The sequence below is a fragment of the Lissotriton vulgaris genome, chromosome 1_1 (assembly GCF_964263255.1).
Source record: "Lissotriton vulgaris chromosome 1_1, aLisVul1.2, whole genome shotgun sequence".
Classification (NCBI taxonomy): Eukaryota; Metazoa; Chordata; class Amphibia; order Caudata; family Salamandridae; genus Lissotriton; species Lissotriton vulgaris.
This window is the reverse complement of record NC_141685.1, coordinates 1,388,136,199-1,389,111,373: the sequence shown is the minus strand read 5'-3', so window position 1 is coordinate 1,389,111,373 and position 975,175 is coordinate 1,388,136,199. Positions and strand designations below refer to the sequence as shown.

At 45.5% G+C, this 975,175-nt stretch overlaps 1 protein-coding gene across 1 annotated transcript; it reads right to left on the bottom strand.

Annotated features, from left to right (window-relative positions):
* Positions 1–612: 612 nt before the first annotated feature.
* On the bottom strand, positions 613–569,334 carry AASS (aminoadipate-semialdehyde synthase). The gene is made up of 24 exons (XM_086966854.1): positions 568,934–569,334; positions 495,958–496,175; positions 481,727–481,903; positions 481,020–481,104; positions 445,517–445,584; positions 445,289–445,435; positions 367,826–367,907; positions 313,109–313,236; positions 290,087–290,235; positions 278,356–278,478; positions 278,104–278,215; positions 237,209–237,268; positions 192,801–192,868; positions 143,341–143,462; positions 120,758–120,887; positions 113,471–113,581; positions 86,682–86,790; positions 85,471–85,611; positions 54,550–54,717; positions 43,781–43,876; positions 41,471–41,586; positions 25,689–25,777; positions 4,606–4,782; positions 613–860 (listed from the first exon to the last, which is right to left on the bottom strand). The coding sequence occupies exons 2-24, from the start codon at positions 496,165–496,167 to the stop codon at positions 742–744; spliced, it is 2,787 nt and encodes a 928-aa protein (XP_086822980.1). The 5' UTR covers positions 496,168–496,175; positions 568,934–569,334; the 3' UTR covers positions 613–741.
* Between the last annotated feature and the right edge of the window lie 405,841 nt (positions 569,335–975,175).

Here is a 975,175-nt window from a genome sequence, read left to right as displayed (position 1 = left end):
GGTACATAAGGTTACTTACTCCCTTATGATTGCAACATGCATTGAATGTGTTGGCTTCCTTACCATGTACCAATGATCGGGGGAATAACGTCACCACGATACAAACCCTGGTGTTCCAAAGAGTACGATATTAACTTGTAATCAACTATGCCTCGGTAAAATGTACAGGTACCAGGGAATCGCGTTCAGAAAACTGTTATGTAGTAGATAAGACTCCAAAAGAAAAAACTGTCATGTTACTTGGAAACCCCATGATTAGATTTTATTAATGTTTTTTAACTTACTGATGCAGGTGGCGTCCACCATCTTGAATGGTTAAAGAAAAAAAGGAAAATGGCGCCCACGTCATTCTGTAGGCACACAAAAGCTGGGGACGCCTGCACACACCTGCAGAATGACACAATCATCAACAGTAGTCATGTCACTGCATCTGTTTTTTTTTTTGGCAATGCTATGCTGCATCTGATGCTGCACAGCATCCGCAAATAGCATTGGCAAATCCTAAAGGATTAAAAGGTGAGACCTATTGGCTGTGCCAATGCTTGTTTTAGATATGGAACTTCACCACAAGTAAGACATATCAGTCACACACACTAAAGAATAAGGATGGTGTCCATTTACAATATTTTATTGCATGACAAAAATTCCCTAGTTAAAAAATTTGACATTCAAAAGTTACTCTTTTAAGCATGATAATGTACATAATTACACATACAGCATAGACATTCATCTGTAGGCAACCTAAAGGGTAAATGTGCTCTTTGTATTGTACAAGATCCCTTCTTCTTTAATGCGTTCAAGTATCGGTCCATAGATATTTGGTGTCAAGGGTATAACCATGCCTTTGTCATCAATCTCACCTAGAGAGAAAATAGTGGATAGAAAATGAACGATATAGATATTTTCATTCACATTTCTCATTCTTTAATTAAAAACATAGAACTACTAGGTCCTTTCAAATATATATTTATGTGTTCTTTTTCTTTTGCATTTTACACACGAAGGGTACCTATTAGATCCATAATAATGTCAACAAGTAAACGTTGAGTGATTTTTTCTTTTTGGAGAACGTTTCCTTAATATGCCTTAGAAGAAATTTAGTGTGCGTTTTATGTAGTCATTATTATATGTGGTATCTATTTAATGCAGACAATAAATAAAGCTAAGTGGCAAGCCCTTAAACAATATCTTAAAATCATATCTGGTGTCTTACATTATCCTCTGGACTCCTACTGGATGTCTGCTGTGCAGACAAAGGAGGGTAAAATGAACAATTTTCTTTCAAACCTTAAAATGATGGTAGGGTAGTTGTTACATCTAGCCATGTTTTTAGATTGCAACTATCAGCTTGTTTAGCATCTTTAATATAGTCTCCAAATAATGAAATGTTATGAAATGTACTGAACACTGCAATGAGCGAAATTGTACAGTATATTGTATGTGTAGATTGACCATCACATGTACAGAGGAGACATATGCACCCCCAAAACAATGCTTGCTTTTTAACTATAAAGAAACTTTTCAATAAAATAAAATTTATATTTTTGTACCATGCACGTTGTTCAAACATAGTCATTACTGTCTGATGTCAGGTCTTGTCCACTAGTTAATACTGTTCCTAATTACCTGTTTTTTTCAACCAGTTTGTGCATCCCGAATTAGGAACTCTAGTCGGGGATACCCCCTCCTTTTCTTGCATATAATGATGGCAGGGTAACCATGCTTAAGGCAAGCCAAGCAATAGGGCCCTCACACACTCAGCAAGCTAGGTGTCATGCTTCATCATTTGGACCTGCTCCTCGTTGGGCCGGCACTGCAATGCCCAACGGGCACCCGCGAAGGGACTCTTTATCGGAGATCTTTTGTTCCTTTGCCATATGATGAAGTGAGGGTGTGTGGGCCAGGAGGGTGTAGATATAGTGGGGTGCAGTGAGTGTGTTAAAAATATGTTGGATATTCCAAATAATTTGTATTCCGGTTGGTAATCCACCTTACCATGGTAGTGCCCCCTGGATGGTAGTTTGCATTGAGCAACACCATTCAGTGTAGATATACACGCACACATACCCCCTTTTTTATCACTTTTTCACAGTATAGGTACTGAAGAATTGCCACAGTATTTTCAACCACTAGGCAAGAAACATGTCGACCATAAGAGTTGAGCATAGGGTCAACTGACCACCTCTCCCTGAGGATATTGCCACTCTGAACTTTTTAACAGGGTGGATTACCAACCGGAATAAATATTATTTGGAATATCAAACCTTTTATAACGCACTCACTGCACCCCACTATATCTACACCCTCCTGGCCCACACACCCTCACTTCATCATACGGCAAAGGAACAAAAGATCTCCGATAAAGAGCCCCTTCCCGGGTGCCCGTTGGGCATTGCAGCGCCGGCCCAACGAGGAGCAGGTCCAAATGATGAAGCATGACACCTAGCTTGCTGGGTGTGTGAGGACCCTAGTTCCGCCAAAGCGGGATCCCCACATCCCTCTTTCTCCCAGTGCTCTCAACAATAACACTGTCACCACCACCAACCAGTTGGTATTTGGCTTGCACATTCTCAAACTTTTCAGACACGATTCTTAGAGGAACAGTATCCATTTCTATTGTTCACATGACCTAATGGGCACGTTTACTGGACCTTGCTAAAAAGCCCCACTGTCACTCCTTCTTTGAAAATATCTGCAAGCAATAGCACAGGAAATAAAACTAGTGACAATTCTTTATAAGGGCTCACACCAAGTTTTTTAAATCCAACTTCAATTTAAACATCTCAAAAAGACTACAGCCTACCTCAGCTTTTTGTCCTGGGGTAAGTCCGTAGGGCTAGAATGGACTTCAGAGTCTGCTTTGACCTCTCCACATCCCAGAATAGCCATTCCCTGTATCCGACACAAATCTCAGCTGTCCCTTGTCTAGCCAGGCCCCCTTGGTAAAGACTCTTTTATTGATATGATTTAGATATGTTTTCTTCACCTCACTGTTTCATGAGCTAGTTTGGAAAGCAGATGTACCTTCCTCCCCTCAAATTAGGAGAAACGACCTTCCAGGTAATTTCACTACTCTTGGTGCTGGCTGCCCTGCCTTGCCATAGACTTGGAAATATTTGAACCATTGGCATGAATTGGAAAAGGCTTAAAAACACAAAATCAGCTACTTTCCTTTTATTCCACCGAACCCAGTCCTAATCTTCTTGAATAATAGCCCGCCCACTACCTGTGCATCACTGACTTTTCCAGCCAGTTGTTTTGTGTTTTTCCACATATTGGCTGAATGGAAAGAAACTCCTCTCTTCACATCTGAATATTATGACAAGGTTGTATCACAGCTGCACTTCATGCGGGATTGACTGTATGCGTTCTAAGGAGAGGTAGAGCATAAGAATTATAGAACATGAAAAAACAAGGCTAATTTCTTTAGTTTGTACTTTTGTCTCTCTTTCCATCCTTCCCAGTGAGCTGGGAGCCTAATTTCTTTATTTTTGCAACATAATGCATCGAGGGTTTAGGGCTTACACATGACATACGAGTCAGCATTTGTTTTATTACAACATGATGTAAGCCCTTATTTAAAAGTGCCCCTCAATACACATGCAGTACTTCCCGTCAGGGGGATCACTGTTTGGTCTGCCGTCCCCAGTATGTGAGGAAAACCTTGATGCGATGGAGAGAGTGGCTGCAAAATCCGAAATCCATTTGTTTTGTCCTGCTCAACATAACCCCTCTAAGGTCAAATGTATTATATTGTAGATACATCAAACAATTGATCTGTATATGAAATGTGAATCTGTTTATATACAATTAAGCTGACTGCTACTGACTATTCCTTTTGTTCCAATCCGGTCTACTATTTAGCCTAATAATGTGAGATGTTTGCAAGTTTGTATCCAGTAAGTTAGTCGATTGAACTTCTTTGTTATAAAACGCTCTAGTTCGTCAGTGAATTTTCTAGTCACTCAGGTTTGCTACTGCTCAAAGGATTGAAAGTAAGGAAGGGCATTCGATTCCTCTCCCCACCCTCCCAAAAAATAAAAGTCAAACTTCATTCAGGCTCTGAAATCTGACTGCCTAAGCAAATACCACAGAAATTCGTTCATGCTAAAATGACTACTTAGTTCTTCCAAAACAATTCACGCCTCAGAAGTTACTTATTTCCCATAGACTGGTCTCACCATTCTCCCTCCTTGTGAGATCACTACAAACTCAAGCAAATCTACTTTAGCTTCAAAGCTGTTCAAGACAGTTAGGAGGTGTACTTCCCATCTCCCCCTTTCTAGTGAGCTTGTCACTGAGGACAATTCTCACAAGACGGTTCTGTTTTTCTTAAGATGGAGTACAGACTTCCTAAAAGTCTTCCATGAAACTCATTGGAATAAGTGGTGAAATAAAACCTAAATCAAACCTCTTTATTTGGATTCCTATTCCGATTGGAGTGGAAAATTAAGGATGAAGTATGTGTTGTACATCTTTGAGAACCAAAGATGATCAAGAAGCATGAAGACAATTTAAATGTTGGACCTCTAATGCATACACAGCCAGGAGTATGAAAGCTATAAAGAATGAAATCATGGGAATTAAAATAAACAATACACTTACCATCCAGTACCATTTTAGCAGCAATTGCTGTAGGGAAGCCAACAGTTTTAGCCATTGCAGAGTACCCATTGACATCTCCATACACCACCAGGCTAATGTTCTTCTCCTCTAGATGGCCCGATGGATGCCGGATACCAATGTCATTTCTCATAACAATCATGTCTCTCTCTGTAGGGCCTAAAACAAATAAAAATATTCTACAATATCACAACCATTATTTTCCCTTCTAAACTGCTGCAAACAAAACTTTATTGTACTAATGAAATAATAGTGATTGCCTCCTACAGAACTAAACATGATGGAGGAATTTGAGAGACAATTCAGTCTTCGGTATGTTGGGAAGAAATGCAGTACTGTGGCTAGATTGCAGACTTGGACTAGAGTTGTCAGATTAGCGACAAAGGGACAAGCCAAACAACATGTCTGAATGTCTCCTAGGTATTGAAGTTTGGATGAAACATAGTTGACTTTAACTTAATGCATAGAAAATAGAGGTTATGCGTTCTGGGACAGCTGGCTGGTGAGCCACTTAGACCTGTTCAAAACTTCTTTGAGAGAAAGTGGCATGAGCTTATAAGAGCTACAATCTAGATCTGAGCTCATACTCTCAAATCCTAAATAATACATGTCTTGAAAAACATCTCTGGCTACCCCTGTTGGCTCAAAAATGTACTCTGTGTCATTTCCCAGCAATCTCTGGCATATATTGCAAGAACAGTATTGCTCTTGAAAACCTTTGGCGGGGACAGCCTGCAGCGTCCTCTGGCGTATGACTAGCAGAACACATGCAGTACTATTTTTCAGCAGTGTGTTCTCTTTCTTTGCAGGCTCCCAGTCAGTCATAAGGTTCAGTAACTAATAACTATCAAAAACTAAAAAGGGCTATGCATGAAAAAAACGTGGCTACTAGAAGATATGATAACATTAAGACCCTTGTACGTTGGTTCGCAGAATCGGCTGCTTGCGACAGGAAAAATGCATTTTACTATGCACCAAACCCATATTGAGATTTCGTAACCTATTAACGAATCGCAAAATAGGTGAGCGGTTCAATATTTGGAAGGGCGACCACTCCTAATAGCGACTCGCAGTGCTATCTACGAATGTTCTGGGACTGAAATGCGGTTGCAAAACATGCCTATTTTACAGCCTATTTTAGATAGTTGGTAACCTATTTGCTAACAGAAAGGGGTCATCAGGGGACCCTTTCCCCTATGTGAATGCATGTGAAAACTTTTTTTAAATTTTATTTAAAAAAAAAAAACTAATTTTAAATTCGTTTTATTGAACATAACAGCAAAGACACAGCCGGTTTGTTATTAGCTAGCCAATGGTTGGTTACACCATTATTTTTCTGTATGTTAAATTCCACAGTCTGAACCCCATCCAATTGTATATACCTACCCCAATGCATTCAGCAGGCTAGTCAACATCCCTGCCCCCCTCCTGTGTAGTTCAGCCGCTGGGGACAAACAGATATCACCTCTGTATACAATCCATGCTGCCCACTTTCGATCCCATTTTTTGGGGCACCCCCTGTTTTTGAAGACGTCCTTCTCCGCTATCATAGCCCTATCCATGTCCACCATCCAGCCTCTCACTAATGGTGGGTCCCAGATTCCCCATTTTTGTGCTATATTCCGTTTTGCAAGAGCCCATCCCAATGATGCCCATCATGTTTCCGTTTGTGTTAGGTCAGTGGCTTCCAATATGTTTAGTAGACAAACTTTAGGGCTGGCCTTGAGTCCCTCCCCCGCACTTTCCATTTTTGAAATGACTGCAGCCCAATATGTTTGAATAATCGGGCATTCCCATATCGTGTGGAAGAAGGTTCCCTCCTGGGAGCAATTTCGTATGCAGTGCATGTTAATGTTAATGTTAATTTATGCTTGTATAGCGCTGAATCACCTCCAGGTCTCTCAGCGCTCAGGGGGAGAAGGGTGGGCTGCTAAACGACACGATGACGAACGCGCACTAAGCTATGGTTAGTGATTCTTTAAATAGGAGGGTTTTGAGCTGTTTCCTGAAGCTAAGCAGGGAGGGTTCCTTCCGGAGACGCTCAGGTAGCGCATTCCAAAGCTGGGGAGCTAAGACAGAGAAGGAGCTGCCTCCTTTCGAGGTGAGCTTATATCGATGGCAAGATAGGCGACAGGCCAGAGAGGACCGTAGTGTACGGCCAGGTACATAAGCCTCCAGGCGTTCCTTTATGTATGTTGGGACTAGGCCATAGAGTGATTTATGGAAGATGCAAAGGCCCTTGAACTTCACTCTCTGCCTAATAGGCAGCCAATGTAGTTTGTGCAACAGCGGAGTGGCATGGGATCTCATAGGAAGTCTGAAGATCATCCTTGCTGCATCATTCTGGACTACCTGGAGTCTGTTGACTAATTTCTGAGGAAGGTCCACGTATAAGGCGTTACCTTAGTCTAGCCTAGAGATGATAGTGGCTGATGCTATCATTTGGAGAAAGGAGGTGGTCAGAAGAGGGGCAAGTTTCCGTATCTGTCTAATCAGACCAGTACAAGTACTGATCACCGTGGTAACTTGATTGGCCATGGAGAGCTCAGAGTCAATTTTTAAACCGAGGCTCTTCACGACTGGTACGGGGATCGGGGTAGGGCCTAACTCTTGGGGTCAGAAGTGATTATTCCAGGGGGAGTTGATGGTGGGGATGACTAAAACCTCAGTCTTATCCGGATTGACTTTCAGTGAGTTGGTTGACATCCAACTCACTGTAAATCTGAGCACCTTTTGTACATGGGCCTGGACGAGAGGGGAGTTATCTATGCTAAGAAGGAGTTGGGTGTCATCCGCATAATTAAATATTTTACAGTTCATGCTACCTAGGGCTTCTATCAGTGGTTGCAGATAAATGTTAAAAAGTAGTGGAGACAAGGCAGAGCCTTGAGGGACACCACAGCTGAGCAACCCTCTGTCTGACTGCTGCTCACCCAGCTGAATTCTTTGGGAGCGGCGAGACAGAAAAGATTTGAGCCATTGGTGCGCTCTCTTCTTAATTTTAACCGGTACTATAGCTGAAAAGTAGACTCTGTGCAGGATTTTAAGCTGAATTGGTCTGAGTCTCATGGGGATTGCAATTTCTCGGGGTGAGGCGAGTGCATCTCGCCAGTCATCGTCCTCAAGGTCACCCAGGTCTGTCTCCCATTGCTGCCTTAAGCGCGTCAGTGGGTCTGGTCTATTACGGAGTAGCTATTTCTATGTTAGGGAAATGGCTTTCTTGGGCATAGGATCTAACAGTAATCTATCTTCAAGTGGGGGAGGTCTTGGGTATCGATCACCCCTCTCGTATTGCTGTTTTTAGGGCATGACTGATTTTTAAGTATCTAAAAGTTTCGGCCTGTGCCAGCTGGTATTCTTTCTGTAGTGTTACAAAGATTACCACTCCGTTAATCCACAAATCTTTCACTTCCGAAATACCTATTAGATCCCACTTATCGAATCCGGGGCAAGTGCTCAGGAGGCCGAGCCACTCGGTCTCCCAAAGCGGGGGTACTTGTGTGATCTTCTTGTGCCGCCCGAATTGCTTTGTGACTAAATGCCAAATTTCAACAGTGCGAGCCATTGGGCCAGTGACTCGTAGGTTTTTAGGGTTGGTATACAGTACTCTTCAGTATCCTCTCTGTCCGCGAAAATGTTTTTTAAGAGCAGGCATCGGTCCCACGGACCACTGCTTACTTTCACAAAATGAAACTGAAACGTTTCATTTTTCTTTTTGAAAACGCATCGTGTTTTCCTTTAAGAAAAATGGACTGCATTTCAATAAAAAAAGGCTGCTTCATTTAAAAGCAAACACAGACATGGTGGTCTGCTTTCCCAACCAGGCCACCATCCCTGTGCTTTTTGCGATTTCCAAAGTGTCGCAAATTGCAAACTACTTAATTAATATTAATGAGGTAGGTCAATTGCAACTCCATTAGGAATTTCTAAATGTGTCAAGGGCACATAAGTACACTGGTGTTCGTGATTTGGCTGCCAGTCAAACAGAGGGTAATGTTTAAAGAGCTTTGCATTACGCATAAAGCTCTGTATGGAAAGGCGCCAAGCTATATGAAAGCTCGCTTGGCCCCATACAGGCCTGGTAGGGTGTTGCGTTCCTCGGAAGCCACCCTTTTAACCCAACCGCGCTTTAGATTGTCCACCCTGGGTGGTCGTGCTTTCTCTAATATCTTTCCACCTGTCTGGAATAGCTTACCAATCGAACTGCGCAAAGAATCCAACTTGTTGCCTTTTCGTAGAAAATTAAAAACAGTGCTTTTCCAGCAAGCATGGGGCGTGTTGTAATTTGTTGATTGGCTGTATGAATTCTGGTGTGTACCCGACAAAGCGCTTGGAGACCCCGGGGTGATAATGCACTATATAAGTCGAAATAAATAAATAAATAAATAAAATTTCCTAACAGCAGATTGCGAAATTTGGACGAAATCGCAAAATGAAACCTATGTACATGTGGGCCTATGTCTCTTTTGTACATACTGTTATTATTGTCAATGATAGACTACACACTTCTTCTCCAAGGTGTTCTTTACAGGAACTGTAATGAAGGTATGGTGTATTGTTGTGAAAATGGGTATAGCTGTTTCTTAGAACGTTTTAAAAGGGTATGAGGACAGTAATGTTCTGTTAGGAAGGAGATTCCACAGTTTGATGCCAGGAGGGAAAAAGAGTTGAGGTTTTTGCAATGGTTGCAAGGATTGGAATTTGGAAAGGTAGGAACCTGGTGAAATGCGGTCTCTTCTATTGATACCCAGTAAGAGATGGACCACTGCATTCTTAACTCCTAAGCATTTGTGGCTGAAGACCAAATGGAAGCTGAAATTAACAATGGGGCCACAGTCAAACTGATATGAGATTAGAGCATCATACCTGGTCTGTGTGGGGTCATTAAGACTTTTTGAGAATACAAATTCGAAAAAGCAACAACTGATTACTCGGCTAGTTTGATCAATCTCAGTAAGATTTTGGACTTCAGAGGGCAGTGACAGACCAAGATAAACATTTATCAGCCAGTTGGGTGAGGATCATCAGCTTGTTAAAAGTGGTGATAATGGCCTCAGTTTTATCTTCACTGAGCTTTAGACAATTTTTAATGGAGTCCAGTTGCGGAATGTTATCATCCACTGATACACATTTTTGGATCGTAGCATGGGTTTTTCTTCATTCTGAACTGATTCTGGAAGTAAACAGAACAGGAGTGCAACTGGTAGATGAAAGAGCAAATCCTGGAAGCAAAGGTACCAAAAGTAGATGCTTAACAATGGGCAAGAAGTGAGGAGCCCTGTCTGACAGTGCTGGTGACATATTAGGGTTTGGAGAGGAAGGGAGGAAGAGTAATGATTTGGCATCTAATTAAGAATAAAGAGGAGGCCCAATTTAGCTCACTGCCCTGGACACCATTTAATAGAAGACGAACAGTGCCCACAGGTCCAGCAGAATGAGGGTGATCTTACATTTAGTGTAATTGTAATACCCTTGTGCTAAAGTTGTAGAAAATTATACTGAAATACAAGTAAAATATAAAGAAAATCTCTTCCTCATTCCCATACAGCTATTTTCCTATCCTTATTTGTGTGGTAAATAATGAGTTAGTTTAGAACAAAGTACTGTTAACATTAAAAGCAATCACATCATCAATTTGTGTGTAATTTGAGCACATAATGAGAAAATCATATTTGACCAGAATCTTGTATATTATTTCTATGCCTGAAATATAAATATGATAAAAATTTCCAAAATGTTAAAAAAAAATCTGCTGATCCATTGCTGTAAACTCTTGGGAGCCGATAGGAAAACTCTTTAATATCTCCTTCTGAAGTCTTGTCTGGAAGAATTGCTGCTTGCTAGGTTACATTAGTGCTTTCAGCATATATGGACTCAAGTCCGAAAGTTTACAGGTGCTGGACTCAGCTAATGCATCCATCTAGTAGTGGGACTCGAAGTTACTAAAGACTGGTGGGTTGACATGCAGCAGTGACTGCCGATGCAGGACTGTGGCCTCCTGGGATATGACAGTGGGCTCCTTATAGCTCCTCTTGAAGGGCTCCTACTCCATTAACACTAGGTATTTTATTAAAGCTTTTACTAAATCCGTGTCAACGGTTCTGGACACCTTAACAGACAATATCTCCTTCTCCACTCTAACTAAAATTTAAAGCATACTAGAAAAAAAAAATCACAAAAAGGCCTGAACCATACTAACATACCCACTGGCAAGGTGTCTGGCACTGAAAGCTTGACTGACTAATTTCTGAAAACTTTCCATGTTCCTTTGGTGGTGGAGGCAGTGAGCTGCTGGCTTTTTTTTTATTTGCTTATGGTCTATTTCATTTCTAAGCAAACACCATGGACCGAGCACTGAAACTTTTCGGACACACACACGCAGTCACAGATCTGGGTTGAATCCATCATCATTCTTTAGCTCACTTCGCCACCCCAGTTCAGACCCAGCCATATGGAAATCAATCTTGACCCTGTGCCTAATGGGACCAGTCCAGCTCGAATTGCCACGCCAGGTCTGCCCGGACTGGAAATAAGCATCCTTGGACCGGTTTCGAGGTAACACCCCTCATCAGCCAGGCTAGCTTGAATCCAGTGGCAAAGTGAGCAAGAGACCCACGTCTGGGCATACCCTGCCAACGTAAAACATTGTCATATCATGTCATGTTCTTCGGTCGGATTTTCTTCTCACAGGGTAATTAACCTCTAGGGTGGATGGTGCCTTAATATTATCGAAACACTGTTTTACTTGCTCATTGCTGCATTATAATATGCACTCTAGCCATGAAGGCTAATCAAAACCATCACTTTTAATTTTGAAGTAATTCATCGGAAAGAGTAGCTCTTCACTACCACAGGCAAAATGTGTATATGAAGGAGCAAAAACATCTTCATTAAGTCATCAGCCAACAACATAATGCAAAAATAAAGTTATCACACTGGACAGGATTGGAGACCACATCAGTGACAGCGACAGTACAGCATATGATGCTTGCATTCCTTGGGATCTTTGCAGGAACTTGGAATCCCTGTCAGTAATTTACAAGGTGAGAGAATTTATAGTGGTGAGAAACCTGCAGGAAGACTTACAGGTAGATTCATCAACACAAATTGCGATCGCAATAGTTGCGAAACAGCTATTGAGATCGCAATTCCATGAACCGCAATTCATGAAAAGAAAAACAACCAAATTGCGAAATCGCAAAAAATATTTTGCGACTTCGCAAATAAAATCGCAGAATCAAGGTGGAACCCCCTTTGCGATTCTGAAATAGCGAGTTTCCAATCATTCTGCGATTTTATTTGCGAAATCGCAAAATAATCGCAAACCAAATGCATGAAAAATCGCTATTAGCAAAAAAGCTAAAAATCGCTATTTGCGAGGCGCAAGTTAAGGAGAACTCAAACCAGGTGTTAACCATAAAGTAAAAAAAAAAAAAGATCTTTTTAAAATTCTAACTAGCTACAGGTGCAGGGCTGAACAAACACACTTAAGGAGACACAGTAGGAGCATGAGGACATTCACAATGCCAGGACTCTAAATGGTGGTAAGGCGGCGAAGGCTCCAGGCTGCAGCCAGGAACAGACGCAGGATCCAGGAGCTAATTTTCCGGCAACGGGTCACACTCCTGGGCCAGACTGAGGAGGAAATCTACTCAAAATACAGGCTGAATGGGGCAATGATTACCAAGCTCATCCGGGACCTTGACCCCCCGATGCAGCCCCCAACGAGGAGGACCAATGCCGTGCCCACCCATGTCAAGGTCTGCCTGCACCTCCTGGCCTCCGGAAGCTTCCAGGGGATAGTTGCAGTTGCAGGGGGGATGTCCCAGAGCACACTGTCCCGCTGCCTAAGGAGTTTCCTGGAGGCCATGCTGACCCGGCTAGACCATTACATTACATTCCCAACCACCCAGCAGGACTTGAATGAAACCAAGCTACAATTTTACAACATTGCGCAATTCCCCCATGTAATTGGATGCATTGACTGTACCCACATCCACATCTGCCCACCCGCTGAGACAGAATACATGTACAGGAACCGCAAGTCCTACCACTCACTGAACATCCAGATGGTCTGCAACGCAAAAACAATCATCACTGACATAGTGGCACAATACCCGGGGAGCACGCATGATTCCTTCATATTCCGGCACAGCGGCATGCACACACGCCTGGCCAGGGGAGACTTTGGGGAAGGACACCTTCTAGGTAAGTACACATGCCAACAAACAGTACATTGAGACCATGTAGCTGCGCATAACAGGCACTCACCCTCTGCTCCTTTCATTCAGGTGACAGCGCCTACGGCCTCCGTGAGTACCTCCTCACCCCATACCTCAACCCTGCCACACCACAGCAACAGCGTTACAATGCTGCACACATTCGCACTAGAAATTGCATTGAGCGGACATTTGGGCTTTTATAGAGCCGATTCCGCATCCTACACAAGACTGGTGGGGCCCTCAAATACCAGCCTGAGGTCTGCTGCCGCATCAGGGCCGTGTGTGCAATACTCCACAATATTGCTACCAAGCGGAGGATACCTGTGCAGATCTCTGGCAGTGAGTCGAAGGTGACAACCGCCCACCTGCACATGTGCATCATGCATGCGGGGAGAATCCTGCAGAAGGACACAGGCGCCGCAACCAAATCACAATGAACTGTTTCTAGTGCACCCATTCCCCTCACACAACACTGCACTCATGCATGACAGATGTAATAATGACATGAGTCGGATTTACTTGTGACTATAAATTCTTATTGTTACTTTCACAATAATGTGTCTTTACATTTTTTACAAATTACAGGAGAACTGTATTTCCTCATACAAACCCATGATAGAGAAGAGGGCGTGCTTGTCTAATCAGCATGGCCCTGCTGGTAGAGTTCATAGAGACACTGGCGCCTCCGGCCGGACGCGCCCAGTCGCCTCTCCACGACACTATTGGCCCGTGATGCTGCAGTGGGCCTGGTGCTGCGGTGGCGTACGGTTACCAGCGGCAAAGACAGGCTGCTGTGACTCGAAGTGCCCTCACTGACATCATCACCCCCACTTGCTTGGCCATGGCCAGACGCCTGCAGACTCTGCACAGCTGTTGTGACTTGTTCAAGGGCCCTGGCGACGTCCTGGCAGCATTGAACCATCTGTATTTGCATCACAAGAGAGCGGCGCGAAAGTTGGGAGGTGGCATTTCCGATGAGATGGTTGGATCTTGTGTATGCTGACAGGCGGGTCAGCAGCTGGCGGTGGCGGCGGCGGGTGATGTCCTGCTGGGACACCAGGATCTGGCTGTTCTCCCTGACAGCTGCGGTCATGACCTGCATGCTTTCTGTGAGCTGGCTCACGTTTCGCGCTTTGTTGAGCTGCAGGTGGATGGCTGCCAAGTGCCGTGCCTGTTTCTGGTGGACAGCAAGCATCCGGCGTTCTATGGCCAGCCCAGGATCTCGGACATGTTCCCCCCTGCCAGCGCGTGTTGAGACGTTGCGCTGTTGCCTCATCAGTCCGCTGGACTGAGCTCGCACAGTGGCTGTGCGCCGTGTCTGCCTCCTGGGTGGTGGTGGTGTGGCCTGTACCACTGCCATGGGTGTCACATGGGGTGGTTGCTGTGCTCCTGTGGCTGCAGGGGTGGCCCTGTCCACATGGGGAGGTGGTGGTACTGCTGCTGGTGGTAGTGATGGTCCGGGTCGTGGGGCAGGATGGCCCTCTCCCTTGGTGTCCTCAGGGTTCTCCTCTATGTGGAGGGCCTCGCTGTCTGTGCTGGATTGTTCAGACGCACCTGTGATGTAAATGGGTGCATGATTAATGATATGTATCTTGCACATGGGATGTTGCTACATGCATGCAGGCTTGCATTCCCTGACTGGCTTTAGGAATATCTTTCACTTGACAGGTCTGGCTGTGTGTGGCTATCCAGGAATTGTGGTCACACTACAGGTCCCACAATGCATTAGGGCATTTCAGGTGTGCATGGCCTGCATTACTGGGGTTATCAAATGGCTAGCTCTGGAGTCATGGGCATTGTTAGGGGACGGGGTCGCAGTCGCATGGCACTTACCTTTGGATTGTTGGGTGGGTCGGGAGGAGCCCAGCCGGGTGACCCCCACGCAGGCTGCAGGATTGAGGGTGTCCTCCACCAGGTCTTCGAGTGGAGTGTTGGGTGCAACTGTGGGGTCTCCTCCTCCGGTGGCAAGTTGCTCCTCCAGCCTCTCAGCGATGCGTTCTTAGGCATGCCCTCTGAGGTCGTACCACCTCTTTTTGAGCTTGTCAATGGAGCGCTGGGTCACTCCAACTGAGTTCACCTTTGCGCGGATGCGCAGCCAAATGCGCCGCTTGTCGGCCTCAGGCACCCTCCGGGACTCTTTTCCAAACAGCCTGTCATGGTCCTTTGATACTCCCTCGATGAGGTTCTCTAATTCCTGCTCAGATAATTTTATTTTTCTCTTTCTGCCTGGTGCACTGCTCCCTGTTGCTTCCTGCGACATTTTAAGTTGTTGTTTGTGTCCTGGTGTGGTGCTGCAGGATGTCTGTTGTGGAGCTCTGGGCTGTGCTTCTTCCACTCTCAGGCTCTGTGTTCTGAATGAGGGAGGGAACTGCCTACTTCCTGGTTGTGATGTCATCATTGTGCTCGAAATGCGACTTCCCGTTTTTGCGATCTCGCAATTTACGATTTCGGTAATTGCGAGTTCGCAATTTTTACATGGAAAACAGGCGATTCTGTGAATTTTATGCGATTTGGCGAAAAAATCGCTATCGGCAATTGCGGCTATTGCGATTAGATTTTTTAAGTCGCTTTTCTTGATGCATCCCATTGTGCGAATTCTAAATTGCGATTCGGTATTTTTCGCAATTTAGAATTCGCAGAATATGGGCTTGATGCATCTGGGGGATAGTATCAACTAAAAGTTACTTGCCTTACTTGCCTTGCTGTTTCTGGTAGAGACTCTACCTAGCCACAGATTTATCACCTTTTGAATATTCCCCAAGCATCAAACTGGATTCTGAAACTTTTCAGCAGTACCTCTGCACGCCGGTAGGTGGCACTGTGTGGGTCTGGAAATGATTTTCAGAGCTGATATAGGCACCTCTCCTGCCCGTTGACATCAGTTGCCTTTGAGCTGTCTGCGCCCCCAGACACAGACCCTCAATATCAAATTGGTTGTGACAGAGAGGATGGGAGGACAGGTGAGAAATCTGCAGTTAGATCGAGTCTCAACCAGAAAGAGTGCTACCAAATGTAAGCAACGTATTCTTTTGACAGAGACTTCTAGCTGAAGATTCCTCATCTTTTGAATACATACCTAAGCAGTACTTATTCAGAAGTGAGTCTGTGAATGGACTCAAACCAAACGTCTTGTAGGACCGAGCAGGCAAAATCCCATCTAAAATGCCCAGACAATTGTCCTTTGTGAACATATGAAGAGATGCCTGCATAGCCACCCGACAAATGTCCAGAGCAGAGATTCCGCGTGTCAACACTTTGGTAGCAGGTTTGGCCCTGCTAGAATGAGCACACAATCCTTCCGGGGTGGAGGGGGGGGGGGGGGGGGGGTTGCGTGGAAGGTCAATGCAAAACCATGATCCAGCGGAGTTGTAGAGTTCCTATAAAACCTATACAAGATCTGCACGTTCGGACAGCATACACCGTAGGATTGGTGTCAGACTGATTCTGAACACTCCCACTGGGTATGTTGGCCTTTTGTACCAGCTAGGTCACAGTGCCACTAGAATCTCCTCTTACCAAGGAGAAAATAGTTCTTGGCAACCATCGAACATGACAACCCTGATCCCTCAGGACCGTGGAAACAAACTACTTTTCGCTCAGTCACTCGTGCTTACTCAGTCTGTCTCCGAGAGATACACAGAATAAACAGTTTGGACATTTTCAATAAGTATTTATTGAAAAGTTGTTATTCTTGTGTAAAATAGATGAGCTGCAACAACCGTTAGACAGTAGCAGATATATAGGATTAGAAGCACTATTAAAGTAAACGGATGGTAAAGCTTAACCATCTTGCAGTAATCATGAATACATACAAGTATATAAAATACATGATAATAAAAAGATGCGTACTCCTACGATGCCTCCCTAACTGGATGTACCCAAGTGTACCTAGCATGTGTGTAGGTGTTAAGCCAAGAATCCCTCTAGGATAAAGTCAACCCCATTACCTGGAGTGAGAGACTGTGGGACCCCGCCCTGGTCTAAGGAATGTTAGACCACTGTGAGCTGGAGTATCTGCAAGCAGGAACATCAGCATCTCTGGTCAGTGTGTCGGCCGGGAAGTCCTGGTCTCCTCTGTCTATCTTAGCAAGATGTAATGTATATATAACTATAGGTCTCCCCAGGGGTCCTACCTCGCTGTATTACTGTGTCGGCCTTAGGATGACGTCAGGAATGAACTTTGTACATAGATATTATACAGATGTTAGTCCTGCTGTGCTTCAAAGAATCCTCATGCATAATGTATGAGATTTCGAACTAGGGAAAACCCGCGTTCTGAATGCAGTGTTGTATCTAGGCAAAAGGTCAGTCCCTGTAAGCTGTTGTAAGTGTAATGCAGGGAAGAATATAGGTGAAGGGTTATGAAGTTACCTGGGCCTATACCAGGGTACCTAAAAGAATATAACAGCGGGAGATGGTTCTCTTCTGCATAACATTGGCTTTTTTCGCTCCAGAGAAACGAACAAAGAGCTATTGTCCCCCAGTGTTCCTTGGTACAATTAAGATGAAAGGTCAGAGTCTCTCCTCCTCCTTAAACGAGTAAGGCAGAACATAGAACACCAGAAAGGTGATGTCTTGCCTGATGTGGAGTGGCATCACACCTTTAGGCAAGAAGATTGCCTGTGTCTGCAAAACTGGCTTGTCCGGGAAGAAGGTGGTGTATGGAGGGTTGACATAAAGAGCCTGAAGCTCACTCATATGCCAGTGCCGATGTAATGGCAACGCGGAACACTGTCTTAAAGGTGGGAAGCTGCAAGGGCAAGCTATGAAGCAGCTCAAAGGGAGTGCACTTCAGATTATTTGAAAACCAAGTTAAGGTCCCACTATGGCATGACAAAGGGAGAGGGAGGAATCAAATGCTGCAAACCTTTTAAAAAACCTATAACTGGAGACTTGAACAATGAGAGTTTCAGCAACCGTAAATAGGCAGAAAGAGCCAAAAGGTACCCTTTAACTGTGACCAGAGAAAGCCTTGCCGGGCTTAGGACAAAACAAACAAAAATGTCAGATAACTTTGCCTGGAGGGAGTCTGTACTGCATCAAGCCACAGTTTTTGTCTAGGGACGCCTGACTGTCAAGATGACAGCAACCTTTGGAAGAAGGTCAAAGGTGTTCAGCTGTCGCCACTCAATCTCCAAACGAGAAGATGGAGATTGTGAAGGCCCAACTGCAGATCCCTACACCTGCTGATGCAACAGCAGATCCTCCTGGAAGGTCAGCATGAGTGGAGGATAGATGCTCATGCCCAGGAGTTCTGGATACTATACCCTCTGCACCCAATCAAGTGCCGAGTTCCACTTAAGGTGCAACGGGAAATGGTATGGGAACTTCAATGTACTGAAGTGTTGACAATGCAGATTCTCAGCAGAGGCGGAAGAGACCTTGAAACACCTCTGGTTGTAACTACTACTCATGATCTGCAAGGCACTGATGGCTGAGTGTGTCTGTCCTGGCATTCAATTACACTACCTCATGGTTCACCACCAGAAAACTTCCCGGTTGTAAAATATTTCCATAGGTGCAGGGCTTCCTGGCACAGGGTTTGTGACCCACCCCACCCTGCTTGTTGCAGTACCAATGGCAGTGGAGAAGTCTGTGAAACAGCCTCTCCTTGACGGATGGCAGTAATGCGTTCCAGATAGTCTTCCCAACCCAGAAAGGGTGCATCAGTCAGCACTGCCTACTCTGGGTGGGGTAGGGAGAGGTGTCTGGTGCTGACCCAATCGCGGACCAGTACCCACCACTACAGCTCTTTCCCCATCTCCTTCGAGATCTAGATGTGGTCGGAGTAGTCCCCTTGATGTTGGGCCCACTAAGTCTTCAGGTCCCACTGCAGAGCCTGCATAGGCAACCTGGTGTGCTTGATCAGCGGGAGGAAGGAAGCCATCAGCCTAACTAGCCTTATAGTTAACCTCACTGAAATCTAGGACAGCGGCAGAAAGAACAGGACCATAGCCTGAATGGCCTGGACACTCAATTCTGGGAAAAGAAACAAAGCTGAACCATGTCCAGAATGGCTCAGATTAAAGGGAGCACCTGAGAAAGGGTCAGGTGTGACTTTGGCACACTGATAGTAAAACCCAAAGATGACAGTAGACTCGCCTCTATCTGGGGATGGTGGACAACTGCCTAGGACGAGCCCGCCTTCAACCGACAGTTCTTGAGGTAGGGGAAGTCTGCTACGTCTGACCTTCAAAGGTGTGCTGCTGCCAATACCATCATTTTCATGAACACGAGAGGCACTGGTGAAATGAATTCTAAATGCTCCTGTCCCACCATGAACCATAGGTAGTGCCGAACGGCCTGCAGGATGGGTCTATGGGAATAGGCGTCCTGCAGGTCCCACGTAACCATACAGTCTTCCAGGGTAGAGGGCAGGCAAGACCTTGGCCAGCATGATCATCTTGAAGTTTTCCTCCCGTAGGAAAGTGTTAATAGGGTGAAGGTCTAAAATAGGAAGAAAGTCTTCATCCTTCCTTGTCACCAGAAAATAGCTGGAATAACAACTAAAGTCTACTTTTGGTGCAGCCATCCCCTCGGTTTTCTCGGTCCACTTGCCTCACCCTCTCCTACAGTCAAGAGCCTACGATTTGGATAGACTACAGGCTGTCCATGGAGGTTCAGACCAAGAAATTGACTGCATGCTGTTTTGGACTTCTTAGTACTCTGAGAAAACTGTTAAGCTGACTCCGGGCCTTACTCTGAAGAGTGGTTGTACAGGGAATAATCAACTCACATCTGAATTACGGAAACTCCTTCTATCTAGGCAGTCCCAAATATGTGACAAATTGACTGCAGGTAATCCAGATCGCAGCAGCATGGATTCTCTACAAAATCCCCAAACATATGTCAGCAGCACCAGCATTAGCAGCCGTGCTAATCCAGAAGAGCATCAAGTTTAAATCTCGGTCTTGTCCATCGCACCACTAACAAGAAAACTCATTCAACACTTGGTGACTCCTCGTACTCTGAGAGGAACATTACGCTCTGAGGGTCGTAATCCACTACTGGTCCGAAGGGTCAAGAAAGCAAGATGCAGAGACAGTCCTTTTGCATATCTGGCACCTAAACTCTGGAATGCTCCCCCAGTGAACGGCTACACTAGTGACAATGCCCCCCGATGGAACCTGTGGTGTCCAAGCCACAATGAATTGTGAATTTGGTTGCAGTACAACATGTCCTATATAGCCTGAGTGAGGACAGGTTGAGGATTTTCAGGAACACCTGGGACAATCTGAGCCACTAAATCCTAAAAGGCACGAGAGCATAGCACCCCAGCGGGCCGCTGGCATTCACTGATCTAAGAGGCAAGCTGGTGGATGGGAAAACTCTTTCCAAACATCTCCACCCATTTTGACTTCCTATTGGGGGGAGCAGTTGGAAATGTGTTTGGGGTTGTCCGGCTTCTAGAAACGTGCACCACCAAGGATCCAGGGAAGAGGTGATGAGATGAAAAATCAGGGTCACCCCAGGCAGGGTGGTGGCATTGTGCTATCTGGAAGTGGACTTTGGGCAATAGCAAGGTTTGACCCAAGCCCCTCACAAGGTAGCTGTAAGTGCCTCACTAAAATGCCAAAGGGGCTCAGAAGATGTTTGCCGCACCTGGAGGACTTCAGTCAGGACACTGGCCTTGACCTCCAAGGTGGGGTGCTGTAGGTCAAGGTCTTCAGCCTAACACATCACCATGGTGTAACAAGACAAGCGCTTCATACCAATTCTCTTCGTGTGTGGCCTAGCAATCTTATCACCCATGTCGCAATCATTTCCTGAATACGCCCCAAACAGGAAAGGCAGGGTATGTGTTATCCCTTGTGGTGGTAGCAGGTTGAGTGGAGGAAGTAGAGTTTGACAGCGACCAGACACTGCCTCAGTCGAACCGGCGCGGATCTGGAGTCAGAGAGTACAATAGGTACCTCATCTTCTGGCATCAATGGACTCAGCGTTTAAGTGCTGGCAACTGCTGTCGACCATTGCGCTGGAGGCAGAGTCGGAACTGGAGCCGGGGGCGGCCTCATTATGGTCTTAGCTGGTCCAGCTGGCACTGAGGACGAACCCGCCAGTCGTATTCCAGATGGAGGGCCTCTCTGGTCCAGGGGGCTGGAAGGCACACCAGAGGGAGCAGGGAAGGAACCAAAGAGTCGGGTCATGGCCTTGTGGAACTCTTCGACATGTTTCAGAGTGGGGGATGGCCCTAGAACTTCAGGTTGTGCTAGAACAAGCTGCGAGATAGGGTCAGACATCGATCGACTTTGTAAGCGAGATCAAGATGTATGGTGCCACCATGTGCTTTCTCTGAAAATTTGAGTAGCGTGAAGGGACTTCGTCCCGCTTACATTTCATGTGTTTGAGCTACGACTTACCCGACGACTTTAATCAAGTTGAAGACCTACCTCTGGAATGGCTTCTGTGACTTCTGGATCTGGAACGGGATTGATCTTTCAACTTGGATTGGTCTAATCGTGGAGTCTTTCGGTGCTTGGTGATGTAAACCTTTGCCTAGTAGTCTTGTATGGACTTCAGGTTCAACGGCATGCAATGATTGCAGGCCTTATGGTTGTGTTTTGACCTCAGGTACCAGTCAGATTCATTGATGATCTGTCCCAGACATTTACATCTGACAGTCGTTACAGGGTTTTAAATCTGTTGTTTTGGGAGGTGACATTTCCCTTGAACAATGAAACTGTTACAGGACCTAAGGATTTCAAAAAGACAAGAGGTAGTTCTGGATCTGCGTCTGGTGGTACGGAAAGAAAGTATCTGCTATCAGCGCGTAGAAGTGGTGCCTATATCGGATCCACACATTTCGCGAGTGGAACAGCATCAGTGCTCAACTGCACTGTGCCACTTTCTGGCATGGAGAGGTACTGCTAAAAAGATTCCAGATCCAGCCCGATGCCAGGGGAATATTCAAAAGGTGAGGAATCTGCAGCTAGAAGTCTCTATCAGAAATATTGTTACAGAACGTAAATAGCTTTTTCTTCTGATAGGCACTTCATTATACAGATTTCTCATCTTAAGAATGATTAAAAAAAGAAAGCCCCCAAAAGGTAAGACTGAGTAGTGCAGATTAACAAAGGAAGTGATGCACCACAGCACCGAGACCGCCCTCATCGCAGCCACTGACGACATCCGAGCCCTGCTCGACAACGGGGAAACGCCGGCACTCATCCTCCTGGACCTCTCCGCAGCGTTCGACACTGTCTGCCACCGCACCCTAGTACAACGCCTCAGCAACGTCGGAATCCAAGAGAAGGCACTGGAGTGGATCATCTCGTTCCTCGCCGGAAGAACCCAGAGAGTCCGCCTCCCCCCGTTCAGATCCGAGGCCACCGAAGTCATCTGCGGCGTACCACAAGGATCATCACTCAGCCCCACCCTCTTCAACGTCTACATGAGCCCCCTCGCGGCCATCGCACTCCAACACAACCTCAACATCATCTCCTACGCCGACGACACCCAGCTGATCCTCTCCCTCACCAATGACCCCACCACCGCCAGAACCAACCTACACGAAGGGATGAAAGACGTAGCCGAGTGGATGAAGAACAGCCGCCTGAAACTGAACTCAGACAAGACGGAAGTCCTCATCCTGGGATCATCACCCTCTGCCTGGGACGACTCCTGGTGGCCCCCGGCCCTGGGCAGCGCACCCAAACCAACGGACCACGCACGCAACTTGGGATTCATCCTGGACTCCTCCCTCTCGATGACCAGACAAGTCAATGCCGTCTCATCATCGTGCTTCAACATCCTACGCATGCTCCGAAAGATCTTCCGTTGGATCCCCACAGAAACCAGGAAGACGGTCACCCAGGCACTCGTCACCAGCTGACTGGACTACGGAAACACCCTCTACACCAGAACCACAGCCAAACTGCAGAAAAGACTCCAACGCATCCAGAACGCCTCCGCACGACTCATCCTGGACATCCCCGACAGAGCCACATCTCTGGACACCTGAGAGACCTACACTGGCTCCCCGTCAGCAAGAGAATCACGTTCCGCCTCCTCACCCACGCACACAAGGCCCTCCACGACCTGGGCCCAAGGTACCTCAACAACCGCCTGACCTTCTACACTCCCACCCGCCAGCTACGATCAACCAGCCACGCCCTCGCCGCCTTTCCACGCATTCGCAGAGCCACCATGGGAGGAAAATCCTTCTCCTACCTGGCAGCCAAGACCTGGAACTCCCTCCCCATCCACCTCCGTCTTACCCAAGACCACCTCTCCTTCAGGAAGCAACTCAAGACCTGGCTGTTCGAGCAGTAGCGGACCCCCCCCCCCCAAGCGCCTTGAGACCCTCCGGGTGAGTAGCGCGCTATACAAATTTAGTGATTGATTGATGCAACAGAAGCCTGGCAAAGTATGTCTAAGTGCTTGAGCTGTGGGGCGAGAATATTTAGCAAAAGTATGTAACAATGATCATGGTGCAGCTCAGCAGATGTCAAATCACCAGCACTCTGGTGAAAGCAGTGGAAGCAGCCAAGGCCCTGCTGGAGTTGGCATAAATGCTAGACGGAGGGTCTTTCTTGCCCATGCAATAGCAGATTCAAATATAAAGGATAATATAAGGTGAAATGGTACACTTGTTTGCAAAAAGTCTGATTATGCAAACTGTCCTATCATGTGTGGTCTAAGTAGTAAGACACTGCATGTCCAGGTTCCAGTCTAGGAAGCAACTCCTTTTTGTTGGTTGAGGAGGAGGAAAGAAAGACAGAAGAGTGATGGACTGACCCATGTAAAAGGAAGATAATACTTTTGGTAAGAAAGATGGTCTAGCGTGTAGACAAGCTTATCCAGAAAGAAAATGATGAATGCTGTTCTTACTGGAGTTTGATGTACACTGTAGGCAGAATTCAATGCCACTGAAAAGAACAATCTCCGTGTCGGGAGTCTCATCGGGCAACTGTACACAGCTTGAAATGGGATGCTAGAATGTTTACACAAGTCTGAAATCATACTAAAGAACAGTAAACAGAAGAAGGGAAAACAAGTATAGTAACATTTTGACAAAAGGCACCACTAGTGGCAACTTAAATAAAGAAGACTGATCAGAGATACAGGTGAAGGAGGATAGGGCAGTCAATTAACCTTTTTCAGTAGCCACTACAATGCCATGCTGGTTAAAAGCCAGTGCAAATCTTAGTAGCACCAACAAACACTTTTTCCAGCTACCCACATAAATGGATTTTTTTTCTGGGTTTCCTGGTAGCCACGCTGACTCTTGTAACCTTAGGTAGGAAACCAAAGGGCTATTTGACATCACTCAATCTCCATGCATGGAAGTGAAACAGTTGGAGATTGGGATGAAGGACCTGGTCACCCCAATTTAAGAGCATGTCCATCCTGTGTGGGAGGGTGCAGATACTCAACAGATTTGTGTACCAAAGCCTCCTCGCCCATTCCTGCGTGATGAATACCATCTGTGCTTGTTCTTCCCACACCTTAACAATACAAATAACAAGGTGGTCCTAAAGGCAATGTCTATTGTCAAAAGGCAGTAGAACGAAATTGTATCATATCTATGATCAAATAAATGCATCTTTATATGAGAGAGACAAATAGATACCAGAAAGAAAACACTTTTCTTGGAGGAAATCTTTCCACATTTATTATTTGCTTTTCAGAACAAATCAATAGCATATACATATATTAGAAAAAAAATATTTCGCTGGTTGCTCAAAAAGCAGAGCATAGAAAAGTGTACGTAAGAGTGCTCTCATGAAAACAGGAAAATTAAACCATCAGAGTGATAACCATTTTCCGCAATTCTTAACAAAAACACTGGCTGGTGTAACCTAAAAATGTAAATGAAAACCAGTGTGGTAGGCCTGTTTGGAAAACAATTTCTCTTTCTTATAGTACATACTAGGGGATAGTGGTCATGGAGTTTGGATTCACCATCCAAGCCGGGCTAGTAAGTCAATCCAGGCAAAAAGGTTAAAACAAACATAATGTGCTTGTACAGCGAACATCCTATACTTAAGTATGCAAAAGTGCTCTCATATGTAATAGTAAAGAAAAGGACAGCTCTGTGAAATAAAGTGTTTGCCAAGGGTAAGACAACCTGGACAAGCAGGGAGGCCAGTACAGATTGCAGGTTATCGGGTTTCTAATTTTCTAATTTTATAATTTAGCCACCACAAGCCGTATTATACATGCAGTGCATTTTCCTTCGTTGTGCTGGGCACACCTTTAATGTGCTGGCAATTTATGTGCGCCAGCACTATTGGTATTACAGAAGGAGTTGCAAAAGGGTCTGTGGCCCCTTCTGTAATACCAAAGTACCCCCGGGGGTGCACAAAGCTGGTGCAAATGCCTCTTGCGCTCCAGGGGCACTTGTATAATACAGTCCTAGATGTATATCTGTCTCTTTCTCATTGATTTTACATCAAACGCCACTTGTTTTACTTTTATTCTTGGCAGAAAAACGGACACAGAGCTAGCAGACCAGACTCTGTGCCTCTCGACCTAACCGAGAAGCCAAGAATCAGTTTATTTGGGAAGTGTCTATGTGTCAAAGCCCAGCTTCCGGCCCACCCCTCCACCTCCAAAAAAGCGACACCCCTGAGCAGCACGAATTAGCGCAAGTTTTTCAAACAAATTGTTTTATAGAATCAGTTGTTTAAAAAGGTGGGCGTACGTCTGATGCCGAGAGAAGGCGACACAGGTTGCATCATTTTGTAAGATGCAGGGTGTGAAAACAGGGAAAGCAAGGTCATACAATGAGAAGTGCTCTCTTACTGAAATATTACAAGTTGCGGTTCCCAAACACTGCAAGTTGGGACGTCCTTCTGTCTTGCACATGCTGCAAGTCCCCAAGACAAGTTCAGCACTTACCATAGGAAAGCCGCATCTCCATGTGTTTTGCCAGTGCCCCCACAACAGATTCTGCAGCAGGCACCGGTTCATCGTCAAGTAAGCCGAACCTGATGAATTAAAAATGTTTTAGTGTTAGAAAATATTTTAACAAGAAATTAGTTTAAAGGAAACTATGCATTTATAGGTCTGTTATTCTGCTATTTAAGCCCATTGGTTTTTCTAATTTGGGACGGCCTTTGATCATGAGAACCAGTGGTTGAAGTGTAAATATAAATGTGCGGGTACTCGCTATATCAGAGTAACACTTTGATCCTTAGAAGTGCCTGTCCCCCCAACCCCCTAAAATATCGACCCCCTTCTGAGAAGTGCAGGTACATTCCCTTTCAAATATAAGGAGTGTAGGTACTTAGTACCCGAGCGCACTTCGCCATTTAAAGCATTGAGAGAGAGAGAGAGAGAGAGAGAGAGAGAGAGAGAGAGAGAGAGAGAGAGAGAGGAGAGAGAGAGAGAGAGAGAGGGAGGGAGGGAGGGAGGGAGGGAGAGAGAGAGAGAGCAAGAGAGAGAGAGAGAGAGCAAGAGAGAGAGAGAGAGAGAGAGAGAGAGAGAGAGAGAGAGAGAGAGAGAGAGAGAGAGAGAGAGAGAGACAGGGAATATTAATCAGGGATACTTTACAAAAGAACACTTGCACTTTTTATTCTTTTCATACAAAACATGGCCTTCTGTAGTGACACAAAATGTGTTTCAGACGACCCTAATTTTAAATGTTGCGCCTTTTCTTCTACAACAAAAAATAAAGAATGGGCAGATGTGCATTAGGTTACCTGTATGAAATACGACTTTAAGTGCTAAGAACTGAAAAAACAAGCATTTGCAATGCAATAGGTCTCGCATTACGAAAGTTTGAGCTATTGGTATTGTAAATTACATGTTTTATTTATGTGTTTGTTTTGAAAATAGCGAAATTAATAGCTTTGTTATTTACAATGCCAATACTTTTAACTTTTGCAAATGTGACACCTATAGCATTTGTAATGTAAGATGTTTTGTATTTATGTGCCTTAGATGTATTGATATTACAAACAACAATGGCTTTTTAATTTTCAAAATAATTAATACTTAAATAAAAGTTATTGTAATTTATAATGGCAATAGCTTAAACTTTTGGAAATAACTTTTGTGAAGATTATGTTCAGTGTACTTTATTGTGACGAAAATCCAAAGACAGAAGTGAAATATTAACATCTTTTTGTGACATTTGTAATAAAGCTTGAAACATTGAGAGAACATATTTGAACCAGTTGTTGTTGATTAGTTGCACAGATTGATGCTGTGGTGGCGCTGAGTGATGTTGTGGTGGCGACGAGTGATGCTGTGGCGTTCAGTGATGCTGTGGTAGTGCATAGTGATGCTGTAGTGCCCCTGAGTGATGCTGTGGTGGTGCGATAGATAGAGTGAGGGCGATAGATAGATAGATAGAGGGAGGGCGATAGATAGAGTGAGGGCGATAGAAAAATAGAGTGAGTGCGATAGATAGAGTGAATGTGATAGATAGACAGAGTGAGGGCGAAAGATAGACAGATCGATAGAGTGAGTGGGATAGATAGAGTGAGGGCGATAGATAGATGTGTGTGGTTGTGTGTGTGATTGTGTGTGTGTGTGGTTGTGCGTGTGGTTGTGCGTGTGGTTGTGTGTGTGGTTGGGTGTGTGGTTGGGTGTGTGGTTGGGTGTGTGGTTGTGTGTGTGGTCGGGTGTTTGGTTGGGTGTTGTTGTGTGTGGTTGTGGCTGTGGTTGTGGTTGTGGCTGTGTGTGGTTGTGTGTGTGGTTGTGTGTGTGGCTGTGCACCCCAGACTAAAATGGATTGAACCTATTTGCCAACAAATGGGCACACAGAATTACTGGGTTGCCTTGCGCATTCTTTAAATCAGACACTAGACCAGTCTTTGCTTGTGCAGTCACCAAGTTCGTTGGCCATATGTGGAGCATTAGGAAAAATGCACAAGAAGATAGCTCATGAAGTACGCTGACTCCTCCCACTTATACTGTTGCCTGTGCCTTAAGTAGCCTTTGCCATAACTCGCTTTTAACCCAAAAGTAATGGAACTGGGCCATAAAAAGAGCCTTGGAGCAATGCGCTGTACAGATAAAATTTAAGAATCCCTCCCTATATAACAGAAATGCTGGCTCTGATAAAACAGTTAATAAGCAGGAGGCTTCACTGTGTATAATTTAGCATTGTTACATTCGTCCGTTTTTATTGCTGTGCACACATGCTCTCTGTTAACTTGTAAAGGACTAACTTTTTAAGAATTCTAGTATGAATTTTTATTCTTTTTTAGTACAACTACAAAGTCAAACCTAGGAACTTTATGATTTACTCAGGTAACTGCACTATTATGACGGTTTTTCCTTGAGCTCGCTTTTAAAGATTTTGTATATGTGAAAAAGTTGAAGGCATGAATGCCGAAATAAAGTTTATATTACAAATAAGGGGATAATTGAGTGTTAATTTTTTTATGTTTCTAGTTAGACTGCTGGTGTGGTGGAAACAGAACTTTGAAAACGTTGGGTGGCCCGATTACCCCAAAAATAAAAAATAAAAATAAAGACCCGATGCCAAGATCTGAAAAGTCAGGTCTTAATTGTACTCTTCACGGTATCTGAAAATCTGCTGATCATAAAGGAAATTAACTTTGTGTGCTCTCCGAACAGCTAATCCAAGCCACACCCAATACGGCAACAGTAAACAGAATGCTGCAAAACTCGTCACAGTGCAACCAAAAAACGTGCACAATTTTGTCCAGAAAAGATCATAAACTAGCTGAAATGCAACGTGGAGACAGAGTTCATTAATCAGTTTGGAAGTTCCATACACAATATGCAGCTCCAAAGAACTTATTTAATCAGAGTTGGCGAAGCACCACAAACTGACCACAAGATGTGCAGGCTACTTTACATAACACTTTATAATAATAATTTCTACACGTCCATTAGCCGCTCTCCCCCGTTGCATTTAAAGTGACTTGACGGGTGAAGCAAAAACGGACATCAGAACAAAACAATCCCAGAGGACGGGCAGCAACCCCTCCAGTATGCCACAAAGCTATTGCGGGATGGTGGTGTGTCTGTGGCATCCAAACAGCCCTCTCCACAGCTTCCTGCCAACGGGACCCCCCAGCTGTCCCCCCACCGCTTTCCATAACCGAGACCCAGCTGAATGTTCAATATGGCCAGGGCACTGCAACCTGTGCAGCAGGGAAAGCGAGGGGCGCCGTCCTGCCGATAATGAGCTATTTTCTATCTTTGATGCCTTAATTACCCACGTTATAGCGATGAAAGGGAAAGAAATTAAAGAAACATGGGAGGAAAATCGTAACAGTTTTTTTTAGTTTTGTGTTGCTGAAGAGTGACTACCTAATTATAGAAAACAACCAGTTGTCTCCGACCCGACGGCTGAGATTACTTACCCTGCGCCGGCGGTACTGCGTCTGTGGCCTCCTCCACAGTGGCGAGCTGGGGCATCATATACTGAATATGTGCGTGCACCCCCAAATCCACCTGCTCGGAGACCGTGGGACAGCCGGATGCAGTTCAGGCGCGGCGTCATCCTCAAACAAGTCGGCCTGGAGCGGAGAACAGCCTAACAGACGCGGGAGGGCATGAGCGTGACGCTGTGAGCGTGCACGTTGACGTTCCCTGCGGCTCCTGCCAGTGGCGGCCTTGCAAAGCTAGAAGCGCGTTCATAGACCTGAATCGGCTCATGCCCATACTACAATCGGCTCGGGCACAGGTCTGTCTCCAGGTCTGTCTCCCTTGGAGGCAAACACGGCGACCATAAGTCTCGTTGGCGGCATCGCTTCGCCCTGCAACGCCAGCGAGACCTAAAAATGTCTTTGTGGACGCTGAGGCCTGGTCCATGGCACCAGAGTTGGACTCTCTATTGACTATATCGCCTGGGAGAACTCCGAGCCAGGGCATTCCGCTGCTCTCCACAAACAGATTCATGAACATTGGCTTCATGCTCATTTTCACTACATTTATTTTTTTCAGTCAAGGATTTGCCCAATTGCAGCTTTTTGCCTCTCTTACTCATTATTGATTTCTCACAGCTTTGCGAATTTTCAACACAGCCACTGCGCCATTACTGTTGGCAAAGTGCACAGTGTGTGGCAACACTAAAACAAGCATATGCAAAGCCAATAGGTCTTGCCTATACAAGAGCTATTGGCTTTGCCAATATGTTTTAGCCTCGTTGTACACCAGTGTGGCTGCTGTTCAGCATGGCTAAAGGTTAGGGGGTAAATGAGTGTGGCATGTCAAAGTGGAATAGAGTGGAGGGTATGGAGTATCATGGAGGAAGTGGAGTAGAGTGGCAGAGTGGAGTGGAGTAGTGTAGGAGAGTGGAAAGGCATAGGAGTAGAGTGTTGTAGAGTGGAGAGGCATAGAGTGTCTGAGTGGAGTAGCACAGTGGAATAGTGTGTCATAGAACAGAGTGAAGTAAAGTGCCATGGAATGGCATAGCGGGAGTTGCGTGGAGCGTCACAGAGTGGAGTAGTGTTGTAGAGTGTCACAGAGTGTTGTAGAGTGGAGTGACATACAGTGTAGTAGTGTGGCCTAGAGTGAAGAGAAGTAACGTACAGTGGCGCAGAGTAGATTGGTGTAGAGTGCACTGGTTTTCAGTAAAGTGGTGCAGAGTACATTGGCGTAGAATGCAGTGACATACAGTAGAGTGGTGAAAGTACACTTGAGTAGAGTGGTGTAGAGTAGATTGTTTCAGGGTACAGTAAAGTGTGCGTAGAGTGGAGTGGGGCAGGGTAGAGTGCAGAGGTGTAGAGTAGAGTGGCATAGAGTGCTGTGGCATAGAGTAGATTAGTGCAGAGAGGAGTGAAGTGGTGCAGAATAGATTAGAGTGGCATGGAGTGATGCAGAGTGTAGTGACGTAGAGTGTAGTGTCACAGATTGGCATGCAGTAGTGTTGTAGAGCGTAATTGTGTAGAGTAGAGTGTCAGAGTGCAGTGGAGTGGCGCCTAGTGGACTACATGGCGTAAATTAGCGTGGCGTAAAGTGGAGTGGTGCAGGGTAGAGCAGAGTGGAACAAGGTAGAGTGGCGTGGCATAGAGTGGTGGCAGGGAGTACACTGGTGGAGAGTCCGGTGGCATAGAGTGGAGTGGTGGAGAGTAAAATGAAGTGGCCTAGACTGGAGTGGTGTGGGGTGCAGTGGCAAATAGTCCAGTGGGGCATAGTGGAGTGAGGTAGAGTGCATTGGCATTGAATAGCTCACTTTGCCACTGGTGTTGTATAGCATTTTAGGACCCTAGTGTAATTTTCCCGATTCATGCCCTTATATAGGTATAAATCACCATATCCTTATATAGGCATAGAAATCATAACCATATTTAGACATAGCTCATGCAGTCCAAATACGGCAGGGCTACTTCCACTAGTTCCGAAAATCCACTACGATTTCTTGGAAAACTCGGCTTCAGCAGCTAGGGACTTCCCCTTGCTTGCATATTGATTTATCCAAGAAATCAAGGAGTTTTCAAAGAACTGAGACTCTTTGATGACGTTATTATGTCCACCTTAACGTCAAACTCGGCACCTTCAAGGTATAAATATGCCCACACTTGCCATAGCAAGCACACTGTGGTTTGGAGCAGTTCGACTATCTACTTGCCCGACGCATCCTGCTACAGCAAGTGCCGAAGGAAGCCGACCCTCCAGCAGACGCACTGAGAGAGACGCTGTCTTTTCTCATGCCGAGAAATCCAGCTCCAGTGTTTCCAAGCTACCCTTGCGGGTTGTTGGGAAATCGAGTCCTGAGATTGACCGTCTTCATTCTAAACCAAGGTACGGAGCTGATTAGACCCTAAGAGAAATCTTGGATAGAATACTAAATTTATGCTACACCTCACTTACTTCTTCCCTCGTACTAGACTTAGGTTAGGTACATCGGGGTAGGCGTATTTTAGAAGCACCAGTTGAGTACTTTTTTTAGCCTCTGTTATTTATGTATGTATTCCTCTATGGTCTAGGAACCATACAATGCTCTTACAGTATTATTTTATTCTACTCTTATTACTGTACGCATTATACTTTTCAACCAGTAATATGATTGTAACAGTTTAATTCTTCTGCATGAGAAAGAAGACTGTTCAATAAACACTCTTATTGAAAATGCCCGTCTCTCTATTTCTCTGCAAACTCTGATGAAACGAAGCATGCACGAATGACTGAGTAAAATATCTATCTATTGTTTTCACGACTCTGAAGATCAGTTTTATCTTGGGGAAACAAAGTATTCATGTTTATACAGGTTGTCAGAAACTAAATCCCTTCTTGTGAACTCGAGAAAGTTTCTAGTGACCTCTGAGCTAGCTGGCACTCACAATTAAGTCTAAATTTTTCGATAGAGACCTTGTAGACATAAGTTCTACGTCACATCTATAGGATATATTATTCCAATGCGCAGAGCCTATTGGGAATATAGGAACAACACTACACTGGATTTAAGCTAGCCTGGCTGATGAGGGGTGTTACCCTGAAACCGTTCCCAGGATGCTTGCTTCCAGTCCAGGGAACACCTGGTTTTGCAGTTCAGGCTGGACTGTTCCCACGAGAAACAAGTCAAGACTGATTTGCATATGGCTGGGTCTGAACTGGGGTGGCAAAGTGAGCTAAATTACGATGATGGATTCAACCCAGATCAGTGACTGGGGGTGAGTGTCTGAAAAGTTTCAGCGCTCCTTCCATCATCTCTTTGTGTTTGCATTGAATAGAGTGGTGCAGAGCAGGAAGGCAGAGAGTAAAGTGGTACACAATGCAGAAGTACACAGTAGATTAGAATGGCATAAAGTGCACTGGCATAGAATGCATTATAATTGCGTAGAACAGAGTGGTGCAGAGTAGAGTGCAGTAGCATACAGGACAGTGGTGCAGAATAGAGTGGTTCAGAGCAGAGGGGCACAGAGTTCAGTGGCAGAGAGTAGTGTGTTTTAGAGTGGAGAGTTATAGAGTGCAGTGGTGTGCAGTAGGGTGGGAGAGTGCACTGGTGTACAGTGCAGTGGTACAGAGTAAAGTGACAGAGTGAAATGGGTAGAGTAGAGTGGTAAAGAGTGCAGTGGCGTACAGTTGTGTTGTAGTAGAGTATGGTGGTGTAAAGTACAGTGGCGCAGAGTAGATTGGCAGAGTGCAGTGGCGCAGAGTGTATTGGTTTTGCATAAAGTGGTATAGAGTGCATTGGCATAGAATGCAGAGGTGTAGAATAGAGTGGCATGGACTGGAATGGTGGAGGGTAGATTGCAGTGGCATAGAGCGGAGGGATGTAGAGTGGAAAGGCATAGAGCGGAATAGAGTGGTGTAGAGTACAGCAGCGTAAAATAGATTGCTTCAGAGTAGAGTACAGTAGCGTAGAGTGCAGTGGTGCAGGATAGATTATAGTGGTTTACAGGGGATTGGCGTAAAGTGCAGTGGTAGTGAGCAGAGTGACGTAGAGTGTAGAGGCATACAGTGCATTGGTGTAGAGTGCAGTGGAATGGCATAGAGTGGTGCAGAATAGAGTGCAGTGGTGCACGGAAGAATGACAATTCAGTGGCAGAGGGTGCAGGGATGCAGAGTAGAGTGACGTTGAGTTAAGTGGCGTACAGTGGAGTGGTGCAGGGTAGAGTGCAGTGGTGCACAGAAGAATGACAATTCAGTGGCAGAGGGTGCAGGGATGCAGAGTAGAGTGGCGTTGAGTGAAGTGGCGTACAGTGGACTGGTGCAGGGTAGAGTGCAGTGGCATAGAGTGGAGTAATGCAGAGTGTAGCGGTGTAAAGTATAGTGGAGCAGAGTGGTACAGAGTTCAGTGCAGATTGCAGTGTCGCAGAGTACACAGTCAGAGTGCAGAGTGTGTATAGTATATGGTGTAGAGTGCATTGGTGTGGAGTGCAGTGGCACAGAGTGGTGCAGAGTAGAAGGGCTTAGTGAGCAGTGGCATATAGTACAGTGGTGCAGAGTAGAATAGAGTGGCGTAGAGTACAAAGGCATAGAGTGTAGTGGCGTATCGTGCAGTGGCCTGTAGTATTGCAGAGTGTAGTGTCGCAGAGTGGAGTAGAGCAGCCTAGAGTATAGAAGAATTGAGTGCAGTGGTCCAGAGTAGACTGGTGTAGAGTAAAGTGGCATAGAGTGCACTGGTTTTGAGTAAAGGGGTGCAGAGTACTTTGCCGTAGAGTACAGTGGTGTGGAGTACAGTGGAACTGAGTGCAGTAAGGCCGAGTGCAGTGGTGCAGAGTGTAGTGGTTTATAGTGTGGTGGTGTAAAGTGGCAAAGAGTTCAGTGGCAGAGTGCAGTGTTGCAGAATAGACTGTCAGAGGGCATATGTGTATAGCAGATGGGGTAGAGTGCATTGGCGTGGAGTGCAGTGGCGTAGGGTGGTGCATAGTAGTGGCATTGTGAACAGTGGCATAGAGTACAGTTGTGCAGAATAGAATAAAGTGGCGTAAATTCCAGTGACGTAGAGTACAAAGGTGTATAGTGTAGTGTCGTATAGTGCAGTGGCCTCTAGTATTGCAGAGTGCAGTGTCGCAGAGTGGAGTAGAGTGGCCTAGAGTATAGAGTACAGTGGTGCAGAGTAGATTGGCAGAGAGTAAAGTGGCATAGAGCGCACTGTTTTGAGTAAATTGGCGTAGAGTACAGTGGTGTAGAGTACAGTGGCGCAGAGTACAGTGGCGCAGAGTGCAGTGGTGTAGAGTAGATTGTTTCAGAGTAGATTGGAGTGGTGCATGGTAGAGTAGAGTGGCACAGAGTAGAGTGGCATAGAGTGCAGAGTAGAGTGGCACAGTGTGCAGACTAGAGTGGAGTAGAGTGGACTGGCATAGCGTGCACTGGCGTAGAGTGGAGTAGTACAGAGTACAGTGCATTGGCGTAGGGTCCAGTGGCAGAGTACAGTGTTAGAAAGTGGAGTGGCAGATTGCAGTGATGCAGATTGAAGTGGTGTGGTGTAGAGTGCAGTGGCGCGTGGTAGAGTAGTATGGGGTAGAGTTCATTGGCATAGAGTAGAGTGTTGTAGAGTAAAAAGGCGTAGAGTGAAGTGGCGTAGAGTGAGAGTGAAGTGGTACAGAATAAGGTGCAGTGATCCAGTGTGGAATGGCGAGGAGTGGCATAGTGTGGAGTGGTGCAAAGTAAACTACAATGGTGTGGTGTGGTGCAGAATAGAGTGGAGCAGGACAAAATGAAGTATGCAAGGTGTTGTACCATACTGCGATTACAGACGACACATCTTCAATTGAAATGACCATTACATTTGCACAGAAATACAGTTTTACTAATAAAAGTATGCATTACACAAAAGATAATGTGTGGAAATGTCATCACCTAGTGTATTGTATTAAAATATCAGTTTTCCTCTCAATTCAAAAGAATCACCCTTTCAAGCCAAAAGGGACAGGGACAATTAAACCATAAACAAAGAATATTTCCCTTTTGTGCTCCCCCTTTAAATACGTAAATCGTCTACGTCTATTGATCCCCAGTCAGAATACATTAAATAGAGTACACCATATATATTATTAAGACATAAAACGTATTGGAGTCTCCACAATGTGTAAAAATGTGTTTATTGTAATTATTTCATTAAATATAATAATGCCCACACTACATATACAAAACAATACAATTAAAAAAACGTTTTAAAACATAGGGGGATGACAATATCATCTTAGTACATTCATTTACAGTATTGAATAAACACACTCCCCTTTCTTTGTAGACACAATTTACATATCCCACATTTTAGACAAACATACGAAAGTATTAAAAACAGTTACAGAAATCGCTATAAGATAAAATCCTATCACAAGAAGTCCTTATACATAAACATTTTGTCGACACAGCATTTTGGAGGTTCTTGAGATCCATCCCTTGCCCTTCTCAGGACAGATGTATGTATATACAAAATTTCACACAGTAAAGCAATTGTTACTTTGTCATTGTTCATTACACTCATCACTCAGAAGTGGGCTTGCGGGAATAAGAATACAGTTGCCTCCGGTATTTGTATATCTAGTTCTGAATAGAGGGAAGTGATTTATATACTGATCCTATTCGGTACCACGGTGTAGTGTCTTCTAAATCATATCAATATTATCACACTCTCTTTAGTGTAATAGCACCCCTTCATGAAGATAATAAAGGACCTCCAAAATAGTGAGGAAACCTCATAGATAGTATCTTTCTACACTGTTGTATCACTGGTCATTTCTGATTCAATGTATACATACCGGCCATATCCCTGTCATCCAATTTCCAGAAATGGTTTAGGAGACATTCATATTTGGTTTTATGCATCAATAATATGTGTGGAGTACTCTAGCACATTTGTACTCAAAATATTTGTTTCCACCACACTTCAGAATTATCAAAAATGTGCTTCATTTGTGCTTTTCTAATCCTGAGAGATTATGAAATATCTGCACAGTTAATTTACAGACATTTAGCATTTTTGTGTGCTAGAAAACCATTTAAATTCACCTAAATCTTCTCACTCTGAAGTCAGAGATAGAAAAGTAAAGACCAGGCTCTCTGGAAGACAGAGCCTGACATTTGACATCTGCCTTTGAATGCATAGCAAATGTGACAAGAACAAGGTTTAAAGGCCTGCTGAGCTCGCTAACAGCACGTGTGCTTTTGGCTGTCTTTCTATGTTCATTTTATATATATGTTATGTTAATCCTGTGGACCTTTGTGTTTGATTACAGGGTTAACCCAGCTGCTGCAACTCAAGGGGCTTGATTAATACACCTGGTTGGTTAAGTCATATATAATTACCGAACATATGTGCATGTCCATTTTGTTTTTATGATGCCAGTCTCCCTATCGTGGCACACAGTTTTTATAACTGACACATTGTTTGCAGGCGCCACTTATTTTACGGTATTACAATAGCATGATTTCACTTTGATATTTTGCTGTTCTCTCAGTTTACAAAAGACCAGACAATCACCCGTTTATTACAAATGTGTTTGATATGAACAGTATGTAAGAAATCCTGCATATAGCATGTTTCATATAAGTCTATCATGCTGTGACTACATACCATTGTGTTTGTCTTTGTCCAAAAGTTCGGTGTTTCTGGTACTTTCGTACCGCTTCCAGACAGGGAAGTAGCCTACCCTGCCGCGTGCAAATACATGCGCAAGCCATTTTTAGGTCGAGCCTAGTGCAGCGTGCATGCGTTGCTCTGGAAAACGACTTCTTGGAATCGCTCTGGGCTTTGCACACGCTCGTGAGTTTTTAGTTTTTTTACATTATTTTCACTGGTCATTGCGTGTATCTTTGTAAAAAAAAGACATCACGCAATTGAGTTAAGTGTCTGCATGTATCCGCCCACGGCCAACGGCGTGTTGTTACTGGCGTGCTGTGTGCCATCTGTCCGGTTTCGGATTTCAAAGGCTTCGCATCGCGTCCCCCTTGTGGCCGCGGCCGGGCACTGTTTTCTGTAAACAGCGCTTGTTAATTACCGCGTTCGCTGCGCTTGTTTCTCGGTCTACCTTTCTCAATGTCTTGTATTCGGCTATTGACTCAGAGTGTCACAAATCATTATAGAACAGGATGGTATGCTTGTGTGTTTCTCGCACAACCGGAAATAGAGTTTTCCTGCGTTGCAGCGAGCCTGGTTTATTTTAGAGTACCAACAGTTGGGGTTATCTTCCTTGCACTAGCAACACCGCTGGTTAAACATGGATTTTGCAGCAAAGATTTTGCCCGAACCAAAGGCCAAAAGCAGCACTTTCTTGTTGCGAAACCTAACTTGTAATATGACATTCCTCTGAAAGCACTGCACTTCGACTGACCGTGTAACGTCATTGACGTTGTTTATTTAGAGAGTCTCCTTCAGTTTACTTCATGTTAAAAGCACGTTACAGCATCTCCTCTCAGCCTCTTGCTAGACAGGACTGCCCGTTCCTCTCTGGTACTGGTCTACCCCTTCAGGCTCCAAAGAGGCCACATCCGTAGTACACATCAAGGCTGCCTTCAAGGTCATTTCCTTACAACTGGGCGACAAATAACTTGGATGTTTGTACACCGGATGGACATGCGAGGTCAAAACATATCTGCAAGGATGGGAACAGACACGAGAGAAAGATGCGCACCCTGGACAATGACACTTACTGACATGCCTGGCTCACTCTAGTCCTAGCGCCCAGACAGAAAACCCCTAGCTAAACATTCACAAGGCGCCCCTGATCCGCGCTGCCTTCCTGACCACAAAGACTGCCAAATAATACAAACCGCTGCTCGCTGTGATTTGCAGTTTCCACTCTCGCTGAAGCAAGCAGCACTGGCAAAAATCCCAAAGTAAACAGAAAACAGTACTTACTTGCATTTTTACAGTAGCATAAATCTGAATTCCTGCATGCGCAGGTAAGTGTCCTATTGCACGGGGTGACCTGCGGGTCTCCGGATTATGACTGCTCGCTCTCTGTCCACCCTGGTGTGTGCCTGTCCCACCCTGGCTGCGACAAGGGAGGGCAGGATGAGCAGGTGCCTCTGAGGTTTCTCGCACTGCACTGGGAGGATGTCCTGTCCGGAGCGGGGAGTGGAGAGAGGCAGGCAAGCGCTGCCAGTCACACGGAGCGGGCTGCGCAGCTCAGCTGCTGCCTGTCAGCTGTGCAGTGTGAGCCCGCGGCACACAGCCCTCCCTCCACAGCAAGGCAGGCAGTGGGGCAGCTGCTCCTCCACAGCAACGGGCCCCGGCCGGCTCTCCCAGGGCACAGAGCTCGTCGCTCCTCTGCAGTCCGCAGCGTCTACTCCAGCCTCTCGCATGTGGGAGCAGGAAGGGACGTGGTATTGAGCGCAGTGTCGTAGCAAGGGTTTCACGGGCCCCAGTGCAAGCAGGTAAATGGCCTCCCTAGCCACAGTGAGAGTGGTTGACGACAGCAATGATTTGGGTGCACTGAGCTTCTTTCACCCCAGGACCCGGTGCCACTGCACCTGCTGCACTGATGATACCTACTCCCTGGTTCTGCATCCCTATCGAAAGATATGGCTTGAAAGCTCTTCTCAGTGCAAAACTGTGTGTATACAATATATGAAATCTGAGTGGAAAAGTTGCGACTCCCCAAAGGTTATCTCCAATTTTATAAGGGAAATACTCCTCTCAACCTGCTGGTGATTTGAAGTGTTTTGAAAACGACACCATTGAAGTTAAGCGCGGGGGCATTCATTGTGTTCTTCTAGCAGGATGGTCACTCAAGGTACATGGATGGACGTGACCTGATGGGAGGGCAAAGGTGACCTCGGGGTTGGTGACGTAATCCGAATGAGGGAGATTAGAGGAATATTCACCCATTCTGCCCCACTGTGTAGGTACTACTCGTGCGTCCATGGCAAGCAAGCACTCATGCACTTCATCTATACACCACAGAGCTCTTTTCAGGCTGAAAGCTTCGCTCATCCCTGCAGCTGCAGTGATATTTTCACTAGTCGGATCCTGCAAGCGGTAATCTAGCAGCATTAATTGAAACTCGGAAATGAAGTCCCACACTAGAGGTGGCTACGGAATATATCAAGATGCAGAGCCTTGGCATATTGACTCCAGCCCCAGCCAGCTGCTAGTAAATCAGCCAGAAGGCGCTGCTTTCCCCAGAATTTTAATCAGGACCCTTCAATCTTTGTACACATTTCTCCAGGGAGCAGAGCATGTAGTTGTACTTCTGAAAGTGCCTCTTACAGTATTGTATTGATCTTTCTGAAAACGCATTATTTCTTTGTTTTAACATTATTATTTCCGCCCTTTACATATTACGTTATGATGTGTTAGAGCAATTTGTACAACATCCATGCTGCCAGTGTTATAGCTACTCAGCACTATTGGAGGTCTTGGTGCCTCCTAAATTGTGGCCCAGATTCAGTAACACATTGTGCAGGGTTTGCGTTACTGTTCTGTTACTGTTCTGGATACATGTCAACACTCCCAGTTACTGTCCTCAGTAGTGATAAATGACTAAAAACAACAACAAAAAACGCCCTGCACCCCACTTTTCAAAAACTGCACCTTGCACAGACCTTTCTCGTGAAACTCTTCAAGAAAACGCCTCTTTTCTGTCCTTCAATTATCTTATGAAAACACACTGGTTCTGGAACTCCTTGCTGCAGCTGCATAACGCCCTTTCTGTTGGATAGGAGTGTCTGTCAATGAGATCTATAAAGTTTGTCTTACGTGAGATTATGTGTAGCACTGATCCACAAGTACCCAGCTTCCCGTGCCTGATGCTTTACGTGCACCTTTGCCTCAAGTGCAACCATCCTCCACATGTGCCAATAGTTATGGCTAAACACTTAAAAGGTCCCAAAGGGGAGACCTATTGGCTATGCCAATGCTTATTGTTTATGGAGTCATAGAATCGTACCGGGGCAGGGACATTTGTTTTTGTCCTCCGGAATGCCCAGGACCAATTTTGTCCATAGGAATATGCCAGAAACATGTTGACAAGCTGAGTGTCATAGGACCATTGTACTCCTTGATTGCCCCTCCCATAATGATCAGTGATATAATTGTTTTCATAGTGTCTATCGACCCCGCTAATAAAGGGATACATGGGCATGGATGAGTTATTTAACCCCCGGTCACTACATAAAAAAAGAGTATATATACATAGAGCTCCCTGGAATACGGTCGGTTCCATCCTGGGTTTTAGCAGACAGAATGAACCCAATGATGAAGCATGCCACTACTAGAGTGTGTGAGGGTTATATATTTAAAAAGAAAAGCTTTTGCCTTCTCTGAATCTCATGGCACCCAACAACGTTATTTCGGGTCTGTGGCTTTCTTTTGCGTTGGCAGGCGAGTACTTCATTGGTTTGAAGTAGGTGTGGCTTACTCCTGAAAAGTGAAATTGTTAGCAAAATGAGTAATCTTTCGCACTTGGCCCACTGAGTTTAAACCACTGTACATGGTGTACAAACTCCGCATGACAATGTTTAAAAGAAGTTAACTAAACCTACGCCCTGCACAGTGATGGCGCAGGCCTATAGACAGCATCTCAAAATCAACTACAGCTTCCAAATAATCCCTCTGATCTTTTCTTTTTTTTTTTTTTTTTTTTAAATATATATATTTTTATTGGTATTTTATAATACAATATAAGGCACAAACTGTGTTAAAAAAAATCAACCTTGAAAACTTTGCTTTCCAAATCTTGATAACGAAGACCTGTTCCTAAAGCTCTATTGCTGGCTGTGAACAATCTTTATTTGAATTTGGCTGTTGTCGTCAGTTTTTTTCGCTCTACTTTTTAGGAAAGTGGTTTTAACTGCATACAAGGCTAACGTGCAGCAAGCCAAGGTAAAAGACATGCGTTTCTATGTGGCAAAGTAAGACGATGCATTAGCTGATGTCCATGCCTGACCTGTAATTCCTCCCGCCCACCTTCCACCGCATTCCTTTGTCATGCTTTTGCGTCCAATCATACCTCACGCTTTCTCAGTAGCACTCAAATGATACGGCTCAGCCTTTTTACATGCGTCAATAATATTTTGTGGAATTGTCATAATGCAATTTTGCTCCATTTCCGCAAACAATTATACATTTTCAACGAACAATGTGGAAATTTCATTTTTAATATAGTGCATTTAGGAAGGTGGGGTATATCAAAGATCTAGATAGTAACAAATCCTTACTTTTTAATTTTGAATCATACCACTTCCTCATTTCGAATACAAGTGTGGCTGATTGCCATAACTACCCTTGACCAAAAAGGGACAGAAACCTAGTTTCATAACCAGATTTTGGAAAAAACGCAACAAATAAAAATAAATCCTACCACTCCACGGCTTCTAGATTGCCATCATCTTTATTCAGTTTATTGTACACAGCTTCCTTCAGACTCGCAGCACTGCTAGAAGGAGGAAATCCGTGAAGGTGGCAAAGCAGCTCTCTCTGTAACAAGGAGCAAGATTAACCATTAGTGTGGGTGTCACAAGTTAACATTCACACGAAACAGTTCCTATTTAAAATGTCGATCCATAAACTGTCATTTCCCAGGGCACTGGAATTTTGTGTTCATACCAAACCAAATTATTGGCAAAAAAAAATATCACATTTATGCAATGTATTTTCTGATGGATTACTATGTGAGGGATAAAGTACCCCCTGCCATACATTATAATGATATTTCAAGTCACAAAGGAGCTCCTTGGTGGTACATAGAAATGGGCTGATGGCCTGATGACTCCGGGCTCCCCACTGCCTGGGCCAGGTTTCCCTCAACCGAGAAAATACATTAGCGCTTTAGGGGAATTACTCAAAATTAAAACAATCTTTCCTTATCTGAATTGCTTATTCCAGCAGACAGGGCTATCAAAAGTGTCATAAATGTAACTCTTTGTTTTTCATTTAATAAAGCTCAGCCCTTCATTCAGGATGGCAACCCCATTGCTAGACCTCTGCAATGTAAGGCCACAACTGCAACTCGTGATCCATGTTTGCCTTTATTCTTATTGGTAACTCACCACTTGAGCAAACAGCCTCCACAAGGAGACAACGCGTGCCCCCCTCCCCCACATGGCATTTGATGGGCCCTTTATGACCTGTTCCACCCAGGTCCAGCCCACACAGTGTAAAGAGGGGAAGCTCCAGGACTAGTGTGTTTTAAGAAATCGTTCCCGGTGATGGTAAAAAATGCTCCATTCAGGTCTTCTCCTGAAGTAATGAGACAACAATGGGGCAGTACAAGCCCGTGCTTGTCGGTTCTTCATAGGCATGAAGGGTTTGCCTAAAACAAACTGAACTGGAAGCGGAGCACCAGCAGGTATACACTCAGGTGTTCTGTATTGGCGGATACAGAGGTGAAGCCCACATCTGTTGGTTTGGTTGTATTGCCAGAAAGCGTTACCAGCATGTAGGAATAAGAAGGGCTCACACTGAAGGCACCAAGACAACACATCACATCACTGAGGTCTGAATTACCACTAAGACCTGCTCTGTTACTTAAGTCTTCGCCCCGTCTTCTGGCAATGGTTCCAGGGCTGTCCCACCAATTTTTGACACCACTGAATTTGGTATGCGATGCAGGTCATTTTAACTTGTGTGAAGATGAACCAACACTTCTTTCCTCCCTCAGATATTCATTGAGTGCCCACTTCACCAAGGTCACAGAAGATCATGAGGAGCAGGGATGCGATATATCCACAAGGATGACTAGGATTAATTCAAGCATTCCTTCCAGCATTTCACTGTTGCAGTGATGGGGAAAAATAAGCTCCTGTGCCCCCGAAACTCCCAAATGGATGATTTGCCCCAGCATCACAGGTTGGTGTAGGTGAACCGGAGAGTCGCCATCTGGAAGAATTGGTGTCTGTTCTCTAACGAAAAAGAGATCCATTCCTGTACTGTGAAGGGAATGGCCCTACAGGATATGTGTGCTGATGTGCCATAGTGTCAAATGTAGTAAAAAAATCTAAGCGGACTCAGAGGCAGATCCATCCCTTCATTTATCTCGAATGCATCATCGACCAGAAATGCAGTTTCCAAACTACAGAGCAAGCGAAGCCCAGATACTTCAGTTTGGTGGAGCTTGGGTGGTCAATCTGGTGTGGTAGCTAGATGTCCATATTGCCCGCTAGAGTTTTGCCCATGACAGGAAGATGGGAGAGGGGTGGTATTTGGATAATTTGTTGTGGCTTGAGTTTTAGAAGTTTACTAGCATTTAAATAGTTTGCGGTGATGAGGGGAAGGTGTCTGTCACACCAGACGAGCTAACTGTTGAGAATGGGGTGTCTAGAGAGGTTTGGGTTTCTCATTGTTGTAAAATGTACCTTCCATAGAGCTGATGATACTCACAAGGGAAAAGTGATCAGAGGATTGAAAGAATGACAGCTAAAGACTTAAGGGATCCATAAGTGACACTGAAAAACATGTTTAACATTAGAGTTAAATGAGAAAGAGTAAGCAACGCCTCTCTGAAAACTCGAAAACTACAAGTACTAAATATGAATACTCTCCTCCAGTTATAGAAATAGTTAGAATTAAAATAAAACAATGAAAGTGTAAGGAAACATAATCTTACCAAATTCTTTGCATAAAAATGTTCTGTAAATAAATACAAAGTGTGTAATGAGCATTAAAAGCATACCCATGTTATAGATGGAGCTTCAGCGGCAAGCATCGGGCAAGGGTCTGCATTGATTAAGCCCAGTTTCACAAATCCACTCATTGCTTTACAAAATCCCTATAATAAGAATAGAGCAGACAGCAAATCAGTAATTAAAAATCATTTAGAACAGTGGTTCTTAACCTTTTGACTTCTGTGGACCCCAACTTTATTACTACTAGAACCTGGGGATCCCCACTAGATCATTTTTGGAATTCGGGGACCCTCACTGAGTACTTACTGGGATCCTGGTCTAAGCTTTTACGATAAATGATACCACATAAAAGTACACAAGAATACAGAAACAAGGATTCATTAAACAAATATTCAAATGATGACATTTTATTTCATTCACAAATACATAAATACATTTTTTTTTTTTTTAAATCGAAATTTCAGTTTCAGTGGGAAGGTTGGATTTTAAAAAAAATTCAACGGAGGATAGTCATCATCCATACTATATTCGGTTTGATGCTCTTGCACTGCTTCCATTAACCAATCTGAGAAAACTAAAAGAAAATTGCCTCCAACTTCACATTTGCAGAAGGTTTTAGAATTTTCAACTGCATTTTTTGTTTATTTATATACACTTTATTAATTTGTTAAAATTATCACATTTTCTAAACAGTCGCAGCGACAGCCACCCCCACCCCTAGGTAGGATTTGCGGACACCCATAGGTCCCTGGGCCGCATGTTAAGAACCACTGATTTAGACCTCACAGGTAACACTCCAGGTTTTGTTGTCCCATCTTTCCAACAATTGTAACACACAGTCGTGCCATAGGTGTGGCAAGCTGATAGACAAGGAAACAATTACTTGCCTGTAAAGGTGATTTCCCACCACTGCCACCTTTTACAGATAACACATGCATTTGAATATTCCACCAGCCTAGGGTCTTCTGGTAAAAAACACATGGACCATGTTATGCCTTTAAGCAAACACTTGTTGGTCTCAGTTTTCCCATCCCATTGCCTAGTCACCCCCTTGTTCATGTTCTGAGCACACCTCATATAAACTGGCAACATCAAGAACAAACCAATTGAACCGACTTGCATCAGAGGCTGCAGAGTTGTATGTGAATCTACAAAAGATACCCATAATGGAAAACCACTTGTGAATGTAAGTGGCCTAGGCTATTATAATTATTCACCAATGTTTTGATTACAATATGAAGCAGCTGGCCCACGGGAGGCTGGTGAAGAGTTTCAGAATCATCGAAATAGGCTGTGCAACATTTCCCATCGAATCATGCAGTAATGCACCTTACAATAGGCAAACAATGCAGTCAACGAGCCATCTGGAATGGTGAATTTGGCCACTGCTGGAACAGTCCTAAAACCATCAAAATCGGAGTTGTGGGCTAGAGTGCCCTGGTGCTCTCAGTTCAGCAGGTCGACAGAGAATTCCTGAATCTTTCTTACCCTCCTAGCGGAGATGACAGCTGCCTGGATGGCTAATATTCTATTGGTCATTCAATGCCGCAAAAGCCTTTAATACGAGACCACCACCGCACTGTTACCATCTTAGCATCGTCATCCTAACTGTTGGAAATGTTCACAGTACACGTTTTCAAAAGCCTTGTATGATAAGTTGAACAAACAGTTCTCTGGTCGGGCATCTTCAGTAGTGGAATATGGCTACCAGAAGTACTTGTAGCAACCTTTCTTAGTGGACTTCTCAAAACCCAACACATATGGTTACAAGTAGTACTGGTAGGGCCACATTAGAGTTGGTCAGCACCTCCATACATTCTTGGCACAGACATGGGTGTACCAATAACTAGAACAAGAAGAACCATATCAAGATGTTGGATTATCATGCATAATTCTTACCGAGTTCATGCTCAGTAGGAAATGATTGGGCGGTGATCTCTGAAAGTGGGCATCTCTCCCTCGCCCCTTCCCCCTCCACTATCCACTTATGACAGATGCATCTGCCCGCAGCGGTCGCGCCCCATGCGCGCCGAAGGTGCGCCAAAGGTAAGCCCGTCTACGCCCGTCCACGCCTGGATTGCGCCTAGCGCCAGACCACTGGCCCCCGCAAAACCCTCTCCACCTGCATAACGTACGACGCCGCTACCCTCTTTGCCCTTAACCCCGGTCGCACACCTCAATGCTGCGAGGCTACCCCAGGACACACCCATGTACCATTCGCCTGCCACTCCTGCAAGTTCACCTGCATCAGAACCCACACCAATTCCACTTCCTCCAAACACAGCTCAGACTCTAACCACCTGAAGTGCATCCTGCTGAACACCCGCTCGATCCACAGACACGCCACTGAACTCTGGGACCTACTCGACACTTCATCACCGGACGTCGCCTTCCTCACAGAAACCTGGATGAACGCCTCGTCAGCTCCCGACATCGCCATAGCCATCCCAGACGCCTACAAGATCATCCGAAAAGACCGCACCAACCAAACAGGAGGAGGCATCACCATCGTCCATAAGAACACCATCCGAATCACGACCAGCTCTGACGACAACCTCGCGACCGCCAAACACCTTCACTTCCAGATCCACACCGACCCCAGGACCACACTTAGAGGCACCCTCATCTAGAGATCACCAGGAACCCGCACACAATTCAACGAAGACATCACGGACTTCATTAGCCCACATGCCCTCACCTCTGAAAACTACATTCTACTGGGAGACCTCAACTTCCACCTAGAAAAGAAAAACGACTACAGCACCACCACCCTTCTGGACAACCTGGCCAACCTCGGACTCAAACAACTTGTTGACACCCCCACCCACCTAGCCGGACACACGCTCGACCCTATCTTCACCTCCAGCAAACACATCTCCTTCAACCACACCACAGCTCTCCATTGGACGGACCACAGCTGCGTTCACTTCAGGTACAAAAAGACCACGACCCACAACCCCCCACAACCTATTCCTCGAAGAAATTGGAACAAAATCACCACCGATCAACTCTTCACATCGCTTAACCAAAACCCTCCTGCAATATCATCGGACCCAAACCAAGCTGCCACCAAACTCACGCAATGGATCACTCACAGCGCTAACGAATTAGCACCCCTGAAAAACCACCAGATCAAACAAGGTAACAAAAAGGCCCCCTGGTTCAACGAGGACCTCAAGAAATCCAACCACTGACAACCTGACCACCCTCAAGGGCGCCACCTGCAATCACCACCAATTGATCCGATCCACCAAGAAATCGGCATTCAAGGATCGACTCGACAACAACGCCCACAACAGCAAGGAACTATTCAACATTGTCAAAGAATTTACCAACCCCACCGCCGGCACCAACGACATCACCCCTTCTCAAGACCTCTGCGACTCTTTATCCTCTTTCTTCTACAACAAAATTGCCGACATACATAACAGCTTTGAAATCCAATCCGAAGAACAGTCCACCCCACCCACCTCCGAACCAAAACAGCACTCTCACAACCTTTGCGCCTGGAACACCATCACCACTGAAGACACCATCCGCCTAATGAACTCCATCCACTCTGGTTCACCAACCGATCCATGCCCCCACCACATTTTCAACAAAGCAGACTCCATCATCGCACCCCATCTCCGCGATGTCATCAACTGTTCCTTCAACTCTGCTACCTTCCCGGAAAGCTGGAAACATGCCGAACTCAGCGCCCTTCTGAAGAAACCCACAGCAGACCCCTCTGAACTTAAGAACTACCGCCCCATCTCACTCCTCCCATTCCCTGCCAAAGTCATTGAGAAAGTCGTCAATAGTCAGCTCGCCGCCTTCCTTGAATCCAACAATTCCCTCGACCCCTCACAATCCCGCTTTCGAGCCAAACACAGCACCGAAACCGCCCTCATCGCAGCTACAGACGACATCCGAACACTACTAGACAACGGAGAAACAGTCGCCCTCATCCTACTCGACCTCTCCGCCGCCTTCGACACAGTCTGTCATAGCACCCTTATACAACGCCTCAGCAACGTCGGAATACAAGGAAAAGCTTTGGACTGGATCGGCTCATTCCTCGCTGGAAGAACCCAGAGAGTCCGCCTCCCCCCATCCAAATCAGAGGCCACCGAAGTCATCTGCGGCGTTCCACAAGGATCTTCACTCAGTCCCACCCTCTTCAACGTTTACATGAGTCCCCTCGCATCCATCGCGCGACAACACAACCTCAACATCATCTCCTACGCAGACGACACCCACCTGATCCTCTCCCTCACCAAGGACCCAAACACCGCCAGAACCAATCTACACGAAGGAATGAAAGAAGTAGCCGAATGGATGAAGAACAGCCGTTTAAAACTTAACTCAGACAAAACGGAAGTCCTCATCCTAGGATCATCCCCCTCATCCTGGGACGACTCATGGTGGCCACCAGCACTGGGTACAGCACCCAAACCTACAAATCACGCAGTAACCTGGGCTTCATCCTGGACTCCTCCCTCTCGATGACCAGACAAGTCAACGCCGTCTCATCTTCATGCTTCAACATCCTACGCATGCTCAAAAAAACCTTCCGTTGGATCCCCGCCGAAACGAGAAAGACAGTCACCCATGCACTGGTCACTAGCCGACTGGATTATGGAAATACCCTTTATGCCGGAACCACAGCCAAACTACAGAAAAAACTCCAACGCATCCAAAACGCCTCAGCCAGACTCATACTGGACATCCCCTGTCAAGCTCACATTTCCGGTCACCTAAAAAACCTCCACTGGCTTCCCGTCAACAAGAGGATAACGTTCCGTCTCCTCACCCACGCACACAAAGCCCTCTACAACCTAGGACCCGAATGCCTCAACACAAGACTGTCCTTTTACACACCCACCCGTCAACTACGATCATCCAATCAACCCCTCGCCGCAATTCCGTGCATCCACAGATCCACTATGGGAGGAAGATCCTTCTCCTACTTAGCGGCCAAAACCTGGAATTCTCTCCCCACTCACCTCCGCCTCACACAGAACCACCTCTCCTTCAGAAAACAGCTAAAAACGTGGCTTTTCGATAAGTAATGCACCCACCCTCCATCAAGCGCCTTGAGACCCTCTGGGTGAGTAGTGCGCTATACAAATTTTGAACTTGAACTTGAACTTGAACCATGTTTGCCTCAAATGTTCCTTGAGTGCTGCATGGAGAAGAAGCCCTGAAGAAACTCTTGTTTCCACTTATCTCAGTTCCTGAAAACTGGAGGACGAAGAAGAGCATACTGCTTTTCCCCATCTCTGAACGCCCACTGGTCGAAAAGGTCATCCACAGTACCACTCGTGTGACCTAGATCTCTGACCTGCTGAAGTCAGCCACTCTGCCAGTCTTTATTCCCACAGGTAGGTGCTCTATTTGGAAGCCCATCCCTACCGGACTTCCACTTTTTTTAAATAGGGTTAATAAGCACATGCAGTCCTGCCTCATGTGGTTTTGACTGTTATTTTCAAAATTTTACTGTGGTTCATAGCTGGAATGTTGGTGTATCTGACCACCTGCAGATCCAGCATGTTTTAGTGCAGCATCTATTTGGAATCTGTCCACAGCCCCCTGGTTGTGCTTATCTAGCTTTCCGGGACACATTCGCCATTACTGTGACTGCTCGAGGCAGAAGGGAGAAAGATATGTCAGATGTGGATGAAGGGTAGATCAGCCCAAGGTTCATCACCTGAATCTTCTGATAATCCCACACCGCTTGCATCCATTGTTGGTAAAGCTCTTCATGCCAGCTCACATTCTGAGCCTTGACACATGTATCATGATGCTGCCTGATGACATTAGTCCCAGCACGGACAAACTCTCTGCCTGAAACTTTGTTTCTCCTTCTCGCTGCCACAGGATTAGGCACGTCATAAACACCCTGCTGGTAGATTATAGATGCAAAGGGAAGGCCCTTGAGCTGCTGCAGTCCTGCACACTATCAGCACTTGATGCTTTTATGAATTTTCCAGTGGATGTAAAAGTAGGCCTTCTTGAGATCCAGTGATGACATACCAATAACTGCACTGAAGACAGGGGATCACCTCTGCCATTGTTATCATCTAGGACAAGTGCTTGCAGGTGAAGCACAAGTTAATGATGGGACGGTGGCCCTGCTATTTTTCTGCACTAGGAGTTTCTGGAGTAGTTCTCTTTGTATTCCAGCACTAGATCTATTCTAGCTTTAATGAGAGCACAATTAACTTTGCGGTGACTTTTCCACAAAATCCAGCATGTGTCCAAAATGCCATAATGTCCATCACCAATTTTTTTTACATGTGATTGAGTCAACCCGGAGGCCTTGTGCGAATCAAATTCTGATCAACTGAGCAGGGACAATTTGTCCTTCTTGGAACCGTCGTGCTTACGTGTGGCCCCAGGATCTTTGATCAGCCTTTATTAGACTGCTGTGTTGACACAAAGTCCTGTTGGTTACCTTTGTGGATTGACGCTGACAGCAATCAGAAAGGGTAGCCCAAAAACTTTTTTGAAACTGAGAAGAGGAAAACCTCTGTGGGTACAAGAACCTGCCTCTCCGTTCCAGAAAGGAAGACATGCGCCTTATTGCCATGGCACTTATAGCCTTCACCATGATTGCATCAGCCTTAATGGACTGGAGCACATAGTCTGTCTCCTTGCAAGAGAAGGACATATTCAGCACCTTAACCAGTTCTTTTGCTGAGAAATTGAATACTTAAAAGCATAGTACTGGCGGATCTGCCTGTGACTGATATAAAGAAAGCTGATGTCTGTCACATCCAGGGAAGTCCTCATAGAATTGCTAGAAGCACTTCAATCTCTGCCAGCATCTACCTAGCTTCAGCCTGCTTGTTGTCTGGCATAAGGATGAGTCGCTGCTTCCACATTGCTCACTGCAGTGGTCAGTAGGCGCGTTTGCCACATAACCCATCATCTGCGGCGTATTTTACAGATTTTAACAAAAGAAAGGGTCTAGCTCAAAAGGATCAAAAGTTACTAAAAATGTGGCAACACATGTTGCAGTGTAGTGGAAGGCACCTTGCAAAGGTTGACTAATCATCTTTCAGTTGCATATTGCGGTATTTGGGTTTAAATGTGTACTAATAAGGTGTCTAGACAGTGTTAACTTGTGTACAAACTACAATAGTGAACTGACACTGTCACTTAATGTGCTCCATTATGGCACATACTTTGCATTTTCTTGCTGCATAAGTCAGTTAACTGTGTCATAAGTTGGTCCTCCCTTGCTGCATAATTCCTGTGGCTCTGCCCATAAGAGCTAAAACTCCAGAGAAGGACATTAACATACTGCAGGGTGAATCTATTGAAGCTTCAGGGATTCTGGATTTAACTCAGTTAGGCTTGGGTCCATATTACTGGACTGAATTTAATTTTGAGGGTATAATTTCTAATCTCTGAACCCTTCTTAATGGAGAAGGAACCATAGTAGTGACATTACTTGAACTCTCATCCACTCTCATCCACCTTTGGTATGTTTGACTACCACATCTTTGCCATCAGAGTGGATGCTGCAGATATTAAGGTATTTGCTTTGAAATGACTTATGCCATTTTGCATAGGAGAATCCTAGGCAGTATCTCCGTTTCCTTGTCAATTAGCTTTTCACTCACCTGCCTACTGCTTCGTCCAAGGGTCTGCACTGTGCTCAGTGTTGTTTGGTCTGTATGTGGCTTCCTTGGGCTCCATATTTTCTTCATCTGGATACACTCATTAGTTAGGAGTACACAACATTTTGTTCATTCTCTGGCTAAATAGAACCAGAGAAGAAGCAATAATGTAGTTTCATGCTTATGTTTTAGGCGCTACCAAACACAGGAGATACAACTAACTCACTCTAACTGAATGAAGATAAACAGAGTGTAGGTTCTTTACTAGTCTTCAGAATAGCCGGACTTACAATTGGTGATCTTCACCTTGAGAAAACAGGCCCATCGCAGCTTTGAAATTTGTAAAGTTTATAGTTCTGCTTGACTAGGACCTGGCTGGGCTCTCTTTTGTCACCTCTGCATACTTAATTCTCTTTAAATGGTTCTGATCTTCTTCAAATCAGATAACTGCTTACACACTTTTATTTCCACATGTATGTATAATGGCAATTCACTTTATCTTGTCACACCTAAACCTCATTTGGACAGATTTCAAGTGTGAAGTGATTTAAATCATGTGTGCTTTACAGAATATTTGTCTTCTTAAATTAGTCCATGTATCTGATCTTTTTGCAAAAGTTAATTAATTCTAAGTGGAAATCGAAATCCTTATATATTTGCCTTTGTACTTTTGCCAACAGTGGAAATCTGCTTCTCTGTGTAGTTTCCTTCCACATGAGCTATTAATTTCCTCCGACCTGTTCCCCGTGCCCTGAAGGGTGGTAGCTTCTTTGCAGTTGTTAAATCGATGCTGTTGAACTAATTCCCACAATATGAAAGTGTCTACTGACCATTTATTTTTGTATGAAATTGAAGAATAATAATTAATCTTTCCTTGCTCTCCCTAATCAAGCAGCAGGTTACCAGCGAGTATTCAGCACACTCTTAAATTTTAAGTAAAGAAATTACAGCTCCAGGTCATATCTGACAAGCAGACTTGATGCACACTGACCATCCTGTAAGGTGAGAGTTGCTTAGCTGAACTTCTTCCTGCCAATGCACTTCAGTTTCCTTCTGACCTTCTCCAGGGACCCTGATAAGATGGAAAGGATTTGGGGAACACCAACCTGCGAGTCCACCCGTCACACAATCAACTTAGCAACTTTCCACAGGCTTGTGGGAACCTAAATCTAGGGCTCTTTTTCCTCATCTTGTGCCAATTGAGTCGTTGGCACTGATGCAGGGCTCTTGAAAAGGTTGATGTCTATTGTTGGCAGACTCAGTTTGGTTTGGTCTCTGAAGTACCAACGATGTTATTCTTGTTTTCCCTGGCGATCATCTTTAGTGACTCAGTGCATTCGTGAGACATCCTCAGTTTATCTTGGGGGTGTAACTTCTCATCCTGGGACTAGTCTTTTTTTTCTAAGAGGTGCATCCTGTACAGTGAGCCATGACACCACTAATCATGCATTTCTTCTACAATTGGGACAGCACAATGGATTGTTCAGAGTTCTACTCAGGCAAGCAAAAACAAAAACATTTATGATAAAAAACATTCCTCTATGTCACTCGAGAAGGATACAGAGGCAGAAAGAAAATGAGTAACTCAATCTTTTTGGCTCAGGTGAAACTCAGTAAGGTCAGGCGCAGGCAGGGGGTCACAAGGGGAGGGAGTTTTCATTTAATTTGTTTTAAACTTACCTTCGCCTCCGGTGCTGGACTCCTGTGTTGTGCCTCCTGCTCTCTGCAAACAGGAAGCAGAAGCAGGCAGCCTCCCTCTCTTACCCTAAGCCAATCACAATGCTGCAATGGCAGCTGTTGTGATTGGCAAGGACGCCGTCCTTACAGGCATCTACGGGGAGGCGGTTTTCTTCATGCAGGTTGCGCAGCAGCCTACATGAAGAAAACAGAGAGTGCTATGACTGGTTTGGTCGGCCCTGGGGCCGAACAAACAGTCAGCACCCATAACATTGGGATAGCCACTTCTCCCCGACCCGCCCACCTACCCGCTCCCAACTAGGCATACCCTTCTTCTGCTTTCTCGCAGTGCGAGAAGCTGAAACATAAAATGGTATTTATACCATTTTACGTTTCTGCTACTCGCATTGCGAGAAAGCAGTAGGGAGACGCTCCGGCGCCCTAATGGAGGAGCTGCTCCTAAGTAATGTATTAACACAAGCATCACTGGGATATAGAAGGACAGCAATGTTAGCCCCACTACCCCCAGGTGGAAAACTTAATTGCCTATGGTCCTTCTTCACAGCAGTAGCCTCACAGAGATTTTGCTATAAAGAATGTGAACCCTCACCCACATTGTATGGCATGCTTCTTTATCGAGTTCCTCCTCACTGTGACCTCTCTTGCGTTTTAGACCGGGGAGATGAATAGGAGTTCTTAGGATGAGGACTGGTTTCATCTAGGCGTATGCCAACACTGTTCAGTCACAGAAAGAATGGACCAGTGAAGACTCCTGAGCCTGTGTTGGAGCATACTGATACCTCACCTATAGTTTGAGGCCTGAATATATGTGTTTGGAGCAATTAGTAAATCTTTGAATTTAATATTCACCCTTTAATGCATGCACCCTTAGTTGGGTTTACCTAGAGAGAGAAACACTTTCCTGCGCTGATTCTAGTAACTTACAAAGAGAAACGACAAACTGCTGCAAGAGAACATGGTCAATGCTCAGCGCATCGCTTTTGAACCCCTACAGTCATCACAAAGGATCACTCGTTAAAAGTAGCTCATGCTAGTTACATCACTCGTGCATTAATAAAAGCAATATTTGAACCAGTTGCCCCAAACAGAGCTAACAAGCTACATGCTGCCCACCTATCTATCACCCCCAAATACAGAAACGCAGCATATTGCAAACAGATCAGAGGGGAAGGAAGTCAAAGCATAGAAGCAAACAAACATAAGGTAAAATTTAAAGGAAAGCAAAAATGGAGTTCGAATTGATCTTCCCTCCACGACAGAGATGGTTAATGACCCTCATCCTTGTATAACCACTAGGTCTTTGCAAGTGTTCTCCGCATGCCATGTGTGGAGTGCTTCCCTACTTCAGTGCTCCAGAAGAGGATTTCAGGCTGTGCATAGTCAGCTAATCACACAGAACAAACACAATGACCATTGTTCTTAAACACACTTGTCATGCACAACCATAAAAACGTCAATAAATAGTGGCTAGCTAAGTTGCGTAGTGTAGACACACTCCCGGGACTCACCTTGTACCTCAGTGTGCCTCTTATCAAAGTGTGTGCCGACTGGATGCCATATGGTTCCGCATATTTCGTGCTGTCCCGGTTTGGAATACCTTCTAAATTCAATCCTGGAAAACAATCCATGACGGAAACAGAATCGAGGAGTGATCCACCACCAGGAATATTAACTATCTGCAGGAATAATAGAACAACATTTAAAAAAAATTAAACACAAGTGTATGTTCTAAAGCTACAATTCCCTTGCTGTCTTTTTTATGTTTTTTAAATCAGGTTATTGATTCTCAAAATTATCAACACTGTTCATCTCTTGGTTGACATTAGCTGCCAATGACAGTCTACTGTCAACAACATTTTGTGAGAATGGGTAATGCAAAAAACACCTCAGGGAGCAGGAGGCACTTAAGCATAAGGCTCTGGTTCTGCGTTTGATTGTCAACCATTAAGATATGATCTGCAGCACTCTGGTTTATGTATGTTAGGTTCCTGCTTCTGCACAACGTTATGAGAGCCAGTATTCCTTGTAGGGTTTGCTATTTGCATTAACAGAAAGTTAGAATTCATTGGATCACCGCATGATAAATGGTGTGTAAGCGATCTTCCCCCTTGGAGTCAGCCCTAGCAGATGGGTTTGTGAAATCTATTGTGGTTAATACTAAACCAGTGAACCAAAAATGTGGAGATGTTCCAAGATATCTCATTTTGGAGAATCTACTACATTTTGAGACAGACCGAGGAAACAAAACATGGACCTGGTATCTAATCCCAGGCCAACATTGCTGAAATATTTTTTTCTAAAATACACAAACAATTCTCACAAGGATTAAAACAGGGATATTGATGTTAGCATTAAACGGTAAAAAGGCAGATCCAAAGTTAAGGATTGAAACACTGATTAGTATTTCGACTACACTCCCAACAAACTGCAAAATGAGGGTGAAGGTGCCAGAAAGCAGTAGAACAGCACATACAAAAAGAGATCAAATAGAAAAGTTAAGTAAGGTAGGGGAAAGCCTGAAAAGGAGAAGAGGTTTGGCAGGGTGGAGAAGAAAGAACAGTTAAGGTATTAAGGAGCAACGTTCAGGAATTAAAGGGCCATGGGGCATCAAAACTGGAGAAAAAGCTTAAAGGATTACTGTCAGACAATCAAAAAATAAAGAAAAAATACACGAGCGAGGCAAAAGTGTGCTGAATGGCGAAACATAGGGAGAGGGGTGGTAAAAGGATAGGAGTGAAGGTGGAAGCGGAATAGGTGTTAAGGGGTACACAATATATAGCACAATATAGAAACAGCTGTGGGAATCGGTCAGGTGTCTTCTCATAAATCCAAAATGTTAAGGAGAATAAAAATGCCAGGCAGCAGAAAAGGAAAGGGATATTTACACAAAAACAACTTGGTCATTACAGCTTCAGGAATAACAACAACATTGTATTAAAAATCTAGTAAATATCGTCTATCTTGACATTTCAGAAATCTGCCCAGTGGTGGCATTCACCAAGTTGGGCTACCACCAGGAAAGCACACAAGTGCATAAGTATGACCTGGGTTGCCAACAAAATATTGTTTAATAAACTGCTATTGAGAAAATGTGTTTCTGCTCTGTCACTAAATAGGACTATCAAATGTCGACTGGAAACTAAACAATCATGCCATCTTTTACTGTTGCCACAACTTCTTGCCTGAAGGTGTAATTTGGTTCATGTCCAAGAGGTATGACAAGGCCATAGCTGGTGCACAACTCTCCAGTATTCTATACAGTTTCCTTAATATATGTCAGCCAGTCTAACTGGAGTCACATCATCAGAAGTCCTGGTGGTAACAGCAGTCTTTGTGGTACATGGGGCATCCATAATGCAGTCGCTTTAGCCAAGATATTTTTTGAGAAAAAAAATTGGATATCTTTGTTGAATTTGCTTTTCACATGTGGCATACAGTATTGTTTAATGGTGGTGGCCTACTATTAAATCACAAGGCCTGGATCTATGAAATACAGAATTTGATCTTCATCAGCAGCCTAGAGCACCTTGTTTAAATATTTCTTTGGAAGAGACAACACAATGTCCTAATAATTTGGAAACGTTCAAATTCAGTTGTATTTACTTATTATGTGCACAAGATAAGGCTCAAAGGAGCATCCACAAACATAGTGCCCACATTGCTAAAACTGCAGCTTTCACAATTGTCAATTCTAGGAAATCAGAGTCATTTGTGAAAACAATGTTACTTTTTTAATAGCCTTCCTCTAGTAACTTGAGTGTAAGAAAATTGATTCTTATTTAGGGTAGGCAACTGCCCACCTCAAGGAATTATAACACTTCTTATCAGGGTGAACTCTCAAAGTGACTAAATTGGGACTCCTAGTGTTGTTATGCAGTCATCAGCCATATTTGCCCTTGTTTAAGAGTCTTTCATGTTTGCTTTATGTGTTGCAAAGGCGTGGTCTTCTCAGTGACAAGCCTTTGGTATTGATTCAATGCGACTTTCCGTCCTGTTTAGCATGTTGCTAGCAATTCACCAGTAGTGCATTTCTGCATCCTTTAGTCCCTCTTTGGTGGTACCCAGTTTCATGATCCATTTGCTGTATGGGCGATGCCGGGGGGGGGGGGGTGGGGGGGGGGGGGCGGGGGGGGGGGGTGGGGGGGGGGGGCGGGGTGGTTCCTGATGAAAGTGTTCCATAATACAGGAGCATTACAGAAAAACAATAAGCCTGACATAGGGCCACCCATTATGGAACACTTTAAACAAAAACACTTCAACAAGAAAACCTTTGCATTGTTTGGACTGGAACAAATAAAAGCACACTCACGAGCTGGAAACTGTGAATTGAAAATAAGACCGCAATAAAGAAAACAGATACCACCAAACAGGGACTAAATAAGGATGCAGAAATGCACTACTATCAACAAGACAACTATCAACCTCCATGTACGTTTACTTCAATACTCACCCTTCACTTAAACCTACTTGAACACTTCCAATAAAACTCAAAAATCATCTTCTTTTTGTGCCTGATTTTAGTACACTGTGCCACTGGAATCAAGCTATCCTGGCTGAAGAGGGGTGAAACCCTGAAACCGGTCCTAGGATGCTTGTTTTCGGTCCAGGGAGGACCTGGCTTGGCAGTTCGGGCTGGACTGTTCCCATAAGGCACAGGGTTAAGACTGATTTGCATATGGCTAGGTCTAAGCTGGGGGGGCATGGTGAGCAAAAGAATTATGGATTTAACCCAAATCTCTTGACTGGGGTGAATATTTTGATTTGTTTTGCATTCCATCCATCAATTGTGTTTCTTTTTCTTTCTCGCTCTAATTGCGCCAGGTATGCCCAGATGCGGGTCCTGGGCTCACTGTGCCACTGGAATCAAGCTATCCTGGCTGAAGAGGGGCGAAACCCCGAAACCGGTCCTAGGATGCTTGTTTCCAGTCCAGGGAGGACCTGGCTTGGCAGTTCGGGCTGGACTGTTCCTATGAGGCACAGGGTTAAGACTGATTTGCATATGGCTAGGTCTAAGCTGGGGTGGCACAGTGAGCAAAAGATTGATGGATTTAACCCAGATCTCTTGACTGGGGTGAATGTTTTGATTTGTTCTGCATTCCATCCATCAGTTGGGTGTCTTTTGCTTTCTCGCCCTAAGTGTGCCAGGTATGCCCAGACGTGGGTCCTGGGCTCACTGTGCCACTGGAATCAAGCTATCCTGGCTGAAGAGGGGTGAAACCCCGAAAACGGTCCTAGGATGCCTGTTTCCAGTCCAGGGAGGACCTGGCTTGGCAGTTCGGCTGGACTGTTCCCATAAGGTACAGGGTTAAGACTGATTTGCATATGGCTAGGTCTAAGTTGGGGTGACATGGTGAGCAAAATAATGATGGATTTAACCTATATCTCTTGACTGGGGGTGAATGTTTTGATTTGTTCTGCATTCCATCCATCAATTGTGTGTCTTTTTCTTTCTCGCCCTAAGTGCGCCAGGTATGCCCAGACGTGAGTCCTGGGCTCACTTTGCCACTGGAATCAAGCTATCCTGGCTGCAAAGGGGTGAAACCCCGCAACCGGTGCTAGGATGCTTATTTCTGGTCCAGGGAGTACCTGGCTTGGCAGTTCGGGCTGGACTGCTCCCATGAGGCACATGGTTTAAGACGGATTTGCAAATGGCTAGGTCTAACCTGGGGTGACATGGTGAGCAAAGGAATGGTGGATTTAACCCAGATCTCTTGACTGGGGTGAATGTTTTGATTTGTTCTGCATTCCATCCATCAGTTGGGTGTCTTTTGCTTTCTCGCCCTAAGTGTGCCAGGTATGCCCAGACGTTGGTCCTAGGCTCACTATGCAACTGGAATCAAGCTATCCTGGTTGAAGAGGGGTGAAACCCCGAAACTGGTCGTAGGAGGCTTGTTTCCGGTCCAGGGAGGACCTGGCTTGGCAGTTCGGGCTGGACTGTTCCCATGAGGCACAGGTTTTTTTTTTAAAACATTCTTTTTATTGTTTTCAGGTTACACATATGTACAATCCTCGTTTCCAACTGAACAAAATCCTATGTGGATCCAAGTTTACATTACACATAGTTACATCACTGTGCGATATACAATATACGCCAAACATCATCACATTTGTTATCACTACATTGTGTTGGCCAGAGAGACCGCTTTCCTGTTACACCATATACTTTTTTAATAACATATCATTTATCATGAGCACACCTGCATCCTTCCCATCCCCTGTCTTATTCCCATGTACAGACTAATAACACTATCTGTGTCGTCTCATCTCCCTTTAATACACCATCAACCGATCCTCGTCTCACTACATGTACTCAATCCTCCTGTAATTACTCCTATTGTCTCTCATTATGTAGTCAGTTCTTTAATAATATGGTTTCTCCCTCGGGTTGTTAATCAGATAACACGTCAGTGGTGCCCATATATCAGTTGGTCTAGAAGATACTGGTAGCAATTCCGCATATGTGGCGAGCTTCTCCTGACATCTATCAGGTCATCAGCCATATCTTAAATTTAGGCGCCCGTCCCCTTCCCCATCTGCAGGCCACCCTTCTTTTGGCCATTAGGAGCGCCATGGCTATGAATCTACGATGTTCTGCTTTTACTGGCTTAACATACCCTAGTAACGCCAACAGAGGGTCTGGTTCTACCGGGGTGTCTATCATTTTTTGCGTGGCACTAAACACTTGAATCCAATATTCCTTAACACTCTGGCATTCCCACGCTAAATGTAGAAAATCAGCACCCTCAGTGTGACAACTAGCGCAGCTATCCTCCAGTCTAAGCTTGAATCTACACAGTTTAGCTGGAGTGTAGTATAGCCTCTGTAAAAACTTATAATGTATAATTCGGAGTCTACTACTCACTGATACTCTCTCTGTTTGTAAGCAGCAATTCTCCCATTGGTCATCCATAAGTGCTGTTCCCAGTTCCTCCCCCCATCGTATACGTGAGTGTGTGGCAGGCAGCTCTCTTTGTGCATGAACTGATTTGTATATTAGGGATACCAGTCTCATGGGTCTGGTCTGCCCCAGTATGAGTTGTAAAGGGGCCATCACTCCAGGCTCCTCTGGGAACTCCCGAGTTAGTGATCTCATACTTTGCCTTAATCTAATGTACAAGAATACATCTAGGGGGGTCCTCTGTTCCACCGGGCACATATGGCCAATGGCACGGAACTTGCACTCGTAGTACAAATCTCCCCATGTAGCTATATTATACTTCGGTTTAAATCTATGAAACGTTTCTTCCTGCAGCAGTGTTATGTCTGGGTGGTACGTTAGTGGTAGTAGTGGCGAGTACATCAATGGTGCCTCTAGCATTCGGGCAATCTTCCGCCAGGCTGTTATCGTACAGGTAAGTGCATTAGGTGGTCTCTCCCTGTCCCCCACGGGCATGTATAGTGCTCCATCTATGGGTGTTGGGTGCAACAGCTAATGTTCTGCTGCCACTTGTGGCATATATCTAGGTTGCTTAGTCCAATACCATACGAAGTGCGCTTGCGCTGCAGTAAAGTTCAAAATCAGGTACTCCTCTAGTTCGAACGGCGCACATAAAAACGCCCTTTGCCCGTCGCTAAGCCATCCCAATGCTACATCCCCCAGAAAGTCATCCAGCTCGCTATTGTCTTGCCCTGTTGTGGTATATAGTGTGCTGTAATGTTCCAAAAATGCATTTAGTATAGTGTGTGTATCTCTGCAAATCTCTTCGTTCATGTTTCTCACCTCTGTTATGTATGCGGAGCATCTAGGCTGTCTCACTTTTTGTGCCCAACTACGACCAGGCCTATCTCCCTCTCCAAAATTCCGGCCCACCCAGTATTTACTTTTAAATCTCCCTTCCCTGTGTGCTTCTTCCATGTACAGAGTGAATTTCTCTCTAAAGGCCGCCTGCATCTCTCCACTTGGTGCCACAGAGTTCAGTTTCCAGTTGTTTTAGGTCCCTATCTAATGATCATAACGTGTCCTGTATATCTTTAAGCACACCAGCTCCCTTTGCTATACAGTACCCACCTATAGTTACCTTAAATACCTCCCAAACTACCTCTACACTTGCAACAGAGTCCTTGTTCCGCAGAAAAAAGTCACCAATCTCCTCCCTTAGTTCCTCCTGGAAGACCGTATCAAGCAATATAGGTGCATATAGTCTCCAAGGTCTACGCAGTATATGAAAATCCGCAGAAGACAGCGCTACTAATACTGGTGCATGGTCCGAGTACGTCCTAGCAAGGTGCTTTGTGTCTGCTAGTACAGGAGCCAGTTCTCTAGTAACCAGAAAATAATCCAGTCTAGCCCATGACTGTGCATGTGCAGTGAAGTGCGTCCCTTCCCTCTTTTGTGGATGCATATGTCGCCATGCATCTATTAGCTGATAGTTTATTTTAATTTCCTTAACCACTGCCTGAGCCTTAGTGTAATGATGTAGCGCTGCATGGGATCTATCTATCATTGGGTTATGTGTGACATTGAAATCCCTTCCCCATATTACATGCGTAGATTCCGTTTCAAAAATCTTAGCCCACAGTCTGTCAAAGAATCCTGGGTCATCCACATTCGGCCCATAGCAACAGGCCAGTGTGACTGATTGGGAACCCAACCGCCCCATGCCAGACAATACCTGCCTTCCGAAACCCATGAGGCTCCTGCTATTTGAAACAGTGCATGTTTTTAACCAATATCGCAGTGCCTCTTGCATACGTTGAGTATGAAGAGAATATTCTGGTCTCTGCCCATTTACTGGCAAGTGTGACTGGGACATTGCTTGGGCAATGAGTCTCTTGCAGCATGACAATGTGTACGTTGTGTCTGTCCAAATACGACAATACCTGCCTCTTTTTCCTGGGATCCCCCAGCCCCCGCACATTCCATGTAATGATATTCAGCGTATCTACCCTTGTTTCAGCCATACTCTCCAATTGTGCTTCCCTCAGTGCCCAACATTCCTGAAGGGCACCTCATCGCTAGCGGTTTGTTACTCTGCGTAGCCTCAATGTGATGTATAGAATGCTCATACTGTCTCTTCTGGACCGTGAGATTTTCTCTAATGTGCACTGTTAACTCAAAACATGTCAAACATACAACCTCCCACTGCGGCCCCCCCACCTCCCACTGAAGCAACCCAAACTTGCCAGCATCTATCGCCCTCCCCCCCAACCCCTTCCCCAAAAGCAAGTCCAAGAAAGTCTCTAAGTTCTCAGCATCTCGTGTGCTGTGTTACAGGGGTGTACCCTCTGGGGGACACTTCTAGAGGGCAACACAGATATCCCTCCCTCGCAGGACCATCTTGGTGTATCTCGTCTAGGCCTTGTCTCAGGGGGAGTCAGGCCTGGATCTAAATCTCTTTAAACAACTGGTGCATCTTGTGAAGTACTACCTATTTGCATCGATCATATATATATATATAGTCCAGAGCAGCGCTCGTTCCGCGCCCAATTCTCAGTCCCTGCGGTTAGTCCTCATTTCTTGCAGGGGAGGATCTCTGGGAGCCGCCACAACTTCCTACCCCTCCGTGCATACGTTTTACTGTGCGAAGAAATTCTTCCACCTGTTGAGGGTTAGTGAAAAATCTTTGTTTGCCTTGGAGTGTAACTCTTAATTTTGCAGGGTATAGCAGGGCGTAGTCTATTTGTGGCGCGCGTAGCTTTTTCTTTACTTCAATAAATTTCCTTTGTTCCTCTTGCACTATGGGTGTAAAGTCTGGATAGATCGAAAACGCATTACCTTCGAAATTCAAGGACTGCTGATTTCGGGCTGCTCGCAGGGCCACATCTCTGTCCCGGTAATTCAGAGGTCGTGCAATTATGGGCCTAGGAGGAGCCCCAGGTGCAGGTCTTGGTCCAAGGGATCTGTGGGCCCGTTCGACAATAAATTGCGGTGAGAACTCTTCTGCCTCTATCGTCGCTGTTAACATTTTCTTAACATATTCCTCCATCTTGCCGGTGTTGGTTGTCTCCGGAATCCCCACCATCCGTATGTTATTCCGGCGGCTGCGATCTTCCAAGTCCTCATTCTTGGCCGCTATAGTTCTCAGAATTTTATCCATGCGCGCAAGTTGTGCTGTGTGGCTAGCCGTAGTGTCGTCATTGTCGGATATTCGCCTTTCCGTTTCTTTTATACGCTCCTCATGCGCATCTAGTTTGTGTGCTATGGCGTCCATTCTGGAGGACATGCGATCAACTTTGTCCACCACAGTCGCAAAGCCGTGCCTCATTTCCTGCAGTATATGAAGCATGTCCGCGTTTTGCGTTGTGGTACCTCCATTTCCTCCTTCCTCCTCTGTAGGCTCCTGCTCGCTTTGCTTTTGTTTAGTTACATTCTTGGCTGACTTGAAGTTTATTTTCTGCTGCCTGGTGTCAGGTTTCCCCATTTTCCTACCAAGTTCTTGTCGCCCAATTGATATGCCGAAGACGCACTTTCTCAGCTGCGCTCCGCCGTGTGCCTCAGGCAGTCTCCAAGCCAGGCATGGGACTGTTGCGTGTGTCTTCGATAAACAGTCCCAACTGTGCCCGCTCCTCCTATTTTCTCCTAACAGTCCACTGTTCAGTGCAGCCTTTCTAGCGTAATTAGCGGATTCTTAAACACTATGACTGTGCCAGGTCGTGTTCTGCCGAGTTTGCCACTATAAGCTTCCTGCTCATGCACCCAGCCTGTTGCTCAGTACTATCAGGCCGATCCTCTCGTCGGGGGGGAAGAGTTTTATGTCTCAATACTCCCCTCCCTCGTGCTTGCTTTCATCCGTGTAGCGCTGCTTCTCCAGCTGTCCCTAAGGCGCAGCCCGCGCTTCTAGGGTGGGGGGGGTATGCGTGGATCTCCTCTTTCAGATGGGGCTGTTCCTCCCAATGTGGCGTAGAGAGCCTCAGCCACCTAAATCTGCATCCAGACCCGCGTCTCTCCTCACTTGGTTCTCCTCTCCCCGTATGCCGCAAATCTCTTCCCTGCAGCGCTCCTCCAACGTTTTACAGCTCCTCAGGGTCCTGAGGCACAGGGTTAAGACTGATTTGCATATGGCTATGTCTAAGCTGGGTTGGCATGGTGAGCAAAAGAATGATAGATTTAACCCAGATCTCTTGACTGGGGTTGAATGTTTTGATTTGTTCTGCATTCCATCCATCAATTGTGTCTTTTGCTTTCTCGCCCTAAGTGCGCCAGGTATGCTCAGACGTGGGTCCTGGGCTCACTGTGCCACTGGAATCAAGCTATCCTGGCTGAAGAGGGGTGAAACCCCGAAACCGGTCCTAGGATGCTTGCTTCTTGTCCAGGGAGGACCTGGCTTGGCCGTTCGGGCTGGACTCTTCCCATGATGCACAGGGTTAAGACTGATTTGCATTTTGCTAGGTCTAAGCTGGGGTGGCATGGTGAGCAAAAGAATGATGGATTTAACCCAGATCTCTTGACTAGGGGTGAATGTTTTGATTTGTTCTGCATTCCATCCATCAATTGTGTGCCTTTTGATTTCAGTACATTAGTATTCAATAGTAAGGGGTACATCAACCTCCATGCTGGTATTAATTCTTTATCAAGAAAAGGAGAGCTTGATCCTGACCACTACAGTTTCCCAAAAAATTTATATATTTTCTCCAGGGTCACTCTAAACACTAAAATGTAGGAACATTTACTTCTATATATACATAATGTCTTCCAAGATTAGGGATATATACAATGAACTCTCAACTGGGGCTCCTCTTTTATTTATATCTGCACACCATTCCGATATTGCTGCCATGGATTTATACTAGTGTCTGTTTTAACGCCTGACCCCACTTTACTTCATTTTCTTCAAAACCAAGCCCCGCACAGCCCAGCTCTGCTCAGATGCACACAATGCCATAGGACAGGCACTCTTACAAAGCTTTAGAAAGCAGAGATTGATTAAAACTCCTCTTGCGTATTTTTGTTGGTCCCGCTCCTCTTCCTCCTGATATATTACCTAAGGTGTATACCTTTACTTTCAGAAGTACTGACCACTAACCTAAACAGACATGGAGGTCAGAGGCTTAGTTTTTCTGGCACTTTAAAACTGCAAAGACAAACACAAGTTTCTACACTTTGGATTAATAAGAAGGGCAAGTTATTCTAGCACACCTTTTTTTTCACTCAATATTATCGCGACAGCTTGATTATTATATGTCCTCCCTCTAATTTGACAGGACCTAAAGCTTATTCTGATATACGCACCTTTTTGGAGACAAACCATTAAGTTCTTTTGAATACGGACTATGAAGAATCTTTAGGGAAAACTTTGGACTCTTTGGCCACCACATTTGTAAAAAGGATCTTTAAGCATTATACATCATCTGCATGAGACCGCCTACTATGGGATTATACAAATTATATCCTGTACCTGTTACTCTCTGGCTCCCCAGACACCTACTTATGAGATCACTTAATCTTCTAAATATGATGCACCCTCTCCGCAACATTAGCAACACGAGCACTAGACATGCATTAAAAATTAACACAGAAAAAATAACCCTCTTAACCCAAAACTGTTTTCACTACTAGCAAGGTGTGGTTTAACAACACAGTTTGCAGTGCACAATACACAGGTTTATTTTGGGACAGAGAGTTTGCATAAATAATTTTTTTGTTACATAAAACTATGACCATGTTTGCTCATTTTTCTTTATGTTGTCTTCCTTTCCATTTCTTATTCTCTTGCTCAATTTCTCTTCGTATATGTCTTATTCAAATGTATAAATAATTTCTCTGGAAAACAATAGTTTGAACAGCCTTGAAAAAGCCCCAGACCTGCGCTACAGAGGTGGCAAAACAAGTGTTGGCTGACCCATGTCTCCTTTTGGTCTTAAAATAAAATAATGTTATGGTTACTTTAAACAGGCAAATCTGATCAATGTAATAACAATAAATAATAGACCAAACTGATATTTTATGTATAATACTACTATGCATTACCCTACAACTTTTGAAGTAAATTACGTTCCTGTGTCTTATTTCCAGGGTACGAAAACACCTCCCCAATCCCAGGCAATATTGTTCTGGGATTCTGGATCAGTTTTCACACCTCTTTCAGGTCAAGTACAGGGAGGGTAGTTGCTGGAGAGCTAATGCAAATTGACCTGAAGTGGTTTCAGGCAAGATTTAATTAAAATCTGAATTCACCATTACATTGAATTTTCATTATAGAAATAAGTCTTTGAATGGAGTCTGTAGCTGGTACAGGAAAAAAGTTAATGATTAAATTGCATTATCTATACTTTGACATTTGCTATGTTACAGTTATAGCCTGACCAATGACAATGTCATTTTGGGCCTAGTCACGGGGGGGGAAATTTAATTTCGAATCTTACACATGTGCCACTCTTAAATACTATCGGCCCTACTATGCAGGCCCTTAGAGTGGACTTATTTAATATTTTTTATCCAGTTTTCCTAACAGTTAAAAGGATAGTTTTGAAAGGTCTCGCAGTAAGGGCCATTATACTGCTTTCAAGCTACACAGGGTAGGCCTGTGCCAATGTTTTCACTGCCAATTTAGTGGGTGGCAAAAGAGGTGCTGCAGTCCACAGGTGGCATTTAGGTTTCCGTGCCAGGGCAGTATCTCTGCACCATATACCAAGAACTTATAGGAAAGTTAATTGCGTCAATCAGATTGCAACATCACTACTCACATAGAACAATCCACTTAAGTTTCTGTGTTTTTCACCACTCTTTAACATGCACTGATACAGTAATTCAGGTGAGTGGTTTTGCAATTTTATTGATTTTCTTGCCTTTGGGCTTGGTATTCAAGCCCTAAATTTCTTATATTGAATGCAGGATACACAGTCCTGAGAAGAAACAAGACAAACGCAGTAGTCAGTAGCGGCTCCTCTGCTAAGGCAGAGGAGCTTCGCCCCACTGAAAAAAATTATAATAACTATTGTTATCATCATTTTATTTTTCCTATATACTTCAGTGGCTCTCTGGTGGTGATGGGCTGGCAGAGTAGGGAGAGGAGTGTTTTTCACTCCTGAAGTGCGCAATTCTACTTGGTTGGCCCTCCTGGGACGCCTCAAGCTGTCCTGCGCACTTTGCATGCCCACACCAGGCTGCATTACACAGCCTAATGAGAACCATGGATACCCTCCCAGTCCCCGTCTGAGGCTTCCTACTGCTGGCCAGGAGTGCAAGAAGATGTCAGAGGGACAGAGGATGCAGGAGAGGTGGTGGCCGTTTCAGGTAAGTGTTTTTTTTGTTTGTCTAGGTTTTCTTTTTTTGTCTCCCACCCTCCCCCACCTCCCGCCCCTGCACCACCACCCGGGTCCGGTAGCAGCTGCTACTGGCAGTAGTTTTCTTTGCTTAATGCACGATCACTTGAAGAAGAGGAGAAAAAGCAGATGGAGATGATGGGTGGTAAAAAAAAACTGGTTCTGCTGTTCTGTTGGCTATAAACTAGGCTGTAGACTAGCACCAAAGAAGATGCCAAGATAGCAGATTCTGGAGGTAGACAACTTGCGATATAAAATTAAACAGGAATGGAGCTACAAATGCACAAGGCCCCACCATTTCTTCTGGGAGGGGCAAGTCTCTTACAAGCCTCCGAGCATGATCATCACCTTTCTGCTAAACTATTGGGATATTGGACAGTATTTTAAGAGTAGCAAATTAGCAGCATGAGGCTCACATGTATCATTACTGTCTGACTTCTGCAGAAGAGTCCAGCCTGCACAAAAGATGTTTGCAAAGTCAAGAAAGATATGATGGGAAACTTGCTTTTATTACCCTTGCTATATCCTGCGAAGTTAAGAGTGATTCTCACATCCTCCAAGGAGGTTCTGAAGTTTGTGAGTTCCACTGCTCCGAATATAGGTGGTCACTGCAGAAGATACTCTATGAAATGTCATGTTTAGCTCTTGCCTATTCTATCCCGCAGGGATAAATAGGCGAGATTATAGTAAGCAGAAAAGAAAAGTCTACCTAGCTGTGGATCGCGTACAGTTCATGTGAGCTATGCACGTGCACATCATCGCCAGCCACATCACACACCACCATTTGTCTGTGCCTCGGCATCAGACTTCAAAGGCTGCCGCTCCCCCGCATCAGACTTGAAAGGAATGCACTCCCCCGCCCCTACCACAGAAATGCAGAGAGCTTTTTTTTTCTTTTTTACATGGCTCGTTACTTATTTCCTGTCTTTCTCTGGCTCACATTTTACTTTCTTCTCTGACTCATGCTTTTTTCATCGGATCGTGCATTTCTTTCCCCACTCTTTCGTCTGCTAGTGCTTTTTTTGCCCACTCTTGTCGGCTCAAGCTTTTTTCCCCCACTCTTTCGTCAGCTCGAGTTTCCCCTCCCCCACTCTTTCGTCGGCTCGTGCTCCCCCCACTCTTTCTCAGTGCATTTTTTCCCCCACACCTCACACTGCTGCACGCCTCACACTGTTGCACGCCTAACACTGCTGCACGCCTCACACTGCTGCACGCCTCACACTGCTGCACGCCTCACACTGCTGCACGCCTCACACTGCTGCACGCCTCACACTGCTGCACGCCTCACACTGCTGCACGCCTCACACTGCTGCACGCCTCACACTGCTGCACGCCACACACTGCTGCACGCCACACACTGCTGCACGCCACACACTGCTGCACGCCACACACTGCTGCACGCCTCACACTGCTGCACGCCTCACACTGCTGCACGCCTCACACTGCTGCACGCCTCAAACTGCTGCATGCTTCACACTGCTGCACGCTTCACACTGCTGCACGCTTCACACTGCTGCACGCTACTGCACACTGCTGCACGCCTCACACTGTTGCACGCTGCTGCATTACTCACACTGCTGCATGCTGCACACTGCCGCACACTGCTGCACACCTCAAACTGCTGCACGCTTCACATTGCTGCACGCCTTCCACTACCGCACGCCTCCCACTGCTGCATGCTGCACACTAATGCATGCCACAATGCTGCACGCCTCACACTGCTGCACGCCTCACACTGCTGCACACTGCTGCATTACTCACACTGCTGCACGCCTCACACTGCTGCACGCCTCACACTGCTGCACGCCTCAAACTGCTGCATGCTTCACACTGCTGCACGCTTCACACTGCTGCACGCTTCACACTGCTGCACGCTACTGCACACTGCTGCACGCCTCACACTGTTGCACGCTGCTGCATTACTCACACTGCTGCATGCTGCACACTGCCGCACACTGCTGCACACCTCAAACTGCTGCACGCTTCACATTGCTGCACGCCTTCCACTACCGCACGCCTCCCACTGCTGCATGCTGCACACTAATGCATGCCACAATGCTGCACGCCTCACACTGCTGCACGCCTCACACTGCTGCACACTGCTGCATTACTCACACTGCTGCACGCCTCACACTGCTGCACGCCTCACACTGCTGCACGCCTCACACTGCTGCACGCCTCACACTGCTGCACGTCACACACTGCTGCACGTCACACACTGCTGCACGCCTCACACTGCTGCACGCCTCACACTGCTGCACGCCTCACACTGCTGCACGCCTCACACTGCTGCACGCCTCACACTGCTGCACGCCTCACACTGCTGCACGCCGCACACCTCACACTGCCACACGCCTCACACTGCCGCACGCCTCACACTGCCGCACGCCTCACACTGCCGCACGCCTCACACTGCCGCACGCCTCACACTGCCGCACGCCTCACACTGCCGCACGCCTCATACTGCTGCACGCTTCACACTGCTGCACGCTTCACACTGCTGCACGCTTCACACTGCTGCATGCCTCCCACTGCTGCATGCCACACTGCTGCACGCCTCACACTGCTGCCGCCGCACACTGCTGCACGCCGCACACTGCTGCACGCCGCACACTGCTGCACGCCGCACACAGCTACACGCCACACACAGCTACACGCCACACACTGCTGCACGCCACACACTGCTGCACGCCACACACTGCTGCACGCCACACACTGCTGAACGCCTCACTCTGCTGAACGCCTCACTCTGCTGAACGCCTCACTCTGCTGAACGCCTCACTCTGCTGAACGCCTCACTCTGCTGAACGCCTCACTCTGCTGAACGCCTCACTCTGCTGAACGCCTCACTCTGCTGAACGCCTCACTCTGCTGAACGCCTCACTCTGCTGAACGCCTCACGCCTCACTCTGCTGAACGCCTCACTCTGCTGAACGCCTCACTCTGCTGAACGCCTCACTCTGCTGAACGCCTCACTCTGCTGAACGCCTCACTCTGCTGAACGCCTCACTCTGCTGAACGCCTCACTCTGCTGAACGCCTCACACTGCTGCACACTGCTGCATTACTCACACTTCTGCATGCTGCACACTGCTGCACGCCACACACTGCTTCACGCCTCACACTGCTGCACGCCTCACACTGCTGCACGCCTCACACTGCTGCACGCCTCACACTGCTGCACGCCTCACACTGCTGCACGCCTCACACTGCTGCACGCCTCACACTGCTGCACGCCTCACACTGCTGCACGCCTCACACTGCTGCACGCCTCACACTGCTGCACGCCTCACACTGCTGCACGCCTCACAATGTTGCACGCCTCACAATGTTGCACGCCTCACAATGTTGCACGCTGCACACTGTTGCATTACTCACACCGCTGAACGCCATACACTGCTGCACGCCACACACTGATGCACGCCTCACACAGCTGCACACCTCACACTGCTGCACGCCACACAACACCACCACATCACTCAGGGACACCACCACATCACTCAGGGACTCCACCACATCACTCAGGGACTCCACCACATCACTCAGGGACTCCACCACATCACTCAGCGACTCCACCACATCACTCAGCGACTCCACCACATCACTCAGGGACTCCACCACATCACTCAGGGACTCCACCACATCACTCAGGGACTCCACCACATCACTCAGGGACTCCACCACATCACTCAGGGACTCCACCACATCACTCAGGGACTCCACCACATCACTCAGGGACTCCACCACATCACTCAGGGACTCCACCACATCACTCAGGGACTCCACCACATCACTCAGGGACTCCACCACATCACTCAGGGACTCCACCACATCACTCAGGGACTCCACCACATCACTCAGGGACTCCACCACATCACTCAGGGACTCCACCACATCACTCAGGGACTCCACCACATCACTCAGGGACTCCACCACATCACTCAGGGACTCCACCACATCACTCAGGGACTCCACCACATCACTCAGGGACTCCACCACATCACTCAGGGACTCCACCACATCACTCAGGGACTCCACCACATCACTCAGGGACTCCACCACATCACTCTAGGGCACCACCACATCACTCTAGGACACCACCACATCACTCTATGACTCACTCTAGGACACCACCACACCACTCAGGGACACCACCACATCATTCTGTGACACCACCACATCACTCAGGGACACCACCACATCACTCAGGGACACCACCACATCACTCTGGGACACCACCACATCACTCAGCCCAACCACATCATCACTCAGCACCACAACAGCATCACTCAGCACCACAACAGCACTGTCCTTGCTTGCTATCAACAAGCATTGCCATAGCCAATAGGACTCGCATCAGGAAAGTGTAAGCTATTGGCTTTGTGAATAACAATGCTATTAATTTATATATTTTCAAAGCCAACACATATTTAAAAAAATTGTCATTTACAATACCAATAGCTCATACTTTCCTAATGTGAGACCTATTGCATTGCAAATGCTTGTTTTACATACGGTTTAAAGTGGTATATCACCTAATGAGGTATGCAAATCCAATATAAATATTTCGTTCTCAGCAGACACGGGTGCAGGGCAGTGAAAGAAATGCTCATAGTCAGTCATGAGAGGCTGGTGTGGGTGACGGGGAAATTCAATATGACAATAGGGTGGCTGCGTTGGACAGTGAGGAGCAGTCATGTAAACTAGAATTGTGCAAACCTAGTGGATCAGAAACATATATGAAAAATTAAGATTATGAAAGGCGACCCGATTATGCTGATTCAGCATTTATGTTGAAGGAGAGGTGACTAGGAGTGTACGTCTCACAAGAGGGCCCTATTTTCAAAGTATCTCTAAAAACGTTCTGGTTATGTCTTGTGACAATATGTGTGCTAATATGTTCTTCCTGCAGCACAGTCACTCCCCCCGACTGGTTGGGATCATGTAGGACAGAATTGGGATGCTCATTGACATTTTTAATCATTCTCATAACACTCCTGCATGGTGAATGCATCAATACACAAACTACATGAAACTGTCTGATTATGAGGAAGCAGCAGAGTAGGTGGGAGGGAAACATGGCTACAGAAAACACATGGAAACCGTGTATGCTCCAACACGAAGACAACAGAATTTTTTGATAATGCTCTCTCAACATGCTCATCAAAATCTTGGTTATATGCAAGTGAGGGACGTGACTTTAATACAGCATGTGAGCTCTCTCTTGACAGGGAGCGATGTGCAGCTCAAGCACTGTTGCAGTCCTCCAGGAGAATCCAATACATTATGGGATTCTGTGCATGGGTGGATATGTGGCATCTCTGTAACCATGGAATACAGAGTCCTATTACTATTGCTCAGTCTAAGATGATTTTCCTAATGTTGGCGTGATGAAGGCAGACAGGAAAATTCTTGGTCGAGTTAACATTTAGAAATTCTGAGTAGGACTTTTTATTTTGCTAAATCCTCAGTCAGGTTGGATTTCTGACAGACTGCAGAAAGTTCATGACTTAGATGTAAGGGGGAGTTTAACATATCTAGCATTTTGAGCGACATTGGGTAAAGAGATCTGCTCTTCAAGGTGAATGAAGAAGTAGTAAGACGTTTAAGAGTATTTATTGTGGGAAACCATGTATATTTATTCATGAAACAGGTTCCATAAGTACTTTTTGCTAATTTTGGGATTGTGCAAATCAAATTAATACAGGCTGAGTACAGGCTAGGATAAGTTGCCTTAGCTTCTTGTGACATGGGACCCCTCAGGGTTCACTAACTACAGACATAACATCTGGTAGTTCAGGACGTTATTTTTATGTCTTGTGTTCTACTGGCAAGGTATCTCTGCAAACACCCACTAAGATGGTGACAGCATGTGGGTCAGTGCTTACCTCACTGCTGACAGGTACAATCAAAAACCTCATATGGACATTCCAACCATACATGGAACGGTACAGCTTTACCATAAACTAGCAGGTATTATTAACAACCAAGTAATATAAGTGTCTGGGATCATTACCGGATTGGCAATAATGTCCTTGGAGGAGTTTACACCACCCTGATCCAACCTCACTTTAGTGGTTTAAGGGATGAAACTTATCTGAATCGTAGTGCATGTAGCCAAAAGGAAAATGTGGGTGTTTCATTGCTTTTATTATTAAATCCTGCAGCCATTGACAGTGGCAATACTAACAGGTCTCTTGAAAATAACCATATTGTTAAGGCACCTTCCACCATTCAGTAAATCACAACTAACATTGATGTATTGTTTAACTGCGATTGTCGTGCACCCAAGGTTTCATCCACAATGGCAATCCCCGAACCAGCAGTCCGAAATCGTTATTCCAGCACTGATTACATGCCATTTCTAGAGGCTAAAATCCCTAGGGGTTTTACTACACAAAATAATGGGGTAAATAAGAGATTGTCCCTAATTTCATGGAACCTAGCAGGAATCCACTCAAAACTCCTAGATCCAGACTGGCATGCTTTTATAGGTAGCAATGACATCTGTATCTTCCAGGAAACATGGGCTGTGGACAAGGTATACAACAAAAATGGTTATACAACTTATAGTGTTGAAGCTATTGCGCCTACAAAATCTGGCAGAGCTAGCGGGGGTCAGGTAACTCTTGTGAGGAACACCTTAGCGTGTAAATACAAACCACTAGTAATTAACTCACCCGAAATATTGGGGATCCAGCTCACCTTTCCCACCGGTTTGAATTTGACTGTGCTTAATGTTCATGCCAGGTCAGAATCCCATTGCAATGAGTCTCTGGTTCTATCCTTGCTAGATGATTTAGTCAGAGTATACCAAAGTAACTCTAAAGTCATAGTAGCTGGGGATTTTAATGCTTCCTTTGAACCCTCCATCCTATTAAATACTCCACTAGAGGAAGAGGATGAGGCTTGGGGTATCCCAAATTTGGCATTGACTATGGCAACCACCGTTCAACAGCTGTATCCCTCCAGATCGCATCGCTGGTTACAGGAAGAAGCCTGAGGGCATGCAATGGGAGGACCGTCTCTGACAGAAATAGGCAAACCAACTTTAAAAGGGGCACCAGCTCTAGCGTCATCGATTACATCTTAGTAGATGTCAGTATTTGGTCGCTAGCTAAGGACATAATGATCATCCAGAGATTTGATAGTGATCATAATCCCCTGCTCTTAAAAATGTACGGTACTGTTCTGGATAGGAAATCACCTAGCCACACGTTAATGGTACAAGAGCAAAATTTCAGAGCAGTCACATGCCCCAAAGTTCTTGCTAATAGGGATCTGTACACTAGAATCTATGAGCTATTTGTGCATTTCTTGTATGGTCAAGATAGTATACCCCCCCCCCCCTTGAGTCAACATCATTACTATCAACCCAAAGGGAATTTTGTGAGGTCTTGCAATTGGTCTTCTCTACAGATGTCACTAACTAGAAGTCTTGTGGTAGAGCGAATAACAAATGGTTCATCTCCCAGTGTAAACTAGCAAAGGGGGCCTTAAGGTTGGCAGTTATCTAGTGCAATCAACTTGGGATAGCCCATGCATGCCGTAGATATAAGACTGCACTTGTCATTGAAAAGCGCGATTTTATTGATAAAAGTGGCAAGATTTAAGACTAGCAGCTAGGTGCAATAACAATCATCTATTTTGGCACACCCCTCCCCTGTGAATATGATTAGCACTGCGCTGGTCTTTTGTCTGGATGATAACTACATCAGCAATTGATAGACTTAAAGCAGGTAAAGCCCCTGGTCCCGACCGAATACCAGGTGATTTATATGATTCCAAACCCCTGATATGGGCTCCATACATAAATCTTTGGTCCAATTGTGTATTGGCTGGCAGGGATATCCCATCTACTTGGAAGGGAGCTGAGATAATCACAATATACAAAAAGGCAAATGCTTCTATTCCTCCTAACTATAGACCGATCAGCCTGATTGATAATATGTAAAAGATCTTTGCGAGAAAAATCCTAGACAAACTTCAAGCCTGGATAGAAGACAATGCAACCCTGTCTACCTACCAAGTGAGCTTTCGATCCAAGATAAGTACAGGTGACCAGTCCTTAAGATTTACTTCACTCAAGTGGAAATACGTGTTGTTAAAGAAGCAAAAACTATATGTAGCATTCGTAAACCTGAGGGCCGTGTTTAATCTTGTGCCCCGTGAATTTTGCTAGATCTAGACGCCCCAACTAATTTGGTAAACCTGATAGCAAGATTGCACAAAGATAATTCTGCTCAAGTTTAATGGGGAAAAAACAGCGAACTAACAGACAGGATACCAATACAGCGTGGGGTGCGCCAGGAGTGCGTTCTCGCCCCCACGTTATTTTCCCTGTTCATAAATGAAGTGGCTGGCAGGCTCATGGACTGCAGGAACGACTCTCCCACTATGAATGGAAAGAATGTCCTGATCCTGCTCTTTGCGGATTTCTCCCTACTTATCTCTACAACTCCTATGGGCTTACAAAATCTAGTAGATACATTCTTGGAATTCTGCAGGGATAGGGGTCTGGAACTTAATGTTGCCAAAACAAAATTTATGGTTTTAGGTAGGAAAAGGGAAAAACATGAGCGGTTAGGATTGCATCCGAACCACTCAAGGTTTTGACTATCTGAGAATAAGACTAAATCATTCACTTGGCTGGGAGCATCAAACAGAAAAAAGTTACTGTACCCTATGTCACAGGTCAAAGTCGATATTAAGGTTCCAAAGGCAGTCACAAATTCGATCACTGACCCCAGCACTTGAGGTTTACCAAGCAATAGCTCAAAGCAGTGTTTTGTATGGAGCCAAGATATGGAATTGCATAAATACCCATAAATTAACGATAGGCGGAAATATTTTTGTCAGGTCACTTGTTTCAGTACCTGTTACCACCCCATTGACTCCATTATTTTTCGATCTAGGCCTGAAAAGAATCAGGGATATGGCTTTGCTTAAACCTTTAGTGTATTGGTTGCGTGTGTGGCAACGCCCCAGCTAACTGATTATTGTAACTCAATATGGAAGATCTTGAAAATTAGCAGCGCCAAAAACTAATGCGGTTCAAACACATCGCAAACTGGTGTAGATCACTGGGAGCGCTGAATCTGTGGGACCAGCCAGAGGAGGCAAGTAAAGAGGACTTACGCAGAGTAAAAGCAAAATATTGGTCATTTGTGACAGATCGCTATGTAGTAAGAACGACCATTGGTCATCTAACAACACAGTTTTTAAGCGTCAAGCCCTGCCCCAGGTTTGAACCCTATTTGGACCTGATTTCTCCTCCACTTGCCAAAAGCTTATACGTTAGGTTTTGGCTGCGTAGTTTACTTTTAAAGGTTCCTAATAAAAAGGCTGTTAGTTTAACATCAGAATTATGCCCCGCATGTGGAAGAGTACAAGAATCTGAAGAACACATCTTGTTCTTTGGAGCAAATATCAACAAATCTGCAGAAGGTGGATCCGACCATTCTGCTTAAAACTTGGGTTCCTTACAGAATCTTGAAGACAGACACGTCCGATCCTACTGTCTTTGCAGTTTTTTATTAGTTTTTTTGGATTAGGCGGCAGAAGTTTTTAATTTAGACTGCACTGGATTACTACACCAATGAAACCAAATGCGATTATGGAAGCTATGGTCATAGAAATCGATGAATTGTGTCCTGTATATTACATTGTACTTTTTATATTTTTAAATGGTGCGTATTTTTAATTAGAAGATTGACTGTTTTATTGTTTTTATTACTTAATCTTTTGTCTAGTTATGATGGCAAACTCATGAATGTTACTTCTTTGTAACATATTTTCAAGATCGAGACATCTATGGATTCTTTTTGTATACTTTGATTGTTTAAAAAAAAAAAAAATGAATAAAGTTTATGTTAACGACTAACTTATTGGATTGGACCAGCATGTGACCATGGCTTACAATTGCTGGTACTGTATTCCTTTTGCAGTCACAATACCTTTGATGGTATGTTTTCCTACCTTCTCATAGCCTCTAAATTTCCTACTTGTTCAATGGGCTATTTCCTGATACTTGAGCTCCAGGTAGTATGATCAATGCATAGAGGAAATACCACCCTTCGATAATAAGGCTGAGCCGCAATAAGAATCAGAGTAGGGCCATACGCTAACCAAGAGGCAATTGGAACCTACTTGTAAGAGTAGTAGTAACATTTCTATGAATTACATGCATAAACAAAAAAAAATTAAACATGTCAATATAATGCTATTTTACCCCTAGGAAATATCTTCAAATGGACCATGTGTAACTTGGGACATTTTAGAGATATTCCTCTGTAGATGTTGGCTTTTTGCATCTGGAATGGTAAAGACCACCCAAATATACTTTTTAGTAGTAGGTAGAAAAAAGTGAACAAAGAAACGACGAGTGAGAAAATTTCCTTGCTTTCTGAGGTGTAGTTGATGATGTTGTTTAACACGTTCTTTGATGCACTTCCTGTGCTATACCTCTTTAATAAACAAAAGAGCACATATTAGTGGGTCAAAGTGCTCCCCCCCCCCATCAAAAGTATGTTATGGCTATCTGACTTGATGTGATGGAAGTAACCTAGAGATAAAAGCTGTAAAATTGCTGCCACAGCTAAACTTTGGGATTGATTTTACTTCTTTCTGCTAATGCTTGCTGGCATGCACCTTAATGCACTTGCTTGATTTTTAAACTTAAACTTACTACTGTACTTTTGATCCATGGTTTATATGAACTATGGGCCCATTTTAAGATGACTGAAAGGAATATACATATATTTTTTTTTAAACAAAGCCTCGTCAGAGTGTAGAGGCAACATTGTTTTCGTACTATATTTTTCATTTCTTGCAGCATTTTGTCAGTTGAGAACGTTTAAAGCAACTTGTTTTTATAGAGTGGCAGTTGGTTCTGTGCATTCAGGAGAAAATATGCTTTTAGGGTTGAAGAATAAATTTGCTTATTTCCATACTTATTTGTGCGAGTGATCTTTTAGCCACACGATAATGATGAAATGATGATGAACTCGACCCTACAGGACCCTGTGTGCAGATGACGTTGAGGAGGTAAACGGGAAAGTGGTGCTGAGTGTTGTCGTGCTAATCCGACCTAGAGTACAGGATTGGGGTCATAACGGATTGCAGAAGGACCGAATGACTGATATAATTGCGGAAACTCACCTTCAATGTTACTGTGGTGCAGGAGAATGAAGACCATTGGAACAGATGATGTTAGGATCAGATGGAGCCAAGTCTGCAGGAAGGAGTCTCCATGTGGGAGAAGCCAAAGATGATGGAGAAGTCTTTGAGGGCATCGTTTTTGAGCTCCATACCAGCGCATGACAAAGTATCTAGCTAACATGCTGGGAGGGTAAAAGAACAAAGAACAGATGTTGGACGGAATGCTGAACAAATCAAACATTCACCCCCAGTCACAGATGTGTTAAATCCATCGTTTTTTTGTTCACCAGGCCACCCCAGTTTGGCCCCAGCCATTTGCAAATCAGTCTTGAACGTGCTCCCCATGGGAACAGTCCAGCCCGAACTGGGGGAGGGAATTATTTGCTGCATGTGTTGAAGAGCAGCATATGACAGTAATACGCAGTCACGCTGCATGACCTGTGGAGCCCATATCTTGCTGCAGCAACCGTGTAGTTAAGTGGTAGCACAGGAGTGGAACAGGGCTTACAGGGAGCTGTGCCTCATGCTGTAAAAGAATGACATGGACCAGTGGGTTATAGGAAAATGTAAGGAATTAACATTTCCAAGATTTGTAATTTGTTTGGATATTCCGGGATACATTCGACAAAGAAGGATTTTTTTTTCACCAGACCTGGATTTGTGGAAGAAACTTTGTTTGGGAAAAGAGAATCATCATAACACGAATGTAATAACTCTGGTTTGTGAATCTCTGAGAAAAGATTGTTATTACAGTGGTTATTTGACAACTTAAAACTGTTTTGGACCGGATCCTGGGTTGTTGTTTTGAGTGTGGTACTGTGTAATTTAGGAAGTACATCCTTCTACTTTTGGAACACCAGAGTAATTTAAGAATTTTATCCTTACATTTGAGGGAACTGCAGCCATGATGTGTGCAGCACAATAGTTTACATTTACACCCCCTAATCCTTTCTTGCAAGTTCCGGGTAAACTGTTTATGAAGTGGCAGGAATGGAGGGAATATTTTGACATTTATATGGCAACGATCCACAATGATGCTTAGAACTCAGAAAAGAAGAAGGACATTTTGCTTCACTCTCTAGCTCCAGAAGGGATTCATCAATATAATTTGATGGCGGAGAAGAGCAGAGAACCCAATGATAATGACGTTTATAAGGATGCACTGGGGAACCGCAATAGTTACTATTCACCAACAGTATGCGTTGTTTTAGATAGATATAATGTTTTCCACAGGAATTAGATAGGTATAATGTTTTCCACAGGAAACAAAAACTAGATGAAACAGTTGATTATGTGTCAGCACTGAAGAAGCTTGCTGTGCCCTGCGGAGTTGGTGTTTTACATGATGAAATAATAAGGGACCAAACAATAATGCATACAAAAAACTACATTGTACAGGATATGTAGATGGTGATGCAGCACTGAAAGTTGTTTTAGCTGTGTTGAGGAAGTCTGAAATGTCAGGCAGATGTGCTAAGGCAGTTTTAGATTCTTCAGAAACTAAAGACGTGGTGGGTCAAGTGACTAACAAGGAGAAAAGAAAATACACACTATAACAAAAATTAGGTGTTTAGGAATGGTAACAGTGTAAAAGCTAATAGACCATCACATGATACGAAAGTAAAAGAACAAGTTAATAAATGGTATAGATACATAAGTACAGAACATTCGGCCAAACGTAAGGTGTGTCCTGCACGGGATCAAAAATGTTCAGGTTATGGGTTATTGCACATTTTGTTAAAGCCTGTAAAAAGAAAAGAAATAATCCCAAAGTGAAATGTGTGAGGAATCCATTGAAAAGGTGTGTGTTTTAAACATTGAAGATCGTGCAGTTTTGGGAATAAACACTCAGAATAAGCCTTTGTGTGACATGCTGGTTGCTGGTATCACAATTAATATTGTAGCTGATTCAGATCACCTTACATTATAGTAAATGAGGAAGTATGGAGAGGGAAATTTGTGAATTTTATAGAAATACTGTTACCATCTGATGTCAAGCCTGATAGTTTCACGGGCGACTCTATAGCCATGTTGGGCTTCAGATGGGAAAAGATGAACTTCAAAGGGAGGATGGATGACGGTAAACTATATGTGGCTAAACATGGTCAGTTAGTGTTAGGGTAGACAAACCAAAGATAGTTGAGGAAAAGTTTGGACCTCTATAAAGCTGAGCAGCTGCTGGTTGTTGGAGAAAGTGTGGAGACGGGTAATAAGTTGAGAAAAGAGTTCCCTGAAGTATTTTCAAGAAAAGTGGGCCAACGGAAGACCTTCCAACACAATGCTGTTCTAGTGGTTCACAAAATGTATCAGGTTCCAATGTTGTTGAGTGATGAGGTTGAAAGTGTGCTTGAGAAACTGCTGCATGCTGCAATACTGAACCAATTCAGTCATCTGATTGGATTTCCCCCTTGGCTGTTGCGAGATGATCAAATGGTAAATGTTTTGATTGAACGATGTTCACTTCCTAAAATCAATGAATTGTTATCTAAAATTAAAGGGAACTCCTGGTTTTCTACAGTTGATTTCTTGTCAGCGCATCATCAGGTTACACTTAATAAAAAAAGAAGAAGATTGTCAGCTTTCCTAACACTTGCAGGCTCTTTCCAATTTGTGAGGATGCCATTTAGGCTTGCCTCAGAGGCAGCAGTTTTCCAGAGGTTGATGTTTGAATTGTTTAAAAAGATTCAGGGCATTTAATTCTTGCAGGATGATATCCTCATAATGGGGAAAAGTAAATGTGAGCATTATGTAAGGTTGAGAAATATGAGTGGATTATTGAGAGATAAGGGGGTTACCAGCTGAATTCTCAAAGTGTAAGTTTGCAACACTTGAGGTTACATATCTGGGACATGACATTGGACAACATGGTATTAGACCAAAAGAACAATTGGTTGAGGTGGTGGTGAAAGTACCTGCCAAGTTTGTCTGCAGACTCTTGCTTTGAGAAAGCTGGTAAAAGAAAGAGCCAAACTTTGGTGGATTACGGATTGTGAGAATGCCTTTGAAAGTATTAAATAGGATATTGCAAAAGCACCCTCACTAGAGGGTGCTGATCCTGGCACTCTTTGCTTTATAACCACCAATGCAAGCAATAAAGGGCTTGGTGTGTTTTTAAGTAAAAATACAGTAAGGGCAACAAAGTGGTTGTCGCATTGGTATCACGGAGTTTGTTGCAGTCTGAGGAGATTTACTCTGTTGTCGAGAAGGAGATGCTAGTCTGTGTTTGGGGATTGGAACATTTATGATCTTTTGTTTGGGGATCAGAATTAGAGGTCAGAACAGATCATAAATGTTTCATGAAGTTGTTGTCAACTAGTGGCTTACAGAGAGCATCAACACGCATTACGATGATGTCCTTAAGGTTGCAGGATTGTATTTGTAAATGTAAATGTAGGTATACTTATATAGCGCGACCTGTCACCACAAAGGGCATCCTGGCGCTTGCCTAGGGAACCCGTCCTGGTATTCCCCTGTGAGAGGCCCCGGCAGGGTATCCACAAGGTGAAAGCCAGGCATCCCGCCGCGAGGGGCCGTTGTGGAGATTAAGCAAGCTATTGCCCAGAGTCGCAGAGCGTGAACCCGTGAGTCGAGAAGGCACCGGAGCGAGAATTATCGAGACCGTGGAATTTTTAGCCCAAGACCCGCCGAGGCGGGGAATTGAACCCTGGTCCCAGGCCGATCTCAGCTTCCGGGTCTGCCGCCTCTAACCCCTGAGCCACACTTCTCCACTTTTATTTATAGGATTTAAAATATTCCCGGGGTAGGGAATAAGGTTGCAGATTGTCTGAGTAGATTACTGTTACATTTGAAGATGGGCCCCATGAATACTGATTTTGATTGCCAAGTTGCATTGATGGAGAGTGACAATTTAAAATGCATTAGCAAGGACGAATGGAAGGACAAGCATGACCATGACTTAGTTTTGATGGATGTAAGGAATTTTATCACTAATGGTTGGCCTTGTGAAAATAATTTAAATTAGGTTCTGAAGACATTTTGGGAGGTGAGACATGAGCTTTGCTGCAGCAATGGATTTGTGATGAGAAATGTCAAAATTGTTCCTCCTACAAGTTTATGGGTAAAAATTCTGAGATTATTCCATTAAGGTCATCTTGGGATAGTGAAGTGGAAGAAAAGAGTTAAAGAGTCTTATTGGTGGCCGGGAGTTGATGTTTAAATGGAACGGTTTTTGATAAAGTGTCATGGATTTAGACAAGACATTAAGAACTCTGAGCACCACATTGAGTCCAATAGAATGTCCTAAGATATCGTGGAATACCATTTGTATTGGCATCATGGGAATGATTTTATCTGAAGATAGTGCAGTGAAATACATCTTGGTGGCGGTGCACCATTTTTTTAAGTGGGTAGAAGTAGGAAGTGTGCCCATTCAATTCAATTCAATTCAATTCAATTCAAAATTTATATAGCGCGCTACATACCCAGAGGGTCTCAAGGCGCTTGGAAAAGGGTGGGGGATTACTTGTCAAATATCCAGGTTTTAAGTTGCTTTCTGAATGCTGGGTGGTTCTGAGTGAGGCGAAGGTGAATGGGCAATGAGTTCCAGGTTTTAGCCGCCAGGTAGGAGAAGGATCTTCCTCCCATGGTGGTTTTGTTGATGCGAGGTACAGCAGCAAGGGCTTTGTTGGAGGAGCGGAGCTGGCGGGGGGCGGTGTAGAAGGACAGTCGTGTGTTGAGGCATTCGGGTCCAAGTTCGTAAAGTGCTTTGTGTGCGCGGGTTCGGAGACGGAATGTTATCCTCTTATTGACGGGGAGCCAGTGGAGGGATTTCAGGTGACCAGAGATGTGGTCGTTACGCGGGATGTCTAGAATGAGTCTGGCTGATGCGTTCTGGATGCGTTGGAGTTTTTTCTGAAGTTTTGCGGTGGTACCGGCGTATAGGGTGTTTCCGTAGTCCAGGCGGCTAGTAACCAGTGCGTGGGTGACCGTTTTTCTAGTTTCGGTGGGGATCCAGCGAAATGTTTTTTTGAGCATACGAAGAATGTTGAAGCAAGATGATGAAACGGCGTTGACTTGTCTGGTCATCGAGAGTGAGGAGTCCAGGATGACGCCCAGGTTCCGTGCGTGGTCTGTCGGGATGGGTGCTTTTCCAAGGGAATCTGGCCACCAAGAGTCGTCCCAGGCAGAGGGGGAGGTGCCTAAGATAAGGACTTCTGTTTTGTCGGAATTCAGTTTCAGACGACTGTGCTTCATCCACTCGGCTACTTCTTTCATTCCTTCATGTAGGTTGGTTTTGGCGGTGTTAGGGTCTTTGGTGAGTGAGAGGATAAGTTGAGTGTCGTCGGCGTAGGAGATGATGTTGAGGTTGATGATGATGATGTTGAGGTTGTGTTGGCGTGCGATGGCCGCGAGGGGGCTCATGTATACGTTGAAGAGGGTGACAGTGATAACGTTTTTAGATGAAATTGTCATTAAATAAGGCTTATCCATGTTCCCCCTTTCCATTCCCCAGAAACCATGGTATTATTTACATGTGACTGGAAAGCTCTTGGCACTCTATGTGGTATTATGTAATTCCTCTGTATTATTTACTTTATTTTTCTCTTCATTATTGCCCATGGACACCTGGATATAAGATGACTATGTTTTCATTAGTCGTGGCACAAGTGAGACGTGAACGAATACTAAACGGTTGGGTACTGTATAGACTGCGATTATTTTACATCCTGTATTGATGTGTCAACATGCTGGCCTGTTGTGCTGATAAAGTATTTCTTCTTTTTCAAAATGTCAATAAAAACAATAAAAAAAAATAAGGCTTACCCATGAGAGTTGTGAGTGACAATGGGGAGCAAATCACGTCAACAGTCAACAATGGTTGAGGATTTCTTGTTGAGAAATGGAGTACCACCTCAGTCTATCACCCAGCTGGAAATAGCGCTGTGGAACGGTTTAACTGTGTCATTAAGGGCTCCATTCAATTAGCCATCAGGAATGAAGCCAACTAGTGGGTGGAAGTGATGAAAATGGTGGGGGCCTGCAAATTACCCCTACCATAACAGGGTTTAGTCCATTTGAATCCATGAGAGGCAGGAAAGCAAACAATAAAGATACCTTAGTCTGGATGAGTGTTTTGAAGCATACAGATTGGTCCACAGAGTCGGTCATTAGGAATATACAGAAAATAAATGAGGCTTACAAAGCTTACAATGATAAAATAACATAGTATTATCTATACTAACTTGCAGCTAGGGGAGCGGGTGAAGGTGAAGAGAGCTGAAAAATGTGTTCAGCGACATATGAGCCACACAGCTTGGTGCAAAGAACCCTTATAGAGGGAGGAAGGGCTGGACAGGAACATTAATAACTCATGGGATTGGTTGGGGGACGATCTGGAGGTGCCAGAAGAATCTAGGCCTGCAATGGTTACACCTGCAACTGGGTATTGTAGAGAGGTTCCTCTAAAGACCCAGGGTGAGTGTACCACTGCTGAGAGGAAAGTGGAAAAAGTAGATTTAAAAAATGACTAATCTATGAGGAGCCGAGTTGGCAGAGTGATCAGGACACCACATAAATTCAATGATTATGTTCTAGAGTAAACAATTATTTTAATTAACTGTGCTTTTATCAAATGTAGTATAGTATAGTCTTACTAATTAAATTGAGGGCGCTATAATTAGTATGTACGAAAGTTGCTGTACACCTGTTTAATAGTTTTTAAAGGGAAGGTATTGAGTGTAGAGTCGAAGATACGAATGTGGGGCCCTCGTGCATCACAGGTAAAGTGTGCGCAAGCGCTCACATTGTATTTGTCCATTAAGGATGTTTAAAGAAATTTGTTTTTGTAGAGAAGCAGTTTAGGGTTGAGGAATAAACCTGTCTATTTCCATACTTACTTGTACGAATGATCTTTTATCAACACAATAGTGAGGTGGCAACACTGTTTCATTAAGGTCATGTTTTTTTTTTTCCTAAACTAGTCAGTAGGAGCGTGGCTACAACATTGCTTTTGTGTGGCCTTGTACCTCTCTGTTCTTTAAAGCAGTCTCATGTTTTAACTCTTTGAGGTGCATGGTGGGACTACAGCTATACACTACTATGGATTACCTCTCCGCTTTTCAAATATGTAGCAGGCTGGACTGTATTGACCAAAACTCCCAAAGGACTCCAACTAAACTTGTATCTCAGAGGGTTGTCAGAATATTCAGGAGCAGGAAGTCCTCCACAGTAGGAGCTGTAGGATTCTATCTGCAAACAGATAAAAGAGAAAAACAGATAAAACAAATCTGTGTAAAAGATCATATGAAACTTTTTCACACATATTACATCTGTATTCCATTATTCTACTAGTTAACAAATTTGTTTTTAACAAATAAGAAGAATGTTACTTAACATATAAGACTTTATGAGAGTTCTTTAACCAACATTTAGGAACATCAGTCCATCAAAACCCACTAAAGGAGATAGACCTTTTGCTTGCAAAGCTCGGTTCAAATCACCCGATCACTTTCAATTTGCGCCATCGGATAATGCTGTGTAGAGTCTCTCAACTGCACTGCACACCCCAGAGGATGCTTTTCTCCATTTTATGGTTAGTGAGCTGAGAGACTGAGTGTGTCACTTCCACTGCACACTACGGTGAATACTCAGCTCCCTAATATGGTCTACGAGAAAACAGGGTGTGATAATAGGGAAAATACTCAGTAGTGCTGTGTAGACCTGGAAGGGTAGAGGGTGCCTTGGTCTAGTGATCTTTAGGCAGCGCTACAGTGCAAAAAGAAGGGGAGAGTCTGTTCAGTAGTGCAGTACACACACAGGAGGCGATAAGTTACATTAGGGGACCTGTATTCAGCAAATTCAACCTGCATATCGATTCAAAAAAGCATAAAATAATGAATCCGGACCATGTAGGTAATATAAAAAGCCCATATGGCCAGCTTTGACCACGTGTGATTTGAACATGGCCCTATGCTGTGAGCAGGAAATGGTAGCATTTATATTTATAAAAGCAGCCTCTCCAGAAGGCGAAACCCACTGTTAATATAGGACAGTTTGCACAGATTATACGTCTGTATATACAAATTGAACTTGTGGAGGTGCATTCTACATCTAGTTTAGAGGAATCTGGTTAGTGGTCACTTTGAAGGTAAAATAACGTGCATCACCAAGGAATATTATAACAAGCATTAGCATTATATATATTAATTACAGTGACACACAGCACAGGAACACATTCCACCTTTACGGTGCCCACTTTATTAAATAAATTGAGACAACATGTCAGAGGAAAACTTTTCTTAAGCTTAAGCTTCACCTACCTTCGCACCAACATCTCGTGCCTTATCAAAGCACTCCATTGCAAGCATATGGTCAAGTCCAGGGTCCAAGCCCATTTCACCAACAATTGTCACACCAGCATCTTCAGCACTGAAATAATGCAAATAGCATAGGTGATACAGCTGGTACACTTTGTCGTATCAAACATGAGCAATAGAGAGAATACATTTTCTAAGAAATTAAAGTGCATCTCCGATTATAAAGAAGCATTTTCTCTTGCTTTTCTTACCCCTTACATTTGGATGTAGCTAGTTTTGCAGCATATACAAAACATAGACTTGAATTTTCACAACTGCCAATCAAGAGCCGCATCTCCCAGGAAATCAGAATCCTACACAAGGTCGGACTGGCCTGTTGGCCAATCAGTCAGTGTCTGAAGGGCTGGTCTGATAGGTCAGTGCGTGGGCGTGTTATTGGATGCTTGTGCACCTGTTTTATGTTCGGCTGGGCCAGTTTGTTCTGCTGATTTCCCTGATATTAAAATAAACATTGCCTGCATAAAGCTCAAATCCATGAAGTCTTCCACACCTCACAAAGCACTTATTCAACAATATATCTACTAGTTCAAAACTGCCCCAATTTGCATACATAGGCCACTTTTTTAGCTTTGTAATTCACTAATGCTGGCCACTTATTTTGGTGCCCGGCCTATTTTCTGTCCCAGTCACGCCCTGTCCCAACGAAGACCAGTATTCTAAGGAGCCCAAGCAAACAATCTTCTAAGTGGCAACCAAATTCTCCCTTTAAGGACCAATTGAGTCATTCCAGACACTAATGGCCAACAGGAACGGTGGTGTGTCTGTACCAAGTCTTATCTGGACATAGGCATTCTAAGCATTTTTTTAAAAAACATTCCAAGATTTGCGCTGTACATGCACATGCAAGATAAAGAGGGAGGAGGCCGCCATCTCGAGCTGTCCAGATTACCATGTTAAACTTCCAACCCGCCCCCACCTAGTAGGGAACATTACTGAGATTCTTATGGAACCAACGCAGAGGTAGGATTCGCAAAATATGCATGCTCAAGTGACACAGCGAGCGCATGACTCTTTAAATGAATGAACATGCAGGAGTCAATGTAAGAAGGTCTGGGCTGGTGAAGATGAGATAAGGACCTCAACGTGAGATAGACCTTACAAGACCAGCTGGGCCTCCACTCCTGAGATTAACTCCCATGGCTGCTGCAATCTTTTTGCTTCTGGGTCAGCTGTACCTCCATGGATGCAAAAACAACAATTGATGGACGGAATGTTGCACAATGGCAAAGAATTCACCGCCAGTTACAGATCTGGGTTTAATCCATCGTTATTTTGCTCACCACACCACCCCAGTTCAGACATGGCCATATGCAAATCAGTCTTGACCCTGTGCCTCATGGGAACAGTCCAGCCTGAACTGCCAAGCCATGTCTTCCCTGGGCAGGAATCAAGCATCCTAGGACCGGTTTCTGGCCATCAGCCTTCATCAGCCAGGATAGCTTGATTCCAGTGGCATGGAGAGCACGAGACTCAGGTCCGAGCATACCCGTCCCACTCGGGGTGACAAATACAAAACAAGCATTTGCAATGCAATGGTCTCGGCATCATTAAAGGTAGAGCTATTGGCATTGCTCATGACATTTCTTTTTTTTCTTTAAATCATAAATAAATGGCATTGACATTTACATTGCCAATACACAGCACTCTGCACTCAACAGCACACACCACTCTGCACCTGCACTCACTGCTCTGCACACTCACTCTGCACTCACTACTCTGCACTCACTACTCTGCATTCTGCACACTCACTCTGCACTCACTACTCTGCACTCACTACTCACTACTCTGCACTCACTACTCACTACTCTGCACTCACTACTCACTACTCTGCACTCACTACTCACTACTCTGCACTCACTACTCACTACTCTGCACTCACTACTCACTACTCTGCACTCACTACTCACTACTCTGCACTCTGCACTCACTACTCTGCACTCACTACTCACTACTCTGCACTCACTACTCACTACTCTGCACTCACTACTCACTACTCTGCACTCACTACTCTGCACTCTGCACTCACTACTCTGCACTCACTACTCACTACTCTGCACTCACTACTCTGCACTCACTACTCACTACTCTGCACTCACTACTCTGCACTCACTACTCACTACTCTGCACTCACTACTCTGCACTCTGCACTCACTACTCTGCACTCACTACTCACTACTCTGCACTCACTACTCTGCACTCACTACTCACCACTCACTACTCTGCACTCACTACTCTGCACTCACTACTCTGCACTCACTACTCACTACTCTGCACTCACTACTCACTACTCTGCACTCACTACTCTGCACTCACTACTCACTACTTTGCACTCACTACTCACTACTCTGCACTCTGCGCTCACTACTCTGCGCTCACTACTCTGCACTCACTACTCTGCACTCACTACTCTGCACTCACTACTCTGCACTCACTACTCTGCACTCACTAACTTGCACTCACTACTCACTACTCTGCACTCACTACTCTGCACTCACTACTCACTACTCTGCACTCACTACTCTGCACTCACTACTCACTACTCTGCACTCACTACTCTGCACTCACTACTCACTACTCTGCACTCACTACTCACTACTCTGCACTCACTACTCTGCACTCACTACTCACTACTCTGCACTCACTACTGACTACTGACTACTCTGCACTCACTACTCTGCACTCTGCACTCACTACTCACTACTCTGCACTCACTACTCACTACTCTGCACTCACTACTCACTACTCTGCACTCACTACTCTGCACTCACTACTCTGCACTCACTACTCTGCACTCACTACTCTGCACTCACTACTCTGCACTCACTACTCTGCACTCACTACTCACTACTCTGCACTCACTACTCTGCACTCACTACTCTGCACTCACTACTCTGCACTCACTACTCTGCACTCACTACTCTGCACTCACTGCTCTGCACTCACTACTCTGCACTCACTGCTCTGCACTCTGCACTCACTACTCTGCACTCACTACTCTGCACTCACTACTCACTACTCTGCACTCACTACTCTGCACTCACTACTCTGCACTCACTACTCACTACTCTGCACTCACTACTCACTACTCTGCACTCACTACTCACTACTCTGCACTCACTACTCTGCACTCTGCACTCACTACTGACTACTGACTACTCTGCACTCACTACTCTGCACTCACTACTCACTACTCTGCACTCACTACTCACTACTCTGCACTCACTACTCTGCACTCACTACTCTGCACTCACTACTCTGCACTCACTACTCTGCACTCACTACTCTGCACTCACTACTCACTACTCTGCACTCACTACTCACTACTCTGCACTCACTACTCACTACTCTGCACTCACTACTCTGCACTCTGCACTCACTACTCTGCACTCACTACTCTGCACTCACTACTCTGCACTCACTACTCTGCACTCACTACTCACTACTCACTACTCTGCACTCACTACTCACTACTCTGCACTCACTACTCTGCACTCACTACTCTGCACTCACTACTCTGCACTCTACACACTCACTACTCTGCACTCACTACTCTGCACTCACTACTCTGCACTCTGCACACTCACTCTGCACTCACAACTCTGCACTCTGCACTCACACTCTGCAAAGCGCGTCCACATACCCTAAGCGGCTCGTGCACCTGTCTGTCTCCCTTGGGAGGCATTTTAGAGATGTTGCCCTGTAGTAAAAAAATAATACTTGTACTTTGAAATGCAAAACATGAACCCCTTTATTAAATAGTCTTGCTTAAACCTTTGACTGCCATATAGCGTTTACCTCTATAATGAGCAATTGAAGCCAGGGAACCCTCCTGATACTTACATACCTTAAAAATATTATTACGCCCCTAAGTCTTGCACCATTTCTTTTATCCATCTTACCCCAATGGATGAAAAAGTTTTTGTTGTGATGTTGGTGGGAGACCGGAGTTTGAAAGTGCCGGTCTCTTCAGGGCACTGGCAAACTCTTGTTCAGCATAGCTAAAAACAATAACCATAGCCAATCGGTTCCACCGGAGAGACCTATTGACTGTCCCAATGCTTGTTTCCACTGGAAATGTTTAAAGCTAGTATTAATGTTTGAGTGGAGCATGTACTTTTTTATTTAATTGCTTCACTCGATTGCATTTGAGCTTTTGGTTTCAGTAACTACTTTCCACTTATGTCATTTGCTTTAACTAGACAGCTGAAGTATTAATTTACACAATGATAATTATTTAGGATTATAATATTTTTTCAAGAACTTCCTTTAAAACACACCTTTCTGCAGTGTTGTGTCTCCATTGGCGCACGCACCGGAAGTCAGGCAATATCGCCTGTGACGGGGGCGGGGCGGCGTCCGGACCGGAAAAGGAGGCAGGCGGACTAAATGCGTATCGCGGCCCGGGGCTCCTGTGAGCGGTGGAGAGCCCCGGGGCCGCCAGCAGAAGGTTATGCAAGTGTTGCGGGGCTCCCTTGACCAAGAGGGAGCCCCGTGAAAGGAGCTGGCAAGAGCCGCAGCGGCGGAGTCCCCTGAGATTGGCCCGGTAAGTTAGAAAGGGCTGGGGGGGTCTTGGTGAACTTGTGTGTGTCTGTGAGCGCCCGGGGGGGGGGGGGGGGGGGGGGGAAGCACTCGTGTGTGTGTATGTGTGGGGGGGGGGTGTCTGTATGTGCGTGCGTGCATGGGCGCTCGTGTGTGTGTGTGTGAATGCGCGACAGCAGCTGCCCACAGCGAGCGCGTTCGCGTGCGCGTTTGAAATCGCCTCCAAGAGATGCACGCGGCCAGGAGTGTGTGTCTCCTGGGAAGCACACCCGCCGACAATAAGTTCTCGGCGAGAACGTGCGCTTCCGTGCGCTTAGCCGAGACCTAAACAACAATTGATGGACGGAATGTTGCACAATGGCAACCCTACCATCCCAATCCTGATACATGTCCTAGAGACAGCTGATCTTGAGAAGGCTTCTGGAGCAGGCCCCTCATTAAATACAGGAGAAGGAGCCCCCATAGATGATGAGACCATCAACCCAGAAGTTGAGACTGAAGATTTAGGTGATGGTTCAGATGATCAGGGGGATAGCCAGGTTCAGGTAAGGAGGCTTAGCCAGGCTAACCTAAGATCACATGGGAATGGAGAAGGGTTTCACCCCTCCAGACCTAATAGTAGGCTTCACCCAGGCAATAGAAGGGACAGATCTCCTTTTAGGGAGTCTATCCTCTCTAATGTCTCAAGGGGTTCTCAAAGGGGAATGACTTCCCCTCAGAAAAAAAGAACATGAGGCTAGGATGAGAGCTGTCCAACTTCAGATAGAGAAAGAGGAAACAGCCCTGGCCCAAGCTAAACTTGCTTTAGCAAGGGAACAAAGATTAAGTGGATTAGATTCCACTGGTGGCAGCACTATCCCTAAGGATAAAGACAGGTCCTATGATCATAGAAACCTGAGTAAGATTGTGCCCCCCTACAAAGATGGGGATGACATCCACAAATGGATGACTGCTCTGGAGAGAGCCTGCATGGTACAGCAGGTTCCCCAAGATCAGAGGGCAGCAATCTTGTGGCTCTCCTTCTCAGAGAAAGGAAGAGACAAACTCCTCACTGTTAGCCCTGAGGATGCTAAAATCTACACTGTCCTGAAGAGTGCTCTTATTGGTGGGTTTGGCCTAACCACTAAGCAATACAGGTCGTTGTTCAGAGATACCCAAAAAGCTCAGACTCAGGACTGGACTGATTTTGTTGATTGTGCCACTAAGGCTCTGGAAGGCTGGTTGCTTGGTAGTAAAGTTAAGGACTATACAGGATTGTATAGTTTGATCATGAGAGAGCAAATCCTTAATAACTGTCAGAACCAGTTGTTGCACCAACACCTGATTGACTCAGATCTGACCTCTCCCCAAGAATTGGGAAAGAAGGCAGACAAATGGGTCAGAACCAGGGTTAAGCAGAAACCCCAGAACCGTGGAGGTGATCAGAAAAAGGCAGACCAGAAGGGTGGAGATCAAAAACAAAAAGACCAGAAGTCTTCTTCAGGCCCCGAAAATACTTCTAATGAGGGGGGGGTCCCAAACTGGAAAGAAAAAGAAGAAGAATGATGGCCCAAAGAAACCTTGGTGTAATTACTGTGTCAGTCAGTCTCTCACTGGTTTAGTGAGTGCACCAAGAAAGGTACAGCCCCTGCCACTGCAGCCCCTAAGGCAACTGCACCCCCTAGTACAGTCAGCAGTGGCAGCCCCCAAACTAAAGCTACAGTGGGGTTAACCATGGATACTGAGATGGGTTCTGACTTAGTCAGAATTCCAACTCAGGCAGTCTTGATCTGTGATGTGGACATGGCTATGTCCACTACAGTGAGTCCCAATACTTTGGGCAAGTACAGGCAGCCGCCTTTGATTAATGATAAAGTGGCTCAGGCCTACAGGGACACATGTGCCAGTGTCACTATGGTGACACCTAACTTTGTGGACCCTGGACAGATTGTACTGGGTGATAATTACCTAGTGACCAATGCTAGCAATGTCACTACTCCCCATAGTGTGGCAGTTGTTAATTTCCTCTGGGGAGGGGTAACTGGCCTCAAGAGAGTTGTGGTAAGTGCAGACCTCCCAGTTGAATGTCTTTTGAGCAATGACCTTGAAAACTCAGTATGGTCAGAAGTGGAGTATAGGACTCATGCAGAGATGCTAGGTATTTCAGCACATGTCCTTGCTGTGACCAGGTCACAGGCCAAAAAGTGCTTACCTGAACATGTGCTGGATCTTGAAACTATAGACCAGACACAACCCAAGACAAAGAGCATTAAGGCAGTGCCTTCCCCCTTGCCCCAGGATGAGGATCAGCCCTCTCAGGAGGATGATTCTGTGATTTAAGAGGAGACTGTCCTGGAAGAGATTGAACCTGATCAGGTTGAGTTTCTGGGGACAGGGGGACCCCCAAGGGCAGATCTGGGGCAGGCTCAGTTAACTTGTCCTTCTCTTGAACCCCTCAGACAGCAGGCTGCTGCTGAGGCTGCTGGGAATGCTCAAGGTACCCATAAAGTATATTAGGATGATGGGCTCCTTTATTCAGAGGCTAGAGGCCCCAAGCCTGGTGCTTCCAGGAGGTTGGTCATACCTCTGCAATTTAGGGGCGTCCTTCTAACCTTGGCCCATGATATTCCTCTAGCAGGACATTAAGGCCAGAATAAGACTTGGGACAGGCTTGTCCCTCACTTTCACTGGCCCCACATGTCAGAAGATACTAAGGAGTTTTGTCACTCCTGTGTTACCTGCCAAGCCAGTGACAAATCAGGTGGCACAACAAAGGCCCCCCTCATACCACTACCTGTGGTGGGGGTACCCTTTGGGAGAGTGGGGATAGACATTGTTGGACCAATGGACCCCAAAACAGCATTAGGGCACAGATGTATACTGGTGGTAGTGGATCATGCCGCCAGGTATCCAGAGGCTATTCCCCTGAGGACCACAACAGCACCTGTTGTGGCAAGGGCCCTACTTGGAGTTTTCTCCAGAGTGGGCTTTCCAAAGGAGGTTATTTCTGACAGAGGTGCAAACTTCATGTCAGGATATTTGACTGCTATGTGGAAGGAGTGTGGTGTCAATTATAAATTCACTACACCCTACCATCCACAGTGCAATGGGCTTGTTGAAAGATTCAACAGGACCATAAAAAGGGATGATAAAAGGGTTACCTGAAAAGCTTAGGCAAAGATGGGACATCCTTTTACCCTGCCTTCTGTTTGCTTACAGAGAGGTCCCACAAAAGGGGGTTGGCTACAGCCCTTTTGAGCTTTTGTTTGGGGATCCTGCAAGGGGACCCCTGTGTCTTGTGAAGGAAGGATGGGAGTTACCTCTCAAAAAAGCCCAAACTTGACATAGTGGACTATGTACTTGGTCTCCGCTCCAGGGTGGCTGAATACATGGAGAAGGCTTTCAAAAACCTTGAGGCCAGCCAAGAACTCCAAAAAGCTTGGCATGACCAAAAGGCTGTGCTGACTGAGTACCAGCCAGGGCAGAAGGTGTGGGTGCTGGAGCCAGTGGCCCCAGCAGCCCTCCAAGACAAATGGTCTGGACCCCACACAATACTTGAGAAAAAGGGAGAGGTCACCTATTTGGTGGACCTTGGCACCCCTAGGAGCCCCCACAGGGTGCTCCATGTCAACAGATTGAAGGCATATGTGGACAGGGCAGACATGGGCTTGCTCATGGCTACAGATGGGAAACAGGAGGAAGAGAGTGACCCTCTCCCAGACTTGTTATCTCACAACCCTGGTGATGGTTCAGTTGATGGTGTGGCCTTAGCTGGCAGCCTCATTGACTAGCAGCAACAGGACTGCAGACAAGTTCTACAGTCTTTTAGACATATGTTTTCATTGACACCTAGTCAGACTAACTGGTGCAATCATGAGGTGGACACTGGTGACAGTCTGCCTGTGAAGAGTAAGATCTACAGGCAACCTGACCATGTCAGGGACTGTATAAAGACTGAGGTGCAGAAAATGCTTGCGCTTGGAGTAATTGAGCCATCAGAGAGCCCCTGGGCCAGCCCAGTAGTCCTTGTACCAAAACCTCACACCCAAGATGGTCAGAGAGAGATGAGGTTCTGTGTGGACTATAGAGGTCTCAATGCTGTCACTAGGACAGATGCTCACCCCATTCCAAGAGCAGATGAGCTAATTGATAGATTGGCTTCTGCCAAGTTTCTGAGCACATTTGATTTGACAGCTGGCTATTGGCAAATCAGGTTAGCTGAGGAGTCCAAGGCCAAAACAGCTTTCTCAACCCTTGGAGGTCATTATCAATTTGTGGTGATGCCCTTTGGTTTGATGAATGCACCTGTCACTTTCCAAAGGTTGGTGAACCAAGGCCTTTCTGGGTTTGATGACTTTTGTGCAGCTTATCTTGATGATATTGCGGTCTTCAGCTCCACCTGGGAGGATCACCTGATCCACCTGAAGAAGGTTCTGGAGGCCCTGCAAAAGGCAGGCCTAACTATCAAGGCCGCAAAGTGCCAGATAGGGCAGAGTAAGGTTGTGTACCTGGGCCACCTTGTAGGTGGGGGTCAGGTTCAACCACTGGAGAGTAAGATCCAGACCATACAGGACTGGGCTCCTCCAACCACCCAGACACAGGTCAGAGCTTTCTTAGGCCTGTCTGGGTACTACAGAAAATTTGTCAAGAATTATGGGTCCATTGTGACACCACTCAATGATCTGACATCCAAGAAAAGCCAAAGAAGGTTCAGTGGACAGTTACCTGTCAAAAGGAATTTGATGACCTGAAGAAGGCCATGTGCTCTGCACCTATCTTAAAGAGTCCTGACTACTCCAAAGAGTTTATTGTCCAAACAGATGCTTCTGAGTTGGGGGTGGGAGCTGTGCTTTCACAACTTAATAGATGGTCAAGACCAGCCCATTGCTTTCATTAGTAGAAGGCTGACCCCTAGAGAGAAACATTGGTCAGCTATTGAGAGGGAGGCCTTTGCTGTGGTTTGGGCCCTGAAGAAGCTGAGGCCATACTAGTTTGGCACTCACTTCAAGATTCAGACAGACCATAAGCCCCTCTTGTGGCTAAATCAGATGAAGGGTGAAAATCCCAAACTACTCCGGTGGTCCATTTCCCTACAGGGGATGGACTTTCAGTGGAGCACAGACCAGGGACTGACCATGGCAATGCAGATGGTCTCTCCAGATATTTCCACTTAGAACATGAAGACTTATCTACTTATCTGGTCAAGGTTAAGTTTAATATCCCTGCGTTTGGGGGGGGGGGGGGTTATGTAGGAGAGTAGGGTCTGCTTTCCTATGGTCACCCCACTTTTTGCTTTTTGCTTCACTGGTTTTCAACTTAATGTGGCTTCGGGCCTGCTAATCAGACCCACAGCCCTGCTGTTCTCTCTCTAAATTCACAACCATGTACTTTAGGTACATCACTAATTGGGATTGGGTCACTTTGTGAGCCCCTGTACAGAGTATAGGTACCCAGGGCATAGGTGCATCCAATGCCTACCAGGGGCTGCAGCATATCTTTTGCCACCCCTGGCTGGCCATCCAAACTGACACAACTGTCTGATCACTCAGCTGGGACAAGGTCGTGTACACACCCCTTGCTTAGATATAGTATACCTATGTCTAAACCTATATCTGGACACATATGCACCTATAAGCCACTCCTATGGCAGGCCTTAACAATCCTGGAGGCAGAGTGCTTGGTTTTATGTGAGATGGTGCTCTAGCATGAGCTGAGCCTATCTGCAGCTTTCGGAACCATGTCCTTATAGCTGTTCTGGGATATTGCCATAACATATACTCTTAAGTGTATTATGAACCTCGCGGTTAAATGCTATCTATGGTTTGGCTTTATCAAAACATGTTGTGTAAGGTGTCATACGCTTTGGAATACTACCCCCTCGCCAGTCCTGGCGAGGGGGGTAGCATTCAACCTTTCTAGAGGGAGAAGACATGTTGCACAAGTTACTACTTGTGTAACGATATATCTGTAAGAGACATTAGTTAGTGATCGATTCCTTACCTTAGAATATCCCCAGGCGTCAGACTGGATCCGGAAACTTTTGCGTAGCAGTACCCTTGCGCGTCGGTAGGCGTCGTCTGCGGCTCCACGTCCGTCGTGGGCGCCGTGATGACGCCGTCGGAGTACTTAGACGCCGCCTCCGCGTGCTGACGTCAGTTCTTAGACACAGCTTTTCCGCGCCAGAAACGCAGAGCTATGCCAAAAACCAACACTGGTGCCTTGAAACTAGGGCCCTGAAAGAGGATGACCTTAACCCTAGATATCGGTTCGCATAACGGGGAGGATGGGTGGGTCGGTAAGGAATCTATCACTAACTAATGTCTCTTACAGATATATCGTTACACAAGTAGTAACTTGTGCATCTGAAAGAGACACTTAAGTGATAGATTCCTTACCTTAGAATAGATACCCCAGCAATACCAACCCCGGTGGTGGGTCTGCGAACCAGTAATCACACCAGAAAGTCCTGGAGGACGGAACGGCCAAAGAAGCCATCTCTCCGGACTTGGCTGTCCAGGCAATAGTGTCTTGCAAACGTGTGCAGCGAGGCCCACGTAGCCACCTGGCAAATGTCCTGCAAGGGCACACCTCGGCCCAAGGCAGTTGTAGTCGCTGTGGCTCGAGTGGAACGAGCCCTCAGCCCAACAGGGAGTTCCTTCTTCGCCAAGGAGTAACACGCCTGGATACACAGGATGATCCACCGCGAGATGGTCCGCTTGTGTACCGCTTTCCCTTTCTTAGCGCCCACGTAACCAACGAAGAGTTGGTCATCCACTCGGAACTGGCGTGTGCGATCCAGATAGAATGAGAGCGCACGTTTTGGGTCCAGACGGTGGAGCCTCTCTTCCTCTCTCGAGGGATGCGGAGGCGGAAAGAAGGTGGGCAAGGTGATGGACTGCCCAATGTGGAAGGCCGGGACTACCTTGGGAAGGAAAGAGGGCCTTGTCCGTAACACAACCTTGTCCGGATGGACTGAAAGGAAAGGAGGTTTGCAGGATAGAGCCTGGAGCTCACTCCCTCTCCTGGCAGAGGTGATGGCTACCAGGAAGGCAGTCTTCAAAGCAAGAAGGCGAAGAGGACAGTTGTGGAGTGGCTCGAAGGGAGCACACATCAGAAATGTAAGAACCAAGTTCAAGTCCCACTGAGGCATCACAAAGGGAACAGGAGGAAACGTGTGCGTGATGCCTTTGAGGAAACGATTTACAATAGGGGACTTGAACAAAGATGGCTGATCAGACAGCCTCAAGAAGGCTGAAAGGGCAGAAAGATAGCCCTTGATAGTGCCCAGAGCAGAGCCCTGCTGGGCAAGAGAAAGAAGGAATAGAAGAACCTCAAAAAGAGGGGCAGAGAGAGGATCCACAGCCTTTGCTGTGCACCATGCCACAAATCTGTTCCACTTGCAGGCGTATACCGACTTAGTGGAGGGACGCCTGGCTGCCAGAATGATGTTACAGACTTCAGGAGGCAAGTCAAATGGCCTCAACTGTCGCCGCTCAATCTCCAAGCATGGAGGTGGAGACTGGACAGGTTGGGGTGGAGGACCGTCCCCTGCTGCTGCGACAGAAGGTCCTCCTGAAGAGGCAGATGAACCGGGGTATCGACTGACAGATTGAGTAGCTCGGGATACCAGTACCTTCGTGCCCAGTCCGGAGCCACAAGGATCACTTGTGCGCGGTCGCGCCTGATCTTCTTCAGCACTCTGGGCAGAAGTGGTATAGGCGGAAAGGTGTACAACAGACTGCAACTCCACTCGCGACGAAAAGTGTCTCCGAGCGAGTGCCGCCTTGGAAATTCCAACACGCAGAACTGATGACATTGCGCGTTCTCTTCGGTGGCGAATAGATTTAACCAAGGCTCTCCCCACTGCTGAAAGAGACCTTGCGCCACGTCCGAGTTCAGACGCCATTCGTGATCCATCATGCACCGGCGGCTGAGTTCGTCCGCCCTGGCGTTCAGAGAACCTGCCAGGTTTTGAACCACCAGAGTCACGCCCTGATGTTCCAGCCATTGCCAGAGGCGCAGAGCCTCCTGGCATAAGGTCCACGACCCCACCCCGCCCTGTTTGTGGCCGAGAAGCACGGACTAGGAGGGTTTAGAGGTGGATGCTGCGGGGGAAGGTGTGGACTGGCCTCGCCGTTGTCCCCGACCGCCTCCACGGCGATTTCCACGGCCGCCACCGCGCTGGATGTTAGTCTGCGGCGTGTGGCTGGCGGTATGTGTGGGGACGCCCCTTCCGTGGCCACGAAAGGAACGAAAGGCACCCGATTGCTGGCGCGGGGCTGAGAGGCCCAAGGACTTGGCCGTAGCCCTGGAGTCCTTAAAGCACTCAAGCGCATGGTCTGCCTTGTCGCCAAACAGGCGACGGCCATCGAACGGCATGTCCATCAAGGTGTTTTGGACATCTGCCGAAAAGTTGGCGGACCTCAGCCAGGCATGGCGTCTCACCGCCACCGTTGTTGCCATCGCTCTCCCTAGCGAGTCGGTGGTATCCAGCCCACACCGGATAGAATACTTGGCTGCATCCCGGCCCTCCACAAGGGCTTGGCCGAGTTTGGCCCGTACCTCCAACGGACACTCTGGCAGCAGTTCCGCAACCGTCTCCCACAGAGAGTGGGTGTAGCGGCCCAAGAGGCATGCGGTGTTGGAAGACCGCAGTCCCAAACTAAGGGAGGAGAATATTTTCTTACCATAATTCTCATACCTCTTGGATTCCCTGTCCGGCGGAGCCGACGGGAATGCGGTCTGGGAATTAGAGGCCTGGATGACCAGACTCTCGGGGGTGGGATGGGTGGACAGGAAACATGGGTTGCCACGTTCCTATCTACGGGCAAACCCGTAGCGGGCCTGGACCAAGTGCCCAAAAGAACGTCCGTCAAGGCCTCATTAAAGGGCAGCAGAGGCTAAGCCGAGCTGGACTGCGGTTTAAGGACCTCAGTGAGGAGGTTAGTCCTCACGGCCGTGACGGGGAGCTCAAGGCCCAAGGCCTTGGCAGCCCTCGTCAACACCACACCATACGTTGCCCCCTCCTCCGAAGCCACGTTAGGGGGGGGAGACAAAACCAGTGTCTGGAGAGGTATCCAGACCACTGGCCTCCCCAAGTTCTCCTGCCCAGTCTTCATGAGACTGACACTCCTTGGTCAGAGGGTCCTCAGACCCCTCCCAATCCTCCTCGTCACCCATCTCCTGATACTCAGGGTTTTCAAGCAATGGGGCCTGTTCGTAGAAGTGAAAATCTCCAAACGGCGTTGAAAGCGGCGCCCAGCGGCGCCGTTCCGACGTCGGAACAGGAACGAAGGAGGTATCGGGGACGGCGCCGCCCGAGGACGGCGCCGGAGGCGACACCTGACGGACCGACGCTGGGGGGGTCGTAAGGTCCACCGGTGACGGTCCAGAGCCCGAGGAAGGTCCAGCGGTGTCCCGCGGCACTGGGCCCGACGGCACCGGCATCGTTGGGGCCTTTTGAACCTGCGGCGCCGGGCCAGAAGGCGCCGGCGGTGTCAGGACAGTGGGGCCCTGCGGCGCCGGGCCCGAAGGCGTCGGCGGCGTTGGGGCCAAAGCACCCGACGGCGTCGGGGCCGATGCCCCCGACCCGCTAGGGGCCCCAGACGGGTCCGCTGGGCCCGGAGGCGCCACGGAGCCCGTCTGGGGCCCCTAGCGGGTCGGGGGCTTCGGCCCCGACGGAGTCGGGTGCTTTGGCCGAGAAAGGGACCTCATGGCCATGAGGAAGCGCTCAATCTCCTCCGGCGTCGCATCCTGCCCAGGGACCGGAGGGTGTGGGGCAGAACGTGACGCCCGCGACTCCGAAGGAGCCGCGTGGGCGGTGCCACCCAAACCCCCGGCCGCGTCGCGCGAGCGTCGGTGGGAGTCAGAAGAGCGATGGCGTCTCTTCGACTTCTTGTGCTTCTTACCTGACGACGACTTCGACCCCGAGGAGTGGTGTCTACTCTCGGAGCTGTGGCGGCTCCGGGCCCGCGACCTGTCCCTCGACCTCCCGTGGGACCGGGACCTCTCGCGGCGCGGGACCGACTGCCGCAGTTCGAGTCGCCTGCGGGACCGCTCCCGCCTGGCTTTCGAAGATAGGGCCCGGCAGTCGGAGCAGGCCTTGTTGTCGTGGTCGACGCCTAGACAGGTCAAACACAGGTGGTGAGGGTCCGTGACTGACATCGTGCGGTCGCACTCCTCACAGTGCTTAAATCCAGGCATCCCTACGGCACCAATCGGAGTCGTTAGACTGCGAAGAATGATCAAGAAAATGATCAAAAAGTTAGTCAAAAAATGACTTGGGTAACTGCTCTTTCCAGATCTGCGCTGGCTGGCGCAGAAAAAAGAAGAACTGACGTCAGCACGCGGAGGCGGCGTCTAAGTACTCCGACGACGTCATCACGGCCCCCACGATGCCGACGACGGACGCGGAACCACAGACGACGCCTACCGATGTGCAAGGGTACTGCTACGCAAAAGTTTCCGGATCCAGTCTGACGCCTGGGGATATTCTAAGGTAAGGAATCTATCACTAACGTGTCTCTTTCAGATACTTTCCTCAAACGCGGTTAAATCTAACCAGAGCTTCAGCATCACAAAATGGATGCTGCTGCCACAGACACAAGTCTGGCCTCCTGCTGCTGACCGAAACTCCGGCAGGGGAGGCCTGGACAAAAGGTTTCCTATCACAGGGAGGTGCCAGCACCACCCAGACAGGAGATAGTGGATTGGGGCAGGGAGGGCTGAATGAAACTAGACACTGCCTGGGGCACACAAGGTGTCCCATGCATAGTCCAGTTCAAACCGGTGCTGGGGCGCTCCAGCCCCAGCTCTGGCACGAAACTGGACAAAGGGAAAGGGGTGTAACCACCCCCTTCCTGGGTCCCACCCATAGGAGGGACCCAGCAGGTGATCCAGCCGCTTGATTTGGAATAAAGGTAGGAGCTGTGCCCTTAGACTTTAGATCATCCTGACTGAAAATTTGATATGAAACTCTGGACCCTTCGACATCCTACTCGACGTGGAAGACTGAAGAATCTCCCTTGTGGTCAAGGAGTGACCACCCTGCACAAGCAGGCACTATCAGCACTCAAAGGTTTTCTTTGCTGTTGCTCCCGCCAGAGCTCAAACGACAGAGACCGACAAGACCCGGACTCCCAGACCTCCAACAGCCCGATCCACAGCCTCAGCAAAGCTGAGACCCGTGGAGGCGACGTGAGACGTGGGACCGGCCACCTTGGAAAGCCAGTGAAGTGCTTCCTGTGCAGCTCCCGAGGCACCCTCGAATCTGTGCATTGGGGATTGAGAAGCCCCAGCCCCGAGCAGCTCTTGCACCGAAGATCACCTCTCCACACTCACGGAGTGCTGCGTGGGGCCCTTTTGCATTTTCCTGCTCAACGCGTCTGTCCGGTCACTTACCCGTTGGCTAGTGGCCGCTGTGACGAAGAACCTACACATTTTAACTGCTGGTCTGGTTGATCCAGACTGGCCCTTGCTCCCCTGAAAAGGAGCAGCCCATCACACCTTGCTGGTCTGATCCAGAAGCCATCTCCAAATCCTGCGTGGGTTGCATTTGCCAAGGCCTGTTGACTCCGATTCGAGAACCGACACCGCCAACAGCGAGAGCCTTCGTGGGACAGCCCGTGTCCACCTCCTGGCCGTTGTCGATACTTCCTGGTCCACGTGGCAGCGGAGACAAACTTCACGACAGCACCTGATCACAACCCAACATCGCCTGGTTCCTTCCTGGTTCCATCCTGTTCACTGGCTAGTGACCCAGACTCTGTCCCCTCTGCTTTCAGGTACTCTACATCTTCGATCCACCCTTGGATCCAACCGGACTCTTCTCTCCTGGTCGCCTGCAGCATCTTTTCATCAAGGCTCCATAGAACTCCACGACGAAACCCGACGCACTTTGACACCTATGCACCCGCTTCCTGTGGGTGAGGTAACGAGGGTACTCCGGTGCTCCTGTAGAGATTTACATCCCTAGTGTCCTAGTTTTAAGTGGTTAAGTTCTAGTCCTGTCGGAAGACTTCCAAATCTGCAACTTTCTAACTTTTACGCACCATTGACTTCTATTGGTGAACACATGTGCCTATAGACACTGCACCCGCATCCTGTGAGCCTCCCCCGACCTAACCTCTGTTAGTCCAGTGTAGCCCCAGCAATTCTCAAGGCCCTAGGCCTTATCATTGTTCGTGACGTGGTTCTTATACCACTATTTTAGTATATGGTTTGAGTGGCTACCAGGGCCTATCCATATTTGTGCAACTTTTGTATGTTATATGAAGTTCTTTGTCTAATGCTTGTGCTTCTGTCCTCAAAGAGTACAGAGGATTATTCTAGTAATAAATACCTATATTTTATAATATACAACTTGTGTGGTGTCCTTTCATTTGGTATTAAAGGGATTGCATATGGTAAAACAGCTGGCTTCACATGCCCTCTTGAGTTTAGCCTAAGACTGCTTTTGTTCATGCTACCAATAGGATAGCTGGTCTATAAGGTTGACCTACAACCAATCACAATAGGGGTCGTTTGGACTGGTGCAAGGTGCTCACTAGAATAGTGAACATCATATACCAGGCCAACTTCTCACAAGCAGGTCTTGGGTCTGCCGTGGGTGGATGGGGAGGGTGTTCCAGGTCTTTGCGGCGAGGTGGGAGAATCTGCCGCCTGAGGTCGCTCTTCGGAAGCGGGGGACTATAGCGAGGGCGAGGTCGGCGGAGCGGAGCTGGCGGGTGGGGGTGTAGAAGCTGAGTCGTCTGTTGAGGTACGTTGGTCCGGTGTTGTGGAGTGCCTTGTGTGCGTGGGTGAGGAGCTTGAAGGTTATCCTCTTGTTGACCGGGAGCCAGTGCAGGTCTCTCAGGTGGGGTGTGATGTGGCTGCGGCGAGGGATGTCGAGGATCAGGCGTGCAGAGGCGTTCTGGATGCGTTGGAGCTGTCTCATGAGTTTTGCAGAGGCTCCTGCGCAGAGGGCGTTTCCATAGTCCAACCTACTGCTGACAAGGGCCTGGGTTCTTCTTGTTTCAGTGGAGATCCACTTGTATATCCTACGGAGCATGCAGAGGGTGTTGAAGCAGGAGGAGGAGATGGCGTTGACCTGTTTAGTCATGGAGAGGGTGGAGTTGAGGATGACAACTAGGTTGCGTGCGTGCGTGGTCGGTGGGTGTTGGAGCGGTTCCCAGTGCGGTCGGCCACCAGGAGTCGTCCCAGGCCGAAAGGTTGGATCCGAGGATGAGGACCTCCGTCTTGTCCGAGTTCAGCTTCAGTCGGCTGTTCCTCATCCATTCAGCAACGACCTTCATTCCTTCGTGAAGGTTGGTTTTGGCGGTGTGGGGGTCCTTGGTGAGGGAGAGTATCAGCTGGGTGTCATTGGCGTAGGAGAGGATGTTGAGATCGTGCCGATGGGCGACGTGGGCGAGCGGTGCCATGTAGATGTTAAACAGAGTAGGGCTGAGGGATGAGCCCTGGGGTACGCCGCAGATGATCTCGGTGGCTTCGGAGCGGAAGGGGGGAATGCGAACGCTCTGTGTTCTGCCGGAGCGGAAGGAGGTGGTCCAGTCCAGGGCCTTCTCTTAGATCCCAGCGTTGTGGAGGCGTGTTCGTAGTGTGTGGTGAGAGACGGTGTCGAAGGCGGCTGACAGGTCCAGGAGGATGAGGGCCGCCGTTTCTCTGTTGTCCAGCAGGGACTTCATGCCATTGGTGGCGGCGATGAGGGCAGTCACGGTGCTGTGGTTGCTGCGGAACCCGGAATGGGAAGGGTCCAGGATGTTGTTCTCCTCGAGGTAGCGGGTCAGTTGTTCGTTGACGGTCTTCTCGATGACCTTTGTCGGGAACGGGAGCAGGGAGATGGGCCGGAAGTTCTTGAGGTCCTTGGGGTCCGCCTTGGGTTTCTTTAGTAAGGCGTTGATCTCGGCGTGCTTCCAGCTCTCCGGGAAGGTTGCTGTCTCGAAGGAGGTGTGATGACTTTCCGGAGATGGGGTGTGATGGATGTGCTGGCTTTGTTGAAGATGTGGTGTGGGCATGGATCTGACGGAGATCCGGAGTGGATGGTGTTCACAGAGCCAGATCTTCTCCAGCTTTCGGCAGGTTTGCTTGGAGGCCCGGAGGTCTTCGGTGAAAAAGCTGGCTTTCTTGTTGGTATGATTGTTGGAGGGTTTCTTGATCGGGGCGAGGGTGTTGGCGCAGTCGTTGATCCACTGTCTGAGGTTGCGGGCGGCGGTGTCGGGGTTGGTATGGTCGGCGGGTGGGCTCTGGGCGAGGGTTAACTGGTCTTCGGTGACTTTGCTCCAGCAGCGGTGAGGCATCTGTTGGGTGCGGTGGTGCGTGGTGTTTTTTTTAAGGTGAAGTGGATGCAGCGGTGGTCAGTCCAGTGGAGTTCGGTGGTATGGTTGAAGGAGACGTGGGGGCTTGCGGAGAAGATGGGGTAAAGCGTGTGACCGGCGAAGTGGGTGGGTGTTGTGACGAGTTGTCTGAGTCAGAGGTTGGCTAGGTTGTCGATCAGGGTGGTGGAGTTGGTGTCGTCATTGTTCTCGAGGTGGAAGTTCAGGTCCCCGAGGAGGATGTAGTCGGTGGAGGCGAGGGCGTGTTTGCTGACAAAGTCAGCGATGGAGTCGCTGAACTGTGGTCGGGCTTCGCAGGATGTTAAAATGGATCCCTTCCGACACGAGAAAAACCATCACCCAGGCCCTCATCATCAACAGACTCGACTACAGGAACGCCCTCTACTCAGGAACAACAAACAAGCTCCTGAGACGACTACAACGAATCCAGAACGCCTCGGCACAACTGATCCTCAACGTCCCCTGATGCAGCCACATCACACCCCACCTGAGAGGCCTGCACTGGCTCCCCGTCAACAAGAGGATCACCTTCAAACTCCTCATCCATGCACACAAAGCCCTACAGAACACCGGACCTACATACCTCAACAACCAACTCAGCTTCCACACCCCCACCCGAAACCTCCGCTCAGCCAACCTCGCCCTCGCCACAGTTCCCCGCATCCGGAAAACCACTGCCGGCGGCAGATCTTTCTCCTACCTCGCTGCCAAGACCTGGAACGCTCTCCCCCCGAGCCTACGACAGACTCAGGACCTACTGGCCTTCAGAAAACTCCTCAAGACCTGGCTCTTCGATCAGTAGCGTCCACCCCCCCCCCCTCTCAAAGGCCTTGAGACCCTCACGGGTATGTAGCGCGGTTTATAAATGCAGTGATTGATTGATTGATTGGTTGATTGAAGATGAAGTTACAGGTTACAGGTAAGGGCCAACACAGCAGGGCATCAGTTCTTTTAGAGCAGCGGTCCTGCAGAGAAACATTTCTTGTAGCAGCACAGCAGCCCTTCTTCCCGACAGAGTATCCACAGGTCCAGAAGTGCACTGAAGAGTTGGTGTCTGAGGTCCTTTTATAAACAGAGGCATGCTTTTGAAGTGCACAGATGCCCTGCCATCCCTGCCCTGGCTTCAGACAAACTACAGGGGGTATGCAGCCCTCTGTTTTGAGACAGACACAGCCTATTCAAGTGTAAGTGGGGCTGTGCCCTGCTCCTCCCTCCAATCCTTTCAGTGATGGCCCATACAGTCACACCGAATCTCCCACTGAGTGTTGCTGTCTAGGAGGAATACACAAAGCCAACTGTCACCCACACCCAGTCAGGTAACCCAGAGACAGGCACCAAATGGCTAAAGCAATAAAATGCCAACTTTCTAAAAGTCCTCAACTATATAGCAGTAGGTCCATAATCAGTAAGGCTAGGCCATCTATAATCTCAAACCATAACACAAATGCCAATACTGATGTTCATTCAACCTTCCATTCAAAACCGATGATCACACACCTTAATTGTCATGACCATATGATTGTTTATTCATTATTTTCTTGTTTTTGTTCTCCTTTTTCAAAAGGTTTTTAAAATAAAAAACAGTATTCCTCAATTTGACAATTCATTTTATTAATAACATTACAAAACACAGGGACAGTACAATTACAATATATACAACAATGAACAAATCACAGACTATGCACACAACAAATATAACATTGCACCAACTTGGTACTAAACAATTTCTTGCTCAGGTTCTGCACAAGTAAAGGCTTCTTTTTGAAACAAAAATAGCCCTTGATATCTGCATTCAAAAGCAAAGCTTCAATAGTTTCGACACGGGCATCAACCAAACAGTGACCCTACTGAGCTCTCGTGCTTGTGGCGCACCGCTGCTCGCTCCCGCAAGGTGGATGCCGCCACAAGCATGAGTGCAGTGCTTGAAAAGTGAAGACTGATGGCTAAAGGCCCGCCTAGAGTCATTCTAAAACGTATTCAGGGACGTTTTAGTCATGACTTTCACTAGAAAACTCCGGGAATTCACTAGTTATGGTTAGAAATCTCCAATCACAACTTGGCACACATGCACTGCCCATGACCTTGCACGTCACAAGACATCAGAATGTACATAGTCCAAGGCATCTTTAGAGACAACTTACTTCATATCACCTACAGCGAGGCCTGACGCCATGCAAAAACATTGCCATCACTCTCTGTGCGTGGCCAAAGAATGAACAAAAGGCCTGCCCTTCAGTCAGACATCTGAACCAACCATCCATGTAGACATAACCAACTGTACAATGCCTTTGTTCATTAAGTTCAGTACAGCAATAATCATTTCTAGATTTTTCGTTAGTGAAAAACCTGCTTATATTTTAATTGTGCTTTGTGATGCTGTGTTTTCTCTCCAGGTTTCTTTTGTTGGTCCAGATTTACACTGCTGGGTCGTTCACAGTGGTACGGATGATGTCAACTGTGCATTGATATGGGGGTCACCAGTGGGATCGTTGATGATTTAATCTGTGACATCATGTGTGAGGTCAATAGCATTGCATTTGGGGGCATGGGTCGAGATATGTAGTACCCACAAAAAGAAATTTCAGGGGGTTTTAGAATAAAACTTTAACTATATTGCACTTTTAGGAGAGGATTCGTTAAGGGAATGTCTATTTTTAACAATTGCTTTTTAGGTCGAGCTGGAGTTAGCATCCGAAGGATGCGTCCAGTCTCGACAACTTTAGCCGCCCGTCTCATGGGAATGAGGGACAAGAGGGTGTTACGAGCTTTTCTGCCGGATTTGGGTGCGCGAACGCGCACGTTCCGTCCCGCGCCGCGCCGTGCACATCCCTCCGATTTCTTCAAGTTGGCACACATGCGCGCGCATATACACACACAGACAGACCGACACTCGCTCACACACACCCCCTCCCCCCCCCCACAGTCATCAGCCTCTTTTAAACACACACACACACTCATACACACATGCATACACACAGACTCCAAGACACATACACACACACACGCTCACAAACATACACAGCCACCCGCCGCCGCACGCGCACACACACATGCCCCCCGCCCTCGCAGCTCAGCAACAAGGCGAAGCCCCACTCACCGGCTTCCTTGGTGCGGCGGCTCTCCTCTCATCGGCAGCTGCAGGGCTCCTCTATGCCGGTTACCACGGGCTCTCCCTCACTCCTGGGAGCCTCGTGGAAGGCGCCGGCAGCAGGACTCTTCCTCCCTCCTTCTCAGGGCGAGTGCACCGGGGCGCAGGGTAGGCTCCTGCCTGCTCCAGTGCTCAAAACAGCCGCGGCTCTTCCGTGGGAGGCGGGGTAGGCTCCCGCTCTCCTACTTCCGGTTTCCGGTTGTCCCGCCCGGCCTGCCTGACTGCCTGGTCGCAGGCCGGCGGCGATGATGCGGGGGGACACACGAGGGGTAGGCTCCCTCTAGAATTTAATTATAAAGCGAGGTGACACTCGCTACAAGTGGAAATACGCCGCAATTTGGGGCAAATGCCGGGTGGGCACCGGCTTGGAGCACCACGCGCTTCAACATAGCTGCCAAGGTTTCAGATTGCAATGCGTGACATGCTCATAATTTCAGTGCAATTATGAGTGACATTTTAATGACCATGAGTGACACTTTCTCGTGAACTAACTCAAGCAATGAAAACCAGGGAAGCATATCAATATCATACATTACATCCATTTGAGCATCTTGGCTGAAGTTCTAGTTTTTTTCAAGTATCCTACATAGTTTAGGTTTGCTGAGCTATGTTCAAATGCTAGTCTTTACATTACCCTGTTTGATACATGTATATTTTTTTGGTGTGCCATTAAGCTTGCCTTGATGGCATTTAGGCTAAGTTCATTGGTATTTTATACATCTGCCATGCCGAATTTGCAAACAAATAAAAAACAGAAGGAGCTCATACTTTTTCTAAAGATGCTGTCACTCATGCTGCCGAATGTAGGGGTTCATGAATACCAAGGCTTATACATTTTGATTCCACGTCATGCTTCTTTCTTCAATCCACCTGCACTTCCTGTGTTCTTATCTCACTCTTGTAGGTTATTTTTCATTCCTGCTATCTGTCACTGTTCCATTATCTTCCTCTGCTTTCTTCTTGCTCCCTTTCTGTAATTCTCTCTAGTAGTAGCTCTGGACCAAAATATGGTGGAAGAAAAATAACTCTCAGACCCCAAAAACATAATTCCCTCCACTACCAAGCACCTGCATAAATGATGCACTGTGTACGGGGCAAAGATGAGTCACAAGAGGAGGAAGGCCTCCTCCACCTACCCACCTCTCTCACACACCCACATTCCCCCATTTCCTTCTGCACCGAAGCCCCCTCCCTCATTTCCAATAACTCAAACACTTTCCGCCGTGATGCTCTCTTTTGCTCACCTTACAATTCTCCTACCCGATGTTACCCCTCCTTCAGGCAAGGAAACCCTTTGCAATACTCCTCAGGGCCCGACAAAGCACTCCCCCTCACCCACCGTGCAGTCTCTCTCTCTCGTACACCACTCACACCTGAGCCCAGTAAAGAGACGTGCCCCGTGTATAAACTAGAAATCTCTACTTTCTGTAGAGTGCTGCCAGTGTTTTTTTCTCCCCCTCGCTGTGGTCTCTGTTATTGCAGTGAGATAGAGAGCTGCTGCCTTAGTCCAAGTGAAGGTGGCTGTTGGCTGGCCGAGGCTGAACGGCGGCAGACACCAGCACGCACCCCCGGGGCCTCCAGCCTCCAGCCATGCCCAGGGCAAGCACCCCCGGGGCCTCGAGCCATGCCCAGGTCAAGCACCCCGGGGCCTCAAGCCATGCCCAGGGCAAGCACCCCCGGGACCTCGAGCCATGCCCAGTGCAGACCTTAATGAGCGGCACTGGCTGCAGCTGATCACGCGCTGCCTCCAGGGCCCAGGAGTCTCCTCGTGCAAGGCAATAACGTGAAACCAAAGTGCTGCGCAGCGACGTGATGTCAGCACAATCATCTTTCCTCTGCAACCAAATCCTCAAAAAAACTCGGGGGGCTATATCCCTCATACAGAACCTAAAACATCCTGACTTACTTGAACCTAAGTGCGCTACATGCCGCCGCTGCCGGCCCGGGCTGAGACTCGTGAGCAGAGCTGTGATCATGAAAGCTGCAGCTGAGCCCTGAAGACGGCGCGGCCGCCACTCCCGTTTTGACCTGGTACAAACAATACATCAGTTTGCAATGCTTCAGTTGTGTGCAGCAGGCGGAGGTCAGATAGCTCACAGTTTGTCCACTTTATGATGCCAGCAGCTCACCAGGCTCATGCTGCTTCACCTAAAGGAGCACAGCTTCTACTACCGTGGTAGCACTTCACAGTTAGACACCTGCTGAGACACTACGATTATGCGTGACAATGCATTTCAGTGCGGTAATGCGGATTACCACACTGAAATACGCTAGTGTCACGCCTGATGCGTGACACTTGGCAGGCCTGCTTCAACGGCAAACACAACGCTCTCAAGCGCTAAGGAGGCAAATCCCGCGGCCAATGTTGGGTGGGCACTGGCCTCCTGCAACAAAGCGCTCCCAGGCGCTTCAGGGAAATGAAGCGCTCCCAAGCGCTAGGCAGGTGAATACAGCGCTCCCAAGCGCTATAAAACTTGTCGCTTCAGAGCCCCCACATCCTAAAAATCTCACCACACACTGGAAGGGAGCAGGCTCTGGGGTCATCGGTCTAAAGCACTTTTCTAGTAAAAAGATTATTCTACACAAACTGTCATCCAGAGACCCAGTACCCCTGATACTCTCCTGCAGCACTCTCACCACAGTGAGACTCGTGTGAAACCAATGAAGTGTCAGAGGGAGAATGACACCAAAGGATGAAAGGCAGAGGCTGCCCAGCAGAGATGTGAACCTATAATCTGCAGAGAAACACACACACACACACACACACACACACATACATACATACAAACACACACACATACATACATACACACACATACATACACACACACATACGTACATACATACAAACACACACAAACAAACCCAAACACATAAACACACGCGCACACACATACATATATGCACACGCACGCATGCACACAAAGTCACTGAAAAAAACGACAAATTAACACTAGGTATCAATTACATTAAACAATGTTCCATGTGTAGCGCTTAACACAAAAACGAATGAATAGCCCCTGACAACTATCCAACACTGCCAGCTCTTTCCTGTATACCCGAGCATATTGTATAATGCTATTAAAACAGAGACTTTTTAGGTCGATCCTGAGCAGCGCATGTGCTGCTCTTCGAAGCACGCTGTATTCAGGTATGGACTTGCTAAGATAAGCTTGCAGTTTTGTCCTATCGCTGAAGGTTGGTAGGTTGGGGAAGAAGTGTCTGGGGCGTCCTTTAAACAAGCATTTGCAATGCAATAGGTCTCACTTTTGCGAAAGTTTAAGCTATTAGCATTGTAAATGACAATGCCTTTTATTTATGTTTTTAAAAGCAAAAACATAAAAAAAAGGCATTACCATTTACAATGCCAATAGCTCTAACTTTAATAATGCGAGACCTATTGCATTGCAAATGCTTGTTTAATACATCTTCCGAGTATCTAATCAGTGCATTGAATTTTTATGATACCCTGTACAAAGACCCATCCCATCCAAACAACATGCAACCGGCCTTGTGCACTAAGCTCTGGGTGCAGGGTACTGCCTACAGCTCTGTTCCCAAACTCACTCCCATTGCAAACCGTTGTGTCCAGTCTTGGGCCCTGCACAGTAGCATAGGGCATAGCCTGAAGTAAAGACAAGGAGGAAGATCAAACTGTTTTTCTTCTGCTAAAAGGTGAAAGAAAGAGTAGCACATTAAGCTACTTTGTTGAGTTTATACAGATCTATCAAATTGTGCCAACTTTATTAGCTTTTATGCCTTTCCTACTTTAACTTCGCCCCCTCGGACAACTCTGCAATAAACTTGAGATGCAAGCCAGACCTCAGATTTGCCAAACAGCGCTACTGGTGTAAGCAAATTAAAATCAAGGTAAACTGCAGCTTAGCTGAAATATTTCCTTTTTTACCTAGCAAATTCATCTGATTTGGGGTGTCAAAAAAGGTTATTTTTCTTCTCTGTTTGAACAGCAATAATGCACATCATGCACCCAATTCCCGTACATGTTTTTCCGCAATGGCAATCTTAGTAATTAATCATACATTAGTGAATACAAGATCACAGAAACTGAAATAAAGGGTTGTTTGTAACCTACCAATCAAGTCTCTCAAAAAAAGTTACTTTGAAAATGTATCTGCAAATTTAACCATCGAAATAACTATAAATGTGACCCTGAAAACCTGTAATGACAGAAATATATCCAAACCACAAAAACACACCGTTTTGAGTAAAGTTCTAGTTCATACCATATTTGGGTAAATTTGGTTCAGAAGCTTCTGAAAGCGAGACTTTCTACAGGACTTAAAATGGAAAAGGCATCTTTTTTGAACGCCTTAAAGCCTCGTTTAGGTTTCCCATATTCCATGGGTGGAACTGCACCAAATCGGACATACCAAAACGGATTCCAAATCATGTGCGAACATATGCAACAGCACCAAGGTATGAGAAAGTTAAACTTTACTATTCTGAAACTACTTAGTTTTAATGGCTGCTGCATCACTCATCAGCATAACACCAACATAAGGTTCATTAGACAGCTACAACTTTATTAGCTCAAGATAGCATGTGGGTGCGTTTAAAGCCCCAGATTCCTCCTCCTTTTGATTTTATACGTAAAATGATAAACATTAATCAGCTTCTATTAATGTACATTAAAATGTCCATTCATTTTTTCTAGAAAAAAAGTCTTGCAGAACATTTAAGACATAGAAGTGATATTTAGGGATCATTAACCATACCTCTTATGTAAATCTTTCATGGCAGGTGTAAGATAACTGGCTGTGACTAGGTTCACTTTGTTGTTGATGCATTTTTTGGCAACAAGAGGATGGGCTGCATAAGGCAGCAAGCTGAAAGAGAAAACAGTAAACTGTCAGAACATTTTATTGGACAAGGGAACATAAATAAACTGTTTAAAGTACATGGAAAGCTTGGATCACAGATGTATTGTTGTGGTAGTTTTGAAAGCAGTTCAGAAATGCTCTGACAATGTACATGCTTGAGAGAAAGACTTTATTCATTCCAAATCAATTTGTTAGTTCAGAATACACACACAAAAAATTAATAGCCACTTGTTAGATAACAAAATTGAAGCTAGAATTCCATTAATTCAACTATCACAGAAGGCACCAGGTCCTTTTCATGGCACTAATTTTACCACAATGATATGGTCAAACATCATTTAGCGTAAAGTGTCACAGCCACTGGACACCTCACTCACTCTTTAGAAAATACCATAGGTTTCATATCAGAGCACAAAGACTAACTACTCAATTTCCCAAAATGATCTGCATTTTCTACTGGATAGCACATCATTAATAACATAACATCAGTCTATCAGTAACGGACTTAGTCCGCACCATTACCATTATAGATATCACCATTCTTCATATTAGTTACAGTACTCCAGGGATTTGGCAAATATCCCTGGATACCCAGCAGGTTGAAGACTAGTGAGAGATACATTTAGGTAAATTAAGGATCAGAATTTATGGAGAGTGACCACACAAATATTGCAGAGACATTGTCAGCCTATATTGTCAAGCTACAGAATAATCTTGATTTGAACTGGGACAGAACCACAGCACTATCAATTCAACCCGTTTAATAGAAAACAGGTGCTTTAGTTTACTGGGTGTTTACCTTTCTTAAGAATGGAATGCACACATTTAGGACAGAGATTGTTGGTGTGCAGTCACCAGTAATTAGGGGAACTTAAATCTTATCTGATATTTTCATGCTGGATGGTTTGGTGCATCAATCAGATATCTATCCATGCTTGGTGGCAACTTAACTAGTAGTCAGCAGGGTGTTGTTTATTAAAAATGCTATACATTTTTAATCAGGCTTCACTATCACTTTGAAATTATTATTGATACTATTGGGCACCACATACGGTTTCAGTAACCTTAAACACCCTTGTTTCGTAATGTAAAACACTGCTGTTGTGTCGTCTTTGAGCCCTTGCAGTGCTGCTTCATTCAAGGCTGGTAGACCACATTCATTTTTAGATGTTCTAACTCATGGTCCAGGCCGAACTAAACCTTCCACGTGAGTTTTCAGCCATATTTTTCTTTCATCTGCTTCCAAATAATTTAGTCCACACTATGACCTTTAAATGAATATGTTAAGAGACATTTTGAGAGTTTTACTCCATTGATCTCCTTCCAACTTTGTATTTGCTGACACATATACTAAATATTAGTTTACATCTTTGTTTGGATTGTAATGTGTTTAATTAATTTTAATTGTGCTTATGATTTCCGCACTGCCACTCCAGTACATTTAACACTGCTAAGCCTTGGTGACCAGGAGGCACTACTGTTGGTTGTCACATGCCATCAGAATTGTTGCGATCTGTGAACTTCTAAGTGTAGTAGTTGTGGGAGCTCATATAAAGTATGCTATACTTCTAGCAATTGTCACCAGATTATGTACAAATGATTATAAAAAGTTATTTTTTTTAATTGATTTATTCTGTTTTGAACATTATCCTCTTTTCATTCCACAGATATCAATGCCAACAGATTAATCCAGCTGTATAGCATTTGTAAACAGCCGTGCTTATTATTGTGATCTCAAGCAGTTTTCGCTCTCCAAGTCTCTTCTGCAGCACAACACGTAAGTTTAGGGAGGCTAAAATTGCCGCCCGCCCCCACCCCCCACTGACTCCCTTAACATTTTTTGGTGCCCTTTTTAGGATTGAACCCCGACAGTTGTGGGTTCACATCTCTTAAATGTCAGTTCATGCCTCCACTGTAACGAAAGTGCATGTGATGGCAGCGACAGCCATGATTACACAAGGGTATCAGTGAAAAAGGCCTTCGCCCACTGACCCTCGGTACGCAATGCCACACCCTCCGCTTTAGCCCTCTTCCTTACTTCCACATTCAACCCGTACTGGAACGGTCCTGTCAGATATCTCCAGTGCATCTCTAAGGCACACCAAGCAAATTGCATGACAGGATCCAGAAATCTAGATCTCGCCCTCTGCGTCCCAGGATGAGCATATAATCCCAACAGACAAGTATCCACAATAAATACGTTTGTCTTGCCCACTGTCCTCTAGGTCAGTAGTGTCCGCTTGCCAGAAGGCTGTTACTGTCAGGAAAGTCTATGTCGTATGGGTAAAATCTGCACCTATCAGTGCACATTTAGGGCACCGCTTATTGTCACACCCAGCCATCAACCTATGTGTAGTGAGGTATGTGGTGTGCAGGAAGTTTAACTGTGTATATTTGAACATGGCTTTCCCAGATACCGGATGCGGTTGTTCCAGCACAACCGTACATTTCTTATCCCCCAACATCTTCCCCACCTCACCATCCCAGTAGGTACTCAACTTCATAAATATGTCCATAATGGGTTCATAGTCACGGGTTGGAGGGATCGATAGAGCCATGATATCAATTCATGACCACCCCAAAGGTGAGCAAGACCTGCATTGGCTCATGTGCTGGAGGTTCAGTGTTGTAGTCCCCTTATAGGTCCTCAGAGACTGATGCAGGATTGAGTATATCAAGGACTGGGATTCTGGTAGGGCGTCAAAGCCAAACATGTGGAATTCATGGAGCTGCCCATCTTCATAGCAGTCACCTACAGTGTGAATTACTGCTTCCGTTTATGCCTGCATTTGCCTAGCCATAGCTCTGGGGATGCAGACCAGTGGGAGCGCACGTGTATAGAGTGGATGACCCGGTACCCTCCGGACTAATCTTTTACAATCAATCAATCAATCAAATCCACAACGCAGACGACACCCAACTCATCATCTCTCACTGACGACCCCACCACCACAGAACCATCTCCCACAGATGCATGACAAACACTGCAGACTAGATGAAGAACAACTGCCTGCAGCCGAACACAAATAAGACTGAAGCACTGATCTTTGGCAACAGCAGCAACACATTGAACGACTCCTGGTGGCCAGCACCCACTCCCTCCAACCACGCCAGAAACCTCTGAATCATCATTGACAACAAGATCACCATGAAATCACAGATCAACCCCATCTCCTCAGCCTGCATCCTCACTTGTGCATGCTACATAAGATCTTCAAGTGGCTACCCCTACATACATGACGCACGTGACACAATCCCTCATTACCAGCCGACTGAACTAAGGCAATACCCTCTACATAGGAATCACCAAACACTTTCTAGAGGCTTCAGACAATGCAGAACGCTGCAGCCAGACTCATCCTCAGCCTTCCCGGACAAACCCACATCACACCCCAACTCAGGAAACTCCACTGGCTCCCCAAAAAGAAGAGATGCCAATTCAAGCTGATGACCCACACACCCAAGGCTCTACACAACCAGGATCTGCCTACATTAACCTCCACCTGAACTTCCACCAGCCATCGAGAAGACTACTCTCTGCCTCCCTTTCACTTGTCCACACTCCCTGAATCTACCAAAGCACAAGTGGAGGACGCTCCTTTTTTCACATTGCATAAAGACCGCCCATGCACCTCCGGACCATCACCTCGCTTCCGAAATTCTGGATGACCCTCAAGACCTGGCTGTTCGAAAAAGCTTCAGGGCCTGCAAGCGCTTGGATAACCTATTGGGTGATTAGCCGCACTTTACAAATCCTGATTGATTGATCGATTGATTGAACATTGCAATGCTCTCATTATGCAGGAAAACAGTCTGCCACCAATGCAAATAGCATTGATAACAAAGTGCAGCCCTGCTACATTCCTCTGAGGAACGCAAATGGTTATGATATAAAGAAGCCTGTTAAGACCCTTGTCAAATCTCTTTCTGATGTGCAATGTGGGCAACAAATTATTTGTGCGAATTAGAAATTATAATGATCCAAAAGTGTGAATAATAATGTAGTATAGTTATAACACATTTTTATGTGCAACATTATTTTAAAATTTGATGCAGTTTCTGGTCTTCTCCTCATCCCCCTTCCCAATAACACAGAGAGCTATGATGTCAATGTACTGTAGTGTTCAAAAGCATTGTATTGTGGAAAAATGTTTCCATTGTGTACCTGATGTATCATTTTGAATGTATTCCGCTGCCAGTTCTGATGCAGGTGTGCAGAAGAACATAATTCTATGTGCTATTGTCAAGAAAAAGCTTCATATTGTGTTGTACGTCTTCAGAAAGCAGTAGCTGAGGAAGCAAGCAGAACATTTTCTTACCTTAAGAAATGGGTTAGAGTTCAGGATGTTTTAGGCTACCAAAACTGTTTTTGATTTGCCAACATGAACAACTCCTGATCATACCATGTTGAATTTGCAGTTTTATGAATTAATATGCATAACCCCTGGTTTTAAAAGATCATGTAAGGACTTCCCATTTTCCTCCTCAAACACTGTCTGATTAATTTGAGATTCTTTTCCTCACTTAGGATGCTGTCAGTAAGCTTTATGAGTTTGACACTTAGGGGCAGATGTATCAAGCCGTTTGCGACTCGCAAAAGGCCTTTTTGCATGTTTTGGCATGCATCAAAAATTCGTAAAATAAGAAATAGCAAAAATGTGCGATTCCTTATTTTGCCATAGCATTTAAGGAATCGCAATTTTGCGATTCCTTAAATGCTATGTATGTAGCATTTTTGAATTGCGATTTTTGTTTAAGAATTCACAAATTACCACCAAGTTGTAGTTGATGGTAATTTGCGAAGTCTTTAAAAAATGCACAATTTAGCATTTTTGATGGTGGCATATGCACACACATGTACATTTCAGGGGTGCAGCAGGGTGTCTTTGAGACACCCCTGCACCCTTGAAATAATTCTCAAATTGCGAATAGCAAATTGCGAATTCGCAATTTGAGAATTACTTCACAATCATTCCTATGGGCCTCCTGGCCCATAGGAATGCATGGGAAATTATTCCTTATTTGCGAATTCGCAAAATGCGAATTCGCAAATAAGGAAGATTAAGGAATCGCAAAAACATAGCAATTTTTTTCATACATTCCATTTTGCGAATTCTAAATAGCGATTCCTTAAAAATCGCTATTTAGGAATCGCAAAATGGAATCTTGATACATCTGCCCCTTAGAAATTAGAGTTTAGAAGTGTATTGACTCACTAGGGTTTCTGTTATGATTCTGTATGCTGTATCTTAGCCTTCATGTCGGATTATGCATTTTCTCTGTAATGTTTTTATTAATGATTCTGTATTAACCTTTTAAACTCAATTTTGATACAGAACTCACTTCTTGAGTGGTCACCGTTTCGAATTATGATTTTACTCTGTTAATTTTGTGTTATTGATGGGAAGGGTAGTTTCCTACTCCTAGATTAATGGGAAGATTCAGATAGCTGAACTGTCTAAGGTAAAATGTGTGAGTTAAAAAAAACTGGGGTTGGGATGATTATTTCAGCTCCTACACCCTTGCAGCCGCATGGAGGAAGGTGACCCACCAGATCGACCTCTCACCTAAAGACATGCACTACATCATTGTACACAGGAAGTCCCACAGCGCCATACTGTATTCCTTTTGCAAGTACACTGTGAGAATAATTTCATCCGGATACAATCCTACAGGTATCTCCTCAAGTACCCTAAAAACTCTCCTAATGTTTTAGAGAAGCATTTTGCTTGGTGATGAAGCTGTTCTGCTCTTCATGGATCAACATCAGGAGATGTGAGTACAGATGGTATGGTAATATTTTGCAATTAGTTTTATAATCCAGGTTTAACATGGATCGAGGTCTATATGAGGATATGCCAACAGACTCCCTCTCCAGTTTCAGGATAGACATAGTGAGTGCCTCCCTGGTGATGGCAGGCAACAAACCTTATTTTGTGCTGCCTGGTGCAGTTCTGAGAAGTGTTGCACATTTCTGGTAGAACTTGGGGGGCAATGCATCGGTTCCCTGGGTTTTGTTTCTTACTAGGTCTTTAATGGCCCATCTACCTCAGTGACTGGTACAACAAGCTCTTCTTTAGCATTGGTTAGCAGGCGCTGAAGAACCATTCTGTCTAGAAATGTTTCAACCTCTTCCTGTGTAACCTGATTGTGATGCTAATATTGGCCCTTGCAGTAAAGTGTGAATTCCTCATGTACAGTGAGCTGCGTGTGTGTCACTGACCACTCTTGAGGTCTAATCCTAGTGATGGAATGCCCCGTCCTTCAACTTGATAACCCAAGCAAGCAGCCTATCCACACTGCCCCCTTCCATGTGGTTCAATGTTATGCATTCACAGTAAGTAAAGGAGCACTGACACTCTACTGCCCCCACATAATTCTCCCTGTCTTATACCAGGGACAATCTGTTTGTGGGGAAGTATGCAAGCTATCCTCAAGGGCACGAATGGCCCTCTCCAGGACAGTGAAATCAATTTCCAAAGTTCTTTTGTACCCAATGACTGACCCATACAGTGACCCTAGATCACCATCTTAGCTCCGATATTGTCAGTGGTATGCCTGTTAACCTGGAAATACTTCAATATTGAGTCTCTCAGCGGTTCTAAAAACAAAAAGTATTGCAGGAGCGGCATAGGCAATTTCTATGTAGGTATGGGGGGCAAACTCCTGCTCAGCTATAGTGTCATCAACAAGAGATTATGATCAGAGATTGTGCAGCACAGTTATTTCACATGTGTGACCGATTTAAGGAGCCTGTTGGAACAAAACAGTTTATCCAGCAGACATGCAAGCCTTATAAAGGAGAATAGAAGGCGTATTCCTTGCTGTCACTAGGTTTGTTGAGCCATAGGTCCACCAAACTCCAAATGTCAGTTAAGGCCATGAAATCTTGTACCAGCCGAACCATGGGAGAGTTTGTTCACCGTGGTGTAGACCATTCCAGTGTTACACCCACTTTGCAGCTGGATCCTAGGAATAGGCTCTCCTCCAGAGAATATAGGAGCCAGGGATGTCAGGAAATGTTTCTGCCCCATGTTGAGGGCATCACCCGGGCCATGTCCTACTTCCCAACGAGGAATACATATCGGTTCTCCCCCTGAATGTGTGCCGCGCTCAGTTCGAATGGGACCCCCGGCTGTACTACAGAAAATCAATTTTGAAGAGTACAATGTTGCTTCTTACCTGATAACAAGGTCATGCTTCTTCACCAGTGAAGACAGCTTATCCTCCAGTTTAATAACATCCATTGCAATAGGAATAGTGTTGTGGTATTTCTTTGCCAGCTGCTCAACTTGATCCTTCATCACGGACACTGATATTAAAAGAAATAATAAGACATTGTCTTTCTAATGTATTCTGAATTAAAAAATGTATCATCATTTTCACCATTGGCATATGCCTGCTCGTCAAAGTCTTCAATAACTATAAAATATCTATAACCATCTTGCCCCAAAACAAGGACTACTGATTGTTCCACAATATGAGCTCATGGCATCAAGACAATGTGCAAACACATAAGGAGTTCACAGAGTCACTTTTATGTTGTGCTTTTCTGTGCTCCACAACAAACAACAAGCAGTGTAAATATCCGACGCCACCTCTCAGGTATTTGTTTATATCTGCAACTGGTTACCTTTGATAAAACCAGGGGCGTCTGCGGGGCTCTCCCTTAACCACGGGAGCCCCGCACAGGCAGCTTCTCTTCTTCTTCCGGCGGCGGGCGCGGGACTTCCTCTTTGGAAACCGGAAGTCCCGCGTAGTGCCTGACTTCCTGTGATCCCCTGCTGCAGCGGTGATTCCCTGCAGTCCCGGGCTGCGGCGGTGAAAACGAGGCAGATGAGGGTAGGCTCCCTCCGAATTGAAAATAAACAGTGGGGTGGGCACCCGCTTAGGAATTAAAAATATAAATGCGGGCAAAGTCGCGGAGTGGGCACCCGCGCAATAAAAACAATCACATACGCGGGGTGGCACCCGTAATTACGTAGAACCAATACACAGCCAGAATGCAGGGTGGGCACCTGCTCGCAACTATTTAAAATAAGTGGGGTGCCACTCGCGCCGATCATATTCAGCTGAACCTCAGCACACGTACCTACACGGACACCGGTCGGACCAAGCCATGAACACCACCATGTTTCTCCGAGGTCAAGCACAAAAGAGACTGAGAAACGCAACCGTCATTTTCAGACTGGGGGGGCGTGTTTTTCTTTCTCCCCTCTTCTCCATTGGCTGGAATGTAAACAACGGGCGTGTTTTTGACTGTTGTTGTTACATTTCAGCCAATGGAGAAGAATGAGAAAGAAACGAAAAAACACGCCCCTCAATCCGAAAAAGACGGGGCTTAGATAGAAAAAATGACATCACTGAAACCTCTTCTCCAATGGCTGGTCGCCGTTTAGGAAGCCAGGCAATGGAGAAGAGGGGCGGGGTTTACCCTCGCTACTAAGAAACATAAAATCTCGCCATTGAGACTGCGCATGTGCGCAGCCTACGCTAGCCGAGACCTAAAAAGGACATGATAATAACATTTAAATCCGCTAAAAACAATCACTGTTTTCTTTTCCATGATTGTAGTTTACTTTCCCCAATCGCTAAACAACTGTGTTTGCAAAGATTTTTTTTTACAGCCTCTAGCAATATCCACCACATGATATTAGTTTTTATACATGGAAAATATTGTGCAGCTCATATGATGCTATGGTTGTGATTAGTATAATTTGTAGATTACCATAGATTATTTTTAGGCATGAGATTTTCTAAACTGGGTCTTGGTGGGGGGTAAGGGGGAAGGCCTGCAGGTCACTAGAGTAGCAGTATCTTCCACGCTTGCTGCTCTTATCCCTGTTGTGAGGTAACATTTGCAGCATAGTTCCTGGCCCTCGGTGTGCACACAGGCCCAGAGCTGAAATCTAGAGCAGAGCTCCTTGTTACAACATATGACAGTGAGAGAGTTGCAGGGTCATTAAGCAGCGGCATAAAACTGCAGAGTTAGTCGTGCACATGACAAGGGACCCTCTCAAGACTGGACATGGTCATTTGAGGTAGATGTCCATTCTGCAATAGAAACAGGAAACATTCATTATCACGCGGGCATTGCATCACAATGCCTTTACATCGCGGGTATTACAACACAAGTCGTTACAACGACTTGCGCTGGATGGTGCTCTAACCTAAGGAATAGTATGATTCACTATTCCAACACCTTCCGTACTGTACGTAGACTGGTGTTGGAATAGTAAATCATACTATTCCTAAGTCCAGCGCCCTCCAAGCGCAAGTCTAAAAACTGCAATATAACATACCACGATCATTTTGATTGTGTTGTAACGTCACATATTCAAGAGAAACAGCAGTGAAAAGAAAGAAGGCAACAAAGATCATGGGCAGATGACAGCGAACCGCAAATTCAGCAATGATGGCTCCCCTGAGACCCTCAACATTACTTTTCTGATTTTGGGGCTTTAGGAACAACAGCCATGGATCTTTCAATTCAGGCAAGCTGATGTTTTTATACTGAAATTGTACAAGGTGTGTCTTTCATCGTACACAAAACAGCATGTCCTTAGTCAGCGAGGCCTTAGGCGACTTGGGATTGTTTCAGAGGATTGAACTGCCCCATTAAGATCCTCATCGCCTGTGTCGAACCAGAACTAGGAATACAAAGCATGGGACAGGGACCAGGCATAAACCAAGATGGCCGCTCTTCTTTTGGCTGAACACATTTCAGTAGAAATAATCTCCTCTCCAGCTTCTGACAAATTTAATATATGTTGCTAAATTAACTTGTCTGGGGATGCCTTTATGAACTGGTGCAGGTGTGTAACCAGTATGAAGCTCTACATGTAAGGATTACTTTCAGATTCCTCTCATATACCTGCACCACCCACCCCATTAGAATGGTAAGGCTACCTCTGCTTTCGGTATAAACATTTGGTAAGAGGAGGCTGATGAGATACTTTCTGCTTGGAGTGTAGTATTTCCAGTTGTGTCACATCAGTGTACCTGTTGTAAAAAAACGGTCTCAGAATTCAATGGATCTTATGTTCCGGGGAGAACTCATGCTCAGCTTAGGCAATGCCAAAAATAGACTGCAGTGTTTTGTGGAAGCTTAAATTCCCTTCCACCTGCCATCTATCTAGTCACAACCAGACTTGCACCTGCATTTAGTATCTGAATTCCATAGAAAGTTATCTGGAGGTTGAATTGTTGCATTTTCCATTGGACAAAAGGATTGATTCTTCACGTATTTCTGGGGGATTCGGGAGGAATTTGTAGTACAATTGATGAACTCTGGATGCCAAACTTGGTTTGGTACTATAACAGTTAAAGACTAATGCTATCTGGAATACCATGTAGCACCAAAAAGAATAAGAACAAAGGCAGAAAAACATTCTGAGTGCAAAGTTGAGGCTGCAAGATCATTAACTAGCTGTAGGAAGCTGGGTTTCTATTGCAGCAACCCCCCCACACTTTTGCCAGACAACTGATGCACTTAGACTTGATGTGCCCTGGGTCCCTGCCGATCAGGTTCCCAGGGCCTGAATTCTTTCACAAAACTATGGCTTGTAACTCCCATTGGCACCTCTCTGGCCACATGTCAGTTCCTTGTAAAAGGTACCATGGGTACCAAGGTCACTGTGGCCAGGGAAGGCCTATAAGGGCTGCAGCACTTATTGTGCCACTCTTAGAGGCCAACCCTTTACACACACATACACACACAGCCACTGCATTCATCCCTGTGTGCCATGCCTACAACTCACTGCCCTAGGATAGGACATCCCGCCTCTAGCTGGGTGCACTATACCAGTGGTGAGGGTACAGGTACGTGGCCATGTACCCCTACAGTGTCTAGACCAATTCTTAGATATTGTAAGTGCAGTAATGTAATTAAGAGTATATGGTGCTGGGAGTTTGTCATTACGAACTCCACAGCACCATAATAGCTTTACTGAAAACTGGGAAGTTTGCTATCAAACTTCTCAGCACATTAAACCCACACTGATGCCAGTGTGGGATTTAATGACAAAATGCACTCAGAGGGTATCTTAGAGATGCCCCCTGAAAAACGACCAACCTCTGGTGGGTTCTATGACCCGTACACACTAGCCTGCCACCACAAGACATGTTTTTGGACTCCTGAGGTGGGAGCCTTCGCTCCCTGTGCCTAGAAACAAAGTATTTCCTGGGCGGAGGTGGTCACACCTCCCCCAGGCCAGGAAGAACCATCTGTGGCAGGGGAGCTTCAAAGGCCTTGCCGCCTTTGTAACGCGACTCCCCAGCCTCTCCTGCTATCAGGAGCAGGCCCCCTTCCTGTCTCCCCTCCTATTCGGCAGGAAGACAGGCAGGAAAAATTAGCACTGCCCAGAAGGTGTCCCCCGCCTCTGCCAACCTCACCCCACAGGTGGTGAAGGAGAGGTGAAGCCCACTCTTTAGTGCCCGCCATCATGCAGATGGCATGCACTTTCCAATCAGGGTAAGAGATAGTACCCACTCCCCCACATGGGGTGAGCACACCAAGGGTTTAGTCACCCTAAGGTCAGTAGCCCATTGGCTACTGACCTCAAGACCCCTAATACACCCCCTAAATACAATATTTAGGGGGCAGCCCTGAACCAAGAAGATCGATTCCCACAACCTACAAAGAAGGAGGATGAAAGAAGACACCCAGCAAAGGAGGCTGCTGAGATGAACTGACTTGGCCCAAGCCCTACCAGCCCGTCTGCAGTATTTAGAGATCCTGCACCAAAAGTCGTCCTGTCCTGCAGCCAGTGACCGCCAGGAACCCCGGGAGGGATGATTGCCTTCGACAAAGACTGTATCTCCTGTGAACAGCAGCTCTGTTAAAAATAAACTCCCAAGACAGACTCTGAGCCTGCTGAGGACAAAGAAACCTGAAGCCTGGAACCACCACTGCACCTGAAGCCTGGAACCACCACTGCACCTGACGCCTACCGCCCGAATCCAGGCGGCCCACTGGTCCCAGCGAGGTCCCCCAGCGCTCAAGAGTCCGAGTCCACCATGGGTTGACCCCTCCAGGTTGCCAAAGCAGCACCCTGCACCCAGCCACCCCTGCGCTGCTGCGGGTGCACCTTGTGTGCTAACTCGGATTCCCCTTTGCCATGAGTTTAACACCAGGAGCTTTGCTCCCATAACCTTGTGGCCTGCTCTTGAGCTGCCACTAACTGGAGGCCTCCTATCACCCATTGAATAACATTGGGCCTCAGCACTCTGCACCCAGCCACCCTAGGGCAGCAGAGGGTGTTCTGAGAGTGCATCCTTGACCCAGGGGGAACCCTGGTTCTAACCCCAGAATACCAACTCCCACAAATAAGTACTTTCCACCAAACCATTAACTTAATCTCCTTCCATAGGATTGCATTGACTGCTTTTCCTTGAACATTCTTTTGTGTGTGGAGTTGGTTTGTATGAAACATTGAAAAACTGCAAATGTACTAAAAGTGAATTACTTACCTTTTGTCTGGGAAATGTCTCAGTGTGATATCTAGGCATATCACACTGATTAGCAAAAGTAACTTGAAAAGAAATCTAAAAAGTAATGTGCACAGTAATCTGTAAAGTAACTAAAAAGTAATTTCGAAATCTTGACTTACCTGTAAATCAGCCAATTGCATTTGAAACTGCATTAAACTGTAAATCACTGCACAAAAGTTTGCAAAGTATTATTTTCCTTACCTACACCGGGCTTGGCTTGGTTCTAGAAATAAAATAACTAAATCATATTTTTGATACAAACAAATTGGTCTGAGTTCAGTCTTTGAGTGTGCAACATCATTTCTTGCCTGAGTGTGTACAAGAAATGCTTGCACTACCCTCTGATAAAGTCCAACTGCTCGCCCCCACTACCACAAATAGAGAGTACGGCGATATGGAGTAGTTTCTTTTCTGTAACTCCAGTTCTGTAGTAGGGGTATCTCTGTTATAGTCATAATCTAGTGAATAGTCCCGCCCATGTGCGTGGACCCCGGAGCAATCAAAAATAATCTCTTAAAGTGTCGAAAAAGTGCAGAACTGCACAGACACTGAAGAGAGAATTTATAGACATATAATGCAGCCTATAAACAGGCCACACTGTCCAGTACTTCAACTAGAAATTCCACCAAAAATCCACAAAACAGCAAAGCCTGTCCAGATTTCCTTTGTTTTCAGCAAAAAAACCCTCTGGAATGATAGAGAGGAAGACATGGACAGACAAGCCCCATAGGCTGCCATTATGTGGCTCAGAACAGGATACTGTGCCTTTAAGAGAACTTTCCAGAACTTCACAGTATCCCAGAATGCCCTGCAGGTCCCTCTTACTTTCAGTTCTTTTTGAAGGCGTAACACGCCAGACCTGTAGCATTCCTTACAAGAACATCTTACTCCACCGGGGAGGAGGGCGGGCACTTATGACTATAACAGAGATACCCCTACTACAGAACTGGAGTTACAGAAAAGAAACTACTCCTTCTGTAGTAGGGGATCTCTGTGTATAGTCATAATCTAGTGAATAGAATGGCAAGCCCATCCCCACACCAAAGCGGCGGTGGAGAAAAGAAACAACACCACTACTGTGCGAACAGATTTCGCAGCGAAGCCTGCCCAACCTGAGCGTCTGTCCTGGCATCAGCGTCCAGACAGTAATGCTTAGCAAAGGTATGAACCGACTTCCAAGTGGCGGCCTTGCAGATTTCTGCAATCGGCACATTACGGAGCAAGGCTGTCGTGGCAGCTTTGCCCCTGGTGGAATGAGCCTTAGGCTTACCTCCTAAGGTCTTATTAGCTTTCTGGTAACACAGTTGTATGCAGGACACAATCCACCTAGAAATGGACTGCTTAGAGGTCGCAAGACCCGTCCTGACCGAGCCATAATTGATAAACAATTGGTCTGACCTACGAATACCTTTGGTCTTATCCAGATAAAATTTCAACACCCTCCTAACATCCAGGGAATGTAGAGACCTTTCCGCTGGAGATGAAGGGTTCTGAAAAAACGTAGGCAAAGTTATAGTCTGGTTGACATGAAAATCAGAAATAACCTTGGGAAGAAATTTAGGGTGAGTACGCATAACAACCTTAGCAGCATGAAATACAGTATAAGGTTCATTACAACACAACCCCTGAATTTCACTCACCCTGCGGGCCGATGTAATGGCCACGAGGAACGCCGCCTTCCAGGACAGGTGCTGCAACGAAGCCTTATGAATGGGTTCAAAAGGCTCCTTCATCAAACCGGACAGCACCACATTCAATTCCCATGAAGGCGAAGGAAGCCTGACAGGAGGGAACACTTTCTTCAAGCCTTCCAAAAAGTCTTTGACCACAGAGATCTGGAAGAAGGAAGTCTGTGAAGGGCTTTTCCTGTAGGCAGTCAATGCAGCGAGATGAACCTTAACGGAATGAACATTAAGGCCAGACCGCGCCAAATGCAGAAGGTAAGGAAGGATGACATCTTCCTTGCACGTCGTCGGGTCAAAGTTCATGGACACACACCAGACACAAAACCTCTTCCACTTGTAAGCATAAGAAGTCCGAGTGGAAGGTCGCTTAGACTCCTTCAGAATGTCCATGCAATCATCGGGCAGATTCAAATGGCCATATTACACTATCTCAGGAGCCATGCCGCCAAACTCAAGGACGAGAGGTTGGGGTGCAACATCTGCCCCCCGAACTTCGTGAGAAGGTCCGGCCTGCACGGCAGCCGTATGTGCGGAAGGAGAGACCGGTGGAGAAGGTCCGTGAACCACCACTGCCTGGGCCATTCCGGGGCAATCAGGATCATCCGTGCCCTGGACCGGGACAGCTTGATGAGCACCGCTGGGATCAGGGGGATGGGCAGAAAAGCGTAAACAAAGCTGTTCGACCAGTTGATCCAGAGTGCATTCCCCAGCGTCCCTTGCTGGTAGTACCTGGAGGCGAAGTCTCGGCATTTGCTGTATTCGGCGGTGGCGAACAGATCTACGTCTGGAGTCCCCCAACTGTCGAAGACTTCTCCTAGTACTTCATCGTTTATGACCCATTCGTGGTTTTCCTGAATCAGTCAGCTCAGTGCGTCTGCCTGAAGATTCTGCACACCTGGTAGATGGGTAGCCGTTATCGTCAATCCTCTGGCCAGAAGCCAGCGCCAGATCGTCTGCGCCTCCCGAGACAGAGTGCGCGATCTCGACCCCCCCTGCTTGTTGAGGTAATACATCGTGGTCATATTGTCCGTCTGTACAAGCAGAGAGTTGGTCCCGAAGGACGGAAGAAAGGCCTTCAGTGCCAAGTGAACAGCTCTGAGTTCCAGGAAATTGATGTGGTATGTGGACTCCATCTGAGACCACGTTCCTTGAATCTGTAAGTCTCCCGAATGCGCTCCCCAGCCCTGGAGAGAAGCATCCGTCACGATAGTCTGAGTAGGGATGTCCTTGTGGAAGGGAACCCCTCTGAGGAGATTCTCCGCTGAACACCACCACTTCAGAGACTGAAGAGCATGCAGAGACAGTCGTATCTTGTCGTCCCAAGATCCTCTCCTCTGGTCCCACTGGTCCTCCTAGCACTCCTGCAGAGGTCTCATGTGTAGTCGTGCGTGAGGAGTGAGGAAGATACAAGAGGCCATCGACCCCAGTAGAGAAGACACCGTCCTCACTGTTGTAGATGGAGCGGTCATAAGAGCCTGAGCCTTCCGAAGGATCGATCGCCGTCGCTCCTCCGAAGGAGACACGCTTGCTGACAGCGTATTGATGGTGGCCCCCAAGTATTGAATGCACTGGACCGGGATCGGGACAGACTTGGACATGTTGATGTGCAACCCCAACTTGTTCAAGAGAACGCATGTCTTCCGGAAGTCTGCCTGAGCTTCCGAGAAGGAGGAGGCCTTGATCAACCAATCGTCCAGGTACCGGTAGACAAACACCCTGTTCTTCCTGAGGTGTGCCGCTACCACTGCCATGCACTTCGAGAAAGTCCTGGGCGCAGATTTCAGCCCGAAGGGCAGTACTGTGTATTGATAGTGGTTGGTGCCGACTTGAAATCACAGAAACTTCCTGTGCTTGCACGCGATGGGTACGTGGAAGTAAGCATCCTGTAGGTCTATGGCACAAAGCCAGTCCCCCTGTTGCAACTGAGGATAAATCTGATGCAACAACAGCATGCAAAACTTTTCTCTGCGAATCCACTTGTTTGCCTGCCGCAAGTCCAGAATGGGTCTGAACTCGTTCTTGTCCTTCTTGCGAACCAGGAAGAACCGAGAGTACAGACCTCTTCCTCTTTGAGACAGAGGTACGTCTTCTATCGCCCTTTTCCTTAACAGGATATCGGCCTCCGCCTGGAGTTCGCGTAGTTGATACTGTGAGCTGACCGGAGGGATCGCTGGAGGAGGGCTGATGAACCGAAGACTGTATCCATTGCAAACAATATTCAGCACCCACTTGTCCGGAGTAATTTTTCTCCACTCTGCCAGAAAAAATTGAACGCTTCCCCCCACCGGAGCGGGTAACGGATGAAGGGGAAGTAACCGCTCAGGGTCGAGACCCGGCCGGGCCCTTGTTCGCGGTAGAGGACTGCTGGCCTCCCCTACCCGTCTGCCGTTTTTGGAAGGGTCTACGGAACTGCTGCTGTTGTTGCTGCTGCTGGTGTCCCGAAGACTGACCCCGTCCTCTTCCTTGTCCACCGAACCGCCTCTGGAATGGTTGGTAGGCTTTCTTTTCCTTATGCTTCTCCAAGCCCACAGCCGTAAGGGTCTCCGCCTCCGCCTTCATGCGGGCCATCTCATCATCTGCGTGTTTCCCGAAGAGGGTCTCCCCGGAAAACGGCAGATTGGCCACCCGATGCTGGGCCTCAGGCTTGAGTGACGTAAGCCTCAGCCAGGCATGTCGCCGCTGATTGATGCCATGGCAGTAGCCATGTGCAGCCAACAGGGAGGAGTCCGCCGCCGCACTGATCACCTGGTTTGACACCAGCATCCCTTCCTTGAGGATCTCCTGGAAGTCCTCCCGCTTATCCCTCGGTAGCAGTTCTACGAACTGTTGCAGGGAGTCCCACAGCGCCCGGTCGTAACGGCCCAGCAGAGCCGTATCGCTGGCAGACTTCAAGGCTGAGGAAGTGATCCCACACGCTTTCCTGCCCGCCGAGTCGATCCATCGACTCTCCTTATCCGGCGGCACCGTGGATGACGGGGAGGTAGAATGCAATTTCCTGGCCGCCGTCACTATCACTGAGTCCGGCACCGGATCCACTCTCAAAAAGGCAGGGTCCGAATCCGGGGCCCTGCACTTCTTTAACAGCCGGGACGGAGCGGCCTTCACCACCGCTGGCGTGAGGAACAGCTCCTCCGCAGGTTCCTTCAATCCAGGCATCAGAGGCAGAAGAGGGCGAGACAAGTGCTTTTTGTGTAGCGTCTCGAAGATCACGGACGTCGTGGGTGTTGGAGCCGTCACCGTGATCCCCAGCTTCGCAGCCCCCCTCAGGAGAACCTCCTGGAACGTGGCAATGTCATCCACTGGGGAAATCCTGGTCTAAGGAGAGTCCCATAAGGTCGGTGAGTAGGAATGGGTCCTGTAGGAGTCCGTGCGGGACCTAGACCCCCGCCTCCTATGGCGACGCCTCGATCTGGTGGAGGATCTATGACGACTCCTCGATCTACCTCTCCGTCCGGAGCGTGAACGGGACCTCCTCGGCCAAGGACGATCAACCGGATCCACCGGAGCGGGTGACTTGGGTCTGGACGGAGCCTTCGGTTTAGGCGTTCCCTTGGGTGGCGTCGGAAACTTAGGTAATGATGTCGACCTTGGCGGAACCGGAGGAGGCTTCTCAGGCAACCCTAGTCCGGGTTGCGGTGGAGGCAACGGAGGTGTAGTAGGCGTCCTCGGAGGGGGACCCCTCTGTAACGGGGGAGGGGGAGTCACTTTCCCCGAAGGGGTATACACCTCGGAATACACCGAGCGCGGAGAACCCCCTTCACCTCCAGCCTGGGAAGTAGGCGAGCCACCCACAGCGTCAGGCCTCCTTCCACCACTCTTCGGCGTCGAAGAACGGCGACCATACGGCGAGCGTCGACCCCTGGACGTCGAGCGTCTCTTTCTCGGCGTCGAACGCCTTCCGCGCCTCGACGGCGACCGTCTGTGCCTCGACGGCGATCTTTTGCGCCTCGACGGCGACCCTCGGTGCCTCGACGGCGACCCTCGGTGCCTCAACAGCGATCCTCGGCGCCTTAACGGCGACCTCCTGTGCCTCGACGGCGATCTCCTGTGCCTCGACGGCGACCTCCTGTGCCTCGACGGCGACCTCCTGTGCCTCGACGGCGACCTTGGTCTCGACGGCGACCTCGCCAGCGAGGACCTCGACGACGACTTCCGCCTCCTCTTGGCCGACGGCGAGCGGCGGTATCGCCTCGACGGCGAGCGCCGACGCCGGGCTCGTCGACGTCGATTGCTCGACGTCGACATCGACGAGGACGACGATGAAACAGTCACCGGGGACTTCGAAGGTCTAGTGATATCCCTCGACGCCGAGCGTCGACGTCGTTTCGATTCCGACGATGGGGAACACACCGCAGTCATGCCTCGCGACGCCGTAGTGGGCGCAATGGACCCAGGCGGAGAATGGTGACGTTTGCTGGCCTTCCTGCCCCTGGGGAGCCCCCCAGAGGCCTCAGCATGGGCAGAAGGATCCCCTTCAGACCCACCTTGTGCCTTCAGTCTTCTTTCTTCGAGACCCTGAAGCCTGATCTTCTTCCTTTCCCTCAGGGTCCTTCCAGAGAAGCCTTGGCAGATGACACACTCCTCTGGAACATGAGAAGCTGGAAGGCAGAGGATACACACCTCATAGTGATCCGACCTGGCCTTTTTCCTGGAGCACTCCGGGCATTTGTCAAACAATGCAGGCATAATTCGACAAAACAGAGTGAGAAAAACCAAGAAGAAAAGCCCCACAGTACAATAAAGTACTAAATCTGTGAAAAAATAGTGAAAAAACACCAAATAAGTCCCAAAAGGGAGAGCTCAATGCTCCAGGGTCCTGCTAGCAGGAGCCGGAAAAAAGAACTGAAAGTAAGAGGGACCTGCAGGGCATTCTGGGATACTGTGAAGTTCTGGAAAGTTCTCTTAAAGGCACAGTATCCTGTTCTGAGCCACATAATGGCAGCCTATGGGGCTTGTCTGTCCATGTATTCCTCTCTATCATTCCAGAGGGTTTTTTTGCTGAAAACAAAGGAAATCTGGACAGGCTTTGCTGTTTTGTGGATTTTTGGTGGAATTTCTAGTTGAAGTAATGGACAGTGTGGCCTGTTTATAGGCTGCATTATATGTCTATAAATTCTCTCTTCAGTGTCTGTGCAGTTCTGCACTTTTTCGACACTTTAAGAGATTATTTTTGATTGCTCCGGGGTCCACGCACATGGGCGGGACTATTCACTAGATTATGACTATACACAGAGATCCCCTACTACAGAACTACTTTTACCTCTGCCTACCTTTGGGGTTCCACTGTACTATGTGCGCACTTTACCTCATTTTGGTATAGTATATACAGAACCAGCTTCCTACACTAGCTCTTTATTTTCCATCTTAGGTTACTGAAGCAAACGTTGAAGGACTGAAGCACTCATGAGTGGATATTATAGAACTGAGGTCAACACAATTAGAACTTGCAGGACTGAAACAATTATACTGGAGCGGTGGAGGTATACCTTAAACTTGTATTGTGCAAGAAAATGGATTGGCAAAGACCACAGCAGCTTAAGCACAGAACAGGCCAGAAGAGAGGCGACACGATGAGAGACAGTTCTCACACTGCTCTCAGACTCATTGTGTAGCAATGGAACAGGAAACACCTGACCAGAAGAGGCTGGCTGAGCTGCAACAATGATTGTTTTGTCAGATTCCAATATAAAGTGTATGCTGGACTTTATGAAGGAACAGTGAGCAAACAATACCTCCTAGATGAGAGAACCAACAAATGCAAGCAACAATCACCATGTGCTTTCAAAAGCGGGCCACCATTGCATCTATGGACAGCAAGCGCCTCTGCCACAACTCTATCCAATGACCCAAAGGAAAGTAAGTGTGTAATATTTGGTGTGATTGAACACAGCTGTGCTCTGAACTTGAATAAAGAGAACGTTGCGCAGAAAAGTCATAGTTTAAAGCTCTAGTAGGGAGGTGAGGTAATAAAGTGCATAGTTCTTTCTGGAACAGGACTGCACCTTGAATGATCTGTAATATACTACCTCCTCCAATTAGTCTGGCTTTCCTCCGAAAAGTATAAAAATAATCAAATAGAAGGAAGAGTAAAAAATGGATTTCAAGAATCAGAGGAAAGTAACTTCTCTACAGCACCACAAATTACAGACATCCTCAAAAGAGATAAAAAGAGCATATTTTTTCTGATACAAATGTTTGATCCAGCAAGACAGTCAGAACTGTGCTAGGATCATGTTGAGAATAAGTAGCAAAGACAAGAAGCTTAGCTTGAAACAAACTGAATACAGAATTGACAAGCCCTGCTGAAGGAAGTCCACGCGAGTCAGCTACTGATTGATTAAATGATCAATAATACAGCGCGCATAAAATGAGATTACAATTTTGAGGTCGATGAGAGAAATCCAGGCGGAAATCTGAGCAACTGAACAATGGCAATCAGCAGCTGAAGTCCTATCATTCTCAGAGCCTACAAGCTCATCGTGGCATGAAGCTCAGACAATTCTTCTAAAAAAAGATACCACCATTTTCGTAGGGGAAACAATGTCAGGTAGAAATCTTGATGCTATGGCAGACAAAGACAATGTGAAACTCTTGTGCCTGTAGGATTATGAATAATATGGGGAGCAGTAGTCTATGTATATCTAGGGAGCTGTGATTAAACATAGGATTACATTGTATTACAATGATCAATAAGGCCCGACTTATCCAGAAGAGGAACTATCGCTAAATTCTAATTGTCTCCTCATTGTCACACGGGTTAGAGCAAAGTCGGTTAGTAGCGGGGGTAAGAATAAAAAGATGTGCAATTTTTTTGTCGTAGACGGTCCACACTACTCATGCAATGTCACTTGTTGTTTACTTGGCAAATGGTTTCTTTTCGTCAGGGTCTCTCCAAGTTTGTTACACCACATTGGAGAAAGAATGCCTAATTTGGGAGGCCATATACACGATTCAGAGTAATTGGTGGAGCCATCATTCATCCTGAGGTAGGCCATACACGGTTGCTACTGACAACAGTCCCCACCCAATCCGTCTTCAGTTTTGCTGACTGAAGTGGTAGTGCAGATAAGTTCTGTGGTGCCAAGAACAGACCACAAAGTGATGCAATATTAAGGGGGGGCCTTATACGAGAAAAGACCCCTATCAATCCTTCGGTCTGTGGCCTTCCTAGGCACCAAGCCAGATAATTTCAATGCATTGTCAATAACTGCCTATAAGGGAACCCCTGAAGAGGTGAGATCATATGTACATTGACATGACACTCCATAACAAGTCAAATGTTCCTCCCGCAACAGATCATGGAACGAAACGAAACAAAAATTTTTATTTGCCTTAGGAATCCTCAAGAAACGAAAGCCCCAGAGGTGTTCAACTACTACGAGAAAAGGATATAACATCCGTAAGGAGACCTGGACCTCTGCTGGCCAGGTCCAAGTATAACTTGCGAGCATTTTAGTTAATTCGCCAAGTGATTCAGGATCGGAGATACAAGACCTAGACCGTCCTGTTCTAGGCAGGTCTAATTTTAACACTTTTGTTATTGATCAGCAGCGGTTATGGCCTAATCCTTCAAGGATTTCCCAATGAAGTGGAGAACCTTCTAGTCTAAGCAACCTCAGCCTGGAAGACAGGAGTTTTGGAAAATCTCAGATTTCAAAGGAGTATGATGGCCGAGGGCCAGATAATCTGGGCAGCTGCTGAGGGTCGATTGAGATGTCTATGATGATACATGAGAGCGAGTTCAAGATGTCCTCCAGACAGTCAAGTTTACAATATTTTGTAATCCCACCTTGCACTGTAAAGATCACAGTAGCAGGTTCTGAGAGGCCATGCTTTATATCCCACATCTGCAAGTGTGGCTCAAGTGCAAGGAATTTCTTCCACTTCAAGTTCATCTCATCAGAGAAATTTGTAGTTAAGAAGACAGACATTCCATCTAGTCGAAATGGGACATTTTGTTTTCTGGATACCTGAAGCATCATCCTGGTGAGTGGATGGTACAGAAAACACAATTTCAGCTGTGGTAATTTCTTTGTGCTGGCCTTCCCTAGCTGTATCTTGTGCTCAATCTGAAACATCAGATGCTCTGCATAGGTGTTGATGTGGTGGTGCAGGTTGAAAGTGCCCAAAAACCCCATCAGTCTCCATTTCTAGCTTCCCTGGAATACCACATAACCTGACATTGTCCCTGCAGGAACAGTCTTCCAGATCCAGGACTTTCTCTATAAATTACCCAAAACAGGGGAGGAGTGAAAAGTTACATCCTACGAACACAGACCATGTATATCAAACAGACAACTCAAAACAAAAAAAGAGTCCACTGGGCTCTCTTCATTAAGAGACAGTGTGTGAACTGGTGCATTGTAAAGTTAAACTAGACACTCCCTAGAGAAGAATATTCCTCAAAAAGGACATCAACTCTCGCGCACCAAGGCATGTTTTATCATCAGGTTCCTATTCATTGTGTTTCCATATCAAATTGACAGTGGGCTATCTCTGTAGCTCTTGAAGAAGTTGAATAATACTTTTATGTCAAAGAGTGAACCACCTCCCTAAAGGGAAAAGTAGTTGAGACATATTCAGGTTAAAAATGGCATGTATTATGTTTATTCTTTGACTTTCCGACCCCATAGGTAAAATCACTGTCTTAAGGATTTTGCGTAATGCAAATCCTATTTTAAAGTCAACATGTTTCTGCCACCTAACTTACAGCCACCCACGATTGGGGCCTTCTGCATGACTGATCTCAACCTCCTTTCAACACTAGCCTTCCCTCATGTAGTCCTGCTATTCTATCTTTCTGTGATGGGAAAGAGGAAGACAAAGGAAAAGTTATTGAAACAACTTCACCTGGGCTGGAATGGTGCAGCATCCTGATCCGTGACTGGTAGTCAATGCTTGTATCATAGCATATACAGACGTCATACTGCTTTGAGGCAGCACACTGTGTTTCTTAATAAAGAAGACCCAGTGGACTCTTTTTTTGTTGTGGTGTCTGTTTGATGTAAATTTTCATTTGAGATGCCATAGCTTTTGATCTTAGTCAGTGGTGTTGTCCAACTTCACCTCCATTGCTTGGAGTCGTCGTTTAAAAGAGTCTGGTTTGGAATAGAACAATATGAGGTCCAAGCATATAAACGTTATTTGTTTGGACATTTCTGAGGTCTTTAGCTCCAACCTGCCCATTTCGCAGCTGATGAGCGAAACCTCCTTTGCAATGGAATCTAGTGTGACCGCAGGTAATCTTTAGTTTGGAGCCAGACAGCATCTCAGAGAAGAGTAACTCCTGGTTAGTAGCCCTTGAAAACAGGAAATGACTAGTATCTGCTGAGACATTTAATATATGTGACCTAGATAGCACTGCCACTGATCCAATGTACTGAAGTTAGTATCAAGGTAGAATTCTGATCAGAGGTTTGAGATTAATATGGGTGTGGGGGAAAAGAGGCCTGCAAATTCTCAATGGTATTGAGTTTAGAATCTCAAAGGAGTGGGACCATATGGGGTTTAAGGCCAATGGTGACAATCCTACTGCAAATGGTGTAATTATCAACACTGATTTGGACTATGCCAGTGGAGGTGACAGCCTGTCAGTGAGAAAGGGATCCATTACAAAGTTCAGGAATCTTTCATCGATAATCTCTCCATGGTTATAGCTCATCCCCAATACTATTATTCATCACCATTAGCCCCATCTGCAGCTTGTTTTCAGTCTAAGATGGGAGGAACAGACTGTACAAGTGAACTACAGCTGTAGAATAATCTGTGTGAACCAGTGAGCAGGTTGTCAAAGATTGACGACGCAGTTCCAGTTGCTGCTAGCAGATGGCAACATGCATATGCAGGCGCTTCCAGTGTCAGAGAATTGCTGCCACCAGTTGATCTAATTTTCAGGCAATTACTCTACTTAGTCTCCTGTAACATAGGCTCATTCACAGAAAGAGCTGGCATGATATGGGCACAATAATGTGAAGTAGTGTGGCTCACTGGTTAGAGGCGGCAGACCCGAGAGCAGAGGACGGCCCGGGACCAGGGTTCGATTCCCGGCGCGGCAGGTTTCTGGACCAGGGTCAGCGGACTCGATAGTTCTCTCGCCTCGGTGCCCACTCTGATCAGCGATCACACTCGGCAACTCTGGGCATTAGCTTGCCTCATCTTCACTAACGGCCCCACCAGACCGCCGGGGATGCCTGGTCTCACCCTGGAGATACCCATTAAGGGACCATCTCTCAGGGAAGCCAGGAAGGGTTTCGCAGCGGTCGAAGCGCCTTGGGACCCTACGGGTAAGTAGTGCGCTATATAAATGCCTATACATTTACATTTACATTTACAATAATGCAAGTTGGCTGGGTTGTAGCCCAAAGTACCTCTCACATCTCCCACAGATCTCTTTGCGGTATTGTGCTGCCTATGCTCCTTCAGTGTTGCTTGAATTGGTCTTCTGCGAACTGATTATCACTGGGATCAAAGCCTCTTGAATAGTGGTAATGGGAAGGAGGGGGCTGCTTACTGTAGCTCTTCATTGGGATGCAGCCCAGCTAAGTGGCTCTGAGAAATGAAACAGGGGGAATGAATCGCCTCATGGCAGCAGTCCGGAAGGAGTTAGATGAGTGAATCAGGCGGGAAGTCCCTTCAGAGGTCAGAGCCAGTACCCCACATGATAGAATTGTGGGCCTGCATCTGGATGTAGACAATTTGTTGTTTCAAATACATGGGGCCAAGCAAAAGCAGACCACCTTGAGAGCTCAGCGACAGAGTGGCCATCATCCTTTCAACCAGGCTCTTTCCTTGACCAGCCACTTGGAAAATTGGATGACTTAACTTGAGCATATACTGGACCATACCCTATATAAGACTTAAAATCTGTATGTTCAACCGACCACCAGAAGAAGTGCTTAATCATTTCCAAGTACAACTAATGAAAAGCCCCTACCATGCTACCTAAAACAACGGTATACAATATTAACTACTTGGTATGGTCTGCATGATAAACCAGAGCTGTTATTTAATATCTTAATGGCTTTCTCAGCTAAGTCATTCCAATAGAAGTAGTTCTGGGTACTTTTATTTTTTTAATTTTGCACGATTCAGCTCACTAGAATCAATGGAAGGACACATATCAATAGTTGAGTGCCAAAAACATATCAACAGGGAAACCATAGGACAATTAGACAACTGATCAAGACCTTTCCCATTTCAAACTGTTTGTGAAGAAACAGGGTTTTTGCAGGTTCCCCTCCCACTGTTTTGCCCCCATGTGGCCTGGTGTACTGAGGCCTGCTAACAAAACTTCAGTGCCAGTATTCTGACCCACTACAAAATGTATGTTGAATCGGCTACCCCAAATTGGCATAAGCTGACTTACTTATATGTCCTTAACATATGGTACCAAGGGTGCCCAGGGTGTGTAAGGAAGAGTGTCCACCCAGGGCTGCAGCACTGATTGTGCCAAACTAGGGTGACAAAGTACAAAATGGCTCCCTGCCTGCCATTGCTGCCTGGAAGAGCAGTTTTAAAACCGCTAGTTCGACTTTGCCATTTAAAATTACATGGCAAAGCTCCCACTTTACTTAACAATATATCTAGGTTTCCCCTAAGGAAGGCTTTTCGAGTCCTAAGGCAGGGAACTGTCTATTAGGAAGTGGGATATATACTTTAATATGTCCTAACAGTAAAACTTCCAAATTGTTGTTTTTACTCTGGAAAAGCTAGTAGCAAAATTGGCTAATACAGACTTACAGGCTGACATCTCAGTAATATCTGCTAACTTCTGAATGGGGCTACTAAAATGGGTACTTCAAGAGATTAAATTAATCATGGCATTAAACCGGACTTGGTGCTTGAGGCCAACTTTAATGTCACTTTAAAAGAAAAAAAACATTTAGAAAGTTGCTGCTCTGTTGTCCAGTTAGTCCTCTGGCCCTATGTAGTTGCTGGCCCCCGAACAGCCTTCTGCCCTCCTATGGAGTAGTGTGAATGATGACCAGGCTAGGAAACAATAGAGGCCTGCCACTGAGGTAAGTGCTACCTCCCACTTGTAGGAAGCCAAAGAGGGTGTTGGCCCAAAAGGCAACCTTCAAAGTGAAAGCTGCCTATTGCGGGCAAATGGAAATCATACTCGTTAGGTAAAAGGGCTACTGGTGGGACCGAGAGTTGAAACCAGTTTCCAAATCGTTTTTTCCATGGGCGTGTAGCCCACAACTAGCCTCATCTCTAGGGTGGGCTACCAAGCTACTAACATCCGAGGAAGGCTTCAGACATCTGGAGAGTGGGCAGAATAGTGCACTCTGGGACTGCTACGTGCCACACATAGCCAGAAGTCTCCATAGGGCGAGAGGGATTCCGGGAGCCCCTTGGCTAAGGACAGCATCACTACCCCAGGGTATTTTTTGGGCATAAATATGGCACTCCTGCCACCTTGAACCTGAGATAACATCTCGACTGGAGAGAGGACTGAAGCAGGACTGCCCTGCCGACCCCTGGGCCTGGCAAGACAGGCTGACCCAAAGATGGACTACACCTGCTGCTCCTTGTGCCTGTGGTGTCTGGCATTGAGGCAAAGTTGCTCCTGAGCCACTCCAGGGGTCAGTAGGCTGACCTCTAATCCCGCTCCAGGGTCACAATAACTGCTGACCACGGACATGCAGCCAAGAAGACCTGCAATGTAGACTCAAATTTTGCACTTGTGTCTGCTGGACTCAGGAGATTTGCCAGAGTCCAGATTGGTCACTAAAGATGAACACTATCCCTCATCCAAAGATACCGCTAGACATCCTGTGACAGGAGATCGGTAGCCCCGTTGCTGCTGGGCTTGTATTGACTCAAAGAGGATTTCGAGGGACTCCAACTGCTTTGGCCAAAGTCACCCTAACTTATCCGTGGACCAAGGAATATCCCCAGAAAGGCACACACTGACTACACAGCACCCAGAGCATCTTTTAAAATCCTCAGCATCAGGACCACTCCACTGAAGTCTATGGCAAGCTTGAGTGTGGAACTGGAATTGAAACTACTTTGATAACCAGGTAACTGAAAACACACTCCTCATTGTCCTTCCTGACCTTTTCCCTGTTGGACTTGGTCACCCATTCTGGGCCGGAGTAGCTGAGCACACGGTTACGGTTACCAATGCTAGTTTGCATTTTGGACTGAAAAGCTGAGACATTTATTTTACTAAAAAATCTGTATCTGCAGAAACCTCTGGTGGATTTTGCTCATTTTGGTGTCTAAAAGTTCATAAAAAAATATAATCTATTGTTTATTTTTTATAAATTCGTGTTTGCTTTCTTTTGTGTTGTGTAACTTTCATTTTTTCATTGTTTGGTGCTTCGAAATGTTTTACACTAGTTCCTTTGTTAAAGCCTTGCTGCTCGAGGCCACAGCTACAGAGGGTTGAGCTAGAGGTTTTACAAACGAGCCTGACTACACCCAATATGGTATCAGGAGTTGAATACCCGGTAAGGTCGCCCAACCATACCATATAGTATAAAGCAATCCTCACAGTAGACAAATGCATTCACATGAAACAAAAGTGTCAAGTTCTCAACTTACATCACAACTGTATTCTCTAGGTGACTGTAAAACAGTGTACATTAAAACAAACAACAGGAATAGAAATGTCAGTGCATCCAAAGACAAATGGACACCAAACCTACTGAAGAAGATGGTCTTCTGTAATGTTCAATCTTTACCTAGACTTAGCATAGCTAGAAGAGATTTTTTATAGCAGCATAAAAGTGGAGGGTGTTGAACAAAAAACATGATGGAAGGTGGGCAGAGCAACTCCTATGTGAGTCACCTAAATGGAGCTATTCAAAAGAACATAAACAGTTAGAAAATGGGGTTAAATGGAATAGAAATCTTGCATTTGGTACGAAAAAAAAAAATAACGTTGCAAAAAAAATCTATTGTTTGTTTTTTAATGCCGCTAAGCAGAACAGACACTATTAAGGGCATATAAAAAAATTGCCAGAAATACCCCAACACATAGCACAAAAGACCAAAAACGGACACTGGATGACCACAAGGCACGTACGTCATTACAACATTAAACAAAAGATTGCAATCGTTAGCCCGGGTCGGCAAAAAAGACATGGCACAATCCTGGAAATGGCCGACTCGCCGAAATTGCAGTTGTAGTGTGCCGCCTTGGACTGGTGTGCCTAACAGAGAAACCAAATTATGTAGACCGGGGTCCCCACAGAAATTCTCTAAGATCTGGGGTAAATGGGGGGATTATTATGGGCTGTCTTCCACTGTTGGAGTTCAGCCTTGAAATGGGGTCCACAACGTGGTGGGCGGTGGTTGGGGGGGGGAGGGTCTGAGATCGGGTAGATTTGTTTATTTTCATGACATTTTGTTTTTATTTGTGACACTGTTGTTAAAATCAATAAAAAAGTTGTAGAACAGATAACTGTAAACAGAGAATCGTCTTAAGACGGACACCCTTTTCAACCATAAAAGAATAAGGCCATGTGTTTGGACTATTCAGAAAATCAGAACAGACCCTAAGCAAGTAATTCTGTTGCAGTCCCTGTAGACTACTGCAAAATTACGGCCTGCAATTCGCCTCTGATGGAGGACAATGTAGACTGATGGGGATCACACCAAGCTGTCATGATAGGCAACAGTACTTTGGTCTAATAATAATTTCCAGGGGATTATGCCAAAATAAAAATCACAAGAATGATTTTATAGGTTTTTAAAGTATTTTTTGTATAAGGCTGCAGTTTCTGTAACAGGTCTGTCTCCAGTTTGGACCTGAACTTCGGTTTAATGTGTGCCATATTTTCTGGTAAATCCATGTTCATTAAAATTTTAAGAGAGGCAATTTAACTTCACTGATTTGTATGCTACTGAAACTTATATAATTTCGTCTCAACAGTATAAATACTGCCCTTATTGAAATAACTTTTTCAACATTCTCCATAGAGTGAATTAAATATAAAATATCGTAAATGTTGGACCATGCAAGGGGGCATTTCAACAGTGCACCGTTGCCTAACACAAGACCTACTAAATGTTCTGTCTTGAAACACTCAGCGGCGGTTCCTCTGCAAAGGTGGAGGAGCGTTGCCCAACTGTTTGGCTCACAGTCTGCAAATTAAATATATTGTTTTATTTTTAATTTGCCGGCCTTGAGTCAGCGCTGTAGGGAGGGGCGGGGCTGAGGCGAGGGGGAGGAGTAGTGTGACGTGCATGTGTGTTTGGCCGGCTGCCTCAGGCTGACTAAAACACACATGGGCACTTAGGTTTCTCCAGCCTAGCTGCATTAACCAGCTGGACTGGAGAAACCCCCTCCTACTCCCTGGCCTGAGCGGAGCATCCTCCTAGCCCGCGCAGGCCAATTCCCACGCTGCTCTGCAGCACGGGGATTGGATGGGAGTCTGTCCCAAGGGCTGCTGGGACCAGGAAGAGGAGATGTGGTGAGGCAGCTGGCGACTAAAGGCACATTTAAAAAAAATATATATTATTTCAAACACCACCAACCCCTCCTCGTGTGACCCCCCTCCCGTATTTCCTCCACCCGCCCCATTACTCTTTGTTTGTGGCAATCGCCACTGGAAATACTGAAGAAAGACTGCTTACCCGCGGTGATCTCCACATTCGGATCTCTTGTAAGATAGTTAATGACCGGACCGGAGACATACCCAGAACCGAGAACCAGGATTTTCTTCTTTGCACCCATGACCAACAGCTGTGCGTGCTCCCTAAAATAAGAAGTCAGCATTATACTTACAAGCTCTGCAACTGTGGATTACACAATTTTTTAAAAACATTTACAAGTCCAGTCTGTAAAGTTTACAATTTAACTGCTATCATGCAAGATTTAAACTTTGGACCTTTATATTTAGAAACAAAAATCCTCAATTGAGCAAGCAGCACACCTTTTGCCAAGGTTGGCAATCATATGCCACAATCACAGGTTATACCTGCGTAATTCATGGCACATTTTGCTGGACAATTTGAAAAATATGACCATCTCAGACCTTCCACCGAAGAGACACAGCATTTGAGTAGAAACAATTATGTGTGAATTGGCATCTGACCACAAAAGCTTTTGGGAACTACCGCAGCAGCATCATCGATGCTACAGTATAGAACCCACTCCTTTAAATGAGCTGCCTTGAACGAGACAGGGAACGCAAGTCACGCACCATAGATACTAGGAAAAGGGTTGCAGGTACCTAACTGATCAGAAGTGTTACTCGCATATGCCTCCTAAGTTCGTAATGCCAATTTTGTCCCATTTTGCAAAGCCCTCTTACTTGTCAGTGTGATGTAGCAATTTCCCCTTTCATAATGGAGTTTGGTCAGTCAAATTGTTGTCCTAGCCAATGCAGCATAGTGCCAAGTGACAATTCATAAAAATCCCCCATGTAACATCTGGGAGTCACAGAGGAACGGAATTGCCATATTGCATACCTATCACATTAGTTATGGAAAACAAGGGTACCCCATAAGTTAAACCTGGGGTTGAAGTATCTTTAAGAAAAAACAGTGGTTTGTGGTGGCCTGAAAAGGTCCTGGTAAAGTAGGATATGACTATGTTACTTGAATCAATCCTGGGAGAAAGCTTTTTTGTAGGGTAACATATAAAAAATACTTTATTATGTTTTTTATATACATATATTTCAGGTGCTCACAATGGTGACAAAGTGCTTAGAGTGACTGAGTGAATTTTTTTTAGATAAAACTATATACAGAGTGTCACAAACAAGGGTTTATTCCACAAAATTATATACAGTAAGGTAGGGGAATTTCCTTGATTGGGTCGACGGCGTTTTGATCTAGACAATTTTAGATCATCATCAGGACATGGTGAGCTTTCCTGAAACAGTATTAAAAATGAGGTAATTTTAGTACTATGTCCCTACATAAATTATTTCTTAACATAGTGGTATAGTGCTCCCAGTGGCATATAAAACATGCACATTGTTCATAATTTAATAGGGTTGGCAAACGTGAATTGACGCGCTTTTTGGATCAATTGATTTAGTTTAAGGTACATGTGTGGTTGCGCGCTATTTAAAGGAACGTGGCTTACTTAATATGATGGCTGAATTTAATTTCTATCAGAGTAAGGGATTCGAAATTCAGACGCCTCAGTGGATGGATCTGAGAGCATGGAAAACAAAGGAAAGGAATAAATCATTTATATAGTGATCCTCGTGGAGGTACACAATGGTCGCTTTTTGAGAACTTACTGTGTCAATTATTGTCAAGGTTAGACCATTTATTAATCTTGGTTTAGCGTTCAACGTCCTCTTGTTTTTGCATTTGAATCACAATCTGTGAGCAAAACAAAGGATTAGTTTTGGACTATAGGTGGAAACCTATAGGCGAACAAAGATTTTTATAAAGGATTTACCGATAGTATTGTGGTACTGATTGAGGTATGGCAGCTAAGGTAGTTCACAGTTCGTGCAGAGTAGATCTGGAAACGGCAATGAGATTAAATTAAAAACCATAGTACTATTTGCAGGCAATGCTTAAGGCGTTTGGTTCGAAGGGTTTGCGCACGTACTGGTATACCGGGAAGTAAATACCAGTACGCGCGCAAACCCTTAGAACCAAACGCCAGAGCAGCGAGGCAGACACATCTGAACCGCGGACCGTGGTGATCCAGTAAGTGTACCCCCTAAGAAATAGAATGCTCCGGTTCCATTTAGGAGCTTACTCTCGTGACTCGCCCGATCCCATTAATGGCTTAGTTCTAATAATTTCTTCGTTTTGTCCCCAGCTCCCGCCGGGACGATGTACAAATAATTGGTAATGGTTTCACATTTGTTAACACACGCCTTAAGCATTGCCTCCAAATAGTACTATGGTTTTTAATTTAATCTCATTGCCGTTTCTAGATCTACTCTGCACGAACTGTGAGCGAACGACCAAAGAAACCACAGTTAAGACGTGAGACGGCCGTATCTTTAGATATATGGAACAATTATGATCACAGGTCCAAAGTAAAGACTTATAACCACAGCACATACGCCGACCAACCTCAGAAAAGTATTGATCTTAGATGCTGAGCCAGAACATTTACAAGTGATAGCCCCTGAGGAAGGCACTGACAGTGCCGAAATGCATTGGGCATGCGACCAAGATGTGTTATGAATTGAAAATGTGGTTGTGATTTATTCGTAGTAAATGTGATCATCAAAGTGAATATGTAGTATGATTATAATGAAAAATGATAGTTGAATAACATGTGACACATAACATGAATTATATTGAGTAATGAAGAAACAAATAAATCAATGAAAAGTATTTGATTAATTTTTGATTACGTTGTAAAAAATCAGAAGGTGTTGTATATCACTAAATGAACAGTGCGTGACTGGACTGACACTTCTGTTGGCCTAAACTCATATGATTCAAAGGATTGACGCCCCTTATCAGTCACAGCACCAATAGAATAGGAGGATAAACATAAGGATATCAGGAGTGCTCCCCGCGAACCCCTCAATTACCTTCATCATTTTAAGTAAGCCACGTTCCTTTAAATAGCGCGCACCCACGCATGTACCTTAAACTAAATCAATTGATCCAAAAAGCGCGTCAATTCACGTTTGCCAACCCTATTAAATTATGAACAATGTGCATGTTTTATATGCCACTGGGAGCACTATACCACTATGTTAAGAAATAATTTATGTAAGACATAGTACTAAAATTACCTAATTTTTAATACTGTTTCAGGAAAGCTCACCATGTCCTGATGATGATCTAAAATTGTCTAGATCGGAACGCCGTCGACCCAATCAAGGAAATTCCCCTACCTTACTGTATATAATTTTGTGGAATATACCCTTGTTTGTGACACTCTGTATATAGTTTTAGCTAAAAAAAAATAACTCAGTCACTCTAAGCACTTTGTCACCATTGTGAGCACCTGAAATATTTGTATATAAAAAACATAATAAAGTATTCATTTATATGTTACCCTACAAAAAAGCTTTCTCCCAGGATTGATTCAAGTAACATAGTCATATCCAACTTTACCAGGACCTTTTCAGGCCACCACAAACCACTGTTTTTTGTTAAAAATACCCATCACATTACGCAAGCCAAGTAAGGAGAGCTCTGCTTGGTATGCCAGATTGTCCCAGCCTCCACTCAACGTCTCATTTATAACCAGCATTTGGGCAGCCAGTAGTAAAGTTGTATGTTGGCCATTCCCATGCCCTTTCATTAACTGATTGACAACATTGATCCAAGCTATGCGGGTAGGGCAACCTGACCACAAACAGGAGTGGATCAGGGAGGTGAGGGCCTGTTAGACCTGGCATCTTTTGGCATTGCTTCCCCTGTCGCTTTGCTTCTAACTGTTTTTGACTGTGTGCTGAACTTAGTTTTTGCTGGTGTTAGGTCTCTGGACACTTTACCACTGCTGACCAGTGCTAAAGCGCATGTGGTCTGTGTCTAAAATGGAATGGTATTTTGTTTCACCATGATTGGCATATTTGATTTACTAATAAGTCCCTAATGCAGTGTGTGCGCTCAGGACCTGTAAATAAACCGCTACTAGTGGGCTTGAATCACAGATTGTGCTATCTTGTATTTTCTACTCAGCAGTAGGAACTGCGCAGTTGTGGACATCATAACCATTGGGATGGTGCCAGACTGATTCTAGGCACCCCCTCAGGATATGTTGTTCTACAGGCCAGCTAGCTCACAGTGCCACCATGAGTACCCCTAAACATAATCGGTTAGCAACTGATTCTGGCAAAGTACAAGAGGTTTTGTCAATCTCATGGTCAGATCACAAGGCCATCTTGTTCACAGTAACTACCAGCCACCACATCCCTCACCCTCATATTCCCCATAGGGTAATTAAAGGACGTAACTGGAGGAATATCAGCCCCTAGTGGATTCAATCTGCACTAGCATCTTCAAAACTAGTAAATCTGTCAACTGACAGTTTCACCAGTTGGGTTCAAACTGCAGCAAATCCATTAGCTCCAGAAAAAGGTTCACCAGCATGCGTATAAAAAATCTGAACCCTGGTTCTGTGAAACTCTTCGCAGGCAGAAGCAACTCTGCAGAAAAGCTGACAGACGCTGGAGAAAAAACGACTACAAAGCTGAGAAAACTTTATATGCACAGTCATTGAGCACCTACAAAAAAATTATCTTGGATAAGAAAAGTAGGTATTTCTCAGAGAAAATCCGGCAGGCAGGTAACTCCAGCAAAGTACTATCTGCAACTTTGAAGGAACTAGTCAAATTACCTGAACCAGTATTACAGGGTAGCAGTGTGGCATTCTGTAACCAACTTGCACGGTTTTTTAAGGACAAAGTGCTATCCATTTTTGACTCCCTCTCAGACAAGGGCACTGACCTCCCAGCTGACACACCCATCATTACTCCTTCGTGCTCAGCTAATGTTTTGGATTCTTTAGTTCCACCGAACGCAGAACAGATCTCGCATGTAGTGAGATCAACAAAATCCGGAGCACCCTTAGACCTATGCCCTCCTAAAATATTCCATCTTGCATACGAAAGCATTAGCAAGCAACTCAGCATACTCTTTAATGAGATTATCAGGTCAGGCATCTTTCTAGATGCATGTAAAACAGTCTCAATACCTCCTCTACTAAAAATACCCAATCTAGATCCAAGCGACCACAACAACAATTATAGACCTATTGCGAGGATTCCTTTCCCTAATAAGGTCTTGAAAAAAATTCTAAACTCCCAACTCACTGCCTTCATGTCCTCAGAAGATCTGTTGGATTCCTCACAACATGGTTTCCGACAAGGGCACAGCACGGAGACTGCCCGTTACAGCAGCAGAGAAGCTCTGATCAATATTGGACACTGGTGCCAGGGCCGCCCTGATCCTCTTTGATCTATCGGCGGCTTTTGACACCGTGAACCATGACATCCTTATCAGAAGGCTCCTAGATTTGGGAGTCAATAATTCTGCTCTAAATCTCATTAAATCTTATCTGAACAATAGGTTTCAGTATGTTCAGATTGGGAACTCCTGCTCAAAGCAGTGCACACTTCCATGTGGGGTGCCGCAGGGCTCCTCACTGAGTTCCACCTTGTTCAAATTATAAGTGACCCCCTTAGCTAATATCAGGCAGTTTGGCTTCTCATTGGTCTCCTACGTGAACGACACTCAAATAGTGGTGTCCATCTCAAGCAACTCGGAGTAAACTGCTGATCGTTTTAGTCAATGTATGTCCCACGTAGACCAATGGATGAGTGCAAACTGCCTAAAGCCTAAAAGGTAACAAAACAGAGGTTCTTCTGCTGGGATCTGACATCTCTTTCTGGTCACAGAACTGGTGGCCTTCAAGCATGGGAACTCCTCCAGCCCCAGTTCCGAAGGTAAAGAATCTTGAAATTATCTTGGATTACAGACTAACTTTCCAACATCAGATCAACAAGGTTGTCTCTGGTCTTTCTAACACTAAAATCAATCCAGAAGGTGCGCACCTTCATTTCCCCCGAAGCAGTAAAAACACTGGTGACGGCCTTAGCCATGGCCAGACTGGATTATGGAAATGCCCTATATTTGGGCCTTCAGAAACAGCACATGCTCAAACTCCAACGAGTATAGAACGAGGCCGCCAGAATGTTGCTGGATAGCCCCAAATTCCAGTCCATTTCCCAAGGCTTAAAAAAACTCCACTGGCTTCTGGTAAAAAAGAGAACAGAATTTAAATCTTTATGCCTAGCATACAAAACTATGCATGGAATAGGACCTGCGTTCCTGAAACAACACCTCACCTGGTATTATCTATGCAGAAATCTACGTTCAGCTCAGAGAAAACTCCTCCAGACACCCAAATCTAAGAAAGTTCGCTGGGGAGGAAGCAGTTTTATCCGGAATACGGTGAAACTGTGGAACTCGCTTCCATTAGATATTAGAAATTGCTCAACTCTACTCTCCTTTAGGAAATTACTAAAACGTGGCTTTTCTCAAACTAGTTCTCACCCTCTTCCACTGGAATCTTGACAGACACCTCTGTGCAGCACCTAGACGCCCATGGGCATTCAAGCGCTATATCAATTTCACAATCAAATCAAATCAAATAAACCACTAAACATGACCACCCTGATCCCCCAGTAATTGTGCTAACATATCTAGAACCCTTCTGCTCGGTCACTCGTGATCTCTTATTCTCAGCGAAATATACAAAGAATACACAGTGGGGCTTTTTTCAATGTGTATTGAACCAACTTGATTCTTGATTCTGGTATAGACTATAAGTGCTGCAGTGATCAATAGAAAGCTATTAGAAGTACCAGGACAGTGAACTGAATAAAAGTTCTGCCACTGTGCTAAAGCAATGTATATATGCATGCATATAAAACAATATAGAAAATCTGACGAACGTCTAGTCTGCAGTCCCTAACTTAAGTGTCTAGGGAGTGTGTGTGTGTATTCTGCTAAGAATCCTCGTACTGGACGATCCAACCCCAGTTACCTGAACGGAAAGGGTTGAAGCTTCAGTGTGTAGAGACCTCACCAATGTCAGTAGAGCACTCCTCTAACTAAACCTGGAAATGCTTGTTTATTTATAATGAAAAGCATCCTTGTGAGTGCTGGGCAAGCCAGCATCATTGTGGTCTGTAGATAGCCGTGTCGCCTCCTGAATGAAAAACAGAACGACATCACCACAATGTGGGTCGAGGCCTTGTACATGGTGTTCAAGGAGTCGTGATAACGTTCTTGAGAAGTGGAATCTGCCAGTGAATCAGTTTCAGAGAAACTAGTCCAACATTATCACACACACAAATGAGTGTAAAATGTTGCTGTGTGAAAAGGAAGGCAACTTAAGAAAAGTGTTCATGGTAAAAGATTGCATCATTTCTACGTGGGCCTAACTAAGATACATGACAGTGCCACCCACATGAGTAGCTTTCGGACTGGTCTCAGGCCTGCCAACGCAGAGCCGGCATGTGTAGTTTATAATTGCATTATGGACCTGGCAAGTACACCTACGTGCCAGGCCCAAACCTTCCCTTCTTGCCTTTTATTACATGTATGGCACCCTAAGGTAGTCCGATGGGCAGGGTGCAATGCATTTAAAATGCAGGACGTGCCTTTAAATTTTACTTGTCCTGGTAGTGAAAAACTGCTAAATTCTTTTTTCACTACAACAAGGCCTATTCCTCCTATAGGTTAGGATTGGAGCTGCCTTGTAACATTTAACAAGTATACCTTGCAATTGGAAGCTGATAGAAAAATTGGAGTTTGGTGTCTCTGGACTCAATTTAAAAACCAATCTTTTAGTAAAATTGTTTTTTTGAATTGCAAGTCTGAAAATGCCACTTTTAGAAAGTGTGCATTTTCTTACTTTAACCATTCAGTGCCTCTGCCTGTCCCTAGAATACACGTCTGGGTTGGATGACAGTTGGGCTTTGTGAATTCACTCAAGACAATCACACAAAAGGTAGTTGAGATGCGTCCTGCATACCAGAAGGCCCATTACCAAGTTGATGGGTCTTCCTGAGCTAGAGTGGAGAGAGGAGTCAACATTTGCACCTGAATAGGGCTGTGCCTGTCCCATCACAAAGAGCAGCATGTCCCCCTGTAGTGCGCCTGCACCATCAGGATTCAAGCAAGCCGGGCCGAAGACGGCTGTAATGCCAGAAACCGGTCCCCGGAAGCTTGTTTCCTTTCCAGTAAAAGAATTGGCTTGGTAGTTTGGTCTGCCCTGTTCCCATGATGCACTGGGCCAGGGACAGACTAATTTGCATGTAGCCAGGTTCTGAGCTGGGATGGTGCAGTGAGCTAAAAAACGGTGATGGATCAAGCCCTGATCTGTTGACTGGGTAGGAGTGTTCTGCTTAACTCAGATACTCTGTCCATCACCACCCCCTTTTCTGGTGCGCCTGGAGCCACTGCACTACAAATATCTTCTTTGAAGTCACCCTACTGCAAAGGCTAACATGGGTATAAGTACTGCACCTCTGACACCATATATTTTAAACACTTCTGAACTGAGGACATTCTGCCAGGGAGAAGAGCTCTGCCAGGAGGGACTGCCATTTTGCTGCTTGCTTTGCCTTGCTGGCATGCGGTCTACTGCTTCTTGCCTGGGAGTGAGACGACTGGACGTTGCTCTTTACATCCTGCTTTCTAACGTTTCTCAAATGGCTTGAGCTTGCCTCCTGTTGGAAGTCTCAGGGTCCTCAAAGACTTTACCTGCAGCTCCTGGGCTCCTCTGCTGAGAGCCATACTCTACAAAGTGGTGCCAAATCCAGTTCCTGGGCTCTTGCTGTATTAAGCAAGAGGAAAACAGTACATCAACTTCGAGTCTGACTTGGAAGCCGGCGCAGCTCTTTGATATCGCCCACTGCCTGTACCGGAGCCGTGGTCCCCGCTCAACGGAAGGACAGCGACTTGCAACTGAGGCCTGGACGGCACTGCAGCACTTCCAAATATCTGCCACAGCGCGAGTCTCAAGCACTGCATCTTGTTATATTGAGGTAAATATTGGCTATTTTTCTAAACTGGTGTGGTTACTATTGTGATGTTTTCACTGTATTACTGGGTGTATGCACACATACTTTACACATTGCATCTTTAGTATAGCTTGGCTGATCAAGGTCAGGCTACCCAAGGGTGAGCACAGGTAAGATTTTGGTGTGTACTATATTTACCCTGACTAGGATTGTGGGTCCCTACTTGGACAGGGTGCAACCCACTGCCAACTAGAGCCCCCATTTCTAAGAGGTTCCTAAACCAGGGGCTCGAGATCATCAGTGGAACCTTTTGAAGGGTGTACAGGAAACATGGAAGTATAACTTTAAACATGGCCACCCAGTGGGACCTGCTCCCATTTTTTAAAGTCATTTTTAGGTTGAGCCTAGGCAACACACATGCACTGTCTTTGAGACATGATGTATTCACTTTGTGGGTTTAGACCCTGCCCACTGCTTTTTATTGGCTTATGTTAGTGTCCATTAAAAGACATTGCTTCTAAGTGGTTAATGTTTCATATTTATCCCACCTTTTTCACAATTGTTAACTCCCATGCAGTATCACCACAGGACTTGCCCTCTTCTACTTGTGTTGTGCCATTGTATTTCATGTATTTGGAACTTTTTTTCTTACAGTGAGACTGAGTACTTCCCACTTAGTGCGGTCTTCAATTCACAGCTGCAGCGCTTCAATGTAATCGGGCACTTTCCTCAAGCGCGACACGCTTCACATGGGACACGCTTCGCGCAATGTCCTTTTCAATTATTTTTTCAGCTTACCTAGAAAATCAGCCTGGTTTCCTCAGAAACCACAGCTGCAGCTTCCTGTGATATGATGCAATACCAGTCTGGTGTATCCCCTTCTTTACCATAGTACAGCTAAAGCAATCCAGAAGTCCCCAGGTCTGACCATCTTGCATGCACAGCACTTCCTGTCCCGCTTCCTGAGCAGTAGCAGCATCAGCACCCTCCATCATTCAGTAACAGCCTCTGCTGGTTCCTATGCTCTCTGCCATGAATAGTATGGATCAGCAGGAGTGCCACCCCGGCTGCTGGAATTTACTCAAGGCTTTAATTAGCACTTCTAACTAGTGTCTGGACTGTCTACTCTTCGTTGGAGCCATAACAGCACATAGGCAATAAAGGCAAGTTCCTTGTAATTAAGAGCACATTTGAATGCCTCCAACCTGTCAGAGAGATCTGTGGGGAGGCACCCTCCTTCCTTGAAGTATCATCTCCTGGGTTACGATTGGGCTACCTTTTTGCTGGCTTTGGGCTAGCGCAGTGATCTAAAAAAAGAAATAATCCCATACAATGCTCTCCTCATCACGTGCAGACCCTAGATGTCTCCTCCATTTATCGTTCTCAAGCTTGCAGCATTTTTCTACGTCCTATCCATGAAGCAAGGGGGTAATAGGGAAGAATAGAATCATCGACCGGGGTTGGCAAATGATTGAAGGAAGGAGCTTGGCTATTAAAAAATGAAAGACCAGAGCATCAGACATTGATGCTGGGAGCCAGAATCGAGTCTCAGCCTCAGCGTAATATCCTATGATTCTGGATATGTCTCTTAATTATCCCATAAAACTACAAAACAAAGAGGGTTGTTGAGGATGCTGTGGTTTAGAGAGGGGACATGTTGCTGACTGGAGGTGAAGGTCAGTTTGGCCAGTGGGTGTGGGCCTCCCTTTTCATTGTTTTTACGTCCCTAATTTTAAAATCTATCCTCACTTATGTTTTTTGAAAAAGCAACACAACACAGTTTCCAAAATTCTACTCAGCACGTACTTAAGAGACAGCATTATCTTTTTTGAGAGGTGAAAGAGGACGCAGTCGTAAATGCTTCAGGGGTGGCCTTTCTACAGGTTGAGTTGTTGGCCTGCTTGGTCAATTCTTTTCCTGGGCCTCCTTTAATTACAGTCCATGATGGTTATCTCATAAAACGATTGTAACATCCCATCCGGTGCATTCATTCTCCACTTTAAAGTGTGCAATATATATAAATATTTTTTTATCTGCCTTATAATTTCCCACTTTTTGCTCTCATTTATTTTCCTACTCCTTCATTGGTGCAGCCTTTACCCGACCGTTCTATCTTGCGGTCGCCTTTGTCGCAATGCTCCCTAACTCCATGCGCATAAAGTGCTTTTTTTTTTAACCTGCTGCCATCTTACTGATAAAGAAGAGAAGTGTGAAAACATGTAAAGTGCTTTAAGTATGCCTTGTTGAGGAGGAGAAGTTTGGGGGAAATGTGTACACCTTTTTACATTTCCAGAAAAAAGGCTGCTCCACTTCGCTCATGCATGAGGGCAAAAAGACCAGAAGAGGATTGTAGTCCAGTACTGTCACTACTGGATACCCCTTCCTCTTGTCTGCACTACTCCTGATGAACTCTCTCTTCACAGCCACCCCACATGTGCCCTTGCCACTTGTCATGTTTATAACCTTAACTTTTGTATCCTGATCTTTGCCCCATAAATTTCACCATTTCTTCTACTCCCTGCTTTCAATTCTCACCTGTGCACTCCTCCCTGCCTCATGTCTTTTTGCAATGTGCCTGTCTTCACCACTTTCCTGTCACCAGTCTCTTGTTTGCTACATTACACACTTGTAACTGAATGAAGTCTACTGTCACCTGTCACCACTTACCTGTCACTGTCCTCATTAATGGCTGATTCTCTCCTGTCATTTGTGTACTCTCACCCATGTTGCCTGTCTGTCCTTACACGTCAACTTTTTACCTTCACCACTTCCAATTATTCTGAGGAGTTCTCACTGTCGCCCACCTATCCTGTCAGTGGAATTCTATGCAGCACTCGATACTTCACACATCTCCAACGTAACTTAACTCACCGCATGTTTATCAACCTCAGAACAGGTCAAGCTACTTTTGGACATAGTACTTCCCTCTTCCTCCTTTTCTTTCTCCATGTTAATCAATGGCAAGTGCTATCTTTTCTGTGTATTATCCACACTCTGCAATATATCTAACACTGTCATCATAAAACACACCCCTTTGATGCCTCCCTTGCTATCCACACTGTAATTCTCCCCACCACAATGAACCCAGTTGTGGCTCTTTCAACTCTTTGCGCATTTTGCCTTTTCTTCCTCACCTGTGAGATCAACTCTGGCCTTCCTACATCCTTCTCAGACTGTAGTTTTGGCTCTGAGTGTCTCCTTTTACACCCCATTGTTCTCACCCAGGACACACCTGCCACTGAGTATCCTTACACTGGTGATATTGCCATTTTCCCTTACTGTGCCCCATTTTTTAGACCCCTCCAAAACCTCCCCTGCTGTTCTAAACTGTGGCCCGTTTTTAGTGTACCACCTTCCCACCTACAGCACAGGAATGGGCACTGCAGGTTGTTGTCCTCCCCTATGGACAAAATACTTCCTAGCCCGTCATTCTTTTCCTCAATGCCTTCATCTGTCATCACACTGTTCTGTCTGCATGACGCAGTGTGTAGTAATTGTATAGATCTTCAATCCTTGGTGGCACAGCACCCAGGATAATGTGCTGCATGACTAAACACTTGCTAGAGGGGGCGTGGTTTGGACGCCGATCGGGATGGCGGCGTGAGCCTGCAGCTCCGTGCCCGATCCCGCATTTATCCTGCGATACCTCGCTTCCGAGCTGGCTGACGCTCGGAAATCCTGCCTAAAGCACCGGACAAGCAGCGGAACACGACTGTGGGCCAACAGGCAGTCGGCAGCGGTCCCGAGACCCGGTATCGGAGCTTCGAGGAGCCGCGCCTGCAAAGTCAAGATGGCGGCCGCCCCGAACTGCGGAGGCTGACCTGCGGGGCACGGCGGACCGCGGCTGGGGCATAGCGGAGGCTGCTGCCCGAGGACTTTGAGGAGTGAGGCCCTTGCCGTGCGGGGACTGGCAGCTGCGAGGGCAGTGCGGAGCGCTGTCTGCCACTTCAGAGACCTGCGGTCTGAGCGCCCATCCCCCCGCCGCCGGACCCGGCGACCGTCTGCGAGGGGTGCTGGCCCGCGGCTGCGCCTGGAGACCCCGCGGCGGTTGGGAGCCTGGCGGCGCCGGAACACCGGCGGGCTGCGCGGAGCTGGACAGTGCCAGAGAAGAAGGTATGATTTAGAAAAGGGGGTGGTGATGAACAGAGTGTCTGAATTAAGCAGACCACTCTTACCCAGTCCAAAGATCAGGGCTTTATCCATCACCGTTATTTATCTCACTGCCCCATCCCAGCTCAGAACCTGGCTATATGCAAATCAGTCTGTCCCTGGCCCAGTGCATCATGGGAACAGGGCAGACTAAACTACCAAGCCAATTCTTCACCAGAAAGGAGACAAGCTACCGGGGACCGGTTTCTGGCATTTCAGCCGTCTTCGGCCCGGCTTGCTTGAATCCTGATGGAGCAGTGAGAAAGGGACTCATGTCTGAGTATACCCTGCCACACCTATAGTGGCCAAAAACGATTTAGAAAAGGGGGTGGTGATGAACAGAGTGTCTGAATTAAGCAGACCACTCTTACCCAGTCCAAAGATCAGGGCTTTATCCATCACCGTTATTTATCTCACTGCCCCATCCCAGCTCAGAACCTGGCTATATGCAAATCAGTCTGTCCCTGGCCCAGTGCATCATGGGAACAGGGCAGACTAAACTACCAAGTCAATTCTTCACCAGAAAGGAGACAAGCTACCGGGGACCGGTTTCTGGCATTTCAGCCGTCTTCGGCCCGGCTTGCTTGAGAAGAAGGTAAGCAGCTTGGTGGACCTGACACCCGGACTGGGGATTTCGCGGCGGCCGGAGCTGGAGCCCTGGAGGAGTGCCGGTCCCTGAGCTGGGGAGTGGCGGCTGAGGGGAACACACCCGGACAGGTCCTGTGAGCTCGGAGGGGCAGAACGAGAGCGGCGATCACCGACGACACACTGTTGGGGTCGGGCCGGCCAGAAGACGGCAGCACGGGACGCAGGTGGCGGGGGGAGTCGCTGCACTGGGCTGCTGGGGGGCGGCGCCCTCGCCCAGATAGTGCATCCAGCTCTGGCCGGTCCCTATTTGCTTGCTTGGGGGCACACACTCAGCTCCCCCGCGTTTCTGAACTGGACCTTTTCCTGAACTGGACATTGCTTGAACCTGTCGTGGGGGTGCGGTGAGCCCTGAGGGGGACGGCGAATGACAATGTAAGGAGGGGACCCCTGGGCCGCGTGGAGCCTGTTGGGGTGCTACCGAATGAAATGATCAGTGGACGGCCATTTTGAGACGAGAGTGGAGCCCTGAGTGGTGGACGACCTGATCCCTGGAAATGGTGGCCATAGCTCGGGAGAGAGAACGAGAGGTATCCCATTCGGCTGATGGAAACTGGGGCTGGACCATCCCCTAGAGGCAATCCTACCACAGCACACACGGCGACCAAGATGGCCGCCACTGGCAGTGACTTGAGCGTGCAGCAGGGACACGGCCAGACAAATATGCCGGACACGGATGGCGGACTCCGCGCGGCCCCAGATGCATCGGCGCAAGAACGAAGACTGAATGCACGGCTGGATAGCATACTGGATGCGATCACTGCGACCAAGGAGTCCCTACACCAAGATATAGAGCAGGTGGCCACGGGACTGGCCTCCTGAGGGCAGATCACGCGAAACTTTCCGACAGAGTAAAGGAAAACGAGCAGCTGCTCCAGGAACTAAAACCGGCAGTGGTCACCGCAGAACACAAACTGTCTGATATCCTTGGCCGGTTGGCGACACTAGAGAAACGCGCGGAGGATTCCGAAAGCCGTAATCGGAGGAACAACGTATGGGTGGTAGGCCTACCGGAAAAAATTGAGGGGGATGATGCAGTGGCCTACATGGAAAACTGGTTTCAAACGGTCGTGGCTCCAGAGGGTCTATCTCCATTCTTCTCCCTAGAGAGAGCGCACAGGATCCCGGCCCGCCCGCCCATGCAGGGCCGTCCTCCTAGGCCAATGGTGGTCAGACTCTTGCATTTCAAAGACCGGGATTTACTGATACAAAGGGCGCGCTCGGTGGGCCCTTTCAAGATGGACAATAGTTCGGTCACGGTTTTCCCAGACTATACACAGGAAGTCCAAAAGAGCAGGGCATCCTTTCTGACCGTGAAAAAGGAACGGAGAGACGAGGGTATACAATACTCCCTACTCTTTCCAGCCAAATTACGAGTGATCCTGGATGGAACGACCCAATTCTTACAGACCCCTGACGAGGTGTGGTCATGGCTCGAGTTGTACCGTGCTGGTATGGATCGCCAAAGTAAGGGTGAACGGGAGAGACAAAAGCCGGTCCAGGTCCGCAAGTCACAACGCATCCGCAAGCGGAACAAACTTAAGAGAGCAAGCGGACCGACCTGATGGCGGCGGACAGAAAGGGAGCGCTGGCTGCGACGGCGATCATCACAGGATCACAGCAGGAGAAGGTATCGATGGACTCGGACTCTGAAGAGGAGGGAAGGAAATCTGGAGGAGAACTTTCAGAGGCAGATAGCTCTGTGGGGCCAAAGGTCACCCCACAGACGGCAGATGGACTGTTTAACGAATGATACCCGGAGTGAGGGACACGTTTGCGGCTCCTGTTAGAGCAGCCTACCTCTGGTGCTTGGAGAACTAGCAGGTACTCTGTTGTAACTATCATATGGGATCATGGGCTTGGGGCGAGGGCCTAGCTTGCCCCGGGTCGGCTCTGACTTACCCCTCATTGCCCTTAAGGCTTTATGTAGTGAGGACTACAGAGTAGTGGACTGTGTGTGATGTTACAGGTTTGGATGGGGACTGATGTTGCGTTATTAGGTCCTGTTCTGGGGAGAGGGGTTGGGGGAGTTTTTTGGGGTGTTCTGCATGAGGGGGTTTACTGCAGTGATGTGGGTGTCCAACTGACGCTGTCGAAACGGAGGGGTGATGGCTGCAATGGGAACGTTACCTGATTTGAAATGCCTCACATGGAATGTCCGTGGACTTCGAACTATGTCAAGGCGATACAAGGTGCACGCCTATTTAGTGAGGCGAGGCATCCAAATTGCACTGTTGCAAGAAACTCATTTAACCAAGCAGGAATGCGCTGCATTGCAGAAGAGGTGGCATGGCCAGGTGTTTGGCACAACGTATTCGGCGTTTGCCAGGGGGGTGTTGATATGGGTGAGAGCGGGTGTCCCATTCCAGGCCACGAATCAGCTAGTGGACCCTGAGGGTCGGTTTGTGGCGGTAGAGGGGAGGCTATATGGCCGTGAGGTGGTCCTGTGTAGTGTATATGCCCCCAATGTTGACCAAGCCCGTTTTTTTGATAGTCTTACAGGCTCGCTGGCACACTTCCTGGCGGGCCCCATCATATTGGGTGGGGACTATAATTCGATCATTGATGTGACGTGAGACAGATCGCATCCGCCACTGGCCGACTCCCCAGTGCGCAGGCTAGCCACGCACAGGAAAGACTGGCAAGAGAGGTGGGGCCTTGTAGATGTATGGAGGGAGCAACATCCTGAGGTTAGGGACTACTCTTTCTTCTCGGCATTACATGCATTACATGTTAGGATAGATTCCATTCTGTGTAGTGGACCCCTGGCTGCCATGATAACGCACACGGAGTACCTCGCCAGAACCATCTCGGACCACAATCCCTTACTGATGTCAATGCAATGGCAGCGGGCAAGATCTGCGGTCCCGACATGGAGGTTGCGGCCTGATACATTAGAGGACCTGGTGTTCAGCGACACGGTCCAACAGGGCATTGAACATTATTTTGGTGAGAACGAGTGTACAGCCGCCACGAGGTCGATTTAATGGGATGCGATGAAGGTGGTGGTGAGAGGTATCTGTATGGGCAGTTTCACAAATGCAAGGACGACTGTTTTGGCTGATCTGGGGAAGGCGGAATGTGTGCTGAGGGATCTGGAGCAGCGTAGGCCTGAGCGACCGGACCTGCAGGGCCGGCTACTAGAGGCGAAGGAGTTGGTGGCGACAGAAACAGAGAGGCTACGGTGCTATGATTACAAGTTATACCTCACCAAGGTGCATGCGGAAAGGGATAAGGTGGGCACACTTCTTGCTAAACTCGCTAACCCGGAGCCTAGGGGTTGCCCGATCATGAGCATTAGAACGGGATCGGGGGAGGTGGTTTACTCACAGACTGCGGTTTTGACGCGCTTTCAGTCATATTACACGAGTCTATATGAGAGTCAGTTGGCGGTGGACAACGCTGCGATAGGTGACTACCTGGACACTGTTCAGCTCCCGGTGCTAGATGACGAGACAGCGAAGGACCTGGGCGGCCCGATAATGCTATCGGAGATTCGGGTGGCCATTAAGCAGATGGCTAGAAACAAGACGCCGGGGTGGATGGCCTGCCGATTGAATTCTATGTGAAATATATAGATGTTTTGGCACCAAGGCTCTTAGTGGTGTATTCCGAAGCCATTACCCTTGGACGCCTGCCCCAGTCAATGAGGGAAGCTTTAGTAGTGCCGCTGCTGAAACCTGGTAGGGAGGCCTTGGATGTGACGTCGTATAGACCCCTGTCTATGCTGACGGTGGATTACAAGATCCTAAGTCGTATTCTGGCCACTAGATTACTACCACACATGACCACGCTGATACATGAAGACCAGGCAGGGTTCATTCCCACTAGGAACACATCCATTAACATCCGCTGCCTGATCCGTATACTGGACAGCGCCTTAGACTCGGATCACATATCAGCAGTACTATCGGTGGACATTGAAAAGGCCTTCGATAGCCTTGAGTGGCAGTATCTCGATGGGGTGCTAGAGAAATTCGGCCTGGGAGGCGGCTTTGGCCGATGGACGAGAGTTCTCTACTCTGCTGCTACTGCCAGAGTGCGATTGGGGTCTGTTATATCACCCGATTATCCGGTGCGTAGAGGGACGAGGCAGGGCTGTTCGCTATCCCCTCTCCTGTTCGCTCTAGCGATGGAAGCACTAGCGGCGCAGGCGAGAACTGGAGAATCGTATAATGGAGTTCGATGTGGTGAGGACACTCACCATATTTCGCTGTATGCGGATGACCTGTTGCTATATCTGGAAGATACGGAAGGGGCTCTTAGAGGGGCGATAGAGATGCTCTCTCGCTTTGGTAGGTTGTCAGGCCTCAGGGTAAACTGGGATAAAACCTGCATTTTTCCGTTGCGGGTAGATGAGCCATATCCTCCTCTTACAGTGGACGTGGTTTGGGAAGACACGTGCTTCACCTATCTAGGAGTCCGTGTTTACCACGAAGCCGCGAGTCTGCTGGAAGGAAATATAGGCCGCTGCATAAGGGCGCTGCGGGGATGCATGTCCTTTTGGGCCTCTCTTCCACTATCGGTGCAGGGCCGAGTGGCATTGCTAAAAATGGTGGCTCTGCCAAGGTTGCTCTATTATTTCCGTACCCTACCGATATGGATCCCTCAGCGGATATTCAAAGACTTGAGATCGATGATTATTGCTTTCCTTTGGGGTCATGGCAGACGTAGAGTGGCGTTGCACACTTTGATCAGACCCAAACTTGAAGGAGGGATGGCGGTTCCTGATTTTGAATTGTATTACCTAGCGGCCCAATTACAGGTTTTAACACAAAGCATTGCAAGAGAATTTAGGGGCCCTGACCAGGGACGAGGGAGGGGTATTCAGAGGCACGTCCTTTCCTACATAGTTATGCAACAGAAATTGGGATTGAGAGATCTCACCATTGAAGAGAAAACCCTTCGGTTGTGCTGGCACAGGAGCCTGAAGAGGGCAAAGACCGTATGCGCCGGAGATCCCTATCGGGATGTTGACGGCGTTACCGCATGGAGGCGACTGGTCTCCGCTGTCGGAATGGGAGGAGTTGGGTTTGCAGATGGTGGGGGATCTATATGCCGATGGGAGGCAGGACCAGTTTGGTCTCCCGGATGGGAGCTACCTCTTGCGGTATGTAACTGTTACCACGCAACTTTTAGCACGAAATACTTTTACAACGAAACTATTACCACACTGGACCCTTTACCACGAAATACCTTTACAACGCAATACACTACAACGCAGATACTATTACAACGCATACCCTTACAACGTAAGTATAGGTAAGTTTATCTTTTTTTTAAAACATTTATTAGGGGTATTGGGTTTGGGTTTTGGGGTACAGGGGTATTTTTAGGTTTCAGGGCTGGGTTTGGGTTTTGGGGTACAGGGGTATTTTTAGGTTTCAGGGCTGGGTTTGGGTTTTGGGGTACAGGGGTATTTTTAGGTTTCAGGGTTGGGTTTGGGTTTTGGGGTACAGGGGTATTTTTAGGTTTCAGGGCTGGGTTTGGGTTTTGGGGTACAGGGGTATTTTTAGGGTTCAGGGCTGGGTTTGGGTTTTGGGGTACAGGGGTATTTTTGGGTTTCAGGGTTGGGCTTGGGTTTTGGGGTACAGGGGTATTTTTAGGTTTCAGGGCTGGGTTTGGGTTTTGGGGTACAGGGGTATTTTTAGGGTTCAGGGATGGGTTTGTGTTTTGGGGTACAGGGGTATTTTTAGGTTTCAGGGTTGGGTTTGGGTTTTGGGGTACAGGGGTATTTTTAGGGTTCAGGGCTGGGTTTGGGTTTTGGGGTACAGGGGTATTTTTAGGTTTCAGGGCTGGGTTTGTGTTTTGGGGTACAGGGGTATTTTTAGGTTTCAGGGTTGGGTTTGGGTTTTGGGGTACAGGGGTATTTTTAGGGTTCAGGGCTGGGTTTGGGTTTTGGGGTACAGGGGTATTTTTAACATATATATTTACAAATTAATAAATATAAATTAATATAATTAATTAAAATATTTAATATTAAAATAATTATTTAATAAAAAAAAATATTATTTACATTATTTTAACATATTATATACTTACCTATACTTACGTTGTAATGGTATGCGTTGTAATAGTACCTGTGTTGTAGTGTATTGCGTTGTAAAGGTATTCGTGGTAAAGGGTCCTGCGTTGTAAAAATTGCATGGTAATGGTCTGCGTGCTAAAAGTATGCGTTGTATCATCATATATCCACCTCTTGCATGCTGCAGTAACCGCGGCGATACAAAAACACTGGAGGGGAGGATTGGCGGAACCGAACACGACTATGGCCTGCCAATATGTGGTAATGGCTGCGGGCACAGTCAAGGCGGTGACTTCCATCCACTCGAGAATGTTGAACGAGGGATTAGAGCCGCTCACTGCGCTGAAGGGGAAGTGGGAGGAAAGCATTGGTAAGCCCATACCAGACACGGTTTGGGGCCACATTTTGAAACGGACGTGGAAGGGTTGCAAGAACGCCCGTTTCCAACAGGTGCACTTTTTTATACTGCAAAGAGCCTATCTGACCCCAGGGAAACTTCGACGGTACTTTCGGGTACAGGAAGCAGCGTGCCCGAGATGCTTAGCACTCGAGGTTGAGCTGGATAATTTGCTGTGGGGCTGCCCGAAGTTAGGGACATATTGGCCTGAGGTGGGAGAGCTTCGGAAGGCAGTCACTGATAGAGAGGTGGAGTTCGACATGGCGGCGTGCCTGCTGCTTTGGTTCCCTCACACGACAAAGACGGAAGTTACGAGCAAGTTTATTGACCTAGGACTTATGCTAGCACAGAGAGAGATTACTTGGCGTTGGAAATCCAAGGAGGGCCCATCAGTTCGGAGATGGACGAATGAGTTATTGATATGGTCTAGATGTGAGAGTGTGATCAGAATGCGACAGGCCACGAGAACTGGTAACGAGAAGTGCTTGGAGATGGCAAGGGCTTGGGAGATGATTGAGCAGGCTTTGAGCGACTATCTGACCGAGGAGGAGGGACATCTGGAGAATGGGGTTCCATGAGGCTTGGAAGAACGAATGCATGACCCCGATTGGTGGCGAGCTCTTCTGACAGAACCCATAGTTACAACCCACATCAGCAGCAGTTGGGGGGGGGGGGGGGGAGGGTTGGAGGGGCGTTATTAGGGCACCGCGGTAGTAAGGAGAGGGATGCCTGCGATAGGGATCTATGGCTGGTACTTACAAGAGAGGGGTGCTGGGCAGCACGCATGGGTTCACGTCGAGTGGATGATGCTAGGCACTAACAGACGGCCGTCATAGAAGCGCACTAGCATAGACCTGATGACGCGGGCACTGAGGGCCCGGATGTCGCCCGCACGAGGTGACTGAATATATCTGGCGGTGACGGGGGGGGAGGGGAGTTTGATGGGTATAAAAGCAGATACATGACTATGTTGTTGACCTGATATCCCTTTGAGATGCACATGGTGACCTCTTGTTGGAACCTGTTGGTGCGCCGCCCGGCCTCCGGGATGTGGGCTGAATGGCTGTGTACTACTTTAATAACGCACAGTGCCTTGAAATGTTATGGGTATAACGGTTGACCTACCTCGATGTTTTGTCTATAACTCTGCAATAAAAACATATTTTTAAAAAAAAATGACATAAACACTTGCTAGGCTCCAAATGCGAGACCTATTGGCTATGTCAATGTTTATCCATTTTAACTACCAGAGGAAGGACATTGAGGCTCCATGTGAGGCCATGCTCTTAGGAAATGTATATGCTAAGGTAATGAAAGCTCAGTCATTTTATAGGGATTAGAATTTGTCAGGATGTGAGCTCACAATCACCCTGGCTTTCTTGTATATGTTTATTATTATTATTATTAAATGGGTTTTATTAAGCGCAGACTACCCGGAGGCCTCGTAGCGCTATGGCGAACCCCCAGAGAGGCGTAGATTGGTCAGGAAAAAAAGGACATCATCAGCATAAAGTGCTATCTTCTCTTCCTTGGCCCCATCCCAGCTCAAATTCTGAACCAGAGCATCATATCTTATGAGTATAGCCAGGGGTTCGGTAGCCAGGCAAAGAGAAGTGGGTATTGAGGCAACCATGCTTGGTCCTTCCCGGACAGGAAATGAGCTAGACAGCATGCTATTTATTTGCACTCAAGCGGAAGGCTCTGAATACAGGAACTATATGTCACTCCAAAATTGGGGACAGAAACCCATACATTCAAGAACCCTGTTCCAGAAGGACCAGTCCATGGAATCAAATGCCTACTCTAAGTCTATTAATGGGAGGTCTTGTATGTGCAGGAGACAGGGCAGTTTGATTATGCACTCATCGCATACAGTGGCGGGTACTGCAGCTGGGTGTAAAGCCACATTGACCTGAATGAACAACAGCAGTTACAACCTGCTGGAGTCTATTGACAATAACCTTAGCAAATACCTTTACTTTATTGATAATCAGGGAAATAGGCCAATATGAGGTGCAGCAATTAGGCGCCTGACCCACATTAGGGATAACATCAATGGTAGCCGTGTCAAGTTCCTGGGGAAAAGCTCTTTCGAGGCTACTTCTGGGTAGAGTTCGAGCAGTTAGGGGCTAAGAATTTCCCAGAATTTACAGTAGTACTCCAGAAAGAAGACATATGGCCCAACTGTCTTTCTAGGTGTCATATCATGCAGGGCTTCTTTTGTCACTTCTAAAGTGAGGGAGAACTCTAGAACCTCTAGAAAGCCAGAGCGAGAGGAGGAGATATATATCCGCCAGAATCGTGCCTTCCTGTTTTTCCCTAGACTGTGGTTGCTGAGCATAGTGTGTCTGGTACTATTCCGCAAAAACGACTGCAACTTCCACAGATTTACCTCTATGTTTGCCTGTGGGGTCTAAGTTGGCCAGACAGTAGAGTAGTGTTAGATCTGGGGGTCTCTAGTTGGCAGAGGTAGGTACCAATGTCCAAATAGGGACCCTCGCTTCTAGTCAGGGTAAGGGGGATACACTCTTTAGATAACCCCTGCTCACCCCCTTGGTAGATTGGCATGAGCAGACAGCCTTATTAAAGGCAATGTGTAAAGTATTTGTACCAACACTCACAGTAACACAGTGAAAACACCACAAATGGACTCCACACCAGTTTAGAAAAATAAAGTATCTTTATCTAAACTACATAAGACCAAAACGACAAAAATCCAACATACACAGTTCAAGAATAAGTCTTTAAAAAGAGTTCAAAGGTTTGCTTCAAAATAATCCACAGTTGCGTCACTTTTAGCCCAAAGTACCAGGTAGATGCGACAAAAGTTCCAAGTGAAAGCTGCAGCGTTGAAAAACAAGCGATGCGTCACTCCTGAGACCCTGGGGAGGCGATGAGACAACCCCGCTGCACGCAGCGGGCGTGTTGCGACAAATCCGGTCTGTATGGGGAGGGATGCGATACCTTGTATGGATTCCGGTGCGCAGGTTCGGTAGTAAGCGTCTCGCACAGGCACGATGCGACGATCTTCGGGACGGCGACAATCTTCGGTGCGGCGAAGATGCGTGGCGCAGCGTTTATCTTCTCCCCTCGCGGCCCCTCAATGCGTTGGCTCTGCGACGATATTCGCAGCGACGGGATGCGATCCGCAAGCAAGCAATGCAACGGTTTCTCACAGCGTCGACAGGCTCTACGACGATACTCGCAGCAACAGGAATCTTCCCTCACCGGGGCGATGCGCTCCGCAAGCAAACAATTCGTCGGTTCTTGCAGCGGCAACAGGTGCTGAGATGATCTTCGCAGCAACGGGAATTTTCTCGCACAGCCAACAATGCACTCCGCAAGTGGGCGATGCGTGCAAGTTGTAGATCTTCAGTTCTTCTTCTTTTCCAGCTCCCCAAACAGCAGGCAACAACTTCCAGAGGCCCCAAAACTGGCTCAAGCACTCTAGGAAGGGCAGAACTCACACACCAGAGTTCAGGGGGGAAGCTGGGGGTGAAGTCCTTTTGTTCCTGGGACTTCTTAACAGGAGGCCATCTCTTCTCAGGCCCTTGGAGATCTCTTCAAGCAAGGGGACACAGCAACAGCAAAGTCCTTCCCCTCTCCTTGGCAGAAAAGCAACTGCAGGTCAGCCCACAAACACACAGCAGGACAGTCCTTCCTCTTCAGTCTTCCAGCTTTCTCCGTGGCAAAGGTTCCTTCTTGATTCCAGGATGATCTAATTTTCTAAAGTCTTGGTAGCCCTTTTTATGCCAATATTCCCTTTGTTCTCTGAGGGCAGAGAGGCCCTGGCCTAGTCAGAACCAGTTCTGGTCACTCCTGGAGCACTTTGTTTACTTGACTTCTTCTTTCCTTTGAGAGAGAGGGGCAGGGTCGTCAGTCGCCGAGCAGAGGGTGGAGCCAGCATTGTGGAAGGCAGGCACAGCCCTATTAAGGCCCAGGTGCTATCCCCTCCCACCACTCAAGATGCAGATGGAGCTATTCAGCCTAGGGATGATCACTCAGCCTCTGGGAGCCACCCCAGCCCCTGTCACTCACAAACCAGACAGTCAATTCACAAACAGGCCAAGGCACACAGAAAGGTCTCTTCCTAAGATGGCCGACTGGTAGGAGCTCTGGCAAAGAGCTCCCAGAGCTTGGGATCCCTTTTCTGGCTTTTATTCCTGTTAGCGGCAGTCTTCGCCTGGAAACATAACATAACCTAAATGTAACTGGTTTCTACTCGCACCAAGAGCTCTTACCTTCACGGTCATGGAAATGGCCTTCGCTGGACGGACCTCGGAGCAGACTACCTCTTGATGGACACCATCGTGGAGATTATCCGGCACAGATGGACGGATGAGACGACTAGCTCACCCTAGGGGCCCCATCGCACATCAACGTCCTCCCCTGGCCCACTTCATCACGGCAGCTCTGCCCCCCTGTTGACCGGGTAGAGACCCACGGATGATCGAAGGCCACTTTCTAAAAGTGCTGTTTTCAAACACAGGATTTAAAAAACATCCTTTCTAAAAGATGTGTTATTAAATTCTGAGTTCAGAGATACCAGACTTTAATTTTCAATCTTGCTCCTATGGGAAGATATGCAGGTAAACATTATACACAGCATTTCCCATTATAGCCTATGTGCAAGATGACCTTTCAGTAGTGAAAAAACGAAAATGGCTGTAATTCACTACCAGAGCAGGTCACCTACACTAGTACATGCTCTACCTTTCACATACACTGCACCCTGCCCAGGGGGGTACCTAGGGCCTTTCATAGGGGTGTCCAATGTGTATAGAAAGGGAAGGGTTAGGCCTGGCCAGTGTGGACACTGGTCAGGTCAGCATGGCAGTTAGCAACTGCACACAGGCACTGCGGTGGCAGGCCTGAGACACCATTTTAGGGCTACTCCTGTGGGTGGCACAATCAGTGCTGCAGGTCCACTAGCAACTTTTGAATCACCAGCCCTGCCACACTCAGTGCACTTTACTAGGGACCTACTGGTAAAACAAATATGCCAATCATGGATAACCAATTACAATAACAATTTACCTAGGGAGCACTTGCACTTTGACACTGATCAGCAGTGGCAAAGTGCCCAAAGCATCTAAACCAGCAAAAACGAAATCCAGCACAGCGTCAAAAATACAGGAGGCAGAGGCAAAATAGTCAGGGGAAACCACGCCAAAGATGCCAGGTCTAACAAGTAGCTATTCCGTTTTATCTCCATATTCAGGCTTGCCTCGTCTACCCCCTGCAGTATTGATGGGCCTCTTCTGTGGCAATCTGCTGCATTTTTATTTTAACTGAAGTTCCTCATCCCACTCTTTCTCTGCCAACGAGTAAGGCAAGGTAGGTTTTGAGTCACATATTAATGCAAGGCAGAGGTAGGTAATTTGTTATTCTCCCATCTGGAGGAGCCTAGTGTGGGTGAGAGAGTGTGCATACTACATCCGCTCTTGGGCAAGTTGGGGCCGGAGGTTTGTAATGACCTCTGCCAACCTGGATTTTACACTAAACCATGCACTATTTTTTAAATGTATTTTGATGTTCTCAAACTTTGGGAGACACTTAAAAATATACTGAGTCTGGAGATTAAGGGGTTGTTAAATAAACAAGCTACCATTCCCCAGCCTCTATCTCCCTCACTGTTTCAAACATCATGAGAATTTTTTTTTAAAGGCATTGGCGATGCCAACAAGTCTTGCTGCCTTTTTTACTGGCCTCACCTATCGCCACTGCCAGTGTGACTGGCTTGGGGTGGTAGGGCTGCAAGGATGGGGAGGGGCAAGCACATTAAGGTTGCAAGGAGGGCAGGGACACACAGAGACTTTGCAAGGTTGCACAGAGGGGAAGCAGGGCACACAGAGCGGTACTAGGACTAGGACTACAGAAAGTGACAGTGACACAAGTGAGCTACCAGGCCTCCTTGAGGTGAAAGGCTCATGTCGGGTTAGACAACTGCCTTGCTCTGACCAGCCCAACATGCTGACTTGCACCCTCGCCTACCTGCACAATGTAGGAGCCCGGGGGATTGCTGCCACCGTCCCCAAGGCTCCCAAGAAGCGATGACAGCGCCTGACAGAGCCAATACTCGCGTTGCTCTCTAACAAACAGCTGCTCCAGGATTGGCTCAGGTGCCGTGGGGTGGGGCAGGAGGGCTGAGCTGGTGGTCACAAGTCACAAGTGTTCTCTGAGAGGGACCGGACGGTGAGTATTTTACTGGAACTTTACCAACAAAGTCCGCTCGAACTTCTTTGTGAGAGTATTTGTCTGGTGAGGTGAAGTTACTGGTAATCTTTCAGTAACTCTGAAGAGCTGCTTGGTCTTGTTCTAGAAGAGTCAAGTGCTCCATAACTGAAAACGATGGTTGCAAGATTTCTGTCAAAATGTTAGATTTTTCTTTGTAGGGGACATCCAAACTTCTGCTGTTTTTGTACCACTGCAATGAATGAAAAGACTTCTTCAGAAGAAGGGCCAGGGTGAAAGGTATGTCCTTTACTTGTGGAGTATTATGGCGATTTCCAGTGGTTGTCCTCATCAGGCTTGCAAAGGGGTTCAAAGTCAGAGTCAAACAGTTTCTCCATCGGGCAAATCTTTTGGCCCATGCAATGTGCTCTGCCAATGCTAGAATCATCAAAGTATGCGTTGACCTCTACTTTCACCACACAAATTATATTTGCAATCTTCAAAGGATTTGCCAGAGATCGCTCCAATGGCAATGTCTGTGTCAGTGTACACAGTGGCAGAGACTGAGCATGCAACCCACAGGGTTGGGCTCAAATTAATGAAATTGCCTAATGGGCATATGAGCCGTCCTGAACAAATTACGCATTGCTAGTCAGAAGGACTTGACCTGTGCAGGGTCGACCAAAGGACCTGGCAACTCGACCTCATATTTTTCTATGAGGATGAGTATGGTCTCTCGAACGTCTTGTGACAGGGACTGTTTCCTTGAGGTAGAAGATGATTTCTCCTTACTATGCTACTTTTTCTGTTATGTAGAAAGATCTTTAGGAAAATCATTCCCTGTGAGGAGACTTACAGCAAAGTTAAGGGGAGCGCTTTGCCTCACCCTCTGTGCTTTGACTAAAAACTTGACTTCCCTGGAGTCTTTCGGGGGCATTAATAAACAGTAGTCACAGTTCTGAGTCCAAACGCCACATGCAGATGTCATGTGGTTCTGACAAGGACATTTTCTTGTGGCATCTGTGACAGGATTAAAACCCTGAAACATTTCAAGGAGATATTTGACCTAGCTGCTGTTAAAATACATAGGGATTTTGCTGGTGGAACAGCATGACAGAGCCATATTCATGTCAATGTGGCGCTGGAAAACAAGAATTGATGCCAACATGCCGATTAGGGCCTAATATACTTTGATATCATCAAGTCCAGCAGGCAGTCAAGGAGGAAGCCACATGGCAATGCTGTAGAGCGGTTGGTGGGGAAAGGTTTCCAAGCCAGGATTGCGCCTGTAAAGATATCATGATGTGAGGAATCTACAGGAAGATGGATACATCAGAAAAGGAATTATTTTCTTTTAGATTTTATATGTAGCACTAAATACTACATTTCTGCCTCTTTTATGTAAATAACAGATGTTGCTATTGCCCATTTTATGGTATCTCTTTTTTCTTACCAGGGAAGACACAAGGAAACTTTCAAGAACAAACCCGAGAAGGCATGGTATGGATGAGTGATGCAAAACATGAGGAAAATCATATTTTATGTCTCACCGAGGGCAGAATAACTGTGGGAATTTAGTACCATATTACAGAGGGAAACATCCTTTACAACGCAACTTTTACCACGCAGTGCCTTTACGACGCAACTATTACAACGCAAACCATTACAACGCATTGCTCTGGGGGGCGCTCTAGGATAGGGAATAGATTCATTTATTATCCAACACCTTCCCTAGTGTCCACGGGGACTTGAGTTGAAATAGTAAATTAAACTATTCACTATCCAGCACCCCAAAGCGCTATGCGTTGTAAAGGTTTGCGTTGTAATACTTACGTTGTAAAAGCATGCGTTGTAATGTCATACATCCATTACAGAGAATGGGGTAGAGTTTGGAGCCACATAAATGTGTACATATTGCATAAATAGTATGATTCTGGTCATGTATAGGTAAAGAAGTGTAAAATTATCATCTGTTTGCCATCAGCTTACTGCTGTTAGTGTGGATTCACACAGAATGTCAGCTGCATTATTTATTCTGAGCTAGCCAAGTACATAGATTGCACTTATGCACTAGGGTCTCCTACAAGTAAGCGTTCATCTATGCTTATAAAGGTTATTATATTCTTACAAAATAAGCAAAACAGCCATCAGTGGAGAACTCTGAGCTCACCTTATTGTAGCGCAGAGCAAACTCAAATGTGAGACATCCCTTTGGATCTACGCCTGAAGGAAGCGCAGAATGGATACTGCTGCATGCCAAAAAAATATTGTTAAGATAAGCATCTCACAAATAACATGGTAAAATATTAGAAACGTGTGTAAGTATTTAAAAATAAGAGCCTAATCTACGTTAATATCTTATGACCAATAATGGATATCGCTCCCTTTACTAGGACAAGTTTTCGTGCATATGGTTAACACACATGGCGTTTTTAAGGGAAGGCCAGCATAAACGGCTATTGCTATATTATCATATTCCTGTCATACACTCACTTCGTCTGACACATATTCAATTATGCATCTGTTTATTTCTAACGTTAAAATTCATTAAATACACCAAACCTCACATACTATTTAAATCTGGTACAAACCAAACTAAAGTACTGAGGTCAAACTAGACGCGAATGTAATACAAGAAGACTCACCATCACAAAATACTACTGACTGGAAGGTATGTCACAACTGACACTATGTCCTTTTCGACAATGTGCAAAAACATGCATTAAAAGAAATCTAATTACCATAGAGGTTTGCCACTACAACTAACAAAAGTATAAAAACTTAAGATCTATAACAAGGTAACTAGTGATAAATATAGCAGATAAATTGATGGGGCCTCAACTGAGGAAAATGACAAATGAGACCGCCCACTTTCGAGGTGTATCAAACTGTATTTCAACACATGGCAATTTGCTGCTGACAGGAGCTGTGCACAATGACGGTGATTACATCAGCCAAGAAATAAACCCGCTTTAGTGAGGTTTGGGAATACAGATACATGGAAATGAATTATAGTTTTAAAGACATTTTACAAGAAAGAAATCGGAGCACCTAAGAAATAAACAACATGAACTGCAAAAGACCCATGTTACAAAAACACGGATAAAACACAAAAATAGGATAATTAAGACAGCAATAAACCAAGAATGAAAAGAAATCTATTTTTTGGGAGAACAGCGCGCAGTCCCACCACTACATTCAAACCATCATTGGTATGCACTATTTCCCTCTTGGCTAGTTTAAGGGTCTCAAACATATTGGAAACGTATTCATGCTTGGGTATGTTAGAACAGAAACTATATCCACTGGTATGTTCCCAGGAGAGTGGCGCAGAATAGAATATCGAGATTTTTAGAAATGTCATGTACGAACATAGAAGACCAATTCATTGAGTTCTTTGCAAAAACATAATCACTTAATATGTACTTCAGAATTATAATTTTTTTTGTATATCATGTGTGTACTGATACAATTTATAATCAAATAAGGACATTGTTTCTTATTGTTCTGAGGTTTCTTTTAGCCTCAATTAAACATGCAAAGTTTCATGCTTTAGTAAGATCGGGACCCATTTTACTCAGGGTAGTACCTGTGCACATTTCTGCAAAGCCTAACATCATTTTCAGAATTAACAGAAGCAGGATTTAGGGAGAAAAATAAATTCAGTATTGTATTCATTGAGGATATTCTCTTGTCAAGGAAGTCTCATGCTTCCCACAGTAGAAGAAAAAATCCTGCTGCCTGCTAATTGGATACATTTTTACTTAAAGGTACATGGTTCTGGCACATGAATGAGTTCAATAGACTTGTATTGCGAGAACACAAACATATATATATATTTATTATCCAGTGGTGGTTGCCACTGGGTAGTTAAAGTTAGGCAGTTAGGTCAGCGTTTCCATAGAAAATGCCTTTATTTTGCTTGTAACTATGGTACAGTTCGGCAAATCTTTTGAAAAAGGTTGGTTTTTTTTGCCTAGTTTATGAATGGATTGCTTCAGGATGACCCGTCGCGTAGGGGTTTAAAAAAAGTAGGTGTCAAAACACAAGCTCCCCATGCATTTTTCATAGGCTTCTTTAGGCAGCGCTAACGTAAAAAACTGCTGAACTAAATTACACCAAATTTGGCAGGAAGCTAGATCTTGGTTCACCAAGTTGTGGTTTTTGTGATTTGCTGTAAATCCCTTCAGTAGGTTTAGAAAAATGAAGGTACAAAAATATTTGTATATCTGGATAGTTGGGTCAGAGGGATTGCCGCAAGAGTCTCGCAGCTGAGCAAATTAAAAAATAGAGCAGTCAATGGCCCATGGAGCTTTTTTTTATACCCTTGGGGCAATTGGCCTCCATTGGAATCAGACTCCTGCTAGAGCTAGCACTCTGATTGGCTACCAGCAGCATGAAAAATATGTTGCTGGAAGCCATTACAGTACTCGGAGTCTTAGTCCTGTAGTAAAAAAAAAATAATATATATATATATAGCTGGCCCGACAAAAAGAAAATAGATTTGGCGTTTTTTGCCTAGAGTAGAACAGGATCGCTGCAAAAACATATCTACATACATACATATATACACATATATGGATACAAATAAACCAAAAACGCATCCTTTTCCAAAATGTAAGCAAATCGGTACTCGGCAGGTTTTCAATCTGGCTTTTATTCCCCCTAAGTGTAACATCAACACGTTTCAGCAGTTACCTCACGGCCTTGTTCATGATGCCGAGCCACATAGAGTTCCATTTAAATACTAAAAAAAAAAATATATATATATATATATATATATATATAATCCAAGGAAAAACAGGTTAACGTTGCGCTCTCAGGAAAAAGACAAAACGAATCCAAAGTGTAATATTAGCAGTTTATTACACAACGCGTTTCAGCATAGAAGCCTTGTTCATGCTGAAACGCGTTGTGTAATAAACTGCTAATATTACACTTTGGATTCGTTTTGTCTTTTTCCTGAGAGCGCAACGTTAACCTGTTTTTCCTTGGATTATTGAAATTACCGGACTGCTTCGCCGGCATTTGCGCCAACTCCCACGGGTCCCAGCACTCCAGAAGAAGCGTTTTCTGGAGATATATATATATATATATATATATATATATATACAGTGTAGGAGTAGAGCAAGCAAACCAGACCGTCCCTAGGAGCATTCTCTTCTCCCTTTCATCTTCCTTCCATCCAATCTTGCATCCTTCTATCTATTCCTTCATTTATCTGTAATTCTCTTTACCTTTCCATCCATTAATCCATCCTTTCATACATTGCATTTATCAATAATAATATCCTTGTATACTTCTATCAATTCTTTAACCAATCCATACTTGACTCTGACTTTGAGAAGTTGGCCTGGTATATGATTTTCACTATTCTAGTGAGCACCTTGCACCAGTCCAAACAACCCTTATGGTGATGGTTGTAAAGTCAACCTTATAGACCAGCTATCCTAGTGGTAGCATGGACAAAGCAGTCTTAGGCTAAACTCAAGAGGGCATGTGAAGCCAGCTGTTTTACCATATGTAACCCCTTTAATACCAAATGAAAGGACACCACACAGGATATATATAAAACAATTGGATAGTTGATACCCACAGGAGCACCGAAGTACTCGCGTTACCTCACCCACAGGAAGCGGGTGCATAGGTGTCAAAGTGTGTCGGGTTTCGTAGCGAATCCTATGGAGCCTGGAGAAAAGATGCTGCAGGCGACCAGGAGAGAAGTGTCCGGATGGATCCAAGGGTGGATCGAAGATGAAGAGGACCTGAAATCAGAGGGGACAGAGTCTGGGACACTAGCCAGTGACCAGGCGATGTCGTGAAGCAATCAGGTGCGGATGGGAAGCTTGTTTCTGCAGCCACGTGGACCAGGAGGCGTCGACGACGACCAGGAGTCAGGCACGGACTGTCCCACAAAGGCTCTCGCTGTCGGCCGTGTCGGCTTCAGGATTGGAGTCAACAAGCCTTGGCAAAGGCAACCCACGCAGGAAACAAAGTTGGCTTCTTACTCAGACCAGCATGGTCTGAGGGGCTGCTTCTTTTGAGGGAAGCAAGGGCCAGTCTGGAGCAACTAGACCAGTGGTGTAAATTTAAAGGATCGTCACCAAGATGGCCACTAGCCAACGGGCAAGTGAACGGGCAGACGTGTCGAGCAGGAAAATGCAAAAGGGCCCCACGCAGAACTCGTGGAGGGTGCAGGGCTGATCTTTGGTGCAGATGCTGCTCGGGGCTGGGGCTTCTCAATCCCCAATGCACAGCTTTGAGGAGGCCTCGGGGGCTGCACAGTTAGCAGGTCGCAGACTTTTCAAGATGACCTGTCCCACGTCTCTTGTTGCCGCCACGGGTCTCAGCTTTGCTGGGACAGTGGATCGGGCTGTTGGATGTCTGGAAGTCCGGTTCTTGTCAGGCTCTGTGCTCGGTCTCCGGCGGGAGGCGGCGACAAAGCAAGCCGTTGATCGCTGGATGGTGCCTGCTTGTGCAGGGTAGTCACTCCTTGACCACAAGGGAGATTCTTCAGTCGTCTTCTTCAAGTAGATCGTCGAAGGTCCAGAGTATCATTTTAGAGTTTCAGTCAGGATTAATCTAAAGTCTTGGGACTCAGCTCCTACCTATATACCAAATTTAGGGGCTGGATTACCTGCTAGGTCCCTCCTATGGGTGGGACCAGGGAAGGGGGTGGTTACACCCATTTCCCTTTGTCCAGTTTCGCGCCAGAGCTGGGGCTGGAGTGTCCCAGCACCGGTTTGAACTGGACCATGCATGGGACTCCTTGTGTGCCCCAGGCAGTGTCTCATTCCTTTCAGTCCTCCCTGTCCCAATACACAAAATCCTGTCTGGGGTGGTGCTAGCATCTCCCAACGCAGGAAACCTATTGTCCAAGCCTCCCTCGCTGGAAGGACTCCCAGCAGCAGGAGGTCAGACTTGTGTCTGTGGCAGCAGCATCCATTTTGTGATGCTGAGGCTCTGGTTAACTTTAACCGGGAATAGTAGGAACAACATGTCTTCCCCCCTCTAGAAGGGTGGCATGTTACCCCCATCGCCAGAACTGGTGAGGGGGTAGTATTCCAAATCGTATGACACCTTACTCGACATGTTTTGATAAAGCCTAACCAGAGTTAGCATTTAACCGCGAGGTTCATAATGCACTTAAGAGTATATGGTATGGCAATATCCTAGAACAGCTATAAGGACATGGTTCCGAAAGCTGCAGACAGGCTCAGCTCATGCTAGAGCACCATCTCACATAAAACCAAGCACTCTGCCTCCAGGATTGTTAAGGCCTGCCATAGGAGTGACTTATAGGTGTACGTAAGCAGTGGTTTGGTATAGGTTAAATGGCGCCACTTAGACAGTTTCACAATTTATTTTGTTGTAGAGGTTATTTCCCACGGGTCTATAAGGCAGAAGGAACCACTTAATCCTCCCCAAACATGAGCATATGCTTCTGACAGAAACAACTCCTTAGCACACGTATATCACAATATAATTATGTATAGGCGTTGCCACCCCTTTGACACAATCACAGTACGTAGTTCTTGGTTAGTACACGTATTATATTTATTCTTGAAAGCTGGAAGTTCTCCACACAGCCGACACGTGTTTCGTCGTGAATGGGAGTGTAACCCAACGACTTTTTCAAGGCTAATTCCAGATCTGTTCTCTAATTGTTGGTATGCGGTGATAATTCCAACCCGCATAGGGGTTCTACGGGGGTCTTCTGTTATAATGTCCACTTTGTCTTATCCATGGGACTCCACTTCATACTTTGTTTAGGATGGCTCTCGCCCGTATCGTTGTTGACCGTAAATGCCCCCGTTCACAATCAGCGCGTGTGCTCGATTCAACTTATAGGTGTATATGTGTCTAGATATAAGGTTAGCTATAGGTATACTATATATAAGCAAGGGGTGATAACACAACCTTGCCCCAGCTGAGTGATCAGCCAGTTGTGTCAATGTGAATGGCCAGCCAGGGGTGGCATAATACATGTTGCAACCCCTGGTAGGCCTTGGATGCACCTATGCCCTGGGTACATATAGTACACTGTACAGGGACTCATAAGGTGACCCAGTATCCAATTGGTAATGCACCTAAAGTATATTGTAGTGAATTTAGAGAGAGAGCAGCTGGGCTGTGGGTCTGATTAGCAGGCCCAGAGCCACATTAAGTCGAAAACCAGTGAAGCAAAAAGCAAAAAGTGGGGTGACCATAGGAAAGCAGACCCTACTCTCCTAAACTGACCATCTATCCATTCTTCATCTTCCATTGATTCATGCTGTGACCTATTGATCCTTTCACTCTTCCAATCATTTCACTATTCCCTTCATCCTTTCTTAACCCTTCCAGCCTGCCTATTACATTTTCTCCCTTATTTCCTCTCCTTCTGCCGTTCATTTTTCCTACAGTTAGATCATTAGTATTTCCACGATTTTTTTTCTGTCATCTTTACTTTTTCTTTCTTTCCTTTTTGTCACTCATGATTTTTCTATTTGCCACTGTTATGGTCTAGTTGTTGTGTGCAGGAAGTCCCTCCCATTGGTTGTTAGGCACGCGCTAATAGTTATGCAGAGTATGTATAAAGCTGACGTCACCCGGTGCCATTGTCATTCCGTAACTCTGCGTAGTCACTGCCGCACAAGCTCCTTTCTTTATGATTAAACATACAAATAATTATATTCTCGTGGACATCCTTTATTTGAGTAATATATTCATTCTACGGTGAATACACTTCACAACAATGGCGACGAGGTACGGGATGCGATTTCACTAGGAGCTTGTGTGGAAATTTCTTCAGAGTTTCTACAGTTCGTTTCGAAGTTCTTCAGGAGTTCTACATTTCATTTCAAGGCAAGTTAAGGCATTTCTTTCTTAAGCTAATTCAAGGCTGATCGGTAATTCTTTCTTTCTACATTTCGAGTTGTTATAACAGGATTTCAGACGGGAAAGCGGTGTCATGATATTGACATGAAGTTCATTGTCGGGGCGGCGTCTGAAAGATAACTAAAAGGCAAGTGCGGATGTTCGTGAAGTTTTTGTGCTTAAAATATTCGGCATTACAAAGATTCCAATGTATTTTTCAGAACATCAAGAAGAGGTTGAGAGGCGTTTGAGGGAATTCATTTGTTAAGCGTAATTGACAGTTTACTTCCAACTGTCAGCTGGAGGTGACGCATTCCTCATCCGCATTCAGTTAACCGCTTCAGTGTGAGCAGCTGGTCATAGCGCGTCGATACGTCATTGACGTAAGTACGTGCCGCCATTTTGCGCAACTGGTTTCTTCCAATTCTCGTCAGAGGTTCTTTCAAGTACTGAATAGTGGTGTATTCACCGAGCTCACTAGCGCCGGTTCAGTGCTCAGGAACATTAAGAAAATTCACATGAACTAAGCGTGTAGAAATACTTTCCGACATCGAATTTATTTAATTAAATCGTCACATCACAAGATTTTATAAGTGTTTTATAGAGAGTGTGATATTTATTTTTATGATTCAGGTGCCGATATTTAGCATTTTCAACATTCTCTTACATTATTGAGCCTGGCATTTGTCAGTTCATTTCATTTTTGTTAGTTGTGTCTGCATCACCATTAATTTATCTATTAAGAAAGAGGAGGAGGTCAAAGTTGAAGTCATGTCTAATGAAAATATATTCAATGCTCCTGCCCACTTCCTGTAAATTCCCGGTAAACCAATTATGAAGTGGAAGAGCTGGTATAGGGCATTCGAGAATTATATAGTGGCCATCAATGGCAAGAAATTTGACGCAGAAAGAAAAAAAGCTATTCTGTTTGGGTTGTTGGGGGTGGCTGGTCAAGAAATGTTTGTAAGTCTTCCTGAATATGAACCAGATCCCGGTCAATTTATTCCACTGGATGAATTCCAGGAGGCAGTTAAGAGGTTGGAGAGACAATTTGATGAAGATGAAAACATTATGGTGGGCAGACATCGTTTTGCCTTAAGAAAACAATTAGAGTCCGAGAATGTTGAGGAGTACATAGGAAATCTAAGAGTGTTAGCAATGAAATGTGATTTTGGTGACATGACAGATATCTACATCCGAGATCAATTTGTGTTCCATTGCTTTGAGCACAAGATCCAGGAACGTTTATTGGCCTGCAAGAAACCTACATTGGCAGAGGTTGTCGATATCGCCAAGGGTATCGAACGTTCACTCGAAGGTAGAAGGGAATTGGCAAAAGCAAATGAATCAGTTAATTCAAACATAGCGTTGGTAAGTGACAGAAGAAGGCCGACCAACAGATAGTAATATTAGAAAAAATGGCAACCCTAACTATACTTCTAATCCTTCCCCTGTAATATGCTTCAGGTGTGGTTCCCCGAACCATAAGGCCGATTCCACATATTGTCCAGCTATAGGAAAAAGATGCACCAAATGCCAAAAAATAGGGCATTTTCCTAAGGTCTGTGGAAATTTTTGTCAGTGGCGAAATGATAATGCAAAGATTAATATGGTGGATGAGTTAGAGGAGGATATGTGCTTTAATATCGTTATCTAATATAATCATCTACATAGTTCACACCTTTCGTCTGTCATTAAAGGGATTTAAAGGTGACTTACAGAGTGCTATTGGGTAGTAGGGTATGTTTCCTTTGTCTTTTATCTCATTCCTATAGGTGTTCAACTAGAAGCCATCACGTAAGTAAGTATACAGTTCAGATGTTGCATACATGTTAAATATATTCCATGTGAGTTATTGAAGGTCATGTGATCTAAACTCTTTCTCCTGCATATAAATAGTAAGTCATTCAAATTTTCCTTCCTTTTCTCACATATTGTTTTGTTATATAGGTAGTTAGGTTTAGCTTACCCTAATATTTTACTTGCAGCTCATCCGAGAATACATTGAAGGGAATCTTAATTCTGAAGTTCTTATATTTCTGACAATATCCTTATATATTTTTTTATCATTAGAAGCTGGATTAGTCATTTTGTTGTGTAAGTATTTCCACGGTTCAAATGTTCGACTTAAGGAATTAAGTACAGAAGGGTGGGATCCATCTATTTTTACATATTTCGCATACTGGAGTGGCTCTACATAATATAGAATGTTATTCTATAAAGTGTCTATTATCATTGCAGCTATTGAAGTGTGTATATCGGGCATGTAAATATTATACATCACCTTTTGTTATATGTTACTCATATATCAGTATTCAAGCTACCAGTAATAATATACACTAGTATGTGGCACCAGTCTTCGGTTTTCTCCTCCGCAGTATCTTCTTATGTATTTTTGTGCAAGGACATTATTACCATCTCAAAATGTGGAGCTCCTTTCCAGTTGGTTGTCCCAGCAGAACCATCCGTCTGCCACTCAAATTTTTACGGACTATTTACAGTCATGGAACTTGTAGACGTTATATTGCCTTTTCATTCATACTGTCATTGTATGTCATTATTGATATAAAACAGGTAGCTTTCTGATAATGCACTTATTTAATGCACCCCATTTTTTTTTTGTGAAATAGGAATTGTGTCAGTTCTTATTTTCTGTTGATTATACATATATAGTAATTGCCATATGTTGTGCATAATTCATTTCGTACAGTAAACCTAACTTTTTATTTAGGTTACACATTTCATTAGTATTGTTTACAACCCTTGTTTTCCTTCCCCACGTAGCCCCCGCATTACACTTGTATACCGTACTAGCAAGATCATTTTATTTAGTATGTGGTCATCACATCCTTCATCCCCCCTCTCATTTCTGGGCAACTCCCCCTGTACCAATTAGTCCTCCACCTACAGTTTTCTGATGCTCAACCTTTGTTTCCCTTAAGAAAAGGAGATGTTATGGTCTAGTTGTTGTGTGCAGGAAGTCCCTCCCATTGGTTGTTAGGCACGCGCTAATAGTTATGCAGAGTATGTATAAAGCTGACGTCACCCGGTGCCATTGTCATTCTGTGACTCTGCGTAGTCACTGCCGCACAAGCTCCTTTCTTTATGATTAAACATACAAATAATTATATTCTCGTGGACATCCTTTATTTGAGTAATATATTCATTCTACGGTGAATACACTTCACAACAGCCACTCTCTCAATGTGTCCCTATTTTTATAATTTTTCTTTCTCTGTTTCCGTGCTCTATGTCAGTCCGCTGCCACACCTGTTGCTCATTGCCCAACAGTATTATTTATGAGCTCGTTGCCTGTAGACTTGCAGACAAAAGAGGCCCAGAAACAACCATTTAATGTTTTAGAACCACCCCATTCAGCAGCTCACATGGTGCAGTGGCAGGCCCGACTTTACCTGCCTAACTTGGGATAGTGTGACGTTACAACACTGAATGACAGTGACAAGGAAAGCCAACAAATAGGCGGGCTCCAAGCCCCTCTATGTTTTTTGTAAACTAAAAAGTGTCTGAACATACATGTTGTCAGGCAAGCTGCCTTCACCCAAAGAGGTTTGCATTAGGGTAGAGTCTATGCATTACTAAACACTTACATTTTGAAAGCACTTGCTTTTTCTTAAACTCTAATTTTCTGTACATATTTTGTGAAAACCTATCTAATACTGTGCGTCATACCAGTTATAAGGGGGGACCCAGGGAGAGCCAGGCGCGAGCCGGTCTCTTCCTGGGTATGTTCGCGCGAGAATCAGGAAATCAGGTGGGGACTGATTAGCGGAGGAGATATAAGGGAGGCAGGCTGGCGGTTGGGAACTGCGTGGCGGGAGGCTAGAAGGGAGGTTTGTTTTGCCCGACCCACCCTCCCTCTTTTTATTTTTTATTTTGTGGGTTTTTATTTTGCGGTGCTCTAGGTGCTGCTTTGTTTTGTAGGTTTGCCACTGTTAGGACAGGTGCCTTTGTTCTTTTAGGAGGCGGGTTTTGCTAGTGGGGTGGGCAGCCTGGAGCGGGTTGGCCATCCTGAAGGGTAGCTCGTTGGGTAGTACTAGGGGTAGTAGGCAGGAGTTTGTTCGGGGTTTTGGGATTTAGGTTTCGTAGGCTCACTGTAGAGTTGAATTATGTAAATAAATAAATAATGAATGTGTTCATGAAATTTATGATGCACCTGTCTTAAAATAAAGTGGCCTTTCTTGCTCCTAAAGAGGTGTGGACAGTGATTTCTTGCGCGAAATAAGAACGTGCATATTCAAATTGTTTTAAGTTGCAGCCAGGGACTTCATAGCACTATAAAGAACGTGAAACTATTCCTTCCCACTATTTGAACGTCTCCGGCACCGCCTACACTGCATGCCGCATCACAGTTCCCATACTTTACCCACTTCAACCGCAGGGTATCACCGAGGGGGACTGTGGACGCCCCCGCATTTCCACCGCGGACAAGGCATCTGGTCCTAATCACATGGCGCGTTACACTTATCGGAGCTGAGGACAACTCACTAATCCTTTCCCCGGCTTCTGTATAAAGTATTGAAACTACCGAGCCTAAAAACCTGACGGAAGCTAAATTAATAACGAGTTATTTTAATACAAGGCAGGGCCGGCTCTAGGCATGTGCAAGCTGTGCACCTGCACAGGGCCACCAAACCCCAGGGGCCACCACGCCAATATATATCCTTAATATATTAATCCTCTGAGGATGGATATATATTTGCGTGGTGGCCCCTGGCAGGGATTTGGCGGCCTCCGGCTCTGTTCCACTTCTAAACTCCCTGACCCCCTCCCCTCTTTACTGGCCTGCGCGCTCCGCCCCGCCCGGACCCCCTCTTCCGGGCCCCCTACCTACGCTCCCTGCCCAGGGCCACCATGAGCCTAGAGCCGGCCCTGTACAAGGTGCCCCCGTGCATTAGCCTCTGAAGGCTTCTAAAGCTGTGCGCCCTGCTTACTTTTACAGCTGGTCTTCTAGGTTCAAAGACGCGACACGATGGAGCTCGTTTTGCAGACAACGTGAGTTACCCGGGACGGGTTGACGTTTGAAGGCAGCGGGGAGAAATATAACTGTACTTACGTAAGAGAGGCCGCGCGCCAAGGGCAGAGTGCACGAGCCGGGGCTTTCACTTAGCCCACGTTGGTCGGCCTCTAATACTTCCGTTCTCTTTCACGGGCAACTTACACCATGCTAATACAAGCATCAGCAATTCTGCATTTCTCACACACAAAAACCAGAGGCAGCATTCATATGCATTATTTACACAACACTGTGCATTCTGCAACGACCAGCGGCAGCTATGCTTTTACCTTGTTGCAAACGCATTGTCTATGTTTTTCTTTACATGCAGGACATGCTACTCTCTTTCGGTACACTGTTATGAACAGAAAACAGCAATCTCGTACATTGGGTAAATCTTAAAACAGAACAGCGCTATCATTTGCGACTCTTCCTTCTCTCGGTAATCTTACCAGCTGGCACAGGAACAACCGCGTCAGCTGTTTGTGGCAGCCCAGCTTCTGGCAAGCTTTTTTTTTCTTTAAAGTAACAGTAGCAGAAATCAGCCACACAGCAACATATTCCAATGACCCACAGAGTGTTGTTTTAAGTTAGCAAAGACATTTAACTAGATTTAATTTTTAACCTTTTCGATGTTACTGTCTGATTCAACGCTAACAGATGGCACGCAAATGTGTGGTATGGAAAAGGTAACATATCACAGATTAAAACACCTAGGGTTACCCGACTTTAGTAAAGTGACACAAGCACCAAGAACAGAAATGAAACAAGCATTTGCAATGCAATAGGTCTCGCATTAGGAAAGTTTGAGCTATTAATATTGTAAATGACAAATTAGTTATTATGTGTTGGATTTGAAAATAGCAAAAGTAATAGTTTGGTCATTTATCATGTTAATAGTTTTAACTTTTGCAAAGTGACACCTATAGCATTTGTAATGCAATATGTGTTGCATTTACGTGACTTAGATGTATTGATATTATAAATAACAAAGGCTTTTAATTTTTTTAAATAATTAAAACTTAAGTAAAAGTTATTGTTATTTATATTGGCAATAGCTCAAAGTTTTGTAACTAACTTTTGTGAAGATTATGTTTAGTGTATTTTATCGTGGCGAAAATCTAAGAATTGAAGTTAAATATTAACTTTTTTTGTAACACTTGTAATAAAGCTTGAAACATTGATAGAACACATTTGAACTAGTTGTTGTTGCTGTTCTTTGATTTTTGCGCACCTTGACACTGCACACTTTATACTAGGCTTAGCCTTACACTCTGCGCACCCTCACATGCTACATAATTAAGTGCATTTAATTCAATATACATTTCAAATACTACTCAGTGTCACATAATTACATGCCACATAATTACACTGCACTGAATGCAACATACACTCCAAATCCCACTCGGTGCTACATAATTACACACCAAATAATTACATAGCATTCAATGCAACATACACTCCAAATACCACTCAGTACCACATAATTACACTCCATATAATTACATTGCGCTCAATGCAACATACACTCCAAATACCATTCAGTGGCACATAATTGTGCGCCACATAATTACACACAACATAATTACACTGCACTCAATGGAACATACATTCCAAATACTATTCAGTGGCACATAATTACACGCTACATTTTTACACTGCACTCAATGCAACATAAATTCAAAATATCGAAATATCACTCGGTACCACATAATTACACACCACATTATTACACAGCATTCAATGCAACATACATTCCAAATACCTCTCAGTGCCAGATAATGACACTCTATATAATTACATTGCACTCAATGCAACATAAACTCCAAATAACATTCAGCCACATTTGCGCACCACATAATTACATGCTACATAATTACACTGCACTTAATATAACATACACTCCAAATACTATTCAGTGTCACATAATTACACGCTACATTTTTACACTGCACTCAATGCAACATACATTCTAAATACCGAAATGTCACTCGGAGCCACATAATTACACGCCACATAATTACACAGTACTCAGTGCAACATACACTTAGTGTCAAAAAAACATACACTACATAATTACATTGCGCTGAATGCAACATACACTCCAAACAATACCACTCAGTGCCATTTGATTATATGCTACATAATTACATACCTCATACTTACAGTCTACTCAATGCAACACAGATACACGTTATCTATTTGTCTACCTATCGCTCTCACTCTGTCTATCTATCACATTAATATAGCATTACTCAGCACCACTACAGTATCAGCCAGGGACACCACAACATTACTATGCACTACCACAGCATCATTGAATGCCTTAGCATCACTTGTTGCCACCACAACATCACTCAGCGCTACCATAGCATCAATCTGTGCAACTATTGAACAACAACTAGTTCAAATATGTTCTCTCAATGTTCTAATGGTTATTACAAATGTCACAGAAAGATGTTAATATTTCACTTCTGTTCTTAATTTTCGGCACAATAAAATACAATGAACATAATCTTCAAAAAAGTTATTTACAAAAGCTATTGCCATTATAAATTACAATACCTTTTAGTAAAGTATTAATTATTTCAAAAAATAAAAGCCATTTTTACTTGTAATATCAATACATATAAGTCATGTAAATACTACACATATTGCATTACAAAAGCTATTGGTGTCCCATTTGCGAAAGTTAAAAATATTTGCATTGTGAATGACAAAGCTATTAATTTTGCTATTTTGAAAACTACCTCATTAATAAAAACGGCACAGTATGAGGTTAGCTAGGGGGGACTAGGAGTATATTAGTGTTTTTTTACAGAGGTGTTGGTTTGTAGACATGCTTGGAGTTGGAAGCTAAAAGATATGAAGGGGCTAGGGGTGGGGGTGATGCAGTGAGTTGGATGGAAGTTGAGTTTCTGTTGGGTATGCTGTACAAGGAGGGAGAAAAGATCGTAGGTTATGTATAAATAGATGCGCATGTGTCTGAGGATGTCTGAGACTGCGGGGGGGATGAAAGTTATGGACAGAATGTAGGGGGTGGGGTGGGTGTTAAGTACGAAGCAGTGGCAGAAAGTGAAGGTGAGATGTGGGTCTACTTGTAGACGAACTGTGCTAGTGATACAGATTTTAATAGAAATGCAGGAAAAGAAGTCATGTGTTTTTTGTGTCTGTTTTAAGGGTTATCTGGGGTACTACTCAGGCAATTGCTCTGAACCACACAAGGATAGAAATAATGAAAGGCACGTATAGATAGAGGCCAAGAAGACTAGGAGTAAAGAGTATCTGTTTTTTATTTAGTGTCTTTGCTGCCATGGGCTGATGGGTGTTAGGCATGGACCTGGGTGTGTTTGTTGTGGGCGTTGTAGGAGCAAGGGGAGTTATGCAGATTAAATGGTAAGCATTTTTGCGGCAGGGATGGTGATGCTGAGTACGGTGCAAGAGTTCACGGTGTGTCCACAAGCGAGGACATCATGGAGCTACACTATGGAGCTTCCACTGTTAGCTTTGCTTGGATAGGAGGTGGGACAGCAGCTGCACAAGCATAATACTTATGTTTAAAAATGAGGAGCACGAGATATGAAGGCTGCAGTTGTAGCAAAATTGTAAAACAGCATGAAACATAGCGCAATATTAACACATGCTGTTTGTGAATAGGAGATGCGAACGGATATTTCTGAACGCAATTGCGAACAGCATGACTTGAACGCAATTTTAACATATGCTGTCCGTGTGAGTTGTAAATGCAAACATGTTTGTATGAATGCATCTGCAAACTAACTATGTAATGTAAAAAGCGCAACGTGCAAATTGTTGCTGTTGAGTGTAGTATTGCGGATGTACAAGGTGTGGCTCAATAGGACAGTAGGTAGATGGTGTTTAGGGATGGGTGTCACGTAGTGGCTTTTGTGTGAAGCCTTCAAGATAAGAATGATGAGTGCGTGGGTGTTGGGCAAACAATTCACCCGTACAATAAAGGGAAGAAAGTAATGGCACGGAGAGATGTTATTTAGGAGGCATTAGGAGTAGAAGGTGTGTTTTTTTTACAGAGCTAGTTGTATTGTGTTCACGAATTTGTTTGTGCGATGAATGACATGAGTGGGGTAGAGATGGAGGGTGGTTCTAGCTAGGTGGATTGAAGTTGGCTTGCTAAGACAGTGGTGAGGTATTTGTTGGGGTGGGGGCAGGTGGTGGCTTATGTGCGTATTAGCTGACGTGATAGTGTTGAGTGCATGTGTGTTGCGCGCTTAATTTTCTTGACAATAAAGAGAAGAAAGTAACGGCACAGAAGGATGGTGTAGAGGGTGGCCTAGGAGTAGAGGGTAAGCTCTGCTACAGAGCTGGTTGAGTTGCAAGCATGGTAGTGTTTGGGGGCTGAAGGATATGAGGAGGCTAGGGGTAGAGGGTGATGTTAGTTAGGTGAATGGGAGTTCAGAGTTCATGTTCTGCATGCTGTACACTGAGGATAAGAAGATTGCATGCAATGTGTAGGTAGCTTCGCATGGGGCTCAGGGTGCTTTAGACTGCGAAGGGGTGTAGTATAGGGAAGAAATGTGGGTTTTGGAGATATTTGGCACGTAGCAGTGTAAAAAAGTCATGGTATGGTGGCGGCAAAGTTTTATACGAACAGTGATATTTAAAGTTAGTAGCATGGATATGTGAGAGATGTAAGCAACTGACTTGCTGTCTGTTTGTACGTGTTTGTTGCGGGTGTAATGTTTCAAAGATGCAATTGTTCTAGTCTAATACATTATACTTGTAAAGTAAATACCAGTGGCATATGAATTGCGATGTAAAGCGGTCTACATTTAAAGCTGAGCATAATGCCAAAGAAGTTTGTACAAATTGTTTTGTTGTGTTGAGTTTGTGAAATTACAGTAAAAAAAAAAAAAAGAATGTGAAGTCAGAGTGGGGCGGGGGAGAGCTCTTTGGAATGTGAAGCTCTCGGCGAGGGGGGAGGAGAAGTGAGCGGATCCCTTTGAAGCACGCATGGCCTCGCGGCCGTGAAAGAAGTGTGAACAAGCAACAAATGGCTTTCATGTGGTGATGCGAGGCAGGCGGATAGAAGCGCGTTCACGAGACCACATGCACTTCTGGAAATCCGCATTTTTCAGAGCTTAGTTTAGCCCTTAGTTTAGCCCCAATAGTCTCATCCTATTCATTCCTTGCGGAATGGAATAGGACGAGACCTAAAAAACCAGCCAATGGCTTTCTTATGGGGTACCGGTGAAGCATTCAGGAGGAAGCGCTTTGATATTTCACTGCTATGTGATTTGGTGTGAAAGCTATAAATAATAATAATAATAAAAACATTTATTAAGCGCCCGGTTACACAGAAGAAACAGTGCGTCCCCGCGCTATAGTCTTGCACTTGTGCAGTGTAATAATGGATTATAGAGAGCCATGAGCGGAAACGACTGGATTCTAAATTCATTCATTTACTGCTATGGCTGAGCAATGACGGGCAACTACTTAAATAAGGAATTCCAGGCTGCCATGCTATGTATGGCTCCCCCATCACTCCTCTGCCCCAGTACAGCTGTTGAAAGCAAGGGCCAATGATTTTAGGAGTCAATGATTTTGGGGCCCAAATTTAAGTGGTAGGTGGGCAAAACACGATTGTGGGGCTGTTGTTCAACTCCGGTACTAGGTGGCATCGTAGACAACTCAAGTTTTGCTCTCATTGTCTATTTGATGTCACTCAGAACCCCTTAGTGAACAATATCCCTGTAATTCACTGCTAACCATCTGTAATTCTTTATATAAACACCTACAGTAAATATACACAAATATTCCAAGTGGAATAAGCTACAGTTGAGTTTAAGGAGAGGCCATTTCTCTTGAAAGGCAAATCCTCAAGCAGGTCATGAGGCTCCTCTTCTCTCTTGCATACTACTCTCAGACGAGATAACTTTTCAACATTGTGTTTTTTTCATGTGTACAAATTATTAAACCATTGCAAAAGGTTCAATTCATGCATTTTTATTTCTTATTTATTTTTGTTCTTAATATAGCATGCCAAGACCCTATGAGAAGGGTGGCACTGCACTTTACAGAAAGACATAGTATAATATTAAATAAGCATTTGCAATGCAATCGGTCTCACATTTGGGACCTAATATGTATTTAGCTATGCAGCACATTAGCCTGGGTGCTGAAACATCTACTGTTCTTTAACATGGAGGAAAAGTAAGCACCAAACTGCGTGACTCGCCAGTTATGGGAACACATGGAGAACAATAATGCCTTTCAGTTGGAAATGGTACAGTCCAAAGCTCTGTTTTTAATATAAAATCAGGGCCTTCGGTGGTCATATCGCTGAAAATAAAAGATTTGAAAAAAATAATATTGTCTACGGGTGCTTGTGGCAGACAATTTATATGGACTGGAATCTAGAGAATGCTAAAGTGATTCAGGTATTTTACTGACATCTGCTGGTCGTTTTCTATCAAGAAAGTTAAACAGAGGCATTTACCAGAAGAGAAAAAAAAAGTCCCAAGCAGAAAGCAATTCTGGTATTTTACTGACCTCTACTGGTCGTTTTCTATCAAGACAGTTAAAAAGAGGCAGTTGAACAGAAAAAAAAAGTCCATCAGCGGAATCAGACAAGTCCTAGGGCTGATCTCCAGAGCCCACAAAGTACATACACATATAAGTATATACTAAAGTATATACAAAAGGTCTCGAATGCTCCACCTCAAAAAGCATATACAAGTCATGGCAAGAGTGACACCATTGTAGTAGAGGTTCAGGGAGACCAGATATGAGTGGTCGGTGCAGGTTATCCAAGTTCTTTTAGAAAGTTATTTTAAATTAAGGTATTTTTCAACCATCCACCAGGCGCCACAGATGGCCCCTCGCCCCCTATAAACACCAGCCAGCCCACCATCTCCAACTGGACACTGATCACGGCCGAAGACACCACCTCGACCATGACAAGCATCTACTCGGGCCCCCATCAACCCCTGCCCCTCTCACATCTACCACAGAGCCGCGGCCGCCATCACACCCGAACTACAACGCACCATCAACACCACCTTCAAAATAGGCACCTTCCCAGACGACTGGAAGCTCACAGAAGTCATACCCCTGCTTAAGAAGCCCACAGCTGACCCCACTGACCTCCTGAACTATCGGCCCATCTCGCTCCTCCTCTTCGCAGCCAAGTTTGCAGAGAATACAGTCAACAGGAAACTGACACAATTCATTGAAGAGAACGCCGTCCTCGACCCGTCCCAATTCGGATTCCGAAGCAACCACAGCACAGAGATCGCCCTACTCGCTGCCACAGACTACATCTGCACCCTCCTGGACCAAGGCCACTCCACAGCCCTCATCCTACTCGACCTATCAGCGGCCTTCGACACCGTCTCTTACTGCACACTGGTCACCAGGCTACACAAAGCAGGCATACAAGGAACAGCCCTACACTGGATCTGATCATTCCTCACCGGAAGAAGGCAACGGATTAGACTCCCACCCTTACTCTCTGACCCCACGAAAATCACGTGCAGAGTCCCACAGGGTTCATCCCTGAACCCCACCCTCTTCAACATCTACATGGCCCCCCTCACAGCCTACTCCAACAACACCCAGCTCATCCTCTCCCTCACCAAAGACCCCACCACTGCCAAACTCAGCTTCCAGAAAGGAATGCAAGACGTCGCAGTCTGGATGACCAACAGCTGCCGGCAGCTCAACGCTTAGAAGGCCGAAGTCCTTGTCCTTGGTACCACCCCTTCTGCATGGGACAGCACCTGTTGGCCGACTGCCCTCGGAAGCCCACCTACCCCCTAAGACCACGCCAAGAACCTCGGCATCGTACTCGACTCATCACTCACCATGAACCGACAGATTAACGCCGTCACCTCAAGCTGCTTCAACACCCTCTGCATCCTCCGCAACACCTTCAAGTGGATCCCCCCTGAGTCAAGGAAGACAGTCACCCACGCACTCATCAACAGCAGACTGGACTATGGAAAAGCACTCTAAGCCGGCATCAACAAATGCCTTCTCCGCAAACTCCAGACAATACAGAACACCGCCGCCAGACGCGTCCTCGGCATCCCTCAACACGAACACATCAGCCAACACCTAAGAAGTCTCCACTGGGTCCCCGTGGAGAAAAGAGTCCCTATCAAAATCCCCACTCATGCCTGCACAACAACGTACCCAAATACCTCAACGACAGAATCAACCTCCACGTACCCAAAAGAAACCTTCGATCTTCCAACCTCACACTGGTCGAAACCCAGCGCATCCACAGAGCCAAAGCAGGCGGAAGATCCGTCTCTCACATTGCAGCCAAGACCTGGATGAGCTATCGGCACACATCAGAAGCACCCCCTCAAGGAACAACTTCAGGAAGAACCTCAAGACCTGGCTCTTCGGCTAAACAGATCTGCGGACTACCCCCCCACCCCTCAGCGCCTTGAGACCCTCATGGGGGAGTAGCGTGCTTACAAATCCCCAATTGATTGATTGAGAGATCTTCAGAATAGAGAGACCCCCACTGCCGTGACGGTCAAACACATCCAGATGAAAGAACAATAAACATCAGAAGTAGTTGTGTTCATTAGTACACATATGGTATATTTATTGTTGATATATGGCAGTTCTATGACAATCTTGTGGTCACCCTGACATTTTGCAGGAGCACTGTTTCTATCTTTAAACTAAAAAGACCTTCGGGACTTGCAATACGTTGAATATGTTGCCTTAATCACTTGTATTACACATTGCAAATCAGGCACACTGTGCCTGATTTGCATGTCGGTGGACAAAAAAACAATTTCAGCACTGTAGCCAATCATATACAAGCTCCATTCTAATACTGCTGGAGCTAATTTCACTCTCAATGTGATGACTATTAATCAAGTGTGAGGCAGATTAAACCATTTTTATTTCTACTAATGCCTCTTCCTTGTAGGTAAAGGAGAAGAGAGAGCCAAAATGTGCTCCAAGTTGTAACTAGTGAAAAACTCATTTGCACATTCAGGTGTGGAGCTTACTGTGTACCTCCAGAGTGGTGAGCGGAAATGCACCACAGAAAGAATAAAAGCAAACATTTTATATCAACAATCTAGAACTAAGGACACCCAGAGATGGCAACTAATACAATTAAAATAAAACCACTTGCATGCTCATGCAGCACTATAAATGCAAGCAGATAATGTTACAAACCGACATAAATAAACGCTATATTACATCAGAAGCCAATAAGTCTGTACATTTTTTAACCTCCTATAATTCTGCATTACTTTTGTATAATTTGATGAACACTTTCTAAATAGTGCAGGTACCTTACATTGATGGTGAAATGATTCTGAAAGCATGAATACTGAAATGGATCCTTACCTGCTTTCCCTCAGCTTCTGGATGTACCTGAATTTCGGAGTCAGTGAACCATTGGATGCAATCACAGCCTGTAGTTGAAGAAAACAGAAAAAGTGTGTCAGACTAGATGTTGGAACCTTTTTTAGAAATGTATTCATCTTCTAATGTTAAGGAATCACTGAAAAAAGAAAGCCACACACATTTGTACTCTCATACAAAATGAATATGCAACTAAACAAAAAAACAAATAAAATGTATTCAGTCTCACCACACCTTCTAGTGTGCAGTGATCTAGCGGCAGGGGTGGGAGGCGGTCTGCCACGGGCAGCACGTGTTTTGAGAGCCACAGCCTCCCCCGCTCTTACCTGCCGTCTCGGGCGGCAATTGCCCCCCGCCCACTCTTTGATGCGGGGCGGCAAACACGAGGACAGCCATGGGCAACCAAAGTGCTAGCTACGTCACTGCTAGCGTGGTATCCCTTTTCAGTGGTCTGAATATGCTAATGAATTTCATGTTTTTTAAAGGTCTTAAATTCCCAAAGAGTAAGTGACATCAGAGATGAAAGGGAAGTGGATTCTGTGCAATAATTATAGCATTTAAGTCAGAATTTTTTATTGCTTTGGTTTAAATAGGGCAGACATGAAAAGTGGACATCAGAGAAGAAGTTGACAATTTCAAAAAGTTTTATGTATAAGAATGCAGATCACCGATGTCACAAATCAAAATATAAAGGTATAAGAATGCTATTTGCAGTAAAAATAATGAATGCTTGATCAAGTAACAGTCACTAAGATGCAGGTTTACAAGAAAAAAAATAGTGTTGGAAGGAATGCTTGAAATAATCTCAACAATGGGTCATCACTCGAAGGGTGTTAGGGGCACATTCTAGTCCATAGCTTTTAGGTCTCGAGTAGAAAGCACCTACACCATCTCTTTGAGACATGTTGTATATACTTTGTGGGTTTAAGCCTGGCCATAGGCTTCCAATTTGCTGGCTCCATCTTCACTCACTTATTCTTTCTCTGCATTTGTCCATAGCATGCATTAATCATGCATTTTGGTGTGTTCAGCCCTCCCCTAGAGAAGGGACCAAGTAATAAATCAATACACTATTCACCATTTTAGCATGTGTTTTACAAACTACCTTTTTCTTTCTTGAAAAGCAATTGACACAATCGGGCCTGTTTTCTCACTCACCCTGCTCAATTTTTGTTAACAGGCCTGTAAATCATGTTCTTATCTCATCACATTTGCTAAGCATTCGAAGACAGAGCTCAAATGTCAAACGCTATTTTCAGAGGCACCTGTTTCAGGTCCCATACCCTCTCTCATCACTGCTTTGCTGCTTGTTTTGTCTTGTATTCTTACCTGGCTGCCTTGCCCATCCACCTCCATGTTCCTCCTGTCCTCCCTCGTCCGTGTGCTTACACCCACCAATCCTCCCTCGTTCTTTTTGCTTCCTCTTCCCGTTGCTTCCCCCCATCCTCCATTCGAGTTGCTGTCCGTTTTTTTTGCTCATTTTATTTCACTTCCCCCATCTTTGCTTGTTCTTTATATAATTTCTGGTAATGTGAACAGTGTACATACATCATCACTTGGCAGTGGTTACAGGTGTCCCACAGAGCGAGTTATGGAGCATGCTGGAGCAGACGAGTCAGGACAGCAGAGAGATTCGGGCCTCGACAGGAAGATGAAAGTGGAAGAATCCGCTGCCATCTGCTAGATCAGAGCACTGAATAAAAGTAGTAATTTCATAGGGAACGCACAGAGGTTCCATGTTTAAGCTCTTTCAGTCTACTTGTAATCAAGACTTGGTCTTTCGGGGTCTTCGTTTATGGAGTGAATTGAAAGGATTCACTGTTCGCACTGCCCTGCATACAATAATATTTTATTGCTGCAGTTGCAGAGAAAATGTTCTTAGGGCTGCAGAATTTGTGGACACAATGCCCCTCGGATTTGCAATCCTTCCTATGCGCACTATCCTAGGAGTATCATTGTGTTCCGCTTTTTTGGGGCCAATCTACCATTGATCATTAGAGTCCAGTAGTTGCACAGAATTGCCTATATCTGGTCCAGATGTCTTCAAACCTGGTTATCTTCAGGGTGTGTTCACATGTGATGAAAGGAATAATTTATTAGGCCCCTAGGAAACAGGTAAAACATACTTAAAACGGTGCTGTGTTTTTAGAGGGCCACTCTATAATGTATCATTCGTAAACATCTTTTGCCACGCATGTCCTAGCTGGGATTATGTGTTGAAAATTGGGGAAGGGGATGGTGGGGCTTGGGGCCTGCAAATAACCATCAAAGTCTCTCCGCTATTTTTTGATAAAGGATCAACCTGTGGCTTTACAGTTTTAGGAAGTCCGGACTGCTCTTTGCATTTTAACAATCATGTATTTGATCACCTTTCTAAAAGGGATAACTGAACAAAACTCCAGTGTTTGAATTGTTAATATCATCATCAAATACCTTATTTTCGATCACAAAGATCTTAAAAAGTGCAAGGTGCTATAAAAGTAGTACAAGCAATAAAATAGCATGCAAAGTACAATAAACAACAATGGATAAAAAGTGCAAAATACAATATACAGCATTGTATAAAAAGGGAAATGCAGAATTAAAAGTTGATAAATAAAGAAGGGTCCCCGATATAGCAGTAATTTGGAAGACTATGTAATACATTTAGAGCGTTTTATCCATAGTGCATACCAGAATCTAGCGAGACCAAATACCACAACCCTACGTGTATCCGTGGCTAATATTCTCATGGCCTCCAAATAGTGTCCCGGACCGACCAATCTGCATAATGGCACAATCCACTTGGTCCTCAGGGTTTTGTAGTGGGGGCAGAAAAACAACAGGTGGACTATTGATTCTGAACAAGCATTGCATGCCGGACACTGATCATCTACGGACACATTGCTACACTTTTTGCAGAACAGTTTAGTTGGCAATGTTTTAAGACAGTATTGTATAAATAATTTCCTTGCCAAAGGTGGGACAATTTCATCGATGGTTTCTTCATAATAAGGGGCAAATTTAAAATTGGTAAAATCTTGGGTCAGAGTGCCCACCCATTTGGCCACCTCCTTCTCCATAATACCGTCCCAGTAAATCTTTTTTACCCTGCACTTTTGGATGAGGTCAAGTTTTTCTGGGGATGTCCAATATTCTTCCATACCAAGTCTCTTCAGTAGGTTCTTCAAACAACTGAACCATGGGATGGAATTTACCCGTGTTCACTTTAAGAGGTCTATGGTCTCTGCTCTATATGGAGTAAGCTGATTTACTGACCATAGGCGGTGCCAAAACCATAGCTGCTTATAGCTCATCTTATTCTGAAGCGTTTTCCGGCCCAGGTCCAGGAACATGGGAACCAGGGGCGTGCTAATCGGGAGGTTTAGCATTGGTGGAATGAACCTGTTTTCTACTGAAACAAGGGAGTTTACAATTCCTATACCCAACAGTTCGGCCCCATAGAGGATTCCCCCCAATAGTTTGGTATTATAGATCTCTAGGGCTGGACCCACTTTCCTGGACACTATTTTTTATGTATCTTACCTAGGTGTGTGGTTTGTTGGATTATAGTTGCCTGTGCCTTTTCGATTTGAGGTGCCCAATTTAAATTTGGAGTTAAATGAATACCTAAATATTCAAAAGCAAAAACTTGCTCAAGGAGACAGTCTCCTACATAGATTTGTCCCTTGGATGGCCTGGAATTCCCCATCGAGAATATCATATCATATATTTTGTTTTGCCTCATTTAGTACCAGGCCATGCACTTTGCAAAATGTTGTACAATTATTCAATAGTTGTTGCAAGCCAAAGCTGGATTTAGAAAGTAAAAGGGCGTCATCTGCGAAGAGTAAGGCTGGAATTCTTTGCTCGCCCACCTTTGGGGCATCACATCCATCCATATCCAAGTAACCAATCACACCGTTAATAAAGAGGGAGATAAGTGTTGGCGCTATGAGGCATCCTTGTCCCACTCCACAGGTGACAGGAAATTGCTTGGTGAGCTGGTTATTGTCCCCCCACTTAACCTGTGAACTGTTTGCGGAATGCAGTCAAATTAGGATAGCTTATACATTTTGTGATAGCCCCATATCGGCCAACACTCTCATTAGCTTTGTGCGCGGGACCAAATCAAATGCGGTACGTAAGTCTACAAAGGCTACATACAGTTTGCCACCTCTGATGCAGACTTCCCTCCAGTAAATACATAAAAAACTAAAGTCCTGGTCCAACATGCTAATATTCGAACAAAAGCCAGCTTGGAAATCCCTCAGAATATTGTACTCTGAGATCCAATCCTGGACTCGTCGCAACACCTGTTAGCAAAAACAATTTTGCAATGAGTCAATTAAACTTATTGGTCTATAGTTTGCCTCGTTTTCCCTTTTTAAAAATTGGGATTATCTTCACTATATTCCATGACGGAGGAATATCCATACCTGCTGTTATAGCATTTGTGATCATATTAATATAGGGGGCCCAGACAGTAAGATCCTCTTTGTACAAATCGTTTGGGATGCAATCAGGTCCTGGGGCTTTGGCTGCTATACTAGAGCCAATTGAAACCCGGGTTTCTACCATGGAGAACACAAGGGCCACAGCTTTGTCCTGAGTTTTCCCTCTTTCCCCTAGGGGTGCCTCCAACTCACAAATACCTTGTGCATAAAGCGCTCCAAAATGGGTCACACAATCCTCAGGCTGGACTGTGACCTCCAGCTTCTGTTCCCTACCATTGATCCAACAGGTGGCTTGTTTCCAAAAGGATTTGGAATCCTTGGCCAAGGATGCCCGCTGAAGGGTGGTCCAAAGGGAGTATTCCTAACTCTTCCTGGCTGACTAACGCTTTCTTATAATTTCGTCTGCAAATCTTCAGATCTAGGTGGGCATTGGATTTTGCTGACTGGACAAGACTAGCGTTGCCTTTCCTACAGTCTTGATTATACCATACTGCTTGGATCTGCCGATGTTCCTGTTTATGCTCCCCATGCAGTTTAGCCAATAAGAGCCCGATTGCTTAAAAAATTGTTTCATTAAAGGTAGACAACGTCTTGATTAATCAATCTTTTGGGTATTTGGAGAGTTCTTCCACATTCTTTCATACCAAACGTTTCACTGGTTCGAGTGCCTTAGGTTGAGTCTCCATCCAATTCCATCTAATGGATCTAGTGTTATTTGTTAAAGAAAGTACTCCCAGGTCTTTTTTACCCCAACTTCCTATTTCAGCATAGTTGCTGCCCTGATTCATTAGGGACAGGGTCAAGGCGTTGTGGTTGCTGTCTAGGCGACTTACCACTACCATGTCATGTACTAGGGGCCAGAGACTAAGTGCAACCAAGCAGTGATCAATCCTACTGGCATAGCCAGGTCTATTATATGTTACATCCTCGCTTGGGTCTGACTTTGTTCTCCCATTGGTGGCTCTCGGGTCATGCTGTAACGAGAGGGCCAACACCTGGCTACCTCTCTTAGACCACCTAACTGGGGGAAGATCGACCTGGGGGACCTGCCAGATCTTATGCCAATCCTCAGTCAGGTCTCTAGGGATCATGGTTAAGGGCTCAAAGGTACAATTTAGGTCCCCTGCTACCAGATGTCTCACGCTGTCGTCGGATTGAGATAGTCCCCGTTCCAGGATTCTAATAGTATTTGTATCATCCGCACCCCGATCGACTATTATACACATTAAAGATCCTCATTTTTATATCACATGTGTATTTAGATCTAAGGCTAGTATATCAGGGGAGTCTATATGAACTAATTTTATTTTTAGGCCTAGGGTATTTCTGACCCAAATTGCCAAGCCTCTCGATGGTCTCCTCTTCTCTTTCCTAGTAGCACTCAGACCGTAGGTAGAGAACCCATTCCTATATGGGGTATGCAAACTCCATGCTTCCTGAAAGAGTATAATGTTGTGTGAATCCACAAATGAGCCCCACTCAGGGTCAGATAAAAGTTGGTGATCCCTGCCACATTCCAAATTAGGAATCTAAGATTTGTTGGACAAATGCTTTAGGGAGGGCAGTTCGGATTAATCTCCGCAGTTAATTTTGTTTAGAGTTGCCAGTTTTATAGAATATAAACAACATTTTCATTCCCCTCCATGATATTTAGGTCGAAGCCTACCAGATAGTACAGCTGTCTGGGTTGCTAAGGACATCTTGGGGGACATTCTGAAATTTTCCCTAGGAATGCATTCCATCCATTGCTTACCATTGGTTTGGTGTTTTGCAACTCACATTTGCTTCCTTTCTATTTGCTGCTTTATTTGTTTTAGGCTGTCCAGTGTGAGTTTGTCCTTCCTGTGCAGCATAGCCTATTTACTTCATTCGCCTTCCACTAGTGCTCGTTTTCTGTAATCAGGCCTCTAAATCTTGTTCCTATCTTTTCACATTTGCTGTGCATTAAAAGAGAGAGGTCAAATGTCATGCGCTTTGTCTGCTGAGGGAGCTTTGTGTTGACTTTACTTTCTCTAACTTCAAAGTAGGAGTATTTTAGAATTTGCAAAGCACAAATGAGGCACATTTGTTAAGTCATTCTAAAGTGTTGTGGAAACAAAATGTTTCATACGATCAAAATAATACAATAGGTGATGACATTTCCACATATTGTGTGTGTGTTGTATACTTTTATCAGTAAAACTGTGTGTCTCTGTAAATGTAATGCCCATTTCAATTGAAAAGGTGCTGTCTGTAAAGGCAGTGTGCTACCAACCCATGCTTCCCCCACTCTACACCACTCCACTCTATGTCCCTCCACTCCCTTCTACGCCCCAACACGCTGCTCTTTTTATCTATTTTATGTGTTTTATAGAGCGCAAACTTGACCCGTTAGGGTATCGGAGCGTTTTACAGAGAAACATAGGCATGTACATAATAGGCATAGCATCATCCAGTTACAGATCGAATGAAAGAGGGCAGGGTGCAGGATACATAATGGAGATAGGGCACGTATATACAGATTAAATATCCAAGTACTCAAGACAAGATAACATATTTCTAGATTGTGTTAATCAATGTTCGTGACAAAGCCCCAAGTTTCTGAAGGGGTGAGGTAGATAATCCAAAAGGAGGCAATAGATGGCCGTAGATCAGGGCTGTAGTGGTGGTAGAGGCAAAGTTTAACGAGAAATTTGCCCATAAGGAATGTTTTGGCAACCTTTTTGAAGCGAGACAGAGAGGGGATTCTTCTGATGTCAGGAGGAAGAGAGTTCCATATTCTCGGAGCAGCACTGGAGAAAGCTCAGTTGTAAGTAGTTTTTTGCCGAAAGCGTGCAGGTTGGAGCATGAGTTCTCTGGCAGATCGGGAGTTTATGATTCCTCCGGAGATCACAAGTTTCTGCCTCAGATATGCAGGGGAGTTAGAATGTAAGGCTTTGTACGTGATGCATGCTACTTTGAGCTGTATTCTTTCCTCCAGGGGAAACCATTTGAGAGCTTTCAAGTGCCGCGAAATATGGTTGTATTTCCTCGTGCCGGTGAGTAGTCTGGCGGTCGCATTGAGGCAGGCTTTTAGAGGTGCCAGTAAGATCTTGGGTAGACCCGAGAGGGTAGAACAGCCATACTCCAGTCTAGATATGAAAAGTGCTTGGACTGTCATTTTTAGGTCGGGAGCCTCGAGGAAGGGTTTCAATTTCCTAAGGTAGCTCAGGTGGAATCTGGCTGATTTGGCCATTGAGTTGATGTGGTCATGCATGTTCAGGTTGCTGTTGAGAGTGATTCCCAGGGATTTGGTCATATCCACGATGGTCGATGGGCAATTCAAGGCCTTAACCCATGATTTAATCTCAAGGTTGGTATTGGCCGGGCGATCAAGAAAAAATCAGTTTTCTTTGCGTTAAGTCTGAGTTAATTGGATGCGAGCCATTGGAAGGTGTGTTCCAAGGCATCATTCAGGGAGAGGATTGCTTCGAGAGATGAGGTTTTGATGTAGATCTGAGTGTCATCAGCATACATATGATAGGAGATATTAGCAGTGCGTAGTACTTCGGTAAGCGGCTCCAGGTAAAGGTTGAAGAGGGTGGGTGACAGTGTCGAACCTTGAGGGACTCCATCCGGGGACGGTGCCGAAAGGTTGCAGTGGACGAGGAAACTCTGGGACCAGTTTTGGAGGAAGAATCTGAACCATTCTAGAACAGTGCCATCTAAGCCCATCCTGAGTTTGAAGCATTCAAGTAGTTTTACATGGTTGACCGCGTTGAAGGCCGAGGATAGGTCCAGGAAGATGAGGAGACAGGTTTTGCCTTGGTTAAGAGCTTGGAGAGCTTCATCAATGATGTGGAGCATAGTGGTTTCAGTGCTGTGCCCTGGTCTGAATCCGGATTGGATGTCATCGAGTGGGTGAAAGTTGTTGATGTGTTGACTTAGCTGCTGCTGCATACATTTCTCCATCACTTTGGCCAAGAGGGGGATGTTGGACATGGGTCTGAAGTTGTCAGGGGAGGCTGGATCCAGCGACGGCTTTTTCAGAATGAGAGGACTTGACCAGCTTTCAGAGGGTCGGGCATCATTCCCTTCCGGAGAGAGGTGTTAATTATTGTAGTCCAGCTAGGAATAATGAATTGAGCTAGGCAGTTGGAAAGGAGCGGGTCATTAAAATGGTTATTGAGTTTTAGGGAAGATAGGATTGTGGACACGGAGTCGTCGTCGTAGAGTTTGAAGTCCGTCCAGTGAGCATGGTTTTTGGGTGAAGCTTGTAGGAGCGACGTGGCTAGAGGAGGCGGGTCGAGAGGTGTTTTAGGGTATGTGACGGATTTGAGTTTGTTTCCAAGGGTTGAGATTTTGTCAGCGAAGAAGGAGGAGAATTCCTCTGAGGATAAAAGAGACTTAGGCGCTCCTTTTGAAGTTTTGGCCAATTTATTAGACTGGTGTTTGACCAGATCGAAGAGCTTGTAGGGTCTGTTCTTGGCCTTCTCTAGTGCAGTTCTTAAGAACTCTTTATTAGACTTGAGTATGTTCCTGTTGTAGGCATTCTGACACACTATGCCACTCCACACTGACACACTACTACACTGTACAACATGGCTAAAACACATTGGCAAAGTCAATAGCTCTTGCATTGGCAAGACCTATTGGCTTTGCCAATGCTTGTTATGGTCTGACTTGACAGCCCAGCTGTTGCCAGACAATTATGCGAGCATTACTAGAGGGCTTTAGCCCGCATGCTGGAAGCTAGGAGAGCATGTTCTGATTGGACAGAAGTTGTGTGCATCTACAAAAAAGTGCTTGGCCTCCATGCAGCCGTGATCATTTTGTTTACTTATCTAGTTGGCTGAGCTTGAACTTTCAGGGGCACACACATGACATAGCGATGCTGTACAAGTGTCCGAGAAAACAAGATTGTTTATGGTGTTGGTCTTTCTATGGCAGCAGCACAGATAGGGGTGGTGGGAGGGGTACGGCAGACATTTACCTATATTAATTTTAAGGCCTGACTTGACAGTGCAACTGTCACCTAACTTTTCAACCTACCCTAATGTTATTTAACAGTTCTTGAACTGTACACAAATACATAATAATTCCCATGTTATTAATTTGTAATACTCCACATTACCATACAACATTCCTATCCTGTTCACCTCCAGGGTGGCAGAGAAGAGGTAGATCACTGCTGAATCAGCACACGGGAAACCAAGAGTAAATAAGACCACTGCATAGTGATACTTTAGCTTTTCAAGAATCTTTAAGGTCTTAACTTGACCTTTTTTTTCTCAGTTTTGTTCCATAGCTAGCATGGTCTGTGCCATCACCTAAGGGGTCAGTATCTTACCGATCTCAGGTAAGCGCACCCATAATTAGCAGGCATTAGCCAAATTGGTATTTTATCATTGTTGTGATTACTGCATCACTTCCTTTTTGTGTCCCTTGCTTGCTCTGGATGTGTGCTTTTTCAAGCCACTTTGCACCAACAGAGATACGCGCTGAGGCATGAATTTATCCCACCACTTTTTTTCATTAAAGGTGTGAAAAGTAAACCCCCTTTGTGTATCTTCATGGCATTATCTCTGTATTTGTGTAGTTTTCTTTGTTCTATTCTATTCGGGTTTTAGCTATCCACAGGGATACATTACTGTGAGGATTTGGTTGTATGAATGAGGTACCTTTTGCTAATGCTACCTACATTTTCCCCAACCAAAAGTATATTAGGTTTCATTTTTCAGTCCTGAAGAATTGTCCAGATCGATAGTGACTCCTGAGGCAAGAGACATGTTGAGCTACACGCACACTTTTTTATGAGCTGGATACAACTATTACTTCCACATTCAGCCATCCATTGCCTTTTAAACATAACAAATGAACCCACCTGTTACACCTATTACATTTAATTGGGTATGTCTTAACTATTTTTAAAACGACAAATTCACATTACATCTAGAGCAGCTCCACCCCTCTCAACAGCATTTCTTACTCAAAAGGCCTCTTGGAAAGAGCCCTCTCGAGGGTCCGATTGGGCATTGCAGTGCTGGCCCAATGAGGAGCTGCCCGATTATGAAGCAGGACACCCACACAGGTGTGTGAGGTCTCTTGCTTCTGAGCAATCAGATCCCCTGATCTGTTTCCTCAATTTCCCAGACCAAGATCCTCCCTCCCTACCCTTCCCAGGGAACTGTATACCTTTTATATTACATAACATTTCTTTCAAGCCAGACCTATTTGCATTGCCAATGCTTGTTCACTGTTAGACCCGACATCCTTGTCGTGGTATTACCCCAAAACCTTTACCTTAATTAATTTACTTGGCTGAACTTATTTTGCTGGCATTAGGGCTCTGCACACTATATCCTTGCTAGCCAATGTGACAGTGCTTGTGAGCTCTCGATAAACATGGTAAAATTGGCCTACACCTAAAGGGCACCTTCAATTTATTTGTAAGTCTCTCGTAGCTCTTTATAGCTATACCCAGGCCCTGCATATTAAATGCTAGTAGTGGGTAGTAAACCCATTGTGCCACCCACAAAATTTAGCACTGTAAAACATATCACAGGCATGCCACTGCAGCCTGCAGTGCAGTTTTAAATTGACATTTTTATCTGGATAAAAAAAACTTTTGACCGGCCTAAACCTTCCTTTTTATTACTTATAAGTCACCCCTAATGTAAGCCTTAAAGGGTCATAGGGCAGGGTGCATGGTATGCAAAGAGTAGGATATTTGTTCTTAAGTTTTACATGTTCTGATAGTGACAGACTCCTAAAGCTGTATTTCACTGCTGTAAGGCGTCTCTCTCCCACATGCCAGTGGCAGGCCTTCATTTGGCACCACTGGCCACACACTGCAGAACACTTCTGGACTTGGGCAAACAGAAGACTTGTGAAGAGCATCCTAAGGGCTGGACTTGCTCTCACTTGTACACAGGACAAAGAAGTAGACTTGAAGGGGCAGTTGGTTGACCTCCTGTTAAGCTACAGGGACGCAACAAGCTGCTAGAGGCCTTTTTTTGCTGAAGAGCACAGTTGCCTAGTTTCAACTGGACCTGCGCCGGACCCTGTGGTCATTTCTGATGGGCAGTGTCTTGACCCCTAAGTATTGTTCCTGAGGTCCAAGGGCTCTTAGCTGTGTCAAATTGTACTTCTTCTAACATCCTGAAAAACTTGGGACTTAGGAACTTTTTGGGCTCCTAAGAACGCCGAATGATCAGGACAAACCTACCGGGTCAATCTGATTAAGGTGCATCGCCGCTGGGCCTGACTTCACCATAGCTCCAGCCAAGTTTTTTTCTCAGTGCCAGAATCAACTGATGCAAAGCCCTCCTCAGTTCATAACAGCAGCTTCATTGGGCTCCCCATTAAAGGTGAACTGATCAATGCTGGAGACCTCCGAGGCCAAACAACTTTAACTTCTCCTGCCGCAGCTTTTTGGGCCTAAACCAATTGTTTTGCTGAGGCTCCATCTCAGTGCAGGAATCTAGTGAGCCTCTTCCCTCAACACAAGCCCACTGCCTGCTATTTAGGTCGAGCCTTTTTAGGACATCGCTATCAATGTCCTAGGAGATGACCTTTAGAAATCGGTTAGCTCTTTTCAAGCACTCGTGCTTGTGGCAGCACCACCTTGCAGGAGCGAGCAGCGGCGCGCAGGGGCCATCTGTTTTCAATTAGCATGGCCGCACGCACTTGTTTCTTATTTTCCTCCTCACTGCTCGGTTCTACTTTTGGCAGTTTCTAGCTTCTCGTCATTATGGCGAGGGCGATAAACGCTGTGACCATCCCTACTTGTTACCAGATCACAAAGACTGCCATTATTGCTTCGCTCATGCTGCTGGCAGACTCCACAATCCCTGCAGCGCACCTCGCTGTGCTTTTTCTGGCTGACCCTCCACTTGTTTTCTCAAACATCAATATTAAACGCAGCTCTATTCATCCATTCCTTCATTTGAAAAAGAACCTCAGTCAAATCAAATCATTGCTGAACGTTCACGTAGGTATAGGATCGCTACATAGTTGTCTGAAAATCTTGGATATTTTATTAAATTTGCTAGGTGAATGAAATTTCCATTATATCACGTCTCTTACAATTACATCCAATAATAGTTTAGTCCGAGATTCCGTGTGAAATAGAAAGTTGCTTGTAGGTTATCCACGGTGCCGGAGTACTGCAGACGTGTGCCCACCCCTCCCCACCCCCTCTCTGTAGAGGAGCCTCACAATCTACTAGAGCATCGTTATTTTACTTTACCATCCCTGCCATGGGGAGCTCCCCTATATCAGGTCTTAGGCATTACCTTGGCTGGCACTCTCCACTCCTGGGAGCTGGCATGAAGGAAAAAACTGCATCAATTAAGCCACATTTATCCTAATCAGTGGCCCTTTGTTGGAACTGAAATTCAGCGTATGCAGAATTCTGCGATGTCAGGAGAGTAGGGATTCCGGAGCCACGCAGAGGTTTTTCCTGCGTTTAGCATGCAGGGACAGTCTCATGATGCAGTCAGAGTAGCTTCCCTGACTCCCACATATATCAGAGGTGTAAAAGCACAGAGATGGCAAAGCAGCTGCCTGCACAGCTTGTACAGTAGTAACCTTGCAGGCTCCCCTCCAAGGTTACCTTCAGGCGGCAGCTTTGTGTCCTGGATTGTGTTCTCTCCAAGCTTTCCCTTCATTTTCATGAAAGCTTTTGTCATGTAGTCGAACAATTCAAAGTGTTTGGTGCAGTGAAGGAGAAAAGCTGTGATTTGCTGGTGCCGGATAGGTAGATACGTTTAGAGTCTGCAGCATAGCGATCTGTAAGCTGCCCTTAGCTATATATCTCTTGACGGGGAGGTATCTGCCCGAAAATGTTAACCTTATTTTCTTAATGAATTATCTTCAGTTTACATTCAGTGCCTTCATGTGTATTACACAGAAACCCGATACCCCCATCCTTCACACGGTGACGCGCTGCCACAAAGCCTTGGACATTCTGCAATATTTTGGATCCTCTCTCCATCCTGGTACTGTGCTAGTCTATTAAAATATAGATGTAATGGCCTATCATGGCACAGTTCAGCACCATGCAAGTCTGGGCTGCTCACTGAACACATTCCTGTGAATGGGAAGTGTTTAGAGAACTCTTCCCTTCTTGGGAAGTGTTTAGAGAACTCTTCCCTTCTTGAAAACTCCTTTTCCCGTCTACGTTGAAACCATTTGTTCCCCTTTTGGGAAAAAAATGTTAAGCTCCTGCTGCATATCTTCCAAATGGTCCTGTGCATGTGTAATACAGTTAGCCTTTTTTTTATTATTAAAAGTGAGGTTTTTTTAAAGATCTTATATGTTTGATTTTAGCTTTGTATGTGTGGGCTGAACAATCCCATCTTACAAAGCATTGTTTACTAAAATACCAGGCTGGCTGAAGATAGGTAGTCAGCTCCCTCAAGAAGGGTGTTGAAGCAGTCAGGGGAAACGTTAGCATTAGAAACAAGCATTGGCATAGCCAATAGGTCTCGCTTTTGGGACCTTTTAAGTATTTAGTTATGCAGCAGAATATCCTGGGTGCAACAACTGTGGCATGGCTAAACTCTTATAAGGTCCCAAAGGCGAGACCTATTGGCTATGCCAATGCTTGTTTCTGAAGGCTGTCGACATCGTAGGTAACTTTCCACCTAGATGAACCTGATACTTATGTCCAACCTGTGTGCCATCAAGGTCGCTACGAAAACGTACCCTTGCCAACCGCAACCAGATGATCGCATCTGGGGCGTAAAGCTTTTTCACACTATTTTCAGTTAAACCTTTAAAAACTCGTATCATTGGTTACCCTTGTTGGAGTTTTATCATCTTGATGTCATTTTGTTCATTATTCCCAATTTTTATAAATTGAAGTGGGATTATTAGTTTGTTTGCACATTTTCAACAGTTTTGGTACTTCTTTACCCATTTCTTAAGCTAAGTCTGTTTTCTCTGTGCCACAGCTACCAGGGGTTACGTTCAGGTTTGTATTCTTGAAACCTTTACTGGTCCTAACAAGAATAGTGACATTACTTGTGGTGGATGACCATCCACCCCAACTAATAATCAACTTTCTCATAATGATCCTTGCTGTGAAGTCATTACCTTAGCGAGACCCTAGATCTGGTACAAAGGGGCCTATGGATCTGATACCAGTATGTCAAATGAGAATCGAAGAGTAGAAGAGATGGGATTGAGTAGATGCCACATATGCTTACTAAACAAGGGTTACAGATGTGGCCCGGAGTGCTCCCCCGGCATCTCTTGAAAATTGTAAATGGTCGAGAATGGATAAGATGGTCGTCAAATCCCTTACAAGAGTGTATGGTATTGGAGGTGATCTGAAGCAGTGGATACTAGATGGCAAAACACACTTTCCAGAGAAAATCCCTAATCATGATAGTGATCTTCCTGTCCCAATATATTGCTAAGCAGCAGGACTAACCCATGGAGACTGAGAGGTTGGCGTCTTCTGTTGATGACTGATTCAGAGAAAATGCAAAAACAACAAGGTTATGGATGGACTGCTTGAATTAATCTCAGCCGCATCTCAATCTATCATTTGTTTTGCCCACTATGCCACCCCAGTTGGGATTCCGACATATGCAAATCAGCCTTGGACCTGCTCCCCATGGGACCAGTCCAGCCCAAACTGCTAGGCCCTGGAAAGGAAACAAGCATCCTGGGACCAGTTTCGGGTTATTACCCCTCATCAGCCAGGCTATCTTGAATCCAGTGACACATTGAGCCCAGAATTTAGGGCCAGATCTCTGTACTGGGGGGTGAGTGTTTGACATAGTTCAGCATTCTGTCCATTTTTTTATTTTATTTTTTAGAACAGAAAAAGCACACATGCTGACAACTATGAGTGCAGCTATAAAACAATCATTTGCAATGCAACCAGTCTCGCATTTTTGAAAGTTGACAATGTTTTTTTGCTTATGGTTTTTGATCTGTTGAATTAGGCAATACATATCATGTACTGGCAGGGCTGAATAGCCACTTCAGAGCCAAACAAGAGAACATTTAATTAAGTTATTTAAGTATGATAAGGCAAACCAGGTAAGGCAGAACAATACAGTAAAATTGCATCTCCGATGACAGACGTGGGGGTCACAGATCGCACTGTACACACACACTGCATCGCGTGGAACCAAATTAAACACAGACAGAAAGGGCTGGATAGGAACATCCACAGTCATCTGTTTCAAATACAACTGAAATGATCCTCATCCTTGCAAGATTAGGGCATGTGCAATCTACAATCACCTTGTTCTCCTCATTTTATTAGCTACCACTGATGGGAACAACTGGCACCGAGGACAGTATAAGAGCAGGAATTTGGCAAGGAAATGAACAGCATAGTTCAACCTTAAAAATTGATTAAAAATGCTTAGGTTTCACAAACTGATGCGCCTGTCACATTCTTGTTCTATCTTCAACTTTTCTCAATTTATATTCAGCATTTGATAATGTCTCAGCATTTGATCACGTGACGGGGCCCCGTCAATAATTTTGTGAACCTGGCTCTTGCGGATGGGTGGCTATTAAGGTGGGATGACCAGGTAAAGTGTTAATCCCTAGGCTACCAGACCTTTCCCCCCGTGCCACGTCTTTTTTGAGCTATTTGGGGTATTTAGTGCTTAGGCCCCATAAAGTTTTGTCCACATAAGGTATCCATGCAAAATTTGCGTCCTTTTCTTCCAACATCCTGAGGATTCTAAAGGTACCCAGGGCTTGTGGATTCCCCTGGAGGTAACCGAGAAATTTGTCAAAATAAAGTTCAATTTTGTTTTTTGGGGGGAAAATGGGAAAAAAATGCTGCTGAAGATAGCACCTGTTTTTTCCCTACAAATGGTATCAACAAAGGATTTGTGGTGCCGAAATCACCATCTTTCCAGGAAGGCAGACTTGTTAGAAAACCAAAATGTTTGGCATTTTACCGGGGCATAGCCTATTTTCCTATGTTTTGTGCTCTCAACCTCCTTTCAGTTAGTGGCAGAAATTGTGTGAAACAAATAATGGATCCCGGAAAGCTTATACATTTCTGAAAAAAGGACAACATTCTGAATTCAGCAAGGGTTTATTTATGTAGGTTCTTCATGGGTTTTCTATAGAAAGTAACAGTTGAAATAAAAATATATTGAAATTGAGTTGAAAAAAACAGACATTTGTACATACATTTTCACCGGTAACTTCTAACTTTGGTAGATTTTTTAAAGCAATGTATCTGAGGTACCCAGAGCGCAATAACTAAGCTGCACCTTGCAATGGTTTTTCATTGTGTACCGGGTATACAGGAATTCATTTGGTAAAATATAAAGAGTGAAAAATAGGTATCAAGGAAACCTATGTATTTAGGAAATGGGAACAAGGTTTAGAGTTTAGAAGCAGGGGTTATTTGCACATCTCTGAATTTGTAAAATGTAAATTGATACTTGTATAGCGCATTACTCACCCGAAAGGGTCTCAAGGCGCTTGTACGAATACCGCTGTGGAACCCATCCTGGCTTTCCCTGTGAGGCGTCCACTCCTGGGCACCCCCAAGGTGGAGGCCAGGCATCCTTAGCGTTGTGGGGGCCGTTGTGGAGATTAAGCAAGCTATTGCCCAGAGTTGCAGAGTGGGACTCCATGATTGGAATAGGCACCGAGGCGAGAATTATCAGGTCCGTGGAATTTTGAGCCCAAGACTCGCCGAGGCGGGGAATTGAACCCTGGTCCCGGGCCAGACCTCTGCATCAGGGTCTGCCGCTCTAACCATTGAGCCACACTTCTCCTGTGGGTAGCCATACTTAAATGTGACTTCGGGGGCATTTTTCAAAATGTCTTTTTTACACACTTAGATTTGGAAGGCAGAAATGCATAGAAAGACAACTGGTAAAAACACTTATTCTACTATTCTGTGTTCCCCTAAGTCTCCTGGTAAAGACAGTACCTCACTTGTGTGGGTAGGCCTAGTGCCCAACACAGGAAATGGGTCATAATACAACTTAGACGCATCACATTTTTCCACTGAAAACGAACTCTTTTTTTGCAATGTGCCTAGCTGTGGATTTTCCACCCTAGCTCAGCCGGCACCTATGGAAACCTAGCAAACCTGTAAATGTTCTAAAACTAGACGCCAAGGGGAATCCAGGATGGGGTGACTTGTGTGGCTCTCACCAGGTTCTGTTACCTCAAACTTTGTAAAATATAAGATATTGTCCTCACGTTTCTGTAACGGAAAGTTCTGGAGAGCCACAAAATTTCACCGACCCAGTTTTCCTCCAAGTCTCCTGATAAAAATGGTTACCTTACTTGTGTGGGTAGACCTAGTGCCTGTGACAGTAAATGGTCCAAAGCATACTGTGGAGACTTCAAAATTATTGATCACAACAATGCATGGTTTTGCAAGGGAGTCTGCTGCGCTTTTGGTCCTGGGCTTGGCGGCCATTAGGGAAACCTACCAAACCCAGACATTTCTGAAAACTAGACAACTTGCGGAGTCCAAGGAGATGGGGTTTGCATGGATCCCCACAAAAGTGAGGTATCATTTTTATTAGGAGACGAGGAGAATGCTGGGTGGTGGGAAACGTGTAACGGCATGGTGATCCTAACAACTTTTCCACACAGAAATTTGAGGAAAGTGTGACTTTTTAGCAAAATTTAAGGTTTGCAGGGGATTCTGGCTAATAAGACGCCGGAGGATCCATGCAAGCCACACCGCCAGCCAAGAGCCATCCATGTACACTGCCAGCCAAGCGCCATCCATGTACACCACCAGCCAAACAACAGTCCACGCACACCGCCAGCCAAATGACAGTCCACACACACCTTCAGACATGTGCCATCCACGCAAACCAATAGCCAAGGGACAATCCACACATACTGCCAGCTAAGCACAAGTCCACACACACCACCAGCAAAATGCAGGTTCACACACAGCCAGCCAAATAGCAGTACACATAGACCATCAGCTGAACTCCAGTTCATACACGCACGGAAACTTTCGCTAGTGTCTAGGGGTTTTCTGCCCCTGAGCCTACAAATATCGCTGATTCAGAAAAGGGGGTGGTGATGAACAGAGTGTCTGAATTAAGCAGACCACTCTTACCCAGTCCAAAGATCAGGGCTTGATCCATCACCGTTTTTTAGCTCACTGCACCATCCCAGCTCAGAACCTGGCTACATGCAAATTAGTCTGTTCCTGTCCCAGTGCATGATGGGAACAGGGTAAACCAAACTACCAAGCCAATTCTTATACTGGGAAGGAAACAAGCTTCCGGGGACCGGTTTCTGGCATTTCAGCCGTCGTCGGCCCGGCTTGCTTGAATCCTGATAGTGCAATGAGCAAGGGACTCACATCTGAGTATACCCTTCCACGCTTATGGTGGACAAAATGATTCAGAAAAGGGGGTGGTGATGAACAGAGTGTCTGAATTAAGCAGACCACTCTTACCCAGTCCGAAGATCAGGGCTTGATCCATCACCGTTTTTTAGCTCACTGCACCATCCCAGCTCAGAACCTGGCTACATGCAAATTAGTCTGTTCCTGTCCCAGTGCATGATGGGAACAGGGCAAACCAAACTACCAAGCCAATTCTTATACTGGGAAGGAAACAAGCTTCGCTGTTCTTCCCCAAAAGGCAGACAGAAGCAGCCAAAATTTGTTAACAAAAAAAGGAGAGCAACCCTTGGCTAAGGGGCCGCTCCCGACATGCCCATTAACATATCTCTGGTGACTAGTGAGCTTTCTGCCCCACCGGAGGCAGATCGAGGGCTGTTGCCCCAAAGCCTGGGGCTATTTTTTGGGGGAGGGGGCATTGGCATCAGCCTTTATTAAAAAAAAATATCCCTGGTGTCTAGTGGGCGTTATGTCACCCCCTGGAGGGCAGATCAGGGGCAATAACCCCCATCTGTCCCCAGGGGGGCAAAAAGACTGTCCCTTTTGTTTTGGGGGGTGGGGGGCATTGGCATGCCCATTGTGGGTAGCCCCCACCCTTCTAATATTAAACAAAAAATAAATAATAACAATCCCTGGTGCCTAGTGGGCTTTCTGCCCCCCACGGGGGGCATATCGGGGGCTATTGTCCCCATTAGCACCCCAGGGGGGGGGGCAGAAAGATGTTCTTAATATTTGAGCGCAGTGGGGCACTATAATGCCCATTTAGGGCTGCCCCACCCCTAAGTTTGCACACACAAATAATCCCTGATGTCTAGTGTGCTTTCTGCAGCTCAGGGGGGCAGAAAGACTGAAAATAGCTAAATTCTAATGGGCGAGCAAATGCCCTCGCCCCACGCCTGCTTCTGCCTCCCTGAGGTCGAGTGGGTTGATCTCTGCTTGGGGATCACCCTATTGCAACGATCCACAAGCAGGGATCCACTAGGGAAGGGTACAGTTGGAAAGGGGAGAGTCTCCCCTTTCCACTGGTACTTCTCCCGTCTGCCTACGTGCTGGGGAGGGGAAGAGGGGGGCTGAGATAGCCCCAGGAGCATGTAGGCAGTGAAAGTGAAATGAGCCCAATGGCTCATTTCATTTTTAGTGTAATGACGTAGGTGCACGCCGATCGTCATTACACTGAAAACAAAAGCCCCAGCTCCAGAGGTTGAAAGAAAAATAAATAAATCCCTCTGCTGTTTACAGCAGAGGGACTTCTGACTGCTGTGCTGAGGACATAATGGTTACGTCCTTGGCACAGCAGCCCCGCAGCCGAGGACGTAACCATTACGTCCTCAGCATGCAAGGGGTTAAAATCGGGGTTGAGATGAACGGGGGGGAATCACCTGAAAAACCAAAGTCAGAGACAGAGCTGTACGTGATAAAACTGCTGCACTCAAGGGAGTAGCCCTCTTTGTCCTCTCGCCTCTGGTGGTTGCCAGAAAGGCGCAGCGGGAGCAGTTGGCTTGGTGTGGCAACCTGGGCCCGGTGGCGTTGGCGGTGACTTGCAAAGATGAGGTGCCTCACGGCGTAGCGGGGAAGCTTGCAGGTCATTAAAGGACTTCATTTGCATCAATCGGATTAACCACGTCATTAGCGGCGCCTTTAATGCTGGTTCGCACGGGGAAAAGCCTGCAGCTGGAAAACATGTGGGCGGGTGTACGGAGGTGCCTTTTGAAGTGCCAGACTGATGGGATTTCTGCTCATACACAGAACTGAGAACAAACAAAATGTGCCCCCTCACTCAATTACTTAAATTTGAGGGACCCAATAAACGGAAACGTTAAATTTGGTCCGGTATATTTATTTATACCCTTTTCATTATGAATGTTTCAAAAAACAATTTTGTTTAGCAGATAGATAATACACCATACACAATTATTAACAATTAACACTAACCTACATTTACACAATGATACTAACATACTGTGTGAAAAAGACTGTGTGAAACAAAGGTTTCAAATGTAACATCCCACAAATAATACAGTGCTGGACCATAAACTTCACAATTGGACAATTTGATACAAACAAATCAAAAATACGAAAAGAAGAGCCAATTCAAAACAAGAGCAAACAAGCGTTAGGCAGAATTATTTTTAGTACACATTCAATGTATATAATTAACTCTTGCTGGATTGCCGACGCGTTTCAAGTTTGGGCATGGAGTTACCAAACTATCATCAGGGCTCTTGGTATTGTTCTGGGTCTCGGTAATAGGTTGGCCTGTATGGGTTTCAATTAGTGGACCAAATCCTCTATTCAGGGCACAACCAAGGTAACTTCAAAGACAACACCAACCTTATATGGCTCGATTTTGTGGCCAGAAGGGGCTGGGGGGCGGAGGATTATCTTTTCTTGGATTCCTTGCACGCTCTTATGTTGGAGGCAGCAACGACTTCTACCCTTTTTTTTCTTTGGTCTTTGCTGGTGTCGGCGCGCCTCGCCCCCACTTCGCGGCCCCAGCCGGGGCTGTCAGGGTTCGCAGCAAATTGATTCCGCTCGGCGCTTTTCAGTCACGTACCGTCGTGGTCTCGAGGACCTTTTCTTTAGGCAGCTCAAGGACGGTGCTTGTCTCTCACTGAATGTTGACAGGCAGTCTTTTTCACACAGTATGTTAGTATCATTGTGTAAATGTAGGTTAGTGTTAATTGTTAATAATTGTGTATGGTGTATTATCTATCTGCTAAACAAAATTGTTTTTTGAAACATTCATAATGAAAAGGGTATAAATAAATATACCGGACCAAATTTAACGTTTCCGTTTATTGGGTCCCTCAAATTTAAGTAATTGAGTGAGGGGGCACATTTTGTTTGTTCTCATTATATAGGGTCCAGCCCTCCCTCAGCCCCGCCAAGGACCTATCTCCTCTTTTGTGTGCCATACACAGAACTGTGCACAGAGACCTAGGATATTAGGGAATTGTGGTGTACCAGAAACTCACCTCAGTACCTAGAAAACCCCAACCAGCTAGCATCAGTGTCACATTAGCTCTTCGTCCTATAGCAAAGTAACCAATGATTAGACAACCTAGAACATGCGACTTAGGACCATCTCAGGAATGGTGGGAAGTGAGAACACTCTTGTTATACTCTCATACCAGTCCACAATAGGAGTAAAAAAAAGACACGGTAAGGTTAAATTATTTATTTTAACGTCGTGATCTCAATCGCAGTATTTTAGTAAACTTAAGCAGACATATGATTAATAATAATATGGTCAGTGTAGTGTGGCAGAGTGTGTGGCCTTAGGGCGGCCTAATTACTGGCTTGTCGCTTGCGCAGGGGTGGAGACGCGCAGCATGAACGACTGAGCCACACACACAGTGCCAGTCGGAAGTGACGTGCACAAGCGCACGCCCTCCATTTATTCTGCCCCGCAGGCCACGCCTGGCCTGCGGATGTAGGGGTGCGTGTGCGTGCGTCGACTAGAGCGCTAACAGCACTACATCCCTATCCAACTATACAAACTTTTTCCACAATGTCCCATCATTTGCTGCCCCCCATATATCACAATCTGAATACGATGCTCTGTACTTGCGTGTCCCTTGGTGACGGCTTCAGGGTCTCAGCTAACAGGCATAGTCCTTTAACTTTTGACTTGGGGGTGGATTTGGCCGCAGGTTGTACCTCGGGAGGTTGCCTCTGCCGCATTCTGTGGTGCGGGGTGGGTTCCTGGTGGGGGTTGACGTGGCTGGGGATCCACACTCTCGGGTCCCTGCTGGAGAGTTGCCTTCATCCTCTTGTGTCATGGCTCTGGGTGATTCACTGGTTCTGTCCATAGCTTCTGGGTTTTCCCTCAGTCCAGGGGATATCACCTTGAACCAGGAGGTGTTCCTCAATACTTCCTCCCCCTCCTTTCTAGCGGTCACCATGGTCCCTTTCGTGGCTGTCACGGTCCATGGGCCCGGTTCGTAAAAGGTCTGAAACTTCCCACCAGGGCGTCTGTTTCGTATGACTACTTGAGCTCCCTGGCACAGTCGCCGTGGTGTTGCTCTATGGCGCTGGCTCGCTCGCTGATTGTTTTGTCGCCTCCGCTCCTGGGTCTCCTCTGTGTTGTTCAAGACCTGCACCGTCCCCGGGGCAACGGGAAGGAGATCTCTGCGTTGGCCTCGGAACATGAGGGTCCACGGGCTCCTCTGGGCGGTACAGTGAGGGGTTCCTCGATATTCCCGTAGGAAAATCATGCAGTCTTTGTTCAGGGTCGGCTTGCTCTACCATCGCTATCCTGAAAATCTTTTGAGAGTTCGCATAAATCTTTCTGCCTCTCCATTGGCTTGCGGCCACTGGGGTGTGATGCGCCGGTGTGTGATACCCCTGGCCTTCAGGAAGGTGGCGAACTCCGCTACCTGGAATGGTGGTCCATTGTCGCTCTTTATCTCTTCCGGGTAACCGAACATGGAGAACAGTTTTTCTAGTGCTGGCCCCACATGTGTGAAGGCCGTGGAGTTGACTCTCTCAACCAAAGGGTACTTTGAGTACGAGTCAATGGCCACCAGTGTGTGTCCTTCTCCTGGGAAGCTCCCGAAATCTAAGCTGATTTTGGTCCACGGTGTCGTGCAGGCTTCGTCCGTGATTATCGGGGCCGGTCTCTCAGGATCACTCGTCAGTTGGCAGGACATGCAGTTCTTCACATACTCCTCCACCATGGCCTCTAGTTCAGGGAACCACACCTTCTCTCGCATGCATGGCTTCATCTTCGTGGTGCCTTGGTGGCCACCGTGAGCAAGCTGCGTGGCTCGATACCTGAGGCGCTGCGGTATCACCAAACGTGTTCCCCTTAACAGCACACCTGCTTCTGTGGCGCTGAGTTCATGGCGGACGTGCCAGAATTTCGTGAGGGCCTCTTTATCTGCTGCTGTCCAGGTGTTGGGAGGGTGTAGGTAGTTGGCCCAGGATCCTTCCTGAACGGCTTGCAGTGATCTCATGTATGGGTTGTCATCAGCAGCCACTTCCTTAATTTCATCAATCGTCATGCATTGGGGGCAGGACGTGAGTGCTACCCACTGGGCGTATTCCTCGCAGTCATCATCAGTGGGCGCCGGCTCTTGAGGTAGGGGGTGGCGCGACAGATAGTCAGCCGGATTTTTGGCTCCTGGTCGATACACCACCTCCATTCCATACGATTGAAGCTGAATCACCCACCTCTCAATGCGTGGTGGTGGGTGCGGGGCGGTACCCTTGAAAAGGGGTACTAGGGGTTGGTGGTCTGTGACCATGACGAATGAGTGGCCTTGTAAATAGAGGTGAAAATGACTGCAGGCCCACTTGATTGCCAGGGCCTCCCGCTCGATTTGGGCGTACCTGGTCTCGGTTGGGGTCAAAGCCTTGCTGGCAAAGGCTAGTGCTGTCCATTGGCCGGGCTCGTGTTCCTGGGTCAGGACTGCTCCCAGACCCACTGGGCTGGCGTCGACAATCACCTCGGTACGCTTCTCAGGGTCGAAGTAGGATAGCGTGGCGTTCTCCAGGAGAGCGTCCTTGATGCCCTGGAATGCTTCGTTTTCTTTTGGGCCCCATTGCCACGTGGCATCCGTTTTGGTAAGTGCTCGTAGGGGTTCACTTCGGGTGGCTAGGCCCGGTATGAATCGGCCACAGTAGGTGGCCATCCAGAGGAAGCTTCTCACCTCCGTTGGTGACTTTGGCGCTGGGGCGTCCTTAATGGATTTGGATTTCCTCGGGTCAATCTGAATCCCTTCCTGGTTAAAGACGTAGCCGAAGAATTCAATAGATGATTGAAAGAATTGGCATTTGTCTTTGTGGAGTGTCGCTCCATACGTGCTCAATCTCTTCAGGACGTCCCGAAGGTGTCTGTAGTGTTCGGACGCGGTGGCAGAATGGATTAAAATGTCATCGCTGACATTGATGACCCCTGGCAGCCCAGATAGGAGTTCTCTAATAGTGTTCTGGAACACTTCAGCCGCTGAGGATATGCCAAAGTTGAGGCGTTTGTAACGCCTAAGGCCGAGATGAGTGCTGAACGTAGTAATGAACCGGCTCTCCTCCGCAAGGGGTAATTGATGATATCCAGCATTGAGATCGATTTTAGTGAATCATTTCGATCCGTTTACATCAGCCACTATGTCGTCCATCGTGGGCGTTAGATGTCTTTCCCTCCGGATGGCTGTGTTTGGTAGTCACATGTCAATGCACAGGCGAATTACGCCCGGTTGCTTGGGCTTCTCGACAATGACCATGGGCGAGACCCACGGGGTGGGTCCCGTTACCTTTTCGATGACACCAAGGTTCTCAAGTTTTTCAAGTTCCTTCTCCACCAGCGGGCGGAGGTGGAATGGTATCCGGCGGTGGCGCAGAGCTGTGGGGGAGATGGATTTATCAATATGGAGTTTGATGGGGTCGCATTTGATGCATCCTAGTCCCTTGAACAGTTCAGGGAATCGTTCCAGCAGTTCATCCACTTGGTGGGCTCGGATCCGGTTAGCGAACGCTATTAGTTTTAGATCCTCTGCAGTGTGGCTGCTTAGCAGGGTGTCGGTTTCCCGGTCAATGATGTGGACTGTTGCCATTATTTCCGCCTCATCCGCTCGGATAGGTATCACAATCTTTCCCTTGAGAGGTAGTGGTGTATCTGCTCCATAGGCGAAGATTCTCGTTTTGGACCGCAGGACCTCGGGGCGAGGGCGTAACTTGTTAAACTGCTGCAGTCCCATGACATTGACGGTGGCCCCCGTGTCGATAATGGCTTTCACCTCATTTTGTCCCATTTGCACCACGCATGTCGGCTGTGGCCGTCGTCTCTGCTTAAGTTCCCGGGCAAAAGAAATGACGTATGCCTCCTCATCTTCCGAGTCCGAATCGTCATAGACCGTGGGTAGGTGCTTATCTGTCTTCTCCGGGGCCGGGTCGGTCAGTGACAATTGGCGGACGGCTTTTGTGGGCGACCATGATTTCTTGGGATTCCTGGACTGGTTCTTCCTGCGGCAGACTGACGCGAAGTTGTTTGGGATCCTACAGTTCCCACAGGTTTGTCCCTGGGCCGGGCAGTCCTTGGCCGGGTGGGGTTCATGGCCGCAGTATCCACAGCGGGCCTGAGGTGAGTTTCTCCGGTATCCTTTCTCTGCCCGCCCACGTGTCCGGGGCCGTACGGCATCGGCGCGTTCCACTTTGATAGTTTCGGCCTTAACGGGGTTTTTATGTAGGGCCTGTTCCATAGCCGTCGCTCTGACGTCTGAGAGCTCGTGGGATCTGGCCAAGATAAGGATGTCTTCCAGGGAAATCCCCGGTTTGCGTAGGATTTGGCCTCTCAACGTCTTGTCCTGACATCCCTGAATAAGTTGTCTCCTTATGGCCTTTGGCTGATCCTCGTCGGTGGAACTGGCCAACTCCCCGACGCGGGTGTGGAACTGGTCCATGGACTCTCCGTCCCGTTGGCGTGCCTGTCCCAACTTGAATACCTCAAAGTCCACATTCAATTGGGGATCAAAATGGCCGTTGAGGGCGGCAACAGCGGCGGCGTAGCTGGCTGCTGCGCCCGTGTTAGGGAGATGTTTAAAAAGTCTGAAGATTTCGTCCCCTGCGTAGTGGAGAAGTAGGGACCTTTTCACTGCGTCATCCGTTTCCCTCGTGACCACGAAGTAATTTTCTAATCTTTCTAGCCAAATTTTCCATCGTGGCGAGGCCGTGGATGGGTCGACCGCTTCGCTGAAGGGTGGCAGTACCCCGGCTGCGGCGTGCTGGAAGGGAATGTTGATGACCGGCGCCACACCGTCTCCGTCCCCCATGGTGGCGACTCCCAATTTAGGTGAGGGTAGGCCTCCGGTTCAGTCAGTCCCCTAGTGAGTCCACAGCAGCGCGTGTACCTGTGCAGGGATTCACTCCGCTTGTCCTCCACACGCAGCGTCTTCCGTCTGCACCACGTGTCTCGCGGCTGGACAGACGTGGGAGAGTTGGGGCCGCCCCAGGGTCCCTTTCCAGGCCTCCAGGGCTCTCGTAGGACCTCCTCCAGGCGTCAGCAGGCTTCTCCAGGCCTCAGCAGGCCGAAAACGCGTTGCACGCGAGATGCGTGAGACTTCGCCGGGCGTTTTTCCCGCTTCACACGCGAGAAGCGTGAGGAACGGTAGGGTGCGGCGGTATCGCGTTGCACGCGAGATGCGTGATGGACGGCAACCTGTCGCCTTTTTGCGGTCCGGAATCGCGGCGGTGGCCAGCGGTGACACGCACTCTTCCCGCAGTATAGCAGAGGGGAGGAGGGTCACGTCCCAGCAGGCGGGACGGCAGCAGTGAGGAGCGCGCCGGCTCCAGGGGAACAGGAGCAGCAGCCGGACCACACGCGGTAGGCACCGCGGAAGGGAGCGGATTGCTCCGTGGGGTCACAGGTGTACGGGTGAGGGTTGGGCCCCCTCCGCTCGTCGCCAATGTAGTGTGGCAGAGTGTGTGGCCTTAGGGCGGCCTAATTACTGGCTTGTCACTTGCGCAGGGGTGGAGACGCGCAGCATGAACGACTGAGCCACACACACAGTGCCAGTCGGAAGTGACGTGCACGAGCGCACGCCCTCCATTTATTCTGCCCCGCAGGCCAAGCCTGGGCTGCGGATGTAGGGGTGCGTGTGCGTGCGTCGACTAGAGCGCTAACAGCACTACAGTCAGCATGGTTACAACTCCATAAAATACAAAAGGAGGAAACATATTATAATGATAGTGCAAACAGGTGATACAGCGCCTAGTTTAAACACCCTCCCTATATAGGAACTATGTATTATAAGCTATAGAAGGTCTCTTGAGCTTGTTTTGGGTGACCCCATTACCTGTCCGCTCAGTAAGTGTAAATTACATCTGGATTGGCTAGTCTCTCTGCATCCCTGGAATCTTCCAAGTGTGTGCAATTATGGCAAGTGTGCTATGATAAAGGAACCAGAATCTTGCTTGGCTCGCAGCTCCCAAAATGTTGTGTCTAGAATGTGTTACACAGACACACCGATAAACAGACTCACATGTTATGATAACCTTGACGGCTTAGCATTAACTGTACAGACTGGGGGCACAATGTATGTCTAGAGAGGTCGAAAAACAAACCTTTTCTCATGTATAGACCTTCGTGAAAGCTAACTTTGCAAAAACAGCTAAGCAGTGTTGTGTGCAAAAAGCAGCAAAAGGTAAAATGGCGTTTAAACTTCTAATAAGCCATGCTAACTTAACATGCATGCAAAAAGAGGCCCCTAAACCACACTACAGGGAGAGTCTCCCCTTTCCACTGGTACTTCTCCCGTCTGCCTACGTGCTGGGGGGGGGGGGGGGGGGGCTGAGATAGCCCCAGGAGCCGTAGGCAGTGAAAGTGAAATGAACCCATTGGCTCATTTCACTTTCAGTTTTAGTGTAATGATGTAGGTGCGCAATGCGCGCCGATCGTCATTACACTGAAAAAAAAATGCCTCCGGCAGCTGGGGAAGCTTTTCCCCAGCTCCCGAGGTTGAAAGAAAAACACTTCTGACTGCTGTGCTGAGGACATAATGGTTATGTCCTTGGCACAGCAGCACCGCAGCGTATGACGTAACCATTATGTCCTCAGCATGCAAGGGGTTAAATTCGGGGTGGGGATGAACGGGGGAATCATCTGAAAAACCAAAGTCGGAGACAGAGCTTTCTGTAAATCGACATTCTCAAACTCACCTTTTCATACCTCAGTAACTGACGTTCCTGCATTGTAGATGTTCTTAAACTCCATTTCCAAGGTGTGACCATATATATGTATAGTTCCATATCTCTCCAACCCCCAGGTAGGGTGACCAACTGGGATGGGTGCACATTCAGGACGGCGAGTGTAAAAATTCAGGACAAAGGGTCAAAATTCATGACAAAAATTCAGGACAAAAGGTCAAAATTCAGGACAAAACTTTGGGACAAAAGGTACGTTTTACAGACACGTCAGAGGAGGTCGCGCAATAGTATAGAAGTAAGTAAATAGACAACCACTTAAGGTCAAGTCAAAATAAGTTTATATTAGGTTGAGACAATCGTGCACTTCACGGTTTTTCAGTATGGCCACAGCTTACTACCTTAGACGAATCAAAACTCATCTCGCTCCAGCAGATACATTAGTCACAAGACGATGGTGAACCACACCTGAATATAAGTGAGGCCGCTTTTATTGTTGATTGAAAACTACTGGATGTACAAGTAACTTTGCAGTGCCAGCCCCCAATAACAATACCGCTCACCCCCCTTTCCAGCCTTCCCAGGGAAACACCTGATGCTCGGTTGGCCAGTCCGGCCTTGCTACCACCCTCCAATGGTGCCCTTCATCTTCACATAGACCATCTCTCATGTGTATTTAATTTCTTTTATAGTGTTACTCATCCCAAGTATGTAGGGCAGGGTGTCGGAGTGCGTTACCTCACACACACATTATGTAGAGACAATGATTCATATAAATGTGAAAGTCAATGTATAGGAAATGTTACTTAAGATAATGGGTGCTACAAGTTGTAATCATTCTTTTATCTATCATTCAGTCTTTCACCATTCATTCTGTCATCTTCCATCTATGTGCCCATCTATATCCAAACATATTCAACCATTTGCAAACCTATCCACCATGTATCCTTCCATCCATCATTTCACTCATCCATCTCTCCATCCACACTTTCACTCATCCATCCATCCATTATTAATCATCCCACCCTTTCACCCCGTCTATCCATACAGTCATCCATCCATTCTTCTACCCATCCATCTAATCACTCATCAATCCAGCCATTTACCCTTTCACCCATCCAGCCATCCTTTCACGTACTCATCCATCCACCCAGTCACGTACCCTTCCACCCATTAAGCCTTTTAGTCATTAATCCTCCATTTCTCTCTCCATCCCCCTTTCATGAATCCATCCATCCTTCCACCCACCCATCTACTCATCAATTCATGAATCCATCCATTGACCCCATTACTCATCCATTCGTTTTCTCATCCATCCACCCTTTCACTTCTTCACTCATCTATCCATCCTTTTATCTATCTGCCCCCTTTCACTCGCTCATCAATCCTTACATCCACCCTTTCACTTATCCATCCATCCATTCACCCTGTCACTTATCAATGCATCAATCCATCCATCCATCCTTTCACTCATTCATCCATCCACCCATTCACTCGCCCATCATCTACCCTTTCACTCATCCATCCATCCTTTCACACACCCATCCAGCTTTTTACCCATCCATCTACCCTTCCACCCATACATCCATCTATTTACCTTTCCTCTCATCCACACTTCCACTCATTCATTCAACCATCCTTTCTTTCTTTCATTATCTTATCCTTTCACCCTTTCATTCATCCATTCATCCTTTCACTAATCCATGCAGCCATTCACACATTCCTTCACTTATTTACTCACCCGCCATTTCACATTATGAGCTGAGCCTTTGTCTGCCGAGTTACATACAGAAGGGGCCCATCAAGAACTTCACCTTGCTGTAGTTCATAAAGCAAGGGGTGGAGTGGGGAGGGTTCACTATGCCCCATCACATAGGCAATCTGAAAACGTAGAAGTCATGAGTCATGCATGAAGCACAGTGCCAGGATGTGAGGTGACTTTGACATGGCGTTGTTTCCAGGGCTTTAAGTGATGTTAAAAAATTGGGGGGGGGGGGGGGTTCTTCAAAGAGGGTGTTCGATGTCATGAAGGGCGTGGTTTAAAACACCTAAGCTAAAAATCTGTGCTTAGCATAGTGTTCCGCCCGACTGGTATTATGTTGTTTCTGTCATTGCATCCAGAGATATAAAACAGCAAGTATCGTTACACCAACAACAAGCCAGGACTATTGGTTTTGTCAATGTTTGTTATTTGCTTAAAATAAAAAAGCAGCAACCATGGCTTTGTTGAATATAATATTGAAAATACTTCAGTTCTAAAATGACGAGACAGTGAAAGATATGAACCTGTTCATTTTAACTTGTTTTACAAGCTTCTTTACATAAACTGTTTTCCAACATTGCAGCATGGGTGGGCACTTTACCTTTTATCCATCTTACAGAATGCCCTGCTGTACACTGAAGAGGGAGGAGGCCACCACATGCTTTCCCACCCCAGAATGCCCAATTGACATTCTGTATGTGGCCATACAGAATGACAATGGGCTGGTTGGGATGCTCTTGTGCTCTAGGAGGAGTGCGAGGCGGCCCCATCAGAGGGGGTGAGGCCTCTCAAAGGGAGCATTGCTGCTCCCTGTGATGGCCAAAATTATGGACAAAAGGTGTCCGTAAAAGGGATCCTCACGAACAACGGAGGCGAGGTCCAAATTACGGACGGTCCGTGAAATTTACAGACGGTTGGTCACCCTACCCCCAGGTAGGCGCACATAGGCTGCACCCTACTGACACTAACACTGCGCTACCCTATCCCTGCAGTGCGGCAAATGGCTAGAATCAACTGAATAGGGTAAAGCAGATTTACATCAATCAAGGTCTTTCAATCCCTTTTCCTGATAAATCAAGCCAGAAAGACCGCGGCTTCCCCGAGAGTGATGTGTGCATCATATGCCATCCCAAAATAAACAAACCACACAAGTGGAACAGAAGACACGAGGCAGACAGGCACAGTGTAAAAGTCAGAGAAATTGGGACACAGAGAGAGGTAGCGGCAAGTTGTGGAAAAGATAGAGACGCAGAGTCAGTGTAAAAGATAGAGACAGCAGTGGCGGTGCGTCCATTGGGGGCGTTGGGGCGTTGCCCCACTAGCCATGGACGACCGCACTGCCAACATGATGCATTAATAAAAAGGATTTTTAAAAATAAATCTGAGCAGCGCGCACTGACTCAGGCACCCGCACTGCGCACTACCGGCCCCGGGACAAGTCCGACAGAATCGGGCATCACATAAGGAAGTGGGCCGTGGGGGGGCGGGGCTGCGGCAGAGAGTAACAGGCAGCGCACAGGCAGAGCAGAAGAATAGTGGAGTACGGAGTAGTAGACTGCACATGTGAAATCCAGGAGAAGTCAATATTTCGACTGGCCCGCGCATGCGCACAGTGGTAGACCCCCCCCCCTCTATAGCACTCAGAGACACAGGCAGGGACCTGGGGCCCGGTCTCATTATGGGCAGATAGTATCCTGCTCGTAGCCAATCCTGGCGCAGTGGCGCTGTTAACGCTGCACCAGGATTGGCTGCTGCAGCAGGATGGTGCCGCGCGTGGGTGTTGGCTGCTCTGCTGAGGGGCCGCACTGTATGGCCAATCACATATGGCTATATCCAGCCATGTCGAGGTCATTGGCCATTTCCCTACGCTGTCGGGACGTCACCACGCGTGGCGCACCTCCACTGCCAACAACAACTAACTAAAGTGAAAGTAGAAGTACTGGTAGTCGATGAGGAGTCACGAAGGAGAGTGGACCGCGTGACCAGTTCGTCGTCGTGACTCGTGTGCCTACTACGGACGGTCCGGACCGCCAGCCTGGTGCTTTCTTTGTGTGCACTGCAGTCTGCCACTGAGTCTGCGACTCTGCGTCGGTCAGAAGAGACATCGGGTAGAAGTCGACGTTGTCACCGCGTCCACGCAAGTTTTTTACTGTGCCAGGCCTCCTCTGACTTCTGCTGTGCCATCCCTAACCAGTGCCAGGCTAGCTTCCCCGTACCGTCATTGTGGCCTCCGTCCGACGGAGACTCGCTGCCTAAATTGGATGTAGGGCCTTGTGCAGTATGGAAGGCGAATGAACCAGTGCAGAGTGAGATCCACACCTGGCGATGGAGTGAGTGAGGCCTAAAACTGGCCCTGCAAGTGCTGGTGCAGTGGTGCTGCCTGCTACGTGAGGGCACAGGACATGCACTGCAGGGTGTGGGCACGGTAAGGTAAGGGACTCTTGATCTGAACACACTACGAGGAGCATAGTATTAACTGAGTATGGCATGGATAGAGCTGAACCAGTGACATGGGAGGACCATGAAGGCCTAGTTCTAGTGCTGCATGCAGAGTGCCCTGGGTTGGCACTGGACACTAAGAGACGTGGGCTGGCACTGCAGAATAAGGGTACTGTTCTAACCCTCTATGCCGATATGTAGCATTTCTTGCACATTGATTTACACTGTGTAATGCAACCGGGGCTCATGTAAAGCGCTCCGATACCTTCGGGCTGTGTTCCGGCTATATAAATCTACAACAACAAAAAAGAGGGAAGTGAAGAAAGGGCAAGTGGTGGGATGTGAACTGGAGCTAGAAACAAACTGAAAAGAGATCAGAAGCAACACATGAGGATGGAATGATTCGGACGGAAATGCTGATTGAAGCCTTTCAGGGTTTTACATTTCAGAAATGTTGGCCATCTCTCAGCATCTAACTGGAAATCCGTGTTAAATTATTTTATAGAAATATTTTATTCTCCTGGAAAGAATATCTTTGTGAAAAGATGCTTGCATTTGAATCCACCGTGAACAATACATAGTTGAAGTTCATTTTTAAGGGATGCACCAACTGTTGCCTTCTGACACATTCCATAATAATGAGAGCATCGCTCCCTCATGTTTTTTGATCCCCGCTCCATAATAAAATGCCACAGAAACACCAATCGAATGTGACAGTTGAGCAGAAAACACATTTCATTTTTTTTTAAATCCCAAGGCAACTGCCTCACCATTTTTTTAAAAATCCACACATATATCTTATGCTGCGCGCATTTTCTTAGCCTCGTGTGTTTCCAGGGCATGCCTTCCGGTTCATGTTTTGAATCAATAGAAACGCACCGCTGATCAAACTCGGTAGACAGTAATAGTCCCCTGGATGTAATGATAAGCTGTGGCATTTCGCTTAAGGGGAGCCCATAAATCACGGCAATACCATCGAGGTTGTTAGTATGGGGGTGTGAATGCTAATATTAGCAGTCAGATACGTGAACGGATATAAAATTAGACCACTTGCATGATTCATTCTCTATGTCTGTGTGTTTGATGCATAGCGCTGCCGCTCCGACACACTCCAGTGGGACTAGTACTAGCACTGCGCTATTAAATAAATTAAAAAATACATTGGTAAGTACTTTCCAAATCATTAGTGTAATTACGTATACGGTCAGATACAGCTGACATTCTTACAGTGCAGACCCATCTCGTACACACAGCGGTTGAACAAACTCCCAAACCTGCCTCCAAATCAGTTTCAGGTAAGCACTCGTGAAGTGATTAAGAGGAGTAGGTGCCACTGCAGAGTCCCTCGGTTTTACTGTCTCGTTGTCCTGTGTGGGGTTGCTGTGCAGAGGGCATATGCAAACAGATGTCCCACTCCCACGACTTCCAATGCCCTCTCCTCTCTTACTTCTTCCCTTGTCCCTCCACTTCCATTTGGCGTCTGACCTGCTGGGAGCCGTTTTCCCTGACAGAGTTTACTATGCACCGCACTCTAGATAGCGGGTCCTGTGTCAGAGCCAGTAACAACAACAGTCAGTGAAGGCCTGTGAGGCGTCACGTTCTACAAACCACTCAATGTTCACAGAGAAGATTTGCAAAGCCCTGGATTTCGCCCAGGAAAATGAGTTTACAAATAAAAAGGAAAACGAAAGCGTAGCTATGGCTATGGGAATGTATTTATTGTAGTTTTGTTCGAGACAAACCCGCGTCAATGGGGCGTCAGAGTCCTGTACAGACACATTAGAACAGAGTGAAAAGAACATAGCAGTTTGTGTGCCTATAATTAACACAGCTATTCAACGACGCTCTCTTCAAATCCGTAGCTCTTTTCCTTGTTTGGTAGTCATTACCGTCTTATTTGTATTTTTGTGAAATAATTTCCAAATTCGATGGAGGCGCAGCAGGAAACTACCTGAATTAAAAGCAATTAAATCATTTAGTTTAATTGTCTCCTCTCACAATACACTTGTAAAATCAATGCCTGTGACTGTGGTGTTTGAGCAATTAATTGGAGTTAGTTGCCTTGTAGAGACTTAAGTCAGTGTCATGCAAGGCTTGAAGTTTCATGTTTTTATGGCCTGCCAGAAGCTAGAACTGCCGACTTAGGAACTATGGAACAAGGTTTCAGTCCCAGCGTTGCTCTGACCTCTGCCACCCCTAACCAGTGCCAGGCTAGCTTCCCCGTACCGTCATTGTTGTCAGGCCTCCTCTGTCTTTCCTCTTGTCAGTGCCAGGCCTCGCTCATCTGCCAAATGCCAATCCGCAATCCCTCATCAGTGCCACGCGAGCCCCTGAGTTGCACCATTTCTGTCTTTCGTAAACTGAGGCGGCGCTGGCGCATGGTTATACTGAATAAGCAGCTACCTATGTTATATGACATCTCTTTAATAATGTAATAACTGCAGTTTCACTATTTCTTTATTAACCTTCCTGCTTTCTGAAATTTGCTTGAAAATGCAGCATTTCTCCAATACTTTTTCAAAATTTTCACAGGGGGAGAACCCCCCCCGAACCACCCTTAGGGTGTTCGAGCTCGCGCGCTCGCTATGGTGAAGTCTGACAATCATTCTACGCCCCGCCACTTGCAAATGTCACCGTCCGCCACTGAGAGACTGACAGCAGAAAAGACTAACAGGCAAAGAAAGAAAGACGCCCTGGAAAACAGTGAGAGGCAGAGACTGAGGCTGGTGGGAGGACGGACCGCTGTAGTAGAACAACGACCTCTGTTGCGCCTCTAGAACCTCAGTGGCTACACCAATAGTTTTACACAAAACAAATGAAATGCGTGAGTATTGCTTTCCCTCACTAAAAGGGGAGTCAATCTTTTTCGGCACAAACTGCAGCAACGCCTACACTTTACAGTCACCCTGAATGAATGTGCTCAAGGAAAAATGTGCACCCTGTGACCTGCCATATGCCGCTGACCTTCACAGCTGTCTATTCAAAGGAGACACTCTTTGAAAATAGAAATTTCTGCTCCAAAAACAGCTGCGGGGTCTGTTTTCACTATATAAATAAAAGTCAACACTAATATTTCAGCGCTTGCCAAAGGGTTCACTCATTGGTTGCTTCCACCCACATACCAGTGCAATATGGGAAACTTCTGATATGATGAGTGAGTGCCCAAAGGGCGCTGCACTCACATTCGTTTATAGCTTTTTATAGCTCCATACCTGCTTAGGTTCCCTACAAAAACGAAAAGTCTCCTCTCTCTGCACATGTAAGTGTTCAATGCTAAATACTTTCACAGATAAAACAAGTAAGGGTGAAATAAAATATTAACATGGCAGCCTAAAGTAAATTTAAAAAAACGAGGTTGGCGTCTGTGAGCAAAGAGTCTGCACACAGCAAATAAAGCAGAGTAAACAAAACACGGACGCTTCTGATTACAAGGCAGGCCAACGAAAAAAACAAGTGTGTGAACGATGAGCACTTACGAAGCATCGAAGACCCGTGAAGCTGGGAACAGCGACGCGGGAGGGAACCAAAATGTGTACAGGGCTGCAAAGCCCATACAGGAAGAGAGAGGTAGGGCCATCACACGCTGTACATTGTGACAACCAACCAAAATGTTCTCTCAGTGAAATTGCCGGAAAGAGAGCTAAACACACAAAGGAGGGACACTTACAGAAATGCACCAATAGCAAGCTGCCAGATATGCAGACAAGTCAAGTCATAACAACGTGAGACTTCAGGAAAATGGGAACATGTCAAGAGAAGTGGATACTGTCATTATTCAGACACAGAATTAGCCCATAGAAAGTTAGGGTTGAGAGGAAACAAATACTGCTTAAGCCCCAGAATGATAATTATGTGTATGCTTCACTATGAAAGCAAGGTATGCCGTGTCATGGAGGAAAGAAAGCAAGGGTACTTGGCCTACAATGGCAGTCATCTCTCCTTCTGCTGTAACTTCAGTGTGGAAAAACAAAGGATGCATACAGTAGTATACATTCAAAGAAGTAAAATACAAACAACAAGTGCAAAGCATACATATATGCTGTTGCCCCACCCAAAGCTTCACACTGAAGGGAAAGCAAGAAATCTTTCTCTGATAAGGAAAGATTTCATTATGTTGAGACACTGAATCTTTGTTATGGATGGTGATCGTTTCTGGTAGTAAGTAACTGAGATTTATTAAGTCTTTGACTAATTACAAGTGGGTTGTGCAACTTTGCAGTGTCACTGATGGACCTACATGAGCTAATCTAGCAGAAGTCCAAATCCTATTCAGAGTTGAGCAATGGCTTCAGCACTCACAGAGAAGTTGGTCTGGGTTTCTAAAGTCTATTTTTCTAGAATGACTGCTCAGGTTTTAGGAATGCCATTGAGCACAGGTCATATGGCATTAATTATAGGGGTAAACTGGACCGCACAGAAACAGGATTTGGTTTGATCACAGTGCCAGATCTCTGTAAATGGTCACGCACATGGACAGGGGTTGGACATATGAGCAATCCCCATGCAGCGTTTATGGCTAACTCACTGTCCTGCCATGGAACATCAAAGGTGTCAATGTTCTTAAAAGGCAGAGATCTCGTTGGGCTTAGACATAGTTCATCTATTGTAATGGTGCTAGAAATGCACCTGAGTCAAAGGACCATGGCATGTTTTCCAGGCAGTGCATTTGACAGATGTGGCACTACATTACCACAACTGCTGGGGGGTATTGCTAATGGTCAGTCTGACAGTCTTATTTCAAGCTCAGAATAATCTAGTGATTATGGGGCCTGTACATTGCTATGACAGGCACACTTCATAGGAAATTGACGCTTTTGCACTGTAGCTATGCATTCAACATAGAAAGCAAGGATATTTTCAGCAGTGTAGAAGGTCATATGAAATTATGTAGGTCATAAAATATTGTGAATAGGAGACTTTTATTGTGTGACTCGACAACGCCAGCAGGAACTATGAACAGGGCCCCTCCAAACTGAACACTGCAATGGTTTACCTAGGTCATACTTGCTGTGGTCGAGATACACCATAGTAATTTTGAGAAGACAGAATATCTACAGAGGGTTGATTCAAATTATATATCTTTCATGCTGCGGTGGAGGCCTGGGGATCATTTAGCAATGATTCACATTTAGTTACCTATGGTTGTGCTTGCTGGTGGATACTTGTTTCGAGCAAAGACTGGAAGAGATGGAGAAATGTTTCAAAAAATGCAGAATATTTTTTTATGGGAGGCTTTTAAAGTCTTCACCTCTGTGTGATGCATTTGTGTGACATGGTATCATCAAAAATCCCAAAATGATCCCAAAGAAATGAGGCAAGATGGAATTAATCGGACGTTTCCACCATACTACACATAAATGTATAAACTGGGGGCCAAGCCAGACACGCAATATGTTAGCCTTTTGTTAGATGAGGCAGATGTTTTACAATGTTGGCAGAATTGAGGGAGTAGCTGTGTCGACCAATTACAATACAGGAAACTGAGTGGGCAATACTGCACATAAATCTGGATAAAAGTCTATGATTGTATGGTTTGTCTGCCAAGTTTTATATGATGTGCTTCTATATATTATCAGCTAGAACACAAACAGCAGTGTACACCAAGGTGCTAATTTTGGGGAGCTTGCCTAATCCTAGGTTGGGCAGTCGTGGTTTTTGTTAGACCTGACATAATTGGCGTGAGTCTCCCTTCCATTTTGCTAATCAGTGCCACGGTGCTCCCTATGTTAAACTAATGTACTAATTGGTTATTCCATGATTTGGTTATTTGATTTATCTGGCAGCTCCTAGTACAGTGCACCATGTGTGTACAGGGCTTGTAAATCAAATGCTGCTAGTGGGCTTGCAGCACTGGTTGTGCCACCCACAGAAGCAGCTTGTAAAGTGTGTCTCAGGCCTGCCATTGCAAGGCCTATGTGCAGTCTAGCACTGCCATGTCAACTTGGCCAAGTGCACCCACTTGCCAGTCCCTAAACCTTCCCTTTGCTTCATATTAGACACCCCTATGGTAGGCCCAAGGGCAGGGTGCATTGTAAGTATAAGGTAGGACATGCTCTGATGTGTGTAGCATGTTCTAATAGTGAATTACAACCTTTTTCGTTTTTCACTATTGAAGGCTACCTGTTCTCATAGGCCAGAATGGGCAGTTAGATTATTACATTCTTATAATTCTAAATGACTCAGGGAACATGTTAGAAATTCGAATTTAGGATGCCTGAACTCAGAATAATAAAATACCTCTTTTAGTAAAGTTGGTTTTAATATTCTGTGTTTGAAAATACCACTTTTAGAAAGTAGGTATTTTCTTGCCTAGCAATCCAGGCCTGCCTTTGCTGGGTTGTGTATTCCTTGTCTGGGTTTTTGAGTGACAGGGCCGAGGGATTCCAGGAGACAGGCTGCGGCAGCCGTGGTGAATAGAGAGATCTGCATCTAGATGGGAGGGAGGAGTTGCGCCTGGAACCTGAATAGGGCTGGGCCTTCCCTATACAATGCTGGCTCCACCCCCTGTGGCTTATCTGATGTCTCTGCCCTGCACTGTGAAAGGAGAGGAGGAATCATGTCAACAGAGTGCTCCAGAGCTGTATCTTCCCTCCCCTGTGCTGGATCCACTGCCTGTGGGGCGGCTGATGTCTCTGCCCTGCACCGTGAAAGGAAGAAGAGAGTCATGTAAACAAAGTGCTCAGGAACTGGTTTGGACTAGGCAGAGGCCTCTCTGCCTTCAGAGAACAAAGGATTCTTGGGTATAAATATTGGGACCCTGATCCCAAGTAATTAGATCACTTCTGGAAAAGAAACCTTTCTGCCAAGGAGAAGAACCAAGGAAGCTGCAGGAGTTTGGCCTGCCCCTCTGCCAGTGTGCTGTTTGCTGGGTTGGCCTGCAGTGGTTGCTTCATTGCCAAGGGAAAGGAGAAGAAACTTTGTAAGTACTTTCATCTACAGAATGCTCTCCAAGAGCTTGAACTGCGCTTGCCTCCTGCTGAAGCCTCAGGGACAAAAGACTTCACCTCCAGCTCCCTCCTGAACTTCCTTGCTGGGAATTCTGACTCCAGTCACTTGCGTGCCGCTGGGAGCTGGAAGCGCGACTTATCAAGAAGAAGCGTGTCGCCGCCGCTGCTGAAATCCTCGCAACGCCTGAGAAGCGAGCCTTTGTCGCATCTCCCTGGAAGCGTGTGTTCATCGAAGCTGCCTGCTGCCGCATCACCGGAGAAGCGTGACGCCAACGTGAGAGTCGCCATCGCATCATCGGAGAAGCGTGTCGCAGGGCCTGCCGCGGCTCCAAAGTACAGAGTCGTCGCAAGGCTGCCAGGGTGTCATCGCAACATCGAGGGCGCCATCTTCTCGCATCGCACCAAGGCGCCATCTTGCGCACCGCAACGGGCCCGCAAGCCGAGATTCTATGCATCACCTCCGCACCGGTAAGGCTCACGACGAGTCCCCTACGCAAGCATTGAGGAAGGACGCAACCGTTCCCCCGGGTCACGGAACCGACGCATCTCCCCTTTTGCGAGCCTTTTGTTCACTTTGCGTTACGCATCCAGGTACTTTGTTGAGAACTTTGTCGCATTTACCAACAACTTGAACTAAGCAACTTTAATCATCTTTTAAGCAATCTTAAGTGTAGTATTGTGGATTTTTGTTGTTTGTGGTCTTGTGTTAAGTCTCTTTAAAGAGTACTATTTTTTATAAAGCCTGTGTTGTGTCCATCTGTAGTGTTATCACTGTATTCCTGTGTATATTCACAAATGCTTAACACACTGCCTCTGAGATAAGCCTGGCTGCTCATGCCAAGCTACCAAGGGGGTGAGCAGGGGTTATTAAGGAGTGTAATCCCCTTATCCTGACTTAGAAGTAAGGGTCCCTATTAGGACAAAGGAGAATACCATTGCCAACTAGAGACCCCCAGATCACACAGGTGTGATTTCTGAACCAGTGTAAAATCATTGGATTGCCTATCTTACCATTCTAGGTCCATGATCAATGTGGAAAATAAAAAGAAGTTGAGCATGATATATTGCAGGCAGACTAGTCAAAGTAATACTCATTTCCTGATATGCAAGGATCAGCTAGGGTTAAATCACAGCTAAGCTTTAGTGCAAATATTAAGGGACTGTTGCTAATAGTTGGGAAGATACAACAAAGGGATACCTCACATGCCATTACAAGCATGGATGCAAACAATGCATTCAAGGCTGTAAATACAAAATACATGCATGAGACACTGTTACAATATTCTTGAAGTTGAAAGAGTAAAGAATACATATTGGGTCTCGGTGCTCCATTCACGCTTGGCAGCATGTGTTTAGGTCAACAGCATGCTTTTGACAAGATGGAACAGGCAAAGGTTAACACAACAAGAGTGTACCTTCTCTCTACTGATCTGGGCGCTCAAGTTACAACCACCGGAACACATGAGGTAATTGTTTTTGGATGGAGGAGTAGTGATAGGTGGTAAAGAATACATTGTCTCGCTCTATGCAGATGGTGTTCTGATACATATAATGGAACCAAATATCATATTTCTACACATGTTGAAGGGTACCGAGGAGTATGTGGTGGCCTATGTTTTTCAAGCGAATCGGGCTAAATTAGTGTTGTATCCCATTTCAACTGTAGGTGTACAGGAGTACATTACCCACAAAGCTTAGCATTGAAACGTTCTGTTATCTTAATACACATATAGGACAGGACCTAAATAGTTAATACTATAAATGTACTGTGAATAGATAGGAAAACAATACATTTTTGGCTAACTTTTCCATGGCTTTGATGAGCACAACAACCCTGTGAAAAATGATTATTGTGCCAAGGATGCTTGGAGATTCCCTAAGCTTTGTATAAAACAATAGACACATTGCTACTGAAATTGCACTGCGGTGGAAAGGCAGCATGAACATCACTGACAACACCTAACCTTTCATGGGGTAATAGTGGCAGGCTCCTTCCAACTTTCATACAGTATTGTGTTGCAAGCCAGCTACAGTATGTGGTGTTGTGGCTGTCTGGAGTAACAGACCTAGTAACAAATATGATTATATATTTGATTGCACCAATGGGGCTGAGAAGAAGGTGAATGCCCTTAACAGGTTGTTGTGTCAACTGGGAATGTGAGGTAAAATGATCTCAACTATAAAAGAAGAATGCCTATATGGAAACACAAGCTCATCCATTCATTTTTTTTATTGATATAGATCCCTTACGAGATCAATAATTGTACATCATTCAATTTGTAAACATAAAAATCTTGTATAAAATATTTTAAAACTTAATATGAAAATCACACACATTTAAAACAAGAATAAAACACATTCCATAAATTTGTACAGTTTATAGCACACAAATTAATCTGGTGGATTTTTTAAAAAAGCGATGAAATCAGTGGAGGAGGGGAAATTATGTCTAAAATCTATAGGTTTTATAAAACGGTTTCGAGCCCCTACTACCTCCTTGTTAGACCATAACCATAATATATGTGCTAGGTCCTGGTTTCCGTGATTGCATTTATCACATACCCCACTATCGTTATCAAGGTTTTCCAGTGCCTTGAAAAAACCTTTAAAGGAAGTAGTCCTAATCGTAAAATGGTAATCCATCTGCTAATTTTATGTTCCAATGTAAAACTTGTGTATTGTTGAAGGGACTTAAACTCAATTGTAGAAGTGATAGCATTGTAATAAGATAATTTCAGGCAATATGCCTTGTCCAGTTTGAAACTTAAATTGGGAGTCGCATTTTTCAGAAAGTGCTTCAGTTGTGCCGAAGTCTAGGACTGGAGAATGGATTTAGTACACTGAAAGTATTTTAGAGCAGTCTTAAGTTCTGTTTGAAATGTGTCTTGTTTTTTCCCTGTATTAAAACTTTCGTATTTCAGTAGGGCCCTTAAAAAGCCTTCTTCTGCATGTAGAAGTTGGAAAGCCCATCTAATTCTATTTGCGAAGGTTATTGAAAATGCAATTACAATGGCATATTCCAACCGAAGGATCTGTACTGGGACAGCTTGACGTAACATTAATTTGCATAAAAATTTACCTACATGGACATGCAAAAACGTTCCACCTGGCTAAAGGAATATACTCTGTGGCGTAGGTTATTGTTGGTGCAATTTTGGCCCTGTATAAGTGCTTGATAATACCTCTTGCCTGAATAGTTATAACATTTCCTTATGGCGTAAATGTGTGCTTCTGCTTTTTGGTTCATCTGGTGAAGATGAGAATGAACTTCTAAGGTTTGAGAAAAGATTCGCCTGAGGTAGGTGTAGGATTTTACCAACTCAATTTTTGTGCCATCTAGTTGCCATTTATAGTGGAGGTGGCATTTCTGACCCCTGAAGGGAACTACCTTTGTTTTGGAGAAATTCACGTTTAGGAAATTTGTTTCTGTATATCTAGTGAGTGCATCTATATTTCTCTGTAAGCCCAGCGGGGCGAGATCGAGAACTACTATGTCATCAGCGTACATTAAATTGCAAAAAACACAGTTGATGGACAGAATGTAGAACAATGTCTTACATTCACCCCAGTACAAAGATCTGGGCCTAAATCCATCGTTTTTCTGCACTCCACACCACCCTAGGTCAGCGTACATTAACACATATATTTTTACTTTAGGCTACTTTGGAGGGCAATTACTTACATTCAAAAAGATCTCTGGAAGATTGTTTATATAAAGCGATTACTGGAGGGGGCTAGAAGGCAGCCCTGCTTTATGCTATTATGCACAAGTATCTTGTGAGTCAGGCCTTTGTCTCCTCCCATCTGAACTTTGCACCAAGTTGAGGTGTGAAGAGCTACTATCAACCTCAATAGTGGATCCGGGGTCCCTATTTTCTTTAGTTTTCTCCAAAGAGTTGGTCTATCAACTCTATCGAAAGCTGTCGAGAAAACAACAAAAAGACTATAAACTATTTGCGATTTAGATAGTACATACTTGTTAATGATAGAGTTTAAACTACCTAAGTTGTCAATCAAAGAGTGCTTGGGACGAAAACCCGCTTGAAACATTGGGATTACACCTTTAGAAAAAGCCCAGTCCCTTAAATGCCAGAGGAAGCTCATTAGAAGTACCTAGAGAAAAATAAGAGATTGATTTAATGATGGTACCGAAAGACAAGGAATAGAAAAGAGTGATCACCGTCTGGAGAGTTGAATCCAGAAATGTTAGGTAGTAACGCATACATGAGGAGCATACGTATTAGTTGTATTTGGATCCACAACTATTACATTGAATTAATACAGCCCAGCCCGAAGACAGTCCCAGTTGCAATACAGAAGCTGGCTTCTTTTGGCATCTCTTGTGGGCTTGTCATGAGGTGGTCCCATTCTGAGAGTAGTTGACTGACTGGAGCATTGTCTAAATTGTCTTGATGGATCATATTACGATCCACATAAACTCTTAATGCCACCACTTAAGAAGAGTAACCTCACCATAAAATGTGTTCAATTGGAGCTGATGCTCATGAAAAGTGTTTTGCTATGGCCTGGAAATCAAGCACTGAGCAGACTCTGAGTCGATGGAAAGAAGAATATTCCAAGTAGGTGTGTCCCTAGAGTAATATTAGGGACAATGCACAGAGTAATGAACGGAATGATAATACATAGGCTGAATGCATGGTTTGAGGCACCATACCTCCAATCAGAAAATATGACTCCATGAGTTGTTATATGTAAATCTATACATTTTAGAAACTCTATTTTCAAGATGCATATTGAAACCTTATTCATCTTAAACCCTTGAATTATATGTGCTTGAGCAAAGTAAACCTGGTCTTTGTACAACTTACATCTTTTACAACAGGTGAAAACTTCTGCTTTTCAAAAGGCACCGTAGCATCAGACATCAACTGCAAGAGTAAAAAGACACAAATTAGAAAAGAACAGATTTCAATAGTTGTGCATCAAATATACCACAGCAGACAAATGAAGGAATACAAATCTTACCAAAGCAGCACTATAAATGGTACACAACATGCTTGGAACACCATACCTTCAAGGAATCACATCAAGGTTCAGGCTGCTAACTTGGGTTCTTACTTTCACTACATAACCATGTTTAGAAGCGTGTACCCCTTTCAGTAGGAATGCAAATTGTGTATTTGTGGTTTATGTTATTTGCATTTTGAGTGTATGGAGTATGGTGATCATGCAAGTCCCATGGCTGCATGCTTTTTAAGTCTCCTGTGTGCCTCACACTGTGTTTTTCATCCCGTGATAACTCTTTTGAGGTGACTCCTCTAATTTGAGGTCACAAACGACATTAAAGTCACCGTCCTCAATGACCAACTTCTACTCTGTGACAGGGAATGTCTACGACAAGAAGTGGTGAGCGATAAAGAGCTCTACCTAATTCTTGTAGAAGAGAGCAGCGACATATGTATGGCAATCCCATGTTCCTCTTATTATAGACGATCTTGCCAGTGGTTCTCTAAGCATGTTTTGCAAATAGGATCTTTCCCCTTTCATCCTCGATGAAAAGGACCTTTACTACACCTTGCCTAATAATTCAGCTAAAAATGCTCACTAGCCATGAGGTAGACCTCATGAGAGAAAAAGAAGGAGAGAGAGAGGGAAATAAAAGAGAGAGGAGAGACACTCCTTTGTGGAAAAAGGTAGGGCTAAGACCTTTTTCAAGATTTGCCCGGTGCTAACCGCCTCTGTACCATTCGAATTATCAAGCAATGAGGCAGGCGCCGGAGACCAGAAGGCAGGAAACAGAAGTTTATTCCGACGGAGCAGAACACATCAGATCAGACTACAAGGTATCATCTCGAGGTGCTCTAACAGCCTCTCGGAGGCCTGGCCTCTTATACACTGGTTTATGGCATGTGACCTTTCTTTATTACAATCAGAACGTTGTGAAGTAAGAAAAAGGCATCCCCATAATCCTCGTGCCAATCCCACCCCCATATACCTTCACAATAGAGGTCCTCAACCTGCTGATAAGAGGAGGGGGTCATCACGCAGCTGAGTGTTTCGCCAAGTCTTAGGATGTGTGCGCCTGATCATATCCCAGGGGGTGGGGAGGCCCTGATCAACAGTGTGTCCTTTGAAGAGGGGCGACTCCATACAATGAGGGGCAGTAAATGGTATCTCCCAGCTTAGGCGATGGCCTCGGACTTGTGTGGACAGTCGGACACGGGGTAAGGGTCATCAATGGAGTGGCATTCATACCGCGTGGACAATTGAGCGCGGAGGGAAGGTTTATCAACAGAGGGGCATTCATGGGGGGAGAGGAGGTGCTGGTCAGGCGCAGGCGTGACTCCCAAGGACAGGGTCATGCAGAAGGGTTATGCTCATGAGGGGGAGGGAGGGGGAGCCAGGGTGCGCGGAGGATGCTTGCTGGGTCAGAGGGGCGCGCTGGCGATTGATCGTGGACAGGGAGACCATGATACCTAAAATGGCTGCCGTGCACGTCGTACGTGGGTGACAAGCTGGCGCAGATGATGTTTAGATCGCAAACTAAAATTCCACAGTCCTCCCTTTTAACATGTCTCGCCAACTTGTCAGCTTGGATTTATCCCCATAAGGCCACGTATTTCTACTTCGTAGAGGGGACTCATGTGCTCAGTTCGGAAGTCCAAAGTCTTTGGGCACATACAGGTAGAAATGAAGCTGCACAAGGAGGGTAGACATTGAATACCCAAGCAACACCCACATAATATCACAACAGGTATCAGTATGAAGGAAAACAACCTCCAACCCCAGTTCCTCAAAGTGTCCCAAAACCAGCTCCCAAGCGACCATCCTTCCTGCTCTTGGTGAACCTCTGCGGAAAGTCTGTGGAGGTGTTCAATGGCTTTGTAGACTGAAGGCGAGTTATCTGGCACGTAGGTGCAGCAGCTAGATCCGATGATGCGGCATGCTCCTCCTCGGTCGGCTAGGACCAAGTCTAGGACAAGGCGGTTTTGAAGGGTCACAAGGCAGACCGCCTGAAGCTCCGCCGTGTTGTTGGCGAGGATGCCAGCCGTGATGTTGATCGTTGTTTCTACTGCCTGGGTCAGGTGTCGGATAGCGCGGCTGTTTGCCATTGGGCCCCACAGAGGAACAAGTCCCTTTGCTGCATCTAGGAACTGGGCTCCAGTGGAGTCGGCTTGTCCGATGTCGTCTGCACGCCTCTGCCGGTGATGGTTGGCAGGGGCTACATACGTGGGGGGAAGAACGAAGGCAATGTAACAGGTACCCTTCCAACCTTTCGGGAGCCAGGTGTAAGCTTTGGTGCCACACACAAAGTACATATTTGGAGAAGCAACAAAAGAAGGGGGGTCAACTGAGTCCAATGTTCTGGTGATTCGGCAGGAACTGTGACCCACCAGTTGCGTTCCCTGGCCTCCTAGGCACACAAGACCGGTGACATTGATAACAGACAGAGCCACAGTCAGAGTGGCGGTGGTTTGTTTTTGCAGATGAGAGAAGGTGGATCTAGCTGGATTGTGGAGTACCTGTACTTCAACACGTTCTTTGGCTGGAATGTCTTTAAGGAAGGTGGCGCCTGTGAGCGCAGGACACAGGGGAGCAGAAGTCTTTCCGGTTTTGTTCAGCCAGAACCCAGAGTAGAAGTGCGACACTGTCTGGCTGGAAGTGGCGTTGTCCTTGTGGCTCTCTTGCATGAGGATCAACCAGGCGAGGCAGGAGCCGTGAACTGAGAAAGGAGAAGGGATGAAGGGGATGGAGTGTCCAGTGGCATGCGGGAGCAACCCGCAGATCCAGCAGTTCGTAGCATTTGCAGCAAGGTTGTGTTGGTGCAACAGTTGCACGAAAGAATTGTTCCAGAATTCCCTGCGCCTTTCTCGGAGCTGAGGCGACAGGGAGATTAGGTGATGCTCTTTCAGGGGTGTTGGTTGTGCAGTAGGTAGCAATGCCTCATGAGCCGGTGTGCTGTCCTCCAGAATCCAGAAGGAGGTCATGAGGAGGAGGCAGAAGAGGAAGACAATAAAGAGGGCGATTGTCTTTGATTTGTGCAAATTGTCAGTCTTTGGGTTTCTATAGTGGGTATTTCCTGTTGCTTCCATCATCTTCTTATCTGGCGCTTCCATCATCTTCTTATCTGGCGCTTCCATCACCTTCAAGGGGCTCGGTAGCGGGCAGAACCACAGACTTCGTTTAGCTTCTCTCCCGGCAACCCTTGGTTGTGCTTAGGTCACCGTTCTGAGATTCAACTTAGTCCGTGGCCTACTTAGCCGAAGCTCCCTCCTTTCGACGCAGGAAATACCCTTCTCTGGATGGCACAGTGGGATCAGAGAATTTAGCAAGTTCAAGTGCCTCAGTATCGGGATAACAGTTCAATGTCGGTCGGTCTTTGTTCAGGAGCTCTTCTTGGGTGTTGACGCTTTCTGTCGTGGTCAGGTTTGCAGAGACCTTCCGGCAGTGATGTGCGTGCAGCCAGTGCCTCTTCCCCTCCACTCGAAGCGCCGTCCGTGTGGTAATCAGCACTTGCCAGGGGCCCGTCCACCGGGGTTCCAGACTCTTGGTTCGTTGGAAATTTCGTATTAGGACGAAATCTCCCGGTTGGATGTCGTGGCCGGGGCCCCTGGAAGCATCGGGGATGGCCTGCTGCACCTGTTGATGAATGACAGACAACGTTTTAGTTAACTTGCACAAATAATCAGATAGTAGGACGTCCGGGACGTCATGGATGGAGGTTGGCTTGGGAGCAGTCCAGAGGTTCATCGGTCGCCCGAATACAACCTCGTAGGGGGTCAAATGGTGTTTGGTGGGGGTAGAGCGCATCGATAGCAGGGCCAAAGGGAGAGCGTCTGGCCATTTAAGTCCGGTGGTTGCCACTATTTTTGACAATTTCAACGTCAGCGTGGCATTATGGCGTTCCACCAGGCCGGCGGATTGGGGGTGGAAGACTGCGTGAAATCTTTGTTTCACCCCCAATCCTTTTAGGATTAGTTGGATAACCTCAGCTATGAAGTGGGGGCCATTGTCGCTCCATAAAATTCGACAAAGGCCATAGCGAGGAAAGAATTCCTTCAGTAGTACTTTGGCAGTAGTCATGGCAGTGTTGTCTCGGGTTGGATAGGCCTCTACCCATTTGCTGAAGGCACATACGATGACTAGTACATACTTCAGGCTTTGGCATCTCTCTAGTTGGATGTAGTCCATCTGAAGGACCTCAAAGGGGTGATTGGGGGTCCCAAACCCTCCCCGGGGTACCACAGTTCCTTTCCCGGTGTTGTGTTGCAGACAGATAAGGCACTGCTGGACTAGGCGCCTGGCTGAATCGGGGATTTTGTCGTTGTGCCAGACTTTGGAAATGAGTTCGATCATGGGTGCAGATCCTATGTGTGCGGGGGAATGTGCCATCGTCAGTATGGGGATCAGATATGAGTCAGGCAGCAACCATCTGTTGGCATCCTTCGTTCGCCAGCAGCCCTCATCATCCTTCAAACCCACCCCTGCCCATTTACTCAGTTTGTGAGGGGTGCTGGCCGACTGGATGTCTCTGATCATTTCCCTAGTGTCAGTCCATTTCTCTGCTTGTGACCTGGTCACATACATGCGTGTCACCGTCCTATTCTCAGCTGTGGTTCGTGCAGTGATGTCGGCCAGTGCATTCCCTTGTCCGACTATGTCTGTTACCCTTTTGTGTGCCTGACATTTGATCACCGCTAATTGTTTGGGGAGGAGAACTGCTTCAATCAGGGCGGAGACTAGATCTCCGTGGAGGATAGGGGTGCCGTGGGACGTCAGGAATCCCCTCTCCCTCCACAGGAGCCCAAAATGGTGAACCACCCCGAAGGCATACTGGCTGTCTGTATATACGTTCGCGGTGGTCCCTGTGGCTATGATGCATGCTCGTGTGAGGGCTATCAGCTCTGCTGCCTGGGCAGATCGTTGTGTGATGCAGGCTGTTTCAACTACTGTTCGGGCTGTCGTTACTGCATAGGCAGCTGAAGTGGTGCCATCTGGGAGCTTGATGCATGAGCCGTCTACCCATAGCTCTCCATCAGGGTCAGTGAAAGCAGTGTCTCGGAGGTCAACTCTACTCCTAGTTTGTTCGTCCGTGAGGGTCACACAGTCGTGTATGGGAGGCGCGTCGGGGTCATTTTCAGGCAAGGGCAACAGGGTGGCAGGATTCAAAGTCGTGCATCTCTTCAGTGTAATGTGGGGTGCAAGTAGAGTCAACTCGTACCCTGTCAGTCGTGCGCTAGTCAGGTGTTGGGTCTTTGTCTGGTTCAAAAGGGTGTCGACTGCATGGGGTACTAACACAGTGAGGGGGTTTGAAAGTACGATTCCTTCGCTCTGGCGGATAGAGACAGCAGCAGCAGCTACTGCTCGAAGGCAGGCAGGCAAAGCTCTAGCTACAGGATCAAGAGTGGCGGAGAAGTAGGCACAAGGGCGCTGCTTAGGACCAATTGATTGAGTTAGGACAGACAATGCACACCCCTCCCTTTCGTGGGTGAAGAGGGAGAAGGGTTTGGAGTAATCCGGGGTTCTTAGGACGGGTGCTGAACAGAGTGCATCCCGCAATTCCTTAAAGGATGCTTGACACTCAGCGGTCCAAGGGAGCGGGGAGGGGACATCTTTGGTCAACAGGGCAAGTAGTGGTTTCACAATGAGGCTGTAATTAGGTAACCACTGTCTGCAAAAAGAGGTTAGGCCAACCAAAGAGCGGACTTGCTTTTGTGTTTTTGGGAGGGGGGTGTCTAGGATGGTTTGGATTCGGTCAGGTGTAAGTTTCCTCCCTTCTTTGGACAGTAGATGGCCTAGGTATGTCACTTGTGGCTGACAGAACTGTAACTTCTTTTTGGAAACTTTATGGCCATTTTCTGCAAGAAAGTGTAGGAGTTGGACGGTGGCTGTGGTTGCGAGGGGGGTGGTGTCGGCCGCCAAAAGGATATCATCGACGTATTGGATCAACACCACTCCATCTGGTAGCTGGAAGGCATCCAGCTGTCTTTTGAGGGCCTGGCTGTAAATACTGGGACTTTCAGTGTACCCCTGGGGAGCTCTACAAAATCGGTACGAGCGGGATTTTAAAGTGAAGCCGAAAAGATAACGGCTGTCTGGGTGGATGGGGATAGAGAAAAACGCATTCTTAAGGTCGATAACAGTGAAGGTGGTGGCTGTGGACGGGATGAGGGTCAGAATGGTGGTGATATCGGAGACCACGGGGTATTGGGGTACCACCACTTTGTTAATTTCTCGCAGGTCGATGATGAAGCGGTATGCTTTCTCATCTCCTTCGCCTTGCTTTTTAACAATAGGTAGGATTGGGCTGTTGCAGACGTTGCTAACCACCTCTTCAACCACTCCCGCATCCACCAGAGATTGAATGATCGCTACCAGTGCCTTCTCGCCTTCGGGAGATATCCGATATTGTGGGAGTTTCGGGAGCATCGCGTCCTGTCTTACAGTTATATGAATGGGGTCAATCATCATTCGTCCCACATCAGAGTCATTTTTGGCCCATAGGTACGGGGGCAGGGTATCAAGCAAGGTCAGGTCAGCATCGGTTATGGAGCACATGTGTCGTGCAGGGCAAGATTTAGGCATGTCTGGGTTGTCGTACAGGATGACTCGGATCCCATCTGGGGAACACCTAATGGTAGCTCGAAAATGTTTCAGTAAGTCAATGCCCATAATGGCGTCAGGGGAGTTGGAGGAGAGCAGAAATGTTGTGTCAGTGGTGTTGTTTTCTAGGTCAAAGGTGATAGGTACGGACAGGGGGTTAGTGGAGGGCGTTCCATCGAAACCTATCGATGTAATGTGTGAGCCAGACAAGGGTGCCCTTGGAATCAGTCGTTTTGATAACACACTACGTGTCGCCCCAGTGTCTATCAAAAATGGAGACTCTGTACCCAGGACCTTAGCGGTGACATAAGGACCTTGCTGGTCAACACAGAGCTCGACTGGATCCCTCCCTTGCCCCTGGCAGTCCTATGCAAAATCGGGGGCATTCTCACCGTCGGATAGTTGATATTGGTTCTGTCGGGTGCGGTCAAATGTGTTCAATCTCCCTGATCTGTCATTGTTGGTGTCGTTTGTGTGCCCTCGTCCTTGTCCCCTATTTCTTGGTCCACCCGCTACGTCCTTAGGGTCCCTATCTCTGTTTATCTCTAGCAGAACCGGACACTGGGTTTTCCAATGGCCGAATCCTTTGCAAAAGGCACACTGGTCATTGCTAATGTCTCTACGTCCAATGTGGGGTGTTGGGGTGTGGTCTTTAGGAGGTAGATTTCTGGGGGTGGCCGATTGGTAGTTCCCCCTTTGGAGTTCCCGTCCTACCGCTATACCTTGTATCTGGGCTATCATCACCCTTTCTTTTAAATCTTTCTTCTTTTTCTCGGACGCCCTATCATTCTCATTCTTTTGGTGCTCGTAATACTGAGCCATCTGAAGGATAGCTGCGGGTTTGGAGGCCCCCCAACTACTCTCACTCGTCTGCAGTTTTTGGGAGACCTCTTGTAATAGGCCCTTTACATAGTTTTGTACAAACAGGTGTTGTCCGGTTGGGGTGGTCATGTCTTGGCCACTGTAGTCGGAGAACACTGTCTCGAATCGGGAGAAGTATTCTGACACATCTTCCTGGGGTTTCTGTCGACAGGCCGTGACTATCGACCAATCTACCTTTTTCTCTGGGATCAGTGTCTTTAACTTCTGAACTAATTTGTCTGGGAGTTCTAATATGTCCTTTACTGGTTTCCTCCCAGGCTCTCGCTGTCCATCTAGTTTACTGAGTTGGTCCCAGGTATGTCCAAACAGATCCGTGTGGTCAGCCTTCCGGATTTGCTTCCACACGTCAGCTGGCAGGCATAACCCGAAGAACAAGTCAATGTCCGCTAAAGTCATTATCGTCGAACCCAAGGCTGTGCCTAATTCGGTATAGAATGCCGTCGGGTTCTTTCTTAAATCGGGCAGAGTTTGTTTAAAGGTTAGGATATCTTGTCGGTCCCATGGTTGGTAAACCCAATTGTACACAACCCTCCCTTTTGCATCTGCATGATTAATATCATCGCTTGTTCCCTGGCCACGTGGCGGGATCCAGTAAGGGGCCGCCTCTCTGATGGGCATCATAGTATTGGCTACTTCTACTGAGGTCGTTTCAGGGACTGTAACCTTGGCTTCTGGTTTTTGTTCCGTGAGGTGGCGGAAGACCTCAAGCATCTGCATGAAGAGCTCCGTCGCCTCACATTCAGTCCCATCTCCAACATCAATCTTCCTATACAGCGTTGTTAGTTTAGCGGGGCCCTTACTTTGATACCTATCCTCATATGCGTTCAGGGTGTGGTAGCTGAATCGCAAAATGAAATGCCGTCTATGGCTGTCGGCATGTGAGTTATACATGTTCATTGTGTATTCTTCGCTCTCCCTTCGTTCTACTAATGTCTTTGCTATTTTGTCAATCCCATCCCGTTCATCTTTGCTCAACCTATTTGGTCTGGCTGGTGGTTGTTTGCTAGCCTCGGGGTCATCTGACGATGTTGTTAATGTGGCTGGTGCGGAGGCCGTGAGGGCTGGTGCACTAGCGCTAAGGTCACTTTCGCTCGCATTCGGGGCTTGCAAACTTTGTTGGCAGGGGGCATATGGAGGGGGCATGTAGATGATCGGGGGACCTAGCAGTAACTCATCATTCGTCCGTTGTTTGGAGGGCAATTCAGGGTAGAGCGCAGAGGGGGTCCTAACAGGACATTGACCTGTCGACCCTGGTTCTTGGTTTTGTGCAACTTCTTTTCTTTCTTTTATTTCTTCTTCTAGTTGCTTAGCGGCTAGGTGGGCTGCCTTTCGTAATTCTTTCCCTATTTTTGCTTCTTCTCTTTTCTTTCGTTGTTCCGTTTCTTTGCGCCACATGCCTATACTATCGAGCATGGTGGGCGTGGTCTTATTTTTCTGGAGCGCTATTTCCAATGTTTTTATTTTATTTTCGTCAAAGGAACCTATCAGTGGCCACTGACTTTCAGGGTTCTTCTTTGTATATTTATGCCATAGCTTAGTATAAGCTATAGCGACTAGTCCATGCTTAGTGAACATGTCCTTATTAGGGGTGCCCTCCAGTGGAGCTGGATGGTTCATCTCTAATAAGCGGTCCGGGCTGTACAGGCTACCAATCAGTGGGGAGAAGATAGGCATGACGGATTACAACGGGGACAAAGGTCTGCACTACCTATCTTATCACGGCGGACAAAGACTAGACAGAATATTTCTATTCTGCGTTGTTTGTCGGCGGTGAATACCTCAAAAGAACCAATACCGAACACTTAATGTACGGTCAATCAAACAATCAGTGGGGAGAATAAGTGGGTACGACGTGTTAAAGGTTTGCGTTACCCACTCTTTCTCCACCTGCAAAGAGAGACCTTGTTCTTCCCTGTTTGCAGACAGAGAATCTCCAGACAACAATCCACGAACGACAGTTCGGGAAAACAGTGGGGGAGGAAGATAGGCACGACGGATTACAATGGGGACAAAAGTCTGCGTTACCTATCCTTCACTGCTTGCAAAGAGAGCCTGTTGTTTTCTCCGTTTGCAGACGGTGAATCTCCAGAGGTATCAACAAAACGTAATACTAGTATTATCCAAACCAAACAATCATATCTCAGTTTGTCGTGTTTACACGACCTTACCCGGACCGCATGGACGGTTTCCTGTCTTCCGAATACAGCGCCCGATCGTCCTCTCTTCTTCGTGACGTTCGTGGCACTCCTGATGGTTCCCAGTCAGGACCGTAGATCACTCGAGAGAGGTCTGTTCGGAACTAGTGAAGGTCGGATGATCGGCTGTCAGACGAGGGTCTATCGGACACGAGCTCTCCCGATCGTTGCAGTCGTTCACTCTGTCGTCAGGACCTCTCCCACTGGATCCACGTGTCGCTGATGGGCCCCACGCTTTGGGACGCCAATTGTGGAAAAAGGTAGGGCTAAGACCTTTTTCAAGATTTGTCCGGCGCTAACCGCCTCTGTACCATTCGAATTATCAAGCAATGAGGCAGGCGCCGGAGACCAGAAGGCAGGAAACAGAAGTTTATTTCGACGGAGCAGAACACATCAGATCAGACAACAAGGTATCATCTCGAGGTGCTCTAACAGCCTCTCGGAGGCCTGGCCTCTTATACACTGGTTTATGGCATGTGACCTTTCTTTATTACAATCAGAACGTTGTGAAGTAAGAAAAAGGCATCCCCATAATCCTCGTGCCAATCCCACCCCCATATACCTTCACAATAGAGGTCCTCAACCTGCTGATAAGAGGAGGGGGTCATCACGCAGCTGAGTGTTTCGCCAAGTCTTAGGATGTGTGCGCCTGATCATATCCCAGGGGGTGGGGAGGCCCTGATCAACAGTGTGTCCTTTGAAGAGGGGCGACTCCATACAATGAGGGGCAGTAAATGGTATCTCCCAGCTTAGGCGATGGCCTCGGACTTGTGTGGACAGTCGGACACGGGGTAAGGGTCATCAATGGAGTGGCATTCATACCGCGTGGACAATTGAGCGCGGAGGGAAGGTTTATCAACAGAGGGGCATTCATGGGGGGAGAGGAGGTGCTGGTCAGGCGCAGGCATGACTCCCAAGGACAGGGTCATGCAGAAGGGTTATGCTCATGAGGGGGAGGGAGGGGGAGCCAGGGTGCGCGGAGGATGCTTGCTGGGTCAGAGGGGCGCGCTGGCGATTGATCGTGGACAGGGAGACCATGATACCTAAAATGGCTGCCGTGCACGTCGTACGTGGGTGACAAGCTGGCGCAGATGATGTTTAGATCGCAAACTAAAATTCCACACCTTTCAGAGGCAGGATGGAGACCTTTCAGTGCCAGAATGGGTGACTCGGCCACTAACAATGTACTGCTGTTCAGTCTGGTATTCTAAGTTAAGCAGACCACTCTAATCACTTTAAAATTCAAAAGTGTTGATTTGAAATAAATTCATAGAACATCTTGCTCTAAATACTAAACATGCATATACTCATCTCCAAAACCTACTCTAGGAAAAGCAAGGGTAGTAACCCAAGCCAGAACTATTTTGTCAAGCAGATTCAAGTTCCACCACCACCATCAGCAGAGTAAAAGGAATTAGATGCGAGGGCTGGCCTTCAGGACATGCACTCTCTAGGCCTAACATCTCTCACAGGTACAGGTACATCCTCTGAGCCAAGTGTCCCTGGAAGGTGCTGCCTCCAGTCTAGGGCGGACTTCCTTTTCGATGGCCACTGGTATCGCTTCATCGGGCTACACACTGGCAGCGACAGCACCAATCCTATGTAAAAAAAATACCTTTTGCTATGCAGCTCACCAGTTATTCTTCTTAAAGTAAACCACAGAACTGCATCAGGGGAGGGTCAACTTCTCACAGGGCATGTCGATCCCGTCGACACTTCTACTGGATAATCAGCTTCTTCTTGATGTTCCACACAGAGGGGGCTCTGCTCATTGCCTCCTTCTAGACACTCTCTCCTCCTGCAGGGCCAGGCAGTTTATTTTTATCTCGGAGCAGGCAGGTTTCTAGGAGCTGCCCTGCAAGTTGCAGACTTTTGGGGCTGTTCCCTCACATCTGGGAGACTGGCAGTCATGCAGACCCATCCCTGGTCTCACAGCGTCTGTTTGAGTATTCTAATGGTACACTCGCTTAATTGGTCAAGAACAATTTTGAACTGGACTGAAATGGAGCTATGTTTTGTGGGGTTTGGGTACCACATTAAAACTCATTTACCAGACAGGTGACGCGGTTCTGCTGTTTGTGGTGCTGAATCTGGTTCGGGGTGGATCCCTTTCAAATGTCATTTTCAGGCCCCATTGCAGACACAGCATTTATGCAGAGTGATAATTCTCACAGTAGGTAGTGATGATGCATTACTCAAGCAGATGTATCCAAAACATGGGCATCTTTAAGTGTGAACACTCAGCACCCAGCTGTCATCAGCCTTTCTGAATTAGCAATCAGAGAAAGATAAAAGGGCAGGCCCTGCTTAAGAACTCCTCAATTTTAGATATGCTGAAGCACTGTTTCCCACCATCTACCAAATGTCAGTGCTCAGGAGAATCTAATACGCAATCGCTTAATAAAAAGTATGGATAGTATTTAAAAGGGTAGCACTATCTCCACCCTGAGTTTAGTATCTGGATCTCCACTCTCTGGTTTCAAGAATGCATGCTATATATTTCCGCTGACTGGGAGAAGCCGCACTCGTCCTCCATCTTGAGCTATACTAGTCCAAGACCCATCCAAAATGAAACCCACTGGTCCCACCAAACATATCCAGACAGCAAACAGTCTGTCGTGCACTGGCCACACATGCACTCTTTCACACACTGGATATCTGCACCTGGCGGGTGATTAGATAGAGGGTTTATAATCTGGCTACCATTGAGACAAATACCTTCCAAACAATACATTGGTCTTCTCTTTTGAGGCTATCTGGCAAGTCTATTCAACACAACTGGTCTTTGCAGAGTGGGATTTTTTTAACTATTAAATTAAATTAGTAGATTGATATATCGCAGCTTATCACCCGTGAAGGTATCCAGGCTCTGGTCATCGCCATAGGGAGATAAAGTGATTTGCTCAGAATCACAGGATGTGGAGCAGACACAGAGACTCAAACTCGGATCCCCAGCTCTGGGGTCGGCAGCTCTGGCCACTGCACCACATCCTCTCCTTCGATGTGGCGCAGTGGGTTTTCATTGTTTTGTTCAAACAATTGCACATGGCTCTACGCATTTGGAGAAGGAAAGAGAGTATGTACAGAAAACCATTTCCCAGAACAAGAGGGATGCCATCAAAGTCTTCATTAGAAGGTTAAAGGGTCTCTTAGGGTGATCATTTGGTAAGATATGATCATCTTGCAAAGAAAGAAAATGAGAATGAAGAATAAAGGAAAGAAATGAGAATCATACTCACATAGGATTCTTCAGTAATGTCTCTGGATGAGAGCATCCCCAGGGGATAACAGCAGCGGTCATAGTACCATGCAGTGAGTGGCATTTACATGGGTGTGCCTTCTGATGTGGGTTTTGTCAAGTTTGTGCATTCTTCCAAAGTAGTTTTTTATTTGGGTATCACACATGGACTTCATACATAAATGTAACTTGAGACTATACAGTGGACTAAGTACCTTCTGCTGTACATTGCATGAATTTTGCAATACGCCCAGGAGTTTTGGGACCATATAGAGAAATGAGGACTAAGGACAAATTAGGTCAGAGAACTCAGAGTTGACTTGCAATATCCTGTTAATGTATGATAGAAGGTATTATTTTTTTAAATACATGGTCAGACGATTAGCTTTGCCCCAAAAAGCTTCCATAATTGGTCTCTTGCTCCTTCACATAAATGAGTATGGTTATAAATATATAAATGAAATATGAAATGCCTAGTGCTAAAGTAGACACCACCACAATATGCCGCCAGTATTTTGATGAGGTTCAATGCATATCGTTTTCATGAATACCTATAGTGCATAATCTGATGAGTGCACACAATGTGGCGACATGCAGAGATTCCTAATTTCATGTATGGAATTATAGCCCTGCATCAAATAAACTAATCTCTCCTTTCTTGTTGCTTGCTTTAGCAAAACAGTTAAGAAGAAATTAAAATCTACCTCAGTTTTCTTTGTTTAAACAGCAGATGTAATTCTACTTCGTATCCTGCCTTTCTCCCGTCGTTGCGTACTCGGACTACAGGCATTGTGACATCAAAACTTAAATGTAAGAAGTTATTACAGTTCAGCAGGTACACAATTTTCTCATTACAGGTGACGCGCTACGTCACAACTAGACTGTAATATGAAAATTAGAAGCAGTTTGATACCGACACTCCAGGCTCCATTGTATTATAGTGATGGTAGTGAAAGGTAAATGATAATGTAGAGTGCACCACAAACAAGTTATAAGGGTACCTTTGCAATATGTGGAGAAGTCGCAACACGGCCACGGGAAAAGGGTGAACCTAGACATTCTGGTGCGACTTACGGCCCCATTACGAGTGGCCTGTAGATTCCAATGGGTCCAGTAATGTGAAGTCGAGGTGTTTCACATGGATATTTCAGCTGTGCCGGGGGTAAACGTGAAGCCGAAAACAGGTTTCCAGATTTTATTGCCCCAAGGATTGTAATCCCCTTTTATCACCACCAATGGAATTACTGAGAACCATCATAACAGCAATTCCAGGGCAGGAAGATAACAAGGATTATTCATAGTGACTAGTAATGAGGGCCTTCGAGCACCAGGAAGCTTCTCACAGTTTAGGACGCTTCTAGCAGGCATCTACTCTTTGTGGACTATATAAAATATTTTCTAGATATAACAACACATGAGATAATCGTATTTCCGATGATAATGTTTAAGGTGGGGAATGTAGGTATCCAATCAATTCCTGACCACCGCCCCCTGCACTCCTCTACCCCTTCACCCCTCCAGGAGGTACTTAATGGCAGCTTCAAGGCAGGAGTGCACAGTGGTCGTGCTGCTGGTGTACCGAAGGCGCTCCAAAGTAATGCCCATCTGCACCTGTCTGGTAATGGACCGTGCCCTGCACCAGGAACCCTTATCCTCCCCCTACCCACTACTATCCTGCCTCACTTGCAACCCCAACAGTCGCTCACTACACTGCTGGCACACCATACTGCACAATATGCGCCTCCTACAATTTCACATGCATTCTTCCACATCCTACACCCACCACTTCTACACCAACAAACACCCAGCACCCCATTCACTCACACAAACAAACAAACCAGCCACCACCTCAAAATCTCACAGAACAACCACAAACCATAAAAAACGCAACGCTAGCATGTATGCTCCTCAGCATCCGTTTGCTCACCAAACACGCTGCAGAGATATGGGACCTACTGCAAGACCATGCTCGGACCTGCTCTTCCTCACAGAAACAGGGCTAACCCAAACTCTCTGCTGAACATCGCTACAGCCAGCCCCACTGCCTACAAAATCGTCAGGCAAGACCATCAGCATAAGCCCAGGGGTGAAGTTGCCATCATATTCAAAGATGCCATCAGCTACATCACCTACATGGATACCCCCACCAGCTACATTATTTAATTAATTAATTACGCACTTATATAGCGCACGACTACCCGGAGGCATCTCGGTGCTTGTGCGAATACCGCTGAGGAACCCTTCCTGGCCTTTCCCTGTGAGGAGCCACCTCCTGGGCACCCCCAAGGTGAAGTCAGGCACCCTCAGCGTTGCTGGGGCCGTTGTAGAGATTAAGCAAGCTATTGCCCAGAGGTGCAGAGTGGAGCTCATGATCAGAATAGGCACCGAGGCAAGAATGATCAGGTCCGAGGAAATTGAGCCCAAAGACCCGCCGAGGCGGGAATTGAACCCTGGTCCCGGCCAGACTACTGCATCAGGGTCTGCCGCTCTAACCATTGAGCCACACTTCTCTACTTCGCTACATGGAACACGTCATGTCCAAGATACGCATCCTGGCCAACTTATCTCTGGCAGAACCCTTGTATACAGCCCAGTAGGACCCTTTATCATTTTTCCAGGTGACATCAAGTACTTCATCGCACCACTTATCACCAACACCAACACCTTCATCCTCCTCGGAGACCTTAACTTTCACCTAAAAACCCCAAACTCCGTGCTCTTCTAGAAAACCTCAGAAACCTCTGCCTCACCCATCATGTTACTGAACCCACAGTCACATCTGGTCACCAACTGAACCTGATTTTCTCCTCATCAGCAACATAACAGTCGACAAGCCAGCAACTACGACCTGGACAGACCACGTCCTCATCACTTTCAGCATACCCATCTCACAAGATGCCAGACCTACCACCATGGACCTGCCCACGCAACATTACCGGAAAGTGTTTTTCAGTCCTCTCTGTCCACTGGCCCATGTACAGCAACAATTTACCAAAAATCATTAAGAACCTCAAAAGCTGCATGACCACATGCGCCAACACCCTGATCTCCAGAACTCTGCAGCTGACTCTTAGTCTACCTCTTACACAGAACTTACATCACACTACACGTCAGGGAGCTCCACTGGCTTCCGATTAACAAATGCCCTTATCTCAAAATTCTCTCACACACATTCAAGGCACCACACAACTTAGGCTCATCCAACCAAAGATTTTTTAAATGCCACTGGGCAAAAAGAAACGGACTCAGAGGTAGAAGGTCAGGAAATAGACAGGGGTGAGTTAGACAGAGATAAAGTTTACTTTCCCAGCAGACATTGGAAGGTTGGGGCCCTAGGCCCTTATATCACAACAAATAATACCTGGGGGTCTAAAGAAAAAAGAGGAGAGTTTGACAGTAAGAGCCACTAAACCCAATGCACACAGAGCAGTATCAGTGAGAGATGATAGTTAGTAACTGGTCAAGTCGAGACTCAAGAGTACCAGGAGAAAAATGTATTGTTCCCATCAGAAGCCACACTGTACCGCCCTTTTTGTCATCATTTGGGATCTCCTTACCCAGGAGACAAGACGGCCGGTAAGCATTACCGTGACCGAGATGTAATTAGTGAGCAGAACAGAAGAATGTAGTGGTGGCTCCAGGCAGTCTTCAGTACTGCTCGGCGGCCCCCCCGAGCAGTACTGAAGACTGCCTGGAGACGCCGACGGTTAGAGCGGTGCTCCTTTTACCTGCACTGCAGCCAGGTGGGGTGAAGCTCCTCAACCTACACGTAAGGTATTTGGTTGAGCACGCCTGGATGTCCAGGTGATATCTTTATAATTTATTTATTTTCAAAAGCAGTAGTGTATTATATTATATATAAGGTCCTGAAGAATGCATTAAGAAAATCTTATGATATGCTGAAACATGTCGACCACTAATAAGTGCGGTTATTCTTTAAAACCTGCACCCACACCTGCCTTTTAATCTTAGGGTTTGGGGGATATCAATAAAATTTCTTTTTCCACCCATTCACCTAATTTTATTACCCTTCACTTTTTCACTTCAAACACTGTACACTGCTTTTTTCAGTAGCCACCACTACATTCTTCTGTTCTGCTCACTAATTACATCTCGGTCACGGTAATGCTTACCGGCCGTCTTGTCTCCTGGGTAAGGAGATCCCAAATGATGACAAAAAGGGCGGTACAGTGTGGCTTCTGATGGGAACAATACATTTTTCTCCTGGTACTCTTGAGTCTCGACTTGACCAGTTACTAACTATCATCTCTCACTGATACTGCTCTGTGTGCATTGGGTTTAGTGGCTCTTACTGTCAAACTCTCCTCTTTTTTCTTTAGACCCCCAGGTATTATTTGTTGTGATATATTGAGTAAAGGGGCTTATACCTGGTTGGTCTATAAACTTGCCCTTAGACCCTCCCCACTTATTGTTGAACGTGCCCTAGGCCCTTGCCCACTTTGCTCGTGCCTTAAAACGTGTCTGCTGCATGCTATATATATTCCACTTTAGCTCTGGTGTTGCTTGTGTCATGCAAGTGCTCCACAAAATAGTTTCACAGAGATCTGGTGAGTGCTGAGCCATGGCGCTGACTAAAAAGAGACTCTTGCTGTATTTTCGGGAGGCAATGACGAAAGTACAGTTTAAGTGCCATTTTGCACCGGAGAGCACCACAAGTACCACGGAACGAGAACTATGCAAATCCATATTTTACTATGTGTTAGATCCATCTGGCCACTGAGATATGAATTATGCCCCCTGGGGATTTGATGTATGTTTTGTTTTGCAAGTACTACCATGATTTTATGCTTATGTTGTGTTATTAAAACCTGTGAACAAATCACCAATGTTTATATATGTTGCATATATTTTAGTAGTGCCTATCATTACCTTACATGAGTGCTCATTGCCGCCTTTTTTTTGTAGTAGTAGTAGTCCTCCTATAGCAATTGTTTGGAGGTATCGGGTGGCAAGTTTTCTTAGTGATACCAGCCTCTTGGGGTTTCTCCTGGGTACTCGCAGCATGAGCGTGAAGAATTTCCACTTCCCCTCTTACTCTTGAGCCCCTTTTTGTCCATTCCATTTCGGTTCTGGGATGAGCTACTCACTTTGACTACTCGTTCAAGTTTCCACTTGAAGTGATCTATTGTATTGCTTTAAATCATTGGACCATTACAGTGTTTACAGTGTTGTTATCTATTGGTCATATCATTTTCCCAGATTGTCCAAAATTTGTTTGCTCTTCCTCTATTCCCGCTTATTTCTCTTTTGTTTATTCTTTGAACAGAAGCCACCCACTCATTGAAAGTTGTAGGTGTATTCTTTACCCAGTTAATACAAATCTCCCTTCTCGCTAACAATATTAATACAAACAAGATTTTTTCTTGGTCTTTATTTAGTTTAGTTACCCTGGCCAGTTTCCGACTTATCCCAAAGATAATCAAATCCATACTCCTGTCCACCTGCATTCCCAATGCCTTGGACAAGATTTTACCTATTTCTTTCCAGAATTCTTCCAGGTGGGGGCATTGGCCAAACATGTGTAGATCATCTGCGCCCCGTTCCCCACATTTGGGACAACTCCTCTTGCTTTGGCTTTTAAAGTTCAACAGCCTCTTGGGGGTCCAGTATGCTCTATGCATTGTGAATATGTGATTCTTTCTCAATGGTGCAGATTGTACAGTTTCCCAACAAGTGTTCATAGAAATTTGGCATTCATTTACTATGTCGAGCTCTGGAAATGTTTCTCCCCAGATCTTTTTTGGGGTATCATAATATTCTTCTCCTTCTTCAACCAGTGCCCAATACCAGCAGGCTCCTTTTTTGATGGTCTTTTTATCCTGTAGGGTTTCCTCTGTTGTCCTGTAGACCTCTTCCGTATCTTTCAGACTCTTAATCCAACTACTTATTTGATAATATTTGAAACTTGAAATTGTTCCATTAGTTCTTTCACTCAGTATTTCCCAGTCTACTACAGAGTTCTGAATGATTATCTCACCCTATTTATTGATGTTATTTTCTTTCAAGAGTTTGCTAATTTATCTTTTAGACATTCGGGTGTTCCTGGGGAGTCCCATATGGGTGAATATCTACTATAGTAGGATTTTTTTAAGTATCTTCCTCATTTGATACCAGAGTGATTTCGCCGCCTTTATGCTTTGTAGCCATATTGTTTTAAAGTACTTGGGGTGACCGTACTTATACAGAAAATGGCTTCCTTCCTTGTTTGGCAGCGCTTTAAAGTGGTCAGGGTACAGATCATAATGTCCTAGTAATATCCTGATGTTTTTGAACTGGAACGCTCTGTAGTAGTTAAGAATATCATGGCTGGCTATCCCTGCTTGTATTTTTTTTCTCCTTATTTTTTTCCGGCTATCCTGGCCCCTTTAGCAGCCCAGATAAAACTGATTAGTTCCCCTAACTTTTTTATTTGATTGGGGTTGAAATCCAGTGGAATGGTACTAATTAAGTAGGTGAATTTGGGGAGTATGGCCATCTTCATTACGTTGGATCTTCCAATAAATTATAACGGAAGGCCTTCCCATACTTATAACAACTTCTTTACTTGTTTGTGTATTCTCTCAAAGTTTTGGTTTGGGATTTCCTTGAGATTTACTGAAATGTCGATGCCCAAGTATTTTATTTTTTCCTTTATTCTAGGGTCTTGGAAGTGATTACTCCACTGTAAATTTTCAGTTTTAGTTTGATTTGCTAGATATCCTGATACTGCCCCATACTCCTCTAATATTCCTTATATTTTGGGTAGAGAAGCTTCAAGATTACTCGTAAATATAATTAAGTCGTCGGCAAAAAGTGCAACTTTTTTCTCCCATCCCTGGTGTTTAGATGGGGTAATTCCTTTTCTGCCAGTGGTTTGTTATATAAATCAAATAGCAAGGGCGATAAGGGGCAGCCTTGCCTTGTTCCTCTTCTTATTGTTATACTGTCGGTTAATACTCCAGTTACAAGGACCTTTGCTGTCGGGTTTTTGTATATTTGTTTAAATGCATTTTGGAATGTCTCGCCTTGGTTGAACTTCGCTAAAGTAGCGGTTAAAAAGGGCCAACTTACCTTGTCAAATGCTTTGGCAGGATATGGGATTAAAACAGACAGTGGTGTATGATAATGGATTGCAATCCCTATTGCTGTGATGAGCTCATGTGTTAATTCTTGTATGTGTCGTCCTTTAATAAAACCTTTTTGTTTCAAGTGGACCACTGAACCTGCGATCTCCCCAAGCCTTTTATCTAGAATTTGTGCATAGACCTTGTAATCAGTATTTAATTTCTTTAGTACCCCTAACACTTCTTCCTTAGTTATTTCCTTGTTGATCCCATCTCTTTGTTCTCGAGAGAATTTTGGAAGGTTTATTTTTCCCAGCATGGATCGTACTTTATCTTCCGCTGGAACTTCTTCCTCGGTATATAAATCACTAAAGAAAGCTACAAATTCTTTTCGGATGCCTTCTTCAGTAGTGTATTGTTGATTTCCCACCTGGATCTTCCCTATTCCCGTTACGTGTTGTCTCAGTTTTGAGCTTCCACGCTAATAGCTTCCGGCACCCCCTTCGTACTCATAGTCTGATATGTTGCTCGCATCCCATTTATTCTTTACGATTGATTCAAGGAAATCTACCAGCTCCGTTTTTTTTTATTCCTCTCTTCCTCGAGTCTAGTTTTTGCTTCGAGGTTCAAAGTTCTATTCAGTTCAAACTCTGAGTCTGCTATTCCTTCCTCTAATTCTTGGATCCTATTTCTTCTGGTCTGGAACACTCCCCTGTCTACCGTCCATCTGCGTGTGGGTACTGCACTACTAAAATTTAGATGTAAGATCACTGCTTAGCCGATAGGTGTGCTGGTAGATGTTCAACTTTTTGTGCTGCTTTTGATAGGCCCTTATCTATTAAGAAGTAGTCTATCCATGATGCGTGCCCCAACCTTTTGTTGTGCAATGTGTATTTTTTAGAATTATTGCCTTTCTCCCTCCAGATATTTATAATACCGAGATCCTTAATACAATGGTTCACCCACTCCCTCATTTTCTGTAAGTTCAGACCAGGTTTGGGTGGGAATCTATCTTTTCTTAAGTCCAAGATTATATTAAAATCCCCTCCCATTGGGGCGTGGCTAGCATCCGACTACGATGGCTGCGTAGTGAGAAGGCTCCGTGGATAAAACGGCCCTTCAACCGATCCGCACACTGATCCACGACGACTGTAGACTCCAGAGGCTGTGACCGAAGTGCAGGACCATACAGCTTTGCCCTGTGAAGATCCGGTACCGATACCCGACTGGGAACCGGAGGTAATCGATGCCAGCATCCAGCGGCCTACAACAGGACCCTGACACCGGCCTGTAGTGGTGCGGGAGCCCGACCGGAAGTAGGAGCAGGACGGTAGGGACAAACAGGAAGTCCGCCCGGCCGTCCCCGGGTCCGGAACTCCGAAGATTCTGGGCACCACAGCAGACCCACAGTAACTAACGGAGGTGCGGACGATTGGGGCATTACATCAGCCCCCAGCCAGGAGCACAGAACTCACCCGTGTGCGGAGATATTGGTAGTCGATAACGGCGCAGGTACGGCAGCGCCCCATTGTGAGGACTCCCACCCCCCGCCCTTCTCGGTGGAAAGGGCGTACAGAGTTCCTGGCGGCAAACCGAAAACGGGGGCGCCCCCAGGCCAGTCCTGGCCAGGTTATTTAACTTTAGAGACAGGGACGCAATCCTACAAACTGCAAGAATCGCACCACCAATCCGTGTGCATAACTCCACGCTTGCCTTTTTTCCAGACTACACTGCAGAGGTCGCCCGCAGACGGAAATGGTTCTTGGAAGTCAAAAAGACACTGAGAGCGAGGGAGATACCATATTCTATGTTATTCCTGGCGAGATTGAGAGTGGTGGCGGACAACAAGACTTGGTTTTTCGACACACCGGAAATGGCGCATGATCGGCTGGAGGGTTGGAGACAGGCAGAAGCACCCCGCCGCACAAATAGGAACAATCGGAACCATCTGCAGGGGGAGCTCACCGGATCTCAAGCATCAAGACGTACAACTCCGGAACGATCGCCGGGAGCGGGATCGATGGACAATGAACACTGACCGGGCGCATGGATAATCGATTGTCATGGGACCACCAACCGCAACGAACAATGCAGGTCAGGCTGTTATCGGACACTGGCTTGGGCAAGCCAAGGAGGGCATGAAGGGCCGATGCCTCCACGAGACCTTAACCCCGGCAAGCAAGTACTATGGGTTTAAACGGGGGCGAGTACTCTGCTAAGTTGGGGAGGCGGGCGGTTCAATGTCCGTTAAGCAGGGAGGCAGGGAGGGGGAGGTGCGGGGGGCACCGGTTTTTGTTACTTTGGCATTAAGCATTGAGGCAGGATGCGAAGGGAAAAACTCACTGGCAACGCCACTAAGGGGCAGGCACTGTACACTAATATTCCGGATACTATTTAACGACACTCACCGATTTATGCCTGGCACACAACTCACCACCGGACACTCCTGGAGGGGAGACATGGGTAATACCGGTAGCACCCCTGCGGATCCTTACGTGGAATGTACGAGGACTAGGGGACAAAATCAAAAGGGGACTGGTATTACAGGCCATAAAGAGATTAAGCCCTGCATTGGTCCTATTACAGGAAACTCATCTCACAGGTACAGCGCATCAGGCATTAGATAGGCGGGGATAGAAGATGACACTGCACTCCGAATTCACATCGGGCTCCCGGGGGACGGGCATTTTAGTGCGGAAGACATTCCCCTTCATAGCTCTACACACGAAAATAGATGATCAGGGTTGTTTCGCAGCTGTTCAGGGGCAGTGGGAAGGCAAGCCGTTAACTATAGTGTCAGTCTACATACCGCCAGCACTCCAGTCAGTAGCTATACCTGCACTAGGAAAGTTCCTTTTAGATCTGCCAGCAGGGGACCTTATCATAGGGGGGGAATTCAACACAGCAGCAGAGGAATCAGTAGACAGATTCCCTGCCCGGCCCCACGCACCTGGGCCCTCTCTGTTCCACGGATTCCTAGAGGCTCTGGGACTGACAGACGTGTGGAGATGTACGCACCCCACCATGCAGCAATACACTTACTGCTCCTCGACACACAATAGTCTTTCGTGGATCGACTATTTCCTGATGCTCAGAAATGGGTCACTCACCATTGACAGTGTAGACATTCAACCCAGGGGGATCTCTGACCACTCCCCGGTGCTCCTCACTCTCTCCTGTCAGGCAAAGACACGAAAAAGGATGTACCCAATATACCCCGGGTATCTCAAGATCCCCAAAATTCGGAAAGAACTGACTAAGGCGACGCAGTATTACTTTCAAGAAAACGCGGCGTTAGTGACCTCTCCCACGATCCTCTGGGAAGCATGCAAGATGGTATTGCGAGGACAAGCCATAACATCCATCACGGGACACAAACAAGCGAGACAGCAAGAATTGTCAAATTTAGAACTGGAGCTGCGTACAGCTAACGCAGCACACATGGCGGATCCCACGCCGGAATTACTACACACATTGCAGTTATGTCAGCAGCGCTATGAGGCTCATTTGAAACGGTGGACCGTCGACAATATCACAGCCACCACCCATAGAATATAGGATGTGGGAGATAATTGATCAACAACAAGAGAGATAGGGAGAGTCACGAACACTCTTAGTCCCCAAACTATATTAGACAACAACAACAAAAGAGTGTTCCTGTTCTGATTTGAATGAAAAGGATGCACAGAGCACAAGGAACCAACAAAGCCCATTTGGTTTGTTAAGAAAGCCCTCACTCACCGACCTGGTCGGTGACTTGCTTCATCATCGGGCCCCACCGGGTGTGACCAAATGCCACCCCGGTGTGCTGCGACGCCAGAGTTACTGCGGAGCTGGTCTTGTGAGGGTGGGAGGGCTATGTGGGAGATAAGGCAGGGAAAATGTTAGCCTGGCTAGACAAAAAGGGGGTGGGCGCCAGGGGTATACTACAGCTCCGTGCATCAGATGGGACACTGTGGTCGCGCCCGGAAGACATAGTCAACACTCTAGCAGAATATTTCGGGAAGGTATATACCCCAGACAGAACGGTGACACAGGAGGTAGCGGCGGACTCCCTCATATCACCCGGACGCTCACACCGGAGGAGACCGAGTAGCAGGAGGCAGACCTCACGGCTAACGAAATACAATTGGCCATTAGTGCGGTGCAATCCGGGAAGGCGTTAGGCCCCAACGGGATCCCCATTGAATGGTATAAGTTAAGGTCGGATACGCTCAATACACCACTTCTGGCAATGTACAAGGAAAGTTTGGAGATTGCTGAACTCCCCCTAGACCAATGTACTGTGACAATTGTGGCAATTCCGAAACTCGGAAAACCACCGACTGCCTGTACTTGGTACCGCCCGATTTCGCTCCTGAATGCGGAAGCGAAGATCCTAGCGAAACTTCTGGCAAATAGATTAATGTCCCATCTCCTGCAGCTGATCCACCCGGATCAGTCGGGTTTTATGCCTAACAGAAACACCGCTATGAACCTTAGGCGAGTCCATGGTGTACTGGCGCGGGCATCACAGCTATCAACGCCGGCGGTGATACTGTCATTGGATGCTAAAATGGCGTTCGATATGGTGGAGTGGCAATTTCTCTTCGCTGTGCTGGCGCGTATGGGGTTTGGCCCTAAATTTATAGCATGGGTACAACTCTTATATACTCACCCAGTGGCGCATGTCGCAGCAAACGGCCACATCTCTCACGCGATTCAACTGGCGAGAGGGACACGACAGGGGTGCCCCCTGTCCCCTTTGTTGTTCGCACTGGTATTGGAACCACTAGCGACCTTGATTAGAGCAACCCCGTTATTGAAAGGAATCAGCTGGGGGGAAGGATGGGAAGATCGTGTCTCCCTGTACGCTGATGACATGTTAGTCTACCTCATGGAACCAGAGCGTGGCATACCAGAGCTTCTTGCTCTATGCGACACCCATGGGGAAGCATCGGGCTACACAATCAACTGGGCGAAGTCGATGATTTACGTGCTACGGGGGCCTTGACCGGTCCTTGTCTCCGAAGGCTAGTTGGTGGTAGCAGTGGATTCCTTTAAATATCTTGGCGTTCATATCACAAGGAACTCGTCAGAGTTCTTTGACAAAAATCTGAAGCCACCATTGGACTGCTTGCGGCGCGATGTGAAACATTGGGCAACTCCACCCCTGACACTGCTGAGGAGGGCAGCACTGTATAAAATGATGGCACTGCCGAGATTCCTATATGCGCTTGAGAACACACCACATCCGGTGGCGCCGCGCTATTTTCAACAAGTGACGGCCATGGTCGCCAACCTGTTGTGGGGTGGACGCCCCGCACGCATAGCACATAACAAACTGAATAGAAGCTGGTATGAGGGGGGAATTGCCCTGCCGAATTTGCAAATATACTACTGGGCGACTCAACTTAAGACCATCAACCAATGGATACACGCGCCCCAGGATGATCCTGCGTACAGGGCGGATAGGGCGCAGTTAGGTACTCACAGTTTATTGGTGGTGCTGTACCACAAGGGGTTATATATAGAACACAAGGGTACCCAGAAGGCGCAATAAGCTAGGGTCCTTGGGTGATTATATATTTACAGAGACAATGTCCCTAGACCAAAGAACGATGAATTTCAATAAATATAGACTCAATAGTTCTATATCCAATGTCCAGCTGGACAGTTTAATTTTCAATATATAAGGTACATAAAAGTTAGGTGTGATACAAGTGGGACACCAGCCGGTACCAAACTAACACACTCGGGGGGGAAAGACAAACAGGGGATTCTTAGGCAAATTGAGGCAGTCTGGATATCATAAATTATACACAGACAATCCAAAATATACACATATGCAATTAATAATATCACAAAATAAATAGGCATTTAGTGTATAAAAGTCGACGACGTTTCGAACCCTATTCTAATTCATGGGTCATCCTCAGGACAACAGGAGATTGCCTAACAGTTGTATATATACAGAATGCCCACACTGTGGGGTTATATTGCCAAAATACATAATTAAGGAAACGATTAGAAAAAGAGGGGGGAGGGGAGGGGGGAAACCAAGACAAAAGATTAGATACATATATGACATGTTAACCATCCAGTGCTAGCAATATGATCTGTACTGTAGGACCACAGTGATGCCACTCACAGTGAGTTGTATAGATGACCCAAAAAATTAATAATAAAGACCTAAATCGGCTGTCCATGCACAAATAAAGAGCATGACAACACTAAGGGTAGAAGCGTGTGTTCAGTAACTCTGTGAGAAAATTAGAAAATAAAACATAAAAAGTAATAAAAAATAGGATGAAAAACTCAGTGAACCAGATTCGGCTGTGCACATACATTATGAAAAGTGACACCAAGAGAAGGAAACCACGTGTGTACAAGGCGCCAGCGACGTAGTCAGTAACTGTATGCATGAGCGTGTAGCCATAGCGATAGTAGCCAGACTGACAGGTACGCCTTGGGCGCAGGGTATTAATACTCCTCACGGGCCGAGTACAAAATGGGTAAAATGTCTATCCAGTGAGGTGCAAGATTAGTAAAGTGATCATCCACCAAGCAGATGCTGGAGTAATGCTGAGCTTACCCGGGAGCGCCGGAGTAGGCTCAATGGTGCACAAGATAATTTTGAAATGACCACTCCTGAAAGCAAATCAAGGCCATAAAATAAGGTGGGCGTGTAGGTAAAAGTTATCTATATTTGTGCTCCAGGCAACATAAAACTTACCCGGTAGCCGCTAGTACGAAGTGAAGATAACGGGCAATTCTGTAAAAACAATAAGGGTTGCTCAGCACCTGAGCCAATGTACTGTTCAAACAATTAACCACAAAAGCGCACGTGTTCCGCTTACCAGTAGCCATAAGAGTACGGGTCCTCGATGGGGATCCTCGTAATGCGTGGGAAAACCTCACGATCATTCAAACGTGTCGCGGTGAAGCCGGAAAAGGAATCATTCCGATACACGTGATACGCTATTGGCCAATGAGGTGGCAGGCAGGGATACCCACCGGTGACAGCGAGGGCAGTTATGTAAAGGGATCGGCCATTGCTAAAAGGCCTTGTATCAGCCGATACTCGATAATGTGATATCCCAATAACGGACATTTCCTAAATTGTAATAAGGGTCAGATGATGAGGATTAACTGTGTGCAGAAGAGTCACAATTAGGATTTAAAAAGAAAAAATTAAAATTAAATTCAACACAGCGCATCCAATTACAATGGGGGTATAGGTCCACACTGGGGATCTATATACATCACAGAATGAAGAATAACCGCCACAATAGTGATACAATTACGGCCGTTCCGCAGTTAGCGCGGAAGGCGCTTATCAATAGCGTAAAGGTGCAGTTCCACACTGGGACATATACAAATCATTTGAGCCCATAATCAGTAATGAGGCCGCGATGGTGACAGGAATACGGCAGTTCTGCGGTGCACAGTGAGTTTACAAGATAAGTGAACCCACCAGTGGTGACAGCGTCCGCGCAATTAGAATTATAACAGTGAGTGTAATTCAGGAAAGTGTGAACGGAGACAATAAAATGGCATGTGGCCCAGGGCAGTGTGACATAAAATCTATATTGCAAGGCAAACCTTAATACAAGAGGACCACAAGGTGTTTGAATGGAACATACTATGTATGAATAGTAACCAAGTGTTAGAACAAAAAGCACAATGCTATCCAATATTGAATCATGGTCAGCATAATGGACTATGAACACATTACAGTCATTAAATCAATGCAGTCCAGTCCTCCATCCTATTCAATCCGCTGTGGAGAATTTTGGTCTTCAAAATCCAGTGGAGTTCTTCCTTGTTCAGGAGACGTTGTAGGTCAGCACCTCGGGGCGGTAGCCTGATCAGAGAGATGATTGTCCACTTAAAATCCAGTTCTGTATGCGAAAGTTCTTTAAAGTGGTCCACCAAGGGAGCATTAGGGGTCTTCCAGCGTATCCTGCTCCTATGTTGACAAATTCTCAACCTCACTTTTTGAGTTGTCTGCCCTATACAGATTTTTGAACAAGGGCAGATGATGGCATATACAGCATTGACACGGTTACAGTTAGAAAATTGTTTACGTACAAATTTAACATCATTAATGACAAAATCTTTGCCCTCGATAGTAGCATCACAAACTGAACAGTTACCACACTTTGCATGTCCTGTCAGCCGGGGAAGTCCCCATAGATTATACAGAGTGCCATCATGATCTGATAAGGGCAATGCTGCACGTACAAGGTGGTCCTTAATGGTTTTAGATTTTCTAAAAGCAAAGAGCGGTTTATCAAGTTGGAGAGGCCCTGCATTAACCACAGGCCAGTGTTTCTTGATGCTTTTAGTGATAGCATTAGATGCGGGTGAGAAAGTGGTTACACAAACCAACCGGTTCTGTGTCTTCTTGGGTTTAGGCTCAAGTAGTACCTCTCTAGGGCAATACCAGGCACGTTTCAAGGAGGAGTGGATAACGTCCGTGGGTATCCACGCGCCCCTAGTTTGGCGCTCAATGTTTTGGCCTCCCTGAAGTAATCCTCCTTCTGGTAACAATTTCTGCGTAGTCTAAGAAATTGGGAGTATGGTAGCGAGTCTCGAAGCGCACGAGGGTGGTGGCTCTGATAACTCAGAAGTTATCTTTCGGTGGGCTTCCTATACAAACTAGTAATAAGAATTTCCTCCTTCTCCTGTTTATTGAGGTCCAAAAAAGGAATGTTGGAATGGCTGGTGGACAAGGTGAAAGTTAGACCACTGCAGTTACTATTTAGCCAGTGTAGAAATGACGGGAGTAACTCATCTGAATCAGTCCAAATCGTAAAAATGTCGTCGATATATCGCCTCCACAGTGTAATACCACTGTGGAAGGGATTAGTCGACGGCAAAATACGCCCACATTCAAGACTGTCCATATACAAGATGGCCAGATTGGGGGCAAAAATTGCCCCCATAGAAGTACCCTTGATCTGGCCAAAATATTGGCCATCGAACAAGAAGTCGTTTTTAGTCAGACATATCTCTAGTAACTGCAAGATGAACAGAGTAGGTATTCTGTGGTGCCTAGGTCGTTTGTTTAGAGTTTCCTGAATAACAAGAATAGAGTCATTTTGAGGAATATAAGTATACAATGACTCCACGTCCAGAGTACAAAGTACACTGGACGTGGGGTCAAAAGGGTACTCCTCTATTATGTTTATCATGTGCATACTGTCATGTATGTAACATTTAGTTGTCAGTACAAAGTCCTTGATAAAATGATTCACAAAAAGTCCCAGAGGTTCTAACACTGAACCGCAACCGGACACTATGGGCCGTCCCGGCGGATGCTCAGCGTTTTTATGAACCTTAGGGAGTGTGAATATCACCGGAATCCTTGGAGATTTAGCATTGAGAAACAGATACTCCTTGTTACTCAAGAAACCACACTCCACACCCTCGAGAGTAACCTCAGATATCAGTTTCTGTATGTCTTTGGTAGGGTTTTTGGGACGTTTGACATAGTGTTCTGGATTGTCAAGTTGTCGCTGAATTTCGATCTTATAGGTATCCAGTTCTTGCATAACAATGCCTCCGCCTTTATCGGCAGGTTTGATGATGAGTTTAGCATTAGATTTCAAGGTTTTTATTGTCTTTTTTTCTTCCAAAGAGATGTTATAAGGGATAAAAGAATGGCGCTTTTCAAGAATGGTTATATCATTCAGGACAAGTTTCTCAAACGTTAGCAGTTCCGCAGGGACCATGTTGCCTGTAGGTGAAAAGGTTGATGGTGGTCTAAAGGGGGTACTGTAGATGGGTGAGGGTTGGGGATTTAGCAGGAAGAAAGCATGTAATCTCAATTTTCGAAAAAACCTAAGAAGTTCAGTTTGTACTTCCAGGTAATTCGGGCGGATGGTAGGGACAAATGAAAGCCCTTTGCTTAACAGAGACAGCTCACTGCTGGAGAGAGAATGTTGTGTCAGATTAAAAATAGGAAGCACGTTATTAGGGGTTACAGAGTCAACAGGAGCAGGGACAGTACTCAAGATGTTTGAGTCTACCATTGGTAGTGTTGACGTCGGGTGTTGGGTTCTCCAGGTGGGTAAGGCCAGCGCTGTGGTTGCTTGGCTTTCCCTCTCTTTGGGGGGTCTGGAGGGCCTCTGGCTAAAAAAAGAGTCCTATTTAAGGGACCTGGTATTTCACATTGGTCTGAACTGTCATCTGACTCAGCCGAGGTATCTGAAAATCCAACAAGTGTTTGTCTTTTATTATATCGACCCCAAGGTCTCTGATTGTAATTCTAAGGGTCACTGTATCTTCAGTTCCTATAGAAGTCCTTTACCAGGTAGGGATAGGCCCTTTCCTGCGAAAAGTTTTTAATATCTTTTTTCACTTTGTTTTTTTATTCTGCTCAATTCTGTAAAAGTCCGCTACACTTTTCTCGATTTCATCGAGAAGTTTCTGACATTCTGGAACAGTGGACTTCTCTGCAATCTGCTTCTCAGTGTCTAGAATCTCAATCTCTAGTTTCTTCAATTCCTCTGTAGCTATATCAATACCAAGAGCCAACCAATGCCTGGAGCAAGTGGTACTGATGTAGCTAAATCCTGTTGTGTATTTAGGGTTATCCGTGAACACCCCAGGTATATTACGGACCTGTAGCCCTAGTGGGATAATATTAGATCTAAGATACTCAGTTAGTAGGAGTATCATGGTCAGACAGGCCAAGGAAAGCAGTAGGTAAAAATAAGGGGGAGATGAGGTAGAGGGAGCAGACTGGACATTGGATATATAACTATTGAGTCTATATTTATTGAAATTCATCGTTCTTTGGTCTAGGGACATTGTCTCTGTTAATATATAATCACCCAAGGTCCCTAGCTTATCGCGCCTTTGGGTACCCTTGTGTTCTATATATAATATGTAGCGCAATCTTCTGATTGCAAGGGTTGCACCCCTACCCCCTTTTCGCAAGCGGGTTCCCTCCCTTTCCCTCTACCACACCTCCCCCTTATTTTTACCTACTGCTTTCCTTGGCATGTCTGACCATACGCCCCTTTACAATGAGGACTATATCAAAAAATTAACGGAAGGTCCATCCTTACTTACTGATACTCCTGAGACCACAACTGCACAAAATATCCCGTTAGGTGACCAACTTGAAAAACTTAAGAAGAAGGTGGTTAGATTACAGTTAATGATACTCCTACTAACTGAGTTTCTTAGATCTAATATTATCCCACTAGGGCTACAGGTCCGTAATATACCTGGGGTGTTTACGGATACAGGATTTAGCTACATCAGTACCACTTGCTCCAGGCATTGGTTGGCTCTTGGTATTGATATAGCTACAGAGGAATTGAAGAAACTAGAGATTGAGATTCTAGACATTGAGAAGCAGATTGCAGAGAAGTCCATTGTTCCAGAATGTCAGAAACTTCTCGATGAAATCGAGAAAAGTGTAGCAGACTTTTACAGAATTGAGCAGAATAAAAAAACAAAGTGAAAAAAGATATTAAAAACTTTTCGCAGGAAAGGGCCTATCCCTACCTGGTAAAGGACTTCTATACGAACAGAAGATACAGTGGTCCTCAGAATTACAATCAGAGACCTTGGGGTCGATATAATAAAAGACAAACACTTGTTGGATTTTCAGATACCTCGGCTGGGTCATCTGACAGTTCAGACCAAAGTGAAACACCAGGTCCCTCAAATAGGACTCTTTTTTTAGCCAGAGGCCCTCCAGACCCCCCCAAAGAGAGGGAAAGCCAAGCAACAACAGCGCTGGCCTTACCCACCTGGAGAACCCAACACCCGACGTCAACACTACCAATGGTAGACTCAAACATCTTGAGTACTGTCCCTGCTCCTGTTGACTCTGTAACCCCTAATAACGTGCTTCCTATTTTTAATCTGACACAACATTCTCTCTCCAGCAGTGAGCGGTCTCTGTTAAGCAAAGGGCTTTCAATTGTCCCTACCATCCGCCCGAATTACCTGGAAGTACAAACTGAACTTCTTAGGTTTTTTCGACAATTGAGATTACATGCTTTCTTCCTGCTAAATCCCCAACCCTCACCCATCTACAGTACCCCCTTTAGACCATCATCAACCTTTTCACCTACAGGCAACATGGTCCCTGCGGAACTGCTAACGTTTGAGAAACTTGTCCTGAATTATATAACCATTCTTGAAAAGCGCAATTCTTTTATCCCTTATAACATCTCTTTGGAAGAATAAAAGGCAATAACAAGCTTGAAATCCAATGCTAAACTCATCATCAAACCTGCCGATAAAGGCGGAGGCATTGTTATGCAAGAACTGGATACCTGTAAGATCGAAATTCAGCGACAACTTGACAATCCAGAACACTATGTCAAACTTCCCCAAAACCCTACCAAAGACATACAGAAACTGATATCTGAGGTTACTCTCGAGGGTGTGGAGTGTGGTTTCTTGAGTAACAAGGAGTATCTGTTTCTCAATGCTAAATCTCCAAGGATTCCGGTGATATTCACACTCCCTAAGGTTCATAAAAACGCTGAGCATCCGCCGGGACGGCCCATAGTGTCCGGTTGCGGTTCAGTGTTAGAACCTCTGGGACTTTTTGTGAATCATTTTATCAAGGACTTTGTACTGACAACTGAATGTTACATACGTGAGAGTACGCACATGATAAACATAATAGAGGAGTACCCTTTTGACCCCACGTCCAGTGTACTTTGTACTCTGGACGTGGAGTCATTGTATACTAATATTCCTCAAAATGACTTTATTCTTGTTATTCAGGAAACTCTAAACAAACGACCTAGGTCCCACAGAATACCTACTCTGTTCATCTGGCAGTTACTAGAGATATGTCTGACTAAAAACGACTTCTTTTTCGATGGCCAATATTTTGGCCAGATCAAGGGTACTTCTATGGAGGCAATTTTTGCCCCCAATCTGGCCATCTTGTATATGGACAGTCTTGAATGTGGCCGTATTTTGTCGTCGACTAATCCCTTCCACAGTGGTATTACACTGTGGAGGCGATATATCTACGACACTTTTATGATTTGGGATGATTCAGATGAATTACTCCCGTCATTTCTACACTGGCTAAATAGTAACTGCAGTGGTCTAACTTTCACCTTGTCCACCAGCCATTCCAACATTCCTTTTTTGGACCTCAGTAACAGGAGAAGGAGGGAATTCTTATTACTAGTTTGTATAGGAAGCCCACCGAAAGGAATACCCTTCTGAGTTATCAGAGCCACCACCCTCGTGCGCTTCGAGGCTCGCTGCCATACTCTCAATTTCTTAGACTACGCAGAAATTGTTACCAGAGGAGGATTACTTCAGGGAGGTCAAAACATTGAGCGCCAAACTAGGGGCGCCTGGATACCCACGGAAGTTAATCCACTCCTCCTTGAAACGTGCCTGGTATTGCCCTAGAGAGGTACTACTTGAGCCTAAACCCAAGAAGACACAGAACCGGTTGGTTTGTGTAACCACTTTCTCACCCGCATCTAATGCTATCACTAAAAGCATCAAGAAACACTGGCCTGTGGTTAATGCAGGGTGTCTCCAACTTGATAAACCGCTCTTTGCTTTTAAAAAATCTAAAAACATTAAGGACCACCTTGTACATGCAGCATTGCCCTTATCAGATCATGATGGCACTCTGGATAATCTATGGGGACTTCCCCGGCTGACAGGACATGCAAAGTGTGGTAACTGTTCAGTTTGTGATGCTACTATCGAGGGCAAAGATTTCATCTTTAATGATGTTAAATTTGTACGTAAACAATTTTCTAACTGTAACAGTGTCAATACTGTATATGCCATCATGTGCCCTTGTTCAAAAATCTATATAGGGCAGACAACTCAAAAAGTGAGGTTGAGAATGTGTCAACATAGGAGCAGGATACGCTGGAAGACCCCTAATGCTCCCTTGGTGGACCACTTTAAAGAACTTTCGCATACAGAACTGGATTTTAAGTGAACAATCATCTCTCTGATCAGGCTACCGCCCAAGGTGCTGACCTACAACGTCCCCTGAACAAGGAAGAACTCCACTGGATTTTGAAGACCAAAACTCTCCACAGCGGATTGAATAGGATGGAGGACTGGACTGCATTGATTTAATGACTGTAATGTGTTCATAAACCATTATGCTGAACATGATTCAATATTGGATAGCATTGTGCTTGTTGTTCTAACACTTGGTTACTATTCATACATAGTATGTTCCATTCAAACACCTTGTGGTCCTCTTGTATTAAGGCTTGCCTTGCAATATAGATTTTATGTCACACAGCCCTGGGCCACATGCCATTTTATTGTCTCCCTTCACACTTTCCTGTATTACACTCACCGTTATAATTCTAATTGCGCTGACGCTGTCACCACTGGTTGGTTCACTTATCTTGTAAACTCACTATGCACCGCGGAACGGCCGTATTCCTGTCACCATCGCGGCCTCATTACTGATTATGGGCTCAAATGATTTGTATATGTCCCAGTGTGGACCTGCACCTTTACGTATTAATAAGCAATTTCCGTGTTAATTGCACCTTTAACGCTATTAATAAGCACCTTCCGCGCTAACCGCGGAACGGCCGTCATTTTATCACTATTGCGGTGGTTATTCGTCATTCTGTGATGTATATAGATCCCCAGTGTGGACCTATACCCCCATTGTAATTGGATGCGCTGTGTTGAATTTAATTTTAATTTTTCCTTTTTAAATCCTAATTGTGACTCTTCTGCACACAGTTAATCCTCATCATCTGACCCTTATTACAATTTAGGAAATGTCCGTTATTGGGATATCACATTATCGAGTATCGGCTGATACAAGGCCTTTTAGCAATGGCCGATCCCTTTACATAACTGCCCTAGCTGTCACCGGTGGGTATCGCTGCCTGCCACCTCATTGGCCAATAGCGCATCACGTGTACCGGAATGATTCCTTTTCCGGCTTCACCGCGACCCGTTTGAATGATCGTGAGGTTTTCCCACGCATTACGAGGATCCCCATCGAGGACCCGTACTCTTATGGCTACTGGTAAGCGGTACTCGTTCGCCTTTGCGGTTAATTGTTTCAACAGTACATTGTCTTAGGTGCTGAGCAACCCTTATTGTTTTTACAGAATTGCCCGTTATCTTACCTTCGTACTAGCGGCTACCGGGTAAGTTTTATGTTGCCTGGAGCACAAATATAGATAACTTTTACCTACACGCCCGCCTAATTTTATGGCCTTGATTTGCTTTCAGGAGTGGTCATTTCGAAATTATCTTGTGCACCATTGAGCCTACTCCGGTGCTCCCGGGTAAGCTCAGCATTACTTCAGCATCTGCTTGGTGGATGATCACTTTACTAATCTTGCACCTCACTGGATAGACATTTTACCCATTTTGTACTCTGCCCGTGAGGAGTATTAATACCCTGCGCCCAAGGCGTACCTGTCAGTCTGGCTACTATCGCTATGGCTACGCGCGTGTGCATACAGTTACTGACTACGTCGCTGGCGCCTTGTACACACGTGGTTTCCTTCTCTTGGTGTCACTTTTCATAATGTATGTGCACAGCCGAATCTGTTTCACTGCGTTTTTCATCCTATTTTTTATTACTTTTTATGTTTTATTTTCTAATTTTCTCACGGATTTACTGAACACACGCTTCTACCCTTAGTGTTGTCATGCTCTTTATTTGTGCATGGACAGCCGATTTAGGTCTTTATTATTAATTTTTGGGTCATCTATACAACTCACTGTGAGTGGCATCTCTGTGGCCCTACAGTACAGATCATATTGCTAGCACTGGATGGTTAACATGTCATATATGTATCTAATCTTTTGTCTTTGTTTCCCCCCCTCCCCTCCCCCCTCTTTTTCTAATCGTTTCCTTAATTATGTATTTTGGCAATATAACCCCACAGTGTGGGCATTCTGTATATATACAACTGTTAGGCAATCTCCTGTTGTCCTGAGTATGAACCTTGAATTAGAATAGGGTTCGAAACGTCGTCGACTTTTATACACTAAATGCCTATTTATTTTGTGATATTATTAATTGCATATGTGTATATTTTGGATTGTCTGTGTATTATTTATGATATCCAGACTGCCTCAATTTGCCTAATAATCCCCTGTATGTCTTTCCCCAGAGTGTGTTAGTTGGGTACCGGCTGGTGTCCCACTTGTATCACACCTAACTTTTATGTACCTTATATATTGAAAATTAAACTGTCCGGCTGGACATTGGATATAGAACTATTGAGTCTATATTTATTGAAATTCATCGGTCTTTGGTCTAGGGACATTTTCGGTTAATGTACCACAAGGGGTTAGCAGCAAAGCTCATGGGACCCACTCAGCACTCAGTAACAACATGGTACGCAGCGCAGGCGAAGCTCAAATGGAAAGGAGTGATCACTAAACTCACCCCGTTGTGGGACGCTAAAGCACTGGGTCCCCCTAAGACGTAGCAAGGGCTTTACCCAATGGGACAACATCGGTATATCGACAGTGGGAGACTTGTGGAACAATGGTGCAGTGATTCCATTCCCCCAACTCCAGCAACAGTATGACCTAGGCCCAAACGAAACCTACAGATATGTACAAATTAAACACGCATTGTTGGCTGCCATACTGCCAGGCACCGAGATACCTGAAGCCTCCCGCTGGAGGATCGGCTACTTACAGACTATATGCAACACAGTGCCACATCACTCACATATCGTAAATTGATCAACAATTTGCCTGACCCCATGTCCAGACTGCGGGAGAGATGGTAGACTAAGTGGGAGACATGGACGATTCAGAATGGAATGAGGCGCTGGCGTCCCTGAAGGAGGTGGGAATTTCGGCTAGGTTTCGTCTAGTACAGCTCAAAATTCTGCACCGGATTTACTACACTAGAGCCACCTTACACAAGATCCACAGGGCACAGCATCCCTACTGTCTCCGCGGGTGTGGTGAGGAAGGTACATTTCTACACACCGTATGGGAATGCCCGAGTATAACAGAGTACTGGAGGCAGGTAATGCACACTATTTCACAAACCCTAGAGGTCTCTATTCCACCAGAACCTCGTAAATGTCTTCTGAATATATGGGATCCTAATGATCTCTCACGGCATGGGCAAACTTGGTGCACCTTAGGCATTATGGTTGCTAAGAGGGATATTGCACAGAAATGGGGGCGGCAGATACACCTACACTGGCGCAATGGTTTAGGGATATGCTGATGATGACAGAGTGGGCAGTATATACGATTAGGACTAGTCCACGTAAATGGAATAAGATTTGGATGCCTTGAAATGTGTATAGAGGAGATTTGTGTGACCCACTACCTGAAGACGAAATCACCAGTTCGGATGAAGAGGGCGAGGATGAATGAGTCGGATCAACTAGAAAATATAACTGAGGGTGCCGAACATGAGCCACGGTTCAGGCAAAAGAAGTGTTTTGCTGCCTCTGGTACAGTCAGTATGTCTAAGAACTTGTACGAACATATACTTCCCACGGTATCATGATGTAAACACTGTCAAAATTGCCAATTTTTGTGTTTGATTGTTGTTGATGAAAATCAATAAAAATGTTTCCCAAAAAAATCCACTCCCATTATTATCGGGGCTTGTGCAGTTAGAAGCTGGGAGTAAAGTTTTTGAAGAGGTTCTGGGTCGTCCTGGTTAGGCCTATAATATCCAACTACTGTATATAAATTGTTTAGTATTTTTAATTTCACCACTACCCATCTTATCTACTTCTGACTCTTCAATCTGGGTTCCTATTGATTTCTTTATTAAGACTGTGACTCCTTTCACAGTACAACTTTGGTTTGTGCATACCCAGCTAGCTATCCATTTTAGATTTTTAAGAAACTTTCCCCATTCTTCTTTTAACAGATGTGTTTCTTGCAATATCATTATATCACAGTCCACTATTTTCAGGTACTCCAGTATCTTAGCCCTTCTTTTCTTCAATCTGAGGCCATTGACATTCCAGAACATTATTTTAACTGATATTTAATCTCCCTTTTTTTCCCTTCTCTACTTTGTAATCTCCTCGGGTATTTATTGCATCTTTTGTTACATTTTTCTGGATTCCTTCTACCTTGTATTGCTTCCTTTGCACATATTGTTTTTTTAAATATTTTTACCCATTTTCCTCCCCACCTTGTGCACTTTTTTTTATTTATTTCATTTGTTTTTTCTAGTGCCCCCCCCCCCTCCCTGGAAAAGCCTCCCCTAACTCTTCTTGGGGCATTTCCTGGCCTCTCTTAGAGCTCCTCACTCTTTTTTTGACATGCTTTCCATAATATGCCATGTAGATCCTACTTTTGTGATTTAATTTGCTCTATAAAGTTTTCTACCTCCTTTGGGTTTCTGGTATTGTGCATTTTATTTTGCGACATTATTCTTAGTGCTGCTGGGAAACGCATTTGAACTGTTGCTCATAATGACTTGAGTTGCTGCATGTACTGGCCTAGCTGCCATTGTCCATCTTGCAATGTCTTGGTTATATCCGATCTAATTTTACAAGACAAGTCATTTTGGGAGAATGAGCCTGCTTTCAGGCCCTCGCTCAAGATTCGTTCTTTAAGTGTATAAGTCTTAAAGTTTACGAGGATCTTCCTGGGGTTCTTCCTGGTCTTATTCCTACCAAATGGCTCCCGATGGACTCTCTGATTATCCTCTGCAAGGTCAGTGGACTTTGACCATGGTATTACGTCACCTAGTAATTTGATTGTGAACGCTTTAATATCTTTGCCTTCTAGGCCTTCAGGTACATTTAATAATCTTAAATTGTTCTTTCTTGCTTGCTTTTCCATTGCTACTGCGGGGGTGTGGCACACAAGAACTCACTAAAACTTGTCCATCTCTCGCAAGGCTGTTACCATAAAACTGACCCTCTATCAGGTAAGGTATGAAGGTGGCTTCCTGGGACACATGGCTGGTTCCATTTTGGAGGACAGGTAGTCGCATCTTAACTGCCTAACATAATTACCAGGTGTGACTGAAATCCTTGGCATGCAAAACTGCTGCATTAACTCTCAGTTTGCAGGCTATATCTGGTTTTACTGCATATGGTGCACAAAACAGTTTAATAGAGGTCTGAATTGTGCTGCCATGGCAGTGGCTGGAGGTGCACCCCTTTGCTGTGCTTTTGGCTAGAGGGACGAAAGTCCAGCCCAGGTGACACTGCAGACCCTGCTTTTGGGAAGAGTGCCAAACACATTGATACAGTCACCTTCCATCTCTGGAGGCTTCGCTAGTGCCCCTACCTCACTAGCTGCACTACTCACAACAGTTCCATGGACAGCTGGGGTGAAGGAGGCTTCGTGGGAAGCCAGAAATAACTGTTTTCCAAGCAGTTCTACTCATTCAAGCAGATTCAAACTGATCTACAAACAAAATGGCCAAATCAGGTAACTTCATAAATGTCATTACTGGAAATTATGAGTCTCAATGACTGCAATGTCGGCTAATCTAAAACATGAACACCTAAATGAGAATTGGTTGGTGGGAGGTTGACCATTGAAATTCGAACTGTGTAGTGCACCTTAATGGCATGAGCTCTAGCAGACAGCTGAACCTGTCTATATCTCGACCCAATAAAGAGGAAACACATATCATTGGACAATCATGTGTGCAATATTGGAAACAGGCTATGCCTATGTTAGCTGACCCATGTGAACTACTCATTTCCACTCCAGTTTACAGATATCACACAGAACAACTGTATTTGAGATTCACAGTTTCCATGGGTCAAACGCTGTATGTGGCTAGCTCCAGGCTGGAAACAACTAACAAAGCTCCTTCTTTCTGACCTAGCTACTACAACAGAGTGAATATTGGGCAGGCCTCACAGTCTGGTGTCCAGTTGTGGACCTTCTGCCATTCCTCTAGAAAGTGAGGAAGCTCTGATGTAGTAACGTCCAAACTTCCCATGATTAATATATACTTAAAGTAAAGTTTATCTTCTGGCTGCACAGACTACCATTCTCACTACTAACCTATTCAGCCTGGGCTTAATGTATTCTATATTCTGCATGAAAATGTGTGAAAAGCTGCAGAGTTGATTACAAGAAGGGTTGTAATCTGAAACAAGTTTTATTTCACGAGAGCAAGCATAAAAATACCTTGCCTGATTCACAAAGGGCATCTGCACTCGGTCCTGCGGCCATGAGGGAATCTCTGTTCTCGAGGTGGAATATTCGCCATAAGAATATCCATGGCAGAGATTCTGCCCCAATTGTGGAGACGAGTATGGAGTCCCTTTGTGAATCAGGCCCCTCATCTTTAAAGTATTTTTTAAAATCAGTTGAGGTATACTAATCAGAGTAAATAATCTATGGAGGTGGGGTGCTTTTGCCATGTGAAGGACTAAGCTTGTTGCGCAAGTTACTCCCTTAATGCCCAAATCACAACAATATGGTTAAAATTCATATGGCACTGCTCGTTGCAATAGTGTACAGTGTGCCAAATTGGATATTCTTAAAAGACAATGTAAGGAATAATTACGCTTTTTGGAATATTGTGATACATAAAATCTCACTTTAACAATATGTTCACCTGCAAAATTAAAAGACTTCCTTCCCTTCATCTTGTTGCAATAACCTACCTGTCTCTTCATAATTTCTACAGTCACGCTTCACTGGCCTGCTACATGTACATCTGAACATTCACGTTAAAAAAAAAAACATACAGCACAGTTTAATCGTAACAATGCACTGCCACTTTACATCACAGATATTGCACCTGGGTTTCTTACAAGGTTTATATTTTTTGTCGGATGCATATCACATTTTATGTACACTTGAGCTATGCTTACCATCTCGTAAATGTAGGGGAAAAGCAAATCTCCAAAGTATTCGGTTGCCTCGAGCGGAAGCTGTGCTGGCAAGTTATCAATTGAACACATAAGAATCCCACAGCCTTCCACACTAAAAAACAAACAGCAAAATCATCACTTGAAGATATCCCCGCACACCAAATTAAATTTCCAAATTTTTTGAGATAAGGTTTCTGCCTTTAGAAGATTGTTCAATTTACATAAGTTACATGAATAATCAAGCTTTCCAACCTGTCATGAACGATGTGCTGGTGAGCATCATACATGCAAAATGGTGCGTCAATGGACGTACACTCAGTCATGAATTCAATAGATCCGCCTGTATCTGCTGAGATGTCTCCAATTGCAAGTAACCTGACAAAAAAAAATACATGTTGACACCAAATGCACAACTGCCCTTGAAATGTAAGCCTTTCCCCCCACTGACACATGCCCAGCATTTCTCTGCACAGGAGCCAAAAATGCATCACTATCAGGCCAGATTTTTAACCTTCAGAACTCAATGGAAATTGGGCAATTTTTGTAGCAAGTATTACCTGTGGTTCCTCGAACTTTGAGAACAAAACATTTGTATATTCGGTGAGTTCGAATAACCTTCTTTTTAGGTGTTGAATCTCTGCAGGTAGCAACGAATAGCCAAGGCTTACACTTTTTAGGTGGGACACGGTTAACAGTATAATGCCACACAATGTCAATGCAGCATTAACATTTTTAATGAAAAGTATTAGACTTTAATTCACATTGAAGGTTTAGTAGCCTATTAAACATGCCTTTCTTTAGTAACCATAAGCTTGCCACGACAGGATAGGGGATCCTATTCAGATCAATACTCCTATAGTTGCAAGATTAGACGTATAGATGACATAGAACACAAAAGAGGTGATGGGAGGAATGCTTGTAATTTGTGTAACCATTGGCTATCTCTTGGGTTACCATTCCAAACCATTGTTCTTTTGCCCAATTTAGATTAGACCCAGCTATATGCTAATCAGCCTTGACCCTGCTCAAATAAATAGAGTCCAGCCTAAAATGCCACGTTAGGTTTTCTCTGAACCGGAACACAAGCAACCCAACTCAGATCTTCCCCAACTGCTCTTCAAGCGGCATAAGAGGACCTGCACCACTGGCCCTTGAGAGACCCATCTAGTCCTGGTTGTCAGCTGAAGACAGGGCATCAGGTGGCTTCTCCTTCCAATTGTTCATGATTTTGTAGTGGACACCTCCCAGGTCCAAGGTGTTATTCTCGGTCTCTCTCTAATACAGAGATGTATGTGGATGGAAAGCTCTAGATGCCAAGCACCCGTGGCCAATCCTAGGATCCGTTTACCACTTCATTCAACTCCTCCATAACATTCTTATCAATCCAAATTGGCGCTTTCAAGTTTTCTCTGTAAAGAGCTCTTCTGTGACTCTCAGCTCCAACCTTAGCTGACACCACTGCCAAATATATCTTTCAGCCAAAATGTCAAAGAGGAGCCCATCCTGCGTTGGGTCCAGATGTCTGGGATTCCTACTTTGTTCAGGTAGTTGGTCTGGGCTGGTCCGAGTCCAGGTGCAGTGTGACAGCTAATTAAATGCAGATTTGCTTCACGATTCCTTTCTTCTCATGAAGTGAATCAATCACTGATAACTGATCCCTTTGGGGAGACATAGTTCATTCTCTTCGGGAGCAGAGTAATTAACTTGGGCCAGCAGGTGGGACAAAGGCCTGGAATCTGATTATGAGCTTAGCCAGAGAAATATGAAATTTCTTGATGACCCATTAGATGTACATGTATGTTATTGGAATCTGCTAAATCAAATTCGGTATGCATGTTTTACCCCAGTTTGACACATCGGATGAGCGTGGAGGACTAAGTAGAGCAAAACCTCACTTTAAGGCAGATTTCACCTACATGTCTAAGCACAGTGAAAAAACGACAGATTTTACAATAAACTCAACAGACCTATCTATGAATGCCCCCTAATATTATAAGAACCACCCCAGGTCAGCAACAATCCTTGCAGAGAATTCTTCTCCATCAACATACATGTGCGCAATTACTGGGCTGCATACAACAGTAGTCTCACATATGCAGCCTGCACATGAGCGCACAAGTATGTACAAACAGGCTCACGTGTAACCATCTCAGTGTCCCTTACCCCACCTGTGCTACAGTGATCTTGTCTTAAAAAGTGGACACTGGCGGAACCCATACTCTGTTCAATTATAGTGAAATTACATTGAGTGAGACTCGCCCACAGCAAAGGTTCAAAAACTGGGTTTTCAAAAGCAAAAAATTCTAGTGGCTAAGCAGCCCCCATTCGCAGCAATATGTTTCCACCTGGCTACCCCAAGTGCAACTCTTGCTTCATCCACGGTTCTGTGTTGCTCTCTCTCGCCCATGTACTTCTCCACCACTTGACTCCGTGATGTGCTCCAGCCCCAGGTGTTTTTCTCCCCACACTGCTTTCTCCCCCATATGGATCTCCCACCAGGTCCACATTGCTATGTCTCTCTCTGCGTCTGTTTGCTTCCCCCCCTACCCACACTCAACGTCACTCTCTCTCTTGCCCAATTGTTTTTCTCCTCTCCCAAACCACACTCCCCCATGTTGCTTCTAGTGTCACTTCTCCCACCCTCGTCCTTTGTGTTGCTTCCACCTCCTGTATGTCTTCCTTCCATTCACTATATATACACACTTTTTTGTGTTTCTTTTTTAATTTACCGATCCAACTTAGACCAAGCATCATTTTGTAGGCATGCACATGCGTTGAGCATACCTTAAAAAAATTATGCAGGCTGCTGCATCATAGACATTTTAAAAACGTTTATTCTTCTCTAGCCATGCTGTACAGCATTGCTAAAATATACAGGCAAAGCAATAGGTCACTAAGGAGAGACTTACTGGCTTTGCCAATGCGTGTTCTTATTTATAATCATATGCAAATGAAGTAGAAGTTTTGAAAGTAAATAAAAAGTAAACACGAGTACAATAACTCTGTGGGTAAATGCACCTCTATAGAGATCTGTGAGTATTGTGATGGACACCGGTTTGAATCCAAGACAGCTAGTCTGTTGAAGCTAGATTAGGGTTGAGTGTCAATAAAAAGATGATACCAGAGAAGAGGGTTTTAAGTTTTCGGGATCTACAGGCGCTCAAGCAAAGTAAACGTAATAAGTTTTTATCAGGAGTAATGGTGCAAGCAGGGAGAGGAGACCATTGAGAACCCCACAATTAGAGCGTAACAAATACACCCTTACAACATAAACACAAAATCCTGCGCACTCAGAAAGAGTCTCAACAACAATGTGACAATAAATTCGAATTAGCACAAAGAGAAATTTTTGTCCACCGTCGTTTTCATAGAGGTTCATGTGTCTCTCCTTTTTATTAGGTCATCAAATAGGTAAACTTATATACAGCCAGCCGACACGTGTTTCGTTGTAGGACTGTACATACACAGAGACTACAACTCTTCAGGGCTCAATGGCTGAAACGTCAATACCCCAATTCCGGTGATATTTCCAACCCGGAAGGGTACCCCTTATGGTGTAAACCACGAGAGAAGTTGTCACCGCTATATCTCAGAAATCTCAATCCAATGGATGAAGAGTTGTAGTCTCTGTGTATGTACAGTCCTACAACGAAACACGTGTCGGCTGGCTGTATATAAGTTTACCTATTTGATGACCTAATAAAAAGGAGAGACACATGAACCTCCATGAAAACGACGCTGGACAAAAATTTCTCTTTGTGCTAATTCGAATTTATGGTCACGTCAATAAAAAGATAACTGTAAGTGGAGCCACAAGACATAAAATATAAACATAGCAATCTATTTAAAACACAGGTTAATAGTCTTATTTATAAGATACAGACAGGTAAACAACAAATAGGAATATGTCATGTAACTATGGAATCATTTTACAGAATAAACAAATGCAGTTTTAAAAGACTACATTTATGTATGAACCAACACATTAAAAGGACATGCAGTGGGATTTTTTGTGTTTCAAGAGTTCTATATAGGGCTGACAAGGCATAATCAAAGCAGTGTAAAAGAGGCATAAGTTACGAATATTACAGACTTGTTGCGGGTCGGGTCACAGTACAATAGATAATATGGGGAAAATAGTTGATTTGTGAGCTACGTGATTAGAGTCCGGAGGGTTGAGATATCGATCGAGGAGAAAATCTTATGTCTTTTGAAGCTCATAAGCTCATAAAGGAAGGGAGGAAGGGCGCCTCCGGATATGGACTGGGAGGGAGTTCAAGATTTTGGGGGCTTTGCCCAAAAAGGAGCTTGCAAGGGATTTTTGTTTGTGATTTTTGGTGGGATGAGAAGAAGAGTTTTGGTGCTTCTTAGATTTCTTGTTTGGCCTACTTTTGAGAGTTTGGATGCAAGGTAGGCTGGTTTCCCGGTATGTAGGACTTTATGAGTGAGGCAGGCCATTTTGTAGGAGCAGTATCCTTTGATCGAGAGACACTTAAGGTTTTTCAGGGACGTGTAGATGTGATTGTCTTGTTACTCCGAAGACAATCCTTGCTGCTGCATTTAGTATGGCTCTCAGAGGGACTGGGTGTTACTTTGCAGTGCCAGGGAGGGTGGTCTTCCCCAAGTCCAATCTAGACAGTATCATCGCTTGTGTGGGATATTTAGGTTGTTCGGAGGAGGGGGTGGGGAGGAAAGGTTTGATTTTGCATAGGAGTTTTAGGTTGTATAATGCACTCTGAGATGTGTTATTTATGTGTTGTTTTATGCTCAGACTTCGGTCTAGAGTGATTCCTAGAGATTTTACAGATTCAGATAGTGTCAATGGTCTTTATCCACTCTTGGATCTGGGTGGATTGATTATTTTTGGCTATAAGCAGGATTTCCATCTCATCTTGGTTTAATTTCAGGTGGTTGTGTGACAGCCAGTTTTGGACTTTATGAGAGTAGTGAATATTTGTTGTAAGTATTCCAGTGAGGATACTTCTAGGTAAAACTGGATATAATTTGCATAGAGATGTTTGCTTGTTTAAGTATAGTGGTGAGGGGTTCCATGTATATGTTGGAGTGTAGGTGAGAGGACTGAGCCTTAGATGTCACCCCTGGTTATGGTGGATGAGTTTGAGGTGGAGTTCTTAGTTTTTATTTGTTGGGATCACTTATGAAGATATGCGGTGAACCATTTCAAGACCAGGCCATTCACTCCGATCCACTTTTTGGAGGAATTCTAGAAGATCTTGCAGGCGACCAGGTCAAAAGCCACGGATAGGTCTAGGAGGATGACTAGGTAGCATTTGTCAGTGTCCAGCGACTTGTGTATGTTGTCTGCTATGTTCAATAGGGCTATTTCTGTGCTACAACCTTTTCTAAAATCTGATTGTAGTGGGTAGAGAAGGTTGTTGGAGTACATGGGTTGGTTGAGTTGGGCGAGAAAGCATTTTCTCAAGTATTTTAGCTAGGAAGGGAATGTTGGAGACGGACCTGAAATATCGTTGAGGTCATCTAGGTCAGCACCTGGTTGCTTTAGCAAAGGAGTGACTAGAACTAGTTTCAGGCAGTTAGGCATCACCCCACTGCTCAGGGAGCTATTTATTACTTTACTCCATTGAGGTGCCAGGGCCCGTCTGTGTTCGTAAGGCGTCCCTTCTGGATCCCAGCTGCGGACCCTTTCAGGTCAGCTTCCTGCTGATTACGGGTTGAGCTGCGGGACTTGAGAGTGGCAGCTGCCGCTTTGGACAGCACTTTCGGCGGCATCCTGCTTTTGAGAGCTGGGGGCGTAAGGCAATGGCCCGGAGAACAGCTGCCAGGCTTAGATGCAGAGAATGCCACACGGAACACCGACCCAGGTGAGCAGCGGCTAGAATGGTAAACAGCCCGCCAAAACCACCAGAGCTTCAAGGGCACTCCAGGTCTGACAGAGGCCAAGCGGAAAGTAGGAGCCATAGACAGACTCGCTTCTTTTCCTGGTGAATAAATGATCAGATTTTAGCAGGTATTGCGCGAACAGGACAGAACGGTCATTTCAGGGGTCCACTGTGGTTCAGGAGAGCAGAACGCCACCTCACTCGGCCGAGAGCACGGCAGCCATCTTGCTCCTCAAAAAAAAGCAATCCTCTGCCGCTGCAAATAATCCCTACCCCCGTGCTATCCTGGTATGTTTTAACAATTTCCTTGTCCGTGAACGCATATTTGACCTTGCTAGGCCTAATAAGAAGCGATCTGCTAAGGACTGCCAATTCTTTGTCTGTCCGGACTTTTGTTCAGAGACGGTTGATCGCCGCTGGCATCTCCGGCAACAGATTTCTCTATTCCAGGGTAAGGGGGCCCAGGCATTTTTGCTCTTTCCGGCAAAATTAAAAGTGATTTTTAAGGGTCAGACAAAGTTTTTTCTGTCGGAGATATCTGCTAAGGAATTTCTGGATTCAATATAGCCTGAGTTAGGCAATGTATTTCTTTGTTCTTTAAATGCAGGGTAGTAGTCATTTGTTTTCGTGTCTTTTTCTTTTTTTTGTGAGGTCCTGAGTGGTATATATAAAATTCTGAACTCTTTTTTCTAGCTGATGTTTTAGGGTCATCTGTTATCTGGATAGGGGGAAACTGCCAGTTCAGTGGAGTGCAGGGATACGCTTACTCAACCCTCACAAGGACCATGGTCCTGATGCTCCGTATGGGGGGTGAGGGGTGTGGGGGTGTACTGGGTGGGTGGGCTCAGTTGGGGTGGGCGGGGAGATTGGGGTGGGTTGTTGGGTGGTGTGGTGGTGGAGGGCGGAGGTGATCAGATCTAAGGTTACCGACAGTGGTTTGTGTTTTTCAAATGTATTTAATGTGATGCCAATTTTCTCATTTCTCTTTAAAACAAGCTGGATTGCAATCATGTGTGCTATAAAATGTTTAACAGTTTTCCAGGGCTATTTGTTTTTGATTACATTTTATGGCTGTTCCTAGATTGACATGTGCAACATGGAATATCTGCGGATTGAACGACCCTAAAAAACGCAGGATTTTTCATAAGATGCTGCAGGTGATGCAGGTGGATCTAATCTGCCTGCAGGAAACCCATATTCCTTGGGGTAGCCGTGCTCATCTTAGATTTTTGGGTTATGATTTAGTGGCCTGCACCCAACAAACTTCTACAATTAGGGGTGTTGCTATCATCTTAAAAACCGGGGTTGGGTGTGTCAAAAGGGTAAAGCAAGATAATTTTGGTAGATGGTTAGTAGTAGAGTTATTGGTTAATGGTCGTTTGCTTTCTGTCTGTTCGATATATGCTTCTAATCTTGATGAGCCGCAGGTTCTGAGGAATTTAAATCTAGAGTTAGCTACTTGGTCCCATCCAATGTTTTTTTGCGGGGATTTTAACATCAATATCCCTAGTCACTTAGATATAATCAAACATAGCGCATTTGTCGGACGAAGGCCTCAATTTTATAAGGCGCTCCGGATTCTTCTTATTGAACATGGTCTGATAGATCTTTGGCACTATCACCATTCAAATCAAGAGGGCTATACCTTCTATTCAATACCCCATAAAAAATGGTTCATATTGATTTTGTCTTTACCTCTGTTCAAACTGCAGGGTCTACCAAGATCGAAATTAACCCAAGGACTATATCTGACCATAATCCCATTATTTTCAGTTGTCCATGGGATCGTCCTGTTAATCAAATCAAACCATGGACGTTCGATAGGAAACTTCTATTAGATAAATTGTATCAGGAACAGCTCACTGTTTGGATCTCAGAGTTTTTTTTAAATTACTAGTAGCCCTGCATCGGTTCGGTATTGTCTGGGATATATTTAAAGCCGCATTGCGCGGTAAAACTAAGATTTGCCTCCTATCGTTGGAAAACAGAGCAGCACCTTGTTAAAACTAGACTCGCAGCCCTTCAACAAGCCAAATTGGATCTAAGTCTTAATATTCGTATGGGGTAAGATTTAGCAGCAAGTTCGAAATTGGTTGCTATAGCAAAGTCCAACTTACTAGAGCCTTTTTATAAAGATATAGCGGCCAAGTATTCCCAATTTCGAACTTCTATGTATGAGCTGGGGAAAATTCTGGTAAGGTTCTAGCAAAACGTCTACAACAAAGGGCTGTAGCTAGTCAGATTATTAGGGTTAAAGACCAGTCTGGTATTATTCAAGACACACCCAGTGGTGTTGTAAATGCCTTTGTTAATTTTTATTCGATCTTACACAGAGGATACGAATATAACTCTACAACAACAAACTAACTTGGACCAATTTTTTCAATCTATGGACACTCAGACGGTTACAGACGATCAGAATCATATTCTGGCTTAGCCTATTAGTTGGGAGGAAGTTGTAATTGCTATGAAATCCCTTTCCAATGGTAAAGCTGCCGGGCCGGATCTTATCCATCTAGAATTTTATAAGACTTTCTCATACTTATTTAAACCGCAAATGTTAGAGGTTTTTCGCCTTGCCCAGACTGGGTCTGTCCCTAATTCTTGGCGACAGTCGACAATTGTCCTCTTTAAAAAGAAAGGCAAGGACGAACTAAACCCTGCATCATACCGGCCGATAGCGCTAATTAATACAGATAGCAAAATTTACTCAAGGATATTGGCCTTTCATTTAACTCAAACAATTCTTCCCTTGGTTTCTATCCGTCAGCATGGGTTTATTCCCGGCCGGGATACGACGGATCACATCAGGCGTATTGTTGCCCTGCTAGACTGGGCAAAGGTCACAAACTCCGCCCTCGGGGTGATCCTATTGGACGCCGAGAAGGCGTTCGACAGGGTCTCCTGGCGGTATTTATGGGGTGTCTTGCGCTGGAAGGGTTACACATCGGAGTTTATTCAGGCTTTACAAGCTCTGTATATATCCCCAACTGCTACAATTCGTATTTCTGGTAATGAATCACATTATTTTCCTATTAGCAGGGGCACCAGACAAGGATGCCCCTGTTCTCCCCTTCTTTTTACCTTGTTTATCGATCCCTTTTTGTTTGATAGAAAAATCCCAGACTATTTCTCCTATCAGTGTTCATGGAATTGAATACAAGGCATTGGCATATGCCGACAATATTATATTATTAACTGATAATGTTGCCCGATCTTTTCCTGCATTGGAGACTCTGGCAGCTCAATTTGGCTTAATTTCGGGCAATAAGTTAAATATCACAAAGACGCAAATCTTGCAATCCGCGGCTATGCCAATTTCTCATGTTCCTATAACTACATTGGCAACATATCTCGGTATTCAAATCTCGCCTGACGTAGATCAGATCCTGGACCTGAATTACCCTCCCATTATTGATTTACTTCATAATAAGTTAGAGAGGCTGGATCATCTACATCTTTCGTTATTTGGCCGATGTAATATTCTTAAACTGTTTGTCCTTCCTAAATTTTTATATCTTTTCAGATCTATTCCACTTTTAATCCCAGTTTAATTTTAACAAGAGCAGAAAGGATATGTCAACGATTCTTATGGTCATATCGTAAACCAAGGAGGGCGGCTAAGTGGACCTGTCTCCCTCAGGATCGTGGGGGCTGGACAGTTCCGAATTTAATGTATTTTTATTGGGCAGCCATGATCCAACATTTCGCTCTTCCTCTGTTAGGAGATACTGCTGAGCTTCCGTTACATCTGTCACCATCAATATATTCAATATCATTGGGAGATGCCACAAAAGGTGTACTAACTCGTATCCTTGAACCGAGTTATTTAAAAAAAAAACTACATTTAAGGTATTGTGGGCATTATTCTCGGTTTGGCAAAAAGTTTGTCGCCATTTTCATATTCCTAAGCTTAATTATTATACCCCATTAAATGCCTCGGGGTTACTTCCAGTAATATTTCAAGAGGGGGTGGCAATTACTTGGACATCTCTTGGTTTGAAGGAGATTGGCGATCTGGCTGATCTTGGGCAAATGGCTTCTTTTTTTCTGAAGGAGAAATTCCATCTGCAGTCTAACCATTTTGTTAAATACCTGCAATTCAGAGGTTTTCTTGATAAGAAGCTCCCTCTAAATTTAACAATGTTTAAAAAAATCACTATAGTTGAATTTATAAGAAGGAAAGTAAAAATTGGCAGTTTATACCAGTCTTTTCTATCTCAACTTCCAGATGATTTAGATGACCAGAACAATAAGTGGGCGATTAAATTTGGAGTACCCTCTATCGACTTAAAATTTCCGTTGGTTTTAGCCAGGTCTGTTTTGGTTTCAGGTACTCTCCGTTCGCAAAGTTATATGGCCATGTTTAACCTTTATTATACGCCTGCAAAACTTGTTAGATGGGGGTTGTTAGTGGGGGCAAAGGGTCGTTCTGTGCAAGATGTAAATTTCCGTCTGCAGACTCTGTTCATATGTTCTATGACTGTCCGGAGTTATCTTTCTTTATCAACCAAATTGAAACTTTTCTTACCCAGATAACTCAACTTCAGTTAAAATCTCGGCGGAAATGGTAATCACTGGCTATGAATATTCTATGGCCCGAAAGAACAAGATATCTGCAAGCTTTTCTGTTTATCGCTATGGCTATGGTCAGACTCTGCATTACATCACTCTGGATAAATCCTGAACCTCCTACTTTTTGTCATTGGAAGGCCAGGATGTTGGCCTGGTTCAAACTAGAGACTTCTGTTCAGGCGTTCAGAGGAAAGAAAAGACGTTTAACTGCTTCTAAGAACTGGGCACCATTTGAAATGTGGTTGGCAAATTAATAATGTCATTTAATTATTATTGTATAATTTCTTATGTATAAATTATGTAAGACTCATGTTTGTTTGTTTAACCTGTCTCCCACCACCACGGGATAAAATGAAAAAAAATCAATAAATAAAAAAAAATAAAAGAAGAGGTGCTAGGGCCCAGTTGAGGTTCTCAGCAGCGGAGGCCTGAAGAGGATCTGATAGGTGAGCGGTGGGTTTGGGATTTGCGATCATCTTTGAGATGTCCACCTTCGTGAGTGAGTGAGTTGAATGTCCTCCAGGTTCAGTGAGTTGAGTTGATAGTGATCCTGGATCTAAATTGGATCTAGAGGACTGAGTTTGGGTGGCCGTTCCTTGGCAGTTCGGCAAATGTGAAGTCAAGTTACTTCTCTCCATTCTGAGGGGAGGGTTTCCAGTTGATAGAGAAGTGTAGAGGTCTAAGGAGAGTTTGATCTTAGTAATTTTATCATTGAAGAATTTCGCAAATTTGTCAATCTTCTTTGAAGGCATGGGGATATTGTTTTGCTGGTTTTGAAGTTTGCTGTTTAATCATATTGAAAAGTTCTTTGGGGCTTTTTTAGCTTTATCCAGCGCTTTATTCAGCGCTCTCCGGAAGAATATGGCTTTTTCTTTAAAAATGTGTTTTTTATATTTTCTGTGTTCCATTCTTAGCTGATGAAGGTGGGATGAGGAGGGTTTTGTTCTCCAGAGCTTTTCTGCCACTCTCAGTTTTCTTCTTTCTGCTTGAGGTCTTGTTGACCTAGGCTCTCAAGGGAGTGCCCCTATTTTTTTTTAAGTTTCCCGAGTTGTAGTGGGATGTAAGATCATCTGTTGAGAAGTTGTCGGTTGTAGGTGGAAGCAGACACATCATTCTGTCTTCTAGATCATCTAGGAGAGTCCGACTTATGGCTTTTTGTGTGCAAATGGGGGGGGGCTGTTCCTTTTGGTTGATATGGAACACAATGATGCAGTGGTCCGACCAATCGACAGGAAGTATGTTATCAACATTTACCGCTTCTCATGCAACTGAATAGAAATAAATATATTCTTTGATAATAAAAAGGATTAGGTGACAATAGTAATCACAACAAGAAGAGAGACCTTCTTTCCTAGTACAGTACTGTGCAAAACACACAGCCTACAATGTTTTAAGTACTCTTCTGTGAGCAAAAATGTGGGTAAATGTTTTACATGAGGATATCTCCATTCGGATATTATCAACAAATGGGATATTTCTTGTAGCAAAGGGAAAGCAAAGTCAGGTATGGTGCATGTTGTAACAAATGTGCCGCAATGGCGTCTTACTTGTGTGGCAATTCTGGGCATCCTTCGGTAGCAGCAGGTGAGGGCTTGAGTGGAGCGAGCAACTTCTGAGCATCCCAACGAGTCAGCAAACGAGGAGTGTGAGGGTCCCAGTATATTCCATTAATCAAACATGTAGTGTATGGTGCAATCTGTAAAGTAAAGCACAATGGCTAAGAATCAGACAGAAGGCTCCCTCAAACACGTTCCTACAGCTTTAGATCTTAATAGGTGTTATTCAATAATCTTTATTTTATAAAATGACAAACAATTCAAGAAGTGGGGAATATTTTATATATCTGTCTATATATATATTATATATATACACACACACACACACACACATATATACAGGATTCAGTAATCCCAATTTCTTTATAATTGGTGACTTGTGACATACCAAGTCACCTACTAGAAAGAAGAGACATTGGATTGTAACTAGTACAACCTTCCCAAAGTTTGTTTGCGAGACATCAATGAGACTGATGGGTCTGTAGATTTTCAGGGGAGCCCTTTTCTCTTTTCTTAAAGGTGGGGATGATTTCAGCGCCCCTCCAGGATAGTGGGACCTCCAGGATGGTGTTGAAGACTCTAGTTAATAATACACCCCATATTTCAGGCTCTGCTCTATACATATCTCCGGGCAGTTTGTCCAAACCAGGAGCCTTCCCTTTCTGGATTGAGTTTATGGTCAAAATAGTCTCCTCAACAGTAATGGATGTGTCCTCCATTAAGGGCAGCGAGAGCAGGACTTCCAATTAATCTATTTTTCCTTTTGATCTTCCCTATCAGGGAGTTTTTCACCCATATCAGTATGCCCCCTGCAGTGAGACCCATTGGTCCCTTCTTTGCCTCGATACTAAAGGTGGTAAAATCTAGCTTATACACTTACTCGACAGCCCTGGTCTCCTGAAATAAGCATATGTGGTATTTATCAATGAAAGCACCCCATTCAGGATCATTAAGCTTAGAATTGATACCCGCCACATTCCAAGACAGAATAGTTAGGTCACTTAAATTTGCATTATTTATCTGGGGGTCTCTGTTCAAATATTTTCCCCCACCTTCAGGAAGCATGTTGGACTGGACAATTGTACTAGGACAGTTTAAGTTATCATTTACCCGATCATTTGGTTGTGCCCCTTTTATTGCAATGAGTCCCATACCTTCACTTAATGTCCGTCTAGGGACACCATTGAGTCAATCTAGGTCATCTAGATTTGAGAGTGGCTGATATCCGTTTCTAAGTTCTAAATCCCTGGGCCCTCTGTTGGTAGCTTCATACAAGGGGCCATTCCTACTCGTCATCAGTGTCCCCTCATTAGTTACTAGATTCCTGTAAAAATGGGCCAGTGACAGTTTGCTAGTGTCGAACCCCGGTCAGCCAGCCTTTTTGCTAGCGATCGGGATCTGCAATTAATTACAATACAATCTCCCTTGTGTTTTTTTAAGCATAGGGCCAACCCACCCAATCCTTCTTACAAGTAAAATGTCTCCAAAGTAAGCATTTGATAGGTCACCTCATGCCTTTACTCCACTCTACCAGCCTTACACCAGTTATATAAAGCTGTGCCCTAGGGTAACTCTAAGCACCATGGTTCTGGCCTCTCAAACAAATTAGAGGTGCAAGACTAGCGTATCTTATATTGAGCAGCTAGCGCAAAAAATTCTAAGCATATGTATCATTTGTATGTCATAAACAGCGAGATATTATAACTATAGAAACACAAAAAATAAATAAATGGCAAGACATGATATTGCTACTCAGTCTCCCAAAAAAAATCATATTTCATCAGATGAAAAAATATAAAGAAATATAGTGGGCGGTGTTCAACAGCTACATTATGTCAAGTTGAGCTAGATCAAGATGGAAGATGAAAACCATTTTTCCATAATAAAGAAAGAAACTAAATCCCAGAAAAGCAGAAAAAAGGATGGTCAATCAAAACGGGTTTGGAGTGTGGGGACTATTTAACTCATGCTTTGAAAACCTGAGGCATGAGTGGAGATGAACTGTGTTAATTTGTTAATGGATCAGCCACCAACAGCCTGCTTGTGGGGATTGCCGTGCCATCACCGCTGGGGAGGCCACATCTCACATCATCCCCTATTCCTGAGGACTACAAGGACTTGCGCATAAAAGCACGCCGCGCTCCAGTGGCTGTGTAGCTGCCAACAGCATGTTTGTGGGAATTGCTGTGCCTTCAGCGCTAGGGAGACCACATCTCCCATCATCCCCTGCTCCTCAGGACTCCAAGGACTCTTGCATAAAAGCGCACTAAGCTCCTGCAGTGGGGATGCGACCGTGGATGCGCCTAGGACGCGAGTGAGGACACGACCAGGATGCACCCGTGCCAAGGGCAGTGCCGTCCACGCCCATCAGAGGCTGGGCTGGTCCCCCCTCTAACGCCTGGAACTCAATTCTAAAACAATTGTGGAGCCTAGAAGGGAAAGAAGATAAATCCATCACTGGAGGAGGGGGTAACTATAACATCCTTAGACTCTTTTTTTAATCAAAGCAACAAGCGCCATTGCAAAGGAGAAAGCTCGGACAGAAAAAAGGCTTTCCTTGGGAAGTGGGAGTGACGAGCAGGGGGTGCCTGCGATGTCTGATCCTGTGGGTCAGCCTGTGATTACACCAGAGGAGAGTTTGAAAGATCTCTTTCCAGAGTCTTCCACGATCACACAGTCCAGCACTAGACTCTTAACCCTTGCAGTCAATAATCTACCAACTAAAGGAAAAGAGGTGTTAGTAAAGATCTTTCTTTGAACTCCTCAAAAAGAGCACAAAAGAGATTATCGACTCAACCTATTACTAATCCACAAGACTAATTCAATGGTTCATTACCTCCATCACTTTCAACTATGAACTGGTCAGAAATATATGATAAAGTGTGTGATCATTTTGTTCAATTATTACAACCTATTATTTCCTGCCTGGCCGCTATAGTGTGGATGATGCAAGAATTAGTAGCTATTAAGACAGTAGTGTTGAGAGAAGAGGGTCCTACGACACAATATATGTAGCCTCCTGTAAAGTCGAATCTGAATCGCCCCTCCAGGGTAAGCCTGCATCACTTCCCTCCCCAGAAATAAAGCAAGGTCAGATCGAATTTGCCCAGCTAACATAAATCATAGATCGACACCAACACCGAATACCAACACTAATGAAGGGTTATTAAATAAAGCAGTAGAGAATGCAGGGCCTCAAGGTACTTACCCGTGGGAGGGCATAGCAGAAGCAGAAGTAGGCCTCTTGAGAGTGGAACCCAAATGTCTTTGAAAAGGATGACATATGTGGGTATTAACGGGAGGGAAAAAACCTTACTATCTAGCCCTACCTCCAGCTGCATACCCTCTTGTTTTAATGATGGTCAATGTCCCAGCCCTAAGAGAAAATCAACAAGAATCCACAAGCCAACTTATGTATACAGTGCAACACTGGCTCCCAAGGTTTACCAGAGCTGGCAACTTGTTCCAGGACCATTTCATTATGGCCAGGAGAATTCCTTGGGTGGGTCCCACGCCAACAACAATCAAGGGTGACTGTATAGTACTTAATTTTTACAACTCACAAATGGTGAGGTACCTTCCAAGTCTACTCGCCTGGGGGTCACATTGTCCTCCCAGATTTATATTGTTCTGCAGGGCTTTTTTTCTACAAACCTCCCTGTCCTTACTTATATATGACTCTTAGCCAATTTGGACTGCCTATTTTATCCATTAGTTGCCTATCATTAAGGGAAACTGTAGACATTCCTACTAGAAATAGATATGCTGCATTGGAAAATCTAGACAGCTGTGATTGACTCATCTCCAAATTCTGTAATTGACAAGGAGGATATGTTAGGAAAACACAGACTGGAGCTAAATGCTGGTGAACTTGAGGTGCAGAAGCCTGAAGCAATGAGTGAACTAGAATTCCTTGACTTAAAGTAAAATATGATATGTTCAGGAGAAAATAACCTCATATTTCTTGCGTGGAACATAGATGGATGTAATAATAAAAAGGATAACAGACTACTATAAAGAATTGTCAAATTAACGCATTATCTGTCTCCAAGAAACATGGGAGGAAGACCCAATTAACTTAAACGGCTATCGCTCTTTTCAAACTCCAGTGATTAGATCAATAAGGGGTAGAGCAAAAGGTGGCATTCTGACATGAATCTGTAAGAATTTCCCTTACTTTCACAAATTAGTTGTAAAAGGTCACAACAGTTTTAATATAATGCTAATACATTTTGACAACAATAACTTTGTGAACCCAGCCATGGATGGAGAGGACCTTCGGAGAACTATGGAGGATCTGATTGATCACCATCCTAATCCCCTACAAATCACTTGGATGGGTGATTAAAATATAAATAGATGCCCTAGTGCCACGTTTATGTGGGGTAATTGACCATAATGGGGACATAATAGGTCATTTTAGTCATGTAAGTTATGGTAATGCGTTACATAATTTATTGATCACCTGGTAACTTGAAATTAAAAATAAAATAAATACAAGTATAGGTGGCCTAGATCCTACTTTTTATAGGTCAGAGTCTTGTTCAGCTAATAACTACATAATTTCCCCTGAGCTCAATGCAGAATTTCAAATAATCCAAAGGTTAAGATGACAGGTTTTAGTGACCATGATTTAATCATATATAGTTACCAATGGTAAGAACATAAGACAAGGAGTGGTACACTTGTCCCTAATCCAACCCTTCAATGAAAGAATGGATATACTCTAAGATGGTATAAAGTAGATATAGATACCTTAATTACTAAGATTGTATCTATTAATAAAAAATTGTTTTTTCTGTGCTTAGATCCTCAAGCGAATGAACAGCAGTTAATTGAAGCATTTGAAAAGGTTTTGGAATGTACTAGATTTTAATTAACCTTCCCAATCCATAACAAAATCTGCCCTATAATGCGGTGGATTGATCAGAACTGCTCCAAAGCGGAAGCTTAGCTTAAAAAAACACAAAAAATTCAACAGAGAAACAATGTTCTAATACGTAATTGTAGAGTAGAATATAAGCTAGCTAGGGAAAGAAGAAAGAACCAGCTTAAAGAAGAAACATTGGAAAACTTACAACTTGCTTCATTCCAAGGATAGTAAAGCATTTTGGAGAGTGGTTAACTCTCCTTTACTACAAGACATGGGTGGGCCATATTGACGACTAAACCTGGGTAACCTATTTTCAGACCATCTTTCAAAAGAGCAGAAATATCAGTGAGGAGGCTCATGATATAGGCCAAAGTGAGTTTCCTATGTTGAAGTTTTAAATCATAGAAATTGAGCTTGCCTTGTCCCAGTATTCCACCCTGAAAGCGGCCGGTCCAGATGGGGTTCAGGTAGATCTTTTCCTTGCAAATAAATCTCGATGGGCCCCCCTGTTGACCACTGTTTTTAATACAATGATTAAATCAGGCCCGCTGCCCTAATGTAAACAATCTGATTATCCCGGTTTATAAGAAGGGGATTGGCTCAAACCGAGCTAACTACCGCTCTCTCTCACATATAGACAGCTCAGCAAAGTTAATGTGTAGGATCTTGCTTAACACACTGGAAGATTGGGTGGAGAAAAAAAATATCCTAGCGGAGGTACAATATGGTTTTAGGAAGGGCAGGGGGACACTTGACCTGTGTCTCAATTTAGCCGTACTAGTTACAAATATGCCTTTGCAAAGAAAGGCGAACTCTACGTGGCCTTCATGGACTTATCAGCGGCTTTTGATTGCGTGGCCCACAGTAAACTATGGTCCATTATGGAGGCCATGGGAGTTGAGGTAGGGATAATTAGATTCATAAGACCAATATATGATGAGGCAGTTGCGAGTGTTCCCTTTTGGGAAGCAAGGGGAGTGCACCAAATCTTAAAAAATTGACAAAGGTGTAAGGCAGGGCTGCGTCCTTGCTCCATTTCTATTCTCATTGTACACTAACAAACTAAATTAGGTCATGATTGATAAAACTAAAGACATTCCACATGCTGCTTTCACACCCCTTCCAATTCGATTATAGGCAGATGATTGCGGTCCTGATGGCCAGAACTCCAATGGTCTTGCAACATTCTATAGCTACTTACTCAGCCTTTATGGCGGACCCCGCCTTGCATGTGATTAAAATGAAGACCTTCATTTTGGCAGTGGGTGGAAATAAAGTGATCAATGGAGTTCCATATAGAGGGTAAAAGCATAGAACGTGTTGAAAAATGCGTTTATTTAGGCATCCTGTTTGATTCCAAATTTAAATGGAAAGAGATAACAAATCAAGCAAATCTTATACTGATAAGCATAGCTACTCTCTTTAAATTTGCAAAAAAAAACTGAGGCAGTTAACCAATACAGGAATTTATTGAAATGTATCAAGCAAAAACGAGGTCTATAACTACATATGGGGGCTGCAATATGGAGTACTGCGCAAATTGAAGCACTTCAAAATATAGAAGACAAGTTTGTAAAAAAGAATATTATCTATTAAGGGTACGTGCTCCAACTTTATTAATCATAAAGAACTAGGTTTACCATATATCAGTGATATCATCAAAATGGCTCCGCTATATGCAATGGCTAAGGATATGGAAGAGGAAAGAAGTCGAAATTAACCAACACATCATAAGTGATATTATGAAGCTTGACCGTGCAACTACTATCCCCTGGCTAACCTATGTTAGACAGACCATCACATCTATGGGCCTAGAAGAATTCTATGAAACTCCTAGCTGTGACTCCTATCCCAAAACAAGACTGAAAGATCTTTTTATAGCTAAATGTAACCGTGCAAGATGGGAAAGGAATAAAGCAAAAGGCACAGTAATCTTTTATCAGGCCTTACTCTTCGTGTTGTCTGGGATATCTTCCTATCTTTCTTTTGTTGTGAACACCCACCACTGAGATCTATTAACTAGATACCAGTTAAATTAGATTCCTTTAATGTTGGGCTATCCAGCAAATATGGATTTATTAAATCATCTTCCCATGTGCCCATGTGATGCATTATCAAAAAAAACAACTTCACATATTCTATATTTCTGTGCTTTTTATGAAACAGACAAAAAAGTTTATTGTACCATTATTGTGTAAGCTTAGTTTAAGAAACCACACTTCAGCACTTTTTGTCCTCCAACAACTGGAAACGCCATTTGTGTGTTTGACGATGGTGGCATTCAAGCAGCCTTCAAAACTAGCTTAATGCACACTTAGTGTAACAATATATCTGTAAGAGACATTAGTTAGTGATGGATTCCTTACCGTAGAATATCCCCAGGCGTCAGACTGGATCCGGAAAGTTTTGCGTATCAGTACCCCTGCGTGTTAGTAGGTGGCGTCCTGCGGCTCCACGTCCGTCACTGACGTCATAAGCACCGAGATGATGTCACGGAGACTACTTAGGCGCCACCCGTGCGCGCTGACGTCAGTTCTGTACATGACTTGCCGCGCCAGGAACGCAGAGCCATGCAAGATACTGACCACTGGTGCATTGAAAACTAGGGCCCTGAAAGGGATGACCTTAACCCTAGTAATCAGTTCGCCGAACGAGGAGGATGGGTGGGGCGGTAAGGAATCTATCACTAACTAATGTCTCTTACAGATATATCATTACACAAGTAGTAACTTGTGCATCTGAAAGAGACACGTTAGTGATAGATTCCTTACCTTCAAATAGATACCCCAGCAATACCAACCCCGGTGGTGGGTCTGCGAACAAGATTACACCAGAAAGTCACTGAGAACAGAACGGCCAAAGAATCCATCTCCCCGGGCTTGACTGTCAAGGCAGTAATTGCTGGGTAAACGTGTGCAGCGAGGCTCACGTAGCAGTCTGACAAATGGAACGTCGCGTCCCAAGGTGGTAGTGGCTGCCGTTGCCCTTGTAGAATGGGCACGGAGCCCCACAGGAGGCTCCTTCTTAGCCAACGGGTAACAGGCCTTAATGCAGAGAACGACCCACCAAGAGATGGTCCATTTGTGCACTGTCCAACCTTTTTTGGCGCCCACGTAGCCAACAAAGCGCTGGTCATCCACCCGGAACTGAGGTGTGGGGCTCAGGTACAAGGTGAGCGCACGTAATGGGTCCAGACAGTGGAGCTTCTCTTCCTCTCTGGAAGGATGAGGAGGCGGAAAGAAGGTGGGCAAAGTGATGGTCTGCAAGATGTGGAAGGGTGTGACAACCTTTGGCAAGAAAGAAGGATGGGTCCTTAAAACCACCTTGTCCGGATGAACAGAAAGGAAAGGAGGTTTTGAAGAAAGAGCCTGGAGCTCACTCTTCTGGCAGAGGTGATAGCAACCAGGGAAGCAGAATTACGGGGAGAAGACACAAGGGGCAGTTATGAAGGGGCTCGAAGGGAGCGCACATCAGAAACGTCAAGACATGAGGCATGATGAACGGCACGGGAGGGAACGTGTGCGTAATGCCTTTCAGAAAACCGTTAGCAACTGGGGACTCAAAAAGACAAGGCTGATCAGGAAGCCTTAGAAAGGCGGAAATGGCTGAGAGATAGCCTTTGATGGTGCCCATAGCAGAGCTCTGCTGGGCCCAAGAAAGAAGGAACAAAAGAACCTCGGAAAGAGGGGCAGAAAGAGGATCCACAGCTTTCGCTGTGCACAATGCCATAAACTTGTTCCACCTGCAAGCGTATACCGTTTTTGTGGAAGAACGCCTGGCTGCCAGGTCAGAATGAAATCACAGACTTCGGGACAAAGATCTAAAGCTGTCAGCTGCCGCCGCTCAATCTCCACGCATGAAGGTGGAGGCTGGACAGGTTTGGGTGGAAGACCGTCCCCTGCTGTTGCGACAGAAGATCCTCCCAAAGAGGCATCGGATCGGGGGATCGATCGCCATGCTGAGTAGCCCAGGATACCAGTATCTTCGTGCCCAATCCAGAGCCACAAGGATGACTCTGGCCCGGTCGCGCCGAATCTCTTTCAGCACTCTGGGCAGAAGTGGTATAGGCGGAAAGGCGTAAAACAGAGCGCAACCACTCGTGACGAAAAGCGTCGCCGAGCGAGTGTCGCCTTGAAAATTACAACGCGCAAAACTGAGACCTTGTGCCACGTCCGAGTTTAGACGCCATTCGTGATACATCAAGCACCGACGGCTGAGTTTTTCCGCCCTTGCGTTCAGAGAACCTGCCAGGTTGTGAACCACCAAGGTAATGCATTGATGTTCCAGCCATGTCCAGAGGCGCAGAGCCTCCTTACATAACACTGCCTGCTTGTTGGGCCGCTACTCTCACGCAGTGTGGGATTCTGTTGCTCAAGTGTTGCCTCAGTGCCCTGAGGAGGTCCAGGCTGTCCTTTCTCAAGCGATTGCTGAAGGTAAGGATGCGGCTAAGTTCGCCATTCGGTGTGGTTTGGACACCGCCGACTTGTTGGGCAGGGCGATTTCTACGCCGTGTTCACCGACTGCAGCCTCAAGCTGGCCGAACAACCGCTTACTGGGGCCGGCGCCTAAGGCGTAGGATCCTGTGGCACCGGGGCTGGAGCCGCTGGCGGAGCCGCCCTGCCAACAGGATCTGGACACTGGACCGCGGGGCCCAAAGGCTAGCCGGCGGGAGGCAGAGGCCTGAAAAGGTGGTCCATGGTAGCAAGAAACTATTGAACCTGTTCGGGAGTCAACGACGGATCAGAGTAGGGCAGATAGACCGTGGCACTCCCAGGCTCCAGAGGAGCCGCAGGGGCAGAGCCCCTGTCCCCCTCATCTGCCTCCTAGGAGCGAACACGCTTCTCCGACTTCTTTTTATGAAGTCGCTTACCGGAATCCGAGGGCGAAGACTTGGAGCCCGAGGAGCAACGGCTCCGGTCCCGCGAGCGGCCCCATTAACGTCCCTATACCCAGAGGGGCGGTGAGAGGAATGCCGATCTCCACAAATTTCCGGCGCAATGCCTTCGGGGGCCATGGCCTGACAGTCCCAGGAGTCGTGATCAGTCTCCAGGTAGTAGAGGCAAACATTGTGGGGGTTCGCTACTGACATATTACGGCGGCAGGCCCCGCAAGACTTAAAGCCTGGCATCCCTAGGTGCACCAGGTGAAAAAAGGGGGGAGATAAAGGTCTCAAAATAGTAGTCAAAAAGTGACTAAGGTACTTGGTCAATCCGGATCTGCGCTTGCTAGCACGGAAAAAGAAAGAACTGACGTCAGCGCGCATGGGTGGCGCCTAAGTAGTCTCCGTGGCGTCATCTCGGTACTTACGACGCCAGTGATGGACGCGGAGCTGAAGGACGCCACCTACTGACGCGCAGGGGCACTGCTAAGCAAAACTTTCCGGATCCAGTCTGACGCCTAGGGATATTCTAAGGTAAGGCATTTATCACTAACGTGTCTCTTTCAGATTAGGCATTTCCAATTCCTGAGAGTTAGAGGGAATTTAGATAGATTAGTTGGTCTGTAGGTAGTGGAAGATCTAGATATTATACAATGTATTTTATAAGTGCCTATGTATTTTTAAGACCTAAAATGACAATTTATTGTATTAATAATAATTACATGTAATGATTTTTTTGTACTTTTATGCATTTTTAAAGTGAAATAAAGTTTATGAATGAATAGATTAATGTGAAGCACATTTCCATTTAATCTCAAAATTTTCCATATGTTTTTGAAGAATACGAGGTGGTAGGCTTATACAAATATCCCATTCTGTGCCGCCTTACAAGTACCAAGATAAAGCATGCTTCCAAGGGACAGAGAAAGCTGGTATGAGGCATTGATTTACCAAAGACAAATAAGATCAAATAAGAGCACATATTCATACCAAAGAGGGCCTTACGATTAGTGAAAGATACTGGATAAATAATGTTACTTAGTTCAACGGGGCTTATTTTATCAACTTCAAAAGAATTAAAGTCTATGTGGACTAATCAAAATTGAAACCTGTGACCATGCAGTTATATACAGAACCTTGCCATAGATGCATACAATTAGCCAACACACCTAGCTTTTTTTTGTTTCAGAGTAAGAGTCCCTCGCCTTGGGGCAAGTAAGGCTTCCAAGTTTTAATGCAATGACTTGATTTTTATTTAATATTTTACAAGAAACCGAAGGTTGCTTTTTTGGCCAGACTCATATGCACTTTAAAAAAAATTGCTGTCAACAAAATGATTGCCAATTCCCCTTCCAACATGTTAATATCGGAGCAGCTTGTATATTCTGGGGGTTTAAGTAGTAACCATATCTACATACAGCATGGAATATGGGAAATACCCATAATACAAATGCTTTGGTGTTCCCAGGAAGTAACTTTGGAACAATAGGAGAGCCAAATAATGATCATTCATTGGCTGAAATTGGGAACCATACACAACTGTTAATGATGTTTCCAATATAGACCACATACAGCAGCTTGAACCAGAACAATATCAGTGCTACACCACATAAGTAAGGACTTTGGTCTCATTGGCAAGTGGTACAAACCATAACTACTCGTTTTATTCACTAAATCATAACTCCTATCTAAGCATAGATATGTTGCTTGTTTCAGGAAATATATTAAAATGTTTTTATTAAATGCGATGAAGGCTTTTGTATTAAGACTTGCCACATTTCTATATTTGAGGAATATAAAAAAATAATTAGAGTTTACATTAACTTAACTGGCATCTCAAATGTATCCATCACACAAAAGGTATATATTTGTGACAAAATCACACAATATTCAGAAACGATTAGTGACACATATAAAATTGAGAAAGTAACTGACAAGGGTGATCAAGAAATTTAGCAGAGCATGAGGAGGAATTTAAGTCAAATCACCCAGAAAAATGAAAACATCTGAGATTGAGGATAAAGAGACAGAGCAGAATTGATAAACAAAATGTAAGCAATGAGTTTATTTATATAAAGTATGCTCTCTATGTGCAAAAACGAACGCTTAGTAGTGCTTTAACAAAAACAAGGGTATAAGATTTGACCAATAAGATAAAAGTGATAAAAAAATTATAAGAAATTAAGTGGTTTCTGATTCAGTAGATATAATGAAATTACTAGGCCAACATATATGTAGTGTAAAAAACAGATTCACAAACCTTTATCTAAGCATAAGATCTTTAAGACTGTATTAACTGTGGAAAGTAAGCAATATCTGGATGAGCGCATACCTATGTTCAAATTAAATCAGCCCATTTCTCAGATGTCTAAAGTGAAGATACTGGTCAAGAAGCTATGCTCCGAGAATTCCACTTAACAATTAAGAGCTAATAAGGAGATAATCGTAAACATTCATTCCCATCTGCAAAATACACCAGCCATGCCCTATTGTCTAAGAGTCTAAAAAAGTCTCAGAGCTCTTTATAAAGAGGAAATCCTCTGTTCATTTCCCATAATATCAATCAGGTTTGACCATTTGACAACCTAGGCAACAAAACGTTGAGTTTAAGTTGGGCAATTAATATTATGTTGAACTGATTATCAAGGGGATGTTGTGATCCAAACCATAGCTACATGTAGATATAAGATATTAAAATGTTCCTCATGTGAGACAGATTTTAGCAATTAGGGTTAAGCTAACTGATTTCTAAGAGAGTATGAGTCACCATTTTAACCTGCAGGCAACAATTATCAATATTACTGATTAAAAGCTAAGAATCCACCCACAAAGGGGAAAAGGTTTCGCTGATGTGAAATTGTCTTGTGCATCTGGGAGGAGAAGAAAACGAAAGCAATGTGAATAATGGCAAGCACTCTGTTAAACATGGAGTCAAGGAGATCTTATTTGTAATATTTTAGAGGATGGAAAAGTTGTGCAATGACATTGCTTTCGTATTTTGATAGTTGCTTCTAATGTATAACTCTATAATTTCATGACGTTTTGCTTCTGCAAGTCTTTGAACCCTAACATCTGCCAATTCAACTCATGTAATTCCCAATTTATTTCGACCTATTATGTGGGTTTCTCACTAAAGTTTCAGTGATATAGCCTATCTGATGTAGTGCTCACAATTACAGACTACAGATACTCACACAATCACTCGAACATGGAAGGAGAAAACCTTGGTGATGGTCAGTCAGTCAGTCAAAATATCTTTATTCGGCTTATTTAAAAACCATACAAAGAGACGAGGGATAAAATACACTTCATACAGGAATTTCCATAATACACATAATAATAAGTATTAACAACAAATTTTAAAAATGTAACAAACAATTAAAAGGTTGTTTGACATAAATAACTAATCTCGGCAGACGACATACGCCCTTGTTTAACATAGATAACTAATCTTGACAGACAGCTTTCGCCCTTGAGGCGGCTACCAGAAATTTAGCAACGCAAAAAGTTATGTGGGGGTTAGGTAATAATTGTAAAAAGAGCAAGGCCGGTCTCACCTGTGTGAAGCCGGCTTCTTTAAGAATTGGTAACAAGAATTTTTTCCTTGGCTCTAAATATAACCCACAAAATATAACAAAATGCATTGTATCCTGAACTGAGAACTGGTCACAGCTACAGGGCGGGTCTGATTCTGGCTTCTGCCAATTATTAAAGGAACCCAGATAAAAATGCAGCAAATTAAATCTAAATTTGGTTAAAAGAAACCTGTGGAAGGGAATTGTGACGAAGCCAAGGTATGGTGCAAGTGATGGCGAACTGACCAACAGGGAATGATCCCTAACTGCCGGTTTTACTAGTTCACGTTCTTCACGGCATGCTTCCTTCCGTCCCATGAAAGACTTTTTTACAAAATCAAGATCTTGGTTTCTAATATTCTCCGGGGAGGTAAAAAGCTCCGGACGGCCTAGGTCTGAAAAAGCCCTGGCTAAATAGGCCAGCCAAGGGATCTTATTTGATTTATCAAGGGCCAGAACGTCGAGCATGATTTTATGATTTAGTGGGAGTTCTTCGTTCATCCACATTTTTAACCATAAAATCAGGGGGGTCATGCTCAACTTGTCAGAAAGAAACTGTAACCCAACTTCTTTGTGAATAGAATACGTTGGGGTCGACTGGGGTACAGAGAGTAAGGTTCTAATGAATCCATTCTCCGCTCTCTGGATTGGTTCCACATTAGCATATCCCCACAATGCGGAGCCATATAGAGCAATGGCCACAGATTTGCTATTATAGATATTTAATATTGCTTCCATGGGCCTGGCCCCCAGCCTACCAGCAAAACTCAAGAGTGCTGACGATGATCGAATAACGGCCAACCTCTTAGCTCTAACCTGTGGACCCCAGGACCCTTTCTGATCAAACAATATTCCTAAGTATGGGAATGTGTGTACCCTAGAGACCGTGTCCCCCCTGCATGTGAATGTTATATTTCTCTTCCTGCGACACTCTCGGCCCACCACCATTGTGTGTGATTTGGCTACATTTATTTTAAGATCTAAATTCTCCATAAACGAGCCAAAAGCATTCAACGGGCCAACTCCCGTGCGGGCGATCAGCACGGCGTCATCCGCGTATAGGAGCGCCGGGATCTTTGTTGCTCCTACACGCGGGACGTCGGCTTCTTGCCCCCCTAGATGTGTCCCCAGGCCATTAATGTAGATGGTAAAGAGCAAGGGGGCTAGGATGCACCCCTGCCGCACACCCCTTAATGATCTGAAAAGGGCGGTGCGCCTACCCTCATTCGTCACACGTACACTCGAGAAGAGTTCTTGGTGCAGGGAGGCCATAAAGATGACCAAAGCCTCGTCGATACCCATCACCCGCAGGATAGACCACAACTTAGTCCTATTAACTAGATCAAATGCCGAGGAGAGGTCCATGAATGCAAGATACACGGACCCCTCCTTGGCTACAGTGTATTTAGCAATAAGCAAATGTAGGTTCACACACTGTTCAATAGTCCCCTTTCTTTCCCTAAATCCGTACTGGATTTCGGATAATCCACCACAGCCCTCAACGTTTTCCCTCAGCCTGGCTAGAAGAACTCTGCCTAGGATTTTTACTGAAGAGTCCAGGAGGGATATAGGCCTATAGCAGCCTGGATCGTCTCGCTGACCTTTTTTAAAGATAGGAACTATGGTAGAGGTGTTCCAAGATGCAGCATTGAACACATTTGCCAAAACTTCAGCCCACAGTTTTGGGGAGTGCATGAAAAAGTCGGCAGGCACACCGTCAGGACCCGGTGCCTTGTGCTTTGTGGTGCACAAAATGGCTTTTTCCACCTCGTCTCGGTTAAATATGATGGGGCGGATTGCTGGGTTTAACGACAAGACATCATCAACAGTTGCATCAACAGTGTCCCCATAGACATTTTTAAAGTGAGATAACCACTTTTCGTCAGGAATGACGCAGTCCATGGAATCATTATTATCATCTGAAAAGAGAGGCTGTTTAATAATGTCCCACAATTTTTTGCTATCCTTCAGGACTGCCGCTGAAAGGAGGCCCTCCCATGCTTCTTGTTTTATAGTATCCTTCCGTTTTTTTATTGCTAATTTATAAGCTTTCCTGAGTCTGGTGATCTCATCTTTTACCGTGGGAGTGTTTTTTAGGGCTGCCAGTAATAGTCTATGTGCTTTTGAGCATTCTGAATCGAACCAGCGCTTTTTCCCCGGAAATCCTTTATTTGTTTTTGCTAAAAGGTCCTGTGACACCTGCCCACATATTACCTCAAACGCCTCTACAATTTTTTGGCCCTGTGCGCGTGGATTTTTACATACCTCAACCTGCCCCTTGATCTTTGGGAAATTTTTGACGTAGAATTTTTCCGGTGCCACCTTTGCCCATTTCATACGTCTGCCTTGGTCGGTAGTCCTCAGGGGGTGGGCGATTACTTTCAATGGGGATGGTCCCATATTGCCTCCCCACGCCACCTCCAGTTCTATTGGGTTGTGGTCACTAAAATGTAATTGTGTAGTGTGATAGATGATGACCCGGTTGAGAATTCCTAGGGATACGAATATATAATCAATGATTGTGCCTTGAGGGATGCCAGTGAAGGTTGGCAGTCTAGTGCCACCATCTGGTTCAAATAAGTCAAAGTTGGCGAGAAAATCCTCCAACTCCTCTCCCTCAGTGGTATGTTCAAAATGAGGTCCCTCAGGTTCGTCGTCCCCTTCCATACTACTGCTCCTATGGTTCCTGCAGTTTTGATTACATGGGTGAATATTAAAATCTCCTAATAAAACATAGTCTGTATCGAACATATTATTCTGACTGACCGAATTTAAAATGTTATCTAGATCGGTGATGTTACGGCCTCTATAATCACTATTCCCTGTGTTATAGAAATTTATATAAATGGTCCTACTGGTGTTATTAACCACTCTTTCGACCATCAAAATATTAGGGGAGTCGGTGCTAATCTGCTTGCAACTTCCCTTTAAGCCTAAGGAGAACAGGAGTAAAAGACCTCCTTTGGCCCTCCCCATGCGACTGTGAACAGCTGCTTTAGTGAAGCTAATGAACCCATCCCACCACAGTTTATCAGAAGTATCCCAGGTTTCCTGGAGGGCAATAATGTGGTGGCCTAGAACAAAGCTTGACCAGGCTTTATCCTGACGCTTACCATTTAACCCTGCTATATTCCAGCTTAGTAGTCTACAGGAATCTTTAGATGTCATGGTTACTAGGTGCCGCACTGGTGCCACTTCAGGCTGTCGCGATATTTGGGTTACTTCGGTAAATGCCAAATTCCGTAGGCTATGTGGGTTAGCACTGCCCTGGCCCTGGCTAGTGCTATGGTCAGGCAAATGTGGCGAAGATATGGTCTGATCATGCCCGAATATGATTCGGTCTTCGTGCGCTGTTGGAGGGATGGACTCATTAGGCCCATTGGCATCTAGGCCGTTGGTGCTTGAACTAGTCTGGTCCAATTGTTGGATTATAGCATCTTTCCCCTGATTTTTGACCATTATGTGTCAGTCGCAATCATTTAAACCGGACAAAACTCCGTATCTATTCCCCATTCCCAGTCCCCAATCAAAAGGAGTGGACATCTGACCCCATCCATTTGCTACTGAGTTCCACATGGGTTGAGGGGTATTGGGTCGCATCGAAAAGTGTTCATTCCCCTGCCTGTGCATGAACCCATTTCCCTGGCCTCTATTTTCATAACCCGGAGTGTTTTGGCCCCACCTATTTGTGTTAGGCCAAAATAGCCCTGGTGTTCTGGCCATTTGCCCATTCGGGAAGTTATATTGACCTATCCCGCAACTGGTCATGGGGTGGAAACGATCATTATTAAATCTGGGTCTAGTTTCCCCACCCCAGTAAGCAACTCTGGCATTCCTTCTAGGCCTGGGATAGTTAGAGGAGGTCGCCATGTGGGTTTCATTATAAAAGAATTTCAGGGTAAGGGGAACTATAGATCCGGTTCTACGTTGGGGTGGGAAGATATTAGCAAGGATATTAGGTAGTACTTCTGCACTAGCAAAATTTAGTATTACACAGTCCCCTTTAAATTTCTTAGATTTATTCCCGATCCATGGTACCCTCCTTGTCCTGACTATTTCCCCCGCTAGCTGGTCAACTCCCTGCTCTGCCATGCGCATATTATTGGTGAGCCAATATAAAGCTTTATCTTTTAATCCTTGAGCGGATTCTTTTTGGTCCTGAGATAAGACAGGGACATTCGCCAATACCAAAACTAATGGCGAAGCTTCCATCATAAATTGAGAAGAATCATCCCCTAAATGCAGTGGGGCTGGCACCATGGGCTGCAAAATAGGTGGCTCTCTTATTACGTCCTGGGTGTGCACAGGTGGTGCTAATTGGTCTACCGCTTCGGGCTGTTGTAAAGCTTCCGTAGGACCTGTTTCAACTCCCAAATCCTCCTCCACAATAACTACTGGTTTAATAACTTGAATAGCTAAGTTCTCCAAGTCATTAATCAGCTTAGTTTGCATCCCACCCATCTTTTTAACTTCTGCTGTTAGTTTATCTATCTTCCCAATGAGTGGCTTGATAATGGTCTTAATTTTAATGTCTATCATGTCCGAAATCCTATTAAATAGGTCATCGTCGATGATTTGTCTGAACTCATCAGCATCTTCATGCTCTGCTTTTTTCCCTTTATGTCTAGGGGGTGAGGCAATCTTGTTCCTTCCTTGCTGTGTCCCCCCCCACCCCCGTTTAGATTGAGCTTTTCTACAATTTCTCACAGGTCGCAAGACAGGCGATGACGGTGAAGAGATTTCCGCAGCGGTGTTTTGCTGTGGCTCTGCATCAGATACTACATTTAGTGACTGATCAGCTAGCTGGTCGGGATTTCCATCTTCTACGCCAATACCTAATAAATTAGTATCAGATATATGAATTGTAAGGTCTTGTAGTGATGTATCAGGCATTTGTGCACTAGGGTCAGGACTCAATGGGAGCAAAATTGGTGATTGGCTCAAGCCTAAAGATTCCCTTCTTTCATTATTTATTTTTTTGACCACTTGGACTAAGAAGGAATCTAAGGTTTTGAGTGTTGCTGGGGTAACAGGAGCCAATTTTTTAGACATATTTACGGGTAAGTATAAGATGATATCAAAGATCAAAAACTACTACACATGTATATAAAAGTGGGGTGATGAAAGCAAGCCGCAAATCTAACAAAAATAAAACTATGCCAAGCAACATAAACAAATTATTAATGCAATAAAATCGAAGTCCTAAGGTAATTGCAAAACAATGCTAGGATTCAAATATGGGATGGTCTCAAGGAGGAAGCCTAATGGCAATCCGTGTTGGTCTCAAGTGGATCTCCTACAAGGAAAAATCATTCAACAGAAAAAGCCGTATAGTCAGAGTCTAGTCCTAGTCTGTAGCTTTTTAACCCCTCCTACTACTCCGTGTTCCTGGGCGATTCAGTAAGAGCTGACCAGAGCCAACTTCGAACTGACCCCCGTCTGGTAACCAGGAGAAGGATGGGGGGTACGGATAGCTAATGGACAAACCAACACAGATCAAAAATTACTGACAATGTCAGTGAGACACGAGATTATCCACATATGACACAGTACCTTAGGCAGTCCTTAATAGAGAATATCAGGGAGTGGGCCCAGCCCGGCCACCTTCGGCCCCGGACGGCCACAGACGGTCCTGCCCTTGTCCCGGGCTTCTCCCGGGCGCGCTCCCGCGCTGCGGAGCTCTGCTGCTAATTTTATATGGGCGAGGGAAGTAGGAGAGGGAGGAGCCTGCAGGGAGAGCTGCCCAGGTGGCTTCAGTGTGGGCGGGCGGACAGGCGCTCCTGGGACATGTAGTCCTGCGCCTCCGCCTGCTCGCAGCCCTGCAGGTTTAAACAGCAAACTTCTCAATCCGCTTTGCAGGTGATTTAAGGCCGGCTTCCCAGGCGACGCGGGACCCGCGCAGCGGGTACCGCTAGGTGCAGGTTTCAAGGCTCAGGCTTGATAAAAAGATGAAGGAGGTCGATTCCGCCGCCTCGAACAGAGTGCTGCCAGGGAAAAGCTGAGCAAGGTGTCCCGATGGTATCCTGATGCTGTTAGCTTAAAAAACGGACCAATGAGGGAGGAGCCTGCAGGGAGAGCTGCCCAGGTGGCTTCAGTGTGGGCGGGCGGACAGGCGCTCCTGGGACATGTAGTCCTGCGCCTCCGCCTGCTCACAGCCCTGCAGGTTTAAACAGCAAACTTCTCAATCCGCTTTGCAGGTGATTTAAGGCCGGCTTCCCAGGCGACGCGGGACCCGCGCAGCGGGTACCGCTAGGTGCAGGTTTCAAGGCTCAGGCTTGATAAAAAGATGAAGGAGGTCGATTCCGCCGCCTCGAACAGAGTGCTGCCAGGGAAAAGCTGAGCAAGGTGTCACCTTGGTGATGGCTCTCAGGCCAACAGCACATTTAGCAATGATACAATTTATTTTTTAATCTGAACTAATAGGAGTAAACAGAAGCCACACAAATGAAGCTCACTTTACCCTTGCTTTCTTCATGTATATATAAACGCTGGCAAATATATCTAGCTGCAAGATAAGACCTTAAAAATAAACAAGCATTGGCATAGCCAATAGGTCCTGCCTTTGGGACCTTATAGGTGTTTAGCCATGCAACAGTTAATGTTGTTGCAGTACGAATATTGTGGTGCATAACTAAATACTCATAAGGTCCCAAAGGAGGACCTATTGGCTATGCCAAGGCTGTTTTGTTAATGTACCAGTGACGCCCATCTCGATGACAGGGAATGATTCAAGGATGTGAGTCTATGAAAGTTCCAATACTAGAGTAAGAAGGGATTAGTAACTCGCTGGAACTCCAACTCAGGAACATACATCTACAGCAAGGTGGAAAACGACATCACTCCCATTAAACCATATTAACTACACACTAGCCACTTCAGTTCCACACACACTATCATCCCACTTCAGCCGCATGAAACCGGTACACCTTTTTTAATGATATCAAATGGCCCACTGTAAACTGTGGACTGTTATAGAGATGTGAAATAAACGTCCTTAAATCTGTCTTCATCACAAAATTGTATTACATGCAATATAGCTGTGGTGTGTGAGGCTCAAAAGGGGTTTGCTGGCATCCTTGGGAGGCCACTAGTCACCAGAGCAATAGAAAAGCGATTAAAATATTTAAAGGCTCGTGGATTGTGGGTATTCCAATTTCATGGAGTGGTGTTTTCTAAGCAGTTAGGCAGAAACTAATGTAGTTTGATCAAGTAATGACAATGTAGTTATTTCAGAGCCTGTGTAGATGCAAACAGCTGTAATACCTACTAGAAATTACTGACCTTATACAGTCCTCACTTGGGTGCCTCACCACCATTATAAACTAGCCTCAATTAACATCAAAATGATTTTAAAACGTATGGTAAAATCTAATATTTGTTTTTACAGTGGGTTCAAGTTTGAATTTATATTTAATGACTACTGGCTATTCACACAGAAATTCGCTGCTTATTGCCCTACTAATGAAGCAGTCATTTGGGTTTGTTATTACTGCAGAATTCTTTGGACGGGTCTTATTACTGTGCTGCTGCCATAAGATATACATGTAGCATACAGAGAACGAGTGTATTGGACAGTGTGTGAGCAAAGGAGTAGGAGTCCTAAACTAGGCGGGTAACTCCGGCCTGGATCGAATCCAAGATACCACAATAATTTTTCGCTGTAGTGGATACTAAAAATATCCAGCCAATAAGAGATTAAGCAAGTGAACGCCCTATTTTATATACAGTAAGTGCTCGTCAATGGGGCCACAACGGGTAGGGATAGTCATCTTCCAGTCATTGCTGCTAGTGGTAGTAAAAAAGGAACACAAGTACTCTCCTTTCCACAGCATTAGCTAAGTTCCAGGAATTGCTTGTACATCCTCCCTATGAGCAACCCTGCAGAGAAATGCCTTTAGTTCCCCCCCCCCCCGTCCCTCCCCGCGACCAGAGAAGAAAGGTGGGCAGGGACTTTAAATTTAAAGCACTGTCTCAGACAGAAAACAACAGACATACTTAAGGGATAAGATTCTCTGGACAGTGCTGTTGTGCTTTTGGGCATAAAGACTCTGTACAGAACAGGAATTGGCAAAACCAGTTGGTCTTGCTATTTGCTTTAGCAATTCTTTTTACCAATGCAACGTCAGCAACAAAAAAGAAACAATGGACGAAGAGCACACAATAAGGAGCCACTTGAGTGAATGCCTCAGGACGCTATGGTGACCCATGGTTATAACACATGTATGTGCACGCATCATCAACATGGCATGATGCAGCTGCCATTTCGTTTTTTTTATTTAAAATTTACAGTTCCAAGATTGCGAACAGCACTTGGAGGAGTAACTGAAGAAAGTGAACTTAAAAATGTGTGAAAGCGATGTTTAATAAAGGAACGGACCGACAGCAAAACCAGTTGCCATTTTAAGAGACTCAAATGATTATTGAGAGGTATGAAGACCAGTGTACCAAGCAGAAAAATCATGGTTTCCACAATTTCTTTTAATCACCATAAGTTTGAAGTTGCTCATTAGTAGGGAATAAAATATTCTCCTTCAAATACTTTATCTGAAAATGCAGCTTACTCATAGTTAACCCTCCGCGTTTTATTATTATTTCTTTGGCTTTGCAAAGCTGGCATTTAACCATAACCCTTCCCTTATTGTGCTACATGCCCCTTCTAGTAAAAGTAAATAATTTACGTTTTTTGAGTCAGCGTGAACCTTGCAGAGAAAAACACATATTCTGTCTGCTTTCACCCAGTTTCATGTTATGCTTGAAAGTTGTGTTTTCAACATTTTCTTATTAAACTGAAATCGGATTGTGCAATATTAGCATGCTTTGCTTGCATTTCAAATTAAAGCAAATAGCCAAGACTCATTTCCAATAGCGGCCCTGTACAAAAATATTCCCTTTTGTCTGCACTATGTTACTGCATACCTCTCAATCATTTGAGTCTCTAAGAATGGTGTGTGGTTTTGGATGGTGGGCCCATTGAAATCTATGATGGAGAGATTTTTTTTGCTTGAGTTTTCAGGGCAGGTTATCCCACTGAAGTCTGCGGGAGGCATTGTTCTTGTTTGGAAGGTGAAGTTCGGTCCAAGGAGGGTGCCACCTTGAAAATGAGGGTGACTTGAGAAGTATGGGTCTTACTTTGTTAACAATATCAATTGGAGTTACACTGTGGGTATACTGCTGGAGCTAACTAAATTAGAACAAGCATTGGCCGCGCAGCCGTGAAAGTGATGCGGCGGCACGGCCGCGAAAGTGATCGCGATGCACTTAATGATCCGTGACGGAGGAAAGACAGATGGTGGCTGCGCACGTTCACGTGCAAGCTTGAGGCCAGCAAAAGCCGGTGGTAGCACTTTCAAAGTCCACCTACTAAATTTCTTGCTGAGCAACGCATGTGCTGGCTCAGGCAAGACCTAAAAACTAAACTTTTTCAGATAATTGTTTTTCTTACATTCTGGCCACAAATTTCACCAAAACATAAGCTATACTCCAATTCATCATCTCTTAAAATGCATGCAATGGCTGATTCAAGACTACTGAATTTTTTTAATATCACTCTCAAAAAGACTAATTTAAGTATTTTTTACTGTGTTAATCACTTCAAAACTATTTTCATTTTGATTGCTATACACGATTACGGTCAATTGGACTTTTTCCATCGAACCCACAAAACTAACATCAAATGCAATACTTACGTCTGTATTAAAACGAGAAGTGTAGAGTTCAGGATGTTTGTCATACTCTACAGGATCATAGACACCATCAGTTTTCCTGACAAGGTGGTGATGGCGGCTTAGCACTGTGCCATATACTTTCCTTAGATCTGCAATATGAAGCAAAATTAAGAATTTATTCTAAAGAAGTTGCTGTTCTTAGATGGTATGTGAAAACCAAAGATAAAAGTTAGGCCAACGATTACAAATTCAAAGTCCACATAGTTATCCTAGTCTTTAGCTATCTAATTTCTATATTTATTTGTACAGCACATACAGCACAACGTAACTGATCTTTGGTAGGACACCTTTTAGAACCGCACATTTGTGGCTACAATGAATGGAACATGCAATGTGGGAGGAGGAGGGTCTCGGAAGGAAAAGAAGTAGCAAATCCATTAACCACAGAGGGAGAATTGTTGAGTACATGGGCCCAGAAGGAAGGTAACCAATTACATAATAATGCACCCTAAAGACCTAATTAATTAGAGTGTTGTCAGTTTTCATGAGAGTCACATTAATGCTTGAAGGACATGGTGTGTTTTGGGGTTGCATCTGAATAGGGCCTTGTGGATGTCTAAGGAAAGGTTATTCCAAATATATGGTCACAGTACGGCAAACCTCCATCTCTGTGAGTGGTTTGATACATACATTGATTAGTAGGAGAGTAAAGGACTGGTGTGGGAGGACAGGTTTACAAGTCCTACGTTTTGGCTATGAATAGACCTAGGATGTAAACCATTTGAGAGCTTCCTCTGAAACAAGGGTGTAGTAACCTAATGTATTATGTTTACATGACTATTATGTAATGTGTTTAGTGGGTAGAATGTATTTGGAGAGGTTGGAATGTGGAACCTAGGTTGAAGTTGGAATGTAGAGAAATCAGTCCTGCCTGCTCCTGAGGTGGCTGGGACGTTGGATCTCTTATATTTAAGTAAATTATCTTTGGATTGTATCTCTACATATCCAACCTTCATTTACTACATTTGGCGATGATTTGGACCTAGACACCATCTCAGCCTAAGGTACAGATTTTCTGGGCGATGGCTTCTCCATCAGACTACAGGAAGATTAGTCTAAATCATCTGATAATTTGGTGTTTAAGGAACAAGATCAAGCAACAGTAAGAAAGTGTGTAAAGGCAAAAAACGTTCCATGACCACAGATAAGGTACTGTGTTAACATTTATTTTAATTGTCGTTGGCCCCTCTAACATTTTTTTGAGCACCCGACCTGCAGTTTTGCCCGCGTGCCGCGATCATTGTATTCTAAAAATGACATACCTGCACGTGATCAGCACGTGTCTTCGTGGCCTCCTCACACAGCGACTTTCTTCACCCACTGTATATGCGCACACCAATAAAGGCAAAGATTTAGATTAACGAGTCGCAGGATAGAAAACCCCAAGTTCCTATTGAAACCGATGCAATTTGATGCTCTGGCAGCCTTTTTAATGAATTGGGCTAGGTCCAATAAAGCCTTATGCGAGTTATCGGTTTAACTGTGAGAACACACCTTGTTGTAATGTGGCTATCATTGCGCAAACTTACACCAGCGTCACGATCGCAACTACTAAGGAGCACAGCTCGGTGTCGGGCACAACTTATGACGTAGAACTTAATGATATACAGTAAGTGGCAGCAATAAAAAAAACTTATAGGCTACTATCAACCTCAGCTTTATGGTGATAGATACACCTAATTTTAAGGTGAGTATCTCTGCTCAGTCTTGCATCAGTTTGTCGTGTGTGGGCTATAGATATTGTCAGTTCACAGTGATAGACTCACCTAATTTGTATGTAACTATAACTGCACAGACTCATCAGGATGTCGCTCATGCTGACTTAGCAATGCAACAAGAAACACTACGGTGAGAGAGGACCTCAGGGAAATTTATAGGCCTGGCTCTGGGTACAATCCCCAATGAATCTGAAAACGACAAAAGGTACCAGAGGGTCTGAGATCAAAAAAAGGGGTTCAAAGGTGTAGGATAGCCACCTAACCGACCACAGTCCCTTATTCACCCAGGGGTCAAAATGATCGACACAAAAAGCTCTCAAGGGATGAGGAAAATACACATCAGTCACCATACGGATCCGCCCTTCATCATTTGGGATTTTATCCGGACCACCCGTCTGAGAAAATCAGTGCCACAATCAAAGGATGCCCTGGTGGTAAGGAGGTCCCTTATGTTGTTTTTAATTACAGCGTGGTCTACCACTCGATATTAATGAGTAGAAAAAAGCATGGGACTGGGGTGTGCAGTGCAAATAACTGAGTGAGAAAAAGAAACCAAAACAAGAAAGTGTGTTAAAATTGGTCAAAAGAGCACGGAACAACCTTTATTCTGTGTATGCTCTCAATACCAAGATTACAAATATATAACCTTAGGCAGTCAAATTAGGTAGACTATCTGAGGTGAGGTCGACATGTTTCAGCAAACATGGACTATTGAGTCCTTGCTTTCATCAGGACCAGAAGTATGAGACTAGCGCTACTGCACAAAGTGAAATAAATCATAAAGTGATAAAGTGACAAAAGGAAAAGAGAAACAAGTGCAAGAAGTCACCTGTATGATCCAAAATTTTGTCGTTTTCAGACTTAGCAATGCAACCTAGTGATGCACATACCTTCCGTCATGGTTTAAAGCCAATTTCACAGTGATAGACACACCTTATACATCTGGTACTTCTTGCTGTGTACTTTACATTGATATCTGACACTTTTGAAATGTGATCAATACATTTCGGAGGGGGATAGACTTGTATTTTTCACAAAGGTTATCTTATTTAAATGTACTATATATGTATTGGAGAGCATACACTTTGTTAATTTAGTTGATAGCATGCAAAACATTACTCTGCCTCCCTTCTTAAATTTACCAGGGGAACCCATTATTAGGTGGGCGAGATGGAAAAAAATGTTTTCCATTATGTCAAAGTTTGTAGTCCTTTAAGTGCAGATAGGAAAGCTGCTTTACTTCTACACTGTTTAGGCCCACAGGGGCAAGAAGTGTATGAGCATCTCACAGAAATTGAAGCTAATGAGGCAGAGGACTTGAGTGAGCTGGATACCTGTATTAAGAAACTTAATAGGCATTACCTCTCAAAAGTGAGTACTATCCTTGAGGGATACCACCGCCGTAGGCAGATGCAAAGGCCCCAGGATTCTGTGGGAAGTTATGTCACACGTTTACGCAAGTTGGCTGCCACTTGCAAGTTAGAGGGAAATTTGGAAGAGTGCATCCACGATCAGTTTATGTTCGGATGTAACACTGAGAAAGTGAGAGACCAGTTGTGGCAGAAAGATGATCCTAAACTTGATGAAGTGCTTATTTTTGCTAAGAAAATGAACATTCACTAGCTTGTGCTGATATCGTAAGGAAAGAGCATGATCCTACATTTGAATAAATATACGTAGTGCATAAGTCCATGTCTAAACACAATGAAACAATTTCTTCAAGAAAGCTTGTTGGGGGGGGGGGGATGTTTTAGGTGTGGTGCTTCTGGTCATTAGGCCAATGAAAAAAATTGCCCTCCCTTATCATAATAATTTGCTAAAATGCCCTTTAACAGGACTTATTTCAGATGTGGTGCCTCCAGTCATTTCGCCAATGACTGAAATTCCCCAGTGCTTTTGGTTAAGTGTCATACATGTGCCAAGATTGGACAATTTGAGGAATGTTGCAGGTCTTAAAATAAGAATACGATTAAAAAGGTTTGTTTGTTTTTTGGAGGAAAAACTGGGCTGTTGGTCTAAATACATACATAGGATTGTTCTTAAGAATGGGTTTCCTGTGTGGCATGCACAGCACATGGGCCCTTATTATGATGTCAGTCGGAGGTTCTGAACACCATATTGCGGTGCTACCGCACATGGTGCAGTTGGAAACTCATTTCTCTATGGGGAGATTGTGGGGTGGCCGGAAATCGGCCGCAGCACAAGTTCCCATAGAGAAATAAGAGTTTGTGTAAATCCCTGCACTGTGTGGCAGGCACACATAGTGCAGGGATTTACACCTTGGCCCGTAACCGGAGGCCTCAGGGAGAAAGGGGCCCTGCGAGGGGCCCCCAAGGTAGGCCCTGCTAGGGGCCCTACAGTAGCTCTCCCCGGTGAGGCAACTGGGGCTGCGAGCTGCGTTGTGAATCTCTGCAAGTTGTTAATTGAAAAAGCGCATTCTCTGTTTTTTAAAATTGCACTGGAACGTTTTGTATGCAAATTGTTTTTAATCCCTGTGTCATACCTGGGGGCTTACCAGAGTTAAGGGGAAATATTTACTAGGCACTCTAACACCGCTGACACACTTCACAAGCCCATTTTCGGCACTGCCGCCTTGCCGATTATCGACGACGGTGGGCGCCATCTTGAGGGAGGCAGGGAGAGCGCTCTAGTCGCGCCATACTCCCGCCCCCTTTTCTCCCTATATCATGTGCAGACCGGCCAGACGGCGCAGCGGGCTGGCGCAGCGGGCGCGCCGGTTGCGCGCCGAAGCCGCGCCTAAGCCAAGCCCGTCTGCGCCAGGATCGCGCCGGGCGTGGGCCATGCTGCTCCCACACTCCCAGTCCTCAGGTACGATTCTTTTGCATTGCTGTCAATGCGTCCTACCTTACCTAGTCCTTCTTGTCATGTTTACTCCTTTTCAGACCACCTCAGGGGCCCTTTTTTCTGTCATTCATGTGGTTGGTCATCCTCTTGTTCCGTCAGCCCTATTCCTCCCCTTTCCCCTCCTACTCGCCTTGAGACAACTTCTTTCAATAGTGGCCTCATTAACGCCAGATCCTTAGCATGTCACGGACAAGACATCCATGACCTTATTGTATCAGCCGATCTTGATGCCCTATTCATCACCGAATCCTGGTTGCATGATGCTTCCAACCCTGATCTTGCAACCGCCCTCCCTCCTGATTTCACCATCTTCAGGCAGGACAGACCCACTGGTCGGGGAGGCGGGCTGGCCATCATCGTAAAGAAATCAATCAAGTGCCATACATTCGATCTGGCCGCCTTTAAGGATTGTGAATCCCTGGGGTTTGTTATACAAATTAGCTCTTCCTCCGCTTTCTCCGGAGGACTTGTCTACCGCCCCCCTGGAAATGCCACTTCATTCTTGGACTCCCTTGATGAGACTCTGGCAGCCCTCCTCACCCACTACCCCTCCTTCACCCTCCTAGGGGATCTTAATCTTCATTTGGAATCCTGAACTGACCCATGCACTCTTAATTTCCGCCACTCCCTCGAGATTTTTGGGCTCTCCCAATTAGTCTCCCTTCCCACGCATTGTGCCGGGCACACCCTGGACGGCATTTGCACAAACCTGGCCTCTTTAGATGTTTCTCCTCCCTTACCACAAATATGGACAGATCACTGTCTCATTCCTTTTTCCATTAAAACCAAAACCCTGCTCCCTCCCCCTACTAAACACTCTCACACCTCTTTTCCCGTTAATTGGAAAAAGGTAGCTGAGTGCATCAAACTCAACCCCCAACCGGCTGTCCCCCCCCCTCCCATTATGGGTGATGCTTCACTAGACTTCATAAATTTTCATCAGTGGATTGACAAAATGGTCTCTGCCAATTCAATATCTGCCACTCAAAAACCAGTTCGAGGTAAAAAGAAGCCCAATGCCCCCTGGTATACTCCAGCCCTCACTGACTGCCACCTTAAGTGTAGGCTTATGGAGAGAAAATGGAGAAAAACCTACGACCCTACTGCCAGATCCTTATACATCCTTCAGAGAAAACAATACCTTTCCAATATAAAAAAGGCAAAAACGGCATTCTTCACTCTAGCAATAGACTCAGCTAAACAGAAACAACAAACGATTTTCAATATCGTAAAATCCTTCACTCACCCCAAGGCTCTGGCACTTGAAATTCCCCCCTCACAAACTCTCTGCGACCAAATCGCTGATTTCTTTGAGGAGAAAATTAACAATATCCATAAGGACTTCCCCTCCCTATCCCCCCCAACCCAAGAACCCGATACAACTACTCCCCTACTAAATCAATTCACAGCAGTTTCCCTTCAGCAAACGCAAAAAGCTATTCTTGCCTGTAAATCAGGTGCCCCTACGGACTCTTGCCCCCCAGTCATTTTACACCACCTCATCGAGGCCGTCAACCCTCTGATCAATGCTATTGTGAACCAATCTCTCTACTCCGGTATTGCTCCCACTGACTGGAAGAAGGCCATAGTCAAGCCACTTATGAAAAAGCAAAATAAATCCCCTACTGATTTGTCTAATATGCGCCCAATTTCCCTTCTCCCAGCGCTAGGCAAAATCACCGAGCAATTAGTCCATGAGGAACTAAAACACTTTGTGGAAAAAAAACGCATCCTGCACCCACAGCAATCCGGCTTCCGCCCTGGCCATTCTACAGAAACCGCCCTGATTGAGTTATCAGACACCATCAAGTTCTTGCAGGATGAGGGCAGGCAGGCTGTCCTCATCCTGCTCGACTTAACCGCGGCCTTCGACACCACCTCACATGCTATTCTTATCAATAGAATGCGTGGGATTGGTGTCTCGGGCTCCGCGCTTGCTTGGATAATTTCATTTCTGTCCAACCGCTCTCAAACGGTTTCCTTAGGCCCTTACCTTTCTGGCGAATGTTCCACCATCCCAGGTGTGCCCCAGGGTTCAATCCTGAGCCCTCTCTTTTTTAATGTATACATGGCCCCCCTCCTCACGTTGATTGAGTCACATGGGATTCTTGTGACATCCTACGCCGACGACACTCAGCTCGTCGTCACTATCGACAAAAGACTCCCTGATGCTGCCATCAGATTTCAAAATTGCCTGTCAAAAGTCTTTTCCTGGCTTAATCTGAATCATCTAAAATGCAACAGCGCCAAAACCGAAATAATACCCCTCGGTAAAGGTACACTCTTTTCCCCTAAAGAGTGGTGGCCTCATAACTCCGAAGCACCACCAAGCGCGGTTGTTTCAGCCCGCAATCTGGGAGTTCAATTCGACGCTTCCCTCAGCTTCGATGAGCATGTGCGTATTACCGCAGGGCGCTGTTTCAGCCTAATCAGGCAATTAAAGAAATTCTTTAATTTTTTGCCTATTTCAGCCAGGAAATCAGTCGCGGTTGCGCTCATTCTTTCCCGGCTGGATTACTGTAACGGCCTTCTAGCAGGCATTAAGAAGTCCTCTCTTAAAAAATTACAAAGTGTACAACACGCAGCGGCTAGGCTCGTCCTGAAACTCCCCCGCAGGTCTTCGGCCTCTGCAGCCCTTAACACACTTCATTGGCTGCCCCTCCATAAGAGAATCTTGTTCAAGCTTTTAGTCACTGTCTTCAAAGCCAACAAGTGTACGGGCCCATCCTATCTGATCAAGCGCTTTCAGCGTTACATTCCAACCCGCTGCTTGAGGTCATCAGGCGCTAATTTCATCTCTGAACCTCGAATAAAATTAAAAACCAAGGGCGGAAAGACCTTTTCATTTCTTGCTGCTAAGGCATGAAACCGCCTCCCCCCCAATCTTAGGCATGCCCCCTCAGAAAGCCTCTTCAGGAAATCCCTGAAGACCTGGATTTATTCTCAATCGGACTCCTCAGTTCTCGCAGCCATCTGATTCATGCTACCCATAGTAGATCTGCTGTGGGCTCAGCGCCAAGATGCTCCCTCCGGAGCGATAGCAGCGCTTTACAAAAGCCAATAAATATCAAATATCAAATAGGGGCCCCCAAAGTCACTTTGACAGGCTTTTCATGTTGGACATCATAACCCCTACAGCGGCAATGCAGTCTGCAAGGGATTATGTTTGATTTCCGACTGTCTGACAGTCTCCATGAGCCCGTCGGAAGCCAGCCGGTTTGAATTCTGACCGCTGTAATCCTAATACAGCGGTCGGAATTCAAACCAAGGATGTCAGTCAGAGACTTTCCGACCGACATCCTAATGAGGGCCTTAGTGTTCCCCTAGCTTTGAAACAGAACATGAATGAGGAACTCGAGAATTTGGAAAAAGAGAGGATAATTATAAAAAACGAGGATACAGAATGGTTTGCTTCTGTAGTTCTAGCACGCAAGGTCACATAGATTTACATTTATGTGTTGATCTAAAAGGTCTCAATAGAGCTGTGGTGATGGATAAGTTTCCTCTCTCAAATATTTCGGAGATGCTTACTCAATTGGAGGGAGTAGTATTTTCTCTACTTTAGACCTAAAGACGGCACATTACCAAAATAAGATGGACAATGATTTCATGGATCTGACTACATGTATTACACCATTTGGGTTGTTCAAGTTTACTAGGCTATCGTTTGGACTCAATTCTGCTGCTGTTGGTTTTTTAACCAGTTATAGAGGGAGTGTGAGATGGGGTTTCTGGGGTGAAAATCTCTTAGGATGAGGTTTTAATTTATGGATCCAATCAAGAAGAGTGTGATAGTAGAATAAAGTTAGTCTTAGAAAGATTTAGGGTGAGAGGACTGACCTTACGTGAAAACAAATGTATAATCAATCAGACTAGAATCAACTACTTGGGTCATAGTTTGACTGGTGAGGGAGTGAGGACCAAAGAACAATTGGTTAAAGGCTAAAGCCATAGACAATCTACATGCTCCTGAGGACAAGGAGAAATTGGTAGCTTTTCTCAGTATGGCTGAATATTATAATAAATGCGGGCCTTCCTTTGCCAGCCACAGATAAAATATTAAAGAAAGGTGTTAAGTATGTTGGGTCCTCATTATTTGAACAAGAATTTTGGGATGTAAAATCAACACTTAGTAAGGCCCTGTCTTTGCAAAGTTTCAATGCCAGAGATACCCTTTTTTATCACCAATGCAAACACCAAGGGGTTAGGAGCGGTACTGAAACAACTGAAGAAAGGAATAGAGAGAACTATTCTGTTTAGTTCGCGAAGATTGGTGGAGGCTAATTGAACGTGAGATTGTTTGCATTGACTGTGCTATTAAAATATATATATATATATATTTCACTGGGGGTGGAGTTTGAAGTGAGGGCAGATTATAAACCTCTCAGAGAGATATTTTATAAGAAGAACTTGGATTCTGTTTCAGGGCGGATCTGTAAATGGGTAGTGGCTTTGCAGGACTACATTTGCAAGGTGGTATATATGCCTGGAGTGGAGAACAGTGTTGCAGATTGCATGTCGCATCTGAGTCCTAAAAAAAAACGATTGTGATGTAAAAGATAAATTGTGGGACCTAGATAAGTATACAGTTTTTGAGGTCACTGATGGGGTGGTCAGCGAAGAAGAATGGAGGAGTTGCTTGGATGAGGATGAAGTCTTAAAAGAAATAAGAGAATTGATCAGGTTAGGGTGAAATTCAAAAAAAGGTGCGAGGGAGAAGGGTCTGAGATTCTGGATGGTGAAGGATGAGTTATTTGAGAATAATGGGTTACTTTCGAGAGGTACTAACTTGGTACCTCAGAGTAAAGTTAGAGAGCAGCTTATACAGTTGAGTCACCATGGGCACTTAGACATTTCTGAAACTAAAGAGAGAATCATAATACATTTCTGGTGGCCGAGGGTGGGCACGCAAGTGGAGAGGAGTGTGAGGGAGAGCGTGGAGAGTCCTAGTGATAAAAGTTGGAAAACAAGAGTTCAAATGATGGTGAGGGATGCTCCAGTGAATGTATGGCAGGAAATCGCTCTGATTGTTCTGGGCCAGTAAGAAGTAAAGCTCGTTAGTATTACGTGTTGGCATTAAAGGATATGTACACCTGGTCCACAGAAATTTGCAATACGCAATGTGTAGAGACTAGTGAAGTAATTGCATTTCTTAGGGAAATTTTCAGTAGAGAAGGGTTCCCGGAATATATTTTGATGGACAAAGGAGTTCAATTGTTGTCAAGAATATGGAAGAGTTTCTATCTGTAAGGGGGATAAAGCATGAAAAATGTTCGCTCTACCTTCCCGAGACTAATTGGATGATCGAGAGGAGTAACAGAGCATTAAAAGAGTCTATCCAAGCAAAGCACAGAGTGAGGATTGGAAAGAGTATGTGTTGTAAAGAGTTGAAGTATATCATCTAACACTGCACTCTGTTAAAGGTAAAGTGCCTTTTGAGCTGTTTCGAGGTAGGAAAGCCAATACTGTAGTAACCCAGATGTGGATGAGGAGTGACACGTTTGAGGGGGGAGACTCACAATATGTGAAAGCATGGAAGAGTAAACAAAGGTGTGATGTGCGCAAAGCTGCAAGTCATCCTGTGGTGAAGGTGAGACTTCCACAGTAGAGTGGAACCTCAAAATTCTCCACAACTTTCAGGGTTGTGTACATTTTTCTAAATTCAGTTAAGCTGAATGACAACTGCATTTGGAATTTAAATAGGATTATGGTAGTACATGCAAACCTGGAAAAAATTAATTGCCACTTAGAGTAGTAAAAAAAATGAACCAAGACGTAGTGGGAGCAAAGTAGATCTTCCAAAGTTCATGAAGGATAATGTTTGAGCATGCATTAAAAAATAATGTATAATGCTTTTATTGTATTCTGTGTTTTTAAAACATGGAATGGGTTTAGTGTAGTTTGTATTTTATTGTTTTAATACTGTATCTATAATTGATTTTTATTGTTTACATGGCGTTTGTTGCAAAAAGGAGGTGTATAGTAACCTAATGTATTATGTTTACATGACTATTTTGTAATGTAATCTTTGGTGTACTAGCGCTTAGTGCTTAGGATGTATTTTGAGAGTTTGGAATGTGGAACCTTGGTTGAGGTTGGAATGCAGAGACATTAGTTACCTCCTGCTCTTGAGGTGGCCGAGACCTTTCTTTGGATTTCTTATATTTAAGTAAGTTATCTTTGGATTCAATCTTTACATGTCCGACCTTCATTTACTGTTTGTAGTCTTTGTAGAAGTACTGTGTGGTCTCCAAAGTCAAATGCTGCTGACAGGTCCAGAGGTACAAGCATACTTAAGGTGTTCTGCTCTGCAGTTTCTAGAAGGTCATTTCAAAATCTGAGATGTGTAGATTGTTCCATGTTTAGGGTGGAATACTGATTGACTGGAGTTAGGAAATATGTATTTTTTATTGGTGGTCTGTGGTTTGGTAATAACCATGTTTTACAGTAATTTGGAGCTCCGGGAGAGTCCAGCGATGTTGTGTTCAGCAAGAACGAGAATGGATTCCTTAAGGAAGGGCTAACATTGATTGTTTCAGAGAGGCTAGGAATTACTTTTTAAAGTCACCGTTTACCAATTAGGCTACAGGTGACTGACGTGTTTTATTTTGGGTGCCTGCTATTGCAGATGGAAATGGTCCACCTGAGCATTTGCATAGTCTGTAGGACTGCAACTGGGAGTGTGGGTTTAGGGATCTGATGCAGTTAATAAGTATTTTTCGTTCCACACTCGTACCACCCCTCTTGTTTTCCACAGCTACTTATTTTCACCCCCTTCCCTCTCTTTTATACAGACCCCTTCCTTCACGACCCGTCAACAGGTACATTTTTTCAGTTTTCTTTACTTTGCCATCTTCTTAACTGAACTGTCCTTTCCCTTCACCTTTACGTTCACATTGTTTGTTTTTATCTATTGTAACATTTCAGTCTTTGCCTACCGGTTACTCAGCGCACGAAAGACCACAAATTGTGTTTCATATCCTACTTGTTTCTAGCAATGCTGTTCACGAACACCCATTGTTTGCCATCTTAAGTTTGTCTCGAGTACCGTTAAACGTGGACAATCATACTTGACATAGTGGGGTTTTTGTGTTCTTCCTCGTTTATATTTTTTCTCTCTGCAGATACCGTACGCTCCAAAAAAACAGGCTGTAACTCTGACAAATTAACCCATGTTTCGTTATATGTTCTGGTTTACCCGTATTGAGCACATGTAATAACAATTGTTGCTTCAAATTAGCCTACATTCTCATTTAGGTTTTCACCAAGTATTTACTGTTTTTGAAATTCAAAGATCATTTTCTGGTGTTAAACACGATACCGACCATGGCCAGTGCCAGGCACTGACAAATGTGGAGTCCATACTTTTCCCCTTTTTCCTCTGCAGGTTCTTCTCGCTCCAAGAATAATAGGCAATAACAAACTCAAAAGATTACCATGTAAATTTTGATTTCCTTGTGTGCTTTCCGTATCCAGTTTGTTTTTTCCTCCCTAGGTAGCTATGTTTTTCGGATGAGCTTGATAGTCAATAAGAAATTGTTATATTTGATGTGCTCAAAATTATATTCTAAACAAATGAATATATAATTTCTCTTCTCTCTGGGATATTCACTTTTCTTTTCACCTAGATGTTTAGTAGATGTTGCATATATATTTGGTTTTATTACAGGTTACAATAACCCTACTCAGGCGCAGATTGTTCCTATAGGAGCCATACCCTTTGTGTGTTTTTCTTCCTCAATGCTCAACAATGTGTTTCCTCCTACTACTTACATCATGCGTATATACACAAGTAATCATGTTTATTGCTCGCCTCAGTAACTATATTGCTATTATACCATAGCTTGATTCCACAACCACTTTGGGTTTCCTTTGCTCTCATCATTCACAGAATGTCATTATCATGTCTCCCCTCACCTCACCTTTCGGTTTTCACACACATGTTGGTTTCCCTCTAACCACTGGCCTATACCTTCCCCTTCCTGTATACCGTGTAATGTGTTCTGTCGTGTTTACACATTATCATCCACTTTCCCCCCTTTTATGTCACCCCCAGCCCTGAAGAGTCACAGGTTATCACCCTTCTTGACGAAACACGTGTCGGCTGGTCTCATGTTCCAACTATATGTATTCCAATAAAACGACACAATAAGAACACATTTGTACGACTCCATCTTTGCTACGTGTTTGTGATCAATCATATCACACATACTTTGTTGTGTGCATCGGACCTTGCTTACAAGCCTTGATAATAGACATAGCTTAGCTTGGCCCTTTTTCCCCGGTGATATCCTTCAGATGTTCTCCAGCTTTAATTTCTGACAAAAAGACCTGAGTGGATCCCTTAAATATAACTTTTACTCTAGCTGGGTTCATTAGGTATACCTGGGCACCCTGCTGTTGAAAAGGAGATATTAATTGTCAGAGTCGCCACCTCCGCTCCACAGTTGCATGACAGAAATCAGGCTTGGCAAAAAACATTACTCCGTCAACTTCTTTCTAGGAATTTGGTCGGGCCTGATCATAAACCATCTGTCTGAGAAGAAAATTCCCAAAAAGACTAAAAAAGCCCTGAGTTTCTCAATGCCTAAGCTACAACCATCTCTCCGTTGCTTTAGATGGAAGGGGAAACAATGTGCCCTTTGTACCTCATGGTCCCAGTTCCAGTTGGCATGTTCAGGAAAGAGTCTCAAAGAAGTCGGACAATGTACCGTCTTGGGTTGTCCCCTTCCACTCCTTCGGGGATCCCCAGAAGACGAAGATTGTTCTGTCGTTGTCGATTTTCTTGTTCCTCCATTTTTGTCATTATATCTTGATCTTTTATGGTGGCAACTTCGGTCTGTAGATTCTCTGTACGCCCTTCGACCATTGAAACCAGGTCGCCGATATCCGTACAGATCTTGTTCAACTTCCTTATACTCCCTTGTCCCTTTTTTATTTGCCCCTTTAGCCATTCGATTATCAGATCGGACCTCCTCTTGGAATTGCTTTATTTTAGTCAATATAGAGGTTAAAGAGGGTTTTGCCGAATGCTCTGATGTAGTTTTGGGGCTCTCCCACTGTAGAGTTTTGGAGGCTTCGTCCCAAAGGGGGAAAAGAGGTTAGAGAGTCTAATAAGTCCCATTTAAGCTGACTTCGTCTTTTAGCCTAATTACGTAATTTCTTCTTCTGCTGGATGGTTCCCGTGGTAACAGATGGATCAGATTCATTACCATTTGAGGCACTGCCTTTACTCAAACAGATTCTTTTGTTCTCCGTACCGGAAATGGAGCCAACGGAAACTGAATAGAAATATTCACCAGCGGGGTCCGGAGTCTGAGGAGCCAGGGACCCAGGAGTATCTTCTAGGCCTAAATTATATACCTCACCTCTGCCAGCCTCGGAGTCTGGGCCTGTTTCAGTAATGACAACAGCAGCACCGACGCACTGGCAAGAGGTGCCGGGCCGAAAACGTTGTAATTGCCGGTCAGAGGTCGGCCATAGAATTGCTTTTTCTCAGTGTAGGGGCTGCCAAGTTGCCTGTGCCTTTATTATCGTTTGTTTGCCTGCCCTGGTAATTAAGCAAGTCCACTAATGTCGTGCCCCCCCATCTGAGCAACGGTGGAAGTATCCATCTGGAAAGCATCCACCTGCCATGGGGACCCTTCCACTTGGCTTAACGTTGATGGATTACCGGATTTGACCGCTGGTAGAGATGTAATTTCAGGTATTATCAGGGGTGCTTTAACTATGGGGAAATGTTTGCTAATGGAGGGAGATGGACCCACTCCTGCCCCAGCACTCTCCTTCAATGTGCCGCCTCTCCCAGGCTTCACAGTCAGCTTCTTTACGTCCCTGGGATCCAGTTTATCTTTCGGGAGGGTATCCTTCTTTTCCACCTCTGCATGTGTCAAAGCCGTTTTTGATTAAGGATTCTTCTGCCCCATGGTTGACATGCTCCACTCACACCGATGCCTTTGCTTTCGAGGCGCCAATCCTGCTGATTCCACTGCTTCCGCTAACACCACGTCCACCAAGGCTGTGGTCAAGCGGAGTGTAAATTTAAATGTAAATGTGTGTCTTGTAAAGCGCACTGCTACCCGGAGGCGTCCTGGCGCTATAGACTGCTGGGGAACCCGTCCTGGCTTTCCCTGTGAGATGTTCCCTCCTGGGTATCTCCAAGGTGAAATCAGGCATCCCCAGCGTTTGTGGGGGGTCGTTGTGGAGATGAGGCAAGCTAATGCCCAGAGTTGCCGAGTGTGATCCCTGGTTAGAGTAGGCACTGAGGTGAGAACTATCTAGTCCGCTGAATCTGGTTCACTACCCTGCCGCGTCGTGAATTGAACCCTGGTCCGAGGCCGTCCTCTGCTTCCGGGTCTGCCGCCTCTAACCAGTGAGCCGGAGTGTCCGGCATACACTAAGGCCCTGAGTTGCTTTAGCCTGCGTACAGTGCCCAAGGCTGTCTGCCGTTATCGGCGCAATCTCGGTAAAGCAGCAAAATCAACCGGACCGTGACTTGCACTCCGGGTGCCCTTCTGCACTACTCCCACCAATAGTCACTTGAACCCGAGGTGAAGAGTCCACCTATCAGAGCTGTGTGTCTGTATCCCATAAAACAGTCAGATGCTGTCTGGATTTTTTTTGGTTAAGAAACATTCAAACAGCATCTGGCTCCTTGCTGTGGTACAGAAGTGTGTGAGTGTGGCCCCCACAAGGAGCCAGACACGTATTTGATATTTCAAGGCCTAAGAAAAGTATTCAGACAGCATCAAGTTCTTTCCTGCATCAGAGACAAACATGTAAGTCAATGCCTCAGTAAGGTGCTACAGGCAGTTTCAAGTTTTTCTTGGGCTAGAAAACATCCACACAGGCATCTGTCTTCTTGCTGGTGCACAAACATGCATGTGCGAGTACCCCAAAAAGGAACCAGATGGGGTTTGGATTTTTTTCTGGCTCCTTCTTAGGGCACAGACACACAGCTTATTCATATCACAATGTGTCTCATAGAGACATAAGCATTACAAGAGAAAGGATCTCTGCCCCAGCCTGCCAGGCCAGCAGAGGCTCTAGCCTCCATTCCCTTGCCCAGAAATGTCCATCACAGTTCGGGATTTATGCCTGCATTACAATAATCTCTGTGCCTTCAGTGCATTAGTTGGCAGAGCAGAATGCCCAGTAGACATCATATTTTTTTCACTTGCTCAGCATTCCTTTTTAGGTTTCGCCTGCCGAAGTCTGCGCTTTTCGCAGCTTTTCGGCGCAGGCGAAATCTATTGTTTACAATATGGGCTTTAGGAACGTCCCCCGGCTCCCATTGGCTAGCTCCATAAATGGAGGCTAGCCATTGGGAGCCGGATCTGTCCGTCAAGGCCCGACCAGATTCGGGGGCGTTCCCGCGATTTTTTCGCTCTCCGCCTCTGCGATGTCGTCATTGCGGCGGTGGGCGGAGTTTCGGTTTTTTTTTCTTCTGGGTTTGTTGTTGTCATTCCATTCCATGCCGACCACGGCCGCCGGAGGAAGTCCAGGTCCAGGTGAGTGCTGGCCGTTCCCGCCGCCCCCCCTCCCGCTGTCCTGTGCCCGTTCCCGCCTCCCTCCCACTGTCCGTGTGTCCGTTCCGCCCTCCTCCCCGTGTGACCGTTCCGTCCCCCTCCCCGTGTGACCGTTCCGGCCCCCCCTCCCCTTTCACTCTCCGTTGCTTGTCTGGTTTTGCTGTGGGCTACGGTGTCCTGTAAGGTGACATGCTTTGTTTACGTGCCGACAGCTTCGTCCTCTGAATGGTAATTAATGAGACACGCCACCTCTTTGTGCGAATTCCCCCTCATTTATCCACTTGTCAAATGTGACGTGTCCCCAGCTTTTAAAACCTTTTGGGCAAAGGTCCAGACTTTCTTGGCAGAGTCCTCTCGTGACGCAGGGTAAATTAATGTTTTCAAAGCAGGTGCCGCAACGCCATTGTCTGTGTTCTTGGCTTGGGCTGTGTGTGTGTAGTTGTTGTCCCTGCGGTGCATAGGTGTGTCCTACCAGTAACACCGCGGCCTCGGACACTTTTACCTCCGACTAACCGAGCCGGCCTGATTGCATAACCACGAGGAGGCCGCGTCGCCCTGTCCTTCTCGGCAGTGAATATAAACACACTTCCTGCTCTAACACGCCTTACACGGTTACACCTGCAATGAAAGAGTGAAAATCGACAAATCTCTGTCTTCCCACCCCTCAAACATTGAAAGGTTCCTTTGGTGAGGCAAGCACAAACATATTCTAGGAGTATACACAGGTGGTAATATTGCCGGGATTTTAGCAGCGCGTACATTTTTCTAGTGTGTGAAGCAAAATATATATATATATATATATATATATATATATATATATATATATATATATATATATTCACAGAAAAAAACAGAGGTTTCACACCAATTATAGTTAGCTGGAAATTTTACTGACATAAAACCATTGACATTCCCACGTTATAGTTAGTTGGACTCACTATAACTTGCACGTGTAATGCACTGCTGATGACATCACATATTACATCACTCATGACATGGTCAGTAACATCACTCATGACATCACTGATAACACCGTCCTTGTGACAGAGTGTCTGACCTCCTTTCACTGTAAAGTAACCCTTAAAACACATATTCGAAAATAGAAACTAACATGTTCAAAAAAGTGGAGATACCCATACAAGTTACAACAACCAATTCAGTAATTCCACCAATTATATACACATTCACCAACAGTTCTATATAGTCACTCATACATATACTCACTCATCATATGTAGTGATACACCTATATATCCTGTTACACATCGACAGTCTTCCAAAAGTTCCTCACACACATACTCACACATGCAAATAAACTATTGAACATCCATTTTTTTGCATATACAGCTATACACACACTACCACCTTACTTCTAAGGAAACTTACACATACTTACTCTCTTAAACAATCACTTATAGAAACACATACGTGTTTAAACAGGAACTCTTACAATCTCACATATACTCACTTATAAACATCAATACTCACATATACTAGATTAAAACATATGTCGTTACTGATAAAGACACTAGTGAGACAGCCATTCACTCACTAACACACACATATACACACTCATCCACCCATACAGTCCGGCACATATGCTGTCTTCAAAACACATACAAACAGTGAGTCAGTCATTGATGCATCTATGTGCTAAGTAACACCCCCACCAAATCATACAGACACTTATACTGATACTAAAAAAAACATCTAATAACCCATATACACACACATGTAGCTACTCACCAACCCATGCAGCCACTTATACACAAAGTGAAACACTGATACAAACATTTAAATATTTAAACAATACTCGCTAATATATGTATTCACTATGATACACTTAATAAGCCAGTTAACCAATCAATTTTTTTTCCATTAAGACACTTATTGAAACGTGTATTCTTCCATCGACCTTTACATATACATATATAAAACATGTTTATTTTTCAGAAAGACACACATTCACTGGATGGTGTCATCAGTGATGTCATGAGTGATGTCACTGACCATGTCATGAGTGATGTAAAATTGATGTCATCAGCAGTGCATCACACGCGCAAGTTATAGTGAGTCCAACTAACTATAACGTGGGAATTTCAATGGTTTTATGTCAGTAAAATTTCCAGCTAACTATAACTGGTGTGAAACCTATGGTTTTTTCAGTGAATTTCAAAGGTTTTTTTAAATGCTAATTCCTAACTATAAGTCTCAGTTTATATGTAAGACTGTTAGCGCTCTAGTTGTTCTTTAGAACACTCTGGGACATTCTGTCATTGGGCTATATTTGGGCTATATCTGGCTGATATTTGGGCTACATTTGGTTTTTTTTGTCTCTGGAGGCCATCTTTGGGCTACATTGGGCTACATTGGGCTACATTTGGGCTCTAACATATATATAGCCCAATGTAGGCCAATATGTATTTTTTTCAAAGTTAATTTTCATAAAAACCACTTGTGCATATATCTTGAGACATAGCAAAGGCAGATCAAGCTACCAGTCCCTACAATTTTGCCCAAATATTTTTTTGTATATTTTTTTTTCCATTTTTTTTTGCCTTGGAGCGCTCCCGGTGAGCGCCCCGGAAAGCGTAGTTCTATGAAGCGCCCCGGGGCGTGCACCGGGGAGCGTCCCGTAAGCGCCAATCTCATGATCGTGACGTATCGCGTAGCCGCGTCCGCGTGATACGCACGGCGTAAGCGCACCCGGAAGCACTCGAGCGAATACGATCGCGCAACGCGCTTACGCGACGCGCCCCGGGGCGCGTAGCGTAAGTACGTCGGGTCATGTGACCTGAAAATAACACTTTTCATTGGTTAATAACAGTTTTTTTTTTCACAAGTAGGGAAACACCCCACCCATTTCCCTCACAACCTTTGCTTTTGCTGAGACAACACCTCTTGTCTGTTTCTGCAAAAAAAACAAATTTAACCATGTCTGGTTCCCAGAATCCTTCCCAGGACCAGTCCTCAGACTCTTCAGATGGATTCCTGCCTGAGGTCCCCCCACAGAGAAAAGTGAATGACCACTTCATTTGGAAGTTTTTTTCTTTTCCAGAGATTTGTGACACTGTTCTCTCACGTGGAAATCCCACCCGGAAATATAGTTTTGGCAATGCAACATTACTCAGCCATGTTGAGAGGAAGCACCCGATTAATTTTGCACGGGAGAGCACCAGGGCCCTGGCTCGCAATCCACCACCCGATTGCCCCTCCACTTCCACCGGAACATCAACATCATCGGTGAGAGGAAGACCAGCAGTGATGACCCAAAATATTCAGCCTGTTTTTGCTGATATTACATTTCGTTGTAAGCAGTGTGACCAACTGCTATGTTATGGAGCGCAGAGCGTTGACCTGATTGTTCGAAAGAGGGAGGAACACCGCTGCGCCCCTCAGCCCTAATTTTTCCCTTTTTTTTGCTCCTGTTGAGCAGTTTTGCATTCCCTAGTTTTGTTTTTGTTCTTAAAAAAATACCCAAAATTTTTTAAAACGTTTGGAAAAAGTAAAAAATTTATTTAAAAACTAAAAAAGAAGCAAAAAAACAGTTCTTTTTAGAACTACCTCCAATTTATAAGAAAATGCTACATTTTTTGAAAACTCTGTCATTCTTTTTTTCCTATGGTACGCTCCCCGGTCCGCTCCCCGGTGCGCGTACCGGGCGCTCCCCCCGCGCAAATCTATATTGCCCCAGGGGGCCCTCTTATGGCCCCCACATCAAACCTAGGGGGTCAGGGGGGGTCTACCCTGCCCCTTATGGTCAATTCCCCCCTTTATTTTTGCCACCACTTGTGTCTAGATTTTACCGAGAGACAAGATGGCGGCCGCTCCGGACTGTTTAGAATCTTTACAGACACCCGAGAACCAATCAGCTTTCGGCGCGCAAGTCGCGTGTCGCGTGTCGCGCCCGGTGCGCGCCTATAGATATATATATTTTTTTGAACCTAAATTACTCAAAATCCACTGAAGCACATATCTTGAGACATAGCAAAGGCACATCGGGCTACCAGTCCCTACAATTTTGCCAAGTTTGGTGGAAAACCATTCAGCCGTTCGGGCTAAAAGTGAGGTCGACCGCCCTATGGAAATTAACATGGAGAAAACACGTTTTGGGACCCCCCTTTTATCTCGGCCCCCGCTTGACAACTCCCCCCCCCAAACTTTCAGGGAAGGACCGGGGCGCCGCAAGGCCATTTTGAGGAAATTTTCAGGCAGATTCGTCAACCGGCACCAAAGTTATTCCAAATAGAATCTTGAGATTTAACATTGAAAAAAATCCTAACTATAACTACCTACTGGCGACCGCCAGTAGGATATATATATATATATATATATATATATATATATATATATATATATATTCAGCAACCTCTCCACACAAGAGAGGGAATGAGTCGCAAACTCTTTCCGGTTTAAAAATTATTTATTTTCCTTTCAAAACGGCATCTTCTTGTTAAGCTCTAATGCATTTCGCTCACCACTGTGAGCTTCGTCAGAGAAGAGGCGCCGCAGGTTCAGGCAGTAACAGCTCACCCACACGACCATCGATGTACTGGTGCTTCCGTTTTTTAACCCCCTGTTGGGCGCCGCATTTCAGCTGTTCTTTTCACTTGCTGCATGCTGGGTCATGTAGTGCGCTGTAGCCTCCTGTGCGTGCTGCATTTGAAATTTTCGCCTCCTGTGCCACTCTGGAAACCCTTGAGAATGTCCTTTTAAACATCAGCAGGGACCCTAACCATAGTCCAGTCTATGGCGGCACCTCGCACCCTTTGTGTTTTCACGTTCAAACAAAGTGGTCCGATTTCAGGTGTGACTGGCGCTCTTGGCGGGCGGTGCGTGTCTCTTGGGCCGGACCTGGCCACATCAATATTCAGCAACCTCTCCACACAAGAGAGGGAATGAGTCGCAAACTCTTTCCGGTTTAAAAATTATTTATTTTCCTTTCAAAACGGCATCTTCTTGTTAAGCTCTAATGCATTTCGCTCACCACTGTGAGCTTCGTCAGAGAAGAGGCGCCACAGGTTCAGGCAGTAACAGCTCACCCACAGCATATTTTAGTAAATTATGATACTTTAAAAGGGTAGTGGCACCCATCATGACTCGAAATGTTCGCCATAGGCCTGTTTAGTGCATCATAATATGTTTCTGTTGTGTGCTGTCGCACTAATCCTGAAGGAGCCAATCCTTAAACAAGGGGTTAGTATCTCAGATTTTTAGCAGTTCTCAGCCTTCATCAAGTCCGTACAGCTAGTAGCAAAAGTCATCCATGAATTGTATTAGCCTTCGTGGAATAATACATTTCATCATGTAAATGAAATATTTAGAAGTTCTATTTTCACAGCTATTGGTAAAGCGACAGTGGGCAACAATGACGTTTTCTTAGATGCTGCTCATTTCCACACCACTGTATCTTATGGATCAAAGAAATCCCGAGATTAGCACAGTTTGGCGAGACCGGTCTCCATTTTGGAAAATTACCAAATAGGATGTGGCGTTTGCATAGCTTGGCAAAACTGTACCACCCAAACTGATCTTTTTTTGATCCCATCTCAGGCAGACTCATACCAGTTCTCCTCTTTAAACTGTGACGAGGAAATCCATTGCATAAGAAGCAAGCAATTGAGAGTGACGATAAAGGCAACCACTGGTAAACAATGGGCTGGAAACCCCTGTAAGTACTTGGTAAGCGCATAATAGGCCTTCCACAATCAGACATCTTACGCTATCTGATAATCAAGACCTAAAAAACACCAGCTCATGATGCTGAACAGGATCCTCTCTCACATATGGACTTGCTGATTCGAACTTAGAAGGCTTAAGGTATTATTCTAGATTCTCTGAGTGTGTGTGTGGCTGGCTCTGGGTGTGTGTGTGGCTGGCTCTGGGTGTGTGTGGCTGGCTCTGGGTGTGTGTGGCTGGCTCTGGGTGTGTGTGGCTGGCTCTGGGTGTGTGTGTGTGGTAGTAATTGCTGTCTGCTGAGCTCGTCCGTAGGGTACAATAGGTCTCACATTTGCGAGAGATTAAGCTATTGGCAATGTAAATGACAATGCCATTTATTTATCTGTTTTCAAAACCAACACATAAATACAAATTTTGTCATTTACAATGCCAATAGCTCTAACTTTTCCAAAGGCGAAACCGTTGCATTGTAAATGCTTGTTGTTTTAAGCATCCATTTGTACAGCTCTCCTGTGCAGAGAAAATGAGTGACGGTCATCTCACTCCAAGTAGGACAAGGCAACTGCTAATGTGACCTAGCAGACGGGCAGTAGGATAAAGGATTTCAGACTGCTGAGCCAGTTGGTGGCCAGAAATCAGATGTCCCTGTGGCTCCCCAACTCTAAATTAATTGGGGGAACTGAAAGGTCAGCGGACAGGGAATTTGCAGTTATTTGACAGACGTTCCGCATACACAAACCTGAACATAAGGCCTTAAATGTCCAGTATAACAAACGTAGCAACTTACAAGAGACCAACCTTCTTAAGGAAATTATGGGAAAAGTAAAACAAGCATTGGAAATGCAATAGGGCTCGCATTAGGAAAGTTTGAGCTATTGGTCTTATAAATGATTTTTTTTTTATTTATGTGTTTTTTTTAAAATAGCTAAATTAATAGCTTTGTCATTTACAATGCCAATAGTTATAACTTTCGCAAATGTGACACCTACAGCATTTGTAATGCAACATGTTTTGTATTTACGTGACTTAGATGTATTGATATTACAAATAACAATGGTTTTTAATTTTTTTAAATAATTAATACTTAAATAATTTATTTAATTTGTAATGGCAATAGCTTAAACTTTTGTAAATAACTTTTGTGAAGATTATGTTCAGTGTTTTTTATTGTGACGAAAATTCAAGAACAGAAGTGAAATATTGACATCTTTTTGTGATTTGTAATAAAGCGTGAAAGCTTGAAAACAGCTTGAAACATTAAAAGAACGTATTTGAACCAGTGATGCTGTGGTTGCGCTGAGTGATGCTGTGGTTGCGCTGAGTGATGCTGTTGTTGCGCTGAGTGATGCTGTGGTTGCGCTGTGTGATGCTGTGGTTGCGCTATGTGATGCTGTGGTTGCGCTGTGTGATGCTGTGGTGGTGCTGAGTAGTGCTGTGGTGGTGCTGAGTGGTGCTGAGTGATGCTGTGGTGATGCTGTGGTGGTGCTGAGTGATGCTGTGGTTGCACTGAGTGATGCTGTGGTTGCACTGAGTGATGCTGTGGTTGCGCTGAGTGATGCTGTGGTGGTGCTGAGTGATGCTGTGGTGGCGCTGAGTGATGCTGGGGTGGCACTGAGTGATGCTGGGGTGGCACTGAGTGATGCTGGGGTGGCACTGAGTGATGCTGGGGTGGCACTGAGTGATGCTGGGGTGGGGCTGAGTGATAATGTGGTGGTGCTGAGTGATGCTGGGGTAGTGCTGAGTGATGATGTGGTGATGGTGAGTGGTGCTGAGTGATGCTGGGGTGGTGCTGAGTGATGCTGTGGTGGCGATGAGTAATGCTGTGGCATTCAGTGATGCTGTAGTGGCGCATAGTGATGTTGTGGTGCCCCTGAGTGATGCTGTGGTGGTGCTGAGGGGAGCGGGACGAGAAGAGAGAGGTAAGAGGGTAGAGAGTAGATAGGAGAAGAGAGGTGAGAGAGAATAAGAGAGGGGAGAGAGGAGAGTGAGGAGAGGGGAGAGTGAGGAGAGGGTTGAGTGAGGAGAGGGGAGAGTGGGGAGAGAGGGGAGATGGAGAGGAGAGAGGGGAGTGAGGAGAGAGGGGAGTGAAGAGAGAGGGTAGTGAGGAGAGAGGGGAGTGGGGAGAGAGGGGAAAGAGAGGGAGGGGAGAGAGGGATTGGAGAGTGAGGAGAGGGAAGAGTGAGGAGAGGGGAGGGGAGGGGAAAGGGGAGTGAGGGGGGAGAGAGGGGAGAGTGGTGAGAGGGAATAGTGGTGAGAGGAGAGAGGGGAGAGTGGGGATAGTGAGGATAGTGAGGAGAGGGTAGATTGAGGTGAGAGGGAGGTGAGAGAGGGAGGGGAGAGTGGTGAGAGTAAGGAGAGCGGAGAGATAAGAGGGGCCGCGCATCCCTCATTTCAGTTCTTCTGTTGTGGGCAGTGGAGTATCTTTACTCACTATTGTTTGGTGAGAATATTAGAAGCGTTTCTGCGCAGAAGATTTTACGCCACTGTAAGTAAAATATCGGATAAACACGTCCTGTTTTTTTGCAGCATTTCTAAAAAGTGAAAACAAGCGGCAGCTACAGTAAACAGCGCAGTCTGGCGAGGAGGCAGCCTGCTGGGGACAGGGTGTCAGCCTTCTCCCCTCGAATTAGAGGCACAGCGTTATCTTGAGTCACGGCGAGTGTAAAGAGCAGGCGATGGCGGAGGGTTGTCAGCGCCTCTGGGCAATGGAGGAGGGAGTCTAGAATTCAGCAAATGGAGCCTGATTTTTTTAAACAGCAGTACAAGCTGCTGTGCTACTTAGCTTAATGTAAAATAAAAAATAAAAAATGAGGTCAGATCGTGTCATATCGCTTTTTTTTTTACTTTAAGGTATGCAGGTACAAAAGTTTAAATTGTTATTTTTCCTATACTTAATGCCCAGTGAAGTTACTAGCGTGCCAAAGTGTAGCCTGGAAAGCGGAGCATGGACAGGCTGGTGTTACGGCCAGAGGTGCTAACTTTGAAACTGGGAACCAGATTAGAGTCTCGGCACCAGATCAACATCCTGTAATTCTGGACAAATCAAATAGCCGCCCCTTGCCTGAAAAATGATGTGTCCTTCTGCAATGTAACTGGTGCTCATCTAAATCACTCCAAGCCCTTCCAGTGGACTCTGCACTATATAAAACAAGCTATGATTGAGGGAGGCAATTAGCAATGGGGTGGGGAAGGGGCATGCAGTGGCAGGATCTAGGTAGTGAGAGACAGGCCAGCAACGAAGGGGAAGAAGCATGCAGCGACAGACGTGAGGTCGTGGTAGGGACAGGCAAGCAACAAAATAGAATGTGGACGCTGGCCAGTAAAAAAAAAAAACATGGATATTACAAGTGCAAGGCCAGTGGAAGGACACTTGATGCCGAAAACATTACTTGAGCCAGGCGCCACAGCAAGAACAAAGACGTGAAGCCAAGCAGAAAGCTGGAGGGAGGAGGCACTGACCAACAGGAAGAAAGGAAACACGAGTAACGTGGGAAACAACTAGTAGTAAGTAAAGGTAAGTAATGCCAGGGCTCTAACCCCTTTAAGATTTTTTTTCTCGTAACAAGAGATTTTGCAATCGCCGTCTAGGCTTAACTCACACTTCTAACGCACAAAGTCTAATCACACATTAAAGCTATACTATTTGTGCAGGCATTGGGAAAAGGTCAAAATCCACCTAGGACAATGAGAAATACGTAAAACTTGTACAGTCAGAAGGAACTACACATGCATATTAAGCCAAACAAAATCTATAAACACAGCACGATAACCAGACTGAGCTATACAAGACTTCTGTAAGGGCATCCGTAGGCCAAGCAAAATCCACGACAAAGGAGAATCTCCATGTGTATGGAGCCAAACAACTACACAAAGCAATACTAAATCTATAGACAGTGAAGTCAACACTGTACAAATGTAAAATAGGACGTGCAACCAAAGCCAACACGTGAAACAAGCCCTCGGCATTGCTGTGGCGGGGAGAGGCAAGAAGGGAAGAATAGGGGAGAGTAAGGGTGACGAGACGCACGGGGAGCAGCAGCCTTTGATGTGCCGGCCCGGCCGTGGGCAGTGAATAATTAGGGGAGGAGAAATGCCAGAGCGCAGGCTGGGGGAAGCTTGTGGGAGGGAGGCTGGGGGCTTTGATGCATGCACACGCTTTTTTCACGAGCACAGCATCAAATCGCCCGTTTGGTTAAGCTCTCGTTAAGCCCCAATATGTCTCGACATCTGCATTGGCAGAGGTTCAGCCCTAAAAAAACTTATCTGCCCCAGACAAGACTAAACAATCATTTGGAGAAACAGATGAAATCACAAATGAGTGGGGAAAAACATAAGAAAGTGCAACTTCCTTAGGCACTAAGCGGCGTAGTGTGGTTTTAAGAATGAAAAGCTGCTTGGAACCTCAAAATTATTGTTCATATGGACCCTCAAATTCCAAAGATGAGTAAAGGATGCACACAGTCTATACAGTAATAATCAAGAGCCTGGGATTCTGATGAAAGCACTACTGAATAAGAGGCTGGGCCTTTAACATCAGACATTCTCAGCCAGCAGGATTATTATTCTATGTCCAACACTGCCGGATGTCACAAACAGATTAATGAATTGTTTCCAAACAAGCATGTGAGAGATTTTCTACAACATTAATGTGGAGGCCTCTAGATTCAGGAATGCATAAGGCTTAAACTGTACAGGTCTAAAGACTAGACCTGTCTCTCTCCCACGATACACTAAAGGATACAAAACATTGAAGGATGGAATGCTTGAATGAATCCCAGAACAGTTCCCAACAGGCATTATGTAGAGACAGTTTGAAAGATGTATGCAATAAGCATTACAAAGAAAGGAAGAGCCAAGGAGTCAAAAAAGTTTTTCATAGACAGTGGTATTATTTCCAAAGTGGTTGAGGGTCAATACAGTTAAAGCAGCACTGTACAGAGTGGATCGTGTGACAACCCGGTGACACTTGGTGCAGGTGCTATATACAATCAGTGACATGTGAGTGTGCAAGTGTTTTAAAATGACAGCAGTTGCGACGCATTAAAACAGAATTCACAACATCAAATGATGGCCCCAGTAGAGACAAGTAATCGTTACTCGAAACAAAGTTATTAGGATGGGAGCACAAGATGTGGAATGCGTCGTTAAATTCGAGCTGTCTAGTCGACGGCGTTTCGATCCCTGTTGTTCGGGATCCTCATCAGGACGGGGTTGTCGATGAGAACAGTGATAGTAGCTTTCCTAGGGTGGCAAGGTCCAAATCCTGGGTTAAAACTCAGTTTTCAAGGTTACTGGATGATTTTTCCGTCTGGGCAGCGAGCGGCGTTGGCGAGTCCTGAATGAATCAAGGAGGAGGGCCTTAACCGGGGTCTGCTGTCACAACGGGTTGCAGGCAATGAATGCCACCCTAGGAAAGCTACTATCACTGTTCTCATCGACAACCCCGTCCTGATGAGGATCCCGAACAACAGGGATCGAAACGCCGTCGACTAGACAGCTCGAATTTAACGACGCATTCCACATCTTGTGCTCCCATCCTAATAACTTTGTTTCGAGTAACGATTACTTGTCTCTACTGGGGCCATCATTTGATGTTGTGAATTCTGTTTTAATGTGTCGCAACAGCTGCTGTCATTTTAAAACACTTGCACACTCACATGTCACTGATTGTATATAGCACCTGCACCAAGTGTCACCGGGTTGTCACACGATCCACTCTGTACAGTGCTGCTTTAACTGTATTGACCCTCAACCACTTTGGAAATAATACCACTGTCTATGAAAAACTTTTTTGACTCCTTGGCTCTTCCTTTCTTTGTAATGCTTATTGCATACATCTTTCAAACTGTCTCTACATAATACCTGTTGGGAACTGTTCTTATCTACATATTGCACCCATCCCAACGTGGTTTATGGGTTTTCTCCTGTTGTTTTCATACATGAATGAATCCCAGCCACTGGTAATTACTTGGAATTGCACTCCAGTCCATAGTTATTTTGCGCACCATGCCACCCGAGTTTGAACCCAAATCAGTCTTGACCCTTCTCCAATGAGAACAGTCCAGCCCAAACTGCCAAGCTCCTTATCCAGGTATAGCTTGGCTCCAGTGGCAAAGTGCGGACGGGACCTACGTTTGAACATACCGGCCCCACTTAGTGCGACACTGTTGTATAACAAAGATGCCCAGTAGTCCAAGATAGATTATGAAAGATGTTTATTTAAGTAGATGACATGAAGATCCCTACCAGGAGCAGCCTTCCTGCTGCTCAGCCCTTGAAAATAACAGGTGGAAAACATTGCATGCATTAAACTTAACTGAATAAGCAACACACAATCAAGGTGCATGGAAATAACAAGTGGAAAACAGTGCAGACATGATGCACAACTGAATAAGCAACATTCATAATATATTAATTACAATGGACCATGCATGTTACCACAGCACATCAAGAAAATAAAGGTAAGCATATAATAAGAATAGGATCATGCATGTTATCTCAGCAAATCAAGAAAATAAATGTAAACATATAATAAGAAGACACTCATCTTCTCCCTTCCTAACCAGAAAAAAACATACACTCTACAATACCACAAATCCTCTACCAAACCCTTAATGCACAAACATGCCAGCTCACCAGGCTGGCATAAAAGACAGCATGCAGGGAACCAACCACCGGGGGTGCGGTAGAGAACCGTCCATAACAACTGAAAGACCAACGGTAAAGGTGGAACATCATGGCTTAACACTGTCCCTCACCATAAACACATAGAAGAGTGTACTGCCCTTCCACCTCACCCAAAGTAAGGGTGGAACAACACTCCAATGAAACGTCATATATGGCATAAACTCTGCCCTTCACCCTTATCTCGCAGGAAGGGTGGAACAAAAAAACTACAATCATCACTAATTTGGCTTACACCCTTTCCCCGTAGGAAGAGCCGAAAAGACTTCAAACATTCATGAGATGGTTTATTCAATGCCCTTCACCCCTACCCCATAGTAAGGGTGGAACAAAAACTTTTATCACAAATACTATAATGAACAAAAAAAAAACAAGCATAATCAATATCTAGAACACTAGTCCCCAGTAACACTTAAGATCACCTCTAGATCACAAACCTCTGACGCACTGAACCTAATATATGCATAGTCAGTGCTCTGAAACTCCAATACAGTCTATCTCTGTTGCACTCAACTTAATTGACGCATAGTCAGTCCTCTCAAATACATATACTTTCCAATTTTAACAATTTAAAATTTGTGCGTTGTAACTACAGAGGTCATTACATTAGCCCAAGAGGTGTTATTGTCAATATGAACACACAATGTGAAGCAAAACAAATATCACGTACCGCATATGCATAAAGCACAGCACACCATCCAAAAGGTTCACATTTTCCCTTTACTCATAACCCCTTCAACTTGAAATATTATACATAAACTTTGGCTAGCATAGTCATAGTGTAGGGGTTTGCCAGGGTCCCAAGGGTGCACTGCACCCTACCCCTGCATTGGAGCAGTAACTTTTCCAAAGAAGGGCAGTATTAATTGTCCCAAAAGCGAGCATGTTGGTCTGCCCACATACCCCCCAAGACAAGACCCTGCCTTATTGAAGTTAAACATCCACTGTGCATGGAAAACATGCTTGAGAGACTTGCTGCTTCGACAAGGTCAAATCCAAATGTTTCAGTACCAGTACTCCTCGCTGAACCGTGAAGACCACTCACCAAAACAGATTGAGGACACGCGGGAGCACAAGCCTAGCTGAATATCCATGGCAACGCTGAAGGAACTGCCCAACACCGATGCTTGTTTGACTCCAGCCTTTCGCTTGACGAGAGCGTCGCTCAAGCAAAAGTGCCGTTGCAAGAGCAACACCTTTGTGAGGCCACCACCAGCTGACAAGAGGACTGCACGTACAGCAGGAACGCGCCGGGTGGCTCCCAGCACGTACGCGCTGCGCACCGGCGAGACGCAGAGCTCATCATGAATTCACGAGTTCCGGATGGGTGAGCTCGTGCTGGACACCCCGAAGACCTGACACACTGTAATGCGTTGAGGTTTGTTAGGTTTTCCCCATTTTACATTCTTCACAAGTTGAAACGTTTAGAGGCACAGCAGTATCGCCAACACATAGCAAGTCTCTTCAAAACCTACTTCACACCAAAACATAGATGGCTATAAAACTGGTTTCCCTTGAAATGCTTTAGAAAATGTCTAGAATGTGTCCAAATTGGCTGCACTGTTAGGGCGTTTCTGATGTTTAAAGGTGTCATCAACTGCTGCAGTGTTCTGACTTCTTGAAATAGCTTGAGATGGCTCGCAGCTGGTCATACAAATTCACAGTAAACCAATTCTATTCAATGTCCCACTCCTTTTCGCTCTCCTCAACACCAACTCTGAGCATGTGACTGACCACAACAGCTCTTTTGATTCCTTGCATTTCCTCAATACTACCATTCTGCTTCTTGTGTCCACCGACACTGCCAGGACGATTGTAACAACCCGGCTACTGATATTCACACACACTGCTGCTGGCAGAGATGCAAGCGTAGGTGTTATTTGGGCATCAAAGCTGCTGCACCTTCTGTCACCCTAGCTTGTTATTTGCATATGTCAAGGTCTAAACTGGGGTGGCATGGTGAGCAAAAGAATGATGAATTTAACCCAGATCGCTTGGCTGGGGTTGAATGGATTGATTTGTTCTGCATTCCGTCCATCAATTGTGTGTCTTCTGCTTTCTCGCCCTAAGTGCACCAGGTATGCCCAGACGTAGGTCCTGGGCTCACTGTGCCACTGGAATCAAGCTATCCTGGCTGAAGAGGGGTGAAACCCCGAAACCGGTCCTAGGATGCTTGCTTCCGGTCCAGGGAGGACCTGGCTTGGCAGTTGGGGGCTGGACAGTTCCTATGAGGCCCAGGTTCAAGACTGATTTGCATATGGCCAGGTCTAAACTGGGATGGCATGGTGAGCAAAAGAATGATGTATTTAACCCAGATCTCTTTTCTGGGAGTGACTGTTTTGATTTGTTCTGCATTCCGTCCATCAATTGTGTGTCTTTCACCGTGGCTTGTTATGACATCATGCCCATGAAAGTGTATTTAGTTCCAGAATGCCCTGGCTAATAGGCTGTCCGGTGGAATAGGACACTGGTAGGGCTAGAGGCCCTACTGTCTTTCTCTCCACTTCAAGTCTTTCAAGGGCCCTTTAAACTTTCAGTGGTTTCCACAGGGTTGTTTCCTGTAGATCTTGTTTTGATTGTTTACTCTTTCAATCCATTTGCACAAGTAGCTCTTCTTTAAAATCAATGCCAAAATAGGTTGTATAACAAAGATGTCCAGTAGTCCAAGATAGATTATGTAAAATGTTTATTTAAGTAAATGACATGAAGAGCCCCACCAGGAGCAGCCTCCCTGCTGCTTAGCCCATCCTGCAACTGACTTTCTCACTCATCCAACATTCCACAGCATCACCACACACCAAAATTCCACAGCCCAAATCACACTGGCTGAGCAGCAGGTATAACAGACACACTAAAGTATAAAAAAAAGTGATGGATGGAAAAACATCTTTACTTAGTCTGCAGAAAACGAGTCTTCTCCCACGAACACACATTAAAGCAAGGACATCATGTTCTAGGATTGTGTCCGTGGAACTAGCAGTGCAGACTACAGAACAACCTCTACCAAAAATAGATGGGTGCATTTCATATTCTTGTGTTCGTGAAAAACATGTTTAAACCACCATCTCAAAAGGATAAGTAAAGACGGAAAACTAAAAAGGAGACTAAATATTATCCCTGTAACACTCCATTGGTTGGAGGATACGACTATATAAAAACTAACAGAAGCACAAAGTTTATATAAAAACCCTTGCATTTCATAAGACACTTTAATAGCACAAGCAGAGTCAAAGCCCATTAAAACTGCGGTTTAAATAACTGCTGGACATCAAGGCATGGAAACATGATTCAGATTGGTGCATGTTAGAGGAACTGGTAGTGTATGAGAGTAGAGGCTGCCCCAGGAAATTAGAGAAAATCTGGACAGGTTGGAACGCTCATAGGGGAAATATTTTACACATTCTCAACATTGAAGTACATGAGATTCGGACTACAGATTTGCAGCCATGTGACATTTATATTTGTGATGCAGGGGAGGGGAGGTGGGAGAAATGTGATGCTATTACAATCTGTACCAGTGCTAGGTCAGTAAATATATTTGTGCTCGATAATTAAATAAAAAGATTTTTTTTAAACCTGCCAATTAAAAATCATAGCATTTATGTAAAACATGAAAGTTGCAAAACGTAAATGCAAGACATTATGAGGCATCCAAAAAGGAGGATGCTATTTCCGAAATGTCCACAACATCCATATCCAGAGTCTCAGTAGGGCCCAGGAAGGGACGAGCATCCGCAGATATAACATCGAAAGAAGTCTGAAGAGCAAGATCCAAGTGACAAAGATAGTCAATTCAACTTAATTCAGCTTAATTTGGTTAAAAAGTGCAACCATAAAAGCATCCTAAAAACAAATTGTCTCATAAAAGATCAAATATCCAGTACCATTAAAACAGATCGATCACATAGAAAACTACTCCTCAAAAATATTCTAACAATCAAATGACATGATACAGCAGTTATACAGTATGTAGGAGAGAATTACAGCCTAATATCTTAAAGGAATTTCAGGAAAAAAAAGTCAACTATGTAAGTGTGCAGATGTTAAGTAGAAAGAGCATTGAATCATGTTCCATAAAATCTAAAGGTAATATTTGTTATTGAGTACAAAGATAATCATCACCCACCCATTCAGTAGATGCGGTAGGCAATACTGCCAGGAGTGCAGCATCGGAAGAGTGCCAGATGACATGAAACCTGAAGCGGAAGGAGCATCTAGCATAGGCGAAGGTGGCTCATAACCGGCATCTTGCAGCAAAGGAAGCAGTAACATTTGACAATACAGCCTATGCGATCGCAAGGGACGCACAAGCAGATCTAGATCAGGAAACAGACAGTTGCACAGCAAGGTATAAGTCAAGCTCACACTTCAAGGACCACTACAGGCAGCAAAACATAGGCTGCACTATCAAACCACACAGGACAGAGAACAGTTCTCGTTCAGTTCCAGTAATATTGACTCTCCGAAATACCGTATCATGCGTTCACGCCACAGTAAGAAGTGGATAGCTCCATTCCCATTTGGCCTCATTGTGGGACATCCATTACGGAGCAACACAAATAGATGCAAAGCAGCAATAAGGAGCAACAATACAAATGGAATGCCTCCAAAAACAGTTGAAAACAAGGACTATAGAAAGGATGCAATACTTTCAAGTACAGTCTGGAATGTAGCAACCAGTCCAGAAGCAACCACTTTTTTTTGTGTGCGACTCCAGGTGTGTTAGAAGCATTGACAGTACAATGTACAAGCTTACCAAAATGCTGTGACAATTGAGTTCGTGAAAGTGATTGATCTCCAAGTAGCACGTTCCTTGTCAGAAGTGCAAACTTTTCTCAAGCAGATTTGAGAGTCATATCAGTTTGAAACAATAAGGCTTTGAGTCTACTCAATTCATCTAAGCGTATTGCAGCTACGGGACCTTGGGCCACAAAGTAACTGTTCCGATAGTATGTGTGAAAGGATACAGAATATGCTTACAGCAAGTTACAACCCTAGAAACAGTGACCACATAAGGGACACCTGGTTTCATCCCGCAACAACCTTGATCATGTACAATTAGATGGTTAGTTGCTTTCCATTATAAAGCAACAACATCCAGTCTTTATCAATTATATGGGAACGCCTTTCAAATAGCATGTTAATTTAGCCATAGAGCCATTACAAACTCCAGAAAGAGTAATCTCTCTGCAGACCAATGAGTCACCTAAGATTGCACCACAGTCATGCAGGCTAACAAAAGCCTCTTTGTCCTTATGCAGGCATCTTAACTGAAAAAGGAGGAACTAAGCTTTGTGTAAAAAATGTGTATCCATCTCCTCATATCTGTCTGCGTGAAAATACTGAAGACATGCTGTTACCCAAAACCTGGCAATCAGAAGAGAAATTAAACTATGAATTAACCAAACAGCAGAGGGAGTTTCAGAAACCGAAACATTCTATTTTAAGCATAGTGTAAGTGGCTTCCTTTTTAGCCATAATTCTTTTGCATACGTGTCAGATTAAGAGCCAAAAATAACTCAGTTGCATTAAAATAATTCCATGGCACTCTATTTGGCTTTAAAACTTCCAGAATCCAACTCCATTGCAAAATCGATCTCATCTGATTCTGGCCATGTTGAAGCATAGACAAGTCATTTTGGTTATATCAAATGCAGACAAAACAATATTATTCAATGAATAAATACAAGTTAATAGGGAAATTGGCACATAAATTACCATCGTACGCACCAGCAATGCCTTTACAACACCACCCAGCATTATCAGTCACTCAAGAAAAGGTTAGAATGGAGTTACTGCAGAGGGTGGATATTGATAAAATGGAAGATCTATATGACAATGGCACTTTCATGGAAGCCGAAGATCTTAATTATATTAACAACCTAACGCTGCTTTTTAAATTGACATATCATAGACTAAAAGGGGCCATAAAAAAACTATACCCTACATTTCCCAATGAACCCCCTCAGATGCACACATTGCAAATGATCATCACTAATCCCCATAACATTCACATAGTAACAAAACTACATGTGCAGCTCCAAGAAGATATAGGAGACAATACACATAAAGCACTGGAACGGTGGAACACCTCGTTGGATGTACACCTCACAGAAGACGAGAGGTCTACCTGTTCGCCTTGAGTAGTATGCTTAATCCAAATGGCAATTTGCGCATATTGCATTACAAATATTTGCACCAAACCTATCATACACCTACTAAGTTACACAAATACTGGCTCCGGCTTGATGCACGCTGTCAAAGATGCGGTATAGACAATGCTTATTTTATTCACCTATTCAAAAAAGGGGGTGGTGATGAACAGAGTGTCTGAATTAAGCAGACCACTCTTACCCAGTCAAGAGATCAGGGCTTGATCCATCACCGTTATTTAGCTCACTGCATCACCCCAGTTCAGAACCTGGCTATATGCAAATTAGTCTGACCCAGTGCCTCATGGGAGCAGGGCAGACCAAACTACCAAGCCAATTCTTCACCGGAAAGGAGACAAGCTTCCGGGGACCGGTTTCTGGCATTTCAGCCGTCGTCGGCCCGGCTTGCTTGAATCCTGGTGGTGCAGTGAGCAAGGGACTCATGTCTGAGTATACCCTGCCACACTTGTGGAGGCCAAAAACGATTCAAAAAAGGGGGTGGTGATGAACAGAGTGTCTGAATTAAGCAGACCACTCTTACCCAGTCAAGAGATCAGGGCTTGATCCATCACCGTTATTTAGCTCACTGCATCACCCCAGTTCAGAACCTGGCTATATGCAAATTAGTCCAGGGTTCCTGGTCACTGCGTTTATTAGAGGCTTATCGCATACCGACTATCTTATTTGGCGTAACTACCAACCACGGATGTAATCGTTCCAGCTGTCCCCTGAGGAAGGGCTAGTCATTTGCCCGAAATGCATTGGGAGGATTAATTACTGGATGACCCTTTATGTTGGATGATGTATACGTTGCCTCAAAGCATTGATGAACTGTTCAAATGATGTGAATTAAACAATCATGGAACCTCTCTGAACATTGTATTTAACATTTGTATTTAATTAGATGAACTGCTCATAAGACACTTCGTGTCTCTTTGCGCTGTGCACCAGGGAGCCTTCTTCCTAGTGGGGGGAGCTTTGTATTAGTGTTACTGTTCTACGCTGTGCAGGTACAGACAGCGTTTATCCCTGGCAGCACGCCACAAACAATCACTCTTTAAGTTTTGTCGTACTCAGCTGTGCAAGTCCGATCTTTAGTAATTCCGGTCATCCCATTATCGACAACTGCCCAAGCTTTTTCCAAATTTTCCTTAACAATTTGTCTCAAACATGCAGCTGCTTCTTGTTGAGAAATTTACCCCATTTCATTATACCTGGCATATATAAATCCTTTTGAACGAGGACACTTGGGACCTAACAGAAAATCCTGAACATCCATATCATCAGAAAAGAGGGATAAGTAGTGTTTAACCAATATAAATGTTGAGTGTTGTAACCATTTCTGGCACATTTTACCAACACTGTATATAGTGGCAAACTTACAGTGTAGTGACTGAATATACTGGGGGTCTACCCTGTTTGTTTTAAACTCTACAGAAGGGTTGAAAAAACAAGCATTACAACCATTTGTATCAACTGGCCATAATAACCACGCATTTGAGTCAGAAAGTGAAGAATTGTATGTTCCATTCCACGCCATATCATTAAGTTGCTGCTCTGTGAAATTAACAAGCTGTTATCGTGTAATCAAGGGAATGCTTGGGGTATTCAAACTTTTAATATTGACAAATCCAAGACATGTAGTCTGTTGTACTGTTTTATGTAAAAAGATAATTTGCCTAGGGATGAGAGATGCCCTAAATAAAATATCAGTGCCCTGGACCTGCAAATAGCGTGTTCTGCAAATCGATTTAAAATCAATATTTTTCAAATACTCATAACCCTATAGGGAGAGTTGTGAAATAAAAGAATCTTAATAAATCAAACTGGTTTGTGTTAGCATGTTTGTCTTTGGGGGGAAGGCATAAGTCAATATAAATATGAAACCTGGTGTTGTAATCGGCTTGTTAAGTATTACATATTCCCTGCCCTTGCTCTCTGCCGGATGCTCAGACAATATGATGTCATTTGGAATGTGATGAATGTTTGTACTGGTGAGAAAGCAGTTGGAGAAGATGGGCTGCTCCTGGTGGGGCGTATATTGGAACTTATTAAGATGTAACTTCTTGAATAAACTACCATCTACAAGAGCTGTCCATGAGACTTCATTGATTTCTACACCTAGTCTGAAGGGACATGAGTGGAAAATAAGATAACTTTTCCAAATATGTATTTGCGCTGCCTATAGGTGGCATCAAACCGTGTTCCCATTGTGTGCAATTAAAAACAACATGTGGTGTACTAGCTCTGTGTAAAAAGTGATGTGCACAATGATGGCAACAAAACATTTCACCATAATTTGCAGAATTAAATCCTCATTCTTAAATACTGTGTATGATTTTAATTCAGCTAACATATTAGTATTAGTCATAATACCCCATTCATCAGAAATGGAACCTGGGTTAATGATATCATCCATAGCAACTTTAAATACATAAGGAATTTGTAATGTTTCAGTAGGACCAAAGATATCATAGGGAACTTTATCCAATACAATACCATCATGAACTGGGACAAGGGACAAGTCTCTTCTGACATTATCGGAAGAAGAATGGGGAGTAAGAATCTCATCTACCAGTTCTGGAGCACTACGATCAGGCAGATAGTGTCCATTCAACAGTAGAAAGAAAACTGTAATAAATCCAATCCAAAGGAGGATACAATAAAGGTAAGACAAATCCAACAATAGCACCAAGGAGGAATTAGCCATGTATGTGTGTTTCAGCCAAAGGACCTGTCCCTGGACACTATGCAAAGAGGTATGCCAAGAGGCCGAAGAAAAATCATAAAGGTTGACAAAATAACCAGAGGCAGTCTGAGTGAAAACAGGGACCTCATTATGTCAAGGAGATCCGGTAGATGCCTCCGAAGGTGGTTGATAATACATAAGATCATCGCAAGGGTCAGCAGTAGAAAACAAGCACTGGCAAAGCCAATAGATATTGGCAATGCGAGAATTATTGGCTTTGTTAACATTAATGTCCTTTAGCCATGTAGTTTAAGGGCAGTGATTTATCCTTGTTTTCTGGGTTTCAGTGGCACAACTGTAAACATATCAAACAGAATCCTTTTCCTGCCTAAACTCGGGAGTGATCTCACTGAGAGCAGCAAGCACCAGAGTATTAAATAATTACAAAATCCAATCCAATCCAAAAATTCTTTATTTCAGCTGTATAGACCATAAAAGATACAATGCAATACACAATAAGCATACATTTTAAAAAACATAATTCATACAGTTCTTTAAATTAATTTCCCACCTAATCAAGACAAGGAGGTTAAAAGCAGATCATAGCAGTGTCCACACATTAGAGGGTATTTTTCTTCCTGACCAGCCAGACTGCCATTAGGAATTTGGCTATTGCAAACACAATATGGCCAAGAGTGCTGGTTTTCATTACTCTATATGCCTGTGAGTAGTTTCTAAACCCCAAATTTCTGCAGAGAGGCGCTAACCAATATTTTCTAGATCTGTGATAGGCAGGGCAGACAAACATAATGTGGAGTTCGTCTTCCTCATGGATGTTACAGCAAGGACACATTTTGTCACCACCCCTAATCCATTTATGAGGATGGGAAAAATAAAATCCATAAAACTTTCAAATACATAAGAATTCTTGGATTCCAGAAATCGCTGTGTAAGAGTGCCGCTGTTTTGTGCATTCAGCAAGAGTAGTAATCTATTATCTTTGTACATTCGGACCAGGCTTTTGCGTGAAACCCTTTGGCAACCTTGTTCGGGGTCCTCCCACAGCTCAGATAAATTCATGGAGTGCAGTTCGTTTTTTACAAAAGCGAGCCAAGGGATTTTGTTGCTTTGGTTCAGGCTCATGACATGGATAAGGTCCCGCCTGTAGTGATGCAATTCATTAGTGGACCATAGCCTGTGCCAAAACCTCACCGGCTTTGACTCTAACTCCTCAGCAATAGAGGGGAGGCCATATCTAATCTCAGTGGCAGGAGTGGTGTGCCTCAAGGGAGAGCCAGGAGGCGTCTAAGGAAATTATTTTCCACTCTTGCCAGTTCTTGGCCTGCTTTGTGCCCCCACAATTCACTCCCGTATGTAGCTGCTGCCTTAGCTTGGGTTTGGTACATTTCAAGTGCCGGACTGATGGGCTTAAAGGTTGAAGTATTAGCCACCTTCAGAATTGCACCCGACAGCTGAGACAATTTGAGCCGTGATCTTGCTATCTGGGGGTCCCATAATAGATTTTCCTGCAGTGTTACACCCAGGTACGTAAAGGTGGTTACCCTCTCAAGACTGGCAGTACCCAGGGTGGGATTGGGCCTGGCTTTTTTTGGAGGATTGAATATCATGAATTTGGTCTTTTCTGTGTTTATCTCTAGACCATGTTGTCTGCAGAAAAGACCAAATCCATCCAGAATCCTCTGGATCCCCATCGGGGATTTGGAAAGCAGGAGAGTGTCGTCGGCAAACATAATTGCCGGGACCCGCCTGCCAGCCAGATGTGGGGCGTCATTGTCCTTAACGTTTTCTAGATGGGATATAACGTTGTTGATAAAAAGACAAAACAGGGTCGGTGCCAAGACGCAACCCTGCCTCACCCCTCTTCGGACAGGGAACCTTGATGACAGGCTACCATCCCTCCCACACCTAACCTGCGCATAGTTGTTATCATGTAGCCTAATTATGATGCTGAGTATCTGAGCGGGAACCCCTAACTTTTCCAGGACCTCCCAAAGTTTCTTACGCGGGACTAGGTCAAAGGCTGACTTCAGGTCCACGAACACCATGTACAGCCTTCCCCCCTCTAACCTTACCGTCTTCCAGTAAAGCAGAACGAAGCGGAAAATCTGATCCATGGTGGACGTATTTTTCCTGAAGCCAGCCTGAAGGGGACTCAGGTTATCATTTGCCTCCACCCAGTCTAACAGGTGGTTCAGGATGAGGCGCGCGAATAGCTTTTGGGGGACATCTATAAGGCTGATCGGCCTGTAATTGGCCGGGAGCAGAGGAGAACCCTTCTTGTATATGGGCACAATCTCTGCCCCCAGCCAAGAACAGGGGATCGCCATACCTCCTAAGATGGCATTAAAAAGAATAAGGAGGTACGAGCCCCAGATTTCAGGATGGTGTCTGAAGAGATCCCCAGGTAGTCTGTCTAAACCAGGGGCCTTTCCTATCACTAATCGCTCCATTGCAATCACCACCTCACCTAGGGTGAATTCCAGGGCCGCTTCCGAGGAGACAGAGACCTCAAGCGCCACACCATCGGACAATAAAATGGTGTCTTGGTAGAGTGACCCAAAGTGGGCCTCCCAGACAGTAGAGGCAATATTAGGCTCCACTGCTAATTTGAGTTCACCTGTCCCAGTATTCACCAGGGCCCAGAATTTCCTAGAGTCTTTAGCGTTTAGGGCATCAGATAAGTCATGCCAACGGGTCCCAGTCCCACTCGGCCCTTGCCTTATTCATTGCCGCTTTGTACTCCCTCCTGAGTTCTGCAACCTTACCCTTGTTTGAGCCATCTTTTATGGTAGCAATTAACTCCGACAGGAAGAGTTGTACCAGGTCGGGGTTCGTGTCTTTTTCCTGAGTGACGGTACCACTGGATAGAAAACCTCAGCGAGACCCCTCACTAGTTCCTCGTGAATTTGAGCTAGTTTCTTATTGTAGTCAATGGATGTTATGTTATGTTATGTTATGTTATGTTATGCGTTTTTATTTGGCGCACAGATGCTCCAGCTAAGGAGCGTCCTGGCGCCCGACAAGGCAGCTGCACAACACAACTAAACAAAAGAACAGACATATGTATACACACTAAGGAAATAAAAAGGTTTTCACCGCACGACGAAAGGAGAGCAAATCGCTCATAGCGCGAATCGCCGGGGGCAAAGAGTTCCAAAGGACAGCTGCGCGCACTCGAAACGAGCGTCCACCAGCCCTACTCCGCTTGAAGCGCAGCACCACGGCCAGTTCAAGGTCAGCAGATCTTAAGGGTCGCGCTGGGATGTAGTTGGCCATAAGGACCGTAAGGATCGTTGCTGGGGACCCCTTCAGAATTTTATAGGCGAAGCAGAGGACCTTAAACTGGATCCGCTGGGCCACCGGGAGCCAATGCAGTGACCGCAGGGTACTGGAAGTAGGACAGAATCTTGGGAGGCCTACCACCGCTCTAGCTGCGGCGTTCTGAATCCTCTGTAAGCGCCTGATCTCTGCCTGATTCAGACCGGCCAACAAGGAACTCGCGTAATCCAGCCTAGAGATGACAGTAGCTTGGATCATGAGTTGCCTGGTAGGAGCATCGAAGAACTTAAGCACAGGACGGAGCCCGCGCAGGATGCCAAAGCAACATGCGGCCGTGCGTTTGGTGTGACACACAAACGAGAGGGAGGGGTCCAGCCAGACCCCGAGGTTCTTAAGCTCGGTGACTGGGATGGGAGCAGGACCCAGATCCCCCGGCCACCATCTCTCTCCCCACAGTTCCGGCTGTCTGCCAAAGACCATGACCTCGGTCTTGCTAGCGTTCAGCTGGAGACAGTTGGACGTCATCCAGCTGGCGACCGCCCGCAGTCCTTGTTGAAACCTGGGGGCGTCAACTTCGGCATCCCCGCTGATCGTGACCGCTAGCTGGGTGTCATCGGCATATGACACCATGGTCATACCCCATTGTTTGACAACCTCAGCTAGCGGCCTTACGTACAGATTAAACAACGTAGGGCTCAGCGAGGAGCCTTGGGGGACCCCCAGGTTTAACGGATGGAATTTGGACTAATAAGGTGGGACGGTCACGCTAAAGGCCCGGTTGGTTAAAAACGACCGGAACCACTCGAGAGCGATGCCGGTGACACCAGCCTCCTCTAGGCGCAGCAGAAGGATGGGATGCAAGACGGTGTCAAAGGATCTTGATTGATTTATGAGATCATCCACTTCTTTGAACCTGGGGAGTGCTATTCGATATAGCTTATTTATGCCATCTTCTGTATTTAGCAACTTCCCCCATTTTACGCGACGCCTATTTGTGGTAAGAACCAGGTTCCCTGGGTCGTCGCCAGTAGAAGAGGTAGAAGACCCGTCTACAGGTGCGGGGTGTTGTATCTCCAGTTGGAGGGCATTGTGATCGCTATCTATTCTGGGTACCACCCTAAAATCCTGGACTTTGGGCCACATGCTAATGTCAATGAATATATAGTCTAGCCTTGACTCGTGGTCTTTTCTGTTAAAAGTGCACAGTGAGGGGGTATCGGACGGGTTACGCCCATTGCAGGCTCTTATTGCAAAGTTCAAAGTGAGGGACATGAGCTGAACTGCCAGCGGGGACCAGGTTTTGGGGTGGGGGGGATGAAGATGGTGGAACTCCCCAGTAGTCGTCCTCAGTGGTGAGGGCGCCATCCTTTAATCCTTCTAGGGGTTCGAAGTGGCAATTGAAATCCCCACCCATCACTATCTTGTAGTCACCTGGCAGTTGTCCCAAAAAGGATGATAGGTCATCTAGAGTGGATGATTCCTTGGGCACAGCGACTGGGCGCGTGTAAACGTTGATAATTGCCCATGTTGTTATGCCAGGCCATCTGAGCAGCACACACTGGATGTCCTGCGAAAACGTAGCCATATTTTCCGCCTGGCACCCAATATGACTTGCTACCCAGATCGCCAAGCCACCCGAGGGCCTCCCCTTGCCATTCCACTGAGCCGGGATTTCAAAGATTTCATGGCCCGTTCTGTTATGGGGTTCCCTCGCCCATGTATCCTGAAAAAGGCAGACATCACTGCCATTTATCAGGAGATCCCAGTCTGGTGTATCCACCTTGTTTGTAATCCTCGCTACGTTCCAAGAAAGGACCCTCAAACCTAGACTGCGTGGTGGTCCTACCCAATCAGATGTAGTTGATGCAGTGACTATGGAAGGGTCAGGATTTTCCGGGACAATTAGGGCAACTGGTGTGGGAGGCCGGACACAAACAGCTACCGATGTCGGGTTGGTGCCCGTCAAAATGTTTGGTGGATTCTGTACTTGACCCCTGGTACTTCCAGGTGATACCCTTCTCCCCTAGGGGAATCCTGCACCCTGGTATTAGTCTTGCAAGCAGCTCTCACTACCCCCCTGCCTGCATCCCCATTGACAGTTTTTTCCAGGACCTGATGGGTAGCACCCTTTTGTGGTCAGTCTACCTGGTCGAGGCAGGAAAATCTATTCGGGTGGAAGAAATTACCATGAGTGGGGAATACATTGTGCTTGGGCCTATAACGTGAGCCATCCACTGCAAAGCCGACTCTAGTCCAGCCCTCTTCCCTCCTCATAGCTGGGTTGCATGCATTTGGGTAAAAATATGAAAGAGACACCAGTTCAATAGAGGTATTACCAGCCCTGCCAAGCCAGTTGCAAATATATGGGGCAACCTGCGGATTTTTAAAACGAACAATTATGCAGTCCCCCACTCTATTCTTAGGGGTAGACCCAATCCATGGGACCCTTCTAACCATTAGGACGTATCCATTTAAGTTGGGTGGGAGTGGCCTATGGATATTTAGCCAACTGATTACCTTGTTGCGCAAGGAGTCCTGCAGTTCCATTGCGCCACCGGTAAGCTCTGGTACACCCACCATGATCGCAGTATAGACTACTGCCTCAGGGGGCAAATTAACCGTCCTACGCCTGGTGTTAGGGCTGGTAGGGCAGCCAGTTTGCCCATTAACTGGTCTCTCCTGTCTCAATTGTTCAGACGGGACAGGTTGTTTTGACCTTCTGGGAGCAGGTACCGGGGGCCTCGTCATTTGGGATGTCGATGGGACCGGTTGGGGGACAGATGCAATGTTGATGCTAGAAGCCTCCCGTGACTGGGCTAGTGGAACATTTGGGACCTGGGTAGTTGTTGCAGGGGTTGGAAGACTAATCCTAGCACTATCCCTAGGGGCCCTCTGTGCATTTGCGCCCAACCCCGGGTCAAGACCATTGGTCGTGTAGAAGTTTTCTACTGACATCAATCTGGCCTCTATAGAGTCCAATTTAACAGACAGAGGATTCAGAAGATTTCTAAGAATGTCCGGAGTGAGCTAATGAGCAAATCTGTGGTGTTAGAAGGAGCCCCACCAAAAATAAATGGTCCAGTACACACCGGTAGGGATGAGGCTAGTGGGGGACTGGGAAGTTCCGTCCTATTCCCCGGGGATGTAGCCCCAGGCGAGGCCACAATATCTATGTTATCATCTTGAGTGGGCATTATTAAGTCAACTTTAGCCCTTTTGGCACCTTTTGGCTTCCTTGACCTCTTCCTTTTGGATGGATGATCCCTTCTACTGCTTGCGTGTTCAGTTGAAGCTACATCCGGTCCCACCTCCTGCGTCTCTATTTCTACACAATCCGCGTTGGGGGAGAGTTCTACAACCCCAGAGAAGCGTAGTGAGTCTCTGTCCCTCTGGGAAGTTGAAGGTGTCCTCAGTTGTTGTAGGACTGACTCAATAGTCTGATCAATGCTGTCCATAAGCGACAGGTGGGTGGCGTCAAGCAATAACGGTGTGCTGGCATTGATTGAAGAACCCGGAGAGTCCAGCGACAAGTTATCTGTACCCTCCTCCGATTGGCTTTCTAGCACAGTTAGTCCTTTATTAACCACAGCGTTAGCCTTGGTGAGAAATTTCTCCATAGTGCCAGTAAACTGTTGGGCAGCCTTGCTTCTGGATACTCTGGTGGCCATGTTATATAGGGCGACTAGAAAACGAAAACCACAACCCAGAGGAGATGAGTGATAAGAGAGGCAGGGCGTCAGAGGGATGGCCCGGTCCGGTCTCTTCCGGCCTAGAACGGCCCGCCCTTTGCCCGGGCCTAGCCCGGCGCCCGCCCGCGCGCGTCCCGCGATGCGCGTCAGTGGGCGTGATGATATAGATGCTCAGGGTACGGGGGCGTGGACAGGCGGGAATAGTCTCCAGGTGCGGCGTCTCAGCCAGCCTCTTGGAAACCTGGGACTCGCAGTCCCGCTGGTCCGCTGGTAACACAGTCTCTGCCTTCAAGCCCCTCCGCAGCCTTCCTTCCTCAAAGGGCACACAATCCTGGTTCCTGCTGTCTCGAACGGCTCCCGCGAAGCGGGTGCCGTGAGTCGCGGTTTTGACCGCCCAGGGCAAGGGGGCGCGGCCAGGCGGGAAGAGTCTCCAGGTGCGGCGTCTCAGCCAGCCGCTTGGAAACCTGGGACTCGCAGTCCCGCTGGTCCGCTGGTAACACAGTCTCTGCCTTCAAGCCCCTCCGCAGCCTTCCTTCCTCAAAGGGCACACAATCCTGGTTGCTGCAGTCACGTGAGAAAATGTATAAGTCTGCATGAAAGGCAAAAGTAAAAAGAAAACAACGTTTTGTTTTTTGTTTTAAAGGGACACACAGCAGGGATTTGCAAAAGCCAATGCAAGAGCAATTGGCTTTGACAATAACTTCTAGCCATGTGGTACAGCAGCGCCACTGCTGTGCAGGATGGGAATACAGAAAAAAACGTGCTATGAAGCGGTCATCGCTGGCCACATCATAGCACTTTTTGTCTTTAAATTCAGTCATGCTGCACAGCAGCTGCAGTGCATTTCAACATGACTAAACAAACGCCAATAGCTCATAGTAGGCGAGACCGATTGATTTGCCAATGCTTGTTTTATTCAGTTCCAATATTTCACAGTTGACACCTTCGACAAGCCTATGTACCCTCTTCATATTCACCTTACAAAGCTTCACATTTTCATTCTCATCCCACTAAACATTTTAATTGTAAAAAAAAAAAGCCTGATCTCGTGGCAGCATCAATCTTGTTAAGAACTGCCTTTATCCCTAAAGCAGTTAATATGTATATTTGTTCAAATCAAGCCAGTGCATTCACGCACATTGACTGGCATTAGTGCCCCCTGGAAAACGCATAATGACTAGATCTATATGTCGAGTGATTTGTGCTGCTTATAACCACCAGCTGAATGTTCAGCTGCATTTGGGTCACAAAGAGCATTTACCCAACCCAGAAAGGGGTTTTGGAGAGATCGAGTTAAGGATCAGCTCATATGTAGCAACATTTTACAGTTGTGCCAAGGGTACTGTCAGAAGAATGGACCAATGGCCACCTTGAAGTGGGTGGCTTATCACGAAATGATTTCACTTCAGAATGAGGACACATGTAAAAGCTATTATCCTTCGGATCAAGTTTGCGCTATATGAAACTTTATAAATAAATATGGTCATGTGACTATTTACCGAAGAACACCGATTTTTAACTCTAGAGCATGGATACTCACAAACATTTCCCTGAGGGCTGCAAAGTACTATCTGTGGCATGCCCGAGGGCCGCACCGATGCCAGCAATGCGAGGGTCGGGTTATGAAAGTGGGGCGCAGGGGGATGTGAAGCAGGTGCATGGTGTGAACAACAAATCAAGCCTTCATGTAACTTCTGTCTGCCACCAGCACTCTATTCTCGTGCACCAAGAATTAAAGTCAAAACATTAACTTCTAATGTAAAATGTGAGAGAGAAAGGGTACTCATCTGGTTTCTTAATTGCAAAATGTGAAAGCAAAAATCCTGGCTTCAGTCCTGAGTTCCCCACTTGACGAAATTGTGTGATCTCAGGCAATTGGTTAATTTCACTTTGCCTCCTATTTCTTCATTACCACACATGAGAGCCCATAAAATATACAAGTTCCGGATGTGTGCTGTAAAAAAAAACTTCTCTTGCGTTTTATTTAATAAACAATAATATTCCATTTATATAACAACCAAGGCTAAACACAAGGTGCACCTGACAAATGACTCGCCTCTTGGCTTACTAATGCCATTGTTTTCAGAATGGGGACGGCATGAATATTTCCACGATCATGTTTGGAAATTATCACTGCTAATAAATGCCTCTCAATGCAGCGATCTGATTTGATCCATTAAGGTAAATCGCTCATGCATGTTATCAAAAAACACATTGTTTTAGTTTTCAGAGAGTTTATCATGTTTTTACATTTTTACATGTTTAGTGCAAGATGTCTTTAAAACTAAAGGGGTTCTTAAAGATAAGTTGTCTAGAACACCCTCTTTTTTTATTTACCGTTACTTTAGTTAACGTGTAAATAAAGTAAGCCCATTTGTTTCACAGCTTTTGAATGTTCCTGACTTGGGTGGGCTATGGGCCAAAATCTAGTAGAGGGTATTGTATAGTCAACTTTAATAATCCTCGAGTCCCTTCACTCCAGCCTTTGGAAATCTGCAGCTGAGTCCTGAAGTGCTGCAATTACTGTAAGAGTTACTCATTAAACTAGGCAGAAAATAAAATAACATTTTAATTGCTTCCTATGTCAAAAGCTGTGAAGAAACATCCAGATTACTACCAATGCGATGCAAAAGGATGTGGCTTAAAGGCCAGAGCGGTCGAATTTGGAACTGAGGGACGGGGTTGGAGTCTTGGTTTCGGCTCAACATTCTGTGATTCTAGGGAAATCACGTATTCTCCCTGTGCCTACATTAAAATTAATGAATGTGTCCTTGTGTAAAGTAACTTGTGATCATGTAAAGCGATCCAATACCTTCGGTCGAGTTTGCACTGTTCACACTATAAAAAAGTTAAAAAGAAAACAAATGTAATTAACGTGTGCTTGTGATACCACAATACTTCTAACAAGGCTCGCACTTGGCGTTTACGGTTCATTGTTTGGATGTGAGGGGATGTGGCTGGGGTTAAGATGTGGCAGGTGAGAGAGGGAGAGGAGTACGGAGCAAGTGAAAACACAAGCACTTGTGTTGATTGCTGAAAGGCAAAGAACAAAAACGCTCCTAAAACTGTAACAGTGGATGGGCACAAGTACTTGGTCCATGCTTTGGGGGAGGGTTAAACACAAGAAGAAGCATGACATATGCGTTCCATGGACAAATGGGGACAAAGGATATGAGACCGACAGTGGAGTGAGCAAATGAGACGCCTGTGGGTGGGCTGAAGCCCACATATGGAATACAGTACGTCTCCTCGAGACAGCACATGCGCGATCTAGCCAAAACCTAAAAATGATGTGCAGTAACCAGACGGCAACAGGCTACATAAAACACTAAAATAAAATTAATAATACTACTGTAACTTGTGCTATGCAGAATTGTCAGAACTGCAAATTGTCAGCCCAGGATGAAGAGTAAAGGCTCAAGACAGCAGTTAAGTATACAGTGGAAGGCAGGCAGTTTGGATGATTAGGTGACAAACATTATGTGAGTGGACTGCAAAAAACAAAAATTCTCTCCAAGACTATCTCCTTTAGACCCTATGTAGCCTCTTTTAGGGGAACTGCTAGAGAGCAGACAAATGTTCATTACAAGTGGGTTCAGTGGACTTCCTTTGTGGGAGCACAGGGCAATCAAGTCTGGGAAAAGCAGTTTAATCTTGAGCCATTGCATTGCTAAAGCAAGCAATCTATTAATAAGTAATCCTGAACCTTTCAAATAAAATGGGGCTGTACACAAAATAATTACATTTCGTGAAGAACTGGCTTACCTTGGGTTCATTTGTTATTGGTATTCTGCGTCAAAGACAATGATCACTTGTCAGGTTGAAGAGCATGTTAAACATTATTTGGGTTTATATCCCTTTTCAAATGGTGAAGGTACTAAATCCCTGCATCTTCACTAAGATCTCACCCTCCTCTCAGACCACTCCTTTACAGATCACATTGAAGCAGGAGCGATTTGATCAACACAGAGGAATCAGGTCGCACAGACTACATGTAAAAACCAGTGACTAGAGGGGCGTGGCTAGCAGCCGAGCATGGCGGCAGCCTAGAAGACCGGCTCCGGAAGAGAAGCGGCCTCTCCTAAAATCCGAAGCATAATCCGTGGCTAATTCTGACCTCGGACGGAGGGACCGAAGGCCTAGGACCGGGCGGCGCTGGCGGCAAGTACCCAGACATAAATCTGACGCCGGACGGCAAAGATACAGCTGAGTATTTGTACGGCCTAGGCGCTGGCCAGGATCCGGGGAGTCTAGTGATCGGAGGAGCCGACCGGAAATACCACCAAGCCGGTAAGGGTGGACCGGAAGTGCCCGGCGACCGAGGAGCAGAATCAGAGGCAACCCGCCGGAACACAGTACCGACCCCGGATGAGGTGGAGGAATGATTCGGAGGACGTTAAACCGCCGGCGCTGAGGCAGCGGAGGGAAACACCGCCAGCGTACTGCATGGGAGTGGAGCTCGGCGGGGAGGTGAGGCGCCGATAACAGGGCCCAGCGGAGCAGGAAAGTCAACCGCGAGGGCAGCGGACGGACCTACTCCCCCTCTGCGCCGGAGCTGGCTGAAAGCCGAACTCGGATTACAACTTACAATCACAAAAACGGGCGCAGGCCGGGGGGAACAGTGGTGCCCGGCGTGGGTGGTGGAGGGACCTATCGATTGACCCGGCCAGTAACTATATGGCGCCACGAACCTGTGACTTTGGTGGCACACCGGGCCACACAGCATTGGCTATCGAAGGAGGCCATAAAGACGCAGAGAGGCGCAACTGTCCCAAACAAAGGCGGAACGCCGCTCGTTCCGGTTCAGGGGCGCAATCCTGCTTAAAACAGTGACGAGGATTGCTATCACCGGAAAAGCCGCGGCCCTGCGCTGCGGGGAGTGGGAAAGGAGTGTGGCCAGAGGGGACAGACCACTGCGCTGGACGTATGCGTTTGGACTGGAGCTACACAGGGATTCGGAATAAATCGGATGTGGAGCCTGACTCAAACTGAATTGGCTGACTGACCGAAGAAGTACAGGGTTTGAGCCTGGACAACCCCCCCATGCCCCCCCCCCCCGGCCCGTCTCTCCTGAACGCCAACTGTTGCTGGCAACCAGCGGAACATTTGTAGACGCCATGGCGGGTAAGGGCTCCAAAAGTGGCACGACACAAACTTGTATCTAAAGGTACGCCTACGATAAGACTGCGTCCCCTACAGCAGGCGGAAGGTTAAACTCCACAAGAACGACAGACGGAGCAGGGACTAAAAAAGCGACACTGGATGACGTGATGCAGGTACAAACCACGGTAGGCTCCATCTCTACCGAAATAACTCTCATAAGAGCAGATCTCCATAAAATGGCGGAAAAGGTGGGATCGCTGGAACTGGTCACGAAATCACTGGTAGAGGATGTGTCAGAGCTCCAGACGGCGATGGAGAAAGTAACGGCAGAAAATAAAGCGCTAAAGGAGAAGTTGGATGACCAGGAAGGGCGCTCTAGAAGGAATAACATAAGAATTCTTGGAGTTCCTGAATAAGAAGGTACTAGAGCAACTGATCTCTTTGTGGAAGACGTCATTAAGTCGAAACTCCAGCCTAAGGGTCTGTCGACATTCTTTTCAGTCGAGAGGGTGCACAAAGTGCCGGGAGGACAGCCAAAACCAGGGGCACCTCCAAGGCCTATCCTGGCAAGACTATTCAATTTCCGGGATAGGGATGCCATCCTACAAGCGGCACGGGTATCCCCCCCCCCCGCCCGTGACGATTCATAACTCCACACTGGCCTTTTTCCCAGATTACACGGCGGAGGTGGCCCGAAAGCGGAAGACGTTCTGGAAATGAAACTAGAAAAAGCAAACGCGGACCATATGGCACACCCATCAGAGGATACACTTCACACGCTCCACCTTTGCCAACAGTTACATGACGACCACCTTAAGCGACGGACAGTAGAACACATAGAGACGACAACGCAGAGCGTCTACGATATAGGAGACAAAGCCAGTAAATTATTGGCATGGCTAGATTAAAAAAAAGGAGGGCGGCAGACACATATTACAACTAAAGGACTCTGAGGGGATACCACACTCGCGTCCCTCTGAGATTGTAGAAATCTTAGCTGACCACTACCAAGAAGTATATACCCCAGAAACAGAAGTCACAGCGGAAGCGGCAATGTCAGCGCTTCAGATTTTGCATACCGCGGAGGCGGTGGATGAACTGGAGGCGGATCTGTCGGTGGACGAGATACAGACGGCAATTAATACGCTGCACACAGGCAAAGCGCTGGGCCCCAACGGGATCCCGATTGAGTGGTTTCAGACTATGACAGACGCCCCGAGCAAACCCCTGTTAGCCATGTTTATGGAGTGTCATGGTGGGGGGACTCTGCCCTTGGACCAGCGGATGGCAACCATAGTGGCCATCCCGAAACCAGGTAAGCCACCCACAGAGTGTGCGTCATACCGCCCGATTTCACTTCTTAACGCCGAAGCGAAAATTTTGGCGAAAATGTTAGCCAACAGATTGACTCCGCACCTAACACACCTAATTCACCCGGACCAGTCGGGTTTCATGCCACATAGAAGCACGGCATTGAACCTCCGACGTGTGCACGGAGCAATAGCGCGGGCCCCCCTACTGACGGAACCGGCGGCCATACTATCATTAGATGCCAGAATGGCGTTTGACAGGGTGGAATGGCAGTACCTGTTCGCAGTATTAACCCACATGGGCTTTGGCCCCAAATTTATTTCCTGGATTAAACTGTTATACACAAATCCTGTCGCACATGTGACAACCAATGGCCACATCTCCCGAGAAATCCCTTTGGCCAGGGGGACACGACAAGGTTGCTCACTTTCCCCCCTACTATTCGCGTTGGTTCTGGAACCACTGGCTACTGTCATTAGGACTACCCCACTATTAAAGGGACTGCAATGGGGAGACGATTGGGAAGATAGAGTCTCCCTGTATGCTGATGACATGCTAATCTATCTATCCGACCCAGAGGCAGGCATTCCGAAGTTGCTGGCACTATGTGACGCACATGGACTGCACTCGGGGTATACAATCAACTGGACAAAATCGGTCATTTATGTATTAAAGGGTCCTGCTCCGAATCTCCCGGACAACTGTCCACTGACGATAGCCGACACCTCATTTAAGTATCTGGGTATACAAGTTGCTCGTGACGCAATAGTGTTCTATGATCAGAACTTATTGCAGCCACTCGCACGCCTGAAGGCAGATGTGAGACACTGGAAAGCTCTACCTCTTACACTGTTGGGACGAGCGGCGTTATTTAAAATGATGGCGTTACCACGCCTCCTGTATGTATTAGAGAACACTCCATTCTTGATACCGCCTTCCTATTTCCAGAGAGTGACAGCGGTGGTGACAGATCTGTTATGGGGAGAGCGCCCACCCAGAATAGCGCACATCAAACTCAACCGAGGGTGGTACGACGGGGGGATAGCTCTGCCGAATATGCAGCTGTATTATTGGGCGTCACAACTTAAGGTAATTAACCAGTGGATACACGCCCCGCATAATGACCCGGCATATTTGGCAGACAGAGCGCAACTAGGTACACACAGCTTGCTGGCCCCATTATACAATCAAGGGCTCACGGCAAAACTAATCGGCCCAACCAAACACACTGTAATACTCTGGCACAGGACGCAGACACGACTTAAATGGAGAGGGGTTATAACTAAACTTACGCAGTTGTGGGACACCAAGCAACTAGGCTGTCTTAGATTTAGCAAGGGATTTACCCAATGGGATAACATTGGAATCACGACAGTGGGAGACTTATGGACCAGCACAGGAATGATCTCTTTCTCATGCCTGCAGCAGCAATATGAGTTAGGCCCCAATGAAACCTACAGATACATACAAATACGACATCCATGAATGGCAGCTATTGAGCCAGGGTCGAATGTCCCGGAATCTTCACCGTTAGAGGACCGTCTGCTCACTGACTTTATGCAAACAGGCGCCACTTGGCTCGCCTATCGTAAACTAATGAACAACCTACCGGACCCTTTGACCAAGTTAAAAGAGAAATGGGAGACTGAGTTAGGTGCCATTGATGAGACAGATTGGAACGCCGCATTGGCGTCACCACGAGAAGCAGGCGTCTCAGCTCGGTTCAGGATGATACAATTCAAAATATTACACAGGGTCTACTACACCAGAACCACCTTACATAAAATACACAGGGCGGAGAACCCATACTGCCTTAGAGGGTGTGGAGAGGAGGGGACACTGTTGCACACACTTTGGGAATGCCCAGCTATCTCAGGTTACTGGCGACAAATCATGCGCACAGTCTCACAAGCTCTTGAGACTTCACTGACACCGGACCCGCGTGTATGCCTGTTGAATGTGTGGGGAAGGACTGATCTGACGCGTCAGGGGCAGCAATGGGTTACGATTGGGACTATGGTTGCCAAGCGAGACATAGCGCAGAGGTGGGGAGTGGCAGAAACACCGACTTTAGCGCTATGGTGCAGGACTATGGACAGACTCATGTTGATTGAGCGTGCAGTATACGAAATGAGAGCTAACCCTCGCAAATGGAACAAGATCTGGCAGTCATGGAACAGATATAGAGGGGATCTATGCGAGCCTCTTCCTGAAGAGGATGTAGATAGCTCAGGGGACGAGGAAGAGATGGATGAGTGAGGTACTGGGAGGTATGGAGGAGATAAGAGGAGGACTGGGACACGAGCACCAGAGGTACTGAATGACCTGGGGTCAAGAAAGGATGGGACAGATGCCCGGGAACCTTGAACCGGCTAGTGACATTGAAAATACACGGTTATGGTTATAAATAACTATTTGATCTTAATGAGTCTAAAGTTTAGTTAGAATATATATAAAAGTAAGACGATACATACTAAATAAATATTGTACAAATGCCTTATGTAATACGCTAACAATTGCTGCCGGACCGGAGGGTTGTCGGCTGAAAAGCTGTGTAACAATGAAGATGTGATGATAAGTGATGGGCGACGGACCTCTGGTCTACAGAATAATGTACTGTACTATTGGCAAATGCAAATAAAGTCTTACACCAAAAAAAAAAAAAAAACAGTGACTAACATCTCGAGTATGTAAATATTCTTGTTATTCTGGACAAAAAAAGTAAACAAATAAACTGACCCTACTATAGGGAGCCCGTCGGGTATTGCTCCACCGACCAGACTAGGAGCAGCCCAAATGATGAAGCATGACACCCAACTGGGTGTGTGGGGGCATTATAATCCAATATTTGGATTCCCAACTTTGAACCTATTTGGTCGGGTTGGTCTTGATTCCCTTGAGTTCTGACTCGGATTCCTGAGGAACAGCATAACCTTCTTTTGTAGACTTGCTTTCGGGCACTTATGCTGGACCTCTCCCAAATAGCCCCCCAGATCCCTCTTTGCGTATTGACTGATTAATGTAAAACTCACATTTGGCAGAAATCTTAAGTGATCTACATCATTTTACAAATTGAAAGGCTCAAACAAAAGCTGAAGTTCAACCATCATTCAATGGGGGGTCACTTAATATCGGATCTGTGCAAAGTTTCAACTGTAGAAACTACTAGATTTGATAAAAACTTTATCAATGGGGTTCAAGTGGAAAGTTCAGTCAAGCCTTTAAATGGCCAATGATGTAAGTAAAGAATTGTCTGGCTTCTATAATGAGTGAACTTATAAGAATGTCTGCTAATAAGAAGATCTGGCTGGCCTTATTATAAATAATGACTGCACCGGATAAATAGAAGCAGGTTCTAAAATTGCCAGTGTGAACATTAAATGTGTAGCAAGAAGTATGGCCTGGTGGATGTTTCAGAACACTTGTTCAGACAGTGTACATCAGACTCCATCTATCTAGCCAGGGAAGGAGTGTTTAAGTTGGCTGGGCACAGGCACGTTCCAGTGCAACAGGAGGATCCCCTTTTGGTGGGACTGAACTGATGTTACATATTGAAGTTCAGTTGACTTCTCTCCTTAGGGTACAGGTAAAAAGGTTCATACCCCTTGTTAAATTCTCAGCGACCGCCATCAGTGCCCTCGTAGCCTGGAGAAGAATAGTAGGCACCATTCACTGTGCATCAGGGTGCACTTGGGGCACTCCAAGTCCAGCTAAGGCACGGGTTCTCTTGGCAAACAACTTAAATGGAGCACCTCCACTATGTTGGCAGCTAGGGGGGTCCAATAAGGGAAAAAACACACGCTAGTTGGAAAGTCTAATTAAAGACATGATGAGTCGACTCTGCACTGGGCTAAGACTTTCATCCATACCCTGCACTTGCCTTATGTGTGCATGATAAATCCCTTCAGAGCACAGCACAAAAGAAAACACACAAATAAATGTTTTTGATTTATGGAATTACCTCCAGCAGTTTTGGAAACTTCTTTCAGTTCATGGGGCTCCACCAACTCATAAGGCAGCTCTTTAAACATTTCCTGGGCACCCTACAAATAAATTAGGTGATACAGTTAGTGACAAAAGCAACAAAATGTAAGCAATCTTTTATTTCTTTTATTTGTACAACAATACATTTGGGCAAATTCATTAGGATTTTACAGTGAACACTTGGTTCTTCTGGTGTGTTCCTGGATTTAAAGTAAGTGTTTTCCTAAATGCCTCCCATCATGCACTTCCAAAACTCGCATTAATTAGGGTGGACCTTGTTGATTAAGCAAAGGTTGGCACCGGAGCTGCGCTTCTACAGCGAGTACCCTGCGAGTTGGGATATATTATACAACCGTTGCATGTTTTTGTGTGTTATACCTTCAGCAAATCAATCAGTAAGGCACAGAATATTGAAGATGACCAGGTCTCTGTTCCAGGAGCTAGTGCAGGCTTCGGAGCTGGGTTGCTACTTATTCGCTGCTCTGTAGGCTAAACAGCAATCTCTCTGCTGTGTTCTGCACCCTTAATTGTTTTTCGTTTTGGTAGACTGGCTGCTTGACGTTGCTTGCTGGACGTTAGTTGCTGGGCGTTACTACAGTCTCCAGCTGCCCATGATTGGCAGTCAGGGCTTCATTTGAGAAAGACAGACTGTACTGCCAGTGCCCGAAACTGCTCAGAAGCCCATGGCCGGTGCAATTAAACATTGGCACGCGGAAATCCAAGGCTTATCAGCCAGTCAGTCCGCCATAATCACTTTATTTCGACAATACAATAAATAGCATAAAAAGTATGCTACATATAGAAAAGGAAAAAGTTTCAATCATAAAATTACATAAAAGAATATACGGAGATAAAAATAATGTATTTACAATTTCATATTAAAGCACATATACATTTAAAAATGTGGCAATATGACATAAGGGGGTTTATAATCTTACTCACGTTAAGACACAACGCGGATTCTGTTTCCTCATTATTAAGGCCTGCTGGAAAAAGAGGCTAAACAATAGCAGATAAAGAGTTCAGCTAGGGACTTTAAGAAATATAGGGCTGGGCGACATTGCCTACATTTAAGTTTGCCCATTCTCATTGTACAAACAGAAAAATAGAAGGTGAAGATCGCATTGAGGAGTGAGAATCACATGGGCATTGCATAAGGGCATCCGGGGAATATGTTTTTGATGGGTAGCCCCGCATAATGGGTATATAATTCAACCGGAACCTAGTTACTAAAAATCTATGCTTAAGTTGCTTTACAAATGTTAGATATGAGAGAGGTATGAATTTCTATTCTTGGTGTGAACAGGTAGAATTTAACAGTAGGCTTAGTGTAATTGGACTCCCGTCTCTTCTTTTCTAACAGTAGGTCTTTTAGTGCCGACCTCCACATGGATTTACATGTTGTCGGATCATCAAATAATTTGCCCTGGCCAATACTATAAAGGCTGTTCTTAATAAATTGAAGCCTCTTTGCTTTAGATGAGCCATCAAGCTTTAAAAAGTCTCCCAGGATATCTTGGGTAAGCTTCAGCGGATCCCTTCTCCACACTGGGTGACACAAAAGGAGAGGGGCAGAAAGAATCCGGTCCGATATGAAGGGAACATCTAGTTCAAGATGGCAATTATAGAAGGAACACGTTCTGGGAGCGCCTGAAAGGCGCTTCCAGAAGTGATTCTCTACTTATTGTAAAGCGGTTATACTAGCTGTACCCAACTCAGCAGCCCCATAAGAGGCAACAGATATTGTTTTTGCTTAGTAGGTCTTTTTAATTACATCAATTGGTTTGAACTCAAGCTTCTTTATAAACTTAAATAGGGCCCCTATAGTTTTTCCATTGAGATCCCTCTGTTAGCCACCATATTCAACCATGTATTTTTGGAGTCGAATCGTACCCCTACATTACAGAAGGAATCCACTGTCTCCAACTTCTTCCCTTCTATATTCCAATTGAGGGTTATTTTTGGCCTCACTCTTGCCACAAGTATGAAACACTTAGCTTCATTTACTCTGAGTTCAAGATGTTTCATAAATGTGGTATGAGTCTCTAGCAGGATCTGAAGTGCATTGCCAGTCCAGGCCAGCGTTAAAAACATCAATAAGAAGTGGAGCCCATACTTTTTGATTGATCAAAAAGCAGTCCATAGGTACCCCATCAGGGCCAGGTGCTCTTTCTGAACTGCATTGGTATAGAGCGGTTTTCATTTCGTCCAAGTTAAAGGATAGATATTTTTTCAATACGGTCGCAAGGGGACTCAGTGGCAATAGTTCGGTCACATCTAGTTGCCCAAAGACCTCTCCAAATTAAGTCACCCAGGCCTCCTCATTGACATGTGAATCAGTAGTAGCTTCAGAGTCGTCTTTGAGGAGTGGGGCAATTAATGATGTTCCGAAGTCCCTGCTGTTCTTTAGGACTACCGCCTGAGTAAGCTTCTCCCAGGCCTCCTCTTTCAGAACCCTAGTCTGTTGGCTCTCACTGTTTTATACGAGAAACATAGCAATTTGACCATAGCTATGTCTCTTGGGTTTCCTCTTAACGGCAAGTGGAGATTTTTAAGTGCCTTCGAACAGGTGTCATCATCCAGCATACTACTTCCGGCGCCTTAGGGACGCACAGGCGTTGTAGATCATTATGAATTTCAGCTAAGATTCGTTCGAAAGCTTGGGAAATATCGGGAATCAATGGGAGGGGCTCTAAGCAAGTATAGACTTCCTTGGCCATCTTTGTAAAAATGCTACATGTGAATTTGGGTGCATCAATTTTTCCCCATTTGAGCACTATTCAATTTTTCCTGGTAATCACAGGCTTTGGGAATCTTTTCCTGTGAGAGAGGTTAGTGGGGCCCCAAAGCATTTGACAAGTCATCGCAGCAAGATCACTGAATGCATAAAACGTTGTCTCGGTTTGTGATATCGTATTTCTTGTAGGTTCTGAGACCAAAATGTAATCTATGGTCAAGTTGTAAGATCGAGGGGGGAAATGTGTGATCCAATTGGCCTGTGTTGATGTGGATTGAGCTATTTATAAGATTATTAAATCACTAATACTCTTAGTGGCCATGTCTTCTCTAGCATTGACTAATTCTTTCTGGTTGATAAGTGAAGTATCTGTGCCCTTGAGAATATAGGTGAGACTTAGATGGGGAAGCAGGAAGTCGATCACATTCTTCAAGATCGGTCAATGGAGCATATCTATTAATGATAAAAGGAGGTGGACTAGCAGAACATTGTGTGAGTTGGGCCTCACTAGAGTGCTAGATATAGCCCTTTGTGGTTTGTAGAAAAAGCCTAATGGAAGGGCAAAGATCAGAGTATCAAACCGTGGGGTATAGGGCAGGATATTAAAAAGAAACTAAACCAAATATTTGATATTAAAGTGAACTATACAATCCCCGCTAGTAGATTTTGGCCTATAGCCCAGCCAAGCCACTCGTCTGGCCATGATGATCTGGTTATATAGCTTAGGATGACCCATATAAAAATTTTAAAGCCAATGTAAGACCTTGCCCATCAGCTGCTCCGTGGTTTCTTTCTGAGTCACTTTCAGTTCAGGGATATTGGCAAAGACAATAATAAGGGGGCAAGCTCCGGGTGGGAGATCTAATCGCCCACATGCACAAAATTCGAGCTACATTGCGAGCTCTAAGAGGGATAAGCTAGGCTCCGCTGGAATCCTTAATGTGATTAGCTATATTAATGCTAGCAAGTCACACTTTCCCTGAAAAGCACACCGCTCCTGGAATGAGGGGATTAATTAACAGGGGAATGATGGAGTCCAAAGACCCAGGTTTACTACAAGGATAAGCCAGAGCTCCCACCGACATGCCTGGGCTTGAGTTTAATAGAGTTACAGAAGAACAAGCGTTTGAGGCTGTATAATGGGTTGGACACTCCGGCAGTGTTTTCAAATGTCTGAGGGTTTGTGGGTGACAAAATGGTGTTAAATAAATATTCCAACTTCAAGCAAAAAAAATCATCAGGGAGCAGTTGTTTTAGATCGGCTACAAGGCAATATTCGAATCCCTGGTTAGGTCATTTGGCATGTTTTTGCACGTTTTGCTGGACTTAGTCTGAGGTACAATTTTAGATGTCCCACTTTTCCTTTTATCTTGGGGGTTCCACTACAGGGCTACCAGCTGGTCTAGGTGATTTGGAATTGGTAGTCGTAGCCAATGTGCATGGAGCTTCATTGTGAGACCCATTTTCTGACTCTTTCTGAATGGCCTAGCCCTGGAACTTCTGGGGCTAAAATAGGAAATCTCACCTTCTCTAAGGAGAGGTGGTACTCCGTAATCTCAATTTCTCTAGAAAGCACATCTGCTGCCCTTGTCAGGCAGCAGTCCAGAGTGTTGATAATTTCTCCACCTAATTCGGGGAACCCTTGATTTCCTTTTGACCATGATATAGTTGAGTACACGTTGCAATTTAGCCCCAAATGTTAGGGGGTGGCCCAGCCTCCACCAGGCGATGACGGGCAGTGTGGCAAAGGCTTCCCCCAGCAGAATGAGGCAATCCAGCAGTCCTGGCAGAGTTAATGGCGGCAACGTCAGTCACGGGCCGGAATCGCACTTTTCAGCGCATTCAGGGCGCAGGGGTAAAAGGGATATGCAGTCCACAACAACGCTCAGAAGTGTGGCATGGCTTCCCCCAACAGAATGACGCAATCCAGCAGTCCTGGCAGAGTTTATGACGGCGTGTCGTTTAAACACCAACTCATACCTCTTTAATCCACTACCAGACACTCGCTCCCCCCTTATCTCACTCCTGCAAGTTCTTATTTTCTCCTTTTGTGACGGGTTTGCTGTCTTTCTGATCTGTGTAATTTCCCTCTCTGGGGTTCCAGAAATAAAGGATGCAGAAAAATAAGTGCCGATCCCCAAAAATAAACACCGATCCCCCCCACTGGCAACCACCGACTCAAATTAAACCCTGCGTTCCAGTGCTGTTCAGCAGGTCAAAGCAGCAAATCTTGAACATCTTCTCTCTGTTGAGACCTGATGCCCCATTATGGGACCATCTGGCTACACCCACCTGTCCACCTTCTATGAGCCTGTCACTTTGTCAAACAACCATTTCTTTGGAATTATTAAGGTGAACATACTTTTTGTCCTAATTATTAATAAATCAGTTTTGATATTCCACTAAGGTGCCCTCGTTCACCCCATCATTAATAGGTACATTTGAAATCAAGCATGTGTTCTCACCATATGGTTTCTGTGTTCCACCTCCACGAACCAGCTCATTAACAAGCTCTGGCTTCATGTCAGGCAAAGCAGTAACTATTTGACCCCCAGACTAGCGTTTAGTTTGATTTTTTTTCAGTAGTGTTTTTTTACGGAAAGTGTGGCCACCAACACGATTTTCCTCGGTACAACTCATTTATAATAATAATAATTTTGCCGCTGATATATTCTCTTTATGTAAAGTTGCTGTACATTTTCATTGTAGCATTTCTTTCATAGGGTCTTAAAAATAATTAAATTAACAATTTGGATTTTAAACATTCTTCGGTTTGATTTTTCCTTTCTGTGCACGTTCTTAGGAAATACGATACACCCTAAATGTGTTTTTTCATTCTTTTCTTTTTTCATTAAATGCAGAACATATTTGCACATTATCCTTGAACATTTTAATTTTCAGAAACGCGCTGCTGTTCCCATTCCTGCACAACTATTTAAAATGTATATTTAACAAATGTACATTAAGTTTATAAATTTGGCTGATGACTAAAAGAAATAAATTAATATACTTCGGTGAAGTCATTGGTCTCTTTGAGGCTGATCACTGTAGGTTGTCTGAGGCTAGCGTGAGCCGCACGTAAAGAGACTGTGTACAGTGCCACAACAGGAGTGAATGGTTTGTGACTACCCATCCCCATGTATTGCCGACACTGGAGCTGAGGTTTCCCCCCTCAGCCCCTGGCAACTTTGCTCTGATATCACAAGAAAGCTCTTGGGCCTACGGTGGAGACGGCTATCACTGATGCCATGTCACAAGCTGCTTTAACAGAACTGTTACAAATCGGACTCTAGTTGGAAGAGGTATGCACCCAGTCCAAGTAGCGACCACAATCCTAGTCATGGCAAGTCAGTTACACACCATTAATTATCTTGTGCTCACCCTCTGGTACCTTGGGACTGAGCAGGCAGGCCTAACTTAGGAGGCAAAGTATTTGTGCAACATAACACACAGTAAGACAATGAAAACATCAAAAAGAGTCCACACAGGGATAGAAAAATACATATGATTTTTATAAATCAAACAATACCAGAACGATAAAAATTCAATGAATATTAAGATGTGAATTTTTTAAAGATGAAATGTACAAATTGTGCCTCGAAGCAATAGGAGCCTATGAGGGTTATCTGGTCGCGTTGGACTGTGGAAAAGCCAAGAGGTCAGGCTGACTGCGATGGAGCGCGGCCCAGGTACAGGAGCCACGGAGGCCGCTGAACACAATACTTTGATCCTGGTTACAACAGCAAGACGCGGGAGGCAGACGAGTGATGAGTCGAGTCGATCCATCAGTCGAGGTGATGCGTCTATTTTCTTCACGCAGTGGCGGCGATTGTGGCAGTTCCAAAGCCAATGGGCCGCATCGAGAGGCGTTGGTTCTGTAGACTATGCACTGTGTTTCTCCAAGCAGTCGAGGGGATGTGGCGATCTTCCCACACTGCAGCAGCGATGATGCGTTGGTTCTGAGGCATTAGTTCTTTAAGACAATGCGCTAGTTCAGTATGCAATGCGCTGATTCTTTCGCAACAGCATTGATGTGTCGGTTCTGTTACACGCAGAAAGGAGATGTGTCTATTTGAGTGGAGCAAGCATCAGACAGAGGTTCTTTAGAAGTCCAGAAGTGTCCGATTTACTTATACCAAGTTGTGCCTTTGAAGTGGAGGTGACTTCAAAGAAGGGTCTTTGAAGTGTACACAGGCCCTTTCTTTCCAGACCTGGCTCCAGACTCACTACTGAGGGTAATCAACTCTTAGTGTGGGGAATAAAGTTGTTTAGGGACAGGACCCTGCCTATTCAGGTGTGTCCGCTCTTCCCCTCCCATCCTGCCTAGGATCAACCGCCAGGATACAGGTGGGCAATCATATACATCTAGCCATACTTTGTGTGCGGCTGTCTACAGGGATTGCACAAATTCAAGCTGTCACCCACCACAAACGTGTATTGGAGACAGGCTGCAGGCACACAGAGGTTTAAGTTAAGTGCCATGTCAAAAAATAGTAATGTTAAATCCAACTTTACTAGTAAAGTGCATTTATCATTACCACTCCAAAGATATAAAACATGATAGAGCTACTCCTTTCCAAGCAGGAATTACAGCTTACACGTGTAATAAGAAATTACTAATGTTCTTACATTCTCCTGTGCTGATCTGCTCTTCCCTTCCACCACCTCCTTCTCTAACTCCCTGTTCTCTTCTCCCATGCTGATCTGCTGTTCTCTTCCTCCCGCCTCATTCTCTAACTGTTCTCTTCTCTTCTCCTGTGCCGATCTGCTGTTCTCTTCCACCCGCCTCCTTCAACTCCCTGTTCTCTACTCCTGTGCTGACCTGCTGATCTCTTCTACCCCACCTCCTTCTTTAACTCCCTGTTCTCTTCTCCTGTACTTATCTGCTGCTCTTTTCCACCCCGCCTCCTTCTCTAACTCCCTGTTCTTTTCTCTCCTGCTGATCTACTGTTCTCTTCCACCCGCTTCCTTCTTTAACTCCCTGTTCTCTTCTCTTCTCCTGTGCTGATCTCCTGCTTTCTTCCACCCCACCCCTTCTCCAACTCCCTGTTCTCTTCTCCCGTGCGGATCTGCTGTTCCCTTCCACCGCCTCATTCTCTAACTCCCTGTTTTCTTCTCCCGTGTTGATCTGTTGTTCTCTTCCACCCACCTCTTTCTCTAACTCCCTGTTCTCTTCTCCTGTGCTGATCTGCTGCTCTCTTCACCCCGCCTCCTTCTTTAACTCCCGGTTCTCTTCTGCTGTGCTGATCTGCTGCTCTCTTCCACATACATCCTTCTCTGACCGCACACACATACATACAACCACGTACACACATACATACAACCACACACACACCCACACCACACACACAACCACACACACAACCACACCCAACCACACCCACAACCACACAAACAACCACACACACATGACCCCACACACACACAACCACACACACAACCACACACACCACTACAACCACACACCCAACCACACACCCAACTACACACCCAACTATACACACAACCACACACATACAACCACACACATCTATCTATAGCCCTCACTCTATCACCCTCACTCTATCCATCCATCTATCGCCCTCACTCTATCTATCAATTGCCCTCACTCTATCTATAGCCCTCACTCTATCTATCTATCAATCTATCTATCGGCCTCACTCGATCGATCTATCCATCTAGCGCCCTCACTCTATCTATCTATCGCCCTCACTCTATCTATCCCCCTCTTTCTATCTCTCTATCACCCTATATCTATCTATCTATCTATCGCCTTCTAGCTATCTATCACCCTCACTCTATCGCCATCACTCTATCTATCGCCCTCCCTCTATCTATCTATCGCCCTAACTCTATTTATATATCACACCACCACAGCATCACTCGGGGGCACCACAGCATCACTCAGGGGCACCACAGCATCACTATGCCCTACCACAGCATCACTGAACGCCACAGCATCACTCGTCGCCACCACAACATCACTCAGCGCCACCACAACATCAATCTGTGCAACCATTCAACAACAACTGGTTCAAATATGTTCTCTCAAAGTTTCAAGCTTTATTACAAATGTCACAAAAAGATGTTAATATTTAACTTCTGTTCTTGGATTTTCGTCACAATAAAATAGACTGAACATAATCTTCACAAATGTTATATACAAAAGTTTAAGCCATTGCCATTATAAATTACAATAACTTTTATTTAAGTATTAATTGTTTAAAAAAATTAAAGGCCATTGTTATTTGTAATATCAATACATCTAAGTCACGTAAATACAAAACATGTTGCATACAAATGCTATAGGGGTCACATTTGCAAAAGTTAAAAGTATTGGCATTGTAAATGACAAAGCTATTAAACCCTTGCATGCTGGTGACGAACCCCAGCCGTCACGCTCCACGGTGCTCGTGTGCTGAAGACGGCTGGGGTTCGTCACGGCCCCGCCCTGTTCTTTTGTTTACCGCACAGCGGCGGAAACGGGCCAGCAGCGAAGGGGTTAATTTCGCTATTTTCAAAACCAACACATAAATAAAAAATGTGTCATTTACAAGACCAATAGCTAAATATTTCCTAATGCGAGACCTATTGTATTGCACATGCGTGTTCTGTCTTTACCTTTAAACTACCTTCTGATTGGAGCTTCCATTTTCTGTCACTAGTTGCAGTGGAGTGTTGTGGCATACCAGTCTGTTCAATTGTTGATGGATGATGCGTTACCATCATCTGTCCTACTCACTGAACTTCCATCTATCCACACAAAAGGCTATTACAGGGCACTAGTGATCGAAAACTTGCAGGATCCCATTCTGTGTTGTCTCCCAAAATGTATTCGAGTGTACATAGCACATGTTTCATTTTAATAGGTATTGCAGTGTTACTCTTCAAAAGTTTAGAGTATTTAAAGAATCTTTTAAAGAGGGTAAGGAGGTGTCTTAGAAATGATCAAAATAAAATATCTTTTTATAGTCATGCAAGACCAGTTCCTCTCGTGAGTTTTAGAGGAAACTGGCCAAAGTTTTATTTCAATGCATACTGGGTCTGCCATATTGCTTAAAATACAATAGAATATGAACAGAATTTTACATGGCTCTTGTAGTTTCAAAAAATCATTTAAAGAAACTGCAATGGATCTTCTCTTAGCCCTACTCTTTTAATATATATTTATTTATACATTTTTATATCGTTACTGATTTGGCTCCTCTGGCCGAATCTTTCGGGTTCTCCTCAAGTCTTATGCGGATGATAGGCAAATTGTGCTATTAGCCTCCAACGATGCCAACCCCACTCGCCTTCGCATCCACGACTGCATAAAATCTATTGATGGCTGGATGAACAAACACCACCTCAAGCTCAATGCTAGAAAGATGGAGGTGATTTTACTCTGCAATTACCACAACTTCTGGTCTGCTCCTTGCTGGTCAACTGAAATCCCCCCCCCCCCCTGCTCATACCAGGAACGCCAAGAGTTTAGGTGTCACTGGTGATTATCGTTTACTCCTGGGCAATCAAATCAATGCAGTGGTCTCCTCTCTGTATATTACCTTGAGAATACTTAAAAAAATGTATTAATCTTTCTACCTATCTCAGTCTGGTAATCAGTTATTTCCACCTTTGTATTATCCAAGATCGACTAATGCAACAGCCTTTACAATGGCCTACAAGCTCAATATTTGAACAAATGTAAAATTCTTCAAAACTCAGCAGCCAGACTTTTACTGGATTTGCCTAGGCACCACTCTGTCTCTTCTGCTCTCAAAGGATCTTTATTTGCTTAAAGTCCAAAACAGAATCAAGTTTAAGGCCCTCTGTCTGACATATAAAGCCTTCCACGATTCAGGACCTTCCTCTCTGAAGAAAGCCTTTTCATGGTACATTCCAACAAGAAACCTAAGATCAGCAGGCTCCTTCAGAATAAATACTATCAGATTGAAAAAAACTCTAAATGGGGTGGTAGTAGTTTTACGGTTAGATCAGCCATATCCTGGATTCTCCTTCCTCAATCTAAGGTCAGCACCTTCCCTGCCCCAGTTCAGGAAACTTTTGAAATCTTGGGTTTTCAATCACTAGGTTCTCCCTTCTGCACATCATTGCATATAGAGTCAGCGCCAAGACCCTTCCGGTATATACACTGCACTTTACAAATAGCTTAACATAACATAACAACATAACATGTTGCATTTAAAGCATGTTAAGCAGTGGCAGTGATCGTTATATGGTAGGGTATGAGGAAAACACACAAAAAGAGAATGATTTTAAAATGCACTTAGAAAAGAGGGTGATTTTTAACAGGTTGGTATCAATAAAAGAGTGGGAATATACTCCGACTGATCCAGCCACATGCTAAATGACAATATAATTGAAGTTTTCCCCGACATGTCATTGATTCTGACCCAGCCCTATTTGTCTAGAGACCTGCAATAAATCTGGACCCTTAATAATCAATTCGTATTTTCGCATATCTACTGTGATTTCTGGACCTCTTGTTGAGGCTTCAAAGCACTTTCCAAATAGCCTACCAGCAGGACCGAATATTACTGATCATGGACGTTGATGGGTGTTTGATGTGGTGTCATCTAAAGTGTAGAGTTTTAATGTTTTGTGTGAGTTTGCTTCAATTTTGTCACAGCAGCATGTAAACATGAAACATAAGGTGGTACACAAAAGAGAATGTGTCATTAACTGTCAACTGTGTCTCTATTCATGATCTGCATTAGCTTTGACATTCATCATTCTTTATGGTGGCGAGACTCCAGATTTACCAGGCAGGACAAGAGTCCTTGAACAGAAAATGGTTGGAGTCAAACCTGCCACGAAATTAGACAAACTTCTGAAGGTACTGTTAGACACAGAAAAGGGGGGAAGGGGAGGGAGGAGCTGGATGTAGGTCCAGTGACTTATGCTCCTGAAAAGTAGAAACGTTGCTGTGGGAAGTCACAGTTCCTGGGGAAAAGTGGTAGAAAAGAGAGAAAATGTTGTTCTCTTAAGATAATGACAGGGGAATGTGTGTCCTTGTCTTGGTGCCCTCACACACCCCGAAGGATGTCATGCTTCATCATTGAGCGGTGCTTCTCGTCGGGCCAGGGCTGCAATGCCCTACGGGTCCCCCGAAGGGTCCCTTTTTCGGAGATCTTTCAAATGATTAACCTGTAAAGGTGTGTGCTAATCGGAGTTGGAGTAGTGTCTGGTGCAGGGTTAAAAGATGGCTGGAGAGGGGTAGTAGGAGGTTTAATGAGGAAGAACCCTCCGTCATCAGTAAAAAACCAAAAGGCTGTGCTGCTTGAGGGGGAAGATGGCCCTCAGTAGCTAGGCAAGTATCATGTCCATTCTGGACATGTAAAGGGTCAACATGTTTTGCACAGTTTAGTGGTCTCCAGGGGAGATCCTATGCACTTCTTCAGGACCAAGATAGGAAGTAAGGTGAGTGCTAGTGCAGTGGAGTTGCCTAGTGGATAGTTGTAGTACCACTTTTTAGGGTTGTAGATTGATTTAATCTAGAACGAAAAAAGAAAGAGACAGGGTAAACCAGAGCACATATAGTCAAACGTAGTCCAATAATTGGGTATTAGTTCTGTGCGGATCTGAGGTCGCCCATAGGTTGACTATGTGCTCCTAGTGCAGCCAACTACTCTTCTCACCCAGTTGTGCAGTTACCGGGTGGTAGGTGTGGGCTGATGTGATAAAAATGTCATAATAACATTTAAGCAGATGAACAAACACAGATACATCTCGTTAAAAAGCTGAATTCATGAAACAATCAAGAGGGAGTATCACAATACATAGCTCTACGAGTGGTGTAGAGTAGGTCATATGAGCGAAAATCGGTGCAGGAAAAGACGGAACTGGGGCTCGTGGCGGTGTCATGGGTAGATACACATATATGGTTGACCATTAATGGCAAGAACTAAGGTCACACTGTGCTGACAGGAGGTTAACGTGGCTGGCGCTTACCTATTTAAAAAGGGTGCAATCGGCTGAGGTAATGCCGTCATAATCTGTTCAGGGAACTTAGCGTTAGTTGCTGCATACACACAAAGATATTCATGGAGCAAGCGGAGCAGAAGGGGAGTCTGTACTTACAGTTACGATAGGTAAAGCAGGTATTCTAACCTAACTGAACTCTCGCCACCTCAGAAGATGTTCATTGCGGCTCCTTCAGTATTTGTGCCGGGTGCTCGGTGAAGAAGGAGGGGTGTGTGGGCGCGTGCTACGTGTGACGTAATAGTCACATGTGGGTTGATGTGAAACTGGGCGCCATCTTGAAATGGGGTTGATTGTAGTAGGTGTATAGGGGAAAGAAGGAATTAACGGTTGATAGAGGCTGCCAATTGGTGATGGGGGCCTCTGCTGGGTTACAAAATCATGGAGATGGAAAAGAGAAAATAAGTTATTGAGATGCTCAATTGGATTGTTAACATAGATATGTTATAGGTTAACGAAGAACAGATTCATGGAAAGTATACGTGCTGCATGTGGCGTAATAGTTATGTGCATATTGATGTGAAGTGGGTCGCCATATTGTAATGGGGTTGGCTGTGCTAATGTCACAGGTGAAAAGAAGTCAGTGTTGGTGGATCGAGGCTGCAAACTGGTATTAAGGGGCCTCTACTTGGTTGCAATCTCATGAAAGTGCATGCAGCAAAAAGGTCTTTCCGAGATGCTCAATGGGATTCTTAACAGAAGTGTGTTATAGGTCAAGAAAGACCAGAATCATGAACTGATTCTGTACTAAATAACCAGGGATTAGAAGGGAAAATTATGAGAAAATGTGGTAAGCGAGGACTCGAGGTAGTAATGTTGCTCCGGTTGTGGTGTATGATTGTTAAGCATACATGCTGTGCATGTTGTTGGAGGTTTACTCTGGGGTAGAGGGTTCAGGTCTGCAATTCTATCCAAGGGATCTCGTTGTTCAGTCCACGGATGTTGGAACGTAGTTTGAACACCCACCGTTGTTCTTTTCAGACCAGAGTAGAGATGTTCCAAGCCGTGTTGGCTTTCAGGATAGTCCATTTGAGTTGGTTTGCGGTGTGGTCATGTTCGATGGAATGAGTACTCATTTCTGTTGTGCTGCGGCTGCAGTGGATGCTGCTTTTATGTTCATTGATGCGGATTTTGACTTGTCTGTTTGTCATACCCACGTAAAACAAGTTACATGGGCATTTGATTAGGTAAACACAATTCTTTGTATTGCAATTGGTATGCAGACGTTGGATCCAGGATAGGCCGCCTAACTGGAGGTCCTTGGAAAATCAGTAAACCACTTTATGGAGGCCCTTTATGTACCAACAGTAGATCTAGTTGAGATCTATTTGAAGAATGCATCCAGGAGTAGTAGAAGTCCCAAGACCATGGAGACACATTTACGCCAGGGTAAGATCATTACTGTACATAGTGTTGAAATCCAGCTTAGTGGTGTGCACTCCACTATTGCATCCAGATAGTGATGGAAATGAAGAAAAAAATCACTCCGGTATCCCAGAATTTAGAGATCAACGTTTGGCAGCAGAAAGGCGATTGGATTGCAAGTGGAACAGTCATGTCAACAAGGAAATGTGACAGAAAATCTATTCTGGCTTGCTTAATTAGTCACAAATAGGCTGCATTTTACAAAATCTTATGGGATTAAGGCAATTGCTGCAGAGTTCATTGTGTTCCAGGCAATTTTAGGGAGATAAAAATGGTAAAATAACTCTGGTGGTTAATGCACTTGAATGGAGATATTTATATTTTCTCTAGTCACAGCTGGGAACCTTTTGCTCAGTTTCTACTGACTGTAGCATACATTTCCCTGTTTATTCCTCCTGAGTTTCTCCTATCAGTGTTTCAAGGTCCAAGTACTTTTTAAATCAGCTTTTATGGAACTCTTTTTCATTTATGTTTTGCTTGCCTTGTTTACTTAATCTACCCTTGGCTGCACGAATTTCAAGTGTGCTTGTTTTTTTTCACCCTAAAAGCCTCTGCGCCGCCACCCCACCCTTCCGTTTCCCTGTACGGCCCACCAAATAGTGCATGCTCAGTGAAAGAGGAGACGTACTTGTTATCTTTCTGCATAGGACTTCCATCCCTTGACAGGGCAGTTCCTCAGTATGCTTAGTTTTTCACCGAAGAGGCACTAGGTCCTCACCAGCACAACGAAAGGTGCTACTCTGGCATCCAGAACATGACAGCCCCCTTTGTGATCAATATGGTATGCTCACATTTCCGTACGCATGCGCACTCGGCTGGCTGTGCACTGCCCTCCCTGCCGCAGGCAATTCACTTTAGCTGTTGCCGAGCCCTGCAGGCCGACTTGTTGCTAGGGTGATGGCCCTGTACCTTACACGCTGTTGCGCTGGCTTTGACAGACACATTTTGATCTGGCTAGGGATACACTTGTGGATGTGGCGGCAGGCGGTGCCAGTGACAGTGCTCTTGGACAAGAAAAATTTAATATCACAAGAGAATGGTTCAGACCGTCGTGGGATCGGTCACCTATTGTTCAAGGCATGCCGCACCTGCAGACTAGGTTTGGATGCAGCGCTGTGCCCCCAGGCAATTGACTGCGCCCAGTTCACAGGCTGATCCCTAGTCTAGTGATGGTGGTCGGAGTAGAGAGCAGGTGAGGACAATGCAGAAAGTTGGCAGAGAAGAAAGTACATCTCCCGGTATCTCCAGCCCAGTAGCATTTAACGGGTCAGATTGTGTTTCTAGTAGGAAGAATACCTTATATCTGGCTCCAGGTCTGGAGAAATTTCTCCCAGGCAGGTCTGGCTGGTGCTGGCCAAGTCGAATGCACTGTTTAAAGTGCCAGTGGCGGTCAGGCCAGAGACACAGGGATTTGTCAACAGGTTTATGTTGAGAGAACAGTATACATGCGCTCAGCTTTTCTTTTATTGAAGATTGTATGGGATTATGGTTAGGGAAACTAATGAGTAAAACTTTAAAGGTTACGGCGGTGCGGAGCCCCCAGCCTATGTATTGCAGTTTAGAGACTGCAGGCAAAAGACATGTTAGTAACATATGTGCAGCAGACACGCCAGAGGCGGATACGTGAAGTCTAACAAGCTGTGCTCACCACAAGTACATACACATCTCCTGCACCAAAAACTCCTAAAATCCTGCCGTAAAGTGTATGACTGTGCTGGGACCATGTGTCCATTGACATATTAAGTGGATGTCACTATGCTACAGCACACAAACTGATATGCTGTCCAACTGTGAAAAAAATACTTTCTTTAACGTTTCACCTTAGAGATACCCGAAAAGTATCTGTATTTTATACAGACAAAGGTGACAACACCAGGAGTAGTAGTGAAAGTGATTGCATATACCTCATTTAAGCACTCAGGACATCAAAGAGCTGACCCCTTTTTCACAGTTAACCCTGCACTATCCACCCGTTTGCTGGGCAGTTCAAGAAATAAAAATGGCAGCAAACACTTGCAGCTGTTGACTATCTGTTCCCGCTAATGTCTTCTTGACCGCTAGGACCTACGGTCACAATTATTATGTGAGGGTACAAAGCAGCAACCACTAAAATAGGTGCCCATAATTACTGTCAACTGCATTTGTGCGTCTTGTAAACAGAATTATGTTATCATACTAGAAACCTATGCTCGTTAGCCCGCACGCCCTAGCCTCACCAGAATACATCCTCCTTGGGGACCTGAACTTCCACCTGGAGAAAAACAGCGACAACAACACCACCACCCTACTCAACAACCTCGCCAACCTCAGACTCAAGCAACTGGTGAACAACCCCACCCACATCGCTAGCCACACGCTCGACCCCATCTTCTCCGCCAGCAACCACATCTCCTTCAGCCACTCCTCCGGGCTACACTGGACCGACCACAGATGCATCCACTTCACCTTCAAAAAGACCACATCCCACCACCGCACGCAACAAATCCGTGCAGATGCTGGAGCAAAATCACCACAGACCAGCTCTTCTCAGCGCTGAACCAGAACCCGCCAGCCCACACCGCTGACACCAACGACGTAGCCCACAACCTTGCTCAGTGGATAACGAACTGCGCCGACGACCTTGCACCACTTAAGAACCCCCCAGGCATGTCCGGCAACAGGAAAACCTCATGGTTCACAAACGCCCTCAAAGAATCAAAGAAATCCTGTCGGACCCTCGAAAAAACCTGGCGCCACGAATGAACTGCAGGAAACAGGACAGCCCTCAAGATCGCCACCCGTGAACACCACCAGCTGATCCGCACCACCAAAAGGACATCATTCAAAGAGTGACTAGACAACACCCATAACAGCAAGGAACTCTTCAACATTGTCAAAGAGCTCTCCAACTCCAGCGCCAGCAACGACAACATCACACCGTCACAAGAACTCTGCAACTCCCTCGCCACATTCTTCCACCAAAAGATCGCAGATATACACGACAGCTTAGGACCCCAGACTCCGCCTCCAATCACCGAACCGACAATCACCACCACCGTCAGCGCCTGGACCCCCATCAGCACTGAAGACACCACCAACGTCATGAATTCCATCCACTCCGGCTCCCCCTCGGACCCATGCCCCATCACATCTTCAACAAAGCGGACACCATCATCGCACCCCATCTCCGAAACATCATTAACAACTCCTTCATGTCAGCCACCTTCCCTGAGAGCTGGAAACACGCAGAAATCAACGCACTACTGAAGAAACCCACAGCGAACCCCAAAGACCTCAAGAACTTCCGCCCCATCTCTCTTCTTCCCTTCCCGGCCAAAGTCATCGAGAAGGCCGTCAACAAACAGCTGACTACATTCCTCGAGGCTAGCAACTCGCTCGACCCATCCCAGTCCGGGTTTCGAGCCAACCACAGCACCGAGACTGCCCTCATCGCAGCCACCGACGACATCAGGACCCTGATGGACAACGGAGAAACAACCGCCCTCATCCTCCTGGACCTCTTCGCAGCCTTCGATACCGTATGCCATCGCACCCTAATAACCCGCCTCTTCAACACTGGGATCCAAGGTAAGGCCCTGGACTGGATCACCTCATTCCTCTCAGACAGAACCCAGAGAGTCCGCCTCCCTCGGACCACGCACGCAACCTAGGATTCATCCTGGGCTCCTCCCTCACGATGACCAGGCAGGTCAGCGCCGTCTCATCATCATGCTTCAACACCCGGCGCATGCTCCGAAAAATCTTCCGCTGGATCCCCACCGAAACCAGAAAGACGGTCACCCAAGCCCTCATAACCAGCCGACTGGACTACGGAAATGCCCTATACGCCGGAACCACCACCAAACTTCAGAAACGACTACAACGCATACAGAACGCCTCCGCGAGACTCATCCTAGACATCCCTCGCCACAGCCACATATGCGCCCACCTGAGAAACCTACACTGGCTCCCCGTCAACAAGAGGATCACATTCAGGCTCCTCACCCACACACACAAAGCGCTCCACGGCATGGGCCCCGAATACCTCAACAACCGCCTCTCGTTCTACACTCCAACCCGCCAGCTCCGCTCCGCCAGCCTCGCCCTTGCCACCGTCCCACGGATTCGCAGAACCACCGCCGGAAGATCGTTCTCCTACCTGGCAGCCAAAACATGGAACTCCCTCCCCGCACACCTACAAATGACCCAGGACCATCTCCCCTTCAGGAAACACCTCAAGACCTGGCTTTTCAAGCAGTGGCAGCACCCCGCCCTCAGCGCCTTGAGACCCTAACGGGTGTGTAGCGCGCTCTATAAATGTTTGATTGATTGATTGATTGATTGATTGATTAGCTTTCAATTAGTTGCAACAGAGCATTGAACATAGTGGAAGATGCCTGGGAACACAACTAAACTCTGCAACACTCGGAGTCCCCTTCCGGGCGCTTTAAAAAAAATCTATAGTCGAGATATGGGATTTTAGCTAAATTCAAATGAATAAGTAGTCAATTGTTTTATAGAGATCCTTTAAAACTCTGTGCTACCAGCGCTCGGAAGTTACCTCAAAGTAACACTGCTAACGGGTTTCAAAACTCCACAAGCAAATCAATAAGCTTATTGCACCCACATGGCATCTGAGCCTAATCAGCAGAGTTCACTCATCTCTTCACCATGTGCATTAATCCATTAGACTGCCCTTCCAGTTTATTTTGTACTGACAACCAGAGGCATGTTTTTTTTATTTTAACTATTTTCTGAGGGGTAAAGATACACGGGGATGTTCCCCACAGAAAGAGGATACATGTGTTAAATAAAATGCAAACGGTGTGGAGCACACACACACACACAACAAAAGACGGATTGCCAGGATTGCAAAACACAGAGTAAAACAAGGAGCCATGCAAATAATCTGTCAACAACAAATGTTCATTGGTATCTAAAACTTACTCTGTGTTTATTGCATAGGATAGATCCACGAGTGATGTCTTTGCAGACTAAGCATATGCCTCCAAAGGCCTCCTAAGCACTACATAATTGAGGTTTTGTTTGTAAGGACAGAGAAACACTGGAGTCCTGATTGGCATATAGGGAACAGAGACTTCTATATTAGAGTGTGACGAAGTTGAAGTCCCAGCCTGTGTCTGAATTTACTCGCAAGAAAGTATCCCTCTTAAATGTCACACATCTGCACTTCAATCTCACTCATGAGTGCACTGAAACCATTCAAATGTCACACATAAGCAATCTGAAAACATGGCAAGTATGCAGCATAGCTAAGACAAACTGACAAAGCCAATGTCTCTCCTATAGACACTCCATCACTTATTCCACATGCTTTGTCGGTTCAATGCCTGACTGTAGTCCCTCTACCCCCTTTTGGTGCGCCGTCCCTTCTCCTCTGCACCGCCCTTGGTTTGTTCTCACCATACCACTCCTCACACTGTCCCTCATAGTAATTGATGCACCCTCCTCCTACCATTTTTTATGCATATTGCACATCAGCCTAGACTGCTGTGTAACACGGTTTAACAAAATGCTATTACGCTGTTAGTGCTGGTCGTTCGTAGCACTTTTTTTCCTTGACTTTAAGCCATGTTGCACAGCAGCGTGCGCTGTTTTGTAGCAGGTCTTATAAACTTTGACAAATCCAATAGATCTCCCAAAGGCAAAGGGCAGATTTATTGTAAATCTTAAGCATGGGAATAAATATGTATTTATCTGGAAGCAATGAACTGTAGAAAAATATTGGTGTAGGTTAACAGGACCGGTAACAGCTAAACTGTTGAAATAGACCTAAAAATCCATGTGTGTTAATACCCTAAGCGCTGGCCATTAACTCTTAAATTAAGTCTAACATCACACTTTACATATATCCACTCCATTTAAAAAATCCTGCATCTCTACGTGTTTATTCATTTTTTATTTACTCTGCAGTAGTATATAGCTCAAACTAGAACCAGTTGGGCTGCACAGTACATGGTAGGGGAACGTGCGGTTGTTATGGCATTGAATCACTAACTTTTAATATTGTCCTGAGCATTTTTTGCAGCAGAGTGCGTGGCTTCCTGCATTTCTTGAATGTTGCCCGTTAACCACAGTCGCAATTTGCCCCCGGTAAACTACTGTTGCATAGCTACACCCTCCAAATCACCTGCACATTCAAACTTGCTTTTCACAATTTTATTTTGGGTCCAGTTTTATATAGCACCAACATCAATCGAAGGTAATGGAGCACTTGATAGCACCACTTACTGTACAATATATTGCCTTTCCCAATAAACAAATCATAACACTTTACGGTCTTTCTTTAACTTATATTGCACCACTGTTCACCAAGCAAAAACTTACAATAACAAAAAAAATATTATTAAATCACAAAGGCGAATCCTATTACATTTGCCAATGCTTTTTCTTTTAAAATGACCCCCTAATGGCGCAAACCCTGGAAGCCACAGGCCTGGAGATATCAGACTTGGACGCACACCTACACTGACTGGCTACCATGTCATAAAGCCAGAAGGCATCTCAAGCTGGTTGTCCCGCGCAAGCGAGGAGGAGGCAAAAAACACTGGTCTGAGGGCAGACATGAAACTAACCACATGGATACCTGTGTTTCCATGTTTCCTTTTTTTTAGGGTTTTATACAGCGCGAACTAGACCCGAAGATATCGGGTATCAGAGCGCTTAACATAGCACCAGTTTCGTTACATGAGGACACGTGTTGGTGTCGCAGTTGGAATGGCTGGCCAGAGGGAGGGCCTGGCCCACCTTTCCATCCCCTCTACGCATGTTCACAGTGTACAAGACAGTGCAAACGTCCTTCTGCCTGGCAGGCAGTTTCAACCATGCCAGACTCCTGGCTTCTCCCATTATAAAATAAACAGTTCACTCAAAAGTCCCAGAATGCAAGCGGGAAAATCGTCATAGGTAAAGGTAGTAGATTAATTACCTCCCACAACCACTTCAGTAGCATTGCTACTGCTTTCAGGTAATTTCTAGACCTTGATATTGCCATGAGGTGTAATTTCTGAAATTTGTCTAATTACTCTTGTGTACTCCACCCGTGAAAAGAGTGAAAAACTAAGTGTCAAGTATAAGGCATTGAAACGTCACAAAAGCACAGACATTACCCAAATGAAAATGTGGCAGGTGTACCCAATTAGAAACAAGCTGTGCAAAGGGAAGTTGCTATGTATCCCATACAATATGGCCAACCATGCACAATACACAGGGAACAGGGATCGGCATTTCCTCTTGATTTATTAGCCCCCCCCCCCACCCCCCCGGGGTCAACCCTTGGCTGTAACCGCAAGTGCACAGAGGATTCCTCCTTGCTCCTTCCAAAGAAGCAGAAGGGACGTGGAGGGGCCAAACTGGACGATTTAAGGCCCCGATTGGAGTCATGATCCTGACACGGGTACAGGGCCAGGAACGCCAGAAGCCTGTGGATAGCGCAGTGGGTAATGGAGCAAGCCCGCTGGGTTAAATATTCGTATCCCTCCTGTGTTTAATGACCACTGGAAACGAACAGGTAAACTCGTGTGCGCGCATGGAATACGCGCAGGAGAATTAAGAGGTTTTATTTATTTACCTTTTACAAATTACTAACATTTTACCTTTAAATGCTAATTTAACTACTATATCAGTTAATTGAACTGATATTTCGGTCTGTCAAATTTTCCCTTTAGGTGCCGTAACACTCACGAGGTGTTTTAAACTGCGTGGCCCTCGAGCTAATGGCAGCAAATAAGCACCAATATACAGAAGCTGGGGCGGATATCCACAGATCGAGAGATTTATGACACCTTCACGGTTAAGCAGAGCGGACGCGTGTGGAACAGCTCTCGAGATTAATCCGAGTGCACAAACCAGAGGTAATAAAGACTGCTCGCTGACGGAATGCGATAACACTATCAGGGATAGCGTTATCGCACCGGCTCAGCAAGCAAGCGCCACAGTGCTAATGTGCCTCTCACCAGAGTGCGGAAGAAAGTAAGCACTGCTTCATGGAGCATGGGCATTGCTAAAGCCACGTGACCCATTTAGTGCCCAGGCTGCCAGGAATAAGATGGATCATCATAAGAGCCCTAGGGCCAGCGGAGCGAAGATTATGACACCTAATGAGGGGACTCGGACTTTGGGAGAGAACAGAGCTACAAAGATGAGGAAGGTGAAGTGAAAGCTGTGACGGTTTATCTAAAATATAAAAATAACGGCATACTTGGATGTAACTGAATCATAGAATCCGATACCCTTCAAAATTAGCTTACCTGTCCCCTCTCTGCAGGCGCGAAACACCCATTGGACTCACCGGGCTTCAGCCCGGGATGAGACAGATCCCGGGCATACACAGAGCTGCACCCCAACGTTTCACAGCTCTTTAAAAGACCACTTGAATGTTAATTAGGCCTTGCAGTTGTTTCACCCCCTTCTAAGATTCCCTGCAGCTCCACTCTGCCTACTGATTAAAGGTTCAGCCCCCCCCCCGAAATTTTTTCATAGCCCAGCACCCCCCCCGTACCCCCCCCCCCCCCCCCCCCCCTCCCCGAAATTCGGCTCTAGTTGCGCCTCTGCCTCTCTGTCCCCGTTCTCTCCTAGACGAGAGCACTTTAGAGTTGCGGCCGCCGCCGCCACATACGGCCCCGCTGGATGCTCGTCGCCACGGTGAAAGGGAAGGAGGTATGAGGAGGCGAGGCGTGCAGCCCAGGTGTAGACCCCGGGGCCAGGAAGGACCAAACGTGAGGAGGCCCTGCAATCTGCAAGAGGGCCGCCTCCGCCGACCATGAGCACAGCAAACATCCACGCTCTTCACACTGGACCCCGGAGAAGGAGGGGTATAAGGCACACACAGCACTACTATGGGGCCTCCAAAACATGTAAGACTCTAGGCAGTGGCGGCTGGTGACATTTGAAAGTGGTAGGGCGTAAAAGTTTTGTCTGAGTGCCCGAAGGCGAGTGAGTGTAGCGAGCGAGTCCAGCCACCATATGGTGGGGCTCAGGGAAATTCGGGAGGAAAAAAAGAGCAGGCAAATGGTGCATTTAAGCAAATTTAAGGAAGCAAGAGAGTTGATAAAGCAATTGTGAAAGTGTAGTTATGAAATAAAGACATTTCATATGATAATGGTATAGGTAGCTTAAAAAGCATGCACCTTTAATTACAGCCATATGCACATCATGTTTTTCCACTTAAACAAGCCTGTTTTACTTTCAAGATGCCCTCGCGTTCCCTTGTGTGCAAGGAATGGGTGCTTCTTTCTCACTCATAGAATATAGATGGTATCAGTCTAGTAGAGAGTGGTGGGTGAGAGGAGAGAGAATGTAGATCCAGGAAAGGGAAGCTGGGTGGACAGAGACCTCGAAATGTAGAGGGATGTGAGTGGAAGGAGAGAGTGTGCAGAGAAAGGAATGGGGAGCTGGGTGGACAGAGAGAAAGGTAGAGTGAGTGTTGGGTGAGAGTAGAGAGGAGAGGGTAGAGAAAGGAAAGGGGAAGCTGAGGTAGAGACTAGAGATCGAAAGGTAGAGGGAGTGGTGAGTGAGAGAAAAGGAGAAGGTAGTCGAGCAAAGGAGTAAAAGGGAGAGAAATAGGGAGGAACGTGGTAGAATAACTGAAGGCAGGGGAAGGAGTTGGTGACAAGCATAGAAGGGAAAGAGGATGAAAGGAGGAAACTTGGTGGGAAAGAGGAATGGAGAGAAGTGGAGTGAGTATCAGAGGGAGGACAGAAAGGAAAGGCGGAGTGGTGAGTGAGGCAGTGAGGAGAGAGACAGAAGGAGTTGTGGGTGTGAGGAGAGAGAGGGGGGAGAGAAAGGAAAAGGGTTGTGGTGGGTGAGAGAACGAGGAAAGGCAGATGTGTTGGGTGAGAGGCAGAGAGGTGAAGAAGGAAAGGGGCAGTGGTGGTTGAGAGACAGGAATGAAGGTAGAGGTTTTGGGACGAAATGTAGAGAGGGAGTGGAAGGAAGGACGGGCGAAAAAGAGGAGGGAAAGGAAGGTAGTGGTGAGTGAGTCTTGTGAGAACATCTCTTTGCGGAACCACCGTGTCCCTTCCTTCGGACGTAATCCGTGTGGTAAGAACATTCTGCTCTGGTTTTCATCTCGTCCCATGAGGAGTGGCAAGACTCTTGTTCAGAAAAGAACCCCAAAGCTGCCCCCGGGCCACCCCCTTCTCAGCTGCTCGGCACCTTCACAACAGCCTTGTTGGAGTCTTGTTTTCGGGTCTCATTCGTTTTTGTGCTTGGAGAATAAAACCTGGGGTGTGGATGGGTGGGGTAGGGTGTACTGTGTGGAGAACGTGAAATCATTGAAAATCTGAATCAGTGGTGTCACTTTTGGCTGCCGACTGATCTATTTTCATGACGAACACACTCAACCCCCCCACACAAAAACACTGATCCTTCCTTTGTGATCGGGATCAGATTGTGTGAAAACCTCTCTTGTGAACCGCCCCCGCAGTCTCTTGGGGACAGACCTAGTGAACAAGGAAATAATTTAAAGAGGCAGACTCACAGATTTCTGATGTGACGAGCGACTTTGTCACTTTGATCTGCATTGAACTCGCACACAGTCTCCTTCGTGCAGTGCTTCAAGGCGCTAAGAAGAGGTCCTGTCCTGGGCGTGCTGCTCATTGTTACAAGGCAAACAGCGGCCCAAGGTGTTTAATAAATTAGCCCAAAAACTGAATCCACACCAAATGACACGCTTGCTTGGGGATACTCTAAGCCAGCTCAGTGGGTTAACAGCGGGCTCATCTACTGATTTGTCGTGTTTTGCAGGCTGTTTCAGGATCGCTTATTTTGACCATTATTTTTTTATTCCTCTCCTAAAATAACTCATTTGGCGTCAGTTGCTGCAGTTTTATAAAACAAGCGCGTTTCATCACAAAGACGCATATTTATTGCGGTTTCACCCTGGAGATGTGAACATCTGTTGCTGTCATTAACAATCACAAGTGCACGTCACACAAAAAACCACAATACTCAAGGGATACATGAATCCGAAATTCAAATTTTGCTAACCCGGAAGACTAAAGAAACAGAGGCAAAGCAGGGTCACAGCTCATGCCCCGGCCTCCCCCACGCGGGCTCGGATTACCAGTGCAACAGGTGCCTGAAGTTTGAACACCGGGGGAGAAACCAGGCCTGATGTCAGCTTAATTTGGTGTGCTGCTAATACAGTAAACCTCCCAGCCCAGCTATCCTATATTCCCTGCGCTCTGTATTACTTCGACATAAATATACATATTTTGAATTTCACAGAGGCCTACATAGAATATATATAAAATAAAGTCCACTTACAGTCTGTTCTCAATCTCCGGAGACAACTCCCGCCGTCCTGGCATTCAAGTCCCAGCACGTCATCAGGATCAGGAAGGCGTGGAGCAGGCAGCCTCCCTCCCCTCCACCGCTGCGTTCTTGATAGGTGCGGCCGGCTGCCCCCACCTACGTCATTTTCTCTGTATGCTGCTGCTGCAGCATACAGGGAGAATGAGTGGGTGGTGTTATCGAGGGCAGGGGGGAGTGGCTTGGGGGAGTGGCTTTCCCACTGTTGGTAATACTGTTTGTTTGGGCTGCCTCAGGCCGCCCAAACAGTCAGTATTAACAATAGTGAGCAAACCACTCCCCCAAGCCACTCCCCCCTGCCCTCGAGTAACACACCGCCCACTTGACTTTAAACCAGGAAATTCCTTTCTCGCCGTGCGAGAAGGCAGAAACAAATGGTAGTTATTAACTACCATTTGTTTCTGCCTTCTAGCACGGCGAGAAAGCAGGGGGGCGGCGCCCATTTGCCCCCATGGAGGAGCCGCCACTGACTCTAGGGCAAGTATACGATGAGAGAAGGAAAAAAAAGGGTGCCCCCCCAACCACGGAGAACCACGTTTTACATGAGCACAGTGTGGGTTCCCTTAGAAAATCCCTTAAAAAATGCTATGTTGTATAACTCCTGTTACGAGCATCGCATAACAACCGTATGGCTTCTTTCTGTGGTGCTGGAACAATGTTCAGAGTGGGGGTGCTGCCATCAATGGTGCGTCAGAAGGATTGTCTAAGTGCGACACAAAGTGTAGAAACGAGCCAAGCCCACTCAGCAAGAGCGTGGAAAGTTTGTGGCATAAAGTGGGTGGTGCATTTTGGAGCAAATACATTAGTGAAGCATGGTGTGGTAGCACACTCATTTACAGACCGCATATTTTTCATTGAAATGACCACCAAATTTGCGGATATAGGAACTGATAAATGCGTGCAACACAAAGGATGATATGTGGAAATTGGGTTTCAGTGTATATTTATCATTTGCGTATCACTAAGTAAAGTGTCTACTTTGGTTTCTATTAGGCCTGGGCGTCCGAATCGGCTACGCCCACGGAGTAGGCGTAGTGTTGCCTCCTACGCATTTTGCGTAGACAGCGTAGCCGGCAACACTACGCCCACTCCGTGTGCGTAGCCGAGTCGGCCGCCACCCGCCTCCCTCCCGCCCTCCCCTACATACATTATTTAAGCAAAATACCCTTAATAAAATAAGTTTAAAGCAGTTACCGTGTACGGGGCTCGTCCGGGGCTCCCTCTTGGAATAGCGTCCCATCATAGATACCAATGCGCATGCGCGGCCGCCCGCGCATGTGCATTGGTATCCATGACGACGCGATTCTTAGAGGGAGCCCCGGACGAGCTCCGGACACGGTAAGTGTTTTAAACTTGCTTTATTAAGGGTATTTTGCTTAAATAATGTATGTAGAGGAGAGCGGGAGGGAGGTGCGTAGTGGGGCTACGCGGAGTGCGGGAGTGGGCGTAGCTTCTCGCCCACTCCGCGTAGCTCCGCGGAGCCCCACTACGCCCGGGCCTAGTTTCTATCCTATTAAAACATTTATTTCCATCACACTTCAGAATTGCATGAAAAATCGTATCACTTGTGTTTCTCTGATGTATCTGTACAGTTAAACTACAGGTATTTACATTTTGTGTGTTTGAAACAAATTACAGTTCAAACTCTCTGTAGCCCAGCAAGTTTGTGGCACAGTTATTGAGAAGTTGGCCTGAAATGTGATGTCCACTATTCTAGTGGGCACCCTGTATCAGTCCAAACAACACTTATGGTGATGGGTTTAAAGTCAACCTTATAGACCAGCTATCCTAGTGGTAGCATGGACAAAGCAGTCTTAGGCTAAAACCTTAACTCCTGTTGTAAAACATTTGCAGTACAAAACTCACATAGTGCAGCACTAATGAATAACATTGTGCGCAAAAAATATAAAACGACATTAGACATCTCTAATGGATTCTTCTGTCAAAACATTGCACCTGAAAGCAGGTATTTGACCGCTTTCTCAATATTTGGATCGCAAAAACAATTTTGCCGACTCCCACAGGGATTCAAGAATAGCCCAGGATTATTCTCAGCAAGGGTAACAGAGTTACTACAAATATATGATGATGAAGCATTATCATATGTCGATGACATCTATCTCACAGATGATGACCTGGAGACTCACTTAAAAAGGGTGAACACCATAATACTTGGACTCACTTCAGAGGGTTATAAATTCAACTTTAAAAAATCACGAATTGCCCATCTAACTGTCCTATTTTTAGGATATGAATTATCAAATGAAGGCAAAAGCCTGGCAGACAATTTCTTAGAGAAATGTGCTGTACTCCAAGCACCAAAAACGCTGAAAAATTTACAATCACTACTAGGTTTCCTGAATTTCGGAAGAACATACATTCTAAATTATGCTGAGAGGGTTAAACCTCTCTATGAATTAATAAGACCAGATTTCAAACAAACCAATTGGACTCAGAAACACACAGAAATTTTGAGATCACTACAAACAGACATGTTAACTAAAACAAAATTGCAAACACGTGAAAACACACACAATCTTGTAATCCGAGTCATCCCAGGAAGATGCGGATTCACATACCTGACCTCTAATGAGGGAAAAACGGTACCTATAGCTTACAAATCACATTTGTACACTCAAGCTGAAATGAAATTCCGCTCCATGGAAAAAATTCTAACTGCGGTTAGAACTGCTGTAGCTAAAGAAAGGACCCTAGCCCAAGGCAGAAGAAGATCTGTTTTTTCAGCAGAATCAGCCCTTAAGGTGTTAACAAGTCCGCGTAACCTGGTTAAAGGGGTATTAGATCCAAAATGGATAGAATGGGAAAATTATTTTGCTACAGAAGACGTGAAATACTATTTTGACCCAAAACTGAAAAAACTAGATGATCTAGTATATGAACGCGAATATCCTCTGCCAGCTGAAATTCTGCCTCTAGAAAAATATACCTGCGTAATCTATATGGACAGATTCGCACAACACTATGATGTAGAAAATAAATCCTATGATGCAGCATGCGCGATTGTTAAAGGTCGCTGGCGCTCTGGTAAATTCAAACCAATGATTACCAAAACCAAATCACTCAGGAAATGTTCAGCTCAGCGAGCTGAAATAATAACTTTAAAAATGGCGCTTGAAAATGCAGATCGCGAATTCCCCACACTAATAGTGTGCGATTCGTATTTCTGCGTCAAATCCAGTGACATGCAGACGTGGATCAAAAACGGTTACAAAGATGACACAGGTGCTACAATAAAGCATAAAAGGCTTTGGGAACAGTTAGTTCTTTTGCAGAAAGAACTACGAAAGACTCACGTGATACAGGCATTGAGTCATCGACGTGAAGGCGTTCACGTTGCAGGGAATTCATTGGCTAACACAGCCACAGCGGAAGCGGTTCAACCGGCTTCCGTAGCCACTGCAAAGCGTTCAGAAAAACACATAGATGGGGAAACCATGCTAGCGGTAAAAGCCTCATTAAAAGGCGATTATTCAGCATTACCTCAACTATCCACTCAGTAATACATACATAATTGATGCAAACTCCGTTCCGTTTGCTCGAATCCCTGGAGTGGGAGATAGGGTAATTCCAAACACGAACCGGAGAATCTTCTTACTACAAGAAGCACATATGCTGTTGGGTCTGAGGCACCAAGAGATCCTGAAATCTCTGATGGAACTACAATCGGAGTACTGGTGGCCGGAAATGCGCGTAGATATCTACTATTTTGCAAAAAATTGCAAGGACTGCAACAGAGATCGCAGTTGTGAACTGGTCCAGCCTGTAGCCCAGATACCACAATTAGATAGCATCAGGCTATCTATAATGCAGAAATCCAGTCGGAGAAATGCGTCCCCATAATAATTAAGACTGAATTCACTTAAAAATGTAGACCACTGCACTCGGCTGACGCCAAAACTGTTATAAAAGATGAGCGAGTCTTTATCGGCACATACGCAATTGGCATGCTACATTCTGATCAGGGTCCTGCGTTTAGCTCTCGAGCTTACAAAGAGGCCATGAACAGTATGGGCATCGCATTGCGGTACTCCTCTCCCTTCCATCCTGAGGGAAATGCGGTTGTGGAAAGAAAAAACCGGGACATAAAGCAATCTATAACGGCGAGGGTATTAGGGACGGGTGATGGGTGGGTCAAACATTTAACAAGTGTCCAACGTAGTCTTAACAATCTGCCAAGAAACTCTCTAAAAGGTCTCACTTCATACGAACTATTGTTCGGAACTAGAATGCATATTCAGGACCTTGATAGTCACACTTCAGTGGTAGAAGAAAAAAACCTTTGATATCAAAGATCGTTTGGCTGTTTTACAGGATTTAAATGAAAAAAGAAAAAAACAGGTAACATAAAGTTGAAACAACAGTCGACAGTCACTGAAGAAAAACCACCTGTCCCAGCAAGACCTGTCTGGATTCCAAAGATTGGGGATCTGGTGAGAGAAAAGATCGCGGTAAAGAAGGAATTTGGGCCTTCATACAGAAAAGCAGTACCTGTCTTAGCTATTAACGGAGCAAGATCAGTAGTACTACTGCCACTTGCTGGTAAAAAGGAGAACAGAGTTGTATCCATCGACCTGGTAAAACCCCAATCATGTGGCCGATAATAAGTAGTAGGCCCAGTGGACTCCCAAGAAATAGCAGAATACCAAAATTTGCAACTATTCAAGAGGTTCAAACTGAGAGACTAATCACATTTGATAAACCTACAGTGCATAAAAAAGGATTATGCAACAAAGCCATGGAACTTGTGCCTCTTGAAGCACAAACATCACCAGTTCGTCAAGAAACAACTGTCTACAACGACGTAGCCTCGGAATATGCAAATGAAACCAATAAAAATGCAAAAACAAATGAAAATCCGGAAGCAATTCCAACAATTGACAGAACTGCATCAGGCTACTTCATCAATTTCGACAATTTCTCTGAAGATCCAAGCGAGCATGAAGAAACGCCTCCAACAAAAAGTTTTAAAAACAAAGTAATTGAACTTTTCCACCAACTGAAAGAGACATATCTAATTTCACCATGGATTGAATTTTGGATAGTGTTAGGTGTACTTTTCCTCCTGCTTTGGCTCATCATGGTTCTATGTTTGGGAAAATTCATTGAGGGGAAATATAGTACAATGAACACAGCAAGTCAGAACATCAACTTGGTCCTAAAGCCACACAAATACTCTCACATCGAGAAAAGAGAACTGTTATCAGTGAACATCACAGCCATTCCAATACCCGGTGGGGTAGCATGGGACAGAACTGATTATTACATTTTTGGCCCGGTCGAGCTCTTGAAGTATCCTCACCAGCTCAAGATTTCATTATGTGATTTTGTGACACCTAGTACCTTCTCTGATGACTGGGACTTTGAAAATATTAATAATATGATGTCAGATTTAGTAATGTCAGCCAAATTTACAGAACATGATTACTTGCAGGGTTCATCCAATTATGAAGAGCTATACTGCTACAACCATTATGGTGATCACTATTTGCATAAAACTGCTCAGCCTAGAAATGTTTTATCTTTTAACCAGTGGGAACACTGTCCAACCCCACCAAAAGGCAGTTCGAAAACATTTTTTGAGAAATTCCAATACTTCTCAGGGTTTAATAACAGTGATCCAAGAACGTTTTATTTTAAAATGTTAAATAGAACAGGAATGAAAACTATGTTGACAAATACTAAATTGATTTATTCAGAAACATTTTATGACAAAATGTCTACATTAGGTTTCGAATTTTGAGAAAAACACCATTGAAACAAAAACAATCTGGGGTTCCAAAGATTGGCAAGTACAAGGCCTAGAAGCACTGTTCAGGGCCTGCATGATCCCAGAACAAATGATATTCTTGAATGACACAATTAAACAAACTACTTGTCTTGGCCTAGCTAAGATAAAAGACTTGAATACACCGTCTATGCCGAAACCCATACCTGATAGTGACAGCACTACTGATGTGGAGGTAGACGTTTCTAATATTTTACACCAAAACAGAACACATACTGATTGGAAAAAGTGGTTGATCTGGCCAACAGACACGAATAACTGTCAAGATAGATTCCTGAACAAAACACAGGGGTTCAAAATGACCAGACCAGACCCTAGATATTTCCAGAGACAACATCCAAGGATAGTTACAACATACAGTGTAGGGAAACTATGCCTTGAGTGGCTACAGAAATCCACACTGGCTGAAATTAAGCAACACTTGACTTTACTTAAAGACGGTGCTGACTTACGTGATTTCATAATGGGACCACGTAAACAGCTTCAAAAACGTTTCATAGCGGCCGGTATATACGCTGTATACAACGAAGCATGGAAAGTAATGCAAATTGAGACAGCAGAAAAAATACGAGAAATTGATCGTATAAATTTGGAAAAATCCCTTTCTGTTGTGGACAATGGGTTAACGACTCTGTCTTCCAGAATATATCCACTGGACAGTATTGTATCGTCTGCCTTTGATATAATAGAGCAGGACTTACTAATGTTACAACATGGTCAGTCTCAATTACGTTCTATTGTACAGCTTGGATGGACGTTGCAAAATCTGCGTTCAGGCTACGTACCATGGCGTTTAATCAACACAACGTCATTCGGTATCTTTAACCTTACTGATAAACAAATCAGTTTGGCACAAAAAGGAGCAGACTATACGATTCTGAGCGTTGAAAAACTCGAGAGATTACCATTGACAATGTCAGAGAGACCGGTCATCGAAATGGATAATACATGGAATGATTACAATTCCGATAACTTTCCAGTTTAAATACTGTCAAGAGTATATACCAGCAGGTCAGTATGAAAGGTTGGGTAACGAATACATCAAATCAACCTGGGATTTACCTTATACACACAGATGTTATAGTGAAGGAAACAAGGAGGTATTTCTTAGTGGTAAAAATTGTAAAAAATCACTAAGCGGTACACTTCTGTGTCAAGGAATTAATTTGCATTGGGCCTGCGAAGGGTCTTCAAACAACCTTTCATGTCACCTGCATGGCACGCCTGCAAAACAGATAGAGCCATTTTTTAGACCACTTTCTAACTGAAGTTACATTTTAATAAGTGACCACAGCTGTTGTGGCATGCTGGCAGGAAAAGCCTATCTGACAACTGTAACTTCCAGGGCCATTTGCTGTATGCAAGTATTGTATCCACAAAGCAATCCAGATATGGGGCTGCGTTATGGCCTCGGTTGAATATCTCTTCTATTCGAATTGATACTTTCAGCAGAATGAAGTCTATTCTTTTACAAACAACTGTGCATTTAACGTCATCAAAAGAAACATATGATCTGCAAGTTGCAATGACAGCAGCAGAGATACATACCCTGTTATCAACAACTTGCCCCGTACATTTCGTAGAAGTGTTAAGCCAAATCTTAAACATGTCTGATACCAGTGGCATCGCACATGTATTTAAGACAATTTTTTTGGGACTGTTGGCACCCTTTGAAACAGTTCTGGGCATCTTCCCGAATTTTGTCCATTCGGTCTTCGGCGGCCTACCCTTAATCTTGGGACTCGTGGCAGGAGTTTTATTTTTGCTCCTTCTGCTCCGATATGGCAAGCCAATCCACAAGCAAGACTCTAGCAACGATGGAAGAAACGATCCTAGCAATACGATACCGAGACCGTACCACTAAGGTCCTCGGATTGGCCCGGCTAAGAGATCTAAGTACAACATGGTTTCTTTCATTCAGACCGATCTGGCAAGATTGCATCATACCTGTGCTTCGATGTCTGCTATGCGGAGAAGAATGCGTGTTACTTTGCTAGGTCCGGTAACGACTCGTGCATCGTATTGTCCCCAGCGGCTACCGATTCGGATGACGGCATTCGTTGAGACTTCACCACTACGAGTAGGTGGCAGTGAGGTACGAGAGGAAAGCAGCACCAAATAGGTACAGCCTTCTGTGAGCATTGCTAATCCAACCATCGATGATAGTAATCACGCAGAGAACTGCACAGTTGCAGCATTTTCAAACTTGGTCGAACTTTCACCTGATGTGGTAGACCAATTTTTTGCAGGTCTGTCTGAAATAATGTTCTCTCCAGTCAACGAGAATAACTCTTAAATAAAAACAATGAGCACACAGCGTTCCCTGAACTCTGAATTCGGCCTTCAGTTTTTGATAAACAAAGCTACAGAAAATATTTGGAACTTTTCCCCTGAAAGCGAAATTATTTTTGCCCATATTTTCAAAATATTTACCTTTTATTTTGGCACATGGTACTCTGCTTAAAGTAGAACTATTCTTAGAGAACAGAGCTTCTATTTTAGGATACTAGAGACAATATTTTACCTCAGCCTCTAGCACATATACAGCAATTTGTATAAATATGTGATGAAATGGTCACGACCTGCTTTTCTGTATTTAGAGCCATTTCATGTGTAATTTTCGCAATTCCTTCAGCTGATATATATGCATTTATCTGAATGATGACACTGCTTGAAAAGCGTACAGTACAAACACTAATTTTTCGTGTATTTACCTTATACCATTTCAAATGCGAAATATGTATTTTGGGGTGGGTCAGAAAAAACACATGCATCATTGAATGTTTACTATTGCTTAGTTTTTAGTGATGGACATCTGTCATGAAGCTCCAAACGCTTTGCAGAGGCAGACCGTAGCTAGTCCCAATCTCCTGCCGACCGGTGTCGCAGCGGTTAAGCTCCTAAACCAGTCGAGAGGGGAAAGGGGAAGTGGATAGAGAGAAGAGACACTCCTGTTGCTGAACACCCTGGTCAAGGTCTGGAATCTTCTAAAGGTTTCTTCCGGCCATCTTGGCATGGATGTCTAATGCACAAAGAAGGGGAAATAAGAAAACACACCTACCAAGATACTCAAATTACTATTCCATAATTAGCACATATCCTACCAGCTAGTGTGGGAGTCTGCGCCTCTCTTCTGTATTAATATTTGACTGGAAGCCCCGTCTGTAAAAAAGAAAGACCTTATTACTACGGAGCTAACTGGCAGTTCACTCTTGAGGGATTAACTAAGTTTCACCTTCATTACCTGTGAGCTTCTCTTTACTGCGGTGTATAAATCTCTGTCTTCAAGAAGACTTTCATCTGGAACTATGGTACAAATGTCTGAAGTAACTGCCTCCTCCACAAGCGGGCAAAAGGATAGGGGAAGGAACAGAGGGAAGGATAGAATAGGAAAAGCGCAAGCTGGGAGGGTACGAGAGAATAGGCAATTTGACAGTTCCTCTGCGCCACAACAATAGCCTTACTGTAGGTTCGTAGTTGTAGTGGCTCCAAGACTGACTGCTTCGCCGGGACTCTCTCCTGAAGAAGTTCTGACTGACTCTACACCAATTTCGTCATTGGCATTTGAGGCAGAATTAGTTGTCTGGAAAACTCCTTGTTGAATACGCACTCGGCAGTTCAAAGGTGCGAAGTAACCCAAACTGAGGACTATGAAGCTCGGAAGTCTTTGGCTGAATTACGACTTCCCTACAAGGAGAAGTGTCAATACTGTAAGTACGAAAATATACCTCCCGCTAATACTATTTAGCGGAGGAACGACCTCAAGCTGGCTTCTCAGGAAAACGTTCGGTGAAGTGCGCAGCGAACAGCGCTCGCGCTCCCCAAGGAACACTCTGTGGCATAGAATGGCAACCGATCCCGTTACTGTTCCTACTGGCGGCCATCTTAGGAGAGGTTGTATCACTAGTTACAGTAATACCACACATTCACTGTGCTAGGCTTAATGTTCAATCGTGGTCGCTTACAATCTACCTGACCAGCTATGGATGCCACAACATGACTCCTGACAGTACCCCCTCTCAATGACCGATTGATCGGTCCTGGCTTGGATGGTTTTCGTGCATGGAATCTTTTCAGTAAAAGTGGGGCATGAATGTTTCCTGCAGGTTCCCAGGATCTATCTTCAGGTCCATAACCTTCCCAATCCACTAAGTAATGTAACTTTCCTTATCTTAGAGTCGAGGATTTCTTTTACTACATACTCCGGATGACCAGAGATATCTAGTGGATCAGGTGGTCTAGTCGCTCTCAATTGTGGACAGGTCTTTTTCAACAGCGAAACATGAAACACTGGATGGATCCCCATCTTGTCTGGTAATTTTAATCGAACTGTGACTGGCCCTACAATCTTGTCAATTACATAAGGGCCTACGAACCTAGGTTGGAATTTTCGATTGCCTTTCCAATGTAAATTCTTTGATGACAACCAAACCTTATCGCCAATCTGATATTGTGGGGCAGGTTTCCTATGTTTATCTGCATAGTGTTTGTAAGACTCTTTAGCTTTAATCAAATTAGTCTCTGCAGATTGATTGAGTAAGGTCATATCTCTCATTAAGGTCCCCACTGCTGTAACATCTAAATCTTCCGTTAGCACAAAAGGATTTGGATGGCAACCAGAGTTCAAATAGAAAGGAGAGTAACCCGTGGAAGCACGCTTTGCATTATTACATGCAAATTCTGCCATCCATAGCATGTCGGACCAATCTCCTCCTCTCTCAACCAGAAACAGACGCAGATACTGCTCCAATTCCTGGTTGATGCATTCAGTCTGACCATCGGCTTCAGGATGATAACTGGTAGTTAACCTCCTTTCCACCCCCAAACCTTTCAGGAATGCCTTCCAAAAATTCGAAACAAATTGTGACCCCCTATCAGAGACCACTGCCTTCGGAATTCCATGGAGCTTTACTACATGTTCGCCAAACAGCTTTGCTAACTGTGGGGCAGAAGAAGTTCCCTTTAACTGAATAAAATGACTCATCTTAGAGAAGATGTCCACAATAACTAGGATGGTGTCATAACCCTTACTCACAGGAAGATCCACAATCAAATCCATGGAAATGGTATGCCAAGGATGTGACAGGGTTGGAAGTGGCTGCAACAACCCTGGGGGAGCCTGTCGACTAGGTTTCCCTCTAGCACACAATTCACAAGATTGGACATATTTTTTGACGTGGGAAGACAACCCAGAAATATCTAGTCACTAGGTCCAAAGTCTTTGTGATTCCTTTATGACCAGCAAGCGGATGATCGTGACAACTTTGAAGAGCCTTCTGCTGAAGAGCAATTGTCGGCAAGAATAAAGCTCCTTTGTAGTAAGGCAGCTGTTGGTGTAAACTTCACTCCTCATCTTGAGCCACCCAATCCTGAACTTCCTCAGAGGACAAACTCTTTCTGACTTCCTCTTGAAAGGTATCCAAAATTACTGCACCAATGATTTTTGATTCTGGGATGATCGGTTGAGGCTCCACCAAATGTTCCGTTTCTTGCGTATTGAGACGAGATAACGCATCCGCCTTACCATTCCTGGGGCCCGGACAATAGGTGATGACGAAATCAAAATCAGCAAAATATAAAGACCAGCGAAGTTGACTGGGAGTCAGGGTTTTGGCGGTCTTTAAAAATTGCAAGTTCTTATGGTCAGAATACACCGTGACCGTGTGTTTAGCGCCCAGCAAATAATGTCTCCAGTCTTCAAAAGAGTCTTTTACTGCCAAGAGTTCTTTTTCTGCGATGGTATAGTTCAATTCTGCAGGGCTTAATTTTCGAGATCGGTATGCTACTGGATGAAGTTGCCCCGTGCTCCGATGTCTCTGAGAAAGAACTCCACCAATGGCCTGATCGGAAGCATCAGCCTTAACGAAAAAGGGTTCAGAAGGATCTGCATGTAACAGAATTGGTGCGGAGACAAACTTGGCTTTCAAATCACAAAAGGCCTGTTCAGCTTCCGGGGTCCACTCAAATTTCACTCCCTTCTTGAGCAAGCGAGTAATGGGGACAATGAGTTGAGAAAATCCTTGAATGAAGCGACGATAAAAATTGGCAAAGCCTAAAAATCTCTGGATTTCTTTAACGTCTTTGGGTGAAGGCCAATTCGCGACTGCTCCAACTTTTCCAGGATCCATAATAACTCCTTGGGCTGAAAGGACAAACCCCAAAAACTCCACCTTAGCAGCACTAAAGCACATTTCTCCAGTTTGACAAACAATGTATGGGTCTGCAAACGTTCCAGTACTTTTCGAACATGTTCTGGATGCTCTTGGGGGTCCTTGGAGTAAATCAAAATATCATCCAAGTAGATGATCGCAATTTTGTCAATTAAATCCCCCATCACATCGTTGATGAAGTGTTGAAAAACCGCAGGTGCATTGCAGAGACCGAAGGGCATCACTTTATATTCGAAGAGGCCAAACTTCGTCCGGAAGGCGGTCTTCCACTCATGGCCCTCCTTCATACGAATGAGATGGTACGCTCCGCGAAGGTCTAATTTTGTAAATACCCGGGCTTCTTTGACTTGATCTAAAAGGACTGAGATCAAAGGTAACGGGTATCTGTTCTTGATGGTCACCTGGTTTAAGGCGCGGTAATCAATGCAAGTCCTTAATGTTCCCTCCTTCTTGGGTATAAAAAATAAAGGAGAGGACACTGGGGACTGGGATGGTTGGATAAACCCATTTGCCAGGTAATGGTCCAAATATTCCTTCAAATGTGTATTCTCGGCTTCAATTAAAGCATAAATCCGACTGCACGGAAGAACTGCCCCAGGTTCAAGCTCTATAGTGCAGTCATAAGAGCGATGCGGGGGAAGCAACTCAGCCTCTTGCTCACTAAAGACAGTTTCAAATTCCTGATATTCTTTGGGAATCTTTACTGAATCAATGACTCCAATGGACTGCCCTCCAAAGAAGAGTAGACTAGCTTGAGATGGATTCAGAGGGCCTTGTTGCTTCTGATAACAATTTTCTTGACAATAAGAAGACTTCATCATCACCGTACGATTCTCCCAATCAATAGTGGGATTATGTACTGTCAACTACGGCAATCCCAAAATAAACTGGAATTGAGGAGCATCTATGAGATTAAATTGTAGAGTTTCTCGATGACCGTCAACTTGTGTTAACTCCAAACATTCGGTGTGGCTAGTAATTGGGCCCAAGGACAAGTTTGTGCCATCCACTGCTCGTACAGGTTCAATTTTCTCCTTCTGAATTGCTTGAATTCCCAATCGTTGGGCAAACTTGATGTCACAGAAATTACCTGTGGCCCCAGAATCCAGCATAATCGCCACATTAGGAAATTCAAATTCTCGAAATCTCAAGGTCATGTGCAGGATAACATGAGGTGCCATAGACTGTAAGGTGTTCATCATGAAATGTGCTTCAGGAGTCGTCTTCGATTCATTCACCACCAGAGCGACTCAGTTTACTGATGGCTGGAGTCGTTTCCCTTCACTGGGGTTTTTGGACGTCTGGTACATTCCTTGACAAAATGCCCCGAACCACCACAATACAAGCATAACTTCTTTAGACGACGTTGCTCTTTCTCTTCGTTGCTCAACGGTCCCCTAGTGGCACCAATCTGCATAGGCTCTGAATCATTCTGTCCTTTTCCACCTTCCGTTCTCATTCGAACAAAACGGGGAAAGCTTACTTTCCAATCTTTTTTCTTTTCTCCTTTGCGTTCAGAGTTACGGAAATCCAACTCTAGCACCAAATCTACTAAGGCAGATAGTTCCTTTGGACGATTTGGTATCTGTGCCAAAGTGTCCTTTAATTCATCACGAAGTCCTTTATAAAATAAGGCTGCCCGTTTCTCTTCTGGCCAATCGGTCTCAATGATCAATTTGTTGAACTGCGTCAAATACGTCAGTAAGTCTTTAGAACCTTGACGCAATTCTAAAAGCTCGTTGTCGGTGGCCTGAGAAACTCTTCTCCGATCAAAAATCCCAAGAAACTCCCTTTTAAATAAGGCAAAATCATAAAGGAAAGGGTCATCCCTGGTCACTAATGGCATTGCCCAATTAGCTGCATCTCCTCCCAAATAGGACAAAACAAAGGCTACTTTCGACTGAGCGTCAGGGAAAAGGGTCGGGCGACACATAAAATGTAGGGAGCATTGGGTCAAAAATATCTGGACCTTTTGAGGATCTCCCTGGAATCTTTCTGGGGCGGCTAAAGGAATAAGGGGCGAAACAGAATGAATCACCTGCGCCACAGACTTGGGGTCTTGACTGGGAACTGAGGAAGGAACTGTTGACGCACTTACTACAGGATTGCCCATCGCTAACCCATCTACCTTATGAGCCAAAGCACGTGCCTCTTGCTGAGACGCCACTAATTCCTGTTTTAAAACCTTATTTTCCTCACGTACTGCCCCTATCTCCCGTTGGATTCCTACCAACATTTCTCCTAAGGCCTTGAGATTAAACCCCTCCGCCATTCTGCCCGGGCAAAGCAATTTTCTTGGGCACTTCAATCTGTCATGAAGCTCCAAACGCTTTGCAGAGGCAGACCGTAGCTAGTCCCAATCTCCTGCCGACCGGTGTCGCAGTGGTTAAGCTCCTAAACCAGCCGAGAGGGGAAAGGGGAAGTGGATAGAGAGAAGATACACTACTGTTGCTGAACACCCAGGTCAAGGTCTGGAATCTTCTAAAGGTTTCTTCCGACCATCTTGGCATGGATGTCTAATGCACAAAGAAGGGGAAATAAGAAAACACACCTACCAAGATACTCAAATTACTATTCAATAACTAGCACTTATCCTACCAGCTAGTGTGGGAGTCTGCGCCTCTCTTCTGTATTAATATTTGACTGGAAGCCCTGTCTGTAAAAGAAAGACCTTATTACTACGGAGCTAACTGGCAGTTCACTCTTGAGGGATTAACTAAGTTTCACCTTCATTGCCTGTGAGCTTCTCTTTACTGCGGTGTATAAATCTGTCTTCAAGAAGACTTTCATCTGGAACTATGGTACAAATGTCTGAAGTAACTGCCTCCTCCACAAGCGCGCAAAAAGGATAGGGGAAGGAACAGAGGGAAGGATAGAATAGGAAAAGCGCAAGCTGGGAGGGTACGAGAGAATAGGCAATTTGACAGTTCCTCTGCGCCACAACAATAGCCTTACTGTAGGTCCGTAGTTGTAGTGGCTCCAAGACTGTGACTGCTTCGCCGGGACTCTCTCCTGAAGAAGTTCTGACTGACTCTACACCAATTCCGTCATTGGCATTTGAGGCAGAATTAGTGGTCTGGAAAACTCCTTGGTGAATATGCACTCGGCAGTTCAAACGTGCGAAGTAACCCAAACTGAGGACTATGAAGCTCGGAAGTCTTTGGCTGAATTACGACTTCCCTACAAGGAGAAGTGTCAATACTGCAAGTACGAAAATATCCCTCCCGCTAATACTATTTAGCGGAGGAACGAACTCAAGCTGGCTTCTCAGGAAAAACGTTTGTTGAAGTGCGCAGCAAACAGCGCTCGCGCTCCCCAAGGAACACTCTGTGGCATAGAATGGCAACCGATCCCGTTACTGTTCCTACTGGCGGCCATCTTAGGAGAGGTTGTATCACTAGTTACAGTAATACCACACATTCACTGTGCTAGGCTTAATGTTCAATCGTGGTAGCTTACAATCTACCTGACCAGCTATGGATGCCACAACATGACTCCTGACAACATCAATCCGTGGAGTGGGTGTTGTGTTCATATCTAGGACCCTAATTCTGTATTCCCGATTTATGCCCTTGTGAGGTTATAATCAATAATATCCTGATAAAGGTATAAGAATCAGATTCATATTCAGTAATAGCCCATGCAGTCCAAAGCACAGCACGGCTATTCCCATCGACTCCTAGAAAGCACAACGCGTTCTTTAAACAAACCAAGCCTCCAGCAGCCCGGGAAAAACTCCCTGCTTTTGTTTTGATTTGAACAAGAACTCCTGAAGTCCAGAAAGAACTGTTAGTTCTTAGTGACGTCTTACGTCCAACCTTACGTCAAACTCTGCACCTTCCAGGTATAAAATACCAACATTTGCCTTAAGCAAAAACATGGTGGTTTGGAGCAGAGCGGCCATCTACTTGCCCGAGAGCCCAGCTGATGCGAGTGCCCACGGAAGCCGCCCCTCCTGTTTGACGCACTGAGAGAGACGCTGTCTTTCTCCAGCCGAGAAAATCTAGCTCCGGTGTTTCCAGCCTACCTTTGCGGGTTGCTGGAATATCGAGTCCTGAGGAAAGAGATACCAGACCTCCCACATTCTATTACCAAGGTACGGAGCTGACTAAACCCTTAAGAGAATTCTTGATGCAGATTCTTGGCAAAATTATCTTAACCAACTTAACTTAAAACTGCTACTTACTCGTCCCATCCCACGTATTAGGCTTAGGTCAGGTACACCGGGGTAGGCTTAGTTAGAAGCACCAGTTGAGTACGTTAGTCAATGTATTTATGTATGTATATATTTTATCCATTTTAAAGTATCATATGGCTAAGAAACCATATCAATGCTTTTACAGTATTATTTCATAATACTACTTTTACTGTACGCACTTTACTTTACTTTAAGTATTGCAATTGTGGCAATTCATTTCTCTTGCATGAGGAAGAAGACTGCTCAATAAATAACATTTTATTGAAAAACGCCTGTCTTTCTATTTCTCTGCATTCTGGTGAAACTAAGTATGCACTGCTGACTGAGTGAAATAGCTGTCTATTTTCACATGACTCTAGAGATACACTCTTATTCTGAGGGAGCAAAGTTGTCATGTTCATGCGGTTGTCGGAAACTGAATCCCTTCTTGTCTGAGCCAGGGGAGCTTGTCCCTCCCTATTCATTCTAGAAAGTTTCCAGTGACATCTGAGCTAGCTGGCGCAAACCTAAATTAAGTTTAACATAGTCAGTAGAGACCTAGATGACCTCAGTCCTACGTCTACACTGCTGTTTATGTTATTCCAATGCGCAGAGCCTATTGGGAAAATACGAACTACACTACACTATAATGGGCGCATTTGCTCCCCTGAATGTCCATTTTAGTGAATTGGCATAAGTATTGTGATTTAAGTATGACCGCGATACCTCCGCCTCTAGACTGTCTGTTGAGTATGGGCAGAGTACCCTGTTGGAGTGGCCAAGTTGATGATGGTATTCATATCGTCTTGGAGCCAGGTTTCTGTAAGAAACAGGATACTAGAGAATGTTCCTCAATTAAGTCATGCACTTCCATATGATGTTTAGCCAATGATCTAGTGTTGAGTTGTGCAATCAACAATCGTTGTTGTGGGTTGGTACTAGGGAAAAAGGGGGGAGCAATAGGCTTAGGGAGCATATATCCGCAAGTACATTTGAGAATGCCCCTTCTGAGCCGGGGGAATGTCTTGCGGCATTGTGTGAGTGAGTTGTTAAGGCCTACAAGTGTGTCCCTGGAGTAGGTATATCTAGCCGGTTCCTCACAGCCAGGGTCCCTGGCGAGAGGCGACATACGGGCTTGTCTTTGGCGCGTCTTCGGCGTGCACCCGCTGCGCGCTTGAACCGCCCTCCTCTTATAGGCCGAGGGCCCGTCTGAATGTTGTGTGGTGCACAGCAGAAGTCTAATCACTTCCGGTGTGTTAGGCAAAACAACTTCCCTCCACAACAATCTGCTGAGGCAGCGGTGGACCGGAGAAGCAACAGTGAGTTAAAAAACAGTTAGGCAGCTAAGTGCACAACAGATTAAAATATAAACGGCAATGTCAGGCAGTCGCTTTGCACGCAGCGCACGTCTCCTACTAGTAATCAGCTGGGAGGGTGGGCTGAGGCTCCTTATGTAGCGCCGTGCGGGCCCCTGAATGCTGTGTGGTGCACAGCGGAAGTCTAATCACTTCCGGTGTGTTAGGCAAAACAACCTCCCTCCACAACAATCTGCAGAGGCAGCGGTGGACCGGAGAAGCAACAGTGAGTTAAGAAACAGTTAGGCAGCTAAGTGCACAACAGATTAAAAAATAAACGACAATGTCAGGCAGTCGCTTTGCACGCAGCGCGCGTCTCCTACTTGTAATCAGGACAGACGCGTCAAGCACAAACACACTAGCAGGCCCCACGCGGCACTAGTGGAGTGTGGAGGGTTGTGCGTCGGTGCAGAAGGTGCTCGGGGCTGGGCTTCTCAATCCACAATGCACAACTTTGAGGGTGCCTCAGAAGCTGCACAAGTAGCAATGAGCATGTTTTTCAAGATGGCCGGTCCCACGTCTCTCGTCGCCTCCACGGGTCTCAGCTTTGATGTGGCTGTGAATCGGGGTCAAAGCAGTCTGGAAGTCTGGTTCTTGTCAGGCTCTGTGCTCGGGCTCTGGCGGGAGAGTCGACAAAGCAAACCGCAGATCGCTGGATGGTGCCTGTTTGCACAGGGTGGTCAGTCCTTGACCCCAAGGGAGTCTTCTAGTTGCAATAGAATGTCGAAGGTCCAGAGTTTCGTTTTAAGTTTCAGTTCAGGATAAATCTAAAGTCTCTAGACTGAGCTCCGACCTTTATAGTAATCAAAGGAGCTGGATTACCTGCTAGGTCCCTCCTATGGGTGGGACCAGGGAAGGGGGTGGTTACACCCCTTTCCCTTTGTCCAGTTTCGCGCCAGAGCTGGGGCTTGAGTGCCCCAGCAACTGGTTTCAACCGGACTATGCATGGAGCACCTTGTGTGCCCCAGGCAGTGTCTCATTTCATTCAGCCCTCCCTGCCCCAATACACTATGGCCTGTCTGGGGTAGTGCTAGCACCTCCCAAGACAGGAAACCTATTGTCCAAGCCTCCCTCGCTGGAAGGACTCCCAGCAGCAGGAGGTCAGACTTGTGTCTGTGGCAGCAGCATCCATTTTGTGATGCTGAGGCTCTGGTTAACTTGAACCGGGATTAACAGGAACAACATGTCTTTTCCCTCTAGAAGGGTGCAATGCTACCCTCGTCGCCAGAACTGGCGAGGGGGTAGTATTCCAAAGCGTATGAAACCTTACACAACATGTTTTGATAAAGCCAAACCCTTAGCATTCAACCGCGAGGATTATAATGCACTTAAGAGTATATGGTATGGCTATATCCTAGAACAGCTACCAGGACATGGTTCCGAAAGCTGCAGTCAGGCTCAGCTCATGCTAGAGCCTCATCTCACATAAAACCAAGCACTCTGCCTTCAGGATTGTCAAGGCGATGCCATAGGAGTGACTTATAGGTGCATATGTGTCTAGATATAAGGTTAGATATAGGAATACTATATCTAAGCAAGGGGTGATTACACGACCTTGCCCCAGCTGAGTGATCAGCCAGTTGTGTCAATCTGGATGGCCAGCCAGGGGTGGCATAATACATGCTGCAGCCTCTGGTAAGCCTTGGATGCACCTATCCCCTGGGTCCGAGGGTACACTATACAGGGGCTCACAAAGGTGACCCAATTCCCAATTGGTTATGTACCTAAAGGTCATGGTATGAATTTAGAGAGAGAACAGCTGGGCTGTGGGTCTGATTAGCAGGCCCACAGCCACATTAAAGTCGAAAACCAGTAAAGCATAAAGCAAAAAGTGGGGTGACCATAGGAAAGCAGACCCTACTCTCCTACAAAGTTCACTTTAAAAAAACACTCTAATTTTGCAGGCAGAGAAAAGTAACACGTAACGCCACATTGAAAGAATAAGTAAAAACTTGTCAGAAGACATAGTCTGACATTTGACCTCTGTTTTTAAACTCGCAACAAATGCCACAACATAAAAACAAAATGTAACAACATTTTACTCATTCACCTTCTGAACTCCAGCATGGTTATTTTGGGGTGCTGCAGCACCCACGCAACCTTATTCCGGAGCCTATAGAATCCTGATGTAAAGAACCTAGGCTGAAATTGAGGATTTAAAGTTAGAGTGGGAGTGTCTCAACAGACTGCAAAGACAAAGGTTTTTAGAGAGTAAATTGAAGGTAAAATGGCCTTGCGTGATTTCCTGACGAAGGGTAAAGTGATGCGTAACAGATCGGTCCTCCTTAGACCTGAAAAATACTATATCACAAATGAGTAAAAACGGGAATTTAGCCACCAGTCAGAATAAGGTCTGTGCAAGGTACTTCTTGAGGCACCAGATCAGTGACAAGATGAGTGATGTGATGGTAGTAGTTACAAGGCTTAATCGTCTGAGGTGGTAATCGACCACACAACACAAGGTGCATGAGCACCTGGGAATTATGTGGCAAACCACATGTAATGTGGTCCTGCTCCTGCCACATAATATATGAGCTAGTAGGCAAGCAAAGCAAAATGACACCCAGATTTGGGATGGGTTTCTTTAAAATGTAATTTCCCTGCAATGGATGAAATGCAAAGAAGAGAGCCGCTACTGAAAGATGCTTGACTTCACCTAGGAAGAAAAGGGATTGAAGACATCGCTTGATGTTCCTTCATGAGAATTTGGGTAAGGCTGAAGCATACAGTGTAATCACAGAGAGAATTCCTGACGTAGATTTCACAAAAACAAAAGTTGTAAGTGTTATCGCTGGGCGAGAAAACCCCTACAAAAGAGTGGGAGTGTACAGTAACTCAAAAATATGCACCAAGATCTTTAATTAAAAAAGAAACCCCGTGTTGAACAAATGCAGACCCTCTGGAAAGCAGCACAAGTAAGTTGTGGGCGTGAGTCCCTTTATAGAGAACCTTACCAAGAATACAAAAGTTGGAACCTTTGGATTCCTGCTTTGAGGTGAAGGAGTATAGGCATGACAAATGCATTTTCAGTTATTATAGTATTTATTTATAATTTCTTTACAAAACAAACACAAAAAATAAGTACAGCAGTGTAGAGATGTGGTTCTTTAATCGGACACACTCAAAAGCAAAATGAAAGAATAACCGTGTCAAATTGGCCTTGTTGCAGGGTTAGTTATCTAATGACAATAGTGTATCAACAGTTGATGATCTTGGAACACAGACATGGCACATATCCACATTTGTAAATCACAAACATTAGTTATATATGATGCTGTATACCGTCTAAGTTGGTTATAAAGAAATTCTAGGCAGTTTAGTTTCAGCATAGTGAGAGTTAAGCTTTCCCTATAGGTCTGCTCTGTGGTTTCCAAGAAGATTGCTGTAAGGAAATGTGATTGCCCCTCTCCCATATGCTAACCATTCTTTCCATGCAGTGAATGACATTTTTGATGTGTTCTTCAAATTACAAAAAATGGATTTGCATCCTAATGTTTAAAATTACATCAAGGAGGTATCCAACATTATTGTTTGTAAATATTAGGGTCGCAAAACCCAGTAATGAAATAAGTAAAATCCTTCGGTGGTTAAATTCTAAAGTTGTAATCGGACTAAATATTTCTGATCAGAATGGTTTCACTACACAGTGGCAGAAAAGTAAGTAAGGTAAGCGCACAGCTTCAGAGTTGCAGATCCAGTATGTTGTGTTATCTCTTAATTTCATTTTATTAAGTATTTCCAATGTCCAGTAAGATCCATGTAATACCCATAATTCAGTTTGGTATAAAACAGGGTCAATTTTCTTTCTAAAGTCAAATTTCCTGATTTCTTCCCTCAATTAATTGCATGTACTGCGATCAGATTATCTTTTTTCAATTTTTGTATCATCTGTTGTAGGGGTTTGGCTGATTTTGCTTTCAAGAGTTTGTAGTTTCGATAATAAATAGCCCGTTTTGTTCAAGAATCTTCATCAATAATTGAGACCTTGTGGATACAAGCTTTCAGTTTTTACATGTTGTAGAAATATAGGTTACTAATGTTAAACTGGTTTTGTAATTTACAGAACGTTTGTGGTAGGTTGGAAGAAACAAGAGGCTTAATAAATATAATACATTTTGTGTACCATTTCTCCCACTCTAGTGTTTTGCCATCTATTTTGAGTCTTGTGTTGTGCCACAGTGAGGCTAGATTGGAATTTTTTATTTGTATTCCTAATCAGTGATCTGTCAAGAACAGTGCTTTTTTCTTTTTGGTAATAAGGAATATATATTTTAAGTGTGGAGCATTTCGATTCCCAATTGATAGTAAAGTTATGGAATTTAATCCCTTTAAAACGGAGTCTTTTTTTAATCTTCAGCCAAGTAAGGATGTAGGTGTCGGGGATTAAAGAACCAGTGGGAGCCTTCCTTGCCCAAGGATGCCGTTTGGAATGTTTTTTTTTTAACTTTCTTTTTATGAAACAAATACTTAATACACATTGCACTTTAATTACAATCCAAATTTTCACAGGGCATTTTGTCAACGCTAAGCATTACCCTGTATACCACTAATGTACATTACTATTTCCCATCCACTATCCCTTCCTGGCATTCCCTTCCAGGCTGGCTAATTCTGTCCCCCCAGTGTTCAGCCATTACTTTATTTTTCCCACATGTTCCAGATCTTTTCCCATTTTTTGGGGCTTCCCCTACGCTCATAGACAACTTTTTCTGCCTGCTGACACCAATCCAGGGCCCGCTTCCATGCATTCACGGTCAGTGGTTCTGCCGCTCTCCACGCTCTTGCTATGTTCCTTTTTGCCAAACTAGAAGTCAGAGCCAGCCAGATTTGTAGGAATTTAGGTCATTCAGTCTCTCCCGTCACACTCAGCAAATGCCATCGCGCCTTGACCGGAACTCGTGCATCAACCACTGTCACCATCACTTGGGATACTCCCCCCCCCAGTATCTCTGGATCACAGGACAGGCCCACAGACTGTGAAAGAAGGTGCCCGCACCCCAGCATCCCCATAAACATTGTTTAGAGTCGCATATGCCCAGTTTCTGCTGCAGCGTGCGCACCATGTAAGATCTATGCAAGATCCTAAGATGCACTAGCCAAAACCTGGCACCAATAGCCAGTTGTCTGGGACTTTGTATGGCTTCCACCCAGTCATCGTTTTCCAGGAGACCCACATCTGTCTCCCACGCTTCTTGTAGGGGGCTTAGCGGGTCCGGCAAATTATTCATGAGCTTTCGATATATGAGCGATACTGCCTTACCCACCATCGGGTCCATCAACACTCTATCCTCCATCGGCGAGTAGTCTGGCACCTGTACATCTCCATTTACATGGCATTTCAGGGCATGCCACAAGTGTAGGTATCTGAGCCTCTACCCCTACGCTAATTTATACTCTGATTGAAGGTTTTCAAATGTACACATCTCACCATTGCGCCAGATATCACCCAGCTTCTCAATCCTAATGAAGTCAGTTGATCACAGTGCCACAACGGGGACTGTTCGGTCAGCCTTTTTCCCACCCCAATAGTTTCGTAGCTGTCTGCCATGCTTGGACAACCGCCCTAGTGTGCATCGGCAGATGTAGAAGACACCTCCCTCTATACAGTGCCGCCATATATCCCCAAGATCCAAATGCATGCCAATCCATCCTATAGGCTGGCTCATTTCTTGGTGCAAAAACTCAGCCGTTCACGGCCGCTTGGAATTTCTTAAAGTTTTCTAGATTAGCCCCTTCCAACTATTTAGGGAGTCTTAATGTTTTCATTGATTTTCTAGGATGTTTGTTTTGCCAAAGAAAGTGGTTATGATTTTGTTCAGTTTGCTATGGAAGTCGTCCGATGTCCTGAGGGAGAGCGTACTTATTAGATAGTTCATTACAGCGTCTAAGCATTTTTTAATGGTTTCGATGTGTCCCTAACAGGAAATACATTTCGGAATCTACCCTTCCAACAAATCCAATACTTTTATGAGAGCTATTTTTTTGCTATGATTAATAGCGTGAATACGATTATCACTGAAATCTCAGTTCATGTATTTTGTTTGTCATGCCAACCCTGTGTTAATCAAAATATCTTTGGACCCTAAATGGTTTAGAAGTTTAACTTCTGATTTGTCTCTATTAAGCTTGTATCCTCCTATTATTGAACATAACTCTATTCTATCTATGAGGGATGTGATGGAAGGGGTCGAATATTACGTAACTATTAATGTATCACCAGTATAGGTTGTGGTCTTAACTGGAATGTATTTAAATTGAATAACAATGAGTTTATCATTGTTTTTGATGCTGAATAGAAGTGGTTCTAGGGCTAGGTGGAATAGTGATGGGGAAAAGTGGGCAGCCTTGCCTTGTACCTGGTTTAAGGGTACAAGAATCCCAAGTAATTCCACCTGCTCGGACTTTGAGGTGAGATGAGATGAGATGAGATGACATATAAAGGGCCATAATACTTTTAATGAAATCTTTATTCAAACTGAACGTATACAGGACAGCTTCAAGGAGGCCCAAGAGACTTTGTCAAAAGCCTTCTCTATGTTAAGAGTGTTTTCTACTGTTGGCAAAGAAGAAGTTTTTCCTTTCTCTTTTACATGGCAAAGTAGTCTTGTATTCTCACCTGACATGCGATTTTTCATAAACCCTTCTTATGATCGGTCAAGCCATTGTGGCATAAATGGTTCTAATCTTTTAGTTAGTGTTTTTGCATACATTTTACAATCTAGATTTATTAACAATATTGATTTATAATTTTTTGAATAGTTTAGGTCCTTCCCTTCTTTATGTAGTAGCACAATAATTGCTTTGCCAGGTGCACTAGTGGCGGCTCCAGATTCTGCAAATGGCTTAAAGAGTTCTTCAAGGGGATTATTTACTGACTGCATAGCAGGTCTTATACATTTGGCTGAGAACCCATCTGGGCTCAGGCTTTGACCACTTTCACAGACTGGGGGGCCTTTGTGATTTCTTCTGGAGAAATGGATTTGTTTAGGATACATGCATCTGCATCCTTAATGGTTGGTATGTTAAGTTTAAGTATTTATAACATTCTTCTTCTCTTGATGGCCCCATCATTCAAGTATAGTGTTTTGTAGAATTCTTTAAAGATCACTGCCATTTAGTGTGGGTTTGCTTGAGGAGTTCCCTTGTCATCTTTAAGAGAAGAAAAGAGTTTGCTTATTCTGTTTATATTTGAAGTATAATGCCAGCATTTTGCCTGCTTTGTTAGCTTCACACAGTTTTAGGCTTTTGTGTTTATTTATCCAGATTCCAGCAATATAGTTAAGCATTTTGTTATATTTATATTTTTTATTCATGGGGTATTTCGAGTTTTGTTATCCCTGAGGTTGAAGTGTTGTGTTTCAAGCATTGTAATCTATTTTTCTACTTCTAGTATTAAGGAACTACTGACTTTGTTAATTCTAACACTAATACCTACTAGAACTCCTCTGCTAGTTGCCTTTCGGGTTTCCCATTTAAGTGAAGGATGAAGATCGGGGGACACATTTTCCTTTAGACAGTTCCGAATTGTAAAGTTAACAATATATTTTCTGGTAGAGATAAAATTCCATCATTTAGTTACCATAGCTTGCTTTTTGGTTTAGTTCTAATGCCTGAAAGCTACAGGATGATGAATGAGCGGCCTGAGATACGTCTTGGCTCTAATGAGGTTTGGTCTATCATGTGGGCATAGTTACTTGAAATAAATATATACTCTATTCTTCAGTAGGAATTAAGAGGTGACGGGTAAAAAGTAAAATCATTGGTGTCAGGCTGTTGAAGTTTCCAGTTATGTTTTAAATATCTGCCCTCTTCAACAAACATATGTTAGTACCTTGACGTTTTCTTTAGATATACATGTGATGACACCATTTATTAATAAACAGATGGGAAGCATTACACTTCTTCTATTCACATGTTTTAAAAAGTTATTGCTTCTCTCTTGCCAATTCTGTTTTTTAGGGACATTATGCCACATCCTTTACATTTTTATTGATATTCTGAGATTTGCAGTCTTTTAATGGGGTAGTTTAAACCCTCTGTGTTACGAGAAATAATATTAAGACTATACATAGAAAGACAATTCTACAACAATCTGGTTGTCTTAGAATTGTAGAAAGTCTATGTTCCTTTGTAGTATTGTTGTTTGTGTTGTGGTTAGAATTTTGATTGAATGGCATGAAGTATGATATGCAAGTATACCAGGCAATGTAAGAATTTAGAAAATAAAAGAAGAAAACATAAGGATTAATATAGAAACAAGAACTTAAATCCCCCCCCCCCACTCTTCTTCCCCCAGCCACCCACACCCACAGCTGTACTTTAGTAGAGCGGTGACAAAGAGGCTGTGGACTCCTTCCTCACAGTAGAATAAACCATCCAATATCATAAAGGACTGAGACCTTTGCTAATATACAATAGATACAGCAATTATATCAAAACCTCATGCTTCTAGTGAAGATAAGAATCGAACATTAAAACCTTGCACACAGAATGCCTTCAAGACAATTGTAGTTGGCTGGTAGAATAGAACTCTACATGTGGGAATCCATACATTTGAGAATAAGTGTGGCGATTGGAGGACAAATGTGCAAGGCTGGTAGGAAGCTATTATCAGGAGGTGATTAGAAGTGCCTTAGGATATGATGTTTTAGAATGTGCAGATCAACTTATTCTCAAGTATATGTGGGACAATAGGTATTATATCAAGGAGTTGGTAAATCTTAATTACATGGAGATCTACAACAACAATGAAATCTAATGAGCAAATTTTGACCTTAAATCACATTTTAGCACAACTGACCTACTAGTAGACTGCTACCTTTCCCTGCGCAGCTCCGTCAGGTAGCTGCTGCCCTCTTTGCTGCTGCAGACACTCTGGTCAGGAGTTTGAGGCCCTCGTTCATCCGCAGGCTCACGCCTGTGCCTCATCCCTGGTGGTCCAGTGGTAGAACGTCACTGCTCTGCTGTCCTCGGTCTGCTTTTTTTCTGCCTTTTGATTCTGTCTTTTCTGCATTTTTTTTCCGATTTGCACTTTCCCTTCTTTTTTCTCCTTGAGGTAGCTGCCCTTGCCTCTGCGATCCCCAGCAGTCCCGCCCCCCTCAAGTGATCCTTTCCCGCTCTCCTTATTCCCCGCATCCTAGCTGTCCACCCCCCCCCCCCCACACACTACATAATAGTGGCTGCAGCTCGGCCGTGCAGCAAGCGTACTGAAAGCATGCCAAAGGCAAGTCTGTCTGTGCCCATCCACGCCTGGACACGACTGGCACCAGGGTCCCTGGTTCTCGGACCTTCCACTGATAAGACGCCAGCACCCTCCTCACCACCTCGCATCGCCAAAGGACACCCAAGGACCCTTTGCCTCCCACGACTGCAGCTACGCCCTGACCCACCTCCGCACTCCAGCACCCCCTACCGCCCAATTGACTAACAGCGGACCAGACTGCCTCAGCTGCATCCTCATCTATGTGTGCTCCTTCCACAAACAGGCCACTGAACCTTGGGACTTCCTAGACTCCTTCTCTCCTGACATCGCCTTCCTCACAGAAACCTTGACGAACCCCAGCCCAAACATCACCACCGCCATCCCAGACGGTTGCAAGATCACTCACAGGGACCACAACAACCTACCAGGAAGAGGCATCACTGTTGTCCACAACAACACCCTCCGCCTGACCACTCACTCGGACGACCCAGCGACTACCATGGAATACCTCAACTTCCAGATCCAGACCAACCTCAACACCACTGTCCGTGGCATTCTCATCTACAGCATATCAAACAAAAGTAGGGACTGAGGGGCAAGTTTACCGAGGTCCAGCGTACATGCCCCAGCAAGGCGGTGTACAACAAGTGTACGAAGTTCCTCTGTGATTTAGGCTGGAGAAGAGGTAAGCTTTAGAGATGAGTGAGTCACTGAAGACCACTGTATGCAAAGAAGGGGGAGTTCCCCTTGGCGGAACTAGGACTCTCACACACCCAGCAAGCTAGGTGTCATGCTTAATCATATGAGCCTGTCCCTCGTCAGGTCGGCGCTGCAATACCTGACGGGCACCAAGACCGGGGCTCTTTATCGGGGATCTTTGGTTTCTGCTGGTGGGTGCAGTGGGGGTGAGGGGGCCTAGTATGTGTAGATGTGAAGGGATGTGAGTCTAAAATAGGTGTCAGTCCTAGCCAACAATTTATTAAGAAGGTAAACTGCCTAGGATAAAAGAGCGAGAGGGTCAAAGGACTAGAGGCAAGGGCAAGTTCTTAAGAGACCTGATCCAATTCGCTTAAGTAAGTGTACAATCCCACTCGTATCAGCCATGTTAAAGATACGATGAACCATTTCTCCAAAATGGATGGGAAGTTCGTACGGATCAGGGCCAGTATCTCTGCTGAAGACATTGCAACCTGGAGATCAAAAGTCTCTCAGCTGAAGTTAAGACCACATTTAGTTGAAACATGGCTTTCAGTCTGCTCCGTGAATCAAACCTCATACTGGAAACATTTAATGAAGGCCACAGTGGTGCCTCCCAACTGTGCAAGCCGGGGGAAACAATACTTGCTTACGGCAAACAACCCTACAGTTTACTGTGACTAGAAATGCAATGCCAGGTTCCATCTCACAACAGCCTTGATCATTCAGCATTAAATAGTTTACTTTCGATAGCAACTCAAAAACCGGATGAATCACGGCAGCTGGGGAGCCTTTCAAGTAGTAGGATTAGTTCGCTTTTGACGGATTACACGTTCCATTAAGCAACACTTCTTTACACACTAAAGACCCACTTAAAGCCTTTCCGCAGTTAGTACCACTTACAAAAACTTCAGTGTCCTTATTTCTGCACCTATATCTATACGGTAACGCCCAGGTTCCCTGTATGTACCCTCCACCTAACGCTTCCTACTTGCCTGCTTGGATGTATCTAAGGCAGTATTTGAACTGAAATGTCATGATTGGCAGTATGATATAGCCATGAATTAACCATTCAGTAGACAGTGACTCTGCTACTGTAAAAGGTAGTTTCTCTAACTTACCAATGAGCAGCATAGTGTACTTTGCATCTCTGCGTGCCATGGTCAATTGTCTGTCGGTCAGATTACAAGCAGGAAACAAATTTGTGCCGTTAATGTATCGCCATGGCACGTGGCCAGAACGCAATGAGCCTCCAGCTCAAAAGCAAAATGGAGCTCAATTGAGAATGCCCATGTTGTAGAATAGACAAATTAGGTCAATAGCTGAGGACACAATGTTGCTCAGTAAATAAATACGCGAACAAAGTGTGGTCCTACCATTTTCTACCACAACATCAAGTGCCTTTTCTAGGTTAATCCCATCAATTTCAGGTAATCTCTCAGCAGCATCTTGTTGGGAGACTTTCCACAGTTCATTGTAGATGTCATATAAGAAGTGTTTCTTAAGCAAGAAATCCCTAAGGTCCATAATGTCAGCTAGAAGGGACAAGTGTTGTTTCACTTGTTGTAGTGTTGAGGTTTTTAGCCATTCTAGGCACAACTTCCCAACACTATAAGAAGTCACTACCCCTGGGACGTCTGTGTGTACATAGCGTGGGTTAGGCCTATGGATACTAAACCCACTGGTGGTACCCTTGAATCTTGAGTGACACTTATTTGTGTCGATAGGCCAAGCCAACCATCTTTTACAATTGGGAGTGGAGGAATTCTATGCACCATTCTGTATAATTGTACCCAGCACTTCCGCACTAGTCAGTGTATCATTTCATATACCATCAATAGGTACAGGCAAGGCGATGCATGGTGTTTTCAGGTCTTTAACTTTTGCAAACCGGTAGCAGGTAGTCTGTTGCACTGTTCTGTTCAGGAAGATTACTTGTAATGGTATGAGGCAAGCTCTAAATTAAGTCTCCGTTACCTGAACCTGCCATTCTGACATCCCCAGATGGATTTTGTGTCTATAGTGTCCCTCCAAACATCGAAACCCTGTATAGACAGTTGGGAGATAAAAGGTGCTGAATATATGAGCTTAGTGCTAGTCAGTCTCATTTTCTTCACAGTTGCATTTGTCTGTACTAACTTATAGTAGTATAAACAAAGTCAAGCGCACACAACCTAAATTAGTTAATAGGTAATGTTTTGTGTCATTCAAGGAAAGGATAAGATCAACCTCCAATGGTATTGTCTTATTTGTTTTTTATTCATCTGGTGAGAAGCTCCCCTAACCAAAAGGGGAGTTTTTCTTTCACAAGAAACCAGCCGACACGTGTTTCGTCAATAACGGGGTAGACCTGTGACTCTTCAGGGCTGTATAAATAGGCTGAGGGCAGTATCGGGGGACTGGTGATAATTCCAACCTGATCCTGATCGGGTATAATTAACAGTAGACGCGAGAAGAAAGTGCTTCAAAATGCGTCAGGAAGCGGGTGTAAGGGATCGAGAGATCCGCCGCTGGGTATGCGGTCGGACAGCGCGGGGAAGCAAATCCACTTGCCCTTACTCGTTGGCTTGTTGCCGTGATGGGGAACTGAAGTAAAGTACGCTGGTTCTCCGGGTCACTCCGGGTCACTTAGCCCATTACCTATGGCTATTTTCTTTGTCAATGCCTCTTGGGTGTCCTTGATTAGCTGGGCCCAGTTCCCTCTATATAATTCTTTTAGAATGGCCAGTAGGCCTGCTGGTATATCATATTTAATCAAGCACTCCCATAAACTCACACGGTCCACCAAATCAAAGGCCGCCCGGAAGTCGACGAAACAGCAGTACATTTTCCCCTTTTGTTCTATCGACTTCCGGGCGAGGGCCCAGAGAGCGTAACAATGGTCCACAGTGGAATGCCCTTCTATGAATCCCCCCTGTTCTACTGGTACAATTGAATTCCATTCTGCCCAATTTTTTAGTTTACCTAAAATTATTTTTGCAAAAATCTTCTCCCCAATATCTAACAGATTAATTAATCTGTAGTTTTTTGGGGTATGCATATCGCCTTTCTTGTGTATGGGCCTTATTATTGCCCCTTTCCAGTTGTTAAAGAATCTCCCAGTGTCTAAAATGACTCGGAACATTTTGGCAAGAAATTCAGCCCACCAATCCATCTGAGTTTCAATTATAAGGGCATGGAGGTTGTCTGGGCCAGCCGCTCTTGTTAAATTCAGACTCTTTATCGTGCTTTTCACTTCAGAGACCGAGAAATCGTGTTTAAGTTCTGCAACCAGACCGCTCCAATCTGGCTGCAGCACCTCATCTTGATTTCTCCCAAGACTATATGGGTCCTGCAGATATTCCTCCCAAGCTACTTCTTCCACTACACAGTTCATTACGGCCATAGGACGATCCGCTGCAGAATGAACTAAGTAGATTTCATTATTGGGCTGAATTGCAATTTGCGTTTCAGATGCATTTGGATGTTGCTCGGTTTCAACTGGTGTGATCTGTACTCTGTTATTTGCTACTACGACATCTTGCTCCGGGGAGTTTTGAAACTTTATTAGTCTTCCCATCCGAACTTCCTGTATGTGAGAGGAGCTCTGCTGCTACTCAGGACCCCACATGGCCTACTGTTGAAAATTGGCCACATAGTGTGGTTTGATCAGATCAATGGAGACAAATCTTTTTTCTGTTCGACTGGCAAGAGGTGGAAGAAGTACTGTTCTTGTTCCTTGAACCGCCAGGGCAGGTACAGGTGTTCTGTAAGATGACCCAAACTCCTTCTTGTCCACAATCTTATCTCTGACCAGATCCCCAACCATCAGGACCCAGGCAGGTCTTGCCAGACAGATTTCACTTCCCCAGTGGCAGTATGTTTTACTTGGACATTGCTTTATAATGACCGGAATTCATGGAGTTCCAGTAAAATAGCCGAACGATCATTCAAATCAAACGGTTTCGCATACTCCACTGTGCTGGCACAATCGAGGTCAGGTACCCACATTCTTGTCCCAAACAGGATCTTCTAAGGGGTTCGTCCTCCCAAGGACTTTCTCAGCATATTGTTTTAGTGCCCTCTGGACCCAATATAGGGGTTTGACCCAAGTACCACCCACATCTAATACCCTTGCTATTAAGGATTGCTTTAGATCCCAGTTTTTTCTCTCCAAAACTAAATTTCCCTCTGGATGCTAGGGGGAGGAGAACTGCAAGGCCACGCAATGGCTTCCTTGTAAGCCAGTGAGCTAAACACAGAGGCACGGTCGGGATGTAACGTGCCAATTGCGTATGTCCCGATGAAGCCTCACAAATGCTTTATAACAGTTTGAGCGTCAGCCAAGTGTGGAGGCCTAACCCATAGAAATCTAGAGCATGAATCCACTGCCACCATGATGTACTTGTAAGAGGCATCTGAATTTAAGGGGCCGCAGTGATCCAAATAGAAACATGCGAGAGGTCTGTCTGAAATTAGTAATGGTGTTTGTGGTGGCCATGCAACGGTGGAACCTTTAATCTAATGGCAGATGTCGCACTTTAAGACATAAGCCTTCATTTGTTTAGACAAACTTGGCCACCAGAATTGTTGCTTCAGCAATGAAATTGTAGCAGTGACTCCTGCGTATGCTGAGCCCAGACCCTGGTGTGCAGCTAGTATTAAACCTAATCTGCAATCTGTGTTTGGTAGTACTCTATCCCCACTCCTGGAATTTGAGCATACGGTGTGTTTTGCACTTCTAATTTATAGGAATATTTGAGTGAAAAGCCTTTCGGAATGGCAGAGCCGTTCTTCGGAGTGTAGACAGCTATCACTATGTCTTTGTCTATCCTTCTGCTGGAACGAGTGATGGCAGCAACAGCAGCAGTTCGCACTGTCGCCTTGGTGGCTTCATCAGCCAGTGAATTCTCTTCAACGTGTACGCCAAAACGCTGATGACTCAAGGTGTGAATAACTTAAGCCCATGGCAGGCATGCTTTCAGCTTTGCCACTTGTTCCCATAACAATTTATGTTTAATTGTGGAACCCTTGCAATCTCTAAACCAATTCTGGCCCCAGTAATGAAGATATTCATTGTAGGACTGCACAAAGTAAATTAAACCGCACACTATCAATGTGGGGATTTCAGCTCTGCTAACTGCGCTGTACAATCTCCTAGAGATTGCGTAGTCTTATTGCTGGTATGGAATTTACCGTCCCGCATAGGTCCGTTCACTATAGCACATGCTGCACTATACTGCTTACTTCTTATGGCAGGCTGAGCAGAACCATCAGTATAAATGATGTATTCATATTTCTCTGGAGGCAAGATTTCATTCTTGTTCGTACTGCAGGAACGCTTGTGTTTTCAGGGTAGGATCAAATTTCTAATATACATCTGTTGCAGTGAGAGAATTAGCCTATTGTATCCATAGCGGTTGCAGTGCTTTTGCATTTGGAATGCTCGCTTTGGTAATTGCTTCTAAAGTCGATATCGGTGTTACGACGATAATGTGTTTCCCCTGTGCTAGCGCTCTTTCTCTCACTACAGCAATCTGTACTGCTGTCAGTATTTTTTCTGTTGCTGCAAATCATATTTCAGCATTTGTGTATAAATGTGATTTAAATGCAATTGGGACAGTCTCACCTTCATTGAGAGTGATGTAGGTATAGCCTGATAAACCAAGGACCACCCGGATCACCAAGTTGGTAGTATTCACACTTGTGTGTAAAGGTTTGGATGCTATCAAGTCAGCCTCAACTGAACGGAGTGCATCAATGTGTTGTTGTGTCCACTGATGTGAGTTGATGTCAGGTCTGATTACTGTAAAGAGTTTTTACTCTTTCTGTGTAATCTAGAATGAATGTTCTGCCAAAATTTGAAATCCTAAAATGGATTTAAAACCCTTCAGAGTCTTTGGAGGTTAAAGCAGCGCGCACATGTCCAAAAAGTTGGCTGCCAGGCTCATGCCTTCGCTTGATAGCTCATATCCCAAATCTCAGACATTGAGATGGGCAATTTTAGATTTCTTGAAATTAAATTTGTTGCCCAAATTGGCGAAACCCACAATTATGTTGTTCACTCTGCACATGTGTTCAAGTAAATCATCGTCCATCAGATAGAGGTCATCTACATAAGACACTGCCTCCTCGTCATATGTTTGTAATAATTCTGATACTCTTGCCAAGAAGAGCCCCGGGCTGTTCTTATATCTTTTAGGCAAACAACAAGAATTTCGCTGTATGCTAAGCACAGAAAAAGCTGTCAAATATCTGCTTTCTGGAGCTATATTCTGGCAGAAGAATCCATTAGAAATATCTAATGTTTTATATTTCTTCTGCACAATGTTATTTATTAGTGCTGCACTATGTGCATTTCGAACAGCACATGTCCACATGCACGTGTTCAAATGTCGATATTCTAAAACTAGATAATATGAACTGTCAGATTTCATTACGAGAAACAAAGGATTATTTATTGAGGAGGTGCAAGTCTCAAGCACACCTTGGTTTTCCAAGTGGTCTAATATTTATTTGACTTGTCTTCTTGCATTGTTTTTTATAGGGTACTGTCTCTGCAGATTTGGAGTAGTTTTTAATGGGATATCGTGGTGAATAGACTCCACTTCCCACCCTACATGGGTATGGTAGAATGCAGGAGCTAGCGCTTGCGCCCACTCCTGTGCGTATGAGTGTTTTAAAGATACTGGAACAAGGTTAGAGAAAGCAGGCAAAGTGATGCTTTCCCTTTTGGGCAATCCATCACATATTCATGCAGTCAAACGTTTTCTGCTAGCAGGATGTCATATCTAAATGTCAAATTCTCTCAAAAGAGACCATTAATTTTTCTTGAGATGTCCCCCTATATTTGGAGTGTAATTTCGTATAGTCTATGAGCGACACTCACTCTGGTATCCGGTGTTTCCACCATGATATGTTCATTCAATACTGCGGTCACCAGAAAATCCTTCACGTTCTGGCGAGCTATTGTTACTTCTGCAGCGCTATCTAGCATCAACAGAGCCCATTCCCCGTTCAGTAGCGGAGTCCTCAGTTACCTGGGCATGACTAATTTTAAATCCAGCTACTTTCTTTTTTTTTTAATTGAGGCTTCTATTTAGGTTGATCTTCCGGTTTGATAATGTAATCTGAATTACGATCCATTTCCCTTTTTTCTCTTGGTTGATCTTCTGTTTTTTCTTTGGATTGCCCATCCCTCTCAGAGTTTTTTGATGAACCCTGAACGGAACATGTATCAGTGTCCTGATACCTATCAGGTTTCCTAATCTGTTCACTATTCCTATGGTTATACTTCTTCTCTGAGGACTCCCTTTGGGGAGACCCACCCCTTGATCATTAATTATTTTCTGTATTTTTATTTTTAGGTTGTATGTTATCCCATTTCTTCTTAGAAGAAAATGGTGCTTGCATCAAGTTGTCTTTGTCAGAACTACCCGCCATTTGTCGCTTCCTTGGTTCGGCTCCCAAACTATCTCTACCTAATGTAGCATAGGTTTCTTCGACAATTTTCGGTAACTCTTGATTCTTATTTATAGGAGCTACTTCCCTTAGGCGGTGGTGTATGGCCACGGCTGCTGCCTCCCCCTTTTATGTTGCTCAGCATAATTGCAGAGACTTGGTCAAAATTTCCCATTAGTTTCATTCCAAAGTCCAGGGCAGGTCCTGTCCTGTACTCATTCTGTATCGGTTTCAATACCTCTGGAACAACTGCTATTGAAGGGGTACTGTGTATTCTAATGTATATGGCAGCAAAAATTGTTCCCCATGTGGTACAATCCTCAATCGAGGGAACCATCCCCATTTGCATGCAAATGGTTAGCATTCTATGTTTCTCCTGCGGGCCAGTATGGGGAAATGCTGCTTCCAGCTGTGTAATTTTCTGTGCTATCCAGAATGGAATCTGCTCCGGTTTGGATGGGATTGTCCCCTTTACTGACTTCAGTGTCTGTGGGTTAATTGTAGGTGGGGTCTGATGTGGACCGACTGAAACATTTCTTGCAGGTTGAACGGTTAATGTTTGCATGACAAATTGGAAAATGTGTTTGTATAGCCTGAAAATGTCTTTATATATTGTCCGGACTTCATCCACAGGTACTGCATCTATCTCTGAATGTGAAGTGCATGTCACTAAGACCAGCCAAGTCGCTCCTTCTATGTTGAGTGGACAGAGTCTCGTGACAGAGGTTGTGTGTGGGAGGGCACCAGTTTCTGTGTTGCTGTTAACAGGACTTCAATGACTTCGTATGGAATGTATTCTTTCAGTGGTTCAACTACAATGTATGTGTGAAACAATTTAGTCACCGGATCTGCAGGTGGTAACTGAACCCAAGAATAGAATACCTCTGATCCGAACACCTCGTGTGCCTCAAATACAAAAGGTAACACAGCCACTGTCTTCTAACAATTTTGTTACTGCATGTCTGCAGTTCTCTGTAATGTTAAGGGCGTTTGCAACTTCGTCTTCCCTCGAGCCCGAACCACTCGCGTTGTCAGGCATTGTCAAAAGGAGAAGAATAAATCATTTTTAGTAATTAGGGCTTTTGCACAATGTCGGGAACCTTTTATCCTTACAAGCTTGTTTAAACCTTCAGCCAAAACACAGGATACATCTGCTCAGCAGAGGCGGATCGCCCTTCCTACTTCAGACGTCTCTGAATGGTGTAAATAAGGCTGCCTGAGAAAGCCTGACTGAACTACTCAGATTTTCACTGTTAATATAAGAACCAAACCAAAGGTGGGCGCCATGTCATGTAGTTCCTAGAAGTCCCCCAGAACCTGCGCGTTTTGGATGACCTAAACTGAGGGCTTGGTGTCCAAACTGACCCTGGACACCCCCACAGATTATGTCAGCCGTTAGACCAGCTAGCTCTACAGTGCCACTACCACCCCCCTGTATCTTACAGTGGTGTAGGCAGTTTCTGGAAACCACTGAACAGGACAACCCTGATTCCTCAGGGATCGGGGAAAACAGTACAGTACTTTTCGCTCAGTCACCCATGCTCACTTATTCTCAGGCACTACACAAGATGGTGATTGGGATGTTTCAATAAGTATTTATTGGTCCAGTGATAGTCTTGTGGAAAACATATGTGCTGCGACTATCAGGAGATAGGAGCAAATGAAAGATTTCAAGTATCAATATAGTAGATACATTTTTACCATAGTCCTAATAAGATGAACATAAGCAGTTCAGATACAAACAGTAGCACTTGTATATTCCTAAATCATGCGCCTAAATGTACCTAGCCTAGATCTGTATGTGTGCCATGGATATGGGCATATGTGTATGTAGCCAAGAATCCCCTAGGGAAACTCCAACCCACTCAACTGATGGTAGAGAATGAAGGACCCCATCTCTGCTTCGAGGATGACACCCAGCAAGGGATGTCAGACCGCTGCGTGTCGAAGATTCACCATGAAGGACCCAGTCTCAGCTTGGAAGAAATTCTCCTCTGATGTGTAGGGGATAATGAGGGTCCTATATACTAGAGTGGACCCTCCAGGGTTTTTTCTAGAAGCCATATGTTTATAAAACAATCATAAATGCTTTGAAATCAATCATAAATGTTTTGAAAACAATCACCAATGTTTTTCGAAACAAATGTGATCATTCACAGCTGGCTGTTGGCCAAGGATGAAAAAAGTGATGACCCTTATACAGAATAATTCTGCTGTGCCTGGGGACATGTTGATGTACATCAGGTACAGGGATTATGATAAAATACTAAGAGCCTGGTGTCGAAGAAACAGAAGCAAGCTACTAGGTAAAAGTTCACCTGTTTGGAATTTTTATTGTGATGTTGCTAGGACAATGAATGAAAATAGGGGTATACATGACAGGACTAGCCCAAAGGACATGACAGTATGCTAATTTGAATTCTATACGCAGAGTTAGGTTCATGTACCAGCAGAACATTTAAGCATTGGTTAGTTTTGTGTATGACTTGAGGTTGGTTGGATAGTGTTATTACTGCTATGCCATTATTGGTGGTTCTTTCAGAATATAGCACTTGTCATACACTGTGAGAGAGCTTGAGACTAACTTATAAGGTACTACAAATATTTATGGAATCCCGAGGCTCTATAAAATGATTACATAGGTGCAGAGAATTGTGATCTAGCTACAATAAGATTGTGGCAAAAGTCACTCCACACTGATATGGTGAATCTTTTATTCCTGTATTCTGAAACAGTAAGTGTTCGGTTTCCATACTGTATGGGGAGCAAGTTTACCCACTGCGTTCCAAACTGAGAAACACTGCACTTGTGGCATGCCATTAATAACCTATGGTTAAAGAGTGTCATGTTAATGGGGATGGCACTTAAATAAGACAAGCATTTGAGCTGCAGGAGCCAGTGGGGAGAGTGGTTGTTACTGTGTTTTCAGCAAAGTGACGCCTCATGTCAGCTTTAAGATTTTATTTTTTTTAGCATGCTTTCAGTTTGTGATCCTTTCCAATAAAGATTTTTCTTTTTTCAGCAGGAAGAGCACCATGAAGAAGACATTTAAGTATTTGGTTATCCCAGAGTCTGAATCGTATTTTATACTGTATTATACCAGAAAGTCCTCCCACGACACTGCTTTAGATTGCATGCTCGAGGGTAGTGTTCCGATGTTGAACACTAAGACATATGTCTAAAAACAACTGAAAAAGACCTAAGCCTCCAACTAGGAGATTGAGTTGGCATTTTCTTTGGATTCATTTATTTTCGTAACGTGTCTTCACCTGCCTCTGTATTACTCCTGCACTGTTTCTTCTTGCACTGAGAAAAGGAGTACAGATCATTTGCATAAACAGACCGCATTGACTCCTGGCATCTGCTTTATAAGCAGTGCCCCGCTGATGCACCCACTAACCTTGTTTGAGGAGGAAAGTTTACGAATTGTCCTTTAGTCTGGAACGGGACTTTGGATATGCAATTTTTTCATTTTGCATAGTGCCCTCTCACGTCTGTCCTGGCTGCCTTCTGTCTATCACAATGTCACAATGTTGGGGGTTGTTTCTTTCACTACATCAAAACCATTCAAAGTGTGGCGATCTTCTCAGTGCATATTAAAGTTTACTTGAGGTTTACACAGCTCACTCGGATCCCTTCTTTTCTGGGAATGGATGTGCAAAGGGATGGAGCAGCACGGGTAATCAGCCATCATCCTCTCCCACTGTTGGACCCGACCCTTTTTGCAGAGTTACCCCCAAACCTTTTGCCTTCTTCCTCCTATTTCTTCTGACCCGTTTTTGCTGGTTTTAGGGCTCTGGGCACTTTGTCACTGCTGAACAGTGCTAAAGTGAAAGTACTCCCTGTGTAAAATGTATTGGTGATTGGTTTATCCATGATCTGCAGATTTGATTTACTAGCAAGTCCCTATTAAAGTGCACCAGGTGTGCCCTGGGTCTGTAAATCAAATGCTACTAGTGGGCCTGCAGCACTGAATGTGCCACCCACATGAGTAGACCGGCAAACATATCTCAAACCTGCCACGGTAGTGTCTGTGTGCAGTTTTAAACTGAAATTTCGACCTGGCAAGTGTACGCACTTGCCGGGTCCCAAACCTTCCCTTTTACTACATGCAAGTCACCCCTATAGTAGGCCCAAGGAAGCCCCATGGACAGTGTGCAGTGTATTTAAAAAGTAGAACATGTATTGGTGTTTTTTACATGTCCTGATAGTGAAATACTGCTAACTTCGTTTTTAGGTCGAGGGACTGTCGCTTCTCACTGCGAAGCAGTGAGGGGCGGAGTCCCGAAGAATTAATGTTTTTGAGTTAGGGGCTTGAAACCCGCCCCTCTTCTCCATTGGCTGGCTTCCTAAATGGAGGCCAGCCATTGGGGGAGAGGGGCATCACTCGTTTCAAGCCCCGTCTTTTTCGGATTGAGGGGTGTGTTTTTTTCGTTTCTTTCTATTTACTTTCTCTCCTCTTCCCATTGGCTGGAAATTTACCTTCCAGCCAATGGGAAGAAGAGAGAATGTAAACACGCCCCTCAATCCGAAAAATGACCCTGCTTTCTCCGAGGCATTTCTACTTTGCCTCGGAGAAAGATGGTGGTGCTTCAGCCCCTTCCTGTGCCCGCCCTCGTTTCAGCTGACCCCGATATCAGAGGCCCGTGCCTGGAATCCCGGGCTCCAGGCCCCTTTTCCCGGTCATGACGTACACGTGGCGATGCACGTTGAGCACGAGGCAGCCGGGGTGATATGCGGAGCTGCTGCCCTTCTGAAATCCAGCTAACGGCACTGATCTCGGTGCGGTTTTAGACACGTCCGAGCTGGACACGGAGTAGGTAAGAGCTCGGGTGCAGCTATGTGACCTCGGCCGTGTGACAGGTTGACCGGGCGAAGGAGTCAGGGGCCCGGACATCTCACGGAAGATGGCGGCCGAAGCGATAAAATGGTGACCAGAGTGCCCAGTAGAAAAACTTAAGGTGTGGTTGGTCAGGTGAGGCTGAGGGATTTGATTGCCTCTGGACGCTGGGAGACCGAAGCACTTACTCCGGTTTTGCTGCTCTATGGAGGTGCCAAAGGCTCGTTGAAGGCGTGTCGGTGAGGGGGGATGGGAGGGGGGGGCTGGGTGGGGCGCCTTGTCGCTTGTCCGCCGCTGTGACGTATCAATGGCCCGCGGGACTTCATGGAGACCGGGCTGTGGAAAGTAAACAGCCCGATGGGCCCGGAGCGGCGGTAGGGTTGAGCCGCATGGAGCACTGGTGGCTGAAATCGCTTAGTATTTAAGTAAATAGAAGTCAACAGTTGCCATTTTATTTTATTTTGTTTGCTAAATTTCGAATGTCTCCTCTAAAGGGAGAATGCTGTGGCTTGTGAGCGAGGTTGGCTCGGTGCCCCCCTGGCGGGCAGATCTAGGCTTGCACCGGTGCCCTCTGTGTCCCGAACCCCTTCGTAAGACCAAATACAACCCCAACTCGCCTCGTGTTGGGCTCCGCAGACAGCCTTGGAGTTGGGCGCATCTTTAGGGCAGCAGGCAGCAGCCAGCACAGGTGGGGTGGGTGACGGGTGCCCAAAGCCGGCCTGCACTTCCAAGGCTTGGGTGTCGCCACACAGCTTGACTTAACATCCGCCCCCTGCCCTCAAGTGTTCAGCACGCGAACAATCCCCGCAGGACAGCACTGCTCAGAAAACGACGCAGCTCACACCCGCCAGTACCGTCAAGCCACACGCTGCTCTGTACGGGCAGCAAAAGCGGAGCACTGCTGTGCCGTCTGCGGAGTACTGACTAATTATGGAGGACACGCGCCCAGGTCCTTTCCAAAAAGAGACAGGTGTGGCTGGCTGCTCTGCTTCGTCCGTGCACGCACACTTTCCGTGCCCGTACTCGAAAGGACACCAGTCCTGCTGAAAATACTTGGCATTAGCGCCCACGCCACCCTCTGGGAGCAGGTGCAGCGCTGAGTGCAGAGGGGACGTGTTGGCTGCTCTCTGGCACACGCGAGGGGAGTGTGCTGTGGGAGCACACAGGACGCGTGTCCCTCCCATCCACACCAGCAGCGGACCCTCACACATCCACTGAATGCAAATCCGTCTGCCGGTGGTCATCTGCCCTTGCACCCCCCGGCAGCCCCCCGAGCCCTGCCGCCCCTGCTGGATAAGATGGATTGTAATAATTTGATCTGCCGCCGGGCTCCCCTCGGCCCCCGCCCCTGCCTCGAAGCCCAGCCTCGCCCGGTGGTCATGGGGTCCCTGCCTTGGAGCCGGTCCGGGCTGCACGGAGCGCGCAGTGCTCACTAGAGTGGATGGGCACGCCTGGACCTATGCGCTGGGGAGACGAGAGCAGCGCACAGGCACATTGCAGGAACTTTGAGCCGGGAGGATGCAGACTGTGTACTGGTATGCCGTGCTCCTGCTGCAGCCCACGCTCTATCTGATAAGTGCCAGCAGACTCTGGCCGGGCAGTAACTGTCTATAACGGCCCGGGTTCTTGTGGCATGCGAGATCTCGCCCTGCGAGCACGGTTTTGTAGCCAAGGGGTGGCCACTGTTGATAAGAGGGCTTTTGAAGCTTCGGTGGGGCAGAGCTGCCGCACGGGCTCCGGCAGCACAGGGGATAGCGCTTGCGGGGATGAAAACCAAGAGGATCTAGGCACTAGCAGCCTAGGGGATCAGTGCTGGATTGGGAACACGGACTACTGCAATGTAGGGGACTACCGGGGGGGGGGGGGGGGGGGAGTATCTGTTGCAGGGTAGGACCACCCAAGGAGAGGACACGGCTGCATCCCAAAAGGGGGGTGGGGGGGGGGGGGGAGCTTTGCTGCACCACTGCCACTGGCAGAACAGGAGCTAGTGCTTTTGGACAAACAGCTGAGGAACAAATGTATCTAGGCACTAGCATCCTAGGATCCCTGTGCTGGATGGGAAGAGTTACTGCTGCATCCTGGAGGCCACTGCCTGGGGGCGTCACTGCTGCAGCCTAGGGGCACTCTGGCTGAGGACACTGATGGCTGTAACTCAGGGGCCACTGGTGGAAGGGAGGGGGGCACGCCTGCAGTACAGGGGCTGTTGCTTTTGGGGATACAGCTGGAGCGGGTACTGCAGCAGGCTGGGGGAGCAGTGCTGGGTTGAACCATAGCTGAAGTCCAGGGGGCACTGGTGGCGGCACACCCTGCTGCACCATGGGGGCACCGGTAGGTGGAGGCTTTTTCAGCCCAGTGGTTACTAATGGATTGGAATTCTGCGGGCACAGCTCCTGCCTAGGGCACTGGTGAATGAGCATACAGCTGCTGCCAGGGTCACTGGTAAATAATGGTACTGCTACTGCCTAGGGCCACTGGTGAAGGAGGGTGCTGTTGCTGCCTAGGGCCACTGGTGAAGGAGGGTACTGTTGCTGCCTAGAGCCACTGGTGAAGGAGTGTACTGTTGCTGCCTAGGGCCACTGGTGAAGGAGTGTACTGCTGCTGCCTAGGGCCACTGGTGAGTGAGGGCAGTGCTGCAGCCTAGGGCCACTGGTGAGTGAGGACACTGCTGCAGCCAGGGCCACTGGTGAGTGAGAACACTGCTGCAGCTTAGGGCAACCGGTGAGCAAGGACACTGTTGCAGCCTAGGGCCACTGGTGAGCGAGAACACTGCTGCAGCTTAGGGCCACAGGTGATCCAGAACACTGCTGCAGCCTAGGGCCACTGACAGGTGAGAACGCAGCTGCAGCCTAAGGCCACTGGTAACCTAGGATTCTTTTGAAGCCTAGGGTCACTGATGAGTGAGGACACTGCTGCATTCTCGGGCCACTGTTGAGTGAGGATACTGCTGCACCCTATGGCCACTGTTGAGTGAGGACACTGCTGCACCCTATGGCCACTGGTGAGCTAGGACACTGCTGCAGCCTAGGGCCACTGGTGAGTGAGGACACTGCCGCAGCCTAGGGCCACTGCTGAGTGAGGACACTGCCGCAGCCTAGGGCCACTACTGAGTGAGGACACTGCTGCTATTGGCATTGTAAATGACAATGGCATTTATTTAACGATTAAGCTATTGGCAATGTAAATGACAATGCCATTTATTTGATTTAAAAAAAAAAGTCATGAGCAATGCCAATAGCTCTACCTTTAATAATACCGAGACCATTGCATTGTAAATGCTTGTTCACAATTGCAAGGACTTCCTCTTCCATAGGGTAACATGGGGATTGTCTTGAAATATCTTTTAAGTGTAATTTCCCATTGGGAGCAGATAGAGATTTGAAGTTTAGGGTCTCTGAACTCACAATTTAAAAATACATCTTTAGGCGAAGTTGGTTATTAAATTGCATGTTTGAAAAGGGGTATAAGTACTGTACCTGTGACACTACAAAATCAGAACACTTCTGGACTGATGACATTCTGCCAGGTAGAAGAGTTGGATGCTGTAGGAGGGACTGCCACTCTGCCTGTTGCTTTGTTATGCCGGACTGCAGCTTCTATCCTGGGAGTGAAAGGCCTGGACTTTGCTTTCTACATACTGCTTCCAAGGTTCTCCAAGGGCTTGTGCATGCTTGCTTCCTATTAAGAATACTCAGGCCCATCAAAGACTTCACCTACCAGTGCCTGGGCTCTTCTGCAGAGAATCCTGACTTGCAAAGTAATGTCAAATTCAGTCCCTGGGCCATTGGAAGTGTAAACTGGTGATCTCAAAGAGAAAATCCATGCATCGACTCCCAGCGCCTGTTTTCTCGACGCATCGCTGCACAAGTTCGACACATTCGACACTGCCTGCACCGAAGTGTGGTTCCCACTGGAAGCATAGAACACAGCTTTCACCATCAGCTGCAGCTCACTGTTGCAGCAAACATCGCCACAGCGCGAGCGGCGAGTGCTGTGTCACCGGCGTACGTGGAACCCGCTCCAACTCTGACACAGCACCTGCTCGGGCTGAAAAATGGACACAGTGCCTGCCTCGCGGCTGTTGCATCGCCGTACCACGTCTAGATTTTGTTGCAGCGTCCCTCGATGCAGACTCATCGACACCGCACTGCAGTAAGGAACCGAGGTTACGTGTCTGAAAACTGATGCATCACCTCCCCTGGCAGTAAGGAACCTACGCATCACCTCCCCTGTCAGTAAAGAACCAACGCATAACCTTCCCTGCCTAGCAGTAAGAACCGACGCATCACCTTCTCTGCCAGTAAAGAACTGACGCATCAGCACCTTACCTTCCCTGCGCCTTGCAACGTCTTTGAAGCCTCTAAGGTACTTTGTGCATCTATTAATTTCTATGGATTAAACTGGCTTAATCTTTTTTTTCTTTCATTAGTTATTTTCCGATTTTTGTTCTGCCTGGTCCCTCTTCTTCACGGTCTGACCCTTCCAGCGTGATGTGTCTTTTTGTTTGTTATTTTAATTTTTGAAAAATTCAATTGCACTATTTGAAAGCAATGAGCATTTCAAACGTTTCCTCAGAAGTGTCATGTCCGTGTCAGTTTGGAAGCGAGAAGGCAAAACCCCTTGATAGACAGGGATTTTGGCAAATAACAACCCTCTTAAGCAAAAAAAATGTTTCCCTTTCTCAGGGACAAACTCAATTGTGAGGGTCTGCCTCTACAAGACATATTTGTCTTACTTAAGAAAATGTATTTGTTAAATTAACCTTTAGGGGTAAAGTCCCACTCTTAGAATAGGCATAAATAGTACTCAGTAGTCACTGGTGAAGGAGGGTCTGCTTCAATTGATACTCCCGCAGCTTTCACCTTTCAAGAGACAATGAAAAGCCCTGTTTTTTTTTAGAATGAGCTGTGTTCTTTATTTGGTGGTCCTGGGTGACAGGGACAGTATCAGATACATATCTGATCGACCTCGGTGGCTGCAGAATACCCTTGACAGATTTGGGGCGGAGATTACATTTGTAATACACAACTAGAAGATGAAAATAAGGAATATAGGACAGTGCATGATAGGACTTCAGAAGTAGAAGATAAACTTAAAAAAGAATACTCTTTGTGTCAAGTCCTAACACAGAAAGCCCATTTCACTAGCTAGTTGGTAGGTAAAGTAATAATTCTCTTTAGGTCACAGGGGCAATGGTTGTCTCCATTCCACCCAAACCCCAGCCCCCCTGTTGGAACATATTTTTTGAAGGGGAAGTTGTAAATGTAATCGCGGTCTCATTCATTTAAGAAGTTTATGGGGGCATTTTGTTGTGTTTGAAATACATGATTTCATGTTATTTGTAATCTGGTATCAATTGTGACTTAATGATTTCAAATAAGATTTACTTTTTCCACAGTTAAATGCCTAATGGATTATGTGAGTATGTCTGCTAGTAAATAATATTTAGTCTTGCTAGGTAATGCTGGCACATTTCGACAAACACTTGATCTTGGGAGAGGTGTGGCGCAGCAGCCAGAGAGGCTGACTCCGGAACGCAGGTACCGCGGTTCGATCCCTAGCGCTGGCGGCAACTCCGCATCATGCGACGGCCTCCAGTGCCTTGAAACCCAGGAGGGGATATATATTTGCGTATACAAATTATTTATTATCGTGTATTCTTGAGTGAACTTTTCCAAGGAAGACATTGCATCAGTAATCCGCACACTGCGAAAATGGCAGTGTTCACATATGTGTAGATTAGTAAAGATCACTAGACCGTTAGGTGTTCCTTTTCATCTGATGTAATGTTATAAATGTAGATGTCTAATAAATACATTACAATCACCTCAGCGACATGTTCCACCCTCCATCTCGGCATTATCCACAGCTTCTACGGATGATACCTATTCCTGCACTCCTGGGCATCCCCCCAAGAGTTGAGACTGCGTGCCTCCTTGTATAAGGTATCTACCGGTTTTAAATTTTATCCCACATGTAGCTGGAACTTTAGACAGCGTGCTTCTCTTGTATAATGTATCCCTGTAGGAAGGGGGAGGCTCTAGTTGGCGCAGTGCAACACTAGCGACAAGCAGGGACTCTCTCTTCCTCGTCAGGGCTGAGGGTTACCTTCCAGACAACCTCTGCTTACCCTCTAGGTAGTGTGGCTTAAGCAGTCGTAGGCTAATCTTTGGGGCACATAGGGTTAAACACTTGCAATATTACACCGTCACAACCAACCCACCACACAATGAGACCAGACTGTATTCTGTAAAAATATATATCTTTATATAGAATTCAAGCAGGCTTATGAATACAGTTATCAGACTTTCAAGTAGCGGTTCCAAGTTACTTAGTTCAAGTTGCCACAGTTCTTTCGAGCAATAAGAGTTCTTTCGGGCCTTCTGCCCAGTTCAACAAAGTTCTTGTGGAGCAGGCGGCTCCCAGGGGATCTGTCCCACGTCGCGTTGCCTTCCCGGGGTCGCTGTTCGTTGCGGCTCTCAGCCGAGCAGTTCACGGGTCATCCGGGGCAGCGGTGTTCTGTGGCGGCAGGGTCCTTTCCTCGTCGTCCGCTCCGACCCTGGAGGCGGCGGTTGCGTGGTGGCGGCAAGTGGCAGTACGGTCCTCAAGTGCAGGACGTACCCAGCCAAGTGCCGGTGCAGCTGTGCGCTCACAGCTGAGCTGTCGGGCAAGGTACCGACCTAGGGGATTCTCACAGGGCGGCAGTCCGTCTTTGCAAGTGGATTGGCTGCTCGTTGCGCAGTCAACTCGAGAGCTCGGACTGGACGGGTCCTCCTTCGCTTTGCTCTCGGGCTCCCGGTGCAGTTGCGGTCACGGTGTTCGGGCCAGCGGCGGCTGGGCCTCACTTTGCTCTCGCTGTTGCTCTGGGCCCCGGTCACGGTGGTCAGGTGGATGTCGTTGCCTGGGAGGAGATTCCTCCGTCGGTACTGCCACGAGGAGCAGCACACGCAGTTGCTTTCTTCAGGGTGTAGCGCCCACTGGTCCTGGGACGCTGGTCAGGGGGCAAGCTCAGTTTCAAGCCCTTGGCGATCTTTTAGCAGAGTTCGGCACAAAGTCTTGTAAAGCAAAAGTCTTTTCGTAGTCTTTCCTTTTTCTCTCCTTCGGCAGCAAGGCACCAGACACAGGCAAGAGACCGCACTCTTCCTTGTCCTTCCCGGTCCTTCTCGTCGGGCAGAGTTCCTTCTGTAGCCCAAACAGGATCTAATTTTCAAGGAGACGGGCTCCTTCTTTTATATGGCATTTCTTTTGTTCTCGCAGGCCAGGGGGGCCTTTGCATAGCCACTCTCAGTCCTCGAGTACCCTGGCGGGTGTACTCCGGCTTCTGCTTTCAGTGTGAGGGGCAGGCGCATCAGACGCCCCACAGGAGGTGGAGCCAGCATTGTGCGGACAGGGGCAGCCAGAGTACCTTGTTGAGGGGGCTTCGCCCTTCCTGGGCCGGGTGTCGGCTGAATCATCCGACGCTCCCCAGGGGGGTGGAGCCAGCATTGTGGTGGCAGAGCACAGCAAGATCCAGAGTCAAGAGCCACTCCTACCTCCCACTAAGGTGTAATCTGCGCATTCACCACCTGTCACCCTCCCAGCCCTGTCACTCACACGTCCCAGACAGTCAGATACACATACCAGCAGAGGCGGGCTGAAATGGTTAGGCAAGCAAAGGCTAACTTTCTAAAAGTAGCATTTGCAAACACAGGATACTAAAATAAACTTGTCTACAAGAAATATTTTATCATCCTGAGTTCAGGCATACTAAACACGACGCGCTACCATGCTCCTTGAGCCTGCTGGGATTATAGGGTGTAATAATTCCAGCAGCTCAGTCTGGCCTAATGGAGCAGGTAGCCTTCAATAGTGAAATACGGTTTTGGTTGTAAGTCACTACTAGGACATGCCACACACATCAGGGCTTGTCCTACCTTACACCTACAACGCACCCTGCCCGCAGGCCTACCATAGGGGTGACTAATATGTAGTCAAGGGAAGGTTCGGGGGCTGGCAAGTGGGTGCACTTGCCCAGCTAGCGTGACAGTACGAGACCGCACGCGGGTTCTGCGGTCGCAGTTCCCAGACACATCTTTACGGCTGCTTCGGTGGGTGGCGCAACCAGCGCTGCAGGCCCACCAGCAGTATTGGCATCTACAAGCCCCGGCACTCTTAGTGCACTTTACTAGGGACTAACAGTAAATCCAATGAACCAATCATGGATACCAATCGCATGTACAATTTACAGTAGGGAGCACTTGCACTGCGGCACGGGTCAGCCGTGGCGCAGTGCCCTGAGTATCGGAAAACCAGCAAAACATCAGAGGCACATCAGCAAAAAGTGGAAGGGAGACTCACGCCAAGGTGCCAGGTCTAACAATCCCCTATTTTACCCAATTGATCCCTCCCTTCCTAATGCTTTATATACCACCCTTAATCCTGTAAAGCACTCCGATACCCTCACAATTCTGGTTCGCGCTCTATAAAAACTATAAAATAAATAAATAAATAAATGAATAAATAGTAGATGTTTCTTAGAGTTTTGTAGTTCTTTAAAAGTCTGTGGTAAATTACTAATACAAAATTTAATAGAAAAGCAATACCTGCCTTGTGTAAATATTTTCAAATTTGGGGAACATGCATTTTTTTGTTTAATCAGTGTTCTATGTCTTACACTGTGTCCTGGACCCAAACCAGCAGTATCACAGTTATTCAGAGATCATGTTTTTTGTCTTTTTAATCATTGTTTTTATGTCTCACACTGTGCCCTTGAACCAAACAAGCAGAATCAGTTATGTATTACTACACGTAACAGCTCAAAGCATTCAGCCCAGTGGCAGTAAGTTAGATCAGTGGCAGAAGTGGCTTGTGTCAGGGAAAAGAGGCGGGCGGGTGGGGGACGAGGAAGACAAATAAAGAAGAACTTATCTGCCGCCCTCCAGCATCCCGCTCTTCTGCTTCTTTCATCGCCACTCCACTGCAGACAGGCACAGGCTACCCAATTGCCGTGCAGCCAATCCTGAAGTTCCTCTAATGCATTAGAGCAGCTTCAAGATTGGCCCGAGTGCCATGAATTTGAGTCATGAATTTGCACTCCCAGACAGACTGGGAGCCTGTGCTTGGTCTCTCCGACCTGGCAAAGCATCTGAAGATGGAGAGAACTTCAGTGCACATGACTGTTTGGCTGGCCTGAGACTGCCGTCCAAACGGTCATGTGCACTGACAACAGTGCCCACCACCCCCCCTCCAGTACTGTCACCATCCCTGGCCCTGCCCTCAAGACTTGGCACAAGAAAAATAAAATGATAATAAAAAGCCATAGTGGAAGAGCAGCTGCGGATCAGCAGTATTTATAAAGACCCATTATGTGCATACTAACTGCACTGTACTGGCTGTCACTCCCAGCTCTCACATTTTTCAAGGACTGGTGCATGCTCTTTAAGGCTGTCACCAGTAACAGCCACACATGCTCTCACTGAGATTCCTCTCCAAAGATAAATCAAACTAAATTGGAAGCCCTTCTCTGCAGGAAGACAAAACCTTCACAGATAGCATATGCTTTGAACTACTTACCACACTCTATAACATCTGTACCGACTTTATTCAACTGGCATAGAAACAAAACGTTGAAACATTTCTTTTTCGGCAACATCTTCAAGGCTTCTGAACACACAAGCAAGCTATGATGCTCTTTACCCACTAAAAGACATCCAAAGGTGCCAGCCAATGCGACAACACTTCCTAGTGTAACCAGCAGTGCCAACCATGCTTTTTCTGGGGCAGCTATCTTTCTGGCACTACCATTGCAGGACAGCCCAAGGGCTACAATCTAGCACCTTTGCCATTATCTTCACCACCCAAAATTACCTCTAGTATAAACCAAGTTCCATTACACCAGCGGTAAACAACCTGCTTTCCAAGACCAAGGTTGACTCTATACACATACACAATTAGCGTTGCATTATTATGAAGTGATAAAATGCTTGAAACTGTGAAACAAAGGGCCAGATGTATCAAAGGGTTTTACCAATTCTGTGCCTATGGGAAAATGTGGTCATACATATGGCCCCAAGTCTTTACAATTACAGACACTCCGAGCTTTCTTCACACTGCAGTATCTTAAAGTCCTGGTTACAAGACTATCCAGAAAATAGCATTTTAAATGGTCTTCTCGCCCGAAACCCGAAAAAGCGTGGAGAAACAACCAAACCGATTTCTAGATAGAATACTAGAACAATAAATAAAGTTAACACATTCAAAATATTTTCATTAAGTGATGCTTAAAAACAGCTGCCCAAACATTAAGACAGTACAAATGGGGGTGGTGATGGACGGAGCACCTGAATCAATCAAACACTCACACCCTGTCAAAAGATCTGGGTTTAATCCATCACCGTTCTTTAGCCCACTCTGCCACCCCAGTTCAGACATGGCTATATGCAAATCAGTTTGACTCTGTGCCTCATGGGAACAGTCCAGCCCGAACTGCCAAACCAGGTCTTCCCTGGACCGGAAACAAGCTTCCGAGGACCGGTTTCTGGCATTCCAGCCGTCTTCAGCCCGGCTTGCTTGAATCCAGTAGCAAAGTGAGCAAGGGACTCACGTCTGAGCATAAGTGTGGCAGGGTATGCTCAGACGTGAGTCCCTTGCTCACTTTGCCACTGGATTCAAGCAAGCCGGGCTGAAGACGGCTGGAATGCCAGAAACCGGTCCTCTGAAGCTTGTTTCCGGTCCAGGGAAGGTATGGCTTGGCAGTTCGGGCTGGACTGTTCCCATGAGGCACAGGGTCAGACTGATTTGCATATAGCCATGTCTGACCTTTAAATTTGCGTTTGTGTAGGAGTTAAATATATATAGCAATTGACACCACAATATCAAACTGCTTAATTTAGAAAAATGGGCTTACTCCATGCCTTAAAAAGAGGGGACAAAAGACACACAATTGATGGACGGAATAAAGAACAAATCAAAACATTCACCCCCCAGTCAAGAGAACTGGGTTAAATCCATCATTCTTTTGCTCCCCATGCCAACCCAGTTTAGACCTTGCCGTATGCATATCAGTCTTCACCCTGTGGTCCTTATGGGAACAGTCCAGCCCAAACTGCGAAGCCAGATCCTCCTTGGACTGGAAACAAGCATCCTGGGACCGGTTTCAGGGATTCACTCCTCTTCAGCCAGGCTAGCTTGATTCCAGTGGCACAGTGAGCCCAGGACCCACGTCTGGGCATACCTGGCGCCCTTAGGGCGATTAAGCAGAAGACACACAATTGTTGGACGGAATGCAGTACAAATCAATACATTCACCCCCAGTGAAGAGGTCTGGGTTAAATCCATCTTTCTTTTGCTCACCATGCCAACCTAGTTTAGACCTGGCCAGGCTTGGCGCACTTAGGGCAAGAAAGAAAAAAAGACACACAATTGATGGCTTGGCAGTTTGGGCTTGACTGTTCCCAAGAGGCACAGGGTCAAGACTGATGTGCATAAGGCTGGGTTCAAACTGGAATGGCATGGTGAGCAAAAACGATGGATTTAGGCCCAGATCTCTGCACTGGGGTGAATGTGTGACATTGTTCTGCATTCTGTCCATCAACTTTTGTTTTTGCATTTGTCACTCCAAGTGGGACAAGTATGCCCAGACGTGGGTCCCGTGCTCTCCATGCTACTGGAATCAAAGCTATTCAGGCTGAAGAGGGGGGAAACCCCCGAAACAGGTCCTAAGGATGCTTGTTTCCAGTCCAGAGAGGACCTGGCTTGGCAGTTTGGGCTGGACTGTTCCCAAGAGGCACAGGGTCAAGACTGATGTGCATATGGCTAGGTTCAAACTGGAATGGTATGGTGAGCAAACAAACTATGGATTTAGGCCCAGATCTCTGTACTGGGGTGAATGTATGACAATGTTCTGTATTCTATATTCTGTCCATCAACTGTTGTTTTTGCATTAAAGAGAGGGGGGCGCAGGAACTGTTTTCCCCCCACTTAGGAAGAGGGTTCAATCTAGTAACAAATGGGCAAAGGAATACTTAATTTATTAAGTGCAGAAACAGTAGCCATTACTTAAGCAAGTCGCAACAGGTGTGATATCCTTGTATGTTTTACTTCCCGTTTTCAAAAATGAAATAACTGAAAGTTCTATCTGTTCAACAACTAGGTCTATTGAAAACAGAGCGTGAACTTAGTAGAGTTTGCTTGATTGCATAACAATGAACATGTGGAACTCAAAATCTTTCTACTAAATGATTCCCCCTAATTAAAGCCCTGAATTAAAAAGCTTCATTTTCATTTAGGATATGAGATAGCAGTGAATTAAAAGGCTTACCTTAGAGACATTCCCAGTGCCTGTGAAAACAAACGTAATGGGTCCAATGGACTTAGGCATCAAACCCAGAGCAATTTCATATCCGGCGTCCCGCACCGCTTGAACAGCCTGGCTGCTGTTTCTGTAGTTATGTGCCATGCCAATATGCTGAAATTAGATACACCTTTGTTAGAAACTAAGAGAATAGTTTTCATACACTAACCACTCAAATATTTTAAGAAAGTTTACCATAAAAGGAGTGTGATGTCCCAACGCAAGAAACCGCAAACCCAGTCCATGTAAAATATTGATCATGCCTGTAATAGAGAAATGCACATTCTAGTAAGAATAACCATGTGAGAGTACATCATTAGGGGTCTAAAGCACACACACAGGAATTAAGAACAATATAGAAGACATTTTGAATATACAAATTGAGGCTTTAAGATTATGGCTATGATGTGCCTAAATTGTGCTGCTGATTGACAGGGTGAATACATTTTGGTATAGGTGTATTGATACATTTTGTTTTCAAAGCCTACGGTAAACAAAAAAGATTAAAGATAGTTTTCAAAAATATAACACAGGGTTCTCTAAACACAAAGCCATGGTGAACCACAAGAGCATGGCCTAGGTCTGAAGAAGCAGGTCCATGCAGCCTTCGCTGGGGTAACAGGGAAAAATGGTTAATGGCCTGTGTGTCAATGATGGGTTTTATGAAGCTAAAGCGGGGTCCATCACAAGTTATAATGGTCAGCTGCAAGACTTAGTGAACCAGTTATCCAAGCAATTTGAAGTATATTTGATAAATACTGAACAATGTCTAATAATGGTATGAAGCATTCGGACGGAAGCAGACCGCGCTTACTCCCAGGGATTTTCCTGGCCAGCGCCGGATTCGTGCTCATTGCAGCACTTATGTGAAATAACTGCCACAAACAACATACTCTCCTACTACTGACAGTGAGTACCCGGCTGGGCTCACTGTGAGTACGTTCATCTTTTCCCTTTCACGCATGGTTGGCACCTACTCCATCACGAGCCTTTGATTGAATTCTTAAAGATGTCCCACACCGTCCCTGTCCTGACGAGACCCTCCATCCTGTAAAGGGTCGAAACGCCGTTGACGCTCATTGGGAATGAACCTTCTAATCAATGTCTATGAATTTAATAGTCATTGTATATATTATTGAATATTGTTTATGTGATCGTTTTCCCATTCCCTTGTAAATATACCCCTGTTGAAACCGTGTACATAACTGTCACTTGCTGTCACTCTTTTGTGTGTCTTAACCACTCTTCGGTTCACACTTTACACTTGGGACTCCGTTTTCTAAAGTCTTCACATTGATATATGTAAAATATAATATGTAGTTAACTGTATACTCTTTGAAATTTTGTAAAAATAACAACTGATGGTATTTCAATCGATGTTATGAGTTTTGTTTTTCCTTCCTACATCCTCGGTAACCTTCATACCATTATTAGACATTGTTCAGTATTTATCAAATATACTTCCACTTGTTCCACTGGAACCAATGTTTTTTTTATATAAAATATGTACCCTGGTTCCTTAGTGGGTAGGGTTCCCTTGTTTTGTGTGCGAGTTATCCAAGCAAAGCACCCCATTATGTGGCTCTCCTACCAGCAGTATCACAATATAAGTTGCTAAATGGAAGTATCTACCTCAGACGGGACACAACTAAAAGACCTAGTGTAAGAGTTTAGAGGATAAATATCCACATCAAGTAATAACCACAACCTTTGTCAAGGTGAAGCAGTAGTCACTAGATTAACCTGAAATCAACCCACAGGTAGCTATGACAGAGGACACAGGCTTAAATTAGGGGCAGTGTGTAAAGTATGTATACAGTGCCTTAACAGTACTAAAGTCAAAACACAACAAAAGAAAAATCCCACAACAATTTTGACACAAAGTACATTTTTATAAATAAAATGTCACCAAAACAACAACCTAAATCTATTAAAGAAAACCGGAGTAATTAATTTGTAAAGTTCAAATATCAAAATAGTGCCCAAAAGCGTTAAGTGCCAAGTGCTAACCACGGTCATCTGTGTTGTGCTTGACCAGTACCTAGCCACAAGTTAAGGTCAACCAAGATGAAGCACGCAACAGATACAGAAACCAGGTTCAACCCAGTTAGAAATCTTACCTTTGGACTTGGTCTCCGAGATTAAGTAAAAAACATTTAGCTGAGCAAGGCAGCAGGGTGTGGCTGAGGATGGCTACAAGTCGTCGTATAGCTGCTGGATAAGGCCTTGGTGAAGCTGTACACTTTTGGAGGGAAGCTCCAAGTGGAATAAATTTGAATTTCGTGTTCAGAGAAGTTCCCTCACTGGCCATGATTTTGTGGCACTTTTGCCTGCTGTGGATTTTGACATTTGGAATGGACTTTTTTGGAACGCTGATTCTTTCAGTGCGGCAAGGAGGCAGGCAGTAGCCAAAATGGGCTCCACAAGACCGGATATCTTTTACGTGCAGTCATGTTGAATTGGATTTCCTGCTGCAGAAAAGCTCTGATTAGAAGCAACCGGAGTCTTTTGCCCAACGGCAACACACCTTCGTTGGTTTGGCTTGGCAAGTTGATCCTGGTCCTCCAGAGGTCTTTGAAGCTAAAAGGTTTCGCAGTCCTAAGTTTCAGGATAAGTTAGGATTACAATTTGACACTGTCAAGGGTCCAAGACTTTCCAGACAGCTCTGGAGGTCAAAGCTAACTCCAGCAGAGGCCAGCAGCAGGGTCCCAGGGCAGGTCCAGTCAGAACTGGTCAACCAGGCAGTTGCAAAAAGGCCTCTTGCAGGGTTTAGTGTCCCTGTAGCCTGAACAGCAGGTCAGCTGTATGGCCCTTAGAGTCCACTTATTTGTCCTAGGTACAAGAGGGAGAGCAGATCCAGTCTTGTAGGCTCTTTTCAGACAACAGATCCAGACTTCTTCTGTTCTTCCACATGTCAAGCAAGTGTTCTGAGGAGAGTACGATGCCTGGCACCAGCCTTTAATTGGGCAGTGACTCATGGCCCCTCTCACACCAGTTGAGGAAATGTTCCCAGGGGCAACCCTACCCACTTTAGCTCTTCCTTTGTGCCCTACTGCAAACAATACCACAGTGCTCCTCTCTGCCTAAATCCAGGATGGCGAAACACTTTACCCTTGTTCAAAGCCTGTGTTCCCACCCTCTGGTGAGGACAAGGAAATGAACAAACCTACTTATGTGGCCTAAACCAGTTCAGAAGGCAGCTCCTCTCACACTAGGACTGGTGCCTGCTTGACTGGGAAAACAAAGAAGGTCCCTCCCCAGGTATCAGCTAACATTTGCCGGTGTCAGGCTAGGAATGTTTGAAGCTAATCGAGTTCATGGACACAGCCAAAATGGTCATCCTGTAAGAGGAACTAAACACCTCCCCAAACCCAGGCCTTTATTTCAGCTCTGGGATCCAGTTCACATTTCATCAAGGGGGCTATTTAGATCCTAAGTGGCCTAAGTGACAGTTGCAAAAGGGCCTATTTAGGCCAGGAAAAAGTAACTTTCTAAAAGAACCTTACCAAAAACAGTGTATTAACAATTGAACTTCACCAGTGAATTGAGCTTGTAATAAATATTTCAAATATCACAAATGAAATGTGTAGCTGTTTCCCAGCCAGAGATAACAATCAATTTTAATATTTTATCCCAATTGCTTCCTAATGAACAGCCAACCCTGCTACAGTACAAATAGCTTTTGGGGCTTATAAATTCCATGCACCCTACCTCGTGGGAACTAAGGGCTATTTAGGGGCGACTTGTTATTTTTAAGGAATGTTTAGTCCTCTCAAGAAGGGTTATTTTGACAGGTTGAATATGCAGTTTAAAACTGCAACAGCCAGGCTCTACAAGCTGTCACTGCAGTGGGTGGCACAATGGTGCTGTAGGACACTTGTGACGTTTAACTTTTAACTTAAGTCCTTGGTACACAATGGCCCTGTCACTGTAGAGAGATAAACACCAACAAGCAACACATTTACTTGTGTCCACGTCCGAATGCTCCTTCTCTTGCCTTCCATATTTATTCCCAAACCTGAGACGTTATATACGTCACTCGTTATCACACTACAGGATTGTAATACTGAATATGGACTCCCCCAGAATTTTGTGGTACAAGAATGTACAGGACAGAACACTTAAAGACAAAATATCAAAAGGTATGTGCATACTATTCCTAACTCCACATCTACATAGCTTAAAGATATATCTACTATATAGCTACATATAGATTGACTAAGTTATAGAAAATCTAGACTTAACTTGTCCTTCTGATGGATACTTCTAACCACAGATTCCTGAATTTGTGAATAGATACAAAAAGATTCCAAAAGTGTAGGATCTGTGGAATGTCTCACACCAAAAAGTCCTGCAGGTCCAAATGGGCAAAGTGTCCTTCCAGACAGACCTGGCTATCAATGTAGTAGCACTTTGTGAACGAACGTCCACATTGTAGTCTGAAATATGTCAAAGGCAGACACTCTGCATCCCAACATAGGGGCAGCTGAATTGGCCCTGGTAGAATGAGCCCTCTAGGGGCTACTTCTTATCCAGTGCATAGCAGATTTTGATGCAGAGGACTATTCACCTTGAAATGGTTATTTTCTGTACTGCCTTACCCTTTGCTCCTGCGAACTCAACAAGGGGCTAATCGTTCACTCAATGGTCCTTGATGTGAACAATGTAAAAGATCATAGCGATTTTGGAATCCAAACAATGGAGTCTTTTTTCCTCTTTTGAGGGATGAGGTAGAGCAAATAACAGCAGAAAAGTGATGGATTGTTGGAAGGGCAACATAACCATGAGCATAAATGTCGCCTTAGTCTGTAGCTTCAGTTTGTCAGGTAAAAAGATGGTATGTGGCTGCTGAAGTCATGCGACAAACTGATGTTATAGGTATAAGAAAGACTGTTTTTAGAGTCAAACAGCACATACGAAAACTGTGCTCAAATGGTGTACACATCAAATATGTGAGAACCTGGTTAAGGTATCACTGAGGCATCACAAGTGGTTTAGGTGAGAAAATGTGGAGGAAACCTTTAAAATAATTCACAACAGGTGATATGAACAACAATGGTTTATGCTGTATATATATATATATATATATATATATATATATATATATATATATATATATATATATATATATATAGGCTGATAAGACAGAAAAATAACCTTTAACAGTGGCCTCAGCGCCCTTGCTTGGCCAAAATTAGCACAAATAGCAACACATCTGACACTTTGGCCTCCAATGGTTCTAACTGATGGGAAGTTCAATAAGCTAAAAACTTCATTCGGAGATCAGTATACGTGATTTTTGTGGCTTGCCGACTGGCTGCCAAGATGGCATTCACTAGCTAGGAAGGGATGTCGAAAGCAGGCAGCTGTGACCACTCAATCTCCACAAATGGAGGTGTAGATTGTGCAGGCCTGGGTGGAGGACCCGGCCCTACTACTTTGACAAAACATCCTCCTGTCGCAGGGGCGTAACACAGGCCCACGCAGCCCCTGCAGTGCGGGGGGGCCCATCCGGGGTCCCGCGTTCCAGGGGCTCCCTTCGCAGCCGCAAAGCCAGTAAGCACTTTACATTGTGCTGGCTTACGTTACACTCTCCATACAGGGGCGTAACACAGGCCCACGCAGCCCCTGCAGTGCGGGGGGGCCCATCCGGGGTCCCGCGTTCCAGGGGCCCCCTTCGCAGCCGCAAAGCCAGTAAGCACTTTACATTGTGCTGGCTTACGTTACACTCGCCATAGTTCGTAGATACCTCACTGCGCGAGGCCTCTTTTATAAATTAAATGGTGCTCGGCGCGCACGTCTCTGGTGCGTCTGCGCGGTCTTCACCCTTTCAGGGTGAGATTGGTAGCCGTCATGCGCATCGCGCAAGAAAACCCGTCATGGGCATCACGTAATTAAAAGTGCGCGTGAGGATGTGAACCCGAGGCTACTGAGAGGGACTATGCGGCGGCGGCCGTCGGCCATAATTAAATGATTGCTAGCCCTGACTAGCCTTGCCCAGTCTTCTGCCGCCCGTTTGCGCCTTCCACTTAATCTGCAGGCCAGGCATCAGGTGAGTGTCGGAGGAATCTCAGCAGTGTTTGCAACAACAAAGTGGTTTCTTGTTTACAAGATATATATTCGCATTACTTACCCAGGAGCCAGTCATCTACTCTTTTTACTGATTGTTTTGAAAAACCAAAACACACACTCTGTTGGTGTTCAAGGCCAGACCGAAACTAATGTTTGACTGGATCAGGAATCTCATTAAGCACACAATGGGTTGTTGGAATGAGGGAGGAAACTGGGATCTGAAATAACGAGTCAGATTGCTTGTTTCCCGAGTTATGTTATAAGAGTAAGAGTTTCGAAGTGGAAGTATTGATGAAATTTCGGAATACAGAGAGGCTAGTTTCGCATAATTATGTTAAAATAATTGAAGATAGTCTACATAAAATATAAGGATTTCACCAAGGTTTCTTGAGAGAAGTGTTCGCTCATTTATTTATTTGTCTAATATCGTTCGCATCTTGTACAGTAATGAAAACTTGAGGGTCTGGCAGACAACAGGTGTTTTGTTCCTTCGCAGAGTACAGGCCTGGGTCTTTTTAAAACCTCATGGAAATATCGTCTTAACTTAGGTATTGTTGGTTCTGTAAATCTTACCTTATCTCTTTGATAATTAAGATGATGTTCTGTGGTTAGGTCAACAACACTTGGATATTAATGATGGGGAGTCCCACAGTCTGACCAGCGTCACCTGATATAATGATGTAGTCCCGTCCATCCATAGAGAGCAAGTAGCGTTGGGTCAAGACAACGTCCATCGGGCTATCCTGGATGGGGGGGCATGAATATTGCCATCCTTATGCTAAACAAGCAATATGCACTTTCGATGTTACCAAAAAAGAAAAGGCCACAGGCCTCTGTACCACGAGGAGTGATATGTGAAATTTTCAGAAATGTTATCGGGTGTTTGCACTCTGTGTTTACGCTTACTAACCCTTGCGACACAAACCCCCATAATTTTGATCTCCTCCCTGTTGGTAATTCCTCAATTCTGAAGGAAAAAGTGGAAAGGCAGCACATTCTCCTATCTTGCCACCATGACCGTGCTTAATTTGAGCCGGTGGTTTACAGTGCTCAGCACCGGCACTTAATCATCAACACATGCGCTTTTCATAAGCACCACTTAAAGACACAATACTTTACAGGTATATTAAGTGATTTGCCCAAAATCACAGGATGTTAAGCTGACGTGGAGTCTCAAACCTGGTTCCTCAGTTATGAAGTCGACAGCTCTGGCTAATAGACCACATCCTCTCCCCACTTTCATGGTTAGTCGTTGGTTTTGTTTTAGGCAGCGTAAACAGGATAAATGGGCTGGTGCAAGCTGACTCCTGACGAGAGCCCCGGCACTTATGATTTTTACAAATTAACCACTGCACAGTGAATATCCAGCTCTTTAAACGACTCGATAAGACCTGGCTCTACGGGTCTGCTTTCTAGCTCCCCTTGTTAGTTTGGGATCAGATTTTACTGCCAAGGCCCAGTACGCTCACTGAGTAACTGCTGCGCTATAGAAATCCCAAAATAATAATAATAATTTATCGTGGCTATTAAGTGGGAGTTCAAGCAGTTGTCCTAGTGAGTCCCTACCAGATGTTCTACATCATGAGTAGGAGTCCCTACTTCTTACTGTGGAAGTGGTGATTTAGAATGTGAATTGCCTGTTAACTTTGACTCATTAATATCCACAAACCTAAAAGATAACTCTAATTTTCTGCCATTAGGCATGGCACAATCAATATGACTGGCCTCTATGTGTACACTAAAGTCCAGGTTTATTAGGCACATGTAATGAATGAAACAATTGTTAATTTAGGCATGGCAAGCTGATTTAAAAACATTTTTTTTTCTCAGGCAGGCTTTTTGAGAAACGTGGTCTATTGCCAAAAAATGCCTGAATCAACAGAAAATATTTCCAACTGCGTTCTGCATCCACCAGTAGGAAAAAACGATTTCTCTTTTTTATTTTCATCAAAAGGAAAGTTTATTAAAATGACAACATACGTCTTCCAATATACATTACTAGGTTTATCAATCCAGACTGCATTGTTTATTGTTCAGCTATAAGGTGCCGCAAGTTCTGTCATCAGTAATAGTAATAGTATGAGCTTTATTCGATACATAAAATATCATAAAAGCATATGCAGATATTTACAAAATAAAAAAATATTAAAAAGGATTATAATACAATTCAATGTACACATGCATCGTACTATACTATACTATACATTTGTAATTTACAATATAAAGTACCTCATTTTAAAAAGTGAAGCAACACAATATAAAACAGATGGACAATTCATAACCCAGAGCACTATGACAAGAGCATAGCAACAATTAAGGTGGACATCTGGCACTCTAAATCCAAACTCCATTCTCATGAAGTGGCTGAGCTGGTAAGGCATATTGTCTTTTTTGTCAGAATCTTGTTCCTTTTCAGCCATGCACATCCTGGAAACTTTGCCACCCTGCAGATCAGTGTCAGTGAAGATGTGTCTGTACATAAAATGCGGAGTGCGGCTCGATGATTCATTGGGCCAATCAGTTGACAAACCGGTTTGAGCCACTTGGCTCTAGCCGATCTGTAGGCCGGGTGGGCGAATAGAAGGTGCGCAGTTGACTCATGATAGCCACAACATGGACAAGGCAATGGTGTCATATTTGGCCCTTTCCAGGAGGCAGTCACACTGTTAGTGGGGAGAGTCCCTAGCCTCAACTTTACATCCAGTGTCCTGACCCTGGGAACCTGTATAAAGTCCATCAGTGTTAAGTCTACTCTAGTTAACAATTGAAAGGTACATTTGAGACTTGCATACATTGTCGGAAATGATTCTGTCAGAGAAGACTGTAACAGATATGCAATTTCTCGTCACAAATCTGTAATTAAGTGAAAAGGTGGTACTTTTATTTATGGAGGCAGAGGCTGTGGGAGTCCTCTTGCACTTTGAACAGGGGTTGCTCGGTGATGGCCAGTTGAAACATGTCAGTAATCCAGGATTCCGTTTTCAAACTGGAAGTGCAGTTCCAGTTTTGTAATACTGCTTTTTTTGCCACATTAGGCTCCTTCCTTTTTTAGGTCTGTCAGACTCGGGCCATCCTGGGACACCACTGAAGAGAATTCTGTGCAGTTAGTTGCATCTCCAGTGGTTTGTATAGTTTTCTTGGATCCATTAACACCTCATTAAAGTTTGCTTTGGATAATAAACTGTTTGAATATTAATGCTCGCTATGCAAAACGACGACGGCTATTTGTGCTTAACAGGTGAAGGGATGGCATAGATAGATAACTTTTCCATTCCTGTCTGCATTACTTCTGCATTTGAAGAATGTAATTTGTTATCAATTTATGAACTATGGAGGGTAAGTGAAGGGTTTGAGTAGAGTTGGGTAGCAGCCCAAGTTAATATATTTTAGATTGTGGTGATTTTTTTCGAATTTGTCATATTAGGTTAAAATGTTGTAAGACATTGTTCGAGTAGATTGTAGAGAATACAGATGATTTTATTCCTTCCCTTCAATTAGTTGCCAAATACTGATCTAATGAAGAGCATAACATCTGCTTTGATGCTTTGATGTTTGTTGGCTCAAGTCATTATAGGCATTTGTCTTTGACTCGTTACTTTCTCTATGAGCACCCATCGGGGAGCGTGTGACACATTTTTCAGAAACCCCTGCTGAGCTTATGATAGTGTGGATGATTAGTGGCACTTTTTACAATTTCAATGTAAAGTTAAGTGTTAAGCATTATTTGTAAGACTATAGCTTCAGGGACGGCTCTAGGCTCATGGCGGCCCAGGGCAGGGAGCGTAGGTAGGGGGCCCCGTAAGAGGGGGTCCGGGCGGGGCAGAGTGCGGAGGCCAGTGAAGAGGGTGGGGTCAAGGTGGTTGGAAGTGGAACAGACCTAGAGGCCGCCAAATCCCTGCCAGGGGCCACCACGTAAATATGTATCCATCCTCAGAGGATTATTATATTAAGGATATATATTTGCATGGTGGCCCCTGGGGTTTGGTGGCCCTGTGCAGGTGCACAGCTTGCACATGCCTAAGGCCGCCCCTGATAGCTTACATTAAATTGCCCACTGCATCATCGAGCACTACAGCCTATTTATGAGCCCCTCTTTTTATGAGTTGTACTGAAGCCCTGACGAGCAGTGGTATAACAAAGACCTTCTCTGCCTGCACAGCGCGGGAGGGGCGAGCTGCAGGGGGCCCCTCCATGTACTTTGCAGGGGGGCCCCCTCAAGTTTCGTTACGCCACTGTCCTGTCGTGACAGCTTGCTCGGGGGCAGAGGGTTGTGGGTATTACACTCTCTTGGCCCAATACAGAGCCATTAAGAAGACTTGGGATAAGTCCTTCCTGATATTCTTCAGAACTCTGGGAAGGAGAGGTAAAGGTGGGAAGGCATAAAGAAGTCCAGAGCTCCACTCTAGGTGGAAAGAGTCTCCATGAGAGAGGCTTCTTGAGAACTGCTACACGCAAAAGCTTGTAAACTATGCATTCTTGCTGGCAACTAAAAGATTTAACACACAATCAAGGAGAGTGGAAGAAATTTTGATTTTAGAGGATCTCCTACTGGGTTTCTTTTAGGACCTCAACAGTAATGTTCAGTCAGTGGTATGTTTTCCACCAATGTACTTATGACTGAGAGTGACATCATTGTGTCTTATCCTCCACCAGGAGGAGATGTCCCTCATATCAGCCATTTATAGGATCTGTGCTAAAAACATAGTTAAAATTGCCAACTATCCCCAAAACGCTTCTTGAATTCATTTAAAAATAATTGGGGTTAGTGGCAAGATTAAAATAAACTACACAATGTGTTATGGGAAGTACTAGAGTGTCTCACAAATCTTTATAAAAAAGTAACATGTGATCAACAGGTTTCAGCTATTCTCGTGACCTCTTGTGTCATTGGCTTTCATCAGGACCTTTGCTGGATTTTCGGATCCCTCTCTCGGATCAGTAGGGATATTTTCCCTGGTTATCTGAGTTCTCTCTCATTTAGAGACTCTTTTGGCCAATATGTCCTTTCCTTTTATGAAGATTATTGAGGTTCCACAGATAGGATGAGGATTCGCAGTATTCGTACTACGGATTTGTCCACGCAACATGGTCTCCTTCCAGGTCTGCTCCAAGATGTATTATATTACAAGGGAAGCCGAGTGGAACGCCTCCAAGCTTTTCTTTTCCACCTTTGATTAGTGAATAGACTAAACGATTTAGCCAGGGTTCTCCACATTGCTGGATGACCCCCTGCATCACCTCCGTGTGCAACTGTCATTCTTGATCAGCTAGGAAATGCAGACTGAGTTCATCCGCCCCGTCAGTTTAAAATCCAGCCAGATGGTTTACTACCAGAGAAATGCCAAACGATTCAGTAAGTTCCAAGTGTGCAGAGACTCCTGGCACAGGACCATACTCTGCCCCGTTTGTTGCAGTACTACAGGACAGTGGTGTTGTCTGTGAGAACCTGAACTAGCATCCCCTTAATGGCAGCAGGAAGACCTTCACTGTCAAGTGAATTGCCCACATCTCTGACAGTTTGATATCGAGCCATGTCTCCACCAGTGACAAGAGTCCTCTGAGCTCTACCTTTCTCCTGACATCCCCAACTCAGCAAGGATGCATCCGTCACAGTCATCAACTCTGAGTGGGGTGCACAAAGTAGTTTGCCACCAATACAATTGCAGCTGAGCAGGCACCAATGCAGCTCGATTGGAGTCTCCTCCGAAACCTTGATGGAACCGGACGGGACCATATGCTGCTGAGCCCACTAAGACTACAGATCCCCATGTAGAGCCCTCATGTGCCATCTGGCATGATCCTGAAGCATAATGCAGGAGGTGAGAAGGCCAAAAATCCTTAGAACTGCTCTCACTGAGACCCAGGAGAGAGGTTGAAACAGTGCGATCATGATCCAAATGCCCCGGATTTATTGGAAATTGGAAAGGCTTAATAGAGCATCACATCCAAGACAGATCCAATGAATGGGAGCATCTGAAAAAGAGACAGGTGTGACTTTAGCACATTGATAGAGAACCCTAATAATATGAGAAGTTTTAAGTCATCTGGAGATGGTAAGCGACTGACTGTGCTGAGCCCTCCTTCAGAAACCAGTGAGAAAGGTTTAAGAACACTGGTATTACCAACCTCTGAAGATGTGATGTTACCACTGCCATCACTTTTGTGAATACCAGAGGGGCACTAAAGAGGGTGAAAGAGAGCACAGAAAACTGAAAATGCTCTTAGCCCTCCTGAACCGCAGCGAACACCTGTGGGATTGCAGGACGGGGATGCGCAAAATGGCCTTCTTGAAGACTTCAACCTGTTGCAGTGGTGCTGATGGCTCTGGAACTTCATTCTCAATGAGACGAGTTGAGGGATTGGTTCCATGGCAAGAGTTCATGACAGAGACTAAATGGACCCTGGGCATCTGTGTGACGGAACGAGTGGCGAGGCACAGGAAAGTCTAACTTTCACGTCTTATACTTCCTCTAGGACTTGGATTTACCAAAGGACTTGGAGTGGGAAGACAATCCTTCGCAGGAATTGCTCGAGGCAGGTCCCTGTCCTCAAATTTGACCGGCAGCAGATTTCATTGCTTTCATCATCATCATATAACTTTATTTCGATCACGAAGATCATAAAAGTACACAGCACATGAGGAATAAAATGCAAAGTATAAAAGATTGGTTTAAATATCAAAAATACCATAAAATAGTTTTTTTAAACGGGAATGTTAAAAACAGATAAAATGTACAGTGCGTCACACAATGTATTTGGAGCGCTTAATCCACAGTGCATGCTAGTATCTAGAAAGTCCGTAGATCATTACTCTGCGTGTATTGGTGGTCAAAGTTCTCAGCACCTAAAGATAATGGCCAGGGCCAACCAGTCTACATAGCGGAATTATAATTTTTATCCTTAAAGATTACTAGTATGGGCAGAAAAAGAGCAAATGCACAATGGATTCTGAGCGAACATGGCACGCAGGACAGAGATCATCATTAAAAGCATCGCAGCGCCACTTTATACAAAACGGTTTTGTGGGTAAGGTCTTGTAGCGAAACTGAAATAGTTTGCGTGACAAAGGGAGAACAATTTCATCAATGCAATCCTCTAAAGGTGCGACAGGTTTAAAGTAAAAAAGAATCATGAGCCAAGCATCCCTCAGCCCTTGCAAAAAACCTTTTCCGATAGAGCCTCCCAAAACATCATTTTCAGCCTGGCCCTTGGTGTGATGCCCAGTGTTAGACGGACCGGGAGGGTCGGCCGAGGATAAGGGGAGCGGTCTCCAGGGAGAGCCGACTCCAGTGACCGTACAGACAAGTAACCTCCCCCCCACAGACGGACACCACACAAGGGTAAGGTTCAACGAGATTTTATAGGCGATTCTTAAAGTACGATAAAATGGTACAAGGAGGTCTGGACTCAGGGGTCCCCTCGATTCTGGTCTCTGGTTTGGGGAAAGGGTAGCGGGACAGTCTTGGTTACCAAAAGATGGAAATAGCTCTCAATCCTCGAGCTCGGCGTTCTAGATGATCGGGCCGCGGCGGAGCCAGCAGGTCCCGAGATGGACGAAGGAAGCGACGGTCCGCGGCGGAGCCAGCAGGTCCCGATGAAGATGATGGTTGCAAACGGTCCGCGGCCACGCCAGCAGGTCCCGACGACGATGAAGGATTACGAAGGTTACGAAGGTTGCGGCAACCCCAGCAGGCAGGGCGATGGTGCACAAGGCAGAGCTACGGCAGCGCCAGTAGTCCGTCAAGGATGAGTTCTTCTTTACGTCTCTCGACTCCAAGATACAACTGCCTTCCTGCTCTGGAGCTGCCCCAGTTATAGGGCTGGTGTTCTTTGATGTCCGGACCCTCGCACTTGGAGGTCGGGAGGTCCGGGATGGGGGAGTCCAGACACCCAGCAGGGGGGTGGGGCCAGCGCCCGGGGAGGCGATGGGCGAGCGGCACTTGGCGGGGGAGAGCCATCGACACCTCTTTCTCCCATTGACTTGCCAAGTAGCCCGCTCACCTCCTGGGTGGATGGTGGTGCCGGGATGTCTGAGGCCTGGCCAGGCCCAGGGTTGAGGTCGATCGGGGGCCAGGCGGCCTCGTGGTGGAGTGTCCAAGATGGCGCCCAGGATGGGCGCGCGGGCCAGCAGTGGAGCGGGCCCACGAGGTCGATATGTTCGAAGGCCGGGGTCCCTGAGGGGACGGAGGACGTGCAAGGGTGGTGTGTGGTACCTGGGTGACCGGGCTCGGGCCGGTTTGGGCCGGGGGAGAGCAGCCCTTCATGTGGCCTGTCTAACATGCGTCCCCCCCAGCTGAAGGCGGGGAGAGTTACCCATCCTCTTGGGGACTCTCCTCGTCGAGGCGGAAGAACCGGGACAGGCCATCTGCGTTGGCGTGATCCGGCCCAGGCCGCTGTTCAACTGTGAAGTCCATCCCTTGTAGGGAGATGGACCAACGTAGTAACTTCGGGTTTTCCCCCCGCATCTGCATCAGCCACTGCAGGGGTCGGTGATCGGTCTGCACCCGAAAGTGTGTGCCAAAGAGGTAGGGCCGGAGCTTCTTGAGGGCCCATACCACAGCGAAGGCCTCCCTCTCTATGGTGCTCCATCGTTGTTCCCGTGGTAGGAGGCGCCTGCTGATGAAGGCCACTGGCTGATCAAGGCCTTCGGTGTTCACTTGAGACAGGACTGCCCCAATGCCATGGTCGGAGGCATCCGTCTGGACGACGAACTCCCGGTTGTAGTCGGGGGCCTGGAGCACTGGGGCGGAACACATGGCGGCTTTCAATTGTTCGAATGCTGTTTGGCACTCCGAGGTCCAGTTGACTTTTTTGGGTTGATTTTTTGACGTGAGTTCTGTGAGGGGCCCCACGATAGTACCATAGTCTTTCACGAACCTTCGGTAATAGCCCGTGAGGCCCAGGAAGGCTCGTACCTCGGTCTGGGTGATGGGTGGCTGCCAGGACTGGATGGCGGCAATTTTGAGCTGCAGAGGGGCCACCCGGCCGCTTCCCACCTGGTGTCCGAGGTAGGTCACAGATCCTTGCCCAATTTGACATTTGCTGGCCTTGATCGTGAGGCCAGCTCGCTGAAGGGCTTGCAGCACTGCTCGGAGGTGGTGGAGGTGCTCGGACCAATGGTGGCTGTATACAGCGATGTCGTCTAGGTAGGCGGCACTGAACCCTTCGAGCCCCGCCAGGACCTGATTGACGAGCCGCTGAAATGTTGCTGGGGCATTTTTCATGCCGAAGGGCATGACCTTGAAATGGTAATGCCCATCGGGGGTGGAAAAGGCAGAACGTTCTTGGGCCCGGGGTGTGAGGCCGATTTGCCAGTAGCCCGCCGTCAGGTCGAAAATGCTGAGGTAGCGGGCAGCTCCCATGCGGTCGATTAGTTCATCCGCCCGGGGGATGGGATGTGCGTCTGTTCTGGTGACCGCATTCAAGCCCCGGTAGTCGACGCAGAACCGGAGTTCCGGTGGGGTGCCAGGGGCGGCCGCTTTGGGGACCAGTACTACAGGACTGGCCCAGGGGCTGTCTGAGGGCTCGATGACCCCGAGGGTGAGCATTTTGGCTACCTCTTCCTGGATGCAGGCCCGTACCCGATCTGGCACGCGGTAGGCCCGGTGGCGGATAGGGGGGCTGTCCCCCGTGTCCACATCGTGCACACACCAGGAAGTGACCCCGGGGGTGAGGGAGAACAGGTTGGCGAACTGTGACAGGAGGACTCAACACTCCTGGTGTTGCTCTCGGGTGAGGGCCTCCGAGAGTCGGACCCCCTCCACGGAGCCGTCTTTCTCCTGAGTCCGTAGGAGGTCAGGGAGGGGCTCGGAGTCTTCTTCAACCCCATTGTCGGTGGCCATCAGGAGGCCGAGTTCGGAGCGCACAAAGTGGGGTTTCAGTCTGTTAGCGTGGAGGACCCGGAGGGGGTTCCGGGAAGATTCCATGTCGATGAGATAGGTGGCAGGACCCTTGCGCTCGACTACTTTGAAGGGCCCCGTCCACTTGTCTTGCAGGGCGCAGGGTTCGGTGGGGGACATCACCCATACCTGTTGTCCAGGTTCAAATTCGATGGAGGAGGCATTCCGGTCATACCACTTTTTCATGTCCTCTTGACTGGCCTCTATGGTTGGCTTTTGCCAGTTCTCTGAACCGCCGGGTCTGGTTGCGGAGTGTTAGGAGGTACCGGAAAACATCTGGTGGGTTCTTTAGAGGGGGCATCTCCCAGCCCTCTTTGACTAGGCTGAGCGGCCCCCGCACTGGATGTCCATATAGCAGTTCAAACGGGCTGAAGCCCAGGGACTTCTGGGGAACCTCTCGATATGCGAAGAGGAGGCACGGCAGCAGTACATCCCACTGGCGACGGAGGGGTTCTTCCAACCCCCCGATCATCCCTTTGAGCGTGCGGTTGAACCGCTCAACGAGTCCGTTTCCTTGAGGGTGATAGGGGGTCGTGAATCGATAGGTAACCCCGCACTGTTGCCAGAGGGACTTCATATATTTAGAAATAAAGTTCGTGCCTCTGTCGCTGACGACTTCTCGGGGGAAGCCCACACGGGAGAAGATCCCCATTAGAGCCCGGCCGACTACCGGGGCTGTCACGGTTCGCAGGGGAACAGCCTCGGGGTAGCGGGTGGCGTGGTCCACTAGCACCAGGATGAACCGATGACCTTGTTTTGTGCGCGGGTCCAGGGGCCCCACGATGTCTATCCCGACCCTCTCGAACGGGGTGGTGACCACGGGAAAAGGTTGCAGGGGGGCTTTTAGTTTGCGGCCGCTCTTTCCACTGGCTTGGCACGTGGGGCAAGATCGGCAATGCTGGTGTACGTCGTTCTTCATTTTGGGCCAGAAAAAGTGGGTCACCAGACGACTGTAGGTTTTATCTTGACCCAGGTGTCCCGCCAGGGGGACATCGTGGGCCAGGTTTAGCAGAAAGTCTCTAAAACGGAGCGGCACCACCAGTACTCGGCTGGCCCCCAGCTCCGCGATTCTTTGCTCACTGTACAGCAGGTCATTGTCCCAGTAGACCCAGTGAGTGCCGGAGGTATCCCCTGCGCCTTGGGCGAGCGCTTGCTGGCGGAGTCCCTCGAGGGAGGGACAGGTCTTCTGTTCTTGGCGAAATTGTTCTTGCGTGGGCCCCCCCTCTTGAGGCCACTGGTCGAGGTTAGTGAGGTCTGGAGGTTGAGCTTGTTCTGGGGGGACGTCACGGTCGGTGGTTTCGGCTGGGGCGACCGGAGGCGGTGGCGCCGGCCATTCGGGTTCCTCTGGGCGGGGGCTGGCACGGGCGGCCATGGACCGGGTGGTGACGCACGCCCAGTCCGGGACGCCTAACATCCCCAGGTGTTCTCTTCGTTCTACAGCGGCCCACAGGGAGCTTTCAAGGTCATTCCCCAGGATGCAGTCTACGGGGGCATCGTCTCGGACCGTGACTTTCAACATGCCGGAGACCCCCCCCCATTCGAAAGGGACGCAGGCCATCCGACACAGACTTTCCGAGTTATCGGCTGAACGTACAGGGCAGAGAATGTTCGGTAGATACTGTTCCGGGGTCACCAGGTGACAGCGGACGGCTGTTACACTGGCCCCAGTGTCACGAAGGGCTTCAGCCCGGCGTCCATTGATGCTCACCCATTGGCTGTACTTCTGGGTGTTAGCGGGTAGGGGGACCCGCGGGACCATGTCTTTCCCCCCTAAGCAGGCTAGAGCCATGGCGGCTGGCTCCCATTCCTGATGCTCTTGCTCATATTCTTCTTGCTCCTCGGAGATCTGTTCTTCCCCCAGGGCAGCAGCAGCCACCTGGCGGGGTTTTGGGCTCTGGTACTGTGGGCAATTTGGATCGTTGGCATAGTGGCCGACTCGTTGGCATCGATAGCACGTAACATTGGCTCGGTATCCCGGTCGCGCCGGGGCGCTGCCCCGGTTGGCCGGGGGGGTGGTGCTGACCGCGGGGGCGACCGGAGCGTTGTCTCTTCCGCGTCCTTGGCCTCCTCCTCCTCCTCGGGGACGGTGCTGACCATTGTTGTTCCTGTTCTGTTCGTAGGACCCATTCCGGCCCACTCTGGTGATTTCCCATCGGTCAGCTTCGGCTGCGAGCTGCCGGGGATCGGTTAACTTGCTGTCAAGGAGGTGCTGGCGGAGTTCAATAAAGCAATTGTTCGATAGGTGCTCCCATACCATGAGATTGAACAGTTGCTCGTAGGTTGTAACCTTGCTTCCTTTGATCCAGCCCTCGAAGGCTCGGCTAAAGTACGTTACATAGTCCACCCAAGTTGTACCCGGGATGCGGGTGCAGTCTCGGAACCTCTGACGGTACATTTCGGGTGTGAGGCCATAGCGGGTGAGGAGGGCAGCTTTCATATGGTCATAGGAGGTCATCTGGTGGTCCGGGAGCTGTAGCAGGGTGTCGCGGCCCTCATTGAGGAATCTCCCCCATAGGCCGGCTCCCCAGTCGTTTCTATCGATCCGGTGTGCAGTCATAGCGATTTCGTAGGCTTTAAACCATTGCTGGATGTCGTCCTCTCGGAAGTATTCTCGAACGACATCCTTGGGGATGTGTACCTTTTTCTCCGTTGTCCCTGGGGTGTGGGGTTGCTCGAACACCCCTATTTCTTTATTCTGCTTGCGTAAATCAATCTCAGCTAGTCGTTGCTCGTGTTCATATGCCAGTTTCTTTTCCTCGAGCTCCCTTTGTCTCTGTTTCTCCTCTCTTTCTTCTCGGAGACGCAGGTGCTCTAAATTTATTTTCTGTTCGGCCAACTTAAGTTCAACGTCCATTTTGAGCCGAGCCATTTCTAGCTCGTGTAGTCGGGTTCTTTCTCGTTCCTGGATCTCATCTTGCGAGAGACCTGTTCTTTGCTCTTCAGGAGCCATGGTGGTTTTTGCTGCGATGCTTCGATCGGGGGTTCCGGCGACCCCGGTCTCTGCCCAAGACTCTAGGGCATGCTTGAAATCGTCTTTGGTACTTAGTCCGGTGGTAGCGATACCTAGTTCGATGCAGAATTGTTTTAGTTCACAATGGTTGTACTCGTCCAATTTCTCCATCTGGAATTTCTCGGTGGATCCGCTTTCTTTAGTTGTCATCTTGGTTTCGTCGTGGGGTGAGCTACTGTCTGTACGATTATGCGGTGATTCGGATCGCGCCGCTGGCCACCAATGTTAGACGGACCGGGAGGGTCGGCCGAGGATAAGGGGAGCGGTCTCCAGGGAGAGCCGACTCCAGTGACCGTACAGACAAGTAACCTCCCCCCCACAGACGGACACCACACAAGGGTAAGGTTCAACGAGATTTTATAGGCGATTCTTAAAGTACGATAAAATGGTACAAGGAGGTCTGGACTCAGGGGTCCCCTCGATTCTGGTCTCTGGTTTGGGGAAAGGGTAGCGGGACAGTCTTGGTTACCAAAAGATGGAAATAGCTCTCAATCCTCGAGCTCGGCGTTCTAGATGATCGGGCCGCGGCGGAGCCAGCAGGTCCCGAGATGGACGAAGGAAGCGACGGTCCGCGGCGGAGCCAGCAGGTCCCGATGAAGATGATGGTTGCAAACGGTCCGCGGCCACGCCAGCAGGTCCCAACGACGATGAAGGATTACGAAGGTTACGAAGGTTGCGGCAACCCCAGCAGGCAGGGCGATGGTGCACAAGGCAGAGCTACGGCAGCGCCAGTAGTCCGTCAAGGATGAGTTCTTCTTTACGTCTCTCGACTCCAAGATACAACTGCCTTCCTGCTCTGGAGCTGCCCCAGTTATAGGGCTGGTGTTCTTTGATGTCCGGACCCTCGCACTTGGAGGTCGGGAGGTCCGGGATGGGGGAGTCCAGACACCCAGCAGGGGGGTGGGGCCAGCGCCCGGGGAGGCGATGGGCGAGCGGCACTTGGCGGGGGAGAGCCATCGACACCTCTTTCTCCCATTGACTTGCCAAGTAGCCCGCTCACCTCCTGGGTGGATGGTGGTGCCGGGATGTCTGAGGCCTGGCCAGGCCCAGGGTTGAGGTCGATCGGGGGCCAGGCGGCCTCGTGGTGGAGTGTCCAAGATGGCGCCCAGGATGGGCGCGCGGGCCAGCAGTGGAGCGGGCCCACGAGGTCGATATGTTCGAAGGCCGGGGTCCCTGAGGGGACGGAGGACGTGCAAGGGTGGTGTGTGGTACCTGGGTGACCGGGCTCGGGCCGGTTTGGGCCGGGGGAGAGCAGCCCTTCATGTGGCCTGTCTAACACCCAGGCTTTCTGGGTTTGACCAAAATCCCTCGATCCCAAGGCTCCACAGTAAATCCCTTAATGTTGTGAACCAAGGGATTGAAATTACCTGGGGGAACTTCAAGAGGCCAATTAGTGTCTCTCGATAGGACACAAGCTCATCCACAGAGCACAGCCTGTGCCAGAACATGAGGAGTTTGTAATTCAATTTATGGGCCAACTGTCTGTGAGCAAGGGGCATCAAGGGGGTACTAGAAGGTAGGTCAACCAAGGATCTAAGAAAGCAATTTTCAGTGGTAGACCAACAATTAGTATTGTCCGTGTTCCAGAGTTCTGCTCCATAGAGGATTCCCCCCTAGAACCTTGGTATATAGATTTCCAAAGCTGGTGCTAGCTGCCTGGACAGGGTTTTCATGTGAATTATAGTAATATGAGCAGTCTGTTGAATTCAATGTAGTTTCGCTTTCTCAATGTGGGCATCCTAGTGTGATGTCGAGATCAAGCGAATACCTAGATAATCGAATGCATCAACTAATTCCAGTTTGCTACTGCCATCTAAAAGGTCTTTTGGAGGGTTTGGCCAATTCTCTCTCGTGAAAATAATGTATTTTGTTTTAGCCTCATTTAACACCAAGCCCCACTCATCACAAAACTTGATTAAAATCATTCAAGAGCTGTAGACCCTGCAGGGATTTAGAAATTAGAAGGGTGTCGTCAGCGAAAAGGAGAGCAGGAACACTTCTTGCACCGATTTTTTGAGCATCACACCCATCTCTGTCTAAAAAGGCAACCACCCCGGTAATAAAAAGAGTAAAAAGTGTGGGGGCTAACACACATCCCTGTCTCACTCCACGCAGGACAGGGGAGGTTTCTGTGGCTTTATTGTTCTCCCCCCCCCACCGCATCTGTTCTGTGTTTTATGAATGTAATCTGAATAAAACAACTAATAGGTTTCTCGGTAGGCCCAACTCTTTTAAAACTCTATACGCTGGCTGCAGGACTAGATTAAAGGCAGACTGTAGATCACCAAAGGGCACATAAAGCTTCCCTCCCTTGACTGCCACTTCCTTTCAATAGATGCAAAGGAGGCGAAAGGCCTGGTCCAGAACACTAATTTTTGTACGAAAGCCTGCATTGCTTTCTGATAATGATAATGTTCTGTGACAGAGTTTGGCTTCCCGTTTCCGAACACCTTCTAAATCATCCTAGAACAGTTCCCACAAGACTTGGAGCTGTGCGAACAGCCAATACACCAGACACATACCTTATGATGGTCAGTCAGATTTGTTTGTGACAATGTCTACAAATTTACACCCTGTCATTTAAGGGGGTGACATATCCCTTGCACACTGTTGAAATTTTGAAGTGAACATCTTGTCAAGATGAAAGAATTCAGGAAAAAGCTCAGGATCCACATCCGAAGGTGCAGAAAGAAAGGGCCAATGTCAGCATGTAGAAGTGACAATTATATGTGGCCCGGCATCATTTCCCGGTCAGTGAGAGACTCAACACAGAGCCACAAGATGCCACCTACCGGCACCCAGGAATTAGTAAAAAGATTCTCTAGATCCAGCCTGGTGTCTGGAGTATTGACAAGGTAAGAAATCTGCAGTCAGAAGTAGCCATCTGAAAAGTGTTTACACATACTTGAACTAATATTAAAGCCAAATAGATGTAGATTTCTAATTTTGTTCTGAATGCTCTCTTCCTGTTTATCTTTGTGGCACAAAGTAGTAAAATGGGCAGGCACATAGGCACACACCTTGGATGGAACAATTATAGTGACACAATATGCCTTGCAAAAGTGTCACTTGATTGGTACGTATAGTGATGCTGCATGGAAGCTCATACGATCATCTGATGCAGTGCAGGAGCCGGTGAGGTTGTTCTCATCTTTTGAAGTCTAAATGTATTCTGCTACATAGGAGATGGAGGGGATCTGGGTTAAAGAGGAGAACCCCTAGGTTCACAAACCTATAGTGGAGACATACAGGTTGCTATTGCTTTGAGGGGGCAGTCTGGAGGCAGTTCCTCTGCCCTGTTGTTGAAGGATGAAAAAAAGACTAATGATTATGATCAGATCATATGACAGATGCCATTTTTAGGTCCCCATTACTTCTAAATATATTTTTAGAATGGGATTTGGGTCAGCCCTTTGCTCATCATTGGTTGGTTGTTGTCCACTGGTTGACTGGTCTTTCCCTTTTTTTTAAATCTGGACTTAATATTCTAACTTGTCCATGCGGCATGATACATCATTAATTAAAAATATTGGCCACCACTAGTCAAAACACACAATGTATGTGCGCACATTTGCATCCACCTTGGACTGGGTTTTCTTTCTTGGAAAGCCTACTGCAACATTATAATGCCAATACTTCTGAATTTTAGAGGTGAGACCTTTTGGCTTTTCCAGTGCTTGTTTTAATTACAACAGCACATACTTTGCCAGTATTCTACACTGATCCTGCAACTAAGTTACCTCAAGGTGTAAAACCAATGCTATAAAATGAAGTCTCAGTATTTGGTAAAGCTTATTGCACTTCTAGCTCAGACACTGAATTTGACAGTGTGTAAGGTTCAGGGGGTATAAATGGTTAGGCATACATGAGTAGGAAATGTATATTCTTCACTGCACTGAACTGTCCTCGGTTTTTCCGGTGTGCTCGTTACGGATGTCTCCGATGCAACAGGTCTAATTAGGTTATGATGCCTTTTCTGCTTGCTGAAAAATCAGATGTTTTCTCTTCTTTGGGCTCTTGAATGATCGTTATTATTCAAGGAGAAGACAGCAATTCTTGCTTTTATGTTAAGACATGTAGGTAGCCCACCAGAGTATGTGTGCATTGCAGCCACACCTGGAAATCTCCTTAGAGTGTACATCGTTTGTCATGCCGTGGATCAGGGGGAATTAAAGGCAATGCATTAAAGTGAGTTTCTAAAACAATTAATAAGGGAGCAGTGGCCTCTGCTCAGACAAGATACCTTGTGTTGGTGCTAGAAACTTATTGTGAGACCATGAAGGGGCTTTTAGGTTAAAGGGAATGCAGAACTGCTAACATTCCAAAAGGAAGCTGGGGGCTTCAAGGTCCCATCATGTAGCACATGATAGGGGTCTGCAAGTACAGTCCTCTCACCCACCAGTGGAAAGTGACTATGGCGATGTAGTGTTAAGTGCATTACCCAATATCAAGGACAGAACAGAACAGAAATTGGACCCTCCCCTTCATGAACCACCAGTGCCTAATTTGTAAAAACCAATATGTGCAGGTGACCAAAAGTTATCCTAGAAACCTCCCACAAGCGCTGTTAATTGCTGGTGTTTCCAAATACTAAGATTTCTCACTCATGATTCCAGCTCATGGCACTTGCTTCCATCAGCCTACACTCTCTTCATCTCACACTTGCAGGTTCGTTATCATCCCTCCTCCTTTACGAGCGAGAATGCTCGCCTTCTTTGTCCCTGAATTGCCTTTTTCCTTGCGCTGGGCCAAAGTCTTATGACAAAAAAATAGGTATTAGTCCCTCAAAGAGGAGTATGGCTGCCCACAACCTGCAACCACCGGCACAAATTAAGCACGGTGTACAACTTAGTAGCAGTAGTGTCAATGTACACCACATCCAGGAAAAGCGGGAGAGAATAAATCAGGGAAAGATTAACCATCTCCAAAAGAGTATGAGCATCTGGTCCATCTCTGATTAGGGTCTGTACCTCTAAACAACAATTGGTGCTTGCTGGTCATCCTAGCACTCGGCGGCCTTTCTTGCACATAACGTGACAGTTCTGGAAGCGAGCGCTTCGTTTTTTAATAATTCCTGTTTGCTCTTTTATTATTTACAGCCTCATTTCTTAGCCCCTGTTTTTAGTTCTTAGCGCTTACCTGCACTGTAATCGTATTTACACCGCCGTTTGAGCGGGTCCTTAGCTGCTGCATGTCGCCGATTCCGCAGCCATCTTGGGGTAGGCTGGGACACTCCTCGGGCGCCATTTTGGTCAGCGCTTCAGTGTCCCAGGCAGACTCACGAACTGCTATATAAGACGGTCCTTGAGAGGTGAGTTGGCCTCTAAACAACAATTGGTGAGGGGCGTGGCCAAGATGGCGGAGTGAGGAGACGCTTTCGCCCGGAGCTCCCGACCCGATCCGGGCCCTGAGCCTTCTGTATAGCTTGTTCTCCCCCCCCCATCGGCATAAAACCGATTGGGGACGGTGCGGGAACCGGTCGGGCTGTGCTAGATCCGAAGTCCGGCTCTGGAGTGGCCGGGGGCCCGTAGTCCGGACCACAGCACGGAGCGACGCCAAGACCGGAAGCGAGGACGGATAGCGGCCTAGCCGGGTTTGGGCTGAGCTCTGTCCCCGAAGCTTGCCGAAGTCAGCGGTGGTGCAGTGGAAGGAAGTAGGGGGCACACCTGGGAGGCCCTGAGAAGCGCCTGCTGTCCTCAGGGACGACCCGCCCCTGGTTGTCGGTCCCATCGCAAATCGAGGCCGCGGCTGCGGCCAGGCTGATCGGAGGCTCTGCAGGCCGGAAGGGTGGTGTTGCTGGAAGCGTAGGCGGACCGAGGGCCGCAGCGACGAGGATTGGAACCGGGACCCTCCAAGGACTGCTCCGGAGGCGTCTGCTCCTGGGGACGAACGGAGAGACGCCCGGAGGCTGCGCCATCACCGGAAGGGGTGCATCAACTTGCGGAGGCATGAAGAGCCGCCATATTTGCTTTTGGTGGTAGTGACGAAACCGGCGGACTACGGTGGTGCGTGGTGCCCTTGAGAGCTACGCCGCGGATGGTCGGCTTGCCGTAGACAACGACAGCGGTCGCCGAAGGAAAAGCCAGGTGCGAGGACTTGGATTGCACAGGTCGCGGAAGGGTCCCTGCACTTGCTCGCTGCGCGGCCGAGGGCGGATAGTGGTGCCCGGGCCACAGAGGTCATTCCCAGACTCGGGGGGACGGGTGGAGCACCCCGCAGCGAAGGACTGAGTCATCATAGCAAGAAGAGGCAGGTGGGGCCGAAGCCCGGGTGTCTGGCCGGTGCGGTGCCCGTACTCGGCAGAGCGGCCTTGAGGACAAGATGGCGAGCCAGAAGGGCAATAAACGGAACGACCGCACGCTCCCCGAGATGCTTGGCAGGTCTCAGACCAGGGGAGACAGAAATCAACCGTCGCCGAACGCGGCGAGTGGCTCTCACACAGCAGGAGGCGGTGAACCCCCGGTCACCAGATCCTTCTTGGAGTCACTTTTTGGCACACTGAGAGACGATTTTCAAACGCTGAAACAGGAGGTGGCCGGGGAGGTCCGCGAAATCCGAAGAGAAGTGGGCGGACTAGGTGAGAGGGTGGCCACGGTGGAAAGCTCCACACAGAGACAGGACGAGGAAATCACGCAGCTACAACAAGAAGTGTTGCGATTGAGGGACCAACAGATGGACCTCCAGGCCCATAATGAAGACCTGGAAAACCGCTCTCGGCAGAACAACATCAGGGTCCGGGGAGTGCCATCGACGGAAGAGGGGACGGATGTGGCGGAATACCTAAGGGAGCTCTTCAGAGACATATTGGGTGAAGCGGCGGACTTTCCGGTACGGATTGATAGAGCTCATCGAGTGGGCCCTCAGAGGCGCGCAACAGCCCCTCCTCCGGACATATTGGCCTTTCTTCCTGATTTTCCACTGAAAGAACGGATCATGGCGGAGGCCCGGAAAAAACCCTCGATGACGTTTCGAGGACACCCCGTGGCCATATATCAGGACCTGTCTGTGATCACCCTCCAAAAGCGGAAAGCGTTCAAAATCGCAACAGACTTCTTGAAACAGCATGAAACGCCTTATTCCTGGGGTCATCCTTTCCGCCCTATTTTCAGGTGGAACGGTGTGCTGCATCAATTTAGGTCCCTACAGGACACGTGCAAAGTACTGGGGATCACCACGGAGGAGGAGGTCTCAGCCACGCCACGCAGGAGACGCGCCACAGAGGACGGGTGGCGCAGGGTCTCGAGGCGCAGAACGTCAGCGGCATCCCAGCGTCCGAGCTCGCCTACCATCAGGGCTGATATGGAGAGCGCCATCCAAGAAGCCTCCAGAGATGCCGTGGTGCACAATGGTGTCGCGCTGACAGCGTAAGACTGCTCCGGGGGGAGAACGACTTTGCATCACTGTTCTTGCTGGCTTAGGGCCATGGAGGGTGGGGAGGGAGCAGAGGGGGGAAGGGTGTGGCTGGACGTCCACTACGATACGTTACCACAGACTTGTCCGGACAGGACAGGGCTGGGACAATTTCTCAGAGGGTGTTGGGGGTTTGGGGGTTTTGGGGGGGGAGTTGGGGCACCGAGAGGGGTGTGGGAGGAGGGGGAGTTGAGGAGTTGGGGGACAGGGGGGTTGGGAGTTGGGTAGGGGAAGGGGTGGGTACAGTCCGTTCAGTGTTCTTGATGATTCCACGATGCCTCGATGGGGGGCGCTGGGCAGTTGAGGCCCACAGACCCTCCCTCACTGCAAAGGATCCAATGCATGTTTCATTCTGTTTTGACTCTCTATGGCGACCCTTAAGGTAGTGACCCTTAATGTTAAGGGGCTTAATAACCCTGTCAAGAGAAGGGCAGTCCTGTCCTTGCTAGAGAACACACAGGCTGACATTGGTCTTCTACAGGAGACCCATTTGCTTGCGCGGAACTGCCATAGATTACGATCCCGCACATTTCCCACGCAGTTCTTTTCTTCGTCCAACACCAAGACGGCTGGGGTGGCGATATTGGTGTCTAACTCCTTTAGGGGGAGGTACTACACAAGTTTGCAGAGCAGAAGGGGAGACTCTTAGCACATAGATTCAAACTAGGGGCCTTGACATTTACCATCGGGACGATTTACTGTCCGAATGAACATCAGAATAGCTTCTTTCATTCAGCATTAGTGGACATACCAGCATCCCCGGACAGGCACATAATTTTGGGTGGAGATTTGAATATGGTGGTTGACTCGGCTGTGGATAGGTCGGCCCAGCGTTCCCCATAGACAGGGGAAATATCACAAGTAGTTAAATCCCAACTGGTGGACCTGGATCTTCATGATCTTTGGGGCCACCTGCACCCCACGGATCGAGACTACTCCTTCTACTCTCACGCACACAAAACATACGCGAGGCTGGATCACCTCATAGTTACCGGCCCAGTCCGTGATCTAGCTACGACGTCCGAGGTGGGGGTCATCTCTCTATCTGATCACGCGCCGGTCTCGGGGAGTTTCTCTCTGCCGGCTGATCGGGCCCCCCGAGTGGTCTGGCGCCTCAGAGATGCTCTTTTACATAAGAAAACAGATGTGCAAAGGGTTACGGCGGCGATCAGGGACTTCCAAACGCATAATGACAACGCAGACACCGCGGTGGCGACGCAGTGGGCCGCACTTAAGGCGGTGGTCAGAGGGGAATTCATCGCGGTCTCCTCAGCGGAGAACAGGGAACGGAGACAGAAACGGGACGAGCTCACGCAAAAAGTCAGGGAACTGGAAGAGGTGCACCGCCGTACGGGGGCCCCTAGGATTTGGAAACAGCTGAAGGCGGCGAGGAAGCTCCTGTCATCCCTGGACATGGATAGGGCGGAATATGCAGCACTACGACTGAAACACGCTTATTACACAGGGGGGGGGGGGACAGGTGTGGCCGCCTTCTGGCGAACAAACTCAGGGTGGCCCACGAACGCCAGCGGGTGAAGGAGATTGCGGCAGGAAATGACGGGCTGGTCGCGGAGGATGTTCAGATAGCCGAGGCCTTCCGTCGATTTTATGCGGAATTATACACTGGGGAGAGCCTGATGGCGCAGGAGTCGGAGGACTACCTGGACTCAGTCACCCTTCCGTCCCTAGAAACATCTCAAACGGAATATCTCGAACGGGAGATACGGGTCGAGGAGGTAATTGCTGCCATCTCCAGGCTTAAACATGGTAAGGCCCCTGGCCCGGACGGCTACACAGCGCTCTTCTACAGGACGTTCAGCGCCACGCTGGCCCCTATACTGACTAAATTGTTTAATTCCTTCTCCGAACCAGGGGCGATCCACCGGATCTCCTGCAGGCCACAGTTTCGGTCATACCTAAACCAGGGAAGGACCGAACCCAATGCAGCTCGTACCGTCCGATCTCCCTTTTGAACGTGGATTTAAAACTTTATACGGGAATGCTGGCGGCGCGCTTAGCGCTCCATTTGCCTGGTCTGGTGGAGTCAGACCAGGCTGGCTTTGTCCCCGGGAGACAGACGGTGGATAACACCAAGAGGGTAGTACATATTCTGGAGAAGGCTTCCCGGATTCCTGGAGAAAGAATGCTCCTATCGGTTGATGCTGAAAAGGCGTTCGACTGGGTGCATTGGCCCTATCTGGAACGGGTTATGGCGAGGATGGGCATAGGTGAAAAATTTCGCACCCTGGTTTTTAATTGCTACCGGTTCCCGTCGGCGGTGGTGCTGGTCAATGGCTGTAGCTCTCAAAGGTTTGGCATTGAACGGGGCACCAGACAGGGCTGCCCACTGTCCCCACTCCTTTTCGCTATGTACATGGAGCCCTTCACCCAGAGAAACCGGCAGAACCCGGACGCGATTAGAGTGAGGATGGGGGGATATACTCACACGGTCAGCCTCTATGCGGACGATGTGATTCTGACCTTAGAGGAACCGAGGCGTGCTCTGCCTGTGTGCATTGGCGAATTGGAGGCTTTTTCACGGGTGGCTGGATTCAAAATGAATATGGGAAAATCAACATCACTGGACATCTCCCTGACTCCTGCAACACAACGGGAGTTGCAGGGCCTCTTCCCCATGCATTGGTCGGCCCACCAGGTCCAGTACTTGGGTATCCTGCTGGCACCTACATTGCAGGACATGGTGACAGCCAATTATACGGCTTTGACTGTAAAGATTAAGGAGGAACTGGGGAGGTGGAGTAAGGGCTTGTTATCGTGGCTCGGGAGAGTGGCGGCGGTTAAAATGACGGTCCTCCCACAGATCTTATATCTATTCCGGGCCCTGCCGCTGCAGCCGCCTAAGGGCTGGCTCCAGCAGACACAGTCGGCTCTGTCCCGTTTTATTTGGCAAGGCCGCAAGCCTAGGATGAGGAGGGTTCTCTCCACGTTGGCACCGGAATCGGGGGGACTGGGGGTCCCAGATTTGCGCAAATATTTTCAAGCGGCGCAGCAGAGATAACCTGGTCGAATGGAGCCGATTCGAGTCGGACAAGCACTGGTTGTTCCAGGATCAGGCGGTGGCGGGCCGTCCCTTACAAGAGGTGCCCTTTCTGCGTAGGGCTCATCCCCCCCGAATCTCTGCGCGTCTTTTGTAACGCGGGTTCCGCTGAGGGTGTGGGATGCTACCAACAATGCACACGAGCTTACCACGTTCCCCTCTCCGTTTACACCTATTGCAGACAACCCGGACTTCACGCCGGGGATTACCCAGGGAGCTTTTGCACACTGGTGTGCCGCCGGTTGCAGGACCCTCTTCCATGTGTACGGGCCGGACGGAGTTCTCCCTTTCCAGGCTCTCAAGGAGGAGTATGGTTTGGCTGAGACAGATAGGATGCGCTACTGGCAGGTGCGACACTGGGCTTTGCAGCCGCAGGTGGGTGAGCTGGCAGACAGGAAATTATTGCCGTATGAGAAATGGTTAGTGACGCGAGCCTCGTATACTAAGCTCATCACGGATCTTTATAAAATGTTACAGCCTCCCCCCACACACTTTCATAACCCAGGTAGGGAACGCTGGAACAGGGAGCTGGGAAGAACACTGAGCCATAAAGAGTGGGACCAGATTTCATACCGCGCACGACACTCTGCATACCATATAGGACTAACTGAAACATTCACTAAAGTGTCTACATACTGGTATTACACTCCGGAGCGGTTGCATGAGATGGATAGACATATTGATAATACCTGTTGGCGGGAGTGTGGGCAACCTGGTACCCTGACACATGTCCTGTGGGAGTGCCCATTGTTGAGCCTTTACTGGAAGGAGGTGCTAGATGAGATCGACACCCACTTTGAGATAGAGTTGCCCCGCTTCCCAGCATACGTCCTGTTGGGCTTGCCTAACGGGCTGATGTATCCACTAAAATCACGCAGGGGTAGACAAATTGCCATAGCACTGGGCTCCGCCGTTCAGAACATTCTAATACACTGGCGGACTACCACTGTTCCATCCATCACGGGTTGGCTACATAGATTATGGCATGTCCTAGGTATGGAGAAATTATCACTGATGATGGCCGGGGAAGTAGATCAATTCGAAGAGTTGTGGCAGCCCTTTCATGCACTACTGGCCACCGAGTTCAGGGAACTAACCTGTCCGAGGTACCTGAGGCTCTTGAGACCGACACCACCGCTGGACTTCACCGCTTAATAGCCACGGGCTGGAGAGGGCTAGGGGATAGGGGTGTGGGCTGAGCTCAGAAGGTTTAGCTAGACGAGACACTGGACGGGGGTACTGGGAGGGGGGTAGGGGGGCGAGGGGGGTGGGAGGGAGTTGGGGGGGGAGCTGTTTCTTTAAAGGGGAAAGGATACAGAGACTTCATTTCTACCTCAGGGTGTTATTTAATGTGATGTGGATGGAAACGGAGCTCACGCAGCCTCTACTGCATTTGCGGGACACGTAGCATTATCTTGAAGATGGGCTCCCGGGGTTACAGCACAAATGTCATTGCTTGAATGTCTTTCTTATCTGTGTACTCTTTCAATAAAATACTTTCAACATAAACAACAATTGGTGCTTGCTGGTCATCCTAGCACTCGGCAGCCTTTCGTGCACATAACGTGACAGTTCTGGAAGCGAGCGCTTCGTTTTTTAATAATTCCTGTTTGCTCTTTTATTATTTACAGCCTCATTTCTTAGCCCCCGTTTTTAATTCTTAGTGCTTACCTAGCACATGATAGGGGCCTGCAAGTACAGTCCTCTCACCCACCAGTGGAAAGTGACTATGGCGATGTAGTGTTAAGTGCATTACCCAATATCAAGGACAGAACAGAACAGAAATTGGACCCTCCCCTTCATGAACCACCAGTGACTAATTTGTAAAAACCAATATGTGCAGGTGACCAAAAGTTATCCTAGAAACCTCCCACAAGCGCTGTTAATTGCTGGTGTTTCCAAATACTAAGATTTCTCACTCATGATTCCAGCTCATGGCACTTGCTTCCATCAGCCTACACTCTCTTCATCTCAGTCTTGCAGGTTCGTTTTCATCCCTCCTCCTTTACGAGCGAGAATGCTCGCCTTCTTTGTCCCTGAATTGCCTTTTTCCTTGCGCTGGGCCAAAGTCTTATGACAAAAAAATAGGTATTAGTCCCTCAAAGAGGAGTATGGCTGCCCACAACCTGCAACCACCGGCACAAATTAAGCACGGTGTACAACTTAGTAGCAGTAGTGTCAAAGTACACCACATCCAGGAAAAGCGGGAGAGAATAAATCAGGGAAAGATTAACCATCTCCAAAAGAGTATGAGCATCTGGTCCATCTCTGATTAGGGTCTGTACCTCTAAACAACAATTGGTGCTTGCTGGTCATCCTAGCACTCGGCAGCCTTTCTTGCACATAACATGACAGTTCAGGAAGCGAGCGCTTCGTTTTTTAATAATTCCTGTTTGCTCTTTTATTATTTACAGCCTCATTTCTTAGCCCCCGTTTTTTATTCTTAGCGCTTACCTGCACTGTAATCTTATTTACACCGCTGTTTGAGCGGGTCCTTAGCTGCTGCATATCGCCGATTCCGCAGCCATCTTGGGGTAGGCTGGGACACTCCACGGGTGCCATTTTGGTCAGCGCTTCTGTGTCCCAGGCAGACTCACGAACCGCTATATAAACCTGCAATGGAAACGCGCAGCCGTGACGCGCAGCGGGCGTGCCGGAATGGCGCCGGAGTTGCGCCAGAGTCCAGCCCGTCTGTGCCCGTCCGGGCCCAGGCAGGCTTAGGGCCAGGACCCTTGTTAAAATCATTAGGGCTCAGTATTACCTGTACTCGCGACGACCTTATGACATTACGACCCTCTAAAAAGACGACCTGCAACTACATTTACAGAGGAGAAAAACCTTTTTCCTATTGTGAGGTATGTTGCTCGCCCCAGCCATCTAAGGGAAAGAGCTCCCTGCAAATGGCCCTGCTTAATTGCAGATCCCTCCCGAGGCACTCCCTAGAGATTAATTTTCTCATACAGGATCATAATTTAGATATCCTGTTTTTGACGGAAACGTGGCTCACATCGAGCTCAGGGGTGGACATTGTACGGGCCCTCCCCCTAGGCTTTTTAATACACTCTCAGAACAGGCCTGTGGGTCGAGGGGGTTGCATTGCCATAATATATAGGGATTAGTTTGTGTGTAGGGCACAGAATAGCGGGGTGATGGACTGCGAGAGCTGTCAGTTCTCTTTGCAGATTTCACCTACGGTTTCTGTGTCAGGTTTATTGGTGTACCGCCCACTGGGGTGTGCTGGCAATTTTGTCAGATCTCTGATGGAAACCATCACGGTTTTGGCATCCACTACTACCAACTTTATGACGCTGGGGGATTTTAATCTCCATTTTAATGACCCGGCGGACCTGGTGGCGGCAGACCTACAATGTGATCTGAAGGCCTATGAGGTGGGCCTGATCAACTCTGGAGCAACACACAACAAGGGCCATTTGCTTGACCCGATCTTTGCTAACGTGCCCTTTTTTAGGGCCATGCCTCCCTACCCTCTCCCGTGTTCAGACCACTTTTTGGTCCCGTTCACCTGGCAAATTGAGGCCATGGCTACATCTCTTCCTAGTGCTCGTACCCTGGAAAGAGCCTGGTCCAGGTTGTCGGTTGAGAATTGGATCCTCAAACTCGAACGTTCGCGTCCCCCCCCCAGTCTTGGACCCGGTAATGGCAGATGCGAACCTCGGTAACTGGTTGACCAGCTCACTCGATTCCATCCTCCCTAAAAGAACAGTCTCAAAAAGGGAGAAGAGAATGGGCTCTGCCCCCTGGTATACGCCCGAGCGGAGAATTCTTAGGAAGGGCTGTAAGAAGCTTGAGCGCGCATGGAGAAAGGAGTGGGGCGAATCTAATAGAAAAGAATACCGCTCCGCGATAAGGGCGTATGAATCTGCTCTTCGCCGTACTAAGGCACAATTCTTTGATGAAAGAATTAAAAACTCCTCGAATTCCTCCAAAGAAACCTTCCTAGTGGTTAAAGAACTATTGAGAGTTCCCGAGCCCTTTGTAGCTCATGACAACCCAGGAGACAAATGTAAGGATCTGGCTAACTATTTTCACACCAAAATAGAGAACATTCTAAGTGTCCTGCCCCAGATTGACCAGAGAGCAGACGCCATTAGTCAGCCTGTTGGAGCCCCCGTCCACCTGGAAGCCTTTGGACCAGCGTCAGTGGAAGAGGTCCTTAAAGTGCTGGTCACTATTAAGAGCGGCTCCCCCAGCGACCCGGTCCCTATGAGGATCCTGAAACAGGTAGGAACTACTATTGCCACCCCTGTTACCGATTTAATCAACGCATCCTTTGCACGGGGTATGGTGCCACCGAGCTGGAAGGGAGCAGTTGTGAAAGCCCTCCTGAAAAAGCCTCACCTAGATCCATCGGATCTGGCGAATTTCAGGCCTATTTCCCTGCTTTCTGGACTCAGTAAAATCGCAGAAAGGTTGGTGAACCAACATCCATCACACTTTCTTGAGTCCAATGGCCTGTTGCAGAATTCGCAAACAGGCTTTCGGCCGGGTCAGGGCACCGACACCGCTCTTCTGGCAGTCGTTGAGGAAGCCAGAAGCATCTTGGATTCGGGAGGATCAGTGGCAGTGATCCTCCTTGGATCTCAGTGCGGCTTTCGACACTGTTAATCACCAAGTGCTAATTCAACGGCTGTCAGATGTAGGAGTGACAGGGACGGCTTTGAAATGTCTCACGTCATTTCTTAGCGACCGGACTTACCAGGTATGGGAAGGCAGTGCACGATCAGCGTCAATCCCCCTCCATTGTGGTGTGCCACAGGGCTCATCCCTAAGCCCCACATTGTGTAATGTGTTTATGGCCCCCCTGGAGGATGTGGTTGCCCCATTTGGTATCAAAATCGTGAGCTACGCTGATGATACTCAGCTGGTGGTCGCCTTATCCCAGCTTGCTAAAAGTCCAGACACGCTGCACGCCTGCATGTCCAAGGTTTATACTTGGATGTGTGAATCGGCATTGAAGCTGAACGGCTCAAAGACCAAAATAATGCTTTTAGGGCACAAAGGACCTTCACTCCCTCAGACTATCTGGCCCAGTTGTTTGGGCGAGCTCCCGAGTCCAAAGGAGGAGATTAAGAGCCTTGGGGTCTGGCTGGAACAAGATTTCTCTTTCAGGACCCAAGCGAAAAAAATGGCGGGAGTCTGCTTTGGTCTTCTCCGTTCAGCTCGGAAAGTTCTGCCTCTCCTTCCACCGCCATCTAGAAAGCTGCTTATTCAGGGGCTGATCGTATCAAGATTGGATTATAGTAATGCTATCTTTCTCGGTGCACCTGAAGCAACGTTCAACAAACTCCAACAGATTCAAAACGCTGCAGCACGGCTTCTTAAGAGTACCTCAATGACGTGGTCAGCTAAACCCGCATCGAAGGCGCTGCATTGGCTCCCGGTGCGCGAAAGGGTCAAATTTAAGTCCCTTTGCATTGCGCATAAAATTCTTCAGGACAAGGGACCTCCTATCCTGAAGAACTTAGTTGTGCCCTACAAGGCCAATAGAGCCTTGCGCTCAGATCAGAAACATCTGCTCAAAATTCCTAAAGTTAAAAAGGCACGTACGGGGGGGAGAAGATTCTCAGTGAACACAGCGATTCTTTGGAACACACTCCCCAGAGTCTGCGCTCGGAGACTTGTCATCTCCGGTTTCGCAAACTCCTCAAAACGCACCTCTTTCCTAACTGATGCCTCTGAATACGCTTGACTGCTACCTTTTTGTTGCTCTGGAATAAGCGCTGGGATGCTCTAGGGTAACTACGCGCTATACAAAACTCGAAATAAATAAATAAAATACCACACATCCATCTAGGTCCGACAGCAAAGAGCCAATTGTCAAAGAGTATCATGGGCTATCAGGAAGTACACCACAGGAAGTTCACTGTCATTGACATGGGGACATGATTACTACTGAGCAAGCGCTGAAAGGAGTATACTTCAAGGGGTGTGTAACTACAGGCCTGAGTCCATTGCTTTTCAGGACTGATGGCTGCACGAAAGCGCAGCCCAAAATGGGCTCTGGACTTCACCACAAGATTACATATGACATTAGTGGGTAACATAAAAGGATCCAATGTGAAGCAATACACATGTAATAAAGATGGTACCATTAATAGGTTCTAGGTAAAATAAGCAACTAAACTAAGATTTTCGCAAACTTTCACAACATGAATATAAACCAGCCGTCATAAGCTTAAATTCCTGAGCTATTTAATAAAAATACTTTATACAAGTCAGAAATAGTACCTGCCACGCCAGCCCACTGGCCAAAGGCCACAACACGTGTCCCTTTGTGGTCCATCATCTTTTCGTAGTCAATTAGACGAATTTCCTAAATGATAAAAAGAACATATGTAGGTTAATTATAATTCCTGGAGCGATTACCGTTATGTCTCAGGATGAAGGGAATTAAGCTTATAATAAAGTTTAAGTGACATTTCAAACTCTCCAATGACTTAACAGTTTTCTTGTATTTTGTACTAAAATGCTAAGTTTCAGATCATCAACAATGTAGGATGGAACAACTTCCTACTTGATGGTTGCAAGTAAGAGGTACTTCATCCACCTGTAATCTCCACTGTGAAATCACACTACCAATGTCATTCATTGATTGATCGGTCACTGTACAAACAACTTACCCATCGTCCGCTATTTTTCCATATTTGCAATATTACTGGGTGAATGTTACATAAAATCACCAAATGAAAGTAAAATAAGCATGAGAAAAATTAGTGGTGTTGCAAAGCTAAGCTGTTATTGAACAAACATGAGTACCTGCTAGGAATCTATTTTAACCATTTCAGGATCTCATCCCGCAGGACTGTCGTAAAAGTTTGTATTTTCTCCTATCCATTTAAGGATCTCATCCCTCAGGTCTGTCGTAAAATGTATTTTCTCCTACCCATTTCAGGATCTGATCCCACAGGACTGTCATAACATCTAGTTTCTATTACCTGTTTCAGAATCTCGTCCAGCAGGGACATATTGGCTTCTTGAGCTTTGATGGTGTGTGAGAAGAATGCGTATGTCTTCCTGGGAATTAACTTATCCTCTGGTGGTCGTTTTACTCCGACGATTAGAGAAGCATCAGAGATATCCTCCTGAATGATGCCGCCCGCCTTTGCATACTCCTGGCCAAAAAAGAAAGTAACATTGTCACCGGTTTTGCATTGGAGCTGCTGCACCATGTTTTACCACTTGTGAAGGAAAACATTTTCACTGACATCCAATGAACAGAATAAAACCATTGCACATGACCATCTAAAGATATACAATACATGAGATATACATCGATTCAGCAGTATGCAATCTTCTATTTTTACCTACATATGCAGTACAAACAGGGAGGAATATTTAATACCACTCAAACATCAAGCAAGATTCCCGATACCATGGCAGGTTGAACAAGCTGGCACAGGGAAACACATCACTTTCAAGCAGTGCTTGCACAGTGGATTGGGTGAAAGGAAATGGTACAGCAAAGTTACATCAGAATGATCTATATGGGTATTAAGCAAAAAATAAAATATAAATACATGATAAAGCCTTCTACTAGAGGCATCCAACAACAAGGCTTCAGGAATAACTGCACCGTGGAAGGGCAGCTTATGACGTTTTGATAAGAATAACGCCATGAACTGTGATTCGTTGGTCAAAGGCAATGTGGCGGGGAAGAAAGCAGGACTTGCTGTCCAATGTCAATCTAGGCTAGTGCTAGGTCAGTATTTCTGGAGTCAAGCTTGTTTCCCGGTTTCCCCAGTTTTGATCAAATAAACTCTGGTGTTTAGAGGTAAGGATTATTACTTGAAGCTCCAATTTATAGGCTGGTTACTTGACGCTCAAAATTGTTCAAATTTGCCCTTTTAAGGCAGAGGCTTTCACCAAATAATTTCAGGATGTCAACGCCAGATTAAGAATCCCACAACGGTCAATGCTCCAGATCTTACGCAGAGTTTCCGTAGACCACAAACCAACAATTTTTCTTCTATTAATAGTTTGTTTTGGCACAAACCAGGAGAGTGCAAAGTTTAACAAGCTGAGCTGAGGATCCACATTCTACGTTGTGGTACAAACAGACAACAAATAGAACCTGTCTAACACCACAACTTAGATCTACTACAACACATTTGTGGTGCCAGGCAGCAAGCCTTTGACGAAAACAGCGCATGGTTTTAGGTCCAGGCGTTAAGCTGTTTAAGTAAAAGATTTTTCACTAAAGTGCAAGTCACATCTGTGAGGTATGCCATACAAGGGCCTCAAGGGTAAGATTGTTCAACGTGTTTTCAGGAGTTTCAGGTTTTATACTGGTTGCATCTTTTGCTTTTTGAAATCAACTCTTCGTCTGCACTGCCCTAATGCACTAAGTGTGTGCCACAGGATATTGAACTATGAGCAATATTGAAACTAAATGGATAGTACTTCCATAAGGAGAATGGTAAAGATGTGAAAGCTTAACTGTTTCGTCATTAATATGAGATCAGGAAGGCAAAATCTGATGTGGTTTAAACAGGAGAGTACATGTGCTGGCACCACTCCAGAGAGGTCAATTGTTGGGATGCATCTTCCTATTGGGTGGATGAGGTTTCCTATGAGGGATGTGAAGCACACTTGGTGTTTGTGTAGTTAGCCAAGTGTGGCCAGGAAGTTATATTGGCAAAAGAAGAAATGAAGAACATAAGCTTATTAGAGGCTGTGTTGCAGCTACTGTTAAGAACGCTAGGCTTGAGCTTGAACCCTCAATAACATTGTTAGGGCGCCACCACAAGCACTGCTGTTCATTACCAGAAGAGCGACTCACAACTATGTCCAAGTAGAACGCTTCCTGTATTTTGAAAACGCAAAGGAACATTATCCAGAAACACGGTTAAATTGGATACTCTTATTTACTTACGTTATTTATTGTCATGCTAAGGAAAAGCTCCTTCACTCTCAGAAGGCACACTCAATGATGTTTTCAAGAGCCAGGCCTGATGTCAACTGGTCCAAGTATAAAAACTATTTTATTCACATTACACAATCAACATGAATACATTACAAAACATTGGCAAAGCCATTCTGGCGCTGCCTGCCAGCCTTTTGGCATTATCAATACTTGTTTTGTTCTACCATCGTGTTTTTGCAAATCTTTATTGTTTGAGAAGTTGCCAGCCCCTCGTCAAAAACATGCTTAAAAGCAGTAACACATTTTGGTCTTAAAAAACACACATTGCCACAGTAGTCCCTAGCACTGAAGGGAACCATTTTGTGTGCAGATGTGCTCCTTGTGAAAGGGGGAAATGCCGTCATGCACTATGAATTTAGCCAGTTTGCTGAAGACGGCAGACCCACTGCCCTATCATTTATTCTGTACTGAGAAGAAAAATGTGAATGACGCAATAACAGATCATTTGATGAAGAGAACTGGCTTATAAGCCCTAAAAATAAATATATTCCACATACAATAAAAATAAAAAGGTCCGGGGTAACACTAGAGAAGATTTCAAGGTCCAATTAAAGAACCTTCTATAGCTTTCAGTTGTCAGAGCTAAGACTGATATTCATCATTAAAATAATCTTTACTTCCTCAAAGCTCAAGTAGCATTGTAATCTACTCCTGCTACTCCAATTCTAAAAGGCTAGGAACACTCTGACTTTATTAATTAACAGATTAACAGACATAAAACCATAAACTCTTCCTTACTTGACTAAGGCCAATTGGTCTCTCCGGGTCTCCACACTGGTGAGCTCCAACATGTCTAAAAAGCAACATATGAGAAATGGCAAAAGGGCCTGACAACATTCCTGCAGAGGCAATGAAGGCAGCCATTGAAACATCAGTAGACATCCTCTACCCCATGTTTGGAAGGAATTGGGGAGAGGGAAAGGTGTCATCAGATTGGAAGGAGGGATAGCTCATCAAGATCCCCAAGAAAGAAGAGCAGAGTAACAAAGAGATAACTCTATCGATCCCAGGCAAAGTGTTCAACAGATTCATCCTGAAAAGAATGAAGGAGCAAGTCGACAACGTTCAGCTGCAAGACCAGAAAGCTGGCTTCTTCAAGGATAGATCCTGCACAGCCCAGATTGCGACACTGTGCATCAATATTGAGCAGTTGATGGAATGGCACTCCTCCCTCTATGGCAACTTCATTGACAATGAGAAGATATCCACAGCGTGGACAGAGAGACCCTTTGGAAACTCTTCCTCCACTATGTTATGCCAGATAAACTTGTAAGACTCATCAGGAACTAATACGAGGGAATGACCTGCAAGATAGTCTCTGGAGAACAACTCATGGAAGCCTTCCAAGTGAGAACCAGAGTCCGCAGGAGTCATTTGCTCTTGCCTATTCTCTTGCTGCTGGCCATAGCCTGGATCATGAAGACATCCCCACCAAGGAGAAGAAATGGGATCCAGTGGACACCTTGGATGAAGCTCAAGGACCTGAACTTTACAGATGACCTGGCTCTACTCTCCCATACACATCTGCAGATGCAAGAGAAGACCAACAATGTGGCAGTCACATGAGCACAACTTGGCCTCAATATCTACAGAGGAAAAACCAAGATCCTGAAGGCTAATATGGCCAGCAGAGCTGCAGCCACTCTTGCAGGCGATGCACTGGATGAGGAGGAGGCCTTCACCTACCTGGGCAGTGTTAAATACAAGCAAGCAGGGCGACACAGTCGTCGACATCAGGCAAGAATCTGCAAAGCTAGGGTTGTCTTCATCCAGCTAATGAAGAACTGGAGCACCAAGGACCTAATGCTGGAAACCAAGATCAGACTTTTTAACACCAATGTAAAATCAGTCCAGCTGTATGGAGCAGAAACTTGGAGGATAACAGTGACCACAACCAGCAAAGTCCAGACTTTCATCAACACCTGCCTAAGGAAACCCCTCCAAATCCACTGGCCAAGCACAATTATTAGCTATGACCTTTGGCAATAGATTTCCTAACTCAAGAAGAAATCAGGAAAAGACACTGGTGGTGGTTAGGTCACACTCCCGCAAGTCTGCATCAAACATCACCAAGGAAGCCCTGACCTGGAACCTCAAGTTAAAAGAAAAGAGCCAAGCCCGGTGCGGAGGATTCAAGGCTCACTACAGAGATGGGTTACACCAGTAGTCAGACTGAAAGAAAAGCCCAGGACACAGATAGCTAGAGAGTCCTGGTTGATGGCCTATACACCAGGAGGTATAGTAAGCATAAGTAAGTAGGTAAGTAAGACTGCGAGGGAGAATTGGATGCATCAAAAACATCATGTGTTCCTCGATGGAACAGGCTTTCTATCACAAAGAGGATCACATTTAAAGCTTGTTAAATTGACCACAAAGCTCTGCATGAACTGTCTCCCGAATTCCAATTTAGAATCCACCCACCTGGCCGGTAACAACATTCAGCCAAGACCAGGCTTCTCTAGGTCACACGAATCGGCAAAAACTACAGTATCATGCTTGTTCTTTGAGGGCGTCAAGCTGGACAACTAGTTTCAAATAGCTTGTTGCACAAACTCCTCCACCTCAATTCAGGAACAGCCTGAAGCCCTAGTTACTATCTTGCTCCCACCAGAGGCACGCAAAATACTTTGCAAATGAAACAAAAACACTTTATAAAAAATAAACACAGTTTTAACAGGTGTTAAGTCATAAATGGCATAAACAAGCTTTTTACAACTACGCAAAGTCTCAAACGTGAAGAAAGGCATGTATTGAAGTCCCAAATTATTACAACAGGTGTTTCCATCATATGGATATAAAATATTTTTTAAAAGCCTCCAATATCAGGGCCAAATGACAGCGCTCTACAAAATACCAAATAAAGAAACTAATTTCTAAGGGGTTTTGTACAGCATTCTACATGGCACTACGGCTGCTTCAATCCATGGAGAACATGGGGTGAAAGAAGAGTCTAGTCACCCTATGAACTCTTATATTATGTGGGCAGTTTGCCCATATTTCCAGTGAGAGAGCTTGTTCACTATGAAGATTTGGATGCGGAGGTATCCTTGTAGTTAAAGTGTCAGTGGACTACACTGGAATGTACAGATGTGTTGATGTGGGGGTGTCTGTCCGCAGAGCAGTGGTGTCAAGGGAAGAGGGTTGGTCTTTGGCCTAAGACCAATCAATCAGGGTGCTTATAAAGTGTGACTACTCACCCGTAAGGGTCCTAAGGTGCTGGGGGGGTGGGGTGGGGGCTTCTGCAGATCAGTTGAAGAGCCAGGTCTTGAGGTCCTTGCTGAATTTAGGCAGTGATGGTGATTGCCTGAGGTGCAGAGGTAGGGAGTTCCCAGACCAGCAGTAAGTCAGTGCAAGCAGTGTACAGACCAAATGTTTGAAAAGTCTATGTTAGGGACTTGTGAACGCTGCCTCCATTGTTAAGGTGGTTGGGTTAGGTGGACCGCACTGTGCACCCACTTGCCTCCACAGTGTGCTTCTCGAAATTGTCAATGGGTGGAAAATATTAGATGAGACTCTTCTGGTCTCTTCTTAATGTTCAGATCTTCGTTAATCCAAAGGTGAGATGGGCTATGAACTGTAGTGAAGGTTCCTGCGCAAAGAATAGTCTTTTGAGACACAGGACTGGCGCAGAATGGGACGAGTTATAAATCATGGTTGTAGTACAAGGAGAGGCATTTATGTGATGCAGGGCTTAATTTGAGCCGGAGCTTGCCGGTGCTTAGCACCGGCACCTAATTAACAGGGCCGGGTCTACAGTCACGCTCATTAAGTGCACCGTTGGTAAATGGTTCCAAGCACATAAACACTCCTGCAAATAACTTCAAAGATACTGGCAGGTGTCACAGGCCTGGCTGCCTCGGGCGGAGTAAATGTTTAATAGTTTATTGGCCCCATGAATCTTCTTCTTACGAAGTCCGTCAGTTTCTTTTATTTCTTTTGTATGTCTTTGTAACTACTGTATGGCATAACTCTGTAGAGCATTGGATTCCGGGACAGCTTAAACCCCGGGCTTCGTTTAGTGTAAATCAAGCCGGCTTTTAACAACACAGCTGTCCCTGCAGAAATTCTAATGTAAGTTTGATGGCTGAATAATTCCTCTGGAGAAAGTGTAAGGGCAGCGTGTGCTCTGAAGGTGCTCTACAACAAGGATTACATCATGTCTGTCAATGTGTGGAACATCTCTTTTTAAAGGGATGAGAATCACCAGCTTTGCAGGGAGTAACCAGAAAAAGCGAAAACGATAACTTATATGGTGTGGATGAAACCCACGAAGAATGTTCCGTTTTAAAACCATGAGTAAGACACAATTAGCAAGTAATTTCTCGTTCCAACAAGTGCATTATTAATTTATTGTTATATAAGGTAAGTCAGTAACTACTAAATATTTGTTTCTTTTGACATTATCATAAAAACGGCTTTATTTTTATTAATATTCACAGTTCAGTAAGCAAATACAAATGTTTCTTTTGTGATTCCAATGAGAGCATTTATCGTGTTTCCTATCACAGTCCAGCAAATAACTACTAATGTATACCTCCTTCCACTGTATTGGGAAAATGTTTTTGTTTACCAACTATATCACTGTTAGGGGAGTTATAAAAAATTCAATGCTAATTTTTAACTATAAATAAGTGACCGTTCGCGATGACAAATGCACCAGACAGACCCCTCTGTTCGGGGTTTTCACCCCAGAACCAAAATCACAAATAGGAACATGAAATATTAACCCATGGGGCACCAACTATTTAACTTCCACCATTTCTAATAAATGCACATAATAATGATAGTGGGCTTTATCAGTGAAAGCAGATCTCTTCACCTGAGATCAATATCCAGATTTGTTTTGATTTTTTGGATGCTTACTTTCTATTGCAATGTTACCTTCATTTTTGCATTAGATGTTTATACTACCAGACTGAACATCTAGCTCTAGGGTACTAAGCAAACCAGTTTGAAAACATACATTTTATATACAAGGGCAGAGAAGAGCCACAGCAGAGAGTGGGCCCAAAAGGGAATCACACTCTGCCATAATGAGCAACAAAACAGGCCCATTTGGACCATAAAACCACGACAAAACCAAAGCACTGTCTGTGCTTTTATTGAAGACTATGGAATACTCTCACCACTTGACCAGTGTGAACCCCTACAGGCTAGGAGGGCTGAAGAACCGGTCCTCCCCCTGGGGGTGCAAGACTCCTCTAGTTCATGAGTAGCTCCACAAACCACTCAAAAGATACGGAGAAGTGAGGCTTACCACGGGTTGGTGTGAATTCTGGTTGCTTTATGATATCCTGCTGCAGTTGTGTAACCTGTCTGTGTATAAGGCCTCTGGTGGATGCTCGTGGCAGAATGTGTATTTTCATGGGACAGGGTCCCATAAAGTCAAGAGATCCTGCTGAAATCAGGACTTTACTAACTACCAGGGAAGGTGACGACGTGACGTGACTGACTGACTCAGATTCTCGATTTCTCCTCACTCTTTCACTTCAAGACTTCCGGCCGCGGATCAGTGTTGCCTGCCCAGTGGGCAGGACACTGAGGGCGCCTTTGCCTGGGCTGGTCTTCTTCTGCAGAGGCAGCGACGCGTGCACAGATTTGAATGCACGCAAATTTGCTGCTTTAATTTTGCCACAGCACGCCCGCACGGCCGCACCTCACCGACCACCGAGTATCCACTGGTGGTTGATGAACTACTTCAACACCGCCGTTCAAAGTAGCGGGAGTCGGGACCTGGTTGGACGACTTTGAGGTTGGCTAGACAGACTACTGCTGCATAGTTCTGCTCGCCAGGTGAGGGCGAGCGAGGCATGGCCTGGGGTAGGCCGCCTGGCCGGCAGCATATGAATAAAGCTGCGCAGGTGAGGTAGGGCCTGGCAGGCCGTGACGGTGATTACTGTTTTTTTATCATTATGTTGATTGGTCTAGTCATGATGGCCTGGGGTAGGTGGCGTGATTTAAAAAATAAATAAAGCTGCGCAGGTGAGGCATGTAGGAGCAGCAGGACACACCAAAGGCTCCAGAAGTGTAGTGATCCCATAGCGTATCAACCTGGGGCCTGACACTACACCCACACGCAACCAGGGAGCCACTGCTCTCTTGAAGTACTGGGCACTTAAGACCTACTGCCCATTCCACTACTGTCGAGAATTCACCTCCAAGGGGTGAGAGCGATGCCAACTAGGGATCTCTCTGTATGAGGCAAATGGCAGTAGAAAAGCGAGTAACGTCTCTTTGCCCATCCAATCAATGGCCTCTTGGGCTAGGACACTTCTAGAGAGGGGTTCAGCCTACACGCTCGTTTAGATCTGGACGCTCTTGTGCATAAAACTCATAGCATTTCTACTGCAAGGCGAACATCTCCCAGCTGAAAACAAGCACGCTTCTCTCACAAGCCCCCTTCTTTTCCCGACCCTCACGCACCCTAAGCCCTCACACCACCATAGTCCTCTGCTCATGAACACCCTTTCGTGCAGTCTTTCGTGCAGCTTGCATCATCAACAGATTGTAAAATGTCCAGTTATTGATGCTAAAGAAGGAAGCTTCTAGAATGTTTTAGGGGAGCTTTGGAAGCCTCTGTCTATGTGCAGGTTTTCATAGCATGACACCTTGAAGTATATTAACTGAAGACCGTTGTGATATCGTAAGTCAATGATGTCATGCCTAAGTGATGGTGTGATGGTGTGTTACCGAAAGAATTGAGTGAGACCTGTTATCTACTGAGAGGCGTGTCCATCGGTTGTGGTCTCGCATTACTAAACTACTGAAAGGGGTTTATTTGGGTACACTCAGGGTTACTCTCCCAGGGCTGAGGGGACAGCGGGTACCCTCTGCACAGGGTGGGTTGTAAATTACTGAATGTGTAAGTGGGTTTCGTGAGCTAAAAACTTTCTTCCTTTAAAGATGGTAGCCCACCCCACCAGTCTGGTGGCAGGCTTCATCATAGGATCCTCCTCCCGCCTCTTGGGGGTGGGCTACAGCCCTGCTAGGCATGGGGGCTCCAGAAGTGTCCATTTGTGGTGTGGTGGAGTCCTATATCAAACAAGGCCTTGTGGCATGGGGGAAATATTTGGAAAAAGTGGATAAAATAACCTTGCAGTGCTATGTACAGAGACGCAGAACAACTAAAAAGACCTCTATGGTGCCCTAATAAACTCTACTCCTGTCCCCTGATGGGCTTGATTAAAAGTGCAGAGGAATGATTCAACCCCTTGGTCAGGTGGACATGGTTTAGCCCACTGTATTGCACCTCCACAGGATGCGTACATAACCTACCCCCTGGTGGTATCCCAAGTGACGAAAGATTCTCCTGGTAGATATATGGTGGTAGAGGATACCCTTTTGAAGGTTGCCCAATCCATCCCCTTAGAGTGTTTATTCGCCCCCCTCCAGCCAGAACCAAGTGTGAGATGTGATACTAAAATTATCCTAGGGAAGCACCATGACCGGTTTTACACTCACCTGTTGGCAACACACAAGATACGATCTAAAAATTGGCTTACTGTTACTCCCTGCTACTGATCTGACTCAATTGTCTGGTTCCCTCATTGTGCCCAGATGAATCTCTGACCACACCCTAGTTATGCTACATTTTGGCTGTCAGAGTGTGGGACCTAGCCCAGTGTGGAGGCTCAACACGTGGCGCCTCACAGACCGATGTTTCACACAGGGACTGGCTCAGGAACTCCAGGATTATTTGATCCTCAACAAACACTCTGTTGCCTCGCCTGGTATGATGTGGGAGGCCTGAAAGCCTACTATGAGGGGCTGTGCACCACAGTTCACAGTATGTTCACATGGAAGGGTGCAGCCGGGTTATGAAAAAGAGTTATTATTATTACTGCCTTGGCTCTGATCCGTTGAAGATGTGGGTGGAGCTAATATAGTGAGTGGGTGGAGCCAGCGGAGGAAGTGGGTGGAGCCAGATAAAAGTAGGTGTGGCCTCCGACAAACATTTGAGCACCTGCACTTCATATTTTACAAATTAAGCACTGATGTGATGTGTAGGCGTTCTATAAACAGTGGTTTGTAATTTTATAAGTTAAGAGCATTCCTTAGGTTTGGACACAAATAATTTCAGAGCCAAACTCCAAAGGTACATGTTGACTTTCTTGTGGCGGTGTTTCAATTAGTTCTGGCCTGAATGAGCAGATTTACAGAGCTAGATATCTGGTTTCGCTTTAGCGTGTGGTTCTGCCTAGGTGTGGGTGAATTATTTCTCCAGAAAGTGAAATATGCCAAATCTGCTTCCGGGCTTTCTTTTTGCAAGCACGTCGTTTTCTTCAATTGACCATGTTTATATCTAGCCTGCTGAAAATTTACAGTACTTAACAGATATGTGTACCTTTTTGGGTTGCACAGATCCACCATTCCATTTTCGCTTGTGAGCAGTTAGACAGCTCACACTAGCTAACTAGTGTTGAGGTGTCAATTCCCGGCCCTTAACTAGCTGTTTGTTGGTCTCAGTCCATAGATCTGCAGTGTCTGGTATACAGGGTGGCTTTGCAGACAGAAAACCAAGGAAGCACTCCGGCTACTTGACTACGCAACGCAGGAGGCTAGCAGAAGGCACTGACTTCATTGACATTAGTCTGATCTGGTAAATTATTGGCTGTAACCTTAGTTTTTGGTGGCTGGCAGTGTCACTGGGCACTACAGTGGATGCGCTATGTACAATGCTTACAAAGTATACCTTCTCTCATGCTAGAAGTATGCATCTTGTGTGACCTTTTGCGGGTTACTGATCATGTGCCACTCTAGATCTACCTCTGGTTGGGCTGTAGAGCTGGTGTGTCGCTTTTCTGGGGTTTCTTCTGGGACTGTGCATCGAGGGATGCACTTAGTGTATTACTATACTTTTGAGGATTGCTTCTGTACCGGTTGTTGGCCTGGCAGCACAAGATGCAACCACCATCATGATTCTTCAGCTTGTTAACAAGCTCTTATCTTTGGTTTCTGTAGCCTCATGATCACATTTTACAAACACAGCGGCAAGCAGGCATGGTGTAAGTGGTATAAGTGCTGAACATGCTTTGATTCAGATCCTGTGATCTCACTCCCAGAAAAAGCAGCAACAGGAGGTAATTTAACAAAATATGAGGCCTGAGGTACAAAAGAGCAACCCAATATGCGATCAAGAAATCTCGGGCACTTAAAACAAACCAATACAATTGTTCACTGTGGTCTCATTTTCCAACAATATGTCCAAATGCTGGTCAATGATTTAAGCCCGAACATATTAGATGCTACACAAAGTCAGCCAACGTCTTGCAGTTCATCAAGTAGTGCAAATTGTATTCTTAAATAAATATTACCGCAAATATATAATGTTATGTGACCCTAACATATCACATGGCGTGCAGGTGAAAAAAATGTGTATGTGTTCACAGTTAAAAACAGTTGACTCCGTACTCACAAAATAGACAGCTTAATCATTGCTCGATAATTCCCTTTGAGAGTTGTATGAACCAAAGGAAAAACCCTGCATTCAGACTGTGCTGAATGCGAACAATGAAAAAACATATTGGGAACATAGGCAGGCTAGGGGGACTCTTTCCCATTCAATTGCCTTCTGTTTAACGCATTTTCCCGAGTTTACTATGGAATATCGCTTTATTTTGAAGCTTCTCTGTTCACAGCAACAGCAAAAAACATGAATACACAATAGGAGCATCCAGTCTTGTAATAAAATTGCTCTTCAAATGCTACACAGTAAATACTTTGCAGCTACATATTTTCCGCAACACGGACAGATACAACTATTGTTCCCTTGCCAGGATTCTTTTAGAAATGTACACCTATCTCCCCTTTCAATTTATAACAGCAGATTCGCTGAACAGAGAGGATTTGAAGACGCCAGTTTGTCATTTAATTTAGAAAGTGTTCCAGTGTTTTATCACACGATATTAACAAAATATAATTTATCAGAGCCACAACACTGCATATGGCATGGTTCAACTATGGGAACCTGCAAAATGTGCACGGACCGGCTTGAATGTTTATAAGGATAATTCAACCATCATCCATCATCCATCTGGTCATTGGTAGCAATGTTTCCAAAAAGGGGAGGGGACGAGTCTTAAAGTCACAGGAGATTAGACCTCCAGATACAATTCGATACAACACAAGAAAAGACCATCGGCCAGATTCATGAACTCAAAATCGGCTCGCAAAGGGCCAGATTCTGAGAATCTGGCCCTTTGCGAGCGCAATTTTTGCATTTGGAATTAATCATCCAAATGCAAAAATCGCTATTATAGAAATGGCAAATTTGCGAGGAATTGCATTTAAGGAATCTCTATTTGAGATTCCTTAAATGCAATTCATGAAACATTTAAAAATTGCGAATTCGCAATTTCGGCCCGGTATTTACCGCAAAGTCAAACCTCGTGGTAAATAGCAGAAACTTAGAAAAATGCACTTAAGTGCATTTTTCTAAGTTGTATGTTACACACACACACATGTCCTTAGGACATGTGTGTGCGTAACACCAGCTTCTAATATCATTTCAGGGGTGCAACAGGGTGTCCTTTGGACACCCCTGCACCCTTGAAATCGCAAACTCAGAATGCGAATTGCTAATAGCGATTCGCACATGGATATGTCTTCCCATTCATTCCTAAGGGCCTTTAGGCCCATAGGAATGAATGGGGAGTTATTTCTTATTTGCGTTTAGCAATTAGCTAATCGCAAATAAGGAAGCTGTAGGAATCGCAAACAAAATTGCGATTTGTACATGATTCCCGTTTTGCGAGCCTGTAATAGCGATTCCTTAATAATCGCTAATACAGACTCGCAAAACAGTCCGATGATGAATCTACCAGCATGTCATTTTCGTTAAAGTAGTGAGTCACAACAAATAATTATCAAAGTAAATAGTCAAATTGACCATAAATTATTTGTCATTAAACTGCTTTTCATTATCAATTCATACATAATCTAGACCAAAGTGCGTTTACATAAAGATCCTAAGCACGTGAAATATAGAATTAAATTCAAGACGACAACCAGATTCAGGTCCCATGCCAATAATTCATAGCTGGCAGTACGGTCAGAGTTTTTGTTTGAGGAGTACCATACGGAATAACGAATAATTAGTCACTAGGGGCACAAGGTGAAAAACACTCCTGAAAGAGCTGCACAAATGGACTACTTTGGTACCCAAGAGCAAAGACAAAAAGTAACTATCACCTGACGTCTCATTTCTCGTAATTCTGTACGGTCTTCTCTGAATCATAGTAACTGAATCTCTTTGCCTTCTTGAATTTAATTTTATATTTGCCATTTCTATTTTACTCACAGATAAGTGATGGATGGATCAAAAAACCCTCTGCACTTTACGTTACAAGCCATGAGATTATGGGCCAGAAGTATGTAGGAACTGTTTTGCGATTCCCCAATTTGCAAATCCTTGTGATTCGCAAAATATAATTTATGAAAGTGTGTTGAACACTTTCTGCGATTTATAGGGGGGGTCACAAATGACCTAACTCATGAATATTAATGAGGTAGGTCGCAATTTGCAACCCCCTAGGAATCGCTATAAATCACGGGAGATGGTGGCCTGCTGCAGTCAGAAGACCACGATGTCCGTGATTGCTTTTGAATAAAGCAAACATTTTTTTATAAATGCATTCCATTTTCCTTGAGGAAAACGGGTTGCATTTAAAAAAGAAAAATGAAAGGTTTTATTTTTATTTTCTAAGAGCAGGCAGTGGGACCACTGCTTTGTCTGAAAAACTGTTTTTGCAGCCATTTGCGAATGGGTTACCACCTACTTGAAGTACTTGGTAAAATGCAAATGTTTTGCGACAGCATTCACGGTCACAAAACATTCATATGTGCCATTAGGATTCTCTATTTGGAAGGGACGCCCTAAACATGCCCCTTCAAAATAGCAAATCGCAAACCCATTTTGAGATTCGGTAACAGAATCACAAAATAGGGTTCGGTACATGTGAAAAGCATGTTTTGCTTTGCAAATGGCGTGATTTGGCGAATCAGCCTGTTTGCGAACACAAAAATGCTTGATGCCTGTGGCCCTATTTCCGTTTTCTGTACTTATAGTTCATTGTAATTGTGCATATGATCTTCATGTAAAAGTAGATTTGTCAAGATTATCTTAATAATTGATCATGAAAAACAATTTAATGGAATAGGAATTAATGGCCAATTGACACTGTTTTGACCGTCTGATAATAAGTGGACCACGTGATGTGCACAAAGACAACAGTTAAACTTTACCTTTTCATGAACCGCTCTCCTGTTGGACGGCTGGACCAGCACCTTGAATCCCTGGTGGGTGAGCTCCTTCACATGCTTGGGTGCAAGGGGTGCTCTTCTTTCCCATGCATTGATATCTTCTCTTCGTATCGCGAGCACAGCCTTGTGATGGAGGCATCTCGCGGGTAAGACACAAACATAACCCTTCTTGAGCCCGAGTAAGCGCAGCATGGTTATACCTGGAAGTAGCACAAACCAATACAAGAAAGTCATTTTAATTAGGATGCAGCTGTAAATGCACTGCAGTTCTTAGAAATCTGCCCTGAAGTGAAGACATCAGAAACACAAACAAAAGAAGCAAAGCCCCCCCATACAACCCATACACAAGCACCATAGACACAAGCGTTTCATTTTTAATGACTATCTATATACTTATGATAAATTGATTACCAGCTAGTCAGCTTCATAAATTATCTAAAAATGTGCATGCCTTGTAAATGCATTTAATGTTGCAAGTCACATTAAATTCTTATACACAAGAGAACTTTATCTCCTTTTCTCAGACAGTCTAAGATGCTACTGACTAGTCACCGAGCCAGGGGCAACCAGGGTCAGACTGGGAAAGAAAATCGGAGCACGCACCAAAATAAAAGTGCCCATGTTTGTAAATTGTTCAGTTTTAAACTCCTAAATACACACTCTACAAGTGCTTTGCAGGGTATGCAAAACTCCATGGATTTGAGCTTGCCACTGCCAAGGTTTGTTTTAATATCAGCTAAATCAACAGTAAAACCCAGCCCAGCAGACCATAAAGCAGGCCCACGAACAGCCCAAAAAACTGGTCCACACACTGACGTTTCATACCATAGCCCTATAGGCAAGTCTGACCTTGGAGGCAGCGGCCTCTTCATTTTATAGAAGGAAGGGAGGGACATCAACATTTATTATCCTCGTCGTGACCGGGAATGATCCAATTGTGGTAATAGGGGGCCTCATTTTTTTTGGTATCAATATTTATAAGGCACCTTCTTTATCGACTGGTCATTCATGCATGATACACGGAGATATATTGTGCTACTGTGCAAGAATTATGTAATTATGCATGTAAATTAGGACTGAGCAGTTGTCTGCACCATGTCGTAAAATCAAATGAAGATTTATCCCAAATCACCAAAATGGCAATATCACTGCTAGCTATATTGTAACCCATCTATCGAATGAGCACCAATATAATCCTTGTCTATGTTAGCAGCCACTAGGAGTAAGATATTGGAATGTTTTTCATTTCATGGAATAGAGTGGGTATTTACTGACTCAGTAAATACCATCGCCGGGAGGAGGTACTTACCATGTGCGGTAAATACTGCCTTTTCCAGGCATTCCCTAGAAAATAGGAAAATACACCTGGGCTTGGTCAGTTCTGCATCACATTGGAAGTACCACTTGTAGAAGCTGTGGCACAACACCCAAGATTGTTTGAAGCATAAGGTTGAAAGTTGAAGCATTAAAAGGATCTTTCTGCAAATGGAGGACACACAAGCGGACGCAATCTCACATCAGGGTATTGTTTTTTTAATGTAAAACATGAAATCATAGGTGGACAAGCTGGAAAAGTTAGACACAAGGAAACAAGCATTGGCAAAGCAAAAAAACAAACCTGGATTTAATGTGCTTAATGCACAGACAAAGAGGTATGCAAAAATGCTCACTGGTTACTTTGCTGTGTCTCTGTACAGTGTGTCCATTTACATGCCTCCTTTATCTGTGCCTTAGTTTCTACTCCCCAAGCTTCTGGCGCTGATGTTTTTTATTCCCTAAACGTATGGTGCCAAAATGCAGCAAAACAAATTTGGACATTTCAGTCCATTGTTTCTATGCTCACTATGCCAGACAGGGACCAGCATTATGCAAATCTGCCTTGGTCCTTACTCACAATTCTTTGAGGCTCCATGCGGCCACAAGTTGGGATGAGTCAATATTGGATTTATTTCCAACTGTCCTGTATTCCAGCCAAGTGCTTTGAAAGGACAGGGCACTGTTTGCCATCTTGATTTCCACTGAAAAATCAATATATGCTGAGTTCCAGCCTTTTTGCCTGTGGAAACCTCAGCAAACATGACATTGACTGAGACCTCTATTCTTAGAAATCTATTTAAATTAGAAGGAGCAGCTAACAATTAAAGATGAAACCATGCAGACAAGTTAAACCATCTAAAATAGATTTTGAAAACTCATATCATTAAACATTGATTAAGAACAATTACACTGGGGCTTCTTCATTATTGAAAACATCGGTAAAAGAGTTATTTTTTTGTTAAATATTTTTATTAGTTTCCAAAAAGGCATATAAATAGTTAAATACAATAAAAAAGTGATACATTGACCAAAAAAGAAATACAAGAACACAAATGCAAATATGTCATGTACAGTACCTATGACCAATTTCATAAGTGTTGCGAAAGAGAAACAATAACCCAGAGGAACAATAATAAAAATGTTACAAAATCAGATGTATCACTTTAATAAGAATTGGTTAAAAGAAAAATAAGATAAAAGAGAAAGAAGGAAATCGGAAGAAGGAGAGAAAAAGGAAGAAGAAAAGAAGAAATCAAAAAAGAAGAAAGAAGAATAAAAGTAGGAATAAGAAAGGGGAGGAGGAGAGGGACGGGGGGAGGGTGGGGGGGGGGAGGATTTCCTGCAGCACTACAAAAAGAAAGAAAGAAAAGAAATTAAAGAGACGACACAAAGCGAAATTGTTCCACCAACCCCTTCGATGCCAAGTCGATATATTAGTCCAAAGCTCTCCATACCCCACTAGAAATAGAAGGGGAGAGATGAGCCTCTTCTACAGAGGTATGCGCTCCTCGTAAGAAAGACACTCAAGACCACCATGTATGATAAGATATGGAACCAAATGATTTCCATTCCGTAAGGACAATCTTCACCACAATTGTCAACAACAAATCTAATAACTGCATGTCCAAAGAATCTAATGGTAAGCGCCAGGACACCGTACGGTAACAGTGCACTTTATAAGTGTCAAAAATAAATAAATAAATAAAATAAATGGTATAGGTGACGCCCATGGACCCAACAAAATTATGGTAAAGGAGAGCTGAAATTGGATCTTCAATATTAACATGAGATGTTTATGGACCAAATCCCAAAAAGGCTGGAGTAGGGAACACTCAAAAAACATATGTGGATAAGTACCCGCGGCTAAGCCACAACTCCAACAAAGATCATCATCTTTAAGATTGAGAGAATGTAAGCGTACTGGAGTCCAATGCAGTAAATTGAGAGAATTTGTTTTAGATTGCCCCTTCTCTAATCCAATCTTATAACGAAGAGAAAGTCTCCCAATCATCTGCCAAGTGTCTGAGGAGATATGCTTAGTAAGATCATGATCAAAATGATGTAACCATTTCTGCTGTGTAACAGTAGTCAGCACAGGTGGATTGGAAGATAAAAATGTATAAATCTTAGAAGCCACATGCCCAGACCTGAGCCACATCAGCAAAAGAGAAATAGTAGGGGAAACTGGATCAAGACGAACCTTAGCAAGAGCAACTTTGATTTTTAAAAAGGTATAAAAATACAAATTAGTAAGAGAAAACTGCTGAGCTAAGGAGGAAAAAGTTAATGGATCATTATTGGAATCATAAAAATGATGAACCAACGTAATCCCTTTCCTAGCCCAATAGGTCATCAAAGTTGAATCAATATCAATTTTAATTTTGGAGTTGCGTCATAGAGAGGACCACCTAGACTTATGTATTGGTGTAGACACTTTCTTATCAATAGTTTTTACTGCTGCAATGGTGTCTAAAATAATAGCTCAAGAAAAAGGAATAGACAAATGTGGATGTAGTTAAGAAAAAGGAGGAAGGTAAAGGAAAAGAAAGTTCTTGCTCAATCAACACACAAGACGGCGTATGATGAGGATCTGAAGAGAACCAAAGAGCCCCTTGTGAGGCTAGGAAAGCCATTTGATATTTATCCCAATCAGGAAAATTACAACCACCCATATCATAGGGCTTCCTCAAAGAGTTATAAGCCATTCTGGCCCTCTTATCACTCCAGAGGAACTTAGAGGTGAGGGAATCAATGTCGTGCAAAAAAGACGAAGATAACCTAATAGGAAGCATAGAAGACACAAATTAATAATGGGCGTTATCATCATTTTTAAGGTTTGAAGACGTCCCCACCATGAGATATGCTTAGGAGACCACGTATCTAGAAGTTGACGAATCTTGAGTAAGGTTTGAGCTTCATTAAAAGCTACTGTGTCATATAGAGTGCTGCTAAACCAAATTCCCAAATACTTTCAGCTAGATTCACGAAAGAGCAGTTTTGAGAGTCCTTAACCTCATGCGCGCTAGCGGAATTCCGCTCGCACGCTGAGATTTTTAAAATCGCATGTTACGTGACGAGCTGGGCTCGTCATCAGCGTGCGAGGAGGCTACGCCATGACAAGCCCAGCTCGTCATCAGCGTGGAAGGGGTTAATAGCGATTATTAAGGAATCGCTATTAAGGACTTGCAAAACGGGATTCATGTAGTTATCGCAAAATAAATTGCGATTCCTACACATTCCTTATTTGCGATTAGCAAATTGCTAATCGCAAATAAGGAATAACTCCCCATTCATTCCTATGGGCCTAAAGGCACATGTGTGTGTGTAACATGCAACTGAGAAAAATGCACTAAAGTGCTTTTTTCTATTTTTTCGCTATTTACCACGAAGTTAGACTTCGTGGTAAATAGCGGCCAAATATTGCGAATTCGCAATTTAAAATTGGTTAATGAATTGCATTTAAGGAATCTCTAATAGAGATTCCTTAAATGTAATTCCTCGCAAATATGAGATTTCGCAAATAGTGATTTTTGCATTTGGGATGATGAATCTCAAATGCAAAAATTGCGCTTGCAAAGGGCCAGATTCGGAGAATCTGGCCCTTTGCGAGCCAATTTTTCGTTCATGAATGTGGCTGTTAATCTGCTTTGATTGCCATTTAAAGCCAGCATTCCCCATATGTGCTGTAAAGCAATAAGCATTGAGGGGAAACATATCTGTTTTATCCTTATTAGGGGTATACACAGAAACACTAGAAAAGAGATTAATGGTATCAGAAATAGCAGGAATTGCTGTAGCTATGTCATCAGAAAAAATGAGATCATCATCCGCATAAGCAGCTGTTTTGATACAATGTGAGCCAGATTTAAAACTTTTAATATCTTGATGAAGATTGATTAACCGAAGAAGCGGGTCAATAGATAATAAAAACAAAAGAGGTGATAATGTGTACCCTTGTCTAGTACCTTGACAAAGATTAAAAAAAGAGGATGTAGCACCATTAACTCTAATATTTGCCCTAGGATGTGCATATGAGGACATAACCATTTTGACAAAGGAATCTCCAAGATTGTGCGCACAAAGCACTGCATGTAAAAAAGGCCAAGAGACCTTATCAAAAGCCTTCTCTGCATCGAGGGCAAGAGCAGCCGCCAGAAGGGTAGATAATTTTGCTTTCCCTATGATATGGCAAAAAGTTCGAATATTATCCCTAGCCAATCTACCTTTAACAAAGCCAGTCTGTGGTGGATGAATAAGTAGCGGGATATAGGATTTCAAAAGTTTGGCCAAAGTTTTGGCCAAAATTTTCGCTTCCATATTAAGAAGGGATAGTGGGCGAAAATTCTTAGGATCCGAATGATCTTTACCTTCTTTCGGAATTACCACAATAGTAGCTTCCGCTGCTGAACTCGAAACTGAACCCGATGAGATAAAATTATCGAAGACATCTTTAAGGCGAGGAACAACAGATGGAAGAAAAGTCTTGTAGAACATGATGGGGAACCCATCTGGATCCGGAGCCTTTCCAGAGTGAGTGGCTTTAATAGCATGAATGATCTCCTCAGATGTAATCGGACTACCCAATTTTACACCATCATCATCCAAAACAGTCTGAATAGGGATAGTCTTTAAAAATTGTTGGCAATGGTCAAACGAAGATTGGTTATGAGGAGTTTACAATTTACTATAATATTCGCGAAAAACCTCAAGAATATCCTTAGTTTGAAATTTCTTAGTAACAGAACGATCAGTAATACAAGATATCTGAGACTTAATATTGGACTCCTGAAACTTTAACGTCGCCGCCAAAATCTTACCCGCCCGGTTCTTTAAAAGTAATCGTTTAGACTTCTGAGCTTGAACCCCAATGTGAGCTCTTTTAGTGACAATAGAATTGTAGGAATATTTTAAATTCTTAATGGTTTGTAATAATTGCTTATCTTTAGAATGTCGATAGAGAGATTCTTGCGTCTTGATATTATCTGATAAATCAGTAAGTTCCTTCCTAATATCAGCATTTCTTTTTGCCATTTGTTTAATAATTTGTCCTCTAAGCGTGCATTTAAAAGCATCCCATAAAACTACCGGGGAGCTGACCGAATCCGCATTATCAGAGAAAAAAGTATCAATGTCCTTATTTAGTGCCGCAACTTGACTTTGATCATACAGAATCTCAGAATTTAACCTCCAAGTACGAGGTTCTTTCTTATCAGCAAGATTGAGGAGAGAAAAGGACACAGCAGCATGATCAGAGACAAGAATCGGATGAATAAAAGGGGACGAAGAGTATTGTAAAAGAGCCGAGTGGACTAGAAGATAGTCAATACAAGAAAAGCTAGAATGAGGAGAAGAGAAAAAAGTGAAGTCACTACCAGTAGGGTTATGTAATCGCTACAGATCATGAAGATTAGCGGAGGAACACATATTAGTCATCTGTTTGTGAGCTCTAGGGGGACGGAATTTAAAAGCAGAGTGTCTATCTAAAATAGGATCCATTGGAAGATTAAAGTCCTCACCCACTATCAAATTGCCATTATGAGGAACATCTGACAGTTTTTTAGTAATAGAGCGCCAAAAAGATGGATCATTAGTGGGTGCATAAATATTCATAACAGAGAGATCAAGAGAACCATTAGATAGTCGAGCCAGCAACCCCCTTCCTTCTGAATCATGCTTTGCAGTGACCACAGACAACCCTGATTTTTTAGAAATCAACGTTACCACTCCATTCTTCTTACCAAATGCATCAGAGCACACAACATCCAGGACCCACTCTTTCCTCAAAAGTAAGGCTTCTTTGTACGATATTTTCATTTCTTGCAATAATATTATATCAGTAGAAAGACTTTTACAATAGTCTAAAATTTTTGCCCTTCTCACCGGGTGATTCAAACCACGTACATTAAGTGATAAAACGTTCAAACCTGGCATAAAAATAGAAAGACAAAATACTTGCTAATATCTGATAATAGAGAAGATGCTCCAAAAACAATAATTTCAATGCAACAAAGACACAGCAAAATCGAAGACACCACAAATATTAAACGCCAGCAGGAGACCCAAGGAAATAAAGGAAAAGGAAGGAGAGGGAAAAGAGAAAAAGAAAACCAGAGAAAAGAAACAGGAAAAAAAGAAAAAAGAGACCCATCAGGGGAAGTCTATAAGAGACCAAATTCATACGAGGGGGGAACATGGAGAGGCAAGCAAAAAGGCCAACAAGGGAAAGAGAAAAAACCCATTACCCCATATGCTAAAAGAAATATAGAAGAAGAACTATAAGGATAAATACGGAAGGTTTGCAGACACAATATATAGATACACTATACTAAATATATTAATGGAAAGAGAAAAGAGAAGAACAAATTCGGTCAATTCAGGGACCATCAAACAATAGAAGAAACTACAAAATGGATGCATAAAAACAGATATAAGCTTTCTTGCAATGTAGAAGATCAAAAGTATTATCATAAGCCAAATATAGCAAGTAATAGCATTAAATATAAACTCATCAAAACATCAAAAAACCATAGATATATGAATTCATATCTCACAGGTCTAGAACAATTAGCATAGCACACGTAGTTCATATCAATAAACTGAACCAGAACAGCAAAAGAAAAAGAACAATAATAAAAAGAACCAAATCTAAGATACTGAAGTAGACTTAAAAAGGAATCATATGTTATATTCACAGAAAGACAAATATATAGAAGATCAATTAATGTATAAAACACTATATAGAGATAAAAACACCAACAAACAGGAACAACAGGACGGAAAAATTACTCAAAACAACGAACCAAACTGAAGATACCATACTGAAATACAATCGACAAATATGCAAAAAATCAAGGAATGAAGAACTAAATAAAGAACATCCAAAAGAAACAATGAAACACGACCACCGTATAGCAATGTGTTCACAGGAACACACAACATTAAGAAGAAAAAAGCAGTGCTAAGAAGGAATAGAAAAGGAAATGAAACACAGGAAATAGGAAACACACTGACAAAACCTCAGAAAAATAAAAGAGATATCGAACTAAGAATAAACGAAATACATCATAAGGAAAAAACAGAACCTGCAATGAAAAAAGGTTAGAACATGTCAAACGAAGAACCCATTGTATAACAGTTGTATAACTAGAAGAATATTGACCCTAGCATTAACATACACCAAGTCTTACAAGCCAAGAGGGTTACAAAAAATATCTTCAGGGAATACTCAAGAACCAGCAGGGCCAGGAGAAGGTGAAGACTCCATCTGGGACTCCATCTGATTATCCAGGAAGGTCGAAAGATCCGAAGACTCATAGAAGATCTGAGTGCGACCTCTAAAAGTTATGCGGAATCGTGAAGGACCAACAAAGGAGAACGGAATGTTCATGTCAAGTAATCTTCTTCGTAGATTAAGAAAACCTTTCCGTCTGATAACAGTATCTCTAGCAAAATCTTGGGAAATAGCAATCCTGCGGCCCTCCCAAGTGACCGCCTTGATCTTCCTCATCTGGGCTAGGATTTGCTCAGAGTGCTGATGGCGCAAAGGTTTAAAAATCACCAATCTAGGATGAGGTGAAGATTTAGGCCGGAATGTAGGAACTAGATGAGCACGTTCAATTTCAAAGTCTTTCTGAAAGGAAATCTGCACAACAGAAGGAATCCAATGATACAAAAAGTCTATCAGTGATGACGCCGATTTCTCCGCATCCTCGGGCAGACCAAAAATACGCAAATTGCTTCTGCGATTTCGATCTTCTTGCTCAGTAAGATCTCTAAACGCAGACATGGAGCGTTCCATCTGTTGCATTGATTTAGAGTGTTGTTGCGCAGTATCTTCCACACCACTTACCCGTGATTCAGTAGAAACACGAAGTGATAAGGACTTAAAGTCATTTCGGATTGCTGCAACCTCAACTTGAAGTAAGTCCGTATTAGTTTTGGTCAATTGCGCAATATCATGAACAGCTTTTAACCGAGACAAAATAGTATCCAACGTAGTACCTGTGTCTTTCGGAGCTAGCTCTGGAGTAAGAGAAGCTTGCTTAGATCTTTTAAGGTTACCCTTCGAGTCTTTGGTTTTGGGAGAAAGGCCCATGTTGTCAGCCATTAGAGTATGCAAGAAAAAAAGATTAAAAAATGCACAGCTTGTATGAACTCCGTTTGAAGAATTCCAGTCACTTCACAAAACAAAATCATCACCCTGGAATACAGTAGCGTGCGCAGTATAGAGCCAAACACTTACTGATTTACACAGAAGAGCTCAACATAACGTAGCGTCTGAGACAGCCTAGTAAAAAGAAGTCAGCAGGCACCATTAGTAAAAAGCGCCAACAACATTCCACTCAAAATACAGATGTCGACATTTTGAGGAACATGTCTGAGGAGACATTTACCAAAAAAAGATACTGTGCATAGGAAAAGCAACGGCTCAGCATTATATTCAATGTAAAACAGCAGCTTTAAACATAATTAACAATGCAGCAACCACCTGTAAATGAATGTAGAAGAGAAATGCTGCAAAAAGATACAAGCTGCACAAAGGAGAATTGAAACAATGCAGATTCACATGACTGATATGTGGTCTTCATTGGAGCTCTATTAGACGCCAGAGACAGAGGAAAATCACCTTCAGAGAGACCTAGGCACCACAGTCATAAATATCGCCTCCTCAACAGTTGTCAGCACAGCCGTCAGGTATATAGCGCAGCGACTGAAGGAAAACACGAGCGCCACCACCAGAATATAAAATGGCGGCCGCCCGCGAAAATTCTGAAGAGAAGGGCTCCGCGACATAAGGAGACTCAAACCGGGCAGCGGGAGCACCAAAAGTAACACAGACTGCTCACCGCATATTCCGCTGTATGTAGCGCCGGTTTGAGAAAGATCCTTCGGGTTTGAGGACCGCAAGCCTCCTTGTCGGCCTCAGTCACCTCTGAGCTCAAGCCCGCCCCGCCATTCTACAGCGGCGCTCAAGCCACGCCCCATGACATTGGTAAAAGAGTTTAAGCAAACCTAGCTCTGACCAATTACAAACCATTTCTCTAATAATCCTCTGTTAATGGCCCAGTATTTCTTGCAAGGGTACCACCCCCCACCATCATCCTGAAGGATTTAAATATTATATTTCATTAAAATTATATCTTTCTTACTTGCATATTCTGTAACTCAGAGGGCATAGATGCTCCATGGTCAGACAATGTTTCGGTCCTATTTAAAACTTCACGGGCAGTTTCAAATATTGACTTGATAGGGGCTTATTAGTCGCACTTTTAGGAAATTGAAGTGAAATATAGTGCGCATCACATGAATAAAAAAAAATCTTTTACCCTATAGGACACTGAAAAATCATAATTTATTATACTAAAATACTATTTCTGCAAGAATGTTGCTATGAGATTGAGAAGTTAGCACACCCCCTACAAATAAAGGGCGCTAATGCCTTTGCTTTAACTTCTTCTAGCCCAAGACTCAATTTCAAAGACGCTACAGTGGCACCATTAAAAACTGAAAGAAACTTTTTCCATAGTAGGGTATCAATCGAGTTCTATATATATATATATATGTCAAATAAATCAACAAGATCCATGCCAGAGAAAAATCGATATAGTATCTAAGGTTCTTAACTGACTAACTTGCAAGTTTCCAGTTCCTGCAAAGTAAAAGTTACTTACCTTCAGTAACAATCTTCCTGCAGACTCCTCAACTTTATGGATCAATTCTTTTTATTCGTGCTGCAGCAAAGTTTTAACATAGCTAAACACCTACAACCCCCAAGGGGGTGGCAGTATACAGTAATCAGAAAAGTGTGTATACACAGCGTCTTGACTACAACCCAGGGGACGGCAGCAATACGGAGGCATTTAACCATAAGAAACACGAACTCCAAAAACAAGCCCTCTCCTCCTCCAATCCTTTTGAATGTGTAGTTATGTGGTCAGAGATAGGAGTCTGTCATATCAACACTCAGTAGCCTGTAGGGCCGGGGTTCGGGACATTTTAAGCGGAGGTATAAGACGGGGGAAGGTCAGGTGGGCAGAAGCTAGGTTAATTTCAGGTAGGTTGAACATGGCAGTTGACTGAATTCAGTAGATAGAAAGTAGATAAGGAGCCATAACCTATTGTATAGTTGTCTGTTCTCCAGACCACTTTTAGCAACAACATTTCCATGCCTAGAATGAACAAGAGTTTGTGTAGCCAGCTTGTGTGTTGAGGGCGCCATAAAGCAAGGATCACCTGATAACTAATGCCATATGCTTCCCTCTACGCGAGTGGAGTGGAAATGTTAGTGGGTTAGAAAGCCCAAGGATTGTGTATGCAGGAAATCGAGGGATCAAAGTCTCGAACGCCCTGCCAATGTCATCCAGGACCTGGTCCCAGAAGCAAGTGAGCTTGGGGAAGTGCCATAGAAGTTGTAATAGTGAACCCGTTCCCCAACAGCACCCTCTGCATTCCTTAGAGCGTTCCAGGAGCCATTTCGTGCAGGGGACAGATACCAGTAAGATACAACTTTGTATGTTGTTTCTTGTGTGCAATATTCCGGGCCCTTTGGAAAATGTCAGCCCATTCTTCATCAGTGAGTGTTCTTCCAATTTCCCCTTCCAACCTCCTTTGTCCCGCAGAGTGAGTGGTAGTCTACCCTCTCCTAAGGATGGTATACAGCTCAGTGATAAGTCATCTGTCAATCAATGAAACTCTTTATTTCGGTAAAAACCATAAAAGATACAACCATTCTGGACAAGTTTCATACATTCTGGCTTACAAGTCGACACTCTAATAGATTTTAAAAGAATATACAATTAAAAATTAACTCAACATACGGAAAGTGCGCATGCGAGACAATTATCTATTAGTCCATGTTTGGGTCTGCCCCCCCGTCCCCAAGTCCCAAATAAAAAGCCTCGGGATCTGGTTCGATAAAGCTTTGGACTTTTCAGTCCAAGCCACAAAGACCGCCGCCACCTGCTTTGGGCTTATGAGGATGTTGCGGAAGGTGCTCCCTCTGCTCCCATTCCAGGCAAGGAGGATCCTGGTCCAGGCCCTTATACTCTCCCGCCTGGATTACGGGAATGCCCTCTACATGGGAGATCCGACCTTTGCCACCCAGAAGCTCCAAGTCACACAAAATAGTGCGGCCCGCCTACTCTATAACCTCCCTCGCTGGCAGTCAGCGAGGAATGCCCTAAGGGAGCTTCACTGGCTCCCTATTGTGGCAAGAGTACAATTCATGGCTATGTGTATCCTACACAAAGCCTTTCATCGCACAGGTCCCGCCATTCTGCATCCCTTGGCTACTCCCTACGTCCCGTCCCGTTCCCTCCGCTCCTGCACCCTCCGGCTGGCCACTTCCGCCAGAGTCAGGAAAGCTCGATGGGGAGGCCGCTCTTTCTCCCATACTGCGGCCAAACTCTGGAACACCCTCCCTCTATCCCTTCGAGGCAACAGTAACCACCTGTCCTTCAGGAAAGCCTTGAAAACACACTTGTACGCCAAATTCTGCTGATCTGCCCTGAGCCCGCGTTAAGCAAATTCAGTCACAAGCGCTACGAGGCCTCCGGGTAGTTTAGCGCTATACAAGTGCAATTTTCATTTCATTTCATTTCTTAGTTTTGGTGCCACAAACAAGTTCAAGACAGAGAGATTAACCCCCAGATGCATCAAGCACCCACTCTACGGATTCTAAATAGCAAAAAAAAAACGAATCGCTATCTAGAATTCGCAGAATGGGATGCATCATAAAAATCGCTAATCAACTGCGAATCGCAATCGGCTGCAATCGCCGTATGCGAATCACCCAAAATCGCTATTAAATTGCAGAATCGGCTGTTTCCCAACCCCAAATTGTGATTTTGCAAATACCGAGATCGCAAAAAATGGGAAGTCACATTTTGAGCCCAATGATGACATCACAACCAGGAAGTAGGCAGCTCCATGCCTCATTTGGAACAAAGAGCTTGACACAGGAGGAGGCACAGCACTGAGCTCCAGGAGACACACTACGCAGTCTCAAGACAGGACACACATTGATACCACAATGTCCCAGGATGCAGCAGGATCCAGTGACACAGGCAGGAAGCGAAAAATCGAGTTCTCTGAAAAAGAGCTGGAGTACTTGATAGAGGGAGTCAGCAGGGACCATGACCAGCTGTTTGGTAAGCTGTCCCGGAAGGTGCCCGAGGCTACCAAAAGGCGCATCAGGCTGCGCATCAGGTCAAAGGTCAACACCGTTGGAGTGACACAGCGGTCAATTGAGGACCTCAAGAAGAGGTGGTACACCTCAGAGGCCGTGCCAAGGAGCGCATTGCGGAGAGACTGGGGGAGAGACTGGCCACGGGAGGAGGAGATTCCACAGTTCCTGCCAACACACCACTGGAGGACACTATCAACCCTGCAGCCTGCGTGGGGAGTCACTCAGCTGGACAGCTCCTGTGTCATACACCAATCACAAGGTAAGAGCCATGCAACTGCGACCCCGTCCCCTAACAATGCCCATGCCCCCAGAGCAAGCCATATTGGGAACCCCAGTAATGCAGTCCCTGCCCATCCCAAACGCCCAATTGCATTGTGGGACCTGTAGTGTGACAATGTGCCCTGATAGCCACACACAGCCAGAATAGTCAAGTGAAACATACCCCTAAAGCAAGTCAGGGAATGCAAGCCTGCATGCATGTTGCTACATCCCAGGTGCCTGAATCATATCTTTAATCATGCACTCATTCACATCACAGGTGCTGCAGATGCTGAGACCTCTGACAGCAATACACTCCACATCATGGAGACTCCAGATGAGACGGAGGGAGAGGGCCAAACAGCACCAGCACCTGGACCATCACATGCAGCTGCACCTGCACCTGCACCAGCACCTGGAGCATCACATGCACCTGCGCCAGCACCTGGACCATCACATGAACCTGCACCTACACCAGCAACTGGACAAGCACCTTCCCAAACGCACCGGGCCACCCCTGCAGCCATAGGAGGAACTCAACCACCCCAGGCGTCACGCATGGCAGTGGAGCAGACCACACCACCACCAAGGAGGCAGACACGCCGCACAGCCACTGTGCGGTCCCAGGCAAGCGGCAGGATGAGGCAGTAGCGATCTGTGGCCACACCACCAGACATGGAGCAACAGGCACAAAACCTAGGGCTAGGAATTGAAGCTTGGATGCTTGTTGTGCACCGCAAGCAGGCACAGCACATGGCAGCCATGCAGCTGCAGCTGTACAAATCTGCACGCAACATTAACCATCTAACTGAAAGTGTGCAGGAGCTAACCTCAGCTGTGAAACAGAGCAACCAACTGATGGTGGCGCAGCAGGACATCACCAGCCGACGCCACCGCCAGCTGCTGACACGACTATCGGCCTACACCCGACAAACCACCTCATTGAGAATGCCACTTCACAGTTGTCGCGCAGGTCACTGGCCATGCAGCTACAAATGGTACAATGCTGCCAAGATGTAGCAAGGGCCCTGGAGCAGGTAACCACGGCTGTGGAGAACCAATAGGTGTTTTGCCATGGCCATGCAAGGGGGGGGGGGTGATGCTAGTGAGGGTACATCGAGCCTGAGCAGCCTGTCTGTGCCGGTGCTACCTGAAAGGCGCCGCAGTTCCAGGCCCAATGCTGCATCTCAGCTGAACACTCCCAACGTGGAGTTGGAGAGGCGACAGGGTGCGTCCGGCAGAAGGCGCCAGTGACTGACCTATACATTACCGGCAGTGCCATGGTGACGTAACCACGCACGCCTGCTCTGGATACAAGAGCCTGTATGACTAAATACAGTTGCAAACATTTTTGCTGGTTTAAAACTCATCTAGAGCTTGTTGATCAAAAAAATAAGAATTTATTTTGAACACAAATCTTCCTCATGTCATTAATTTATTTATTTATTTATTTATTTATGCAATTTTTAAAGCGCTGCAATTACCCATGGGTGTCTCGGCGCTGAGGGCTAATGGCTGCCGCCAATAATTAGGACTCTAGATAGCAATTAGCAAGATAATGATTAATCGTAGCGTTGAGAGAACAGCCATGTCTTTAGCTGTTTTCTGAAAGTGATAAGAGATGGGCTAGATTTTATATTCAAAGGAAGGGAGTTCCATAGCTTTGCAGCTGCTATGGTGAAACATCTGTCTCCCCATTTAACTCTCCTTGTTCTGGGTATCTGAAGCAGATGAGCCGTGTTGGAGCGAAGCGTTCTGGAGGAAGCCAGAGGCTTAAGGGAACTTGTAAGGAATTTAGGTCCCATATTGTTTATTGCCTTATAGACAATACAGAGGGCTTTAAACTTCGTACGACTTCTGACTGGAAGCCAGTGCAGTTGGTCCAAGTAACACGAAACAGAGCTAGATTTTGGGATGCCCAGAAGAACTCTGGCAGAGGCATTTTGTACCATTTGTAATTTAGAGATGATCTTTTTTTGTGCGTTGAGGAAAAGGGCGTTGCAATAGTCAGTGCGTGAAAACACCAGTGTAGATATAAGTGTTTTTCCGGCAGTCATGGGTAGATATGGGAGCAGTTTTTTTATTTTCCTTAAGATGTTAAATGATGATGATACTACCGCGTTCACGTGATGATGGAAAAGGAGTTTATCATCAAATATTACTCCCAAGTTTCTGACTTTGCTGACAGGTTGCGGTGGGCTTCCCATTTCCTCCGGCCACCATAAGGGGGACCACAAAGGCTGAATACTTCCAAAAAGCATGACCTCTGTCTTAGTTGAATTAAGTTTTAGGCAGTTGTACGCCATCCAACTGCTGATGGCCCTCATGCTGTCCTTGAAGTTTGCTGCAACCTCGAGTCCATTTCTGTGTATGGATAGTACCAACTGGGTGTCATCGGCGTATGTTGTTAGGTTGATGTTGTAAGCTTTGATTACCCTCGCTAAGTCCGAAACGTAGATATTAAAAAGGGTCGGACTTAGCGAGGAACCCTGAGGAACTCCACAAGGAAGGCTGAAAGTAGGAGACGTGAAGGTACCTAGCTTAACTGCCTGTTTGCGGTCGGCCAGGAAAGATGAGATAAGGTCTCTGGCCTTATGTTTGATACCGATGGCCTCGACACGGCCGATCAAAGTAGAATGATCGACCGTGTCGAAAGCCGCCGATAGATCCAGCAAAATCAGGACAGCCTGTCCGCCATTATCCATCGTGGTCCTTATTTCATCTGCCGCCTTGATCAAGGCAGTTTCTGTCCCGTGACCTTGTCGGAAACCGAACTGGGTGTCATCTAAGAGGTCATTATTTTGAATGTAGTCAGAGAGTTGTTTATTCATGACAGATTCAAAGATCTTAGCTGGGAAGGGTAGGGATGCAATAGGACGGTAGCTGGATGGTAATGAAGGATCAAGTGACGTTTTTTTGAGAAGTGGCCTGATTACAGTATTTTTCCAAATAGTGGGGTAGGAACCTGTTGAAAACATAGCGTTACAAATGTGTGTCAGAGGTAAAGTGATGATGTCTGGAATAGTATTAAGTATGGAGGGGTGACAAGGGTCCAGTGGGGAACCAGATTTAATTGAAAGAATTAGTTTGTGAATGTATTGTGGATGTATAGTAGTAAATTCCGTTAGAGCAGTGGGAACCGAATTTGTCTGAGTATTTAGTGGGTCCGTATTGTTGAAATTTGGAGTGAAATCCTTAAATATAGATGTGACCTTGTCGGAAAAGAAGTCAGCCAAATTGTTACAAAGTATTTGGGATGTTTCAGGAGGAGGGTTGGAAGGTTCGGCAAGGTGGTTTACGACTTCAAACAATTTCTTCATGCTGCACCTAGCTTGATCTATTTGGGTGGTGTAATAGATATTTTTTTCTGTTGCTATGCTCTGCTTGTAGTTATGAAGTGCAGCTTTGTATATTGTTTTGTCTGAAGAATTGTAGTGTTTGCGCCAATGGCGCTCAAGGTTACGACAGTGTTGTCGTTGAAGTCTAAGATTTTCAGTGAACCATGGGGCTGAAGGGACCTTCCTATTATGTTTGGAAGTTCTGGGAGGTGCGAGTACGGAAAATGCCCCTTCAAGAATGGAGGTGTATCTGGTGGCGGCATTATTGGGGTCAATTTCGTTATCTATATCCCTGAAAGCGTCAGTGAGAATCTGAGTGAGCTGGTTGTAATCTAAATTTTTCCAATCTCTGGCAGTTCGGTAGGAATTCTGAGAGGAAGTTGTAGAAGCTGTCAATTTAGTTTTAATGTCAAATAGAATGGCAAAGTGATCTGACCATGTTAGAGGAAGAATTTTGTTCTTGATGATATAAGGATTGTTGGTAAAAATACCGTCAAGCGTATGTCCTGCCTTATGAGTAGGAGCAGTTATCAGTTGTACAAGATCTACAGAAAGCAGATCACTAATAAGCTGGTCGGTGTCTTTATCAGTTTGGGATTCGAGATGACAATTAAAATCTCCCAAAACAGTGAAGTGCTTATGGTCCACGGCTAGCTCACTCAATTGATGGAGTTGTGAAAGAAAAGTAGTGCGTGAGCCAGGAGGTCGATACAAAAGAGTGCCTGTGAAAGATTGATTCATGGTAAGAGTAACCGTGAAGGCAAATGCCTCACAGCTCCTGTGCTTTAAGTCGATGGCTTTGACGCGGAGACTGTTACGGTATATAATTGCAATCCCTCCGCCTTTATGTGCAGAAATGCGGTCCTGTCTGTAGACACAATAGTTTTCTGGCATGGCAGCTCTAAAATCTGGTCCAGATGCGTCGTCTCCCCATGTTTCGGTGAGAAATAGGAGATCGATAGCATAGGTATTAAGCAACTCTAGTATTTCAATTTTGTGACATGGAAGCGAACGAGCGTTAAGTAGTGCTGCATGTATCGATTTCTGTGGTGTAGGTATAGCCAAATTACAATTTGTGCAAAGAGTACAGAGAAAAGGCCCTGCAGTAGGATCAGATATTTGGCATTTGGGGGGGTCATGTATCTTGTGTAGGGTTTTATTTAGGTTATGCAGTTCGTTTGCTGTATAGACTAACCTTTTTGTCGACAAAGATGTAAGGGGGGTGGCCCTGGGCTCGGTCCAGGCTCGGACGGGCGCAGACGGGCTTGGCTTAGGCGCGGCTTCGGCGCGCGCCCGGCGCGCCCGCTGCGCCAGCCCGCTGCGCCGTCTGGGGGGAACGCACATTTTATAGCTAGGTGAGGAGGGTGGGAGTCCTGCGCGACTAGAGCGCTGACCCCGCTACCCCCAAGATGGCGCCCACCGCCGCCAGACGCTGGGCAGCTGTTCGAAAACGGAGGTAGGATAGATAGGATCAAGCGTGTTAAGAGTGTTAGAGTGCCTGTAGTAATTCCCAGTTAAATCTTTAGTTAGAAACCCCCCTAATACAAAGTTTCAAAACGATGTCCAAGTTTCACGTAAAAGAATAAAAAACGCTGATAAAATTGGTGCAATCTCGATTCTGATATATTGGTGACAAGCAATTAGCTCGCAGCCCCTGTAGCAGTCACAGGGGAGAGCTACTAAGGCGATGCGCCCACCGGGAAGCCTACCTTAAGTATGCTGGGAGGGCGGGAGTCCTGCGCGACTAGAGCGCTGACCCCGCTACCCCCAAGATGGCGCCCACCGCCGCCAGACGCTGGGCAGCTGTTCGAAAACGGAGGTAGGATAGATGCATGTGGCATGCATGAGTGCAGTGTTATGTGAGGGGTATGGGTGCACTAGAAATAGTTCAGTGTGATAATGTTGCGGCGCCTGTGTCCTTCAGCAGGATTCTCCCCACGTGCATGATGCACATGTGCAGGTGGCAGGTTGTCACCCTCCGACTCACTACCAGACACCTCCACAGGTATCCTCCGCCTGGTGGCAATATTGTGGAGTATGGCACACATGGCCATGATGCGGCAGCAGACCTCAGGCCGGTATTTGAGGCCAATTACATGGGGGAAATGGGCGGTGTGATAGAAGTCCAGTTTTGTTTGTTTTAAGTCCTGTTGGGTTGTTGGGAAGGCGATGAAGTGTTGTATCCGGCTCAGCATGGCGTCCAGGAAACTCTGTAGGCAGCGTAACAGTGTACTATGTGATATACCCCCTGCATATGCGACTATCCCCTGGAAGCTTTCGGAGGCCAGGATAGTGCAGGCAGCACAGGACCTGGACATGGGTGGGCACGGCATTGGTCCTCCGTGTTGGGTGCTGCATCAGGGGGTCAAGGTCTCTGATGAGCTTATTTATCATTGAGCCTGTATTTGGAGTAGATCTCCTCTTCAGTCTTCAGTAATCCGCAGCCAGAAGATGCGCTCCTGGATCCTGCGTCGGTTCTGGGCTGTAGCCTGGAGCCTCAGCCGCCTTGCCACGATGTAGAGACCTGGCATTGTGACTTTCCTCATGCTCCTACTGAGTCTCCTTAAGTGTGTTTGTTTTACCCTACACCCGTTTCTTGTTTGTATTTTTTTTTCTAATTCGACTTCATGGTTACCACCAGGTTTAGCTTCTCCTTAAATTGCGACTCGGGAATTAGGGTATTTTCGCAATTTGCGATTTAGGATGAATTGGAATAGCGATTTATTAGCAAACTCGCAATATATTTGCGAATTCGCATTTTATTTTGCAGAAAATGGGGGTATTCGTTGTTAAGGAATCGCAATGTGGGTACCAAATGGTTTTGCAATTCTTTGTTTTGCGAATTGGCTATTTGCTGCTTTTGTAGTTGATGAATTGCTAGAACGGAAATTGCAATTGCTGTTTCGCAGCCATTGCGATCGCAATTTCGCTTGAAGAATCTTTGCCTATGACCCTTGCCTAAAGTGCAAATGCATTCAAATAATTTTGTGAAAGTCAGACACTGAATTTACATTCCAAAGCGTAATACTACAAGGATTCGTAAAAACATGTTAAAAGCACTATCGGTCCGTATCTGAACGTGGGTCACGTGTCGTAGGAGGAGCGAGGAGCGAGCGAGGAGCGGTGAGGCTAGGCGAGGCGAAGCGAAGGATTTTTTGCTGGTGGTCTCCTGGGCTTTCCTTTCCGCGATCCAGGACCCCTCAGCCTGCTGAACACTTTGCATCGCTCCACCCGCCTATCTGCCCGCCGAAAGGAGGAAAGGAGGAAGGTGAGACTGCGCGTCCTGGCAATTCTGCACCGGTACCGGAGCAAGGCGCATGCCACAAGGCACGGAAGGGGGGGGGGGGGGAAGAGACGCGAGCGCGGCTGCCGATAGAGGCAGCCATGAAGTAAGAGCCCGGGGGGGTTGACCGACAGGCAGTCCGACTAGGTCTGACTGACCCACGGCCCTCCCTGTGTGCTCCGCTCGCAGCCAGTCTCCCCCGTGAGCTCCACTCGCAACCAGTCTCCCCCGTGAGCTCCACTACATCAGCTGCTACGGGGGTGCAGGTGTGGGGGCACAGGTTCCCAATTTTGCTCCTACCACCCTCACCTCATTCAGCGCCGGACCCTGCGGGGGCTCATGGGCCCGCGGGCTCAGCTCAGTCCAGCTCAGCACGAGCCTGTGCGCGAGCCTGCCTATTTTCCTCCCCTGCTCTCTCCCGGGGAGCGAGGGAGAGAGGCGATACCCGCCCCAGCGAGAGAGGACGGATTCCAAACTGAGACCCGGAGAGCCGGGGAAAGAGAGGAAGAGAGATCAAACGCAGGAGAAGCTCAGAGCTCACCCGTGGTCCATTCTGGCAAGGATCACCTCACCTCTTGAAGCATTCTTGGATAACGGCATGAGGTCAGGAAGGGCCAGGGGGTCCCCGGAGCCAAAGCCAAAACCGAAGGCAAAAATGGGAAACGGGAAAGGAAACAAGAAAAAAACAAACCGAAGCTCACCCACCGGCATGGAGCCGAACCTCTCCATAACAGAGCAGGCATCGGAGCCGAATTATAACAAAACAGAGCAGGGTTCGCCAACGGCCTTGATTTAAGAGACCTTAGCAAGAGAACCACAAACCGCAGAAAAGCTCTACCAACCCAAAATATATACATAGTTTGAATTCTTAAAGGATGCGGGCTCAGCCATTTTTTCGAGCAACAAACATCTGCATGGTTTGCAAACCCCACTGCTCCCCTCGCCACTGAGCCCAACATGCTCGCCACCACCATTGCTTGAAACAACCACAAGCCCTTTGTCCCTAGAAAACTCCACGGCAGACCCTTATCAACGCGGTACCTCAAAGCACAGGAACATCAGCACACCTCTGGAGACCTCAATTGTAAGAGGAAAGCCCCATGATTCAATTTCCAAATCAGCAATTATCACCCGCCTACTCAGCCGGTCAGGCTATATGCAGTCGGGGCAATGTCCTACGGCCCCCACTGGATGAGCTCAAAGCCAATTCAAAAACTACTTTGGCACCAAAACTAGCCGACAAATTAGACAGTTGTCCGACCGAAAGGGATTCCGGGGCCGGCCTACAGACACCAACACCGGCTCCCCCCAAGGAAACAAAACCTAGCTCGGCGCCGGGCATACAATCTATGAGCCACAGCACACCCATCAAGTCTCATTCAATGGCTGGATGTGCTCCACCACTCACAGATCCGGAAACCCATGGCTTAGCAACAATCACTTCGGGCAGGGAGGCAGCAAATCCTCACAACTCTAGCCGGAAAGCTGAAGGCAGGGCAATAGTGTCTTACCTTAATACACAAGAATGGGAAGACATGCTAGCAACCTACACACCAGATCACTCCCTCGATCCACCTCTGGTAGCCAACAACATCAACAACTCAATTAACATCTCTACTGAGAAAGAGCGGGGGAAAGAACACAACACCGGAACCTGGAACTCACTGCTAAACACAATCCAGTTAGCAGTAGATGCCCTGCAATATCAATCAGAGAAAATGGAGTTACAACTCACCCTTCTCAATACACTGGCAGTTTTTACAGCCGGCATCGACGACAAGCTGGGCAACCTGAATAATCTGATAATGAGAGCACAAACAAGCACCTACCTGAGCTGCAATTGCAGCCAGGCAGTAGACAAATTAGCCACACTGCCCTCAATGTTAACTGACTTATAGGTGATATAAGGAATCTACACGGAGGAAATGCAATCAAAGAAATGGGCCCCATTAAAACCGAAGAGGGAGACTCCAGGAGTAAAACACCCAGAATAAAGCCAACAGCCCATCATGCCCCTGCAAATGAGGAGACAACCCAGACGGGACTGGAGCTCCCGCAAAAACTCAACGCCAAATAACAAAAAAGAAAAGGGCGTAAGCAAAAATCTCAAATAGCTACAACAAAATATTTCCCCATCTTCTTTGGCACAAAGGAAAAATCTTTGATTAACACAAACAATGCCCATCTCACAGATGGGGAAAACCATGTGCCCAGCGGCTCAATCCAGCAGCAAAAAATAAACAGCAGCTTGCCGGACCAAGAAGGGCAAGGGCCCGAAGATCCGGCAGGAGACCAAATTGAACAAACAGACGCACACAGAGATGAGGCAACAAAGACCAAACCGCTAACACAGCCTAGCAGCACCAAGAATAAGCAAGAGTGGGTCTCCAACGGCCAAGCGGGAGACCTAGTACCGCTAAATAAGGAGCCCCCTTTCCAAAGGGAATCACCCGATGAGACGACCAACCAAGATACATCAATAATAGCCACAAGCAAGCGACCACCCACGTCAAACTCTAAGGAGGGGGCCAGGAAAAGAACCATTGGCTCAACGCTAAGCTCAAATCATGAAGATCTAATTAGAGACACACCAATCACGACTATTCATTCTGTTCCTAGCCAAACAGAGTATTCAGAGGTAAAATGGTCATTCAAAACGCGAACAACACTAAAGCAAAATATTTCAACCAATGCATTAACACACACCGCCAATATGCCAGGCGAAGGTAACCACCTGGCATTTCACGAAGCTCACGCAGGTCGTGGCTCATCAGTCCAAGCACATCACATATCAATAAAACAGCAGGCGGTAGGAAGCACACAACAATCAACAGAGATCTTGGTTTTTTACCCGGAATATACGTCACAAGGGCAGCAGGGCCTGCTAAATCGTGGTAACATTCTCAAATTAATGGAATGCATTCCCAACCTGGGGGGATAAGTACCAAGGACTTAATCTCTGTAGAATTTTTACCCGCTGCCAACCAAAACAGCCCAGAGGCGACCAGGGCAACTTGGTCCTCTAGTAATGTTGCAGATTCAATTGTAGCGGAAGCAGAGCAATTCAAGAACTGGGGCATTAAGCTGGTCCCCTTTCAAAGACCAGCTTACCCTCGCCACTCCTTCGGAGGACAAGACCAGAATCAGACACACAACAGGTAAATACCTTTAGTGTTCTCAGGGGTGCCCTGGGAAGCTCGCCCAAAATAAGAGAGAACAGCCCCTGGCAGCGATCAACAGAGCTAGTGCTCATAACGAGCAGGCGAAGCCCAGTTTTAAAGGACCATCAGACCCGCACTTTTACCACCACTAAGCCCTTGCGAGGAAGTCCGCCAAATAGGAACATACACAGCCCCCGGGGACGGGCAGAAGCTAGTGTAAGGGGGGGGCACCACACCAAAATCAAGTACCAACAAGAGAAATATTGTCCAAAACTATCTTCATACGTCCTGAAGAGGCTTGACGCGCCCAAAAAATTAGAGTTGATAAAAGGGGAAGGGTACCAACTGTAGGCATTTGTTCTTGGAGCATAAACGGCCTAACCTCAAAAATGGAAGACCCAGACTTCCAAAAGTATATCTCTCACTTTGATATAATAATGTTGCAAGAAACCTGGCTTACAACCACACAACATATCACGGGCTTCACTTGCTATTTAACAGCAACGGTCAGAACTAACAGATTTGTCCACCAGTCAGGAGGCTTGGCCACATACGTATCCACTACAACAATACCTTCGGCAGTCCTTATGGACTCAGCTACATCCACAACCTTAACAGTAAAGATAAAATTACAGCTTGGGAACAAATAAGAAGAGATATGCCTTGTCAACGCATATGTCCACCCCAAACACAGAGTTAAAGATTCCATCAAAATCTCCAACCAATTGGCGGAGTATGTCACTCAGATGGAAAAGCCACTCTTCCTCTTGACAGGGTACTTTAACCAAAACTTACTTGGCTCATCAATAGGAGAAGAGGCTTTGGCTCTAAATAAAATCTACACTATACCATCACAAAGTGCCCCTCTAAACAGGAGAAAGCATCAAAACAACGGTCTACTCCAAGACCTAGAACACCAAAACCTTCGGGCATTAAATGGAAGATTTACGACCGACTCTCCTCCAGTAGAAACCTTTTATTCACACACAGCCAGCTCCATCCTGGACTATACCTTTGCCAGTCTGGCATTATTTCCACACATCCTGGGGTTCAGAATGGGGGATAAAGGTGAAAGCGACCATCGTCCCCAGGAATGCCACATGACATCAAAGACACCAACTGGCATTAGGCCAGACAAAACGCTTGGGGCGATTTATTCCATTAATCAAAAAAGGACCAAATGCACGCCAGCCCACTCAACAACTCTGGCCGAAACTGCCCTTCAAATATAGAATACACAAAAACCAAATGCAGCTGGGCACATCTCTCACTGGGAGCAATACACAGGATCACTGCTGAAAGAATTGACAACTAAGACTGCCCCAAAAACTAACTCCTATAAAGACAGCAGTAAAACCAACTTAAAGAGAGGACTGAGAGCACAATTAAGGTCACAAAAAAGATTAGTAAACCTGACTTTACGGAAGCTAAGATCAGCCCCCAAAAACATATCTACGACCTGCGCTGAAAAATCAAAGGGCTGAGCTCAATCGCACAAAATGGAATATAAAAAAAGGCGCCGAAAATGAGGCCTTGGCAAAACTACTATACGATACCAAAAGCAATAATAGTGCCCGCTTCGGGCAATCCGTGAACAGGATCCTGCGTCCACAGCATAAAGACCTAGGATCTCACATTGTGGAAGAGTCATGGATCAACTATCTCTCCAGCCACTTTAACGACCCTCCGGAATATGCAGGAGTACAAAGACGTACCAACACAGATCCAGACTCCACAACGTTCATGCCTGTGTTACTGACCAAGAGAGAGCAAGGTCTACCCAAAAATAACCTGGACATATCAGCTGCTCAGCAGACAGCCTTAATAACAAAGCAGATTTGTAAGGGCAGGAAAGAAGGAGCTCCAGGATCCAACGGCATTCCACCAGCCCTGTTTAAGGAAAAAACACAGAATGGGCGACCATCATGCAACCGTTATTCACGGAAATTAGACTCCTAACTAGAATCCCAGAATCTTGGAGGGGGTCGACGATCGTTCCCATATACAAAAAAGGCGACAAAACGGACCCTAACAACTATCGCCTAGTAGTCCTCCTTGATAATGAGGCGAAATACTTCGCGGGAACCATCTTAGAGGAGATTGTGCTATGGACGGAATCAAACCAGATCTTACCACTGAACCAGCCCGGTTTCCAGAAAAATACTGGAACAGCAACCAACATTCTGGCTATCTCTCACATTATTGATGCAGCAAAAACCAAAAAACTTCCGCTGCACCTGTGCTACATCGACTTCAGTGCAGCATTTGACAACATTGAGAGAGACAGACTCTGGGGGAAACTAGCACAATGGGGCATACCGCAGCCGATTCTAAACATGCTGAAGCTTCTCCATTCTGATACCTGGGTGCAGGTGAAGCTAGGTAGTGGCACCCATTTGTCATCTAAAGATCGCACCACCAAAGGCCTCAAAGCAAGGGCGCGTGCTTGCCCCAATATTGTTCAATCTGTTCATGGCGGATCTACCAAGCATACTCAACACATGTAACTCCCACTCCCCGAGGATGGGAGGGAAAACTCTGAGTAACCTATTGTACGCTGACGACGTCGTACTACTCAGTCACACCTAGATCGGCCTTCAGCAGCTTCTGATCCAAATGCACAGTTACAACGGACAACAACCTAAAAATAAATCTGAGGAAGACGCGCACCATGTCAATCAACACCAACAATAACACCAACAATAAACAACAGAAGTCCTGGACCCTGGGCGGCCAAAAAATAGAGCCAGCATGCGAGTACAAATACCTGGGAGTCATTTTTGCCAGAGAAGGTACATTTGCGCAGCAGACGCAGGAAACAAAAAGGAGAGGGGCTCTGATCGCCGTTATGTTGAAAAGTTTAGCCAATCAACTGACGGGGCCAACTTTGACCCCTTACTTGAAAGTTATTCAGGCTTAGCTACTCCCCTCGATCTCCTACGGCAGCGAGGCACTACGAGGAAGAGATTCCAAGAACCTGGATACTATCCAGGTAAAAGCCTACAGAAGAATGTTTTCGCTCCCGCCCTACACCTCGCCCACCCAAATAAGGTTGGAGTTTGGCTTGCAAAAACAAGATCTTGCTAGACTAGGAGCCTACATCATTTGCTGCCACAAACTCCGCTCTGCCACTACTGACGCACTAAATTCGCTGTTATTGCAAGACATACAAAGTAGGAATGTATCTCAGGCAAGAACTTACCTGCAGGCAGCATTGGGGGCCATTACACTATCTGCGATCTGAGACATGCAACTCGGGCATAACCCGTTTAAAAAATTTGTCTGGAAAAACGTCAAATCTTTCCTTACTAGAGGACAAGGCTGCCTTTGCAAAAAGAAACCACACATGGATGACACTCAATTCGTACAAATCCCCGACATCACAATCATATTTTAGTCAGGGCTATCTAAAAGCCATAAAACTGAGGTTTTTGAAACACAGACTAGGGATTTTGCCCAGCAGAGAGCATCTTCCACCATGGCTCAGGAGCAACGGCCACGAAGTCTCTCCGCTCTGCAACCTAGAGAAGGGCGACATCTTCCATATGACCTGTCTTTGCGAAGAGCTTCGGCAAGCCCGCCAACAGCTCTTAAAGGACCAGTTCAAACAGATAGGGACTAGCACTAGAAGGCAAGCGGTGCTTGCCTGCTTGAATCCTGCAAACACTAAATTGAACTGCAGATATGTCAAGTTCCTTGCGATGATCGAGCAAAGACTGTTAAAACTTCCAAAATCGGCGTTCATCGATACAGGCGGACATCAGGACGCAAGGGAACATGCTGCCCTGGCCCCAGAAAAATGCTCCTGGACAATTACACTGGGTCTTTTACTGTATGCTTTTTTAAAATGATTATAACGAACACATTTTTTAATGACATTTTAAAACTTTTTTGTAAAACGTTTTTGCACTGGTTTTAATTAACTATGCATAATAAACTTACCTTACCTATCGGTCCGAATAAAACAACAAAGACAAAATTACAAAGTATGTTAATTATTTGTGCAAACATGGCTATTGACCACTATAACAGTTAATATTATGTAAGCGGGTCGTTGCAATTTTGGTTCTCTGAGATAGGCAAGGGGGTTAACAGTGCCCTCCTTCTAATCGCCCAGGTGTAGCCCAGGAATTTTGCACGTGCACAATCGAATAAAGTCTTGCATCTGATTTCAATATGCGCAGGGCCACTTTGGAGTCTCAAGTCCCAAGCTGTCTGCACACTCGGGCTAGCCATTTTCTCCTGGGTTTCGCATAGGCTGTGCAAGCAAAAAGAACATGGCCTATCGATTCATGTGGACAGGGGCAACAGGAGCAACCCTTAGGATGAGATTTGATAATCAGCCAAGAATTATTAAAAGCATTAATTGACAAACTCCTGTGCCCGAATTGAATATAAAGCTTCCCATCGGCTGGCACCTTGATAATATTGAGATAGCTTTCTAAGGAACGGCTGGCTTCACGTCTCGGAGTTCTTATGTTAGTATGCCTTGGTTACTTTTGGAAAATGTGTTCTGCTCATCCCATGCCCAATATAGTAGTTTAACCTGACATCTAGTATGGGTAGGTGGACAGTCAGTGCTATGCCTTGACAGACCAATACTGGACAGAAGGCTATCTAAATGTTTGACCCAGCCAAACTTTTTTGTAGCATCCAGGGCGCAAACCTCATTAAAAGGTACGGCATAAGGAGCCAGTTCAGGAGTGGTGACCATTCTGTGCCAAAATAACATTGGGCAAAGCCTTGCGAGGTCATTGATAGGCTTGATGCCCACATCAAGTTTTAGAGGAGAAAGAGGGGTGATTTTTGGGAGCGATACCAGATGTCATCTGTCATTTTCCTTAAGTATTAAATATTTTTGAAGGGTGTAAAGGATCTCTCTGCATGGGGCCGGACAGAATGCTGCATCATCCAGTGGTGGACTTGAAGGTATGGGATTCGGTCCATTTCTTCCAAGTCATAATCAAATTTTAGTTGGTAAAAGGGAATTATTCCTTGAAGATCAAACATGCAGCCAATCCACTAGCAGCCGCCGTTTTGCCAACGTCAAAACCAGGGAGGGTGGAGCTCTGAGGTAAAATCTGGAGTATTTAGGATGGAAGTCATTGGAGAAGGGAAGGACGTTAGCCCCACTCTGGTTGCTACATCAGCCCAAACTCAAAAGACAGATCTCGTAGCCAGCGAAGAGTATATGTCCGCATGCCCTAAGCCTTTCAGATGTGGGAATCGGCCACTGCCTGGTCCATGAAGCACCAGTGTTTCTCAGTGAGCGATGTGCTCCATTCTACTAAGATCAACAACTGCTAAGCCTGACAACACTGCAGCAAAGAAGGCATTGCAAGACCACCCTCACAGGTCGGATGGTAAATAAGATGTTTCTTCCCCCCCAGACAAACCTATTAATGTCGGCTTGCATTGATCAAAGTGCATGTTTAGGTGAGGTCATCGGTAGGGCTTGAAACAGGTAAAGAATGCGTGGTAAAGTGGTCGTTTTAATGGCAGCAACTTTGCGAAGCTAGGAGAGTCTTAAGCATTATCAGTATTATATATCTGATCAATTGTGCTTTGCCAACGCGTTGCAGTTAGTAGAAATTGCTTTGGGGGATGGAATTCACTGGCTTGATCCCAAGGTAGGGGATAGTATCAATGACCCACTCGAATGGGAATTGGGTGTGAAGGAGGTGTTCAGTCAGAGGAGAGATAGAGATCCAACATTTAGGATTTTTGCATGTTGACCTTGAAGCCAGAGAGAGCAGTAAAGGTATGAAGCTCAGTGACCAGGGTAGTGAGAGATACCAGTGGGTTTGAAAAATCACTACAATCCTTTCATCAGTGCAAAGACCAACAAGATGCTGTTCACCCCCGAATCAGATACCAGTGATATCTGGATGTGGTCGTACATGTTGGGCGAGGGGCTCCATGACTGCCCTGTCGTGTTCTGTGGAGGAAAGGAAAGCATGGGGATGAGAGTCCATTAGCATGCACTGCTGTCCAAGGGGAGCTGTAGATGCTTTTAATCCATTGTATGAACCTATTATCAAAGCAGAAAAGCTTGAGGGTCCTAATAAGATAGGATCAGTGAACTCTATTGAAAGCCTTCTCTGCGTCAATTAAGAGGAGAAGGGCTTCCTTTGTGCTCTCGATACTTTGTCTAGTAGATGATGGATGCGTCTAGTGTTGTCTCCGCATTGGAGAACTGGTATAAGGCCAGCCTTGTCTGGAGATATCAGGTCTGGCATAAGAGGGTTACAGCGGTGGGCTAGTATTCTTGTGAATAATTTAGCATCAAGGTTTAAAAGGGATATAGGCCCACATAACGTTGGTTCTTTGCCCAGTTTGGGGATGACGGGGGATCGAGACTTTCAGAATAGAATCCGAGAGGGAGATTGTAGAGGAGAAGGAGCTAAAAAGGTAGGTGAGAAGTGGTGCTAGCTCTGGGCAAAAGATTTGTAAAAATTTGAGGAAAAGCCATCTGGCCTCTGGGATTTTATGAGCTTCAGGCAGGCTATGGTCGAGATTACCTCCTCAGAGTGTATAGGCTTACCCAGGGAGTCAGTCACCTGAGAAGGAAGTGGGGCCGTTGGGCAGAGTGGGAGATAGTTCAAGGGATCAGCAGGATTACCCGCTTCTTCTGTGTGAAGGGTTCTATATAAATGCTGAAATGCATCTGCAATCTGGGGGTCAGAACGTACCTTCATGTTCAGGATAGGACTGATCACTTGGATGGATCTGGAATGAATGTAGGCCCAGAAGCGATGTGCAAGGTGTCGTCCACAGTGATTGCTGCCACGACAGAACTTGTTCCTTGACTCCTCAAATTTAGAATATTCCCTAGTCGGGTAATAATTTCCCCCAGTAATAGCTCTCCATTGCAGGCAAGTGACACTACCAACCTAGATTTAAAATTGAGAAATCTGACGAAAAGAGTCAAAAGCTACACCTACACATTCAAAATGTAAGGATGGAAAAAATAAATGGTTCAACATTCTGATACTTTATTTTGAGCACGCCTTTCCACTCAAGGAATGGGGAAGATGCTGGACTTCAAAGGAGTCTCTGTGTTAGCCCGAAGAGTTATGGAATGCACACATGGCTCTTGGACATTCTAGTAAAGTTATTGTCCTATTTATAGAAAGAAGTTCTAGTAAGAGAGATAAGGAGATGTCACCCGTTACTTCCAAAGACAATCAAAAGTAACATATAAATGGACAATAGAAACCTGAATTCTATGTGGCCCACAGTTCCAGATTGAACAAAGTAATCAGTATGTCACAACAGTGAGGAAAAGAATTGAGTGTTTTCAAAATGACGAGGACTGTCAGGACAATGCCCACATCGTTTTGAAGATTGACAGAGACTCAGACAACGCACAAAGAGGAGATTACAATTGAGGGAATGGGGAGTGGACTGATATAACAATTATAGATCCATGTGCACTGGTTTCTTGTTTGTCAAGATGAAAGCAGACTGTGGATAGGAGAGGATTGACATAGTAAAGTATTTAGCAGTGAGCAGACAGGAGAATAAAGAATGTAAGTTCTCCACATGTTACTGTAGAGATATGGGAGAGTAGAGGGCCAACAAGTGAGAGCAGTTGTGTGGCGAGGAGGAGAAGTTGCAGGTGGAGCTGGTGAAATGATTAGCCACGAAGGTGGGGGGGGAATACGGATGGTTTGACAATTACCCAAGTTTTAGAAGTTCTATAGTATTTACCATTGTTAGAGGGACGGAGCATAGGGGATCCCCTTTACCCACAACACATCACATGATTCAAGAGGAAAGGTGGCATCTTCATGAGCATACAGTGAAGGGATTAACACTTTCCAGGATGCTGCTAAATTCTAATATCAAGAGAGTCTTCTTCCCCAATAAGAAAGGGATTATAACTTTGGTGGCACTCCACAACTGCTAAAAATAAAAACAACCAAGGTCTTAAATTTACAGCCCGTTAAATTTCAATTGATGGTTTAGGAAATGCTACTTCATACACAGGAAAGATATGTGATGGCAGGAAATGTTTAAGTCCCCTCACCATTGAAAAAATGCATGCATAATTTCAGTATAAAACCTGTTTATTTTGCAAGTGATACACAATGCAGCAGGATCTCGTACAGAAATCTCTGATAATGGTGACAGACCAATTAGGAAATGCATCCCATCGATGATAGACTAGGAGGGGCTCCACTGCAACAAAAGTGGTCTCGGATGAGTTTAAAGAGTCAACGTTGGGCTTGAGTGTAGTGGATATATGGAGATAATTACATCTAGCAATAAAATGCCACGTGTTTCTCTCAGAAGCTCCTAACTTACGCCTGTTGAAGGATTCTTCTTTTAGTCCACTTGCAGGGTAAAGAGTCAGACACACAATTAGGATCCATCAAGTAATCAGATCATGCCACAATGATTGTGATGTTGAAGAGATTGAAGTGGAGTGCAAGGAGATGGAGATTAGCAAGTTATCATTGGAGAGGTAATGCCAGCAGAGTTCAGATCAGACATTCACTTGAGAAATGTCTGGAGAAACAGAACGCCCTGGACATTTCTATAGATATGGTTTAGGACATAATGAAGACAGTGATCCAGGGCAAGATAACTGCTTAAGTGTTTGCTGTCAGGAGGAGGAGAACATTGTAAACTGGAGAAAGAAATGAAGGTGGCAAGGGAGAGGGCAAATTAATTATAACAATGTTATGAGAAAGACAATAAAGGGCACAAATTCCTAGCACAGATGTTGAAGACGAGACCCCATACTGGTGCTCATAGGTGTAAGAGGCAACTTGTGTATGATGAAGGGTGAAAAGATTATTTATACAGCTAACAATGCTGCTTTTTATACTCTGCTAGCGCCAGCTGACTTTCCTTACAATGATTAACGCCCAAATGTAATAGTTGATCCCTGACCGAAATGGTGGCAGCACTAACACCCTGTAGGTGGGTTATGAAAATCGAAGCTACAAGACCAGATGGTACCTCATACAAATTAAATAAAACATTTTCACGCGTATTAGCACCTACACTTGTAGCAGTATACCTAACATTCATGGACATAGAGATTGTGACCGCTACGACAGCTGGGTCACACGTATTTCAGACAATCACATTGCTTACCAACATTTATGTGAGGATCCTATTGGGTAGAATGAAAGGCATTCTAGGCAGTGTTCTATCTGGAGAAAAGGTGGGTTTTATCTAGGTCCAACTGTATTTCATATTTGAAGACTAGTTCACCTTGTAGAAAAAAAATCAACAAGAAAATTGGGAACTTAGTACTAATTTCCCTGAGTTGACAAAAAAACTGACACGAGGAGCTGGACTTTCGTTGTAAAGGTGAAATCTGGGTTAAGTGTGGGTGATGACTTCTTTTGGTGCTGGCACGTTACTGATATCTCTGGATGAGGCTGGCTGTAAAAACTAAGGAAAAATAAAACTAAGCAAGAGGACAAGACTGGGATATCCCCTGGTTCCCAGTGCTGTTTAGACTAGCCATTAGATTAAGGGCAATTAAGGTAAACAGTGGAAACAGTTGGGGAGGGACAGAAAATATGGTATCTCTTTGCAAATTACATAATTCCTCTACATCACATTCTAAAAGAAAATAACTATATTAATATGAGGCAGATTCAGGCTTTAAAATCAACAAGCAGCAATCGGAGTTGATGCCACAGAGTTTGGCAGAGCAATAAATAACCTACCTCAAAGCGCTTGTCCCTTTTTGTTATCAGAAACATACACAGTCAGTATCACATGGTCAAGTTAACATCATGATAGTGAACTACATGGAGCCAATATTCCACTATTACAATAGGATATTACAAGAGACTTACATAAAATTGGCATACCTTGTGCATGTCCTGCCGGTGGAATTAAAATAATTATAAATCCACTATTTTTATAAATTTTTTAAAATCTGCTCCTAAAAGTGACAAAGTGGATTTGCCGAGGTCTCTGTGGTAGGATAAAAAGCTGATGTTACCCATAAAGATACTGAAAGCTTCTGTCATACGTTCCTTCTAATCAAGTAAGACTATGTGGTTGGATAGCATATGCGTCAAAATATGAGCATGCATTCCAACCATATCATCAGAATCTGTTGGCCCAATTCCAGGCTAGCTCACTGTGTGCCATTGTGACCCCTAAATCTGACAGAATACTGGATGGTGCCTACAACCTGAGAACAAGACCACTCTGACTCCCCCAAGGAAATTGTGGAAATAGATCTACCCTTTCGCACTTACCTTAGGCATGGCCAAATGGAGACACAAGAAACATGCAATTTGGCATTTCAAAACATTTATTGGAAGTATTAGGATTCTTGTATATAATAAATGAGCTGCAATTATCAATAGAAGAAAACAAACCATTGTTACCAGCATTAAAAGAATGGTGAAAAATATGCAGAATTCAACCACCATAACGGTGATTATATGTATATCTGAATATATATCATAATAACATTCCTACCCTAACTCTACTTTAGAGAGCCAGATCTCTTGGAGTACCTTAACTCTCTATTTAACTGTGCAAGTGATGTATCAGGAAGCCAGCCTGGTGTAGAACAGGCCTCCATCCTTTGCAGGATGGTGGCAGTATTCAGCAGGGCTGGGACTCAGCCATGGGCAAAGGTCTTGGATGATTTATGCAAGTGCTCCTCTCCCGAACAATGGCTCGGGGGGCAGTTTATATAATAAAACTGGACCTATTCGCACTGTGCCTGAGTTCAGATGCCTCTGTCATTGTTTATTCTACTGACTCAGAGCGGTCTCCAAAAGGACAACAAAATGGAAGGGATGTGTGCTCTGTGTACTTGGTCCTTGGAGAAGATGTACAGCGTTGCACTATTATGCCTATGAAGAAATGCATTTGTTAGCAAAACACTTTTGAGTACATTATTGCACGCAACCGAAGTGTGCTAAAAGTCACTATCTAAAAAGATGTCACATTTTAACTTGAACATGTAAAATGGGAGCATTTGAACACAGGCCCTATTAACATAGACAATATTTCCAAACAAAAATTGCCCAAGATTCCCAGATTTTAGGGATTCTTAGGAGTCTATACAACTGGGTGTCATGGAATAATGGTCTCAGAGAAAGTCAAGCAAACATTGGATCAGACAGATGTGAAGAGCACAGAGGGATGTAATGTGGATACTCAGAAAACAAAATGCTAAATTTAGAACAGTCAGATCACCAGACCTCTATCAGAGGTCTGTGGCTCATTAGCAGTAGAGAATTATCCTTTGCTCCTAATGCTAATTGATATCAATCTAAACATCTCCCTAGCGACTGAAGGGAGACTGCTGGACTCAAGCTGAAGTTCCAGGAAGCAGATATAAGGTAACTTGTAATTCCTCTACACAGGACATCAGACTGAAGACCAAGAAGAGTACACAAGAAAAACCATGTCAGAAGCTCTTTTTCATCTATGCACCCAGGATCTGGAATAACTTCCATGTATCTATAAGGGTCGCCCCAAAAGCTGCACCAATTAAGGAAAGAGTACTTCTTTAAAGAACACTTCATCAAATGTATTAAAGTCAACAAACCAGCTACCTTTCCTTTCACTTGTGGACAACATGTTTGCGTTTAGCGCTATACAGTGCTCCACTGGCTTTTGGCTAGGTTTGTACTACAGCGATACCCCAAAAGCACATATTCCAGCAATAATTAGAGGGATGTTGGGTCTTTTTTTCTGATAGACCCAGCTATAGTGATTCTATGACGGACGAAATATCCCAGAAAAAATTAATTCTAAAAATGTAGACAAATAGATCAACTTTTATTAAATGTAAAGGTAGTGATAGCCAGGAATTGGAAGAAGCGGACAGGTCTCTCTGTAGAGACTGGCATATAAAATTATGGAATATGACAGCAACGGAAAGACTTGCATACCATTTAAACAAGGATAAAAGATGTTGCTGCATGACATGGAAGGAAACAGAAGTGAACAGTCAGATTCTTCAATATCAGGGTCCTATATTTCTTATATTGACGGCATATCGATAGTACATGGCCTTAAGTACTTTGGAGAATTATCTAGCACTGTATTAATTTTGTGTTCGTAGAAAACAATTATGTGCCTTATGTCTGCCATGTGAGGGAGTGGGACATATAGGGGATAGTTTGGAAGTGTGGGGTGGATTATCATATGGATTGGATGAAGGGCTAATAGTGATGCAAGAACACACAAACTTAGGCATTGCAGTTCTCATGACACTAATTGGTAAAAATCTAAATAAATATATATATTTTTAAAATAAAATACCTTTGGTAATAGATTGGTAAACACCCGTGCCTTGGTGCTGGTCTCACTGGGCATGACTTCCAGGATTTAATGGCATCAAAACAGACACTGTTTTCTAAGAGTGAAAAAGGTAATTGGCACACTATGTACTGGATTTAATGCTAACCATGTTAGAGAATTCTCAGGATTAGTCCGAGCTTACCTACTTGAGTGGACTGCTAGATCCTAAATAATTATAATTCATTACATACTTTCTATTTTTATCAAATCTAAAGTATTTTTCATTTAGCTAGGATTTTTGTGAGGATTGGTTTTGGGCGCCTTGCTTGGGGGAGGGAGAGACTAAGTGAAAATAGTAATAGGCAGGAAGTCTTGCATCTTTTGCAGTGCTTCTTATGGTCAAAGAGGAGTTCAGAATGTCTTCGAGCCATGGAAATGGCTAAGTAAGAAGAGACTCCCTGACCAGTGTCAAGCTGCTTCATTAAGTTTCACCTCAGACAGCGTTCCTTCTCTGTCCCTTGCAACGATCTACAGGAAAAAAACCATGAAAGAGGTATTTTAGCCCACCCACTATTTACAATTGGTTGGGTTCATGGTCACTCATATTTTTCCTTTTCATTGGTAAGCTTGAGTCAGCGCATGCTGGCTTCACTTCATTTCCCTTTGTCTGTTTTCTGGATCATGGGCAAAGTACCGATTAATAATTGGATTGGTGTTCTTCTGCGCTGTGCTTTTGCTTGCAATTGACCCGACTCAGGCAGAAGACTCCTGTTTTTTAAGCAAAAATGGTTTTATATTTCTGTGTCTCCAGCCTAAAACTGCTCCTGCTTCAATATAAACCAATGGGAAAAATACCTACTGCTGATTTTTATTTTCAAAATATCATACTTCTGGGTTTGAAAATGCTGGCATGTATAAAGCTCAAGCTTCCTGGTATTTTCAAGAGCTCAGATCAAACAACTAGACATAAAGAAAGTTTGTGGCATGTGACCAATTTCTGAAACATACATTTCGGCCACCTGTTGCTTTTAATGATTATGAAGCTGTAAACATACCCCCTTCTTTTAAGACTGTTGCCAGACAGTAGGAGTTTTTCTTAACGCTCGCTGCTGTGTCACATTTACTAATTTATTGGCTACCTCTTCCATAATTTAGAGGATGTTTTAATCACCATTAAACTCGTACCTCCCTTTATCTCTACCCACAACAAACCCTCAAGTCACCTTAACCTTCCTTTAACTCTATGCTCGTCACCCTCACCTCCCTCTACATCTACCCTACCCTGGATCCTCAAGTCACCCTCACCTCCCTTTAGCTCTGTCAACCACATAACCCTCACATTACCCTCTCCTCTTTACCTCTGCCCAACCAATGCCCTCCGGTCAACCTCGCCTCCCTTTACGTCTACCTACTCCCGAGCCCTTCAGTCACCCTCATCTCCCTTTACCTCTACCTAAACCATGTGCCCTAAAATTACCTTCACCTCCCTTTACCTCTACTCACCGAACCCTTAAATCACCCTCACCAGTCACCTTTATCTCCCTTTGCCTCCAACCACCCATAAACTTGCCCACCTTCCCTTGCCTCCAACCACCCCTGAACCCTCAAGTCACCCTCACCTCCTTGTACCTCTAACCAACCCTGAACCCTCAAGTAGACTTCACCTCTCCCATTCCCTTTGAAACCTGACGTCACCCTCACTTCCCTTTAGATCTAGCCACCCGATACACTAATGACAACCTCACCTCGCTTTACCTCTACCCACCCCTGAACTCTCAAGGAAGCCTCACCTCCCTTTACACCAACCCACACCTGAACCCTCAGGTCGGATTCCTCGATGAGCAGCGGTGACTCAGCCCCCACTCCCCCTGTGCCGTGCCCTCCCCCCCCCCCCACCCCCACTTCCCCACGGGCCCTAGCCCCAGGCACTAATCGACCCTGCCCCGCTCCCTGCACCATGGCGCCATTCCCCCCAATGCCTCACCAGCTCCCAGCTCCCCCACCCGCCCCAGCCGCAAATTCAAGTGTTGGCTTGACCCCCGTGCCCGCCTCCTTCCCGTCCCCTCCTTCCTCCTTCCAAGATTTTTTTGCGCGACCCCGCTGTCCACACGCACCCGGCTTCCGGCCCCGCCGCGGACGGCGACCGAGGCGGTTCTGTGGCCAAAAGCGCGATTTTGGCCACAGACCTGGGAGGGGGAGTGTCGTCCGGGGGAGGGGAGTATGGTGGGGTCCAGTAGATCGCCGTCCCCGAGAGGGGTGCGCGCAGAGTTGGGGGGGAGGTGCGGGGGGGAGGAGCTGGTGGGGGGCGTGAGGGGGGGTGGGCAGGGAGGAGGGGGTGACTGGTACGGGGGAGGGGAGTTTGGCGGGTTTTCAGGGGGGGGGGAGCCAGATGGGGGCCAGAGCGAGGCGGGATGGGGGTGCGAGGTGTGTGGGGTCGGGTCAGGTCGGGGAGAGCCGTGGCAAGAGGGGGTGGGGCGCAGAAGGGCAATGGGTGGGTGTTGGAGAGTGGGGAATTGTCGGGACCGGGGGGGGGGGGGTTAGGGGAAAAAAAAAAAACGGCCACGCGGAAGGGTGGTCATTTCGCGGGATGAGGAGGGGAGCTCGGAGGAGGTAGGGGGGGGGGTCGTTTTTTCCCCGGCATGCTGGACTTAACCTATTTCTTGGCAGGAGCGCATGGCTAGGCACTCGGGAGATCAGCATGCGGCTCCACTCCACCGAGGGGATGGGCCGGCTCTGCCTTGTACGGGCGGTCGTGCTCCCCCGAGGGACCACTCAAGGGAGCACGCTGGGAAGCGGGCGGTAGGTCCCCGCCAGCCCCACCCCGAAGGGTCGAGACGGCTGCCAGGGGACGGGGATGGAGACCGGATGCTGTGGATCAGGATGCGGTGTCATATGCGGGGGATGTGAGGCGGGAGAGTGTGGATTTGGGGGATTTGATGCGGGCCTGTAGGTGTCATATGCAGGGCTGAGCCGGCTGGAGCCCCTAGGGGGCGGCCGGGAGGTAAGGTGGGAGGTGGGGTTCGGTGCGGAGCAGGGGGGGGGAAGGGGGACCTGGACTATGAGGAGGATTCTGAGGAGGAGGGGGAAATTCGGGAGGGAGAGGGGGAGAGGAGTAATGTTGTTGGTAGTGTGTTGCAAGCACGCCCATGGCAGGTAGCGCCGAGAGTGACGGCACCCCTGCTCAACTGGTTAGGCGGCGGGATCCCGCGCGGACGCCGGCCTTGACGCCAGGTAAGGATGGTGGCAGAGCGGGGAGTGGTTTGGGCAAGCCTCGAGTCGCGCAGGTGTCTGCGGGTACGGACGCTTGGGGGAGGGCCTGGTGCGTCTGGTCAAGGAACGATATGTGAAGGACACGGGGTGCGCCCGGACAGGGAATCGGCGAAGGACGGGGAGCGGCATGGGAGCGCTGAGGGGTGCGGCGGTGTCGGGGATGCCGGTGTGGGGGATGCGAAGGCGGGTGGGAGAGCCGTCGGGGACAAAGGGGCTAAGGAGAGTTGTGATGTCCTGGTGCGCAAGCTCCCCTACATGGGTGTGGTAAAGCCTCTGGGGGCCCACCTGTCGCTGGTGACTAAGGAGAAAATATGGAACGGGGGTATGTTGAAATCCTGAAGCTCCTTCACAGGGAGCTGACGGCGAAGGAAGAGGAGCAGGAGTTGGCCAGGCATCCCAAGGTGCCTCTGACGATTGACAACTGGTCGGCGGCTTTCCTGATATACGCCAGCGTATATTGTGAGAAATAACCGGACAGGGCCATAGCTCTCTTCAAGTACATGGACGTGGTCAGGCGGGCACAGGCTACCTATGGAGGTTATGCCTGGTCCCATTATGACGAGGAGTTCCGGGCGCAGATGGCGTCAGACCCGGAGGCGCAGTGAGGTGAACTGGATTCGGACTTGTACCACCAGACTATGGGTGGGGCGAAGTTTGGTCAGACGATTTATACGGCCAGTGGTTTGCCGCTTGCATCGCCCCCCTAACCGCACAGAGCACAGTCGGGGCATGCTGGGATTCCAATAAGGGCGCGTGCGGCAGACAAGTGTGCCGGTTCCGGCATGAATGCTCCAAGTGCGGGAAAAGACATCCGGTGGTGACGTGCTGGGGAGTCGGGCGGGGGTACCCAGGGGCAGCAGCCAGCGGCGGCTGGGCCGCAGGCTGGGGGGCGGGGGGTCAGGATATCTGGGCAAAGGCTCATACACCGGTCAGGCTGGATCGTCTTGAGCCACTTCTGGCGTCGTATCCGCGGACGGGCAATGCGGCCACGTTGCGTCTGGGTTTCAGGGAGGGTTTTCGGTTGGGGTATGAAGGTCTGCCGATCGAGCGGTGGGCGGAGAATTTGAAGTCTGTCAATGCGCACAAAGGGTTCGTGCGGGAGAAGTTGTTCAAAGAAGTGAAGGAGGGTCGGATGTTGGGCCCCTTTCCAGAGCTGCTGATGCCGGGTCTGATTATTTCGCCTATTGGTGTGGTGCCCAAGAAGGAGCCCGGGCAGTTCCGCTTGATACAGCACTTGTCGTGGCCTGAGGGGGCGTCGGTCAACGACTATATCTCGGCGGAACTTACGTTGGTGTCGTATTCGTCCGTGGATGTGGCGCAGAAGATCGTGGCGGCGGTAGGTGCAGGCGCCCTCATGGCAAAATGCGACATTAAGTCGCCGTTCAGGCTGCTCCCGGTGCATCCGGACGATCACTAGTTGTTGGGGATCCAGTTTGACGGGGGCATTTTTGTGGACAAAGCGCTGCCCATGGGGTGCTCTATTTCATGTGCTTTGTTTGAGAGGTTCAGTTCCTTTTTGCAGTGGGCTTTTTCCTGGCGCACAGGCTCGGAGATGGTGACGCACTATCTGGAGGACTGCTTCTTGGTGGTACAGCCGGGTTCGACGGACTGCCACCAGCAGCTGGACGGTTTTACGGACCTCATGGGTTACCTGGGTGTGCCCCTGGCGCCAGAGAAGACGCACAGTCCCAGTATAGTGCTGTCATTCCTTGGTATAGAGCTCGACTCAGTGGCCATGGAAGCGCGCCTACCGGAGGACAAGAGGGCGGCGATGTTGGCGTTGGTGGGCAGCATGCTGGACAAGTGGAAGGTGACAGTGCGGGAGGTTCAGGTCTTGTTGGGGCATTTTAAATTTTGCGTGCAGTTTGGTGCGGGCGGGACGTACTTTCTGCCGTCGGCTCGGTCTGGCGCTGTCCGGTTTAACGCTGCCACATCATCATCTGCGTTTGTCGGCGGAGACGAAGGAGGACTTGCGCATGTGGCGGGCTTTTTTGGGGCGCTTCAATGGTGTGCCCATGGCACCCCCGGAGGATTGGGAGTGGGACGTCACGTGATCGTCCGATGCGGCGGGGTTGGCGGCTTCGGGCTCTATTGGGCGGGAAGATGGTGCGCGGAGCAGTGGCCGCAGCACTGGCAAGCTGGAGGGCGAAGCATTGCCTTTCTCGAATTGGTCCCACTGGTGGTGGCCGTTACAGTTTGGGCACGGGAGTTGGCGCATAAACCGGTGATGTTTCAGGTGGACAACATGTCGGTGGTGCAGGTGGTCAACAAGCAGTCGGCCAGGGACCCACAGGTGTTGAAATTGAAGAGAGTTTTCGGGCTGCGCTGATGGGAGCATGATATATTATTTCAGGCTCGACACGTGCCGGAGATGGACAATGACATTGCGGATGCTTTGTCTCATTCACAGAGGCAGAGGTTCCATGGGCTAGCCACTGAGGCGGACGAGCACAGGACGCCAGTGCCAACGGACTTGCGGTCGGTGGGAGACGCCGGGTCGTTCAGTCTCTGAGAGCGTCAGTGGCAGCGTCCACATGGAAGGCTTATGAGGAGGCGTGGGAAGAGTTTTGGCGGTTTGGAGTGCTAAGACAAGGAGGCCGTGGTGACGGGAGGAGCAGGTGGTACAGTTCATGTTGAGTTTGATGGACAGGGGGCTGACGAGGGTGACGATTGCGGGTAAGTTGACGGCAGTGGCATTTAATGGGGAAGTTGTGGTGGGGATTCGCTGTCGGCGGGGGAATTGGGGGCGCGTCTCTTGGATGGCTGGGCAAGGGAAAAGGGGGCCAGGGTGAGTCAGCGGCGGCCCATTACTGAGGACTTGCTCGTGGCCTTGTTGCAGACGTTACCGTAGATCTGTCGCGATTGGGGGGAGACTACTTTGTTTTCCACACTTATGTTGTGGATGTTTTTTGGAGTCTTTAGGAATTGGTGTGACTGAAGGGGGGACCAGGGGTGCTCTGGGGGGAGGTGGACGTGAGAGATCAGGAGGTGGCAATGCGGCTGCGTCGTTCGAAGACTGATCAGCGGGGTGATGGTACTTGGGTGGTGTTGGGGCCGGGGAGGTCCGCGGCGGTTTGCCCGGCAGTGTGGGGATGGCGGTTGGCGGCTGGACGGTGGGTGAGGTTTTTGGTCGGGGGGGAAAAAGGCAGGGCGACTGCGGCTCAGGTGTTGTGGGTCCTGCGGCACGCCCTACGGGCTATGGGTGAGGACCCGAAGGATTTCGGGACGCATTCGTTTAGTATTGGGGCGGCAACGGGGGCGGCGCGTCAGGGATGGAGGAAGGAGGACATCAAGCGACCCGGGCGTTGGAAGTCGGACTGTTACAGGACATATGTCAGGTTGCGAGGGGTAATGGTGGAACACTGAAATGATGGAATTTTCCCACCCTCTTACATGTGTGTCTTTACAGGTGCAGTGGCGGGGCCAGCTGCGGTGGCGTTAGAAATTTACATTATAGGACATTCTTTTGTAAAGCAAGCGGAGAGGGCAGAGTGGGACAAGCATCGGAGCCTTAACTTGGAATTGGATGAAAGGTTGGTTCACTGTCATTGGCAAGGAAAGGGGGGCATGCGCTGGCATGAGCTGTTGCCGGCTTTGAATAAAGTGGTGAAGGGGGTAATGTGTCCAGATGTTGTGGTCATACACTCGGGGGAGAATGACCTGGTCCAGTGCAAGGGGTTAGCGTTGGTCAAGCAGATGAAGAGGGACTTGTTGGAGATACGGCGTAGGTGGGCGGGGTGCCATGTCTTCTGGTCAGAGTTCGTTCCCAGGAGGTTTTGGAGGGGGGTGGAGAGGCCAGCGGCCATAGATAAGACGCGGAGGAAAATTAACAGGGAGATGAAGGTCTTTTGTGAGAAGGAGGGATTGGGTAGAATGGAGCACCCGGAGCTACGGTATGGGGCGGTGTATTTCTTCAGGGAAGATGGTGTACATCTTTCTCGGTATGGGATGGAGCTCTATATTGTCCAATTGAAGGAAGCACTGGATCAGGCTTTTGGGGTGGGCAGGTATCCGAAAGTGCAGGCGTCCTATGGGGGGGGGCGAAAGGCGTTAGTACGTCAATGGGGGAAATGGTAGGAGGTCTGAGTTGTTTGGCAGGGGGGGGATTAAGTATGACAAGTTATTTAGCTAGGTAGTGAGGCATGTTGCAGTTTGTACATTGTGTTTATGTTGTTCTCTGGGGGGAACCATTTTAGGGGTGGGGGTGGGGGGTTGTTAGGTTAATTTATATTTAGTGAGGTTTCGTTTTGTACGCCATAGGTCAAGGGTTTTTGTGTTTGTAAGGTGCACCTGCTTCCAATAAAGCGGCCTTTGTCACACCATAAATTCATAAATTGAATCTGTGGTCGGTGCTGCCTCCCCCTCCTCCCCGATGGGCCCCAATAGGGCTTTGGGGGGGAGGGGGGGGGGGCGGCCGACCGGCGGGAGGGGGGGGAGGAAGTGTATGGCCAGCTGGTTTAGGGTTGGGCTGTTTTTGGGCTAGTGTTTGGGCTGGAGGAAATAAAACCGGCCATTTTGTGTCACTGGCCACCATTTTGATGGCAGTGACACAGCAGCCGGGCAGGGGTTGTCGGTAGGGTCTGCATATTTTCCCTCCCTCCCACCCTTTGTGATTGGGGTTTTGGTAGAGTTTTGGGGTTTTTTGATTGTAGTTTGGCAAGAGGGTTTTTTAGGTGTGAGACGGAATTTTTGGAAGGGTTTTCTTGGGAGCTGGTGCATCGGGGTTTGTTGTATGGGATTCTTTTGTGTCGCTGGAACAGGTGCTGGTGTGCGTTTAAGACATTGGAGCGGTTCTTCCTAGTCAATGGGGGAAATGGTAGGAGGTCTGAGTTGTTTGACCGGGGGAGATTAAGTATGACAAGTCATTCAGCTAGGTAGTGAGGCATGTTGCGGTTTGTAAATTGTGTTTATGTTGTTCTCTGGGGGGAACCATTTAAGGGGTGGGGTGGGGGGTTGTTAGGTTAATTTATATTTAGTGAGGTTTAGTTTTGTACGGCCCAGGCCAAGGGTTTTTGTGTTTGTTAGGTGCACCTGCTTCCAATAAAGTGGCCTTTGTCACACCATAAATTGAGACTGTGAGACTGTGGTCGGTGATGCCTCCCCTTCCTCCCCGATGGGCCCCAAAGTGAGATTTTGTAAAGTGAACAATGTGTCAATCTACTAAAGTGAAAGGAAAAGCTGCACAATGACTGGTTATTTTCTAACAAACAACAACATTTAAATACCTATAAATTAACTGTATAAATATGTTAATATATACCAGCAGTCAGGAAAGCACAAATCAAGACAAATAAATATCAGCGGAATCCTGATTCCCACACATGGTTGTTTGTTTGCGATATACTTTTATCAGTCAAAGCATGTCTCTGCAAAGTTAGTGCCAATTTCAATGGAAATGTGTTGTCTGTATATGACAATGAACTACCATACTATGCTTTAGTAACATATTTGTGACAGTACTCTCCAAAATTCACCACCAGCTACATCCTACACCCATACCGCTGTCCTGCTGAATGAGTGGCTCATTTGCTACACTTGCTCTTTTTGTGACCCTTGGATTTTTCACAATCCCAGTTATGTAATAATGATGGCAGAACCACCAATCTGAAAGTTTGTCCAGCACCAATACCCAAAGGCATCAAGCCACCTCACCGCTCTTTACCTCTACATACCCAAGCGCTCAAGTCACCCTTTCCTCCATTTACCTCTTCTCATCCCCATAACCTAGGATCCCTTGTTATTTTTTTAAACATAAAAAGAAAAGTATTTAAAAAAATACTTGACTGTGAGGTAAAGTACTATGTGGTAAAGTAAAGGTCCTGCCTGGTAAACACTGCAATGTCAATGTTGTTTCCTTTCATGCAAGAAATATCCCCCCCCCATTACTTAAACACTCTCCGGCCTTCTCTCTGGTGCCTAAACGTTCTTTGGGGGCATGTTTTTTTTTATGCCCTTCAGTATGTTTGGTGGGCACTTTTCCTTCTTTGACAGTTTACCCTCTGCCTGCCCTCCTCTCCCCTCACACCCTATACTTTAGGTCTCACCTGAGACAGGCTGTAGCTTACAAGACATTTTGCTTACTAACAGGATTCTTAGAGCCTGCCCATTGCTTTCTATTTGTTGGCTTCATCATCACTCATTTCCTTGCTTCTCTTCCACTTTGGTGGTTTGTCCGTACCCTGGAGCATGGCCCAAGTTCTACTTCCCTTGTCCAGTGTCCTTCCTCTGCTCTCTGATTTCAGGTATTTTTTTTCCTTATATTCATACCCACTTCCTTACTCCACCCTCCTGCATTGTTACTTCCCTAGGTCCCCACCCTCCTCTTGCATTGTTGCTTCGCCGGTCTGCCCCTCCCCCGTTGAGGCTTCCTCTGCCTACTCCCCACCCCCTCCGGAGCTTTCACCACTCATCTCCCGCCAAAACAAAAAAAAAAGAAAAATCACTCAAAAGACATGTCAATGTGTTTCGATTTCAAGATGCAAAAAAGAGGTAAATGGTGCTTTGCTCCCTGCCATGCATGGGCTTTTTGGCATGGTCTTCCTGCATGGGCAGCATGGCGAGCTTCAACTCAGATGTTAAATAATTAAACTTTTACATGTAAAGGCACAGGATATTCCCATACTAAGAAAATGGATCACTGCTTTTTCTTAACTTTCGGGTATGCGGCACAGCAGCCGTGCAGCTCTACAGAAAAAGAAATTGACAAAGCCAATAACTCTCCCATAGGTTAGACCTTTTAGCTTCGCCACAGTTTTTTTCAAAGTTTTTTTACTTTTGATAATGCTGGTACCAAATAACAAAGAATAGTAAAAGTCAAAATCTTTTCATGGGTAACAGATCAGTCCTTGTAGTAGGAACAGAAATGCTGAAAGTCAAAACAATTTGCGAAATCGTGATCAGCACAAGGTCATTGAATTCCAGGAAATGTAGATGGAATGAGATTTCAACACGCGTTATTTTCTACTGAAGTCAGCAGTTTGGCACCCACCCAGTGCTTTGAATACTGGAACAAGTGATTCATAAATTCTCCTTCCTTCTTGTTGAATATCTGCCTATCATTATAAATGGTTTCTGGTAGCGTTAATAATGGGGACACTTCTTAAACTATGTCAAGACAAAGATAATTTTACTACGGAAATACTACATATAAAGCACAAGAAAAATTAAACAGACAAGGAAAGAAGACTATCGCAGTGAGGTTATGTCGAATTTGGTCATCCGGAGATGGAATGTGGGCATGTCTGAATGCAGGGCTCGAGTCGGGGTGCCACGTGGGTGGACGGCGTCCCCCCACTTATTTCACCGGGGGAGGTACTCATGCCCCACATGAAAGAATTAAACCGGACAGAAATTTAGATCGTTGGCATAAGGAGAGGCTGTCAAGGACACCTATGACAAATATCAGAAGTGAGGTCATGATAAGCAATTTTAAAACACAAGCAGGGTCGAGAGGGAAAGATCCTCTACAGAAAAAGAACATATCACTGGAAAATGGCTTAACTAATTTGGAGAATTTTAAGAGAGAATTTGTCGGGCTTAAAATGCAGCATTGTGAAAGCAACCTAAACTATTGAGAATTCCAGGTGACCTGGATTACGAAAATACTTAAAACAGATTTATTCCATCCTTGAAATAAAAAGAGCATAGAGGGAACACTCCTCACTCAACCAAGAATGGCAACTTCCGGCGTGCAATTCATTTTCAACCTCTCATCTCTATAAAAAACCACCACAATAAATTGCTTACCTAACGGACTCCAACCCACCTCTGTATCCCGCCCACCAAGGACTCCCCATTCCCAATCACAGGAAAAAATATAGGGAACATACTTGCATGCACTCTGTAACCATAACATCCAGACAATCGGTCCTGTCACAACCACTGCCAACTACTATACAAATGCAACCACTACCATAAAATCTGTGATTAAGAATCCTTAGATAACATGAAGACACAAATATGAACTTACCCAGGACAATAACAAAGAGTTTATCCAACAAAGCCATGCAAACCTAGAAGCGCACAACAAATCGAGGCAGTCAGAATAAATGACAGACAGATATGTCAAAAGTAGCTTTTCATCTCAAAATTCTCTTGTCCATAAGGAACCCTCGTTTTAATTGAATCACATAATCCTGGGAAAGTTTGCTTGTAAACTCTCTTCTCTTGGAAGAGCAGCAGGGGATCTTGCAAATTATGCTTCAATCAAATATAGACTAGAGATTACAAATGACCAACAGAGTTTTTTGCTCAAGCAATTTTTCCATCACTAAGGAAAGAAACGGGTGTTATCATTTTGAAGATAACTATAAATCTGTCTGTAATCCAGGAAAAATTGACAATTAGTCAACTATATACCATTATTGAGAATTGTTCTAATCAATACGATATGTCAGAACTGGTTGTAACTGGGGGTTTCAATCTGCACCTTGCCCAAAGTGATTTTGAATACGATTCAGTCACTGAGCAAGATTCTGTTTGGAACATTAACCCAGCTCAATGCTAGGATATTCTAGGTCAGGCTTCTCTCACGAGTAGCTTGTGAGCTACTGGTAGATCTCTGGTACCTGTAAGCAACTGTCCTTTTGCAATCCACCCTACAAAATTAGACGTTTTTGGGTGTATTGACAAAATATATGTATACCAAAACTGAAACGTATTCCAGATTAAAATGTGTGTACTTTTTCATCTCATAAGCGTGTAACATGTATTGGCACTGGACACGAGACATGATGTCCAAAGATGATACTAGTACTTGTTTGCCAAGACCAACCAAACTATTTGACCTTACTGTTGCATTTTGGAATTGCTTTTGCATACCTCATGCACAGCCTGGTTTTTTAATTTAGGATTGATTTTCTTAGAATTCTGCTAAAATTTCAACCAAAGTGGTCATGGAATTTTAATGAGAAGCATGCATTTTTAATTCAGTGTGCGTTTATGAACAACTACTCTAGCAACAAGGGGATAATAATACATTTCTGGGTATTTCTACATAATTTCCAGGAACTGTGCACTATTGTATTAGCAAAGAAGCATCAAAAGAACAGGTCTTTAGAATGTGGAATTTTCAACAAAAATTCCATGCTGCTGATCACTGTATTCTGCTAGAAAGTGAACAAACTAAAGTTTAGGGACATTTCCAACAGACAGCTTCTGGGAATTTCTCTCCACAAAATGATACATTTCTCCACTCTATAGTTAGAATTGGGGGTATTCGAGATCGGGATTTTTGTCCCTTAATGCACCTGCTGAAGAATGTCTGTGAACCTTTGCAGACCTGGTGCACCCGTTTCATTGTTGAAGGACTGAAAGTTTCGTGGAGTTTAAGAGTGTGCAAAGAAAAAATAGAGGGGTCATAAAAAGCTGTAAAATCCAATGCATTTTCCATAGACTTTTGAGCAGGTAAACTTATAAGGTTTTTTAACTTCGTGATATCTGTTACCGCACTAGTACTGCGGTACATAGCTGTGACTAGTAATTAGCTTTTATAAAGGCATTGATTAGCCAGAGGCAGTAAGGTTGTTTTAACGTAGACTTTGCTGGTGTTCTGCGTTACGCCTTTCAATCTAGGTAAGTATTAGGGTTGGTATTTTTCCCTTATCTATGACCACTTTATCAAAGTGGTAATAGGTAGAGAAAATATTTATAACTTTCTCTATTTTGAAAAGGAAAAAAAATACAGAGTACTGCAGTACTACCACAGGACCAACAAAAATCTAAAATATTTAAATTGAAAATACACTGTAAGACGCTATATTTAATAAACATACTGGGCTCAATTTCTTATATATTTAAATATGCACACAGAACATGTAGGCAGTAGTACGTTAATTAGTCAAAATTACTGCGCTACGTACAAACAAAACTCAGCCCACCACAGACTGCTATAAAAAAACAATGAAACTTAATACTTACCTATATATAAGACCCTAACACAGAACGCACCAAAACGCAGACCACAGAACTTTGCAAAATTGTTATAAAAGCCACATGGCTGCCTTTTACCTTTAGTAAACAGATCAATCAATCAATAACATATTCACTTTTTAACCTTTTGTACCGTAGTATACCGTGACCTTACCACAGTATACAGTGGCACAATATATCAGTACGTTTTAACAACTTATAACTTTAACAATACTTACAATATTTACATATACTAACAAAAATTAACATGGACACATTATTATATATATTTCAGCCACATAACATTGACATACTTTAACACAAGTTTATAGTGTGTATTATTGCAGTTACACACTATAAGCCACTCCATTCTACAACAGTTCACTTTACACCATCCACTCAGTTATATACTGTGCGCCTCCATCATACGCCACTACACTGCACGCTAATCCAATGTACGTCACTTCACGACACTTCCCTGTATGCACTCCACTCTACACCACTTTAGTCTATGCTATTATACTTTTCACCACTTTATTCCAATACTCTCCAGTGTATGCCACTTTACTCTATGCCCATATACTGCACGGTTGGCAACTGTAAGCAATTCCACAGTACACTACTTTACTCTAGGCTATTGCACTCTGCCACACTTCATGCTACACTGCTGTAGTCTACGCTATTCCACTGTACGCCACTCCAATGTACACCTCTTCATTGTATTGAATTTGCAGAATAACGCCTCTCCACTCTACCACAAACCACTGTATGCTATTACGCTTTACAACAATAAATTCTACCCCACTCCAGTAAATGCCACCACACTGTACGTCACTAAAATGTACGCTTCTACAGTTAACCCTATTCCACTGTACGCTACACCACTATATGCCAGTCAACTGTATGACACTATATTTAACACAACTAAACTGCACTTTAGTCCACTCAACATTACTGTAGTATAGGTTACTCCACTGTATGCCAATCCGTTGTATGCTACTCCACTGTACAGTATTAGTGTCCCCCACGCCAGTCTACGCTATTCCAATGTACGCCAGTACACTACACACTTGTTCACTTTAACACAATACACTGTACCTTACTCCACTCAACGCAAGTCCACCATACACCACTCGACTATACCCCACCACACTTTACACCACTCTAGACTACGCTATTTTAGTTTACGCCACTCCAGTGTTCCACACTCCACTGGAAGCAACTGCGCTGTACGTTATTCCAATAAACAATATTTAAGTTTATGCTAGCTACACTGTATAGCACTACAATATATGACACTCCACTGTACACCACAACACTGTAAGCCAGGCTACTCTACTATATTCCACTGTATGCAACTCCACTCTACGCTATTCTACTGTACATCACTAAAATATATGGCCCTTCATTGTACTCAATTGCAGTATACACCAATGCACTGTACCAAAATCTACTGCAAGGTATTACACTCTACAAAACTACATTGTGGCCCACTCTACTAAACGCCATTCTACTGTACATTTATACACTCTATGCTTGTACTGTTAACCCTATCCCACGGTAAAACACTATATTTTACGCTACTCCACTACATGCCACTGCACTGTATGCTTTAGGAATTAATGCGACAGCGCTGAATGGTATTCGACTCATCACTATACGCCAGTCCACTATGTTATTTCACTAAACATTACTTCACTGTACCAAAATAAACTGTACTCCACTTCAGTGTATGCTAGTCCACTGTGCGGAATTTACCTGTACACCAGTTCAATTGCCTCCAATCCACTGTATGCTATTTAACTTTACGCAAGTACACAGTATCACCACTTATCTGGACTTCACTCCAGTGTAAATGACTCCACTCTACGCCGCTCCAGTCTACAGTACTCCACTTGACACTGCTCTACTCAATCACACTATACTGTGCACTATTTTACTATGCAACATTCCCAAATATAACTACACTGTCCGAGGCTGCAGTCTGTTGCACGCCAATACACTGGCCGCCAATGCACAATGATATTGAGAGGACATGACTCCACTGTACCACTCTCCATTGCATTCAATCTCATTTTATACCACTGCAGCGTATGCTACTCTAGTTTATATCACTTTACTATATGATCGTCGTTTCTACGCCACTTCAATATTCAACACTCTACTCTATCCAACTTGACTGTGTGTCACTCCACTGTGTGCAACTCCACTCAACGCAACTCTGTATGCCATTTCAGCGTACGCCATTCTGGTCTACCTCATTCCACTCTCCTCCACCTACAACACCATACTGTACCACAGTACTCTTTAAAACACTATCCTCCACTATATTGTACCACACTACACTTATTAACACTCCACGGGAAAACAGTGAACTGTACAAATATTTTTTTTAAATCCATTATTATAAAAACCATTAAAAAACCCAAAGGTTAAAGATGGGTTTTATAGCAAACATAAATATAGTTTTCCTAACTATAAACCAACTTAAACTACACAAACATTAGAAATCTCAAAATTATACTATCTTTTACATTTATGATTTACGCACTAATTAGCGGTACAAAAGGGGGTGGTGATGGACGGAGCATCTGAATCAATCAAAGACATGGCTTGGCAGTTCGGGCTGGACTGTTCCCATGAGGCACAGGGTCAGACTGATTTGCACATAGCCATGTCTGAACTGGGGTGGCAGAGTGGGCTAAAGAACGGTGATAGATTAAACCCAGATCTTTTGACTGGGTGTGAGTGTTTGATTGATTCAGATGCTCCGTCCATCACCACCCCCTTTTGTACCGCTTTTGACCACCATAAGTGTGGCAGGGTATGCTCACACGTGAGTCCCTTGCTCACTTTGCCACTGGATTCAAGCAAGCCGGGCTGAAGACGGCTGGAATGCCAGAAACCGGTCCTCGGAAGCTTGTATCCGGTCCAGGGAAGACATGGCTTGGCAGTTCGGGCTGGACTGTTCCCATGAGGCACAGGGTCAGACTGATTTGCATATAGCCATGTCTGAACTGGGGTGGCAGAGTGGGCTAAAGAACGGTGATGGATTAAACCCAGATCTTTTGACTGGGTGTGAGTGTTTGATTGATTCAGATGCTCCGTCCATCAACACCCCCTTTTGTACCGTTACGCACTTTTTAAGCACTTATTTCTTATTTGTCACAAACCCAAATAAAAACTACACAAACATTAGAAAGTCTAAAGTTATAGTTATGTTAACTTTATCATTTACGCACCACTTTCAAAATATTATAAATGATACTTCTAACTCACATTTTTACTTATGTACTGTTGGAAAGTGGATTATTGGTAGGGGCAAAGGTAGGTCTGCCACTGGCAATAAGGCCACTAACACATGATAGGACTCAGCTTAGGTCTTAAAAAATTATTCCTATGCTCAACCCTTGGTAGCTTGGCTGCGAGCAGGCAGGCTTAACTTCAAAGACAGGATTGTAAAGCATTTAAAAACACCAATTCAGTAAATAATTAAGACACAACACATAATAAAAATCCAGGGCACGAAAAATCTAAAAAAATGGTACTAGTCCTGCTGAACTAGTACCTTAAAAAATGTCCTCGCCCTAACTGCAACCTACTTTACCTCCGTCTCTGAGAGCGGAGCAAATATGACAAGATAACAAGATTTAAAGGCATCTTTATTGCTCATTACAGTTGTGAGCAATAAAAAAGTCCTTTAAATCTTGTTATCTTGTCACATTTGCTCCGTTTTCACAGACAGAGGACAAAAGTTGATTTGTTTTCCTACTCGCCAGAAAGGGCGAGTCGGACCTAAAAACAGCTCGACCTTGTTAAATTTAGCTCGACTATGCGAGCGGTCGAGTGGAATTTTCGAGCCCTGAAATCCAACACCAATTTATAAAAAGAGGAAATATATCTTTAAAATGACACCAAAACTACAAAAATCCAATGTAGGAAACCGGAGATATGAATTTTCAAAGATTTAGCATTATATAGCACTTAGAAACATATAGCACCTTATTGGGATATCTGGTCTCGAAAACCGTCTCAAAGTCAAAGTTTCAGGCCAACGGTGATGGAGCCCTGAGCGGCTACCACTCGAGGTAGGTCTAGGTCACAGTTTTTACCTTCAGACTTAGAAACTTTTCTGGAGCTTTTCTTCCCAGGTTCCCTCGAAGCTCTTAGCCAGCCCGGATTCCGTGAGGCTTTGACTGATTGCCTTGCGATTAGCTCCCAGTCAGACTTCTGTAAGTCCGACCTCCGGAGCGTTACAGCGGGCCAAACCCAGGATCCAGGCCGACACGCAGCTGAAGGCAGGCGGCTTTCGTGGTTGCTCCCGGTTACCTTTTCTTCGTTCGGACTTAGAAACTTTTACGGAGCTTTTTCTTGCGGGGTCCCTCGATGCTCTTTACCAGGCCGGATTCGGTGAGGGTTCGCCGGCCTAGGATTTCTTCTACTCCCGGTCAAACTCTGGAAGTGGGACCTACGGACCTTTTAGCGGGACGAACCTGGATGGCTTGGCCGGCTCGCGGTTGAAGGCAGTCAGCTTGGCTGGCCAGGTTGAGTCGGTCCCTCTATGGCAGAGGTCTTCAAACTTTTGTAGGTTGAGCCCCCCCAGCTGATTTTTTTAGATGTTGGGCCTTCCCCACCACCTGACGGAAATGTCTGGCCTCCCCCACCACCTGACAGAAATGTCTGGACTCGACCGCCACGCGCACATTCCGGGCATATTCAGCGAATAACATTCAATACAATAAGAGTGCTTAGTAAACTGCAGGTTTGTGAGTAGGTGGGTGTGGTGAAATGACAGAGGCTTATTACACAGCTCAAATGAATACATAATTCTAATTTATAAGCCTGCCTGTGTAATTTTAAAATAAACTTTCAGGGACATTTTAAGGATTTTGGGGCCTGTGGGCCAAATGTATTTTTGGGGCCCCTGTTCGGACCAGCTTTGATTTTATGATCAAGTCTCTGCTCTTTCATGCCTTCTTTGGTCAAATACTAAATGTGTGTACATCGGATATTCAGGGATAGTGATGTGTGTTTTCAGTATGTGACACAACAGCAGTTCACTAATATTACTGTAAATAATCTGTCACCACCTTCTATTTCTCATATGTGAGGTCATGTATTGATCTAAAATAAACTTTTTATGTGGAAGTCGCATGACGCATAAACACATTTTGTCTGTAAAATGTATGTAATAGACTTTTACACATTAAAAATGAATGGTTGAAAAACGATATTTACAACATTGTGTTTTAAAATGATTCAAGGTCATGAGGCAAGACTGTAGAATAGAGCTGGCACTTTCAGTCCCCCCCACCCAACCCCTTTATTTATTTATGCGTTTTTATATAGCACAGACTTTACCCGAAGGGGTCAGAGCGCTTCACAATAGGAACAGAACTGATACATGAGAGAACATTACAAGTGAACAAATTACAAAAGCAAACGCTAAACTACATGAGGCAAAAGTGACAATCCTGAGCAGACAAATACAAGAGAAAGTAAACGGAGCATTATGTCCCTGGAAACTTTGTCTCCGTTCTGGGAAGAGCAAACTCTCCCAGGAGGGGGTTAATTCACAGAGCTGACATGCTTCAGGTGCAGTGGGAGGCGAGCGGTCTCCTCTGCTAAAAACCAAAAGCGTGTCCCACTGCAGCTGAAGCTGTCAGCTCTGTGATTAACCCCCTCCTGGGAGAGTTAACATAACAAAAGAATGGGCACCTCCTGCGCTATCGATCTCCCCTCCCTCCCCCTTCCACATTCCGGAGTCCGGAGTGCTTCCAGAAGACTTGCACGGACAGACAGACGACTGCAGGGCACAAAGGTCAAATTGAAGTGGAGTGCGCGCCCCCCATGGGAAGGTGTCGCGCCCCCCAGTGGGGCGCGCCCCACAGATTGAAGAACACTGCTCTATGGAGCTTTTTTCAAAGTTGCTCCAAAGTTCTCCAAACTTCTTGAACTTCTTCCTGAAGTTACTAAAGGGGTCCCAATGTGTCTCAAACTCACTCCAAGGATCTGGAAGCTCCAAGATGGTCCTTGAAAGTTGAGGACTTCAGTTCCCACAATCCACTTGGACAAAACCCTTACAAATTCACTGGTGTTCTCCAGGTTGAGGATCCTTGGTGGTGATGGTCGAGGTGAGCTCTGTTAACCTGTAGCTTGCAGGGAGTCCACTCTTTAGTTCTTTTGCAGCAAGGTAATCCACAGGGCTGTAGTTTCAGCTGGTGCAGTGTTCAGAGGACAGACCTTAGAGCTTTGCACCCCAACTTCTCAGCATGGAAACGTCTTGATTCCATACGTTTCAAGCAGCAGATTTGAGAGGCTCTGCCCCTCTCAGATACTTATTCCCAGTTCTCTGGGTCCAGCAGGAGGTCACTGCTGACCAATGGGAGCAACAACTTACTCTGCCTGTCTGCCGTGAGGGAAACGGCCAGCGTGTCGAGGCATTCCGCCGTGAGGGAAACGGCCCGCTCAACTTCACCGCCGGAGGCCAGGGACTACATCCCCCAGCAGCCCCGGACCCACGGCGCTCCTGTGACGCTCCTGCAGCGCCGGCTGGCGCTATAACAACGCGGAGCTCCAGCGGGGCGGTGGGGACTTACAACAACTTACTCTGCCTGTCTGCCGTGAGGAAAACGGCCAACGTGTCGAGGCATTCCGCCGTGAGGGAAACGGCCAGCTCAACTTCACCGCCGGAGGCCAGGGACTACATCCCCCAGCAGTCCCGGACCCACAACGCTCCTGTGACGCACCTGCAGCGCCGGCTGGCGCTATAACAACGCGGAGCTCCAGCGGGGCGGTGGGGGCTTACAACAACTTACTCTGCCTGTCTGCCGTGAGGGAAACAGGCCAGCGTGTCGAGGCATTCCGCCGTGAGGGAAACGGCCAGCTCAACTTCACCGCCGGAGGCCAGGGACTACATCCCCCAGCAGCCCCGGACCCACGGCGCTCCTGTGATGCTCCTGCAGCGCCGGCTGGCGCTATAACAACGCAGAGCTCCTCCCGCCACGCGGGACGCGCGCGGGCAGCGCCGTGCTGAGCCCGGGCAGAGGGCGGGCCGTCTGTGGCCGTCAGTGGTCTACAGTGGTCGGGCGGGCCACCCCTCTAACAACAACATAGTGACTGTGGTGAGTCTAATACCCGTTATCATGAAGTCGGTAGATAAAGTTGTCGCCCAGGATGATTTTCCATTTCCCCCTCCCACATTTGAGTCCCTACTTGAAAATGCTCTTAACCTGGTTACCAACGAAATCGCCGATACAGAAAGAAGAATGTCCCTGAGCTGTACCAACAACATTACACAGCCAATATCCTCGTTAATAAGCCCAAGAATTCCTCTATCGCCAACTGTTGTAATCACAAAACCTGCATTGGCACCCACATTCCCTGAGTCTCTGTTGGCAGAGACGGCCTCCACTATAACAATTGCCTCTCAGGAAGATGTAATTGCTATTGGAACTCTGGAAGCAAATAACAAACTGGGAGGGGAAAAGCGTAAAAGAGGTACAGCCAAGCCAAGTGCAAACAAAAGAAAACAACCGTTAATTAACAAGAGTCAACCCACGCCACAGAGCTTGTGGAACAAACAAAAATCCTCCGGGGCACAAACTATTCACATTGACGATAAAGACTCAGTGGATGCGGATGACATTCCGACCGCAACTACTAGTAACCCAAGGGGGAACTCTAATACGATATGGACACAAACTACATTAATGGGAGATAACAATACCATATCTAAACAAAATGGAAATCTTATAGAAACCATAGTTGATACTATTTTTAATCGTCTAGAGAAGCAAATGATCAAACAGTTTAATAATGTTTTTAAAAGACTTGACAGATTAGAAAACCTGGTAAAAAATGAAGAGGTAAAAAGAAAGGGGACTGTCACCCTGGATCAAATTAGGGCAGATTGCCTGTTAAAAGAGCTTGAGTCTGTTAGTAACACTCTATCACATGGAAAGCCTGAAGTCTCCCCTAAATTAGGCGGGGGCCCTAGTATCCCCGGATCACAACCACCTACTGTACCATCTACCACCCAACCCAGACACACCAATGGCGGGAACAACTAGGCGAAATCCAACCTACCACCCAAACCCGCATCCCCGCCCGTACCCCCAAAAGCAGCTCCTCCTGCCACTGTTAACTCAAATATCTCCAATCAGAACAAAGGTTCTACCCAGCCAACTATAGCAGTGAGGTCAACCTCCGATAACAACAAGGGCACGGGGCAATCTGGGAATGGCAGGCCATTCAAACATCAAGGGCCTGCCCTGCATCTACCACCTGATGCCTGCCCCTTTGTCCTGGTCCTAGCAGGTGTACCACCACTGAGGGAGGAACAGGGGGAATCATGGGTCCAACTACGTAATAAATGTATTGATTGGCTAACCAAGCACAAAGGGGTCGGATATGATATCTCTAGAGAGATCTTATCGGCTCGCAGGGTGTCTTGGGTTGGGCCGTTATTTAAAGACAAAGAAGGTGATTGTATAGTTCCTAATTTTAAAAATCCGGGTACTGTAAGATTCTTACTCAATAGAAACAACAACTGTTCTGGTATTTCCACTGTTGCAACCTTGCTACCTCTAAGCTTTTTCTACAGACCACCTTTAATGCAATTTCAGCCAGCTCCCTTCCCACTAAAGATGTTTAACAGGTTTGCACCTTTATCGGATTTGGACATGCTAGACGGACCATCAGTGACCAATCCGGACACCATGAGTTCAGATGAACGTTCTTTGGTACCCAATCTTGAACCATCTGACGTTTCACTACTTCCCCCGCCAACTGTAGTCAGACAACAATCTTCAAACCTAAGAACTATTGTCCAGGACTCTGAACTATTCCTTGTAAGCTGGAACATAGCGGGTCTTAGCTCGAAATTGAAAATTAAAGAGCGGTCAGATTGGGTCACTGCAAACTGTGATATATTGATGCTACAAGAGACTTGGTGCACGACCATGCCCACATTGGAGGGCTTCAGCTGCTACAATTTAACGGCATCCGCTTCATCTATGGGTCGCCCTAGTGGGGGCCTATCCATCTGGGCTAAAATAAAAACCGGGGTACAAACTAAACTGATCCCTATTCAGGGTAAATGTTTTATGGCCATAAAATACACTAATAGGTTGAAACTATGTTTAATTAATTTTTATAATAATGATTGTCACCCGCCCTAATAATAATTTTTTGATTTTATTTAATTTCATTGATGAAATTATAGAGGGGCAGAAGCATGGGACCTTTGATGGCATTTGTATTGGAGGAGATTTTAATGCCCATATGTATCGTAACAACCCACCTTGTAGAAATGGTGAGGAATTGAGAGATTACTTAGCCTCCCATGATTTAATGAATGCCATGGAAATTGCGGGCATAGGAGCAAACAATATGTTGACACCCACATATATTGGTCAGGGTTGTGCGTCTACAATAGACTATATGTTTATCTCTCCTTCACTAAGTGACATAATTTTAAAAGCGGAGGTCATCTGTTCTGTGTATAGTGATCACCACCCACTCAGAATACACCTAAAAAATTCGCAGAACACAAAGGATGTGTCGAGAGTAGAAACTGGGGTACAAAATCTGGTAGTATCCACTGACAGATTAAGACTGATATGGAAAGGGGTTGACAATAAAGATATTTTAGCAAGAGTCATTAATAAACACCCAACGCTAATTGAGATTTGTCTGTCCTATGATAGATCAGGCCATGATGTGGTTGTTTCCTTTAGTAATCTCTGTTTGGCTATTAAAACAGAATCCTCGAAACCAGCTCGGCCCAATAAAGATCATGGCCCCCGTTAGTTTGATTCTTCATGCTCTAGGGCTAACAGAGAACTGAGGGAGGCTCTAAAAACCAAACCAAGGGATCCGCTACTCGTAAGAGACCTAAGATCAAAGTATAAAACCACGTTACGTATTCCATCTGAGGCCCTAGTGATAGATCATTGGGAATCTCTTGCTCGCACTGCGACATTAAAAGATACTACGGGTTTCTGGAGAGAGGTCAAGTCTCTGAGATCCTTTGGTTCAAATATCAAACCAATTAATTGTAATATAACTGGAGAGGCGTGGGTGGAGCACTTCTCTAAAATCTATGCTACTTCTGGGCTCCTCCCAGATATTGTCCCCCTACCCAAGACTGCCCGACCCCTGAACATTTTACTATCCGAGGTCGAGGATGCCATAGTTGAAAGTGCGAGTAATAAAGCACCCGGCCCGGATGGTCTCTCGATAGATCAAATCCGAAATCAACTTTTGGGCCCCCCTACTATGCAATCTATTTAACAACGTATCTGATAGTTCAATTCCTGAATCATGGTCAAATAGTGTTATCGTACCCATATTCAAAAAAGGCGATAGAATGGACCCCGCCTGTTATCGCCCAATTTCACTGATTGACAATACACTAAAGGTCCTTGGGAGGGTAATTTTTAATAGGATTAGGAATTGGGCAGAGGATAATAATGTTTTACATTGCAGTCAACTAGGTTTTAGAAGTCATGTGGGCACCATTGAACAATGTCTAAATTTGAATCTGATCATGGCTAAGTACACTATTGTAAAAAAATCCCCGTTGTACCTAGGATTCATGGATGTAAGTTCTGCATTTGATTTCGTTAATCGTTCTAGTTTGTGGTCACTTTTGCTTAATTATGGTTTGGATGATTCTTTGGTGTATTTTCTTTCTTATTTACACAGGGACTTAAAGGCCAGAGTACGTATTAATAATGAGGGCGAAATCTCAAATGATATTTTAATTAGCAGGGGAGTTAGACAGGGCTGCGTACTCGCCCCACTGCTTTTTATTTGATACATTAATGGGTTGAGCAGCAGCTTGAGTAAGATCACTAAGGATGTACCAATCATAAATGGCTCCGCCATTACTGCCCTGCTGTATGCGGACGACGCAGTATTAATGGGGCGTACACCTAACGCTTTGCGTACCTTAATTTCTGGGTTTGTTGTTTTTATGTCTGATTTGGGTCTTAACACTAATTTTAAAAAATCATTCATTATGAATTGCGGACCCAAAAAATATAACATTACCTCAATTAAGTCAGGTGAAAACATCCTAAAATGCACAAGCTCTTTTCCCTACTTAGGGCTGTTATTTTCTAATACAGGTTCGTGGCAGCCACACGTGGCCTATGCGAGAAATAAAATTGGTAAATCCATTAACTCAATCCTATCTCTCCGGCAACCCAAACAGGCTGATGTTACTACCCCTCTGCTAAACATCTACCGTACTCAATGTCAACCAATGGGGACTTATGGAGCAGAAGTGTGGGGCTATTCCAATAGTACACCTGTTCAGATAGAGGAAAACAGATTCTGCAGGAAGGTTCTGGGGGGTGTCCTCTGTGCCCCTACATTTATCTGTCATAATGAGCTTAAGCTATTGTATATTGAGGATTTTATTCGATCTAGGCCCGCTCTCTTTTGGTTAAAAATATGGCTAAACCCAGCGGCATATCTAACCCGCAGCATAATATCCGACTGCTTACAAAGTGAAAGATTTCACTTTGTACCCTGGTTAAAAGCCGTTGAGAATAGTCTGCTGAGCATGGGCCAGGGCTCTTTGTTTAGCTCCCCTAACACTATTGTTCACGCTCACAAGAACATTGTCAAACGGGCACTGCTTGATTTATATAAGGAGGAACGGATAAGATCTGAATTCCCTAAATCCGCAGTTACCAAATACTTGTCCTATGCTGAATCTGGCAATGATAATCCAAATACACCTCGCAGATATTTGTCACTAACAATAGGAAGATGGAATCGGAGCCTTCTGTTCCGATTCCGGGATGGAAGCGTTGTAAATCTATTAAGCTTCCCCCTCGGCTATAATAAAAATATAGAACAGTTGGATTGTCCCTGGTCTGAGGGAGGTAAACAAAGTTTGCTACATTATTTCTTTTTTTGTGGTTATTATAAACTTTATACTCGCCAATACTTAATGCCGTACTTCCGAAAAAATGTGACCAACGTGACTTTACCCAGGCAATGAGAACTTTACAAATGTTGCCCACAGATGAGGTGATATTTATTGTGAGCTGTTTTCTTAAAGCCAGTGTGAGATCAAGGGCGAGTATGGAATATGCCTGACGAACTACAGTATTTTGTTACTCAATGCACATTTGCACTTTGTATACTATGATATATTTTGCACATAGTCTTTTCTACATGCATGGCTGGATGCAAATGGTTACTTTACGGAAAACATAAATTGTAATTTGTAATCAAAATACCCGTATATTAGGATTTTCTTGTACTACGCATTATGCACTTTTTGATACACATGTTGCTTCAACTACATTGGAAGATTGTTTTTATTATAACAGTTTAATGTATGTTTTTTTATCAGATTTTATTGTGCTTCAACCTGTGTGTACTTTTATGGATGTATTAATTCCGAATAAAGATCATTTGACTGGACTTGACAATGGGAGCAGTCTAACTCCCCAAGAATATGGCCACATCCTGTAGAGTGTGGCATTACTTTGTCCAAGAGTGCACCAGATCCTACAAATTCATAATGGCTGATTTTCCAGCAGAGAGGTTAGAGCTGGCTAAACACACCCCTAGGATGTCTAATTTTCATAAACCCTCCCCTTGCATCTGTGCATTCCTTCCATAAGCCTAGCTCTGGCTGAGGTGAAAAGTTTAGAGTTGTAAATGACATGAAGGCCTCCTGTTCTCTTTGAAGACCATGGTGTACGACTCCTCCCCCTGCTCTGGCATTCCTGTGTAACAGCACACTGCCTTACCAGCAGAGCTGGATAATCCAAGGTGCTCTTTAGCACCTCTTCAAGGCAGCCTGGCTAATCCACTTAACTCTGACTAATCATCATCAAAAATCTTTATTTCGGCTAGATTGCCATAAAAGATAAAACACAACAGCGATACAAATAAAAACAAACAATTGCTTCCCGGACAGATAATCAAAGAAAGTTTTGTTATATAAACAATAGCCTGAATCCTTAATACATGTCGTCATGCAAGAGGCTATAATGAGTCCGTGGAGGCGATTAAAATTAATAAAAGATAAATACATGTTGATGATGTTTAAAATTATACAGATAGTCTACAGCCCTGGGTGCAAGAAGCTATAATAAATCCATTGAAACAGTAAAATTGTTAAGAGGTAATTACATTTAAAGATGGTTAAAATTATAGAGTTAATCTACAGCCCTGGATAGCAAACGTCTTCTCTTCTGCCAGAAGATTTCCAAGTATTTGGCTACCGCAAACACTATCATGCTAGAAAGGTCCGATTTGAAAACCCTGTATGCCTGACGAATCAGGACAGACCACTGGAAGGCTGAATCTGGACTTACAAACAAGAGAGTCTTACAACTTCTTGTATGTACACTATAGGAGAAATTCAACCATATCATATTCTTGAGTTTATTAATACCATTCAGGGAAGTCTTTCAATGGTACGTCTAGCCCTCTCCTATCAAGAGTTATACATTAATAACTTCCGGCTATGTTAACCTATGTGGCAGGGGATCTGCAATGGGAAAAATGACTTGGGCAATTTTTTCAGCACCAGTACTTACAAAAACTTATTTTATAAGTAATTTGCTGAGATCTACAGGGCCCTCACCCCCTGGAACAACTAGGGGAGGCTGGGGGGGGGGGGGGTCTGAAATCTGTAGAAATATTGAAGATCCTTCCTCCACAGTGCTCCTAGCATCACAGTTGAATTTGGGCAGCCCTTTAGCACAAGCGGGGGTGGGTTCGGGGAGGGAAATGTGAAATTTCACTTAACCCATATTAAACTCATTTTATAAGGGACTACCTTATACTACCTGACCCACCACCCCGGGACACCTAGGGGAGACCCTGGGGGTTCCTAATATGCCAAACCCTTGGAGCTTATCCATTTTAAGTGTCCCAAACCCAAAGTCGACTTTGAGCACAATTTACTTTTTAAAAGCAGTCCTGCCACCCAGGGCTACTTTTGAAACGGACCTCAGGCTTCAGCAGTGCACACATGCAAGTGCAAAAGAGCTGCTGGCCTTTAAACTGCCATGTGCTATTTTCACTAGGGGCTGATAGGTAGTTTCAATCCTCCTGCCCTAATATACACTAGGGCCCTAGGAGGTAGTTCATGCCAATCACAGGGGTACCCCATACCATAGTGTACCCTAGTGTATGAAGGTGTTCTCACTGTCAAACAAGCATTTGTAATGCAATAGGTCGCGCATTAGGAAGGTTTGAGCTATTGGGCTTGTAAATGACAATTTATTTATGTGTTGGTTTTGAAAATAGCTAAATTACTAGCTTTGTCATTTACAATGCCAATAGTTATAACTTTTGCAAATGCAACACCTATAGCATTTGTAATGCAACATATTTTGTATTTACGTGACTTAGATGTATTGATATTACAAATTACAATGGCTTTTCATTTTTTAAAATAATTAATACTTAAATAAAAGTGATTGTAATTTATAATGGCAATAGCTTAAACTTTTGTAAATAACTTTTGTGAAGATTATGTTCAGTGTATTTTATTGTGACGAAAATCCAAGAACAGAAGTGAAATATTAACATCTTTTTGTGACATTTGTAGTAAAGCTTGAAACATTGAGAGAACATATTTGAACCAGGTGTTGTTGAATTGTTGCGCAGATTGATGCTGTGGTCGCGTGGAGTGATGCTGTGGTGGCGCTGAGTGATGCTGTGGTGGCGCTGAGTGATGCTGTGGTGGCGCTGAGTGATGCTGTGGTGGCGCTGAGTGATGCAGAGGTGGCGCTGAGTGATGCAGAGGTGGCGCTGAGTGATGCAGAGGTGGCGCTGAGTGATGCAGAGGTGGCGCTGAGTGATGCAGAGGTGGCGCTGAGTGATGCAGAGGTGGCGCTGAGTGATGCAGAGGTGGCGCTGAGTGATGCAGTGGTGGCGCTGAGTGATGCAGTGGTGGCGCTGAGTGATGCAGTGGTGGCGCTGAGTGATGCAGTGGTGGCGCTGAGTGATGCAGTGGTGGCGCTGAGTGATGCTGTGGTGGCGCTGAGTGATGCTGTGGTGGCGCTGAGTGATGCTGTGGTGGCGCTGAGTGATGCTGTGGTGGCGCTGAGTGATGCTGTGGTGGCGCTGAGTGATGCTGTGGTGGCGCTGAGTGATGCTGTGGTGGCGCTGAGTGATGCTGTGGTGGCGCTGAGTGATGCTGTGGTGGCGCTGAGTGATGCTGTGGTGGTGCTGGGTGGTGCTGTGGTGGTGCTGGGTGGTGCTGTGGAGGTGCTGAGTGATAATGTGGAGGTGCTGAGTGATAATGTGGCGGTGCTGAGTGATAATGTGGCGGTGCTGAGTGATAATGTGGCGGTGCTGAGTGATAATGTGGCGGTGCTGAGTGATAATGTGGCGGTGCGGAGTGATAATGTGGCGGTGCGGAGTGATAATGTGGCGGTGCGGAGTGATAATGTGGCGGTGCTGAGTGATAATGTGGCGGTGCTGAGTGATAATGTGGCGGTGCTGAGTGATAATGTGGCGGTGCTGAGTGATAATGTGGCGGTGCTGAGTGCAGAAAGGCACAAAAACCGAGTCTAACAGAGGGCAGAAAGTTACAACTATGGCGAAACCCCCCACTCTAGCTTCAGGATGTGCTGACATTGAACCTGGTGCCCACGCCTCTTTTTTGTGCACAGAGAATTGTCATCACAATGTCTCAGTTAGCAAGACTGCTGCAGATCTCCGAATGCCAAAGCCCAAGGAAGTTAGCATCATGTCACACCCAGAAGAGAATTACTCTCGTCATATACAATTACAGGCTTTGGTGTATCATTCCGCGTCCCCTGGACACCATGGATTGCCATCCGTAAGGGACTAACATATCTCAAAATTATGATGAATCAACAAGCATTTAATTGTATGTCTTGTAGAAACATTGCATATAGAAATTAATCGAACTCCATAAAAGCAAGACATTGTTTTTCAAACGTGTGGTTTTCTATAATGTCACAATCACAGCTGCCAACTTAACTGATTTTTAGTGTCAACATTACCTATCTAACCAATTCGTATTCTGGTGGCAACTTCCCCGGTCCTTCCTCTCAATTTTAATAGCTTTTGAGCAATTCTTCAAAGACGTCTAGGTTTTCCCAAAGCTGGGCCTCGGGTCAGTATTTTAAGCAACTCCATGAGTAATCACTCTGAATGATAAAAATACCAACTCAAGATACTCCATTATACCACTCATTTCAGTGCGTAATATCAAATCAGTCTCATGTGCCGCTGGATTATTTACGCAGTCTTCTTAAACACGCCTTGCCACCCAGTATCAGTGCGTGGTGCATTTAGGAGAGGTGGCATAATAGTAAAATAAATAAAAAATGCCTCAAATGCATGCACCACCAGTAAATCTACACGCAGTCAGCGAGAATAAAACAAAGTATGCTGGGGTGGGCCTCTCAGAAAGATAGCGGTGAAGCTCATACAGTCATTGCCATTTCAGCCCACGCTGTTCAATGTGCTATCGATTTCTGACAGCAGTCGTACTGAAGTGGACTGAGCAACTGCGTTCACCGCCTCCGAGCAGCCACGAGACGGTAATGACATCCGAGCACAGACCATCGACCGACGTTTGAACAGACACTACGAAGGGAAAATGTTTCTAAAATCATATGCCAATCGGTTGTGCTGGCTTCTAATTTTAACGGACTAAAAAGATTTCCCGAAGATGAATTATTTTAACTACATGTAACATGCTTCCAATTAGATACATCACATTAAATCACTGCAAACATACCTACTTATAACAAAAGAACGCTATCTTCCAGCCTATTCGACCCTTCAATTAGCTGTTTTTTGTTGTATACATAACGACACGGTTTTGTGTTAAATAAATAGGCAGGAAAAATAAACAAGCAATGGGCCGGCACCAAGCACTTTATTGTAAATAATAGTACCTTACAAGCGAGAGTGCTTGTGGTGTCGAGGGGTCGCCACTCATCCATTAGGAGAAATCAGGCGTGAAACATGTCAACCTTTTAAGCAACCTTGTTTACCCCCCACATTGCACATTCGAGCTGTAGCAGGTTTAATCCTCCTGCCAGCCGAGACTTGCAGTCTATTTTTAACCTTAGTACCTGTGTCCAACTAAATAAAAGACATTTTGGGCACCTGTGGCTAATTTTAACATCACCACACCACTCTACTCACTTTGCTTCTGTGCCCCACCTCTTCATCACAACAGGGCCTATACGGTTTAACACCATTAAAGATCTGCAGCAAAGAGTCCCCCGAGGGGCCCGTCGGGTATTGCAGCACCGGCCCGATTAGGTGCTGCCCTTGATGAAGCAAGACACCCCTTGGGGTGTGTGAGGGCCCTTGCTCATATTGGAGCACTCCCCCTTCCCACAGTTCTGTTCCTTCTCTCGCTGACTGACAGACTTCCCGTCCTTTTCCTGCCCTGTCATGGCCCCGCCACCCCCCCCTCCAACCCCAAATAGGAACTGCATACCCTCTTGAACATAGACATTGTTTAGGGCATGTATGCAGGACCTGGATAAAGCCCTTGCCCCCCCCCCCCCCCATTTGGTTTATTTCTCCTTCTACACACCCATCAGACATCTCCTCTCCACCCAACGGACACTTGCATTGTCCCACGGATCCGCAAGACCTTGGCTGGAGAAAGATCCTTCTCCTACTTTGCTGAAGACCTGGAACTCCCTGCCTCTGCATCTCAGGCAATCCGTCACTGCCTCAATTCAGGAAGGACCTCAAGACCTGGCTCTTCAACTGAACTTCAGAATTGCCCCCTCCCCAGCACACTGACACCCTAACCGGTGATTAGTCACACTTTACAAAACCCTGATTGATTGTAGGATAAGCTCCATGTTTATGGTGGAGGGATGCCAGTATGGGGTGTCCATTGGCTGAACTGCAGCCCTTGGGGGGCCTTGCATGTTTACCAGTCTCTGGTGACTCCAGTGCAGATCTCTCAACTTTTGTTAACTCCATTTATAACAGGAGTATCAATATGAACATTGCAAAATTGAGAGCTCTACCAATGTTGTGGAAATTGGATGCCATCCAGCTCCATATCCTTCCGTCAAGACACTGTTCCAAGCCCTGGGTGTTTCTTTAAAAAAATATGTATGATTTAGGTAAGTTCAATATCATTTCGCTAATGGCAGCAAGCAACCCAATACTAACAGACCCGGAACAGATGCAAGACCGGACTGGTCGTATCGGGCATGGGTCATTTCCCCAGGAGGCTGGCAGGGTGGGGGAAGCGGTTTTATTACTGGCAACCATTTATTGTAGTAGTGCAGCAGTTGCGAAAGCACATTTTTATCCAGTAGTTTTCACGCAACAATAAAAGTGTCAAGATACCTCTGTGGATTAATGTACCTGCTTGAGAGAGGTTGGAGTTTTGTCTAGTGGCAGTTTTGACTCCTCTTAAGTTGTGCAGAGGGTTAATATGCCAGCTGCAAAGGACTTGTACCATGTAGATCACAGAATATAATTTTATGTTCGTAGCTTAGTGGGTTACGGCTTTTGTCACAGCCACGCTTTTGTTACGGTGCAGTTTATAAATTATAATCATAATTTAGGATAGTGAGCTATAAAGTGTCATCAAAGAGCTGCATGCAAACTACATTGTACAGGTTAGAAGGTTATGTCCCCCCACCCACTCTTTTATTATCCTAATATTGCTAAAAGGTTTTTTTAGGGACAAAATAAATTATGGTTAGTAAAGCCAACCCTACCCTCTGGGTTTGTGCATCTCCAGATCAAGCACTGTTAAAAAAAATGCCTGCCAGTATGAATGACACGAGTCCTACACCTTGTAGTCCTGTTTGTCTTATGTAACATTTTCTACATGCTGATTTACACATGCATGATTCATAGTCTCTGTGTTGGTGTATGATGTAAAGTGCTCCGACATTCTACACTGGTATGAGCAGCACTATAAAACAAATGAAATACATGTGAGAGAGGGGCCATGGAGAGATGAGGGGCACTGTTGGAGGGTGAGAATAATGGAAGCATTGGAGAGCCCCAACAAAGATTTTTGAATACTAGTGCACTGTAATGTCATCATTCAGAGGTGGCTGTTTACGTGCAGTAGTAGGGGGGAGAAAAGTGGGGGGTTAAAAAGAAAGGTTCACTTACCTGCTGCCGCCTCTCCTTATGTGTAAAGCGGAAGCACAAAGCACCCAGACTCCCCTAAGCCAATCAAAACGCTTCTGTCACCAAGACAGCAGAGATATGATTGGTCAGAGTGCTGTGGTTCGCCGCTCAGGCAGGGACAGGGAGCCCGGGCATGTTCGCCACCCAGTGAACATGGCTGGGTGGCCGGCCTAAGACAGCCGGCCAAACCGTCATGCGCACTTAGAAGATGCTCCAACCACTCCTCTCCATGCTTTGCGAGCAGCTCTGCCAAACTACCTCAGCAAGGAAAAATAAAACGATAAGTACATCGAGTTATTATATTTTTCTATTTTTGCAGTGCTGAAAAGCAGCTGGGCAATGCTTCTACACCTTAGGGTAAAAGCAGCCCCTGTCATCATTTGCTATGCTTTAAAAGCTAATATAACTGAATATATAATGAAAAATGTGTTGTAGAATGCACCATTTTTGCTTAAATTCTCTTGCGGCAGAGCTCCCCCACAGAGCCCCTTTTTAGGGCTCGCCTGCTGATGCGCTCTTGCGCATAGCTGGCGAAGCTCTATAGGGGCTTAAACAGAGTTTAACTCCTGGCGATTCCTTGCAGTGCATGTGCTTTTTAACTCATTGCGCAAGCGCAATGAGTTAAAATGCGCGTGCACAGCATCAAATCGTCAGCTTGGTGCCGCCAGCAGCACCTCCCGCTCCGCCCCCTGCTGCATCAAAGGCTTTTTCACGGCCGGCCGTGACTCTCATTTCTGCCGTGCTTGTTTTGCTCTCTCTCTCTCCTCAAGTCCTCCGATGCACTTCTCTCCCTGCCCGCAGCGTGCCCCCGTCTCGCCTTTATTTTTGCTCTCTCTGTCTCCTCAAGGCTTCCCCGCCAGCTGCAGCAGGCTCGTTCTGTCTGAACGAGCAATAATAACATCATTTGAGACCAGCATTGCAACCGACCTGTTATTATCCTTCCTTGGAAGAGACTGTAGCGCTGTTCTTTAGGATGCTAACACTCTTTTCCACACCCTCCCCAGGCGTCACCGTTAAATTAAAGTGGTGTGGTAGTCAGCTGTTGCATTTTGTGAACCCGCTCGCGCCTCCAGTGGACAAATACACTTTTGATGTGAAAATCTGCACTTTTATAAATGCCATCCTGCGGGCCGGATTCGGCCTGGGAAAGGTGCCCGGCTTTGGGGCGGGGGAGCTTTGAAGGTGTCTAGTGCTTGGGTTAATGAACACATTAAATGCTCCTAACAGGAAGTGGGCTCTGATATCACTCCTCAGACTGGCCCACCTGCTCGGGCGGCTATTGTCCCCTTCAGTCGAGCACCATTTGCACAATAAAGAGGGGGCTGTTTGATCAACAAGCTTCCCCTCCGTCCCTGGCGCCAGGGAGTCACACACCTACGGGCTCATCCACAGACCCCTGGTGATGGCTTCTGAATACCCCTTCACACCTGCATATCCTACAGGAGACGCAGTAACACAGAGGGGTAGCGACTGCCCCATAACCATGCTTTTTGGCAGGGTAACGCTGCACGTGGTATGTTGCCTGTGAATTAAATCAAGCATACAGGAGTAGTTTATATAGGTCGTATGCGGTTTAGTCAGGTTCACAGCCTCCCGTGTTTCATCAGATTAGGTGATTTAGGCGGAAGGTGAAAGATTTTCCCAGGATCACACACTTTCCCCAAGTGAGAAGCCAGAATTAAATTCTTGTCTCTTCGTGGTTTCAGACAGCTTAATCACTTTACCTAATGCAGTCCGGCAGGTTTGACCTACTGACATTTAATGGTTAGCAGGGTTGCAAACTTTACTGCGCCTGGTAATTACCCGATGCGATAATCATCCTTCCTATTCTATACAAGTATACAACCTTTAATTACAACCCCTGTGCAGATAGGTGCTTGCCTAGTGTTCACAATTTAACGGGCACTTATAACCAGACCGGTAGCGCCTTGTTAGTACAGAGGTAGCATTACTTGCTTGTTGAAAACACTATCCCTTGGACAGCTGTTACAACAAGATGGCACACATTCCACATAAAATGCACAGCCTGACACAGCACATCATGTTGAGGTACATATACTTTATCAACACATTTTGTGGCTGTGAACTTTATGGTAAATGTGTCTCTTTGAAATCTGAATGGAGATGTAAGCCATGTTAGTGAATATATTTTATGCTACACATTCTCATACATCAAAACTGCTTAGTAGCACCTTATGTTGATGACGTGGACTGTTACAGAGCGTTGCTTAGACTTGGCGAGCAGATGTTAGCGCAACCTTCCTTTTTGGCAAAAAAAGTACAACAAACCCTTAATTTAGCAATTGATTCAATCAGCTGGTTTACGTATCGCAGATAAAAACCCCATTAAACAATGATCCCCAGTAAAAATACCATTGTCACTAACATGCAGAAACCATTAACAGCGTCACTTGAAACACATTAATGGCCCGATTCATAAAGACTTCTGTACAAATGTATGACCTGAAGTGCGTATACAAGTTTTTAAAAAAAATTATGGTTTTAGTTTTCAGCGCAACAGCTTCCAATTCATAACATATACATTTACTATATGGAACTACTACACTGCCATGGACACCTGACACTCTACCATCAAAACATAGTTGAGATGACCCATCCAAGGTAGCCAATTATTTCTCACGCCTGATGGCTCTACCTTATTTGTTCGGCAGCATCAAGAAAAAAAATGGACCTGGGGATCAACCAATTCATTAAAAAAAAGGTTTTTTCAAGGGCCCCAACCCAGTTGAAATTGAAGGGGCTAACTTGTTGAAATGGCATCCACCAGGAATAGAAAGAACTAAAGCAGGTGTGTGCCACTACTGTGGACGCGTTGATAAGCAGTTGCACGCCTGAGCCCTCTACACACAGGCACACAAGCACGATCTCTTGCACCCACACACACACACGCATACTCACACATGCAGGCTCTGCTCTCTGTCTCTTCCCCCTCTCACACACATGCACACTCTCTCTCTCTCACACACACAGGCATGCACACATGCACATTCTCTCTCTCACACACACACACGCACAAACACATGCACTCTCTCTCTCTCTTTCACACACACCCGTGCACGGACACATGCGCGCTCTCGCTCTCTCACATGCATGCACGCACACATGCGCGCTCTCTCTCCCTCTCTCACACACAGACATACACACACACACCCACACTGTCAGGCCTCCAGAACTGGTGGCGTGGTGGGGGTAGTGTGTGGTGTGCAGTGCCGAAGCACCACTGACTCCTGCTTCTTTTAGCTTGACTGTGGTATGATACAAAGACCCCTTTTCTCCCTTTCAGGCCTCCAGCACTGGTGGTGTGGTGGTGTGGTGGTGGCAGTGTGAAATGCCGAAGCACTTTTGACTTCTGCTATGCATGGTAAGGCATTCGCGAGCGTGGCAGTGCCTAATCTGAACACCTTCACTGCTCTCTCTTGGAGCACCAAAACACTGCTGTGAATAGTCACAATATGTTCATGAGTACAACCACACACACAACCAAACACACAACAACACACACACAACCACACACACACAACCACACACACAGAAAACCTCACACACACACCCACAACTGCACCCACACACAACTACAACCACACACACACACAACCACACACACACACACAACCACAACCACAACCACAACCACACAACCACAACCACGCACACACAACCACAACCACACACATGCAACCACAACCACACACACACAACCACACACACAACCACACAGTCGTCAGTGCACGCTTTCACCGGGCACAAACACCACCAGCCATCAGTGCACGCTTCCACCAGGCACACACCACCAGCAGTCAGTGCACACACCCTGTCACCCTCACACCCTCACCACCCTCACCCTCACACCCCCTCACTCACCCTCACACCCCCTCACTCACCCTCACACCCCTCACCCACCCTCACACACCTTCACACACCCTCACACACCTTCACACACCCTCACACACCCACTCACCCTCACACACCCTTACCCTCACACCATCACACACCCTCACATCCTCTCACCCTCACAAACCCTCACCCACCCTCACCCCCTCATCCTCACACACCCTCACTCACCCTCACCCCCCCCCCACAACCCTCTCACCCTCACTCAGCCTCACACCCTCACCCTCACACACCCTCACACCCACTCACCCTCACACACCCTCACACCCCTCACCCTCACACCCCTCAGTGCTACAACACATATTGTGTTACAATAGGTGTCACATTTGCGAAAGATAAAACTATTGGCATTGTAAATAACAAAGCTATTAATTTCGCTATTTTCAAAACAAGCACATAAATAAAAAAAGTGTCCTTTACAATACCAAAAGCTCAAACTTTCCTAATGCGAGTCCTGTTGCATTGCTGTGCTTCTCTCCCCTGCTGCACTCTCCTGCTCTCTAGAGATGTGGCCTAACGACCAGAGCTGCCATCTAAGTCACATAAATACAAAACATGTTGCATTCCAAATGCTATAGGTGTCACATTCGCAAAAGTTATAACTATTGGCATTGTAAATGACAAAGCTATCAATTTAGCTATTTTAAAAACCAACAAATAAATAAAATATTTGTCATTTACAAGACCAATAGGTCCAACTTTTCTAATGCGAGACCTATTGCATTTCCAATGCTTGTTGTAGTAGTAAGGGTCGCTCGCAGATCTCACTATGCCCCATACGGGGGCTGCCTGACAAAATGTATCATGGTTGCTTTGGGTTCTTCCCAGTCCGGCCCTGACCACAGTGGGAATGAAATGTATAGGGCCGAATGTGCGCAGCAGAGATTTGCAGGCTCTCGGTGTCCCGCAGGCAGAGTTAAGCACTCACCTCTTTGAGATACTGTGTCAAAGGATCAGGAACACGAGGGGAACACAGGACGAAGCACAGAAGGTTCACAGAGCCAACAGGAGGAACTATTTGCAGGGCTGCCTGGCTAGGGGCGGGGGAGGTTCCTGGTACAACAGCCAATGGCCGTGCTGCTTAGGCTCCAGCCCCCGTTGCATACGTAGGTTCACTCTAGAAAGTACCCCCGGGGTATTCCCTTCAGTGGGATGTTACGCGTGGTTATTTTTAGGAAATTGATACACGCTCTGCCAAGGTACACCTCTCTGTGGTATGGTTTGCACTCTATCCGCCCTGATCTGCTCTCGTTCGTATGATTACATTGTTTCTACTAAAGAACAATTGTGAAACCGCTCTCAAAATGTTCCTCAGGGGTGACGCTCATTGGTTTGGAGGCTGCGCCCTCTCCCCGCCCTGCACGACGATAGAGACAGACGAATCTTTTTTTAAAGGGATATACTTTGGATATTCTTTGTCAGTGTGTGCATGGCTTTCATTTGCTCACCGTTTAATCAGGAGCATGTCAGACAATGGTGCAGCCGGTGCAGTGGCATCGGAGCCCAGGGCTGTGCGGCACCCTCTTTTAGTTGCTACATATATCCTTCAGTTTTTTTTACCAGTATGACCAGTAGTTTAATGTCCAGGCACGTAAATTAAAAATCAGGGAAGTAACCTTAATCCAATCCGTTTCCACATTATTGGTACATACTTTAAAACAGAAATTATAAGAAGAAGAAGAGGTGGACGAGCGTTTGAACGATCTAGCCAGGCTCGAGCCTAGCTCGAGATCCTATTAGAAACTCCAGCCCATAAGGCTGAGCTTTAATATGGGATCTGACTGGCACTCTCGCTCTACCCTCTTGCACAAAGAGGTAATAACACAGCATTAACATTTGAGCGGAAAAGGAGAAACACATAGATTCACATTTAGGGGTCCATTACGATGTTGGGCGGTTTGCCTCCGCCAGGCTGGCGGTGGCCACCGCCGGCCTGGGGGAGGCAAACCGCCCGACATCGCAAGCCCAAATCCCCCCGCCATATTAGGATGGAGGAGGGGAAGGTGGCGGTGCAAAATACCGCCCGCCTGTTTTCCGCCCCGGTCGCCTTGCGGCCGGGGCGGAAAACGAGTAACATGCAGGCGGTGTCTGTCAGACACCTCCCGCAATATTACAATGGGCTTTTTGCAATGCCTTTCCGTGGCGGCATTGCGGTGTCTGTCAGACACCGCCCGCAATATTACAATGGGCTTTTTGCAATGCCTTTCCGTGGCGGCAATGCCACCACGGAAAGGCATGCGGTGTTCACTCTGGAGGCCCCCTGTGGGCCCCCAGAGTGAAGGCCAAAGGGGGGTGGCACACGGGGGGGGGGGTACCTGTGGTACCCCCCTGCCTTTGCATAATCGAAGAGGCAGGCACCGCGCGGTGCCTGCCGCTTCGATTGTGCAAAGGCGTGCTTTTGTTTTAGAACATTGTGGCGGGCGGAGCAGTGAGCACCGCCCGCCACAATGTTAAATTGAGGAATGTGCCCGCCACTGTGGCGGGCGCATCCTAATGGCAATGTTGGGACCCCCGCCCTTTAGGCGGGCGGTCCCGAGTTCCGCTAGGGTGGCGGGCGGGCAAAGCCCGCCCGCCATCCTAAGGTGCCCCTTAGTGTCTGATTTGTACAAAGCAAAACCAGCAAATAATCATAGCTTCACGGCGTAACCAAATTGTGTGATCTTAGGCAGTGCTTGAAATGGAAAAATAGGAGTGCAGGCACTCTATAGCAGAGTACCTGCTTATTTCTGAGAAGTGTCGGTACTCTCCAATTAAAAGTGTAGCATATCTCTTGAGAAGTGCCGGTACTCTCCCTCTCAAAATAAACAAGCATTTACAATGCAACGGTCTTGCCTTTGCAAAAGTTAGAGCTATTGGCATTGTAAATGACAACATTTTTATTTATGTGTTGGTTTTGAAAACCGATAAATAAATGGCATTGTCATTTACAATGCCAATAGCTTAATCTCTCGCAAATACATGACCTATTGCATTTGCACCCACACACACACACACACACAGCCACACACACACCCACACCCACAGAGCCACACACACACAGAGCTACACACACACACACACACACACACACAGATCCACACACACAGACTCTGCTCACAACCTACACTCTCCAAAACCAAAAAGTTACATAAAAAAGTAACCATTCCATAATTTAATCCCTCTGTTCCACTATGCACTGAAGCATGGGGTAAAATAACAGCTCTAGTCTTCCTGCAAGACATCAAACACCCCCCCACACAGGCCACACGGCAACTCCACATCCAGAAAAACACACTATGGCACAGCATGCTACCCTTTTGCTTAGGTGTCAGGCACCTGAAAAGCTATTTGTATAAACCTGCAATACAAGAAGCTGCCACCATAACACCCCGCCACAAGAAGCAGAGTAAACTGAAACAGTAGGCAAATGACGAAGTATTCAGAAGAAAAACTGCTGCTTTAATGTTCATTTTGGTATAATCCCTCAGCACTGTTCAGTGTGATTTTTTTTTTCAGTAATCACACTCTAGCACAGAGGAACAAATAACCGAGTGAAAGACAAGTCAGCCTCTGGTACAAGATGACATCTACGTGCCCGTTGTCCTACGTTCGAGCTTTTCAGGCCCTGCTTTTGCCGATGACTAGATGACCGCTGGGTAGGGGTAAAGGCTGGAGGTCTGTGGTGCGAAAGAGAAGATGACGATAAAGAAGGGGTGGTGGGTTGTTTGAACACCAGTGTACCCAAGAGGCAATATGGCTGCCCCCCCTCTTGCACTAAAGGATTTTCTTTGTATTTCCAAACCTAGCTGGGGGTTTTAGGGTGTTTTTCCCTCGTACTTGCGAACCTTAAGGATTTAGGCAGTAGGATAAAGCTTTTCAGCTATCACTGCAGATTTTTCTGTGTTATCCTGCAGCTTTCAGGCTGTATAGTGCACACTTTTTTTTTTAATGCAGATTTATATAGCGCGAACTCAACGTGAAGGTATTGGAGCGCTTTACATGAGCACCGGTTACTTTACACAAGGACACATTCAGGCACGGGGAAATTAAGTGATTTTCCCAGAATCACAGAATGTGGTCGCAACCCCGAGGCTCGAACCTTGGTTTCCAGCACCAAAGTTGGCAGTCTAGCCGACGGACCACATCCTCTCCCACTTCTGACCACACCTGGGAAAATAAATAAAGAAGCCTTGCCCCGTCTTCAGCCTATGACCACTGCAATGAATGCATGAATGAATTCTTTATTGTTTATTTAAAATCAGCAGTCTAAAAAGTTAGGGAAAAAAAACTTATTTTCCATAATACAAGATTAAAATTCTTCTCCAGGTTTTCCTACTATTCCCATATATATAAAAACAACCAAACACGGGCATTATTTCTTATTTCTACTATTATAAACACAAGAGAAATTTTTCCCCAAGTTCCTTCTTCTAAGTTTACATCAGGCTATGCACCAGAAACAAATGTATTTTTTGCCAATAGCATGCATTTAACAAAAGCATCGTTCAAGTCTGTTGAATAAAAACATTTGCTTCAGTGGTGTAGCTGTGAATCAGCCAAGGGGTTCTGTGGTGCTCACAATTCAACTGCTGCCTGCCCGACGAGGTGCTAATGGGTTGCATGCTCTTTTTTAAAGTAAAAAAATGAGTTTATTAAGATAAAGGATTACAGTAACGTAAAAGATACAATAACAGTGAAAGAAGAACATTACATTCAATATATCAATATGAAAATAAGTAAAGAAGTGAGACCTAAGTGAAAAACAGTCAGCTATATCATGTACAAATAAAGGAACAGTATTATATGAAACCTCGGTTCAGAAAGGAAACCTATAGGAGTTACAAAAAATTAGATTTAAAATATAGTTAGGATAAATTACATATTAGCAACATGACGGAAGTCAAGGTGGTTTAGGAACTTCTTGCTGGCGTGGATTATGGGACATAGAACGTTTGGCGCTCATGTCAATGAACATCGCGACAGGTGACCATAAGTTTAAACGTTTCGTAGCCATGTGTAATGGGTATACAAATGTCGTATCCAGTCTGTGATTGTAGCAAACAGCATGCCACCATGCTTGATAAAATAATGTAGTGAAGTCTTTCTGATTTTTGGTCACTTGTTGAAATGCCACTGCCAATAATAAATCTATGATTTTAACATTAGAGGCGCCACCCACCCAAACAGGAGACAAACTTCCCCAAAAAAATGTGATAAAGGGCCATATGTATCAAGGCCAAATGGGTTCGCAAACGCCGAAATTCGCAGAATTTCGGCGTTTGCTAACCCATTTTCGCAAAATGGTATGTATCAAACAATTTGGGTGCAAAATAAGGAATCACAAAATTTACCATTCCTTATTTTGCGATTGCATTTAAGGAATCGCAAATTTTGCAATTCCTTAAATGCAGTGTATCAAGAAAAAAATAATTCCAAAGTGCCCTTAAGGAATCGCAAATTACCACCAACTCCTAGTTGGTGGTAAGTTGCAAATTCTTTTAAAAAAGCATTTTTTTGAAAATCCAAATGGTGCCATGTGACGCTCATACATGCCCTTAGGGCATGTATGTGCGCCATATGCGCACACATGACATTTTCAGGGGTGCAGCAGGGTGTTCTAGAGACACCCCTGCACCCTTGAAATTATTCTCAATTTGCGATTAACAAATTGCGAATCGCAAATTGAGAATAATTTCCCATTCATTCCTATGGGCCTCCTGGCCCATAGAAATGAATGGGAAATGATTCCTTAATTGCGATTAGCAATTTGCTAATCGCAATTAAAGAATTTTAAGGAATCGCTTAAAAATAGCGAATTTCTTCACACATACCATTTCGCGATTTCTAAATAGCGATTCCTTAAAAATCGCTATTAAGGAATCGCAAAAGGGTATGTTGATACATATGGCCCAAAGAGAAAGGGTGATTAGAGTTAAAAATGGAATTGATTTGAGACCATACCTTTTCCTAAAACTCTCTAACAAGGGTGCAGTGAAAAAGCATGTGACAAAGGTCAGCACGTGGTGATGAGCAGGACCAACAAGTATCCGGAAGATGAGAGTGTTGTGTATTAAGAATTAAGGGAGAAAGTAAGAGCCTATTATATATAAAGAAGAGTGTTTGTGTGGTGTTTGCAGCCCTAGAGGATTTCCTAATTTTGAACCATATATTATCCCAAAAGTCAACAGACCAATCAGAGTTTAAATCTTTTTCCCATAATGTTTCTACTTTGTTTTTTTCTCTCAAACTGGATGAGGTATGGAAAAACTTGTATATAATGGATGCCTTGGATTTGCTAATAATAAGGGATCGTAGTTTGTCTGTATGGTAGAGTCCAGGGGAAGTGTCTGGTAAGGAGGGTACATAATGTGTATAAGCAGCTTGAACAGCGTTTAATAAAAGAGAGTATTTAGAAGTAGATTAGAAGGCAGGGTAAATAAAGTGCGAGCCTGTGCAAAAGATAGAGGTGTATCATTGTCATATAATTGATGTACCCAAATCAGGCTTCATTGTCTCCAGGATCTCCAAAAGAAAGGTTTGTTTTTGATCACAATATATTTGTTATGCCATAAAGGAAGATTAAGAAAAGGGATCTGGGAAGCAGGCGGTATTATTTTAGAGCTGTATTTGATTATAGGGGTAGATACAGACTGCGGTTTACATGCGAAGGAAAGATATTCCTGAAAGGAAAATGGGGAGGTAAAAGATTGTTCAAGTGTGGTCCACAAAGGGTGGTCAACAGAAGGTGCAGAAACCCATTTAGACGCTTGATGTAGCAGGAAAGAGTTATGATAAGCAGGAAAGTCTGGGAAGTTTGTCCCACCTTCCACTTTTGGACGGATCAATTTTGAAATGGACATACGCGATTTCTTATTACTCCACAGGGGATAATTCCTAAATAAAATAAAATAAGTATGGCATGTGTGGAATGGGAATGATAAATGCTGCGCAATGGTGTGCGCAGATTTACTTTTACTATTTTAGAAGTGCCACTTCTAGAAGTTGGCATTTCTGTGTGCTGTGTGCCTGCCTGCATGTCTGTTTCTAGAAGTGACTGGGGCTGGTGAGAAGTGGGTGGCTCCATGGAGGCAGGGTCAGGCTGAGTGGGAGGTCTGCAACTTGAGTAGTGGGCGGAGGAATCCCCTGTCTCTGACCAGGTCAGTGTCTGCCCTGTGCAAGGCTCGCTCCACCCCCTTCGAACACCCCTCCCAGCGCCAGTTGGGACTGGAACTTCCAAGACCCTTCCAGAAGCCCCTACCCCCAGACCCTTCCAGAAACTTCTACCTCCTTCCAGACGCAGGGCAGGGAGGTGTATAAATACAGGGGCTGTGAGCCCATGGGTATGCTGGTGCTTGTGCTGACGTGGAGGGGACACTCTGCCAGGAGGAACCGCCGTGGGACACTACGTGCTGGCCCCTGTGCCCAACGTTGCCCCTCTACCTTCTACTGGACTGGGAAGGAGCTGTGCTGGAGCCAGGGCTGCTGCCCTTCAGGACTGCCACCCACACTGCGTTGGACTGTCCCAAGGGATTGCCACTCTGCTGGGGAAGAGCTGCCCTGTAAGCTGCTGACCTTTGCCCAACCCTGCTTGCTTTACTAGTGCCTCGTGAAGCGCTACAACTTTATTCTGAGGGACCCCTGAGCTGTGAGGACCCGAGCGCCTCGTGAGCGCTGCATGCTATTTGCCAAGAGAAGAGCGTGGACCCTGCAGCGCTGGACTGCCTGCCTGCTACAGTGGCGTAACAAAAGTGGAGGGGGCCTCCCTGCAAGGTACACGGAGGGGCCCCCTGCTCTGGATTTAATATGGAGCTCTCAGTCCTAAATTCTGTGCTGAGGGTGCCCCCTGCAGCTCGGGGGAGCCCCCGCACCGCAGGGCTTGCGGAGGCCAGTGTTACGCCCCTGGCTAGAATCAAGAACAGCGTGCACTTGAATAAGTATTTGTGGGATCTTGTCTTAGACGTCTGACCAGACAGAGAGTCCAAGGATAGGCAGGCAATCTATGATAGTGACAGCTTTAACCGAGTGTGAGATGGTCAGCCTCGCCCAGTAAAGGTCTAAAGCTTCCTTATGTAGGGTGCCAACTGTGGTGCAGTTTATGCCTGCCTTCCAGTCTGTGTGTGAAACCAGTGGCGTCGTCTACACCCCCTCGTCAGCCCTCCCTCACAGCTTAACTGGGGGTGATGTTGACACAATTTGTCATAATTATTTATGAGGTTGTTCTGTCTGCAGCTCTGCAGACAAAGGGGTTTAAAAGCATTAAAATAGGGAAAACCACAATGGATAGGATACCAAGCCAGTCAAAGCAAAAGGGGCCCATCCAGTGAACAGATTAAATAAAGACTGCACAGGAGGCGTAGCTTCTATTGGTGCATCAGGTGCAGTGGTGCTGGGACCCAGAAGCCTGAGGTAATCACTGAACCCTGTTTATTGCTGTATTTTATCATTCAAATTGCAGCGGGTGGCCCATTTCCTTCCTTACACTAGAGCCCACAATAGACTATTGAGCGCGTGAGAGAGAGGGCTGGAAGGAAGAGTGAGACGAAGAAAATATGAAGAGAAGAAGAAAAATGTGACAAGAAGGAAGGACTTAGGGCCAGATGTAGGCCGGCAAATACCGGTCGGTAACGGCCGATTTCGGCCCTTACCGACCGGTATTTGCAAATGGAGATGTAGGGGCCTTCAAATATACAGAATCTGTAAATTTACAGATTCTGTAAAATACCGAATCGGTAAATATACCGAATCAGTAAATTCAGATGTAGGTGGCACTGAAAACAGTGCCACAGGCCAGTACCGATTCGTTATTTACCATGTAATTTTATTGCTTGGTAAATAACGAATACCTGTGTACATGCACATCTGTGCATGTACATCTGTGCCATGTGACACACATACATGCCCTTAGGGCATGTATGTGTGCCACATGGCACACAAGCCAAAATCAGGGGTGCAACAGGGTGTCAAAGTGACACCCTGTGACCCTTGCAAAATCAGTAATTTTACCGAATCGGTACGATTCGGTAATTACCGAATCATACAGATTCGGTAAGAATTACCGAATTTTTACCTACATCTGATTTACCGAATCTAGAATACCGAATCGGTCAAATTCGGTATTCTAGAGTTGGCAAATGAGATTTACCTACATCTGGGCCCAAAAGGATGAAAAGATTATGGCAAGGGTGAAAGGATTGGTGGATGAAATGTAAAACAACAGTGCATTGGTGGGTGGAATCAAGAATGACTGGAATGATGAAAGGTGGATTCATGTGTGGATGGATGAATGGATGTTTGGACAAAAGGGTGAATTGATAAAAGGAGTCTGAAATGATGCATGGGTGAAAAAGAAGGGATTATGGATGGGGAAAATAGATGGATGAATGGCTGGAAGTGTAACTGGAAGGTTAGAATAATAGATGAAAGTACATACGAAAGGGTGTATAGACAGAATGGTAAAGGAAGGATGGATGGAAGCATGAAGAGATGAATGGGTGGAAGCATTAACAGAAGGATCGATGGATGAAAGCATGAAGAGATAGATGGAGGATGGATGGAAGAAAGCGTGAAGAGATTGGATGGATGAAAGTGTGAAGAGATGGATAGATAGATAGAAGTATAAAAGTATGAAGAGATAGATGAATGGATGAATGCATGAAAGGCTTCAAGGATGGAAAGATACATTTCAAGTGTCTTGGGCTTTCTCCCTTTGCTCACCCGATGGCATTTGAAGTGTAGATCACAGTGTGGGATGTTTTAATATTCTCCCTACTCTCTTGTGTGAAACACTGCCCTTTCCAAAGCACTACTGCAGAGCTCTTGCTCTCAGTGTAGAGGTTGCACAATTACTGCCTACGTCTGCCTTCTATAGTGAGTATGTCGGCTTTACTCCGGTATGTGTGGGAAACAGCATTAGCAGGTGGTTCGTCTTTCTCTGTTGTGATGTCCGTTCAGTGTTTGTCTCTTTCCATCCGGTTCTTATGCTGCAAGCGCCTTGAGACCTTGCGGTGATAATGGCGCTCTATAAAAACTTATGACATTGACATTGACATTGACATCCGGCAACATCAGAATTATGATGTAGCCTTCTGTGGTAAAGTGGCAGGTAATCTCGACTCTTGCTTTCATTGAATAATGCTCTGAAGTAGACATTCGGCAGCAGAGGCATCACATAAACACAATAAAATGAACAATTCAAGCACTACACGGATCTAATTTCCTTTACCCCAGTGAAGCACTGTGTGATCTTGGGTCAATTATTCCCTCTTTGTCTGACTCAATGTAATGCAAATTGGGAGCAATGCATAAACATTTTTAGGTCTCGCCTGTCGATGCGCATGCGCATCGAGCAAGCGAGACTATGGGGGCTTATCCACTCTTGATCCAACTTGCAAGGAATCGTGGCGATTCCTTGCAGTGCCCGTGACTTTTAAGCTCAATGCGCATGCGCATTGAGCTTAAAAGCGCGTGCACATCAGTTCCCTCAGCCGCACTCCAGGCCCCTGCTGCTTTCACACCCCCTCCCCGCTCCGCCCCCTCCCCTGCCCGCCGTCTGTTCCCTCAGCCGTCTGTACCCTGCTGCTTAACACCCTCTCCCCCGCTCCGCCCCCTCCCCGCCATGTCGCATTTCTCCTCCCCCTCCCCACAGCAATGCCCTCCTAACAACACACACACCCTCTCCCCCGCTCCGCCCCCTCCCCGCCATGTCGCATTTCTCCTCCCCCCTCCCCACAGCAATGCCCTCCTAACACACAGTGCTCCCTGATGCAATGTATCTTTTGTTAGTCGCTCGCGCCGCATATGCAACCTATGGGCTTTATTTATAGAAGGTGCAACCTTTTTCGTCATTGCGCTGATAATTACTGAGACTTCTTTTGGCATCATTGCATATTGGGCATAGATGAAAATTATGCCCATCTTACGCTTTTGATCTTTAAAATATCCTAACAATAATTAGGTTTGGACATAATGACTATCGCCACAATATGGCCGCTATGAAAAGAGCGAACTATATGACCCGCGATGGGCACGCCCCCTCCAATTGACGCAGGTGTTCCGGTTTCTCTAGGCTCGCCGCGTTATTTAAACAAACCCAATACCATTGCGGTTTCCTGCCCGGCTCTCTGTTGCTGTTACGTGCACCAGCGCTCCAGCTGACCGCAACAGTCTTATCTCGGTAAGTCTTACGTTGGCAAGCTGACTTTTAGGCTAGTTCATTCTGTCGGTTTTTTTGCTTCTTGCCGTGACGGGTGGCCCTCTCATTATCTTCGCTTCATACGACATGTAGGAATGAAGGGTGTTCTATGATGGGGGCTTTATTATTTATGACTGCTTGCACTATGCGGATTTGCTGTTTTTTCTTCTTGTTACCTTTGCAGCTTACATACTGCGCTGGTTAGTTTTGCTTCCTTTATTTGCAATCCTTGACCCACTTTCAGACCTGGACTGTGTGCTTATCATGCACCGGGATCTAGGGGGGGGTCAGAATGATAACCGTATGGAATTGATGCCCACTTTCCAGGGGGCTGGTGATTTAACACCTCTTCTCTATCTATAATACAGTTATAATTCTCCCGTTCCATGATGTGGGTTAATATTTCTGGACTTCTTCCTGATTTTGTTTCTAACTTCTCTCATAGGCTGTTGGTATCCTGCCTATTTGGTATCGTTTGTAACTTAAGAGTTACTTGCAATGGGACGTCTTCTCTGCTCGGATGCACCATAGGAAAGATGCCATGTACCAGAGTAGGTGCTCTGGGTAGTAAGGAGTAGATAGCTATTTTATGGTTCTCCTTACTGAGCTTATAGCACTGTTTTAGTCAGTAGACTCAAGTGAGCCTCATATCCTGGGACATGGAAAGGATGCTACTGATTTGAGTTAATTATTTTCATTTAGGTCTAGCGGTGCCCATTATTGTACAAGCCTATCCATTATCAAGTGGTTTTACTGTTCTTACCTCTAGGCCTTCGCGCGATATTTTGAAGGTGTGTGCTTACTCATTAGGTTCCTTCATCTTGGCATGCTATCATGTTAATCCCACTGATTTTCCATCTTTTTAAGCTGAGTTGCTGTTAATAATACTTGTTTTTTTAATTCCATTCTGAGCCCCCCACTTCCTGTGCATGCTAACTGCTCTACATGCACTTCTCTGTCCACTGCTTGCAAGCGTCTTTCATATGTACCATCACCTCTTACTCTGAATGGCATCTTCTTCTGCTTGCGATACTAAACTTCTATATTAGATTCTTGGTATATGTTACCTTTGCATGCCAGACTGTTTCTCCTCCTGCCTCCCTGCATGCCAGTTTCTCTCCGTCTACCCCCACATTATGTGCAGATCACCGTTATGTGTCAGCCAGCCATTTGTGCTAGACGAACTGGCGTTTCCTCTGCCGATCTTTAAGCTAAGGTGAAGTTACTGGATCATTGGCGCACATTACGTGGAAACGGCCCCTCTTTTCCCTATTGTACCTTTTCTTTTAAAACTATAGGTACGTGAACCAACAAAAGCTCCTGCCTAGCCAACACTGTTGTGTTTACTTTTGATGAACAGCAATATCAATGTGGATATTTGTCCTGATAAACTGCCAGCGTCATGCACTGGAGTACGTTTTAGAGCTGCTATTAAAATCCCGCTGGTTCACAGAGCTGGACAGGAAAGTGATATTATTTGTGGGTAGTTCTTAGAAATGCATGTTCTTTGCTACTGGAGTCTAATTCCCTATTGGCAATGGATCATAGTGACCTTCAAGCTATTTCAGAAAAGGCCAATGTCTGTTAGAAATGGTTTGTTGAGCAAAACACAGTAACCCTTGCTTGTTTGAGCGGACTCTTTTGCCTTAAATAAGGTGCATGACAGCACACAGGATGCTAATATAGCTCTGAAACTCAAACGCTGAATCCTTGCAACGTTGCTGTACTTTGTGACCGTTTAGAGAGCGGCAGGTTTCAGCTCGGCGGTCTTCTGGTTGAGGCAGAGTTAATACCTACATTAATCTGCAACTCAGCACTTGTTTGTCTAGTTGACAGACTCAGCTGAGAGGCCAACATCTGAATGGGTGCGTGCGAAGAGTCAGATAGCCTGTACTTCTGCCACACACTTTTCTTTCTAATGCTTACGGAGCAGGCAGCGCTAGTCTCTCACTCGCCTCTCTGCATGCATGCTTAGCTTCCTTTGTTACTTTCTCTTGGCCGGACTCTACCGCCCTCACTCTACCACTCTACCACCCTTCCTCTACCAGTCTACCGCCCTCACTTTACCGCCCTCACTCGACCACTCTACCGCACTCACTCTACCGCCCTCACTCTACCACTCTACAGCCCTCACTTTACCACTCTACCGCCCTCACTCTACCACTCTACCGCCCTCACTCTACCACTCTCACTCTACTACTCTACCACCCTCACTCTACCGCCCTCGCTCTACCACTCTACCTCCCTCACTCTACTGCCCTCACGCCATCTACGGCCCTCACTCTACAACTCTACCGCCCTTCCTCTACCACTCTACCGCCCTCACTCTACCGCACTAACTCTACCACTCTACCGCCCTCACTCTACCACTCTACCGCCCTCATGCCCTCACTCTACTGCCCTCACTCTACCGCCCTCACTCTACCGCCCTCACTTTACCACTCTACCGCCCTCACTCTACTGCACTCACTATACCACTCTACCGCCCTCACTCTACTGCCCTCACTCTACACTCTACCGCACTCACTCTACCGCCCTCACGCCTTCACTCTACCGTCCTCACTCTACCACTCTACCGCCCTCACGCTACCACTATGCCGCCCTCACTCTACCACTCTACCGCCCTCACTCTACCACTCTACCACCCTCACTCTACCGCCCTCACCCTACCACTCTACCGCCCTCACCCTACCACTCTACCGCCCTCACCCTACCACTCTACCGCCCTCACCCTACCACTCTACCGCCCTCACCCTAACGCCCTCACTCTACCGCCCTCACTCTACCGCCCTCACTCTACCGCCCTCACTCTACCGCCCTCACTCTACCGCCCTCACTCTACCGCCCTCACTCTATCTAACGCCCTCACTCTATCTAACGCCCTCACTCTATCTAACGCCCTCACTCTATCTATCACCCTCACTCTATCTATCACCCTCACTCTATCTATCACCCTCACTCTATCTATCACCCTCCCTCTATCTATATATTGCACAGCATCACTGAACGCCACAGAATCACTTGTCGCCAAAACAACATCACTCAGCGCCACCACAGCATCAATCTGTGAAACCATTCAACAACAACTGGTTCAAATATTTTCTGTCAATGTTTCAAGCTTTATTACAAATGTCATAAAAAGATGTTAAATGTTTTCACTTCTGTTCTTGTTAAAACATTGTGATTTGTCAGATCAATACATGTAAGACAGGGGAAAACTAAACATGTACCTTTACTAATGCTATAGATGTAACATTTGCTAATTTTATAACTATTGGCATTTCTAATAACAAAATTAATACTTTTATATTTTGAAAAACATAAACAAAAATTAAAAAATAATTACATTTTCTACACCAAAAGCTCACACTTTTCTATTGCGAGACCTATTGCATTTCCAATGCTTGTTTCAAATGTGGTAGCGCTGGCTCAAATCAACCTCCGCAGTAGAGATGGCTTAGAACAGGCATTGAATATGGGGCAGCAAACGGGGTCTCTTACACCACAACCCGGAGGGCCCCGATAATACTCAGCCCAGTCAGAACACCCCAATAGATGAAGACACATTGAGGGCACACCTGTCGCTTGGCCGGGTCTTCCGAATGGCCCATCACCTGGCGGACAACCCTTGTCACTCAACCGCAATGTACAACCTCAAATGAGGCCTTCGCAAGCGCTTACTGCCTGCCCGGGGTGGGGGTGCTCTGTTGTGCCCGGGGTGGGGGTGTGCTGCTGTCATGTCTGGGTGACGGCATAAGACATGTTTGACATATGTGGGGCGAGCACCATGTTCCCTTCCAAACTGCTGTGGCCTTGTTTCTGGAAACAACAGCGAACAAATAAAGCACGAATAAAGAGCGCTTTAGAGGGTGCGGTGAATCACATGGATATATTTACAAGTGAAAAATCCTTAAACTACTTTTTTGTGCTATAAACTGCTAAGGTGAAGACGGCTGCCAGAAAAGTTGCCGATGTCCCAACTGAAAGGCTGAGTCAGGCACACAGTCTTTTTATGTGGTATTTTTTATAATCCGTGTAATCCAAATCTTTAAAAACAGCTCGAAATATTCTTTGCCTTGCTGTCTGTGCTTTGTGTGTCTAATCTGCTAAGAGCTTTGGACTTTCGGCAGGTGTGCTGACAACATACCGCATACATGGAAATATAGTAATGCTATAGATTTGCACATGAGACAAGCTTACATGCTTATCTGTAGCATATATGAACGATCGCGTTCATGACCTAGAGACACTTACACAACTGTACAGATCTATGGACTCAAATTTATGAATGTTCATGTGTGCAAGCGAAATCTTGCTTGACCGTACATGTGTAGAAGGAGAAGATACACATTTGTGCCACTGTGCGAGGAAAGTTTGTAGGACTATAAATCTATTATACTTAAGAATACACAGATGGGTATGTATGTGGACAAAGCTTCCACGCCTATACATACATGTATGTGCAAGAAGCTTTAACTAAATGTACAAATCTGTTTGAGTTTTCACACATGTTTATGTGCTTCTCGGAGAAGCGTGCTTGGTTGCACATGTATGTGAGAGAAGTCTGAAGATTATAACCGTATCTGCGCAGGAAGCTTTTGTAAGCGTCCTTGTGTGACAAACGCTTATACACTGTACAAGTAGGCGCAAGACACATCTGCACATGTATGTCGCTGGGCAGGAAGCTGGCATTGCTATAAATGTAAACAGACAAACATTACATTGGGTAATAGAACAACGTGTAATTTTACAGCGCTTAGAGAAGGACACTGTTATATGAAGCACTATGCAACATTTCCAAGTAATCATTATATATGCGTGGAGAAATGCAGAACGTCAAATGTATATATGAAAGAAGTGTGCCAACTCTGTGTGTGTAGCGGTCGACATCGAAGCTGGGGAACACGTTCGAGTCTTGGCAGCAGTGATGCTCAACATCTTTGTCATTCTGGGCAAAACAACTAATCTCCCAGTGCCTAACAAAAATGAATGTGTTCGTCTGTAATGCAACTGGTGATCATGTACAGCTCTCCGGATTCCGGTTCGCACTATATAAAACTCCCGAAAAATAAATAAACCGTGCACAGTTACATTTGTTTTAAAAGAAGCTACAAAAAGGTGTGTGAGATAAGCTTGCACAGCTACGAACTTGTGCATTAAAAGCCTTCACGGCTGTTCCGTGTGTACAGTGGTCTTGCTGCATAAACAATGACGCTCCTTTGTGCGCCCAGATGCAGTCTTCGCAGCACCAGACATAAATCACACGGTGCGTGTCCTCTCGACAGATAATTCAGCCAGGAGAAAGCGCTCAGACTCGGAGGCCTCAACGAAGCCGAGAGAGCGACAAGTGCCGAGAGCCCGTGCCTTCACAGAGAGACTAGACTCACCTGACCTGAGGGCTGAGCCTGGCCTGTAGGCAGCTTCCGAGGTAGGCGCGATGAAGGCGGGGCAGGCATCAGAAGGCTAGCCAGGCAGGGGCGGGGGGTGGGGGGGCCTAGTAATAAATACAAATGATTTCAAATTATGGCCGGTGATGGACTTCGGACAGTCCTGCGTAGTAGCATGGCTGGGCGCTCAATGCGCCTGTCATGAACAGTTCAATCAGGGCATTGGTCCCCACTCCCCACCCTGGAGAACGCGCCGACGCGTCGCGCGTACCCACCCCGGAAGCCTGAGATTTTATGTTTCTTAGTGTTGGACTATTGTCCCGCCTCTGTTTTTTCCTCTCTCCCATTGGCTGGCTTCCTAAACGGAGGCCAGCCATTGTAGGAGAGAGCTGTCCCTCCGAATAGGCTCCGTCTTTTTCGGATTTGGGGGCGTAAGTTTTGCTGTTCTTTAGACAGTGACATCATCCGTCACTCAGGACAGCAAAACCACGCCCCCGAATCCGAAATTTTTCAGAAGCTTTTGGCCGCCATTGTTGCCTGTCCACCGCCGAGTCTTCAAGTGAAGAGAGCCTCTTTCTCGAGTCGCCTGCGAGCCTGAAGGCAGCACCGCAGTGAAGGTGAGCCGTTTTCCTGCCTACCCCGGCCATTGCAAACAGCGCTTGAGCCCGCGACGTGCAGTGCGCTCCTCCTGCCCCCCGCCGTTCAGGTCTGCGCCGTGCGAAGCTACGCGAGCTCCGAGGTCCGCACGGCACAGCGTCTGGGAAGGCAGCTGCGAGTCACGGGGATCAGCCAGGCAGGCACTCTGCGGCTCAATCATTCACCTCGGGCCGCCGCATGGTAGTCTAGCAGTCCCTGGCACCCCTTGCACGGCCACAGGAACTCAGCCGTCTCCGAGCGAGACCCCCGCCCAGGGTGGAGCCACCAGAGTCGTTGTGGAGAGAGCCCCGAGCTTTATCTCAGCAAAAGCTCCACTGGGCCGCCACTAGACAGGGAAGAGGGTGTCGGTGTGGCCCGGGCTGGCACGACTTGACCCAGATGTCCCTGTTCCCTTGCTGCTCCCGACTTTTGACCCAGATGTCCCTGTTTCCTTGCTGCTCCTCGCTGTTTCTTACCATTTGCATCCAGCCTGATCCCAAGTTTCTGTCTCTCTTCCCCACCCCGCCGTGGAGCACACACCTCAGCCCCAGGACGCAGAGAAGCCCCCCGAGCCAGGGTAGGGTCTGACCTGGCCTGCCCCGGATCAGGGTCCGAGCCCGGAGGCGCAGCGGTGAACGTGAGTTTGAAGTCCCATCCCCTGGGTAAGTTCAGAGTGTGCTGTTGTGATTGCATCTTGGGGCGTCACTCCGAGTTTTGTTGACACTTTGCTGGCGCGTGCAACCTCGAGCTTGGCGCAGTGAAAGGCGGACTAAAAGTTACATGCAGCGTTTTAAACTCTTTTGCTGGCTGCTGTATTCTGTGAACTGTATGCATAGCTCGTATTTGTGTGGGGGATTCTTTGCCCCCAGGCTTTCTAATGAGAAATCCTGCATCCGCCCCGGGCATATTGCCATTTTGCCGACTTTTGACCCAGATGTCCCTGTTCCCTTGCTGCTCCCGATTTTTGATCCAGATGTCCCTGTTCCCTTGCTGCTCCCGACTTTTGACCCAGATGTCCCTGTTTCCTTGCTGCTCCCGACTTTTGACCCAGATGTCCTTGTTCCCTTGCTGCTCCCGACTTTTGGCCCAGATGTCCCTGTTTCCTTGCTGCTCCTTGCTGTTTCTTAGCATTAGCATCCAGCCTGATCCCGAGTTTCTGTCTCTCTTCCCCACCCCACTTCCCTCTGCCCGCAGCTCTCCTTCGTCTCTCGTCGCACCACCCTCCCGGCCCCTATTCGTCTCTCCTCGCCCCCCATTCCCTCTGCCCGCAGCTCTCCTTGGTCTCAAAAGTTACATGCAGCGTTTTAAACTCTTTTGCTGGCTGCTGTATTCTGTGAACTGTACACCATGACGCCCAGTGCTTAATTTTAGCCGGTGGCTAGAGACGCTTATTTTTATAGACCAGGGCATTTTTTATCGTCAAACTTTGGTTGGTCTAAGCTGGAAAGGCAGAAAAGGTGGAAGACAAGGATGAAGAGAAAGATAAGCAAAAGATGACAAAGGGAGAAACATTGGCGAAAATACTGCAACATTAAGATAAAGAGACAGGGAGTGTAGGGTGGTGTAAAAAAAGGCTTGCTTGAGGTGGAATCAACTTAATCGCCAACCCCGGCATTTGGCAACAACACGCCTCTAAGAAAACTTTGAGCCTCTGCACTTTTGTTTAGACAAATTCCATGCTAATTTGTTCCTGCATTATTATTTACGTTTGAACTTTGAGCTTTTGTATAGCATTGCAAATAATGTGTGTTTAACAGACTCATGGCATTTATCCAGCCAATAAATATTCATTAACTATCAGAGCTTTGTAGCTGGCTAGATGTGTGCCAGGTTGAGGTAATATGTGCTTACATAACAACAAAATAAGGTAAGACGTGGTAAAAGTGAATGCAATTACTTAGATTGGCAGGTCTCCCACCCCAGCACTCTAACACTAATCCTAGGACTGTATGTGTAAAGTTAACGCTGCACCTGAGATCACCTATTATGCTGCACAGTTGATTCCCACAACACTAAAATGAGTTTCAAGGGGTAAAATGTTAGATATTGCTCAAAATGATGAACATTCCTTCAGACTATCTAAATTTTGTGATAATATATGGATGAATTGTAGCAGAAGTGAATTTCTTTTAATGACCTGTAAATGCGTTTTTTGTGCCGGGTAAACCGCTGTGCTGTTTATCATTTTAATATAATTATAGTTATCACAGAGCTCACTGGGACTATGTCTTGTACAGCGGAAATATGAAAAACTGGCTTAACCTGGTTGGGGGCCTAAAAAGTGGCACCCGTGCCACAGCAGCGCGCACGAAAGCCACTGTGCTATCTATCGACAGGCTTTGTGAGTTGGATGTGTTCGGGAGCGTGTGCCAGAAACACTTTTCCTTACTCTGGATATTTTAGAGTCAGTTTAAGATTTTATGGAGCCCGTTAAAAATGCTTTGAAGTCGGCCCTCCAGAAGATGTCACTGAAACCTGATCTCATAGACTCCTGCATCTGTTTGCTTTGAAGATGAAGGAAATAGCATTTTTTGGAGAGTGAGTTTCTCTGGAGGATCTTACCACTGAGAGAACTTTAACATCTTTAGCCAAAGCTATGCCTGATATGCAAGTTCACAAAAGACAGACCCCAATCTAATCTCTGGATGCTCGTGGTTGTTGAGAGTTGTGTTTGCAGTTCATACTTGATGTGGTTACACCGCCTCACAGTTTTAACATTGCTCCAGCTGCAATAACCAGTAGCAGACTTTTTTTTTCTTTTGCCTTTCACGGGGACTGTTACATTTTCACATGTAACTGCAATTATTTAATACACTGGTGCTTGTCTTGCCTTCTGCCCCCTGATTGTGCCGCTTTTCTTGCCTTGTGTGTGTGGCTCCGTGTGTGGCTCTGTCTGTGTGTGTGGGGCTCTGTCTGTGTGTGTGGGGCTCTGTCTGTGTGTGTGGGGCTCTGTCTGTGTGTGTGGGGCTCTGTCTGTGTGTGTGGGGCTCTGTCTGTGGTGTGTGCTGTTGAGTGCAGAGTGTGAGTGTGTGCAGAGTGGTGTGTGCTGTTGAGTGCAGAGTAGTGAGTGCAGGTGCAGAGTAGTGAGTGCAGGTGCAGAGTAGTGAGTGCAGGTGCAGAGTAGTGAGTGTGTGCAGAGTAGCGAGTTCAGGTGCAGATTAGTGAGTGCAGGCGCAGAGTAGTGAGTGCCTGTGTGTGTGGGGCTCTGCCTGTGTGTGTGGGGCTCTGCCTGTGTGTGTGGGGCTCTGTCTGTGTGTGTGGGGCTCTGTCTGTGTGTGGGGCTCTGTCTGTGTGTGGGGCTCTGTCTGTGTGTGGGGCTCTGTCTGTGTGTGGGGCTCTGTCTGTGTGTGGGGCTCTGTCTGTGTGTGGGGCTCGCTCTGTGTGTGGGGCTCTGTGTGTGGGGCTATGTGTGTGTGGGTCATCAAGGAAAGACTCTGTAGAACAGGGTTGCCTCTATCAGGGAGGCCCCTAAAAGGCAGGGGCACTGGGCCAGAGCCCACTTGGCCCATGCCTTAAAACGTCTGTGCATATCTCACCTCCAGGACCATTCTTACAGACCTGACAGAGTGAGTGGCTCGATAAGATAGCAGGGCTCTCCCCGGGCCGGACAGGGCGACACACTGCTGGTAGGGTGCCTTAGAAGCATGCGCACTTGTCATCACGCCATTATTATTTTTGTAGTGCGCTGCCTCCTAGGACATTTGAAGGGTTTTGTTTGCAACAAAATGGGGAAAACGTACATTACCTGCAGGGAGGCGTTAATTCAGAGTGTGAGTGCAGAGTAGAGAGTGCAGAGTAGAGAGTGCAGAGTAGAGAGTGCAGAGTAGAGAGTGCAGAGTAGTGAGTGCAGAGTAGTGAGTGCAGAGTAGTGAGTACAGGTGCAGAGTGGTGTGTGCTGTTGAGTGCAGAGTGTGAGTGTGTGCAGAGTGGTGTGTGCTGTTGAGTGCAGAGTAGTGAGTGCAGGTGCAGAGTAGTGAGTGCAGGTGCAGAGTAGTGAGTGCAGGTGCAGAGTAGTGAGTGTGTGCAGAGTAGCGAGTTCAGGTGCAGATTAGTGAGTGCAGGCGCAGAGTAGTGAGTGCAGGCGCAGAGTAGTGAGTGCAGGTGCAGAGTAGTGAGTGCAGGTGCAGAGTAGTGAGTGCAGGTGCAGAGTAGTGAGTGTGTGCAGAGTAGTGAGTGTGTGCAGAGTAGTGAGTGAGTGCAGAGTAGTGAGTGTGTGCAGAGTGAAGAGCTGTGAGTGCAGGTGTAGAGTGCAGAGCTGTGAGTGCAGGTGCAGAGTGGTGTGTGCTGTTGAGTCCAGAGTGTGAGTGTGTGCAGAGAGGTGTGTGCTGTTGAGTGCAGAGTAGTGAGTGCAGGTGCAGAGTAGTGAGTGCAGGTGCAGAGTAGTGAGTGCAGGTGCAGAGTAGTGAGTGTGTGCAGAGTAGCGAGTTCAGGTGCAGATTAGTGAGTGCAGGCGCAGAGTAGTGAGTGCAGGCGCAGAGTAGTGAGTGCAGGCGCAGAGTAGTGAGTGCAGGTGCAGAGTAGTGAGTGCAGGTGCAGAGTAGTGAGTGTGTGCAGAGTAGTGAGTGTGTGCAGAGTAGTGAGTGAGTGCAGAGTAGTGAGTGTGTGCAGAGTGAAGAGCTGTGAGTGCAGGTGTAGAGTGCAGAGCTGTGAGTGCAGGTGCAGAGTGGTGTGTGCTGTTGAGTCCAGAGTGTGAGTGTGTGCAGAGAGGTGAGTGCAGGTGCAGAGTAGTGAGTGTGTGCAGAGTAGTGAGTGCAGGTGCAGAGTAGTGAGTGTGTGCAGAGTAGTGAGTGTGTGCAGAGTAGTGAGTGCAGGTGCAGAGTGGTGTGTGATGTTGAGTGCAGAGTGCTGTGTATTGGCAATGCAAATGACAATGCCATTTATTTATGATTTAACCCCTTCCCTGCTGGCCCGTTTCCGCCCCCGTGCGGTAAACAAACGAACAGGGGCGGGCCATGACGAACCCCAGCCGTCATCAGCACACGAGCACCGTAGTGCATGACGGCTGGGGTTCGTCACCAGCATGGAAGGGGTTAAAGAAAAAAAAAGAAATGTCATGAGCAATGCCAATAGCTCTACCTTTAATGATGCCGAGACCATTGCATTGTAAATGCTTGTTTAAAAAGCCTCAGAGGCCCCGGCCGGGTCCGCGCACAATTTAATTAAGTCGGAGGCCCGGCTGGGGCCCGCGCTAAGCAGAAGTTGTTGTGCACCATATTAATGAAGAGTGGGCACCACTGAGGCTCGGCAGGGGCCCCCGCCCAGGCGTGCAATGCATGCCTTGCGCACCATTTAATTTATTAAGAGGCGGGGCCCGGCGTGCCGTGCGCACTGTGCACCATTCAAATCGGAAGTGAGGGGGCCCGAGGGGGCCCCCTGGGGCACAGGCCCCCACGCAACCCGTGGGCTGCGGGGGCCTGTGTTACATCCCTGGCCTGCTATGAGGGAATTCCAGCACGTTCTGCATATTTAAACTACAGGAGCCTACCCTGCGTTTTCCCTTTCCTTTTTGTAACCAAGAGCGGGTGCTCACCCCGCGTCCTCTGAATATACTGTCAACGGGTGCTCACCCCGCAATTGTTTTTTATTTATTTGTTCGCGGGTGCCCAACCCGCACTATAGCCGCTTAACTGCTATGGAACGTCCAGCTCCAGTGCTGGACGTTCCATTGCGCAGGTGCAGTTCGAACGTTCAACGGCCGACGGCAGCACTACGGAGGTAGTGGTGCCGTCGGCCGGTGAACGTGCGCAGCACTTTAGGGTTTAAAATTAAGGAGATTCACCGCCGCTAGCCCGGAGCTGCGAAAGGACAGCAAGGGCTTCCCCAGTGACGTCGGGAATAGCCTCACTGTGATTGGTGTCGAAAGAGGAGCAGCGGAAGTCAGGCAGGCTGTGGGCGGGACCTGCCCCGGAAGCAGGAAATCACTGAGTCCCGTGCGGGGGCTCCCGGGAGCTGGTGGGTGCCCCGCGCCTGCCCCCCAAGAAGACCGGAACCTCGCAGGCTCCCTCTGCTGCTCTACAGCCTTCCCCCCACCTGCCAGAAGGGAAAGGCCGGCCCGCAGAGATCACCGGTGACGAGAGGAGCTGCCCGTCAGAAGTCCTGCTCCTGCCTGCAAGGATGAAATCCCCCGGAGTAGCATAATGAGACCGTTGGTGAGTGGGGGCTGGCCCGGGGATCGGGGCCGACACCCGGAGAAGCAGGAACCTGGAGGGAGTCCCTAATGGGTGGGACATCGCCAGGGTCTGTCCTTCTCGAGCGGTCCCGCGGGAAAGCGGGCCGCTCCAACGTCGGGGGATTTCTCGAGTTTAGAGTCCCGGGAGGGGGACTCCAACTTGGTGCACTTTCTAGCCCTAGAGGAGGGCTCCAGCGTGTGCAGCTGCAACGTGGGTGCCATGGGGCCCACCTTGATCTCGGCTGCGCCGCAGAAGCAGGCAGCTGCAACGGGAGCCATTTTCTTTACTTCTAGAGTCCCAGAGGGGGCTCCACGGGCAAGTACTTTGGCTGTCACATAGACCGTGGTACCAGTGACTCTTCTACTAAGAGGCCTACCAGGACGCTAAGTGTGTACCGAGTGATTTGGAGGACCGGATCTGTCCTGCTGTGAAGTTATGCTCAAGCCTGCGCAGGGGGGTGGTTTGGTATGAAGATGATGCCCTGCTTGCCATTGTGCTTAAGCCTCATAAGTATCTTTTGCAAAAGGGGGCTTTATACTCATGTGTGGCCTAGCGCCAGTGTTATATGATGATCTAGGCCTTAGACAGCGCCAGAGGTCATTACTAGGCCAGGGGCCATCCGAGTATTACTGGTGGTCTTGCATACACTGAATTTAGTCCCATTTTGACTTATGAGGTTATGATATCCAATGGGTTGCTATGTCTGAGGTTTTTCTTTGCTTTTATGCTAGTAATGAGCTGCCTCACCCTCATGATCTATGCCCATATGAGTAAGTCTCATGTTTTTACACTGATGATGATGGTTTCTTTCTATGCCTGAGCTAATGGGCTCATGCTAATGTGATCCAGGACTAATCTGATAATGCTCAGTACACTTAATTCATTTATGTCTAATGAAATGCCTATATGATTATGCCTAATGCAATGCTCAAATGAGTATGCCTAATGCAATGCCTATATGATTATGACTAATGCAATGCCTATATGATTATTCCTAATGCTCACATGATTTATGCCTAATGTGGTTTACGCTAATAGCAGTGTTGCTATCTTCTTTATTTTATCAGTAGGGAATGGTAGTTTTACATTTACTGTTTATGGATTGGTGATGGTTCTGGCAGCGACCCAATTGGCGCTGCCTTGTACATAATCCCCTGTAAATAATGTCCAGTGTATATGTCTGTGATGCTAATGTGTTTTTATAATACAAAGGCTATTTTCATATAACCTTGTGGGGAGTCTCTTTTGTAGTGTGCCTAGTGCGTCATGTGTGTTGCGCAAACGCTTTACACATTGCCTCTGGGATAGGCCTGACTGCTCGTGCCAAGCTACCAAGGGGGTGAGCAGGGGTTATCCTCAGGGTGTACCTCCCTGGCCCTGACTAGACCGGGGGTTTCTGCCTGGCTCTGGCGCGTGCCCTAGCCTACCGGGAATCTCCGTTTCTAACAGTTGTGTATTAAGAATTAAGGGAGAAAGTAAGAGCCTATTATATATAAAAAAGAGTGTTTGTGTTGTGTTTGCAGCCCTAGAGGATTTCTAAATGTTGAGCCATATATTATCCCAAAAGTCCACAGACCAGAGTTTAAATCTTTTTCCCATAATGTTTCTACTTTGTTTTTTTCTCTCACACTGGATGAGGTATGGAAAAACTTGTATATAACGGATGCCTTGGATTTGCTATTAATAAGGGATCGTAGTTTGTCTGTATGGTAGAGTCCAGGGGAAGTGTCTGGTAAGGAGGGTACATAATGTGTATAAGCAGCTTGAACAGCTTTTAATAAAAGAGAGTATTTAGAACTAAGATTAGAAGGCAGGGTAAATAAAGTGCGAGCCTGTGCAAAAGATAGAGGTGTATCGTTGTCATATAATTGATGTACCCAAATCAGGCTTCATTGTCTCCAGGATCTCCAAAAGAAAGGTTTGTTTTTGATCACAATATATTTGTTATGCCATAAAGGAAGATTAAGAAAAGGGATCTGGGAAGCAGGCGGTATTATTTTAGAGCTGTATTTGATTATAGGGGTAGATACAGACTGCGGTTTACATGCGAAGGAAAGATATTCCTGAAAGGAAAATGGGGAGGTAAAAGATTGTTCAAGTGTGGTCCACAAAGGGTGGTCAACAGAAGGTGCAGAAACCCATTTTGACGCTTGATGTAGCAGGAAAGAGTTATGATAAGCAGGAAAGTCTGGGAAGTTTGTTCCACCTTCCACTTTTGGACGGATCAATTTTTAAATGGACATACGCGATTTCTTATTACTCAACAAGAAAGAAGATAAAATGGAATTAAGTTTTAAAAAATATTTTGAGGGGATGGATAATGGAATATTAGAGATAGTATATAAAACTATGGGGGAAAGCATCATTTTTATGGTGTCTAAGCGACCCCACCAGGACAAATAAAGGGGATGCCATTTCGTAGTTAAAGATGACAGCCTTTGAATACAGTTTTCCAAACAGCCAGATATCATTCCTGATATGGAGTGAGTAAAGTGTAAACCTAAGTATTTAATGTACTAAGGGCTCCACGTGAACCCTGAAGTGATAAAGTCGGCTTTTAAAGTGTTTTTAGTAAGGCGCAAGATCTCACATTAATCTTTGTTTAACTTGTAACCAGAGACAGATGCAAATGAATCAACTTCTTCTAGAAAAGCGGGAAGGGAAGCCTGAGGTTGGGAAAGGTATAAAAGGACGTCATCGGCATAAGCCGCCATTTTAACAGTGGTGTCTTTAAAAGTAAAACAGTGAATATTAACATTTTGACGAATCCTTAACAGAAAAGGCTCTAAAGCAAGATTAAAAAGGAAAGGGGAAAGAGGAAAACCCTGTCTGATACCCCTACCCAGATGAAAGTAAGAAGAAACTGCATTATTTGCTGATATAGCTGCTCTTGGATTAGAATACAAAATAGATATTAAAGCAATAATTTTTGGGCCAAAGTCAAACCATTTTAGTGTACGAAAGAGATAGGGCTATTAAACTCTATTGAATGCTTTTTCTGCATCCAAGGCTATGGCTGGCTATGAATGAGTAATATGTGGGGATTTGGAAAGAATATCAAACAATAAGCTTGTGTTGTCTGTGCTAAGTTGTCCTTAAACAAAACCAGTTTGCTCGGTTCCCGACAGGTTAGGCATATGAGAATCTAGACACAAAGCCAGAGCTTTGGAGACATTTTTATAATCAATGTTTACCAAAGAAATGTGGCGGTCATTTTTACAGTATTGGGGATCTTTGCCGTCTTTAGGTAGAAGACAAATAAGGGCATCTGAAAAAGAGCTGTGAGATTCACCAGATTGTAAGAAGGCAAGGATGAGAGAATGCAATTTAGGTATAAGTAAGTTTGCAAAGTGAGTAAAATATTCCACAGTAAACCCGTCCAGGCCCGAAGCTTTGTCTTTTTTAAGCGTTTTTAAAGCATCAAGGAGTTCCTTGTGTGACAAGTCAGATTCCAGAGGTGAGAGATCCAAACGGGCAGGAGGAGGACATTGGATCTTGGAGAGAAATTAGGAGATGGACTGATCAGAGGAAAGAGTTTCAGAAGAATAAAGTGACTTGTAAAAAAAGGAGGAATTTGTTTAAAATATCATCATCTTTGAATTTTAGATGATTATTTTGATCAAAAATAGATTCTATGTTAAGTTTATTTTGTTTAATCTTTAAGTAGTTAGCTAATAGTTTTCCTGCCTTATTCACGCCACCATAATATTTTGCGCTAGATTTTAGCAAATAGTTGGAAGCGTTGTTAGTGGTATCTTTTTTAAATTGAAATGCAGCTTTTAGAAGGTCAGATAAACAGTCCTTTGATTTGGAGGAATAATAGGAGTGCTCCAACTATTTATTTGTTGTTAGCTCGCCCCGCCCTCCTCCCGCCCTGCCTTGACCTCTCGAGCCTCAGCTCCCTGGTTCACGCCTGCTCTTAAAGAAAGCAGGAGGACCTGCAAGAGACTCGAGAGAACATGGCGGAAAAATTATGAGAGTCTTGAAAAGACTGCTTACAAACAAGCACTTAAAATGCACCATAAACTTATACTCAATGACAAAAAATGTTTCTTCTCATCTAGAATAGAAGCTGCTGGGAATACAAATAAAGAGATTTTTTAAATAGTAAAGGGATTTGCATTCCCGAATGCAGCAACTAGGTCTTTCTCCCCTTCATTTCTATGGGTGGAGCAGATTGCTCTATTTTTTGCTGATAAAATTAGAAAGATCCAGGACACTTTTCCTAGCTCTCTTGAGGCTAATATCCAGGATAACGTGCCCTCTCACTCTGACCCTCCTGAGAACGGCTCTTGTATCTTAGAGTTTCCCCCTTTGGCACTGGCTACTTCATTAGGCATTTTGAAGAGCCTAAAATCAGGGGCCCCTTCTGACCCTTGCCCTGCTTCTACTTTGGCATTAATAGCTCCTTCCATTAATTGTTATGTGAACTGTATTTTGAATACATCCCTGCAGCAGCAGCTGGTTCCTGACAAGTGGAAGGAAGCTTTTATCCATCCCCTTCTAAAAAAATCCAATTTGAATCCAGAGCTTTTTGCTAATTATAGGCCAATTTCTCTTCTACGTTTTTTTCCAAAGTACTGGAAAAATATATTCACTCAGTTACTTCTGCCTTTTTGGAGACAAATACCATCCTGCATCAGAGCCAATCTGGTTTCCGCCCTAATTTCAGCACCGAAACAACGCTTCTGGAAATTTCAGAATCCATTAAGGACGTACTGGATAGAGGTGGCAAGGCTATGCTGATATTGTTAGATCTTTCAGGAGCCTTTGACACCGTCCCTCATAGTCGACTCCTGAAGAGACTCGAGGAGGCTTTAGAGGGACGGTTCTCAAATGGTTTGCTTCTTTTTTGTCTGGGCGCCAACAAACTTTGTGGGCTCCTCCTTTCTCTGCCCTAATTCCTCCTCTGGAGGTTGGCGTTCCCCAGGGCTCGGTGCTTAGCCCAACTCTATTCAATTTGTACATGTCCCCATTGGCCAGTCTTGTTGTGTCGCATGGAGCGAAAATATTGTTGTATGCCGACGACACCCAACTTCTATTTGCATGCGACAAAGTTTCGGAGTTTAAGGGGGAAGCTATTATGGCCTGCCTCTCTGCAGTGTTCTCCTGGCTCCAGCTGAATTAACTGAAATGCAATTCCGACAAGTCGGAGCTCATGTTCTTTGGTTGCCCTTCTACACACTTATGGCGGAACTGGTGGCCGCAGGACATGCACCCTCCAGCTAATCCTGTATCGTCTGTAAAAAACTTTTGGCATAAAAATCGATGACTCGCTGAGTATGAAGCTACAGGTCCAGACGGTGGCTGGCCAGTGCTTTGGGTTTTTGAAAATGATTAAACAGTTTCTTCCTTTGCTCTCGATCCCCTGCAGGAAAATTGTGGTCCAGGCCTTGATAGGATCCAGGCTGAACTACGTTAAAGTTCTTTATTTGGGGCTTTCAGACTATTTACTCACCCACCTCCAAGTAGTGCAAAACGCGGCAGCCAGAGCTATTCTTTCTCTTGGCCCCAGGACCCAAATGTCAGCTCATCTGAAATCTTTCCACTGGTTTCCGCTTTGGAAGCGGATACAGTTCAATGCCCTGGTGCTGGCTTTAAAGGTTTTACATGGGTACGGTGCCCCTTACTTGAGGAAGTGGAGGCAATTTTATCATCCTCAGCGCTCTCTTCGCTCTGCCGCACTGGCTTTAGCGTGCACTCTGGAGGTGAAATACTCTCGTATTGGAGGCCGCTTTTTCCGGCTGAAAGCGGCTAAGGTATGGAATGATCTGCTGCTTGCTGTGAGACTCCTACACAATCTGCTTCCTTTTAGAAAAGCCCTAAAAACTTGGCTGTTTCAGCAATACCGTAATACTTTGCCCATGGTACACTCAGTTTTTCTTCCTGACTAGTTCAGCCATATTCACCAAGCGCCGGGACACTCAGTAGAGTAGCTGTGCGCTTTATAAAACCCCGGATAACATAACATAACATAACAATAATGCAGTAGGAGCTTGTTGGGCTTTTTTACGTTTTTTTTAAACAAAACTAATAATGAAGTCCTTGTCTGAGACCTTGAAGGCCTCCCATACTACATGAAAAGGGATGTTATCCCCTTGAGTAAGAAGAAAATATGCATTAAAGAAAGAAGTAAAGGACGAAGTAAAAGTAGGATCTAAAAGCAACGTGTTATTAAAGCGCCATTTGCGAGAAGCTGGAGGTTTCTGCAAAACATCAAGGTGAATGGTTGTGGGGGCATGGTCTGATATTAAGATGGATCCTATATCAGCAGCCACTAAAGATTGAGAGAGATTATGAGAAATAAAAAAAGAATCCAATCGCGACTGAGTGCGGTGTACTGGTGAATAAAAGGAATATTCTCTCAATGTGGGATTGCACAGTCTCCAGGCATCTGTAAGTTTGTGTTGTCGAATCATTAGTGGGAATGACTTGTGAGATTTATGAGGGATAAAGGGAGTTAAGGAGTTCCGATCAATAAAGGGATCAAAGGTTTCATTGCAGTCCGCTGCAAGGATAAAGTTAGCATCATAGTTTTGTGTAACTAGTTGGGACAGGGAAGTCCAAAAAGAAGGATCTCCAGCTGTGGGTGCATAGATATTCTGTAGAGAGAGCTGGACATATCTATCAAAAGTTTAACAAATACCCATCTACCTGATTGATCTTCACATTGTGAGAGTATTTTAATCAAAAGGGACTTTCGGAAAAGAAGAAGGACGCCATTACGTTTGCCATCACCTAGGGAGAAAAGAACCTCGCCTATCCAACCTCTCTTCAACTTTGCAGACTCTTCAGCTGAAAGGTGAGATTCTTGTATGCAAGCAATATCAGTTCCTAGTTTATGTAAATGAGTCTAAACTCTCTGTCGCTTAATAGGTGAATGTAAACCTGTGACATTCCAGGACATGATTTTTATAGGCATAGGTCAAAACTGCAATAATATAAAGAGTACTGAATTAAATAAAATGGTAGGTACATGAAAACATTGCTATCAACAAACCAACTATATGAATAATAAAACATTTGAAAAGAGGAAAAGAAGAAGAAAGAGAGCAAGATGCAATGATTAGACAATGTTTGAAAAATAAGACAGTATATAAGGAGAAAAAAAGAATGTGATGAAGATAAAATTGGAACTGGAGAATACAGAATAAGAAGAAGAGTAGAAAGGAGATAGAAAGAAGGGATGTTGATGTAGAAAACAAAAAGAATAAATGAAAGAAAAGACTTACATAAATTCCAAAACATACGAGGGGTGGGAGGGTGGAAGGCCTCACGGAACAATGACGCATCCAGGACCCATGTGGGGAGACGGGAGAGAAAGACACTGCCAACGGACTTTAAGAAAAACATAAGGGAGGAAAGAAAATGCGAAAAACAACCTGTGAGGAGAATGAAGACATTAAATATAAAATTAGAACAATAGAATTAAAAATATATACACGCTTACATAGAAATAATCTACAAACAAGACAAGAAAAGTGAAAAATTGAGTGAACATTGATGAGAAGCATAGAACCATATCAATTCCTAAAACAATCTACTAGAAGCTCGATGAACATGCTTGTAAATGAACCATAAGCAAAGTAAGGCATATGAAAGGATTGAAAACACAAAAGAGACAAGAGTGTCTATTTGGAAGTTGACACAGAGTTGATGTCCATTGAATCAGCCTGATAAGAGTAAAGGAAGCTCTTAAGTTTTAGCGGATCTTCATAAGTGGTAGTCTTGTTGTTAATGGTTACTTTAAACAGGCATGGATGAAAGAGACAATATATTGCTCCTATCGAGCGTTACTGTGGTCTCAATGCTACGAATTCATTGCGACGGTCTGCTGTTAGTTTAGCATAATCCTGAGTAAAAAAAAAAATGAAATTCCTGAGCAAGTTATTTTATTCAATGCTCTAGCTGCAGATACAATTTTTAATAAGTCAGTGTATTCGAGAAAAAAAGTATTCACTCCTTTTGGTTTCCTTAGTGAAGAAACAGATGCTAGGTGTGATATTGAACCTAGTCGATGAGCCCTTTGGATGTTCAGGACGGTACTTTCCGGGAGTTTAAGGAGTTTGGGGATGAAGGTCTTGAAAAAAGCAATTGGATCAGACCCTTCTGTCCCTTCGGGCAGACCATAAATGCAAAGATTATTCCTCCTGTTTCTGTTTTCTAAATGTTCCATTTGTTTATGCAAGGTTGAGACCTGAGAGCATAATGAGTCTATTTTGGAAGTAGGAGAGTTCAAGGAATCAACATTTTGTTCCAATGCAGTGACATGTTGTTCTACACATGTCCCCTTATTAGACAATTCCTGAAGTGTAGGAATGGTTTCTTCAATAAATGGGCGTACGGCTCTAATTTCCTCTGGCAGTAAGTCCATTGTGACTGAAGAGTCTTGTTTAGGAGGAGAAGGAGGATCTTTCTTCAATCTTTTAGTTGATATTTTAGTGAAGCCCGTAGTCAGGGTAGGCATTGATGATGACACTTTTTGGCGAAGAATTGGCTGGGTCATCCATATCTAAGCACTGGAATCGAGATCTAGTTTGGCGTAGAAATTTGCGTGATGAGGATTTAGGTTGAATTGATCCTTTAAGTTGTCTTCCCATGAAGAGGACAGAGAGCACAATAAAATGTCAATAGTAGCGAGTCCGCAAGTTACAGATTCTAGAGAATGAGCTGTAAGAATTATTCGAGGCGCTGACGGTATAGCATATCAATTTTCTCACATTTACAGTAGATGGGGTCTGAAGTGGTAGTGTCTAAAGTGGTACCGCTTGGAATGAAGACTCCGTCGGCGGGATAAAGAAAAAAGACCCAAAATGGCGGTTGAAAACTCAGGAGAGCTACTGTGTGCTCAAAATGTTAAATGCATGACAGTCTACAGAGTACAGGGAAAAACCTGAGGAAAATGTACCTTTAATACCCTGAAAAGGCCTTTAAAACTTCCAGAGGAGGAATAGCAGGCATATTTTCAAAGGCGAGATAGTGAAACCGGTCGCTCTGCAATTATCACAAAATGGCGACCGATAATGGGGTAGAACCGCGTTGCGATGTCAAGTGCAGGATAATAGAAGCATAGCGAGTTACCAGCCTCAAATTAGCTCCCCAGTCATTCATGTACCGCGTCCTCCGTTTAAAAGCTGTTACATGAGGGAGAAACGCCGCGGCGGCCCGTTTTCGCTCCCGTCACCTCAAGGGAACTACGGAGCCGCCGCCATTCCCGTCGGGCGCATGCCACGCCCCCCGGGTTGAGTGCTCCGACAATGATAGCTCCTGCTCTGTGTTGCGTTGCAAATCAACACGAACTCATCTGCTTCTGACAACTTCCTGTTTCTGTGTAGACAGTGTGGGCGCGCACCACCAAGATGTATGCAAGAGATGAGTCAGCAGAGACCACGTCAACAGGCGAGTTCCTAGACTCGTCTTCGTGCGATGTATAGTAGCTCACCCCGCCTCGTTGCAGCGACCCCTTCTAAAAAAATCCAATTTGGATCCAGAGGTTTTTGCTAATTATAGGCCAATTTCTCTTCTGCGTTTTTTTCCAAAGTACTGGAAAAATATGTTCACTCAGTTACTTCTGCCTTTTTGTAGACAAATAACATCCTGCATCAGAGCCAATCTGGTTTCGGCCCTAATTTCAGCACCGAAACAACGCTTCTGGAAATTTCAGAATCCATTAAGGACGTACTGGATAGAGGTGGCAAGGCTATGCCTATATTGTTAGATTTTTCACCAGCCTTTGACACCGTCCCTCATAGTCGACTCCTAAAGAGACTCCAGGTGGCCGGCTTTAGAGGGACGGTTCTCAAATGGTTTGCTTCTTTTTTGTCTGGGCGCCAACAAACTGTGTGGGCTCCTCCTTTCTCTGCCCTAATTCCTCCTCTGGAGGTTGGCGTTCCCCAGGGCTCGATGCTTAGCCCAACTCTATTCAATTTGTACATGTCCCCATTGGCCAGTCTTTTTGAGTCGCATGGAGCGAAAATAGTGTTGTATGCCGACGACACCCAACTTCTATTTACATGCGACAAAGTTTCGGAGTTTAAGGGGGAAGCTTTTATGGCCTGCCTCTCTGCGGTGTTCTCCTGGCTCCAGCTGAATTAACTGAAATGTAATTCCGACAAGTCGGAGCTCATTTTCTTTGGTTTCCCTTCTACCAACTTATGGCGGAACTGGTGGCCGCAGGACATGCACCCTCCAGCTAATCCTGTATCGTCTGTAAAATACTTTAGCATAAAAATCGATGACTCGCTGAGTATGAAGCTACAGGTCCAGACGGTGGCTGGCCAGTGCTTTGGGTTTTTGAAAATGATTAAACAGTTTCTTCCTTTGCTCTCGATCCCCTGCAGGAAAATTGTGGTCCAGGCCTTGATAGGATCCAGGCTGGACTACGTTAACATTCTTTATTTGGGGTTTCCAGAGTATTTACTCACCCGCCTCCAAGTAGTGCAAAACGCGGCGGCCAGAGCTATTCTTTCTCTTGGCCCCAGGACCCAAATGTCAGCTCATCTGAAATCTTTCCACTGGTTTCCAGTTTGGAAGCAGATACAGTTCAATGCCCTGGTGCTGGCTTTCAAGGTTTGACATGGGTAGGGTGCCCCTTACTTGAGGAAGTGGATGCAATTTTATCATCCTCAGCGCTCTCTTCGCTCTGCCGCACTGGCTTTAGCGTGCACTCCGGAGGTGAAGAACAATTGTTACTTACCTGTAAACAGGTGGTTCTCCAGTATTGGTGTCTTTCATAGATTCACATGCTTGAATATTCCCCGTCGTCGAAGTGGGAGTCCCACGGTAAATAAAATAGCAATAATGCTAATAATATATATATATATAAATATATAAAGTATCATATACGTAGCAAAACTGATAAAATATGCACTGAAAAACCTTTACAAAGGTTACCACATAGGAATGTATTAGAGAGAAAAAACTCATTTGCAACATATCAGTGTCATTATGTTAGTCCAAACTGCAGCCAATCAGGCTCAAGCACCCTCTAGAACCTTCTCCTCAGAAGCTCAAGCCCTCAGATTTTCGTAGCACTAGTAATAATAGCGCATGAGGAGAAAAGAGCCTCTGAGGGGAGGATGGGTGGGTCGCATGTGAATCTATGAAAGACACCAATACTGGAGAACCACCTGTTTACAGGTAAGTAACAATTGATCTTCTCCAGTATTAGGGGTGTCTTTCATAGATTCACATGCTTGAATAGAATAGATAGCAGTAACCTCCTGGAGCTGAGATTGCAATATTTCCAAACAATAGAAGAACAATATATAGCATAAAAGCAAGGTAATCTCAAGAATGGAGGAGGGAAAGAGGCTCACCTTATTTGAAAAGATGACGAAGCACTGCTTGCCCCACTGCGGTGTCCGCCTCGTTGACAGCATCCAAACAATAATGTCTGGTAAAGGTGTGCCTGCTGGACCATGTCGCTGCACGACAAATCTGGTGTAGAGGCACTCCGGCAAACAATGCGATGGACGACGCCATCGCTCTCGTAGAATGTGCTCTCACTGGAGTAGGTAAAGGCCTGCCAGCCTGCTGATGGCAAAACGATATGGCTGAAGAGAGCCATCGTGTTATTGTCTGTTTAGTCACTGAGTGTCCTTTGCGCAGTAGTCCATATGCTAAGAATAGCTGATTGGATTTACGAAAAGGGGCTGTCCTAGAAATGTAGAATTTCAGACACCGTTTGATGTCTAAGGAATGTAGTCGCTGTTCCGCAGGGGATTTAGGATCCGGGAAAAAAGTCTTTAAGAAAACTGGCTCGTTCAAATGGAAGTCAGAAGGTACCTTTGGAAGAAAAGAAGGATTGGTACGAAGTGACACTCCATCAGGTTTGAACTGCAAATATGGAGGCTTGATGGTGAAAGCGTGCAAGTCACTTACACGACGAGACGAAGTCAAAGCTAAAAGCAAAGCCACTTTCCAGGTCAGAAACTTGAGGTTTGAACGATGAATTGGCTCAAATGGAGGTTTCATAAGTTGTGATAACACCACGTTGAGGTGCCAAGCTGGAGGAGGGCGCCTTAACGGAGGGAACTTCCTGAAAAGTCCTTTAAAGAACTGTCTGATGATTCTGGATGAACAGAGAGACGTAGAGCCATCATGACGGTAGCGTGAGATGGCCGCCAAAAAGACTCTCAATGTGGCATGTGAAAGACCAGACTGAGCAAGACTTAAGAAGAACGGTAACAGTTGTTCTGGAGTGGAATTGATAGGATGTACGTTGGATGCTGCGCACCAATGACAGAAGCGCTTCCACTTTAACCTATATGTTTTGATTGTTGATGGAGCTCTAGCTGACGCTAGAATGTCTCTACAGTCCTGAGGTATACTTAAAGAGGCAAACTCCATGAATTCAGGTTCCAAGCCCATAATTGAAGCGTTGACGGATCTGGGTGACACACTTGTCCGCCGTCCATTGTCAGAAGGTCCGGACGTGGATGGAGGCGAATTGGTTTGCATTGGGACATCAGAAGGAGTTCTGAAAACCACGCCTGTCTGGGCCAACGTGGGGCGATTAAAATCAAGCGGCAGGGTTGCCTGCGCATCTTCCATAACGTCCTTGGTACCAGTGGGAGTGGTGGAAACGCATATGCAAATAGGCCGGTCCAATCCATGAGTAGGGCATTGCCGCTGGATTCCGGATGTGGATGCCAACTGGCGAAAGCCTGGCATTTTCGATTCACTGGCGTTGCAAATAGGTCGATCTTGGGATGACCCCATTGGTGGAACACGAGGTCCAGAGTCGGCTGGTGTAACTCCCATTCGTGAGTGGATGACGCAGACCTGCTTAGGGAATCTGCTAGTATGTTTGACGCTCCCGGCAAATGGACTGCTGTCAAAGAAATGTGGTGACGAAGTGCCCATTCCCAAATCCTCTGGGCAAGACAAGACAGGGGCTGAGATTTCGTGCCTCCCTGTTTGTTCATGTAGTGCATGCTGGTGGTGTTGTCTGTTTGAACCAGCACCGATTCTCCGTGCACCACCGGTAAGAAAGCCTTCAGCGCCAGGAAGATCGCCAGCAATTCCAGCCTGTTGATATGCCAGGTTTTCTGAGTCGCCGTCCACTTTCCTTTGATGGAAAGATCCAGGAGATGGGCTCCCCATCCGTCCATGGACGCATCCGTGGTCAATGTCAGATCTGGAGTCTGGATAAGGAAAGAGACCCCTTGGTTCAGATTGGTCCGTCGCTCCCACCAAAGTAGACTGTCCTTCATGCCAGCTGTGACTGTCACCTGGTCGTTGAACGACCCCGACACCTGTCGCCATTGTAGGTCCAATTCCTCCTGAATAGGACGGGTACGTAACCTGCAATTCGGGATCAGTGCGATACAAGATGATGCCATCCCCAGAAATGACTTTAACATTCGCACTGAAACTGACTTTCTTGATCTGATGGTGGAGACCAGATGAACTATCTTCAGTCTCCGCTTGGGGGAGATGAACGCTTTTGACACGTCCGTGTCTATAACAGCTCCGAGGAATGTCCTGCTTCGTAGAGGTGTGAAATGTGACTTCTTTACATTGATGGTCAACCCTAGGGAATTGAAGAGGGTGAGACACAAGCGTGTGTCGTGATGCAGCTGACTTGCGGATTGGGATTTCAACAGACAATCGTCCAAGTAAGGAAATATCTGGACTCCCTGAAGACGCAGGTAAGCCATGACCGGAGCCAGAACCTTCGTGAACACACGGGGAGCTGATCTGAGGCCAAACGGTAGGACCTTGAATTGATAGTGGTTGCGTCCTACTTTGAATCTCAAGTACTTTCGATGTTGAGGAATGATTGGTACATGAAAATAGGCGTCTTGCAGGTCTATTGTAGTCAAAAAATCGCCGCTGCAGAGAAACCGCAAGACTTCTGACAATGTTAACATGCGGAAGGACTGTTGTTTCAGGAAGAGGTTGAGATACCTCAAATCCATAATGGGACGCCACTCCCCCGTCTTCTTTAGAATGAGGAAGAACCTCGAATAGAAGCCTTTCTCCCGCTGTGATAGAGGAACCACTTCGACTGCACCCTTTGTTAGTAATAGTTGGACTTGATGTTGTAGTTCTTCGAGATGGGGAGGTGGCGGACCCGAAGGCGGAGATGGAGGAGGAAACTCTGTAAATTCCAAGGCGTGACCCTTGCGCACAATGTCCAACACCCATTGGTCCGATGTTATTTGAGACCACTGAGAGTAGAACTGCGAGATTCGACCTCCAACATCCTGCTGAACTGGCAAGTCATTGTCGTTTGTTGGTGTTGTTGGCACCTCTATAATTGGACTTCCCTCTATAGGGTCTGGATTGTTGTTGACGAGCAGATTGTGGATTCGAGTACCGTTGGTTTCCTTGATTATACTGGCGGTACTGAGACTGTCCTCCTCTGGTAAAATTGGACGAGGTGCCCCGCCCCCGTGCAGCACGAAAGGGCTGTTTCTTAAATTGTAATGACCCAAGCGACTTCGCTGTGTCGGTATCCTTCTTTATGGTTTCCAAAGAAGCATCGATTTGGGAACCGAACAAAGATTCGCCATCATACGGCATGTCAATTATCATTGACTGGACCTCTTGCCTGAAAGAAGTAGACTTTAACCATCCCTGGCGTCGGAGCGCCGCCGCACTGGCAAGGATACGGAATGCAGTATTCGCCACATCTACAGCACAGTCTATAATCTCCTCCGAAGCCCTTTGACCATCTTGAAGGACCTGGAGCGCTTCCGCTTTGGATGACTCTGGAAGCTGCGCAAGAAAGATGGACATGTCTGACCACATTTGTCGGTCGAAACGACCCAAAATTGCGAGAGCATTCGCAGCACGGGCTGAAGTTGAAGCCATGGACGAAAATTTCTTTCCGATTGCATCCAATCGGCGACCCTCTCTATCGGGAGGGGAAGTGACAGGCGCTGTAGGATTACGTGCACGACGTTGTGCTGCCTGAGTTACCACTGAGTCTGGTTTTGGATGAGATAGCAGACAAGCAGGCGAGCCAATTGGAGCCTTGTACTTCTTCTCCAATCTAGGTATCTGGGCCGGCAAGGAGTTAGGAGCCTTCATAATCTTTTGCCCTTCCTTCCAAATAAATTCAATAATTGGTATTGTATGCACCTGCTTATAAGGCTGATTTTTGAAATCATACAGAAAACAGTCTTCATCACGCTGGGCCCTTGTCAACTTGAAGCGGTCCGCCGCCTTGTCCATAAGCTTATGAAAACTAGCGATGTCCACAGGAGGTGAATCACTTGAAGGGCCCTGTTGCGGCGAAGGTGTTTGCACTCGATAATTATCAAACTCCGCCAAATAAGGATCCTGCTCACCATCTGAGTCCTGACACACCTCTCCTTCCTCCCTCTCTGGCTCTGAGTCAGTGTCCGTAAGTGGGTTAGTAGACAGAGGAGCACTCAAATGTACTGACGAAGCCGACTGTCTTGGAGGAGTATGTAGTGGTTGATGCGAAAGTGCTACATCAGTAGATTCATGAACCGGAGTACCCTGAGGGGTAGGTGGAAAACGTCTGTTATAATCGTCCAACATATGTTGGAGATTAGAGAAAAGTGTCATTGGAATAGACGTCATAGGGATTTGCACGCATTGGTCTTCGTGCTGATCTTCCTGCTCAACCTCTTCTTCCTCTTCTTCTTCAGAAGAAGTGTCCTGGCATTTAATGATTAAATCTGATGGACTCCGGGCATCCCCATAAACAGTGTCATCTGGAACTGACTCAGTCTCATGGTCAGACACGAACAACTGGAGTGGTGGTTGTAGAGCAGGGGATTGAAGGTGGAAAGCGGAATCTTCCTCTTTATTGAATGAGGACTGCACAGCAGAAACTGAAGTGTCCATGGCCACCAAAGGCATGTTGGCATAGGAAGAAGAACTGGAAGGTGCTGTCAACGCAGAGCCCTGCGTAGCTGACGCCAGTATTGAAGCAGTCGCCGTAGACGATAAGTCTCTAGGCGCCTCCGTGGACGTAGAAGGCTTAGGCCCTACTGTCGCTGGTTTGCTCATCGACGAGCCCGTCGATGACGCTGTCGTCGACGATGCAGTAAACGTCGTTTGGGCCGTCGACGGTGACTGTATTGCAGGCGGCATCCTAGACGTCGACGGCACCTTCGTCGACGGCACCTTCGTCGACGGAATCTTCGTCGACGGAATCTTCGTCGACGGAATCTTCGTCGACGGAATCTTCGTCGACGGAATCTTCGTCGACGGGAACTTCGTCGTTGCCGTCGACGGGAGCCTCGTCGACGAGGCCTTCGTCGACGATGGGATTGACGACGATGGGTTCTTCATCGACGATGGCTTCTTCGTTGACGATATGATAGGAATCGTCGACGAGATTGAAGAAACAGAGGCCCTCGTCGACGAGAGAGCCGTCGTCGAGATTCTCGTCGACGATGACGACGCCGATGTCGTCGTGACTGTAGTTGTAGACGAGGCCACAGCAGTCAATCTCGTCGTCGGAGTGGTCGTCGACGAGCCCGTCGACGACCGCGCTGTGAAAAGTGTAACCACTTTAATAGAAGCTGGAAACGACGCCTGAGAGCCAGATCTCGTGGGCGTAGTTATTACAGGCACAGAAGCAGTAGGTGGCACTGCAGCCACAGTCAGAGCCAGCTTAGTTTTCTTCAGGAAAGGAGATGGCAACTCCTGAACACTGCCACGCTTAGAAGCCACAGAAGAAGGAGCTGACTGAAGGCTTTCTGCGTCAGAAACAACAGCGTCTTTATCTTGAAGGCGCTTAAGCCATAATAGGAGGCGACCCTCCCTGTCCTTAAGGGTTTTAGGATTGAAAGTTCTACATAACCTACAATCAACCACTTTGTGATCAGGATACAAGCAATAAATGCACTTGTCATGAGGGTCTTTCTCAAATAAACGTAATTTCCCACAGGAGGAACAAGGTCTAAATAAAGACTTCTTACTTGACATCTTTGTGAAAAAACTGAGAAGAGTAGATAAGTTGAAAAGAACTGAGCAGAGCTCAGGGAGACTCCCTTCACACGACGTGCGGTAGAAAATCTGAGGGCTTGAGCTTCTGAGGAGAAGGTTCTAGAGGGTGCTTGAGCCTGATTGGCTGCAGTTTGGACTAACATAATGACACTGATATGTTGCAAATGAGTTTTTTCTCTCTAATACATTCCTATGTGGTAACCTTTGTAAAGGTTTTTCAGTGCATATTTTATCAGTTTTGCTACGTATATGATACTTTATATATTTATATATATATATATTATTAGCATTATTGCTATTTTATTTACCGTGGGACTCCCACTTCGACGACGGGGAATATTCAAGCATGTGAATCTATGAAAGACACCCCGAATACTGGAGAAATACTCTTGTATTGGAGGCCGCTCTTTCCGGCTGAAAGCGGCTAAGCTATGGAATGATCTGCCGCTTGCTGTGAGACTCCTACACAATCTGCTTCCTTTTAGAAAAGCCCTGAAAACTTGGCTGTTTCAGCAATACCGTAATACTTTGCCCATGGTACACTCAGTTTTTCTTCCTGTCTAGTTCAGCCATACTCACCAAGCGCCGGGACACTCAGTAGAGTAGCTGTGCGCTTTATAAAACCCCGGATAACATAACATAACATAACAATAATGCAGTAGGAGCTTGTTGGGCTTTTTTACGTTTTTTTGAGATAAAACTAATAATGAAGTCCTTGTCTGAGGCCTTAAAGGCCTCCCATACTACATGAAAAGGGATGTTATCCCCTTGAGTAAGAAGAAAATATGCATTAAAGAAAGAAGTAAAGGACGAAGTAAAAGTAGGATCTAAAAGCAACGTTTTATTAAAGCGCCATTTGCGAGAAGCTGGAGGTTTCTGCAAAACATCAAGGTGAATGGTTGTGGGGGCATGGTCTGATATTAAGATGGATTCTATATCAGCAGCCACTAAAGATTGAGAGAGATTATGAGAAATAAAAAAAAGAATCCAATCGCGACTGAGTGTGGTGTACTGGTGAATAAAAGGAATATTCTCTCAATGTGGGATTGCACAGTCTCCAGGCATCTGTAAGTTTGTGTTGTCGAATCATTAGTGGGAATGACTTGTGAGATTTATGAGGGATAAAGGGAGTTAAGGAGTTCCGATCAATAAAGGGATCAAAGGTTTCATTGCAGTCCGCTGCAAGGATAAAGTTAGCATCATAGTTTTGTGTAACTAGTTGGGACAGGGAAGTCCAAAAAGAAGGATCTCCAGCTGTGGGTGCATAGATATTCTGTAGAGAGAGCTGGACATATCTATCAAAAGTTTAACAAATACCCATCTACCTGATTGATCGTCACATTGTGAGAGTATTTTAATCAAAAGGGACTTTCGGAAAAGAATAAGGACGCCATTACATTTGCCATCACCTGGGGAGAAAAGAACCTCGCCTACCCAACCTCTCTTCAACTTTGCAGACTCTTCAGCTGAAAGGTGAGATTCTTGTATGCAAGCAATATCAGTTCCTAGTTTATGTAAATGAGTCAAAACTCTCTGTCGCTTAATAGGTGAATGTAAACCTGTGACATTCCAGGATATGATTTTTATGGGCATAGATCAAAACTGCAATAATATAAAGAGTACTGAATTAAATTAAATGGTAGGTACATGAAAACATTGCTATCAACAAACCAACTGTATGAATAATAAAACATTTGACAAGAGGAAAGAAGAAGAAAGAGAGCAAGATGCAATGATTAGACAATGTTTGAAAATAAGACAGTAAATAAGGAGAAAAAAAAAAAGAATGTGATGAAGATAAAATTGGAACTGGAGAATACAGAATAAGAAGAACAGTAGAAAAGAGATAGAAAGAAGGGATGTTGATGTAGAAAACAAAAAGAATAAATGAAAGAAAAGACTTACATAAATTCCAAAACATACGAGGGGTGGGAGGGTGGAAGGCCGCACGGAACAATGACGCCTCCAGGACCCATGTGGGGAGACGGGAGAGGAAGACACTGCCAACGGACTTTAAGAAAAACATAAGGGAGGAAAGAAAATGCGAAAAGCAACCTGTGAGGAGAATGAAGACATTAAATATAAAATTAGAACAATAGAATTAAAATATATACACGCTTACATAGAAATAATCTACAAACAAGACAAGAAAAGTGAAAAATTGAGTGAAAACTGATGAGAAGCATAGAACCATATCAATTCCTAAAACAATCTACTAGAAGCTTGATGAGCATGCTTGTAAATGAACTATAAGCAAAGTAAGGCATATGAAAGGATTGAAAACACAATAGAGACAAGAGTGTCTATTTTGAAGTTGACGGGGAGTTGATGTCCATTGAATCAGCCTGATAAGAGTAAAGGAAGCTCTTAAGTTTTAGCGGATCTTCATAAGTGGTAGTCTTGTTGTTAATGGTTACTTTAAACAGGCATGGATGAAAGAGACCATATATTGCTCCTATCGAGCGTAACTGTGGTCTCAATGCTACAAATTCCTTGCGACGGTCTGCTGTTGATTTAGCATAATCCTGAGTAAAAAATAATGACATTCCTGAGCAAGTTATTTTATTCAATGCTCTAGCTGCAGATACAATTTTTAATAGGTCAGTGTATTCGAGAAAATATAGGATCCCTCCTTTTGGTTTCCTTAGTGAAGAAACAGATGCTAGGTGTGATATTGAACCTAGTCGATGAGCCCTTTGGATGTTCAGGACGGTACTTTCCGGGAGTTTAAGGAGTTTGGGGATGAAGGTCTTGAAAAAAGCAATTGGATCAGACCCTTCTGTCCCTTCTGGCAGACCATAAATGCAAAGATTATTCCTCCTGTTTCTGTTTTCTAAATGTTCCATTTGTTTATGCAAGGTTGAGACCTGAGAGCATAATGAGTCTATTTTGGAAGTAGGAGAGTTCAAGGAATCAACATTTTGTTCCAATGCAGTGACATGTTGTTCTACACATGTCCCCTTATTAGACAATTCCTGAAGTGTAGGAATGGTTTCTTCAATAAATGGGCGTACGGCTCTAATTTCCTCTGGCAGCAAGTCCATTGTGACTGAAGAGTCTTGTTTAGGAGGAGAAGGAGGATCTTTCTTCAATCTTTTAGTTGATATTTTAGTGAAGCCCGTAGTCAGGGTAGGCATTGATGATGACACTTTTTGGCGAAGAATTGGCTGGGTCATCCATATCTAAGCACTGGAATCGAGATCTAGTTTGGCGTAGAAATTTGCGTGATGAGGATTTAGGTTGAATTGATCCTTTAAGTTGTCTTCCCATGAAGAGGACAGAGAGCACAATAAAATGTCAATAGTAGCGAGTCCGCAAGTTACAGATTCTAGAGAATGAGCTGTAAGAATTATTCGAGGCGCTGGCGGTATAGCATATCAATTTTCTCACATTTACAGTAGATAGGGTCTGAAGTGGTAGTGTCTAAAGTGGTACCGCTTGGAATGAAGACTCCGTCGGCGGGATAAAGAAAAAGGACCCAAAATGGCGGCTGAAAACTCAGGAGAGCTATTGTGAGCTCAAAGTGTTAAATGCATGACAGTCTACAGAGTACAGGGAAAATCCTGAAGAAAATGTACCTTTAACATCCTGAAACAGCCTTTAAAACGTCCGGAGGAGGAATAGCAGGCATATTTTCAAAGGCGAGATAGTGAAACCGGTCGCTCTGCAATTATCACAAAATGGCGACAGGTAATGCGGTAGAACCGCGTTGAGATGTCAAGTGCAGGATAATAGAAGCATAGCGAGTTACCAGCCTCAAATTAGCTCCCCAGTCATTCATGTACAGCGTCCTCCGTTTAAAAGCGGTTACATGAGGGAGAAACGTCGCGCCGGCCCGTTTTCGCTCCTGTCACCTCAAGGGAACTACGGAGCCGCCGCCATTCTCGTCGGGCGCATGCCACGCCCCCCGGGTTGAGTGCTCTGACAATGATATCTCCTGCTCTGTGTTGTGTCGCAAATCAACACGAACTCATCTGCTTTTGACAACTTCCTGTTTCTGTGTAGACAGTGTGGGCGTGCACCACCAAGATGTATGCAAGAGATGATCCAGCAGAGACCACGTCAACAAGCGAGTTCCTAGACTCGTCTTCTTGCGATGTATAGTAGTACACCCCGCCTCATTGCAGCGGTATCTACTAATAAGAAGGCAAACACCCTTTCACCTCCTGGGCACGTCCGACGAGAAGAAAAAAAGTGAGGAGTCTCTCAAAGGGTCATGGCTTGGCTAAGAGGCGCAAATAGCAAACCTTTATAAGGGCGTGACATACATACTTTGGGGTGACCTGAAATATCTTATGCTGGGCACAGCATGCCACCTGACCTGTATTGGTGCCTCTATCTGTGCAATAATACAACAATACTAAAATAAGACTGACATAATGGATTTACCAATGCTTGTCAGCACGGATTGTTTTCAAATTCAGATTAATAAATAACAAATCCCGCTCTTCCCTTCCCAGTGATTTCCTCTGCAATCTTTCTCCCTGCTATTCACTTATGCTTTATCACCTCACATCTCTTTCTGGCGGCCCTCTACCTCTCCCCTTTCTCTCTTTCTGCATGTACTTCCTTTTGTCTCTCCCTTTTCACCACCCCGTCTCACTCTCACACATGCTGCATAAATATGCTAAGGAGGTTCTAATGTTTGTTTTTAATGACTTTCAATGACGCGTACTGGCAGGACCCGCCGCACTTAAAGCAGTGCGGGGCGGCCCCCTGGGCATCTCAGTGGCATCCATCTGTGTTTGAAAACAACTAACTTTGAAGATGCACACTGAAGCATCCACTGTTTAACGACGGAAAAACTGCAGCCGCACTCTTCTTTTTATGATGATATTTTGTAAGGTGCCGTAAACCATCGTGTTTTAACCTCAGAATGCTTTGAGAAGGGTTGTATGCAGGGTGAGAACAGCACAAAGTCAACTAGACAGCAGTGGCGCTGCAAGGGTACCGCGGTCCGTTGTGGTAGGGAAATCACAGGATGACATCTGGCAGGACTGGAGGGGAACGCCTCAAAGAAATGCCATCAACTGGGGATGTGGACAAGTAATTGGAACTGGATAGTGTATAAGGGGCGAATTGGTGGTTTAAGTTTTTATTCAGAAACATGTCTTTTTCCAATGTCTCTAAGCCCCGTCCTTTTCAGACTGGGGGGCATGTTTTTGACTTTCTTTCTCGGATGTAAACAACAGTCAAAAACACGCCCCCCACTCTGAAAAGGACAGGGCTTAGAGACAAATGGTTCTTCTTTCTATCGAAGCCCCGTCCTTTTCAGACTGGGGGGGCGTGCTTTTGACTGTAATTTACAGCCTAGAAAGAAAGTCAAAAACACGCCCCCCAGTCCGAAAAGGACTGGGCTTAGATCCAAAGAAGAACGTCACTGGGACCTCTTCTCCAATGGCTGGCCACCATTTAGGAGGCCAGCCAATGGAGAAGAGGGGCGGGCTTACCCTCGCTACTCCAAGTCATTAAATCCCGCGAGCTCGAGTGCGCATTTGCGCACCCGACGCAAAGCGAGACCTAAAAAGTGCCGGTACTCCATACCGGACAGTACCAGCCCATTTAAAGCACTGATCTTCGGCAAATATTTTATTTTACAGATAGTCCTTTTTCTTCATCATCTCACATGAAGCTCCTACAAATACATGAGTTCAGAATACCAGGTGTATAAAAACCTATTGTTTCATTTACTAGACTAAAATGTTGCTCTATCGAGGACAATCTTGGCCATATACAGGGTTCGTATCACAACTGTTTACTAATGACACTGTCGCCATGGTGGGAGAGGGCAGGAATAGTTCTAAGTTCATAGTTAAAAGCTATCACTTTAAATGAGTACTTCTCAATGCAGTGCTATAATGTGAATTTGTGAAGAGACTTTCTCATATTTTACGTGATGTTTTTTGTATGATTTCCATGGCAACCATTCTCAGGGCTCGACTTGTGCATGGCCCTACATGTCAAGCCAGCCCCTTGGCACTTTAAAAAGTGTTCTACGGCTGCCTGAAAAATCCCTGACTGATAATTAAAGTAAAGAGATATTTACAAGCCATGGTAAAGATGAATACTGAGGATTTACATAAATTTCTGTTTAAGTCCCTCACATAATCTAAAAAGATGAACAAATGGCTAGTGTTTTTTCTTTGGGAACGGTAGCAAACCTAGACCCTGCACTCCAAATAGGTATGTTTTTAGTGTCCAGCCACTGGTGGGGATTTGGGAGAGGGTGTTTTCTTTGCTTGAATTAAGGCCCATGGCACCTTTGGAGTACTACAAATTATAATGCTGATTGTTACCAGACATGCCAGTTCACACATACTTCTCAATCTTTTGAGTCTCCACGGATGGTGATGTTGAGAATGTTTGGAGTGTGGGTGCATTTAAATTAATGAAGATGAACCATTTTTAAAAGGTGAGAAACATTTTGTGGACAGATGATTCCACTAAAGTCTATGGGAGGCATTTTGATTGGATGATGAGGATGAGTCCATGGTGGCATATTTGCTAACATACTGACACCAAAAAGAGGTAGGATTTTTCAATTTTATAAACTTACCACCATTATGCTAGTTCTTGTGCCAGGTGTGTTCACAATATGCCAAGAATCACAATTAGAATATGGCAGTCTCAGCATGCTTTCTTGGTGTATATGAAGACCCTTTTTATGCCTATTAAGTATAAATAAACCTAAAGAGATGAAACCCTGGTGTTTATATTTAACACATGGGTAAAATCTATTGTTCACAATTCTCTTCAGGAGGCATATTGAAAAGACTTGTTCAGCGAGAACTCTGTTGACTGCTCTTTGTGCACAATATCTAGGCGGCACACTTGTATATAATAAATCCAATTTTGTATCAGATAAGGTTCCTCAGTGCCACCTTCCACTAAACTGTCTCTCTTTGTTCCAGTTTGCTAGGACTGTTGTAATGCCACAGTCTCTCACAACTGCTGTGGACTATGTGTTAGAGAAACTCAGACCTAAGGCACAGAGAAGGGGTAGGAGGGTATAAAGAAGGCTGAGCAGCCCTCTGTATTCAGCATAGTCAAATTAGCTGTGGTCATATTAGTTGTGCTTTAGCCAAAATAGGACCATAAACTCCAGGCACTGTTGGGTGGTGGTGAAGGTGGAAAACAGTGTTCTTTGGCGGCATACTGTTGGAAAATGGTTGCATCAAAGGAAAAACAGTGGGTAACTTTATGATATAGTGCGCAAATAGGGGCACTTTAATTTTGCTTTTCTGTTTTACACAAGGCATATTCAGGGCATTACCTATGTGGCAAAGAAGATCGAGAGAAAAATCAAAGAAGCCTGTTGTGGGTAGAATAAAGGTCACTAATCTAGGCACTTCTGCACTCACCGAGCCCTGTTCATTAATCACTCTATAGCTGCTTTTACTCATGCTCAGAATTATTTAACCCCTGCCAGCTCTAAATCTTGTTTTTTCTCGGAAGGGTGGCAGACGGTGCTGAGGTCTGACTAAGCCTTTTGAGAAGCCATAGTATCAAAGGTAAAAACAGGTAGATGGTGGTGATCTGTCATCACACGAACCAGTCTTTTCATACCCTTGACAAGGATGCACCAATGACTTGGCCCGTGAGTGGTGTAGTCCCTGTACGGACTTTGGTGCTCCCCGACTGGACCCATCTCTAATTCTCTCAAGTCCAGAGTCCAATGTAAACAGATAGCATTCTCATTATGATTTAAGGTTTTTATAAAAAAGTATTTTAAGTAATACAGGAATATATAATAAGCATGGTTAGCAATACAAAATACAAATCGTAAGCACAATGAACCTAGTAAAGTTTGATGCACAATCCAGCATAGATTCACCTAACAAAGGGGTAATGCAGTATCCTGGTTACAGAGGAAAAGTATGTGCTGTTATAGGACTTTAGACAGAGGATTTCATACATTGCTAAGCATGAACATGGTTCTCAGGATATGCGCCAATAACGGACAAGTTAGAGGAAACATTTTATTACAGACTAAATTTGAGATTTCTTTCATAATACTATTAAATTGAACACAGTCACACTCACAGTTTATTCAAGCACATTAGTTGACACATTGTATAAACAATTGCCTGAGACAATTGGAATGTCCTTGGGTGCGTGGGGAGTTACTGGGAGCTCCTGCCGTCTTTTAGTGGGAAAATTGCAATTCTTTATTTAGGCGAGAATCAACAATAATGATCACATGGTGGGGTCCAGCGTTACTTCAAAATGGAAGACAGTACATCTTAGGTTATATTAGTGAGAGTTCAATATCAAGTGTTTTAAGAGCACAACAGACAAAACAATATTCACATCCCCCAATGATTTCCAAATCATCATATCTAAATCTTTATTAAAAGACAGATTTCTTCAGCTGGGGTTCTTCTCCTTTGATTCTTCCAAATCTTTCATTGTGTTGTAGAGTTCACTTTGCATTTCTTTAACCTTTGCATGAATTCTCTTTCTTCCTCTTGTTGCTGACAGCTGCTTATAACCACAACCAAAGCTATTGCTAATTCCTTTGCAAAATATTAGTATTACTACGACTCTTTTCACAAGCAGCAAATCTAGAGCAAGACGGATCTGCAGGGACATAGCTCTCATAGCAAGCAGCAATGGCATAACAAAGGCCCCTGCAGCGTCCACAGTGCAGGGGGGCCCGAGCAACAGGGGACTCCCTCAGCACAGTACCCAGGCCTGAGAGCTCCTAAGTGAGTCTGGAGGGGGCCCTCTCCATGTACTTTGCAGGGGGGCCCCCTCAAGTTTCATTACATCACTGGCAAGCAGCTCTTTATTTATAACTGTTAATGCTCTTGCGGTATTAGTGGCAAGGCGATCTACCTAATCTGAACATCTTTTAGCACCACTCCTATAGAAGGTATAAAGCTCCAAAGATATCGTCAAGGATCTGTTTAAAGCTTTGGTTGCTTTGTTTAATTTAAATGTCAAAATGTAAATGTAAATACTAACCACAAGGGTGGCTCTTTTATAATCTCTTACCCTTTACCAATGTTGTGATCTAAACTAACTTTCCTTTCCCCTTTCTTGTCTGTTATTATTCTCTTGTTCAACTAATTTTCCCAAATTCTCTCTTCTTTGTTGATTCTACAGGTTAGATCATGCATGCTTTGGGTTGTAGTGGTCATGTTAGTCAATGGAGTGAAGAATTTCATCATATACTCACTCTGATCCCTTGATATAAAGGTTTTTAAATAAAAAGAAACAGGTTTATGTCCCACAAAAACATAGGTGTCACAATTGGTACATTCTCTAAAGGCTTGTCATAATCAGAAAAAAATAGCTTAACAGAGTCTTGTGGTAAAATAAGTTCACAAAGATGGAACACTGAAATTAGTGTAACCGGGGTAAATGAAAATATGCCACCGCTTCAGCTATGGAGACTGAAAAGTAAGAGGAAACATAACAATCCTTTAGCTGCATAACTTTCACATACGTGGCTAATAATTGAAAATAAGCATTATTACTATAAAACACTCTCATGCTGTGGAATATATGAAACCTTGTTATCATGCACTGACTTACTGATAGCAGGTTTAATCGTAGTGTTACTTCGGGCATGAGAAATCCCTCCACCAAACAGATAGATGTCTATCCAGCCATAGAAACAGAAATGGCAACTGCCAAAGCTATAAGCAAGAATTGCTGCAGTGCTGCGTCATGTTAACTTAAATCAGATCAAGGAAATAGACTTTAATTTCTGAATGATTTAATTAGCTCTTTTATTCTCTAACCTATTGTAACTACCCTATCTCAAACGCTATAGTGATTTTTATTCTCAGTCATCAGGTTTGATTCAGTCTTCCATGAGTACTGGCTTTCTCTGTAAATATGGACCCTCAATCCTGTGGTTGGTATCATGGTTGTTGCTGGGATGACACCACTACCACCTGGTTCTCGTTCTTGCCGATGCTCTGCGGTGAGAGACTGTGAGCCCTCTGATTGGTCATCTTCTTCAGATTCCTTGGAAATTTCAAACCTAGGGTGACTCGAGGAATTTGTGGATGTTGGCTTCGCTTCTTCCTCTTTGTGTGCTTACTCGCATGGTATGGGACGTGTGTATCCATTTCGGCAGACCAGCGCACTTCACTCTAGTATTGGTGACCAGGATCACTTGATACGGGCCTTTCTAACACTGCTCCGGACAGGACTTTTGGATTCAGAATCTCCTTCAAGAAAAAAGTCACACTGTTACTACTGAACAGATTCCTGGTTTAGATCCTCAACTCTCTTCTCCATGTTGTTATCTGCTACACTGTATGTACCTTTACCAGGTTTAAATGTTTTATTGACCATTGTTCTCCTCATCGTGGAAAGTGCTCCGATACCCGCATAGGCCTAGTTTGCACTATATAAAACTTTTCAAATAAATATGTTTCTTTATGTGGATCCAATCACACAGGTTAAAATCATGTCAAGGAGATTCTCGGAAAGCTGGAGTAGCGCCATCAACATGATGGGAGATATAAATATTTTCCCTATTAATCGATTACAGTGGATTTCCGCTGTGTCCTATACACCAATCCCCTGGCCAGGTTTTCTTTGAATTTTTCAATTTTTGTGTGATGCGTTTCTACTAGGAGGATAAACCTACTCTCTATCTGTGCCTCCCCCCTATTTTGTTTATTGCGTATGGGAGATGAAACATACCACATCAGCCAATCCTTTGCTATACTCGAGACCAGATCATCTGTAATATTCACAAGAGCAGCTGCTGGAACAGAGGGAGTTCACTTGGCTCTCCCCATCTGCACCTCTTGAGGAGATAACCCTGTTCGTCTACAGGGGTACTTCAAGTGCTCATCAACACCCAAGGACGTGCATTAGGCCATTTGGTAGACTTGGAGACTTTGGCTATATTAGCTTTGATTGTCTGATTCAGTCTCTCCACAGCACCTGAATCTTCAGGTCTGTAGCTTAAATGCGTTCTCTAATCAATCCCTAGTGCTGTACACAATAACTGCATTATCTCGTTTTTGAAGTGGGTTCCTTGATCTGATTCAAGATGAACTGGCATCCCAAATCGATGTGTTAACTCCAGCATCAACAGTTTAGAGACTGTCACATCTCCTGGTATTAAACACACAATGGTTAGTGGTAGGAGGAAGTGCCCCACTCCACCCCCCCTAGGTATACCTCTCCACACACATAGAAATGGGGCTTCGTAATTACTGTCGCTCAAAAGAAAAAAGGGGGCGACAAACCCATATGTGTTTTAATACTGCCCTCACCCACAGAAATCTGTGGCATGCTTCATCATAGGGCTGCTGATTCACCTCCGTGCAAGCCAACACAGGAGGTGGAGCAATAGGGAGGGGAAGACACAACATAACACAAAAAGACAGTCTGCTGGATCAAGTGAGAAGTGCAGAACTATGTTACAAACAGACCACAGGATCGCCAAAGCAATCCCTTTAATGATGGATTCCCTCGTCTAGATAAAAGGTAAATCCAGGACCAGTAGATGGTGGTATGGTGGAAATTTATGAACCACCTACCTCTCCACTCTGCAAAATGTCAACATGTTTCAGCCGGCTAACATGAAATCCCCGGCTTTCATCAGGACTATGCTAGATCCCTTAGAAACTATCTCTACCTCCTTACTTGTGGAGTAGAACATAGCCAGACTCCAAGTAAATGCTCAGGTCTAGTGGTAGAGTAACTTAGTCCCAGTGAGTAACCTGTAAACAATGAGAAATTTACATACATGAGCAAACTGGATAAAGTCCACATGGTGTAGAGTATAAAAGCATACAAACGTAAGTGAAGAGAAATGGTTGTACGCCTCTAATTTATAAGTGCGACTCGATTGGGTTCTAAAGTTAAGATTAGGAACCACATAACAATGTGCAGGGTCCATTATCCCATGAGACCATGAGTCTAGCCCTCTTTCAGTGCAAAATCAGGCAAAAAAATGCAGGGTCATTGTTACTCGTTGCTGTGACACAAATAAATTCTCGGCGGATCTTACTGAGTCTACTTAAAACAGTGCTTAAACTGGAGCGGGAGTGAGAACAGCCCCCGATCGTCACACACTGTTTTTATTGAAATAAAAAGAGAGAGAGCTAAACATGATCATACTTATTAATCACTGACATTTCAAATTAGGGTGCTAAGATATACAGTAGCTGAAAGGCACATGGGACCGGATAAGCATCCAATCGGAAAATTGGCGGAGTCTCATGAATCAGCGTGGAGTGGTGAACCAACCACTTTATGTAGTGAGGCCTGGGCCTAAACTGCCCCTTTCTCAAGACATGGCAGATATACCCCCACAGGTCCCCGCACTTACTTCGTCAAGGTAAGCTGTTGCCTCAACCCGTAATCTCTCCCAAATGCTGTGTAGCTACACTGGGCATAACGGCGGGGAGAGATAAACTGGCTGTCTCCGTATGCGTTACCACATTGTCGACGCAGATGGCCCGTAGCGTGCTTGGCATACAGGTGACAACTAGAGCGCTAACCAAGGCCTCCAATTTGGAGGGGTGATATCCGGATTCAGAACCAAGTGGATATGAACTTGTCTATGTCAGTCCAATCGACTTTGACTGCGAGCTCTAGAGCACAGCAATCGGACATACAGACAGAACTTAGCATATATCATTATGTTACAAGAGGGCCATAGGGTATAATTTGTGCACAGGAGTGATTGTGGTCACACAAATGTACACCTGCCAATGTACGGTGAAATCAGTAGTGTGGCAACAGACCCAGCCCCTAGTGGTAATAGGTCGGAGGTATTTGACTGTGCTTAGAATATATATGTATAAACACCTCTGCCCACAGAATGTAATTAGGTGGGGCAGAGAGCAACTCACCCCCATGTGTGCACTCCAAAGCAAAAGCTGGGATCTGACAATGTGTAGCAGTCGTCGGCCGGTCATAGAGTCCCACAATACATGGTTCAGACTTACCAACATACAGGAAGAAAGTAATGAAAACATTATGTCAGACTGGGCTTGAGATTCACAGGAGGAAAAACAACAATTGATGGACGGAATGTTGCACAATGGCAGAACATTCACCCCCCAGTCACAGGTATGGGTTTAATCCATTGTTATTTTGCTCACCAGATCCCCCCAGTTCAGACATGGACATATGCAAATCAGTCTTGACCCTGTGTCTCATGGGAACAGTCCAGCCCGAACTGCCAAGCCATGTCTTTCCTGGCCCGGAACCAAGCATCCTAGGACCGGTTTCTGGCAATCAGCTGTCATCAGCCAGGATAGCTTGATTCCAGTGGCCTGGAGAGCACGGGACGCACGTCTGAGCAAACCCGTCCCACTCGGGGTGACAAATGCAAAAACAACAATTGATGGACGGAATGTTGCACAATGGCAGAACATTCACCCCCAGTCACAGATCTGGGTTTAATCCATCGTTATTTTTCTCACCAGACCACCCCAGTTCAGACATGGCCATATGCAAATCAGTCTTGACTCTGTGCCTCATGGGAACAGTCCAGCCCGAACTGCCAAGCTATGTCTTTCCTGGACCGGAACCAAGCATCCTAGGACCGGTTTCTGACTATCAGCCGTCATCAGCCAGGATTGCTTGATTCCAGTGGCCTGGAGAGCACGGGACTCACGTCTGAGCATACCCGTCCCACTTGGGGTGACAACTGCAAAAACAACAATTGATGGAAGGAATGTTGCACAATGGCAAAACATTCACCTCCAGTCACAGATCTGGGTTTAATCCATCGTTATTTTGCTCACCGACCACCCCAGTTCAGACATGGCCATATGCAAATCAGTCTTGACCCTGTGCCTCATGGGAACAGTCCAGCCCGAACTGCCAAGCCATGTCTTTCCTGGACCGCAACCAAGCATCCTAGGACCGGTTTCTGGCTATCAGCCGTCATCAGCTAGCATAGCTTGATTCCAGTGGCCTGGAGAGCACAGGACTCACGTCTGAGCAGATGCTCCGTCCATCACCACCCCCTTTTGTACCGCTTTGTTCGCCATAAGTTGGCAGAGTATGCTCAGACGTGAGTCCCTTGCTCACTTTGCCACTGGATTCAAGCAAGCTTGGCTGAAGACGGCTTTAAAGCCAGAAACCGGTCCTAGGAAGCTTGAATCCGGTCCAGGGAAGTCATGGCTTGGCAGTTCGGGCTGAACTGTTCCCATGAGGCACAGGGTCAGACTGATTTGCATAGGCCCATATCTGAACTGGGGCGGCAGAGTGGGCTATAGAACGGTGATGTATTAAACCCAGAACTGTTGACTGGGTGTGAGTGTTTGATTGGTTCAGATGCCCCTTTTATACTGCTGAGATTCACAGGAGGCATGATCAAAATGCATCCAAGGAATACATGAGAGGGTTGTTTTTCTTTTGTGATAGGTGGGCGTTAAAAATGTTAGCTGCATTCAGGACACCCTTGTGTGGTTCACAGAGACATAAGGAAGAGGACGGTCCAGAATATGGACACCCCACCCTTCTACAGATTGTTCAAAGTGTTCCATGGGATTTCATTGTTGAACCCACAGATGTGACTCCGAACTCTATAAATCCATTTCTGCTCCAGCAGGAAAAGGATGTTCTCCGTATTGCGGGCGTTGGAGATATGTTGGGTTTGTCCAACACTGTCCATAAGAATTCTGATGTGACTGGAGTGACCTTGCTCAGTACAATAAAGGGGCCATGCCGTTTTGCTAACAGCTTATTATCGGAGGATGTCAATAAGAGTAACAATTTGTCCTTCTAGTTAAACACCCAGAACGTAGACATCTTATCAGAACCATATTTCTGCTTCTCTTGGGCCTTCTCCAAGTTTTCCCATACTTACCCCCAAAGGTCAGTAACATCATTCTTTAGCCGCATAAGCGAACACATTTTTGCCCTCATCTTCTTCCTCCTCCAAGTGTTCCACAAACCTATCAAGCAGGGTCCGTGGTTGTCTGCTCGACACTAACTTAGATGGGAAGAACCCGGTAGAAGATTGAGCGTGACATCTAATGGCAATGAGTCCCAATGGTAGGTTGTTATCCAAGTCCCTTCTAGAGTAACTGATGACCTTTTTCAATTAAGTCTTAATCGTACGGTTGTATCACACTACTAGTCCATCAGTCTGGGGTTGATAGACAGAAGTACAGATCAGTTGTATTCCCAAAACTTTACAAGCCTGGGACATGAGTTGTGACATAAACGGTGTACCCTGGTCCATCAGTATTTCCTTGGGCAACCTTACTCTAGAGAAGAACTCTATTATGATGCAAGCTACTGCAGAGGAGGTCATTCTAGGTAAGGGTATGACCTCTGGATACCTCATAGCGTTGTCAACCATAACCAGGTAGCCTTTAGAGGAGGATATTAGTGGGCCTACTAAATCCATCCCAACCCTTGTGAATGGTACATCAATGATAGAGAGTGATGTGGGAAGTGGTCGCAGTGGGGCTGTCGTGTAGTTCCTAAAAAATATAGGATCTGCGTGTTTAGACAACATAAATTAAGGGATTGGTGCCCAGACTGATTCCAGACACCCCCAAAGGATAGGTTAGCCTTTAACCTCATCGCTGCTACGGAGATTTTCCTCCAGTGCTGGATCCTCTAAAATGGGTGTGGTCATGACGGAACGGTTCCATCATGAGCACAGCTCAACCGATGCTCATGACGGAACCGTTCCGTCATGAGCATCGAAGGGGTTAGACCAGCTAGCTCACAGTGCCACCATAAGCCCCATAACCTTACCAAGGAGCAAATCGTTTCTGCCAACTATTGAACGTGACAACCCTTGCTCCATAAGGGATTGTGGAAACAGTAAAGCACTTGTCGCTCAGTCATTCATGTTTACTTAGTCTCAGAGAGATACACAGAAAAAACAGGGGCGTTTTCAATAATCATTTATTGAAGCAGCGTCATTCTAATGTAAAACATGTTTGCTGCGACAATTATTACACAGAAACAAATGTATAAGATTACAAGCACCAACAGAGTAAATAAAAGGTAGAATTCTACGACGGTGCTAAAACAGTGAATTTATGCAGACATATATACAGGACGGTAATCTAACATACTCCTACGATGCTGACCCTACCTAAGTGTACCTAGCATGCATGTGGGTGTAGAGCCAAGAACTCCCTAGGAAAGAGCCAATCCCATTACCTGATGGGAGAGAACTAAGGACCCTATCTTGGTCTTGAGTGGGACACCCCGCAAGGGATGTCAAACCGCTTCATGTTGTAGCTTCTGCAGGCCGGGACCCCAGGGTGGAAGCTTCTCCTCTTCTTATCTAGTGTTGGTATGGTTCTTTTATACAAGAAAGATAACCTCAGGGTTTCTTACATATTTTTTTTTTATAAATCTTTTTATTGAAGATTCGACATATCGGTACAGATCACAGAATCAATTGTGGGTTACAGTAAAATCAGGTTACATACAATGCAGCAATACGATTCATGGAAATTCACTGGGATGGGGGGTCATCTTCATCAGCTTCTCTGGGAGGTGTACACATATCACCCCGGTATGAGTTCCAGCGGGCCCAGACCTTGGACCATTTGCGGGGACAACCCAGAGCCACATAAACTGTTTTCTCCCTTAGCATGCACCAGTCTAAATCTTGATTCCAGGCTATAATCGTGGGCGGGTGAGGGTCTTCCCAGAGCTGTGCAATGTTTCTTTGGCAATCATGCAGCCAAGCGTGACCCATTTTGTAGCATAAGTGTTGAGGTCGGTAGGCTCCCAGATGTTAAGGAGGCATCTAGGTGCCTCAGGTCTAATTTCTATCTCCAACACTTTACTCATAACCGTATGGATTTTACGCCAGTATTCTTGGATTTGGTCACAGTGCCATAGTATGTGTATAAATGTGCCCGGTTGTAAGCATCCCCTCCTACAAGTCCCATCTGTTAGGCCACCCATGCGTGCCAACTGGGGACCAGTAAAGTAAGTTCTGTGAAGGATCTTTAATTGCACCAGCCTGAGTCTCGTGGGATAGCGACAGTCTTCGAAGAGGAGACCGCTTCCTGCCAGGTTTCGCCATCTAATTCTTTACCGTCCTCAGTCCATGGTCTCGTAGCTTTGATAGGGGGTTGCCAATATTGTTAATGAGTTTTCGATATGTTAGGGAAAAGGCAGGTGACCATCCAGTAGTCTGTCCTCTAGTGGGGAGGCATCTGGCGGAGTTGAGCCTCCGGGAATGGCTGTCTGCAGCGAGTGCCTAATTTGTAGGTACCGATAATATTCTGAATCCGCCAAGGCGTATTGAGTTTTCAGAGTAGCAAAGGGTTTAACACCCTCTGCACACCAAAGGTCTTTAATATGGGAAATTCCTGTTAAGTCCCATTTAGCAAATCCTTTGGAGTTCCCCATGTATCCCAGTCTTTGTGAGTCCCACAAGGGGGGGGGGGGGGGGGGTTGTGGGGCATTGTCAATTTGTTTTGCCACCCGACCGATTTAGTGGCAGAGTGCCAGATCTTAACTGTTTGGGCAGTGGGCCCAGTGAGCGGGTATTTATTTGGTGCTGAATATAGAGCTCTCACGAAGGTTCCCTTTGGTAAAAGCAAACGATCCATCAAGTACCCCGGATTGTCAGGGTGTCCATATGTGCAATGGTTGACAGCTGTTAGATGCGCGGCCCAGTAATATTTTTGATAACGGGTAATCCAATTCCCCCATTATACCAGCCAAGTGTCAGCTTTTCCATAGCAATTCGTGGTCTACCTCCCCATAGGAGGTCACTCAGGAGCCCCTCGAGATCTTTAAAGTACGATTGTGGGACAAGGTCAGCTGAATTGTGTAGCACGTATAGGAAACAGGGCAAAGACATAATATTAAATAATGCAGCCTTGCCCAATAACGAGAGCGGGAGGGACTTCCAGTGTGTTATATCGCTTTTGAGCCGTTGCAGCGGGGGGAGCAGATTGCGGGCATACCAGACCGAGGGGTCTAGGGATATAAATATGACCAGGTATTTAAAGCCGTCTGTGACCACCGGGATCGGGCAGTCGTGAGGCAAAGGGGGAGAAGTTCTCTAGAGGACATACAGGAGTGATTTTTTCCAGCTGACCCGAAACCCAGAGTACCTCCCAAAAATGTCTAAAATGTCAAAAGCTGCTATTATCTCTTAGGCGAGGTAAGATAAAGAAGGATATCCGTACAGGGATATCTGGTCTTCCCACTCCGCTGACCAGCACATTCCACGGATCATTACATCCTTACGGATCCACGCTGAAAATGGTTCAAGAGCCAGGGCGAACAATAAGGGAGAAAGGGGGCACCCCTGACAGGTCCCTCGGCTAAGTTCAAATGGTTCGGACTTTGTTATTTACCACTACCTGAGCCAGCAGTGCGCTGTACAGCAGTCGTATCCAGTGGCAGAAATTGGGCCCGAATCCCAGTTTGGCTAGTACTGCAAATAGGTAGGGCCATTCCAGGGTATCAAAAGCCATGGTGGCATCAAAGGAGACCACAACGGCCTCTTCACGTATCGTCGGCACCCTGCCCAGGACTCCGTGCAGCCGGCACAGATTGAGAGCTGTGTTTCTTTTAGGCATGAATCCCGATTGGTCTGGATGGACTAGGTTGCCTATCACCTTGACCAGCCTGTTGGCAAGTACTTTAGCCCAAATTTTGGGTTCCGCGTTCAACAGCGATATAGGCAGGTAGGAGGTACATTCCCTTCTGGCCTCCCCTCTTTATGGATTGTGAGTATAGTGGCGATTCTCTGGTCGCGTGGCAAAGTTCCCTGCTCAAGACTATCCTCAAACATGGATTTCAGGTAAGGGGCCAGCTTATCTGGTCGGAGCTTGTAGAGCTCAATCGAAATACCATTCGGGCCCAGTGCCTTCCCCGAATGTAGCGCTCTTATCGCCACAGCTATTTCATCAGCAGTTAGTACACTGTCCATAAACGTGTAGTCTGAGTCCGAAAGTTTAGGAAGAGTTATGTCTTTAATAAGATCAGCAAAGTCTGTTTCAGGGTAGGGCGCTACCGAACTATATACAGTTTGGAAGTGAGCTGAAAATTGATTAACTATATCTTAGGGATCTGTCACTAAGGAAACATCAGTTCCTGTAACTTCTGGCACCAGTCTGCTGGCCTGCTCTCTCTTGTCTAACCAAGCAAGCAACTTGCCGGCCTTGTCACCCCAGTAATATATCCATCCCAGCCGTTCCTGTCCAATTATTTTGGCACGGTCAGTGACCAAAACCCGGTATTCCTCCTGTTGCAGTCGTAGGGAGTGGAGGGCTTCAGGCGTGGCATTTAAGGCGACTTCCTGTTCTAGGCGGTATAGCTCCTGCTCTACGTCAGAGATCTATCTCACCCTTTCTTTTTTGGAGCCATCAAATGCGAGAGTTCCCAAGCCATCAGTTCAAGATACAATAGCAGCGTGGGCTGGGTGTTGGTGGCTTAAAGTACAGCCGCAGCTGAGGCACAGTGTTGTGAAGCAAAAACGGCCCGTCCATGAGAAGTTGCTACGGGATTCAATGGTCGGTGGAGTCCTGTTCCTGCGAGGGTTTAAGGCTGTCCAGCCAGTCGGAAGCAACCTCTGGGAGATGGAAGAAGCGGGTCTTTCCATCAATTTCCACTCGCAAGCGTGCTGGGAATAACATAGCGTACTTGAAACCTTTTTCTCTCAATCTTCGCTTGACGTCGAGGAAGGAACGTCGCCTCATCTCAACTGCTCGGGTGAAGTCGGGGAAGAAGGTGATTTCAGAGTTGCCTAGATGGATTGGAGGAGCGGCCCTGGCCGCTTGAAGGATTGTATCCTTGTCTCTATAATTGAGCAGACAGGCCAGTATCGGACGAGGGGGGGGCTCCTGGCTTTGGGCGACCCCCAGGTACACCGTGAGCTCTCTCGACTACGAACAGTTTAGAAAGGCCCTTTGGTTGCAACTGGGTTGAGATATGTTCCTCACTGAACAGGTCGTCCGCTGGACCTTCCGATTTCTCTGGCGCTGCAACAACGCAAATGTTATTGCATCTCAGGCGTCCCTCATAATCATCCAGCTTGCCATCCGTGTATCTGCGAAATGTTTGAAGCTCCCTGATATCCGTTTGGAGTTGTGAGGTGTCCTCCACAAGGCCGGCGGTGGTGATCTCGAGCTGTTTGACCATCTCCCTATATTTCGTGAGATCCAGTCTGTTCAGCATCACCTCCGACGACAGGGTGTCAATAGACGTGCAGACACCAACGATAGCTGCCATTAGATCCTTCATCGTGGGCTCTGTGGAGTCTTGCTCAGCTCCGCTCTGCGATTCGTTGCTGACCCCCTTCCTCTCAACGATGTCTGTCTTGGGGCAGGTGAATCGGTCAAGTTTACTTTGTTGAGACGCATGGGAGCCCTTGGCACTGGACATTTTGAGACCTCCGCAGGTCCTTAGAGTGGATATTCTGGTGTGTCGTAAGGCAGATTCGCCCTTGGCGAGGTCCTCTTAAGGTCTTCTGTTGAGTGCCGGGTCAGTGGCGGAACGAGATAGATGAAGCTGAGCCGGCCCCGTCTTACACAGATGTTCGATGAAGGCCAGGAATTGAATGCAAGCGGTGGAGGCGGGCACGTAGAGCGTCAACCGCTGTGAAGGCACTGTCTGCAGCTATCGCAGCGACCGCCCCAAACCACCACTGCCTCGGAGGGTAACTTGGTCACAGGCCACCAGTTTAGCACTCAGGCCAGCCGCCACCCTGGCCCAGGACACCGCTAGTCGCACCGCACTCTTCCGGCAGCGGGGGTTATCCACGGCGATACAGACCCAAGGGTCACTGACACGTCAAGGGAAGGTGTAGGAGGAGGGCAGATCACAGGGAACCAGCAACTGTAGTTTCTTCTCGTCACTCTTTTTAGCTGTTCGATATAACAAACATTCCTTTATAAAAAAAATATGTTCCTACCTGTTCCTGCTCTTCCATGGTTGCTCATGACCATGCTTGAGCTAGGTTGTTATCATCCCATTGCTTGGCCCTGAAACTATGCTGCGAGTCTCCTTAGTTAACTGTAGATAAAAACATAGACCTTGTGTTACAACTATGGCACCCCACAAATAACAGTTTATTGAGATGTCTTTACACTTTTGTTTTCTTATTTTTCTTCTTACTAGGCTCTATGGCCTCTCTAGTAAGCTGGGTTTTATATGTAGTGTTGCCAATGCAAGGGCACACCATGCAAAAAGTCCAGACAACCCTCATGTGGTTTACAGTGCTTACTTTAATAATCCCAAGTGCTCTATTTGTGGTAATGTGGTCGGGCAGCTTAGGCTTATCAGAGGGCAGTGTAAACCATTCGTTGCACACACACAGTCAATTAATGATGCACACACTCAATAAGAAATTTTAGACCAATTAAAAAATATATAGATTTTATATCATTTTAGGCACTAAGACACTTAGAATAACATTCTTACTTTCTGAGATCTCGATTTTACAAACAAATAGCAAAAATATTCAAGAACAGTTTGAGTCTTGAATGCGATAATATCCTATGGGAGGAAAAACATACACAGCAAACATATACTCGCAGTTGAAGTTCAGGGGTGCCCTGTCGGACTTACAGTTCTAGAGGGCCAAGTCCACCAGCAGTTTCGGGGTTCCTGGAGTGTCTGGGCGCAGAGTTGCTGGTCGGGTTGGTAGACTCGAACACTGCACCGTAGAAGTCATTGAAAACAAAGGCTGCAAGGAGGGACTTTGAGAGAAGTCTGGTTGATTAAGATAGTTGTGAGCTCTTGAAGCGGAAGCCGAGAGCGTTTTTACCTCATTTTAAAAACTTTTACTATTGTACTGATTGTCACTTCATTCTGTTGCACTTGGCACTTACTGGCTCCTGTTGTGCTCGCGCAGTGGATCCAGCGCTGCCGTGGCCCTCAGAACAAACAATCTCTCCCTGCCGCCATCTCGGCGAGGACGGAGGCCACGCCCCCTTCTGAGACCACGCCCTCCGACGCCGCCCTACAAATAGCGCTGAATACAAGCGCCCCTCATTAAGATAGTTGTGAGCTCGAGGCGGAAGCCGAGAGCGTTTTTACCTCATTTGAAAAACTTTTACTATTGTACAGATTGTCACTTTATTCTGTTGCACTTGGCACTTACTGGCTCCTGTTGTGCTCGCGCAGTGGATCCAGAGCTGCCGCGGCCCTCAGAACAAACAATCTCTCCCTGCCGCCATCTCGGCGAGGACGGAGGCCACGCCCCCTTCTAGGCCACACCCCCCGACGCCGCCCTACAAATAGCACTGAATACAAGCGCCCCTCATTAAGATAGTTGTGAGCTCTTGAGGCGGAAGCCGAGAGCGTTTTTACCTCATTTTAAAAACTTTTACTATTGTACTGATTGTCACTTTATTCTGTTGCACTTGGCACTTACTGGCTCCTGTTGTGCTCGCGCAGTGGATCCAGTGCTGCCGCGGCCCTCAGAACAAACAATCTCTCCCTGCCGCCATCTCGGCGAGGACGGAGGCCACGCCCCCTTCTGGGGCCACGCCCCCGACACCGCCCTCCACACCTATAAATTATGTGTATCTTTCGGACGCGCAGCGGACGAGCGCAGCGGGCGCGCCGTCTGCGTGACGAAGGCACACCAAAGGTAAGCCCGTCTGCGCCCGTCCGCACCAGGCCGGGCCCTAGGGCAGGCCACGCTGGCCATCCCATCTCATACTCGTCTCAATTTCTCAGAGAGTTACAGCATCTTGCCCCCCCACTGTCTCCTAATACCAACCGCCGTATACACACAGCCGGCCTTACGCGCCCTGCTCTACACCCTCCATGCGGACGCACACCTTCAGTCAAACCGATCAGGAACGCTACTTCCATCAGGGTGTCATATTTGAACACCCGCTCTCTAGTAAAACACTATGAGGACATTTTCATCCGGTTGTCTAATAACAACCCTGACATACTCTTGCTTACGGAAACATGGTTAACGTCAGAGTCCCTCCCAGATATTTTGGCGGCCCTCCCCCCTGACTATTACATTCTCCATGCCGATCGCCCCGGTGACCGGCCCGGGGGTGGGTTGGCAGCCATCATATCTAAGCGCCTGAACTATATCTCCTCTTATTCCCTCCCCCTTCCTGAGGTGGATAACTTACTTATTAGAGTGGAAACTGACACCGGTGCCCTTACCTTCCTCCTCTTATACCGGCCTCCATATCCTATGCCATCCTTTTCTACCATCATGAGCGAACAGTTGTCCAATCTACTAACGCAGCACTCCAGTTTCGCCCTTTTCGGCGACCTAAACTATTGGTTCAATGACACCAACGGTGACACGCTGTTTTGGCCGAATTTGAATTTCGCTGTTCTGACCTGCACTGCGCCGAAAGGGGAAGGCTCCCCTCAACAAATCTAACTTCGGGCTGTAGAGACCTCCCACCGTCTCCCTCCCGCCGTCCTGCTGTTTCCCTACACCTGACAGCGGGGCCGCCGTGTGGACCGAGGCGAGGGGCTGCCTACAACTCCCGGCAGCCCTCGAGGTCTCCAGCCACACCCCCATCACGCCGCGCCAGGAGGCGCATAAAGGGCGTCACTGCTACATGGAGCAGTGACACGCTGTTTTGGCCGAATTTGATTTTCGCTGTTCTGACCTGCACTGCGCCGAAAGGGGAAGGCTCCCCTCAACAAATCTAACTTCGGGCTGTAGAGACCTCCCACCGTCTCCCTCCCGCCGTCCTGCTGTTTCCCTACACCTGACAGCGGGGCCGCCGAGTGGACCGAGGCGAGGGGCTGCCTACAACTCCCGGCAGCCCTCGAGGTCTCCAGCCACACCCCCATCACGCCACGCCAGGAGGCGCATAAAGGGCGTCACTGTTCCCTCTCGCGGGACGCTGGGCCAAGGGTGGGCCCGTCCTAGCCCGTCACAGCCCAGAGGAGACTGGGCTGGGCCCATCCCCCTAACATCTGCTATCAGGTAATACGAACCTACAACCTTCACGCGCTTTTTTGGGGAGGAACTGCACAGTACTCACCTCTCTTCATTAAGAGTAAATCATCATCAATCACTTATCCGGTCAAACCACACATAATGTCTACAAGAGGTTCTAGGAGTAAAACATTGAAAAATATGAAGTCTTCTACAGGCCCCATAGATCAATTCATCACCAAGGTGAACCAAACAATAGATCACACTGTAATGCTGATCGACAGACGTGTTTCTTACGAACTTGAGCAAGCAAGACGCTCATCAATGGGCCTGCTGGCACAAGCACGAACACCAAGTGTACAATCACATAATAATATCACTACATTGGATTCACAAGTTGATATTCAAGTAATTCCAAATACTGTTGATTTGTCGGTATCCTTACAATTGTCTGACTCACAACTGTCTCAGGGCCTTGAACAAACCCCTGACATTTTTGCTAGTCCACAGTTCTCAAAACTATCCCATACAGAGCGAAACTAGAGGGATAAGGGAAGGAGCAATCCCGAAATATCCAACGTGCAAAGAAACTCAACCAGGAAACTACGTAAAAATAGATGCTGTGACCTCTGAATCTAATCTATTATTAAATCTCTGTGACACAAATAAACTCCAGAGTTCAAATAATATCAACACAACAGCACTTAATAGTAACATCAACACAGACGTACTTACAACCGAAGATCAAAACAATGGAACTAATCCTAACCAAATTCATCATAAAAAATCAGCACCACCGCGAGTCAGAAACTTGAACAACGATAAGACTCTATCTTCTCTAACAAAAGAAATAGCGGAAATAGTGAAATATCAGCTACAACCTATCCAAAAAAGCTTAGAGCTGATAGAAAAACAAGTAGCGATATTAATCGCCCTTTAAAAAAAAAAACACAATTCCAAGACTTTTAGACCCATCAACATCGGCAGGGCCTAAAGCCCCAACTGGAAATGTTAGTTCTGTTAATAATCCAAAACAATTAGCCATCAACTCAACTACAGCAAACACACCAAATACGAAAATAGGTCAATCAAAGAAAAATTCAAAAAATTCCACCTCTCCAATTAAAACTAAGCCTCTCCAAGAACCCCCTAAAACAGCATTAGGCAGACAAAATCAACTACCAGTAAGTGCTTCCTCAGCTAAAGCCCCCCCAGTAATTGCGTCTCCCAGATCACCTGCATCTTCAGCCACACAGCTCGACCGTACACAAAGGCACTTTAACAAACCAGAACGACCAAAAAAAAGATGGACCAAGTCAGCAAACCTCCCCCCGGAGGCCGCCCCCTTTGTAGTCATTCTAACAGGGGTCCCAGAACTAAGCAATGACACAGACGAACCAACCTGGTCTTTGCTAAACAAAACCCGGTACTGGCTGAACATCAACAGACCTAATCATCCCAATAATATCACCAGAATTACCACGGTTAGAAGGGTTTCATGGATAGGTCATCAACCAAAAACGATCCCTGGCGACTGCATTATAGTCAACCTTGAAAATCCCCGTGCTGTGGACTATATATGCTCCTGGGATTCATTGGAAGGTAGTGGCGGAATTAACACCAAACGCTTATCCTTCTTCTACCCTCGACAAGGTCATCATGCCGAGGACTCTAACTGGCCATCAAACTGGTCCTGGAATCAGTACGAGCAAAGTAGCAGGAATCAGGGCGACTGGGGCTTTGGAAACAATCAAAGGAGCAGATTCCAAGGAGAATGGGGGTATGACCAAAACGATCGAGATGAATGGAACACCTACGGCAGGAGAGCTCAGCAAATACCACAGAGGGAACCATGGGCCGGAATACCAACCTTTAATACCTATAGTTGTTTAGAGATGGTCGACTGACCATCACCAAGGATCAATGATAAGACTTTCTCGTCGAAAAACAGTCTTCCACCAAACAACGTGGCAAGTCCTCCCTCATGTAATCTACCCAATAAAGAACACTGCACGCTAAAGATTAGGACAAACGAATTAACTACGATGCAAAAACCCCAAACCAAGGCAAATATGGCACATGATTTACAATGTCTTCCCAAGGTTTACACGAGACCCTCATCAATAACTCAAGCACCCCAAAAGATGCAGGCAACTGTCCTAAACACGACATTCGATTTGCAACCCATCCAATATGAAGAAATCACTGCTCAGAATTTGACATTCACTGCAACGCCAGAGAATCCCGATACGAGGGTGCTCTTCTGGAATATCGCAGGACTAGCCACCAAATATGCAGAAAAAAGCTTCCTTGACCTGATTAAATCGAACAATGTAATCTGTCTTCAGGAGACATGGCTCAACAATCCAATCCATTTATTGGGATATAAAACATTCTTCTCACAAGCAATAAGATCAAATTCAGGGAGAAGCAAAGGAGGTTTAACAGTATACGTTTCCAACCTCTGGCCACGTCTTGAAACAACTCACAGCACTTCATCAGAATTTTCAAATCATCAACCTTCAAGGAATCAATCGTGAGGTTTATACCATCATAAACTTTTACAATAATATGAATACGACGGAGTTGACCAACACTCTAAATGAAATTCTGATTCAGACTAACGATCTTAAAATAAAGCACGCTAAGGTATCTCACACAATAATCTGGGGAGGAGATTTTAAGCTTCACATATGCAATGAAAACAACACCTTCATTTGTGGGACCCCAGACGAACAAGGACATTGCCTCACCCACTTCTCCCACACCACCGAAGGCAACAATATGCAGGCCATCATGGCCGAACTAGATATAGGGTTTGCCAACCTATTAAAAACTCCTATAACTCATCACTCCTACTTTTCATGGAAGAGGTCTCGAAACTTTAATTGACTACATATTAATATCTATCAACAAAGCCACACGTATCAAGACCTTTGAGGTGCTCAATAATGTACTCAGTGACCACTTTCCATTAAGATTGACATATCAAGAACTGACCCATCGAACGAAAAAAGACAAGGTCAATTTCAGTCTGCTCAATCAGGAAGTTCTAACATTGGATAGATTAAATGGATATACCCTCAAATGGAGTAAAATAGATCAAGAAGCAGTCAATACACGAATTATTAATACGTGTAAAAATCAAATAGATAAGTGCCTAGATCCCTCGACATCTTCATCAGAGATCATGGCTAATTACGAAGAGATCGTGCTGAACATAAGAAATGAACTAACCAAACCTTATAAATATAACAAGGCAATAAGAACGGGATGGTTTGACACAGAATGTACCAAAGCCTACTCGGATCTAAAGAGGGCCTTAACAAACAAAGACAGAAACAGACAAGAGGTAACAAACCGATGAAAAATTTAGAAGCTTGCAATCAGGAAAAGAAAAAAGGACCTTAAAGCAAATCTCTGGATACAACTACTGAAAAGTAGCTCTCTAAAAGACAGCTCAGCTTTCTGGGAGATAGTAAAAAACCCCTTCTTAAGAGACAATAATGATGATCCGTCCCTGGATGTGGCTATAAATGCACAGGACTGGGTGCAACATTTTTCAGGAGTATTTGGTGAGGATACATCTGCAGACCTAATCGCCCAGAAATCTCTTCTTCCCGTGAATTATCCAATTGCCATTCACTTCACACTGAGCGAAACGACAAAAGCCATAAAGATGGCTAAAACAGGAAAAGCACCAGGACCTGATTCGGTCCTAATGGACTTCTATAAACTTTTACCTGACCTCTGGTCCCCCCTCCTCACTAAAGTATTGAACGCGGCAAAGAACACTAACCTCCCCGATTCCTGCTCCACTTCGATACTCGTCCCCATTTTTAAGAAGGGCAACAGGGACAGTCCTTCATGTTATCGCCCAATTTCCCTCCTGGACTCGATAGGAAAGATGGCGGGGCGTATACTTCTCGATCGTCTCCAGGAGTGGTCAAAAGAACACAGCATGCTCTCTGACCTGCAATACGGATTTAGGGCAGGACTGAGTACAGTGGATCAAGTGCTAAATTTAACACTATTGGTCGGAAAATACGTAAACACAAAAAGATCTTGCCTACACATGGTTTACGTCGACCTAACTGCAGCATTTGACTGTGTGCAACATTCTAAACTTTGGACAATAATGCTGCAAATGGGGATTGAACCATCCATAGTTGACTTTCTCCGCGAACTATACACAGGAGCCACAGGAAAGGTTAGATTCGGGACAGGCGGACAATTGACAGACAGCTTTCCTATACAGAAGGGGGTCAGACAAGGGTGTGTACTGGCCCCCTTCTTATTTACGCTTTATACTAATGGCCTCGAGAGCGCAATGCTAAAGGATGTAAAAGATCTCCCTGAAGCCGGTCGTCGCCAGATTCCCGCGTTATTATACGCCGACGACGCGGTAATCCTCGCCCAAACTCCTGTCCAACTTCAATGGGCTCTAAATAATTATTGCTCCTTTATGACCAGCTTAAACCTGAAAATTAACATTAAAAAAAAACATATGTGATGCATGTGGGCACCAAGGGGAAAAAAGCAAAAACTGTCTATGTAGACAATCTACCCCTTGAAAGAACAAACACGTACCCTTATCTTGGCATCACTATTGACGAGGCTTTCAACTGGAAAGAAGCAGTAAACTCTCGAAAACTGTCCCTCATAAGAACAGTTGGTGCATTAAAAACCTTCTCTCTTCGTCTCGGAAAAAGACCTCCGACCGAAATGATTAAAATCTATAACGCCAAATGCATAAGTACTGCCACCTTCGGAGCAGGGGTATGGGGAATGACAAACGTCGAACAAATCCAAAAAGTTGAAAATTCTTTTCTCAGATTTTTACTGGCCCTCCCGAGAAGTACAACCACATATGGTTGTCACCTTGAACTCGGGGTTGACTTCATTTCTGATATCATCAAAATCCAACCCATCATGTTATGGCGTAGAATATGGGCCACGGACGAGTGCCAGCTTACAAGAACAATAATTCAGGACTGTCTGAAACTAGACAACAAGAGAAAGATAAAATGGTTGGCCTATGTGGAATCCTTTTTTACAGACATTGGTCTCCCGAGGTTTTTTGATGACCCACTGTCAGTAACAGACATATCAAAAAAAGATCTCAAAAAACTTTGTATATCACATTTATCTCAACTTCGGTTACTGACGGAAATACGGAAACCATCAGTTCAGCATTGTCTATTAATTCAGCTGGTTCCAACCATCCAACCTTATCTGCAGTATGATTTAACACAATTTGAAAAACTTCTTCTTACCCGTTTTAGGTTTAATTTATATCACTACTTGGTTTTGTTTCCCAAACAAAATGACTGGACACATAACACCTCAGTATGCCCTTGTGATTCAATATCACCACAGTCCACAATCCATGTTTTATTATTTTGTAAATTTTATACTCCATTACGCAGACGATGGATATTACCAGTATTAAAAGTTCTAAAAACTGGCAGATGCCGCCCAGCCTATTTGGCACTACAATTTTTGGAAAACAACCTGATGACTAAATCGGTTGTTCAGTATCTTAAACTTTGTATTAGGCATTGATTGAACTTATGATCCCTGATGGCGAACCCTGTCTTGATATTCGATATAAGATGGAAGTCTAATAATAAGTTTCTATGTACCATTTGATTCAAATTGAATGTAATTTTTAAATATTTATTGTGTTTTTATGTACTTTTATGGTCTTCAAGAAATACGGAAACCGAATAAAGTTGATTTCATTTGATTTGACACCAACGCCGGTCCCCATGCTATAGAGCTCTTTGAGACTCAACAGTCTGAACCTCACCCAACAGGTCACCCGACCCACCCATACCAAGGGCCACATTCTGGACCAGATCTGGACCTGCAATCTGGCTTTGTCCCAGCCAGCTATATCCCCCTGTGTCTGGTCAGACCACTACTTAGTTGACACCTCCATCACTGTCGTCGGCCGGATTCTTGCTCCTCTGATGGCTGGTGGCTCCTCACGAAAATGGAGTACATATGACTCCCAGGGCTTCCTCACAACCCTGGCCGACACCCATCCAGTCTTTAATCCCTCTGATAACATCGACGGAATAGAATACGACATCGGATCCCCTGATCAAATTCCCCCGCACCCGGCATCACAACTCCCACAGGTGGTTCTCGGATTACCTCAAGCAACACAAATTAAAAACGCGCCAGCTGGAACGTATCTGGAGACGCGATTATTCCAACTCAGCCAGGCAGTCTTATATGACTGCGTGCAGAGAATACAAAACTGCCATCACCCTAGCCAAAACAGAACACTTTTCCAATAGGATCTCGTCGGCGGTCAACAAATCAAAGGAGGTGTTCAAAGTCATGAATGAACTTACCACAGACGACAGAACCCTCCCAGCCCAGACCCCTACCCAAGAGGCATGCGACACTCTCAACCTCTTCTTTGTGGAAAAGATCACAAAAATTAAAAACTTTATCCCTCCCCCACCCCAGCCATACCCATCGGACACTTCCTCTAACAACCCCTCGACCCTCACTACCTTCCCTGCTCTGAACCCTATCTCATTAGCGGAACTCGCCACTCGCGTTAAATCTGGCTCCCCTAATGACTGCTGTCCGCCATCTGTCTTGCGGAGTATTTGCCTCAATCTACCTGACTGTATTCTTCCCCTGCTGAATGGGTCACTCAGCAGTTGCATCGTCCCTAGCTCTCTCAAGGAGGCCACCCTAGTGCCCCTCCTCAAGAAACCTGGCGCCCCATCTCCCTCCTTCCCTCCTTTTCAAAATTAATGGAGGCCCACGTCACCCGATGTCTGTCAAATTTTATCGAATCCTATTGTCACCTTGAGCCCAATCAAGCCGGCTTCAGACCTGCCCACTCTACTGAGGCCATCATTTTGGCAGTCCTGGACACACTCAGGAGCAACACGGATGCGGGGTTCCCCCAAGCCCTCGTACTCCTGGACCGGTCGGCCGCGTTCGACACGGTGGACCATAACATTCTTCTCCACAGTGTCGAACAGGCAGGCATCCAGGGTACCGCTTTTAAGTGGGTCGAGTCTTTCCTGACTCGAAGAACACAGGCTGTCCGCCTGGGCCCCTATACCGCAACAAAAAACCCCACGACCTGCGGAGTACCCCAGGGCTCCTCCCTTTCACCGCTCCTGTTCAACCTATACCTCCGGCCCTTGATCCACTCTCTTCAGAAATGGGACATCATTGTCTACAACTATGCCGACGATTTACAGATTGTCCTCCCGCTCAATTCACCTCATGCCATCAATACGTTTCATGCAGTCATGATCCACATCCAACTGTGGATAAACCAGAACCAACTGAAGCTAAACCCCGGGAAAACTGAGCTCCTCCTCCCTGGACTCAGCCATGCTCCCTGGGGCCCGCAGTTCTGGCCCTCGGAGCTAGGCCCCCCCAGTCCCGGTCAAATCAGTGAAGAGTCTGGGAGTGATTATCGACACCGAACTGTCCCTCAAAGCCCAAGTGGGTGCGGTAATTTCATCTTGTATGTACCAGCTCCGGAAGATCCGCAAAGTTCGCCACTTACTTCCGCCCGCCGCACTCACCCAAGTTGTCATCTCACTTGTACTTTCCCGTCTGTACTTTTCCAACTCCCTCTACTACGGTCTCCCACAATCCCTGCTACACCGCCTTCAGGTTGCCCAGAACCAAGCGGCCCGCCTCATTCATAAAACCCCCAGATGGCAATCGGCCAAACCTCTACTTCACAGACTGCACTGGCTCCCAATAGGCCAAAGGGCAGCTTTCAAGGTGGCCTGCCTCACATTCAAAGCCCTCCACTGCTCCGGTCCCACGTTTCTCAAATCTTTAATTATTCCTCATCGTCCAATGCGCAACCTCCGATCAGCTCACCCTCATCTGCTAGTTACCCCCAAAGCTAAAACCAAGAAATTCGGTGGTCGTCGCTTCTCCCACCTGGCTCCCGGGCTTTGGAATCTCCTTCCTCTCTCCATCAAATCCACCCCTTCCCTCCTGAACTTCAGAAAATCGCTTAAAACTCACCTCTTTCCTCCCCTTGGTTAAAACTCCGCCACTCACGCTTTCACCCTCACTCATTCTGTCTTAAAGCGCCAGGAAGCCTTTGGTGTCAGCGCGCTCTATAAATTGCACTTAGGATAAGATAAGACCCAAAGGGGGGCTTAGTTTGTGAGGATACCTAAGCCAAGGGGACGCAGCCAGGAGTCATGGCCTGGGCTGTGGAGCTCAGGTGCAGAGGGTCTTGGCTGGATGTCCACTGGAGGTTACGGCTCTCACAGTTATCGGTCGGTTCTGCAGAGGAGGAAAAACAAGACAGCAGGGCCACTCTGGTCGTGGATTTCATCGGTCCTGAAATTCCTCATTGTGCAAGAAAGTTTTCTAGGGCTGTGGTGTCCAGACTGGACACAGACAAGCCTTGGCTGGTGCAGGGGGCTTCTTGATGGTCTAACATCTCAAAACCTGGCAGAGAGACAGGGATGACCTTCTAGAGCCATGAAAACCTCCTCCTGAAGTATTGCTCCCTCGGTGGGCCTGATTGCTGACAACACAGTGAACTGGGCATATGCGGTTGGTTAGGCAGATTCATCATAAAATATGTGTACTACAGTACAGAAATTAAAATAATCTCTCTAAAAACCGTAATACTCACTTGACCTGTCTGGAGCAATTGTAAATGCTCTAAAGCAGGGGTCTCCAAACCGGTCCTGGAGTGCCGGATCCATGCCAGATTTTTGGGATATCCCCAATGAGATACATGTAGTTATTTTAAAAATCTGGCATGGATCCGGCCGTCCAGGACCGGTTTGGAGACCCCCGCTCTAAAGCCTCTTTATATTTCCTAATAATTTAAATTTTTAAAAGTGGCTTTAAAAAATGATTTATTTGTTCTTTATAGAGATCGCAGAAAACAAATGCTGTTTGGATTGGGGTAGCTGTATTGCATGGGCATAATTCAAATCATTCCCAGCCAAACTGATACAGCTCATCATTGTTTCCGCACTGATTTTCTATATTTAATAGCATGAGTAAAAAAATCTAAAAACCGGAATACACACTTGATCTGTCTGGAGCAATTGTAAATGCTCTAAAGCCTCTTTATATTTCCTAATATTTAAATTCTTAAAAGTGGCTTTAAAAAATGATTTATTTGTTCTTTATGGAGATCACAGAAAACAGAAATGATTTTTGGATTGGGTGTAGCTGCATTGCATGGGCATAATTCCAAATCATTCCCAGCAAAAAAGGGTAGGACACCAAAAAGTGGGCAGGCCGAGTCTAAACATCAGCAAAAGAAATCTTTGATGGAGAGGTGCTCTCAGAAGATAGGGTTCAATATCAGGTGTAGTACATAATGGTAAATACATCACCACCCTACTCTTCCGCTCACCCTTCCATCTGTGCTCCATCATGGGCTTGAGTAATTCATTTTTTACCAAAAGCCTAGTCTGGTCATCAATAGGTATCAGATTAGTGAACAACTATGTCCTACCAATTAACTGAAGTTGGCTTTTGGCATCGGTCAACCACCTAATCTTGTGGGCCTGAGAAAGTTGTAATCCGTCATTTATTATAGACTGCATTAGTACCGCCTTAGGTCGTGACCAAATTGAGAGCCAAAGTAAAACAGGAGCAAGTTTGATGGAATCTCCAGTCTACTGAAAGACTAATTCCATATGCGCAATTGAAGCGGGGGTGCGGTCAGGAAGTGATAAAAGTCTGCACAACAATTCATTCCACTATTCTTTAAAGCAGCCTGATGAGAAAACCCCCATACGCCAGCACCATAGGTATCTGTAGAAATAGGTATTGCTTTGTAAATATTAAGAGCAGCATCCAATGGGAGGGACCCTCGTATGGAACCAAATTTGAAAAGGGGGGCAGTAGCCTACTCCAACTGGGTATCCCTTACGATTTTCAAATGTACCCATTTACTATGATGATCAAATGGGATTCCAAAATATGTGAAAGTGGCAACAGTTTTAAGGGCAGGGTCACCAATATGGAAAATAGGGGTTCTGCTACATGGGCGGACGCAGATCGTAGCATATGATTGGTTTTTATTCGTTGACAGCCCTAGGTCAGATAGGAATCCCACAAAGCGATCCAGTAATTTTTGGAGTCCTCTTCCTGTCTGAGCCATAAGTACACAATCATCTGCGTACATTAGGACCAGTAAACTACAAGTCCCAATCCTAGGAAGATCAATATCAGCAGATAACAGTTAATTTTCCAACTCTTTTATATAAAAACTCATAAGAAAAGGGGCCAGCATAAAGCCTTGTTTGACCCCTTTTTTGATCTTAATAAAAGGGGTACATTCCCCGTGTGCCCCAAACCTAATCCTAGCTTCCCCAGCCGAATGAAGTTGAGAAAGAAGTTTAACAATTTTTGGATTAGCCCCCTTGGACAATAGCATAGATCACAGCTTGCCTCTCAGAACATTGTCGAACGCTGCGCTTAATTCCACAAATGCCCTCCCAGGTATTTTCACTGCATTGTTATTTTTTACGGGGATATGTGGGATAAGTTTTGAAGGTGGCTTCAAGCAGGATTTAAGGGAAGTGGGCTTCTATTTGAGCTAGGTCTAATGTAGGTGGGACCTATGATAGGCACAAGCTAGTTCTACTTCTTCACTGACTGAAACATTCAGGTGTTCTTTTTTCAAAGCCCTTGTAGATTTTCTCAATCACTTTGTCTAATGTGGACGTGGTTGGCTTTAACCTTCTATCCCCCAGGTCCGGTATGTGGTAGTATAGTGCTCGGGGATTGGCCTGGAGGTGGTAGTAGCAACCTTTTTGCGGAGCTTGTAAAAAATAAATCCGGGTTGTCACCTATTTGGCATTTTTAATACTGAACTGGGTTTATAGGGGTGTACTTTTGAGCTGACGTGGGCATCAGTTAGCTTTAACTGGGTTTAATCTGTTATCAGATATCAATGTGACTTGGATTTTTCAGGCAGCCTGCCGGTTTTCTCTAGCTTCTTCGGCCACTTGTGCTTGTTCTACCACCAACTTCAAATGTCTCTATCCTTCTGCCAACTGTTGTGCCATCTGTTCGATGGTGACAGGTTGCGTCACGTCTGTAGTCTAGGATTTCAAAGCACAATGCCACAACTGACAGCATTTTTATCGGGCTAACAGAATAAACACACCGACTTATAGGTGTGGTGTCCAATTTTGTTTTATTAGCCACTCGGTATGAACTGACATAGCAGAAAATTACCAAATAGCAAATCAAGTCAGGGTCTTGACAATCCTTCTCCTTGACTATGCTCTGCAGGGGTTTCCCTCCCCAAGACTCCTATTGGGAACTTAGGCGACCCCAATGAAAACAGATCATGGTGCTACGGTCCTGAAATTGGCCTGTAGTTGTCTGGACCACAGTGCCTTCCCCCCCTCAGGTCACTGGGCATGAGCAATTCTGGACTTTGCGGTCCGTCATCCTCCGATACACACCGACTGGAAGCCTCCCATTTGGTTTTGCTCCTCTACTTCCACTGAAGGGGTCTGCCTCATCAGCCTGTGTCTCCATCTTCTCGCTCACGCCACTTCATGCTTTTGGGACCTCTTTCACCATTTCAACCACTCCCTTCACATTCTTTCTCCTTCACCTAGTTTCCAGGGTCATCGTCTTAATATTGCAGACTTCCGAGTATGGCTGGAGCACTACATCAGCGCAGTCATTGTTGTGGGGTCAATCTGTGGCGGCCATCTTGGGATTCCACATGTCGGGCTGCCGTCCTGTCTACAGTCACCTCTGTCTCCCTTAAATTGATGGGTAATTCCTTTTTGGTAATAACTGGACAGACCAACAACTGGGTCCGGTGTTTGCAGCTTGAATTCTGCATCGGCTGCATGAGTCTCATTCCAGACTCCATCTTGTGTACAGTAAATGATGCAGTTCAATTTGAAAAAAAATTCCCGGACTAACAAATTGACAAGACCCGACTCTCACACCACAAACTGATTTAGTTAGTGGAGATCTCCAATTTTTCCTGGGACAGGGGCTGTGATCCGATTGGCATGCTGCTGATTAGTAAGGCCTACAACTTGGACTTCTTTTTTCAAGAGGGGTAGGTTCAGGACCTCAATTGTCCTAACAGATGAGCAAGTGGCTTCTGTGTCTATCAAAAAAGATATGAGATGTTTGTTAACCTCTCCTTCTACATATGGACTACTCTGGTCCAGTTTTAGGACCGCGGCAAGCACACACTCCTCCTCCCCCCTTAAGCACCATCACTGGGCCTGATCAAAGTCATTAGCACTCTCTAACATCATGGGAGCACGGCCATTCGTAGACACAACTGGATTTTGGAGAACTCTGTTATTGGGTTGGAAGTGGGGGTTTCATCCCTACATCTGCATAGGACCATGGCAGACTCTAGGTCATGTTAGATTTCTGGATCTTTGGAGTTGACATAGGGGGCAGCAGACACTCTTCTGTTAAGGCAGAGGAGTGTCCCCCCCCCCACTGCTCTCGCAGCAGTGAAAGCATGACAAATAAAATAACATAAGTTATTATCATTTTATGTTTTTCTCACTTAGGAGTCTAGGGCGGGCCGGGCCATCCTGATGGATAGATGCAGCAAGGCGGAGTGGTGGCACTGCTGCAAGTGAGCATTACAGTTTGTCCGGCTGTCTTAGGACGGTCAAACCAACAAGACACTCAGACCAATCCCGGCGCTGCTGTTATGCTGGGTAATGCCAGCATGAGAGCAGCGTCTGGATTGGTGTAGGGGAGCCTGTGGACTGTTGGGAGTTGAGAAGCAGAAGAGCAGAGAGGCAGCAGATGGAAGATAAGCAATGTTTTTTGATTTTCTCCCTGCACCGTCCCCCTGTGCTGCCCTCGTGCAACCCAAACCTGCCCCACCACTTTAATGCCACAGCAGTCGCCAGTGATAGGGGATTTAGGTATCAGAGGAAGCTCTCCCTACACTGGGAGATTTTCAGTGTGGGCATCAATCAGGGCTGAATCAGAATTATAGTAACACTCCCGCTTACTTATTTATTTATTTAGAAAGCTTTAAAGAGCGCAAACAAGACCCTTGCGGATATCAGAGCGCTTTACAATCAGTGAAAGATAGTTATGCAACAAAATAGCAACAGGTAAATTGTGTATACATAGCACAATGTAAACAGTAAATCAAAACAATAACAGATAAATCAAGTATATAAAAGAAATATCGGTAGAGGTATTAGTGAACTCGTAGTTCACGGATAGTTATGCAACAAAATAGCAACAGGTAAATTGCGTATACATAGCACAATGTAAACAGTAAATCAAAACAATAACAGGTATATCAAGTATATAAAAGAGATATAGGTAGAGGTACTAGTGAACTCGTAGTTTCCTTAGATAGTGTTCATGTGAATTTTTCCATGAGAATCGCTTTTACTTCCATTTTGAAAAGTGCCGTAGATGTGATAGGTCTGATTTCTGGGGGTATTGCATTCAAGATCCTAGGAGCCATCCCTGAGAAGGATTGTTTATAAGTTTTCGTCTTGTTGAATCTGTGCGGCTTCAATAATAGGTTTTCTGCACTTTTTGTGGATCTATTACCACCAGAGATAGTCAGTTTCTGGGTGAGGTAGCTGGGTGCATTGTGGTGTATGGCTTTGTGAGTCATGCAGGCAATTTTAAGGTGAATTCTGGCTTCCAATGGTAGCCAATTCAAGGATTTTGAGTCAGGGGAGATGTGGGACCTTTTTTTCGAGCCTGTGATGAGTGTGGCTGCAGCACTGATGGAGGCTCTTAGTGGAGCTGTGGACGCTTTGGGGAGGCCACAGAGAGAAACGCTTCCATAGTCCACTCTTGGGATGACTAGAGCTTGAACTGCCGTCTTGAAAATGTTGAATGGTAAGAAGGGTTTCAGCTTTCTCAGTGTATTAATCTGGAAGTTTGCCCCATTTGTGGCGTTGGTAATATGTTTATGCATGTTGAGGTTGCAATCAAGGGTTATACCCAGAGACTTTGCCGAGTCGATGATGGTTGGTTGAACTTTGAATGCCGTAAGGTGTTTAAACCAGTCATGCAAGAGGGGTATTTTGGCGGGTGGAGCTATAAGGAGGAATTCAGTTTTTAGTGCATTTAGCTTGAGATGGTTCTCAGCTAACCATGACTGGGTGTTCCAAAGCGTTTTGTTGAGCCGTATGATGTCCTCTGGTGTGTGTATCTTAAGGTACAGTTGTGCATCATCTGCGTAAATGTGAAATTGTACATTGGATGCTTGCAATAGGACAATGAGCGGTTCCATAAATAAATTAAACAGTGTTGGGGATAGAGCGGACCCTTGTAGGACTCCCAAAGTTACTGGCACGGATTTGGACAAGGAATTGTTGGCCTTGAATTTTTAAGTCCGGTTTTGAAGAAAGGAGGTAAACCAATTAAGCACTGACCCTGATAGTCCCATTCTGAGATTCAGCATATCTATCAGGTTCTCGTGTTTGACAGTATCAAAGGCTGAGGAGAGGTCTAATAGGATGAGTAGGCATGAACCATTCTGATCAAGTATTTGTAGAGCATCATCAATTATGTGTGTCATAGCTGATTCAGTGCTGTGACCTGCTCTGAAGCCAGATTGGGGTTTATCCAGAAGATTGAAATGGTCAATGTGTTTTGTCAATTGATGTAGTACACGTTTTTCCAGGAGTTTGGCTAGAGTATTGGAAATCGGACGATAGTTGTTAAGGTCCATGGGGTCAGCTGTGGGTTTTTTGAGGATGGGTGAAACCTGTCCTACTTTGAGGATGTCAGGGATGCAGCCTTGATGGAGTAAACTGTTGATGATTTTGGTCCAGAGCGGCAGAATCAATGGGGTTAAGTCTTTAACGGCGTTAGCCGGGATAGGATCGGAGGTGTGATTGGCTGGCTTGAGGGTGCGGAGGATCTTGCCTATTGCTTCTTCGGTGTAGATATGAAAGACCAAGCTGCGTCGCTTATTAGTTCCAATTTTGAAGTGGAAAAATGTGGCAACGATGGAAGAGTAAGGGGTGTTTTGGTGTGCACGCTTGAATGTAGGAGGAGGTCGTTGAGTAGGTCTTTCTTGATATTTTCAGTCTTTAGAATGAAGAAGGTAGCAAATTCTTCGCACGTGGGTTGAGTACGAGCGGTAGCTTGTGATCGTGGAGGTTCATCCTTAGATTGGGGTTTGATTAGTTCAAAAAGTTTTTTGGGGTGGTTTCTTGCTCGGTCTAGTTGGTGGGTGAAAAAGTCAGCTTTAGTGCGCTTGATCTTTCTATGATACGCATTTCTCTTTTTCCTTTAAATTTTGAGGTGCTTGACGGATGGCACGGATCTCCAAATGCGTTCGGAAGTTCTAAGAGAGCATCTATCATCGTTCAGCATGTCATTGTACCAAGGTTTAGAGTCTTTCGAGGATACTCTCTTTAGTTGAAGAGGAGCAACCTCGTTGATAACCGAGGTCATCGAGTTAAGGTAGTGGTTGGTGAGGTCGTGAACATTGGAGAGGCCAGCCGGGGGCTTGAGTAGTTTATGGCTGTAGACGGGTAAAGAGTTGGGGTTGAGTTTTTTCAAGTCTCTTTTCCATATCTTTGGCTTAGTGGGTTGGGCTGCGTTGAGTTTCACGATTTCCCTGATAGAGAAGGTGATGATATGGTGGTCTGACCAATCACAGGAAAGGATTGAGTCAAGCTGAATGGAGTAATTTTTGGAGATTATTAAGTCCAAGGTTGCGCCTTTGTTGTGTGTGGGGCTGTTGCAAATTTGGGTGAGGTCTAGCGCACCAATGAAGTTTTTGAGACTGTTGACCATTGAGTCGTTGAGGAAATTCCAATGGAGATTGAAGTTGCCTAGGAATATTTGAGTGTTTTGTCGTCCGGTGTTCGTTGTGACCAAGTCCATAAAGTGTTCAGTGAATGTGAGGTTGTCGCCGGGTGGGTGATAGATGATGTGTAAAGAGCAAATTGGAGTACCAGTGCTATTGATGTCAATGCAAATGTATTCGCAGGAGGAAAGTGTAGGGGATAAGGCTCGGTTTACTGAGATCCTGCTGCGACGTATGCACGTGATTTCTCCCCCAAGCTTACCGCTCCTATCCAGTCTGATGATGTCATAATTTGGTGGTACAAGAATGTCCAGGAGGGGCGAGGAGGATTCAGTTAGCCAAGTTTCTGTTAACACGATCAAGTCAAGTTCCTGTGCGATGATGAGGTCGGCAATGTCTACTGCGTGTCTAGAGGCCTATCTACTGTTCATAAGAGTGCGTCTAAGACGTTGTGAGAGGAGGGAAGGGGTGGGATCGAGTGTGAGTGTGATTCTTCTAAGACTATTATCATGGATTCCTCTATTGATGTGTGTGGGGGACCTGTGTGGGTTGGGTGGAATAGTCGGGATGGCCGTGTGTGCGGGGGTGATAGGGGTGGTGAGTGGGGGTATGTAGGAATGTAGAAGGGAGCGTATATCACTTTCCAAAAGTGGGTTGATGCTTCGTATTGGGCGGGTAGGGAGATTGGGGGCTGGCATGGAATTCCAGATGGGAAGGGTATGATTGTGGGTGAGTGGGAGGCGAGTTGGGGGCTTACTTGATCTAGATTTATTTGCTGATCTAATGTACATTGATTGTCTAGATATCATCTCTTTAACAGTGTGGAGTTCCTCTTTGATTTGGTCGATTGCAGACATAATCACATCCAGACTAGCATCTGGTGCTGTTATGAGAAGGGTCGGTGGATGTGATAGCTCATCTGGCGTGGGATCAAGAGCGGTTGTGAATGGGGGAGTGGCTGAGATAAGTGTGTTGGTGGTTGTGCCTCAGCTTGGATTTGTGAACGACCTGGTATGGGAGGACATAGAGGTGTAGATGGTGATGTGTATGTGAATGGGGGATATGCTAGTGCAGGTAACTGAGGTGTTGGAGTGGATTGCTGGTGAGTGGGCGAGATGGGTGTAGCTGGGATCTGAGTTTTGGCTGGGGTCTGAGAGCTATCGGGATGGGGGGAGGGGAGCCATATGTGCCGGCCAGATTTCTGTATGGTGGTGGTGGTGGGGTGTCTTCACATGTGTTGTCGAGTGAGGTTTAATGTATCGCTGGGGATGTGTGGGTTCTATGTTAGGGGTGCGGGTGGCGTGGTGGGAGGAGTAAGGAGGAGGAGATGGTGACAGGGGATAAAGCAATGCTCGTTCTTTGGGGGGGTTAGACTCCAGTTGGGGGAGTGGTGTAGTCTCAGTCGTGTTAAATGAAGATAACATGTGGAGATTAATTCACATGGGATGGGGTGTTGGTGGGAGGGGTAAGCTGGGTGGAAGAAGAGTGTGTATGTGTTGGCGCGGTAGTGCTAAGTGGAGGAGATGCGAGTAGGTAAGGAGAGGTGGAATGGGGTGCGTTGGAGGGGGGGTAGTCCGGGAGGGTGGAGCATAAGTATTCGATGTTTGTGGAAGACAGGGATGAGGGGGGATAGGGGTGGCAGAGGAGGATGGGGGTGTGATGACATGTGAATTCGCTGTGGGAGGGGGATGGGTGGTAGTGAGGTGATTGGATACCTGGTCTTTAATGATGGGGACGATGTTCTCTAGAAGATTTAGGTTGTGATCCGTGGATTGCAAGAGGATAGTTCCATTATTATAGATGGAAATGGTTGCTGTAGCTTGTAAGAGCTGTGATGGTGCAATAGAGATTGCAAAGCCGTGTGGATATTTTGTAGTGGAAGAGATTGAGAGCAGTGCTAGGAATGCTTTCCGCCATTAGGCTCTTAGTTTGGTGTGGAAGATAATGTCATTGGTTAAGTTACCATTGTGAATAGAGAAGTAGGGGTCAGCGAAGAGGGTTTCAGGATGTAATTTTATTAAGTTGTGCTTGGAGCGTTTGGCAGCTTTTTGTGTAGGTGTGGGGGATAAATTATATTGAATGTATGTGTGCCTGCGGGTTCCATGATTCGTGTTTGCGGAGAATGAGAGGTGATGAGGCATAGTGGATGTGTATGGGGGTAAGGGACTGTCAAGGGGGTGGATGTGAGGTAATAAGGGCGGAAGAGTGGGAGAGCGCGGATGATAATAGCTGCGTCTGTGCAAACTAGGCTGAGGTATGTGAGTGGGTCTGTGGCTTCAATGATATGTATAAACTGTAAGGAAGGGTGGGCAATGGGGTGGAGGGGTAGGAGGTCAGATGTCCTGGGAGTTTATCCTGAGGTGCAGACTAGGGATGATAGATACTTGAGAGGGGGTGAAGACATGGGGTGGAAGGGAGCGAGGAATCCTCAGGAGCTGTCTGGGTCTATGGTGAATAATACTGTAGCACTGGGGATGATAGGTACATGAGAGGGGTGAAGACATGGGGTGGAAGGGACGAAGGGTGGGAGTGCGCAAATGAGGATAGCTGCGCCTGTGCAAACTAGGTTAAGGTATATGAATGGGCCTGTGGCTTCAACAATATGTGAAAACATGTTATGGGAGGTGTGGGCAGTGGGGTGGAAGGGTGGGAAGTCAGATGCGTGGGAGTATATCCTGATTTGCAGACTAGGGATGATAGATACCGGATAGGGGGTAAAGACATGGGGTGTATAGTCCTCAGTTTGTTTCCAGTGCAGGGAGGGAGCCCATGGGGTCCTGTTTTCTAACCATCCGGCTGAGGGGGAATAGTAGAGGGGGTCGAGGAAGTCCTATTACACTGTTTAGTTGCTAAAAACAATGGTCCTCTTTCCCTTACTGTGGCGTAGAAAATAAACAGCAGTACTGTCTAGACCCCCTGGGAGTAGCCCGGGTGTGGAGAGGGTTCGATGTCCAGGTTTTAAAACAGTCGGCCATTTTGCCCTAGGTAAATAGGTAAAGGAGCCCCTAGTCCGTTTATAAGTAAACACGCAGCCATTTTGCGAGGAACAAAAGCAACATCTTCAGTAATAGTGCAAACAACAAAAATATAAGTGAGAAATAGATAACAATCTAGTGTTGACACAACAAATGTATAATATAGTCTATGGTTAAAAGTCTGAGCCAGCCGAAGAAATAGGTAAAAACTAACTTGCCTTTGATCACGTTGATGCCTTCTGTGTGAATGCTTCGAAAATTGGTAGAAAAGTGAAGCTTGAATAAGCTGTGTGGGGAGTAGGGCTAACGCGCTAACGGCATTGTTGTGGGACAGTAGTTGTTGTTCCCGAGAGGGCGGGGCTGAACCGCAACCTCAATCCGAGAGCCGCCATCGATCCAAGCCGGGAGACAGCATGAGAAAGGGAAGACAATGTGAGGAAGGGGAGTCAGCTGTCCGATCACAGAGGTGTGCTGTCTTTGCTGCTGCTGTGGGGGGCTGCCTCGTCCTGCTCCTCCGCGACAAAACCACGATGCAGCAATGCGCCTGGCTGTATCTCTTCAATCTGAGCCTGTCAACCCTGCGGGGCACTGCCGGCTCGAGCGGGGATCGCAGAGGCGGCACTGGGGCGTGAGCCTCCCGGTGCTTCCAACCAGGTCACCAGGCCACTTCTGTGAGTATAATGGGTCTGCTGCTGAGCCTGCCAACCCTGCAGGGCGCCGCCGGCTTGAGCGGGGATCGCAGAGGAGGCACTGGGATGCGAGCCTCCCGGTGCTCCAACCAGGTAACCAAGCCTCTCCTGTGAGCATAATTGGTCCACTGCTGCTCATCAAGGACCCTCCGCCGCAACGTCCCGGCTCACGACCTTGCTCCCAGTTCAGTGGCTGTCCGGTCGAGCTCATGGGACGTCGCGGTGATCCAGCAACCTCCCCGGCCAGTCTCGCTATTGTCTCCAGAGCTTCCCCCGGGGGGTTTTCGGCACGGCACGGGTGACGCTCCGACCCTTTAGTATGGGTCAATCCGCCACCCCGTCCAATACAGCAGCCTTCTGATCCGCAAAACAGCACGATCCGGTGTGTGAACGCAGCTGGGATGCAAAAATCTCAAAAAATTCTCAGCAGGACAGTCTGCTACGTCGCCGGTGGTCTGCCAGTCTCCAGGTAAGAGTAGAAATTCCGCACCAGTTCTTGTGCAAATCGATTTAAAAATGTCTGGAATGATCCGTTATTCTTATGAATTCTTTGTATGTTTCGTTTTCCTCGATGACTGTCGCTATCCGGGATAATCCATAAAAAGGGATCCCCAGCGCTTGGAGCTCCTTCTTGGGGCTCCTACCAGTCGGCCATCTTGCAACCTTACTCTGCAATCTCTGATCTTGTTTCATATGTGACAGGGGGTAACCTTCTTCAATGCACTTATGTTAGTTCATAGCATATTACCTCAGCCTCTCACTACTCCGAAGTCATTCCCTTCATATGCCATGGAATCCTCTTGCATGCTCATCCCAATATTGGGGTTAATTTCGGATCCCAGTGAGGGTGCACTAGATCCCTCCATGCATCTGTTTTGTTCCGATTAGGTCTGTTCTATCATATATGTACCTTGTAACCCCTTTCACTTTGCTTCTAGTATGTCACTGCAATATTTTGCATGCTGCAGGATCTCATCAAGTGGTTTACCATGCTAACAGAGAGCACCTTGTATAATGGGAAAGCTTATTTCTGGCCTTAGTTCCTGCACAAAAGAGGCGAGGAACCCTCACATGTTGTCCCCAGGGGGGTTGTTTAGTCCACTGTGCTCCCTGTACTTCTGCATCAACCACTGAAATAAGCATGCACAGATTATTTAGGTTCATCAGAGGTTTGGAAAATCTTGGGCCAATTATTTCCTTTTAGGAACCTTTATCTTTAATGTTTTATGACTTCCTCGATTTTAGTTTTAACCAAGGGCAAGGGTGTGGTTATTCCTTTTACCCTAGGAGGATCCTGAGTCAGCCATTCAACTTCCCTTGTGCACTCTGCCCACCGGTCCTCTAGGACCGCTACCTCAAACAACATGTCTAATCCTCCCAGAAGACTTTAGAAATAGTCACAATCTGCTCCAGCTGTGTGTACCATTTATGAGGAATTTCCGTCAACTTAAAGAGAATTTGTAAACTGGAAAAGATTAATCCGGGACCACGGGACGTGTGCATATGTTCCACTCCACACTTCCCTTAAAGTGTATTCCTCTACTGTCTTCTCTGTACCTTCTCCCTCACCTTCTTCAGTTCCCTCTTTTTAGGTCTCGACTATTCTATCCCGCAGGGATAAATAGACAAGAGTATAGTAGATGAAACAAACTCTTTGACCAAGCGGATTCCAATCGGATTCCTGCCAATGCATGTGATCTATTGAAGCGTGATGCTTCGCCAGTGCGCGCTTGGCCTCACTCACACCCCATATGCTGCTTCCCTCCCATTCGCTCCCCCGCCAGCAGATTCCAAGCGGATTCCTCCCAATGCATGTGATCTAATGAAGCGTAACGCATCGCCAACACGCGCTTGGCCTCACTCATACCCCATATGCTGGTTCCCTCCCACTCGCTCGCTCCCCCGCCCCCACCAGGCTCTTGAAGCGCGATGCTTCGCCAGCGTGCGATTGTTTTGCTATTACCGCGTTTATCGTCAACGATGGCTGATGAGCCTTTCATTTCTCTGGCATGGCTTGTGAAATGCTTACACTTTAAAACAATGGCTGACGTGCCTTTCATTTCTCTGGCGTGGCTTGTGAAATGCTTTCCCTTAAAAAAAAATCATTGCGTTTATTGTCAACAATGGCTGACGCGCCTTTCATTTCTCTGGCATGGCTTGTGAAATGCTTTCACTTTCGCGCTTAGTAAAGATTCAACACATGCACGAATAGGCATGTGGTTAAGTAGCATATGACTCGATATTGCACAGTGTCACTCGGTTTCCCCCGTTTATCGTCAACAATGGCTGACGCTCCTTTCATTTCTCTGGCATGGCTTGTGAAATGCTTTCACTTTCGCGCTTAGTAAAGATTCAACACATGCACACATAGGCATGTGGTTAAGCAGCATATGACTCGATATTGCACAGCGTCACTCGGTTTCCCCCGTTTGTCGTCAACAATGGCAGACGCGCCTTTCATTTCTCTGGCATGGCTTGTGAAATGATCTGACATAATATCGTTGACCACAATATCGAGTTGAAAAAATATCGGCGATATAATATCGACTACCATTATATCGACATCCAATACTTATTTAAGAACCTACAAAAATATCGACTACTAATTATCGAATATAATAAATATCAACAACAATAATATCGAAAGACAAAATATAGAATAAACAAATATCGTGTATTACAATTTTTAACAGGACACAACAAAAATATTGAAACTAAAAATATAGATAACGGTAATATCGAAAAAAATGGAATATCGACTCAATAAAATATTGCGAAAAAGTTTTAAATACAATCCAACTATATATTTTAAATATATAATACACTCCACAATAGATATAATACAAACATTAACCATTTTTTTCCACACATACAAGAAAATTATAACTTTTTTACATTTATCATCCAAACATTGCAGTGAATTTATAAATAAACATGATACTTTTAACAAATATGTGCAAATTATTATTGCATACATTTTATAAATAAGAAAAACAAACCTGGTTTACTGCAAAACTATTAATTAAATAGCATTTCCACAGCACCAAACATAGCAATTAAATTTAAAAAATTCAAAACCACCAATGAAAAGCTCCCATTCTTAAACCATCCAATCAAGTGAAGTAACTAATCAAATACACAGTAAAAAAAAGATTACTTTGCTACTGCTATTTCCTGCTTCTAACTCTAAAGAAAGAAGAAGGTGACACTCTGACCAACTGTTTCCCGAGAAAACTAATTTTCCAGAGAAGACTCCTACAGAATAATTAAAGTAAGTTAAACTAATTTTTAATTAAAACTAAAGTAGTAGGCTAAAAGTGTAACTATTTTTCTAAACAGTTTAAATAACATTTATTTTTTACCTTTACATTTCTTCTACAGACATCTCCAAAACACAGCTATAAAAGTTGAACTGATTATATACTACTAAATCCTTATTGTAAGTATTTTTAAATGTTCTCTAACCCACCAACTGCATTAATTGAACCCAAATATCTAATACACTTTTTATCTTTAGTCTATCTTCTTAACAGATTTTTCGAAGACATCCAAAAAATTACTCCTATAAAGCTAAAAACTACCCAAAATAAAATTGTAAGTATATTTGGTAAATTATTTAAAAACAATAAAATGCTAACTACAAGACAGCTTACCCCTAGAAATCGCTCAAAATGTAATAAAATAATAGATTATCTAATCACTTTCATTTTCTACCAACAGAAATATAACAAGGAAATACAAGAAAAAGCTTGAAAACACCTTCTCAACATTTCGAATTACAACAAAGAACAAATGTAAGTATAATCAGAAATATGAATGCATATAAAACATGTATAGCAGTATTTAAACTTAAAATATATTTCTTTCTAACCTTTCCTAGCACTACAAATAGAAACATGACTGAAGGTGCAGAGTTTGTTATGTCGCGGAAAAACAAGCTTTTACTATGTTATATGGGGTATGTTTATACCCAAGAAAAACAGTCAGGACGCAAAGTATTTTGGAAATGTAGCAAATACTACTCTAATAAATGTTATGGTAGGGCTACAACAGAAGAAGCTAATGTACTATCCACCAAGGAACACAATCACCCACCTAATATAACTAAAATGGAGGTCAGGGATGCCCTTGAAAGCCAAAAAGAAGCAAGTACAGGGACTGACAAACCAACAACCCAAATACTAAAAGAGGAACTCTTAAAAGTTCATCAACATGCTTCTGGCCAACTCCCCTCAATTGACTCCCTAAAACGCACAATTGCAAGACAAAAAAGAGTCACAACAACTACTCAACCTAACCCTCAAACGTTAGAAGAAGTTGTTATTCCCCCTGAACTGAGTAGAACACATAATAAGGAACCATTCTTACTATTTGACAACAAATGCCCTACCAACCGAATTATAATGTTTGGTACTGCTAACAATCTAAGAAAATACAAGAGTGCCAACATTGGATGATGGATGGGACTTTTAAAACATGTCCTAAACCATTTTACCAACTCTACAGCATACATGGATTGTACCATCATTCAAACATTCCATTTATTTACTGCGTGTTGCCCAACAAACAACAAAATACTTACGCAGAAGTCCTAAACACTATAAAACAGGAAACAAATAATTATTTTCCACAGAAAATAATTATTGATTTCGAACTAGCTATGATCAATAGTATATTAAAAACTTTTCCACACACAGCAATACAAGGTTGCTATTAACATTTTAATCAAAGCATTTGGAGACATCTCCAAAAATCCACTTTAAGCATACAATATGCTACAGACAGGACCTTTGCATACCAAATAAAAAAATTAATAGCTCTATCATATCCCTGTTACAGACGTAGCAGAACATTATAACATCCTAATTGACAGCCCATATTACAAAAAAATGAGGAAAAACTAGCACCACTCCTAGACTACTTCGAGGATACATGGGTGGGAAGGCTACATAGATCGGGACACAGACGCCAACCTAAATTTCACATAGCTTGGTGGAATGTATATTTAAGTACACTGAATCAAGAAGCTAAAACTAACAGTGTCGAAGGATGGCACAATGCATTTCAAGCTACCACTAGCAGAGGAAAACCCACTGTCCAAAAATTAATAGAAGCTTTACAAAAAGAACAGAGCTACCAAGAGCTACGTATACAACAATCAGTAACCCAAATAGGACCTAAACTAACTAAACAAACAAACAAAACAAATGTTTAGACTACTCCAAAGCCAAGTCACCCTATATCCTTCTACAAGAGGCCTAGACTATCTATCCTTAATAGCCAAAAGCCTACTGTGAATTATCTACACATAAATAACAATACTCTCATTTATGTAATAAAATTGCGATAAGTAGCATAACATTTTTATATCATAATAAAAATTCCATAATATTTATGTACAAAAAAAGATTTGTAGACAATTAAGCAATATTTGATAGGATATAAAATATAACAACAATAATAACAATCATTTCCCACCCAAATCAAAATATAATTAAATTACTTACAAATCATGTTGCAGAGGAATACGTAATCCAACCACTTGCAATCCGTGTACTCCACTGGTAATCCATTATAAATCCAATTTGTGAACCCTCAAAAACCCGAAAACAACTTAAAATAGGAAAAAACGCTCCATGAAATCCCTAAAAAAAAAGTATGGTAACTTTATTAATTAAAGTAACATACACTTTTGTAAAAAAAAAAAAAAAAAGCATGGTCTTCTCCCAATCCATTCGATACCCTTAAAAACCCGAATAATAGTCAAAAATTGTAAAAAAAAAATCGCTCCATGAAACCACGAAAAAAGGAGAGAGAGTATAAAAACAATACTTTAATAAAGTAATACAATCTCTTCTCCAAAAAAAAAAAACGCATCCTTCTCCGGAACGAAATGGCGAAATCCCAAAACCTGTAAAAAATATCGAAAACAAAACCACCCACACAAAGACCCCAAACATTTCCAAATATACATTACTGTAAAACATTAAAATACACATATTTTTTCATCAAACTCTGAAAATACACTAGTCCTCAAACACTCACGACACCTCCGTAAAAGCCAAGGAACACCTAAAGCATACCAAAGCCACAACTTAACACACACAGTAACACTACACACCTCCAAAATACACTCAAACACTACTACTCTAGAACATATAATAGTTAAAATTCACCTTACCTTTCGCAACACGACACAGCATCCAACCGCGAGCTTCTCCAGTCCTGAATGAAGCAAAATAACCTTACACGGTTAAAAAATAGTCGCATTTAAACAGTAATAGAAAGTTAAACATATTAAATACAATGTTCTACGTAAAAATAAAATACACTACTAGACTTATAATTTTATACATTTTTTTCTACCACTTATAAAAATAATCTTACAATAAATCTCCTTAGCAAATTATTAATAAATAATAACGTATTATTATTTAATATTAATACTTAATGTAATATATTTACATTGTAATAATTACATATAACGAATAAAACTTCTGTTTATATATTATTGACATTTGTTTTATTTTTAAACTTACTATACAAATATGTAACATTTGTAAATTAATAATAATAAATAATAAATATTATTTATTCTTATTGTTAATCCTATTTATGTATATATATTGTAAATAAATACAAATCCGAATTTACACTTAAATGATTATGTTCAAATGATTATGTTCAAAATATGTTTATGTTATTTGTTAAAATATTTAATAATTATTTTACATTTGTAAATTAATAATAAATATAATATATTATTTATTATTATTAATAATGATATGTATGTATGTAAATAATTTACAAATACATATCAAACATTGTATGCAACTGTATAAATGATTTACTATTTTATATTGTATTACATTTTTTTAATTTAAAAGCTTAGTATATACTTAATAATAATTAATTACAAATATTAATTATTATTAACATTGTATTTAATATGTATAAATTATATACAAAATATATTTAGCATGTAAATGTAGCAAATATATACTTACATGTTTATAATTTTCTGTTCATGTAAATATTAGATTAATACTATTAATATATTATATATTAACATTATTAATTAAATATTTAATGAAAATTGAAGAAAAATGTTTAAGAAAGAATAAAACGTTAAAAATTGTTAACAAACTTTATAACAATTCTGAAACAACACTGTATATAATTTTAGAATAAAACTGTTAAAAAGTTTATTTTTAAGAAATGTAAAATATTTATGAATATAAATAAATGTAATGTAATACATTCAATTTACCTAATTGTTCATAAAAAGCGTACATACTTTTTATACTGTACATATTATAAATACAATCTGTCAATAACATTTTTCAAAAACTGCATGTCTACTATTTTTACTAATAAGAATAAAATATTATATTTAAATTGTTATTATAATAATATTTATATATTTACATCTACCTTTTTCCATTAATAATATTTATTCTACAATTATAATACTACATCATATTTTTTAACATTACTTTTCTGATTTAACTTTCTAACATATATAACTTACTATTCCCACACTAATAACAGTTAATTAAGGTGCTGTAAACTGACCCAATATAATTTACAATTCCAAATCCAGTCCTATTTAATTTACTATTACCACTCCAGTCAGATAACAGTCTGGAAAGTTGCTGGACACTAGCCCAATTTAATTTACTATTCCAACTCCAATAAGATTAAACTCAGGGAAGGTGCTGGACAGTGACCCAATATAAATTACTATTCCAACTCCAGTCAGGTGAAAAACAGGGAAGGTGCTGGACACCAACCATATACAATTTACTATTTCAACTCCAGTCAGATAAAACTCTGGGAAGGTGCTGGACAGTGACCCAATATAATTTACTATTCCAACTCCAGTCATATGAAATACAAGGAAGGTGCTGGACAGTGACCCAATATAATTTACTATTCCAACTCCAGTCATATGAAATACAAGGAAGGTGCTGGACAGTGACCCAATATAATTTACTATTCCAACTCCAGTCAAATGAAAAACAGGGAAGGTGCTGGACACTAACCATATAAAATTTACTATTCCAACTCCAGTCAGATGAAACTCAGGGAAGTTGCCGGACAGTGATCCAATATAATTTACTATTCCAACTCCAGTCAGATAAAATACAAAGAAGGTGCAGGACAGCGACCCAATATAATTTACTATTCCAACTCCAGTCAAATGAAAAACAGGGAAGGTGCTGGACACTAACCATATAAAATTTACTATTCCAACTCCAGTCAGGTGAAAAACAGGGAAGGTGCTGGACACTAACCATATACAATTTACTATTCCAACTCCAGTCAGATGAAACTCAGGGAAGTTGCCGGACAGTGATCCAATATAATTTACTATTCCAACTCCAGTCAGATAAAATACAAAGAAGGTGCAGGACAGCGACCCAATATAATTTACTATTCCAACTCCAGTCAGATGAAATACAAGGAAGGTGCTGGACAGTAACCCAATATAATTTACTATTCCAACTCCAGTCAGATGAAAAACAGGGAAGGTGCTGGACACTAACCATATACAATTTACTATTTCAACTCCAGTCAAGTGAAAAACAGGGAAGGTGGTGGACACTGACCATATACAATTTAATATTCCAACTCCAGCCAGATGAAACTCAGGGAAGGTGCTGGACAGTGACCCAATATAACTTACTATTCCAACTCCAGTCAGGTGAAAAACAGGGAAGGTGCTGGACACTAACCATATACAATTTACTATTACAACTCCCGTCAGGTGAAAAACAGGGAAGGTGGTGGACACTGACCATACACAATTTATTATTCCAACTCCAGTCAGGTGAAAGTCAGGGAAGGTGCTGGACAGTGACCCAATATAATTTACTATTCCAACTCCAGTCAGGTGAAAAACAGGGAAGGTGGTGGACACTGACCATATAGAATTTACTATTCCAACTCCAGTAGGAATACATTCTGAGAAGGTGCTGGATAATAATCATATTTACTTTAATTATCCTAATACCATAAATTTAAATTAATATTAAACTATTTACATCTCACTCTATATCTAATAATCCATATTAAACAAACCTCACATTCATATATTATATCATTTCATTCTAAATGTATATAAAATTATTAACATTCCTAAATATTTTTAAATATTATAAACTTAATAAATTTTGCAATTTTGAATAAATATTACATTTTTTTAAATATTTTTCAAATTCCTAAAAAAAGTATTAATTTTTTTTATAAAAATGGTTTTGAATTAATTTAATTTTGTTTAAATTATTTAAAACAATTTTATTTTTTTCGCATTTTATTTTAAATTCAATAAATTTGAATGATTTTAATAAAAAAAAATATATTCTAAAGCTCAATAATCACCATTAAACACAATTAACCCTATAAATATATTTTTTTTTAAATTTTATTTTGTAAATTATTTTTTTTTTGCATATAATAAAAAAATATTGTTTTTTACATATTAATAAAATATACACATAATTTAAAATGATCCCCACCCTTATCCCCTATTAAGCCAACATCTTGCTCCTAAAATAACATAATAAAATATTAAAAATTATTTTAAATTTTTTAAAAACTTTATTTAAAACACTCCCCACCCTTATCCCCTAATAACCCAACATCCCGCTCCTAAAATAACATAATACATTTTTAAAAATACTATTTTTTTTTAATAAACTGTTTTTTAAAACACTCCCCACCCTTATCCCCTAATAACCCAACATCCCGCTCCTAAAATGTAAAATACTTTTAGTAAATTGTAGAAAATAAATTATATTTCTTTTCTTTGATTTTCTAAAGATTTTACTTTTTTTTAAATCAATAATTATTATTTGAAAACACTCCCCACCCTTATCCCCTATTAACCCAACATCTCATCACTAAAAATAAACATAAAATACACAACTAAATTAATTATTACTTTTACCATATTATAAATTTTACACATTCTACAATATTAACACTATTATTTTATATTATTAACATTATATACATTTTGATATTTTTTCGTGTCTATATATTTTTTTTAATATTATTTTCATTCTATATATATATATATATATATTATTTCGATATTTTTAACTACACTAACAATTCGATATTAACACTACACGATATTTTTGATTCGATATTTTTTACTTCGATATTTACTTAATGTAAACTAGAACGATATTTTTAACATCGATATTATGTCATTCAATATTTCTCTACCAACGATATTTGACTCGATATTTAGTCCATTCGATATTTTGAATTCGATATTATGCCCAGTTACCCACGCATAGGCATGTGGTTAAGTAGCATATGACTCGATATTGCATTGTGTCACTCGGTTTCCCCCACTGTGCAAAAATTAAAACGGACTCTTAAAAAAATAAAACAAACGTGTATCTTGTAGATGTACGCTACTGGGCACAAAATGTTGAGTAATGAATAACTTTAACACTGCCCACTTTATGAGAACAGACACACAAACCTACCCTTCCCTCCTCTAAAGCCAATTATCTGTGCCTCCTCCAGTTATGCCAAGCACCGGCGATAACTCCAACTTTTCAATAAGTACAAGTACTGAAAGCTAATGGCGGAGGTCATTCAATCACAGTCTGGGCATGATGCTGATTAGAGAGTGACACCTAAACCCACTCTGCCTCCCCCAAGGCATGTTTGATTTCTGGATTAAGTTCTCAATCAAATATGCACTTTTGTTAGTTGAGGTAGGCTAGATTGCTTGAGCCTGATAAAGAGTGTTTAACAAAGCAAGTCCCATCATATGCTGGTTCCCTCCCACTCGCTTGCTCCATTGCTCCCCCGCCCCCCACCCCCATCCGCCTCGCACACCAGCAGAGCTCCCCGCAATCTGCAGTTTTTTATTACACTCTCCCCCTGAACCTCTTTCCACAATGTATCGCCTTCCTTCAGGCCGTCATGCCTCAAAGCACAGCGCTCTCCCAAGTGCCTCGCTGCCCCTCCCCACCTCCTCGTCAGCTTCCCCGCCCCCCAACCAACATCAAGAGGACCTGGGCTTAGTCTTATAGAAAAGACCGCCGGTCTGAATGCCTTCCACAGAAAGTATGCTGCAACGTGACTTAATTTCTGCTTGAGGTAAATCAAGCACATCTCATAAGTTTCCCGATTCTGTGCACAAGCAGCTCATAAACTTTTGTTTTTTTCCGTCTGAAATTATAGTCCTGTTAACCCGGTTTTAAAATGAAGAGTTTGACTCTCTGTAGGCGCAAGGACACGGATTATCCTAAACTCAGGACCAACTCCATCAGCATTACTCACTGCCACAGCACCACTCAACACCACAGCACCACTCAACACCACAGCACCACTCAACACCACAGCACCACTCAACACCACAGCACCACTCAACATCACAGCATCACTCAACGCCACAGCACCACTCAACGCCACAGCACCACTCAACGCCACAGCACCACTCGGCGCCACAGCACCACTCGGCGCCACAGCATCACTCGGCGCCACAGCATCACTCGGCGCCACAGCATCACTCGGCGCCACAGCATCACTCGGCGCCACAGCATCACTCGGCGCCACAGCATCACTCAGCGCTACAGCATCACTCAGCGCCACAGAATCAGTCAGCACCACTGAATGCCACAGCACCACTCTATGCCTCAGCACCACTCTATGCCTCAGCACCACTCTACGCCACAGCACCACTCTACGCCACAGCACCACTCTACGCCACAGCACCACTCTACGCCACAGCACCACTCAACGTCACAGCATTACTCAATGCCACAGCATCACTCAATGCCACAACATCACTGAATGCCACAGCATCACTCAACGCCACACCATCACTCAGCACCACTCAACGCCACAGCACCAGTGAATGCCACAGCAACACTCAGCACCACTGAATGCCACATCATCACACAGCACCACTGAACGCCACAGCATCACTCAGCACCACTGAAGGCCACAGCATCACTCTGTGCAACCATTCAACAACAACTGGTTCTAATATGTTCTTTCAATGTTTCAAGCTTTATTACAAATGTCACAAAAAGATGTTAGTATTTCACTTCTGTACTTGGATTTTAATCACAATAAAATACACTGAACATAATCTTCCCAAAAGTTATTTACAAAAGATTAAGCTATTGCCATTATAAAATTACAATAACTTTTATTTAAGTATTAATTATTAAAAAAAATAAAAGCCATTGTTATTTGTAATATTAATACATCTAAGTCATGTAAATACAACACATATTGCATTACAAATGCTATAGGTGTCACGTTTGCGAAAGTTAAAACTATTGGCATTGTAAATGACAAAGCAATTATTTTCACTATTTTCAAAACCAACAGATAAATAAAAAAAATTGTCATTTACAATACCAATAGCTCAAACTTCCCTAATGCGAGACCTATTGCATTACAAATGCTTGTTTTTTTTGTCTTGACCCTTTCCTTTTTGGACAACAACTCCCTAAATTTCTCAGTCTCACTCCAGTCCCTAATGTTCTAAACCAGTTCTCTTTGATATATTGTCAATCCCCTCAGATTTAATACCTTCAATTCTTTTTCATCCATCGTCATCCTAACATTCGTTAGCAACTTCTTTCTCTGTGTTGAGTCGATTCCCCATTCATCTGCCACTTTCTACATTCTCGCATGCGCCTCTCTTGCCATTCTTGCAGCTTCCTTGCTCATGTAGAGCAAGTCACTTTTATTGTTGTCCTAAGACTCAATCGCTTTGTTTCCTTTAACAATTTAATCAAATTTGGTCTTCAGCTGTGCTACATTAAGTCCCTGTGAAGGGGAGTTATACTTCAAGGCTCAACCGGTAGGCTCGTAATGACTGATTGACTTTTTACTCGGGAGCTGGTCGGAACCTCTTCTTGCTGAGGGACCTAAGGATTTTACACTGGGTGGTGGTGCAAAGCCTTGAAGAATGCTGCGACGAGTCTGATTTGAGGGGGAGGGGGGTTTGTGCTTATTAGCAACTGCCTTGGTAGGGGACGTTTTTGGGTTACCCAATGACAACGATGTGCTTATCGAGGTCTGAGTGCGGGAATGAATGGCAGTTTCTGTATAGCTTGGGAGTGCTCAGGGTTCAGTAGAGGTTTCGCTATTTGCACCAAGCGCTGTCAGAGCTGTGCTTCTTGACGTGGTTGCTGCTGGGGGGCCATGGGGGAGTTCACGGGGGCCGGGCAGGGGTGCGGGGCTAGTGGGGGTGGGTGGGGCAGTCTGCAGGGAGAGGTCCCCCTCGGAGTGAAGCGTCAGGGAGGAGGATGGTTGCGGACGGGCGGGCAGGACGGGAGGTTGGTCGGGCTTTGGGGGCTGGGGGATCGTCCGGCACGGAGGGGGGCGGGGTATACGGGGGTTGGGGGGCTCGGGGGGGGGGGGGAAATCGGGCGGGACGGGGGACCGAGTTTACCCCGACATGCTGGACTCCACCTCTTTTTCCCGGCAGGAATGTTTGGCGAGGTGCTGGTGAGAGCAGCATGCAGCTCCAGTCCACCGAGTGGAAGGGCCGGCTCTGCCTGGTACAGACGGTCACGCTCCACCGAGGGACCATGCAGCAGCGCGCAGTAGGTCCCCTCCAGCCCCACCCCAAAGGGTCGAGACGGCCGCCGGGGGCGGTTGTCCAGAGCGGTGGAACCGGATATGGAGGATTATCACAGGGAGGGGAGGAGGGAGAGTGTGGATCTGGAGGACTTGATGAGCCAATGTAAGGAAAAGGCTGGTTTGAGCCGGGTAGCGGCAAGAGAAAGGGGTGGCCGGGGTCTAGACTTGGTGGAGGTGCAGGACATGGACCAGGGTGAGTTGCTGCAACTAGATTACGAGGAGGAATCTTCTGACGAGGGGAGATTCGGGAGGGGAGGGGGGGAGGTGGGAGGTGGGGCTAAGGGGGGAGCGGCATAACGATGTTCATAGTGTATTACAGGAACGCCCTCGACACGGATCAGCGAGAGTGACGGCCCCCCTGCTCCACTAGTTAGGCGGCGGGATCCAGTGCGGATGCCGGCTTTGACGCCAGGTAAGGACGGAAAGCGGGTTGGGTGCCCCCATTCAAGTGGATGTGTCGGTGGGGACCGATGCAAGTGGAGAGTTGGGGGTGCGCTTTAAGGGACGATACATGAAGGATACAGGGGTGGGCCCAGATGAGGCGAGCGCTGGTGGGTCGGGGGACGGCAAGGCGGACGGGGGGGTGCGTCAGGGGGGCCTGGGCGTCGGAGCCAGGCGACGGCACCGACGGAGGGAAAGGGGGAAAGGAGGGCTGTGATGTTCCAGTGCGCAAACTTCCCTATATGGGCATTACGAAGCCACTGGGGGCACATCTATCGCTGGCGACTAAGGAGAAGATTTGGCAGGGAGAATATGTGGAGATCCTGAAGCTCCTCCACAGGGAGCTAACGGCGAAGGAAGGGTCAAAGGAGGAGGAGCAGGAGTTAGCTCGACGACCCAAGGTTCCCTTGACCATTGATAAGTGGTCTGCGGCTTTTCTGATCTTCGCCAGCGCGTACTGTGAAAAGTACCCGGATCAGTCGGTGGCGCTTTTGAAATACATGGATGTGTTCCTGTGGGCGCAGATTACGTATGGGGGTATGCCTGGTTGCATCACGACGGGGAGTTTTGCGCGCGCTTGGCGTCAAATCCGGGGGCGAACTGGGGCGAGATTGACTCGGATCTGTATCACCAAACTATTGGGGGGCGAAGTTCGGTAAGAAGATATATACAGCCAGTGGCCTCCCGTTAACGCGGTCCCCCTTTTTGGCACGCCCCACCCGCGGAGGTGTGGGGCAAGGAGACGGTACTGGAGCTACCACGGTTGGAGCCTGTTGGGACTTCAACAAAGGCTCGTGTGGTAGGCAATATTGCTGCTTTCGGCATGAGTGCTCCAAATGCGGGAAGAGACATCCGGTGGTGCGATGCTGGGGAGTTGGGGGCAGTGCACAGGGACAACAGCCCGCAGCAGCCGGAGCACAGTCAGAGCGGTAGGGAGGTGGGGGGGGGGCGGGGCTTTGGGAAAAGGCTCATTCACCGGTTAAGTTGGAGCGGCTTGAGCCCCTCTTGGCGTCCTATCCGCGGGCGGACGATGCGGCCACATTGCGGCGGGGTTTTCGGGATGGTTTCCGGCTGGGGTACGAGGGCCCGCGGATCGCCAGGTGAGCGGAGAATCTAAAGTGGCTGAATGTGCACAAAGAGGTGGTACGGGAAAAATTGTTCAAGGAAGTGCGAGAAGGGCGGATGGCGGGCCCCTTTCGGGGGGCACCCAATCAGGATTTGATTATCTCACTGATCAGGGTGGTGCCCAAGAAGGAGCCAGGGCAGTTACGCCCGATACAGCACTTGTCGTGGCCGGAAGGGTCATCGGTGAATGACTATATTTTGGCGGACATAAAGTTGGCTTTCAGGCTACTGCCTTTATACTCGGCGGATCACCAGTTGTTGGGCATCCAGTTCGACGGGGGCATTTTTGTGGATAAGGCGTTGCCCATGGAGTGCTCCATATCATGTGCGTTATTCGAGCGTTTCAGTTCATTTCTGCAGTGTTTACCTGGCGCACAGCCTCAAGCACAGTGATGCACTATCTGGAGGACTTCTTCTTGGTGGGGCGGCCTGGTTCGACGGACTGCCAGCGGCAGCTGGACGGTTTTACGGAACTCATGGGCTACTTGCGTGTGCCCTTGGCACTGGAGAAGACGCACGGTCCCAGTACAGTGCTTTCATTTTTAGGAATTGAGCTCGACTTGGTGGCCATGGAAGCACGCCTGCCGGAGGAGGAGGGGGCGAAGATGTTGGCATTGGTGGACGGCATGTTGGGCAAATGGAAAGTGACGTGCGTGAGGTCCACGTGCTGCTGGGACATTTGAACTTCGCATGCCACGTTGTGCGGGCGGGACGTACCTTTTGCAGATGGCTGGCTCTTGCGCTGTCCAGTTTGACACTGCCACATCACTATTTGCGCTTGTCGGTGGGGACGAAGGAGGACTTGCGTATGTGACGGGTGTTCTTGGAGCGTTTCAATGGTGTGCCCATGGCGTCCCCCGAGCACTGGGAAGTCACCATGTCATTGGATGCAGCGGGGGTAGGCGGCTTCAGGCTGTACTGGGGGGGGGGTAGGTGGTGTGCAGAGCAATGGCCGCAGCATTGACAAGGCGGGGGCAGATTATCATTTTTTTGGAGCTCTTTCCACTGGTGGTGGCGGTATGCGTCTGGGCGCGGGAGTTGGCACATAAACGGGAGCTATTTCAGGTGGACAATATGTCAGTGGTGCAGGTGGTTAATAGGCAATCGGCCAGGAACCCACAGGTGTTGAAGTTGATGAGAGTTTTCGTGCTACGCTGTTTGGAGCATGACATTTTGTTTCAGGCTCGTCATGTGCCAGGGGTGGACAATGACATTGCGGATGCTTTGTCTCGTTCACAGTGGCAGAGGTTCCATGGGCTAGCCACGGAGGCGGAGGAGTGTAAGACGCCGGATCCAGTGGAATTGTGGGCAGTAGGAGACACCGGTCGTACAGCTGGTAAGAGCGTCGGTGGCCGCGTCTACATGGAAGGCGTATGAGCAAGCCTGGGGTGAGTTTTTGCACGGGGGAGTAGTACGACAGAGTGATCGTTGGCGACATGGGGAGCAAGTGGTGCAATTTATACTGAGCATAATAAATAAGGGTTTGTCAAAAGTGACGATTGCGGGGAAGTTGTCGACGGTGGCATTCATGTGGTAGTTGTGGTGGGGGTACGCACTGTCCGCGGGGGAACTGGGGACGCGTCTTTTGGAGGGATGGGCAAGGGAGAGAGGGGCCAGGGTTAGTCAGCGCCAGCTCATTACTGAGGGCATGCTAGCTGGATTGTTACGGACGTTGCTGGCGGTTTGCCACGAACGGGAAGAGGCCATATTGTTTTCAAAGCTTATGTCGTGGATGTATTCTGGAGCTTTCAGGGTTTCCAAAATGGTGGGGCTTAAGGGTGGCCTGGGGTTCTCTGGGAGGAGGTGGACATAAGGGCGAGGGAGGTGGCGGTGCGGCTGCGGCGTTCAAAAATGGACCAGCGGGGTGTAGGAACGTGGGTTGTGATGGGACCGGTAGAGTCAAAGGTGGTTTGCCCGGTGGCGTGGGGATGGCTGTTGGCGTCTGAACGGCAGAATCGGTCGGGAGAAGTATTTGGCCGGGGGGGACAAGGGCAAGGTGACGGCAGCTCAGTTGCTGTGGGTCCAGGGGCACGCCCTACGAGTCATGGGTGAGGACCCAATGGCTTTTGGGACACACTCGTTCCGGATCGAAGCGGCGACAGAGATGGTGAGGAACGGTTGGGGAGGGAGGCCCTCATGCGTTTAGGGTGTTGGCGGTCAGATTGCTATAAGAAGTATGTCAGGCTGAGGGGGTAGGGGAGGAACAATGAAGTGCATGGTTTTCTGCTCTCTTACATGTGTGTCTTTGCAGGTGCAGTGGCAGGGCCGACTGCGGCAGTCCTGGAGATTTTCATCATAGGACATTCTTTTGTAAAGCGAGCGGAGAGGGCTGAGTGGGAGAAGCAACAAAGTTTGAACCTGGAGTTGGACCCGAGGTGGTTTCATTGTCAATGGCAAGGAAAAGGGGGAATGAGGTGGCATGAACTGTTGCCGGCATTGAACAAGGTGGTCAAAGGGGGAGTATGCCCGGATGTGGTTGCCATTCACTTGGGGGAGAATGACTTGGTTCAGTGCAAGGGGATAGCCCTGGTGAAGCAGATGAAGAGGGACTTGTTGGAGATACGGCGCAAGTGATCGAGTTGCCATGCGATATGGTCAGAGTTTGTTCCACTGAGGTTTTGGAAAGGGGCGGAGCGGCCAGGAGCCACAGATAAGACCCGTAGGAAAATCAACAGGGAGAGGAAGGGGTTTTGTGAAAAGGAGGGATGAGCATGATGGTTCATCCGGAGCCGAGGTACGGGGCAGTGTATTTCTTTAGGGAGGACGGGGTTCACCTCTCCAGGTATGGGATGGAACTTTACATTGTTCAGTTGAAGGAGGCATTGAATAAGGCACTCGGGGTGCATAGGTATCCAAGGGTTTAGGCGTCGTAGGGGGGGGGGGTTTGAAAGCCAGCAGCCGACTTTCGGTTGGCGGTTTTTCCTAAGGACTGGGAGAATTTAGGAGGTCTGCTTTTGCCGGGGGTGATAAGTGCAAGAAGTTCTTTAGTTAGGTAGAGAGGCAAGTTGAAAGTTGCCAATCGGTCATGTTTTGTTGTTTGGGGCGGAACCATGTTTAGGGGAGGGGGTGGGGGGTTTTGTTAGGAACATTTTATTTAGAGAGGTTTCGTTTTGTACGGCACAGGCCAAGGGATGTTTTGTGAGGTGCACCTGCTTCCAATAAAGCGGCCTTTGTCACACCTTAAAAGGAGTCCGTGTCGGTGCTGTCCACCCCCCTCCCTGGTGGGCCCCAAGAGGGCTTTGGGAGGGGCGGCCGACCGGAGGGAGGCCTGTTCCTCCCGGGGGGTTTTGGGGCCCAGGGAGGGGGGGGGGATTAGCCAGCACCGTAAGTGGGCTGGTTTTGGGCTGGTTGGTTTTCCCTGGGCTGGTTGGGCTACGGTTGGGCTTCTTTTGGGCTGCTGTGCATTTAATCGGCCATATTAGGTCAATGACCACCATTTCGGTGGCAGTGACACAGCAGCCGGGTTAAGGGGTTTCGCTGGGGCTTTGCTTTCTTTCCCCACTCGCCCGCCCTTTGTTGGTGTCTGGTAGGTGGATTCTGGTAAGGTTGTAATTAAGGGGCTGGGTTTTTCGGTGGCAGGTTGGACGGTTTCTTGGGAGCTGGTGCTGTACGGGGTCTTGTCGCTGGAGCAGGTGCTGGTGTGTTGCTCGGTTGTCAAGGTGGTGGTTTTTCATAAGGACTGGGAGAATTTAGGAGGTCTGCTTTTGCCGGAGGGGGGGGGGAGTGCAAGAAGTTATTTAGTTAGGTAGAGAGGCAAGTTGAAAGTTGCTAATCAGTCATGTTTTGTTGCTTGGGGGGGAACCATGTTTAGGGGAGGGGGTGGGGGGTTTTGTTAGGAACATTTTATTTAGAGAGGTTTACTTTTGTACGGCACAGGCCAAAGGATATTTTGTGAGGTGCACCTGCTTCCAATAAAGCGGCCTTTATCACACCTTAAAAGGAGTCTGTGTCGGTGCTGTTCCCCCTCCCTGGTGGGCCCCAAACGGAGGAGATTCACTCATATAAAATACTCCTGGACCATGGATTACATACATTTTGTGGCTTAAAGAATGGAATAGTGGGGGCCGTGGCTTGCGGCATCAAGATGGCAGTTGCACTGTGAAAGTGCTCTGGACCCCTCCGTCATAAGATGCCATTCACATTGATGATCTGCCCTGAGAGAGGTGACTACTGTGGCACTCCCACTCTTACTGGTACCTGGTGGTAACCGAGCACCAACACTCTGGAGATCTATAAGGTCGAGTTTCTACCGGCTTCCAAGATGGCTGCGGGGTCAGCAGCTGTCTTAACAGACCCGGCCGCTGAGGAGTGAGCCCTGCTGCCCTGGTGATTGGTTGTGCCGCGTGGTAGTGGATCTGAGACGACGGCGGTGAGAGGACACTCCACCTGGAGCTACCCCGATGAGCCTGCTCATTGGGGACATGCCTCAAAAGACTAGTGGGACTGCAGAGGCCTCCCCTTCTTTGCATCGCAAGTGGCAGAGATTTTGGGGCTGCTCCAGTGGCGCAAGTGCCCTCTCAGACAAGCTTCAGTTTGAGCCTGGGGTGGCAGCCATCTCGCAGAGGCCCCTCCTCTTACCTATTCGTATGTGAAGTTGCTGGGCGGCATTGCCGCTCTTTGATCTGGTTGGGGCAAGCTTGACCCTCTGTTCTCGGATCAACGTGTGGGGCCCCGGATGGGAGAGGTCAACCGGGAGAGTTTTGGGTTCCTCTGATGCCATCTGGAACAATCCTGGGAGCCTTGCTGGGCTGTCGGACGCTGCTGCCTTGTGTTCCTGGGGCCCTGGGGGATCTTCCTGGACTGCAGCCTACCTCGTATGAGCTCTGGTTTGACCCCTCCTCAGCTCCCCCTTGGAGCATAGATTGCCCACATTGTTGTGACCTTTGAGAGGCACTCTTGATGCCTGGCTGCTCTCCTAAGCCTGGTGATAGAGACCTTCAATTGTCTTTCAACTGCCTTCCTCCAACTGCCTTCCTCCAGAGCACCACAGCCATTTTGGTACTGAATTTGTGGCCCTGAGACCCACATGATTGTACCTGAATGAATGAATGAAATGAAATGAAAACAAATGTAGAACGTGCTGACTCAGCCCATCGGGCATCAATATGTTGCTGACCCCATGCAGTCTAGAAGAGCTAATTGCCCGTGGCAAGTCTCTTGTTGGTGGGTCTTCACCGGCTACCCCTCCCACAATGCTCATCAAGGGGAACTGTTTTAAAACTGGCATTTATATTTCGTCAACATTCTCCCTGGCCCCTGACCATTGATACCTCACGGACCCGGGTGAGTGAATGTGTATGGGATTCTTAGAGGTGGGGCAGGGCACAAGATTGAGGAAGACTGAGGGGTGGGTCCTCGTCTCATCCACCACTACACTAGATGCCATATCGTCTAATCCTGCCATGCTGGGTGAGGAAGGACATCTACCTCTGGTCACACGCAGCAATTTGTCCTCCAACCTTCGGACGTCTGTCGCATTCCGGAGATGTACATCCAGGCCTAGCTGCTTGTGCTGCAGTGGTTTGTGGCAAGCAGGACAGACCTCCATCCCATCTACCTTCTGTGGGGCAAGCCAGCAATGAAGAAGGACAGACCTGCAAAAGCTCATCCCTCTCAGCTGTGCATCGACCAGTTCATCACCCCAGCTGTGGCAAAAGGGAAAGATGCCTCCGTTAAATCCCCCCCCAGTGGATGAGTATCTTTGCAGAGTCCTTCAAGCTATACACGCCTTCCAGACAGCTTTTGGAATAAAAATAGGAGCGGTACAGGGTGGACGTGGTGCTTTTCCACGAGGATCTCCGCAATGGCACTTGCTGCATCACTGAGGCAGAGGGTCAACTTTCTACAGTTGAAGATGAGATTGCTGTGCTGACCCCAAGACTAAAGTTGCCTGTCTCTTTACTCATACCAATGAACTCCACCACTGCGCTGACTAATTAATGCAATTATCCCTTTATGAACCTCACAGTCACTCATTTGGCGGCGGTCATTAAACAGACCTTATCCGCTTTCTTGGAGGGGTCCACCACTCCCCGCCACTCCTATCTATAACAAACTGGTTATAAATTGGGGACAATGGATTAGGACGGCAGATGCTTCTGAGTGCGAAGTATGGGGTGGGTAGTTGGGGTGAGGGTAGTTATTGTTGTTTTCTCACAATGCTGACACTGTCTTGTCATGTTTTCGGTCCTTTATTTTTCTTTCTTTTTGGTTGTCACGCAGTCCTAATCCAGCCCATTTTAGTATGGCCACAGTGTATCCAGTTGTGTATCCCTCACGTTCAGTCTCAAATTCCCGACACGCTGCCGATGAGGCCTTTGGCCCTGGGCATCATGTCTCTGTAACCCCCCCCCCCCCCCCCCCTCCACCCCTATGACGCAGTTAGTGATTTTATCATGGAATGTGAATGGTCTCCTGGACCAGATTAAGCGATCAGCAGTCTTGCGATATGCTCAGCGCCTTCACTCTTCCATTGTAATGTTACAGGAGACACACCTCATGGGAAACAACTGTTTCTTTTTTCGCACGTAATGGGTTTGACAGAGTTTATCATTATCATGCAGGGTATGCAATGGGGTTTCAGAGGGTGGCGATTCTGCTGTTCTGTGCGTTTCCCATGGTGGTTACTCAGACTTGGACGGAACCTCAAGGTCGATATATTGCCCTGCGGCTTTAGTAGAGGCTTGCCCTTTGAATGTTCTCTGTCTTTATGCACCCCCCCACCCCCGAACAGCTTAGATTCCTTCTTGGCAGAAATCCTTGTTGTCGTTGCTCAGCTGCCACCAGGCCTCACTGCTGTGGGAGGAGAATTTAACACCTTGGCTGCTAGGGGGGTTTCCCCTCCTGCGCTGGAGATGCAGGAATGATCCCCATTGTTCATGACAAGGTCAACTCGTCATAAGCACAGGGCAGGTAAAATCCATGACGAGTTGACCTTGTCATGAGCACTGAAGGGGTTAATGCAGTACTGGATACCGCAACGGATTCCACTGGAATCCCTTCTGATGTTTGGCATCAGAGACCAACCTCGTTGGCTAAATGGGTGACCTCCTTGGGTTTATACAACGTGTGCTGGGTTTGGAATCCTAGACACAGGCAGTATACAGACAACTCCGCAGCGCACCATACTCACACATGTATAGCCATGCTCTTTATGCTGGCTGCAGATGTTCTGACGGTGTTGTACATGCAGATACTTCCACAATGAATCTCTGATCATGCCCCAATACTTCTTTATGTTGGAGCGTCGGATCCTCTGCATCACCCTTTGTGATGCCTTAATGCTTGGCATCTTCAAGATGCTCAATATACCCAAGATCTGCATCGTGAAATCAAGGCTTATTTCGCTGTTAATACCGGGACAGTCCAGTCGTGGGCACTCTTTGGGTGACACGAACAGCCACTGTTCGTGGATATGCTAAGACCCTATTAAAGGGAAAAAAACAGGCATGCAACACCACATCACACAACCTGAGGCTCATGCTCTCCAGTTAGAGGGGCAAATCCTAGACAACCCTTACCCTATAGGGAGAGAGCCGGCTCTAGTGCATGAGGAGGTCAGAGTTCAATTGTTTGAGGTGGCCACACAAAACTGGTGTGCTCCCAGTGCACAAATCTATGGCTGGGAAGATAAAAATAGCTAATGTCTACATTGGCTAGCATCTAGGCCCCTTACGGGTCGGGTTATACCCGAGGTCTAGTATCAGCAAGGGCAAATGCAATGCTCCTCCCTTGCTATCCCCCAAATATTTGCGGAATACTACGCTGCACTGTATGCAGCTATCCCGTGCTCAGACACCGAAAAAGCCTCTCCTCAATGAGATACCTCGGCCTAGACTTTCCAATGTGGCCCATCACATTAGAAGAGATTGGGGATGCAATCTCAGCAATCGCAAGGGGTAAGACTTTTGGACCGGATGGTTACCCTACTGAGTTTTACACTAAGTATAGGGATATCCTAGCCCCCTAGCTTCTGGCTCTCTATAATGAGGCAGCCCAAAATGGTCCTTTTCCAAGGAGCTCAGCCAGGCCACCATTGTGGTCATACCAAAGACATGCCAACCATTTACCTCCTGTGCCGCTTACTGGCCTATTTCACTTATTAATGGAGAAGTCAAAATCTTAGCAACTATACTGCCCACCCAGTTGCGGCGAGTTATATTGTCTCGGATTCACCCAAACAAATGTAGTTTTATGCCCGGCAGAAGTACCAGACACTGTTTGTGACGCCTGCATGGGTCTCTGGTGCATGTCATTTGCTCTAAGCCCCATTGGCCATGCTCCTTCTAGACTTTGAGAAGGTGTTTGATATGGTGGACTGGAGTTACTTGACTCGGATACTGGAAGTGACTGGGTTTGGACCTTGCTCACGCAGTCTGGTGCAAATTCTTTACTCTACTCTCACAGCCCATGTACAGCCCATGTACAGGTTTATGGAAGGGTTTCTGCAGAATTCCCATCTACTGAGGTACCAGACAGGGTTGCCTCCTTTTCGCGTTAGCTCTAGGACCCCTAGCAAGACTTATATGATGTGACATCCAGATTTGGGGCTTGAAGTGGGATTCAGGCCATGAGGACTGCATTGCGCCCTACGCTGAGGACATCATGTTGTACCTCTTGAGTCTGGCGGACAGCAGACCCCACTGTATTCGGCTTGTACAATCATTTGAGGAGGCCTCCAGATTGGTCGTTAACCCGAACTGATCTGTGTTAGTACAACTAGCACCCATGCAATACTGTGTCGATTGGCAAACTAATCTCCCAATCCGACGCCTCAGCTTTCGGTACCTAGGTTTCCTGTGATTACTGACATATCAGACAAAAAGCAAAGAAAAGATGACAAAAATTAGTACAAGAATGATATGGAAAACAATGAGAGCAATTCTGAGGGAGAGGATGAATTTACGGATAGATTGCGGACTTTGAAACTCTAAGAAGATTTGGAAATAATGTAAAAATGAACTTATAAATACAACATTTCAACATATAATAAAGACAAATTTTCATTTTTTTAATTCAAAAGCAGGGAGACGTGCTCCTTCTGAATTTGAGAAATTTCAGAAATTGGCTAGAGAATTAAATGTGGATTTAGAAAAATTAGAATTTGTCAGTCATATAAGATAGGATTGTCTTTAAACAAATGAATGAATGAATCAGAATTCGACAACGTTGAGAAATATTTCAATAGAATTATTAGAGACTGGGGAAAGAGGAAGAAGCTTTGGTGTTTATATCCGTGGCTGTGCTCAGGATTTTGATTTCAGCAGGTTGGAAGGATGTTGTGGCACCATCCTTTCAAATGTGGCTTTCTAGGCTTCTTGGAATCCATAATATTGAGACATGTCTGTACGAGCGAAAGGGGGTGAAAACACGGGACTTTGGAAGAAGGTTTTGGGCTCCGGTTACAAATTGGAGGCAGACTAATGCCGTAATTGTCTGAGACGCTACTTTGCACACTATATGCCATTTGTAATAGTTGATTTTAAGGATCTCGTACTATGAATTGTGAATAAGATGAATTAGGCCCCTATAACTGACCTTCGGAGTTTTCATGCACTTTTGTATTATCGGTCGAAAGTATGTATTTAATGAGCTTGTTGATCAATTGATGTTTTTATGTCCGGACTAATTCAATAAATTTATTTTATATTTGTGATGCATTTTAATTCCCAATAAAAATATTTTAAAAAAAAGAATTATTAGAGACAATAAGAAAATAGGAGGACTTGACAAAGTATCAGAAAGAATTAACAGAACCACCTGATAAACCTGGGGTTTTATATAAGAGTAAAATTAAGAAAGTGTGAGTGATTCCGAGTGTGAACTGGTTGTTGAAAACGTTTTTTAATTGAGAGAAATGCATGGATAAGCATATGTGTATGAGAATTTCCCAAAGTTCAGAGAGGAGTCCGAGAAGTGATATTTAGAAGTGAAAGGACTGTGACCATTTCAAATGTGCTTTTAACAGATTTAGAGGCTTTATTTTCAATTGTTGTGATTGGAAAGTCCATAGTACAGTGAAGGAATCACATAGAGAAGCCCCTCAGAATAAAATGTCTCCAATTGGTATTGAGCAATATCATTGGGTTATTGAGGATTTGAAGGCAAAGGTTCCCCAGAAACAAGAAAATTGGTAAAAGATTATGAGAGCGACAGAAGATCCAAGTGAATCAGTGCATTTATGTTATGAGAGATTAATGGATGTTTACAGACAGTATAGTGGAGTTGAAGATTCCATGACAGAAGGTGTTTCTGGATTCATTTTAGCGTTTGTGTTGGAACTGCATCCGGAGATTAGTTCACAAATTCAGCAAAGTGTGATGTGTTGGCAGGCCAGATTGGTGGATGAGCTTTTGGCCTATGCAAGGTATTGTAGTGATTGTTGCAATGCTAAGGAAAAACGACACAGGAGAACTTGGTGTCTCAAATGAGGTTATTCCAAAGGGTGATCAAGGTGGTTTTCAAGCCCCTCGTTTTGGTGCTAATGTTGGTGTGCAAAGTGTTGGTGCACAAGGTAATGGTGCTCACTTTGTGCTAGGCACAAATGTTGTTCCTCTTGGTAGAGGCAGAGGCTTTACTAATAACATGCCTAATCCAAATATAAATAATTCATAGATGAGAAAAGGCCTTGGTCAAGTCTGTGGGAAAATGGTCCCCAGAAATGGAATTGTAATTTTAACCCAAATAGATTTCAAAAGAAGTCACAAATCGTTCCCCAAATGCAGCAGAATATGAACCAGATGGCCCTGAATGATAGGATTCAGTCAACTTCTCCAACCATACCCCCATCTGTGCACAATATGCAGAATCCAAGGCTCTTCAATGGGAATTTGCCTTCAGCTCCAGTTATGCAACAGTTCATGCAAAATAATGTGCAGATTTGATTTGATTAAAATGTATAACGCGCAGAAACAATAACCCGCAGGTATCAAGGCGCCTAACAATACAATCAGAAATTGAAGCAAACGTCCTTACATATAGGCTTGCCGAAAGAGGCGAGTTTTAAGGGCAGTACGGAACTTTTGTAAGGAAGGTAGGGATCTCAGGTCCAAAGGAAGATCATTCCACCATTTAGGGGCTAGAGTGGAGAAGGCCCTGCCGCCCCATTTAGCTCTTCGTATGCGGGGGGCTGTCAGAAGCGATTTCCCGGAGGAACGCAAGTTCCTTCCAGGAGTGTAATGGGAGATGATAGACCCAATTCCCGTGTCGCTGTTTTTAGCGATGGCTCAGTAGGTCATGCATAGGAATTTGAACCGTATTCGGTGTTCTACCGGTAGCCAATGCAGCGTTTTCCTGGCCGCCGTGGCCGAGGAGCGTCTGGGAATATCCAGAACAAATCTGGCTGTGGCGTTTTGGACTACCTGTAAGCGCTGCAGGAGGCTCCTGTTTAGCCCCGCATACAGCGCATTACAGTAGTCCAAACGTGAACCAATAAGTGCGACAGCTATTTGCTTTCTGGCCTGCAAGGAAAGGTATTTCCTAATCCTTCGCAAGGTGTGAATCAAGCCCCAGCAGGTGGAAACGGTTCTACTCACCTGACTGCCCATGTCAAGGGCAGGGTCTATCATCACCCCGAGATTCTTAGCAGATGTTGTGGGGGAAGGGCATGTTCCTAGTGAGTCAGGCCACCAATTGGCTGACCAGATGTTTTCTTTCCCTCCGAACACCATCACCTCAGTCTTCTCCCCATTCAGTTTAAGAGAGTTCTGAATCATCCAATGACCAACCGCCTCCATACAAGATCTAAACTTGGAGGCGGTTAGCACATCTGAATGGGAGAGAGAGACGAGTATTTGGGTGTCGTCTGCATAAGAGACTACCTCCATCCCAAAAGTTCTTATTAGCCTGGCTAGTGGGGTCACATAGATGTTGAAAAGGGTCGGACTAAGCGCCGACCCTTGAGGGACCCCACATAGCACTGGTCTGGATGGAGATAGGAACTCCCCCAGCTTGACTCTTTGTTCCCTCCCAATGAGGAAAGAAGTCAGAAGATCTAAAGCTGCGTCCCTCACCCCCACATCCCTCAGGCGAGATGTAAGTACTGAGGGGGAGAGGGTATCGAAGGCCGCAGTTAGATCTAACAGGACCAGGAGGGTGGTCTGGCCCCCATCCACTGTCGTGCGGATCTTATCAAGCACGATGGTGAGGGCTGACTCGGTGCTATGTTCCCTCCTGAATCCATGCTGGGAGGAGTCCAGGCATCCCAAGCTTTCAGGGATTTCAACTGAATTCCAGATTTCAGCAGAAACCTTCAGATATTAATGATAATTTTCCACAATTTGCAGGTACACTGGGAGTTCCTACAGGACCAAATTTGGCACTGTGATGGTCCCTGAGGGGGTAGGAGGGTTGCATGCTTAGAGCAATCATAGAGATAGACCAGAATGGCTCTTTTGTTGAAGGAGAAGTTGAATGGCCATCCAGTATCATTTTTTAATAAACTTTGTTTTGTTGATTTTTTAAAGAAATACAGCAGAACAAGCAGTGTGCGGCCCTAAGTACACAGTAGTAGAAGTACCACATCCACAGGTTATAGAATTTCGATAATAAACAACACCGTACATAGTAAACATTAGGCACCGGGAGTGTACCCACTTAAGAGGATTATGTTACCAAACCCAAGTCATTGAGAAAGGTATTGAGTAAAAGATACATAAATGTCACACTTTGCAGTCACATCCATTACACAGTAGTACAAAGTACGCAGAAGTCACACCTCATCATCCGAGCCATCGTCCGCACTAGAATCACCCCATCATTGAATTTATTGAGGTGGAGCCCACCCCTTGTCTTAATTGCTTCCATAGCACCTTTATCAGTATGAGTAAGGCACACGTGGCTCTCCTCCACCACTCCCCATTCAAGCAGATCCCATAGCCAAGAGGAAATCAGTAGCACTATGGTACCCAACCAACCATTGGCTATTCACCTCTTGCCCAAAAGAAGTGCAGGCTGGGTGAGCTTTTAGGGAATCTTCCATCCTTTGGGTCTCACCACCACTTCCAAGAAGCAGGTCATCAGGGTCAATAGGACCGCCATGCCTGTCACCCTCACAATTTTAGCCAGTATTTCTTTCTAAAACCCCAGGATCCCGAGACAGGCCCATGCCAGGTGCAAGAAAATTGCCCCAAACTCCCTGCCTGCACTGTACACATCTTACCTCCCTTGAAGGGTCCATCCTATTCAGATGACTAGGGGGGCACATAGGTGTGATTTAAAAAAAAATCTTTTTATTGTTTTAGCACACAAACAAGACATCAAGGTAGCCAGCACAAGCATTCAATGTCCAATAACACATCTGGAGAGAGAACAGTACAGTGCATGAATAACAGATCAACAGTCTTGGGTTCAGTCCTGAAGCGTTCACCATGTTCAGCCCTCTCCATCAATGATTCTCATTCCCAAGCACTAGTTCAAGGGATGTAACAGTGCTCCATGCGTGGCCTCCCAATGTCCATAACAACTCCCACCCCCCCACTCCTGCTGCCAAAACCATGAGCTAGTTAAAGTGCGTGAGTAGTATACTGTTCCGGTGTATAGTCTGTGTACTAGTGTCCCTCTCCCTACATCAAGAACCACAGTGCTTGCCCTGATGTCGAGGATCCAGCCTCCCGCTAAGCCCTTTGAAGTCATAGGAAGTCGCCTACTCCGGCCCCTGCACCTGCTCCTCCTCTATTGACACATCCGATTCCAAATAGTTGTCGAGCAGCCCAAACTCTAACACCAGTGCCTCCCACGCCCGCGCCGCCTCCAGCGCCCTGTCGTTGTGGAACCTATGTGCTTGCTGCAGGCGAACAGAGCTCTCGCTGCCTGCCCACTTAAGGAACTCTGCCTTCCATCTAGCATAACTGGGGCTATTCGCTGTCTTCCAGTGTGATGTAATTTCCCCTTTGGCCAGGATGAGGCCCAAATCCATAAATTTGCTAGTTATTTTATTTTTGCTGGTGTGAGGGAACCAATGCAGCAGGCACGCGCCCTTATCCATATCTACCAGCCGCTCAGTTACTCTACCAAGAGATGAGGTTACCACATTTCAATAAGTTCCCACACGAGGGCAGTCCCACAGCATGTGGCATAGATCCGCTCCCTGCAAGTGGCAACGGGGGCAGTGCGCTGTGTCCACCCGAAAGTATTGATTGATTTTAGCTGGCGTGAGGTAAGCCCTATGCAGTATAAAATATTGGATGAGTTTGAATCTAGCGTTTCTAGTGCCCTTCCACGCTCTCTTGAGTATCTGTAACCAGGTTGCATCAGGGATATCTTTGCCGAGGTCCGCCATCCAGTGCTCCCGCAGTTTTTGCAGCGGGTTAGCATCTACTCCTAGCATCCGTCTGTAAAGACAGGTAACAGCTTTAAATGTGCCCGCTGTTATTACAACATATTGACAAGCCTCACTCAGAGGCGGTTCCGAGAGGCCAGTGCCCCAGTGCTTTTGTATGGCTGTTATCAATGCTGCATGCAGCAAATAGTGGCCGCGTGGAAGACCAAAGGTTTCCTGCAACTTTTCATACGGCAGAAGAGCACCATCCGCATACAAGTCACCTACCATCTGCAGTACCAGTTCTTCCCGCTCCGCTAGTCCAGACCAGTCACCCCCATGAGGCAAGGCAGTGCACACGCCCAGTGGTATTTCGGGAGCGTAGGGGCGTCGCACCCCAAGTCTAGTGTGAAAGCGATTCCAACAGTGCCTCAGGGTGCTCTCAGTCAACGATAGGTCCACCATCCTCAGCGGTTGCTTTAGAATTATAAAGGAGAGAATGTGTCTCTGTACTTCCGGGACCGCTCTCCTTTCCGGCCCGCGGAACTCCAGTGCCATCGCCGGTGTCAAAATCTGGAATTGCGCAGCCAGATAGTACAGCTCGAGGTCAGGAGCGGCTAGACCATCTTCAATTCTTGGTCTCATCAGTGTAGCTAGGGCTACCCTACGTCGACCTGCACCCCAAATGAAACTGCCCATTGCAGATCGCAATCATCGGAAAAATGCAGCCGGTACTCAGATAGTCAGGGTCCGGAAGAGGTACAGCAGGCGAGGCAGTGCCACCATCTTTAAGAGCGCAACTCGGCCTGCCACCGACAGTGGCAGTGTCTCCCAAAATGTCATGCTACTCCGCAGGCCCCTCATTGCCTTCTCGATATTCCCCTCCAGGAGATCTTCGTATGCATGGTATATTCGTGTGCCCAGGTAAGGAAGGCATCTCGGCTCCCACTTCAATTCAGGCGGCAACTGTGGCGGAGCGCACGTGCCGGACACCGGGAAAACACAAGTTTTAGTCCAATTAACTTGTAGTCCTGAGAGGCACCCGAACCGGGTTAGCAGGTCGCGCGCCCCAGCTAAGGCATCTCCTGCGTCTGCTAAGAACATGAGAAGATCATCCGCGTAAAGCGAGATGTAATGTGCTTGACCATGGAGTTGTAAGCCGTTGTACGCTTCTCCCCTCCGGGCGCACGCCGCTAGTGGTTCGATGGCTAGAGCGAATAGCAACGGGGACAAGGGGCAGCCCTGCCTGGTGCCCCGTCCTACTGGGTAGGAGGAAGAGACAGCCCTGCCTACACGGACTCTGGCCGTCGCCGATGAATATAGTATTTCAGTCCATCGGACATCTCCAGCACCAAGTCTTAATCGTGCCATAACTGAACAAAGATAGGGCCATTCCAGGCTATCGAACGCCTTAGCAATATCCACTGATAGGACCAATCCTGTCCCGCCTGTTCACTACCTCCGTCTAAGAGTCCCAGCAAGCGGCGCACGCTACTGGCAGTGTGGCGCGTAGGAATTAATCCAGCCTGATCTACATGTATCAGCTGAGTCATGAAGGGAAGGAGCCTGGTAGCCAACACGCGGCTCAATATTTTATAGTCAGTTGTGAGCATGGATAAAGGTCTATGGCAGCCGGATCAGTTGGTAGCTTATCCGGTTTGAGTGGCGGAACTACGATGGCCTCCCTGGCCCCAGCCTCTTGGAACATCAATAACAATCTGGGGACCAAGAGGTCAATATAAATTAAATAAAACTCGCTAGGTAATCCGTCGCTACCCGGCGTTTTATTACGCGCCAGCTGCTTGATGGCGCAACGAACCTCAGCCAGTGTAATTTCCTGGCCTAGCACCTCAGCCTCATCCTCCTCAAGTGTGGGTAGGGCCAGATCCTCTAAAAAGGCATGCCTATGTTCTTCACTAGTCTGTAACTGACTTGTGTAGAGCTCCGCATAGAAAGACCGGAAGCGGTAATTTATACGATGTTGCTCAAATTCCAATTGCCCCGTCTCTGAAGATAGCACCAAAATGGGCTTGCATCGCGGGGTGGGGTCCACCAGCCAAGCCTGGAGCGTACCCACCTTATCCCGTTCTGCATGGGCACGAGCCAAGTAGGCCTTGTGATCAAAGCATCGTAAACACTCCACCCCCGCAGCCACGGTTTCTCTTTGTGTCAGGACCCTCTCACGTGATCCCGAGCCTTCCGAATTAGACCTTTCGGCCTCCCGCAGTGCCCATTCACTCTTGTCCACCTCCCGCAGCAGTAGTTTCCTAACTCCCATCCACTTGGCGATGCATAACCCGCATACCACCACCTTGAAAGCGTCCCATTCAAGGGCAGTCGTCGCAGCAGTGCCTGCATTCTTCTCAAAATAGTGTTCCACCCCAACTCTTAACTCCGTCCGAAAAACCTTGTCTTCCAACATCTCGGGTCGCAGCCTCCAATTAGGAATCGTAGGGCGCTCCGCTCTCCAACAGAAAGTCACCAGTAACGGATTATGATCCGATATGGTCAGTGCTAAATATTCGCTGCTAGCCACTAGTGGTGCCAGGGCAAAACTACACAAGATGGCATCTAGTCTGACGTGTAGGTCATGTAACGAGGAATAAAACGAATAATCTCTATCGTCCGGGTGTTGTTCTCTCCACACGTCTAGAAGTCCCCAATTAACCTGCCATTGGGCTTGTGTTCTCGCCAACCTATTAATCGGAGGGGGCACGTAGGTGTGATGTAGAAAATTGAAATGGAGTAACTTGAATCTATGATACAGGATACCGTCCTTACCAATTTGCATGGGCATGCCCAATGCATATCCGTAATGGGCTCCCCTAGTTTCCTCTCCTAGGCCCCATGTGGTGCACAAGAGGTACTCCTCGTGATCCATTATAATTTTTTGATCAATACAGGCGATACCTGCTCCTCAGTTGGATCTGTGGAGGTTCCCAACCTACCCCTCTCAGGAATAGAATCCAAGTTGTAGGCATATCAATAAACAAGTGACTAACAAGTTCTCAGCTAATGCCTTCGTAAAAATTGGTTCTATCTTCAATGATCATGAATTCAAAATCAGTGAGAAAAATACAGTTAATTTGGTGATATGAGATTAACTCTGTAAACTGCGTTTTGTAATGTACTGTATACTGGATGATGTAGGCATTCAGATAATGGACAAGGATTCTGTATTCACAATAAAACCACAAGAAGCATGAATTAAAATGTTCCTAGTCCTCACAGAACATTTACCTAGTGATTTGAACAATACTGTGAACAACGAAGTTTGGAATTTTGCAAGAAAAGATATGTTGTTGATCAAATGTGGAGCCACTGCAGAGTGCTGTAAACCCGAATTGAGTGTATCCCTTTACTCATCAATACAAGCTTAATTTTGAAGTAGTGGAAGGGATTTCACTTGTTATTAATAAAATGATTGAACAGGGAATTCTAAAAGAAGCACTAGGGAGCCCATATAACTCTCTGACCATAGGAATAAACAGAAAAATAGCGGAAAATAGAGGATAGTACATGACTTACCAAAACGAAGGGTACGATGATTTCTTGTTGTCCAGTGTACCAAACCCTGCAGTGATATTGTTTTAGATTCCATTATAAGTCAAGTGGTTAGTAGTGGTAGACTTGCGTCAAGCACTTTTCTCAGTCTCTCTTCATGAGGATAATCAAGATGTTTTTGCATTTAGATGCCACAATAGAATTCTGGTTTGTTGTAGGATCCTATAAGGTTAAATGAAAAGTCTATCAATATTTTCCCAAATCCAGAATAATGATCTGGAAAGACGAAATTTGCCATGTGATTCAGTAATAGTTCGATTCACTGATGATCTGTTAGTCGCAGCCAAAACAAGAGAGGGCTGTAGACTTGACACAAAAGCATTGTTGAACCACCTAACAGCTGCCACTGTATTAGAGAAATATTTGTAGGGTGATCTTTATTCAAAGTCGATATGCTGATAGTCTATATTTTTAAATCTGTATTATTGCAAAGTATGTTTTGCAGACCATGGGGGTCATTTAACATTTGACGAATGAGGTGCATACAAATTTTAATGGATATTCTCTGCCACCAAACTTGTGGTTCAACTGCACTATTGATTTCCTCATTATGAGTTACACAGTGCAGGCAGATTGCAAACTCCACTTCCATAATGACCAGTACCATGCGGTAACATCCTGCTTGTACAATTTCGAGTTCATCCACATAAAATGGGGAATAACTGTCCAGACTCAGGTTTACCAAGCATATAACTTTAAGGAATTTCCAAATCTGTGGGGCTTATTGCTCCCATTTCCCACATGGCTTGGGCAGGTGGTAAATGGGAGCAGGGGCTACTGTGCAGGATAGAGGTGAAGTAAGTTTGGTTGAGTGAGTAGGGAAGAGAAGATGATGAAATGTCTTGGTAAAGAGGAGCAATGCATTCTACATTCTTGCTAGTGAAGGAAGTCAGGCAGGGACAGCTATTGCAGCCAAAGCCTTAACATTATTTTACTAGCTGGTGTTTCCAGCTAATATAATTGGATTTGGTGTTCCCACACGCGAGAAAACTGGGTGCAAAAACACTGGACCATTCGTGATCCGGTCGAGCAGAATACTATAAAGTAATTCCACTCCACCCAAATCGTAATGAGGGCTTTAGAGGTGGGTGAACTGCAGGGGTTCCAATGGTGGACCCTTAGCTGGCTCTGCCATAAACATTTGACTTGACAGCACCTCAAACACAGGGCTGCCCTGTCACAGTGACTGTCACCCCACCCTAGCTAGTGTGGGGCTACCATCACTAGATTTCTCTGCTCAGGACCGGCATGTGGCTACTGGACATCACTGAAATCATTTAATGGCATCCAAGCGCAGCAAGAAAACGACCTGAAAGTAAGGACCATTGTTTTGCATCCCACTCAGCACAGCTCTCTTCCTTCAGTGAAACCACCACACCCGTGGATGCACTAAAGGCATGAGAGAGCTCCTCCAAGCAGGGATCTCTAAATCGGGTGGGCACTCCTGTGCCAGGAGAACAGAGGCTATAGCCTCTCTGACCTGACAGACCAGAGGGCTGTTATCCCAACTTTAAATTACCCTGTATGTTTGTTCAGGGAACCGTTCAACGAAAGAATTTATCAGAGTTTGTGGATCACAACAACAATCAGCTGGCTCTGGCTAAGCATGTGAAGTGGAAATGACAAGTGTGTATCTGGTATTTGTGTTGTGCAAAAGTAGCAAAAAGACAGCGGATCATTGCATACAGTCAATGACCAAAAAAGTTCCCGAATGATAATTGGAGGGGTAGCTGGGTTCAGGGAGCAGAGGTGAACTGTTACTGCATTGTGATGTAGTGCTCTATAATGTATGTTTCTCAGCCAGATATGTAGGGGTCCTAGTAGTGATGGCTTTGTAAATAACATGTCTCACTGTCCCTTGTTATGTATCAGACTTACAATGTTCTTTGTGCAAGGTATCACCTTTCCGTCAAAGGTAAATGATGAACCATCCAGACTTTGACAGTGAGATAGTTAGGGTAGGATCCTCCTGCTAGGGAATTCAGACAACCAGTTACAAGTGTATTCTATACAGGGTCCAATTACTGACATATTTGGGACATCCAAAGAACTGCTATGAAGAAAAGTCAAGGTGCAATTTGAAATTGATTATTCTTTTCTGTTGGCTTCTTTATCTAGCTAGTAGAACAAGCATGTTTCTCTAACATTTTTCCCTCCAACCTATGCCTGCTGGGGACCATAGTTTGTTTTTATGCAGTTCTATATGGCTTGAACTTGACCAAATGTACCGGAGCGTTTCACATGAGCACCAGTTAAATTACCAAGGACACATGATTTTAATTAACAAAAAAAGATTTAGGCAGCGGGTACTCTGGTACAGAGTACCTGCACTTTTATTTTTCCATTTCAAGCACTGGTCACAATGGTGACAGATGTCCCGTCACTGAAATAGAAATCTCATAGGATATTATGGGATTTATATTTCAGCAGACAGGAGATCGATCAACGTTGTGATAGACTAATCCATCCGCCAACAACTAAATCAGGCCCAAAGTGATTTGCCCAGAATCATTGAATGTTAAGCCAACGCCTAGACTTGAACCAGTTTCCCCAGTTCCAAAGTCGGCTGCTCTTGCTGTTATGACACATCCTCTCAAAACATGGGCCAACTGGATAAGTGGACTAAGATCATAAACAATACCACTAAGGAACATGCAGAGCTGCTTAAAGCTGCCATATTACTGAAAACCATAAACCGTGTGCCTTTCTTCAGAGGTCTTCATCCATCACACTACTAAGCGCTGTGTCCTACAGCACATAGCTCTCTGCCTCTCGGAAGTCATCCCACAGCAAGGAAACTCACTACCTACATATAACGAAAGCAAAGACTGCACACTTCCACCCACACGCCCATCAGAATTCAGAATGTTGTTAAATGTGATTTAGACCTCGACTGAGGTCAACAAGTATATGATTAGGGCTTCCGGTTTTACGGTATTTATTTTTTAGACATTTCCATCTGTATTTATCCATATTTATTCTGTATCAACTTTATCTGTATGTATCCATATTTATTATGGGTTTTGTGAGAAAGGTAAAGCTGAAACTGATATATTTCCACATTTATTTAACCAATAAATATGCAGTCATGCTTCAATGCCTGCCAGGTTTCAGTGACAAGAACACCCGCAGAAGACAAATCAATGCACTTATTTGAAGAAAAAATATATATATGGCTTTTGTCATTTTACAGCTCTTCAAGGACAGCACTGTGCTAGTCCTATGCTTAAAGACTTTGTCCTTTTCTATCTCGGCGTGGATAGCACTGTTCTAATCCTATGCTTAAAAACTTTGATAGAAAAACAGACATTTGAGGTGAGCAGATCTAGAGTGTCGCTGGTGTTGAGAGTGCTCTAACAGGAGCTGCTTTCCACCTAAACTGGAGAACTACCCAGAGTTCTCTCCTTCTTTTTTGCATAATTTATGCGTTACTCTATGCCTGAAAGGGTTTTATTTTGACTTATACTCGGTGCTCCCTTGTGTCTGGACAAAGCTATACCTCTCTAAAGAGCTCTAATTAGAGCGAAACACTGTGTCAGGGGTTGCTTTTACTCATTTCAGGTTAGCTTGAGTTGATATTTTACCAATTCAAAGCTGTAATATTGTGCCTGGAGTGATAAATGACTTTTGTCATTTTACAGCTCGGCAAGTGTCAAAAGACGTTGTCCTTTTCTATCTCTGCGACAGGAGCTGCTTTCCACCTAAACTGGAGAACAACCCAGAGTACTCTCCTTTTTTGCATAATATATATATCAACCTTGTGCATATCTACTGCTGTTTAAGCCGCTTTACTAAAATTCCTCTCTATTTTAAACCCCTTATCTATCAATCCACACAGTTATTGGCCTGGCAGTCATGGTAAAGTGTATTTAGTATCAGTCAAAAACCACCCAATTTCTGTTTTTATCCACATTTAAAAATAAATACAGAAAAGAAATGGTTTTCTGTCTGTATTTATCTGTAAAATCAGTAAAAACGGAAAACAGGGAGCCTTATATATGATTAGGGCTCCCGGTTTTCCGTTTAAACGGATTGATACATATAAATACAGACGGAAATCATTTATTCCTTTGTCTGTATTTATAAATAGAAACAGAAAATTACTTATCAACTGGCTTTATTGTGTCTATGTGCTCCTCTGTAAAATGAGTGTCTGAGGCACACAGGGGCTAAGGGAAGAAATTTGAAACTGCTACTGCGATGTCCTGCAGATTATGCTCCCCTCTAAATCACCCCACCCTCCCGAGTCTGGGCTAAGCACTCTGCTGCCAAGGGAGACTGATTAGTTAATGAGCGACCCTCTGTACCTCCCAGACAGCAGCAGGCAGAGAGCGCTTATTTGCCTTTAACATACACGCCATGGACCATGGCACAGGGTTAATTGACACCCCCACGCCCCCAGACATCATGTCAACACCATGACTTTGGTCATCTGTTGTCTCACCATCATCTTGTAGTAACTGCGTGTCCGGAGGCATAGTTTAATGATCAAAGAAATGGGCAAGCAGCAGGACAGTGATGTTCTCTTTGTCTTCGAATTACGCATCTTAAAGTGCATGTGAACATCTGCACATCTGATGCACAGCAGCGCCTGATTCACAGCTACAGCCTAGAGCCAAACACAACACCAAGGTGAATTACAGGGTGGCAAAGGCAAGCATGCATTTCAGGCTGATTGGCATACCGTCGGAGCGAGGTGCAGCGCTCTGCCCAAGACGCCGGAATTCCAAGGATGCAATGATCACCTGTTAATGCGCGCCCAGGCTGTAGTTGTTTCTTTTCAAATAAATAGACAATCACGGTACTTTGCAGACCTTGCAGGTAGTCTGACTTGCTGCTAACTGTAGCGTTTTAGTACAAAGGTGTAACCACAGGAACACTGAAGGGGTGAGGAGGGCACAAGCAAACGAGGGTGACTTGTTGAGTAACTCTCAACATGTAAAAGCTACATAGATGTCTAAATGTTGCTGTTCCACATTTCTGTAGCCCGATCTCTAATTGTATTGAGAAAGCTGGAGCCCCTTACAAGTGCATTAATCTTGGTGGCCTAAAGTGTCAACATGTAGAATTTGTCTTTACATTTATTTTATTAATTATATGGCAATGGGTGTATACATCAACCAAAAAGGTGGTGCGTGGAGGAATACAGATAGTGAACCACCCGACTAGCCTGGTCATCACTGCTGTGGGAAAAACGGGAAGAAATCAGGAATCTAGAGCCCTGTTTACATTCCTTGATTATCACTCAGCTTTATTTTCTTAGCCTCACAGCAGGAATTGAGTGACTTATGTGGGGCTAAGAGTGGATATAACCCTGCGATGGCAAAAGGATTATGATGTCCCCTTAACTACCCATAGCACTGGGGTGAATTAACAACCATGGATGTGAACATATAGGCTTAAGTCTCTGGTTTGGCTCACCATCCTATGATTCTGGCCAAATCCCTCAATTTCCCTGTGTCTGTAAAAATCAAAATGACCTTGTGTAATCAAACTGTTGCACTTCAGTACTTTTGGTCCAAAGTCACACTACAAAAAAACGGCAAAAAGAGTGCTTTGTCTATTTAAATAAATGTGAATAAATACTAGCTGCAGCGTCTTTTGCGTGCCACAAAAATAAATGTGGATAAATACAGATAAAATGGTAAAAAAATAAATATGGATAAATACAGACGGAAATGTGCAAAAAATAAATACCATAAAACCGGGAGCCCTATATATGATTAATAAAATATGTTTAACAAGCATTTACAATGCAACGGTTTCGCCTTTGCAAAAGTTAGAGCTATTGGCATTGTAAATGACAACATTTTAATTTATGTGTTGGTTTTGAAAACAGATAAATAAATGGCATTGTCATTTACATTGCCAATAGCTTAATCTCTCGCAAATGTGAGACATATTGTACCCTACTGGACGGGCTCAGCAGACAGCAATTACTACCACACACACACACCCAGAGCCACACACACACAGCCAGCCACACACACCCAGAGCCACACACACACACACACCCAGAGCCAAACACACACACACACACACCCAAAGCCACACACACACACACATTTCTGAACTGTCCAGGCTTTCCAAACTAAGGGATGCCTTTTTTTGTTTCCTCAACACCAACTAATTAAAATTGAATACAGATATTTACAAAAATATATATTTTCTGGGTGCTGGTAACCGCACAACCATATTGTTTATATTTATACACACTCACTTTCCAGAATAAAATGGCAGCCTCCAAACTGGATACAAATAACAAGCTTTTGTATAAAACTTACATTATGAAATACATACAAGAACAAATTAAAATATATGGTATTTGGGGTGGAAACATAATGCAAGTTAAAAAAAATTTACAAAACAAGTAAAATAATATCCCAATATTGTAACCAAAAATAACATGCTAGATGTAAGTTAACTCCTACAAACTTCGTCCAGATAGTGTTTGATAACAAGACACAGAATGTAATAGTGCAAGCCAAAATGCAATCCATATAACTCATACCAATTAGCGATATATATATATATATATATATATATATATAATATTAGCCACGTCGTTAGACAAAATCTAAGGCACTGCAACGTAACATCACATGTGAGAATTGTTCATAATGCTCTTCATCGTGGCATTTGACTCGACCGTGCTTAAAACTACAGGAAGGAATAGCATACATTTAAATATTTCATTTAGGTCTGCATCTGCAACAAGAATTGCCTTACTAACAACTGTAATCATTGAAAACCGTTCAGACTCTAATAAATTACACAACATACGTTAGAGCAATTAACGTGACATGCAGATAAACCAACGTTGTGTTCTTTTGAAGGTGCTCTAAAAAATCAGATACAGGTAAGGAGTTTCGAAATTAAAACCGAAATGCAATACAATTTTAAATGGCAAATTTCAGATCCCAAGACAGCAATGCTGAAAACGACAACGGGTATAAGCAGCGTTCTATGCAGGGGAATGACGGCAATATTACAAGGGTTAACTGGCGGTAAGGGAAGCAAAAGTGCAGCATAAGCGCCCTACGGATGCAACACATACTGAAAGCGGACACTATACATTTCAAGCTAGATATTGCGGCATATGGTGGAAGTCGAGTGGGGCTGTGTGGACACATAAGGACACTGGTGTTTGGGTTATTGAAGGGAGGCAAAAACGGTGCACATGGGAAAGCCTTCCGGATAACAGAAAAGTTCAGAAAGGCCAGAAGATACAATGAAGAGCAAAGGGTCGCAAAGAGACCATGAAAAAGCAAAACGGCTTCAAGGAGCAGACAGCTTATGAAGAGTCAGAGAGCTCCCATAAAGGACGCTATGTTGATGTACAAGCACCCTGGATGAAATAATAGCAGGCCGCAACCAAACACGGCGTGAGCAACACTCAAATCAACAACAGGAGGGGGGCGGAAACGGGCACACGGACAGCGGGAGGGGGTGCGGGAATGGGCACATGGACAGCGGGGGAAAAAAAACCCAAGCACTCACCTGGACTTCTTCCGGCGGTGGTTGGCCTGAAATGGCTGCCACAAAGCTCCGGCATTTTCGAGATTCGGGGGAGTGTTCTTGCAGTGACGTCAAGATTAAATACCAAGATCATAAAAAAGCAAGAAACGCCCCCGAATCGCGTTGTGATGGGGGGAAAGAGTAACTGACACCCATCTCTTCCAATGGCTAGCCTCCATTTATGGAGCTAGCCAATGGAAGAGAGAGGCGGGACAAAGCCACATACTATACATCAAAAAATTTCGCCTGCGCGAGCGCAGTGCTACGGCCAGGCGAAACCTAAAAAATACTATTGCGACCTCAACTGTGGTCAACAAATTACATGATTAGTAAGTAGCAAAACCTTTATGCTATTCAAAACAGGCGCAGCATGCTACCCACTTCCACGGCCCACATAGTGGCAGTAAGCACTGTATCAATGTTGCCATTCAGTACTAGCCATTGCTTTGAACTGAAGAAATTGGCGCGGAGGCCTCATGCATTTCGTTTACAGCTGACGTTATTTGCTGAAACATCGATCACCGCGAGGCAGTTTGTTTCCCTTACCAGCGCCGCTGCTGATATTGCAATGTGCCCGCCCTCCCGCTGGGAGGCGCTGCCTTGCGCTCCCGTGGCCCGGAGTCCAATACAGACACATTTGCGGAAGGCGGTGGGGTCGCCGCCCCGGCAGCGCGTGCTCCCCGCGGGGGTCCGCAGACATCTCTTGGCTGAAAGGATCGCTTCCTCGTTTGCAGAGTCGCGCCCGCTGCCCCCACCGGCCGCTCATGGATTTCTTCGCCTCGGCCAGGTGGCTTGTTTGTGTTAAACACCTCGCTTGCATGCGTGGAGCGGCGCTGCCAATTTGTTGCAGAATACAGACGCGAAATATGAATTTAAGCATTTACAGAAAGGGCCCGAGGCCCGCAGCCTCCTAAAGGGTCGGCGCGTCGCCTCTCATATCTCCCCTACCTGCTCTCGAATGAGGCGGTTCGCAAGGCGCTCCTCGCGCGCAGCCTAATTTGATAATCGGAGCGGGTAATAGTTTCTGATCAAGTGTTTGCTGTTCAGCTTAAATTGAGCTCGGCTGATTTGAAACACTTGTGTGCGCGTGGAGGCTGCGGCCTGATTGAGAAGGCCTCCGCGCTGAAGGAATATAAGCGCAGAAATTGAGCTGTGCGGGGTGGGCGGCTGCTATTCGACCCCGAAGCATCCGTTGACATTCCTCTGAGAACGGCAGCGTGGCAGTTGGACTGAAACTGTTGCTCACATTTCAATGCCACAGACTATCTGTTCCAAATGTCGGTGCGCAATAATATTTCATAATCGTCCGTCAGATAGATACATTGAAATATTATTCAAACGGAAGGCTGCAAGAGTTTACAAAAAGCAACCATATGAGGGGATGGGGTAATTTAGAATTTGGTGGCGCGCGAGCCCCGTGTAAATCAGAAGACCACCCGTCTCCCCACACTTGTGACCCTTCTGCCACATTTAGAGGTGAGGGGACCCTGACTTGACGGTGGAGCTTCTCGCAGAGACCAGATATTGGCGGCAGCCCATTCGCCACCCCCGAATTCTAGCTGGACCGACGGCCCAGAGAGGTATAAACTGTGCTATCCCACGGTCTGCGCTGTGGGGTCGGTGCAGGTAGGTCTCAAAGCAGGGGAGAAAATACAGGGACAAGAACAATAGTAATGCAGGCACACACAAAGAGATATTTTCAGTAGATGAACCCACGTGCGGTTCCTCCGCTTTTATTAACCCCTGCAGGCCACACCTGGCCTGCGGATGACGTGCACATACTATCCATCTGGCTGGCCGGCACACATGACCGCTGACCTACTACATCCCTCCCCAACTTGGATCTTTGAACATAGTTCTTGAGGCCTTGCGATCACCTGTTGTCTGTGACAGTTCAACTGGCAAAGTCCTGAAGGTGCTGATTGGGTCGGGATTAAGTCGGAGGCTGTAGCAATGCTGCTGGCCTCAGATGGAATGTCCGCCTTGCTGTGGTGGATCTAAAGGCATCTCCCCTATGGAGAGAGTTCCGAGGCACTGGTATCTTCTTCCTCTTGGCACGGGGTGGCCCCTTCAGGGGGCGGCAGGTTTAGAAGGCCAGATTGAGTGGATACAGAGGGATCTTCTTTGAACCAGGATATGTTTCGAGATATTTCCTTGCTCCCTTTCCGGGCAGTGACCATTGTCCCGTTGTTGGTCACTACCGTCCAGGTTCCTGGCTCAGGGGCGGTTGAGAACTTTCCCCTCGGTCGACGATCTTTAAGTATTAATATCACTCCTGGTTGAAGGGACTGGGGCATGGCGCGGCATCGGACACTCGCTTGGTGATTCTGCCATTTCCGCCTTGCCTGGGTTTCTTGGACGTTGTGAGGTAGGGTCACCCACCCTGGGCACATGGGGATGAGGTCTCTTCGTGGCCGTCTGAGCATTAGGGCCTAAGGAGATTGGAGCATCGTGCAGTGTGGGGTACTCCTGTATTCCCTGAGGAATTTGTGGAGGTGTTGTTCGGGGTCCGCTTGCTCCTCACTGGCAATGCGTAGCTTCTTATTCAATGTCCTCATAAACCGTTCCACATCTCCATAGGCCTGGGGCCATTGGGCGGTGATCCGCCGGTGATGGATCTCACGCTGATTGAGGAATGTGGCGAACTCGGCCCCTTGGAATGGTGGGCCGTTGTCACTCCTGATTTCTGTAAGGAATCCAAATGTGGCAAACACCTTCTCCAGGACGGCCGCCACATGAGCGAATACAGTTGATGGAATTGGTTCTACTATTGAGTACTTGGAGTATGAGTCTACCAGAACGAGCGTGCTCTTCCCTCGGGGGAAACTCCTGAAATCTATGCTCACTTTTGACCACAGGATGGGCAGGCCTCTTCTGTGATTATCGGGGCCAACCGTTCGGGCCCGCTTGTCATCTGACAGGCATGGCAGTGGTGCACTAGGTCCTCAACCATGGTCTTGAGTGCTGGAAACCCGACCTTTTCTCTCATTCTCGCCTTCATTTTGGTAACTCCTTGGTGACCCCCATGGGCCAGTTGGGTTGCTTGTTGTCTTAGATCTTGAGGGATTACCAGACTCGGGCCTCGCAGGAGTACTCCATCTGGCGTGGCGCTCAGCTCGCTCCTCACCCTCCATATCTTTGTCAGCTATTCACGGTCCACTGGCACCCACGTGATGGCTTGATGAATGTATGTTTTCCAGGACCCTTCTTGGACCACAAGAAGAGTCCAGGTGTATATGGGGTCTTGTTTGGTGGCTTTCTTGATGTCTTTGATCACCATCGCCTGGGGGCATACTGTGAAAGAGATTCTGATGTGATGTTCTGACCCCTCGAGATTGTCAGTCTCTTCTCTGGGAAACGGGTGTCTGAACAGGAAATCAGCTAGGTTCTTTGCCCCGGGTCGGTAGACTACCTCCATCTGGTAGGGCTGGAGTTGCACGGCCCATCTCTCGATCTGAAAGGTGGGTGAGGGGCTGACCCTTTGAAGAGGGGCACCAGAGGCTGGTGGTCGGTCACCTCGGTGAATGGCTGGCCCGTCAGGTACAGGTGGAAATGGTTGCAGGCCCATTTTATAGCGAGCGCCTCTCGCTCGATTTGAGCGTACCTTGCTTCGGTGGGGGTCAGAGACTTAATGGCAAATGACAAAGCCACCCACCGTCTGGGCTCCTGTTCCTGGGTGAGCACAGCTCCTAGCCCCACCAGACTGGCGTCCACCAGTAGTTCTGTGCGCTTTGCCAGATTGAAATAGGCGAGCGTGGCTTCCCCCAGCAGTGCGTCCTGGATGCTCTGAAACGCCTCCTCTTCCAGTGATCTCCAGGCCCATTTGGCATCCGTTTTCGTAAGAGACCTCAGCCGCTCAGCGTGGGTTGCGAGGTCCGGGGTGAACCTCCTGCAATAGGTGGCTATGCCAAGAAAACTTCTCACTTTGGCAGGTGTGGCTGGAGCTGGGGCGTTTCGGATGGCCTGCAACTTCCTCAAATCTACCTGGATGCCATCCTGGTTGAAGACATAGCTGAAGAACTCTAGAGATGGTTGAAAAAACAGACACTTCTCCCGGTGGATCATTGCGCCATGTTCACTGAGTCGATGCAGGGTGTTTCTCAGGTGTCTGTGGTGGTCAGAGGCAGTGGCAGAGTGGCTCAATATGTCAACGCTGACATTGATTACTTCGGGCAATCCAGATAGCAGCTCGTGGATGGCTTTCTGGAACACCTCTGCTGCCGAAGAGATTCCAAAGTTCAGCCGTTTGTAATCATGCAACACCAGGTGGGTACTGAAAGTTGTAATGTAGGGGCTTTCTGCCGCCAAAGGCAGTTGGTGATACCCGGCGTTAAGGTATATGTTAGACAAACACCTCGATCCGGTGATGTCTGCAATTATGTTATCCATGGTTGGTGTTATGTGGCATTCTCTCTTGATTGCCTGGTTGGGTAGCCTCATATTGATACAGAGGCGTATGGCTCTTGCCTGCTTTGGTTTCTCCGCGATGACCATCTGGGACACCCGTGGCGTCAGTACCGAGACTTTCTCGATTACCCCTTGCAGTTAAAGCTTTTCAAGCTCCTTTTCCACAAGGGGCCTGGGGCGGAAGGGGACTCATCGATGTTGTAGTGCCACAGGGGTGACTGTCTTATCGATGTGCAGCTTGATGGGGTCACACTTAATGTGTCCTAGCCCTTGTAAGAGCTCCTGGAACTGGTCCAGTATCTCGTCGACTTGATGCGCTTGGACGCTCCTGCTGAACGATACCAACCCAAGGTCTTCTGCAGTGTGACTGCTGACTAGGGTGTCTGCTTCATGGTCTGTGACATGGAGGATGGTCATGACCTCCTGGTCTTCTGATCTGACTGGCAATGAGATCTTTCCTCTTAGCGGTAGTGGGGATTGGCTCCCATAGACGAATATTTTGGTCCTGTATGTGGTGATCAGTGGTCCAGGTTGAAGGCAACTGTATTGCTGGAGGCCCATTACGCTCCCTGAAGCCCCCATGTCAATGATTGCTCTCACCTCCAACCCAGCAATCCTGACTACGCACATGGGTTGCGGCCTTCTGCAGCGCTTGAATTCTCGTGTGCACAAGATTAGGTATGTTTCACTCCATCTTCCTCGGTCGACGAGTCTTCTGGCCCTTGGTACCATCGGCTGGCTCCTTGAGGCGCTTGCCACTGTATGGAGTCTGTGATAGACAGCTGTCGCACTGATCGTGACGGCGGCCTTTGTCCTCGGGTGTCTCGGCCTCGGCTTCGTCTCCTGCAAACTGCTGAGAAATGGTTGGGAATCCCGCAATTTGCGCAGGTCTTACCTTGCGCATGACAGTCCTTGACTGCATGTGGCTCATTCCCACAGTAGCCGCACCGTGTCTAGGATGTTTCAGGCCTTGTTTTCTTCAGTGCGTCACTCTTTGTCTTTGACCTGAGAGCGTCAGCATGCTCTATCCTGATTTGTCCAGGGTCTTCGTGAGGGCCTAGTCCATCTCGCTTGCCCTTGCAGCTGACAGGTCGTGGGTCAGCGCAAGTATGATTATGTCTTCTAGGGCAATCTGTGGCTGGTGCAGGATGAGTCCTCTCAGCATATTGTCCCGGCACCCTTGAAGGATCTGGGCCCTTATTTCATTCTGCTGGTCATCTGCCGTGGACGTGCTGGCCAACTCACATAGGCGGGCATAGAATGCATCAATCGACTCCCCTTCACGTTGGCGGGCCTGAAGCAACTTGAATCGTTTGAAATCGGGGTTGAGCTGGGGGGTTGTAGTGAGGATTTCAAGCCACTACGGTAGCTTCGTAATCCGTGGCGATGCCTGTGTTTGGCAGGTGTTTGAATAACTTGAAAATCTCATCTCCTGCATACTGGAGGAGTTGCAACCTTTTTACAGCCCCGTAGGTCTCCCTCGTGGCTACAAAGTAGTTATTTAGTCATTCTATCCAGATCTTCCACCTCAGGATGCCGTTGTTTTCCTGCTCACTGAAAGGTGGTAGGACCCCAGTGAGAGCATGTTGCACTGGGGCTCTTTGCTGGGCCTGTGCTTGGTTGTCATCAGCCATGATTTGTTTGCTTGGTTGTCATCAGCCATGCTTCTGGTGTGTTGGAGGCTTTCTTAGTTCTATCTCATCCTTTCTGCTTGTTTATGGCTGTCTGTGTCCTTTGTGAGTCTTCCTATCTGTATTTGTTTCTTATTCTTTTCTCCTTTTCCTTTTATATTTTTTTTCTTTTCTTCTCTCCTCCTTTTCCCTCTCTAGGCCTCCTGCCAATGCTGCACTGCCCTGTGCACCGCCATTCTTCCTGACAAAGGGTTCACTTGTGGCAAGAGCGCATTGTCTCCCACTGGAGTGCCTCTCCTCTGCGGTGCACATAATGCTCAGCAGGTGGCGGTGGCACGTGCGTGCTGAGCTGAACTCCAGGAGACTGTGAGGAGCGCAGGGAGATTGCTGGGCGTCACTGCGAGACAGCTGGGATGCCGGGAGCGCCGCAGAACAGAGGCAGTTCCAGTGACGCAGAGCGTGGACTTCGGCTCCTGTTTTTCATGGTTCTGCCTTGGGGACCACGGTATGCTTGTGGTGAGTTCCGGTATTGGTCGTGAGCAACACACCGCTAGACAAGTCAGCAGTCTAGCCTTCAGCACAGGAAGTGTACCAGAACTACGAGAAGCACTTCCGGGTAATATCGCATTTAGTTGCGGCACCCATACCCGTCCATGCTTCTAGTGCTGGATGTTTCCTGACACTGGCTGCCTACGCCTTGAGACCCGCACCCACCAGTAACCTCCGGACCCTTTTGACCCGCAGAGACGCGTTGAGGCGTCTTCCTGGACCGCTGCTCCCCCCTTGCCGGAGTACCTTGTTGGCCTCCCTCTCGCGACACGCACAAGGAAGCGTGGTCGCGACCTTTTCATTTTCACGGCTCAGGAGCGCCTTTGCCCCCTAACCGTGACACGCACAAGGAAGCGTGCTCGCGACTTTTTCATTTTCACGGCGCAGGAGCGCCTTTCTCCCCAGAACCGCGACATGCACAGGGAAGCGTGGTCGCTATCCTGCCTTTCACGGCGCAGGAGCACCTGTTGTCTTGGAACCGACACGCACAGGGAAGCGTGGTCGAGTTCCTTTTGTTTTGTTTACAACACAGCGCAGGAGCGCCTTATCCCCAGAACCGCGACAGCACAGAGAAGCGTGGGCGCGTACTCCTTTCACGGCGCAGGAGCGCCTGTTGTTTTGTAACCGACACGCACAGGGAAGCGTGGTCAAGTTCCTTCTGTTTTGTTTACGCTGTCCTGCACGGCGCAGGAGCGCCTTATTCCCCCAGAACAGCGACACGCACAGGGAAGCGTGGTTGCGTTTTCACTGCTGCTTTAAAAGCAGCATTTCCTGTGGAAGTACAAGCACCATTCTCTCCTGACTTGGTAGCAGCTGAAGCTGAACCTGCCTGGGTAATCACAGCACTATTCCTGGAAGATCTCCTATGAGGAGCACACGCCTTCAAAATCCAGGTGACTGTATTCATTGATTCCACTCTGGTACAATTGTATGGTTGTTGTATGTGTATAACCTAGGCAGAGGGGCAGTAGACTCACTAACCGCTTACTAGTTCCTATGTAGCTGGCGATACCCAGAGAGTGCCCTCTATCTAGTAGGACTTCCACCTGGTCTTCACTGACAACATCCCTTCCAAACTTCATGACAGCTTCCCCATGTCCCATCCTTGCCTAGGTCTGGACATTCACCATTGGATCAGGTAGGGAGGGGGACAGTGGAAGTTGCTCACGTCATCCCTGCGAGATAGCTCCACGAGTAACAGGTAAGACTTGTGGGGTCCTGACAGAACTAGAAGCCCATGTTAAATATCTTGCATGGACGTCATGAGCAACCTCGATAGCACCCTACAGGACATCGCAGCTATGTTGACCTGCATACAGGCAGACAACCTGAGTCTGTGTCAAGACATTACAACACTGCAGGGACAGGTAGCAGCGAGGAAAACAGGGGCTTGGGGCCCAGACACTGCTGTCAGAGCTAAACAGGGGGGGGTGTCTTATGCCCTCCTACATTTACTTTTGGGAGCCAGTACTCGACCAACACGGCCAGAACCCACCTATACAGGTAATAACTCCACACCCGATCCAACTAGCACCCCCAGAATGCTTTTATGGTGACAGTACCAAAATACAGCATTTTTCTGAATCAATGCCAACTGCACTTCATGGTGCGTGCTTCCGCCTTCCCCGACGATGCCTCCAAGATTGCTTTTATCTTGTCCTACCTCGGAGGAGACGCCGCCCAGTGGTCCATAGCCTTGGTCGAAAACGAATACCTCATGCTTTATCGGCTTCCTGTCTTTAAGGAAACCCTCCGGCGAATGTTCGCCCGCCACACGTTTGTACAAGTCGCAGACAACAAACTCTTGAACCTGAAACAAGACTCCTCCGACCTACTGCATTATATTACCACCTTCAACAGACTGGTTATCGAAGCCAGATGGCCAGAGTCCAAACAGGTTTCTGTGTTTTATAGAGGGTTACGGGATGAAATCAAGGATCTTCTCTCGCAACAACCAGATCCTCCGGATTGAAGTACCAAAAATTATTTACAAACCCCCAATTATAGTTATTTTCATAACCAATCCCATTCCCATTACCAATAATCAGTCAGTTGGCAGTGTAGAAGGTCCAAGCATTTATTAGAACAAACAAACTCTGCCAGAGGAGCTCCTTGCGACCTAACCCCACGAGGTCCGCCAAGAAGACTGCTGGCACATTGTCAGAACATCACATATATACAGTTGCATTGGTGAAATCATAGCCCAACATGGAAAAATACAGGCTGGTACAGGTTGGTGCGGAAAGGAAAAACCATATAAGGCACACAAAGAACTCTTGGTTTAGCTCATCTCAGTTTAGCAAGGTCGAATGGGTGACTCCCTTCTGCCGGCTCCGACACAGCCCACCCCGCTCCCTCCTGGAATGTGCTTATCGGGCCTTCCTCTTCTACCTACAACCTTGACAGGCCTAACGAGCTGAAGCAGCAATTCTGCAACAGTTGGGTTACTTCTCAGGAGAACGCTGACAGAGGGAAAAGGATGAGTGCGGTCTGTTAGTGTAAGGCTTCCAGCGATGCCACAAAATGGCGCCGGTCAGGCTAAGAAAGTGTAGAATGCGAGAAGTGGTGCAAGATGGAGTTCTAAAATACGACAGATGGTTTTATGCTAATGTTTACGTACATATAAGGTAACATTTAGATACATCATGCTAATTATAAAATATCGGTTATGTGCATGGTGTACATGAAAATAATTGTTAGTTCCTCAAACCCTCCTTTTAGCGTGGTGTAGCTAAATACAAAGGTCAGGCATGCTAATCCTTAAAAACATCTTCATTTATGGCCAATAATTCACAGATCTCCTGTTGCAACATTTGAGTTTTAGATGGGACTGGGGTAGGTACACATAGTGTAGTAATGTGGGAAGCACAATAGGAGCAACAGGCCGGGCCACACTGCATTAGAATGCAACAGGTAAAGATGATACCGGCTGCTCCGCCCAGAATCAACAAAATCTTCCATTCCCAGGTGGAGAGGAGCCCCCAGAACCACCCAGACACTGACCAGGACCCATTATCGGTATGCATTTCAGAGGCAATGCGATGCAACATTTGGATTGCCAGATGAACGGAGGGGGCGGAGTTTGGAATATACACGCAGCAAGAGCTGCCGATCACGCGGCATGCTCCACCGCGATCAGCTAAGATGACGTCTAAAACCATACGATTTTGGAGCGCAACGAGCCTCGTCGCCTGAAGCTCAACCGTGAGGTTAGTCATGATATCAGTGGTTATGTTAATGACATTTTCCACTATCCTGGATAACCTCCTTATTTCTCTGCTATTAAAGATGGGGCCCCAGAATGGCACTAAACCTTTGCTAAAATCTGTGAATTGCTGTAAAGAGGTGTCAGTTTGGTCGACCTCAGTCTTAATAAGCTGTCTACGTGGTCTTTGAGGTACCGCTGGAGGCGAGGGACCCACGGGGCGTAATTGGTGCGTTCGGTGATAATCGGAAGGTGCTATGTATACAGGTGGATAGAGGAAGGACATGTAACACCGCCCCGCCCAGTTACGTGGTAACCAAGTGTATGCATTTTCACCGCAAACAAAATAGACATTGGGCGGGGTGACCAATGGAAGGCTAATGCGCGTTTGTAGACGATAGGTGTAATTGCAGATGCTATTTCCAACCTGTACACGGCCTATCCCTTGCACACAGAAGACTGAGGAAACATTTAAAATAGGAATGGGTACAACACGGTCTCTGGTAACATTTCGTTCGATAAAAAGTTGGAAATATTGGGAAGCATTGACATTTCTAAAATCATAAAGTTCTTCCTCCATCCAGGCTTCATCCCTAACTGCCAGATACCTCTGCATACAGGCTTGTGGGTCTATTGATCCCCGCCCCCATTACCCGATTTCTTGAAACCATAGTGTGCATCGATATAATCCATAACCATGTTGTGCTCATTGTAATCGAAATCTCTACGCTGTTCACCCCAATGACGATATATAGCCGAAAACAGTCTAAACCATGCCTCACAGCTTCCTAAATAAGTCATAGGCAATGAGAGGAATAGATCATGATTATGAACCACCGAGGGTAGGAGCCCACATACCCAGCAATCAGTGGTGTTAGCCACACTGTGTGTTTGGTGAAGCATCTCAACAAAAACATTCTTAGTATAAGTCTGGCGATGTCGCTCTTTGTGGGGTGCTAACGTGTACAACAAGTGTTCAGATGGGGCAACAGTAGTCGGTAGGAAATTTTGCAAAGGGTACTTATGTTCCAGATATACAAATAACCCCATAAACACAGCTATTATGACAGCTATAACCACTACAAATGCTACTTTGACCTTCGTGGTCCATGTGGAAAACATTGGCTCATAAAACGGTATATATCGTGGAGCAATGGGAATTTCTTCGTCTCGAATAATGCGGCCAAAAGGGTACATTCCTAGCTAAAAGTCCAAAAATAAACTCGGGCCTAGCAGTCCGTCCTGCCAGAGGGTTCTTCTCCCTGTGTCCGTCAGAGTCTCACAGGCAGACTCCTATCGTTCATTCAAACACAAAAGGTGGCGGGCAAACTTCTTTCTGAACAGAGCACAATGATCAAAGTTCCAGCTCTCAACGGGTTCAGTCCAGTGTCTCGCTCAGTACCCCAGACCAACTAGCAAGCCCTATCTGTGCAATCGAGTCTTTCCTTATCTCCTGACGTTGGGGTCTGAGGCACCGTTTTTCTGTTTCCTTGGCCACAGGTTGTATCGCACATTACCCGGCACTTCCTGATCAGGGAATAGTACACCAGGTACTTTTTGCACATGAAAATCTTTGTTTGCAGGGGTACTGAGAACAGGATTCAAAGCGCTTGCAGATTCAGTAGAGACCAAGTCGTCTGGTCTCGCCACTCCCTCCTCTAGCCTTGTTTCGATCTCACAGGCGTCAGAAAAGGGCACAAATGCAGCAGCTCTCTCACTTTCCTGCGTCAGAATTCCCCCTGAACGTTGCTGACCATAGGGAAGTGGAAACGGCAGCTTTTTCAGATGGGAGACATGTATCCAATGCTTTCTCCCATCCACTTTAACCGCCGTCTGGGTAGCAAGGAGGATCTGCCGGGGCTCGGACCACCTCGGAGCCAGGCTGGTGTCTCGGTCAAACTTCTTCACCAGTACCCACTGGCCGGGTTGTAGCCGATGTCCGGGGCCCTCTGGCATCAACTGCAGTACGGAGGCTACCTGCTGATGAACAGAACGAAGGTCTTTAGTCAAAGCATAGAGGTAATCAATCAACATAGGATATTCAATATCAGAAAAGGTCCGTGGCCTGGGTACCCCCCATACGTTAGCCGGCCTACCAAAGACAATCTCATATGGAGAAAGGCCAGATCGGGAATGTGGGGTAACACGTAATGACATAAGGGCTAGAGGCAAAGTATCAGGCCATTTCAACCCTGTGATCTCCTGTATCTTGGCCATCTTGAGCTTGAGAATACCGTTATATTTTTCCACAAGCCCTGCGGATTGTGGATGCCGGGCAGCGTGGAACTTTTGCCTAATTTGCAGGCCCTCACAGATATGCTTGACGAGGGCCCCATTGAAGTGCCCCCCGTTGTCCGACCAGATCAAGCGGGGCAAACCGAAGCGGGGCACAAACTTTTTGAGAAGGGCTTTAGCTGTGGCATGGCAGTATTTTCTTTAGTGGGGTAGGCCTCAACCCATTTGCTAAAAGCACAAACCACCACCAAAACGTATTTCAAATTGTTGACACGCTCCATATGGATATAATCCATTTGGAGTACTTCAAATGGCAGGGTCGGGGGTGCGAAATTCCCACTCAAGACATTCTCTCCCTTCGCCGGATTGTGCTGTAGACAAACCATGCAGTATTGGACCAACCGGACAGCCGTCCTTTGAATGTTAGGGTTGTTCCAAACTGGGTCCAGGAGCCCACAGATACCTTTTGCTCCTATGTGTGCCGGGCCGTGCGCCATAGTCACAACGGCCTGTACCAATGCATTGGGCAGTAGCCATCTTTGCTTCTCTGTTAGATCAACCCAACAATTATTCTCATCCAATCTTCCTACCTCCTTTTCCCATCTCTCTAATTCTGCGGGTGTAGCTTCCTTCTGTAACACTCGCACACTCTCCATGGTGTTATCAAATAAGTCAGATTCCTCCACCCACCTTGCGGAAGAGTTCACAAACATCGTTGACATTGGGGACTGTGCTGTCTGTTTGGCTACCTGGTCTGCGAAGGCATTTCCCTCCCCCACCTCGTCCACTATTGCTTTGTGCGCACTGCATTTAATGATGGCTAGTTTCTTGGGTAAAGTGAGGGCATCTAGCAGCCGCAAAACCAGGGGACCGTTCTGTATCTTTTGGCCATGAGAAGTAAGAAAACCCCGCTCCCTCCACAGCCGCCCAAAGCTATGGGCCACGCCAAAGGCGTACTGGCTGTCTGTGTATATGTTGACTTCAAGTCCTTCACTTAGCTCACAGGCTCGTAATAAAGCCATAAGTTCAGCAGCTTGGGCTGACCGGTGAGGGACTCGGAATGATTCGACCACTGTCTTCAAAGTCGTAATTGCATATGCAGCTGTTGTTGTTCCATCTGCTAGTTTAAAACAGGACCCATCCACATATAACTCCCCTTGGGGTTCAGCTAGAGGAGTATCTGTCAAGTAGATCCTGCCCTTAGTTTCCTCTTCAGTGCGATAAATGCAATCATGTATGTCATCATTAAGTTCACTCGTAGGGAGTGGTAACAACGTGGCAGGATTTAATGTTGCACATCGGGTAATCGTAATATGTGGTGCAAATAATGTTAGCTCATATCCAGTGAGGCGTGCACTTGTGAGATGCTGTGTTTTTGTTTTGTTTAGCAATGTGTCCACAGCATGCGGCACCATCACTGTCAAGTTGGAATTTAGAACGAGTCCTTCTGACTGCCGGATGGCCACCGCAACAGCTGCCGTGGCCCCCAGGCAGCTTGGAAGTGCTATTGCGACATTATCCTATGTTGCTGACAGATAGGCGCAGGGTCTTTGCTTACCACCAAAGTCCTGCATTAACACCGAAAGCGAGCAACCGTCGACCTCATGCACGTATAGTACAAAAGGTTTAAGGTAGTCAGGAGTGCTCAAGACGGGAGCGGAACATAAAGCAGTTTTTAAAGAATCAAAAGAGTGCTGACATTCATCCGTCCAGGGGAGGGGTTCATGCACATCTTTAGTAGTCAGATGCAACAAGGGTTTAGCAAGAAGAGAAAAGTTAGGTATCCATTGGCGACAGTAAGAGGTTATGCCAAGAAAAGCGCGAACTTCACGCTGCGTGCAAGGAACAGACATTTTAGCAATGGTAGTAACTCGTTCAGGTGTTAGTCGTCTACCCTCCTTCGATAGTAGATGACCGAGGTAGGTCACCTCCTGTCGACAGTATTGGAATTTGGACAGAGACACCTTGTTCCCCTTAGCAGCCAAATGGTGCAGTAATTTAACGGTTGCAGTTTTGCAACCCTCTTCCGTATCCGAGGCAATCAATAGGTCATCCACGTATTGCAGTAGGACATTACCCTCCGGCAAGTCCAAATCGTCTAACAGGGCCTTAAGAGCTTGGCTATATATACTCGGACTTTCGGTATAGCCTTGGGGTACGCGACAGAAGCGGAAGCTGCGTCCAGATAACGAGAATCCGAAAATCTGTCTGCTATCAGGATGAATGGGGATACTGAAGAAGGCATTCTTCAGATCAATGACCGAAAAGTACTGGGCAGTCGGTGGAATCATGTTAAGGATCGTGGTGATGTCTGTGACCACGGGATACTGTGGCACCACAATTTTGTTGACAGCTCTAAGGTCAATGACAAAACGATAAGCAGCATCCTGACCCGGTGCACCAGAATCAGAACTTCTCTTCAAAATCGGAAGAATTGGGCTATTACAAACATTAGCAGCTGTTTCCTCAACTACTCCCTTGTCGATCAAGTCCTGAATAATCAACAACAAAGCCCGTTCCCCAGCAGGTGCTATTTTGTACTGCGGGATGCGCAGCATTTTCGCACCTTGCTTCAGCGTGATGTGGACCGGGGGGATATCCAACTTACCCACATCAGCATCTCCTGTTGCCCAAAGCGTGGCTGGGATGCCATCGAACTCTGGGGGAAGGGGTTCATTCTTGGCAAAACACTGTTTCATGTGTTCAGTGCTGGGCTGAATTGTCAAATAAACCCCATCAGCAGAACAATGTATTGTCGCGTTTAATTTTTTCAACATGTCCAAACCCAGTAAGTTCTCTCCACAATGTGAGGTTAGCAAAAGAGGGGTGTCAATAGTGGCAGGACCGATCGAGAAGGGGAGAGGTCTGGAGATGGGACTTACAACTGGGACTCCCGAGAATCCCACTGAGACATTATTCTGCCCGGACAGAGTCGCCCCTGGAACCAGTGATCGAGCAACAGAACTATTCATTGCTCCCGTGTCAATTAGGAAATTCTCAGAATTCCCCATCACTTCCCCTGTTACATAGGGTCCCTTTTGATTGACCGGGATCAACACTTGGCCCCTACTCTGTCCCTGGCTGTCCTATGCTTGTACATATGTATCCTGATCTTCATATTCATAATCATCGTGATAGTACTGTTTGCTATGATTATTATCGAAATGATTACGTTCAGACTTGCCTGATCTTTCGTCTCTGCGCATATCGTTCCGGTCAGGGCCTCCTCGTCCACACCTTCGCCCTCGGACTGCTCCGTTCTGGGCAAATAACAACGGACACTGTGCTTTCCAGTGCCCCTCCTCTTTACAATAGGAGCACTGATTCAAACCCACAGTCGGAGCCCCGCCCGTGCCTCGGCCTGTACCCGCCCCTCTGGACATGGGCCCTCTAGCTCCTCTACCCCCTCCTTGCCCCCGGACTACCTGCTGTAGCAATACTCGTGTTTTAAGGTCTTTGGCCTTCTTTTCCACCTTCTCCTTACATTCATTTTCCCTATGTTCATAATACTGAGCCATGCTTAAAATTACAGAAGGGATAGAGGTAGTCCAGGTACTTTCTGCTGCTTGTAAACGTGCAGAAATTTCCGGCGCAAAGTTTGTAACTAATCTATTCACAAACAGCCTAATTCCACCCTCCGTAGCCAAATCCTGCCCACTGAAGTCAATAAAGACTCCTTTAAACCTAGTGAAGAAGTCGGACACACTTTCGTCTTTCTTCTGTCGGCACGCAGTCAGTTTGTCCCAATCAACCTTCCTCGGAGGTATCAAAGTATGCATTAAGGCAATAATCCTTGCAGGCAAGGATGTTATTTCATTCCTAGGCTTGTCTCCTGGTTCACGATCTTGATCCCACCCTCGTAACTCGTCCCATGTCCCGCCCAGTTCAGCATGATCAGAGTCATGCACCTGCCGCCATATATCGACGGGCACAAGCAGTCCAAAGAATAGCTCGACATCTGCTAATGTCATTACGGCAGAGGCCGCGGCTTCGGTCAACTCCTTGTAATAGGCAGTAGGGTTCTTTCTGGGGTCGGGCAGCTGGGATTTCAGGGAAAGAACCTCACTCCTTTTCCATGGAGTGTACACCCACTGCTCCTGGAATCGGGCATCTATTCGTGCCCGGATGACTCGTTGTTGATCATCACGCAGTTCCGGAACTTCGGGATGATATATAGGATGGACCTCCCGCATAGGATGCTGCGAGGTCCACTCAGGCAGGGGGTTCTCCGAAGTCCATTGAGGGCTTTTCAGGAATAATCTGCCTCGATACTGGACTAAGGTGACTACATTTTTGTACACCTCCTGCGGGGTCAAATTACATCTATAAACCCAGTCCCCAATCTCGTACAATATCTGCGGAGCGCTGCCATTATGGAAGCTGGCCTCCCAAGACCAAATGAGGGAATTAGACATTTGGTAAAACACATGTTGCTGCATTATTGGCTCTAAATCCTTCATTGTACTCCATATGTCCTCTACCATATAGACGTCACTTCTTATCCATTTAACAGCCTGATCTGCTAAGACTTCCTTCTCACCATATGCCACAGATGATCTAGTGAATACGTTTTTTCTATCCAACCCTCCAGCCGCCCCGGGGTCTGTTCTACCACGCTAGGCGTAGTGCTGGTTGACTGAGAGACCCCTACGGGACTCGGGAGGCTCAACTGCACGCGAGGGGATGGTAGAACCTGCCTAGGATCAAAGACGAGGGTGGCCAGGTCCCCCGGAGAGGGAGACGAAATGCCAGCGTCGCGTCTAGGGTCAACAGAGGCTCGGTCCTCCGGCGCGGATGCTTGAGGTGCAGCCGCTGTTTGGACAGGGATCGCGGGATATATGCGCTGCGGGGCATATGGGGGAGGAGGTCTTTTGTCGAACAGGTCCTCAATCTCATCTTCAGCTTCATTTCGTGTTACATAGCTTTTATCCACTTGCAGCCGAAATCGCCTATTTTCCTTTTCAATATTCTTTTCTGTTTTATTTTTGTCGTGGGCAATAGCCTTCTGTGTAAGGGTTTGCCCTTGCTGTATTTTAAGCACTTTCTCTGATCTAATACGTCTTCTCTTGGCCTCTTTCTGCCACTGGTTAAGAGTGCCAAACATGGCCTGCCGGCTGCGTTTGATAAAGAGGCGCTCTTGTAAATATTGCATTTTTTTCTCATCAAAGGATCCAGTTTTCGGCCACTGTAGTTCTACGTTATCTTTAGTGTACTTATGCCACAAAGAATTAAAGAGAAGGGGGCCAATGCCGTGTTTGCAATACATATGGTGGCTGGGTGTTCCCTCCGGAGGGGCAGGCTGGCTTTCATCCAGTCTCGCGCCCTCTCGGTGAAAACAGCCAAAGCATAACTTGCTGAAGCACGGCATTTCTCTTTTTTTTTCTATTCTACGTAAGCTGAAAAGGAATCAGGTGTTATTATTCAAATCAACAATTTCAAGTTTCGTCAGTCAAAGTTCTCTCATACACATGGCCATGTTTCCATTCAGAATCATCCTCACGTCGCAAACGAACCACTGAACACAACACACCAATGATACAGAAACCGCACAAACAGTGAACAAGAAATGCAAAGAAAAAGGTGGAGCCCGTCGACTCCCACCTTGGAGAACTCTATATGCAAATATCCAAAGCTGCAAAGAACTCACAGTCTTGTCCTTAGACTGCCTGGAGATAGTTTTACACAGGTTTTTAAACCACAGACCAGCCTACAGGCCATCCAACAGCATTCATGGTTCACCTCCCGGACTATGCTGGCTGAGCCCGCTTTCTCAAGCGCCGCTCCAGATCTGTCCGGGTGCTACCCAATCTCAACTGTCGGCATTCCCGAGAACAATCCGGCACGAAAGGCGTATCATCACTATCTCCAGTTTTTCATCGAAATCAAAGTAGAGGCATCTGCACGTGCAACTTCAACATTGCCCCGTCAGACCCTCTTATTCAGAGTATCTCCGTGACCACAAGTCACCAAATGCTAAGTACCAAGTCGAAAATCCCACACAAAACAGGACAAAACACTCACCTGGTGCACACAGGTCTGATTGCACGTTCTTCACTGCCAACTCTCGGTAGGGCCAATGTGGCCGGTTCTCGGGTCACACCCGAAGGACTCCGGCGTGGGGCCACTAGCAGCTGAGGTCCTCGCGACCGTGAGGGCAGAGCAAAACCCCAAATCTTCGTTGGTCTATTCTGCAATTCCCCCCGATCTAGAGAACCCCTTTCAATGTCCCGATTGTTCTCTGAAATACAGAGGGACGACCCCAATGCGGAGTCCCGGCGGAGTCACCAACTGAAGTACCAAAAATTATTTACAAACCCCCAATTATAGTTATTTTCATAACCAATCCCATTCCCATTACCAATAATCAGTCAGTTGGCAGTGTAGAAGGTCCAAGCATTTATTAGAACAAACAAACTCTGCCAGAGGAGCTCCTTGCGACCTAACCCCACGAGGTCCGCCAAGAAGACTGCTGGCACATTGTCAGAACATCACATATATACAGTTGCATTGGTGAAATCATATCCCAACATGGAAAAATACAGGCTGGTACAAGTTGGTGCGGAAAGGAAAAACCATATAAGGCACACAAAGAACTCTTGGTTTAGCTCATCTCAGTTTAGCAAGGTCGAATGGGTGACTCCCTTCTGCCGGCTCCGACACAGCCCACCCCGCTCCTTCCTGGAATGTGCTTATCGGGCCTTCCTCTGCTACCTACAACCTTGACAGGCCTAACGATCTGAAGCAGCAATTCTGCAACAGTTGGGTTACTTCTCAGGAGAACGCTGACAGAGGGAAAAGGATGAGTGCGGTCTGTTAGTGTAAGGCTTCCAGCGAGGCCACAAAATGGGGCCGGTCAGGCTAAGAAAGTGTAAAATGCGAGAAGTGGTGCAAGATGGAGTTCTAAAATACGACAGATGGTTTTATGCTAATGTTTACGTACATATAAGGTAACATTTAGATACATCATGCTAATTATAAAATATCGGTTATGCGCATGGTGTACATGAAAATAATTGCTAGTTCCTCAGGATGACATCGGCTCCTTCATCGACCTGGCGGTTAGATTGAACTTCAGGCTGCAGGAGCGGAAAAATGAAAAAACCAAGGGCACCAAAACCCGATTCATGGCATTCTGAGAGAAAACCAGGAGTGAACCAGGAAAGACCCTCGAAGCACCCAAACCAATGGAAATCGGTGGAATCCGTGGTCCCCTAACCCGGGAAGAAAGAGAAAAACGAGGAAAACAAAACCTGCGCCTGTACTGCGGCAAGAGTGGGCATTTTGTCAGGGAGTGTCCTGTAAAACCTGCCAAGACCAGAACCAACAAACCCTACGCTCTTTCTGCGACCCGCAGAGATGAAGCGGGAAACAACGAAACCCAGTAGATAAAGAGGTTGGTCTACTGGGTTCTTCCTCTATGCGGGCTCCTCTCATTGAATCCCTTACCTACATGCGACACATGGGAATGACGGTGATATTGCAGTCACTGACAGGGCAGACATGGACGGTCACAGCCCTCGTCGACTCTGGCGCCACCGGAAACTTCATTGATACTCATTACATGGAGGGCCTGGGCATACCGACTGTGACCAAGAAGAAACCAGAAAGCGCGAACGCGGTGGACGGCGCAGACCTAACCTCTGGGCTGATACGGTACCAGCTAGAAGCTATGAAAATGACATGAGTGAATGAGCATACGGAGTCTATCACCTTTGCCGTGATCAACGCTCCCCGGTTCAAGCTTATTCTGGGGCTTCCTTGGTTGGTGACCCACAACCCCCACATCGATTGGAAGATCTGGATCATGACCCTTGATTCCAACCATTGCACCACCACCTGCTATCCACAGGAGAACACATCCGGGGTTCATGCCATACAAGCCCGCACAGTACCCTTGATAGGGATGGGGACAGTCACTCTGGAAGACATACCAGAGGCATATGCAGACCTGGCCTCAGTATTTGACAAGAAGGGGACTAACACTTTGCCACCACACCGCCCCTTTGATTGCAGGATAGACCTCATTCCTGGTTCAACGCTTCCTCGTAGCCTTGTTTATTCACTCACGGAGAAGGAAAAATCCATTCCAGTCCCTTGGTAGGGCTCTTGAACCCAATTCCTGTACCCCCTTACCTCTGGCATACAGTGTCCATGGACTTCGTGGTTGAACTACCCAAAACCAAAACCGGCTTTACCACCATCCTTACTATCGCAGATCACTTAACGAAAATGGCACACTTTGTTTCCTTGAAATAACTGCAGTCAGCACCCGAACTAGCCTTGATCTTCGCACACAACGTGATCCGTTTGCATGGGGTACCTGCAGTACTGATCACGGACAGGGGCTCCCAATTCGTATCCAGGTTCTGGGGCGAGACATGCAAAAACATGGGCATGGAAACTCGTCTGTCCACAGCTTACCACCCACAGGCTGATGGACAAGCAGAATGAACAAACCAGACCATGGAACAATATCTTCGTTGTTTGCTGTTTTCCATAGAACAAGAATGGTCTGAGGTGCTCTGAATGGTAGAGTACGCATACAACAACAGAAAACATGCGTCCACTGGTATGACACCCTTCTTCTGCCTACAAGGGAGACATCCCCGATCAGAGCCATGGGAGAAACCACTGTCCTGCCACATACCTACCGTACAAGAGTACCACACCCTTTTGCATGACCTGTGGCAAAAGGCCCGGTTCGAGCTTGCAAAGGCTAAAGAAAACTACAAACACCACACTGATGCTCACAGGCTAAAAGAACCAGAATACAAGAAAGGGAACGAGGTATGGGTGTCAATAAAGAATCTCAATGTACATGGACCCAAAAAGTTACTTCCGAGATACGTCGGTCCCTTTCCCATTGAGAAAGTCATCAGTCGGGTAGCAATGAGACTCACCCTGATGAAAAGCAGCGTGACTCCCAAGACTTTCGATGCCACTTGGCGCAAACCACCTCTAATTCACCTTAAGATTTATCGATCAAAATAATGAGGCAGGCGCTGGAAACTGGAAGGCGAAGAACAGGTTTATTTCTCTAGAGGAGAGTACATCACATCAGACACCGGGGCTATCGTCAGGAGGTGCTCTAACTGTATCTCTGTGGCATGGCCTTTTATATGCTTTTTCGTCAATTTATTACATGGTCAAACATTCCTGGCATCAGTTTATTGCCTTGGAATCCCCGCCTCAAGCTAGTTCCCACACAAACCCAGCAGCAATCGTCCCTCCACCCAGATCTAACAGATGATCGCTATCTCGCAGCTGGACATTCCGACAAGATCTAAAAGTATGTGGGATCGGTCAGATCTATGGGTTTGTGTCTTTGATTAGATCAGGCACCTTTGTTGGTGAAACAAGCCCTGCCGTGTGTGGGTAATAAACTATGTCCACAGGGGTTGGTTAGTGCCTGGGACCGGATTGAGTGGCCAGGTGCAGGGAAGTGACTCCGGGGCATTGTCATGCTGACAAGGTTCTACGACCCTGGTACATGTGTTCAGGCTTGGTCAGAGCACGGGGGGATGATAGCGAGGTCGGGGTGATTCACAGGTGACCAGCAGAGTATGAAATGGCCGCGATGTCTAAAATGGTTGCTGCTTACGCGCACGTAAAGGACCTCACTAAGCAAGATGGCGCTGGCAATGTTCATATTTGTCGTTTTATTTTCTACAGTTCTCTCTTTGAAAATAGTCCAGCCAGCTTGCTAGTCTATCTCAATGTCCATAATGTCCTGTATCTCTCTATTGTTTATTACTCTCATCTTCCTGAGCTCAGTGTCCAAAGTCTTAGGGTGCAAAGAGTTCAGGCAAATAGAACACAAAAGTGGTATACAATGTATCCCCAAACAACAACCACATATTATTAATATTGGAACCAAGAGGATCATCATTATTTTCCAGCACCATTCTTTCAAAATGCCCCAAAACCAGCTTCCAAGTGTCCGAGTTTCTGACTCCTGATGGATTTCTGACACCAGCCTGTGGAGGTGTTCAATTGCCTTGAAAACAGAGGGTGAGTTGACAGGGACTTAAGTACAGCAACTGGCTCCGATGATGCGGCATGCTCCTCCACGATCCGCTAGTACCACATCTAGAACAATGCGGTTCTGAAAGCCACCAGGCGGACCACCTGAAGCTCAGCTGTGTTGTTGGTGAGGATGCCAGCAGTGACGTTCAAGGCTGTTTCAACTGCTTGAGTTAGGTGTCGGATGGCTCGGCTGTTTGCCATCGGACCCCATAGCGGGACGAGTCCTTTTGCCGCGTTGAGGAACTGTGATGTGGCGGAGTCTGCTTCTTCTGTGTCTTTGGAACGCCTTTCTCTGTGATGATCTGCAGGTGCTGTGTAGGTTGGAGGCAGAACAAAAGCGATGTAGCACGTGCCCCCCCAGCCTTTTGGGAGCCAGGTGTAGGCTTTGGTACCACAGATGAAGTACATGTTGGATGATGCAACAAATGAAGGGGGGGTCGGCAGTGTTCTGAGTCTTCGTTATTTGGCAAGAGCTGTGACCCACGATCTTAGTCCCATGGCCTTCGATGCAGACAAGGCCTGAGACGTTCACCACAGATAGGGCCACTATCAGAATTGCGGCAGTTCGTTTCTTTAGATAGGAAAAGGTAGGTCTGGCTGGGTTGTTGTACACTTGCATTTAAACTCGTTCTTTGGCGGGAATGTTCATTGGAAAGGTTGCGTTCGACGTCAGAGGGCAGAAGGGAGCAGGCGTTCTTCCTGTTTTGTTCAGCCAGAACTCGTAGAATTGTTTGATTGTCCCATCGGATGTGGCATTGTCTTTGTAGCTCTCTTGCAGGAGCATTAACCAAGTGAGGCAGGATCCATGAACAGAAAAGGGTGAAGGGATGAAAGGAATGGAATGTTCAGTGGCATGAGGTGGCAACCCACAGATCCAACAGTTCGTGGCATTTGTGGCAAGATTGTACTGGTGCAATAATTGTACGAAATAATGATTCCAGAATTCTTTGCGTCGTTCTCGGAGGCGCGGTGACCGTGACACCAGATAGTGTTCTTTCTTGGTGGTGGGTTGCATGGTAGGTGACATTGTCCTGTAAGCGTGAGCACTCTCTTTAACGACCCAGACTGTGACCATCAGCAAGAGGCAGGTGAGAGATGCTGCCACAAGGGTTATTGTCTTTGTACTGTGCAATTTGGCAAGTTTGGAGTCGTTGCGGTGGTTCTTCGGTCGTCCGGGTTCTTCCATCACCTTCAAGAGGCTCAACGACTGGCAGGACCACATACTTTCGTCTAGCGTTTCTCCTGGTAGCATTTGTAGTGTTAGCTACCGTTCTGAGACTTTTGACTCAGTTAGTGACCTGCTTGTCAGAGCACTCTCCTTTCGTCGATCTCAAATTGTACCCTTTCTTGGATGGTACCGTGGGGTCGGGAAACTCTGCCAGTTCAAGTGTCTCTGTCTGTGGGTAGCAATTCAGGGCTGGTCGATCTTTCGTCAGGAGCTCTTCTTGGCTGTTCACTTCTTCGCGAGCCGTCAGTGTCGGAGATATCTTCTTACAGTGGTGCGCATGAATCCAGTTTCTTTTTCCTTCCACTCGAAGGGCCGTTCGGGTGGTGATCAAGACTTGCCAGGGGCCCGTCCACCTGGGTTCCAGACTCTTCGACCTCTGAAATGTTCCCGTCAGCACAAAGTCCACAGGCTTGATATCATAGCCTGGGCCCCTGGATACATCTGGTATGGCTTGCTGCACCTGTTGGTGGATAAGTGTTAGTTCGTTTGTTCATTTGTACAAATAGTTGGACATTAGTATGTCCGGGACATCATTAATGGATGTTGCTTTTGGTGACCCCCAAATGTTCATAGGCCTGCTGAAGACTACTTCATAAGGGGTCAGTCGGTGTTTGGTTGGGGTGGAGCACATTGACAGCAATGCCAGTGGGAGGGCGTCGGGCCATTTCAACCCAGTCGTGGCGACTATTTGTGCTAGCTTCAGTTTTAGCGTGGCGTTGTGTCTCTCTACCAGGCCCGCTGATTGGGGGTGGAAAATGGCATGGAACTTTTGCTTTACCCCCAACCCTTTCAGTATGTTCTGTATAACTTCTGCTACGAAGTGGGGGCCCTTGTCGCTCCATAAAATTCTACAAAGGCCATATCGGGGGAAGAACTCTTTCAGTAATAGCTTCGCAGTAGCCAAGGCGGTGTTGTCACGGGTGGGGTAGGCTTCCACCCATTTGCTAAAGGCCCACATGATCACTAGAACGTATTTTAGACCATAAGGAAGATTCAATGAGATTCAATGGGTGATAAAACTTTTAAATTATTTATTTGAACTCCAAGTGTTTTTCTTCATGATGGTGTTATGTGATTTACATGGTCTTCTCATCTACAACATATGTTAAGTTGTAATGTGTTTTTACACTTTATATATGTATGTAATGTACCTTTTATTCTATGATATTTTGTATTGCGCTTTGATGGTTTTACATTTTTAACTGAATAAAGCTTATATTAACTTGACTTCACCATGGCACCTCTCTAGCTGGATGTAATCCATCTGGAGGACTTTGAAGGGGTGATCAGGGACTCCAAACCCTCCCCGTGGTACTACGGTCCCTTTCCCTGGGTTGTGTTGCAGGCATACTATGCATTGCTGTACTAGGCGTTTTGCTGATTCTGCTATCTTGCTGTTATGCCATACTCTGGTGATCAGTTCGGTCATGGGGCCAGATCCTATGTGTGCTGGTAAATGTGCCATGGTCAATATGGGGATCACATAGGCATTAGGTAGCAGCCATTTGTGTCCGTCTTTTGTCCTCCAGCAACCTTCCCGTCTTTCAGTGCCACCCAAGCCCATTTAGTCAGTTCGTCCTGTGTGCCTGTCGTTTGTATGTCCCTTAGAGTCGTTCTAGCGTCAGTCCGTTGTTCTGCTTGTGACCTGGTCACGTACATTCGTGTCGTGGTTCTGTGCTGGGCTGTGGTTCGGGCAGCAATGTCGGCTAATGTGTTTCCCTGTCCAATGAGGTCGGTCACTTTCTTATGTGCCTGGCATTTAATCACTGCTAGCTGCTTGGGGAGGAAGACTGCTTCTGTCAATGCGGAGACTAGATCTCCATGTTGGATGGGTGTGCCGTGTGAAGTCAGGAACCCTCTTTCTCTCCACAGGAGCCCAAAATGGTGAACCACCCGAAGGCGTACTGGCTATCAGTGTATATGTTTACTGTCGTACCAGCTGCTAAAATACATGCTCGTGTGAGGGCAATGAGCTCTGCTGCTTGGGTGGATCGTTGGGCAATGCGGGCTGTCTCTAGGATGGTTCGGGCTGTGGTGACAGCATATGCGGCTGAGGTTGTGCCATCGGGGAGTTTGATGCACGAGCCGTCTACCCATAGTTCCCCATCTGGTTCTAAAAAGGCAGTGTATCTGGAATCCACTCTACTCTTTGTTTGTTCGTCAGTGAGGGTCACACAGTTGTGTAGGGGAGTCACAACAAGGTCAGTTTCGAGTAGAGGTAACAATGTGGCTGGATTGAGAGTGGTGCATCACTTCAGGGTGATGTGTGGTGCTAGCAGTTTCAACTCGTAACCTGTCAGTCGTGCGCTAGTCAAGTGTTGGGTTTTGGTCTGGTTCAGTAGCGTGTCGACTGCATGGGGTACCAACACAGTGATTGGATCGGAGAGCACTATTCCTTCGCTCTGGTGTATGGATACTGCTGCAGCTGCCACGGCGCGCAAACACGCTGGCAACGCTCTAGCTACTGTGTCGAGGGTGGCAGAGAAATATGCACAAGGGCAATGTTTGTAATCAATTGATTGCGCTAAGACGGACAATGCTCATCCCTCCCTTTCATGTGTGTAGAGGAAGAATGGTTTGGAGTAGTCTGGGGTTCCGAGAACAGGTGCCGAACAAAGGGCATCTTGCAATTCTTTGAATGCTGACTGGCATTCGGGTGTCCAGGGGAAAGGTGAGGGGGTGTCTTTGGCTAGGAGGGAGAGAAGGGGTTTGACAATGAGGCTTAAGTTCGGTAACCACTGTCGGCAGAATGAGGTGAGACCTATCAGAGAGCGGACTTGCTTCTGATTCTTGGGAACGGGAGTGTCTAGAATTGCCTGGATCCTGTCGGGTGTGAGTTTCCTCCCTTCTTTCGATAAGAGGTGACCTAAATATGTTACCAGTGGTTTGCAGAACTGCAATTTCTTTTGAGAAACTTTGTGGCCATTTTCTGCAAGGAAGTGTAGGAGTTGGATGGTGGCTGTGACGGCTAGTGGAGTGGTGTCTGCTGCTAGAAGGATATTGTCTACATACTGTATCAACACCACCCCGTCTGGTAATTGAACGCCTTTTAACTGTCTTTTGAGCGCCTGGCTATAGATGCTCGGGCTCTCGGTGTACCCCTGGGGTGCTCGACAAAATCTATATGAGCGGGATTTTAGAGTGAATCCGAAAATATAGCGACTGTCTTGGTGAATGGGTATGGAGAAAAAGGCATTCTTGAGATCGATAACGGTGAAAGTGGTAGCAGTTGACGGAATTAGGGTCAGGATGGCGGTGATGTCAGAAACTACTTGGTACTGTGGTAATCTTGTACTGGGATATTTTTGGTAAGGTTGCGTCTAGTCGTATTGTCACGTGTACTGGGTCAATCATCATTCGTCCTCCGTCTGAATCAGCCCTAGCCCACAGATGCGAGGGTAAAGTGTCTGGTAAGGATGTGTCTGTCTCAGAAATGGGATACATGTGTTGGGATGGATTATTCCTCGGGTGTTGGTGATTGTCATATAAGATGACTCCTACTCCGTCCGGCGAACATCTGATAGTTGCACGGAAATGCTTCAGTAGATCGAGACCCATAATGGCGTCCGGGGTGTTGGAAGAGAGAAGGAACGTCGTGTTGATAACATTGTTTTCAAGTTTGAAGGGGATCGGTTCGGACAAAGGGTTGGTGGAGGGCGTACCGTCAAATCCTATTGAGGTTATATGTGAGCCAGACAAGAGTGCCTTGGAATAAGTCGTTTGGATAGCGTACTACGTGTTGCTCCTGTGTCTACCAAAAATGGCGACTCTGTGCCCAGGACCTTTGCTGTAACATAAGGACCTTGTTGGTCAACATAGAGCTCGACTGGATCCCTCTCTTGCCCCTGGCTGTCCTATGCAAAGTCATACATGTTGTCGTAATCTGTCTGTTGACACTGGTTCTGTCTAGGGCGGTCAAATGTGTTCACTCTTCCTGGCCTTCCTTCGCTAGCTTCACTTGCATACCCTCTCCCACGTCCTCTTCCTCTCTGTTCATTTGTTATCTCCCTCACCCCTCTGCCCCTATCGATTCCTAGCAGAATAGGGCATTGGGATTTCCAGTGTCCGTACTCCTTACAAAACGCACACTGATCCAGTCCTAAGTCTTGTCGTTCTGTATATGGCGTCGATGAATTACTTCTAGGTGGTTGCGCCCTAGGGGTATTCTGTTGGTATGCTCCCTTCCTGTATTCACTCCTTGGAGCTGCGCTATCATTACCCTTTCTTTCAAGTCTTTCTTCTTCCTTTCCGTGGCTCTATCAATCTCATTTTTCTGGTGTTCATAGTACTGGGCCATCTGGAGGATGGCCACTGGTTTAGAGACTGCCCAGCTGCTTTAGCTGGTCTGCAGTTTTTGTGATACTTCTGGTAGAAGTCCCTTAACATAATTCTGGACAAACAAGGGGTATCTGGTTGCGGTGGACATGTCTTGTCCGCTGTAATCGGAGAACACTGTTTCAAATCTGGAGAAATACTCCGAGACGTCCTCTTGTGGTTTTACGGCGGCATGCGGTTACAATGGACCAGTCGATCTTTTTCTCAGGGATCATAGTTTTGACTTTCTGTACTATTTTGTCGGGAAGGTCTAATATGGCTTTTACTGGTTTCTGTCCGGGGTTTCACTGTTTATCTAAAACACCGAGTTGCTCCCAGGTGTGGCCGAGCAGCTCTGTGTGGTCTACTTTCCTAATTTGTTTCCACACATCCTCTGGCAGACATAGCCCAAAGAATCAATCGATATCACGAGTGTCATAATGGTTGATACCTAACTCTGTATAAAATGCAGTGGGATTCTTACGTAAATCCGGTAAAGATTTACGGAATGTTAGGATGTCTTGTCTGTCCCATGGCTGGTATACCCAATTGTAGACCACCCTTCCTTTAGCATCCTGGTGGTTTATGTCATCATTGTTCCCTTGTCCGCTAGGGGGGACCTAATAAGGGGCAGCTTCTTGTATTGGCATCATGGTATCCGGTTTTTCTATCGCGGGCCCTGTCATTGTAGATGTCTTATCCTTAACTACCCGTTCTTGTTCCATGAGATGACGGAATACCTCTAGTGTGAACGAGAAGAGTTCCGCTACATCACAGTCATTTTCATCTCCCGTATCTACCTTTCTATAAAGAGCCATTAGTCGCTCGGGCCCTACATCTTTGTACTTTTCCTCGTAAGCAGTGAGTGTGTGATAACAGAGGCGAACAATGAAGTGTCGCTTGTGGTTTTCGACATAGGAGTTGCACATGTCGGTTATATACTCTTCGGTCTCTTTCTTATCTATGAGCGTTTTAGCTATTTTATCGATACTTGCTCGTTCGTTTTTACTTAATCGTGGGATCCTCGATAACCCTTTCTATTTTGATTCAGCTTTTACTGACCCGCCTTTTGATGAGGCACTAGGCACAAGAGACTCTGTTGGTGCTGAGGCCATGAGAGTCAAGGCAACGGTGCTGCCTTCGACTACATTTTGGGATTCCTGACATACTTCAGGATGAGTGGGGTCATAAGGAGGTGGCATGTAGATGATCGGGGGACCTAATAACAAATCATCATCTACTCTCTGTGTAGCTGGTAACTCAGGGTAAAGAGTCGAGGGCGTTCTAACAGGACATTGGCCTGAAATCTTTGATTCTTGTTCTTTTCTATCAGTTTCTCTTTCTTTTATGTCTTCTTCTAATGTTTTACAAGCTTGGTGAGCTGCTTTTCGTATCTCTTCATCTAGTCTAGCTTTGTTTCTTTTCTTTCGTTGTGTGGCTTCTTTTTGCCACAAACCATAGCTGTCAAGCATGGCTGGCGAAGTTCTTTTTCTGCGAAGGGCTATTCCCAGCGTTTCTATTTTATCGGGGACAAAAGATCACGCCAGTGGCCACTGATTTTCCCGATCTTTCTTAGTAGGTTTATGTCATTGTTTGCCATACTTTACAGTGGCTAATCCATATTTCACATACATGTCCCTATTAGGGGTGCCTTCCGGTGGTGCCGGATGACTGACCTCTAATAAACAGTCCGGTCCAAAACAATCAAACAATTTTGAGAAGACAGACATGACGTACAAGCGGTCAACAAAAAATCTCAATAGGTCGTGGACAAAGGTCCTGTCCTTCGCTGCCTGCAAAGAGGGAATATTCATATACTACGTTGTTTGCAAGCAGGGAATGTCTCAATTACTACCAATAACTTCAAAGAGCGGAATACTAGTATTCGAGCAAACAATTTCAATACAATCAGACAATCAGTTTTGTCGTATATCACGACCTTACCCGGACCGGTGTGGACAGTTTCTTCGTCGTCCCCTTCCAGCGCCCGTTTGTCCTCTCACTCCAAAAAATGCGGCCCTCCTGTAAGGTCCCAGTCAGGACCGCAGGTCACTCGAGAGAGGCCGTTCAGAACCAGTGAAGTTCAGTTGATCGGCAGCCAGACGAGGGTCTCTTTCAGGCGGGTGAACTCCAATCGTTTAGATGTTCACTCTGTCGTTAGGACCTCTCTCACTGGACCCACGTGTCGCTGATGGGCCCGACGTTGGTGCGCCAATTGATGAAAAGCAGCGTGACTCCCAAGACTTTCGATGCCGCTTGACGCAAACCACCTCTAATTCACCTTATGATTTAGCGATCAAAATAACGAGGCAGGCGCTGGGAACTGGAAGGCGAAGAACAGGTTTATTTCTCTAGAGGAGAGTACATCACATCAGACACCGGGGCTATCGTCAGGAGGTGCTCTAACTGCATCTCTGTGGCATGGCCTTTTATATGCTTTTTCGTCAGTTTATTACATGGTCAGACATTCCTGGCATCAGTTTATTGCATAGTCAAACATCCTTGGAATCCCCGCCTCAAGCTAGTTCCCTCACAAACCCAGCAGCAATCGTCCCTCCACCCAGATCTAACAGATGATCGCTATCTCGCAGCTGGACATTCCGACAGGATCTAAACGTATGTGGGATCGGTCAGATCTAAGGGTTTGTGTCTTTGGTTAGATCAGGCCCCTTTGTTGGTGAAACAAGCCCTGCCGTGTGCGGGTAATAAACAATGTCCACAGGGGTTGGTTAGTGCCTGGGACCAGATTGAGTGGCCAGGTGCAGGGAAGTGAGTCCGGGACATTGTCATGCTGACAAGGTTCTACGACCCTGGTACATGTGTTCAGGCTTGGTCAGAGCCCAGGGGGATGATAGCGAGGTCGGGGTGATTCACAGGTGACCAGCAGAGAATTAAATGGCCGCAATGTCTAAAATGGTTGCTTCTTACGCGCACGTAAAGGCACTCACTAAGCAAGATGGCGCTGGCAATGTTCATATTTGTCGTTTTATTTTCTACAACCCTACCACAACATATGAAAATACACCCGGTGTTCCATGTTTCCCTCCTATGTCCTGCCCATCCTGAGACCCGTGTTACTGGTCCTCCACCCCCCCATCCTCAGGGACGACCATGAAGAGTATGAGGTGAGGGCCATCCTTGCTTCCCGTAGAACCAGGGGGCAACTTTTTTTCTTAGTGGACTGGAAAGGGTATGGGCCAGAGGAGCGGTCCTTGGAACCCCTGTCCCATGTGCGCCATGCTCCCCTGCTGGTTTGTGCCTTCCATGCACGGAACCCTTGCAAACCCTACCCTGCTACTCCAGTTTAGGTGGGGGTTTTCTCTTGGGGGTACTGTCATGGTTCTGCCCTGGGACCACGGTATGCTTGTGGTGAGTTCCGGTATTGGTCGTGAGCAACACACCGCTAGACAAGTCAGCAGTCTAGCCTTCAGCACAGGAAGTGTACCAGAACTGCGAGAAGTACTTCCGGGTAAGACCGCATATAGTCGCGGCAATCATACCTGTCCATGCTTCTAGTACTGGATGTTTCCTGACACTGGCTGCCAACGCCTTGAGACCCGCACCCACCAACAACCTCCGGACCCTTTTGACCCGCAGAGACGCGTTGAGGCATCTTCCTGGACCGCTGCTCCCCCCTTGCCGGAGTACCTTGTTGGCCTCTCTCTCGCCACATGCACAAGGAAGCGTGGTCACGACCTTTTCATTTTCACGGCGCAGGAGCGCCTTTGCCCCCCAACCGCGAAACGCACAAGGAAGCGTGGTCGCGACCTTTTCATTTTCATGGTGCAGGAGCGCCTTTCTCCCCAGAACCGCGACACGCACATGGAAGCGTGGTCGCTATCCTTCCTTCCACGGCGCAGGAGCGCCTGATGTCTTGGAACCAACACGCACAGGGAAGCGTGCTCGAGTTCCTTTTGTTTTGTTTACAACACAGCGCAGGAGCGCCTTATCCCCAGAACCGCGACAGGCACAGGGAAGCGTGGGCGTGTACTCCTTTCACGGCGCAGGAGTGCCTGTTGTTTTGGAACCGACACGCAAAGGGAAGCAGGGACAAGTTCCTTCTGTTTTGTTCACGCTGTCTTGCACGGCACAGGAGCACCTTATTCCCCCAGAACAGCGACACGCACAGGGAAGCGTGGTCGCGTTTTCACTGCTGCTTTAAAAGCATAGTTTCCTGTGGAAGTACAAGCACCATTCTCTCCTGACTTGGTAGCAGCTGAAGCTGAACCTGCCTGGTTAATCACAGCACTATTCCTGGAAGATCTCCTATCAGGAGCACACGCCTTCAAAATCCAGGTGACTGTATTTCTTGATTCCACTCTGGTACAATTGTATGGTTGTTGTATGTGTATAACCTAGGCAGAGGGGCAGTAGACTCACTAAACGCTTACGTTTTCCTATGTAGCTGACGATACCCAGAGAGTGCCCTCTATCTAGCAGGACTTCCACCTGGTCTTCACTGATGACATCCCTTCCAAACTTCATGACAGCTTGCCCTGGTCCCATCCTTGCCTAGGTCTGGGCATTCTCCATTGGATCAGTTAGGGAGGGAGACGGTGGAGGTTGCTCATGTCATCCCTCAGAGATAGCTCCACGAGTAACAGGTAAGACTTCTGGGGTCCTGACACCGTTGTTGCCAGTGTGCTATCCCTTGGTCTGCGCTGTGGGGTTGGTGCAGGTAGGCCTCAAAGCAGGGGAGATAATACAGGGACAAGAACAATGGTAATGCAGGCACACACAAATAGATATTATCGGGAGATGAACGCACATGCGGTTCCTCCCCTTTTATTAACCCCCGCAGGCCATACCTGGCCTGTGGATGATGTGCACAAAATATCCGTCCGGTTGGCTGGAACACAGGACCGCTGACCCACTATATAAACGACCCCCCAAGAGCTTGATTTGGAGAAGATCAATAACGGAATTCAAGCCAAAAAAGCATCAAAAGTCTTGTCAGAACACTCTTCCTCCTCTTCAGTTTGAAGCCGGGGAAGGCTATGTTCTCAGTGGCTGTTCTTGTATTGCTCCGCTCTGCAAGTATGACACTGCCAGAGATGCCAGAGATGCATTGAGGGCTACTCAATTTAAGACATTTCCAATAGCATCCTTTCTTTTTAAAACTGTTGTGTAAACTATGTTAGTCTTGCACAGAAAAGTCTCAAACTGTGACTGATGTGGTGGCACCTTTCTAATGAGTGCAGTGGAAATGTACCATATATCTGTGAGTACCGTTAAGAATGACAATTTGCTATGCCATCAAGGCACGATGTATGTGTTGCTAAGGACAGATTCCTCCTGAAGCAAGTGCTGCTATGAGAGTTGCAGCATCTTCTGGGGAAATCATTCTGCTGCATCTACAGGGAAGTTACTCTGCTGGTATGGCCTCAGAACCTTCATATAAGCTAACAAGGACGTGCCTCACTCACACTGGCTGAAGGTAGATATCTGTTTTTTACTTTCCCACTGGTCTCCCCACAAAAAAAACTCCTACCAGCACGTTGAAGCCTCTTCAGTGGAACATTGTCCATTACAGCAGGCCTCCCATGCATTGGTGCATGATGGAACCACTGTCACAAGTGCACTATAAATGTACCCCTGAAGTGAGATTTTCATTCTCCATTTTAGAAATGTCCCTGAGTCCTGGGAGTTTTCTTCCAGTATGCCAGGGACAGGTTGAGGCTTTTCTGTGTGAGACCAACTTGGTCTACTTGTCTGTCTTGAATAGAAGGAACAGCACCTGAAATGGTGGCTTGTTGGCTTTCTTTTTTTGGGTTGCCTGTCCATCCCCATTTCTGGAAAAGAGTAATGGATACCACATCTGTCTTATTAAAGGGCTGGTAGAGGCTCTGCCTTGGGGAACACCAGCTTCTACTAAAAAAATGAGATTGGAATAATGTGGCATTCTGACATTTGTGACAGAAGTCCCTTTTACGGCTGTCCTGTAAATCAGGTTTCCATGTAAGAGGAACTGTTTGGTCAAACACACTGACTAACAATAATATCATACATTTCTCATCATTATGAGATATTCCAAATCATTATTTGTGATGATGTATGATATTAAATGATTACCCCATGGTGCCATAACCAGATACAGCTTGCAATCTCTAGTTTGCCATTTTATGGATCAATGCTCATGTTGTGAAAGCATTTACTGGGCCTTGATGTTTTTTGGATACTTGTGTATTTGACATGTAAATGTAGTCAATATTGATGACGTTTACCAATGCGTTTGTTCAGCACTTGCTTTCATTTAGCAGTATTGTGACTAGACTTATATTTTGCCTAGAAAAAAAATGTTTACAAATGCTTGTATGCTGCCTTGAAACAAATGATGTGAGTAGGTTTGTATTCTGCCTCGACATGTGTAGTGTTCATGTACAGTTTTCCATTACGTCTTGTACGCGTCATGATCATGAGGGGAAGTGTGATATGTAAATACACACACAACTTTCTCATTGCTACGTACACCTCTCGTGGCCCAGTGAAAAGACACTTCTCACATTTTTCCGTGCCAGAGTATACAAAACACCAGTTTTTTTTAGCAGTTGGGAGCGAGCTATAAGGTACTGGGTGACCCCATGGTGGAATGGGGAGCACCCCTTTTGCAAAAGTTTGTAAACGTACATATGAGTTTGGGGAAAGTTTCTAGAATTCCACAGAAAATATAATTTAGGTTCCTAGTGACTCATATTAAAACGCTAGGGATGCTGTTCACATGCATATTTCTTACAATTACATCTGCTGATAATGTGTTACCCAGCCGCAGAAGATCAGTGGAATCCTCGTCTGTTTCCTAACCTCTACAGCCCTGCAGGCTATCCTCACGTGTCCATGGTGCACAGGAAATGTAATACAAGGGACCAACATCCCTTTCAGGTCGCAATAATAGAATGAGGTATACACCTGGGCGCATTGGTCAGGTGCTCAGATGCTATGGGCACATGTGAAATGTGTTCTCTTGATGGAGGCAGTCAGCACCTGTGCTCATGGAGGGAGCCAGAAGCAGTGTTGATGGATGTCACATAGACCTGCTTTGCCACTATCTGTTCTGATTGAGGCATCCAGAACCCTTGAATGCACTACCTGTCCTCATGACGGCAGTCAGCATAGGTGTTTAAGGAAGTAGGCAAGACCAGAGCTGATGGAGGCAAGCTTAGAGCAATGCTGAAAGAGTAGCTGCAATCATGAAGGCAGTCAATATCCATTGCTAAGGATGGCACCCGCCACAACTATGATAACGACAGCCACTACCTCCTCTGATGTGGCTAAATAATAACCATGCTGAGAGTGGCAACCAGCTCCTTTTCTGATGTAGGCAGCCAGTGGTGCTCTCCTTGGGGATGCACCAGTGCTTAATTATATCTGGTGGTTGCAGGTGGGGTCCACCTGCGCTCACTTTTGTGGAACCAGAACTTATTCCCCCCCCTTTAGATTTTAATCTACAGCAAGAGAGAGAAAACACTGTACGAAATTGTGTTATTGCTTGAGAGGTATGGATGCCCCACTCAGGCATTAAACATAATCCGTGTGACGGTGAGCCAAAAATGTCACTAAATTAGCCAGCGCTTAACCCTTTGGTAGCTTGGTACAAACGCAGTCACGCTGAACTTACAGGCAACATGTAAAGTATTTATGCAACACACAAACCGTAATAAAGAGAAAACCCAGCACCAGAAAAATCCCCACACCAATTTAGAAAAATAAAGTAACATTTAGGAAATAAAATGGCACCTAAATGAATAAAACCAATCTGTAGAACTGGGGATATTGAATTTTTAAGTTTTACGTGAAATAGCGCCCAGAAGCGGTTATCTAGTGTGCTAGACGGGGGAAAAGATACAAGTTCAAGCCAACCACAATAGAATGTGGCGCGGATACAGTGACAAGTTAGTCCCGCAGAAGTGTTACTTTCTCAAGGCTGGCACAAAGAGTTCTGTTAAAGTTGGAGGAGGCTGCAAGAAGGAGGCTTTTGGCATGAAGAGCACGTCGACCATCACGGATAGTAGTAGATGTAGGGCAAAGAGCCTAACAAAGCTGGAGTCCTGCATCAGCAGTGGCTGTGGGCTGTTGTTGCTGTGTCACGAAGTGCAGGTCTTGCTTTGCCAGTGGTCGTGGCTGTTTGGTTTCAGTGCGAAGAGCAGATCACAACGGAGCTTGGCATTGTTGATCGTCACAGGTGGCAGAGTTTTGGTGTGAATGGGCCAGTTCGTGAGGAGCCCAAACTTCAAGATTTTCACCTTTTTCTGATGCCAGGCACGTGTCCAGGCCCTTGGGGATCAGCTCTCACTTGGGGATCAGCTCTCAGCTCTCACTTCAGCAGAGGCCAGCAGCAGGGTTCAGGCAAGACCAATTGCAACTGGTCAGCTGGGCAGTTGCAGGAATGCTTTGAGAAGCTTGTTGTGTCCCTGTAGCTCACACATGAGGTTAGCCAGCTGACACCTGGAGTCACTCTGCGTAGCCTGGGATCAAGTCAAGTAGGTCTAGTCTTCCTTCTTCACTTAGCAAGGCCGTCCTTCAAGAAGCAGGGCAGTCCTTTTAACAGCAGGGCAGTCCTTTTAACAGCAGGCCAGTCCCTTTGACAGCATGGCAGACCTTCTTCTGAACCTTCCACAGGTTCAATGGTGTTCTGATGAGAGTATCTGAAGGTCCTCTTTTTATACCTGATGTCAGCCTTTGTGTGGGTGAATTACCTTACTTACCAGCAACATTGGTTCTGGTTAGTTCTTCCCCTCCTAAACTGTCTACGGTGACAAAAGGCAGGGCGTGACTGGTGTCAGGTTCCTTTGTGTGTGCTGTAGCCAGGGTCCTCTGAAATATAATCATAGTGGCATTCAGCTCCTTCCTAGCCATCCTGCCAAGAATGCCTTCTTCCAGCTACACCCAGGTCCTATTGTTCACTGTCAGAGTGCAGTGTACATTCTAGATGGGGAAACCATTAACAGGGCCTGGCAGCTGGAAGCGCCCAGAAAAGGCCTCAGAAACTTTGGCCAGGGAATGCCAAGTTTCTAAAAGAGGAAACACAAGGAGATGATGGACGGAGTGCTGAAACTTTTCAGACACTCACCCCTAGTCACATATCTGGGTTGAATCCATCATCATTCTTTAGCTCACTTTGCCACCCCAGTTCAGACACAGCTATATGCAAATCAGTCTTGCCCCTGTGCCTCATGGGAACAGTCCAGCCCGAACTGCCAAACCATGTCTTCACTTGACCGTAAACAAGCATCCTGGGACTGGTTTCTGGGTAACACCCTTCATCAGCCAGGCTAGCTTGAATCCAGTGGCAAAGTGAGCAAGGGACCCAAGTCTGGGCATACCCTACCAACTTAGGGCAAACAAAGCAAACACAAGGAGATGATGGACGGAGTGCTGAAACTTTTCAGACACTCACCCCCCATTACAGATCTGGGTTGAATCCATCATCATTCTTTCACTCACTTTGCCACCCCAGTTCAGACACAGCTATATACAAATCAGTCTTGACCCTGTGCCTCATGGGACCAGTGAGGTTCTGTAAAATTCTGTCTTGTCTTGTGAGGTTATGGTTCCGTCACGATTTTGGTGATATTGTACCGTATTTAGTAAGCGCGGCTAATATGGAGTGAATTCGTCGTGTTAACTAGCGCGTTCATTACGTATTCAGAGACTTTGTTTCGAATATGGGTTCCATTTTGTCCGTGCCTCCATTTTGTGTTGCCATCACGTAGGCCCGTGGGCCCGTGGAGGTAACCAAACGAACAAAGTTGCATGGGCTTCGTTGTTCATGCACTTATTAACTAGGCCTCTTCTTGACTCTTGAGTGAACTGTAAGAAACCGACCTCGCTAAGCCAATTTCCTTGGTTGATTGTTGTCTGAGATTGCCAGTCAATGTTCAGGACATTTTTTTAGCTTCTCTACACATGTCTTATCTTGCTCGCTATCTGTCATTGTTTCTTTTCTATGTTCTTTCATTACATGCATTGTGCTTTCAATTAGCGGTTTGTCCGGCTTGTGGAGATTGGATTCGGGACATTCCTAATAATTAACTTGTGGGTTGGGGCAATGTAAACTGAGGTTTTTGCTATGTGATACTTTGTTTGAGAATGTACCTTATTGGCTAGAATTGTGCGCAGTGGGTGTGCATTCGTAATGTGGATTTTGGCATAAAAAGGGATGTCTTGCCTTACAAAATTGAACAGTCTCCTGAGTTGTACACCGTGTTGTATTTCTAGGACTTCTGTTACTAGCTGCAGCTAATAAATTTGGTCTCTGACGCCTCCCAGAAGTATTCCGTGTCTCTGTATACCAAGACAGGTGAATCCGAAGACTTTGGGCACGCCGCTGGGTTTAAAAACCCGGTTCTTCAGTTGGCGCCCATGTGGGGCGACTTCAGCGGTACCGGTCCAAGCCCGAAGATCGTGAGGAGCTTCGTGAGGAAATTCTGGAGGAGGGCCCCCATTTCATCTACCCCTCCATGTCGACTGTGGACCGAAGGTCTTTACTGCGAGGCTTCCCCTTTCCGACGGCTACGAAGGACTGCTGCCCTGACTGTCGCCCTGTCTTGGACCCGCTTGTGATGATTTGTAAGGCGAGACGATAGACGGTCTTCTGGTGGCGTGACAGACATTTTGGTTAGGTACAAGTGGGTCGCTCCCACGACTTTGTTTGGTTTCTTGGGTTTCTTTGAGTTGGTTGTTGCAATTACCAAAGCCGAGGGGCTCGTATATTTGCGAGTATATCGTTTTTGATAACCCCTTGAAGTTTAAAGCTAGTTTAGTGAGCTATAAGATGCCTGATCTTAGCAAATTTAGGAAATGGTTTTGTTGTAGTTGTAACAGGGATTCCCGATTGGAGGACTCGTGTCCGATACCTCCGGTTGGAACTCCAACTCATGAGCTCTATTCAAAGCATGGCGTGGGTCCAATTACGTTTAATGAAGTATGGATCCGCTATACAAGGAAGGATGGTGTCTTACGATGGCCCCAACATGGTAGCTTCAAATCAGAGGTTTTAGATAACCTAGAAGTTGCGCTATTTAGGAAGAAAGCCCAGCCGGCGATGTTTGACTCTTTCCGCCTCTGGCGTAAGGAAGCCAAACAACGAGAAATTAAGAAAGCTAAGAAAGATAGGAAAGAAAATTATATATCGATACTGCAAGCTGCTAGGCAGTTTAAAGAAGATGAAGAAGATCGTGCGATTGAGGTGTCAGATAGACAACATTGCATGGCCATTGACAAATGTTATCCGGCTTTGCCACCTCTTCTTTCGAATGCGACAAATGACCCTGAAAAGGATCCTTTGATGTCGCATTTGTTAAGATTACCACCCCCTTATGTACAGAGTGCTACGGCACCTCCGCGACCCCCAGTTGTTCAACCCCCTGCTGTTGTTGTCCCGCCAGCTGTTCTTCCACAGTTGGTTCTTCCTCCATTGGCGCAGCCTTCTCTAGGGCCGCCAGCTTTGCTACCAGTTCTGCCTCAAACTCCTTTGCCTTCTTCTCCTTTGCCTTTGACTTCCTTTTCTACTGACCCTATGTCTTTGTCTCCTCAAAACGCTTTGTCTCCTGTCCTCATGTCAACTTCTTCTCCTTCTACTCGAAAACGGATGACTGAGACTGTTGCTAGTCTTTCGTCTCCACTCTTTTGGTCGCTGAGTATGACCTCGGTTTCGGAACGTAAGCAGAGTTGTAGTCAGCTTCCTGGTCCCAAAGAGCGGGCAGTGTTGGATCTTTTGGCTCGACGATGGGTTTCAAATGCTTCTAGGTATGATTTACAAGCAGTTATGGATGTTTTCTTACAGTGGGATCCGCCTATGCAAAGGTATGTTTTTGATGTAATGTGTACTTTCCTTCGTGAAGAATGGGAAAATAATCAGTTGGGTCTGATTCCGCAGGAAGTGCTCGATGTTCAGTCTGAATTTGCTAAAGGGACGATAGTGGGTCCCGATGTTGAGAAAGCGGTAGAGACGCTTCTTGCGTTTAGGTGTAGACTTCTTTCTCAGTCGTTGTTTGAACCTGATCCTTTTGTTAGGAGGAAAGTGAAGCAGTACCCTATGAGAGAGGTTCCCCCTGTATGGAGAGAGGCAGTTGCTGCCGATGCGTTAATAATATTCAGGGAGTACTGGCTCATTTTCAGCGAGTGTGGGTACATGTTCCTTGGAAGAGAGCAGAGGTCTTGGCTCTTAAGCAGACTTTGCCTGACCCCCGTAAGAATCCTGCTGGTTATTACTAGGAATCGTCTCAGACAGTTGATGCGTGTGTTATGAATTTAGCTGATGTGGATATGTTGTTGGGTAATGTAGTCCCTCAACCTTTGTGGGCGAGGATCCGTCATGAGTATCATGCAGTAGAGTTAGGAGATACGTGGGTTAATATTGTTGCTGCAGATGGTCAACAGGTAGGAGGTGCCAAACCTGAGCCTTTAGTTGCAGAATTACCCGGTAGGATTATTAATTTAATGAAAACCTTGATGCCTCTTATGCGAGTGAATTGGGACAAGTTGGCAGCATGCAAACAGAAGAAAGACGAGAGTGTGTCTGATTTCTTCACTAGGTTTGAAGAAACATTCATTGATCACAGTGGTCAGGACATGAGTACAGAAGGTGGTCAAAGTTTGTTTGTGGACAAGTTTGTTTTTAATTTGCTTCCTGAACTTTGTAATAAGTTGAAGGACTCTGAGAGTTCATGGGCTGTTTCTTCTTCGGTCCAGATATTGGCTACTGCACAATATTACCAGAATAGAGATAAAGATGAGAAGGATAAAGCAGAAAAGAAGACTAAAGGATTGAAAACGAAGGTTCTTTTACAGCAGGAGTATCCGCCTCGCTCTTATCAGCGTCAGCAACCTCCCAAGTTTCAGCAGCCCCCACCGTTTCAGAGATTGTTGCAGAAGCCTGAGTCTTTTCCTCCGTGATTTCCATTAGGCCCTAATCAGTGTGCTTACTGTAGGGAAGAAGGTCATTTCGAGAATAGTTGTCCGGTTTTGCTACAACGTACGAATGGTGTGTCTGGTCAGAGAGGTCATGGTGGTCTTCAACAAGTGCCTAGCGGTAGAGGACGTGGTACGTTTTCTCAGAATGAACGTTCCTTTCCCCCTCAGAATTCTATGAATTATTTTGATCAACAGAATGTTCCGACTGTTCAGTCTGCCCAGTATTACACGGATGACTATTATGTTGAAAGCGAGAGTGCTGGTTTTAATGATAGCTAGGACAGCCATGGACAAAGAGAGGGAGTAGTGTCAGTTGCAGTAGACCAGAGTGGACCTTATGTTGAAGTAATTACATCAGGTGTGTCAGAACCTTTTCTTTTGGATACTGGTGCGGCTAAGAGTTCTATCATGCACTCTAAACTCCCTGGCGCACATTTGTCTGGCATGATGAATGTCTCGGTAGGATTTTCTGGCGCCCCAGTTCGTAATCTGGTTTCTAGTCCTTTGCCTCTTTCTATTGGTCCTTGTGAATTGGAAGCACCCCTTATTCTAACAACAGGTTGTGGTGAGAATCTGTTGGGTTTGGATTTGTTGAAAAGATTGCATGCGACATTACATTGTTCTCCTTTGGGAGTACACCTTACATTGGGTAAGAGAGTGATCTCTCCAATGTATTTGTCTAAAGATCGGCTTCCACTGGAATTGCGTTCGATCCCTGATACTCTGTGGGCTACAGGTCCGAATGATGTTGGCCTTTTGCAGATTCCACCCTATGTTGTTACCCTCAAGTCGAATGCTAAGTTACCTCGCATTCCCCAATACAAGATCTCTAGTGATGGTGAGAGAGCTCTTTTAGCGATTATCTATGATTTGGTTGAGAAAGATGTGATTGAAGAAATGAGAGGTAATGTGTGTAATAGTCCTGTTCTGCCTGTCCTTAAGCGTACTGACTCTCAGCCACCTGTGTATCGGTTTGTGATTGACCTTCGAGAGGTCAATAAAATTGTTGTGCCACAGTTTCCTGTTGTTCCAGACATTACTGCCTTACTGACTATGATCCCTGCTTCAGCTGCTTGGTTTTCTGTTATTGATCTGAAGAATGCTTTCTTTAGTATTCCGATTGCTGAAGAAAGTAGGGATATTTTTGGCTTCTCTTTAGGAGGCCGAAGCTTCCGGTTTAAGCGCGCTCCTCAAGGTTATTGTGAGAGTCCCTCCATCTACAGTCAGGCTTTGAAAACTCAGCTTGATGCTTTTGTCTTGCCTCCTGGTGCGACTCTTATCCAGTACGTGGATGATCTGTTGGTCGCTGCTGATGATGAAGAGATTTGTTAAGCAGTTACGCTTTCTTTGTTGCGACATTTGTCTGACCTTCACCATAAAGTGTCACCTTCCAAGTTGCAGTATTGCCGCCAAGAAGTGACCTACTTAGGTCATCTCTTGTCGAAGGAGGGAAGACGATTGACCCCAGAGCGTATTCAATCGATTGCTCAGATGAATCTGCCATCCACACAGAGAGAGGTGTTTGCGTTTTTGGGTATCACCTCGTATTGTAGGCAGTGGATTCCGAATTTTTCTCTATTGGCGAAACCTTTGTTGGCACTTACCCTTAAGGATACACCAAATCCTCTTCCTTGGTCTGACGAATGTCAGAAGAGTTTTTCTGAGAAGCGTGATGCATTGTGTTCTACGCCGGTGTTGGGTACTCCCGACTACAGTAAGCCTTTTACACTCTATGTACACGAGAGAGAGGGTTGTGCGTTGTCAGTGTTGACGCAACAATTTGGAGACAAGCAGCGCCCATGTGTGTATTTCTCAGCTACTTTAGATCCAGTAGCTAGGGCGTTGCCGAGTTGTTTGAGAGCTACAGCGGCAGCGGCGGTTTCTATCCGACAGTCTGCTGGTTTGGTATTGGATAATACATTGATTGTGATGGTCCCACATGCAGACGATACCTTATTGAATAAAACGAGGACTCAGCACCTTACTAGTGCACGTTTGTCAGGTTATGAGTTGACGCTTTTGGCTAGTCATGTGCACATTAAGCGGTGCAACACAATGAATCCAGCTACATTGTTGCCAATTTCTGTAGAGACAGATGCTCAGGAACAGCATGATTGTTTTCTCCGGACAGAGGAGGAAATGAAGGGTAGAATTGATCTGAAAGATACTCCTCTTGAGAATCCAGATGGTACCCTATGGGTAGATGGTTCATGCTTTAAGCTTCCGAATGGCGATACGACTGCAGCGTATGCGGTTACGACTTTGCACACGATTGTTGAAACTGCACGTATTGCACAGAATTCAGCTCAAGCAGCAGAGTTGATTGCACTGACGAGAGCGTGTGTGTTGACGAAAGGAAAGAGAGTGAATGTGTATACTGATAGCCAATATGCATTTGGTGTTGCCCAAAGCTTTGGACGTTTGTGAAGAGAGAGAGGATTTCTTACTTCTCATGGTACGAAAATTCAGCATGGACAAGTAGTGAATGAACTTCTTGAGTCACTTACTTTGCCGACACAAGTTGCGATTGTGAAATGCAGTGCACATAGGAAGGTTACGGATGATGTTGGTCGTGGTAATGCGTTTGCGGATGAAGTAGCGAGAGAAACGGCGAAAGATGTGACGAGTCGTATGTATGTTGCAGGCCCTGCTAGATGGGTTATGGCAGGAGGAATGTGTGAAGACACACTAGAAAGTGTGAAATCGATTCAGGCAGAAGCTACTGAGAAAGAATTGAATGTGTGGAGAGAGACTACGGGAATGTTGGATTCGACTGGCTGTTGGGTTGAGTTGTCGGAGCACCAGCGATGGTTGTTGCCTGATGCGTATGTGCTCCCAGTGGTTACGATGGCTCATGGATTGGCTCATATCAGTTCAAAAGGGATATGTAAGTTGTTGGCTCCGGTATGGCAGAATGCTGGAATTCCTAAATGTGCTGAGAATCTGGTTAAAAACTGCATGATTTGCTTGATGCATAATCCTGGCAAGGGAACCCCAACTCCAGCAGGTCATTTTGCTCCTCCAACGTATCCGTTTGAGGTACTACAGTTGGATTTTTTTCACATGGAAAGATGCAACAACCTAAAGTATGTCCTTGTGGTTGTTTGTGCCTTTTTCAGATGGATAGAGGCCTACCCCCTAAAGGATAATACTGCTTTATCTACAGCCAAGGGTTTGCTAAAGGAATATTTCCCTAGGTATGGTTTGCCAAGAATGGTATGGAGTGACAACGGAAGTGAATTTGTGGGCCAGATTATGAAGAAAGTGTGTGCGGGTTTGGGAATCAAACAGAAATTTCATGCTGCGAATCACCCCCAGTCAGCTGGTTTGGTCGAATGCTACAATGGCACTTTTAGCTTAAATTGGCTAAGATACAAGCGAGCACTGGTCTTACATGGCCCGATGCTTTGCCGTTGGCACTTTTGTCAACAAGGACGACAGTACATTCTCGTGTGGGACTTAGCCCATATGAAATTGTTTTTGGTCGCCCGGCGAATGTTTGGAGTGTGCCGAGGCCGAATGAATATAGCAACATTGAGTATCCTTTGTTGGTTGATTACTTACATGACTTGACTGCTAAATTGCGTGTTCTTCGCCAACAGGTGCACAATACTTTACCTTCAGCTTCTGTGGATGCAGGTCACTCGATTCAACCTGGTGACTGGACTCTAGTACGGAATTTCCGGAGGAAAAAGAATCTGGAACCGAGGTGGACGGGTCCATTCCAGGTGCTACTGACAACTAGGACTGCTATTAAAGTGTGCGGCAAGAAAAATTGGGTGCATGCCACCCATTGTAAAAGGATTCCTTTGCCCTTACCATATGACCAATGGGTCAGAGATGGAATTGCTGATTCCGAGACTGAAAGGGTCAAAGATTTGTGCCATGTTTGAAATGGACTCAGTCGGAACATGCGGATGACAAAGTTCTGCAAAAAGCTGTGCCATTGCATTTGAGACTTGATACTACCCAACCAGAGTTGCTATTCAAGGATCAGATGGTGTCTGGTAAAGAACGTTATAATCTGAGGTCTAACATGGACAAAAAAAAATGTGAGGTTTTTTTAGAACTATACTCTTTCAGACAAGAAACTTTTTTGTTCTATTTTTTTTTCCTTTTTTGAGCTACCATCCGAGCTCAGCTGCAGGGTCACGGTATTAGTTCTTAAGGGGGGACCCGCGTATTGACACAAGGTCTGCGGTTCTAAGGACGTCTAGGACGCCTGGACGCACACTTAAGTGAAGAGGGAAAGTTGCCGTGAGCAGCACGTTAGAGGATGGAGTTTTTTGTAACTGAGAGAGCTGTTGATAAAATGGATTTTAAGACAGATTTTGTATATTAATACGTAGCAAATGTTTTATCATATTGAGTTCTTTTATGTTTTAAAGTATCACATTAGCTTGTGCGGGTTGGATTGTTTATGCTACACCATTGAAATCTGCACCCACCTCCCAACCTATGCTATCCTTTACTACTGTTTATTTGCATCAATTTTATACGTTGCCTGAACATGAACAGACAAGGAGGTCAGAATTTGTTAAAAATGTGTTTATACAGCTGTTGCATCAGCATCAGTTGGTAGTAAATACCAATAATTGCTGGGTTTGTGGTCTTATGCCTCATACGACAGATAGAGGTATGCCTTATTTGGTTTTGCCTTTTTCTTTCAATGGGACTGTATGGGCTTTTCAGACTATGTTTATCTATGCGAATGAGGTATATCCTTTACGTTCCGTGAAAGACAATCCAAGAAATAGTGCCTTGATAAAGGGAATAGTAGATATGATCCGAGATATTGATGCATATAATGCTATCCCTAAGGATGAGGTGCAGGCTTACGTTGGTTGGAACGTGACTGGATACAGTACCAGTTTGACAGAGAAGGAGAGACGAAAAAGGTCTCCCCCGATTTGGATTGTACCACATCGAGGCCACTTTTGTTTGCAAGGTAGTGGTCGAAATCCGAGAGCTCAGTTAGGTAAGAGTGTGTGTGCTCACACCTATGTTTATACATCTCAGACTTCTCCTCCGTTCGTGCCAGCTAAAGGCACGTATTTTGTTTGTCACGATAGAGCCTACACATGGTTGCCACCTGATTTTTCGGGAACTTGTTATGTGGCATTTTTGCTTACCCCTACATATACTGCTACTCCGGACTATCATAGGACAAGATATGGTAGAGGTGTCTTCGATCTGGAAGATACCGAAGCACAGGAAGTAGGAGACTTTTTCAAGGGTTTCCTACCATTTTGGGGTCCTATGACCCATAGCAGGAACATACGACAACTTACGAGAGTGGTTGAGGCCACTATCAATGAGACTGCTGGTGCCCTTAGTAATGTCACTGCTGAGCTTCAAGCGGATCGTCTTATGACGTTACAAAACCGTATGGTTTTAGACATTATACTTGCAGATAGAGGAGAGGTATGCAAATTGATCCAATCTAGTTGCTGTGTTTTCATACCAGACAATGCCCCTACAGTATTCCAGGCCATTTCTAGACTGCATAAGGTTTCCGAGTCTATTCATGTGGACGAGGGAGAATGGTCGTTGACTGGATGGTTTTGGGGACTACTGTCCAAATGGGGATGGAAGATTCTGATGTTTTTTGGTATGGCTTTAGCTATTCTTTTCTCTTGTTGTCTTTGCGTCCACTGGGGTCCCGCCGTTTGTAGTCTTTGTGCTACCTTGTGTGTGCGGAAACCTGTCTCGAGAGAAGTAGAGAATAGTAGGATGATGCTCCAGCAACACCTTGATGATCTGATGAATATTGATATAGACCTAGATTCAGATTAACGTGAGTTTGGGTTATTGCCTACGTAATGGCAAAAGGAGGGGGTGAGGTTCTGTAAAATTCTGTCTTGTCTTGTGAGGTTATGGTTCCGATACGATTTTGGTGATATTGTACCGTATTTAGTAAGCACGGCTAATATGGAGTGAATTCGTCGTGTTAACTAGCGAGTTCATTACGTATTCAGAGACTTTGTTTTGAATATGGGTTCCATTTTGTCCGTGCCTCCATTTTGTGTTGCCATCACGTAGGCCAGTGGGCCCGTGGAGGTAACCGAACGAACAAAGTTGCATGGGCTTCATTGTTCATGCACTTATTAACTAGGCCTCTTCTTGACTCTTGAGTGAACTGTAAGAAACCGACCTCGCTAAGCCAATTTCCTTGGTTGATTGTTGTCTGAGATTGACAGTCAATGTTCAGGACATCGTTAACTTTTAGCTTCTCTACACATGCCTTATCTTGCTCGCTATCTGTCATTGTTTCTTTTCTATGTTCTTTCATTACATGCATTGTGCTTTCAATTATGGGTTTGTCCGGCTTGTGGAGATTGGATTTGGGACATTCCTAATAATTAACTTGTGGGTTGGGGCAATGTAAACTGAGGTTTTTGCTATGTGATACTTTGTTTGAGAATGTACCTTAGTGGCCAGAATTTTGTGCAGTGGGTGTGCATTCGTAATGTGGATTTTGGCATAAAAAGGGATGTCGTGCCTTACAAAATTGAACAGTCTCCTGAGTTGTACACCATGTTGTATTTTTAGGACTTCTGTTACTAGCTGCAGCTAATAAATTTGGTCTCTGACGCCACCATGAAGTATTCTGTGTCTCTGTATACCAAGACAGGTGAATCCGAAGACTTTGGGCGTGCCCCTGGCGCCGCTGGGTTTAAAAACCCGGTTCTTCACCAGTCCAGCCCGAACTGCCAAACGGGCTGGACTGTACTGGGGTGAATGTATGACATTGTTCTGCAATCTGTCCATCAACTGTTGTTTTTGCATTTGTCACCCTGAGTGGGACGGGTATGCCCAGACGTGGGTCCCGTACTCTCCTTGCCACTGGAATCAAGCTATCCTGGTTTAAGCGGGGTGAAACCCCAAAACTGGTCCTAGGATGCTTGTTTCCAGTCCAGGGAGGACCTGGCTTGGCAGTTCGGGCTGGCCTGATCCCATGAGGCACAGGGGCAAGACTGATTTGCATATGGCTGGGTTCAAACTGGAATGGCATGGTGAGCAAAAAACGATGGATTCAGGCCCAGATCTCTGTACTGGGGTGAATTTTTTTTTTTTAATAAATATCCTTTATTGAAAATCACAGGAGATAAGAACACTTGCAAGATACATCTTACACATCTTCACATCCCGGGGATGTCTGTCATGGTTGCGGGGCACAGTATATCACATAGCATTGTATTACTTCATACATCACGCTAGTAGTGTGCTACATACTTCCCACCCATGTTTGCGTGGCAAAGGAGAAAACATAACAATGTAAACAGTGAAAGGGAGAAAGAACCAGGGGATATAGGGAAAAGGGAGGTTGTGGTCATTAATTCCGAGAGTGTGGTGTGTGTGTGTGTCGCATGGAAGGCGCGTCGATGCTTAGGGTGCTCGTGGATATTATCAAGGTGCAGGTTTGGGTGTGGGTCCTGTGTCAGGGAGGGCAGCGGGCCGGCGGGGGCGGGCGTCAGGAGTGTGGGAAGTGTTCGGCGGGACAGCGCCTAGGTGGTCGTCATGGAACGTCGGCTGCCTACACAGTGTCTGTGCTGTCGGGGTAATCATGTGCGGTTCTGCCGGCAGTGACAAGGTAGTGGCCTATGTGTCCCCCTCTCCATCCTGTGTCTCCCGGTCCCCTCTGGGGGGGGGAATCTTGTTGGGGGTGCCTCACTAGCTGGCATTCCTTGTGAAAGGAGCTGAGCGTCGTGTCCCATAGTGCTGCGATCGGGAACAGTCTCAGTCCCGCCGTTTCCTCACTGTGCAGGGTGGTGCTTTCCGCCTTCGCCCAATTATCTAGGGAAGTGCTCCAGTGCTCCGTCAGGGGTGGAGTGGCTCGCTTCCAGTGTTTCGTTATCAGCCTTTTGGCTGTGAGGAGGCCGAGGTCCCAAAAGCGAGAGGGCACTTTATTTTGTTTGGTCCGCTGGTACAGGCCTAGGAGGCCAGCCTCCCAGGTGTGCGGTATTTACATGGCTGTGCATTTTCCTAAAATCCGTAGCACAGTCTGCCAGTATGTCTGGATCTGCGGGCACCGCCACAGCATGTGTAGTCTGGGGTGAATTTATGACATTGTTCTACATTCTGTCCATCAACTGTTGTTTTTTCAACTTTCTAAAAGAGGCTTTTTTTAAATTGTAATCTATAATTCAACATTACCTTTAAAGAGGAATTTACATTACAATTCATTTGAATGTAAACATCATGGCCTATCTGCTCCCAATCTGAAGATACCATTTAATAATTGAAATAAAGCAACTCAGTTCTTTAGTTTTTCCCTGCCAGCACATGTAAAATGTAAACACACCTATCCTACTTTTTAAATACCATGCACCCTGCCCTATAAACATTTAGGGCATTCCTTTGGGGTGACTTATAAATATTCAAAAAGAAGGGTTGGGCCTGGCAAAATGTTTATTTTGCCAGGTTGAAATGGCACTTTAAAAACTATACTCCAGGCTGCAGTGACAGGAACGAGTCATGTTTTTTAGAAGCTACTTTAATGGGCGGCATAATGAATGCTTCTGCCCACAAGTAGAATTTCATTTAAAGGCCTTTGGTACCATTTACTAGGAACTTACAAGTAAACTAACTGTGCCAATACAGTGTCGTCCAATTTACGATGTTTGAAGGAAAAAGCACAACACTTTAGCACTAGTTAGCAGGGGTAAAGTGCACTAAGTCCTAATGTCAACACAAATAAGTTCAGCAAATAATCAGGGAGTGAAGGCAAAAGTTTGGGTGAAGACCACACTAAGGATATTGGGTCTACCAAACACAAAAGGAGGAAATAAGGAGGAAGAGATGAATGATAAAAAGTGTCAAAGTGGGAAAGCATGGATGAAAACTAACTAATAAGAGCGAGAAAAAGGGGAAAACAGGTGGTGGAAGAAGGAGACTAGAGATGGCCTTGGTTTTCCACAGTCCCAACACTTGCAGTCCCAACACTTGTCAGCGCTGGCTGCAGGATTTAAGAAAAGTTGGCACCATCACTTATTCATTTGCAAATTGAGCACTGGGATGCCCCTCATTATGAGTGGTCAATTCAGGAATAAAAGACCCAAACTGATAACAGCCTGAGCCAGTTGTCCTGTTACTTTCAGAAAGTAGAGAGCTGGTGCCTGGACTAGTGCTTAATTTATTTAAAAAAATAGGTGCCTGGGTTCTCGTTAGGAGGCCTCCGCAGCTTACACCACCCATTACCACTGCCAGCGTTGCCAGTGACAGTACCAGCAAAACTACTAACCAGCGCACTGCTACAACTGTGAAAATTCAGACTATTCCAGGCCCCCGAACTATAAAAAGTAGCTTGAGCAGCAGGTTTTAGTTGTTTTGAATATATACTGAATTAAAAAACAATTGTTGTTCTGCTCATCTTTAAATTATGCAAACAGCGTCACCATGTGGCAGCTGTCATAAGTGCTGGGGTTGACAATTAAGTGGTGCGGAGCACCTTAAACCACTGGCTCCAATTAACCACTGGCCTGGACGAGTGATCTGTCGGCTGTGTGTGCCAGATCAAAACTTCAGGGCAGCATACATGCTAAAATGACAGTCATATAATTGTGCTCTCTAAGAAAAATATGTTATAATGTATTGGAAATAACAAGCCCCTAGCTTGGAAAATGAATTGGGGTCATAAATGTACTTAATTGGATGCTGTACAGTGGCGGATCCTCCATGGGGGCGTTTCGGCGCCGCCCCACTGCTTTCTTGCCGTGCGAGAAGGCAGAAACAAACAGTAGAGAACTACCATTTGCTTTTGCCTTCTCGCACGGCGAGAAAGATGAAGTTCCTGGTTGCGAGAGTGGGAGGTGTTACTTGAGGGCAGGGGGGAGTGGCTTTCCCACTGTTGTTAATACTGTCTGTTTGGGCAGCCTCACAGAGGCTGTCCAAACAGACAGTATTAACTGTATTAAGAAAGCCGCTTCCCCCTGCCCTCGAGTAACCCCTCCCACTCTCCCTGCTCTCTGTATGCTGCAGCATACAGAGAAATCACGTGGCGTTGGGGCAGCCGGCCGAACCAATCACAGTGCTGTGCTGTGGTGGAGGGAGGCTGCCTGCCGCCTTCCTGCGTGACGACATCGAGCACCATGGGAGTTCAATCGGACGGCGGGAGTCGGGAGTCTGCTGGAGTCCGAGTCGGAACTTGAAGGCGGGAACTTGGGAAGGTATAGGTAAGTTAAGTAAAAGTTTATTATTTACTTTTCTCAACTGAAAATCCAAGCCTGGTTCTCGTACTGCGTTCCCCTTGTTATTGTTGTTACTGTTGTCGCTTCTGTAGTCAAACTGGCTTGAGTCCGCGAAGCCTGACGCCGGTATGATTTCAATGTAACCTCCAGCCGAGAAGATGACAGAGTGAACATTAAACCACTAAAATACTCATTAGTAGTTGGCTGGAACTTGGTGAGGGGATATCGGGGGGGGGGAGGGGTGGTAGCGAGGAGCAAATTTGCGGTAGGCTCAAAACCTAATATACCGGGTGAAAGACACGATTTGTTGCCATGAATTTCCCCCCATTCCAGGGAGAAAACGACAGACTTTTTCTGCTACTAATTCCGAGCAGGCAGAAAGTTTTAGTTGGAGAGCTGCAGTCAGGCGGGTGGCTTGGGTGGGAGTCCTGGGTTTCTGTCGGTACTAGTCTGCTGGTGGGGGGGGGGGGGACTGTTTGTGGGTGGCAGACTGTGCTGCTGCCCAGAGTCTACAGTCCTGCCGCAGTAAAATGAGCGGAGGGGGGGGGCACACTTGGAGACACTGTGATTGTGGGTGGAGTAATATACCTCCGAGTTAGCGCTCCGAGTGAAACTGCATCTCTGTAATGAGGGCCTAAGCCACGGGTTGTTCTTTTGTAGAGAATTCTGCCACTCTCTAATTAATAACAAACAGACGCACATATGTAATAAATAAGGAGCAGTAGCACAAGTGACATTTGAACTGGTTTATCACTATATAGTGCTTTCTAAAACAAACAATGCACTGACGGCTTCTGTGGCTGTTATCTCCTTCCTTCAATGGGGCAGCTCGTTTTTCAAATCGAAGCAATATGCTGCTGCTACATGTGCGATCATTGTTGGGGACACGGTTAGGGATTCTCGCACTTCTGCTGTTTAGTGGCGGTGTATATCAGGTATGACGATGAAGCAATGAGATACAATGCTATTTGTTGTTATGTGTGATGTAAAAGATTAATACCAGCAGCAATAATACCATTTACGTATGAAATTTACTGCTCCGATGTTAGACTCCCTGATGTAAATTGTATTTTAACTGTGACAATTGTTCTTGCTGTGTCCAGCTAGTGGGGTCTGTGAGAGCAGAGACAGACAGGAGTGATATGCAAGGGCACAAGAAGAGGAAAACAAACAGGAGTGATATGTAATGACAGGGGGAGAGCAAAAACAAACAGTAGTGATATGTAATGACACGGGGAGAGCAAAAACAAACAGTAGTGATATGTAAGGGTACATGGAGAGGCAAAGGCACAGATGAGAGATATGTTAGGACACGGACAAAGGAAAGACACACAGGAGTGATATTTAAGGGTACAGGGGGAGCAAAGATACAGATGAGTGATATGTAAGGGCACTGGGAGAGCAAAGACACAGAGGAGTTATATGTAAGGGCACAGGGAGAGCAAAGACACACATACTGAATAAGCAGCTACCTATGTTATATGTCATCTCTTTATTAATGTAATAACTGCACTTTCACAATTGCTTTATTAACCTTCCTGCTTTCTCAAATTTGCTTGAAAATGCCATTTGTCCACTCTTTTTTCAATATTTTCTCCCCCGAACCCTCCGTAAGTTGTTCCGGCTTGCTCGCTTTGCTTGCTCGCTGCGGTGCATTAGGACAATATAGTTACGCCTTACCACTTTCAAATGTCACCAGCCGCCACTGATGCTGTATGAGAAAGAAGCTACGATTAGCAGAAATTAAAAGACTGAAAACTATTGACACACTTAGGGTCTAGGTGGTGAAAATGCCCTTGTGAATTTGGGAAATGTAAATTGACGTCAGAGACAATTACTATACAAACATTTTAATATAAAGACCAAAGCCCTGAAGAAGGGATCGTGATCCTGAACCCACAAAACAAGTGTTGGCTATTTTAAAAGAGAGGCTCATGTTGATTTAAATGTGATGTTTTAACAATGTAATTAATATTGTGAACCCATGATGTATAAACGTCTATGAAATGTGTGTTTAAATGTTCAGACGGTGAATGTGATTTTAATTATTGATGTTAAAAAATGGATTGAGTAAACTGTTCTATAATCTATACTACTATTATAAAGAGAGAACTGTGACCTTTGAGCCAGGTAAACTCGAAAACTACACCACCAATCCAAACACCCAATACATGTTTGAAAACGTCAGGACAAGCAGAAGGACATAGGCTATATATAAAAATATATATATACCTTATTTAAAAAATGTAAGATTAAAAAAAAAGTAGTCCCTTGGAAGTAGCGCCGGCCGGCCACGACGTGCGTGCTGACATCAGCAGCGCGGGGAGGAGCGGCGTACAGGAGCCCGAGGAACAGCGGTGGACATGAGCCCCCCTCAAGTCCTACGGATCCACAGTGTTTCCTTAGCCCCTGCGCCTGAAGAGTGGAGCCTATCAGAATGAAATGCTGGATTGCTTTTGGCAGCGTGGAGTTGTGCAGAAGATGGGAAAGAACCCTCCAGTGATCAGTAGCTGGAGCGGAAGGGTTTACTCTCTCTTGAGCTACTGAAGTACAGTCACAGGTACGTACCTTCTTGGTCCTGCGCTGTTGCAGCCCCAGTAACAGAGTAGTCGGAGACATTTGGTCCCTCAGATAGACAGTGCCACGGCTTTTGCCGACGGGGTAGCAAGCTTGCCTAGCTACAGGGTTTGAGATGATTATTAGTCACACCTGCCTCCTAGGATGGGTGATGAGGCACCTGAGGGTTCACTGAAGGTGGTACAAGTATCCCATGGATTTCCAAGGGTGGGTTGTTTTCAAACAGCAACGCACAGGGCACACATATAAACCTTAGTATTTTCCGTGTACTGCAATGAATGCTTACTTTCGTTGTCTATTATTCAAACCTAACAGCTGCATGTCACAAACATCTAGCTTTTTGCTGTAATATTCGTAAATAAACGGGCCTACACCAAGATAACATTGCATGCAATTGGCCTTGCAAGCTCGGTGCTAGCTACTTAAAAAAAATTCAGAATCCCAGAAACCAATAATCCCAGAGGAAATCTTCGAAAAAAAAAATACTACCTTTAAGATTCCAGAAATAAAGCATCCCTTGTTTTTATTCAGTAATAAAATCTAAATAAAAATGTAAAAACGTGACAATGTCGCAATAGGAACTATGAAAGACATCTGGATTCCAAGTTGCTGCTTACATGCCGATTCTCACTACCAATTAGAAATGTTATTTGTAATATATTTGGGATAGTAGAGCTATATATTTTACTGTCTATTGGGTGGATTGGTTGGCACTCATTGGTGGTCTGCCTCTTGATAAACAGGACCCGGCTTCACATCACCTTGCATGGCAGAGAAAAACAGGGGCATAACAGGCTGTTTCACGTACCTTATGAGCGTAATTACCTTTCCATTTATTTTTTTTGTCGTATCAATGAAATCAATACTTACAATAAAGAGAATTATTAGCTCGACAAAGCTAAAAACCATCTACTGGGCCACTTCATTTATTGTATGGCCACCCAGCTACTCGGAGCCTCAAGGCGACTAGGAGTAAAATCAGAATTTAATTTGGAGTACCTCCTCGAAGCCCACACCTTCATGTTTAACAAGGCTATAAGAATTCTTAAATAAAATGACATTCTAAGATTTTACTACATATATATGTCCAATAAGCTAAAACCAGAGAATTCGGAGACCTGAGTCACTTTTGATTAATACATTATATTTCATAGGTACAGAGTGAGGTAAAAATAATTTCAAATTTACATTGAGATAATACAGCAAATAATAAAAAAAAAGATTGCACAAAAGCATTTTCTATACTACTATTATAAAGAGAGAACTGTGACCTAGGAGCCAGGTAAACTCGAAAACTACACCACCAATCCAAACACCCAATACATGTTTGAAAACGTCAGGACAAGCAAAAGGACAAAGGCTATATATAAAAAAAAGATATACCTTATTTAAAAAATTTACGATTAAAAAAAAGTAGTCCCTTGGAAGTAGCGCCGGCCGGCCGCGACGTTCGTGCTGACATCAGCAGCGCGGGGAGGAGCGGCGTACAGGAGCCCGAGGAACAGCGGTGGACATGAGCGCGGGGAGGTGCGGCGCTGAAATGTTTACACAGAATGAAAAGCGAGGAGCGGTGAGCGTCGGACAAGCGGTGAGGCGGAGCGGCGCTGAAATGTCTCCACAGAATCAAAACGGAGGAGCGGTGAGCGTCGGACAAGCAGTGAGACGGACCGCTGAAATGTCTCCAAATGTCTCCACAGAATCAAAAGGGAGGAGCGGTGAGCGTCGGACAAGCGGTGACGCGGATAAGCGGAGAGACAGAATCAAAAGGGAGAACCTGTGAGCGTCGGACAAGCGGTGAGGCGGACAAGCGGTGAGTAATATTGAAATGTCTCCTCAGAATCAAATCATCGCTGTGTGTTGGGCTGCTGATGCAAGCCCCATCTCTATGCTAACGTGATGTAAGGTTAAAACGGGAGGCCCGAGCAGCGCAACACTGCATTAAGTAATGCGATTGATTGACACAGTCAGCAAAGTTGATAAAAAAAGGCTTTAGAGACAGAATGTCAAGTGGGATTTAGTAAACACAGTCATTGACAAACGTCGGGGCGGGAGGGGGCCATGAACACTGATTGCTCCCAAGCCTTTTGCTCCCGGACAACGTCGGGGCGGGCTGCTAGTACAAATATAAATCACATTTTTCTTTTTTCTAAAAACTCTTCTATGATGTTGGAATGTTAACTATATTCTGTATATTTGTAAATGTACTCTCCCCCAAACTATGCGGTGACCCCTGTGGATCTGCATATTGAATCATTGATTGCAAACTGGGATGCACCTGTTTTCTGGGTGATTAATCTGGCTAGTTATGTAATGTAATATTTGATTCAGAAGCCTGCTGCTTTTCATATTAGCATTAATAAGAGCATTGGTAATACTTACCGCTTCAAAGCAGATTAGAAAAATGCCCGAAGGCAGTTTAGAGCAAGAAAGGAAAGCATATTACAAGTCTCTGTGCATGTCATGCAGGGTTGAAAAGGAGCAATACAAATATGTAATTCTCTCTCCCCAAACTAAGATTCCCCTTATTTAGTATTGGCTAATGACACTTGTACAACTCACGAGACAGGAAACAATGCACAAGGAGGGACTAGTAGTTTCCTATGTGGAATTGCTGACTTTGCTAACTTGTTGTGGGCCAACAAGTGTTTGGATATGTTACATGTCCATTGAGCAACAAGCATGCACAAGTTATGCCCAGGGATTCATTTGTATCAGAACATTGGAATGTTGGGAGCTCCACTGAAGAAAATGGAGAACTGTGGGCTTATAATGGCTGGTATAAGCCCGGAGCTGCAAGATTCCAATGTTTGTCTTCATACTTCTCCCTTTTTAATTTAGAACATTCTACCCTTTGTGATTGCAATGTTCTAATAGCCTTATCGCCCTTCTGCCTTAGGCTACAATGGTTTTTAAAGGCCCTCTCTCTCACCTTTAACAACCGGTTTAGCACTCGGCAGCGGGCTATTATAGAATAAATGCTGGGGCTCAAACTATTGCTTAAAAGCCAATAGCTGATCATATTGAATATCGGGGTGATGAATACCAAGCTGCTTAATCTTGATTCCGCCTCATGCCGCTTTCGTCCACCACCAGACACCCCCTGCATCTTTACCTCACTCTTGCAGGTTCTTTTTTGTCTCTCCTTTCTTGCTTTGTCACTACTTTACCGTCTTTCTCTTCATCCTTCTTGAGCTCCGTGGTGTTTTCTCTCACGCTTGATCTAGGTCAAAAGGCTGGTGAAGAAAAATAAGTGCCATGCCCAAAAATGAGTGCCGGTGACCGCACCTGCAGCCACCGGCTCAAATTAAGCACTGGCTATGCCTAAGGATGGAGTGTACCTTTCTCACATGTTAATAACTTTTGTTTCCATGGATGGCCCACTGGCATAAGTAGACACAAAATGCTGTTTGTAGAGTGCGTTGAGGCAGACATTGCTGTAATAGCTCTGTGACCCATAGCAAAAGCTGCTGGTAACGTCTGCCTTTTGTGCTGGACTCTGTGTTATCAGCCACGGCATGTGGAGGGAGTTGCAGTGGGGCGGAAAGGCGGGGCGGGGGGTGCTAAAAACCGGAATATGGATAATTGGAGGTAAGTAAACAATTTAATAAATAAAACGAATTTCGTAGCGCGCGCTGCATCGCATTTTGCGATGAAGGGCACGCTACGAAATTCGTTTTATTAATTACATTGTTTACTTACCTCCAAATATCCATATGCCGGTTGTTAGCACCCCCCACCCTGCCCCTCCCCCGCCCTGCCTTTCCGCCCCACCGCAACTCCCTCCATGGGCCGCGGCTGTGTGTTATTGCACTCAGGTGTTACTTTTAATATGGGAAAAAGTGACGTACTGGCAATGCAAGGGGCTTGTAAATAAGCCCCTCAGTCCTTTTCATCAATTTACTAAATTGAAGCACTTGTTAACAAGAAAAAATAATACTAATAGCAAAGCATATTAAAGGTACCACATTGCATTTGTCTTAAAGCAGTAGTATAAATAAAAATAACATCATACAAACCAAATGTATATTTAGCCAAAAAAAATAACTCGAATGAAAGTGTGCAGTGTTGTTTTAATCGGCAGTTGATGGGATTCTTCCTGTATTCCAGGCCCCATGTATGGGTATCCTGATGTTTACTACTGGTGTCCCAGAACCTTTAGGAATTTCTGCCCTTCTATTGGATAACTAAGGCAAGAATGTTGATTAATTAGATTAGCATTAAGCAATGTTTTTTAAAGTGGATGACACAACTCGTGACTGTGGATATTTGTCATTTGTTTACAGTGACCCCCGAAGAAGGGCGTTGAGCCCGAAATGCATTGGGTATTCTTTGAATAAAACGCTGCTTGACATGAATTATTGCCTTGGTCCTGTTCATTCACAAAGTCCGGATAGACAGGGGGTGAACAGTAAAAACTCGCAAACAGCAAACACACTCAGCGCGCAGGCTCGCATTAAAACAGATTAAGAAGGATGACAAATGTGAAACAGAAATGGAGTAAATGGATGAACATGAAAAAATGAAACATAAGGAAACATGAAGGCGATTCGCACTTTTGGCAGTGCGATTGTTTGGGGCGTGATGGCGCCCCACTACAGTGAAGTTCATAACCCTGTTGCCACGTGGGCATGGCAACAAACTCAATCTGCACGCAATCTGGAGAACAAAAAGACAAGCATGAAAAATAAGAAGTAAATAGGTGTGCATCCTGACCCCCACTTACAGCGCAGTTTAACTTTAGCCCAACAAACAAGGATAGCACCCAATGACTAAAATGAATAATAGGACTAACTTTCAACAAACACGAGTCTGCACGCCTTAAACATCGAAGTGGTTCATCAAAGACAGTGTTGAAAAACGCCGAAGGATTATTTTCAGATGCAAATGACATTCAATGTCGAATATTTACATGCACTAAGTGTCAAATTAACATTTCAAGCCCAAGTGTTAGACTTATATTGCAGATCAGTTCGAAATATCTTGTTAAAATGTTTATGTTTGTTAAATGCATTTCGAACAGTATTATGGGAGTTGTAGTAACTCACGAAGATTATTCCACCATTGCAGCTGTGAGGGAGGGTGATTTTGCAACGTCATCGGGTAGTTGAAACCAGGTGTTAAATAAGAGAGGGATTCTGGAAGGACACACATGGGAAGTCAGACGGAGTAAGGACGGACGGTTTTAAATAACAGGCAGCAGGTATGTGTTAAGCGAGCACATCGTAAGCTTATCTCTGGTAGTAAAAACATCTAAGAAGGAGGGGAGGGTACTGAGAGTTAACAAGGAATAATGATGGATGTGAGGTTGTGGTTAAGTGAGAGACGGGGCACGTTAGTTTAAACGAGCGCGAAGAGAGAAGGAAAAAGACTGGGAAGGGGAATATGTGTGATATAGAGCCGAGGCACAGGCAGACGGCGAGTGATTGATGAGTTGTTCTCATGTGGGGAGGAGAACGAGGTGGTTTCAACTTTTTTGTAAAGCGGCAATGAAACAAAGATTAGAATCAGGAGCATTGTAAAGCATATTATTCTAATGGTTTAACAATCAGTGGATAGCGCAATATACTAAAGTGCTGAACACACACTGGGTAACATGTTGATTAATTAGATTAGCATTAAGCAATGTTTTTTAAAGTGGATGACACAACTCGTGACTGTGGATATTTGTCATTTGTTTACAGTGACCCCCGAAGAAGGGCGTTGAGCCCGAAATGCATTGGGTATTCTTTGAATAAAACGCTGCTTGACATGAATTATTGCCTTGGTCCTGTTCATTCACAAAGTCCGGATAGACAGGGGGTGAACAGTAAAAACTCGCAAACAGCAAACACACTCAGCGCGCAGGCTCGCATTAAAACAGATTAAGAAGGATGACAAATGTGAAACAGAAATGGAGTAAATGGATGAACATGAAAAAATGAAACATAAGGAAACATGAAGGCGATTCGCACTTTTGGCAGTGCGATTGTTTGGGGCGTGATGGCGCCCCACTACAGTGAGGTTGTTAGCACCCCCCACCCTGCCCCTCCCCCGCCCTGCCTTTCCGCCCCACCGCAACTCCCTCCATGGGCCGCGGCTGTGTGTTATTGCACTCAGGTGTTACTTTTAATATTGGAAAAAGTGACGTACTGGCAATGCAAGGGGCTTGTAAATAAGCCCCTCAGTCCTTTTCATCAATTTACTAAATTGAAGCACTTGTTAGCAAGAAAAAATAATACTAATAGCAAAGCATATTAAAGGTACCACATTGCATTTGTCTTAAAGCAGTAGTATAAATAAAAATAACATCATACAAACCAAATGTATATTTAGCAAAAAAAAATAACTCGAATGAAAGTGTGCAGTGTTGTTTTAATCGGCAGTTGATGGGATTCTTCCTGTATTCCAGGCCCCATGTATGGGTATCCTGATGTTTACTACTGGTGTCCCAGAACCTCAGGAATTTCTGCCCTTCTATTGGATAACTAAGGCAAGAACGAGCAGTCACTGATTTCCACAGAAGGTGATGGGGGCTTTGGAACTCAGGCACTGTGTCACACAAGTTCTTATACTCGAAAGTTTTCAGTGAAAGTTGTATTGCTCACAGTTTACGAATAAGAAAGAAAGTATTCAAAAGGCAGCATACAGAGACCAGACAGTCCTGGCACATTCTGCGGCTCAGCAATGAAACAACATCAAATGTTAGAACTGATGTGTTGAGTCATGAAAACAAATAGCCTGGGACCCTTTGGAGAATGCTATTTTATGAGGTAAGGGTTAGGGACCCAGGGCAGTGTTTTTGAGCTATCAGTTTTATAATTGGGTGTGTTTGCTACAGCCAGTGAATTTTGTAAGCAATGCTAGAGGCAAAGCCGGACAGCTGAGTTGGTTTGACGAAGGAGGCTGTGAATCTAATCAAACTATTCTGAAAATCGAAATGAGACATGAACTCACCACCCTCTATGAACAGTGGTCTCACGCAAGTGTTCTGGTCGCTCTAGATGTGTTTGAGTCGGTTCTGTGCAGCTGAGCACCACTGAGCTCATGGCTCTTACGAGGCTTACTTATTGCTTGGAGCAGCCTCAGCGAAGTCGTCTGCCAGCTCTGTCTTGCTCTTTGCCATTCTGGTACAAAAGGGGGTGGTGATGGACGGAGCCTCTGAATCAATCAAACACTCACACCCAGTCAAGAGATCTGGGTTTAATCCATCACCGTTCTTTAGCCCACTCTGCCACCCCAGTTCAGACATGGCTATATGCAAATCAGTCTGACCCTGTGCCTCATGGGAACAGTCCATCCCGAACTGCCAAGTCATGTCTTCCCTGGACCGGAAACAAGCTTCCGAGGACCGGTTTCTGGCATTCCAGCCGTCTTCAGCCCGGCTTGCTTGAATCCAGTGGCAAAGTGAGCAAGGGACTCACGTCTGAGCCTACCCTGCCACACTTATGGCGGCCAAAAGCGGTACACAAGGGGGTGGTGATGGACGGAGCATTCTGGTCAGGCACCTGCTCTGTTCAGCTCACAGTGCTTTACAGCCTCCTTTTCTTGCATGACCAGTTGCAGCAGAAAGCACTTTCTTGGCCTTGAGTTGGAAACGGCGCCAAGCAGTGTTAGCCCTACTACCTACTTCTTTCGGCTGGTGCACAGCATCTCCCTCTGAAGTCCATCAGAGTTTGGTCGTGGGCAAGATGAGAGCAGTATACTCCTCGGGGGCAGTGGTGCGAAGCCAATGTCAACTAAAAAACACATTTCGTTAAAGTGTAAATACTCTTCCAATCAAGACTGAATACATGTCCCTACTCTGCCTGACTGGGCATACAAGAGGCTGGAATTATCTGTTCCAGCTATGTCACTTGTCTTTGACCACAAGCAGATGCTTGGAGCCAAGGTATGAGCGTACTCCATCTGTATTACCCAGGCATTGATGCCTCTGGCCGGAGTTAGGGCGCCCCAACTGTCAGCAGCATGTTTTCTGTCATGTCCAGAGGGAGGGCAAATGCAGCCTCGTGCGGAGCCACCATTTTGCACAGTCCTTCATAGAATATAATTTGTTCTGCATGTGGTCTCCAGTCACAAAGCACTTCTATAACAGGTTATAGAACCAGGACAAACACACACACACACACACACACACCCCCACACACACACACACACACACACACACACACTGTGAGGAACAATGTCATGTATGGAGGACTGCGCAGGCTGCTCTGGGGTGGGCTTGTAGTCTGTACACCTCCAAGGCCAAAAGAATCAAAGGCAGTTACCCTGAACCTAATATCAGCACCACTAAATTTCCACAGCCTGGTATGTGGTGGCTGGAGCCACCCTCATCTATGGGTGGGAAGTACACTTCGGGTGCAGTGTCTGACTTTCAGATCCTTGTGCTCTTCTGTTTAAAGATTCCGAAAATCATCGAGCACCTCACAGAGTCAACTGGGCAAAAATACAGGACTGGCCAGAAAATCAAATGGGGGAAGTGTGGCCTGCCTTCCCAGCCAGATGAGGATTTCATCCCCAGATCATGGGGTCTGGAGGGCCTTGCTTTGCTGAAAATTGGTTCCTTTTCACTGAGGCAGAACTCAGCTTGTACTCGTGGGTGAAAGTGTGTTTCTTGGCAGAGGTAATGCTGAGAGGAGGAGCTCTTTTTCCGAGTCAACAATAAGTTATTGTGACTATTCACATCTCTACCCGTAAACTTGGCATTTCAAGGAGGGCTCTGTGGGTGATGAACTGTCAATTAAATGTTATGTGAGGCTTCACATGTGGCCTGTGTTAATCTTTCATTGATCTGCTGATGGCATCAAGTATAAATATATCAAAAATCCATCTACCTTTAAATGTTAGGCTCCGGCCTGCTAAGCGCACCACAGCCTCATATGTTCTGTAAAACTGTTTGCCTCTCCTCAGTTCAGCCCATTGGTTTGTAAGTAGGCCATTACTACATGTTAGAGCACAATCCTGTCAATGACTCCCATCTGCAATATAAATAACTTTCTCAATTTAAGGAGTGGTAGAAACAGTTTGTCGTGTTGCATATTGGCCATCTGTGAAAACTGTGGAGCAGGATAAATCATCTACAGAGTTTTAAACATGTCAGGTAGCTTGGAGCTTGTAACAAATTCTTAGAACGATGCTGCAAAACTTAGTTCCAGTCACCTAAATGTAACTTTACTGTTCATTTCTATTGAGTGTTTGGAAAATGACACCATATCAAACTCATAGTGTAAATGAGGGTACACTGTGAAGATTTGTATTTGAGTTATCTATTTTGTTTTGTTGTTACTTTCAAGACAATGATATTGTATGCCTAGCCCCCTTTCTATACCCCTCTCTCTTTATCACTATTCTGCTTGATCTTTGTTGCTCTATCTCACACACACTCTCACTCTTTCTCTTAGACTGGAGTTCAGTGTCTGCCAGCTTGGTACTGAATACCTCCTACTTCAGAGGCTGGGGCTGGATAGGTCTTACTCCCCCCACCCCGCAAGCCCGCATCGGACATCACCAGGCAAACTTTGACCTGGAACTCTCAAGGAATAAGAGGAAGGCCAAGAATCACCTGGTGCTGAGGCTTTGAGGCTGACTGCAAGGAGATGTGTTACACATGAAGTCAGATTGAAAGAAAAGCCCAGGGCAGAGATGGCTGGAGATTCCTGGTTGATGGCCTAAACCCCAGGAGGGGTAGTAGACATGAGTAAGTACTTGAGACTATCTTTGACAGTGCCAGCAAGATGTGTCTGCGTTCTTTGAAAGAGACTGGGCTGGACTGAATACTGGTGGGTGGATTTGGAGGTGAAGCAAGAAGGCCTTAGCCTCAAATATTTCCAAAGTTATGTTGGATTTTAACTCATAAAGGAATCAGGGTGACTCTTGGTTCGACTAGTCACAAAAAATAGAGCGAGGGGAAATGTCGAAGAGCAGTGCGGTGCTTTTCAGGAGGTCTTTTACAACAATATCCAATTTCTAATATCAACCTAAGTTTATATCGCCTCTACGGTATTGATTGCCAACTTTTTGCAATATTAATAACTTCAGTAGTGTCACATGCAGATTTTTAATGTCAACTAGGGGCATGCTAGTTCTCTTTGTAAAACCCTTTGCTTGGCCAACTGGCAGTTCACAAGTATCTAAGGTTCAGAAGAGAAGGACACACTGCCAACTGCAAGATGATTTTCTGCTACCTGACCATCAGACTTTGGAAGAATGTATTCATGCTCTGTTTTAAATCTCTACCTCAAACTACCCTGCATGTTGTTCTACACAAATCAGTTGAAGCCTTATTATTAGATCATTAAAGTGTAGCTCTGGCTGCAATCCTGCCCTGACTCAATGTAATGATTAGAGAAGGATGGTTCTAAGATAAGTGTTAACCTCTTTTCAAATTTAACACTGATTTAGCAAGAAGAGCGATGAACTGTGTTTATTGTGACCCCTAGGTTTACTCCTATCTACACCAACGAGAATGGTACATTCTTCCTTAAGCGGGCAAGATTTACATGATGTTGGAGAAGGCTCAGCACACGTAAAGGATGAGGTGGCTAAGATGCTATACTTTGGAGTCATTCGGTGCTTCATAAACTCCAGGGCCTCCTCCAGTAGCACTAATTCCAAACCATGAGTCAATGGATAGGTGTTTCTGGATTGTATATTAGTGCATCAGTTGGATGACCGAGACAAATGCTCATATGATTCTGGGCGGAAACAAGCGTTTGGATATGTTACATGTTATTTGGGATATCCTAAGTGATGTCACCAGTAATGACATTTAACATGTCATGAATTATGTACAATGTAGGAACAAATACTAAATGACAGGTGTGTGAGTAATGGTAAGGAGGCTGAGCTGCTGCTCTGCAGTCAGAAGCCATTCCTGATGTTTCCCGCACCTCCTATTCCCTCCTCTGATTTTCCATTGGTCTCTGCAAAGCAAATTTATTGTTTGCTGCTGGCCAGACTAGTTTTCAAAATGTCAAGAGGGGATAGGAGCACACTGGCTCACATTCCAGCATCATTGCCCCTTTGCATCTTGGTTAGTGTAGTGCAGAATTTCGCTCTTGCTTCAAAGTTCATCTTACTTTTCACCAAAGCTGGTGCAGGCATTGCTGTATCTCAAAAAACATGGGAAATTATGATAAACATTGAAGCAAGATCAAAGAACCGGCACTACACTTACCAGGACGCAAAGGGGCAATGGTGCTGGGATGTGAGGCAGTGTGCTCCTACCCCCTTACTGTTTAAAAAGGCTCCCATCACCCTACAAGCTGGTGAGCTCCGGAGCTCCTGTGCGCCTGGAGTACTATTGTTACCTTAGACAATTTTATGGCACCATTTCCAGCTACCCCAAAATAACTATTGATTACTCTTTACGGATGGATGACCAAATCCAGAAACATGTGTCTAGAGTTACAGCAATGACTGCACCAGATTGGTGAAAATGATGATGAACTTTAAAGCAAGAGCAAAATCCTACACTACACTAACCCGGATGCAAAGGGGTAATAGCCCTGGGATGTGAGCCAGTGTTCTACCCCTCCTTACTAGTTTTCAGGATTGTGTCTGCGATCGTCATCTTGAGGTTGCCAAAGAGGGGAAACAGGTGATACTAGCAGGAAACTAAAAAAGCAGAGACACACTTAATTGCATGAAGTGTATGAGCTCCTATGTCTTAGAAATAAGCTAAATACACAAGAAGCCAACCCAGTGTGTTAAGGTGCCTGCTGCGGAGGTCTTCAAAACTTTGTGTTTACGAGTTCCTGCCCTTCTAAGATATTTTAGTGGTTACAACCACTTTCACACGAGTCGGTGGTGTAATATGCATACAACATAGATCATTGTAGCCATGCAGCTGAGATCCTTCTGCAGTTTGTTGTCCACTTGTCTGAATACAATGTTTGTACTTTCGAGGTGAGTACAACTGAGTTCTATACTAGTGTTCTGTAGCATTTTTATGGCGCTGCGAACCTACAGGACTTTGACAGCAAACACTATATACAGCCAAGTTGCTTTCCCGTATGATTGCTACTGCAGGCAGACCTTGCCTATCCTCCAGTGGCTCTGGCGGTGCGCTTGTATCTCAGTGGGATAATGCCCCTGCTGCAGAGATAGGTGTGCAACCTGAAGACCATAGGTTAGATTCAGCCGCCCAAGGGCTTTAACTGGTATGAAAAAACTGGGGGTCTCTCAAATGGGCGTGGCAAGTAATTAAGGGCGTGGCTTAAAAACACACAAGCTACAAATCTGTGTTTAGCATAGTGTGCCGCCGGACTTGTCTTTTGCTGTTTCTGTCATTGCATCTAGATATATGATACAACAAGTAGCATCATACCTACATCAAGTCAGGACTATTGGCTTTGTCAGTGGTTGTTAGTTGCATAAGATGAATAAGTAGCAACTATGGCTTGCATATAATATTGATAAAGCTTTGATTTAAAGCCCTGGTGACACCAGGACAATGTTACTGCTCCTGAGTTTCAAAAAGAGAAGGGAAATCCAGAGAGAAATTGACTCTCTTTAAAGGATTTCCCTCCCCCTAACACTCACCTGGCATGACGTCATGCCATAACTTCTCCACGAGTGAGAAGTGAGCAGTGTGAGCAGCGCACATCGATGCGCCTGCCGTCACTGCAGTCCAGAAAAAACCAGACCGCCCGCCTGTGCCATGGCCCAAAAGAGAGCCCAATAGAGACCCGTTTCGAGGCCCCCTTTCAAAAACTGCCGGTGCTCAGCACCGGTGATACCTGGCCCACGTAAAGCCCTGTGCACTCCGCGGAGACAATTGGAAATGTTGCTATTCAGAAAGCTGAGAAGCGCCATGATTGCAGCAATTGAGCGCTGTCTGTAATAAAATAAATAAGGGGCCCGATACAAACTGGAGAGCTTTACAAGGCCTTCAGGGGCATGGAGCGCTATATAAATTCTACATTGGAATGCGAGACGTATAGACCCTGGTAGTCTTACAACGCGCTGTCGTCTGGAATAGCAGTTTTTTTCCCTTCACACAAATAGATGCAGGTGTCAGACTAATTGCGCTGCTGAGATGCAGGAAGATGGCCTTCTCATCGAGTAATGAGCACTGAGGGGCCTTTTCTGTTAAGCTAATAGCTTGGAATTATGGTGACATTATCCACGCTGATCTGGCCTGCAGTGTCGGTGATTGGAAAATACTTCTTCTTGTGTCGAGCTCTCATTACTGGCCCCCTCCATAAGAGGACAGGAAACCCCATAATCCGTTCATTGCATCCACTTTCTCTCGAAAACCCGCCATTGTAAGGCTGCCAAAACCGGGGAAAACTGATTACTTGTTTGCACAGAGGAAGATGGGGCTTCATTCTTCACTGCATAACATAGGCTAACAACCCTCTGCAGAGGCACTCAAAATATAACTGTTATATGAATGAACTGTCACAATTTTAAAATAACATTTATTTTTGTTCCTTACCAGTGATACATTTTTCTGAAAGGGTATAGGCTGAAGAAGCGATTAGATTGGTTCTCCTTTCAGAAGTCCTCGCCACGTTGATTTCCAGACACAGCCTTTGTGTAGTGATGTCCCTCACAGCAAGGAAGCCTCTGGCCTAAAGCCTCTACTACAGAGGCACAAAGAGGCGTGAGGTTTTGTACTAAGGGACATCAACCCAACAGTCTAGGCTGACAACAGGCCTCACCTTGGACAACAGAATCTGCAGTCCCATCCCTCACACCTACCATTCCAACTCTGGCTGCAGCGATGGTCTAGTGGTAATTAACAGTGAACACATTGTTTGCCGTACCATGGTGCCTTTCAAAGTAGCTAACACAACTCTGTCTTCACATGCAGAGAGTGTTTCTTTCCATAGTCTTGCATTCTCAAACTGCATGCTATCTCAAAAAATGTCCTCAATATTCCTAAAATCCAGTACGAAACAATGATTTTTACTTTAAACGTCTGTTGGTCACCTCTCCTTTTCCATTCAAAAGGCTCTCTCCTTCCTTTCCATCCTCTTTCATGCCACTTGTCTGTGAGTACAATCTTCGCTAAGTCATAGTATGCTTGTCTTAATCTCCATTAATGCATTTCTGCTAATTGCCCTCAACAAATATTGAAGATCACAACCTCTCCTTTTGCTTTGGACAGCAATACCCCTGCAACCTAACACTACCTAACCGAAGTTCATCTGTTAACCCCACCAAACATCTGCATGAACTCACATATCCCACTAATGATCACACCTAACTTCTATTCATTTAATCTGCTACAGAGAACTGGAGTGAATGCATGGAATGGGTTACTTGAGCGCACAGGACTAACCCCAATAACCAACAATAACCAGCAACACTGAACTAACCATTAACCTTGGGTTATAGAGCACAATGTTGCCTAGTGTCAAGGACTTAAGTGCGTCGTCATGGACGTCAGTTATGGGTCGACAGGGGTCAGTGCCAGGGACACAGGGGCAGTTTGCCCTCATGGGAGTTGGTTGGAGCTCCACTTTCCTTGTATTCTGACAATTTTTTTACTGCACTTATAGGGAATAATAGTATATTATTCACTATTAATGTAATAAAAAATGAAGTACAATTAGCTAAAATGAACCTCATTGTCAGCTGAAGTAAGTAAAACATGCTTTAAAATGTATGTTTTGTACATGCTTACAAGTGAGAGTATGTTTATGTGAGAGAGAGTGTGTGATTGTGTGTTTATGTGTGAGAGAATGTAATGGTCAAAAGGCGTGTGATGTCACTTCCGCTACTTCATGCCATTTGGTGAATTAATTTTCATGCGTCTACGGGATAGTAAGAGCTTTATAAATGCAATTACAATACACAGCAGCAAATAACAAGCACTGGCCTTGCCAATAGGTCTCGCAGTAGGAAAGTTGGAGCTATTACAATTGCAAATAACAATGCCTTTTATTTTTGTTTATTTTAAAAACATAAAGGGCTTTGTCATTTACAAAACCAATAGCTCCAACTTTCCTACTGCGAGACCTATTGGCAACGCCAGTGCTTGTTTTTTTATTGCTAGGGACTTGTAGAAATCAAGTTCTGTCTTGTTTCATCTGTGCTCTCGTCTCATCAGTGCAACCAGTCATGTATTTTGGGTGACCCTCTCGTACGGGTAGCCCCTCCAAAGGCGCCTTGCATTCAGCAGGTACCTGCTGTGTGGAAACGAACACAGGGCATTGCAAATGTTTCATGGCAGGGCGAAACAGTTTAAAATGTTCATTTAACTTGTTGCTAATTGCCAAAATATATTTCTTGTTTCAAAGTAGCAATACAAGTCAAATGAATTAACACTTGCAACACAGTAAATAAAAACCATATATCGAAAATAAAACTTTGTTTCGATAAGACATGTAACTGCAGATTGATTGTAGGCTTGCCAGATCTTGCCTACATCAGTGAAACACCATGTTGTGTCAGTTGTCTTTGCTTGCTTCGCTTGACCAAATGTAATTTTAAAGGGGCCATCCCAGAGAAGGCCAGGACTTCACGAGCAAGGTAATTAAAGACTCTCATCTCCCAGAGGAAGCAGTGTTACTTTCCATGGAGCGGCCAAGGGTTGAATGGGCATCAACATTCCACTGCTTTCTGCTCAAAAGTGTAAGACAAGGATGGATTCCGGTCTGATGTTTCACCCACTTCCCGTAGTGTTTCCAGTTCTGTTGGCATTGGTAACCCTGGGAACAGAAAGACGCCCTTTGGGTAAAACTATGCAGAAATTACTTTATTTGCAACATTCCATGCATGTTTTCCTTAGGAGTTAGGCTGTTTTTGTTTTAATGTAGGTTGCTGGGGACACTCAAAACGACACGAAGCCTAAATGTCCCCTGAACCAGTTGAAGATCTGTCTAGCTGGCCAGGTAGCCATTTATTTTCTAGGCATATATGCATTTTTTTTTCTCAGGAGTAAAATGCAGCACTGCCAAGGGACTGCACAACTGAGCATAACTCGCACAGATATCGACTAGAAGAGCATACCAAAACTGCTAGTCTCATCTGGATTTACATTTTTCTTTCCCAACTGTTCTTGACACGCAAGCCCATCCTGGCTTCAAGCATTGCCACTCCTTCCACTGTGGTTTTCTATAGGCAATTGTTTGTATCTATTTATGTATTGTTTGTTCTGCCTGGTCGGCTAGGAGGCTGTAATATGCATTAGCTTCAGTGACTATAGGTTTTCCCATAGTGTGGTGGTAGGTGCTAGATGTACACTATTGCAGACATGCCGCTTCCCATACTGTAGCAGTCACTCTGCTGTCGTCTTCCGCGCATGCCCAAATGTGTGCTCATCCCCACTAATTCTCCGTGACTGCTCAGATCTGCCACTCATGACTCAGCAATCTGAAAGGCATGCTCAGATTTGCGCTATCGCTTCGCAATCTATCAGGGTGGGAGACTCCTGTGAAGTTAAGAACGGATGATTACAAACAGGTGACGGGCACATTCGCTGCAAAGCAGACACCCACACGCCATGATCCTCGTGACTTTACCTTTTATTTTTTTTAAACTCCGTTTTTGGAAGGGCATGGAGACTGGAGTATTTCATCATTCACTGAGAAGCCAAGTATCAAATGGGCACGGGTTCTGTACTTTTTCCCGCCACCTGAATGCATGCAATTTCCACAAGAGCTAAATTAGAGCGGCAGTCGCTCTCCTGTAGTTAATGCTGACATCTCACTGAACGGGATTGCCCGTTTTTGGATCCATATCATTTTGCCACTCTCCAGCAATTTGCACAAAACCTGTCAGAAATGGCATGCGTTCCTCCGTCATTAGAGTAGTCAAATTTGGTTCAGGTTGCTCAAACCAGTCAAAATGTATAAGGGAGGGGCACAAAAACGTGACTTTTCTAAAGTAACATGTTTCATCCAGGTTTTTTTTTTGTAGATGTATGCAAATATGTGTGTGTGTTTGCGTGTGTGTTCAGTGCGCCATGCACCAGTTATAAAGATCCGGATATGCTCACGATTCTCAGAAAATAGTATTTTTAAAATGTATTTGTATCGATTTTTTTCAGAGCGAACCAAAAACCATGTTGCATACAATGCATGCAGTGCGTTAATACTCGTGTCAGTATCACAAGTGAGCAGCAAACAGAATATATCACACAGGAAGGGAAGGCAGGGAGTACCAAGGGCGGAGGGTGTAGGGAAGAATCGCTTGCGCAGTTGGCTATGTGCACAGTCCGTACTTGAAACATGGCACCTTGTAAAGCAAAATGCTCACTGGTCAAACAAGACGGAGGGAAGGCAGAGAAGGGGAGAGGGGGGGAGAAATGCGACACGGTGTGAAGCAGCAGGGGCCTTTGAAGTGAAGCTAAGCTTCACTTCAAAGTTGTGGGCGGAGTGCTGCTACGGCCTGGGGGAAGGTGGCTGGGGAGAGCGGCCGGGAAACTGAAAGTACGGCCGGCCTGCGGCCGGCCATGAATAATTAGGGGAGGAGAAGCCCTTTGATGTGCTGTGCTGGCCGTGAATGCGCATGCTTGTTTGCTCACGTGATTCACATGAACTTAAAGAAAACCGCAGGAACGAAGCCCGTGGTTTCACGAGGATTTTGAGCACTTGAATTCTCGCTCCCTCAATGCGCTTGCGCGCATTGTAGGTCACGAGACCTAAAAAGACAAGGAGTTTTATATTTTTTTCTACGATCATACAAGCTTTCATTCTGCCTCTAATTCTTTTTTTACTACACGATGTTTGTAGTGTGGAGAATTCTTGGTTTGGAGTTGATCTAGGCTGCCATGCCAGCTCTCTATACTTTTACATGGTGAAACTCAACGACAGCTCTGACCTATGCCGCCCTCTGATGGACAGTAGTGCTAGTAAGTGGGCAATTAATGTTTCATAATGAGTTCAAATATCAAATTAAATAGATCAGCGTGCTATTAAGTTAGTATGACAGTACATGAATGTTCTTTTTTATTTTTACACTCGGCCTATTTAAATGTGAAAAATCGATCATGTTATGAAATCAAGTTAAAAAAACTTCAAGTTTTCAAATGGAAGTGGATTAAATTCCGTGTCTTTTGCATAGTTTTATTCGTGGAAATCAGCCTTTCTATAGATGTTCTAAAATTCATGTCTGACTTGGACACACATAGGGGAATCCAAATTCCGGCCTGCATGAGTCTTCCAAGCTCCCATTATGTTTACATAAATGCTATGACGGGTTTTATTAATTTGAATAAAGTCCCATAAAACCTGTTACTCTGGGACTGGAATTTCCTCATAACTTGTTCAGACCCAAGCGCCAATATCGTCAGCTCTCCCTTCTCTCACTCCCTCTCTCTTAATATCTGCGCCTCATCTCCTTCACATCCTACTCTCACCACAGCCTCTTGTCTGATTGCCACTGTCCCCTGCATACCACCAACACTCCCCCGGCCTCTCATCACACGCTCCACCACTCACCCACCACAACAAGCTATTCTGGTACTCGGGCTGGGCCAGACTGGGGACAGAAACCGACCCTGGCATACTGCTCAGCCCCCCCCTCGCCCCCCCCCCCCGGGGTGAGGGGGAGTGCAGCCGAGCAGTTTGCGAGGGCCGGTTTCGGCCAATTTTGTTTCAGGGGTCCAATATTGCCGACCACCGGTAACAAAAATGCCTCCCAAGGGCCCAAACCGGCTCCACCCTAGCAGCCTACCGGGGAAACGCCCGGTGCCCGCTATGGCCAGTACTCGGGCCAGACCCTCACCATCCTACTGTGCCCTTCCCTCTTTCAGTTTTATGTCTCTCCTGTTTCTCTCACCTTTCTACTCTTTGCTATCTTTCCTCTGATGAGCGTCCTACTTCTGAACTACGGCCTGATTATGAGTTTGGCGGTCTGTGAACCGCCAAACTCATGATGGCAAGGCAGTGGAGGTCCAGTCACCGCCGCACCAACGGTTTGACCACTATTGGACCACCGCAACCACCTGGGAATGTGGCGGTGGTGCGGCGGTCAGGGGCTCGCAATTGGCTGATTGGGAGCTGTGGCACCGCCATGCATATTACGAGTTTCATGACCCTCAGCAGTCTCATGAAGGTTCTTACTAGGGCCCTCCTTGCCACATGCATGTTGGTGCATGCAGGAGGCCACATGTAGCGCCCCCTGTGTGCATGCACCCCCAGTTCCTGCGTTACATGGACTTCACAGTCCATGCTGTGCTGGAACGTGTTGTGGCGGTCTAGCGGCGATGCAGCATTAAGGCTCATAATTGAGCCTTTTTACTACACCACTGTGGGACTGCCCCGTCGCCCGCCCATCCACCAGACCACGATTTTCTAGTAATTTGGCAAGCAGTGGTGGTTCTGTTTGGCAGTGTGGGAGTGGGGCGGTGGCCCGTTCCCAGCCGCCAAAGCACAATCGGGCCCCTAGTCTGCAGCGGAAACTATTGTCATCCTCCGGGCTTTGGTGATGGCTGCCACTCACCTGAGTCAACCAATTTAACATGCCTGTAGAGGAGCAAACCAAACCAACACAACAGACTTTCACCTAATCAGAGACCAGTGGAAATAAAGAGACATCAGCCATAACACACAGTGGATCCCTTACACCACAATCAACAACAACGGTAGTCTTATGGAAGTGAACCAGATCAATGCAACAGCCCTATGCCTAAAAAGATATCCCTGCCAAGAGATGGAAAGCAGTCGCAAACCATGTTTGCTCCTGTGCACCGGAGTCAACTTCTATGACTAAGCCATAGATGAGTGAAACTGACCAGCACGGCAGCCCTGCACTTAGCGGGTCACAGCAAGGAAGCCCAGCAGTCACAGAGCATGGTAGCTCGGCACCGGACCAGTGCTTAATTTGTAAAGTATTAAGTGCCAGGGCTCTGACCAGGAGGCCACTGCAGCTTGCAGCACTCATCGCCCTTGTCACTTTTGCCCAAAAAACTAATAACCATCCCTCTTGCATGTGAATGCGACAGTTTAGATAATTTCAGGTCCCCAAAGCTAAAGGAATGGCTGGGGAGGCAGGTATTAGCAATTTATTTTAATGTACAATGTATTCCTAAACAACTGTTATACTGCTTGTCTCTAAATTACATGAGCAGCGCCACCATGTGGCAGACTGCCCTAAGTGTGATATTCACAATTAGGTGCTGGTGCCGAGCAACGGAAACCAATTAAGTGCCGGTGCTCAGCACCAGAAAGCACTGGCTCAAATTAAGACAACAACCATGACTAATTCTTGCGCCTCTATATTCAGGGTGCATTCCTGAATATCACCCCCTCCTGTTTGCTGCACGTATTGCTTGCAGTATTACAATCAGTACCAATCTCTTATTTCGGTGCAAGCACATTTAACGCTCAGCCACACTTAGCCTGTTTTCTTCTGTGCTACTTGCAGGAGCTCCCAGCGCCTGTGCAGTTCCTCAAATCAGAAAAACTGTGGTTAATTGTTGAAAAGTACCTTCCAGGGCCCAACTTATTTCTCAGTAGGCCACCTGGGCTCACACCACCCACTGTTTCTGCTAGGACTGCTAAACGCTGGTTCCAGCACCACCCTAATTACCCTCACACTGATACACGTTTCAACTATTCCAGGCCACTTTGAGCTAAAAGGATATAGTTATAAGTAAATCGAACTGTTAAATACTTTTCTGTCTGACCCTTTCCCCTTTGTGAATGTTGAAACAAATGCAGGCAGTGGTCCAAGGGACCACTCCCTACTCATTAAAAAATTAGACTTAAACGCGTCATTTAATTTGTTTGAATGCATTAAAAAAAAAAAGATTCCTTTATTCGAAAGCAATCACAGACATGGTGGTCTGTTGACCCCACGAGGCCACCATCCCTGTGATGGATGCAATTATTAATGGGTTGCAAATTTGGACCTACCTCATTAATGTCCACAAGGATGTCCATCTGTGACCCCATTAGGAATCGCCATCTGAAATTTGTAAGTTTTCTTACATTAGGAATTGCGATTTCCTAATTGTGAATCGGTGAGAATCACAATTAGGAATTCACAATTCTTATTTTAAATACATATGGCCTTAAGTTTTATACATTCTGTTGGGAGTCCACAATACCCTAGGTACCAAAAAAGCGATTGGTTTTTAAAATTGATGTTCATTAAAAATCCTCTTCAATTTGATTTCTAATCTATACAACAAACATATTGTTAAATTCACCTATTTATTCTTGTAAACTCCACATTGTTACCTTCTGGCAACTGAGGCATCCTAGAAGGGGAATGGGAACTGAAGGTAGATCTTAACTGGGTCCTTAAAGTGCTACCCATTGGACCACAGAGTACAGAGGCTCAGTCAAATGCCAATATTCAGTTTTCATCAGTTTCCTCCCTCACAAGTGGCTGCGGTCTGCCCTCAATGTATGATCCAAGCCATTTTAGAGTTTAGAACTTTGCATTCTAAGAGATCATTTTGATAATTTGAAACCTCGTTATTTAGAAGAGTTTACAGTTGTTGAGCAGAGGTCTCTGGTCAGGATCCAGGGAAGTGCCAGTTTCAGTAAATAGCCTCGGGCTTTAACACAGTATGCTTCATGAGTGAAGCAATGAACCTTTAATCTTTGCCTCTACCGGGAACCCTTGGGTGACTCCAAGACAGGCTTTATATGGCCGCGTTTCCCTATATCAATGCAAAGACTGTTCTGCTCTCTTTGCACTTTGCAAATGAGATTCTTGGGAAGATGTGTGAATGATGGACTAATTAGGCTGAACCATTGCATTAATGTTTCACAAATCCCTTTGCAAATAGAATCTTGCTTGGCCATTAGGTGGCAAAGTGAGCCCACCTCAAGCCCAGAGAGAAACCATGACACTTCTCATAGGGGTGCAAATGCCATTTATTTCCTGAAGCAAGTCTAAATTAAAATGAAATGCTACACGTGGTAATTAACAATTACCATAAAAATTGGTTAGCCCAATTAGCGAACCATTCTGGCCTTTTACACTTGGAGTGTCAAAAACACTCAAGGCGAGTCCAGAAAAAGGATAGTATTTAACAAGGACTAATGGGCAAAGAGCGCTGACCGAAGGTTATGCCCTGTGCCCAGCATGCTGTGCATAGCGCTTTGTTATAAGACATGCCCTGTGATCAGTGGATACTCATTAAAGGGGTACTGAGCGCAGAGACTGGTCGTAAAGATATGCATCCTGTGGTGGTGTCCAGTGGTCACTGAGAGTTTTAGGATAATGGTGTTGCTAAAAACCACGTCTTTAGCCTACATCTAATGAACGGACTCACCTGATTTATGAACCGGTTTACCTGATTTGTTCACCTTTTACCTTTTTTTAATTCTCTGAATACTCCTGGGGGATCACAGATAATAGAGTGTTGCATCAAGGAGCAATGGGCAAACAGCAGTGTACGTGGACCATGTTCTGCTATATGATGAGTATTAATGCCCATAAAAGATGGCTGAAGGCACTGCTCGGTGACTAGCTTACGGGCACTAGGCACAGGAAATGGCTGAATGCCATGTGCATTGATAAAGCCTGCTAGGTACTGGATGCAGGGTGCCTGGGCAAACTATGATACACGCTCAATCCAGTACCTGCTTGGTAGAGCCACACCCTGTAGCTTATAATTCCTGTTGTCTCTCTCCTTTTTGAATACCCAACCACTTCCCAAGGTCCCACCTCTTGATCGTAACCATACTAACCCTTATTTTCCCTTGGGTGACATGCCGCCTTATTAATGTGAATAAGTACCACCTTAGCATTTATGGTCTGAATTTAAACTAATTACAATGGGCCAGATTTACTAAGCTTTACTAACCCACTGCATTGGGTGAAAGGGAGAGATCAGAAATGCGTTATATCTACTAAGATATTGTGTGTGTCTGTTCTCTCATAGAGCTGGTGCACTTTAGGGAGCTCAGAGCCAACGCAGGCACCCTTTCACTATAGTGCAAGGGTACCTGCATCACAGACATGATGGTTTTTGCTAAGGAAAGAACACCTTTCTGCACACAAGCAATCTCCGGACGGCACATCCCCTTGTCAATGTGTGCTGCAGAATGCAGCACAAATGGAAAAAGGAAATAACAAGGAGAAATCCAACTTTGTCTCTTCATTATGTCTCTCACGGGTAGGCGCACCATTTTAACGCAAAGCCAGGTTTACTGACTTTAGTAAATTTTGGTGTACGTCAAGATATGTTGGTAGATACATAGGAAGGCCTATGCTCCACTCATGTAACGCCTACTAGACTCAGCTTAACAGAAGGCAGTGTAACGCGCTGCATTGCATTACTCAAATCTTGATGTGCGTGGCTTTGTAAGTATTACCTCAGCACTTGTGACAATATGTAAGATAGAGTGGCCCTAACAAAGAGTGTTAGCAACAGCGCACCACAGAATGCCTATGTCATCAATCTGCTGGGGAAGGACCATCGGCTGGTAGCGAGAGCTACTCTACTCAGTCCAGCGACAGAGACACAAAGCTGGTAGACCTCATGTGCAGTGGCGGCTGGTGACATTTTAAAGAGGTGAGGCGTAAAGTTCGTAATGAGTGCGGGTGAGCGTGCGCAGCGCGCAAGCCAAACAGTCATAAGGGGGTCTGTGGGGGGGGGGGGGAGGGGGGCAGGGAATTTTGCAAAAAGAGTGGGCAATTGGTGCTTTTTCAAGCATATTTGAGAAAACAAGAGAGGGTTAATAAATAAATAAAGAGACTTGATATGATAATGACATAGGTAGGTGCTTATTCAGTATAACCACAGAACTTCATAATGACATAACCATGCTAAGTACCCCGCATAAGTTAATTCATAGTATGCTGGGAAAATCACATCAGAGAAAAATGATTGAAGAGGCTCCTTAGTATTTGAATGTTGGCAAATACATGTAAGGCAAAAATAACCATGCTTGAGTTCAGGTGATTATGCAGTTAGGAGGCCTTTAAATGTTATCTTTATCTTGTCACATGCACATGATTTGCTGGGGAGGTCAAAGACAGAGGTGAAATGTCAGGCAGTGTCTTCTGACAAATTGCTGCTTTTCTCTTCTGATTGACATTGATGTTTGCTCTGACTGCAAAGTGAGAGGATGTTGTAATGGGAAACAAATGTGTGACAATCTTGCTGCTTGTGCTAAAGGAGGTGTGAAACTGAGGAAAAGGCTGTATTATCAAAACATATTTGCAGCACAGTAAAATGTAATAAATGCCTTCAAATAAACTGTACATATGTTTCAAAAAAAAATAACAACTAGGAAAAAAATAATTATCCGTTCAATTGACTGAAACATGGCAGATGCATGCACAATGCTTGTAAAATGAGACTCGCTCATCTTTGAACAATAGATACTCTGTGAGAACCAAGCTAATCTAGAACAGAGCACCAAACCAAAAAAATGCAACCCAAAATAAGACGATCCAGAAATACTCTACTTTCTGGACTGTCTTGTAGCTACACTTCTAGCGAGTTACTACCCCTCACAGCCCTCAGATCAAGGCAAGAGGAAAATCCAAAACTGAAGGTTTCATGTGTTTTGAACTAGTCTTTCCGGTTTCATGAATACAAACTATTGTAACCTTTGATTTACCAATCAACCATGTGCCACAAAAGAATGAAACCATTTAATGACAAACACCAAAAACATTACTATATGATGTTTTATGCCTGGAACAACAACACCCCTGACGTTGTGCATGTAATTACAACCACAGAAGGACAATTGTAATAAGCAAAGTCTAATAAAAGTTGCATTCATTATAACAGCTCTAATGACGTTCTTCGCTGCCTGCCATCTAGACACACACTCAACTCAACTATATTGCTAACCTCTGAAACCACTCACATCACCGAACTTCATTTACATTTCACATCGTAACCACATTAAGTTCTAAATGGGTCATAACAAGCCCTCCTAATAACAGCTTTATCGCCAATCTAAGTTAAAATGAATGTACAGATCTAGCTAGGATGATATGCTGCATTGAAGCACCGGTTTCTGCAGGAGGAGCTGAACAAAAAGGACTGCTGTGCTGTGATTTTGTCAGTCATTAGTCTTCTTTGTGATTTTTAAAGGTGTCTAAAGGCAGGCGCGGGCAAACTTCACTAGTTTTGTTTTCTCCTTTGTATGTTTGGACTTGCACAGCAGCCAATTTGTAAAAGGGAAAATGAAAACTACTGGCACCAGAATACGACGTGAAGACTGAGCGTAACACTCGCGCCTAGAGCGACATACTTCTGGTTCTTTTGACCCAAACGGTTTGCAGAAAGTAATGTGCCCTGCAACACAATCAGCACTGCACTGGGGATCTACAAGCACGTAGCCCCCCAGAATACCTTCTTTGACACCATCATCCGGAAATTTGAAGGGCAAAGTAAGTGCTGCACACACCTAGTTGTTTGCACCAATGCCAAATCTCATTATGGTAAGATAGCACAGTGGCCTAATTCACTGACTGCTGTGAATATGTGTAACACGTGTAAACATTGCCGCGAGTAGGCCTTGAGAATCTGCGATATATCCTGGTTTACGCAGTTGACCGATATTCTCTGCACCTGGATGACACGCTTTACTTTCACTGTCTGTGCCTCATTGCCCTTGTTTATCAACACTGCTGCGAGCGCTTGGAAATGGTTTTGCATCTATATTTAAGTTAAAAAGCGCCATTATATTTAGTGTGAAAGCATCAAACTAAGGCACTTTTCAAGTCTATTTGCGAAGTGGCTGGCTGTTTAAAGGTTTATATTTATGGCGCCATGAAATAATAAGATACAGCGACAGTCACTCAGCACTGGAATATATAAATCACAGCCCTTGTCCCTATCCCGGCCGAGGTTTTCTTGTCGCCATGTTTGTTAGCCGGGGAGAGGGATCGGGGTAATTATAGCACAAGCATTACACACCTGGCTGGGCGCCATTTACAAAAGTAAAGCACCCGCTACACCTTCCTTGACACATACCTTAGTGCGTGACCCCGCCAGAGAAGTGGGAAGCAGCAGGCCGTCTGGACCGTCCGTCCGTAGTAGCAGCCAGGCACTGGCCAGTCACGCGGTCCACTCTACTGGTCCTGACTCTCAGACTGACTGAGTCACTTCTACTTTCACTTTAGTTGTGGCACTGGCAGCACTGTCTGGTGCGCCACGCGCGAAATGGCCAATCACCTCCACATGGCTGGATATAGCCGTATGTGATTGGCTATACAGTGCGGGCCGAATGCAGAGCAGCCAACACCCATGCGCTGCAACATCCTGCTGCAGCAGCCAATCCTGAACAGCGCCACTGCACCAGGATTGGCTAACGAGCAGGTACTATTCTGCCCATAATGAGGCCGAGGCCCCGGGTCCCTGCCACAGTCTCTAGTGCTATTAGGGGGCAGGGGGCTGGAGGGGGGGGGGAATTTACCAGTCTACGCATGCGCGGGCCCGTCTAAAGAATTAGTACTCCGGGATTTCACATGCGCAGGCTGCTCGCTGCTTCACGCTATATTCTTTTGATTGCCTGTTACTCTCTGCCTCAGCCCCGCCCCCCACGGCCCACTTCCATGTGAGATGCCTGATTCTGTCGGGCTTGTCCCGGGGCGGTAGCGCGCAGTGCGGGAGCCTGAGTCACTGCGCGCCGCTCAGATTTAATTCATTTTTCGAATCCTTTCTAATTATTGGCAAGTTGGCAGTGCGGTCGTCCAGCTAGTGGGGCAACGCCCCAACGCCCCCAATGGACGCACCGCCACTGCTCATGTGTAAGTCCAGCAGGTTGTTCTAGAAACCAAGGTATGATACAGGGCATGGTCTGTCCTGCAGGGCAATTAGGCAGCTCCCAAATGGCTAGTCCACTTTGCGTTTTGCGCCGTTTCCTGTCGCGGGCACTAGGCCGACCCACACAAGTGAAGTACCATTTTTCTTGGAAGACTTTGGGAAACGTTGGGTGGGCGGAAATTTGTGGATCCACGCAGATTCCATAACTTTCCACCACAGAAATGTTGGAAAAATTAGTTTTTTTGACAATTATTTCGGTTTGCAAGGAATTCTGGGTAACAGAACCTGGTGGGAGGCAGTCCTGGATTTCCCTGGGTGTCTAGTTTTCAAAAATGTATAGGTTTGCTAGGTTTTCCTAGGTGCCGGCTGAGCTATGGTTCAAAAACTACAGCTAGGCATTTTGCCAAAAAAAGGTCATTTTTCACTGCGAAATTAAAGTGTGTCCACGTTGTGTTTTGCACCGCTTCCTGTCGCGGGCACTAGGCCGACCCACACAAGTGAGGCACCATTTTTCTCGAAAGACTTTGGGGAACGCAGGGTGAGTGGAAATTCGTTGATCCACACAGATTCCGGAACTTTCCACCACAGAAATGTGTTTTTTTTTACAATTCTTTAGGTTTGCAAGGGATTCTGGGTAACAGAAACTGGTGGGAGGCAGCCCAGTCACCCCATCCTGGATGTGCCTGGGTGTCTAGTTTTAAGACTTTGGGGAACACGGGGTGGGTAGAAATTTGTGGATCCACACAGATGCCAGAACTTTCCACCACAGAAATGTGAGAAAAATGTGTTTTTTTAGGAGAATTTTTTAGGTTTGCAAGGGATTATGGGTGACAGAACCCGGTAGGAGGCAGTCAAGTCACCCTATCCTGGATTTCCCTGGGTGTCTACTTAAAAAAAATATATAGGTTTGCTAGGTTTCCCTAGGTGCCGGCAGAGCTAGGGTTAAAAAACGACAGCTAGGCACTTTGCAAAAAAAGGGTCATTTTTCATGGTGAAAATGTTGTGTGTTCACGTTGGGTTTTGAGCCATTTCTTGTCGTGGGCACTATGCCTACCCACACGAGTGAGGTACCATTTTTATCGGGGACTTAGGGTAATTCAGATTTGTGAAGCAACTGTTATTACCTTTTGACTTTCAATGCATTTCTGCCTTCCAAATGAAAGATATTGTGTAAAAAAGAAGTCATTTTAAAAAACTGACCGATAATTCTCATGCTAGTATGAGTATTCCCAATTTTGGAAAAGTGCAAATATCTACTGTTTCTAAACTCTATATTTTGTTCCCATTTCAGAAATACATAAGTGTCTTTCATACAGATTTTTCCATGTATACATTTTCCCACAATAATTGCGATATACCCGGTACATAATAAAAAGACATTGCAAATTGCTGCTCAGTTTTTGACTCTGGGTTCGTCGGGTTCTTGGTGAACCTACAAGTCCTATATATCCCCACAACCAGTAAGTTCCAGCTGATGTAACGGTACATTACTTTTAAAGAGTTGTCATTATTAGAAGAAGTTACAGGTGAAAACGTTTACACAAAAGGCTGATTTTTCAACTAATTTTCAATTTTTCCTATATTTAATTGTTAGTTTCTATGAAGGAACCTTGATGGATCTACACAAATGACCCCTTGCTAAATTAAAAATTTTGTCTACTTTTCTAAAAGCTATAGATTTCCAGGATCCATTATTGCTTTCATACTTATTTCTACTATTAACTGGAAGGAGTTTGAAAGCACAAAAAATAGCAAAAATAGGCTATGTCCCAGAAAAATGCCAAAACTGTGTAAAAAATGTTGGTTTTCTGACAAAAGTCTGTCATTCCCTAAAAGCTGGGAAAGTGGTGATTTCAGCCCCACAAACCTTTTTTTGATACGATTTGCAGGAAAAAAACAATACGCTTTTATTTGCAGCCCTTTTTTCCCAAAAAACCCAAAATGTAGCTGTATTTTGGCTAATTTCTGGGACCCTTCCAGGGGAATCCACAAGATATGATATTTTGTCATAGCCTATGGATGTACAGCAATACGCTGGTCCCTTTGCTTATATTATTGATTCAATACCCACTGAGGTTTTATTTTGTATATTGTATGATTTTAAGAGTTCTGTGGAAGTATTAGGAATTTTTAGGTACATATCTTTATGAGTATTATTTAAAAATACTTCATGAATTTCCTGAAATAGCAATGTCATTTTGAAATATGTTCAGCATCCTACGATGTTTGTCATATTATGTCATGTGACTAATTTTTGGTTTTGCTATTCTTGTTTGAACAAAACTTTATTCAGGCACTTGCCGATCATGTACACAAGATTCTTCTATGTCCATTGACCATGTGAAACTTTTCAATGCACCTAGCACTTTAAATTGTGCACTTTCTCTAGAAAGCGTCATGTGATTAAGGCCTCTTGGAGGCTGAAACGCGTCATGGTGGACAAAACGGGTCTACGATAAACAAACTTGCACTGATATTGGGTCTGTTTCGTCTATCCAAACTGAGGGATTGCAGTGGCGAAGGTTTATATATATTTGATAAATGCACTCACCTGTGAACAAGGCAAGAGCGCCGAAACGCGTAAGGATAAAGGAGTGCTTACATTTGCTGCTTGGTTTCAGACGAATAAATGTCAACTTGCTGATAAGAGGAAGTTGGACTCTGCGTTCCTTTTGTGTTCATACAGTCTAACAGGATCTCCATTCCTGTCTTGCAGAGACCGCCCTGCAGGGTCGGGGGCCCCCAGCAAAGTGGAGTCTTTTTCGTGCAATATCAATGGAGGGGGCATGACCCGCTTGCTCATCGCGCCAGCCAGCGAACTTTCACGGCGATTTGATGTTGATGAGAAGAAAGGGAGATGAGAGAGGTGACATCCTCTCTTTGGTAACCACGCAACGCAAGTACTAATTAAGAACGAGGCAGCAGTGAGATGAAATGCACTTTGCAATATATTTTAACAGGATGCACTATGAAGCATATCAGGAAAATAACGGGACATTGGCTAATACAAAACGCTATTGAGCTAAACTGAACTGAATGCCAAGTCACGCTGCAAAATTGAATTAAGGATGCATTCTGGGGCTCGTAGTTTGCAAGCACGGGCCATGTGACCACTTGGATTTGATAAATGCACTCACCTGTGAACAAGGCAAGAGCGCCGAAACGCGTAAGGATAAAGGAGTGCTTACATTTGCTGCTTGGTTTCAGACGAATAAATGTCAACTTGCTGATAAGACGAAGTTGGACTCTGCGTTCCTTTTGTGTTATATATATATATATATATATATATATATATATATATATATATATCGAACAAACACTCCGACCACTTCCACCAAAGCCTCGGCGGCGAAGAAGGAGAAGCGAACCTCTTATTTTCAGGCAAGATGTTCTTTATTCAACCGTACATGTCCACAATAGCAATCGACAGATGACGCGTTTCGGGCTCGAGAGCCCTTGATCACATAGAGACTGGTTTGGTTGTAGCCATTTTTAAATGATATGCCCCATCCTACTCAGGTCAAATGGTCAGTAAGTCAGCGTGAAACTAGAAAACAGACTTCGGAAATGACCGCTATTGCAGATAAACAATTTTACACATTATTGTGACATATTACTACTACTGCTCGACATTATACTCCTGAGGCTCCTGAGGCTTGAGCCGGGAGGTTATTTTAAATTGCACTGCTCTTGATTTTAATAATTGTATTGCACTTCCCCGTGTGTCCTCTCCCTCACCCCCCGGCACTCGATCCACTCTCGCGCTAAATTACCTTAGCGGTGGAGAAGATTTGTTGTGTTGTGCCTGATAGCATTTTCCAGAGGCAGATTACTTGCTTTGCTCCCGTGGGTGTGGCCGATTCTCAGGCCGTCATCTGGTGGGGACTAACCTAGGATCTGAATAATAGAAAACACAGCGGCCATCTTTGTGAGGGCTCGCACTACTCGTCGCTCGCCCGACTGTATAAAACTATACGTCAATGGCTCCGCGCAGCGGACGCGCATTGCGGGCGCGGCGATCGCGCGCCGGAGTCAAGCCTGAGTCCTGCCCGTCTGTGCCCGTCCGCGACCGAACGTGGCACGGGGCAGGACTCCATGCCCCAAAGACAGACAGGGTGGATAACCATCTGAGAATCCAATACGCAAGCTCAACCCTATTAGAACTGGGTAAGTTCTCTAATAAATCATGTTTGCGCACCATTGACCCTAACATGATGATACCGTCACATTGTAATTTATGTAACAAATTACTCCCCACTTTACAGAACTGTGACGTCCCCAAGACCAAATTAAAAATGATGCTGCTCAATTGCAGGTCCATGATAAAACATAAGACAGAAATACACGATCTGCTGCAAAACTATGAATTCGATGTTATGTTTCTGACGCAAACATGGTTAGAGGAATCCTCCTCCCCCGATATCTTAGAGACAGTGCCCTCGAACTACAGTCTCCTAAGAATCGACAGGCCAAAACAACGTGGTGGAGGACTTGCACTGATTTGCAAAAAGGAACTAGAATGCGCTCTCACTAATAAGACCATCACGAATAGTGAATGTGGTACATTCTCTATAAAATTGTCTCTATCCATTACTGGCCTCCTCATATATCGCCCCCAAGGCACTGCCACACCTTTTTGCAATCAACTCCTAGAAGTAGCCACCCAGTTAGCTATAAGACATAACAACTTCATGATTTTAGGTGACCTCAATCTTCACCTTGAAGACAATAATGCTAAAGAAGCTCAAATACTTAAAACCGCATTACATGCGCTGGGAATAAAATTGCTATCCACCAGCCCAACGCATCAACATGGGCACCTTCTTGACCCTATATTTGCCACATGGGAGGGAATTGAGATGCTCCCCCCGGTCCCGATAATATGGTCTGACCATCATATAAATACTTTTTACATCCCTACTAACATTACTAAGAATGTTCCCAATAAACCGCTGTCTGCAAAACGCCGGAATTGGAAAAATTACACCCCTGAACGCCTGATCAGCGAACTAGAGAAACACCCCCCTCCGGCAGGTCAGTCCTTACAAGACACATGGAACAACTATGAACTATGGCTAGGTAAGGCATTAGACAAAATCGCCCCGTGGACCTCGAAACCCCCTGTCAGGAGAACCAAATCAGAACCATGGTACTCGGAAAAACTAAAAATCGCAAAGACCCAATGCAAAGCAACAGAACGCAAATGGAGAAAAAGCTACTCTCCCGAGCTTAAGGAAATTTACAAATCGGAACTAAAAATATATCAGAAAATGGTAAGAGAGGAAAAAAGCGCCTTTTACAAAATCAGAATTGAAGAGGCAGCCAACCCCACAAAAGAACTTTTCCGTATCTATAAAGAACTAACAGACACAACGTGTTTAGATACGCAGGACACATATTCCAACGACATATGTGAAAAAATAGCTGACTTCTTCATCGAAAAAGTCGAGAAAATTCACGCCACTTTCCCCAAACCCTCTATATTAGTAAAAGAGACAAGGACCAGGACCCCCCTTACTCAAAAACCTACCCTTACTCAATTCATCACTCCTGACAAAAAAGACCTGATCACCATTATCAATAGCATACATTCTGGTTCCCCTACCGACGTATGCCCTTTGGACAAAAGTAAAGACATTATGGAAAGTTTACTTTTAGATCACATAAGAAATATGATAACCCTCTCATTTCAAGAATGCATTGTACCAGAGGCTTGGAAAACAGCGCAAGTCATCCCTCTCAAAAAAAAAACCAATATCCCTATCACTCAATTTCAAAACCTCAGACCCATCTCCCTCCTGCCACAATGTGCCAAGATTATAGAAAAAATAGTCAACAAACAACTCATGGCTTTTCTTGAAAAGGAAAATGTACTCCACCCCACTCAATCAGGTTTTAGACCTGGCTATTCTACGGAATCAGCTGTGCTATACTCAACGGAATGCATCCGCAAGATGGTAGACGAGGGAGAAACAGCAGCGTTGGTCATGTTAGACCTAAGCGCAGCTTTCGATACTGTGCTCCATGCCACGCTGCTGTCCCGACTTTCAGATATAGGAGTGAAAGACCACGCTCTGGCTTGGTTCAAGTCTTTTCTCACTAAAAGATCGTTCCAGCTACACTGCCCACCCTTTAAATCATCTTCTCGTGACGTGAGCTATGGGGTTCCTCAGGGCTCGAGTTTGAGCCCTACCTTATTCAACATCTATATGGAGCCCCTGGCTCGCGTCATAGAGAACTTTGGGGTGGGCATTGTCAGCTATGCCGACGACACCCAGCTCATGTTCAAGCTCACCCCTGACAGCGAGAAATATGCCACCAATTTCTCTGGCTGCATGACTGCTGTAGCCACCTGGATGGACAACAACTGCCTCCGCTTAAACGGAGACAAAACAGAGGTGTTGGTGGTAGGGAACAATACTTCAATATGGTCGCAGGCATGGTGGCCCACGGCTCTGGGCGATCCCCCCCACCCTGTAGAAAAGGTCAGAAACTTAGGGGTTATGATTGACGCAGATCTTTCGGGAAAATCTCAAGTCAGCAAAATCACAGGCAAATGCTTCGGCACGTTAAAAACCCTGCGAAAAATCATTGATCTCATCCCTACTGAAGCCAGAAAAACAATAGTTCATGCGCTTATAACTCCCCACTTGGACTATGGAAATGTTCTCTTATTAGGCCTTAACCAAAAGCAGTTACACCAGCTACAATGCATACAGAATGCAGCCGCCCGCATGGTACTGGGTCTTCCCAAAAGAACATCCTCCAAAGCGGCCCTATCCAAACTTCACTGGCTCCCTGTTAGGGAAAGAATCAGATTCAAAAGCCTCTGCTACGCCCACAAAATTGCCCACAATAAAGGACCTATCTATCTCAGAAATCTACTGACTATCCATCGTACTATCAGAGACCTAAGATCTTCTGGAATGACACAATTCAAACCCCCCCGTATTTTCAGAGCTAAAATGGGAGGCAGATCCTTTCGCTACCTTGGAGTTAAACACTGGAATGCTCTCCCAGTTCATCTGCGAATGGAACCCTCAGAAACGCTTTTCAGAGCCAAATTAAAAACTCACCTATTCCCACATTAACTATTTTCCCTTTTCCCCTCCGCCCCTCTCCCTCTGTCAGTTTTTGTTAGCAGTTAGCGCGGGGACACACAGTCTGTGCAGCCATGCGCTTTATAAATGTCTTATTATTATTATTATTATTAAAATCGTTAACTACAAAAATTTGAAATATGTATATTAGACATTCAACACGGGCTCAAGTGTTTTCAAAATTAATAACATTTTCATTGCTACCCGATAGACATGGCATCATTCCTTTTATCTGTATAAATATGTAAACGAAAAAAGGGAATTAATTCTATACAGATGCGATGATCAGAGTCCAATTAAGTAGTTATCAAACATGATTCATCATAAAGTCTTGTTTGACTCAAAGCATTTCTGGATAAATCCATATATAGCGTCTTGTATATATAAAAAAATACTATCTGCATAAATGCAAGAAACTTACTTCATTCATGAAACTGATTTAAAGGATGTGCAAAATTGAGCATAGCAGCAATTATTATTATGTGCATAGAATCGTGCAAGATAAGATCTCAAAACAGAGATAAAGTTGAAATACCAAGGCAGACAAATAGATTATAACACAAGATTATAGATATAATATCGAACCAAGAAACATATCCTTAGTATCAGAATCCTCCACATCTTTTATATATAAACTATTGTACACATCCCTGGCATTAGTGCAAATAAGCAAGGTGAAATGTTACCAACTATCCCTATATAAATAAAGGAAACCCAAAATTTCCTTGAAAAACAAATTTAAAATACATACAGTAAACTGAATAGTCCTAATCAGATCGTCATTTCATTTTTAGATGCTTTTTCAGTGCATATATATATATATATGTATATATATATATATATATTACCTACTGGTGGTTGCCAGTAGGTTGTTATAGTTAGGACCAAAGTTTCCATAGGAATTTTTTTTCTTTTGCCAATAACTTAGTCACCGCTTGACGACTCTCCACAAGATTTTCACAAAACTTGAGCCTAACTATAATGTCTGGGTAACCTTTGTTTTTTTCAGTGAATATATATATTCACTGAAAAAAACATAGGTTTCACACATGTTATAGTTAGCTGGACATTTCACTGATACAAAACCATTGAAATTCCCCCGTTATAGTTAGTTTAGTTAACTATAACTCGCGCGCCCGCAATACACTGCTGATGACGTCACATATTACATCACTCATGACATGGTCAGTGACATCACTCATGACATCACTGATAACATCTCAAATGACATCACTGATGACATCATCCAGTGAATGTGTGTCTTTCTGAAAAAACATTTTTTATATATGTATATCTAAAGGTCGATGGAACAATAAATGGGTAAATAAATGTCTAAATGGATTTTTTTTTGTAAAATTGATTCTATAACTGACTTATTAATTGTATCTTAGTGAATACATGTATTAACGAGTAATGTTTAAATATGTAAATATCTGTATCAGTGTCTCACTTTGTATATAAGTGGCTGCATGGGTTGGTGAGTAGCTACATGAGTGTGTATATGACTTATTAGTTGGTTTTTTGAGTATCAGTATGAGTGTCTGTATGGTTCGTGGGGATATTACTAAGCGTATAGATGCATGAATGACTGACTCACTGTTTGTATGTGTTTTGCAGACAGCATGTGTGCAAGACTGTATGGGTGGATGAGTTTGTGTATGGGTGTATTAGTGAGTGAATGACTGTCCCAATAGTGTTTTTATGAGTAAGTACATATGTTTTAAACTAGTATATGTGAGTATTGATGTATATAAGTGAGTATATATGAGAGTGAGAGATTGGAAGAGTTCCTGTATAAATAAGTATTTGTTTCTAAAAGTGATTGTTTATTTTTTTTTATTTTTTATTTTTTTTATTTTTATTGAAAGTTATAGCAGCAAAGTGTACATTAAAATCATCAGTATATATAAATATATCAACATAAAATATAGACATATATGAATACACTTGATGATGTAATAAATACAATGATATAAATACAATAGAAGCGGCATTAACCAGGAGCGATATTTAACAGGAGAAACAAATGTAAAAAAGGAGGTAAAACCAAACATACGTAGCATAGACCATGACATCCCTTGATGTAATCTATAAGACCGCACACCTTGACTTCCTCCACCTAGCCACTGGCGCCCATACACGTAGCCCCATTTCTCTAGATTTAATTCCTTTGAGGGCATAGAGTTCTGATTCGATATTATGGATCCCTAACAACCTACAGATCCACATTTGAAACGTTGGGGGCTCCACATCCTTCCATGCAGCAGCAATTAGTATCCTGAAAACAGCAGTTGATATAAAAACCAGCGCCTCTATCTCTATGCTCAAACCTAGCCTTGCATCACAACCAAATATTAAAAGAGTAGGGGATATGTCTATTTTAACAGCTAGCAGCCCCTCTAAAAACTTTTCAATTTCATTTTTAATTGGTCCCAAATTTACACAACTACAAAACATATGCAATACATCTGCTGGCCCATTACCGCACCTAGGACAATTATGGTCTAGTCTCTTGCCCCATTTAAACAATTTAGCTGGTGTATAGTATAAATTAAAAAGAGTCTTAAAGTGCTGTGCTCTTAAATTTGATGATCTCAGAAACCTTTTGTCCATTACCAATGCTCTATCAAGATCAATGTCTGGATCCTGCAGTTTGGACGCCCAGCTCTCCTCCACCTTGATCAGATCATCGGGGAGACTCTCCATAAGTATCCTGTACAATTCCTTGATTCTGTGACCTCCCCCTTTCAAATAGTCTAATAGAGCACAGCCTTTAGATATATTCAAACCCGGTCTTTTTGACTTAATAATGTTAACCAGCTGCATATACTTAAATTCTTGAACACCTTGCAATGAAAACCGTGACCTCAACAATTCAAGAGGCCTGCAAACGTCTTTAGTCATTACTTGGCCTAGTGAAGTGATCCCTTGTCTTTTCCAATATTTCCATGGGCCATCATCACTTAGATGCGGGAATAGATCTGAGTTCCATAATAGGGTATGCTGATTATACCTTGGGATGTCCTGATCTTTACATATAGCGGACCATATCCCCCAGATATCTTCAAGTATCTTATAGCCAGATGCTTTAAAGAAATGTTTGTCATGTTTCCTTGACAATATCCCGTGTACTTCCCCCCCCAATGCCAGGTGATAAATAGTAGGGATGTCTCGCTGGCTATATCTAGCATCCTCTGGGAAGATGAGCACAGACATCCCTGTAAGGAGACATGCCCAGTTATAAAGCCTGAGATTAGGTATTCCCAGCCCCCCCTTTTCTTGAGGAAGGGACATAAGCTTATTAGATCTCCTAACCTTGCCATACTGCCATACAAAGTTCATGAAGATAGACTCCATTTCCTTAATCATTGAATCTTCTATCCTGAAAGGGATGGATCTAAATTTATATAAAATCTTAGGGAAGATAGACATTTTGATGACATTAACCCTTCCTATAACTGATAAATGCAGTTTGTCTATTCTCCTTAAATCCTGTTTGATTTTGACCAGTAGTGGCTCAAAATTATCTTTAATGATGTCCCTTGGCTGGGCATTGATTACGATTCCTAAATAGACTACTGAGTCCAGATATCTATTGTCCGTTTTAATTATGTTACTGGTGCATAAAACCTGCGTTTTAGCTACATTAAGACGATATCCGGATAATCTACCAAATTCTGAGGTAATTCTGACTATTTCATTCAGGGCACTATCAGGATCCGTAGTTAAAACAGCAACATCGTCCGCATAAGCAAGAACCTTAGTATGGAATCCATAGGTGACAACTGGCTTAATATTGCTATTCATTAGTAGAGTTATTAGGGGATCTATATACAGAGCAAAAAGAATGGGTGAACACGGGCACCCTTGTCGCGTGCCCCTTGATATATGGATCTTCCCCGAATGCTCACCCATAAGATGAATACTAGCCGTTGGGTTCACATACATAGCACGAATTGCCTGTAGGAATCTGGGGCCGAAACCTCTGTCTCTCATCACCCTCCACAGAAAACTCCATCTGACGCGGTCGAAAGCTTTTTCCGCGTCAAGTAGGGTCATCGCGGCTCTCCCCCCATCGGCAGCATGTATATCAAATAATGTGATGGCTCTCCTTATATGGTCTGTCGTGCCTCTACCTGGAATAAAACCGTGCTGCCAGGGGGAAACCAAGGTCCCAATGATCCCACCCAGCCGTGTAGCCATGATTTTGGCATACAATTTATTATCGCTATTTATTAGTGATATTGGTCTGTATGACCCGGGGCTCTCTTTCGGTTTCCCCTTCTTATGGAAGACCACAATTTGTTTCAGTCCAGGATTCTGGGATAGCCCCAGTATTAATAACCCTGTTAAATAGGTCCAATAGTAGGGGTGTTATTGCTTCCCTTAGACATTTATATACCTCCAAGGGTATGGCGTCAGGGCCTGCCGCCTTACCAGTTGCTAGATCCTGTAATGCCTCGGATAATTCATCTATGGTTATACTTCGTTCCAATATTTCTCTCTGATCAGGGGTGAGTTTAGTACCCATTTCCGGCCAATTTATACCCGGATCATCATTTTCCGACTCTTCCTTATATAGATCTTGGTAAAATCTTCTGAAGACATCAAGAATTTCATCTGACTTTTTATAAATTTGATCTCCTTCCTTTATTTCAGTTATGATATTTCTTGAAGCAACCTGCTTTATCCGCAAAGCCAAAACTTTACCAGCACTTTCCCCTGTTTCATACATTCCAGACCTGTGTGTTTGATATCCAGCTGCAGCTTTTTTTGCCAGATGTAGCTGGAGTTCAGCCTTGATACTATTCAGTCGTTCTAAGCTTAAGTTACCCTGACTCCCCTGACGTACATCTTTCCTATGCTCTTCCTCTGCATCTGCCAGTTTACCCAATAGACCTTCCCTCTCTATCTTGGCTCTCTTCCACATTTGACCAGTGTAGCTAATTGTCTCTCCTCTCAAACCCGCTTTAAAACTATCCCAGACAACGTTGCGGGGAGCACTATATCTATTTGCATCAAAAAATGACTGACACCAAGTTTTCAGATGTGAAATATAATTATTATCCAATAGGAGCTTCCTGTCGAAAGTCCAGGGTCTAACTTTTTTCCCTTGTTTACTGATAGCGATTGTTAACACGAGGGGATTATGATCCGATATTATCTTGGGTAACCTTACTATTTCCACATTAGGGAGATAATTAGCTGTTATCATGAAATAATAGATTGGGGAATTAATTCCTCTTCAATCCTGAGGTCCCCTGTGAGCCAACTAGCCCACCAGGTACCTCCAGTATGCGCAAGGGAGCTGTGTTGCAGAGAGGTGTTCAGAGGGCACACCCCCTTTTTACAACATGCTGCAACGCAGCTCCTTGGCGCTTAATGGATGTACCTGTTGGACTAGTTTGCCCCTATGGAACCTCTGGTTTGAAGAGGAATTAATTCCCCAACTTAAAACGTGCCACAGGGCATGTTTGCACACATATCATCTCAAGCCCCGCCCCCTACATTCACCACTGTGCAAACGCGCCCCGTAGCGCGTTCTAAGTTGGGGGATTAAGTCTCCTTGCATACTGGGGGTCCCTGGAGGCCAACTAGCCCACCAGGAACCTCCAGTATGTGCCAGGGGGCTGCGTTGCAGAGAGGTGTAAAAAGGGGCATGGCCTCATTACACCTCTCTGCCACGCAGCCCCCTGGGGCGTTTGCAGAGGGAGAACTAATTCCCCTTGCACACTGGCTGTCCCTGGGGGCCAACTAGCCCACCAGGAACCTCCAGTATGCGCCGGGGGGCTGTGTTGCACAGAGGTGTAATGAGGTCCGCCCCTTTTTACACCTCTCTGCAACGCAGCCCCCTGGCACGTTTACAGAGGGGGAAATAATTCTCCTTGCATATTGGGGTCCCTGGGGGCCAACTACCCACAAGGAACCTCCAGTATGCGCCAGGGTGCTGCGTTGCAGAGGTGTAAAAAGGGACATGGCCTCTTTACACGTCAATGCAAGGCAGCCCCCTAGCACATACTGGAGGTTCCTGGTGGGCTACTTGGCCCCCAGGGACCCGCACTATTCAAGGGGAATTATTTCCCCCTCTGCAAACGCGCCAGGGGTCGCATTTGCAGAGTGGTGCCTTTATGTTTTTTTTGGGATCGGCAGGGTACACATACCCTGCGCGAATCCCGGGATTTTAAAAAAAAGGGGGCCAGGAACCTTCAGTATGCACCAGGGGGATGCCTTGCAGAGAGGTGTAAAAAGGGGCGTGGCCTCTTTACAGGTCTCTGCAAGGCAGCCCCCTGGTGCGTTTGCAGAGGGGGAACTAATTCCCCTTGAATACTGAGGGTCCCTGGGGGGCCAACTAGCCCACCAGGAACCTCCAGTATGTGCCAGAGGGCTGCATTGCAGAGAGGTGTAAAAAGGTGCGCAGCCTTATTACACCTCTCTTCAATGGAGGCCCCTGGTGCATTTGCAGAGGGGGAACTAATTCCCCTTGCATACTGTGGTCCCTGGGTGCCAACTAGCCCACCAGGAACCTCCAGTATGCGCCAGGGGTGCTGCGTTGCACAGAGGTGTAATGAGGCCCCGCCCCTTTTTACACCTCTCTGCAATGCAGCCCCCTGGCGTGTTTACAGAGGGGGAACTAATTCCCCTTGCATATTGGGGGTCCCTGGGGGCCAACTAGCCCACCAGGAACCTCCAGTATGGGCCAGGGAGCTGCATTGCAGAGAGGTGTAATGAGGCCACGCCCCTTTTTACAACACTCTGCAAAGCAGCTCCGTGGCCTTACTTGAGTTATGTGGTGAGCTAGTTGGCCCCCAGGGACTCCCAGTATTCAAGGGAAATTACTTCCCCCTCTGCAAACGCGCCAGGGGGCGTATTTGCAAAGTGGGGCAGGGAGGGGGCAGGGCTTGAGGTGATAGATTGCACCACTCTGCAACACAGCCCCTGGCGCATTTGCAGAGGGGGAACTAATTCCCCCTGAATACTGGGGGTCCCTGGAGGCCAACTAGCCCACCAGGAACCTCCAGTATGGGCCAGGGTCCTGTGTTGCAGAGAGGTGTAAAAAGGGGAGTGGCCTCTTTACACGTTTCTGCAAGGCAGCCCCCTAGCGCATACTGGAGGTTCCTGGTGGGCTACTTGGCCCCCAGTATTCAAGGGGAATTATTTCCCCCTCTGCAAACCGCCAGGGGGCCCATTTGCAGAGTGGTGCCTTTATGTATTTTTTGGGATTGGCAGTGTACGCGTACCCTGCACGTATCCCGGGATTTTTTCAAAAAAAGAATTTTTTTTGGGCTTTGGGGGTCCTTGTGGGACCCCCTGAGCAGTCCTCGGGGGTCAGGAACCTCCAGTATGCGCCAGGGGGCTGCCCTGCAAAAAGGTGTAAAAAAGGGCGTGGCCTCTTTACACGTCTCTGCTAGGCAGCCCCCTGGTGCGTTTGCAGAGGGGGAACTAATTCCCCTTGAATATTTGGAGCCCCTGGGGGCCAACTAGCCCACCAGGAACCTCCATTATGCGCCAGAGGGCTGCATTGCACAGAGGTGTAAAAAGGGGACTGGCCTCATTACACCTCTCTGCAATGCAGCCCCCTGGCACGTTTGCAGAGGGGGAACTAATTCCCCTTGCATACTGGGGGTCCCTGGGGGCCAACTAGCCCACCAGGAACCTCCAGTATGCGCCAGGAAGCTGCATTGCAGAGAGGTGTAATGAGGCCACATCCCTTTTTACACCACTCTGCAAACACACCCCCTGGCGCGTTTGCAGAGGGGGAAATAATTCCCCTTGAATACTGGGGGTCCCTGGAGGCCAACTAGCCCACCAGGAACCTCCAGTATGCGCCAGGGGGCTGCGTTGCAGAGAGGTGTAAAAAGGGGCATGGCCTCTTTACAGGTCTCTGCAAGGCAGCCCCCTAGCGCATACTGGAGGTTCCTGGTGGGCTACTTGGACCCCAGGGACCCCCAGTTTTCAAGGGGAATTATTTCCCCCTCTGCAAACGCATCAGGGGGCGCATTTGCAGATTGGTGCCTTTATGTTTTTTTTGGGGATCGGCAGGGTACGCATACCCTGCATGTATCCCGGGATTCAAAAAAATATATATATTTTTTGGGCCTTGGGGGTCCTTGTGGGACCCCTGAGCAGGCCTTGGGGGTCAGAAACCTCCAGTATGTGCCAGGGGTCTGCCTTGCAGAGAGGTGTAAAAAGGGGCATGGCCTCTTTACAGGTCTCTGCAAGGCAGCCCCCTGGCGTGTTTACAAAGGGAGAACTAATTCCCTTTGCATATTGGGGGTCCCTGGGGGCCAACTAGCCCACCAGGAACCTCCAGTATGCGCCATGGGGCTGCATTGCAGCGAGGTGTAAAAAGGGGCGTGGCCTCTTTGCACGTCTCTGCAAGGCAGCCCCCTGGTGCATACTGGAGGTTGTTGGTGGGCTACTTGGCCCCCAGGGACCCCAGTATTCAAGGGGAATTAGTTCCCACTCTGCTAACGTGCCAAGGGGCGCGTTTGCAGAGTGGTGCCTTAATTTTTTGGGGGGGATCGGCAGTGTACGCGTACCTCGTGATTTTTAAAAAAAAATAAACTTTTTGGGGCCTTGGGGGTCCTTGTGGGACCCCCTGAGCAGGCCTAGGGGGTCAAGGTGTTTCTACCCTGCCCCCTTTTCTTTGTTTTTACCTTTGTTTCCCTGTTTTCTTGTGACTCGGTTCTACCGAGGCACAAGATGGCTGCCAACACTTCCTGGGTTCGAGTGTTGACCGACAGTTGACAGCCAATCAGCATGCAGCTTGTGCTCGGGAAGGTACCCATACTGTACTCCGTCTCTAGATATCGCTCTGATTTTACTTTTGATTTTCTCAGGAACTACTGAATGGATTTACACCATTTAACAAAAAGCACAATCTGCGAAACGAAATCTACCTCTCTGACAAATTTGGTGTCATTCTGTTCAGCCGTTCGGTCTGTAGCCCTGGCTCAAGGTCCCTATGGAAAATTGCATGGGGAAAACATGTTTTGGGAACTCCCTTTTCTCTCGGCCCCCCCTTTACGAATCACCCCCAAACTTTTTACTTTTTACTTTTCACTGAACAAAACATAGGTTTCAGGCCCTATATAGTTAAGAATTAGCATTTAAAAAACCTTTAAAATTCACTCAAAAAACTATAAGTTTTAGGAGTGTTGTAGTTAGCTGGACATTTCACTCATACAAAACCATTGAAATTGCTCCTATATAGTTAGTTGTACTAACTATATTCCGCACATCTGCAATCCACTGCTGATGATGTCACATATTACATCATTCATGACATGGTCAGTGTCATCACTGATGACATCTCAAATGACATCACTGAAGACATCACTGATAACATCATCCAGTGAATGTCGTTTGCTTCGTTATTTAAATATGCATTATACATATAGCAATTTGCATTGAAGAATGAGTGGATATATGAAAATAAATATTTGGAAGGAGGATTTAGTAGCAGTGTAACTGACTGTTTACTTGACCAATTTATAGTGTCTCACTAAATATAGTGGATAGTGACTAAACTGTTTGAATATCTGTATCACTTAGTCAGTTGTTGTGTAAACTGGTTCTCCAGTTGGTTAATAGCTATGTGAAAGTCTATATTAGTTATTGATTAGTAAACTGAGTATTTGTATGGGAGAGCGAATGTGTGTGTGGTTCGGTGGGGGGTGTGTGACTGCCCAAAGATGTGTGAATAGTTGATTCACTACATATGTGAAGTTAAAACTACATGTTCTAGCAGTTGTTTGGGCGAGTGAATATCTTTATGGGTGTGGTGATGAGCAAATATATTTCTCAATGTTACATGTCCAACAAACTAGAAAAATAAAAGGCAGTGTATGTGTCAGTTGTTGTATATAAATAAGTATACATAAGACTCAATGATTGTGTGAGTGACTGTATGGATAACTTTATACTTGTAATAATGATTTTATAATTCACTAAGTATGACTTACTATCTAAATGAATAGACGAAGTTGTGTTTTTATAAGTGTGTAGCTAAGTAAATATGTAAGTATGATCTATTGTTTGTATAAGTGAGTAGGATGACTTCATATGTGAAAAGGATGTGTGCTGGTGTGTAATGTCGATTTAGGTGTATAAGTATTTTTGATAGTGTTCTATTGTTCATTGACAGCATGTATGAGTGAATTTACAGGTAAGTGATTAGATGTGGTAATACATCTATGAATCACTGAGTGGGTTTTTAGATACTTGTATTTCTGTAACAATGGATTCAAATATGATACTCCGTATTTTACAAAGAGTGATGAAAGATTTTACTAGTGTATGAAAAGGTGTATGTGATTGTCACGTGGATGATGTCATCAGTGATGTCATTTGAGATGTCATCAGTGATGTCACTGACCATGTCATGAATGATGTAATATGTGACATCATCAGCAGTGGATTGCGGGTGCGCGAAATATAGTTAGTACAACTAACTTTATAGGAGCAATTCAATGGTTTTGTATGAGTGAAATGTCCAGCTAACTATAACACCCCTAAAACTTATAGTTTTTTGAGTGAATTTTAAAGGTTTTTTAAATGCTTATTCCTAACTATATAGGGCCTAAAACCTATGGTTTTTTTCAGTGAATTTCAAAGGTTTTTTAAATGCTAATTCCTAACTATATAAGGCCTGAAACCTATGTTTTTGTCAGTGAATTTGCAAGGTTTTTAAATGCTAATTCCTAACTATATAAGACCTGAAACCTATGTTTTTTCAGTGAATTTCAAAGTTTTTTTTAATGCTAATTCCTAAATATATAAGACCTGAAAGCCCACCAGGAATCTCCAGTATGCGCCAGGGAACTGCATTGCAGAGAGGTGTAATGAAGCCACGCCCCTTTTTACACCTCTCTGCAACGCAGCCCCCGTGCATGTTTGAAGAGGGGGAACTAATTCCCCTTGCATACAGGGGCCCCCTGGGCCCAACTAGCCCACCTGGAACCTCCAGTATGTGCCAGGGGGCTGCATTGCAGAGGTGTAATGAGGCTATGCCCCTTGTTACACCTCTCTGCAACGCAGCCCCCTGGTGCGTTTGCAGAGGGGGAACTAATTCCCCTTGCATACTGGGGGTCCCTGGGGGCCAACTAGCCCACCAGGAGCCTCCAGTATGCGCCAGGGGGCTGCATTGCAGAGAGGTGTAATGAGGCCACACCCTTTTGTACACCTCTCTGCAACGCAGCCCCCGTGCATGTTTGAAGAGGGGGAACTAATTCCCCTTGCATACTGGGGGTCCCTGGGGGACAACTAGCCCACCTGGAACCTCCAGTATGCGCCAGGGGGCTGCATTGCACAGAGGTGTAATGAGGCTATGCCCCTTTTTACACCTCTCTGCAACGCAGGCCACTGGCGCATTTGCAGAGGGGGGACTAATTCCCCTTGCATACTGGGGTCCCTGGGTCATATCTGCCCAAATGCCGATATTCCGAACGATTGAAAATGACTTTTCTTGATAAACATTTGGATTTGGATTTACCTTGTCCTATACTTTGGAATTTTTGAAAGACTGACTTTGAGAATGCTATAAATTACTCAAGTCTGCCCGAATTGTGTGGGTAAAATTGATACCTAGTCACTTTGAATAAGAATGTACTTACGTCGCGTCTAACAATTGGAAGAAATATCTAGTAATATGACAACAGGATACCGACATAACTTGAAGGAAATAGGAACGCCCTGAAGAAGTTCTGTTGTACAGAACAGAACGCGTTGGCTGGCTGTGGTACATAAACGTAAGGAAAATAAAAGCATTTGAATATACACCAAGATTCAGCGCTTCAATAAGGACTCTAAGTGATATGCTTTGATTGGACTTATTGTGCAAGTGGTGCTGTGCCAAACTTTGGAATATTCTCCACTACTCTCTACTACTTACTCTCTACTGCTCCACTATTCTCTAATACTCACTCTCTACTACTCATTCTCTACTACTCTATTACTCTCTACTACTCTCTCTCTACTACTCACTCCCTACTACTCACTATCTACTACTCTCTACTACTCACTCTCTACTACTCTCTACTCTCTACTACTCACTCTCTACTACTCTCTCTCTACTCACTCTTTACTACTCACTCTCTACTACTCTCTACTACTCTCTACTACTCACTCTCTACTTCTCACTCTCTACTACTCTCTACTACTCACTCTCTACTACTCTCTCTCTACTACTCTCTATTACTCACTCTCTACTACTCTCTACTATTCTCTCTCTCTGCTACTCACTCTCTACTACTATCTACTACTCACTCTCTACTACTCTCTACTACTCACTCTTTACTACTCTCTACTACTCATTCTCTACTGCTCTCTACTACTCACTCTGCTACTTACTCTCTACTACTCTCTACTACTCACTCTCTACTACTCTCTTCTACTTACTCTACTATTCACTCTACTACTCTCTACTACTCACTCTGCTACTCTCTCTACTGCTCTCTACTACTCACTACTACTCACTCTCTACTCTCTATTACTCACTCTCTACTCTCTATCTCTCTACCTCTCTCTACTTCTCTCTATACTAGTCTCTACCTCTCTACCTCTACCACTCTACCTCTACCGCTCTACCTCTACACCTCTACCTCTCTACCTCTCCCTACACGCACACATATACACATATATATATATGCATATATATGCATATGCATTTATTACCTACTGGCGGTCGCCAGTAGGTATATATAGTTAGGATTTTTTTGAATAGGGATTTCTGAAAATTCTATGTTGAATAACTTTGGCGTTGATGGACGGAATTGGCTGAAATTTTCAGGAAAATGGCACATTTTGCTTCTGAGCGTTCCCTGAAAGTTTGGGGGGGGTTTCATCAAGCGGGGGCCGAGAAAAAAGGGGGGTCCAAAAACGTGTTTTTAACATTGAGTTTTCCATAGGGCGGTTGGACTCACTTTTAGCTCGAACGGCTGAATGGATTTCCACAAAACTTGGCAAAATTGTAGGGACTGGTAGCCCGATTTGCCTTTGCTATGTCTCAAGATATATGCTCCAGTGGTTTTTACGAAAATTAACTTTGAAAAATATATATTGGGCTACATTGGGCTATATATATGTTAGAGCCCAAATGTAGCCCAATGTAGCCCAATGTAGCCCAATGTAGCCCAAAGATGGCCACCAGAGACAAAAAAAAACAAATGTAGCCCAAATATCAGCCAGATGTAGCCCAACTATAGCCCAGTGACAGAATGTCCCAGAGTATTCTAAAGAACAACTAGAGCGCTAACAGTCTTACTTATGACAAAAGTATGGCACACCTGAAGTCATCATGATTGGAATAAAGTGTTAACACTTAAAACATTTAATTTGCAAAGGAACAAAATGAGGGGTTTCATTTTGCCATAGAAATGTTATATATATATATATATATATATATATATATATATATATATATATATATATATATATATATATATATATATATATATATATATATATATATATAACCTACTGGCGGTCGCCAGTAGGTCTATATAGTTAGGATTTTTTTGAATAGGGATTTCTGAAAATTCTATGTTGAATAACTTTGGCGTTGATGGACGGAATTGGCTGAAATTTTCAGGAAAATGGCACATTTTGTTTCTGAGCGTCCCCTGAAAGTTTGGGGGGGTTTAGTCAAGCGGGGGCCGAGAAAAAAGGGGGGCCCCAAAACGTGTTTTTAACATTGAGTTTTCCATAGGGCGTTTGGACTCACTTTTAGCTCGAACGGCTGAATGGATTTCTATGAAACTTGGCAAAATTGTAGAGACTCTTTGCCCGATGTGCCTTTGCTAGGTCTCAAGATATGTGCTCCAGTGGATTTTGAGAAATTAACTTTCAAAAAAATATATATGTGACAGCGTCCTAGTTAGCGCCCCGGTTCGCGTACCAGACGCGTAACGGAACTTCGCGAGGAGAAGCGGATTGGCTCTCCGGTGACTCTCAACATTCTAAACGGTCCGGAGCGGCCGCCATCTTGTCTCTCGGTAGGATCGAGAGACAAGAGGTGGAAATAAACGAAGGGGGAAATGAATGAAAGGGGCAAGGTAGATCCCTCCTGACCCCCTAGGATTGATGTGGGGGCTATTAAAGGGCCCCGCGGGGCAAAAAAATAAAATACATTTTTTTTCGATTTTTCGCGGTGGAAGCGCTACCCGGTACGCGAACCGGGTAGCTCACAGGTAGCGTAACGGGAGTCCGCCAACTTGTGTTTCGGACGAATTTAGTCACAAGATGGAGGATAAACAGTGTTGGGAATGGATATAAGGGGGCACGGGAGACATATCCTGACCCCCTAGGTTTTCTGAGGGTGGCTGAGGAGGCCCATATATGTAAAAAAACAACAACTTTTTTTTTCAAATTTTCGCACGGTTAGCGCCCGGTCCGCGCACCGGGTAGTGTTCAGGAAAGCGTAACAAGGGGAAAACCAAGGGAAATAGTAAAATACTATTTTAGAGTGCTTTGAGGTAGGGTAGCTCTGAATAGAGCTGTTGTGTTGTGTGGGTGATGTAAGTACCAACATGTAGGTACCAATGAAGAGTCTAAAATTCAATGTACACCGTCTCCTCTGTAGATATTTTGTATGTTCTAATATGGGTTATTTAAATGTAAATGTGTGGAAAAGCACTTCATGCTTTAAAGCAATTGTATTTTTGAACTGATTGTTCTTTCCTCTTAGTCCTCCTCTTTGGTTTTTTTCCCCACACTCTTCTTCAGCATGATAGTTGATAAATTCGTTCCCTCAAAAAATTTATATACATAAAAAATTACATTAAATACATATAAAATATATTTTTCCTTTAAAAGAAGAATACATTTTACAGCTTTTGATATTTGCTATTAAAAAACCATTGAAATTCACTGAAAAAACCATAGGTTATAGACCATATATAGTTAGGAATTAGCATTTATAAAACCTTGAAAATTCACTGAAAAAACCATAGGTTATAGACCATATATAGTTAGGAATTAGCATTTACAAAACCTTATTTTACTCACACAAAACCATTGAAATTTGCATATATAGTTAGTTGCACTAACTATATATCGCGCACCCGCAATCCACTGCTGATCATGTCACATATTACATCATTCATGACATGGTCAGTGACATCACTGATGACATCTCAAATGACATCACTGATGACATCACTGATGACAACATCCAGTGACTGTATGTTTCTGTAAAGTTAAAATATGTCTTACATATTGAAGAATGAGTGGATGTATAAGTACTGGATGAAGGATTTAGTAGGTGCATGACTGACTGTATGAGTGAGTGATTAAATGTGTCTCACTGAGTGCATGGGTTAGTGACTAAACTGTCTTAATTTGTGCATCATTATGTCTGTTGTTCTGTAAACTGCTGCATGTGTTGATCAGTAGCTATATGAGTAACTATATGGGTTATTGATTGGTTGCCCAAGTATTTGTATGGGAGACTGAGTGTGTGTGTGGGTGGCTGGGAGGTGTATGACTCTGTGCATAGATGTGTGAGCAGTTGATTCACTAGATGTATGGGTTCAAAAGTGCATGTGGAAACAGCTGTATGGGCGGTTGACTGTGTGCATGAGTGTATTGGTGAGTGAATGGATATCTCAGTGCTACATGTCAAAGTAAGTACATATGTAAAACACAGTACATGTGAGAGTTGACATATATAAATAACTGTGCATAAGAGCCAGTGAATGTGTGAGTGGCTGTATGGATCATTGTGAACTTGTATCAGGGATTGTATAAGAGAGTAAATATGTGTTAGTATATGTTTGAATAAGTAAGGTGTGTATAACTGTATAGTTGAGGAAATGGAGGTGTGATTGATTCTTTGCATGACTGACTAGGTGTGTGAGTAACTCCATGAATGAGTGACAGTCTGTGAGTGTCTGTTTACACTGAGTGTATCTAAGGTTATATTAGAGTCTGAAGAGGTTCATCGTATTATCACATGAATGATGTCATCAGTGATGTGATCAGTAATGTCAAATGAGATGTCATCAGTGATGTCATCAGTGATGTCATTTGAGATGTCATCAGTGATGTCATTTGAGATGTCATCAGTGATGTCATTTGAGATGTCATCAGTGATGTCACTGACCATGTCATGAATGATGTAATATGTGACATGATCAGCAGTGGATTGCGGGTGCGCGATATATAGTTAGTGCAACTAACTATATATGCGAATTTCAATGGTTTTGTGTGAGTAAAATAAGGTTTTGTAAATGCTAATTCCTAACTATATATGGTCTATAACCTATGGTTTTTTCAGTGAATTTTCAAGGTTTTGTAAATGCTAATTCCTAACTATATATGGTCTATAACCTATGGTTTTTTCCGTGAATATATATATGTATGTGTATATATATACATACATACATATATAAACATATATAATCTGCATATCTATATAAATACAAATATAAATGCATGCATACATATAAATATATGCATATATATGCATGTTATTTACATGAAAGTTTTAAAAACACTAATAAAAGCAAAGCTAAAAAGCCTCCTCATTACAAACAGAATGGCTTTAACTTAAACGACGGCGAGATCTATTGCATTTTCAATGCTTGTTTACTTTGGTTCCATCAAGAAGGCATTCAGATCTGTCACACATTTGCCATAAATTCTGAATGTTGGCACTCTAGTTGCTCATTAGATCACTGTAGTAAAGCTACTGCTCACCAGGGAAGTCTGCTGCTGGTGTTCAAAGTGCACGTTTCAGTCTGCATGTCAGAATTTTTTTAATGAAATAGAAGAGGATTTGAGAAGTCACTCAAAATGTGCCCTAATTTTTCTTTCTGAAGCACTAATCATACTTTCTATGGCAAAATGAGCCTCCTCATTTTGTTCCTTTTTAAATTAAATGTTTTCAGACTTACCACTTCATTCCAATCAAGATGGCTTCTGGTGTGCCATACTTTTGTCATAAGCAAGACTGTTAGCGCTCTAGTTGTTCTTTAGAACACTCTGGGACATGGACATTTTGTCAATGGGCTATACTTGGGCTACATCTGGGTGATATTTTGGCTACATTTGGGCTCTTTTGTCTCTGGTGGCCATCTTGGGAGACTGCATGTCAGAATTTTTTTATGAAATAGAAGAGGATTTGAGAAGTCACTCAAAATGTGCCCTAATTTTTCTTTCTGCAGCACTAATCACACTTTCTATGGCAAAATATACCCCCTAATGTTGTTCCTTTTTACATTTAATGTTTTAAGAGTTACCACTTTATTCCAATCAAGATGGCTTCAGGTGTGCCATACCTTTGTAATAGTAACACCAAACAGAAGGTTCAGGTACACAATTTCAAGAGCAAACTACAAATTGAAACTACAAAATTGTCATTCAAATAAACAAAGAGGAGAAAAAGACAGAAAGAAAGAAAGAAGCCTATATTTCAAGCCCAATTCAAAAAAGTATTAATAATTTATTAGACATGTAATTTTCAGATAAAAACACATTGCAAATCCAATGAAACGCTCATTAACAATGGTGTTGGCAGAACTAAGGCAACAAATTCATATCGCCAAACACGTGGCTAACATACAAACATTGTATCTATAGAAAGAACAACAAAGGCAAATATAATGTGTGTAACAGCGCTGGAAACTATCTTGTTTGACCTGCGAACTTCTGCCGATTGATTGGGCAAACGCTGGGAAACAACTTAAGGCTCCATTTGGATTTCCTGCCATAACGAAGATATAGCTCTACACAAGTTGATTTATCTGTCCTTAATTTTCGTTATGAGGACCTATGAAAATTATTGAAAACGCTCACACCACTGTCTGTCCTGATGATGACCGCATAGTCATCCAGCGGTCGAAACGCCATCGACGCATTCTGTGGCCACACACTGTGAAAGACACATTATATTTGCTTTTGTTGTTCTTTCTATAGATACAATGTTTGTATGTTAGCCACGTGTTTGGCGATATGAATTTGTTGCCTTAGTTCTGCCAACACCATTGTTAATGAGCGTTTCATTGGATTTGCAATGTGTTTTTATCTGAAAATTACATGTCTAATAAATTATTAATACTTTTTTGAATTGGGCTTGAAATATAGGCTTCTTTCTTTCTTTCTGTCTTTTTTTCCTCTTTGTTTATTTGAATGACAATTTTGTAGTTTCAATTTGTAGTTTGCTCTTGAAATTGTGTACCTGAACCTTCTGTTTGGTGTTACTATAATTTGTCCCTGGTTCAGGGGTATTGGACAGCCTCTGTCGTTGTTAACGATACTTTTGTCATAAGTAAGACTGTTAGCGCTCTAGTTTTTCTTTAGAACACTCTGGGACATTCTGTCATTGGGCTATACTTGGGCTACATCTAGGTGATATTTGGGCTACATTTGGGCTCTTTTGTCTCTGGTGGCCATCTTGGGAGACTGCATGTCAGAATTTTTTAATGAAATAGAAGAGGATTTGAGAAGCCACTCAAAATGTGACCTAATGTTTCTTTCTGCAGCACTAATCATACTTTCTATGGCAAAATGAACCCCCTCATTTTGTTCCTTTTTAAACTAAATGTTTTCAGACTTACTACTTCATTCCAATCAAGATGGCATCTGGTGTGCCATACTTTTGTAATAAGTAGGACTATTAGCGCTCTAGTTGTTCTTTAGAACACTCTGGGACATTCTGTCATTGGGCTATACTTGGGCTACATCTGGGTGATATTTGGGCTACATTTGGGCTCTTTTGTCTCTGGTGGCCATCTTGGGAGACTGCATGTCAGAATTTTTTAATGAAATAGAAGAGGATTTGAGAAGTCACTCAATATGTGGTCAAATTTTTTTTCAGCAGCACTAATCATACTTTCTATGGCAAAATATACCCCCTCATTTTGTTCCTTTTTAAATTAAATGTTTTAAGAGTTACCACTTTATTCCAATCAAGATGGCTTCAGGTGTGCCATACCTTTGTAATAAGTAGGACTGTTAGCGCTCTAGTTGTTCTTTAGAACTCTCTAGGAGGCTGCAGTAGAACACAAAGGAATCAACTGACAGTCTCTGTCCTTGTTGTATGTACATGTTTTACTGAGAATGTCAGACTTTATTCTCACATGATTGAGAAAGATAATGTAAATTTACAGAAAATGTGCTTTCAGTTTAGCTTATAGATCCCCTTCCAAACCACTGTGGGAAAAGCATGAGATAATAGTTTTCTTTCAAACATGATTCATGATATCCCAGCAGAAGGCTTTTTCACATGGTAAAATCACCTTAGAACACACCACAATTACTAAAATGAGTATGGTACCATCAACAAATGATTTATGATGTAACTATTAACTATAATGCTTTTTAATGAGGTGCTATCATGTATATTGGTCCCAAGATGGCTGCCAACACTTCTTGGATGAAGTGCTGACAGCCAATCAGATCTCACGATGAGATGTGTGGTTAGGCTCCGCCCAGATATATATGTGTTTTTGAAGTTAATTTTCATAAAAACCACTGGAGCAATTTTCACCAAATATAGAAAAGGCACTTCTGCGTACCAATCCCTACAATTTTGCAAAGTTTGGTGTAATTCCATTCAGCGGTTCGGGCTGTAGCCTTGTCTATTCGTCCTATGGAAATTAACATGGGGAAAACACGTTTTGGGACCCCCCTTTTTTCTCGGCCCCCGCGTGACGAATCCGCCCGAAACTTCCAGGGAAGAAGCGGAGCGGAGCTGGCCTAAATTTTGGAAAATTACACGCAAATTCCTCAACCGGCGCCAAAGTTATTCCCAATAGAATGTTGCGGATTTCCTATGGTAGCTAGGTCCTAACTATATATACCTACTGGCTATCACCAGTAGGTAATATATTTATATATATATAGATATATTTATTCACAAAGGTGCAATCTTCACCACATTCGCTCGCGCGAGTGAAAGAAAGATCACGCAACTCCAACGTGCAGATTTGGCATAAGTTCTTTTTAATCCAACAGAGCCACTAGATCCAATGTACGTTTCCGGCATCCGCCCTTGCTCACAGATCGTCAGACATTGATTTCTCCACAGTTTAAGTACACATTATTTTCTTGATTTTTGTCACAATTTTTTTGAAAACTCACACGTGATTAATGGACATAGAGGACACACTACAAGGTATAGGCATAGCGGTCTACTTTTCCTTATTGCCAAACTGCCTTGCTCCACTTCAAATCAATTTACTGATGGTAATAATTGCGATTGTGCGTTTAAAACAGTATTGAATTAATTCATGAGCTACAATGATTTAAAATTTCTAAATAAAACATTGTAAAATTCACATAAGCGCACATGTCAAGATATAATAGACAAATATAAAAAAGAGACTGCGCGCCTGTTGAAAATAGAACATCGTCCACATTCCTGCATAAATGCAATGGCCAACACCAATAAAAGAAATTTATCACTGATTAAAAAACCTCATTATGGTTTTTTGTATATATATCTGATTAACAGAGTATATGTGCAAAATAATGCCGGTATTGAATTGTGCAAAATACGCTGTGCAAGTAGTTAGCAATAAAGTGCATACTTTAGATGTGCAAAATATGCATCATATGTAAACAAATACTCATAGTGCAAATTAGACACAATACCAACAGTATAAATAAATTCATAGAAACTCTGTGAGATATTGTATAGTGCATAAATGCATAATATATTGATTGGCCAATAATAGACGATATATGTTCATATATTGCAGGCATGCATAGTCAATTCAAGAAATCGCAATAGACCAATATTGGAGAAAAGAAAATTGAGGGATGAATACCCCAAATGGCCAAAGTGATTAGCAGACCACCATATTTAGCCCACATTGTCTATGTTCTCATTGAAAAGTGCCCGGAAAAATGGTAGCTACTAGAAATAGTGAGGGTGGGGGAAAAAACCGAATTGTACAAAAGTACTGATCCATAAAAATATATGAGAGGAAAAGAAAATCTTTTCTATCAGAGACTAAATGGTAAGAACAGCAAGACAGACGGGAAACTCATGACGAATAGCATCCCATAGAGAGGAAAAATTGAATATTATAGAAAGACACGAAGGTCCTCAGTGGTGTTTAACCCATTAGGGAAACGGCTGTCTAACTCCAAAATGAATTGGGATTCCAGTCTTCTAAGCATTTTATCCCTGTCACCGCCTCTACGTGGTTTAGGGATTGAGGCGATGACAAAGTAGCTCAGGCACTGAAGGTTGTTATTATGAATGGCTTTAAAGTGCCTGGCCACGGGATATGTGCCATCGTTATTAACAATGGCACGTAAATGCTGAAGAATCCTGACATGTACCTGGAGCCTCGTGCCGCCAACATATCTGAGGCCACAGGTACATGTCAGGACGTAGACAGCAAAATCTGTCTTGCAAGTGTGTGACCCCTTAATGGCAATCATATCAGGATTGAAGGGTGTGAGGTATTTGGTCGTAATATATATATATATATATATATATATCCAAAAAGCCGCGTCTCGCTCTCCCAGCACGCAGAACTTCGCCCAGGCAAGGATAGCACGGACCCGAACTGGTTAAGTGCTTGAATTTTATTTAGGGCAAATTCAGCAGCATGACGTTTCAGCTCCGAGGAGCCTTGCTCACATGACAACGTTCTCAATGAAAAAATGCTCTTTTTAAAGTGCCAGAATTCAAATGTAAAAGCGTCACATGATAATGCTGAGAGTAAACATGGACAAAATACTTCATGGTAGTATGTTGTTAGAGATACCTCGTAAAATAAAGATTCAACATCAATATATTGCGATATTTGACACAAAGTGATACAATCATGGTAAAATACCGTAAAACTTGTGTAAAACGAGGAGAATCAATTCAAAATTCAGTTAAAGCAGTCAATGCCAACTAGGCAAAAATCATGGTTAAATACAAGTACCTATTGTTGCCATACAGTAGTGCAGTAAACGATATATTTTCTTGCTTGTACCTACCAGAATACAAATCAGTCAGACTAAAGGGCTAATGCATGAAGATTGTGCAAATTACGCAATAGTGCAAATATTATATCATCAAATAAATTATTTTTGAGATATGTGCAAAATACGCAACTGTGCAAATAGCTTGTCATAATAATACTGACATTCAAAGTGCAAATAGTATTCGAACTGTGCAAAGCCCGCCAATTTAGTTAATTACTGATATGTGCAAATAGCCTATCTAGTAGGTAAAACGTTAAAATCTGCATAGATCATTTCATCATACCTAGGTAAAACACTTAAAATATTTAAAACCTTATGTCTAGTATACACCAATATTCTCAGTTTGCATAAGAGACCCTCTCCTAATACCTCACATCGTTGTAAGGAGTCTCATTCTTTGTCTTATTTCAATAGTCCATGTGGTGAAAAAATCAATAATTGTGATTAAAAATAATGGAAACTCATCATATGATTAAGACTAATGGGGAGGAAGGACCCGTATAGTCTTAATGATGTTTTGTGTTCTTCTCTCATTTAGACATTGCTCTTATATACAGCAGCAGTTTAGTCGCAAAAACGACCCAATCAAAATATAAACCTGAATAATGTAAGCAAAAGATTGCATGCTGTGGCATTGGATCCCCAACTCACATCCATCAATTGGAAGAGTGCCCGGCCAGGTCAGACCTCCATTTAGAGTATATGGTACCTGTCCCGTAACAGGACACTGAGACATAATCCAATAGGACAGCCAAGAGTAACTATGAGTATAAAATGTGTGTAGATCTCTCATGGGAGGCACGTGTACATGTCCTCAGTTACGTTCAGCCTCCCTGGAGCCTTGGTGTCAAGCTGGAGGATATACCGGGTTTCCAGTTTTCTGAGTTTGGCCTCTCTGTCACCACCCCGTCTGTTTGCCTTGACTGCATCCATTACAAAGTATTTTAGATTAGTATTCACACTTTGATGACAGTCTCGAAAATGCCTTGCCACCGGGTATGTGTTATCCCCATTAGTGATGGCCCTTAAATGCTGGAGGATACCTTTATGTACCGGAAACTTGGTGCTACCCACATATTTCAGTGGGCAGGGGCATTGCAAAACATATATTGCAAACTCGGTCTTGCATGTTAAAACCTGAGTTATGGGGTGTTCCTGGCCACTAAATCCATCCGTAAATGTTTTAACATTGACACCATGGTTGCAGGCCTTACAGGTCTTACACCTATAAAACCCCCTGTTGTTTTGGAACCACACAGATCTCTCAATAGGCTCAGGGCTAGTGTCCACCAGTTGATCTTTAAGTGATGGCGCCTTACTGAATGTTATGTCTCTTTATGTTGCTTGCTATAGCCAGTGATAATTCTGAAGCTTTTGGCTTCATCATTATGTCTCTTGTTTTCAACTGGCTGTAGCATAGGTTGACTGCTTGTACTGTGTTTTGTAAGTAGCTCCTCCCTAATTCTGACCATAGATTTAACTCGGGCCCTCTCAATCACCGGTTCAGTATAGCCCCTTTCTAAGAACCTGGGGTTACTGCATACACGTCTTATCCGCAGCATCTCCCCGTAGGGGATGCTGGAAACAAGATGAGCTGGGTGCGCACTAGCAGCATGTAAAATACTGTTGCCCGCAGTGGCTTTACGATAAATCCTTGTCTCCAACCGTCCATCTTTTATGAATAACTCAGTGTCTAAAAATGTAACAGAACTTTGACTGAGAGTAGCTGTAAACTTGAGGTTGAGGTTGTTCTGATTCATGTCATCAATAAATCTCATTGCTTCTACCTCAGTACCCCTCCATACTACTAGTAAATCGTCAATAAAACGATACCATCCAATCACATTGTTCCAAATTGTCTGCTGGTATGTGGTTCTGAGGACCAGCTCCCCCCAAGCTCCCATGTGCAAACACGCGAAGCTTGGGGAGAAGCTGGCCCCCATCGCCACCCCCTGTAACTGACGGTATAACAAATTATTATACATGAAAATGTTGTTAGTCAAGCAGAATTCTAACATCTGCAACAGCATTCTGTTGTGGTCTGTAAATAGAGGACCACGTCTAGATGAATAATATTTAACCGCTGACAACCCATCAGTATGTGCTATGCTCGTATAGAGGGCTGTGACATCCAAGGCAATTAACCAGTCCCCCTCAACCCATTCAATGTGTTGGATCTTCTATAAAAAGTCCCCTGTGTCCTGCGCATAGGACTCCAAATTCTGAATATACCCCTGAAGAAAATAGTCAATGTACACAGACGTATGTTCCAGAAGGCCATATATATATATATATATTCACTGAAAAAACCATAGGTTATAGACCATATATAGTTAGGGATTAGCATTTACAAAACCTTAATTTACTCGCACAAAACCATTGAAATTCGCATATATAGTTAGTTGCACTAACTATATATCGCGCACCCGCAATCCACTGCTGATGATGTCACATATTACATCATTCATGACATAGTCAGTGACATCACTGATGACATCACTGATGACATCTCAAATGACATCACTGATGACATCACTGATGACATCTCAAATGACATCACTGATGACATCTCATTTGACATTACTGATCACATCACTGATGATATCATTCATGTGATAATACGATGAACCTCTTCCGACTCTAATATAACCTTAGATACAATCAGTGTAAACAGACACTTACAGACTGTCACTTATCCATGGAGTTACTCACACACCTAGTCAGTCATGCAAAGAATCAATCACGCCTCCATTTTCTCAACTATACAGTTATACACACCTTACGTATTCAAACATATACTAACACATATTTACTCTCTTATACAATCCCTGATACAAGTTCACAATGATCCATACAGCCACTCACACATTCACTGGCTCTTATGCACAGTTATTTATATATGTCAACTCTCACATGTACTGTGTTTTACATATGTACTTACTTTGACATGTAGCACTGAGAAATCCATTCACTCACCAATACACTCATGCAGACAGTCAACCACCCATACAGCTGTTTCCACATGCACCTTTGAACCCATACATCTAGTGAATCAACTGCTCATACATCTATGCACAGAGTCACACACCTCCCAGCCACCCACACACACACTCAGTCTCTTATACAAATACTTGGGCAACCAATCAATAACCCATATAGTTACTCATATAGCTACTGATCAACACATGCAGCAGTTTACAGAACAACAGACATAATGATGCACAAATTAAGACAGTTTAGTCACTAACCCATGCACTCAGTGAGACACATGTAATCACTCACTCATACAGTCAGTCATGCACCTACTAAATCCTTCATCCAGACACTTATACATCCACTCATTCTTCAATATGTAAGACATATTTTAACTTTACAGAAACATACAGTCACTGGGTGTTGTCATCAGTGATGTCATCAGTGATGTAATTTGAGATGTCATCAGTGATGTCATCAGTGATGTCACTGACCATGTCATGAATGATGTAATATGTGACATCATCAGCAGTGGATTGCGGGTGCGCGATATATAGTTAGTGCAACTAACTATATATGCGAATTTCAATGGTTTTGTGCGAGTAAATTAAGGTTTTGTAAATGCAAATCCCTAACTATATATGGTCTATAACCTATGGTTTTTTCAGTGAATTTTCAAGGTTTTGTAAATGCTAATTCCTAACTATATATGGTCTATAACCTATGGTTTTTTCAGTGAATTTCAATGGTTTTTTAATAGCAAATATCAAAAGCTGTAAAATGTCAAGTACGTGGTAGGTAAAAACATTTTCGTATTTATGCACGCTGATGTGCTTTGAACGCTGCCCCCCCCCCTCCCCCCCTCCTCTTTTCTTTTAGGAGTATTCTCTCTTTGCAGATAGTGAAGGGTAGGTAACACAGGCCTTTGCCCCCGTTGTAATCCGTCGTGCCTGCTTCCCTCTCCATTTGATTGATTGTTATCCTAGCTTTTATTGTTTTGGAATTGGTTCTCTTTGGTTCATTCTCTATTTACAAACAAGCACAGAGTCGCAATACTCTGTTTAGTCTTTGCAGATAGTGAAAAATCGTTAAAAAAACAAAAGGAATCAAGCAAAATCAGTAGGCCACTAATGGGATCTCTTTTTGACCTCGCTAAAATAGAAACATTATGAACAACCCCTCATGACAAATACGAAACTAGTGAGAGGAACTGAGCTCAACACCATGATGGCTGCAAGACAGCTCGGCTCCGCCGCCCACCCCACCCAAAATAACGACAAACACTATGCAAATATTATAAATATATACAACACACCAGCAACGTAACAGGCTAAAACGTTTTATTAAATAACTATTTACATGGCAGTCTGCTGCAACATCGATCCAAACAAGCCTTTGTATTTTGGGCTCAAAATAAACCATCAATAGTAAGATTTTCATAGGTGAGTGTAGGTTCATGGTTTTCCATCCACAGACTAAAAGCCTGGAGTGGAAGTGAAAGAACAATAACTAGGTAAGAAGGAAGGCAGAGGTTGTGGGAAGGACTCTGGATATGGTATGTTGCTTGGTCCCTGAGATGCTTCGATGTCACTGCCTTGCACAAATGGCATAAGTCCTGGATGTTGGGTGCCATAGTTAAGGGTTCCGAGCAACGCTTGTAACACTGTCTGAAGCTTTTTTGCACCTGCTACAGCTTCACTATTCTCAAAGTAAATGGGGGCTGTTTGTGGACCTGACTGCATTGGAAAACAATGTGATGCGGTGTCTCCCTGAACCACTTGACGGAGGCCCCCGAGATAATTGCGCCTGCTCCACACCTTGTCCCACAATCCGTTTGACCTGAAGACACATCCTGCGGTGCCCTGGTCCGACCATCATATATACCTGCGCCAGGAGACGGCGTGCGGTGCAGTAGAAGGGAGAGGCGGCGCGAACGAGCCTCCCCCACTTCCCCAGGTGGAGGTTTCTCAGCTACACACCAGCGCATCACTCGACCAGCTGACTTGCGCCCGCTCTTCCGACACAGTGCCTCGCTCGGCCAGCTGAATTGCGCCTGCTCTTGCTATTACAACGTCTCACCCGCCATCCAACGGAATTGCACCCAATCTTGCGGTACAGTGACAGGCGGCTGCTACGGAGCTCACGAAATGGCGGTCGGCTCCACAGACTTGGGCCTGGCCTGCAAAGATGGCTCTGGGCAACCGTGGAACTCGGACGCTTGACTGCTAGGGCATGGGCCCCATTCCCAAAAGAGTCCCCTCAGCCTTGAAGATTCTACAACAGTCACCGGGACCCCCGACTCCCGTAGACTTCCGGTGGGGAGCGACTGCCATGATTGCTCGCGGAATGGCCACAACGTAGCCACGAGATGGTGGTGCTCTCATGTTGACGCCAGCTTCAGTCTGAAACATCCAGAAACACTGTAGACTACCAATTCGATCAGTTCCGGTGGAGCCCCAACGTGACCCGGTAGAGAAGAACTTGCCCTCCCCTCTTTGACTGATGGTTCTTGTTGCCTGTCCCTTCTCTTGTCATTTAACAGAACTTTTTGGACTGCTGAAAGGGGTTGTGTTCCGACCGCTGGTTGGTGGAGACATTTTGACTATATTCTGGACCTGCGTTGTCGCGTAATGCGTCATATGACGCGCCGCGTTAGCGCACCCGGAAGTGCTCCGGTGCGCAAGGCGCAGCTTCCCGGAAACGATCCAGAGCGCGGCGCGCAGCGCGTAACGTAAGCATAACAGGTCATGTGACTTGTTAATAAAACTTTTCATTGGTTCATTTTACTTTTGTTATTCTAATGATGAAAGGCTTGGTCATATGACCTAAAAATAACGCTTTTCATTGCTTTCAAACATATTTTTTTCCCAAATGATGAAAGCCCCACCTTTTTTTTTTCTCACTCTGACTTGTAAAGCAAAGGACCCAGATGCATTTACAGTTTATCACTAACAATCTTCCAGGCTAATGTATTTTCCCGGGAAATTTACAACTGTCCTGCAAGTAAAATATTCCTTTTTCGAGAAAAAGGGCGTTTCTTCGTCCCATGAGGGAGCCGTTGAGCAAAAGAGGCTCGGCCTGCTGTCTTAGTCGCTGATAGGCATGAATATCGGATTCTTATCGATCACTTTATGTTGCAGGAGTGGAAAATACAACAGCCCTTGACCATTTATCTTTACTGCGTTCCTGCGTATTATACCTTTTAACCGTCATGTAATCGGGCTGCTTTATTTCACTTGCCTTTTACTGATTCGAAAACATTGGCTATTATTCAAAACTTTACCAAAAAAGGTACTACTACCATATTTTGTTTTAAAAACCTTTATTGTGAAAATGTCAGTATACAAATACGGGCCTATAACCACGTGGGCCGGCCACGGAGCAAACTGGAATCGTATATGATGAGGGGACATTTACACTGTAGAAGAACGTAACGGGCGGGCCATTAGGTTGCAAGAACTAAGGTGTCTAACAGTTGGGGAATCGGTGGACGTACATTTTATAATTAAAGTACGACAGGGCCAGTTACAATAAAATTATCTAGATATACATTTGCGGGCAAGTACCATGAGTGACGTTAATTCGATCTTTCAATAGTACAGTAATCAATAACACATCAGAACTTAATATCAATAGGGATGTCCAAATGTTCAATCAGTACTCGTCCCCGCCCGCCATGTGCTTCAAAACTGCATACGTATCTCGTGATATCAAGGTTGGGCAACCAGTACACAACAAGGAGTTACGAGTCCCATTTATACCGGCGCCATTTTGGGCAAGGCCGGGCAGGTCCAGGATATAGTCAAAATGTCTCCACCAACAAGCGGTCGGACCAGAACCCCTTTCGGCAGTCCAAAAAGGTTCCGTTAAATGACAACAGAAGAGATAGGCAACAAGAACAATCAGTCAAAAGAGGGGACGCTTTCGTGAATGGGGCCCATGCCAAAGCAGGCAAGCGTTCGAGTTCCAAGGTGTCCTAGGGCCATTTTAGTGGACCAGGCCCAAATCCAAAGAGCCGGCCGCCATTTTGAAAGTCTTGTTGCAGCCGCCTTTCGCTGCACCGCAAGAGTAAGCGCAATTCAGCTGGATGGTGGGCGAGACGCTGTAGCCGCAAGAGCGGGCGCAACTCAGCTGGATGGGGGGTGAGGCACTGTGCCGCAAGAGCGGGCGGAACTCAGCTGGACGGCGAGTGAAACGAGCCCCCCACTGCAGATGAGGTGCCTCCACCTGGGGAGGAGGGAGAGCCCCGTTTGCGCCGCCTCCCCCCCCCCCGGGCACCCCACGCCGTCTTTCGGCGCAGCATTGTAGGATGGCCACACCAGTGAAACTTGCTGGACACCACCTCGGTGCCATCCGGATCTCGGCGCGTTCGAGTCACTGTACCGCAAGAGTGGGCTAAACTCAGCTGGATGGCGGGTGAGGCACTGTGCCGCAAGAGCGGGCGCAACTCTGCTGAACGGCGAGTGAAACGGCAAAGGGCGCCGCACTGCACATGAGGTGCCTCCACCTAGGGAGGGGGGAGAGGCCAGTTCGCGCCGCCTCCCCCCCCCCCGGGCACCCCACGCCGTCTTTCGGCGCAGCATTGTAGGATAGCCACACCAGTGCGGCAACTTGCTGGACACCACCTCGGTGCCATCCGGATCTCGACGCATTGTGCTGCCTTCGGCCTATTCGCACATCGGTCCGCTACTGACGCCGCCTCACAGGCCAACGGATTTTGTAGGCTTTTTATAGCCCAAAGCCGCATAACAGGTCATGTGACTTGTTTATAAAACTTTTCACTGGTTCATTTTACTTTTGGTTTCCTAATGATGAAATGCTTGATCATATGACCTAAAAATAACACTTTTCATTGGATTGAAACATTTTTTTTTCCCAAACGATGAAAGCCCCACCTTTTTTTCTCTCACTCGGCAATCCAAAAAGGTTCCGTTAGATGACAACAGAGGGGACAGGCAACAAGAACCATCACTCAAAAAAGGGGAGGGCAAGTTCTTCCCTACCGGGTCACGTTGGGGCTCCACCGGAACTCATCGAATTGATAGTCTACAGTGTTTCTGGATGTTTCAGACTGAAGCTGGCGTCAGCATGAGAGCACCACCATCTCGTAGCTCCGTCGTGGCCATTCCGCAAGCAATCATGGCAGCCGCTCCCCACCGGAAGCCTGCGGGAGTCGGGGGCCCCCAAGACTTTTGTAGAATCTTCAAGGCTGAGGGGACGCTTTCGAGAATGGGGCCCAAGCCCTAGCAGACAAGCGTCCGAGTTCCAAGGTGTCCCAGGGCCATTTTAGTGGACCAGGCCCAAATCCGAAGAGCCGGCCACCATTTTAAGAGTCCTGTGGCAGCCGCCTATCGCTGCACCGCAAGAGTGGGCGCAATTGAACTAGATGGTGAGCGAGACGCTGTAGCCGCAAGAGCGGGCGGTAAACAGCTGAATGGCGGATGAGGCACAGTGCAGCAAAAGCGGGCGGAAAACCGCTGAATGGCAATTGAAACGGTAAAGGGGCGCCCCACTACAGCAGACGAGCCTCCACCTGGGGAGGCCCGTTCACGCCGCCTCCCCCCGCCCCGGGGCACCCCACGCCGTTTTTCGGCGCAGCATTGTAGGATGCCAAGACCAGTGCGGCAAGTAAAAGACATCACTTGAGTGCCGACCAGATCTCAGCGCGTTGTGCTGCCTTCGGACTATTCGCACAACAGACCGCTACTGACGAGGCACAGTGCAGCAAAAGCGGGCGGAAAACCGCTGAATGGCAAGTGAAACGTTAAAGGGGCGCCCCACTACAGCAGACGAGCCTCCACCTGGGGAGGCCCGTTCACGCCGCCTCCCCCCCCCCCCCCCGGGGCGCCCCACGCCGTTTTTCGGAGCAGCATTGTAGGATGCCAAAACCAGTGCGGCAAGTAAAGGACATCACCTGGGTGCCGTCCAGATCTCAGCGCGTTGTGCTGCCTTCGGACTATTTGCACAACAGACCGCTACTGACCATTGTTGCTTCTGTTTAAAAAATTTTTTTTAAACGTGTTTACTGTTTTTGGTGCGTTGTATATATTTATAAGTTATTAAAGTGTTATAATCCTACTACTTTGTTGGAGTGCTATATATTTTTAATGTGACACATAATTGTGAAGACTTTGATGTACAAAAAGGCATCCCTGGAATCTTCCGCTTCAGGCTCGGTCCCACACACCCTCACAGTGAGAATCCCCTCCCCAATCACAATACAGGATCGTTATCAGATAGTAGGAACGCGTGTGGTGTGACGGATCTCATCGGGTGGGGGCCTTGATCTACTGTAACTCCTTTGAAGAGGGGTGATTCTTTACAGTTGAGGCCATAAACTACATCCGCAGGGCTAGGTGATAGCCTGGGACCGGCCTGGACAATCAGACACAAAGGAAGAGGAGTGTCAGAGGGTGCGGTAGTGAATAGGGTGAAAGGGAGGTGTCGGGCGGGCACAGGGTGTGATTCTCAGGGAAGAGCAGCGCAGATGGGGGGAGGTTTATGGCCCATGCATAAGACAGAGAGCGGGGGTGACCAGTGCGTGGGGGAGATGCTTGCGAGTGTGGGGAGCCATGCTGAGGATCGGCGGCATGCAGAGAGTGGGTCTGGTCAAGGCATCTAAAATGGCTGCCGTGCACGACAAAAGTGTGGCATTGGAAAAAAAGCAAGATGGCGCAGACAATGTTTATCAATACGAATTAATTTATAACAATTATTTTTACCAATATATTTACTCGCAGTGTCAAAATGGCGGTCAACACTTCCTGATTTCCTTCGAATCGAACGTTAACAGACGTCACGATCGGCGGCGTGCAGAGAGTGGGTCTGCTCAAGGCATCTAAAATGGCTGCCGTGCACGACAAAAGTGTGCCATTGGAAAAAAAGCAAGATGGCGCAGACAATGTTTATCAACACGGATTAATTTATAACAATTATGTTTAACAATATATTTACTCGCAGTGTCAAAATGGCGGGCATCACTCATGACATCACTGATGACACCATCCTTGTGACAGACTGACAGACCTCCTTTCAGTGTAATGTAACCCTTGAAACACATATTCAAAAATAGAAACTAACATTTTCAAAAAAATGGAGATACCCATACGAGTACAACAACCAATTCAGTAATTCCACCATCTATATACACATCCTCTCATTCAGCAACAGTTCTATATAGTCACTCATACATATACTCACTCATCATATGTAGTGATACACATATACATCCTGTTACACACCAACAGTCATCCAAAAGTTACTCACACACATACTCACACATGCAAATAAACTATTGAACATCCATTTATTTGCATATACAACTATACACACACTAGCACATTACTTCTAAGGAAACTTACACGTACTTACTCTCTTAAACAATCACTTATAGAAACACATACTTATTTAAACAGGAACTCTTTCAATCTCTCACTCTCACATATACTCACTTACATACATCAATACTCACATATACTAGATTAAAACATATGTAGTTACTCATAAAGACACTAGTGAGGCAGGCATTCACTCACTAACACACACATATACACACTCATCCACCCATACAGTCCTGCACATATGCTGTCTTCAAAACACATACAAACAGTGAGTCAGTCACCAACCCATGCAGCCACTTATACACAAAGTGAAACACTGATACATATATTTAAATATTTAAAAATTACTCGCTAATATATGTATTCACTAAGATACACTTAATAAGCCAGTTAACCAATCAATATTTTATTTAAAAACATCCATTTACACACTTATTTAAACATTTATTCTTCCATCGACCTTTACAAATACATATATAAAACATATTTATTTTTCAGAAAGACACACATTCACTGGATGGTGTCGTCAGTGATGTCATGAGTGATGTCACTGACCATGTCATGAGTGATGTAATTTGTGACGTCATCAGCAGTGCATTGCAGGCGCGCAAGTTATAGGGAGTCCAACTAACTATAACGTGGGAATTTCAATGGTTTTATGTCAGTAAAATTTCCAGCTAACTATAACTGGTGTGAAACCTATGGTTTTTTCAGTATATATATATATATATATATATATATATATATATATATATATATATATATATATATAACCTACTGGTGGTTGCCAGTAGGTTGTTATTGTTAGGACCAAAGTCTCCATAGGATTTTTTTTTGTTTTGCCGATAACTTTGGCACCACTTGACAAATCTCCACAAGATTTTCACAAAACTTCCCTTTTTTTGGTTCCGCTGCAGTGTTGAAAGTTTTGGGGTGATCCGCCACGCAGAGACTGAGAACAAATATGGGTCCCAAAACGCATTTTCCCCCATGTTAAGTCCATGGGGGATTTTCACTTTATGAACACGACTACAGCCCAAACTGCTGAACAAAATTGCACCAAATTTGGCAGAAAGCTTGATGTTGGTCCAAAATGTCAACTTTTTGTGTTTTGGTGTATATCCATTCAGTAGTTTTTTAAATATCTATCTTTCAAAAATATAGATATCTGGGGATGTGAGTCATTGCAGTGGACTCGCGAATCCTAAATTTTTTTTGTCTGCCAACATTTCAACCAGAAAGTGTTGGCAGCCATCTTGGGACTGGGTTTGAAGCAGATTCCCAGAAAAAAGTAGAAAAAAAAGAAAAGGGGTCAAGGTAGGAATACCCTGAACCCCCAGATATGGTTTGAATGTCCTTGAGGGAACCCGCAGGGGCTAAAAAGCATTTTTTGAAATTTTGCTGTGGATCCGCGAATTTGTGGTGTTTTTAAAAAAAAAAAAACAAGCATTGTCTCCTATGCTTGCTTTAAAATAAATCCTGGGTCGGCCAGGCCTGGGGCATATGCTAATTATAGGAGGGGGCACATGAGGCCCGCCTCCTAGGGCTTATCAAAGCCCCGGGGACTCCCACCTCCTCAGGGCTATTTTAATTATTAGTGTGGGCGGACCCACTGATCCTGCCTGCAGCTCCAGGGACGGCCACCTCCCCGGGGCTGATTCATCTATGTAGCGAGAGCCTCTTGCCCAGGGACCGCCACAGTCCGGGCTAATTTCAATAATAACAGGGACCTCGCGGTACCCCCCTGGCCTGGGACTGCCACCTCCTCAGTGCTAAATTCAATAGTATGGGGGAGCCTCGCAGCCCCCGCAGCCTCAGGGACAACCACCACCTCCCCGGGCACAGAGGCGCATTAGCAAAGTGGTGGAGAAAGGGAGCGTGGTCTCTGATGACCCCTCAGCAATATATCAATCAATCAATCAATCAATCAGAGTACTTGTAAAGCGTGCTACTTACCCGTGAGGGTCCCAAGGCGCTGAGGGGAGGGGGGTGCTGCTACTGCTCGAAGAGCCAGGTCTTGAGGAGTCTTCTGAAGGCAAGTAAGTCTTGGGTCTGCCCTATATGGGCAGGGAGGGTGTTCCAGGTCTTGGCGGCGAGGTAGGAGAAGGATCTGCAGCCGGAGGTCATTTGTTGGATGCGGGGGACAGCGGCGAGGGCAAGGCTGGCAGAGCGGAGCTGGCGGGTGGGGGTGTGGAAGCTGAGTCTGCTGTTCAGGTAGGCTGGTCCGGCGTTGTGTAGTGCTTTGTGTGCGTGGGTGAGGAGCTTGAAGGTGATCCTCTTGTCGAAGGAGAGACAGTGTAGGTCTCTCAGGTGGGGGGTGATGTGGCTGCGGTGGGGGATGTTGACGGGATTCCTGCGTAGAGTGCGTTGCCGTAGTTCAGTCTGCTGCTGACGAGGGCCTGTGTCACCGTTCTCCTTGTTTCGGTCGGGATCCACTTGTAGATCCTGCGGAGCATGCGTAGGGTGTTGTAGCAGGAGGAGGAGACGGCGTTGACCTGCTTAGATATGGAGAGGAAGGAGTTGAGGATGAATCCTATATTGGGTGCATGGTCGGTGGGTGTTGGTGCTGTTTCCAGTGTGCCACCAGGAGTCGTCCCAGGCTGAGGGGATGGGTCCGAGGATGAGGACCTCCGTCTTGTCCGACTTCAGCTTCAGACAGCTGTTCCTCATCCAATCAGCGATGGCCTTCATTCCCTTGTGGAGGTTGGTTTTGGTGGTGTGTGAGTCCTTGGTGAGGGAGAGGATGAGCTGGGTGTCGTCAGCATAGGAGATGATGTTGAGGTCGTGATGGTGGGCCACTTGTGCGAGGGGGGCCATGTTGACATTGCACAGCGTTGGGCTGAGGGATGAGCCCTGGGGAACGCCGCAGATGATGTCGGTGGCTTTGGATCGGAAGGGTGGGAGGCGGACGCTCTGGGTTCTGCCGGAGAGGAAGGACGTGGTCCAGTCAAGAGCCTTCTCTTGGATTCCGGCTTCTAGGAGGCGTGTCTTTGGAGTGCGAAGGCAGACCGTGTCGAAGGCGGCTGACAGGTCCAGGAGGATGAGGGCTGATGTTTCGACGTTGTCTAGTTGATGCCTGATGTCGTCTGTGGCGGCGATGAGGGCTGTCTCAGTGCTGTGAATCCGGACTGGGACGGGTCCAAGATGTTGTCTTCGAGGTGGCGGGCCAGTTGCATGTTGACGATTTTCTCGATGACCTTTGCCGGGAACGGAAGCAGGGAGATGGGCCGGAAGTGCTTGAGGTCCTTGATGTCCGCTTTGGGCTTCTTGGGGAGGGCATTGATTTCGGCGTGCTTCCAGCTTTCCGGGAATGTCGCTGTTTCGAAGGAGATGTTGATGACCTTCCGTAGTTGGGGTGCGATGGCTGCGTCTGCTTTGTTGAATACTTGGTGTGGGCACGGGTCAGACGGAGATCCTGAGTGGATGGAGTTCATGACCTTGCGTGTCTCGTTGTCGTTGACGTTGGACCAGGAGGTCAGGCAGTTGGTGCTGGTGGTGTTCACAGGGGTGGTGGAGTCTCACGTAGTCAGGGTGGTCGTGGTGTTGAAGCTGTCGTGGATGTCAGCGATCTTGCGGTGGAAGAAGATGGCTTGTGAGTCGCACAGTTCTTGTGAGGGCAGGATGTCGTTGGCGTTGGTGCTGGGGTTGGAGAGTTCCTTTACAATGCTGAAGAGCTCTTTGCTGTGGTGTGCGTTGTTATCCAAGCGGTCTTTGAAGGAGGATCTCTTGGCTAATCTGATGCGGTGGTGGTGTCTGCGGGTGGCGTCATTGTGGGCTGCGTGGTTGTCTGGTGTGCGTTCGTGGAGCCATGTCTTCTCCAGTTTCTGGCATGCGCGTTTAAAGGTCTGGAGCTCGTCGGTGAACCAGGTGGCTCGCTTGTTGGTGTGGCTGTTGGTGGGTTTCTTGAGCGGGGCGAGGGTGTTGGTGCAGTCGTTGATCCACTGTCTGAGGTTTCGGGCTGCGGCGTCTGGGTTGGTGGGTAGTTTTTTGGCGAAGGAGGTGATCAGCTGGTCTTCGGTGACTTTGCTCCAGCAGCGGCGAGGCAGCTGTTGGGTGCGGTGGTGCGTGGTTGGTTTCTTGAAGGTGAAATGGATGCAGCGGTAGTCGGTCCAGTGAAGTTCGATGGTGTGGTCGAAGGCGACTTGGGAGCCTGTGGAGATGATGGGATCCAGCATGTGGCCGGCGGCGTGGGTGTGTGCGGTGACAAGTTGCCTGAGGCCTAGGTTGGTGAGGTGTGGGTCTTACTGGAGGTAACAGGAGAGCTAGTTTGCCCCCAATGGCCCTCAAGAGCCAAGGGGACTTTATCCCCCAACTTGTAGTGCACCAGGAGGCTTGTTTGCAGAGTGGTAGTAAAAGGGGGTGTGGCCACCAAAATCCTCTTAGCAAATTCACTGTGTGGGACTTGCTGGAGGTAACAGGAGCGGTAGTTATCCCTCAAGGACCATCAATAGCCAAGGGGACTTCATCCTGACATATGAAGGGGAGCATAGCTCCGTCATGTGTTGCACATCCCTATAATATGAGGGTTGTAGTGAGAATACATGCATCGGATGGCTGACAGTGCGAATACATTGGATACTTGAGGTGAGAGTACGCACCTCCCGCTGAGCATTTCACGGAGGCTTGCTTGTTTCCCCATAGGACGGAGACCTTGGTAATCCCTCAGCCCCAGGCTCATCCTTAACAAGCATGTACATATTACCAACTGTCTATCTACATATCACACCTAGGGGTGTGTTTCTCTTTATTGTATACCACCTGCCCCTCAGCGACCTCCTGCAAAATCTGTTCCAGGGCTTATCTCACTACCACGACACGTCAGCGAGTTTAGTGCTCACTGCTGACAACAGGGGTGAAAGTCTGGTTACAGCTTTTAATTCTGAGAAGTCCAACTCCCTCTGCTATCCTTTCAAGATCAGTACATGGCGTGCCATTCTTTGGGTATTAGTATTGCTATAGGCACGACATGTGCTTTCACAATCACTAACATATATTAGTGATTGTGAAAGCACACGTCGTGCTTTTAGGTTTGCAGTGTGCCTTTTGTTTAGGGAGCGCCTCTGCAGGCAGATTGTGTGCCTTTTTGAAAGTTTTCATCTTAAATGCAGCCCTTGTATTAGTATGTTGGGCGCTGCAACTAACATGAAAACTTTTTAAAAAAACAGGCAACCTGCTGCGCTCTATTAAAAAAAGGCATGTAGCAAGCCTTAAAGCACGACATGTGCTTTCACAGTCACTAACATAGGTTAGTGATAGCGAAGCGCACAACGTGCTTCTGGACTTACCCTTCCTTGCTCCATTCACCTTGTCCCCTATGTTCTTTAAATGCTTTTCTTGATACTTATGCATATTTTAACTAATGTAAATTGCAACATTATTATTCCTCATGTAAGACGCTCTGATTCCTTCGGGTCTTGCCAGCGCTACATAATAACTCATTATTTATATTTGTTCCCATTTAGTACTCTTTCTCTGTTTGTCTACCTCCCTAGCTCCTATCCATTCTCCCCTGAATCTCTCATCTTGCCTGCTAGTCTGCTTAGACCCCTGTCCTTTGTGCCCTACGACTAAGCACTCCTTCTCCCCTTGTCAAACAGGGAACATTAAATGAATATTTGTGGAGTGAGTTAGTACAACATCCGTCCTCAGCAGCAGCCAAGTTCCTACTGGACAGCCGGACGAACACGGGACCAGAGCAGCTCTGGGACACCCCAGTAAATCATATAACTTTTAAAAAATTGGTCAAGAAATCGATCAAACAGCTATCATGGGTCCAAGATAAGGCAGCCCTCTCCAAAAGAACACATGTTTGGATGACCCTAAATACGTACATTACTATGGCACCACAGAGCTACCTTGACGAGGGATACTCCAAATCTGTCAAAATGCGTTTTTTAAAGCATAGGCTGGGCCTGCTACCCTGTATTCAAAATTTCCCGCGCTGGATTAAAATAAAAGTTGATCCCCTTTGTCGGCTATGTGGCTTGGGGCAAGAAGACATGCTGCACTTGATATGCTCTTGCGAGAAATTACATGATGAACGGAAACACTTGTTGAAACAACATTTCAATCGTCAAGGAATCCGCACACGGCAGTCCTTGCTTGTTTTTCTCCCCATGACTCTCGCCTGAGCTGTAGCTTCGTAAAATTTATGAAGGCGGTGGAAAAAAAGATGCCTGAAATAAATCTATAACGGCCTCTGCACTATTGACCTAATCCCGCGTGCCGAATGACATTACTGACTCAAAGAGCCTATGGGGACATTAGGAAAGCAGAAATATTTTATAATTACAAAGCTGAACTTATAATTTATTTATCAACTGACTGGTTACAAAGTTGCTGTATGCACATCCGAACCAAGGAAATGTGAATGTTTTATTCTCTTTTATTACAATTGTACCTTTATAATTCTCTGTTTTTGTTTTTTAACCTTCTCCCCTTGTTGGGGAAAGATCCAATATTTATACTCTGGAGTCTCAGCGAACCCGCTGAGAGAGTCCACTGTGCCAAGGGAGCTACTCACAGCTGAGGTATGGTATGGCACCCCTTGCCAAAGCACTCCCTCTACTTTTTTTGGGGTAGGATCCAGTATGTGGGCCTTGGAGTCTCAGAGACCCCTCTGAGAGAGTTCACTGCGTAAAGGGAGCCTACCGCAACTGAGATAGGGAATTGATACCATTTCGTCTGGGATCAATGCTTACTGGACTTTGGACGTTGCTTTGACTCGTCTACCGGTTTGTGTCCCCGTCGCCCTTCCCCTCCTCTTTCTATGCGGTGTCCTTCGCCCTCCCCTTCTCTTTCCCTCCTTAATTACCTGTCTACTTCCCCAGCTCCTTCCCCCTCCCCCTTCGTATTTGTGCTTATTGTTTATATCAACCTTACAAGTAACTATGTTGCCATGCTCTAATAACTGTGTAACCTTTTTAATGATGTAACATGTAACTATGATCTGATGCTCATATAAAGCGCTCTGATATCTCCCGGTCTAGCCAACGCTATATAAAACCTTTAAAATAAAAATAAAAAAAATTAAAAATGAATAGAGCGTGGCTGCAGACAGATTGTGTGTATTTTTTCAAAGTACTCGTGTTAACTGCAGCACCTATCATGCCTATACACTGCACTGCCATTAACAGGTGTACTTTCAAAAATGCACACAATCGGCCAGCAGCAACTTTCTATTTACAAAAGGCATGCAGCAAGGCCAGGGCTTTAAGTGGTGTGGGCCCTGCCGGTGCTCAGCCCCTGCAGTTCTTAAAAGCAGGTGCTGAGACGGCTCCCTATCGGGTTCTTCATTTTTGCCTTCCCCCTAAGGGTAAATCTTAAATCTGCAGCAGTGCAACTGCTCAAAGCCTTTGGTGTAACTGCAAAGAGACTTGCTATAGTTCTTTCACAGTCTCATCATTTCAGAACTGAAGCATTTTCAATATTAGATTCAACAAAGCCCTAGTAGTTGCTTATTTATCTTCTGCAACTAACAACCCTTGACAAAGCCAATAGTCCTGGCTTGTTGTAGGTATGATGTTACTTGTTGTCTTATATATTACAAAAACGATTGCAGAATCACAAACAAAGTGTATCTGAGCTCCAACAGCCTTGTATTGAACCTTCAGGAGGACAGTTTCACTAGAGCAAGGTGAGTCTGCAGTTTTTGTTATACTCACAGATTCTTCTGATGACTGTCTCTGTATTGGACTTTAATATTTACATGTCCACCTGAGATTCCTGTTCTTTACACCTGCGGGGGATAGGCGTGCCTCGTGCCAGCTGTGGCCAAAAGCAGTGGAAGTCTCATCCGGAGTAGCATGCTTAGTTTACAGCTGTTGCACCAAGTATTTCTTGGACAGTTATGGGGCTATTTGCTGAAATAATTCTCCAGAAGAGTAAAGATATTGGAAGCAGTTGAAACCAACGATAAACCCACAAAAAAGGGACAGGAAATATGAGTATTAGATGTTTTTTCAGCTGAAGTAAAAGTAATTATTATTTTTTTCTGTTTGGTAGGCCACCACTATCTCAAAGGCATGCTTTACACAGACAATGGGAAGTGGTGACTAAGCTGATGGTGGGTGAATTGTCTATAAAAGGTTACTGTCTCGGTGCCCAGTGTAGCTGTCATTAGGGCAACTTGTGGAATCGCACCAGCATAGAGGGGTAACAGTGGCTCTTTGAAAGCAAGTTATGCTGTTCAATAAGGTTAGCAGCGCTTGCAGTGGAGCACATGTCTAAATGTAGGATTAATATGCAAAACCCCACATAACTCGGGATTTTAACATAAGTGTTTTCAAATAAATGCCAAATTTCACTATGGAGACAAAAGTTGGCAGGTTCATGCTTTGGTATTTTAAGATCCCCAAGGAAATCCTTGCAGATGCTTCCTTTCCCTACTTGCAGGATAGTTGTGCAGAGTTTTATATAAAAATATATATATATATTTCTAAATCCTTCCCTCTTCTATCCCTCCACTATCCTTTTCAATCCAAATATCTGACTAACATATCCACCACTCAAATTACTTTCATATTTCACTATACTAATTCAACACTAAGGGCCCCTGTGTGTTCCTGTCGGAAATTGGGACCGCCCGCCCTAAGGGCGGGGGTCCCGCACACACCATTAGGATGTGCCCGCCACAGTGGCGGGCACATCCTGTATTTTTAGTATTGTGGCGGGTGGAGCTCTCTGCCCCGCCCGCCACAATACTAAAAATGCTGTGCAGCATTTACATAATCAAAGCGGCAGGCACCGCGCGGTGCCCACCGCTTTGATTATGTAAATGCAGGGGGGTACCACAGGTACCCCCCGTGTGCCACCCCCCTTTGGCCTTCACTCTGGTGGCCCACAGGGGGCCCCCAGAGTGAACACCGCATGCCTTTCCGTGGCGGCAATGCCGCCACGGAAAGGCATTGTAAAATGCCCATTGTAATATTGCGGGCGGTGTATGACAGACACCGCCTGCATGTTACTCGTTTTCCGCACCGGCCGCAAGGCGACCGGGGCGGAAAAGTGGCGGACGGTGTTTTGCTCCGCCGTGGTCCCCCCCGCCATTCTAATATGGCGGGGGGGGGAATACAGGGAAGGATGGCGGGCGGATTTCCCCCGCCAGGCTGGCGGTGGCTACCGCCAGCCTGGCGGGGGCAATCCGCCCGCCATCCTAATGGGGCCCCATTTCTTTATGGGTTCTGGAGTAGCATGCTGCTCACCAATAAAGCGCTTCAACGCCCCATCATGGGTAGCAAGCGCTATAGAAATGCAAACCTTTTATCCCTCTTCTATCCCTCCACTATCATTCTCAATCCAAATAACTGACTAACATATCCACCACTCAAATTACTTTCATATTTCAATATACTATTTTACCACTAATGCTTTATGGGTTACAGAGTAGCGTGCTACTCGCCGAAAAAGTGTTTCAACACCCCATCAGGGGTAGCAAGCACTATATAAATGCAATTACAATACAGTATATCTGATTGCAATGACAGAGGCAGCACAATAACAATCACGTGGCACACTATGCTAAGCACAGATTTTTAGCTCAAATGTTTTTAATCTGCACCCTTAATTGCATCAGTCACGCCCCTTTGAGAGACCCCACCAGTTTTTTCATCTCACTTAAAGCCCTGAACAAACCCAAAAGCAGCATGTCTGCTTTCAGAATAACTAAAATATGTTAGTGATTCTAAAAGCACACGTGGTGGACTTCTATGCACATTCCTCCCCCTGCGTATCCAGGAAACCGTCTGCAGAGCTGAAAAGTGAACTAATGATTATCAGTTCTGAAGAGTGAGTGGAGTGACCCCCCTAGAGCCACTTCTGTTCTGCACAGAGTCTTGCCCTGCTTACTTTGAATAATTCTTAAACAGATTGTTGCAAATAGCATTTTTTGGGTAATGTGTGAGAGTCTGTTACAGACAGTTTATGACAAATGTGTTTTGGATTCATGCAACATTCATATACATTTTTTCCTTTAGATCCAAACAGGATCTCAGATATGAGAAATGGGAGGATGTCACAGTGATTATTTGCAGTAGTACAAGTGAGCTTCTACTATTTTAAAATATAGGAAAGATACATCACTATCCCTGAATATTAATTATAAACGCATTTAGAATATGAACCCATGTGCCAAAGAGGACACGAGAGAGCGGAAAGTGAATCAGAAATTCAAAGGTGATCAGCACAGGGGCTCCCTAAATACGTTTGGCCTAGGGCCCTTAAAATCCATAAAATGACCCTCAGCCGCTGCTGTGTAGTTAGTTAGGAAGGCAGAGTTTCACTGGTGCTATGGAATGAGGAAGGTTGCCCTGGTTTCCTAATATATATTAGTGTAGCTTTGATATGGTTGCACATGCTCTGCACTGCACCTGTTCATTTCCAACATGACACAACCAGTGTATACCAGTCACCAACACGAAGAGGCCTTCCCCAGGGCCGGACTGGCTGTAACAGGAGACTGAAAAGGGGTGGGCCAGTTTAGGAGCAGTGGGGGCCGGTTTTGTTACTGGGGGCAGTTTTGCAGAGATGCCCCAATATCGGCCCAAGTAACAAAAGCAGCAGTGCTGTGGACCGGTTCTGTTCAGCAGTGCTTGACATTTGTCCCACCCCGTTCTGAATTTTTTTTCGGGGCTGCTTTGGGTTCCCAGTCTGGCCCTGCCTGTCCCATCACCAGGCCTTCTGCATTCCAGTACCTGGGTCTGTTATCTGCACAATCAAGCAGGAACCCCTCTCGCTGTACCCACATGCGCGGTCGGGTTCTGGGTGCACAGAGAGACCTTACACTGCCGCACACAGAGGAAAAAAAATTAGAGGGAATATTGGTGACTACTAGTTAAAAAAACATTAAAAAATCACTGAGAAAACCAAAGGTTACAAGGACGTCATAGTTAGGAAATAGCATTTTAAAAAGCCTTAAAAATTAACAGAAAAAAAACAAAGGTTACTGTGATGTTATAGTTAGGAAATTGAACTTTAAAAAACTTAGAAATTCACTGAAAAAACAAAAAGGTTAGAGAGACGTTATAGTTAGGCTCAGGTTTCACTCAAACAAAACCAGAGAAATTCAGCAGTTATAGTTAGCTGAGCTAACCATAACTCACGCTCCCGCAATGCACTGCTTATGACCTCACATATTACATCACTCATGACATGGACAGTGACATCACTCATGACATCTCTGATGACAAACGTTTGTGGTTATATACATATATAATATTAACTACTCTACTGTCATTCAGGAAACAAATAAAAACTTGGCTTTTCGAGTAACAGTTTTTTTTCCATTCTAAACCTTACCTTCAGCAGCACATAGCGCGAGACACCTATGGGTATTTGTGCACTTTAAAAGTTGTTTAAATAATATAAAATAAATGAATAAATAAATATATTAAACATTTTGTGAAGATTCCCCAAATTACGCTATATATATATATATATATATATATATATATATATATATATATATATATATATATATATATATATATATATATATATATATATATAAACCTACTAGTTTTCATTTGGCAATAATAACTTTGGTGTCATTTGTCGAATCCTCACGAAATATTGAAAACTTATTTGCCACTCACAGCTGAAATTTCGGGGTGATTTGTCAAGCGGAGGCTGAGAGAAAGGGGGTTCCAAAACACATTTTCTCTATGCACTACACAGGCCACACACTTACAAAGATGCAAACATGCACTGTCATGTTAGTGCTAGGACCTGGGAGAGAGCAGAACAGTGAGCTAGTAGACCTCCACTACCGAGACACAGATAAAAAGGTCTGGTCACAACTACTGGTTAACAAAACATTGTATTCTGTCACCAGTGCTTGACATACTAAGCCCATGTCACAAATGGCATTCATTGTCAAACAAGTAACAGCAAGCTTTTGAGCCCCTCCAGGTCCAGGACAGGTCCAGATTAGCGTGCAGCTGGGGCCAAAAACGAAGATGCCAGATACATTTAGTAGGGTAGCCCAACTGTACATCATGCAGGGGTTATTTCCATCTCAATATATTTCAAATGTTGGTGTGTAAATGTTACATTTCCCTAAATTCAGAATTTTTCTGTGCAATGCAATATTGCCTGGCTTTTCTTTAAATCTAGCTTTGGTTATATATAAGCTTTAAGTGTATCAGTATTCATTTATTTGGTTGGCATTGTGCCGACAAGGCAACACAAAAATTACACATTAATATACAAAACTTTAAAAAAATTAATTATAAACATTTTAAAGCTCTTTCCATAAAAAGATAGTTCATTCCTCTTAAATATCAGAAATAGCCAGCCTACAAAAACAAATCTCTAAAAACCCATGGTGTGTAAAACATTATCATACTAGATATAAGATGAAAAAATCATATTATAAAACTTTCTAGTCAATGTATCTAATTGTTCAGATACAATAGATAATTATTTCCCTATGCCATAACATAATATCATATTGTCATAAGTAACATTTTCTTTCAAAAGATCTTGAATGTGACCAACCTTTAAATCTCAAACAATCAGTAATAAAAACTTTTCCTATCTCTCACAAAAGCTGCACAAAAAACCTAATAAATGAGCATGTGTCAATGGGGAATGTTTACAAAATGGGCAAGGAGAAATATCCACACTATCCTGATCCACTACTGTATGAAGGCTGGCACTTGTCCAAGCCTCACCTTCAATAACCATCTTCAACATAGGCACTCTGTACAACACACAGATATTTTTGCAAAGTACCCCTATAGTCTGTTTCCCATAGATAGAGTAGCTTATTTCTTTTGCCTACATCTTGCCAGATCGTCTAGATCACAGTTACTAGATTTCTCTCTAACCACACCTTTATTACCTTTTTCAGGTGGCCCACCGATATACACTGGATATCAAACGATGGTGATATATTTAGACTATCTTTAATATTATGCAGATTTGTGGTCAAAGGTGCTATTGAATTTACCTACAGGTAATCATTAATTGACTGCCTCAGCGAGCCATCAGCTGCTTTAACAAGACAGGCCCAATGACTAAGTATCCTTTGTTGATACTTACATATTAAATAAGTCAGGCCAAACTCAAGTCACAGTGCACTGTTAACAGTGCCGTTTCGGAGGCTTAGCTATCTTTTCCAAATCTTCATTTCAATAATTGATAAAAAAATAATATTTTTTTCTAAGAGTACTTCACAAACAGATTTACTATTTTTGAATTATGGTTTCTTTAAAACCTTCTACAGATTTCTGACCAAGTTGCAAATCCAATGTTTGTAAAACACCTGCCTTAATTCCCCTTGACCTTAACTCCTGTTGTTCCAAGTGTGCTTTAAAAAGATTATATTTAAAAAGAAGCCCCAAGTACCTATACTCCTTCATCACCCCAAATTGTGCCTCATTTAACCACCACTTTTGGTCAACGTTCCCTATACCACTTTTAGGAAATGTCATCACTTTATTTTTAGAGACATTTATAGTCAAATCATTCACACTACAGTATATTGAGAACACATCTAATTGCCTTTGAAGGTCTATTGGGGTGAAGTCAAATAAAACTCTATCTTCTATATAATACAGTGAAGAAATGACCTCCATAACTATTTTTGGAGGAAAAGGGTGAACCTGGCTCAGAACTGCTGGAGCATCAGCAGTATATATAGAAAAACCCAAAGGCGCTAATATGAACCCTTGCCTTAAGCCATTGGGAGTATATTCAATTCATTAACTTTATTCGGTTTTTCTTTTTCAATTTACAAAAACCATAAAAGTACATATAAAAAATACATTTTCTTTTTAAAAAGTGGAGAAGATTTAAAAATATCGGTATTATCGAATAAAAACAGCAAGATAAATCTTATCAGAATACATTAACAAATCAGTCTGAAAAAGGACACTTAATTATTACATAAGGAATTCAGCACTGTGATTGGGGAATAGGATAAGTACTGTGGTTGGGGAATAGGATATGTACTGTGATTGGGAGTATATATTCTCCTTGTTAATGCCCCATTACATCTCTTATTTTTAATACTTTTCCATGGCCCCTCATGGAGTTTGGTTTTCAATTTTAACAATCCAATAGGAATATTCCAATTAGACATTTTTTCCAAATAATAGCCCTATTCAAGATTTTGAATGCCAAAGGCAAATCTATATATGAAACGTAAAGGTTGTTTTTTAAGGTAACTCCTCAGCCAACAGTTTCAATAATAGACATGTGTCAACTGTAGAGCAACCCTTATGAAAACCTAATTGCACTTTGGGAAGCATAGCCTCATTTGAAAATCCACCATTCCAAGGCATGCAAATGGTGTTTGGCATAGATTTTACTCAAAATATTCAACAAGGTAGTCATTAGGTGACTCCTGGAAGAATCATGAAGCCCCTTTTTGTAAAGTAGAACCCTTATACTTCCTTACCAGAATTCCAGTATTTCTTCAACACTTATTCTAAATAAAAACACCAGTGTCGAAACTTGCACCCACAGACTAGGACTACATTTTATTATGTCAGCTGATAGTCCTCTTTCCCTTGGGCCTGTGAGCATACTATTACATCGCGTACTATTACAACGTGGTTGTTACAATGACCGGGGAGACCCAGCGCACCAGACTCATGACCCTTGGAAGCAGGAAGTGGCTAGAGAAGCAGCGCTCGGGACTCTCAGTCCCAGGAGACAAAAGCGCCACACCTGCCCGCCCTCTCTTACCGGGCAGTGAAGTAGACTTCGCACCTCCCACTTCGGGGGAGACGCAGCGCACCGGACCCTTGACCCTTGGAAGCAGGAAGCGGCTAGAGAAGCAGCGCTCGGGACTCTCAGTCCCAGGAAACAACAGCGCCACACCAGCCCCGCCCTCTCTTACCGGGCAGTGAAATAGACCTCGCGCCTTCCGCTTCACGGGAGACGCAGCGCACCGGACCCTTGACCCTTGAAAGCAGGAAGCGGCTAGAGAAGCAGCGCTCGGGACTCTCAGTCCCAGGAGACAACAGCGCCACACCAGCCCTGCCCTCTCTTACCGGGCAGTGAAGTAGACCTCGCGCCTCCCGCTTCGCGGGAGACGCAGCGCACTGGACCCTTGACCCTTGGAAGCAGGAAACGGCTAGAGAAGCAGCGCTCGGGACTCTCAGTCCCAGGAGACAACAGCGCCACACCAGCCCCGCCCTCTCCTACCGGATATAATCAGCATCCTTTTTCCGCCACGCGGGACGCGCGGGCGCCGGGCTAAGCCCGGGCAAAGGGAGGGCCGTCTAAGGCCGTCAGCGGCAGGAGGAGGCAGGGCTGGGCCCCCCTCTAACATTTGACATTAAGTAAGACTTTGGCTGCTATTTACTATTATTGTATCTGTGACATACATTGTATTTGTTTTCTGCTGTGGGCGGGGAAAACAGCTGACTGGGACAAAATGGTGTTAAGACTGGGGAAAGGAAGGAAGGGTACTTCTGGGACTATAGGCGGGACGGTTACGGGTACCTTGGATATGTTTATAACTAGAGCAGCAACTGTGTTGGAGCATAAAATTGCTCTAACAGAAAAACGTTTGTCGCTAGAACCTGCTTATAACAGGCGCTCTTCCTTGGGCCCTATAGTGTCAACAGTATCACCAGAAGATATAGCGCACAAAATACATAATCACAAGGGGATTGTGGGGGCTACCGCTCGAGATTACTCTAACCTCCAAGTATCACTGGGGCGGTCTGGCACAGAGGTCGATTGTACAGCAGGGTTAAATGAATCCTCCATAACAGATATATCAAATGATCCCATCCCACAGATTCAAACGAGGGCTGCTGTAAAGAATGGAACTAATTCACGGCCAAGCCCATGAACAAAGAATCAAATATCAGGGTTCAGTCCAAATGGCAAAAGAAAGCGAGGGGGTACCCACTTGAAGGGCAGATGCCCAAAACAAACTAAAACATCGAAGAAAAAAACAGGAAATGCAGCTACGCAATCCCAGCCATTACCAACTAGCACACCCAGGGGTCCCATAGATGTAGATCCATCATCGGTACCATCTCATAAGGAGACATTGCCTCCAAACCCCGTTGGTTTTATGGTCCAAATTGAGCAGTTGATGAAATCCCTAATTTTACCTCTGCTGGAAAGAATTAAAATCTTAAAAGATAAAATAGGGAGTCTGGAAAAGACGGCCCTAGCAAATCGCGACTCATTGAAAAACCTTGAGGCTAATTCTAAGACTGTGGGTGTACCTGGTCTTGGCCCAGACCCACCCACAGTCATTAATATCCCAGAGGCACTCCATAGCTCAGCTACTCTGCCGACTGAGAGTGATAACCGCCCTGGTCAACGCGTTTTGCCACCAGGAAATAGGGCACAGGCCTCTAATTTACAGAAAGAAAGGCGGCAGAGAGGGAGGTTGCAAAGGATACAGCGGGGGGAAGCGGGCTGGCGAAAATATTTATAAGGAACAAGGAAAGATCAGTGGCGATAAAGAGAAGACTATTTTCCCAAGTATTGACCTGCCACCACAGTCTGCGCCATATACTGTGGTGCTGACTGGGGTGCCAGAATTGAAAAATTATAGAGGGGAATCCTATTCAGAGTGGAAGAATAAGGTTGTTTTCTGGCTGAATACCAGTAGACCCCTCCCAGGGCATTTACACGCTGAAATCTTATATCTCCGCAGAGTGGGTTGGGTTGGACATAAATTAAAAGATCTTCCGGGGGATTGCATAATAGTCAATTTTAGAGATAGACATGCTATAAGATATATCTGTGATTGAAGTAATCATAGAACAAATGGTGGGATCCAAAGCTTGGACTTGACTAACTTCTACCCGTCTATACATTCTGGCATGACCACAGCAAGTTTATGGCAGGAAGGGGAGTTTAGGGATAGAAATGGTGAAAGGTTTAACATACCAATCTCTAATCGTTATGACATGTTGCAAGGATTGGAGCATATTGATTGACTTGCCTTAGATATTCCTTTTGTTAATTCCATACCACCTATGAGATCTTGTAGCCTAAGGAGAGCTCATGATAATCAGGTTCTGAATAAGATCCAGGCAAAGGATGGGGTAGGTTCTGGGGAATCTAAGAGTAATGAGGCGGACTCATTGAATGAGAGTACTGTAGATGTAAACCTATCCCCAGAGGGCAATTCGGAGTCCAAGTCTACCACGGATATGTTGGTTAGTCAGACCAAGAAGGGGACGTGGTCAATTCTGAGTTGGAATATCACAGGCCTAAGATCAAAGCTGGGTAATGAAAACTGGGTTAACCTAGTGAACAACTATGAGATTGTGAGTCTCCAAGAAACCTGGACTATGACACCTCATCATGTGTGCGGTTTTAAAACTTTTTTCTCCCCAGCAATTAGTTCCGTGCACAGTATGGCCAAAGGGGGTTTATGCACATATGTGTCTAATATGTTACAATGCACTAAGGCAGAGATTGTTTTTAATAACATGCATTATCATATTATCAGGATTGTTATAGATAAAGTGTTTTCCTTGGTATTTTGTTAAACTTTTATAATAATGTCCCGGCAGAGGACGTGGACAATATTTTTAGGTCTTTAGGCGACAATATAAAATCTATTGTGGAAGGAAGCCGTAAAGATGTCTGCGTTATATGGGGAGGGGATTTTAACTGTTCTTTATGCGAGAGAGGAGAGAGAGGAACCTGTGGTGTCATGCTGGATAATGATACCAGTCTGAGCCATTTTGAGCACACCAAGTGTGGGGACCACCTAAACGAAATCATTTTTGGGTGTGATATGGGATTTGCGAACAGATTGGCTAGCCCTGAGATTCCCTTCTGTCCCACCTTTAATGGTAGAGGGGCAAATTCAACAATTGATTACATAGTGAGGACGGCTAGACATGGGGGCATGATTCAGGCATTTAATACCCTGGATAATCCACTGAGTGATCACTTTCCCCTTAGTTTAGTTATCTGGGGTAGACCTAAAGAACAACGCGGAAACGATACTCTTAAACCGCGAGTAGATAACATCTCCATGGTCGGAAAAAATGGTTACTCGTTAAAGTGGACTCATTTTGTCCTCGAAGATTTACTTTGAAAACTAGTAAAGAGTTGTGAGTCCCAATTCTATGCCTGTATGGATGTGAACACTGAAGACACTGATATTATAAAAAAAAATGTAGTAATTGCCTCACAAATTAAGATGTGTCTATGGGTTGACACAAAAGGCGTCAAAAAGATCCAAACAAGCTGGTTTGACACGGCTTGTACTAAGGCCTACTCGAACCTTAAACATGCTCCAAATGCCCCTGTTAAAGATAGCACCTTAATTAAAGTCCTTAGAAATGTCTATAAGCAGACTTTAAAAAAGAGAAAAGATATCTTAATCAAGCATTTGCAATGCATAAGGTCTCGCATTAGGAAAGTTTGAGCTATTGGTATTGTAAATGACACATTTTTTATTTATATGTTGGTTTTGAAAATAGCAAAAATAATAGCTTTGTCATATACAGTGCCAATAGTTATAACTTGTGTCACCTATAGCATTTGAAATGCAATATGTGTTGTATTCACGTGACTTAGATGTATTGATATTACAAATAACAATGGCTTTTAATTTTTTTAATAATTAATACTTAAATAAAAGTTATTGTAATTTATAATGGCAATAGCTTAAACTTTTGTAAATAACTTTTGTGAAGAATATGTTCAGTGTATTTTATTGTGACGAAAATCCAAGAACAGAAGTGAAATACTAACCTCTTTTTGTGACATTTGTAATAAAGCTTGACACTTTGAGAGAAAATATTTGACCCAGTTGTTGTTCAATGGTTGCACAGATTGATGCTGTGGTGGCGCTGAGTGATGTTGTGGTGGCGACCAGTGATGCTGTAGCGTTCAGTGATGCTGTGGTAGCGCATAGTGATGTTGTTGTGCCCCTTAGTGATGCTGTGGTGGTGCTGAGTAATGCTGTGGTGATGCGATAGATAGAGTGAGTGGGATAGATAGATAGAGTGAGGGCAATAGATAAATAGAGTGATGGCGATCAGTATCTAGATAGATAGATAGATAGAATGATAGATAGATAGATAGATAGATAGATAGATAGATAGATAGAGTGAGGGCGATAGATAGTGAGGGCAATAGATAGATAGATAGATAGATAGATAGAGTGAGGGTGATAGATAGTGAGGGCAATAGATAGAGTGAGGGCGATAGCAAGATAGAGTGAGGGCAATAGATAGATAGATTGATAGATAGAGTGAGGCAGATAGATAGATAGATAGATAGACAGATAGAGTGAGGGCGATAGATAGATAGACAGATAGAGTGAGGGCGATAGATCGATAGACAGATAGAGTGAGGGTGATAGATCGATAGACAGATAGAGTGAGGGAGATAGATAGATAGATAGATAGGAGTGAGGGCGATAGATTGATAGATAGATAGATAAATAGATAGATAGATAGATAGATAGATAGATAGATAGATAGATAGATAGATAGATAAATAGATAGATAGTTGTGTGTGCGGTTGTGTGTGCGGTTGTGTGTGTGGTTGTGGTTGTGTGTGCGTGATTGTATGTGTGTGGTTGTGTATGTTATGCTTTGTTTTCCTATGCTATATTTTGCTATGCTATGATATGTTTTGTTTTGCTATGTTTTGTTGTGTTTTGTTAAGCTATGTGTTCTTGTGTTTTGTTATGCTATGCAATGTTTTGTTTTGCTATTCTATGCTTTGTTTTGCTATTCTATGCTTTGTTTTGCTATTATATGCTTTGTTTTGTTATGCTATGCTGTTTTTTTGCTATCCTATGCTTTATTTTGTTATGCTATGCAATGCTTTGTTGTGTTATGCTATGCTATGTTTTGTTGTGTTTTGCTATGTTTTGTTATGCTATGTGTTGTTGTGTTTTGTTTTGCTATGCTATGTTTTGTTATGCTATGCAATGTTTTGTTATGCTTTGTTTTATTATGCTATGCTATGTTTTGCTATCCTATGCTTTGTTTTGTTATGCTATGCTATGCTTTGTTGTGTTTTGCTATGCTATGCTTTGTTATGCTATGCTATGTTTTATTGTGTTTTGCTATGCTATGCTTTGTTTTGCTATGCTATGATTTGTTATGCTATGTTTTGTTATGCTATGCTATGCTTTGTTATGCTATGCTTTGTTATGCTATGTTTTGCTATGCTATGTTTTGCTATGCTATGTTTTGTTATGCTATGCTATATATTGTGTTTTATTATGCTATGGTTTGTTTTGCTATGCTATGTTTTGTTATGCTATGCTATGCTATGTTTTGTTGTGTTTGATATGCTATGTTTTGCTATGCTATTATATGTTTTGTTTTGCTGTGCTATGTTTTGTTGTGTTTTGTTAAGCTATGCTATGTTTTGTTGTGTTTTGCTGTTTTGTTATGCTATGTTTTGTCATGTTATGCAATGTTTTGTTATGCTATGCTATGTTTGTTTTGCTATGCTATGTTTGTTTTGCTATCCTATGCTTTGTTTTGTTATGCTATGCTCCGCTTAGTTTTGCTATCCTATGCTTTGTTTTGTTATGCTATGCTGTGGTTTGTTGTGTTTTGTTATGCTATGCTATGCTTTGTTGTGTTTTGATATGCTATGCTTTGTTATGCTATTTTGTGTTATGCTATGCTATGTTTTGTTTTATTATGCTATGCTTTGCTTTGCTATGTTTTGTTATGCTATGCTTTGTTATGCTATGCTTTGTTATGTTATGCTTTTTTATGCTATGCTTTGTTATGCTATGTTTTGTTATGCTATGCCAAGCGTTGTTTTGTTAGGCTATGCTATGTTGTGTTTTGTTATGCTATGTTGTATTTTGTTATGCTATGCTTTGTTGTGTTTTGTTATGCTATGCTAGGTTTTGATATGCTTTGCAATGCTATGTTTTGTTATGTATGCTATGTTTTGTTGTGTGTTGTTATGCTATGCAATGTTTTGTTGTTTTGTTATGCTATGCTTTGTTTTGTTATGCTATGCTATGCTTTGTTATGTTATGCTATGTTTTGTTCTGCTATGTGTTGTTGTGTTTTGTTATGCTATGTTTTGTTATATTATGCTATGTTTTGTTATGCTATCCTATGCTTTGTTTTGTTATGTTATGCTCTGCTATGTTTACTTTTGCTATCCTATGCTTTGTTATACTATGCTGTTTTTTGTTGTGTTTTGCTATGATTTGTTATGCTATGCTATGTTTTGTTGTGTTTTATTATGCTATGCTTTGTTTTGCTATGCTATGTTTTGCTATGCTATGTTTTGTTATGCTATGCTTTGTTATACTATGTTCTGTTATGCTAAGCTATGTTTTGTTATGCTATGCTATGTTGTGTTTGGTTATGCTATGCTATGTTTTGTTGTGTTTTGTTGTGTTTTCCTATGCTATGCTATGTTTTTCTATGCTTTGCAATGCTTTGTTTTGTTATGTATGCTATGTTTTGTTGTGTTTAGTTATGCTATGCTATATTTTGTTGTGTTTTGCTATGTTTTGTTATGCTATGTTTTGTTATGCTATGCTGTTTTGTTCTGCTGTTTTGTTGTGTTATGTTATGCTATGCTATGTTTTGTTTTACTATGCTAAGTTTTGTTTTGCTATTCTTTGTTATGTTATGTTATGCTATGGTTTGTTTTGTTATGCTATGCTATGTTTTGCTATGTTTTGTTATGCTATGTTGTGTTATGCTATGCTTTGTTTTATGTTATGTTATGCTATGTTTTGTTCTGCTATGTTTTGTTGTGTTATGTTATGCTATGCTATGTTTTGTTTTACTATGATATGTTTTGTTTTGCTATGCTTTGTTATGTTATGCTTTGTTTTGTTATGCTATGTTTTGTTATGCTATGCTATGTTTTGTTGTGTTTTGTTATGCTATGCTATGCTTTGTTGTGTTTTGCTATGCTATGCTTTGTTTTGTTATGCTATGTTTTGTTTTGCTATCCTATGCTTTGTTTTGTTATGCTGTGCTTTTACTATCCTATGCTTTTGTTTGTTATGCTATGCTATGCTGTGTTTCGTTATGCTATGCTATGTTTTGTTATGCTATGCGGGTGAGGGTATGTGAGGGTGTGTGAGGGTGTGTGAGTGTGTGTGAGGGTGAGTGAGGGTGAGTGAGGGTGAGGGGGGTGAGGGGGGTGAGGGTGTGTGATGGTGAGGGTTTTTGAGGGTGATGGTGTGTGAGGGTGAGAGGGTGAGGGGGTGTGAGGGTGAGGGGGTGTGAGGGTGAGTGAGGGTGTGTGAGGGTGAGGGGGTGTGAGGGTGAGGGGGGTGAGGGTGTGTGAGAGGGGGTTGAGGGTGTGTGAGAGTGAGGGGGTGTGAGGGTGAGGGGGTGTGAGGGTGAGTGAGGGTGAGAGGGTGAGGGGGTGTGAGGGTGAGTGAGGGGGTGTGAGGGTGTGTGAGGGTATGTGAGGGGTGTGAGGGTGAGAGTGTGTGAGGGTGTGGGGGTGTGAGGATGAGGGGGTGTGAGGGTGAGGCGGTGTGAGGGTGAGGGGGTCTGAGGGTGAGGCGGTATGAGGGTGAGGCGGTGTGTGAGGGTGAGAGGGTGTGTGAAGGTGAGGGTGTGTGAGGGTGAGAGGGTGTGTGAGGGTGAGAGGGTGAGGGTGTGTGAGAGTGAGGGGGTGTGAGGGTGAGGAGGTGTGTGAGGGGTCAGGGGGTGTGAGGGGGTGAGGGCGTGAGGGTGAGTGTCTCCAATGAATGTCGCTGCTTCGCCTTCTTTGAAAATGTTCAGTGCTGCAAATAGAGCATGCCGTCCTAATTATCACAAGAAAAGGAGGACCCGGTCACTGTTTTTTGTTCTGCTATCTTTTTTATTTAGAGCAGAATCATACACTAAGGTGTTTAATCCTTAGATGTATATTTTTATTTTGTTTGGATAGTTCAGAAAAATACACCGATTTTTACATAATTATGACAGTCCGAAGATTTACTTGCTGTCCTGCACCTAGACAATTATATTTACAAGTAACTACAAACATACATTACTGTGAAACAAGAAAGAAATTGAACATTTGTAACAATACAAAACAGAAACATTCAACAAACAAATTACATTTTTTGTGAAAGTACCCTGTCCACTATTTCTGTATCAGGCCACTAGAATGCAATAATTGTTCTATGTTTTGGCCTAATAGCGCAAAGGCAAGTATCGCAATAACATTCAATTATGTTTAGTAATTTGAAAGAAAGCCTTCTGCGCGAAAAAAAGACATTCGGAATTAAGACGAATGAATAATAATAAGCCAGTGAGCCGACGCGTTCCTGAGCCTGTCTCTCTACTTATTCAGGCTCTTCTTCAGGGCTTCGGGCCGGGTACCTTATTTTTCAGGTTAACAATTATCTTGATCGTGTTTCGGATTTCTTGGAGGACTCGTTGTGTTGTGATTTCCAGGCAGAGCGTTTTCGACTAAGTTGTAGAATTCGGTTTGTTAAGTTAACTGTCGCTAAGGTTCTTTTTTTGTGAAAGTACCCTGTCCACTATTTCTGTATCAGGCCACTAGAATGCAATAATTGTTCTATTTTTTGGCCTAATAGCGCAAAGAAATCCGAAACACGATCAAGATAATTGTTAACCTGAAAAATAAGGTAATAACAATGCAGGCTTAACTAAGCTAGTGACAACATAGGTAAGGGTCCCAAACTACATATGCCCTTTACTTATATTCACACAGGTACCCAGCCCCGAAGCCCTGAAGAAGAGCCTGAATAAGTAGAGAGACAGGCTCAGAAACGCGTCGGCTCACTGGCTTATTATTATTCATTCGTCTTAATTCCGAATGTCTTTTTGTCGCGCAGAAGGCTTTCTTTCAAATTACTAAACATAATTGAATGTTATTGCGATACTTGCCTTTGCGCTATTAGGCCAAAACATAGAACAATTATTGCATTCTAATGGCCTGATACAGAAATAGTGGACAGGGTACTTTCACAAAAAAAGAACCTTAGCGACAGTCAACTTAACAAACCGAATTCTACAACTTAGTCGAAAACGCTCTGCCTGGAAATCACAACACAACGAGTCCTCCAAGAAATCCGAAACACGATCAAGATAATTGTTAACCTGAAAAATAAGGTACCCAGCCCCGAAGCCCTGAAGAAGAGCCTGAATAAGTAGAGAGACAGGCTCAGAAACGCGTCGGCTCACTGGCTTATTATTATTCATTCGTCTTAATTCCGAATGTCTTTTTGTCGCGCAGAAGGCTTTCTTTCAAATTACTAAACATAATTGAATGTTATTGCGATACTTGCCTTTGCGCTATTAGGCCAAAACATAGAACAATTATTGCATTCTAGTGGCCTGATACAGAAATAGTGGACAGGGTACTTTCACAAAAAATGTAATTTGTTCGTTGAATGTTTTTGTTTTGAATTGTTACAAATGTTCAATTTCTTTCTTGTTTCACAGTAATGTATGTTTGTAGTCACTTGTAAATATAATTGTCTAGGTGCAGGACAGCAAGTAAATCTTCGGACTGTCATAATTATGTAAAAATCGGTGTATTTTTCTGAACTATCCAAACAAAATAAAAATATACATCTAAGGATTAAACACCTTAGTGTATGATTCTGCTCTAAATAAAAAAGATAGCAGAACAAAAAACAGTGACCGGGTCCTCCTTTTCTTCTGAAATTAAATATTGTCCTACCCGGCCACAGTATTGGACAAAACCCCACTTGTACAAGTCCTAATTATCACAGCATGAGGCCCCAAAGTGATAATTATCACAGCATGCAGAGAGGCGCCCCACACTGCTGGAGCACTCAACTGCACATTAATTATAGTTGAGTGCTCCAGCAGCCTGGGGCGCCTGTTGACATGCTGTGATAAGTGGGGTCTCATGCTGTGATAATTGCTACTTGCACGATACTGATTTCCTGCCCCTCCAGGACTCCCTGCCCTGCCTCATGGTTGCCAAGGCAATATTTCTGAAAATATTGTCGTGCTACCGTAAGGCAGGTCATGGAGTCCTCGAGAGGTGGGATCCAGAGCAGATAAATCTGCTAAACAGGAGCTTTTTCCAATGGCAGGCCTCCGTTTCCAGAGGCCTGCCAATGGAAAAAGGGGGCGCGGTTTCACACAGTACTGAAATCCCCCTGTTCACAATAGGTCTTTGCCCGCAGCAGGGCCATGTCCTGCAATGCAGGCTTCGACCTAAAAAAGAAGCATGGGACACTTTGTGCGAAGCATCTTCAAGTCGAGATACTGCAGCTTTTTGGAAAACTTTTAACCCCCCTTTTTTTAATTATAATATCTCACACAGAATAGAAGTAGCCATAACTGAGAAAGAGTGGGTGAAGCATTATTCAGAACTATACTCTGTCGAGAGTCAAGAGGAAGATTGCTCAGCACAGGATAATATAAATGGAGATTACTGTCATTCAAAGAATATTTTGGTTTCGGGTATCACCCTGGTTGAGGTAATTGCAAGTATTAATGCAAGTCTGGGAGGCAAAGCACCCGGTCCCGATGGGGTCCCAATGGACTTATACAAAAATAATGTTGGTCTCTGGGACCCGATCCTCACCCAACTTTTTAATGCCACATCTCGGAATGGCCTCCTATCTTCCTGGTGTGAATCTGTCATAGTACCAATATTTAAAAAGGGGGATAGAGCAAGTTGCCATTGCTATCGCCCAATATCGCTTCTGGACTCCACCATTAAGGTTTTTGGTCGTGTAATTTTAAACAGGCTTCAAATGTGGGCTGACGAAAAAACAATAATCAGTGATTTGCAATATGGTTTTAGGAAAGGGCTCAGTACCATCGACCAATGTCTGAATTTGCATATCCTAATTGAAAAATATACCAAAGCCAAGGATGGTAGCATGTTTTTAACTTTTGTAGACTTATCGTCTGCTTTTGATTGCGTCACACACAGCAAACTTTGGCTGATTATGGAACAATTAGGGGTAGAAACATCAATTATTAATTTTCTCCGGGAACTTTACCTAGGTGCATCCGCCAGAGTTAGATATGGTAAAAATGGTCGTTGCACAGAATCATTTGGTATCGCTAGGGGAGTACGACAAGGCTGCGTCCTGGCTCAGTTTCTCTTTACGCTCTACATTAATGATGTTGATATTACATTGTTAAGGGATTGTAAGGATATGCCGATGGTGGGGAAAAGATCAGTCCAAGCACTGTTGTATGCAGACGACGCAGTCTTGATGGCCAGAACTCCATTGGCCATGCAAAGCATAGTCACCTCCTTTGCAGATTTCATGACAGGTTTGGATCTAAGGATAAACTGTTCAAAGAACTTAGCATGACCTGTTGTTCGGGTGCACACAAAAAGAGAAAGGCAATTTTTATCGGTTCCTGCCCAGTTGATATTAGCCCAACTTTTTCATATTTAGGAGTCTTGTTCGGCCATACGGGTCTATGGAATAATACAATCAAGACCAGAAAGCTATTGTTCTGCAAATCAATAATAGCCTTTAAACGTTTTAGCAAAAAGATGGGCAGAAAACCTATTGGGGAGATGCTAATAGTGTATAAAGCTACTTGCGTAGTAATTGCGACATATGGTGCAGGACTGTGGGGATATGCAAATGTGAAATCACTACAGGTGGTGGAAAACATCTTCATGAAATACCTCCTGGGCGTTCCAGAAAGTGTTCCCACATATGTTTGCCATGCAGAACTCGGGGAACCATATTTAGAAGACACCATAAAGGTGGCCCCGGTACTGCTATGGCACAGGGTCTGGACCATCGAGGAATGTGGATTAAACCATTCCATTGTGAACAACGTGACTAGGTTAGATAATGGTGGCAAGATTGGATGGCTATGTTACGTGAAGAAGTTCCTCACTGACTTAGGTTTGGCAAATTATTATGATGAACCATCCTCTTTGTGTAATATCTCCAGGAAAGCCCTCAAGGAAAAGTGCATGAGTTACTTGTATGAGCGCAGAACCACCACAGAAATGATGAAAAAAACGGTGATTGCGCAGAACAAATTGTGATTTCAAGTAAAATGCAGCCATATGTTAGATTACAAATGAGTGACTATGAGAGGTTCCTACTAACTCGTTTTAGATTAAATTTGATATTCAGGTCACTTAGCTTCCCTAACATGAAGGATTGGTTGAAACAGCTAAATAAATGTCCATGTGACGATTTGTCAGAGCACTCAGATATACACATCCTTTTTTTCTGTAAATTTTATTCAATTCCTAGACGAAGATGGGTTGTTCCCTTATTGAAGACCATGGAAATAATCGCTGTCACCCTGCCTTTTTAGCTGTACAGAAACTTGATAATATTTTAACTGTTGTATCGATTTCTTCGTTTTAAAAAAATGTTTTTAAATCTCGGAAATCAATTATATTCTGAAATGTGATGAGTCATCTTTGGTGCATTGGATGAACAACTGTGATTTTATCTGAACTTTTATGGTTGTTTTGTTTTAATAACCGAATAAAGTTGAATTGACCGCATTGTTAGTACGCAATACCTTTATATTGCAAGTCATTACAACGACATGCTGTAGGGGGCGCGCTGGACTTAGGAATAGTATTATTTACTATTCCTACTCCAGTTTACACAACAGAAGGGAAGGTGTTGAATTTCATATGCAACACAAAAAGATGATGAACGGAATGTTGACCATTGTCAAACATTCCCCCCCGGTCACAGCTCTGGGTTTAATCCATCATTATTTTGCTCACCACTGCACCCCAGTTCAGACATAGCCATTTGCAAATCAGTATTAACCCTGTGCCTCATGGGAACAGTCCAGACCGAACTGCCAGGCCATGTCTTCCCTGGACCAGAATCAAGCATCCTAGGACCGGTTTCGGGCTTTCAGCCCTCTTCAGCCAGCATAGCTTGACTCCAGTGGCGTAGTGAGCACGGGACCCAGGTCTGGGCATACCCTTCCCACTTAGGGTGAAAATGCAACACAAAAAGATGATGGATGGAATGTTGAACATTGTCAAATATTCACCCTCAGTAACAGATCTGGGTTTAATCCATCGTTGTTAGACCTGCCACCTTGGCATGAGTCTCCCTTCCACTTTTTCCTGATGAGCCTCATATGTTTTTGCTGGTGTTAGCTGCTCAGGGCACTGTGCCACTGCCAATTAGTGCCACAGTGCAAGTGCTCCCTATGAAAAGTGTATATGTGATTGATTTCCATGATTGGCTTATTTGGTTTACTGTCAGACCCCAGTAAAGTGCACCAGGAGTGCCAGGGCTCGTAAATACAAATGCTGCTAGTGGGCCTTCAGCACTGGTTGTGCCATCCACAGAAGCAGCCTTTTCAAATGTGTCTAAGGTCTGCCATTGCAGAACCTGCGTGCAGTCTGGTACTGTCATGCTGGCTGGGCAAGTGCACACACTTGCCAGCCCCTAAACCTTCCCTTTACTTCATGTGAGTCACCCCTATTGGAAGGCCCAAGGGCATGGTGCATTGTAAGCATAAGGTAGGACAAGCCCTGATGTGTGTGGCATGTCCTAATAGTGAATTACAGCCATTTTCATTGTTCACTATTGTAAGGCTACCTGTTCTCATAGGCCAGAATGGGCTGCTGGAATTATTACACACTATAATACCAGCAGCCTCAGGGAACATGGTAGAAAGTCAAGTTTAGTATGCCTGCACTCAGAATAATAAAATACATCTTTTAGTAAAGTTTATTTTAATATCCTGTGTTTGCAAATACTACTTTTAGAAAGCTAGTATTTGCTTGCCTAACCATTTCAGCCCGCCTCTGCTAGGATGTGTATCTACTGTCTGGTTTCTGTGTGTGACAGGGCTGGGGGATTCCAGGAGACAGTCTGGGCTGCCAGGTGGTGAATAGAGAGATTACACCAGGATGGGTGGGAGGAGTGCCCCTTGACTCTGAATAGGGCTATATCTCTGCCACCTCAATGCTGGCTCCACCCCATGGGGAGCGTCTGATGTCTCTGCTCTGCTCACTAAAAGAAGAAGCCAGAGTCACCAAAACAAAGTACTCAGGAACTGGACTGTATTAGGCAAAGGCCCCCCTGGCCTGAAAGAACAAAGGAATTTGGGTATAAGAGTACGAGTCCTGTTCCAAAGAAATCAGATCCTGCTTTTGAACCAGGAAGAAATCTCTGCCTGAGGAGGAGGAACCGGGAAAGCTGAAGGAGGAATACTGTCCCTATCATGGGTGTTTGGACTGCAGTGGTTGCCTTGCTGCCAAAGGAGAGAAGTAACCTACAGAGATTTGTTTTATTTTACTAAAGAGACTTGTGCTTCAAAACAATCTCCAAGGGCCTGGAAGCGAGCTTGCCCCCTGAACTGAGCCCCAGGACCATTGGGCTCTTCTATCCCCTTCGAAACGAGCTGCTGGGCTGCCTGTGTTTGTGTCCCGCTGAAAGCCGTCGCTGAGTGCACGCTGTAAATCTTTACCGCCTTGAAGTGCCTTGAACCCGTGCTGTTGCCACCCGGGCAACAGACGTGGGTTCCTTGCTCACTTTGCCACTGGATTCAAGCTAGCCTGGCTGATGACGGCTGATTAGCCGGAAACCGGTCCCAGGATGCTTGTTTCCTGTCCAGGGAAGACATGGCCTGGCAGCTCGGGCTGGACTATTCCCATGAGGCACAGTGTCAGACTGATTTGCATATGGCCATGTCTGAACTGTGGTGGCGGAGTGAGCTAAAGAACGATGATGGATTAAACCCAGATCAGTTGACTGGGGGTGAGTGCTTGCAATGTTCATCACTCCGTCCATCATCCCCTTTGGTTTTGCTTTGTTCGCCCTAAGATGGCAAGATATGCCCAGACATGGGTCCCATGTTCGCTTTGCCACTGGATTTAAGTTAGCCTGGCTGATGACGGCTGATTAGCCAGAAACCGGTCCCAGAATGCTTGTTTCCAGTCTAGGGAAGACATGGCTTGGCAGTTCGGGCTGGACTGTTCGGTCAGACTGATTTGCATATGGCCATGTCTGAACTGAGGCGGCGGAGTGAGCTAAAGAATGATGATGGATTAAACCCAGATCAGTTGACTGGGGGTGAGTGCTTGCAATATTCAACACTCCGTCCATCATCCCCTTTAGTTTTGCTTTGTTCGCCCTAAGTTGGCAGGGTATGCCCAGATGTGGGCCCCTTGCTCACTTTGCCACTGGATTCAAGCTAGCCTGGCTGATGACGGCTGATTAGCCAGAAACCAGTCCCAGGATGCTTGTTTTCGGTCCAGGGAAGACATGGCTTGGCAGTTCGGGCTATACTGTTCCCATGAGGCACAGGGTCAGACTGATTTGCATATGTCCATGTCTGAACTGGGGTGGCAGAGTGAGCTAAAGAATGGTGATGGATTAAACCCAGATCAGTTGACTAGGGGTGAGTGCTTGCAATGTTTAACACTCCGTCCATCATCCCTCTTTGATTTTCCATTGGAATTCATATCCAATACCTTAGCGCCCCCTACAGCGAGTTATTCTAATGACTTGAGATGTAAAGGTATTGCATAGTAACAGCACTGTGTTGTAAGAACAGCGTTGTAAACACTGCTTCCCACTGTTCCTTGTTTTTTTTTTGGGATGTTCTTATATAGCGCTCGATCACCTGGGGAGGTATCTCGGCGCTTGCCTTGGGAATCCGTCCTGGCTTTTCCCTGTGAGATAGCCCCTACAGGGCATCCCCAAGGTGAAAGCCAGGCAACCCGCCGCGGGGGGGCCGTTGTGGAGATTAAGCAAGCTTAATGCCCAGAGTTGCAGAGTGTGAACCCATGATTAGGTCAGGCACTGAAGCGAGAATTGTCGAGTCTGTGGACATTTGAGCTCAAGACCCTTGTTGAGAAGATAACGTGTCCACTTGAAGTAGTTAAGTATTCTTTATTACAGCTTAAAACCTCATACAGCAGCAGGGAAATGTGGACACAGCTGCCAGTGCAGCCTCTCTCCAGTCCTCTGTGTCAACCCCCACAACAGAATCCCCAACAGAACTCTCATGCACATTCAAGAGAAAATACTCACCCCAGTATTGAGTGCTCGAGCGCATTTCAAGCCAAACTCAGCTCTGCTCGAGACACAACACTTCTCCTTCCCCTTCCCTACAATGAACAAAAAAACAAATAAACAAAAAAAACAATGTCACCCCCCTAAGCAAGTGATGAACAAACTATTATAGAATGAGTGTAACAAAATCTTCAAACCTTTTTGGTTTGTTACAAACAAGTTTAGAGAGCGGAACAATAGCATCACAATTTTTGGAAACAATGTTATTCTGTGCAAAAGAAGAACCACGTTTAGCATTGGGTGCATCATATTTTGATAATCCATTACTGCACGATGGTTCATCATTGCTGCAGGATGGTCCGACAGACACATTGATGGTTTGAAAGGATCACTGAAACAATTTTGACGGACCGAATATCGAGTACAAAAATTATCGACGTAATTATATCGACTACAAAAATATCGACTCTCTATACTTAAACATAAAACTACAAAAATATCGACTCAAAAATATTGATACTAAAAAACCTCGAAAACAACATTATCAACCCTAAAAAATATCGCAATTAAAATATATCGACTTTCAATACACATAAAGAAATAATCAAAAACATCGAAAACTAAAATATAGACCACTAAAATTTCAAAAAAATAAATTATCGACTGCACTATACATAATAAATATAGGAATATATCTATAGAAAACACATTAATCATAACATAAATCAGCATACTTATTTAACATATAACATACTACAATTAAACAATAAATAAACAGCAACATTTAACACATATGAAACATTTTTATGATACAATAAGTTCACATGATATAATCATATAAAACATTATACAGGTCACATTACAAAACAATATTAAATAAAAAAAATAACAATAAATGCACCACAATATAAAATCATTACCTACCATCTACAAAACGATTCACTGAACTACCAAACAAATTCAAAATGTCTCAAACAACCAATAAAACACACCAAACAATTACATCGACCAATGAGATCAACCAACACATAATTCAAACACTATATAAAGAAAGAAAACCCACAATTAGATATCACTTGGTGCTACAAAACGTGAAGAAGGGGAAACTCTGCCAAATTTTCACCAGAACAGAAAACTGCTACCATCAAACAAAGGATAAAGAATACCAAAGCAAGTACCTGACATTAACTACTAGGCTTAACACAACAAACTACAAATAATAAATTAAACAATAAACTAATCAATTTCTTTCATTTTTACAATTTATTGCAGATATACCACAATTAAAGAAAAAAAGACCACCATTTACAAACCTATCAACTCTAAAAGCAAAGTAAGTATACAAACTGAAATAACAGAGACAAGTTATAAAACGAAACTTAGAAAGCAAACGTCCAAGTGAAAAGGAATCCAATACTTGAGAACAAAACATATACAATAAATTATTTTTCTTTTACCAACAGAGCCATCTACAAAAGAAACAGAGAAGAAAACCATCAAAACACAGAGCACAGCCCTCCAAACAACTGAAAAACTGGTAAATATACTATGCAAAACAATTTGATAAATGTAATGATAAACGTAAAACAAACCTAAATTTCTCTATGTAACATTTATTTACTGTAGAAAGAAACCATACCAATGACAGAAGAAGCTAAATTTGTAACTTCACAGAAAGGGATAATGCTTCTTTGCTATATGGGCTACACATATACCCAAGAAAAACAACATCAATTGAAAGTGTTTTGGAAATGCAGTAAATATTACAGTAATAAATGTTATGGTCGTGCTATAACTAATGAAACAACTGTAACTAACACAACAGAACATAACCACCCTCCCAACGTTACAGAAATAGAAATTAGACAAATGCTTGACTCACTAAAAGAAGCAAGCACTAACACAGACCGCCCATCTACAACTATTCTTAAAGACCATCTAAGAACTCTCCCCCAACATGCATCAAGTCAAGTCCCTTCTATAAATTCTCTAAAAAGGACAATAGCTAGGCAAAAAAGAATAACTACAGCTACACCACCTGCCCCAAACACATTTGAGGAAGTCCAAATACCCCCTGAACTAACAATAACCCATAATAATGAACCTTTCCTCATATATGACAATGCATGTAAAGAAAAAAGAATTATAATGTTTGCTACAGCGGACAATATGGTGAAATTACACCAATGCGAAACATGGATGATGGATGGCACGTTCTCAGTGTGCCCAAAACAATTCTACCAATTATACACCATCCATGGACACTATAAAAACTGCAATATCCCCTTCATATATGCCCTACTACCCAACAAACAGCAAGCAACCTATACTGAGGTACTAAATAAAATAAAAGACCTAACAAATAAAAACTTCCCCCCAAAAATTATCATTGACTTTGAGAAAGCAACAATAAATACTATTCTAAAAACCTACCGTCACACAGCAATCCAAAGTTGCTACTACCACTTTAACAAATGTATATGGAAACATATACAAAAATCTGCCCTAAGCACCCAATACTGCACTGACAGTACTTTTGCCTACCAGGTAAAAAAATTAATTGCACTGGCCTACGTTCCAGTTACAGACGTAGCGGAACATTACAACTTTTTAATAGACAGCCCCTATTATAAAAAAATTAACTAAACTAAGCCCTCTCTTAGATTATTTCGAGGATACATGGGTAGGGAGACTACACAGATCTGGACACAGAAGGCAACCCAAATTCCAAATCCCCTGGTGGAACGTCTACCTAAGTACACTAAATAAACAAGCTAAAAGCAACAACGCTGTCGAAGGATGGCACAATGCTTTCCAAGCAGGTACAGGCAGAGGTTCCCTAACCCTACATAAACTCCTTCAAGCATTACAAAAAGAGCAAAGCTACCAAGAACTCCGAATGGAGCAATCTATAACACAAAAAGACCTGAAACTAACTAAAGAAACGAAAAAAATGTACAACACCTTACAAAGCCAAGTAACCCTATACCCAACTACCAGAGACCTACCATACCTATCTACCATAGCTAAAACAATTCTCTAAACATAAGTCACATACCTACAATATTCAAATAGTAAACATAAAATATAGATATTAAACACATGTTAGAAACTGTAACAAAATTATTGAAATATATTTAATATATTTATTTAAATATATCTAAATAATTTCCTTACAATTACTAACATATACCATAAAATTACATAAAAAATAACATAACAATCCCACCCAATAAAAAAAATGAAAAATACTTACTCACTTTGTTGCTGAAGAAAAACCTTTGTAACCAAATAAGTCATTCCTTCGAAATAATCCACCAAAACAATCCAAAAGGGGTCATCTAAAAATAACACAAAATCAAAAAAAATCTGCTCCAACACAATCCACTCGGAAACCCTTAAAAAAACGAAAATAGTTCACAAAAATAGAAAAAACGCTCCATGGAAATGAAATAGAAATAAAATTAAAAAAACAGATCCATAACGATTCTTCTCCATAATGGATCCACGATAAGCCATTAAAGACACGAAAATAGTGTCAAACATAAAAAACGCTGCAGGAAAAAACGAAAATGGTAGAAAGTGTGTCTCTAATATATTAAAAAATAATAGAGACCCTTCTTATGAAAAAAAAACGCAATCTTCTCCCAAAAACGAAATCCACATAAAGTACCTGTAAAATAGAAAAAATACATACCCACCCACACACAATACACCCCAACATACAATAGAAAACATTATTAAACACAATACAAAACATTACGTTACATTTCTAACCCTATTCCTACCTCATCAACATACTAACCCAAAATTAGTAAACCGGAACCAAAACGAAAACCGTAACTACCTCCTAAAACACACACATCCTACAACTACCAAACAATAGAAAACTTACACACACTCCACAAACACTCAAACTAAACATATAACTTATATAAAGTACTTTAAATTAAACTTACCCTTCCACACGCGAAGTAGGCTCCAACCGCGAGCTCTTCCAAGTCGAAATGACCCAGAATAACATGGCACGGTTACAAAATATATCCAAACAAACAAATAGTCCCATTTCTATTAAATTAAATAACATTTAAAAATTATTTTACACATGTTACAATATACATTATATAACTATTGTATTTTTTTCAATTGAAGAAAAATGTAACATTGTTATAAATATTATTCCAATGTACTATATGTTATTTTCAATGACTTTATATTAAATACAAAAACATTTATCTTATTAAAAATTACTTACATGACTGTATGAATATACAATACTGTTATTAATATTACTATTATTTACTGTTTGTATAAACCAATGTTTTACCTAAAAACATTAGCAATGTATCTGTAAAAATTATTATTATTAACACCTTAGCTGCTTCGCAAATATCCCTCCCCAGTGCTGCGCTGTCCATTGGAACTAGTGCTGAATGGACATCCAATGGTCGTGCGCAGCACTGGGGAGGTAGCGCTCGTGACGACCGTTGGCCGTCAGCAGCACTTAAGAGGTTAATATTTTATATATTAATAATAAACATTTATTTCAAAAAATACAAATGTAAATATTATAATAATGTTAACAAAACCTACCTTTTTGTATTAATGTTTATAAATATGTGTACGACAAAAAATGTTTAAAAATACTACCACAATGTTAGAAAATTCTAAAAAAGTTGTTATATATAACTTGTCAAATACATTTTTATTTTTACATTAAAAACTGTGAAATAAACAAAAAAATGTACACTGAATAAATATTACTTTACTTCGAAATAATTGTAATAGATTATGTTTGCAATAATTTTTTCAGACAAATGTACAACTGTGATGAAAATGTAAATATGTTTTATTGATTTAAAGAAAATAAAAATGTACAGATAACATTGAAAAATGTCAATAAAATTATTTTCTGATTTCTTATTTTACAACTTACTTTTTGAAAATAATAAAATATTTTAAACATGCTGTGACTCTAATTAATGTTTTTTTAATTACTAACAATTACAAAAATCAATTAATATTGTAATAATAATTCTACCATACAATATGAGTTCAACATAGTTAATATCATTATATGTATTTCACAAAATACTAAACATTCATATATTATAATTTACTATTCCTACTCTACCAAGTACAAACTCAAAGAAGGTGCTGGACACAAAACCCATATAATTTACTATTCCCACACCACCAAGTACAAAGTCAGGGAAGGTGCTGGATACAAAACCCATATAACTTACTATTCCAACTCCACCAACTATAACCTCAGGGAAGGTGCTGGACACTCAAGCATTGTAATTTACTATTCCCACTCCACCAAGTAGTAACTCAGGGAAGGTGCTGGATACCAAACCCATATAATTTACTATTCCCACTCCACCAAGTACAAACTCAGGGATGGTGCTGGACACAAAACCCATATAATTTACTATTCCCACTCCACCAAGTACAAACTCAGGGAAGGCGCTGGACACAAAACCCATATAATTTACTATTCCCACACCACCAAGTACAAACTCAGGGAAGGTGCTGGACACAAAACCCATATAATTTACTATTCCCACTCTACCAAGTACAAAGTCAGGGAAGGTGCTGGATACAAAACCCATATAACTTACTATTCCAACTCCACCAACTATAACCTCAGGGAAGGTGCTGGACACTCAAACAATGTAATTTACTATTACCACTCCACCAAGTAGTAACTCAGGGAAGGTGCTGGATACCAAACCCATATAATTTACTATTCCCACTCCACCAAGTACAAACTCAGGGAAGGTGCTGGACACAAAACCCATATAATTTACTATTCCCACTCCACCAAGTACAAACTCAGGGAAGGTGCTGGACACAAAACCCATATAATTTACTATTCTGACACCACCAAGTACAAACTCAGGGAAGGTGCTGGACACAAACCCCATATAATTTACTATTCCCACTCCACCAAGTACAAAGTCAGGGAAGGTGCTGGAAACAAAACCCATATAATTTACTATTCCCACTCCACCAAGTACAAAATCAGGGAAGGTCCTGTAAACAAAACCCATATAATTTACTATTTCCACTCCACCAAGTAGTAACTCGGGAAAAGTGCTGGACAATCAACCTATATAATTTACTATTCCCACTCCACCAAGTATAAATTCAGGGAAGATGCAGGATAATCAAACAATTTTCTTAAGTAATCCCACTCCACCAACAACAAACTCAGGTAATGTAGTGTACACAAAACCATTATATTTTACTATTTTTTTAAAATATTTATTTACTTTTATTTTAATTGTAACATTTTAGTAAAATATTGTACAATTTCAAATTTTTCAAACACACTGCATCCTATACCCATAAAACCCCACATCCCACTCTTAAATTTTAATTTTAATTTTTCCCATTTTCATCAACTAATTACATTTTTAGAAATTTTAAAATAAAAATGTTTTAGAATCAAAATTCTAACCCCTTCAGCGCGGCGCGAATTTTCGCGCTGTGCTGAAGGTTCTAATGAGCCTATCGGCTCATGACGGAACGGTTCCATCATGAGCACAGCTCAACCGACGCTCATGACGGAACCGTTCCGTCATAAGCATGGAAGGGGTTAAGTTGACTACCCTCCCTATTCCCATAAAAACACACATCCCATTTCTAAATCTAAGTATACATTTTTAAAATGTAAATTTAAAATAAACATTTTTTAGAATCAAAATTTTAAGGTAACTACCCTCCCTATTCCCATAAAAACACACATCCCATTTCTAAATCTAAGTATACATTTTTAAAATGTAAATTTAAAAAGAATTTTTTTTACAATTTTTTAAAATGTATTAATAATTAAAAATGTTACAATATTCCCCACCCTATTCCCCTAAAAACCCACATGCCACTCCTAATTTTTTTTTGTTTTTTACATTTTAAATTTTATTATTAAAAATTAAAATTTGTAATCAAATATCCACCCGATTGCCTTAAAAACCCACATCCCACTCCTACATTTTTTTCAAAATGTTTAAATACTTTTTAAAATTAAAATAAAAATAATTTATAAATAAATATTTCTTAAAAATTCAAAATTTTACAACACTCCCCACCCTATTCACCTCAAAAATACACATCCTGCTCCCAAATTTTTTTCTAAATGTTTTTTAAATTGTTTATTTTTTTTTAATTTTTAAAATTTAAAAATCAAATATAATTGTTAAAAACACTCCCCACCCTATTCCCCTAAAAACCCACATTCCGCTCCTAAATTTTATTATACATTTATTAAAAGAATTAAACCATTTTAATAAAAAAAAATGTTGTTCTTAAATCACGTTTTTAAAACACTCCACACACTATTCCCCTAAAAACCCACATACCACTCCTAAATTTTATTATACATTAATTTGAAAATGTTAAATAAAAATTGAATTTAAAAAAAATAAAATAAATACAAACAAATTTTAAAAACACTCCCCACCATATTCTTCTAAAAACTCACATCCTCCTAAATTTTATCATACAGTAATTTAAAAATTTTAAATACAAAGTTTACTTTTATAAAAACTAAAAAAAAAATTAAAAATCAAATTTTTAAAACACTCCCCACCCTATTCCCCTAAAAACCCACATCCCGCTCCTAAACTTTAATATACTTTTTTTAAAATAAATAATTATTTTAAATTATTTATTAAAAATTATATAATAATATATATATTTTTAAATAAATTAAATTTAATATTTAACAAACTAAAAAACAAATATAAATATTCTTACACTCTATATTTATAATTTCGATATTTTAACTTTCTATATTTTTACATTCGATATTTTCACACTCTATGGGGTCGATTAGGATGGCGGACGGAAGAGCCACCGCGGCCCGTGAGTAGGTGGAAAAAGCCTTTTCCGTGTCCGCCTGCCGCGGATTCTCCGTCCGCCATATCAGGATAGGAAAACTTGTCAAATTTCCGTCCGCGACGGAAAAGCACGCTCCGCCGGCCAACTACACACGACCACGCGGCGGACGTAACACATCCGGACGCACCGCCGTACGTACTGACGACTAAGACCGTCCCCCCAATCAAGATGGCGGAAAACACACATAAAACCGCAGCGGAAAAACAACCTGTCTGAACACGTCGGAATCCCCACAGCGAACACAGGTGACATAGCCGAGATACCCACCGCAAGCTGACCACCACCATGGACCCTGCGCTACACGCTTTCCCGATGCTCTTCGCGATCCACCACGTCCTAGTCATGGCCTACTATGGACGACGACGCAGGTAAGGCACAAACCATTGGCTGTCTGGAGGTGAATACCAGCAAGGGACGTGACGTAGGGAGGGGGAGTGTCATGTCACCGTAACCACTGATGAGAAGCAAATACGAATACACATTTGTAGTACGCAAGCAGGAATGACAACGAAAAACCACGAGATTTGATAGACCAACTTTATTTCACAAAATAGGGGTTTAATCACAGTGTATGCGTGAGCATGGGCAAAGTGGGCACCAGAGCAGGCACATCATAGCAGGTAACGAGAGGGCAGTATGCAGTATCAGAGCATCAACAGGGCATTGTGCAGAACAGAGCAGGTACAATAGAGGCAGGTAACGAGAGGGCAGTATGCAGTATCAGAGCATCAACAGGGCATTGTGCAGAACAGAGCAGGTACAATAGAGGCAGGTAACGAGAGGGCAGTATGCAGTATCAGAGCATCAACAGGGCATTGTGCAGAACAGAGCAGGTACAATAGAGGCAGGTAACGAGAGGGCAGTATGCAGTATCAGAGCATCAACAGTCCATTGCAAAGAACAGAGCAGGTCCATCAGAGGCAGCACGTGAGAGGGGCCAAGTGCATGAACAGTCCATTGCACAGAGCAGGTCCATCAGAGGCAGCACGTGAGAGGGGCACAGAGAATCAACAGTCCATTGCACAGAGCAGGTCCATCAGAGGCAGCACGTGAGAGGGGCACAGAGAATCAACAGTCCATTGCACAGAACAGGTCCATCAGAGGCAGCACATGAGAGGGGCACAGAGAATCAACAGTCCATTGCACAGAGCAGGTCCATCAGAGGCAGCACGTGAGAGGGGCACAGAGAATCAACAGTCCATTGCACAGAACAGGTCCATCAGAGGCAGCACATGAGAGGGGCACAGAGAATCAACAGTCCATTGCACAGAGCAGGTCCATCAGAGGCAGCACGTGAGAGGGGCACAGAGAATCAACAGTCCATTGCACAGAGCAGGTCCATCAGAGGCAGCACGTGAGAGGGGCACAGAGAATCAACAGTCCATTGCACAGAGCAGGTCCATCAGAGGCAGCACGTGAGAGGGGCACAGAGAATCAACAGTCCATTGCACAGAGCAGGTCCATCAGAGGCAGCACGTGAGAGGGGCACAGAGAATCAACAGTCCATTGCACAGAACAGGTCCATCAGAGGCAGCACGTGAGAGGGGCCAAGTGCATGAACAGTCCATTGCACAGAACAGGTCCATCAGAGGCAGCACATGAGAGGGGCACAGAGAATCAACAGTCCATTGCACAGAGCAGGTCCATCAGAGGCAGCACGTGAGAGGGGCAGTATGCAGTATCAGAGCATCCACAGGGCATTGTGCAGTACAGAGCAGGTACATCAGAGGCAGGTAACGAGAGGGCAGTATGCAGTATCAGAGCATCAACAGGGCATAGTGCAGTACACAGCAGGTACATCATAGCAGGTAACGAGAGGACAGTATGCAGTATCAGAGCATCAACAGGGCATAGTGCAGTACACAGCAGGTACATCATAGCAGGTAACGAGAGGGCAGTATGCAGTATCAGAGCATCAACAGGGCATAGTGCAGTACACAGCAGGTACATCATAGCAGGTAACGAGAGGGCAGTATGCAGTATCAGAGCATCAACAGGGCATAGTGCAGTACAGAGCAGGTCCATCAGAGGCAGCACGTGAGAGGGGCAGTATGCAGTATCAGAGCATCAACAGGGCATTGTGCAGTACAGAGCAGGTCCATCAGAGGCAGGTAACGAGAGGGCAGTATGCAGTATCAGAGCATCAACAGGGCATAGTGCAGTACACAGCAGGTACATCATAGCAGGTAACGAGAGGGCAGTATGCAGTATCAGAGCATCAACAGGGCATAGTGCAGTACACAGCAGGTACATCAGAGGCTGCACAACTACGTGTCCCTACCAACCCGTCACAGGAACCACAAGAGTGCCACGCAGTTCCCAATGGACACACCATGTGAAGTAACATTTCAGTGAAGTGTACAGCACCTCACATCACAGAATCAGGGGGACTGCGTGAACTACCTGCCTCGGACACACTGGCAGCACCAGCAACAGGAGTGTGAGACACAGTCACAGCCCGAGTCACACACACATGGGCCACGGACCCAGACACACTGGCAGCACCAGCAACAGGAGTGTGAGACACAGTCACAGCCCGAGTCACACACACATGGGCCACGGACCCAGACACACTGGCAGCACCAGCAACAGGAGTGTGAGACACAGCCACAGATGTAGTCACTGACACGTGAGCCACTGACCCAGACAGACTGCCAGCACCAGAAACAGGAGCGTGCAACACAGCCACAGATCTCCTAACTGACACGTGAGCCATAGACCCAGATACACTGCCAGGACGTGCAACAGGAGAGGGCACAACTGACACTGTGCCACCATCTGATACATGAGAGTCAACTGCACCAGCGCCACTGGGACAACTGAAATGATGAGCCACAGGGCTGTATGGGCCAGGAGGCAGGGTGGCCCTGGGAGCTGGTGATAGGTCATCTAGAGCCAAATCGGGGTTGGCAGGTGTCAATGGTGTGTGTCTGCGTTTCTTATGGAGGTGTGAGTGCACCCTGGACAGGACTGGACTGCCAAGTGGCGGGGACTCCAAAGAATCACCACCCAGCATAGGTGGAGCAACTGCTGCCGGGGATCTGGTTTCTGGGGACGTGCTGGAGCCTGCTTGTCGTTTGCTCTGTGCCTGCCGCCTGGACTCGGAATGATGTGTAATGGGGGATGCAACAACAGGGGACACCCACCTCTGCTTCTGACTGGCCTGGATGGGAGTGGAGGTATGGGGGGACTCCGCCGCGGAGACATTAGTTTGGCGTTCAGTAGTAAACATCAGCCTCAGTGCAGCCAGGGGTGAAGTATGCCTGTCCTTGATTGCGCCATTGTCCATGCTAGATGCCTTGTCCGTAGGATGTGCCTTATCCTTAGGTGGAGTGTTGTCTCTGGATGTAGCCTGTGCCCTGCTCGCCGCCCTGTTCCTGCCAGCAGACTTGTCGTCTGTGGTGCACCTGTCTCCAGTAGACACCTGCTCTCTGTGTGTGTCCATGCCCTTGGGAGTGTCCCTTACCTCTGCAGTGGGCCTGCTCTTGGGAGTCTCCCTGCTCTTAGTAGGTGCCTTAGTCTTCTCACTGTCCTTGGGAGTGTCCCTTACCTCTGCTGTGGGCCTGCTCTTGGGAGTCTCCCTGCTCTTAGTAGGTGCCTTAGTCTTCTCACTGTCCTTGGGAGTGTTCCTATCGACCGCTGTGGGCCTGCTCTTGGGAGTCTCCCTGCTCTTAGTAGGTGCCTTACTCTTCTCACTGTCCTTGGGAGTGTCCCTTACCTCTGCAGTGGGCCTGCACTTGGGAGTCTCCCTGCTCTTAGTAGGTGCCTTACTCTTCTCACTGTCCTTGGGAGTGTCCCTTACCTCTGCAGTGGGCCTGCTCTTGGGAGTCTCCCTGCTCTTAGTAGGTGCCTTAGTCTTCTCACTGTCCTTGGGAGTGTTCGTATCGACCGCTGTGGGCCTGCTCTTGGGAGTCTCCCTGCTCTTAGTAGGTGCCTTACTCTTCTCACTGTCCTTGGGAGTGTCCCTTACCTCTGCAGTGGGCCTGCACTTGGGAGTCTCCCTGCTCTTAGTAGGTGCCTTACTCTTCTCACTGTCCTTGGGAGTGTCCCTTACCTCTGCAATGGGCCTGCTCTTGGGAGTCTCCCTGCTCTTAGTAGGTGCCTTACTCTTCTGACTGGCCTTGTCCAAGGAACAGTCCATGGACATGTGAGTATCCCATGCCTTGGGAGTACCTTTTGTGTTGAATGCCTGTGTAGCTCCTGAAGGCATGTCCTCCAACAACACTTGTGGATCCTGTGTGTGTACTCCAGTGCATCTGACGTCGTCTACGTGAACAGATGTAGGTGATCTAGGGGATGTGGTCTGTGCCCTGCGTGCCCTGACGTGCTGTCTGACGCTGCTTCTAGTGCAATAACCTTTATTTGAGTCTTGCTCACAATAATCACTACCCCCTGAGACATCCAGCGGTGTAGATGGGGAAACAGAAGTAGCACCCTGTTCATTCGACTGAACTATTGCAGACGACACACTGCTTGCCAATGACTGCACTGTCCTGTGTAGACCTGAAAGATCGCCATGCATCCCTTCCATGAATGCCACCACCTGCCCCAACTTCCTATCATGGTCCTGGAAAGCATTCGTCATATTGGTCTGCCCCACACACAGCTGTCGCAGCAGATCAACTGCCTCAGCACACAGTGCATTTTGGCTCACCGTGGCAGGGGCAGCGGTGCCTGCACCGAACGCCACTCTGCTCCCCCTACTCCTCCGGCCACGAACAGTACATGGTGCAGTTGGTGGAAGTGTGGGCCCTGTGTGCTGTCTTCCGACAGAAGGTGATGAGTGCCCACTCCCAGTCTGTGACAACAGTGCAGGCTCACCAAGAGTGTCCGACGAGGAGGACGATGGTGTCTCCACATGCGAGTCCTCAGGGACGGTCCTGTCCCCCTCTCCGGCGCTGGCCTCCTCCGTGTCAGTCTGCGTGTGTGCGTAGTCTGAGCCGGACTCATTTCCTCGGCTACTCTCCACCGTCTGTGGCAGAGTGTCCTCTGTCAAAGCTGAAATGCACAGAAAAGATGTGTGAGTCATGGGCAGACTGACGTACAGAAGGAACAGGATAGCCAAATTACATAGCAGACAAAGGTTTAGGAGCCCACATCCTGCACATGGCCCACCCCTACCAGTCATCCTCACATTTCCTGCCATGGGGCCATGGACCACTAGGGGATGTGCATTAACACTCAAGTACTAAGCAAGTGGCGTGTCAACATGGCGGACCTGGCTGTCAAATGAGTACCACCCAATGGGACCAAAATGGCAGCACAGGCATACGTACGCAACACGGAACTCAATAGTGTGTCTGAGCACCAATACATGCATAGCACTCACAAGTTTCCTACACAGACAGTATGCTCACCGCTAGTTTGCTGTTGATCGGCACTCAGACGTTCGGCCAGTTCAGGATGCGTCACTGCAATGATACGGTGCATGAGAGGGGTCATGGAGCGTCGGGCCAGACGGGGCGTCCTTGGAATCAGGCCCAGTGTTACTTCTGCTACATTCTTGCTCAGCCTGGAAATGTCGTCCCAGCGTTTGTGGCAGTGTGTATGTCGTCTGTTGCACACCCCCAATGCCCGTACTTCCCGTGCTATGCTCCTCCACAGGTCCTTGCGAAGGTGCAGCTTGACCTACCATGATGAAAGACAAAAGGGTTAAAGTCAGTGGACAGGTGGCCTGTTACACACATAGGGGCAAGACGTAACTGTCAGCAGCCGTGCACAATCGGGAACATATGTGTAGCCCACACTACACAGCTAAGATAGAAATTGGCAAGATCATTTTGCCCCCTCATGCACACCAACATGTCCCACACTGCACTTACCACCCGTCCTGGTGCGCCGTAGAGGCGTCCATAGTTGCGAAGTACACCGTCCACGAGGACATCAAGCTCCGCGGCGGTGAAGGGTCGAGACCGGATCTCTTTGCCTCTCGACATGGCAAGATCACGGAGTATGGCACTAGAGCAGCAGTCGGTGGTCAGCTCAGCAGCAGCAGCAGGTCGAGGTGATGGTCACAGGCAGCAGTCGGTGGTCAGCTCAGCAGCAGCAGCAGGTCGAGGTGATGGTCACAGGCAGCACTGGTCCCCAGGGTAGGAAGCGTCGTTTTGGCCAACACACATATATAGGGCCCTCAGCACGTGTCAGTGGCATACGTCGCCAGCAATTGGTCAGCCCTGGAAGCGTGATCGTGAAATGGGCCAATGACTGGCCCTATAGTTGCGGTGCACAGCTTCCGCTACTTGCGATTGGCCATATGCGGCCAGCGTCCCTCTCCCCATTGGCTGCATGTGCATGGACCGTCACGGGCAGACATCGGCGACCGCACGTGCAAGCCTCAGGCACGGATGCTTCAGTTGCAACAATGTACTATCACTGGCGCCTCCATGGCGGTGCACGTACTCAGCGGGGGAGGTGCAGGCCTATACACCCTGTAGATGTAGTCAATGGACATGCCATTTCATGACCCCCCTTACAGTCACCTTGCATCATCCACCGTACACCGGCCGGAGCGGCCGGGCCTAGGACGACCGCCGTGCCCGGCCATGAACACAACCGCCATGGCCGGGCACGGCGGTTATTCATGGCCGGGCACGGCGGTTGTTCATGGCCGGCCACGGCGGTTGTTCATGGCCGGGCACGGCGGTTGTTCATGGCCGGGCACGGCGGTTGTTCATGGCCGGGCACGGCGGTTGTTCATGGCCGGGCACGGCGGTTGTTCATGGCCGGGCACGGCGGTTGTTCATGGCCGGGCACGGCGGTTGGTCATGGCCGGGCACGGCGGTTGGTCATGGCCGGGCACGGCGGTTGTTCATGGCCGGGCACGGCGGTTGTTCATGGCCGGGCACGGCGGTTGTTCATGGCCGGGCACGGCGGTCGTCCTAGGCCCGGCCGCTCCGGCCGGTGTACGGTGGATGATGCAAGGTGACTGTAAGGGGGGTCATGAAATGGCATGTCCATTGACTACATCTACAGGGTGTATAGGCCTGCACCTCCCCCGCTGAGTACGTGCACCGCCATGGAGGCGCCAGTGAAAGTACATTGTTGCAACTGAAGCATCCGTGCCTGAGGCTTGCACGTGCGGTCGCCGATGTCTACCCGTGACGGTCCATGCACATGCAGCCAATGGGGAGAGGGACGCTGGCCGCATATGGCCTTTGGGAAGTAGCGGAAGTTGAGCACCGCCATGGCGGCGCCAATTATGTGATCTTGTCAGACGCTGCACCGTGATGTGTTGTGTGCAGTTGTGTCATGAGGGATGTGAGCGTGATTGGGGAAGGTCATATGTCATACAATATAGCATGTGTGTCCATACAATGGCAATCGGTCGGCACATAATGGGCAACAGATGTGCATTTGTACTTGTTGACGTCGGGTGTGACCCTACAGACGTTGTTACATCTTCACAACTACACAGTACATCACGGCTGTGTGGCCAATTAATGCATCTGTTGTCACTTTCTTGTTGTGTCGAGGTGACTACAGTGGTGGTGGTACACATGCATTCCGTGTATGTGTTTTGTACGTTGTGTCACCATGCATGTCATTTCCGTATGCACATCATTATTGGTGGTGGCATTTGTGCTTGATGACATGGCGTGTGTACACTTATCGTTTGTGTGCATGCAGTAGGATGAGTGTCTGTGATGTGTCTACGAAACATTAGGGTGAAGACTGAAGTTTTGTCAGTAAGGTACACATGTGATGGAGTTCTACACGTATGCGTCGTTTGTAAGTTGACCAAAGTTACATCTCTCTCCCACACAGGAGGGCTCCAAATGTGCATCGGCCATACACTGTGCTGGAGGATATGGTAGACGAGGAGGTGATTCGGAAATTCCGGCTGGATCGACGTCGGTTGCTGGAGCTTGTGGCACAATTGTCTCCTCATCTGCAGCCACGTAGAACGTATCCTGGGTCGTTTACACCCACTGCAAAGGTCATGGCGGTACTACATTTCTTCGCTACTGGCACTTTTCAGTTCACAGTTGGAGTTGCCGGGGGGATGTCACAGGCCATGTTCAGCACGGTTCTTCGGGATGTGTTAACAGCTATGATGCTGTACAAGGATGAGTACATACATTTTCCACGGCCGGAAGAGTTGCCAGCGGTCAAAGCTGGTTTCTATGCACTGGGCCACATACCTCACGTTGTGGGCTCAATTGATGGCACACACATCGCTCTCATTCCACCACGGGCACGCGAACAAGTGTTCAGGAATCGCAAACACTTTCATTCGCTGAACGTGCAGGTGGTGTGCCTGGCGAACAACATCATCTCCCATGTGTGTGCCAGATTTCCTGGATCCGCACATGACGCCCACATCATGCGGAGCAGCAATGTCCCACGACTCATGGCAAATCTGCGACCCGGTCAAGCGTGGCTTGTTGGTGAGTGTGCAGTGGGTACTCTTGTGATCTCTGTGTTGCATGGGGTACCCACCATATCTTTTTCTGATGTTTGTCTCTGTCATCCCCCTACATAGGCGACTCGGCTTACCCAAACCGGCCCTGGCTCCTCAGTCCCCTACGTAATCCGAGGACGGCGGGTGACATGCGGTACAATGAGGCACATGGAAGGACACGGAGAGTCATCGAACGTACCTTTGGACTGCTAAAGTCTAGGTTTCGGTGCCTCGATAAGACCGGAGGGGCCCTGCCTTACTCACCAGGAAAAGTATGCAAGATCGTGATTGCCTGCTGCATGCTCCACAACCTGGCAGTACGCAATGACATTGAACTGCTGTTGGACCCTGAAGACGAAGGAGTGCCTCGGCCTCCCATCCCACCCATGTCGACTGATGAGGATAGTGGTGAGGAGGAAGGTGTGGACCAGAGGCGCCAGCTCATAGATCGCTACTTCCCTTGAATGTGAGTATCTACCTCTAGTGGCGGTTGACAATGCCTCATGTATGTTTGCTGGTGTTGTGTGGATATGGGGTTAATCAGCTGGGTGTTGTTTGTGATGGTTGCACATGTGTGTCTTCATGTCTTTGGACATGGAAGTGTCCATGATGTGTGTGCTCTCATCCCATGCTTGTGTGATGGTTGTCGTTTGTGTAATGTAGCTGTGCATTGTGTTGTGATGTGTGTGAATCTCTTTACTGACGTGTGTTTGCTGTCTCTGGTTTTCTCTAGGTCACTCCAGCAGCGCCATGATCATGTACGACTATGATCCCTGTACCTGTTTACGTCTGTATCTGATGGCAATCATGTGAATGAACATGGAGGCAAAACATCATTGTGTGAGTTAATGCTATTTATTTACAGGTTGTGCTTCTGTGCTGGTGAATATTTACAAGTCAGTGGGGTGGAGGGAGTTGGAGTTGAAGGTATTGGCTGATGAAATGTCCGTGCTGACACCACATTGGGGGGTGTCAGGGTAGTCCAGCAGACCAGTGGGAATGATTGTCTGTGGGACAGGCTACTTAGCTGGGTGAATGTCTGGCACAGGCAGTGACATTGTCATGGTCGTCCCCTCTTGGAGCGTGTGCCTGGCGCTCCAACACTGCTCTCAGCCTCTTTCTGCCTCGGCCGGCCCCTCCGTCTCTGACCTGGAACAGAGTCAGCTGGGAGGGCAGGTTGTTGATGGGCCACATCCGTCGCCAGGGGCTCAGGTGGTGGTGGCGGCGGTGGAGGCGGAGACGGAGGTGGCGGCGGAGGCGGAGGTGGCGGGGGAGGCGGAGGTGACGGGGGAGGCGGAGGTGACGGTGGCGCTACCACACTTGGTGGAGGGGGGGGGGTTGTTCCGGCCAACCCATTCACTCCACATCGTTGCCTGCTGCCCCATGATCAGCAACATCTGGCCAAGGATGCCAGCGATTTGGCGCTGGGTGTTGGTGTTGTCCACTGAGTCCTGGTGTGCACGATCAGCGTTTGCCTGGGACCGGTCGTATGACGCCTGGCACCTGGCAAGAGCTTGTAGGGACTGTGCCACTGGCTGGGGTAGCTGTTCCTCCTCTGCACGGCGGTGTGTGGCTCGCCTGATTGGATGTTGTCCCGTTGCCTGTGTTTGTGGCCCACTCACCGTGCTTGTGTGTGGGGCCGTTGGACCAGCGTTGCGCGGTGGGTTATGCTGGGTGGCAGCGGCAGGAGTCGTGGTGCTGGTGGTAGTGGTGGTACTGGTGGTACTGGTGGTACTGGTGGTGGTGGGGACTGTGCAGATCACAGAGACAGGTGCCGCTGGAGTCACACATGCGACGTTGGTCGGTCCCGGGAGTCCCTTTGAGCCAGATGGCCCTGGCTGCGTGCTTGGTCCCGCTCCATCCTCCGCCCCGGAGCTGACTGTGTCCTCGTCACCAGAGAGTCCTGTAGATGTGGGAGGCGAGGCTGGCGGCCGGGTACTGGTTTCCGCAGTCAGTTGACGATCACCTGAGGGACAAGATCGAGCTGGTCAGTAATTTGGACATTACATGGTTATATAGATTTGTAGCCATTTCTGTTTCCTGTCGCACACACCCCACCCTCCACCACCACCACCACCACCCTCCCCGTGAACATGGGGGCCTGTTGGGAGTTGTAGTTTGGGCCTCTCACACACCCCACCCTCCACCACCACCACCCTCCCCGTGAACATGGGGGCCAGTTGGGAGTTGTAGTTTGGGCCTCTCACACACCCCACCCTCCACCACCACCACCCTCCCCGTGAACATGGGGGCCTGTTGGGAGTTGTAGTTTGGGCCTCTCACACACCCCACCCTCCACCACCACCACCCTCCCCGTGAACATGGGGGCCTGTTGGGAGTTGTAGTTTGGGCCTCTCACACACCCCACCCTCCACCACCACCACCCTCCCCGTGAACATGGGGGCCTGTTGGGAGTTGTAGTTTGGGCCTCTCACACACCCCACCCTCCACCACCACCACCCTCCCCGTGAACATGGGGGCCTGTTGGGAGTTGTAGTTTGGGCCTCTCACACACCCCACCCTCCACCACCACCACCCTCCCCGTGAACATGGGGGCCTGTTGGGAGTTGTAGTTTGGGCCTCTCACACACCCCACCCTCCACCACCACCACCACCCTCCCCGTGAACATGGGGGCCTGTTGGGAGCCATGGACATGTTAGTGAGTTGGTGTCGAACGTGCATGGTTTGGGGCGTAGGGGATGTTTCTTCTCAGTTGTGGGAGCCTGACCATGTCGTGCTGATCGTGGTGCTTGGTTTGTACTCACCAGTCTCTTCTCCTTCGTCAAGTCCGTCTAGGCTCTCTCGGTGTAGTATCCCCAGCACCTTCTCCTCCCAATCGGTGTAGGGTAATGGCTCCGGGGGTGTGCCACCGCCAGTATGATTGGCTCTAGCGACGTTTTTCGCTCGGATGCCCTTGATCCTGGTCTTCAGGTCATGCCACCGCCTCTGAATGTCATGCTTCGTCCTCGGCACAGTCCCCGACGCATTCACCCGAGTGACGATCCTGTCCCACATGTGGTTCTTTTGCGCCACGGTCGTCTGCTGGACTTGGGCCCCGAAGATGTGGGGCTCAACACGGATTATTTCATCTACCATTACCCTCAACTCTGTCTCTGAGAATTTCGGGTTTTTTTTGGGTGCCATGGTGTGTGGTGCTCAGTGTGTGAGTTGAGTGAGTTGGGAGGTGCAGGTGTGTGGTGTGTGATGTGTCGGATTTGTGTGGTGGGTGTTTGTGTGGTGGGTGTGGTAGGGTGGTGGGTGGGTGTCTTCTATGTGATTTTATGTGAGTTAGCAGTTTCTCGATTTGCCCTCTTGCTGGCAGCAATGCTGTGGTGCAAAGGATTGTGGTTGTGTGTGGGTGTCATTTTGTAGTCGTGTCTCAATGGTTGTTGCGAGTCAGGTGGTAGGTGGGCGTGTTGACGTGTGTGCATTATTGGATGATTGGGACGTATCATGGTGGCTTGTGATTGGTGTTGGGGGGGGGCCTTGTCAATGTTCGTATGTTTGCTTAGGACTTGCGGTGCAGTTTCTGACATTTGTTCGGCGCTAGGGATGTTGTGCGTGTTGGCCTTCCGCGGTGATGCTGTGGTTCTCGTAGCATTGTTTCCGCCGCGGACGTGGATGGCTGTGCGTTCCGTGGTACGGGCGGATTTATCCTAATTGCGGCCACGGAGTATTCTCAGGTATGGCGGTACATGTTTTATTTTCCGCGGTCATTTCCGTCCGCGGCAGTGGTTGTTCATTGAACTCCGTCCGCCGCGGACGGACTTGGTTGTGTTCCGTCCACCGCGGACGGTGTTGGTTGTGAACCGTCCGCCGCGGTCGGAGTTTCGTCACATGAATATCCTAATCCCAAACGCGGTATCTCCGCGGCGCAGCCGGGAGTGAAATTTCCCCCACCATGGCGGACAGTACCCATTTCCGTCCGCCATCCTAATCGGCCCCCAAAAATTTTTACTTTCGATATTCTGACATTCTATATTTTTACATTCGATATTCTGACACTCTATATTTTTACATTCGATAATATTTAATTACTAACATACACGATATTTTACACACTCGATATTAACAACTCGATATTACTTACCTCGATATTATTGCGAACTCGATATTCCTGACTCGATATTATCTCCATTCGATAAAAAAAACTTGATATTTAGACTGCATACCGGTTTGAGAATTTACAATTGTACCATCACTATCCTCAATCCAATCATATCTTTTTGTTTCAGGTTGTGACTTGATATTGCCTCTGAATAAAGTAATCCTGTTGACATTCCATATTCTTCCATCACTCTACAGAGCAGAGTTACAAAGAACCTTGATTACTTTGAGTGGTGCAGAGTACTTACTCTAACCCTTACATACAATCCTCCCTTTTTTTACTTTGACAATATCACCAACTTCAAGTGCAACACATCCTCCCTTCTTGGAGTGTTTAATCATCCAGTGTTTCTGAATATCCTCAAGGACTTGTTTGACATTTTCAACATACCAATTGATCTTTTTGGTACAATCAAGCCAACCCATGTTGTATTTAGTGCATGGCGAACGACCTCTCATTAATTCAAAAGGTGAAAAACCAGAGGAATCACACTTAGTAGCTCTATATGCACAAACTGTTTTCCTTAATTCATCCTCCCAATCTTTGTCATTACTATTTGAAAGTTTGATAATCTTATTTTTTATTTTATTTTATGTTTTTATTTTGAATATATGAATTGCCAAACCGCCTGAATTTAAGTTGAGACTTAAAATTAAAACACTTCAAGTTCCAAGCATGCTATGATGAAATTGCAATAATAGAACCATTAAAATCCAGTGAGTTACACACCATCACTTCACCCATTATTGAAGAGCATTGTGGCCAGTCAAAGCTGCGTCCCACCCAGAAGCGTGAAGACCGTTAAGCAGATCAGACTCAGACAGAACTCCTCCAAGTGTGCTGTGAAGAAAGTCACTCTACAACGAACAGCACATTCTTCGGACATCGCAATGCTGCATTTCAGCTTTCACTGACCTGGTGTTCTACTTCGTCCGAAAGTTTACCCCAGATACTGCACATGCCAATAGGCTGTTCCATGGTGCATACAAGTTACTCTGCGACACTCCTTGCAACTGTGAAGAACAGTGGCGTCTGGTTCCGGTTTGCTTTCTCCAGGCCCCATGTCAGCGTACTGCTCGTTCCTTCTGGGTGGTACACTGAGGTCGTTCTGTGAATGATACCAGAGTCATTTATGAACTTTTTAAAGCAATCTCCAACAAACTGTCCACCATTATCAGAAATTATGTCTTTGGTAAGGCCTTCTCGACAAAAAACCTCTCCCAAGAAATGCAAAACACTCTCAGTGTCAGCCCTTTCCACAATTTTGTATTCAGGCCATTTCGAAAAGTGGTCTACTATAACTAGAATGTATTTTTATACATCATCAATGCTTTTAACAGGACCAAATATGTTGATGCCAATTCTCTCCCACGGCATGTTAGGAATAATAATGGGGTGTATCTTGGTTTTACAAGTGGTTAAACACTTATCAGAATTAATACAATCAACACATTCACGTACAACTCTCTCACTATCCTTGTCGATACCTGGCCACCAATAGGATTGTTTTATTCTGCATTTGGTTTTAACAATACCCAAGTGACCTTCATGGCACAGATTGATAACTTGGTCACAATAAGTATTGGGTGGAATTAATTTCCCACCTCTAAGCAATACATCATTCTCAAGAGAAAGTTAATTCCTAACTTCCCAAAATGGAGTAAGGGTCATATCAAGATTAGTTTTTTCAGGCCAGCCTTTTTGAACAAACTTGCACACGTCTTGTAATACCTGGTCTAGTGATGTTTTTTAACCCATTCATCGTGAGAAACACTTGCTAGTTTGCTGCTGAAAATACTGGCAACAATCCATTTGTCCCAATCATTATCCGTGTTGTCTATCACAGACAAGGGACTTCTGCTTAAGAAATCTGCAATCCTTTTACATACACCTGGCACATATACAACATCATATACAAAGTCTAAAAACTGTGCTGAAAAATATGAAATTCTAGGTGACACATTATCAAGTCTTTGAGAAGTGAGGACTTTGGTGAGTGGTTTGTGATCTGTAAGAAGTGTCACACTTCTACCCCAAATGAATTGCCTAAAGTGTTTAAGACCTCATAAAAATCCTAGAGCTTCTCTCTCGATCACAGAATAACTTTCCTCTATGACCCTTAAAGCTCTTGATGCAAAGGCCACTACGCATTCTGAACCATCACACTGCAATTGAGAAAGGACGGCACCAAGGTCTTTACCACTGGAATCAGTGGTGATGAAGTTTTTGAGTTTGGGGTCAAATCATTTGAGAGTGGGTGCCGAACAAGTATCTCTTTTTATACCATCCATGCTAGTCTGGCATTCAACTGACCAATAGAAAACATTACCCTTTTGTAACAATTGCCTGATACAGTACATCTTGTCTGCAAAATTGCACACAAATTTTGAGTAATATTCTCCGAACCCTAAAAAGGACCTAACCTCTTATTTGTTCTGTGGAACAGGAGCTTTTAGTATAGCATCAACAAGATCAGATTTAGGACAAATGCTACATGCACTAATGTCCTGACCCAAATAAGTTACGCTTCTCCTGCCAATTTTGCACTTAGATTTCTCAGCTGTTAGACCCTTCTTTTCCAACAACTGTAACACCTTAGTTAAAAGTGCATCATGTCCTTCTTTATCCTTACCCATTATCAGGATATCATCTTGAAAGAAAAGTACGTACTTCATCTCTTTGAAGATTTTATACATGATACGCTGAAACATTGCGGCAGCAGATGCCAACCCTAATGGTACTGGTTTGAATTGGAATCAACCAAAAGGGGTGACAAATGCTGTTAGGTGTTTACCTTCAGCATGAAGGGGAACTTGGTGATAAGCGGAAGTTAGGTCGATGGTAGAGAACCATTCCATATCTTTTGTGGCAGAAAGTAATTCTGTAATTTTGGGTAGAGGGAACACATCAATAAAGATGTTTTTGTTAAGTTCCCTGAGGTCCACACACAAACAGATTTTTTTGTTGGCCTTGCGCGCGACCACTAAGGGTGCGACCCAGTAAGATGACTCAATACATTCAATTATGTCTTTTATCAACAAGTTTCTGAATTTAATTTCGAACCTCATCTTTAACTACTATAGGAATCTTCCTAACCTTGGCATGATCTTTAAGAATTATTTTATGGCAAAATCCTTTAAGTGCCCCAATCTCCAGAAAACTTTTGGGAAACACAAGGAGACTTTGTTGCAAGAGTCTTCCTGCAGAGTGTCGATACATAAAACTGAATCTCGGCTATTGGGGTCCAGGCATATTCCCAATTCGCCTTGGTCCCACCATCCTAAGACGCAAGGTCCCGCTTTAGAAACATATAATTTGCAAAAAGCTGACCTGCTTTTAAACTCCAATTTGAGTTTCCTAAATCCTAACAAATCAATGGGTTCACCTGTATAACTCACAGGATGTACATCTGGTTTATCAAGATTTTGACAACTTTTAAAACTGAATAATTCATCCCATGTGTTTCTGTTAATAATTGTGTAAGGGGAACCAGAATCCGCCATTAATGTTACAACAATCCCGCCAGCTATTATTTCACAAACAGGTTTTTTCCTTAATTTGCCATGAATAACAATTTCATCATCGTTAATACAGCACACATTGTTCTCATAACCCTCTGAGTCTTCAACAACATCATCTTCTTCACATTCATCTACCACACATTTACCTGTTTTTGAATTTCTACAAGCTCATGCAAAATGGCCAGTCATTTCACAATAAGCACACCTTTGGCCAAGGGCTCGGCATTTCTTGTCATTGACTAAGTGTGAAGAGCTGCCACAGGGAGAGCAAACACCTTTCGAATCCCTAACTTTGATGGAGGAACATTCCTTAGTTTTGAATTTCCCTTTAACTGTTGCTTTGTTTTTTATCTTTTCGGAACTAGTTTGATTTGGCACTCCTATAATTTTAACAATTTCATCGCTGTTATCAATTTTAGTTTTGTTCACCACAGTTTTAGCACACCTAGAAGTTAACTCAGCCTTGCTGATAATAGCAGAAATTTCACGTAGAGTAGAGTTAATTATCATTAATTATCATTAATCCAAAGTTTATCTTGTAAATTTTGATTATTGCAGTGCATTACTAGTTCGTCACAAATTAGTTCTTCTTCAATACTGCCAAATTTGCAAGATAAAGTTAATCATCTGAGTGAAGCGATATAGTCTTCAACTTTTTCATTAGGTTCCTGTTTCCTGTGATAGAAATTAAATCTGTGTACTGCTTTGCACACAGTCGGGGCAAAATAGGTATTGAGGTCAGCAATGGCCTGGGTGAACACATTTACTTCACTACCACTTAAGGCTTTTTTTCGATTCTATTATACACTCTAAAAACCACCAGGACCTAAACAATGTAAAAGGATTTTTTTTCTTTCTGGAGGCAGTTCTTTGCTTTCAAAAGTGTCCAAATAATGAATTAAATAATCCCTCCATTCTTCTCACCTTTGGCTGGATACCTCACACTCTGTAACCCTAAATGCTTGTGGTGCACACAGGTTTATGGTAGTAGTTGCCTTTATGGTAAGAAGGAATTGAACAATCAGCAATCCTGGAGGAATATTGTACCAGTGACCAAATATACAAAAAATATATAGTTAAATGACAGCAAATTAATATAAAAGCCTTTTTGTAACAGTCAGTGTTGTACCATTATAATTGATCAATTTCGCTGGTGAAGTGAAGTACGAAATGCCAAATACAAACATTTTGTAAAAAAAAACAAAAAAAAACAACAGTGCATTAGTAGGCATGCTGTGTTGTGTGCGTGTCACAGAAGAAAACAAGGATTGCTCATAATAAGAGCGTATAAACAAAGAATAAGGACTCTTCTAGGATTGAGACTTCCGATAATTAACTTGTTGAAGAGAACGTAGGATAATAAAGTTCGCTTGTAAAATGGAGTCACGTTGCGTGACCTCGTAGCGTGACCTTGCATTGATCTGCGTGATCCAAATCCGACATGTTGCCCAATTACTTAAATGATGTGAGCATGAATGTGACGTGCATGGAATGACCTCAGTGGCAACTGACCCCTTCGAATTCTGCTGCTGCGCGAATAATGCGGCCGAAAACAGCCATCCATCAAAGGAATATAGGGAACTACCACAATTCAAAGATTTGCCCAGAATCGTTAACACTCAAAGTACTTTGAATAATTTTCTGAGTCATGCGCAATATCCATCAGTTTTCTCAAATAGACTCCAACGTACGTACGGAGTAACAACTATGTAGAAATAGGGTAATGTGAATTACATCGGTTCTGGAGAGTCTTCCCTTTATGAATGCTGTGATCCTCAAATTTACTTTCTTCTTCCAAAAGCTCAATTTCTATTAAAATTTCTTTTGAATTCTTAAAAGTCTTTTAAGAGAGACACACGCGTAGATTCTTCTCCGGGTTTAAGCCACCATCAACGCCATTGTTGAGAAGATAATGTGTCCACACTTGAAGTAATTAAGTATTCTTTATAACAGCTTAAACCCTCGTATAGCAGCAGGGAAATGCGGATAAAGCTGCCAGTACAGCCTCTCTCCAGTCCTCTGTTCCAACCCCCGAAACAGAATCCCAAACAGTACTCTCATGCACATTCAAGAGAAAATACTGACCCCAGTATTGAGTGCTCGAGCTCAGCTCAAGCCAAGCTCAGCTCAGCTCGAGACACAACATTCCTCTGCTGTAATCATACTTTAATCACCAGAAGCGCACTGGCTTATCCATTTTGCCATTTTTTTACTGTTTATAACTCTGTTATGTACTTAACCTACTCCTCTTCAGCTACCTGGGTTGCTTCTAAACTTTTCAAGGACCCCAAGATATCGCCCACTGCATCCCAAAAACCCTTCATTCTGATTGTATGATGAGCCATTATAACCATTGTCCATGCGGCATCTTTTTTTTTTTTTAGTAATTTCCCTTATTTCCTTTCTACACTCTTTCTTATATTGTCTAAATTGAGTCTCCCTATATACACCACCTACTTTGTAGGTGTCGCCTGAGATTCTTGGAAACAAAAGAGGTGATAACTCGATTTTATAGGTAACAGGTTAGTGGTTTATTTAGGTCAGATGTAAAGACATGCTCTGTTTTCTATTAATTTCTGTCCCACTCTTTTTCTTGTGCTTTCTCTTCTTTTAGAATTAGTTGTGTTGATTTTTTATTGGGTGGTAACATCTTTCCCTTTTCGTCTTACTTTTCAGTTTGTGGGTCAGCTCCCTCCAGAGCCCTAAAAAGAACAAAAGTACAGGTACGTTTTTATTCTTAACGATCGATGCTCACTGGTTTATCCTTCCTCCTCTATCTACCACTTCCCTTTACCGCTTTCTTCCTTACTCTTTCATCACCTTCATTCATTTCTTTTGTGGTGGGGGTTCCCCAAGTCTGTTTTCTCATGGCTTAAACAACTTTTACCCAGTTCTTTCTTTTGGTATCTTGACTGTGGAAAAGATTCCCTCCTCTCGATTTACTCCCTGACAGGGTTTTACTGCCAAACTTCTGTCAATCGCAAACAAAAAAACCCTAAAATAACAGGAAGGGAAAAAAACACTCTTGAACTGCAAGTGCTTATTCTAAAATTTAAGGGGTCTTCTCTTGTGCTACTTCTGAAGATAAGGTAACTTTAACCCCAGACTAGGTTGCCCCACGCTTTTTCCCATTCGCTTACCTCCACCCCTATATCTTAGCATGCACCTACGCAGGGTAGGCTTTAGCACTGCAAGCGCCCAGTGCAACAATACTTTTTGGTGCCTCCACACCCTATGACCGCTTACCCGGATTCTCTCAGTACCACTGGGCAAAAGTGCCCCTCTTCTCTCAAATCATGTTATTGCTAAACACAGCGCCCCTCCTGAGGTCAGCACCCCTCCTGAGGTCAGCGCCCCCCTTGAAAAGGGTTTGATGTAAAATTGTTAACATATATTCTAGCTCTAGGCTCAACACAAAGAGCTCTGACCAAGAAATGTTTCAAAAAAATCTAAATGTTTTAAGGATTTGAAAAAAGATTACCACTGAACTTTATCAAAGGCTTTATCAGCATCTTAATCCATAAACACTAGAGGAAAGGTAGATTTAATATTATTAGAATACACATGGCATATTATACAAGTGTTATATGACCAAAAACTCCCTTTCATAAATCCAGTATAAATCATTATGGATAATTGATGGGAGAATTGTTTAAAGCCTATCTGCTAATTTTTGTGCATAACTTTTGTAATCATGGTTAAGAAGAGTAAGAGGTCTGTAATTAGTAATATATAAAGGGTTTTTATATGGTTTGAGGAGAACACTTATTAATGCATCCCTATATGACCCTCCAACTGTAGCTGTATCAGAGAATGTCTTATTTAAGGACATGTAAATTGGGGCTAAAACAGTGGAAAACTTCTTATAGCATTTTGCCAGAATACCATCCGGACCTGTGAAGTTACCAGACTTAAGACATTTGACATCTGTAATAAATTCTTGACTAGGAAAGAGTTCTTCCAATGATAATTTGTTTTGCTGAAAGATTCTAGGTAAACTACAGGATAATTTATAAAATGTCAATATTTTGATCAGAAGATACTGAGTAGCTGGTATACAATTCTTTATAAAAATATAAAAATTGAATGACAATATCCATTGAGTTAGTAAGTAACTTCCCGCTGGTGGACCTTATTGCATGAATTTGGGTTTTTCCTTATTTAATTCACAAGTACCCAGCAAATTATTTAGATGATCTATTAGAGACATAACAACATTCTTTTACATTAGAAATTTGCAGTCCGGCTTTTCTACTTAGGGGTTGATTACAATGCATCCGGAAAGGCTCTGAGCGGGATTCGGATTTGGCTAATCCAATTCGGAACCAATGTTTCTGACCAAATCGGACACCTTTCCAGACAACCATTACGATGCAAGGAAACCATTCAGGCAGTCTGAATTGGTTCCGAATGACATTCCGAGTCATACAGCGCAGATTCGTACAGCTCTATCGACAAGGTTTCCGAACGAGCTATTACAATACTGATTCAGACAGCCGTTCCGATTCGGTTTGCCCAACACAAAATGGCAGTTGGAATCTGACTTCGGGGGCCCATAGCAGGCCGCCCTTCACCCTGAGGTCTCTGGTTGGTGCCCATGGGTGGTACCCATGGGATCCCCCTGTTAAACCATGCAAAGTGTGGCAGGCACCATGGGGTGCCTGTCACAGGGTGCATGGTTTTCCCCAACAACCCCTTTTTTCAATGGGAGCCTGTGTTCTCATTCGAAAAACACAGGCTCCCATTGAAGCCAATAGGAATCTGACCAAACGTTGTTGAGAAGCATCGTAATCGGACTTGCAGAACCTGATTTGTTTGGAAACGATTCCGAAACCAATTCGGTCAGTTGTACCTTCTGTGTTTAGTGACCATAACCCGGTCATCCTAGAGGCGGACCTAGGTGAAGTGATTGGTTTTAAGGATAGTGGGATGGGGGAGATTAGCCACTTGACCAAAAAAGATCAGGGGAGGAGGATTAAATGGTCTAGGAGGGTCCCTGAAGCCTTTTTTGAGGATCTCTACATTAAGGCTGATGCAAATTTGGCAATTTGCCTAGACAGTTCTGCTCCCAGTGTGGAGCTTATTGGCGCCTATGTTTCTATATGTAATCAGATTGTTAATTACCTAAAGGCTAAAAACAAAGATAGACCTAATTAGTTACATAGATGGTTTGATAGTAGCTGTTCCAAAACCCATGGTGCCCTTCTCCAAGCGTTGAAGATAAGACCTAGAGATAGGGCTCTTGTTGCTAGCCTTAGGAAGATATATAAACTGGCTATTGCTAAACGTAAGCAGGAAATTAAAGAGGAGGCGTGGAACAATCTTTTATCAATTGAAGTTCTGCGTGACAGTAGTAAATTTTGGGCGACTATAAACCATCCATTTTTTTCAGGACAAGTGAATTCAAATTTGGATTGTGTCATCCCAGATGAACGATGGCTCTCACATTTTAGGGAGATTTATGATAATGAGGGCCTTGTTTCTCTGGAAGATGACAACAACCCTAATCAGGGTATGTCTCCCTTAATTTTTGAAGTGGTTGAGGTAGAAAAAGCCATCGTGGAAATGTCAAAAAATAAAGCCCCAGGCCCGGATGGGGTCCCAGCGGATCTATTTAGATGTTTATCTAAATTTTGAGCTAAGATTTTAACTAATGTTTATAATGCTTCGAGTATAAACGAGTTTCCAGCATCATGGGTTACATCTGTCATAATCCCGGTTTTTAAAAAGGGGCTTAGAGGTGACCCTTCCTGCTATAGATCAATCTCTTTGATAGACTCAGCAGTAAAAATCTTGGGTAGAGTCATCCTGCATAAACTTAGGGATTGGTTAGATAGCAAAGGGGTCCTCTCTAACCTCCAATATGGCTTCAGAGAGAATAGGAGCACCCTAGATCAATGTCTGAATTTACAGCTCCTGGTAAGTAAATGCACAGTGGCCAAAGAAGGGTCTTTTTATGTGGGTTTTATGGACCTCTCTTTGGCGTTTGACCTGGTCAATCGGACAAAACTTTGGTTAATCTTGCGGGATATAGGCATTGACCCACCACTCGTTAATTTTTTTACTGTTTTACATCAGGGTCTTTTAGCGTCAGTCAGGGTTACTCAGGAGGGAAGATGCACTAGTCACTTTAGTTCGAAGAGGGGCGTCAGGCAAGGATGTATCCTGGCTCCCCTCCTTTTTACTTTATACATTAATGCCCTAGAGAAGTCCTTGGGGGGGCCACTTTGGATGTTCCGCGTATAGGAGACTCAGTTATTTCGATTCTCCTATACGCGGATGATGCTATGTTATTGGCACGTACTGGCCTTTGTCTCCAGAGGCTGTTGGACTCCTTTGGGGATTTCATGGGGTCTTTGGATCTGAAAGTAAATATTAAGAAGTTGCATGTCATGGTGGGAGGGATACACCGCAGAACTTGAAATTCAATTCAATTCAAAGAATCTTTATTTCGGCAAAAGCCATAAAACAAGACAGCAGCACTATATAAAAAACAATGTAAAAAATTACAGTAATGAATGGTACAGTTAACAACAGCAAATTAATACTCAAACAGGTTGGAACAGTGCCTAGCAATGCGACACAATTTGCATCATACACGTTTAAAAAAATAAATACATTTCATAGTGTCAATTAAAAACAGATAAAAAAACATTGTGGAGTCGTAAGCAAAACCGGCACAAGATCAGGCAATTAAGAGCCTGCGCTTATGCCACATGGCAGCAAGAAATTTTGAAACGGCACATACAATTACACCAGTTGTGTCGGTTTAAAATATTCTAAATGTGTGCATACATTGCTTGAGGGCCTGATTTTTACAAAGTGGAACTAGCCAGTAGTTCCTAGCCTTATGATACCCTGGGCAGAAGAATAAAACATGTAATTAATTTTCTTCCTCACATTCACAGGCCGGGCAATTTTTTGGGACATTAGGAAGCCACCTACTAGTAAAAGCTCTCAGCGGGAGCACACCATGCCTCCACTGGACATACAACTTTTTCGCTAGTACAGGATATATTTCATCAAGAAACTGCTCAAATAAATAAGAGTCTTTAATTTGCAAGAATAAGGCAGTCATTGAACCAATTTTAGGATTGGATAATGCAATGTTCAGTCTCTCTGCATGGAATATATGCGTCAACTGGGTGCGAGACAGTCTTTTACATCCTTCCTCAGGGTCGAACCATAAATCAGGAATCTTTAGCCTCAGGAATTCCTTTTTTATGTAAGCAAGCCAAGGGATATTTCCTGAACCGTTGGCGGACAGTATTTCCTTAAGTTCCTCTCTGCAAGGTGCCAATTCAAGGGTAACCCATAGCCTACGCCAGAATCTCTAGTTCTTTATCAATAGGTCTAATTCCCAAATCTAACCTTAAGGGAAACAATGGGGAACTGAGCGGTAGAGCCAATAGCCCCCTTAGAAATGTATTCTCAGTTTTGACAATTTCAGACCTGATACTAAAGCCCCATAGTTCACCCCCGTACATTATAGCACCTCTTGCTTGTGTTTTGTACACCTCCAGTGATGGGCCCACAGGTTTAATAGTGGACTTGTTTGATAGCCTGAGGATTCCGCCAGAAAGTTGGGCCAATTTAAGTTGTGATTTTACCTGCTGGGGTTCCCATGTCAGATTTTCATTTAGAGTAACCCCCAGGTAATCAAAAGTATTAACCCTTTCTAGCATTACCGTCCCAAGGCTTGGGTTCGGGCGTGAGGTTCTCGGTGGGTTAAAGATCATGTATTTTGTTTTTGAGGTATTGATCTCTAAGCCTCTAGCAACAGAAAACTCATCAAAGCCGTCCAGAATTCTCTGTACACCCATTGGAGATTTAGAGAGCAGGAGGGTGTCATCGGCGAACATAATCGCTGGAACCATGTTCCCTGCCAGTTTCGGAGCATCGGTATTCTGGATCCCGTTAAGGTGCCCAATTACCCCGTTGACATAGAGGCAAAACAGGGTCGGCGCAAGTACGCAGCCCTGCCTTACCCCCTTGCCAACGGGGAATTTAGATGAAAGCCTGCCATTTTTCCCGCATCTAACTTGGCCATAATTGGCCTCATGCAGCCTTATCAAAATAGTCAGGAGATGAGTGGGGACACCAAGGTCTGAGAGAACAGCCCAGAGTTTCCCCCGAGGTACAAGGTCAAAAGCCGACCGAAGGTCGACAAACACCACATAGAGGCTGCAACCATCTAGTCGCACCGTTTTCCAGTATAATAGTTGTAAACTGAAAATTTGGTCCACGGTGGATTAGTAAATTTTGGGTGACTATAAACCATCCATTTTTTTCAGGACAAGAGAATTCAAATTTGCGTTCCGTAATTTCCCCTCTCTGCCCGAGTTTCGGCTTTGTCATATAATCATTCCTCTCCTTTTTATGTGAACAGGTTTTTCATCCCTTCAAATTGCCTATATACTGGGCAGTCAGCCTTCAAATCCCATGCGTTATGCTCCCTTTTATAATTGAGTTCTGTTCCTCCTCTCGTGCCGTATCTCCGAGCAGAGCCTTTACCGCATGTCACGCCGCCGCCCGCTCTCTACCGGAGGTCTCCCTCTTAGCTTGTGTTTCTGAAACCCGAGTGCAGCCCACAGCCGAAACACGGGCAGAGAGGGGAAATTACGGAACGCAAGTCCCAAGAGAGAGGTGCGAAAAAGAGAGATTAAGCCCCTATAAAGCCGGTTGGTTGTTGTTAACCACGGCGAAACACGTTGGCTTGTGGGGATTGGAGTAGAAAAGAAATAAAAAAGACCAAGGAACTTTACAAGAGCCCAATGATTTGTTCTATTGTATCTATGATTTGAATGACATTATGGATAAGGGGTGTGCTGCAAAAACTGTGTAAAACATGTATGCAATCCTAGGACTGTAGAGGGAGAAGTGCGGTGTTTCTCTTCTCCATATCCCATTGCAAGCACCCAAGAGGCATAGCAACTAGCGTCATTAATATTAAGTGAATCATTCCATGAGCACCTCAATTCTCTGTAAAAAAACACCCAAAAGTTTGTTTTGTCAATTGTTTACATTTTAGAATTGGTAATTGAATTACATAAAATACGAGAACAAACAAGATAATCAATTCTAGAAAAGAACGAGTAAGAATTAATAAAAAAGGTAAAGTCTTTACTAGTAGGATTATGTAATCTCCAAACAATAAGTAATTTAGAAGAGGTCAAAAAAGATTGAACTAATGAAAAAGCTTGTTCATGTTCATAAAAGTTAAAATTATGTCATCAATATGAGTTTCTTGTAAATAACTAATATCAGCTTTATTTCTATGTTAGTATTCAGCAATGTTCCTCCTCTTAACTGGATGACTCAAACTTTTAAATTTTAATGAAACAATTTTAGCAATATATTTAGTGCCCATAGCTACTATCCAGTCAAAGCAAAAACCCCAATTTCTGGGAACAAACAGTATTGTCAACAAAAATCATAAAAGCCCATGACAAAATACATGAATAAATACAGACAAGGCAGAAAATATAAAGATTAGGCCATAGAGAGACCACATAAAGTAGAAATAGTTGGATACAGAAGCATGTACCGAGGGTGATAAAGTAGGTTACGTGTTTCACTAGAGAGAAAGAATAAATATACAGGTGAAAAAACATGAGTGGTAAGAAAGCTTGAGATGTACCAGATAAGTCTTCAAAATTAGGAAAAAGTAATTAGCACATATGCATAAAAAACTAGATGCAAGGTATGTTAAAAATTATAATTCTTCTGAATCTTTGGAATACTTTGAGATGGATGCATTGAGATCTAAGTATGAGCTGAGTTCAAAAGGAGATGTAAAAGACTTGTTCATATTCCCTTTTCAAATCGTCATTATTGCAGAGTCAAATAAGCCATATTAATAGCCTGCATCTTAGAGACATTGCGTGAGGAGTGAAAACTCCTTATTAGCATCCACAATTTCTTTAGCATAGTCTTGATGTATAAATATTTTGTCACCATCCACTAGAAGTGAAGGAATTTATCAAACTGCTTTTCAAATCTGAATAAGATGATGATAATGTAATATTTTGAAAACCATCTGCCTAGGTTTAACATCATTAGGTTTACCTTGGGAAGGCACACAATGCACCTTATGGATTTCAAACTTGTCTCTGAACTTTAAGAGTAAAAGCTTGGTAAAAGGCTCTGTAAATGAATTTCACAATTCCTAGCCTTCAATGTTTTCTGACAAGTTGAAAATTCAGAGATTATATTGCGAATTTCTGTTTTCTAGGTCAGCTATCATATTGCGCATGGGTGTAACCAGTTTAACATTAGGAGAAAGATGGTATAATCTCTTTCTATTATTGTTAATTATAAATTTGTTATCTGATGTTCTTGTTGACAGTCCTTCTAATTCGCTAATTCTTTGTGAATGCATTTGATGTCCCTACTGTCAATTAATGATATGCATTGCCCGAAGCTCTTCTAGAATTTTTGTCAAAGAGGGTTTGTGAGATTCCACTGCTTTAAACATAGCAGGAGGTTATTCGTTTGCAAACTGGTAATTTTTATAAACAGCCTTTGAGAGAATCAGATAAACAATGCAGAAGTTTTAAAAAACACGGTGGTTATAATAGCAAATGGACTCAGTATTTTCACACAAGAGAAGTGAAAAGCCTCAAGATGACATAGTACAAATTAAATAACTGATTCCTGATAACAATGAGGCAGCGTCACAAGAAGGAGCCTGTACTGCAGCTATAATGGACTCTGGGAGGTGTTTAAGTCAAGGTCATGCCTCAATTCATCGCAAGTTTTAAAGAGGTCCAGATTATTGTGATGAGATCCTTTCCTGAAGTTTAGGAGGTCCAGTCACGTTGGACTCTACAAATAGACTCAAAAAGTTCATAGACTTCAAAACAAGCCTCACTAAGTAAAACCTCCACCTTCCAACGCTGTGATATGCCCCTAGAAACTGTGGGAAAAGACTCCCTCCGTCGTTAAAACATCAGTGTGGTAAGGTGCAGAACTCTCTTGGCACTCAATTTGATTCCCTAACAAAGTTGTATCTCTCAATTTCAGCTGGTGCTATTGTTCAGGACATGGGATGGCCTCATGCTTCTCCCAATTTACTTTCTACCAGGAAGTGATGGTAAAATATTAAATTATCTTCATTGGTGCTGGAAGGGAGAATCCCTGTGAGGTGCAGCTCTCTGTGTGCAATCCTTCCAGAACCTTGCATCCCAATATTCATGGTGTCAGGGAGCATGAGCTCGGAAGTAATGAATTCTTGACATTGTGCCATGTGCACAATAGAGAAATGTGTGTTCCTGATCTTCGGGATGTACTTGACGCCATATAATTAAGAGGCTATGATCTTTCCAGGCATCCACCAGGATAGCTGTATCATAACATTTGCTCTTTATGTTTGTCCACACCCATCTATGATAGGATCTGGTGTCAGTTTTCAATCTCCTGATAAAGTCATATGAGTCTCTCCAAGTTCTAATAACATCAAGACAGTTTTGAGAAATAAGTGTCCTTTGCAGTGTTTGGGGCATAGACTGAACTTCTAATGATAGTGTGTGTGGCAATCCAAGTTTGATGAAAGTGTATTGCCTTCCTGTGTCTGACCAATAACTAATGATTGTACAAGGAATAGGTTTACGTATTATTACAGCAACCATACAATTAGCAGAGTTTACATGATGACAGGTGGGCATGTGATTAGCCCTTTTTGACTGCTGCTTTACACTAACTTCACCACTCGTTCTTTTTTTTACTTTTCCCATTCGAGAATTCATAGATGAGCAGGGGCGAAGCTTAGTCAGTGAGAATTGGGGGGGGGGGGGAGGGTGAATCTCACATGTCCCAATTAAGCAAGCAGTGAGTTGCAGGGTGGAGGGGTGAGAAAGACTATTACTATGAGAAAGAGGGTCAGTACTTATTTCCATTAGGTGGGCCTATGTCTAGAGTAAATTGCTATATTCAAGTGATTAAACTTGAAAGCAGTGTGCACTGTACATGTAGGTATATCCACCACATTAATCACCTTACTAAATTCTCATTTCGTTCCTTTTCATTATTTATTTACAATTTTTCCATGATTCACAGTTAAATAATTCATTCACATTCATGAATATACATTGTGTTAATTATAATATATGCACATAATCCTCTTTCATTTACATTATGTGGTTACAGAAACATGTTATGACCAAGTGGTATATTTCATGCCCAATTCATTTCAGGACTCTGAGTCCCTTCTTCAGGGGATATTCTGCAAGAAAAAAAAATACAAAATGATGTAGTACAAGGGTAGATCTGTATACAAGGGTAGATCTGTATCTAAAAACAATCTCATGACTAGCTAATATTCTATATATATATATTGCATAATTTGTGAGTTATGCCCTGAATTTCCCTACTACTCTTATATGTTGCATACATTTTATGTGATGTGACATAAGAAATCATCACAGTGTGTCGTGATTAACCTTTGTTCCAATTTTAGAGTGCTTGTTGTTACTGTTAGTCAAGCTGTTGTCCACGTCATTGTTAAACATATCAGAAGTCTTTGGGGTCCATTAGGATGGTGCTGACGGTCCGGAAAAACACATTTTACCACCCGCGAGTAGCAGTAAACACATCTGCCATATTAGTATTGCTAAACATAGGTCAATTCCCGTCCGCCACGGTGCGACGTGCACCGCCATCAAAGTGAGCACGCCACCGCGGCAGAGTGAGCCAATGGAGATTCACCGCCATGAGGAATTGCGTCCGCCCCGCTTTACAAATTAGGCTGCCCCAAACAAGCAGACGCACCGCAGCGGAGATGCCGCACATTCAGAGACGGCGGAAGCACGACAGCGGAGCGCAAAACCAGAGTCCCTGTCCCCTCCATCCGGTCACGACTGCCAAGGACCTGATCTACACATGTTCCAGGTGCTGTACCTGCTACATCACTATGAACTCATGGCCCGCCGCGGACGCCGCCGAAGATACGCAACTACACAAATACAACACACAACACACAGGCTGACACAGGGTCCAAATCCACAACAGATACCCTGCTGGGGCAGTAACACATCCACAAGGGCACCCACACATGACCCACCTGCCACCAAGTCACGCCTCTGCATCCTGGACACACATCTTCCGTGATCTGGAACCAATGTCCCGGTCACGTCACCGCAGCGGTGAATACAAGGGAAGACCTGCGCACAATGCTGAAGGGAGGGCCAGTCCAAGGTATGGGCCGGGCACCAAGACCTCAGGGACACACCTCCTCCCACCACACATCAGCACACCCCATGAAGGCACAGATCATGTGCCCATCCTGTGCACAACAACAAGCCAGCTGAATCCACACCCTGCACCACACAACAAGCAACCAGGGAGACAGACACTGCAGGAGTGGCTGCACAGGAACACACAACACACAGCACAGTGCCAGGGGAACACACACACCACAAGACCACCACACAGATGGAAGCAAACATGAGTACAAGCACCAAATGAACACCTACAAGGAACACACATATACATGGACACACAGCCTGCACAGTCACACATACATACCACACACTCACACACAGACAACCAAAATGACAACAGCAATGGAGCACAACAGATCAGCAAGCCAAAGTAGGATGTACACAAATGGAAGGCCATGGAGACACACAAAAAGCATGTGCCCATCACATGCAAGACAAGGAACACAGAACACCCCCCTCAGACCATCACACCACACATGGCTGGTACAGTCAGTGAAGTCAAACCACAGGCACCACAGTGCAACAACACAGGGAGACAGCAAGGCCTACCAGGTAAAGGTACAAGGAACAAAGGAAGGCCTGGAAGTCAAACTGGGAACAGCCACACATGCATACAACCACCTCACAGTAGTACACCACCAGCACAACACACAGGGTCCATATACATACTCCATTACTGACAAACACCAGGAGGAACGTACACACATACCCCCTCACAACAGCAGCACAAAACACCAGTGCCACACACACTGAAGGCTGCCAATACTTGCCAGTCCATACACATAAAAACAAACACACACCCTGGGTGTAGCTACAAACATCACACACAGGGATGCCACAGCAAATGTCTGCATAAAAACATCCCACAAAAACATAACCCAAATGAAACACACACAGAGCCACAACTAAAACAGACATACCCTGTCAGCCATACTGTGGCAAGGCAATGTTAGCACAGACACAACAGGAGTGCGCAACCTCATCACTCAGTAACAAAGCACACACAGCATACCACAAATCACACAATAAGTGCACCATCACAGAGCAACACAGCCACATCAAAGCAACTACAGATGCACAGGCCAAATAAACTAAACAAACACTGCAGGACATCAGGGGATGTACATCAGGCAATGTCAAGGCCACATACACACAGCACTGTACGCACAACAAGCAGTGTGTGCACACCAAGCATACCAGTCACACACAGACATGAGTGACACAACACTAACCCATGCAACACAAATCAGCACAGCACAAACACAACAGCACACCCAGGAAGTGAGCAAACAACTCAGCCAACACACATCCATCCAACACAACCACAACAGATGCACAGATCTGGGACACAATGGTGGAATCAAATTGAACATAGCACTGGCCAGCACACACAGCTGAACAGCAGATGAGCAACCACGACTACCAAACAGGACAGGAACACCACAAAGGAACAATCAGGGAAAGAATCTGAGTGGTACATAACCCCAGCCCAAACAAATGCACCACACAGCACAATGTCACAAATGAAGTGATGAGGAGGCACATACACGCACACAAAGCAAGGGGACAGCCGACATCCAATTGAAGTGTACTGCATGTCATCAGTGGACACGGCAGGAATGCACAAAACACAATCAGAGGGAGTCCAGGCCCACAAAGAGTACGCACAAGAAGCACACATAGGGGATTGCATTACACGACACACACCATGCCGTACAGGAGGATAAAAGGCACCATGTGCCTGCAATGCATGAGAAACACAACCACAATGGCAGTGTAGAGCAGCAGGTCTGCCGGGTCTATACAAACAGAATCAAGATACATGGATGTCAAACATGCAGGGAGGGGGGGCTTACGAAGCAACCAGCTGTGCCACTTTGCGTATTTCAAGAGGTGCTTTTATTGATAGCTACCAAACATACCAGTAAAATGAAATAAGTACTCGTTTCATAGAGGAACAAAAGGGGGTACAACACAAACAGTCTCTCCTTGAGGGGAAGCGTTTCCAAGAAACAGTCTTTACATAGGAGGTCGAGGTCCTTGTTGCAGGGGTGTAGGTTCCAGGGTTCAGTGCCAACGCCCAGCAGGAGTTATTCCGGCATGTAAAGGAAAAGAAAAACAAAGTCCCGAGATTACTGGAAGTTCTGGGGTACTCAACTTAAGAGAGGGGGAACGGGGCATGAGGGAATCACCAGGGACTATCACCAGGGGTGGCTTTCTGTACGTGCAACTGTTGGATTTTTACATGAAAGGCTGTGGGTACTCGGGAGGTGAAAACGACACACACACAGCTCAGGAGATACCCCTGTGAGCTCCCTCAGACCTCCCCTACCCCGTATTCGCCCGTGAAACAAATAGTCCCTTTAGCCGGCCCGTACCTTGTCTAGCCACACTTCTCCAGAAGTGCGGCGGGGCGGCTCGTGATAACATTGGCCTCCTGGCGTTTCTCTTTTGCGGGGCTGTCCGTCTTCTTCGCGGCGGTGATTCGTCTCCTGGTCCAAACTGCTCGGCGTCTCCTCACTCGATCCCCGCCCGGCTTTCGCGCCGTCCTCTTCCTGTTGGCAGGCTTTGAACTCCGCCACGCTTCCTGATTGGAAAGAAGCCGGTGACGTCACCGCCGACGAGTCCGACAAATTTGCCTCCCTGTGGTCACGACGTTTGATCCACTCTCAACGAAGATCATGCAAATCATCAGAAAACATTGGTCCATACTGGACACTAACACTGAGCAAATGCCTACCCACCGTTTTGCTTTTAAGAGAGCATCTAACTTGCGTGATAAGTTGGTACACACGCGAGCTCCCAGTACTCCCCAGTCCAGTTCCATCCCCACGGGACATTATCCATGTGGCAGTTGCTCAGTATGCGGTTTAACATCAGCTACAAAAAGTGTCACACTACATGATGGTCGAACCTGGTTTTTAAACCGGTTCAGTAATTGCAACACATCCCATGTAATTTATAGACTTACATGTAGTTGTGGTCCACATTACATTGGACTTACCACCTGCAAAGTCAAGATCCGTATACAGGAACACCTGAGCACAATAAGAGCGAAGAAACTGACCACACATTTGGCGCAGCATTTCAATGATGCAGGTCATGACTTTAAAACTCTAAAATGGACTGTCCTTGAAAAGGTGGTAGGGAACACACATAATCTGGACAGCATTCTGGCGACAAAAGAGGCAAAATGGATCTTTTCCAAGAAAGCAGATCAGGAGGGACTGAACGAAAATATTGAGTGAAACAAAGTTAGCAGGCGGTGACTACTATGATTCTATGACAAGTATACTCCTTATATCATAGATAGCCAGCCGCACACACTCGGCCAGTTATACCCTGTAGCACACCTTCCTTGCAACTAAGATCTGCATGCAACAGGCCAGGCCCTTTTTTGCCCGCTTTACACATTCTTTCGTTATCACACTGTGGCATATAAAATTCCAATATTGAATATCATAACATGCCTCTGGATATCAACTGACTAAAAATCGACCCACGTACAACATGCCCTTTCCTCAACCGTGACCCTTACTTGATGACTATACATTAACATCTAAATTTGCCTCGTGTACTTCGATAGCCTGTGGCCAGTTACTCGGAACAATTCTATTCCAAGATGGCACTCCATATGATGCCACGTCACGCCGTGACCACACTATGATCAATTTCTTAATTTTTAATATTGAACTTTGCAGTATTATTTGAAATAACAAACAACTAAAACCATCCGACATATATATATATGCCCTTTTCTTTATCTTCTTATTATACTTTGCGATCACATACGAACTTCTAAATTTGTCTTTAGACTCTGGTAGTTCGCGTTCTGTTACCATTAGGAAACCCATTCTAAGATGGCCGCACATTATGCCGCGTCACGTCGTCACGTGGGCGGATCCTCCTCTCCGGGCTACTTCCTGGTCCTCCCCACACCATTCTGGGAGGATCGTCGGAAGCGCCGGAGGGACTCGGCATCAGTAAGGCGGTATTTGGGAGAGTGAATGTGTTAACGGGTTGGTCTCTGTGGTTTTGGCAGTATGGAGGCCTTAACGGGTTGTGCGTGTGGTGTTCGCTAGTGGCACAGTACACGGTAATGCAGTCATCATGTTAGGAATCATAATGCTGCAACTTTTAGAATAGCAGGAGGGATGTCCCCATACGATATAACAGCATTCTTGGGATTTTTTGACTACAGAGCCACCGAGAGGTGGAAACGGCATTTTAAATCATTGCAGGCCCTAGTGGTGCCGCTACCTTCACATGAGGGGGTCTGGTCAGACATTACTGTTTAAGAGAGTCAGTATTATATCTATGACGACTGCCTATCTGTATACAAACTGGTCAGTCCATATACTTTTCATTCATTTAACCCAATACAGGTGGCTCTTACCAGGACGAGTCACTGCGAGACACGTGATCACATGACACGGTGTCAATTTGATGGTTGCCGGTACATAATGGCTGGGCATCCATAAGGTAAATAAAGAGTTTTCACACAAACTCGTGCGTGTAATTTGGGACGTCCTAAACTGCACCCTCTTGCCACAGAGGTGCAGCATGATCAGTACAATCACTGTAATGCTCTGGTTTTTATTTACACAGGTCCTTGTTCAATCAAATTTTGACGTGAAGTTCGAGAATAGTGAACCCCCTGATGAAGTTGCTGAATCTATAGCAACGAAACATGTTGGCTTGATAAAGAAAAGGATATGGTATACAATTAAACCATTTTTAATGGAAGGTCTAGCAGCATTAGAATAAAGAAAAAAGATGGCCAGCAAGACTTTTCCAGGTTTTATTTACCTGTTTGTTTTGGTTGTCTTGGGGTCTTAGTATGTATACATGTTGTCACAGTACTGTCTGAATTCACTCACTGTGTTTTGTGTTTTTTCTTGTCACTATTCTCACTGTGTGTACTAGTATATTTTTGTGCACGTTTCTTACTTCACGTAGAGAGAGTTACCGATGATGAGAAGTGGGTATACCGGATATTGCTAAACCGGCAACCCCCTCGGGTGTTACGACCGTGAGGTACTCTCTCTACCCCCACACTTTAACTAGTAAGTGTTGGCCTGTGGGTTTTTTACTTGGTTCATGTTGATTTACTGAGACATCCTGGCCTAAGGAGTAGTGTGAACACACACACCTAGGGTATAGAAATAGACACTGTGGTCATTTACCCTTGTTGTGGTCAAGAAAGTGGATGGTGTGTTAACTGAGATAGGGCTACAGTTTGATTATTCACGTTAAAGAGGCCGCAGGAATCCTGTCCATGGGGCGGAAACGGAGAAGATTTAACGTCCGCCTCCTCCTGCCCTGCAGCCCCGTGACAGATCCCACCCCCGGGATTTTCCCGATCAGGGAAAAGAGGAAATCGGGACAAAAAGTCAGCGTTGCCCTGTTGCAAATCCTTCCGGTGACGGACCTCCATCTGGACAGGTTGGAGAGCTAGGAACCAGCGGAGTATACGCTCATTGTGGCCACGATTCCTTTGTAGCCAGGTCAACGGGGCATGGTCCGTATACAAGATAAAGGGTCTGCTTCCAAGTAATACCTAAGCTTGTCAACCCCCCAGCGAACTGCTAAACACTCCTTTTCGATGGTAGAATAAGACACTTCTCTGGGGGAACATCTTTCTACTGATGTAGAGGATGGGTTTTTCTATACCTTCGTTCTTTTCCTGTGAGAGAACAGCCCCGATCCCTACCCCTGAGGCGTCTGTTTGAAGGATAAAGGGTTTGCTGAAATCTGGGGACACCAACACTGGGGCGGAAGTGAGGAATGTTTTCAATGTGTGAAATGCTATGGATAGATGGATAGGTTTTTATATAGCGCAATATCACCGCCAGGTCTCAAAGCGCTTTGCATTGGGAACCCGTCCTGGTTTTTCCCTGTGAGATAGCCCCATAGGTATCCCCAAGGTGAAAGCCAGGCATCCCGCCGCGGGGGGCCGTAGTGGAGATTAAGCAAGCTATTGCCCAGAGTTGCAGAGCGTGAACCTGTGATTCGAGTAGGCACCGAAGCAAGAATTACTGAGTCCGTAGACATTTTGGGCTCAAGACCCTGCCGCGTCGGGAATTGAACCCTGGTCCCGGGTCTGATCTCAGCGTCCGGGTCTGCCTCCTCTAACCAGTGAGCCACACTTCTCCTACCATTTCCTTATCAGAAGGGGCTGGTAATTTGGAAGATGAATGTTTTTTTTAGAAGATCTGTAAGAGGACCGGCTATTTCAGCGAATTGGCCGATAAACCGTCCATAATAACCCACAAGGCCCAAAAACGCTCTCAGGTCTCTTTTGGTTTTGGAATAGGGAACATTCATGATAGCTTTCACCTTTTCGGCTTGGGGTTCAATCAGACCGTCCCCTAATAGGTAGCCAAGATACTTGACCTTTCGAAATGCAATCCTTGATTTCTTTGCATTAATGTGAAATCCAGTATCCCTGAGACTAGCAAGGATCTTTTCAAGGTGCTCGGTGTGTTCCGCCAATGTTTTATTGAAGTCGACGATATTGTCTAAATAGGCGGAAGAATATAGATGGTGTGTGGACAGTACCGTGTCCATGGCCCTCTGGAATGTCGCCGGGGCGCCATGTAAACCAAATGAGAGAACGGTAAAGTGGAAGTGCCCATAAGGAGTGGAGAAGGCAGTTTTCTCTTGGTCCTCAAAGGCTAGGGGGATTTACCAATATCCCTTGGTGAGGTCAATAGTAGTGATATAATGAGCCTCACCAGGCGTTCTAGCAATTCGTCCACTCTAGGAAGTGGATATGCATCTTGCTTGGACACTCTGTTCACAGCACGGAAGTTGATGCAAAACCAAATGCTGCCATCCGGTTTTGGCACCAAAACCACTGGCGAACATCAATTACTGTGCGAGGGCACTATCACTCCTGATCGTAACATTTGATCGATTTCATCCTTAAAAGCTTGCCTCCTAGCCTTGGGTATACGATATGGCTTTTGTTTCACCACCACCCCATGGTCAGTGGGTATGGTATGTACCGCTATCTGGGTCCTTCCTGGTAGGTCTGAGAAGACATCCTTATACTGGAGTAAAAGGGAAAGGACTTCTTCCTTTTCTTGTTGAGTAAGGTCGGGTTGATAGGGGTGTCGTGCACAGTGTGAGCAACCGGGGTGAGGGAGTGAACAGCTTGTGGAGGTTTACCTAGCCATTTCTTTAACAGGTTGATATTGTACATTTGAGTCCTGTTTCTGGATAAGCGGAGAATATAGGTGGTTCTCCCTATTTTCTTGACTATCTGAAAGGGGCCACACTTTTCTTAGTTTATGAGTGGATGTGGGGAGCAAAACTAAGGCCCAGTCCCCGACATCCAACTCCCTCCACTTCTTACCTTTATCATAAAAAGTATTTTGCTTAACCTGGGCTATGGCTAGATGGTCGTGGGTCAGGGTTCTCAGTTTATGAAGTCTGGACTGTAGCTGTCGGGTAATCTAACAGAGCTTCTGCCTCTTGAGCTCCTTCTTTATCCCAACTATCCTTGGTTATTTCGAGTAAGGACCTTGGGCTACGTCCGAACAACAATTCGAATGGAGATGCACCTTGGCTGGCTTGTTTTTGACTGCGAAGGACAAAAAAAGCCAGGGGTAACAGTTGATCCCAATTTCTACCATCCCCAGACAGGAGTTTCTTTAGGGTGAGCTTTAAGCCCCCGTTGTAGCGCTCTTCCAAATCGTCTGTCTGAGGATGGTATACTGAGGTTTTGATATGGGTGATACTAAGTTGCTGACAGACTTGCTTCATCAATCTAGAGATGAAGGGAGTCCCTTGGTCGGTAATGATCTCCGGGGGAAAACCCATTTGGGAAAACACCTCAACCAGCCGTTGTGCTATGGCGGATGAAGTAGCGGTCTGGAGGGGAAACGCCTCAGGGTAACGGGTGGCGTAGTCAACCAGCACTAATGCGTATTGATGTCCTTGTGCTGACTTGAGTAATGGACCTATCAGGTCCATCCCCACCCTATCAAAAGGTTTTCCAATAATGGGAAGGGGAGTCAGTGATACGGCCGGGGGAACGTAGGGATTACGCCTTTGGCAAATGTGACATTCCTGGCAGTATCGTTGTACTTGTGCGTAAACTACCAGGCCAAAAGAAGTGTTGAAGGATGGCCTGCCCTGTTTTCTCTGCCCCCGAATGACCTGCTAACAAATGAGCATGTGCAAAAAATAAGATTTGGTCTCTAAAATCTGTGGGGACCAAGAGCTGGGGTACCCCATCGGGTTTTGCTAGCCGATACAACAATCTGTTTTGTTCTATGAAAGTGGGATAAGACCTAGTTAAGGGATCCTGACCTGAACGGGCTGTTTGCCATGCATTGGTAAGACTGGCATCGTTTAACTGTGCTGTTCTAAAGTGAGTGTCCCTAGCCCAGGGTTCTGAAGCAAGAAGGGCGTTGTTAGGAGTCTGTTTAACAGTGTCTCTCATAAGAGAAAGGAACCCCGGATTATCAGTGCCTATAATGATCGGTTCTGGGCAGATCATCCAAGACCCCAACCACCACCTCTGTCACGGCTCCTGAGAAATGAAATGAAATGAAATTTGATTTATAAAGCGCATGGCTGCCCAAGAGCGTCCCAGCGCTGCAGAACAAAAAGCAACCTAAGATGGGGGCCGTTCGTTAAGGGTCATTGGGAAAAATAAAAGTTTTAAGAAGCTTCCGAAACTTACAGTAATTGGGTTCACTTCGGATCATCACAGGAAGGGTATTCCACAGCGATGCCGCATTAACCGAGAAACAACGCCCCCCGAGCGCGCCCTCCTCAATCTGGGGACAATGGCCAAGTTTCCCCGGTCAGATCGTAGAGTCCGAGAGGACTTGTACGGGCGGACCAAACTCCTCAAAATGGGAGTTCCCTTATCCTGAAGAGCCTTGTGTGTTATACAAAGAGATTTGAATTTTATTCTTTCCTGTATCGGGAGCCAGTGGAGAGATCTTAATGCTGGCTTAGCCGAAGGTCTTAATGAGGAGCCGGTAAGCAGCCTAGTGATATCAAAGGGATATCTTGGCCAAAGGATACTCCTTGACGTCCCCATGGACACACCTTATGTGAACAGTTTTCCCTGCCAGAAGACAAGAAGGGGACACATAATCTTTTTTTACTACGGAATGTCTACACCCAGAGTCAAGCAAGGACTTTGCTATTCTCCCATTGATGTCTACACTCACATAAAAGACCGGTCCTGTTTCCTGGGCATACAGGAGGGAACGGGGTGCGTAGCTCACGTCCATGGGTTCTTCTTCTTTCTCCTTTTTCTTCCAACAATAGCGTGCTATATGCCCCCACTCCCCACAGTCATAACACTGAGGACCTGAAGCCAGTGGTATCTCAGGCTTAGGGAAACGAGGACGCGGGGTTTCTACTGGAGGTTTTGTTACTTTCTTCTCTTGTTTTCCCGGTATATTTCGGTTGGGTTTCTCTGGTTCCTTTATGGGGGGTCGGCCCTGGGCGTGTGCATAGCATGTAGCCATCTCTATGGCGTGCTCGAGAGTCAGTCCAGCATGTTGTTTTAGCCAACGCTGTGTCCCATAAGGTAGAGCCTCCAGGAATTGCTCGAGATAAATTTTATTCATGACCTCTTCCATACTCAAGCCTTGTGGTTTCAACCACAAGTCAGCTGCTGCTTTTAACCGATAAAAGAGCGTTTTGGGGAGATCTCCAGGGGTCCCCCTTTCTTGTCGGAATTTCAGCCTGTGTGTTTCTTCATCAACGCCCAGCCGGTCTAAGATGTACTGTTTCACGAGACCATAGGCAACAGTACTGTCTTTATTCACCCTTTGATACGCTGCTTGCGCCTCACCAGTTAAGAGAGGGGCAAGATAGAATGGCCACCTACCCCCGGGCCAGGCACTGGCTCTGGCAGCCCTTTCAAAGTTCAGAGAGAAGGCTAAAGGATCTTCCCCTGGAACATACTTTTGTAGCGGTACGACGGTTCCTGGAGGAGGGGCGGTGGTTTTCCCTTGCCCCAGTACTGCCATTCAATGGTTTTGTCCTTCAGCTATTTTAAAAAGGTTGTCAGCCTGATTTTGAATAGCTGTGGTGAACGTGGCGCGGTCTGCTTCAACTTGTGCGGATGTTTACCCTATGGCCCACTCGAGCTTGTCTGGACTCTCTTTCATCTGCTGTATGAGGGTTTCCATCTTGTATCGAATGGTGGTTCTTCACTCCAATGTCTCCTATCTGGCTCGCCAGTTGTCAAACATTCAGGGAGGGGGGCTTACGAAGCAACCAGCTATGCCACTTTTGCGTATTTCAAGAGGTGCTTTTATTGATAGCTACCAAACATGCCAGTCAAATGATATAAGTCCTCGTTTCATAGAGGAACAAAAGCGGGGACAACACAAACAGTTTCTCCTTGAGGAGAAGCGTTTCCAAGAAACAGTCTTTACATAGGAGGGCGAGGTCCTTGTTGCAGGCGTGTAGGTTCCAGGGTTCAGTGCCACCGCCCAGCAGGAGTTATTCCGGCATGTAAAGGAAAAGAAAAACAAAGTCCCGAGATTACTGGAGGTTCTGGGGTACTCAATTCAAGAGAGGGGGAACGGGGAGTGAGGGAATCACCAGGGACTATCACCTGGGGTGGCTTTCTGTACGTGCAACTGTTGGATTTTTACATGAAAGGCTGTGGGTACTCGGGAGGTGAAAACGACACACACACAGCTCGGGAGATAGCCCCGTGAGCTCCCTCAGACCTCCCCTACCCCGTATCCGCCCGTGAAACAAATAGTCCCTTTAGCCGGCCCGTACCTTGTCTAGCCACACTTCTCCAGAAGTGCAGCGGGGCGGCTCGTTATAACGTTGGCCTCCTGGCGTTTCTCTTCTGCTGGGCTGTCCATCTTCTTCGCAGTGGTGATTCGTCTCCTGGTCCAAGCTGCTCGGCTTCTCCTCACTCGATCCCCGCCCGGCTTTCGCACCGTCCTCTTTCTGGTGGCAGACTTTGAACTCCGCCTCACTCCCTGATTGGAAAGAAGCCGGTGACGTCACCGCTGACGAGTCCTCCTCCGGCAAAGTCCAGGCCACGTTAAAGGGGCCGCAGGAATCCTGTCCACGGGGCAGAAACGGAGAAGAGTTAACGTCTGCCTCCTCCTGCCCTGCAGCCCCCTGACAATGGATGATCAGACAAACAAGACACAGATGTGCCAGTCACACACTCTGCACACTCACAAGTAACTAAAACAACAAGTAGGAGTCAGACAGAACAGCATGGACGTACCAACACACTGCACACCTCTTGACAACCAAAGAGCACACATCTCATGTAGGCCATTGGACCAGGATGACGGGCCATCACAAGATGACCATTGTCTTACCCAGCTGGGCACACATAAAGGAATAACACACATACATGATGACATTGCCAAGCCTGCATGCAAACCTGGGCACAGAGTCACACTCTGTGCTGGCAGTGTCCCCCAACCTGACATGTGAACAATGTAGCCAACAATTAAAAACCAGGAAAATGAGAACTGCAAGACAGGTTAAATTGACACCACAGATGCCACAAGTATCAGTGTCAGAAAGAACTGAAGTCCCTGTCACCCCTGTGAAAAAAAGAGTAGGCGAGCAAAGACCTTGGCAATGTTGAAGTGCCACATAGAGCATGAAGCACAGCCAAACATATGCACACACCAAAAAACCTTTATTCAGTAAGGACACTGGCAAAACAGACAACAGGAGTAACTGTCTTTAATCACATGTTGCATAGATAGGCACCAACAGTAGAGAAGAGCAAGGCACAAAATGCACAGCATATCCTTGAGAAGCTGCACAGGCAAGGGAAAAACAGCAAGGCTAGTGGCCAGTCCAGGGTGCAGAAAGGGGTACTTGAGAGGCTGCACAGGGAATAGTCCAATATAGCAGAGCAACAGGGCCAGTCGCAGTTCAGCGTGCACAGCAAGTACATGAGAGGCTGCACAGGGAATTGCCCAACACAGCAGAGCAACAGGGCCAGTGGGCATGGCAAAGTGCAGAGTGAGTACATGAGAGGCTGCACAGGGAATAGTACAACACAGCAGAGCAACAGGGCCAGTGTCCAGTGCAAAATCCACAGCAAGTACATGAGAGGCTGCACAGGGAATAGTCCAACACAGCAGAGCAACAGGGCCAATGGGCATGGCAAAGTGTAGAGTGAGTACGTGAGAGGCTGCACAGGGAATAGTCCAACAAAGCAGAGTAACAGGGCCAGTGTCCAGTGCAAAATTCACAGCAAGTACATGAGAGGCTGCACAGGGAATAGTCCAACACAGCAGAGCAACAGGGCCAGTGGCTAGTTCAGGGTGCACAGCAAGTACATGAGAGGCTGCACAATAACACATTGCAGCCTGCTGCTTGCTACTATTTGCCACGCCACCTCGCCCGTCTGTCCCGCTGCAACGGCAGCGCACGTGGGGACCAGGACCGAATAGGGCTGAACTTCAAGCCCCAGGGGGCTCAGCGACATTGCGTCAGGAGTCGCGCACCACTTCAGCGTATCCCGGTGCATAAATCATTGGCAGGGCTCCCGCGGCGTGGGACGCCCGATAACACATTGCTGCCTGCTGCTTGCTACTATTTGCCATGCCACCTCGCCCGCCTGTCCCGCTGCAGCCACAGCGAGCGTGGGGACCAGGACCGAACAGGGCTGAACTTCAAGCCCCAGGGGGCTCAGCGACATTGCGGCAGGAGCTGCGCACCGCTTGAGCGCCTCCCGGCGCATAAATCATCGGCAGGGCTCCCACGCATGGGACACCCGATAACACATTGCTGCCTGCTGCTTGCTACTATTTGCCACACCACCTCGCCCGTCTGTCCCACTGCAGCTGCAGCGTGCGTGGGGACCAGGAGCGAACAGGGCTGAACTTCAAGCCCGAGGGGGCTCAGCGACATCGTGGCAGGAGCTGCGCAGCGCTTCAGCGCCTCCTGGTGCATAAATCATCTGCAGGGTTCCCGCAGCCAGCCCGTTCTTGCCCGTCACTGCCAGGAAGTGGAAGGGCAGGGCCACCCCCCTTTCGCCTTGTGCTCTGGTGCTGCTTCGAACTGAGCCCGTCCGAGACCGGTAGGGACCGGGCTGGGCCACCTTACGTACATTTGCTTATTGATATTTCTTTGGTGTTAGGGGACTGCATTATCTATTTGAATTGGGATCATGTCTTCTGTGGAGAAGGGGCCCTCTTGTAAGCGCAAAACAGGGGTGGGAGTGGGAGTAGTGGGAACGCTCGATGTCTTTTTGACCAGGGCGGAATCGGCTTTGATGCATGAGATCCAACTAACGAAGGTTATCTTTAGAACCCTTACCTCCAATCCCAAATTTGAGGGTAAGCTCCCAGGCCATGGCAACACGTGCAGGCCCACCACCTTCACCCCCCCTAACGGTTCTAAGCCAGCAAAGTTGTGGCTCAGAGATTTTATCTTAGTCCTCACCCCCCCAGCTACTAACCCTCATCCACTAATGGTTACTCTACAAGGGGTAAAAAAGCTCTGCAGGCTGGCCAAGGTGAACCCCCTTCGAAGAAAAGGAAATGCCGGGGTCCACCTAATTCTATTCCACAGCCTAATGTTGGGGTGAAACAGAAGGCAGTACAGAGGGGGCATGATGGTTGTAGTCAGTCTAATCCATCTAGTATGGAAGTCTCCAGCCCCACTAATATGATTGAGGAATCCCTCTATAAGCGAATGATGCAGGGAATTGCCGATCTTCTTGATCCCCTGACCCATAAATTGAGCCAGATAGATGGTAGATGAAGTAAATTAGAAAAGGTTTTATTACAACCTTCCTCAATTCTGGCTACAGCACAGACAGTTGGTTAGTGTGGTGCCCTACAAGGGGGAGGTGGAGAACAGGTAGCAAGAGGGGTTGTCCCCGAAGAACGAAATTTCCCTGATCCAGCTCCTGATTCTAGTCATCCGACTCCCTCTCTACAGGGGGGACCTTCTCTAACAGGGTTGCAACCTGCTTTAATGGCATCTCGAATATGTCCCCCTAACCTACCAGGTTTACTCAATGCTCAAAATGGGCTCACCTTTTTGCATCTTCCCCAGGAAGCCACCCACTACACTATAGTTTTGGACAATGTCCCTAAACTGGCGCCCCTGGTAACTGAGGATTGGCCAGCATTAAGAAACACGGCCTTACATCTATTGAGTTTAAGGACGGGGCTCAACAATCAACTGTTTAAAGAATTTAAAATGGTTCATAGAGTACCCTGGATTGGGAAGGAACACAAGTCACTTCAAGGTGATTGTGTGGTTTTAAATTTTGGCTCCCCTGGCTTGGTTCAGCAAACTCTTAAGAGGGCGGTGGATGCTATCGCTCGAGATTGTATGTCTGTCCTTCCCCTGGGATACTTTTATCGCCCTATGCCCACTCTTAGATATGATGGTTGGCGATGGCCTTTACAACCACTCGGCCAATTTAATGACCCCATTCCCCTTTACAATCGATTTAACCCCCTAGCCTCACTCCAAGATATTGACTGACTGAGGGGTTCTGATCTTAGTATCCCCGTTGGGCCTTGTCTTCCGGGGGTCTCGAGCAGACCAGGATATGGTTCCCCCTCTTGTAATTCATATGAGCTCCCCATTAGACCTAGAGTGATCTCTCCAGTGGGGGATGTATCGTGTAATAATCTAGGACATCAAAGGGAAGACTGTATCACCCAAGAGAGACAGAGTAGGGAAGTACAGGCAAACAAGGTTATTTCACATCCACAGGGTCATGTACCCAATCAGTGCCTTCCGGATTGTGGTATGCAGGCGGAGGAGGAACTTATGCCCTCCTCTCCTCTAGGCAGTTCCAGGCTAGACGAACACCTGCCTGTTATTACGTTAGGTTCCTGGAATATAGTAGGTCTTTTATCCAAAACTGTATCGGGTGAATGGGCTGAGTTTGTTGAACAGTTCGATCTCCTGGCATTCCAGGAGACTTGGTCTACGGACCAGTTCCACCATCCTGGTTTTTATTTTTTTTAACAATTCTTTTTATTTGAACGAAGCATCAGTCAAATTCACAGTACAGAGGACAATTGTCATACCAAAGATAACACAATCGGGGGTACAGGACGTTAGAGCGCACACAATATCAGGAACTTCACGGGGATGGGGGTACATCAAGAACAGCATCTCTGGGTGGTACACAGATCTCTCCTCTATAACTATTCCAAGGTCCTCATATTAATGCCCACTTCCGAGGGCGTCCTCTCTCCCCGAAAACAGTCTTTTCCCTAAACATACTCCAGTCTAAGTCGTTTTCCCAAACCTCCAAGGTGGGGGGTTGTTCGGCTCCCCACAGCTGGGCAATATTCTTTTTCGCTATCATGAAGCCCAAAGTAGCCCACTGTGTCTGTGCAGAGTTTAGGTCCGTGGGTTCCCATATGTTCAGGAGGCATCTCCTCGCTTCAGGTAATAAGGAGACCCCCAGGACCTCGTGCATTGTGTCGTGAATTTTGCACCAGTACTCTGTGATATACTGACATTCCCAGATGATATGAAGGAAGGTACCCATGAGACCACACTTACGTCTACACAGACCGGTATCAGAAAGACCCATATGTACAAGGCGGGCCCCCGTGACATAGACCCTATGTAGTACTTTTAGCTCAACGAGCCGCAGCCTAGCAGGAATGGCAACCACTTTTGGAGAGGACACGGCCGACTGCCAGTCCTTGTCATTTAATTCTATTCCATCTGGAACCCACCTAGCCCTCAACTCCTCAAGAGGACTCGCCCTATGGTTGATTAACTTCTTATAGATCAGGGAAATCGTTTTCTCGGGGAGGTGGCCATCTAGAATTCTATCTTCGAGAGGCAAAGCCTCCAGGAGATCCACATCACCAGGTAGTGCCGCCTGGAACGAGTGCCGGATTTGTGCGTTCCGGAAATACTCAGAGCTCCTCAACTCAAATTCCACCTGCATTTCTTCGAAATCCCTATCAGATCCCACTTATCAAACCCCTTTGTCCTCCAAAGCTTACCTAACCTCTCTGAGTCAAAAAGCGGGGTAGCCAAAGTCAGTTTATCCTTCCACCCCAGAGAGCTTGTGGCGTCGTGCCAAATCCGCACAGCATGCTTGGTCGGCCCCGTCAAGTTCAGTTTAGTCGGCTTCGAATAAAGTGCCCAATTGTATCTACCGCTGGGTAGAAGCCATTTATCCATGGCATAGCCCGGATCAGTAATGGGACCGAACGTTCCATGGTTGATCGCAGCCAGCTGGGAAGCCCAATAGTACCTTTTAATATCTGGGAGGGCAATGCCTCCATCATACCAGGGAAGTGTTAGCTTAGCTAAAGCGATACGGGGTCTGCCCTCCCATAAGAGACTCCGCTGTAGCCCCTCCACCTCACGAAAATAGCTGGCTGGCACTAGATCAAGAGTATTCTGTAGGGCATAAAGAAAGCGAGGCAGAGCTATCATCTTGAAGAGTGCAGCTCGCCCCAGCAAAGAGAGTTGGATTCTCCTCCAGTTGGCAATATCACTCCTGAGCCTCTGCAAGGGGGGAAGAAGCTTTTGGGCCAATCTGACCGCTGGGTCCAGAGAGATAAAAATTCACAAATACTTAAACTCATCCATATTAATTTGGATAGGACAGTGCCGAGGAGGGACCAGGGGGTCTCCCTGCAGGACAAACAGCAGAGATTTCCCCCAATTGATGGAGAGCCCTGAATTTTTACCAAAAGAGGCCAAGACGTCACAAACGACAATGAGGGACTTCCGGGGAGAGGTTAAATAAGGCAGAATATCATCCGCGTACAAGGATGTTCGGTCATCCCATTCCGGGGACCACCGAATGCCCCGGATAGATGGTTCCCAGCGCAACGAGGCTGCTAGGGGTCCAGGGCCAACGAGAAAAGAAGGGGAGAAAGAGGGCAGCCCTGCCGAGTGCCTCGACCGAACTGAAAGGACACAGAAACCCTATTATTAACAACTATTTGGGCAAGCGGCTCTGAATACAGTAAACGCACCCAACTTATAGATTCAGGGCCAAATCCGAATTTGGCCAGGACTGCCTACAAATAGGACCATTCTATAGTATCAAAGGCCATGGTCGCATCGAGCAAGACAACTACGGACGGTTCCCGCAGAGTGTGGGCTCTAGCTATCACCCCGTGTAATCTGCGCAAGTTTAGGGCCGTGTTTCTGTGGGGTATAAAGCCTGACTGATCCAGGTGGATCAGTCCGCTCACTACTTTTACCAACCTATTAGAAAGAAGCTTGGCCAATATTTTGGGCTCAGTGTTTAATAAAGAAATGGGCCTGTAGGCGGCACAGTTGGTTTTGACCTTACCCTCCTTATTAATCACTACCACCGACGCTACTCTATGATCACTGGGGAGGATCCCCTTTTCCTGGGACTCAATAAACATATCTTTTAGGTCGGGCGCTAACTTATCGGGTTTGAACTTGTGCAGTTCAATTGGGATCCCATTAGGTCTCAACGCTTTACCCAAGGAACGGATAGTTCGGGCAATTTCGTCATCTGTTAAGGCACTATCCATAAAATCCCGATCCTCAATGGACAGACACGGGAGCTGTATATCTCGAAGCAGCAGATGAGAATCATCCTCTGCTCGATCAGAGCCCGAAGTGTAAACTGTTTGGAAGTGTGCCGCAAACCTACCAACGATGCCCTGTGGGTCGGTAAGCGAAGTTCCCTCCTCCGTGATAAGCTCTGGCACAATGTGATCGGCCCAGTCCTTTTTGTCCAACCAAGCAATAAGCTTCTCGGCCTTATCCCCCAGGTCATAAAGCCTGCCCTGCTGTTCCCTGCCAAGAGCCCTGGCCCTATCGGTGACCAATGATTTGTAGTCATACTGCTTGAGGCTCAAGAGATGTAATTTGGCTTGCGCCACTCCCTGTTCCAATTCTCCCTCCAACCAACTAATCTCAGTCTTCGCTTCGACCACCTCCCTGTTGCTCTCTTTTTTAGAGCCCGCTATCAATGACAAGGCCTGACCCCTAATGACTGTTTTGAAGGCCTCCCAAAGGGACATGGAGGAGGACACCGACCCCTCATTGTCAGTGAAATAATCATCTAGAGCCTTAGTGAGGTCCTTGCGGAGTTTGGGGCCACGTAAGTGCCAAGGATTAATGGGGACCACCCTTCTCACCGTGCCCCGAACACCCTGAGTTTTTAAATTTCTCTAAGCCAACGTTAGGGGGCGGAGAGGTAGACCCTCTGGTGGTCTTATTTGTTGGGTGAGACAGCAAAGTGGGTTAATGGTTGAGGAGGTTACCATTGACAGCCCAGACATCTTGGCAATACGGCTTCGGGTGAACCATGCACCCCCAACCCTGGTTATTAATGTATATGCCAGAGGCCTACCAGGAGGGAGGCGATCTGAGACTGTTGATCACCTTGACAGTTTTTTTGAGAATCGGAGGGCAGGGTGTAATTTGATAATTATGGGAGATTTTAATTGCACCTTTGAACTGTTGGATTCAGAGGATAGTAAATTAAGTGCAGATGAGGACATGCAGTGGGGTATTCCGTGCCTAGATTTGTGCCCAGTTAAAAAATGGACAGAAGCAGCCCTCCAACTCCAAGGGCTGTGTCTGGAAAGGGGTGTGCGAGCCGTAAAATGGGAGGACTGACTCGGACAGGAAGGGTGCTTACACCATTAGCAATAAACAGAGGGAAGTTGCTGACCCCACACAATTGTTTTTTGTCTCCAAAGTTAAGAGAAAACGAGCAAAGAGTAATCTTCTGTTTGTTGGGTATATTTGTTTTTACCCTTATGAATTTATCAATTCTGTTTTCAAATTTTCATGAGTGAGAAAAACACTGTACAATAAATACACATTTACACATATATACACAACTACTTCACATTATACATATATACATTTTATAAACAATCTTCTTCTATAATGCAATAGATTTTATCCACAAATAATTACTCTTTGCAAGATACATGTAAAAAATGGGATAACCACAAAAAGAATAAGCAAAGAAATTGCTAAGGGAAAGATAAAAATCAAACTTCGAAAGCTGATTCAAAGTTGCATTTAAGGAAATCTTGTTGTCTTTCTTTTATGCCTGCCTGCCGACGCGTTTCGAATCCGGTGTTTACAATTGCCAGATTCTCATCAGGGCTCTTTCGTTGTGGGTAGTCTAAACAAAAAGTGTAGAAAAAGGAAATTAAATAACTGGGGTTCTCTAGTTGTCACATGTCCCTTGAGTAACTGGGCGTCACATCAAAAATGTAAGTACCTTCATTTATGGACGGGCGGTCCCGCCGGTCCACTTCTTCTAGTATTACCGAAACAGTCTTTACCATTTTATGGGGACGGATCACCTAATGTGCAAGTGAAAGGGGAATATTTACTAGTCTGTATTAAGGACAGCTCAGTCAAGGTGGCACCGGATTAAAGGGCCTCAAAATCGTACCTTATTTCTTTAGCCAAAGCGTGTATGCAAAGACTTCGGTTCTTCATGTATCGCACTCGACGCAATCTAAAACAGTAATCAGACATGATGCTTAGAGCCGGTTCCAGTAAAGTCCAAGATTAAGCCTGCGTCCTTGCCGAGCAGCGTACCTGACTTGCTCGTTCCGGTCGCAGGGTTTATAGTTGTTTAGCACTTTTTCTCCTCCGCGCTGCTGTCACCAGCGTTACTTGGTCGCGAGGATACCCTAAATGAAGCGCAAACTTGTTAATGTAATGGAAGACGGTGCAACCGTTGGTGTATGTAAAGCAAAGGCGCTCTCTCACCTGTCGGTGTCTGCTCTAGGACGGAGATGTGAACGTTCTCTCGGCGTGGCGGCCATGTTTGGTTCCTCCAATATAGGCAATCATCGCAATGCATTCTGGACATTGTAGTTGTTGGTCATATCAAAGTTGCCATCAGAAATTGTATCAAAGTCTAGATACTTCAGAGAGCGAATTCAACCCCGTCTGTGTGCTGTTAAATTTTAGAATTAAGTAAGCCTCCTTTTTCAGTAAGACCTGTTCTGTATTGGTCACCAGTTTTGACTGATTCACACTGAAGAAAACAGTCCACTTGAAGTCGTGATCTCCATGTTTATTTTCTACAAAGTGCTGTATGAGGGGCGCTGTTTGGACCTTATTTTTGAGGCGTGATCTGTGTTGGGTCATTCGGGCGTTTTGTTGATTCGTCTTACCAACATAGATTTTAGGACAAGGACACACAATGGCGTAAACCACGTTCTTGGTCCTGCAATTGGAGAAGCACTCATGCTTCCAAGTGACATTCACATTGAAGGACCGGGTTTTAGAACCCAGCGGCGTCAGGGAGAACGCCCGATGCCTTCGAGTTCCCTGTCTTGGCAAACAGAGACACGGGATACTTCTTTATGACGTCAAAGACCAACGTTTATTGGCTGCAACCAGGAACAGAGATCTACGAAGCACACACTGGTGGTTCGCTAGAGACTGCACAAATTCAATGAGCGGAGCATGGTCTTTTATGCCAAAAATCAAGCCTCAGGCAACATTCCAAATTAACATTAGGTTCATACACACGGACCAATGACAGTGTAAAATTTTGAAAGTAGCGTATGACGACAATCCCACTTTCCGTTGTCCAGCCCACCAGAAATGACCAAGCAAATTCCAGATTTCCTGTTCGATCAGGCCGGACAAACCCATCATAAAACCCTCAACCCAAATCAGTGATTATGTCGTAAAGGAAGGAACAGAAACAGATTGGAAGCAAGATAGAAAGGTGGGAGCAGTGTACCATAATCTCAGACCTGCCCTACTCTTTGATCTTTATCGGACCAGCTGCTAAACAAGGAACTGGCTCAGCGAGGTCAGCCTCGGGCAAGGAGTCAGTTCGGCCAGGTCATTCAGAAGTCAGCTAAGGCATACGTGTCTCAAGGACTCGTTCGGCCGCAGTCTTCGGCCTATGTGAGGGCAACCATACAAAATGGCTGCCGCACAGAAAATGGAACCCGAAGTTTCGAACTGAATACTTAAATACAGAGTGTTCCCATTGATCGATTCATGCGAAAACACTCAGACACACTACACTCCTCATTTGCGGTCTGCTGACACCAAAATCGTCTATTTCCGACGACCTTTATTGAACGGGTTCGGAATCATCGAACCTCACTCACGAACCACGGAACTACAGACCCTCCTTTTGCCCTTACATAGGCAACAGACCCAAACCCATGTCAATCTGAATCTGGATCTATATTCATCAGATCATCGATATGTTGCTGTAGCATCATCCTATTACTTAGTACCTCTCTATGGACAGGTCTCCTTGCACACGAAGTAGCACAGAGGCCACAAACAGCAGGAGCACACTGTACACAGAGACAGAACAGAAAAAGGATAGCTAAGACCATCCCAATGACCATCAAAATCTTCCAACCCCAAGTGGATATCAATCCCCATACCCATCCCATCAACAACCAATCTCCTTTGACCAAATGGACAGAATCGGAGATTTTATGTTGCTTGGAAATGGCCTGGAAAACTGACGGAGCGTTGTCTGGAATGAAAACGCAGCAGCTCGATTGAATCAGTTTGCATACTCCACCTCGATCTGCTAATATAACATCAAGGGCAACTCTATTTTGAAGTGTCATAAGTCTATCCGACTGGAGCTCAGCAGTCACGTTACTAAGGGCACCGGCAGTTTCGACTATGGTGGACTCAACCACTCTCGTCAACTGGCGAATATTCCTGCTGTTAGCCATCGATCCCCAAAACGGCAGAAAACCCTTAAAGAAATCTCCCAACTCTTGCCCTGCAGTGTCTTCTTGGCTAAAGACACCTCTAGCAACTCTCGTCTTATGGTAATCTGCTGCAGCTGTAAAAGTGGGAGGCAACAGGAAAGAAACAAAACATGTGCCCGAAAAATCAGGGGGCAACCATGTATATGCTTTGTCGTAGCAAACAAAGTAGGTACCCTTAGCAGCTAAAATTGCTGGGGAAGACTGGGACGTAAATACATAGGTGTCAGTACAAACGCTCTTCCCTAACTGAGCTCTCGGATTCTTGCCATTACCCTGCAGACAATAGCGACCCTGATGGGGCACTATCCAAATCGGTGGAGAACTTTTCGCTCGCTGGTTGACACTCAGACTAACTCCATATCCAGTAATATCCCAACCATTATAGGGTTGCTTCTCATCCATCGGAATAGTTTCAACGGCATTAGTCCCTTCGACCATGTCGACTATGCCTCTAGCAACTGCACTATTCTTTGGATAGTCTTTCAGTGAACGTTGAGGATAAACACTATGGGCATAAATAAACATTGTTCTGTAAGCCCAAATCGAACCATTTAAAATAAAGGGCAAAACTAAATATGGAATACCCTTATCAGTCGTATGGGGCATTAGACCACAAATCCAACAGTTTGTCGTGTTCATCACTAACTGGTGTTGGTGCAAAAGTTGGATAAAGGAATTATTGGCAAATTACAATCGTCTAACTACCTCATGCTCAGGCAAAGGATGAAAAGAATGAGACGAAATAGTAGGTGGAGGTGTAGGTTGCACAGGGGGATTAAACTTTACTTTAAAAGAGAATGTCACATAACCAATTATGAATGTCATCAGACCCAATAGCAAAAATACACACGATATTAGAAATCGTTTCTTTGATATGAGTTTATATATCTTCTTTCTAAAAATCATTGTTCGTGCAGGTCTCTCCAACTCAAAGAAATCCATCCTAAACTAAATATGCTGCTCGCGATAGTAGGTTGTTTCTGCTGAGGAATGCCTCTGTCAGCCCAGGGCAACTCCTTTAGGCCAACCAGAACCCTCGACCTAGTGTCTCAGGCTTGCACTCCAAAGACTTTCGGCAACCCTGACCCTACAGCTGAACCCGGATGGCGGTTCGAAAAACAAAAATGAGTAGATCCTCGGTGGAGAGTTAACCTGCAAACAGAAAAATCATAAAAACTTTATTTGTCTTTATTTATTTGTCCATGACTCTCGGTCGCAAATTATAGCGGCTTCTTCCAGGCAATTCTTGATCTTTAAATAAGAGTTCAGGCTCAGTAGTGTTCAATCGATTCGAAGGAGGCACTGCTTCTTGCAAAATGGCATCACTTTCTCTTTCAGAGTTCGTACCAATCAAACAAGCATCGCTGAATGGCAAAAATCGCGGAACAGTGTCTGTTTCAGAGTCCGGAAGTCCCTCCTGGACCCACTTATCGTACGGTAAGGGCAAAGGTGCACGCTTACAGTGCACACCGTGGATCCAGTTTCGTTTGCCTTGTACTCGAACTGCAGATCGTGTAGAAAAGAGGGCTTGGAAGGGTCCCGTCCAGCGGGGCTGATCGTTCTTGCTCCGCTGGAAGTTCCTCACGAAGACCCATGAACCAGGTTCAATAGCGTGGCCTGGATCCTCAGAAGCTTGTGGAAGGCTATCGTAAACCTGTTGGTGTAAAACACGCAATTTAGTCGTCAGTTCGCACAAATAGTCAAGCAACACAGGATGTTCGATCTCACTAAATCTAGTTGGTCTCGGCACACCCCAAATATTTGCTGGGCGACCAAAGACCACCTCATACGGACTCAAACCCGGTCTCGAATGCACAGTCATTCTTGTGGACAAAAGTGCTAAAGGTAAAGCATCTGGCCACTGTAGACCAGTGCTCGCTTGGATTTTGACTAATTTCAATTTAAGAGTGTCGTTATAGCACTCGACTAAACCAGCTGATTGGGGATGATTTGCAGCGTGGAATTTCTGCCTTATTCCTAGACCCTCACACACTCTCTTCATGACTTGACCCACAAATTCACTCCCATTGTTACTCCAGATAATTCTCGGCATTCCAAATCTAGGGAAAAACTCTTTTATCAAAACTTTCGCTGTGGACAAGGCAGTATTGTCCTTAAGGGGATAAGCTTCTACCCTTCAAGAAAAGGAGCAAACAACCACTAAAACATATTTCAAGTTGTTGCATCTCTCCATGTGGATAAAATCTAGCTGAAAAACCTGAACTGATACGTAGGAGGAGCAAAATGACCAGTTGGTGTTGGAGTTCCCTTTCCAGGATTGTACATCAAACACACCATACAGTTCTTAACCAAATTCTCTGCACATTTTGGAATTCCCGCATTCTGCCAAACCGGAGCCAACAACTTGCAAATCCCTTTCACGCTGATATGTGCCATGCCATGAGCCATTGTAACAACTGGAAGCACATACGCGTTAGGCAACAACCATCTCTGATGCTCAGACAAATCAATCCAACAACCATTCGAATCCAATCTACCTCTACTTTCTCTCCATTCATTCAACTCTTTCTCAGTAGCTTCAGCTTGAATAGACTTCACACTCTCAATCGTATCTTCACACATACTCTTCTCTGGAACCCATCTCGCCGGACCCGCAACATACATTCGACTCATCATATTTCTCGCAGTTTCTTTCGCAACTTCATCCGCAAACGCATTTCCGCGACCAACATCATCCGTAACTTTCTTATGGGCACTGCATTTCACGATCGCTACTTGTAACGGCAAAGTAAGAGATTCAAGAAGTTCATTCACCAATTGTCCATGCTAGATCTTTGTCCCATGCAAAGTCAGGAATCCACGTTCACGCCACAAACGTCCAAAGCTATGAGCAACGCCAAATGCATATTGGCTGTCAGTATACACTTTCACTAGTTTTCCTTTCGCCAACACACATGCTCTCGTTAATGCAATCAACTCCGCTGCTTGTGCTGAATTATGTGGAATATGTGCAGCTTCAACAATCGTATGCAAAGTCGTAACAGCATATGACGCAGTCGTATCACCATTCGGCAACTTAAAGCACGAACCATCAACCCACAAAGTACCATCACACTCAGGAAGAGGAGTATCCTCAAGATCTACTCTCCCTTTCGTCTCGTCTTCAGTTCTCAGAAAACAGTCATGCTGTTCTTCACTATCTGTCTCAACTGAAATTGGCAACAACGTGGCTGGATTGAAACGTGTTGCATCGTTTAATGTGCCCATGACTCGCTAACAACGTCAACTCGTAACCCGACAACCGAGCACTAGTTAAATGCTGTGTCTTCGTACGGTTCAACAAGGTATCCACTGCATGTGGAACCATGACCACTAACGTGTTGTTCATAACCAAACCAGCAGATTGTCGAATCGAAACAGCTGCTACCGCCGTAGCTCTCAAGCAACTCGGCAACGCTCTAGCTACAGGATCTAAAGTCGATGAAAAGTAAGCACACGGACGTTGCTTATCGCCGAACTGCTGAGTCAACACTGACAATGCACATCCCTCTCTCTCGTGGACATACAATGTGAAAGGCTTACTGTAGTCGGGAGTACCCAAAACAGGAGCCGAACACAACGCGTTGCGTAATTCAGAAAAACTCTTTTGACGTTCGTCAGTCCAAGGAATAGGATTTGGAGTATCCTTAACAGTAAGAGCTATCAAAGGCTTCTCTAACAAAGAAAAATTAGGGATCCACTGTCTACAGTACGACGTAATACCCAAAAACCCACGCACTTCTCTCTGTGTCGTAGGCACACTCATTTTCGCAATAGGTTGAATTCTTTCTGGGGTCAGTTTCCTTCCCTTCTTCGATAAGAGGTGACCTAACTAGGTTACTTCTTGTCGACAATATTGCAACTTGGAGAGAGAAACTTTGTGATGAAAATCAGACAAGTGGCGTAACAACGACAAAGTGGCTTCCCTACAAATCTCCTCAGTATCAGCGGCAACTAGCAAATCATCAACATATTGAATAAGGGCTGCACCATCAGTTAAAACCAACAGATCAAGTTGTGTCTTCAAAGCTTGACTATAGATCGATGAACTCTCGCAATAGCCTTGAGGAGCGCGCTTAAAGCGGAAACTTCGTCCTCCTAAAGAGAATCCAAAGATGTCCCTACTTTCCATGGCAATCGGGATACTGAAGAAAGCATTCTTCAAGTCGATCACCGAAAACCATGTGACTGTAGCCGGAATCAGAGTCAACAAAGCTGTAATATCAGGCACAACAGGAAATTGTGGCACGACAATCTTGTTCACTTCGCGAAGATCAATGACAAATTTATATACAGGAGGCTGTGAAGAATCAGTTCTCTTCAAAACAGGCAAAACAGGACTATTGCACACATTACCTCTCGTTTCCTCAATGACACCCTTTTCGATCAGATCATAAATGATCGCTAAAAGTGCTCTCTCACCATCACTCGAGATATGATACTGTGGAATGCACGGTAACTTAGCATTCGCCTTTAGCGTCACAACATATGGGGGAATTTCCAGTAGGCCCACATAATTCGGACCAGTAGCCCACAACGAATCCGGTAAAGAAGACAATTCCGGTGGAAGACTATCCCTCGACAGGTACATCGGAGAGATCACTCTCTCACCCAAGGTAAGATGTACTCCTGACGGAGAAAAATACAGTGTTGCATACAATCTCTTCAATAAGTCCAATCCCAACAAATTCTCATTACAACCTGTAGTCAAAAGAAGGGGTGCTTCAAACTTACGAGGACCAACAGAAAGAGACAACGGAGCAGAAATCGGATTTGTAACGGGGGCGCCAGAAAAACCTACGGAAACATTATCGAAGCCAGACAAAGGTGCGCCAGGGAATTTAGAATGCATAATAGAACTCTTTGTAGCACCAGTATCTAGCAGAAAAGGTTCTGACACACCTGATTTAATCACTTCAACATAAGGTCCACTCTGATCTACTGGAACGGAAACAACTCCCTCTCTTTGTCCATGGCTGTCCTAACAATCATCACCATGCGCTTCATCGCCTTCAACATAATAATCATCTACATAGTACTGTGCTGTCCTACCAGACGAACTTTGCTGTTGATCAAAACTATTCATCAAATTCTGTGGAGGTAAAGGACGTACGTTCTGTCCGCGACCTCTACCTCTAGGCACTTGTTGAGCACCTCTACCTCGTACACCAGAAGCACCATTCGTACGCTGCAACAAAACCGGGCAACTATTCTTGTAATTACCCTCTTCTTTACAATACGCACACTGATTAGGCCCATACGGAAAACGCTGTTGAGAAGACTCGTTCCTTTGCGAGTTTCTCGAATATTGCTGAGGTTGCTGATAATCGCGCTGACTATTAGTACGTGGTGGATAAGCTTGTTGTAGAAGAACTTTAGTCTTCAATTCCTTAGTCTTCTTATCCGCTTTCTCTAACTCGTCTTTGCGCCTATTTTCATAGTACTGAGCCATAGCTAAAATCTGCGCTGATGTAGAGACTGGCCAAGCACTCTCGGAATCCTTCAACTTAGTGCACAACTCTGGGAGCAAATTATGTACAAACTTGTCAACGAACAATCTCTGGCCACACTCGGTAGCCATATCCTGACCCCTATGATCTACAAAAGTCTCTTCAAACCGCGTAAAGACATCTGACACAGTCTCGTCTTTCTTCTGCTTACATGCAGACAACTTGTCCCAATTAACACGCACTTCGGGCATCAAAGTCTTCATAAAAGTAATTATTCTACCAGGAAGTTCAGCAACAACATCTTCAGGCTTAGCACCTCCAACTTGTCTGTCATTCGCAGCAACAATATTAACCCATGTATCACCCAATTCATTATCAAGATCCGTAGGTCGAATCACATTCCATATAGGCTGTGGAACAACGTTGCCAAACAACATATCTATATCTGCTAAATTCATGACGCACGAACCCACAGTTTGAGTGAGCTCTTTATAATATCCCGCCGGATTTTTGCGCGGATCAGGTAAAGACTGCTTAAGCGCTAAGACTTCAGCACGTTTCCAAGGAACATGTACCCACACTCGTTGAAAGTGCGCGGGCGCAGCTACAATATTGTGTGCAGCATCAGCCTGAACTGCTTCTTTCCACACCGGAGGAACCTCACGCATCGGATACTGACGCGCTTTTCTCCTAACTGACGAATCAGGCTCAAATAACCGCTCAGAAGGAGCATTATTACGAAACGACAACAACGTCAACACCGCTTTCGCAATGTCGAGAAGACTCACAATCGTCCCTTTCGCAAATTCGGAACGCACACGATACAATTCTTCAGGAGCTTTACCCACTTCGTCAATCCATTGTTCATGGAGGAACACACACATCATTTCAAAAACGTACCGTTGCTTTGGTGCTTTCCATTGCCGGAAAACATCCATAATATCATACTGGGAGGTATACGTAACCCATCTACGCGCCATATGATCCAAAACTACACGCTCTTCTGTGTCAGGCAATTGACTACGCGATTGTCTACTCTCACTCACGGGAGACATACCCAATTGTCCCAACAAAGGAGTCAAGAAACCAGAAAAAGCAGCAGTCATTCGCTGTCTAGTAGAAGGAGAAGATGGAAGAATAAGGGAAGAATCCAAAGTCGGAACAGAAGAAGCATTGAGGACAGGCGTAGGAGTAGCAGGCAAAGGGGGAGGCAAAGTTGGCGGCCCCTGAGGAGGCTGCGCCAAAGGAACAGTAGCCAACGGAAGAGGAGCTGGCTGTGGAGGAATTGCAGGTGGCACAAGAACTGGATGTTGCACAGCCACAAATGGTGGCGGTGGTGCCGTAGCACTCTGTGCATAAGGTGGTGGCGAACTCAATAGATGCGACATTAAAGGATCTTTCGTAAGATCTGTCTTGTCTTTCTGCTCTTTAGGCAGCAAAACTGGGTAGCATCTATCTACCGCTAACTTCTTCGCTCTAAGCATCTGTTCGCTCTCTTGCTCTTCCTCATTATCCCTAAACGCAATGGCAGCTTGTACCATTGACATACCTTGTTCACGTTTATTCTTCTTCGCTAATTTAATTTCTTTCTGTTTGGCTTCTTTGTGCCATATGCGGAAAGAGTCAAACATTGCCGGCCGGGTTTTGTTCTTGAACAATTTCGCTTCGAGATTATCTAAAATCTCTGCTTCAAAAGTACCGTAAGGGGGCCACTGTAGGACACCGTCTATCCTCGTATACTTTACCCAGATCTCATTGTAGCTAATAGGACCCACACCAAAGTTTCACGTACAATTCATATGTAAGCGTTCCAATTGGAGGAACGGGACACGAATCCTCTAATCGGGAATCCTTAGAACAACCACAACCAAACAACTTTCCAAGTCTGCTAAGACCAGGCATCTTGCTCACTAGTCTAGCTTCAAACTACAAGGGAAATCTTAAAACGATAGTCTCGCGAATACACGAGTCCCTTGGCTTTGGGGCCTGCAGGTACCAAATCAAAGCGATCCACTAAAGGGATACCAAAAACAAACTAAGGACTAGGAGACGCTCCACTCATACTTAACTGAAATGTCGATGGCGTCACCAGAAGACCCGTCAATCGTCTCGCTCTACAAGCGTCTAAGGCTCCAAAACAGGGTGACAGTCAGGGCAGCAGTCCTACGTAGCCGTCGGAAAGCAGGGAACCTCGCAGCAAAGACTTTCGGACCACGTAGACATACAGGGGTCGATGAAGTGGTAGGCCTTCCTCCAGAATTTTCACACGAAGCTCCTCACGATCTTCGGGCTTGGACCGGTACTGCTGAAGTCGCCCCACTAGGGCGCCAACTGAAGGACCGGGTTTTAGAACCCAGCGGCGTCAGGGAGAACGCCTGATGCCTTCGAGTTCCCCTGTCTTGGCAAACAGAGACACTGGATACTTCTTGATGATGTCAAAGACCAAAGTTTATTTGCTGCAACCAGGAACAGAGATCTACGAAGCACACACGGGTGGTTCGCTAGAGACTGCACAAATTCAATGAGCGGAGCATGGTCTTTTATGCCAAAAATCAAGCCTCAGGCAACATTCCAAATTAACAGTAGGTTTATACAAACGGACCAATGACAGTGTAACATTTTGAAAGTAGCGTATGACGACAATCCCACTTTCCGTTGTCCAGCCCACCAGAAATGACCAAGCAAATTCCAGATTTCCTGTTCGATCAGGCCGGACAAACCCATCATAAAACCCTCAACCCAAATCAGTGATTATGTCGTGAAGGAAGGAACAGAAACAGATTGGAAGCAAGATAGAAAGGTGGGAGCAGTGTACCATAAACTCGGACCTGCCCTACTCTTTGATCTTTATCGGACCAGCTGCTTAACAAGGAACTGGCTCAGCGAGGTCAGCCTCGGGCAAGGAGTCAGTTTGGCCAGGTCATTCAGAAGTCAGCTAAGGCATACGTGTCTCAAGGACTCGTTCGGCCGCAGTCTTCGGAATATGTGAGGGCAACCATACAAAATGGCTGCCGCACACAAAATGGAACCCGAAGGTTCGAACTGAATCCTTAAATACAGAGTGTTCCTATTGATCGATTCATGCGAAAACACTCAGACACACTACACTCGTCATTTGCGGTCTGCTGACACCAAAATCGTTTATTTCCGACGACCTTTATTGAACGGGTTCGGAATCATCGAACCTCACTCACGAACCATGAAACTACAGCATGTTGAAATATTTTGCCCTCGATGGTGGTATCGCACGCCAGGCAGTTACCACATCTGTGGTGTCCTTCCATAAGTTTCATTCCCCATTGTGATAGAAGATCATTTTGGGGTTTTGATGACCTTATATCCGCTCGGACAATCTGCTGGCCAATGTTTTGATTCTTCCTATATGCAAATATAGGACGAGGGAATGGCACTTCCAATTCTTCTAAAAGGTGCCCGTTTTTAAGGACCATTTGTCTTATTTTATGGGTGTCCGGACAAAATGTGGTGAGACAAACCATGTTTTCAAGCTCACGTTTTTCTTTGGCTTCAAGGAGGCACTCTCTTGGAGTGTAACGTGCCGTCTTGTAAGAGTGTTTGAGTAACTTCCTCGGATAACCCTTTTGGATCATCTCCTCACAGAAGTTCTGTCCATATTGGTCATACTGACCTACCTCAGAACAATTTCTTCGAATGCGAAGAAGTTTCCCATATGGCAGGTTAGCCGTCAAGTTCCTTGGATGGGAACTCTTGTAGTGGAGGATGGCGTTTTTATCAGTTCTTTTCTTATGCAAGGAGGAACTTAATTTGCCATCAACGTTTGATATTTCAACGTCCAGAAACATCATTCTCTCGCAACTTGAGTCTATGGAGAATTTGATGTCCTGATGTTTCAAATTTAGCCACTCGTGAAACTCTGACAACTCATTGTGGCTCCCCTGCCACAGGAGCCACACGTCGTCGATATATCTGAACCATTGTACAATGTGATGTTTAAATGGATTGTTTTCTTCCACATATTTCTTTTCATATTCGGCCATGAAAAGTACGGCCATTTCTGGAGCATAAGGGCACCCCATGGCGTTGCCCTTAATCTGCATGAAAAACTCCTCATTAAAGCGGAAGTAGTTCTTTTTCAGCGTAATTTCAGCTAATTTCAGAATGAAGGATGTGGGGACCCTATGTGGTCTTTCTCTAGAGTCCAAGTAAAGTTCTATCACCTCCAACGCTTCGTCCTGTGGGATCTGCTTGTAGAGGGATGTAACATCCATTGTAACCATAAGTTGTGTTGTTTGGTCAAACAGGGTACCTTCTACTTTAGTCAAAAAGTCAGTTGTATCTCTTAAATATGCTTTGACTTTACTAACAAAAGGCTTTAAGAAAAAGTCCACATATTTGGACAGGGGTTCAAGGCACGATTCACAGCCGGAGACGATAGGCCGTCCCGGGGGATTATTCAGGTCTTTATGTATTTTAGGCAAAAAATATGCCACTGGGGTTCTTGGAAACTTCTTCAATAGGAACTCACTCTCCTTTGGGACCAAAAACCCATTATCCCTGCCAGTTTGGACAATGGCAGGGATAATGTCCTTAATCCAGACTAGTAAATATTCCCCTTTCACTTGCACATTAGGTGATCCGTCCCCATAAAAGGGTAAAGACTGTTTCGGTAATACTAGAAGAAGTGGACCCGCGGGACCGCCCGTCCATAAATGAAGGTACTTACATTTTTGATGTGACGCCCAGTTACTCAAGGGACATGTGACAACTAGAGAACCCCAGTTATTTAATTTCCTTCTTCTACACTTTTTGTTTAGACTACCCACAACGAAAGAGCCCTGATGAGAATCTGGCAATTGTAAACACCGGATTCGAAACGCGTCGGCAGGCAGGCATAAAAGAAAGACAACAAGATTTCATTAAATGCAACTTTGATTCAGCTTTCGAAGTTTGATTTTGATCTTTCTCTTAGCAATTTCTTTGCTTATTCTTTTTGTGGTTATCCCATTTTTGACATTTATCTTGCAAAGAGTAATTATTTGTGGATAAAAACTATTGCATTATAGAAGAAGATTGTTTATAAAATGTATATATGTATAATGTGAAGTAGTTGTGTATATATGTGTAAATGTGTATTTATTGTACAGTGTTTTTCTCACTCATGAAAATTTGAAAACAGAATTGATAAATTCATAAGGGTAAAAAGAAATATACCCAACAAACAGAAGATTAGTCTTTGTTCGTTTTCTCTTAACTTTGGAGACAAAAAATAATAGTGTGGGGTCAGCAACTTCCCTTTGTTTATTGCATTTATTGGTCCAGCTGCCCCTTCGTCCCAGGACCACACTCCGTTGTGTTACTACACCTTTAACAATGGCGGGTGGATTAGCTGCATTGACTATATTCTCCTAAATGTTGAATCATGGAATTCTTTAATTGACATGAGCATTCAAGGAATGCCTGGAAAGTGACCATGACCCATTGATTTAGTTAATAAAGGCTTTGATATCACATGACCCCCATATAAAGCAGGTAGACAAACCCCCTCCTGCAGTTTCTCTATGCAACAATATTTGGTGAGGAAGATGGTCCAGACTTATTGATAACGAAGGGGATCATGCTGAAATGAAGGAATTGGTTGTCCAATCAATCTCCTTCTTTCAAAGTTGCCCCACAAAGGCCGACATTGACTTAATTTCCCCGCAGGTTCATTGTGACCTGTTCCCTAATCTTAAAACCTTTTTTATTAAGACTAGTAAAAAGAAAGTAGAGGTAGGGGCAATAAAGGCCTCCTAGTATAATAAAAACTGCAGAGAGGCGTATCTCTTGTTGTCCAGGGCCATTAGATCTAAAGACATGGGAGAAGTGAAGGCTGCAAGGGCAAATTATAAGGCAACCCAATTTAAGGCTAAAAAAGAGTGGGATGAGGATCGCTGGAACGATCTTCTCCAAGCTAGCAAAGAGAAGAATATGATTAACTTCTGGCAGCTGTGAAATGGGGGAGCAAAGGGACACCTTTTAAACCAATTAACTAGGTCCCGCCAGATTTATGGCCCAGTTCTCTAATACTAACATTAACCTGGACGGTTTTAAAATACCTAGTCCAATCTCAACTTTGATATTTAGTAACTCTGAGGTTGAGACTGTCCTTTCCCCTGTTCCAAGATGCAGGGCCCCGGGCTCGACTGTGTGCCTGCAGACTTATTCGTTCATGATAAGGACAATTGGGTGATTAATTATTTGGCCAACTCCATTGCAAGTGGTGCGTGCATCCCTGACACATGCACTGGTGCAGTAATTATACTGGTTTATAAAAAGGGGGACCGAGCATTGCCAGGTAACTACAGGCCTATCAGCCTGATAGATTCCATACAGAAAATTGTTGCCAGATTACTTTTAAGTCGGATCCAACTATGGATAGAGGATGCTAAGATTTTATCTCCCATGCAGGTAGGGTTCTGGCCCTGTACAAGTACAATTGACCAGGTACTGAGGTTTGCAATGATTTACTGGAGGGTTGTCCTTGTAGGTGGAGGCACACTATACGCGGCATTTATTGACTTAAAGACAGCATTTGACCTTTTCCCACATAATAAAATGTGGAGGGACTTCTTAGAAGTGGGGATTCCCCTGGAGCTGCTAGCAATGTTAGTCAAGCTCCATGATTCCAGCCACGCCCAGGTTAGAATGGGATCACAGGGAGAGGTCACAGATAAATTTCCGGTGACAAAGAGCGTGCGTCAAGGATGCGTTCTTGCGCCTACCTTGTTCTCCCTATTTATAGACAGGGTAGTGCAATATTATTCCACATGCCCCACAGACACTCCAACTCTTGGGGGAATGAAATTCCCCCTACTCATGTTTGCGGATGACACACTGATATTATCTAAGACCCAATCCGGGCTACAGGTGGCTCTGTCCTGTTTTGAGGAGTTCTGCCGCGATCATGAGCTGGTGGTTAACGTGGACAAGACAAAATGTATGGTTCTACACAAATCAAAAGTTGTAAGGGGCAAAGTCTACATAAATGACGTTCCTCTAGAGCGGACCGATGTGTTTACTTACCTGGGGATAACTTTCACCAGGAAGCTGCATTGGAAGCCACAAATCGACATGCTTGCCTTGAAGCATGCACAGCTTGCTGGGGTCCTCCTTAAAGAACACAGGCTGTCACATACTAAACCTATCACCCCGCCCTCACTATATATAACACTAAAGTGGTAAGCGCGGTTTTATACAGCGCTATAGCCCAAAATAAATTTATGAGGGCCTTAACAAGACTACCGCAATCTTCCCCATTGGTGCCCCTATTTCTGGACTTGGGTTGTCATCATATTGAGGACCTAGATAGATTTAGGCCTATAGCCCTCTGGAGAAGGCTGTGGGCCACCCCTGAGCTTGTACTCTATGCTAGAACCATTCTTGATTTCAGGGGGGTTGGGTCATCAACGAAGACCAGATGGCTTCAGTATATCAAAGATACTCTGACAGCAATAGGGATGGGTATCTTGTGGGATAATCCAGATTCGACTCCTTTTCCTTCTAAAAAGGAGCTTAAGGCCGCTTATTTGGATTTCAAGAAGGTGAAACGCTTTTCTTCTATAACTGGCCCTTCCCTAACCAGAGACTTCCTATCAATAAAGCACAAACCTGTTTTTGATCCCGATTAGGACCTTATTTTAAAACCATTGGATAGGAAGCTCTATCACCAGTTTAGGGTAGGCTCTCTGCCTATAAGAGCCTTCTCCAGTAGATGGCATAGGCCTACTACAGACCTATGCCCGTTGTGTCTGGCATACACAGAATCTATTCCCCATATGCTATTTGTTTGCCGGGCATACAGCCTACAGAGGAGGAGATGGCTTAAACCTATTTGTCTTATCCTTGGCACAAGGGTTGTCAATGAAGCATTGAAGATTTTACAGACAAGTCCTCAGGATGCCATTGTTATTGCCATCGCCAAATTCCTAGGGTGGGCGGTGAGGATTTGTGCTAACAAACTCAGGGTTCACGGATCTGCTTTGTCCAAAGTGACTTTAGCCGTGGAGTAGCATGAATTGCCTACACCTTTTTCCATCTGTATAAAGTGATAGATGCTGTGTGTCTTTCCATTTTCAATTTTAATTATCTCCCATATAATCATTACTGTCTTAATTAAGAGTCTTGGATTGTGGGTTAATACTCATTTTAAGATAACTCTGTGCACGTTTTCATTAGTTATACCAATGTATTTTTAATGAACTCACTTTCTAATGTTTGCAAATGTCTTTTATGGTTTTATAATCGAAAGAAAGACTCTATGAATATAAGAGACTGCACAGGGAATAGTCCAACACAGCAGAGCAACAGGGCCAGTGGGCATGGCAAAGTGCAGAGTGAGTACATGAGAGGCTGCACAGGGAATAGTCCAACAGGGCCAGTGTCCAGTGCAAAATTCGCAGCAAGTACATGAGAGGCTGCACAGGGAATAGTCCAACACAGCAGAGCAACAGGGCCAGTGGCCTGTTCAGGGTGCACAGCAAGTACATGAGAGGCTGCACAGGGAATAGTCCAACACAGCAGAGCAACAGGGCCAGTGGGAAGTACATGAGAATCTGCACAGGCAAGGGCAGGACAGGAAGGCCAGTGGGCATGGCAAAGTGCAGAGCATATCCATGAGAATCTGCACACGCAAGGGCAGGACAGGAAGGCCAGTGGGCATGGCAAAGTGCAGAGCGTCTACATGAGAATCTGCACAGGGAGTGTGTGCGACTGTACCCTTCCATGGGCATTAACACACTCAGGGGGGTAACAATGGGCAGAACAGGCCCACCTGTGAGAGAGACAGGTGTGTGAGAGGGATTAGCACTCACACTTGGCTGTCAGGCAGACTGGGAGCTGGCTGTGTGTTGGGGACATCAGGAACACCTGCTTGGGGAGAGAGCGGCCCAGGTGAGGTAGGGCTATCAGTGGCTTGGCAAGCCAGAAGGCTGCTTGGACGAGGTGGTGTAGTGGCCCGTGGAGGTGGAGTCATGCAGACCTTAGACACTGTGTGGGTGGTCGAGGTTTGAGGGGTGCCTTTCCACTTCTTGGGAATATGGAATGGCTTCCCTGTACTGGGGTCAATGGGAATTGGTGTTGACACAACAGGCACACACATCAACAGAGCCGCATCAGGTACAGACACTGGCACTTCCTGTGGTGATGTGCTGGATCCTGCGGAACGCTTCGTCTGGCTACGCCTCTGGCCCTCCTTCCCCTGTTTGCCAGTTGTACCCCCTACAGTGCCCTCATTCCCCTGTTTGCCAGGTGTACCCCCTACAGTGCCCTCCTTCACCTGCTTCACTGGGCTTGGAATGGGAGTCGGTGTGGTGGAGGAATGTGGCTCTGAGCCCTTCCTAGGTGTACCCTTGCCATACAACACCTCCTCAGTGGGCACAGAAACTACATGCCGTGCTTTGCATGAAGTTTTAGATACAGAGGAGACCTTAGCTGGGGATGCCGCTGAGGCATGTGAGTCTGAGGTCTGCCTCTTTGCTTTTTGGGACTTTCTTTTTCCTGATGGGCTCTTGACTTTGCATTCTGGGGTGGCTTTGCTCTCCTGTGGGGATGGTGTCTGCGGGCGGGCCCACTTGGGTTGTTTCTGCTGGGTGCTTCTTGTGCTGTATTGGGACTGTGATGCATGGGAACCGTGGTTACTATCATCAGATGTGGCCACTAACTGGGGGGTGGACAAAGGCCCTGGAGCAGGAATGAGAGTATGTGCCTGTTGAAGGGCAGACGTCACTGTGGACAACAAAGCCTGGACAGTACGGTGCAGCCCACCCACGTCGGAGTGTATGCCCTCCATGTAGGCAACCACCTGGGCCGATTTTTTGTCATGGTCACTGAAGGCATTGAGGAGGGCTGTCTGGCCCAAACAAAGCTGACGCAGAAGCTCAACAGACTCAGCACTGAGGGTAGCAGGGGGGACAGGTGCAGAGGCAGTGGTGCCAGGTGTGAATGTAACTCATCCCCTCTTACTGACACTGACGCGGGCAGCACCAGAGGAAGTGGATGGGAGGGTGGGTACTGGCCGCTGTGTGGTAGACGATGATGCAGATTCTCCATTCCCTGTGCCCGCCAACATGGATGCATCCCCGCTGGCATCAGATGATGTGGTACATTGTGTCTCAGGCAGGGATTCCTCCTGTATACTCCGGTCCACCTCTGAGGTGCTAGTGACCTCTGTGTCATTGGGCTCCTGTGCAGCTGTAGTGCTAGTCTCACCCCCACTGCTGTCCGGCTCCTGACGCTCTGTGACCACTGGAGAATCTGCATGAGAGAGAGATGCAGGGTCAGGTTAGTGGCATCAACAGGAAAAAGCAATGCAATCAATGCAGTACAAAACATGCCCAAATCTACCTCTTGCACACCACACTCTGCAATGACATGGTAGCAACTCACTACATAGACCACAACAGTGCATGTAACCCTGATCATCTGTCATGACTGAGCCATGTTAAGGCCACACAGCACAACCCCCTGCCCGTGGCTGAAGTCTACCAGACACACAACTTGCTATGCCCACACCTAAGGACATGATGTGGGTACACCACTTGTTGCCACTGACAGACCTTGAGGGAACAGGAGGGGACTACACAGACACCTATTACGACATGACAGTTCACAAAGGCAAATAGCTCATGCAAAACACCATGTTGTACTCTGGGGCCCAAAGACTAGTTCACATTGTTGTCAGATGTGTAGGCCTCAACATTGATGGTGCATGCAATGTATGCATAGATGTAGTCACACTTAGATTGGGAACACTGCTGTTCTCTCCCAAAGCGATTCCCCAGACAACCCCAATGCTGAATAACCATAAAGAGCATAACACATATGGCAATGGGAATGCACAGCAGGGAGGATCCCCTTTGTATAACAGTTTGGGCAAATGCATGACACTGGCACACATCCCAGCAGCCACTTACATGACACTGCACTGCACCACTCCACAAACATCACTTAGGCCACCGCTGACACAGGCCCTGTACACATGCATCCACTCCCAGCCAAACTCACCCTCCCCAAATATGCACCCCTGCCTTGATGCTGATGCTCCTTCAGACGTGCATCCAGCTCAGGATGAGTCACTGCCAAAATGCGGCACATCAGTGGTGTCATGCTGCACCGTGCCAACCGCCCAGTGCGAGGAAGCAGCCCCAAGGTCATCTCTGCCAAGTTCTTTGCCAGCCGGCTGATGTCGTCCCACCTATTGTGGCAGTGGGTGCGCCGTCGGTTAGATGCCCCCAGAGCTCGCACCTTTGCTGCAATGGCCCTCCAAACGGCCTTACGCTGGTGTACCTTGAGCTGCAGGCATGGGAGACAAGAGGGGTAAATGATCAGTGACACAGTGTCATGAACCAACATCTATCAGTACAGTTGCAAGACACAGACTCATTACCAAATCTAATCTCTGTCCATCTCACCCAGGGGTACATCTCACATGGGTACTCTGCATGGGCTAAGCTGATGTGATTGCATGCATTTATGAGGGTGTACAGAGTCCATGCACATCTCAAACACATGCAGGATGACAGCACTGCACCCCCTATTTGGCAAGCACACATCTCCAGTCCTATGAATGTCTGGGCACAACATACATCACATATCGAGCTGTGTTTGTGGGTAGACTCACTGTGTGCAAGACTGTGCAGCACTCAATGTGCATGCCTTGTGAATATATCAGTATGTCATGTGTGTGGCATTGGGGGACATGGACTCACAAACAAAATATAGAACTACACAAGTGTGGTCGTGTGCAATTATACAGGGCTGAGATGGTGCATAGTTAGATTTCACTGAGAAACAAAAAGAGTAAGGAAACAGTAAGTGCAGTGATGTGATCTCGTCTTGGTGGGCGGACAACAGGGGCACACATAGCCATTCAGCCAAGCAATAACAGTCCTGGCACCTGCATGGCCAACATACTGTGTCACTGTCTGGCTGACAATGCAACACACTTCACTCAGACCTACAACTGCAGGCAGGGAAACCTGTGACATTGTGACACACACTCCTTACCCCTGGAGACAGCTTGTTTGTCAGTGCATGACACAACCCCACACCGTCAGGCATATCCTGCAGCAGTCCAACTAGATGTGTGCCCCTGCCCTACACCTCCGTTTTTGATTACTTACCACAACATTTGGGGCACCATTCAGCCTTGGGTACTGTGCGAGCGAGCACCTTGTCCACCAGGACCTCAAGCTCCGCGCTTGTGAATGGACTGGCACGGATCTTCTCTGTCCTTGCCATCCCTGTGGACATGGAACACTTGTGGTAGAATTGGGTGGTGAGGGGTTTCAGGCATCAGTCCCTGGAGGCAGCAGCAGATGAGGGTTCTCTGGCAGCAGTCCCTGGAGGCAGCAGAAGATGAGGGCTCTCAGGCAGTAGTGCCTGGAGGCAGCAGCAGATGAGGGTTTTCAGGCAGCAGTCCCTGGAGGCAGCAGCAGATGAGGGGTCTTTGGCAGCAGTCCCTGGAGGCAGCAGCAGATGACGGGTCTCTGGCAGCAGGCTCTGGGAGCAGTGGGAATGTGAGGCTCACTCCCACACATATATAGCCCCCTGGGGTAATTTCAAAAGTGCCAGGCTGCAACAATTGGTTGTCCAGGTCTACCTCATACAAAAGCATCCATTGACCGCCTCCGCGATGGTGGTGCACGCCTACCGCGATTTTCAAAATTGCATCATGTCACCGCAATCATCATTCTCATTGGCTCTAGGGCATGCTGCATGGTGGTGATACACCGCAGGGGCCCGGGGTGTGCTACCACGATGGTGCATCTTTCAAAAGCATCCAATGACCGCCTCCGCGGTGGCGGAGCACGCCTACCGCGATTTTCAAAATTGCATCATGCCACCGCAATCATCGTTTCCATTGGCTCTAGGGCATGCGTCAAGGCGGTGAGACACCGTATACAATGGCATGAGGCACCCCGATTTGGGTGGAGGAGCATGCCAACCGCCATTTGGGCATGTCTCCATGCCAATGACTATTGCACCTGTGTCAGGGGGGGTGCCGGTGAGACACCACCGGGGCCTGGCGGTAGCTACCGCAATTTGGGCGCATACAATGGCATGAGGCACCATGATTTGGGTGGCAGAGCATGCCAACTGCCATTTGGGCATGTCCCCATACCAATTACTACCGCACATGTGTCAGGGGGGCCGGTGAGACACCGCATGGCCAGGTGGTAGCTACTGCGATTTGGGGCACATACAATGGCAGTGTCTATCGGGAACAGTTCAACAGTGCACAGTGGACACATGGTGAAGGGCACATCATTGTGCACACAATGCCAATGTCCCATTGACTCCACAGGTGCCTACATGTGCCATGGTTGTGTATGTGTTTTGAACATTGGTCTATAGTCCCTAACATGTCACAAAGGCATTAGATGGTTGATGAGGCAGGACAGTGTTGTTGTGGGCTCTACAATGTGTGCATATATCAATGTGTTGTGGGGCAGTGATGACCTCGGCAAGGCTTGTCTCACTGTATGATGTAGTTACTTACTTGTGCTTTTCTGTCTGCTCATACACGCAATTGTCAGTTCTTCGCCAATTGTAGTCATTGTGTTGTGGATGTGTGCCAAGTTTGAATGATGCATTGAGGTGTGACAGGTACAGCAGATGACTATGAGACAGTGGTGTTGATTTGTCGCACATTGGCTGGATGCCACGTTCCCAGGCGTGCACATGTGAAAAGTGGCCCTGAAACTATTTGCATTCACATTGACCTATGTGGTGTTTGAGGCACTTCTGTATTGAAAATAGAGAGGTGTGCCCTCTGTGTGGCTAACATGTCCACCCATGTGACCTGGTGTGTCACTCATTTGTCAAGTCAGTCTTTGTTTATTCTATGTCATCCTGTACAGGATATGCTGTGGCCATCTCATGATGGATGTCATTGATCCGTGTCCACTTTCATCTCAACTAGGAGGAGGCCAAATCTGATTCGTCACTTGACACTGCTGGAGGACATGGAGGATGTGGTGATCATTCGTAAATTCCGTCTAGATAGAGCCACCATCAAGTGCCTTTGTGATATGTTGGAGCCCCACTTTCAGCCTCGCCGGACATATCCAACAACTTTCACCTCAACTTATAAAGTGATGGCAGCCCTCCATTTTTTGTCACTGGATCATTCCAGGAGACCGTGGCCAGAGCTGGTGGGATGTCTCAACCGATGTTCAGCATGGTGCTGCGTGATGTTCTGTCATGATGATCTACAAGGACAGATATATACATTTCCCCAGGGGTGCTGAATTGCCAGCTGTGAAGGGAGACTTCTATCCCCGTGGGCACATCCCCCATGTTGTTGGTGCCATAGATTGCACACATGTCGGTCTTGTGCCACCACGGGCAAATGAGCACATTTTTCTGAATCGAAAACATTACCACTCCATCAATGTGCAGGTGGTGTGCCTGGCAGATATGATCATCTCGCATGTGTGTGCCAGACTCCCCAGTTCAGCCCAAGACTCCTACGTCCTGAGAAACAACATTGTGCCCCGGCTGATGGCTAATCTGCTTCCCGAGCGTGCATGGATTGTGGGTGAGTATGCCTAGTCGTATGGTGTGCAGGGTGTTTGACCTGCTGCCCTTTGCCTGTGCAACATTGCAATGTGTATTTGTCATTCCTAGGTGACTCTGCATATCAAAGCCGTCCATGGCTGCTGAGCCCACTGCGGAATCCCAGGACCCCGGGTGATATCAAATACAATGAGGCCCATGAGAGGACACGTTGTGTGGTGGAGCGTACTTTTGGTGTGCTGAAGTCACGTTTCCGCTGCCTGGACAAAACTGGAGGTACACTGGCATACTCACCCAGGAAGGTGTGTAAGATCGTAGAGGCATGCTGCATGCTCCACAACCTGGCCATTCGCAAGCAGATTCCCCTGCTCCTGGATGATGATGAGGACCCAAGGCCCCCGCCTGCACAACAACCTGAGTCTAGTGATGAGGACAGTGGAGAGGAGGAAGGTGGTGACATGCGTCAACAGCTCATCACCCGCTACTTCACTTGAAGGTGGGTGACGAAGTCCAACATATACACTGTCTGGTGAGATTGCTGTTGCCTTGAAGGGCTATGTACGAATGGTTTAAACAGACAGATGTAAAGTCACCTGTGTGTGGATATGTGACTGTGACATGTCATCTGTGAACGTATAATGGACGTGTATGTTGACACTTTCTGCGTGTTGGTTTCTGTAGATGGTTGGTGTAGTGTAATGTCTGTGATGCCACACTCACACCAGTGAATGTTGTTCTGTTGTGTTTCCCTAGGTGCCTCAGACTTATCCTTGCCAACATACAGTGCATACTTCAGATACATTATGGACATTTTGAAGACTGTACATCCTGAACTAAAGACACATCTGACACAAAAACAGTGTATAAGGTATTTTATTTACAAAGTTGACATGTGAGGGGGTGAGCAGATTAACATGGAGATGATGATGTGGCAGTTAGTTGACAGTCATGGTAAATTAGATGTATGAGTAGATACCACTTTGATGTGGTGACCCAGTAAAACAAAATGGAATCCACTCTGGTAGTGGTAGTGACCCTTACAGTGGTAGGGAGCACACAGTGTTGTTTTAAATACCCCTCACACACCAACAGGCCCCTTGGTATCATGCTTCATCATTGGGGTCTTCGCACCCCTCTATGGGATGCGGCGTGCTGCGACTCACGACTACGTAGGAGCACTGCAGGTGAACTATGTGTTGGTGTGTGTGAGGTAAACAAGTGTGAGTGGTGAGGTGGTGAAATGTGGTGGTTTTAAAGATACCTGGCTCGTAGGAAAAAAAATAATAAAAAGTATTTATTAAGCCCTCGGCTGGTATCGTTAAAAAGGTGCAAGGCGAGGTTGTTTACTGTATATTAGGGTACGTCAACCTCAGAAAGTGCGCCGACATGTTTCGGAGTATAAAAACTCCTTCTTCAGGACGAGGATATGCACAACTATCCTCACCTTACTCACATGAAATGTAGATGTGAAAGTGAACTCTACAAAATTATAAAATAGGTGAAATGTACCTAATAGTGTATATAGTAAAGAGGTCTGATGCGCCCAATTGGCGTTAATAGGACAGAACCTGTAAGTAGACAAAAAACATGATAAGTCATACTATCACAATGTTGAATCTGATCAGGAAAAATAACCTGTTCAGTATAGAGGAGGATAGAACCCGAATGAGGTCCAAACAACCCTGTAAAGAAAAAGACATGGACAGACACAAAGACAAAGACACACATATCCACAAATAGGAAACGCCATGGTAATCCCTAGGGTGGAATTTCTGGAGGGAAAAACAAACATATGTTTATGGACAGTGCTTACTTATGGACTAAGGCTAGCTGGCCTCATGAGCCTATGCGTGGTATTGGGGGTTCTCTCCTCTTGCTAAGTGCGGCAACCTAGAAGATGTCAGAGAACTCTATTCAGGATCGAGCAGGTCATACTCACAGGTAATGTAGAGATCACTGCCCTTAAAAAACAAACAACCAACTCACAGATTCTGCAAGACCAACTGGGCTGCCTTCCCCTCAACGCGGCTCCGACGTAATGTCGAGTGATAGAAACATGCCCCCTTATACATTTCCAAAAGTAGGTTAATTATCGTTAAATTGAATGATTGGGTACGGATCAAGCCCAAAGAAGGAGATTGTTCTCCGATGTTCCGGTATTGCGCGCAAGTCTCGGGCGTGCCCCCATTTAAAGCGCATGCACGAAGGGAAAGTGTGTTGGAATTCCTTCAGCGCATGCGCGAGTGAGCGCTAGATGACCGCGCGAGCGCTGTGCGATTGGGTCAGAGTAAGCGTTTAATACTATTGCGCAACCGAATGGCAATCTCGGGGATAATGCAAAAAAAATAGCATAGGTATTGAATATCACAGAAATTAAGGATACTGTTCTCACTTGTAATCAGGATCCGCCCATTCCTGCGTATTTAAGGCAAGGATAGGGTGAATATCTACGTATCACTTCTAGATAGATATTTTTGAGTGATAAAGTCATGGAGTTAGTTTAATGGTATAAAAAGAGTTCAGTTTATAGTAGGGGGGTGGTAACTACTGCCCTAGCTGAAAAAACTTTTTTAGGATTGAGCCCTTAGGTCATCGCAGCTGGCTCCATGGGATGGAGTCGTTGAGTCCAGTGGTGTCCGTACCAAGACGGAAAACCCACCTCTGCTCCTTCTCAAATAGACCAGCATCAGTTGGTAACTGTTCAATGACAGTCCAGTGTAGTTCATTGACACAATGTTGTGCCTCCAAAAAATGTGCTGCCATTTTGGTGATTGATTTTCTACACCTGACGTTGCTCATGTGCTCGTTTATTCTGGTCTTCACTGCTCGTGTGGTCATACCCACATACTCGATGTTGCATGGGCATGTGATAAGGTAGACAACGTTTCTACTGTTACAGTTAGTGAACACACGTTGTTCCCACTTAGTCCCATTCTTGAAAGTGAGGATCTGACTTTTTTCAGTTAAGTGGCAACTATTGCAGTTACCACATGGATGGTGTCCACGTAACCCTTGCAACCGAGTTTGTTGGGTCACAGGGGTTTGAGGTCTCGTGTGCACAAGGATGTCTTTTAGATTTTTCCCTCTTTTGTGGGCAAATAGAGGTTTCTCCAAATCAAGGGTGCCACTCGTGAGTATACGCCAGTGTTTGTTCACCAGTTCGGAGACCTGGTTAGAGACTGAACTGTATGTTGTGACACTGGCCGTTCTCTTTTCTGTGTTGTCTCTGGGAGTTCTGTCTTCCAGGAGAGCCTTGCGGTTGTTATTCCGTGTCCTTTTCATTGCCTTGTTTATCACCCTGTCTGGATATTGCCTCTGTTTCAGTTTCTTGCTCAGGTCTTGGGCTTGGGATTTATACTTGGCTATGTCGCTACAATTGTGGCGTAGTCGAAGGAAATGTCCGTATGGCAGATTCTCTCTCAGGTGACGAGGATGGAAACTGTCAAACCTGAGAAGGCAGTTCCTCACCGTTGGTTTGAAGTGAGTCTCTGTTTTGAGAAACCCTGCCTCATGGTAAATGTTCAAGTCCAAGAAAACCATCGACTCTCTGGACATCGAATGGGTGAATTTGAGAAAAGCGTTCTGTGTGTTCAGCCAGGTCATAAAGTCTGTGATTGATTGGCCGTCCCCCTCCCAGATGACCAAGACATCATCAATATAACGTCGCCATGTGCGGATCTTGTCCCTGAAGGGATTGCTAGGATGGAGGATCTTGGTAGACTCCAGATAGTGCATGTACAATCCCGCCAAGCTCGGCGCTAAAGTGCTCCCCATGCTGGTTCCATGTTGTTGCCTTCATATTCAAAGAAGTTCTTGGTTAATGCTATGGAAATACACTTCATTACCACTCCACGTGGGGTATGATATTTCCATGAATGGGAGTGTAGTACCTCTTCAATGATTAGCAGAGTTTTATCGTGAGGGAGGCTTGTGTAGAGGCTTTCTACATCTAGACTCAACAACATCTGAGAGTCTTGGTCAAATGGGTAATTTTGTAGTAGCTGTAGGACTGCTATTCTGTCCCTCAGGTATGTGTCTGTTGCCTGTACCAAAGGCCTCAGAAATGCGTCTGCGAACTTGGACAGTGGTTCTAGTATTGACGTAATGCCTGACACAATAGGCCGACCAGGTGAATTTTGTAGATTTTTATGAACCTTCGGAATCGTGTAAAAATACGGTGTACGAGGGTTCTTTTGTATTAAGAATTCTGACTCCTTCTTTGTAAGCCAATCGTGAGCCAGGGCTTCTTCAATCATTGCCCCTATCTGTACACGTAAGGATTCGGTGGGATCATCCAAGAGGACCTGGCAGTTTCTCCCATCAGATAGGAGTCTCCTACATTCTTGATCATACGCGGCTGTGGTTTGAATCACTACTGCCCCACCTTTGTCTGCTGGTTTTATAGTTAGTTGTTTGTTTTTCGAGAGTTCCCTTATTGCCTCGTTCTCCAGTCTGCTCATGTTCTGAAAAACGTTCTGGTTAGTGTCAAGTTTGCTGAGTTCAAGCATTATGGCCTTCTCAAATGCCAGGACTTCAACAGGAAGTTGATTGTCCAATGGTGTAAAGGTAGATTTGGGCCTCAGACCCGTGTCCGAAGGATCCGGGGTTGGCTCCTGGTTCCTAAAAAATGCTTTAAGCTTGATGGTTCTCACAAAATCTTGGATTTCCTTGTGCAAGCAAAAGGAATCAGGTTTGTTGGTAGGGACATATCCCAGACCCTTATTGAGTACCTGGTTCTGTAGTTCAGTTAGGGGCCAGGGGGATATGTTAATGACTAAGTTCCCCTCTTCCTTGTGGAGGCTTGATTCGCTGTCATGCTCCTGGTGTGGACTCTGGGATCTGCCTCGTCCTCTGATTGCCAGGTGACGTTGTTCCCCTTCTTGTTACTGCCCCTGCGGGGTCCAGGGCCCCACGATAAAAAAGGCTGAGGATTTTGAGGTGCAGCCGTAGGATCTGGCCCCCATTGAGGGTACATTGGTCCCATTGGTGGTGGGCCGTATTGATATTGCGGGAATTGGAACTGGCCATGATAAGGGTTAAATTGTGGAGGTCCTTGAAAACCTCTCCAGCCTCTCTGGCATGGAAATTGAGTTCTTTGCTGGCAGTAGCCTCCTCTATGCGGTCTTCTCTGTTGGAAACCACCAGAGTTTGTGCTGGTGGAGCTGCCATCAGAGCTCACACTATCGGTGTCGCTTATGTTTCCCTTGGCCACATAATCAGCTTTTGTGTAAGGGTATGCCCTCTCTGCCGTGAAACGGTCCTTATCTTTTTTAAGTTTGTTAAACTTGCTTTGCTTTAGGGTAATCTCAAAATCAGTCATTTGCTGGTTTAATTCCTCTAACCCTTTCTTCAAGGCTGTAGGTGAAATGAATGTTTTGAGTTGTACCTCAAGTTTCTGAATCTCTCCCTTTAGTTCCTGTGATCTTCTCGTGGCTGTCTGTACTATCAATACCAGCCAGTCTCTGGTACAATGCCAGGAGATGAGGGACCAGGCTTTTTTAAACACGAGATCGTCTTGAAAAATAAAGGGTTCGTTTTTTACTATAAGGCCTTGAGGGGCTATTTTGTTCCTAAGATATTCCCTCATGAGGAGACCATGTAAGGCAGTCCTGATCTGGACTTTCCTTAGGTTTGTTAGTTCATCCCAGTCTGCTACTGCTGGGCCTGGGTCCCTGTTGCTCAATCCTTCAAATGGATTGACTTCTGCAAGAATCCTGTCGATATCGTCCTCACTGAAGGTAAGGCCGTGTTCGTCCTCCATAATGATGTAGGTATGGGAAAGGCGTTGGATGTAGTGTATGTGTGGCGTTTTATCTATGTGTGTCCAAGTAGAGGAGGGGCTCCCACAGCTGTATGCTGTCTAGGACAAGAATATAACAAAAGGAGGGAGGGAGAGGGAAGTGGATTCGGTCTCCCCTAGCAATTTACATAAACAAAATGGAATCCACTCTGGTAGTGGTAGTGACCCTTACAGTGGTAGGGAGCACACAGTATTGTTTTAAATACCCCTCACACACCAACAGGCCCCTTGGTGTCATGCTTCATCATTGGGGTCTTCGCACCCCTCTATGGGATGCGGCGTGCTGCGACTCACGACTACGTAGGAGCACTGCAGGTGAACTATGTGTTGGTGTGTGTGAGGTAAACAAGTGTGAGTGGTGAGGTGGTGAAATGTGGTGGTTTAAAAGATACCTGGCTCGTAGGAAAAAAATTAATAAAAAGTATTTATTAATCCCTCGGCTGGTATCGTTAAAAAGGTGCAAGGCGAGGTTGTTTACTGTATATTAGGGTACGTCAACCTCAGAAAGTGCGTCGACATGTTTCGGAGTATAAAAACTCCTTCTTCAGGACGAGGATATGCACAACTATCCTCACCTTACTCACATGAAATGTAGATGTCAAAGTGAACTCTACAAAATTATATATCTGATCAGGAAAAATAACCTGTTCAGTATAGAGGAGGGTAGAACCCGAATGAGGTCCAAACAACCCTGTAAAGAAAAAGACATGGACAGACACAAAGACAAAGACACACATATCCACAAATAGGAAACGCCATGGTAATCCCTAGGGTGGAATTTCTGGAGGGAAAAACAAACATATGTTTATGGACAGTGCTTACTTATGGACTAAGGCTAGCTGGCCTCATGAGCCTATGCGTGGTATTGGGGGTTCTCTCCTCTTGCTCAGTGCGGCAACCTAGAAGATTTCAGAGAACTCTATTCAGGATCAATCAGGTCATACTCACAGGTAATGTAGAGATCACTGCCCTTAAAAAACAAACAATCTGCCATATGGACAGTTCCTTCGACTACGCCGCAATTGTAGCGACATAGCCAAGTATAAATCCCAAGCCCAAGACCTGAGCAAGAAACTGAAACAGAGGCAATATCCAGACAGGGTGATAAACAAGGCAATGAAAAGGGCACGAAATAACAACCGCGAGGCTCTCCTGGAAGACAGAACTCCCAGAGACAACACAGAAAAGAGAACGGTCAGTGTCACAACATACAGTTCAGGCTCTAACCAGGTCTCCAAACTGGTGAACAAACACTGGCGTATACTCACGAGTGGCACCCTTGATTACCGATACCAGCCGAGGGCTTAATAAATACTTTTTATGTCAGGATAGTCAAGCTGCGCCACCCAAAAATGGAGACTACATCTCCCAGAATTCTAGTGTGGAGGTGGGGCATTATATAAGCAGGGCGGCCCCTCTGCACGGTGTTCGTGATTTTGTCTTTCAACTGAGTTGGGAGAGACTGTGAGGAGCGCGAGCTTGGTTTCCTTGAAAGGAGGATTTTGGTTCTGTTTTAAACTTTAGCGCATTAGCTAGGTTTTGCTGAGCGCTGGTGAACTGAAGTCTCTTAATATCCCCGTAGCGCGAGGACGGCGCTTCCTGATAATTTCCCCCGCAGCGCGAGGTCAGCGCTGCATGAACTACACGATTCCTCGCAGGAGTGACGAGGTTGCTAGTGTTTACAGGCGGGAGAGCGAGAAGCCTGGACAACGAGGAAGCGCTGAAGAGTGAAGCTGCTACAGAGTCGTGAGTAATTCCCCAAAACGGCGCGTGAGGTTTAACGCGTGTGCTGAGGATTAAAAGCGCTCAAGCTGTCTGGATACAGGCTCAAGGTATCAAGACGCCTGGTTTGTTATTTGTGGAAAGGGAAGGATATTGAAATACTATTTGTTGAGAACGGAGTACTGCGGATCATTCGAATCAGCGTGCTTCCGTTACGAAGATAGTCACTAGTGATTACCGCTGCAAGTGCCAAAGCGGAAGGTAGTGGGGGGAGATCCTACACCTTACTGTGTTTGGAGCAGGGGACAAGAAAAGTACACTGAGTGTGACTAGAGAGCGGGAGACAGTAGTTGGAGGCTACGTCTCGCCGTGTCCTTCCTGGATCTTTGTTGGAACTGTATATAGTTATGAATAGACCTTTCTGGAGAAGAGTATGATGCGGAATGCACAGAGGTGTCTTGGGGTCATTTATTGGATTATGATTTGATTTCTTTTCACTACAAGGCAGGGTAGGTCTACTAGGATTACAGTATCATATAGGATAGTTCTGGTATAAGGGCTTGTCATTAACTGTGCTTGTGTTCCCCAGGGACTAGGGAGACGTACATCAACATTCAGAATAGAAAAACAACACAGGGAGGAGGAGGAGCAATCTTCTTTACATGAAGGTGAAACATCATTCTTATTTAGTAAGACTATAATGAGTATAGGGTTTCAAGGTGAATCCGAATAACCTGTGTGACTGTTTTCTTGTCTTCCAGCTGTCCCTTCCCTGCAGTCCCCTTCCGTCCCTTCCTTGTTCTGTTTCCTGTTTTTTCCCTCGCCCTATCACTCGAACACGCTGTGTTACTATTACTAGCGTGTTGGTGAGATCGGGAGGTGGAGTCCTATGTGCATCAAACGGATTCGGCAGCGTGGAGTCTGACAGAATCACGAACCCACGAATTGCATTCTGCCGGGTCGGTTTGGAGTACATATGGCCACCTTGGATGATGTGTTGAGGGCCTTGGTGGTGGTTCAGCAGGAATTGGCGGCTTCAAAGGCAGAGGCTGTTCTGCTTAAAGATAGGGTAGAGCAATTGTCCAAGAACCCTTTTTCTACGGGTCCTGCGCAGATACAGGTTACGGTTCCCCCGCCTATCCCGTTAGCCACCCCTGAGAGATATGGGGGGGATCCTAGCAAAACGCAGGCCTTTATGACGCAAATAATGCTCCATTTTTCTTGTAAACCTGCATCGTTTCCCAATAACCATTCCAGGGTGGCGTTTGCCATATCATATTTAGTGGGAGATGCGGCAAATTGGGCTGTACCGCTAATAAAACGTGATGATGCTATGCTGTCCAATTGGACAGCTTTCAGAGAAGAATTTGAAAAGGTATTTGACAGGAGGGCCACCAATTTCAGTGCGGATAAGGAGTTATTGTCCCTACGGCAGGGTAGGAGTGATTTGATAACTTACTTAACTACGTTTAATCGTTTGGTTGCCGAAACTGAATGGCCTGAGGGCAAAAGAATGACCCTGTTTTATCAGGGGTTGAGGGAGGAATTGAAGGACGCAGTGGCACATGTAGATCCTCAGCCCACGACATGTATAGATATGGTGAATCTGGTCATGAGGTTGGATGGTAGGTTGACTGAGAGAAGCGGGGAGCGAAGAAAATGGGACAGGGGATATAACCGTAATGTGAGTTTCCCAACTAGAGCCTTGGGTTCAGCAGAAGCAGGAATAGAGCCGATGGAGATAGGAGCTATTCGACCCCCCCTGTCCAAAACAGAAAGAGAGAGTAGGAGAGTAAAAGGCCTCTGCATGTATTGTGGGAAGAAGGGTCACTACGTAAGAGAGTGCCCTTCCAAACCAAAAGCTTCGAATACATGGAGTAAGAATCAAAGAGTGGCAGTGTCAAATACTGCCAGAGAGGGCGATGAGAGTTCGGTGCCTTTGTCAACTACAGAGGAGAACACTGATTGGAAGCTTACGTCATTGTCCTCTTCGGGCATAGGGGAAACTGAATCCCATTTAGTATTGGTCATGACTTTGGAGTGTGAAAACAAAGCACATCAAGTCATGGTCATGCTGGACTCCGGGGCTACCGGAAATTTTGTTGACAATGGGTTGGTGTCTCGTTTAATGATTCCTAGAGTACCAAGAGGAAACCCAGAGGAGGTCTTAGCCGTGGATGGTCAACCAATTAAATCAGGGTTGATCACGGAAAAAACGGCTGAGGTAGAGTTGTCTATTGAGGTGTCTGAGGGGAGGCATGTGGAAAAGGTGGAGCTGAACATCATTGAGGCTCCTCAATATGAAATAATTCTAGGGATGCCATGGTTTACATTCCACAACCCTACCATTGATTGGAAATCTCGCACGGTGCATTTTACTTCGGGGTATTGTAAAGAGCATCTAGTACCTTACGTATCTTCCCCGGTAGAGGCGTTGGCTTTGAAGTTTATGGTGGCTACAGCCGCTGAGAAGGAGGTGAACCTTCCGAAACAATATGAAGAGTTCCGGGACGTGTTTAGTGAAAGTCGAGCGGAGGAGCTGCCGCCGCATAGACCTTATGATTGCCGGATAGATCTGATAGATGGGGCAGTGATTCCTACGTGCCGGGTGTATGCCTTATCTGTTCCGGAAACGGTGCATTTAAAGGAATACATTGATCATTACGAAAGTATAGGATTCATAAGACCGTCCCGTTCCCCTGCGGCTTCTCCACTTTTCTTTATAGCTAAAGCGAATGGTGATCTGAGGGCATGTGTGGACTACCGCGTCTTGAATAAAAATACCATACGGAACCGTTACCCTCTCCCCCTCATTACGGTACTGATTGACCAAGTGAGGGAGGCAGTGATCTATACTCGCTTGGATCTGCGAGGAGCCTATCACTTGGTCCGGGTGCGTGAGGGGGATGAGTGGAAGACGGCTTTCAAGACGCGGTATGGCCTTTATGAATATCTGGTCATGCCCTTTGGGCTGTGTAATGCCCCCGCGGCATTTCAGTTTCTGATCAACGATGTATTGAAGGAATTTATTGACATATTCGTTGTGGTTTACATCGACGACATACTGGTGTACTCCAGGGATGAGGGTGGCCATGTAGAACATGTCAGTAAGGTACTGAAGAAACTGAGAGAACATCGTCTCTTCGTTAAACTCAGTAAATGTGAGTTTGGGGTGTACAGCGTGGAGTTTCTGGGGGTGATGATCAGCCCCTCGGGGTTGCAAATGTCTGAGTGCAAGGTGGAAGCAGTGAGAGACTGGCCGGTACCGAAAAATGTGAAGGAAGTCCAGAGTTTCCTGGGCTTCGCTAATTACTATCGGCGCTTCATTTTGCATTTTTCCTTGCTGGCCGTGCCCATTACAAACCTATTGAAGAAAGGGGTTCCTTTCGAGTGGACAACTGCTGCAGGGGAGTCATTCCAAACTCTTAAAACTTCCTTTATTACTGCCCCGGTGCTGTCACATCCCAATTTAGAACATCCTTTTGTGGTCGAGGCGGACGCTTCGGACGAAGCAATAGGGGCGGTGTTATCTCAGAGGGACAGTCAAACAGGTCAGTTGCACCCTGTGGCCTTCCTGTCAAAGAAATTGAGTTCGGCCGAACTCAATTACACCATAGCTGAAAAGGAATTGCTTTCTATTAAGAGAGCTTTTCAGGAATGGAGGCACTATCTATGGGGGGCCCTGCACACCATTACGGTGTACACAGACCATAGGAATTTACAGTTTATGTCATCTGCTAGACACTTGACAGCAAGACAGATGAGATGGACGCTATTTTTTGCTGAGTTTAATTTCGTGGTCACTTTCCGCCCGGGGTCCGAGAATAGGAAGGCTGATGCCTTATCTAGACAGACAATGCCTGGGGAGTGTGTGGACGAGAAGCAGGCAATCATTCCATCAGGGAAGGTGTTGTGTGTGGTGAGGGCAGAATCCTTTCTGGACGAGGTGAGGAAACATCAGTATCCGGGTGGATGGGGGTCATGGGCCCATGACAGACTGGATTGCAAATTGAGAGACGGGTTGCCGTTCTTTCAGGGCAAGTTGTATTTACCCACTATTCCGTTGCAACAGAGAGCCATAGGTTGGTGTCATGAAGGGGAACTGTTAGGACACCCTGGTATACGGAAAACTCTCGATACAGTCAAAAGGCACTTCTGGTGGGCAAACCTGAGCAAGGATGTTACTGAGTGGGTGGCCCGTTGTGAGGTGTGTGCTAGAGCCAAGGGAATGACGACCAAGAGAGTAGGGAAACTGATGCCCATGCCTACCCCCACTCAACCATGGCAGCATATCAGTTTGGATTTTGTGTCAGGTCTACCAATAGATCAGGGCTCATCAGCCGTGTTGGTAGTGATAGACAGCCTCACCAAGATGGGACACTTTATCCCTTGTAAGGCCCTCCCTAATGCCAGTCAAACGGCCCAGTTGCTAGCTAGTCATGTGGTCAGGTTACACGGAATACCTAGAGTGATCGTGTCCGACAGAGGGCCACAGTTTATTGCACGTTTTTGGCGCATGTGGTGTAGGGCCTTGAAAATAGAGTCCAATTTATCTACCAGTTTCCACCCACAGACTGATGGGCAAACTGAACGTTTGAATCAAACGTTAAAGAAATATCTAAGATGCTATTCCAAGGAAGCTCATGAGTCTTGGGTGGACCTGCTATGGATGGCGGAGCTGGCCTATAATAACGCATGGCATAGCTCAACGGGAATGTCTCCTTTCAAGGCCAATTACGGGTTTGATGCTAATACCTTGCCAGTGGACATCCCCTCAGATCTTAGTGATCAGCCAGCGGTGAAAGACAGGATAAGGATGCTGAGAAGGGTCCATAAGGGGGTGCAGGTGCATTTGAACAAAGCGAAGGCGATGTATAAGAAGTGGGAAGACCGTCACAGGATAGAGAGTCGCCAATATGTGGTGGGGGATAAGGTATGGCTGTCCACAAAGAACATCAGGTTCAAATTGCGCAGTGTGTTCCATCCTAGATACATAGGCCCGTACACCATTGTGCGACAGGTGAACCCGGTGACCTATAAGTTGAAGTTGCCAGGGTCGATGCGCATACACCCAGTGTTCCATGTGCAACTGTTGAAACCTGCCCTTACTTCACGCCGAGTAGCCCCTCCACCGGTGGCCTGTGATGGTGGTTTGGAATATGAGGTGAGAAGTATCAAAGATGCCAAGTGGTGTAGCGGAGGGCTGAAATATCTGGTGTCCTGGAAGGGGTATTCTGCTGAGGATGATTCCTGGGAACTGAGCTCGGATGTGCACGCTCCAGCTGCGGTGCGTTCATTCCACAGGAGGTTTCCGAATAAGCCTGGCCCTAGAAGGCGCTAGAAAGGGGGGCATTCTGTCAGGATAGTCAAGCTGCGCCACCCAAAAATGGAGACTACATCTCCCAGAATTCTAGTGTGGAGGCGGGGCATTATATAAGCAGGGCGGCCCCTGTGCACGGTGTTCGTGATTTTGTCTTTCAACTGAGTTGGGAGAGACTGTGAGGAGCGCGAGCTTGGTTTCCTTGAAAGGAGGATTTTGGTTCTGTTTTAAACTTTAGCGCATTAGCTAGGTTTTGCTGAGCGCTGGTGAACTGAAGTCTCTTAATATCCCCGTAGCGCGAGGACGGCGCTTCCTGATAATTTCCCCCGCAGCGCGAGGTCAGCGCTGCATGAACTACACGATTCCTCGCAGGAGTGACGAGGTTGCTAGTGTTTACAGGCGGGAGAGCGAGAAGCCTTGACAACGAGGAAGCGCTGAAGAGTGAAGCTGCTACAGAGTCGTGAGTAATTCCCCAAAACGGCGCGTGAGGTTTAACGCGTGTGCTGAGGATTAAAAGCGCTCAAGCTGTCTGGATACAGGCTCAAGGTATCAAGACGCCTGGTTTGTTATTTGTGGAAAGGGAAGGATATTGAAATACTATTTGTTGAGAACGGAGTACTGCGGATCATTCGAATCAGCGTGCTTCCGTTACGAAGATAGTCACTAGTGATTACCGCTGCAAGTGCCAAAGCGGAAGGTAGTGGGGGGAGATCCTACACCTTACCGTGTTTGGAGCAGGGGACAAGAAAAGTACACTGAGTGTGACTAGAGAGCGGGAGACAGTAGTTGGAGGCTACGTCTCGCCGTGTCCTTCCTGGATCTTTGTTGGAACTGTATATAGTTATGAATAGACCTTTCTGGAGAAGAGTATGATGCGGAATGCACAGAGGTGTCTTGGGGTCATTTATTGGATTATGATTTGATTTCTTTTCACTACAAGGCAGGGTAGGTCTACTAGGATTACAGTATCATATAGGATAGTTCTGGTATAAGGGCTTGTCATTAACTGTGCTTGTGTTCCCCAGGGACTAGGGAGACGTACATCAACATTCAGAATAGAAAAACAACACAGGGAGGAGGAGGAGCAATCTTCTTTACATGAAGGTGAAACATCATTCTTATTTAGTAAGACTATAATGAGTATAGGGTTTCAAGGTGAATCCGAATAACCTGTGTGACTGTTTTCTTGTCTTCCAGCTGTCCCTTCCCTGCAGTCCCCTTCCGTCCTTCCTTGTTCTGTTTCCTGTTTTTTCCCTCGCCCTATCACTCGAACACGCTGTGTTACTATTACTAGCGTGTTGGTGAGATCGGGAGGTGGAGTCCTATGTGCATCAAACGGATTCGGCAGCGTGGAGTCTGACATTTTATTATTTTTTTTCCTACGAGCCAGGTATCTTTTAAACCACCACATTTCACCACCTCACCACTCACACTTGTTTACCTCACACACACCAACACATAGTTCACCTGCAGTGCTCCTACGTAGTCGTGAGTCGCAGCACGCCGCATCCCATAGAGGGGTGCGAAAACCCCAATAATGAAGCATGACACCAAGGGGCCTGTTGGTGTGTGAGGCGTATTTAAAACAACACTGTGTGCTCCCTACCACTGTAAGGGTCACTACCACTACCAGAGTGGATTCCTTTTTGTTTATGTAAATTGCTAGGGGAGACCGAATCCACTTCCTTCTCCCTCCCTCCTTTTGTTATATTCTTTACCCAGTGAAACAGACAGGTGCCATTCACAAGGCAGTGTAGGGAAGGACAGTCTAAACAGTCAATGCAGTGGGGAAGAGGGTTGCTATAAGGGCTGGCTCCGTGACTGGCGTTTGGCTGGTGCTTTGCCTCCAGAGACTCCCAGGTTCTTCTTCGGATGGCCCCTTGGTCGCTTGGCTGGGGTGGCAGCGGCGTCTGAGGACTCACCCCTCTCCGTGGCCACATGTGAGGATGGTGAACTGTCATCCTGCGGCAAAACAGAGGGGGGTGGATGTGTTGGTTTGGACGCAATCCTGTCCCAGTAACATCACTTGCTGGCCCATGAGGTCCACCATTTGTCCAATGTGTGTGTCGATGGACCTCATCAGCAGGATGAGTTTGCGTAAAAGATCGTCCGACCGGCCAGTTTGTCCCTGGGCCTGTTTTATGCCCCAAGGACTCTGGTGATGTGTTCCAGGGATGGGGTCCCAGCCTCTTGGTGTCTGAAGGTGACCCTGGCCCCCCCACCTGCCCTGCTGCCACGGACCAGTCGCCTCGCCACTGTGGGTCCACGCACACTCTCCATGCCATCCTCAGTTGTTGGTGTGGGTTGGACATCCCCTGGGACAGGGAGGGTGCTGCAGGTAGCACTGGTAGTGGTGGTGGTGGCGGTGGACGCACAGACCGTAACAGCAGGGGTCTGCTGTACAGTTGGTGTTGCAGCAGTCGTGGTGGTGGGGAAGATGGGGCCCTGGGATCTGTTGCTTCCTGGCACACCAGATGGGCCAGCCTCAAGCTCATCGTCCTGAAAATCCTGGGAGCCTACATCCAAGAGTCCATGTACCGGGGGGGAGATTGGCTGTGCTGCTCGTTGGTGTTGTCCTCAGCAGTAAGTTCTTGGTCACCTGTGGATTAGATGGGGAATGGTCATTGGTGTGCACTCTGCAGGCACTCTGTTAGCTGTGTGTCATCCACTGTCTGTACACTACACAATTAACAGATCATCACATTGTTTTCTATGTGCACTACTGTGCCTCCTAACATGGTGCAGAGGTACATACATTACTTGTACATGTTGTAAGGTATCAATGCATACCATGCAAATCGTAATGGAATCATGTTCACCGGGACCTGTTGCCATGTAGGGACCAGCACATCTTGTAATTGTGTTCTCCTTGTTGTTTTGTCTGACCTGACAGACGTCACATCTGGCCATGGATGGGAATTATATTGTACTGCATGACTTTTTCATGTCATGTAGATATTTTGATTCATAAGCCCACACATGCTTCCTAAATATTGAAATGGTCCTTGCTGATTGGTCCACATGGCAATGCACTCATCATTGTGTGCTGTGCATGGTTGTGCCCAGTCTTCCTTGTGCATGTACATTGGTGTGTGACTCTTTGGTATCTGTGACAGTTCCCTTTCCTTACCTGTGTGCACACTGTGTGTGTCAAGCGGGGTCGGTGTGCATTTTTGTGCAATGAGAGGGCTGGTGTTGCCATATGGCAGCATTTCATTAGTGACAAATGTGTGGGTGCACGTATGGGCTACCTATCTGTTAAGTGAAGGTGAACAATGCAATGACTTCCAACTGCTTGTGGGTGGGAGGAATTGCTCCAACTTAATGGGGTATGGGCCAGGGGGGATGGTGCGAGTAGTAGTGCAGGCCTCCCACCCCCAAACAGCCCTCCCAGGGAAGATGGCTACCTACCTGTTAGGTGGTTTGTGATACTGCAATGGCTTCCATGTGCTTGTGGGTGGGGGAGGGCACCGTCTTGCTCATCTGGGGTACAAGGGTGCATGTTGGGAGTAGTGGTACAGGACTCCCACACCCAAACAGCTCTCTCAGGCAAGATGGCTACCTATCTGTTAGTTCGTTTGGTGAACAATGTAATGGCTTCTAACTGCTTGTAGATGGGAGGGAGTGCTCCATCCTGCTGGGGTGTGGGACAGGGGGCATGGTGGGAGTAGTAGTGCAGGCTTTCCACCCCCAAACACCCTCCCAGGCAAGATGGCTACCTACCTGTTTGTTTGATGAACAATGCAATGGCTTCCAACTGCTTGTGGGTGGGAGGGAGTGTTTTATCCTGCTAGGGTGTGAGACAGGGTGGATGGTGGGTGTAGTAGTGCAGGCCTCCCGCCCCGAACAGCACAACCTGAGAATATGGCTACCTACCTGTTAGGTGAAGTTGAAAACTGCAATGGCTTCAAACTGCTTCTGGGTGGTGTGGGGGGAGGGCTACATCTTGGTAGGCTATGGGCCAGGGGGCATGGTGGGAGTACTGTTACAGGCCTCCCTTCCCCAAACAGGCCTCCCAGGCAAGATGGCTACCTACCTGTTAGGTGAAGGTGAACAATGCAATGGCTCCCAACTGCTTCTGGGTGGTGTGAGGGAGGGCTCCATCTTGGTAGGCTGTGGGCCAGGGGGCATGGTAGGAGTAGTGGTACAGGCCTCCCTCCCCCAAACAGGCCTCCCAGGCAAGATGGCTACCTACCTGTTAGGTGAAGGTGAACAATGCAATGGCTTCCAACTGCTTCTGGGTGGTGTGGGGGAGGGCTCCATCTTGGTAGGCTGTGAGCCAGGGGGCATGGTGGAAGTAGTAATATAGGCCTCCCTCCCCCAAAAAGGCCTCCCAGGCAAGATGGCTGCCTACCTGTTAGGTGAAGATGAACTATGCAATGGCTTCCAACTGCTTTCTGGGTGGTGTGGGGGGGAGGGCTCCATCTTGGTAGGCTGTGGGCCAGGGGGCATGGTGGGAGTAGTGGTACAGGCCTCCCTCCCCCAAACAGGCCTCCCGGGCAAGATAGCTACCTAACTGTTAGGTAAAGGTGAACTATGCAATGGCTTCCAACTGCTTCTGGGTGTGAAGGAGTTCTCCATACTGCTGGGGTGTGGGCCAGGGGGCATGGTGGGAGTAGTAGTGCAGGCTGCCTGTTCTCATGCTCCCATGGTAATATTGCTAGCTACGTTTAGGGTAAATGGGAGTGAGTGAAGGTTGGATCTGTGAAACAGGGTTTTGTGGGTGTGTGGTGCAGATGTATGGGATTTGTCTTGGGTGGTGTGGGTTTTTGGTTGTGCAAGACAGTACATATCAGTGTGTTGGTTAACATTTGTTTGTACTTACCAGCCTCCACTCTCTCGGAGACTCCTGTGAGACTCTTGGGATGCAGTATGGCACGCACCTTCTCCTCACATGGTATGAATGTTTTCGGTGGGATGGGAGGGCCACTGCCAGTCCGGTTAGCCAGCTCCCAGTTCTTGCTCCTCCTCTCTTTGACAACCCTTTTGAGGTCATGCCACCGCTTCATGATCTCCTTCTTGGATCGCGGGATGGTCCCTACTGCATTGACCCTTTGTACTATTCTTTCCCACATTTGCGTCCTTGTGGCTAATGGTGTCTGTTGGACCAGGCTACCAAACAGTTGTGGTCCACTCTGACTATCTCATTTACCATGACTGTCAACTCACTCTCTGAGAATTTGGGCATTTTATGTGTGGACAAGGTGTGTGGTGTGCAAAGTATTTGTGGGTGCAGGGGTGTGGATGGTGGGTGTGGTGTTGGTGTGTGAGGTGTGTTATGTGCTGGGGACTTGTTGGTGCTGGTGTGATGGTGGTGATGTTGTGTGCTGTGTTCTTTTGCCTCTCCTCTTAGATCTGGTGTATGCCCTTCTCTCCTGGGGTATTGCAAAGGATTGTGGTCAGTGAAGGGGCTGGTTTTATACTCAGCTATGTGGGTGTGTCCAAATGGGGTTTTGCTGTCAGGTGTGTTGTGGGTGTTGTCCTGGGATTTGTATGTTTCAGTTTGGCATGTATTTGTTTCATTGGGATGTTTTTTGTGTCTTTGGAGGGCATGTCTACTTTGATTTGTGCAATGTTTGGCATTATTGTGGGGTTTTCGCATCGTCTGCCATGTTCTGTATGGATCGTCTGCTGCGGTGACTGTGCTGCAGCTCTTCCGCTGGCTCTCCCATTCACTGCAGTGTGCGACCGCGGCGGTCGGAAACAGCGGATCGTACCGCGGGACCATTGAGGATATCCTAATTTCCCGTGCGATGTCTCCGCTATGCTTGTGGTGGGTTGTAGATTCTCCGCTGGGTTTCCGACCGCCGCGGTCGGATTTTAGACATCACCGCCCGCGACGGGCAGATTTTCTTTACCCGCTTCCACTACGGTGAGTCTTTTTTGGCGGTTGTTCCTAATTTGACCGCCGGTTTTTCCACGGTCCTGGCGGGCGGATGTTTTCCGCTTCCATGGCGGTCGGGGTGATTTTCCGACCTCCATCCTAATGGGCTCCTTAGTGTTTAAATCACAGTGGTGTGTGATCAACGTGACCTCTACACATGCTTACTAGTGTCTCATGCCCCAGTGAGCTCGATGTGATCTCATAAAGCCTCCCCTACATTCTAATCATTATGGTTCCACTTACTGTCTAGAAACCACATGAACTTAAGTTCCTTGAACTGAACTTTCTGGATACGCTATAACCAGAACACCCGTCTTTCAGAAATCATTGTAAGTCCAGAATCACCACACTATTACACCATTATGCTGTATAAACAAACCAATAAAACATACTTTTCGTCCGCAAGCTGTCGTGTTCTGCCAGATGTAATGCCAACCCTATTTCTCCTCATTCTAACACCGCCTGCAAATATATTGTGGAATGTATTTATGATCTCAAAATTATACTCTGTATCATAAAGAAACCCACAGTTTATCCCTAGATTCTCCGTACCTAGTAAGACAACTGCTTTAACAACGCGTTAGTCTGTTTCTACCTCGTCGGTTACCCGCCATGAAATAAACACCAACTCTGATTGAAATTTGGAAATAGACGACGGGTAGTAAATGTGAATCTAATGCCTCTCACTATAAGTGCCATCTTGAAACTGGTTAACAAAGTATATTGTTTTATCGTGCTAGTACTCGATAATGTCTACTTGTCCAATTGATTATCAATGATAACTGCTGCCGGCCCAATCCTTTATAAAGAAAATTGACTCTGTAGATCTAAGCTCTACATAACCATCAATGCTATTGAAAAAAAAGAATGTACTCTGTAAACCTAAAAACTACCTCTCCACGATTAGAAGTCACTCCATCGCTGACTCATGGTACTGAAAGCCCTGTTGATGCAAACGATTAAACAACCCTCAACTCTCTCAATTCCCTTGATCACGAAAACCCATCGTAGCAGTATGTGTTAACCATTTTGTGAATACTCATTTTTTGAAATCTAAAACGGAAATAAACTGCCGCCCTGATGCAGTATTCTAGATGAAATGACTGTGTCTGAAATTGATATTATACCCATATTGTGCTGAAGCGATGTTAGTATAACATTATAAAGTCAACCTATGTCAATGACGTGATTCTGTTTCGGGGTATCAAATGTGGTGTCTCTCAAAAATCCAATGTTTACTTTCAGTCTCTAGAGAGCTATGCCAGATGTTTCTTCATGCTTTAGTGCCTCGAATGAGTATATTATTACTAATTTGTATGAACATGGTGTTTTTGCACATGTCTGTTCTAAAGCTCCCCACAGTGTTTGTGTACGATACAGCCAGGTCGGAGAAATCTAAGTGCACATGTGTGTTTGACTGGCCTGAGACGGCCCACCAAACAACACATGCGCACTGAAAAGTGCACAAATCACTCGTCCTTCTCCTTCTCATGCCCCGGCCCCGCCCATACCCTGCACACGCTGACTCAGAGCCGGCAAACGAAAAATAAAACGATGATAGAACATGATTTTGTTTTTCACTTGCTGGTTCTGAGCCAGTGGGCAACGCTCCTCCGCCATTGCAGATTCTGAAGTTTCTGAAAATTAAAGACATTATGGACATTGATTAGGATAAGGGTGTCTTTGAAAGATGATTCTGTAAAACATCTTCCTTGGACTTTTAGAGACTTTGATTTGAATTTCTTCTGACCCATCCAGAATCTATTTTTGGCCCCAAAAGCCAGAAGTGTGCTAGAGAATAATTGGATAACACCCAAGCTTAGATTAATGTTAATTATAAAACTGGGTGATATATAAGTATTTAAGAGGGCTCCAAAAGGGGAATTATTTCACAATAGACATTGTCTCAGAAGTCTCACCTGGTTGCATTATTTGGTTTTCTCTAGGTGTTACTGAACGCCTATGTTGTTTTCGCTTAACCAAAGCCTTAAGTGAGAAAGAAGGAATTGTATGTATGTTAGATATTAGGAACTATGTTAATTTTCAAAGATCATGTGTTAGAAATATTCAATAGTTTACACAATCTCTTTTGTTTTTATAGATGAATGTATACACATTTCCAATAGCGATCTGAGAGGGAACCAGTGTAAAGCCCCTGTGCCAAGAGATACCAGGATTAACAGAGGATGTTATGCTTCTTTAGTCAATCCACTTCCTCTTGGATAGGCGCAGTTTAAATCTTTTGACAGGATTGGGTAGGTGTCAGTGATTGATTGGGAGGTATTGGGAACTGACTTTTGGGATCACATCTCGCACATACAAGAATTCACAAACCAAAGAAGAAACAGTTTAGTGTATGAATTTTGGAAAACAGTAGTTAATGTCCCACATTTGAAGTTTGTGTCCTAGCATGAGAAATTTGACTTTCACTGTGTTATGCAACTCCAGAGTCGACTGATCACAATCTGGTTCCTGTTGCTGGTATTTCCCTCATGATTGCATCCAACACATTTTTTTTGTGATATTGCTCGTTGGATTGTTTGGTTGACTAATTTGGTTCCCCCACTATTGCCATGAAAATAATTGCCTTGATCAAGACACTGGAGGGTAGAAGCTGTATATTGGTGTGGAACCTTTTGATGTAGATGTGACCTGTTCGTCTTGTGAATGTTTCACTCTCTGCGTCTTATTGCCTCACAGTTCTGATCAAATGCTGTGGTGAAACCTAAGACCAGTGGGCTTAGTTCCAGTGACTGAATTTCTCAGTATGAGGATGTATGAGAGAGGGCCAAGCTGACAGTAAGCAAAAAAAGTGTGCCAGGGAGAACTTGTGTGGTAGGACAACTACAGCATCTCTCATTGGTTGGCCTTGCCTGCAACGGGCCATGGTGTCCACTCAGTTAAGTTATGTTGATTTGTATAGCACACTAATCACCCAAGAGTGTATCCAGACACTTGGGCAAGGTGTGTATGTATGTGGTCCCCAAAGTGCTTATATGAAGTGTCAGGTCTGCAGCTTCTTGCAGAACTCAATAGGTGAGAAGGAGGTTCTGATGTGTTGAGGGAGGTCTTTCCATGTATTGGGTGCAATGTAGGAAATGAGTGACTCCAGTTTTGATTATGTGGATGCAGAGCTGAGTTGCAGTGTTGAGTGAGAGTGAGGCAGAGCATAGGTGGCTGGTGAGTTGGTCGAAGTGTATGCAGCTATTCAGGTATTCTGGTCTTGTGTTGTGTAGGGCTTTGCATGTGTGCACAAGAAGTTTGCATTGGATGCACTTGTAATGGGGAGCCAGTGAAGCTTTTTGAGGTGTGCTGTGATGTGAGTGCGGCATGAGCGGTCGAGTATAAGTCTTGCGGCTGAGTTCTGGATGGTCTGGAGTCTGTGTAGAAGTTGTGTGAAAATTCTGGTGTAAGGAGTTTTGTCGTAGCCTAGCCTGCTGGTGATGAGTGCTTGTGTGACAGTCTGCCTGGTGTTCTATGGCACCATTTGAGGATCTTTTGCAGTATGTGTAGGGTTTGGAAGCTGGAGATGCGCACAGCTCTGACATGAGCCGTCATGTTGAGCTTGTCATCGAGGATGATCCCTAGATTGCTTGTGTGGTCTGTGGGTATGGGTATTGGTCCTAGCACTGACAGTCACCAGGTGGAATCCCATGGGGGGGGGGGGTCTTCTTGTCGAAGACCAGTACTTCTGTCCTGTTGGAGTTGAGCTACAGGCAGATGGTTTGCATTCAGACTGCTACCATAGTCATGCAGTTGGTGAAGTTGGTTCTGGTGGTGTTTGTGTTGTCCGTCAGGTAACGTATTCTGATTGGATGAGGTTGGCGAGCAGTATCATGTATATGTTGAAAAGAGTGGGGCTGAGGGACGATCCCTGTGGCACACCACATATCAGTTTCTTGGTCTCTGACGTGAAGGGTGTCAGCCAGACCCTTTAGGTTCTTCACATGAGGAAGGAGCAGATTCATTTAAGAGCAGATCCTTGTATGCTAATCTCATGGCGACTTCTGATGAGGGTGTTTAGGGAAACAGTGTTAAAGGCTGCAGTGAGGTCAAGCACAATGAGGGCCGATGTTTCTCCTCGGTCCAGGAAGCTTTGAGTGTCGTAAGTGGCCGCGATGAGTGCTGTTTCGGCTGTGTTTTTTTTCTAAATCTTGATTGTGTGTTGTCTGGAAGATGGTGAAGTTCAAAGTGGGTTGTAAGTTGCTTGTTAATGACTTTCTCAATCACTTTGGCTGGATATTGAAGCATGGAGTTGCTCAGTTGATTCAAGTCAGCTGTGGGCTTCTTGAGGAGTGTGTTGATTTTTGCAAGTTTCTATTTATCCGGGAATGTATCAGACATGATGAAGGTGTTGATGATGTGGGTCAGGGTGGTGCTGACTGGTGATGTTTCCAGGTTGCAGATGTAGTTGAACATATAATAAACCAATCACAAAAGAAATCTGTTCACATTGTTTTAATCACAATGTGAATGCTTGTTAGAAATATATAACGTATATTGACATGTAAATATAGCTCATGAGGTGCCCCAAAGGTAGTAAAGGACAAGGGAGGGGGGAGTGATCCTGTGAGGAGATAGTGGAGGAAGGAAGAAGGAAGTTTGTTGTGACAATTAAATCAGTCAATTGGCGTTATTCGTCCGTATTACACAATATGTGCAGGAATGGGGACCGCAAAGTTCAAATTGTCATTTCAAAAGAACAGCATACTCCAAAACAGTTCAATAAATGAAAGGTCAGGGCGTGGAGTTGGTGATAGGGGTGGTTGTCGACGTTTCGACCCTCTATAGCGCAGGTAGATTTGCTATCCTTGCTGTGGGGTCTTCATCAGGACGGGGGAAGGGGACACACCAAAAAGTAGCATAAAATTGGATCGTGATGCCATGCGATGGCTAGGTCCGAATAGATCGTTGTCAGAATGAAAAAGCATAAATCAATAACGTGACGACCCCAAAGTAATATGCGTAGTCTGTTAACTCAGTGGTTGTATCGAGGCAAGAGGACACTGCCCTGTTGCGGTGGTAGGGGGGTCAGGCTGATGCACACAGGTGCTGCGTGGATAATTCGAGCAGCAACGATCGGGTGCCGATCTTGCGTAGTCCGGATCAGTCGGACAGAATGCTTCGTGATGAAGGCGGTTTTAGAAGTTAATCCTATCCCGAAACGAGCATGGTTCGCTCGTTTCGGGATAGGATTAACTTCTAAAACCGCCTTCATCACGAAGCATTCTGTCCGACTGATCCGGACTACGCAAGATCGGCACCCGATCGTTGCTGCTCGAATTATCCACGCAGCACCTGTGTGCATCAGCCTGACCCCCCTACCACCGCAACAGGGCAGTGTCCTCTTGCCTCGATACAACCACTGAGTTAACAGACTACGCATATTACTTTGGGGTCGTCACGTTATTGATTTATGCTTTTTCATTCTGACAACGATCTATTCGGACCTAGCCATCGCATGGCATCACGATCCAATTTTATGCTACTTTTTGGTGTGTCCCCTTCCCCCGTCCTGATGAAGACCCCACAGCAAGGATAGCAAATCTACCTGCGCTATAGAGGGTCGAAACGTCGACAACCACCCCTATCACCAACTCCACGCCCTGACCTTTCATTTATTGAACTGTTTTGGAGTATGCTGTTCTTTTGAAATGACAATTTGAACTTTGCGGTCCCCATTCCTGCACATATTGTGTAATACGGACGAATAACGCCAATTGACTGATTTAATTGTCACAACAAACTTCCTTCTTCCTTCCTCCACTATCTCCTCACAGGATCACTCCCCCCTCCCTTGTCCTTTACTACCTTTGGGGCACCTCATGAGCTATATTTACATGTCAATATACGTTATATATTTCTAACAAGCATTCACATTGTGATTAAAACAATGTGAACAGATTTCTTTTGTGATTGGTTTATTATATGTTCTGCCTTGTAAATCTTTTCTTGATTACTGGGACTCCTCCTTTTTACTGCATTGATCACCCAGGTCCCAGTGACACTAGTTGGGTATAACCCCCTATATATATCCCGCAGATGTAGTTGAGGCAGGAGTCTGTTGGGGCCACTGAGTGGATGTTCCACGTGATTGCATCTGTGTCGTTTCTGGCGAGGGTTGTCCATTCAGTCATGTGGCCATCTTGGTTGGTGGTGGGAAGGTTAACAATGACTACTCTGGGGTTGGGTTGGTGTGCAAAGGTGCAGTTGATGTTTGCGATTTTGCTGTGGCGGAATTCGGATAGGTTGTCACAGAGTTGTTGGGAGGTAGCACTGTTGTGGGGAGTGGCTGGGGGCCAGGTGAAATCCTTGCGGATTGAGATCTTTCTGCAGCTGTTGGAGCTTCCTTACATGCGACCCACTAGTGCTTTTTTCTTAGTATCTCTAATTTGCTGGTGATAGCATCTGATTGCAGCCTTGTAGGAAGTTCTGTTGGTGGTGTTCGGCTGGCTCTCCATTTCCATTTCAGCTCTTTATAGTGTTGTATGGTGTCTCATAGGTCTTCTGTGTACCAGCTGGCTTGCTTGTTGATCTACTATGCTTGTTGGGTTTGATAGTTGCAAGGGAGTCCCCGCAGTTCTTGATACAGCTGTTGAAGTTGTGATGTCCTTGTCAAGTTGTCTGTGGGGCTAGGCTGATCAGTGCTGAGGGCACTGAGGCAGTCTGCTTTTGTGATTTTGCTCCATCTGTGGCTTAGAGTGCTGAACCTGGTAGGTGTCTTGAATTTAGGTGTGCTGGTGTGGAAGTGGATGATGGAGTGGTTGGTCCATGTGAGCTGTGTGGTGGAGTTGTATTTGATGCTGTTGCTTGTGCTAAAGATTGGGTCCAGTGTGTGTCCTGCAGTGTGTGCTGGTTCTGTGATGAGCTAGGTGAGTCGGATATTGCTCAAGCTATCAAGGAGTGCTGTGGAGCAGAGGTGGTTTCGGTCTGCTAGGTGAAAGTTCAGTTCACCGAAGAGAATGTAGGCTCTGGAGTTGATGGTGAGCGGAACAACCAAATCAATGATGGGGTTGGTAAAGGTGGCTCGGGTCTGGGTGGTCAGTAGGTGAGTGTTCCATTTAGGATGAATTTTTCAGAGATTTGCAACTGGAAGTGCAGGTGTTCAATGAATGGGGTTGCATTCTCTGTAGATGTGGTGCATTAGATGGATTCCTTGTAGATGACAGGGAGCCTTCCTCCTGGCTTGTGATGGTGGTCCTGTCAAGCAATCTTGTAGCCCCTTGGGATTGCTGCAGACTCTTCTGTGAAAGCAAAATACACACAGTTGATGGACGGAATGCAGAACAAATCAAAACATTCACCCCCAATCAAGAGATCTGGGTTAAATCCATAATTCTTTTTGCTCAACATGCCACCCTAGTTTAGACCTGGCCATGTGCAAATCAGTCTTGACCTTGTGCCTCATTGGAGCAGTCCAGCCTGAACTGCCAAGCCAGGTCCTCCCTGGACCAGAAAAAAGCATCCTAGGACCGGTTTCGGGGTTTCATGCCATATCATCCAGGATAGGGTCACAGTGAGCTCAGGACCCACGTCTGGGCATACCCGGCGCACTTAGGGTGAGAAAGCAAAAGACGCACAGTTGATGGGCGGAATGCAGAACAAATTAAAAGATTCACCCCCAGTCAAGAGATCTGGCTTAAATCCATCAAACTTTTGCTCCCCATGCCACCCCAATTTAGACCTGGCCATATGCAAATCAGTCTTGACCCAGTGCCTCATGGGAATAGTCCAGCCGAACTGCCAAGGAAGGTCCTCCCTGGACCGGAAACAAGCTTCCTAGGAACGGTTTCGGGGTTTCACCCCTCATCAGCCATGATAGCTTGAATCCACTGGCACAGTGAGCAGCCCCTTTCACTATGGGTTACTGTGGGTTTACTCACTCCACCTACTACAAGCATCCTGGTGCCTGGGAGCACATCCAAGAGGTGATCATGAGATCAGACTCATGCACATGCCTCACAGTCCATCAAGCTGGTGTGCCCAATTTATTTTTCTGTTCAATAGTTTTATTAAGGATTTAAAAAGATAAAAACAGTCAGGTACAGTTCATAATGATACCAATATGGTGTGCCCAATTTATAAAGGAACGGATACAAGACAGGATCAGTACTGCAGGATCGGCTGCTGTGGGAATTACTCACTCCTGGTAACAGCACTCCAGGCACAGTGAACATACTGGGTCGCTGTCTGACAAATTTTCAGGTCCCACAAAAACGTAAAAGATTTTTAGGTCTCGCCTAGCTAACGAGTCAGCGATGCTCTGCAAGATATTTAATAAGGGGCTTTTGAAAGTGCTCCCAAAGGCTGCAGGCGGATCGGGTACAGTGCATGTGCGCCGGACGCGCGCTCCATTTGTCAGCCTGCGTCATCACTTTCCCGGCCGATTTGATGTTCTTAGTCAGCCACGCTGCCAATTAGAACATCAATGGTACGAAAAGGGGTGTAGGGAAGGCATGGCTTGGCAGTTCGGGCTGGACTGTTCCCATGAGGCACAGGGTCAGACTGATTTGTATATGGCCATGTCTGAACTGGGGTGGCAGAGTGGGGTAAAGAATGGTGATGCTTAAACCTAGATCTGTTGACTGGGTGTGAGTGTTTGATTGGTTCAGATGCTCCGTCCATCACCACCCCCTATTGTACCGCTTTGTTCGCCATTAGTTAGCAGGGTATGCTCAGACGTGAGGCCATTGCTCACTTTGCCACAGGATTCAAGCAAGCCTGGCTGAAGACGGTTGGAATGCCAGAAACCAGTCCTAGGAAGCTTGTTTCCGGTCCAGGGAAGGCATGGCTTGGCAGTTTGGGCTGGACTGTTCCCATGAGGCACAGGGTCAGACTGATTTGTATATGGCCATGTCTGAACTGGGGTGGCAGAGTGGGCTAAAGAACGGTGATGGATTAAACCCAGATCTGTTGACTGGGTGTGAGTGTTTGATTGGTTCAGATGCTCCATACATCATCACCCCCTTTTGTACTACTGAGAACATCAAAGCGGCTGCGAAAGTGATCCCCATTTGCCATCCGAAGAATTCTATAAGTCCGCTACAAGCGCTGCAGTTTACCGTACAGGGCATGTGCGCCGGGCGCGCACACCATTTGTCAGCCTGCGTGATCACTTTCGCTGCCGGTTTGATGTTCTCGGTGAGCCGTGCGGCCACTAAGAACATCAAAGCGGCCGTGAAAGTGATCACACACACCCTGTACTGCTTCCTACCCAAGTGTTGCTTCCCACTACTCGCTTAAAACCAGCACCCTTGCATTCAAACCACCAGCACTCATGCCCATACCCATCAGGAGAATATTGTCACAAACTACCCTTTCAGTCACCACGCAGTCTCACATCAATCATTTGAAGCCAAGCCCAACACTGCCACCTCGCAAGAGCAGGCACACCAAACATATGCACACAATGATCCGAACATAAGCATTGACTCATTCACCAATCTCTCACATTCAGCATGAGCATGTAGCCACACAAGCACTCTCCTATCCAGTTTGAGCAATACCATATCCAGCCTTCATTAGCATGGCTACATCTTGCACCCACCCATCAACAAAGATGGCATCTCTGGACTTCTCCAAGGTTATACTTTAGCTGAGCCAGACCTTGCAGCATCCCTCTCATGAACCTTGTTATAACAAATGTTAATTTCAAAATGTACCACATATGTGAGATTGGCATACGAAATATTCAGAACCAGATAGAATTTGATTGATAAATGTGCACTGTTCAATCAATGCCTCCCTGCAGCCTCGGTGAAAGAGACATGGCACCCTCGATCAAGCTCAGGTTTGCCTCATGTGGCAGAGGACCCCCCCATCACACTTCCACAGAAAAATGGGAGGGCCAGTGGGTTTCATTACCTTTCATCAAAAATAGCTGCATTGTTATCAATTTGACATACTTGCCTCAGAGTAATTTACATGTGTATTTGTTCTCTATGTGCTGCACAACTGATGGCCATGTATGCATTTTTAATTTTCTCCTTTCTTTTCCACGTTTTCGCACACGCAGAACCCAATTATACAGCCATGTGCAGCTGGAAACTGATGTGTCCTAGCAGAGAAACACCCCACCTGAGGAAAGGAATGGCCTCTTGCATCTCATTGCAATAATCCTTTTCTCTGGGCACCTCGTTGCAGACAGGAGAAGCCCGTATTTACTTGGCCAGCCAGCTACAGTTCACACCTGTTGTTACATCTCCCATTGTAGTCAGAGTAGAACCTTTTCCTCCTCCACATGCAGGTCCCCATTGGCTGAGACCAACCCTTGGAGTCATGAACCGCTGCCACATGATGCACTGTTCTGGGGTCTGTCCTCGTTAGGATCTTGTCTTCAAGTTCTGTGCACATTTCTTTGTGGCCTGCTGTGAGACTCTATGAAGGAACATGTCCACATTTATTTCTCTTTCCCAAGGGTCACTACTGCGTCCCTTATCTTGCCCACCAGCCCTCTAGGTGTGGAGCAGGTTGGGTGCAGGTTGGGAGTAGGTTGGGTGCAGGTTGGGAGTAGGTTGGGTGCAGTATTCTCGCAGCCTCCAAATTCCACTTTATTTTCTCCTGTTGCTATGGGAATATATTGTCTCCCTCTGTGTCATGCAGCCCTCTCTGGTCGCCCCGAATGCTCTTTCCAAGGCTCCCCTTGACGATCTTCAAGTTAATAATTACAAAGTAATAAAACACCTGACTCACACATCGCCACACTTTTACATTTAAACATGGGGCGATCTGATGTGAGGAAAGTACTCTTCTGCTACATCGTACCTACTTGTCCTGGCTCCTGCTCCGGGCACAGTTTTCTCTATCAGCATCGCTGGTACGCAAAGCAGTCACTACTCTCTATCTAGCATCATCCTTTACAATTAACTCCTTTTTCTCCTTTGCAATTAACTCTTGTCTCTCCACTACATTATAATTTGCTAATCATAGATCCTTAAAAACAGTATGTTATACAGCACCTGGGCTGCATTTTCGAATACCTTGTTTTTCCAATAGAAATGCCATTCATAAACACTATATCCAGGCACCACTGCATGGGTTACTTTGTGGCGTGCAGAGAGTGACAAAGCTTACCAAATGATCAATTGACGCTCTCTATTACCAGACTCATACACCTCAAGCACCAATGAAATAGGCAATTGGGTAGTGAAGAAGAAATCCTCCTCTGGGCTGCCCAAAATCAAAATGACGCTTGTTTTCCAAAGCTGTGGCTGAAAGAACAAACCAGTGGATAAAGGGGACATATCCTTTTTCCCTATCACACTTAGAGTGACTTAGGGCTCTATACTGTCACCTGTCATTTTCAACATTTACATGGAGTCGTTTGGTGCTCTACTGACAGATAACAGCATTAAGAGCCACCAATGCCGATGATGCACAACTGTATTTGAAGGTCTCCTCTGCTTACCACATCCAGTGCCTCAGACTCTGCCTGCACATCACCCAGATCTGGCTGCCCATCACTTACCTGAATCTCAACACAACCGAGACAGAATTCATAATATTTGCCAAGAACAGCAAACAGGATACACTACAAACCTGGCTCAAGGACACAAACCCTGTGAGAAAATGGGTTATTGGGTGAAACCCTAATCAAGAAACATCCAGAATCCTTGTCTGGTTGACGCAAAAAATGTCACTAAATTAACCAGTCCTTATACCTCTGGTAGCTATGCTCAAAAGCAGTCAGGTTTGATTGAAGGTCCATGCTCATGTCGTAACTGTAAGTGGGAAGCTTGGCTAGTAAACAGACATTCTATCAGCTCCCCAAACACTACTAACCACCCAGCTACCACACTCTTAAAAGCATATATTTTAATGCAAGATCATTACCCAAACACTCCATCGAAATCTGGGACCTGATCAGGGATGAGACTACAAATCCAGTCTCTATCACAGAGACTTGGTTCAATGAGAATTCCCCCTGACATTGTCGTCTCTCTGCCTCCGAACTGTAATAAATTAAAATGCGACAGAGTAGGATGCCAGAGCTGGTGCATGGCATAACCTTTAAAGATATGAGCATCTGTTCAAAAGAATGCTGTTCATCATCTGCTGATGGGGAATGTTAGTATTTCAACTATCCCTCACGGAACAGAGGCTGATGAATGATACTATTGTCTATAGACCACCGGGTTATAACACTAACTGCACTGCCAAGCTGTTTTGCTTACACCACCCATGTTAAAACATGACATGTACATGGTAATTGGTGACTTTAATTTACATTAAAAAAAGTTGAAGGATCACTTTCCAAACAACCAGAAATGTATATGCTAACCCTGCAAATTACTCAAAAAATAAGCTGCCTTACACACTCTGCGGGTCATACCTTAGACTTGCTATTTTCTAATTTCAATAGCATAACAAATATTTACATTTCCCCTCTCACATTGTCCGATCACTCCAGTGTAAGCTTCTCGATTTCTCTTCCTCTCTCTCAAAAACAAATTTAAAAAAGCTTGTTTATCCCGTCCGTGGTTTATTCCTCATACGCTTCCTTTCAATATGCCTATATCTTTTCCACACACACACAACCACACACATGCACACAAACACGCCAACACACAACCACACACATACACACACACATAACCACACCCACAGCCACACACAACCACACACACACAACCCTACACACACAACCCCACACACAACCACTCACACACACACAATCACACACACAACCACACACAACCACAACCACACACATAACCACACCCAACCACACACACAACCACACCCACACAACTACAACCACACACAACCACACAGACAAACTCACCCAACCACACACACACACACCAACCACACCCAACAACACACCCAACCACACACACACAACCACACACACAACCACATGCACAACCGCACAACCACACAACATACACAACCACACACACAACCACACACACACAACCACAACCAACCACACAAACAAGCACACGCAGACACACAAACACACACAAACAACACACGCAAGCACACACAACCACACCCAACCACACACACACAACCACAAGCACATACACAACCACTTACACAACCACACAAACACAACACACACAACCACAACCACACACACACACAACCACAACCCCACACACCACCACACAGCCACACACACACACACACCCACAAACACACACACAACCACATACACACACACACGACCACACACTCATGCACAGCCAAACACACACAACCACACACACAACCACCACACAACCACACATACAACCACACACACACAACCACACACACAACCACACACACACCCAACCACACACACACACAACCACACACACAACCACACACACAACCACCCACACAACCACACACACACAACCACACACACAACCACACACACAACACACACAACCACACATCCACACAACCACACACAGAACCACACACAACCACACACACACAACCCCACACACAACCAAACACACACAACCACAAGCACACACACACAACCACACACACAACCACACACAACCACATATACAACCACAACCACACAATCACACACAACCACACACACACACAACCACACATACAACCACACATACAATCACACACACAACCACACACACAACCACACCATCAGTGCACACTTTCACCAGACACAGACACCATCAGTCATCAGTGCACGCTTTCACTGAGGACAAACACCACCAGCCGTCAGTGCACGCTTCCACCAGGCACACACCACCAGACGTCAGCGCACGCTTTCACTAGGCACACACACCACCAGCCGTCAGTGCACTCTTTCACCAGACACACACACAACCAGCTGTGAGTGCACGCTTCCACCAGGCACACACACCACCAGCCATCAGTGCACAATTTCTGCAGGCACACACACCACCATCCATCAGTGCACACATCAATTGTTAACGCATCCACAATTAACTATTGTAGTAATCGCAGTATGGCGCACTTTACTTTTAAACATGTTAATCTAAAGCGCAGCATGCCACCATTGCTTCAAAAATAAATGCACATATTTTTGGCCTACAATTTAAAGACTTTTGTTGCAATTGGTGTTGCAATATTTAGCAATGCTAATAGCTCAAACTTAATTAATGCGAGACCTATTGCATTGCAAATGCTTGTTTGGAATTGTGAAAGGCTCACCAGATTCAAATACCACAACCTCTGTTCCCGCGTTGATCCTCTCAGGGTGGTGCAGCGTGTCGAGCCAGTCTAAAAGGATATCAATCCACTCCTCGCCTGCCTTGGAGAGCCGGCTGTGGTGTATGTCCCCCATCACACCATCTCAGGCTTGTTTGGAGTGCCTCGTCCTTCTTCTCCGGCCTCTCTTGCCTGCTGCTCCCCAGCACAAGGGTTCACTCAGCTACCAGCGGGGGAGGGGTGGCAGCCATCTCTCCTCGATGCAGAGCACAGAGACCCCCACCGATTATCATTGGTTTTCCCTCGGGTGCAGAAGGGTGCCCTGTGCTCTGTGTTCCAGGTGAAATGTAGGCATCTGCCGGCCGGGCCTTACCATGGACCCCTACACAGACGTGGCCATCTTTTTCGTGATTAAGATCCCCCATTCCCCTCTAGTTCTGTTACATCTAGTTCACGATGATACCAGTGCTTCACGAGTAAGGGGGTGGACACTGTTGGTGAGTACAGGCGGTTCTGATATGTCTGTGCATTCCCAGATACGGGTTTCTGCGTCCCCTCCTTCACGAGGATGTAACAGGTCTCTTTAAGGGTGCTTGAAATGGTGCGTGTACGTCATCAGGCCAGCACCACTCCAAAGCGGGCACCTGCATCCCAAGGCTCGTCATCCTAATCACAGCAAGAGGAGCTTCAACAGAGCACGGGTCGTGTATGGGGCCGGGGCACCCTGCTAGCATCACAGCAAAAGGCCCCTCTTGCGTTTTGCTAGACACAGAACTTGATAATGTTCATGTCAAAGAAGTAAGGAAACAAACGATCACCCTCAGTAGCGCAGTGAGGCCTGATATTCCTGTGCTTTCTAGTTGTGCTTTTTAAATTGTTGTAAATCCCCCAGCGAGCCTATTGTCCCAGTAGAGAGCCTCACGGGCGAATCGGCTCTTTCCCGGTTTGAAGATCACAACAATAATGCTCCGCCTCCGGCTCCTACTACTAATAATATTTCCCGCTTCACTGTACTCGGGCAGGGTTTGAAATTTGCGTTTCTCCGCGCCTGTCACAAGGTGGCACTGTCCGCTTCCACACGGAGGTCGAGAGAGCAGGGCATGGCTTTCCCGCGGAACCAGCCTCAGAAATAGACGCGTCTAATCTTCTGCTCTGCATAACGTAGGTCCACACAGAGCCGAGTCACACACCAGGAGGATGTCAGGGCGGATCGGCAAGACTTCTAGATAGGGGCTTACCGTAAACCCCCTATTGCCCCTCAGGCGCAGGGGAACCCCTAAGTTTTAAAGGCACCTGAATGCTTCATCTTAGGGGGGAGTCCAGGCCAAGGCAAGTAAGTATGGTAGAATCTCGAACCCCACAACATTCTGCATAGTGGGTCATCATTTTGCGTAAAGCCGCTGCTTTTATATGAGAACTCGTATTTTCCTCACCCTTTTTAACCCGCGGTGTGACTCTGTACCACCACGGTTGCTATACAAATACAAATCTCCCAGGGAACCAGGGGCACTGTGTCACGGGCGCAACATACAACAGTTACCCTTCTGGGCAGGCGACAAGTGCGCTCAGGCCGCTAATTCCCTGTACTTACACAGCTAATTAGGTGTGTAAACATGTATTTTAAACATGCAAATTAAGTTCAGTGTTTTGAATTCAACGCTTGTAATAACCACAATTATTCTCTAAACGCTGCCGTAGGCGTGCTATTATCACACGGTGCTCGCAACGCGCTCAAATTACTGCGCCGAGCAGGTCCGTGGCTACGAGAGCAGAAGTGCTGCAATACAACCGAGCGTGAGAAGCCATTTTGACTGCGCAGTAATCTGAGGCCATCAACGGTTCAGTGATAAAACGAATCCAAATGAAAGTGTGAAATATGTGTATTTATGTAGCGCTTCATATCCCTGAGGAGGCACTGAAGCACGTAGTGTCCTGTGGGACACGTTCTAGTGTTGCAGAGTGTGATGTACTACACTTCACACCCACCCATCACAGGCGTCACCGGTCAAGTGACCCTACCAATAAAAGGGGCCAGGCGCACGTGCCCGGGGCCAGTTCCTGTACACCACTACTGTGTCCGTGTGGTCCTTTACCAGCATGTGAGCCTAGTGGCCCAAGACACCACAATTGCGACGAGGGGGAAACTGACCCCGCATGTTTGCTGGACACCGTTTGCCTCTACTCGTAAGAGATAGGTGAGCCAACATATAAGCCAGCCCACACCGGCTGCCCCCAACAGAGAGCAGTGATGAGGTTAGGCGCTACTGCAAACACATGGCCCGAGGCATTTGCAGGCTGGAGACTTGCACCGGGAGCAGTGGACCTCGCTTCTGCACGCCCAAGAGGGGCAACGGAGACTGCGTCTAAGCACAAGGGCTAAGAGAAAACGGTGCCGACATCAGATGCGCCTTGGCCCATCATGGTAGGAGGAGGCCCAACCCGTCATGCCTGCTACCTGATGCGGTGCACCTACGCTGTCCCTGTGGAAAAAGAGAAAGGAAACCACAACCAGTGTGCTGCTGCAACTCTTACAGGCTGGAGGTCTATAAGCAATTCAAAGATAACTGTGGCAGCAGTGGCAGACTGTCCCAGCCGGTCGGCAATGTCTCAACGAAGGGGTGCCACATGAAGAAGCACCCAACAGCATAGTGGTCCATTATGAAGATCGCAAAGCCATTGATGCCGCCCCGGCTGAATTTGCCCAAGCAGCAGGTAGGAGGCCTGAGTAGCGTGCCGATAATCACACTGTGCTGTCAACCCCCATACTGGCACATCGATCAGCCCGCAGCGGTAAGAAAGCCAGCGATCCTGCCAAACAGCGACACAGCGCCTGCCATGCCCCGCGCCTTTGCTCGCACCCACCTGCTGAGACTCTGGCAAGAGGCCTGCCCGCAGCGCTCTCCTGATGAGAAGGACTGACTCCAGCGCGTCATCAACTTCTACAGATCAGGGAGCGAGCGGTGGTGAGCTGCTGTCTGTCGCCTCACTTTGCATTTGTCTGAACTGGGGTGGTGTGGTGAGCAAAATAACGATGGATTAAACACAGATCTGTGACTGGGGCTGAATGTTTTGCCATTGTGCAACATTCCATCCATCAATTGTTGTTTTTGCTTTTGTCACCCCGAGTGGGATGGGTATGCTCAGACGTGAGTCCTGTGCTCTCCACGCCACTGGAGTAAAGCTATCCTGGCTGAAGACGGCTGATAGCCAGAAACCGGTCCTAATGCTTGATTCTGGTCCAGGGAAGACATGGCTTGGCAGTTCGGGCTGGACTGTTCCCATGAGGAACATTGTCAAGACTGATTTGCATACGGCCATGTCTGAACTGGGGTGGTGTGGTGAGCAAAATAATGATGGATTAAACCCAGATCTGTGACTGGGGGTGAATCTTTTGCCATTGTGCAGCATTTCGTCCATCAATTGTTGTTTTTGCTTTTGTCGCCTCACTGGCACAGGAGGTGCAGTAACCAGATGCACCCGCCTGCAAGGAACACGGCACGACTCACAGCAAGAAGGGAGAGCTGCAGCGACTCCAACCGCAGCACCTAGTAGTCGTGTTACGGAATGGCAGCCGGCCTGGCACGAGCTGTGGTCGCAGCGCCACCTAGTGGTCCCTTGCCTGCACTGCACCTAGCTCACAATGCCCTACAGCCACATAGAAATGGCCCGGAGTACAAGGAGGACTGCCAGGGCCTCTAATTTCAAAGAGGCAGCACTACTGACTGAACAATTTGGATGCCCCCCAGTGCCTCCCTACATACAGAGATTACAGGAGAATCTCTGCACCCAAGCGTCAGGGTAGCTTCTTGGACCCATGCCTAACGCTGCAGTGCCACCTGGTGGACATTTCTGTTTACCGCTTCAGCAGGAAAGTAAACACCAATAGTGTTCCCCCAGCTCAGAATCTCTGGGTAAGGACTACACCCCAGGTGGTCAGACTGTCATTTGCAAGGGAGGCAGACTAAGGGGGACTCAGCTGCGGGAAACACACCATCAGCAGTGGCAGAGTTAAAAGAAAGGCACAGGAAAGTCAAGCAGTGTCCCTAGTCAGCAGGCACCAGGACAGTACCCCTTAATGCCAAAACATGGGAGGAGAAACTAGCCAACTGAGCACCAAATGCCTCATGTAGGCTGTCCTTCACCTGCTGCAAGAAAACGGAGCCAGGGAACTGCAGCACCACGAGTCCCTACTGCCATAGGAGGGACGTAGAGCTGTCCCGCGCCCGCATGGACTGTAAGGCCCATGTAAAGAGGAAGATGACCGAGACCAGAATGCAGCGGCACCAAGCGGTTGCATGCCCACACCACACCCTAAGAAACAAAGAAGCAACAAGGACATGGAGGCCCATGTGAACTGCTGCAGGCTGTGCATGAAGGAGTTCACAGAACCCAAAGACAACTGCACTGCTGATCCCCTGAGGAGGCCCACGAGAGACCACTTTACACCCCAGACAAAGGCCACAGCTCCAAGGGAAAGGACTGCTAACCCCATCAAGGAGCCCCAAGAACCCCAAAGCTGCACCAGCGTCAAGCAGACAAGACCAGCAAAGCCCAAGAAGGAAAGCAAGCCCCACATGGAAGTATGTGGAGGATGGGCACAGAGTGTACAACTCCCAGTGGCTGTCCAATGCCACTGCAAGCAATGGCTTTGCTACACACGCCCCAGTGGTGAACGGATGTCACTGCTTGCCAGGAAATTAGGGATGCCAAGCTCCCAAAGAGAGCGCCCTAAAGAAGGTAAAAGAGCGTGAAGTCTGAGGTGCGCAACGCGTGTACCCAGAAGATTGTCAGCATGGGCAAAGGCCCAGGAGAGAGATATCTTCCCAAAGAGAAGAAGCAATGCTGAAGAAAGCAGTGTCCTCCTTCACACTGCCTCAAGACGGAGTTGCCAGCGGCCCCAGATAGGCAAGAGGAGAGTCGCACACTCAACGTGGCAAGCTGCCACCGCAACGCGTGCTCCAACGACCGGCGACACGAGGCTGGACACCACATTTGCACCGCAAGCGTGGAGCCGCAAGCATGGAGCGCATCACCCAGAGTGACCAACCCTGCCAAGCATACCTGAATGGAGGCAGGATCAAGCGCCACGACGGCACAGCCTCGAGGCACAAGCATGACAACCTCGAGTGAAGAGCAGAGGAGCATCGTGAAATCCCCTGAGGAGGGCAAGGGCCCTGCAAGAGGTCTTCAAGGAGAAGAAGTATGTCCTACCAACAGGACAGACCTGTGACAGGTCAGCAGCAAAGTAAAGGCCGTCCCAAGAACCGGACACGACCAGCGAGATGTCCATGTGACACAAACATGAGACATGCTGCAGGACACCACATCCGAATGACGAACCTGGTCGGAAGAAGGAGAAGAGTGTGGCAGGATGCCACTCTGTGAAGAAGGAAAGGAGAGTGGCCCGACATCTCGTGGAAAACAACAACTACAGGTGCACAAGAAGAAGAAGGAGAAGAGCGACGGGACAGAGGACTCATGCCAGCATTGGAGAAGGTGTTCATCAGCACAAGCTAGCCACCGGGGTGCAGAGACGTCACTGGAGACAGCTTTGTGGGAGGACCAACCGTAAGTCGCTAGCAAGCGCGATCTGCCTCCAGACCCCACGCTTCACAGTGCAACTGTTTACTCACCTGTCACCGGCTGCTTGACTTTGATGGCACCACATCTAGCAAGTGCACCTGCCAGAAGACAACCGTAAGTGGTCACAAAGTCCCTCCAGTCCTCCTCATGCCACGAGGTCATCGAAAGCAAGAGATCGCCGCCTGTTGTCCAAATGAAATAAAATTGTTGTATCCATCACACAGGTGCATCATGACCAAGATCACCCAAGGAGCATCGCACCACCAGAGTGGATCCAAACACTCAAGACAGCCAGAGTTTAACAAGACACTCCTGGCCCTGTGGGAGGCTACCCACCCAGGAACCTTCTGTGTGCCCCCGTAAACCTGAAGCCTGCTGAAGAAGAGCATACCTGACCATTGGACTATCCACCTTTGGGGTTACACAAGGCTTGGCTGTGGCCCTGTTGGGAGTTCTGCAGCAACCCCTCAGCTTGACCTGCGGTCACGTCGCAATCTAGGGGCAAGGGCCTCAATGGAGTTCCTGTGAGAGGGGAACCTGAATCGAGGGATGCGTCGGCAGCAGCTCTACGACAGGCACTGGGAAGCATGGAGGTCACAGGTTAAGACTGGTCACCCAAAGACCATCAAAGGAAGGCATAGAACCTGAGTCCTGATGGTGAGAACACCCAGACTGAGACACCACCCTCTGCGGCTACATGAACGACTTGGCTGTAGTCCTGTTGGCAGTTCCTCAGCAACGCCTTCGGGTGGCCTACACGAAGCCCGCACAGTTCACACAGTCCCATGGCAGCCTGGCAGGAAGACCCTCCAGGAAACCATAGCTGCCAAGGTTTCAGATTGCTATGTGTGACATTTTCATAATTTCAGTGTAATTATGAGTGACATTTCAAAAACTATGAGTGACACTTTCTTGCAAGCAAAATCAAGCAATGAAGACGAGGGAAACAGATAAATAACAGAAATTACACTCATTTGAACAATGAAAAACTCTAAGATCATCTTAAAACTGCTGCAAAGCACCTGAAATTGAAGGGCACTAACCTACTGCCCTTTTAACCTGATTGTACTGTTAAACAAATGTGTAATCAAGATATTAAACAGTAAACAAGTCTTTCACAGGCAGTACTTCAGTAACAACAGTTGCAATGCACCAATGATGACAGTGGCTCCAAGTCTACCTCAGCCCCACCCAAAATGAGTTAGAGTAGTGCGGAAACGCACTAGCTGAAACTACAGTGAGGAGCCAGACTGCATGATTGTAGTTTAAGGGCAGGCAGGCAGCTTCGTTATTAAACATGTTCTAAATAACACCATATTTTTATTTACTACACATATGTCTTGTACTCTCAAGTGAAACTGCAGACTGGTTGAAAGCTTACCGGCAAAAGTGGACTTCCTTTTCCTCTTTACATTGCATAAAAAATTACTTAATAATGTATGACCCATGTATTTTAAACATTTTCATGAAAGTAGTACCTTTGTGATAAGCGTAGACTCTTAGATTTAAAGATGCAAATTTGGTGGCCAGTGGTCAAATGAAGTGGGCGTGTGTTTTAGCACTCCGCTCCTGACTCTCTGAATCAGCATCCCCACAGTGCGCCCCAAACAACAAAACTGAGGGGTAAAGCTTGAATGAATACCACATATGCGGATTTGTGAAGATTGCCCACTGTTTTTCTGTAGCTGTGAAGGTAAGCCCTGGAGTATTCCAGAACTTGGTATGGAAGCTGACATTTTGGGCAGGCCACGGGTGGACAGAGAGGAGATCGGCCCATATTATGTGGTCACCTATCAGGAGCTTCACTAGAGGGCAGCTGTAGGAGTCAGATGCACTGCAGAACAATGCAGTGTCCACGTGAGAGGGCACCGGAGGACACACATTTTGAGCATAGCAAGTCAGTGCAACCAGGAGATGATTACTGTCAGTTCAGGCACTTACTCTGCAAGGCAAGCTGCACCACTTACAGGTGGGCTCCGTTGTGGCTGGCCCGCTAGGACTGGTGGAGACTACCGCGGCATCCAACACAGCATGATTATGGCACACAATCTGCCTCACAGGACTCTGATGACAGAACTCCGCTGCTGAACCACTCTGATGGACCGGGCTGGCCTGGTTCACATTCTTCAGCCTGGCCGCTAGCGCCGATGGGGTCGGGTCTACGAGATCAATACCGCTGTGGTGGTGGTGCGAGTGACTTGCTCAGCCATTGTGCACACAGGGGGTCCGGCACCCGTGGGGGCCTGTGACTGAGCCACATGGCATGGGGTCGTGGGTGCACAGCTGTGCAGCACTGTGTGCAGTCTCCCCGCAGTGACCAATCATCATGCGGCGCCTCTGATCATGCTGCCGCGCATTGCCATGATGCTGTCTGTGCTGACGGACCCTGAGTGACTTGGCAGGTCTGGGAAACTCCGGTGAGTGGGGAGTCCAGGCAGGAGAGGCAAGTCTGAAGCTGCTCAGCTATCACGAACTGAAAAGCGTAGTCACCTCCAAGGGAAGCCCTTATCCACCAAGGTCAACCTCCGGATGTGCAGCTTAGCTGTACACCGGAGCTTGAGCGCCCTCAAGATCCCCAAAGTGAACTCCACCACCGCTCCAGTTGCACTGTTATTGGAAATTTGTAAATAGACTCCAACACCTCCGAGACCAGGCCAATCTGAACTACATCGTCGAGGTGGACTAAAGCATCTTGACCAGGCTGTTCAGAGCTCCAGGACTGCCGGAAGATGGCCTGAAGAGGTTCACTGGTGCTGTATATTGTTTATTTTTTTTCTTTGTAGGTTGGATTTTCGTATGTTTCTTTTCATTAAAGTTTGGGAGGTCCTGTGGGACACATTATAGTGTTGCAGAGTGTGATGTACTACACTTCACACCCACCCATCACAGGTGTCACTGGTCAAGTGACCCTGCTTTTAAAAGGGGCCGGGCGCATGTGCTCAGGCCAGTTCCTGTACAAACTACTGTGTCCGTGTGGTCCTTTGCCAGCATGTGAGCCTAGTGGCCCAAGACACCACAGAGCACTTTGCCGGCGGGTAGCCGACTACACTTTGTGTTCCCAGTGTTAGTGGTTTAGTTCATAGCTTAACAAAATAAAATAAAGGGGAAAAGATAGAGGTGCTTAAACGCAAATAATATCACAAAAAATACGTATCAGGGTGCCCGATGAAGTTGCTACAGATGGGGGAAATCCTAGTTGAAAAGAGAGACCGGGAAGGACTTGCGCCTCCATACACTTCGCCCCCCAAAGAATGGCAGTTACCCTCACCCACTTCCAGTGGCATGCTTCATCACCCGGTACCTCCTCGCTACCACCATGTGATTAGACATGTAGCGGGCTCCCTCCGGAGCTCTCAGTTGGATGAATTCCTTTTATGAATGAGATGTGCACATTCAGAGTGGATTCATTCAGGTTAGAAAAGTCATAGTTGCCCTGATTCCCACTTATGTGGATCCTTCTGGGTCAAATTGCATCGAAGGTGGTCTCCAGTAAGTCCAGTAGGTTTGTTATTATAGAACTTTACAACAGCTGTCCTAGCATTTCATGCTATGCAAGCCTTTAGTGAAGTCATAATGTGTCTGCCCTGGCATATGCCTTATAATGGTTAGGGGTATTTTTCAGGAGTGGTCTCTGTCTTCCTGTCCATCTACATCAGTCCTACCCTTCACAGGCCCTCCTTAGGAGTGGTCCTGTAAAGGGGCTGGTGCTCCAGCTGATCTCATAATTCTGACTTAGCTTGGTTACAGCCGTCACCAATCCCATTAGAAATAAAAGGTCACTCCTAATGAGTCATGAGTTCAACTACAAAGTGCACTGGAAGAACATAACAGAAAACATGCTGACTCATTGAGAGATATAAGTTGTTCATTATTTCTACATACACCTCACCACATACTTTTATTGTCTGTAATACACTCTCCATTCAAAGTTACCGATTCACTTGTCATCAATACTTAGGCCTTCGATCCGTATTCAATGCTTAATTTGAGCCAGTAGTTTCCAGAGCTCTGCACTGACAGTTGTCGGCACCGGCACTTATTACAGTCTTCCACATGGAAGTGCTGTTTATCTAATATAGAGATGAGCACAATATTAGCTTTTTGTTAAGTAAATATACATTAAAAATGACTAATACCTGCCACCCAAACCATTCTTAAAGGGCTGGAATAGGCCTCGAATAGTCTGAATTGTCAAACTTTAAGGTGTGTGATTTTTAGAAGTTGTGTTGGTTGTGTCATTGGTAGCACTGGTAGGGGCAATGGGTGGTGGAAGCTGCAGTGGCCTCCTGACAAGGCCCCTGCCACTTGTTTATGTTTTACAAACTAAGCACTGTCTATGTTACATACTTTCCCTCACCATGGGTTAAAGAAATTATGTATCAAAGTAGTTCAAATAAATATTATGCAAATAATGAAATGTGTTACAAGAAACATGATAAATGTGCTTCCTCTTCAACCCTAATGGGGCCATTGTTGTTAATCCACTACATCTAACATTGCAACAATGGCCTGCGTAGTGGCAGGGGTACTTTTTCACTTATTTGAAAAAACATTTGTTTGATAATAAGACAAATGCCACATTGGAAAGAGGAAGAGCATATATTTTAAGTTCAAAGAAATTGTATTGATAGAAGCAGGGGTGTTAATACAAAATACAAAACATTAATACATATTGTTAGATTTGGGGGTCTCTAGTTGGCACAGGTAGTTACGTGAGACAAAGAGGGACCCTCTCCTCTAGTGATGACAAGGGGATTACACTCCTAAAATAACCCTTGGTCACCCTCTAGGTTGTGTGGCGCGAGCAGTCAAGGCTTACTTCAGAGGCGTTGTAAGTTAAGCAGTTGTGACCACATACAGTAACCCAGTGACAACACTACAAATGGACACCACACAGGTTTTATATAAAAAATAAGTAGACTTAATATAGAGTTACCACAAGACCATAAACAACAAAAATACACACTATGGTTACTTTAATATGGTAGATTTAAGCTTAATTCAGTTCATTTCTTAGATGTGACACTGCGTCAATATACCTTAAATTACATTGCGCTTCCACGACAAGCAATGTCGCAGCGATGGGAAATGCGGCAAAGTTCAGATACAAAGAAATAAAGATGTGAAGATCTTCCAGATGCAGCACGCTTCTCGGGGATGTGAGAAGTTCTCGGTTTGATGCGTGGACTACAGCGGCGACATCCAAGATGCGACAGCAGCAGCTCCAGCGGCGACCCTCTTCTCCCACGATGCGTGAAGCTTCCGCTCGATGCGACAACTACAGCGGCGACATCCAAGATGCGATGGCAGCAGCTCCGATGGCGGTGCGCTTCTCGGGGATGCAAGGTGCTCTTGGTCGATGCGGTGCAATGCGACAGTTCCAGCAACGACACCCTCAACCGGAGTTTGGAGGCCCAGCGACGGCGACACGCTCTGAACTCGCTGCGAAATTCTTCTCCTGATGCGTGCAGTGTGACAAATACAGCGGCGAAACCCTCCTTAGGAGTTGCGACGGCAGCAGCAGCGACGGCGACACGCTTCCTCTTCGTTGCAGCACGCTTCTCTCTGATGCGGTGCAGTGCGACAGTTCCAGCAGCGACACCCTCCTTCGGAGTTGCGACGGCAGGCCCAGTAACAGCGACACGCTTCTTCTCGTTGAGTCGCGCTTCCAGCTCCTTGCGACATGCAGTTCCTCAGAAGGCCCAAAACAGCAGCAGGCACTTCCACAGGAACTCTGGGGAGCTGGGGGTTGAAGTCTGTTGTCCCTGAGACTTCAGCAGGAGGCAAGCTCTTTTCCAAGCCCTTGGAGATCCTTCACAAGTTGAAAGCAAAGTACACAAAGTAAGGCAACCACTGTAGGCCAATCCCCCAAGCAGCACTTCAGCTTAGGAATAGTCTCTCCTCAGTTTCTTAAGGATTCCTCTCCTCAGTAAAGGTTTCTTCTTGTAGTCCAAAGTGATCTCATTTCATGGGATCAGGGTCCCAATATTTATACCCCAAAATTCTTTGTTCTCTGAAGGGAGAGGGGCCTTTGCCCAGTCCAAACCAGTTCTGAAGCACTCAGTTTACCAGACTTCTCCTTTCCATTCACAGTTCAGGGCATGCACATCAGACGCCTAACAGGAGGTGGAGCCAGCATTGTTTAGGCAAGTACAGTCCTGGAGCACTTTGTTTATAGGACTCCTTCTCTTCTTTCAGTGTGCAGGGTAGAGACATCAGCCACTCCCCATGGGGTGGAGCCAGCATTGTGGAAGGCAGGCACAGCCCTATTCAAGGTTTAGGTGCAACTCCTCCCTCCCATCTAGATGCAGATCTCTATATTCACCACTGGGTGACTCAGCCTGTCTCCTGCAATTCCCCAGCCCTGTCACTCTCAAAACCAGACATAGGAATACACAACCTAGCAGAGGCAGGTTTGAATGGTTGGACAAGCAAATACCTACTTTCTAAAAGTGGTATTTGCAAACACAAAATATTCAAATAAACTTTACTAAAAGATGTATTTTATTATTCTGAGTTCAGGCATACTAAACTCGAATTTTTACCATGTTCTCTGAGCCTGTTAGGATTAAAAACTGTAATAACTCTAACAGCCCATTCTGGCCTATGGAGAACAGGTAGCCGTGCAAAAGTGAAAAACGAAAATGGCTGTAATTCACTATTAGGACATGCCACACACATCAGGGCTTGTCCTACCTTATACTTACAATGCACCCTGTCCTTGGGCCTACCATAGGGGTGACAGATATGAAGAAAAGGGAAAGTTTAGGGACTGGCAAGTGGGTGCACTTGCCTTGTCAGCATGACAGTACCAGACTGCACACAGGCTCTGAAATGTCAGACCTTAGACACATCTTACAAGGCTGCTTCTGTGGGTAGCACAACCAGTGCTGCAAGCTCACCAGCAGCATTTGGATTTACACACTCTGGGTACACTCAGTGCACTACACTAGGGTCTGACAAGTAAACCAAATAGCCAAACATGGAACCACTGATTAATACACCAATTTACAATAGGGAGCACTTGCAGCGTGGCACTGGATAGCAGTGGCACAGTGCCCAAAGAATCTAACAGCAAAAATACATGAGGCAACAGCAAAAATGGAAGGGAGACCCACGCCAATGGTGCCAGGTCTAACACATATCATACATAAAAAATCAGTCAAGACATTACTTCAATAATATTGTAAGAAATGGGCCTGAAAGTAAAACAGGTAAAATGACATACCACAATCATGAAAAAATAGTAAAACACTAAAGAATTCGAAAACGTTTAGGGTAATCAAGGAGGTTTTGAAACTTCTTGTTGATTGGGCTGCAGCCGAAAAGAGCGACTGGCACAAACATCAAGGTACATCGTAACAGGTAACCATAAATCTATATGTTACGTTGCCATGTGTATAGGATAAACAAAATAAGCATCTAGCCTGTGATTATGTTAGACATTGTACCACCATGCTCTAAAAGAAATTTGTGAAAAGGCTTTCCAATTAGCCGTAATTTACTGGAACGCAACTGCTATCAACAAATCAATTATTTTAACATTAAGTGTAACATTTTCCCAACAAGAAGAAAGGCTTCCTAGAAAAACATGAGCAAAAGAGAAAGAAATTTGAGTTCTGAAAATCAAGTTAATTTGGGACCATACTTGTTTCCAAAAGTTATGTAACATATGACAAGAAAATAACATGTGAAACAAATCTGCATTCAGGGAGGAGCATGTCCAACAAACATCTGGTGTTGTAGCACATTTTTTGCTTAAGTCATACAGTGTAAAGACAAGTCTGTTATATAGAAAAAACAATGTCTGAGTTATACTAGCTGCTCTGGATGATTAGCAAATTTTTACCCATATATTATTCCATAAAGATACTGGCCAAGATGTAGTAAAATCACGTTCCCACAACTCTTCTACCTTGGATTTTGGCCAAATAGTGTGATTACTATGGAGATATCTGTATATGATGGAAGCCTTAGATGTGGTTTTTAAAAAGTTATGAAGTTGTGAGGTAGAGTTGGGAGTAATAAGAGAGGTATGTGTATTAGACAACCAAGTATAGGCAACCATCACTCCTTCCTTGCACAAAAGGTATTTGTGAATGAATGAGGCAGGTAAGCTAAATAATTGACTAAGTGAAGGGAAAGGGATGAATTTCGACTGTGAGAATAGTTGATCAATCTAAATTAACCCCTTCTGACGCCAAGTCCTCCAATAGAATGGTTTGTTCTTAATGAGTACATTTTTGTTGTGCCAAATGGTGGAGTTAAGAAAATTATCTACAGTATTATGAGGAAAGGAGGAAGAGGATGAAAGTAATTTGGATGTGAATTTGATTATGGGAGTGGATAATGCTTGTGGTTTACGTGTGAAGGAAAGTTATTCAGCAAAGGATAAAAGGGACAGGAAGAGACATTTAATTGTAGTCCATAAAGGACAGTCATCTGTGGGATCTCATAGCCAGAGGGAGGCTTGTCTTAAAAAAAATCCTTAGCCAGAAAATCCGGAAAATTAACTCCACCATCCGACTTGGGACGTATTAACCTAAGAAGAGACATTCAAGATTTGGTATTGTTCCATAAAAAGGAAGAGAGAGCGGAATTAATCCTTTTGAAAAACTTAGTGAGAATAGGAACTGGAATATTAGAAGTAGTGTATATAATTATAGAAGATTACATCATCTTAATGGTGTCAAGGCGGCCCCACCATGAATAATAAAGAGGATGCCATCTGGCAGTCAAATCCGATATCTTTTGAATACATTTATTCATACAAAGCGATACTATATCTGAAATTGATGAAGTAACATGTAATCCCAAATATTTAATGTGAGTAGGACTCCAAGTGAAATTAGAAGCACTGAAATCCGATTTAAAAGTGTATTTTGTTAAAGGTAGAATCTCATATTTGTCGTTATTCAATTTGTACTCGGAAATTTTGGAGTATTAACGTACCTCTGCTAGAAAGGCAGGGATTGAATCACTTGGTTTAGACAAGAATAGTAAAATATCATCAGCGTGTGCTGCAAGTTTGACATGGGAGTGCAGTGATTGAAAGCCATGTGTATTAGGATTCTGACGTAATTTAGAAAGAAAAGGTTCCAAGGCCAGGTTAAAAAGGAAATGGGATAGAGGACATCCTTTACGTACACCTCTTCCCAAATAAAAAAATGAAGATACTAAACCATTGGCATAGACCGCCGCACAGGGGTTAGAGTAAAGAAGGGAAATTAAATAAATACATTTAGGGCTAAAACCAAACCATTTGAGGGCATAAGACAAATAAATCCACTCAACTCTATCAACCGCTTTTTCAGCGTCCAATGCAATCGCTGCAAGGAGTTGTTTTAAATGTGAAGATTTGGATAAAACATTAAAAAGGAGTCTTGTATTATCAGTTATAAATCGCCCTTTAAAAAGCCCAGATTGTTCCTTGCCTAACAAGTCTGGTAAATAGGAATCCAATCGTATAGCTAATGCTTTGGCAAAGATTTTATAATCAATATTAACCAAGGAAATGGGCCTATAATTTTTGCAATGCTTAGAGTCCTTTCCTTCTTTGGGTATAAGGCATATGTGTGCTTCAGAGAAGGAGCCCGAGGATCTACCTAATGTGGTGAAAGAATCTATAAGGGAATGCAACCTGGTCAATACCAGTTTGGAAAATGGAGGTAAAATTGTACTGTGAAGCCGGCTGGTCCTGGTGAAGCCGTCTGGTCTTTTTTAAGGTGTTGGAGGGCTTTGAATAATTCCTGCTGTGTTAAGTCTAATTCCAAAGAAGAGAGATCAGGAGGAAAATGTTGGGGTTTGTGAATGTTAGAGAAAAAATGCGATAAGCATTGGGTAGTGGGTTGAGTTTCAGAGGTATATAGTGTTTTATAAAAGAGAGAAAATTCTTTGAAAATGTCAGCATCTTTATATTTCAAATCAGAATTTGCGTCATAAACAGACTCAATATTTAGCTTTATATGTCTAACTTTTAAATAATTAGCCAAAAATGTCCTTGTTTATTTTTACCCCCATAAAATTTCGCACTAGATTTTAACAAAAAAATAAAGATGCATCTTATGTAGATTTTTTGTTGAATTGCATTTTGGCATTAATGAGGGCTGTTATACAATCTTTGGAATGTGAGGTATAATAAGAGTGCTCCAATCTCTTAATCTTCTGAAGGAGGTCCCCAGTGGATTTACGAGCAATTTTTAGTTTAAAAGCATCCCATAAGGTGGAAGAGGATATGGAGTGAGTTTCATTTATCTCAAAGAACTCATCAAAAAAACTGGTAAAAGAGGCAGTAAACTTTGAATCCAAACGAAGAGCGTTATTAAAACGCCATCTTTTAGGACCTATAGCTTTAGGTAAAATATCAATGCACATTGAGACAGGGGCATGATCTGACAATAGAATGGGGCCAATTTCTGCATTAGTAAGAGTTTGCGCAATATTATGAAAGACAAAAATATAACCAATCCTTGATTGAGAATGATGGGTTGGGGAGTAAAAGGTAAATTCTTTGGTAGTCGGATTGCAGAGACGCCAGAATTCTTTTTCTCTTAATAGGGGAATTCAAACCCTTAACGTTCCAAGTAATAACTTTTAATGACATGGAATATTAGAAGCATATCGATCCAGAAAGATGAGAGAGAAGGAAAAAAGTAGGCCCAGATCATTCAGACGATAGTGATAGATGAAAAATTAGGAAAGAAGAGAAGTAGTAGTAAAGTGAATGTCACAATAGAGAAGAGTATAATAACCAGAGCAGGTATTAAAGTGAAAGGAACTATAGGAAAGCAAGAAGAGAACGACAGCCAAAACTAGAATAAGAAAAGAAGAGAAGAAGAGAAGAAGGGAAGTAGGATAACACTTAGGAGCATAAATATGAGAAGCAAACAGAGGGAAAACATACCTAGAAAGAGGGAAGATCAAGGAGGTACAATCAGGAAAACACAAGGGGGTGGAACCACATGGATAAGGAGACACATCAGGGTCAGCCGAACGGGTGAACAGAAAGACACCACGAAACAAGGGTATATAATCTTTGGAGACAAAATGTAATAAAGTTAAAAGAAATTGCTGGAGAAAACATTAACACAAATAACAAATAATGACAGTAAAGGTGTTTACAATAAAATCTTGACTTAGTAATATCAATAAATACAGCAACTGTTTGAAAAACCAGGAACTTCAAAACACGAAGTAACAACCATTAGGAAGAAGAACGAAGGCTAAAGAGATCCGTTGAAAAAACAAAACGATCACAAGTGTGGGATGAAGAAGAAGGACCAGAAGAATCCATATTGGTAGGTTTACAAGAGTTTATGACACTTTGGAGACGTAGAGGATCCTCATATGTCATTGTTCTATTGTTGTGGGTAACTTTGAAGAGGCATGGGTGAAAGAGGCCATAGCGGGCCCCCATTGACCATAAATCAGCTCTCATATAAAAAAAGCCTTGCATCGATTTGCAGTGGCCTTGGCGTAATCCTGCGCAAAGTACAGAGACGAGCCTGACCAAGAGATTCGTGGAGAAACTTTGACCTCCGACAATACCTTCAGTAAATCTGTGTATTCTAAAAAATACAAGATGACTCCTCTTGGTCTCTGCGAGGTTGAAGATTGTGAAGGAACTCAGCCTAATCAGTGCGCACGTTGGATGTTGAGCATCGTACCAGCCGCCATGTGTAATAATTTGGGGAGGAACGATTTGAAAAAAGTGAAAGGGTCAGTTCCTTCAATACCCTCCCCCAGGCCGTAAATGCGGAGATGATTCCGTCTGTTGCGATTCTCAAGGTCCTCCACTTGCCTGTGGAGCGAGGAAATCTGTGAATGAAGATGAGAAACAGTGGCACATATTTCTTTTAAGGATGAAATGCTTTGTTCCACTGATGAGACCCATGTCTCCAGTTGAGACCAGTTATCTGTCAAAATTTGCAATTTGGCGTTGGTTTTTTCCATAAAGGGACGTAAAGCCGTAATTTCCGCCAACAGAAGCTCAAAAGAAACGGCCGCGATTGACTTAGGTGGAGAAGGAGGGTCCTTTTTTAGCCGCTTGGTGTTAGATTTTCATGGGGCTGTAGAAGAGCAATCCATTGTGGTCTGCAAACTCTGAAGGGAAGATGTCTGAGAATCTTCGAACCTGGAGAACTCAGAGAATATCTTTGAGTTTTTAATAAATATATGCTTTGGTGTAGAAGAGGAAGAGTATGTAGTTTTATTCTGCCCATAAGACGCACTCATAGGAATTCCCTCCAATAAAGTACAAGCAGAACAACTCCGAGAAGCAGAAATTATTGAAGAGATTAAGCAACTGTGGAAGAGAGAGTTAAACCAGCAACAAATGAAAGGGGTCTCTTTGTACAGTCACAGAGGTACAAGTGTTCATTCCGGCAATGCAAGTATTAAAGTATGTTGAAGCCACTGGCAGAGTGAAGATGCGGATAAAATTAGAGCTGCTTGCTGCGAGGATTGAACAATATAAGCAAAATGGTCATGTGCCATAAATAATTCTCCCACAACAATGATTTTGGGACTGCTGAAGGTGTCAAAATGAGGCCATAATCTTCACAAATCCAAATTTGTCTCCGTCGCGACGAAGAACAGCTGGAAGTCGCAGAGTCCACCAGCCACACCAGAGAGCTTCATCCGGGTACCACCATACTCCCCAGGCGCCAAGCCACACCCCCCCAGGAAGAGCATTTATAATTTTTTCTGTAATATACATCATTATTTGCATAATACTAATCTGAACTAATTTGATCCATGATTTTTCTAACCCACCAAGTTAAAGCAAAAGTATGGACTGTGACCCACAAAACTATGAACGCTTCAAGGCTTCCATTTAAAAACAGCAAAGACACTCTACCTACCGGTTAGTGGGCTAATGTTCAGTGTGCTTGGGCCATGCCTCTATTTAAAGATGGCCCAGATGTGAATGCACAGTGGACGTGCACAGCTGGTGCGCCACTGGTGCACCGGAGGCGCGCCTATGGCAAGCACGACTGCGCCTGGCAGGGACCAAGGGCCATGCCCCTGCCCTTGGGGTGTTAGATTTGAGGATATTCTCATCAGAGCAGTTTAAAGACTGCAACTTGGATGTCTGGATGCCTGTTGCTCGTCCTTGGATTTATGGAAGGACACACAGGGTACGTACATCCTGCAATTTCTCCATTACTGATTGGAGGATTGGTCTGCAAGAGACCAAGGAGCAGGCAGGGGTCATATCAGGCAGGACATCCACTAACACTGATTCTAAGCTGTGTTTCTCCTGTATCAAAATCCATTCTCTACCGTGCCATCAACAAGATGTCTTGAATTTTTGGGTGGATCATACCCCTGATGCAGTATTTTTAAGAGGGTGCATGGGGCGTCCACCCTGGATATAATTGCCGTCCTGCTACCTAACTGTTTGATAGAAAGGCTGCGTGGGGAAACACGAGGGTGTAATTGCCATAGTATTTAAAAGTAGTCTGACATGCAATATCTGTGAAATTCCTATACCAGACTGTGAAGCAATATTTTTTGCTTTGAAATTTTCAGACAGTTTAACTCTGTTGGGCGCCTTGATATATCACCCCCTCACTCCCCTCCAGTTTATGATGGGAAATGGTGTTCACTGTTTCTGGACTTATTGACTGCTCCTATTCTCAGATTCTGCAATTTTATATTACTGAGCAACTTAAATAGAGAGTGCAGGTGGTCTTGGGCAAACCTTAAAACAAGACCTGAAAGTGTTAAACCTGGATTTAGTGAATTTAGCAACCACGCACATAGAAGGACATCTGTTGGATCCTATCTTTTCCAATGTGAAGTTATTGGAATCAGCTTCTCCACTGCCTTTAGCACGGTCACACCACTATGGTCTTATACAGGTCATGTTCTGACCAGCGTAGTGAAGGGGCCCGGCACTAAGTACAGGGCATGGTTGCAATTAGATTTACATGAAGTTAATAACCAATTGAGGAATACACTTACGGAACTCAATCAAGGTGATGAGTTAGATCAGCAGAGGATGGAGGTCTGGCTAAGGGAAGCACTTAATATAGTTTTACCAGCTGAAGTTAGGCAGGTAGTCAGATCTCACCCACCAGCGCCTTGGTTTATGGAGGAATTAAAGACGGAGAAGTCAAGGTGTAAAGCCTTAGGGCCCTATTAGGAGTTTGGCTGTGCTGGATCGGGACCACCCCGCTCCCACACTGCCAAACATGTGTACAAACCACCCGCCAGATCATGAGGTTTCCCCTGGTCTGGCGGGCAGTTCTTTGGCATTCCGTGGGAGGTGCCTGTAAATAGGCACTGCCATGAGAACGTCAATGGCAGTTCCGGAACAGCATGGACTGCTGTAGTTCATGCCATGTAGGTACTGGGTTGCTTGCACACAGGGGGGCACATGATGGTCCCCCCGGTGTGCACACACATGGTTTGATGCACCAGGGGGCCATGGAGGGCTATAACTTGTTATATGCTTGGTGGAACCGCGGTGGTCCCATCAAGCATATTGCGGCCTCAGGACCGCCACGCAACCCCCAGGGAATGGGGGTTGCCTGGTGGTAGTGATGGTCCGTGGGCGGCCTGACCACCCTAGTTGTAATACAGCAGTCAGGAGAATGCCACTGTGATACTGGCAGTCCATGAACAACCAGATTCATAATAACACCCCTAGAGAGATCCTGGAGAAGGGATTATGAGGAAAAGAATAAGACCAGACATAAAATGGCGCTCAAAATGTATCATGGGCTTTGCAGCACAGCACAGGTCTCATATCAGCAACAGTCCTGTCTCAGGCTCAGTGTGACGAATTGACCAGTTTCTCAGTCAAAAAGGTGACAGATATACAGGCCTCGCTGAAGATGGCATAGAAGAATGCTGGGTGGCCAAGCACTATGGTGGGATCTGCTGGGACCAAGGATATACCAGGAATCAGATCAAGATAAAACAGACAAATACTGAGTTGGGACACTCTGGATCTGCCCATGTTCTTAGCGTTACATGTTCTTAGAGTTACTGACCTCTATTAGGTTGGGCTCGCCAGGAGATCCTCTTCCTCTGACTAAGTTGAGTGCTCTTCAGCCTGAGATCCTGCAAGTTGTAGCAGAACTCCTTAACACCTCCCTAAGGCAAGGGGACATTCCACAGGAATGGAAACATGTCTTGGTTCGGCCCCTTCTGAGGAATTAGAATATTGACCCTGAGAATTGGTCTAATTACAGATCAGTCACAATGCTTCCCCTTATGGGGAAAGTGTTGGAGAAGCATGTCAACAGACGAATCTAAAATTGTGCAGTTTCTCATGAGTATCTTCACCAATCTCAGCCAGGTTCAGGAAGGGACACAGTACTGAGTCTGCCCTGCTAGGAGTCACAGAACATCTCAGATGGGTCCTAAATGAGGACGAGGCAGCTGCACTGATTCTTCTTGATCGTAGAGCAGCCTTTGTTACTATGTCGCATGCCTCCATTATTGAGAGGATGAGTGAGAGAAGTAATGGACCTTGCTTGGCTGGTATCTTTTTTAGAAGGTCGTTCTTTCCAGGTGATCTTGGCCACACAATCCTCAGAATGATATGCACTTAATTCAGGAGTCCCTCAGGGATCCACCCTAACTCTATCACTTTTTAATATCTATGTGCGCCCACTGGAAGACTTGGTGGTAAACTGTGGTCT

What these genes read in the sequence shown, in the direction of transcription:
- AASS (XM_086966854.1), bottom strand. Translation starts at nt 496,167, where the DNA reads ATGCTGCGCTTACTCGGGCTCAAGAAGGGTTATGTTTGTGTCTTACCC. An exon ending in GAATGTGGAGATCACCGCGG is followed by an intron (nt 120,888 to 143,340) that starts GTAAGCAGTCTT and finishes TTTTAATATCAG; the next exon opens with TGTCCGTGATGAAGGATCAA. An exon ending in ATGAAAGATTTACATAAGAG is followed by an intron (nt 86,791 to 113,470) that starts GTATGGTTAATG and finishes GCATTATTTCAG; the next exon opens with TGCTGAAGATGCTGGTGTGA.